At 45.8% G+C, this 1,153,433-nt stretch overlaps 2 protein-coding genes and 1 long non-coding RNA gene across 16 annotated transcripts; 2 read left to right on the top strand and 1 right to left on the bottom strand.

Annotated features, from left to right (window-relative positions):
* Nucleotides 1–213,286: 213,286 nt before the first annotated feature.
* On the top strand, nt 213,287–423,442 carry GPR160 (G protein-coupled receptor 160). Of its 13 annotated transcripts, none has more exons than XM_085635127.1 (6): nt 213,556–213,813; nt 291,991–292,117; nt 380,718–380,810; nt 399,346–399,506; nt 406,233–406,317; nt 422,224–423,442. In XM_085635127.1, the coding sequence occupies exon 6, from the start codon at nt 422,316–422,318 to the stop codon at nt 423,342–423,344; it is 1,029 nt and encodes a 342-aa protein (XP_085491253.1). In that variant the 5' UTR covers nt 213,556–213,813; nt 291,991–292,117; nt 380,718–380,810; nt 399,346–399,506; nt 406,233–406,317; nt 422,224–422,315; the 3' UTR covers nt 423,345–423,442. The 13 variants fall into 13 exon arrangements, with proteins under 13 accessions (XP_085491247.1, XP_085491253.1, XP_085491252.1 ...); XM_085635119.1 differs by having other exon boundaries at nt 213,558–213,813; nt 406,233–406,445; XM_085635121.1 differs by lacking the exons at nt 213,556–213,813; nt 399,346–399,506 and adding an exon at nt 213,287–213,421 and having other exon boundaries at nt 406,233–406,445.
* Nucleotides 423,443–425,007: 1,565 nt separating this feature from the next.
* LOC146785819 (uncharacterized) lies at nt 425,008–483,222 on the top strand. Its single transcript, XR_014970812.1, has 3 exons — nt 425,008–425,058; nt 478,958–479,070; nt 483,089–483,222. It is a non-coding gene; the product is annotated as an uncharacterized LOC146785819 (long non-coding RNA).
* PHC3 (polyhomeotic homolog 3) lies at nt 442,142–1,032,871 on the bottom strand. 2 transcript variants are annotated; one of them, XM_085635115.1, is made up of 16 exons: nt 1,032,679–1,032,871; nt 952,387–952,524; nt 936,128–936,286; nt 912,125–912,202; nt 902,225–902,383; nt 882,514–882,612; nt 874,949–875,137; nt 858,594–858,819; nt 790,049–790,938; nt 777,348–777,504; nt 670,796–671,049; nt 640,401–640,560; nt 612,409–612,523; nt 554,275–554,422; nt 478,823–479,051; nt 442,142–443,024 (listed from the first exon to the last, which is right to left on the bottom strand). In XM_085635115.1, the coding sequence occupies exons 2-16, from the start codon at nt 952,510–952,512 to the stop codon at nt 442,870–442,872; spliced, it is 3,144 nt and encodes a 1,047-aa protein (XP_085491241.1). In that variant the 5' UTR covers nt 952,513–952,524; nt 1,032,679–1,032,871; the 3' UTR covers nt 442,142–442,869. The 2 variants fall into 2 exon arrangements, with proteins under 2 accessions (XP_085491241.1, XP_085491242.1); XM_085635116.1 differs by lacking the exon at nt 874,949–875,137.
* Nucleotides 1,032,872–1,153,433: the final 120,562 nt, after the last annotated feature.

The raw sequence follows: 1,153,433 nt of genomic DNA, 5'->3' as shown, positions 1-1,153,433 counted from the left end.
GGATGCAGGGAAATTAGGGGTTTTAGGGTGGGGAAGTGTATTAAAATGTGTAGAACAACTGAGCGTAAATCTACTGAAACGCATTACCAAATTAATACTCGAGTATTAAAATTAATACTCGAGTATTAAAATTAATACTCAAAATCCCACCAAAAAATCAGTTTTCACACATTACTAAGTTTTTTAAAAATAACGAAAAAATAAATAACAGAACAAACACATTTTTTACATGATTAGATCGCAAAGTAAGTAAACCAACTAAAACATAATACACATACACATAGGCGCCATTTTACCCATCACACTTGTAAAACTTGTCCTACCACAGTTTCTATGTAAACAATACCAAAAGACATGTTCCAAAATGGATGCCAAAACGGAGCAAATGAATGAAAACAATATTTGTGAAAAAGCATTTTTAAATTAACATTTTCCACAGCAAAACAAAGCATTAAAAAAAACACATCGAACGCAGTTTTTTATAAAATTAATAGTGACACAGAGTAAAACTTATAAATACAAGGGAGACACCATTTTGCACTCAGTTGATTATCAACTAGCAGAGAGAGCAGACGTAATAAGCTGACCCTCTGTCACCTGCACTGCGACCTCCTCAGAGAGAGCACGGAATTCACTCGTGAAAGCATAACAACAGAACAACTACTAGTAAGTTATTAATATATTTCTAAACGTTAGTTTTTAGAAAAATATATTTTCTTAAGCCACAAAAAATATATTTTAAATTAATAATAAAAACTTTACAAATGTACTGTTTCCAATATATTATCAATAAAATTAAACACAAAATTAAAACAAGTATTTTATTTTCCACAACCAGAAAATCGGAAGATTTTGACATTCCACAATAGCTGAACCTATTTGGTCACCCCCACCACGTTAACGACTGACAAACTCAATAGTTCAGGTAAATGTTATTTATGTGTAATGGTTTTACTTGTAAAATTTTTTTTAAAAAATTCCCTAAAGTCATGTATGGCAAAGGTGTTTTTTATTAATACTCAATCTCATCACATAATAAACGAAAAATTACCATGATGCTGGAGTAACAATTTCTAGTAAGACTTCAGTTAGTTACCACATCTGCAAAAGCGTTTCATATTACTAGGGCAAATATTTCTATTCTAAGTCCATGAATGTTCTGCATTTTACTAATTTAGTAATAGTTTCGAAATTACCTGTTATGTTTTTTTTGAAAAGTGCATAATATGTGCAGTATGTTTACTCACACCAATTGTTACTCATGCTCCTTTTTCATATTACAAATGGTTTTTATATTTTCATTTTTTTTTCAAACCAACGTTGACAAAGGAACAATTATTTAATTTTTTTTTTTTCCCACCAGTGAACATCTGTTCCCCCAAAAAACTTTAACCTCCTACAAGCATCAGGTTAAAGGCACGAAAAACAAAAAAACAACTGGAAAAGGTATGTTACTTTTTCCATTGTATTATTACTATACATTATTAATCCTTCCTTTTGCAATTATTCCTCCTCTAACGTACCTACTTTGAAAAGTAATGGATAGTTTAGAGAAACAATATACTATTTCTACTCTAGAAATGAGCAACATTAGGGATATTTCTGTTTACTGTAGGGGTACATATCTCTATTTCTACCTCAGTAAGGTGCATTGATTAGGACAGTGTCATGTAGTACAAGTTATAATGTACTTCAGTATTATTTTAAAGATACTCAGTTTCAACATTTATAACCACCGTTAATTAACTTTTTATCCTCTTTTTTTTACCCAAAGAAAACAATTTTAAATCACAACTAAAATCTTGAGCCAACAAAGGAAATCATATTCAGCCACCTCATCCTGAAAAGCGAGTTCTACAAAACAAGGTATTTATTTACAGCACGGGTTCTTAACCTTCAAAATAGTAGACTAATTATCACATTGCTAAAGTTTTCCAAAAAAAATCAATGCAATTATGATTACATTTCCCCATTTCAGAGTTATATTTCATGTGTAAAGGATGGTTTACCATTATGGAAATTGTTATGTGCTGCAACTTATATCACATGTGCAATCTTTTTTGAAAAATTTAAAAAAAAGGATTTCTCAACTTCGTTCTGTTATCAAATTTTTTTCTTTTATCTCTTTTCCAGACATTAATTTATCCATTCCACAACAAATCACCTCTTAAGTGTCTACACAAGCCTACACACCAATACCACTGAACAAGAGTCAGCAAGAAAAGCAATTTCGAAAGAAAAAGGTAATTTCAACCAACATTGTAAGGTGCAGCAGTTTTTAAAATGTACCATGCTGTAAAGGTAACAATTTACTATTCAAAATCCAAGAAGGGGCAGCAGTAGGGAAAGTGTTGGATAGTGTAGGGGTATCAATTTACTATTCTAACTCCAGGAAGGTGCATCAGTAGGGAAAGTGTTGGATAGTGTAGTATTAACAATTTACTATTCTAACTCCAGGAAGGTGCATCAGTAGAGAAAGTGTTGGATAGTGTATGGGTATTAATTTACTATTCTAACTCCAGGAAGGTGCATCAGTAGGGAAAGTTTTGGATAGTGTAGGGGTATCAATTTACTATTCTAACTCCAGGAAGGTGCAGCAGTAGGAAATGTGTTGGATAGTGTAGGGGTAACAATTTACTATTCTAACTCCAGGAAGGTGCAGCAGTAGGGAAAGTGTTGGATAGTGTAGGGGTAACAATTTACTATTCTAACTCCTGGAAGGTGCAGCAGTAGGGAAAGTGTTGGATAGTGTAGGGGTTACAATTTTCTATTCTAACTCCAGGAAGGTGCATCAGTAGGGAAAGTGTTGGATAGTGTAGGGGTAACAATTTACTATTCTAACTCCATGAAGGTGCAGCAGTAGGGAAAGTGTTGGATGGTGAAGGGGTAACAATTTACTATTCTAACTCCAGGAAGGTGCAGCAGTAGGGTAAATGTTGGATAGTGTAGGGGTAACAATTTACTATTCTAACTCCAGGAAGGTGCATCAGTAGGGAAAGTGTTGGATAGTGTAGGGGTAACAATTTACTATTCTAACTCCAGGAAGGTGCAGCAGTAGGGAAAGTGTTGGATAGTGTAGGGGTAACAATTTACTACTCTAACTCCAGAAAGGTGCAGCAGTAGGGAAAGTGTTGGATGGTGAAGGGGTGCAATTTACTATTCTAACTCCAGGAAGGTGCATCAGTAGGGAATGTGTTGGATAGTGTAGGGGTATCAATTTACTATTCTAACTCCAGGAAGGTGCATCAGTAGGGTAAGTGTTGGATAGTGTAGGGGTATCAATTTACTATTCTAACTCCAGGAAGGTGCAGCAGTAGGGAAAGTGTTGGATGGTGAAGGGGTGCAATTTGCTATTCTAACTCCAGGAAGGTGCAGCAGTAGGGAAAGTGTTGGATAGTGTAGGGGTAACAATTTACTATTCTAACTCCAGAAAGGTGCAGCAGTAGGGAAAGTGTTGGATGGTGAAGGGGTGCAATTTACTATTCTAACTCCAGAAAGGTGCATCAGTAGGGAATGTGTTGGATAGTGTAGGGGTATCAATTTACTATTCTAACTCCAGGAAGGTGCATCAGTAGGGTAAGTGTTGGATAGTGTAGGGGTATCAATTTACTATTCTAACTCCAGGAAGGTGCACCAGTAGGGAAAGTGTTGGATAGTGTAGGGGTATCAATTTACTATTCTAACTCCAGGAAGGTGCATCAGTAGGGAAAGTGTTTGATAGTGTAGGGGTAACAATTTACTATTCTAACTCCAGGAAGGTGCAGCAGTAGGGAAAGTGTTGGATAGTGTAGGGGTAACAATTTACTATTCTAACTCCTGGAAGGTGCAGCAGTAGGGAAAGTGTTGGATAGTGTAGGGGTAACAATTTTCTATTCTAACTCCAGGAAGGTGCAGCAGTAGGGAAAGTGTTGGATGGTGAAGGGGTGCAATTTGCTATTCTAACTCCAGGAAGGTGCTGCAGTAGGGTAAATGTTGGATAGTGTAGGGGTAACAATTTACTATTCTAACTCCAGGAAGGTGCATCAGTAGGGAAAGTTTTGGATAGTGTAGGGGTATCAATTTACTATTCTAACTCCAGGAAGGTGCAGCAGTAGGAAATGTGTTGGATAGTGTAGGGGTAACAATTTACTATTCTAACTCCAGGAAGGTGCAGCAGTAGGGAAAGTGTTGGATAGTGAAGGGGTGCAATTTACTATTCTAACTCCAGAAAGGTGCATCAGTAGGGAATGTGTTGGATAGTGTAGGGGTATCAATTTACTATTCTAACTCCAGGAAGGTGCATCAGTAGGGTAAGTGTTGGATAGTGTAGGGGTATCAATTTACTATTCTAACTCCAGGAAGGTGCACCAGTAGGGAAAGTGTTGGATAGTGTAGGGGTATCAATTTACTATTCTAACTCCAGGAAGGTGCATCAGTAGGGAAAGTGTTTGATAGTGTAGGGGTAACAATTTACTAATCTTACTCCATGAAGGTGCATCAGTAGGCAAAATAATGGATGGTGTAAATGTTATGTTTTTAAGAAATATTAAATTATATCAGCCTAATTTTTTTATCTTTCCTCCTTTTTTCAGATAATGTCTAGCCTTGGAGCAGCCAACTTCATTAAATCCAGGAAGGGCAAAAATTTGTTAAACCATGGTGGATACATATATAGTAAGGAAAGAATTAGTTTAACTAGAAATCATTGGAGGTGCGTGCAATACTACACTACCCATTGCAGTGGCAGAGCGGTTACTGTTGATAATTTGGTTGTGAAAACCACAGAACATAACCACTCTGCCTCTGCAATGGATGTAGAAATCAGAGAGACAATAAATGAGATGAAAGCTATTGCAAGCACCTCCAATGATTCTACAGGATCAATTTTAAGGGAGGTTGCACAGCATGTCCCCAGTCATGTTGCTAGTAACATGCCTATAATACCCAATTTGAGAAGAATTATTCAGAGACAAAAGCAGGCAAGTAACATTCAATTGTCTACACCACATACATTCTCTGACATTAGAATTCCTCATGATCTTTCTATTTCTTTTTCTGATGAACCTTTCCTTCTGCATGACAACGAAAACCCTCAGAAACGTATTCTTATTTTTAGTACCCCACGTAACCTTGCTAAGTTAGAAAGTAGTGAAATTTGGATGATGGATGGGACGTTTAAAAGTACACCCCATCCTTTCACTCAAATTTACACTATACATGCTAAAATTAACAATAGTGTTATTCCCTTAGTGTATAGTTTGCTACCTGATAAGACTTCTGCAACATACACTGAACTTTTATCAGTGATTAAAAGTAAAACATCAGCAAGTCCTCGAAAAATTATTATTGATTTCGAATTGAGCATGATCAATGTGATCACTAAAACGTACACGGATACCCAAATTCAGGGATGTTTTTTCCATTTTTCGCAGGCATTTTGGCGTAAACTACAGAAAACATCCCTAGTTGCAGAATATTCTCGGGATAGCAAACTACAGTTTGAACTAAAAAAATTAACTGCACTTTGTTTTGTTCCTCCCGATAGTGTGGACGAGTACTACACTGCAATTATAGAATCTGTTTATTATACGAGTAACGAGGAAAAATTGGCACCCATTCTAAATTATTTTGAGGACACATGGATTGGACACCTAAGCAGATCGGGTCGCAGGAGGAAGCCACGATTCCATGTGGAGTGGTGGAACTGCTACACGAGTTGTTTAGAGGGAGAGGCCAAAACAAACAATGCCATTGAGGGGTGGCATAACTCCTTCAATCATACAATTGGAAAACCACATCCTAACTTCTACTCATTTTTGGAAACTTTGAAGAAGGAGCAAAGTTTCCAAGAAATGAGAATAGCACAAGCACTCGCAGGTAGTCTAAACCCACGAGTAACAGTCAAAACAAGGGAAATGTCTGAGAGACTATTGGCAATTCTACAACAGTTTTCGTTGTGTGTGGCTATAGACTACCTAGAAAATCTTTCTAACATTCTTTCTTTTTAAAACAATGAATTTACTTACTTTCCTGCTTTGCTTTAAATTATAGCAATTTTTAAAATGCAATTGGCATACAAAGATTTTTTTTTTAAAATTTTTTCAAACAAACAACTCGGGTTTTTTTTAATTTTTTAAACAAATCTTCATTTCCACCAAAATAAACCAATGATTACAAATATACTGTTCCATAGTATTTGAACCATTTTTCATTATCGGAACACCATTTTTCAAATTACCGAAAAAATCCAAATTAAATACCGTCAAAACCAATCACCAAATCTCAAACAGATGTATAATATACAAATCAAACCATATTCCAAAATGCACTTTGCAGCAGAATCATCATTTGCATTTCAATTTTTTATTTACAAAATTACAAAGTACGTTTATTTTTTGAACTTAGAAATGAAGATCGACAGTACGTTTTTTAATACGTAAATAAACAAATAAACTGTCTGAACAGTAACTTTTAATTTTGTAAGAGTTACATACTTTTTTTAAATAACTAACTTACTTTTAGCGACCCGACATAGGCATGTATTAATGACATTAATGTGGACATGTTTAACAACATTTTAGACATCTATTAGTTTTCCAGCAACCTCCCCTTATTCTTTCCTTACTATATATGTATCCCTTTTAAAGGTTTAATCTATAATATCAACTGAAAATATTTCCTACCTGGACGCAGATCAGCTTCCTGCTGCTTCCTCCTCCGATGCTCTGCAAAATGGCGTATTACGTCGACGCACACGTCCTTACGTCATCGCGTGCATCTCAATTTATGGCGGACTATTTTTTTAAATTCATCTGTAAATAAATGTTAATATATGTAAATAAAATATATATATTTTGTTTAAAAAATAAAACTTACTGTGATAAATGTTTGAAAAATATGCTTTTTTTTTAAATGTTTTTTTCAACAAATAAATATGTAAAATCAATAATTGTTTGCTGTCATTATTTTAAATTAAGTTTTTTAAACTCCAATATTATTATAAAATAAATGTAAATTAACTAAATATGTTCCTTACCTTGACTCTATTATCTTTTCCCTTCAAAACTTTCTCTTTCTACACTTTCTGAACCTTCTTTTCTTGTTCCGCGGGTTGTGTATTCTGAGGCTGGCAAAATAAATAAAGGACAAAGACGCTCATAGACTTCAATGGAAAAGCGTGGGAATTTATTTCCAAAAGTAAGTTATAATTGTTTTTTTTAAATTTTCTAAATTTTATTAATGTTAATTTTTTAAATTTATTACTCTTTTAATTTTTTAAGTTTTTTTTTTTTTTTTTAAAATAAAATTATATTATTTTTATAATAATTAAACCAAAAATACTCTTCCATTAATTTTAAAAAGGGCACTTTCTTTTGTACTTATAAATACTCTAGTCTATTCATATGTGATAAAATTACTCTAGTTTTTTAAATTAGGTACTCACTCATATTTATTTAAATTATAATATTAAATACTCTTTATTTTTTAAAAAAAATCAATCAATTTAGAAAAATACTCAACTATTAAATTTGGTAATTTTTAACTATCAACTTTTAATATTTAAATACTCTATTAGTTTTTTAACTATCCAACAAAACATTCCTACTAAACTAAATTGCCAAGTATAAATATTACAATACTCAAGTATAAATTTAACAGCTATCCAACCAAACATTTCTACTAAATAAAATACTCAAGTATTAATATTTTGATAATCTACTCACTTTTTTCAAATTAATATTGCTTTATTAAAAATAATTAAAATACTCAAGTATTAATTTAACTGCTATCCAACCAAACATTTCTACTAGACAAAATACTCAAATATTAATATTTAAATAAACTACTCACTTTTTTAAAATACTACTGTACTTTTTTAATTTTCCAATTGCTTTATTAGAAATAATTAAAATACTCAAGTATTAATTTAACTGCTATCCATCCAAACATTTCTACTAGACAAAATACTCAAGTATTAATATTTTGAAAAACAAATAACTTTTGTCAAATTACAATTGCTTTTTTTAAAATAATTAAACAAGATAAATATTTTTTAAAATGGAAACACAAAGAAAAAAAAATGCGTTGTAATAGTATATGCGTTGTAAAAGTACTTACCATATAACATCTTGCGTTGTAAAGACATGCATTATAAATGCATGCGTTGTAAAGGCATTTTCACATAATGCGTTGTAAAGGTATATGCGTTGTAACAGTACTTACCATATAATGGCACGCGTTGTAAAAGCATGCGTTGTAAAAGTTTTTGCGTTGTAAAAAATGCGTTGTAATAGCATAGCGTTGTAAAAGTTGCGTTGTAAAGGTGGTTCCCCCTCCCAGTGCCATGGCAAGGGTAGTTTACCTTGCGGGTGGTGCCGCTGCCCAGGTGTGTAGCCCCAGGCGATCTTCAGCGAGGAGGAGGTGGCAGCACTTTTTTTAGTGCAACGCCACCTCCCCTCCATGCTGGCTGAAGGCGAAAGGCCCGGCAGTGGATACCCCCTGTGTGAGAATTGGTAGCACTGGGGGGTGGTGCACAGGTGCATGTGACGCAACAGCCAGGTTCAGCGTACTGTTTAACCGCTGACGCACTGCTGGGGGATATTCTTGACCGGTAGCAGGACTTGCTCGGTGTCAAGATTCTGGACTCGGTGAGTATTAATTAGTAATGGACGAACTGGACTGACTGGGCCCAGGTGCGAGTATGACGAATGTCATAACACCAGATAGCTCATCGCTGATCAATGCTGATGGCTTGGCAGTAAATCCAATTACAGCCATTATGCACCACAAGGTTGTTCTGCGAGATATAGGGGGGAATGATAAGGTATCAGTCGTAAGTAGGCCAGTAGTGAATTCACCATTAAGGCAGGTTAATTCAGATAGTAGGGTAGATGACCCAGCACCTAAAGAGCTTAGAGTGGTCTCGTGGAATGTTGCAGGGATTTCAGCCAAAATAAAAAATAAGGAATGGCTAGATTTTAGTTATAGAGCTGGGGGTAGACTCCCCACTAGTAGGTAAGAGAAGTATACCCGTTCTCCTGTACGCGGACGATGCGGTCCTTTTGTCCCGTACAGGAAGGGGACTCTAGTCTCTCATCGATGGTTTTGGCAGGTTTATGGCGGATCTAGATTTATCTCCCAATCTTACTAAATCATATATAATGGAAACAGGGAAAAGACCGACAAAGAACTTTATTTTTAAAATAGGGGGTCACAAACTAGAAAAGGTTGAGGTTTTTAATTTTTTAGGGATAATATTCGATAAACACCTCAATTTTAAAACACTAATCTCAGACAAATGTAGTCAACAAACGAGTACGATGGGTTCAATAATGAATCGCGCTACGAGCTTAGGTTGTTGGTCACCAAACGAATTTCTGTACTTATATAATTCGATATGCTGTGCTAAAACCCTGTATGGGAGCGAGGTATGGGGCTTCAGAAACACCTCCTTGATACAAATGGAGGAAAATAAGTTCCTCAGAAGGATTTTGCAAGTGCCTCAAAGCACGCCGGCTTATATCGTCCACGAGGAGTTAGGGCTTCCGTATATATGAGTGATAGGTTAAGTATTAAACCAATATTGTGTTGGATCAAAATTTGGACCAACCCCGAGGCTAACCTAAGCAGACAAATACTCGAGGACTGTATTAATCGAGACAAAGGTTACCGGATACCCTGGATTAAATATGTAAAGGACACCTTGAAATGGTTGGGATTCGCAAACTATTTTGATGACCCCATGACACTGACGCCCCGAGTCAAGGGGGTCATAAAGTCTGAATGCCTCCGGCGCTTAGCTTGCGCAAGGGAAGACAGTGAATTATTGAAAGTTTCAGTGAGAGCCCACATATTAACGAAGTCATCATCAGGCTTAGAACCCTACCTGGCGTACATCTATAACAAAAATGATAGATTGTTAATGACTAGATTCAGACTGGATCTTTTGCACCATATTTTATCTGTTCCCGCGGGGTTCACAAGAGATGTTGAAACAAAGGGTCCTTGCGGCTGCGATCTGGGATCTCTGCAGGATACCCTACATTTTGTCTTTTTTGGCCCCTTTTACGAGTACCCGAGGGTATTATTTTTAAAAACCATTTTAAGAAAGAATAAATTTAGTCAGGTTAGGGTGGCACTCTTGTTTTTGAAACTTTCTTCTGACCCTCTCACGTTGTTCTGTACCGTGAATTTTTTAAGATTAGCCGCAAAATTAAGGAAGACCAGAAATGAGGTGTAGACACCTTTGACTTAGAGGGTAGGGATGGTCGGGCCCCATAAATGTAGTTGTTTTTATGTAGTTTCCATGTTTCTCTTCTCCTCAACATTGACCTAACCAAGGATCCAACCAAATTATGTATGGACTGGTATATTGTTTTTAGGGTGTGTCATGATGTTTATTAAGACTTGGTTCATGTTGTAGCACCCTGTTTTAAATTGGCTATAATCCTGCACTTTAAAACATCATATTTTGCTGCTACCTGAGGGGTATCTGTCAACAATTCAACCCACTTTTTTCATGTTTTAATGTTGCTGCTTTGGCCAATTTTTGTATGGACTGGCATATTGTTTTTAGGACGTGTTATGATGTTTACAAAGACTTGGTCCATGTTGGAGCGCACTGTTCACAATTGGTTAAAATCCCGCACTTTATAATATCATATCTTGCTGCTACTTTAGAGGTACTTGCCACTAAGGCGACCCACGTTTTTTATGTTTTAATGCTGTTGCTTTGGCCAATTTCTGATGATATGAAATATATTTAATGTTTTATTTATGTATAATTTGTTTTGATGATGAAATGTTTGATTTGGTTAAATGTCATGTTCTTTTGTGGATATTTTTATATTCGAATAAAGATTAATTGACTTGACTTGACTTGAGTATTAATTATTTGCTGTGTTTCTACAATGCTATAAAAAAATCAGAATAGCAGCTCACACACAAAGGTAAGTTATGTTTATTTTATGTTAAGAATATTATTATTATTATGTGATCCAGTTTCTAGTTTCTGCTAGGCAGGTACTCGGTGTGAGAAAGTGGCTCTGTATATACTGCTCCCAAATAGGTACAGTGTGTACAGAGTCCACAGTCCCCAGAGGTTTGGCAGAGGTTAAAGTTAGATATAACCTTACTCTCTAAAGTGTTAGCTTGGTCGAGCAGTAAGGCAGTATCAGAGGACAGTGTAAAGCATTTGTTGTACACACTCAGTCAGCAAATGGTCTCACACGCTCAAGAACTGAACTCTAGGCCAATGGTTTATATAAACAATATATGGTTGTTTTATTTTAGAACCAACAATAGGTATCAAAATATACTTTCTCAGAATGACATGCTTTAGTTAAATACTTTTGCAATATGCAATTGACTTTTGTAGGTAATAGTTACAGGTTGTTGCAATAGGCAACACAATTTTCAAACAATAATACATTGAGCTCAATGGGAATTTTAAGTTATGTGCACTTGATTACTTTCAGGATTACTTTTCTAACTCCAGGACTGGATCCTAGATTCAGTCCTGGGACAGTTCTTGGAAACAAGTGAGTAAATGCGGTTAAGTTGACACTTAGAAACTTTTTCTGATCGAATTACCAATGTCATCCTATGGAAGGAAATTCACTTAGCAGGTAAGTGGGGTATGGGTACTTTTTCTAGGTCAGTGTTGGATCCTAGATCCAGCACTAGTGTACCACCTGTAAGAAGTTGAGAAACTGCGTTTAAGTTATACAGGCGATTTTTAAGGAATATTTATAAGTTTGCAAAATCAACACTTAGAAGAAATTTCATAGAAAAACAGTCAATGGTTTCCTATGGGAGAAAATTCAAGTTACGGGTAAAGTATGTTCTCGTTACTTTTGTAATCCAGTGCTGGGCTCCTAGGCTCAGCACTGGGGCATCTAACTAAAAAAGGTAAGTAATTACGTTTTCACAGTTGGTACGATTTTTAAAGAATATTTGTAGTTTGCAAAAATCGACACTTAGAAGAAATTTCACAGAAAAACAGTTAATGGTTTGCTATGGGAGGAAATTGAGTTAGTGGTAAGTACGGTTGTAAGTACTTTTCAGGGTCAGTGCTGGGCACCAAGATCCAGCACTGGGATCTCTCCTAAAAGCAGGTGAGTATTTCCGTTTTCGTTACTCGGTTGATTTTAAGTGAATATTTTTTTTTTTTTTTTGAAACCGTTTATTACGAAACACATGAAAATATACAAAGATGGGCCTACAACCTTCCGGCCGGCCGCTAGTAAACAAAAGGAGCATATGATACACATTGTAGAGCGTGCATTGCGGCTGAGGAAGAAGCACAGGAGTTAACAGCGTTGATAGCAACACCATCCGGACCACACTATACGGTTTCATTTTAAACTGGAAGAACAACCAGAAAAACAAACCCACAAGGCAATCCACAGTCAGAAATAGCAGCATGTGCTCCCCTAGAAGGGGGACCCTACCAGTCCATGGGAGTATCAATAAGGGGAAGAGATCAGGACTAGGGCTGGGTAAACTCAATGCCCGGAGCGACGGAAGAGGGATCGGCTAGGGGGATCGGGCCGGCGACAGATCGGGCAATAACGGCGGAGCACAAATCCCCCCGCGGTAGGCGTTCCAGGGGCCCCATACTTTCACCCATGTCCCAGGCTTACCTCTCGCCACATACACCACCTTTTCCCGAAACATGCACCAGTCCATATGTTCCTTCCAGGCCGAGACAGTCGGGGACCTCTGGGATCCCCACAGTTGAGCAATATCACGCTTGGCCACCATATATCCCAGAGTCACCCACCACGTCTGTGGCGCCGAGTAGTCGGCAGGTTCCCACACATTCAACAGGCATCTCCTCGCTTCGGGTAGCAGCACCACATGCGTAACCACACGCAGGACCTCATGCACACCACGCCAGAATTGCTCCACCTCCGGGCATTCCCACAGTATATGCAGAAAGGTCCCCAAAGCACCACACCCACGCTTACACAACCCGTCCACAGCATAGCCCATACGCAGGAGCCTTGGCCCCGTCATGTAGACTCTGTGGGGTATCTTGAGCTGGACGAAGCGAAGGCGGGCCGGTATGGCCACCTCTTTCGGGGAGGCCACCGCAGAGGTCCAGTCCTCGTCGTCCAGCTCCAGTCCGTCGGCAACCCAAGCCTCGCGAAGAGCAGTCAGCAATCCTGAGCGGTCATTGATCAGTTTTTTGTAGATCAGTGAGATCGTGCTGTCCGGAACGTGTCCATCCAGCACTCTATCCTCCAGGGGGGAATACTCCGGGATGGATGCAACGTCCGGGAAAACAGAGCCCAGTGCATGACGGATCTGCAAATACCGAAAGTACTCCCTATCATGCAACTGGAATTCCGTCTGCAGCGTCTCGAATGTTTTGAATCCTCCCCTCGTCCAGAGATCCCCCACTTTACTGATGCCTATCATGTCCCACTTCTCGAAGCCCTTCGAGGTCCACAGGGAGCCCAACCGCTCGGACGCGTATAGTGGTGTTGCCCGGGTCAGACGGTCCTTCCACCCCATCGCCGCATTGGCCGCGTGCCACACACGCACCATGACACGCGTGGGGCCGGTCAGCCGAGCGTCGGGCGCGCCGGAGTAGAGCGCTCGATTATAGTCCCCACCCGGGAGTAGCATCTTATCCATTTCATATGCCGGGTTTAAGGCGGGCCCGTACAGGCCGTGATTAATCGCAGCCAGCTGAGAGGCCCAATAGTACCGTTTGATATCCGGGAGGGCGATCCCTCCGTCATACCATGGGAGCGTCAGCTTCGCCAGGGCGATACGCGGCCTCCCGTCCCAGAACAGGCGGCGCTGCAAACTCTCCACCTCACGGAAGTAGCGCGCTGGGACGAGGTCCATGGTATTCTGCAAAGCGTACAGGAAACGCGGCAGAGACATCATCTTAAACAATGCCGCCCGGCCGAGCGGCGAAAGCGGCAGGCGCCGCCAGCGTGCGACGTCTACCTTCAGGCGCTGGAGGGGGGGAAGCAAGTTCCGTTCATACCGGGCCTCCGGGTCCAGAGTAATGAAGACACCCAGGTACCGAAATCCCTGCGGGGCGATCTGGATCGGACAGCCCCGCGGGAGAATAGGAGCCTTCCCAGAGAGAACATACACACACGATTTAGCCCAGTTGATGACAAGGCCGGAGTTACGACCAAATGAATGTAAAACATCAACCAGTACTATCAGTGATTTACGTGGGGAAGCTAGGTACAGAAGGATGTCATCAGCGTATAGGGATACGCGGTCCTCATACTCGGGGGTCCAACGGAGACCACGGATGGAAGGCTCCCACCGCAGCCACTCCGCCAGGGGCTCCAAGGCAAGCGCAAAAAGGAGCGGCGATAAGGGGCAGCCCTGCCGCGTGCCCCGGCCCAACTCGAACGGAGCCGATACTCTACCGTTCACCACCACCTGCGCCAATGGGCCCGAATACAGCAATTTGACCCAACTGATGAACCCTGCGCCAAAGCCAAACTTCGCAAGCATCGCCCAGATGTATGGCCACTCAAGCGTGTCAAACGCCATAGTGGCGTCCAAGGACGCCAAAATGGCCGGCTCACGTATGTGCTGAACACGTGCGAGTACCCCATGCAGACGCCGCAAGTTAAGGGCCGTGTTACGCTGGGGAATAAAGCCGGACTGATCCTGGTGAACCAGTTCGCCCACCACGCCGACCAGCCGATTGGCTAGGACCTTGGCGAGAATTTTGGGCTCCGCGTTCAGTAGCGAAATGGGCCGATAGGATGTAACCCGGTCCCGAGGTCTCCCCTCCTTGTGGATAACCACGATTGTAGCCAGACGCTGGTCCAGCGGGAGGGAGCCCACCGAGTGAGCTTCCAGGAACATCGATCGGAGATGTGGTGCCAGCGTATCCGGTCGTAACTTGTACAACTCGATGGGGAGACCATTAGGACCCATGGCCTTGCCGGAAGCGACCGAACGTATGGCGAGGGCGATTTCGTCGGAGGTTGGAGGGGCGTCCAACGACACTCTGTCCTCCTCCGAAAGGGAAGGCAGCGCGATATCCCTGAGCAGGGCACGGGAGTCCTCTTCAGAGCGGGAAGACACCGGGGAATAGACCCCACGGAAATAATCCGCGAAGCAGGAGACAATTTCTTCCGGCTCAGTCACACACACACCGTCCGTTGTCTCAATCAGCGGGACTACACGACTCGCTCTCTCCTTTTTGTCCAGCCACGCAATCAATTTACCAGCCTTATCACCCACATCATACAGTCTCCCCTGTTGCTCTCTACTGAGGCCCCTGGCCGCCTCCGTGACGAGGGCCCTATAGGCCGCTTGCTTGAGTTGGAGAACATGTAATACGGCATCCGTCACCCCACATTCTAGATTACCCTCCAACTCGGCTATCTCAGCTTCCACCCGGGTCACCTCCTCCCGCTCGCGCCCCCGGGTGTGGGAAATAAGGGACAGGGCCTCTCCTCGTAGTACTGTCTTGAATGCCTCCCACAGTGAGACAGCCGAAGGCACGGACCCCACATTCTCGTCAAAATAGCGCTGGAGGGATTTAATCAATTCAGCATGAATGGTGGGGTCGCGCAGGTACCAGGGGTTGATCGGGACCACCCTACCCTCACCCCTCGGAAAAAGATCCAGGTGTAACAGGAGCGGGGAATGGTCCGAGATACCCCGTGCCAAATGGCGCACCTCTCCCACCCTCCCAACATAGGCCGCCGGGACCAGGACATAATCTAGTCGTGAGAGACTACCATGGGCCCCCGAATGGAAGGTATACTGTAGTTGCGTGGGATGTTTTAAACGCCAGCAGTCCACCAACCCCAAAGTGTCCAATAGACCAGAAAGCCACGCTTGGGCCCGGGGGAGGTCCCTAGGGGGGTGACGATCCGCAGTCCCGGAAACCACCGCATTAAAATCCCCCCCCACCACCAGAATCCCCCCCGGAAGGCCAAGGAGGAGGCGCCCCAGGTCCGCAAAGGTAGTCGACTGCAGCCCCGGCGGGACGTACACTGACACAAATACAACCACTTTGCCCTCCATCCTTCCCACCAAGACCGCGTAACGTCCCCTGTCGTCATGGAGCACCTCATCAATCTCCAACGGGAGCGAGTTCTTAACCATGATGCCCACACCCCTTGAGCCAGACGTGAAGCCCGAATGGGCTACCAGGCGATAGCCACGCCGATTCATGGCGCAGAAGGAATTGCCAATGAGGTGTGTCTCCTGCAGAAAAACTACATCGGGCGAAATTCGCTTCATGAACTGCAGGACTACCCCTCGTTTTATCCTGTCCCCCAGTCCATTCACGTTCCAGGACAACAGAGTTAATTCCCTACCCCCCATCATAAACAGAAGCCACCATTTGTCCCCCCGAGAGCACTATTGAGCTAATACAATGATAATTTTGCCTTGTGGTAAAAACGAACAACACCCCCCCATCCCTGCCCACCCATCCCAACAAAACTCCCCCCTCCCTGCACCCCTGCATGAGCCCGAACAGCCCCCCCAACGTGCAGTGTGCCTGTCGCCCCATATATATAGTAAAGACTAGCTAAACCCCTTAGAGGAGGAAGGAGAACCCCCAGTAGACCCCACACAACCTCCATAGGAGGGGAAATTATACAAACAGAGGCTTAATCGAGAGTGGCATCAGTTTTGTCCAGAGCGAAGTCCAATATTACCCCCTCAATCCCGATCCAGAGTGCCGTCACCCCCCGCCACCCCCCCCCCCCGCCCCCCGGATCACGATCCCCAGACAGAGTGTCCAGCCAGTCTCCGGCTGCTTCGGGACGGTCAAAAAAGTGCGTGCGACCCTCTACCTCCACTCGCAGCTTGGCCGGGAAGAGCATAGCGTATTTAAGATTCAGGTCCCGAAGACGGCGCTTGACGCCTTGAAAGCTCAGTCTCTGCTTCTGGACCGCTGGGGTGAAATCGGGATAAAAATTCACCTCCATATTGTCAAGCTTAACCGGCCCATGCAGTCTGGATGCTTGCAGGATAGCGTCTCTGTCCCGAAAGTTGAAGATCCGGGCAATGAGAGGCCGCGGAGGGGCTCCGACCTTCGGCCTTCCCCCGGGAACCCTGTGGGCCCGCTCCACAGCGAATAATTTACTCAGCCCCCGTGGCTGGAGATGGGTAGCGATCACGTCCTCCACAAACAGGTCCGCCGCCGCTTCCTCCCGTCCCTCAAGCACCCCAATGATGCAGATGTTGTTCCTCCTGGCCCGACTCTCGGAGTCCTCCAGGCGCCGATCCATAAGCGCGGTCGCCTGGCCAAGCCGGCGCACCTCTGCCTGTAGTACCGCCACCTCAGTGGTAAGGCCCGATGCGGTGTGGGCCAAAGAATCAACGCGGTCATTGGTCTTGGAAAGATCGGCCCTCACCAGGCCAACATCCACGAGGACCGAGTCGATCTTCTGTGCCAGTGTGTCGAACCGCTGGCCCACCGAGGCCTTCATCTCGGCGATGGCGCCCATGACATCCCGCAGAGTCAGATCCGTGGGGAGGTCCGGGGCATCAGGAGGGCCCTCAGGGGATTTGTGCGTTCCGCCGGGAGATCCCTTCTGGAGGGTGTAGCGGTCCATACTATTGGCTTGAGGGGTGGTGCCACGCCGGGTCGATTTGGTCTTTGCCCGATCTCCATCTTGTTTCGTGGCCATGGCCACCAGTCCCCCGGTCGCACCAGCCACGTCGTGAAGGGCAAGCAATCAGGGCCACAAGCTCCGGGGGGGCACCCCAGATCGGCGGGATAGGTCACAGCCAGCAGGCAGGCCGAGTCTCCCAGCGAGACCACACCAGCACAAAGAGCCCCGCGACCCAACCCTGCAGAGACGGCAAGGGGGTGCGAAAGCGAAAGTGTGGGGCACGCGACTCGCCAGGTCCAGCCCGCCGCTGTTGTTCACTTTGTCACTGGGTCACCCCTCAGCGCAAATCCGGGGTCTGGCGAGGAGAAGGCCGCAGACTTCAAACGGTGCTTACTCCGGTGTCCGAGGTCCGATTTGACAACGGGAAACGGGTGCCACCTCGGTTCAGGCTCACCAACACATTCCCCTCATCCGAGACAGGATTAATTCAGGATAGTCGTAGGAGGTTGCGGAGGTCCCCGGGAGCCTCGCACCTACGCGGCCATCTTGGTCGCGCGCTAGGCTCCTCCCCCCAAGTGAATATTTTTAAGTTTAGAAACTCCACACTTAGAAGAAATTTCAGAAGAAGCCAGTCAATAATGATACCCTATGAAGAAAAGTGAGTTATCGGCTTTTGGGTAAGTACTCGACTGGCAGAGTTAAGGTTCTGGGCATAGACCCGGGGGTCTCCCAGGGTCAGGTAAGTACAGTTGTTACACCCTCAGCGGCACTGGGGCGGCCGGGTGCAGTGTGAGTTAGGCCCAATGTTATCCTATGGGAGGCAAGGGGGCCTTGGTTGGTGGCTGCTGACTAGCAGGCCATACGGCTGTGGGAGCTGGGCTCTTGGTCACTTGCTCAGGGCAAATGGGGAAGTAGGTAGGAGTAGAAGTTGCACTGCCAGGGCCACTCGGGCAGCTGGGTGCAGGGTGCTTTTGAGCCTTCGGGCGCTCAATGGATTTCAATGGGAAAGCTCAAGGACGAACAAAGGCTGCAAGCTCGGGGACAAAGATTCTTCAGGTGCCACCATCACTTCGAGAGGTAAGTTGGGTAGTTGGAGGATAGGTAGGTACCCAGGAGTCTGGCACAGGGGGCTGCAGGGCGCTGGGTGCTGGGGTGCCTTTTGATGTCGGGAAATCTTACCCTCTGTTGATCGCGGTTGGGGGTCTCTGGTTCTGAGGCTGCAGGCGTCGTCAGGAGCATCGAGGTGGGTCCTTGGGTGCCAGATTCGGGGTCACAGTCGCCAGGGGGACGTCCTCGGGGTCTTTGTCCACCCCGGCACAGGCCAGGCTTGGCGGATGCAGAGTGTGCAGGGTTTGTGGTTCCGGGCTGATGCCAGGGGTTAGAAACTTGCTTTGAGCAGAGCCACTGCTCATGGGAGTCCCAGATGCTCAGAGTCACAAGGTAGCCAGGTCCTCCGGGGTTTGTGAGGTTGCTGGCCACAGGAGGTGCCGGGATTTAGCAGGAGCAGGTTCGAGGGTCGACAGGCCGGTAGGGCTGGGGCCAAAGCAGTTGGTGTCTTCCTCTTTTTAGCAGCTGCATGGCAGGTCTTCTTTCTTCTTGTTCTTCTTTGCCTTTTCAGATTCTGGAATCTGAGGAGGGAAGGGTCAGGGTGCCACTAAATACTAGATTTAGGGGCGTTACAGGTAGGTAAAGGGTAGGGACCAACGGGTCCCTGCCCTGGGGTGGGTACACCCCCTATCCTGCCACTCTCCTGTGGGAGGGGGGCAGTAGCCTAGTCCTGATTGGGCAGGGCTTCCCATCTTCAAGATGGCGAGGGCCCGGAGATGTGCTTCACCTCGCCACCTCCACCTGAGGGGTGGGGTTGGCAGAGGCTGGCACATCCCCTGTCCTTGGGGTTTCCGGCCAGTCTTCCCGCCAGAGTGGGGGTCAGAACCGGTGGGGGCCAGTTGCTGGGTACAGCAAATGGCCTGGATAAACTCACACAGGCGGCATGCCTTTGAAGCTTCCCCCCTACCCATCCTGGTGGAGGAGACCTGGCACCTCGCCCAGGATGTGCATTGTTGCAGGCCCAGGAGAGCGGGGGCTCTCCACCCAGGGGTCCAGCAACATGTCTGCTGTGTGGCAGCCTAGGCAGCCTCTCAGACAAGACGTGGATTGTAGGTTAGGGTTCAGGGGGCATCTCTAAGATGCCCTCCGCAGTGCTTTGTACATTAAATCCCACACTGACATCAGTGCGGGTTTAATGTGTTGAGAAGTTTGATACCAAACTTCTCAGTCTTCGGTGTTTCCATTATGGTGCTGTGGAGTTCGTGTTTGACGAGCTCCTAACACCATATACTCCTAAATGGCAGCACTGCACTTACAGTGCCCAGGAATGGACCTGGGTACTGTAGGGGCACAGGGCTCATGCTCCTGTGCCCACACCACTGGCATAGGGCAGCCAGCTTGAGGGGTGGCTGATGTATGCCAGGGCAGTGTAGGGTGTGGGCATGGCACACAGGGATGTGTGCCATGTCGACTCTGTGTTTTGTCTTGTACCCAGACACTCAGCCTGCAAGGGCAGTGTGTTTGTGTTAGGGTACATGGCCTCTAAGGGTGGCACAATAAGTGCTGCAGCCCTTAGAGGCCTTCCCTGGTCACAAGGCCCTGGGTACCTAGGGTACCGTTTACCAGGGACTGACATGTGGCCAGGGTTTGCCAATTTGGGTTTTAGGGAAGGAACATAGGCCCTGGGCACCTGATTGGCAGGAGCCTAGGGCACACAGTCAAAGTACAGTCAGCAATTCAGCAAAAAGTGGGGGCATACCATGCAAGAAAGATGGCACTTTCTCACACTCGGTGCTACCTAATCGCACTCATCATTGGTGCTCGCATTGGCTGATTAATTAAGAAGCCATTGCAGACCATCCTCCTGTCACCATAGTGAATCAGTGATAGCAGAGAGTTAGCATTCTCTCTGTGACTTTGTTTATGTAGCTCGTACAGTTTCAAGGTAACAGTGATGTGTAATATGCATCTATGCATTGCAAGAAAGGGAGACTAAGTTGGTCCATCAAGGGGGTTGAGAAATGAGAATATAATCAAATATCATTCACTGCAATGCATTAGTTCCAAATGTAGTTTTTGTTAAGGAATTTTGGAATAGGGATTTTAGGATTAGCATGGGTCAACTCAACAATAGTCGATAGACTCAAAACTAGTACTATAGGTGATATGTTTTTGAGAAGTACAATTATGTGATCGCGTTTGCCTGTCATAATAATTTTGTGGAGATTAACTGAATCATTCTACCCAATAGCCACGTCCAGCACATGTCCATAATATCATGGAACGTGGCAGGAATTAGCACCAAACTTAAGTGCCCTGAATGGGGCTCCTTTGTAGACACCTACGATGTGATTTTATTCCAAGAGACTTGGGCTAGGGAGGGAGCCCACAGACTGGGGTTCGTGGCCTTTAATACCATGGCACGTTGGGGAGGCATTGGGAGGCCGTCTGGCGGCCTGTCCACGTGGGTTGGTATGCATCTGGGTTGCAAAGCAGAATTAATAGAGACCAACTCGGTTGACATTTTATGTGTCTTACTGACATGGCAACCCTCTTTTAAACTAGCCCTAATCAATGTTTATTCCCGCCCCACAGCACTGGCTAGGGAATCTCAAACCATCAGAGAACTTTCAGCTTTTCTCGACTCTTTGAATCGGGAGATTCAGTTTATAATTGCAGGTGATTTCAACTGCCATTATGAGCCCCTACCAGGGATGGATGAGGGAGCCCTGCTGGAAGAGGATGAGTTCTGGGGAATTCCTCCATGCAACTCTGCTCCTGCTAAGGCTTGGTCCCCACTAGCTACACAGATTACGTCTCTTACCCTTCACAATTCAGTTAGGGCGGTCAACGGTAGGAAACCCTCGGACATTCCGTCTAGATGCACGTACAATAAAAAAGATCACGAATCTCATCTAGACTACGTTATGGTCGAGACAAGACTTTGGCCAAAGATCGTGGATCTGGAGGTACTGCCCAGGATTGATAGCGATCATAATGCTCTGGCGCTAAAGATGATATCTCCTCTTGTTTTAAAGCGACAACCCGAACTGCCATCTGACCCTGGCCTTGTTTTATCTAATAATAGGCGGCGTGTCAAATGGGCGAAACTGCAAGATAAGAGGGATGCCCTCCCTAGATTATATCTAACTATTCTCCCCTTCCTCACCAAGGCAAGGGACATCCTGATCGCGGAAGAGCATTCTGTTCCCTCTGTGAACATGCTCACTCTTCATCAGGATTTGGTGGACACATTATCCGATATTTTTAATCCAGTTGTAACCTCCAATAAACCTATGGTGCCCCGCCCTTCCTCCTGGTATAATGCTGCGTGTAGGAAGTCAAAAACCAATTTGGTAAACGCAATTAAGGATGGTACGGATAGTTTAACTATTCGCGCCCTCAGACGCTCCTATAAGGAAGTAATGGAACAGGCAAAAATTGCCTGGGACTGGGAGCGCTGGCACGATCTTGCCTCTGCACTTACTAGTAAGGATTCGCGGAGATTCTGGGCAATTGTAAATAATGGGACTGCTGAACCCCGCAATGCTCTAGAAGTGAATCTAGACCCAGGGGTTTGGGAATCCCATTTTAAGTCTCTCTATGCAGGATCTTCAGACTTAGATGTTCTGCATTTTTATCCTCTTGTACCTGGAGATGATGAGGTTGAGACCTTGGCTTTCACCCACGATGATATTATCATTGCCCTGGGAAAAATGATGTGGGGCAAAGCCCCAGGTTTAGATAAACTACCAGGAGATATGTTTAAGGACCAGCCCCTGATTTGGGCACCGTATCTGTGCGCTCTATTTAATAACATCTTGCGAGGCGCAGAAGTCCCCGGGTCGTGGCTGGGAGCAGAGATTATACCTATCTACAAAAAGGGGTCACCTCTGCTCCCAGCAAATTACAGACCTATCAGTCTCATTGATGTCCCCCAACAAATATTTGCGCGACTTATTTTAGATCGCCTGCAAGAGTGGATCAATGAGAATAATATTTTGTCACCCTATCAGGCTGGTTTTAGGAGTAAAACATCCACCACGGATCAGCTATTCCGCCTAGCTATGCTATACTGGAAGACCGTCACTATAGAGGGTGGCAGCCTCTATATGGTGTTCGTTGATCTCCGTTCAGCATTTGACACCGTGCCTAGGGGGAAATTGTGGGCTGTTCTTCGGGACCTGGGAGTACCTAATGCTCTGTTGAACATATTAGTGAGATTGCATACACAGAATTTTGCGCAGGTCAGGTGTGCGAGGGGAGGAGTTTTGTCCGCAAGGTTCCCGGTAGACAAGGGAGTTAGGCAAGGGTGTGTCCTTGCCCCCACCTTGTTCTGCCTGTACGTGAATGGGTTGATCTCTCGCCTGGATGCAGTCCTAAACAACGATGCACCCAGGCTGGCAGGTAAGAAAATCGCGGCAATAATGTTCGCCGACGATACTCTCTTATTAGCTAAGTCACCCATGGGGATACAGCGCACATTGGTTGGGTTTCATGAATTCTGTATTGATCATGGTCTACAAATCAACGTAGACAAAACTAAATTCATGATTTTTAATCCCCCACGACGCACCAGACCCCCTCCTATATTGGACACAGTTTCGCTTGAGAGAGTGCAGACCTTTCAATATCTAGGTGTCACGCTGAGCGAAAACTTCTCCTGGGTGCCTCATCTCTTAAAATCCCAGCTTAAACTGACTCAAACAGCGGGTGGAATTTTGAAAATGAACAATGCCTCATCATATAGGCCCTTAAGCCCATGTTTAGAAATGTATAAAACCAGGGCAAGAACAGCGGCCCTGTATGGGGGGGAACTATGGGGGTATGTTGTGAGTCCCGAATTAACTAAAGCGGAGAATAGATTCTTGAGGCAGCTGTAAATGCTCCCGCAGAGTACCCCCCTTATTCCTCTTCGGCTTGACCTGGGCCTTCTCCCAATCCAGGAGGAATTGTCTCTTAAACCCCTCAGATTCTGGAGGAGATTATGGCTAACCCCTGAACTCACACAATATAGAACTGAACTGCAGGAAGTATTAAATCTGAGCAAAGCTGTGCACATCCCCTGGCTCTCCTATGTCAAACAGGAATTAACGTTAATGGGTCTTGTGGATTTGTGGCATCAGCCAGCGATTGTCTGCAGTGAGAGCTCAGGAAAACAGCTTACCCAGTCACATAGAGCTAGATGCACCAGTGCATGGCTGCATAACTCACGTATCGGTCCTATGGTAAATTCATTTTTAGAGTTTAAATCTGTATACTCCTTTGAGGACTATTTAAATGTAATTTATCCTGTACTGGCCAGAAAGTTATACATCCAATGGAGGTTTGGCTGCCTCCCCCTTGCATGCTTCACAAACAGGTGGTCTAGCTCCGGGGTTTCCAAATGCCCGGGCTGTAGCACGGATTTAGAGAATGAATGCCACATCCTTTTCTTCTGTCCCATGTACAGCAGAGCCCGGAAGCATTGGATTATACCTGTATGTAGGAACCTGGGTTTTCGTAAATATGCAGATGCACTTAGAGTCTTTAAATCTAATACAGCAGCTTACATCGTGTTTGCACTTTCTAAGTATCTCCATGCATTCTGGATAAAAAGGAGTTTTTTAATTCGAAACAGTGCCTAGACTAATCTGGGGTGTTAGCTGTAAAAAAAATTCTTTTTCTTTTTTAACTGATGATGCTCTTATTGTGTATTTTATTGTATTGTGTTTTAACTGCTACTTTTATGGCCGAAATAGGTCGAAATAAAGTATTATTGAATTGAATTGAATTGAATCATTAATCAATTTTTTTTATCTTCTTCATTTCTTTCATCAGCGCCCAAGGGCAAAAAGAGGGATGTTGCAGAGAGTCTGAGAGTAGCTGGTCAACAGGAGGCGCCGACCACCAGCGCAGCTGTCGAGGGCTCTGCTCACCCCAGTAAGTCCTACTATTTATTATTATCATTTCCCTAATGTTGGGTTTTATGGTTGATGTGGGCGTATGGTGGAATCTTAGGGTATTGGAATGTTGGTGCTGGATTCCAGTATTGGAGTTGCTGCCTAGAGGCTGGTGAGAAAAAAAGTTGCTCTGACACCCTTACCTGCCACAGGATACAAACCCAATGGATTACATTTTTGTTTCATTCCGGTTATCCCTGCACTAGCTTTTATTTCCTTATATTATATGGTTTTCTATATTGGTAGCTGAATTTTTCTGGTTTCTAGTCTCTAGTTCACTTATCTACTGCGTTGCTGGTAATCTTTCCTTCTCTCCTATATATCTGGTGGTACTGTAAGAGCAAGACTAAGAAGAACACTTTTTTTGGTACTTTTCTGTCTATTGTGAAGATTGCAGGCCCGAGTAAGCTAGTATTATAAATAATATTCACTGTGGCTATTTGACCAGAAATAACGCAAATTGGATATGACCGCCAGTCTTTGGAATCTCCGCAAGCACCATGAGACCTACCGGTGATATGCGCGCTATATAAGATTCTCTGACTTGACTTGACTATGTTTGCTGAGAAGGCTCTTTTTCCTGCTCATCCTCTAACAGCTGAGTTCACTGGAGAGTGTCCATGGTCATGGCCCTCTCTCCCTTCCCCAATGGTATGTGCTGCACCATTCATTTATACAGTATACCAACAGTTTTCTATGATAGTGCAGCATGGCTGGAAAAAAAGTATGAGGTCTCACTCCCATTGCATTTGCCAACCAACATCATATATCTTTCATTGGCCATTATTCCACTGCTGGCTTGTCTAACATTGCCAACCAGAATGATATTTTTGTTAGAAGATACTGCAGTGCTAACCAAACTGTAGTGATGCATTGCGGTTGTATACTTTTGATTGAAAAATAAGGAGAGGCGTATCTGGCATCTAAAATGTTATGTATAATGTTTTATTCTAACCACACGGGCCACCAGTGATGTTGGCTTAAGTAGTGCCACTGCAAGAAGAGACTCAGTTGGAGGGGGAGAAGCAGCGTCAGGGACGTGCACTGGTAAGTCATATAATTGCTTGCTTATTGACAATTGCTATTATACTCACTAGCTAGTACCAAGGCACCATGAACTCGTGACCGTGAACCCCCAGCTTTATCAGCTGCAGCGGTGGTTGAGTTATTATGGCCTCTTCTATCTGAACTCACCAAAAGCTTCATAATGTGCGTTGATGGCTTGAGAGTAACGTGAAAGAACAGAGGGTTAAAAGAAAGAAAAAATTGTATATGAGTGAAAGGATGTGTGGGTGGGTGAAGGAATGGATGGCAAAAGGATGGTTGGAAGAAAGGGTGGATATTAAATGAATGGATAATAGATGGGGAATTTTGGTGAAAGACTCAATAAGAGAAAGTAAAGCTTAATCATGGTGGATATTGGTGAATTAGAATGAATGAATATTTGGATTGCTTGGATGAATAAGCAACGCCACCCTTCTCATGGAGAGGGGTGTGCTGCTCACCTACTTTGCTTACTTTGTTTATGTAGGACTATCAAAGCTATGGTTCAAAGTGGCAGGTATTTTTAATATTTTTGTTCTACTCCCTTGACGGACTGTATTTGTTAAGCGAGGCAGGTGTATCCCACCCATCAGTCATCACCCCTCCTCCCCGCCCATGGAATTTTGCCACCTATAGTGGAAGTACAGTATGGTTCAGTTCGGGACTGCAGTGTTGGCTGCGCAATATGCGTCTGCTTCAGTTAATGCAGCATTTACAAAGTTTTCAATGCATTGCAAACCGAACACACAAGGTGTGTTTTGCTTCACCTACTCAGTCACCTCTTAGTACTTCACACATTTATTTTTTCCTAAGTTCTTCCTTCCCAGCCTAGCAAAAAATTGAAAAATCCATTCTTGCCATGTGCCATATTTGATTTTATAGCATTGTGAAGGGATTTCAAAATATATTTCATGGTTTTCCATAACAGATTTTTTTCACCCCTTTTCAGATTCTTCCCTTTTGACTTCTGTTGACTAGTACACGGACTGAATAAGCCAAAGATGACGAATTGATGATCAGTGTAGTGACCTCGCTACTCTATATTAAAAGCTCTACCCTAGCCACCTAATCCCTCTACCCTACCCTGCAGTAAGTCATGTTTCCTTTCCTTACTGCCCAGCGATTTAATTTGTTGGAAATATATGGTGGTGGGCGAGGGCAGTGAGTAAAGTGGGAGTATGTGCATGATTTGATGTCAAGTTTGGCGTGAGGGATACGCTGTGACGAACGTGCCACATACAATCTATATAGCCCGTTTTTTCCCTGTAGTGCAGTACATTGTTTTCCCAATGTCTACTTACGGTGGACAGGATAATAATATTCACATTTCATATGTGAGGTGTGTGATGTAGTATCTTGTTTGTTATTAATCTGCCTCTTTGGAGTCAGGGTAGATCAGGGGTCTCAAACCTTTTGTGTAGTGAGAGCTACTTCAGGTCAGAGAAAATCATCGTGAGCTACTAAATCCATGCAACTCGCGCATTTTTAAGCTTAATTTCTTCAGAGCCTATACTGTGGTTTGAACAAAATACTTAGAGTTCTCTAAAAATGCTAATAGGAATGACTATGGATTTGTTTTGACACCACGCTTGAAGACCTTTCAATTAATAGCTGTCACCGAAATAATCATTGTGATGCAGTTCAATTAACAAACATGCAAGAAAAGCAATCTTACCTTCAATGTGGAACTGTGTGATATCCTCCAATACTGTGTAATCTCTTAGCCTGGGAGGTCAATTCCAAAGAAGTTATTATAGTAGTCACAGTGCATAGCTGTCAGCTATTGTAAAGCTTTGCTAAATCACAAATGCAGATGGATTCAAAGAGGTATTACTCCTATATTGCAGCCTTGACAAGATCACTGTGTATTTCAGTGTGCAGATAAACTGAACTCCAGCTTTGTTTTATGCAGCCATTTGGGAAAGTACCAAATTTGTCCTCCACTCTGCATTCTTTAAAAGCCTACGTTTTGGCTTTAAGGTTTTTATGGTACCAGCTGTGTCGTCAGTTATGCTCTCAATGCTCCCTTTACTTGTTTGGAGTGTCAGTAAACCAGGCCTCCAGTGCCCATTGCTTTGTTCTTGTTCAACTAATAAAAGAACTTTGAAAGATGTTGAAGATTCTTCTCTATAGCTATATTTGTTCCTTGATGTCAATAAACCAGGACTCCAGCAAATCTGCTTTGTTCTCATCTTGTGCAGCAAATACAAATTTGGAAAGATTCTTCTCTCCAACTACTTTTTTCCTGGTGTCTGAACCCCAGGCCTGCAGTACACATTGCTTTGTTCTTGTTCTGTACATGCTGTATGGAAAGGTTAAGGTTTGATTTGGATGTTTTTACAGAACTAATCATGGTGTGATTGTCTTGTTTTTTCCTTGTAACTCACAGTTCAGTGCATTACATTTTTCTGTCACATTGTCAAAAATGCTAAATTGAGCAACCACTCATGGTTTGTTAACTGTGTGGTATCTTCATATCTAGACTCCATGAAAGCTTTGACTTCTGGCAATAGTGAAAGGAATCCATGCAGTATTTTTCTCCTGCTAAGCCATCGGATCTGAGTATGCAGTAAAAGGCAACTATACTCTACTGATAGTTCTTCAAGGAATAATTTGAAGGTTCAGTGCTGCTTGGCCTTTGCACACATTGAATTAATAATTTTAACAACAGGAGTCATCACATGATCACACTTCATTGCCTTGGCACATCTTGCCTGTTGATGTATAATGCAATGGTAGTTCAATAATGCAGGGAAATCTGGTTCTGCTTTACAATTGGCAATGAAACCAGAATCAAGCCCTTTCATTGTGGGTGCACCATCAGTTGTTATTGCCACTTACTTTTTCAATGGGACATTTTGTTTTTACAAAATAATTCTTCACCTCATTGTGGATGGCAGCTCCTCTGGTTGTGGTTTCTAGAGAAGTTAGAGCGGGATTTAAAGACATGCACATATTTTTCTATTCAGTGTGATGAATTAATTGATGCAAGCGATATTGCCCAGTTGGCAATATTCGTTAGAACGGTATTGGAAAATTTCACTGATAAAGAGGAATTTTTAACTACTGATTATTGCAGCACACTCTCAAAATGCGAGTGCTTTGTTGAAAAATGCCTCTCAACATTGCTCTTTTTTCCCACTGCAACGTTTGCTCCACAGATTAACATAAACAGTTGTCTTTAATTTGTGTAAATAAAAATGTGTTCTCTTACTCTTGATTGAAGTAGTATGTCTTACTCTCTGGCCTTTTGGAGGGACCTGACTCTTCATCCATGACTATAGTTGTTAAGGCTGTAAGCAAGAGTATAAATGTAGATGAAGTCAACATCCACTCCATAACAGGCAAGAGTATCATGTGGACACCTTAAATAATATTATATTGCAGGCCATCTGTGATTAGCAGCTAGCTGGTGAATGAAACCGTATCGTTGCAAAGTGAGATAACTAACTCACCTGACCCATATTTCATTATGAACACAGAGTTACTTCTTTTCACAAATGACCTAAAATTTGATTCAGTAAGACCAAAGCATAGTTTTGAGGTGTGTGGGGTTCAGTCGACTTCTGTAAATATGAAGATGACAAAAATTTGTACCACACCAAGCACCCAATTCACAGAGGCGAAAGTTTTGCGAATCATTTCTATCGAGTACGCCTACATTTGTAGCAAACATTGGACTTTTTTTAATTTGGACAAGCTTTCAAAACTGCTCCAGATAATGATATTCCAGACAACTGCAGATTTTGTGACATAACCCTGTGACCTCTGGCTTATGATAAAAGGGACCACCCATATTTCAAAGCAATATCACCCTCCTAAAGAATATTCATTGTCTATTCCCTTGGGATCTCTCTCTTAAATGCCTGCCTTCATCCGCATTTTTGAATCAAGAAATTCAAAAGTCAAAATTCAAAAAAATCATTAAAAGAAGTACATACTCCTTTTTTTTTATGCGTAACATGAAAGCAACACTTTCAAGATACAAGAAGATGTCCTAACTGAATTTTACACCAAACATTACTTCATTGGATGAGGTGTGACCTAAGCCCACAGATAACTGAGGCAGGGAATATTGTTATCTGATTATCCCATTATACTTAGGATTGAAAATAACTCAGTATCAGGGTGATTAGTTCTTTGACTGACCCTGTTGCGAAGAGGCAGGTTGTTGAGCACTGCTGCTCTGAACTTCCCCGGTGCTCTGCTTGTGCCTAATCTTTTTCATCAGTAGGCCACAGGTCACAACTCACTCAATAAAGCACTAAAAGGTGGCCAAGCCATATCTAGGGTGAAGGAAATATCCAGTAGTGAACTGTACAACATGAAACCAGAAAACCTGGGATCAATCCTGACTCCCCTCGTCAACAAACTATGTGATCCTGACCTTTATAGTAACCAGATAAGGCTGCTAGCAGACTACTGCAATCACCAGAAATATCAATGGGACCTATAGAGCTGTTCAAAGCTGTTAGCATATTGAAAAATCATAAACTGTAACTGCATATCTGTTTCACTCCTCATCCTCCACCACTCTGCTATGCACTGTGTCCCTTTACATGATAACGTTTATTATGTTATCAGATAAACTTACGTTAGTGTTCATCAAGCAAGACATGGAAAATCTTCCCACATAGGATCACAAACCAAAGAAAACACTTTCAACCACACACCCTACATGGCACATCTTGTAGGTAAGTGCTTCAGGGTCACACATTGGCTTAGTATGCACTATTAATGCCGCAACACAGTGCATCCTCTTCTTACCGCACATGACAGCACCTTGAAATGCATACGTTCTGAGTGTACACTGTACAAAATCTCTCCTGCATGACTATAAAACTCTGTGTGTAGTAATAGCAACATTGGCTACATATATGATGCACATGATAAGTGACTTTCCTTTCTTGTCATCAGCGATGGAGGGAGCCCATGATATTTAAAAAATACTATCACTTCTTAAAATGCCTCTCAAAGCAGTGATATAATTGGATGTTCATGAAGCAGTATATTTTTTTTTTTAATGAATAGTAGCATCTATCTGAGCTCAGTGGAAGTCCAGGCACATAAAACAGATTGTCAACTATAATAAATACATTGCTGCTGAGCATCAGCATCATCTCATGAGCTGCTTGGTGAATGAACTGGTGCACTGATCAATATGTAAGGGTGTGCCAAGTAGAAGACTACAACAGTAACAAGGAGGCAGGAACAGGTAGACTGCAACACTGCACCTTTAGGGCATATTTATGAGTCCCTCATGCTGCCTGGTCATCACTTTGTGACGATCCGGCACTGCAAACTACAAAAATCATATTTAGGAGGCCGCCCAAAGCCACCCTGCAGGACTTTGAATGGCCTCATAAATATAGAGTAAGGCAAGGCAGCGCAAATCGCTGTGTTGTGTTACTCTGCCCCAGGGAGGCATTCCATGAGTGGAGCATTGATGTTACCACGTATCCACACATAGATTTTAGCGCATTCTCATATATACAATTAGTGGTAGACCTGGGAAGACATCAAAATTCTACGCAACCCCAGGTGAAGTGTAATGAGGAGAAATACCTTTATTGCTCCTCTTAATAATGTTCCTGTTTCTATGTGTGCTGCCTTCTGCAGCACATATAGAAAGAGAAAAATATCTCAGAGTTGCCCCTTCCTGCAAAACACAATCCTGTCTGCAACGCAGGCACCCTTGCACAACGGCGCAAGGGTGCCTGCATTGGCGCTAGGCAGCAGTTTGTGCACCAGTACAAGGAAAGGATAGGATTGCTCTGTATATTGTTAAATACGGCGCATTCCTGCTCTTTCCCTTAGCCCAGCAAGATGGCTTGCTGTGCTGTGGGAAAGTTTGATAAATATGCCTCAGAATAACTAGGTATAGCGCTAAATGGCTGTAGTTCGGTGGTGGCTCTTCCTTCACCTCTTCATGGGGAAGTCAAGGCCGGAACAGACAGTAGCTGCAGTCTAGTCTCCACTGCTGACGTCATTACGTTCTCTACAGGACGGGACAAATGGTGAGCAGAGGCAGCGCTATGAGGAGAGTCGTCGGAGTCATGCGGACGAAAGCCACAGGAGAACTTGGACGAGGAAATGGAGGAAGAAGACGCCGAGAATCCAACACTGACGGGGACCCCGGAAACAGCAGGCCCTTTGAGAGCAGCTGACCCAAGAACATCGGACACCACAGAGGAGTTACACTGACCAGAAAAGCAGGTGGACATGGTGACTCCCTCTGCTGCGTCCCAGGAGGTTGCAGTCCGAGGCAAGTCTTGTGGGCCGTGAAAGCCATAATACAGAGGTGGTGGGAGGGAATTCAGAGACCTCCAAAGTGCTGAGGTTTGGGAATGGGAGGCAAGCTAAAAGGGAAGAAAGAGGGCACAACAAAAGATCACGCTGCATGAGTGGAGAGCACCCTGCATTGGAGAGGAGTGTGGAATCAGAGGGAAGGGAAGAGCACAAAACCACTTCAGAGGGAAGGGAAGAGCACAAACCACTTTTCATGGAGAGACGTTGAAAGGTACATGGTATCAGTTCAACATCTCGTCTAATAGCTATTTCTTTTTTTGTTGGTGTTATTTGCCTTTGAGGGACATCTGAAGCCTGTGGACCTGGGAGGCTGGAATATTGAGAACAAGGCAAGGGAGACATCAGTGCATGGGGAACAAGAGCCTGTAGTACGATTAGAGGAGACTCGACCGGACATACTGTGACTACATTCCTTTTTTTTCAGTGTCTTCCATATAAAAACAAAGTCCTGAACCTATTCACTGTCTCAAGCCTGTCTATCATCCATCCGGGCCAGTCCACAGTGGTGTCAGAAGTGGGATGTTCTGGGGTCTGATGTCATGACTCAATCCATTACCTTGGAGGCCGTGGTGGCCCAACTGGCTGAGGGACAGAGGCACTTACAACTGGTAGTGGAACAACAAGCTAAGATTGCTCGAGAAGAGCGTGATGCGTTCCATCCAGCCCTTAAGAAGCAGGCCGCCTTACTTAATTCTAACCAAAAAATAGAAGACACTGCTAAATTACGTCTCACAGACACCATTAATAGTGCACATCCAAATGTCCCTGGGGCTGTTTTACAGAGATATCAGGAGGGGGAGGATCCTGATTACTTCTTCGTGAACTTTGAGAGAGTTGCTACCACTGTTGGTTGGCCCCAGGAAAGATGAGGGCCAATATATTGTCCCTTTGTTATAAGGGGAATTGCAAGCAGCCAATCCAGCTGGTGTTACGTCGTATGATGACATAAAAAAGTCTATCCTGGAGAGACTGGGGTGTGACCAGGAGTATTACAGGGCATTTTTTCGAAAAGAGAAATGGAGTGCAAGGGTTAACGCGCGCCCTGTATTACTGTATTCGAGACCTGGGAAATAGGTGGCTACGACCAGGCTTTAACACAACAAAAGAAATTACCAAGCTAGTATGTCTGGACCAATATTTGGAGGCATTACCATTCAATACCAGGTCTTGGGTGAGACAACACCCACACTTAACCGTGCATACTGTGGTAGAGTTGACCTGTGCCATTCATCGATCGCCCGAGTTTAAGGCACCCAATACCAAGCAGCTTGCCCCAACAGTGAATCCAACCCCCCCTAGTATATAGGCATTCCCATGGAGAACAGAAGTATCCCTCCACAGAAACCAACAGTTAAGTCATCCATGGTTGAAGGGGTTGAGTCAGTCAATGGGACCCCAATGTTACAGGTGTGCTGAATGGGGCCATATAGCCCGTAATTGTCCCCATAAACTTAGCCCGGCGGAGCCCATGGAAGTAGGCTACACTAGAGGCCACATTACCTATGAAACAGGCATTCATTTAAACGGCAGGCCTATGAAGGCCTTTTTAGATACTGGATGTCAACATACCGTTGTCAATGCTGAGTTGATACCTCATTCCCAGTTCAAGCAAGGGGAATTCATTCAAATCACATCCATCCATGGAGATTAGAAAAACTATCCCCTCGCGGAGGTGATCCTAGAAGTGGAAGGGCAACTCCCAGTTATGCACCATAGGGGTTGTTCCAAATTTGGCTGACAAGGTTCTTTTAGTTCCGGATCTGCCCTGCTTTTGAGGAGTATCTAGCTAGGGTAGCCACTTCCCCTAAAACACCAGATTGACTTGAGGAAGCTCCCTTCAGAAATGCAGAGCTGGTAGCCCCCAAAAGGAAGATAACGAAAACTCTGAGTGAAAAATGAAGGGAGAGGAAGGCATATAGGTTAGGTACTAAACCAACTGCTTGTCTCTTTTCCTCCTCAGACCAATCTCATACTCCAGTAGGAAGTTTCCGAACTGTCCAGAGGGATGACGGCTCCTGGCTCCATGCATGGGAACAAGTGGTGGATGACAAACTAGAGAAGGTAGGCCCTTTCTTTTGTGTTAAAAGGATATCTCTTGTACAGGGTGACTCAGGTTAAAGACAAAACCACAGAACAGTTACTGGTTCCCCTAGCTTTTTGTGATCAGGTGCTCCATTTAGCACACAGCCAAGCTGGGGGAGGTCACTATGGGCAAGAACATACTCTAAAGTATATACTAGAGAGATTCTTCTGGCCAGGAGTGTATCAGGAAGTCGCCTGTTTCAGTGCCGCCTGTCCCCGGTGTCAACTGGTTAATCCCTTGGGACTCCCAAGAGCCCCTTTGCGTCCCTCTCTATTATAGACATTTAATTTCAAAGGGTGGGGATAGACTTGGTCAGCCCCTTAAGCCCCAGAGCCCGAGGACCCCAAAACATATTAGTGTTGGTGGACTATGAAACCCGGTACCCAGAAGCTATACCCCTACCCAGCATGACTACCTCAGCAGTTGCTCAGGCCATGATCTCTTATTTGTCTTGAGTGGGGTTCCCTCGGTAGCTACTAACTGACCAAGGGACATTTTTATGTCCTTTCTGATTACCCAAATCTTTAACTTGTTGGTGGGGGGGCGCTGGTGGATTTTGAAAGTGGTGGGGCGAAAAATGGTATCATAGTATAACAAGAGAGCGAGCCTGAACTGCAAAAGGAGGGTGCAGGGGGGGGTTAGCCCCGCAAGAAAACTTTTCAGAAAATGGATTCAGATGGTGGCTTGTACACCACACATTTACTGCAAATTGTTGCAAACACGGGGTCCAAATATAGCATTTTAAAGCACAAGTGAGAAGAAAACATTAGAAACATATCAAAAATGTGCCCAATCCTCTAACTGGTCTGCTTGCAAAATGACCCCCAAACCAAGCACACACAACCAATGGAAACAGGCCCACTAAGTGTTTTCTACCTGTAACACAGTCTGAACCCCAATTATTCAAGTACATGAAGGGTCTATTCCAGCAGACGACTGTCTTTCACAACATTCGTGGAAGACTTTACCCTTTTACGCCCCAGCCACCTCAACAGCCTTGGCAGGTGCAGCTCCAATATGCCCAGCCCTCTCTTGCCCCTCTGTGTAAAGCTGTCTCAGCCCTCTCCCTCCATCCCCTCCCTAGTTAAAGCTCTTTGACCCCTTCTTCTAACCCCTCATCTGCCCTGAACTCTCCTGCCGGGGGCCACTGCTGCAGAGAGCTGCTGCTGGTTGCATTTCTCCAATCCCAGACCCCTGATGGCCTTGTGCAATGTTGCTTTACTTAGGTTGAATTGCAACTCCTCTCTAGCGATGGACTCCCACACTTACTTCTTTGCATTTTGATGATTACTCTTTACCAGCCACACGTGACTTAGTGGATAGTATGGAAGCCCTCCAATTTTTTCAGACAGTGAGAGGCCACACTCACTCCCAGGGTCATTTACTAGACCCTGTTTTTACTAATACCACTGATCTTCAGGTTGGAAATTCTATTTCGCTGCCTTGGACTGATCATTGCCTTATTCCTTTTTCTTTGACTCATCAATACTCAATGGCACTAGACCAGCACCAGAGTCCAATCCGATGAATGCAAGTCACAACTTTGAAAACTGGCTGATTTCCTCTTTAGATATGGGGCTCCCAAAGAAACAAATTAAAAGTGGAGCAAATCGAACAGCTTGGTATACCCCCAAACTGCGTAAACTTAAGCAGTTTGTAAGCAGTCCGAAAGAGAATGGAGGAAAGATTACTCCATTATTAATAAAATGATTTATAGGGAGGACATTAAAAGGTATAAGGAAGAAATTAAGTGTGCGCAGTCCTTTAATTATGAAAATCAAATACTGTCATCCCCCAATTCTTCTCGCGAAATATTTCGCATAGTGAAGTCTCTTATTAAACCCCCTGCTCTACCTACTCTGTGCGATGATATGCCATCTCGCTGTAACCAACTAGCCACTTTTTTCTTCAATAAAATTCAAGATATTTATACCTCTTTCCACCAAGCAACAGCCTTAATCAATGTTCCCTTAACTAACAACAAAGGAGGGATTGATAACTGTATCCTAGCTGAATTTCCTCTCCTGGATCAACTCACTTTGCAAGGTATTCTTGGCCAGCTGAAGTCAGGCTCTCCCAAAGATACAGTCTCCCCCCTCATTTTAAATCGAATCTTTGATACAGTTGCCACTGTTATCTTAGATATGATGAATGCGTCATTCCGGACAGGCATAGTCCCTCCTCGTTGGAAGCAAGCAATGGTTAAAGCTTTGCTGAAAAAATCAAACCTGGACCCTGAGGTGTTAGGAAACTATTGTCCCATCTCATTATTGCCAGGGATCAGCAAAATTGCTGAATAACATGCGAATAGTGCTCTGCCCGGGTTTTTGGAAAGCAATAACTGCCTTCACCCGTCTCAAACTGGATTTAGACCCCAACAGGGCACAGAAACTGCCCTTTTGACTGTGGTTGAGGCTACTAGGAAAATCTTAGACAATGGGGGCTGCGCTGCCATTGTTCTTTTAGATCTTAGCGCAGCCTTCGATACAGTCAACCATCAGCTGCTTATCCAGAGGCTTAAAGATGTAGGAGTGACTGATTTGGCCCTTAAATGGATTCATTCATTTCTGGATGACCGGTCATTTCAAGTGTTCCATGAAGACTGCATCTCTGACCCTTTGCCGATCCGATGTGGGGTTCCTCAGGGATCTTCCCTGTCCCCCACGCTTTTTAATGTGTACATGAGCCCCTTGGCAGGTGTTGTGGAGCCTTTCGGCATCCAAATCGTTACTTATGCCGATGATACGCAGCTGATTGTCTCTTTTAAGCAGCTCAACAACACTACATCGGAGTTGGCCATGTGTCTTGGAGAGGTCTCAGCATGGATGGAGTGCTCATTCCTGAAGTTAAATGGATCTAAAACAGAGTTGATGTTTTTGGGTCAACCCTCCGTTCCTAACATAATACCATCTTGGCCTAATTGTTTTGGCCTTCTCCCATCCCCCAAAGATTATATTAAAAGTTTGGGGGTTTGGTTGGATCGAAACCTTGACTTTGGGGAACAAGCAAGGAAAGTGCTGGTAGCTGCTTTGGGCTGATGAGGATGACACGGAAAATCATTCCTCTCCTCCCTTTCTCTGCAAGGAAAGTGGTGGTTCAGTCCCTCATTCTTTCCAGGCTCGACTATGCCAATGCTCTTTACCTAGGAGCACCTTGCTCCACAATCAAGACATTGCAAATTGTTCAGAACTGTGCGGCACGTCACCTCCTGAACATTCCCAACCGACAGTCAGCACGGGCGACCCTGGCTACCCTTCACTGGCTGCCTATTCAGCAGAGAGTGCAGTTTAAGGCTCTCTGCATTTCACATAAGGTATTGTCAGGTTTTGCTCCACCTATCATATGTTCCCTCGTTTCCTTTTACCATCCTGCGAGAACCCTGTGATCAGGCAATAAGCGGCTGGCAGTTGTTCCTAGAAGTAGTAAAGTACATATAGGGGGTCGCCTTTTTTCATACAATGCGGAAAGGCTATGGAATGCCCTCCCCTTTGACATTCGGAGCGAAACCAACCACCTGGTCTTCAGGAAACGTTTATAAACATTCTTGTTTCCATAAACTGATATGTAGTTCATCAACTTCGGCCTCTAGCACTGGGATGCCTCTGGTAACCATGCGCTGTACAAATGTTTTACAATTACAATTACTTACTGCACCCCGGGAGCCGATGACACCCTGTGGTATTTTCATTATCTCCACAGACGCACTGCAAATCCTGTATCAGCACAGCCACTTTCCAGTTAAGTTGAGTGGACGACAGGTCTTGTGTGCATGTGAGAATATGAAAATGTCACACATACCAATGTGACACTTTAGAAGCCATGTGTAACCAACATCTCCTGCTTAAAAGCAAAGGAGCCCAACACACCTACAGCAAAAGTGCACAGCTACCAATAGGAAAATAGTAAAACAGCGCCCTGATAATCGCAGAAACACTGAAATATTTCAACAAATTATTTAAAACGGTATAAAAATATAAAGCACGTCATTACAGAATAGTATAGAATTAACTACGGAGAGGATGCAGTGCATGGCAAGTGAACTAGATATAGTTTAATTATCAGGGAGTCACTATGAAGTGGGGGAAAATAAATGCTGAAGGCCTTGAGGTAGAGATTCTGAATGTTTGTAAAACTGAGATCGAATCATGCCTGTCTCCGACGTCTGATCCAGACAAGGTCATTGGGAGTTTTGAAAAATTATGTGGGCACGTGGCTGAGCACCTTAAAAAACCAGTGGGGAAAAAGAATTTAAGGTGTTTTAAATGGTTTGACTCCGCATGCTCTGCCTCACACAAATCCTTAAAAGTGGCCCTTATACAAAAACCAAGAAATAAGGAACTGATAAGATCGACTAGAAGGGCCTATAAAGAGGCCATCACAAAGAGGAAGCAGGAGTTGAAAAATCGTGCCTGGGACGATCTAGAGAAGGCCTCGGAGTTAAAAGATAGTAGGCTCTTCTGGGAAGTAGTAAATCGTCCCTTGTTTAAAAGTGACACCAAAGAAAGTATACTGACGCAGATTACTGGTGAATCTTGGGAAGTTCACTTTGGTAAAATCTTTAATCCCAAAGCATTATTACTTTCGGATTTGTTGGATGATGTAGGGGATTTGGTGGTACCATCTTCAGCTTCGCTTCTTAGCTCTTCACTTACACTGGAAGAGGTTGAAGAAGCTTTGAGGAAAGGCATATCATTAAAAGCACCGGGCCCTGATGCTGTCCCTTTGGACTTTTTTAAACATAATATTGAAGCTTGGGCACCTTTATTATTGAATGTTTTTAGGGCTGTTGTTCTTGGTCGTATCCCTGTATCGTGGAAGGTGGCAGTGGTGGTGCCGATTTTTAAGAAGGGCGATAGGTGTGACCCCCGATGCTATCGCCCCATATCCTTGATCGATGCATCATGTAAATTATTGGGGAGGGTTATTTTGGCCAGATTGGAAACATGGGCTGACTCTGTTGGTCTAATTGTGAACTCCCAGTATGGATTCAGAAGTGGGAAGGGGACAGTTGAGCAGTGCCTGAATTTGGCGCTAATTATTGGCAAGTACATGAAGGCAAGGAGTTCTGTAATTTACCTTGCCTTCATGGACTTGTCAAGCGCCTTTGACACTGTTTGTAGAAGCAGGCTGTGGCAGATGATGGACGATATGGGCTTCGAAGAACCCCTGGTGACACTCCTCCGCAGACTACACGCAGCAACGTCCGTGGCTATAAGATTCGGACCTGGGGGTGAAACAACTAAACCTATTCCCTCAACTGAGGGGGTGCGTCAAGGCTGCATTTTGGCGCCTTTCTTGTTCCTAGTATATACAAATGGACTAGAGAAGTACTTGTTGGACCACTGTTGTGATTTTCCAAAGGTAAACGGTAGGAGTATTCCTATACTCTCATATGCAGACGATACTGTTTTAATGACCCTCACTGGAAACAGCTTGCAGTCGTGCCTAGATGCCTTTAACACCTTCATGCTGGATCTTGACCTGAAGGTAAATTTTGGAAAATCTTTTGCAATGGTCTGTGGTCCAAAAGGAACAAAACCAAGAAAATTTGTGGTGAATCACTCTACTATTGAAAAGGTTGAAAATTTTAATTACCTTGGAAATCTTTTCAATAGCAAATTAAGTTGGGCCCCTTTAATGAAGGCTCGAGTCCAGAGTGCTACCCGCTCCATAGAAGGTCTTTTTCGCTTCTGTGGTAAGTTGGGTCAAAAACCTGTTGCGCACCTTAAAACTCTTTACATATCTAAATGTTTATCTGTGGCTACCTACGGGGCAGGAGTATGGGGGATCGAAAACCCCTCAGTGGTACAAGTGATGGAAAATAAATTCCTAAAACGGGTATTATTGATCCCATCGGGTTCATCGAATAGCTTCTGTCATAATGAAATGGGAATGACCAAAGTGACTGACATTATTCGTCTTTCGCCCCTATTATTATGGGGCAAAATATGGTTATCTGACGATTTGCAGCTCTCGAGAGAAATTCTCTCAGACTGCTTGAGCCTGGATAATGCAAACAAAATCCCCTGGTTGTCATACGTCAGTGACATGTTGAATAAGATAGGTTTGGGTCATGTCTATGAAAATCCTGTAAATATCCAGGGAAACATAAAAACCCAAATTAAGTCAAATTACTGGAAATTTTTAGGCTCACCTTGTCTGGGAGGCCCTATTGGCTATGTACCTAAGTTACAGCATCAATTTTATCTAACTTTTACAACTAATGTCCAATGGCGGTTTTACCTCACGAGGTTTAGGCTAAATATCCTTCATTTTCTTTTTGCCTTTCCTAAACAAGGGGGTTGGTGTGAGCAGCTACCCCCTTGTCCCTGTAATGACAGAGTTAGCCAAAGTACTATACATGTTGTCCTGTTTTGCTCCTTATATCAAAATCCAAGGATTAGATTTATTAAGCCTATCCTGAAGGGGCGGCAACCATGCACCTATAAAGAAGGCTATGATTATTTGCTGTCATTATCTTCTGTTGATACTTGCTGTGCCATGTTAAATTTTATACGAGTTGCACTTCAGATTAGGAAACGCTATGGATAATTTAGCTGTAGAACTGTGCTTTGCCATTGGATTTGTATTTATGCTGTATGATGGATTTTTTGAATTGTAATCTTTGTTTTACGGATGGATCACCTTATTGTGTATTATGTTTTTTAACTTTGTGCTTTTATGATTCATTGTATGAATCGAATAAAGATTTTGAACCGTATAAAAATATAAAGCACGTCATTACAGAATAGTATAGAATTAACTACGGAGAGGATGCAGTGCATGGCAAGTGAACTAGATATAGTTTAATTAACAGTTGTTGTTCTAATCTTTGTTCATATTAAATGTTTTGGTTGCTCTTGCATAACATTAAGTTGTAGGTGGGCAGTTGTCAACAAGTGGGTATTTTTCATTCAGGGTAAAATGACATCTGGGATAATTCGAGCTTCTCTTCTCGTGACTAGGATAGAACGGTCAATGGAAACACCCCAGTTGTGGAAAGCTACCCTTCTAGTATTTTATTCTTCATCCAACACAGCTCATAGATGCTATAGAGCTGAACCACACCGAGCGCCCACGGAACTCCACTCATCACAGAACAAAATACCCCTTCATGACAACATACAACCTGATACCCCAGCACCCATCAACTCCTCAGAAGTTTACTGTGGACTATACCATGACGCCATACTTTAATTCATCTCGGACACATTGCATCTGGACAGTGCACATCCCAGTCCTGCCAGATGGGACTTCATTACATTGATAATAAGCAGCGTCCTACAAAGCAGACCCTAGGTGGAGCCAGTGGAGTCTCTGTGCCCGAAGGCATTATTACACAAGGTGGGGTATTGTGGCTGAAGGGGTGATTGATCCCTGTGGTGTCACTGTGCCTTATGTTATTATTATGCCCAGGTGCTGTAATTGCAAGTGATGAGATGACTGTGCTTGGTGGGGTCATTGTGTCTGATGAGGTGACTGTGCCTCATGGGATCCGATGGGGATGTGCAATGATTATCCCGCAATTGCGTTACTGCGTTATTTAAGCACTAGATCCAGCGCTGTAGGCCTATTGGGTGGAACCTGCATGTTCAGCTTCTACTCTGCTTCATGGCAAGACACTGTGCTTCTTTTTACGCTTTCAAGGTCTCTCCGTGTGTTGCTCTTGGGGTCCCTTCTTTTGCCAGGTGTGCAGCCTTTCCGGTGCCCATGCCTTCTTCATGTCTGCACTTTTCTCAGAGTTGGCACGTGACTTGTGTATGACTCTCCAGATTTCTGACTCTTTCCTGTGAGTTTGGCTAGTCTATTTGCTGCCTTTGCAGCCCCACACTCTTTGCCTGTGTCATGAGAGTCCATGTTTATGCATTTCTGCCTTTGTCCTGTAGGCACAGTTCGCCCTTCCCTGCCTTCGCATAACTGCCATGTAGTCCAATAGCATGAGCGCCACCTTCACCCAGTCCTGGATTTTAGGCCACAAAAGTGTGCATGCAGCGATTTTAATGGCCATGCATGCTCGGTAAAAAAACTACAACCCCACAGGACAACGCATCTTGATATTGGCTTGGACGCCTGTGGTGGCGCAAGGTGTCACTCATGAAATAGGTCCACGTGCATACCTTGTGTGTCCATTCCTATGCAGCCCGCAGGGCACCTGTCTATAAGCTGCCTTATTGTGTGTGGTTTGACCATGCCCAATAGAGTCTGTGTGAGTGACTGTTTGTTGAGCGGCTCCCACAAGTGCATCTCTCCTAGTTATTCCTCCCAGTGCAGCTCTCACAGACCCGTCTCGCAGGTTCACATGAGCCCCAGGTCCTTAAATTGTAATTCTGAAAGCAAAGAGATTTGTTACTGCGGAATGACTGCTCCCCTTTACCCTTGGAACCCCGGGCTAAAACCGGCCGCCTCTGACCCTCACCTCTCAGATGGGCTTCTGCTCTTTTAATGAGGCAGTACCATAACTTTTAGCAGGTCTTCCCTCCAGGCTGCCGTACCTTTAATGGGATTGTCCCAGTGCTTCTCAGGTGAACAGCAGTGCATTGCAGACAACCGTGTGCAATGCTGTGGGATTCTCAGCTGGACTACCTCGGTTCTTCTCGGCATTGCTGCTGTGCTTCTGGAGGGGTGATACTGGTACATCTCAGCAGGAAAAGAATAAAATCCATTGTAAACACGGTACCTCTCAGCAGGACGGCTCCACTTTTAATGGGGTGATACCGACACCTCTTGTGCGGAGCGGATACACTTTAATGGCATCAGACTGGCACTTTTGAGCAGAGCAGAAGGGTAATACCACAGGCTACCAGCAGAACAAATGCACTTTTAATGGGGTCATACTGATACCTTTCAGCTGAGCTGCTCTACTTTTAATGGGGCGGTAAAAATACCTCTCAGCAGAACTGATATAGGTTTAATAGGATGATATGGATACAACCCAGCTGAACTGCTCTACTTTTAATGGGGTGATATACCAATACCTCTCAGAGCCTTTTAATGGGGGGGCACTGGTACTCCTCATCATGGCTGCTATACTTTTAATCTGTGACACAGGCACCTCCCAGCAGGGCATCCTTTTGATGGAGTCATATAGTATTTTCAGCAGCCATCGTTCCTTTACTTGGGTGATACCAATGCTTCTCCGCAGGACTGCTGTCAGCAGGGTGCTATATTTTAGACCCTCGTTACTGGCAACTCCAGAGGTGAGGAATATCTGTCCCACTCCTGGGTCACCCATGAGGAGGGCCTTTATGTGGTGATAGTAGCACGTCCCAGCAGGGCAGTGATACCTTCAATGGGATGACACTGGCACTCCTCACTGGTGCATACCATACTTCTATACGTGTCGCAGGTCGGTACTGGTATTTCTCAGCAGTGGTACGAGTTATGCAGCTAATACTTACAATATAATATGCGTAAAGCTTCAATAGCACGTCTTCCATAGTGCCAATATCGGCAACACTCCCCATCCCTCCCACAGCAATAACCTGGAGAAATAATCAGACAAGACACATTCTTAGTTGAGAAAATTGCTGCAGGTTTATTTGCATAACAAATATGCCAACATGGTGGGTTATCTTACGGGCGATACCAGGGCAGGCAGCCCCTCGCCGCCTGCCTGCCTGATGAGCCAAATTACACCGTGGCCCTAGCCAACCGGTGTTTGTTAGATTTGGGGGAGGGTATAGCCCCTCCCACCGGTGGACCGACAGTCCACCCCCCTTACTCATGCCCCCCCAGCTAAGGGGGGGCGGAGCGTTGCAGGCAACCCCCGGTTGCTCAGGTCCACAACCGCCCGTAGAACTAACGGGGCGCCGTCGCTCCTCCAGGGTCCAACGCGAGGACCTTCCTGGGCATATTTGGCCTTTGCACTCTTGTGGCGCTCGTGCAGAGGTTACCCCTCTGTACCTTACAGCCTCTGGATCACCCTGTAACTCCGCCTGCAACACAAAATAATAAGTTAGATAAACACACCCCTCCCTGCCTGTACGCCGGGTAAGCGGTGGGGAGGGAAATGGCGTCAAGGCAGCATAACAAGAGGGCGACCAGTGGGCGGGAGAGATATAAGGGTCCCAAACACTGGGAAGCTGACTCGTGTGCCATCCTGTGTCACTAAGGGGCGGGCGCCCTCTTAGGAGGGCCACCTTGGTGGGCCAGGGGCAGCCCTGCATAGTGCCAATATCGGCAACACTCCCCATCCCTCCCACAGCAATAACCTGGAGAAATAATCAGACAAGACACATTCTTAGTGGAGAAAATTGCTGCAGGTTTATTTGCATAACAAATATGCCAACATGATGGGTTATCTTACGGGCGATACCAGGGCAGGCAGCCCCTCGCCGCCTGCCCGCCTGATGAGCCAAATTACACCGTGGCCCTAGCCAACCGGTGTTTGTTAGATTTGGGGGAGTGTATAGCCCCTCCCACAAGTGGACCGACAGTCCACCCCTTTACTCATGCCCCCCCAGCTAAGGGGGGGCGGAGCGTTGCAGGCAACCCCCGGTTGCTCAGGTCCACAACCGCCCGTAGAACTAACGGGGCGCCGTCGCTCCTCCAGGGTCCAACGCTAGGACCTCCCTGGGCATATTTGGCCTTTGCACTCTTGTGGCGCTCGTGCAGATGTTACCCCTCTGTACCTAACAGCCTCTGGATCACCCTGTAACTCCGCCTGCAACACAAAATAATAAGTTAGATAAACACACCCCTCCCTTCCTGTACGCTGGGTAAGCGGTGGAGAGGGAAATGGCGTCAAGGCAGCATAACAAGAGGGCGACCAGTGGGCGGGAGAGGTATAAGGGTCCCAAACACTGGGAAGCTGACTCGTGTGCCATCCTGTGTCACTAAGGGGCGTGCGCCCTCTTAGGAGGGCCCCCTTGGTGGGCCCGGGGCAGCCCTGCATAGTGCCAATATCGGCAACACTACCCATCCCTCCCACAGCAATAACCTGGAGAAATAATCAGACAAGACACATTCTTAGTGGAGAAAATTGCTGCAGGTTTATTTGCATAACAAATATGCCAACATGGTGGGTTATCTTATGGGCTACCCCAGGGCAGGCAGCCCCCCGCCGCCTACCCGCCGCCTACCCGCCTGATGAGCCAAATTACACCGTGGCCCTAGCTAACTGATGTTTGTTAGATTTGGGGGAGGGGATAGCCCCTCCCACCGGTGGACCACCAGTCCTCCCCTTTACTCACGTCCCCCCAGCTAAGGGGGGCGAAGCGTTGCAGGCAAAACACCCGGTTGCTCAGGTCCACAACCGCCCGTAGGACTAACGGGGCGCCGTCGCTCTTCCAGGGTCCAACGCAAGGACCTCCCTGGGGATAGTTGGCCTTTGCACTCTTGTGGTGCTCATGCAGAGGATACCCCTCTGTACCTTACAGCCTCTGGATCGCCCTGTAACTCCGCCACAGCACTGAGTGTGGCCACCGTCACCCCAGGGCCCCCCCACCACGATAGGCCTAGTTCCTACACCCTGCTGATTTCAAGGCCTCCCCCAGATCAAGCAAGAACAGGTCCATTCCCACTTTGGACAGGTGTATCCCATCTGCATCAAAACACCCTGTGGACTTGGCGTGCAGTAAACCATGCCGGATGAAACCAAAACCCCTTTGCTCAGTGAATTTACGCATGGCGCTATTAACCCTCCTGCGTGAGGTCTCCATGGCTTCCCCTGAACGCGCCCCCTGCCACAGGGTTATTTCAGACCACCATAATCCACAGGTCCCCAGTTTGTTGCTCAGCTCACACACCATGGCCCTCATTTCTTGCAGCAGGGCCCTTCTACCCAGGGAAGCCAGATCATTCCCTCCCAGGTGAATCCCCAACACATTGGGCGGAGAGCCCCCCCCCCCTAAGTCTCTGTTGGAGTTTCTTCATCAAAAGATTCCATCGCATGTCTGGGAATCCCAGCCAAATAATCGCCACCGGCATCTGATGCCGCAACATTTATCTGTGCTCGCCTAATACTTCCAGCACAACCCCACCTTCCCATGATCCCCTGGCCTAACTGTGTGCCCTATAGGACCGTATGCATCTCTTGTAGTACTGGGACTCAAGTCGTCCCCATTTGCTGGCCCATGTCCCCACCCTCATGTGAGTAGCCCATGGCCAGACTCCTGCTGCCGCCTACCAGAATGCAGTCCTGCGTCTGGAAAATCTACTGGAATGGAGCTCTGGAAGGTGGACCTACCAGGATTCGAACCTGTGACCAAGAGGTCGAACGCAAGCCCCTTACATTTCTGCTGCTCCACAGGCCAGTGAAATTGTATCCCACTGCCGGCTTCTGGCACCTAAACCCTTACTTGGACATGCCCGAGCTAGAAACCCACATCTAGAAGGCCTGCCAACCGGCTGACCACCTCCAACACCAGAGTGTTTCGCCGCCACTCCTTGGCCAGGAACTAAACCAGGTATAGATGTAAAGGAAGACCCATCTCTTGGCGCATGCCTGCCACAAAATTCACTGCGTATCCTAGTCTGTTAAAACCAGGGCGCCAGGTAGCCTGCAGAGCTAAGCCCACAAAGAAATCGCCCGCCCCTGCGTGCAGACCAAGCATCCCTTTCCTCGCCCCGCCACGGAGACTTACATGTAGCTGTTATGCACTAGCCCCACCCTGCTTGCACTGGACATGGCCCAAATTCCAGTCACCGAATAATAGAAAATGGCATGACCGCACTGGGCCCCTCCTAATAAGACATTCTATATCATAACCCTAAATTAAACTTGCGTGAAGCTTTACTACCCGTGCCAGGGTGCGACCATGGGGTTGCTGAGTCCTTGCTGACACGTTTTTAACCTCATGACCCATCCCTGAAATGATCCCCGCTGAAGGAGTTTGTACGGGATTTCCTGGTCGATCAAAGGGTGGGGACTGGCCTGAGTATCCCTGCCCAGAACTTACCACAGACACCATAACACCCAAAGTTATTGCTCACCGCCCTGAGCGCAGGAAGACGCACTGGCCTGTCCTTCGACCAACGGACCTCTACACCCAAACAAGGTGACCTACCTCAAACAACTCTGAAATCGCCATTATGGTCCCCCCACATTCACCAAACAGGACTGCTGGGAGCACAGGTCACCAACTTCGCCGACCACTGGCGACAGGACAGGCCGTGCTCATGCCCAAACCGCGCAACACAAGCTACCAACCACGCGTAGTTCTTGTGATCTGCATTGAATAAGTTATTGAAAGATGCATGTTTGAACCAGGCCGATAATGTTATTAAAGCCTGCAAATACTCCGCTCAGAGCAACCTGCTAGACAATGCCTTCCATTGAAACGGCGGTGGCAACAGACCTCCAAGCACCGAAGGCGGTACATCGCAGTACAGCTCTAGTCTAACCGATGCCCCTTGCATCAGATATCAACCATACCGCACAATTTTTTTTATATCTACTGCATTAATTCTTTTAGCCTGGATGACAGGGGGAAGAGAGTGATGGTAGTAAAAGGGAGGGGGCGACATTTTTCAATTCTCGCCTAGGGTGGCAAAACAACTAGAAATGGCCCTGGGGCAGAGGCCACGCTGGGGGTCGAGTGCGCAAAGTCCCTGCCTGGCCCCGTGAGGGCTGGCATAGGTGTTATCAGGAGAGCTCATTGCCAAAGCGGTCATGTCGGAATTAAAGGGACCGGGGTTCAAACCTCAGTTGGGCCAGATGACAGGGCAGTAGGATTGGCATGCAATTCAATTTATACAGCCGGTCTTGCGAACATGGTCAGCCTCTTTGGGTGCAGGCCTCCGACCATGCGGGGCTCAGTGTGTGGGTAGGCCTGGGGGTCTCTTGGTCAGGTGAGCCCTCACGGCTGGTAGTAGCCCAGATCTTCTCTCGGCGAGGCGCCCACGACCCGACAGGAACTTCAGGCTACTGCCTGCCTCACCAAGTGAGCCCCCCTAGACTTTTGTGTGCAGTGTGGTAGAACAGGCTGGCTGACTGAGCTGAGCTGTTTTATAGCAGAGTTAATTTGTCGGCGCCCCTCGTGATAAGGAAGTATCGCCTAGCACAACTTTCGCCGAGATGTACAACAGCTGAAAGGTCAGCGCCAACAGCTATACTGCTTCGACGTTCCTGGGAGGCTGCATTTCGGTATAGCAAGGAGGAGGGCAGCACGCAGCGGGAAGAAGCATGGGTTGATTGTGGCTAGATGCATGAGGATCACAAGGCACGTCGGGTGTTCTTGATCCGGGGAGTGTCTCAACTCGGTCGTGCTCGGCGGGGGTTCGGTACCCCCAATGCGGTTTGATGTTCCCGACCCTACCATGCCTGGCTATGTGCTGTGTTGCGGGACCAGCCGGGTCGGGCATGGTCTCCTGGTGTGGCTGGGGGGGGGGGGGGGGGCAGTGGGGGTATAGAGTAGCACCGAGTGTTGGTGCGAGTCCCGGAGGGGCCTTTGGCAAGGTAGCCATGCCTACATAGTTGGGGGACAGGAGGCATGGTGTGCCGGGTCCCGTGTTTTCCATGTGTTTTCCCATTCGACACGCTGTATGCGTCGCTTCCGGGCTGCAATGGCGTTCATCCTTGGTGGTTCAGGGTGAGTTGTGTTGCGTGCTGGTCGCGGGTCCGCACCATTGAGTTCAAACCAGCACTGCTTTCGACGTGCTGAGCCCAGCGCCCGGACTGCATGCGCCTCCTCTGATAGAACAAACGTGCTGAACTTAGAAGTTCACAATTGTGTCCAACAGAGTTAGTTGACCAAACACTCTGCACATGCTGACACACAGCTGTAATATTTTGTATAGGCCGCCATATGTTACCGACACATTTCTATGATTAACTGTATCCAGTGTTCACTGGGTGCAGTGTGCGTTCCTGTGTGAGTTGAAGTACAGAGGGCCTTTCGTTTTTGTGCAGGCTGAAATCGGTAAAGAGTACAGACTGTCTAGGCTAAAACCAGGGCGGCGTTATCCTTTGTGCCTGTGAGTAATAGGCATACAATTCATTTGATATACCGTAGGCACGAAATGGGCGGGCCGTGTTTCGTACATCTGAAATGCTTGTGTTTGAACCTGTTTCTGCAAGAGCGAACGTTACTCACGTCGGAACACAGGGACCAAGTAGGTAAGGCTGTCGTTGTGAGGTCAGCCAGGTGTTTCAATTTGGGACCCATGCGTGCAGTGTTGGCACTGGTAACATGGCCATGTCCTGTGGGTTTATCATTCTCGGCTTTCTAGCGCCTCCCCTCAAATCTTGGCCTTAGATCTTTGAATATTGGTGAGACATCTGGCGGTGACATTTTAGCTGAGCTCACCAAACTTGGCAAGGAGAGGGGACCATAAATCCTCGCTGGGTTACAGACCTAAATGAGCCACGCGCTTGACTCCACAACTTGCTGTTTATGAAGTTAATCACCAAGGCAGTGAGGGAGCCAGAGAATGTCATTCCTGTTCCATTCTCGCATTCCATATACTTGCAAATGTCCTTAGGTTGTTTAAGAGAATAGTTGTTCAATTTTGATACAGGGTTATTAATGACAGAGATGGCCCACCACCAACATTGTAGAATGTGCCATTGCAGCGCAGTTCTTTAAGAGACCCCAAGTAGCTGACCGTGAGGATTTTAAAGCCTCACAGCCGCAGGAACTCGCCCACAAGGAGTCAAGTGGGACAGTGCTGGGGGGGGGGGGGACAGAGAGCAACCCGTTTGGTGTATTGGCTTGTTGTTGGTGATGCAATTTTGTTATGCGCAGCCGCATAGTTTACCCTCGGGTGTCTGCGCTTTATAGGCGGACCGGTTACATTGCAGGTAGACTTCTGAATACATGAATCTCAGGGGGCTTACATGCCGATACGGACCTGCATTCGAATGCATTAAGGCGGGTTGCAAATTGGCTCAACTGAAGATGTTGACAGGTGAACCACGAATTCACACGGCACGCGGGAAAGCTAAGACACGTGGGACAAACGAGGGTGGACCGGTAGCTCCACGCTGAAACACAATAGGTTTGGTATGGCGGACCCATTAGCGCTTGGGCAGTCATACCAAATTGTCCCGTTATTAATTTATGTAATACATCCTCGTGTGAATGCATTTAATGGGGATTACTGTGATGTTAGGGAGGGTCTTTGTGTCAAAAGGCCTGCTGACCTTGGAGATAAGGAAACAGGTACCAGCACCGGTTCGGGTCAACATCCTGCGCTCCAAACATGGATGTCTTTGGGTGATGAGTGTGACTGTAAAGTAGTTATAGTGTAAGATTAGCAGGTGCATTGTAGGGTGGTGGTAGGGCAACTGAGTTCATCAATGAATACCTCTCCAAAGCGATCTGTCTGACACCCTAGTTTTGAAGGGTCTTTGAAGCTGTGCTAGCCATTCTCTCAGCAGTGGCACAAACCTGCATGCATGTTGGGGGAGAGGATTCCTTTCACGAGGGACAGGTGTGTGCTGTCTCTGGCAGGGGGTGTATCTAAATACCAGGTAATGCGTCTGAAAGTAGTTGGTAGGTTAGACGCGGCACAGGCACTTCTACTGCTTGCTCATGGGAAACACTTGTGCATTCATACTCTCTAGGGAAAGTGTCGCCGGATTTCCGAACACGCACACGTTTTGTCAATTTAAGAATACTGTGTACCATGGAATCCCACGAGCCTGACACATTTGAAGGTTGTTGGAAAGTATTTGTAGATCCGTTCTCTGCTGCATGTAGGGATACCCTGTGCTTTCCATGGGTCGGTACTGTGTACAGGCACTTTATACCAACGCCACCAATGCCTTATGCCAGCAGCAAGTCTACCGGTGCTATATTTCGAACAGATGGTTTCTGGTGCCCTGCCCCGTCACTTAATTGTCAAATCTGGAGCTTGTGACGGCATGCCACAATTCAAAGCTGTCTGTCTATTTGAGTGTCGACAACAACAGGCATTGATTAAGATCAATTACCTGAGTCTTAAGGAAGCTGGTCGGGAGAGTGAATTGACCGGGCCTGGTGGCAGTGGACTATCACCTCCACTGCAGGGATCAGTGGTTGACTTCTGGGTCGCAGGCTCTACTCCCGGTGGGTACAGTCAGCCTTTCAGCATGCAATCTATGATAACACCACAGAAAGGGAAAAGAGCTTGTTGTGTGTTTTGACTTACCGGCCAAGTAACTTGACTGTAGGTAGTGATTTTCCTAACAATGGAAGCCTTGAAGGCACTGATGATCGTGCATTGGAAGTCTGTAGAATGTTCATCGGTCACCTGCCTGCTAGAGGCATATTGATCTACTCACAGGGAGGTGTGTTAGCCACCAGGTGGCACTGTCTTGCTTTTTACATTTGGTTGATGGTGTGTTTGGCAGTGGGGAGCCTACAGTGAGGAAGGTGGGGCAAACTCGCGGCAGAGTCTGCACCCCCTCCCCCCGCTGTCCACCACCTAAACAAGGCGTGATGCCTGGCACGAAAACGGGAGCACAACACACCATCCACTCGAGAATGCGGTGCCCCTGAGGACCGCACACCCGGGAAGGTAGAGGAAACGACTCACCACAAACAGAGGCCGACCACGCGAACGGGTTTATAACCAGCAGGACTCCAGACCAGGCCTCTGGACGGAGCGACCAGATGACATGCAAATGGCGTCAAGGCAGCATAAAAAGAGGGCGACCAGTGGGCGGGAGAGGTATAAGTACCTCTCCCTCCTGCCCCCACCTGCCCAGAAGTGACACGGGCATGGGGGACCCTCGAGGATCCCAAACACTGGGAGGCTGACTCGTGTGCCATCCTGTGGCACTAAGGGGGGGCCGCCCTCTTAGGAGGGCCCCCTTCGTGGGCCTAGGGCAGCCCTGCAGAACAGTGACCTTAGTGCAGTTAGGAGGACTTGTGTGCAGCCGGCGATGCTCGCATTGGCCCGTGCAGTGTCATCGTTTGCAGACATGGGTGGAACTCACCCGTCTGTATTTCTTAATGCAAGCTTTGTACTATCCATTGACCATGATGGCTTGATAGGGTACCACTGAAATGTTAGCAGGGCAAGGGCAAAGTCAGTCAGATATCTGGTATTGGCCAGCAGGCGGCTAGAAGGGCTGGTGCAGGGACAGGAGGAGGTGATGGAATGAAGACGGAAAGGAAGGAAGAGTAGAATTACGAGAATGGGAGTTAGGAAGGGAAGAAGAGGGGGATGATGGGAAGCCTGGTAGGGAATACGGTGAAAGTAAGTGAATAAGGTGAGAAACAGAGGAAAAAGGGCGACAGAAGGGTGGTGGAAGGTTTAGAGAGTCTACAATGCATGGGGAACGGGGAGTTAGGAAGAGAAGAAGGGAAGGGGGTAGGAAATTAAGAAAGTGCGAATGGTGGGCATGGCATGAAGCCATCAAGGAAAGATGTGGAGGCGTGAAAAGAAGAGGGGACAGACCTAAATAGTGGAAGGAAGAAATAGTGGGGGGGTGAGAAGTAAGGAGGAAAGGAAGAAGGAAAAGAAAGAAGAGAAGAGGAGATGAGCTAGTGATGGGGCAAAAGAAGGAAAAAAGGAACAAATAAAGGAAAGAATGCACTGATGAAGTAGAGATGAAAGGAAAGAGCGAGTGGGAAGGTAAAAGGAGGGAAAGAAGTGCCAGAGGGTAAAAGTCACCAGAAGGAATAAAATAAAATATAAGAGCTGGAAGGGAGGCAGTACAGAAAGAAGTAGGCGTGATAGAGTGAGGGAAAGAAGTAACGGAATAGAGAGAGGAACCGATGAAGACTAGGAGAGAGTGCATTCATACTCTCTAGGGAAAGTGTCGCCGGATTTCCGAACACGCACACGTTTTGTCAATTAAGAATACTGTATACCATGGAATCCCACAAGCCTGATACATTTGAAGGTTGTTGGAAAGTATTTGTAGATCCGTTCTCTGCTGCACGCAGGGATACCCTGTGCTTTCCATGGGTCGGTACTGTGTACAGGCACTTTTTACCAATGCCACCAATGTCTTATGCCAGCAGCAAGTCTACCAGTGCTATATTTCGAACATGTGGTTTCTGGTGCCCTGCCCCGTTACTTAATTGTCAAATCTGGCGCTTGTGACGGCATCCCCCAATTCAAAGCTGTCTGTCTATTTGAGTGTTGACAACAGGCATTGATTAAGATCAATTACCGGAGTCTTAAGGAAGCCGGTCAGGAGAGTGAATTGACCGGGCCTGATGGCAGTGGACTATCTCAACAAGCAAGAACTGGCACCACGTAGCATAATTTTCATGCAATCTGGACTGGGTGGAGGAAAAATAAGTTTATCAAAAACCTCCAATATCCATTAAATCATATGGTATAACCCCATCCAGTATGCTACCAATACTTAAAATTTCAAAGCAACAGAAAAGATGAAAACAAGAGAGTGAAGAGTCAGTCCACAAGATAGTTTAACTACTTTTCTCACTCTACACACACCCTTATTATTCAAGAGGTAGGTGAAAAAATGTGTAAAGGAAGAGAAAGTATCTCACGTGCGCACCACCAGAGGAGCTACTGGTAGGTTCTCACCAGCTTGCCCACGTTTGTTTCATCATTGATGACTTTCTCATGAGAAAAAGAGTGATGTGTCCAGTGCAAAGAAAGAAACGAACACAACAAAGAGATGTGCACTGTGAAGACGAGAACAAAAAATGTACCAACAGAAACAATGAAGGGGTTAGACTCACAATTATGCTTTTATTTATTTCAATTTGGAGTCTATCCCACTATTTAAAAACACAGCATGTTGTATACCTTATTAATGACGGCCAACATGTTTCATTGCCAATTGATTTGTGGCAAATTCATCAGGGCTAAAGAGGTCAAAAATCACCTCCCTGGACACACAACAATAAAAAGGACTGACGAACACAAAGAGACAACACAAAGTTTGGTTAGCTCAACAGGATGTCCACAATTAAAACCTCTATAGTATATTCACAAATAATCATGGAAATTTCCATGTCTATAACCTAGGGTGTTTACCTAGTCAGAGCCTTGGGCCCACGTACCAGCTCCCAACCAGTCACAGGGGCGTATAAACTGTTTGCTATCGCCTCCCTGTTCAAAAAAGCACACCTGTTGCTAGTGCCTGCGTCTGTGAAAAAATGATAACAAGGATTGATAGACAGATCCCCAGTTTCCACACTGTCATACGATGTTATTCCAGCCGTTCCACACCCAGACATACATATAAGATCTCACAGGTTTAAGCCCCATAGGGCAGCGTAAATATACCTATTGCATCAGATCGACCATTTCAAACATTCATTACTGATTCTACCCCCGTGTGAACCAACTGACAATGATCTGCATATATGCCGGCGCATTTAAAAACTGTGCAAAAGATGCCCCAAGTATTGGAAAATCGAGCAGCTGTACACATCTGGTAGTATGCATTTAAAAAAACTGTGCAGAAAATGCCCCAAATATTAAAAAATCGAGCAGCTGTACACAGTTAGATTTCCCAGCTCAATCATCAAGAGAGCTCCTCGTAGTGCCTCTCCAATCCATACGCTTACCATATACCTTCACACACGGGCGGTAACTCAACCCAGCATCGAGCTACCACCTCGCCGCGTCCTATTTCAAGCAATCCGTACTCGCGCATCGCGAGAATCTGATAATACCGTATCCAATGCAAACAGCATAGAAAACACGGCGGCCATCTTAGCACTGCTTTTAACATCAATAGAGAATGCTAGTGGATATTATTTTGTTCAAAAATAGTCCGAGAACAAGCCCAAATGTGCCATATATTTACACAAAGGCAGCAACTCGGCCAAAGCCTGCAGCAGTTTCTTATTACGTACTACACGTATATGAGCAACACTCACAGCCTCATCGTGAGTATCATCCCCTTATCAAAAAATGGGGGTGGCCATCTTGCCGCAGTCAATAGCTCATCCCCAGACTAATTGCATATACACTTTAGACCAACCCAACTCCACTTATTTAGAGCCTGGGAGTCAGTATATTACCCGCGTATATACACTTTTCCATATGTATAGAGTCAGCGATAAGTGCAATGGCCAGGGTCAGTATAGTGACTCTCATTCAGACCCCTTAAGATGAATCATAAACTTGTGTTCATTGCTGCGGACCCTCAATCACACGCTGGTTCTATACTAGACATAGGGTGGATCGCCTACCTACTGACCTTATTCCACTCAATTTGGTCATTAAGGCCAACAGTGTCCCCCTTCTCTAAATAAATCCAACGAGCCTCCTTCACTGCTAGGCTCTTCTCAACATCACCAGCAACACCAAACACCTTCTCCAAGACAACCCACTTTAATGATTTAAAATGATGTGGATGGTCATGATAATGTTGTACCAGGCGTGTAGTGAGTTTGCCTGCACTGATCATGCTTAGATGTTCTTGTATGCGCACCTTGACCTTTCTGGACGTAAGACCGATGTAATGTAACCCACATGGGCAAGTAAGTCTGTATATTACGTGACATGTATTACAGTTAGTGAATTGACGAAGAAACCAGGTCCTCCCACTACCTAATGTGATTTCAGTCGTCTTTTCCGTCAACTCACACACTGAACACCCACCACAAGGGTGGTGTCCCGGGGGAAGAGTGACACTCCTCTTATTATGGACCGGTCTCGTATGGACTAATCTGTCCTTCAAATTCTGCGTTCTTTTAAACGCAAATCTGGGCTGTGGCATCTGAAAGCCACTCGTAGACAGAAGTGACCAATGCTTTCTTATTATCTGCCTGATCTTACTAGACAGAGGGTCAAATGTCAAAACCACATGTAGACTTTCTCTTGGTTCCTTATGGCTTCTCTCAAGCAGGGCTTCCCTAGGTGTATTATGGGCCCTCTTACGTGCTCTGGTAATAATTTTCTACGGGTAGGAACGTTGAGCCAGTTTCTCACTCAAGACCTCCGATTGCCGCAGATAGTCAGAAGTGGAGGAACAATTCCTATGGTACCTCAAAAATTGGCCCACCGGAAGATTATCCCTCAGAGCCCTAGGATGGAAAGACTGATAATGCAATAGGGAATTTTTATCAGTGGGTTTATGGTGCACACTAGTGCTGAGTTTGTCATTCACCACAATGATATCAAGATCAAGGTATGTAGCAGTCTCCCTACTTATCTGCCAAGTGAACTTCAAACAGGTATCAAGTGAATTCAACCAGTCCAAAAATTCACCAAGCAGCTGGTGCGTACCGGACCAGATGCACAGCACATCATCTATATATCTCTTCCAGAGGCAAATATGCCCCCAGAAGGGATTAGAGAGCTGGTCCAAATGATGTTCCTCAAATTGGCCGACATAAATGCAGGCCAGACTTGGCGCAAAGGTAGCGCCCATAGATGTCCCCGAGGTTTGTAAAAAAAGGTCATCCTTGTAACAAAAATAGTTACGAGTCAGGGCCAGCTCCACACATTGCATGACAAAAGACTGAGGGGTATCGTAAAACCACTCTTGGGCCCCAAGAGCGCGAGCTGCTGCCACCAGCGTCGCGTCTTGGGGTATGCTAGTGTACAAGGTCTCGATGTCAATAGTTACTAAAAAACATGGCGACACGTGTCCCTGTGCAGTGGAAAGCCAGCCCTTGGCAAAGTTTGACTGGTCCCCTTTCTGCTGCTTATTGCTATAACTGGGAGTAAATTGGTACGAATAAAGTGAAATATTTTCCAGACAGTATTACCATGTGTAAAAAAAATAACACTATCCCGAAAAGTGCCACATCACGCTGTACAATTTGCCTTTTCTTGAGGCATAATTCAGTCAATCCTGCCATATTATTTGGACTTCCCCTGTCGAATAATTCCAGTGGGCCTGCTCATACTGTACATTCCAGGATGGGACGTTTTCTAATAGCCTATGTATGTCACCCTCAGATACTATATTGTAATGAATCCAAGGTATCTCATATAGCGCACACTCTGCTCCCGGGAGTAGCACAGAGCTTTAACAAAGACTATTTGAAACAGGAGGTGTAACCAGAAGCGTTGGCCTCTCGGGAAGTGTAAAGTTAGTGTAAAGTTAGTGTATTTCTACCAGGCCTGCTCACAAAGCACTCAATCTTGGAGGTAATGTGCGGCTGCCCTCGGCCTCAGCAGGGGGCCACCTTAGAGGGCGGCCACCCGTTAGTTGCATTTGGGCACTTCCCCACCCCCACACTCTCTTCTGCGGGACTCCAGGAGGAGTCCCCTTACAGGGCGTGCCAGACACGTCATGTCCGGCGCACCGGGGATGGGGAGGGGTATTTAGGCCTCCCTCCTCCATTTTTGATCCTCTTCGCTGCCCGTCACACCGTCGTCTGGTCGTGCCATCTTGTTGTGCTGCGCAAATCCGGATCAGAGGGTCGCGTCGTGCCAACGGTCGTTCAGACACCTATCCTGATCCTTGGTCGTGTGTGCGAGGTGAGTGCAAGCAGATGTCCCCCCCCCCACCCGGTCCCAAAACTTACCACAGGCGCGGCATGCGCTGGTCCGATTCAGCGGTAGGCTCTAAGAGCCGGGCCGGAGCAAGTGGGGCGGCGGGACGTAAGGGTGTTGGCATCTGCCCTCATCGCATGGGCGTCCCTATCACTTACAGCAGCCTGAACCAGGATGAGCCTCCTTAGACCCCGATGGCGAGCACCTGGCAAAATGCTAAGGCGGCGTGCCTTTGCCGTGGCGCCTCGGGTAGTCCCGCATGCGGAGGCGTCGTGTCCTCTGGGGGCATTTGGTGGACGGCACAGGGGGATGTAGCCACGGCCCCCCCCAGGTATGGGTGCGAGTAGGCCGGCAGGCAGTCCCAGGGCTTGATGGCGGCCGTAGTTGGCTCGGAGGTGCAACAGGTATCGAGCCCACCCCCACTATCAAAGTAGGGTCACAGAGCCCCCTCCGTCCCTCCTACAGTTATGAACCTTAGGCGGGAGAGTGCGCCGACATCATTAGGACAGCGTGGTCGATACTGGAGGGTCTCATGGGAGGGGGCCCAACTTGCGGCATCCTGTCCAGTGGCGTGGTGGTTTAGGGCACGCAGTGGCCCTGGTTTGTGCCCCCAGATGGGGGGCTGCATGGGCTCCAATGCGGAGAGGCGTAGCACATGACACCCCCCGTGGGGCGGGCGATCGGGCCAGCAGTAGGTAGCACTGCCCCCCCCTAACAACAGACCGGTTTGCAGTGCAGGTTCTCTCGGAGGTCGTGGGTTCCCTCGGCCGTCGCTGTGCTGGCCAGTGGCGAAGGCGCTCTAACGTACAGGCTCCGATGCGGAGAGACGTGGTACACGGCTCCCCGTGAGGCGGCTAGCGGGCCAGCGGTGGTTAGCGCTTGCCCCCTCCTCCCCCCCACTAACACCAGACGGGTTACAGTGCGGTTTCCCGCGGCGGTCGCGGCGCTTGCCTGCGGCGCAGGCGCCCTAACGTAACTCCCTTAACCTCTTTAGGGGACATGCAATTTTGGGGGGAAAGCGTAGCGCGGCATTGTTCGCCGTGAGTGTGTGGCTTTTCCACGTTTCTGGCGCTTTGGGGTTCCTGCCTTCGTTGGGCTTCGTTTTGAATGAGCTGGCATTGCGCACACATACGAGTGTGATGGGCAAATCCGTCCAGCAGCTTGCAGGGTCTGTGTGAGCTTGCGCAGGGAACGGCATGGACGTTTCCATTTTCATGCACCAGCACGCACACTTTGCGATTGCATATCACATTCTCATGCACAACACACAAGCGCTTGAGAGATTCTTCCTTAATCTGGCTACCAGATTCTACTGGAACCTTCTTTCTCATTAGAGAAAAAAGAAAGGTTCTTGCCGTCTGCTAGAAATTATATTACATATAACATGATATTTAAAACAGCGCACTACTTAGGAGATTTAAACAACTGATTAATGCACAAAAAGAGGAATAGCAAATGTATCGTAGAAAGATAAACAACAATGTACACAATATATACAAAAGACATGCTCTCGTTCAGTGTGATCTACATTCCAGATGTTCTGTCTGCTGAATATAGGCCACGCTGCCAAGAAGTCGAATGTTGGCACCAGACGGAATTATTACTGCTCCTATAAAAAAATCTTTCTCAAAATGCATTTGTGTTCATTCCACTTTGCGAATTTCATCTGGAAATTAGTGATATTTATTTATTTTATTTTGAAGGTTTTATATAGCGCGGACAAGACCCTTGCGGGTATCAGAGCGCTGTACAACAATTAAGGAGATAGGGGAAATCGAAATATACATACAAAAAATTCTTGGTTATGATAGTCAAACAATGGTAACTGTTCCAACAAAATGCCAAATATTTATATGCCTGCATCTACAGATCAAGTGAATTTAGTCAGGAGAATAGATTTCACTTCATTTTTAAAGGATGCCGTGTGAGGGTTTTGTCTTGTTTTTGGGGGTAAGGCATTCCATATCCTAGGGCCATGCCTGAGAAGAAGCGGTTATAAGTTTTCTTCTCGGTGAATCGTTGTGGTTTCAGTAAAAGGTTATCAGAACTCCTGTTGGTTCTGTTCCCACCAGATGTTATTAATTTCTCTGCAAGGTATCGAGGTATTTTTTGATGCAAAGCCTTGTGTGTCATACAGGCGATTTTCAGATGGATTCTGGCTTCAAAGGGTAGCCAGTTAAGGGCATGTAGGTCCAGGGAGATGTGACAGTTTCTTTTGGAGCCAGTGATTAGTCTGGCGGCTGTGTTGATTGATGCTTTTGTGGGGCTGTAGTTTATTTGGGAAGGCCGCAGAGAGCGACACTCCCATATTCCACTCTGGGAATTACTAGAGTTTGGACTGCCTGTTTAAGGTCATTTGCTGGTATGAAGGGCTTCAGTCTTCTTAAGGTGTTCATTTGAAAGTTTGCTCCTTTAGTTGCTGCACTGATGTGCTTCTGCATATTTAGCTTATTATCCAGAGTTATGCCTAGCGATTTGGCAGAATTGATCAAGAGCGGTTGGCCATCAAGTGCTGTTAAGTGCTTCATCCATTCCATTATGGTGGTTGTTTGGCTGGGGGGTGCTATTAGAAGGAATTCTGTCTTTAAGGTGTTTAGTTTCAAGTGGTTATTTGCCAGCCAGGTCTAAGTTTTTTGGAGCGTTGAGTTGAGGGCCTTGATGTCCTCAAGTGAGTGTACCTTAATGTAGAGTTGTGTGTCATCTGCATACATGTGGTATTGGACCTTTGATGAGTTGAGAAGCTCGGTGAGTGGTTCCATAAACAAGTTGAAGAGTGTCGGGGAGAGGGAAGATCCTTGGGGTACTCCTAGATTGACCAGAGTGGGTATGGATAAAGATTGATTGGTCTTGAATCTTTGTGTTCTATTTTGAAGGAAGGAAGTGAACCAGTTGAGAACCGTTCCCGATAGTCCCATTCTAAGTTTCAGGAGATCTATTAGATTGTCGTGTTTGACAGTGTCGAAGGCGGAGGATAGGTCCAGCAGGAATAGTATAGACAGGCTTTGTTATGGTCCAGTGTTTTTAAAGCGTCGTCCATTATGTGGGTCATGGCAGTTTCAGTGCTGTGCCCAGATCGAAAGCCAGATTGAAATTTATCGAGCAGGTCGAAGTGATCGATGTGGTAGGTAAGTTGTGTGTGAACACATTTTTCTAATAGTTTGGCCAGTGTAGGGATGTTGGATATAGGGCGATAGTCATTTAGGTCTGCTGGGTCCGCCAATGGTTTCTTTAATATGGGGGAAACCTGACCAGCTTTGAGGATGTCTGGGATGGTTCCTTGCAGCAGAGAGGTGTTTATAATCCTGGTCCATAGAGGCACTAATGTCGGTATGAAGTCTTTTAGGAGGGATGCTGGGAGTGGGTCAGAGAAGTGAGTGGAGGGATTTAAGGCCTTGAGTCTTTTTAGAATAGATTCCTCGCTGTAGAGGTTGAATGAGGACCAGTTTGAGTTGTTTTTGAGGTCGAGCTTTGCAGAGCAGCTAAATGTGTTCCTGATGGGAGACCTTGAGGCGATCAAGTGAGGGTCGGTAAGGGCTGATAGGTCATTCCGTAGGTCTATCATTATGTTTTCAGATTTTGTTATGAAATGGGTCGCGAATGCCTCGCAATTGGGAAGAGATTCTGGATTAACCTGAGGTGAGCGACCTTTAGATTGTGCTTTGATAATTACAAAGAGTCTTTTGGGGCGGTTCTTGGCTTGGTCCAATTGATTGCTAATGAAGTCGGTTTTGGAACGTCTGATTTTTCTGTAATAGGCGTTTCTCGTACTTCCGAGTAATTTGAGGTGAGTAGCGGACGGTGCTGCTCTCCATTGCCGTTCAATTGTTCTTAGCGCTCTTCTGTCTTCATTTAGCCTACCGTCATATCATGGGTTTGAGTTTTTATTGGAGATACTTTTCAATTGTAGTGGAGCTAATTTGTCAAATAACACATTCATTGATTGGAAGTAGTGGTTAGTCAGAACGTGTACGTCCTGCACACTCTCAGGTGGGGGCGATAGGCTAGGGCTTGCAGTTGCCAGTGAGATAGGATTGAGGTTTTTTAGGTTTCTCTTCCAGATTTTCGTTCTCTTGGGTTGGGCATGGAGTAGTTTAACTGATTCAATCATATGGAAAGTGATGATGTGATGGTCAGACCAGTCACACGGGAGGATCGATTCCAATTGGGTGGAGACCGCTTTGGAGATTATTAGATCTAGGATTGAACCTTTTTCATGAGTGGGGCTGTCACAAATTTGGGATAGGTTAAGGTCGGTCAAGAAGGCTTTGAGGCTATTGACCTCAGGGTCGTCAGGGTCATTCCAGTGGTGGTTGAAGTCCCCAAGGAAGATCTGCATGTTTTGGTGTCCAGTGTTTGTGGCTAGGATATCCATTATGTGTTCAATAAAGGTAAGGTTGTTTCCTGGAGGATGGTAGAATGAGTGAAGTGAGCAAATTGTGTTATTATTATTAGAGATTTCTAGACATAATTATTCACAGGAGGAGAAAACTGGGGAGATGAGACGTTTCACAGAGAGGTAGTTCCGATGTATGCAGGCAATCCCACCTCCAAGCCTATCAATTCTATCTAGTCTTGTGATGTGATAGTTAGGGGGGACTAGTATGTCTAGGATGGGCGAGGACGAATTGTTAAGCCAAGTTTCAGTTAAAATTGTGAGGTCAAGTTTGTTGGTTAGTATGAGGTCAGCTATATCGGCGGCGGCGGCATGACATACGGCAGACCTACAGTTCAGCCGGGTCTTGGTGGAAATAGTGTTTGGCTCTTGAAGGATGGGAACACTCTGGAGGTTTTTTTCAACAATGCCTCTGGTGATGTGTCTTGCTGCTTTATCAGGATTGGGAGGGATGGGTTGGATAGAGGACAGTGTCGATGTGTTGTCCGTGTGCTCACAGAGGGGAGGTGGAATTGAAGGCTCGTAGTAATGCAGTAAGGAGGTTAGTTCTTGCGGTGATAGAGGGTTTTTTCTTCTATGCGGGCGGGATAAGGCATTGGGGTCAGGTACTGTTTTCCAACTAAGTGTTTTCTGTCTCGTGGAGCTAGCGTGAGCTTGTTGTAAGAATATCGTGTGTGGTTTTGGTTGTCTCAGGATCAGGTCATGAAGAGTTTGGATATCTGCCTTGATTTGTTGTAGAGATAGTAATATCTGCTCTAGTCTAGGGTCAGTAGTCAGAGTAGACTTATTCAACGCCCGTTCAGTGGGTAGGTGAGGGAGGGTTACTAATATAGGTTCCAGGGGCGCTAGGTGAATTGGTTCGTTGAGTGACCGTTTACCAGCGTGGTGGTTCCTTGAAAGGGGGGAAGAAGAACGGAGGTGTGAAGGGGTAATGCTGTGCACCGTAAGGGGAGAGGCGGTGAGGTTCGATGTGGGAGGGGAGGGGGACTGAGGGAGCGCTGTCTGATCAGATGTACATGTGTAGGGGGAGAGTGTGGCTGAGGTTGTAGTGGAAATGTTGGGCATAGAGAGAGATGAGGGGTGGGCTGAGTTGTGGGGTGAGTCGGTGGGGTAATGGCTGTGGTATGGGAAGGCTGGATGGAAGGGGAAACTCGTGTGTGGAGTGCTAAGCATCATGGTGGTGTTGGTGGAGGAGTAGGCCTTGAGAGAATGTAAGAAAAAACAACAGGAGCATAACCCGTAAACCTCGTTGAGATAGGGTAATAATGTAAGAAACAACAACAACTCTCAACTGGTATCATTCGACCAAGACAAATAATTTGCATGTAAAAAACATTACAAAGGAGAAAAGGAAGACTCAAGAAGAGAATGATTTAAGAAAAAACATACTGTATTAAGTTAGGAAAAAAATTATTTACATAAAAACATATATAATTTTGAATAAACCAAAAAATGAAGCAGTAATAGCAGCACTGTACATACAGTAAATATACCATAAAGACAACCCGGACTTGTACTTGGTGCTTAAAGTGTATGTGACACGAAGACGGCGACGCAAGTGACAAGGTGAGATCAGCAAGGGACGGCGCAACGTGAAGTGAAAGTGAATAATGGAACGATAATTACAAGGTTCTAAATTCGATTTTCGACATTACAGAATTATTTATACATCAATTTGAAGAACCATAAAGCCATCAGTTAAGCTGAAAAGGTCGACGGCGTTTCGATCCTGATTAAATTGGGATCATCGTCAGGACAGGGTTGAATTATTCATCACAGTGCTATACAAGAAAAGGAGAACAGTATGAATGAATGAAGGAGAATTATAAGTTATAAGGGGAACGAGCTAAGGTCCAAGTTTTACCAATTGAGCAAGACGTGCAGAAGTGACGGGAAAGAAGGGCAAGGTGGGTGATGAGGTAGTGGAGGGGGGGGGGGAGAAAAAAACAAGGAGCGGGAGAAGGAAAGGTGGAAGGAAGAAAAGGGGATAAACAATGTATTTACCTAAATAGATGAAGCTTCAAGGTTAAGGAACGTGGGAGAGAAGAGGTCCAAAGTAATGCTGTGAGGAGAGAGATAAGAGGTCTTTAAGTCATAAGGGCGATGTCGAGATAGAGGGAATTACGATGCTTGCCAGAACTAGTTACCTGGGACTCGGTAACGGGGAGCGGGGCGCTGAATCCAGAGGAGTAATCAAGGTCAGCAGGTCTGAGATAGCGAGATTGGACTCGTGGTCGTAAGGGCGTAATGACTGGTCAGGGGTCAAGAATTCTGAGGTGAGGAAGAAACTAAGAGTTAGCTAAACAGACAAACTGTGGCGGGATGCTAGGACTAATTAGCACACCGAAAACGTGAGAACTTACATTGTATTTGTATTCGTCTCCCATACAGTAATAATGGGCTTGAAACGAAAGGTTGTGGTCACGAGGGATCCATAATCATGATGGAATAGAACGGGGAGGCAGGTGGAGAATCCGAGGGATGGGGGTAGGACAACCTGGTTTGGGAAATAAAATATAAAGTGTCCATTAACGCTGTCACTGGGAGGAAAAGAGCCGGGAAAATTGAAGTCGAGGGAAGGCGCTTACCTAATGTATAAGGTGTCCGGAAGAAAATTCGGGGGGTGGGGGCGGTCAGGACTGCCTAGAACCGGAGAAAATGCATGGAGTTAACCATTGGCGCCATCAATGGGAGGGGAGGTGCGGGACTAGTGAATCCGGTACGGCACGCTTACCTAATGAATACGGCGTCCGGGAGGTGTCTCAGTCACCAAAGCTTCAACAAAAAGTGGTTACTACGCGGGAATGCGTAGGGAAGCAATGTTGTTAAATTAGGCAAGCAAGGGGAGTGGTTATATTGACGACATCTTGGTCCTTTGGAAAGGTACTTCAGAGACACTTGATTTATTCATGGTTTGGCTTAACCAGTCACAGCAACATCTAAGTTTCACATGTGAAGCTAAACCTAATGATTTACCCTTCCTTGATGTCACTATACACGCCGAGGATGGTGTGATTGGCACTCGCCTCTTTCGAAAACCCACGGAGAGAAACACCCTTCTCCATTACTCTAGTTATCACCCCAGAGCTTTGCGCGATGGTCTCCCCTATGGCCAATTCCTACGTATTCGTAGGAATTGCAAGTGGCGTAAAGATTATTTCTCTGAATCAGATGTTCTAATACAAAAGTTATCAGACAGAGGTTATCCCAAACGCCTTCTGTCTAGAGCACGGAAGAGAGCCTGGTACTGTCCACGGGAAGTACTTCTGACACCACAACCCAAACAAAACATGTCACGAATTCCCTTTGTTTCCAAATTTAGCCCTTGTAGCAATTTGGTCTCCAAAATCATCAAACGTAACTGGTCTGTACTCAGACAGCTTGACTCTTTCAAGGAACCTCCCCTGTTTTCATATCAACGGGGTAAAAATCTTGCGACACACTTGGTCCATGCTATAACCTGGCCCTCTAACACACCTGAAACCAATACCATTACTGCAGCGTGGGGTCTCCCCCCTATTAATGGTCATTACAAATGTCAGAACTGTTCAGTGTGTGATTTAACGCAAAATACCAAGGAGTTCAAAACAGGCGCCAAAAGCTACATACTTAAAACCATGACTAATTGCAGGTCTCATAATGTAGTGTATGCAATCAGATGCCCCTGTGACCTTACGTATATTGGACAAACAACCCAAATGATTAAACAGCGTATCATACAACACAAAAGCCGAATACACTGTAAAACATTGACTGCTCCATTGGTGAACCATTTCCTGGAAAAGGGTCACAACTCCACAGATTTTACTTGGCAAGTGATTGAACAACCCACATTACCCCTAAGAGGGGGTAATATTAAACTACTGTTGAACAAAAGTGAGTCCAAATGGATGACCATTTGTGACTCCGTGAACGCTGGCTTAAATACCATTGATGAATGGAACAGTACGATATTGCTCTGAAGTCTCTCTCTACACACATGTTTTCTTTCTGTTCATGATTCTTATACTTGCATAGAATTTATTGACTCCTGGATGGTTGCCTTTTTGCTCTTTCCCCTTTCTTTCCCCCCCTCCTCCCCCCCCCCTCATACACATGTATCCTCATTGAATTAATTTCAATATACCCTTGATTCTGTAATTCTACATAGAATCCATTAACTGATTGTTATTTTTCTTCCTTTTTCTTCGCCTTTCCCTTCCCCTCAATCCCTTCCTTTATCCTTTAGGTTATCACCGAGGATATTCTTTATATGCCCTTTCAGTATGTTAATTGATATATCCAGCCCCCTTTTTAACTTATAGCCCTTTCAATTACACCACTTGTTCTCCGGGGTTTTTGTAACTTAATTATAAATTGTCATGAGATTTTTCCCACCTCCCCTATCTCTCTGCTCCCTCTAGCACACTTTCTTCTATCTTCATTGCTACCGACCTTTCCACCGGACGTAGTCTCACGTCATAACCACTCCCCTTGCTTGCCTAATTTAACAACATTGCTTCCCTACGCATTCCCGCGTAGTAACCACTTTTTGTTGAAGCTTTGGTGACTGAGACACCTCCCGGACGCCGTATTCATTAGGTAAGCGTGCCGTACCGGATTCACTAGTCCCGCACCTCCCCTCCCATTGATGGCGCCAATGGTTAACTCCATGCATTTTCTCCGGTTCTAGGCAGTCCTGACCGCCCCCACCCCCCGAATTTTCTTCCGGACACCTTATACATTAGGTAAGCGCCTTCCCTCGACTTCAATTTTCCCGGCTCTTTTCCTCCCAGTGACAGCGTTAATGGACACTTTATATTTTATTTCCCAAACCAGGTTGTCCTACCCCCATCCCTCGGATTCTCCACCTGCCTCCCCGTTCTATTCCATCATGATTATGGATCCCTCGTGACCACAACCTTTCGTTTCAAGCCCATTATTACTGTATGGGAGACGAATACAAATACAATGTAAGTTCTCACGTTTTCGGTGTGCTAATTAGTCCTAGCATCCCGCCACAGTTTGTCTGTTTAGCTAACTCTTAGTTTCTTCCTCACCTCAGAATTCTTGACCCCTGACCAGTCATTACGCCCTTACGACCACGAGTCCAATCTCGCTATCTCAGACCTGCTGACCTTGATTACTCCTCTGGATTCAGCGCCCCGCTCCCCGTTACCGAGTCCTAGGTAACTAGTTCTGGCAAGCATCGTAATTCCCTCTATCTCGACATCGCCCTTATGACTTAAAGACCTCTTATCTCTCTCCTCACAGCATTACTTTGGACCTCTTCTCTCCCACGTTCCTTAACCTTGAAGCTTCATCTATTTAGGTAAATACATTGTTTATCCCCTTTTCTTCCTTCCACCTTTCCTTCTCCCGCTCTTTGTTTTTTTCTCCCCCCCCCCCTCCACTACCTCATCACCCACCTTGCCCTTCTTTCCCGTCACTTCTGCACGTCTTGCTCAATTGGTAAAACTTGGACCTTAGCTCGTTCCCCTTATAACTTATAATTCTCCTTCATTCATTCATACTGTTCTCCTTTTCTTGTATAGCACTGTGATGAATAATTCAACCCTGTCCTGACGATGATCCCAATTTAATCAGGATCGAAACGCCGTCGACCTTTTCAGCTTAACTGATGGCTTTATGGTTCTTCAAATTGATGTATAAATAATTCTGTAATGTCGAAAATCGAATTTAGAACCTTGTAATTATCGTTCCATTATTCACTTTCACTTCACGTTGCGCCGTCCCTTGCTGATCTCACCTTGTCACTTGCGTCGCCGTCTTCGTGTCACATACACTTTAAGCACCAAGTACAAGTCCGGGTTGTCTTTATGGTATATTTACTGTATGTACAGTGCTGCTATTACTGCTTCATTTTTTGGTTTATTCAAAATTATATATGTTTTTATGTAAATAATTTTTTTCCTAACTTAATACAGTATGTTTTTTCTTAAATCATTCTCTTCTTGAGTCTTCCTTTTCTCCTTTGTAATGTTTTTTACATGCAAATTATTTGTCTTGGTCGAATGATACCAGTTGAGAGTTGTTGTTGTTTCTTGAGAGAATGTAAGTCATGTAGTGGGGGTTCAATAGTGTCGGGCGGGAGTAAGTACGCAGTGGGAGCTGGAAGGGGGAGGACTAGAGGGGGAGTCAGGTGGGAGGTTGGGCTAAGTGTTGGGAGAGTGGTATGCAATGGAGGTGGGACAGGGTCTAACAACTTTCTCTTTGATGTGCGGAAAGATGTTATCTAGTAAGTCCAGGTTCTGATCTGAGGCTTGCATGAGGATGATTGCATTATGGTATATGGTGAATGTCGCTACCGCTTTGTAAAACGGGAAGGGAGTGATATATAGTGTAAGCCAATGTGGTGTTTTCTTAGTAGATTCCGCCATTGGGCCCTTCTTTTAGTATAGAAGATGATGTCATTTGTTATCTGACCTTTATAGTTTGAGAGATAGGGGTCAGAAATTGGGTGAGATTTTAATAGCTTATCGTTTGAAACTTTTGGTGGCTTTTGTTGTAAGGTTAGGGGGGTATTTAATGGAGTATGTGTGCAAACCAGTTAGCTCCAGGTTATGGGTGTAGTCTATAATGAGTGGGAAAGAGGGTCAGATACATACACACATACACACACATATATATATATATACACATATACACACATATATACATACACATATATACTATTTGGTTCAGAGAGTGAGTGAAGTAATGAGAATTGAGGGGATGAAGAGAAGCTAGGATAGGGGTGGAAGGGTCAGAGAGGTGGAAAGGATTAATGCCTTGAAGTGAAACTTAGATAGACAGGGACTAGTTCTGTTGTGTGAGTGTCAAAGTAAGGGCTCACGTTCGTGTTGAATACTAAGTAAATCTTACTGACTTAGATCCTAATGACTGTCGGAGAATGAGGTCATATCTACCTCTGTACGTTCGTGGAAACAGTTATCCAAAGGTGAGGTCGGGGATATGTTATAATTTAAATATGACTAATAGAAAAGTCGTTCCAAGATGGCTGCTTGTTTGCTCAGAGATAGTTTGGTTCAGGTGTGAATTCCTATCACTCTTTCTGTGTGATTTCCTCTCTGAGTAAAGTCCTCTGTTTCTTTCTATTGGTTTCAGTTGATAGTCCTCTCTCTCTTTTTTTTTTAGTATTGAGTAGAGAGCGGTGGTCCTATGTCTTTGTTCATGACTTGATGTGTAGGAGTTTTAAGACACAAAAAGAAGGTGGAGCAAACTCTATCTAGTAGATAAGCCTGCCGTTTTGAGGGGAGGAATGCAGCTATTTAAAGCTTGATAGCAAAATGGTGGATTTGCAATGACTAGTGAGCCGTCCATTCTGGAATGAGTTGGGGAAAAAGAGTCAAAAATAACGCAAAATAGGGGAAAGCGCCCCAGTTAATGTTTAAAACAATAAAGAGTCCGTAGGGCCTGTACCTTGAAGCTGTAACATATTGTGCTCGTCATGCGGAACTAGATCTCCGCGCCCTGTAGGCTGCACAAGCCCGATGAGTCTCAATTTAAGTTAATGAATGTTGCCGCTTGCTCGAATTACAAAAACGCTGCATGAATCATGGGTTGTATTAGCGGCGGTGAGATCAGCTGTGTATCTCGTCTTGTGAGTGGGGGTGCGGAAAGTACCTGCAGAATCGTTAGCCGTGTCCCTGCTGCGGTGAACATCCGGGGGTCAAAAGCTGCTTCTAGCCTCTCAGCCGATAAGGTGGAGGAAGTGCTCAGGACGGGTCGTCTCCTTTGGGGTCCTGAGAGCTGCTGCAGTGAGAAAAAAATCGTAGTGGAGGAAGAATCGTAGAGCCCGGTCCAGCACTGGAAGCTCGTTCCGATGTGTGTGTGCCTTTTCCGGTACACCAGCTTTCCTTCGACGTTGTGGCAGCTCCTCTGCTCGTCGCCTCCGTGATCTTGCAGCGCTGCTACTGGTGAAGGGTACATTCCGTGGGACTACTCACGTGAACCGGGTGACGATGTCTCGATGTTTTCCTGCCGACCTGCTTCATGACTCGACGTTGTCTCGAGGGGGCCACACTCAGATGCCAATGTCCGGATGGTTATCCTGCAGGACAGCTTCCAGACACGGCGTTATCCCAGGGGGCCAATATCCGCCTTCGGATGTGGGTGCGCTCGGACGAGTAGTGGGTTGACACCAGTGAGATCTTGATCCTGAGGTTCGTTCCGATCGAGTCCGGTAAGATTTTGAAGCTACTAGTCAGTATTGCTTATTTCTTATGCTCCGGTAACTTGAGCAGCAGGTCTGGCGAGACTAAACAGGGATATTTTTTGACAAATTTCGATCCCCAGACTACAGAGCTTCCTTCTTGAGCTCCTCTCCGGTCGCCATCTTAGCTTACCATGATAGGCTTCAACTTTGGAGTGTAGTTATTCAATTTATTACGTTGTTCTTTACAATGTCTGTAACATGAGTGTGTGTGTGCGTGTGTGAGCTGGCATTGCGCGCCCCCACGCAACAATTACATGGGTCTGCTGATTCTATATGTTGTAATGCCTGGTGTAGGTTCCCGCCGATTGGAGGGACAGACCGGGAAACCCTAAAGCTGGTAAAATCATATACTGCACATCACACTACAAAATCAGGTCACCCCATGCGCGTCTGGCGCTCTGGACCGGGGGAAAAAGGGACTTGTGGTCTGACAGACTGATGGTGTTTGTGCCTTCGGTAAAGGGACGCATAGCATGATTTCAGTAACTTTTGCCTGGCTTTGCGCTGCAGCAATGATAGCAAATACGGGGACAGACTTTGAGGGTTCTTTCTCGGAGAGTCTACGCGTGGCATTGGGGCAAGACAAGCGGGGTGGGCCGATTGGCGATACCTCACGTTTCTGCGGAATGTTTTGAGTAGGCAGCGCTCCCTCATCCCCCCACTGCAACCCTAGGTGCGTGCACACGGCGGTCTAGTGTGGTCTCGTGGTCCCACCTCCCGAATTTATGTTTCAAACATGTTTGCTGTGGTGCTGCCTTGTGGTGTATGATGCTGGAAGATGTCCAGGATGCTGCTAATGCGTAATAACATATACTGTCTTATCTACCATCAGAATTATCGTTAAGGCGGCGAGTGTGGGCCCTCAGCTGAAGGCAAGGCAAGCAGCAAGACAGGGCAGCAGACTCACAGAGGTATTCAGGGGTGACGAGCAACGTGGGTTGTGCCCGTTGGGAGGGGGGGTACCATGGGTTGATCGGGGGCATGGTGCAGAATAAATTCAAGGGTGCGCTAGAAAGAGGGGGGTGCCTTGGGCGACACCTTTTTAGGGGACATAACCATTGTCATTCTATCACCAAGGTTACGGATAAATCACCAAAGTAACGAGCGGGAGGACGGACGGAGGCTGAATCAGTGAGTGTTGATGATGGGCCCAGCTGCGGCTGTGGGGGGGCAGGGTTGGGGGCCGGCGTGATACCAAGCCACAGTGGAATGTTCCGTTCTAATCGTTCTTCTTACCAGGCAGTGGAACCGCCGCCAGTTACACGGTCGTTCAGGCACGAGCAAGTCACGGCGGATTCTTTGAGGTAAACAAAATCACGCCACTAACCCCCCCCCACCTGCCCTTACCCCCCTCACCCGCTCAACCCCCCCTCACCCGCTGTCAGCAATCCCTCCCAATTCCCCTGGTGAGGGACCACGCCAGGTGGCAAAAAACGCCATGTGGTTTTATCCACTGCAAGGAGGCCCCCCTCGTACCCCGGGCGGGGACGCCTCGAGGCGGATACCCAGAGGTGATTCAATGGTTGTCAATTTTTATCACCAAGGTTCACCGTCAGTTCACACACCACGATCAGGAGGACGATCAGGAGGCCTGCTAACGCCGGAATCAGTGAGTTGTTGAGACGGGGCTCAGCAGTGGTGGGGGAGGCTGGGCAGGGGTGATACCAAGCAGCTTTGAAGGTTCGCACTAATTGTTGTTCTTTCCAAGAAAGGGGAACAGACGATCGCTAGACGGTCGCTCCAGCCAGGAGCAAGTCCCAGCAGAATCGTTTGAGGTAAACAAAAACACGAGAACACCCCTTGTTTACACCGCTACCCCCCAACCTTTTTTCCCCGATCACCAAGTCCCTCCACAATCGCTTTACCTCCAGGGAGTGACCTGTAAGCCGGATAAGTGCTTAACCCTTGTTTTTATTTACAGTATAGAGAAGCCAGCCCCCCATCACTTGCCTGCAAACACGGACATCGCACCCCCCCACAAGGTCCACCGTTAACAGACGTCCGAAATCAACATTAGACGTGTTGACAGGCTAGGGTGAGCCAAGAGATGCTTGACACCCGAGAACAAGCAGACTGGTGTAGTTGAGGATGTGCCTGCTGCAGCTACAGCAGTGCCAGTTGAGGCAGCACCTGGGAGGTCGAAGCATGCCCACCGGCCGACGAACAAGGAGTTTCCGGCAGAGCCGCCAATCCAGAAAGTCAGGGTGATTCCCCCCCTTGAGCAGCAGTGCCTGCGGACATCCTGGCTGGCCCGTCACCACCGATCACAGTTAGCGACACGAACTCCGGTAAATTCGGTAAGATGGACTCTATGTTGAGCATCTTGGATGACTTTAAATCGCGCTTTGGGAATACAGCACATACACTCACGCCTGTGGCCGAGGCTCCGAGGGGGGAAGAGTACACCATCCATTGTGCAAGTGTGGGGAGCAGTGGCTGGCAACGCGTGTGCTCAGCTATTACCGGGCTCAGCAGCCGCCGGAGTGACAGCAGGGTCACAACAGGGATACACTGCGCAAACGGCTATAGAGCGCGACAATAGGGATACCCCAGCCGGGAGCGGCAATACAACCACAAGCACGCTACCACCGGCTACACCCATCTTACAGCTACCAGCAGTCCCTCCCTCCCCCAGTCCCAGTCTGACAGACAAAGATGCCCCGCCATCGGGTAAAACCTTAGACGCTCCCAAGCCTGCGGCACCGGCAGAGGCAGACAAGGCAGGCACAATGACAGCTGTGCCGCTCGTCACAGTAGCACCGCTAAAATCGGGTCGCTGCTCTCTGGCTTGGGAAGTACCGTTCGCGGCTAAGGAAGGTATCTGGAGACGGGAATTTGTGGACATCTTTACCCTGCTGATGCACGGGGTCGAGGGTCAATACACTAGGAACATGGGGAGGAAGGATGAAGATAAAAAGGTAAAATTTCAGACTTGGCCAGAGAAGACAATTAAGAACTGGGGGGATGCCTTCGCTATATTGGCAGCAGTGGTGTCTGAGAAATTTCCAGAACAGGCTCCCGCAATGTGGCAGTATTCTCGCGTAATCCATGACGAGGCGGAAAAAACAGGGGGCATCGGGTGGTATAACTACGATCGCGAATTCCGCAAGAAAATGATGATGTGTCCAGACCTGAGCTGGGACCAAAAGGAAATCCAGCTCTGGGTGGAGCACATGGGGAAGTTTACGGCAGACATCAAGGGGGCCACAAAAAATCAGAAGGGGCAAGTAAATTACAAGGGACAGAAGCAAGTGGCGAAGCGTCCTTTCAAACAGTCCTTTCGTGAAGGCTGGGGGGGCGAGCGATTTAACCCAAACTCTTGCAGATTGTACAACGCAGGGTCCTGCTCATGGGGAAAGGCTTGCAAGTTTGGGCACATTTGCAGCAAGTGTGGCACCAGTCACCCGGCAGCGTCATGCAGCAACAAGCCAGCTGCCAGTAATCCAGACAAGTAACAAGACTGACAGAGCAGCCCCCCCCCCCCCCCTTTCCCACCGTACTGCCTCCAGTCCCTCTCGGCACCAGTGGCCCAGTTCCCCCCACATCGTCAGCCACTACTCAAGTTAAGGTTTCCTCAGTAAAGGGCCCCTCACTGATTTGCATAGACACCCTCATCCCCTTGCTCAGGGCGTACCCCAACACAAAGGACAGCAAGATTTTGTCGGAGGGTTTCATAGATGGTTTCAAGATTCCATACCAGGGGCCACCAGTTGGAAGGGACGCAGACAAACTGAGGTCAGCCAGGGAGCTTCCGCACGCGGTGCATGAAAAAATCATGAAGGAGAAGGCTTTGCGGAGGGTGGCAGGGCCATTTGTCTCACCCCCCACCTGGAAAACTTTCTGGTGTCTCCACTGGGGGTGGTCCCCAAAAAACAACCCGGGTCTTTCCGCCTCATACATCACTTGTCTTACCCAGAAGGCAATTCAGTTAATCACTGGCTGGAGGACGGAACATGCTCCGTTTCGTACTGTTCATTTGACATGGCTGTGGACATGGTCAGGAGAGCAGGGAGGGGGGCATGGCTGGCCAAGGCTGACATAGAGTCAGCCTTCCGCCTGCTCCCAGTACACCCAGAGAGTCACCATCTGCTGGGCTTTAAGTTGCAGAGCAAATTTTACTTTGACAAGTGCATGCCGATGGGTTGCGCGGTTTCCTGCGCTTACTTTGAGGCGTTTAGCAGTTTCTAACAGTGGGCACTCATCTGGTCATACAACACAGGTGAAGTCACGCATTATCTGGACGATTTCCTCTTCATAGGGAAAGCAGGGACCCAGGACTGCAGCATAGCACTGCATCACTTTCAGGAGCTTGCAGGGCGCTTGGGGGTTCCTTTGGTGCCGGGGAAAACTGAGGGTCCGGCACAGGTCCTCACTTTCCTGGGCATCGAGATGGACAAGGTCAAGGGTGTGCCCAGGCTCCCTGCTGAGAAAGGGCAGGCATTGCAGCTGGGTATCCAGGCCCTCCTGGGCAAGGGCAAAGCCCCCCTGGGTGTCATTCAGAGCCTCTTGGGGAAGCTGAATTTTGCAGCCAGGGTAGTCCCTGCGGGCAGAGTCTTCTCAAGGAGACTAGCAAGGGCCACAGCCAATGTGCGAAAAAAGCATCACATGGTTAGATTAACGAAGGGTTTAAAGGAGGACTTCCTCATGTGGCATGAGTTTCTGCTGAGTCATTTGGAGATCCCCCTGGGCTGGTAGCCCAGATATTTGTCTCTTCACGGATGCATCAGACAGGGAGGGCTTTGGCGCTATAATGGACTGCTAATGGTGCGCACAAAAATGGCCCAATGCTTGGTATAAAAAGAACATAACAGCAAAAATAACGGTACTAGAACAGTTCCCCATCGTCATCGCACTCCATCTGTGGCCAGATGCGCTGTCAGCCAGGAGGGTGGTATTCTGGTCTGACAACATGGCGGTGGTACAAGCCATCAATGGGCAGACAGCCAAATGCCCTCTGGTGCTGTGCCTGTTAAGGGAGCTGATCAGAGTCTGCATGTGCTGCAATGTAGAGTTTAGGGCAAGACACATTGAGGGGTCAAGAATTTAGCGGCTGACGCGCTCTCTCGATTTCAGTGGCTCCATTTCCGGGAGGCCTGGCCACGAGCGAGAGCGACGATGACCCCTTTCCCTGCGCAGCTATGGCGACTTCTGCAATGGAACAGCAACTAAGAGCGATGGGCGAACGTTTTCTCTCACCAGAGACCAGGAAAAGATACAGAAATCAGCTCTCCACTTTCCAGAACATTTCACTGACACTGGGCCAAGCAGCGCATACCTTAGAGCAGTGGTTCCCAAACTTTTGACTCCTAAGGACCCCACTGAGTCACCACTGGAACTCGGGGACCCCCAAGCAATTTGTATGATTTAAATTTCAAACGTTAAAACAGTAATTCGAAAAAATAAACACGTGTGCATACAAAACAAATGCTCGAAATACTAAGGATTTTAGGCGCATATTTACAAACCCCTACCACCATGGAAACATCACTTTTTGTAACGTTCGCGTGTCGATAGGGGCTTCGCCTTATTTATAAGGCAGCAGTAAGCCACTTAATATGGCTTAATGCTGCCTTGTAAATAAGGCCACCTTTCGCGCAATGCTTAGCGTGAAAGGGGTGGGTAGTGGGTTTTGCAGTCGGCATTCCACCGCGAAACCCATTGATTTTGATGCTGCCCCCTATTCACAGGGGCAGCGTAAATAGGAGGCAGCGCCAAAATTAACACCAGGGAAAACCAGGTCTTAAGTTGACGAAACGAGGAGGAATGCTTTATTTCTCCTCATTTTTTGCTTTTTCCATGTGTGCTGCCTTGTGCAGCACACATGGAAAAAGCAAAACGCTTTGGATTGTTTATGTTCAGGAAGGTGACCCTTCCTGCACATAAACAATCATTAAAAAAATGGCATTTTGTAACTTCCATGTGTGCTGCATTAAGCAGCACACACACAAGTGACAAAACCCCATTTCAAGATTGTATGTTTATGTGCAGGAAGGGGCGGACCTTCCTTTACATAAACAATCTTCCCCTGCACACAGACACCCTTGCACTGTGTTGCAAAGGTGCCTGCGTTGGCACTACACTGCTAAGTGTAGCACCAGCACAGGGCAAAATATAGGGCTGCACCATATTCTTGTAAATATGGTGCAGCCCTGCGTTCCTGAAGTTGCGGCGTGTGTCGTTAAGCCACAGAGGGTAACGACACGCTCCACCACTTCTTTTGTAAATATCCCCCTTAGTATTTTATATTGAAAGAATTTGCAAAAAACAAAATTTTAATGGGAAGGTTGGTGTTGCATCTCTGTGACTAACTTTTAAATGGTTGGTTTTATTTCGCAGTACGAGGCTCCTACTCCTGCCAGGGCCAGACTGGAAACCCAAAGCAGCCCTGGCAAATGTTTTCAGACCAGTCCCCATACGGTGCACACCAAGTGCATTGAGTGTGCCTGACCACTACAAAGGGGACTTTGGGAGGCTCTCCCCCCAAAGAACTTTAGGAAACAATGGTGCAGTCTACAACACGTTTATCACTTTACATCACACACATATAGAGACAATTAATCATAAGTGTAAATCAGTGTATAGAAAATGTTACATAAGGCAAAGGGGACTACAAGGTGTAGGATTCACATGTCATTTATACTGGTAGGCATTTTTAAAGAGTGCTCGGTCTGGAGAAGCACAAACCACTCGGGATTCAGAACATAAGACAGTGGTTAGCATTAACTTTAACAATAAAAATGTATTTCCACCCTAATAAACCTTTTTAGCAGCATCAGTATAATGAAAGACAGGGAAAAAACATAAGTTACTAACTTGTACCATGCAGTTTGCAAGCAGCTCTTTGATGACAGTTTATAGGTCACTGTGCTAGATTACGTTTGTCACTTATGTACTGCACAGTAACAAAATAATCTTTGTGACAAAAGCAGTAACCCACTCGCCTATGCACATAAAATACTGTTATTTAAAATGCACAGTACACGTTCTTTGCAATAGGCAAATTAACCCTCTGTGCTACATTAGATAACTCAAAGCTGCCACAGGACAAAACTCTCATCTCTCTCCAGCAGGTACAATAATCACTGGTGTTATCTTGGCACTTTTATTGTTGCTGGAAAACTTCTAATTATACAAGTGCAGTGCTTTTTAAACTGCTGCCCGCGGACCCCCTGGGAAAGTGTCAGGGACCCCTGGGGGTCCCCGGACCACAGTTTGGGAAACACTGCCTTAGAGCAACGGGTGCAGGTCTTCGTACTCTGGGCAAAAAGGCAGGAGAAGAGTCACTCGTGGGTGCGGGGTCATTTGTCGGCAGTAACCCATCACGCCAAGTTGAGAGGAGAGCAAGATCCCACTAAGTCTTTCTTGATCAGGGCAGTGTTAAAAGGGTGGGCCAGGGAAGAAGTCCGAGTCCTCGATACCAGGGCCGCCATTGATTTCCACACACTCCAGGCCATGCTGGATGTAGTAGAACAGGTTACCGTTTCGCAGTTTGAGGCTCGACTCTTTGCAGCTGCGTTCTGCCTCGCGTTCTTTGGGGCTTTCCGAATTAGCGAACTGGTGGCTAGGGCAAACACCGACCAGTCAGGAGACGCATTATGCAGCCATGATGTAAGTGTGTCAGATAGGCTGGTGATCCACCTCAGGAGGTCTAAAACTGACCAAGCTGGGAAGGGGGCAGACATAGTACTAATGCCACTGGGGGACCACAGGTACTGCCCTGTTTCTAGAGTCAAAGATTACTTGGCGATCCGCCCCAATGTCCCTGGTTACTTTCTAATACATGTGGATCGGGTGCCTCTCTCTAAATTTCAAATAGACATGGTCATGGGTGCTTGCCAAATGCATGCAGGCCTTGCCCGCCCTGGCAAGAAGTATTCGAGTCACTCATTTCAGATTGGGGCGGCTACTGCAGCGCTTAAGGCGGGCATGGGGCAGGAAAGCATAAAGAAAGTGGGACGCTGGGAATCCCGTTGCTTTAAGCGCTACATTCGTCCTTGAGTGGAACAGTGAATGGAAGCGGGTCATGCGCTCCCCCCCCCACGGTGACAAGGGGCAGTTGTAAATATTATGTGTGCAGTGAATTACAGTGAAATATTCAGGCGTCATGTGTATATATGTGTGCAGTGAAGCTGAACAGCATAACATGTAGTGCATTGTGAAAACACAAAAAGGTATTAACATAGGTGTATGAAAATTGCATCTGTTTATTTTGCCTGGATTCCAAGTGTGGGTGATCAGCCACTCGTTCGTCGCCAGACTGGCCCAGTGGGCCGCACGCAGGAAGCGGATGCAAGGCTTCCCACACACTAAGTTGGTCTGGTGGGGTTTCCCTGGCATGAGATGGTCCAGCCTACTGAACAGGCTAGAGCAGGGCATGGCTGGGTGGGAAGGCTTTGCCAACATCTTGATAATACACCTGGAAGGCAACGATCTCACTACTATGGGCAGGGGTGCTCTCCTACAGGCGATGAAGACTGACTTGGGGGAGATTAGCAAGCACATGGGCCAATGCGAGCTTTTTTGGTCTGAAATAGTGCCACGCTTGTCTTGGCACGGGGCCAAGTCTAATGAAGCAGTGGAGCATTCCCGCAAAAGGGTTAACAGTGCAATGCGCAAGTTCTCAGACCAAAGAGGTTTTGGGGTTATCAGACATGAGCTGAACCAAATGAAGGTGAGAGGCTATTTTGATGCCGATAAGGTTCACTTGTCAAAGGTTGGAATGGACCTGTTCCTCTTGGACATGCAGGAGACACTGGAAGGAGCCGGGTGCAAGTGAAGAAAGTGCTGTTTGGTTGGTGGGGAGCTCGGTAGGTGATGGGGGCCACCTCCAGAGCTGTGGCGGAGTTACAGGGCGATCTGGAAGCAGTATGGGTACAGAAGGATACCCCTGCAAGAGCACAATAGGGGTGCCAGAGCCAAATCCCAGGAGCCTCATGGGAGGGTCCTGGAACAATGACGTTGGTGCCCCGTTAGTCCGTTAGGGCGGTTGTGGGCCTGAACAACCAGGGGCTTGCCTTGCTACGCTCCGCCCTGAAAGGGGCATGAGTAATAAGGGACCAATGTGTCATGTGATCCAGTAAGGGGATCACCCCTATAAGGGTAGTGCTGATTGGGTTTTTTCCACAGTGCTTGGCTCATCAGGCGGGCAGGGCAACATAGGTTAGTATGGCTGCCTGCCCTTGGATCGCCCGTAAGATAACCCACCGTATGTTGCATACTTTTGTATGGAATAAACCTGCAGCAATATTTTCTACAAACAAAAAAGTTGTGTTGTGTATTTATTCATGCATGCTTATTCTGCTGTGGTGGGGGTGGGGTCTTGTGCCTATAATGGAACTATGCGTCTGCCCTCGGCCCCCGCAGGGGGCCACCTCAGAGGGCGGCCACCCCTTAGTTGCATTTGGGCACTCCCCCCCCCACTCTCTTCTGCGGGACTCCAGGAGGAGTCCCCTTACAGGGCGCGCCAGACACGTCATGTCCGGCGCGCTGGGGGATGGGGAGGGGTATTTAGGCCTCCCTCCTCCATTGTTGATCCTCTTTGCTGCCCGTCACGCCGTCTCCCACACTACCGCGTACCCACCATGGCACAGGCAGGGGAATTTCAGAGGACGTTGTAATGTTTTCTTTGTCGTTGCAGGCGGAGTTACAGGGCGATCTGGAAGCAGTCTGGGTACAGAAGGATACCTTTGCAAGAGCACAATAGGGGTGCCAGAGCCAAATCACAGGAGCCTCATGGGAGGGTCCTGGAACAATGACATCGGCGCCCCGTTAGTCCGTTAGGGCGGTTGTGGGCCTGAACAACCGGGGGCTTGCCTTGCTACACTCCGCCCTGAAAGGGTCGTGAGTAATAAGGGACCAATGTGTCACCTGATCCAGTAAGGGGATCACCCCTATAAGGGTAGCGCTGATTGGGCTTTTCCCACAGTGCTTGGGTCATCAGGCGGGCAGGGCAGCATAGGTTAGTACGGCTGCCTGCCCTTGGATCGCCCGTAAGATAACCCACCGTATGTTGCATACTTTTGTATGGAATAAACCTGCAGCAATATTTTCTCCAAACAAAAAAGTTGTGTTGTGTATTTATTCATGCATGCTTATTCTGCTTTGGTGTGGGTGGGGTATTGTGCCTATAATGGAACTATGGCTTTGCACATGGTTGGTAAGTAAAAGCAAACACGATGGGAGGGCGACTGAGACGGGGCTTCCCAGAAGTGCCCTCTCCCCTCCGTGACTGGGGGCTCGCAGCCCAGTCGCAGTGGGGTCTGGGGGCCACACGGACGGGGAGGGGCTTGTGGTCATCGCACCTCAAGGCTAAGGCCTGGGATCGGTGCGCAGCTGGAGAGGGCTGCTCCATTGGCACACAGAGGGAGGGTGCCTGGCTTCGGTAGCTGCTCAAAGGTTAGACAGTGGGAGGTCTGTTTGCGGAGAATACATTGAGAATCCCCATTCAATCCCCCCCAACCCCCGTCAGGGCCATTAGCTGTATTTCGCAGTCCTAGCTGTTAATACTCAGTGGTCAGACGCACCCGGCCTTAGATAGGGTGTTAATTTACATATAGACCAATCTGTCACAGCAGCCAGTTGCAGACCACCCTGAAAACCTAATGCCGGCTGTTGCAGAGTGGAAGGTAAATATGCAATCCAGTCACTTTTACTTTTCACTTAAACCTACGTCATATTTTAGTCGGGTCAGGTCACTCGGCTTGGCTGTGTTACTCAGTGCTCGGTAAATTACTAAATTGAACAACATAGAAAAAAATAGTCAAACACAGCTACCTCAATCCTATGAGCTCCAGAGCTCGATATGTTCTCTCGCTCCGACTCTGAGTTGTAACTCGTGACTGCAGAGTGCAGAAGAAAGCTTGGCAATGACTCAGGCAGGCACATCCCAAACAAACTGGAAAATTCTGGATTGACTCCTCCCCCAGACCCCAGCACACCAATCACTTCAATAAACAACAACTGTTACTGGGTCTCTCTCGAGGAAGAGACCACTGCCACACCCCACTACTTTTCCGAAGCCGGACTGGCCTGCCCCCAGCCATTGAAATTAATGGGGCGCTTCTGACTCCTCCCTGAGCTTTACAAATAACGCCCAAATTAAAAGCTGTATTCTGGCAGTGATACACAAATCCTGCTCACCTGTGTGTCGTCACTGCTCTGCTTTCTGGCTCCAGGTCGAAGAAATCTTCGCCCAGCCAAAGGCAACGCAGCAGAGCCAAGAGCCACCATCCCCCACCCCCTCAAAGAAAAACCCGGATTTGCCTATCTTTGTTTAACGAGAAGCCAGCACAATTTATTGCTAGCTGCTCGGTGTTCCAGCTCACATTTCTTGAATGCCCCAAGGGTGGCAGGGCGGCGTCCATCTCACCCATGAACACCAGCCGCCCCTGCTTGTTGAGCAACCGACAAATACATATGGCAGTTTATCATCCTCAGACCAATGGTCTGGTAGAGCGATATAACAGTATCATTAAGACTATGCAAAAACAAGCATTTGCAATGCAATAGGACTCGCATTTACGCGAGACCTATTGCATTGTATCACGGACAATGGGAGAGGGGGAGAGTACGGACAACGGGAGTGCAGGAGGGTGGAGAGGGGAGAAGGGGGCAAGAAGGCATGGACAATGGGAGTGTGGGCGGGGATGAGAAGGCACGGAAAAAAATAGGGCTCACAGTCTAAATAACATGTACCGTCGCGAGTAACACTCAAAGTAAAGGGGCCAGTAGCCATGGGAGGGTACAAATGACGACATGGCCTTAATAAGGAGGGACTAACAAGCCTCATAATCAATCAGAAGAGAGCATTTATGGAGGACATAGACACAAGCCAATGAAAAAATGGGCAGGGCAGTGGGCGGGGCAGTGGGCGGGGCTTCCCTCACATAGTGAACTACCACAGATCTTCCCTAGAGCAGCGCTTGCACGCTGACTCTAGGCTCGACCTAAAAATGAATAGACGAAGCTGGAAGGGACTAGGATAAAAAAATACCCTTAGTACTATTTGCTATACGTACTCACGGACAAATGTCCATGGGGTTTACCCCCTTTTAGCTCCTGTTCAGCAAGAAGCCTTGCATGTTATTCGATATGGTAGGCGAACAGTCGACCAAAGAGGAGGATGAAGGAAAGCCCTTATTAGCTGACAGTGCAGCCTTAAAAGAAACCCTCACAAGTTTATGGGAGAGGGCAATCATGCCCAATTAAGACAAAAACAAGCTTACAATAGGAGGACACAGTTGAGAGAAATCCAAGTCGGAGACAAAGTGCTAATAATGCTTCCTACCTCTGAAAAGAAACTACTGGCATCTTGGCACGGTCTTTATACCATACTGGATAAGGTGACACCAGTAACTTATAGATTGTTAGTACCACACTAAGGCAAAAGAGGACATATCTACCATGTGAACCTGCTCAAGGCCTGGACTGATACCCCAACCTTTCCAATGGAAACTGAGTCTAGCGTGTCCGTTTTACATTCTTAAACTGTCTTCCCCTCAACAGAGACTCTAGAACAGCCAATACAGACAGGCTCTTCCTCAGGAATGGAACAACAGCATTAGTTAAAGGATTTACTGAATCAATTTCTTTGAGTGTTCTCCACCAAACCAGGTCGTACAACCCTGGTGTCCCATAACATCCTGACTGATGGGCATAGGCCCATCAAACTACATCCCTACCAACTTCCAGCAGCCCATAGACAAGCTGTAGAAAAAAACATAGAAGCCATGTTACAGGCAGACATTATTGAACCTTCCCAAAGTTAATGGTGCTCGCCGGTGCTGATTGTTCCAAAAGGAACGTCAGTCTGCGTTTTTGCATAGACTTCACACAATTGAATGCCATCTCCCGCTTCGATAGTTATCCCATGCCCAGGGTGGATGAGTTTATAGAATGACTAGGCAAAGCCCAAGCCTTGACCACGTTTGACCTTACTAAGCGTTACTGGCAGATAGCTTTATCCCCCTCTGCATGAGAGAAAACGGCCTTTCCTACTCCCTCTGGTCTTTACCAGTTTAAGGTCCTTCCCTTCGGTCTCCATGGGGCACCCGCAACCTTCCAGAGATTGATGGATGTACTGTTGAAACCCCATCAAGCCTATGCAGTTGCTTAACTGGACGATATTGTGATACACTACCCCGATTAGGACACACATTTACAACACTTGACCAATGTCCTGAACACTCTACATCAAGACGGATTAACTTTAAATTCAGAGAAAAACGGTGTTTGCTACTGACCACATTGAATACTTGGCATCCACGGTACAGTCAGGAACTATATGACATCAATTAGATAAACTGGAGGCAATCAAGAAGATTCCCCATCCTTCCACAAAGAGGGAAGTGCGGTCCTTTTGGGGGTTGGTGGGTTATTACCGACAGTTCATTCATCCATTTCCCAGAAATCACAATCCCTCTCGCCGACCTTTTAACAAAGAAAGTTGTAAGTAGGCAACTCCCATGGGACACACCACAAGAGCAAAGTTTTTTTTGCCTCATAGAAGCGCGGTGTCAAGCTCCCTTGTTAATCTGCCCCACTTTCAAAAAAACTTTCAGATTACAGACGGATGCTTCAGCCCGTGGTCTAGGAGCAATATTATCACAACATGACCATCACTGTGATTTGAAGTCAATCCTTTACTTGAGTCAAAATGTTTCCGAGACAGGTGCATTTGTCAACAATAGAAAAAGAATGCCTTGCCATTAAATGGACAATGGAAGCTCTACAGTATTTGTTGGGCCGTACTTTCATCTTATTGACTGACCATGCCCCACTCACTTGGCTCCCTCAGCATAAAGACACTAATCCCAAGGTAATTTGTTGTCTTTTGGCCTTACAACCCTTCTCATTTAAGGCTTTTCATGTGCTGGGCAAGCTGCAAACCAACGTGAACTTTCTCTCAAGATGTCCTGTAATGGAATGGCCCGAACATTCATTCCAGGAGGGGAGGCAATGTAGTCCGGTGGTGGTTCTTCCTTCTCCTCTTCATGGGGAAGTCAAAGCCGGAACAGACAATAGCTGCAGACTAGTCTCCACTACTGACGTCATAACGTTCCCTACAGCATGGGACAAATGGCGAGCCGAGGCAGCGGTACAAGGAGGAGAAGCATCGGAGTCAGGTGGACGGAAGCAGCAGGAGAACATGGACGAGAAAACGGAGGAAGGAGAAGCAGAGAATCCAACACTGACGGAGACCATGGAAGAAGATGGCTCTTCGAGAGCAGCCAACCCAAGAACAGCAGACACTGCGGAGGAGTTACGCCGTCCAGAAAAGTAAGCGGATGCGTCGACTCCCTCTGCTGTGGCCCAGGAGGGACGCAGCCCTAGGCAAGTCTTGTGGGCTGGGAAAGCTGTAATACGGAGGTGGTGGGAGGAAATTCAGAAACCTCCGAAGTCCAGAGGTTCGGGAAGGGGAGGCGAGCTAAAACAGGAGAGAGAGCGCACAATGTAAGAGCATGCTACGCGAGTGGCGAGCACCCTGCATGGGAGAGTGGTGAATCAGAGGGAGAAGAAGTGCACACACAACCACTTTTCACGAGGTGATGGTGAAAGGTACATGGTATCAGTTCAACCTCCGGTCTGAAAGCTATTTTTTTTAATTGCCTTTGAGGGACATCTGAAGCCTGTAGACCTAGGAGGCTGGAATATTGAGAACATGGGAAGGAAGACACAAATGCATGGGGAGCCTGTAGCACAATTAGAGGAGACTTGACCGGACAGACTGTGGCTACATTCCTTTTTTGTGTCTTCCATAATAAAAACAAAGTCATGTACCTATTCACTGTCCTCCGCCCACGCAAGTCCACAATGGCATATTTGCATTTTGCATGATTTGACCTAGTTTTCCAAACATTTCTCTTAATTGCACAGAAGTAAATTAATTGAATTTTCCCACACCCTACTGATAACCACTCAATGCAAGATGTCAAGTGCATCCATTTTAAAGATGACAAACTATTGCCCTGAAAAGTACATTATCCCAGTCTGAAGAACATCACTCTGCTGTTCAGGGCCAGGCAAGCTGGCATGCCAACCCCCTCGCTGAAGGTGGACTCTCATGATTACAGAGTCTGTGTATCATATAGGGAGGAAGACTATTGCATAGTAGAAGATGATGGGTACTGAGCTGGATGTGTGAGCTTTGACTCCTAGTCAATAGGTGGAATAAAAGGCCATCCTGCCACATTACTGAAATGTGGGGCGTACGTCAGACACAACAGTGAAAAAACAAACTATAGCACAAGCCATGAAAGCCGAGGCCACTACTGGCCTCTAGAGTCAGACTGGGACAGAAAAGGGGCCTAGGTACCAAATTGAAAGTAGCCCCATTTGCAAATCCAATAACTACAAATAGTGGGCCACATTTGCAAATTAAGTTTTCAACTTGTAATGTAAAGACATGTTGTATAGGAGATGTTTTGCAAGGCTATCAATGCACTGATCTGTCAGGCCAGCCCTTCGGGCAGGTCTGGTTCACCTGTAGACCAGACCCACAACACCAGCCTCTCATGTGCGGTCCTATAAAATGGTGTCACTCCCACCATGTACATATGGTTTAATGGACAACAATGATGCACATTTAACAATTGTGGCCATATCCAAAGTGTGCATTACAAACAGACATATTTTGCTTGCTCATGGCAGTGTTGTCAGGGCATCATCATATGTGAGGAAAGGTTCATGTTTAAAAACATTTTGTTGTATCCAGTGTCATCTCTGTGATATAATATAATGCACTTTAGTGAAAAACAAGTACCAAGAAGTAACTTGTTTTTAATTTTGAAGTGCTGTTATAATTTTACATGACATTTACTGTATCATTTATCTGGACCATAATCCTGTTGGCATTGACCAGTAGTCCAAAAGGACCAGGAGCAGCAATTGACAGAATATCCCCATGAGGAAAATGTCAATCATTGCCATCCAAGGAACTTAAGGGTTTAAATCTTTTATGGGAGGGCACATTAAAGGACATTAACTGAGCTGATCTTTGCTTCTGAATTAAAGTTAGTTGGGGTTTGTAAGAGAAATCCAGGGATAATTCAAATATGTTGGATATGTGGGGCCTTACCTTTTGTTTGACAGCTCATGCAACAGGGACCCTGGCACCCGAGTGATTGAAATTCATAAAAACAGTCCCCTTCATGGCACTTGGGATGCAAACTGATCCAACTCACTCTTCTGACCATAATGATATTCCAGACTACCCAACACCGTTCCCCCAAACACCTGTCCAACCAATGCTACGCCTTGCTGTTGAGTTGAGAGTAATCTTTCTTTATGTCTTCCTTTGGGAGGCACATTTCCCTACACTATTACAAAAGATGGTGCCACGGGCAGGAGAATAATAACGGTGCTTGGACAGGACCAAGGAGATAACATACTTCTGGTCTCACTGCCCAGACGAGGTATAATCGGATCAGACATGTCTTGGAACTTGTACTGATTTATGTAAAAGAGACACTGAAGGCTCCCGCTCTTGTATATGTGTCTGTTTGATAGAGATGGATATTTATATGAGGTTTTGGAGATTTGGAGTGGGGGGTTTGCTTATCACGCTTTGGTAATTACATTAATGAGTAACAGCAATGGTCAACTTTCACCTTCTTTTTCAGTCAGGATCTGCTATGAACGCTGCCCCATTCACCCTATGCTGGCCACCTTCCTGCTGTCTGATCTTTGGCATGAAGTGTTCCCCAGCTACTACCTTGCTTTCCTGTCAGCACTAATCATGTCCTTTGCAGGCCAAGTGGTGGGTGGATCTATTGACCTGCCAACATAAAATTTAACACAACATATTGTCTGGCCAAGACATCCACTCTTGAAGCATACCTCTCTCTAAGCTGGTCACGCATACAGTGCCCAGGTGATCTCCAGCCTTTCTGGCACTTGACAGAAATGCCAGATGTGAGCAGATATGTTGGCAGTCACTGCTGATAAGAGTTACTGATTTTGCCAGTAAACCTAAATATCTATATTTAACATGACCCCTACCCCCTCTCGCCCCCTACTGCCAGTGTCGATACCATCAGAGTTGTATATTACACTTCTTGTGAGTTTGTGACCTGCGCGCCTTGCAACTGAAATGGAGGCCTTCAAGGTTACTGCTTAAGTACAACATGGCATTCGTACGGAAATATGCACGGGGGCTTCAGAGGTGTATCAACCTGATCAGGCAATTGCTTACCTCTGATCAAATATAAAGGTGACAGGCTGAGAAAGGCAGGTGGCACGAGTTCTGGCAGCTCAATACTGCTTGTGCCACCTTCAATCCGGCTGCTCCGGTCTGCCGCGCCAGGTGCTCCTCACTGGCACTCGTTGCGTACAATGAAAAGCGTGGTGCCAGGGTGTGAAAGGCAGGTGCCACAGACACAAGATGTGCGTGTAGGAGAAGAATAACGCCATCCTCTTCAGTCCACCCTGCCCCAGCTAAGCTCAGTTAAGCCAACTGAGCAGCTGGTTTGGGTGAGGGTGGGCAACTGAGCCTAAAAAAACCAAATAGCCTAAACAACAGTAAAGGGCTACTAAATTGAAATGCTAGTGGCACAAGCTACTCACAGAGTCTTGGCGTGCTACCGGTAGCTCTCAATCAACCTGTTGGAGGCCCCTTGGGTAGACAGAGAAAGGTATATGGAGAACAGCAGGGCCATTAGAATTAAATATAGATAATTGTCAACTACAGCTGCCCCAGCTGCAGACAGCAGCAAAATACCCAATGCGCTGAATAGCAATGAGCATGGCTTTATTCATTTAGCACACCACACAATTTGAACATTTGGTGCATAATGCCGTCTTCATTAATAAGAGGTAAATCATGTTTCCACTCAAAGTGTCTGTTTAGTTCGTTGTAAAGCCTTTAGAAGAAAAAATATCAAATCATTTTTTCTTTAAGTCCGGTATTCTTCTTATTCTGCCATAATACTTTTCTGCCACACAGTCAGTGCTTTTTATCTGAGGCATGTGTGGTTAAAACATAAAATTATCCTTGTAACTCTCCTAATCATAATCACATCAAATTCCAATGGCCCTAAGGGACCAGCAATGTACTGGTACTGTGCCACCCACTAATTTCAAACACTTGTTTGCAGAGAGCATTATTTACAATTTGTCTTTTTTCTTTTTGTTTTTCTCAATATAGCTACTCTAGCTGGTCCTCCAGTAGCACCCAACATCAACAGGCAGGAGATAGTGGCCCATCTGCGGCAGCAGAGGCTGGAATGTATCCAGTAGGAATAACAGCATCTGGTGGTCCTGCAGAAAGAAGAGGCAGAAATAGCTGCCTCTCAGTCTCAGCCGAGCTCCAGTGCAGCTAGTCCCCCTCAGCCTCCCGGCCATCCCATCGCCGGTGCCAACTGACAGCAACTGCTGCCACCTCCCACTCTGACAACAGCAAGCCATTGCTGCAGCACATCCTGCAGCGTCTGGACATTGTAGAGAGACGACTCATCATGATGGAGCAGAGCCTGGACCAGCTCTGGACCAAAATCCAGTTTGCCCTCTTCCAGTCCTTTTTTTATTTTGTGTTATGGTGGGAGAGACTTGTTATGGGTGGAGAGGGTGGGAAAAGAGTTGGGACAGACTTTTTTAAAATTTGTTAAACATTTCAGATTTTTGGGCATTGGTGATGGGCTAGTTGTAGGTGAAGAGGATTGTTTTTTTTGTAAAAAAATTGAAGGGGAAACTTATTATATTTTACTGAAATGTATGCCTGAAGTTTTTTATTTTACTTTTACTTTACACTGCTGCCTTTAGTTTTTACGCAGCCTGTTTAATGCGCTTTTAAGAGTGTACTGCTTAGTTATAGAGTTATACCTCTCTAACTATCTTTTTTTTTTTTTTTTTTTGTTGAAATTTTTATTGTGCAGAAAGAAGGTTACAAGCACGGGCCTACAACCACCTGGGCCGGCCGCTAGTAGGTAAAAGTTCAAACAGTGCAAACACAATGACTGGCCCACCGGGGCTCCGCACCCTACAGAAGATCAGACTGCACATAAAGGAAATCAGGATACACCCTTTTAACATAAATAACAACTTAAAACAAAAGCGAGGCAAGAAAACATGAGATGGGCGTCGGGCCACAGCAGGGGCACTTCCATACCCGACCACCCGATGGCAGTCAAGAAGAAGGGGAACTAAGAGGTAGGGGGGGGGGAGAAACGGGAAAACCAAATCTATACTCAGATGTGCCAGATAAGTAAGGAACCATCAAGGATCAGGGGGACAAGGCTACCTCAGACGTTTCCACCAGGGGGGGAGCACAAATACTTCCACGATACACATTCCACTGCCCCCAAATTCTGCTCCAAGCCCCGGGTTTACCACGAGCCACATACACAGTCTTTTCCCTGAACATGCACCAGTCCATGTTCTCCTTCCAGATAGACACGGTGGGGGGCCGCTGCGAACCCCAAAGCTGCGCTATGTCCCTCTTTGCTATCATGTTCCCCAGGGCCGCCCACCGAGTCTGGGCCGCGTTATAGTCATTGGGCTCCCACACATTCAGAACACAACGACGCACCTCCGGCAACAGCGTGACCCCGGTGACTCGCCTCATAACCTCATGCACCTGACGCCAGTATTCCACCACCTCGCGGCACTCCCACAGGATGTGGAGAAAGGTGGCACTGTGCCCACAGCCACGCTTGCAGAGCCCGTCCTCAGAAAACCCCATCGAGACCAATCGGGGACCCGTCACGTAAACGCGATGGAGGATCTTAAGCTGGACCAAACGGAGACGGGCCGGGATGGCAACCTCCTTAGGAGATGACAGCGCGGACTGCCAGTCCTCGTCGTCCAACTCAACCCCATCCCCCGTCCATGCCTCCCGTAGACGCACCAAGAGGTCAGCCCGATTATTTATCAATTTTTTATAGATCAAAGAGATAGTACTATCGGGAACGTGACCGTCGAGTATGCGGTCCTCGAGGGGCGAAGAAACAAAAACCGAGAGCAGGGCATGCCGAACCTGAGCGTAGCGGAAAAACTCCCTCTCACTAAGCTCATACTCGCTCCGGAGCGCCGCGAAGGTCTTGACCGCGCCTTTAACCCACAGATCCCCCACTCTGCTAATGCCGATCGTGTCCCAGTGCTCAAAGCCTTTCGTCGTCCAGAGGCTCCCCAGGCGGTCTGAGGCAAACAAGGGAGTAGCACACGTTAAACGCTCACTCCAGCCCATCGCTACATTCGCCGCCTTCCACACCCGTACCGCAATCCTAGTAGGGCCCGTGAGGGTCCTACCAGCAGATCGGGAGTAAAGCGCTCTGTTATAATTACCGCCGGGAAGCAGGAATTTATCCATCTCATACGCCGGGTTCAGACCAGGAGCATACGTGGCATGGTTAATTGCCGACAGTTGGGAGGCCCAATAGTACCGTCTAATGTCAGGAAGCGCGATGCCCCCGTCATACCAGGGGAGAGTAAGCTTTGCCAGAGCGATACGCGCCCGCCCGTCCCAAACCAGTCTCCTCTGCAGACTCTCCACCTCCCGAAAGTAGGCCACCGGAATGACATCAAAGGAGTTCTGAAGTGCGTAAAGAAATCTGGGAAGGGACATCATTTTAAACAGGGCCGCGCGACCAAGCGGAGACAGGGGCAACCTACACCAACGAGCCGTATCCACCCTCAAACGTCGGAGTGGAGACAGGAGGTTCTGCTCATAGCGGACCGCCGGGTCCAACGAAACATATACCCCCAGGTACTTAAAGCCGGATGAGGACGTTTGGATAGGAAGTAGAGGCGGCAAAATGGGAGGGCCACCAGAGATAGGGTACATGCAAGATTTGGACCAGTTAATTATCAAACCCGAGTTTCTCCCAAAGGAAGTGAGGACATCAAAGAGAACATTAAGCGACTGTCGCGGCGAGGTGAGGTACAGAAGAATATCATCCGCGTACAGCGAGACCCGATCCTCGAAGCCCGGGGCCCACCGGATCCCCCTGATAGAGGGCTCCCAGCGGAGCCAGGCGGCGAGCGGTTCCAAGGCAAGAGCAAAAAGCAGAGGGGACAACGGGCACCCCTGCCTAGTGCCCCTCCCGAGAGCAAAAGGCCGGGAAGCCCGCCCATTGACAACCACCTGAGCCATTGGTCCGGCATAAAGAAGCTTCACCCAGCTAAGAAATCCCTCCCCAAAGCCAAACTTCTCCAAGACCGCCCAGAGGAATGGCCACTCGATGGTATCAAAGGCCATGGTGGCGTCCAAGGAAACCAATACGGCTGGTTCAGAAAAGTATTCCGCCCTAGCTAGGACGCCGTGCAGACGCCGCAGATTAAGAGCGGTATTACGGTGGGGGATGAAGCCGCATTGATCCGGATGAATCAGATCACAGATAACGCTCAGCAAGCGGTTGGCGAGGACTTTAGCCAGGATTTTGGGTTCTGCGTTTAAGAGGGAGATAGGCCTATATGAAGCACAGCGGTCACGTGGTTTACCCTCCTTAGGAATCACGACTATAGTCGCCAGACGCTGGTCGGCGGGAAGGGAACCCCTCTCGTTCGACTCCTGAAACATACGACGAAGGAAGGGCGCGATTTTATCCGGGCGTAGTTTATATAGTTCGATCGGCAGGCCATTGGGGCCCATGGCTTTGCCCGAGCGAAGGGAGCTAATCGCAGTAGCAATCTCATCGACGGACAAGGGGGCATCCAACTGCTCACGGTCCTCGACGGATAAGCCGGGCAGGGCAATATCCCGTAGTAGATGACGAGAGTCGTCTTCATCTCTATCAGACACCGGGGAATACACCGCCCGGAGGTGGTCAGCAAAGCACTCCACAATCTCGCCAGGCTCAGTCACACACACTCCATCCGCAACCCGGAGCTCTGGGACCACACGATTCACTCTCTCCTTCCTATCCAGCCAAGCAATCAATTTACCAGCCTTGTCCCCAGCATCATACAACCTACCCTGCTGCTCCCTATACATGGTCTTGGCAGCGTCAGTGACAAGGGACTTATACTCGAACTGCTTCAGGCTGAGGGCATGTAGCCCATCCGGAGTGACACCCGTCTCCAAGGCCGCCTCCAACCCCAAGATGTCGGTCTCCAGCTTCACCACCGCCTCCATCTTAACCTTCTTAGCCGCCACTATCTGGGATAGGGCCTGCCCACGGAGTACTGCCTTAAAAGCTTCCCACAGGGACACTGCGGACATCACCGACCCATCATTCTCAAGGAAGTATTGGTCAATCGACTTGACTAGGCTATAGCGGATCGTGGGGTTCCGCAGGTACCAAGGGTTAATAGGAGCGATCCGCCCAGCAGACCGCGTCCCAGTGTCAAAAAGCACCCACAGTGGGGAATGATCAGAAATACCCCGGGCCAGATGCTTAACCTCTCGAATCCGGGCAGTCTGGGCCGCGGGCATAAGAAAGTAATCCAATCTGGAGAGACTCCCATGCGCCCCAGAGTGAAAGGTGTACTGACACTGTGTAGGATGCATTAACCTCCAGCAATCGACCAGACCGAAGGTCTCCAAGAATCCGCCAAGCCACGCCTGCGCAGCAGGGAGGGCCCTGGGCGGGTGGCGATCCCAGTCGCCCGAGACTACCGAATTGAAATCCCCACCCATAAGCAGAAGACTGTCAGGAAGCTCAAGCAGCATTCGACCCAAGTCTGAAAAGGTGGAGCTCTGGAGGCCCGGGGGAACATAGACAGAGACCAAGGAAAGGGACTGCCCCTCCCACCGCCCAGTCAAAGCCACATAGCGCCCTCTATCGTCCGGGACTACCCTGGTGATCTCCAGCGGAAGTGAAGAGCGCAGGAGAATGCCAACCCCTCTAGAGCCAGTGGTGAAACCAGAATGGGCAACGAGTCGGTACCCCCCCCTGTTCATGGCATGACAAACGTTACCCACCAGATGCGTCTCCTGTAAAAACACCACATCAGGAGACATACGTCGCAAATACTGCAGCACAACACCCCGTTTGATACGGTCCCCCAATCCATTGACGTTCCATGACATCAACCTCAACCCGTCCCCCCCCATCCCCTCCAATCGATCAAGGGTCCCCCAGCAGATAGCGCAACGCCCGAAACTGGAACAGAGCAAAGACCTCGCATTAAAAACAAAACACACAAATCAAAACCCCCCAACCCCCCCCAACTTCCAACTCCCCCCACCCTGCACCCCTGCGACCCGAAAAACCACCCCAACTTGCAGTGTGCCTGTCGCCCCATAAACCCCATTCTACGGAAAGACCCCGGAGGAGGAGAGGGACCCGTCCCCGACCGCCCCCCACATAGATCATAATGAAACAAAATGCAAAAAAGAAGTTGAACCCAGCCGAACAGTACAAAATGGCAAAGTTAAGGACCAAAGTCACTCCGAGGGAGACCCGCCACCCTCGGTACCAGCAAAGGGCCCAGGCCGGTCCCCGCGGCCCGGCAAAGAACTTACTCAGGCCGGCGGGGGCAAGCTGCTTGAGGATGAGCTCCTCCACCATGAGATCCACCGGGTGGCTGTCGGAGGTCTCCGGGACGCCTATGACGCGGATGTTATTGCGGCGGGACCTTCCCTCAAAGTCCTCCAGCCGCCGTGCCATCAGATCGTTGGCCGACTTGAGGTCGCCGAGAGTGGCCCGCTGGTCCGACACATCTGCAACCAGGGTGGACGTCCGCACGTCAAGCGATTGAACCCTCTTGTTGGTCTTAGAGAGATCCGCCCGAATCAGTGCGACATCAATAGCCACCGTGTCGATTTTACGGGCCAAGGCCTCGTATTGCGTAGCAATAGTCTCCTTGATGCCGTTAATGGCGCCCATAATGTCCTGCAGGGACGGATCCGAAGAAATGGACGGGCCACCACCAGCTTCGTCCGAGGGGGCACCGGCCGCTCCAGGGGACCCTCTTCCTTGAGTATAGCGGTCCATGTTGTTCGTCTGGACCGGACCCCCGCGGAGGGATGTCTTAGTCTTACGCCCCTCGGGGCCCCCCCTGCCACCCATGAGAACCACGCTCACCAACGGGGACCACCGGCCAAGCGTCAAGGGGGCACCGGCCACTCAGTCAGAAGCCGCACCAGATACCGTGATGCGGCCGGGCGAGGAAACCAAAGTCAACGGGCACACTGGTGGCAGGCGGAGACAAGGGCATCCAGCAGAGATAAACACCCAGCCGCTCCAAGCAGTTACGATTTCCAGCCCCTCAGGGATCCAAAAGTGAAACCGAAAGTAATGGAGGGGCCACTGGCACAGATCCGCTGCCGCTGTTGTTCAATTACGCCCCGGCTCCACAGGTCACCCTCGCACCGGGCACAGCCATCGATTGGGCCTCGAAAGTTCCAACCACCTTAGATCAGGATTCCCAGGTCCTATTCGGTTTCTGAAAGAAGGTCAACGTTCAGCCAGAATTCGCCTTCCAGATTCCGTCAGCCAAGTCAGGATAAAGTCAGGATAAATTCCGAGGAGCAGCGAGGGTCCGGGGAGCCCTGTGCTCACGCGACCATCTTGGATGCGCGCTAGGCTCCTCCCCCCTCTCTAACTATCTTGACCATTAGGGGGGATGCTGCCATGACCTATATTGTCTATAACAACCTAGATAAATGATTACTTGCAGTAGCACTTACTAACATAACTAGTTCACTTCACTCCATCGTTGTCTTACCTGAAAATAGATGAAGCAATAACAGGTAAGGCATCACAACTTCACAAGCGAGGTCTCACTTCCACCCAGGTGAGCTGCAACTATAAAATGAATCGGAAGGATTATCCAACGCAGGCAACTAAATGGAAATAAAAACACTTGAGTTTGTGGATTATATGATATCAAAGTTTACAAATAATTGAGACCAGACTACTACATGATGATTCAACAAGAATTTCGGATAGTGAAAAAATAACAACAAATAGCATTAGTAGTAACTTAAGCATAAGGGAGCTACTAGTAACTTTCGAAATCCACGAATCATAAAAAATGGACTCAAAGTTTGGAGTAGACAAGCTTAGGTTAGGCGTTTATGGTTATGCAACACAAGGCCTGAATAATGATGATGACGACTGATGTTCTTCATTCTATATCTAAAATATGGATCACTTTTATGCATGAGTGGGTATATGGGGCCAGTGTGGGCTATTGCTTAGAAGATCCTGCAGTGAGTCGCTGTTACTTTCACCACATCTGTCCAACAAAGTGTGTGATCCATTTTTGGTGTAAATTAAGTCACACCTCAATAAATCACACAGCCTAGAGTAAGAGGGTTAGGGGTTTGATGAATGGATGGGAAAGGGGATTCAGGGAAAGGTTTGACAAAGACAAACGCTACACAAGGACAACATTCAACTGGGAAATGAGCAGCACATCATTTGTCATGAGTCTGTTGCAGGAGGAAACAAAGGAATCAGTATGACACAGTACAGTTAAATGCATTGCAAATTGTCTTTCAGCCCCGGAGAGCCAAGTTTTCAGATATATTAATGTTCTTTCTTCTAGGTTGGGAGTGAACCCACCCACCCAGTTCTCCAAATATGATTGTTAAAAGAAAAATTATATTGTTTTGCAAAATTAGGTGGTGCATGTGCATTCTCCTCGGAAATGTCCATCACTTTTGGGTGCCTCTCTCGACTGGTTCGGTAGGTAAGCAGGAGTATTGAGCCCAGCTTTCAATTTCGTTCGTGCAGGAGACTAGAAGGCCTGTGGATTGTAAAACAGAAACTGTATTTTAGAGTCAAGGAGAAGGATAGAAGGAAGGTAAGCTTCATGAGGAGTGTATCAAGAAGACTAAGGAGCAAAGATATAAGAGGGGGACTTAGTGTTTCACTTTTACCTCCAGTGCAACACACACAGCTGCATTTCACAAATCAACGCACCTCTCTCCCTTCCACATAGCTGAGTACTAGGCCTCAGACTCACCTTTGAAGTTGATAACTTCTTGCTTCTACCTGTTGATGAGGTAGTCCTGCAGCTTCTGTTTTGGGTTCTTCCACCCTTCTCCTGACTCCAAGTAACTCCGTCCCATACCCAAGCAAGATAGACGTGTGGTGCACGACTGTTGAAAAACAAATAGCAGTCTTTTGCATAGATTTTTGTTTGTTAACTAAAGTGACTGTTCTGGTCTCTGAAGAACCAGAAAAAAGGAGAGGACCCTGCAAGTAAATCTGGCTAAGTGTTAAAGAGACAATCACCTCCAGGGAACAAATTATCTTCCAGCATTCAGGCCCCAAACATTGCAAATTATCTCAAGCAAGTTCCTAAATTACAGTTTAACTCACTCCCTCATTGTCTGCCACCACATGAATCATTAATCATCACTCACACACTCAATCACTGTTGCAATCACTCAATAATCAGATCACTCATTGGTGCAATGGTTACCTGTTCGAATCCAAGCACGGTGGTAGGTAGACTTTCTCCCCTTTGATGCAAGCAACAGATTGGAATTTGGCATGCTTGTAAATCAAATGATCTAATGGGGCAGCCCTCCCAGGTGATGAAAAAGAAAAAACAGAAGGATCATAGGAGTGGACCGTACAGGTTAATTAATTTTCACTAAGTAAGTTTATAAAGGCCAATCACCTCCTTCATTCAGGCCCCAAACATTGCAACTCATCTCAAGTAAGTTCCCCAATCACAGTCCAACACTCTCCCTCACTGTCTGCCTCCATATGAATCATCAATCATCAATCATCCCTCACACAATCACTCACTGTTGCAATAGTTGTAGTTACCTCTTACAATCCAAGCATGGGTGGGTTAGGTTGTAGGTATAAATTTATGATGCAGGCAACACATTGAAATTTGCATTGGCACTATTGTAAATCAACGATCTTCTGGGGCAGGCCTGCTAGTGCTAAGTGATGCCCAAAAGGATAGGCATGCAAGGGGGGCAGGCGTTGTCTCCAATGTCATGAAGGATTGGGGAGGCTTCTTCAATGCACACCGGTCCAACTACAATCTGGCAATATATGTGACAAATGGTGGGGCAGCATAAATCCGACACAAAAACAATAATGTTCCACTAGTTACTTTTTTGTTGTTGCAAAGATAGAACTTCAACGAGAAATAGTTAAAAGGTTCTGTGGGGGCACTGGCATACTCAGTTCAGAAAGTGGATTTTGTCCTCAATCTCAAGTGGTTCACCCAGAAGTTGGTCAGCTAACAAACTTGATTCTGACCAATCCTCCTCCTCCTGTGCTGTTTCAGGAACGGTGTAATAGTGTGGCAAGAAATGTTGGTTCATTTGATCATAGTCAATCTCTCCAGATTGTACAGGACAAGCCAGATACTTTATAGCCAGCCTGCTCAGCTCTGGACATTGGTGCATCTTCCCATACCAGTATATCAATGGGGTTTGATCCACATAGACCTCTTTTGGATCATCCAGATACTTCTGGAACATCCGTCGAATGGTCATTGGTGCTGCCACTTGCTCAACCTCTTTTGCTATCGCCTCTGCACTGGACTTAAGCCCTGCCGATTGAAATAAATACAATGCAGAGGTTGGGTATTAGGCGGAGGTGTTGTACCTTCCGGCCACCACTCACCAGTCAAGAACGAGACCTCTGTTCCTATCAGTAGGATCTCAGTTTTATCAGTGTTGCACCTAAGGTGGTTATCCTTCATCCACTAGATGACCTCGGTTAGGCATTTTTTAAAGTTAAGTTCAGCGTCCGTGGAGTCGTTGTCTAACGATAGGATCATTTAGGTATTGTCTGCGTAGGATGTAACTTCGATCCCAACTGATGCTATCAGGGGGGTGAGTCGGGTCATGTAAATATTAAACAACAGCGGGCTTAACGATGAACCTTGTGGCACTCCTGTTGTGATGGTGCGTTCGACCAAGAGGAAAGTTCCAAGTTACACAGCTTGTCTGCGATTAGAGAGGAAGGATTTTAGCCAATCCAGTGCGGTATTGGAAATACCGCTTTCTTTGAGTCTTGCCAGGAGGATACTATGTGAAATAGTATCAAATGCGGCCGACAGAGTAGAATCAGCACAGCCTTCCTGCCTTTGTCAGCTATAATTTTTAAAGCGTCCGTGATTTCTAGGAGCGCGGACTCTAGAGTTCTTGGGTCAGAAACCTGATTGTTGAGGGTGGAGGATATTGGCATCCTCGACGAATTTGTTTAGCTCTTTGTAAACAAATTTTTCTGTAATTTTTCCCAGTAAAGGAAGCAATGATATTGGGTGGAGGTTAGAGAGGACATTATGAAGTCGCTGAGGTTGGTGATTCTGCTGACACACTGCTGGGGACAGGGCTGCTTTGTATGAAGATGTCACCCTCTTCTTCCTCATCATCACCTCTCACTGTGTTTGGACTTGTAGCTAATGTTCCTCGGCTCTACTTACCACCACAAACACTTTCAGCAATTTTTTTGAGGTGCTCGTCCCACTTGATTGTGTGATGTTTTTTCATGTGGACCGTTTGGCCTCCAGTACCATAATTTATACCAGACGTACCTCAACAAACATTTGTGTGGCAAATGCTGCATACTGCAGTGTGCTCCCCCTCTTTGCTAACCGTAAAAAAGTACTTTTTTACTGTGCCACTCTCTGAAGAAGAACTGGAGGTAGGTGGGCATGTCGTTGATTGCCTCTCTGCTTCTCCTGAGGTAGAGGTTGGTGCAGGTCTCAGCTGGGGCTTTGCAAACATAGGAGCTGGCAGTGCTACCAATACCATATCCATCGGAGTAGGTGAAAGAGCAATGTCAGACTCTTCTGTGTCACTTTCCACAATGACTGCCTCATCATCCTCCCCTTCCATAAGTCTAACCCTTGCATGAACTTTTATTTTCCCTTGCCTCTCCTGGACGTTGCTGGGGTCCACTCCATGTCCCTATCATCATCATCATTATCATCATCAGAAGTGGTGCTTGGAGAAGATGGCGGAGTAGTACCTTTCCTTTTCCTTGCTTGGGATCTGAGAGCCAATGATTCTAAAAGAGGAGGTTCTTGCTCAAAAGGAAGCTCAACCACCTGTTCTGCTCCAACATCAGGAAAATGTATTATTGCTGTCTGCAGCTGCTGTCCACTTTGCTCTGTTTCCTGAAACAATTGTGTATTACTTTGCTAAAGGGACAAATCCAATTCAACGTCACTACTCATCGGCATTGCCATGATTGCAGTGGCTGCCTCACCGACAGACATGATCTTGAGCTTAGGGGTGGTGCTGTTGATGCAGGAGTGCTGCTGCTCTCAGCTTGCTACCCGGAGGCCAGTGTGGCTGGCACACAACTTGGTGGCCGATAAATGTTTGGAGCAACATGCCACTGGTGAGAACTACTTCTTCTCAGTGACCACTTTTTTGGAAGCATCTTTCTTTGGGGCCATCTTAAAGCTCTCAATTGACACTGACACTAAGCTGCACAAGCAAAAGAGATTGGAGGATTGACGTGTGACTGCACAGGCCTTCTGTTTGGCAGCACTGTGGGTGATGTCTCTTCTCTTGTTCACCTAAAACCAAACAAGCAAGAAAAACATTTGGTGTGAAATGTGGCATCGTTTGCGGTTTGAATTAGTACAGACAAAGGCAATATTAGTATGTTTTTTTTGTTTACTTAGGTAACCACTTTAAAGTCAAACCACACCACCATACCATAATTCCCCATCAGAATAACACTCAATGATTGAACGAGAGAGCTCTTTCCTTTATGTCCATTTATTCTAAAGGAGACACCTGTGGCACTCAGAGAACTGAATGGGTAAATGGATCCGTGAGGAATGGAATAATCATCATCATGACACAAATTAATGATGCTAATATGTCTACTCTAAAGTGCACCGCAGCCAGGGTTTCCAGGAGGAAATGGAATTATATACCTAAAAAACAGAATGCTGTTGTGCGCTGTGGGCCTATGATGGGTGGATGGATGGATGGATGGATGACTGATCGACCGAGGCAAAAGGGAAAAAATAATTTCAAATAAACCAAAAAAAAGGACAATTGTTTTTTTTTTTATTATAAAAACCCATTAAAATGTTAAACTGATTTATCATCCGTCCATGCAAGCCTATGGCAAAGGTACACTGGCTGGACGCACAGAATGGCTGCACTACAGTGCCACATGGTCAACAACAACAATGAGCAAGAAAGCATGTGGAGCAAAGAAGACATGCAGGCCTTTGGCGAAAGAACATTGGCTGGCTACACAAAAAGGCCACCTGCCACATGGTGAACAACAACATCAACCAGCAAGGATGCATGGCCACAACAAAGAACACATGCAGAATTATGGCAAAAGCACACTGGCTGGCTACACAAAATGGCCGCCCACCATATAGTAAAACAAGCAGGAAGCATGGAAAACAAAGAACACATGCAAGCCAGTGGCAAACGCACACTGGCTCGCTACACAAATGGCTGCCAGCCACATTGTCACAACAACAAGCAGAAGGCATGGAAAACAAAGAAGACATGCAGGCCTATGGCAACAGGGCACTGGCTGGCTACACAAAATTACCGCCAGCCATATGGTCACAACAACAACAAACAGCAAGGAGGCATGTACACAAAAAAAAATACATGCAGGCTGATGGCACACTGGCTGCCTACACAAAACGGCCACCAGCCACATGGCCAAACAACAACAAAAGCACACTGGCTGGCTACACAAAATGGCTGCCCACCATATAGTAAAACAACAAGCAGGAAGCATGGAAAACAAAGAACACATGCAAGCCAGTGGCAAACGCACACTGGCTCGCTACACAAATGGCTGCCAGACACATTGTCACAACAACAAGCAGGAGGCATGGAAAACAAAGAACACATACAGGCCTATGGACACTGACTATGCAAAAAATGTCCCCTTGCCACGTGGCATGGTTAACAAAGACAAATGGTGGCCTATGGCAAACACATTCACACACTAGCCAGACAAAGAAAGGAGATATGGCAATTGGTAACACAGGAGAAATCAGCATCAATTCAGCAATGCCAAAAACAAAATCTAACTGGGCTAAACTATTTTACAACAACACACATCATCGAAAGGCAACAAATGTATTACCCCACCTATACACTGTTTGCAGAAGAAAATGTGAAATACCCCTAAAAAACAATTTTTTTTAATTTAATCCAATGCCACCCATGTCCTAAATGATGTTTCAATCCAACAGACACCACAGAAACAGTTTTTTCATGCACCCATGATTACTACTGGGCCTACTGGTTTAAAATCCGATTGGCAGACTAGTCAAGAGTATTTCAGGTCAGAGGTTGCCTGAACAACCTGTGTCCACAGCTAAATGCGTGTAACATACAAAAATCGTCATATACACACACACAAAAAATTATTCATAGCTTCTTCACAATGTTTTCCAAGTAAAAAAATCTATTATTCAAATGTTACATATTATTGTGACATAAAACCATCAATCGAAGTCATGTTCACATTAGAGACATTGATTTTTTTTTTAAATCAAGATGACGACAACATCATATTGTACAAGAACATTTATTTTGATTTTTCTTCATCTGTAAATTCCACATTGGCTTTGCGCTGCCCTATGCATTTCGGGACCACACGGTCCCGTCCTCAGGAGCCACTATATAGTTATCCAAACAATTCTTCACAAGGGGACCAAACAAATCAACACAACCCCCAGTACCACTATTGAATTCACCGCACTTCATCTTAGTAGTGTGCTCATGCCCGGCATTTACACGATCACATAGCTACCTGCGTGCCTCATGCTTAAGAGTTTAGTGCAGTGTTCATCAAGTGAGAGCTCTATTTGGCCAAAACACAGTTAAAAAAGCTAAAAAGCTACTGTGTCTGCCCTGCCACTGCACCTCTCACCTTCTTCAAGGTGCAACATAGTATTTAAATATACTCACGCAAAATGCAGAACAAGCTGTCTCTTGAAACGACAACACCGTCAAGGTATTAAGAGAATAATAAGCTGTCCACTCGATACCCACATGGGCACCGGGTTAAACAACTGTTAACCTACCTCAGATGATAGAGTTTAAGAGATTCTGCATCAACATTTTTACAAGTCAAAAATATTTATATCGAACTGCACCCAAATACCAGTGTAATTAAAAATCAGAATGTCATCAGCTACCTGTACCCAAGCTATTCATCAAAGCAAAACACACTGTCCTCAATCACTGTGTACCTGAATATCTGCTTAGTGCAGCACCTCATGACCGCTACAACCACTCGACTGTGCTGACTCCAACTGACCTCACAATTCCATTCAGATTAAATGCATCGTTCGGACGGGGTCTTCTGCCTGTTGACGGGATGACGGACTACCAAAGGACATGATAGCCTCAATCGTATGGCGGCCATCTTCACCGTCATTCCAAACAACCAGTAAAATTCCTATCTGAAATCCAATCTGTGGCTCTTTTCGCAGAGCGAATTACACGCGGCCGCTTTAATAATTTCCTGAAGGCTCACATAATGCCCCTCAAGCGAACATTATAGCAATGCTCTAGCCACACTGTCAATATTCCCAATACAGAAATGTATGTCAAGTCAACAGTGACCACAATGATATTTATGCTGTCTACAATCAGAGTAAAACATAATGCATAACAAATAGTATTGTGAACATTTGCACATAAAACATTAATTCTGTTTGTTCAACACGTTACTATCATGTTCTCCGTGTAATCATCTATACAATGTGGTTCAGTGTAATGTAGTGTATTGAAAATGCAAAACAATCTATATGTGGGGTGCCTAAACACATACATGTGTAGTACCTATCTCTATATTGATTTCAGTTAAGTTGACCCGAACATTATAAAAAAACAACTCATGTCCATCTTATCATTGAGACCCAAGGGTGTCATGGTATTGAATTTCAAGACCCCAAACATTTCTCTCTGTAGTAATATCTTGTGAGAATCTGTCCCCACTTTGGGCATCACAATCTTTAATACCAGAAACCGTAATTGGGCAATGTTATGGCATTGTTCTAACCAATGTGCAGCTAAATTTGAGTTTGTTTTCCTATTGCAGCTCACACTCTTATGTTCGGTTATCCTAATTTTCACTATCCTTTCCTTCTTTCCAATATAGAGAAATCCACAAGGACATTTGATACAATGAATAACATTCATAATGTTGCAATCAGCCGAGTGTTTGAGGATGACTGTTTCACCCGTTCTGAGATGTGGGATGTTATTCCCTACTATTGCATTATTGCAATGAACACAATTGTGGCATTTCCTCATGCCCCCATGGTTTACATTGACTGTTTTGTTGCTTGGTTACATCAAATCCTTGATGTTTGTGGTTTGCTTGTATGCAAACAATGGTCGATCATTAAATATGTCTTTGAATTATGGCTCTGTCTCTAACAGTTCCCAACATTTTACCTTGCTATTTTAATGCATTTAGATTTTGTAGAGAATTTAGAGACAAACACCATTTGGTTCTCCTCAGGTTTAAGTTGTTTGCTTAATAATTCTTGACGTTCTTTTAACCTGATCTGTTTTTCTGCATTCATCTAAGTTGTCATGGGGTATCCTTGATGTAAATATCTGATTTTGACAATGGCTGAATCACCCATTTCAGTGTTGGAAGATATTATTTTAACTCTCATCATTTTCGCGTAAGGCAAATTTTCCAATAATTATGGTGGATGAAATCTTTGGAAATGTAATGCATTGTTTCTGTCTGTGCGTTTCTTAAACACGCTGGTGATCATTTCAGTACCGCTTTTTTCAATCCATACATCCAAAAATGCCAGACTGGTCTTACTGATAGTATAAGTGAATTTGATCCTGGCATTTCTGGTGTTCAATTCAGCTATGTTTTAAATGAGAATATCCTCTGTGCTCCTCCAAATAAAAAGAATTTCATCAATATATCTACAATAACAAACTAAATGTTCACTCCATTTTTTTATCGAAAACATATATTCATGTTCACACTTCGCCATGAAAATATTAGCGTATACAGGCGCACCCAAAACCCATGGAGGTTCCACTGAGTTGCAAAAAGAAGTCATTCTGCCATTTGAAGTATCTGTGTTGCAAACAGAACTGTAATATCTCCACCAAAAAAACGTTGTTTGCTTTCAAGTGGGCCTGATTAAGTAAGGCCCATTCCCATGCTTCCATCCCTTCTTGTAACAGAATAGACATGTATAGAGAGGTGACGTCTATGGCGCACAATAACCAGTTTTCCATATTTTCCTTTGGTAAATTCTTCAAACGTATTAAAAAGTCTATGGTGTCTTGTATTTATGAACTCCAAGATTGTACAATAGGTTATAGGAAAAAATCCACATATTTACCCAAAGGTTCAAACAAGGAACCACATCCAGACACAACGGGCCTGAATGGAGGATCTGTCAGATGTTTGTGTATTTTGGGTCACATATACAAATTTGGACGTCTAGGAAATGGTGTGATAAAAAAATGCCCTGGTTCTGGTGTTAATCCAATCCATATCCATAGCTTTGTCCAAGAATATATTGAGGATATTGTTAATCTCAGTGGTAAAATCATGATTTAATTTTTTATAAGTGGATTCACACATGACGTGTTCAGATACTTTCATGTTGTAATATGTCCTGTTCATGATCACAAGAGGCCCTCCTTTGTCTTCTTTTTGGAACATCAGGTTAGGATTATTTGCTACGTTGTTCAACGTTTGCTTCTCTGATCTGGAAAGGTTCGATTTTTGCTGGCATTGAGATTACTGTTATGTATATTCTTTTTAACCAAGACTTCAGACGTGTCCAACATCTTATGTGGTGTGGGAGGCAAATATGTACTCTTGCTTCTAAATTCCAAGTATTCAGGCTCCCCTTGGCAGACTAGGCCCCATAGTGAATTAAATGTATATTGCAAATTTATTATAAAACATGGAGAAAATGTACTAAACTGTGCAATTTTGTTTTCCTTTACCAAAGAAGAAAAATTACATGCAACAAAATATAACTAGGCCTCTACTGAAACTGCAGGCTACCCAACACAATAAAATGTGCAATCAAACAAAAGTACAAATAAATCCTGCTGCGTGCCCCCAATCAAACAAACAACACCCTTACACAATAGTTTTTGAATTTACTTGTGAAATCTCAAATACAAAGTCCTTAAATCAAATGGTATATATGCAGCCGAAAAAGATAGAGATCCTTCCAGCTCCTAATTCAAATGAAAAGTGACCAGGAGAGGGACCAAGCACTGGGCGGAGCCTGCGAGACAGGAACAGGAAGTTAGAATATCTGGGACACATCCTTCCTGTTTCAATAAAAAAGTTCACAAAACAGGCTTCTTGCACAAAAAAGCAATTTGTAAACAAAATCCACTTGAAAAGCCTCTCAGCTGCTTCTTGAGCACAAAAGCTGCTCGAGGGGTGCAATCGTGATTGGCACTACATTGGCGCCTTCACGGACGGAAGTGGTGCAAGGAAGCGCAAAGTATCCCACGACATCACTAGCAGCCCGAGTTTATCGTGTCTCTTGAAAACAAGCACCAAAACAAATTTCAAACATGCGAACGAAAAAGAAACGCTGTCTTGCCCGGGAAGGCGGAATTCAGGAACTCCACTCTCCTCCCCGGAGCGCCTGAATTTCGCAAACTCCATAAGCGTAGCGGAGTTTTACATCGGGCCTACTTTTTGGCCCAAAATCACACAAAAATACATTCAATATAATGATGCCTACTTTATTCTAGGTGGTTATTGTAACCAAATTATGGACCCATTTTTAGACAGACAATTCTCATTACAATTTTATCCCAACAAAACGCACAAACAAATTCTTACCATTATTTCTCAGTTTGCTTTGGTCAACTCTTGGCGACTTTCCAATCCCACCTTCAGAGAATACACATTTTATTCTGCTACTCATGGTCCCCTTCCACAATTGGACTATGCTTTGTGTTTCTAAACCTTTGTCACAACACATAATTAAATCCTCAATTAGTCCAATAGTGCTGTCCGATCATGCCATGGTTGTTACAAATTTGGTTCCCCCTTAACCTGATTTTCATAGGTGGATTAATAATTAATTGTTGAAAGATGCACACTTTTCAGCAACCTTTACTTCATTTGCTTCAGAGTTTTTCTTTATTAATGACTCCCTCCCTCCCCCTCCTTTGATATGGGACACATTTAAGGGAGCTGCTCAAACTTATAACATGGGTTATGTGTCCAAGAAGAACCGAATTCACAAGAAAGAATACAAATCTTTATTATCCTCTACTAAGATCCTCAAACAAAAGTACTATTCTTCTAACAATACCTCTCCAATTTTGTTACAAAGCAGTGCTCGATATTATGGAGGGAGAAATAAAGCTGGTAAATTGCTGCCCAACTATCTTAAAGTGAAAAAAACAACGATTTAATATTGAATCGTTAATCAACTCACACTGTTCTTTGATCATTAAACATGAGGACATTCTAAACTAATTTGTTAATTTCTATAAGATCTATATATGCTCCAGGAACTCCAGTACAACATTCTCTTTATTGATTACTATTTACGTCAGACCCACAAATCTAGGTTTACTTAACTAGACTTAACGTTTTTTGGAGAGAAATCTTACATCCAATGAAATTTCCCAAGCTCTAAGCTTTTTGAAAAAAAGGGAAAACACCAGGGACTGATGGTTTTACATAGATTAATCTACATTTCTCAAATGTTCTCATTCCATGATTAAAACACTTGTTTAACCCTTTCATTGATATAGACTTGGCTTTAGGAACTTTCAAAGAAGCCACAATATGTCTAATACATAAAAAAGGGAAAGGCTTAATCTATGTACAAATTACTGTCCCATCTCATTGGTTAATGTGGATTATAAGATCTTTGCAAAAATCTTAGTGATTTGATTGAAAACTTTTCTTCCACATCTTATTGGGAAAGAACAGTCTGGATTAATCAAAGGTAGTTTGGTGTCTGACAATACTAGAATTTTTCTTAATGTCCTTAGTAAAACCCCTCTTCTTAAGATTCCTCTTGGACCAATAACAATAGATACAGAGAAAGCATTTGATATGATCGGCTGGGACTTTATGTGTAAGTCTTTAGCCTGGCATGGTTTTGGTCCTTAGTGTCAGAACCCAACAAGTCTTACCTTGTGTACTTGTGGAGCAATCTCGCAGGGGTGACGTGAACAACCTCCACCATACCCCACCTTTCCCTAGCAAAGGAATATATACTGACCAGGGCAGGGATGGGACCAGGGGAAGGAGTCCTAAAGGCGTCGGGTGGAGATGCCTTATGTGAAGACCTGGTTGGGTATTCGTACCGATGCTGAGGGAACTCTCCTGGGGATCACCGGCTGGATATGGAAATAACAATATGATTAGTGCTTCTGCCCTACCTTTTCCTGGGGATTCTACACATACATCACTTGCCAAAGGGTATATAGTCACCTGGAGATGTAAGGATGAGCAGAGATGAGAGGTCTTCAGGTGGAGGGGAATAGGACCAACAGGAAGGTAGCTTGTGAACACTCCTGTTCCTTCTTTAACAGAAGAAAGTAACACCAGCGCTCCTGCATGAGTGTGGGTTAAGTATAGGCGGCAACGCGCTCCTGCGCTTGCCGCAAAGGCAGGGAAACACAAGCGCTCCTGCGCGAGTGTAAGGAAATGTGAAATGCGGCTGGGCGCTCCTGCACGTGCCGCAAAGGAAAAACAAACAAAGGAGCGCCATAGATACATTGGAAGTACTCTCCGTTATTTTTCTACTATGATTCTAATAACACACCGATACAAGGCTATAGTATCATTCATACAGTGCCGGTAATACAGATGGATTACACTCTTTATCCCTTTTGGAATGCTCAACAGCCCTGAAGAAGTCGAGGTATTAATTACCGATTGACGAAACACGTGTTGGCTGAATTGGATTACATCTCTGAACCAATATATGCTGACTACATGAATTTAACAGAATATTGGCTGCATAACAAAGATGACCGGTTTTACAGGAGAAAACTGTGATTTTGGATTTCATGTGACCCAAACTGATGACTTTGGATTAAAGTGGACATTTATAACGCATCCTGCTTACAAACAATATTGACTTTGGACTACTTACGTGCACTTGAGCAAAAAGAATGGTATCTCAGAGAGCATACTTCTGTGCTTGTTTTCGAGACCCAAGGGCAACGTGCTCCCACACATGAGGCTACAAGAAGAATCAGACAATGACCGCGCTTATGATCTCCTTTGGAAAGAGAGTGAAGAAAGACTTAAGAGACTGGTTACTTGCTATTGTACCCAGGAAAACCCAACTGGGGTCTGCTTTATTGTTTTTCCCTATATCTTATCAAAATAAAACCCAGGAGTACACCCTTCAAGCAAGGTTTTGGTCGTCCTTACTCTCTTTACAAAGTCCTTATGCTTTTATTGGCTTTTTCTCATCTTTTCTTACCTAAGGCACTGATTTAATATTGCCAAATACCATTTTCAATAGGTGTCATCTAATTTTGTAGCCAGTTTGGAACCATTACATGGGGTTGTGTTCATTGTCAACATTTTCGTAATGTGTGGTCTGTGGAAAAATGGGGGGTGGAAAGTCTCATCATTAGCCTCATAGACTAGGAGTCTGCCGTGGTGTTAAATAGGTGTGCTTTCAATGTCTCCACATTTTTAGGCCCGGCTTCTGACGGCACAACTGTCAAATAGACCTACTACTAAAATTGCTCTTAGATTGAACCGTAGTCTGCTCTTCAACCATTGGCTTCCCTCGCCCTGCCTTGTTCACCCATTGGTAGGATGAGACTGCCAATCACGTTGTCGGTCCAGTGGATGTTTAACTGTACCCTTGGGCCGCTATTCAAATGCTGCCATTGATCTGCACGAGGTACTATTTTACAAAAGTAGAACTCTCCGTCCCTTCACGCTGGCTCTCTTCCATGTGTCTCACTGTAAAGTGCAAATACTGCATGCGGGAGCACATTAAACGCAGACCTACCAGCTTTGTCAATGTTGGTTTCTGATTGTAGCTATGTCCCCAAAGGGCTGAGGTGCAGGGATATTCCTGCTGCTAGGACAGTTCCTTCTCGGCATCTTTGTATATCTGTGAGGCAGCCTGCATACCTCAAATAATAGGAGACAAAAACAGGGTTTGCAGTGAGGCCATATCATCTCCGCGCATCCCATACCAATCCTCGCTCCATGCCCAACCGTACTCAGTTGGGTCCACTCTACCTGATGAAACTTGAAAAGTGCTGTGCTTATTTTCAAATGCTTCAGAATTTGGTCTCTGCTGCATTGCTTAATTTGTACAAAAATTAAATGCCGGGGCCCAAAGTATTACTCACTAGTCCATTGCAGCAGGTACAACCCACATCACTTTTTAACTGTAGGTTTAAGTTCAAGTTTTATAACTTTTTTAAGCTATATTGAATGGTGTAATGCTCCACTAATGAACGCTGCTTAAAACTACACACACAGCGCCACCATGTGGTAGTGTCTCATAAATATGTGCAGGTATTTACAAATAAGTGCCAGTGGCGAGCACCCGAAAACACCGGCACAAATTAAGCTCTGCGAGTAAGCAGATTTTCAATTGGCTCTGCCTGTTGCAGCAAGACTACGAAGGAAACCCTGAAACAGCGGAAAAACACATTGTGTAAGGTTATCCATGGGCTGAAATTGAAGACTGTTCTATTTTTAAACAGAAGGCAGATGTGTGTTTGGAGGCTGTGTGTAATTTAATAAGTAAATTAACCTAAATGCTTATCATGTTCAAACACATTCTAGCCATGCCTTGCATTTACAATCGCGGAAATGCTAAACATGTATTTTTAATGCAACGTGAGCATATCAACTATATTGCACTGGCTTCATCCCCACCTACAAATGTTCACAAATCCGTGTCCTCTACAGAGCCTTTCTTTGCAAACATGGGGAGCAAATGGATAATTCTGCGGAATATTGTTTAGAATATTATAGACACGTTTATGATAACTACAAGTCTTAGAATCAGAGGATCAGAGGTCGAATGCTATTTATGCTCCATGCTCCAGACAATGTTATTCCTCTCCTCTGCCCTAAAAATTCTGAAAAACAAAAAGCACTCACTCAGTTTCTCCACACACACAAAAGTGGAGGTCATATTCAGTCATAGATCAATCCAACAGGAATGACAAATTCTTTAAACCAGGTGAACCTGTCAAGGTTTTTGACAAGTGTATCCACCGCAGAGACATCTTACGGATTTTGGGGGCCCCGGGCCAAACATATTCTGGGGGACCCTCTTTAGGACAGCTTTGAATTTATGATGCATTTTCAGCTCTTTCATGCCCTATTTGGCCAGGTCACAGACCATGCACAGGCACACTCATCCAAATTCTAAATGTGTTTACATTTAATATTCTGGGATAACGCCGTTTCCCCCACTATTGTAACACAACAGCAGCTCACTAATTTTAATGCAAATAATCTCTATGACCCCCTCCCATTTCTCATTTGTGAGGTCCTGTTTTGATCTAAAAGGAACTTCTTAAGGATGTTTTATGAAACACAAACACAACATTTCTCTGCAAAATGTCTGTAATAGACTCCACACCCACATTAAAAATAAAGGAAAACGGTATTTAAAACTATGTTTAAGAATTATTTACGGTAATCAGTGCAAGACTCTGCAGAATAGAGCTTGCTCCATCAGGGGCCCCCTGAAAGGTTGGGGCCCTAGGCCAGAGCCCACTTTGCCCATGCCTTAAAACGTCTCTGATGCCACCGTTCCTACAGAAATGTGTGAGGGTGCATAACAGAGTGCGAGGGCTGCTGTAGGTGCCTTGCTTACTGAGTGTCAGGCAGCCATGGATTGGAGGTCTGGGAGGAAGCGCACAATGTATCCCGTCCAGGAACCAAAGATGAGACAAGAGCTGTAATTGGTTTTTGTATGACTGGGGTAGTGCCGTTTTGTGATTGACTGAACATGTGTGCACCTGAGAGGGACTTAGGGGGGACAAGCCCCACATCTATTGCTCAGAGTAGGCAAGGAACACTCTGCGGAAGCGTCCCAACCCTTAAAGAAGGATGCGGTTGTCTGTGGCCAAGAGGAAATGGAAGAGGTGATTCCTCACTAGTGTATGTGAGTCCCTACAACAGAGAATGTGAGGGGCAAGATGAGTGCCTGAGAACCCCAAATATGTTGTATCAGGCTGTCCATAGAGCCTTGGCTGTTGGTCCTTACCCTTTTAGGGCAATCCAAATACAGCTTTAGCTCTGTCTTGGGTCTCATGCCATTAACACTGAGAACTCACACAGAGAGGAGATTTGGGTTAGCCCCTTAAACATTGGTTGGTTTGAGGCTGCCTTGTTGAAAGTGAAGAAAGTGTAATTAACACTTTGGATCAGGCCGGAGGAGTATTTCAGTCTAACCAGTAGCTGTTGGAGATTTTGTTATTCTTTCTCCCATCAACTGGCACCCTTTGGGGTGCTTGACGCCAACGCAGGCACCTTTGCACCATTGAACAATGGTGCTTGCATTGTGGTCAAGATAGATTTTGTACACAAAGGGGTATCTTCCTGCACAAACACTATCCTTGTGGGTGTTTGCCTCTTTGTATGCATGCTGAAAAATTCAGCACACACGCAAAAAGGAAATGACAAGGAGAAATAAAAAAAAATCTCCTCTTTACGCCAGCCTCAGACAGGTGCACCATTTTCATGCAAACCCATGTCTACAGCTCTTTGTAAATATGGCTTTGCGTCAAAATCCATTGGTAAATGCATGGGAACACCTATGCACCACCCATGGAACATCTCCCTGACACAAATTAATGCAAGGGAGCACAATGTGCTGGATTTTGTTAGTTTTTTTTTACAAAAGCAATTCAAATTGACATTTGTATTGCTTTGTAAACATCCAAAAAGATTTTGCATTGGGTCTGCATCAAAAAAGCGATACAAACCTGAAGCAAAATCTTTGAAAATCTGGGGCTTAATGTTTTTGTAAATGAAAGTATTTCCATACTTCTGTTGATGTTACATTAAGGGTGCTTTGCACCTGAAATTGATGTAGTACATTAATTGGATTTTTGCTTCTGCAAGGTGTTTTCACACCCCTGTTGATGTTGAACCAAAGGTAATTTTGCACCTAAATGTGTTTTTGCTCCTAAAAAATGTTTCCACATTCTTATTGATGTTGGACCAAGGGTGATTTTGCACCTAAAAGTGATTGTGTATATACATGTGTTTGCTTTTATATGTGCTTTGTCCCAAATATCTCTCCACACTCTTTTTGAGATTGCACCAAGGATTATTTTGCACATAAATATGATTTTGTCTTTAAATGTTTTATTCCTCCTGAATAAGTTGTGTGCTCTTAAAAGAGTTTCCATACTACTGCTTATGTGATTTTACACCTATATATAATGTTGCACTTAAATTGGATTTTGTACCAACCTGTGACAGCACAATCATGCTACCATGCACTGGGGTGATTTTGAACCTAAAAGTTATTCTGCTTCTAAAGCGTGATTTGTGTTCCTAAAGATTTTCCACACTCATTCTGGTGTTACATCAAAGGCGATTTTTGCTCCTCAATAAACTGTCAACGGAATGCAGGGGGTTGCAGAAGTATCCCTCTTACACCTAATGTGACATCTTACTACCTGGACTGCTCTCTGTATTGAGAAATACCCCATGGTTGCAAACAGTGGGGCTCTCAGAACTGAACCTGCTCTATAAGATCAAAAAGTAATACAGTCAACAGGAGCCCTGATGTCCAACCAAGTGACAAGTACTGTAGTCTCAGACTTGGATCCACTACAACTGGCCTACTCTTTTTAATTGAGGAATTACCTCCTGGGCCTGTTTACTAGGAGTTTTCTTCTTAATATAAAAGAAAACAAAAATACCTGACTGGAAGAATTTTAGGGTCTGATTCAGGCTTTGGCAGATGGGCTACTCTATCACAAAGGATATGCCACCCGGTGTATTACAAGTGCATTATATGCTAAGGCACTTGTAATAAGGTGGACTGGAGATCCGTCATGATTGTGATGGAGTAGCCCATCCGTCAAACTCTAAATCAGTCCCTTACTGTCTAAATTTAACATAACCAGAAATGTGGGCTACACATCATCTTGTATGGAAATGAAGAGTTCATGATCCAGAACCGTGGATGTCAACTTCCTTATCATCACTATATAGTTTGATACCCTGAAGGCCCTTAAAGCTTCTTCCGTGCCTACTGACACTAATGACTATGAAATCACTTGCTTACACTCCTTTACTCACCCCATCTCCCTATTATCACTCACACACTTCTTGTGGTATGAAAGAGACAGCATAATTCCACCATAAATATATGTAGCCTGGTGCATTTTGTGTGCTGCGTTATAATGAAATCTGACGCTACTGCTGCAAAAGTGACATTGGGCTGAATTGCATCTTGTAAAGAGACGCAAGCCATCCTGGCATCACTTTTGAGCAAACACAAGGAGATGATGGCCGCAGCACTGTAACTTTTCAGACACTCACCCCAGTCACAGATCTGGGTTAAATCCATCATGGTTCTTTAGCTCACTTCGCCACCCCAGTTCAGATCCGGCCATATGCAAATCAGTCTTGATCCTGTGTCTCATGGGAACAGTCCAACCCGAACTGCCAAGCCAGGTCTTCCCTGGACCAGAAACAAGCATCCTGGGACCGGTTTCGAGGTAACACCCCTCATCAGCCAAGCTAGCTTGAATCCAGTGGCAAAGTGAGCAAGGGACCCACGTATGGGCATACCATGTCAATTTAGGGCGAAGAAAGCAAACACAAGGAGATGATGGACAGAGCGCTGAAACTTGCTCACTTTGCCACTGGATTCAAGCTAGCCTGGCGTATGAGGAGTGTTACCCCAAAACTGGTTCCAGGATGCTTGTTCCCGTCATGTAAATCATATCTACGTTCAGAAGCATCAGGTGGCGGTGACCCACAACAAGATGTAGGCATCTGTTGCTACTCAGATTTGTCCCATGTCATTTAAAAAAAGACAGGAAACCCTCCTTCTCAGGAGGGGGCTTACCTTGAGACTGATTAGAAGATTGAACTCCCAAATTATTGTGACCTAAGGACATATAAATGTCAGCAATAATAATCTGCAACTAATGTTCCAGATCAATGTCAGCCACCGCCGAAAGGCATTGACAAACCATTAGGCACACTGCTTTACCTTTAATATTAGAAAGAATAATTTTGGAGACCACTTGAAACATACCCATTAACTTCATCCCCAAATCCATGGCAGGACCTGCCCAGTGTTCGTTTTGTACTTGTTTGAGAACGCTTGGGAGTCATTCATGATGGCTTTCATGTGGCAGGTGCCCGTGTTGTCATCTAATTAAGTAACTCGCAATTATGAAACGTGCACGGAACAGGATAAAGGTCGTTAGTGCGTCAGTGCTGTGGACAGGAAGAAGCAGCCTGTTCATGTGCTGTAGGTGACTGCTTCTTGCATGGTATAAGAAGCTATCACATGCCTTTTTAGGTCGAGCCTATAGCGGCAGCGTGCATGCGCTGCTCGCTTTGCGAGGCATGCAGTAATCGAGTATGGAGTGGAGGCTCGATGGAAGCTCCATTCACTCTCCGCCCATGTTTTTAATTGTCTCCTGTCATTCTCTTTCGTAAATGCTGCCGGCTGATTGAATATGAGGCTTGTTAGTCCCTCCTTAGTACGGCCTTGTCTTCTTTTGTAATCTCCCATGGCTACTGGCCCCTTTACTTTGAGTGTTACACCATACGTGTACTTTTTTCTTTATCTTTGTTGGCATTGGAGAGTGAGCCGTCGGGGAGGAGGGCTGAGCGCGCTGGGGCCTGGTGGCGGTCATACAATGAGGCAGACTGGGCACGAGTAAAGCGTCCTTAAAGAGCAGTGTCAGGTGAGTGTTGCGATTGTGAGAGTAATGGTCACCCTCAAGGGAGATCTCGATCCATAACTGTTTCCCCTCTTCCCGTAGCCATTGAGCCTTGTATCCCTGCGAAGAGATCCCCTCCCCTAGCCAATTATAGGGTCTGTGAAAGCACATTCCTTCCCTTACAAGAGGCTGCAAAAAGTGGTCTTTTTGAAAGGCCAGGTAATCTTGTTTCTAACAGTGGGCGTACCATGCTGATTGCTGCACACTGCCACCTCCCCGTTGCTGGGTGGCTCTTGTCTTGATATCACTGCACGCTTGTGCCCGAGATGGGACTGCCAAAACCACACGAGGTCGCAAGCTGTTGTGACCGGATTCCCAATCTCACTTCGTATCTGCGTGATTTTCGGGGTGTTCCCTTTTGATGGTCCACGCCAGTACTCACCCCCCCCCCCCCCAACTCACTAGCTTGATGCTTTTTATGGCCACCTTTATTGGAGCTTGGGCACGACACTCTCGTTTGCTGGACGTGTTCGTTCATTGAGTGATGTAATTCAGACGTCAGTCCCCACCAGACCCAGTTGCCTTAAAATAACGACAGGTTCTGTTCTTCCTTTTGGGCCTTATTCTTACAATTGTTTTCTTCACTAACTACACCTGTGCTGTTTGCGGAAGCGACTTAAACAAGGCATTATTATACGCGCTTGGCTACTTGATTGCGCAAGAGGCGCCATAGTCCTCTTTCTATGGTCCTACATGAGTGCCTGACCACTGCTAGTTTCGGTCGAGACGTAAGAGAATGGGAAGTGAGATCTGCACACACAGCTGTGATATTCAAACTGAAGAAGCAGGAGCAGGTGTAAGCTTCGCAAGTGCTGTGTATGAAGAGGCTGACACTGTTCTGTCTGCGGAGCATTAGCCTGGAGATCGAACCCTTGCCTGCAGCCCTCTTCTTTCACAATTTCCTGTTTGCAATTTTCCTTCCAAGACTGATTAAAGTGAAAGGTGAGCGCGCATGAAAACAACTTAGGGGCATATTATGAAGGACGGCGTTAATATTATCGCCGCTTTAGCGGCAGGAAACTGCCGCTAAAAGCGGCGATAATGGGCTTGATAATATGCCCTTGAGAATTCCAATAGAAACCCAGGTTCTGGTGTGAACATGGCCTTCTATTGGAATTCTCCAGGGCATATTATCAAGCCCATTATTGCTGCTTTAGCGGCAGTTTCCTGCCGCTAAAGCGGCGATAATTTTAATGCCGTCCTTGATAATATGCTCCATAGTGTATTATTTTGAGCATGCACCTGCACCGCAATAATATTACATCCTTTGCCTGCCTATACTTTGTGCCCCATCCAAAACGAGTTTTACAGTTTAATCCAGAGGCTGTCCGTTCTGTGCACGAGACCTAACTGTGCCAGCTGAGGGGTGTAGGCTATCCCATAATGTATGCTCATCTACACAAGCCGCACAGTACATTTGTTCAGGGGTCTTAGGTCACAAATTGCGAGATAGAGAGGTGGGAACGTAACCAAATTCATAGTGGGAGCTGAGACAGAGCCAAACAAAATATAAGGTCCTAAACTAAAAACTAAAGCGTCAGGTGCAGCATGGAAATATTTTTCAAAGTAGAATATTCAAATAAGGGCCTTTAATGAGGTGTTTAAAATTCCAAATGGCTTCTTTTTCTACAATTAGGAATTAAAAAGTTGCCATTCCCGTGAGTGGCAACAGACAAGTGATTGCACTACATAAATATTTAGGGGCAGATTTACAAGCCCCTTGCGCCACTTTTGCGTCGTTTTTAATATGGGAAACGTGACGCAAAAGTGGCGCAAGAAGCTTGTAAATAAGCCCCTTAGTACGTATTTATCTCACTCGCATTCTCTTTCTGAATCTAAGATATAAACACAAGCACATTGGTTTCCGAACACTTTTCAACATTGAGCTATTCAGTCTCCTATATAAGTGAACTTTACGCAAAACAGGGTGCGGTGTGTGAAGATAAACATAACATTCCAGTTTCGGGGGTTTTCAGGTTTCGTTTCGTAACCACAACACGAGTTAACTGTTTTTCCTGGGAATGTGAGTTTTTTTTTTTTTAATAACACATGTAATGTCTTATGATGAGCAAAAGAAACAACCATTTTGCCTTAAAGTTGTTTTCAGTGTGTGTGTTTTTTTTGTTTTTTGTAGTTGGTTATACTGCATTCAGCTCCCAAGTTTCTCATTCCACTCTTCCCAACCTCCTGTGTGGTCAGCAGTGGGTCATGTTTCTTTGGCTGTGTGCAACAGGGATTAGCTTTGGGACATGCTCTGCAGCCAGGTCCTGCACCCAACACACAACGTGGTAACCTGCACACAACTTCGACCATGTACACACGGCGTAGGCCACGAAGTGTCCAGCCAACTCGCGTGCTTTGGAAATCTACTTTCTTGCCCTTCAATCTAATGGCAAACATCCATGTTGGCCAGGCTATGCTAAAACATTACTCATTACGCCCAAAGTTTTTTTTCCGCTTATTCCTCTTTAGGTCTAGTGGGACATTTGATTTTTAATATGGCAATCGCTTATGACCACCTTTATATAGCAAGGATCGAACTCATGCATGCCTACTTGAATTTACCAATTTCTTTGCTCCCTAGATTTAAACTTTGTTTGTGTAAATCTGGATGTAAAACGTCTGTGGGAGGTTTTTGGTTTTTATGTTTAGGGTTCTCTTTCTATAGGCTAGAAACCACAAATCACACATAATGGGAGCAAAGCTAGTTTGCACATACTCTTCTCCATTATTTTGTAAAAAAACACTATTTGGATGCACAAACACCCCCATTTGCCCCACTAAGTATACTTTGTGAGGGTATTTCTTTTGAACCCATTAATGTCCCGCTGGCATAAATGAACATGTTAAGATACCATGCAGTAGCCGGACCTACTGGGCAACTGAAACTAATACAAGAAATCAAAACCAAATGCAAAAATTCCATGATGTAGCGTCAATCCGGGAATGGGCAGGCACAATGTTGGAATAACAAAACAGGATCTGAGCTCCAAGTTACTACGGCCCAGCTCCTTGCTGACCCTTGGGCCCAATTACTAGTCATATGGTACTGATGCAGTGGAAACTTTGCACCTGTACAGTCTGGTGCCTTGCTTTAAAACCTTGCCAGTACCATGTAATTACAAATTAAACCAAACACAATGAGGAATAACTGCATGGAACCTGATTTACCAGCTGAATACTACACACAATTTACAATACTGAGGTGCTAAATGCACATCTTTGTCACCTAAATGTGTGCTGAGAGTCCGGTACAATATGGGGGGTGGTGTGATAGAGGAGAATGACGCTCTGCAAGGGGAGGCATTACATGCTTCCCAGTACCTTTCCTGAGGGTGGTGCTGGTGCTAAATAATGGGTCCAGGCTACAATACAGCCATTTCCAGTGTAAATGTGCCAGCTGGATTTTCCAGTAAGTAAAACTGGGCTCTCTATTCCTGCACCTGGAAAAATCTGAGAGTGGGCACACTACCAATTTAGGACTGAGCAGAGAGAAAAATCAAGCAAGAATTCTGGTCAACTTTTAACCAGCATGGTAATGTGATCGTACCTTACATGGTTGATCTATATTTCTGAATAGTTATGTACTAGAAATAATATGAGATAGTTTGGATGATTGTCAAATCTGCGTGACAGATATAGCTTTACAGTACAAGACTTGAGCCTTGTAAGATTTGTGTAACTAGAGTGATAGCTCTGCTGTCCAAAGTACATATGTTCTGTGGTAATGGTGGATTGCACTGCTGCTGAAGCGAGAGCCTGTAAGGTTTGTGAAACTATACATAGTGTTGCTGTCTAAAAGCTGCCACCTATGAGGTATAGTTCTGCTTTCCAAACCGTATGCTTATAGGATCTGTGTAGCCTGAAGGAGAGCGCTTATGTATGATGCACAATTCCGACTCACCTGAGATTAGCTCTCAGGAGTGGAGAGTGGGCAGGCAATGCAGGAGCATGCACTAAAAATGACAAGGTTCCATCTTGCTGACGCTTGGTGTGATCCTGGTATGTTTGATTAGTCATGTAATGGAGTAGTGTAATGTTAAGGATTAGCTTTCTGTATAAGTCCATAGACTGTTACATTAGGTGGTGACTTGAGGGATAGCTTTGCTATATCAGCCCTGAAACTGCATGTTCAGTGTAACCTGATGGGTGGTTCTGCAGTCTAAAGAAAACATCTGTAAGTCTTGTTAGCTTGAGAACTGGCGTTGTTAGCTAAAGCCAAAACCAAAGCACGAGAATTCCAAAACGTGATGAATGGAATGCTTGAATTAATCTTAAACTCAGATACAAGGTCTAGTACCACAGCGCTAAGAATATTGATGTAAAATACCAACGAGCTCTGTGTGATATCCATTTCCAAATATCTAGGTTGGATGTGGCGAATTCGCGCCAAACTGCTAAAGACGCTGATGATAACACAAAGTAGCCCACAGCATGAAGAAGTTGGTACAGTTATGATAGGCCCTTGAAAACCAACTGGCTAATGCTGGACCAACATTATGAATAGGTTAATTGTTGCATTGGTGAATAATAATGCCTTAATCATGTATATGACCTCTTGTTCTCGATAGCTGTGGTCACATAGATTTAAACCTGTACTCTTCCCCCTGTCCTATTGGTTGGAGTATGTTTCTTTTACTTCCTCAATCTTTCTTTTTTAGAAATAGGCAAAGATCTTGAATATAGTGGTTTATGTGTTGTCATTTTATTGATAATTTTTAAACCTTTTATGATTCCATATTAACTCCACTTTTTACGCTATTTGTATAATGACAAGCATTGGGGCTAAAGTGAATGTCTTTTATCAAAATGTTTTTTATCGAGATTTTTTAAATATAATATTGTATATGTCTTTTATGATCGGTGTGATCGAAATAAAAACTATGAACTGAATTGAACTTAAACTCAGGTAATTACTCTGTCCTGTCTGAAGCTAAAGCTTGTTTGTTCTGTATAACACAATGTGTTCTTTTCGTGTGTGTTTCCTGATCTTGTGACTTCTGTGTCTCCTGGGGATTAGCACTGTTGACTTAAGTCAGATCCTTTTTGTCTGTGTAGCTTCAGATATTGCCCTACAGGAAATGTCTCTGAGTGTAAGGTCTGTCGAAGCTATGTGATGGCACGGCTCACAGTGGATCTAATGTATGCGCTCTGAGGGGCATATTCTCAAGAACGTGTGATAACCATCACAAAATTAGCTTAACGTAACTCCACACATCGCAGTCTATCGCGTCAAAATAACACTGTGTTAACGTTGTATTCCCAACCTGGCAGCACCATGCGATAGTAGCAGGATAACGCGCCAAATGACCGCCTAAGAATTAGCTTGACGTCGAAAAAATGCGAAACACGAATGCGAAAAAACCTGCGATGCCCCAAATCACGATACAAAAATCAGCGACAACTAGCGACAGGCCTGCAATTCCCATGCGTCATGCAGGAAAATGCACTATAAAAACAAAAAACACACCAAAACCAAATCAAACTGCGTAGCACCATGGATGCACCAGGACCGAGTGCAGAGGACAACCCGAACCCCAGAAGCCCCACAGAGGACCAGCCAGGAACCCCATGTTTGGGGAAGGGCAAGGAGAAAAGGAAGAGGAAGACGGGGTTCAGTCCGCAGGAAGACCGGATCATCGTCACGGAGGTGATAGAACACAACCAACAACTGTTCGTCACCTACACTGCGTCATTGGCAACACAAACGGAAAAATGGCAGGTCATCGTCACCAACGTGAATGCAGTCGGAGTGTCGAGGAGGTCAATGGAGGAGGTCAAGAGGCGCTGGCATGAAGTGCACAGCCAAACCAAGGAGAAACTCGCTGGCAACAGGAAGGCAGCAAAGGCGACTGGAGGTGGGAGTCCTGCGCCACAGGAGGAGCTGGATGAGCTGGAGGAAATGGTGGCCACAGTCATCAGTGTGGAGACGGTGCAAGGAGTTGGGGGTCTGGACACAGTTTGATATGACCTGACTCAACAGTAAAAGGGTGAGTAACGACCAGGGACTGGGGGGACAGAGGAAGATGGGCACAATGGCACACATGCACAATCATGTGCAACACACTGCACACCCACAATGAGTGTGGAACATGTCCCTTATACCCTTGGCACACTGCAGCACACATAGAAACACCAAGTAGGCCCTCGTCCACTATGTGCACAAATGGCCCCCCCTCCATATTACCAATGCCACAACCTACCAATGCACATGTGCTGAATCCAGAAAAGCAGCTGCTCTGTGAGCCACACCGACAATGCATGTGACACTGCATGACAGATAGCATGGCTGCAGTCACAAATCATGACATGGTGCACGAGATGACATTAAGGTGGCTGTGTGAGGACCACATCCGTAAAGGAGCTGGTCACACTCTGACACATCCACGTGCACCTACAACTCATGACGTCAAAAACACATCTGCAGACAAATAATGCACACGAGTACAAAATTTGTCCAAGAGCACAAATGACCCAAGTCACAAACATCCCAGCACCCGAAAAGCACACAAGTCAAAGGCACACCGACTCAAAGGGATAAGGGGGTGCCAAATCAGAACTGTAGGGGCGACTCACCAACAATGTAGCACACACACATAGCAATCACAGTACATCAACATTGACGACAATGTGGTACAAAGTGCAACCCTTACACCACATGACAGAGGACACAACTGGTGCCGCTCGTGCGTAGAAACTGGCCAATCACATCTGGCATTGCATGACATTGTGAGATGATAATGTACGAGTACAACCACACACCCGTCATGTAGCCGAAATGTCCACTGTCTCCCATCAAATAGCCAGCTTCACCAAAACAGTCACAATGTACATTGTCATGCAGTCTGAATATAAACATCTATAATGCGTCAACATACATGGAACACACTGTTAACCTGCATCTCCCCTTTACATTGCAGAGGGACAATCAACACCTCCTGGAGAGCAGACCATTGCCCAGACACCCTCCAACGGCTCCTGGACAGCCTCCGCACCCTTCCCCAGGAGCAGGGCAGCCCAGCTGCATCGCGGTGCCCCCGCACCCTGAACAGACCACACAGAAGGAAGCACACACCACCACGGCTGGCTCCCAGGACCCCCATGACCAACACATGGAATTCCAACGCTGTGTGTTAGGGTGCCAGGAGAAGATGGCTGATCAGCTGCGGGTGGGGTTCGACCTCATGGCAGCCAAACTCGATGCAATACATGGGTGTCTGAGTCCCATCAGGGACCACTTACAGTCCCTACCGGACACCCACTGTCCCCACCATGCTCACCAACAATCCTTGTCTGACCTTGCTGGGGCCATTACTCGGATACAAGAACTGTCTAGTCAGACAGGCTCCAGCGACGACAGCACAGAGTTGGCACAGATGCGGAGGACAAGGGAGACCATGGAGCAGATGCAGCCTGGAAGTATGGCTGCCACGGCTGAACACCAGCGAGATGTAGCTGGTATCTTCCATGCCTTGCAGATCCTCATTTTGCCATTGCTGCCACTGAGCCTGTACCAGATGAGTGCTGCAGGAACCTCGACACACACATCTCCGCCCCTGACGTGTCATTGGCACACAGTGATGCAGCCCTATTACCTTCGCACCCTGATGTGTCAGTGGCACACAGTGATGTAGCCATTACACCACCACACACACCTGACACACCTGACACAGAAGACATCTCAGAGGAGTAAGATGTGTAGGGTAATGACTGTGTGAGGAAGGAGGAAGTGGCATCCGTCCCCGCCACATGGCCTGTCCCTGCCTGGTTCAGCCCTATGCATCATGCCCTGGAACAACACCTCCCACTGTCCCCCGAAACACTCTGCGACATTCACCTGAACCCCGACATGGCCTGCCATATCTGCTGTGGCACCAATGACACAGCAATCCGGCTGCGGACTGAACTCTTCCTCTTCAGATTAACTTTGCATTCCCCCAAGGACTCTGGTTAGCCCACCACTGGGCAATAAAAAAGTGCTCCTTTGGATTTATTATCGGTGCTCATAATCCCAAGGATTATTTATAACAAACAAACATCACCTGATCTTCACTCATTCATACCTTCCTCATTCATAAACCTAGAAGATATAACCATATGCCCAAGGCTAGCACTACAAACAACAATTTTATAGAGAAATATACGTCAATTTACTAATAAAAATACATTAGTCTTCAAATGTGTACACCAACAATTATACAGTTTGTATCAAAACAACTTTAAAATCAGAAAAAATACGGTGCATATAATGAACATATTCAAAAGAAATGCATTGTCATTAAAAACCTTCACAGATTAAAAAGACGAGAGTACATACAACAGACAAACAGATATGTCATTGAAACTGTACACATCAGTGTTTGCTCAATATTATTGGCTGACACTTGGTACTATCTTGATATGGAGTACTTATTAGCCCCAGGGATCCGGTTTAGCACACAAGGTGCACCCACACCGGCACAGGGGCAGCCACGTGCAGGGTGCTGATTTGGCGTTGGTGGCCCTGTTGATTTCAATAGAGATTCTCCGGTTGCAATCAACACTGCAGGCTCGGGACGAAGATCTTCTGGAGGCGACCAACAGTTGGAGAGGTAAGGTTAGTGTGCCGCCTAACTGCCATTTTGCTGCTTCTGTGATTGAATCCAGATATATAATACAACAAACTGAAGAGGGAGCTTTTTGGACTTCGAGCACGCTGGAGCGGCTCTTCCCTTCATCTACTCCTCGCGGAACCCGCTTCGCGGGTCCCGCTTCGCATCTGGTTTCTTAAGCAGCGCTGCTGGAAGCGCGCTGTGACTGTGTTCTTCTACTCCTGTTTGAGCCTCTGTGGCGGCGGTGTGTGCAGGGCTGCGAGCGTGGTCAAGCGAGGACTTCAAGTCCCAGGAGCGCCTGACCCTCGGCATTAACAACAGCTGACCCGCTCTCCCTGCTGGCTCCTCCCCCGCCTCAGCGCGGCTAAAACCAGCGCGTCAGTTTCCCTGTTGGTTTCCTTACCTGTCTTTTGTGCAGACTGAAGAGGGAGCTTTTTGGACTTCGAGCACGCTGGAGCGGCTCTTCCCTTCATCTACTCCTCGCGGAACCCGCTTCGCGGGTCCCGCTTCGCATCTGGTTTCTTAAGCAGCGCTGCTGGAAGCGCGCTGTGACTGTGTTCTTCTACTCCTGTTTGAGCCTCTGTGGCGGCGGTGTGTGCAGGGCTGCGAGCGTGGTCAAGCGAGGACTTCAAGTCCCAGGAGCGCCTGACCCTCGGCATTAACAACAGCTGACCCGCTCTCCCTGCTGGCTCCTCCCCCGCCTCAGCGCGGCTAAAACCAGCGCGTCAGTTTCCCTGTTGGTTTCCTTACCTGTCTTTTGTGCAGACTGAAGAGGGAGCTTTTTGGACTTCGAGCACGCTGGAGCGGCTCTTCCCTTCATCTACTCCTCGCGGAACCCGCTTCGCGGGTCCCGCTTCGCATCTGGTTTCTTAAGCAGCGCTGCTGGAAGCGCGCTGTGACTGTGTTCTTCTACTCCTGTTTGAGCCTCTGTGGCGGCGGTGTGTGCAGGGCTGCGAGCGTGGTCAAGCGAGGACTTCAAGTCCCAGGAGCGCCTGACCCTCGGCATTAACAACAGCTGACCCGCTCTCCCTGCTGGCTCCTCCCCCGCCTCAGCGCGGCTATAAACCTCCCTTGTGACACCGCAACGCGGGAGCGCGCGGGAGCGCGCCGGGAGCGCGCCGGGAGAAGCCCGGGACAAGGGCGGGACCGTCTGAGGCCGTCAGAGGCTGAAGAAGGCTGGGCTGGGCCCCCTCCCTTGGTTCTCCGGTATTAAATTTGTGTGACACTGTTCTTATAGATTTTATTGTATTGCAGGTTTTTTAGTTTTCTTATTCTACAATTGCTATTAATTGATTTTTTATTCCCCTCCAAATACAGTCTCATGACGGCTAAAAAACTGCGCTCTGGGCGAGTGCTTGTAGGGAGATCTGGGGCTAAAACCAAATCTAACCCCCTTCGGAACAAAATTGCAACTTCCATGCAATTGAAAGGTCAATGTCAGCTTTTCAATTTTTGGGACAAAGGGAAAGATAAACCCATTGATCTTCAGTCCCCGAATGAAATCCCTGTGTCTAATGAGTTGGTGCCTGTTAATGGGGTTATAGATGTTTCCTCTAGTTTGAGCTTGGTTGCTAGTCAATCTTTGCCTATTGTAATCAGCCCCGAAGTACTAAGGGGCTCGCCTTCGGTGTTAAACAATGTACATCTGAAACAGAATGCTCCCCTTGAATCCTCGGGTAATATGTCCCCAAAATCGGATAAAACCGCCCCCTCTCAAGTTGCAACAATGGATGTTCCTAAAGTTTCAGTGAATACTGATCTTTTGTCAGCTGCGTTAATTAAATCCCCGGTAGTAGGGGACGATTTTACACTGCCTGACATTGATTTAACAGCTCATAGGGCGCGGGTGGGAACGTTACATGGGAACCCTAATGGTGTGCCTTTAGAGGAAGCAATAACTGTTTCGAATACCGGTCCTCTAAGAAGCACACCTTCTAATAAACTTGATTTTTCCCTTTCTCAATTAAACTTTACATCTTGTTCAGGTCCAGTGTTGAACAATTTAACTGAGGGGTCTCCAAACATTAATGGGAGACTAATTTCTAATTCTTTGTCCTCTCTGGAATCAATTCTTTCCTCGATTTTGAGTTTACTCGAAAAGTTTGTGGGAGGTTCGGAATGTATCTTTGACACTGTAACGCAAATTTTACAAGTACTTCTGCTAAGTAAAAATGAGTCAGTGTTAGATCTTCCCTTACCACCGACCTCCCTGTTGATGCCTCCAAAAATAAGCGCTCCTTCCGCTTCGGCAGTTTTGGATTCAGCTCAATCCTCTCCTTTGACAGAAGGTCAAAAGGAAAAGAAACAGGTAGTTCTTCCAGCTGTCTCCAATCCTGCCAAAGTGGTTTCGGCTGGCGCTAATTGTATAGCCCAAATGAGTGATAAGATAGAGGTAATAGCAACATCTCCTCTCATTCCCAAATCCCTTTTTCCGATATTCTCCTTGCCATCAATTAAAGAAGAGGAGATCCCCAAAGTAAATTCGGGATTGATGGGAAAAGTGAGTCCCCTGAAACACAAAAAGATTAGAATGAAGAAGAGGAGACCCATGCGAAGATTCGCTAAAAAAAGACAGAGGAAACTCCTTTTTGATAAGAATGCTGATTTAAGTGCAGAAGATTCCCTGCAGGTGGAGCAGTTTCCTACCTCGCATGTAGAGGTTAGAGTTATCTCACCAAAAGAAGTCGCCCCCGCCCCTGGTCTAGATCCTATAAGCTTTACTAAACCCTTCTTCCCTAAGGTTTCCCTTCCTTCTGCTAATCCTATCCCAGCTTATTGTAATGTTAATGCAGGATCTTCCCAAGTAAGTCCTAAGGTTAATACTTCTTCGGTCATTCCGCCCTCTTCTTCCTTGAATCCTTCAGCAAGAAACTTTCTGGTCCCATCTTCATTGTCAGTCCCAAAAGAAAAAATAAGTGTGGACACTTTATATCTTGATTTCTCTCCCTTATTTGAACCAGATTTAATTTTAAATAGATCTGCCCTACTGATCTGTTTTAAAGAGATCGAAAGTTTGAAATTAATCCAAACGTCCGATTTAGATATTGTATTTCTCCTTAACTCCTCCGTGGGGAAACCAATAAGATCAACAAGGGTGAAATTCTTTTCGAAAGTTGTATTAAATCTTGTTCTACAGTGGGCAGAGGAATTTCAAGTTAGAGGGATAGATGTTATGCCACACTTTGGGGAAAAATGTACTCAAGGGTTTTTTGCCAATTCTTCACTATCACTTCCCTCTGATATGGGTGTGCGGTTGTTGGATTGGTCTAACCTCAGATCAGAGGACCTAAAAATTTGTGTGGCTAGGAATGAAAGGCTAGTTTCGTACAAAAATGCTCCCCTTAGGCAGACAGGGAAGGATGACCAATCTAAATGGAGTTGGTTACCTGGAGTTTTAGCGAGTAAATCCGCTCCCTGTTCTAATCAGCCTTCCAATTTTTAACAGAGAGCTGAAATTTATCTCATGGAATACTGCAGGATTCAAGGATTATAAGGAGAAATTGGGTTTCTTGCATTCTCTAAAGGCAGACATAATCTGTTTACAAGAAACCTGGGCTGAAGGAAGATTAGCTTTGGAAAAAGACTATTTTGTTTTGGAATACAGCGCAACCAGCACTAGAAGAGGCCATGCTAAGGGAGGGTTAGCATGCTTGTTATCCAATAGATTGCAATGGAACTATTCACACTATTTAGATCCAGGGAAACTGTTTCAAGCAATAACCCTAAAAGAAGTTTTTAAGGATTGCCCTAATAGACTGTTGATTGTGGTTAATATTTATATTCCCCCCAATTGTAGTTTTAATGTTGGTTTAAAAACTTTGTTTACTTTTTTAACTAAAGTGTTGGATGTCTCCCCAACTCCGCACGTGTTATTGTCTGGGGACTTAAATTGTAATATATCTAACTGTGGGTCGGAGTTATTTAGAAATATTCAATTGGAAGAGTCTTTGAATATACCACCTGCCCAGTTTCCCTCTAAAATTAAAACTAACAAAAGAGGTAAACTTATTTTAGATGGTTTACTTAAAGTTGGATGCTTAATAGTAAACGGGAGGCTTCCATCTGACACCCCGGCAGCTTATACTCATAAATCTAATAAGGGAAAATCTATTATTGATTTTATCATGGTAGACTATGCCGGTTTTCACCTACTAAAGGATATGAAGGTCATTGAGTCTATTCTTAGTGACCATAACGCATTGATGCTTTCTGTTTCCGTTAATTTTCAGAAAGTGGATCCGTGGAGTCTGGATTCAGATTTTGTGAATTTTGATTCCAGTTCTGGGAAATGTTTTTGGAACACTTGTACTATTGAAAATGTGGAGCCTCTTTTGTATTTTGCTATTGAGAATTTACCCCACTGGGAAGGGAGAGAGTTGTTGTGTTTTACTAATTTTTTAGATTCTGTAACTGTTAGCGCAAAAAAGAAACCAGGTGTGAAACAATCCTCCGTAGTCCCTCATCCTCTACGGGCTATAAATAGAGAAATAAACAAAGTGGTAAGGGGTCAATTTTTATCTTTTACCCAAGAAGCTAAGTCTAAGTTGTTTATTTTAAAGAGAAGAAGAGTTAGACTTAAGGCCCGTTTAAAACGTTTTAAGGAAGATGCCCTATGGATACAACTGAGGGAAGCTTCCTATAATGGCCATCCCAAGACTTTCTGGTCCTTAATTGGCAAAGGTTGCGGTACTAGAGCCAGTCCTACGCCTATTGCCATTGAGGAACAGGTGTGGGTTCATTATATCGAAAAGTTGTACAGTAATAATAATTCTCAAGTTTTTAATGTTGAATCGGAAAATGTCTCACATATACTTGACTGTCCAACGGAAAGGGAAATTGAATATGCAATTAAGAACATGCGTTCCTCTGGTGCGATGGGTCCTGATAAAATCCCTATTTTAGTATTAAAACACCAGAGTGAACTTTGGAGTAAAATACTCTTTCCAGTGTTTAAATTTTGTTTTTCTAGTGGAACAGTCCCCCCCTCCTGGAAAGGAAGTATTATTGTCCCTTTATATAAGAAAGGGCCAAGAGATCTTCCACAAAATTACCGTCAAATCGCTTTGCTTGATGCCATTGGTAAGGTTTTCGCAAAATGTGTGCTTACTTTAATGAATCAATGGGTATCTGAACATGAAATTCTTCCCATGGAGCAAACAGGTTTCAGACAAAATCATGGAACTTTAGATAACTTGACTGCATTGCAAGTTATTACTGAAAAATATGTGAAAATCCGCGGTGGTCAGGTATATGGCGCCTTTATTGACTTCTCCACCGCCTTTGATAAAGTAGATAGAATTTTGCTGTGGAGAAAATTATTTAACTTAGGTATGCCCCCATTCCTGATCAAGTTAATTCGCGCCCTTTACTCTGACACCTGGTGCAGAGTTTTACTTGGAGGCGAACGGGGTGTATCTAAATTAATTCCCACTTCCAATGGGTTGAAGCAAGGTTGCCTTTTGGCTCCATTGTTATTTTCTTTATATACAGTTGATTTACCCGTCACACTCTCTGCTTGCGCCGGTATTGCCCCTTCCTTGGGTGGTGTTCCAATTGCATGCCTTATGTATGCAGACGACATCCTGATTTTGGATCTCACCCCAAGGGGCCTGAACAATCGGTTGCAAGCACTTTTTGAATTTGCGGAAAGTCATTCCTTATCAATAAATACAGAAAAAAGCAAGGTGATTTGCTTTTCCGGTAGAAAGAAACCTAAATGCCTTAATTATCCATGGGTTGTGGGGGGGAAAAAATTGGAATGTGTGAAATCTTACACCTTTCTAGGTAAAATTGTCACTCATAATTTAAGTGACAAATTACACATTGATAATAACTCCCGGAAGGCTAATTCTCAGGGAAAGAGTCTAATTTCCCTGTATAAAGCCACAGGTAGAAGGCATTTCTCTATTCTCTTAGATGTTTTCAGAGCGAAAGTTCCGGCCTCCCTGTTGTACGGTATTGAGTTAATTGATGTAAAAAAGTGGAATTTTTTAAACTCTGCGGAAGGAAAAATTTTACGCAGTTTAATATCTGTTGGTACAGCAAATTCGACTGCTTCCTTGAGACAGGAATTGGGCTTACGTAGCAGTTGGGTTCAAGGTCTGGCAAGTATAATACGTTGGGTAGTAGCTTTATCTAAAGGTGAACCTAATACCCTAAGAGTTCTTATAAAAAATGAATTATTAGGATCTTTTAATGATTTCTCCCTGATTGTAAAAAACTTCAGATTTGCCGTGCAGCAATTAAAATTGGATGAGGGGACTTTATTTCTATTATCCTCTCATCAATTAAAAACTATTCTGAAGTCAGCCTCTTGGGAATTGGGGTTTCGTCAGGATAGAGACTTCTGTTTAGTGAAAAAAGGTGGTTCGCCTGTAGTTGAATCTTATACCCTGCGAAAAGCTCAATTGTATATGTCTTGGAACATCTCTCATGGCGTTAGACGCCTTGTATTCTTAGTAAGACATAATTTGCTTCCCTTGAAAGCTTTACATGCCCGCTGGTATGGTCTTCCGGCATGCTGTGATCTTTGTCATTTGTATGATCAGGACTTAGATCATGTCATGTTTGTTTGTCCTGCACTGATGTCTTGCAGGCGTAGATGGTTGAGACCAATTTGCTTACAACTCAACATATTATCTGCTTCTTCATTTAAGACAGCCCTGATTAATCCACCTAATGAAATGTTTGTTTTTAAACTGTACAACTTTTTAAAATGTTTTTTGGACCTGTATTAAGCTTGAGTAATTGTGATGGAATAATATATTATGAATTTGTTGGTTTTGTATGTATATGTTGTTTTATGTGGACCTCATAAAGAGTTCCTTATCATAATAAAATAAAACTTGACTGAGAGGTAAGTTGGGATGTCTTGGGATGCGGTTGGGCCACCCAAGGTCAGGGATGTGGGTGCAGGTTGCCTTTTGACGTTGGGTTTCTCTTACTGGCTGTGGTTGGGGGGGATCTTCCAGAAAGGGTTTGCAGGCGTCGGTTGGAGACTTGAGGCAGGTCGGGAATCACCATATCCCAAGCCAGGATCACTGGAGAGACCTGCTCATGGTGTTGGGCCACTCGAACTCCGGCCATATGCATCAGGTGCAGACTGGTGCAGACTCGCAGATTTTGCGGGAGTCAGAGTCTGTAGGTGAGCAAATACGGTGCTCACGGGAGACAAGTCTGGTTTGGGAAGGCAGGGCAGGTCCTTCGGGTTCTTGGGGTCTTCTGGCTGAAGGATTTCGAGGTCCGGACTAGCCAGTAGGGCTGGGGCCAAATCAATTAGTGTCTTCCTCTTCTTCTTCAAGATTGTGCTTTTATGTTCTTCGATCCGGACTTTTACTGGTCTTGCTGTCATGCCTATGTACTTGGAACCGCAAGGGATGTGATCATGTAAACACAGTTCTTCGAATTGCTGTTGTTGTAGTTACTTTATTCGATATATAAAAAAATATCATAAAAGTTTGATACAATGCATATAAAAAACAGTTTAAAACCCACTACAACTATAGACTTTGGTCCTTATACAATTAAAAAAGGTAAAAAGCAATAGATGTATACATACAACGTTTTCAAAGACCCCCATTGGGTAGTGCGTTTCTGTTGCCAAGATCTAGTGAGCCCCAAGTCTAATTCCTTAGAAGATCTGGTTTGTGGACAGGCCGTGCAAGAGCTGCATGGATAATGGCCAACTACCGGTGGCAATGCCCATAGGGTCGGTTGTTGTCGAATAATGTTCTTAGGGTGTGTATGCACAAGAATGTCCCTCAAATTCTGTGTCCTTTTGAAGGCAAAAAGTAGTGTAGGACCTGGATTGAAATTCCCCATCTCGAGAATTTTCCAATGTGTCTTTACAATCTTCTGGATTCTGTTAGAGTTGGGTGTAAACGAGGTTACACAAGTCAAAGTGTCGGTCTTGGTCTTGTCTCTGATCTCTAAAAGGGCCTCTCTGTGGTTGTTCTTGGCTCTTTTCCGTGCTTGTTTGATAATTCTTTTGGGATATTGTCTTTCTACAAGGTTCTCTGTGAGTATGGTTGCTTGATTCTCGTACTCTGTGAGTGTGTTACAATTTCTTCGAAGATGTAGAAACTCGCCCATGGGAAGGTTGTCCGTTAGGAGGAGACTATTCCTGTCTGTAGGTTTTTTGTAGTTGGTAGTCATAAGAGTGCCCTCATGTAGGGAGATCTAGAAAGGGAATGGATTCCTATGACATGGTTCCTAAAAACTTGAGAAACGAGTCAATGGTATTAATCCAGTCGAAGAAGGAGAGACATTCCTCTTCATCCCCTTTCCAAAAGATGATGATGTCATCGATGTAACGTCGCCACAGTAGGATCTTGGTTTCAAATGGGTTGGTTGTGTTGAGGATGTGTTCTTCCTCAAAATTAGCCATATAGAGACATGCCAGGCTCGGCGCGAAGGTGCTCCCCATGCTGGTGCCCTTAACTTGATGGTAACATTTCTTGTCAAAATCAAAGAAGTTCTCTTTGAGTGCTATTGTTGTACAGTCACAAACGAAGTTGATCGGTGTGACATAGGGCCAAGGGTCAATGTTGTGAAGAGCTTTTTCCATGACAGCTATGGTAGCATCCTGGGGAATGTTCGTATAAAGCGCTTCGACGTCTAAGGTGACTAGAAGGTTGATAGATCCGGGTTCCATGAAGTGTTCTATGAGGTTGAGAACCTCTGTCGTGTCTGAGGTATGTTGGGGTCTTGGTGACCAAAGGTCATAGAAAAAAGCAGTGAATACCTGCTGTCATGATATACATGAGGGGAGGGATGTGTCAGAATAGCTCAGGATACCAGTTCAGTCCAGGGTATGTCGTCGTTCAACCCTTCTATATTTCTCCTGAGTCTGAAGACCGAACGTTGTTCTTGTCTGAACAGGGCTGTTGCTGTTCTAGATAGGAGCCACTCTTCCCAAACTCCATGCCGTGTCACACAGTATCGTACGTCGATAACCACCGCATGGTATGATGACGATATTTTCCACACAATGATCATTTTTTAATGTACCCCACAGTGTTTTCTTATATCGCCTTGAAATATGTTTTGTCTTGTTTCTCTTCCCTTCCCTTGTGTCTCCATTAGGTTTGAACATGAGTACACGCATAATACGTGTCTCAAAAACATACCGTGTTTACACAACCTCAACGTTAAGTTTTGTAGTAATATAGGGTGTCTTTCCCTGATTCTACCCTTTCCTCACTATTATTTACGGTCCTGATGAAGCGCTCCGGGATCCATTAATGACCCAATGATAGCGCGAAACATGTCGACCATTCTTCACCTTTAAACATCACAAGAACACTGCTACACGGGCTGAGAGTAGAGGGATTATATCTGCTCTATCCCCTCTCAATTAGCATAAAGTGCATCTCCATCCCGTCTTGTTTTTAACCTAACCCAGAGGACTCACCAAGAAACCTGTTAGGGTACCAACGGGTTATTTTAACAACACTCACAATCACCACGTGGCCCACACACCCACATGCTCCACAGCAGCAACTCCTAAAAGATCTCCAACAGAGAGCCCTCTTGTAGGGCCCGTGAGGAACTGCAGCGCCACCCCCACGAGGAGCAGTGCCCAATGATGATGCTCTACACCTGAAAGGGTGTGTGAGGGCACAACATATACAGGAGTACCACTCCTCATTCCCACACACGGATTTCTTACTTGGAGACACCTAACCTTTTTTCTGCAACCATAATAGGCTGCTGTCCCTCTATCTCTCTTTAGGAACTGGTACCATTTGTAGTATTTTACATTCTCTTTAGGAGCATTGGTCCAGGACCTCATTCCAAATAGCTCCTTGTCCCCCCCTCTTTAGAATTGTGATTACAATACCTGGTTTTAAACAGGCGACACGAGAAGAAACGATTAATTTCTCCTCGTATTTAACTCTTTCCATGTGTGCTGCATCCTGCAGCACACAGAAATAGCAAATTGCCTGTACAGATTGTTTATATGCAGGAAGGTGTCCCTTTCTGCACATAATCACCTCTGCAGCACAGGCACCCTTGCAACATGGTGCATGGGTGCCTGTGCTGGCGCTAGGCAGCTTCTTTAGTGCCAGCGCTAGGGGAAACGCAGGTGTATGCCACATTCTTGTAAGTACGCCGCATCCCCGCGTTTTGAAACTGACGGAGCGCTGCGTTATCAATTTTGGCATAACACCGCGCTCCACCAGTTTCTGCTAATTATGCCCCGCAGCTTGATATCTTTTACCATTCATTGCAGTGAACTCCTTTGTCAGTCACGTTTATTCACGCTGACGATCATTTAACTTGACAGGAATCTACAGATGTTCAAATTTTGAGATGGGGCAAACATTTTTAAAATATAAGGTTAGTTTTTTTACATTTATGCCTTATGTTTGATACATGCAGAGATACATTTTTCATAGTTCTAAGATGGCGATAATTTTGAACAACATAACAGGCGCCATAAGGCTATTTCCGTTTTGTATATAAAGTTATAGTTTCATAACTCTGAGTTGGCAGCGGCTCTGAACGCTACATAAGCACCACACTGCTACATTTATTCACTTTTATTCTTTTTTGCTTTCATTGATGTTAGACACCTGTAATGTTTCACTCTTAGATGACCCTTATAAGTACTGAAAGGGTGGTGATGCTCTTCATACTAATTGAAGTGAACTCCCACTCCGAGTCACACGCACCTAACCCGCAGGCATTTAGTCAGAAGTCCGATGACCCGTTTGAATGCATAAAAGTTGGGTTACGCTCCTTAAATCAATTGAAGTGATACATTTACAGTGACATAGCTAGACCTTTTGCCGTCCATGGTGGTCTGTGCGTTTGCCACCCCGTGACGGCCGCAGGTAAGAGCAGGGTGGGTGGCGGAGGTCCTTGCATTTGCCGACCCGCGATAGCTGCAGGTACGGACGGGGAGAGTTGGGCCTCTACCCCCAAAACTCATGCCGCCCGGGGCAGACCGCCCCCCCCCCCACTAACTTGCTACACCACTGCACATTTCAACCGAAGACATTACATTGGTTGCCGATACTAATATTTGACAACTTTATTTGTGCTTTGTTTATTATATGTTGGAGTTAATTTGAACAACTGCCTTGTGATTTCGACATTTAATCATGAGTCCATTCTGATTAATACTTAACCACACCAGTACCTAATCACGCTCATTGCATCACATTTTGGATATATATATGAATATTAATGAGTACTGAATTTTTATGTGAACGATCCTGTACACAGAACTGAGGTCATTCTTGTTTTCAGCATTATATACAGCAGTATATGTACTGGGATGAATTAAAGAGCATTCATTTTGCCACTCAATGTGGCACAAATTATTATCTGAGGGAAATGCATTTCTTTTCATACCTTGGTCCTTGGCTTGTATTTTAGATGGTGAAAGTGTACATTTGTGTCCTTTGTAGAACGATGGTCCCCTGATGAAGGGCTTCTGTTGCCTGAAAGGCATTGGGTTCCGTGACACATCATGTGATGACACGGTATTTGGGATACATCAGAGGACGACACATTGTAATGTCTAATGATCCTGATGACAACAGAAGGAATAAACCAAGCAATCAAAGGAGTAGGAGTGCTATTTTCATATGTGAAAGTGGAATCAACATTTTGAAAGGAACATTGATCAATTCCTCTGATTGAGGGATCTTTGGGGTACAAGAGGGGGGGGGGGCGCTATTCCCAGACAGGAATAGCACTACATGTTCATGTTTTCCTACACCCAGGATCACGAGGTGATGCCCACACGCACACAATAAACTCATTAAAGCATTTGTGGAACTTTTGCCAACTGTAGGAGTGCATTGTTGTTTATAATTTTAGGCATGCTGAGGATGACATGTCTGTAGGTCAAACCACCCCGCGTTGTTTTATCAATGCTCCTGTTCGAAATCAATCTGAGGAAACTAAGCACGGCCATGACTCACCACTGCTATTTTTTCCAGTGGATCGAAACCGATTTCTCAATGAAAAATCACCCGAAACCACCCCCACCCCCCAGTTAAAACACAAAAAACATATTGATTTTCTCCCTGCTGGCAGAAGAAGTTTAGGTTTCCACTACACATGCACAGATCAGCCTATCAGATTTCACTAACTGTGATCCAGACAAAAGAAAGGAGGACACAGCACTCCTCCAGCAACCTTTCAGCAAGGCCAGCTGCTAAAAGATGCAATAACAGAGCACATCACCTGCACCCAGCACAGAACAGAAACATGGCTGTTAATATATAGGCAGCTAAGGTCTCCTTCTGTGGACCTAACGCTATACCACAGGAAGGAGCTTCCAGGGTAAACAAGCATTGGCAAAGCCAATAGTTCTTGTCTTTTGACCTATTGGCTTAGGCAATGTTTTTTTTAGCTATGCTGATCTTATACTCATGCTTTATGTTTACCTACAACCATTTTGGTCTTGGCTTATTTTCAAAGGAATTCATTATCCTGTAAACCTGACTTGTTTACGGCTCACGGGCGCACTTTCATATATAGATCAGTTTTAATATATGGACCCTGAATTACTGACTATTTTTCACTGTACACTGGGTAAAAGTAAAGTTAGTTTTTGAGAATGACCAAAGATTAAAAATATCAAAGTTGCAAAGATAAACGTTTTTAAAATCATGAGCCTGTATACAGTGGTAACTTGCCGTACTCGCCCCTATTAGCCACAGCACTTGAAGGTCGGAATGGAGGGAATGCAGTGTTGTCTCCCACCAAATTGGTACAATTTGCAGACTGCACTGATTTGTCTTTGATTGTTCTACTTGCTGGAATATGGCAACTGCACAGGTTGAGGTTTGGCTGTTTGACTTCTCACCCCCACCCCTGCTTGTGTCCCACATTTATGCAGTTTTCTCAACATATTTGACAAGTTTCTGCCTCCCAATTCACCAGCCGTTTTCATGGTCAGATTTGTGCATAGATTAGTTTTCTCACTATGTGTTTTGCTACACCTCATCTATTATGTTGATTCAGTCCTGTCCAAATACCCCTTTCTTCTTTATTACTTACAGTTATCAATTAACTTTTTTTCTCCTACTTCAATGTTATGTCTCTCCTTTTTACTATGAACAACTGGATGATGTACACTAAATTACTAACATTTTCTTTTTGATTTGTAGTGACATGGAACATTTATGGTGCTCTGTTTATTCTTCCTTGTCCTGATGGTGACCCCTTATTTAATATCTGAGTTGAAACACTGTCAACATATACAGCAACATAGACCCTTGGGTACGAAATTGCAACTAATGGGACAATAAGCAATCACACACTCTGCAAATATTTTACATAGAGTCTGTCACCGTTCCTCCTATTTCAATCATACATCAGACTGCATTTCTTTATATCCAGCATGGTGCGTTCACTTTTCACACTAAACCCTTACACAATAGCTGTGATGATTATTTGATTGCTGTTATAATACTTAAATTATTTTTTATGTAAATACTTCTACATGACATCCTAGTTTACATGGTCATTTTCATTCATTTATTTCTCTGTGATGTAATATCTATGTTGCAGGGTAACTTAAAAATGAAGAAAAAGACAGACTCCTCTAGGCAATGTAAAAACAGCTCTTAAATGTTGCGACAGGGAAAGTGGCACAATGTCCAAACAAGTAAACAGACGGTCTCAATTTGCTGCTTCACAGGCATCTACTTTTTATACACAGTCAAACAATACTAGTTACAAAAGTTCAAACAGTGGATTACTAGTCATTTACACATTGGTACACCTTGGTTATGGAACAACATGAAGTCATCCTGAACACATTGAAATACTCTGTGGGCACCTTCATTGCGTATATCCTTTCATATAATTTGTCTGGAGATGATTTCCTCCTCTCACAATCACACTTCCCTGTCCACTTTGAGGTGGAAACACCATTAGGGATGCTTGGTAACTTTGCTGTGGTGGCCCTTGCTGTGCTTGAGGCATTAGTGATTGCTGCACATTTGTGGTGGTGTGTGAGGCACATACACTATTTGTGGGTTTGATTGTGGCTGTACTACTGTGTTTTCTGGCTGATTGTAGACCCCTGCCCTTCCATTTTGCTCATCCCATCTCTCAGTTCTGCAGTCTCTCATAAAATGTCCATATATATGGTTTTAATGGCATACTTGATCCATCCTTTGGGGACTTATCCTGCCTCTTCCTATTCCTCCTCAACTACTTACATGTGCCCTCACATTATTCTGTGGCTGTGGGTGCTGTTGTTGAGAGGTCCCTGGGACTGATCCCACAGACATTGCAGTTATCTGAGTAGTGGTTGCCACTACAGCTCCTTCCACTGCTCCTTTCATTGAAAACTTTTGCAGTACTAACTTAGCTGTTGCTTTCTCTGTCACTTCCTGTTTATTTATCTCTTTCTCCTGCTTTTTCTTACAAAATGGATTAAATGTGCCTATATCTCTGTCCAAGGCTTGCCTTCCAATGCCACTATATTATCAAGATTATCCTGCACCTCCAAAATTTCCCAGACCCGGTCTTGGCACGGTGCTTCAAAGAGATTGAGGGCCTCCAGTAGGAGTTCCTTTGGGATGACCTACCCCGCATAGCTTTGCAAAAACTAACGCTGAGTCGGTATGACGGAGGGATCGCACTCCCAGATGTGAAAAGATACTACTGGGCAGCCCATATGACCTCAATTAATACCGTGGCTGGGATGATCCAGGCTATAGGATGGACAAATGGCTACTGCCAGGTGGTACATATAATTCGGCCCTATACGCCAAGCCTCAGAAATTTCCCCTTACAGGACCCACCAAACACTCGGTACAGATATGGCATGCAGCCACCCGAAGTATGGGGTGGGATAGGAAACTCACTCTGGCTACTTCTCTGTGGAACTCGGAACAACTGGGTGCCCTGAGGACCATGAAGGGGTTCGACAAATAGGATCTGATCGGAATCACAAAGATTGTAGACCTGTGGAAAAAGGGTGAGTGGTCACGTTTGCATATTTGAAACAGGAACATGAGCTAGCCGCTACAGAACACTTTCGGTACTTGCAGGTGAGACATGCACTAATGCCATGTCTACAAAGGGGCGACTCCCCCCTGGAATCCTCACCATTGTAGGACAGATTGCTCGATGGCTATCTGCAGACGAAAGCAATATCCCTGACTTACAAAAAGTTGATAAATAACACCCCGGACCCCCCTCAAATTGGTCCGAGAACACTGGGAGAGGGATGGGCTGGAGCTAGATGATGAGGAATGGCAGGAAGCAGTGACCTCTCCCCGTGAGGTCGCAATCTCTTCTAGATTGTGGCTGGTCCAACTTAAGATCCTCCACAGAATATACATCACGGGGCCTCAGTTTGTCAGAATGGGTAAAACAGACGAAGGATTGTGCAGAACACAGTGCAGCCTAATAGGTACATTAATGTAGACTGTATGGGAATGTGTCCATATCCAGTCTTACTGGAAGGGAGTTCATGATTGTATGGGTGATGTCCTGGGTGTGCGAATCGGACTCAAAGCCAAAAGTATCTTGCTGAATTTATGGGAACATACTGACTTAAATAGTAAGGATAAAATATGGGTCACTCTGGGGTTGATGGTGGCCAAACGAAATATAGCCCAGTTGTGGGGATCCGGGGTATTGCCTAGAGTTGCGACCTGGAAAGAAAATATGGACTGGTGTATGCTCAGAGAAAAAACTATATAAGTTACACAGGGCTGTTCTCAAAAGGGGTCTTCTATATGGAGCAAATGGAATGCATTTTGTGGCAGTATTTGTGTCCCACCCTGTACCCTCTCTCTTGAAGATCTGGCATCTCCATAAAGGTTTTAATTGAGTGAGTCGCAGAATAAGTGCACGATGTAACTATTCAAGTGTCTATATTGGAGACCGGTAATAACCCTTTCATTTGTCTCTGGCAAATGTTGACTCTCTACAGTTTAATAAAAAAGAATTTATTTAAAAAAAAGATTATCCTGCACATCAGAGCGTAACCCTTTCTTCATTGCATTGTAGTAACACAGCATATCCTCCTGATACTTCCCAACCCTGACCTACTTCCTAGGGCAACTTTTCTCTCATCCTACTAAGAAACTGAGCAGTGTCCTCATTTGGATGCGCTGATTGAGCCATGAGGGACCCAATGTCTGGCTTGCAGGATACATTTTCATCATCTGATCCCACACTACCGTACTAACTAAATTAAATGTGGATCTATAATATCTAGTCTCAGTGAGCGTAACTCCAGCTTTCTGAAAAACAGTGTCTGTTTCATCTCCTATAAGAGAGCTGAGCAAACTCTTTATATCTCCTAATGCCAAAGTGATGCCTGCAGTTTGCTTTTCAAAAGCTCTAATCCATTTGCCTGCTCCCTCTGTGAGCGGTGATAACAATTTCCTGAGATTCTCCATGTCAATCTGTGGCCAAGGTACATAATGAGGTGCCCCCAGGTCCCTTGCGTGTCAGGGGCATCTGATATATGGGAGTGGCAGAATATTGGGGATTGTGTTGTCTGGCGTATTTTCGCAGAATGTGCTAACATTTCAACATGTAGGGATAATCCCAGTCTGGATTTCCCTCACCATAAAGAATACCGTCCTCAGCATTTGGCATGTCACATGGATCAAAGAAGCCTTCTCGTGGCCATGGACTCATCTGTGGAGCTATCCCTTCAGTTCATTCTGCCAAATTAGCCACATACGGTACAACACTACACCAACTATTTTGCCCTTCAGCAACCTTCTCACTAGAGGTGCGATCTGTGCTGCCCAAACCTGATTGAACACTCATCTGCTGCAGTGGCCTATCATGTAGTGCCAATCCTCCCATAACCTCACAAGATTCCATCCTGGGGTCTGGTTGGCCAGGTACTCCCTGAAACCTCAAATGCTCAAGCAATGTTGCTCGGGGTTTTCTAACTTTTGAGAACACATCCTGCTCTCCGTCTCTAGTGTCAATGTGATTAGGCAATCCCCTTGTACCCTTTGTGTCATCAAAATCGAAAAGGGGTCTTTCTTGAGTACTAATATCATAAGTAGAGTGCCTAGACTTTGAGGATCTAAGTATTTCACCTATGTTATCTATATGTCTATGTATGACCTTTATTCTATTTGCCATCCTCCCAAAACTTCCCTGTATCTGTCCTGAAAGTCCATCACAACATCCTTCTCTCTTCACTTCTCTCCCATCTCTCCTACCCTTGCTCTGTGACAATGATTCCTAAACACTCTCTCGTGAAGCAATTACATTCCCCTTGTCCTTCTGCCAAGGTGGTAAATTGTCAGAAGTCCTTCTAAAATCCTCATCTCTTCCTTGGAATACTGGCCATCGCACCAGCCCTATCCACATAGTCACTCCATCTAGCATCATCTGCATCTCTTTGCTGTGGGGTAGACATGTGTTCCCTAACTACCCTTCCTGTTGTGTCTTTTTTCTTTAGCAATTGTGATGTGGCTGATGAAAAGTGACTGATTGTCAATGTCTCCTGGACTCTGCTCTTCACCTCGATCCACCTGGGCTGGAGCCAAGTGCAGAGTGAAATGCGCTTTTAGTTGACCTGAAAACGGGTAGTCACCCACCCTTACTTGCTGTCGGGAGGGCTCGTATGTCTTGGCTTTGGCATTTGTGGGGCGACATTAGGGAGTTCTTTTGGGGATTGTGAAGAGGTTTCTACTTGTTCTCATATCTCACTGTGGTTTCTTGTAGCTGCATCAGTGGATAAATTCCAGATTCTTTAGGAGAAGCCCTTATATGGTCATATAGAGGTGGGGAGCAGACGGGGTACTAAGAGTACCAACTTTTGAGAAGTCCCTAGACTTCTCACAAATAACTCGCCATAAAGCTAAGGTGACCTCTCACTTCTGCAGTTTGGCTCCTGAATATTTACTTCTAAGATACTTAACAACATGCTCTAATATTTTATCATCAATCTCCCTTCCTTTGGTCAGGGATACAAGTGTTTCTGTGTGGCTTTAAACCGCTCTAAACAATATTGGTGTAATTTCTTTGCATGAGCTCTAAGAAAGTCACCATAATCACTCGTATTTCTAACACTTCTTACAATTTAACTTGTAACTATCTGGTCAATATTACTTCTTCTTTAAAAAACTTTTACACTGGTACTCATAAACAAGAAAATTCTATCAATGTATCTTATCAATCATATATTAAACATTATACCTCACAACATTATGCAACATTATACAACAACATCATACACCAACCTCACTCTGTGGCTACTTCTTCATTTACATACACATATGCATTCACCATCAACATTTTTAAAACACTTCAACTACTTCTAAAGTTGAATCACCATTGTTCTAACTCTAAACGGTAAATGCAGTCAGCAACCATTGGCCACTTCCCTCCGCACTTAGAGAGGATAACCCTCAATCTATGCATCTCATACACCATGGAATGACTTCTGGGCATTAATCCAAGTGGCAATTCGAGTGTTCAGATTGTACTTGGAGGTAAATATTAGTGACATCAGCCTTTCAGCTGTCGCTCTATGTCAAATATTGGAACACATATTGGCAACCCAACATCGAATCACCCACGTTGACCACTTTCAACGTTTTTTTCGGGTGGGCGGGTTATATAGCACAAACTAGACCAGTAGGTATCAGAGCACTTTACATGAGCACCAGTTGCGTTACAGACAGCCACATTCATGTTTTCTTTTTTGTTAGGCAAGGGGAGTTTAAGTTATTTGCCCACAATCACAGGATGTTGAGCGTTTCTGCAGAGACTCAAACCCAGTTCCGCAGCAGCGAGGTCGACCACCCTAGCCGTTAGACCACTTCCTCTTTATATTGGGAAACACATGCTAACTGACTATGCAGAGCCTTCACCTTAATATTGCACAGCACATGTACACAATCTTGCATGTGATACCCTAATATCTCTCAAATCCTTATAACTACATCTGTGTTTACCATTGCCAAAAGAGATAAGTCATACAATATTTACAAAAACATGGAATTAAGTCTGCATTGTCCTCACCTTACAAAGATGGCAATCCCTAGATTCTACCCATCCCCAATGAATAAGCAGAGCTTTAGAGAACACCGTGCCTGCTCACCTCATCAAGGATGCACAATGATCTATGCAGCAGGGGTAGGTGGTATTATGGTGGCAGCAGTCAGTGGAGGGCAAAAGAGACCTCTAGGCTGACTAGTCATCTGTTGAAGGGTAACTTAAAAATGAAGAAAAAGACAGATTCCTCTTGGCAATGTAAAAACAGCTCTTTACTGTCGCGACAGGGAGAGTGACAATGCCCAAACAAGTAAACAGCTGATCTAAGTTTGATGATTCACAGGCAGCTACTTTTATACACAGTCAAATAATACTGGTTAGAAAAGTATAAACAATGGTTTACTAGACAGTTACATATTGGTACACATTGGTTATAGAAAAACATGAAGACCTTAAACTTTAACATAATTCTCTACACATCCTTTATTGCAGTTCTAACAATGCTGAACAAGCTACCTATCCTTCTTCTTTTGAATGTGTGCATATTTGTGGTGAATCCATATTTATTTGCGTGTGTGCTTTATCATTGTGCTCCTAAGACCAGTTATCAGATTCCGTGTGTTCTTGGGTAATGCAATCTCCTGCTCCTATTGTCCAATCATGTCCAATCATGTTTCACATGCCAGTGTGCCTCTTTGCTAAGGCCATAAAATCCTTTAAGCTTGCTAAACACAAGTTGTCCTTTAACTACGACCTTAAAAGTTCTTCATTCTGTCTTCAAGTGAAGTCTTCACCTCTTTCTCATCAGCAACAGTTTTTGGCATGCACTGGTCTTTCACCACGTATAGCTGTGTGACTCTCTCTACTGTTGCCTGCTATTGCGCAATTTCTTCACATATCTTTTCCATAGCAACTATTTAATTCTTGACTTCCTTAAACAATCTGTGGTGTATCTTCAGTGTGCCAGTTTGGGGAGTAACACCCCCCTAATAAAATAGTTGGGCACAGGGGGAAACAGCATTTACAACACTTTCGGTACAACGCGGTGCCATTACAATGCGGTCACTACAACAACCGCATTGTTACCACGTTTACAACTACAACGCAAGTTATTACAACGACTTGCTGTAGGGGGCTTTTGGTGTTGGATTTAAAATTCAACACCTTCCCTACTGTTGCACAGACTGGAGTTGGAATAGTAAATTATACCATTGCAAACTCCAGCACCCCCCACAGCAAGTCGTTGTAATGACTTGCATTGTAATGGTACGTGTGGTAACAACGCGGTCGTTGTACTGACCACGTTGTAAAGGCATGCGTTGTAACGTCATATATTCGGTACAGGTGCTTTAAGTCGGGTATGGTGAGGTGTTTGTCAAATTTCACTTGGGAATTGTACATATATATGCAGACAAACCCACATACATGTCTCTATTTTAAAGTTCTTAAAAAATGGTAATCTGACAAGTTATTGACTTTTAAGTACCCATCACAATCCACACTCCTCTCCCTTCCTACTGTTCCATAAGCCTCCCTCTTGCCGTTCTTCTCATACCTGTTATTTTACCAGCATGATGGTTGGGAGATCTGGAGCAAACACCCCATAATCTGACCAGGCTACATCCAGTAAACAATCCTAAAAATGATACCTTGCTGGATACTGTTTCTATTTATAGACCCATGATCCATTTGAAGTCTACGGGTTGCTCCTCTAGTTTATTCTGTCACTTAAAGGGCCATCAGTATTGCTTTTGTTTGAGTCTCAACCTGGCTGGTGTTTAGCTGGAGCTTCAACACCTTGAGTCTTTGTTATTCAAAGGAACCCTTTTTAGCAACCTTAGCATAAGGAAAGATTGAGAAAACAACGGTAAATTCCAAACGTATGCCTTGCAGTGTGCATGTTTTACCTTGATGCTGGCTCATAACTCACTGAGCTACATGAAAAAGATTATAATTTGTTACTTTTAGATAACACAAGGATCTCTGTAGCAGTATCCGATTGAGCTGTCTACATAAATACAAATCTGTTATCTGCACATTACACATTGTGCTTTGCAGCTGGCACATTAATGCTCTGTGCTACATTATGAGTCAAACCTGGAACAGCACATTAATCACCAGCGTTATCTTACTGTTATACAAAGATCCCTGCAGAAGGGGGCAGTAGAGATATTTTAAAATGCAGTCTGCTTATGATCTAGTAAGTAAACCAGAACGGATTTTCTAATTTCCTATGGCATTTTCAAATCATAAACACTTTATTTCGACAGCTCGCGTGATAAAAGCTATTCGACAGCTCGCGTGATAAAAGCTAAAAGCAAAACAAACACTTGCATTTTCATTGTTGTCACCTCTTGACCAACAATTATGGTATCCCAGAGTATTTTTTCCCATTTCCAGCACTGATTGTGACCGTACCCGCAGTATATATGTATATTTTTGCAGGCCAGGGAAAATTGTGTAATGCCTTGTTTAATTAAAATATTTACTAACATGAAAATGTTCCTTTTTCTAGTGAAACTTCCCCTGTGTGCAGTCTTTATAAAAGCCAGCGCAGTGTGAATTATGTGCAGAGGATGCCATATGCCTGTCCCTTTTCTGATAGATAGTAAAGGTACTGATTAGAGATTTTGAAGGACTTCCTTGAACAAACTGTATACATACCCCATGAAGGCTTCAATGATTCTTGCAGCTTATACATTCAAGGAATGTTGAAATGTATGTATTCCTAAGGCTGATGAAACAGATGCACACCTCGTGCGGAGAGAAGCTTTATTAGGTCTCGCCTGGCGTAGGCTGCGTGCAAGCGCAGTCTCGCTGGCGAGATTTAATGAGATGTGGTATTTTCTGTAAGGGGCATTAAGCCCCGCCCCTCTTTTCCATTGGCTGGTGTCACCGTTTATGCTAAACGGTGGCCAGCCATTGAAAAAGAGCTCCTTGTGACGTTGTTGCTCGGCTCTCTGAGCCGTCCCATTTGGACTGCCTCGCCTGCTTTGCGTTGGTCGCAAAAGGTTTCTTGTCTTTATGGGGCCAAACACATGGCCCCATAAAGACAAGAAACCTTTTAGCAGGCGAGAAAGCCGAGCAAATACGTCATGGACGTGGACAGCTAATCCTGTAAAGTTATCAGCTCCCGTGACAAGAACCATGCTCCTCCTATTTCTCAGTCAAACGTTTTTTAGGTCTCGGCTAGCAAAGGCTGCGCTTGCGCAGTCTCGCTTGCGAGAGATAATGACTTGGAGAAGAGGGGCTTGAACCCGCCCCTCTTCTCCCCTCTTCTCCATTGGCTGGCCTCTTGAATGCTGGCCAGCCATTGGAGAAGAGGTTCGTCACTCCGAACAGGCCCCGTCCTTTTCGGATTCGGGGGCGTGTTTTTTGCAACTTTTCTAATTATCTCCTCCAGCCAATGGCAAGAGGAGAGAAAAGAAAAACACGCCCCCGAATCCGAATCCGCCGCTGCCTTTCTCCGAGAAAAACAGAACAAAAAGTTCAAGCTAAGACTCACTCAACCTAATACTTAAATAACCCCTAACAAGAAATGAAACATGAGAGGAGGGTTTTATAAATTTCCTTATTATTTGACGGAAATGATTTTAATTAATTTCACATTTTCAAAATGATTTTGCGCTAAAACATTGCTTCATTGCGCTTAGATCATATATACAAATCCCTATCTAACATAACATATAATACATCTGCATATTATTAATGATCCCCTGGGTGACTAAAACAGACAAACAAACACTCATCAGACACTCATGGCCATTATACTCATGCATACACTAAAGAATACACACACTATAAAGAACTGGGTCCTTGTGGCAACCTTTCTTCTCTAATAAATTGATTACAACTCAATTTAAACATCAAGAAACATTTCAGTTTTTTTGTTGACAAAATGAAGTTACAGGTTATTTTTGAAACACACAAGAAATACAGAAATATCTTATAAACGATGCGACACAAGGACCAAACTGGTCGACGCGTTTCGAACCACCTAATTTAAGGGTTCTCCTCAGGACCAACCAATCTCTGCAATAAACAATAAAGAATAAATTTTAGGTATAGAACTGTGACTCAGAATTCCTACAATGCACCACATAGGCCTCACATCACCCACCTTGGAGTTGGAGATCTATCTGCCTGAAATCTATCCAAATCGTTTCAATTGATGAGGGACCTAAACAAGAAACCATTTGCATTATCGTTTCTCACTTGACTATAACAGGCAATACATGCAGCACAGGACGAACACCAGACATTTGGACCAAACAATGGTACTTGCTCCACTTACCGGATCGGGGGAACGTGCCCTCTTTTCCGGCTAACAATGATTGTTTGATACTGGCTTTTCTACAATAAAGGAAAGGGGCTACGATTACTAACGTCATCCATGTTCAGACGCCGAAACCAAAACTGCATTGCGAAGTGGGACACTTACTTAAGTGCGTTCGTGAGACCATTTCAAACGGGCTGCCCGCGCCGGGATCTAAAAATAAACAAGACGATATGAGTCGTCGCAAATTCTAATTCAAAATCCATACTTAAATCCTCTAAGCTTCCCTGGCACTAGTATTCTTTCTTATTCCGCCTGCGAGCTTACCGGGAGTTCACCTTTCGTCGCTCCATGTACGTGTCAATCCATTAGTGAGGAACACTTGGCAGTATGGGAAAAGATGACGATTCATACCAGCAAACAGAAACCAGGGGATCGCTGGTAGATGTAGTTAAACTTAACAGCCTTCCAGGTGTATTTAAAAAACGTGGCATGGATTTGAAAAAGTGCTGAGAACACTAAAAGTTCTAGGCTCTTCAATCGAACAATAGTAAAGACGCGTGATTGTCCACACAAAACGCCAGGTGGCTGCTGGGCAATGTGGTTCGAGGGTGTTTATCGTATTTGTTCGAGTTTACGCAGAAACAATTTCTAGCGTGTCAAACACGAAAGGCATTCCAAAAAGGGGGGTCAGAGTTGCTGTAAATCCATCAGCAATGTAAACGAACAGTTGTTAAAAACATACTCAGTTGACAGGAAAAATCCGTACATTGTTTGTTACATTGGGACAGCAGGACGAACATGAAAAACAGTGGTGACAACTGAACGATGTTGTTCTGAAATTAGACAATTGGTCTGAATATCTCCGCTACTTCATTCAGGCCGTTAATCGCCGTGTTAAATTTCATAATGAGTAGTGCCTCACGTTGGCTTAATTGGCCTTCCAAATCACCTCCACGCGGGTCTCTTTCAATCTTGGACAAAACCGTCCATTTCAAATCATCCTCACTGTGCGTCATTGTGGCCCAATGACTGACTAATGGGGCATTTTCCACTCGTCGTCTAATCCTAGATTTATGCTGGATAATGCGTTGTCGGACCTCCTGGGTTGTCTTCCCAATATACAACTTTGGGCAAGGACAAGTTATTGCATAGACCACATTCTTTGTTTTACAATTGCTAAACGTGTTATGCTTCCAGTGGATGGTATTGAAAGAAAAGACATCACCCTCTATGGTCTGCTCGCAACAAATGCATGTTCCACATTTGTGGTGACCAATAACTGGCGGTAGATTCAGCATGCTCCTTAATGTCTGCTGTTCTTGTTTTGGTAGAGCAGCCCGGACTATGTAGTTGGCTACACTTTTCTCCTTTTTATACGCAAACATTGGAGGGGTAGAAAATTCTTCATGGAGGTCTTTAATCAGATGCCAATTGCCTAGGATGAGTTTACGGAGTTTGTGGCTGTTAGGGCAGAATGTTGTTACACAGACTGGTCTATTGCCCTTATTCCTAGTTTTTTGCTCCAACAATGTCTCTCTTGGTGTCCACCAAGCTCTCTTCAAAGAGTGTTTGAGTAATTTCTTGGGGTATCCCCTCTCAAGAAGGCGATCTCTTAATTTGTTGGCATGCGTGAAGTATTCCTCTTTTTTTGTGCAGTTCCTGCGAATACGCAAGAACTGACCATAAGGTAGATTTTGTCTCAGACCCTCGCAGTCTGAGACAAAATCTACCTTATGGTCAGTTCTTGCGTATTCGCAGGAACTGCACAAAAAAAGAGGAATACTTCACGCATGAAGAAAATTAAGAGATCGCCTTCTTGAGAGGGGATACCCCAAGAAATTACTCAAACACTCTTTGAAGAGAGCTTGGTGGACACCAAGAGAGACATTGTTGGAGCAAAAAACTAGGAATAAGGGCAATAGACCAGTCTGTGTAACAACATTCTGCCCTAACAGCCACAAACTCCGTAAACTCATCCTAGGCAATTGGCATCTGATTAAAGACCTCCATGAAGAATTTTCTACCCCTCCAATGTTTGCGTATAAAAAGGAGAAAAGTGTAGCCAACTACATAGTCCGGGCTGCTCTACCAAAACAAGAACAGCAGACATTAAGGAGCATGCTGAATCTACCGCCAGTTATTGGTCACCACAAATGTGGAACATGCATTTGTTGCGAGCAGACCATAGAGGGTGATGTCTTTTCTTTTAATACCATCCACTGGAAGCATAACACGTTTAGCAATTGTAAAACAAAGAATGTGGTCTATGCAATAACTTGTCCTTGCCCAAAGTTGTATATTGGGAAGACAACCCAGGAGGTCCGACAACGCATTATCCAGCATAAATCTAGGATTAGACGACGAGTGGAAAATGCCCCATTAGTCAGTCATTGGGCCACAATGACGCACAGTGAGGATGATTTGAAATGGACGGTTTTGTCCAAGATTGAAAGAGACCCGCGTGGAGGTGATTTGGAAGGCCAATTAAGCCAACGTGAGGCACTCCTCATTATGAAATTTAACACGGCGATTAACGGTCTGAATGAAGTAGCGGAGATATTCAGACCAATTGTCTAATTTCAGAACAACATCGTTCAGTTGTCACCACTGTTTTTCATGTTCGTCCTGCTGTCCCAATGTAACAAACAATGTACGGATTTTTCCTGTCAACTGAGTATGTTTTTAACAACTGTTCGTTTACATTGCTGATGGATTTACAGCAACTCTGACCCCCCTTTTTGGAATGCCTTTCGTGTTTGACACGCTAGAAATTGTTTCTGCGTAAACTCGAACAAATACGATAAACACCCTCGAACCACATTGCCCAGCAGCCACCTGGCGTTTTGTGTGGACAATCACGCGTCTTTACTATTGTTCGATTGAAGAGCCTAGAACTTTTAGTGTTCTCAGCACTTTTTCAAATCCATGCCACGTTTTTTAAATACACCTGGAAGGCTGTTAAGTTTAACTACATCTACCAGCGATCCCCTGGTTTCTGTTTGCTGGTATGAATCGTCATCTTTTCCCATACTGCCAAGTGTTCCTCACTAATGGATTGACACGTACATGGAGCGACGAAAGGTGAACTCCCGGTAAGCTCGCAGGCGGAATAAGAAAGAATACTAGTGCCAGGGAAGCTTAGAGGATTTAAGTATGGATTTTGAATTAGAATTTGCGACGACTCATATCGTCTTGTTTATTTTTAGATCCCGGCGCGGGCAGCCCGTTTGAAATGGTCTCACGAACGCACTTAAGTAAGTGTCCCACTTCGCAATGCAGTTTTGGTTTCGGCGTCTGAACATGGATGACGTTAGTAATCGTAGCCCCTTTCCTTTGTTGTAGAAAAGCCAGTATCAAACAATCATTGTTAGCCGGAAAAGAGGGCACGTTCCCCCGATCCGGTAAGTGGAGCAAGTACCATTGTTTGGTCCAAATGTCTGGTGTTCGTCCTGTGCTGCATGTATTGCCTGTTATAGTCAAGTGAGAAACGATAATGCAAATGGTTTCTTGTTTAGGTCCCTCATCAATTGAAACGATTTGGATAGATTTCAGGCAGATAGATCTCCAACTCCAAGGTGGGTGATGTGAGGCCTATGTGGTGCATTGTAGGAATTCTGAGTCACAGTTCTATACCTAAAATTTATTCTTTATTGTTTATTGCAGAGATTGGTTGGTCCTGAGGAGAACCCTTAAATTAGGTGGTTCGAAACGCGTCGACCAGTTTGGTCCTTGTGTCGCATCGTTTATAAGATATTTCTGTATTTCTTGTGTGTTTCAAAAATAACCTGTAACTTCGTTTTGTCAACAAAAAAACTGAAATGTTTCTTGATGTTTAAATTGAGTTGTAATCAATTTATTAGAGAAGAAAGGTTGCCACAAGGACCCAGTTCTTTATAGTGTGTGTATTCTTTAGTGTATGCATGAGTATAATGGCCATGAGTGTCTGATGAGTGTTTGTTTGTCTGTTTTAGTCACCCAGGGGATCATTAATAATATGCAGATGTATTATATGTTATGTTAGATAGGGATTTGTATATATGATCTAAGCGCAATGAAGCAATGTTTTAGCGCAAAATCATTTTGAAAATGTGAAATTAATTAAAATCATTTCCGTCAAATAATAAGGAAATTTATAAAACCCTCCTCTCATGTTTCATTTCTTGTTAGGAGTTATTTAAGTATTAGGTTGAGTGAGTCTTAGCTTGAACTTTTTGTTCTGTTTTTCTAGTATATTGGGCTCAGTTCAGCTGAGTTTTTGAGCCAAAACCCGGTTTTGTTTTTTCGCTGCCTTTCTCCGAGGCATTTCTGCTTCGCCTCGGAGAAAGGCAGTGGTGTGCTTGTTAGCTCGTGGTAACAGTGCACAGCTCAGAGTCACCCACCACACTGGGAAAGCCTCAGAGCTTTCTAAATAGTGATGCGTTACGCTTCCATTGAAGCCCAGCCTGCAGTGTACACATGGTTGTGCAAGGTGCCATTGTCTGCGAGCACCAGTGTGTATGCTCACTCTACGAGTGGCAACTTATCTCTCAAACGCCAATTAGACGGGATGGATGGACTCGTTGTTTGAGGAAGCAGATACCACTAAACTCAAAATGTTATCGACTGTGGGATAAGTTCGGGGGGGGTTGATACGAAGGCTGGATCACTTGAAGCCTGATGGATATCTAACAACTTCAAATGGCGAATATCCACCCACCTGTCGGTCGGCGGCTCCATCGGCTCTCCCGGTCGCCCTTCGGCGAAATCTAGAGCTCTTTTGGTGTCTTTCTTTTGGAAGAACTTTAGGGAGAGGCGACTCTTCTTGGCGGGACTTCCGCTCTTGGGAAGGGGAGGCGCACTGCTGGCAACGCTGGGGGTAACCACTCCAGGCATGATGTTTCAAAAGAACACAAACAGAGCTCACTAACCAGATATGAACGATCGGGGTCGGCTCAGAGGCCGCAGGTGGCGGAGCGCAGGCGGGCAGCGCGAGCTACCATTTCACGAGCTAACTCAGAGTCTCCCGGGGTTGTCAGAATTCGCACAACTGCCTCTTTTCTTCGAAGAAGTATTTAACAGACAGATTACGAATCCAGAGAGGTTTAACAGAGTTCCATAAACAAGGGTACTGCAGTTCACTAAATTCGAAGCAAGTCCCAAAACTGCCGCTCTACTCAGTACCCGCCAATTTTGGTTTCTCGAAAGGGATGTGTAGACATAAAAGAAGGACCAACAGACAGTAACGTCCCAGTCCATTTCCGTATACTTCAGAGCGCACCCAAAAGCTTTAGCGGAATAGAAATGTTTGAATTCTGAAATTGGATGAATTGAACCGACACAAAGAACGTTTTTATTTAATACCCACACAAAGTTGAAAATAGTCAATATTTTATTATAGTACTAGTTGACTATTACTCGTTGCTAAAACTAATACATTTTAATAGGAAGTGCTGTGTTTTTTAAGGAAATAAAACAGCACTTTCTTTCATTCAAATTGAATCAAGGCAAAGCGTGTTTCACTTTTGACATCCAGTGAACGTTGGATAATATGGAAATTCCAACATGGCGATTAGGTGCAAGCCAAACAATTTGAGACCGAGCAACGTCGTCCTTCTTCCGTGGGCGATGAGCGAAATACCGAGCCTCTGACTCACGGAAGATTGGTTTAATCAATAGACTGAAACGGGACTAAAGAGAATCCGCAATGTGTGTGTGTGTTATTTTTTTAATGAAATTAATATGGTAGGTATATAAACGAGAAATGTTTGCTAATACTACCTATCAACATTAAAATTGGATATGGGAACTTCAAAGGGCTTTGTCCGTTGATGTTTTTTTAATTAATCGTATAAACTAATACTAATATAGAAAACCTGTAAAATCAAAATGGCTACCATAATTACAAACACTGCCCGTGTAGCTAGTGGTGGAAGTGGGGGCGGGGGGCTGGGGAAGTAGGGGAACTATGGGCGGAGCATCAGGAGGCGGGAATAACAGAGGCCCCCATTGCCTACCTGTTGTGATGCTTGCATTTTAATATCCTTGGCAGAAAGGGCATGATGCTGAGGGTGTGTGGAACCTTTGGAGCTTTCACTGTGTGTATGTGGCTCTGTGTATGTGTGTGTGTGGCTCTGTGTGTGTGTGTGGCTGTGTGTGTGTGGGTGGCTCTGTGTGTGTGTGGGTGGCTCTGTGGGTGGCTCTATTTGTGTGTGGGTTGCTCTATGTGAGTGGCTATGTATGTGTGGGCGGCTGTGTGTGGGTGGCTTTGTGTGTGTGTGGCTCTGTGTGTGGGTGCAAATGCAATAGGTCTCGCATTGGAGAGTGATTAAGCTATTGACATTGTAAATAACAATGCAGTTTCTTTTAATGTTGTTTTAAAAACAAAAACATAAACAAGAATAATGTCATGAACAATGCCAACAGCTCTAACTTTAACAATGCCGAGACCATTGCATTGTAAATGCTTGTCTGTTTAAACCCAGAGGACGAGGAGTGTCTGGGCTGACACCTTGATGCAAAGCAGACTATTGTCAATAGTGGTTCTGTCTGTTCTGTCTTGGGGTGAAATCCGTAGCAGAGTTCGTTGTGACGTGTCTTCGCGCGCATGGTTTCCCGTAGATTGTGGGGGTGAGGCGCGAGACTGTCGTTTCTTGTGGTGAAATCTGGCGAGTAAAAGGGGAGTCTCCGGGGCCTGGCAGGCCTCATTGTTTAGTTATCACTCGGCTTTGCCAAAGGTAGCCGCGTGTTTATTTTTTGCATTATAATTGCATTACGCTTTCAATTACAGTAAAAGCGCGATGCAATTATAAACAAGCGGCTGCCTTTGCAAAAGCTGAGAGCTTGTTGTGAACGCACCTACTCTGCATTTATGTCGCTTCTCGCAATATTTAATTTTGTATTCGAAAATGTATTAATCGATATTCTGTGGGTCTTCTAAATTAACAGTGTCTTGTACAATTCAACAGTTAAAGCCACGGTGGAAACGATTATAAATGATTTCATCAATATATATTTTTACAGTAAGGTTAAACTTTGAGATATTCTCCGTGTGTTTTCAGCATCGCGCCTAACTTCTTTCTTTTTACAAATAGTTTTGATTATATTTTGCCCAGCGCCTTGCTGTCTGTCCTGGCTGGAAGCTGCGTAGACTTCAGGACCTTCACTTTATTCAAACTGATTCTCGGTTCACAGTCGAACCGGCGCTTCCCTGACCTTTGCGCCTCACAGTCATTGATTGGGAAGCCAGAAACACGTCGCCTTGCAGGAGCAGCGGCTTCACGCGGTATTTTTAACAATACTTGTTCACCTGAGCTCATCAACAAATCTTACGTTTTTTATTCGACAGCTAATGTATGCGACGAAGGCCGCGCGCAACTGTCTTGCGTTCTTTGTGTAAAACGTAATATTTGCATTTCTGGGGTAAAAAAACTGGTGGATTCAGTGATTTGGGAATGTTCTGTCTGCAGCAGATGAAACAGGTCACTAGCGTCAGCCACACAAATGTGTATTTTGGGGGTGTAGTGAAGGCAAGTGCCCCTCGTTGAGTGTGTTAAAATGCCCCCGTCTTGTTGCGCTGGGTGTGCCCAGGGGCTGGCATAGAGCTCTCCATGAAGTGGCACAACTGCCTCGTTTACATCATGGGAGCTTGCGTGGGCACCTCGAAAAGCGCCCCACCACGCTCACAGACAGACAACCATCCGCCCCCTCCCCCAGGCAGGTGCATCTGTCCGCAACCCTCGTTTCTATTACATCCAGGGCAGGAGGGTGGGGTCACCTGCCCGACAGGCAGGGAGCCCACTTCAAAGAGGGCAGGAGCAGAAGGACGATGGGAGCTTGGGGGGCAGCCGAGCACAGCGAGGTCTGCCCCCCCCCCCGGGCAGATTGGGAGGGGGAGGGGGGGGGAGTGGCCATAGCGGCCATTTTGTGAGTTTGGGCTGCATTTTGGGATAGCCCAAATGCAGCCCAATTTCGGCAGAAGTAGCCCAAGGGCTATATAGTCTAGTTACGCTCCGCCCCAGCCACCATTTTAGGTTTGGTGACCTGGTGGCTGGGAGCGCGGCGGTAGGAAAAATTTTGGCGGCAGAGGAGGGGGTTTTTCTCTCACGGGAGCGTCGCCGGGCGGGGGGTGGGACGGTGGCTCGTTTCCATTTCTGCGGACTGTTTTCGCTCTGGGTGGCGGTTTCGCCGAGACGAGTGGGGGTGGGATCCGCCACGGGAGCAGTGTGGACTGTGGAGCACATCCGGCGAGTTCGGTGGCAACGGCGGGCGTTGGTGACGGCGGGGCTTCGTCGGGGCGGGCTCCGGGTGCCAGCACGCGACGGGCTGCATCGACGGGATCGCGGGGAAAGTCTCAGTGGGGCCGCTCGGCTTCCATGGTGGAGCGGGCGGCAGCCGGGGAGGGTGGGGGGGGGTACGGTGTGGGGGAGTTCTCGACGGGAGCCGGCGGGCATGGCGGACTCCCACTGGGAACAAAGACGTGCTAATTGCTTTTAGCCCGCTCGGGCTGCGTATTTACAGTATTTACAGACTCCCGCTGAGAGCAGGTACAGCGATGTCTCCGGCAGCGTTAATGTTTGATTTACAGTGTGCGCGCTCCTCGCGCTTCCCGCCGAAGGCTCTCCTAATTTGCCGGTGCAGTTACTTTGAGAGCTTGCATCGCCCCAAAAAAAAAAAAAAAAAAAAAAAGGCATTATAGATGTCAGCCCGTTTGGGCGTTGCGATTGAGGGGAGTGCAGCAGGGGGGGGGGACTCCCCGGCGCGGTGGAAGTCGGTACTGGGATGGCCTGGATAGGTTGGGGTTCTGGGCCGAGGGGTTGGGGGGGGCGACCGGGTAAAGGGGGTCTGGCCGGGGGACAGGGGGTGCAGGGTGGGGGCGGGGCGTGAGCAGGGTGGAAGTCCGGGGGGGGGGCGGGGGACAATGGCGGGGGCGAGCGGTCAGGGGTGGGGGGGGTCGGGTAGATAGGTTTGGAGCACCGGGGGGGGGACAGGGACGGAGACGAGAGGGAGGTGGTGGATTGGAGCGCGATGGGTCAGGCGTGGGTAGTATACGTTGGGGGCGGGTAAGCGAGGCGGGGAGGGGAGTCGGAGACGTGGTAGGCCCAGCACACCAGACCATTTCATTTCTTTTCAGGCGGGAGAACGACAGTTTGACCGTCGCGGGGTGCCGGACTTGGTAGGGCTGGGAGCGGCTCGATGGCACCAAGGAGAAGGGAGGGTGGAGCCTTGGGCGGCATATCCTGTACCGGCGAGGGATCCCGGCGCGGCTGGCATAAGTAGGCCCGGTACGGGCTCGCCAGCCCCAACACCCACGGGGTCACGGCGCCCCGGGGAGCATCGGCAGTGGAGCACCGCAGCGGAGAATGTTTGTTGACCACTCAAGCACTTGGCGCCACCAGCGGGGAGCGCTGGGGGTGCGGGGCAGGGACAGGGGGCCGAGTAAGGTTGTGGCTAGTTTCTTGCAGGTGTCACGACGCCAGGCGCGGCCCACGGGTCGGACATCGAGGTGGGAAACAGCTCGGCCCCCAGGACAGGACGCCGGGAGGAGCGGCAGACAGAGGCACTGGCGCCAGGTAATAAACATTTGCTCGGGCGCCCAGTGATGGTTTCCAGAGTGGGGGGGGCTGGGGAGGAGGGGGGGGGGTTGGGGGGAGGTTGCGCGAGGGAGCGTACGTTATGGATGTGGCAGTGAGCCTGGAAGGCGCAGAAGAGGGGGACGAATGTAAGACCACTGAGAGGGGACGGACAAGAAAGAGGCAGCTGACGCAAGGGCAAGGGGCCCGGGTAGCTCAGTCGGTAGAGCATGTAGACTCCCAAATCTCGGGGTTGTGGGTCGGGCCTCATGGTGGGCTCCCCCCAAAAAAAAAAAAAAAAAAAAGCTCAAGTGGAAAGGAGGAATTGAAGTTCACGCGGTGACTGGAGATGGGGGTAGCGAAGCCTTTGGGGGGCATGTGCTGTTGGTAACAAAGTGAGGTTGGAAAGAGGAATATGTGGAAATGGTCAAACTCCTGCATAGGAGGGTCGGGGCAAAGGAGGGCTCCACGGAGGAGGAATTAGAGTGGGCACGGAGGCTTAAGGTGCCTGTGACGATAGGGAACTGGACAGCGGCTTTTCTCAGTTATGACAGTGGGTACGGTGGGGAGCTGCCGGGGAGGTCAGTGGCCATGTGTAAATACAAGGTCGTCATTCGGTAAGCGCAAATTACAAGGGGGTGATATGCCTGGGCTCAGTATGCTGAGGAACTCCGGGCGCGCATGGCGTGGGATGCGGCAGCGAAGCGGGGAGAGCATACAATGGGGGCTCGCGGGGTCGGGGAAGACTTTTTATGGCCAGCGGGCTACCGCTCGTTTTATTAGCCCTCTCGAGGGGGGCCCTCCCGAGGGGGGGGCTCAGGGTCAATTACACCGTGGTCAGCAGGGGCAGCCCGGAGCCTTTAAGGCTGGGGGCCAATAGCAGGCACGGCAGGCGGGAGGGGGGCTGAGGGGCCTGGGCCGCAGGGCTCTTAGTCCGGTTAAGGTGGAGATGTTGTGGGGGTATCCGGACAGGGCGAGCGTCGCTGGTGTAGTGGTAGCACGCAAGATTCCAAAAAAAAAAAAAAAAAAAAAGCAGTGGCGGAGTGAATACGTTTGGGGGTCTCTGGATGAGTTTAGGTGGGGGTAGGAGGGTACAAGGGTGCGGAGATGGGCAGTTACGTTGAAATTGGCGCAGGAGCACCCACCTATATAAAAAAAAAAAAAAAAGCGAAACTGGATGAGGAGGTACAGGAGGGCCGCAGGGTGGACCCCTTTCAGGAAGTGGCTGTTGCATGAAGTTGATGGGGTCACCCATTGGAGTGGTGCAAAAAGAAAAAAGAAAAAAAAAAAACTGGATGAGGAGGTACAGGAGGGCCGCAGGGCGGATCCCTTTCAGGAAGTGGCTGTTGCATGAAGTTGATGGGGTCACCCATTGGAGTGGTGCAAAAAAAAAAAAAAAAAAAAACGAGCAGGGGCAGTGGGCTGATACAGCACTGGTCATGGCCCAAAGGTGGGTCGCTCAAGGAATTTACTGAGGAAAGGGCGGCCACTGTGTTTTACTCCTATGTTGACGTGGCTATGTCACTGGTGGTGACCACGGGCGCAACAGCGCAGATGGCAAAGTGCGACATGCAGTCCGCTTTCCGGCTGCTGCCAGTTCATCCAGATGACTTGGATCTGTGGGGCATACAATTCGGCGGTCACTGGCATGTGGACAAAGCATTGCCGATGGGCTGCTCCATGTCTGGCGCACTTTTTGAAGGTTCGGCACGTTCCTACAAGGGTTAGTTACGGAACGGACGGGTCACCAAGGCGCGATGCGGGACTTGGATGACTTCTTTTGTGTCGGCACCTCAGACTCAGCGGACTGCCAGAAGGGCTGGACAGTTTCCATGAGATCATGAGGGTGATGGGTGTGCCATGGGCACTGGTGAAAACACAAAGACCCAGTATGGTACTGGCTTTTCTAGGCATGGAGCTGGGTTCCGTTTGGTGGGGGCATGCCTTATGGTGGATAAAAAGCGAAACATGTCAGAACAGCGAGCAAGTGTGTGGACCTGAAAGAAGGTGACGATTGGGGACATACAAGGGTCGCTGGGACATCTCAATTTTGCCAGTAGAGTGGGTAGAGTAGGGCGGACGTTCTGGAAGTGAGTGGGGAGACCGGTAGGGGGGCAGAGGCCCCCACACCATCCTGTTCGGCTGTCAGCGGGGTGAGGGTAGCCTCGAGAATGTTGGCAGTTTGTTACGGCACCAGTTGCCGGGGTGCGTTTGATGGGGGACGTGGACATTGGTGTGGAAGGTGCAGATTTCTCAGATGAAGAAGGGAGCAGGGGATTTGGGTTGTACTGGCAGGGAAGGTGGTGCACAGAACCCTGGCCCGCGGAACGGTTGGTGGGAAGCAGGAACATGGCTGTCTTGGAGGTCTTTTCCTAGGTAGTGGCTGCCACGCGGTGGGGGGCTCTGTTAGATCACAAGAAGGTCCCGTTTAGGAGTGACAAAACGGTAGGGGTGCAGGGGAGCAGCAGGCAAGTTCGGCACGGGGCAAGCAGGTGCTCGAGTTGTTGAGGGTTTTTGGCGGGGGCGTTTGAGGCATGATATAACGTTCCACGCGGCGCATGGGCTAGGCGTGGTCGATGACATTGCGGATGCCTTGTCTAGTTCACAACGTGGAAATTCTGTGGGCTCGCCTAGGACGCGGACGGGTCTCTGCTCGGAAGGATGACACAGCTATGGGAAGTGGGCAACACCGGATGCTACACTGGGTTTTCGGCGCCTTAGCCCTGTCTACGAGGTCGACATACCGGGCGGCGTGGGAGGAGTTTGTCCATTCAGAGGCGACAGGGCGGGTTCCCGGGGTGGCAGGACAAGAGGCGGTTGGCAGTGCATGTTGGACTTGGCGGCAAAGGGTCCGGCCGAGGGTGGATTGTGGGCAAGTTGGCGGGGGTCGGTTTCGTTGGGAACTGGGTATGGGGAGGTCTCTTTCGGGCGGAGGTGCCTAGTAGTTGGCTCCGAAAGGGGGAAAACGGACCACAAAGCCGGGGGTAAAGGGAGCTGGGAGGAGGGTGCGTTCGCCGCCGGTTGCCCTTTGCGGTGGGTTTGCGTTGGAAATCTTGCTCGGGGGGTTGGGGGACTTGGTCTGTCCACATAGGCGGGGCGGGGCGTTAAGGCTTCGTACTGCGGGCGGGGCTGCATACAGCGATGAGGAGACGGGGTATCGAGGAAAAGGGTTTTGGCTCTCATTCCTTCCACATTGGGGCGGCATCAGGGGCACAGGCGAGGGGTTGGGAGAGTAGGGACATCAGGAAGTTGGGCAGGTGGTCATCGAATTGTTATCAGCGGTATGGGTGAAAGAAAAAAAAAAAAAATAATAAAAAGTTTAGTTGGTGTTTTCCTGGTTTATTCTTTTCTTTTCAGGTCTGGTTATGGGACCCCTCGCCAGGGAGATGGCCATCAGGAGCGTGGGGTATTCCTTGTGAGACGGGCGCGGGTCCCGGCCTGGGAGAGTTATTTTGAGGACACCTTGGGGTTCCAGGCAGACTTATTGGCTGTGGCTTGGCGGGGTAAGGGCGTTTTGAGTGGGAAGGAATTGGTGCCAGTGGGGAACGCAGTTTACGGGCGGGAAGGTGCCCGTCTCTGTTGGTATTACAGCTGGGGGAAACTGACAGGGCAAGGGGGACAGGTTTGGCACTGAGGCGGGTTATGACAAAGGAACTGGTGTGGATCAGGGGGTGATGGGTGGCAGTTTCCATGGTCAGGTCGGAATTTGTCCCCGGGAGGAATTGGAAGGGGGCGGTAAACCTTCGGGCGGTGGATAAGTGAGGAGGAGGTTACCCACGGAGATGGTGCGGTTTCAGTAGTCATGTGGGGATAGGACGATTGGGGCATGGGGACATCTGTTGCGATGCGCCGGTGCTGTTCCGGGACGATGGGGTACACTTGTCGCGTTGGGGATTGCCCGGTACCGCTTGGAGTTTTTGGGAGGTTTTAGCATGGTTGCTAGGGGTTTTACATGCGTTCGGTTTCACGTGCGGTTCCGTGGGGAATGCGGGGGGGGGCAGAAAAAGGGGAGGAAGAGGCGTATCCGCCTACACTCCCCCCCCTTGTTTCTGGGTGGCGGGGTGGTTGACAGTTGGCCGGGATTGGCTAGAGTTGGTTGTTATAAGTTTGGTAGTTTGGGTCCAGGAACAGGGAAGGCTAACCAGTTTGGATAAGTTTAGATTAGAGGTTGGATAGTTACAGTTGCACAGAAGGCATGTAGGGATTACGGTCAGGGGAGTTTGGGAGTGGGAAAGGCTACATGGTGATGGATTGGGTTAATTGTTGGTTATGGAATGTTATGTTGTATTTTGGGGGATGGGGGAAATGATGTTGGGATCGTAGGGGTGGGGGAAGGAACAAGAGGTCAGGAAATGATTGTATAGCGAGGTGTTAGTTTTGTAAGGCAGTGGCCAAGGAGTTAAAATTGTGATATGCACCTGTTTCAATAAAGTGGCCTTTTTCACACACAAAAAAGTGGTCTGGTGTCGGCTTGCCCCCCCCTCTCCCCCTTAATTCCCAATGGGAGCTTGGGGGGCAGCCGAGCACAGCGAGGTCTGCCCCCCGGGCAGATTGGGAGGGGGAGGGGGGGGAGTGGCCGTAGCGGCCATTTTGTGAGTTTGGGCTGCATTTTGGGATAGCCCAAATGCAGCCCAATTTCGGCAGAAGTAGCCCAAGGGCTATATAGTCTAGTTACGCTCCGCCCCAGCCACCATTTTAGGTTTGGTGACCTGGTGGCTGGGAGCGCGGCGGTAGGAAAAATTTTCCCCTCCCGCCCACCCTAATGTTTAGCGGTGAAGGGGCGTAGTTTTAGGGGTGCGGGATGTCGTTTTGGGAAGTCTGGATGGGCAGCATTTGTTGGAACAGGTACATAGGGGCAGTTTGCTGTATTGTCGCTTGGAACAGGTGCAGGCGGGGTGGTTGACAGTTGGCCGAGATTGGCTAGAGTTGGTTGTTATAAGTTTGGTAGTTTGGGTCCAGGAACAGGGAAGGGTAACCAGTTTGGATAAGTTTAGATTAGAGGTTGGATAGTTACAGTTGCACAGAAGGCAGGTAGGGGTTACGGTCAGGGGAGTTTGGGAGTGGGAAAGGCTACATGGTGTAGGATTGGGTTAATTGTTGGTTATGGAATGTTATGTTGTATTTTGGGGGATGGGGGAAATGATGTTGGGATCGTAGGGGTGGGGGAAGGAACAAGAGGTCAGGAAATGATTGTATAGCGAGGTGTTAGTTTTGTAAGGCAGTGGCCAAGGAGTTAAAATTGTGATATGCACCTGTTTCAATAAAGCGGCCTTTTTCATACACAAAAAAGTGGTCTGGTGTCGGCTTGCCCCCCGCTCTCCCCCTTAATTCCCAAAGTGGGCAGGAGTGAATAGCCCAGCAGGCCTCAGGAGCCCTGGAGCCAGCTGCTGAAAGGCGGCAGAAGCGCGTTTCATTCCTTTTAAGACGGGCTTGCAGACAACGGTAGGTGAGCTAATGAGGCTGTGTCCCCCTCGAGTCCAGGGTAAAACGTCCTTGCGTGTACCGGCCACCGGAAGTGTTGCACAACAGCACTCCGGGCGGAGTCTTATTTGAGGCAGATGCTGTGTGTGAGCAACTGCGACATCTTTACTGCGTGAAAGCTGGGGTGCCTGTAATTAGCTTCTTCGTGGTTATTAGGTAAGGCATTCCTTGTACGACATAAGTACAGCGCCACTGCTTGGGAACCCCCTGCTGTATATCAATCCATTTTTTATGTAGCGCTTTCTTCCTCTATTCGGCAGTTTCTAAGCGCTGGGTTGCACAGACTCGCCCGGGGATGTTGTGCACGTGCTGTGGGAGCACTCGCCATTATACTTTCTTTACATTTCCCTCGTAACTTAGTCTTAAGTATGAGAGAGTGTGTTGTACTCACTGGTGTGTGCCTCTATTTACGTACTTCTATGCTTGCTCCACTAGCGTGTAGTAGTGCATTGGGCTTGCGTTCGAGGGAGTGCGGTGTCTGCTGTGGCACCAGATCAGATAAATTCATTCCAGCGCCTAGATACAGTTTTTGTATTACCGCGCTAGGTAAATGTTTTTTCCTTTAAATTAATTTACATTCACTGCAGTGTCTGGACAAAGTGCGTAATGTGTGTGTGAGCGCTAGGGGTGGGCGGAATTTGCGAAAGCGACTTTCGCAAATTATCGCGAAAATGTTACAAATCTCCACAAACACGCGGAAATATCGCGAAGATGCGGAAGTTTTTTCCCGCCCGTTCGCGGTATTTTCTGCGTGTTCGCGGCTCGCCAACTTACCCATGTGGTTGCTTGCGGGCGCGGCCATCTTGTTTTCACTCTTCACGCGGTGCATGATCGTGAGAAGAAAGACGTGATCGCGCGACGCATGACGTTACTGCGGGCGCGAACTGTCGCGAGACAGCGCAAATGGCTACCAACAATCCAACATCTCGTAGAGAACGTGACCGGATCGGGAAAAGTTGTCGGCGAACGCGGGGATTCAGGTAAGGCGATCGCACGCGCGCGAGAATGTATTATTTTACAGCGCGAGCCAGAACCAAAATATCGCTAAGCTGCGGAATATGGAAATTTTGACATTTTCGCGCTCTCCGCGGAACGCGAAATGTCAAATTATCGCAATTTCCGCGAGCGGAACGGAAATTTAGCCCAAGCCTAGTGAGCGCACAATCTAGAAGAGAGTGAGTGGCCTTGTGCGGAAACAAGCAATCTCGCGTTGTTGTGGGCACTGAAAGCAGGGCTAGAAACGGTGATACATTTAGGAGGATTTTCACGGGACTGCAGAGAGCGTGGCACCCAAAACTTGACAGTACTCGAAAGAAGTGGGTAGACGGCAATAAAGGAAACACTGCACGGCTTCATTAGCACTGAAATGGTAATGAATTACAATAAGGTACTCCAATATTTTTTATTTGTTTTATTTGCAAAGTTTTACATATGTCACATCAGGCGCGCAACACCCATTGGACTCAAAGGGCTTCAGCCCCCCCCACCCACCCCCGTGAGTGGCAGCCCAGGATGAGACAGCTTCCCGGCGCACACACAGCAGCACCCGAGCACTTCACAGGTCTTAAAAAGACCATTTGCATGTTAATGAGGCCTCGCTGTTGTTTCACCCCTTCTAAGAGCCCCTGCAGCTCCACTCTGCCTATGGCTTAAAAGATTCAGCCTCCCCCCCCCCCCCCGAAATTTGGCTCTAGTTGCGCCTCTGTGTCACATGAATAATGACAAAGCTACTCAGCGCTCGGAACAGGTGTAAATAAATTAACATCATGGAACGTGCGTCGATGTAACTGTGTGATGAGGATGATAATAATAAAATAATAATCGATTCGCATAACTGGTCCTTAATCGTACATATAATGTAAAAATCGCTTTGATACTGGAAATATTGATAATAACAATAATAACACATTGACTAATACTTGTTTATTGTGGTTTAAAAAAGTGTCAAGATGTGCGTACCATTTATTTTCCAGTTGTAAAATAAACCGTGTAGGTGCGGAGCTTGCCGGCATCAATGGCGGACGCGTGAGCGCTGCGCTCCCCGTCTCGACCCTCGCATGATCCACTAAATGATCCTGTACTGCTGAGCTGCTCGGTGTTCTTGACGGGGGAGACCCCCTAGATCCTGGCGGTGTGCGCTGCGGCCCTCCGCCGCCACCGAGGGAGCTGCGCGGAGCGCCCGAAGTGAACGGAGGCGGGCGCGCCGAGCTGGGCCGGAATCCCCGAGCTGTGGTGTGTGGCTACCCGGAGAACGTGCGTCGACGTGCGGCTTGACCGAGGGACGCTGTCCCGGTCTCCCGGAGCCTCTGTCGAGGGGGCGGCGGCCTGCATCGGCGGCAGAGCGGACAGGTCCGGGGAGAGTTGGGGGTACTGCAGCCCCCCCACGAGCGGCGGTGTTCCTGTGCTGCCCTGCCCCTGGTCCGGACGGCGACCGTTGGTGAAGGGGATGCCGGCATCGGCCTCAGAGCTTGGGACGGAGAGTGAGCCCTGAGAGTTGGGGTACAGAGAGTGGAGTTGCCATCTGGTGTGGGCCCTGGGGCTGCGGAGACAGATGGAGTGCAGCTGAACCTTGGTCACGCGGGCGGTGCCTGTCGTGGTGCCCCCCAGCGCCTGAAGGGACCTAGAGGAGGTGCCCGGGCGCGCTCAGCCGGGACGTCGCCTGGACGAGTGGAGGCGGCCCCCCAACTTGGACCGGTGGTGCCGTTGAGGCCCGTAAGTGGAGAGAGGGGGGCTCCGGGTGCAGTCCGGAGCGGCGTGACGCAGGTCCACGGTCCCGCGTTGGAGCCTCGCAGCGCCCCAAATCCGAACTCGGGAGCGCATTGGGCGGTCGCCCTTGAAAAGAGCTCGGGGACGTTGCCCTGGTGCCTCATTGCCTCCTTGGGACCTCGGGGGTTCTGATACCTACTGCGACATACTGACTGCGACGCGCAGACCTGGCGGTGCGGCGACAGGGAGTCACCGACATGGGGAAAGGAGACAAAACACAGCCCAAACTCACGTTCGACCCGCGCAAGCCTAAGGGGACCGCCGGCGCGGGCCAGGAGGCACCCGTTGGCGGCGCGGGCGTGGAGGGTGCGGCAGGAGCGGACATCAGGGAAATGCTGGTGGCGATGGAGAAAGGCCTGCAGGGCAGCTTAACTGCAATTGATGCCAAATTGGACGCACTCACATACCGCATGGACCGCATGTCGGAGCGTGTCGATAAGAATTCGGAGAGACTGGACACGGCCGAGATGAGGGTCTCGCAGGTGGAGTCGGCCCAGACGGAGTGGGACGCGGACCGCAAGCAATTCAGCAAGCTGCTGCAGGTCATACAGGATAAGTCGGAGGACCTGGAGGCCCGTTCCCGCAGATCGAACATTCGCATCACGGGGGTGGCGGAATCCACCTCGACAGGGAAGATGGAACTTTTTGTCGAAAAATTGCTGCGCACCTCGCTGGGGGAGGATGTGTTCTCGCCCATGTTTGTGGTGGAGAGAGCCCACAGATCGCTGGGCCCGCGCCCCAGGCCGGGGGCCCCGGCGAGGCCCATCATTGCGAAGCTCCTGAATTACAGAGACAGGGACGTGGCGTTGCGGATGGCCAGGGAAAAAGGCAAGCTGCAGTACGAGGGCATGGACATTTCGATCTATCCGGACTTCACGGCGAAAGTCCAGGAGGAGAGACGTCAGTTTGCTCCGTACAAATGACAGCTGCGTGATCTTGGTCTGGACTATGCCATGCTCTACCCGGCGAGGCTAAGGATAAACAGGCAAGGACACTCGCACTTCTTCACTGACCCGAGGGAACTCCAAAAATCGCTGAAGGTATGGTCCCGGGAGCGGCAGGGTAGTCCCAGGGGTCCGGGGGACGCTCCGGAGACGGCCTCGGGCCTGGATGGGCAGGACTAGTTGTTGGTGGGTGGCCGGGCATAACATGCAAGCAGACTGTTGGTCTCACAGGCTGTACGCGAGACATGTGCTACCCTAGAGGTGATTGGGTCGCCTGGAACTGTACGGACACTCGCTGCTGATACTCCGGTGGCTCGGAGCTGTGGGGCGCTCCTCCGGATGGGACTCTCTCTTTGGTGCCATTGACTGTGGTGTTCTTTTTGGGCCCCTTCGGCCCCGAACTCAGGGGACTCTGGTTATTATGCTAGGCGCGATGCGGACTGCCCACCCGCTGTGAATACTGGAGCGGGTGCCCTATGGGGGCTCGCGTCAGAAGTTTGCGTGCTAGGGCCTGGGTTTGTGGAGGCATGGGTGGGGGAGGGCCTGCGGGGTGGTTCTTTCGAGGCCACGCGCGCTGTTCTGCCTGATAGTGGGGTCGACCTTGGGAGGGGGTTGCGGGGTGCCCCCTGACATCCTTCTAGGTGATGGAACGGCAGCTCGCGAAGCAGTAAGGTTACACGAGGGTTGGGCGGCTGAGGTGCGCTGCTATTTGGCTCGTTGCCAGGTTGTGATTGGAGCAGTGCTTGGTACCTCTGCCCCAGCGCTATTGCCTAGTTTGACTCCTGTGGGGTCTGGTTCGGGGTATGTTTGAGGGGTATGTTTGTGGGTTAGCGGGGTGGGGGGGTGGATGGGGGATCTGTCTGGCCAGGTTGGGGGAGGTCGGCTGTGGGCGGGGGGGCAAGTTGGGGATCGGGGCGGGGGGTTCGCACGCACAGTGGAGTGGTAGGTCGTTTGCTTTGCTGTCCAATGTCTGGATTGGGTCGTCTGCGCACTGTCGGTGGGTGACACTTCTCACTGGGGCGATTGGGACACGCCCGCCATAAGACAGAGTATGTGTGATGGGAGACCCTAGTGAATTGTCTGGTGATAATGACACAGCGTCCCTTAGGGCGCTGACGTGGAATGTGCGGGGGTTGAATGATTTTCGAAAATTGAGGAAAGTATTGAGCTTCCTGCGCAGGCATCACATCGATCTGGCGCTCCTACAGGAGACGCACCTCCCTCCCACGAGCCACATGCTTAACGCGCGCGGTTTGGCAGGCAATAGTGCCGCGGCGGGGTTTACCTCGCACTCCAGGGGTGTGCTTACCTGGGTAAATCCCCAATCCCGTTTGGCTCTGACGGTCCTAGAAGCAGACTCGGCCGGGCGTTATCTGATAGTTCGGTGCGTAGGGAAGAGTCATGATTTAGTAGTAGTCAACGTGTATGGCCCCAACTACGACAACCCTGAGTTCTATGCGGCCTTGGTCGTCGTTTGCCGTCGCTATACCCACGCCCGCATGGTGTGGGGGGGTGATTTTAACTTCACGTTTGACCCAGCTCTGGCCCGCTCCTCGGGGCCGGTGCGCCGCCCGGCGGCGGCTGCCTTGTGCATGCAGGCGGAGCTCAACAGACTCGACTTGGTGGACGTCTGGCGACAGGGACACCCAGGGCAGGGAGGATTTACGCACTACTCCGCATACCACGACATCCACACTAGAATAGATTACTGGCTGATGTCGCGGTCGCTGCTGACCCTGGTCAGGGGCTGTGCGGTCCTCCCTCGCACGCTCTCGGATCACTCCCCGCTACTACTAATATTGGATACATCGGTTAGACATATCCCACCGTTCATATGGAGATTTCCGCCATACTCGCTCCTAGATGAGGTGTTCCGGGGGGACCTGGCAGAGGACATAGAGACCTTCTTCGACAACAACTTGGGTTCGGTACAGAGTTTCCACACGGTCTGGGACTCGTTCAAAGCTTACATCAGAGGCATGGCCATGGCCAAGCATTCTGGGGTCCTAAAATCTATACGGGGGACCCTCAAGTCCATAGAGACGCAGCTAGCAACTCTGGAGGAGAGCCAGCGGTCCTCTGCGGACCCTGCAGTGGGGACCCAGATTCAAGCGCTGATTGCGGAATATCACAGGGAGGCGGACAGGGAGGTGCAACATATGGGCAAGTACGCCACGGCCCGAGCATATGGGGAGAGCGAGCGCCCGGGCTCACTGTTGGCGAGCATACTGCGCAACAGCAGGAAGCCCCTGGTCATCGACGAGCTGGTTACGGAGGCCGGTACAGTGGTCACTGGGGAGGAGGCGATATGCGCCGAATTTCGGGACTACTACGCGGGGCTTTACACAGCCAAGTCCGCCCAGATGGAGGAGGAAATAGAGGACTATCTCAGCTGTATTAAAATGCCCTTCCTGACTGTGACGGGGTAGGGGATAGCGGTGCCATAAACACCCCTGACTGTCACTGTCCGGCACTTGATTGCGCTAAAAACCCTTCTCTCACCACGCAGGCATCTGAGGGACATTCCCGGCTGGACCACTGGGCTCCGTACAATCGCCTCGATTGGACGATAGAGGATGAGCACCATACCTTTAAGACGGAGTTTCCCTGCGTGGAAGCCCCTACCCCGGATGACGTCTTCATCGGCGGGACTTCAAAGGAGAGTCCGAGAAGAGAGACGACGGACGGCGTTTCCCCGGAGGTCGAGAGAGAGCGAAGGAGACTGGAGGAGCGGGAGTCGGAGAGAAGGAGACTGGAGGAGCGGGAGTCGGAGAGAAGGAGAGCGGAGGAGCGTGAGACGGACTTCGGAACATCGGAGGAGCACGAGCCCGAGCGGAAGGGAGCGGAAACGACGGAGCTGGAGTGGAGGAGACGGGCTGACCTCGGAGGCCGGACGGAAGGCGGAAGAACCCACCTCGACGTGACAACTACGAGGGGAGAAACCTACAAGCCAGGAGGCCAACGTATCCGTGAGGCGCCCTGCCACGTTCCCGGGGGAGGAGCGTGGCTGGAGCAGGTACGAGGGAAAGTTGCGGGGTGGGTGGGGAAGGGAAAACGCTTCTGAATAAAGCCGCCTGTAGACAGTTCAGCCCCGATCAGATCACAGCACCTTCCCCTGAGCACTTAGGCACGCAACGACTATTCCCCAACACGGTGTCCCTCACTCCCGGCCCTAACGTCACCACAGTACCCACCGTTTGTCTGACACCTGCTTTCCTTTATCTTTTGGGGCGGATACACCGGAGAGACCAGACCAGGACCACCCTTCCGAGCCACCGCCAAGAGAAAGAGGGAATACCCGGGAAGACATCCAACGAAGCAACACCTACCCCAGGCAGCTGTCCCGAAGTGGGAACGAATTACTGTGTAAACTGTTGAATAAAAACTCCCTAGAACCTCCTAAAGCCTGAGCCTGCGTATCTGTCACCTGAACCCACTACACTGGTGTCAGAAGTGGGATTTACCACCACAAGGTCCATCTGGATGGAAAAGATGGACGCCCTAATCCAGCACCTCGTCCAGGGACAGGAGAAATTGGAATGGGCAATCCAACGACAGATGACGTCAGCACAGGCAGACCAGGACCTGTTCCAAAACACCATAACAGCTCAATTGGACAGTATACAGAAGACCAGCTCAGTCCCTACCCTACCGGTACCCATAGACCGCCGGCCCCTGTCTATCCCTAACCCCTCAGGTATTTCCTTGCAGAAATACGTCCATGGTGAAGACCCCGACGTCTTTCTTATGAACTTCGAGAGGGCCGCCAGAGCATTGGGGTGGCCGGAGGAAAAGTGGCCCCACTTTTTGGCTCCCCTATTGACCGGAGAAGCCCAGTTTGCTTACCAGCTAGCCAACCCCTCGGGACTGGTCCCATATCCTACCATTAAGACAATTATACTTAACCATCTGGGGCTTGATGGGGAGGCCTACCGGATCCGCTTCCGGAAGGAACGAGGGATACCGGGAGAGAACCCCAAAACCCTGTTCATCAGGCTCAAGATGGCCGCCGACAAGTGGCTGAAGCCGTCGACTAGTACAATGGAGGACGTGATGACTAAAATATATCTAGAACAGTTCATGGAGGCTTTGCCGTACGCCAGTCAGAGGTGGCTGAAGCAACATTCAGGATTAACGCTAGATGAGGCCATAGAAATGGCCGCCAACTATGCAAGAGCCCAACCCAAGTCCCTGGGATGGGAGGGAGAAAAGGGGCAAAAGGGAGTCAACCTCGGAAAAGGAGACAAGAAGCAGAGGAGCGTTGTTGAACCCCCTAGACCCCGGCCTATGCGGGTGGAGGGTCCCCCTCCGGTCCGAGGGCCCCAGTGCTTCGATTGTGGGGACTGGGGTCATATAGCCAGGCTCTGCCCGAGGAAGCGGTCCACTGAGGAGCCGATGGAAGTAGGATACTTGCCACGGTCCGTACTGTACTCAGCCGAGATGGGGAGCTCATTCTACGTGAGTTTGCAGTTGAACGGGAGGACAGTGAGAGTCTTGTTAGATTCAGGCTGTCGACAGTCGGTGGTACAGGACCATCTCATACACCCACACCAGTATTTACCAGGCGCAGTGGTCCACATCCGTTGTGTACACGGGGACGTGAGACCGTATCCCCTTGCCCAGATAACAATACACCCCGTGAACAAAGGCCCCTGTACGGTGAGAGTGGGGGTGGTGAAGTCCCTTCCTGAGGAGATGCTGTTGGGGGTGGACAACCCGGAGTTTATGGCATTGTTTTCAGGGTCTATGGCTACAGCCCCTTTAGAGAGCAGGTTCGACAGGGCTGCTCTCCTGTCCCCAGAACCATGGGTTTTGGACCGCAGCTTTCGGTTCGCGCAGGCTAATGATACCACCCTATTTAACGCCTGGGAGAGCGCCCATGTGACCCAAACCCAGGAGGTTAAAAAGTTTCCCCGTTTTTTTATTAAAAACGAGTTACTGTACCGGGAGGGGACAGAGGGAGGGACTCCACAGCTGTTAGTCCCCGTTTCTTTCCGAGAACAGGTCCTTTTCTTTGCCCACGCACACCTTACCGCAGGGCATAGCGGAAAGGAGAAAACAACAGAGACCATAACGAGGTTCTTCTACTGGCCAGGGATATATAAAGATGTTCACAACTACTGCATGAAGTGCGAGATATGCCAAAGGAAAAACACACACCGCCCCGCTGCGGCCCCGTTACGACCTCTACCCATAATCGGAAGACCGTTTGAGAGAGTAGGAATGGATCTGATTGGACACCTGCCGAAATCTGCGAAAGGACACCTGTACGCCCTCGTGGTGGTTGATTATGCCACAAGATTCATCGAGGCCTTTCCTTTACGCACCCCGACTACAATGCATGTCGCGGAGAAAATGGTGGAGTTGTTCTCTCGCGTGGGATTTCCTAAAGAGATCTTAACGGACCAAGGTACGCCCTTCACCTCTAAACTGATGAAAGAAGTATGCAAAACCCTAGATATACACCACCTACGTACCTCTGTATATCATCCGCAGACAGACGGTCTGGTCGAGAGATATAACCAAAGCCTAAAGGGAACACTAAAGAAAATGCTCACGGCTGAGGGCCAGGAGTGGGACCGTCTGTTACCCCTAGCGCTGTACGTCTTAAGGGCACAAAAACAAAGCAGTTTGGGCTGTTCAGCTTTTGAATTGTTGTACGGGCGACAACCTCGCTCCTTATTGGAGATAACCAAAGACGTGTGGGAGTCCGAAGAAGACCGAGAACAGAGATCCCTTCTCGACTACACCCAACGACTCAGGTCCAAGTTAGGGAAGCTACAGGCCCTAGCCTGCTCCAATTTGGAACAGCAGCAGACGAAACAGAAACGGTATTACGATCAGGGGACGAAACTTCGGAGGTTACAAAAGGGGGACTGGGCTCTACTTCTCCTGCCATCGATCGCCAACAAGAACAAAAACGAGTGGGTGGGTCCCTATGAAGTCCGGGAGACTATCGGGTATACGACCTATAGATTGCAGGTATCCCCCACAAAACTCCAATCATATTACATAAACATGCTGAAGAAGTGGATAGGACCCCCACCGACAAATGCCCAGTTCCTTATACCCACGGGTCAGAATACTGATTCCAAGATTACCGAACTTGTGGTGAACAAAGAGATCTCCACGCAACAGAGGAAAGAACTCATGGAGACGCTGCAACCGTTTAAAGACTTTTTCTCCGATTTACCAGGGAGAACCACGTTGGTGGAACACGTCATTGAGACCCAACCAGGAAAAATTGTGAAACAACGACCATACAGGATACCTGCGGCCCGACGAGAAGCCATAAGACGGGAGGTCTATGACATGCTGCAATTGGGCGTCATCCAGCCATCAAGGAGCGAGTGGGCATCACCTATTGTGATGGTGCCCAAACCAGACGGGCCACGGCGTTTCTGCATGGACTTCCGCGCATTAAACGCCATTTCGACATTTGATGCTTATCCCATTCCACGGGTGGACGAATTGATCGAGAAACTTGGGGACGCGGTATTCATCACCACACTTGACCTAACGAAGGGGTATTGGCAGGTGCCCCTCCGAGAAAGCGACAAGAAGAAGACCGCATTTATCACAGAGGAGGGACTGTACGAGTTCACCGTCCTTCCCTTCGGCCTACATGGGGCACCTGCCACCTTTCAACGCCTCATGAACGCCATCCTGAGTCCCTACACGGCCTTCTGTTCCGCATATCTTGACGATATCGTCATACACAGTAGAACCTGGCAGGAACACCTACAACACGTGGATACCGTCTTAACCGCCCTGAAGAAAGCAGGCTTACATGTGAACGCCAAGAAGTCTAGGGCGGCGTTCCACCGCGTGAACTATTTGGGTTTCGTACTGGGAGACGGGACAATAACCCCCCAAACGGAAAAGGTGAAAGCCATTGATGGGACCCCCTTCCCACAGTCTAAAAGAGAACTACGGGCATTCCTGGGACTTATAGGGTATTACAGACGGTTTATACCTAAATTTGCCGACATAGCAGCCCCTCTTACTGATCTGCTCCAGAAAAGCGCAAAACCACGAGACCTAGTACACCCCTCCCTGGAGGCAGTACAAGCCTTCACGACCCTAAAGACAGCCATAACCACACAACCGATTCTAGCGTCCCCAGATTTTTCTAGGACCTTTATCCTGGCCACGGATGCCTCCGAATTGGGTCTCGGGGCTGTTCTATCACAGGACGGGGCGGATGGGTTGGAACATCCAGTACTCTTTGTTAGCCGCAAGCTCTTCCCTAGGGAAACCAAATATCCCACGGTAGAAAGAGAGTGTCTGGCCATCAAGTGGGCCGTTGACAAGTTACACTACTATTTAGAGGGCAAACCATTCCTGTTATATACAGATCATGCGCCTCTGCGCTGGATGTACCAGAACCGTAGCTCCAACCCACGCATACTGCGCTGGTTCCTGTCTTTACAACCATACGCATTCACAGTGAGACATAGAAAAGGGAAGGACAACGGCAACGCCGATTTCTTGTCACGGGTCTTTCCTCTCCCCGATCGGGAGACGCCAGGGGGGGAGGTGTGTGACGGGGTAGGGGATAGCGGTGCCATAAACACCCCTGACTGTCACTGTCCGGCACTTGATTGCGCTAAAAACCCTTCTCTCACCACGCAGGCATCTGAGGGACATTCCCGGCTGGACCACTGGGCTCCGTACAATCGCCTCGATTGGACGATAGAGGATGAGCACCATACCTTTAAGACGGAGTTTCCCTGCGTGGAAGCCCCTCCCCCGGATGACGTCTTCATCGGCGGGACTTCAAAGGAGAGTCCGAGAAGAGAGACGACGGACGGCGTTTCCCCGGAGGTCGAGAGAGAGCGAAGGAGACTGGAGGAGCGGGAGTCGGAGAGAAGGAGACTGGAGGAGCGGGAGTCGGAGAGAAGGAGAGCGGAGGAGCGTGAGACGGACTTCGGAACATCGGAGGAGCACGAGCCCGAGCGGAAGGGAGCGGAAACGACGGAGCTGGAGTGGAGGTGACGGGCTGACCTCGGAGGCCGGACGGAAGGCGGAAGAACCCACCTCGACGTGACAACTACGAGGGGAGAAACCTACAAGCCAGGAGGCCAACGTATCCGTGAGGCGCCCTGCCACGTTCCCGGGGGAGGAGCGTGGCTGGAGCAGGTACGAGGGAAAGTTGCGGGGTGGGTGGGGAAGGGAAAACGCTTCTGAATAAAGCCGCCTGTAGACAGTTCAGCCCCGATCAGATCACAGCACCTTCCCCATAGCACTTAGGCACGCAACGACTATTCCCCAACACGGTGTCCCTCACTCCCGGCCCTAACGTCACCACAGTACCCACCGTTTGTCTGACATCTGCTTTCCTTTATCTTTTGGGGCGGATACACCGGAGAGACCAGACCAGGACCACCCTTCCGAGCCACCGCCAAGAGAAAGAGGGAATACCCGGGAAGACATCCAACGAAGCAACACCTACCCCAGGCAGCTGTCCCGAAGTGGGAACGAATTACTGTGTAAACTGTTGAATAAAAACTCCCTAGAACCTCCTAAAGCCTGAGCCTGCGTATCTGTCATCTGAACCCACTACACTGACCGACTCTCAGAGAGAGTTCCTGTCGCTCCCCATACAGCAGGACGAAATCTTGGAGGCACTAGAGGGGATGCGGTCAGGCAGCGCCCCTGGGGCCGATGGATTGACGGTGGCTTTTTATAAAGCATTCAAAGATAAGCTTCTCCCCCATTTGATCACTTTATTTGATGGCATATGCCAGGATGGCTACATGCCTGACACGATGCGCGAAGCGCTTTATTCTGAAACCAGGGAAGCCCCCTAACGCGTGTGGCTCGTACCGGCCGCTCTCCCTCATCAATGTGGATGCAAAGCTGTACGCTAAGGTGCTGGCCACGCGTCTGGCGCTGCTGGTACCGGAACTCGTAGCCCCGGAACAGGCGGGATTCATACCAGCCAGAAACCTTACATACAATATTCACACGGTTCTGGGGACCATGCAACATGTGCGCCCTGAAAATAAGGCACTGGCCATTTTCCTAGACATGGAAAAAGCGTTTGACTCGGTGGAGTGGCCCTTTATGGTACGGGTGCTCCGTAAGATCGGACTGGGGGAGCCCTTTCTGCAGATGCTGGGAGCAATATATCATCAGCCTACAGCCAGGCTACGATTGGGTGACCGGGTCACGGAAGCCTTCCGGATCAGCAGAGGGACCAGGCAGGGCTGCCATCTTTCCCCTCTCCTCTATGCCCTGGTGGCGGAACCCTTGGCGTGCGCTATTAGAGAGTATCACCGCTATGAGGGCATTAACTTTCCCACCTATCAAATCGGCATCTCCACGTATGCAGATGACACGTTGCTTTATGTCCGGGACCCGGGGACGAACCTCGCGTCCATACTGCGGGAAGTGGTCAGGTTTGGGGCGCTGTCTGGCCTCAAGGTGAACTGGAGCAAGTCACTGGCATTTCCGTCGACACCGGTTATGGTGCCTTTTCCAATGGACTACCCACTGCAATGGACTACGGACTCGGTTAGGTACCTGGGGATCCGGCTGCATAAGGACCCCGAGGTGCTTCTTAGAGAAAATTACGGAGTAGCATACGCAAAGCTGGTCGAGGACGTGGAGAGGTGGAATCGACTGCCCCTATCTCTGTTGGGCAGAATAGCCATTATGAAAATGGTTGTCTTACCGAGATTCCTGTTCCTCTTCACCAACATCCCCATTGTGTTGTCCAGAGCCTTCTTTAAGCAGTTGACCCAAACCCTAAACCGGTTGGCCTGGGGTGGCAAACAGCCTAGAGTACAATGGAAGGTGTTAACTCTTCCGTACGAACTGGGAGGACTGGGGGCGCCGGACATGGAGAAATACTACAGGGTGGCACAGGCGGCACACCTGCACGCGTGGATACATGCCAGTGCGGACGTCCCACATGTTATCTTGGAGCGTCTGTTCGCGGACCCGCTCCCTTTGCCCGCGGTTGTCTTTCAGCCGGTGAGCCGCTCGGTGGGGCGCCTGGACTCCCTCCAGGCCACGACTCATGCGTGGCAGGCGTTAATGAGGGCACATGATTGCGCTCTTCTGTATTCCCCTTTGTTGCCGGTGGAATGGGTGCTTTGGCTCCCCCCGCTGCGGGAGAGAGGAGTGGTACAGGCATTGGGCTCCTTGGGCATTACACGGATGGACGACTTATTCGCGGATGGGGTGGCCAAGACATGGGATCAGCTTGGGCTGGCGCAGTCTGCCCACACGCTTCTGCAGCGTTTTCAGTTCCACAGGGTCCGCAGGGCTTTGGCGGTCACGCTGGGCCCGGGCATGGCAGAGCCTCCGGAGGTTCCGGAACTCACCTACATTATCAAAACGGTAGCGCCGCCTAGATTGCTCTCGAATCTTAAAAGAATGGGGGACCGGCAGACGGCGCGTACACACGCTACGGCGCGGCTCGCCTGGCAGGGTGGTTACATCGGTACGGGCTCAGAGCGTCTGCAGAGTGCGAACGTTGCCATGCCCTGGTGGCGGACTTTATGCATATGTCTTGGCGTTGTCCTGGTATCGCTAAGTTTTGGACCGAGGTGTTCATTGAGTTGAGCCGGATCCTGGGCACGGAGATTGCCCCAGACCCAGCCCTGGCGCTGTTAGGGTACTCCCGGCCTCTCCCGGTGGCGTTGCGCCGGTTGGTAGACATGGCGTTGCCCATTGCTAGAAGGGTCGTTGCAGCCTGCTGGATGAGGGGGCCCCTTCCCACCAAGAAACGGTGGGCCAGGGATATGCTGTATTGCAGTACACAGGCGGAGACCTATAGTGAACTGCTGCCGCCGAAAAGTCGTCCCAAGAATTTCTGGGGGTTATACAGAACGTACCTGTTGACCGCGGCCCTAGAGCCGGCGGCCCGGGAGGCTGCCCAGGGGGAGGGGCTTGATGGAAGTGAGAGTGCTGAGTGTGCCCCGACCCCTGATCCGAACTAGGGATGTCTGTGGGGGAGAGTGGCAATGGCTTGCGATATGGCGAGGATGATAGTCGGGGGGGTCCGGCGTGCAGGACTGTAGCAGGACCCGCAGGGTAGTTGGTGCGGGGGCAACGGGAAGAGTGACAGTGCGGTATGGATCGGGAAACGGTATAATGGGGCGGAGTGTGGTGCCTGGCAGGGGTGGGCTGACGTACCGACGGAAACACACAGATGGGGAAGGATGGCCGGACAGGACAGTGTGCGTGCGAAGGGTGGGTGGGGGGGTGGGGGGAGGGGCTGTGAGTGGAGTGCATGGGAGAGTGGCTGGGTTCGCCAGTTCGGGCTGACAGTCCCTGATTTCCCTGAGATTTCTACAAGCCTTTACATAGGCCGGTGGCGACGGGGCTGCACACAGCGGCCTGTCACTGAAGGACGTATTGCTCCCAAGTTGAACAACCGAGACGCCGCCGGTCCTCCGGGATGTCGGCTGAATGGCTGTGTTAAGTATTGGTGGGGTGACTCACCCGTGTGGGCAGAGCCCAGTTATTGTCATGTGAACTGTGGGCAGCTGGCCCTGTGTATCTCCTACTTGCAAATAAAGGTTTTGGAAACTTTAAAAAAAAAAAAAAAAAAAAAAAACGTGTAATTCGACTGTTTTATTATATGCACATTGCTTGCAATTCTTAAAATACTTATGGATATTCTCAATATGAATAAATAGTAAATCGAAAAGCATTTCTAAAGCGCACAATTATCCAGAAAAACTGCGTCCTGGCGGTAGAAGGAAGCGGCATCCTTCAACACAGTAATTAAAATAACCCTGCCTTTCATTTCTATACCACATCCTGCTTACATTATCAGACATCAGTAACTCTAGCAACCGCTCGTATTCGCTGGGTGTTTGACTCCCTGCAATTGTGGTTTAGGAAAACGCGTGACCTAAAACAACAAGCATTTGCAATGCAATAGGTCTCGCCTTTGCATACGTTTGAGCTATTGGCATTGTAAAAGACAGTGCCTTTTATTTATGTGTTTTGAAAACCTGCAAGCGGTGCGTAAACACGCACTTTGTGCTAAGCCTTGCTTCTCGTAAGCAAAGACTATAAGTGCAAAGTGTGTGTTTACGCACCGCTTACAGGTTTTCAAAACACATAAATGAAAGGCACTGTCATTTACAATGCCAATAGCTCAAACTTGTGCAAAGGCGAGACCTATTGCATTACAAATTCTGGTTTAATTGTGCAGCAGAGCGTTCCACTGTATGCTTCCAGGGCCTAATTTGTGCAGATGGTTGCAGCTGGTAGGCACTGGCACTCATTTTGGGGACCTAGGGCTAGATTTCCAAACGTTTTTTGCGTACACAAATGGGTTTTAGACCCGTTTGCGCCTGCAAAAAAAACATTGGCCCATGTGCTAATCCTATTTTGCGAGTCGCAAATCAATTTGCGATTCGCAAAATAGGTTTAGCGACTCGCTATTAGGAAAGGGCGCGTCCCTTCCTAATAGCGATTTCTTAGGTTATGTAAGAATGTTTTGCAACTGTAATTGTGGTCGCAAAACACTTGCAGTTTACCACCCTTCTCAGAAGGGTGGTAAAGCACTCGTAAACGGAAGGAGTCCCTAGGGGTCCCCTTCCCATTTGTGAATGCATGTGCAAATATTTTTTAAGGGCAGGCAGTGGTCCCAGGGACCACTGCCTGCCCTTAAAAAATGAAACTGAAAAGTTTTTATTTTTTAAATGGATCCTCTTTTCCTTTAAGGAAAACGGGCTGCATTTAAAAGAAAACTGCTTTATTTAAAAGAAGTCCAAGACATGGAGGTCTGCTGACCCCAGATGGCCACCATCCCTGGGAGTGCCAGCCATTCCAAATGGGGTCGCAAATTGCGACAGCCTCATTAATATGCCTGAGGCATGCAATTTGCGACCCCAGTGGGAATCGCAAACAGTGTCTTAGATTAGCGAGTCCCAAATTGCGAGCCGCAAATGCGACGCAATTTGTGACTCGCTAATTGGCGCGTAGTACATCTGGCCCTTAGACTTATTTTTTCTTCATCAGACTTTAACTCAGTGCAAAAGACAGAAAAAAGCAGACACAGGAGAACATAGGGAAAAGATGAAGATAGGAAATGTGGAAATGAATAGATTGAAGGTAATATATCCAAAGCTTAACATGGTAAGGAACTTTAAAGTTTAGTAAGCAAGTCTTCATCAAAGGATAATCAGGATAGGTTCAGGAGAAAGTGGAGAAGGAAACAAAAAGGAAGAACACAACAAAAGGGCTGTGACGTAAAAGCTGGATGACTAATGTAGAGGCAGAGAAGAAGCCGGAAACAAGGGGGGATGTTGCCAGGCACATGAGAAGTTGTGTACTGCTGCTTCTCTTTATGCCACAGGCTCCCAACCCCAGAAATCAAGAAGTGAGTCCCAATAGACCTACCTCGGATTAAAGGAATAACCTCAACTATGCCTGTTCCAGGACCTCCACACCTGCCTTCTCTTGACTGTAAAGGATGCCTGAAAACCCCTTAGTGGACCATGAACACAAGAGCAGTATTTCTTTCGTCATATGTCACGCAACTCGGTGCATCTGCAAAACCTGACGTTTGGGCTGATATCCTCATAAAATATGAAGTAAAAAAAATTAATTCAGCTTAGAAATGTCACATCTAAAGTAATGCATGTTCTATCATTCTGAAGATGTCCAATATGTGTGTCAATGAGAGAGTCTGCAAAAATACGAAGAGAGTGGTGCTCCATGACGGGTCAGCCGAACTGGGTTTCTACATGAATGATAAATGAGCTGTTATTTTATGTTTATCATCAAATGTGAATGTGAACACTCACCCACAACCCATTGTACTGACCTCTGGTCCAGGAAATGCCAATGCAGCTATTGGCCCTTTATGTAGCCACTCTGAGGCACATACATTGCCTTTGTGTTGCTTGAATAATTTGACTTTAATTATTGCATTGCACATGATGCAAGTGCATGGTGCAATTTGAAACTATCACAATTCTAATTATGCCCCTTTAATGTTGAGGTAGTGCTTGACTGCTCTTGCAACATCACTACATGCACATGGAACGTACATACACACTTATGGGGCCTCAGAAGCTATAGCCCCAGCATGTCTACTAGAGCAGCCTCACATGCCACTACGACAGCCCAGTGATGTTGAAGTTGTGAGTCGGTGCCCTCGCCTCCAAAGATTTGGTCCATATGCCAACGCAAACGCTCCCACCTGTCCTTCCTGTCCTTGGGAGGGTAGCCCTGGCTGACAGTACCCCCAGAAGCCACAAAGTGTGGTAGGTAGTGCCAAATGAGCCATAGGAGGCCCCCCCACCTCTCCCTCTGAAACATTCCTACCCTTTCCAGACATGCTCCTATCATTACCTGACATACAAACTCCCAAAAACAGACCCTTTGAACTTATGCAAATCCCTAATACAATTAACCTCTAAATAGACAGACACAGAGCAATACAAAGATAAATACTAATACAATACAATACAAAAAGACACTAAAGGTAAACCATTCACACAAGACAGGGACAGAACAGACACCGACAAGACCAAATTTGCTACAAACCATCAGACACTCTCAAAAACACCTCCAAACACACAGCACAAACTAACAGACTGTAAGAAAAAGTGAAATTAACTTTCACATTTTCTAGTATGTAGCCTGCCACACCAATTGTATCATTTCCTGCGTGGGACCAGAACGTTTCTGACATTTGTGTTGATTTTTTTTAACCATTGCTAGCACTTGGACATTGCGTTATGGACACACCGCACAGTCGCACTTCTGCATTACAATCGGTTCCACGCAATGGCTGCAATGCACAGGTTCTAACCTACACAACTGGTGTGATATGCGGTGCAACTGAGAGATGCGCGGCTTCTGACCCGCACAACAGGGCTGATGCATTGGATCTACTGAAGAGAACTGGGTTATACTGGATCAAACACCTTAGGTCCACTTCTTTTAGTCCAGAACTGGGGTGGCACCTCTTGGCAGGTCTGTGTGAGAGAGGGCAGTGTCCAGGTACTGAAGCAGGGTGGTTGTAAGTCTTTCATGTGCCTTTGACTTCATGACAGGAGGCCCTTACATCCAGCCAGGACATCAGGAGGCAACATGGAAGCACAGCAATGCAGGAATCAGTAGCGGTATGATCATACATTTTTCACAGGTATTACCAGGGTACACATCTGGATGTCCCCTAAGTCATATGTGGAAGTAAAGATCGATCCTGCGGTCCATAGGCCACTCCATTAGATTCCCTATTCAGCACAATCACTCTCTTCCTGCAATGTGTCAGGAACCCTTCCTTGTAATGTGTCACAGATGCAACGCACACCTATGGAAGCACAGAGACAGGCTAGCTCTCCCATACTCAAGTGCAAGACCCACCCAGCTTGCAGCTTTGCTGTACTGTCAAACTCCATCTGGTGTAATTCCAATATTCCTCATGTTTTGACTAGGCAGCTATGTCTTACACACAAAGCTAGCTAAGGTCCCCCATATAATGCAGTGGCGACGCCACTTATGCACTCGGGGTGTATGTATTACCAGAGTTGTGTGGCACTTGTACAAAGCAAAATGGTACATGCGCAACACAACTCTAATATATTTGTGAAGCCAACAAAGGCCATCTTGCGTAGTCCTGAGAAGATTAATCTTGAGTTAAGCAATGCATTACAAATCACTACATTGCCTTACTCTGCACCAGGGAGGGGTTCCACGGTCATTGCATGGGTAGACCCATGCAGCTCCCATGGTTTTAGATGCATTCCAGACTTACCAGACTTGGTAATGCCGAGGTACTCCATGACTGCTATAGCAACATCTCTACATGTACGCCCCAAGGGAGGTGTAACAAGGGGTAATAACTTTAATCATCCTAGTTACTTCCTCTTTCAATGTGTGCTGCTTTCTGCAGCAACGTCGATGGAAGAATGTGCCTCTCAGGATTTGTTGTTTTGTATTAAGGCACCCCCTTTATGCACAAATACATTCCTGCATGCGACACAAGCACCGTTGCACCATGGTGCAAGGGTGCCTGTGTTGATACTAGGCAGCCAAAGCGGCACTGGCGCAGGGGAAAAGGCAGGAATGTGTTGTATTCTATTACATACAATACATTCCTACCCTTTTTCTTTCCCCCGTAGCAGTACAGTAAGGTGACTTGCTGCCCTGCACTACCACCATGCTCAAATTATGCCCCTCAATGTACAGTTACTGGACATTCAGTGACCAATACTGTGATTTACATATTTCAGGCTATTACCGGCATAATGAAAAGCAGCACACACACTCAGTCACTGAACAGTGTTAAGTTCTACATTCACTTTTAACTGTACTATAGTGTGTTGTGGTATACATACACTACCAGCACACACACATTAACCACGCGGACACCTTTCCACATTTGAACCTATGTGTTGTGTATGTCTTGCACAGGTAAGTGCATTTTACAAATGGTTTTAGCATGCACACATTTCCTGATCAACTTGATGTTGGGCAGGGGTGAGTGTAACACATTGCAACATACCTTTTGAAAAGGTGAGCGAGCTAGTAGGCCTCACTGCACAGAACAAGGGTTGACTGGTAATTTACACAACTACTGTTTACTACACTACATGCTCCCATCCCCACTTTTGCCCTGTCTTAATCCTGGCGAAGGCAGTGGTGTACATCTATTATGAGGGCTGCTGTTTGTGTGGCCCTCTTGGTCCTTGGAACAGGCCTATGTCATGGAACACATGCATATTTCCTGCTACCCTTTGGGTATACACCAGAGTTGGTAAGCTACAAAACAATGCAGTTATACATTCAGGACAGGGGTACACAACTCTTACCATGCGGGGGTAATTTCATACCCAGCATCTCCGTTGCACCATATTCAATGAGATTGTGTATGCACACATACATTTGTGCTTGACTTTTGACATGGACACATCACACTTTGACCATCTTTGTTTTCTTGAGGTAATGTGATGGTTGACAAATGTCTCCATTGTCTTACATCTCTGGTGAATGCCACATTGTGTAAATCAATATGTTTATAGTGTTCTTTTACAGGCCTTCGAAGCTCATAGCATTGCTGTTCAAAGCATGGTAAATGTGTATTTTGTCAACTGTAACCGGATGTGGTATGCATAACAATCTGCCCAGGAACGGTGTCACATGTGCAGTGTTTGTGGATCCCCACACGTGTATTTTTACCTTCTTTACAAATGACATTTTGACAACTAGACCTGAGACTAGGCCTTTGTCCATGACAACTGTCACTCATGATCTGTTATGGTATGTGCAACAACATTTACTCCTTCATAGTGCTGCCATTCTGTAGGCTAGTGTATTTGTTAGACACACTACAATGAGGTGTTAGCCTCAGATACTGACATTTTAGGACATTTGTGTTCCATCATTCACGGAGTACCATGTGGAACACACTTTGCTGCGGCAGAACACAGCACAACAACTAGCTGCACTGCACTGCACGAGTGTGTGAGGACAGGAATGGACCATTACTATATAGATATGTGGCAATCCTACCCGGTCTCTTTCTTGCAGTACACTGCATCAAATTGGCTTGCTGCTTTGATTGTTTTATTTTTTGGTGTTATGGCCCCATGTTAATCAACAGCTCAGGCAACATGAATGTCACATGTTGATGACTACATCTAGTTGACACATGCACACAATACAATGAATGAGTTCCAAAATGTATTTATAGGTTGATAAGTCCACATATTTTATTTTCTGTCAGAATTATCATCAGGTGATATAGATAAACAAAAGAAGTTGGCCGCAATCTGGTCACGTATCCGCCGACTGGCTATTGTGTGTTGGATCGTGCCTTGTTGTCTTCATCCTTGTCAAAGTCCTCTGTATTTAGTGGTTCATAGTCCCAACTCCCTTCTGATACCTATGGAGCCTCATCATGGCACACTCACTGTATTCTTATAGTCTTTTCGACTGTTTAGACCATATTTTAACACCGTATTTGCATTAAACTCTGAGTGAAAATGGTTACCCTTTTAAGGCACAGACTTCTCTAGAGATTTGAGATCTAGTTAAACCCCAAGCTTAAACAAATAAACAAGAATGTTTATTTCACTTTGTCAAGGCACAAGAATGTCAATTAAGAGCATAAGCCCATACTATGAGTTAGATGCATTGAAAAGGAATGACAAGTAGTTCTTATTAATTTTTAATTGTTCCCTCCTGGACATCGAGCACAGAAGATGTTCCTATTTTTTACAATTAACAACTTGACCAGAAGTGTACCCATCAACATAACCACAGAATAGGGAACAGTACTTTCTGACGTGCATTTTCCCCAATGTCTCACAAGTTCTTTCATCCTTCCACACTCACTATGTAAACAATTGCACCTATTCGGTGTTCACACACAAAACAGGGGTAAAATGATTTAGATTTTCACGATAAAATAGATTGGATCTAATACTCACCGGTAATCCTTAATACAGGATTACCGTCAAGGCCAAATATGTATTCACTATTAATGATTTTTCTACTTCCAGATCAGGACATAATATCCCCCAAGTTCTCCAATGAGAGAACATATCTGTAACCAGGGAAAGAGTCCTGGCTGATTTATTAGACTGATCCAAAATTCGACTCAAAGTCCTGACGAAAGCCACCGACCCTAGAAGGTGCAAGTAGGCTGAAACATGTAGGGAAGATGTGTGGTGCAGCGGCCAGGGCGGCTGACTCTGGAACACAAGGGCTCATGGTTCGATCGCCGGCAGCAGGTTATTCCAGTACTTTGTGGCTCTGAGCAATAGCTTGCTTCATCTTCTCGACGGCCCTCAGCGCTGGGGCACCTCTCCGGAGGTAGCTGTGCGCTTTACAAATGCTGGTATTTCATACGCAAACATTTCGGTTGGAGATCCTGTGATTTAATACTGTGGTTTCCAATTCTGTTTTGATTAAATGATATTACCTGGGAAGCTGAGTGGGACGACACCGAGCTTCTCCCTACCCCATTGATTTTCTGAATCGTAGTCTCAGGCAACATTTGTTTTTATCCAAAAAACAAAAGAGGGAGTGAAGAGGGGAAAAAAGGTAGAATTATCCTCCTCTAAAATATGTAAAACAGCCAAAAAGATTCTGCCTTTTACTACTAATGTTAATATATCCTCCCTAATCTGAAACTCTTATATATAGAAGAACTGATTTATTGCTTTCCCTAGCAGGTAGCACTAAAAAGGGGAATGGAGGTGATATATTGTAATGAGATATCACCTCGTAGGTCTTTTTTCTACTAGCCAGGTAACTTTTAACTAGCACCACTAATCCTTTTGACCCTACCACTCTCGCATCTGCAACACACATAGTCTTCTCACAAAAAAGTGCTCCCGCGTCTTCGTTGGTCGCAGCACGCCCCGTCCCGCAGCGGAGCGGGAAGAACCCGATGATGAAGCATGACACCGAATGAGCATTTGGTGTGTGAGGGTGATAAAAAAACACATAGTGTTTCCCTGGTCAATTCATTGGGTTACACTCATTCCCACCATCCATCTATATATAAGAGTTTCAGATTAGGAAGGATATATTAACGTTATCAGTAAAAGGTACAATCTTTTTGGTTGTTTAACATTTGGTTTTACACATATGTTGTACAATATAGCACAGACAAGGATTATTTTGCATACCATAGGAGGTGAGTACAACCGTCTTCCTTGTGACATATCCAGACATCTTTAGAATACCAAAAGTCCTCTCCACAACATTCCTCGTCTTGGGGTGTGCCGTGTTGTATCGTTTTTCTGCCTCCATTAAAGGCCGTCTTCCACTCATCCCCCTCACGTACCCGGATAAGGTGGTATTCCCCCCGTAGGTCTAGTTGGGAAAACACGGTGACGTCCTTCATTTGATTCAATAAGACAGGAATAAGTGGCAAGGGAAATCTGTTTTTTTATAGTTACTTTGTTTAGGCACCGATAATTGATGCAGGCGCGAAGATCCTCCTCCTTCTTCGGTATAAAAAAGAGGAGAAAAGACTGGGGAGGAGGAATGTCCAATGAAATCACAAGACAGCATCTTGTCTAGGTATTCCTTCAGGTGCGTGGTCTCAGGCTCAGACAGGGCATAGATTCTGCTACGAGGAAACACCCCCCCCCCCATGGTTCTAGGTCTATGTGACAGTCAAAACTCCGATGAGGAGGTAGCTCTGCAAGACATCAGCGAATTGCACATAGGCCGGTGGTATCTTCGCCTTTTCGAGGGTGGAACATGCGGCGCATGTGAGAGGGGAAATCCATTCTATGGCTTCATTGTAACAATGTTGAATACAGTGACTGGAATCAAGGGTTACTGTGCGACGTACCCAATCTATCTTGTGGTTATGTAACTGAAGCCAGGGTACTCCAAGAATCACTCCAAAGGCAGGGGTATCTATTAGATCAAAGAGCTCTCCTCTGAATGACCAGTGTCAATGGTGTTGTATGCTGAGTAATAAGCCCTGAAGATAACTCTGTCCCGTCCACTGCTCTAACAGGTTCTGGTTCTGTCTTTTGTACGCAGATAAGACCTAGGCCTTTGCCAAGGTGATGTCCAGAAAATTGCCCGTAGCTCCAGAATCCAACAGGACCGAAAGGGCTACCCCGTCAGTACTAGACAACACCAGAGTGACGCTGATAGTGAAATGCTGAGGAACCAGGGCCACAGTAGCAGTGGCAGTTCCTCGTGGGAGTGCTGTGGGGTGGTGGGGCAGGGGAGGGGCAGGGTGGGGGACAGTAAACTCTGGCTTACTGCCGAACAGAGTTAAATAAATAAATAAAACAAATTACATTGCGCGCGCTGCAATGCCAAGTCGGCGATGCAGCGCGCGCAATGTAATTCGTTTTATTTATTTATTTATTTACTTAACTCTGTTTGGCCGTAAGCCAAAGTTTACTACCCCCCACCCTGCCCCTCCCCCACCCCGCAGTACTCCCACGAGGAGCCGTCACTGCACAGTAGTGCTAGGAAGGTAGCGGCTATCTTTGTATGTGTTCCCCTTCTCTGGACTGATCCTGGGATCCTCCCGTTGTGTGACGTCGATGGCCTTTCGGGGTAGGGGAAATTTAGGTCGAGCAGGTCATGCTCTAGCGAAATGACTCCCCTTACCACAGTACAAAGATTCAATGCCCGCCTCTTCTCCTTTTCTTCTCTTGTTAAATGTCCTCTAATACCTCCTATTTACAAAGAGTTCGGATGGGGGTGTTTTGCTCTCTTCTTTTTTATTCCCTTTATACATGAATACCTGAGGTGCTTCTCCTCTCCCCTTTTCCCCTCGTCTTTCCCGTAACCGATGAACCATTTTAACCACTAAATCAATGTATTCTGTGCACTCTTCAGGGGAGATCAACGATCAGAGATAAAACGTCTTTCAGCTTGTCATTGAGCTCCCGATAGAATTACGAAGTTCCTTTTTACACTGGCCAACATGTTTCTGCCATTAAACGATTGAAATCTGTGACGTTAGTGAGTAAGGCATTTTTCCACTATTGGAGGCCTAACAATTCGGTATCACTGGCCTGCATAAAGGTGTGTTTATCAAAGAACCACCTCATTTGTTCTTTAAAGGCAGAAATATCATATAAAAGCGGGTCATCGGTCTCTATTAGCGGTATAGACCAGTTGGCTGCAGTACCCACCAGGTAAGATATGATAAACGCCATTTTGGCCGTATCATCGGGAAAGGCCGTAGGTCCACACATGAACTGTAGGTGGCATTGGTTCATGAAACTACTGTATTTACCACTCTTACCAGTGAACCTCTCTGGTGTGGCCAAAGGAACAGGTACAGGAGTAATCACCGTGATATTCGTGGGGGGACCCTCTCCCCTTGCCTGCGTTCTATCGAATTGGAAGGTGGCCAGATGCACCACATGATGTGAGGTTTTGGGCATGGTTCTCGAGGAGGGTCCCCAGGGAGTGCCTACACTCCTACCCTGTAACTCGTTCTTGAGGGACTGGTTCTCCTGTCTCAGTGCCTGAACGTCTGTTTGAATGGCAAACAGAGCTGCTGCTAGTTCCTGCACAGTAGACGGGGTGGGGGCATCTACCTGAAATATGGCCTTGCCGCTCTCCCCTTGGTCCATCTCCATTTGGACATTTGTGAGCTTGGCTTTCTGTCAAGATTTACTAACCTGTAAGCCAGGGACCGCGGACATGGAGATAGTCCTCCCTCTCACCTCCAGACCTACCCTCCACGCTAGGTACGTAGCATGGGTGATTGGTCCCAAGGGGAAAAGGAAGTGGGAGGAATACCACAAACTTGGGGAGAAGTTGTCAACCCTGGAGGGCAACAGGCATGCTCACTGAAAGGACCGGGACACTGGATGGGGTTGGTCTCTGTTCTTTGAGACGGAAGGTGGTGTCATTCCCTGGAAAAACACAATACACCCAGGACACAGATGAGCAACAGGAAAAGCAGAAACACTTGGAAGACAACAGTATAGGTTTTTAGTATACCCCCTTCTGTTCTTTCCCTCCTCTTTCTAGGTAGGAGCAACTGCTGAACTGCCAATCATCCAGGGAACGCAAAGGGAGTGAGTAGGGGATTTCCCTTATTGCACATCATAGAGAATAGGTGCCCAAAGCAATAAAGGAGTAAACACAGAGAGAGATCCAGAGAGTGACCAACACCGCTTCTGCGGCTGGTCTCAGGTAGGTCCCACAAGAGATAAATAATATATAACGTAGGCCTAAAAGTCCAAAAGGACACTGCACTGAACCTAATAAACCTATTAATAAATAAAGGCACCTACTGTTTTGGAAAAGACAACGGTAGTCTTTCAGGAAAAAAAAGAGAACACTAATCCTGGTGCGTGGACTCAAACTTGATAGGACATCAGATCAGGATCTGCGAAGGGTGGTGAGCGGATGAATGTCCAGCTTACCAGGGGTATCAGGACAGCTGGTGGATCCAGCAGAGGAAGACACGGAGATCCACGAGGGAAACGTTCCTGCAGTTCTACTCAGTATCCAAGAGCGAGCTCAGCGAAAACGCTGTGCTCTGGAGGAGAGTAGCCCCTGAGGTACCGCCCGGCTGCGGTCCTCACAAGGCAACCCCAGTGTGCCCCACAGAACGCCGCGAGCACACGAACAGAAGGCGCATGTAATTGCTCCTTCAATTACCTGCGGGGCAGGTTAGTGAGCGCGGTGTATTGCCGGCTCGACAGTTTATACAGAAAAGAGGCACCGCACCTGCGCTCCTCTTACGGGTAGTAAGGCACTACCAGAAGAAGATGCGGCAGGTAAAACCAAAGATAAACCGCTCCAGCAGTTTCTTTAGCCAAGAAGCAGGGTGCACGTGGCTGATTGCCGGTCACCCACGATGCCTGGAAACAGTTTGGGTCTCTCTCCATGACCCGGAAGGAAGCTCCAGTAAGCCAAGTGGCTGGTGACGGGAGACGCTCTTTTATATAAGAGCACATCTCCCACGTGACAGGGAGGGGGGGTGTGACTGGAAAAGGAAGAATGCCGTACAATCACAGGAGAATGAGTGTTCGGCGACAAAGCGGGGATGAAGAGGACAAGAAGGGCGCAAGAATTGCCCTATGGTCTGCAGACAAGATAGGTGTTCCCGAGCATGATCGCTATTCTACCATGTCCCTCATGTGAGGGGTAGATGCATGTAGTGACCCTGCAAGCCGCCCAGGACCTGTGCTCCGAATAGTAACACAAATATTGTCCATGCCTTGATACATTGGACACTGCTACATGCTGACTGACATGTTTAGGCAGTAGATTAGCATGATAAGTGTTTTGGTATTTCTTAATATCTCTATGTTATTTACACTCACTATATGTGCACAGTTACAAACTTATCATCTAATTCTCTGCCATAGGCATGTTGTGACAGTGCCGACACGTGTGACACTCACACACACATTTTTCCTTTTGTCACCTCTGAAGTCCTTGCTCGCCTACATGACAATAGCGCAGCCTTCGATGTGTTCACTAAATTTAGCATGGCTATTTGCTTAGTAAATGTAGTGAAATATGTGGCATATGTAGTTGTACATTTTTTTGTCAAGCTACATCTAATGCTTTTTGTATGGCAAAGTGTCATGGTTAACTTAGATTGGCACATAGGTATGACAATGTAGATCTTTTCTTTTTGGGATGAATTGATGTTCATACAAGTTACTTTCTACTACAGATCTATACACAAAACTTTAAGATTTCACGCTTATGTATGTAATTTAGCCTTGGAGTAGATTCAGTATTTATATGCTTTGATTATGAGAACATTGAAGTGAAAAGAGAGTGTTGAGAATGTTGAGTTTGGGATCCTGTGTACACTGTGATATCTTACCCTGATTCTTATTCTAGGTTATTTACTGGAGTATGACATGTTTGACATCATATTGATTGTCTGTGTCAGTTTAACATTGATGGACTGAGTTGCAGTAAATGTAGGTAGGCAACTTGAGCCACCAAACTGGTCATCTCTCACATTGATGAAGTATGTCAATGTGGATTGATAACTAGGTGTATGTTTGGACCTAGACTGTAAAATTGGCTGAGACATTTGTACTGTTGCTATCATATATGTACCTGGTTTTGACATTTACACACAAATTGAGGCTATACTGGTAGTGCATGACATAAATGGAATTTACAACTACTTATTCTATTATTGCTCATGATACTTAGGTCAACATAAAATGTGTACTACCATGTGTGACACATCTACTTAGGGAAACATGATTTGTGAAACACCCATTATTTAACCATAACTTTCTAAAATGTTCAAGACTAGTTTAAACACTGAACATACACACATCCCACACTTAGCTAATATTTACACTTTCTACTCATATTGACTTCACTTGTGGACCACATTATTGTTGTGTTGATTTGTTCACTGGTGTGGAAAATGTGTTTCTGTCCAGTCACACAGTGTGAGATGAGACAATACATCTCACAAGTGATTTTTGCATGAATCCATTGCAGGGTTAGTGAGAAATGACACAATGTGACATCATTGTCTACATGTTAGAGTCTGTTAATCCCACTATCTGCATGTAAAACAAGATCAATTCACAAACGCAGAGATGACTGTTATGTCATACATCCAACTTACTAGCTAGTATTGAGTATATTTGTGGTTTCCGTAGCAATGAGTAGATCATTCCCATACGTACCATTCTGATTGATAAAACAGTGGCGGAAGATGAAGGCATCATGTGCACCCCCCGGTATTTTGCCAGCACGTTTATGAACATTCCCTGATGACCCACTGTAGCCAGGTTATTATTGGTATATGTGTACTTGCGGTTTCTGTACAGGTGGGATATTGCAGCAGGGGGCACCAATTGCACGGGTGCAGTCAATTGCACTGAGAACATAAGGAAATCCAGGATGGCGTATAATCCTTGCTTGGTAGCCAGTTGTTATTGTGGAGTGTTGAGGAAGAGAAGGCACTGGAGTGTGAGTTTGATTATGGCATCCAAAACGGAGGGAATGAAGGCAGTCATTCCTGCCAATCTGGCTGATGTGACCAGGAGGGAACCCGATACCAGCATTTGGAGCACAGCCAAACGTTTGACATGAGATGTAATGTTAGTGGGCCTTGCAATTGGTGGCAGTGGATTGGCTCAATCTTAGCCAGCAATTCCATGATGGACTCTCTCTTGAGTTTGTAGAACTTTATGACATCATTCTCCCAGAGGTCAAATAGGGATATGTGCAGTGCTTAATTTGGGCTGGTGGTATACGGTGTTTGGCACTGCCGATTAATTGTCAGCACAGGGGCGTGTAACAGTCTGCGATACAGATGGTGGTGCTGTCTGTCTAATTTAAAGATGAACAACAACAGTTGTTTATTAAATCAATACACATCAAAAATGTCTATTGACTGCCGCCCAAGCAATTCTTTTAACTTTAGGGCCTGGAATAGACTGAACTGTCACACTTGTAGGAGTGGGATGATTAGTAATTATGTTGGTACTTACATTGGCAGCACTGCTGCACTGGCCTCCTGACTAGGAACCTGGCACTTATTTTTTTTACTAATTGAGCACGGGATATACGCTGCTGGTAAACACTCTCCCTCCTCCTTTGCTGCCTATGTCGTGGTGGCGGTGGTCTCCCAGTTACTCCAAGTTGCAGTATAAGGACTTCTATGGTGAAGTTGAGCTTGCCAAAGTGTTTTGCGATGTGTATGTTTTTGTACCACAGCACCATTTCCTATGCCTGGTTTGCCGATGCACAGCTATTGCAGCACATTTCAGGCTTTGTGTCTCACTTCCTGAAGATGCGAGATGAGTTGGGAAACCCATAAATACCACTTTTTCACAGTTGCATCGGAATTTGTGGGGGAGCGCCTACATTGCATAGATTAACATATGCGTGGCGCAGCTGCTTCCAGCATAGGTTTTGCACCAAACAACCCTTGAAAAAGACGTATTTTTTTAAAAGCATTGTTTCATAAGTATGACTCAAGGCTTGCACCGCCATTGCTTCACAATACAAAGCGCAACACTGATGCAAGCCTCTCGTAAATATGCCCAGAGGAACATAGGGTGCAAACGGCATCTCATATTTAAACAGCTCCTATATTACATATTTTATTATGTCTGAACAGCTTTCCTGGTCTCTCACTGGCATCTGTTAGAGGCTGGCCTTGTGGAAAAAGTTGCACAAGTACTGTAAACTGCATTTTCTTTGAGTCACATGTTAATGAAATGTGATAAATATGTTTTTTACCTCTCCAACAGAATGACTTAGTGAACTGAACCCTTGTTGCGAAAAAATCAGGGATCTGTAGGTCATGAATTTGAATTACAACTGTGCTGGCCCAGCTTGCCATCCTTTAAGGATGGTAAATTGAATACTATAATATTGGGTAATTTTTTTTTTTTTTAACCATTTTTTATTAATGAGAAACAAACATCAGCAATACAATGACATATCAGAGGGAGTAACACATTAGGCATCATTGGTACAGTAGGTGAATCACAGTATACAGATATAGAAAGTGGAAGGTCTAGGGTGAGGGGGGGGTCATTAACAATAGGAGTCAGGGGAGGTTGACAGATATCTCTTCGATAGGAGTTCCATAAGCCCCAAACTCGAGACCATTTTTTGGGACATCCACGGGACACGTACACAGTTTTTCTCTTAACATTGCCCAATCCAAGTCTTTTTCCCAATCCCGGACTATAGGTGGGAGCAACACCGCCCATCTCTGAGCAATATTTCTCTTGGCTAGCATTAGTCCCAATGTAACCCATTGTGTCAAGCAGACATTTAAAACGGTCGGTTCCCAGATGTTTAACAGACACCTACAGGCTTCCACACGGAGCTGTACGGCCAAAAAAGTATTGATGATATCATGAATGTCGCGCCAGTAGGGTTGGATCAATTCACATTCCCAGACTATGTGGAAAAAGTTTCCCAACTGGCCGCATCCCCGTCTACAAGCACCCCCCGTCTGTCCTCCCCATCAGTACCAATTGAGGCCCCGTTACATATATCCTGTGAAGAAATTTTAGTTGAACAAGTTCGAGACGAGCCGGTATCGCCACCACTCTGGGAGAGGAGATGGCCTCCTGCCACTCCTCAAGGTCTATCTCTATGCCATCTCCAGTCCACTTCTCTCGGAGGGCCTGGAAAGGATCCGCGATGTTATTGACCAGTTTTTTTATATATCAGTGAAAGGGTGCTGTCAGGGATATGGCCATCTAGTATTCTATCTTCCAGTGGGGACGATTCCAGCAGTGTGGCCCCGGGCTGTAAGTGTGTGCGAAGTGCGTGTCGAACCTGCATGTAGCGGAAGCGCTCTGACTCAGCCAATTTGTACTGTTGTAGCAATGTGGCGAATGACTTAATGTCTGATTTTACCCACAGATCGCCTATAAGTGTAAATATTGGGTAATATTAACACCTGTTATTTCAGAACTTAAACACAGCAGAAGTGCAGTATGAAGCAATATATAAAAAAGTATTATTATTATTCCGGGAAACTTTTAAGACTTTGGTGGAATAGTTGTCGCAGGATAAAAGACAGCTAAAATAAAGAAAATCAGTGTATAGAATTATGGATGAGTACCAGTAAATAACGTGAATGTCGCTCACTGATGGGCTTTGAGTGGCATCAAATAAACAAAGAGAGCACACTTCAAGTTGTCCATGATGCTACTCAGAGCCGCGAGGTGAAAAACATCCACATTATTCACTGTTACACATCTGCAGTTATATGTGATGGGTGGTCCACCCAAATCATCTACCCCTGCTTTCAACAGCTATGCTGGGTAGAGGAGTCATGGGCGGACCATTCATAAAATGGTCTAACTTGCCTCAGCCCCCTGTTCCCCACTCACCAACTTCCGGCGATTATTCAGGTCCAAATAGAGGATAACTGGCACACTTCCATCCCCCCACTCCACTGTCAGCATTACCTTCCCCAGCAAATATTAAAAAACATAAACCTGCTGTCCTGTCAAATGTCCTCACTGCCCTCTGCATCTACCATCTATCCCCACCCAAATTTGGGGGGGAGGAACTGGTGTCCTGACACACACCCAATCCATCCTCTCTTGAATCCACCCCACTCCGTTCAACTATATTAAGCCATAGCCTGGTCTCCTGCCACCCTCCTTCACCATCCTCTCTGGCTTCCTTTTTCTACTCAGCCTGAAGCTATGCTCTCTGCTCCCCATGGAGCACTGACAGTCTATAGGACAGCCTGTGAGAGCAGTCTGAATTTCTTTATGGCGTAGCGACAGTGAGTAACAATTGTTTTCCACTGTCACTACATCATAGCATTGAATAACCAGAGATTTAGAATCTGGTGTTCACGCTAAGGCTCAAAATAGAGTCAGACTGGGCCAGACTGGCTTATGTAGCAGTGCACATAAGGGATGTTTTATGGTCTCCTGGGCCGGTTTTGACTGCTGATTTCCTCGATAATAAAACAAGAACACAGCATGCATTCACTCATACATTGCAAAACACATATAAAATGTGTCTTTACGAGGTCAAAACTGCCTCGATGTGCAAATGTGGACCATTTCTTTAGCTATCTGATTGGCTAATGGCAGCCATTTTGTTTCGTGCCCAGGCCTATTTTCTGTCCCAGTCCCACCCTGGAGTCAGACAGAACATAGGTGTTCCATCTTTAACTGTGAAAGGGAAATAACAAACGCCAGGTGTTTCATTTTTGAGATCTTGTGCAGGTGCATGTGCTAAGGACATGAGCCGCTATGATAATGCAACAAAGGAGCTGACATTTGCCTACTAGGTGTACACAGTAAGTCTATTTGTTTTCACGTGCATGAGGGTTTTCCATAATAATTAACTCAACCCAACCTACTCTTAAATACTTTTTCTAGCAACATTGTTTATTTAGGAAAAGTTAACCAGAGAAGTAACTTTTATTTCTGGGGGACAAGCTGAATGGAATTTAAGGGTGAATGCAGTGGTGGCTCCTCTGCTAAGGCGGAGGATCATTGACCCACTACTTTTCAGCAGTGTAAGGAAAAATAAAATGATAATTACTGAAAGCTATTATCATATTATTTTTTCCTGTTGCGGGTGCTGCAGCTTTGCCAGGGGGAGGGGAGGGGGCTGCTCTGCTGTCAGAGCAGGGGAGGGGAGGAGTGGTTTTCACTCCCTAAGTGTGCTTGAATAGCCAAACATTCATGCACATATGCCATGTTCACCACCCAGGCTTCATTACAGCTTGGGTGGAGAACATGTCTGGGCCTCCATTCCATGGCTGAGCGTCTGACCACTGTGCTCAGGCCAATCACAATGCTGTATTGCAGGGTTGTGATTGGCTCAGGGGAGCCTTAGCCTGGGTGCGTACTGTTCTGTGTTCTGGAGGAGGGACGCGGCGTGGAGGTAAGTTTAATTTTATTTTTTATTCACCCTTCCTCCCCGTTCTCCCGCCTCCTTGCCCCGCCACCACCGATCCGTGCCAGCCACCATTGGGTGAATTCAACTTATTTTTTCACTCATGTCTTTGGAAACACACTATTCTGCAGATCTGGCTTATTAACACTGTTGGAAATTCCAGTTGACCAGTTACGACTTTATTGGATCCAGTGGCTGGCATATGTTTTTTGAACATTTGGTTTTGCGATCATTCATAACATTTTGAATCATCACTTGGAAATTATTATTTTGGGCTTGAATGACATCTCCAGTGTCAACAGGACTTTTTACCTGACCAGTAGAATTACATTTTGATTTCCAGCTGGACATAGGAGTCACAAGAATTCATTTGTTCTTTCTTTTTTCTTTAAAATCTTTAATTGGCACATAGACAGAAGGCCATAAAAGTGCATAAAAAACACATCCTCAAATATGATCAATAAATACACATTAGTATTAAAAGACAATGATAAAAAAAAGCTTCTTAAACCTCCGCCATAAAAATACATTACAGTAAAATACTTTTCCTAAAATGTGTAGCACCCCATATATAGAGTGCAGTTCTAATGTATACCAAGGGATTCTCTAAAGCAAATGTAAATTTTAAAGCTTCTCTATAATCTCTAATATTGCCCTTGAGGAAAAATGGTTTTAAGTAATATCTCCTCAAACCCTCATAAAAGCGGTTTCCAAAGTAACATCGGTAGTGTTCCTCGTACAGCATTGGTCAGGAATCCTACCTATTTTTTTTTTTTGAAAATATGTTTATTTGCATGAAAATCACTCAAATACAGTGCAATCAACACCCAACACTTGCCCAGAACATACCAATATGAAATTCCCTTTGCACCAACATCCTTATTATGACTCCACAATAGACGGAACAATTCAGTGCCTCCCCAGCAGACCTTGTGGGGTAACCCTTGGAAGTCCACCATCCAGCAGGAATCCTACCTATTATTATGAATGTGCCCACTCCTAAAGTTTTGACAGCTCGCAAACTTGTCTTGTCATATAATAGTATCTCATCTGTATGAGTGCAACGTTTTATCTTTGTTCACATTGAACATTCCAAATTTCATTCACTTGTAGCTGTAATCACTTTCTCAATGATTTCTATTTTTTCATACCACGTCTGTCTTTCATTTCTTTTCAATCAATCTTTGAACGTTGGCGTCTTTTTCAAATAAGGTTCTTTTTATTGCATATCCAATTTTCAATAGCACTAAGACACCCAGCCAACGCGTTTCATCCCTTACAGGGACTTCATCAGGGCAATTCAATCTATATTCCAGTTCAGGCAAGTGGGAAAGAAGCCCTGTTTTCCCCACTGAGTATTCCATTCCACTTTTTTTTCCATGCCCATTACTACATGCTCAGTCTCATTATGAGTAATTAATCCTCAGTGCATACCCAGATTTGCACCATTCTGCAGTAATATACAGTGCATGGCACTGTATGCTTTAAAGCCAGCATAATGCTCACTCGCCTGCCATACCTTTGCTCTAAATCAGTGAGTCGTCGTCTCATTAAAGTAGTTTGTTGGTGACAATGTCAGTTTACTAAAAGATATCAGCCTTATGTTTGAAATTCCTTTACTCCAGAGTCCTGATGATGCATGTATCTCTCTCGGAATCAAAGCATCGTTGATTTGCATCATGGACCCTAAACAAACATTTTCCGTATTCCAATTATACGGGCTGTGTTTGTCTTCACTATATGATATGCACACTAATTGCTTTTAATCACACGTGTATCACATTGCAGGAGAGCCCGAGCATGTTTCACTGGCACCCACTCTGCCATATCTTTATTTTCAGTTCTCATTAAAGATACCATTTGGTTGCATTTTCTATTGTGTATCTTTGTATTAGGTACCCATGGTTGCTCAACTGATTCCTGAAACTGGAAGCAGGAGACCTAAAGTTGTAGAGAGAATAGGAGAAAGGGCTCCTTCAAGTAGGCATTTTCCTGAGCAAGAAGCTCCTTAGTCTTCCAGAAGTACCGCCATGTGGTAGATGGTTGGGGTAAATGGTGGCACTTGCGGCTCTGCTGTGAATGTGTGAATGCCCGAACCGTGCATTAAATTCATAAGCAGGATCGTTCTTCGAGAGTGAGGTTTTATTCAGCTGAATGACATTGGAGCTCCTAGAGTATGGGCAGTTATACACTTGCCCAGCAATGGAAAAGTTCTCAATGGTTCAGTTCCCAGGCACTTTAAACAGGTGTGCATTCATTATACGTGTGACAACTTCTTCCTGGTACATTGATAGCATTTTGTTAAAGATGCACTCTTCCCACTGCAGGAGCAACCTCGAGAGTTACTTTCAAAAGCCGAAATGAGAACACAATGTTTGTGGTGTCCACAGCTTCTCGGCCACCTGTCTGCCCAAGTACTGCTGTACTTTGCAGGCCTCTGTGTTTCCTGGAGATTGGAAGACACCATACAAAGCCTGCTGGGAGATTCTTTCAACTTGGCCTGTTTCTGTCATTGTCTTGGGCTCCTGGCTGCCTTTTAGGACAACACTGCAGTTAGTCCACTCAGGTTCTCATTTTCTTTTCCCTCTCCATCATGGCTGTTCCTCTCCTGGTTACTTCCTGGCTTTCTCATCCATTACGTTTCCTATCATGTGGTGTTTGATGCAATTTCCCTTTCCCGTTCTTTTACTATTTAAAGGCCTCAGTCTGGTAGGAGGGGGTCTCAACAAAGCCAAGAAAGTGCTTGCTCTTATTACCTTTTCTTAGACCTGATCCCTGGGCTGCTTGGGGCTCAAAGAAGCTGGAGGTACAAAATGGAGAGGGTTACCTTGGGGTTTCTTAGCCAAATTTAAAGGGCTGTGCAGGGTGTGAGGGGAGGAGGAAGCCCTGCTCAGGTGACTCTGGCCGAATCACTTAGCCTCAAACTGGTGTGCAGATGGGAGAAAGGAGTTGATTAGCTTACAATCTCCTTGAATGCAGACTGGCTCAATATAAACTATGCAGTTCTTGTTCAGCCTTGCAGGTTAAGCTAAAAGTAAAGTCACTAATTCATGTTTTTCACACACTTGAAAAAATCTTCTTTTACCATCCCAAAACAAGTGCCAAACACACTCCCAACTAAAATTCAACCCACAGAAACAGACTAAGCAATCTCTTCACACTCAGGTTAGGGGGTTTGTTTTTGCCTTTTTTTCTATTTAGAGATAGACGTGACCTTTATTAACCTTATTACTGTTTAGAAAAAACAAGGCAATAGATGTATACAATAACAGATACACAAAACACAGCAGATTTAGAGTGAAACTGCTTGCTCTTATCACCTTTACTTAGGCCTTGCTCCCTGGGCTGCTCAGGGCTCAAAGAAACTGGGGGCACAAATTGGAGATGGTAACTTTGGGGTTTCTTCCCCAGACTTTAAGGGCTGTGCAAGGTGTGAGGGCAGGAGGAAGACCTGCTCAGATGACTCTGGTCCAATCAGTTAGCCTGGAACTAGTCCACAGGGTGAGGGGAGGAGCTGTTGTATGCAGACTGGCCCATTGCACACTTTGTAGTTCCTGTTTAACCCTGCAGATAAGGCCCAATGTAAAGCCACTAAATAATGCTTTGTGCACACTTAATCCTTCTTTTACCACTCCAAAATGAATTCTAAACACCCCCCAAAATCATAGAAAACCCCATGTGCAGATTGGGAGAGTTTGTTTTCTTTCTGTGACCACCTCCTTAAACATCCATGATGCTCTTACACTCAGAACAGATGGCCTGAGCCAGACTACATTAGGCAACACTTCTATAGAACAGTCAAACACACAGCATAACCGTACAATATTCCTGTAAAACCACAGTCACAAAGGGACCAAACAAGTGTAGCCAGTGGCGTAACAAAGGCCTCTGCAGTATGGGGGGGGCCAAGCTCCGGGGGCCCCCCTCAGCAAATTATGCTTGCCTGAGAGCTCCTGAGCGAGTCTGGAGGGGGGTCCCTCTATGTACTTTGCAGGGGGCCCCTGACGTGCCGTTACGCCATTGAGAGTAGCCCAGCCACAGCCTGTGCAGATAAAAGCGATGGGGGCGGTGGGGATTTCGACAGACGACGACAAGTGAAAATGAATTATTATTTATTTATTTAATTTTACCTTGTGGTCGTCTGTCGAATATTCCCCCACACCCACCCAACCCCGGCCCCACCGCTCTTACCTGCACAGGCCGGGGCTGGTGGAGCCACACTCACAACAATCCATGAAAAACCTTTTTTTTACTCTCAAGATAAGCCATCTTTGAAGACGCTACTTAGTCTCTGCTCAAATCGCCCTTTTTATTTACCACAGCCTCCCAATTTTTCGTGACTCCCCCAATTGTTTCAGTGATTGTATAAAGTACCTTGGATATCTTCTCTGTTGTACCTTCCAGAACTGCAATGCATCTCTCCATATACAACAAAGGGGAAAGAGTGCCCTTTACCCTGAGTCTTACTATGCACATGGGTGTTCTTAACTCGTTATACCACAGAAGGACAATGATCGATGTCGCTCCTCCTTTTCAGTGCATTTATAGTGACGTGAGCACTTCCCTTTTAGAAGCACTGAATGAGACACGTATGAATATCAGCCATGGGTTTATCCACCTGCATGTATGAGAACAAAGTGCAATGTTTCAATTTGATGCCATGTGTTTGCAGTGCTCACTCCATGGACTGGATAATCACAAATGATACTTTTTATTTTAGAACCTTTACTTTACCAAATGACGTCATACTATGGGAAATTCCAGACTTGAGAAATCCCTAGGCATACATGCCACATAGGCTGCAACATGTGTTGGCCGAACCATGTATTGTTGCACCACAATAATCTTACCAGAAGAACTACTCCGCCTGTACATGTATGATGTTCTAGAAGAAAGGTTTTTTCTGACCAGTGTCTTTGTGCCAATGATGTTTGGGGGTGTTTGTTCTCAAAAACCTGCCATTTTTTATAGTCTCTGCATGATAAATGGCCTTACCCAATCTATCTTAAATACATAGGAACTGCCTAATAAAAATCTGGGGTTTATAATTCTAAGGTTCTACAACTCCCCACATCTTGCATGGGATTTACTACTACATAATCATGCACAGTCTTGCATACAATTGCACAGTAATAGAACCAATTAAGCCGGCCCTGGCTAGACAGACTAACAAGATTGACCACAACCCTACTGTGATCATTGTTCAACACCACAGTTGATTTTTAAAAAGCACATATGATATCAACTACACATTATATTGTGTACTGTTTCCTGATGGCCTCAAGAAGGCTCCTTGGTAAATCAACCAGAGCAAAACACATGTTGATTGTACTTTGTCACAAAAAATAAACTGACTAATAACATTTTTTGTACAAAATGCCTGTGCACACGTGTTTCGTCAGGGTTGCAAAAAGAGACTTTCGGTTATTCGCCGAGGGTCCACGAGGGTCCACGAATCCAGCAGCGTACTCACTGCCACAGTGAAGATACTGTCGAGGAATTTGCACCATAAACCGGTTCTGATCCATTTTGTATGCTGCAAAGTTCAAGGATAGCATTTGGAGTCACACCCCAACGGACCAGATACGGTTCCGTCTCTACATATATATACCACTTCAGTGAAATACCTTTCCCAGGCCAGCCCGGACGGAAGTACAACCGGCGGAGAGATCGATCACCACTCAGCTATCTTGCCTACTAGCCCTGAAGAAGTCGAGGGTTTGCCACCCTGACGAAACACGTGTTGGCTGGGCAATTGATCTACATTAAATACAGAGAACACATAACACTTGAAATGTTCTCATACATTATCTGGTCTACTGTCTGTATTGTGTTTTCCCAATATTTCATGATTGAGATACGCGAAATTCATTCTGCAAACTACTTCTACGTGTGCACAGGCATTTTGTACAAAACATTTGTTGACCTTGTGTCTGGTTTTGGGGGGTTTAGGGTCATCCCCCCGCTTGTAGCACCGTATATCACTTGAAACTTCATTACACTGACATACACACGAGGAGGCGCCACCAGATACCGCACATAAATGTAACCGTTTCTCTCCTTAAAGACTAATAATATTTATCTTTTGGGACCAAAAAATGTACTTTGACCTATCAATTTATTTGGATTTGTGTACACTAGGAGTGGACAAAATATTTTGTTCTGACCACGGAATTTGTGGAATTTTGATCACTCCACGTTATTCTTTAACACAAGGTTCCGGCCAAAATTTGCGAATCGCAGGGGGGCGCAAATTTTCTCCCGCAAAGCTCCAGAAAAAGCAAACTGAGGAGCGAGATTTCATGTTCACGAGAGCAATTTTCTAACGTGGGCAGTCGCAGTCAGAAGGCTACTGTTCAAATAGATTTCCTACCACTCAAGTCGAATTTCTACTCGAACTGCAGCAAAATCAACTCGAATGGCCGCACACTCTTGCTCAACACTATTCGCGCTGATTTTTCAGGTGTCTGCACTAATTTGCATCCTGAGCATGCATTTTTTCTGCCCGACCCCTAGTGTGCACACAATACTTTTCTCTCTTCATTTATTGTATACCTCTGCGGCTGCAGGGTACCAGTGAGCCACATAACGCACCTATGAATTGCAAGAAATCAGGCTTTGAAAATTCAGGACAGTGCAAGCCATTAGGTCAGTGTTGGACCCTACAGATACCCAATTGTTTAAGCTCTCTTCATTCAGCTCACTGGACCATGGTATAAAAGGTTTGTATTGCATTGTCTTTATTTACCGCTTACTACCCCTGACGAGCCGTTGAAGCTATTTTCGGTTAGTAGCACGTTACTCTGAAACCGAAAAAGTTATAGTGGTGGATTAATATAGGGAAATATGAGTTAATTTGAGCTCTGAATGTGCAAGTCTGTTAGTTGGATTGAATAGAATTGGGGCAGACACTAAATTGGATGACATTCACAGATCAGTAGATTGGAACCACTCTTTTTCTGTATATTTCATAGCGTGCTGGCCCCTCACGCCTCTATGACAGTTGCATATATGCTTTAAACACGCACATTGAGTCCCCAGGCTCACCATAAACGCTGATTTTCCTAATAGTGCTGGAATGGCCTGACTTTATTAAAGACATATTTGTTTTCTTGCTCTGTGTTGCAAACGACATACAGTTTCTCCCTCCACTGACCACTCTGCATTTTATTTTCAGTTCCAGCATCTGCTGCTACCACAAACATCTGAAGAACATTTTCAGGAAGCTTTGCCTTATTTATTGGGAATTTTTCTCATCATGATCCTGCTCTTTCCTGCCAAGTCTTTTTTAAATCGACACTAATTCAAGAAAAAAGTCTACTGTCTTTTGGTATTAAAATGCCATAAAGTTAGTCATTTTAGTAAGATGTGGAAAAATTTGCAGATAAAATAGCGAGCGAAATTGTGAGATTCACATTTTGAAAGAAAATATGAACAACTCAGATTGGCTGAATACATTTTTGGGAAGTTAGATATCACTGGAAGATGTTGGATGCATTGTACTGAAACATAGCACTGTAACACAAAGTTCATATTTGTTGATTTTTTAAGCAGTAACTGTACATTAAAGGAACATGTAACAGGTGTGCGGTATACTTTTCATTGCCAAAGCATTAATCATTGCATGGGAGGTGCTCCAAAGAGCCTTTGGTTACTCTCCTATCTGCATTTCACACAGTGCGGGGCAGAACAGTATGTATCTTTAGTAGCCTCACGTCCGCTCACCATGTATATACTTTTTATTTAAAATAAGGCGGAAGCCCGGGCGGTTGAGTGCTTTAATAATTCCACAACCTCCAAAACCCTGTACCTGGTCGGGGTTGTTTCCATAGCCTTCAAATGTAGAAACTGACTAGCTGCTCAAGTTAGGGTACCCACTCCAAGATGCCGCCCGCAGTAGAGAGAACAGCACAATGGCTGTCCTCAATCACGCAAGCGGTCCAGCTGGTAGTAATCAGTTAACGAGGAGGAGCAGCAAGTATTTAAACCGAGCTTTTTCACTACACCATACCTCCCAGGCCCGGCAGCAGTGGGTAGGTCCTTGGACACATTGCATACTATGCAAACGTGAGTACTATGTTAACCTTTATGGTCTTTTGACGTTCCGCATTCCCAACCCCTGTTAATGGGTTTCCCAGCCAGTTTAAAACATTCAACTAGGTAGATGCACTTTCCCTACCTCTCCTCCCTTTTTTTGTTCCTTTTTTGTTTCTTTTTTTGTTTCTTTAGCCCAACTTCAGCAACAAATATGAAGCCTGTGTTGTTTAACCATAACTGGGATCACTTTTTAATGCTGTGGGCAATGTTAAAGAACTACGCCTGAATGATGTGCACTACTCTATGTGCCAGATAGCATGATGTAGGAGCATGTTACTATAAGTTCTAAGGAGGCCCACATATCCAATCCTCTAGTTTATTCAATTAAAACGCTATTAACTTCGCAATCTGGCAACTTTAAACTGTTCCTTTTTATCTGCATACCCCTGTAGTATATGGGGAAGTTACTCATATCTTGACCTGCCGGGGATTGATGAAGCAGTAGTATATCCCAATTAGGGTGAGTCTTGTGCTCTGTCTGCAGTTTTTGATTTTTAATTCACGAATTTGGTCACTACACACATGAGCAACAATGTGACCACTTCAATATTTGGCACCTGAGGTTTATATGCCTGTAAAACCTCACCACAGTGTGCTGTGATTTAGACACACAGGGAATGGGACTGCAGTGTTTCATACTTGTGATATTTGTTTGACATCATACATTAATATGTGATTTTCTCTCCATAATAGGTAGAACCAGTACTACCAGCCATTAGACAGAGTAAGTCATGGTGGCTTAAATCCTAAATATTAATTAATTATTGTTTTTCATTCCACCTTAGTGTAGATAGTTTTTTAACTTTAGGTCCCGACGAATCGCCTCTAGACTTGTAGATTTGCAAAAAAACACGTTGACCAACCACACGGAAGAGTGCCACACCTAAGACATTAACTTAGCATTGCGCCTTTCCTCTTTATTTTAATCAGGGTAGGAGACCCCACAATTAAAGTTCTTTTTGCTGGTACTCCCAACCCTGTTTTAACTCACATAAACATCACATACCACTTATTCATCAACACTCACTAAATCTCTCACCCCCACAGCACCAAACGGCTATTTGGAAAAAGATCTCCGCCAAAGTGCCCCTCATCGGGAGCCCGTCAGGCATTGTAGCGCCGGCCAGACGAGGAGCAGCCCAATGATGAAGCATGACACCCAACTGGGTGTGTGAGGGCATTACATTCCAAATAAATGGATTCCCATCTCTTAGACTCTGCAGCCTACTGTCCTTTGTATATTGCTGAATTCTAGATCATTCAGGAACAGCACAACTTTAATTTTCATAATGCACACATTAAAGAATACAGTCTAAGATTAAAGGAAGCTGAAAAATTACTTTTTAGCTGAATCATGGGCGCTATACAAGGCCCAGAGAGAATAGGTAGGGGAGTGGAGAAGGGGCTCAGATAATAAAACTGACTGATACAATATGGAAGAAAGTGATCATGGGGTGATTTTAACCAAAAACTCAGTTTTTAAGTCTTACTAATAAAGAAAGTCAGTTCATTCAGCCCACGGCTCACAAAGCTCCTCTCTAGTCTATCACAGCCCATTGTGGAGTTTTTCACCATAGGATATTATGTACACACATAGGGGAGCTGGTAGTGACACAGGAATGCTGACTATAGGGTGACATACAGCTTTATTCCAACTACCTGCAAGCTTGTTCCCCTTTACTCTGCCGGGCTGTAATACACCCGGAAGTGGCTAAAATATAACATGTAGAGCTGTGCAAAATCCCTCAATAAATAAAACTATTGATGGTTCAGTGAACTTTAATGACAGCTTGAAGAGTGTGAGACAATTCTTGTTTTGCAGAGGTTCAGCTGTGTGACACCCTTGCTCTGGTTCTGTTTTTCCAGGAATATTACTCTCCTCTGTCTTGGGGTTCTCCAGTGACTCAAATTCCAGGTATTCATTAGTGTCAGACCCCATGCTGTCTCTAGAGGAACGCTTTCCCACTCAAGAATAGGTCTCGGAGGAATACTGCTTTTGCTACTTGTATGTCACTTTAGGAGTAAAGATGTAGGAGAAAAGGGAAATATTGAGAAGAAAAAAAAAAAGGAGAGAGTAGTAGTAAAAAAGGAAACAAAGAAGGTACAATAAAAAGGGGCGGCTAGGAAGGAGGAGAAGTGAGGAAGACGAGAGAGAAGGAAAGTTACCAAGAAAAGAAAAGAAAACAAATGAAGGATGAGACAGGATGAAGAGAAGAGGATTTAACAGTGGGGAAAAAAGGGAGGTGAGTGAGGAGAGCAAGTAAAATGAGATGAATTGACCTTTTTTCCAATTCTTCTACAAGAACCCTTCAAACTCCCCTTGCAGTGGTCGGGTGTGCTTTCTTCACTCACTCCCTCTACGTAGAATAGGGGCTTGCCGGACACAATTTGCCAATCCATACCAAAGCTTGCAAACAGGGTGTGAGAGTTATGCAGTCCAGTACCAACAGCTATTCTGCTGCTGCCAAACCCACTTGCGGCCGGCACTGATCGGGGGTGGTGGGGAGGGCAGGTAGATAAAAAATGTAATTAAACTTACCTCCTGTCAGTGTCGCTGCGTCCTCCTCGTCACATCTCTCCACTCCTTCTTCCAGCCAGAACAGGAAGGACTCAGGAAGTTCCTAGGCTTCCCTGAGCCTATGCCAACGCTGCAATTCAGCGTTGTGATTGGTCTGAGCGCACGTCTCGGCGCTCAGACGGGGACTGGGGGCCTGGGCATGTTCTCCACCCAGGCTATAGTGCAGCCTGGCTGGAGAGCATGCTATGTGACCATGAACGTTTGGTCGGCCTGAGACGGCCGGTAAAACATTCATGTGCACGTAGGAAGTGAAAAACACTCCTACCCTCCCCTGCTCTTTCTGCGGAGCAGCCCCACCTCGCCTCACAAAGCTGCCGCACCCACAAGAATTTTTTTTAATGATAATAACATTGAGTTATAATCATTTTATTTTTCTTACACTGCTGAAGAGCAGTGGGCGAAGGTCCTCCGTCTTAGTAGAAGAGCCGCCGCTGGCCAAACCGCACCCTAGTGAATCATCCCAATTTCCCCCCTACGTAGGTGGCAATGCCCACACACATTCAGTGATGCACTGTGAAGGAACCTACAAGCGTAAGGAGTAAATATAAGGTCATTCCTGCCCTAACCACAGGCTCCTATTACGTTATTTTCGAAGAGTCCCTCTGTCATGGAGGGGAACAGGGGTTGAGGGGAGCACACCTGGAGGATACTGCCACACGTCGCGGCTTAGTAGCCCTGTTAGGGGAAAGAAATATACACCCTGTGTGTCACTTCCCTAGAGAGAAGCCGAAATGTGAAAGTTCTGCTTATTGTTTTTATTGTGTGGCTTGACAGTGCAGCTGTTGCCAGACAATTATGTGAGCATCACTAGAAAGGGGTGTTGGCTCTGCCCACACGTTGGGAGCAAGGAATAAATGTTTCGATTGGGCAGAAGTTGGGAGCAGTAAAACAAAAAAACAAGCTTTGGCATAACCAATAGGTCTCGCCTTTGGGACCTTAGAAGTGTTTAGCCATGCAACAGTTGCATAACTAAACACTTATAAGGTCCCAAAAGCAAGACCTATTGGCTATGCCAAGCGGCAGTGAAAGTGATCGCGATCAAACATCAAAGTGGCCGTGCGGACGCAAAAGTGAAAGTGATTGCGGTCAAGCGCGGCGCGCGCACCCGCAGACATGCACTGTAGCTCTAGGCTGGCCTGGTAGCACTTTTTGGAGCCCTCTCAAGAAGTCTCGCCAGACCAGCGCATGCGCTGGTCTGGCGAGACCTAAAAAGGGCTTGCCCTCCACACAGCTGTGATCATTTTGTTTATTTATACAACTGCAGGAACTTGAACTTTCACGAGAACACACATGCCATTGGTATGCTATTAAAGTGTCTTAGATAACTAGATAATGTATTGTGTTTTTCTCTGGCAACAGCACATTTTGGAGGACGGCAATCATTAACCTACATTGATTTTTAGGTCGAGCTTAGCAGTGCATTTATATGCCATATCTTTTGGCATTGCCAGTGCTAGTTGATTTATTTGGTATAATCTATTAAGTTATAAATATGCATGGGGAGTAGCAAAAAACATCATTAAAACTGTGAATAATTTATATATTTCCACTATATATTTGCCACATAATAATTGCAAACTATTTTTACGATGTTGTTTTGATGAATATCCACATAAACCGACTGAGCTATTTCACCAGGGTTGGAACTTGTGACCTGCAGGTTCCATAAAGGATCTCTACAGTCAACTCATTAACTGGCTGAATTATCTCAGTAAGAGAAGAACCTATGGCTTGAAGGTTAAAATCGGTGTGCTGCAACTGACATATCAATTTGCTTAGCTATATTCAAACCCGAAGTCGGGGCCACAGGAATTATGCTATGGTATTATCCGTATAACGGCGGTTTTATTGCAGTTGCCACATAATGCATCCTTGCTGCATCGCATGATAATGACAAAAAAATATTTCTCGCTCAAACGTATAAAAATTTATTTAAAACGCAGGAGCATGTGTTATTGCGCACTGGACCCTTCCTTGACTGGTCACCTTTCGTTCCTTATTGCTCTATTTGTGTGTCAGACAGGCACCAATGAGGTGGAACCTTTGCCCCGATAGTGTTAAGTGTGAAACATAACAAAATAATAGAGGTAATACTATCACAAAATGTACCGCGTTACGCCACATAATTTGCCTTTGCTCCCCGCACGATTTGAGAACCCCTGCCACATAATTTGCTCTTCAAGTGCCACAAAATTCAATTGACTGCCTGTAATTAACACATTTCAAACATCTCTACACCCAGAGCATTAACCACACTTATGTTACCAATGTTATTCACCAAGACTTGCTCGATATACATAGTTTGTCAGAATATGCCTTAACGTGTTAAACGTCATGTTTGGGACCTATAAAATAAGCCAGAACCGCGTTACTATCGAATCCTCGTTGGGTTCAGAATTGGGGCGGGGCATTTGTACTGACTGACAATGCTGGTTCGCATTTGCTTTACAAGATTTCTGCCGACCCACCTGATTTGTGGAAATTATATGAGTAAAATGTGCGTCTTTCTCCAGGTCTGGTCCGAACAACCTCCCCCCCCCCCTCCTCACGTGGGGTGCTGACAAGTGCAGGCGCTGCAAAATCACACACCTTTTACTCGGCCCCTCACGACCAGGAGCTTATCAGAGGGGGAGTGGTTCAGGGTCCTCTTCCCCAGGGATGGTTCTGAAGCGAGCAGAACAAGGACGCTCGCCCCACGCACGTGCTCCTTCATTGGCGATGTAAAAGTGATGCTCGCTTGTGTGCACAACACGGTCGGACCACCTCGCCCGTACCCCTGAAGTGTCAAAAGGCTGCGGTGCGGGGCACACACACTCCAAACCGCCGCCCCCCCCCTCCCCCCGAGATGCTTATAGATGTGCATTGCATGGTCAGGCCGCCCCCTGCCTCTGGGGTGCTCCTAAGCCTCAGTACAAGCAGGGCTCAAGTCCTATAAAAATAAGTGGGGGGGGGGGGGGGGGGGGGGGACTCACCTAGTTAGGCAGACTGGGTGTGACATCACAGGAAGCGACAAATCCATGACCTCACAGGAAGTGACATCATATCTTAAGACCTTACATACATTTAGCCGGTCTATCAGGAGTATATTTGAGAAAATTACAATACTTAATAAATTAGATTTGGCATTGGGGTTGCACCAAAATATTGAAGCAACCCCGACGCAAAATCTGGGCCTTATCTAATTCATTTACTTTTTAAAGTCCCGTCACAAGGAAATTGGCAACAACAAGTAAGGTGGCAGTAAATCGGTTCTGCTTAGATGGATGTCTTATGGGGTTAAGGGACTTGCTGCAGACATCTTTGTGAACCAGCTAAATCCCAAGGAATAATAATAATGGCAAGATAGCTTTGGAGAATAACATATTTTATGGAGAGATCTGCGTTTTGTCTAGTCCTAGTTTTGAATCAAAGTAGTATGGAGGGTTAATATGTCTCCTGCAAAGCACATTATGTAACACGTAGATGACAGATTTGTATTTCATGTAAATGGGTAAGTGGGTTACTGCTTTTAAGACAGACATCCTTTTTTATGTCTCACCTACGCAGTGCGCATGCACAGCATAGGAGACCTTTAGCCGTCGTACAGCTCTTTTTCCAAGCACATACTCGTGCTTGTGGCGGCATACAGCTTGCGGGAGTGCGCAGCGGCGCGCCACAAGCACGAGTATGTGCTTTGAAAAAGAGCAAACAGCTGCTGCTTAGCACGAGCACTCCCCCACCCCTCCCACTTTTGTGCGCGCACACCTTCACCATGCTTTCTTTTGTATTCCTTTTAGAGCGCGCGCACACCACTCATGGGCTTGTTCTGTTTGTAGATGCGCTGTGTTTTCACAAACGCCGATCATTGCCTTTCTCAATGCCCGCGCCTCTTTGTCTTCCTTTTCCACTTCAAAGCTTCACAATCTCCCTTCGTGCCCGTCGCCCCATAATCCCTTTATACCTCTGCGGCCAGATCTTCACAGAAGGCAGCACATAACCTGTTTCACGCCGATCCTTGTGATTTAACGGTTTAGTAGGGGTCAGCCCCTCCCCAATTTCATTAATTTAAATCTGCATGCATTGTTTATTAAAATCATGCAATTGTGAATTTTATTTGTTCCAATCAATATTTTTAGTTCACATGTTAAAGACTCAGCAAGACTCGAACCCGATCCTTTCTCTCTTCTACTTCGCATCGTAAACATCAGGGTTAAGACACTCTGTTTTTTGGGGGGCTTCTAAAGTAATGCGAGCTCTGGGCCATCCATACCCCCTCCACTCGAGCAGTGCCAAGCCCAGCCCGTCACCCCATAATCCCTTTATACCTCTGCGGCCAGATCTTCTGAGGAGGCAGCGCATAACCTGCTTCACGCCGATCCTTGTGATTTCACAGTTTAGTAGGGGTCAGCCCCTCCCCATCACACAAGTGCAGTACCGACAGCTGACTTAGAGAGACAGCCACTCGCTCACATTTCCAAGAAAAAAAAAGTTCCGTGATAATTCAAGCACACAAGCCAACATTGTTCTTAACCTCTTCTGTGCCCATGATGAGATAGTCTCGTCATGGAGCACGGTCGCGCTTTGCCCATGACGAGACTATCTCGTCATGAACCCCACCCACTAATTAAACGCCCGGCACAGGAGGGGGAAAGGGCGTGGCACAGAAGGGGTTAAACCATCCCATGTTTATTACACGGCTGCATGGCAGTTAAGCAGAGGCTCAATTGCATTACGCAAACAAAATGCAAACTGACCTATATATACCGAAAACCACATGCACCACTCCACCTTCAAAGTAAGATCGACCTAAAAGCGTCTGCCGTTAGACCACCAGTACTCCAGGCGCTGTGACGACACACTCCAAACATGCAGCGCTGGTCTTATTGTGGCTTTTATGACCAGAGAGTGGGAGATTTTTCAGTGGAGTTGATGTGTTATCAGGCTCACCGGACTCACATGAGTTCATTAGATTGCGCCCTTAAACTTTGCAATGAGCATCGGGCCTTGTTATTGGTCTCCTCTTCATGATTCTTTAGTATTCCACCCCTATTCCGAAATTCACCACACGCCACTCAGCCATATCAGAAGAAACTTTGTGCTCCTGCATACTCTACCACTGTGTCCTTAGGATGGGTCCACCCAAGCCCTGCCAGGCTTGAGAGGGAGGAACGTGTGACCAAAATCAGCACTGGCACTTTGTAAAACATTCGATGGGTGCTGCGTTGTGACCTAGAAATGACGGGAACATGTCCTTCTGAAACAACGCACCATCACTCTTCTAGGGACCTTTAACACAGCACTCCCTCTCCCATCCATGCCCTTTGCGCACACACAATCATTGACATAGCCAATAGGTCTCGCCTTCGGGACCTTATAAGTGTTCAGCCAGGCAACAGTTGATGTTGTTGCACAAAAGATATTCTGCTGCATAACCAAATACTTCTAAGGTCCCAAAAGCGAGACCTATTGTCTATGCCAATGCTTGTTTTACTTGCAACTCATAAATTGTAATCCTTCTAATCAGGAGCGTAACAAAGGCTCCCACAGCCCCTGCAGTGCAGGGGGGGGGGCCCAGGCTTACACATACCAGAGGGCCCCCCTCAGACCCTACTGATGAGATTGTGAGGGGCCCCTTCAGCATATCTTGCAAGGGGGGGGGGGGGCTCATGTTTTGTTACGCCACTGCTTCTAATAGAGGACAGTGAGGTATGAAGGACATGTGACTCCTACACCTTGTAACCCTAACTGTTTAATGTAACTCATCCATATTGATATACACACATGATTTATTGTCAATGTATAATCTGTACATGTGAAGTGCTCTGACACCCTGCATAGGGATGAGTAGTGCTAAAGTCCTATAAAAGAAATAAAACAAAATAGTGGTATTTAAATTGTTTTTTGTGTAAATACTGGGGCCACCAACACGTGCGTATCTCTTACATCCAGGGACTGAACAAAGTCAAAAGCTTTTCTCTCTTAAATCCCTGTCAAGTGATAAGATGCGAGCCTTTGTTTCCCCTCCTTTGCGTTTACGTGTTAAGCTCCCTGTAGCTCTCAGACTCCCAAAAAAACAGAAGGACCCAATGGCCCCTTAACTCTGGCTTTTGTTAGGTACAGGTAAAGCTGGAATCTGAGAAGGCCCTTCCTGTCTGCACTTCTTTGCTCCAAACAAAAGCAGGCAGCCTGCAGGCCAGACGCTGCTGAAAGTGTCCAGGTGGCGTATTCCATAAAGTGCCTGGGGATGGGTGGGCGCAACAGGTGTTTGCGCACCCCCACAGCCGTATTACAGAAGGGGCCGCAGACACTTGTGCTGGCCCTTCTGTAATACCAATAGTGCTGGTGCACATAAAACGCCAGCGCAATCTTCATGGGGGCATGCCCCGTGCAAATGAGGGAATCCCTATATTATCGACATGGGCTCAGAACCAAGGAAGCCCTCAGGAGGCACACTGACAGTGCGCCCTCTGCAGGCAGTAAAGGGGTCAGACATGCCCTTGCAGGGGGGTGCTGTCACTGACTGCACCCACCTGCAAGGGGATCTCTATTCCCCTCTAAAAGTGCAGGCGGGTTGTCACCTGCAGAGTAAAACACGGAGCGGCTTCAAAGCAGCTGCTCTGTATTTCACGCGAATGCGCTGCCCCAGGGAAGCCTCAGTTCGCGGCTGCCCTGGGGCAGTGCATTCCCCATAGCACGGTACATTTTCCTTCATTGCGCCCGGCGCTCCTTTTCAAAGGTGAGCACGGGGCAATGAAGGAAAATCCACCGCATGTGTAAAGCAGCCCCTGGTGTCAGTAAATTTAAAGTTCAGCATATTTCTGTGAATTCTGGGAGAAGTAGGATAGGAACGCGAAACTCCGCTGATAGTGGCCAGCTTTGCAGCAGGGTAGACGGCGTCTACCCTCTGAGAATAGTGGGTAGACAGTGTCTTCCCGGTCTACCCTCGACTCGAGCCCCGAGTACAAGGTCAGTCAACATCCCTTCCCCCACCGATGTGCACAAGATGGGCAGACCTCCCCCTGCCTCTGAGGTGTTACAGGCTGCAGTACAGGGTCAGGCATCCCTCCCCCCACCGAGGAGGTACTTACAAGTGTGCACAAGATGGGCAGGCTGCCCCCTGTGCTCACCGACAGTAGCGTAGGGCCAGGCTGGGGGGGACACTTTCAGAGCCAGGCTGCCTCGCTCCCCTGTTAAGATACACAGAGGCAGGTCAGCCGAACAGGTTCCCTCTGCCGGTGGAGGCCGTGCATTATGTGGGGGCAAGATTACCCCCACCCCCTCCCCCCTGAGGTGTTCACAGGTGTGACTGTAGGACCTCAGGTGCTCCTTACACTGATGGAGGTGACTCGGGCCGGGCAGGCTTCCCTCCCCAGGTGAGCTGTGAGTGTCGCTAGCAGCTGGGCCTGCCTGTGAGATGCTCACAAGTGTGCGCTGTAGGACCTCAGGTGTGGTGCTGCTCACAGTGAGGGAGGCGGCTCAGGGGCTGGCTCCCCCCACCTGTGAGGTGCTCACAAGTGTGCGCTGCAGGTCTTCGGGTGCTGCTCTCACACTGCGGGAGGGGGCTCAGGCCGGCAGGCTTCCTCCCCCCAGTAGGGTGGGGCCGTGCAAGGGCTGGCTCCCCCCGCCTGTGAGGTGCTCACAAGCGTGCGCTGCAGGACCTCAGGGAGGCGGACTGGCGGTTCAGGCCGGGCAGCCTCCCCTCCCAAGGTGAGGCGTGGGTGTTGCTAAGTGTGGTGCAGGGTCAGGCTCTGCTCCCCCCTCCCAACCAAGAGGTGCTCACAGGTGTGCACTGCAGGACTTCGGGAGGGGGTTCAGGCCGGGCAGGCTTCCTTCCCCCAGTAGGGTGGGGCCGTGCACGGCAGGACTTCGGGTGTGGTGCTGCTCTCACTGAGGGAGGCGGCTCAGGTCGGGCAGGGTTCCCTCCCCCAGGTGAGGTGGGTGCGGTCGCCAGCTCAGGTCAGATGTTTGTGCTCACAGACTCGCACAAACCGGTCCAGCCGCTCCGTCGGCATCGTCGTGCCCCGCATGCAGCTCCGGGTGCCGGGCAGACGCAGGTGAAGCCGCCGGGGCGGAAGGGGGCTTCCATCGATCTCACACAGGTATTTATTTACATATTCGATAGCCGGCTAGGTAGCCTCAGACGCGAATCTCTCCTAAATCACAGTTAAAGTGAACGTCATCTGTGCAACACGGGGAGCCTCGGCGAATAAACCATGTAAGCAAGCAGTGGTAAATGCATGTTTGTTCACACCACGCTGACCAGGTGCACAACAGAGCTTCGGTGCACAGGCCTAGACGGCCATGGCTTCCCGTGTTCGGTTATGTGGCATCCATGCGTCCCTTCATACACGCCTCACCTGCTTACGGTCATGTGGAGCGCCGATATCTCTCAGACCCCACTTTTTAAAAGGGTAGTAAGCGTAAAACCAGGGTCCGCCCTGCTATGACTTGCGAGTATTACCTTTAAACAGTTGTCAAGGTGAACTGACTGCAGGGCGTCTTCAGATCTCGTGAGGATAATCTGTCCCCCCCCCCCCTTGAAACTGTGCAGTTGAAGCAGTGTCTGGTATGCACGCATTGCTTTTTGCATCTGGCTGCAACCAAGAGCTTTTACTGCGTTCATTCGAACCTCCCTGTTTGTTACGTGTTGTGTGTTTTTTTGATTTCGAAATATATCGATTTTTTTATGTATCTGGTATACCAGCCAGGGTATGTTTTGATTTCTTTGTACCAGGTACAGTAAAGGGATTTGAATGTATTTGAGCCTTATACACGCCCACACACACATTGTTAATGTATACGGGGTACTTTATATGCATGGATGTGTAACATGCTGTGTATAATACATGGGGCCTTGCAGTCCCTATATAAATCCAAACTTTAATTTCCATGTTCAAGGCAACTTGTAACTAACTAGCTAGTTACCTGTAATAAAGAAACGAGCTGGCGTCTCAACCAGAATACCTTACTACAGCTGAGTTTTGGCATCCGAATGCTCTCTGCCACAATCGGCAGCCAGAGTGAAAGGCACGGAGCATTATTACAGCTGCAGTTTAAATAAACGAAACATGGCTTTTCATTCTTCTGCTCTATTATACTAGATGAACAGTGATAAGCAGAAAGGAGATATTTATGGCAACACATTTATTTTCTTCACGTGATCGGTAATTGTAGAAAATATAAAAACTTTCTGCATGTTTCTACACAGTCCGAGCTATAGCGTTATTTAAATCGGGCTTGTTTTAAACTGGTTCGAATACCGTTTTGCCGCAAATATCTCGCTGCTTTTCTTGGGTATGTTTAATTTTGCACTAGAGATTCTTCTGTCCTTCTTTGTGTTTACAGACACGCTACCTTCTATATGAAAGAGCAATGCACCAAGGATTTAAGTGGTTTGTGGGAAGGTTGATGGTGTTAGCTCGTACTATAAGGAATAAAGTACCTCCTGCGGTTTATTATAAGGATATTTCAAGTCCACTCTGAGTTCTATAACATTATAAAAGACATCTGCCTCTGACCACTTTCATCCATGTGGCCAAGCAACGCCTCAGTGACTTGCAATATCCTTATAATGCACGGCAAGGGATTCTTTATACCATGTATTACCGTTGCAGAGCATGGGTAGGAGGTCGCAACTCGTGAGGAAAAGCCTTTAGTGGGTCACACTTCCCGTCCCCCAACAATTGCCCATATTCTACTTGGGCCATATGGTTTATGCTGGTTTTTTATCTTCAAGCAGTTAGAAATAAGTGTTTATCTTTGACCAGGGAGAAAATGGGTTTAGTCTGTGCAGTGAGATGAAATCACAATAGCTAGGCCGTGTGAGTACGGCCCCAGTAGTTTTCTTATACAAAGTGATCGTAGATTAGAATCTGTGACGTGTTTTCTCAGGTCCGTTATTGTGAGTGGTTAGAGTACTTTTGCACTTTACTAATGAATGTGTGCATTCCATTTTGATTTTTTTAGTACACATGTTCCAAATAACCCATTTTATTTGGTGTCATTTTTTTCACCAATATGGCATAAACCTACTCAGTTTAGGTACAAGCGGCCACGAAACGCAGAGTACAATAGATATCTGTGAAGACATCTCTTCAGATCTGCAGAGTGGAAGTTATTTTTAATATACTGAATTAAGGCTGCAATAAAGGTACTCCTATGAGCCTGAGAGGAGACATTTTGATAAATGAGCTGGTTTGCGTTTATTGCTTTGTCTGTGTGAGCACTGTGGGGGATACTGGCGCGCCTGTATAAAATCACTGCGCTCTGTTTGGAAGGCACACTGAATATTTCAATGTGTCCATTGTAAGGCACTTCTCTTAACAGAGAGTGCGCTGGTGACATTTCTCTTCTGTGTGTTAGGTTTTCTCTTGTGTATGGAGTAAGCAAGAGATTTGAAAGTCTTTTATCTAAGTATTGCATTGTGTACTTGGAGTCCAAGGGTCTCTCTCAGTCTCTGTAGTCCTGCTTCAGCGCTGGTACACCTCTCTGCTGAGGCAGCCATGTGCTCTACAAGTGTTTTAATCTAATCTCTCTCCAAATTCCTTTTTTATGTATTGATTTCTCAAATTGTTAATAGTGCAGAGTTTTTATTGACTTTTGTATTTTCTTTTTTTGTTTTTAACCCCTTCGCCGCGGCACGAATTCCGCCGCGGCGCTGGGGGGGTTCGGGGTCAGCGCGGCGCTGCCATGCTCGTGACGGAACCACTCCGTCATGAGGCACGGGCGCGCTGTGCTCATGACGGAGTGGTTCCGTCACGACTCCGCCCACTTGCATTGATCGCCTGCACAGGCGGGGAATCGGTGCCGCGTGGGCGGAGCGGCCGCCAACGGCCGCAGCATGACGGAACCACTCCGTCATGAGCACACGGCGCCTGTGGCTCATGACGGAGTGGTTCCGTCATGAGCAGGGAACGGGTTAAGTAAACCAACGGGATAAGTTAGTGGTCTGAAATGTCACCGCTGAGAAATGCAGAAATCACAAAGTTACAACTTCAAACCCTAAATAAAAAGTCAACTCTGCACTATTCTTTGAATACAGTAAACTGAGTACATACAATATAATTGTTAGGTCTCGCTGAGTCAGCGCGCATGCGCTGCACGGAGAGACTTTAGTAAGTGAGGGCTTCAAAAAATGCTACCGCCGGCTACAGCTTGCATCCCTTGCGTGTTTTAGCGCATCATCGCGATCACTTTTGCTTTCACAGCGATCGTGATCGTGATGACTTTCGTGGCTAATGCTTGTATTTTTTAGCTCCTCTGGGTCTAGAAGAGACCCTAGCTAAGCACCGAAGCCGGCGACGCAAGAAACCAAAATTAAACTCATCAACCCGGAGCATGGGCCCGAAGAAACAATCCCAGCAACTCGCAGAAACATCACTTATCTCAACAAAAGACAGGCTTTGAAAAGAGGCATGAAACGAAACACCCACCCCCTGTTTCTTACCAGGTTTCTCCGCTCCTGTCCGGGGGCTTCGCCTGTCACAGATACGCCTGTGCTGGCGGTTGCTAGGTTACTACACGCTCAACTCAAAAGTACATCATAATGGTGGCAGTGACGCCCCACAGCTCATGACGACACGGGCCTCCAAACAATCGCAAGAGACAGTGGCCTGTCGGGGAAATATGAAACCAGGGTATTTTGCAGCAAAGTCATCCTCATTGCTTTAAATGTCTTGGTAGGAACAGTTTTAGCGAAGGTAGTAAAAAAATAATACTTGAATTGTGTATATCTGTTAGAAGGTGGTTCTGACACTATGGGCCGCCCGGATTTTTTGCTTTTTGAGCACCTAATTGTTGAGCTTTTACTGTGGGGGAGCCTCATAGGTTGGGACTCATCCACAGTTAACTCAGGATGGAAGAAACAGGCCAGGGAAAGTCAGTGTGTTTTACTGTGTTTTCACTTCCTTATTCCCCTATGGGAATGTGGAGCCAGGGGCTAGTGTAACTTCAATTAGGCCTAAAGATTCCAGACACGCACTTTAGTCCAATGTAGCAAATGTGAAAAGAAGTATTCTGCAGAGTCCAAAGTCATATTTGTACTGCTTTTGGGTCATCCAGAACTGTCATGTTCCGCTGAGCCAGCCATGACCAGACCCAGGCTGAGGGCTGACCTCAGCTGGATGGATTGATAACCTTTCTTCCACAAGCTAGGGCCTCCTCTCCACGAAGGGAAGATGGGAGGGGCTGCAGGCCAATCCATCAACTGCTGTCGCTGGGTGCCAGGCACCAGGCTGCACCAAGGAGGGAAGGAGTTGGACTTCAGAGGCCATGTGGCCAGAGATACTGGACAATGCCATTTTGAACAAACCCAGAGGCTGGACAAGGAGGAGGGAGCCGGGGCAGGAAAGTGATGTGTCGCTGTTTGATTGGACCAACAGGGACTTCCTGCCAGCCCCCTACTCAACTTTTAAAAAGTGCTTGCACAGGAAGAGAAGCTCTCTCTGGGGTGTGTGCTCGGCTGAGGCTGAAGGTGCTGGAGCCTGGCGCAATGGGCAGTTAGAAGGAGAGACCCCTGACTGCCCCCAGGACCCTATCAGCACCAGAAGAAGAGCCCAGGACTGGTGCACAGAAGCAGGGGCCTCTGCGCAGGGAGAATAGGGTCCCAGAAGGAGAGCCTGGCGAAAGGCTGGCGCAGGAAGCCAGTGAAGACAGCACACTGCTGAATCTACCCTCTTGGAGACCCAGAGGGCAGAGGAGAGTGTTCACGGTGGCTGGAACTGGTAAAGAGGAGCAAGAAGCGCCTCATAATGCCTCGCCAGGCATTTGGAAATCTGCCGTTTTGGTGCTTTGTGGCCCCCAGAGGAGGGGGGGGGGGTCACCCTCACTTGTGAAAAGGTGCTGGGGGAGCTGCTGGAGAGGCCCAGTCTTTTCCCCCTCCAGCACAAAGAAATCTGCCATGTTGGTGCCTGGTGGCTCCCAGTGGAGGGGCCACCCTCATGTGTGAAAAGGGGTGCAGGGGGGCTGCAGGAGCACCGCAGCCTCCACCAGCATAAAGAAGAACAGTCCACCCATAAGTTTCACGGGGCATCTGAAAGAATAACCCCTCAAGGGCTCAGCCAGCCTGTAACACCTTCTAGGCTGGAACTTATGTTCTACAGCTGAGGGTGTACTATGAAGTGCATCATGGAGTGAAGGGCTGAGTTGGGGGATGTCTGGAGGAGGGCATCCCCTGGAGGTGAAGTGGTGTAATTGCACCAAAATGCATTTACTATTGGTTATTTCTTTTTAGGTGGACTGAAAGTCACATGTGTAAAGTGAAGTATATGTGTAAGGTGATGTTAAGCTAAATGGAGTTATGTTGCTAGCCCTTCCTGCTAGGGGGTCTGCCTGTATTTACGTAATCCCATGCTTTTACCTGTGATTCCTTTTAAAGTGAAGAGGCGCACTGCAGGAGAAGTGTAGTTGCCAGGAGTACTTCTTTTGTAGGGACTGCAAGTCACATGGGTAAGGAGATGTCATAAGCCAAGTGGGGCTATGTTGCCAGACAGTCCTGCTAGGATGTCTGGCTGTATATGCGCAATCCTGTGATTTCATCTGTGATGCCTTTAGGGGCTGTAATTGCAATGCATTCAAATAATCAACCAAGGTGAGAGTACTGTCATTCTAAAGTGTGCGTAAACATGGATTCTTGCTGCTGCGCTTAGGTGAACACCCCAGATTGCTAGCCCTTAAGATATAGAGGTGCATACATTATGGTCAGCAGGAGATGCTCAGTCAGGGTCATGTGTCACCAAGGCAGGTTTACCCCTTTTTAATACTTGTTGAGGTAATGGGGTGGGTCGCCACTGGGATGGTGCCAGTGCGCAGGGCCCTCGCTCCAGGTTATGTTCAACTATCTGAATTGGGGGCAAGTTGATGTGCATACATGGGAGTGGTGGTACTAGACCCCACCCCCCCCCCCCCTTTGCGGGAGGGGTGGAGATGTTATGCAATGTCACAAAGTAATTCCAACAGCTTATGTATATTTGTAAATTGGTGCATAGTATTGAGTAGTGTGTGTGTGTGTGTTTAATAAATGTACTCTTACTTTTATAAAGCAAAGTACAGACTGGACAATCAATTATTGAGTTATTTTTGTGCACCTGCAAATGGCGATTACTAGCCCACACCACCTCCCTTGAGTAAGCCTCAGACTGCTCTGCAACGCTACCCTCTGAGAGTCAGGCGCTACAATTGGGTGTTTGGTTCCCAGTGAAGGACAAATGTAGTCATGTTATTTGTGCAGGCCTCACAGATGCTGCCTCGTTTTCCAACAATATCTATTTTAGTGTTTCTGCCTTTAGGACACTTTGGCCCAATTCAAAAGAAGAATGAGAGAACTTACTATGAAGACAGTAAGCAACAGCCAAAGTAAGCAAACGCCAAACTCAACAGAAAGTATGACTAGTTTGTTCCGATAAAAAGGAAATAGTTATTACAATATGTAGTTTAAGGTGCACAAGGAGTGGTTAGTACCAGTACATTTGCCAAAGTTTTGGTTGCTGTTCAGATTAACACATAAGTATTACAGCATAATTTTGTCTGGTTTTTATTAGCAATCCCGAATTCAGAAGACACATCTATTTAAAATAGTTTGCATAGTAAAACGGATCCAAATAAACGGGAACCAGCAGAGAAATAAAGCCAAGGTGAAACGAGCATTGGCATAGCCAATAGGTCTCGCTTTTGGGACCTTATAAGTATTTAGTTATGCAGCACAATATCCTTGGTGCAACAATATCAACCGTTGCATGGCTAAACACTTATAAGGTCCCAAAGGTGAGACCTATTGGCTATGCCAATGCTTGTTTTTATTTATAGTGCTTCGGAAATGGCAGAAGTGTGGTATGAGGTGCAGTATAAAACACAACTGTGATTATTCTGTTATGTGGTGAATATATAAGTGGAGAGTTAGTGTATATCAATCCAACCCACAGGTCTGATAGGGTGCAATTTTTATTTTAAAAATAAAATATACATTTCGCATAGTATTTTTCGTCGATTTTTATATTGTTTTTTGTCATTTTTCACTACCCTCAGAGTAAAAACGACCAATAATATACATAAATCAACTTTATAACCATAAACAATATCTCGTATAGTAAAACAAATCTAACAATCTATAGTATTGTTGGTGAAAAACTTTACCTGACTACCAGTCTTGCCAAATATTCACATGGACAAGTGGAAAGAGGGGCTAGAAAAGTCTTTATCCATATAACTCACAGAAATGTCTCCATTTAATGTTTTTAAAGGTCTTTGCCTTAGTTCATACTTAAGGGCCTATTATGCTTTCCGACGACCTAGTCCGTTTCAATCCCGGCCACCTAATTACAACGTGGGCGGTCAGATTTGAAACCAGCCGGTCATTCCGGCTGGATGTCGACCACTCGGGGACCTGTCCGTAATCCCAATGGACGGTGTTTCCGCCGTTGGGATTACGATGTAAAGTTTCTAACAGGCTTTCCATGTCAGGCTTTCCGACATGGAAAGCCAGTATGGGGGCTCCTAGCAGGGCCCCCTTCTCTTTTAGCCTCTGGTTGGGGCCAAGGGGGCACCTATGGTACCCCCCTGTTGATCCCTGCATCCTGTGGCAGGCGGTTAGATGCTTACCACAAGGTGAATTATTTATGATTTTGCACTCTAGATTATTTATGCCAATACAGTTCCATGTTTAAACATAGATTCCAAATATCCCTTGTTGCATCCGGAATCTGTAATCCTAAAACTGGTGATGATCAATGTGTTATATGTTCTGTCACTTATTCAGAAAATTCAATTTTCTCCAATATGTCTGTTCAAGCCTGCCTGTTTTTTGTAGACCCAAAATGCCTTTCTCCTGATTATTTTAATGTTGAGATTGGTGCTGTTTAAGCGAATAAGCAAACGTGATTCATAGAAGCATTACACTCACTTCATAGACGGCTCTAAACATTATTATTAATGCAAAACAAGCATTGCCAGAAACAATAGTTCAGGCGTTGACTGCCAACCTATTGACTTTGGCAATGCTTGCCTCATTTTACAATTGTTTTTTTTGTTTTTTTTTTTACTATTAAAGTTAGTTACTGTGAGCACATTCATGGGTGGCTACAGGGAAATGTTGTTTGTAATGGTTATGCAAACAAAATTCAAATATGGTCGCATTTGTGTGCCTTTTGCGTAAGCATGCACACAAATGAGGTTTAACGTCTGAATGCTTTTTTACTTCTGCAAAACTATTAAAACATGGCAGCCCATCTGTATGCATGCACACTCCCAAGCAACCATCTTTAACCAAGTTTCATTAAAATTAAGAATTATAAAAGACGGACACCCGTGCGTGTGGAAGCTTGCACAGAAACGGGCACCCGTTTTAGATGAATTATGCAGGCACTGCACACATCCGTGATGCAAGCGTCCCAGTCATAGTGTTTGGGTTGTGCTGGGCCCTTGCCAATGTAAAACAAAAAAATATAGACTAAAACGTCCACATAGGCCACTGAATGGAGCAATGTTTTGAGTGGCTGCGTGGCAGGATGCTGTCACTCAGTTGAGTTCACCAATGACTGGATTAGGCAATTTATTGCCCCAAGCTATATGCTGTAGTGGGTGGAAGAAATATGTGAATGACGCAACAACAAACCTATAGATCACGGGTACTCATAGTACGGCCCGCGGGCCGTCAGCGGCCCGCGGACCTTGCAGACATAGTGCCTGTGTCCCTGTGCTTGTCAGTGAACACCGCCGGTTGCAGCAGCGCGGAGCTGTGGGGCCGGGCGATTCTTTTAAAGGCCATTTACTTGTTAATGAGGCTTTGTTGTATTTCACCTCTTCTTAGCGCCCCTGCGTCTCCCCTCTGATTGAGTGGAGATGGATAGATAGATAGAGAGGGCGGGAGACAGAGTGAGAGATAGATAGATAGATAGAGAGGGCGGGAGACAGAGTGAGAGATAGATAGATAGATAGAGAGGGCGGGCGGGAGACAGAGTGAGAGATAGATAGATAGATAGAGAGGGCGGGAGACAGAGTGAGAGATAGATAGATAGATAGATAGATAGGGCGGGAGACAGAGTGAGAGACAGAGTGAGAGACAGAGTGAGAGACAGAGTGAGAGACAGAGTGAGAGATAGATAGAGAGGGCGGGAGACAGAGTGAGAGACAGATAGATAGATAGAGAGGGCGGGAGACAGAGTGAGAGACAGATAGATAGATAGATAGATAGATAGATAGAGAGGGCGGGAGACAGAGTGAGAGACAGATAGATAGAGAGGGCGGGAGACAGAGTGAGAGACAGATAGATAGATAGATAGATAGATAGATAGATAGAGAGGGCGGGAGACAGAGTGAGAGACAGATAGATAGATAGATAGATAGATAGAGAGGGCGGGAGACAGAGTGAGAGACAGATAGATAGATAGATAGATAGATAGATAGATAGAGAGGGCGGGAGACAGAGTGAGAGACAGATAGATAGATAGAGAGGGCGGGAGACAGAGTGAGAGACAGATAGATAGATAGATAGATAGAGAGGGCGGGAGACAGAGTGAGAGACAGATAGATAGATAGAGAGGGCGGGAGACAGAGTGAGAGATAGATAGATAGATAGATAGAGAGGGCGGGAGACAGAGTGAGAGATAGATAGATAGATAGATAGATAGAGAGAGAGGGCGGGAGACAGAGTGAGAGATAGATAGATAGAGAGGGCGGGCGGGAGACAGAGTGAGAGACAGAGTGAGAGACAGAGTGAGAGACAGAGTGAGAGACAGAGTGAGAGACAGAGTGAGAGACAGATAGATAGATAGAGAGGGCGGGCGGGAGACAGAGTGAGAGATAGATAGATAGAGAGACAGAGTGAGAGACAGAGTGAGAGACAGAGTGAGAGACAGAGTGAGAGACAGAGTGAGAGACAGAGTGAGAGACAGAGTGAGAGACAGAGTGAGATAGATAGATAGATAGGGCGGGAGACAGAGTGAGAGACAGATAGATAGAGAGGGCGGGAGACAGAGTGAGAGACAGATAGATAGATAGAGAGGGCGGGAGACAGAGTGAGAGACAGATAGATAGATAGATAGAGAGGGCGGGAGACAGAGTGAGAGACAGATAGATAGATAGATAGATAGATAGATATTCATTCAATAGGCTCTGCAAAAATCTAGATAGATAGATAGATAGATATTCATTCAATAGGCTCTGCAAAAATCTAGATAGATAGATAGATAGATATTCATTCAATAGGCTCTGCAAAAATCTAGATAGATAGATAGATAGATATTCATTCAATAGGCTCTGCAAAAATCTAGATAGATAGATAGATAGATATTCATTCAATAGGCTCTGCAAAAATCTAGATAGATAGATAGATATTCATTCAATAGGCTCTGCAAAAATCTAGATAGATAGATAGATAGATATTCATTCAATAGGCTCTGCAAAAATCTAGATAGATAGATAGATAGATGTGTGCATACCGGGTCTGGTGGCTCAGTGGATGAAGGCGTCCGCTGCAGTGGCCTGTGTTCAACCTCATGGTCATAGTTTTTTTGCTCTAGCCCCGCCCCCTCCCCCACTGGCCCCGCCCCCACCGGTGCGGCCCTCAGCCAGAAACCACACTGTAAATTTGGCCCCCGAGAGAAAGTTTGTGAGTACCCATGCTATAGATGAAGAGGACTGCTGGGTAAATCATTTTCATGAGCTACCAAGGAGGCCTACTGGCTTTGAAAGAGCATGTGGGTTCAATCATACCACCCTGTTCCATTTATGGTGAGAACCTAAAATGCACCTCCGTGGAGCAAGACATCGTGCCCTATCTGCATGTACTTGGACTTCTAAGCACTCGCTGAATAAAATGAACCCCTTTCCTGGCCATTATCTACCAAGCATGGGTGCACCATATGCGACGCCAAGGTTTAGTGAGGTGGGACAGAGAAGGTAAACTCTACTCTGGTCCATGTCCTGCTACAACGATAGGTGAGCTTTGCCAAAAAGATAGGGTGACCAGACGTCCCGGTTTTCCCCGGACGGTCCCCGTTTTTGGAGAAGTGTCCCCGTGTCCCGACACTTTTCTCCAATTCAAGGAAATGTCCGGGTTTTTAAACAGTGTCCGGGTTAAACATACATATGTCCCGGTTTTTCATTTGTTTCGGTTGTTTGAGCATGCGCGTGCATGCTCTCTTTGCACTGATTAAAGCGTGACGTTTAGGTGAGCGTTGTAGCAGGAAGGGAAATCGGGCTTTGAATGGGATGGGGGGTGGGGAGAGGTGCTCCTTTCATTCCACAGCGCGAGGTTCAGCGCTTTGAATGTGACCTCTGTCTCCAGGCCGAGAAGTCAAAGGATGCAATCTGCATACATTCACACCTGAATGCCGGTCACTTAGGGTGCTTCCAGAGATACCTTTGTTTTGTTAATGCAGCGCTCCTGCTCCAACAGCTACTGATGGCAGTGCCTCTTTGAATGTCTTTATTTTGTAAAAGCCTACTTGCAGGACCTGCTTATATCCTTGTTTAGAAACAGTAACCTGTTTGTACTTCATGTCCAGGGCCGGCTTTAGGGCGGTGCGAGCGGTGCCACCGCACCGGGTGCTGGCTTCCTGGCGGCGCCGTGTTTTAAAGTTTATTATGCTTTTGAAGCACCTGCTGCAGCGTTTCTTTACCCCCAGCAATTACCAGGCCTCACATAAATGTCAAGATAACTCGTGTGATTAATAATCTTCCTGGAGAGAGATCAGCATTTTGTATAGTTGAGGTTTTGACTTCGGTGAAGTTAGTGTAGAGGGTTAACATGCCTGCTGCAAAGAACCTGTACCAAGTAGATTACAGAGTGCGTATGATGTAAACAGATCAGCAGATTACTGCTTTCAAAAGAGATATCCTTTTGTTACTTGCAATTTATAACTTAAAGTCCTGATATAGAATAGTGAGCTATTAACTTTCATCCTAGAACTGCATACACACTGCAAAGTATACATTATTAGAGCATTGATTAATGTTGCAAAAAGGGATAATTTGGCTAGAAATCGATTCTTATTATTAAAGAAAACTCCCAACTATGCTGTTTCTTTTTCGACTCTGCGTTTGTGCTTCTCCACACAAAGCACTCTTAAACTATACTGCCTACCAGTATGGATGACATGTGACTCCCTACACTTTTAGTCCTTTGGCTTATGTAACATTTCCTATACACTGATTACACATGCATGATTGATTGTCTCTGTGTAATGTGTGTGTGATGCGAAGTGCTCGGACACCCTACACTGGTATGAGTGGCGCTATATAACTAATTCAATGCATCTGAGAGAGAGTGGTTATGGAGACTTGGTCACTGTTAAAGGGTGCTAGTGAGAGAATCCGTGGTGGAGGTGGTCTCGGGGGGGGTGCCAACAAACACTGTCGCACAGGGCGCCACCAGCACTAAAGCCGTGGTCACCAACTATAGCAAATGTTGAGGCAAAGTCTGTTTAAATGGAATTAACGGTTACAGCCAATAAAAGACCTCTGATTTGTCGTCTGTAATGCTTCATCTCGGTCTGTGGAGGGAGCTGTCATTATAGTCCTTTTTCTATGTCCATGGCAGCTGTCAAATAGTCCTACCTTTATGTCGATGGTTACTGCACACCGTAGTCCTACTTCTATGTCTATGACCTGTCCCCGTTTTTAGGTCTCGGCTAGCGATGGCTGCGCTTGCGCAGTCTCGCTCGCGAGATATAATGACTTGGGTGAAGAGGGGCTTGAACCCGCCCCTCTTCTTCCCTGTTCCCCATTGGCTGGCCTAGTAAATGCTGGCCAGCCATTGGAGAAGAGGTCCCGTCACTCCGATCCTGCCCCGTCCTTTTCGGATCGGGGGGCGTGTTTTTTGCGAGAAGTCTCAGGGAGGAGACAACAGCAAAACACGCCCCCCAATCCGAAAACGAGGCTGCGTTTCTCCGAGGCATATCTTCTCTGCCTCGGAGAAAGGCGGTGGTGTCTTCCGGTGCCCTCGTTCGTCTTTACTTGTTTTTTAATGGATTCTTCCATTCCTCTAGGTGTGCGGGAATTGGTAAAGATGCTAGATTCTGTTGCCGGTTGGGGTTGCACAGAACGGTTACCGGTAGGTGCAGGGTCCAGTGTTGGCAGGGTGCAGTCCCAAACACAGCCACAGTTGGCGCTGGCCCGCCTCCCTCTGGCTGCATGGGGCAGTGTGTACACACAGACAGATGACAACCTACAACTTGTGTGTGCTGCTGTTGCAGAGTCTAGCCGCGTCCCTTCCCACTACTCCTATCCCAACAGAACCCCTGTCCCCGGCTGACCTGCTCTGCAGCGGCCTCACTACGGGCACCCTTGCCGGAGCGAGTCCTAGAGGAGATAAAGTGAGCTGGCTCTGCGGCGGGGGTTGCGGTGTTGCTGCGAAGGGAGCGCCGGGTGTTCACCATACTGCCGGCGCGGGTTGCGCTTAATGCCGGGGCCTCTCACTGCCCGGGCTTTCTCAGCGCCATTCCTCTTTCTCTCAGGCTGCTGTCAAGCGGCGCTGCCACTGGGGGTCGCTACAGCGAGTACAGTGGGCCGGCCGTTACAGTCTCTCTATTGGCAGAAACAGAGGTTTCCGCAAACACAAAGGCTCAGCCACTAGACCAGAGACATAGAAGAGCGGACAACGCTAGCCATTACATAGGGAAGAAGTGGCCATCTTAACAATGTGGCTTGGAAGCTGCTTGGGCGGTTGAAAACGAACAACTACCGAGTTCTTCAAAAAATAAACAGAGCCGGGATAGTTCGCTTTAAAATACATATTTTTCACAACACCGTAAATATTGCGCTCTTCAAACGCGTATGAGGTTTTTTTGTGTTTTAAAATACGCTTCTGATAGTGAAATTGTTTATCAAACTAGAAGGAAACGTCCTTGTGCGTTTTGCTTTAGGAAATGTCCTAAAATCGATGGTGTGAGGTTCACTTAAAGATGGCTTCTTGACCTACGATCCGTCCAGAGCGATACCTGCCATTTGTGTCCTCTTTTTGTGTTTTTGCCTGTCCGTGTTGTTGGGCGGGATTATGTAAACCGGTCGAGAGAAGAACAGCTGTGAGGGAAACTGGTTGCTGCCTGCTTAGGGTGGAGTTATCTTTGCATTCTAAGCTTTTTGCTGCAGGGCTACTGGCCTGCTGTCATTCTTTACAGCGCGCATGGCTGTCCGGCTGGATTTATCAATAGCCATCAATCTTCCAAAGTTTTCAGTGGGGCGACCGGCCCTCTCACTTTCCTTAGCTGAACCTTGCATTGAAGCGGATGACTGCTTGAAATGGCCACGAGCCAAAATCAGATTATGGTAGTTGCGACTAAGGTTGCCACCTGACCGCTTTTATACTAGCGTGACCGGAATTTAAATGAAATGCCGGCACTAAAATAAGTAAACTCACCTAAAGTCGGGTTTGGTTTAATCTTAACAGTACATACTTCAGTTAGCAAATGTAAGAAGAAAACACTAACGTATTTTATAGTTACCCTAAGGATCACTGCCAATTCTAACAAAGACAAAAAGGCTATTAAAAAATAATAATGTTAAGGATTTCATATATAGTTCTACTTAACAATCAGGTCCAGGTCTGTGTTGAATATTATAACTTGAACATATGGCGGTATTTTTCCCCAGGTAAGATATCAAGCATTTACAATGCAATGGTCTCGGCATTGTTAAAGTTAGAGCTATTGGCATTGCTCATGACATTATTTTTGTTTATGTTTTTGTTTTTAAAACATTTAAAGAAACGGCATTGTTATTTACAATGTCAATAGCTTAATCTCTCTCAAATTCGAGACCTATTGGATTTGCACCCACAAACAGAGCCACACACACAAAGCCACCCACACACAGAGCCACCCACACACACAGAGCCACCGACACAGCTATTCACATGGAGCCACCTGCACACAAATAGAGCCAGCCACACAGAGCCACCTACACACACACAGAGTTACCCACACACAGACAGAGCCACCCACGCATAGAGCCACCTACAAAAAAAGCCACCCACACAGAGACACATACACAAGAGACCTAAAAACTGATTTTGATTCTGTTACTATGCATAACATAAGGACAAGACTACTAGGATGAACTATAGACGAGCACCCTGAACAGTTTACACGTGATGAAGTGCTTACCAGTACAATGTTAACCCAGAAGTGGGTTGACAGATTTCTAGCTAAGGAGTGAAGCCTTTTTGCCCGTACACCCCTTTCATTTTATCTAAGTGATGTTGCTGGCTGAAATATGATTCCCAAATCTCAAAGGATAAAGGATTTCAATTCTTGAATTATCACACAAAGCAGATCCCATTTCTATAACCTTAACCCTGCCTCTGCTGCCTGTGCTTAGGACACGGAGAGACAGATGGTTCATCTGAGAGTGAGGGAAGGTGGGACGGGCACTCAGTCCAAGGCTCGCCCTCTCCCCTCCTGCGCCCTCCTCCCTGCCAGCCATTGACAGTCAGTCCAAGGCTCGCCCTCTCCCCTCCTGCGCCCTCCTCCCTGCCAGCCATTGGCCGGAGACCAGCTCATCCCTGTGACCCAGGGAGCCCGTGTCAGACCTCCCTTCCCCGGTACCTGCTGGAGACAGCACAGCTGGACGCGAGCACCCGCCCAGCCCCCTGCAGGGCTTTGCACACTCACTTTCACTAAACACAAACCCACAGCAGCACACACTAATAGAAACGAAAACAGCCGCTGTGCACCCCCACAGGCGCTGAACGCCTGTGTGCCTGAGGCCTGGGGTTCTACTTCAAGGGGTCCTATTACAAGAGCTCGCTGTCTTAGGACGGTCCTAAGACAGCGAGCTCTTGTTACCAACCAGCAGCTACACAGAGCTGAACTCGCAACAAAGTACAGCGCACTGAGGCAGCCTCTCACCGCTGGGTGTGCTCTGCAGGTCCGAATCTTAACCGCTCCTTTCATCCGTGCCAATTAATGCGTGTAGGGTTTGAATGGAGAATCACGGTTTAGGGGAAACTGGCAACTTGACTAAAATAGTAAATGTATGAAAAGCGGACTTTGGGACTTCGTGTGTTGGCAATATTTCACCAAACTAGAACGCAAAGAGGTCTGGAGCGCCCCAAGCTACAGAAACATAGCGCTTTCACATAAAGACGTGGGCTTCCAGCAGGGGCTCCCTTGAGGCCCCGCCGGAGGAGCAATAATAGTATTTTAAGGTGGAACTTGAGATGGACAGGACGGGGTGAAGTTGGTTTCTTTGCTACAGACGCACTCACCCAGCAGCATCCACAGTCTGCATTTGGGCCGGGCTTGACCAGTGTCCCTGCCGCTGCTGGGCTCCCTCTGAGGTGCTCCTGCCCAATCCGGCAGCGCTAGAACTGTGATTAATAGTAGCAAGAGCGCGCTGGCCTCTCAAGGAAGCGATGAAAACGTCCCGCCGCCCACTGAGTGATTAAAGGCAGAGGCCCCGGTGTCACTGCACCTGCCGCACAAATGAACGCTGCGCCCATTTAGGAGAGCGCTGATTCTGAGACCCGAATACAGAAGGTTTCGCAGCCGGCTTTCGGCGTGTTATGTGCCGGCAGTGATCTTTATTTTGAAACCAGCTCTGTCTGGGATCAAAGAGCTATTTATATTTATTTTAACAACTAAATATTAATCTTTACCCTGCTCAATCCGGATGCCGCGTAATTATTTCGATATTTTAAATATATTTGAAATGTCTTGGTAGCCAAAGGTCAGTTTTTTGTAGGTTCTTGTTGAAATTCGTACCCGAAATATGAAATGGTCTCACTAATTGTTGTGATGCAGATGTAACCCACCGGAATGTGTGCACCGCGACACGACGGAGCAGCCGTGGAGATTATCGAGGTGAATAATAGCATTGACTTTGCCGTTTCTTTAAATGTTTAAAAAAAAACATACACAACAATAATGTCATGAGCAATGCCAATAGCTCTAACTTTATCAATGCCGAGACCATTGCATTGTAAATGCTTGTTTGTTTTGAGAATCTGGTCACCCTACAAAAAGAGGGCTAAATTACCCACGCCTGCCCCTTGAGGAATCCCTTTGCATCAAGCGGCCACCGCCCACCTCCCAGGCTAATCTTCCAGAGACCATAGATCCTGGCCCAGAAGAAACGCTCCCCACAAAGGCTTTGGCGAGGGGGGGTATGCCAAGCAGCTGCTCACTGTGGGATATGCTAAAGGGAGGGAGTGTTCCCTTTATGTAGCAAGCCATAGAACCAGTTGTGTGGTTAAACCCTTGGCCGCCTGTAAGGTTGGGGGGGGGGGGGGGGGGAGGTACGATTTTCTCGCGTCTAGTCTAAGGCCTCGCGACGACCGCAAACGCGTGTCTCCCCCTTGCTACGCCACTACTTCGAACCTTCCGCTGTTAATGGCGCAGGTCGCCCACCTCTTGACCCGTTCTGCATGCCTTGGCTTCTGCTGATGCTGCATTCATCGTCCACGTAAGCACAGTGTCCACTTTGCAGAGCTTCCTGCTGAAACCCAGGGTTTTATAAACGTGTTCATTTTGACAGATTTACAAAAAAATAGTCTCAAAGTTCAGCGGAAGAGTTTCTGTCAAATACTTGAAAATTGAGAATAATTCTGATTTTTGAACAAACGTGCCACTAAGAGGCAGTTCAGGATCTTGCTGCGGATTGGGAGGGTCGCCCTCGTCTCCCCTTGAAGGCCACAATGGCAATACCCCTGCTGCCCTCAGGAATTTCACCACGTACGGTCCCAAACCGATATGGGGAGTAGTTGTGGCATAGTGCCTGAGCTGCTGACTTTGGAACGGAGATGCAAGGTTCCAGGCTTGGCTCGACGTCTTATGGTTCTTGGCAGCCCTTTGAGCTCAATGGGCATTTGCGCCTGGTTGAGCCCAAGCCAGGCTCGATCCGGTTCCCCAGGTCCAAGGTCGGCAGCTCTAGCCGCAAGGCTACATACACTCTCCGTCTATATTGCTCAAATGCACAAAAACAGAGGGACGTAAGGCAAGGCCCGCTACATTACTTTGGAAAATGAAAAAGACCCGTGGAGCCGCTAAGAAGGGGAGCGAATGAAATCCGGCCCTGGCGTGGCCACAGGCTCTTCCATGTTTTTGACCCCCTGATGAGTAGGCGGAGCCTTCAAGCAAAAGTTTAAGGTGTTCAGTGGATGTAGGTTTTCCATCTCAGTCACGTGATTGCTGTGGGGGCGATGTGACCACCTCAATAGACAGGACTGAGGCGGGTGTAAACGTCTCATGGGTACCACTTAGATGCCATGAAAGGCAAAGCATAACATTGTTTTTGTTTTCTGACGCGTACCACTACCCAGGAACAGGGCAGGGCGTCCAGGTGCCGAAGCTACAGACAAAGACCCATATACTAAAGTGACGAGATAGCAAAAAGTATAACGGGAGACTTTTTTAATTCCGTTTAAAAATTGTAATTGCATCTACATAGCGCTTCTTGTCGTACAGACATTATTTGAGCCAACATTATGTACTTGGGTTTCTAAAACAATATTATCACCATTCTTTCTTTGGTGGTGTATGTTTGTCTTTCCAGTTTATCGCCTGTGCTCGCGCTCTCTTTCATAAGAGGAAAAACCAGTTGAGCACGTGACCTTCCCATAATGTACATAAATCCTGTATCAGGTCGTCAGGGGCGAGTTACTTTCCGAGGGCGTGTTTTCAGTCAGCTGGAACGAAGCACAAGTGAGAAACATACACATACACAGTGCCTATGTAGGCAACACCCCCCACCCTTTGCAAGGTTACCAAGCACAATGGAATAAATAAATACACAACACAATTCTTTGTTGGGAAAAGATTGCTGCAGGTTTATTCCATACAAAAGTATGCAACATGGTGGGTTAACTTGCGGGCGATCCAAGGGCAGGCAGCGGTGACTGACCGCCTGAAGAGCCAAACTGCACCGTGGCCAATCCAATCGGTGCTACCAGTTATGAGGGGAATCCCCCCCTCGTAAACCGCGAACCACTGATCCACCACTTTACGCACGCCCTTGTTAGGGCGGAGCGTTGCAAGGCAAGCACCTGGTTGCTCGGGCTTCCAACCACCCGAAGGACTAGCGGGTGGCAACGATTCTTTCTCCAGGGTCCTGCCGTAAAGACTCCTGGGGTTTGGCACAGGCACCCCTATTGTGCTCCTGAAGAGGTACCTTCCACCTCCGTATTGCCCTGTAACTCCGCCTGCAACACAAACAAAAATATTAAAATGTCCTAGCTAACCGTGCTCCCCAGCCAACAAGCCGGAAATGCTGTAGGGCGGGAGACGGCGTCTCCGGCAGAAAAGAGGGCACCTGGAAGGCGGGGGCAGGTATAAATACCCTCCCCCAACCATCTGCGTGCCGGAAATGATGCGGCCCGAGCGTCTGGCAGTGGAACTCCTCCCCAGGGTCCCAACCAAGTCTAGAGGGGGTGTTGGTGTGTTTAAGTGCACTAAGGTGGCCGCCCTTTTAGATGGCTTACTGCGTGAGCCGCGGGCAGCATCAAATGCATTAGTGCAGGGGCCCAACGATTTTCTCAGAAGGGGCCTGCTGTCGAATGCCCAGACTGCCTATTCTTGGTTCCACCTTATTCCTCTTTCTTCCACCACCCTACACTTCAGTTCTATATAGAGCAAACTCGACCTAAAGGTATTGGAGCGCTGTACATGAGTACCAGTTACATTGCACAAGGACACATTCCTTGGGGAGAGGATGTGGTCACACGGCTAGACTGCCGACTTTGGAGCTGGTAAACCAAGGTTCAAGCCTCTGGGTCGATTCCACAGCCTGTTATTCTGGGCAAATCACTTAATCTCCCTGTACCTACCAAAAAACAAAACAAGCATTGGCATAGTCAATAGGTCTGGCCTTTGGTACCTTATAAGTGTTTAGCCATGCAGCACATTATCTTGGGTGCTGTGCCTCCCTCACTAAAGACAAATGTAGTTTAAATGTAAATCTGCGCCAGACATTTTAATGCTTTACCACACATTGAGTATGTATTCCACATGGTTAATAAGGGAAGCTTTAGAACGTAACTTATTGAGGATAACCTGGAGCCACATAAACCCTGCTTAGCCCATTACAACTTGCAAGTATCAAGGTATGACTGCAGTCCTGTCACTGCTTTACACAGCCATCCTCACACAATCGCAAAAAACAACCACAATAACACAGTTGATATGTTCCTAGTGTTTAACTGCAGCCAATGTAACATTGCTTTTTACGGTGCGCCCTACAATGCGGCGCTTGTCACATATAACGTAAATAGAGGTCAAGTACTTTCCATCTTGGTAATGTCAAATAACATCTTTTTATGCAGAAAGGCCCCACAACTTGTGAGTCTTTCTTGAAAGTTGTGCAAAACCTTTTTCCAAAGGTAACACTGACCCATTTAACACGCAAGAGTACATATTTCCATCAGTTAAGTGCGGTGCAGGTGGCAAAAGTTCTTTGCAACAGAACAAAATCCAGAGAAAGCAAATGCCTCCCAGAGCACTTCATACAGTCATTTTGATTGCACAGCTGGCCGAGGCAGCTTTCAGACAAGATTTCGAATCGCAAACAAAAAAAGCTTCATTTCTTTTTTTTTTTAATGCAGATTTATATAGGCCGAACTCGACCCGAAGGTATTGGAGTGCTTTACATGAGCACTGGCTATGTTACACAGGGACACACTCGGGCACAGGGAGATTAAGTGATTTGCCCAGAATCAAAGGATGTGGACGCAACCGTGAGGCTCGAACTTTGGTTTCCAAAGCTGACAGTCTAGCCGTCAGACCACAACCTCTCCCCTGAGGCCTTCCCGAGAGCAGGGGCAGGCGAGGCCAAGTCACAGTTTTGGGGGGGTGGTTGCAGGTGGGGAAACCTAGAAACATTAAAATGACGGCGCTCAGCTGATTGTGTTTTTGTTGTTGGTAACACCGCCCATGTTTTGAGAGCGCATAAGGAGAATGGGCTTGCTGCACCCTGCGATAAGGAATAAACGTGAAACCCTGCCCCAAAGTCACCATGATTTAGCAAGGTCGCTAGCATGCAGAGCAATCTGGCAGTGCCTTGTTCTCTTACAGAAGCTTAACGTTGGGAAGTCGGTTTTGGGGCAGGATCTAAATGTATGTGCAAAGAGGGGTCCCATTGCCAATTCATGGCATTGCTGGGTGCGTCTGAGGCAGACTGAGAGCACACGCATCCGCCACCACCAGCCCCCGCACATGCCTCCCACCACATAGGTGACAGAAGCTGAAAGAGTGGCACCCTCACACACATAGGCTATTGAACCCGGGGGAGTATTTTCCCCCCCCCCACTAAATACTGACAACCCGGATGAGTACCGCCACCCACACGCACAATAGCACTGACTGAACGGCGCAAGCTCCCCACAGAATGGAGGTACCACAGCTCCGAGTTGACTGACTGCTACTCCATACATCAACCAGTGCATCCCAAGGACTGTCCACACAGGACCATACTTTGAGATTCTCTGAGATACCCCTTTCACATTTAGCTCCCGCTGTACCCCAATAGGGGGATTCCCTAAATTGCGCAACAACATTCAGCGCACTCAAGTTTTCCAGGTACACTTGAGCTCGCAAACAGTTTTTTTTTTATCTACCTTTTAGGGACTTGCAGTATCCAATCACAGAAAACACGGGACTTAGGTAGGCATGAACCTCTGAAACGTGAGAGCAACACCCTATGAGCCAGCCATCCCGTACACACCAATTAAATTCAAGGGCTGTCCCTACAAATGCATCCTCAACCGGACTAGTTCTCCCAAACCATGGTAATTGAAACAAGAGGCACATGTACTCCAGGGGGGGGGGTGGGCAGGAACAAGGGGGCGGAGTCCTCAGCTACCAGGGCATGACTCGCTCAAGATATCTGTTAAAGTACAGCGAGAAGAAACATCACGGGAACCAAATTGTGTAGTAAATGACACCACCCCTCAAAATAACGTTTCCGGCCTACTTTTCCAAATTTATTTATGGCAGGGTGTGGAACGGCAACTGCCCATTCAGTGCCAGCCGCGCATTTCCCCCTCTTAATAGAGATTTAGAGGTAAGAAGATTAACTACAATTCCAGAGTAACGTGCATGGCCACGCTCGGATCCACGCCCGGTGTGGCGGCCCCTGCAGACCTACCTCCGGGAAGTAGTCCATGGCGAACACATGCAGCAGCGCCGTCTTGCCGCACTGGCTGTCCACCACCACAACGATCTTGCACTTCACGTTCTGGTTGGGGTCCATGATCGTTTTGCTGGTGAGTTTTTGGCTTGTTCTTCTTTCCTTTATTGAGGTGGAAGGTTTCCTCAGCTTGTATCCCACGGAAATTAAAGGATGAAACGAGTCGGGCGTCCCTAATGAACTGGCTTCAAAGCGCTTTCACAGGCACAAGATGGTTGTGAACTTAAACACTCCAGCAGGCTTGGACACTAAAGGAGATGCCCCCCACAGGACTTTATTGCCTTGTGAGGATACGGATTCTTTAGTTCGTTGTGGTCTGTAACAAAGTTTCGCAATAAATCCAGAAAAAATAACCTGATTTTAGTTTTTTTTACAATCGGAAAATCCACAAACTCGCAAGCAGTTACTTAGGGACTCCTCTGTGGTGGCTTAAACACAGTTTTTTTTTCTTCCGAAAACTTTTATTCTGCAAGTCATATAAACTAGCTCAAAACAAGGGCGGCCGTGAAAGTGAAAGCGACCGCGCTATATTAAATTAGTAACCTGATCCAGGACCAGCTGCTAGCCTGCACGCCCCCGAGATCGAAAGGCCATGGGAGTGAACGTTTAGAGGAAAGGCGGGACATGCACCTGTCTTTGGCCATTTGCATGCTTTCATTATTGAAAGCCACACGTAAAGGCCAATGGAATGTGTGAGAGGAGTCCGACTCAAACAGAGAAGTCTCTGGGAAGTCTGGCGTGATTCCAAGAGCCCTCTCCTCGTGCAACGCATGCGTGCTGCTCTAGGCTCGACCTAAAAAAATTATTGTGTCCTTGTGTAACGGAACTTGTGCTCATGTAAAGCGCTCCAATACCTTTGGGTCGAGTTCGCGCTATATAAAATCTGCACCCAAAAAAAACCTTTTGCTTTTTTTTTAGGCACAGCGATTGTGATTTTCCCAGACCACTGGAGTACAGTGAGAAAGGCTGCAACTGAGATGTTCCCATGTGAAAAGTAGTGTGTGTGGATGTTTAACAAGTTGTACCAGGAGCCCTCTTTGTCACTGATGCTGGGAGGACCGTGTGTCTGGCTGAGCCCGGGGCAGAAGTAAGGACACAGGTGCATTCTGAGCTGGGTTAATGATGAAGACTCTGTACTGGCAGTCGGTGGAGAGCTGACATGAGCGAAACTGTGCTCAGCAGCCCCCCTGTACAGTAACACTCTGGGTGCACGGCAAGACCAGCCCACGGCTTCTGGTTGAGTGTGATGCTTGCACCCCCCCTGTGCCTCCCCACTAGCGGTGGCCAAGCCCTGGCTCGGCCTGGATGTCTGGCTCAGCTCTGGTGAGCAGGGGGATGGCAAGCCGAAATGGAGCCCGGCACAACGCCCCAGGCAACGCCACTTCTCTCCTAAATGAGCTGTGTTTAGAAACTATCACTTCCCCAACGAGCATCATTCGAGGCAGACAGTCCAAAGTACTAAACTAAACACATTCTCAATTAATCAACTTTTTTCATCATTACAGAGTCTTAAAGGGGGCTTATCCTCGGAGGTCCAAGAGATTGGGGGGGGGGGGGCGTGGCATCTTCAGTGAGTATTTGGTGCAGGAGCTGAGCTCTGCGGCTTTGGTAAAGATTGTTAAAGTGTCCCCAAGGGCTCGTCGCGCCTGTGATCTGCACTTCCAGGCCCCTTTCAGACTCCTTTGTAAGGCCCGGAGGGTGCAGGGCCCTGGCTGCACCATACACTGAGCTGCTGCCACTCCACCTGATGCTGGGACATGCACAAGGGGCCTAGCTATCAGGGACCCCTCCTGCCCCCTACACTGCAGGCTGTGTGCACTGGAAATTTGAAAAATCCACCAGTTCAGCTGTTTTATTTAGAGATTTGAAAGCGTCCGTCCTCCTACAGAGGGGCGGAGTTTGCATCAGAATTTCACAATTTGTGCTTGGTCAGACTCCTGCTGCTAGGGGTGAACCTGGGCAGTAAAGAAAATAGTCCAGGGATAGACGGAGGGCATTTGCCACAGGAGAACGGCTGCCAGATGGCACTGTGATCAGGCCCACAGTGTCCCAGTTCTGGACATTCACAACAGTCCAGTGAATTCTGGTAGCTGTAGTCCAGGTTCATCTCACTGCAACCATTTGGACTGAGGCTCAAGGTCCTACTGATTTGCAGAAGGAAAAACGCATATGGGATACTTATTTAATTATGTATGCGTTTTATAAAAACACTTCTCATCTAGGTCACTGCAGAGGGTTTGAGCAAACAAGCATTTGCAAAGCAACGGGTCTTGCATTTTCGAAACTTTGACCTATTGATGTTATAAATGACAATTTATTATTGCAGGTTTTTTTAAACACATAAATAAAATGCATTGTTATTTACAATTTCAATAGCTAAAAATGTCACAAATGCGAGACCTATTGCATTGCAAATGCTTGTTGCAGCTTGCAAGCACTTTAAGAAAAAAAGCTTTGTCCTTCCATCCTATATAAAGACTCTGAACCAGTGCCGTACCGCAGGCCCCAGCAGTGCTGGCGGGGAGGAGGGGGGGGGGGGGGGGGGAGGCGAGCTCCAGGAGGGACCCCCTCCGCGCAGTACCCTGGTCCAAGCGCTCTAGAGTGAGTCCGGAAGGGGCCCCTCCATGCACTTTGCAGGGGGTCCCCTCAAGTTTCATTAATCCACAGTTTCGAACTGCTATGTGTCCCTGATCTGTATAAACAACACACTTATTCAAATAAATGTGATGTTTTGGGGCATTTCGAAAGGTAGAGAGCATAACTCATTTATAACACTAATGATGTTAGCTAAAGACTAACTCCCAGCTGTTGGTGCAGTGCGGTCCTTTCCTTGTATGTCCTGACCCCCCCCCCCCCTTCAGAACTGGGGCTCCAATGTGTAACAAATGCGATCAAAGATGCTAGAATCTTGACGCCAGGAAAATGGGATGGGCGACAGGTGGAGGTTGATCAGAGGAGAGTGTGAGGATTGAACAACTGAGTAAGAACAAAAGAAAAGGAACGACAACAGAAAAGAATGGAAGGGGAACAGATGGATGAAACAAGTGAAGAAGTTAAAAGGGAAGAGAAGAAGTATTTCACAGAGGGTTGATTAGTGAGGAGTAGGAGGGTGATGAGCATCAAGGTAGAAAAGCTGTTGTGAGGGCTGGATGAAGGAACATAAAGTCTGAGGCGGTAGCATGCATGGAGCATGATATTGAGTAAAATGAGTGAGGGGAGTAGGGGAACGGGTGAGCAGAAGGAGGGGAATACAGAAAGGTGGAGGCAGGGGGTGATGCTTGTGAAGGATGGGCCTGATGAGAAATTAAGGTGGCTACATAGGAGGGTCATGAGCAAAGAAGTGGTGGGGAGGAGCCAGATAAGGATTGTGAAGAGACTGGAGGACATTGATAGAGCAAGGAGGAGAGATTGATTGACCCAGAAGGTGATGGGTAAAGAGGGGGTGATGGGAGTGGGAAAGACGTGTAGGAGTCAGGAAATTGGGAAAGACGACCAAGCATGTCTAACAGTTTAGGAGGGAAAGTTCAATTTTGAGACACTTTCATGAGCTGCACGTTTCCTTTTTGTTCCCTTAAGATACATTCTGCTCAAACGAGTGACAACAAAATAGTGTTTGAGAAACGAGCCACCAAATTACAAGTCCAGGCATCAACTTCGAAGATGGACTCGTGGTACGGTGGGCAGGTGGGGGTGGAAACAGGCCCACCTTTGATGTCTGGTTTGGTCGCTGTTCCAGGTGCTACCTCACTTATTTAATTAAAAGACATATAACCCTAGGTCTTTGTGAGTGCTCAAGATCACAAGTGTGCTCTATATACTCCAGGCCTTCCTGCTGCCACGGTTGAGACTGTGAGAGCTACCAGTGAAGAACAGAACCAGAGAAATGCCGGGACTCATTACGTACACACAGGCACCCGCAGAGGCACATGCACACCCCTCGTCCCTTTACATACACAAAATCTTTACCCTATGGGCTGCAGCACTGAAGGTGCGGGTGACCGAAGAGGGTGAGGCGGGGAGTCCAGGGTGTGGTGGAGAGTGAGAAGATAGGGAAAGGTGAAGCAGAGAGACAGGAGGGTAATAGGGAAGAGGCGAGGCAGGAGGGAGGATAGTGTGAAAAAATGAGGATGGTTAGTAGGAGAGGAGTTGGCAAGTCAGAAAACAGGAAGGTGAGTGAGAGGGGTGCAGGGAAGAGAGAAGGGTGCGGCGGAGAGAGAAGGGTGGAGTGGAACGACAGTCTAGTGAACTGCAGTGATAGGATGGCGTGTCAGGGGAGAGTGAAAGTGCGATAAGGCCGAAATAGAGAAGTGTGTGGTGAGAGAGAGATATGTGTGATGAGAAGGACACATCCGGGGAAACTTGGATATGACGGAGAGAGAGTAGGTTGAGCTGAAGATAGTGTGGTGAGTGCAGGACCGAACTGGCCTAAGTGGGCACCTGGCGTTTTCTCGGTGGGCCGGAAGGGTTGGGGTCGGTTTTGGGGTGGTGGGGGCTGGTTTTGCTGCAGTGCTACAATATTGGCCCCCTGTAACAAAAGCAGCGGCAGTGTTTCCCACCAGAGGCGGCCGGTCCGACTTAGTTGCCGGGGCTGTTTGCGAACTCAGTCCGGCCCTGAGTGAGCAGCAGAAGGTGAGGTGAGCAAGACAGCGGGGTGAAGTGGAGACAAAGGAGGGTGAAGTCAAGTGAGGGGAAGGAGAGACGGAGAGCAAGGAGGGTGAGGTGGAGAGAGCAGACGAGATCAAGCCCATCGGCTTAAACCTCTAGAAATAGACATTTAAAGCGAGTAGACAGGAGCCAGCAGTGGGAATGGTAAGCAGCTCACACCCCTACAAGACTGTCCGGCGTGCCCAGACTCTGCTCTCAGAAACCCGGGAGACTCTGGACCACCCCACTCATCTTTATGGCCCACCCATCCTTTTTCATGGCCCACCCACATCCCAAAACCAGGTGACGCACTGTTAATTAGAGAACAGTAGAGGGGTGGAGAATAGAGGGTATAAAGCATTCGCCCTCCCTCCGCCCTCCCTCCCCCCCCCCCCCCCATCTCCCCAAACCGTGTGACAGAGTTCATGGAGGAGGGTGTCGAGGGGAGTAGGGGCTAGGAGGGAGGGCCTGATGGCGTATACGCTACCGGTACTTGGACTCTCTAGCCACACCCCTAACTGAAGTCAATAGCACACAGCGGAGTACCACAAGCCCGGTTTTATTACTACTCTTTTCCACATCAATCCTCCAAAGGTGTTGTATAAACTGTGATACGGCAGCTCCACTTTTAAGTACATCATTCTACAGGGTGCGGCCCATTCAGAGGAAAGGAACCAACATTTTAAGCCTGTTGAGTGGTAGATCTATAGATGCCTTCGCGGTTTCCAGGGCACCACTATTCACAGCAGGTGGGCTGATCACGATATGACTTTATTTGCGTCTGTAAGTTTACGGTTGTTAGTTCTGCAGGTAAACAGCTTTTCCAATTATCCATCGGGGTTTTTTTTGGCGATATAAATCAGAATTGAAATTTTACTATTTGAATATACGGTTTCGCGTTAGTGAAACAGGATATCGCACCTGAGGGGCCCAGGTCCTCCCATGCAGAGTGCACTCAACCTATCCCGGGGCGCTGGGTCTCTATTCTCCATTGTGACTACAATATGCATTATATTTGAAGAGATGTTTCCACAACAGTTGGGACTTATGCTAATTTGACCCTGTATTGATCAATCAATCAATCATAGCATTTGTAAAACGCACTACATACCCGTGAGGGTCTCAAGGCGCTGGGGGGGAATGCTGCTACTGTTCGAAGAGCCAGGTCTTGAGGAGTCTCCTGAAGGTTAGAAGGTCTTCGGTCTGCCGTAGGCGGATGGGGAGAGTGTTCCACGTCTTGGCGAGGTGGGAGAATGATCTGCCGCCGGCAGTCACTCTTCGGATGCGGGGGACGGTGGCTAGGGCGTTATGAGCGGAGTTGGCAGGCGGGGGTGTAGAGGCTGAGTCATCTGTTGAGGTACGCTGGTCCGGTGTCGTGGAGTGCCTTGTGTTTGTGGGTGAGGAGCTTGAAGGTTATCCTCCTTCAAAGACCGCCTGGATAACAACGCACACGACAGCAAAGAGCTCTTCCGCATCGTGAAAGAACTCTCCAATCCCGACGCTAGCGCCAACGACATCCCGCCCTCACAAGAACTGTGCGACTCACTGGCCATCTTCTTCCACCGCAAGATCGCTGACATCCACGACAGCTTCAACTCCACGACCGCTCCAACGATGCACGACTCCACCCCCCCTGCGATCACCAACAGTGCCAACTACCTGACCTCCTGGGCCAACACCAACGACGACGAGACACGCAAGATCATGAACTCCATCCACTCAGGATCTCCGTCAGACCCATGCCCACACCACGTATTCAACAAAGCAGTCGCGGCCATCACACCCCAACTACGGATGGTCATCAACATCTCCTTCGAAAAAGCGACATTTCCGGAAAGCTGGAAGCACGCCAAAATCCACGCCCTCCTCAAAAAACCCAAGGCGGACCCCAAGGACCTCAAGAACTTCTGACCCATCTCCCTGCTCCCGTTCCCGGCAAAGGTCATCGAGAAAATCGTCAACATTCAACTGACCCACCACCTTGAAGACAACAACATCCTGGACCCGTCCCAATCCAGATTCAGACGAAACCACAGCACCGAGACAGCCCTCATCGCCGCCACAGACGACATCAGACGCCAACTAGACAACGGCGAAACATCAGCCCTCATCCTCCTGGACCTGTCAGCCGCATTCGACACAGTCTGCCACCGCACCCTAAAGACACGCCTCCAAGAAGCCGGAATCCAAGAGAAGGCCCTTGACTGGACCACGTCCTTCCTCTCCGGCAGAACCGAAAGCGTCCGCCTCCCACCTTTCCGGTCAGAAGCCACCGACATCAACTGCGGCGTCCCCCAGGGCTCATCCCTCAGCCGACGCTGTTCAACATCTACATTGCCCCCCTCGCACAAGTGGCCCGCCACCACAACCTCAACATCATCTCCTATGCCGACGACACTCAGCTCATCCTCTCCCTCACCAAGGACCGCCAAAACCAACATTCACGAGGGCATGAAGGCCATCGCCGACTGGATGAGGAGCAGCCGTCTGAAACTGAACTCGGACAAGACGGAGGTCCTCATCCTTGGACCCACCCCCTCAGCCTGGGACAACTCCTGGTGGACGACCGCTCTAGGGACAGCACCGACACCAACCGACCACGCACGCAACCTAGGATTCATCCTCGACTCCTCCCTCTCCATGTCCAAGCAAGTCAACGCCATCTCCTCATCCTGCTACAACACCCTACGCTTGCTCCGCCGGATCTACAAATGGATCCCGACCGAAACAAGAAGAACAGTGACACAGGCCCTCTTCAGCAGCAGACTGGACTACGGCTACGCACTCTACGCAGGAATCCCAGCCAAACACCGGCAGCTACAACGCAGCCAAAACGCTTCCGCCCGACTGATCGTCAACGCCCCCCGCCACAGCCACATCACCCCCCTCCTGAGAGACCTGCACTGGCTCCCCATCAACAAGAAGATCACCTTCAAGCTCCTCACCCACGCACACAAAGCACTCCACAACGCCGGACCAGCCTACCTGAACAGCAGACTCAGCTTCTACACCCCCACCCGCCAGCTCTGCTCCGCCAGCCTCGCCCTCACAGAGGTCCCCCGCATCCAACGTATGACCGCCGGCAGCAGATCCTTCTCTTACCTTGCCGCCAAAACCTGGAACACCCTCCCAACTCACCTACGACAGACCCAAGACCTACTCGCCTTCAGAAGACTCCTCAAGACCTGGCTCTTCGAGCAGTAGCGGCACCCACCCCTCAGCACCTTGAGACCCTCACGGGTAAGTAGCGCGCTTTACAAGTACCCTGATTGATTGATTGATTGATGGGGAGCCAGTGCAGGTCTTTCAGGTGGGGTGTGATGTGGCTGCGGTGGGGGATGTCGAGGATCAGGCGTGCTGAGGCGTTCTGGATGTGTTGGAGTCGTTTCAGGAGTTTAGCCGGGGCTCCTGCGTAGAGTGCGTTTTCGTAGTCCAGTCTACTGCTGACGAGGGCCTGGGTGACCGTTCTTCTAGTTTCGATGAGGATCCACTTGAAGATCCTGCGAAGCATGCGGAGGGTGTTGAAGCAGGAGGAGGAGACGGCGCGGACCTGCTTTGTCATGGAGAGTCACCAGGAGTCGCCCCAGGCCGAGGGGGTGGAGCCGAGGATGAGGACCTTTGTCTTGTCCGAGTTCAGCTTCAGTCGGCTGTTCCTCATCCAGTCGGCGACGGCCTTCATTCCTTCGTGGAGGTTGGTTTTGGCGGTGTGGGGGTCCTTGGTGAGGGAGAGGATCAGCTGGGTGTCGTCGGCGTAGGAGATGATGTTTAGGTCGGGCAACGTGGGCGAGTGGTGCCATGTAGACGTTGGGCTGAGATGAGCCTTGGGGTACGCCGCAGATGATCTTGGTGGCTTCGGAGCGGAAGGGGGGGAGGCGGACACTCTGGGTTCTCCCGGAGAGGAAGGAGGTGGTCCAGTCCAGGGCCTTCTCTTGGATTCCGGCGTCATGGAGGCGTGCTGTTAGTGTGCATTGGCAGACTGTGTCAAAAGCTGCTGACAGGTCCAGGAGGATGAGGGCAGCGGTTTCTCCATTGTCGAGCATGATCCTGATGTCGTCGGTGGCGGCGATGAGGGCAGTTTCGGTGCTGTGGTTGCTCAGAACCCGGGATGGGTCCAAGATGTTGTTCTCTTCGAGGAAGCTGGTCAGTTGTTTGTTGACTGCCTTTTCGATGACCTTCGCCGGGAACGGGAGCAGGGAGATGGGTCGGAAGTTTTTGAGGTCCTTGGGGTCTGCCTTGGGTTTCTTTAGTAAGGCGTTGAGCTCTGCGTGCTTCCAGCTCTCCGAGAAGGTCACGGTCTCGAAGGAGATGTTGATGGTTTTACAGAGGTGGGGTGCGATGGTGCTGCTGGCTTTGTTGAAGATGTGGTGTGGGCAGGGGTCTTCCGGGGATCCAGAGTGGACGGTGTTCATGATCTTGATGGTGTCGTCGTGATTGATGTTGGTCCAGGTGACCAGGCGGTTGGTGCGGGTTGTGGTCGTGGGAGCGGGGGTGGCGACGGCGTCGAAGCTGTCGTGTATGTCTGCGATCTTGCGATGGAAGAAGGTGGCCAGCGAGTCGCACAGGTCTTGTGACGGGATGTCGTTGGTGTTGGAGCTGGGGTTGGAGAGTTCCTTCACGATGCTGTAGAGCTCTTTGCTGTTGTGTGCGTTGTTGTCTAGGCGGTCTCTGAAGGCAGTCCTTTTGGCGGATCTGATGAGTTGGTGGTGTCGGTGGGTGGCGTACATGTGGGCTGTGTAGCTTTCCGGTGTTCTTTCGCGGGTCCAGTTTTTTTCTAGTTTTTGGCAGGTTCGCTTGGAGGCCTAGAGGTCTTCGGTGAACCAGCTGGCTCTCTTGCTGGTGTGGGTGTTGGCGGACTTCTTGAGCGGGGCAAGGGTGTTGGCGCAGTCGTTGATCCATTGTCTGAGGCTGCGGCGTCGGGGTCAGTCGGGTCTGCGGGTGGGCTCTGGGTGAGGGTGGTGGTTAGCTGGTCCTCTGTGATCTTGCCCCAGCTGCGGCGAGGCATCTGCTGGGTGCGGTGGTGTGTGGTGGGTTTCCAGAAGGTGAAGTGGATGCAGCTGTGGTCGGTCCAGTGGAGTTCGGTGGTGCGGTCGAAGGAGACGTGGGTGCTCGCTGAGAAGATGGGGTCAAGCGTGTGGCCGGCAGAGTGAGTGGCTGCTGTGATGAGTTGTCTGAGTCCGAGGTTGTCGATCAGGGTGGAGGAGTTGGCGTCGTTGTTGTTCTCGAGGTGGAAGTTCAGGTCCCCGAGGAGGATGTAGTCAGCGAGAGCGTGTGTGCTGACGAGGTCGGTGATGGAGTCACTGAACTGCGGTTGGGGTCCGGGGGGGTCTGTAGATGAGGGTGCCTCTGAGGGTGGTGTTGGGGTCGGTGTGGATCTGGAAGTGCAGGTGTTCGGCGGTGCTGAGTGTGTCGTCGGCGTGTGTCGAGATTTTGAGAGTTTCTGTTGACGATGGCAATTCCTCCTCCTATTCCGTTGGTGCGGTCCTTGCGGTTGATCTTGTAGCCTTCCAGGATGGCTATGGCGATGTCAGGTGCCGAGGAGGGGGTCAGTCAGGTCGACCTCAGGAAGGCGACGTCTGGGGCGATGGTGTCGAGTAGGTCCCAGAGTTTGATGGCGTGTTTGCGGGCGGAGCGGGTGTTGAGCAGGATACATCTGAGGAAGTTGGTTTCCATGTTTGGCGGGTTGGCGGGCCGGATGCTGGTGAAGCTGCAGTTCTGGCAGGAGATGGGTCCTTGGGTGCGTTTCGGGGCGGCCTGGCAGCAGGTGCGAGATCGTCCGTTGTTGAGTGCGTGGAGAATGCTGGAGTCGTAGCGGAGGCGGGCGTCGTAGTGTGTGTGGGGGCCAGGGTTCCTGGTGCTGGGCGTGGTCCAGGCACAGACGGGCGCAGAAGGGCTTGCCTTAGGCGTGCCAGTGGCCGGCATATATGGGGAGGTGGGAGGGAGGAGCAGCTGGGAGGCGGGAGCAGCGAATGGGCAGTCAGGGGGGCGGGGCCACAGGGGACACAGCGGCAGGGAAAACGAGTGGCACAGAAGCAAAACGGGGCAACAAAAACGAGGGGGAAAACAGTGCCACAGTAAGCAAAACGGGGCAAAAAAAAGAGGGGGAAAAACAGTGGCACAGAAAGCAAAAACGGGGCACAAAACGAGGGGGAAACACAGTGGAACAGAAAGCAAAACGGGGCACAAAACGAAGGGGAAAAACAGTGGCACAGAAGGCAAAAGGACACGGAGATAGGCAAAAGGACACAGAGAAGGCAAAAGGACACGGAGATAGGGGGCAGCAGGGAAAACAGAAGGCAAAAAAACAGAAGTCAGGACACAACAGAGAAATGCATAAGCGGAAGGTGAGCAGACTTACGAGCGAGTCCTCAGCAGCGGCAGCTGGGGCAGGGGCACACAGGCGGAGCTGTGCGGAGGGGGAGCGACCTACCAGGAGGGTCAAGGGTGGCATGTATTTTGGCCGGGGTTGATCAGTTCTTCTTTCCCTTAAGTACATATTTGTCACTCACTTGTAATACTCTTCTTCAGTCACATTTCATGTTTTACTTCATCATGCATTCCTTAGGAGTATGTAATTTTTACAAATGTATTTCTGCAACTTTTTTATTGTGACATATGGCTCTTGAGTAGTGCCACCCATGCACCGAGTCACATCTAAAGGTGGGTGGTCATGTCTGGGTAAGTTTGAGTGCCCAGGAGTTGAGGCTAAAGGCAGTTGGAGTTTCTCACAGAGCCTGTCATTGGGTTATAAAGGTTTTTATTCTACGTGCTCATCCAATCTCTGGCCTCTCTGAAGATCACAGAGTGATGGTCACAAGTAACAGTTTAATTACCATTCTACGTGAACGTGTGGGAGATATACCAGGTGTTGACTTGGTGACAAGGGAAAATGCTCTTTTTGTTGGTGAGTCGAAAGTGTGGGTGTGTGAGGGGTTTCTGAGAGAGAGAGAGTTCATGGTGAAGTAATACGGAGATTGCTTCTGAGTTGCGCAGATGGACAATTTAAAAAAGATATGGGTAGAAAAAGGGAGGAAGTGATAATTGACTGGTGGGGAGTGGTGGGGTTGGGAAATGTTGTGATGAGAAGAACACTGAATGAAGCGCTCTGAAGACCTCTACCACATTCACAGTAATATTTAAGTCGCACTACTATTTTCAGGCTTGAAATATTTTTTATTCTAATTATTCACAACAAAATCGGTGTTAATGATTTATCTGACACAGCTGACAAGCGTTGACAAAGCCAATAGGCCAGGCCTGGTTTAGGCGTGTGTGTGTTGTCCGGATGCTATAACAAAACTCTGAGCCACCCAAATACTGGTCAAGTGGCGTGCTGTATGAAGCCTAGGATTTCGGTTCACGTGTTTGAAGCCATGCCCTTAATACCACACCCACTGCTCATGGAAGGGATTCGCAGTTGTGCTTTTTTAGCACATCCCTCAGAGAGAGTCCCCCCCCACCCCACCCCTCAAACAATGCCATCAACTCTTGCAGCACTTAAAGCACTGATTTCACTGCTCCACGAAGAGAGTTGTCGCATGTGACCTCTTTATTGCAGCAGAAATGAAGAAGCAGGCAGAGTGATTCTCTGCTTGCTCAGCAGGCCATATTGTATGAAATACCATAAAGGGACCTGCAGAGCTAACAGCATACTGGAAACCTTAGGACTGCTGTGTCTGTCTCTTACACTTAATCATCCACGACACTACATCCCATAAGACAATTGCAGCTCGATGGTCGACACGCGCAACAAGGAAAAAGCTTCCCACGCAGGATCAAAGCAAATGCAACAATCATCCACCCACACACACTACACAGTGGAGCATGCTACTCATTTGCGCAAGCACATCAGCGCCCCACACAAGGGTTGTAAGCAATATATAATTGGGCCTGGGCAGAGTTCCGCTACGCAGAACTCCGCTAAGTGACTACAATTTTTGCAGTGCTATGCGGAGTTCCGCGAGCCGTGAAATGCATTGGGTTGTGCTGTTCGCGCTGAGTTTTAGCAGCGGGTGTTTGTCCTGCGCTGGAACATCAACGGCACCATGTGAGTGTAAGAGGGTGCTGCTTCTTTCAGCCGCTTGAGTAGAAGTTCTACAAAAGTGGCAACTTCCTCTACGCGAACGGAAGGTTTCTCAACGCGAGCGTTGAGAAATCTCTCAAGGAGGTGGTCTGGAGTCATATTTTCCTCGCTCGCACTCCCCAACTTAGTATTGGCAAGCACAAGCGAGGGGGAAAACTCAGTTCAGCTGAGTTTTTGGGAACTCCGCGCACTATGCGGAGTGGGAAAAACTCAGCAGACTTCACGGTCAGAGCAGAATTTCACGCCCAGGCCTATATATAATGCTGCAATACAATACTGGTTAATCATTTTGAACACAAAGTTAAGACAGCTCATGAAATGAGGATAAACTGCAGAGGCCCCTCTACTTGTAGGGCCACTCGAATTAAGCAGAAGTGGAGGAATGAATTATGCATTGGTTGACTAAATTAGGTAGCAAGGAGGGGCAATGATGTAGCATTTTCTGTGGCAGTTTTATTTAGCTATTTGACTTTTTATCATTCATTAATCCGATCCGAGCACAGGTTTAATCTTTTATGCAGTAATGTTGTATTCCTCGACCTGTTCTACCCAGAACCTCAACCAAAGGATGTGTTCTCTAACCTCAAATGTCCAGCATCTTCCTCTGATTCTTGGAAGCTCCGACCTGCTCCTTCCGAAGCACATTTTACAACTGTCAACGCAGAAGCCCAGCTGTTCTCACCAATTCCATGAAGCATTTTAGGTTTAGGTTGCTGAGTGTCTGTAATTCAATCAATCAGGTGGCTTGTAATGCGCGACTACTCACCCGTAACGGTCTCAAGGCACTGGGCGGTGGGGAGGTTTGGTGTTCCGTCAAAGGCACTCTGTGGTTCAGTCGAAGAGCCAGGTCTTGAGGTCCTTCCTAAATTGAGGCAGTGACTGTGATTGCCTTTGGTGGAGAAGGAGGGTGTTCCAGGTCTTTGCTGCGAGGTAATTAACCCCTTCGCCGCACGGCAAATTCTGGGGCTGGGTGTGGCGCTCCGGTACCCAGGACGGCTTCCGGCCGTAATAAACCACGGTGGGCATGTGCTCATGACGGCCGGGAGCCGTCTGAACTCCGCCCACTAATTAATTTGCCCGCACAGGCGGGGAATTTGCCACGCGTGGGCGGAGCAGCAACGGTCGAACGGCTCCCGGCCGTCATGAGCACACGACTACCGTGACTCATGACGGCCGGGAGCCGTCCTGAGCACCCATGTGGTTAAGGCCAAAGAGCCGGTTTTCAATTTTTGCAATAAAAGTTGGGGTGTTCACCATTTAATGCGCCAAATTCTGCATAATTGTCATTTTCTGTCCCTTTTCTAGTGATTACATTTCAGCAGGTTTCACTTGCAGGAATCTACTGGGAAAGAGGGACAAATATCAAATAACTCCGAATTTTGAACTCTGTACAAACGCGTGCCTGCGCAGGGATCTGAATATAGCTCTGAGCTTGCAGTGATGGCCTTGGTATTTTCCTAGAACGTTACAATATGCATTATACCTTCAACTCTGATTTTTGTTTGTTGGGTTTACCTGTCTGATCAGACGAATAAGAGGGAAATTGTTTGATATGCTGCATAAGGAACACGTAGTTTGAAACAAACAGGAGGGTACCCGTAAACCCAATTGAGACCTGGTTAGATAATATTATGTATAGCAAACAACACTGTCTCGACAGGTATTATTAGAAGGCAGTTTCACTTTCAAGGAAGCATGCACATGAGTTGCAAGGAGAGGGAAACGAAGACAAAAACACTTCTAGCCAGTAAATGCAACAAATAGTCTGTATTGAGCAGAAATGGCATAAAAAAGGGAGGACAAAATGGCGGCACTCAGTTACATTAAATGTACATGTAACCTGTATAGACTTGTGCACATTAGTGCTTGTGAGAAATAAAGAGAAAGGTGCAAGTGATATGTGAAAAAATATATACAGCGATAAAACGGCACAAGAAATATACATAAAGATATACAGAGGACTCTTGATGGTTCCCATACATTAGTACGTATTTTGGGAGCACAATTCGTTTTATAGACCCACAAAGGTAGTGCCAAGAATTGCGCTTGAGGGTCAACGACGTTTCGACCTGTACAGAGTTCAGGTCCTCTTTAGGACCAAGGTCTGAGTTTGTAGGGGTGCGTTGTAACAACCAGCGGCGCAAGTCCGGCCTGGTCACGGCACGAGAGAACGAGGAGCGGGAGATGAGACTGATACCCAATGAAATGTAGTCCACCGAGGCAATTAGGTTGGAATAAGGGCATGTCCGGTCAATAAATGCAGTTTAGCCATGGAAGAGGCTTGGAGTAAAGACATCGTAAGCAAGGTAAGTAATACCACGAATTGTAAGCGTGGGAGGCGCTGGTAGAAGAAAAACCGGTCTTAAAAATTGTTTTCCTATTCTCGGTGTGAGTTCACTCTTACAATTACTGGTATTACTTACCTTGCTGACGACGGGTAGTAAGCGAGCCCTGATCTATCATGCTAATGCATGATAGAGAAGGGGGCAATAATTTCCGAGAACTGCTATAAAATACATTATTAGAGTCAATTATGCTAAATATCTCCATTGGTTATCTTGATGCATCCAGGGACCCTCTGAAAGAAGTTCAGGTGAGAAGGCAGAAAGAGGATTGGTGTTGCAGTAGTCGCTTGGAGATCTTCATTCACAGCTAATAATTATTTATATATCCCCTCCCCCTCCATGATAATGTTTGCTTCTTTTATTCCCGGTGGTCCAACTTGTTTGTTTTGCTGCAGCTGGTATTGATAGCTTTCCTCTTTTTTTTTATTTTTATTTTATTTTTATGAAAAAAAAAGTTTTTATTTTTTCATTTATTTAACTCCCTGGCAATGTTTGTGTAGTACCTTCTTCTGCGTGTTTATTTTAATTCAAGTAATATTTATTTTATTCTGCGTTGTGCTATTTGTTTGTTACTTGAAGTGCATCTACATGTTGACTTTATTCTGCAAAGTTATTCCGAATGGCGCTGCATGTTTGTTTTATTTTGTGATACTACTGTATTGTATTTTGAGCTGTATTGATTGCCTAATTATTTCCCTCTAAATGACACACTTCGTTTCCCTTGCAATATACAAAGCAGTAGTAGTGGCATGAGCAATCACACCTCCTTATGGAAAAAAAATACCTGGGTGAGTATAGTGTGGAGAAGAAGTCGTACGTTTGGTTCTGTAAAGGTATCCAGGCCCCCTACTACCAAGGGAGTCGGAAGCACTGGGTCACATGATCCAGTGGACACAATCAAATGCGAACAGATACCAAAGTACCCAGCTAAATCTAAAGAGACAAGTTTAGAGCCCATAAGGATGCAAGTAGATTAATTCCAGTTCACTTTATTGTTTTAGCATGAGGTGCTCAGCACAAAGTGCACATTGATATCATACACAGCCACGGCCGACGCGTGTTTCGCCACACAGATGACTTCTTCAAGGCTATTTGGTAGGATAGAAATCTGGAAATGCAGACAAGCAGCAAACATATCAAGTAATTGGGCCTGTGCGTGTGATTTGAAGAATGTTGATTAAGTTGTGTGTCATTTCTGGAAAGGTTAAGGTCGGAGGTAACCGGCACACTGTTCGTGTCGAAGAGAAATCTGATGTTTTAAGTCCACTTAACAGCTATTAGAACATTGGAATGTTGGGAGCTCCATTGAAAACAATGGAGTGCTCCGGGCTTGTAATGGCTGGTATAAGCCCGGAGCTCCAACATTCCAATGTGTCTTTGTTCACAGCTCTGGCTGTGAACAAAGACTTCAGGGAGCCTGAGGGGATTTCGATCCCCTCGCGCTCCCTGAAGGCTTTGTTTTGTTAGAACATTCTGCCCTCTAGTGGCAGAATGTTCTAATAGCCTTATAGCCCTTCGTAGCAGGGCTATACCGGCTTTTAAAGTCCCTCTGCTTTGTTAAAGTCCCTCGCCTTCGGCTCGGGCCTTTAACGCTGCAGCGGGCCTTTAACAGCCGGTATAGCCAGCTACGGCGGGCTATAAGGCTATAATAAGGCCTGGAGCACAGATCTCCTGTAATGACAACTTGGTAAATACTGATGGGATCCTAGTAAAGTCGGCATTAAGATCTTTGTATCTATTTGCATCCGTCTTAGTTTCTCTTATTCGAATTGGTTCTTGTTGTTTATTTTACTCCAAGTGGCACTGCTTTTGTGTTTTGTTTTTTTGTGTGTTTAGTTAAAAAAAAATCTTTGCAAGTGGTTGTGCTTGGGATTTTAATCTCTGTGATAACTGCTAGCTTGTTTTATTCTGATTTGTACTGCTTGCTTATGTTAAGTGATACCACCTTTGTGTTTTATTCCGAGCTCTATGACTTGTTTGTGTATGTCTTTACTTACTTTGTCTGCTCTTTTGCTTTGTCCTCTGCTTTTCCTCTCTTTGTCCGGGTCTGATTGGAAATCAGAATCTAACCTGTGGAAATGTTCAAAAGACCCCCGCACTGCAGGGGGCCTTGACTAGAATCAGGCCATACGGATATGTGCAAGGCCACTGCAATTATGCGGCAGGAGAGGGCCAAATTATGTGGCAGGGTAAACTAAATTATGAGGCAAGAAAAGGCAAATGATGTGGTGTAATGCGGCACATTTTCTGATCGTAATAATTATTTTGGCATTTTTATACTTCACTCTGTCTGAGCAGAGGTTGCATTTCAGTTTAACACCTACACATAGCAGTAAGCAATATGAAGGTGAACAGTCCACCTTTGCGAAGGACTTTTACTGCGTGGCAAGATGTGTTGCTGCAAATTTGCTGCAATTTTAGTAACTTTTGAACCGTTTGAGCTAGAAACAATTTTTTGGGGCTACACTTTGCAGATTATGCAGCAAATGATGGATTATGTCTGTGGCAAATGCGGCAGATTCATAAGTATGCGAAAAACGCTGTGACCGCACATTTGCATCATTCGGGTTCGTCTAAGAATGTCCATGCCTTAAGCGCCACATCCAAGAACCGCGCAAGGACTAAGATTGCGTCCACTATCGAAGCGTAGAAGAGGCTTTGAAAATGGAGATAGAAAGGCCGCACTAAAAACTGGGGGTAAACGTGCTACACTTTACACTGTAACCGTTTATCATCGTTACTTCAGACCCATGTAGCCGGTGGCGGCAACCATATAATGACTTATTTATTCATTGTTGCTGCGCAAATTGTTGTCAAAGACTTTGCAAAGTCAGCAATTTTTTCAAACCGAATTTATTAAATTGTATTCCCTGTAAGACAGGGGTATTTTGAACCAAAACGCCTTTTATGCAAACCCACTTTTCATATTCGAAAGAGTGATTTAGTGTTGAGCCTATACAGACCAGGAGTATTCCTCGGGGAGCTGGCTCCATGCCAGGTTTGCTGGATGACCATGTATGGAAAAAAATTCACACTCAATCTAAATGTGAATCGTTTATTGTACAGTCAGAGAAGTGTTAGAAAATAGTAGATGGAGCTGAAGACTTTAGTGGTTCAAAATAAAGTTTTATTTCATATAATTACACTTGATGAAGAGATCATTATATAGATGGGAGGGGGAGGGTGGTGGTGTCAGTGTGTTTAGTATTCAGAGTTCAGGGTGGAGGAACATTAGCGCCACTCCCGTGTGAGGAGGCTGAAATCCAGAGCTGTCTTTAAAGCGAAGAGGGTGACTCAAGCCTCAGCTGGGGTTGTGTCCAACGCAGATTGAAGGAGTCACATTGAGGTGGGTCATAGGGGTTTTTGGGAAGGAAGTGACTAGCCAAGCGCAGAGAGTAGGTGTGAGGTTGTGTGATGGAGAAAAACAGCGAATTATATTGGAGATCAAAGTGAGGAGCTTGAGCCAGGCTGTGCTGCTGGCAGGAAGCCATCTTGCTTGTTGCCAGTAACAGGAGGTGGGTGGTGCTGTGGGTGATCGTGGAGGTCACGGTGTTGCAAGCTGATCACTTTCTCAACTTGGAGGAGTGCTTTGGGAGCTGACTAGCAGGCTTTCGTATTAGTCCACTCACTCATGTTGTGTGTTGATGTGTGATTTTGTGTTATGGAATAGTTGCTAAGAGTGAACCTTTTTGACAGCATCTGTGCAGAGATGAATACGACATGAAGGCATCCTAGAATCAAATGGGTGCTTTGGTTTTTGCCTAGGGAAAAGTGTAAAGACACCAGGAAAGAAGAAAAGTTCTTCTGGCAAGGGTTGGACCCCAAAACACATAAAGTATCGGTGTGCTCAATACATTGAGAAAGAGATTGGGGAAGAAGAAGCCCACACGGTGGAGCGCAGCAGGGCCCTAAAAGCCTTCCCTTTCAAAGAAGGATTACGAGCAGGCCGCAGCCACACTTTCTACCCCTACGTCGATCTTTGACGACGCACTAGCCTGCAATGCCCCCCCCCCCTCACACTCACACACACACTTCCACTCTGAGTGACACTGAGGGGGCTTGTTAGGGGTTCGCGAAGAATTTTTGCCGAGTTTTGAAATGGGAGGAGCACATCTCTTTTTGATTACTCCAGCTCACGCTCTTATCACCAGAGCACCGTCGGGGCACCCATTTCATGTACAGAATTGGTTTACAATTACAAAAGCCACACATACGTACGACTAGGGACAGGAAACAACACGGCCTGCCCCTGGCACGAGACAGACAAAAAGGGATGACCTCAATAGGGAGTGAAAGGGGGAGGGAGGAAACGCGGTGAGTTGGAGATTGCAAGTGTAGAGTGCTTGTAGAAAAACACACTTGGTGGAACCCAAACTGAGCACCATTGGTAGGGATGGCCCCAGGCATGTTGAATGGACATGCACCACTGCCCTTAGTTCTCGACTACTTCTGACACTGATTTCTTTCTGCAGAATCAGTGGGTAGCATACACGTTATGTTCCTATTCTCACTGCATTGCTTTTAGCCAAAATTGTATTTGAAAAGGGTTTTAAACATCTTTTAAGCAAAAAGTACTGTATTTGAATCTGTGTGATATCTTGCGCAATTATGGGGTACTTGGCAAGTTGGGCTTGATTGGTACTGTATTTGAAATTGTGTACGAAACTGTTTTATTTGTGCAATATCTTACAAAGGAATTATTTCACTCACCACTGAGTTGGTTAAATCAAAGACCGAAAGCGGTCACTTTGCAGTTCTCCAAACTACATAGTGGAAAGTGGATCTCTGAGCGCCATTTCTTCTCTAGTGTGCCACCGCAAAGCTGTCATCTTTAAAGTCCACACTCTAGCGGTTGGAGCACCAGTGGCCCTCCCATCACAAATTAGAAATTAGGGAAATCACCACTTAATTTCACTATGACGTGGATGCACAGCGGGAGAGCCTCTAGTGCGCCAAAGGCCATGCCAAAGCCAAGCCTGTGTACACCTGGATCGAGCCCAGCACCAGGAACCCTGGCTCTCCCACCACCCCTTGCCACCCATTGGAAGGTTTACTCTCGTGAGGAATTGTTCACCTTTTCTCCTCGAGTCAGGAACAGCCATTGTTTATTCCTTAATCCTAGCAGCATTTTCAACGCTCAAATCATACGCTGTCAAGGTTGTAGGGCTTCGATAATTTTCAATAAGAAGCCTAACTCATTGACAAACACCACCAGTCTGTAGCCAAACTTCAAAAACAACAGACTCCACTGCACCTTGGTCAATGCCATTTTTCTAGGCAATTACAGAATAGACCTGGCATTTGTAACTTTGGTAGACGCTACATCAGGACCAGACCTGGTGATGGCTATTCCCACAGGATATGATCTACTTAGACTGGCTCGTCAATCCAGGAGAGGAGGAGGTTTAGCGACTGTGCACTGTGAAAACAGAGCAGCCTCTTTCCTACAAATTCCTGCCCCAGATTTACCTGAGGGAGCTCTGAAATATTTCTTATCTTTTCTGGATAGTGCTCTGATCCAGTTTTCTGATTTAAAAAAAAAAAAAAAAAAAACCTTAGAATAAACCACAAAGGTATCCTTTAATAATAACGTGGTATCCTAGGTTTATAAAAAACTACCAAAGGGTAAAAAGCGGGAGGCATATATTGGTATAATAACCTACATGCATCACTGCATGGAAACCAAGTGTATCACAACCTTTTGTGTGGTATATTTTCTCTAACGAACCAGCTTTCTCGGGAACCACCACACTTCTACCAGGCTTGATCAGACCACAAGGCCGCCATGTTCAAACTGCAACTCGCCAACACTTTTCCCCTAAAAAAAAAAAACTCAATGCACACAAACAGACCCAAACTTGCCACGGTATGGAACTCTGGGCTCAGCCAGGTCTTAGCCAACACTCTTCCTTATGTGCTGGAGGACTTGGTTGACACTAACACTAACTATACCAACTGGTTGTGGTCTTAAGTAGACCAACTGGTGCCCCAAAAATCGTCTAGCTGCCACAGAACTAAAGCAACTGTCCCTTGGTTTTCAGGAAAACACGAGCAACAAAACATTTGTTGCATACAGTAACGCAGATGGCGAGCAAAATATGATCCTAACGAAAAACAAAAATGCAAACAACATCCTAGTATTTAAGAATTTGAGCAAGGAAGAAAAATCTTTTTTTCTGGAAAAAAATGTGCAAAAAATACTCCGCTAGAACTTTTTTTTCTTTAAAATGATCAACTCCCTGGCTAATCTCAAAAATACCAATCCGGCAATCAGTCGTTCTGCAATGACATTTCATTATCTCAAAACAAAGTAGCAGAAGTCTACCATGAGTTTGCATCAAATGAGGATGCCAGATGAAATCTAATGAAGTCATCAGGGCACCTCTAATTAGCAACACACTAACTAATGTCTTCCCCCTCACACCAGAACAAGTCAGCAAGCTAGTTGACTTAGTCAAAAGCAGATCTCTGTCAGATCCTTGCCCCCCCCAGCAACAGTACAGATGGCTTAAAAGACTGTAGTTCCCCGCCTCACAAAGATTTTTAATAAGATGTTTAAGTTGGGATATTTCCCCCAAATCCTGAAAACTTCATCAGTTTTGCCTTCTTTCAAAAAGCCCACACTCAACCCAGTCAAAACCAGCACCTATCCTCCAATATCCCACCTCCAATTTCCAGCCAGAGTGGCGGATAAAGCATTGACTAGGTAACTTACCTCCTACTTGGAGAATAACCATCTCCTAGACTATACCCAGTTCGGTTTCAGAAGCAGGCATAGTACGGAGACCGCTCTAATCGTCGCCACTGTGGAAATTAGAGCTTGCATCGATCGGGGAGGAAAACCAACCCTGATCCTTCTTGACTTATCGATGGTGATAAATTTCGAAATCATTTGAGGTACAATGATCTAAGCTCCATCAATGGCATTCAATATGGTCAACCAGAAGGCCCGACTTACCCTCTAACACAGCATAGGATTATAAGAAATGTAACTGGCCGCACTCTGATATTTCCTTTCAGATAGAGAACAGTCTGCATCCTTATATGGTTTCATCTCCACCTCTTTCTCCCTGCCTTGCAGTGTGCCACGGGGGTCATCATTAAGCCTGACAACATGTACGTCACACCCCTTGGAAGTCTGATCAGATTGTTTGGTTTCTCCTTGATGTCCTATGCCAATGACACACAAATCATTGATTCAATCTCCAGTGATTTGCTTGAAACAGCAGCAAGATTTCACAATTGCATGGAAGAATTATGAAGATGGATGAAGCAAAACTGCCTGAAGTTAAACTCTGGCAAGATCGAGGTTCTCCTTTTTGGCAACTATCTTGCCTTGTGGTTCTCCACTTGATGGCCACAAAACCTGGGGACCCTCCCGGATCCTATCAAGTAGGTCAAAAACGTGGGTATCCTATTCAACAACACACTGACTTAGGAAGCGTAGGCAAACTCGCTCACTTCATCCCCCCCTTCAAAACCTAAAGAACCATTAAAAAAAATCTTCCTTTGTTCCCATGAACTCCAAAAAACAGTAACTGTTACCCCGATCTTATCTTATCAAAAATTGATTACTGTAACGCCCTCTATCTTAACGTGCAATGAAGACTGCTACGAAAGCTGCAGACTGCAAAATGCAGCCGCTCGGGTGCTACTTGGGATTCCAAAATTCCAGTGAGCCTCCTAGGCTCTACACAAACTTCACAGGCTCACCACAAAAAACAGATCGCCTTCAAGGCCCTACATGGCTCTGGCCCTCAATGCTTTAAATAGAACCGTCGATGGTATACCCCAGCAGGAGCATTACGCTTCTTTTTCAGCAAAAAATGTCCGCATTACCTAGTGCAAGCTGGCAAATTGGGGTGGCAGGAGCTTCATTGGCGGCACTGCTAACCCCTGGAACAACCTCCTTCATTACTTAAAATCACAGATCACCCTGCTCGGGTTCAAGATGGACCTAAAAACCTGGCTCTTTACTATCCAATCTTACATTCAGTCTTCCTTTTTTCACTCTTTCCAACATAACACAGTAAGCTCCAAGACACCTTAGAACATTCATGCACTTTCCAAAATATTAACATTTTCCTTACCCTGGCATCGTACTTATCTAACTTGTAATGCAAGGTTCAGTGCCTGTTCTCTGACCAAGCATGCCCTCATATCAGCCGTTAGACTCCTGTTGATACCCTGAGTGCATCACATGAAGGGATGGTGGCATTGTACTGTGTTTTGCGAATGTTAAGTCTTTGTCAAAGAGGCCCGAGCCTACTGACTGCTCTAATGTAACGTTCAGCTATTATCTGAAACCAAGAATCTTGTTCTGACGTGTCAAGTGCACATATGTGCAGTGACTGTAAAGATACGGAGCCCCCTGCTACTAATGAGAAGTTCACCGAGGCAGGGAAATACATACTGTGAAATTCCTAGGGCAACTTAAAAACCTATTTAAATATACATAATGAAAGTAACTGCGAGAGAAGAAAACTACTACTCTAAATTAGAAAAATAAAAAATTATGTCTTATTAGATTATGTCCCTAAAAGTTGTTCACTATATACAAATTCAGGACAAAGAAGTCACCATATAATACTACATGCTCACTCCATTCATACACCTATCTATATATGCATGTCGTAAACGTGATTGAACTGTTCATGATAATCAATGATTTATATATTTCTGATATTAACTTACAGTGTATGGTACTACCCGAGAAGCTATTTGGAGGGGCACTCCTGAGAAAGGCAGATTTTGCCGAAACGCGCGTAGAGACGAACAGTTGCCACATCTCTCATTTGTGTGTTTTGTTCATTTTAGTATAACTAAACAATCATACAATCATGATGTCATAACTGGAAATTTGTGTTTTCCCCCCCTGTATGAAATTGTTACATATCAGAAATATATAAATCATTGATTATCATGAACAGTTCAATCAAGTTTACAACATGCATATATAGATAGGTGTATGAATGGAGTGTGCATGTAGTATTATATGGTGACTTCTTTGTCCTGAATTTGTGTATAGTGAACAACTTTTAGAGACATTATCTAATAAAACATAATTTTGTATTTTTCTAAATAAGACTGTTGGTTTTCTTCTCTCATAGTTACTTTCATTTTGTATATTTAAATATGTTTTGAAGTTGCCATATGTGCAGTGACTGCATGGCTGTAGGACTCTGTGTGATTGAGCTACCCCTTAGCATGACACCAAATGGGGAATGAGGGCAGCCTCCCCCAGACACTGGAAGTATACTGTCTGCAATCCTGTGCCTGGAGGGTGGAGATCCAGACATTGAAGTGAGGGGGATGAAGACAGGGCTGCCTTTTAAGAAATTCAATCATGCCCTGGCTAACTAAGGGCTTGAGGCTAGTTCTCCCTGAGCACTGCCATTCAGTAGATGGTAAGGGTGAGAGGAGGGACTGCGGATTGGTTTTCAAGGTGAGAAAGTTTTTAGTCGGGCCTACCATTTTCTCTGTCCCTGATTACAGCTTCAGTAAGGCTGCTGTCAGCCAGCTTGGAGACATCTCGTACTTCATTGTGTCCATGTAATGGATACGCCAGCTCCTTTCTACCTGCTGTCAGTGGATCACATTGCAAAAAGGCTTTGTCAGAGGACCAGCAAGAAAATTACTTTTGGAATAGAATCACTGCATACTGGTTCTGATTTCTTAGACAGTGGATCCTCCACCATTGTCCTGAAAATGTGTATAAAAGTCTGATACAATTATCTTATTTTTGTCCCAGCTCGTTATTACCAAGAAATTAGAGTGCTACGCACGTTTAGGTTTTGGGAACAGGTTTGGTCTCAAATTAATACTATTTTTAAAACCAAAACTCCCCTATCCTTTATTAATGTTTTTTTAGGTAGCTTGTCTCCTGCCCGGCAGTGCAGTCACTCACGACCCCAAATCATTGATCTATTACTAGCCGTTGCTTTTCAGCAGATAACAAAGAACTGGAAAGATACCTCCAAAATATCGTACCTCGCCTTGTGGTATGCTATTTGCCATAATCTTAGATTAGAAACGACTCTTGTTCATCCAATTTCACTGGCCACAAAACGACTGCATTTATGGGCTCCTGTCACACTTTTTAGATGATGGTGCGAAAAAATCCTTTATTCCCCAGCCTTCAATCCAAGAAGTTGCCAAGCCTCCTTGACTTCCTTTATTTTATACTAGAATTGTTTAATATCCTACCTTAACATTATGTATATGGTATCATATTGAGATAACATTACATTCTCCTTTAGTTCTTTATTACTGTGTAATATGACCCAGATTCTCTTTGCTTTTCGTTTTATTTTACCTTTCAATATGCTATTTTTTTTCCATTCCAAATGTAACTATATATTATTAATGCCCTTCATTTATTTATTTCCTTTAATTGATATGTACGAAGTAATGTTGAATAACTTCTTCAATAAACTTATTTTTGAAACTTAAGAAAAAAGAGTGCTACGCACAGTACTTGAAGAGCCGCTGTATGACCTGAGTTGGGGTCTGCATGACAGCCACCTAGATATGTGGGTAGATCACCTGAAGTCTGCACAGTTTGCTGAAGGTCCGCTCAGCTCATAGAAGCCTGACTGCCTGCTCAGAGAGAGAAGAAAAGTGCTTGTGCCTACAGGAGGAGAGCCTGTCCAGGAAGAGAAGCCGACTGTATTCCAGACCTGAGGAGCGCCCAGATTTTGCTGTCTGCGCTCAGGATTAAAGCAAGAGCCACCCGTGTTGTGAAGAGTCTCTAAGTTTCCTACTGCACCCAACGCAGTGGAGCACCTACAGAAATCAAGCCAAGAAGTCCTCCTTTGCTTTCTGGTACAAAAGGGGGTGGTGGCACAGGGTCAGACTGATTTGCATATGGCCATGTCTGAACTGGGGTGGCAGAGTGGGCCAAAGAACGGTGATGGATCAAACCCAGATCTGCTGACTGGGTGTGAGTGTTTGATTGGTTCTGATGCTCTGTCCATCACCACCCCCTTTTGTACCGCTTTGTTCGCCATAAGTTGGCAGGGTATGCTCAGACGTGAGTCCCTTGCTCACTTTGCCACTGGATTCAAGTAAGCCTGGCACGACGGCTGAAATGCCAGAAACCGGTCCTAGGAAGCTTGTTTCCGGTCCAGGGAAGGCATGGCTTGGCAATTCGGGCTGTACTGTTCCCATGAAGCACAGGGTCAGACTGATTTGCATATGGCCTTGTCTGAACTGGGGTGGCAGAGTGGGCCAAAGAACGGTGATGGATCAAACCCAGATCTGCTGACTGGGTGTGAGTGTTTGATTGGTTCTGATGCTCTGTCCATCACCACCCCCTTTTGTACCGCTCCTTTGCTTTCTGGCACATGAAGGCTTAGTGATGCTGTCCTTACGCCTTCTCCACCCCCAGAGAAGAAGCTGACCTCACCATCGAACCAGGAGTCTCTCCCGGTCTGGAAGCCATACCTGCCCGAAGGATCACAACCCATGTATGAGCCTGGCCCAGAGACCACAACGAGCGCCTGTCAGATTTCATCTGCGGAGTCTGCTTCTGTCGGAACAGGCATGTGCTGAGCAGTCCTGCTGTGCTGCTCCCTCATTGCAACTCCTGTCCCAAGAAAAACTGAGGGTGACGAGCTGTGCCATCATAGACGCCACTACGAATGGCACCCTGCCCGCGCCAGCCAGCCAGCCACAACAGTGTGAGCAGGTAACTGCTCCAAGCACAAGAGACTACAGCAGATGGACAGACCTGGTCCTACAGCGGATGTTGCCAAAACCATCCTTTTAATTTGGGTGCGAACTGATCCAATTGAATGGAGATTTGGTGAAATCACAATTTACTCAAGTTTGTCAAATGTCGGAGTTGAGAATAGAGCCAGCCCCATATAAGCTCTGCCCTAAGACCGCACCCCCTCCCTTGCAGTACCGTGCTACGACCAGATCCCAGCTGCACCACAGGTGACCCGCTTGGGAAGGAGCCCCAATAATTGGTTGTTGCTGTACATTAAGTGAAAAAAGAGACAGAAGGGTTTAATTGACATCTATTACCAAAATAATGGAAAATGTACTAGCCGCAAATCCTTCAAACTTGCATTGCAATGAGATGGTCATGAGATGGTTAACTCCCAGTGAATCCAAGCATGTTGTATACATTCGACTCGAATGCTGTCTGTGACTAATGGCGCGTTATTTGCAGAGGGTGCTGGACCATCTATGATACTTGGAGCTCCATACGTGGTCATTCCTCTGTCACTGCGCATGTTGGATTCTGATCTATTGATCACGGAGTATGTACCTGGCTTCCTACAGTTCATGTGCATATCGATTTCTACATTAGCTTCTATATCAACTTGCTTTTATCAGGCGAGGGTAAGAGATTTCATTTGCACTAATTGCACCTTTAGGCGGCATGCCTCCGTTTCAATGTACAGTTGATCTTCACATGGATAGGAGAATCTATTGATAGTGCGCATCGAGTGGTCACAATTATGGACCAATGGAGATGGCCTGTATACCCAGAAACTATTTATGTCCTTTTTAGAGAAGGTGACAAAACATTTTAACTTTGAAACTTCTTAAAATTGTTTATTTGTTGCATAAGTTTCTCCGCAAAAGTATGGATTTTACAATCTTGTACCAATACAATTATTTTTAGAATAGCAGAGTGGTGGACTGCGTGCGATATGCTTACTGCAGATAAAAGCTGATGTCGGGTCAGTACTGTGGTCAACCCCCAGCTGATATTGTATCCAGAAATACTTTATTTCTAAGAAATATATTCTTATAGAAATATTACACACATTTCCAATTTATAATAATAGACGATTTTAGTAACCTAAAACATCAGTGCATGATATAAGTTTTGTGTGGTCGCAGTGTATCTGATTTATCAGTTGTGTTGTGAGATCAGTGCGGGTACTTGGTCATAAGCCTTGCAGAAGGAAGGTGGTCTGCATCCACCAGAGTGAGTCTATGTGCCTCCTCCATCCTGGTGTCTTACCTGGGCATACCTACACGTTGTCCACAACATGATTGAAGCAACCCTCTGAGCCTCATGCATGATATGCTACACTTACCACACACGCCACACTGTAAACCCACACTCTAGCAACCTCGCATGCCAAAAAGCGTGGCCTCTTGAGAGCCAACCAGGAAAGCATATCAGTGCTATGGCACTATTGTACCGCACTATACAATGTTACAGAGAGGATGTGGTCTCACAGCTAGACTGCCGACCTTGGTGCTGGGAAACAAAGGTTCGAGCCTCCGGGTCGACTCCACATCCTGTGATTCTGGGCAAATCACTTAATCTCCCCTTGCCTACCCAAAAAAATAAAATAATGTGTCCTTGTGTAAAGTAACTGGTGATCATGCTTCGGGTCGAGTTTGCGCTATATAAATCTGAAGAACAAAAAAAAGACTTTGCAATATGTTTGTACGTAGTGTTCATAAAAATAACAATTTCTAACAGAACAAGGAGCAGGGCCGGACTGGCCATAGCGGGCAACGGGCATTTCCCTGGTGGGCCGCCAGGGTTGTGGGTCAGTTTTGGGCCCCTGGGGGCCGATTTGTGTTTCAGGGCCGTTTTTGCAGCATAGCTGCAATATCAGATGCTGTAACGAAATCTGCTGAAACCGGCCCTGGTAAACAGCTCGGCTGCACCCCCAAATCCCTGGGAGGCTGGCCAAGCACTGTGCCAAGGCCTGTTTTGGGTCCCAGTCCGGCCCTAACACCGACTCCTAGCCCCCACAAGAACATTCACTGATAGAATCCAACTCTTGTGGCACAGGCAACCTCGTCGACACCAATAAAGGAGCAAAGTGTTGCCTGACAAATACAAACACTTGGAGCGCAGCAGGCATGTGTACAAGCTCCTGAGGAAAGGTGTTGAAGGAGGTATGAAGGGAGAGATGGGTGTTATCTGCTTTCCAGACAAAATGTATTTTCTGATGAGGTGGTACTCCACTCTAAGTTATTTTTTTTTTTATCTGGTTGCAAAATACCTTTTGTAGGCTATGCCAAGGGACTTGGAGCCTGCCCCCTTCTTTCATTGGTTGGCTTACTTGTCCCTCTCATTTGCTTGGCTCTTGTTCAATGGTCTTCTTTCTTCTTCCTTGCTCTACTTGTATTTGACCCTCTCCTAGAGCAGAGCCCCTACCAGGGGAAGAGGTGTGGCGCTGCGGCCAGGGCGACTGACTCTGGAATCTGGGGCTCATGATTTGATTCCCGGCGCTGGCGGCAGATTAGCCCAGCACCATGTGACTCTGGGCAATAGTTGCTTAATCTTCCCGACGGTCCCCAGCACCTAGAGACCCTCATGGGTGATTGTTCGCGCTTTACAAATGTGGATTATTATTATTGTTTTAATTGACTTGTGTCCTTCCATTGCTCACTACTTTTCTCTTTCTCACTAAGCGTTCCATGAGACCTTGTGTTTTCTAGTGCTCTCCCTTGTGCGTTTTTCCTCCTGCCAAATACCTGCTCCCCACACTCTATGTTGCTCATTCGTCCTGCGCTTCTGCCCCGCACTTCATGTTGGTCTCTCCCTTGTGTGCTGATTTAGACCCCCCTCCACCCCAGGCTGGCTCCTCCATAGCTTTCCAACCCCTCGCAGGGCATGTTTTTTTGTTTTATCATTTGGAGTGCCCACAAACTGCCATTTGCTATCATTCACCTGCTACAAAGAAAGTACTTCCACACACTTAACATTTAGTTTTTTTTTCATGACCAATCTAAGTTGCCACCATCCTAGATCGGCCATGTGCAGCTGCTTTTTTGCAGATTCTGTATCGCGCAAGCTAAAAGCATTGGCAAATAGGACTACCAGAGAGACTGGCTTACTTTGCCAATGCCATTCTTTTGGTTACCCACTATTTATTTATTTATTTACTTGTTTGTTTATTTATTTATTTATTTATTTGTGAGTTTTATATAGCGCGAACTAGACCTGAAGGTATCCAAGCGATTTACAGAGTAGGCACAACAATAATAACATAAGGTGCATAGCAGGAGCATAGAGATAAATAAAGTAATGGTAAAAATAAGCACTACAATAATGAGGTACAAAAAAGAGGGTGCCTGAACATTAATAGGTAATGGCAAGAATACAGACGCTGTACAGCGGGCAATGGAATAAAATAGCAGCACGTGCCGGGGGTGCAGACGCCGCTGGTAGAAAAAAAATAGAAATACACAACAACAATTGTATGAAGCAAGAGTCCAAAAGACCGTAAGATGCTAGAGAGCATAATATCCTGAGGTGGATCTGAATGGGAGTTGCCAAAGAAGGAGTAGATACAAGAATTTGCCCGAGGTAGAGAAGGCACATGGCATCTTAGCACTAGTGTTCAGGCAGCTTGGTGTGTACAAAATGTGCACAATATCAGTAACACAGAGTACTGGGAGAGAAAATAAAAGTATATAGTACACCAGGTATAGTGGGATACATAAGCATAATAGCAACGGTACCAGAGTTATGTGCAAAGGCTAAATAGCCGTACAAATCCACAGTAAAAGAGAGTACTATCCGCAGTGTACATAAAGTACTGCGGTAGTTGAGCTGGGAGGATGCAAGGTGAGGGGACTAGAGGCACAGTTATCCCTGAAGTAGTGATGCAAAGAATACCGAGGGGGATGTAGGGAAACATAGGTCCAGGACGTGAACAGGTTACGGAGTGAAAGAAGGCAGCTGACAAAAGTAGGGTGGGGTCAAACAGGGAGTGGGGGCGTGGCCAAGTCTTCAGTGAGGGAGGAATTTGTTGGCTAGGATTTTTTTGACTTCTTTCTTGAAGAAGGATGTGGATGAGTTGTATCCTCATTGGGGAAAGAGTTCCAGATGGTAGGGGCCATTACAGAAAAGGAACGGTAGTAGGTTTTCTTTTTTCTTGAATGTTTGAGGTGTCAGCAATAAGGAGCTTGTACTCCTGGAGGATCTGTTCCCACCCGAAAATATCCGTTTCTGGGCCGGGTAGGAAGGGGTGTTGTGGTGCAATGCTTTGAATCATGCAAGAGATTTTGAGATGCATGCTGGCCTAAAGTTGCAACCAATTTAGCGCACATAGGTCAGGGGTGATATGATCACTTTTGCTAGATCCCATGATGAGGCTGGCTGCTGAATTAAGAGTGGCCTTAAGAGGAGCAAGTGAGGTTTTCAGGAGGCCCACAAGGATAGCGCTACCATAGTCCGGTATAAGTAGCACAAGTGCCTGAGTCGCAGTTATGAGGTCAGTCGCGGGGAGTAAAGGTTTTAGTTTCCTAAGGATATGCAACTGATAGTTGCCTTCTCTGGTGATGGCGCTGATGTTTTTATGCAAAGAGAGGTCTTTATTTAGGGTGATGCCTAGGGATTTGGTGAAGTTGATGATATGTGGGGTGCAGTTTAAGGTAGAACCGCTCCTTGACGTTGGAGGTGGGAGTGGGTGGCATGATCAGTGAGAATTCAGTTTTGAGGGCATTGAGTTTGAGGTGATTGCGAGTCAGCCATTGGTTATTCGCATGTATAGCGGAGTGTCATCAACATACATATGGTAGGAGATGTGGGGGTACATGAGGACATCAGTCAGGAGCTCCATGTAGAGGTTAAACAGTTTCAGGGTGAGGATAGAGCCCTGGGGGGACACCCAGCGATAGTGGGGCTTGCTCGGAGAATGTGGGATTTAATTAGGAAGAGCTGCGGCCTGTTGTGTGGAAAGGTGGAGAACCACTTTAGCATGGTACCGGCGAGACCCACCATCTGTTCTAGAATGTCGAGCAGGGTAGCATGGTTGATGGTGTCAAAGGATGCTTACAGATCCAGTAGGATCAAGAGGCAAGATTCATTCCGGTCGAGCGAGGGTAGGGCATCATCGGCAACATGGACCAAACTGTTTCAGTGCTGTGACCCGATCGGAAGCCAGATTTACACTGGTCGAGGAGTTGGAAGCTGTAAGTGCACACAGTTTTCTAGGAGTTTTGCCAGAGTAGGGATGTTAGAGATCGGACTGGGCGGAGTTAGATTTCTTTAGGGTATGGGTAACCTGTCCAATTTTGAGGCAGTTGCGTAGGTAGCCCTCGGAGAGAGAGGCATTGATTTATATTAGTCTACAGTGGGATTAGGAAATGAATGGACTCATTTAGGAGTTTCAAGGGGAGGGGATCAATGAAGTGGTTAGAATATTTCAAAGAGGTCAGAAGATTCATAGAGCCAATCTCATCAAGGGCTATGAAGCTCGACCACTAGGCATCATTTTTGGGCGAGAGGAGGTGGTTATACAGGCCAGCTTCCTGGTCCATTGTGGAGGGGGAAACTGAGGGGTTGAGGCGGTAGAAGACTGAGTGAGGCCTGGATGTCGTTGGTGATTAGCACATTTTTTCTGAGAAACAGGACGCAAAATGTTTCATACGTAGGGGGTGCTTTGTTGTTTGAGCAATCAGGATTGCTTATGCAGGTAGCTTGATTTCTGATGATTTCAAACCGTTTCTTAGGTCTATTCGTAGCAGTGTCAAGTTGAGTTTGAAAGAAACCTGCTGTTCCTAATGTGCCTATGGAAAGACAGGGAGCACTGTGATGCATGTACGCTAAATGGTAAACAACGTTTACCACAAAACTTTTTCCCCGCAGGGAATTACAACGCAGTCGCTACAACGACCGCATTTTAATTCCTCATACCATTGCTCCGCAAGTCGGAACAATGAATTGTGGGGGGGGAGAAGGTGTTGGATTTAAGATCCAACACCTTCCCATATGTCCGCGCAGACTGGAGTTGGAATAGTAAATTAGACTATTCCAACATCCAGCGCCCCCCTCCGCAAGTCGTTGTTACGACTTGCGGGGTAATGGTATGCAGGATTACAACGTGGTCGTTGTAACGACCGCATTGTAATTCCCTGCGGGGAAAAAGCAAGCGGGATAACGAGGCATATTCACGCTAAATGGCTCCCAGGTTTCAAATGTAACTATTTTCCAGACTGAAACAGGCGATTTTACAGTCTGCATTTATTTGTGCAAATGAAGCAGCCATTTTGATTCTCACTGTACTGCTGCTAGGCTTTCCAGGCCAATGACTTTGACGATTGACCACATGAAGTTTAAAAAGGAGGGGGAAAATATTCCATATTTTCTTAGGTTATGAATGATCTTGTTTTGTGTTTGCTGCTTCAAGAGAGCAAGCCTAGATGCTAGCCCTAGCGAGGAAGCACCAACTTGGACTCACAAAGATATAGATATCAATTTGGGAGGGGCAGCAGATCTGACATCACACAACCTTTGACTCTCAGTGACCTCACGGGTTAGACCCGTTGACCCACACCTTTACTTCCATAAGTTTCAGGTTTGCTGCTTAGGGTCTTGGGTTCTGAGTCCAATCTGCAGAAAGTACACAGGGCTCCTAAACCTCTACTTAATTTGTGTTCCTGGAACTATTTTCATGACCTTGAGAGCAGCGTGTCAAAGGGCAAGCCTGAGACAGCAGCTGTAGCCCATGGTTGCCCCTCATTGACCTCCAGGATGATCTGGTTCTGGAACTGCTGGCCTGAGGGTTGAAGTATTTGAGCTGTTCCGTGGAACACCCCACATGTCAATGAGAGATCAAGTGATGTCCTCAAATGTAGAAGGACTCCAACACTCTAGGTCTAAACCTATCATGCCACTACCCCCAATCTCAACTACAGAAACTAGTTGTCCTTTGACGGATGTATGTAGCTTATCCAGTCCCGCTTGTCTCTTGGAAAAAGTAAAAATGTAAAAATAGCAGAATGGGAAATGGGACAGAGGTGAGAAGCTGGTGAGATACTACCTTTTTTTATTTTTTTATTTTATTGCGTGCGCCACAAAAATTAAATATTTTCCCACCTAAATACCATGACTTTATGCTCTCAATTAAAGTTTTTAATCACAAAACATTACCTTCACATGTGTTTTTTATTAGGATATTACTACTGCTTCCAGGCAGATATATTTAGAACAAACACAGTACGCTTTTTAGTTTTAATACATCCCAGATATATGGTTTTTATTGCTGCAAAGAAAAGGTACTATTGGATTAGAATTACTGTAACCGGAAGACATAATTTAAACACACAAGGGTGATAAATGGAAAAAAAAGGATTGGCAGATTAAAGTATTGGCCTTTCAGCCCTGGCACTGAAGTGCACTATATGAATGGGAACGTGCAATCAGGCAAAATTCCACCCCTCACAGCGGAAGGGCTCAAATGGCCTACGTGGGCTGACCCGTTGGCCTATACTCTGGTGGGCGGAAAAAAAATGTGAATGACGTTGAACGGAGCAGTGGATGAAGAAGGCTGACCCAATGGAAAAAGATTTATTTGAATGTATATTTCGTTTTTATATATTTTTAAAAATTCTATAAGGCTTCCAAGACCAAAATCTGCATCTAGGCCAAACATTAAAAAGATTCAAGGCTTGATAATCTACGCAAGCCTGACTTGGGACTCCTTGAGACTTCTCAAACGGAGTAAGCGCCCTAGTAATGTAAAATGTTTATACTTAACCAGGCTATGAAGTTTGACCCGCCCCGCTCTCCTTGACCCATGCAAGTTTAAGGTAAAAGACTTCTACAACTAAAAAGCTTTCATTTTCAGGTGTGTAGTGCCTACTTGTTATGTTATGTTAATATGTCTTCTAAAGCGCTCGATTACCAGAGGGTGTCTTGGCGTTGGCTTTAATACAAGAGGAGAGTAGCCGGGAGATTGAGTGAAGATCTAGCAGGTGCCAAAGAGCCCAGTCGTCACGAGCTTCCTAAAGGTCGTGAGATTAGGTGCACCCTCGATGTGCAGAGGTAAAGCGTCGTAGAGCATTGAGAGCCCAAGGGCACCCACATATGAGTGCCTATGTTATTTCAAGTTAATGTGTAAAGTCCTTGTTGCAACACAATTGGTAAGGAGAAAAACTTTTGACTTGGATGGAAATTTAAATCTAAATATAAAATAATGTCTCTAACCAGGAACCTTAATTTTACACACTTTTATATGTTCACCCAAAAAAGGAAACCCATTTTATTCTGGGTTAATATTTATTTTTTAACTCGCCGATCATCCTTGTCATCCGTGGCATTGTTATTATTTGATATTGTTGACTGGAATAAATTATTCCCGAATATTCATCATAATTGAGTCACTGGGAACTTCTGTGGCCATCCACATGCACAATGGCATGGGTCTTGTATCTTTATGAAGTGACGGGGTTCCAAGGCAATATGTAGACTCCGCAGCGGCCCGCACAGGTAAACGTGGTGGGGTGGGACGGAGTTGGGTGGGATATCTGGGCAAGTCGACAGATGACAGAATAGGTATAGTTAAATAAATAATACCCATTCTGGCGGCTCCGCTGTCCCCCCCCACCCCCCTCCCCACCGTACCCTGCCCAGCCTCACCTCGCTTACCCGTGCTGGCCGCCGCTGTGTAGACTACTTTTTAGGAAGGTTTGTGATTATTATTTTACTATGGCTCGGTGAGTTATCTGCTTGTTTTGACATCTAGTATGACATGCAACTCATCTGGGCGAATACCTGTCAAGGTTTTTTCACCCTTCATTGTTCCAAGGTCAAACAAGCATTGGCATAGCCAATAGGTCTCGCCTTTGGGACCTTATAAGTGTTTAGCCATGCAACAGTTGCATAACTAAATACTTATAAGGTCCCAAAAGCGAGACCTATTGGCTATGCCAAGTGGTCGTGCGGCCGTGGAAGTGATCGCGTTCGCGATCAAACATTATAGCGGCCGTGAGACTGCAAAAGTAATCGCGGTCAAGCGCGGCGCGCGCGCCTGCCCACATGCACTGTAGCTCTAGGCTGGCCTGGTAGGACTTTTTGGAGCCCTCTCAATAAGTCTCGCCAGTCCCGCGCATGACCTGGGTCAGGCGAGACCTAAAAAGTGGGTAATATTATCCACGAGATGGTCTCGTCCTTCCGTCGCCAGCCCCATCGTCCTTCGCACAGCCCGCCCCAGTGGTGCGGAGGACGAGACCATCTCGCTCTTAGCACTCTAGAGGTTAAATTGAGTAATGTTAATAAATTGAGTGCAGACAGTGAAAATTGCAGTATCAATAGTTATATAAAATCAAGGGATTATGCAGATTACAGGAGGGGTGGAGGAGTATAGCTCAATTTATAACCTTTAAAATGCCACAATAACTGCTGCCAGCAGCCAGGGTAAAAGGCAGGTCATAGAGCATCATTACAGCTGCAGTTTTAACACTTTTCATCACCTGGTTTTCTAAAATACTGCTCAGCATACAGGAGAGATTTATGATAACATGTATTCTATTTGTATGCAATAGTACATTATAAAAAATAAGATGTTTGAGGCACTTGGCGCTTAGGCCTTCATAACATTATTTCCCCACAAAAGGTGTCCTGGCCAAATCTGTGTTTTTCCCCACATTTTGGGAATTCTAAAGGAACCCCGGGTTTGTAGTTTCTCCTGGAGGGATCAGAGAAAATAGCTAAAATATAGCAACAATTCGCTTTCTGTTGGAAACATTTGCAAAAAAGGTGCTGTGCAGGAAAGTGTATGTCTTTCTCTACAGATGGCATTAACAAAAAAATGTCTGTGCTACAATGACCATCTTCCTTTTTTTTAGAAACCAAGTTTTAAAAGAGTCAAATACGTTCTACTATAGTTTTGCATTTTTCTAACTTTTAGTTCATTTTTCCTATTTTAATTTTTTCTTTTTCAACCCACTTGCAGTTTGTGGTGAAAGTAGACTTGAAAGCTACACATTTCGGAAAACAACACACAATTCTGAATTCAGCACGGTACCATTTGTGTAGATTGTTTATGGATTTCTTAAACTAATTGTTGAAATAAAAAGAATATTACATTCCAAACCAAAATCAAAGCCCTGGGACATTTTAGGGATTGTGGGGGCCCAGTCAGAATGTATTTTGGGGGCCACTGTTTGGAACAGCTTTGAATTTATGATCCAATATCCGCTCTTTAATGTCCTCTTTGGCTAATCCAAATTCAAAAGTTGCTCATTCTAATTTTCAGGGATTGCGATGTGTGCTTTCAATATAGTAACGGCAGCAGCTCGCCGATAATACTCAAAATAATCCCCGACTCCCTCCCATTTCTTAGATGTGAGGCCCTGTTTTGATCTAAAAAACTTTTTGTGGATTTTGCATGAAACCTTTCTTTGCAAAATGTCTTTAATAGCCTCTCACACATCACTCACATTAAACAATCTGTTTAAGAATTATTCAAAGTCATAAGGGCAAGAGACTCTGCAGAACAGAGCTGGCACAATCAGCCCCCCCAACCCCCGAAAAGCTGGTGCCCTGGGCCAGAGCCCACTTTGGCCATGCCTTAAAACATCTCTGTCAAAGGCTTCAGTATAGACTGGCTTAGGCTCAAATTGAATCTTGGTGGTAAACAAAATGGCCGTCATCAACTTCACTTCACTTCAGGGGTAAATGTTTTACAATGGAATATGCCAAAGAGGGAGATTGAAATTCAAAAATGGGACAATACCATCAGAACCAGGCAGAATCTTTCATTTAAATGATTACATTTCTACAGTCCCGTTTGACTCCATAATCTGTCAGCAGAACGTGTGGCAAAGTGGGGCGTTCTAGCCAAATGACCCTCTTCTGTGGAACCAGACAACTTCCTGTTCTGGGCTTCTGCACCAGAGACCTTTGGGATTTTGACCCATCCAACCTTCATACGTAGCAATCTGGAGGAAAGGATTCATGAAATGGCGGACAGGCGTGAGAGTGCTTCTTGCCAACCACCTACTGTGTTCAAGCATTTGCAGGGTACGCGTCTGCATACTTTATTTGGAGGGCTGCTGCAGCAAATGGCACATCCCTACCTTCATCTTCACAGTATCGCAGGCACTTCTGCCCAGAGTAAGAAGGAACTGTGTTTTTTTATTTTTTTTATTTTGGCAGATTTATATAGCGCGAACTTGACCCGGCGGTATTGGAGCACTTTACACGAGCACCAGTTACGTTACACAAGGATACATTCATTTTATTTTTTGGTAGGCACGGGGAGATTACGTGATTTGCCCAGAATCACAGGATATGGAGTCGACCCTGAGGCTCAAACCTTGGTTTCCCATCTCCAAGGTCGGCAGTCTAGCCGTGAGCCACTTCCTCTCCCCAAACTAGGTCTACCATTACTGTGTGAGCACAGGAATATATATGCGATCTTGGGGTTTGGCCTCCGACCCTAAACCTGGTGTATGTAGTGAGGTGGTCTGCATCATAAGTGTTAACTTAGTTTACACAGGGCTGCATGTCAGGCACTGCTGTCATTCCAGAAGAGTCCTCTGGGCTGGAATTCTCCTCTCTACCCCAATGGAACGGGACACAGTTTAAATGATCAGAACTACTGTGTTGGATGTAGCTGTGCGACTGTTGTGTCTAATATGTTGGGAGGTGTTGCTAAATGAGCAAAGAAAACAGTACACTATGTTATGTATTCCGAGCAACCTTGTACAATATGCACAGGCTGAATCCCAATAGGAGTCCCTGAATAACAAAGCACATGTACAGGGTATTCCTAGAATGTCACAAAAACACATGGACTATATGTGGCCATGCAGAGCAGAGGCAGCCTAAAACGTCTAAGATGCAAAACTAAGGGAGAACCAAAGTGGGCCCAGAATGGAAATCACTAGAGGGCAGATTGGGGAAGTTTATCTCAGTCTGCCCCCTGAGAGTAGAATGCCCGCTAAAACCTCAGGGAATTATCATGCTTACTGTTTTTGGGCAGGGTTGTTAACCTAGGCATTGGCTTGTGCTCCTTTCTGGGCACACCAGTCTTTCTGCCCTGCCCCCAGAAATGCAAGGTATTTCCCCCTTGGTGGTCTGCATGCCCACTAGAACACCAGGGAATGTTTATTTACCATTTGATAGTGTCACTGTGGCCAATGTCCTTGCCTCCTACCCCCAGAAATGCTAGTCTTTCTGCCCATGTGGCAGGCAGATGGGGAGTGTTAACCTCCAATCTTCTCCACCACAGTGGGGTAGAAAGCCCATCAGACACCAGGGATAATGGCTGTAAAAATGGTGTGGGTGTGGCCTCAGTATGGGGCCTATCTACCTGGTAATGCATGAATGAGCGTGTGAGTTTGTGTAATTCAGAAGCGTTATCCAGAAATCTTTTAGTTGACTGAATACAGCCTTTAATGTCACCCAAAACAAGCAGGATATGCCATTGGTAGCTAGATAATGTTTTGTTTTATCATGGCTTTACATTATTGGTTATTGACTTTAGCTTTGTATACATTAAGTGTTCTAGGTGTTACCTGCTCTTTGAGAAAGTAACTTAAGATACATAAAATGGTGGTTTCCTCACATGTTATCTATACGCTAAATGAGTAATTTCTCACTTTAATCTTAGATACAGTGTTTGATATTAAATTATAGAATTTCTAAAGTGAAATGTGATTACGTGTATCTTTATGTATCCGGATTCTATGTATTGTAGACTATAATGTAGATGAAAAGTAATGTTAAAAGTAAAAAGTCAAATCCAGGACTGTTTAAGGTCATTTTGGTAGCAGATGTTGGGTCGAAGCCTATGTCTGGTTTTCTAAAGACATCTTGAGGACATTGAGAAAGCTGACCTAGGAAATGCATTCGCTAACTGCTTACCAGTGACTTTGTAACTCACGTTTTCTGGCTTTCTATTTGCTCGCTTTATTTGCTTTAGAGTGCCCAGCTTGAGTTCATCCCTCCCATTGTCCAAATCTTGTTTTACTGTATTCTTCCACAAATTTGATTTCTGTAAACAGGCCTTTAAAACTTGTTCTCATCTTGTCACATTTGCTGTGCATTCAAAGATAGAGGTCAAATGTCAGGCTTTTCTTCCAGGGACCATGGTGTTTTTTTCTTTCACTGAATGCAATGTGAGAATTTGTGTACCCATGCAAGAGGAGAGGGCGTAGGATTTATTTTTCTAGCACACAACAAAAATAATTATGCTGATGTTTCAGAATATATTCGAATAAGTAATAATTATTGTTTTGTGTAATTCTGAAGTGTGGTGGCAACAAATATTTGAATACAATCAAACACTAGATGATGACATTTGCACGCGTTATCAGTTGTGTGTAGTAAAACCGTATTTCGGTGCAAATGGAATGGTCATTTTAATTGAAAATATGTTGTCTGTAAAGGCAGTGCACTACCTCACCATTCACACTCCACTCTATATGCCACTACGCACTATGCCACCCCACACTATGCCCTTCCACTCCATTCTACAACACTCAACTAACACTCTGTCCCTCCACTCTAAGATACTCTGCGACACAACATGCCACTCCACGCCATTTACTCCACACCACTTACTCACTTCACTCTACCCCACTCCAATCCACAACAATGTACCCCACCCTACTTCCCTCCAATCTACCCCACCCCAATTTACCCACCTCAATATACCCACTCTACCCCACTTCACTCTACTCTACCCCAATCCACTCGGGTCCTGCCTACCCCACCCCAATCTACCACACCCTAATCTACCACACCCTAATCTACCACACCCTAATCTACCACACCCTAATCTACCACACCCTAATCTACCACACCCTAATCTACCTCACTCCACTCTACCTCACTCCACTCTACCTCACTCCACTCTACCTCACTCCACTCTACCTCACTCCACTCTACCTCACTCCACTCTACCTCACTCCACTCTACCTCACTCCACTCTACCTCACTCCACTCTACCTCACTCCACTCTACCTCACTCCACTCTACCTCACTCCACTCTACCTAATCCAATCAGCCCCATTCCACCCCAGTCTACCACACTCCACTCACATTTACCCAACTCTGCTCTTAACTCCAATCTACCCCACTCCTATCTCTCACTCCAGTCTACCCTAATCCACCCTGTCTATCACACTCCAATCTACCCCACCCTAATCTACTCCACTCAATCTACTCCTCTTCACTCTTATTTACCCTACTCCAAACTACCTCAAACCACTGCACTCCACTCTACCCCAATCTACCCACACCACTCTAATTTACCCCATTCCAATCTACCCCGCCACTCCAAGCTACTCCACTCCCCCACCACCCCAATCTACCACACGCCAAACTACCCCCACTCCATTCCACCCTACTATTATCCTCCCAAATTACCCCACATCAATCTATTCCACACCAATCTACGCGACTCCACTCCAAATGACCTCAATCCGCCCCATTCTTCCCCCATCTCCCGCACTCCACTTTACTGCAATATATCTCACTCCACATTACCTCTATCTGCCCTACTCTAATCTACACCTTCCATTCACCCCAATCTTCTCCAATCTACGCCAATTCAATCTACCCCACTCTAATCTACCATGCTAATCTAACCAAGTACCCCTCTCCAATCTACCCAGCTACATTCTACTCCCACTCTACTCTGCACCAATCTACCCCATTCCACTCTACCCCTCTCCAATCTACCCCACCCTACGCCCTTAACTTTTAGCCATGCTGAACAGCAGCCACACTGGTATACAAAATTGTTAAAACACATTGCCGAAGCCAATAGCTCTTGCGTGGGTGAGACCTTTTGGCTTTGCCAATGCTTGATTCTTTTTGTGATTTTGTGAAGAAGCTGGTGCGTCACTGTGTAAGCTGTTTAAACCTGTATTTGCTTTACGATATCGCCTTTTGTTTAATTTGATTTTAATTTCAGCAATGAAAGAGGTTGACAGTTTTGTTACCAAGCAACGTGACGTATAGTCCATAGTCCAAAGCACAATTCACAAAATGGTGATCGGAATACAAAAAAAAAAAAAAACACAAGCAGAAATGGTGTTGAAATTTCCGTTGTGTTGTGTGAGCATGTAACCCTCATATGATCTATGTATATATTTATAACTATGTCCAGAGTGCAGGCCATTGACACCCCTTTTAAGAATAAGGGATATTGTAAACCACATTCCACTTACTGTTTTAAAGACCATGGCATACTGATTGGCGCAGGAAGCTGGGTTTCTGTTGCAGCAACCCCCCCCACACTTTTTGCCAGATTTCTTATGGACATTGAATTGATGTGCCCTGTGTCCCTGCCAATCGGGTTCCCAAGGCCTGTGTTCTTTCCCAAAACTGTACCTTTGTACCCCCAATGGGCACCTCTCTGGCCACATGTAAGTACCTTGTAAAAGTTACCATGGGTAAGAAAGGGCACTGTGACCAGGGAAGGCCTCTAAGAACTGCGGCACATATTGTGCTACCCTTAGAGCTCCTGTACCTTAACACACACTGCAATTGCAGGCTGCGTGTTTTGGTGAAGAAAAGTGAAGTCAACATGGCAACCATATCTGTTTGCCATGCCTGCAACCCATTGCCTATGGTACAGGTAAGTCACCCCTCTAGCTGGGTGCACTATACCACTGGTGAGGCTAGGGCTGCCTGAGCACTATACCCCTACAGTGTCTAAATCCATTCTTAGACATTGTAAGTGCAATAAAGCCATAAAGAGTATATGGTCTGGGAGTTTGTCATTGCGAACTCCACAGCACCATAATGGATTTACTGAATTCTGGAAAGTTTAGTATCAAACTTCTCAGCATAATAAACCCACACTAATACCAGTGTGGGATTTATAATACCATGCACTCGGAGGGCATCTTACAGATGCCCCCTGAAAAATGACCAGCCTCGTGTGAGTTCCCTGACTGGTAAACACCAGCCTGCCACCATGAGACAAGTTTTTGGACTCCTGGGGTGTGAGCCTTCGCTTCCTGAGCCCAGAAACAAAGCCTTTCCTGGTCGGTGGTTTTCACACCTCACCCAGGTCGGGAAGAGCCATTTGTGGCAGGGGAGCTTCAATGGCCTTGCCGCCTTTGTAACATAACCCCCAGTCTCCTGCTATCAGAATCATGCCCCCTTCCTGTCTCCCCTCTTTTTCGGGGGGAAGACAGGCAGGAAAAATTAGAACAGCCCTAAAGGTGTGCCCACCTCTGCCAACCCCACCCCTCAGGTGGGAGAGGCGAGGTAAAGCCCACTCTTCAGTGCCCCCCATCTTGCAGATGGCAGGCACTCTCCAATCAGGATTAGGGTTTGTGCCTACTCCCCCACGTGGGGTGAGCACACCAAGGCTATAGTCACCATAAGGTCAGTAGCCCATTGGCTACTGACCTCAAGACCCCTAAAACGCCCCCCTAAATACAGTATATAGGAGGCAGCCCTGAACCAAGAAGACTGATACCCTCAACCTACGAAGAAGGACGAAAGACTCCCCGCCCCCCCCCCAACCCCCCAGGCCCCTCTCCTCCCCCCCCCCCACCCCCAAACAGGAGAGGAGACTGCAGAGAAGACCTGACTTAGCCCCAGCCCTACCAGCCAATCAGCAGTTCCCAGAGATGCTGTGCTAAAGGTCGCCTTGCCCTGGAGCTAGCAAACTCCAGAACCCCTGGGAGGACTGACTGCCTTCCACAAAGACCAGATCTACAAAGAAACCTGACGCCTGGAACCACCACTTCACCCGATGCCTACGGCCCGAGTCCAAGTGGCCCACCGGTCCCAGCGAGGTTCCCCAGCTCTCCAGAGCATGAGCCCACCGTGGGTTGACCCCTTCAGGACTCCCTGACGCCACCTGCAGCCTCTGCACGGAGACCCCCCCCCCCCACCGCGAGTGTCCCGGTGAGAAGAAATATACCCTCAAAAGACACCTCTGCATCCAGCCGCCCTGCTCCCTGGAGAAGAGAACCCGAGGTGCACCTCCGTCCCTGAGCCCTCCAACTTACCTGCCCAGCTGTTGGTTCCTCCTGGTAGACTTCTGGACATAGCCTGTTGCTAAAAACCAAAAACGGCAATCCCCATTGAAAACATGGCACCCGATGCCAAAACAGGACCCTGCATCCTGCACCCGGCTGCCCCTGTGCCGCTGTGGTTACACCATGTGTGCTAACACGGATCCTCCTTTGCCCTGAGCTAAACCCCAGGAGCTTTTCTCCTGCAACCTTGTGGCCTGCTTATGAGCAGCCCCCAACCGAAGGCCCCCATCCACCCATTAGATAACATTGGGCCTCAGCACACTGCACCCAGCCGCCCTAGTGAACCCTGGTTCTAACCCCAGACCACCTACTCCAAAACCAAAGTAATTACCGTTAAACTGATAACACTGTTTTCTCCCATAGGACTGCATTGATTGATTTTCTGCGAAAAATATTCTACGTGTGGAGTTGGTTTGTATGAAACCCTAAGAAACTGCAAATGTATAAACACTGATTTACTTACCTTTTCTCTAGGAAATGTCCTAGTGCGATATCTAAGCATATCGCACTAGTAGAAAAAGTAATCTGAAAAGTAATTCAAATGTTTTATAAACCAATTACTTACCTGTAACTCAATCCAGCTGCATTCAAATGGTATTTTACTGCATGATACCTGCAAAGTATTATATACTTACCTGTACCAGGCCTAGCTTGGTTCTAGAAAATAAAATATAACTAATATTTTTATACAAACAAAATCTGTTAGAACTCAGTCTTTGAGAGTGTGACATTTCTTGCCTGAGTGTGTGCAATAAATGCTTAATACTATCCTCTGATAAAGACTTACTGCTCGCCCACACTACCACAAATAGAGAGTACGGTATTATCTACGTTTACCTCTGCCTACCTTTGGGGTTCCACTGGACTCTGTGTGCACTATACCTTACTTTGGTATAGTGTATACAGAGCCAGCTTACTACAAGTGGGCACTCTTGCCTTCCTCCAGTGGGTCATTTTCTGACCCTGGCAGTTTACCCCCTGTTTTATACATTCTCATACTAGTCAACTTCCTGCCTAGAAAAAATGACCAAAAACATTGTTTTTCAGGTCCCTGTGAACATGGAACAAGCTGTACCGTTGCCCATTGTGTGTAGAATTTGGCAAATGTACAGCTTGTTCCATGTAAATGAGAAGTGATTAATGGGTATTTCATCCAAGCCTTTTTGAGATCTGGCCTAGAAACTGCTTCAGCCGCCCAGAAAGCCTCATATAATTACAAATACCCATTAATAAAAAAAAATACACCTACGTACCTAGTGGATCTTTGTGTCAGCCCTCTTCATCCGTTGGTCTAGTCAACTGTCAATCACATTTTGGTTCTCCACACAATTGGAAACTGCTTGGGGCAATGGATCAGTCCACTTACGTTGTTGGTTGTTTTGCTCCGTGAGAAACGTCCGTTTCCCTGATGACATGTGCACATCCGCTTACGAACACACTTCACTGACCTACATAGCTCAGGGCCAATACCTTACTTTGCTAGCGCTTTTTATTTCAATTGTTAATCCTTTTTATTTTTATCAGCCCTGTGTGTTTTATATTTACAATAAAATGTCGGAGTACGGTGTTACTCCAAAATTGTTAACGCCTTGCTCAGCATTTTTTAAACGCAGGGATACACCGTACTTACAACAAAACGGCGCAACCCTGTGTTACCCTTAGCGCTGGCACTAAAACAATTGCCTAGTGCCAGCACAGGCACCCTTGCGCCATGCTGTAAGGGTGCCTGTGCTGAGGGGGCAATAGTTTGTGCAGGATGGGACACTTTCCTGCACACAAACCATCTTGATTTGCTGTTTCTATGTGTGCTGCAAAATGCAGCTCACACACAGCAAACTAAGAGGAGAAATTAATAATTTCTCCTCTTACCGCCATCCTAAGATCAGGTTTTACTCCATCCTTAGAACACACCAAATACTTAAAAAGAAGGGGGTCCAAGGGTATGTATATTTTTAGAGACCTACAAACAAATAATACCCCTAAAGCAATATATTATCAACACAATGAATTTCTTAGGTCTGATACATCTTAGAAGTAATGCAATAAAGCAGCAAAAGAAAAGATACAAGAGGAAAAAAGAAGAGCAATAGAAGTGTATCTTGAATAGAAATCTAATAGGGGAAGAAATCCCTTTTAGGACGAATGCCCTCACTCACCAAAGGTGACATGCTTCATCTTTTGGGCTTTCTCCTCCCAGTGGGAAATCCTAGTCCCACTGAGGGCTACAACCTCCTCTCTGAGAGGAGGGAGCTCTGGGATGTTTTAATGTTCAAGCCTCAAAAATGGATGCTAAAATCCCAAATGTGAGCGAAAGATGGTGATGTGTGGGTGCAGAGCAACAAATCAAAAATAGAAAAAGTGTGAATCTAAAACTGCCTAGTGCAGATGAAAAGAAAACTTTATTTGCTCATCTGTGCTGGCAGATTTAAAACGCAGTGTTCAGCAGTGTATATTTAAACTGCTAGGATAGAAAAGAGGGTCGACATGTTTCAGCCACTTAACATCTAACAAGTAAGTGTTGGCTTTCTTCAGGACCAATAACAACGCTGCTGCAAAAAGTGAAAAAACAATATACATTCGGTGCAAGAGAAGATCTACAAAGATGACGAATCATTTTCTGGATTCTAACCATCAAGCTGACGAACTCAGATGGACTATACTTGAACAACCTACAATACCCCAACATGTCACGGACATTTCTAAATTTTTGTTTAGAAGAGAACAACGTTGGGTATTTCGCATCAAGATTTCTATTCAAGAGACACTTCTATTGCTCTTCTTTTTTCCTCTTGTATCTTTTCTTTTGCTGCTTTATTGCATTACTTCTAAGATGTATCAGACCTAAGAAATTCATTTACTCCATCCTTGCCAATATGGTGCAGCTTCAAAAAGCAATGGGGGTTGCGGCAGAACGCCCACTGCAACACTTATTGCATGTACCTTTCACGCTAAGTGAAGCTTGAAAAGGGGTCCTCGTAACAAGGCAGCATCAAGCCATGTTAAGTGCCTTAACGCCGCCTTGTAATTAAGGAGAAGGAGAGATCGCCACCAGAACGTCACTAAATGTGACTTTCTGCCGGCAATATCCCCTTGTACATATGTCCCTAAGTATTCAGGTTACAGAAATTCAAATGTTTAGTCATACGTGAAAATTGGTGCAAAAGGTGCAAAAGGTTCAGAGCTCCTTCTCTCAATTTGTGGGAAGGGCAATGTTTACAAAATTTGGGATCTCTTTTCTGGTCCTGAGGAAGAAAGCCAAGGGGGATGGCTTCTGAAACATGTCGATCTTGTAGGAGGTGACTCATTATAGTACACCATCTACACCTCCCCACTTTTACTATTCTCAGCCAGGGAAGACAAAGTATTTTCGTTCCACTAGCCAGAGAATTTTTAACCATCTCACGTTTTCTTTTTGCGATCCCACGCACTACACATACTCACCAATCACTGAATAAATCACTGAATAAAGAGCTCCTGCGTCTACGCAAGTCGTAGCACGCCCCGCCCTGTAGAGGGGCGGGAAGACCCCAATGATGAAGTATGACACTGAATCAGTTTTCAGTGTGTGAGGGGTATTTTAAAAAAATTTGAAACATTGCCCTTCCCACAAATTGAGAGGAGCTCTGATCCTTTTGCACCATTTTTCACGTATTACTAAACACTTCAAATAAAAATTGCAGAACACACATGGGTGCATATATATTCACATAATACATGGTAGAATCCCTATGTTGGATAACAGTATCAAGAGGAGGACGATTCTACCTTTATCCTCTTCACTCCCTCCTTTGATTTTTTTGATTACAGAAATTCAAAACCATCAGTCTATTTTGCTCCAATAAGAAATATATTTTCCTGTAATGTACATTAAAACTAATTATGGTTTCTCTGCCTATTAAAAGTGCATCTGCCTGCTAATAAGCACCTCTATTGTTTTATAAAAATTGCGTGCAATTAAAAAAAATATATATTTTTGCCTTTTTGATCGCAAGCATATTGCAAAAATAAAAGTGGCCCCCACATACTTGGATGATTATTTTTTTTAAATCATTCACTGATGTGGCCATTTTACCACTGATGTTTTTTAAAGAAATAAACCTTTAAGTTGTGCTATGTATTTTATTAGTGGTATTTGTAAGGGAGAGTAGAACAAATCACCACATAACCTATCACTCCAATCACAGGGTGCCATCGAATTGTGCACCCAAAGTGCCGGCAAAATAAATAGTTTGTATTTAAAGTTAGTATGCATAAAATACTAATCGCACTTTAAACCAGCTTTGTCAGTGAAGAGAAGGGGACTATTTTATGTGGAAGTGAACAATGTTTACAGCCCTTGGGCACTTCAAGTGGGGAAAAAAGCAATGTGGAAGGGCTGAGCCATTGCCCTAAATTATGACTGACAATTTTAACAGATCAAAGGATGAAGCCCTCTGTCTCAAAGTTCCCCTAAGTTGGTATATTTTATAAGCATTCTTTTTTAAAAGCTATAGCCCAGTGAGACAATTATGGCTGTTTTAACGATCAGACCAAATAAATTAATCTTCATACTAACTTGACAATGCCAGACCATCAATCAATCAATCAATTCGGATTTATAAAGCATAGCAAATCACTTTTGAGGGTCTCAAAGTGCTGCAGTTGCTATCCGCTTCGCAGTGCTATGTTCGAACAGCCAGGTCTTGAGTTCTTTCCTGAATCCCTGGAGCGATGCGGTTGTCTAAGGTGCAGGGGAAGGTCGTTGCCTTGCCTTGTTTGTTGAATGTTGCATTCATGAGCCTGTTGGCTGACTCCAGGCTCGAGCTGGAAGAAAGTTGATGATGATAAATTGAGTAGGTAAACTATTTCATTCCCATTGCCCAGTTATCACTGTGAGTCACTCACAGCATCTTTACGGTACCTCTTGCTTCTACTGGAAGCTAGTGCAAGGACTGTAGTGGAGGAGTACTACGATGAGATCTTTTCATGTCAGTGACTTGTCTAAATGGACTTGTCTAAATGTTAATTTAGAAGTTGTTTCATTGACTTCTTGGCAGGTTTAGGTACGCCCCGTTGCAGAAGTCCAGTTGGGAGATGAAAACAGGCCCCACGTCCACCTTCTGATGGACGTTTAGCACAGGTGTAACTGAGGATGCACACTGTTGGTTGCTGCACTCCTTTGTGTGATGAAGAACATGAGCCCACAGCATAGGAAGGCTACACCCTTGTTGCATGATGCATATCAGGTGTTCTGCAACCACCTGTGTTTTGTGAACTCTTGCTTTTCCAGCTTGTGTGTTAACCATGAATCCCACTTTTCTGAAACAGTCTTGAAGCAGCTCCTTGTGCAGGTTGTGTAAATGAACTAAAAAACTCTGTGCCCATTCGACTGTACGAGGTAGCGTGGCAGAAACAGTAGTATTTTTGTGTTAAGAAAATGGGTCTAAGTTCCAAATGGTCAGTAGAAACCACTGCTTGTTTACAAATTCTATGACTAGAACACACTATCCCATAGCTGGAGCATCTTCTTGCTAAGTTATTGGGGCTACCAGCCGTTGCCGGAGGACACAGTGACACTATTTTTCAGTCAGCCTTTCAGTTCAGTTGAATCAATTTGACTACAACATCTGATAACAAAGATTTGCAAACATGAAAGGGCAGGCCTGGAAACACAGCTTGAAGTGACACAGCAAAACCAGTACGTTTCCCTGTGGAACAAGATCTTGCCGCACGGTCACGTTTCTCCCCATCGGTTCCAATCGAATCGATTTGCACCCCAGCGTCACTCCATGGAAACTTATACCTGCGTTGTCCAATATTTTGGTGCCAAATGATTCTGCGGAGTTGCTATTCATAATGTTGCTATGGCCAATGGCTAGAGGAGGTTATCGTTCCTGGTTGCTTTTACTCTCGATTTTATTTATATTCTTAATTGTGGAGTGATCGTGTAGATGGAGGGGAATGCAACTGTGTGGAAGAACTATCCTCCCTGAACAAGGGATGCTTAAGGTGTCCCCTCTTGTGTAATTGTTAGAGTACGTTTTGTAGAATAATCCATGACGAAGCGCCTTCTACTACCTTTATTTACAGAGTAAACCCTGATTTCATGTGCGAACTTGACATTTAAGGAGTGAATGACTAGGTTAAACCTACATTTTGAGTGCCAGAAGGACAGAAGCAATTACTTTAACTTCACATGATAAGTCGCACAGTGTGTGTGCAGTGACCGCAGATTAGAGGGCTGGCAGGCTCAGTCCACTCTTATTACAAGGAACTGAATTCTGTAGACCCATGAACCAAACCCATAACTGCTCTGCACAATTGGGCTCCTAATTGTCAAATGTTTACTCCAATTATCTTTTGCGATCTAAGCACAAAGTGTGTCAGAAGGAGACCTTTTTTAGTAGCCAGACTTGAGGTTTTCAACAAACATAAATATTAGATCAGGTACGCTGTAATAGCTGGGAGATGTTGACCTCAGACCACTGGCCATTGATACCGTGGCGGCAAACACAGATTGGGTGCGGTGAGGCTGGAGGGGGGTGTAAGGGGATGTAAAAAAATAAAAATATTGCTGCTTCTCTCCTTTGTCTCTTCTCCGCGTTGGGCCGGAACATTAAGCACCCAGGCTCCCCTAAACCAATCACAGCGCTGTGATTGGTCTGAGCGCCGTGGTTCGGCACTCAGACAGGAACTGGAAGCCTGGTCATGTTCTCCACCCAGGGTGTAATACAGCCTGGGTGGAGAACAGGCAAAGTGCGCATGACTGTTTGGCCGGCCTAAGACGGCCGGCCAAACATTTATACACACTTACAGATTGCCCACAGCTCCTCCCCCTGCTCTGCGAGCAGAGCAGAGCCACCCCACCAAGCTGCTGCAGTAGGGAAAAATAAGAGAATAACTTTGAGTTATCATTGTATTCTTCCTTTATTTATACTGTTGAAAAGCAGTGGGGTGATGCTCCCTTGCCTCAGTGGAGGAGCCGGCACTGCATGCAAGGCCAGGGGGACCAAAAACGGCCCTGGCAAAAATGCTCCAACCAGCCCCCTCCCTTCGTCACTTTGCGCTATCTTTTTTCATCTATCCATCTATTCTCTCTCCTTCGCACCTCTTTTCTTCCTCCCTGATCACTTTACCTCCCCCTTCTCTTTCTCTCAGTGCCTTGTGCAGTTAATCTCTTGGGAGAAAATGGAAAAGACTCCAGGAGCGGCCATCTTTCAAAATCGTCCTCGGAGGGCATCAGCCCACCGGGGGAATGCCCAAAAGACCTGCCCAACCCTGACTGAAAATTGTTGACTAAGTCCTTATTTCCTTACCAGATTGGCCTGGTCTCAAACAGTCATACAAATTTGATGCTTAGAGCATCTTTTACTATAGCTCTACATAGGGTGATTTTGCTGTGTATAAGAAAGGTACCGAAGTGCTCTTACCACTCATATTAGTAGTAGTCAATTTATCAACTATTAAAAGAATGGGAAGTTTGGATTGACCTTGATGGAATGTAAGCTTGTCACGTGCCTGTCTCAGCAGACTTGCACAGTAGACGCTAAACCATTGATATGAATGTTACATTTAATCCTGTAAACAATTGTATTTATTGTTGCTAATTAACTCATCTCCTTGAATTACAAGAGTAAATTACACGCCGTGTCAATGCGCACGTAAATGTGCGTGGTAAAAAAAAATATATTAACTTTGCGCACAGATCCTTTCGCAGACACAAGCAGGGCACAGGCACGTACCTGAAGAAACCACTGTCGAAACATTAATTTATTTTTTCCAGAAAGAGGAGAACTTTCTTCATTTAAGAAGCCTACTTTTGTAAGTGCAGAGAACCTATCTTTTATAGGTCTGGCTTAACGTCACAGCTTTTTGCAAGACCTATATTCTTTACAATATGCATAGTTGGCTTTGTCTCAGCCCAGAGTAGCACTCTCTCACTTCATACGATTGGCTCTGTGGTGTATCTTTCCGCCTTCTAGCACATGCTTCCATTGGAATGCAAGAGGGACTATTTTACATCTGAAAAGCTGTTGGTTACATTCAGTTATTTGCCTCCTGACCTGTTTACATTCTCTATAGAAATCAATAATTTTCTGCTACTTATTCCCAGAATTGATTAAAATCCAGTGGTCGAGCTTTAATGTTCTAAACGGCATCTATGCATACCTGCATTATGTATGTGTTAACCAAAAGCCCAGCTTTCATGTGCTTTATCAGTGCTTGGCTAGTTTGTCAGGTTGACTGTGAAAAGGTTAATATTTCTTCCACTTGTATGCCTATCAAGATGGATGAAGATGTCCTTTCTTTTGACTTCTTTTCCCATTCTTTCACAACTTTAAGTGCTGATGTCAAGTGACACAGTGCATATTTTTTTCTTTCACCATTCTTTAATCACAATCAATTATTCTAGGAGCACCTTTAATATTGTTCATATAAATTCCCATGATACATTTTCCTGCTTTTTTAGCGTAATGTGAGGATTCTTTGCATCAGTGCTGTGACTGCAAATCTTCACGGATCTCCTCTGGACCACCTCCTGTTTCTGTGGACTTTCAAGAACATCACTTGCCTTTATTTATTGAATGATTCAATATACTGTGTAACTACAACTATACAACTAAAGTATATTCTCTGGACCGTTTCTTGCAAAGTTTTCTTATCCTGTAAGCCATAACCAAGGCACCCAGTTTTCAGTTTTTACTCATTTTAACAGATAAACAATGTGTTTCCTGTCTGCATCTGTTTATAAAACCGGATAAATAAAGATAATTGGGCTTCTTTGGAGAGACTTTACTTGCATTCCAGGCAAACAGCTGAGCTGATATTATGTGGCGTTAAAAAAAAATAATAATGCTGATTCCTTAAATAACGGCATATGTCAACTTACATTTGTAGTATAATGCCCATATTTACCTGTGAGTTTACTGTTATGTTATTTTTGGCTGCTTAGTTTGCTAACACACGACATGCATAAGCGTACAAGTGCACGTTTATCAATTAAATGTTGAAATACAGTATTTTACGACTTGATTTAATCACAAAATAAATAATATAAATACCGATGAGATGGCCAGAAAATCCGGATAAATGCAGAAGGAAATGTTTAAAAAATGTTTACATTTATTTACAAGGTTACCTGCTACTATTTTGGCAAATAGCTCGTGACACTGGTTTCTATGAAGGTTCCAAGTGCATCTACCCTTAGATTATTTACAAGTTATTCAGAAAGAACCATACTCCATGAAAGCATTAATTTCTTGGCTACTTAACGTTTGACCCATTTCCGGTGTCTAAAATCTGAATAATTATGACAGTGTGTTATAGGACCCATCAATTCTCTGGTCCGCCCACAACTAGACATGTTGTCTAATGTCATTTAGAAATCTAAAATCTTTAGGATAAAAACCTGCTGGAAATCTAGTGTCTGTATACTGAATCCGCCATTCTACTCGTAACCCAGGACCTGTAATGTAATCCCACAATAGGTGAATCTCTTCTGGTAATTTATCAGACTCCGGGTAATAAATCCCGTTATGTGGACAGAAAGAAACCAGACCGGCTTGCTTAGGTTTGATTCTAGAAATGTGTGTCTCTATCAAATCTATACTTTGAAGATGCTCTGAAAAGGGGAACGTTGGGCAATGAGCTCGGGTGTACCATCAGGTCATAGAGCTCCGTTGTACTGTCAGGACGGAGAGCGGGGGTGTACTGTCAGGACGGGATAGTGTTCCTGGTGATGGTGCTCCTCCTGTAGAAACTAGTCTGCAAACCTCTTGCATTTCCCTATAATTGGTGTAATTCAAGTATGGATCTGCATCAGATTATCAAGAGTAGGATGGCAGATTGCAAGAAGGTTATTGATGATGTCCTTGTCCCGGTGAAAGGTCCTGAAGAAGATACAGTGTCCCCTAATGTTGAGAGGTATTCTTGAGGCGCCCTACAGTCTCTTCTGTGACCACCGTCTAATGGTCGAGTTCCTCAAAATAGACACTACCTTGCAGAAATGTGGAGGTTAGCGCGACAGAAGTCACACACCTAGTTGCTCTGTGAAATTCACCTCAATCATTTATTTGTACTTTTAACTGTTCTTGGATCTTCAAATTCTGGTCATTATTCATCAGGCACCATTTAGAAAAGAAAAGCCACCACCACCATTATGAAAAAGCAAACGCTATGATATTTAATGCAACCCAATTCCAGGTACATGCGTACTCATTGGAAGCCTGAATAAGACCCATTTATATTGTCAATATAGTCTTTGACTCAGACTTTGTTAACTCAAATCTGCATGCTTGAAAGGGTTTAGCTGTACATTACTCTGTTTGGAAAATAAACACATTTCACAGTTTTAAATCTGATTTTGGTGGGTCTGTGGTGCCTTGGCTGGCCACGTATGGAGAACCTTCCAAAGTGACGTCTCTCTGCTGGTACAACTGTAATGTTCACATGTTGCTCATGATTCTTCTCAAACACCATAGTGCGTAACACTAGTTGATCTGCACTCGGACCTGGTTACTTTCCACAGGGAGGTTCTCTAAGTAGACTGCAAATTGTGGTCTTGTTGTCTGCAGTACTGAATGACTTTGCAGGATGAGCAGCGTGGTAATGCTTCACCCTGTTGATCAGAAATTGACTCTTGTTTCCAGGCAATGGTATCAGTATTACAGTTCAGGTGCTTTCCATTGCTAGGTGTTGAAAAGACTATCTGTGTGGAGGTTCAAACTCTTTGATATCTCCTAATTTTTCAGACACAAGCGCATCAGTGCTTGCCGCCAATTGTAGCAGACGAAACTGCAGCATGCCACGCATCACTGGTTCGATATCCGACCTGTGGATCTTACCGACTGCAGTCTCCCGATGACTGGCTGACGTAGAATTTTTAAATAATATTCTTTCATTTTTCGGTTTGAAAACTCTCCATGATCTGGCTAGCAAAGTCTAACCTTCATTTACGTCTGATAATCGTATTCTGCATTTATCATGCCAACCACTGCTAAGTAAGTTCTTGGTGTAGGCATTGCTCACTTTCTTCAGATATGCAAACTGCCTACCAGTGCCCTTTAAAGTACTTTTGCTAAAGAGAACTCATCCTAACTTGCAAAATCATGCGAGGTCATGGTTCTTGGCAGTGCTTGGACATTGTTGGGCTCAAGCTTTTAAATTCCATCACAAAATAAGTTTACTGTGCTGGTACATGTTGGGAATGGATCTGGGTCTGCAGCTGGAATCACAAAATGTGTACTGTCTTCCATAGCCTTGACAAATGCAACCACACAGCGGCTACCTGAAGTAAGACTGTGGTTGAAAGGGAAGACCACAGCTGCAGACTTCATGAACCCCCCAGTCTGGGGACATACAACAGAGTTAATACTTTGTATTGACCACAACAACATTTCAGCCGTGCTTCTTGCTACTTCCAAATGCCTACAGTCTGGCCTAACTGTATCATAAGGAAGTGTACCAGGCGTTTTGGGGCATTTTGTGACCCGCAATTATTAAGACACTGATTGCTGCTTAAATTTATAGAAGGAACAAACCCTTGAAGTCTGTCTGTTCTAAATCTTTTAATTATTTTCTTGCTTTCGCCTGGGTTATTTTACATTCTCTCAGCACTTTACAATTGATACTCCTTCAGGTTGTATGTTTTTTTTCATGCACATTTGTGGTCAATTTTAACCTCAAGATAAATCATACCGAATTGTACTACATTTTATCCTGGACACTACTTATCTGGGGGCATAATATCAAGGTCCTACGATAAATATCGCAAAGCGCGCTTAGCGCTTACATATTTATCGCCGGCTATCTCTGTAATTTATCGCCCAGTTAGCGCGTTATCAACAACGCGCATCGCCGAGGCGATTAAATTTCCGGAGATAGTGGGGATATCACCGTTTTCCATGGTGGAAAATGGCGATATCCTAGATGATATGGGCCTGTGGTCTTAGCCACACAATCCACCCCCCATATTAGGTATGCCTTAGTCAGGAATTTAACAGACGTTAAATTCCTGCGTTAAGGCATACTTAACGTGATTTTAAATATCGCTAACCCTCCTTGTCAATATGACGAAGCTGGGTTAGCGATATTTTTCCAAGGGAGTCTTGTCAGGCACGCCTCCTTTGTATCTCATCAGCGATGCAATGGGAGGCATGCTGACAAGGGGCGCTATTGCCAGTAAACTGTCGCTAACAGCTGTTAGCGACAGTTTGCTGATAAGGCGATAAAAATATTGCCGCTTTAGCGGCAAAATGTGCCACTAAAGCGGCGATATTGCCCTTGATGATATGCCCCACAGTGTTTCTATTTGAAGACCTGTATTTCTTCTGTATTCTTTAGAACATGCATACATGTCACTAACCATACTTTTTTTTTCACAATCCCAGACTGGACGTCTTTGGATGATCAAGAAAAGAAAATATTCAGAGAAATTTATCAGGAGCCAGAAGTTGTTGCAGGTCACTTCTGTGGGTCTAACCTGGAATGAGATGCACCTATGAAAGTAATCTGGCGGTAAGATCTTTGTTATAAAGCGTATAAGTGACAGATTGTTGTGGCTATTATAGCTGTTCCATTGTTGGCTTTTTCAATTCTTATGAAATGTTAGAAATCCCACATCTCTTTGTATTTGTGCATTCAGCATACCGCATACGCCCGACCATTGTAGACCCGGAGTTATTCATCAGATGTTTTGTGGTGGGCTTGATGCCCTCATTGCTTCTTCTGTAATCATTGGGTTTGAGCTTCAGTTCACAAGGATCATTAACCAGTCCCTCTCTGCCTGTGGTCCACTCATGAACCCCCAGTCTCGTGAAGGGAGGCAAGCTGCAACCAAACACTGTGGAACAGAGTGGAAACTCAGTCCAAACAAGCCACAGGTGTGGTCTCTGGTGACCCCCAACAATCCCACTGCCCTGGCACCTCCCTGCCTGCCATCCAGGATGGGCTGAGAAGCACACACACACACACACTGAGGCCCTGCATCATAAACAAAGAAGGGTATTAGCTGTCCAATGTGACCACTCCCTGTCCTCTCCCATTGGCCAGGCACAACCACATAAATCCACCTTTTGACATTTTGAAAGGCTGTAAGGGGGGGGGGGGTATGCCATTGGTGTGCCACCCAAAAATGGGGTTGGCAAACAACACATCAATGTAAATCTGACTCGCTGTTAGTAGCTGAGCAGTCAGTGCCCGAAACAGGGAATCACTGCTCCTAATGCAAAAACGTCAAATATCCTTGTTGCCAGTCATCAACCTAAAACGTGATCTGTAATGTTGCCTGTATTTGGAACTTTAGTGTCAAAAGTAGATTTTCATTAAAAATCAATGCTTCCCACAAACCAGGATTACTGCCAGAATGCTTCGACCTCTTAAAGTCATCTGATATACCTCGTATGTTACGGTCATTCCTTCAACATTTTCAACAGGCATCACTCTGTGACATATTTGCAAGCAATCAGTTTCTCCTTTTATGGCCTTCAGTGTGATTGTAACATTGTGTAACCCTCAACGTCTCAGCCCACTTCTCCTCCACACTACCCAATAACATTCACTGACCCTTCATGCATTCATCTACTCACCTAGGCATTCATCCATTTGCTCTCTTCATTCTTGCACCCAACAACTCACCCATACCTATACCTTACACACTGTCCTATGTCAGAACATTCCCTTCCTGTTCCCCCCCCTCTCTTTCTCTCTCTCTCTCTCTCTCTCTCTCTCTCTCTCTCTCTCTCTCTCTCTCACTCTCTCTCTCTCTCTCTCTCTCTCTTAGGGCATATAAAAACAATGTGCAAGGTATCAAACTTAGCAGCAGGGTCACAAGTACAAAGTGGAGGCTCAGAGGGCTTGTACCAGCCCACTAGTGACTGAGGAAGCACGTCAGGTAAAAAAGTTACATCGTCTGCTGTGAGCTGGCATGCCAAGCAAAAAGTATGGTTCAGTGAGGTTTAAGGTAGTGAGAAATAGTGCACAAGGGAACTTTTAGACCTCACACTCATCGCTCTTTGTTTCCTGAGCTTTGCATAAAAAGGCTTGCTTGACCCACAGGATGTCTGCCTTGGAAATAGATTTTGGATCTGAGAACAGCTCTGGCTTACCAAGGCTGCTCAAGGTGTATTTAAGATAGTTTAACCAAGGTATGTGGAGACCATAGTCCAAGCCAAGGCAGTCTCTTTAGATCCTTTTATTAAATTCTAATTCCTCATTGATTCAAAGTGACAGCCATAATATCATCGGGCGGACAGGAATGTAATTGCAAATATAGTCAACCCCTAATTCCTCATGCCACAACCTAGATGGGGACATTTTGGGACAACCGCAGGACCTTTCTCGGAGATTTATTTTCTGCCACCTAAATTAGAAATCAATCCTTGTAGCCAGAAATCTTGGAAGTGAAGCTCGCTGTCTGAATACATTTAGCTTTGTAGAGCTCAATGATTGATGTAATGTGGGGTCAGCCGAGCTGCCAAGAGAACTCCTCAATGCTCTGTGATACTTTATTCAGAGCCTGTGCCTGAGCATTGAGCAGAAATTGCCAGTTCAACTGAATGTCCAACAATAGGCCCAGATAACAGAATTTATCAGCCCTGCCAATTTCATGATTTTATAGTGTAGGTTTTAAGTTTAGTTTTGGCCAGGTCGAGGACCCTAGTATAAGGCTTAGAAAAATTGGTTTTCAAGCCCAGGCTATCCATAAATAAAATAAAATGGTCTAGCAAGTGCTGGAGACTGTTGGCAGTGCGCACTATAAGGACAGTATAGTCTGCACATAGTAAGGCCGGTACCTATCTGTCATCCACCTTGGGGGCATCCTTACACTGCTCCGCTAGGAAGGTCTCAAGCTGATTAATTTGTAAAATAAAAAGCATTGGCACAAGAATGCAGCCCTGGGGCACACCCCTGGCTACCTTAAAGTGCAGAGTGCACTCCCCATTGGCGCCAAATCTTACAGAGGCCTCAAGCCCCGAGTGCAAATTGTGCAGAAAAGTGACAAGTGCACTATCCACCCCCATGGACTTCAGCCGATAATTAGACCCAGTTGCACACACATCCGCTCACATTAGAGGAGCAGGGCTGTAGATTGAGCTGGGGTAAGGTAATTCCTAAAGAACCTGGTAACGTACTGTTAAATAAACTTTCATATTTGCTTACAGTTCAAGTTCTGATAATGACTTTCTTCGCTCAGTTGAGCGTATCGGCTTAGAAATCCAGATGGCCCTCACCAGGAAAGGATGCGTGCCCATTAACTCAGGTGCCAAGTGGTTTGACGAGGACTGTTCCAGTTCCCATAAGGCACCGTTGGTGGCCCTCCATCAGAAACAGATGTATAGTAGTAACAAGGGAGCCAAGACCAGCGTACTCGGCTGCGTGCAAGGGACACAAAGATTCCCTTAAAAGGGAGGATTGGGAGGATTCAACGGCTGCTTGTTCGCTCTAGGACCGCTCAGCATTCTGGAGGGTTGTGAACCTGCCCAGATTTCACACCAATGCCCAGCCTGAACTGGCCTTGGCCGTTCCCTCCCAAGCCTGGGTATGCCATTTCGGATCTATATATAAAGAGGAAAGTGTATCCCTCTCCCCTATCCATCCTATCCGGCTGGAGGCACTTCATTGTGACTGGAAGGAAGATAAAGACGCTATCCAGGCTTTGCTATCTGGGAAAGCTCCTGGCCCGGATGGAGTTTACGGAGATCTTTATGAAGCCCATGTGGATCTCTGGTCCCCTATCATCACCCAACACCTGAACGCGGTAACTCTCAGTTAAACTTCCTCTGCTCCACCCCCCCTTTCCTTGGCAAAAATCAGTACCTGTCCTGGTATATAAAAAAGGGAATGGAACCGATCCAGCCTCTTACTGGCCAATTTCACTAATAGATGCAGAATTTAAAATCCTTGTTCGCATCCTGTTTCTTGCTGATAAATCCATGAATACTTTTCATAACTCTTTCATCATTCCATTCACCCGTCTTCCCGTTCGCTCGCCAGTACGCACCACACACATGCAATCAATCAATCACTGAAGAACCATTTTAATGTATGAGCCAAATTTACTGGTAATACCTATACATATTGTTTTACTTTAAATGTGTTGATTGCTTATTATATTTGCATTTCAAAAACTCATTGAATGGGCTTACAAAGGGTAATTTCATGTTAATCTTGACTGTTCATCTGCGAATTTCTTGCAGATCTAGATCAAAGGATGATCAGAGGGTAAATAAATGTGAAAAAATATTCAAATATGATTAGGCGTATTTTATCCCGTTGTCCATTTCTGTACCAGATGCTCTGCACTCGTCCTGTGGGTCTGATTTGCTGGCCATGGTGGAAAAATGGTGTTGTGGTCACCAGCCTGCATTGTGACGAATTCAAAAATATTCAGGAACTCTGCATCGCAGATAAAATTGGTTGGTCTAAGTGATGACAGAAGCATCTTTAACCCCAGTGAGGATTGAGATGTTAGATGGACCATCACTGTCCTGGAATAAAATCTTTCTCCTCCACCTCCATATGGAGAATCCCTAAATACTGTGGCAGAAATTTTGAGGTCCTCTGGATCCGCATATATGCCTGGACCTAGCCACACAATAAAAAAAAAAGTGAAATATTTATAAGGGGACATTTGAAGTAGCCTCTGACCCTAGAGGGGATTAGGGGGGATAAAAGGCTTTTGTAAGTTTGTGGGATCCATGGTTCCAAACCTAGACTGCTAGCACAGTGCTGTTCAAACTTTTTTTAATGACGAGCAACCCTGGAGAGAAAGAAATATTGGCCACCCCCTCACCCCAATGTATGCTAGTTCTCAGACCACCCTAGATATCCTCTGCTAGTCCACATACACCCTTTCCAAACCATGAGTCTTTCAGATCAATATTGCCGATGCTCACATGTACCCAGTCTGTGCTTCGAGTCAGTCAACTGCCTCTAAAGGCCTTTTGCCATTCCACAAGCATCATTTTTCTGCCATCAGCCCATCACAACTTTCTCACTGAGGGCAATTAACGTCCCAAGAGACCGGTCTCCAGTAGAACTGTCCCAAAGTCGCAGAAGCCTTGAACTCACACTCACATTTTCTCATCCAACCCTCATAGGCACTCACCTGGCTTCCAAACCCTGTTATTCACCAGAGTCCGAGACCTCTTCTACTGACTGCTCGAGTGTATAACCTAGCACTCAAGCGCAACGTATCCAGCCCTCAGACACGATGAGGCCTCAATATCCGCAAAGCATCTCTGCTAGCTGACAGACCCTCACTTTAAGTCCAACCATCTCGGTCCCTGGCCTGTGCCACCCAGAGCTCTTTAGGGATTCTGTCACTTACACCCTAGCTGAAGCTGCTCTCTGCAAACCTGCCAGACGAGTCCCAGCAGACCGGCTTCAAAATCCAGCCTGACACTTCACTCGCTAAACTTGGCGTTCCTTGCTAAATCTGGCCTTTCAAGCCTTACCTATGAGAAAGTGACACATCTCTTTGGAGTAACCTCTTTAACATGCATACATTTTAGTTTTTTTTTTACTTGGAACTTGTTTACACAGTCTTGCAGCATAGCACCAATTTAGATACACCATCTGTGCTTTAAAGGTTCATATTATCCCAAGATTTTTCAGTTGGCTCACAGTTGTTACAGCTCTTCATGTAACCTGGAGCTCACAAATTCCCATCCTGCAACATGGTCTATCTTTTTGTTATTGTTTTTATCTGCTTGGCCTTCACGTGACAAAAAAGTGCATAGATAAAAGGCATACCATTGAATTAGTTAACATTCCACTTTAAAAAATCAGTTGTGCGTGCACATAAATATATTTTATTTATTTTTTTATATAGCACTTCATTCCACACACCTGCAGTTTATAGGCACTCTTTATAACAGATGTTTCTATTTTAATTATTTAATGGTGCTAAATTTACTTTAAAATGTTTTTGGGGAAGGGTGGAAGGTAGGGTCAGCCTACCTGGGATTTTAACTCCTCATTTTCACATCGCCGCATTGAAGCACTGTTAGTGTAAGTAATAATGATAATAATCCACATTTGTAAAGCGCAAACAATCACCCGTAAGGGTCTCTAGGCGCTGGGGGCCGTCGGGAATATAAAGCAAGCAATTGCCCAGAGTCACATTACATTGTGTGCTTGCACATTTTATCCCTGCATACACACACCACAAACCCTGCCACCAACCTCACTTCTCGCTGGAATGAGCTGGGGTGATGACCAGCATGTTTCTGTTGTGTTCAGGTGTGAATGTCCCATGAGGCTGTTTCTCACATCACCTTGGAGCATTCACGGCTGCAGTTTCAGAGTAGGCAGGGGACTTCGGCTTTAGTTTTCCTAATATTTGCTCTGCAGGAAACACACCTTGTAAGGCAGCAGGATTAGCTGTCAGTAGCCATCACAGGTTTATTTTGTGCCCTCTTTCCATAGATCCATGGACCCACTGGGTGGGAGGCATATGATCTACAGTTTACAGACCAGTGGCCTAGAGGATCCGGTGCATGTCTGAAGGTTATGCACTGTCTCTTAGGGGGTCCTAAACTGTGCCCAGAGCTCACTGCACTTGGTTGAGGTACAAAATGCAACCAGCATTTGTAAAGCCATTATGTTTCGCCTATGCAAGAGCTACTGGCTTTGCTACTATGTTTTAGCCATGTTGTACACCAGCTGGGCTGCTGTTCAGCATTGCAAAAGGTTTGTGGCGTAGAGGAGAGTGGTGAGTGGAATGGTCTAGAGTGGCGTAGTGCTGTGCTGTGGAGTGGAGTGGAGTGGAGTGGAGTAGCGTGCAGTAAAGAGGCATAAGTATCGTAGATTGGTGTGGGGTAGAATGTCGAAGTGCAGTAGAGTGTTGTGGAGTGGAGGGACATAGAAGTGTCGTAGAGAGGAGTCAAGTGTCAGAATGGAGTGGCATAGTATGTAGTGGTGTGGAGTGGCAATAGTGGTGTGGAGTGGTATAGAGCATCATAGAGTGGAGCAAAGTGGCATGGAGTGTTGTAGGGTGGAGTAGCATAGTGTCATAGAGTGCAAGAGTAGAGCAGCGTGGAGTGACCTGGAGTGGAGTTGAGTAGCATAGAGTAGGGTATGCATGGTATGATAGCGCATTGACATTACAAAAAACAGTTTTTCAATTGAAATGGCCATTACGTTTGTACAGACCGTTTTACTGAGACAACTATACAGTGCACAAACGATAACTTGTAGAACTTGCATTATAAAGTGTACTGATTTGGTTTGATTATATTAAAATATTTGTTTCCAGCACACTTCAGAAGTAGAAAAAAGTGCTTCATTTGTGTTTCCTAATTCTGAAATATTTGTGCAGTTCATTTACAGACGTTTACATTTTGTTGTGTGCTAGAAAAAATAACATCCTCCAACCTTTTGTCTCAGATGGGTACCCAGCAGGACTGTCCCATAAATCCTCTCACTATGAAGTCAGAGAAAGAAAGCTAAACACCAGGCTCCTTCAGAAGAGGGAACCTGATATGTGACCTATGTCTTTGAATGAATAGCCAATGTGACAGGATAAGAACAACGTTTAAAGGCCTGTTTACAGCAAGCGAGCACTCCTGGCTGCTTTTGTGGAAGAATACAAGGAGCCCTGGTAAACAAGCTCTGCTCTATGGGATGGACTAACCGGAGCTGAACAGCGTAAAATAAGAAAAAAATCAGCAAATCGAAAGCAAGCAAATGCTGAGTAATAGGCACAATGGATTCCCAAGGAATCTTTCCGAATCTCCACAAGATGTCTTTAGCAAACCTAACAGCTGTGTGGTCTGGTATGCTTTGACCTAAATATCACTTAAATGTGCCAGTTATGGTGAGAAACACAGTCCTAGCTCTGCACAATGCACTGCTTCTGACCAGATGCCTGCCCCAGTGGTAACATAACAAAACTGCAATCCATTCCATCAGTGAAAGTGGTCTGGGAGCAGGAGCATTCAGGATTAAGATGATGGTCAGAGCACACTGACCTCAGCTGAAGGGCATGTCCGGTGACCTCGAGCGGTAGCGATGTTGAAGGAAGTGCACTTCAATGAAGATGCTCGCTGTGCCGCTGGACCAGGCTTTACCCGAGTGAATGTGGAGAAGCCGCTCTTGGGCTGCATGTGTTCTGTTTGGAGAGGACCTGGTTTGGCAGTCAGGGCTGGACTGTTTCGATTGGAGAAGGATCAAGGCTGATTTGCATAATCTGAGGTGACATGGTGGGCCAAAAAGTGATGGACTGGGATGTGGCCGTAGTGATCACCAGTGGCTGAGATTCATTCAAGCATCCCACCCATCAATTATTTTTAATAACTCAAATGAAGCTGTGGCACTCTGATTTGACGTCCAGGGCTGGCGCCCTTCTTCTCCTGAGGAAATCGGAAATGAAGCCCATGTACCAGAAAGCTTTCTAGCTCGTAAGCAATATTTTGAAATCCAGAGTAGCCAGTGCTTAGCATCAAAAAGGCATTGCAGTCCTGAAAAAGTGTTGTGCTTTTCAGTCGACAACCAGTCTATCCATGGAAAATTACTTAGGCTAGTAACTTTTGGTAAAAATAAATAAAAGCAAAATAAACCTTTCGAAATGGCAAGAAAGCACATGGTATTGCATGCCTGTTTTTTGGCTCTAAAGGCCAAAAAGAAGTGTATTGCTTCTCTATTGTCAACTTGGACCAAAAGATCGGTCCATTGAAAAGAAATCTTCATTTCACATGCAAGCAATTGTAAATGTGGTAATGCCACTTACCTTTTCCATGCCTTCTCTTATGCAGTTGCAGTATGTCTGCCCATGACCCGCAGGTGCTCCGGTTACAACAATATTTTACCAGCTTATGAGAGACTTGGTGCATTCGTTTTTTTTCTTTTTCATAAAGCATTTGTATTGGCATTTGAGAGGAAAGAAAATCACCAAACTGGCACACGAATGATTCATTTCTACGTTCTTTTGTCGGGGACAAGTATTGAAACCCAGGGCCGGACACACCATTCTTCTGCCGGGCACTTCCCCGGTGGGCTGGAGCCCCAGGAGGCCGGGTTTGAAGGTCACGGGCTGCTCCTGGTGCCTTGGTTACTTTCCCCAGATCCCCTGGGTAACTTGCAGCAGGCACAGGGAGGCTGAAAGAAGGAGAGAATGGATGGATGAGTGAATGAATCGAAAAAGATTCCACAACTACACAAAGGGAGTTGGACCTGTTTGTGCTTTTTTGCCCGGGCTGCTTTCAGTTCCCAGTCCACTGCTGATGAAGCCCGCATGTGCTAGTGCATTACACACGCCTATATTTCGATCACCGGCACAGCTCTTACAGGCTCAGGAAGGCCCTTGAGTTGTTCCCACCTCCCCCATATCTTTTGAGGGCTTTGAGGTCCACCTCTGGCATTTTGGTAACAACGATCGAAGTGCTAAAAACTCTGAGATCTAGTGACCTATAAGTTGCTTCGGATTTCCAATAGGGAAATCAGTGGTGTTAGGGTGATAGGTCTGTTGGGCGTTCTGTAGCAGTCCAGAGGATCTGACTTTCCTACAGCTCCAGACAGTGGGTTACGATTCCTTGGTCCATATGTCTCATTATTGGAAACTGTGATTGCCTAATTGCGATTCTCTGCTATTCCTAATGTATGAAAGTCCATGAGTTTCATTTAGCAATTCCTAGTTGGTCGCAAATCAACCTACCTCGTAAATATTAATGAGCTAGGTCACAATTTAGCAACCCATTAGGAATCGCTAAAATCACGGGGATGGCGGCCTGCTGAGGTCAGCAGACTACCATGTCCGTGATTACTTTTAAATAAAGCAATATTTTTTTAATGCAGCCAGTTTTCCTTTAAAGGAAAACAAGTTGCATTTAAGATAGAAAAATGAAAAGTTTTAAAAATGATTTTTTAAGAGAAGGTGGTGGTCCGTGAGACCACTGCCTGCTCTGAGAAAATAATTTTGATATCATTTCCAATGGGGAAGGGTTTGCTTCGGGACCCCTTCCCATTTGTGAATGGGTTACCACCTACTTGAAGTAGGTGGGAAAATGTGAATGCTTTGCCACCGCATTTCAGTCGCAAAACATTCTTACATATATCTGCGATTTGGTATTAGGAATGGACGCTCTAGACACACCCCTTCCTAGTACCGAATCGGTATGTATTCGCAATTCAAAATTGCGATTCTGTAACATGTTACCCAATCGCAAATTGGAACTCCTGCACGCCAAAAATCATTTTACCGGTCTGCGAGTCTGGCCATTTGCAACTGGTGAAATGCATGATACATAAGGCCCCGTGTCTTCTCTTTGGCCTCCAGCTATGTGCTGGAGCTGCTGTCCTGTGAAATACTATGGATTTGAACTGGAAGCCTAAGGACGTGGAAATTGTCAGGCATGTGAAGAAACACTGATTTGTAAAATTGGAATCCTCCTTCCCCCCAGATACCTCTGAGATGGAGACTCTCCTCTAATGGGTTAAAACCTGGTAGCATACGAATGTTAGTAATTAAAAAAAAAAAAATCCTTTTTATTGGCATTTTGTTATTTCGCAGTATGCATATATCGTTCATGACCGTAAAGTAATCGCAGTACATGTTTATAGCGTGTCATCTGGTATACAGCGGTGCCAACAATTCTTAGCAACAAAGATCATTTTTAACCAGTTGACCTAGCTGATTAGGAGGGACGTGCGTACTCGCCACGTGAGAGCACGAGACATTGTCTGTTTGATGTACTGTGGTCCTGGCTTGATTCTGCGTTGCTGGTGTTGGGGCACACCGCTTATTGTGTTTTTAATAAAGAACGTAACTCTTCAACAGGGGCAGCTGTAACTGGGGTTCACTGTATATGAAATGTCGCATTATGACTGGGTCGGTGGCTGATTTGTCCATTTTGATCTTTGGGCTACATGAAACTTGAAGCGAGGTGGGGTGTAACCGGGGTGTGCTGTTTGCTCTACGTGCTCGATTTGGAGCCACACCCTGTTGCATGGCAACTTTAAAAGGGGGGGGGGGGGGGGGGGGGCTTGCGCGAGACTGTCTCCTGACGGGGCTCTGCCGTAGGGACCGGGGTGCCTTGCGCCTGTGGTTCGTCTATTGCTTCCTGCTTAAAGGAGTGAAACAATAGCGTCCTATGCATGGAAATGTGATGCTTACGAATACCTTTAATTTCTTCTGCTCATAACGCCTCCTCCTCTGCTGCCCCCACTTGCCCCCCCCCCTCCCCCTTTCCAGGCAGCTGTACGAATGTTAGTGATGTAGGATGTGATTGGTACCTTGGTCACAATGGTTAGTACACATTCTGTGCATTAACTACTCAGCCTTACATTGGATCGCATTAACCTCACAGAATCATTCTATTTCACTTGACATTTCTCCTAACATCTAATTCTCTCATAATATTGGATAATATGTGAGTGCGTTGCGTTCTACAAACTATTATATTGCACTCCTAACAGGTACCCCATGTAGGATACAAACCTTCCACTCTATCAGATGCTAGGGTTATCTCAGGTGCAGGTAGCTGAAGAACTGGGTTAGGAGTTTGGGGTCCTTTTGCAGCTTTTTAAAAGATTTCCTTTTGCCCTGTGAGTATATGGCCGAGGGTGGATATCCCCAGCCTTTCCCACCCCTCTTTGCCCTCAACAGCCGAGACTCCATGTCAAGCATTTTAATAATTTTTGGTTCTTATGTGAACCTCGAAGTGAAAATCGGAGTGTAAATGAATGGCCTAATATTCAATCTAAGTTATGCACGTAGATTTACCCCTATATGTTTGAAGGTTAGCAAAGGTCAATACACGCAAGCATGTAGAGAAAACCGGAAGTGAAAGGTAAGACATTATACAAGATTCCCAGCATTGATGGGAAGGTAATCGTCATCCATAGTGACCTAAGGTCATTAAAGTCAACACATTTGAAATTCTACCCTGACTTTCCCCACTTTTGCATCTAGCTTCATTCAGTTCTTCCAGGTTCCATTAGGGTTTTCCTTAGGCTGCAAGTCACGGCCCTTTGTTTAGCGACGAATCCGTTTCAGCAACAAAACAAGCCAGTTAAAATATCCAGTTATTTTCAGCAAAATGTAAAGGCTTGTAAAGATGCTGTACAATAAGAGAATAGGCAATTTGATGACAACATAAGTTAATGTGTGACGGCCTTAGTTTTTAAAAAAAGTAAACCTGTATTACAAATTCCTTACTAATGAACGCTTTGGAATGGTCTATGTGCACGTCGCTGCTGCATTTACCCTTTTCATTTGTTTTGCAATCGTTTGTCTGGCGATCTGTGCTGTAGTGAATCCGTGTAATTGTTCCCCTTCAGTTAAAGCCCTGCGCCCATCTCCGTGTTTAATTTGTGCCGGTGGTTGCAGGTGGTGGGCACCAGCTAGGGTGACCAACCGTCCGTAAATTTCACGGACAGTCCGTAATTTCGGCCGTCTGTCCGTTGTCCGTGAAGGATTCTTTAACGGACGCCATTTGTCCGTAATTTTAACCGGGCACCGCTCGCACCACTCTAAGCCGGCACAGCTTCCACCCACCTCCCTGCTTGACTCCGATGCTGTACCAAAGCTCAGATACTCAGCAGCATTGGAGAGGCACAGCGGGATGGCAACCCTCACACCTTCAGCCCTTGATGAGCTGTTAAGGGGTTTTGAAGGTGACTGAGAGGGAGGGGCTGCAGCTGCAGGGGCATCTATTCAGATGCAAACAGCCCTGAATGGGTCATGTCTCTGCAATTTAGAGGGGCCTCACACTATTTGCTCTTGATACTTGCACAATTGTCACTATTGCCTCATGTAACGTACCGTTTGATTTTGTAACATGCTCACATATGTATCATTACTGCTCCTATTGTGAAGCGCTCTGACACCTTCGGGTAAAGTCCGCGCTATATAAAAACGCAATAAATAATAAATTCCCTTTCTGCCCAGGGCCCCAAACATCCTAGAACCGGCCCTGATTACACCGAGGCAGCACGCGGTTCTCTTCACAGAGCTTAATTACTGTCACTAAATTGTAAGCAAACCTCGGTTCTTCAAACATGCAGTCTATAATGTAATAAAATAAAGAAATGGCGCAATCGCACCCACCCACACTGATTAACAAAGTATGGAGGACAATCCGTTAAATCAGTTCTCTTGGAGTATCTCCTTTAAGTACTGTACATCAGTGTGGGGTGGCAAAACTAACATTTTAGAAAGAGAGCCTGTCTTCTCGTTGTATTGTCCAGGAGGGAGCCCTACCCCCACCCTGGAAGGGCCAAGATGATACCTGAATACTGCATGCCCACCCCTGTGCCCACCCTGGTGGCTCCTGTTCCCCCTCTTGTGATGGCTCCTGCCCCCCCCCCAGTGATGGCTCCTGTCCTCCCATGTGGTGGCTCCTCCCCCCCCCCTGCCCCCCAACCCAGTCTGTAATGGCTCCTGTCCCCCCTGTGATGGATCCGGTCTCTGCCCTGGGTGGCTTCTGCCCCAGTCCTGGAATGGCTCCTGCAGCAAGGGTGAAGTTCTTGATGGGCCTCTTCTCAAAAAGGATCAGCTCAAAATTAATATGGAAAGGTGGGCGAGTGAGTAAGTGAAGGGATGGGTGGATGGCTGGATGAATTAGTGAAAGGGTGAATGGGTGAATTAAAGATTGAATAGATGGAGAATGAGAGAGGAGGGATGGATGGATTGATGAGTGAGTGGAAGGATGGATGAGAGAAAAGGTAAATAGCTGGATGTATGGGTGGAAGGGTAGCTGGATGGGTAAAAGGGTGGATGGATGAGTGAAAGGATGGATGAGTGAAAGGATGGATGAGTGAAAAGGTGGATGATGAGTGAGTGGATGGATGAGTGAAATGATGGCTGGATTGATGAATTGATAAGTGCAAGGGTGAATGGATGGACGGATGAGTGAAAGGGTGGATGTAAGGATGGATGTGTGAGTGAAAGGGAGGGTAGATGGACAAAAGGATGAATAGATGAGTGAAGGAGTGAAAGGATAGATGGATGAGAGAAAGGATGGATGAGTGATAGGGTCAATGGATGGATTCATGAGTGGATGAGTAGATGGATGGGTGGGTGGGTGGGTGGATGGAAGGAAGGAAGAAAGGATGGCTAAGTGAAAGGTTCGACGGAGAGAGAAAGGGAAGATGGATGGATGACTGAAAGGGTGGATGGGTGGGTGGAAGGATGAGTGACTGGGTGACTGGATGAGTAAGTGAAAGGATGGCTGGATGGGTAAAAGGCTGGATGGATGAGTGAATGGATGGATGGGTAGAAGAGTGGATGGATGAGTGTACAGATGGATAGGGTGGATGGATGATGTATGGATGAGTGAAAGGATGGATGGATGAAATGATAGATGGAAGGATACATGATGGATAGGTTTGCAAATGGTTGAATATGTGGGCTTACTTATATACTATTGCGCGACCTCCTATGATGTGTCTGTAAAACTTATCTATTGTCCTGAAGTTTTGTCCTGAATTTTGACCTCCTGTCCTGAATTTGTGTCCTGAATTTTGACCCTTTGTCCTGAATTTTTACACTCACCGTCCTGAATTTGCACCAATGCCAGTTGGTCACCCTAGCACCAGCACTCCTGTTTGGCACCAGGACTTCCTTACCAGACTTTGTCCAAGGGAGAAAAGCGGAAAAAGGGAGAGCGAGGGAAGATGAGAGAAATAGTGAAACAGTACAAAGGCGGAAAGTAGGAATGTAAAAATGCTGCAAGGGAGATATAAAGCGAGAAAGTGCATAGCGATGGAAGAAAGAGGCAGGAGCTGAAACCAAGACTCGACCGCATCAGTGTTCGGTAACGAGGCATTCAGCAGCATCAGCTAAGGGCTCATAAGAAAAGCCCTGGGCCCTTGCAATTTGTTTAATTTTTGCAAATTAAGCACTGCTTCAACTTCCACCTCTTCGTTTACCATGCAGTGTACAATGCTGACCTAGCTCAGTGGGCACGTGTTCCCGCTGCAGAGATCGGTGTTGTCGGATGGGCTCTGATCTATGTCTTCTATTAATACAATCAGAAACTGGTCAACTTTTTAAACACTGGGTGACCATACAGTTTGTAGGGAGTGTTGTATAAACGATATACATTGGTATCCTGGTGTTAGCGGGGACTTTTTTAATCAAGTGATCTTAAGTGGCCAATAGATAAGCTATGTATATGTTAACATTTTATTATGCATTCGATCTATGCAGAAAGAAATTGAGAAAGATGGAGCCCTAGATACAGAAATTATAATTTATTACCGTTGCGTTTTGCCTTTGTTGAAGACTGTGCCACACAAAACCATTTCTGTTGAGTCTCAAAGTTCTAATGTTCTCTTCAGAGGTGTGTGGCAATCCTTTGTGTCTTTTTCAGCTTGTCTCCTGGCTACTTAGCAAGCAGGAATGGTAGTGTGCATCTTTTTCCCCTGATCACTTGGATGCCAGCAGGTTCCCAACTTGCTGCCTTGTTTTCTGACACTGCCCTCCAGGGAACAACTGTGAAAAAGATATGGGCGATTGCCTTTCAAGTATTGTAATTACCTGTGCCTGTCTTTGGGACCAAAAATATGGTTTAATACACACCACACCCTTTGTGAGAATCTGATACCTGAACTATGGCGCCTTTCTGGGGCCAAGTCAGTATTGCCCTCCGCATTGCTGGTTTCCTTTCCGGCACTGAGTGGTTCAAAAGAAATGTTGTGGTGGAAGACAACGTTTAAGGCACAACCATCTCGTGTTAGTTGCAAGATCTAACGATCTGATGCTACCTCAACCAACTCCTGATTGAAAAAGTTTTTTTTTTTTTAAATCTTTCAGCCCTGCTCCCATTGCCCCAGTCCAATAGTCAGAATATATATGCTTGCTGAGTGTCATGCACTGGTTATGATTTTGAGAGGGCTAAAACAACCCCCGCCCCAACCCCCGACCATGGCGTCCACCCCAAAAGGCCAGTTTCTTCTCCTGAAAGGTCAGACCCGGCTTTTTTTGGAAAAAACACTGCTTCGCAAAAGGTACACACAAAGGAAAAAACATCATCTGCTCCTCAGTCGACTGTTCGCCCCCCGACCATTTGATCCAGTTGTGCATCAAACAACTTGGCCCAGAGGAGTGGAAAGTCATGTATAGAAGACGTCTCTGATTGATCAATTATTGAAGAAACCAAAGATGCTGCCACTGGCCAGAAGGAGTTGAAAATAGGATCGTAGCCTACAAGAACTCTGCTAGAACGTAGAAGTCCAATTGTTCCGGGGACTTCAGTAGGGTCCTTCAGTGTTTCAATATAGCCTACGAGGTACATACTCTATAAACGTTGGCCATCAACACAAAATACGCAGCTGAATAGTTCCTTTTCAAGGTACTCGCCACCTTTCTGTCCAAGGCATCTGAAAGAAAGGACTCCTCGGAGACCAAAAAACAAGTGGATGGCGTACTGGCCAAATGCTGTTTGCCTTTGGCACCTGATAAGGGATCACATCCAACTAGTCCAAAGCATACCATTTTGTTAGAAATTTGGGAGAACAGAATATTTCCAAATCCTTCCACTCTTTCGTGTCCTTGGACGTAACCACCACATGGAAAGGTACAGCATCCACCATGGGGGCCTCATAATGAGCAAAAAACGCCTCGTCGTCCTGCCGCGGCTTCTGCTGGAACTTTAACAAATCTAATATGTGCGGTCACCTCCACAAATTCATGCCCTTGAATGTACTTTTCTTTCAGGCCGTCATCCGAGTTCAGCTTTTGCCTTTTATCTTGGGTTCCCCAACTGTGTGTATCACATCCTTGATCGGAGACTGTAGTTCTGATCTTGTAGTGGACACCACTTCAGCTGTGTCCTGGTGGTTCCTTTACTGTGCACATTTCTCACTGCACCGATATCACTTTCCTCCTCTATCAGCTGAGAGAGACTCTACTTTCAGGTGATCGGAACATGTCCACCAGGTGTAGCCAGCTCACTTACCTAAGGGGACTGTAAGAGATCAACGAAGAATGATTTAAATAATCAATTACCCTTGGTTTAAATTGCCAAGGGATGCAGAGCCTTTCCTTCTCTTGGCTCCACCGAGGATTGTTCAATGCAGCCCCTGCTGCGTTTGCTATATTCAAAGCAGACACATGACCCTTAAAGCATCAAGAGACAAGCTCTTAAACTTAGCACTGAGCCTAAGGCCTTGACCTTAAGGCTCCAATAGCCTTCCCGTCAGTGCATGCAAAGGTGTTAACCCCTTCGGATTGCGGGTAGGATGCGGGTATTGGTGTAGTTTGGTCAGTGATACCCTTCTTTTCACTACATACGTGTGGGTGCAAGCAATTCCCAAATTCTTTGTGAGGGAGTCTATAGGCTCATTCTGTTCCTATTTAAAGATGGGTGCAGCCTGTATCACCGACCTCTGCATGATGTGCCTACGTGTGCAGTCAGTGGCAATCTTGTCTTGAGTGCGTGTTTCTTCTAAGACATGGTGCTCTGGGAGTGGTCCATGGCATCATCCCTGTGGGGGTGGTGGCGTGTCTACGGATGTTGTCCATGAGTGGAAAAGGAGAAGTAACCACCCCTGCTACCCCCTTTTTAATTTTATAATTTCCCACACATTTTCCTTTATAGGGTTTAAAATGAGGCACATTGGGCGGAGAGGTGGGGTATTTGGGGACAAAACCAATTCACATGTGACGACTGAGGGATTAGGGTCATCAGCAGGTAGATCGGTGATGATTTCCCTTGCTTGGACTGGGGCCCATGGCCAAGTTGCTAAATTCATGAGTCCTGCCCACAGCTGTTTGCTCCCAGTGGGCCTTTCTTCTGCTGATGCAGACCAGTTCCCTTTACAGTGTGATCTTCACGAGATTGAATTGGGATACTCGCATGGAGTGTCCATGATGTGCAAGGGAAACCGATTCAGGTGGAATACTAAATCTGTTAATTTACTGGCACCAATCTTCTGAGAGAAAGTATAAGCAACAAACTGAAAATGAGGAAAGGAGATGAAAGTCAATAGCAGGACAGAAAAGCAGATGGAATAACAGGTGAAAAGTAGAAAACGGCATAGAACAGAAATTGAGAGAAAATGGAAGATTGGGAGGGGGACAGTAGAAGCCAAAGCTAAAATACTAAAAGTGTAGAAAGAAATGCAGAACAAATGAAATGAACAAAAATAGAGCGAAAAAGAAGGAAAAGAGAAATCTAAAGGAAAAGCATAAAAAGCTGAAACGATGTGTTGGCAAAGCCTGCTGGTTTGGGTTTGTTATGCTAACTCATTAGAGTAAGACTCACTGAAGGGAGCCAAACAGAGAAGAGAGAGTGCTATAGTTATAAGTAGTACTTAATGCAGTTCTAGATCAGCCCTCGCTGATTCACTGAAGGATACAGATAAAAAAAAATTACAATCAGACGAGAGATAAATACTCCATTAGGCTGAACCAAGACTTGATTGACAAAGTCTCAAAATAATGGCTCAGAAAGGCTGGTCTGAGAAGGACCATGTCAAAAGGGTTTGGACACAAAGCTCAGTCTATGTATATTGGCACCAGTAGCTTTGTCAGGTGCATTATCAAGAACCCAGACATGAAAAATAATGCAGCCAAAACATGACCAACTGTTGTAGAGAATGACAGGCTGGGATAAAAGGGTGAACATGGAGGAAAAAGGGTCCATGTTTAATTTGCATGTCACATTCCACTCCTAGACTCTTGATTATACTTTGTAGACAGCTAGTACTGCGAAGATTGGTTTGTAAAGTGCAGCTCACAGCTTCTAATGGGTCATAAATTACTCCTGTGGTATAGATGTGTACCTAGGCTTTAGGTAACTGATTCAAAGTGCTTTGCGTTCGATCCGAGAGTATGAAAAACTACTACAGAGAGCCGGAGCGAATAGAGGCAAGAAACACCCCCACTTTCAGCTAGCAGGTAAAGAAATCGAGGTGGTTGACTTCTTTTCATATCTTGGAGTGCTCTTTGATCAGGATTATTCGTGGTCTAAATTGGTGAAAACAAGAGGCCAGGGTATGCAGAGGAGCCTTAATGCTGTTGAAAGATTCGCAAAAAAGCTGGGAGGTAGCCCACTGGATGTAATTAAAAATATTTATTTAGCTAAAACAAAGTCGAGCGTAACATATGGGGTAGGTGTTTGGGGGATGGCTAAGGCTGCTTTGTTACAGCAAATGGAAGACTCCTTTTTTAAAAATCGTGTCTTTACCCCAATCAGCCCCAAACTATATTTCCCACTTAGAATTGGGGCTTCCCTATGCCATTGACACCATAAGGTTGGCCCCAGTTCTTCTGTGGCTTTCAATATGGCGAAGAACTACTGTGGACCTGACTCAAACTATCATTAGGAATTGTTGTAACCTAGATCATTACAAAAGGATCGGGTGGTTAAATTACGTAGAGACTGAATTGAAAGCTCTAGGGCTGGGAAAGCTTTTTCAGGATCCCGATTGCTGTAAAGAGGTTAGAAGAAACGGATAATGGATTTATATACTCAAAGATTAAATTATGCACGAAGGGGGAAAAAAACGTATCCATCACTCCTCCATTCCATACAATCCAGTCCCATCAATACCAGGGGAAGGTTTCCATTATTTATCACGTATAAGTAATGCGCAGAATAGATTCATATTATTGCGCTTTAGACTGAATGATTCTGTTACTCCTGGGTTACCCACAAAATAAATACAGACTAGCAGATCTGACTCGCTGGCCTTGTAATAACCATGCCATGCAGTCAGACTTGCATATCGTGTTATTCTGCAAAAATTATTCTGAGGAAAGGAAAACATGTATACTTCCAATCCTGAGGCACCATAATTTTAGGCAATGCCGGGTCGCCATGTACTTTCTAAAGGCCTTATCGGACCCATATGTACGTTTCTGTGTAGCTTCATTTTTATGAGCCTGTTTCAGGAAGAGGAGAAAGGTGGGCTCACATCTGACTAGTATTGTGCAATTTTAATCATTAATTGTTTTATTTAAATGATTTTAAGGGTCTGTCTTGGATCGCAGTGAATTTGTTTAGGACACATTTTAACCTTGTATATATGTATATTTATTGACCCGGAAATTTTATATGTATTTATGTGCTTTTATGGTCTGTTTATAAAAGATCAAATAAAGATGTGACTGACTACTACAGAGATTTTATTTTCATGTCCCGGGTATCGGCAACATCTGTGACTATCATACAGGATGCTAATGAAGTCCCCGGTCAAGGGAGGATTGGTCAATGATTTCCTTAACCATAGTGATGCGCTCGTTCCACCATGTTGCAGCCCTCCACGTTCCACCACAGGTTTTCCGTGTTTGGTTTGCATGTCTAAGTCCATTATAGCAGGGAATGTGCAAAATGTTTTTAATGAAAAAACAGTCAGATTTCTCAACATTGTGGACATTTTGTGTATCAGATTTTTCACTCCGGCCTATTTAAAGCAAATTGTATTGGCTTTGCCAATGCTTGAGTTTGTTGAGAAGGAATTGGTACACAGCCATCTTTTATATCCTTGCAGGCAAGTCTGTATGATGAGACTGTATCCCACCAGCCCAAATGTAACTCCATGTGCTCCGCATCTGCTAATTCTGTGGCTCGCGCCTTCTTGACGGACGCCCCCTATAGCTGTCTAGGATTCTCTTGACCTCCGATGTTCTGTTCAGATTGGGGCAGCTGAAGACTGGCTGTTCCACTGGCATCATAGACCACTGGAGCTCTGACCTCCAGCTCCATGGCGTCACTAGAACCTCCCATTGTGAAGCATTCCGGACCTCGATGAATACAGTTCTATGTATTGACTCTTGTCTGACTGATGTCTAGCGGATCCAGGGATGAGGTTCGGTCTGTAGGCGTCGCAGTCTGCACCATCAGTGTGTTTCTTCGATCCCGAAGAGCCTGATTAGCAGGTAGGGAGCTTCAGTCATGTGTAATCTCACCCTTGTTTGAGTAAATTAGTTTCCCTGGAATTATGTATGTGTTTCGGCCAGTTATATGGGAATCGTCATTGGCCATGCATAGCCCTCAGTGGTCTTACTGATGTTTGGCAAGTAGGCTCAACGCTGTCAGGTTTCGAAGGTCTGTGCAGGAGTAACTCACCCGGGCCATGATTTTTCTTTGTGTATTGTGGGATTTGTAGTCCTGATTTCCAATGGGATAAAAAGACTACAAACCCCAGAATACAAAGATAAAACTTGGACTGCACGAGTTACTCATGCATGCAATTGAAAGTCTTGAGAGCTCTGGAGGCTTTGTGTTTTCAGAGGCACATAACGGAGTGTAGCGCTTAACTAAAACATCTAACTAAAACATAGTTTCCAAAGCCTATTCAAACATCTGTGATATTAGACCAAGTCTTCTGTCTCCAGTCTGTTAATAACTTTCAGTTTATTTTCTATAGTGAAATACATTTATTTCATGTGCAATTTTGGTGGTACGCCCAGGCACCACCAGTAGCTTCAGGGAGCTAGAAAGAAGGGGAAAAGGGTGACTTTTTGGCAGTTAACGAAGCAGCTGCCCAAATGCCTGCCACACCAGGTGCACATTTCTCACTTTTGAGGAGTTCTTGTGCTTATCACTACGATGTCACCCATGTAAGCGGGATAGTGCTCTGAAACCAACCTTATGTTTTATCACTGAACGAGTGTTCACCCGAGATTCTGTAGCGCTGTACAAGTACTATGTATTGTAGTGATTACATACACTGCTATGATTAATTTAATCTATTCTTTCTTTCCCTCAGGGACGGAGCTATCCATAGTGCAGCACGTGTAGTGGCACCGGGGCTCTGGTCCTGGGGGCCCACTGCACCTCAATTAGAACTGTTTTTTTTTTAAAATTAATAATGATACCCTGGTTTCTTTGTTTGCTTCAGGGTCCTTGCAACCCTAGCTCTGCATTTTGTTTCCCTTATAATTTCATCAAATATTGAAACCAAGTCAGCGGGACCCTTCTATCCCACTGCTTTAGGAACTCTTGGTGTCCACACAATGATCTCTCTCAAGCGGTGCTTAATTTGAACAGGTGGTTTCCATGGCCCAACACCGGCACTTATTACAGTCTGCCTCGTGGTGGCGCTGCTTGACTAATTTAGAGCTGAGCACAACAGCAGTTGTTTATTCATTCAATATACATTATAAATGACGAAAACCTGCAATCTTATCTATTTTATTATAGCTTTGGGGCTTTGAATAGGCGGAACGGTCTCACTTGTTAGAGAGCAGGGGCGATGGGTAGTGTGAGCTGGTGTGGACTCCTGACGAGGGCCTTGTCACTTATGTATTTTTTTTTTTTTAAACAACTTAAGGACTGCTTTCCAGGCGCTTCTCCCAGGCCAGAACTGACTCCGATAACAGCAAAGCTCTTTAACTGCCACCTTCAGAGTCGTTTGTGCTTACTCTAGAATGCAAACATTCAACAAAGCCCAGGCGAGCTTTAGCAGCACAAGTTGCTTTGGAAAGGTTAATGGCGGACTGTCAAAGGCAAACGCTTATCAAACTGTCAATAAAAGCAGCCACCTGCCCTATTTGCGAAAGGCACGTTGGCTTCCCTGATTAAAAAAAAAACCCGCAAAGAACGCCAAACTGATTTTTCCCTTCTAATTGTTTTTCACACATTTGTGAGTGTTATTGATTTTGGATTGTTTTCCCCATCTGTTTTTTCCGTTGCGTCTTTACCCGCTGCCTGCTTGCTTTAGGTGCGTCAGATTTCCAGGTCTTTGCTGGAACAGATGCCCTCCCTAGCTTGATGCCTCTGTGAACGGACCGTGCAGAAATACAACTTTCCACCGTAAGAGTGCACATAATACAACCCAGGTTTGGAATTACGTTTCACTAAAGGGCATAGCATTCTGGGTAGAAGGTGTAGAGGGTTCCCAGAGAAAAGCCTTAGAGTTGCGATGCACTGAAAGTGTGGACTAGTGTGGGACCTTTCTGTGCCTATACATTTCCTTCCTTCTATAAGTCGTTGCTGGTAGGCATAGCACTTCTCCACGTCATAGTTCCATATCCTAGTGAGTTCTCAGAATATGAAAGTATAAAGGAGAGTACATAAAGAACTGAAAGTATGGACTAGAGTGGGACCTTTCTGTGCCTATACATTTCCTTCCTTCTATCAGTCACCTTTCCTTTCCTTCCTCCAGTCTTTGCTGGTAGGCATAGCACCTCTCTGCGTCATAGTTCCATCTCCTAGCGAGTTCACAGAATATGAAAGTATAAAGGAGAGTACATAAAGAACAAAGTATGGACTAGAGTGGGACCTTTCTGTGCCTATACATTTCCTTTCCTTCCTCCAGTCTTTGCTGGTAGGCATAGCACCTCTCCACGTCATAGTTCCATCTCCTAGCGAGTTCACAGAATATGAAAGTATAAAGGAGAGTACATAAAGAACAAAGTATGGACTAGTGTGGGACCTTTCTGTGTCTATACATTTCCTTCCTTCTATCAGTCACCTTTCCTTTCCTTGCTCCAGTCTTTGCTAGTAGGCATAGCACCTCTCCCCGTCATAGTTCCATCTCCTAGTGAGTTCTCAGAATATGAAAGTATAAAGGAGCGTACATAAAGAACTGAAAGTATGGACTAGAGTGGGACCTTTCTGTGTCTATATATTTCCTTCCTTCTATCAGTCACCTTTCCTTTCCTTCCTCCAGTCTTTGCTGGTAGGCATAGCACCTCTCCCCGTCATAGTTCCATCTCCTAGTGAGTTCTCAGAATATGAAAGTATAAAGGAGAGTACATAAAGAACAAAGTATGGACTAGAGTGGGACCTTTCTGTGTCTATATATTTCCTTCCTTCTATCAGTCACCTTTCCTTTCCTTCCTCCAGTCTTTGCTGGTAGGCATAGCACCTCTCTGCGTCATAGTTCCATCTCCTAGTGAGTTCTCAGAATATGAAAGTATAAAGGAGAGTACATAAAGAACTGAAAGTATGGGCTAGAGTGGGACCTTTCTGTGCCTATACATTTCCTTCCTTCTATCAGTCACCTTTCCTTTCCTTCCTCCAGTCTTTGCTGGTAGGCATAGCACCTCTCTGCGTCATAGTTCCATCTCCTAGTGAGTTCTCAGAATATGAAAGTATAAAGGAGAGTACATACAGAGCTGGGCTCCATGTCTATTGATGTTGGTCTGCTGCCTTATCTTTATTTCTGTAAATGGGCTCCTTATAAGGCCTATTACTTCTGCTGGATCCTGCGCTGTCTCCATAATGGCGATGAGCAGCTCCTGGAGCCCAATGTCGACTGCTCCTCACTAAAGTTATCGGTGCATTCCCTGAATCCACAATTCAGTGTCTATGCATTTCAAGTGGTCCACTTCTTAGCGTACTGCTGCTGGCTAGGCTCACCTACATCACAAATGGTGTGAAGAATTGTGGAAATACCCCCCTCCATCTGCCACCATCTAGCCAGTTGCCATCCAAGCCATCATAGTGCCAACGCGTCTCTACAGTATATAGTTGCCTGTCATTTGCTGTGCCAGGTGGACACTTGCTGCTCAATGTGCTTTGTTCTTGAAGAAACATTGGGACTGCAGCGGGCAGTTCCATGTACTCTTCAGCTATCGAGCGATGCATTGCGTGCAACGAAAGCCTCTCCCACCGCACGCCCTGCCGCAGTATGCATGTGATTCACTGCGATGGCACGCGCCATTGTACACCGTACCTTGGTGCATGCTATGCCAGTGCACATCCCTCACCATGTGGGATTGCAGTAATGGGTCTTTAAATAGATTGTAGAATATAGAGTGTTAGAGTGTTGTGTATTCTGTATGATGTAAAATAATGTAGTATAAGGCAGATGGGGTGTAGCAGTGGATGTGCTCACACCTCAACACCTGCGCTGCTCGAGGTTACTAATAAACTACAAGCTTACTACTCAAATGTGCCTGAACCATCATTACAGGGATCCTCACTATTCCTACAGCATCACACTACTTCCAAGGGGCAAAGTGGCACTGTCCTCGCATGCGCACAGTGCGGTACTAGATCTGCCAGATCAGCACGTGCGCCTACATCTACTCTCAGCGTATGACGCGCTGCGCCAGGCATATCCTAGCAATATGCTGCTTGCTGAGGTAGACTGTTTTCGATTTTAAGTGTCGCATTCTTCCCAGGACCAAGATCATGACTTCTGTGTCAACCAATATGCGGATCATTTATGTTTATATGTGACCACATTCAAGGGGTACTTTCCTACATCTATAGCCTTCGGTTTACCTGTATTTTTATCTTATATTTTAGTCTGGTTCTGCATCAAGTGTTCACTGCATGGCTACTGCAGCCACAAATTGTCTGCTGAGGCTTGTTTTTATACCATCATACAGTGTGGGAGTCTGGAGCCCCTCTTTATGAAGGAACCTGTCACTCCACTACAAAACTTGGTGACTAGTTGAGATTGTATAAAACACACACGCTAGCCATTGATGCCAATTTATTTGTACTAGAATGGAAAATGGCGCGGTTATGAAATCTGTTGGGAGCTAAGAGCAAAGACATTTTAGAACATTTGCCACAATCGCAACCGCTGCAAGGAGTAAATGCAGCATTCTACAACCGTTGTACTGAGGCTGTAGATAGATTAAACATAAATTTTACTTAAGAGACTCACATACTTATGAACACTTACATTTCTATACATGTCCTCACTTTGTGTGATTTAATCGAATAATTCATATGACAGCGTTTAGAGTATGGGCAGTGAATCGTGGTTTTGAAAGCAGTATTGATATGTACGTTGTTAGGTGTTCAAATAAGAAAATTCAACACAGTTGCTTAGAGATCAAACCCAACGTTGATGGAGAATATTGACTTGGCTAAGAATAATTAACACTCCATTTTTTCATTAAAAGTGTCGAATCACTCTGGTGAGAGTGAAGCAGCTGCAATTCGAGGAAGAAAATTATTGACCGAAGTAAGCATGGCAACAGACCAGCAATTCAGATTCCAGAAATTTGTATTTAAATTCTGGTGTGTTAGAGGAAGCTCGAAAAACGCACACATCTTAATTTAAAATATATGAACTATTAATAGAGAATTTAATAGTAAATGGCTCCCTCTCTGAAAAATTCTAACTCCCCCAAGATACTAGGCAAGGATGTCCGCTTTCACCACTGCTCTTCCTCTTAGACATAGAAACTCTCCTCTTGGAATTCGCCATAACCCCGTCATCACAGGCATCCCCTTTGGATCCACAACCTACAAAGTAGAAGCCTATACGGACAACGTCCTCATCTTCTCAGAAGATGCAGAAGCAGCTAGGCTGGAAATCCTCAAACAAATTAATGCCGAATCCTATGCCTCCGGCTACACAATAAACAAAGATAAAAGGGAAATTTCCCAGCTCAACCCCGTCAGTGATACTGACCCCAAATGGCAAAATCTCCACTTGAAATCTTTGGCCCTACATCTAGGTGTGTCCCTGTCCGAATCTCACACACATATTGAAAACATCTGATTGAAAAAGATCCAGGACCTGATGGAAATGTGTCCCCCCTAATACATGACATGGTGGGTCATAAATGCACCAAAATACTAATTGCTCCACACGTGAACTTCATCATCAGCTATCCCCTGAAACTTAAACCCTGGAAAAAACAAAAAGACAGGTGGATTTTTTCTTGTTTTTTTTTCTGGGTTTTGTTTGTGTGAAGGAAAGTTTCATCACTAATAGGCGATTTTGTGTGGTTGTGAATCTTGGTATGGGGAATGGTTCAAAGGAGGAATGAGTGCATGATAAGAGTGCTTAGTGATTGCATGGATGAATCAATCAATATGCAAATATTCAGAAGGGTGGCGGGATGAATAGATGGCTGCAGGTGTGGATGAATGAGCAATGAATCAGTAAGCTCATGAAAGCATGAGTAAAATTAGTGGATCTATATGGCTGAAGGCCGGGTAGAGGGTGGACATGGCCCTGTTGGTGGCAGGTGGCTGCTGTCTTCTCAGACTGATTCTGTACACTTTCATCTGTACACTTATCCATCGATCAATCCATGTGCCCATTTATCTACTCATGCACCACTCGTGAACTTTATCATCAGCATTTTCCCCCTTCAATTATCAGACATTTTCTTTAAAACGCTGAACAAGTCCACTAACCAATTCATCTGTTGTAATAAAAAAAACTAGAATTACTTCTAACATCCTATTACCTAATAAAGAGAAAGCAGTAGAAGGTCTATCCAACTTCAGTAAAATGCAAATGGCTTTCCTACTTGATCAATCCATACAATGGTTCGATCAAAACCCCCTACTCCCGCCTCCCCAGTGGACAGAAATTGAGAAAGACCTCTTCCCATCATTTAAGTCTCTTTTAAATATCTCAATGGACCACTTTAAACCACAACATTCCTTAAACATTCTTAGAGACACAATGCTTGCTGTAAAACACCTGGACAAGAACTGTTTGATCCAAATCAAAAATTCCTCATACCCATCGATCTGGCACAACCCACCAACAAAAATTGATGGTAAAGTTCTCCATTGACACTCCTGGTCATCCTGCTATATTCTATACATCAAAGATGTGATTAAAAGAGACCACCTCCCCACATTCTCCGTACTTCAAGCCTCCTTGGGTATCCCCAACAAGGAGTTCTGTAAGTTCCTAAAACTCAAAGTAGTGATCTGTTGCAACCAACACTGCCGAAACCCTCAATTCCCAAGTATCCTTGAGAAACTTACCTCCCTCTCCACCAGGACTCATCAAGCCTCCAAAATTTACAAGATTCTCCAAGAATCAGCATCTAACCCCATCCATAAATATCAAACGAGTGGTCAGACTCTTGCCTTGGGGAAAGTTATTCTCTCTTAACGGATAATTGTTCACTGATTTGGAAACATGCCATCAAGCTCAAGATATCACCATTTATACTCCAATTCAAATACTGGTTATTATACAGAACTTTTTGGACCCCAGCGAAACAAACAAATGTTGGAACTGCTCCTCAGAAGTGGGCGACTTTGACCACATGATTTTTTTGATTGTCCCTTGCTGAACTCCTCCTGGGAGGAATTAAAAAAACTATTAATTATATCTTTCACTGCAGGGTAAAGCCGGATCCAGTGTTAATCTCCCTTGGCCCCTGTGGTCTCTCCAACCCTTCACCACTGAACACAACTGAACTACTATATTTGACTTGCCGCTCACAATGGGTGTCAAAATGATTTTTTGTGACTGCAAAGAGTTCAGATCTACATCTTACCTTGGTGGGCTTGGGATTGCTTCCTTAGAAGCGCAGATATCATCATCCCTAACCAAAATTTCGATCACAAGTCGAGACTACTTTGGTCCCCTCTAAATGCATACATACAAACATAACCCCAGCTAACTAACGACCTCGTCTGAATTTTGGGATATCACCCCTCCACCCTTACCTCCTCCAGCAAACTCCCACCCTCCCTTCCAGATCCACTACCCTCTTGCTCCCTCTTCTCTCTGTTCCTTCTTTCGCTCTGTTCCCTCTTCTGTCCTCTTTTTCTTATTTCTCTTTCTTATCGAGGAGTACATCCCCTCCTGACCATCGAAATGCTGAGGACAATATTGCAAATATCTCAATCGGCTCTTTAATATCTCTCACTGACCTACACGATACTATGGTTCATAACACCGGAGTTATAGAAATGCTTACTCTCTTCTGATGGACTGAAAGGTGCTAATTGGAATTTACTGTACTGCATTTTACTTCTCCCCTTTCCTATACATTTGTTATTGTATTTTATTGATATGCTTAATGTTTAGGGGGGAAAAAGTACTATTCGATCTGCACGCAACCATCCCAAATTACTGTTGGAGCAGCGGAGAAGCATTCCTCCCGTTTCCTTTTTTTTTAGTGCTGGATAGAGCACCAAGGGTACCCAAGAGTGCACCTCCTGACTATGCTGGCACAACTTTGCCCAATCAGTGCCTCTCCTTTAACATTGATCTGATACCATTGTTCTATTGGTATTACTGGAATCGTGGCCGTCTCCAATCCTTGAACCACACCTCTTATCCATTGTGGTACCCAATATTCAAAAAGAAGACTTTTCTGAGAAATGGTCTTCATTTGCTTTTTGCTGGTGTACAGAGGAGTTGATGCTCTAGGAGAAGTAGATGCATCTAGTAGGTGGATTTATAGGCGAAAGCCCCTGAGCGGTTGAAGTGGTAAAATACCTCATATCCCCTGAAACTTTAACTTAAACCCTGGAAAAACCAAAAAGACAGGTGGGTGTTTTCTGGGTTTTTTCTGGGTTTTGTTTGTGTGAAGGAAAGTTTCATCACTAATAGCTGATTTTGTGTGGTTGTGCATCTTGGTATGGGGAATGGTTCAAAGGAGGAATGAGTGCATGATAAGAGTGTTTAGTGATTGCATGGATGAATCAATCAATATGCAAATATTCAGAAGGATGGCGGGATGAATAGATGGCTGCAGGTGTGGATGAATGAGCAATGAATCAGTAAGCTCATGAAAGAATGAGTAAAATTAGTGGAACTATATGGCTGAAGGCCGGGTAGAGGGTGGACATGGCCCTGTTGGTGGCAGGTGGCTGCTGTCTTCTCAAACTGATTCTGTACACTTTCATCTGTACACTTATCCATCTGCCCATTTATCTACTCATGCACCACTCAGATGCTCACTCTTTTATGTACTCAGTCATTCCTCTATTCCTTCACCCACTAACTCCTCCTTGCTTCCACCCACTTGGCCTCTGTCACACACAAACCTGTCCCTATCAATGACGGTGACATATATGTGTCCCTAAAAGCTAAACACCAGATGGAATGTTACTGGAGGTGAAAACCACTCCCCCACTCTGTTTTGGAATAGTCAGCGAAGTCAGTGGTCTAAGTGGGCGGGATCTGAGGGACATGACATGCCTATACTTTAATTTGGAAAAAACAGTTCCCCTACTTTCTGTGACAAGACAGCCGTCCACGGGCGGTTAATTCCAATAGTTAAAATGCTTCAGCTGAAGTTTAAGGCAGGAAGTCTCTCGTGCTGTCAAACCGAGGGAGGGGCAGACAGCTAAACAAGCCTTCTTGCCAGGGTGCCTGCTTGCCTGAAAGAAATATACATGTGCGCAACTGGTTTATCTGCAAATGTAAAAGGTGCTTGTAAGCCGGTATTGGCTGTAGTTGATAGAATGACTTGAAGCTTCATGATGAGACACGTTTGTTTTTGAGTGGTATTGCAAGGGAGTTACCAGCTGAGCTGTGAAGTGTGTGCTATTAAAGAGGATAGAATAGGATACAAACATTGCACTACATACAGTCTGGGTATTACTAAAATCTTTATTTGGTAAGCACCTTTTTACCTTAAACATTTTTGTGCATTATTAGTAACCTTTCTTATACTGTGTCACACAAGTTTAAAATAATGACTTGCATATTCACAGTGCTTTCTCTGAGAGTGGGGCCTCGTAGCACTAAGCTTACACAAGTCACTTTTCTCCTCCGATCCAACTAGGATTCAATTCTGTGGCTCTCTGGTTACAGGCAAAGGCCTCTGCAGAGCATTAACTGATAGAGGTTTCAAAATATACGATTTCCTACTTATAACTTAACTTGCATTTAGTTTTCTTTAAGCTATGCATAATTTTATTTGTAGTTATGTGAAGGAACAAGAATGAAAAAAGTTACAGAATAATTTTTTTTTTAGCCACGCCTTTGACTCCATCCCCACGTTCCCTCACCCTGCCCCCATTGATATACGGTGTTACTCAAAACCAGTCTCAGAACGCCTGTTTCTGATTCAGTGAAGACCTGCCTTGGCAGTTCCGGCTGGACTGTTCTCATGAGGCACAAGGTGAAGACTGATTTGCATATAGCTGGGTCTGAACTGAGGTGGCAAAGTGAGCTAAAGAATGATGATGGATTCTACCTAGATCTGTGACTGGGGGTGAGTGTCTGAAAAGTTTCAGCGCTCTGTCCATCGTCTTCTTGTGTTTGCTTTGTTCGCCCTAAGTTGGCAGGGTATGCCTAGACGTGAGTCCCTTGCTCACTTTGCCACTGGTTTTAAGCTAGCTTGGCTGATGAAGGGTGTTACCCAGAAATCGGTCCCAGGATGCTTGGTTCCGGTTCATGGAAGATCTGGCTTGGCAGTTCGGACTGGACTATTCCCCTGAGGCGCAGGGTCAGGACTGATTTGCATATAGCTGGGACTGAACTGACGTGGCAAAGTGAGCTAAAGTATGATGATGGATTCAACCCAGATCTGTGACTGGGGGCGAGTGTCGGAAAAGTTTCAGTGCTCCGTCCATCTCCTTGTGTTTGCTTTGTTCACCCATTGCACACAGCATCACAGTTCCCATACTTATTTTAATGCACTTCGACCACTGGTTGTAGTTATGGCTAGTGATTTCCATGGAACTGTTGACCTGAACTCATGGGATGAGGGCAACAAGTTTGAACAAGCATTCGCAAAACCAATCGGTCTTGGTAATCTGAGAGCTATTGGTGCTATCAATGTCTTTTAACCATGCTGGCAGGGCTGAGTGGCATGTTGAAAAAAAGCACTATGACCCACCTGCGCGGTCTTCTGAACTCACATATTTGAAAGCGCTTTCTTGCTCGATTAAATAAGAAAAACATTTTGGTGAAATAAAATATCAGGGCAAGAGCACGCAGCGTTGTATTTTGAGCTCACATATTTGAAGTGCTTTTACTGCACGATAATGAAGAAAAAAGCCACACACAATACATGGATATTAACAGTGCACATTTTCCTAGCACACATGGAACTGGTACCATATGAACATCATGATTTCAAGATCCCCTCACACAAATATATGCCCTGCATCCGCAAAGAAGCATTCCCCGCACACACACACACAGACGATATACGCGCACCCTCATGTGGAGACATAACATCCGTCTTATTTATAATGATCTAAACAAGTGACATATTAGACTATGGCGGCTAGATCAAATTGTAAGAGTCCGGTGAAAAACGAGGACTTGGATAAGCGAGAGAGAAATCTAGCATCAACTGTCACCCAACTGAATTCGCAGAGCTGAAGATTGTTCTATGACGAGATTCATACAACGAGCGAGACCTCAGCATCATACTTACAATACATTTCTATACTTATACATTTCCTGCACCAAGTTTCACAGATCGCAATACATTTCGAAGCAGTCATCAGAATGTCCAGAGTTTTTCAGACTGTTATTAATATTTGTAGAATTCTTATACCAGTCCTTTTAGAAACCAGAGCATTTGCACCACTTTAGAGACGGGCTAAGACCTCATACTCGGTCTTCGGCCCGCCCCAATAAGTTTCTCCTTACAAGTACAGGGACATTTGCAAAATACCTGATTGACCCTTCTGGCAGCAGCCGTCTTGCTGCCCCTAGTGACCTGATGTCGCCGCGGGTTACGGGTCAGCAACTGAGACTACAAGAGTTTGGAAGAAATGAAAACTGCCTTGAGAGATGCAATGGTACGTCATACGATTATTAATTCTGACGTCCGAGCTCCTGCCCACCAACTACAAACATGTCAGCCATCTTAACATTTGTAGCATTGATCCCAACAATTAGAACCGCCAAAAGAAACCGTATTAACAACAGTTTTTCAAAGAATAAGCAATGCGATAAGCTTTTTAATTTTAAACAGCAAATATTTCAATATTGTGTATCCAATGAAAGTGACGACATGCTTTGGATTTTGTTCAAATGTATTTTTTCTTCTAGACACGTGATAACTTTCTGATAAACAATGTCAAATGCCTTTAATTTTTTAGTAATGAAACACAATTTAGAAAGGTAACAATGCTACAGAAACTGCATTAGGGCTGATGAGGAGGGGAATAGATAAACACTCATGCATGATCAGCAGATGGAAATAAATAACAGGGTTGGGGGCGAGTGGGAGGAGATGGAGTGTGTGAAATCAGAAGCACTCGTATGGAGTGCTCCAAGACAAACCTCAATCTTTGTCAAAATAACACATTGTCTCAAATTTCTGTGATGAAAAGTTCTGGAATCTACAGGGAGCCACAAACTTCCACCCACTCAGCATTTCCCCAAGTCTCCCAATAGAAAAGGTTCCTCACTTGTGTGGGTAGGCCTAGTGCCTGAGACCAGAAACACCCCAAAACGCAATGTGGACACATCAAATTTTTCCAGTGGAATCTGATCATTTTTTTGCAATGTTCCTAGCTGTGTTTTTCCGACCCTAGCTCAATCTGCACCAAGGAAAACCTAGCAAACCTGCACATTTTTCAAAATTCAGGGTAATCCAGGATGGGGTGACTTCTGTGGCTGTCATAAGTTTCTGTTAACCAGAATACCTTCCAAACCTCAAACTTTGTAAAAAAAAAACCAACAACAAAAAACGTTTCTTCACATTTCTGCAACGGACAGTTCTGGAATCTGTCAGGAGCAACAAACTTCTACCTACCCAGCATTTCCCCAAGTCTCCCGATAAAAATGGTACCTCACTTGTGTGGGTAGGCCCAGTGCCCGAGGCAGGAAATGACCCAAAACTTACTGTGAAGACTTCAAAATTATCGATCACAAAAAGACTTAATTCGCAAGGGAGTCACCTGTGTTTTTGGTCCCAGGCATCTAGGGAAACCTACCAAAACCAGACAGTTCTGAAAACTAGGCACGCAGGGGAGTCCAGGGAGGTGTGGCCTGCGTGGATCTCCCAGTGTTTTCCTACCCAGAATCCCCTGCAAAACACTAATTTAGCTAAAATAAATCACATTTTTCTTACATTTCTGTCTGGGATCACCATGCCGGCACAAATGTCCTAGCACCCAGCATTCCCATTGATCTCCCGATAAAAATGATACTTCACTTGTGTGGGTGTCTAATGCAGAGTCAGCCTAAAAACGCATATTAAATTAAAGGGTTTGGTAGGTTTCCCTAGATGCGTGCCAAGCCTGGGACCAAAAACGTTTTTGGTCCCGGGCTCGGCGGCCATCTATGAAAACCTACCAATCCAGGCATTTTAGAAAACTAGACATCTGGGGGAGGCCAGGGATGTATAACTTGCGTTGATTCCCCCAACGTTTTCCATCCCAGAATTCCCTGCAAACCTAAAATTTAGCTAAAAAAACACACACTTTCCTCACATTTCCACTACAAGAGTGCACCCACAGACACAAGCTAGCCACCGAGGAGAAGCGACGTCCCTGGAGACAACTCAATGGGAAAACGACATCTCTCCCCCTACGCTTCCCATTGCGACTCTCAGTTCCCAAGCATTGGCTGCTTGAGACAGATGGCATCTCTGCTCGCGATCGTACATGCCATGGGAAAAGAACAGCACCAGCAAAGACACTAAGCTACGTGGCTGCGAAGTCCCCCAGTCATCCTCGGTCCAGGCGAGTCCTCACCACCTGTCGTCCAGGTCATCCACATGCCAAACACATCAATCAGTTCCATGGGCATCACAATAACCACCAAAGAAGCATCTCAACACCCAAGTGGACCGAGCCCCTACAAACCACCTAGACAGGAGAAAGCTCCACAGCGGGTTCCACAATGCTCCTGATGCCCCATGTTTGAGCTTTGAACACCCATTACATCACAGCGATAGCACGCCGGACTGATCACCATCGTATAAGTGGACTGTCACCCAACAGTCTTGAAGCCAAGTGACCTGGATTTCATCAGCGCAGCATTCATGTCCATAGCTGTTCTGGTTCAACCATGGATGCGTGCCAAGATGCTCGGTTGTTCCCAGTTGCACCAGACCAACGTTGTCCTGCGACTGTTTCTCAAGGGTGAGAGACTAAGTGGTGTCTTGTGTGCATAGTTTTATTTCCATAGGTTGGGCTTGTTTTCGTTTTAATAAAGTTTGGGAGGAATGCAGTGTCCTGCTGAACACATCCTAGTGTCTCAGCAGGCACAGGTTTACCAGCCCCTCCTTTGAGGGCTGGCCACACACATACCCACCCAACACACATCCACCACACCCATCATGAGTGACGTGGGCCTGTTAATAAAAGGGCCCGAGTGCAGGTGCGCGTGGCCCGTTCACTAAGCATCACCACAATGTCTGCGTCACTTATTACCACAGGATGTGGGCCTGGAGCCCACAACTTTGCACTGTTCTCCAGAGGTGCATGTGCGCAGTGGCTTTGACAACCACAGCTCGATCGAAACATCCATCGTTCTGAATTTTCAGGGCTGTGGTTATGTGCCGGATGCCTTTCCTCCCTCGGGCGTTTCCTGCCTGCACATGTACTTCCGGGGCAGGGAGGGGGCACAGCATAGGCTAGGGGGCCACCTCCCCCACCTATGTGGACAACAGCAAGTGTGTCGCATTCTGACATGAGTTTATTTGATGTATTTATTTACAGGAGCGCTTTGGTGGCTTCGTGCGGAGCTTGGCGTGGCTGCTTCGGGTGTGGCAGGCTCGCAGCCCCCACCCTGCCTGCAGCCAGCCCCCATGCTCTTAGCTCCTAATGCTGAACCGAAAGGAGTGGCTAAACATCTAATCTCAACAGCCTGTTTGGATGGCAGTAGCAGCTGCCCTCTGTGATAAAACCGTCAGGATCGAAGGCGGGTTGTCCTAACATCTTGGGCTACAGAAGCAAGTCTTCAGATCTGTGCTCTTTATGTGTGCTTCAGCTATCACGCAACACACCGCATCCAACTGAAGCAATGCAAGCTCCGCCGTGTCACGGGTGAGACCCAGAGGAACTGTACCTTGGTGCATAGTGCAGACACGCGCATCCATCACCATGTGAGGATCCCCGACGCATGATAAAGCATCATGCAACTTCTAGGGTCTAGGGGGCAAAGCGGAGCTGTTATTGCACATACATAGTGCAGTGCCTGGTCTGCCAGATCTGTGCACCTTCCTACCGTGCCTCTCATGACTTGCTGTGGAAGGCATATCCTAGCAACGTCCTGCTGGCTATAGTGGACTATTCCTTTTTGGTTGAGTCTCACAGTTTTTCAGAAGCATGATCAGGACCTGTGTTGCTACGTGACCACATTCAAGGAGTAAGCCCCTACTTTTATATCTTTCTGTTTGCCTGTATTCTTATCTTACAATTTAGTCTGGTTCCGCATGGATAGCCTTCACTGCACTGCTATTTCCACCACAAATTTCTTCTACCATGCAGCGTAAGACTCTACCGTCTTGCTTTATGACGAATCTTGGTCAACCAACCATGGAAACGGAGAAGTGGTTGAGATTGTAGAATAACTACATGTTGCCATTGATGGCAAGTTATTTGCACCACAATAGAAAATGGGGTTGGTATTAAATTTGTTGGGAGCCGAGGGTGGAGAAATTCTAGTACCTTTGTCACGATTACAACCTCTACAAGGAGTAAATACCCATGTTACATTAGTTATTCTGAGGCTCTAGGTAGATTGAAGGCACATTTTTCTGAGGAGTCTCACATTGTTATGGAACGCTTTAACTTTGATCATAAACTTGTGAATTAACTTATTGATTTCTTTGTGGCAACGACTATAGCATTGGCAGCCAATCATTGTCTTGAAAGCAGTATTGATGCATACTACAAGGACCAAGTGATTACAAGGTGCTGGAATGAGGAAATTCCAGAACAGTTGCTTAAAGATCTCCCAACCCAAACTTGATGGAGAACATTGACTTGGCTGAGTGTGTTTGAACATTTCATGTCTTTGTTCAAAGAGTTACATCTCTGAGCGTGAAGTAGATGCAGTTTCAAGTATGATAACTATTGACAGGAATAAGCATGACAACAAACCAGACAAACTCAGAGTCTGGAAATTTGTATTTAAATTCTGGTTGTAAAACAAACAAGCATTGGCATAGCCAATAGGTCGTGCCTTTGGGACCTTGTAAGTGTTTAGCTAGACCTATTGGCTTTGCTAAAATGTTTAAGCTATGTTGTAGATAAGTGTGGCTTGTGTGTAGCAAAGTTATAATAAAAAGTGTTGTAAGCATTTTGTTACCTTTTCTATAATTAAGATGATGTGTATAACTGAACAACCTTATTAAAAAAAAGAATATAAAAATGTTTCTTTTTTTCTTTTTTGGGGGGGAATGCTGGCAACTATTTCCTGCCTGTTCTATTGGTTGTTTTGGTTCGTCTATCCCGACACACATGACTGCTCAGTCGAGTCCCGGCCAGTTCTGGCTGCTTGTGGCCGCTTTAGTGACAGTGAAACCACACCAAAGCCTTGTATCCTGTAGCAGTCCCCTGCACCCACGACCGGTCAAGCCCCAGATCACAAAACTCCATTAGAGCGATGGAGCGCATTCATAATACTGAACGGATACGCGGCTTTCATTGGTGCAGCAGGTGCTGTGGCCCTGGGGCAATGGCGCGTGAGGGGCCCACAGCACCCCAATCAGGCCTGTTTTACGACCAAACAGTTGCAGTGGGAGGAATTTTCCTTGCTGTGCCACTGTTTACTGGGAACGCTGAAATACACGTATATGTGTAGATATCAGAGCTCAGAAGGTACCGGAAGGGGCCATTAGGCACTTTGCAACACACCTAAAATATGTATGACTGACGGGAGCTATTACATTGACTTTTCTATTTTTGACAATGTTAGTCTGCAATAGGTGAGTGTGTGGAAGGGCGGGGGATGAGTGGGATAAGATTAGGTGGTTTATATTGCGAGAAAGAGCCATTGCATCATACATTAGAAAACTTCTGAGGTATTAGAAAAAAAGAGAGGAATGGATGGGGCGAAGGGGGAGAGGAGGGAAAGTGGAGTAGGGGTAGAGAAGGGATGGTGGTGGTAGGCGGACCTCCTGGGTAGGACATGCAAGAAGCTAAAGTGTAAATGAGAGAGAGGGTTGGTAGAGAGGCAAAGGTGAAAGAACTGTATAAGAGGAAGAAGTGAAGAGAGAGAATGAGAGAGGAGGGGAAACAGTCGGTGGTGTAGAGGGGTTAAAAAAGAGACTGGGAGATAAGAAAGGGGAAAAGAGGAGGAAGGTGGAGATGCAACACTGAAGGAAGTTGGAGGAGAAGTGTAGAAAATAGTGATGGGGAGGGGCAGAGAAAATGAAGCTGGGGAGGAGTTATAGTGGAGGGGTAAGAGGGCATGCAGGATTGGAGGGGAGAGGAAATCATCATGGGAGCGTTGGGTAGTAAAAGACAAGAAGAGGGGGACTAAAGGGTTGACATAAGAACAAAAGGAGTGGTGGGGGTGGGGGAATGAGAGATGGTGGAGAGAGGTCAAACGAAGGGCGGGTGGAAGAGGGATGAAAGCAGGGCGAGAAACGAGGGAAGAAAACGGACACGGGTGGGAACGGGAGGGAGGCAGTATGAGGGCTGAATACAAGAGGCAGACCTAAAAACGTGAAAGCACCATTAGCAAGTCGATATTAAGAAACGTGTATATCACCTATTCAAGCACATAGATGCCACACACTATATTTTGTTAGGGTGACCACAGTGCCCAGCTGTTGAATTAAAGGCTATCCCCAGTAGTGAGTATCGTAGTCAGTGCTCAATCACCAACGGCATATTGTGCACGTAACCGTAGTAAAAGCTCCTCATTAAAAGATGCGGCATGATGGAAATAAGACCCCGCATCCGAATACAGAAAAAATGGTACCCATTAATGGAAATCGTTATTAGGCGTACTGCGCACACCAACATAGTGGAGGCTAAATCTCAAGAAATGCGGCATGCTATTAAGTGTTGCGCGCTCCCAAATATGAAGCCACTTTATTCGGCGTGACCATAGGTAACCATATGTTAAATAACATACGTTACGTACTATGTATAAACACATACACTGCAGAGTGCCAAAATACCGTAGATCTAATGACCAGAAGCCGCATCCATATAGGGACAATCCTTAACTTAGTCAGATGCGTCCGCGAGTATTTCCAAACAAGTCCAATATGGAGATTTAAACCGCGCGCCATATTGAAACACATTTAAAGAATAAGCGGCGTGAAAGGGAAAGACGTTACCAACAAAAACAAGCACGCGAGTGGTCCGCGCCACAGCGAGACATCTGTTTTGAATTATCACGCACGCGTCTGGGCAAGATAATTCAAAACAGATGGTGCCTGTGTGGGTAACCACAAGCAATAGGCCGTGGGCGGAGCAAAGGCGGGACATGCACCCGCCTTTGCCCAATTGCGTGCTGTCTTTCTTAGAAAGACGCACGCAAAGGCCAATAGCCTCTGACCAAAAACAAACCACACGCACGAGCATGTGGTCAGATTTTGAAGCCCCCTTACACAAAGTCCACAAAAAAAACACACGCACGAGCGTGTGGTCAGATTTTGAAGCCCCCTCACAAAAAGTCTTGCAGAGCATGCGCTCTGGCTCAGGCGAGACCTAAAAAAGGGGGGAAAGTATTTAAAGCAGCTCGAAAAAGCGCACATCTTCATTTAAAGCATGTCCAGTCAGTAATGGAGAAGGTTTTGAATGTGGCAAGGCATTTGGTGAATTTGTGCGTGAAGGAAATTAGTGACTCAGAGGCTTTCTATGGTGCAAGATTGCACTGATTAGTATGACCTTAATGAAAGCTCAGAGTTAGGGGTCATGGAAATGGATCATAGTAGTTTTTGTGTATGTGGGGCGTGAAGAAACTATGGAAACGGGTGTTCATTATCTGGATAAACTATTTGATGTGAAAGGAATTGATGGGGCGGGGGGTGTTAAACCTGTATCTGTTTAGGGAGGGACTAATAATGGCATTGGCTCTGACAAAGAGCATTTTAGCCCACCAAAATGCACTCTCACTATTGACAATAAGGACTTAGTAGTTGTGGTTAATTCAGGCTCCACTTTCAGCATTGTCTGTGATAAATATTTTTATAGACATTGAAATAAGAAGTTGCAACCAAATGATATTATTGATGATGGATATGGCAGAAAGAACATTTATAAGTTGGGATACTTCTTTACCACTATTAAATTTCAAGATTGGCACATTCTTGATAAGCTTTACGTGGGTGTGGATGGACAGCATGTTTTGGTATGGCACCACCAATGAAGGAGGGGTACTTCTCTCACTTCCAATGCCAAGAATCCTTCTTTTCGCCGATGTAAGTAATAAGGAAAATATGTGCATCATAACACAATGTTAATCTAGACATGTAGTTGGACAGCATAATGAAGTGTTGTGCAAGGAGTTTAGCAGATTGAAGGGTTATTCACACAATATTGTATTGAAACAACACTCCAACCTTGTAAAGGTTAAGATTAGACGTGTTCTGTTACATATTGGAGCAGAATTGTCTACGTTGTTACATGTGAGTCTGGAGTACATGAACCAGTTGATTCCTCAGAGTGGGCTTCCTCAATTACTTTAGTTAAGCAGAAGACGGGTGTCCTCATGGTGTGTGTTGAACTTAGGTCTGTTTAAAAAGCGTATTTTAGTGGTTTGTTACCCATTGCCATGTATCCAATATTTGCTGGTGAAGTTGAACAAAGCAAGTGTATTCTCGAAGCTAGATTTAAAACCGGCTTGTCAAATTGAACCAATAAAATCATCTCACCACTTTTATTGCTCCAGGTGCGAAATTCAGATACACCTGGATGCATTTTGGCTCGGCCTCTGCTGACTTAGTGTTCCAAAAACGAATGCATACTGTGTATGGGAGCATTTTAGAGTGTGGTGGTGGCCTTCCAAGATGATATTCCAGTGAATGCGGATTCAGAAGAAAAATGCAATCCAATTCTCTCTGATGTTTTGATCATTTTGTGCGATACAGGCATGGTGCTTCCTCTTGAGAAGTGCAAGTAATGTTAAATATCTAGATCACAGAATTTCTACAGAAGGTATTTGTTTAATGGATGACTTGCTCAGGTCTGTCAAGGTACAAGTCAACTGATGAAGATCAATTTGGGTCCTACTTGGATCTCGATTTATTCTTGTTTCTTTGAGAACTTTCCCAAGTTAAGGCTCTGTGGAATTGTTTGGGTAGGGAGTAAAGTTTACCAGGAGACGGCTGTGATCTTTTTCCAGAACATTAAAAAATGCCATTGTGAAAGCATGGTCTTTGCGTCAATTTTCAGATTCTACCAAGACCATTTTTACTGCTGATACCAGGCCTTTAGGGTAGGGAGCTATTGCAATGCAACATAAAGGAGAGAAAGATCTTGCTATTGTTTTTGACTCTAAAGCTTTGTCTCGAGCAGAAACAAATTACTCCAGAATTGAGAGGAGAGCTCTTGCCTGTGCTTGTTGTGTGGGACATTTCAAATTATACATTTGGGGTAGAAAATTTACCGTTGGGTCTCATCACGAGCCTCTCATATCCCTGTTGGACAGTAACTGAACAGGAAGGCTTGGCCCGTTTAGTGAGAATATTTTCCAATTTGTAAAAGTATATCCCTTCCATCTTTTTTAGTCTGACTCATTTACAATGAAAGGATATTTCTGTTACCTACTATATATTAAGTAAGGTGCTAATATTATTTGACCTACCTGTTATGTGCATCAAGGCCTTGCGATCTGATGCTTAAGTGACTATAAATGCAAAGGTTTGCGGGCAGCTGACCATGTGACCTCTCCAATAGGCCCTGGAATAGAGTTCTTAGTGAGGCTGCCCCGCCACATTACCCCCCCCCTCCCCCCTAGTCTTGCTTCTGCACGTACAGTGCACAACAGTAAGAAAACTTCTTGCCAGGAACTTTTCTGAGTGTTTAATGACATCAGTAAGAGCATGAAAACATTCCGTAAATCAAATGAGCAAGCTGAGGCTGCACTATCAGAAAGCTGCCAGGGCAGAAATTAATTGAGAACCGCAGTTCTGTCTCCTCTCCTTGTGTCTGCTTAACGTGAACCTGGTCAATAAAAACCTGGACTTGCTTACATGTTATCTGTACATGTTCCCTGCTTAGCTCGTGTTCATCGTATGGACCGAGATGCGCCTTCGTACTCTCCGCTTCTGCCGTTGATGGGGTTCCCCAGAGGCCGAGCACAATATACAGAGAGCATGCTGCAAATCTGGACATACCACGCCGTGACAGAGGTGGGGATGCTATATTCTGAGGGGCGCCTACAGACATTTGACGCGCTGGTGGACGATTTCGACCTTCCTAGGGGTCAGTTCCTGAGGCATAGACAGCTTCTCACAGAGTGTCGCACACAGTCGCGAGTGATTGATACGGAACCCCCCACACACCCGGTCATCCACGCGATATTGCAGATGGGGCCTGGGCGACACCTAGTTACTTGGATATGCAAGGCGGTACGAACCCTGAGGCAACCCACACTTGCACCCCTCAGGGAACAATGGGAGCAGGACTTTCGTAGGCCACTACACGACAGGGAATGGACTAGGGCCCTTGAATACACAAAAAAACTGTCCCGTAATTAGCGCTTCAAGAACATACAGTTACATATACTACACAGGGCGTACCTCACTCCTGAAAAACTACAGAAATACTTTCCTGATACACCGTTCGCCTGCCCTAGGTGTCTAGAGCCGGCTGCCTCTTTCCTACACATGCTATGGGAGTGTCCGACACTTCATAATTACTGGGGAGCGGTGCATAACGCCATTCGTGCACGGGGTTGCAGGACCTATGCACATGGGAGGCCAGCGCCTTAGGCATCCATGGGTGACACAAGAATAGGAAGGTGGAGAGGCGTTTTGCTTTCCTGGGACTTATCCTGGCCAAAAGATGCATTACTATGCACTGGAAGGCACCGGAGGGACCTCCCCTGGTGGCATGCGTGGGGGCAGTTAAGAAGTGGGGGAAGTGGGGGAAAGCGGAGGAAACGTTACTTCGAACGGAGGAAGCCCGGGGGCATCGCAAACACCCTATTTCCCTGCCCTGGGCGATGCTAATGCATTCCTTCGCACAAGAAACACTACCGGTGGCGAGCCCGCGAATGGTTGGCTCTCAGGAGACTTCCGCGACTCAGGAGCCCGCTCAGGGCGGTTAACAAGAGGCCCGGACACCCGGTGGGTCCTAAACGTAGACTGTAACTGGTACCCTACTAGGCCCATGCACGGAAAGGGATCCATACTCCCGCCTTCGTCCCCGCCCCCCCCTCCCCCGAACCTTCCCTGCGTCTGCGAACACCTAGCAATGCGACAGGCATGGACACTGCTCTCCGATGTTAGACTCACAATGTTTATAATCCCAGATATGGTGCACTCCCCAGTTTACATATCCCCAGTTCGTTAATAGTAATTATATGGCTGCACTTCAACGACCTATGGGACAACCCACTCAGGGGATACGGATACACATAGCAGCCCCCACGTAGTGCGGCATCCACAGCGCGCTTCAGAGGGATGGGCCCAGACACAGGCTTCGATAGCCGGTTTCTAACTCAAAGATAAGGGAAGGACCATGACACTCTAAGCTGGTGAGCTGTGCTGACTATAATAGCCGCATCTGTACACGTTGATTCAAGGGCGCATGTTTACTGTAATTCCGAATGTAAATTTATATGCAATGTGTTTACTACAAATGCCAATAAAAAGAGTTTAAAAAAAAAAGTTATCTGTACATGTTCCACTCAGCTTTATGACCACACATAAACGCAAAGTTTGGAAGCACACAATGGCGGTTCCCCCGTTGAGGCGGAGGAGCGTCGCCCCACTGCTCATAGAGCAGTGGAAAGGGAAAAAAGAAAACGATAATAACAAGGTTATCGTTTTATTTTTGGTTGCTGCAGGCTGGGTTAGGGCGGGGTTGGGGACCCAGGGTCGCAGGAGAAAAGGGCTGTGCACACTAAGTGCGCATGACTGCTTGGCCGGCTGTTTTTGGCTGGCCAAGCAGTCATGTGCCCTTTGCATATTCCCCACCAGGCTGTAATGGACAGCCTGGTGGGAAATATGCACAGGCTCCCAGTCGCGATCTGAACGCTGATTCACGGCTCTCAAACCAATCACAACGCTGCATTGCAGAGTTGTGATTGGCTCCGGGTGCTTCGGGTCGGATGCTTCATGCAGCTTCTTCCAGAGCAGGGAAGCGGAGGAGAGATGCGGCCGTCCGAAATAATGTTTTTTGTTTTGGTTTTTATATCCCCCTTCACCCCCCTCCATTCCCTACCAGCCATCACTGGAAGCACTGTGTGCATCTAGGCTGGCTAAGTGACAGAATGTCGGCTCCCCAACCTTACCCCCATGTACTCTGTGACAGGTGCTACTGGAATGACCATGGCATATAGCCCCATGTATTTTCATTGCCGTCAGTGTTTAATGGGGACCAGTGATTGCAACTGGTGGGTACCAGCACTCATTTTTGGGGACCAGGACTACATTTTCATCACCAGACTTTGATTCAGGTGTGTGTAAACCTGGACAAAACCCTTTGGACCCAAACCAGAAGAGGGTAACTCCGCTCTACTGTGCATAAGTGTCCAGTGGGATTCGTTCATAACTAAACACGTGCAGATCGTTCCTCAATATATTAATACTGTACTATTTCCGATTTCATTATGTACCACATTAAATGTATTATTTGAAGAAATTACAAGGCCTCTCTTCTCAATGCACATTCCATGTATTCAATATTTGCTAAGTACACCAAGTGCAGACATCGCAGTGCTTATTCTGTTGAGTGTCTGTACATTGCCGTAAACATATAAGCATCAATTGGCGTGTATATACATTAAAACCACGGGAGAGCCATAAATCCTTAACTGCAATACCAGTCTAAACGTAATACTGTGCTGTAGTAGATGTCTCGACTTAGTCCTCATTACACAGGTCTCCTTGGGGCTAAGCCATCTACTTCACATGCTGCCAGTGATGGATTACATGTGACCCCCTCTCTATTGGTAAGGGTATGGTGGTCAGCCAAGGAGCAATGATTTCTCAATACTGAGGGCCCTCATTCATCAGTACGTGGACCGAACCATTTACAATTCCCAATTGGAGTGCCGGGGTCCTAGGATCCTCTATCGGTTAACTAAAAAATCAATTCCAGATGGACCCGCATAGGTCTCATTGGTGGTGGTCATCAGGGACCACACTCCCTAAGCCATGTTTATTTTTTGTCTGGGCGCATGATCCGAAGAGTCCAAAAACAGCACGCAAAAGGGTGAGTCTCCAGTTTGTCCACATGGGATCAACCATGTTCAGTGCGAAAGCTTCACAAGTGTTCATTTATCACTGCACTCGGCCATTCACTCTTCCATGTACTCAATCGGCCACTCACTCGTCCATGTACTCAATCATTCATCTATTTGTTCAACCACTAACTCATTCTCACATCCATCCACCCACCCACCCACTCCCACGCACAAGCAAACTTCCCAATCAATGGATTTTGGTCATATATATGGCCCTGGCGGCTACAACACTCGTGGCGATCTACTGGAAGAAAACACCGTACCCCCGCTCAGTTCTGGATTGGTTGGGGAAGATCAGATTAGTGATGGCCATCAAACTATTTAAATGAACTCATAGGATAAGTGTAGCAAGTTTTACAATCTGCAGTGACCATTGAAGCATTGCTTGGATGGTGGGTTCCGAATACTGTCCCCCTAGAATGTTGCGGTCAATCCACTTGCTATGGGAGCAGTAATCCAAAGCCCTACCAGGAACTCTCTGCTCATAGGCTTACCTCTTCTGTAGAGCCACACATAGTCACCCAGTACAAGATACTGCGGATTTTTGAGCAGAGAATCCGACCTGGAAAGGGAGGAGAGACCGCTCCAATGGTGATTTTATCTTTTTAAGTGGCCTGTATAAAAAAAGTTTGCTAGGGTGTCACTTAAAAGGCTGCAGCGTGTGTGTGTGTGTGTGTGTGTGTGTGTGTGTGTCTGTCTCTCTGTCTCTCTGTCTCTCTGTCTCTCTGTCTGTCTGTCTGTCTGTCTGTCTGTCTGTCTCATATTTCTACTGACTTGGTGCGATAAGGACTACTCGCTCCTTCCTATAGTTTCTTCCAGGTCCAAAAAACAAAAAAATAACTCCACACCTGCACACCCTCTTAAACAGGGCAGGACCAGGGAGACTACAAATTAACAAGTAAGAATTACAAAATTTGCCCCTGCACTTTATGAATGGCTGGGTGGAATTAATTTGCCCGGTCTTTGACAAAACAGCCACCCATCTCGCCAAAGCTCAGTGGGGGACTTATTTTCCTTACCTAATGGCCCCGGAGGAGATGGAAATGCGCCCACTGACTTTGAGCCATGTTTCCAAAGGTGTCCCAGTGGCACGTGAACCTCCTGGCCTGACCCAAGGACTAGGCAGATTGCTCTTGTACCCCCACACACCTTGCATAAATATATTGTGCTTTTAAAACCACTCCAAAACTTGCTTATGGGTCAGGGGGTTGCTATTGCCCTCACCTTGGCCCAAGGGTGGGGGCAGTTTCTATTTTTAAACCCTCACAACCTGCAGGAAGACTGTTGGTGTGGCTAATCACCTGCCTTCCCAAGGGAAGGGGGATTTTTTGTTCCCTGCCGATCCTCCACATCTTACCGAAAGATGGGGGGGGGGGGGGTTGCCTGCAGTAAATGCTGAGAGGTGCACCGTATGCAGTTTGGCAAACAGGACAGCAGAGCAGCTGTCAGCTGTCCCAAACTTACTTCACTCCAGGAAACATTAGGACGAATGTGAGCGGAGAGAGCTAAAACTGTCCAATTTCCTGGTCGCAAATTACAAAGGGGCAAAATGGCCTCCGTTGTCCAAGCAAAAAATTCGGTTTAAGGAGACTCGGGACAGCTGGCCCGCTCGCCTCTTCCCAATTTCCAAACAGGGAAGCCTTCGCCTCCATTTTTCCAAGGAAGGAGGCCACGGACAGATGTTAATTGGGCAGATGCTCTCCTCTCTAGTACACGCAAAGAATCCATCTGTTTGCCTCCATCTTCCCTTACATCAGGACAGGTTTTCGCAGTGGCATTCGTGCACAGTTCCTGAAGTGAGATGATTTCATGAAAAGTCCTATAAGGACAACCTGTTTTTAAAAGCTCTCCTGGTAGCATATTATGGAAGATGCCAGAGGGCATAATGCGAGTGTGCCAGTTGTTTGCATACAGGAGCATTTTTGTGTTGCAGATGAGCGCAGACGCTTGTGTGGTTCCTTCTGTAATACAGGTAGCTGCTCCGGCACAAAATATGCAACCGCACGATCAATAGAGGTGTTCCCTCATTTGCATGTGGGTATGCACACGTACAAAAGGATGGAACCCTTTGCCCCAGTGCTATATTATAGACACAGGTGCAATTGTAAAGAAGCTGTCAGGAGGAGCACTTGTGTGCGTGCCATATAGAAGTGGTGCACCCCCCACATCCCTTGTAAGTGGGGCATGGGGTGCCCTGGACTCATCAGGCACCCCTGTGCACGTGGCTAGTCATTCACTGCACCCACCTGCAGGATGGTCCCTGGCCCCCCTTTAAAGTGACCCCAGTTCTCCAGCTGCAAGGGAAAGGCTGGTGGCTTCAAACAGCCTATCACTAATGTGCTAGTCAGAGCGCAGGTGCAGGTTCATGCCTGCACCCTAAGCAGCACATTGACTGTAGCAACATGCTTTCTCCTAGCCTGAGCCTGGTGTAACCAATTAAGGGTGTGCTGCGGCACCAGGTGTGACAAACCCCATACGTAATACAGCCTCAGGTGTTTGCAAACACTTGGAGACATGAAAACACACGTCTGCTAGATTTCACTGTAAGAACGTTTACCCCCTGAGATAAGTCAATGGCTAAATCCACAGGGCAAGGTATCAAATAGTTAAATAGCTCAGTGGGTTAAGGCACATTCTACTGAGATCTGTGTATTCAACAAGTCTTTTGTAAATACTAGTAAAATAATTCTGGTGATTGATGTGGGCTGCAGTAAACTGCGTGTAACCTGTTGGTAACAGGTTTGAGGCTTCTAAAACTGCTCAGGGAGTCCATGCATTTGTTGCAGAGATCCAGGTACAACCTATCGGTCAAAGGTTTCCAACTCTCATAGGATAGCTGTGTGGATTATGCACCCATTGTGCATATAAAATGCACCGACATGTAATTGTCCTTGCTTACCCTAAAGAGTGTCTACCGCAGTTTCAGCAATTTCATATTTATCAGTTTCCTCCGGAGCATAGCCATCTGTAGTGCAGCCGGTGCACTGGGCCCACAGGTCTACGGTGCCCATTGGACCCCATTTTTTAGGTCTCGCCTGACCCAGCGCATGCGCTGGTCTGGCGAGACATTTTGTGAGGGCTCCAAAAGTGCTACCAGGCCAGCCTAGAGCTACAGTGCATGTGCGCGGGCGCGCGCGTCGTGCTTTACCGCGATTACTTTCACTTTCGCGGCCGCTTTGATGTTTGATCGTGATCACTTTAATAGATTGCAGCAGTTATAACAAGCATTGGCATAGCCAATAGGTCTCGCTTTTGGGAACTTATAAGTGTTTGGTTATGCAACTGTTGCATGGCTAAACACTTATAAGGTCCCAAAGGCGAGACCTATTGGCTATGCCAATGCTTGTTTTTTTTTAGTTTTACATAGCGCAAACTAGACCCGAGACATCTGGTCTCAGTGCGCTTTACATGAGCACCAGTTTCGTTACAGGTTGACACATTCATGTATTTTAGGCACGGGGAGATTAAGTGATTTGCCCAGAATCACAGGATGTTGACCGTCGTTGCAGAGACTCGAACCCGGTTCCCCAGGTCGACCGCTCTAGCCGTAAGGCTTCATCCTCTCCTCAATTATAGCCTGTTACCTAACTGCTAAACCAAGGCATAGGAGTACATCCTTTCCCATACACTAGGCCCAGGACATTCTTGCTACGCCTCTGTTTGCTCTGTAACACATTGTTCAGCTTTATACATACAAACGTTTGCCTTTTGAGACCAGTGGAGAACTCCCATCCTTTGGCTTTTAGCTGATTTATAAATTGAGACCGACTATCATCAGAGGTGTGTGACTGGTTTCGTCTAGGCCAGTGGTTCTTAACTTTTCCACTTCTGTGCACGCTTACTGAAACATTATTGGAATCCAGGGACCCCAACTGAGTCATTACTGGAAGCTGGTGACCCCGGCTTAGGATTTTTGTGATGATTTGAACCACAAAACACAAAAATTACAGAAACAAGCATTCATCAAACAAATACACAAATTATGAAATGTTATTTCATTAATTCAAATATTTAAAAAAAATCAAGTTTAATAAAAATGTCGGCGTTTTTCTAAATTTGATCCAAGCCACTCATTCTCCATACTGTATTCCATTTAAATCACTTCTGCTGCTCCCACAAACCAATCTGTGAATACTGACTTCATGTTTAGCCTCCAGTTTCGAATTCTTTCACATTTACAGAACGTCTTAGAAGTTCTGATTGTACATTTTTCTTCTTTATTTATATAAATGTATTAATCTGTTAACGTTATTTAATTTTCAAAGCGTCCGCAGACCACCTGAGTAGGGTTCACGGACCCCCAGGAGTTTCCGGACCACAGGTTAAGAACCACTGCTCTAGACTATCTAATAATACCCAATAACACTGGGCTAGCTACTAACCCTTGGATTCCAGAGCAGTGTGCTGTCTGGAATAATACAATCCAATGCCTCGCCGGGGGTATTAAGCGCTACATAATTGCAAATACAACACAATGCTTCCATAGAGCTAAATGTGAGGGGAGTAGGGGGCATTGCTTTTTCTTTAACGTTCATTCGCCGGGGGAAAATCTGACTGGCCAACCTCTGGAGAAAGGCAACTCTGCCGACGAAACATCGCCCACAACGTTCGCTTCTCTGACTTTCCCTGAGAACGGGAACAAGTGTTGCAAGGCAATGCAGTATTGTCACTTCCAGTAGCATCCGCCCCGCTTGCTCACCATCAATCTTGCGTGGGTGTATGAAGCTAGACAGTGATTCATATAATGTCATGCCCAGCATTAACCCTCTGTTGTTGGAAATTGTGCATCTCTATGAAATCTGGCATACTTTGCAACTGCCCCCTTTACACCCCCCCTCCCCAACCACCCCAACACACTTGCTCAGCACCTGAACATGGCACGAGTATATGGCACATTGACGGTCTGCATCCTCGTGTACGTGCTGCACTCTGTCCTATACCGTATGCTGTAATGTGGAAGTGGATGTGGCAACTTGGTGGTTCCTAGTTTGAAACGGGGGAACTAGTTTTGAGTCTCTGCGTCGGTTCAACATCCTGTGATTGTGTAAATCATTTAATCTTCCTGTGCCTAAAAACAGAATGGGACTGGTGCTTATGTAAAGCGCTCCAATACCTTTGGGTATAGTTTTCACTATATAAAGCTAAAACCAGCTTTGACAATGCCAATAGATATGGCTTTAAAGGAATGCTGTATGGTAATGTGAAGCATTACAAGTATATAGCATGGGAATGGATATGTATGTGTGTGGAAACAAAGAACTGTAGGATAATATTGGTGTAGCTTAAAAGGTCAAGTGACAGTTGCACTTTCAAGCCAGACCTAAAACCTCATGCAGGTTTATTACTGCCTGCATCCCATCAGTGCTGCTGGCAGTGAAAAAAACACAAACTATCTAGTTATCTAAGACACTTTCATAACATTCTACGGTCATGTGTGCCCCTCAAAGTTCAAACTTAAACAGCAGGGAATAAACAAAATGATCACCACATAGTGGAGGGCCGGCTCTTTTTTTGTGGAAGCATATATGATCTGCCCAATAAAAACACGTAGGACTGCCACCCGGTCTGTGGGCGGAGCCAAAGGCCCGTCTAGTGATGCTCACATAATTGTCTGGAGACAGCTGCCTATCAAGTGTGTGTCCACCGTGCATGTATGTGTTTTTTGTTTGTTTTATGTCGACGTTCTATTCTACCCTTCAGATATTTTTAATTTGCTAAACTAGCGCACACACACTCGGGCCGTTTTTTTTTTTTTCTCTTAGGTCGTGGAATAGCCTTTTTAACTGACGGGAAGCTGGCAGGGGTATAAGTGCTCTCGTGCACAGGTGCTGAGCACGGCACATTGCCCAGGCAACCTGCGATTCGAACTTCATACTCACTCGGCACTAGGACCCAGCGTGCTTTGTGGGAGTGGCACCTGGTACACAGAAGTTCAGTTCGATGCTGTTTATCTGAAGCTGCCTTTCCAATTAATTCCTCGAGGTGTGAACGGAGACTGGGGAGAATTGGTTTCAGGTACTTGCCACTGCATATTTGAAAATCAATTAAAATCCACAATCTGTTTAGGGGTGAGCGCATTTTTACTGTAAAGTTGATGCCTCGCATTAGCGTGTTTATTTATTGCTTGCATTTGCTACGTTGCATCGATGTCAAGTGGCACTTTTCGTGTGACGCTTTCGGCTAGTACTGCCTTTTTATTTATCGACACTTTGCATATTGTAAACTTTTTAATTTAACATTTAGGGCGGGAAACGTGGTACAACAAGCCGCAGTATACATTATGATGTTAGTTAAAAACAGAATCCCTGCGCGAGGAGTCCGATGAGGTGCCTTCGCTTGGCAGCTATGAATTGTTTTTAAATTATGTGGTGTCTGTTGTTGCAATAATTATCAAACACTACCTCATGGTGTCAAATTTTAATTAAAATGTATTTAAATTGCGAGTTTTATTGGCTGAGACATACACATAGTTTGTATTAGCTGACTGCCACCGCACACTACAAACATTTTACTGAAGTGTTTCTTGGCATGGCAGAAAAACTGCAACTCCTGGTATCCCACCTTTTAAGCAAAGAAACTGACAAGCTAATAGCTGGTGAATGCACTCACATGTAGGGTGAACAGATGACATCATGTCCCCGGGACCCCACTTTCCAGTTCCTGGTTTTGATGTAATATATCGGTGCATTCTGGGAGTTGTAGACTTGGTTCATTTCAATTGTGTTCATTGGATAGACCCAACTGATGATGATGCTAGGTAAAAGCAAGATCTAGGAATGGCAAAGGGGCGTCCCAGTATGCTTCAGTGTGTCCCACCCTCCAAGATGGGCAGATTATCCCTCTGCAATTTAACATGGACGCGGGCTCTGGGTGTTACTAAAGCAAGCACGTAGATGCCCGCCCATGCCACGAATGGGCCTTAGGGCCAGGGTGTCTGCTTCTCTTTCCACTCAGGTAAACAGAGCACTTGTTTTGTCCCTCCTGCCATTTTAACTCCTGCTTTCTTGGCCTTGCACCCTCCCACCTCTCAGTTACAGACTTTGCACCCCCTCTTGTGTACACTTGGGTTATTCTTCTTCTGTGCTTCAGCCCTGTCTCACCATAGCTCCCTCTACTGAGATTCTTTCTTCACTACACTGCTTCCGTCTCCACCGGAAAATGAATACCCCGACTTGTAGCTGTGGCCCACTTAAGATATTTTGTATTCTACTCCAAGCCCGTCCTTGGTTAAGGATACCTTTTAGTTTACGAGCCTCCTTTTTGACCTTGACATCTCCTCATCACTGAATCATGGCTGAGAGAGGACTGTACTTCTGATATTCTTCTACCAGATCCCCTCTGCCATTATATTAAACCGCTTAACCTACCTTCCCGTTCCCGAGGAGGGGTTGCAGTAATTCTCAAAGACTAACCCATGGTGCCAAATGTTATGCCCGACCATGTAAAAGGCAATCTGCAGCCCTTACCTTGAAACCCACATTCTCGATAAAATAGAATTTTTTACAGCCTTCCTGGCCCTATCAAATGCTTTAAGACCGAACTGCTTGAAGTTGTTTCTACTGTTAGCCTAGATGCCATCTAATAGTCCGTGGGAATTTCAGAGTTCATGCCAAATATAACAAAGTGGTCCAAGACCGAGTTCAATCTTCTTTGACCTGGCAGCTCAAGCAATTATTCTTGACTGCGTAACCATGACGTTGGCCAAACTAGCCTGAGAGGTGTTACTCACCCTCATCTCTTTAAGCAAGTTTATTTGGACCGATCATAAAGCTATTTTTGTCACATTGTCTACCCTCATCAGTCAAGATCCAAATCCAATTCCCAAATCCCTCTACCACGTCAACCTTGGTCCAAAGTGAACTCTTCTGAATTTGCTTCAGTTCTCGAAAGCACAGTTCCTGCTCCCTCCCCAGACATAAATCTCTCTTGTTTTTCAAGGGTGTTTCCATGCTGTGACATTGACTCACTTCCATTCTGACTTTAAAACCAATCGCCATTGAGGTCTCTCAAGGCTTCTGATTGACCACACGCTCTTTAATGTCTGTGAACACCCTGGTCACTCCTTTTTCTTTGCTCAGCCTTCACTCCTATGCATATGCCAATAACACTCAACTGGGTTCTCCACCTTGACTGAGACCTTCATTTTCTACAGTACCAATTCAAGGAATGCCTCTGCTCTCTAGCTAACCAGATGTCCTCAAACTCCCTCAGGCTCAACATTGGCAAGACAGAGGTTCTTGTATTTGGCAGCCCATCCACCTGGACCTTCCATTTGTAGGGTGGTGTCCTTGGCACAACTCTTATCCCTTCTTCTAGTATTTGGAACCTTGATAAAACATTTGACAACAAACCTACTTTTGAGGCTCATATTAATTACCTCTCTTCAATATATTTCTTCATTCTAAAGGTTATCTGGAATATACTCCCTAGTTTCTCAAAAAAACTCTTGTTCAAACCTTGTATATCGCCAAGTTAGATTATTGCAATGCTGTGCTTCTAGGTCTGTCCAGCTACTTTATTTAGAAGCGGTGGCTTATTCAAAATGCAGCTGCCAGCCTTATCCTAGGGCTACGCAGGAATGTTCGTGTCACTGTCCATATTTCTGCCCTCTGCCATATTTCCGATGTCTTTTTATTGTAAATTCTGTTTATTGAATATAGAACAGATAACAAAGGCCAAACAAGTACACTTGTCCCTGTAAGAAAAGCATCTAATAAGCCCACATTCCATGTTACATGGTGAAACGTCATAATAAGACCATACAAAGCGGAGTCGAACCCATGCAAAATATCACCAAGTCTTTCATTGTGAAGTATGCCAGAGTAGAGGAGAACGATACATGCTTTACCCCCATCCCCAATTATCCTAACAATATACCAGTTTCCAGGGGAGAGTAAAGGGACAAAACTAGAAAACAAGAGGCTCTCAGTAATCCGGGTGCCGAATGGAATTCTATCTTTGGCACATCGATCCAATGTCTTTTTTAATCCCTTTGTGTCGGTGTCATATGGCTGTGTACAGCCTGCCATCCAACAGTTACTTGGCCTGTTTGCTCTTTCTATAATCCTGGATGCTGTCTTCACTCCAGTACTCAGCATCTCGATAATGTTCCTAAACTCAGGAGAGCCCGCAGGCAGCCGCTGTTTTCCGTTGGTCACCTCGCAAGCTTGGAATGCTCTTCTGCCTATCATCTATGCAGAAAAGTGCTTTGTCTCATTCCACAAACTCCTTAAAACATCTTAATTTTTTTCTTAACTCTTGCAGCACCAGGGCACCCCTGTTGGGTATTTGCGCGCTGTATAAAAACCAAAATCAATCGATTGATCCACTTGTCAACCTGTTAAAAACAAGTAGGGGAAATGCAAGCAGAGAAGCAAGTGAGTGATGATTGGCAAATGTAAGTGTGCGGTGGGGATTACCAGCTGATACGTATAACCTCGAGCATTCACTACGGACTACTCGTGATCATGAACAAATCTGGTCAAGCCATGGGGATTACCAAGGGAAGGTTTGCAAGTCTGAGCTAAGTGATTGGTAGAGGTGGGCGAGCCAGCAAATTTCCAGGGCGATCCAAACTATACCCAAGCCAATAGTTGGGCTTAGCCTCGAAGCGTACTATGAAAATCATGCAAAAAAAATCATATAAAAATTTTGAAGTCTCTTCAAATTTCTCTTGTTTGTTTTTAAATGTGCTATTTTAAAATATGGAAGCGTTGTACCTTGGTACACTAGATTAAATCATGCATCGACAGGCTTTTAATAAAGTGATAGTTTCTAAACATGAACGTAGAAACATTGATGCCCATTGCCCGCCCCCCAGACAATAATGCGATTAATTATCTAAGTGTTACGTTAGTTGCCATGTGTACTCTGTATGTGGCCTACATTCTTATTATGCATAGAGTAACATTTTAGTCTATTAAATCAAACTCGATATTTTTGTACTGTGCTCTTCCTGAACTGTCATATTTCATGATTATTTCATGTTAGAATGAAGAAAAAGGAGGTGGGGGAAAAATAAAAATATTTGCCGATCAAACAGTTTGATCAAGTGGGGAATCCGGGATTCATCCTAGGTTTTCGGGTTTCATTATGACAGTTCAGCCGCTAGATTGGTATCTTTCGTTCTCCTCTTTTACGTCCAAGGTGAATGCTTTGTCGTCTTGGTGCATGAGATTAGAGCGTGGGAGGCAGGAAGGAGCCATATCAGAGCTCGGCTCGTTTTGGGCTCAAGGGTCCAAGCGTACCTCAAACGGAGCCAGAACCAGGTCTCTAGCGCCAGCGTTCAGTGGCTTGTCCACCCCTAGTTTGTGGCTAACTTGAGCCTGCTTGGCCAGTCGTAGCATGATTGAGTGGTAGTAGGCAGACCGAAGCAGGTGATTGGAGTTAGTAGTTTGTGGGGCACCTAACTGGGCAAGTGGTTATGATTATTACTGACTGCACAAAATGGGTACTACAGGACAGCAGGGTAGATCTAGATTGCAAACCATGAGTGAAGGAGGAGCTTAGGAGTTACTTGAGAACTTGTCATGAACAAGCATTGGCAATTCCTGCTGATTGAAAGTGACCCTTTAGTTATAGGTGCACCCAATAAGTCAACATGTATGCACTGCATTACTCATCCTTGCACTCATCCACCAAATGACTCAGTATTGTAATCACTCCCTTACTCGTACATAAAAGACGCAAACACAAACTCAACAAGCACATGCAAGATGAATCTGAGAAATATTACATAGTTGATGTGGGTGAAAGCAAGTAGATGTTAGCAGCGAGTGTTGTTCCGTCTGAGTGCGTGAACTGACTCGTGTAACTAAGTTGTATTGTGAGTGTGTTGGGAGTGAGTGAGAGAAATATCACTGTGCTTGACTGGGAGGGCTATTGGTTGTGCTTGGGAGGATTGCAGGCATGTTGTGAGGGATGTTACCATTGGCTGTGAAGAACATTTTGGTAGGGATGTGACTCTATATGGGGACTGGCATAGGCACATGATGTTGGCCAGTTCTGTACATTTTGAGGTTGAATGATGTTGCAATGAACTTTGGTCATTAATGATTGGTGTGGGCTTTAGTTGGAAGTGGAGCAATGGATGAGTGGTGCAAGGGGCTGAAGTGTGGAGCGTAATTGTGGTTTTGTTTTGGAAAGAGAGATGTAAAAATTGATTTGTGGGTGACTAGGTCATGCTGTGCAAGACTATATGGGGTTGTGAATGACATGAGTGACTGGATGGCACGAGCGACTGGTTACATAGGTGAGTGTTTAAAATATTAAATTATGTGAACCGGTAGCGCAGTGTGTGACTGGCTGCAGTTGATTGGTCTTGTGATAAAGGATAGGATTATGGGTAGTGTTGCTGGTTAGTGTGTGGTTGTGCATACCTGGCGTTGATGATTAGCTGTGGGTGAATGTTGCAAGAAGATGGAGAGGAGCTGTTTAATTAAAAGGTGATTTTTTTTTATTAAAAAGTTTTAAGGGCTGCACCAATAGGTAGAATGCAAGTGATAAGAGTTGTAGAGAGAGGTGTAGTGATTGAGTAGTAAAGCAACAGAAGTGAGTGAATGCCCAGCAGGTTTGTGAATGGCCAAGGTATTACGCGTGGCGAGTGGTGAAGTTAGTGGTTGTAATAAAAGGCTCTGTCATGTAATAACGTGCTTATGAGATTGTGCGAGTGATTGCTGCTGAAAGTACGTGCAGTTGTAACAGCCCGAAGGAGAGTGAAGAGGCAAACACTTAGTATTGTGTGTGTGCTGTCAGTTTTTGGTGCTGTGTCACCGCCTACAGGAGAGCATAGGGACCTTTCCCCTCCGGGAAAGGGGGGGCCTGCAGACGCCCACCCCCCTTAGCTTAGGCAAACAGTGCTTCACTCTGTGAGGTCCGTGTGCAGGGGTGAGGCCTCAGAAAATGGAAAACATACAAAGAATGTGGGTTGTTTTCCAGCTCCGCTCCTCGCCTCTCCGTTCTGCCCTGCCCATGAATATTAGAGAGCGGACAGGCTTCAGCCTGCAAGGAAGATGACTGACCATATATTTTTGGGGGAAAACAAGGAAACAGACTGGCCAAATAGGCAGGGACCGCCCCGTTCCTGTATTTTGCTGATTGAAAAGGGGGATAATCACATGAAATAAAACATAGTATATGCTGAAAATTATTCTTGGCAAATTAATCATATGCAAACTTCAGTAATGCTTTACATAAAGGACTGTAGCCAGATGTAAAAGGATTCCCTTTATGGAAAAAATTACATCTAAATGCCCAGAAGACAATGCACAAGTGTAGATGTAAACGGGAGCACGTGCTTGAAGTTAGGAAGGATTCCACGAGCTATTGCTTTACAGCGTGTTCCCACTTTTATAATAACACATATATTATTCAGTTAATTAGAACTGTTGCAATGCAGAAAGCAGCTATACATATAAACTCAGTAGCGAAAGACAAATGCTACATGCCGTTTAAAAGCTATAAAAACTAAACATCCGAGTGAAAAAGTGCTCAGGGTAGTAACGGCCAGACCAGACGTCACTACAACTTAAAACGATACATGGCCCCAGGTAAAAACTTTGTTTTGAAGTATGTATTAATGGGACGGCTCTGAAATGCGAGCGGGCCAGGGCCTGCGGGCTGCTGCCTTATGCGATTCCCTAGACAGCCTTTGAGCAGTCCGGATCAACCAAAGCTGCCAAAAATTGCTTTTGTGCGGCCATCTTACATTTCAAAAGAATGACAATAGCCATTTATCCTAGTAATTTAAACAAGTTCGTAAAACCCAGCTGCATGTTTCAGTAGCCCCCGCTGCATGTTTCAGTAGCCCCCGCTGCATGTTTCAGTAGCCCCCGCTGCATGTTTCAGTAGCCCCCGCTGCATGTTTCAGTAGCCCCCACTGCATGCATGGTGTCCTTCTCTGGTTTATATGGGGCATTTTTCAATAATCGGCACCAGGCAGGCTGAATCCCTTGCAGGCCATTAACTCTTCCCTTAGAATGATTTTAAGGAGCTGTGATTTATTTGAAAAGTTTGTGCTATATAAAACAAGACCCATCAGAGCGCTGTACATCAAAGCTGATCAGTTAAGATGGTAAAGGAGAAATTAATAAACAGAAAAGAGGTTACACAGGAAGCGCGTTGCTTAGTAGGAAGGTAGGCCTAAGCTGTAAACAGGAAATGAAAGTTTGTTTGGAAGGTTATAGGTCTATTGTCGCAAGTAGCTATTCAGGAGCAATCCCTTGACTTTTTTATTTAATGCAGCGGTCGATGGGTTAATTCTGATTTCGGGAGGGAGAGCGTTCCATATTCTCGGAGCAAGACCGGAGAAGGCGCGGTTGTAGGTTTTCTTTTCGAATTTTTCTAGTTTCAACAGTAGAGGGTTGGAACTTCTGGGGGCACGATTACCCTCTCTTCCCTCTCACTTATCTTCATTGCACAAAGCCAGAGTAGGATAAGGAGAAATGAAATTACCAGTAAATAATAGAAGCATTAGCATGTGTACTCCTGTACCAACAACGAAGTATAGTATAGCTGCTGCACCAGCTCGGTGTTGATTAAGCAGGCCGAATCGCAATCTAATCCAGGCCAGAGATGATGAAGGCGGGAGGCAAAACAGGCGCTTCAATAAATTACATTGGGCTAGCTTAAACCAAGATGATCACCTATTACCCTGAAAAGTCTGATTGCCATAGTTTAAGGCCGGTAAGAATCTAGCTTTTATATTTTCCAGCACTGGAGCAAGGGAAGGACGAGACACTCACTTGATGAACGGGACCGAGAAGATGAGTGTAACACTGATTTTGGTTTTAAAATGGTTACGGGCAACCGTATTCAAAGATATTGTATCCTATGGCCCTAGGAATTGGGAATCCCTTAAATGACCACAATACACTATTTTACTGAACAAAACAGCATTTGCTTTTGAAATATTTACTGACATTTGTCACGGTAAACCTCCAGAGCCATCAGCAAGCATTGGAGACCAGGACTTGTCTAATCTAGCAAGACCGTATCCTCAGCATATTGTGCGATTGACATGGGCATCCATCGTAATTTTGATGGACAGACCAGTCATTCCTAAGTGCTATGCTATGGTCTGCTACATACACATTAAAGAGTATGGATAAATATCCCATTTCATCTTTCGGGCTCTGTTTGCCTTTATTGGGTCTGTAATGGATTTAGGCTTCCCTCGATTGACACAAATTCACGTTTCATAATACGTTCTCCGCATTGCGCTACGGAATAGTGCAGGACGCCCCATAGTTGCAGCCACTGCTCCATACTGTCGAAAGCAGCTTGAAAATCTATGACGCAAGCGTATAAAGGGGAGCAGTTGGGAACTTTGTGTTCCAACAGTATTCTTGAAAGCCTGTCTGAAACTGGTCAAGTCCTTCAAATCTTCTAATATTAGGGAGGCATACCTTTGGCCTTTACTGTCGATAAGGGAAATCATTTTGTAGCTTTTGGGGTTTGTACAGCACCCTTTTCATATGGAGATTCATCTTGTATTACCCCTGTAGATATGGAGGATACATTTCTTGAAGAACAAGACTCTTTTTGGGTGTTATGGTCCAAGCAGACTCGCCTTTTATCAGGCAGTCGAGCGTCAATCAACTTCCTCCATGGGATTTTTGTATAAATGTAGAAGAGTGTAACAATTATTTTAAAGGGGAAAGTGTTATACTGTCCCTTCCTTTATTCAAGCGGATTACCGCAATAGCCCCGTTCCAGCCCTGCCACCTACTCATTGTCCTATTATGTTAACACTAAGAAATTACCTGTTTTTATGCACTTCTTCATGCCACACTGCTGATATATCCAAGTGCTGTAAATAAAATATATTTGTTATACCAATTTAAAAGGTACTCCTTGAACTAGCCTTGGAAGTTGGGAAGCCTGAGTTGGCCTTGATGAGGCCCAAACTTGTGGCCTGCAGATCCCAGTAGATGAGGCACCTTGTTGGCATATCTGTAATCTGGTGTTGACAGAGAGGGTATAAGATTGAAGAACAGGCAGAAATTGTGCCAGAATGAAAAGTATATAAAAAAAAAATGACGGAAAAGAGACTTGATGAAAGGAATGCGGGCAAGAAAAGCATATCGAAGATTACAGACGGCTGGACCAGTAACCACAAGGAAGAAAGCAGGCAAGTGGCGGAGAGAGTGAAGGAAGGAATAAAAGAGGAAGCAAACACAGAAGGAGCAAGGGCTGGCTGGAGCGGGGTCCTGTTTCCACAAAGAGGTGATAGTGATTGAATGAAGTATTCCGCTGTGCTTGTGTTTGGACTTCATCACTTCTTATGAGTTTAGAACTGAGCTCGGCTAGATGAGTCGCCTTCATTCTGTTTGTCCCATGCCTTCCACAGTGCTACTTGTAAGAGCACTTCTGGTGTTGTCAATTTCGGTGAAGTCATGTGTTTAACAGCTCAGAACCTCCAGGGAAATTAGGAAGTTGACTCATCTGTCTGAGTAGTGTTGCAAGTGGCTGTGGGGTGTTCCCAAACTGGCAAGGCTTACCACACCCTGGTGCAGCCACTTCCCACCTTGAGCAGGGTTTACAGCGGCTGATTTATTTGCACTTGTAGTAGAGAAATCTGCAGTGGTGAATCAATTTATGTCTGCTAGGAATATTTTTGTGAAGTTTATTACCATGTGGAGTGTGAGTAGGGTCCATGACTCAAGAGGTGATGCCTCATGTGGGCCACAATACTAATCCCTGCACCAGTAATGGACACAGATGGCTTATTCTTCAGTGGGTATGCGCATATATAGTTAACACTATGTTGTTTCATGTGTAAAAGTTATAAACAAAGAGGTTCAAACGAAGCCAGGGCACAGATAGTTAAAACCATGTACCTTGATAACATTTCAGTAAGCGGTTTTAGGAGTATAGGCCTCGCTATTTAGCTCTTTAAAAATATTGTAAATATTAATCTGTGAGGCAATAAGCAGCGTCTTTGCCAATGTGCCTGCATTAGGTACAATACACTCAGTTTGTCAGCCTTGGCGGAGTCAAAGGCGGAGTCAGCACCACCTGGTTTGAGCCTATGACAGACTAGTGTCAGACAGATTTTGGCAGCTAGGTCTTACCTCTCTTGAGCTATGTGGTATTTTGACTCCACTCAAGTCTTAGCATCTTTTACATCTTGGTTTGAAACGTATGTTTAAAGCATGCATTATGCAACCATGCAGCTGTGTGTAATTGGGCTTCTGACCAGTAGCATTCCAGGACAGTGGGGGGGTCGGGGGGAGGGGTGGGGGGGGGTAGGGGGGTGAGAGCCTGCATCTTTCGCTGATAGTCTACCCAGTATCATCCATACGGGCACATATGTCTTTCCCCTTCACCCCATGTCCTGGGGTAGTATGACTGCAGCCCATTATCCTGGTTCTCTAACCGGTGGACCAACTTTTCCAGCTTTTATCATCCCAGGGTTACCACTGTTTAAAACTGGGCCTGGCACCACAAATTCTTTGCTCCTGTTTGTGCTATGGGAACTCCTGGATGCTCCACCCAACCAAAAACTTTGAATGTGTTTGGCTAGTTCTGTTATTCAGTATGCTGAACGTCTGGTAGTACCCGGGCACTTTGGTATATTTTATAGTCCTTTTCTAGCACTCTGTCCCTCTTTCAATTGACATTAGATGAGTTTGATCTTCAAATTGTCTTGTGGCCCTGTCAACCTTTTTTTATGAGCTGGCGTTCGGCACCCTTCTGAACATTTTTTACATAGACGATGGATCCCCACCCCAGTTTGGGTCATGGGTTTTGGAATTGAGATTTGGATTGTTTTGTAACAGTGTTTGACCTATAACTATGTCAATAAAAAGGGCTAGGATATTCTGGTTTTTGCGTGGATCCTAATCGTAACTTATTTGACATACTTGTACATAAAGACCAATTTGGTCCTATGTGTAATAGCTCTGAATTATTTAACATTTCCTGCAGAATCTGAATTTGTAACCCACCACAACCTCCCACTGTAAGCTTTGGCTGCTCGACATCACTTCTGCTTGAGAGTAAAATGCCCAAAGTATGTACCAGTTTATCTATTTTGAGTGCACCAGTGCTTGTTTGCCTGTGGCACCAATGATAAAAGACCGCTACCACAGATATGGTGCTCTGATCTCCATCGGCCCTGGCATCCAACGGAACAACCTTACAACAGTCTTTACTTGCAGGTTTTTTGTATGTGACTTAGACAAACTATTTCTACATGGATGGTAGTCTGGGCAACATTATTCAAAATGGCATTCCTGTTCTTCCAAGCAAGACCAGGATTCCTTGTTGATGAATAACCTTTTGAATATTATCCATTGATTGTATTCTGTTCTAAAGCATTGGTTATACACGCATGTCTGTGTGTTAAAATTATAGGCTGGTGAAGATTCATCCTTCACCAGTAGAGGTCCGCAAAGTCGGGAAATTTGTTCATACTTACATTCGTACAGAATATTTTGTACCTTTATGTTAAACATGGCATCTTTTGGCGTGGTTTTCCCCTGTACTTTTAGCCTCTGACCTCCTGTTTTAGATCCTGTGCTGAATTTCGTTGCTGGTGTGAGGACTCTGGGCACTTTACGACTGCGGACCAGTGCTAAAGTTCAAGTGCCCTGTCTAAAATGTAAGGTAAATGGTTTCCCCATGATTGACATATTTGATTTACTCATAAGTCCCTAGTATAGTGCACTGCCTGTACCCAGGGCCTGTAAATCAAATGCTACTAGTGGGTCTGCAGCATTGACTGTGCCACCCACATGAGTAGCCTGGCAAACATGTCTCAGACCTGCCACTGCAGTGTCTGTGTGTGCAGTTTTAAACAGCCATTTCGATCTGGCAAGTTCACCCACTCAAAACCAAAGGAAATGATGGACGGAGTGTTGAACATTGCAAGCACTCACTCCCAGTCAACTGATCTGGGTTTAATCCATCACCGTTCTTTAGCCCACTCTGCCACCCAAGTTCAGACATGGCCATATGCAAATCAGTCTGACCCTGTGCCTCATGGGAACAGTCCAGCCCAAACGGCCAAGCCATGTCTTCCCTGGACCGGAAACAAGCTTCCTAGGACCGGTTTCTGGCATTTCAGCCGTCTTCAGCCAGGCTTGCTTGAATCCAGTGGCAAAGTGAGCAAGGGACTCACACCTGAGCATACCCTGCCAACTTATGGCGAACAAAGCAAAACCGAAGGAAATGATGGACGGAGTGTTGAACATTGCAAGCACTCAACCCCAGTCAACTGATCTGGGTTTAATCCATCACCGTTCTTTAGCCCACTCTGCCACCCCAGTTCAGACATGGCCATATGCAGGGAAGACATGGCTTGGCAGTTCGGGCTGGACTGTTCCCATGAGGCACAGGGTCAGACTGATTTGCATATGGCCATGTCTGAACTGGGGTGGCAGAGTGGGCTAAAGAACGGTGATGGATTAAACCCAGAACAGTTGACTGGGGGTGAGTGCTTGCAATGTTCAACACTCCGTCCATCATTTCCTTTGGTTTTTGCTAAGTTCACCCACTCGCCAGGCCAAAACCGTCTGTTTTACTACATGTGAGTCACCCCTAAGTTAGGCCCAAGTTAGCCCCATGGGCAGGGTGCAGTGTATTTAAAAGGTAGGGCATATGCCGTTGTGTTTCACATGTCCTGGTAGTGAAACACTGCCTATTTGGGGGTTTCACTGCAGCAAGGCCTATCTCTCCCATTGGGTTAGCATTGGAGCGGCCTTGTAACATCTTACAAGTGTATCTGGCAATTGAGAGCTGATAGAAAATTGGAGTTTGGTGTCTCTGGACTCACAATTTAAAAATCCATATTTTAGTGAAGTTGGTTTTTAAATTTCAGGTCTGAAAATGCCACTTTTAGAAAGTTGAAGATCACAAAGGCACGTAACTCACGCACCAAACGGGCGCACTGCTTTAAATGGGAGCTTTTCCCTTTCCGGCACATCACTTTCATCCATATTTTTATCAAAGACTTGACCTTTTAATCACGAATTTTGAACCATCACTTGCTTGTAAATACCACGGAGACAGCGAAATTCCATTTGGCTGTTTATTAAACATTTTCAAATGCGGCTGCTTTCCATTCCAGGCTTTTAAACAACGGCAGGTGTAATTTGATAAACACCAACGTAGGCCCTGTTTATGCAACCCAATGCATTTCGAGCCATAGGCTCTTCGTCAGGGGTTTCTGCAAGATACAATGAGATCAGCTATACCAAATGCATCGAACATATAGACTATTTCAACATCAATAAAAATCACGTTTTTGCTGTTGTTGTCTGTCCGATTTTGGTAAGGCATTTCTTATGAGCATCAGAGCTTGCCACAGAAGCAATCCCTATGATCAAGAGATTGACCTTCTGCTTGTGGCGGATGACCAAATGATAGCATTGATCATCAGAGCTTGATACCTTAGCTCTATCGCATACAGCAATTTGATGGTAATCCTTGCTCTGCTCTGAATGCCAGGGCGTTATTACAACTATCTTTCTATTTCTGTGTATCTCCCTATGTGCTTTTGTGATTGACCCCCAGTTCTCTTGTGTATGTAGAATTAGTTAATAATAGGGAATTAGGACTTGGGCAGGTCATTAAATATAGTTTCCCTTAGACCCTGTTCTCCCACCGGTTTATTGATTTTCTTACTTTAACCATTCTGTGCCCCTGTCTGTGTCTGAATGCACATCTGTGTCAGTATGTCAGTTGTACTGTTTGTGGATTCACTCTAGACAGTCGCACAAAGGGATCCGAGTTGTGCCCAGCATATCCTTATGGACCATCACCAGGCTGATGGGTCTACCTGAGCTAGAGCGGTGAGAGCATTTGATACTGACACCTGAATAGGGCTGTGCCTGTGCTCACACAAAGAAGTCTCCACCCCCTGTAGTGTGTCTGGAGCCAGGGCAGGGGAAGGCAGGGTCTTGTGCACTACAAAGACTTTCTTTTGAAGTTTGCCTACTTCAAAGGCAGAGAGGGGTATAAGTAATGGTACTCTGACACCATATACTCAGAACACTTCTGGGTTGGAGACATTCTGCCTGAAAGAAGAGCTGGATGGCTGTCAGGAAAGATTGCCACTTTACTGTTTGCTTTGCTGTGTTGGCCTGCTACTTGCTGCTTCTGTCCTGGGAGTGAAAGGATTGGACTTTGCTTTCTACATCGTGCACCGCCAAACTCGACGCATCGCCACTGCCTGCACCGGAGTATGTTCCCCGCTTGACGCAACAACCGTGTCTTATAACACAGGCCCCTGTTTTTCGTCACAGCGCTTCCAAAGAACTGCCACTGCATGAGTCTCAAGTACCGCATCAACAAAGCCCATGATGCATTGGCCCGACTCAGACGCAGTGCCTGCTTTTAAGCTGTGGAGTTGATGCAGCGCGACTTGACTTGCGACGCATCGTCCCTGGACACTTTCCTTCATTGACACTGTACCACAGTAAGGAACCAAGCATCATGCCCGATAACAACACATTGCTTCCCCTGTAACAGTAAGGAACTGACGCATCACCTCCCCGCCTAGCAGTAAGGAACAGACTATTACCTCCCCTGTAATAGTAAGGAACCGACGTTATCAACTGCTTTTTCGATGCCTTCTCTCCTCTGTGCCTCGTATCGTCTTTGATTTTTGACGCTTTTAAGGTACTTTGTCCTTCTAAAGTGCCACCATTGATTTTTAAGAACTACAACTTTATTTAATCTTTGAAAATTCATATCTTCACTTGTGTATGCTGGATTTCTGCTGTTTTGGTCTTGTTTGATTCAGATCAATCAATCAGTGATCTTATAAAGTGTGACTACTCACCGTGAGGGTCTCAAGGTGCTAAGTAGGGTGGGGGGGGGGGGGCGTCTGCGGTGCAGTCGAACAGCCAGGTTTTGAAGTCCAGATAAAAATTGGCTATTTTCTAAACTGGTGGGGGAGTCCTTGTGTAGTATTTACACTGTTAGTGTGTGTACAAATATGTTACACATTGCCTCTGGGATAAGCCCAACTGCTGTGCCAGGCTACCAAGGGGGTGAACAGGGGTTACTTAGGTGTGTAACTTACTTACCCTGACTAGAGTAAGGTTCCCTACTTCAACAGGGTGCAAACCACTGCCAAACAGTGACCCCGTTTCTAACACTCTGCTTTAAACATTTGTACTCCTTGTTCAGTGTTGCAGTGTGTAATCTAACAATAGAGCAAAGTTGTAAATGTTCAGCTAAAATGTTATTTTTTTTAATGCATTTATTAGGTGTCTACGTGTAAAATATCATTCAAATGTATTCATGTACTGGTCTGTGATTTTAAGTAATTAACATTTTGAGATTTTCTCAGGATAGTGTACCTGTCATAGCTATGCACGTGTTTTGTTCACAGAACGAGACCAGCTTCTATTTAGTAGTTTTATCTTCCACTGCTATCTCATCCATGTCAGGGAACCAGCTCCTCTTGTGGGTTCTGTTTCCAAATAATAGTAATAAATGCTCACTTAAGAGGGCACAAAGTCCAGCAAATTCATTTTACCTAAGTAGGTTAAGATGTGCCCCATAACTAATGGTGCGTCTCTTACTCCTCCTCTTAGTCCCTGGACCAAGAATAGCACCACTGGTGAGCCATCCACTTGGAGTATACTATTGCATTCTAGAGCATGCAAAGCAAAAAAGGTATACTGTCCTCCAACAGCACCACTTAAAGGTTTAGGCTATTTATTTTGGCTACCATCCATTGTGCTGAATCATCCAAACTAGGACCTTTACCTGATGGGGTTTTCTGGTACAAAGCCAAGTGCCTGTTTTATACACCTACAGGATGTAAAGTGAATTTATTTAACCTGATATTTCTCTGATCTAGTGCTTAATTTTCAAATAGCACAGCTTTGGAAAAGTGAGCTGGGCTTGCCTTTTTCTTATGCCAACAGAACAGATTAAGGTGGAAGACTCGTATGTTTTTTAAGCCAAAAATTGCTTTTGTTCAGCTTTCTCCCACTCAAATTGCCTAGGAGTCAATATAGGTCAATGGGAAAAACGCATTTTCCCTGATATATTCATATATTTTTATAAAAACTTCCCAGTTTTAAAATGTTAGCATGCATGCTTTCTGGTTATGAGCTGTGCTGTCTGAAAATAAAGCACTAACATGAGTGTTGGGATGGAAAAGTCCTTTTCATGGTAATGGATGTGTGCCTCTGCCCTGAGTGCCCAACTGTACTGATGTCTGGATCCCTAATGCAAATTTTTGTTGTCATAGGTAAACAAGGATCATGCTTGCGCACCATGACATAGGCCTGTCTCATGGATTGTGGTCTTGTTGGACCGAGAGGGACACCCAAATTGCTACCATCATAGTGGTGGAAGGCTTTTTCCTTCACCAGGAATTAAGCAGCACAATCGCGTTGGTGCCAGCATACCGTATAGTTATCAATGTGAGTGAACAGACACTTTTTAACCTGTCACTGGAGTGAGGCCTACAGGCTCACTCATTTTTAAAGTTCTGCTGCTGTGTTTAGTTCCCCCTTGGCCTACATTGGTTTGTTGTGAAGTGCTGTGCAGAAGTGTGCGTCTGTGCTGGGTGTAAGTGTGCCGTGGTAGGGTACAATACAAGAATAATACAGCGTGTGCATGGTAAATGTATGTGCTAGATGTATGCCTACACCCCAAAACCGGTCCTATGATGCTTGTTTCCAGTCCAGGGAGGACCTGTCCTGGCAGTTCGGGCTGGACTGCTCCCATTTGGCACAGAGTCAAGACTGAGTTGCATATGGCTGGGTTCCAACTGGAATAGCATGGTGAGCAAAAAAACTATGGGTTTAGGCCCAGATCTCTGTACTGGGGTGAATGTATGACATTGTTGTGCATTCTGTCCATCAATTGTTCTTTTTGCATTTGTCACCCCGAGTGGGACGGGTATGCCCAGACGTGGGTCCCATGCTCTCTATGCCACTGGAGTCAAGCTATCCTGGCTGATGAGGGGTGAAACTCCGAAACTGGTCCTAGGATGCTTGTTTCTAGTCCAGGGAGGACCTGGCCTGGCAGTTTGGGCTGGACTGTTCTCATTGGTCACAGGGTCAAGACTGAATTGCATATGGCTGGGGTCAAACTGGAATGGCATGGTGAGCAAAAAACGATGGGTTTAGGCCCAGAACTCTGTACTGGGGTGAATGTATGACATTGTTCTGCATTCTATCCATCGATTGTTCTACAGTACTGTGCAGTGTGTGGCTCTATACATGAACAGGGAGTGTGTGTGATTCTGGATGGTACAATACTTGGAGAGCCCCAGGTTATATTTTGGGAGACCCAGGTCTGCATGGTGAAATGTGGAAAGGAGGTAGAGAGATGCCAACAGACCGATTTGGGCATTGCTAGATGCCTAAAAGTTGGGTGCGAGACACACATGAGATAGGAAAGCCAAGCTTCTTCTTTACACTTCAAAAGATGCTCTTTCAATCAGTCCGAGGTCAGAAGGAAGGGGCCTGGGTACATCTCGGGACGCAGATTAGGCTAATAAGAGACTCATAAAAAGAAAGGCTAAGGGCCCTAGTCTAAACGTTTGATGCACATGGCTGACACTCCAGATGTGAACTCTAGTCACTCCCCTGGCCTGCATTGGGGGGACTATCCGCTTTGGAGTCGCACCTGCTGTGACATTCAGCTTTTCAAGTTGAAGAAGAAGTAAAGAGTTGACACTTCAAAAGAAGCAGAGCTCCAACATAAAACATCAAAGACCATAAATCACATTTTGTGTCTGGAAATGGTCTAGAAGGAAAGGTTGGGAACCATAAATTGTCATCTGCTAAGCAGCCAGACTGGCTGTGACTAGGGCTGGGGGCCATGGCCTTCTACTTAGCCTGCTGGTTGAGGGGACATCACCTAGGGAATCCAAGACCACCTGCCCTAGAGCACTAGTGCCTTTGTGGTTGACAGTACCAGTGTGCCCCATGGGGAACAGAAGAGCGCTGGTGGGAGCACGGTCCAGTTGGGAGCCCTGTCGAGTAGACTCCCTTTCCGAGGTGTGAAAAAACTGCGGCTGTAGGGATTGAGTCATTGCCCATGTGCAGAACAAAGTCAGTGACCCCTGTATGCCAGGTGAGGGGTGCCATGAAGTGAGCCATGTGCCCATTGGGATAGAGCCCATGCGTAGTGCTGAAACGGCGAATCCGTGTACCTAGAGGGATCGGCGTGAAAAAGACTGCCCTGAGGCAAGGGCCATAGCCTTCTGCGGCAGTGGGCCATGACCCTGTATACCGGTAGGGGCAGCCACTGAAGATCTCACCATGCTGATAAGGCAGGAGCCTATGTACTGTGAGATACATTGACCCGTATGCCAGAGGGGGCTCCTGCAGCATCAAGAACTGCAACCTGGTCTGCCATTCCCCATCAGAAAAGTGAGGATGCTATAGGAGCACCCCTGTATCTTCAACCAAGCAACGAATCCGGGACAGTATCTTAACACCCATCCCCCACCGGGAGACAAACCAGACACTTACCCCACACGAGAAGTTGCAGAGAAACCCCGATCGCTTCAGGAGCTTGACTGTGAGTGCGGGACTTTGCGCCCGCTGAGTGCTGCCACCTGAGCTGCATGCAACAGACTTATCTGAACTCAGCTGCTGCTGTTTGGCGTGCCCGTGGATGGGGTGCACTCTGGAACGCCAGACGATCCACACCTGCCGGTGCAGGTAAGACTTAGTTTTGGCCCTGAGGCGCTGGAACACTGTTGACTTTAACTTAGTCAAGGTGGACTCTTGAGATTTGGACTGCTAGTGGGACATACCCTGGATGTTACCAATAGTGAATGGGGAATAACCACTAACGCTAACGCGAGGAGGGTATGCGACAGGGAATCGCCAAAGAAACACTAGAGCCCCGACTTCAGGGGAAATTGTGTGATTGTTTCTGAATGTTGTATTTTTGTGGGTTGCGGTAGAAAATAAATTACTTTACTTTTTTCATAAAAGTGAGTATTTGACTGGACAATTCATTGCTGCTGCTGCGCGCATTTCCATTTGTGAGCCCGTGCTCACTTTCCTGTATCCACACCTCCCACCTTCCCCCACAAAGGCAGCCTTTGATTGCTCAGACCACGTATACCTAGGTCAAGTACAGAATGGGTACTTGCCCAGTTACTCCAAATCTATAGTAATTCATGCCCGTGACATCAGGGGTAAAAGTCCTCAATCACCACGGTTCGACCCAGTAACCACTGCTTGCCCCGTGGCCCTCTGAAAGAGGTTCCAACAAAGAGGAATATTTTGTTAAATTAATCCATTTTACTCCCTGCAGGCACATAAAATTGTAACTGGGCTCTGTGTTGCTCCAGAAAACTCATTGCGATACTGCAAAATTCTCCTCCCTGAAATAAAAATACTCAATTATTTAACATCCTATTCAACCTGAAATGCATTTTTTAATTATCCAGCTATAGCATTCTCTCTCATTGGCCTAGGTGAGACGTACTCACTCACTGGCCCTGGTGAGCATGCAGCACTGAGCAGTGGTTGCTGCATTTCCTATTGTGAATACTGAGTGCACAGTCTGCACCTCTGCTTCATCTATGTCCTCTGGGACTTCCCCTCAGTCTGCCATTGCATACACTACGGGGGTCTGTGCCTTTGATTTTGTTTGATTGGCAGGCTTTTGCAAAATGATTGTACTTATCGCAAGACGCACACCTCCTTCTTTTCGCTGGGCATTCACTCGACCTATATGGAGTCCCGCCACAGTATCTTCATTTTTGGAATGCCTCTCATGCCATTTGTTGTTGTTCTGGGTGTTTCTCAGGCAGAACCGCTTTGACGGGTGCTATTTTGATGTTTTGTAGGGCAGCCTCCATGTGGGAAGCTCTGGCCTTCAATAGCTCTTTTGATCTCCCCATGGAGAGTATATCCTGGAAGGGCTTGCCTGCCTGTTAGAGTATTCTCAGAGTTTACTGGAAGTACAGCCCTGTATAATCTGTCCACTGATTTCCGAATTGTTCATTGGCAAATGCACAAGTACTGGCCAGTTCCCTCAGCCTTGTGTGGAACCCATCCATGGAATCCTCTGGCAAATTGAGTTGAGCTGCCCTCACTGTGGTTTGTGTGTAGCCGATCCATCCCACCTTCATCGCCAGTGTAGCAGTTGCAAAACCTAAGGAGCCCGCAACAGGAATACTATGAGGCCAAGGACAGCGAGCGCGCGTGGCGTGGTAAAATATATAGAGACTTTCATAGATGTGCATGGTAGCTGCTGGTGTGCAGGACCGCCATGCCCTCGATAATGCTCTGCTTTATTAACGTCCCCCCACATGACTCCGGGCGCTACTATCTCACCCAGAGACATGGGGAAGCCACTTCTGTCAATGTAACAGTGTCTCTCAGTTGAGTCACTGTGAACACTACATCAAGCTCGGCCATCAGTAAAGCATTTTCTCTTACAAAATAGTCAGGCCTTTTGGCTTTGTCAATGCTCATTTCGGAGAGCCCCGTCAAATTACATTGTTAACTTTGGTGAAACTGTTACTGAGCCACCATCAGATTCCCTTTAACTGTAATGGAGTACCAGCCCTCTAAGTACCACGCATCAGGGGTTAGACTAACACATTTTGGTGTGGGGGTCCACATCATTGCACTAAAATGTATGAGTCACGCATTATTAGTGCCTTAACACCACCTGTGCACTGCGAGGGAGAAGCTGGGAGGCGCAGCAACCATCATTAGCAGCGTGGTGAGTGCTATGCACACTGCTGCAGAGAAGACTGCTACTGGTCTCAGTGGTATCTGTTTTAGTGGGTCCCTAACAACTGGACTGACTCGTGTGCCCTCATGTGGCACTAAGGCAGCCACCCTGTTAGGAGGGTCCCCTTCGTGGACCATGGGCAGCCAACAAACCAGAGTCACTGAACATAAAACCGGGAATGAAAACTTGGGAGGCATGAATGGAGCCCCGAACCTGGTGACCTACACGCTAATTCCCGTCAACTTTCCAGTGACGTACATCTCTTGACCCTGAGCTGCACCCCAACCCCCAGAATCATGTATGGAAGCTAAAATGGAGACTCCAAGCCCACGAGCAGCGGTGCCTCCTGAGGACAGCTGGGCTTGATGAGGACAATGGCGAGGGAGGGAATGCTGTCCACTAGGGTGAGGGTTCTGGGTACCGTCACAGCACTTGGGGCGCAATGTAAATTTTTGGTAGTATATCTGGTACATCAATAAGGCTCAGTGACGAGCTGGGGGTCATTAATCCATCTTCATTAACATAGCCCACAAGTTTATTGCATCTTTTTCAGAGATCTGCATGTAAGCTGCGGGTCACTGTCATCAGTAAAAGTAGAACAGCTCAGTTAGTGAATGCACTTGTTCCAAAAAGTTGTCCATATTGGCGGGTCACGGAATCCAACCCTCTAATGCAAATTGTGTGGTTGTCTCTCCTGCTTCTCTAAGATTTTGTAAGCTGCCTGGGTCAGCTTTCTGTCCCAGTATGTGTGACCAGATTTTTGAAAGCCAAAACCCCCATACACCACTACTATAGATATTGGACTACTATATAAGTAATGATTATCTGAGACCCTGCCGCGACTGCCTCAGAGATGGCCTGTCTGTTAAATATTAAATCTAGGAGGGTGCCTTGCCTGTTTATTTCCGGTTGCGTCACCTAGTGCCACCGCTCAATGGTGAAGTGTCTTGACACTGACCTTTCTGTGGCGGGCACGTCTCTGATGCAGATGGGCACCTCTATTTATTCAAATTCGGTGCCCTGGCTACCGCATCAATTCTAGCTGGCTAGGGACTCCCACTAAAGGGTGGGTCCAATCGTTGCTTCATGTGGCAGGATGTTTTCATTTTAAACTCCTGCCAGGTGGGGCCCCCAGAAATTGCTGCTGCAGCCTGGCAGGGGCCCCACCGACAGGAGTTAAATTAAGGGCAACTCCTGTTCTTCTGACCACCTAGACGCGCGCTGCCCTGTGTGTGTTGGGGGATTCCAGGGGGTTGTGCCCAGTCACGGTGAGAGAAGGCAGTAAGCCAGAGTGACTTTGAAAGGCACACTGGCACCATGGCTCTCAACTTAGACAGCGGTGCCAGGCCCTGAGCTCTCCCCATGGTACTGCAGAGAGGAGCATTATCTACCACCGTTCCAGCCTGCCCTTTCTGGAATGGCAACTGACACCAGCTCATCACAGGACTATCTGAGCAGCTGTCTGCAGTGAGTATGATGCCACAGACCGCAGCCCGAGGCAGCAGGTAAGACAGTGACCTGATGGAGAGAGATCGGAGTTTTGTTTAGTGCCAGTTTTTGAATAGACTCACCATAAAGAGACGCGGGGCATATGCTTGCTGGTGGGGTGGTACTGTTACAAACATGCCTGCTGCAACAACATGTACCATCACATCCTTGAACCGTATTTTATGTGGATAGCTCAGTGGGTTACTGCTTTTGTCGCAGACCTCATTTTGTTACTTGTGGTTCATTCGCGGCGCTTAGGTGAGTGGGGTGCTGTACTTAGAAATGACTTATGGGTTTAAAAGTGGAAAACGACCTTTACAATGCGGTCAAAACACCGCAATACATTTACATCGCTGTTTTTACAGCGCAAGTCGTTACAATGACTTACGCTGGATGGCGCTCTAGACTAAGGAATAGTGTGATTTACTATTCCAACACCTTCCCTACTGTTACGTAGGCTGGAGTTGGAATAGTAAATCATACTATTCCTAAGTCCACCGCCCTCCAGCGCAAGTCGTTGTAACTACTTGAGTTGTAAAAACAGCGATGTAATGTACCGCAATCTAAATGATTGTGTTGTATCGTCATACATCCTTTAAAAGCACTTGCTGCAGAGTGAATTGTGTGTCCAGCAGTTTTTAGGAAACAAAAAATGTTGACGTTAACTGATGATCAATGTTCTTGTCAGGTTCCACCTTCGAATTCCTCGGGACTGTACTGATGCTCAAAAGGGGTCCACCTCTCAACCGTCCCAAGTCCGGAATATCAAATACACGTGGACTAGTGAGACACTCGAGCGGGGGAAGGAAAGGGTAGGAACAGCAAGGAGGGAGATCGGTGGATGACACAAGGACACCGTAACTATCTTGCTCTTAGAAACACCATACAGACACTTGAAATACTCCTACCACAACATATGTATTGTAAGTATAGATCTACCTGTAAAGTGAAAGAAGGGTGTATCAATACCAGAAGAGAGCAGAGGGTGGTTTTCAAGCTTCCTGCCAGATCTACCGGAAAGAAGACAAACAATTATGGAGATGAAAGCCTATTGATGCATAGCAGTTTTAAGCACCTTGTTCCCCAGTGTGTTAACTTTCTCCCCCAACCTACCCTATGGTACAAGCAGAATGGCTGTGCATGCAAATCAGGGTCGAACTATTCCCCCTCCGTTTCTCTCTCTCTCTCCTAGGAAAAGAAACCAGGCGTACAACTAAATGTGAAACTTGAAGAAGGTACTAATGTAATCCTTTCATCGTACAAGTTCATTGGAGAGCGGACATAGTTCTGTTGATAATGCACATACGCTATGACAGACTCAATTTTCAGAATAAAACAACACTGTAAATACCAATCCTCAGTTGTAGTAACCGATGGCATTACTCAGGTCACTGAGGTGATATCATAGTTGTGGAGCCAACTCTGGTTCATAATCCACTCCAAACGAAAAGACTTGAACAAAGAAAAAGTACTCCAGAGCCACCACGGTAGCTCATCAAAGTCAACCCCGCAAGAGACCCAGAGAGGTAGATCTCGCCAACAGGGAGTACAAGCTCAGCGAGGATGGGGGAGAGTGAGGCGGGCTACTTAACACTCCTCTGCACGAGACCAGGGAAAACTAGTCTCTTCCAACAGGGGAGTGTATTGCCAGTAAAGCCCCTTCTAAATACCAGTGCTCCTCCGCATGAGACGCCGAGCGCGGCGACGGAGGAACAGTGCCCAAGAGTGCCGGGGAAGCCGGCCAAGGAAAACGTGAACAGCGTTAGCGGAGATGCAAGAATCCAGAACGTGCCCATGGCACTCTTACCCCACCACGCTCCTTCTAATACCCAGACCGCTGCCTGCAGCAAATCCGCCAGGATAATCGGCGGCTTCTTCTCCGAACTGCCGCTGTATCCGGATCCGACGAGCGTCAAGGTCACGTGTGACGTTACTCCCGCTCTGTTTGTCGGGAAATGTAGATTTTCTGTGGTTAATATTTGTTTTCCGCTATGCGCCGGCAGACAGCGTTTACTGACTTCGAAGTGCCTGACAGTTCTTGCTGGAGAGAGATTGTAGTTTCGGCCAGTGGCAGCTCCTCCACTATGGCGGAGGATGGTCGCCCCCACTGCCACCCCCAAAAGTTGAAAAACAAAACAAGTTATAGTTTTCATTTTTAACTTGTGCGTCGTGGGGACAGGGCTATCGGGCAGTTAGGAGAAGGAGTGGAGGGCAGCACTGCTGTCAGTGCGCATATGTGTTGGGCCGGCCATCTCAGGCCGGCCAAACACACGTGTGCACTGAGCTGTCTTGCTGGGTTACAAACAGCAAAGCACAGGCTCCTAGTCTCCCTGGGAGTGCAAATTCCCAGCACTCAGGCCAATCCTGTCGCTGCTTTCTAACATGAAAGTAGCGTCAGGATTGGCTGCAAGGAAGGCTGAAAGCCTGTGCTGCAGTGCTGAGAGGACACGGAGAAGAGCATCGAGCGGCAGGCGGAAGGTATGTTTATTTTTTATGTTGTTCGTTTCCCCTCCCTCCCCCACCTCCCTATTTGTCGCGCCCAGCCCCCACCCCGCCACTACTCCCACACTGCAGCGGCTACTGGTTTTGACTCACTATAAAGTAGCGCAGAGAGTTAAAATGCCTCCAGCAAAGATCAGGTGCTTTGCAGCAGTCTTTAAATCAAGCCCTGGCGCACATTTATGTTCATTATAACATGTCAATAACATAGGTTTCCAAGCGAATACATAAAGACAAATAAATAATTTAATGATTTTTCTTGTTATGGCTCCAGCCGACACGTGTTTCGTCGTTCGGGACAAGACACCCGCGACTTCCTCAGGGCTTTAATCAATAGGAAAGGTCTTAAGTGCCTTCTGACTGGTTTTAATTCCGTCCCAGCCTAAGTTTGGCTGGGCAAATTGCATGTATTCACGAAGACGGTTATTCAAGCAAAAGTCTATATTGTGCAGCGTCAAAGTCTAGGTTCAATCCTCCGGCATCGTGGCCATACTGAGATGCCGGAGGATTGAACCTAGACTTTGACGCTGCACAATATAGACTTTTGCTTGAATAACCGTCTTCGTGAATACATGCAATTTGCTCAGCCAAATTTAGGCTTGGACGGAATTAAAACCAGTCAGAAGGCACTTAAGACCTTTCCTATTGATTAAAGCCCTGAGGAAGTCGCGGGTGTCTTGTCCTGAACGACGAAACACGTGTCGGCTGGAGCCATAACAAGAAAAATCATAAAATTATTTATTTGTCTTTATGTATTCGCTTGGAAACCTATGTTATTGACATGTTATAATGAACATAAATGTGCGCCAGTGCTTGATATAAAGTTTGCACAGATCTCTTGACCTGATTGGTGAGGTGTTGGATGATTACCTCCTCCCTGGGCACCTACAGTAACAATTTGAGCTACGAAATAACTACTCCAATTAGTGAGCGCCATTCCCATCCAGTTTATAATCATCCCAAGTATTTTTCAACCACAGGTGCTTTGCAGCAGTTTCAAGACCCTCTTGGAGTTTCTCATTGCTCACATGGGTTTAATTTTTGTTTCATAGACTTCCCTGCTTGATTTTGCTTGCAAGCAAGTGTCACCCGAAGGGTCACACATTTGGTGGACGTCACTCTTAAGTACACTGAAACCATGAAAATGTCACGCATAAGCAATCTGAAACCTTGGCAGCTATGACAGAACACCATGCCCACTGGCCACCTAAAATTCGAGGGCTATGGGTTTCCCCCATAAAATAAGTGAAACACGAGTTCCCGATGTCGATCTTGTGTGAGACAGTCACGAAGGCCTGTTTCTATTCTTCTCAGCTCGACGTCACGAACAGCTACGCCAATTGTAATAACGCTCGTGCGTTCACAATCACCCGTGCGTTCACAATCACCCGCTCCCACAGTGTTCGGCCTGAAGAGACTGCGAACCGGTGCCCCGGGGGTTAACCAACATCTACCGGATGTCACCTGCGGATTGCGTTCAGCCCCTGGCGAAAACAATTTGAGTAACCACAAAGCCGCAGAGCCCAACCCGTTGTTTGCTTCACAGATTAAACTAAGTATCGCTTTCCCCCGAAAACCATACATGCCAACATTTCAGAAGAGCAAAGTGGGAGATTTAAAAAATAAATAAAAATAAATCGGGAGAATGAGGCCTTCAAGCGGGTTTCTGTCATGTATGGACTTCGGAAGTGTGCTGCTGCAGGATCGGACATTTGAAAGCAAATTCATGTGTTTTTTTTTATCACCTTTCAGAAGCATGGAGTGCACTGGCAGGCAGAGGAAGAGGGGGATGCAAGAGTTGTGCACTGGCCTGGCAGGTTGCGGTCAGTGCATACACTCCCCCCTCCCCCCCCCCCCCTCTCAGCCCGGGCTGAAACAGCTTCCGGGCACACACACAGCCGCCCACCCCCCCTCCCCTCCCCAGTACTTCACAGGTGTTTAAAAGACCATTCGGTTGTTAATGGGGCTTTGTTGGTTTTTCACCCCTTCTAGAGCCCCTGCATCGCCATTCTGACTATTGCTGGAAGAATTAGCGCGTTACACAATACCAAGCCCTGTCTGCTGAAACCCCGAGGAATCCGGTTTTTGCTTGCAGGAATCGGGAGGCGGGAGACTAGCCTTCAAATCGGTAGTCTCCCGCCTGAATCGGGAGTGTTGGCATGTATGCCGAAAACCAATGGCTCTTTCCTCTGAAGGAGTTTCAGAAACGTATTTTTATTTTAAGGTTGGCCACGGAGATAGTGTACTTTGCCTCAGTAGTGCAGCTGGGACGCATTCTGCAGTATTAATAAATTACATTCATTATACAGGGGGGCAACACGTGTTAAATGGTTGTGGTTTTCCTCTTGTTTTAGGTTTTTTTTTCATTTAAAACGTTGGGTAAGAATCTGTGTGTTGTACGTGGGCTCGCATTTATGCAGCTTCCGTTTGAGGAACTTGTTTTTGTAACACTTTAGCCCATTCGCTGTTGTCACACGTGATAATTAACTTTTTAAAACTTTTAGCAACTTCCTTTCCGAGGTTTGTGTTGTGCACATTGAGTGCACGGCCTGAGTGCACGGCGAGGCGCTCAGGAATTGGTTGGCTGCCTTAACTTCAAGACTGTAATCTGTTGCACTAGGGTAAGTTTTTAATAACTTGCTACGTCTGTTTTACGCTACATCTGCTCGTTTGCGCCAGAGGCTATGGCTGGTATTAACGGGGAATGCTTGCTTTTGTAATCGATACACGTTTAGTTGCATAAATGCTGATTTTGTGTGTTTTGTACAGGCGCAAGCTGGATTTTTACCAGTTTGGAACACACTGCACGACAGTATCCGGTATTCCATAGATATTAGGTCGGGTCTTGCTTTTTTATTTCTTAATTTTTACGAATGCCACAAAAGTAGCACGCGTTTGCCAGCTCCTTTTGTTGATGATATAGGGATAGTGGAGTTGCTACTACTACTTTTCTTTGGCTTGGGACAGACCTGTGTGCATGTCAGTGCCGCTCCCAGGCCACCTGCAACGCTAGCTGCTGCTCTACAGGCCTGTCCTAGTATGAAGATTTATTACATGCATCCTATTGTTTTTCAAGGAAACCTTGCCGTTTCCTGAGGTTGGTATATATTAACACACCAAACAAAAATGTTTTCAGTCTCTGATACACTATATAACAAGCACTTGCAATGCAATAGGTCTCGCATTTACTCGAGTTTGAGCTAGTAGCATTATAAATGACAATGCCTTTTATTTTTGTTTTCATTTTTAAAACATACATAAAAGGCATTGTCATTTACAATGCCAATAGCTTAAACTTGCGTAAATGCGAGACCTGTTGCATTGCAAATGCTTGTTCTTCCTGCTTCTGCAAGCTCATGGTTTGGCTGGTGCCCGCAAGTATCTTGCCATGCTGGGTTGGCATAGTTGGGAGCAAATGTTCTAAACCTCCATGCCTGGGATTGAATGCCGCAGGTCAAAATCTCTTTATTCGAATGTCAAAGACAATCATAAAAGGTGAGCTTAAAAGTATAAAATTATACATGAGAATCCATAACAACCATATAGAAGTACATTGATTAAATATCAAGACTTTTCAGGTAAAACGGCTGCCAGAAGAAGCTGCTCACTCTGAAGCAAACATCAGTACTTGGCAACAGTTGTGAAACCTGAGGGCAACCCTACATTGTTTTTAACTGTGAGAGTTAAAAAGAGCGAATAAATATTGTATCCTAAAAGGTTTATATAATGTTCAAAATGTCATAAAGTGCAGCAGAGATTGGGTGGAGACATTATCATAGGGACGTTTCTTATCTGCTAAACTCCCATAATGACCCTGCGGAAAGCACAACATATAGTGCCAGTTCTTTCAACAATAAAACTCTTTCCCAGTTGTTAATCACATATGTTAAATAAGGCTCTAGGCCGGAGCGTATTTTCAAAGCAGAGTAATTCGGACACGTGGTTTGCTCAATTCTAATCGTGCCCCTTCAGCGCAGCGTTTATCCAGAAACAGACATTTCACATTGATCTTATCAGCCTTGCAGGCAGATTAAGGGTTTGTCAAACGAAATGGATTTATCCAGCTGAACAAGAATTAGTTCAACATAAGCAAGCCACGGGATATCCAGGCCCGTGTGCAACGTATACAATCGTTAATAATGCTGTGAGGGAAAGAGGCCTTATTCCAACCTGAGATCCACAACAAAAGGGCTCTCACCTTAATGGAGTCCAGGAACGGCACAGCCATCTCTTCTTCACAGATATGATGGGATATTATTGAATGTGGAAGAGAGGACGTCTGCAAAATTGATTTTTTTCAACTTGCAACATAATGTAATCTCTATAGCCCGAAATTCCGCACCCGTAACTTGCAACAAGTACAAGTTGCTTAGAATAGATGTCATGTAGAGAAGCTATAGGCTTACCCCCAACCGATTTAAAAATAAAGTTCTAAAGTGAACAAATAGCTTGCTTAAATTTAGTGTTTCCAAAACCCACATTCTCCGCCCAAGAAACATTAGAATTGAATACTAAACCAAGATGTAGTAACTTAAAAACACTTTCCATACAGTTCTCATTAACCCGTAAAATGTGCAGCGAATAGCGCTTGGGCCGCAAGCCATGGTCTGCAATTTAGTGTAATTAGTGAGCATGTCTTAATCAAGCATACACTCTGTGAAAGCTTGTAACAGGCACCTCAGGGCATTTGGCGTCCGTACTATAAGCACAGCCTCATCGGCGTACAACGGTAACCGCACTTAGGCACTTGTATCTCGATGTAGATAAGCCAAGAAGTGCACATAATGTGACATCTACCGCCATCACCAGCATGGCCGTCCATAATTTGCTACGATTAACTTTATCAAAGTGCCTCAGGTCGTGCTCTGCCCATTGTAGTCCTCGGAATCAAAAGGGGTATTTGCAGATTAATTGCGCTTGACTACTGTGAGTGGCAAAAGATTCCAGTGCCTGGGCTGGCAGCATTTGTGAATACTGTTGAGACTGCCCTCGGGTGAAAGGACCAGATGACAGCTGAGCCGTAATCATAGCCCCCAGTGGAGCTGGCATCGTACAGCATCAAGAGAAGAAGGTAGCACCTTCATCTTGTCTTTACTGAAGAAGTGGAGGGAACCCTTGTACAGTGTATCTGATCCAAGTAGCAACCTACCGTGTTATTTGTAAAAAAGAGATGGCAGGATGCCACATGTTTTCTTTTGCCCATCAGTGGAATCTCCTGCTGTTTCACTGCAGTATCTGCTGTTACTTCTGATCTGAGAACATATGATTATTCTTCACTTTTTTAGGACTCACTGTGGTTGTTTTTTACATTGTAAACAGATTAAGGTGGGTCATCAAGTACATCGAAGTGTCGTTAACGTCAGTGATCTCCTAAGTGGGTAAACTTAAATGTTCTGACTCCTGCATTATATCCTGTAAAGGTAACTCGCATGACGTGGTACAGCAGAGCACATGTGCACCGGTTCCCTGGAACTACATAACTGCCCTCAACACTTTCTTGTGCAGCCTCCCATTCCTCACTAGTCCGTGAACATTTGCTGGATATTTTGACCTTGCCTCTGGAAAATAAAGCATGTTAAATATTTCTGCAAATTTGAACCTCAGTAGCTCACACGTTAAACATATTTATGCAAAATGTAGGCGATTTTAACTTTTTCTAGACCACGAAAGCAAACATGAGCAGGCAAACAGCATGCGCACAGAGAGGGAGCGAGCGGCCGAGCCGTTATAAATCAAGCGCGCGGTGGGAGATGCCATGCGCGTGCACATCGCCTGTGTGGGGGCGCGCACATGGTCAGGGCCGGACTGGTACCCAAAACCGACCCTGGCAAATTGCTCGGCCGGCCCCACCCCCAGGGGGATGGGGGTGCCGCCGAGCTCTTTGCCAGGGCTGGTTTTCGGCCGATTTGGTTACAGGGCCGATTTTGCAGCTAAGCTGCAAAAACGGCCCAGTAACAAAAATGGCCCCCAGGGGCCCAAAACCGGCCCCCACACGTGCGGCCCACCGGGGGATTGCCCGGTGCCCGCTACGGTCAGTCCGGCCCTGCACATGGTTTGTCTCCCTTCACAAACGAAAGCGACGACAATAGTCTCGCCAAGCCGAAGCTGCGCATGCGCTGCGTTCGCTAGGCGAGACCTAGAAATTACTGCAGCATGCTCACTTGCCACCTTTTGGTAATACTTTTTGAAATGGTTCACAAAAATCACATGTACAGAGCCCAGTGAATAAAGTACATCAAATTGTAATTTAAGACGCACATCTTTGTGGTAACCAGTGCTTTAACATACCCTTTAAGTGTGATATGGCTCTGTACTTGTTCATGATCGGTTGACTCTCTTGTCTACTCAATTCTCTGCTCCTGGCTGGAAGGTTTTACTCATATTCTTATGTTTGCCCTGCTCATGGAGAATTTACATTTCATCTTGCCTTTTTGAGCGTTTGAGTTTATTCTCCCATTGCTTATGTCTGGGAACTATTCTTCATTTTACATTTTTCTGAGGAATCTCTGCTTTTGCACTTGATGGGATTGCAAGTCCCGCTCCCCTCTCTCCCTTCTCTCGCTCTTTGTTCTCTCTCTTGTTGCCTTAACCATTTTGTTCTTCCTTTTCCCCCACACATCCAGTCATCTTCAGTATCTCTTTTCCCTATCTTACACTCTCCCCTCTTACATTGCAGACACTGAACACTACTGTTGGTTTGTGTGTCTCTCTCTCTGTCTCTCCCATCTCCATAGTCTTACTTCTACATTGCCTGCTGACTCCACTGCCGTGGATATTGGCTTTACTAGTACTTACAGAATTTATGGTGCAAGCATAACAGTGGTGAGCTGCAAACCTTAAAACTTTATTTTGTATATTTCCAATTTGGCCATCTTGGAATTCAGAATAATGTTCATAGATAGCCATCATATTGTATCTAGTCACAACATGGGGATGATTTTGGGACTGTATAAAAACGTTTTGTCATATTATTCCAAGATGGCTACTATGTTATGTTCAGACACCACATGACTGCCATCTTGAAAGTACATACAATATTGATCTGAGATGACTGTACACTTCTGTTGTCTTTGCCAATGCTTGCAGCTTAGTTGTAAATGTATTTATATAGCGCTTATGACCCCTGATGAGGCATTGAAGCCCTTTTTTCCGTGAGGGGCACACTACTCCTGAACCCAAGAATACTAGTTAGTAGGTTAGTCCAACTTTTTGTTTTGGTTTTCCATGTGCATTAGTTGTTAGGATTGTGCTTTTGATTTCTTGTGTTTAGTAGTTTTTGGGTTAGGGATGGAATAATAGAAGCAGATTTGAAAGGGGAAGAAGTGAGTTGTTTGTGTAAGTAATTGTCAAGTGTGATTGTTAGTTGGGGTGACATGGCTTGAAAGGAGAAGTGAAATATTGAGAAGGATGTCTAAGAGTTTATGGTCCGGTTTGGGATGAGTCAGAGGGAGTAGGGATGGGAAGGACGTTTTTTTATATACTGGCAATGGCAAAATGTAGATTTCTTTATATACACACATGCAAACCACATTCCACACACCCACTGACTGCTCGGTAAAGTTTTATTTGCCTGATCAAACCCCTCTGTATAAATACCCATAAGTACATTGAAGGGAAATATCTACATGGTCTGGTGTCCACATTTATTGTGTGATACATTGCTGCACTGATTGCAAAAGGCAATATGAACAGCAGACTAACACTGGCAAAGTGAGATCCATTGGCTTTGGCAATGCTTGTTTGTTTTGAACTGAATGTACTTAAAGAGCAGAGAACACTTTAAAGCAGCAACATAGAAACATGTTACTTCACCTACATCACAAAGCGTATAAATGTTTTTCCCATCCATGTGCCTAGTTGGCAAGTGGTCTCTTCTATATGAGACTCCTCTAGCCTGTGACCGTGCATGTGCTCTTGCTTGCAAGAGATATTGTATACAACAAGGGGCTTGCAGCCTGCCCATTACTTAACATTTGTTGGCTTCATTGTCACACTTATTTTTTGCCTTCTAATTGGCCAGCCCATGGTAGCTTCACTTCCTCTTCTTTCGACTGGAGCATGGACAAAGTACCAATTGCTGTCCTTCCGCTGACCATCTACAATTGAGGTACTACTTTTTAGGTTTCACTGCACAGTGCTTGTGAAATCTCTTGTATTTAATGTATCTTAAAAGGGGGCTCTTATCAATTCCCACCGCTGAATTACTTTATTCATTCGCTTTTGTGTGGAACTTTTTTTGTTAACTTTCACTGGCTGAAGACATTTATGATAGTTCCACAAAAACTGTTCACACTGTTTAAGCCCTGTTCACTGTCAAGATAAGATCTCTTCCTACAGATAAGGCATACAGCTTCTAACAGTATGCTGGAATGCTTGCTTTTTATTACTTAGTTGTGTAAAGCATGTGTTTTAGCCTTAGAATGTTTGTGGCATTTCCTATTCATGCCTCAGTGTCTTTCTTTGCACTTTGTAGGGATTATCGGATTGACTTTTTTCAACATAATTTATTTGGTAATTATGATCAAATTCTAAATGGTGTACTAAACATTGCACGTTAAAAATAAAGTTAATATACAAGAGCTATGCTATATTTTACTACTAAGCAGTCAGCCACAGTTATCTTGTAGACAACTGGATCATGATTTGAATAGTGCAGCAGGTGCAGTAGCACTGGACCCACAAGTTGTCAGAACTCCTCTAATCACCCAATAATGCCGAATTTGACCACTAAGCAGGCAGTCACAATTGCAGTTTCCTTGCAGTTAAAATGCACTTGATTTGAGTGGTGCAGCAGGTGCAGTGGCACTGGGGCCAAAAGCTCTAGGGACCTCACTAAACCCAGATTATTGCTAACATTTTAAATTAAACAGAGAGTCAAAAGGGCAGTTACCTTGCAGACAACAGGGTCCTGATAAGAATGTTGCAGCAGGTGCAGTGGCACCTGGCCCAAAAGTAGTCAGAATACCCCAAAACACCTAATATTGCTATATTTTATAACTAAACAGGCAGTCACAAGTGGAGTTGTCTAGGAAGATCTGGGGTCATGATTTCAATAGTGCAGCAGGGCCAGTCGCCCCAGTACCAAAAGATCCAGGCTCCCCATTAAACACTGATTATTGCAGTGGCGGTTTTTGCGTTGGGGCGGTGGGGCGTTGCCCCACTTAATTATTTGTGTACGTTTTCGAGCGCGCCACTTTAAATTATTAATACCATTTCAACTTTTCAAAGTTGAAATTGTATTAATAATTTAAAGCGGCGCGCTCGCATCACTCGCGGCTGCGGTGTCACGTCACGTGACAACAACTCGGCCTACATGTCCGTTAGGCAGGGCAGGGGGCAGGCAGCATTGATTTTCAATGGGGCGCGGCCTCGTACAATGTGCGCCGTGTGGTTACATGGCGTGCGCGTGTTGGGTTTGGCCGGCTGCCTTTCCTCGGCCAGGAACCCAGCATGCGCGTAGTGGCTTTGATACAGCAAGCACAAGGTGACTGGGGGAGGGGGCTAAAACAGCAGATCGCAGTAGGAGCAAAATGAGCGGCGAGTTTGCCTGCTCATGCCCATCCTACGACAGCAGCATCTGCGTCCGGATTGGCTGCTGCAGCCGAGGGGTATAACTTACTTGGAGTTGGTTGGAGTTGGCACTTGGCACTGCATTGCAATCCGCAGGGGTGGGAGGGCCCGCCCAGTGCCTAACGTAGCAATGGCCAATCAGTGTCATGGTTTATTATTGAGCCATGCAGTGATTGGCCATTGTGCCGTTGCTGGGCAAATTCCTCTCACTCTAGCGCGTGGAGAGAGTCGACAAGAGAGACTACTAACTAGACTGTCTGTGAGACACCGTCCGTTCATCATTCATCGAGAGTAGACATCGTCGATCATTTCTTGGATCGGATCAACTGCTCCCCATTTTCTTTAGCTACGATAAAATTACATTCAAGGTAGGCGTGAATTTACTTTAAAATGACTGACGTAACGTATGTAGCTTGCGCGCAACACCCATTGGACTCACAGGGCTTCAGCCCCCCCCCCCCCCCCGTCGTGTGTGGCAGCCCGGGATGAGACACCTTCCCGGGCAAAAAGGCAGCCGCACCCGAGCATTTCACAGATCTTTAAACGACCATTTGCATGTTAATGAGGCCTCGCTGTTGTTTCACCCCTTCTAAGAGCCCCTGCAGCTCCACTCTGCCTATTGCTTAAAGTTCAGCCCCCCCCGAAATTTTTGCTGAGCTCCCCCCGAAATTTGGCTCTAGTTGCGCCTCTGGAGCTGAGTGACGTAAGGTATGTAGCTTGTATAGTAGGAGTTACATTGGTGCCGCCTACGGGTGTAAAAGAGGCAGTTTTGAAAGTCTTATTACAAGAGAACTCTCGTGAGCAGGCTAGCGCGAACGAGCAGGTCAGTCCTCTCCTCTAGCCTCTACTCCATATCCCCGCCGCAGTACTGTCTGCATCTCCAGCCCAGCAGCCCTTGCACATCACACTACTAGTTGCAATGCAAATGCAAGCACAGGTAGTGTGTGTGTGGCACTGGCAGTGGTACTACTACATACAGTAAAGATGGCACCCCTATTGGGACACCTTTGACCCCTGCACACACGTCCCCCGGGGCACGCTGCCTACTTTCCAGCGCCTTTTGTACTATCGCAATGAGACGATGGTGTCATGCGCCGCTTCTTCTCACTGAAGGCCTCGCACAAGCCTCCACCCTGCCCCCCGCCTTCCTAGCCTATATAGCCTTCAAGGGTCTGCGTGCGTGCTCACTTCTGGCTGTCCGCGGCTCATTACATGTGCCCCCCTCCACTAGTCTGTCTGCCCGTGAGGTCCTTTCATTTTATGTCTCTACCTCTCTCTATTCAGCGTCGTCAAGACGCCATTTTCAGCTGATAGCGCGAGGCCTGGGTAACGGAATCACTCCTTTGGACTGCTGATAAAGGGGCAGCTTTGGGCTGTCATGAGCAGGCTAGCGCGAACGAGCAGGTCAGTCCTCTCCTCTAGCCTCTACTCCATATCCCCGCCGCAGTACTGTCTGCATCTCCAGCCCAGCAGCCCTTGCACATCACACTACTAGTTGCAATGCAAATGCAAGCACAGGTAGTGTGTGTGTGGCACTGGCAGTGGTACTACATACAAACTAGTACGGTGTGAGAGCGCGAGGCCTGATCTGCGCTGCTGCGCAGTAGTAGCAGATGTGCGGCCATGTGCGAGAGGCTGGGGGTATGCTGTGGACTGTGGTACAGCGGCGATCAGGCCTGTGAGTGTGAGCGAGGCGAGCGTTACATTACCGTTAGTGTGATCTCTGCTGTAGGCCTGACTGGGGTGGCAGTTGGTGCGTGTGTGAGAGCGAGGTGTGGTCTCTGCCTGTCACCTGTGTGTCTACGTCTAATAGCAGTGTGTGTGAGATCAGATCAGTGCAGTGTCTGATTGCAGGTGTGAAGGATGCTTGCTGTGTGTCACACAGTATGGGTTCGTGATCATGAATCACGCCTCAGTAAAACTGCTTTATTCATCAGAATAACGGGGTAGTTGAGATGTTTTTTTAAATCCCATTCAGTAATCAAGTCTTAAAATAACTCAGCTTCAGCTACGATACTCGAAACTTGTGAAATGGGGAGGTGTGAGGAACATGTGAAGGGTACCACTTTACTGTAGAAGAGAAAATGCTGATTTCACCTGGCAGTGCAACACGCTCGCGGCGTGCTCAGTTAGTATGTGCTAGTTTATACTCTAATGCAGAGCTCTGCTCAAGAACCTCACAGACGATGATCATCACTCAATGCTAGTGTGAAACATGGCCTCTATGAATAGCTCTGCCAGAGCTCCTCATTTCTGCCCTCAGTCATACATGATGGCCCAGGCATGACTCCTCATAGCCCCACCTGACCTGAGACTGAGAGATCGGTGGTGCAGCACAGCACTACCGATGCGTCTCCGCCATGACCCAAGCACCTCACAAATCATCCCAGTGCACAGCACCACTGTTGTTACAAATTACAAACCCAGCTCTGCCAATCCATCTCAACTGTGTATTAGGCTACCTGGCATTTAAACACCTGGCCCCATATACCTCCACCAACTCACAGAACTGAACCATAGACCCCCCTGTAAACATCACACCAGTGAAACGACAAATAGCTCTGCAAGTGCACCTAAATAATGAACAATAGCATTCCTGTCTTTCTAGGGCTGAGAATCCCCTAGACCTGAACCTCAACGTCACCGGCACAGACTTCTCTTGTGTCAGCAATGAGGCCCCACATGGCTTCATCAATGTGCCACAGCGTTCAATACCCAGTTCAAAGGGACTTTAATATTCAGCTCCATCAATCTGTGGCCAGCTTTCCAAAACGGAGTCCTTGCAGTTACCTACCCTAGTCAGTGGCTTCTCATTTGGATCTGCGGCATCAGATCTTTCATCATATACTGGCCCGTGTGCTTTACACAAGGTGCACCACTGGTCTGGTTAAGAAATCGCATCAATTATTTAAGCACACTCAATCATTTCAGATACTGTTGTGCACAATGGATCCATATCATATTAAACATAAAATATCACACAGACAAATGCAATATACCTTTCATTACAGCTCTAGTTCACACACATCTTTTTTAGGTTAACAGAACTCTGCCACAATTGTCGGTCTAAATGTAATTGTGCCATTGTAACACATCAAAGTTGTATATCCGTGCTGTTGCACTTGCAGTTCAGTACGTGTCGGTGCCCTCTGCCCTGCAAGTGAGAGCAGGTGACTCTTATTAAGCGCCGAGAGACCTATAGGTGAACGTGTGCTTTACAAATACACATGTTATGTTAAGTTATGTTACTTAGAAACCTGTAGGCTTTGAAACACATCAGTGAGGAGGCAATTAGTCGACAATGGCGTCACCACGCTTCACTAGCAGCAGTGATCACTTCACGACTTTAGAAATTGTATACAAAAAGCATTGAGCTGGTTTCTTGCATGTCGTTTACTTTGTATGCAAGGCCATACCTCGCAAACAATTTTCACGCATGCAACTGCTCAGGGAAGTTTGCATATTATGATAATGTACGGCAAAAGGAGATTTGGCAAGGGAGTACCTATATCCTCATTTTCTTTTCTGGACGCATCCCATTTTCCTTTAAGGAAAACGGACTGCATTTAAAAAGTAAAAGATTGCTTTATTTAAAATAAATGGGCATTACAATAAAGAATAAATTACACTCACAATAGCATATTTTTGGGCATCTATTGCCTGGATCGATTCCGAAACAGATTTCTTAACATTCCAATTGTCACTAAGATTTCGACTCCTATCTTAACAAATAAGACAATCTGTTCAGCTATTGGCCTAGAATTCGTGAAGAACTGCATGAAAAGTTACTCACAAGAAGAATGATTTTCTGTATTTTTCCACTTTTAAAAATAAATACAGACAAATAACACATTGGGGTATAAGACAATGTGTATTGTGCAATAGGTACAACTTGACACTGAAGTCACAGGATGAATCTGTTTTATGTATGATCCGAGGCCTGTGGTTCTTTATGATTAACAGTCTATGTGTTTGGGTGACACAACTACATTTTGTTATATTTGCTTTTCAGCATCTGGTAAAGCCTCAAAGCAAAGAAGAAGAGGCATCAACCTCCTTTGCTGCACTTGCGCCTCTACAACAGTCAACAACCCCAGCGTTTAAGGTAAGGAAACCGCTGCTGTATTTTACATTCTAGTAGTTAAGGGCTATGTAAGTTGTCTACATGGTGGGTGGCCTCCACATGCACCGAACCTCATACGTTGTACTTGATTATTGACAGGTAAAATTAACATTGGTAACACCATGAATACAGTAGAGCAACTACTTGCAAAGCCGTTCATTGGACTGAAACGTGAAGATAAACTAATTGTAAAACAACTAGGACCCCACCGGCCAGACCTAAACCTACAACAAAGTTCCCAAGACAGAGGGAAGATTTACACACGTTCTTTCTCAAACACCTGGTACACAAAAGTTGATTGGCTTACAGGGTGTACTTCAACAAATACTCTGTTCTGCTTCCCCTGCTTGCTGTTTGGTGGTGAAATTCCTTGGACAAAAAAAGGAGTGAAAGACTTGAAACATCTGTCAGATAAAGTAAAGAAGCATGCACACACAAAAATACATATGGAAAACCTGACGAGACTGGGAATGTTGGGAGACACACCGATTGAAGCCCACATAAGCGATGCCTACCGCAAAACAATAAAGAAACACAATGAAGCAGTTGATAGGAATAGACACATACTATCAAAAATCATTGATTGCATTCGTTTCTGTGGTGCTTTTGAACTGGCATTACGAGGGCATGATGAATCTCAAAGTTCCGCAAATCCTGGTATATTCAGAGGCCTTGTGGATTTAATATCAAGCATAGACCGTGAAATGGAAGCACATCTAGCAAGTGCTACAGTCTTCAAGGGCACCTCTAAAATAATACAAAATGAACTGCTTGAGTGCATGCTAGAGATTGTAAAAAGCAATATCGTGCAAGAGTTGAAAAACACCGACTTTGTGGCTATTCAGGCTGATGACACCACTGATGTGGCCACTAAAACACAGTCTGTACTGATCTTTCGGTACCTTGACAATGACAGCAGAGTTGTGGAGAGGTTCTATGGTTTTACACATTTAAAAGACTCTAGTGCAGAAAGCATTTCTTCAGCTATTCTACAAGAACTAAACTTGATTTTTCCAGAGCAGCCTCAAAAACAAAAACTGATTGCACAAAGCTATGATGGTGCTGCAGTAATGAGTGGAACCTCCGGTGGAGTACAAAAAAAAATTAGAGATGTGTACCCTAATGCCCATTATGTGCACTGCTATGCCCACCAACTTAATCTGATTATGCAACAAGCAGTAGGAAAGATCTCTGAGGCACAGATATTCTTTATGGATGTAGGAGGAATGGCAGCATTCTTCTCACGTTCCCCCAAAAGAACGGAGGTACTTCATACGATCGTCAACAGAAGGATTCCAAAGGGAGGCCCAACTCGTTGGAATTTTCACATACGTACAATCAGCCTAATATACCAACATAGGGTTGACCTTGAAAAATGTTTCGACACCATAGAAGCCAATGATGACTTTGAATATAAAACTCGGAGTGAGGCCCGTGGCTTTGCTAGAACACTGCAAGACAGGGAGTTCCAGTTTTTGCTGTTTTTGTTTCATGACCTAATGCCTCATGTTGACGTACTATATGAGAGGTTACAAAAACGTGAAATAGATACTGTCTGTGTGGAAAGAGCTACCACTGACTTTGTCACCTGCATTAACAAAGTCAGAGAAGGGGTTGACAATTTAGATAGCAGACTGCCAAATGATTCTACTTTCTCCAACCGCAGAAAAAACATCAGCAGTCTGGTCCGAATTGCAAAAGAGATATGTGACACTATAACTGTGCAGGCAAAGGGACGTTTTTCTTTTACAAACCATTTGGTCAGTGCCACGTTACTGAAAAGTGATTTGTTTGCAAAATATGAAAACTCCTTCCCTGAGCAAGCACTGAATAAGGCTGTGGAAGCTTACCCTATGCTCAACAAAGAGGATTTGAGAACTGAATTAACTGTACTCTACAGTATGAGTGTATATCGGCAGGCCACTGGTGCAATTTCTTTGCTTGCTTTGATTCGGAACCTTAACATGGAAAAGTCACTTACAGAGACAGTGGCTTTACTAAAAATAGTCATAACCACTCCAATGACAACAGCAGAGGCGGAACGATGTTTTTCCACTTTGAACAGAATAAAGACATTCTTGAGGAACACCATGATTCAGGAAAGACTGAATGCTTTAGCTATGCTCTCTATAGAGAGAGACCTAGTTAAGAGAATACCAGACTTTAACATTCAAGTTATTGAAAAGTTTGCTGCTCTTAGAGATAGACGTGCTGATTTTATCTACAAAAAGTGAACAATATGTTGAATGCTGCTAGTTTGCAACCAGTTTAATTATTTGTTAAATAAAAAGCATCTATGAGGTACTCAGAAATGCATTGTATCGCGAAGTCTATTATGAAGCTTTGTGGTTATACTGAATAAGCGTCTACCTATGTTATATGACATCTCTATTAATGTAATAACTGCACTTTCACAATTGCTTTATTAACCTCCCTACTCTCTCAAATTTGCTTAAAAAGGCACCATTTGCCCACTCATTTTTCAAAATTTTCTTGGGGGGAGAACCCCCCCAAACCCCCCTTAGATGGTTCGGGCTCGCTCGCTACGCTCGCTCGCGATGGTGAAGTTTAACAATTGTTTTACGCCCCACCACTTTCAAATGTCACCAGCCACCACTGGATTATTGCTATATTTTACTACAAAACAGTTTGTCACAATTGCAGTTACCTTGCAGTTAAAATGGGCTTGATTTAAATGGTGCAGCAGGTGCAGGGGCACCTGGGCCAAAAGTTGTCATAACACCACTTAACACCACATTTTGCCATATTTTACTGCTAAACGGGCAGTCACAAGTACAGTTGCCTTGAAGGCAACAGGGTCATTATTTGAATGGTGCAGCAGGTGCAGTGGCACCATGCCCAATTGTTGTCAGAACTCTTCTAAACACCTATATTGCTATATTTTACAACAAAACAGGCAGTCATAAGTGCAGTTATCTAGCAAGCACTAGGATTATGATTTCAGTAGTGCAGCAGGTGCAGTGGCACCGTGACTAAAAGCTCCAGGCACTCCACTAAACACCTAATATTGATATATTTTATTCCTAAAGGGGCAACCACAAGTGCAGTTACCTGGCAGACAACCGTCCTGATTTGAATTGCGTAGCAGGTGCAGTGGCACGGGACCCAAAAGTTGTCAAAACTCCTCTAAACATATAATATTGCTATTACATCAATTAATTCAATTTTCCTCTTTCATTTCATTTTCAAAATGTTGCTATTACTTACCCGCCCTATACCCCTAGTAATAGCACAATATATTGCCTTTTTGTACATAAACCAGTCATAACACTTTAACAGACTTTCTGTAACTTATATTGCACAATTACTCAGCAAGATTCAGCTAACAACAAAAAAATAGCTTATTATTAATCACATAGGCGAAACCTAATGCATTTACCAATGCTTGTTATGTTTCTTCTACTCTGTCCTTGTTGAACATCTTTGCATTTATAGCTATGTTTTCCTATGCCGCACACACTTTAAAGAGGCCCTTTTCTCCTTTGAAATGGAGGTTTACTGTTTCAATAGATGTTATCTGCTTTTATTGTGGCACCAGATGTTATCTGCTTCCAAGTGCATTTTCGCTAAGGCATGGACATGGCACAGTTGCTTTCTTTATGTGATAGGATTTTTTGCCAAATGTCTTAGTTCCTTTTCCACGCAAGGGAGGAAAAGGACTTATTTGCTCAGAATCACATGGTTGTTGTGCTGAGACCTGCCTCGCCTTTGAGACCGTTGGCTCTGCCCTTGCCTTTTATCCATGCTCTACTGCATGGGCATTGCTGACTTTGGCAATGATTATAGCCATGTGCATAGAAGTATGGCTGCAGCGCAGCATGGCTAAAAATATAAATTAACAAAAGGACTGTGATGCAGCCAGTGCTAATACACGTAACTTAATTTTTTTAAAGAAGCGTATTAGACCTGGCTGCATCATAGACCTTGTTAGGTCGAGCCTAGTGCAGCGCGCATGCGCTGCTCTAGGAGATGAGCTTTAGAAAATGGTCAGCTCTTTTCAAGCACTCGTGCTTGTGCTGGCATCCACCATGCGGGAGCAAGCAGCGGCGCGCAGGGGCCATCTGTTTTCAATTAGCGTGGCCGCGCACACTTGCTCCTCCACTGCCTGTCTCACCCTCGCTCTCCCTTGTCAACTTGTTGATCTCTGCTCCTCTGGCAGGGTATGCCCAGACGTGGGTCCCTTGCTCACTTTGCCACTTGATTCAAGCTAGCCTGGCTGATGACGCCTGATTAGCCAGAAACCGGTCCCAGGATGCTTGTTTCCGGTCCAGGGAAGACATGGCTTGGCAGTTTGGGCTGGACTGTTCCCATGAGGCACAGGGTTAGACTGATTTGCATATGACCATGTCTGAACTGGGGTGGCGGAGTGAGCTAAAGAATGATGATGGATTAAACCTAGATCTGTGACTGGGGGTGAGTGTCTGAAAAGTTTCAGCACTCCGTCCATCATCTCCTTGCGTTTGCTCTGCTCCTCTTGTCGCCTTTGTTTCTTCATATTCATGCACCTTCCTTTGAAATGCACGCCAGCTGGTTTCTTTAAAAGGAATGCTTATCATAAAAGGAGCCACCCCTTTAGTAGTTGCTTGTAGTGTCCTTCTTTTGCCTTCTTCTATGTTTGATGCGGGGAAGCCCTGTCTATTGGGGTGCTGCTGGCTTGTTTTTAATGCACTTTGATAGCTGACTCCGGGAGAGCTAAGGCGGTTTTCGTCTCGCACAGCACACGTGCAAGGCTCTCAAAACTAAATGAGGGAGGGGGTGTGGCTTTTGTGGGCCCGAGTTGAGGCATTGAGAATTATAAGATTAGCATCCGTGCTACCATAGAGTAACCTGCAGGTACAGTCAGAGTAACCCTGAGGCGACAACCCTCAAGCAGTACCCCGGGGCGAACAAAGTGTTGCCCGTTTTTTTTCCTTATTTCCATTTCTGAGGCAGCCTGGCAGGCTTGTATGGGCCTCTCCTGTTTTGCCCTGTAGATGATGCACCCCCTCTCGCATGCTGCAGAGTAAGAGTCAATGGACAGTGGCAAATTCCCCTGAGCAGCGGCTTTGTTTCTCCCGGTTTTATTGCTCCTTTCCACAGAAGATTCATAATTAAATAGACCGATGTCAGCCGCTTGCGCATTCTCATGGACCCATGACGAATGAAACCCTAACAAGAGTGCTCAATCTGATTGCTGTTCGAGCGTGAAGTAACTAAGGCCAGACTATCGATGTGTGATTTGGGTAATTACAAACAATGTGACTGTTTGTTTTTTTGGGTGAGGAAGTGGCAAAATAGCTGACTGGCTGTTTCCGCGCTGCCCAGTAAAAATGCCTTTTTTGAAACAGCCAGCTCGTCGCTACATGTCGAAACATTTTCAAATATTTTGCCATCATGCTCCAAACAGCCACAGAATGTATGTCTTTCCTATGAACACTTGAACTCGCTTTAGCATTACGTTTAGCTTTATTTGCTGACTTGTTAGTATACTTCAATAAATCAAAGCTGATTTCAGTTTTATTCATTTGTGCACTTAATGCACAGTTAAAAAGCTACATTCACTGGAGCCCTTGTTGGGTGGGAGGAGTGCTTTAAGATAAAAAAGTAGCAGCCAGTCCTGTGCGTAACCTGTTGGTCACAGGTTTCCTTCCTGGCAGACTAGACTCCACCTTTCATCCTTCTGAGTTGGATAAAATGAATACCATTGTGTCTTGTAACAGGATTGCATATTATTCACGCGCCGCAAAGTAATGCAGTTTCTGGTGTTATATTTGAACAGTAGCCCGTTTTTATTTTTCTCTACTTAAGAAATGGTTATTTTTAAGATGTATTACATCGATATTTTGCATGCTTGTTACACATAGTGTGCAGTTTTAACAGAAGTTGCCCACAAAATGTCCTGATATTGTAGAAATTCATAGACGGTGACAAATTGTTCAGCAGTTCTCGGAGTCGTATGACATATTCTGCCTAGGTGTATGCCAGTTCTTCTGAGTATGTGGCACAGAAGGAGACCCCCTTCCCTGACAGGGTAAAGACATGCATTAAAATACCCTTTGCAGGTTTGCAGCCCGCTCCTACAGATTACAGATATTTCCCCCATTGCCATTTATGTGAGACACGGTTAAGCAAGTCGCCAAATAACAAAGCATTGGCATAGCCAATAGGTCTCGCCTTTGGGACCTAATAGGTGTTTAGTTATCCAGCACAATATCCTTGGTGCAACAACATCAACTGTTGCATGGCTAAACACTTATAAGATCCCAAAGGCGAGACCTATTGGCTATGCCAATGCTTGTTAAAATTAGTTTTAGCCTCACTGCAAAGCAACTTCGCTGCTGTACAGCATATCTACAAAACATTGCCAAAGGCAGTAGCTCTCATAGGCAAGATTTATTGGCTTCACCAATGCTTGCTGACTTTGTCTTTTCAGCCAACACATCTTAGCATTCTGAGTCTGAGTTTTCCTTTCACATTTGGAAGTATACAGTTTAAAAGTCAGTGTGTGTGTGTGTGTGGGGGGTTCACTGATTGTATTTGTGTTCGAATGCCCCATATCGCAGCAGCCATTGGCTGTGCCCGTGTTTCTCTGGCTGGCTCTCAGCCAAAGCTAATACAGTGGAAACAAAGTACAGGTGTTAAACAATTGGCTCACAGTTCATCGTTGTTGGGCACAAGGGCTTCTCATGTAGCTGGTTTCTTGTAGTCATTCCAACAAGACTAACAGTTCACAGTCACATGTGCAGGCATACCGGGGCGAGCCTGGCCCTCTGCCTAGTGCAGTGATGTTCTAGAGAACCCTGTTCGTGGTTTTGTACGCAGGATGTTTGCATTTCTACTATCCTTTTCCGGACTAAGAAACGTTGTACTCTTCTGTCGCAAGAGAAACCCAGACAAACTATTTTAGGAGTTCCCCCCCTGCAATATCAGAGTGAGAAAACAAAATATTTTAACCAGCAGTGGATTGTGGGTATGTCACGGTCTTCTTTAAGCTTTGCACTGTATCACAATAAGAAAGCGAGCTTTCCGAATATTTATTTTTAGCTGCAACCGCTTAAGGCTATGATAAAATCTGCCCTAAGTCTCTGTTTATATCCCTATTTGTCAAATGTCGCACCCTCCGTTTTTATAGTTCATGCCACCGATTATTCGTAGATGTTCACATTACGTGCCCATGTGAACTTCACATGGGCATCCAGCTACGTCGTTCTTAATGCAACATATGCACAGGTTAAACAACTCGCATTTCGCACGACATGAGGCAAGCTGGTGGCAGTCGCCACATTAGGAGGGCAAACTCTAATCATAAGCCATAATTTTCCACATACTCTAGTTAAGAGTGAATCTTTGAAGCAGACAACCTTTTTGTGTGTGTGTTTAAAATAAATATATATATATATTACCTACTGGCGGTCGCCAGTAGGTAGTTATAGTTAGGACCCTGTTTCCATAGGAAATCCGCAACATTCTATTTGGAATAACTTTGGCGCCGGTCGACGAATCCTCGCGAAATTTTCAAAATAGGTGGGGCGCTACGCTCCGCTCCTACCCTGAAAGTCTCGGGGGGATTCGTCAAGCAGGGGCCGAGAAAAAAGGGGGGTCCCAAAACGCGTTTTCCCCATGCATTTTTCCATAGGACCTTTAGACACAGCTACAGCCCGAACGGCTGAACAGAATTACTTGAAATTTGGCAGAGAGGTAGCCATAAGGTCAAGGAAGTGCCTTTTGCAGGTCTGGTGTAAATCTGTTCAGTATTTCCTGAGAAAATAGCATTTAAAAGCATATATATATGTGGGCGGAGCCTAACCACACATCTCATCCTGAGATCTGATTGGCTGTCAGCACTTCATCCAAGAAGTGTTGGCAGCCATCTTGGGACCAATATACATGATAGCACCTCATTAAAAAGCATTGCAGTTAATAGAAGGTTTTAAGACTTTAGTTACATTATAAATCATTTGTTGATGGTACCATACTCATTTTAGGAATTGTGGTATGTTCTAAGGTGATTTCACCATGTGAAAAAGCCTTCTGCTGGGATATCATGATTGAGAGAAAAATATTTTCTCATGCTTTTACCACAGAGGTTTGGAAGGTGATCTATAGGCTAAACTGAGAGCTTATTTTCTGTAAATTCACATTATCTTTCTCAGTCATGTGAGAATGAAGTCTGACATTCTCAGTAAAACATGTACATCCAACAAGGGCAGAGACTGTCAGTTGATTCCTTTGTGTTCTACTGCAGCTTCCCAGAGTGTTCCAAAGAACTACTAGAGCGCTAACAGTCCTACTTATGATAAACGTATGGCACACCTGAAGCCATCTTGCTTGGATTAAAGTGGTAACTCTTAAAACATTTAATTTAAAAAGGAACAAAATGAGGGGGTTCATTTTTCCATAAAAAGTATGATTAGTGCTGCAGAAAGAAAAATTAGGGCACATTTTGAGTGACTTCTCAAATCCTCTTCTATTTCATTAAAAAATTCTGACATGCAGACTGAAACATGCACTTTCAATACCAGCAGCAGTTTTCCCTGGTGAGCAGTAGCTTTACTACAGTGATCTAATGAGCAAAAAGAGTGCTAACATTCTGAATTTATGGCAAATGTGTGACACATCTGAATGCCTTCTTGATGGAATCAAAGTAAAAAACTGAAAGTATTTCCTACTGAGGAGACTGCAGTAAATGAGGAAATTAGGAAACTTCATAACAAATAAGTCTCCCAAGATGGCCACCAGAGACAAAAGAGCCCAAATGTAGCCCAAATATCACCCAGATGTAGCCCAAGTATAGCCCAATGACAGAATGTCCCAGAATGTTCTTAAAAACAACTAGAGCGCTTACTGTCTTCATTATGACAAAAGTATGGCACACCTGAAGCCATCTTGATTGGAATAAACTGGTAACACTTAAAACATTTAATTTAAAAAGGAACACAATGAGGAGGTTCATTTTACCATAGAAATTATGATTAATGCTGAAGAAAGAAAATGAGGGCACATTTTGAGTGACTTCTCAAATCCTCTTCTATTTCATTAAAAAATTCTGACATGCAGACTGAAACATGCACTTTTAATACCAGGAGCAGACTTCCATGGTGCAGTAGTTTTACTACAGTGATCTAATGAGCAACTAGAGTGCTAACATTCAGAATTTATGGCAAATGTGTGACATATCTGAATACCTTCATGATGGAATCAAAGTAAAAAACTGAAAGCATTTCCTACTGAGGAGACTGCAGTACATGAGGAAATTAGGAAACTTCATAACAAATAAATCTCCCAAGATGGCCACCGGAGACAAAAGAGCCCAAATGTAGCCCAAAATCACCCAGATGTAGCCCAAATATAGCCCAATGACAGAAGTGTGCAAAACACTTATTATTTTGTGTTTTTGCAGTGTTATATAGTGCAGACTTGTCAGGTATTGGAGTGCTTTACATGAGCATTGGTTACATCACACAAGAACAAATTCATTTTGGTTGTAGACATGGGGAGACTAAGTGATTTGACCAGAATCACAGAATGTCGAGCTGAAGCAGAAACTTCAACCTGGTTCCCCAGTTGCAAAGTCTGCAGTTCTGGAAGTAACACCACATCCTCTCCCCTAAGTGCAACATTTAATCAAGTGGTCAACTGGATAAAAAAACATAAAGATAACAAATAATTTAAAAGTGCTTTGTCGCTATTTGAAAACTCAGAAAATATGTCCTTATTTTAGTCTTTTAGAGCACTAACCATAATTTTGATGCCAATAAGACCCTCTCATATATGTAATTTCTAAAGGAAATGCTCTAGGTATTTCAGTTTTGATTACATCAAGATGATGTCAGGCGTTCCACACTTTTGTAATAAATATAGAATGTTAGCAATCTAGTTGTTCATTAGGATACTGTTGAGAGGCAGAGGCCAGGGGCACGGACTCTGAAAATTGAAGGCAGGTAGGAGGGTGCAAAGGCAACAATTTAACCACACTGAGCAGGCAGGAAGGGCCGTGGAAGCACAACAGACTATGGAGGGCAGTGGAAAGGGGGGCAGGGGCAACAAACCAACAATACAGGACTTGCAAGAGAGGCTGTTGGAGGGAAGATCTATTACGGGTCAAGGAAGCTAGGGGCGGTCCCCAGATCCCCGGGAGCCACCACAGAACTGAGCAGGAGAGTGAGTCAGGGACAAAAGGGGCACCTTAATTTGAGCCGGGGTGCCTAGGAACGCTTGCTCCAAAAATGAAGAAAACAGACATATGAGACATGGAATTGGAGGCAGAATACAATGGCAGTTTAATGAGAAGATGCAACTTCAAAGAAACCACAGAATAGAGACATAAAGTACAAAATACAGAATCCAGATAATCATACAGCTGTCATAATATTCTCTGTATCTCAATTAATGTACTGACAGAGAGAGAGAGAAAACACATCTGTAAATGCATCATGAGAAACAAGTTACACCAAGGAAAATGTTACCTAGGAACACTCACGTTTACTCTTAGAGCAAGCATTCCAGCAATTACAATACAAAATCTTTTAAATGCAAAAGTAAAGAGAACAATGGTTAAACATAACATGACATTTCATATAGGTAAAATAGAATAAGATACTTCAAGCAAAGCAGAGCAAGACATTTTAAGCAAAGGAAGACAAGAGCTCCCAGCTCTTGGGGAAAACCTGCACTGCCTGTTAACCTACATACAGACGGCGAGGTAGTCCGTCGATATCTGTGGGTGCTCCCTTTTTATATCATTTTGTGGGCTCCTTTGCACGCTACATCTACCTACGTATGCTACCCAAAAGCTTCGTCTGCAGATTTTACCAGACATTTCGTCATTTACCCACTTAATGCTGACAATGGACTGGGTGAAAAGGTCAGTCTCTCAGGCCAATCGCTTATCGTAAGTTCCATAGAGCAAGCAGAAAATAATGGGTATTGTACGGGAATTCAATATATTCATGTATAAAATCTCCTCAGTTCTCCTAACTTGACGCTCTGCGGTTGCCACTTCCTTAAAAGCGGGAAACCTGCCCAGGAAGCAAGTACCAGTCCAGGATGCAGCCTACTGTATGTCGACAGCTTCAGGGGGATGTTGAACTTTGATACCGAGCAAGGAGCACTCGGGTAGGGTGGGGGCTACTAGTTTGGATCAGAAGGCCTCACAGACCTGCCTTCAGACTGCTATACACTAAAATTGCAGAGCTATGGTCAATTTAACAAGGAGGCCTACATATTGAACAGAAGGGCCTACACAGGGGTTTTATGCTGGCTGAGTGGTAAGGATGTCTCAGGATAATTATATAGCAACACAGGACCCGCTGGTCAATTTAATACGGCCTACAAATGCAGCTGGCAGGGCAAGGACAAGGGTCTCATACTTCAGGTGTGGACAGAACGGGTCAGGGCCCCCCTGTGATACAAAATCTACCCTCCTTCAAGGCTGTGGCAATGTAATAGACCATTGTGGGCAGAAGGAAGAGGCAATGGTAGTACAACCATACATGCCAACAGACCCGATTCAGCCAGGAAACGTCCAATGTTTTTAAGCTCAAATGGGCTTTATTTGATCTGTCTCCTGTCTACAATATCCTCTTTTTCAATGTAACTCAAAGGGGAAAATCAATACCCCAGTTTTTTTTCAAAATCTCCCTCTTACCAAGTTCAAAATGTTCGCAAGTATGGTACATTGGATCATGGAAGGAAATGGGATAGGGACATGGACTTGGATAACAGAGGACAGGAGGGACATGGAGAGGTGCACCAAACTGACCCTGCAGGGCAGGCATCAGGGTTTGCAGCAGCACAATACACCACACAGGGCATGCAGGACGGGAGTGCAGCACAACAATCCATAGAAAGCAAGAGGGAGGGGACAGGACCATGCACATGGACAACAGAGAACAGAGGGGCAGGAGGCAATGGTAGCTAGCTGACCATAATAGACAGACAGGAGAGAAAGCTGCAGCATAACAGACATAAAGGGCAGGAGGGACGGATCAGGGGCATTACAATGGAACAGACAAGCCAGGAGGGAGGGAGTAGGGCTGGGGGCAAGGGGGCAGGGCAGGAGCAGCAAGATAGCCATGGAGGTCAGGCAGGATGGGCACTAGAAGCAAGACACACCATGAAGAGCAACAGTGAGACTGTGATGGCATACACACAGACCATGGAGGGAAGGTGGGAGGGGGTCAGGGGCAGCTAACTGACCACACAGGGAAGGTGGGAGGGGCCATGGCAGCACAGAAGACCATGCATGGCAAGTGGGAGGGTTAGTGGCAGCACAATGGCTATGATGGGCAAGAAGGAGGGTGGAGGGGCATGCACAAAGGACGATGGAGGATAGAAGGGAGGGTCAGGACCTGTGCACAGACAAGAAAGTTCAGGGGAAGGGACCTCACAACAGACCACACGGGGCAGGCAGGAGGAGCAGTTGCAGCACAACAGACCAGGGAGGGCAGAAGGGTGTGGCAGTACAATGGACCATGTAGGACAGGAGGAAGAGGATAGGGGCATGGCATGTGGACAGGCAGGGTGGAGGTGGCAGGGACAGGTTACAGTCATCTGACAATGCTAGGCAGGTGGGAGGGGAGTGGCAGCTCAACAGAACACTCAGAGTAGATAGGAGTGGCAGGTCCATGGGACATGGTGGGCAAAAAGGACTGAGCAGGGGCATGCACAAATACATCGGAGGGCAGGGGGAAGGAGAATAGGGGCAGCAAGCTAAGCACAGAGTTTAAGCAGGAGGTCAATGATGGGGCATAGAATTGGGCAATGGAGGGCAGGAGGAGTGGACTGGTACATCATACTAAATTGAGGGCAGTGGCAGCACATCGGACCATGCATGGCAGGAGGGAGGAGGCTAGTCCATGGATTCACACAACAGAGGATAGGGAGGAAGGGGATGGGGCAGCAAGCTAACTGTTCAGAGAAGGCGGGTATTAGGAACTTTATTGTTTTTAAAACATTGTGTCTGTGCGAACTACTTAAAATATGAACAAGTATGCAGCATAATCTCACTTTTATTCAGGAAGAAGAGGACGTTTGTGACTGTGACTCCGGGCTCACTTGGCAGAAACACCCCCTGACCCTCCACCCCCTATCGCAAAATGTAATGCCCGTGAAAAGGGTAGGTGAACACAGTGTTATATAGAACATAGTCCTGAGAGCACGATTGAAAATGAAAACTAGATATAGTGTATGGTATAAACTATGCACCAAAAAGTGTGATATAAGATGAACCGGGCGTGAAATATAATATGCAATACATTGTGCGCAATGACAGATTCATTGGAGAGCGCGAGATAGCACAGGCACTAGCGCGTGCTATGCGATATGCGCCTTGGAGTGTAATATGCACAGGGCAGTGTTGTGTAACCTAACTAGTCTCTAAAGTTGTAATATAAAATATGTGCTGGGGAGTGTAACGTTGTATATGCACTGTGACAAAGATATGGATCCCAGATTGTAATATGTATGGCATAGCACTGTGCGTTATAACATAGGCATCGAGAAAGGCACGTTAGATGGGGCAATATAACCCGTGCGAAGACAAGTGTGGCATGACATTTTCACGGGGTGGTGTTACAGTGCACATGGGCTAGAGAGTGTCATAGCATATGCACTAGCTAGTGGAATACAACACAGAGGTGTGTGGCACTCGGCAGGCAATGGTGGGTGTAACACAGCATTGGGCTCTGTCAGGAGCACGCTGTGACTCTCAAGTGATGTTCGTCCCCTTTCCAGAGAGTAAAATAAAAAGTATTACACATCCGGCAGTGGATGTGTGTTTTATTAACCGTGAGGGGGGTTTCTTGCATAGTTTTGGTCGAATTTTTGTCGAATCCCCTTTGAATGGCTTGGTGTGTATGTGTATTAAATGTGCCCGTCAATAGCTACCCATGTTTGTATAAATAAACGACAAGGGTGTCTACCAGGATTAGGCACGGTAGGGCATCAGACATGTCAGAGCTTCACTAGTGGTGTAAATACATTCCACGTGGATTCATTGCATGCATAGTCGCCTTTTAATGAATATCACGCAAATCGTCATGGTGATAGGTACGTACGGTTTGTCCAGCATGTCCTAGGTGTGTCTATAAATATATATTTTTTAAAAATAATAAAAAACAGTGGCCGGCCCTGGGGATTGGGGTCAAAAAAATATAATTAGGAGACTGGCCCTGGGGGATGGGGTCATCAGGGCCAATAAATTAGAATAAGAAGGGGAACCAAACAGCCCCCCTTCTTAAAAAACTAAAATAAATAAAAGACTGGCATCGTGCCGGAGGCCATGCCCCCTCCGTGCAGCACTCTGCAAACGCGCCCCCAACAGGCATCTCCAGTATGCGCCAGGGAGCTGCGCTGCAGCCAGGTGTTCTGAGGCCAAGCCCCTTTTTACACCTCTCTGCAACGCAGGTCTGTGGCGCTTACTGGAGGTACCTAGTGGTCTAGTTTGACCCTAGGGACCCTTAGGATTCAGGGGGACTTAATCTCTCAACTTAGAACAGCCACAGGGCGCGTTTACACAGTGGTGAAGGGAGGGGACGGGGCCTGAGGTGACGTGTGCAAACACGCACTATGGCACGTTTTAAATTGGGGATATAATTTCCCTTCAATACTGAGGGCCCCTGGGTGCTAACTAGCCCACCAAGTGCTTCCAGTAAGCGCCACTGAGCTGCATTGCAGAGAGGTGGTCCAGGCCGTGCCACTTTTTACACCTCTCTGCAACGCAGCTCTGTGGCACTTACTGGAGGTACCTAGTGGGCTAGTTGGACCCTAGGGACCCTCAGGATTCAAATGAACTTAATCTCCCAACTAAAAATGGACACAGGGCGTGTTTACACAGTGGTGAAGGGAGGGGACGGGGCCTGAGTTAACGTGTGCAAAAACGCCCTGTGGCCTGTTTTAAGAGGTAGTTTTAATCCCCATGCCCTATTATACACTAGGGGCTTACAGAGGAGGTCATGCTAATCACAGGGGGACCCCAACGCATAATGTTCCCTAGTGTATGTAGGTGTTTTCACTGTATTCTAAGTGTCTTTTAACATAGCACTGGCTCTAGGACTGGTTAGTCAGACTCAGTTACCACCAGTATCCGTCTGAAAAAGTTGAGGGTACAGGATGATTTTGCAACAAGGCTTCTTTCTGCTCTTCTTTTTGTTCTTTCTGCACGTTATCCTTCTTCCTGCACTTATCTTCGTATTTGAGGACTTCTGTTGCTTCTTTCTGCACTTCTTTTGTTTCTTTCTGTGCATTTTTTCTTCTTTCTTCACATGTCCTATCTCTGTAGGCATAGTTAGAAATTAGCATTTAAAAAACCTTTGAAATTCACAGAAAAAACCATAGGTTTCAGGCACGTTATAGTTAGGAATTAGCATTTAAAAAACCTCAGAAATTCACTGAAAAAACCATAGGTTTCAGGGGTGTTATAGTTAGCTGGACTTTTCACTTGTACAAAACCATTGAAATTCCCCCGTTATAGTTAGTGCAGGCAACTATAACTCACGCAACCGCAATCCTCTGCTGATGACATATGTGTCTTTATGAAAAAAAAATATTTGTAATATATGTATAGCTAAAATTTAATGGAAGAAGACATGGGCAAATAAGTGTCTAAATACAGTATTAGCATCAGCAGAGGATTGCGGTTGCGTGAGTTATAGTTGCCTGCACTAACTATAACGGGGGAATTTCAATGGTTTTGTACAAGTGAAAAGTCCAGCTAACTATAACACCCCTGAAACCTATGGTTTTTTCAGTGAATATATATATATATGTGTGTATTTCCTAGTGGCGGTCGCCACTAGGTATAGTTAGGTGTGCTGTTCCATAGGAAAAGCATTTTTTGTGTTCCTAATAAGTTTCGCACGGTTTCACAAATCCCCACTAAATGTTCCAAAAAGGTGCTACATTTTGACTAGTTTGTCATGGGAAGTTTTGGGCTGATCCATCAAGTGGAAGCCGTGAAAAAAGAGGGGACCCAAGACAAAAAATCCCCATTCATTTTCCATAGACTTCTTTAGGCAGGGCTATAGCAAAAACTACTAAACAAAATGACACCACATTTGGCAGGAAGCTGGATCTTGGTCCACAGATTGTGCTTTTTGTGATTTGGTGTAAATCCATTAAGTTGTTTATGAGAAAGTTAGGTTGAAATAAATTGTATATCTGAATGGATGGGCCCGCAAGCGTCTTGAAAGACAACGGGCAGGGAAGCAAATCAAAAATTTGCTCCCATCCAGAGGTAGCCGCATTAGGAGCTGCTTCCTGTGGTTGGGAGCAATGCCAGCTCCCGCTGTATGCAGGGAGCCGGCTGGGGCCTTGCGGGCCTTGGGATTCCCCCCACGGCCCCCAACAAGAGTATGGTGAGTTCCCTGGGTGGGCACCAGGGCACCCACCCTTAACTGTGAGGCCCCAGAGGATGGAGTCCCTGGGGCTAAAATCAGCCTGGTAGGGGGGCTGCGTGCCCTCCTCCCCTGAAAAGCACGCTGGGCCCTGGCGGATAGGGTACCAGAGGGGGGCCTCATCCCCTCCTGAAAATCATGCCAGTCCTTAGGTGTGCCCGCTCCCCTTTATTTGAAGGAGTTTACCGCCTCCTCTTTAATAAAAAACACAGCCCTGGAGTATGGGGTCACCAAGGGCTAATACGGCGCGGTGAGGTGGCCCCCACCCCCTTAAAATAAGGCCCTGGGGGATGGGGTCCCTAGGGCCAGGCCTTTTATACTGTGGGGTTGGCTGCCTTTGGGGGGTGGGGGTTATCCACATGGCTTGGCCACAGGCCAGGACCTGCAACCAACCTGCTGACATGCATGACCAAAGGCCAGGGGCTTTGGTCGTGCATGTCAGCGTGCATGCGTAGTGTGGGGTTGGCTACCTTTATGGGAATGGTCACAGGGCCTGGCCACCGGTCAGGCCTTGTGGCCACACCCCACTGCTCATGGTCAAAGGTTGTGGGCAGCATGAAGTTGGCTGCATGTGGGGGGGTTGGTAATGGGGGAGGGGTTTGGATTTATGTATCGTAATTAAATATTACTTTGTTTAAAAAAAACTAGATATTCACTGAACAAAAAAAAACAAAGGTTACTGTAACGTTAGTTAGGTATGATAAAAATATCTGTTTTTATTTGAAAAAACCTTACAAAATTCACTGAAAAAACCTAAGGTTAAAGTAACGTTATATTTAGTTGAATTTGTCAGTGACAACATTAATGGTCTGAACTAAAAAGAAAACAGTCATGAGTTCTAGTTAGCAGAGCTAACTATAACTTGCATCCCGGTCATGCCATTCTTACGATCTCACATATGACATTATCCATGACATGTTTTATGACCTCGTCATTTATGACCTCAAGTTATAGTTAGCTCTCCTAACTATAACTGGTGAATTCCTGTGTTTATTTTAGTTCAAAACAATAATGTTGTCGCTGACAAATTCACCTAACTATAATGTTAATTTAACCTTTGTGTTTTTTGCATCCCAGTTTGATTCACCGGTAGCCACCGATACTCCTGGGTGGGGACCCGGTCTTGTGAGGGTGAGCTCACCTCAATATGAATACTGCCTTCCAAGGAAACGAACGGCACTCTGGCGGTACAGAAAGTTCAGACGCATTTTGGCTGTGTGCCTTTTTCAATGTGCTGTGTTCATAGAGAAGTACGTCGTTTTCATACCTATAGACACATTCATAGGATTTCAAACAATCAACGACAGACTACTTGGGTATGTCGTTCATGATTCACAAGTTCTATGCCAGCCATTTTAACACTATTAAGGTTCATAGTATTTGCACGTTTGAATTTCCTAAATAAAATTTAAATTCATTATGAAATCATAAAGTACTTAGTTATACAATGATTCATCTTGTGTTAAACATGGCCTCATGTCCAATGGATCGAATTTTTTTCCATAATCCTATTCATAATTATTGATTTTTGGCAGCAAAACCAAATGAAATGCCAGAAACCGGTCCTAGGAAGCTTGTTTCCGGTCCAGGGAAGACATGGCTTGGCAGTTCGGGCTGAACTGTTCCCATGAGGCACAGGGTCAGACTGATTTGCATATGGCCATGTCTGAACTGGGGTGGCAGAGTGGGCTAAAGAACGGTGATGGATTAAACCCAGATCAGTTGACTGGGGGTGAGTGCTTGCAATGTTCAACACTCCGTCCATCATTTACTTTGGTTTCTGCTTTGTTCGCCATAAGTTGGCAGGGTATGCTCAGACGTGAGTCCCTTGCTCACTTTGCCACTGGATTCAAGCAAGCCTGGCTGAAGACGGCTGAAATGCCAGAAACCGGTCCTAGGAAGCTTGTTTCCGGTCCAGGGAAGACATGGCTTGGCAGTTCGGGCTGAACTGTTCCCATGAGGCATAGGGTCAGACTGATTTGCATATGGCCATGTCTGAACTGGGGTGGCAGAGTGGGCTAAAGAACGGTGATGGATTAAACCCAGATCAGTTGACTGGGGGTGAGTGCTTGCAATGTTCATCACTCCGTCCATCATTTCCTTTGGTTTCTGCTTTATTCCAGGTGACTGTCCAGGAACTGAAGAGCACGAGCAGTAGGAGTCAAGCCTCATCACTTGCAGAGCAGTTCTGGAGCGCTAGAATGAATAAACTCTAGAGTAAACTCAAGAATAAAACCATTGGCAGTCTGTGTACATTCTGACATACACTTAAATGGAGGCACAGGTAATGGTATGTTCTGTTAAGCAGAAATTACTGTATTATTGACTCGGTGACCAAGGTGTAACTTAGGCTCCAGGATGCCTCCTTTGTGATGACAATTGAGCAGTCATTCTTTTTTGGGACCAAAACTGGGTCTCATCTAGGGGCCACACATTACAGCCCAAGACCTTCTTACCTGTTGGAAAGATGCTATCCATCGTAGGGCAGTCCCCAGATGCCTTCCAGCTCCACAGATGTCACAGTGTTAGCCGGTGGTTCATTGTATTGAAGATTGTATGGGCAATGCATAAGAGTAGAGATACTGTCGCTAAGCGGGCACATCCTTTTACTACCTCGTTTTTTTTTTTCCAAAGGTGGTCTGATGTGCAGATACTTTCACTGACCTAATCTGAATTTTGTGCTGGCCCCACCCCATAGCCACCACCCAATTATTTCAGCTTCGCCGTACTACTCCACATAGCTTCCTATTGCACAGGATTTGTTTAAAAACCTCAGGATGGGAGAAAAGACATGAAGCAGGCATCCTAAGGTGGGTGTAGGAAGGGCTATGGCTTACTGTTCAGTAGTCCTCTCCCTGCCTCAAAAGACCAGACATGCCCTTTCTTTGTAGGGAGTAAGTGCCCACTTTCTCTGGTTTCATCCGATTTTAATTTCAACCATGTGGTGGTTTTGTTTCGCCTGAACCTAGGGCTTAGACATTAAAAGATGTACTGTTTTCTCCATCTATAGCTTTGGCCTTGATAAAGTCTATTATTCGCTTTTGGAATGGTTTAAGTTTAAGATATTTTGAGAAGGGCCGAAGTGACACCTTGGTAGAAAAAAACAAAAACAAGAGAACCCTATGTGATGGTTGGCTGTAGGCCGATCTTCAGTCTCTCACATCCGGCTAGCTGTACTTGAGCTAGTCTTTGAAGCATATCACTTACTATACACATTCTAATTGGGCTTCAGACCACGCTGGTTATTAGTTACAGTTAGTTTTTCATGGCATATACCTATAGTTATATACTGGTTATTAGTTCATCCTCAATATAAGGACCTGAGTGTACAACAGCATTGTTGGGCCCCTGATTTTACTTCTCTGTCAACAGCTTTTGACACCATTGGTGATGGTATCGAACTTGATAGAATTGCTAACTTTGACTTTTGGAGTTTCCGTATTGGATCTGGTCCAGATACTTTCTAACTAATCACTCACACAATGACTATGTCCGGATTTTCAAGAGCTGGTGTAGTATCTCATGATGAAATGCAGTCCATTTCCTCTCCCGAATGTAGGTTTCTTTCAGACAGAGTAAATGCCAGGCAAAGGATTGTGCTACAAAGGTGAAAAAATATGGGAAGAGATGCAGCCACCTCCTCTTGTGGAAGGGTGTGACAATTATGATTCGCTACTCAAATGGTCAAATGAGAAGCAGCAGACTGAGTTGGGACCCCACACATTTCACACTCGACTATACTGGTCTCCATCTTAGAAGGGATCAATGTTCCTCCGATGGACCCACAGGCTTAGTATTGGCACTGTATACATTTTTTTTTATCTCTATCCAATCAGAGAGGCTATGGTGCCTATCTAGGGCACGTAGAAGGGCTGAAACATGTTGACTGAATAGGAAGGGTAGAACTAGCTCCCTTCTGTGTTGCTTTTTAATCCTACCCACTACAAACCCAAATAAGAATGTTGGTTCACCAGTAGGTAGGTTTAATACCCCTCTCTGCACAAACCACACCACTTTTCGTGGTGTGAGTGACTATCCAAAAACCCTGAAGGTTATAGAGTCCTGAGAGGGCATGCTGTAAAATCAGTGTATACCCCCAGCAGACGATTATCTGCAGTATGCCCGTTCATGCCTCTGTGTCCACATCTGCATAGTCCCCCCTTACCCCAATGATTAGTTCTAAAGGCATTAGTGTTAGTATAATTCTGATCGTCTGTTATTAAGAAGAGGAATTAACTCTGATCTGGACATGACATTCGGTTTCAATTTGTTATGGACATTAATATATAGATGTTTCACAGTTCTCTGAAAGTGAGCCAAACCGAAACATGTGTCCTTGAGACCGTGAACATGTGTTCAAATGTTAGGTTACACTGCTGAAAATAACCCAGTCACTATTGATTAAATATGACCTGACCCTTGAAGCACAGATCTTACTCATTTTTAAGGCATGTTTCCGTCTACCAAAATTGTTGAAAGATATTCTGATTTCATTTTCTCTCATGGGGTCCAGGCAGCAATTACCTCGGTCTTTTCAAAGATAGGCCTATTGGGGGTTCACAGAGTACTGGTTGATCCACTATAGGCGAGAACTGAGCACCTCCTCCCCTATTGTCAACGGAAACGATGCACCCATCGGAGACAGGAAATGAAGGCAATATGTTGCCTTCTTGCTAGTGAAGAAATTTGCTTTGTCACCATCTGCCCCACTGAACTATTAGTCAACATGCCCCATCCTTTGGTGCAACTTCCTGATTCACGGACGGTCATCACAAAATCTACGTTCTGGACACTAGAAGCGTCTCGTAGTACCATACATTAAGAAGGCAAGAGGTGGTAGTGAAGAATTTTTAATCCTGACGTCAAGGCTTTGCAACATTCTTCCAAACTATCTCAGACATTGAAGATCACCTTACATTTTGACATACCGACCTGTTTTGTACGAAAGGTTGAGGGAAAAAAAACAACGGCTCAATTTACCTCTGGTTTTAGTGCCAAAAGGCCACTTGTGGTATATGATACACTGTATAACAATTTCCTAGCATAATAGAATAGAGCTGATGTAATCAGTCTCATGCAACATGCTACATTGTTCACTAGTCAAAGTTGGTCTGCAAGGTAAGCCTTGTATCGGAACAGACAGCACTTTCACATTTCAAGTTTTTTTCCATAGTTTATGTATTGGCTATACAGAAAACAGGAGCAAAACCTTGTTCTAGGTGAAGTCGGCGGCCCACGCAATGCGAGTTTCATCCCTTCAGGTGATATCATTACAACTCAGAAATACATCCTCAGCATATTAACAATTGTTCTCTACATCAAGAATCTTGACAATTCAATATTATACTGCTTTAGGGCAATTCCGCTGGCTATTAATGCTAAATGGTTTAAATTGATAAACCAGTTGGTCTCCAAATTTCTCTGGGCTAATTGTCGCCCTAGGAGAGCCCTCAATTTTTTGATGCTACTCAGGGAGAGAGGTGGATGGGCGGTTCCGAACTTTCAGCTATATCATTGGGCGGCCATATTATCCAAAATAGGTAGTTTGAAAGGGGCTGAACTAGATCAGACGCAAGGGGCGGGTCCCGTTTCAATTTATGAGTTATTGTTGGGATCGGAGGTCAGGGGCTGTTTCTTATGCTATACCGATTTTAAGTACTATAAAAGGGTGAAATTTATGACAATAATGTGTGCCTTCAAACCCTGGGTTGCTGTTCGTAAAAGGTTCGGCATGGGCATAATACATGCATATACCCCTTTGTTTGGTAATAAAGCACTCCCCAGCATTTTTGATGATGGGTTTATTAAGATTTGGAATGATAAAGGGGTGAGAAAGGTGGTGGACATCCTTGATGGAACCGGGGTAAGGTCATTTGATACAGTCAAATAAACTTTTTTGGGGTTGGTAATAGGCATTTCGTTAAGTACCTTCAGATCAGAGACTTCCTAGGGAAGAAAACCGGAGGTAGGAGGGGATTTGATCGAGTGATGCTGGTTGAGGGATTAATAAAGGAGCCAGGCACGCTAGACGGGATTTATAAAAAGCTAATAGTCTATGGCAGTGGGACGGTGGCAGGAGCGGCTTCTGGTTGAAGCGGGGGGAAGTAGAAGATTCTCTAAATCTATCCCAAACTTCTTGTATTGCTACAAACATTCAACTTCAATGTTTCAAGACGTGGTTTAACCTCTATATAACACCCAAGAAGATTGCTAAATGGGGAGGAGGTGCGGGAGCTTCATGTCCACGCTGCCGCTATCCTGCGGCTGACATTGTGCACATGTTTGCTTCCTGTCCTGAGCTGGGCCTGATTAAAAGGGAAGTTGGTGCTATTCTTGAATCCTACTTGGGACAGCAAGTAGAGATGACCCCCCCAATTGATAGTATTGGGGGTAAGCAGGTCTCACTTACCTGCCCGGATTCAAACTTTTTTATATGTCGCTATGATAGTGTTTCGACTTTGCTTGGCCACTCATTGGCTAGATCCTATACCCCCCTACGGGCCAACAATGGTTGGGGAGACTTCTAGCCGTTTATAGGCTAGAAACAGCAGTATATGCTAGAAAGGGGCATGGATCATGAGTCAAGGGGATGGGCACGTGGGCTCCTTTGACAAGATGGCTGGAAAATAACTAAGCGACGGGTCGGAGAAATTAAGCCTATATGTTTGTCTGCTGGGGTATTAAGCTGGTGCTTCTAATAACAGCTTGCCCTTTATCCTTGTCAGAGGTGGAAGACTTTACTGCAACGTTACTTCTCTTTTTCTGTTTCTGTTTTTCTTGTTATTTTTATTTTTATTTGGTTTTTTTTCCGTTTTTTTTCATAAGGACCAGCCAGGGTGCGTGGGTGAGATGGTCTTTGGGTGTGAATATATTGGATATACTGATATATCATTAAATGCTGTATACTTTCGGATATCATAATCAATAAAGAATGGTTTAAAAAAAAAAAAAAGAATCTTGACACATCTGTCAGGTTACATACCTGATAAATCAACGCTCATCCCACCAGCCTAAACATGAGGAAGGACTCCCTGGGTGCCATTTTCAGATTCAAAGAGGCTGAAGCAAAGAGGAGATTTTAATATCCAAATCCCTGAAAATATCTCCCACCATCCACAGAGCTGCAATCAGACTATCTCCAGATAAACCAAGAACTCCTATTTCAATCCTATTACTCTGATCCCATGAACAGGAGTAATTAAAAATGTATGGTTGGAACCCTTCTCTATGTGGGCCAAGCTATGTAGTCCACAGTCTGTCAAAGCAAACCCCTCATCTTGCTCACCCATATCACCTCTATTAAAAGCCCAGTTTCCTGAACACTGACACAAGTTACATGAGATCATCAGCCGAATGATGGTTGGGTGCGTTTGATCGTAGCTAAACCTATACTTGTGTTATGTTAGTGTAGTGTAGAGTCACCTAAATAAAATGATCACCTTTGTGTGCATCGCTCTTCTAAGTAGCAGAGGGATGGCAAGTTCTGTGGTAGGAAACCTCGAAATAAATAAATAATGGCTCGATTTAGGTCAATTTAGTTTAGTGACACTTCCTAACTGCACACTCTTTTCCTTAAGATACGATTTGCAGCTCTCCTGTAATAGAGTTTTAAGAGCTCTTCAGTATTTTCTATGGCCCCTCGATTTGTGTATAATAACCATTCTGCTATATTTGCTTGCGAAAGCTGGCAACGTGTTTAAAAAAAAAAAAGTGACCACATTCGGTGTTGACAAACACGAACATATATTCTGTAGAGCTTAAAAGTGAAGCAAAAACTAAAGTTGCAATTTGATCATTTCAGAGATAAAATACTTTAACATGTAGGCTGTTGTCTTTTTGTTATTCTTTGACATTTCAATGTTTTTTTCTGTCCTATAAATTGCAGTAGAAAGGAGGTGTCAGTTACAACTTGGCTTGCACAACTGCAACATTGCTGCCTCCTCCACTTGACCTCTTACCTTTTCCCTCTCTCCCCACTTTCCCTTCTCACCTTTTCCTCTACTCACCTTATCTCCCTTTATGGGCCTTGGCATGTGTCTGGAATTACAAGTTTAAGCTTCCAATGTGTGCCCTTTGTTTTTGTTTTGACGTTAGCCAAGACGTTTTAATTTTACTAAAAGTATATGTTTAACATACTTTTAGTGGGTTTTCAGTCATCCTTCTTGAGCCATTAGTCTGTCGTGTCATTCATATTTGAATTCTGCACACTACAGTACACAGCATGGGACAGTGGTCAGTCCCCTTCAGCCATCTGCTATCTTTACTGAGTGACAGCATTCTTCCCTTTCATAAGGAGCACATCCACACCAAGGTTTTTCAAAAAGCATGACAAAACAAAGCTAACATGATGGCAACCAATCCTGGACCTGTTGGTTTTGCCAATGTTTTTATTTAAAAAAAAATATATTTAACCTCCGTTGCACTGGACACCATGCTGGAGAATGTGAGAGCAGGCCAATGGGAACTTGCTCCTGCTTTCACTAGTGGTACTTCTCAGCTCCTTCCATCCCTTGTGTGTGGTCTTCCCTTCTGTTTCTGGGTACCTTACGTCCTTGATATCTTCTCTGTTCTGCTGTTTGCTCCTACATTACTCTTGACATATGTGTTTCATCTTCCATATGGATGTAGTAGCAGAAACAATATAAAATAGATTGGTTTAATTATATTTTTTATCCTTAAAATAATTGAATGACAGATGGGCACCATGAAACATGCCCAGTCTTTCCTCCATCTCCATACTTGCTTCTAAACTCACTGATCCAACTTGTCTCCAAGCAGGCAGGTTACAATGCTAGCATGACATATTTGACTAGGGAAGCATTCATCACAAGATTTATATTTTGCATGTTTTTATATAAACTCCAAAATGATATGTATGTCTGTATGTGAAAATTGCTTAAACATTTTAAATAGATTTGTTTCATTAACCAGTGTTAAGTGAATTGCACATTGTAATGCAAAGACCATGTTTTAAGTTTACTACAGTTGGTTCGTTTTTGCTCTTTTCTAGGCATGGAAAGAAATGTTCAACAATTGTGATATCTGCGCCGCACGAAATATCCATTGGTAAAGGAACGGTGTGGCTACCACCAAAGGTACTTCCGTTCTCTGGAGTTGTTTACAAATACTAATGTGTGCCCACTCCAAACTCAAAGGACCCCTTGTTGGGGGAAGAGAGTTTAATTCATGCGTGTGAAGATGTGCCAGAACTAATCCCTAGCAGGTAACTTTTGAATTTCCTTTGATATGATTGCACAACACTTTGCTATGTTGTTACTGGCATGCTGCCATAGTATATGCACATACTCTGAGTCTACAAACAACAACGTCTAAACAGGTCATATTTGAAGGGCAATTTAAGCAAATCTAAACAAATACATAATGAAAACAACAAGGGAGAGACACCAAAATTGAGTATCACGATTTGTATTAGATGTAGCGGAAAAGCATCAATTGTGGACAGAAATACTCTTCTTCAAAAGTTGTAATCACAAAGGTGTTATGGTGACCGCGCCAAAGGCGTGATTAAAAATGGTACATAACATGAGCTGTGGGGTCACAATCAATTTGAAACATGTTATGAACCAAGGCTGCCATACGAACGCTGTACTCTGTCGACGGCATTTCGACTTGGGCGATTTTAGGTCTTCATCAGGACGAAATTACCCGAATTATTTGAAGACTGCTAAGGAAAGGAAATGGAAATGAGGATGGTGGTACCTGGGGGAAGGGAAAGTAAAACTTGCCACTTGTCATAAGGATAACTACCTGATGTGGTAGCATACTCTGTGGCTGACGCATGCTAAAATGCATGATTGCATCCCCACAAATGACGAAGGTTCTGTACCCTATATCACAAAATTCTGTTGTACAGAGCCATTTGTACAGTGGCTGTTCTGTCTATTTTAATAGATTTTCGGATCATAGATGATACAATGAAATGCCATTGTCTGACATGCCTCTTAGAGCTTAGAAAATTGTCGGAGAGGGCAAGGACGCAGTGTTTCCCCTCCAATATTCTCTTTTTCCTCTAGACTCCCTTTTTCCTTCAACTCCCCTCGGACTGCAGCGCACTCTGAGACTGGGTGAACTACAGTAAGTGTAGATTTCATGTAGATATTATGGACAAATTATTTTCACTGCAAAATGTCAACCATAGAATGATCACAGTAAATTAATTACACTAAAATAGATATGGTTGCTGAACTCTAGAATACTTCTTGAATATATTTTACGTGATACAGGTAGTGTCTTTTTAAGATGCTGATGTAAAGTGTTTTTTTAAAGATTTCTGGAGCAGTTACTATTTGAGCATTGACTATATCAGAATACACTTCACAGGTGCCACCAATAAGGCCCTATGGGCCTTTCTACTTCCTTATTCGCACCACTCCAGGCAATGTTGAATGCTATGTAAATAACTAAGCCAGAAAAATTAAATTGAATTGGCATCCCAAATGTTATGACATGTGTCTGCCACAGTGATATGCTACTTGTGTTAGTCATACAAAGAACTTAATGTCCTCCAGAGCAACTTCTGTCCAGAAGCAATGTTAAAAAATGTAAGCTTTAAATGTCATTGTGGTTACTGTCATGATAGATTTACACAACTGTTGAATGGGTCACTTTGTCTGTTGTTTTATAAATATGACTTTGGTCCAGACTGAATGTGATAAAATGGTTAAATAAATGTAAAGTAAAATAAAAGCCTCATAAGAAACAAAAGCGTCATCGGCCGGTCTGAGGCGCATACTCTATCGTATTGAAGATTTTCGCAAATGAAGCCCTGCTCTTCTGTGCAGTTTGATCTTGTCGTGCAATAAGGTACTAGTTTCTCATGAAACTTATAAGAGCATGCTGGGCTTGGTTGCACATTAGGCTAGAGGCTCTAGCAGCAGGGATTGTACTAATAATTATCGGTACCGGTCTTTGTTGGGATGGGAATGCCCCCTTCATGTTCAACAGGCATGTACCCGTGCCCTGAGTGCCAGATTGCATGTGAAACTGGTATCCTGACTTTTATTATAGGGTGTGCGCAGAAGCTTAGGTCTGTGCATGACCATGCAAAGTCCATGACCTGTCATGCCCTGGAGGGGGCGCACCAAGCTCGCGGTCACAAAATCTGTGGACTCCTGTCCTGGGTGTACCAGTAAGGCGGTGGTGAGCATGGTGACGGGGAAAGGAATCTGCCTGGATGTGGAGGAGGAGAGAATGTTGAAGAGCAGCCCAGCATGAGAAACAACTAGAGAAGAGGCACTACTTGAGAGAGGAAAGACAGGAATAACCTGTGCTGTGAGTGGGTTTTCCCAGTTTATCTCTGTGGTTCCTGTTCAAAACTGAACCCAAATAACGGCATCCATTGTGTACACCTGGTAGACCCTGCAGACTGCAATTTGGTTCTGCCACAGACTGGTGAAGAAACCGCATTGCCACTGATGTTGAGCCCGTCAGCCTGGTAAGGCTACAGATGCCTGTGGAACATCCTGGCTGACCAGTCGGCCTGGTGTTGGTTGCAGCTCTCTCTGTTGACACTATTCCTACAACACCAGGATCAATGGTGCTACATTCATCTGGCATAGCCTGCCCTGAAAAGAAGCTGTTGTGCACACCGTAGACATGGGCTGCCCCTGTCTTTTCCCCACGACGGTTACAGAAACAACAAACCTATAATATAGGCTTACGGTCGGAACAGAGGGTCTGTAATGCACACTGAAGACTCAAGAGCGAGGGCTTGAGACTTTTCTGCCCACATAAATTGTTGGGATAAGAATGAGATGAACTGAAAGTGCACCTTAACCTGTGGGGTAAGGTAATCTGCACCTGTGCCTAATTTGGACACAATTCATGCCTCACACAACAGAATACTGTGGACTGTAATTGATAGGGTAGCCCGGTTGGAAGAGAATAACGGGGTGGGGGTTGTGCCCGTGTGAGATGGTATACCATCCTGTAATCGCTAATTGGACTGCATTGCGTAGTATGTAGTTTTGCTGTGTGATTAAAGTAATTTCTTTTACATAAAGACGAGCACTGGACTGAACATTGACTCTTAAACAAATGAAAAGTAAGTATTTATTTTAAAACCAAGTCCTGTTTCTTTTAAGGGAAACGTGCTGCATTAAAAATAAATAAACCTCCTTTAATTTTTTTGTTTTAAAATTGTTTTATTGTTGCATCCCCAAAAAATATTGCGAAGCACTCAATCACCGGCTTAGCGTCAACATTCCGCCTTTTCAGCCAACAATTCAACTTTTAGCAGTAGAATAGAATAGGAGAGAAAAGAATAAGAAAAACTGACAATCCCCCACCCCTTCCCACCCCACCCTTACCCCTCCGGGTGCCCATAATCTAATAGAGCTCTCTACAGGTGTCCAGCTAAACTCTAATTTACCCCCTTGGGAGAGTGTTTCAATCTCCAGTTAATCGCAGTAGTTTTCAATATTTCGGGCAAGTAAGCTCTGTGAATTCCTGGGATAACATGGTAATAAATGAGCGCCAGACCTCCCTGAATGTGTCCCCCTGGTCTCTTAATGTCAAGGATAACCTTTCCATTCCCAGGAGATGCCAGATTCAGTGAAGCCCCCCAATCTAGTCAGAATCCTATCTGTGCCCCATAAAGCCAGAATCGTTTGATGAGCCGCCCGATAGCCAAGGCCATATGTCTGCCTCGTCTAGATTTGAGTGGGAATGTCCATGTATTGGGTAAGCCCAGCACTGTGTACGCAGGAAAGCAGGGGATCTGAGTGTTGAAGCACAGATCAATATCACCCAGGATTTCATCCCAAAAGCCAGCCAATTTGGGGCATTCCCATAATATATGTGTAAGTGACCCAATAGCGTCTCTACATCTCCAGCACCTCTCACTATGTATCGTGTTCCCTTTGTGAAGGCGCTCTGGTGTGAGGTACCAATACCTATTAATTTTTGTTGTGGTTTCTATGCTGGATATATTGGTCGCTGTGTGTCTCGCCCTATAATAGATATACCGCCAATCCTGGGGAAGAGAGTTCTCGTCCGAGTTCCCTTTCCCAATGCAGTTGAGATGGCGATTTCACCTCTAACACTTTCTGACAGGAGCTTGTGTAATTCAGTCACCAAGCGTCGATTTGACTCCTTGCTTAGCAACCACCTTTCAAAATTCGTTAGCAGCCTCTGGGCCACCTCTCTAATATCAGATTGCATCACCCAGTGTCTGATTTGTGCGTAGTGAAAACTTTCCTTTTCCAGCAAGTCATTGTCTACCTTCAGTACACTAAATGTAATCGGACCATCTACGTCAAAGAGGTGACCCATCGATCGACATCCAGGCTTCAGCCATTCCTGGAATGTTGCCTCCTTTAAGTCTGGAGTAAAGTTTGGGTTCCCGACTATCGGCATGAGTGGAGAAGGAAATGACGAAAGACCCTTCTTTTTGACCAGGGTATCCCAAGCTTGGAGGGTGGGTGAGGTGACCGCCCACAGGTGGAGGCTAGGAGGCTGTGGTCTGCCCAGAAATTGAATTTTCCATAATGACCTGTTGGCAAGTGCCCTATCCATGAACAGCCATTTCCTTTCCATCTCCGGGCGTGATCATTCTACCATGTATCTGATTTGTGCTGCCTGGAAATATCTGAGGATGCACGGAATGCCCAGCCCCCCCTTCACCGGACTCTGCCAATTAAGATCCCAGCGCATACGAGAGCGTCGACCCGCCCACACCAAATTCTGAAAGGTCCCCTGTATAGTGTGCAATGATCCTGGTGGGGGTCTTAAAGGTAGCGTTAAAAAAGTATAGAGAACACTGGGGTGGACCACCATCTTCAATGCTGTGATACTGCACAGCCAAGACAGTGGAAAGAGACACCATTTCTCTAGATCTGACTAGACTTTTGCTACTAGATTTCTATAGTTGACCTCTCCTACTTCAGGAATGGTCGTGGCAAGCTGTATACCTAGATAAGGCACCGTCTGCTGTCATTTGATAGGGAGAATTTGCGCGAGAGTGTCTTTTGTGTCGCGTGCTATCTTTAGGCTCAAAGCCTGTGATGTAGCAAAATTTATCCCGAATCCCGAGACTACCTCAAACCTTTCCACCTCTCGCAAAAATGCCGCTAGGGCCTCTCGTGGACTCTCCAGTGACACAATCACATCATCTGTGTATAATGTTAGGAGGTGCTCTTCCCTCCAAATCTCATACCTGTGATTAGTGGGTCATCCCGCACCCATTGCACAAATATCTCCATATAGAGCGCAAAAAGTAGCGAGGATAGGGGACAGCCCTGCCGCGTACCACGTGTGATGGGGAAGCTCGCAGAACTCGCATCATTTACCCAGACTATAGCCCTTGGTTCTCCATACCCACTCAACACCCATTCTCGGAACCAGGCTCCAAATCCGTATCGTGCCTCCACTAAGTAGGGCCAGTGGACTCGGTCGAAGGCCTTCTCTGCATCGATAGAGAGGAGCATTGCCTCTCGCTGGGAGCGTGGCGCTTTATGTATAAGATGAAGGATGCATTTTGTGTTATCCTCACATTGCCTACCTGGGATAAACCCGGACTGATCCGGGTTCACTAGCCCCGGCATATATGAAGCCAGATGGGCCGCCAAAATCCCTGTGAAGAGTTTGACATCTACGTTTAACAACGATATGGGTCTGTACGACCTGTATACGCGCTTATCCTTCCCTGGTTTTGCTATAACCACAATCATCGCCTCTTTCATCGAGGGGGACAGCGTCTCGGAGTTTGTGATAGCATTAAATACCCTAGTAAGAACTGGGGCTAGCAGATTGCAAAAGACTTTGTTAAAGCCCGCTGAAAAGCCATAGGGCCAGGAGCTTTGTGCAACTTGAGCCTGGATATTGCAGAAATAACTTCTTCAATCGGGACACTCCAGAGCCATGGCCTGTCTTTCGTTTAAATGCGTCACCTTAGCCTCCTCTAAATATTCGGAGATAGCCGGGGGGGGAGGGGGAGATCCTGCGCTGAATATAGATCCCTGTAGAAGGATCGAAATCGCTCTGTTCTTGCCTCCTCCCCCTCAATCACTATCCCAACCTCATCTAGGAGCGTTTCTATCACGTTGACCTGGCACTGCCCCCTGAGTTTGTTCGCTAACAACCTGCCACATTTGTTCCTTCCCACATAGAATGCAAAAGCGAATTTTCCGCATTGTCCAAGTCTAGACCTGCCAACTGTTTCCTAGTCGCCTCCAGCTGTCGCCAGACCCTGGGAGCCACTGTATGATGATGGATCCGCTCTAATTTGCGTGTTTGTTGCTGCAGCTTTTCTCGCTTATCTGTCTGTTCCCTAATATCTGCTGTGGAAATAACGATCAGTTCACCTCTTACCACTGCTTTCAATGCATCCCATACTGTAGCAATTGAGACCTCCGGGGAATCATTAATTTCCAAATATCTCTTGAGTGCGCTCTTGACTTGCTTAATCACCTCTGGCCTGCTTAGAAGCGTTTCTCGTAGCCACCAGGACCGCTTCCTGTATTTATGAATAGGGAGGGCTAGGTCGAGCATAACCGCTGAGTGATCGGATAATGAACGTAGCTCAACTGCTACCGACTGTGTCGCTGCTAAGACTTCTCCAGTGCCTAGGAAATGATCTAGCCGGGCATATGACTTGTGTACATGTGAATAGAATGTGCAGTCTATTAAGTGTGGGTGGTGACTGCACCAGATGTCTCTTAATTCCAATTCCTGTATGCTATGGGCTCCTCCTGTACTTATCTCCTCCGAAACTCCCTGCCTCTGCGTCGACCAATCCAGTTTGTTATTAAAGACTAAATTGAGACTTCCCCAAGTATCACCCATCTGTCTTGCGTAGTCATAATTTCAGCTGTCGCCTCTCTGATGAATTGCTCCTTGCCCTCGTTGGGAACATGGACCGAACCCATAATGGAGAGGGCCCCTAAGCAAACCAAGTAGTCGCCCCCTGATTTCAGCTACCTTCCCCTCTATTTTCCCTTTTAAGGAACGAGAAAACAACGCCACCCCAGCCCTTTTTTGTGCTAATGAACCGAAAAATTGCTGCGGGAAAGCTCTGGATTTTAATCGGGGGGGCCAATCACTGCACATCAAATGCGTCTCCTGAAGGAGACAAACGTCTGCCTTAGAGTGCTCCTGGTAGGCGAGAATCACCTTTCTTTTGACCAGGTTGTTCTGGCCCTTAACATTCAGGTTGATGATCTGAAGACTTTGCGTAGGTGATGTCATATGTAAGTCCCCTTTCTTACACATCTACACACCATGTCCCTCCTTCCTTTGTACCCACCAGCACCCCGGGGGTCCCTGACTTGCCATTGTGGATTAACCTGTGGCATGCATTTACCCATTTGGCACCCTTGAACATTCCCCAGAACAGTTACTAGAACCGAACAGAACCAATGTCCCAGGTTGGAATAAAGAAACCATCCCTCCACCAGTGGTAAAGTCTTCGTGTAGGCAAGTGACCAAGTCCCAAGACTCATGTCGCCTCCCCGCACTCCCCGCTGCACTGCTCTGTCCAAAGAGAAGTCTCCTCATGCATGATCCGTGGACAAGGTATCTTCAGCTAACTTGCTGAGTAGAGCTCTCCTCTCATTTGCCATTGTCGCTTGGTCTGGGCCTGACCCCCCCTTCTGGCAGAGACCCTTTGCCATCGCTCGCCTGTGTTTTCTGGGGACCGCTTGTCAGGGGGGCCTCATCTCGGCTCCTCAGGAAGTTATATCTGAAGCAGAGCACAGGCCTCAGAAAGGAATTCTTCTCTATTCGAAACAACATACTGGGTGGAATTCTCTCCTTTTCTGGAGCATGGAGGTCGCTAGGTCTTGATAAAGGTGCAAAGTGTGTCCTCGGAATGTCACCGCTGGCATATCCCTAGTCTTTTCAAGATCGGCTCCTTCAAGGGAAAACTATGGACACAGGTTAAGATGTCGAGTGTCCTAGGGGACCGGGCCCCCCCGTTCACTCTATGGGTCTGATACAATCGAATCTCCGCTGCTTGTGTGTCTCCCAGAATTTGGGCAAACAGCTCTGAGGCGTAGGACCCAATGTCTCCTTCCTCTGCGTTTCGTGGGGCCCACCTAATGCAAATGTTATTTCGCCAAGAACGATTCTCCAAATCTTCTGCGTGCACCTGCAAATCGAGCCGCTGATCTGTTAAGCGGTTGACCTCTTGTTGAAGCTGTTCTATTGCTTCATCTCTGGAAGATTCTTGCCCCTCAATAGCATCCACCCGGTCCCCTATGTCGGTCATCTCCTTGCGTACTGCCTGTAGCTCGCTTGTGAGATCTCTTTTGACCGCTAAGAACTCATCTCGCAGCCCCGCAAACAAGGCTTCCATATAGGGGGGCGTGACCAGGGCCTCCAACTCCTCTGAGGCTGGTGAGGCAGCTCTGCTCTGGTTTCCCTGCGAGTCACCCTCCTAAGTGCCTGCCTCAGCAGAACTTCCTTGATGTTGCTCCCTTTTTTAACTTTCGCTGACGCCATCTTGTGCAACCTCAGCCGGCGTTCTCGCCAGTTTGAATATAGCATGTTACATCGCATGCTATTACATTGCGTTCTATTACAATGCAGTCGTTACAAAGACCGCGTTGTTAGAACGCGATACCTTTACATCACAAGTCATTAGATCGACTTGCAGTAGGGGGCGTGCTGGACTTAGGAATAGTATAATTTACTATTCCAACTGCAGCCTGCGCAACAGTAGGGAAAGTGTTGGGATAATAAATTATACTATTCCTTAGGTTAGAGCGCCCCCTACAGCAAGTCGATCTAATGACTTGCGATGTAGATGCAAGGCTTTCTAACGACCGCGTTCTAAAAGGAACGGGATGTAATGGCAGAGTTGTAAACGCTGTTTCCCCCCCAGTTTCAGCACTCACTGGGGGTAGTGTAATCTTCCTCAACTACCGGCTCCTTATTAGTCTGCGCTCTAGCTGCCATCAAATACGCTAGTTAGGGTAGTGTATTATTGCTGTAAAGGCCTAGCAGAGCTCTATTGTGTTCAGAGCCCTGCTGTCCGTCCGCTCTGCTCAGGCCGCGTTCCTCTTTGTCCCCCTGATGGTAGGTCGCTGAAGTTGCTGGTCAAGGTTTGGTTGGGACCTGCTGTCCCTGCTTCAAACCGGGGCTTGCCATCATTGGTTCCTCTGTTTATTGCTGCTCTAGACAAGCCCCAATGTCCAGGGCCTTCTTCTCCCCAATCAGTGCTGCAGCTCTTTCCCTCCTCCTTGGGCCGATTTTCTCTGCCGCGCACCCCCTCCACTCACTTGAGGGTGTTGCTTATTGTCTTGGGCCCAAAACGCTTATACTCTGCGCTGCCTAGGCTTTCCACGGCCCACCCTTTTCTCCTGGCCCTCTTGATGCGGCACTCGCTGCTGAATCTTCGTGCCTCGCTCCAGCGCCGCCATTCCTCTAACAGTGAGTCTCCTGATGATGGAGGCTGAAGTCTCCTTGTGCCGTCAGCTCTGCATTCGACCAGGTGCCGCTACTGCTCCGGAACCAACTAGGCAACATACTTCACTAAGCTCTCTCTCTCTCCTACATCAGTCCCTGCTGCGGCTTCCATTGCCACTGTTGTTGCATATTTATATAGCGCGAACTCGACCCGAAGGTATTGGAGCGCTTTACATAGCACCGTATTTACATTACACATTCAGGCAAGGGGAGATTGAGTGATTTTCCCAGAATCACAGGATGTGGACGCGACCTCGAGGCTCGAACCCTGGTTTCCTGCACCAGAGGCGGCAGCGCAGCCGCCCCTCGCCGGGTGCTGCCTCCAGCTTCAGGGTACCGATCAGGATCCTGGCTCTCCTCTACAAGGGTCGGGCCACCGGGAGGAGCGCACGCCACGCAGTTTGCGCTCTGGTTTGGCAGGGCCAGGCCACGCCCGCCAGTATCCATTGTGTTCTGCACCTAGAGCGCGGCTCCTCGCATGCCGGTGCCGTTACTGCCGGTTTCTCGATGTTTGTGTTCCCTCGCTCTCGTGAAAGGCCTGGTTCCTCCTGGGAGTCTCCGCTGCTAATCAATGCCCAAAACATACACAATTGATGGACGGAATGCAGAACTAATCAAAACATTCACCCACAGTTAAGAGATCTGGGTTAAATACATCATTCTTTTGCTCACCATGCCACCCCAGTTTAGACCTGGGCATATGCAAATCATTCTTGACCCTGTGCCTCATGGGAACAGTCCAACCCGAACTGCCAAGCCAGGTCCTCCCTGGATGGGAAACAAGCATCCTAGGGCCGGTTTTGGGGTTTCACCCCCTCATCAACCAGGATAACTTGAATCCAGTGGCATAGTGAGCCCTGGACCCACATCTGGGCACACCAGGCGCACTTCGGTCGAGGAAGCAAAAAACACACAATTGATGGACGGAATGCAGAACAAATCTAAACATTCACCCCCAGTCCAGAGATCTGGGTTAAAAAACGATAGATATAGGCCCAGATCTCTGTACTGGGGTGAATGTATGAAACTTTTCTGCATTCTGTCCATCAGTTGTTCTTTTTGCGCTAATCAATGCCCAGCTGGGCAGAGGATGCACAGGCCGTGGAGTGAAAACTTCTCGGCTGGCGCGGTGAGACGGAGGCTTGCTGCTCACTCCGTCACCATCTTGGCCACGCCCTGCTTTATTTTTTTTAAAATGTTTATTACAGGCGTATGGTGGTCTGCTGACCCCAGCAAGCCACCATCTATATGATGGCCTGTAGTCGGGATGAGTCGCAATTTGCAACATACCTCATTAATGTTCAAGCTGCAAGTCTGCTTGCGACCCAATAAGTTTCAGATTTTAAGAACCAACTTATAAGTACATGTTCGACGTTGCTGGTTGCAAAAAAAGTCTGGTCCCAATGTGTGACCAGTGTTTTGCAACCACACATCTGTATATGTGGTCCAATGTTATTGTGTCTGAGTTCTGAGCTCCTGCCCTCAACACTACCTTACCTTGCACCCTAAGAGTCCAATACAGAAAGGGCTATACTTGTCCAGGAAATATGGTTCAGGGTGGGAGAGCCATTTGAACTGCAAGAAGCTCAGGTAGACCCAGCTTTGCCCTACACCTTGATTAGGAGCAGGCTAGATGGGAACCCAATGGTACTGGTCAGGATTTGCTCCCCAAATGTTGACCAGCCTGGCTTTCTGGAGACTTTATTAAAAAAAGTTTGCACCAAGGTTGAATACTCTGCGGGTCCTCCGAGGCAACTTCAATAGTCATCAACACACACTTGGGACCACTTTCACCCTCTTCTGCCATGCGCTCCTACGACTGCTGGGCTAAAACTCTAGGCAAGTGGCTGACCGTCTGGGGAGTATCTGGCATTAGTGTTTTGCAATCCAGGGCCTCCGAGAATATGCCTTCTACTTAATCCCACACAAGCTCCATGCAAGACCAAATCACGTGGTGTGTGCACCAACACACCAGTCAGCCATACATAACACATTTTTGTGTAAAACCCTATCCGATCACAACCCACTGGAGTTAGGACTGAAATGGGGTAGGATGCCCAGCCCGGCCTGGAAACTACAGCCAGCATGGCTGGAGGACCAAGTGATAAAAGATGAGAAATAGGCCATCCAAAATTATGATTATGAGGGCATGGCTTGGTCTCCGATAATGGAATGGGAAGCCTTAAAAGTCACTGTACGTGGGGGCATGTATTGAAACCACGGCGACTACGATTAGAACATTGGAGGAAAACCTGAAAAACTCAGAATGGACACTAAGGAAATTGGAGAAGGACAAAGTAGTAAACCCATTGAAAGGTGAGACGCTTAGGCAAGAAAACGACAAACAAGCTGATCTGCTGGAACTGGCCTGATTACAGCAAGTTAAATTGATGCACAAAAAGGATAGAGCAGGGCAACTATTAGCGTGGATAATTAGTCTATAACCCCTACCTGTTATGATACTGGCCCTTTCATAATTGCAAGGGCGAACTAGTCATACACAAGAAGAAGTCAATGCAACATTCAGGAACTACTACACTGACATGTACAACGATACCACAGCCCAAAATAAGGATGTCCTGGGTAGGTTCCTAAAATAGACAATCCTCCCCTAGCTCACAAACCGGCAATAGACTACTTGGCAAGAGAGAAGACCCCGAGGACAGATGGGCTACTGATTCAATTTTATGCGACTTAGCCGTCACTGTTGGTACCCAAATAGCTGAAATTGTACAATGCAGCTAAACGTTTACTGGATGCGACTAAGGAGGCAGCAGTATCCTCCACATTGAAACCAGGCAGCGACCCATTGGCCTTCTCTATTCCTATATCTACATTAAACACAGACTATAAAATATTAAGCAAAATCCTAGCCAAGAGGCTTATCCCGCTGATGACAGATCTACTAAATGTCAAACAAAATGGATTTGTCCTGCATGGAAGTACCTCCCTTAATTTGAGACCAATTGGGAAATTGCTTTTGATAGATGCCCTAATTCAGCCTGCCTGTCTATCAAACTTGAGCTAGCGATTGATACTGTCTAATGGAACTACATAATATGGTGTTGCAATGCTTCGGCATTGGTGCATCAATGGTTTCCTGGATTAAACTCCAGTAACATTTGCCCACCATATCTCTTATACCTTCAATATAGTGAGGGGGACAAGACGGGTGACCACTGTTGCCCATCCTTTTTGCCCTGTTGATAGAGCCATTGGCTCATACAATAAAAAGACAGGGCTCAACCTGGGCAATGCCATTACATAATGTCATGCATATAATATCCCTCTCTGTTGACTATATGTTGGTATACATGAGGGACGTGAAAGCAGATTGAACATCTATAGCCCGCATCATGGAAGAATATGGCAACATCTCAGGACAAAAGGTAAACTACAGTAAAACATGTATGTTCCTTGCATCATACTCCACCGCAGTGATCCATAACACTGGCAGGGTGAGCAATCTGAACTTTTCACTACTTAGGCATACAAGTGTACCATAAGGAAGAGGATCTATTCGCATGCAATATCTGCAGAGCCATTAGATCCCTGAGAGCACAAGTAGCGTTCTGGTTGACCCAATCGCTGTCTGTGGCAAGTCATATAGCGGTGGTCAAAATGATTATGCTACTGCGATTGATATCCTGCTTTGCCGATATCCAATACATCCTGCTGGGTGACATTGTTAAGGAATTTGACACACTGTTGGGGACATTATTATGGAGAATGGGTGGGTGACCTAAAATTTCAACAGAGGTGGTATTGGTGCCCCAGACTTTAGTGGATATCACTTGTTGGCCCAGATAATCTGGACAGAACTGTGGCTAGTGGAACACCACTTGAATGGAACAGGCTACACAAGCAGTCAAATACAAAAAGAGGCAATGCAGTGTGCACCACCATAAGCGGCCACATGATGTCCACTACCAGTCAAAATGGCGAGAACATACTTGAAACCAGTGCTTGACTGGACTAGTACTGCCACGTGTGCCAGCCATACCTTTAAAGGGCATTCCAACCACTAAGGGATACATTACATACCAGCACTTGATAGGCCTGGGACAGGGCAAGACGAAGTCTGTCGGCCATCTCTTTCACAATAATGCCACAATAGACTACTAAACTTTGAGTGATGAATGGGAACTCCCGGTCAGCCAATTCCTGCTCCACAATAGAATTACTAAATGCCCTTAAGCAACTATGGCACGTTGAATCGCAGAACCTCCGACCCGTGCATTAATGCAGGCACTATACACTATGGTCAGAGGACAACAAATAGTGTCCTGGATCTACAAGTCCATCTCAGAGCACACAGGATTATGATTGCAATCATTGAGAAATAAATGGGAGGATCTGGGTGGCCAAACAGTCAGTGATCAGGAATGGCATAGGGCACTAGACTACCCGATGAGAGTATCTTGTAACACTCTCCTCCGGAACATCCAGTTTAATACTTTTACCGAAAGCATACCTCACCCCATGCACGATAGGTCAAATGCACCCTTGGGATTCCCCAGGTGTAGAGTGAAGAAGACAGTTTTCAGCATATGTTCTGATCTTGCCCGGTATTGGAAAAATATTGGTAGACGATAGACACTATTGAGTACACCTTGGGAGGAAAAGGCATGGGGAATAAAGGGAGTTGCCGCCTTGTTACATCCAGGAGCCGCCAAAATAAGGTAGCTGTGACATTTGCGTACTTCGCACTGTTGTTAACTAAACGGGCTATTGTGATGAAATGGAAAGCAACCACACACCACATTGGACAGCTGGAAATGTCTTGTGTGATATCGGGCAGCACAGAAGGCAGAGCTCCTCTAAAAGACTGCAAAGGTCTGCATAAAAAGCCCACAGCAGAGCTCTGGAACAAGCTAATCCAGGAGTTCAAAGCGAGCAGGAGCACTGACGACAAGCGCCGGATCAACATTTCATTGGGAATTGATGCAGAGTCCTATACGTCTATGGCTTGAGGCAAGCAACTCTGAGGGTGGCATAGTCCTGCAAACTATTCAGTTGTGCAAGAATGGTGTTAAATCTTTCAGAACATATTATGACTCTAACTCCCCAGGAATAAGTAGGAGCACTGCCCGCTAAAATGACCACGCAACAGAAATAATCAACTTGCATCTTTAAGATTTCATGACACTGATGTGTTACCTACATAGATACTCAGTCCCACACGGACCCTGCAAGAGGGCTTTTGGAGTTCTTTTGGGAGGAACGCCGCAGTTGTGAGTGCGGGTGTGTGTGTTGGGGGGGTTTGGTGAGTGGATTAAAATTACCATGCCAGTACCCTAGAAACCTTTATTCAAGGGTCCGAGTGGTAAGAATTAAATGGATGACAAGGAAGGCCTATAGAGAAATTATATCCAAGGGGTGAGTATTTTCCTTCTGTTCTCTTGACCGTGAGTGAAAGTGATAGTAAAAATGTTACGTCGACCTGTTTTGCGCCTTACGTGGGTCCCTAGTGGATCCTGTGGTGCTTAATCAGGACCGTGCTCAAAGTGAAAAAAGGATTAAAAATAGGAATCTGAGACAATGACACTCAGTATTCCTATAGTACCTATATTCAGGGTAATTGGCGTCTCTGTGCCTAAAGGAACGTCCACTAGGCGTTCCTAGATCCAAAAGGCCAAACAGTAATAGGGAGATAATAATCATATACTTATGTTCAAGTAGTGCATATGACTAAAACATTCCTTGTTTGTCATGATTAGGGCAAGGGGGTATGCAGTAACATTCACACTCCTGTCGCCAGAAAGTGTCAGTGCAGTATTTTTGGATCAGACTTTGATCCAGAAATAGAGAAAGGCAGCAAAGAGGGGAAAGAAAGGAGAAAGAGAAAGCCAGGACAAGGAACCTAAAAAGGTGATATAAAGGAGATATAAAGGAGCAGAGAGGGTATGGTGATATAGGAAAGGCAGTGGGTGGAATCAAGCTGGGACCGCCTTGATATGCCGTAGCCCTGGAATTCGGTTGCGCCGGTTGTTGGCTTTTGAGTTGACTTTGGGCCCTGACACTTATTCTTGCACAAATTAAGCACTGGGCATTGCATGTCATGGTTTGGCTTTGGGGGGTCGTCTTTGACATAGCTGAGCATGATGTGGTACCTGGGCAGGATAGTGTATGGTATCTAGCACCGTCATACTTTACATTAACTTCACTGCCCCCAATGTGTCATTGTACAATGTTCAGTGGGACATGTGTCTCAGATCATCTCCGCTCACACTGGGTGATAGAAATAGGGTACATGCTGACATCCACATCTGAACCGTATCATGATCTGCAGCACTCTGACACTACAAATTGGTAACCGTGCTACATAGCAAATGCTCTGAAGTTTTCCATAAAATTCCCTCGATAGGCATCGAGGTTACATTTTGAATGTATGCAACGAATATATAATATAAGCATAGTCCTCTTCAAGTATAGAAGATTATTAATGCTGATTATAATTTTCATGGGTGTTAAAGCAATCTGCAAAGTACGGATATTTTATAAGCATCCAAAGACCTATCTGCAACCCATTTATCCTGCATTGATTCATTATTTTTTCTTCATATTTATTTCAGAAGGAGGCTTTTCCTGTTAAGATTGGTATGGAGAATTGTGGTTTGGTATATTGACACTGGGAAAATTCTCTCCTCGATTACGGAAAGAAATCATGGAAGCCGTTGGAGCAATACAACAAAATGCAACAATGTTCACTGACCAAGACAGCCAGCATATAGAGCCTAGCTTCATGCTGCTCCTAACTTTGGTAGGGAAAGTGTTACTCAATCTCTTTGTTTTTGGATCCGAGAGAGAGAGCGTGAAAGGAAGTTTCCTGAGATACTTTAGTGTCTCCATAGCTCTGTCAGACTTCATACTGCTGCTAACAATATCCCTCATCGCCTACTTTCAAGATCTGGCCATTTGGGGCATGAGGTTTACCAAATATCATATTTGCCTGTTCACTCAGATCGTATCCTTCGCCTATGGCGTGATGCATTATCCTGCTTTCTTTGTGGCCGGTCTGGATTACTTCATCGTTACCACTCCAAACTCTAAACTTTCAGGTGTTCTCCGGAGATTGCTCTACTTCGCTGCAGTGGTGGTCCTCTGGATGGTAACTCTCTACTATGTTCTTACTAGCCCAGCCATGTACTCAAGCTTGGAAATCAAGTCCTACTTTTCATATCAATGCCCCTTTTACATTAGCTTTCAGAGCTACAGGCTGTCTTTGACGATCCTCTTTTGCATATGTTTGGTTCTTGTGATCTGCTGGTTTGAAGTTATAACTTTACTGCAGTCTTTGAGAATGATTTCCTACATCAATGAGAATGTCATGCTTTTTTCGTTTGCGCCCAGCCGCCACCAAACCACGCACTGCAAGAAAAGGCTGGTGACCAGCTACATGATGTGCTTTCTTGGAGCGTGGTTGCCCTTTGTTGTACTTCAGCTGCTTTTAGTGGTCCTAAACGCCCAGATCCCAGCTTACATGGACATGAACGTTCCCTGGCTTTACTTTCTCAACAGCTTCCTGATTGGTGCAGCAAACTGGATCCGGCAAAGTGACCAGGACTCTTCTGACCTTTTCTCCTCAGACCCATTTGTCAACTGGCAATTTAGTTTCGGCTCATTGGTGATCGATGAACACTCGAAACAGGCCAATAAGCTGCTTGAAAAGTCAGTAACAATAACTATGGTTTAAGAGGGGTTTACAGTACATGCAATTTTTACTGTTGTGTAAATGTTATTGTAAAATATGTTTGTACAATAAATGAATAAATGGTTGCCAATGATTACTTATTGACGGTTGTTCTTGATGACTTATGATAGATTAATCACTTTACTGATTTCCTTACGTTGTGCACAAATTGAAAATGCTTACAGAGCTTCGACGCAAATAAGACAAGCATTTGCAATGCAATAGGTCTCACATTTATACGAGTTTGAGCTATTGGCATTGTAAATGACAGTGCCTTTTATTTATGTTTTAAAAAAACTAAACTTAAATAAAAAGCATTGTCATTTACAATGCCAATAGCTCAAACTCGTATAAATGCGAGACCTATTGCATTGCAAATGCTTGTTTATCCAGCTGTCTATCCTTGAACTTTCTGGGGCACACACACACATGCCATTGTAATGCTATTACAGTGTCTCAGATGACTAGATAATTTATGGCGTTTTTCTCTGCAAGTTGGGGGAGGGCATTCTTTAACATCCATGAATGTTTAGGTCTGGCTTAACATGTCATTCTTTAGAATGAATGCACGAATGAATGAAATAAAACTTATAGAGCGCTAACTAAGCCCAAGGGCATCAAGGCGCTTAGACAGTCATGTTGGGATTGCCAATGCTTGAATCTGAATTAGCTCCATATTGGTCCACTGGTCTGCTTTTATTCTCACACTTTAGAAACTCTGTCTGCACCATGGCCTTCTCAGATCCCATACTTTGTACACAAACATACAAATGCTCCTCATAATGGTAATGGTTTTTGGACAGTAACATAACACCTGCTGATGGTAGAATACAAAAAAAGTGTAGTCTTTCCGAGTCCTATCCGCGACTTCGCTTGGGAAAATCACTCAATGAGGTGGCACAATGGAACCGGGGCTTTGGGCGGGTTTTTAGAAGTAGAACCGGGTGAGGAGATGTGGCCTAACGGCCCAAGCTGCCGACTTTGGAACTCGGAATCCAGGTTCGAGTACCGGCATCATCTCAACAGTCTGTGATTCAGATCACCTAATGTGTATGTGCCTTTAAAAATTAATCTGACCTTCTGTAATATAATCTGGCGTTTATGTAAAACGGTCTCATGACCGTGGTCCAAGTTTGCCCTATATTAAAGACACACAAACTGTAAAAAAAAAAAAAACACCTTGGTTATAGAAATGGTCACACTTCAAGCTGAATTCAGATCTGAAAAAACTCGCACCTCTTTCTGCAACAGCGTCCGGCTAGAAGTGTGTCTGCTCCTCGGCAAAGCCGTTGATTGAGTCGCTTCCCCCTGGCCCGTGCTTCATTAGCCGTGGTCAGTGGCCCATGGGCCCAGCTGGACACCTCCATTGACTTCATCAAAGCACAGCGGCCAGCGCGTTGAGTGCATCACTGCACAATGTCATTTGTGGGGTTTCGTCATTTCCTTGGGGGCGGGGGGCAGATGGGACAAAACTCGAATGACGTGACCCTGGAATCAGAGTTAGGCCTCAGAAGGGTCCCGAGTGGTCAGAGAGGTGTCAGCCACCGCGCCTTTCGGCTTTGTCCGCTACTGGGCTCTGCAACCACCGTGCCCCCCACTCCTCGTCCCCCTCCCAACCAGACCCTCCAACCCTTTAATCTCCCACCACCACAGCCTGGTTCCTGTTGGACACTCTAGTCACCAGAGCGAGGCATTCCGGAAGATTCCAGAGGCACAGGTAAACTTATTCAAACGTTTCTATGGTTATAGATTCTTGCCCTATCATAACGAGCGTATACCATCTGTCTGTTGAAGTAGTCAAGGTCGTAAACAGAACAATGCTTGGTACCCAACCGTAAGGAAACATGAGTGATACAAAAAGTATGCAAAACATTAAACGGTATTGTACGGAGCTTATTTACAAGTCCCTTGCGCCGCCGGTGCGTCACTTTTTTATGTGGGAAAAAGTTATGTACCAGGCGGCGCAAGGGGCTTGTAAATAAGATACCTAGCTATGTATATTTCATTTTAGGAGGGTGTCGTAGTAACGAAACATATGGCAAAGAAATTGTTGCAATCTCAAATGATGGGATTCCGTCTAAGTCTTTAAACTTTGAATAAGCCGTGTACCACGAAAATACGATTCAAGGGTGAAGAACTTCTTGACTTAGATCTCTCCTGAGAGCCAGCGGCTGTTTTTTATGTTCTCCACAGGCCTGGCTATTTCTTCTAAAGCACGAATTCACTTGTTGAATTGTAAAATTATATACGGACAGTTTTTCCATTTCTTGGTACAAAAAAATTAAAAATACAATAGACAGCTTACTGGGGCCATGTACGTGGGTGTATGCCGGCAGCAGTAAAGGGGAGCGAAGCGGGAGGAACTGCCGGAGAGAGGAGACCGAAGAACCCCCTTGGTGAAATGAAAAGCAGGTGGATGAGAGGGCAGCCGCGAATCGTGATGAAAGGAGACGTGAATCGTGATGAAAGGGGAGAGCAGGAGAGGCAGGGGGCACGTGATGACATAAGGAGAGGAGATACGGGGAGCCTTTAATGGAAGAAAATACAGGGGAGAAGATGTGATAGAAACAAAAGCTTACAGAGAAAAGACAAGTGTTGGCCGCGCGCGAGCGGCCGGAGATGCAAAATGTGGTGGGGTAGGGGGAGAAGCGGGAGTTGTGTGTGCGCGTGCATCATCGCGATCGCTCTGAAAGCGAAAGTGATCGCGATGACGCACACGAGTTTTCAAAGTGCTGCTGGCGGCCGGCTGCGCGCGTGCACGATCGCGTGAACGCAAGCGTTAGGCCAGCCAGCAGCACTTTGAAAATCCCACATACAGAATGTCTCTTCGAGCCAGCGCAAGCGCTGGGGCTCAGTGAGACCTAAAAAAGGGTACATTTATGGGTGACACATGCAGCAAGAAGACAGTGCTATGTTCGCTTACATATGGTCCTTACTCTTTACTGTTGCTGAAAAAAGAAGACTTCATGAGACACAATTAGAAATGTTTTTGCTAGCCTGAAGTTGTACCAGACTGCATGGCCAGTGGCCTGGGAAATAGGGCTACAAGGACCGGGGTGCTGCAGGCCCCACATATCCCTGATGGAGGTGAAGGAGAATTGAAGGGCTTTTATTTATCAATCTTGAAGTATTTACTGTGCCTTCATTTACAAACTGGCTCATGACAGGCAGCGTTTTGTGACAAAGTGTTGCTAATTATTTTACCAGGACATCTGTGTTTACTGTTCCTTTCTCTGACTACTTGTTTCGGGTATTTTGTTGTTTTAACTAGGGACGCTGCTGCTGGGGTACAGGCCTAAGGAGTAGGCCTCAGTATCCCGAGGTTTAATAACATATTTATAATTAAAGACATGTTCTTGGTTTACAAAGTAAAGCACAAATATTTCAAACTAGTGATCACCGGCAGGCCAAGTACAATCAGGGCACGTATGTCAGGTGATGTTGATGACCACCACCAGCAAGCACCACTCTGAAAACTATTTCCGCACCACTGTACATACAAATTGCTCTCAGTCCATGTAAATGTGTATTAATCTTCAGGAATGTTTTGAAGCTCATGCTGTTCTGCTAAGCTTGTGTATACTAGGCTGCCCTCCTCTTAGCTTGCAGGTTTTTCATTGGTCAAAAAAAGCTGACTCTTCATTGGGTTAATGCCTATTGGTGCGGTAATACCAAGACACCCAGATGCACATTTTTAGGTCGGGCGTGGGCAGGGCATGTGCTGCTCTGCGAGGCATGCTGTATTGAAGTATGGAGTTGAAGCTCCGCCCATATTTTTCATTGGATTGTGTCATTATCCTTTTGTAAATGCTGGCTTCTGATTCTTTAATAGGCTTGTTAGTCCCTCCTTAGTACCGCATCGTCCTAATTTGTAACTTCCCATGAGGACTGGCCCTTTTACTTCTGTTGTTACACCGTATGTCTTTAGTCTGTAAGCACTATTTTTTAATGTGTTTCTCCAACTGCAGGCACAACATGTTTTTCTGCAACATTCAGTGTGCGTTTTCGCTTTCCAAGCAACCCAGTATAATGGTGGCCACTTCTTAAAATGAAATAGGTTTCACATTTACAACTGTTTCAGCCTTTGGCATTGTAAATGGCAATGCCTTTTTATTTATGTGTGAATTATCAAAACCGATAACTAAAAGGCATTGTAAATTACAATGCCAATAGCTTAAACTCTTGCATATGCGAGACCTATTGCATTGCAGATTCTTGTTTACTTTTCAATAGCCTTTTTTTTTTATTGGGCAGGGTCTACGAAGAGAGCCACAGAGATACATATTCTTCAGTAAGTGACTACCTGTCAGTATATCAATCAATTCGGAGCTCTTTAAAGGTACTTTAGTGGCTTCTACATTCAGTGTTGGGCTGGTCTTTAGGGCAGTCTAGCAGTACCAGAAGGACTAGTCTGATATTACCACAAACATTGCCAAATGCAAGCACAAATACACGCAGTCTCCCTTACCTTGCAAAACACTTATACAGTGTGTCCTTACAAGATAAATACTGCCCCGATTTGTAAATTTGTGGGCCTCTTGTTTAAATATCTGAGAACGTATTGGAAATAGTGCCATGGGGGTACAAGGGGCGTGTCCGCCCACTCACTTTTTGCGCCCCCGGGGCTCTATGGTATTATAGAAAGGGCTGCAGGTGCTTGTGCGTCCTCTTCTGTAATACTGATGGCGCTGGCACACATGTACCACCAGCGTTATCATGAGAGGGCCTTCCCTTATTTACATGGTGGCGTGGCCCCATGCAAATAAGGGGATCACTTTGCCTCTACATCAGCGCTGTGTGCTACTCGTGAGAGCAGACACAAACAGGTGCTTAGGAGGCACACACTCAGCACACCATATTTGACATTTTTCGGGGTCATCTTATGGTGGCGAACTTCTCCTATCCCTCTGTTAAGCCATAACCAGTTTGCAACCCTAAACAAGTGAGGTATCGAATTACACCAATGAACTCTACGCAATTTCTTAAACTACTTCACTGTGTCAATACCCAGTGTGCAGGCATTAACCCCAGTGGATTCCATGCTTCTAGAGATGACTAAGTAAGAACTAAAGTGCTGGGAAGTAGTGAGATTAGCTTTAGGAGGCTCCTGGGTCAGCAATGACAATCTGCTGACCCGAGAAGCTGTCCAGTTGAAATTGAAAGGGTAGGGAGAGGGATATTTTTTTCGCTCTCAACCAACTACTCACCTCCTTAAAGAACATCGATCTGGTAGGACTTGAAAAGAGTAGAGCCGTGGTCGAACATATTTTGAGGAAGTGGGGGTTCCAACAACGACTTAGTTACTGAGGGGCTTTTTTATGAGAGGCTTGTGCCGCAAAAGTGTCACTTTTTCTGACGCTCGGCAGCGCAAACCTCTCAACTATATCCATGAGGCCAAGCAAAGCCACTAAGGCGTGGCTTTGAATGGCCTCCTAGATGTGTAGTAAGACAAAGGCATTCTATGGGCGATGCGGTTTCCCATGCAACACCCATGGATTTTGACACTGCACCAGATTTACCTAATCACGTACATCTGGGGCAGTACGAAAACATTACATCTCCCCCGAGCAGGTGTAACGAGGACAAACATTTTTATATCTGATTTTTCCCTCTTTCCATGTGTGCTGCATTTTGCAGCACTCATAGAAAGAGGAAAACGTCTCGATTTTTTTCTGCAGGCTGGTACTCCTCCTTGTACAAAACAATTGTGCATGGAAAGCAAACACCCTTGCACCATGGCACAAGGGTGCCTGCATTGACACTAGGCAGCAAATTGTGCGCCAGCGCAGGGAGAATGGCAAGAATGCACCGTAATTCATAAATCTGGTGCACTCCTGCCATTTCACATTGGCATAAGGCAGACCTGCAAGAAAACTTGTGGTGCTGCCCTACACCTGTTTCCCATGAATGAGGCCCAGGGTTTCTTACCTGCAAACTGAAAAGGGCTGAGAGGTTGCTATTTTTGATTCCATAGATAGGAAGAGACAGACCAATACTTCCTCCCAGGTTAGTCCCCATAATTGGGAGGAAGTTAGCCCGTTTAATGCTTCTACACTATGCGGGGCCAACTATAGGTGTAGGCAGCTATATGCACAGTGGCAGGTCTATTGAACCCTGATGTATCTTCATGAAAGAAATCCAAGTGTACCAATGGCTTGTCTTAGATGCAAGGAAGAGGGTCCTTGGACTCCTATGATGTGGTCATGCAAAGTATTAAGGAATTCTTGGCAAGTGGTTTTAATTTTGTATAATTGTTTACTTGAAATTAAAACTTCGAATGCGTTGGCAATCTTAATTGTACATCAAGGCATCTTAGTTTAGCTTGGGCTAGAGAGGCTTGGTTTAAAGCCAGATCCGTTATAACAACAACTTGGTGATCAACCTCACCCACTCACATCAGGAAGGAAAACAATTATGCAAATAGCTGGTTCATTAAATATAAAAAACTTTGAGGTTTGGACAAGAGAAGATGTAGGGTTTAGTTAATTTCATTTAAAAGCGAGTCGTGTACATTTTAGTGACCTTTCTTTTTTCTGTTAGAATTATGAATGAATTAGTCGGTCATTATGCGATATGAATTTGATTCTGCCATGATTTTGGATTCATTTTTGCTTCTTGTATTTTGTACATTCTGAGTCAAATATATATATATGTTTAAATGCGCTGGCCCAAGACAGCACAAGTTCACGAATGCCTTGCGGACATTCTTTACAATAGGGCACACTGTCCCTTTTTGCGTCCAGTGCACCTGTTCCATGGTGCGCCATGGTGTAAACAGAAAGAGTGCTCCCTTTCAATACTACATCTCCTGATATGCTATTGGGTGGGAACTTTAATATTTGTTTGTGTCTCTTTTCTGTCCCAATCTGACCCTGGCTGCATGGGGTGAGTAGAATGATGGCATAACAACCATGAAAATGTCTCTTAGAGCGGGCAGCAATTTAGAGACCAGCAGAATATTTTGTCATATCTGCCTGTAGACTTACGGTGTGTACAACACAGGAGAAACTCAGAGAGCTTAGGCTGAAGATGATTAAACCTATAGATGTATATAAAGGTGTCCATCAGCGTATCATTTAAAAAGTAGTTTTATTATCTTGCTAAATGATACCTTGTATGACCCAAGACTTGTATATTTAGATATATGGCATTAATTGCCTTGTACCCTCTAGGGTGAAGATTCAGAGACAGTGCACGGTCAGACCCTGTCAGTGCCCTAGTTAAATGTTTCATTACTTCTAGATTTAATTGATTATTTGCTTTATCAGCAGAAAAAGAAGATTCTTCCACAAATGATCACTTTATGGCAATGTTTTACTCAAGTATGGTTGTTCCGCAGTTGCCCAGTTTTCCCACTCCACGCATCAGGCTAACATTTGTGCCAGGATCAGGCAAAGATAAAACTAGCATCAGCACTAGTGCCTTGAAGGTGTACAGTTTGTGACTCAACCAGGCTTCTCATTATGGCAGCCAACAACAGGTGGAAAAATTGCATTGGCAACTCAAGTGTCCCTAAGAAGGGATGCATGCTTTAGATGGCCCGCAATTCGCTTTGTTAAAAAAAAAAAAAATGTTTTCAGCCAAGCGACCCCAGCAACAATGACGTTTTGCAGGCTCAACAAAGAGGTAGGAATAGTCTGATTATAGACGAGGGCAGTTGCCAACATGGCTCGGCAAGTTAAGTGCTTGCTGTGTCTGTTGCAGTCAATAGGTTAAGAGCTCTAATCCCAGCAATCTAAATTCAACCCATCATCCTTAGTTCAGAGTGGCCCGTAACGGAGCCAGCCTAGCTCTGGGTAATCCTGCAAGAGTAGCACTCCCATAATCAAATCCTTCTAAATTCAATACATTGAGTACCATTAACCTGGATAATAGCACCTAGTATTTACAACCCTTAAAAATTGCAAAAATGCTGGTTTCAACGCAGCGTGAAACACCCAATTATAAAACCACGGTTCTGTGCCCCTGTATTTACCGGTCCTACCGCAGATTGCTTAGACTGGTGCTGCTTTATATCTTCTAGCTAGTAGAGCCAAAACTCTAGAGTAAGAGCTCTTTTCAATGTGGCTTGGATCTTTCATGTTCATTTTATTCCTCGTGTATGAACTGTGGACAGGCCACTCATCTCAAAGGCGAAGATGTTAGTGAGTCTTGAGCAATGTCCTACTTGGACAGTCCCTAGCTTCAATGCCGGCACATTGGTTTGTGGCACTAAGCTTGCCCTCATACATTAATGCTGGAATCTTGTGCACTAAGGACGATTTGATGCTTTTGAGGCCCCAGTGTCTTTTCTGTCATCTAATCCGGTCAATGGAAGTGCTTCATAGTAACTTCTCTACCACTGTGTTGCATGAACATTGTCACACAAAATGTTGTCTAATGGTCATGTAGTTAGTTGGCTGTGTAACCGGGCAAGCTGCATATTTCTGGCTAAGGCACTGACCAAATGTTACGATCCTTACCCGATAACTTTATATTCCTGTAACTCGAGTAGTAAGAAACACTAATCCCCATTATTACACATTTTATATAAAACTGTGCATGATACTGGCAACGTGACACTAGTGCGGCTAGGGGAATACGCAAAGACATTCTCTTGCACAACTCCATTTGGGCTTCCCTTAAAGCAAGTCCGCATTCATGGCTCAGTCTTCGCTTCTGGCTTCTTGCTTGCTTGGCTGCTTAATACAATGATTGAGCTTTGTAACTCCACAGAAGCCTTAGCCTCAGGAGGGTACAACTCTTCTGTTCGCGTTTACAAAGTTCCGTCTAATTATCGAAACCACTTTCCTGTATTCATGTGTTCTGACACCAGTCCTAGGACACTGGTATATATTCTAGGACGACCAGCAGCTGTTTTTCTTAAGAAGCAGCATTTCTAAGGTCACGAATGAAAGAGATCATCTTTAGCAAACGGAAGGTGACTGTGAGGCTGGGTAGTTGGTCGTTGCTAATGTTTGGATGCAGATTGACGTTGTCTACCTGTTTTACTATTATTGCCCACAACCGTGTTAGTTGTTTTTTTTTTTAGTGCCCAGGTCAAAAGTTGTATGTTGGGCCCTACATAGTACAGGCACCTGTTTGAGTTGAAATAAAAAATATTATCAAGGGAAGGAGAAAAGACTGGTGTATCTGCATCAGCTGCCCATAGTGGTGTGTGGGTTTTAGCTGTCTCATCATTAATAAAAAGGACAGGCATGCTTCAAAATCTATACATACATTCTTCAGCACCAAACCCTGAAAAAAACATGAACAAGTAACTTAACTATGGTATCGCTCTTTCTGGTACAGACTCAATATTTCATTTTTGAATACTCTCCTAGGCCTCCGACTACTTATAGAAAATCTTCAGCAGTATCCCTGGCACATTGGACTATGTATCCATGTCCTTCGGCGCCGAATGGGACAAGCTCGGGCCTTTAGGCCCACCCATGCTCGCTGACATCGGTTGCTTTTATGATACTTCCACAGACACAAAGCCAGATTAATCATGACCAGTGAGCAGATTTCTTAATTGGGATATTTTTATGTGAAGAGACCAGTTCACAGAATGAAGAGGTGCTAGGTGAAGGTTTGGAATTGACATAAGTTGTGGGAGGAAGTTAATATATTGAATTTTAGTGTGTTTAGAGGGGCCAATTGGCATTGAATGCTATTCTTTAGTAATGGTTGTTATATAGAAGCCCATCTGTTTTTAACACAAATCAACCCCAGTCTTCCAGGCCACTGTTTTCGATGCTTAGTTGGGTCTGTCGCCAATTGGGCGCATGTAATTGGTCACTATTTATATATTCAGGAACAAAATATTCCAGTATCTAGAGACTGAATGGCAGGTCAGTCTAGCCCCAACCACCTGGCTTAAAGTTTTAGGGTATGATCCCGCACTCTCCCTTTTTAATAAATGGATAAAGTTATTGTACCTAGCAACAGCTGTAGCTCGGTCCTGTATACTCCAAAAATAGCGAACTTAGTTGGTCCCCACAATGAGGGACTGGCTACGAAAAATGGGGCTAGTTAGAAATATCAAGCAATTATACGCGTTAAGAAACGGGGGTGAAGAGATTTGAAAAACTTTGGGGACGGGGTTGTCGTTTGAAGAGCGAGGGTCTGACTGAATATTTTGATCATGTCGCTTTATCATTTACACATTATGCTTCTAAGGGACTTTATGAACTCTTATATGCCCATTGCTAAGGCAGCTGTATTCATCATTTTTATTGCAATTTAATCTCTTTACTGGTAGCTATTGAGGTGTTATCGCCATTTTTATCTTTTTAACTTACCCTGAGCATACTAGGTTATGAAATATGTATTTAAAATCACCGTATTTATGGTTGGCAGATGATTAATATTGCTTTGAATTTATGGATTGGTACTGCAAATTTTGGATCCTAATACAATAAAAATGAAGAGGTGGTTTAGTCGTTGAGGAATTTGTGGTGCATTGAGTCTAACAAAAGAGTGTTACTGAAGGTAAGTAACTTGTTCTTCAGATTCTTCACCTTTTGAATAGATACTCAAGCAGTACCATCTAGGTGGGGGTGGTCCATGAACTGACTCAAACCAAAAAGTTCTGAAAGACTGAGCGAGCCAAGTGCTCTTCCTAGCGGACCTGATTGTCTAGGCAGTAGTACTTTATGAACATATATAGCGACACCTACGTAGCAGCCTGGCAAATGTTGAGAATTGGCGCCCTGCATGCCTTCACAGTGGTAGCAGCTTGGCACTGGTTGAATGAGTATGCAACCAATCTTGGGCTGCTTCGTGGCCACTGTGTAACAGATATTAAAGCAGAGTGTACGATCCAGTGCAAGATTGTCCTTTTTGGCACAGCCAATCTTTTCTTTGGTACAGTGAACCTGATAAAGAATGGCTCATCCATCCAGTGTTCTTTGATACAATCGATGTTGAAGCTTTGAATTCCTTTATGATCCAACTTGTGAAGTGTCTCTCCTTTACCTTGGAGCTGTGAGGCAGAGCAAAGATTGCTGGAAAGGTGATGTTCTGACTAACATAAAAGGGAATCGCTACCTTCAGAAGGATGGAGACTTGAGTCCGCAGAACAGCCAATGTTAGTGACAAGAAAGACTGTCTTGAGGGTAAAAAGCTCCAGAGAACAACTGTGGAAGAGCTCAAAAGGCGTACCCATTCGGAATGGGAGTATCATGTTTAAATCCTATTGCGATATCAAAAATAGAAGGAGGGGTTACGTATGTTGTACTCCTGTGAGAAAATGTATCACAACAGGTTTAACTGCTTATGGCTAGCCTGGAAATCGTAAGAAGGCAGAAAGAGTTGACAGGTACCACTTGACGGTGCCCAAAGCAAGGCCTTGCCGGGCGAGGGACAACACAAACAACATAACTTTGGACATTTTGGCTTGATCTGTTTAGCAGAGCACCAGGCCACAAACGTATCCCAATGGCAGGTGTATACAGAATTGGTTGTAGGACACCTAGCTGCCAAAATTACATCCTGAACTTTGGGAGGAAGGTCGAAAGTTCTCAGTTGTCACCGCTCAATCTCCTAGCATGGAGGTGTAGGTTGGGCAGGTGAAGGTGCAGAACCCTGCCTTGCTTTTGCAACAGGAGATCTGCAACAACCTGATCGGAGGACACATGATCATGTACAGGAGTTCAGGATACCACGTGTACAGGGGTCCCAAGTTACACTCTTTGCTGAACTCTTCTCTGAGTGAGTGACTCCTTAGAAACACTGTGCAAAAGTGCTGACATTGCACGTTCTCAGCAGTGGCGAAAAGATCAAGCCAGGGCTCTCTCCATTTGCTGAAAAGACCCTGCACCATCTCTGTATGTACTTCTGATCCGTAAGATGGTGACTGCCTGATTCAGCTGCTCTGGTGTTCAGGGTACCCTCCAGGTTGTCTCACCAGAAACATTCCTTGGCCGTGTAACTACTTTCAGAGACTCAAATCCTCTTGGCACAAGTTCCACGACCCCACCCCACGTGTTGCAGTATCACATAGCGGTGGTGTTATCTGTGAGCACCTGCACCATCTTTCCTTCGATAGTGGGAAGGAAGGCATTTAAAGCCAAGCAATGGTTCCCGGCTCCACAAAGTTGATATGGGGTCTAGCTCCTGCTGGAGACCAGACACCTCTGAGCTCCAACTTTCTCAGATGGCCTCCCCAACCCAGAAGCGATGCATCGGTTACCACTGTGAGAACTGGATGGGGTAAGGAGAGGGATCTACCGCTGACCCAATTACTGTCTCGCAGCCACCAGTGCAGATCTTTTGCAGTCCCCTCTGAAATCTGGACCAGATTGAAAGGATCTTTCTTGGTGCTGTGCCCACTAGGTCTCCAGATCCCACTGTAGGGCCCACATATGCATTCTGGCATGCTTGACTATTAGGATACAGGGGGCCATCAGTCCCAGCAGCCTCCAAGTCATCCTTACTGAGATCCAGGACAGAAGTTGAAACATTAGGATCGTAGCCAAAATGTCTTTAACTCTCTTGCCGCATAATAGGTGTGAAATTACATTGTTCAGAATGGCTCCGAAGAAGGGGCATGCCTGCAAAGGAATCAGGTGTGACGTAAGCATATTGATAGTGGACCGAAAGAATGTAAGATGTAGCCTGGAGGTGGTGGATGACACCTGAGGCGATCCTGCCTTCAACAATGAGGCAGGGTAGGGGTGGGCTGGAATCCATGACCTCCAAATATGTGCTCTCACTAACGCCATCACTTTTGTGACTACCAGAGGGGTGCTTACAAGGCCAAATGGGAGCCCAATCAACTAAAAATGCTTGTGGCCTACAAGATGGGGATGTGGAACTAAGCGTCCTGCAGGTCCAGTGCGACCATTCAGCCTCCAGGGTCAAGGGCAGAAAGACCTGTGCCAGGGCGAGCAGCATGAACCTCCCTTTCTTCAGAAAGGCACTGAGAGTGATGAGGTCTACAGTGGGGTGGATTACCCGTCCTTTTTCGGCACCATGAAATAGCAGGAATAACCACCATTGCCTACTTCGGGCACTGATACCCTCTCTAAGGCTCCCTTGGCCAAAACAGCCTGCACTTCCTGTTGTAAAAGGGACAGGTGGTCCTCCGTTAGACAATCTGGGGACAGTGTAAGGAGAGGCAGGTTCTCGAGAAATGGTAAAGCATAATCCCGCTGAACAATTTGCAGGACTCACTTGTCCAAAGTTATCGCCTGCACCCTGACTGAAAATGTTGTATCCTGCCTCCAACGGATGGCTGAGTGCCATCAAGGGCATGCTAAAAAGGCTGGGAGCGGGGTAGTAGAACACTGGGTTGCACACTGTTTCTGTTTCGCTCTACTGTGGATACCACTGCCACAAAAAGGCAGGGTTTTTTGTTGCATCTGCAGGGGCTGTTGACGAAACTTGAAGCCCATACCATAGCAACAGAGGCGGCTGCTGGTGCGGAGGAGCAGAAAGGCCCAGGGAGCGCTCTTTGAAGCTCGCCACAGCCAAATCTGCTTTATCTCCAGTCAAGTGCCATCAAACTGCATGTCCATAACACTGGCCTGCATGACTTCCGAAATGCAAGTGGATCGCACCCAGGTGTGCCTGTCAGTGGCCACATATTTGACAATAGCCCAGCCAAGGAAATCCGTGATATCCAGTTCACAGTGGATGGTGAACTAGACTGCATCATGACCATCTTGCATGGCCTGGGAAAGTATGACCTTGGCTTCTTCCGGGACAATGGACAATACTTGTGCCAAAGAGTCCCACAGGTGTGATGGTAGTGATCTAAGAGGCAGCTGGCATTTACTGAATGAAGGGCCTAGCTTGTAGAGGAAAAAGCATGTTTACCAAATGACTGTCATCTTCAATGCCCTGTCAGGGGGAGTAATGGGAAGTGAGTTTGGCTTTACTTTACTGGCCGAAGCCTGCACTACAGAGCTTTTGGGAGTGGAGTGCTGGGTGAAGGAGCTGTGTATTGCCCGAAGCAGGATGATGGCAAATGGCAATTCACAGGTAGCCTGATCAGGTTTTGGCCCCGGTACCTAATATTGGATCAGTAGGAGCCTCACTGAATGGTAGGGGGGTCAGAACTCGACGAGCACGCCTGCGACACAGTCAGAACATTAGTTTCAACTTCCTGAGTCAGAAGTTGAAGGGAAAGAGCCTTCACTGCCCTTCGCATAACCATAACAAAGAAGGCTCTGTTTGCCATTGCAGGTCCTGTGAAGGAAACAACTCTAGTTCCAGGGAAGGTATCCAGACCACTAACATCTTGGAGGTCCTCGTACCAATTGTCCTCTAAGTAAGGCTGGGCAATCTCATCCCAACATCATAGCCCCTATGTCGAAGTCTGTGTTGACTAACTCATGAAGGTCATGAGCCTTCCAGAAGGTAGAGGCATGGTTTCAAAATCAAAACGTTGTTAGAGGTTGCGACTCAGATAAAGGAGAGCGCAGACTTTGTTGAGATCGGAGCAGCGCTGTCACGGCATCAGACAGTACTATGGGTTAGCTGTTGTCAGAGCAGATGGGACCGGTGGATCCCGTTCCATCGTGGGTGCGGCATCGGCGAAGGTACCAGTACCGAAGTCGATCTGGAGCCCTGAGTGGATGCTGAGGGCTTAGTCACTCACTTCTACAATTGACAGAAAAGTTAAGTTGTTTTGGCTGGACCTATTCCTCCACCTTATCCCAGAGAACAGGCTTGCAAGGGGACAGAGACAGGGAGGGTCTGCCAGAAACCCAATTGGAGGCCTCTGCTGCTTATTAGCACCCAAAAGCATACTAGAGCGAGCTGGTAGCGTCTGAAAAATGTGTAGGAAGGGCTCATTGAGAGCTGCTATTGGCTCCGATGTCAACGATTGCATGGGCAATTCGGGTCACGCCAGGACCAAATGAGGAACTAACTCAAGAGTTTTGAGATGTTAGGCTTAGAGTGGCAGGATGGGGGAATAGCCCACTTGGCTTTCTTGCTCTTATGGTATGCTTTCAACTTTGACTTTCACACTTGGTGCAGGACCGACTGCATAACTGTGACTGAGAAAGTCCCTGTGACTTGTTTTAACAAAACCTCTTATAATACTCTGCGACATAGAGCTTTGCCTCCCGCTCCTTTATCTCCTCTGGGTGCAAGAGGGCTCATTTATTGCATGTCTTAGAGTCATGACTTGAGCCCAAACACCAGTGGCTCATGTTGTGTGGGTTTGTGAGCAACATATGTTTCTTGCAGCCTTGGCATGGCTTAAATCGTGTCAGTTTTTAGGAAGACCTCTTTCCTTGCGCACTCTGGATAATTTTGGAGTTGTTGGACTACCAACAGAGTTGGAAGTTGAGCTCCAACTGAGTGTCAGAGAGCATGGAAATAGATGAACAGTCAACAGCGCATGCAAGAGTGGAGTTTGTCCGCATCTAGCTATGTCGCTTCTAAGGCGGTGTGAAGTATCCATAGAGCCATAAGGAGCCATCAACCAGCATGCAGGGAGCACTGCTGGAAAAAAATCTTTGGATCCAGTCTAGCGATTATTGGGATGATTTAAAGTTGACGAATCTGTGTTTAGAAGTATCCATCAAAAACATGTTTTAGAGGTAGGCTTAATATGTGCAGCAGTTTTCTAATTGGAGGTTTTCATCAAATAAAGAAGTATGTTTTCTGTTCAGTGATTTCACAATAGCACTGATCTTACAGAATAGGTTTAGATGCACAGCATTTCTCATTACTTCCAGTTTAGCCTATCCCTTGAACTCTTCTTTCCTTCTACATGCAAAGAAGTAAACTACATGGAAATATGCTATTTTTAAAATTACAAATAACTCGCACATTTAAGACACCGTGTTCACTTGGCAAACATATTTTGGTTTTTATATTAATCTTACATTAGTTATAGCCAATATTTACCAATAACAAATCTATTTATTTTATGTACACCTTTCCATAATCCCAAATAACACATTTGGAGTAGTTCAAAACATGGGTATGAAAGCAGCCCACATTAGAATAATTGCAAATGTGGACAGCAATTAAGGGTACACTTGTTTGCAAAATCATTGCTTTCAGGGAAGAGTTAGAAATGTCTAAAGCCGCAAATAGCCAATTTAATTTGGATGCAATTGTCACAATATTTTAAGAATTAAAGTGCCCTATCAAATTATATTTTATCTAATCAGTATAACTCTACAATAATCACTCGGTTATTAGCGCGTTTGCTCATGCAACCGTTGTAAAAACACTTATTTTTCCTTTGGCAATCTGTGATATGGCTTTCCAGGACATGGCATGGTCCGGCAGTCACCCAGCGGCTGGGTAGGTTCAAGGCCAGTGTGAAGGGGCGATCTCAGACCCCTCCTCTAGACCGCGGGGACCCGCCGTTGAGGCACTTCTTTCTTGTGAAGGGGTAATAATACGAACACCATTGAGATGTTCCTATGAGTACTTTAACTCATTCAGATCCTTAATAGAGGTACTATAGGGTGTTTATTTCCCTTCTCCTATTTTTATTTGTATTTTTATGCACCACATCACATTGCACAGTCCTGACGAAGCGCACCAGGATCCATTAGGAACCTTTCTTCCAGAGTGAAGCATGTCGACCAGGTTTCACATTCACAAATAGACACGGGTACTGAGAGCAGCAGAGTAATACCTCAACCATATTTGCTAATAGAGGTGCCTCATCCTCCCCAGATTATACTTTTACTTTGACCTCACGGACCTACGAATAAAATAGACTTCAGGGTACCGGTGGGGCAATTTTAATACACTTTCACCATTCCCTTTTAGGCCCACACACCCACATTCACAACTGCGGCATCTCCGACAAAGAGCCCTCTCGCAGGGCCCGTGGAGGACAGCAGCGCCACCCCTACGAGGAGCAACGCCTGATGATGAAGCACGACACTCGCAAGAGTGTTTGAGGGCACTAATTTCTAAAGGAGAAATTCCCACATCTTCATCAGACTGGAAGCACATATAGAGACCATTTTCTAAACTTCTGTTCTATGTAACCAAGTAGGTTACAGCTCTCCCTTTTAGGAACAGTTACCAACCAGCGAGTACCTGGTCCATAGAGCAGCATAATAGCAGAGTCACACTGCACATGTGATTGTAAAACAAGCCTCCATAACTGTGCGTGTTAATTGTTTGGCAACCGTGTACCATAAACACTGAGCAGTGTCAGTATGGGGTCCGTGCTTACTTAACTTTTGTCAAAGGAGCCAAGCATTTCTAATTTTTTCGTGTGGCCCAGATCAAAAATGTAATGTGGGCCCCACAAGGCACTTGCTTCTAAGTTAAAAAAAAACAAATTAAAAAAAATATGGCATCATCCAGTGGTATAGCAGTGTTTGCTATTTCATCATTAATGGGGCAGGCTTGCTTCAAAATGCTATGAATACATTTTGATTATATTCTTATTGGAGCAGGGTCAAAACCGATTACCATATGACTGGGTCCAAACTGAGGTGGTATGTGTGCAAAATAATGATAGACTGGGATGTGGCTCCAAGTAATTATCAGTGGTTGAGATTAATCCAAGCATTCGATCCATCACTCTTTGTATACTTCAGTGCGACACCTTAAGTGGGATGGATATGCCCAGATGTGGAACCCATGCACACTGTGCTGCTAGAACCAAGCTATACCGGACTGATGAGGAGCAAAACTGGTCTTTGGTTGTTCGTTTTCCGGTTCAGGGATGACCTAGCTTGGCAGTCCGGGCTGGACTGTTCCTATTGGTGCATAGTCAGAATTGATGTGCGTGTGACTGGGTCAAAACTGAGGTGGCATGGTGTGGAAAATAACGATGGACTAGGATGCAGCCTAGAGCAATTGCCAGTGTCTGAGATTAATTCACGCCGTTAATTTCTTTTTGTATAAAGAAATACATTTTATAGCACAAGTGCAGGGCCTGGAGAATTACCCCTCTTTCCTCTCATCTTCTGACAGCCTTACAAGGAGTTGTGTATTATTCAGAATTACAAATATCTGTGCTGTGTAAAGGACAGCAGGCTTGGTTTATTTAAAAATAATAATAATAAAAGTACATTTTAATACACAAAAAAGTCACATGTCCAGTAGCTAGATGGATCACCTTTATACTTGGATCATCAATGTCTGCCTTTGCTTTATAGTGCAGTTTAGGGATATGTGGCATTGGGATATGGGTGGAATGTCTTAATACAAATCTCTAGATCTCAGGATTTCACCTCATTACTACCAGTTTAACAACCACATGCAGAAATAAACTACTGAAAGATGACCGGGTAACCTTTGCAAAAGGCCTTCCATTGCATGTGGACACTTCGCCACATTTTTGGTAATTTTTGATCCGTTCAAATCCATAATTATGCAAAAATGCTGCAGCTGCAGAATCGTATAATTCCAGTGGCTCTGATCTGAGGGTACTTCACAGGGCAAAGTAGACAGTTAGATAATGGCACCACCACAAGAGGGTACCATATTGTAACAAATGGCCTAAAAAATGGCCCCACTACTAGACGCAGAAAATTACAGCACCCAAATGGCAAACTGTCATTTGCATGTGGCTACAAAGTCCTTGCACAGGAGCTGAGCATTGGCTGCAGTTATGTAGGCTTTGAAGGGAAATATGCAGCTACAGTACTGTTGTACATATTTTATCTTCAGGGACAGCAAGGATCCTAATATAGGCATACATTAGACATTTGAGAGGCGAATAAAATGGAATGTATGGGGAATGCGGGTCAGATACTTGTATTCATGAGAAGCAGTTGAATCTTAGGCTATGTAAAATCATACAAGACACTTCAAACGCCCTTGGTTGCACAGAAGGCAGTCCTGAGCCTTGCCCATCATCAAACACAAACAACTAACCAAATAGGAGGTATTTAATAAAAATACATCTTAAAATATTAAACTTAAACACGTTTAATTTGAATTCAACTCACGTTTAATTTTGAAAAATCGCAGTTGTAATATTAACATTATGTACAACATTCGAAGAGATGGAAAAACGTACCTTTAAAATATTCAAGAAAAATAGTAAAAGGATATTATAACAAAAAAACATTCTGTAGCAGATAAGAATAATGGTTTGTACCGTACTTAGTACATGTTGACTCTGAACCAAAAGGAGAATTTGAGTGCCAGGTGCTCATGAAAATTGAGATTTACCATGAAGTGTATCAAGAATTATAATGGTATCAATATACCCAGAAAAAGCATTAAACATGAAGCGTTATCACGGAAATTGGGCATTTACCCGCAAAAACTCAACTGTCAGCGTATTGGCCCCATCAGAATGGTGATAGTCCTGCTCATACACTAGCAATTAAGTCATACTGACAACAATGGATATTTGCCAACCATACCACACTGCACCTGCACTGACGTCATCAAAGGTGGCAACACGAGCAATACAGAGAAAAGTGTGGTATCAAGCAAACTCGTACATAAGCACAAGCAAAGGTAAAAATGCAATAATACGAAATACTGATTGCCAATGAGTAATATCATGCCACTGTTTATCCAAATGTTCAGAAATGTTTTCTTTTAATACACAGATACCAACTGTAGGTGTCATTTGAAGTGCAACATTTGATTAGGATTCCTTCAATGAGTTAATCTGGGCACATATTTTCAGAGCAGGTCCCAACTTGATGTTCATGGCACTCATGAGATGATCTTCCTTTAATAATAGAAGAGCTTGCCCATCTATTTCCTGTATCCTGAATTCATCTGCAATATCATGACACCCTGAAAAGCAAAATGAAGCAACACTAAAACCTTTTTTTGTGATAAAGAAACAAAAGTTTCAGTTCTAGAACAGAAAATAAAGGTTGGATTCTGCAAGATGTTTCCAAACTAGAAAAAAGCAGTTTGTATTATTTCTTGTTATATCTTATGCTTTGTTGTGGGTCTCTCCAATAGTTCATTACTGTAGCACTTGTGTGTGCTGGCAAATTGGCTTACTGGAATGATAACCAAATGACAACAATAGGAAGGCATTTTTTAGCGAAGCATAGAGATTCGTATTTCTTAGTCATATAAATGAGTGAAAGATTTTGTCAGGAGTAATGCCTTATCCTGACTTTTATCAGAAATCAAAATCGAAGACAGTCAAGACAAGGAAGCAATTACGTTTCTAATACATTTCAGTTCCACATCTTTTCTTGTCAACAATACAAGGGTAGGCGTTTTTCTATCAGTAAATGTCGCTAAATGAAATTTGTAAGATCTCAAGGTGATATCCATTGACAATAACATACAACGATTAGGGTAGACATTTAAGTAAAAAAGAATACTAGGTAGAACACTTACTTGCCTTTAAAAAGGGAATTGGAGTTACTTTATTTTTCTTAATGGTGAATTGGTGGGCAGTGATTTGCAAGGCTTCAAGATGGCCACAGGCATGTATGCCATCTACACTGCTTTTGTTCTACAGCCGTTCTTCACATTTGGGAGCAGGTGATGTAATGGAGCGCTGGTAGGGTTGAGCTCTTGATGACAGCGGCACCTGTTGGCGAACTTGGAGCACCTTCTACTCTGCCAGGGATCCACAGACAGGGAAGGCAATTTGGTCCTTTGTACAGGCAAAGTGGCGGCAAGCACAGCCTCCATCGCAGCAGGCCTGGATGTGCGGTTTGCAAGACCCGAGGGTTGTAATTTAATGAGACCAAAGATTTGTACGAGTCCATCCTCAACCCCACTAAAACTGAATTCTAAGGTGGATGGGAGCTTTTGTTTGTGGAGGTGGCGGTGGTGTAGTTTGAAGACATAGGAGGAGTTGAATGGGCATTTGTGAGAAGTTGGTCTGGTATATGCTGTCCACTAATTAAAGTGGGCACCTTGCACTAGTCCAAACAACCCTTATGGTGATTTAAGAGGTCAAAGATAACCTTAGAAAGCTATCGAAGTGGTAGATGTGGACAGCAGCCTTCAGGCTTAGTCTTGAAGGAATGTTAAGCAGCTTGTTTTACCAGAATGCAACCTTATAGTATTGGTTAAATGAAAGGAGAACTACAGAGTAGTTATAAAAATATGTATTTATTAATACAACACTATCTAGTACGACACAGTATCTCCTACACCAAGATAATCACAAAGCATACAATACTTAAGCACAGAGATAACAGTAAATAGCACTAATACACAGTGGGCCCCAGGGGGGACCAAATCATATACTAAAATAGTGGTATAAGAACCATGACTCCAGTCAAGACAGTGTCAAGAGGACGTAGAATTGCTGGGACCCCAAGAAACCACCCAAGGTGAGTCATTTGGGATCCCACGGAGGACGGGTGCAGTGTGGGATCACAACCGCGTGCTCCGTACAATTCTATGGGAAAGTCGCAGTGGAAGTTTCAGAGTTTAAGGACACTTCCCAGTGGTACCCTTCCCACTGGAAGTTACGAGGTTGGAGAGCCACCCCACCTGTGGATACCAAGGTACCAGAGTTACCTATCCCAGGTAAGCCGGGTGCATAGGTCTGAAGTGGCGTTGGAAACTGCTGTTGAACCTAATGGAGGATATCGAAGAAGAGACGCTGCTGGAAGGAAGAAAAGGGTTCATTGGAATCCAAAGGTGGAATTTTGTCAAAGAGTACCTGAAAGCAGAGGGGACAGAGTCTGGGTCACTCAGGAGTGACCAGGGGCTTGGTAGACAAATGCCCACCGATGTCGGGTGCTTTAGCTGTGTTGTAGGAGTTTTTGACTCTGCAGCTACCGGGACCAGGGGACGTCGAGGACGACCAGGAGCCGGTATACGAGCTGTCCCACGAAGGATGTCGAGTACTGAGAGGTCGGTGTCTGGCTGGAGCACCAACAAGCCTTGGCAATGGCAACACACACAGAAGGTCAAGGATGTGTACGGTTCGGACCAGCAACATCCAGGAGACTCACCACAGCAAGGGGAGTCACGGCAGGCATGGAGAAACCAGGGGAGCCCCAGAAAAGCAAAATTGACCCTCAAATGGACCCCCAAGCCAGAGGCACAGGAGTCACGAGAGGACCTCGAGCAATTTCACCTAACAGCAGCCCACGGAGCACTCTGGGCGAGGAGGTCGGAGTTCTGTAGGAAATTGTGCCAGAGGTTGGGGCTATTCGGAGCCCAATGCACTTGTTCGGGAAACACCAACAAGCATATGCACTTGCAAATGAACGCGGTGCACAGGGGTTTAGGTACTGCAGCCCCCATGAGGGATTCTGACCTCAAACTTGGTGAGCGGGCAGCTCGGCCTCAAGGGACGTAGAAACCTACCTCCTGTGTCGCTGAAGCCTTCGAAGTCCGTAGGAGCTCAGGGTCAGCAGACCGGACAGCAGTGCTGCGGTGCCTGCGAATGAAGGGGAGTGATTCCTTCACTACAGGGAACATATCTTCAGTTGTGTTTAATGCTCCATGGGTCCTGCATGGATCCTGTATGGTGCACGGGCACGGACGATGTTTCAGACAGAGGGAGACGAAGTCGGGCCCAATCAAAGTCCAGACGGTCAAAGTTCAGTGGTTTCTGGTTCCGAATCTTGCCCACGTCGAATCTAGGGTCCTACAGCCAGGTAAGCCCTTAAGCATCCACGGGAGAGGGTTGCACAGATTCTGGGGACCCTCCCAGGGGAGGGTCTGGCAGTGGGGAGGTTACTCCCATGTCCTCTGTCCAGGTTCACGCCAGAGCAGTAGCCAACGGCTCCCAGGACTGGTTTGATCTGGACTATGCACAGGGACAACAAATGTGCCTTTGATGCAGACTTTCAGTCGCTGGCAAGCGCACCCACCCGTCCCTAATACACTAAATCCTGTCTGGGAGGTGGTCACACCTCGCTATGACAGGATACCCATTATTTTGCCTTCCCCTGCTCGAGCTTGAATCAGCAGCAGGAAGGCAGAAATGTGTGTCTGGTCGGCAGCAACCATTTTGTGCTGCCCGGGACTAGAAGGCTGGTACCGGGAACACCAGGGACCCAACGAAGCTCGCTTCTGAGGGGTGGAATTATACGTCCCACTCCAGTTACCAATGTGGGGGTATGATTCCAACATGTTTGACACCAAACACAATAGTTAGTTTCCGCCGTTTTAGAGGTGGTTGTCACGCGGTCGCATAATTCCACTGTATATGTCGTAAATGGCTGCCTCACTGACAACCCGGAAGAATGGACTCCGTAGGCTGCAGGGGTGTCCTGCTCATGCAGTGGCACCCTCTCACTTAGAAACAAGCACTCTGCCCTCAGGATTGTAAACGCCTGCTAGAGGGGTGACTTATAGGTTTTAAGTGCAGTGACCCTTTATATAAAGTAAGCTTATATCTTAAGTAAGTGGTGCATGCACCAACTTACACAGGCTGCAATGGCAGGCCTGTAGCTCCATTTTGCATGGCCTCTCTTGGGTGGCATAATACATGCTTCAGCCCATGGGGATGCTTCTGGGGTACCTATGCCATGGGTACCATATACTAGGGACTAACAAGGGTACCCCAGTATCAAATCTGGAGTGTACCGAAGTACATAACATAACAGTTTAGGGAGAGAGCAGATAGACTGGGGTCCTGATTAGCAGGATCCCAGTCGGACTAGTAAAAAAAAGTGGGGGTAACCATAAGAAGCAGATCCTACTTTCCTACAAATCCCCCCCCCCCCCCAAACGTATGGAGATGAGACTAACCTTGCCCAGTTGAGTCTTCGTTTTCTAAGTAGAAATATCTGGAGTGTCCATCTGCATTGGCATGGTTACTCTCAGGTCTACGTTCCACTGTGTAGTCCATCCCCTGTAGGGAAATGGACCACCTCAAAAGCTTAGGGTTTTCACCCTTCATCTGTTTAAGCCATAGGAGGGGCTTATGGTCTGTCTGAACAATGAAATGAGCGCCAAACGGTTATGGCCCCAACGTCTTCGGGGCCCAGACCACAGCAAAGGCTTCCCTTTCTATAGTTGACCAAGGCTTCTCTCTGGGGGTCAACCTTATGCTGGAAAAAGCTACTGGTTGATCCTGACCCTCTGCATTAAGTTGTGACAAAACAGCCTCTACCCCCAACTCAGATGCATCTGTTTGGACAATAAATTGCTCTGAGTAGTCAGGACTCTGCAGAATTAGAGCAGTACACATGGCCTGCTTGAGATCATCAAATGCCTTCTGACAGCTAACTTTCCACTGAACCTTCTATTTGATGTGAGATCATTCAAGGGAGTCACTATAGACCCATATTCTTTTACAAATCTTCTGTAGTACCCAGTTAGGCCCAAGAAAGCTCTGACTTGAGTCTGGCTAGTTGGAGCAACCCAGTCCATTATGGTCTGGATTTTGCTCTGTAATGGTTGAACCTGGTCTCCACCCAAAAGGTGGCCCAGGTACACAACCTTGTTCTGCCCTATCTGTGAGGCCTGCTTTCTGCAGAGCCTCCAAAACATTCTTCAGGTGGACCAGGTGATCCACCCAGGAGGAGCGAACAACAGCTATCTCATCAAGATATGTATTAAAGGCGTCCAGGCCTGTAAGGACTTTGTTCACCAGCCTTTGGAATGTGGCAGGTACATTCATCAGACCAAAGTGCATCACAATAAATTGATAATGCCCACTAGGGGCTGAAAATGCAGTTTTTGGTTTGGCATCCTCAGATAGGCTGATTTGCCAATAGCCAGCAGTGAGGTCAAATGTACTCAAGAACGTGGCTGAGGCCAAAGTATCAATAAGCTCATCTGCCCTAGGAATTGGATGAGCATCAGTCCTAGTGACTACATTGAGCCCCCTGTAGTCAACACAAAACCTCATCTCTCTTTTACCACCCTGGGTGTGAGGTTTTGGTGCCAAGACCACTGGGCAAGCCCAAGGGCTATCTGAGGGCTCAATAACTCCCAATTGGACCTCAGTCCTAATGCAGTCTCTGACATGGTCAGGCTGCCTGTAAATCTTATTTTTAACAGGAATACTCTCAACTGTGTCCACTTCATGGTTACACCAGGTGGTCTGACTAGGAGCCAGAGAGAACATGTGTCTGTATTGATTGAGGACCTTCCTGCAATCAATCTGATGTTGGTCAGTGAGGCTGTCTGCCAAGGCTACACAATCAACTGACCCATCAGAGTTTTGAGAGAGGAGATCAGGTATAGGGTCACTCTCTTCCTCCTGTCCCTCATCAGTTACCATGAGCAAGCCAATGTCTGCCCTGTCTTCAAAAGGGTTGAGCCTGTTCACATGGAGCACCTTGTGGGGGATCCTAGGAGTGCCAAGGTCCACCGAGGAGGTGACCTCACCCTTCTGCTCAATTACGGTATGGGGTCCACTCCACTTGTCTTGAAGAGCTGCTGGGACCACAGGTTCTAACACCCATACCTTCTGCCCTGGCTGATAAACAGTCAGAACAGCCTTTTGATCATGCCAAGCTTTCTGTAATTCTTTACTTGCCTCAAGGTTCTTGCTGGCCTTCATGTACTCAGCCATCCTGGAGCGGAGACCAAGTACATAGTCCACAATGTCTTGTTTAGAAGATTTGAGAGGTAACTTCCATCCCTCTTTCACCAAACACAGGGGACCCCTAACTGGATGCCCAAACAGAAGTTCAAAAGGGCGGTAGCCAACCCCCTTCTGTGGGACCTCTCTGTAGGCAAAGAGTAGGCAGGGCAACAGGACATCCCATTTTCGCCTAAGCTTTTCTGGGAGGCCCATGATCATGCCCTTGAGGATGTAGTTGAACCTTTCAACTTACTCATTGCATTGTGGGTGATGGGGTGTGGTGGACTTGTAGTTCACTCCACACTCCTACCACATAGCAGTGATATAACTTGACATGAGGTTGGTACATCTGTCAGTTAAGACCTCCTTAGGGAAACCCGCTCTGGAAAAGATTCCCAGGAGGGCCCTGGCCACCACAGGGGCTGTGGTGGTTCCAAGGAGTATTGCATCTGGATACATAGTGGCATGGTCCACCACCATTAGAATATAACTGTGTCCAGAGGCTGTTGGAGGGTTCATGGGACCAATTATATCAATCCCAACCCTCTCAAAAGGAACCCCTACCACAGGTAGTGGTATGAGGGGGGCCTTTGTGGTACCACCTGACTTACCACTGGCTTGACAGGTGGTACAGGAGTGACAAAACTCCTTTGTGTCCTCAGACATGTGAGGCCAGTGAGTGAGGGACACACCTATACCAAGTCTTGCTTTGGGCTAGGTGTCCTGCTAAGGGAATGTCATGTGCCAAGGTGAATAGGAAGCCCATAAACCTCAGAGGTATGAGCAACCTCCTGGTGGCACCATACTTGGGGTCTCTACCCTCTGAGTGAAGGAGTCCCTCATCCTATTAGATCCTGTGGGTTCCACTGACACTCCCAGCAGCAGCCTGCTGTCTGAGGGGTTCAAGAGAGGGGCAGGTTTGCTGCTCCATACTCCAGTCTGCCCTGGATGGGCCACCTGTCCCCAAAAACTCAACTTGATCAGGTTCAAGTTCATCTGAGACAGTTCCTTTACAGGGACTAAGATCATCTCCCTCAAGAGACTGATCCTCACTTTGAGTCTCAGGGGAATCACCCCTCCTGCACCTTCTCTTGGAAGGCCCTTGGTCAATTGTTCCAGGATCCAGGGCCTGTTCAGTGTTTGTCAGTTTGGCCTGTGACCTGGTCACAGCAAACACATCTGCAGAGATGCCCAGTATTTCTGCATGAGTCTGAAGTTCCACTTCGGCCCAGGCTGAAGTCTCCAAATCATTGCCCAACAAACTTTCTACTGGTAGGTCTGAGATAACCACAACTTTCTTAGGGCCAGTTACCCCTCCCCAGCTGAAATGAACAACGGTCAAGGAATGGTCAGTCCTGACATTGTTTGCATTGGTCACTTGGTACATTTCTCCAAGTATGATTTGGTCAGGGGCCACAAGATCTTTTGTCACCATAGTGACACTTGCACCTGTGTCCCTGCACGCCATGGCCTCCTTACCATTGATTAAAGGATGTTGTCTGTATTTGCCCAGATTACTGGGACTGACAAATAAGGTGGCAATATCCATGCCACTATCAAGTATCTAGAGATTCATATTTACAGGACCACTTCTGATACTATAGATGGTAATGTGGTTAGAATGCTTAATTCCCACAGGTCACAGGTGGCGTTCTGGAACACCTTACCATTAACGATAGCTGGCCGACTGGCGGTGTCTAAAATGGTCATGCTGCCCAGACTCATACCAGTTTGTGAACCTCCTTGTAGCCCTCCGAACATGGATCTTTAAAGCACTTGATACATTCCTATCATCACAGCCCTGGGGGACGGGTCAACATAGACTGGCTCTTGCCAAGATGCAGTTGCCGATCACCACAGGGGGTTTGGGGGCACCAGATTTTAAGGCCTACTGCATTGTCGGGCAACTGCAATGGTTTCCTTACTGGTTGGCCAGCCACAACCTATTCGAAATTGGTTACTCTCCCGAGCGGCTACAACTTGGAACACTACAAGCATTGCTAAGCCCTGGGGTGGGAAGAGTGAGAGACCCTCCCTTTCTTCTTCATATAGCACTCCATTATTGGAAGCTGGCACTAAAATATGCAAAAATACCTACCCCATATGCCCCAAATGTTCCACTTAGTATTGCCGGCAAGGTCAGCAGGCCACAATCAGTTGCTAGATGACAAAGTTGGACGGGGGCCGGAGTTGAGACAGTAAGCGACTTATTTTTAGATGGAAATTTAATGCCCCATGATGAGTTTGTACGAACCAATACTGTTCCAGATACATTATTCTGGACTCACGCTACTATCACACAGTTTATACGTAGGCACTAGTTGGTGGACCAAAACAAACCCCCTACTTTCCAATTGCTACATGCACTTCACATAATGGGTCATGGGAGCCATCTGGTCAGATGGTTATACCGTGGGTTACGGGAACATTTGGGCAACCCAATACTGATCCTTCGTCAAAAATGGAAAACTGCGATAGCCAGGGAACTAAATGACAGTAAATGGGCGCAAATCCTGGAGCATCCTAGACGAATCTCTTGCAATATCTGATTTAAAACAATACAGCTGCTAATCCTTCACAGGGTTTCCCTAACACCACGGGCGATAAAAGAGAATGTACCCTACTGCATCGTTGGATTGTCATAGATGTTTCCACCAGGAAGCTGACTTTATTCACATGTTGTGGGCATGCCCCTCACTGAAAGGGTTTTGGACTGAAGTCACACTGGGCCTTACCCAAATACTGGGTGATCCCCTTGGGCTACTATTGAGGCTTTCCTCTTGGGCCTTTTCCCTCGCCCAAAAAAAGACTGTTACGTTGCAGCGATTTGCAGGACTTGCCTGATGCCGGCTGAAAGACTAATCACACAATGTTGGAAATCCTGCACAAATTGAGGGAAAGTGGAGTGAAGAGGTTATCAAATGGGCCACTGCTGTAAGAGAGGCGCTGCAGCGCGAAGAGTATACGGGACTTAGGAAAAAGCTGATTTCCAGCCCAATTAGTAGAACAATTTAGAATAAATGCTGCAGATGAACCTGAAGACTGAAATACTATTCGGACCGCCCCTGCCTGGTGCGCTTGGTTTGTGACCGATATTCTAAGTAGGAAGATATGTTAACTCGATCCCCCACCGCCCCCCTACCTCCACTGCTCCGGAAATGTCATCCCTGATGGATGTAAACTTTGACTTGGGAGATCTGACCATAGCAGCTTTGTTTAATTGGTTTTGGGAGGGTGTTTTTTGTGGGAGGAGGATGGAGGGGTACAATTTAGAGTTATAAAACTTTATTAATATGAATATATATCCTGATAACTGTATGTAAGTCTATCATCAGGCATACTAATGTTAGAAATATGACACAATGAATCAAATTACTGTCAAATTTATGCAATGAATCTTATAAATCTTGCTCACGAAACATGTTATAACATAAATGTGATTGCTACCTACTAAAATGTGAACTTACAAACCATGAAAATGAGTAAAGTTTGTGTTAAAAGAAAATCCATGTCACCATCACAGACCCGTACATCCTGAGCTGGTGTTCTGATTTGGCCAGAACCCATCTCAGAGCCCAAGGTTAACCCTACTAATCCCTTGTTCCCAGTACCACCACTTCTACTTGTGCTAGGGGGCGCAGTTGCCTTTGGGGCAGTGGTAGTAGGAGGATTTTCCTTGGCTTTTGGCCAATCAGTATCTCTTGTCCAATGTGTCTTCTGTTTACAGAGATAAAACCAAGGTTTCTTTTTGCCATTTCCTTTGTTAGATTGTGCCCACCCCGATTCAGGTTTTTGGGGCCCTGATGAAGACTGTTTTTGATCTTTACACTTGTCCCCACCCTTATCTGGAGATTTAGAATCTTGTTTCTTATGGTCACCACCATTGTTCTGGTTTTTCTGCTTCACCCTGGTTCTAACCCACTTATCTGCCTTCTTACCCAATTCTTGGGTTGAAGTCAGATCAGAGTCAACCAGGTATTGATGCAGGAACTGATTTTGGCAATTATTAAAGATCTGCTCCCTCATAATCAAATTGTACATTCCCTTCAAATCATTCACTTTGCTGCCAAGCAAACCAGCCTTCTAGAGCCTTGATGGCACTTTCAACAAAGTCTACCCAGTCCTGATTCTGTGTCTTCTGGGTGCCTCTGAACTTAATTCTTTACTGTTCAGTGGTTAAGCCAAACTCCTCAATGAGAGCACTCTTCACGACTGAGTAATTGTCAGCATCCTCTTCTCCAACAGTGAGGAGCTTATATCTACCTTTGTCAGCAAAGGAGAGCCACAAGATAGCTGCCTACTGCTCTTGAGGGACCCTCTGAACTTTACAGGCCCTCTCTAAAGCAGTTATCCATTTGTGGATGTCATCCCCAACATGGTAGGGAGGGACAATCTTGCTCGGGTTCCTTTTATCAAAGGAATGTTCCTTAACTCTAGGGACACTGTTGCTGCCACCATGGGACTCTAGTGTCAAGTTTATTCTAGCTCTCTGGACTTCTAGGGACTCTTTATCAAGGGCCAATTGCTCTTGCCTAAGCCTAGTTTTCTCAAGTTCAAGACATTGGTATTCCCTATCATAAGAGTCGTTTCTCTTGCTAGATACAGAGGTCCCTACAGACTGTCCTGAGTGATTGGACTCTGCAGAGGGAGAGCTAGATCTCCTTGGTAAACTACATTCTTCCAGGAGGAGTAAAGAGAGGGCCTTCGTGGCCTCCTCCACTCTCCTCTTGAGGATCTGAGTTATCCAGGTGAGAACCATCAGGCTCTTCCTTGTCAGAGTTAGAGTCTAGGTCATAAAAGGTGTCACCTCCTGACCTGTCTTCGTTCCCTGTCCCACCCACTATGTCCTGTTCATCTGACCCAGGTGTCTTCCTTAGGTCATCTAACAGTAACACCTCTACCAGGCGTTGAGTGTTGGCACTTCTCCCTGTCTTCAACTTTCTAGAGGCACACAGGGCTTTCAATTCTTGGAATGAAAGCTGACTGTACCTAGAAGGCAGAGAGCCACTGGCCTCTCCTTTAGCAGACATACTAAGTGTGGTGAGGTGTTGCACCTACCTAACCTAGTGGGAACTGAACTCTGAGGTTGGAGAAAGGGTGTGCTAAACCCTTGACTTACCCAACCCTAAGTTCAGGAGAACATACTTATTCTAAGCTAGTATTATACGTACCTAGTACTAGTGGTTTTTCAGTCAATCAATACCAAGATTTATCTGGTAAAACAATGCAGGCTTGAATCCCACCGTTGCACACCAATGTGAGAAGTTGGTCTGGTATATGCTGTCCACTAATTAAGGGGGGCACCTTGCACCAGTCCAAACAACCCTTATGGTGATTTAAGAGGTCAAAGATAACCTTAGAAAGCTAACCAATTGGTAGCTGTGGAGAGCATCCTTCAGGCTTAGTCTTGAAGGAATGTTAAGCAGCTTGTTTTACCAGAATGCAACCTTATAGTATTGGTTAAATGAAAGAAGAGTCACACCGTAGGTATAAAAATGTTTTTATTAATATAACACTATCTAGTACGACACAGTATCTCCTTCACGGAGATAATCACAAAGCACACAATACTTGAGCACAGAAATGACAGTAAATAGCACTAATACACAGTGGGCCCCAGTGGGGGAATAAACCATATACTAAAATAGCGGTATAAGAACCACGAGTCGAGTCAAGACAGTATTGAGAGGACGTAGAATCACTGGGACCCCAAGGAACAACCCAAGGTGAGTAAGTAGGGACCCCACGGAGGACGGGTGCAGGGTGGGAACACAACCACTTGCTCCGTACAATTCCATGGGAAAGTCGCAGTTGAGGTTTTAGAGTTTAAGGACCCTTCACAATGGACTTTGAAGAAACCCTGTGGAAGGTAGGAGGTTGGAGAGCCACCCCACCCATGGATACCGAGGTACCTGAGTTACCTATTACAGGGAAGCCGGGTGCATAGGTCTGAAGTGGTGTCGGAAACCGCAGTCAAACCCAAAGGAGAATTTCGAAGAAGAGCCGCTGCTGGAAGGAAGAAAAGTGTCTGTTGGAATCCCAAGATGGATTCTTGTCGAAGAGTACCTGAAAGCAGAGGGGACAGAGTCTGGGTCACTCAGGAGTGACCAGGGGCTCGGTAGACGAGTGCCCACCGATCTCTGGTGCTTCAGGTGCGTTGATGGAGTTCTTGACTCTGCAGCTACGGGGACCAGGAGATGTCGAAGATGACCAGAAGCTGGATACGAGCTGTTCCACGAACTATTTCGAGTACTGAGGGTTCTGGGTCCGGCTGGAGCACCAACAAGCCTAGGCAATGGCAACCCACGCAGAAGGTCAAGGATGTGTACTGCTCGGACCTGCATGGTCCAGGAGACTCACCAAAGCAAAGGGAGTCAGGGCAGGCCTAGAGCAACCAGGGGAGCCCAAGAAAAGCAAAGTTGACCCTCAAATGGACCCACAGGCCCGAGGCACAGGAATTGCAAAGGACCTCGAGCGATTTCACCAAACAGCAGCCCACTGAGCACTCTGTACGAGAAAGCCAGAGGTCTTGGTAGAAAATAGTGCCAGAGATTGGGAATACTGGGAGCCCAATGCACTTGTTCGGGAAACTCCAACAAGCATATGCACTTGCAAATGTAAACGGTGCACAGGGGTTTGGGCATTGCAACCCCCACGAAGGATTCTGACCTCAAACTTAGTGAGAGGGTGCAGTTTGGACCTCGAGGGATGTAGAAACCCACCTCCTGTGTTGCTGAATCCGTTGGAGTCCGTAGGAGCTCAGGGTCAGCAGACGGCACAGCAGTGTTGCGGTGCCTTTCAATGCAGGGGAGTGACTCCTTCACTCCAAGGAAGATATCTTCAGTTGTCCTTGATGCTCCACAGGTCCTGCACGGATCATGTATGGTGCATGGACAAAGACAATGCTTCAGACTGAGAGGGAGACATAGTCGGGCCCAAACGAAGTCAAGCGAAGTCCAGAGTATCCAGACAGTCGAAGTTCAGTAGTTTCTGGTTCAGCATCTTGCCCACCTCAAATCTAGGGTCCTACAGCCAGGTAAGCCCTTAAGTACCCACGGGAGAGGGTTCGACAGATTCAGGGGGCCCTCCCAGGGGAGGGTCTGGGCAGTGGGGAGCTCACTCCCATGTCCTTTGTCCAGTTTCGTGCCAGAGCAGGAGCCGATGGCTCCCAGGACTGGTTTGAACTGGACTATGCAGAGGGACACCAAATGTGCCCCTATTGCAGACTTTCGGTCGCTGGCAAGCGCACTCACCCAGCCCTAATACACTAAATTCTGACTGGGAGGTGGTCGCACCTCCGAGTGACAGGATGCCTACTATTCTGCCTTTCCCTGCTCGAGCTTGGCTCAGCAGCAGGAGGGCAGAAATGTGTCTCTGGTTGGCAGCAACCATTTTGTGCTGTCTGGGACTAGAAGGCTGACTTTCGGTCGCTGGCAAGCGCACTCACCCAGCCCTAATACTCTAAATTCTGTCTGGGAGGTGGTCACACCTCCCAGTGACAGGATGCCTTCTGTTCTGCCTTTCCCTGCTCGAGCTTGGCTCAGCAGCAGGAGGGCAGAAATGTGTCTCTGGTTGGCAGCAACCATTTTGTGCTGTCTGGGACTAGAGGGCTGGTACCGTGAACACCAGGGACCCAATGAAGCTCGCTTCTGAGGGGTGGAATCATACCTCCCACACTGGTTACCGGTGTGGGGGTATGATTCCAACATGTTTGACACCAAACAAGATAGGGTTAGTTTCAGCTGTTTTAGAGTTGGTCATCACGCGTTCGCATAATGCCACTCTATATGTTGTAAATGGCTGCCCCACTGACAACCCGAGAGAATGGACTCCGTAGGCTGCAGGGGTGTCCTGCTCATGCAGTGGCCCCTCTCACTTAGAACCAAGAACCCTGCCCTCAGGATTGTAAAGGCCAGCTAAAGGGGTGACTTATAGGTTTGAAGTGCAGTGACCCTTAAGCTATAGTAAGCCTATATCTTAAGTAGTGCATGCACCAACTTACACAGGCTGCAATGGCAGGCCTGTAGTTCCATTTTGCATGGCCTCCCATGGGTGGCATAATACATTCTTCAGCCCATGGGAGGCGTCTGTGGTACCTATGCCCTGGGTAAATGGGTACCATATACTAGGGACTGACAAGGATACCCCAGTATCCAATCTGGAGTGTATTGAAGTACATAACATAATAGTTTAGGGAGAAAGCAGATCGACTGGGTCCTGATTAGTAGGATCCCAGTCAGACTAGTCAAAACAGTATCACATTTAGCAAAAAGTGGGGTAACCATAAGCAGCAGATCCTACTTTCCTACAGTGTTGGAGAATTCTGCCCAAGTAGAGCAAGGATCTGAGAGGAACAGGGGTGACTTTTTTGCCTTGAGGTCCAAAGAGCTGACGCTGGGAGAAACTGTTGGTGAAGGGTGAACAACTAATTATGGCTACCCTGAGGGCTGGGCGTGATGTTCTGTCCCTGCCACACTCAGCTGATGAGATGGGAAAGGAGTAAATGAACACAGCAAAACACTGCAGCAGTTTTATCAAGTGGATCATTGTGCATATGTGTTGATCGCCTGTCTGGAAACGAAGGTGAAGTGTCTTGACTACAAGACATGCTGGGGTTGTCAGTGTCGTGAAATCAGAGGTGCAACGAGTACTGCATAATGTGGCCCTGGATGGTGAAACAGCTTCCACTGGTGTTGATAAAAGCCCCATCTCTATCTACCATCCCTAATACTGCCCTACATGGACTTCTGGTTCATGCTGAACCTAAGAAGAAAGAAATGGCTGTGAGATCTATAGGTTCCATCTATTCCTAGACATAAATAAACCTTACAGTATGGCAAGTCAAGCAGACTGGTACATATTGGACATTGTAATACTTTCCAATGTCTCCTTATAATCTTGTGCATTTAGAGATAAAGTGGTGACACAAGTTATGTGGTTGGTCCCCCTTCTCACATGAGGCTATACGTTTGTCTCTTGTTATTCCCAGCTCTTTTGTATGCTTTTCTTATCGCTTTGTTTGGCTAGCCTTTTGTTCTCTTAATTTTGCCTCAAGTTTAAAAGAAGAGTTTCTCCTTAGTCTCAAGTACTGTCCAACAGGTAGGTTTTCACAAAGAGATCTAGGATGGTAACTTCCAAAAGCCAATAATGAATTCTGGTCTGATGATTTGGAATATGTTTTAGTAATGAGGCAGCCATCTGCAGCTATAATTGTGAGGTCCAGAAAACCAATACTGTTTTTGTGTGTTGTTGTTGCGATTCTCAGATGTTCGTTTCTATTTATCCAATGGATAAAGTACTCAGTAGGTTCTTTGTAACCAACCCAGATGATAAGGATGTTGCCCATATATCTTTTCCACAAACCAATATTATTGTTTAGGAGATCTGCCTTTGGGCATGTTCAGATTTGTTCAAGGTTATGTATGTAGAGGTATGCCAGTCTGGGTGCGCATGTACACCCTATGCTAGTTCCACCAATCAGTAAAAATAAATCTCTGTCAAATTGAAAGACATTTCTTGTGATGACCTTTCTAGTGCATTTGACGATGAAACTGATAAGTGTGTCATATTCCCATTTTGTCTGGTTCAATAATTCTGTTGGCGTCAGAGTGGATTCTTGTGGTATGCTGGTTTAAAGTGCCTCAAGGTCAGGTTCATTGAGGATATTATATGTTTGCATCAAGTGTCACATCTCTTATCATTTTAAGTGAGTACTTTAGATAAGATAAAAAAAATTAAGGTTGGGGGGGGGGGAGAGTTTTTACTCAGGAATAACAACTGAAATTGTTTGTTGGACTATAAAATCTACCTCTTGTGCAGATATTAAGTACCTGGCATTACACTGAGGTATACTACTATTCTGTTTTCCAAGTCGAAGGACACCCAGGAATTAATTAAAACAGTAAAACTCCTCTTTGAGCCCATATAGGTTTGCATACACTTAAGGGCAATTAACTCCAACTGTACTCTGACTCTATGATGATTGATGTACCTTATGAGTGCACTATGGGCTACATAACAAGCCTGTGCCTAAAATTCACTTCCTTGAAATAGGTGTGGTTCTACACTAGGGATAACGATTCAGAAAATGTATCCCTCTTCTAATACAGAACTTCCAATAGGTGTTTTCTTAAAGCTGAGGGTGCCCAGCAAGCATTGTACAGCCACTCAAGAACCTAATAGGACTTCCTAATATCACCACTGCTTGTGATCGCGAATGTGTGTTTGTACTTTATTTATATTATGATTTCTCACCTATGCAGCACCTGTAACATATTTCATGGAGTGGGTGCTGCACTACCTCCAGTCTACGGAAAAGTGAATGATTACTGGGTTGGGTATGTGAGCATCCACAATACTACAGCGTGCCACGTTTTGTTTGCTGTGTCACACAAGTGTGGTGATATTCTGGTGGATGTAAGGCATCAATGTATGCTTTCTTTATATAATTTGCTGTGTTTATGTGATCTCTACATGGGAGATAAGGGTTTCCTAATAGAAAAAGATACGGTGGGCTTTTCTCTTACAATTAATAGAATAAGGGGATTCATGATAGTTGTCCATATAGGCAGCATTTCATGGTCATGAAGAATGCCTCCAGATGGTTTATTCACCATATTGGGGTTGAAAAATGAAAATGAAAACCCTTAATACTTTGAAGAATGTGTCATAATAATGATCTAGTTCTACTGATCCTTTTGTTTTTCATTCAACAAGATTTGATTGGATATAATTCACAAAAGAATCAACCACACAACATGTCTAACTATTACAGAATCAGAACTTGGGTGATTCATACATTTATGATACCCAACCTCAAAAGACCCTTCTCCGCCAACCCCACTTTCCCCAAGTGGAATTTACACAAACCACAATAAGATTGGCCAATCATAATTCACTATTTAAGATCTCCCTGGTGTTACTGTCTTTTGCATAATTGGTTCATGCTATAGCAACCAAATTAGCAAATTGGTAGTGATACTGAGCAGAGGGATCTCCATGTTTTGGGCATGTACCTAATATGTCCTTGTTCGCAAGGTAGTCCAGAAATGAGTGCCATCATTTGTCAGATGTCTCCCCCTTTCATTTATCCCATGAGTTAATTTTGCCATGGCTGCAGAACCCAGGGTGTAGGGCCCAGTGTCAAAGTTGGAAGCAACGCATGCATTCTATTGCTTTTTAACTGAATCCTGTTTGCATTGCTGAAAAGATTTGATTTCATCTTCCTTGGAAAAAATCCCTTAGCATTTTACAGTCTCCTTTATCCCACACCTTAATCAGATCAGGTACCCAAGTAAGTCAAGATTGCCCAGTAGCAGGGAAAAGAGAGAAGGAAGTGATGTCACAGCAGAATGCCCAACAAAAGGGAGTCTTATCCGTTAATTGTCAGGAGGTCTAAATTTAGCATCTCGAATGTGGCCCTGAAACTCTGCCTTACTGATTTAATGTTTCCATGCTACCTGTGACAGAGAGCTGAGGGTCAATTGCCGTTAGTAAAACCTCATCAGCACATGAGTGTATTTTGTGGCATTCTCCCCAAAAGTAATTCCCCTAATGTTTGGGTGCTGTCGTATCATTGCTGCCGGTAGTTCAACGACCAAACTAAACAGCAACAGAGGAAGGAGACAACTTGCTGTGTTCCATGTGACAGTATGATTCTTTCCGACCTTTCACCATTTACCAAGACCTCTGCGGTCACCTGTTTATAACTTGCTTCAATCCAAGTTTGCATATTGGGGTCCAGGCCTATTGAATCAAATGCTCAGGAAAGAAACTCCCAACTAGCCCTATTGAATGCTTTTCCAGCACCTAGAGACAGGATCAGCATGGGCATCCCCCTTGTGATGGCCTTCTCTACAATATGAAGTACCCTCCTAATGTTGTCTCCCACATTGAGCTGTGGAATTAAACCAGATTGAGCCAAGTCTATTAAAAAAGGCAAGTGAGGCATCATTCTATGAGCTAATACTTTTGTTAACAAATTTAACAGAGTTCAATAGGGCTATTGGTCGGCATTTATCATCTGGTTTATCCAGTTAATAGATAAAGGAGCCTGTTTAAGAGGTGGTTTGCATCACTCTTGCACCATGCAATGTCGTGCAAGAGCGACGGAAACCTAAAGTCTGATTTATGAAGCCAAGCGTGGCCACTTTGCATGTTCTGAGTGGCTCAATAAACCTGGAGTAAGGCAACGCAGTGCAAATCACCACATTGCCTTACTCTGCCTTAGGAAGGCATTCCATGGGCTTTGCGTGGGTGTTCCCATGCAACTCCCATGGTTTTTGATGCATTCCCAGATTTACCAGAACTGGTTAACCTGGGAATCTGCCAAAAAGATACACTTTCCCAGGAGTGGCGTAACGAGGAGAAATATCTTTATTTCTCCTCATTGCTTCCTCTTTCTTTGTGTGCTGCATTCTGCGGAGGACATGGAGGACTATTTTTCTTATTTTTTATTTTTATATAGCGTGAACTAGACCCGAGACATTGGGTATCAGAGTGCTTTACATGAGCACCAGTTTCGTTACAGATGGACACATTCATTTTTGTTAAGCATGGATATTAGGTGATTTGCCCAGAATTACAGGATGTTGAGCGTCCTTGCCGAGACTCGAACCCGGTTCCCCAGCTTCGAGGTTGACCGCTCTAGCCATACGGCTATATCCTCTCCTTATGCCTCTCAGGATTGTTTTTGTGCAGGAAGGTGCCACTTCCTGCACAACAACAATCTTGCATTCAACACAGGCACCCTTGCAACATGGTACTAGGCTGCTTGCATTGGAGGTAGGCTGCCAAAAGTGCACCAGCGCAGAGGAAAAGGCAGAAATGTGCCATATTGCCTTACATATGGTACATTGCTGCCCTTTCTCTGCAGCACAACAAGGTGAGTTGGTGCACTGCAGTGCATCACTGTTTCATAAACAGACCCCTAGTGGTTTGCCGCCACTGACGGTGAAACTGTTTGTGACTGGAGAATATATTTACAGGAGGTTACCAGTTGGGGTTTTTAATCTGATTAAAACTGTTTGTAGAATCTATTGGGCAAACCATCAGGTGCTTGCGCTTTATTGAGTTGAAGCTCAAGGATAGCCCCAGTAACCCAGTCCACTGATTTAGTGAGTTCTAGGCTCTTCCTAGTATCTGCAGTTAGTTTAGGTAGATTTGCCTCTTTTTGGCTAGCCTCAACCAGCTCCTCCTGACATAAATTAGGATGCAAACTGAGGCAGGCTTCCAGTTAATCTTCAGTTTTACTAACAGTGATGACAGTTGGGTCAAGTAGCACAGGGTGCGACTCCTCCATGTTTGCATACATAGACATCTGGCCAAGAGTAGCCCATATTTATTTGCAAGTTCATAGAACCTCTGTTGAAGACAAAGGAACGCTTTTTCGTATTTCACCGTGGCCAGAAGTCCGATATGTCCCCAAGGGTCGTAATCTTTCGCAAGTCTTTTAAGGATGCTTTTGCTTTAAGTTCTTTCTTCAGTGTTTTAGCTCGTTTTTCTATATGAAGAGTGTTGTTCCATCATTGTCTCTCATGTTGCTACACAGTCTTTTAGACGACGCGTTTTCTCTGTATCTGCCATAGTCGTGCCTATCCATGGAAGCCACAAGTTTAAAATCACCAATTCATATGAGATTTGGTTCCCATTTTTGACTCTATCCAGCATGTGAAACAGAAATTGCTCCTGATTAGGTGTATGTTTCGGATTGATATTGGAAGCTCCGGATGTTTCCCCTACAAATAAACAAGCCTACCATGCACCTTCACTGGCTCTGCTTTTACCTCTTCGATGTTAGTCTTTATGTATAGCCAACATTTCTTCATCTTGGTCACAGCATAATACTGTATGGGGTAGTATAGCTTGCTCATCATTAAAGGAGTGTCGCTCATTATTAGGTGCGTCTCATGTCGGCAGAGCATATCGGGGAGAGTCTGCCAGACCTCCCCCCAGATGTGATGGCACTTAATTGGGGGAGTCAGGCCTCTGTTATATGATATCCTGACCAAGAGTCAAAACCATTATTATTTGTAGTGTAATTAGAGAGATGAAAGTAAACATACAATGTCATAACAGTGGAAGGCATAATAATCATTAGGCATGTGCAGCATTCAGGGAACTTTTTGCACCTTCCCATCCCTACCCACACCCGCCCAAGTCCGTCCCTCCCCTCTTCACCCCTCCCAAACGAAACTTTTGTACAAAAGGGCTAACATTCATCCCAAATGCAATGTTGAGAAACCATGCGACCTGTACTCACCCCCATGACTCCTCTGCCCGCTCATTTAATAAAGATGGAGGGAGAAAACCTCCCATTAATTAAACAATTTTAACCAGTTATTCTAAATAAGTATATAGTATAAAACATAAACTGAGAGCTGTTTGCCACTTGTGGCTAGGCCCCTTGAAGATATTACGGTCTTCTTTCAAAAATCGAAAACCAACAGTTCCTGCATTGCACTTGGCACATTGACAGCGCTTCGCAAGAGAATCAATGTACAACTTAAGTGGCCATTCCAGCGGTTCACAACTTGGACTACATACATAAGCAACGAGCATTTGCAAAGCACTAGGTCTTGCATTTTCGAAAGTTTGACCTGTTGGTATTGCAAATGACAATGCCTTTTATTATTGCAGGTTTTTTAAACACATAAATAAAAGGCATTCTGGCACATGCATCAAGAAAGACTTTTGCGATCCCTTAATTGCGATTTTTAAGGAATCGCAATTAAGGAATTGCAAAAGCCTATGCATATAAAAATAGCGATTCCTACAAATTCCTTAATTGCGACTCGCAAATTGCGAGTCACAATTAAGGAATGCCGTCCCATTCATTCCTGTGGGCCTCCAGGCCCATAGGAATGAATAGGAGATTGCATGAGCCAGTAGGTACTCGCAAATAGCTCATGCAATTTCAAGGGTGCAAGGGTGTCAAAATGACACCCTATTGCACCCCTGAAATTGATCTGTGCACATATGTTGCACACACACATGCTCTAAGGGCATGTGTGTGCGCAACATGAAACTTTGAAAAATGCACAATAGTGAATTTTTCAAAGTTTTTGCAAATTACCATGAAGTTCAACTTCATGGTAATTTGCTCCCCCTATTAGCGAAATCGCAAATTTTTTCACTTTCATGCATTGCATTTAAGGAATCTCAATTTGGGATTCCTTAAATGCAATGGCAATTTAAGGAATCGCAATTTAGAGATTCCTTAAATTGCGATTTTTGCATTTGGGATGATGCATCCCAAATGCAAAAATACCGGTCGCAAAGGGGCAGATTCTGAGAATCTGCCCGTTTGCGACCGGTTTTTACATTGATGCATGTGCCTGATTGTCATTTACAATGCCAATAGCTCAAAGTCTCGCAATCGCTAGACCTATTGCTTTCTGTGGCCTTGCAGCACATTATGGAAAGCTGAAACAGACAGGGCGGTGTCTCTGAAGTGGGTGCTGCGATGAGCATTAAAGTAAAAAAAATAAAAAAAACAGAAACAAAAGAGCGGTGTCCCTGAAGAGTGTGCTGCGCTCCTGAAACAGAAAATGCGGTGTCCCTGAAGTGGGCGTTGCGCTGAGCATTAACATTTAAAATAAAAAAACAAAACAGCGCGGTGTCCCTAAAGCGTGCACCACGCTCAGCTTGAAATTTAAAAAAACAAGTAGCAGCCGTCGTTGTGCTGCGAGTGGTGTGTGGGGGCAGCCACTATTAAAGTTAAAGCATGAATAGCACGCTGCATATACAAGAAGCGCTTGCCATTGTCCTACAAGTGCTGTGTGGGTGTGCTGAAAACACAAGAATCAATCAATCAATCATAGTAATTATAAAGCGCACTACATACCCGTGAGGGTCTCAAGGCGCTGGAGGGGGGGGGGGGGGGTACTGCTACTGTTCGAAGAGCCAGGTCTTGAGAAGTCTCCTGAAGGTTAGGAGGTCTTCGGTCTGCCGCAGGCGGATGGGGAGGGTGTTCCATGTCTTGGCGGCGAGGTGGGAGAATGATCTGCTGCCGGCGGTCACTCTTCGGCTGCGGGGGATGGTGGCAAGGGCGCGGTCTGCGGAGCGGAGCTGGCGGGTGGGGGTGTAGAGTATGAGTCGGCTGTTGAGGTACGCTGGTCCGGTGTTGTGGAGTGCCTTGTGGGTGAGGAGCTTGAAGGTTATCCTCTTGTTGATGGGAAGCCAGTGCAGGTCTCTCAGGTGGGGTGTGATGTGGCTGCGGCGAGGGATGTCGAGGATCAGGTGGGCGGAGGCGTTCTGGATGCGTTGGAGCCGTTTCAGGTGTTTGGCCGGGGCTCCTGCGTAGAGTGCGTTGCCGTAGTCCAGTCTACTGCTGACGAGGGCCTGGGTGACGGTCCTTCTCGTTTCGGTGGGGATCCACTTGAAGATCCTGCGAAGCATGCGGAGGGTGTTGAAGCAGGAGGAGGAGACTGCGTTGACCTGCTTCGTCATGGAGAGGGTGGAGTCGAGGATGACCCCTAGGTTGCGTGCGTGGTCGGTGGGTGTAGGGGGTGCTCCTAGTGCAGTCGGCCACCAGGAGTCGTCCCAGGCTGAGGGGGTGGGTCCGAGGATGAGGACCTCCGTCTTGTACGAGTTCAGCTTCAGTTGGCTGTTTCTCATCCAGTCGGCGATGGCCTGCATTCCTTCGTGGATGTTGGTTTTGGCAGTGTGGGGGTCTTTGGTGAGGGAGCGGATCAGCTGGGTGTCATCGGCGTAGGAGATGATGTTGAGGTCCTGTCGTCGTGCTATGTGGGCGAGCGGTGCCATGTAGACGTTGAATAGCGTTGGGCTGAGGGATGAGCCTTGGGGGACGCTGCAGATGATCTCGGTGGCTTCGGAGCGGAAGGGGGGAGGCGCACGCTCTGAGTTCTGCCGGAGAGGAAGGAGGTGGTCCAGTCCAAGGCCTTCTGGATTACGGCGTCGTGGAGGCATGTTCTTAGTGTGCGGTGTCAGACCGTGTCGAAGGCGGCTGACAGGTCCAGGAGGATGAGGGCCGTGGTTTCTCTGTTGTCAAGCAGGGTCCTGATGTCAGTGGCGGCGATGAGGGCAGTTTCGGTGCTGTGGTTGCTGCGGAACCCAGACTGGGGCGGGTCCAGGATGTTATTTTCTTTGAGGAAGCTGGTCAGTTGTTTGTTGACGGCCTTTTCGATGACCTTCGCCGGGAACGGGAGCAGGGAGATGGGTTGGAAGTTCTTGAGGTCCTTGGGGTCCGCCTTGGGTTTCTTGAGTAGGGCGTTGATCTCTTCGTGCTTCCAGCTCTTCGGGAAAGTCGCTGTCTCGAAGGAGATGTTGATGGTTTTCCGGAGGTGGGGTGCGATGGTGCTGCTGGCTTTGTTGAAGATGTGGTGTGGGCAGGGGTCTTCCGGGGATCCGGAGTGGACGGTGTTCATGATCTTGATGGTGTTGTCGTCGTTAATGTTGGTCCAGGCCAGCAGGCGGTTGGTGCGGGTGGTGGTCGTGGGAGCGGGGGTCTCAGCGGTTGCCGGGGTGGTGACGGTGTTGAAGCTGTCGTGGATGTCTGAAGCGCACGCCATCGTCCCACATTATTCAATAAAGAAAATAGTGCTCACTGACTTATAAAGCAGACCGTGTAACACCACAAGTAAAAGGTCCAGTCGTTATGGGAGTTTACAAATGCAGACAAGGTGGTACCAAGGATGGACTAATAAGCGTATTCACAAATAAAAAGCAATGATTTCGCAAAGACAGTAACAGGAACCAATTGAAATGATGGGTAGGAAATGGGCAGGGCTTGTATGCCATACCTCAATATAGCATGCCTCGCAGAGCAGCGCATGCACTGCCAAGGCTCAACCTAACATTTTTTATTTGTGTGTTGATCATCTTGGATTACCAACTTTTCTCATTTTCATTTGGATCGGCTGCCTCGCTTAGGTGAGGCTGCGGGGCGCTTCTGGGACAGTCCCAAGATTTCCTGGGCTTTTCAAAAGATCAGATCATGTAGGATTTTGAGCCTAATTAAAACCAGAGAGCAATGGAAATTGCTGACCTAAAGCAAATCTGTCTTCAGCGTAACTCTGCTGTTACTGATGCTAGCAACTGTAGCATAGCATTATTTGGGACAGCCTCTTGTAGAGTTCAACTGTCTGTTTCTGAAACGTTACAGTAGCTAGCTTTTTGGCACCCTACAATAGCCTATCTTTCAACTTGGAGGATCCCAGTTTGGCTTTTATGACCTGTGATCAAGCACCCACTCTGATTCACAGAGCACTCCACCCAATGTGCACGGACTATAGGGGATGGTGAACATAGAATCCTCTTCAAGGCATGTCATTTAGCGTATAGTGATACATGGTCCTCCGTACCCTCTCACCAATCAAAGCCACTGAGCATTGCATTCAGTCGCACAAGTTCTGTGAGTGGCTCTATTATGAGGGCAAACGGGGGGGGGGGGGAGGAGGGGCATCCTTGCCTCGTGCCACGCTAAACAGGGAACCTGTCGATAGGGCTCCGTTCACCCTGACCTGAGCCCATAGGTCAGAGTAGAGGCCCAGTAGAGTAGAGACCCAGCCTCAGAAGCGCGGGCCGAATTGCATCTTCTCAAGCACCACCCAAAAGAAATTCCAGTGCCTGGTGTCGTATGCTCACTGCAGCTCCCTCCCAAAGTTTGTCCAGGCAGGCCAGCGCCATGTGAAGGTGACAGAGGCAATGCCTGATGCTCCTCCCAGGCATAAAACCATCTGGTCTGAGCAGACCAAGGAGCAGATCAAGGAAGCAAAACGTGTGCCCAGGACTTTAGCCAAAATCTTCCGTGCAGCACCAGGAGGTGGGGAATCGGTAAGGATGAGTAATGTTTATACAGTTCCACTGGAAAGGGATTTGGGCTCAGGGTCTTTCTCACTAGCACAGATGATAGAGCCTGCTGAAGGTACTGCACCGCAAGTAGCAGTTTGAGGTCAGTGCTCTGTCGGGTTGAGTGTGCGGACACGCAAGTCACGGATAAAAGGGTTTGCCTGCTCCAGGGCATCCGGCTAATGAAAGGCATAGAGGGATTGCAAGTGGGAAGCAAACTTGTGCTCCAGAAGGTCCGCCTCTCTCAACATATCCCCCTGGATTGATTGCAGTTCTGTGGCACAGCTGCTAGGCTGTTGTTAGCCAATACAACAGCTTGCCTACCTGGTCTCTTGACTCATATACCCCACCCTGGGAGTGAGGCCACTGAGTCCAGAAATTTCGGCTTAAGGGTCGCACAGGCCTGTGCCAGTTGTCTTAGGGCCGTAGCACCCAGGATTGACCCCCCCAACATTCCCTGCATGCCCGCAAACTGCCACAGTGGGGCCATGTGTACCATGTGCACTATTAAAGGAAAGGACATATAAAAAAGGATCGCAGCATTCCTGGATCCCCTCGTGAACACTGAGTGGTAGACCCTGGAGTAGCCATGCTGACCCAGAAAGATACAGTTCACGCCAAATAGATGGGTTTCCTGGAACAGGAGCGCTGCAGGGCGGTGGCGTTTGGCATATGCCAAGCCCACCCGCCCCCATTTAATCCTGTCATTGAGACTATTTACATTCCAACAAAGTATAGCGTGTTCCCCTGGATGGACCGCTGGTACGGGTTCACCCATCGCAACAGTTGTGATGGGGTGAGGCACCCATCAGGGGCCCAATAAAGACTCAGTGATACATTTGCATCAAGGTCAACAGGGTAATCGAAAAACATGAACCAATAAACCACATAATCCGCAACCAGCAAAGTTTGTGTCTCATTTGTAACCCCCCCCCCCAGAAGCATATGTTGCCCAAATGAGTACAAAAGGCCAAACTTCCCAATCAGAACTTAACAGAACAATAAGTACCCAGTCGCCCGTATTATGGGTAACACTGCATGACAGCGGTCTCCAACGGAGGGAGTGTAAACCTACAACATGGCGCTATTGGAATGAGGAAAGAAAAAAAGACCCAGAGGAGACAACCCGGAGATGGGGGATCTCCCTCCTTCCCCTCTACCCCCCCAGCCAACTAGGTCACTATCGTTGGACCCAGCCTGTGCGTCCAACGCAATGAGCATGGCGCATGCAATAATCAGTGCAGCATAGTCAAAATCAGTAGGGGGGAGTAGGAAGATCAAGAGTGAGGCAGAGTATCGGAGGATCTGACGAGGGTTGGTGTATCAGAGAGGCCCACCTGCTCTACCTCCGCAGTTGATGGGCTTGCCGAGGTCAGCCTCCCACTGCATCTGGACCAAGCCCTCCGGGATCAGTGTGCCTCCTCCGGGGTATAAGAGCAGGGTGAGGTGGAAGAAGCTCCCTGGGCTTAGGATCTGCCCAGCCCGCTGATCCCGTCAGACTCAGCGGACGCTGCCTTTTCACTCACCTCCCAGGTCTAGTCAGGAGTGTAAAAAAATGCATCGGTAAGCCAAAGATAACCTTAAGGTGGGCCGGGAAAAGCAACGCGTAGCTGATGTTAAGTGCCTGATGCTTTTGTTTGACATCCTGGAAGGAGCAGCGCTGCTGTTAAACTGCTTTTGTATAGTCTGGGAAGATTGGGATCTTTGCATTACGATAGCGCAGGTCCTGCTGATTCCGAGCCTCATGAAAAATCAGGTCTCTGTCCTGGTGATTGAGGATGTGTGCTATCACCGGGCGGGGGATCCTGGGCGAGGCCTCTTCATCAGGGCCCGGTGTGCCCGCTCCACCACAAAACAATGGGACAGTTTATCCACTGGGACCCAGAACTTGAACCACTCTTCCAAGAGGTCACTCAACCCTGTGACCTCGACCCCCTCCGAAGGCCGATGAGGCATAGGTTGTTTCACCTGGAGCGATTCTCAGGATCCTCCACCCTCTCATCTAGTGCAGCAACCTTCGACTGTAACTTAGATACCTGACTTTTAAGTGTTGCCACGTCGTATTCGGTCATGAAAATCTATGCCTCAGCCTCGGTCACTCTCTCCACAACCTTGCGGAGAAGGAAGATGTCGATGTGGATGCCATCCACATTAGATTCCACCGCCTCCCTAGAATCCTGAACTGCGTGAAGGATAGCTGTTGGTTCCAGAGAGGGCTAAACCAGAGCCACCGGGGCGAGGGGGCAAGGGTTGCACCCAGATGCATCCCCCCTCTCTTCCCCACTGAGAATCGGTCGCCGGTGTAGTGAACTGGTCTATTTTAGTCTGGGCAGACACCCAGGATGGTCACACCTCTAACAACAACAGCAGCAGCAGTCCGCGTGTGGTGCTCCAGGTGGGCTCCTCCCCCAAAAGGCAGTCATCAACCAGAATCCAATGGGGCACCAGCCCTGGCCCTGCCACAGGGTCTTGTCAAGGCCGTCAGGGGAAATCAGCTCAGGGTCCTGCAATCCCACACTGCGCTGAGTCACCACCCATTTCTGAGCCAGCAAGGAATCAGTTGAGTGTCTCTGCGGCAGCCAGGAGGAAACGGTAACAAGGATGTCAGGCCAAAAGCCCCCTCATGCTGTTTCTTGTTCTCTAGAAATGGAGGGGGAGGCCCCATTCAGAGAACTAAGCAGGCAGGCACCAGCGCCGAGCCTTGCTCCTCCCATGATAGACCCATAGTGACACACCCTCAATCAGTTTGGGACCCCCTCCGGCCCCAGCCGCTTTTCACTTGGTTGTAGGCCCAGCTGCCCCACTCCTGCGCCCTTGGTTGCCTGCCAAGGAGCCACGAAGCAGATGATCACCAGGGGCAGCTGCACGTTCCTTAGTCACTGATGAGGGGTGCCCGCTCCAGACAGGGGGCACCACAATCCACAGCAACCCCCTGGGAAGGGGGCCCACCGACACGGTTCTGGTAATGCCCTGCAACAGGAACATATTTAAGGTGCGCCGAGGCTACTTGCCCTCAGCCGTGCTGCTGCCATCTTGGGCCTGGCGGCATTCGATGGTTCGCTCGAAGGAGACACAATCTCTCTGTAACGACCAATAGGATGCCCCCAGATAAGCACCTCGGGGTCCCCAGAGATCAGGGAGGCAGGTGTAGGCGTCCGAAGGAGTCGCTGTCAGGTAGGTTGGGACCAGATTTTAATCCTGGTAACGGGAGCAGTGCTAAGGCTTGACCGCCATCATGGCCTCCTTGGCCACATACCCTCATTTCTTGTTTTTCAATAAGCATGAGGGCTTGTGACTTCACAGTTTGTCCCCCAATTCCATTGAGACATTTCTGCACTTAGGATTGTTTGAGCTTGAGCAATCATAGGATATGGCAATATCCCTCTTTGATGGAGATACATATTGCCCAGCAGACAGTAAACACATAGTCTTCCAATATTTTAGCACTACTGCATGCCCAATGTGGATCAGGTGTACAATAAGACTGCGTCTTAGTTTGTATAAGTGTAACATTATTTTTGCAGTCTTGTAATATGGCCATTCCACGCAATCCTAATGAGCAATGGACATACTCTTTAGTTGTTCAGGCCCACAGCCTCTCTTAAGTCAAGGAGGGGAAGGCCCAGAACGGTGTAAAATTAACAAGGATGCGACGAGGAGAGTATGCACATCACTTGGGGCCCCCAACAGCTGAGGCCAGTTCTAGAGTTCCAATAGTGGCTTATGCAGTGACGTTTAGTAAACACTGTCCATAATAATTCTTTCAGAGCCTATGCATTTCAGTTACCTATTGGTCCCAGCCCCAGCTCAGAGTATCAATGGAACCCTGACTGAGCCGCGCTCCCGTTAGCAGTGGATTGCGCAGCTACTCGTGCTTAGCCTTGATATCATGCAGACAGAGAAGTGAAGGTCCCAAGGTGGCCTGCGCTGCAACACATCGGTTCTCCATAAACAGCCGCTCATTACCTGCTCCACCAATTCCAACTGGGGCCTCTGCCACCCTCAATACATGCCCAACCAATTTATATAGAGGGTTAGGCACCTACCATTGCAGAGACTGTCCAAAACCAGCTGATTTAGAGTGAGTGAGGGGGTGATCTTTAGATGAAGTTCACCAGGGACACTTCTTGCCCATCTGTCTGAAGGCAAGCTCCATTTTTCTTTTTTTTTTAACCTTGTATTTATTTATTTATAAAGTTTTCTATAGCGGGAACAAGATCCCGAGGGATATCGGAGCGCTTTACAATAGGATGGGAGGAAGAACATAAATGCAAAATCGACATCAAGTAGGAGTAAAAAACAGGAATGATCGCATATTCAGGGACAGTTGCACAAAAAAAATATATATATATATAGTATAGGATAGGATTTCAAAATAATTAATAAAGTAACTTACATTTTACCTATCCTAATGCAATCTTAACAGTTTATGCGGAGACCTTCCATTTGTGTCCACGTAATTTCCATACAAAAAAGACGGATGAACCTGTCCAGCAGCAAGATAGTGCTTGCTTTTCTGAAAAGAATTTAGTCACTCAAACAATTCCTCCATTAATTAAGTTCTTCTATATAGCAAACACATATTTTGATGAATAAATCCACATAAAAATGTGGCCTCTTAGCACACATAGTGCTTTTTTAAGTGAACTAGAGCCTACAAGTCCTTTTCTTTTTATTATGTTTTGATAGGGAGGTAGTACTGTTAGGCTTTTACAAATTCCTTTCATTCCCTAGTTTGTATCTCCTTATGTCATTTACACTGATGTTAATCTTTATATGCGAGTTTCTTACCTGATACTTGGATGGTTTTAAGTGGCTAAACATGTCACATATGTCTAAAGATGCAGAATCTAATGCATATCTGGCCAAATGCTCTGTTTTGGCTCAGAGTAGTGCAATACACGTACTTAAGCTTAATCGGAAAGGCTTCTAAGCATAACACCAAACAAGAGAGAATGATCGATGTCTAATACCAAATAATTAGCATCCTAGTAAAATCAGTGAATATTCTATACAGCAAGCAACTTTTCGAAACAGGCCATTTTCTACATTTTTAATCTACACGTCGTTGTGAATATGTCCGCAGTACTAAATGCTCCATGTCCATAGACCGAAGACCAGTTTAAAATAAACATGGAAAGAATTTAGATGGCACTCTCCAGCTATTGCAAAGTAAAAGCACTATAAATGTAGATAATATATTTTGGTATTGCTTTTACATAGCTACCCTGAAATTAAAGAATTATCAACTATCATTTTAGCTAGGACCAGCATGGTAGTATGTTGAACTTTTCAGTTGAAATGGATAAAATTGCTTGGTGAAAGGGCAGAATATTGAACACATACATGGTACACCTTAGAAGGATGTGCGTAATGTTATGAAGGGTACATATCAGAAAGTGGATTATTATTTTGGAAATGGGGGACCTTTACCACCTTAATAAATGCACTAACTCTGAATAAATGCACTCTGGTTTGGTATCAACACAATTCATTCCGAAACTCTGCTCATCCCTTGGGAGAACAGGCGACAGGCAAATTTATGAAGTAAAAAAAACAACACAAAACTCCTTAACCAATTTATAAAAATAGCAAAAAGAAGATGTACATTTTGAAACTTTAAGGAAAAAAGCGGCAAGATAAAGTAAAGCAACACTGAACAATATCAAACCCTGGCTGACCTGGAACTTGGGCACAATTTCACATCAACTGTCCAGGAGCTGAGGATGGATATACAAAGGAGGTAGCTCCAAACAAAGTTTTTACCTTCGCAGGTAGTCACAATATCAAACCCTGGTTGACCTGGAACTTAGGCACAATTTCACGTCAACTGTCCAGGAGCTGAGGATGGATATACAAAGGAGGTAGCTCCAAACAAAGTTTTTACCTTCGCAGGTAGTCACTTTTTTTCGGAGTTTAAAGCCTTCCAAGATCCAAGGCAGAAGCCATCAAGGGTCCTTTAATGTTGCATTCCTTATTGTTGAGCTCCTGCTGCTGGTGCCACAAGTATGCCATGCTGGATTTTGTAGCCGCCAAGGTCATATTACTGCTGGGATAGATTTGCCACTTTGGCCTGGTCCAAGTTTTTTCCTTTAAATGTAGATACTTTGTTGTTTCTCATAATCCTCCATCAGAAAATAACTGTAAGCTGCTGCAGGGCACAGCTCCATGAGCCCACATACCTTTACAATGAGGTCCACTCAACCCATTTTCAATACAATACAGGGCATTTTTGCCTTTCCCCCCCTGTGCTGGTGCCCTTTTGGCTGCCTAGTGCCAATGCAGGCACCCTTGCACTACGGTGCACGCATGCCTGCATCGTACGATTAGCTGCCAAGGTTTCAGATTGCTATGTGTGACATTTTCAGAATTTCAGTGTAATTATGAGTGACATTTCAACGAATATGAGTGAGACTTTCTCACAAGTAAAATCAAACAATGAAGACGATGGAAACATATAAATATCAGAAATTACACTCATTTGAGCAACGAGAAACTATAAGAAGATCTTAAAACTGCTGCAAAGCACCAGAAATGGAAGGGCACACATAGTTAGGGGTCATAACCTGGCTGCAGACCGTAATTTATTTAAAAAAGACACATTGAGCAGTTGAATATAAATCAATTCGCTGATTACAGCACTGCGCTCACCACCACCCGCTATTATTAACCTGAGGCTGAGAGTAAGTTGCATGGCTAGTCTAAGCAATTAACATTACAATACAATGAGGCATGACTGGGGTTGGGGGAGGAGCCATAACTGCTAAGCCAGGTCTTCCCTGGACCGAAAACAAGCATCCTGGGATCGGTTTCAGGGTAATATAGGTCTCATCACGTGAAGGTCTTCTTGGCTAACACGGATCAGAATGAAATGGAGGTTTGTCACCTGCTTCCACCTCTCACTGCGGAGTTCCCTTACAGATGCATCAAAAAGAAACACAACCATAGTCCAAAGACCAAGAACGAATGAAACTACTTCTGTTAACATGACTTCACTTTAACGGACACCGCAGCTTTAAAAATTAAATTCTGCACCTATATCATCCCACTACCAAGGAGTAGCTTATAGAATTACGGATGCCAACAACACGAGATCCCAGCTTGTACCACATAAATAAGATTCGGAGAATACTGTATGCCTATACTATGTGATGACTGAAACTCGTAGTATAGTATGATCCAAAGAGCAGAAATCAATACCTTAAAGAAAAAACCTGGCTAAAGCAGTTTCCCTGAAACATGTTGAGAAAGATTTATAGCATCTTAAAGTTTGATATTTTCTATTCATAATAAAGATAAATTAGAAGTAGTGATACTAATACATTACATTTTATTTCCAGACTTTTTGTGAAACATTAATGTATAGCGTGCTCACCTAAAGGTTTGTAAAACTGATTGATTTGAAGAATCATAAAGAGCAACAATGACTCCAAGAACTATCCTGGCAACACAAAAGTAAAATGAATAAATAAAAGGGCACTTGCTCTTGAGCGTGAGTTCGATATATCAGAAGATTTTACAGCCGTCTCAGAGTCAAATAATCTATTAAAACCAGGCTCCTAACCTTTACCAGTGCTTTGGACTGAAGCTCTTGGGAAAGAAGCATCACTTAAAAGAACTACAGAGGATCTGCAAGCTACTTTGATTCAGTAAAGTCAAGCACAAGCACACGATAGACATAAGCTTTTCATACACAATTGAAACTTAATGAAGAAGCACAATACGAGCATGCTCTGTAGAAGACGATGGAGTTGGAAGGGTGAACAGCCATCACAACGCATGCGTTACATCGCATGCATTTACATCGCAAGCGTTACAATACAAGCGACGTTACGACGCGGACCATTACTACACATCCCATTACATCGCATGCGCTTTAACAACGCATGCTTTTAAAACAGATCTGATGTAATGGGCGGGCCCCGGGAGGGACGTGCGCCAGGACAGAGACGAGGAAGAGACGATGCTGGGACCGGAACCAGGAGAGAGGAACCACGACGAGAGAGAGGATTGTGCTTAGAGTAGTAGTGTACGGTAGTGTTTTAGGCTTTAGGGCTTAGTGTTGTGTAGGGTACTGTTTTAGGCTTTAGGGATTAGGGTTTAGTGTTGTGTAGGGTACTGTTTCAGGCTTAGGGCCTAGGGTTTAGTGTTGTGTAGGGTACTGTTTTAGGCGTTAGGGGTTAGTGTTGTGTAGGGTACCGTTTTAAGGATTAGGGTCGTGTCAGGGGGTCATAGTGCATGGTAGTGATTAAGGGTTTAGGTTTTAGGCTTTAGGGTACTGTATTGTTTTGTGCTGTAGGATAGTGTTGTGGAGTGTGTGTTATGTAGGGTACTGTATTAGTGTTGGGGGTTAGCTCGGTAAAAAAGTGCAATGTAAGAGCATGCAGGGGATTGGTGTGCGTTGTAAAGGGGTTTTGTATGCATTTCAAAGAAAATGCGAAGTAATGGTTTGCGATGTTATGACTTGCGTTGTGATGGTACATGCGAACTAACAACTGTGAAGTAAAGGCCTGCGTTGTTTTAGTTCGCGATGTATCGTCATACATCCGGTTGGAAGCCGTTCTTTGTTTACAGAACTGAACTATTACCAGCTGCTACTACTGCACATCTGTGCTAGTTCCTAATGGATTTGTAGCAATATTTCTTGTTTTAGACCAAGATTAATACAGATTCAGAATCCATCAAAGAGGCATATGACAACACAAAAGTAAAATAAATAAAAGGGCACTTGCAAGAGTTTGATATATCATAAGATTTTACAATCATCTTGTGGCTAAATAATCTAAGACCAGGCTCCTAACCGCCACCAGTGCTTTGGAATGAAGATCTTGGGAAAGAAGCTTAAATGTTCTAGGCAGACCTTCTGCACCTATCACCATACAGTCAGTTGAGCCTGTACTGATCTTGCACCGCATTAGATCTCCCGGCTGCAAGGCACTCATCTTCCTAAAGGAATTATATGGGTGGTACGCGGAAGCACAGAGGTGGAACACACCCTGTTTAAATAAATAAAGAGACATTTGCAAAACACCTCCAGGAAAAAAAAACAGCTTAATTTCACGGACTGTAACAGAAGAGTTCCAGACAAGCATGACATTTCGACATAAAGACAAACAAGTATGTAAGGGTTGAGGAAGGGGGCTCATAATTTAAAATACATAATTAGAGGGTCTTTCGCCAGGGAAACTCACCATCAGGTTGTGGGCATCAGTGAAAAGTTCTAGAACCCTTTCTGCCTACTATCCTGCTAAAGTTCTCTCCGCTTTTTTACTCACCAGTATTCTGCCCATTTGTCTTTTCCAACACATGCTACATAATCATCTGCCTGGACCATTCAGTAGCTTAATCCCCATCCACGTATAATGCTTTGCTTAGGTCCTGCATAAAAGGGCAATGCCTACAATTCCTGCTTTCTCCTCATTCAAAAGACAATGTGTAAAGATTAATGCCTGCAGTTTAAAGGAGAATTTTCTCAACCTCTTTCATAGTCGTGCACCACTGTATTCTGCAATTATTCATTTTTATTATAACTTACTCTCAAGTCAGAACTGAAATAAAATACCTCCTATTCAAGAAACATACTAAAACAGAACACATAAAGAAATCATTTGACAGGGCGGACTGGGTACTTATCTTTGGTAACCCTTTTTTGGTAAAGCTACTTACGGAGAAGCAAGAGCCAAGGATTGGGACCTGGCACAGCTCTGCTAAAATTATTCCAATCTAGAGTCTGTTCTGACTGGGTCGGCCACCACAAAAAAAAAAAGTGATGAGGCAAGGGTGCGGGAGGGGGAGCGCTGGAGTTAAATATTAAACAACAAAAAAGGAAAACTTACCCGCAGCAGCCGGTCACCTCCCACATCGCGCCTCGGCCTCCCCGGTCCCAGCAGACACTGGGACTGAGTCACAGACTCCCTGTGCAATCCCCGCACTGCTCTCATACTATGAGAGCAGCGCCGGGATTGGCCTGAGAGTGCTGGAAGGACGCTCCACTCTGGTCAAGGAGTCTGTAGGGTTTCTCCAGCCCGGCTGTTCAATGCAGCCGGGTTTGAGAAACCGAAGTGCGCATGTGTGTTTGGCTGGCCTGAGTCGGCCGGCCAAACACACATGTGCACTTAGAAGTGCACACAGCACTCCTCATCCACCCTCCCAAGGCTCCACCCCTCCCTGCTGCACGCTGGGTCAGCCTGCAATTGAAAAATAAAACGTTGAAATGATATTGTTTTATTTTTTCAGGTGCTGACTGAGTCAGTGGGGCGACGCTCCTCCACCATTACGTAGGAGATGCCCCTGGTTTTCTCCCCCTAAAGCTGCTCCCCTTTGAGAGGCCTGTCCATCATATCAAGTAGGAAAGCTATAGAGAGCCTCCAGGAGCCTATTAAGGTATGTTTATGGATTAGCTGAAAGTTTACAATCTGCAACCACCATCTTTCTCCCTCTATGGTATTAAATGACACATTTTGAGTGAAAAAGAGGCCCAATGTACTTTGTTAGTTTATGTGGATGAATTGACATTGAAAACAAAATTACAAAAGTAATAAAGTATCATGTACCTACTTTTTTTCTAGCTCTAATGTGTCAGAGAATAGACACGGGAAGGAAGGAGGGATAATGGTGGCAATTGCTACTTGTCCGCGTTAGAGTTGCAAAAAAGTGGAGAGAGTTACACTGGAAGAAGTATGACTGGACTGTAAGAATTGGTATTGCGGGCCATTCAAGCTCACAAAAATGTATTTGGTACAACTTACCCTTTATGGTTTTTGTAGTTCTTGCAATTTTAGTAGGTAAGTGTATTCAAATGGTTCAAATATTTACCCTTCAGACTCATTTCATAAGTTTTGAAACCATTTAGGGCCAATTTTGATGTGCAACTAGGTACACCGTGTGATTTAACTGTGATCTATAACACAATGTGTCATTGTTTTCCAAAACATTTCATGTTGTTGAGTTCACTAATGTGTAAGATAGTGTGCCTCTGTGCAGACAGAAGATAAATGTAACGGACAAATTGAACTTGTAAATATATGGATAAAAGAGCTGAAATTGGATGGCAGAGAGAAATAAGGACATCTGAAAAAACAGCCAGTACTGCTGTCTTCAAATGGCAATGAGTTGAACAGCTATTGGGTTGTGGTTTAATCCACAGAAACTACAGTTTACTGAAAGGAAATTTTGTTTTTCCTGGTCCTTGAATCCCTATACTGGGTACAGGAATACACAATAGGCCACATACAGTATCCCCAAAATGCTCATCTAATATAGTATGAATAAAAAGAATAATGCTACTATCTTGATTAAAAGCATGTACCTGGCAGAGACTGTACGAAGACCCAAACTTCCTCAACTGTCCAAAGAGAAGGACTCCTTTGTTTATGCTGTGGTGGATCTAACTGTTCTGAAATTTTTCTTTTTCTCTTCCCCCGTAACTCTCGTTCCCTCTCAGCTTGTCTTCTCAGACGTGTTGTCATGGCAGTCGGCTTAGAGTCCTCATGCGAAGGCAATAATGCATCGTCACCAGGTGGATAAGGATTTGGAAGCTGGAATGAGCAATACCAGGTATTACATCCTGCTCTATGTATATTATGAACAAAGGAACTTGCTAAATGAAACCACGTCCAATCAAAACATGAATCCAATGATATGAAATTGAACAACAAGGTCTCAGCAGATAATACGAAAAATATAAACAAAGAAGGTCCAGTTCACATATGGATTTGGGTTCAGAGAAGCAAATACAATGATTTACGGATGCAAGTTCAAGTCTACTGCTCTCTAAACATTCATTTACAATTGTGAATGGATTTCTGTACGAGCAAAAATTGCACCAGTAACGATCAATATTATTTGTGAGCAAAGCCACTTAAAATGGAAAGTTGTTAGCATTTCCCAGGATAAACAAAACAATTTTCAAAGTGCAAACACCCTTGCATGGCATATTTAACCATGCATAAATGTAGACTTGGTACATTTACTCGTTCAAAAATATCTGATGTATGATGAAATTCACAAAGACCTCCAGAACTTCTACTGGGAACATATGACTATTACAGAATTCTAAGAGGAGTAATGAAATCCTCTTAAATTCAAAATAGCCTGAAATGTAATTGAGATGTAGACACAAGCTCAGGGGAGTACATTTCAAAATATGTTTGTGATATAGTTCCAGATGATTAGTTACTTACCAGTTATCTTAACACCAAGTTACTTCCTCGTCTCAGTACTTAATGATTGAGCAAATCCCACTCTATAGAGAGGCTTCCCATTGATCCCTATTAATGTGGACTATCAATATCACTGATTTAGACAAACAAATAAATTCATCTGATGCCTTTTAGGCACCTTCCATCATTTTATCTACCTGGCTAGATTACTGGGATTTAACAAGCACCACCACAACTTGATGCATCCTATTTGCCAAAAGAGAAACAACTTTAGGGTTAGCAGTGGATTCATCCTCAAACTACTCTAGTGGCTATCTCTTGGTCAATATGCAAGGAAAAGTCATTTTGTCACTATCAGCCCAATCCTTCACCATAATGTTCCCAATGTTCCCAATGACAGAATGTAATGTAATGTGGGTGAGGAGAATTATACTGATCAAACAACTTCCTGAGATGTAGAAGGAGCATGGAAATCCAGATTCATTCTAATAAGGTATCACATTTCCCCATTTGTGCCCCTGAAACATAATTTATTTTGGGATTCTGTCTGGAGCCTGATCCAAAGGATGCTCTTGATCCTTTTATTGAGCTTGTGCCACAGCTCTGTCAATCGAGGAGTGCAGTTCAGTCTAACACTATTATTAGTCCTTAATTGCTTGAAATATCTTGACCTGAACAGACACAGTACAGCAAATCAAGCAGCCTTGGAAGAGATTCCTTCTTAAAGGTGAATGCCAGAAAAAAACTTTGCTCAATACCTTATAGAATGTCTTCTAAGCCTGTGCCGGACAATGACCCCAGGTACAGGGTGCTTCTCGTCTGTACCGGGAGACACACCTCTTCTTCATGTCCTGCGATCCCAATGAGCAGTGCTGCAACACAGAACACCCTCTCAAGCAGGGAATTCTGTATGGAACTGAATGCAGAAATCTGACACTTCACCCCATGCTCGCTAAAGCAGAGCATAGGGAGACCCCCACTGCTTAGATGAAGTATTCTATTCAAGAGGCTATAGTGGCACACCCATCCTTGATGAGACAGGAAAAACAGAGATAGAGGGAACTACTTTAAACAGAATACAGTGGAAGTGTTAGTTTTATGTTTGTACCTAAATCAATGATATTGGTGGTCCACAATGAATTGGAGATGTGTGGAATACTATCTATGGAGTGGGAAAATTTTCCTCTAGCAACATGTGGGCTCGCTGTACTTCTAGTAAATCTAATATTAAAGAGCACATCCAAATGTTGGGTGGATCAGGGACGATGTTGACCTCAAATCATGAGGTTATTTATCCCAGATGAAGCATGACATCCTTCAGGGTGTGTGAGGACATCAAGAAAAGGACACACTGTCCTTTACCACTATCCTAAAGAACGGCACTCATATCTGTCTCTTCCTTTCTCCTCCTTAGGAACTGTGACTCCCCTCAGTGACGACATTTGAAAGTGGTTGGGTAAATGTTGGGCATGACTTATGATGCGAGCGAAGCTTAATAGACAAACGTGGGGTCCAGGTTGGGTGCTCCTCCTAAGACAAAATTGAAAATAGATTGGCAAATGGTGCATTTTAAAGCAGATGAATTTAGTGAGAAAGCAAGGTTTATAAAGCAGTGGGAACGTATAGTCTTGAAATATTAAACACATTAAAAAATTGACCTATATCTTATTGCATTAATATGTTCAACAGTTACTGTAATGTACAAATTATACAGCACAACAACTTCAGCCCTTTAAAGTGTGTGCTGGCCTAGTGTCTTGCACTGCAGAGAAAATGCTCTAACCAGGTTTAGGGTGTCACATAGCCGATAGGGACATTGTCGACATCACTAAGTTAGCATGGCTCGTGCAGCCATGATGCTGCTTTTGCGTACGTTATTACATAACTTTTTATTTTTGCAAGATTCTGTTTGTCTTTCACATGAGAATGGTCTGTTGTGTTCGTTCTTTGCCTGTTCCTGGAGTTTAGTCTGAACTTTGTGAGCAAGGTCGATAAAATATACCCCTTGTTATTCTGTTCTGGTCAGGCCCTAGCGCCTAGACAAAACATACCACTGCAGTTGTGGCTGGAGACTCGTGCTTTGATATTACGGGGATACATGTCTGGGTAACACACACTTGGAGAGGGACCTTTCCAGGGAGGAGAGCAATAGCCAGCTTCGATGTAGAAATACCATCTAAGCTCTAAGGTATGGGGTCTGCTGACAAAGCCCAGAGATCTTCTATTATATAATAGTACAAACTCTATTCAAGGGGAGGGAGGTTAGGCACTATGGGCCTGATGTAGGAAGCAAAATACCAATCCCAAACGTAGAAAATTGCAGAATTTCCACGTTTGCGACTGGAAAATAGGCTTGTGCAATGTAGAGAGGGAAAAATCCAAGCGCAAAATAAGGAATAGCTAAAAACTAGAGAAGACATTTAGCGATTCCTTAAATAGCAAATTTGACCCACCGACTCCCAAATAGTGAAATCGCCCAAAACAATTAGCAAAGTAATGTATGAAAAATTGCATAATCACAAATAGCGATTGCCTCAAAAATCGCTATTTGTGAGTCGCAAATTACCACCAACTCAAAGCAGGTGGTAAACAGGTGGACTGCATACAAACAGCCTCAGAATGCATCAGTTCCCACACAATGGCAGCCCAGTATGTCATTGCAAGGAGGATGCGGATGCAAGCAGCAGCACAGAGGATGAGGAGGCGACAGGAACACATATACAGAGCGCGCATCACCCTTTTCCAACTCACAGAAGAAGAAATACATGAGAGGTACAGGCTTCACTCCACTACCATTCTAGACCTGATACATGACCTGTATCCAATCCTGGAGCATCATACACGCAGGGTGCACACAATTCCACCACATGTGCAGGTCCTGTGTTCCCTGCACCTACTTGCATCAGGTAGTTACCAGGGGGTGATAGCTGTAGCTGGAGGTGTCTCACAAAGTTGCCTGTCAAGCTTCTTCAACACCTTCCTGGATGCCATGCTTCAAAGAATGCACCATTACATCCGGTTTCCCACCATGCAAATGGAACTGCATAAGACCAAGATGGATTTCTACCAGATGGCCCAATTCCCACATGTCATTGGGTGCATTGATGGGACACATATTGCAATCTGCCCTCCCTCTGCTACTGAGTACGTATATCGGAACAGAAAATCATTTAATTCAATCAACGTCCAGGTCATTTCTGATGTGTCACACATCATAACTGACATAGTAGCAAAATTCCCAGGAAGCACGCATGACTTCTACATCTTCAGGCACAGTGGAATCTATACAAGTTTGGCTGGGGGCGAATTTGGAGAAGGATACCTGCTAGGTAAATGCATGTGACACACTCTGATGTTTACCTTGGATGTATCTTTTGTTGCCTGTGATTGATGTTTCATCCTTTCCCATTTAGGTGACAGCACCTTTGCAGTGCGTGCATTCATACTCACCCCATTCCTCAACTCATTTACCCCAAGTGAGAGAAGATACAACGCTGCCCATAAGTCGACGCGGAGTGTGGTAGAGCGGACATTTGGACTCCTGAAGAGCAGGTTCCGCTGCCTCCACAAAAGTGGAGGTGCACGGCAGTATCGCCCCGAGATATGCTGCAAAATCATTGCTACCTTTGCCATGCTACAGATCCTGGCCACTAAGAAGGGAACCCCAGTGGAAATCACAGATTTGGACTCAGAGGGTGAGGAATATCCACAGCCACATCACAGAGCACCAGGTGTTGTAGGGGCCGCAGATGGGAGACACAGACGTGCTGATATCACACGCAACTATTTCTAAGTAAGTAATGACACCAAGCCGATACTGATATTTCCATAACAGTGTTTTATTGTCCTTACATCAGGCAATAAGTTTGCACACCACCTCACAACACTGGCCACTGTGTGCCTTGATGTGCCCAGCGTGGCATGTCCACACTGCATGCACATTGTCAACCACTGTCACTGTGTCACATGGGTTACCTCACCCATCAGCGAATGTCAGCAACAGCATGGTCTTATTTCTTGCGTCCACGCACAGCAGTGCTTCGCTCACTGTACACACTTCCCTCCCTTGACGACTGCTCTGCTGATGGCCTTTGCCTTGCACTACGCCGTCTGGGCTCAGCAATAGGTGGAGTAATGCTGCTGCGGCTGGTGACCTCCTCACTGTCTCCACCATCCCCAGACCCTGTGGCAGCAATGTTGGCTGTCTGGAGCAGTTCAACAGCAGTGGTGACCTGCACCAACCCCCTAGAAACATTCTGGCTGCAGTGGGCCATTTCCAACTGCATGGCAACTGTGCGCCTGCTCAAGACAGATGTTGCATTGCATAGGGGGTTTACCGCCTTTGTGTATCCATCCACGCGCTGTTTTTCCCTGCGCCTTGCGCCACGTTCACTGTCCAATTTGCGGCATAACTGCTGTACTGCCACAGTAATGTCCCTCATGCACTCTGCATTGGCCCTATGACCCTCAGCAACAGTGGTGTTCAGTTCATTGATGCCCCTCTTAATGTCCCTCATATTCTTGTTCAGAGACACCAGCTGCCGTTGCATTAATCTAATTGTTTTCATTTGCAGCCGCTGCACCTTCACCATGGTGCCCTCAAAACCCGCAAAGACACTGGATTCGTCACCCTGCTCAGACAGACTGTGTGCCCTTGGTCTGCGTCGGAGACCACTGGTGTGGCTACGCTGTATGGATGACTGTAGCTCGGGAGACTGTGCTGGCTCTTCGGCCATGGTCTGTGGAGCTTCCATGGTCTCCTCCACTCCTCCCTCCATCTCCTGAAGTGTTTCCACTGTGTACCTCCTAGGTCATGGTGGTAGTGGTGTAGGTGTGACATCTGTGGCTGTCTCAGACTCCTCCTCCTGAATATCTTGTTGCCCAGGTGCATCATGTGTCTCCCTCTCTTCTGCTTGTGGCGCAGGTTCGCCTTTGGATACAATATGTCCATTTACTGACTTTCATTGCAGCATTTGTATTATATTAAATTACATGAGTTGCTATTCACACTGACAGTCCTCCGCTTGGTTATTGACTGATGTGAGGCCCCTGCAATTGTGTTCACAAATCTCACAGATATGCTATATGGGTTTTGGGACTACATCTCCCATGATGCATTGCTGGGTGTTGGCAAAATGTGGACTGGAGTGGAATTCTAACTTGCTCATGGGGGATTGGGGAGGGTTCAGGACATGCTGTGCATGCATCTTACCTTGTCTGGTGTTGTCTCGGGCTGAGGTGTCCACGTCTCCTATGCCACTGATGGTCTCAGGCTGGAGGGTGGACTCCACCAAATCATCAAGGGGGGTTGTTGCAGGCACTGTAGATGGTCCACTACCTGTCTTTTTGGCTTGCTTCAGCCTGTCTGCTACCCTCTCCTTCACCCTGGAGCGCAAGTCATACCAGCGCTTCTTCAGGTCGTCGATGGAGCGCTGGGTGACCCCAATGGCATTGATCTTGCCTTGTATCTCCAGCCAGATCTTTCTCTTCTGAGATTCAGGTACATGCAGGGATTTTTTGCCAAATAACTGTTCCTGTGTCTTCACCACTTCCTCGATGAGGACCTCCAACTCTTTCTTGCTAAACTTGTGCTTCCATTTCCTTTTTGCATGCTCCTTTCCCTTCTCCTGTGTGTCCATCCTGTCAGTTGGTGTCTGCCTGAACACTCCTTTGCAGCTCCTGGGTGTGTGCTCCTGCTCTCTGCCTGTCACACAGCCTCGGGCCCTCAGAAACAGCATGGGTGTGGCCACTTCTTGAATGTGATGTCATCAGTGAGCACCTGAATAGCAGATTCGCTAATTTCTGATATTTCAAAATAGCGATTTCGCTAATACCGAATCAGTATTACAGATTCAGTATGGGGGTCTGTGAAATTTAAGGACTCTCAATTTGTTTGCGATTTTTTTTATCTACATAGCGGTTTGCAAACATATTTTCACCCACACCTGCCCCTATAGTACTTTCTTCATTGTCTTGATAATATGACATCTCCCCCTTCATAATGAATGGACTGTCTGCGATGCAAACTGTATTACTGTTATGCATTTTTCTGCTTGTTGTGACACGTATACTGCATGTTAGAGCACATTAGTTAAAATAAACATTTTAAACTATAGTCCTGTCTCGGTCAGATCTTTATTGTGGACAGGTGCGAGTGTGAGCAAAAAGGTGTGTCTTGTCACCACGCTTTCTGAGAGATTAGGGAGTGTTGTCTTCTGGGTTGTCGAATCATTTCCTTCTCCATGTTTGGGTAGGAAAGTGAGTGAGACACTATAGCTAGTCGGTCCTGGGCTCGTGGGTACTAAGGTGGCAGGAAGGCATAGCCCCTATACACCATGGTCCCATTTTCCTGTGCATAGTTTTGTGTATGTGCAGAATCCCTGCAACATGGCGCCACCAACGTTTGGTCTGGTACTTATTCACGAGACCCCGAGTAGCACAAGTGCTTGTCCACAATACCCTCTCATCAGTTGCGGAGACGTCCGTAGAGTGAGGGAGATAGCCTCCTATATTCGAAATTGTATAGGTTTTTCAAGCTTGAATTCTAAAAGGTTTTGTTTAATATTAAACCAGTATTGTGCTGACGTTTCACTTACAGTGTATATAATGGCAAATTAACATTGCCCCACCTAACCGCACTGCAGCTACTGCACATTTGACCCTAAATGGAGTCCCCATGCGGGAGCGGATTTTATATTTGTCGTAGAGGCAGATGCTGCTTACCGCTTCAAGATTTTTTACTCCTGGGTTAAGTTTCCTGCGTTTGATGGGAACGAAAATTTCTTTCATGAATATGAACAGGGGGCGGTACCCCAAGTTTACCGTCTGTATCATTTGCTTTAAGTTCAGTTGTCGGCTCGACAGCACACCATATGGTTTAATGGCGCCCTACCTGACCCTGTTTCGATGGTCCGTCTTGGCCCATTGTCGGTCGACGGGGCCACCTGGCCCATTTTGGTGGGCTACACTCCACATACAAATTATCAGGCTGTTACACTCGCAGAGCTCCGAATATTACACATGAATTACATTTATATACATAGAAATGTCATATAATATCTTGCTCGTAATGTACTGGTGGCTCCGGCGGGTGCCGCTCAGCCACTAGGTCATGGTGGCATGGTTATACGTCCTATCATGATTAATTCTGTGATGGGAAAGCGACCTCAGAATAGGGATGAATTCCGTTCTTGGTTGGCCGAAAAATTTGAGCAACTTGATGCTGTTTTTCCACACACCTCCTGTGGACAAACACAGGATCCTGACCATGAGTTTACCAAAAGGCCTAATTCCCAATTTAGCAGATTGCACCACTGGGGGGAAGGTGTTTGCTGCTGTTTATTCCCTGTGCTTTGGCACCCCCTTCATGACTGTACTTCTGACTGTTCTTAAGAAGGTTCAAGATGAACACGGAGCGGAGGCAGCAGTAGAGTTAGGACTGAGGCTAGTTGGGGTATTTCCTTTAGTCTCAGATATGATACTTGCAAATGTAAAGGGGGAAGCTGTTAGCTTGCAGGTGAGTCAGCGCCTAGAGGCAGTAGCTGACATTGATAAACAAAGGAAATTGCCAAAGATTATTGCAAAAGTATATAAATACTTGGTGTGCAATAATTTGGATATTAAACCTTTTAATCGGCCACAAAATAAGCCTCCGCAAGAGAAGGAGGAGCATCTGGCCTTTGCTAAGAAGACTTTGAGAAAAATAAGCGGCAGCAACAGCAGAAGCAGGGTTCGCGTGCAGGTTCACCGACACCTGATGCTTCTGAACGTAGATATGATTTGCGTGACCACACTAAACTTAAGACATCGGAACGATTTTAGGTTCCTGATATGCGCTCTCCTCATTCCTTTCAGGAATCATCGGACCCACAGTTCGGCGGAGGGGAGTGGCAGGATCGCAGACCAGGGGAGACCGGTGAATTAAGATTTGATCAGCCGAGACAGTTTGAAATCAAACAAAAGACAGAGGGGCAACATCAATACCGTGCCCGGTTCAGAAGAAAAAAGTAGCAGCCTTAACAGCGAAGTATGCCTCAGACAGTCAGAACATTACTCGTCGATTGGAGATGGGATGTGACACTCCTCGACAGCGCGGCAGAAGTTACAATAGTGCGGGAGGGACTACGTCCTTGTCTGGAGGCAAGAACAACTTATACTTTTGTAATAGTGGAAACAGCAGATATACGAGTTGCACCCCCTGATAGACTATGAGATAATCTTCCAAATAGAGGGTGATATCAGACGGACGATTAAGGCAATGTTTTAGGAAAACCTTACGTCCTCATATGACATTTTGTTAGTGGAGGCTGATTGGCCTCCCCCATTCGTCTTGGCTTCTTCGTGAGGGGAAGACATGATACTTCCGAGTTTTTCCTGTAACGTCTCTGAGGAGGCTAAAGAAGCTTACGTGTCGGAATGGGCTTTGGCCCTAGCGCCGGCTGTGTATTGTAATCAAATGGGCTGGGACAAATTTTCACCAGCACATGAGATACCTTTACGTTCTATGCCACAGCCACAAGCCCAATACCCAATTAAACGAGATGCGAAAGCTTCCGTGAATGAAATATTGACCCAATTGGAACATCTGTGAGTAATTGAACCCTGTGTTTCATCAATGAATAATCCTCTTTCTCCGATAGTGGAACCAGACGGTTCCTATTGTATAGTGTTGGATTATAGGAATTTGAATACTCTTGTTCGCACATTTGCCGTACAAAACACACATAGCTCTGCGTTGATCAATAACATAGTACGTAAAAAGTATAAGACAAAACTGGATATTTCGAATGGGTTTTACAGTCACAATCTGGTTCTGGACAGCCGTGACTTGACCGCATTTACAGCCAATTAAAAAAAGATTTGTGTTTGCCTATGGGCTATAAGAACAGCCCCGGAACTTTTGCAGGGCGAGTGGTCTCTCTATTATATAACATAGACCTGGACTCTTTCTCATACGTTGATGATATTTATTTGACAGATGACAAGTTGATACCACATCTGGTCCGCATGATCGCATCATTATGTCTTTTGCCGACCTAGGATACAAATTTAATTTTGCTAAACCGCTTGTTTGGAAGTGATCATTTTGGGTTATGAACTCAACAATGCAGGGAGGGGCTTAGCCCCTCATTTCTTGGAAAAAATGTGCACAATTGCAACCTCCGTCCACTTTAAAAAAGTTACAATTTATGCAGGGATTTTTAAATTTCAGATGAACACATATTCCGGAATATGCCCAGGTAATCAAACCGCTTTACGCATTGATACAACCAACTTTTTCGACTGCCAGCTGGCTTCCGAAACATACCGCAATTCTTCGGTCTTTGCAGTCTGATATGCTTGCGACCAACGTTCTATTAACACGTGAATATTTTATAAATTTAGTTATACGGATGATTCCTGGTACAGTGGGTTTCACGTACTTGACGTCCAATGAGGGGGATACAGTGCCCATTGCATACAAATGGCACTTGTTTACTTCAGCGTCGGTGTGTTTCTCTCTCACTGAAAAACTGCTTACTGCAGTCCAGATGGCAATTCCTAAAGAATGCTCTCTGGCACAAGGTAAACACATTCTCTTGGTCTGGCCTGTGCCAGATCTTGAGGCTGTCACGAAGGTGAGTGTTCTGAATTCTAAGGCTTTACATCCTCAGTGGATTCAATGGGCAAGTTCCTTGATGTCGGCTGATGTCACTTTCATCTTTGACTCATCATTGCAGACGCAGGAGTTTTTACAATATTAACAGGTTAATCCTCCTCCGTCGTTATTGCTTCCTCTGGATTGGTACAAATGTATCATTTATACCGATGGATCTGCTCAACCGGCCGTAGTCTCTAAACAAGCTTATTCGGCTGCCTGCGCTATAGTGGCAGGCACTATGGTTAATGGGGAGTTTAAGTCTGGCTTGGTGCACACACAGACTCTAGGAGACTGTACAGCTCAATTGGCTGAGCTGCGTGCTTTGTTGTTGGCTCTAGAATTCGCTGATCCAGTGATTCCCACTCTTATAGTGTGTGATTCCTTTTACTGTGTGCAATCTTTTAATGATTTGTTCTTTTGGTCACAAAATGATTATCAAGATTCTAAAGGCAGCGCAATAAAGCATAAAATGCTTTGGGTTCGAGAGGCAGCTCTTAAGGTGAACCTACCACTCACACATATTATACATACTCTTGGCCATCAGGGTGTGGGAGCACATGCTGTGGGTAATTCTTTGGCTGATGAAGCAGCAAAATGTGCAGTTGCCAAGAAAATGATATTCTTGCTGCTATAGCTGCAACAAAAGAGGGGACGTCGTTCCCGCAAGGTTTTCCTTCCAAATACTCATCATTTGTCACCGGAACAAGTTCCGTTTGCAACAATACCGACCGTTGGGGATCGACTGATTCCCAACGATGATGCAGGCTTTCTTTGATTGTAGCGGCTCATGAGGGCATGGCATCTGCGCATGCTGGAGTTTCAGCAACAGTGTCCCTCTTGCAGCAGCGTTATTGGTGGTGTGGCTTGCATAGGCAGACACATAGTTATGTTCTGTCTTGTGATATTTGTCTGTTATCAACAAGAGAGTGAGGGATAATATAAAGGAACACTCTTGGTCCCCCAATCAAAGTAGTATAAACAACAAAAGAGTGTGACTTCTATCACAAAGAGCGAGCATGAAGAATCATTCTCGATTCTTTAAAAAGCCCTCACTCACCAACCTAGTTGGTGACATGCTTCATCATTGGGCCCCACCGGGAGAGGCCGAGTGCCTCCCCGGTGTGCTGCGATGCCAGAATTACTGCGGAGCTGGATTTTGTGGTGAATAAGCGAAGGTGTAATGAAGTGAGTTAAAGTGTCTGGATTGTGCTCAAAGGAAATTTTATTAAATGGCCAATCAGACACACTAAAAACAAGGTGTGGGAAAGAAAGGGCTGAATAGATTGTTCAGCTATTTCCGATGGAGTGGGGTCGACATGTTTATGCCCTAGTGGTGTAATTTACCGGGCATTCTTCAGGACCAAAAGGCTACACCTCGGCGGTATGGGTGTGTTAAGGCCCACCCTGACCGGAGGACGTGAAAGTGAAATTAGTGTCAAAAAAAGTGCAATCAAAGTATGGTGGACGGTCACTCTTGTTCAGAGAAACCAGATTGCACCTGTAAATAAATAGACAAACAATAACAAACATATAAAGAGAAGACAGGACAAACCGTTATGTTCAATCTTGCGCAATTGTTTGTTTCAAGAATATCATGCTCTGGTGCGCTAAAGCTTTCACTTGTACTCAGGGTGATTCAATTCTCTGAGGTGAATGATCACATGCACTTGATTTCAAAGTTTCAATACAGCCGGCTAGATTAATGTGACTGGTACCTTGCAAATAGCGCTATTTCACCTGCAAGCCTACCAGGGGGTTTAGCGGTATCTCGTATTTGGTGGGAAGAGTTTCTTTAGATCCTAGTAAGTGAGCCTTGGTGGCGTGGCCGAAATCCCACACAAACACATGCTACATTAAAACGATATTTACAAAATATACAGAATGTGTCTCACGTTAAGTGTGAAAATTGTCCACACCATGGGTCTCGGGAGGGGGGTTGTGGCGAGAATGGCACACCCTAAGGAGAAAAGAAGAAGGGGAGGGGGGCGAAGGAAAGAAAAAGGAGTGAGTTCTAGACCCACAAGATGCGTAATGCGTAATTCACTTATCTCAAAAAGGTGCCAGAAAAACTCACACCAACGTCGCCAGGCACCCGCTTGGTACCTGCGTGTTCCCTCTTAAACCGGACCCCGTCGATGCGAGGTCCGGTTCGGTGGTGGTTTTTAAACAAGAGGGGAAACCGGGCAATCAAGCGCGTTTCCTGAGATGTCATGGTTGTGTCAGAATACATCATGGCGTTTAGACGGTTGCACTTGGCCAATCACAGAACGTGTATAGCGGAAGTGCTGTCAATGACGCCAGTGGCGTCGATACTCGCTGGGTTGTCAGAGCAACAAAGGCAAAAAAGACTAGACTGATCACTCGCCCAGTATGCTTTCAAGAAAACTTTATTGGTGCGAGTTGTTTTGCTGACATAAAACTCCCAGTCAATTAGGTCTACCCGCGTGCTGGTAGCCTTGACAGTGATGAAAAGGGGCAGATCGTCAAGAGTAGGACCTCACAGGATCAAAAGGTTAATTAATGTACAATTAATGGCGGAACTTAGCTCAGAAGATAAACAAAGCTAAGTGGACTGGTGTATAACAGAAAAACCTCACCGGGGCAGCCCTCTATATGGGTACCTTAATGGTTTATAGAAACTATGTTTTAAGGGAGTATCAGCGTGATTGTAAGGTGTACAGGCTGTCTGGACCACATGGTCAATTAATGGTACTAAGCTCAGATGTGTTACTGAGCCTCGTGAGCTGGTGTATCACAAAAAGAAAGAAGAAACCCCCTATATGGGTACCTCGATGATTCATAAAGACTATGTGGCAGCATGAATCTCACACGGGGGACTGAGAAGGGGGGTTTTCTTGGGGTCCTGTATATAACTTAAGGAATGTATCTGTCTGTTATCTTACACGGGAAATTTGGGGTAAGAAAGTGTGTTCTCAAAAGTGGTATCTAGGTACTATCTCACAGGGGATCCTACCGCCTCAGTACTGTGCCCCAGGGAATATCGTCATTCAGGCCTTGTTTGTGTTTGCCTAAGCGGTAGACCCATCTTTGTTCCTTCTCAAACAATATCTTTGGTATGTTTTTCCCACAGTTAACCTGTTCGATGATGGTCCATTTAAGGTCGTTGGTAGTGTGGTTGTTCTGTAGAAAATGTTCACTCATTTTGGTTGTAATTTTCCGGCATCTAATATTGCTTCTATGTTCACATAGTCTTTGCTTTATCTTTCGTGTGGTCATGCCCATGTACCGCAACTGGCAGGGGCACGTGATGAGGTACACCACATTGGTGGAGTTGCAATTAGTGTGGACACGTTGTGTCCACGTTTTTCCAGGTTTGAGATCCAAAACCTTAGTGTGTGATGTCAGGTGACAGACGCTGCAATTGGAACAGGGGAAATGGCTCACCACTTTCGGAAGACCCCATATGTCAGTGATGGACCTTGTGTCCATATTTGGTTTTTCTCTAGTACGTGTGTGTACTAGAGAGTCATTCAAACTTCGTCCCTTTTTGAAGGAGAACAGTGGTTTCGTCCAGGTTCTATTGTTACTGGTTAGGATCTTCCAATGTTTGTTGATGGTTTTTTTCAAAATATTTGAAATGCTACAGTAAGTTGTGACACAAGTAAGGGGGATCTCTGTGGGCTCTCTGGGACTGTCCTCAATGAGAGCCTCCCTAGGTTGGTTTCGGGTTCTTTTGTAGCTTTTGTTCAGAACTTTGTCTGGATAACCCCGATCTTTCAGTCTTGAGGTAAGGTCTGCGGCTTGTTCACGAAAGTCTGCCAGTCTGCTGCAGTTTCTTCTGACCCTGAGGTACTGGCCGTAAGTCAGGTTTTCCCGAAGTGGTCGGGGATGGAAACTTGAGAATTCCAATAAATTGTTTCTAGCGGTGGGTTTGTAGTGCATTCTGGTGGTACGACTGCCATTGGTTTTGGAAATTACCACATACAGGAAACCCACCTCCTGTTTGCTACTGGTGTGAGTGAATTTAAGGTTAACATGTAGGGTATTGATCCAATGAGGAAATGTATCCAAGAGCTCTTCAGTGCCCCTCCAATTAGGAGGACATCATCAATATACCTCTTCCAAAATTCTATGCAAGAGGCATACTGATTGTCCGTTGGCAGAATGAATTTTCGTTCAAAAACATGGACATAGAGCCCGGCCACACTGGGGGCAAAGGTACTGCCCATCGAACTACCCGTGCATTGGAGGAACAGGTTACCTTTGTATTCAAAATAGTTTTGTTTGAGGGCCAACGTGGCACACTCCAGAATGAATTCCTGTGGTGTCTGGTACTCCCAGTTGATGGAATCTAGGGCCTCCCCCAGGACCCTGATGGTGTCGTCCTGGGGAATGCTCGTATACAGACTCTCAATTTCAAGGGTCACTAGTATGATGGAATCTTCCTCATAAGTTACTTCCTGTAGAAGCTGTAACAAGCTCTTAGTATCTTTCAAATACGTGGATATCTGTTGGATTATGGGTTTAAGGAAATAGTCACAGAAATGTGACAGGGGTTCAAATAAGGAGCCGATACCAGACACGATTGGGCGTCCGGGAGGGGGAGTCTTGTTTTTGTGAGTCTTCGGCAGTGAATAGAAATATGGTATCACACTGTCCCCTGCGTTCAGAAAATCCGCTTCATGTTTGGTTATGTGGCCACTTTCCTCTGCTTCTTTTACCATATTTACAATTCGAGTTTTCAACTCAGGGGAGGGATCTGTCCTGAGTGGGGTGTAGTTTTTGGTGTCATCCAGGAGGTTTTTACAGACTTTGTCATAATCCACCGTATTTTGGATGACTATGCCCCCTCCTTTATCTGCTGGTTTCATGGTGATCTCTTTATTGGCTTGAAGGCCCTTAAGGGCCTGGTATTCGAGGGCACTGAGATTTTTGAAGTTTGTGGGTTCTTGGTAGGCCTCGATTTCATGGAAAACAGTGTTTTCAAAGGCTGTGATTTCTGCTGGCACGGAGTAAGGAGGGGGAGTGAAAGTCGATTTTAATTTTAGGCCAGCGTCTCCTTGATTAGTCTGTGACCCGATATCCTCTTTACCCTCAAAGAAGGCTTTGAGTTTTAGCTTTCTAAAGAAATCAGCTAACTCGCAGTGTAGCTTAAATTTGTCTGGTCGGGTTGTTGGAACAAACCCAAGGCCCTTTTCGAGGACTTGTGTTTCGACAGGGGATAGGATAGTGTTGGAGTGGTTGGTAATTAAACTCCCTGTGTGCTTGTGCTCACCAGTTGGGCTTTGCTGCGTGTATTGTTCCCCACCGTGTCCTCCTGTTCCCATCTGACCTGCTTTTGCCCTCTTCTTTTGCCCCTTCCTCTCCGGCCGCTCTCTAAAAAAGAAGGCTGATAGGGGTTTTGATGGAATTGTGGGGGGTGCATGTAGGCCTGATTCCAGCCCATCAGTGGGAAATGCGGTTGTTGTAAATGCATGGGGGGTGGCACACCCCCTGGTGTGGGAAGGGGTGGCCATCTTGGTTGTTGGTAATTTTGTCTGTGTGCCTCTAGTCCCTCCTCTCTGTCGCTGTCTGTAGCTCCCGCCGCTAGACCCACTGCTAATGGAAGAGTTGTCCTCTTACATGTCTGAGTTGACATTGTTCCTTACAGGTGGTATGTAGGTCGGATCAGCATAGGGGTAAACTTTGTTAAATGCTAATTTTTTTAGGTCTTTTTGGAACTTGGTCACTTTAGATTGGGTCAGACTTTCTTTATATTCGGTAATGTCTTTATTGATCTCTTCAAGTTTTTTCTTATAACCCGTCAATGTGGTCTTGAAATGCGTTTCTGTCTGTTGTATTTCAATCATGAGAGCTTCTGACAAACGTAGAGCTGTTTTTATGATAAGAACCAGCCAGTCATGTGTGCAATGCCACGTGATCATGGCCCATTCTTTCCGAAATGTGGCATCATCCAGAAAGATACGGGGTGCGTTTGTCACCAAAAGGCCTCTTGGTGCCGTGTTTGTACGGAGATACTCCATGAGTATGGTTCCATGTAGGATTGTCCGAATCCTTTCTCGCTTTTGCTCTGACAGTTTTTCCCACTCGCTGGTATGGGTAATGGCCTGGGAGATAGCGGGGTCTGCAAAAAGAGAGGGGCCCGCTAGGATGGCGTCCACCTCTGAATCTGAATAAGATAGTCCCAGGTTTGCCATGGTGTGTGTAACTGAGACACAAGGTTAAGGGAGTAAAAAAGGGGAAAGGGGCAAAAAAGTGAATTCTGCCTCTTTAAAGCTCTCATAGCTGTGCGCTGCTCAATACCTGGTATCAACAAGAGAGTGAGGGTAATCTAAAAGAACACTCTTGGTCCCCCAATCAAAGTAGTATAAACAACAAAAGACTGTGACTTCTATCATAAAGAGCAAGCTTTTTAAAGAATCGAGAATGATTCTTCATGCTCGCTCTTTGTGATAGAAGTCACACTCTTTTGTTGTGATATATGTCAACAGATTCAGCCATCTGCAGTTACACGTTCACCACCTACACAGTTTTACATTTCAAATAATCAGTTTGGTTGTATATAGCTTGATCACTGCAGTCCTTTGTCGTCAGACACTGCATATAAATATATTTTAGTTGCAGTAGATTCGTGCACGAGATTCCTTTGGGTTTGGCCACAACATTGTGCTGACGCTTAAAATGTCATTAGAGACTTGCGTACCTTTGTTAGAACATTTGCCTACGGCACCTTCCATTCTGACCAAGGTCCGGCGTTTGCCTCGAAGGCTTACACAGACGCAATAAGATCGTTGAGGGTACTGCTGCAATTTCCTTGTCCATACAGGCCTGAGGGCAATTCCGTAGTGGAACGAATGAACCGTGACTTAAAGCAGTCTTTGACAACTAGAGTTTAGGTACTGGTCGAAGTTGGCTGACTCATTTATATAGTGTTCATCGTGCACTCAATAATCTCCCTAGAAGATCTCTGGGTGGGCAGACCTCATATGAAATGCTCTTTGGCATTAAAATGTTGGTGCCAGACCTTGATGGTCTAGACGTTGCGGCGGCTGCCGCATTATTTGACCTAGATAACCATTGTGCTACATTACATGATCTACAAAACTATCGAGATGCCCTTACAAAGGATCATATGCCCTTGTCTACAGATGCAGCTGTGCGGATTCTTGTAACCCACTGGCTACCTAAAGTGGGTGATTGGTACGGGAAAAGGTGGAGAACAAAAAGGAATTTGGTCCATCCTACCAAGCACCAGTACCAGTTCTGGGATTAAAGGGTACTGGTACAGTGATTTTACCTCCACTGCCTGGTCGGAAGGAGAATGAATTAATTTCCATTGAACATGTTAAATTACACCAGTTGGCCAACACTGAATATTATACTTTAAAGCATTCCTCGGCGGGATGTTTAGCTGCAGCGGATGTCACCCACAGCGATTGCTGAAAATGAGGAACGAGAGTTGGTAATCTCAATTGACATTTTGCCTGTTTTGTTGTCAACCACTGTTGCTGCGTCCTCTGAGTATGCTTCTCCACCACATCAGCTTCCTCTGTGGTGCCTACCTCAATGAAAATTTCTTTTCATGGTTTCGACAACATTATCTGGTTCCACCTTGGACATACATTTTGATGATACTAACAATGATATCCCTCTTCATGTCAGTGGAATTTGACACAGTTTTTTTCCTTTTAATAAACTGTCATTACTTGCCTGAATGCTCTGCGGTCCATTCAGTAGATGGAGTATTAGCACCATATACTTCATCTCATAAAATGAAAAGGGACCAACAAAACGTTAATATCTCCACAGTTCCTGTCGGTGATAGCATAGTTTGGGATAAAGTGTCATACGAAATCTACGGGCCGATGGAGACAACTCGCATGCCATACGTATTTCTGGTGTCATTGGGTGACGTCATTATGCCTGGATTACATTCAGATGACTGGGATATTAGTGCAGTAAATTCACTGTTTTCAGATTTGAAGTATTATACTTCTTTTGATACTGAGGATTTGTATTTAAATTCTGCTAATTATGCCGATTTATTTTGTTTCCAACATTATGGTCATCGCTTTTTACATAAATCTAACACAGTTAGAACTTCAGTTAATTTCACTCAATGGGAACATTGTCCTACACCGTTCCAAGGGACTTCACAGACTTAGAAAAATAAGTTTGTCTATTTCCAGGCTATAATCTTTCAGACTCATCCTCTTACTATTATAAGTTAAATGCAACAACACATACGAAGTTCATGCTGACCCATACTTAATGGATATATTCTTCGACTTTCATAACCGATTTTTCGTTGAAGGGTTATGATTTTTGGACGGACACTATTGATTTGAAATCTATCTGGATTACCAAAGAATGGCAAGTGCAGGGTACTGAATAATTGCATCGTGCGTGTTTGATACCAAATGAACTGTTAATCCTGAGTCTAATAAGACTGTACAACAGACTACTTGTTTTGGCTACTATTAAAAATGTAAATTCTCCCTCATTCCCGTCGTTAGCAGCCTATGATACCTAGCAGCAATATACATATTGCACTATAGAAAAATTAAACGAGATGGTACGCAATGGGACTACTAATACATCCACAATTAACCCTTTAGGCTGGTTACTATGGCCCCTCAATATGAATGCTTTCCAGTGCGCTTTACTAATGCATCAACTGGATTTACTCTCAATAGACCAGATCCTCGTTTCCAACACTCACATTCGGTAACTACATATTCTGTAGGTAAATTATGTCAACAATTGTTGGGACAATCATTTTTATCTTCTGTGGAAGAACATCTCTCACGTGTCTAGCGACATTGATCTGGCAGATTTTCTTTTAGGCCCAAGATCCCCTCGACCAAAATGTTTGCATATGCGGGATATAACGAAGTATGGAAGTTATCCCAAATGGAGGCAGCTTTCAGACTACGACAACCTGATTAAGACAACTTACGTAACGTTTTAGATGTGGTCGACAACCGCATTAATACTTTGCCTTCTCGTATTTACACATTGGACAATATTGTCGCTTTGTAATGTAATTTGGGTGGACTTTGCAGACATTGAAAAATGGGAAAGTGTCTTGGGATTATTTGAACACTACTGCCCTGTGTTGACCTTTTAATTTAACAGATAAACAAAAGCTTATGTCCGTGAAAGATTCGAGATACACACTATTACACAGTGAGAAACTAGACCAGCTCCCTTTCTCCATAACGGAGACTGATTCTTCAGTATGGGTATGCATGGGGTTATTTCTTTGCTCATTTCTGTATTTCAATTCAGAGAATATATGAAACATTATCAGATCGGTAGATTTGAACCCCTTGGCAGTACTTTCCTGCATGAAATGTGGTTGTTACCGTTCACATTTCTCTGTCATCGGGATGATAAGGAAGTTTTCCTGACAGGGGAGGACTGTGATTCTACAATGGGACATGCCTTAGTTTGTACAGAAGTTCAACTTCATGGCGCTTGCAACGTATCAACGCCTAATTTGGCTTGTTTTCTAAAAGGAACTCCGGTCCCTTCAATAATTCCCATGTTAACTTTACTTTCTAATGGGAGTTATCTTATCCTCAATAACCACAACTGCTGCGGCTTACCGACCGGCATTCCATATATAGTAATGGTTTCCCATTGTGTTACTTGTTGCAGCAATGTGCTTTTTCCGCCCCCACGGGGAGTGTAGATAGTTCACTGTGGTCTTCCATTCCCACTTTGAAAACAGACTTCAATAAACTAAGCAGACTCAAAGCGCTGTTGTTTCAACAAGAAGTCGCTCTCACTTCAGATCGAGAGACCTTCGAATTGCAGTTGCCTAGAAGTTCTAGCGAGATTCAATCACTTTTGCATACGAATCTCCCACTGCATTTTGGAGAACTAATTCATCAGATATTTAATGAGTCTAATACTGAAGGCCGTGCAAATGGTTTTTGACTTGTGGGACCAGGCCTTGTTTCATCATTTTAGACGATTTTTGGAGTAACACCGGCTTTTATTCATTCTATTTTTTCCAGCACCTTCGGAGGGTTACCATTGATCCTCCTACTGGCTTGCGGTGTGCTTGTACTTTTGCTCCTGTTACGCAATGGCTGCTCAACAAGTGGTCCAGCACAGACCCGGCCAATGGTGTCTGTACGGTGAGCGGGTGCAATGGCGTCTGTACCGTGAGCGGGTGCAACAACTGTTTGGATGCTTTCCATTGGCAACTCTCGGAGTGAGTTATGGGCTTACTTACTGCTTCGCCTATTTGACTTGCATGCAACCTGTGTTCTATTGTCGACGGTGCCCGTTCAACTGGGCCTTGGATGTCTGCCTCTCCAATACATCACGTGCTGACCTGGAATATGATCTGTTGGTGGGTCCCTTACTGGCCCATGATCAGGCCTGTTCTGGGGACAGTGGTATGATCTGTGCAGCTGCAATTGGAGTTATGGCACTCTGGAATACCTGTGAGGCTGCGCAGCAGCTACTGCAACAGAGCTTCGAGTATCACACCAGCTACCCAGCTGTGCTTCTGGACACACTGGATTATGAACAGCATGTCTGCTCCTTCGATCTGCTCAACTGGATGGCATCCCTCTTCGCTTTGAATGATGGTGATGACCTTTTGCAACATATTGCTTTCCACGGTGTGCAATTTTTTTTGCCTTTGCAAGACTCACCATAAATAACAATTTTTTTTGTATTAACTCAATTTTTCCAAATTGTGAGTTAGATCAATTCAACCTTTTTCACAAGCGTCTTTGGATCTGCCTACTGTTGGTTTCTGTTATGCTATACGCTACGACCTGTCCAAGGGGAGGGTGTCACATGGCTTATAGGGACATTGTCGACATCACCAAGTTAGAATGGCTCGTGCAGCCATGATGCTGCTTTTGCGCAGGTTACTTTATTTTTGCAAGACTCTATTCATGCCTTTCACATGAGGACGGTCTGTTGTGTTCGTTCTTTGCCTGTTCCTGGAGTTTAGTCTAAACATTGTGAGCAATGTCGATAAACAATTCCTCTTGTTATTCTGTTCTGGTCAGGCCCAAGTGCAAAACATACCACTGCAGCTGGGGCTGGAGACTCGTGCTTTGATATTACAGGGATACATGTTTGGGTAACACACACTTGGACAGGGACCTTTCCAGGGAGAAGAGCAATAGCTACCTTCGCTGTAGAAATACCATCAAAGCTCTAAGGTATTGAGTCTGCTGACAAAGCCCAGAGATCTTCTATTATATAATAATACAAACTCTATCCAAGGGAAGGGAGGTTAGGCACTATAGTCCTTTCTCCATTGTCTTTATATATGACATCTCCCTTCATAATGTATGGACTGGCTGCAATGCTAACTGTATTACAGTTATGTATTTTTCTGCTTGTTGTGGCATGAATACTGCATTTTAGAGCATGTTAGTTAAAATAAACATTTTAAACTATAGTCGTGTCTCAGTCAGATCTTATTGTGGACAGGTGCGAGAGTGTGAGCGAAAATGTGTGTCTTGTCACCACATTTCCTGAGAGATCAGGGAGTGTGGTGTTCTGGGTTGACGAATCATTTGCTTCTCAGTGTTTGGGTAGGAGAGCGAGTGAGACACTACAGCTAGTCGGTCCTGGGCTCATGGGTACTAAGGCGGTAGGAAGGCATAGCCCCTATACACCAAGGTCCCATTTTCCTGCTCATAGTTCTGTGTATGTGCAGAATCCCTGCAACAAGGGAAGCACCCACAGCTGCTGGCTGCAATCAGTCATATTGAAATATGCGCAGAAAGCTCTTTTAGTGGGATTGAAAAAGTTGGGGCTCTCTAAAAAGGAAAAATTTTCTCTTAACTGTCTGAAAGTATTTTTTTCTTTTCTCTTCAAACTCACTTGAGTAGAAAAAAGCATTAAGATTGCCAAGGAAAGCAAGCATAAGTGGCTTTGAACAAGAGTTTCTGGTTGGAGTGGTGTTTAAAGTCGATCAACTTAAACTTATGCCACAGCTTACAGGAAGGAAAGATTAATGGAACTCAATTAGGTTCCAGGCTCATGACAAGCAAGCGTTCTGGAAGAGAGCTTCTGCAGGAAGACCAGAGGCCTACACAAGCGCAGGCCGACACTGCCGGCCTCCACAAGTAATCACAGCAAAAACAATTCAGGCAACAGAAAGAAAAAATATACACTTTAAATTTTAATAGTGACTATTGTGAGGGCAGTAAGAAACTGCCTTAGACGTCTTACAAGTGCAAACTTGAAAATGAGTCAAGTTCATTGCCTTGCTTTCAAACTTTGGCTTGAAGTTTTTTCGTACTTGCTTGTTGTCTGCTGTGCCTAATTATCCCATACCTTTTTGCACCACTCTAATGTTGTGCGTACCTCATGTGACAGGAAAATACATGTTGATCTAACAACAATACCAGCTCCTTATGCTGCATATTAAATCTTCAAAGTTATGCATTACTGTGAAATAGGCCAAGGGTCCTGGGAAGCACTGAAGTCTAATTCCTCTGCTTTGCAAGCAATTATCAGCACTGTAAAAAAAAAAATGCAGGAACCCGCGAGAAGTAATTTACAATTTGGTATTAGAACGATTATGGAGTAGCAAAATGTAGGAAGCTGGCTTTTTACATAGTGTACCAAAAAGAGGTACACTAAGTAGAAAGTCCACATAAACCTTATTGGCTTACAGGGCTTAAATTAATAATCCTAAATGCTCTCTTTTGCGGTAGTGTGGGTGAGCAGTTTAGGCTTATCAGAGAGTAGCATTTGTTTAACACAGAGTGTCAATAAATGAGACACACACTCAAGAAGAAACTTGAGACCAATTTAGAAAAATAACAGGTATTTTTATATATATTTTAACACTGAGAACTTCGTTATTGGGTAAGTATGTTTCAAGATATACATTTTTACGGGTAAGTAAAATTGTCACACAAATGTGTATTTACGATCCAATGTTTTACTATAGAGAAAGAGACATATACTGTATACAGGTACTTGCAATCGTATTTCGGGGTCCACTTTAGGACTTGATGTGCTAGGGCGCCAAGGTCCAAAGAACCACCAGCAGTTTGGGATTTACCTGCCCTGGAGTGTCTGGGTGCAGAGGTGCTGGATATGTTGGTAGACTTGCGCGCTACACCATAGGCAAAGAGGGGGACTTGGGGACAAGTCTGGGAGCTCCCGAGGGGCTCAGTTCATGAAGATCCTGGGAGTAGGGGCGTGCACCGTCTGTTGTCGTAGACCCAGGCCGGGGAGCTTGGGTGCAGAGGGTTTTGGTCAGCAGTGCCCATGCGTCAAAGGCACGCACCATTAACGGTCAGACCTGCAAGGGGGGAAAACAGGACAGCTGGGTCACTCTCGGTGCTGGCCTCTGCGGTGCTGATGTCCCTTGTCGGCTGGTCAGTCTTTGAGGTGTTGGAGTCTGGATTGGACTTCAAACAGACTTTGGTTGCTGCAAGGGGTCTGGTACCCCGGGTATTGGTTCAGGGCGGCTTCTGACATCTTAACACTTGGCGGGGAGAGAGATATTACCTCTGAGAGTCCTGTGACCTCCTCTTGGGCGGCTGCTGCATCGGTGGACCCGGTGGTCAACATAACGGTGAACTGGATGTTGCGATTGGTGCTTGAAGGTTGAAGAGAACTGGCTCTTCCACATCGAGGGAGACACTGACAGCTTGGCAAAGTGCTGGTGGCTATCTGAGGTTTTTGGAGGATGCACAGTTGCAGGACGAGTCAGGTTGTCATGATTGGGAAAGGAGCAGGTAGGCAGGGTTTGGCATCAAAGTTCACCAGTAGTCCACAGTTCTCTCTTCTGCAACTCTTCTTGGTCTTTCCTCTTTTGTAAGGTGAACCTTTCTTTTGGGGAGCACATCAGGCAGCCCACTTTAGGGGTGTGACTGGCCTGGCAGTGCACCAAGTCTCCTTGCATAGCTAATTTCCCACCTGTACTGGTGGGAAATTAGCCTCAGGGCATGGTTGAGGCATCTCCCAGGACTGGGGGAAGCTGGGGGTCGCATATCAAAGGCGTCAGATTCACTAGTCATCCTGCTGGAGGAGGTTTAAACACCTCCACACCTCCTGCAAGAGCAGGCATTGTTTCTGACCTCTGAGAGCACAGGCTCTCCCCTCCATGGGTCAGAAACTCATCTGTGGAGGCAGGCTGGACAATACCAGTCAGACAGCACACTAAGAGGTTGGTAGGATTTCAGGGGCACCTCTAAGTGGCCCTCTGGATGTGTATCTTTATAAATCCACTACTAGCATCAGTATAAATATATTAAGGCAAGGTGTTTGATATCAAACACCATAGGTTTCAGTGAAGCCATCATGTAGCTGGGGAACTCAATGACCAGTGCTCAGTACATATTTTTAAGATGGCTCCCCTGTTCACTTGTACTATCTAGCAATTGAACTAGACAGCACAGTGGTATATCAGTTTGTGCGATATGTCCTCACATGTGATATAATGCACCCTGCCTAAGGGCTATAAGGCCTGCTGTAGGGGTTACTTTCGTATAATGCATGCTGTGTCTGTGGGCGTGGCACACAGGGGGTGTGCTATGTCGTGTTTTCACATTTGTCTGCACCATTTCATGCAGCTTGCAATGTCAGTCTGTATGAGTTTGGCTGTGGGTCCCTAAGGGTGAAAAATACATGCTGCAGTCCTAAGGGGCCCTCTTTAGTACCCATGCCCTAGGTACCAGGGGGAACTATTTACCAGGGACTTACAGAGGTGCTAAAGGTCTTGTCAACCACGGAACAACTGAACAGTAACCTTGTTTTAGGGGAAAAAGCACTGGCACAGGGAACCTGGTTAGCAGGAACCCAGTGCACTTCAGTCAAAATTGCTTCAAGTAACTGCCAAAAAGTGGGGCTGACCATGTCAAGAGGGGGCATTTTCTTACCCTAAAGATTACTTGCCTGCTTCCGGCCTATCCAGGCTCTGCTCTCATGCTGGTAATACTATTACCCAACATAATAGTAAAGCAGGGATTGGTCTAAGCCAGGGACTGGGAGCCTGTGCCCTACCCGAATGAGCAACACAGATCGTGTTGAAGAGATTTAAGTGCACATGTCAGTTTGGCCATCCTAAGACAGCCGGCCAAACCGGCATGCACACATGAGGTGCCCACCACTACTCCTGCCTGCTGCAGATGGTCCATCCGGATGGCCCTGCCCTAAGATTAGCACAAAAACACAGTGGGATTGGCTGGCTGCCTGCAGGATGAAATATAAAATTATGATGACATTGTTTTATCATTTTATTTTTCATGCTTGAATTGGCTAGCTCTCAGCAGTGGGGTGATGCTCCTCTGCTCTACCAGAGGAGCCGCCGTTGTAGTTACAGACTTTTTGTCAAATGTTGTCACAAAATAAAAGGTTTACAGAAGGAGATATTCATCCAATAGCTCAATAAGACCATGTTTAACCATGAACATTTGGTTTACATCCCTACTTTCCCAATCAACTAAATTGTGTTTTCTCACACAAATTACTTCACTCTGCCTCCTTTTAAGTGAGCATCCAAGATTACCTTCTAGAAATTCAGTTCAGGGTGTGTGCTAAATAAAAACATGACTCTCGTATCAGCAAAGCATTTCTCCGCATACCATAATTATTTTGATTACATGTACAATGCAAATGACAAAATGAAAGCTCTTGCTTCACTCGTAACATCACTGCAGGAAAATTGTAATGGAGAAGGAAGCATGTTTAAAAAAAATTACGAATGGCAAAGCAATGATACAGTGTATTGTATCAAAGTGAAATATCTGTTTAAAGAAATTACATATTTAACTCCCTGGCTCTGCTCTCCCTATGAATTTCTTGACTTCCCATCTTTAGCAACTTCTCCATGTAGCATCCACCCTCACAACCCCATGTACATTCAGGGCTGGCTTTAGCACTGGTGGCGCCCTGTGCGACAATGTTTGTTGGCGCCCCCCGTCCCCAATGACCACCTCCACCACGGATTCTCTCACTAGCACCTTTTAACAGTGATCAAGTCTCCAAAACCACACTCTCTCAGATGCATTGAAGAACAAGTTACTTACCTTCGGTAACGATGTATCTGTAAGAAACATTAGTTAGTTAGATTCCTCACCTTAGTATATCCCCAGGCGTCAGACTGGATCCGGAAGATTTTTGTAGCAATACCCCTTGCGCGTCGCTAGGCGTCGTCTGCGGCTCCGCGTCCGTCGTTGGCGTCGTGCGCCGGAATGACGTCGTCGGAGTACTTAGACGCCGCCCTCGTGCGCTGACGTCAGTTCTTGTACATAGCTTTCCGCGCCAGGAACGCAGAGCCATGCAAGAGACCGACACTGGTGCCAAAAAATCTAGGGCCCTGAAAAGGATAGCCTTAACTCTAGATGTCAGTTCGCAGAACGGGGAGGATGGGTGGGTCGGTGAGGAATCTAACTAACTAATGTTTCTTACAGATACATTGTTACCGAAGGTAAATAACTTGTTCATCTGAAAGAAACACGTTAGTTGGATTCCTCACCTTAGAATAGATACCCAAGCAATACCAACCCTGGTGGTGGGTCTGCGAACCAAGATCACACCAGAAAGTCCTGGAGGACAGAACGGCCAAAGAAGCCATCCCTCCGGACTTGGCTGTCTAGGCAATAATGCCTGGCAAACGTGTGCAGCGAAGCCCACGTCGCCGCCTGATAGATGTCCTGCAAGGGGACTCCCCGTCCCAAAGCAGTAGTAGCCGCTGTGGCCCGAGTAGAATGGGCTCGCAGCCCAACAGGAGGGTCCTTTTTTGCCAAGGAATAACAGGTTTTTATACACAAAACGACCCACCGGGAGATGGTCCGTTTGTGCACAGCGTTTCCCTTCTTAGCACCCACGTAGCCAACGAAAAGCTGGTCGTCCACCCGGAACTGTTTCGTGCGGTCCAAATAAAAGGAGAGCGCACGTTTTGGGTCCAGACGGTGGAGCCGCTCTTCCTCTTTGGAAGGATGCGGAGGTGGAAAAAAGGTGGGCAAGGTGACAGATTGCCCAAGATAAAAGGGGGTCACCACTTTCGGTAGAAAGGAAGGACGAGGCCGAAGGACAACCTTGTCCGGATGAACAGATAGAAAAGGAGGCTTGGACGATAGAGCCTGGAGCTCACTCACCCGTCTAGCCGAGGTGATGGCTACCAGGAAAGCAGTCTTAAGAGTTAAAAGACGAAGAGGACAATTGTGAAGAGGCTCAAAGGGAGCGCACATCAGGAATGTTAAGACAAGATTCAAGTCCCACTGAGGCATTACGAAAGGGACAGGAGGGAACGTGTGAGTAATGCCTTTAAGAAAGCGTGAAACTACAGGGGACTTGAAAAGAGAGGGCTGATCAGGAAGCCGTAAGAAGGCAGAGATGGCAGCAAGATAACCTGTCAAGGTGCCCAAGGCAGAGCCCTGCTGGGCCAAAGAAAGAAGAAAGAGGAGAACCTCAGAAAGAGGGGCGGAAAGGGGATCCACAGCCTTTGCTGTGCACCATGCCACAAATGTGTTCCACCGGCAGGCGTATACCGTCTTTGTGGAGGGACGCCTGGCTGCCAGAATGATATCACAGACTTCAGGAGGCAAGTCAAATGGCATCAACTGCCGCCGCTCAATCTCCACGCATGGAGGTGGAGGCTGGACAGGTTCGGGTGGAGGACCGTCCCCTGCTGCTGCGACAGAAGATCCTCCCGAAGGGGCAGACGTATTGGAGGATCGGTCAACATACTGAGTAGCTCGGGATACCAGTACTTTCGTGCCCAATCCGGAGCCACCAAGATGACTTGGGCCCGGTCGCGCCTGATCTTCTTCAGCACTCTGGGCAGAAGTGGTATAGGCGGAAAGGCGTACAACAGACCGCAACTCCATTCGCGACGAAAAGCGTCTCCGAGCGAGTGCCGCCTTGGAAATTCCAACGCGCAGAACTGATGACATTGCGCGTTCTCGTCGGTGGCGAAAAGATCTAACCAAGGCTCTCCCCACTGCTGAGAGACACCTTGCGCTACCTCGGAGTTCAGACGCCATTCGTGATCCATCATGCACCAGCGGCTGAGTTCGTCTGCTCTGGCGTTCAGAGAGCCCGCCAGATGTTGAACCACCAGGGTGATGCCCTGGTGTTCCAGCCATGTCCAGAGGCGCAGAGCCTCCTGACAAAGGGTCCACGACCCCACCCCGCCCTGTTTGTTGCAATACCACATGGCGGTGGTGTTGTCCGTGAACACCTGCACAACACTTCCCCGGACACAGGGAAGGAAGGCTTTCAGTGCAAGTCGAATCGCTCTCAGCTCCAACAAGTTGATGTGGAGGCGAGACTCCGCCGGAGACCAGAGGCCTCTGATCTCCGCCTCTCCCATATGGCCACCCCATCCCAGGAGGGACGCATCCGTCACTACGACATGCTCCGGTAGGGGTAGGGAGAGGCTCTTGCCCGTGACCCAATCGCGGTCCGTGAGCCACCACTGCAACTGCTGTGCAGTGCCCTCCGAGATCAAGACATGGTCGGACAGGTTGCCGTGATGCTGGGCCCACTGAAACTTCAGGTCCCACTGCAGAGCCTGCATGCGCCGCCTGGCGTGATGCACTAGTAGGATGCAGGAGGCCATCAGCCCCAGAAGCCGCAACACTAGCCTGACCGAAACCCAGGATAGAGGCCGAAAGATGGGAATCAGGGCCTGTATATCCCAGACCCGCTGTTCCGGTGGATGAACCCGGAACTGCGCCGAATCGAGAACCGCTCCGATGAAGAGGAGCTTCTGAGAGGGGCTCAGGTGCGACTTCGGCACGTTGATGGAAAACCCCAGCAAATGCAGGAGATCCACCGTAGTCTGGAGGTGGGAGACGACTGCCTGGGGCGAGCCCGCCTTCAACAACCAGTCGTCGAGATAGGGGAAGACTGGAACCCCTGATCTGCGCAGATGAGCTGCGACCACCGGCATCACTTTCGTGAACACCCGAGGGGCACTGGTAAGGCCGAAGGGGAGCACGGTGAACTGAAAGTGCTCCTGACCCACCGTGAACCGCAGGTAACGCCGGTGGGCCGGCAGGACGGGGATGTGGAAATATGCGTCCTGCAAGTCCAACGCTACCATCCAGTCTCCAGGGTCTAGGGCAGCTAGAACCTGAGCCAAAGTCAACATTTTGAACCGTTCCTTCCAGAGGAAGGCATTGACGTTCCGGAGGTCCAAGATAGGGCGTAGGCCCCCTTTGCCCTTCTTGGGAACCAGAAAGTAGTGGGAATAACAACCACGACCTACTTCTGGGCTCGGAACGCGCTCGACGGCCTCTTTGGCCAAGAGGGCCGAAACTTCCTCTTGCAGAAGATTCAAATGATCCTCCGAGATACGGTGGTGCTGCGGTGGCATGGCTGGAGGGGTCGACTCGAAGGGGAGGGAGTAGCCCCTTCGGACGATTTGCAGCACCCACCTGTCCGAAGTAATGGTACGCCAGTGGAGCAGGTGATGGCGAACCCTGCCTCCCACTGGCGAGGAATGGGCCTGAAAGCTCGGACTTGGAAGGCTTTGAGGCGGATGCTGCCAGGGTGGATGTGGACTGACCGCGTTTTCCCCCAGTACCACCTCGGCGGAAACCACGTCCGCGACCGTGTGCAGGCTGGTTCTGCGGCCGGTGGCTAGGCGGACGTGAGGAGGTGCCCCTTCCTTGGCCACGAAAGGAGCGAAAAGCGGAAGTCTGTGGCCGCAGGGCCGAGAGGCCCAAGGACTTGGCCGTAGCCCGGGAGTCCTTGAAGCGAGCCAGCGCACTGTCCGCTTTCTCACCAAAAAGGCGAGTGCCATCAAAAGGCATGTCCATGAGAGTGCTCTGGACATCCCCTGAAAAGGACGTGGACCGCAGCCAGGTGTGACGTCGAAGCGCCACCGTGGTAGAAATCGCCCTACCCAGCGAGTCCGTAGTGTCGAGTCCACATCGGATTGCATGGCGCGCTGCATCTCTCCCATCGGCCAGAGCGGAGGAAAGCTGTGCCTGGGCCTCCTCCGGGCACAGGGGCAGCACGTCCTCCACCGTATCCCACAGAGAGTGGGAATAACGGTCCAAGAGACAGGCGGTGTTCAAAGACCGCAGGCCCAAACTGAGCGAGGAGAACAGCTTCTTACCGAACTGTTCCAGTCTCTTGGAATCCCAGTCCGGAGGATTGGGTGGTAGAGGCCTGGATAACCAGACTCTCGGGGGTGGGGTGTTGGGACAGAAAACTGGGGTCGCCCGGAGCAGGGCAGTGGCGCCTGGCAACGTTCCTATCCACAGGAGGGACTGTGGAGGGCTTGGACCAGGTGCCCTGCAGAACGTCAATGAGGGCCTCATTGAATTGCAGCAGAGGCTCAGTGGAGCTTGCTGCAGACTGAAGCACCTCAGTGAGGATGTTAGTCCTCACAGCCACGGCAGGCAGCTCAAGCCCAAGGGCCGCGGCCGCCTTGCGCAGCACCACAGAAAAAGCTGCACCCTCCTCCGAAGCCACAGTCGGAGGAGAGATGAATCCAGTGTCCGGTGAGGTATCCAAACCACTGGCCTCCCCCAGTTCATCTGCCCAGTCCTGTGAAAGTTGGCCCTGAAGGGCCAAAGGGTCCACTGACCCCTCCCAGTCGCCCCCGTCATCCGATTCCTGGTAAACAGGAGGAATGATCGGAGCCGGTCGATAGACAAAATGTGTCTCTAGCGGCGTCGGATGCGGCGTCTAGCGGCGCCGCACCGGCGTCGGGACCGGACAGGGGCTGAACCGGGGATCGACGTCGACCGGAGTCAGCGTCGGAGGTGGCACCGGTGTCGACGCCGGCGGAGGAGGCGTGACAAGGTCGACCGGCGTCGACGGGGGCCCAGGCCTGGGCCCCTCGGGGACCTGCGGCGTCGGGGCCGGAGCCTCCAACGGCGCCGGGGCCGGAGCCGCCGGCGCGCAAGGTCGCCCAGTCGAGTCTGTGGGGCCCGAAGGCGTGCCAGCGGGCGTCGACGGCGGGGCCAGGTTCCTCATGGCCGAGAGGAAGGCACTGACCTCCGCCGGCGTCGCGTCAGTCCCAGGGACCGGCGGGTATGGGGACGTGCGCGGCGCCTGCGTCTCCGGCGAAGCCGCGGGGGTGGAACCACCCTGACCCTCGGCCGAGTCGCGCGACCGGCAAGGGGGGTCCGAAGAGCGGTGTCGCCTCTTGGACTTCTTGGAGCGCTTCGACTTACCCGGAGACTCCGAGCCCGACGAGCGACGATGTCGAGTGCGGCTCCGCGACCGATCCTTGGACCTCCTCCTGGACCGGGATCGAGAGGGGCGCGGAGCCGAGTGGCGAAGCTCGAGAAGCTTACGGGACCGCTCCCGCCTAGACTTCGAGGTCAGGGCCATACAATCGGAGCACGACTCCGCGTCGTGGTCGAGGCCCAAACAGTACAGGCACCGGCGGTGATGATCGGTCACCGACATCAGTCGATAACAGTCGTCGCAGGCCTTGAAACCAGGCATCCTACCGGCACCAGAGTCGAGAAAGTGACCAAAAAGAGTCAAAAAAATTAGTCAAAAAATGACTAAAGGGGTAGCTCTCCCGGATTGGCGCTTACTGGCGCGGAAAAAAGAAGAACTGACGTCAGCGCGCGAGGGCGGCGTCTAAGTACTCCGACGACGTCATTCCGGTGCACGACGCCAACGACGGACGCGGAGCCGCAGACGACGCCTAGCGACGCGCAAGGTGTATTGCTACAAAAATCTTCCGGATCCAGTCTGGCGCCTGGGGATATTCTAAGGTGAGGAATCTAACTAACGTGTTTCTTTCAGATTTAGTTATATAGTGCCACTCATACCAGTGTAGGGTGTCCGAGCACTTTGCATCACACACGCATTACAAAGAGACAATCAATCATACATGTGTAAATCAGTGTATAGGAAATGTTACATAAGCCAAAGGACTGTGGGGCAGATTTGCAAGGAAGTGTCGCAGCGCAGCAACGCAAGCCCTTTGGCTGCGCCACGCTGCGGCACTTCCAAACCACAAGAATGTGACATATTTACAATAATATGTCGCATCTATGTGCTCCCCCCTGCGCTGGCGCACAAACTGCTGCCATGCACCGGCGCAGGCACCCTTGCACCATGGTGCAAGGATGCCTACTTCATGGGGAGATTGTTTTTGTACAGGCATTTTCCTCTTTCAATGTGTGCTTCTGGAATGCAGCATGCATTTAAAGAGGAAAAAACGAATGAAGGAAAACATTTCTCCTTGTTGCGCCTCCCTATGACTCTCCTGGGGAGGCGTAGCATTCTGGAAATGTGTCTTGTTCCATGGGTGTTGCGTGGGAACACCCACAGCGACAACCATGGAACGCCCCTTTCAAGCAAAGTGCTGCGTGTAAGGGGGCCGTATTTACAAGGAGAGGAAAAGCTACGCAGGGTGGCTTTTCCTGTCCTTGTAAATATGGAGCAGTAAAATAGGCCACCAGTACTTCACAGAAAGTGACGTACTGGTGGCGCAGGGGGCTTGGAAATTTGCCCCTAAAAGTGTAGGAGTCACATGTCATCCATACTGGTAGGCAGTATAGTTTAAGAGTGCTTGGTGTGGAGAAGCACAAACTCAGAGTCGAAAAAGAAACCGCATAGTTGGGAATTTTGTTTTATAATAAGAATCGATTTCTAGCCAAATTAACCCTTTATGCAACATTAATCAATGTTATAATGTATACTTTGCAGTGTGTATGCAGTTCTATGATGAAAGGTAATAGCTCACTGTTGAATAATAGGACTTTAAGTTCTAAATTGCAAGTAACAAAGGATGTCTCTTTTAAAACCAGTGACCAGCTGATCCGTTTACATTATATGCACTCTGTAATCTACTTGGTACACGTTCTTTGCAGCAGGCATATTAACCCTCTGCAGTAACTTCACATAAGTCAAAACCTCAACTATAGAAAAGACTGATCTCTCTCCAGGAAGATAATTAATCCCAGGAGTTATCTTGACATTTTTGTGAGGCCCGGTTATTGCCGGGGGAAAGAAACACTGCAGGAGGTGCTTCAAAAACATAATAAACATGCAAACACGACGCCCCCAGGAAGCCAGCACCCGGTGCGGTGGCACCGGTCGCACCCCCCTAGAGCCGGCCCTGTGTACATTATATCTTCTCAGTAGGCAGGCTGGGCAGTCAGGAGGCAGATTAACCTCTTAACTGTTGAGGCTTTTTCACCCAGGTGCTGAGCCCTTTTACGGCCTTTTGGGGTACGCTTAATTTGTTTTCTCCAAATAAGGCATCCACTCCTCAAGGATTTCCTAAATAAACTAATTGTTGCAATAAAAAATATGAAAAATTAATTTAAAAAAAACCAGCCATTTATGACAATGTTTTCATCTGTTAACTTCTTGTCACAATGGCCGATTAACATAAGCAATACATCATTATGTCTGCCTATGAGAAGATGGATTTTCGCAAGGAGAAACGCGGTAATGAACAAGGAGGCAAGTTCTCATGGAGGAGGAGAAGACTGGCCAAGAATGAATGAAGTAGCAACCTATCAATGTAAGAAAGGCGGTGCCAGTTACCAATTTGTGCTGGAATCCTGGAAACTTACAGGAGGAGCACAGAACTTACCTTGATTGCAACTAATGTATTGTGCTGTACCGTAGTGAGGGTCAGAGAAACTTCTTAGGACTTCATGATGTACATACCTCTGCTTCGGCTTGGAGTCGCTTCTTGCTACTCAACCCTTGGTTGGGGTTCCTTCTACTGAAGATTCTGACAGCTCACACATTCCAAATGTAATTCTTATTCAATACTTCTTAATTTAGGGTTGGCAATTTTAAGGCAGTTTAGGGAGATATGGCGTGTTCATGCTTAGCTTTGTGAATCATTTGATGCAATTCAATGCTCAATTCTTTTTTCCTGATTACTAGCATTGTAATTATAGAACTGGTTATCTACTTTTTATTATATAGGGTAGATCTCTTTAGAAGAATTGGACTCATTTTGTTTGTTCTGTATTTCTATATGATAATACTGAGGATGATTTATATCGATCGGTTTCTAAATTTATAACTAAATCTTACTAATTCTCTGATTTAGTTGTCAAGAGGATTATTGTGTGACCCAATTTGTTACACTGTATTGAAATTTAATTGTGATTTCTTTCTCCCTCATACCTTACAATTTGCTAAAAAGACCATCTGGATTAGTAGGGATGATTGAGTGGGTCCATCTCTCTTAGCTGGTTAGAAGAGGATGGTTAGCTCTTGAATTAGAGTGAGATAGAATCTAACCTAGAACAGTCTAGACCACAACCCCAGGGGCCCTACTCCAGAATCCAGGATCGAGACGTGGTGAATAGACGGTGTTCCAGTGCGTACATTGAAATAGCAGCAGCAGAGGTGTGAGTATTAGTAGGGGTGTGTATGAGGACTATGCTTAGCTTGCGGTGAAATATTGACTGTGTGATGTCTGGATGAGTTGTCGTGAGAGTTTTGTGGATGTGGTGTTAAGCTACTGCAGTTATTGTTGAACTTAATGGGTGCAACGGGACCCAAGTTCCCGGGATATATAATAAAGGTGCAGAAGACACTGTGTTGTAATTGTCTGCTAAGGGTTATGTGGGGTTTGTCATGAGACGTCATCGACGGCTCAATTGAGATAGGGAACTTCAATGTGCAAGATACAGTTGGGATTAGTGTGGTGGATTTTTTGCGCAGGAGGGAAACTATACTGATCAAAGCGATTCTCCGCTGGTCGAGGTTTTATTCTTCAATGTGTGTGTTCTTCAGGTACTCAAATGTTATTTGTTGTTTTTCGTATGATTAGTGTGAACAAGAGAGCGTAAGGAGATGTGAAGGAGGGTGTACTTCTGCAAGAAGTGAGAGTGACGTTAGAGTGTGCCATGTTGGGATAGGAAGGTTGGTTTAATGCCATGCTGGGATTGGTTATACTTGTCATTTGGTGTTGCACTGCTATTGGTGGTTGCGTTGTTACGGAACTTGGAATTATTGAGCTGGAATTGATTTGTAATTGTTCAGATAAAGGTTTTAAAATTAGATGCTTTAGAGCAATAAGGGATATGATATGAAATGTGGATGTACCTACTAGAGTGAGCGAAGAGGAGCTACCAGAAGACACCCCAGCTCATTACATGGCAACAAATGTAAGGATCCACACTAATATTTGGATTAAAAATTGCCACAAGATCACAGAGAAGGAAGGTGCTTTAGCATTTCCACTCTAAGGTACATTAAATTTGAGGATAATTGACAATTTGAGAGGAATATTGTTTGCAATATACATTGTGAAGCGCTTCATACATGCCTTCTCGCAGTGCATTCAAAGCAAAGAAACAAATTTCAAGGGAGAATGAAGAAAGCGGTGCGTACGTATGCAGATGCCAGATGGGTTGATCAACAAAGGAGATGGAGGGTAGATATGATTGAGGGAGCAAGATTGTATCCTGCCATAACGAGTGAGGGAAGTGATACTGGAAGAGAAAGCAAGAGTAGACAAAAGAAAATCAAATGGGAGATGGGCATGAAGACAGTGACGCAAGTGACAGCCTTTTGGATGGAGTGTTAGCAGAACATCCACCCCCATTAAATCGGTCACACCTTGGAGGTAGGGGATGTATAGATGTTCCTAACAGTTCTGGAGGTACTTCAGCTCTGGTAGCTTCCAGCTCTGGTGGTGTTTGCGTCATATCAACAGGTATAACATCATCATCATCATCATCAGTCTTTATTCGATTTAAAATGAATCATAAAAGACACAGACATAAAAAACAAGGGTACAATTTTTGCACCCTCAAAGATACTAAACACCAATAAATACATTAAAAGAACTGTTAAGAAAAGCATTAAATAAGTCAATATGCTGATGAATAAGTCTAAAATAGTAAAAAAACACATTATCAGTTACACTTTCTGGAACACTAGACTGATAAACCAGACTCAATGCATATAGATGGCCCATGCCCCGTATTCCGTTGGGGGGCTTCTATGGTGTTCTTGATCACTTTTCTCCGTAAAGACCATGCCCAACCCAGATATTTAGCAAGGGCCACTGAAACAATTGTTAGAGAACTAGTGCGCAAGATTCGAAATGCCACAGCACTGCTCTTAGTACCAAGTGACTTGCACATGGGAGAAAGCCAAACACGTCTTGGAGTAATGAATGCCGGACAGGCAAACAAGAAGTGAGCGGTTGTTTCGGATTTAGCCCCACATGCAGGGCATGATTCCTCCAGTTTCCTGTCCCATCTCCCTGTCAGGGATCTAAGGGGCAAAGACCCGGCTCTAAACTGGAAATAAAGTTTCCTGTCACCAACATTGGTAACCAGGTCCCAGTATGATTCTAAAGCAGGGGCAATTTTGGCCTCCAGAAAGTTTCCAGACATCCCTGATGCTCTATTCAATACCTGGAGGTCTACTCTATCCCAGTATGCCTTTTTAAGAGAATTTTTTGATGGAAACAGGGCAGTCACTGGGTCATACCATAGCATCTCCATACCCATTCCTTTCAGTGTCTCATGTAAACTCTTTAACCACACAATTTTATGGAAGACATCAGTTTTTATAATGTCCATAAGACCGGTGGCGTAATGGGAGAGCTCAGGGGTTGTCCAAAGTCTCCGCCAGTATAAAACCGGTCGGAGCATTGCAATATCCGAGATGGATCTCCTGCCAAGATCGTGTCTAAGTGGAATCAGTGGAGTACTCTGGGGGAGACCAGTTATACTCCGAAAGAATTTATTTTCAACACTTGATAGAAGAGCCAACTGGTCAAAACCCCAAAGCTCCGCCCCATATAATGCAGAACTTAAAGCCTTTGCTTCGTAAACTTGTAGTACTGGGCTTATTGGTTTTGTGAATGACTTACTAAATTCCCTACTTAGGGCACCGGTTAGTTGCTTAAACCGCAGGGTTGCCAATTCGATATGTTTGCGCCATTTGTTGTCATTTGCTATTTGGATACCGAGGTACGTAAAATTAGTTACCATCTCCAGGGGTTGACCATTCATAAATACCTTTTTTCCTCGGAAACTCGCATGGGGGTTAAAGGCCATGAATTTTGTTTTTGCCACATTGACCTCCAAGCCGTAATCAAGGCAAAAGACATCAAACAAGCACAAGGCTTTTTGCAGACCACTTGGCGTTTTGGATACGATGAGCGTATCGTCTGCAAACATTAATATAGGAATGGTGACTCCAGCCAGCCTTGGGGCATCAATGTTTGCAGAAAGCATAAGATCAACTATCCCATTAATATATAATGAAAAGAGCGTGGGTGCCATAGTGCAGCCTTGACGCACACCACGCTCAACCGGGAACTCAGGGGTAACCTCACCTGGCCCACCCCATTGGATCCTAGCGTAGTTGGACTCATGCAATCGCATAACCAATGTCAAGGTTTCTTTAGGAAGACCAAGCTTTTCCAGAACTGCCCACAACCGTAGACGAGGCACAAGATCAAAGGCAGCTCTCAGATCCACAAAAGCTGCGTAGAGGCTGCCTTTGCCCAGCGTCACCACCCGCCAGTGGAGTTGGACAAAGCGGAAAACCTGGTCCACTGTACTAATAGATTTACGGAAACCTGCTTGGAAGGGGGACAAAATGTTGTCATCAATCCACTCCTGAATCTGGTTCAGAACCATCCTCCCTATCACCTTCTGTATAGAATCCATCAGACTAATTGGTCTGTAGTTGCATGGAAGTGCCTTGTCGCCCTTCTTGAATACAGGGATTATGACAGCCCCCCCCCTCCCAAGATTTGGGAACAGGAGCACCTACGGCCACGGCATTGGCCAAAAGAGTGACATACTTGCTCCAGCTGTCTTTGTCATGGAGGAAGACGTCAGGAGGAACCCTATCTGGCCCAGGGGCACGGCCACTAGTGACAGAACCCAGAGGCTTCAAAGCATCTTGGATACGAAAGGGGCCTAGGGAAAAGGGAGCATGAATTGGAACCCAGGCAAAATTAAACAAGGGATTGCAGGCATATTGGGGTTTGAAATATTTGACCCACTCCACCTGGGAGACATGATTAGAAGGACTATCAGGACGCATACCACTGCCCCACTTGATAATATTCCAAAATGTCCGGGAATCTTTAATACAGCATGCGCCTTTTAAATCAAGCCAGTGTTGTTCGTCCCAGTTCCTTTTGGCCGCTCTTACAGCTTTTTTATACTGTAATCTAGCTAGGCGAACAGAATCATTGAGTCCACTAGAAAGGGCAGTGGCCAGGTTGGCCCTACATTGCCTACATGCATCATCATACCATCTAAGACTCTTAGGTGGGATCTTATTAGGTTTCCTCCTGGGTTTTATAAAATGCGAGACTATATCATCAAACAGCTTGTCATGGAGTTCAATGATTGCTGAATAGCATGACTCTAAGAGCGGTATACCCTCAAGCTCCAATATGGCATCAGTAAGTTTATTGTCTATGTCAGCAGTGACCAGGTCATTTAGCTTAAGCTCGCGCCACTTGAGCCTGCGCATGTCGTTAGTAGGGACTACTTCAGGCGGCCTTGGGTCCATGGCCTCAGATGCTAGGCGGTTACTAGTCCACCATTGATGGGTGACACAAATGGGATTATGGTCACTCTCGACTCTGCCCTCAACCACCATATCCAAGACAAATCGCCACAATTTCAGACTACATAAAACGTAGTCGATCCTACCAGAGTGGCGACCATTATCGAATGTGTTGGCCCCGAGTTTGTCACCCAGTGTTCTTCCATTCAAAGCCCTCAAACCGAACTCGTAACAAAAAGCATTGACCTGTAGGATTGTCTCGGACCATCTTTTAATGGGGTTAAGAACAAGCTCGGGTACTCCCCAACGCTGGTCCTCCACAGGATCAACGCCCCACCCCAGGTCGGGATCCAGGAGTGGTTCGAAGGTGACATTCAGATCACCAGCGACAATCACTCCCCTCCCATCTGAGTGCTGATCTATGAGGGAAGTCAGGTGTGCCAAGACCCGTGAGCCCGACCTATTAGGGCCTCTCATATAAAAATTAAAGATATCCAGATCGCCCATGGGGCCAAGTGATAATCCGACTTGTTGGATATCGTCAGAGTTAGTTGGGACTGCATTAGCTCCCAAAAATACATCCTGTCGAACCCAAATTGTCAGACCGCCCATCGGACGTCCCCTGGGTCCCTGAACTGCAGGGACACAGAAATTCAAGAAGCCCTGCATAAACTGGGGTTCGCAGGACCAGGTCTCCTGGAAGATGCAAACATCAAAGCCCCCAATAAAAACTAACCATTCTGGAGATTCCATTTTTGACTTCAAGCCAGCAACATTCCAAGAGACCATTGATCCCCTCGCCGCTCCATCGCCAGGTGCATAAAGCGTGCTACCATAGCTCTGTTCAGAACCCCTTTGGGTTTCACCAACCAATATTGGGGAAGATGTATCTATTACTTGAGACTCCCCGTTAACTAGAGGATGGGCTGCCTTTCCTCCCCCCTTTGCCTCGCCTGTGGAATTACTTGAGTTTGAAGAGATAATAGGGAGAGGTGTCCCAGACGCCGGTCAATCCAAAGCTAAAGAGTAGCGTGATTCATTAGTTCCCCAATATGTCTGCTCTGCACTAGATCTCGCGGGTATATGGGCGTTAAGATTATAAAAATACCTCAAATCTTGAACCCCGATTTTAGACTGAGCATGAACCGATGGGTGGTCACAAATAAAACGCACTATGCGTCTCTCATCGAAATTAATAATAATGGAGTCCCCAGGGACATCTTTAGGTCTAGGACCTACCCAACTAACCCTTCTAGTGAAAAGAATCTTTCCATCCAAGTGATTCGGGATAGGTCTATTCCTATTTAACCAGAATGTTACTTTGTTTTTAAGTTGTTGGTAGGATTCCAATGTACCTTCTTTTAATTCGGGGACACCAACCAGTACAGCTACATAAGGAGTGGATTCAGGGGGAAGATGGATATGTGCCCTGGGGAATTTACAAATTTTTACCTCGGGCTCCGTATTAACTTCATTACTCACACTCTTTTTTGTAGTATTAATGTTGGAAATACTCGTGGGGTTGTCCCTTTTGTGGCCATCGCCTTGTTTGGTGGAATTATCCAAGGCCGGGGCCTTGGAGAGTACAGCCTCAGAAATGTCCTTAGGTGAAACATCAGGGTCAAGGGACAGAGATGGCAGGACAAAAGGAAGAGAATTAACCCTGGAGGAATTTTCCCTGTCCTTGTTAGTTAATTTAATCACATTTTTCAAAGAGCAAAAGTCATCTAAAACTGTCTGTTCAAGTCGTTCTACTTTTTAATTGACAGTTTTTACCCTTTCTAATAATGGCAATAGTAAGGGGCGCACCATTTTCTCAATCTGGGAAATCAAATCACTGTTTTGGGGTGGGTCAGGGGACCTGATGGAAGTTTCGGCCAAGGATAGATGATCACCAACCTGAACCCCCCCCGTCGCAGAGGGAGGGTTTATCGGGACATTAGGGTGTTTCGCCTGTCTCCCTCCCTGAGTGATCCCATCTCTTTTCCTCTTAAGATTAGGGGGTTTTGAAACTTTTCTGCTAGTCCTTGTCTGGGGGTAGGTGGAAACAAGTTTAGGGATATTAGAAGAACTACCAATTATAGGGGCAGGTTCACAAGGGGCATCAGACACATTACCACTGGGCAGTGATGAATTAGTGCTAAGCCCCGGAATATCTCGCTGCACTGAATCACATAGGTCCTGCCTTACTGAATTCGTGGGGGATTTTACTTGAGCTAGAATTCCCAGAGATGAACATCTGGCTTGAATTAGCTCTGAAGATAAACGACGCTCAGTAATGGCAAGTTCGTGTTCCAGAACTGAGACCGCTCTAGTGATAAAGTGGTCAAGTGTACCGGATACAGACCCGCCCCCACCAGTACGTTTCCCTTTTCCAGTCATCATACCCTAGAACACACAAGTGAAAATGTAACACACGACAAATGATAGTAATATGGGTTAACAGAAATAACGCACTTTGCAATAGGTTCAACCTCTGCGTTGGAAAAGAGTAATGGCCCAGAGGATTCAATCACAAGAGCATGAAAGGCACTTAGCTACTGACCGGCCAACCTGAATGTACACTTTGGCCTTGTAACAGCGTTGGAGGGGTGGCCCAGTCCAGTCAGGATCGGTCAGGGATGGGCAAGGACGGGCCCGCCCTTGGCCCGCGCGCGTCCCGCGCAGCGGAGTTCCCCACCGTCCTTTATCCCACCCCCGCACTGCCAGACGATGTGATTGGCAGGCGCCCGGGTCAAGGGAATGATGGGAAATGTAGTTGTTAGTTAGTCCGCCGTTCCCCTCACGGCAATGGAAAGCGTGTTTGAGCACCAACACCAGAAGTCTGCTTTAGAGCGCCGTTCCCCTCACGGCTCGACAATTCTCAGGCACCCCCGAATTAATGTCACAGGGAAAAGCAATGCGCGTCCCGCGTTGTGGAGTTCCCCACCGTCCTTTATCCCTCCCCGGCGCTGCCAGACGATGTGATTGGCAGGCGCCCGGGTCAAGGGAATGATGGGAAATGTAGTTGTTAGTTAGTCCGCCGTTCCCCTCACGGCAATGGAAAGCGTGTTTGAGCACCAACACCAGAAGTCTGCTTTAGAGCGCCGTTCCCCTCACGGCTCGACAATTCTCAGGCACCCCCGAATTAATGTCACAGGGAAAAGCAATGCGCGTCCCGCGCTGCGGAGTTCCCCACCGTCCTTTATCCCTCCCCGGTGCTGCCAGACGATGTGATTGGCAGGCGCCCGGGTCAAGGGAATGATGGGAAATGTAGTTGTTAGTTAGTCCGCCGTTCCCCTCACGGCAATGGAAAGCGTGTTTGAGCACCAACACCAGAAGTCTGCTTTAGAGCGCCGTTCCCCTCACGGCTCGACAATTCTCAGGCACCCCCGAATTAATGTCACAGGGAAAAGCAATGCGCGTCTAACACAAACTGTGGAGGGAGGAGATATGGGTGCATGTGCTCCTGGTCCTTCGGTAATGTGCAATTCAAATTTGTCTTCAAGGATTCCGGATGCTCTTACAGTACCAGTTAACATTGGTCCTATAGTATGAACCTAGTTCGGCTGAGAATGAAAGACAGAAAATGCCTGTTCCTACAGAAACGAGGACATCATAGAAAAGAATAGATGGCCCAAATGCAAGATTTTTTCCATTAACTCTGATGAATGCGAGTTCACTTTGTGCTGTGAGTGCAGATCCCTCTGCAGTACAGAATGTATATGGACCCATAAGGTCCTTTCCTGGATTCACCTGCATGGGCAACACTCTCAAATGTATGTAACAGTACGCCTCAAAAGCACTATCCGAAAAAGAACATCTGAATGCCAACATATATTTGATGTTCAAGATTTAGATAGAGCAATGGGTGAAGGCGCACAGTAACAATTCAAATGAGTCAGAGTATAGAGACGAGCCATGGAACTATAAAATCGTCTGTAAAGGTGGATTTGATTGATGTTGTCAAATTAAAAACAGAACTAGATGAAATGATAAGTTGGAGACTAGAGTTTAATCGAACAGATACTTACCAACATAATTAATTGCTATTCATGAGTAAAAAAGTTTCTAGGAGAGCGAGACAGGCTCACAAGAAATTATCTGAATTGGCTCAACGATATGATGTTGACATAGAACGAACAAAGGCTTTACAGAAGAACCATAAACTGGCATTCGGTTACCAGGACATAGAGAATCTGAGGTTACCAGGGTTGAAGACACAAATCCAAGAGCTGATTTTGTGCATTCGAATATGAGCACATTAGACAAATGGGAGGAAAGATGGGCAAAAAGAAAGGGTTCCAAAAGAGCAGCGGGAGAACCACCTCCCTTAGGGGAAAGGGGAACAGGTGTCCAGGCGTTCCCTTTGTGAGAAGTACCAATATATGCACATATTTCTTTGGAGTAGAGGTGATCTTGTGGCATTTACCAATAATTTCCCGAGATTGAGAGAAAAGTCTGTAGAGTGGTACAAACAGGTCGATTGATTTGTGAAAAATTTGAAAGTGCTGTGGATTAATTTAAATACACTGTTTGAGATTGTAGTCCCTAGTGATCTGCATGTAAAATAGCTACAGAATGGCCCGAAGGTGAACCTGAGAGAGACCCAGTGATGAATGGTCCATCACCTATAGTGATGAAGAAATATGAGCAGGGTATTACTTGGTTGAAAGCTAAAGTACCACTTCAGGATATTGATTGGGTAAAGATTCCTAAGGAAGCGATTCAGGCATTTTATGATAGGTTGTTGCAGGCTTTCAAACAGTATAGTAGGCGGGACACCCTTGAACCCAAGGATATGGAAAAGTTTGAGTCCCGATTTGTGGGCTGAGACCTGAAATTAGTAAGATGATTCAACAACATTTTTATTTGTTGGCAGAATAAGTCAGTCGACGAAATTCTGTGTTATGCTAAGCACTATTGTGATGAGATTGAGATGAAGCACAAGAAACACAAGCACAAGAATCACAAGAAGGAAGCTCAAACAGGAGGTCAAATTCAGCCTTATGTTGGGAATCTACCATTCAGGTGCAAAAAGGTGGAGGAATTGATGTTCCCACATTAAAGAGATCTAATCCAGGTTACTATTGTACTAAATTGGGGCATTGGAAGTGCGAATGTCGTCTTAATCCTGCAAATCTGGAGCAGAATGGAGGTGTAGGAAGACGGCTTGGTATATACTATACCAAAAAGAGGTATAGTGTGAACAGAGTTCAGGGAGTCCCCAAAGGTATGGCAGAGGTTAAAGTAGATAATACCTTACTATCAATTTAGTGGTAGCTGGGCTGAGCAGTTAGGCTTATCAGAGGATAGGGTGAATGCATTTAGTGTACATACTCATACAAGGCAGAATAGTATTTTTTAGGAACCAAGTAGAACGGAGTTAGTACTTTTCAGTTGCAGTACTTTCAGGGGGATATTCTCAAGAACGTGTGATAATCATCGCAAATGTAGCTTAACGCAACTCTTCACATCGCTGTCTATCGCGGTAAAATAACTGTGTCAATGTAGTATTCTCAACCCTGTGGCACCATACGACAGCTTCACGATAACACGCCAAATGGCCGCGATATAAAGTCAACGCAACGCTGCAAAAATACAAAACACGAACGCAAAAAAAGCTGCGAGGAGGCCAATTGCGATACAAAATTCAGTGAAAACCAGCCACAGGCCTGCAATTCCCACGCGTCATGAGGGAAAATGCACCATAAAAGTCGAAAAAAAACTACAGACAAAAGCCAAACAGCGAAGCACATTGGAGGTAGCCGGAGAAAGTGCAGAGGATAACCAGGACCCCACAAGCCCCCCGGAGGACCAGCCTGGGACTTCGGGGTCAGGGAAGGGCAAGGACAAGAAGAGTAGGAAGAAGCGGTTCAGTCCTTAGGAAAACAGGATCCTGATAGCGGAGGTGATAGAACACCATCAACTACTGTTCGTCACCTCCACTGTGTCACTGGGAACAAAAAATGGAATATGGCAGACCATCGTGGACAAGGTGAATGCAGTCGTAGTGCTGAAGAGGTCAATGGAAGAGGTCAAGAGGCGCTGGAATGAGGTCAAGCGCAAAACCAAGCAGAAACTCGCAAACAACCGGAAGGCAGCAATGCAGACTGGAGGTGGGAGTCCAGCGCCACAAGAGGAGCTGGACGAGATGGAGGAAATGGTGTCCACAGTCATCAGTGGGGAGACGTGGCAGGAGTTTGGGGCCCGGACACTGCTCAACATGACCGGACACAACAGCAACAGGGTGAGTAACGACCTGGGACTGGGGGGACAGGGGAAATGGGCACAATGGCACACATGCACAAGTAAGCATAGCATATCTGCCGAGAAACCATGCCCCAAACCCCCAACTCCCACCAAGAGACCAATGCACCCAAGTATGCAACATCTCAGCACTGTATAAGCACAGAAGTCAGAGGCACACCGCATGTAAGGGATAAGGGGCAGCCAAATCAGAGCTGCAAGGGCGACTCCCCCCAAAAAGCGGCACACACACATCACATGCAGAGCACATCAACATTGACAACGATGTGGGATAATACGCAACACGTCTACAACAGAACTGAGGACACAACTGGTGCCGCTTGTGTGCAGAAAATGGCCAATCACATATGGCATCGCAGGGAAATGTGAGTTGACAATGTACAAGTACAAACACACATACGTTATGTTGTCGAAATATCCACTGTCTCGCATCATATAGGCAGCTCCCCACAAACACTCACAATGTACACTGTCATTCAGTCTGAATGTACACATGTACAATGCGTCAACATACATGTGAACATAATGTTAAACTGCATCTCCGCCTTCACATTGCAGGTGAAAATCCAACACCTCCTGCAGAGCAGTCACAACCTCTCTTCTCTGATGACAAAGAGGACGACCACACCTTCGACACCGACGCCCTCCAACAGCTCGTGGAGTGCCTCCGCACCCCACCTCCAGGGGCAGGGCAGCCCAGCTGCTATGAGGAGAACCCACCCCCTGCACAGAACACACAGCAGGCAGAACCCACCACCACAGCTGCCTCCCAGGACCCCCACGACGAACACATGGCCTTCCAACGCCGTGTGTTGGGGTGCCAGGAGAAGCTGGCTGAATAGGTGCAGGTGGGGTTCGACCGCATAGCAGCCAAACTAGACGCCATGCGTGGGTGTCTAAGTCCAATCAGGGACCACTCACAGTCCCTAACGGACACCAACAGTCCGCTCCATGCTCTCCAACGAACCATGGCTGAGATTGCTAGAGTCCTGACTCTGCGACAAGAACGACTGCCCAGTCAGAGTGCTTCCAGCGAACTCGCCCGGGAGTTGGGACTCATGCGGAGGTACATGGAGAACACGGAGGAAACGCGGGCATAAAGAGTGACTGCCACGGCTGCACACCAGCAAGAGATAGCTGGGTCCCTCAATGCCATAAAGACCTTCCTCATGGCATTGTTGCCACAAGTCCTGGCGCTGATGCATGTTGCTGCTACCACTCCGTCCACATCTCCGGCCCCTGATGTGTCAGTGCCACACAGTGCGGCAGACATTCCACCTCCGGCCCCTGAGGTGTCACTGTCACACAGTGCTGGAGACAGCACCCTACCACCCACATGTGAGGCACATGCAACAGCAGAGGACAAAGATGCGGTTGAATCTAACTCCATGGTCAGAAGGACGTAGTTGCATTAATCTCCGGCATATGGCCTGTTTCTGCTTGGTTCTGCCCTCTGCATCATCACCTCCCACTGTCCCCCGAAGCACTCAGCGACACTCACCTTGGACCTCGACATGGGCTGCCAAATTCTATTTGGTCACCAATGACACACCTATCAGACTATGGACTGCACTCCTCCTCTTCAGATGCACCTGTCATTCCCTGAAGGACTCTGGCTGGCCCTACACGGGCCAACAATGTGAAGTGGGGTGTGCATGGCCCTGTACTGCTCCGGCTTCACAACTCCACTGATTGTGCAATAAACATTTGTGGTCACACCGATGTGTCATGCCTATGATCTTTCAAGTGTGGAAGTATGGATAAATGTAGGGTCAGTGAATCCCCCTTATGTCCATGTTGCTCATGTTGTGTGACTTGAGTCACGGGTGACACATTGCCGATTGCGGCACGGGTGGCACTACTACGGGGAACCACGCATTAGTTACTTCCTTGTCCAGCCCAGGATGGAACCACACCCAGCGCCCCGGGGTCAGTGTTCACACCCTTATGCTGGACTGGCACATGCCAGGCCACACGGCTTACGCTCACAGGGGGCGACGACAATGCTACATGTCCCAGCTCTTCCCTGTTGCGATCTGCTGCTCACAGGTCTAGTTGTAAGCATGCCACAGTTACTCTCTCACGGCTGGTTTACACCCACTCTACACCCAACCAGCACAGCCGTCACAGGACATGTGACCCTGCCAATATAAAGGGCCTGGCGCACATGCTGGATGCCATTTCCACTCGGGTGTCTGTGTGCTTCTCATTTTTGCAGGAGGCCCTAGGGCCCTGCCACAGCACATTGCCCAGTGCCGGGGGTGACATGATGGCGTCCGCACCACAACACTCAATCAATAAAGGGTCCATGACTTGCGGTGCACAGACTTGATGGCACCGGATACTCTGCGGCAGGCATAGGCACACCGCCACGGGACGGTGTCTTTCGGTGCACTGAGGTAGGGGCACCTTAAGTGCTGAGCGGGTGTGCAGCCTGCGATGATGCCCCATCCTGGTGGTTCGGACTGGTGAGGATTAATGTGCGCCCTGCTGGACTGCAGTGTAGGCCTGAGCCAGCAGGCATTGCGAGCCTCTTGCCACATGGCGTTGCCTAGGGGTTCACAGAGTTAGTGGCACCTATAGAGCTGAGCGGGTGTGCAGCCTGCGATGATGCCGTGAGCACTGATATGGTCTCTGCCATTGCGTAATCAAGACCCAGAATCAAGTGTGTGACCTGTTGGCCCGCGGTGCGGGGCTGCATGATGTGGGGGGTGCCATGGTGGCGGGCCCCGGGCGGTGTTCCCTCTTGGAGACACGACGGTGTCAGAAGGTGAGCAGTGAGGCCTGGTTGAGCAGGGGCGGGCAATCACCGCTGGGTGACAGGAGGGGCTGGGGTGTTGCAGCCTGTGTGCGCAGGAGCGGGCAAGCGATGATGGCGTGTGCAACTGTGTGGACTCTGCCATTCATGTCTCTGTGAACTGTTGCAGATAAGGGACCTGGGGGACTGCAGTGTATACCGGCATGTGGTTGTAGACACACCGGTGGCAGCAGGTGAGCAGTGTGGCGTGGGTGCGCAGTGTCGGCACTCTCTTTCTCCCTCCCTCCCTCTCTTTCTCTCTTCCCCCTCTCCCTCTCTCTCTCTTTCACTCTCTCCCTCTGTACTTTGATGGGCGCATGACACACCTTCTTATCTGTATTTCTGACTTGCAGGCTGTGACTTACAGAATGCCCAGAGAAGATCCGCCGTGCCTTTCCAGAATTATTGTTTTTTGTTTGGTCTGTAATAAACGTTTTATTTGGATCATATGAATGTATGATTTCCCTTTTTTGGCCACACCTGTATGTTAGGTGTTGTGATTGTGCGACTTCAGGCAATTTGTTTGGTTCATGGTTTTGTGGAGTTGATGTGCATCATCTTTGTCCAAGGTGGGGGACGGGGGTGTTGGAGTCCTGGGGGTGGTGGCGGTGGGTGTTGTTGCCCTATTGAGGCTCCGGGCTGCATGTTCAGTTGCTCGGTAGCACCTGTTGTTCTTCATGTTTGGCTATGGGCTGTGCTCCCTTGGCTGCTGCCGGTTGTCGTCCGACTTTGCACCAGGTCAGAGCAGGTGTTAGTTTCCTGCTGCTAATGTGCCTTATCGCCTGTTTTGTGATCTTTTCGCAGATCTGACTGGTCGTTGAGAATGTTGTGGGTGGTGTTGCGGCTTTTTGCTCGGGAACGCCTACTCTGCATCTCATTAGGGTTAGTTGCCGGGGTCATCCGTGGCGATGTCTTTTGCGGCTGCTATCACAGGTAAACTGGTGTTATCGGTTGTTAGCACCAGCTTGTGAATGGGGCGATAAATTTATCGCGACTTTGGATGCGCTAAAGTACCGATAACTTGGCAATAGGTCCTTGAGAATATGCCCCTCAGATTACTGGCAATAGGTAGGTATAGTATCAGTCAATACTTTGCATGTGCAAGACATGCTTTTTAGGCTTGGAAATACGTTAGGGCTTGTCAATCAGAAACATTAACACTGGGTACTTGAAACAGGTAGACAGTCTGATGCAACAGTTAAAAGGCAATGCAATACTAAGGAAGGAAAAGCAGGGTTATGCATCAGCAGGTAAGTAAACAACTTACTTTACCAGTCTCCAGGGGTTTAGGCTGGCACTAGGCAAGGGTCAGTTTAAGGGAGGTGCTGCACCTCCAGCGGCACTGGGGCAGCCGGTTTCAGGGTTCACTGAGCCCAAAGCTAGTCAGGGGAGACTGGGGTACCTGAAGAGGTGCAGGGTTCAGTTTCTATGCCGTGGTGGTCAACTCCGGCAATAACGGTCGCTTTCGCAGTTGGCGGTGAGCAATGGAGGTGAATGAGGTTCAGTAGACTGCCAACACTGGCACCGTCTCTGTCATTGTCAGCTGGAGATCGAAGGGTGGCACCACCGGCCCAGCGGTCATGGAGCTGTAGATGTGTAGGGGACAGAGGAGTTCTGCCGATGTTGGACTGTCACGGAGAGGCCATGGTCATGCAGGCATGGCAGGAAGAGGGCGACAGGGCCACTTGCAGGAGGGTACAGGCTTTCGGGAACGGAGCAGTGATCAGCTTGGGTCGTTGGGCCAAGAGGATCCCTCTAGGTCGTGGAAGCTGTTCAGCTGCAGTGCCTTCTCCTGGCAGGGCAGTGTCACGTAACACAAGTGTCAGTCCTCTTCCTCTGCGGTTCTAGGGTTCTTTTGCATTAGTGAGTTGCGTCAACACAAGTGTCGATCCTCAGCTACTACCGTTTGTTGTGCTGGCAGGCGCTGGGAACTAGAGCCTCTAGTCTGAAGGGAGGTTCTTGGAGATTGGTTGAAGGCTGGAAGGTCTCCTGGGTTTTGTGGAGGCCTTGCAGTGTTTCTGGAAGGGCAGCAGGTCCAGTTGTCGAAGCACAACAAGTGGCGTGGTTCTTGCCGGGTTCTGTCTGCAGCAGTACAGTTCCTGGTCTGGCAGTGGTCTTCTTCCATCAACTTGTTTGGTCCGTCAAATCTGAGGAATAAAGTTCATGGGAGCCCTTAAATACTAAAGGGCGTTACAGAGGTCGGGCAGTAGCCAATGGCTACTGTTCCCTATGGTGACTACACCCTTTGGGTGCCCCCTACCTTTGAGGAGAGGGGCACATCCCTGTTCCTATTGGATCTAATTCTCCAATTCAAGATGGAGAACTTCTAAAAGAGGGGTTCACCTCAGCTCCTGGTGACCCTAGGGGTGTGCTAGGCTAAGGTGGACACTCCTACTCTACTTACTAATGTTCCCGGTTGTTGAGCTGCCAAAAGTGGGGTCTGGACAGGAGGGCGGGCATCTCCACTAGTTGGCACTGCCCAAATCAGCACATCACAAGGTGAGAGCCTTTGAGGCTCACCACCAAGTGTTGCTGTTCCTGCCAAGGGGAGGTGTGAAGCACCTCCAACCACAGCAGGCTTTGTTTCTGACCTCCAGGAGCACAAAGGCTCTCACCCTATGTGGTCTGAAACCTATCTGGTGGTGGCTGACTGGCGGGACCAATCAGCCAATACACTAGATGTTGGTCGTTTTTCAGGGGCATCTCTAAGATGAGTGCATTTTATAATAAATCCAACACTGGCATCAGTGTGAGTTTATTGTTCTGAGAAGGTTGGTACCAAACTTCCCAGTTTTCAGTAAAACCATCATGGAGCCGTGGAGTTTGTAGAGACAAACTCCCAGCTCATGTACTCATAATGCCTTCACTGCACTTACAATGTATGTGAATGTCATAGGCACTGTAGGCGCATATTTCTCATGCAGCTATGCCCTCACCTGTGGTATGGTGCACTCTGCCTTAGAGCTGTAAGGCCTGCCAAGAGGGGTGGCTTACCCATGCCACAGACAGTGTTGGGGGGCATGGCACAGAAATGTGTGCCAAGTCCACTCTTCAGTTTGGTCTGCACCAAAACACGCAGCCTCCAATGGCACTGTGTGGGTGTTAAGGTGAGGGGTCTCTGAGGGTGGCATAATAAATGCTGCAGCCCGCAGAGGCCCTCTCTGGTCACAAGGGCCTTGGTACCACGAGCACCTTTTACAAAGCGACTTACATGTGGCACAGAGGTGTGCCAATAGTGTAAGCAAAGGTACAGTTTGGGGAAGATCACAGGTGCAGGGGCCTGGTTAGCAGGGTTCCAGCACACACTTGGTCAAGTTGGCATCAGGTGTCTGGCAAAAAGTTAGGGGGTAACCATGCAAAAAGGGTCCCTTTCCTACACAGTGTCATCTTAATCCTGCAAATCAGGAGCCTGAATGGAGGCTTTAACCAATCGCAGGCTAATGTTATGCAACCTCAAAATGCACCCAGACCAAGATCTCAAAATTCAGTTGGTCCCGTAATGCAAGTACTACAATTCCTAATGCCACAGCAAGCTGTAAATACCATTTGATTTAACCAGAATACAGACATTAGTGGGAACCAGAATATGACCCATGGTAACAATCCATTCCAACAATGCCCCATGTTTGGGACTCGTAATGGATATAGTTCAGATAAGTCCTTATGACGGTGCCTGAGGGGGGAGGAAGACTGTACACTTTGCGCAGTCTTCGAAGTAGACCAGAGTGGACCATACATTGATGCTGATGTAGATGGCCACAACGTCACGTTCTTGATCGATACTGGTGCTACCCGCTTTACTGTAAGAACAGCAGAGGTTCCAAACCTACCCCTCTCGGGAAAAACAATCCAAGTTGTAGGAGTTCCAAATAAAAGATTGTCAAACCCCCTTAGCCAAGAAGTGCCTGTGAATATAGGGACATTTGAAGATCATCATTAATGTGTGGTGTATGATTCTAGTCCTATGTGTCTGTTAGTGCAATTTAACTTGCACAGCAAATCACATCCTATCTATTGCAGGCCAAAGGGTAATGAGCTTCAGATGAACAATGAGGACCTTGCCTTTCAAACTGGCAAACCAGAACTTGTGCGTCTCATTGTTCCCCATGTTGACTGTAGAAGACTTACCGTTGGATCTCAGAGACACAGTGAGAGACCCAGTTTGGGACTTCTCGGGAAAGGACATTGGACTCGTTTGATGAGTTGAGCGAGCCCATATCCAAGTTAAGCCAAATGCTGAATACCAGGGAACTCCACAGTATAATCTGACGCCCAAGACAGTTGCTGGAATTACACCTGTGATCGAGACTATGATTGAGCAAGGTATTCTGAAAAGAGATCATAACACAAGACTTCTCAGGTCTATGCTGGAGTGTCACCTGTATTTTAACAGGGAAAAAGGTGAAATTGTGTCTCTCAGTAAAGCCCCAAAGGGGAGCAATCCCTTTCAGGATGAATGCCCTCACCCACCATAGGTGGCATGCTTCATCATATGGGCTTCTCCTCCCAGTGGAAAACCTAGTCCCACTGAGGGCTACAACTCCCTCACTGTGAGGTAGGAGCTCTGGCATGTTTTAGAATGTCCTAAGCTGTTGAGGATGCTAAAATCCCATATGTGAGAGCAAGGTGTCGTGAGGGTGCAGCGCTAAATGTGAGTGAAAAGTAATTTGGAGTACTGCATGACGGTAGTCCTCTACTTCGGACATCACATCACTAAGGTGTAACAAGAAAGAATTTCAGCGATCTTGCAAATGACACTGCCTCGCAAGAAGTAAGTCAGGATGTTTCTGGGAATGGTGACAACTGTCGCCAGTGGATACCCAGCTTTTCTCTAGTGGCCAAACCTCTGCAGAAGTTGACACTCAAGGATGTGTCTGATTTGGGGCCCTAGGACAATGATTGCTTGAATCCATTCCTGGAGTTGAGAGAGAGTCTCTGTTGTACTCCGGCACTGGGAATGCTTGATTACAATAATGCGTTTTTGCTTTTCTGTAGTGAAAGAGAAGGCTGTGATCCCTCAGTGTTGACTCAGAATCATGGAGGTACCCATAGACCATTTACCTACTTCTCAGCTACTATAGATCCAGTAGTGTCAGCCCAGATATCTGAAATCAGTTGCTGCAACAGGTGTCAGCATAGAGAGATGTGAGCATCGTAATGGGTCATCCTTTGACTCTATGTGCTACACTCTTTTGAAATATTGTTGACTAGAACACATACTCAGCACTTGACAAATAGTAGGCTCACTAGGTATGAGCAGAAAATCTTGGCTGCTGAGAATGTAACCCTGAAGAGATGTTCAATTCTGAACCCTGCTACTTTGCTTCCGTTACCTCATTGTGATGCAGATGAGACCGAAGTAGAACATGACTGCCTCAATGTCACTGAATGGTGCACCAAGCCACATCCAGACATAGTGGACGAGCCATTGCCCAAGCCTGATTATACCCTGTTTATGGATGGCTCCTGTCTAAGGGACAATGAGGGAAATTTGAAGGCTGCCTATGCTGTCTGTACCGTCACTGCAGTGGTGAGGGCTGCCTGCTTTCAAGGAGTATTCAGTCGGATGGTGGCAAGTTTTTCTAGTAGGGATGATGTGTTGTGGTCATCGAGGTTGTCCAGGTGGACATTGAAGTCACCGAGGAGGATGTAGTCCATTGAGGCAAGAGCTTTAAGACTGATGAAGTCGGCTATGGATTCACTGAAGGGGGACGGGGTTTGGGAGGTCTGTAGACAAGGGTGCCGTTTGGGTTGGTCTGGCTCTGGAACAGGAGGTGTTCCATGTTGGGTGAGTGGTCATCGGAGCTAGTTGTGAGGCGCAGGGTGTTTCTGTGTACGATGGTGATGCCTCCTCCCAGCCGGTTGGTGTGGTCCTTGTGAATGATTTTGTAACCACTGGGGATGGCAGTTGAGGTGTCCGGGGCAGAGAATCATCCAGGTTTCTGTGAAGGAGACGTCGGGGTGATGGAGTCAAGCAGGTCCCAGATCTCCACAGGGTGTCTGTTGAAGGAGCAGGTGTTGAGTAGGATTCAGCTGAGGTGGTGGGGTCTGGTTCTTGTGGGCCGTGCGGTCGATGGGTCAGGTGTGCGGAGGCAGGAGAAGATGAAGTTGTGGCAGGTGAACGGGCCTTGGGTGTCCTTCGGCGACACCAGGTGGCAGGCGGTGGAACGGCTGGTGTTGAGTGTGTGTAGGGTGCTGGCATCGTTGTGGTGAAGGCCTCAGGAACCAGGGTCCGTGGCACTGGGCGCAGCCAATGCATCAACGGGATTGCCTTTGGCGCACCTCTGGTGCGGTCGCACAGCGCCTGCTATTAAGTAGTGTTAGGGAGGCGGGTGGGCTGGTCAGCTGAGAGGTGGAAATCTGTGCTGGAAGGATGTGGGCCGCTGGGATTTAGCAGCGGTAAGGGCGGGAAGTGGGACAAGGTGTAAGGAGAAAGGGAAAACAAGCAAAACCAGAGCAAACATTTAAACGACAGAAAAAGGTTATAAGACAGAACAGAAAATAAAAGACAGAAAAAGGCTATAAAAAACAAAAAAACAGAAACATGAGTAGGGAGGAAATAGGAGAGCAGGGAGAGGCTCATCACTGGACCACCAAGGATGAGGTGCAGGCAGGAGCCTGCGGGTGGAGGAGGGCCTCGAACACTAAACCTGGAGTGCAGAGGGCAGGCAGTTACCAGGTGGAGCTGGGCGGGGGGGAGCAACGCACGCTGTCAAGGTCAGTGAGGTTGCAAGTTACTGTGCCCTAAATGTTTGCACATTCAATGGTGAATACACAATGAGGGAAGAGATTAAACCAATTTCAACCTTTTGATGATCATTGCTGATACATGGGATGAAGTGAAGATATTGCAAGAGGGGTTACAGAGGAAGAAGAGCAGAGTTGGATTAGAACAGGATGTGTCAAATGAGATGATGACATTTGGGTTTCAGGAGATGGGAGGCCAGTACTGGTTTGCTGCCACCGATGGTGAAACATCATCATGGGTCAATGCATGAAGGAAGAGATGTCATGTGAGATTTGTTAGCTAAACCTGGGTTAACCCAAAGTTTCGAGTGATGTCTGAGGCATTGTGTTATAGATGTGTGACCTGTCAGAAAATGAATGTGGGGAAAATGACTGCTGTTACATTAGTCACATAGGGAAATCTGGAGGTCCTTTCAACAGGAAGCAGTTGGATTTTATTGAAATGCCAGTATGCAATAGTTTGAGGTACATTCTAGTAGTGGTGTGCATTTCCATACATTGGGTGGAATCTTATCTGACTAGGAGATGTGATTGCCTTATGGTAGCTAAGCTGTTATTGAGAGAACTCATTCCGAGATTTAGCTTTCCATCCTCTTTAGAATCAAACTGAGAAACTCACTTTAATAATGAAGTTCTGAGAATGTTATGTGCAGCATTGCAGATGGAGCAGTGATTGAATTGCAGTTATCGGCTGTAAAACTCAGGCATCGTGGAACAGGTCAATAGCCCTCTGAAATCCAGGTTGGCTTAAGTGTGTGCTTTGCCATCACTGAAATGGCCTGATGCTTTGCCTCTTGTGCTGATGAGTCTTCGCAGTGTACCCGATCGAAGGACAGGATTGTCGCCCCATGAGATCATCATGGGAAGGGCTATGAGATTGCAAGCTGTACCTGCGGATATGCTTGTAAACATCACAGATGATTTGGTGCTCGACTACTGTTAAGGATTGGCTGACGTGGCTTGCTCTGTATCTCACCAGGTTAAAGCGGCTACAGCCCTGCCACATCAGGAGCAATGTCATGACTTTAATCCTAGAGAATGGGTAATTGTGAAAAAGCATGTGAGAAAGAACGGCCTAGAGCCCCGTTGGTGTGGTCCGTACAAGGTGATCATTGTCACCATGACTCCTGTGAAGTGTGGTGGCCTTCCTAATTGGGTGCACACATCCCACACTCATAGGGTCTCGTGTCAACATAACTGCACCTCTCCCAGAAGAGACACCAGCAATGGTCAAAAGGCCGCAGGAAGAGGTCAGCCAAGGTGTAGGGGACCGGACAGAGCCTGAGACAGCACTAGAACGATCCGAGGGTCCCAACGAGTCAGATGCTAAAAGTAACTCAGAGGAAGTTGATATTGTGGTGGTGCATGAGTCAGATCCCGACCCCAACAAAGGAACTAGTGGTGTGGGACCACGAGTGGTGATGGAAGAAAGCCGGCCAAGAAATCAAGCAAGGAGAAGACTGAAGCTATCCTCTGAAAGAACACTTGCACACATAGCTGAAACTTCTGGAGAATCTGAGCTGAGTGAAGGCAAGAGGGAAGGGCCTGATTTAAGAAGGGCCTCTCTGCCTCCCTCCATCACTTTGGCTGTATCTGGCCTTGGAACTGAAAACTGGACCTCGATGGCGAGTTTGTCCAGCTTTCCCTTGCTTACTTTGTGCCAACTGGACATATTGCTGAGTAAGACCAGGTCGGGGTCGCCTCTGGACCCTTGCCCTCTTAAAGTCTTTAAGGAATGCAGGGAAACCTTATTGCCCCCCCTTCTGGATATCATGAACAGGGCAATACAGGAGGGTGTATATCCTGCTGTATGGAAGAGGGCTGTGGTTAGGCCTTTACTAAAAAAGCCAACCCTGGATCCTGAAACTCTAAAGAACTTCCGACCCATCTCTTTGCTTCCGGCACCAGCAAAGATGCTGGAGACCTACTTAAATGAACATTTGACGGCTTTTCTGGATTCCAATGGTCTTCTTGATCAAGCCCAGCATGGCTTTCGGAGGTTTCATAGCACCGAGTCGGCCCTTACGGTCGTGCTAAATAACATCCGTAAGGAGGTTGATCAGGGCCACACTACTCTTTTGGTCCTGTTAGACTGGACAGCTGCCTTTGACACCCTGTCCCCTGTGACTTTAACATCTCATCTTAGGGAGATAGGGGTGGAAGGCTCGGCTCTGAGTCTGTTGGCTTCCTTCTTGGATCGGAGGGAACAGAGGGTTAAACTAGGCGAATTTCTATCTCCATCCCGGCCTGTTCAATGTGGGGTCCCACAGGGTTCGGCTCTTAGTCCGACCCTTTTTAATATCTATGTGGCCCCACTGGCCAAGCTTATAAGATCTTATGGGATGGAGGTGGTTTCCTACGCATACGACACCCAGATCATGGTGAACCCTCTCACACCCTGGTAATCCCTCGGCTCTCAGCTTCAGGAACTGCATGGAGGCAGTTTCTCATTGGATGGTTCTTAATTCATTGAAGTTGAATGGTGAAAAAACGGAGGTTCTGGTATTTGGTGGTAGGAGTGACCTATGGTCTGCGGAGTGGTGGCCCCCCACTTTGGGAATATGTCCTACCCCCACTGATTCAGCCCGTAATCTGGGAGTTTTGATTGACCCTTTTCTTTCCATGAACCAACAGGTAAACAGGACGGTTGCTACCTGCTGGGGCATTATTAAAATTCTAAGAAAAATAAAACACTACCTTGCTCCCCAGGCGCGCAAACAAGTTGTAGTTGCCCTTGTGGTCTCACGGCTTGATTACTGTAATGCCCTTTACTCTGGTATAGATAAGGGTCTGGTGCAACGGCTACAAATTGTCCAGAATGCGGCTGCCAAATTTGTGACTGAGGCCCCGAGGCTTTCCTCGGCTACTGCTGTCAGGAAGAGCCTGCACTGGCTTCCTATTATTGCCAGGATTGTTTTTCAGATCCTCAGCCTGACGCACGGGGCGATATTTGGCCAGGGAGTTGGAGGAGTTAAGGACCTTTTAGTACCCTATGTCCCCGGTAGAAATCTCCGTTCTTTGGGAAAGAGCCTGCTTTCTGTGCCTCGTTTTAGGTGAGCTAGGTGGGGAGGAAGGTCTTTTTCCCATTTAGCTCCTAAGTTGTGGAATGCTCTCCCTATGGAAATTAAAGCTCAACCTTCTGTCCCCCTTTTTAGGAAGGCTTTAAAGACCTGGCTCTTTGTTAAGGCATATCCGTGAACTGGGCTCTGTGTTTTCCGATCTTATTTGGTAGGCGCCTTGATGCCTTTGGGCTTAGTTTGCGCGTTATAAATTATTTTCCATTCATTCATTCAAATGTTTGAGGGTACCTTGCCAGAGATATTCTTCTCCTGAGTAGACTTATCTGGCTAAGGATGACAGCAAGGGTGAATTTTGGAGATTCTGTAATAATAGTGGAGATTCATCCGAAACTTTCGGAACTTGATTGGAACTTACTTCTTACTTTTGAACTGCCTTACCCAACAAGACTGAGGAGCATATTTTCAAAGAAGTCACCCAACGCAGTGCAGCATTCAAAAATGCTGTGCTGCGTTGCATGATAGGGAGGGAGCAGGAGAGCTACATATCTACAGAGATATGGCTCTCTCCTTCCCTCTCCCTAGCACCGCTGCTGATTTCAGCTGCTGTGCATCACACACACACCTTAGTACCATAGCACTAAGGTACGTGCCTGAGTCTACCATAGGTTTTGAACATGAAGGGTACCCTTTCTGTACAAAATACTATGCCTAGACAAGCACAAATACTTTTACCACTTTGTATATGTGCAGCATGCATGCAAAGTAGGAAAATAAATGAAAATATTTCTCCTTTTAACGCCTCCTTTCAGATGGCATTAACTTTTGGCGCTAAACCCTGTCTACAATTGTTTGTAGATAGTGTTTTGCGTCAAAAGGCATGGGTAGTTGCTTGGGAACGCCCATGCACTACCCATTTAACACCCCCTTGGCGCTAAGTAACACAAAGCAATGCTTTGTGTTACTTGTAGGGTACTTTCCAACGCAAAACAGGTTTTGTGCTGGAAAGTTAATCGGTAAAAAACATTTTGTGGTGGTTAGTGTCACTTTTGTGACCCTAACCCAATGCAAAAAGTTTGAAAATCTACCCCGAGTTCCTTGAGATACCTAGTACTGAACAAAACTGAATTTCCCTATCTGGATTCAGGGGAATTTCCTGTGCTTATTGAGGGACTAAAAATAATGATATTAGAAATGCTCATTAATGAACTTGGTCCTTTTAACATCAGAGATGATGAACAGACTTTGTTGAGTTGCTTTTAGATTACCGAGGCCCGAGTGGAAAAAGAATAAAAAAATTAGGGTTGCCATCTAGAAGAACACTGAATAGGGCTAGGGAAGCCTCAAGATGATTGTACATACATTGTAAATAAAGGTGAAACAGATAAAGACTGGTTTTGACATTTGTACAGGTAGAGACCGACAGTATAGATTCTGTTCCTGCTATTTCTCTACCCACTTGGTCAGAGTCTAAATTGTATGGAGACCAATAAATCTAATCATAGATGCAGATGCATAATACATGCAATAATAACAACTATAGAGTTGGGCCTAATAATACTGCTTGTAAGATTATATTCAGATTCCACTAGAGCTGTAGGAGAGAAGCATACACCTAAGCAGAAATCATCACATGAAGTAGATGGAGGTTTATACTCATTAACTGAGCAGGATTTACACGTGGTCTTATCTAGAGGAGATTACACATTAAACGCTTACACTAGGTTGCTTTATGAATATGTCGATACGATGGAAGCCAGAGATTGCTATGTTTGCATGCATTTACCTGCTTCAGTACCAGAAGGCATTGCTTATCATCACATACCCCTGACATATGGCGCCATACCCCTGACATATGGCGCCACTGGTAGCTTACTACTGAGTCTTTTCTATGGAAAGGGTCATTTCCAGTATCACTATTCTAACTATGATTTAGTTCTTTTAGAAGTTCCTTTATCCAAACACTTGAATAGGCATTCATATGCTCAGATTACTGAAACCGCCAGTAGATATTTTGCCACGATTAAAACATTAGATACTACTTTTGCGCAATGACACAATTTAACCTGTGTTCTTACTGACATTAAAAAGAAGTTCTTAAACCAAGTAGAGATAGGTATAGAGAAGTGAGGACTAATGCAACTATAGAGACACATTTTCCCATCTGGTCACAAGAAGAAAGGGGTCATCAGGCAGCAGGGAACAATGGAGCACTGACATTAGATTGGCAACACCCAAGGAAGCTGTGTATACAAAATGATGAAAATGAATATGATACTATCTTTTTAGGGAAGAGTGAGTGTGATTATACTTTTGAGATCGGAGAATCTTGGAAGTTGTTTTTGGATGGTGGAGATCATATCAGCTACCGTAGGTAACTTTCTAATCTCTGTCATTCAGTATCACACCTACATTTGGTATTATAGAACCAAAAATATCTCCCTACAATTTCTCCAGCACTAGCTCCTCGTTTAGACCTAGGTCTTTCTTCCCAAATTAGATGATCAAAATGTTCTAAATGACAGATCTTTTGCAATACTACTCCTAGATAACATGTGCCATTTATTAGGCAGCTTGTAATAAGCATTATTCTCACAAATCACATAAACTCCAGGAATCACAGGTTATCCACAAATACGGCTGGAGCTCTATTGCTTGTTAATACTGAAATGGTTGATAATAGGGCTAATAGCTAATAGCTTTTGCTAGGTAATAACTAATACAGGGTACTAGTAAGGGGGGGGTAAACATAATGAGTTTTATTTCATAAATTAATATTCTTTTGTGTTTGTTTTACTTTAGTATACATTTTGGGCCCACAATAAAAATGGCTGCCTAGGAATCCAGCATGGCTAAGAATTGTAAGCAGTGTGCTGAATGAGAGATGCATGCGCAGAAGATTGTGCCAGGTTCATTAACTGCCAAGTGCCTCAAGTGAAGACACATGGGTCAAGGCCACAGTGATCTGCACACCCCTGTCATTGTGCCAATGTACCAGTGTTTATTGGAGAGTGTCATCCCTGTGTGCGATGTGAAAGCGAGAAGAAAATGGACTGATAAAATGTTCTGCTTAAATGTTGCAATATTGTATAATTACTGGTGGTGATACATATGACTGTATTAAGCCTTAACGCTTCCTTTGTTAAAACTGGTATGAGTTGGATTTGCAATGAGAACAGGATGGTGAGACCCCTATGTCACCTGTGCTAATCAATCACAGTGCGAGTTTCTGCTGAAACTGCAACATTATTAGTATAGTCAGCCAAGAATTAGAGTATAAATAATTGACCCTTAGGGGGCGTGTCAGACTTAGCGGAAGATTTGGACTAGAAGAGAAAGGAGAGGGAGCAGATTTGACCAGACATCATATGGGTGAGGTACGTGAACGTCACAGGTGCTGCCTGGGAGGAGATTGCGTCCGAGGAGAGACAGAGGGAGGTGGGGGCATTGCTCATGTTTTTTTACAGAGAGGCATAGGCTAGCCTTGCACGTCATATTTTTGGCAAGGAAGATCACATTCTTCTGTGGTCTTGTGAAGGGAGGGCAGCCTCTCTGTGTGAGACACAGAGACAGATGAACAGACCAGGGCAGTGAGAGCAGCTGATGGAACAGGTTTAGATTTAGATGCTAAAACTCTAAGTTTATGCTTTGACTAATTAACTAGTTTTGAAAAGATGTATTTGTCTTATGCATTTATTTCTCTTTATGGGAGATTTTTGCCAATTATTAATTATTGATTAGCCTTGCAAAACTCACTCTTGAATTATATTTTTCCTGAACACTTTAAAGAATTTTGACTGACATTTGATGCCTCATTCCCTTCCTTTATGGAATGCCTTGTATTCAATCTGTAATATGTTCTGTACTAATTCTATTTTTCCTATTTTCAATTCTGTGGTCCATCACCTTTAAAGCGGTAAACTAGAGTTAAATGATGTTTTGTATTACCGTGAAATTACCGCTGGATCCATTTCTGGTGGCAGAGGATGGTTAACACCATCACCAAAAGGAGCATAGTTTAGTCTAAAGCCTAAATAGCGCTAGAAAATAATTTCCCAAGTTAGATAAATGTCCAGATTCTCAAAAGAAAGTCCTCATCCCTGATTCCAGTGCTCAGAACCTGAATACTGGCAGAGCAGTACTGGAAGGTGATGCAAGAAGGCGATTGCTGGAGTGGTGTGAGTATCAATAGGGTTGTGAAATGTGAAAAAATAGTAAGGGTTTTGACTGTCGGTGAAATTTTGCTCATTTTGAATTGTTGGTTTATTGATTATATTGGTAATTTCATAGGACAGAATTTTTGATTATTGATTATATGTCAAAATGCAAAGTTAGTGTTGCGTTTTATGTTGTCTGGAAACACAGGTACAGTGATACCTGGAAATCCCGGAAAGGAATAGCGGGTGGTAAATGGAAGCCACACTGCTCTGGGGTTACTCGTCTGTTGGAATAACATTGAGAAGCTATGCAGGGCTGGCAGTGTTAAATTAAGGACTATTTTCTGTGTAAACGTGAGAGTGATTGATAGCAAAGAGCTTGCTGGTGAAACTTTAATGTTATATCACCTAGAAAGGGTAACACTGAAGGAGTAGCAGGTTTTTCCAAGCTTGAGTGACAGCAAAGAGTTTGCTGGTGAAACTTTGATCTTAAATAAGCTAGAAAGAGTAACACCAAAGGAGTAGCAGGTTCTTCTGAGCTTGAGTGAAGGGTAAGCGAAAGGGATTTACTCGCAGTAAGTAACGGAAGTTCTTACTTTGTGAAGAGTAAGCGGAATGTGTTACTCGCAGTGAAAATAAATCTATCCTTTATTTAGTGGAACAGGCATTTAGGATTTAAATTTCAAACATTAAAACAGTAATTCGAAAAAAATAAACACACGTGTGCACACAAAACAAATACTCAAATCCCTATTGCCATGGGAACGTCACTTTTTGCGATGTTCCTGTGGCAGTAGGGGCTTCGCCTTATTTACAAGGCAGCGTTAAGCCACTTATTGTGGCTTAACGCTGCCTTATATATAAGGCCCCCTTTCACGCAATGCTTAGCGTGAAAAAGGTGGGCAGTGGGAGTTGCAGTGGGCGTTTCACTCAAACACCCATTGATTTTGACGCTGCCCTCTATTTACAAGGTCAGCTGAAATAGGAGACCGCACCAAAATTAAGACCATGAAAAACCTGGTCTTAACTTGGCAAAATGAGGAGTAATGCCTTATTTCTCCTCGTTTTTGCTTTTTCCAACAAGTTTGATTGTTTATGTTCAGGAAGGTGACCCTTTCTGCACATAAACAATCTTTAATAAAAATGACGTTTTGTAACTTCCATGTGTGCTGCATTAGGCAGCGCACATAGAAGTGACAAAACAGCCTTACAAAATTGTTCATGTGCAGGAAGTGGGAACATAGCAGCATCAGGATAATGATAGACTGGGAATAAACATATGTTGCTAACTTTTACCATGCAGTTTGCAAGCAGCTCTTTGATGACAGTTTACAGGACACTGTGCTAGATTATGATTGTCCCTTATGAATTGTGACAAAAGAATCTCTGTGACAAAATTAGTAACCCACTGACCTATGCACATAAAATACTGTTTTTTAAAATGCATTGTACACGTTCTTTGCAGTAGGCATATTAACCCTCTGTGTCACATTAGATAAGTCAAAGCTGCCACTGGACAAAACTCTCATCTCTCTCCAGCAGGTACATTAATCACTGCCATTTTCTTGACACTTTTATACTTGCTCAAACTGCTAATTTTACAAGGAACTTTGCAGTGCTTTTAAAACTGCTGCCTGCGGACCCCCTGGGAGTGTGCCACGGACCCCTGGGGGTCCTCGGACCCCAGTTTGGGAAACACTGGGTTAGGTACGTGAACGTCGCGGGTGCGGCCTGGGAGGAGATTGCGTCTGAGGAGAGGGAGGTGGGGGCCTTCCTCATGTTTTTTTTCAGAGAAGCATAGGCTAGCCTTGCACGTCATATTTTTGGCAAGGCAGATCACATTCTTCTGAGGTCTTGTGAAGGGAGGGCAGCCTCTCTGTGTGAGACAGAGAGAGACAGATGAACAGACCAGGGCAGAGAGAGCAGCTGATGGAACAGGTTTAGATTTAGATGCTAAAACTCTAAGTTTATGCTTTGACTAATTAACTAGTTTTGAACAGATTTATTTGTCTAATTCATTTATTTCTCTTTATGGGAGATTTTTTCCAATTATTAATTATTGATTAGCCTTGCAAAACTCACTCTTGAATTATATTTTTCCTGAACTCTTTAAAGAATTTTGACTGACATTTGATGCCTCATTCCCTTCCTTTATGGAATGCCTTGTATTCAATCTGTAATACGTTCTGTATTAATTCTATTTTTCCTATTTTCAATTCTGTAACCTGATGGATATTTGACTAATGAATAAAGGGTCAGAGAACCTTAACTTTTAACTAGAAAATAAAACCCTTTAAAAATATTCATAACTCTCTTTATTGGCTTAAATATTCATTGCATTTTGATTTTTATGTTTATGTATGTAAAGGTGATAAACGGTGGCAAAGGTCATCACCTTTAAAGCGGTAAACTAGAGGTAAATTATGTTTTGCATTGAGAAATTACCACAAAATTACCGCTGGGTCAATGGTGCCTTTCTCTCATTCGAAGATGCGAGGGAGTGTTACCAGCTATCTGGCCTGTTCCTTCAATATGAGAAAGTTTCCCGCTCCACCCGTCAGCTGTGGGTGACTTTTCCAGATAAGCCAGAAGAATTGCATACATTGCAGTTGTTTCTTGACTAGGGCTCCAACAGGGGCTTAATTTTGCGCATATATAAAGCTCTGAAGGCTCGCTGCATGGTCGACATAATAAAGATCTAGGACAGATGGTTGGCGGAACTTCCGCTGCCCCTCATTGAGAAGGAGTGAGGTTGCCAGCAAAGCCCACTTCAAGCTAACGCAGTTCCATTATTTACATCGCAACTATCGGACACCACATCTTGCATCAACGCAGCGCACTCCTCTGTGTGCTCTAGGTGTGGCCAGGAACCGGCGCCGTTACTTTACATCACTTGGACCTGTGTGAAAATGCAGGATTATTGAACTGAAATACTGAGGAGGATGCAGGACGTTATGAGGATTCATATTGAACCCTCGATTAAACACTGCCTTTTAGGTGTACTTCCTGCCCTACGAACTTGGTCACGAATGCGGCATGACTTTGCCCTGTTGGGGCTTGTATTTGCCAAACGCTGCATTGCAATACACTGGACGCGTCCCGTCCTCTACCCCCCAACCAGATAACTTGAGGGCAGACCTGAGTGAATGGGGAGTTGCTGACGAGCGACTGATCCACCAGGTCCCCGCAGATGAGAACACGGAGCACAATTTGGAGATTTGGTGGGACATGCTTGGCAAACTGATGTTGGATGAAGAGGTAGGGACTGTATCATCTACTTACCCTTGGACTGTGGAACCCACTACATACCCAACGCCCTGTGGGGTTGATTCCCCGAATGACTGAATGATAAATAGCAGAGCATGTAGGGGTTGTGGGTCGTGGTTCGCCTGTTTCCGCCCCTACCGTCTCCCCTGGTTGCCTGTGTGTGTCTGTGTTGCTCATGCGGGACGATCATCCTCACTTCCGGTTACGGCCCATTAGCGGCTAGCCTTTCGGCGGAACCACCATGGCGTCATCAGCGCTTCCGGGGGAATCCGCTTATCAACAGCGGCTATTCCCCAGTCCAGTGCTTCGGATTATCGTCTACCGCTGCCGATGTCTACGGATGCCACAGACGCTGCCCCTGCCCCAGGTACTTATGCTCACAGCGCTGGTACGCTTATTTGTTTGCCCGAGACTTCATACGCCGCGCTGGAGTGCTTCTTTGTTGTTTGACCGAGACTTCATACGCGGTGTTGGAGCGCTTATTTGTTGTTTGCCCAAGACTACATACACCGCGCTGGAGGGCTTATAATTATTTGCCCGTGACTTCTGGCACCGCGCTGGGGCGTTCATTTCTGTTGGCCCGAAACCTCTTACACCGCGCTGGAGCGCTTTGGGTTCTACACCTATTTTTGGTACCGTGCTGGAGCACTAGACTGCACACTGGTGCCTTGTTTCCTCGCGCTGAAGCGCTTGCTCCTTTACCTGCCTCACAGCGCTGGTGCGTTTGTGTTGGGGCCGGTGACTTTGACTTTCCCCTATTCCGCTTGGCGCCAGTACTCCCTGCCTTACCTGTAGTGCTGGTGTGCTTGCTTGTTCCTCTGCATTGCATCTTGCCATTCGCGTAGGAACGCCTTTACTTTGGTATATAGCGCAGGAGCGCTTTTTATTTGTTTTACTTTACATAGCGCAGGTGCGCTAACCTTGGCAAGACTTTCAGTTTCATTCAATGGTAGCAGACCTTCTGAAGTCTCCGCAAGAGGTCATCGCTGTCTCCCACATGAGTGCATGTTGTGAATGATCGCAGGTTTGCTGTGTTGATGGTAATGGGTGTACCCTTGTCTTCCTGTTCAGCTGGTGCCCACGGTTCTTCTGCACAGAGGGATGTCCGCTACTCCATCCTGACATCGCCCTGGTCTTTTAGCTACCATCCCTACTCCCATCTTCATCCTAGTTTGTTGTCCAATCTAGAGTGGGGTAAGGTGGGCGTGGGGGCGATAGCTCATGTCGTCTCTGCGAGAACTCTCCGCAAGACACAGGTAACTTGTGGGGAACCTGACAGAATCCGGAGCCCAAGTTAAACCATCTCGCCCAGACGACGAGTGATCCCGAGATCACTCTGCAAGACATAGCTGCTATACTTGCAAACATACAGGCAGAAAACCTTAGTCTGCGTCAAGACATGACGGCCTTACAGAGCCAAGTAGCGGCAGGGGTTACTAGTCCCTGGGGTCCTACTCCTTCTGCTAGGGTGAGGCAGGAGGGGCTACTACGACCTCCTGTGTTCACCTATGAGGGCACCTCCTCCACTACACAACAGGACAATGCCATACAGGTTATAGCACCCCATCCCGTTCAACTATCCCCACCTGAACGCTTTTATGGCGATAGCACCAAGTACAGTGTTTTCCTCCATCAGTGCCACTTGCACTTTATGGCTAGAGCAACGGCCTTTCCTGACGACGCTTCCAAAGTCGCATTCATCCTCTCCTATATGGGTGACGACGCCGCACAATGGTCCATCTCGCTGGTGGACAACGATGACCCCATGCTATATAACCTGCCGATATTCAAGGAAGCCCTACGGCGCATGTTCGCCCGTCACACCTTTGTCCAAGCCGCGGACAACGAACTGCTTAATCTGAAACAAGGCAACACCGACCTGCTCCATTACATCACGACCTTCAGCAGGCTGGTCATAGAAGCCCGCTGGCCCGAGAGCAAAAAGGTATCCGTGTTCTACAGGGGTCTATGCGACGACCTAAAGGATCTGATTTCCCAGATGCCTGATCCACCGGAAAAGATAGGACCCTTTATCGACCTGGTTGTCAAGGTAAACTACAGGCTACAGGAGCGAAGAAACGAGAGGACCAAAGGAGGTGACAACCAGTTCCTGTCATATAAGGAGAAAACCAAAGATGAGCCGAACCCTTCTGGTGATGTGCCTGAACCAATGTAGATAGGCGGTATACGAGGACCTCTTACCAACGAGGAACGAGAGAAAAGAAGAAGACAGAACCAGTGCCTATATTGCGGAAAAAACGGGTACTTAGTCAGGGAATGCCCAGTTAAGCCTAACCGGGCGAGAGGGAGAAGGCCGTTTGCACTACCCATATCCAAGCTGGACAAGGTGGGAAACGGAGAAACCCAGTAGGTAGAGGGGTCCGACTACTAGGTTCTTCATCCAGCAAGATGACGACCCCTGCCTTTTTCTGTGGCAGCCACCACCTGGGCATGGAAGTGGTCTTAAGAGCCGGGACAGGGCAGGTATGGCAGGTAAACGCCCTTCTTGATTCAGGCGCCACCGGCAATTTCATTGACACCCAGTTCATGAAGAAGCTGAGTATAGCCACGATAACTAAGACTAAACCTGAAACCGTAAAAGCAGTGAATGGGACTGACCTCACCTCGGGTCCTATTCGGTACCAAACTGAGGACTTGTGTATGGTGTTCGTGAACAACCACACTGAAACCATCGCCTTTGACGTAATTGATGCTCCCCAGTTCAGAGTCATATTGGGCCTGCCATAACTGGTACGCCATAACCCACGAATAGACTGGGTATCCAGAATTCTGGTCTTGGAATCAACCTACTGCAACGCCTCTTGTTACACACTCACCGGCTCCTCTTGTGTGTGTACCATACAGGCTCACACCCTATCCTTGACAGGAACCGGCATGACCACACAGGACAACGTCCCTGAAGTATACCGTGACCTGGCGGCGGTGTTCGACAAGAAAGGTGCCAACACCCTTCCTCCGCACCGTCCATTCGACTGCAGGATTGATCTGGTCCCTGGCTCCACGCTTCCTTGCAGCAGGATATACTCACTCACCGAAAAGGAGAACGAGCACCTCCGCTCCTACCTGGATGAATACCTCAGGAATGGGTTCATACGCCATTCTAGGTCCCCTGTGTCCTCTCCCCTTTTCTTCGTGGCTCAGAAGGAAGGGGTTCTCAGGACGTGCATAGACTTCAGGGCTATGAACGCCATCACCATCAAAAATAGGTACCCACTGCCGCTGATTTCCAACCTGCTGGACCACGTGAAAAAAGCCACAGTTTTCACCAAGCTAGATCTTAGGGAGGCTTACCATCTAGTCAGAGTCCGGAAGGGTGACGAATGGAAAACTGTATTCCGGACCAAATTCGGCCTCTACGAATACCAGGTCATGTGTTTCGGACACTGCAATGTCCCCGTGGCGTTCCAGTTTTACATCGACGAAGCCTTAAGGGATTTCATCAATATATTCTGTATAGTATATATCGATGATATATTGATCTAATCACAAACCATGACTGACCACGTGCAACACGTACACGCTGTCCTCCGACAGCTGGAACGGAATGGTTTGTAAGTCAAGCTGGAAAAAAGCATCTTTCATACAGACGCTGTCGAATTCCTGGGACATGTCTTCACTCCAGCTGGCATCCAAATGGACAACAAGAAGGTTGAAGCCATCTTGCATTGGCCATCCCCCACCACGATGAAGCACATACAGAGGTTTTTGGGGTTCGCCAATTACTACCGCCGCTTTATCACAGGCTTCTCCAGGATTGTCACCCCCATTACTCGCTTGCTACGCAAAGGGGTTCCTTTCTGCTGGGATGATACGGCTGAGCACGCCTTTCAGGAACTGAAACGGAAGTTCACTACAGCCCCCATTCTGAGGCATCCCGACCCCGAACAACCGTTCACTGTGGAGGCTGATGCATCACAGAACGCTCTGGGGGGTGTGTTGTCACAAAAGGATGCTGAGTCCGGTCTACTGCACCCGGTAGCGTTCTATTCCAGGAAGCTCTTACCAGCCGAATGCAACTATACCATCTCTGACTGAGAGCTGTTGGCAATCAAGACAGCGTTCGAGGAGTGGCGCCACTACTTGAAAGACGCCAAACATCCCGTGGTGATTTACAGGGACCACCGGAACCTGCAGTTTCTTCACTCAGCCCGTGCCCTCACATCCAGGCAGTTACGATGGACTCTGTTTTTTAACGAGTACGACTTCCGCATTACGTACCGCCCAGGAAAAAAGAACACCAAGGCCGACGCGCTATCCCGCCTGGAGGATTCCAATGACTCTGTGTGTGCTTCTGAGCCCTTGCCCATCATTCCCGAACAATGTTTGCAGGGTGTTGTGCTATCTTCTGATTTCCTCTCCCTCCTCCATGACGACCTCACACGGATCAATCTGTCTGCTGTGACAACGAACCACAAAGGCGTTACTACACAGAACGGGTTCTTGTATAAAGGAGACAAGTACTATCTTCCTCTGGTGGCTCGCCAACAGCAGGCCCTGTCCATGTGTCACGATCATGTTCTGTCCAACCATCCAGGTTATCACAAGACCGTGGACCTCCTACAGAGACACTTCTGGTGGCCCACGTTGGAGGAAGACACCAGGATCCATATAGCGCGTTGTGCTATGTGTGCCCAAGGAAAGAACATGACTGGACCGTCCGTTGGGCTGTTACATCCCATACCTGTTCCCCCTCATCCTTGGCATACCATCTCCATGGATTTCGTTGTAGAATTACCTGCCACCACGCTAGGGTATACTACTGTCCTTACTATAGTGGATCACCCACGAAAATGGCTAATTTTGTCCCACTGAAGAAGCTACCTTCGGCAGCTGAACTGGCAGTTGTTTTCCTGCAGAACGTGGTTAGATTGCATGGCATACCGTCTGTGGTGATAACAGACCGGGGTACGCAGTTCGTGTCTTGCTTCTGGAATGAGGTGTGCGCTGCCATGGATGTGGACGTTCGTTTGTCATTAGCATACCACCCTCAAACCGACGGCCAAGCCGTGAGGACCAACCATACCATGGAGCAGTATCTACGTTGCTTACTCCTGTCAGCAGAAAAAGAATGGGCAGACGTGCTGTGGATGGTGGAATTCGCTTATAGCAACAACAAGCATTCTGCCATCGGCATGTCGCCCTTCTACTGCCTCCAGGGCAAACACCCAAGAACCACGCCATGGGAAGAACCACAGGCCAGTCCCTTGCCCACGGTTCAGGAGTACCACGCCAAACTTTGCACCCTCTGGCAACAGGCCCGGTTTGAACTCTAGCCAAGGAGTACTATAAACAGTATGCGGATGACAGCAGGAAACTGGAACCCGCCTACAAGAAAGGGGACAGGGTGTGGCTCTCCATCCGACACCTCAATGTGCATGGCCCCAAGAAACTGTTGCCCCGTTTCGTAGGTCCGTATGTTGTTGGGAAGGTGGTCAACCGTGTTTCCATGAAGCTCTTGCTGCCTCCTCAGATGAAAATACACCCCGTCTTCCATGTCTCCCTTCTCCGCCCCGTTCACCCTGAGTGCAATGTGATCTCCCCTTCTGCTCCAGTTCTTAGGGATGATCACATTGAGTACGAGGTCAGGGCTATTCTTGGTTCCCGTCGTACCCGGGGGAGGCTCTTTTACCTTGTTGACTGGAAGGGTTATGGTCTGGAGGAGAGGTCCTGGTAGCCCCTGTCTCATGTCCATCACACGTCCCGGTTGGTTCGCGCCTTCCATGTCCGTCACCCACTCAGCCCTGCCACCCCTGTGTGATTCTGCTGTGGCAGGCGGGGGTTTTGTTTTGGACGGGGGTGCTGTCGTGGTTCGCCTGTTTCCACCCCTACCGTCTCCCCTGGTTGCCTGTGTGCGTCTGTGTTGCTCATGCGGGACTATCATCCTCACTACTGGTTACGACCCATTAGCGGTCTAGCCTATCGCCGGAACCACCATGGCGTCATCAGCGCTTCCGGGGGAATCCGCTTATCAACAGTGGCTATTCCCCAGTCCGGCGCTTCAGATTATCGTCTACCGCTGCCGATGCCTACGGATGCCACAGACACTGCCCCTGCCCCAGGTACTTATGCTCACAGCGCTGGTATGCTTATTTGTTTGCCCGAGGCTTCATATGCAGCGCTGGAGCGCTTATTTGTTGTTTGCCCGAGACTTCATACTCCGCGCTGGAGCGCTTATAATTGTTTGCCCGTGACTTCTTGCACCGCGCTGGGGCGCTCATTTCTGTTGGCCCGAGACCTCTTACACCGCGCTGGAGCGCTTTGGGTTCTCCACCTATTTTTGGTACCGTGCTGGAGCACTAGACTGCACACTGGTGCCGTGTTTCCTCGTGCTGAAGTGCTAGCTCCTTTACCTGTCTCACAGCGCTGGTGCGTTTGTGTTGGGGCCGGTGACTTTGACTCTCTCCTTAGTCCGCTTGGCGCCAGTACTCCCTGCCTTACCTGTAGTGCTGGTGTGCTTGCTTGTTCATCTGCATTGCATCTTGCCATTCGTGTAGGAACGCCTTTACTTTGGTATATAGTGCAGGAGCGTTTTTTTTTTGTTTTACTTTACATAGCGCAGGTGCGCTAACCTTGGCAAGACTTTCAGTTTCATTCAATGGTAGCAGACCTTCTGAAGTCTCCGCAAGAGGTAATCGCTGTCTCCCACATTAGTGCATGTTGTGATTGATCGCAGGTTTGCTGTGTTGATGGTAATGGGTGTACCCTTGTCTTCCTTTTCAGCTGGTGCCCACGGTTCTTCTGCACAGAGGGATGTCCGCTACTCCATCCTGACATCGCCCTGGTCTTTTAGCTACCATCCCTACTCCCATCTTCATCCTAGTTTGTTGTCCAATCTAGACGGGGGTAAGGTGGGCGTGGGGGCGATTGCTCATGTCATCTCTGCGAGATCTCTCCGCAAGAAACAGGTAACTTGTGGGGAACCTGACATTGTGAATGCGTGAAAGGGAGGGATCGCCTGCAGGGATTATGGAGGCAGGTGCACCTAAGCCCTGTTGTGGGCTCTAGGGGTACATGCACAAAATGAGATGGCTCTCTGGGGTTGCAGGACCTACGTGGCACTGGGCGAGTGGTGACATTCAGTGCACGGAGTGGGCCATGCACCTTCTGCCCTGCTGTCCCCCCAACCCGATTGCTATCGTGTAGGGGGGATTGTTGACCCTCTTTTGAAGACTCTGGGACTCAACTTCTGTTTCTCTTTCATCCCGGCTAACTCAGTGGATTTTCCCGACCCACAATGTTTGCTGCCACCACTGTTGATAGTTCATTAGTTTTCTCTGGGTGGATAAATCCCGGACATAATGCACCATGTGAGGCTATGAGACACTGTACATGTTATATTGTGACATTATTGAGATGGGATCTTTGACTTTTAATATTAGTCCAAAAGCAGAATGCTTATGCATTCTATTGCTGATTGTGAGATGCTACATGCCCTTTTCTACTGTAGTTACCATATGCAGTAGCATGTAATGTACCATAGTGTGAAAAGTCTTAATACATTTTTTTTTTATTTAAATGAATGTGTATGCGTTGACTGAACATTTATACGTGTAACAAGAAATTATGTTCATGTTGGTGCATTTGAAACAACATTTTCGTAATTTTTTACAATTTATTCTTGCCTTAAAATGCTGCTTATGCTAATTGCTATATGTATAGAAATGTGCGTGTATTTTTAACCCTGTGCACTGTTAAATTGACATAAGTTTGGGCCTCGAGAACCATTTCAGTATAAGCTCACGTTTAAAGTCTAACCTGTAATTTGCATTTAACCTTAAACATAGAATGTATTTGCTTGTATTTTTGTTTCCACTGCAGGTGCGGACTAAGTCTTATTAGCTAAAAAAAGAAGGGTTTTTGTTTTAGCGAGATAGCAAGCTATGAGAAGATGGATTTTGGCAAAGAGAAATGCGGTAACGAGCAAGGAGGCGAGTTCTCATGGAGTATGAGAAGAATGGAATAGAACGCATGAAGTAGCAACTTATCTAGGTGGAAAAGGTGATGGCAGTAACAAATTTGCGCTGGAATCATGGAAAGTTACTGGAGGAGCACATGACTTACCTTGATTGCAACTAATACTGTAACGTAGTAAGGGTCAGAGAGACATCTTAGGACTTCATGAGATACAGACCTCTGCTTCTGCTTTGAGTGGTTTCATGCTACTTGACCCTTGGTTGGAGTTCCTTCTACTGAAAACTGACAGCTGACACCTTTCAAAATTACATCCTTATTCAATACTTCTTAGTTTAGGGTTGTTCCTGTTAAGGCAGTGTAGGGAGAAATAGCATGCTCATGCTTCTCTTTAAGAATCATTTGCAGAAATTGAATGCACAATTATTTTTCCTCACTACTTGCATTGTCATTACAGAACTAGTTATCTGCTTTTTGTTATATAGGGTAAATCTCTAGAACATTTGAACTCATTTCGTTTGTTCTGTATTTCAATATGATAATACTGAGGTTGATTTATATCGATCTGTTTCTAAATTGATAATTTAATTGTATTAATTCTCAGATTTAGTAGTCAAGTGGATTATTGTGCGACCCAATTGGTTACACTGTATTGAAATTTAAATGTGATTGCTTTCTCCCTCGCACTCTCAAGCTGCTGAAAAGACTATCTGGTTGAGTAGGGATGTTTGAGTGGGCCCAGCTCTCTATTATACCTAATTTGTTCACTTTCAATCCCTCTGGATTCAGACCACCTTCTCTGGGAATTAAATCAGAACTACTATTTTAAAATCTTATCTATGAGAGAGGGACGCCTGAATATATTACATGGGAGAAGCAGAGAATAAAGTGAGGGTAAAGTAGGCAACGTGTAGCAGAGAGCAGGGGTTAAAGATCTGATAGCTTGTACGCTGGACTTGGAATGAAAGTGAAACGTTTTCTGAGATAACACTCCTTACATGGCGCTGTACTTCATCATACATTCCTCCCCAACACCATCTAGTATGTGTCCATAGAATTATCAGCCAGAACAGAGTCCAAGAACTCCAGATCCAAAAATAAGGATTCTTGCAAATGTACTCACTAAGCAGACTGACATCAACAAAATAAATGCCTTTGTCATCAAGATAGCTGTCATCAATGATGATGAGTGAGTCGCCACTGAGGGAATTCTGATTGTTCTTGTCATTAACAACTGGCTAATTGTTGGTACGGTCTTATTGTTGACAAGTTGTTCATCTTTGACAGCATCATCAACTGGCGATACATCTTCAAAAGCATTTTGGTGCCAATGGGGGCTTAATCATAAACAAGAATTTTGTTGCTGATGATAAATGTGTTAACATCAGGCAGCTTGTGACTCAAATACTAGAAGCGAAGTTTAAAGGCACAAGGTCAAGAGTCTTTAAAAGGTCCACATTCAGAGTTTTTGGAACCTACAGGACCTTACTTATAAAAACATGGTCAAAGAAGAATCTTTAACCATTTTTACCCCTCAGAAGGAATATCCCCATTTGGAGTGAGATTCTTCTTTGATCCATTTTGAAGGGAGATGGGCAATTTTGAAGCAAAAGTGGATGTGCCTTTAGCTCACTCTTCATAGTAAGGATATTTCACGTCTGAGAATAAAGTTGTCTTCTAGTAATAGCTTCTTAGTTTTGGCAGAGAAACCATCAAAATGTGATAACTTTCTCAGCATGATCTGGATGCAAACATTTGCATTTTTCATGTGGATTTCCCTGAATAACAATATTCCTTCACAAGATCTGCAGCTCTTGAAAAGGCCAGATTTCTTTGTAGTTACAAAATGGGGTACAGTGGCTTTCACAGGGGCCGAGGTCCAAAGTTAATGGGACCATTCTTTGTCAGTAGGCAAGTCTAGCTGCCTGTCACAGCCTTAAAACAAAGAGTTTTATGCATTACCCTTTTTAAAACAAAATAATACAAAAAAATAATAATACAAAAAACAAAGAAAACAAAACACATCACTGCCTTAATCACTGTGTAGTCAAATATCTGACATGCGCCTGAACAGAAGAAGTGTTTAGTGTTTATAAACCCATCAACAGAGGAAAAAGTACCCCATGGAGGGTAATATCAATAGGCAGAGGCTATCATTACTATACACCATTCAAAGCACGAAAATGTTGTCAGTTGTCCTATATGGCAGCGTTTTAATGTGCCACCATTTGAAACCTAACGACAAGCCATTTTTAATGTTTTGCTAAACAGCATTTAACTTGAAAAAAATCTGCTAGTGCTCTTAAACCTTAATAACAGGATATTTAAAAATCGGGATTACAGGAAAAGGAGTTGGCTACTGTAGGTTTGGAAAAACACAGACCTGCCTTAGAAAGTACTCTCCTAGTGCCCTTTCAGGGCCACTTGATCGACGAATGCATTGGTTTAATTTCTTTTCTTGCTTTCTGTTCCAATGACTGTTCTTGTTGCCTTTAAGGAGGGCACGTCTCTTTGTGGAATTAGCACTGTACCTGGAAAAAATCAATACATGGTTTCAGTCGTCTTCACTTTCTGCATAACGTATTCATTGTCAGAACCATGCAATATTATAGCAGTTTTGCACAATTCTGTTTTATATATCACTAATTATGGACATTTCATAAAGTTATTCAAAAGATTGTGGGTGGGTGTGGTGTTACTACAAGAGCTACAGACTTTGGAACTCGGGAACCAGGTTTGAGTCTCTGTGTCAGCTGAAAATTCTGAGCTTCTGGGCAAATCCCTTTATCTCCCTAATAAATGAACGTTACCTTGTGTAATGTGACTGGTGTTCTTGTAAAGTGCTCTAACACCGCCGAGTTTGCGCTACATAAAACAGCAAAAACATCCTAACCATGGACTATGTAGTGAGGGTGAATAAAAAGAGCCAAAAATGCTGCACAAAAGACTTCAGTCCTTTTACAAGCCATAAAGACTAAACTCAGATGAGCGATTATCGGCACTCTGAAAGGAGGAAATATTTCATCTCTAAAAGTGACCAAAAAATAAAAAGTCCCTGGCTCCTTTAGTGAATTTTTAAAAACAAAAAGAAGCCTGATGGTGGCAAAGCTGAGAACTCAAAACAGCCTCTAGTACAGAATATTGTTTTCATGGAGCTAAGAATCAATTCAGTTTCTAGGTGTCACGCGGACTCATTCTCTCTGTCATTTATCTACTCAATTGCTCACTTACTTATTCCCTCACAATAATTTACTTATTCCCTCACGCTGACCCGCTCACTCCTTTGCAGAACAAGCATTTGCAATGCAATAGGTCTCGCATTTGTGAAAGCTAGAGCTCTTGGTGTTGAAAATGACAATGTTTTTCACTTTTGTTTTTTTGTACACAGTAGAGTGATATGCTGGCTGGGAAATACAGTATCATCCTGGAAATAGCAAACACTCATAGGGAATGCAAGACTAAGTAAAGCATGTGAAATGTAAGCAGCAACCACATAGTTACCTTAATACTGGTTGTGAATAAAACCAATCTGGCCACTTTGCGACCACTCTGTCTTGCTTTATTTAGTGTTTTTTTCGAATTTTGAACCTTTTTTTTCCTCTCCGGTAAAAACTGTCCAAAAAAAAGCCGACATTTGCAGCCAAAGGTTTTGGATCCATATCACAGGAAAACAAATCAAGGAAAAGAAAGGGTAAGAGCAGTTTGTTGAATTCATGGTTTTCAGCAAGACGAAGAGGAAGAAAGAGAGGGATAGTGGCAGAGCAGGAGAAGTGAACACTGACTATTATTCAAAGAAAGAAGAGAAAATGAAAGGGGGGGGGGGATGCCATTCTGCTGAGCAATACTCCTTGGGCGCAACATCAGGTGGCTCCATTTGGCTCCGCATGACGTCGTCTGTGTCGGTTATGACGTTGTGGTGCATATATAGGCACCACCCAGGCGCGCGGACATTCGTACTTTTCGTTTTTTCCACGCCAGAAGTGCAGAGCCACGGAGTAACTGAAGTAGTCATGTGCAAAACTAGGGCCTTGAAAAAGGGGAACAACCCTAGCCCTACAATATCAGACCGCAAAGCAGGAAGGTATGGGTGGGGCTGTAAGGAATCTGCAGCTAGATACAGTCTCTACCAGATAATGTGTTACCGAAGGTAAGTAACTTGTTCATCTGACAGAGACATCTAGCTGCAGATTCCTTACCTTTGAATTAGATACCCAAGCCATACCATCCCGGCAGTGGGTTGCAGACTCATATCCTAAACTACAAAGTCTTGCAGGACAGAACAGGCAAAATGTCCGTCCCTGCGTACTTGCCCATCAAGGCAGTAATGTTTTGCGAACGTGTGCAAAGATGCCCATGCCGCTGCCTGACAGATGTCTTGGACTGGAACACCCCGAGCCAAGGCCGTAGTCGCAGCCTTATCCCTGGTGGAATGGGCTCTTAATCCCTCAGGGGGCTGCACCCTTGCCAAGGCATAACAAGTCTTGTTGCAGAGAACAACCGAGCGAGAGATGGTTCTTTTCTGCACTGCACTGCCCCTCCCTTCCCTTCCTTGCTCCCATGTACTCCACAAACAGTTGGTCATCAACCCTAGACTCTTTTGTGCGATCAAGATAGAACAACAATGCTCTTTTTGGGTCCAGTCAGTGGAGACGCTCCACTTCCTTAGAGGGATGCAGGGGAGCAAGAAGGTGGGCAAAGTGAAGGGCTGACTCAGATGGAATGGGGTCAAAGCCTTTGGCAAAAAAGATGCCCTGGTGCGAAGTACCAACTTGTCCGGAAAGGACATAAAATAAGGAGGCGAGCAAGATAATGCCTGCAATTCACTCACCCTCCGGGCAGATGTAATCACCACTAAGAAGGCTGTTTTATGGTCAACAGCCGGAGGGGACAATTGTGCAAAGAGTGCACATATTAGATAGGTAAGGACCAAATTAAGGTCCCACTGTGGCATACCAAAGGGCGTGGGTGGAAATAAGTTACCAAGCTCTTTTAGAAATCTATTTACAATAGGAGATCTAATGAGAGAGGGCCGGTCTGGCAGCCGCAAAAAAGCAGACAGAGTAGCAAGATAACCCTTGAGAGTTCCCAAGGCAGAGCCCTGCCGGGCAAGGGTTAGAATGAATAAAAGGACAGTAGAAAGAGGAGCAGAAAGCGAGTCAATGGACCTTTCTGTACCGTATGGTACAGATTTCTGCCAACGGCAGGTGTATACTGTCTTAGTGGAGGACCGATGGTTGCAGAATAACGTTACATACCTCTGAAGAAAGGTCAAAGGCCATTAACTGTTGTCGCTCAATCTCCACGCATAGAGGCGCAGAGTTAAAAGGTTCGGGTGGAGAACCCTCCCCTGCTGATGTGACAGAAGATCCTTCACGAAAGGGGCAGCCTGATCAGAGGATCAATACTCATTCTCAGAAGCTCTGGATACCATACTCTCCTCGCCTAGTCCGGAGCCACAAGAATGACTTGGGCCCGGTTGCTCCTGATCCTCTTCAGAACCGTGGGCAGGAGTGGTATTGGTGGAAAGGCGTACAACAGGCCTGAGCTCCACTCGCGACAAAAAGCATTACTGAGCGATAGCCGCCTTGGAAACTACAGCATGCAGTATCGCTGACACTGCGTTATGATTCGGAGGTGAACAAATCTAACCAAGGTTCTCACCACTGCTGAAAGAGACATAGCACCACCTCCAACTGGAGACGCCACTCGTGATCTGCAAGGCATCGTCAGCTGAGTTCGTCCGCCCTGGCATTCAGAGAACCTGCCAGGTGTTGAACCACCAAAGTTATGCCCTGCTGTTTCAGCCATGTCCAGAGAAGCAGGGCCTCTCAACAAAGGATCCACGAACCCCCAACGCCCAGCTTGTTGCAATACCACATGACAGTGGTGTTGTCTGTGAACACCTGCACTAACTTCCCCTTGACAGAAGGAAGGAATGCTTTCAATGCCAACCTAATCACTCGGAGCTCCAACAAATTTATGTGGAGCCCCGTTTCTGCCGGAGACCAGTGTACCCCGCTCTCAGGTGGCCGCCCCATCCCAGAAGTGATGCATCTGTCACAACCATGAGTTCTGGTTGGGAAAGGGAGAGGGGTCTGCCATTGATCCAATTGCGGTTCGTTAACCACCACTGCAGATCTTCTACAGCTCCCTCCGAGATCTAGGCCAAGTTGGTTGAGATTTCCCTAATGCTGTACCCATTGGAACTTCAAGTCCCACTGGTCGAGCCCGCATAAGCCATCTTCTGTGTCTTACCAACAGGATGCAGGAGGCCATGAGGCCCAACAGCCTCAGAGTCAATCTCACCGAAATCTAGGATAGAGGCTGAAATATCCGAATCATAGCCTGAAAATCCTGGACTCGCTGCTCGCAAGGAAAAACCTGAAACCGCACTGTGTCCATAACCGCCTAATGAAAGGGAGCATCTGAGAAGCAGTTAGGTGCGACTTTGACACGTTAATAGAGAACCCCAGCAAATGCAGGAGGTTCGCCATAGTATGAAAGTGGGAGACGACAGCCTAGGGCGATGACGCCTTAAACAGACAGACGTCGGTAGGGGAAGACTGACACCCCTAAACTGCGCAGATGAGCTGCGACCACCGCCATCACCTTTGTGAACACCCGAGGGGCACAGGTAAGGTCAAAGGGGAGTACAGTAAACTAAAAGTGCTTGTGCCCTACTTTGAACCGCAGGAAACGCCAGTGGCCCGACAGGATAGGAATATGAAAGTACGCGTCCTGTAGGTCCAACGCTACCATCAAGTCTTCTTGGTATAGGGCAGACAAGACCTGAGCCAGAGTAAGCATTTTGAATTTCTCCTTTTTGAGGAAGAGATTGACGGTCCGAACATCTAAAATGGGCCATATCCTCTTGTTCTTCTTCGGAATCAGAAAGTAGCGGGAATAACAGCCACTGTCTACTTCTGAAACTGGGACCCTTTCTATAGCTCCCTTGGCCCAGAGAGCCGTAACTTCCTCTTGGGGCAACTTTAAATGATGCTCCTTCAGCCATTCCTGATTTGGTAGAATAGGAGGAGGAAAAGAAAAAAAAGGTAGGGAATACCCTCCTGGACTATCTGCAAGATCCACTTGTCTGATGTTATGGATCTCCAGTGGGGGAGATGATGACGAATTCTCCCACCAACTGGAGGAGTGTGGTCCTGTAGAATCAGCCTAGGATTGCTTGGAGGCTGCTGCTGGTGGGGGCAGTGTCGTCGATGACTTCTGGCCTCCATTCCGAGATCGGAATGCACAGCATTCTCGACCTCGCATGGCTTGGGCAGTCTGCACGGGACGGTATCTGGGATGTGGCTGGAAACCCCTTCCATTGCCACGAAAGGGGTGAAAGGAAGACTGGCCACGGAGGGGGGTCGAGAAGAGGACCAAGGATCTGCCCGTAGCTCGAGAGTCCTTGAACCTGACCACAGCAGAGTCTGAATTTTCCCCAAAAATGCGAATTCAGTCAAAGGGCATTTCCAACAAATTGGCTTGTACATACCTTGAGAAACCAGTTATATGAAGCCAGGCGTGGCGACTCAAGGCAACCATTGTTGAAATTGATCTTCCCAGCGAATCGGTCATATCTAGGCCACACGGTATGATGAATTTTGTTGCGTCTCTCCCATCCTTAACAGCTTGGGAGAGTACAGCCCGGGTCTCCTCCGGGACTTGTGGCAGCACATGCGCAACCGTCTCCCAAAGGGAATGGGAGAAATGGCCCAATAAGCAAGCGGTATTCACTGACCGCAATGCCAGGCTGGAAGAAGAAACATTTTCTTCCCAAATAAATCCAGCCTCTTGGATTCCCTATCTGGAGGGGCGGAAGGGAACGCGCCCTGGGACATAGAGGCCTGCACCACCGAACTTTCTGAGGTGGGTTGCTGGCTGAGGAATTTTCGGTCACCCAGAGCTGGGAGATGGCGGCGTGCAATCGTCCTATTCACCGGAGCCCCTGTGCTAGGATTGGACCAAGTTCCTAGAAGGATGTCTGTACGTAGCTCATTAAAGGGCAAAAGGGGTTCCGACGTGGAAGCCCCAGGTTGAAACACTCCAGTCAGGAGGTTAGTCATGACCTGCACCGAAGGCAGCTCCAGTCAAGGACCTCGGCTGCCCTCTTTACCACCAAGGCATAGGATGCCCCCTCCTGCATAGCCACTGTCGGCGGAGAGAGCATGCCAGTATCTGGAGAATTATGTGGTCCACTGGGCTCCCCAAGTTTCCAAATTAGTCCAATTTCTCTGCAGAGACTTCCAGGGTTTCAAGAGGGTCCCCAGACCCCTCCCATTCCGCTCTTGAGCCTAGCACATCTTCAAAGTGCTCAGGCGACAACATAGAACGTTTGGGTCCTGTCGGAGTTGGAATTGGAATTGATTGATGCCGTTCCGGCTCCTTGTTATCGGAGGTGAGGATGGGGCACGCGCTACCGACGGGCATCAGTGACGTCGCAGGCACCGACTTCGGATTCAACTTTAGGGAAGGTTGCATTGGCACAACGGACGTTGAACCGGATATGGGATCGGATCCCTGGAGCCCCACCAGTGTCGTGGCCGGAGCCGATGGCAACAAACCCAATGGGGCCCCTTCTGACCCCACAGGGCCCAAAGGCTCTCCAGCAGGGTTGTTCCGCTCAAATACACGGTGCATGGCCTCGTAAAACTCTTTAATCTGAGCGGGAGTCGCTCTGGCTCCCAGAAAAGGGGGGGCGCAAAGTCAACTCTGGCTTTGGCTTCGCGGAACCGGGCCTAGAGCATCAGTGCTCCTTACATCTCTCGACAACGGACACCAGTTGAGGTGGAGACGAAGTCCACTTGGACTTCATCTTCTTCTTATACCACTTCCCCAAGTGTCCCGAGGACCTCAAATGGGAGGAAGAGGACGTAAGGCTTGGTGAGCAGTTCCGCGACCTCCTCTTCTTCAATCGGGACCATGACCTCCTCGGAGTGTCACTTGACGGTTTCGACTGCCGAGCTGTGAGTAACTTCATCGCCCACTCCCTCAAGGTCTTCAGAGCCATTGCCCGACAGTCCAAACACGACTTTGTATCGTGGTGACAGTCCAAACACGACTTTGTATCATGGTCACGCCCGAGACACCACAGACATACGCTGTGGAGATTGGTGACTGACATCATGCGTGAACAAGTCCTGAACGGCATGAAACCTGTCTTCCTTGAAGACATCCCTCGCACATGAAGTCAGAAATCCCCAAAATATTTGACAAAAGTAGAGTAAAAGCCTGCCAACAAGCAGAAGAGGGGCAAATCTTCCCGGATCAGCGCTTAACTGGCGCGGAAATAAAAGAACTGACGTCTGCGCGCCTGGGTGGTGCCTATATGGGCACCGCGACTTCATTACCGACGCTAATGACGCTGACGCCGTCACATGGAGCCACCCAACGTCGCACGCTAGGGATATTGCTCAGCAAAAGTTTACGGATCCAGCCTGACATCTGGGAAATTAAAGGTAGGGAATCTGCACCTGGAAGTCTCTATGAGATAGAGCGGTTTGTTGAAGTCATGGTTTTTAGCAAGTGAGCTGAAGAGCAAACCTAATGCCGTCCGATGTCCTTGCTGTAAAATGTTATCACGGCGAGCTGTACTTTGGAACTGGCAAACTGGTGCTCATGTAAAGCACTCCAATACCATACCATTGGGTTCGCGCTACAACTGGAAAACAAGCGGTTGTGGGAGAGCAGAATGTCCTTTAAGAAAATAGCACAACCCAGACAAAACTGCAAAATTAAAAAGGCGTGTATAAAGGGGAGTCTGGAACTGGTGGTGTGTACTCCGACTGATATCATAGTATCTACCACCGTTACCTTAAAAATCACAAAAATAAGTTACGCCAAGCGAGTGAATAATGAACCAATTAAAGAACAAAATATAATATTCCGTAGAAACCCTGCACTTTTCCAAACACGTTACAACCCACACAGCAACCCATGAGGCATCTCACACATACAGATTAATGGTGGCGTCCAATTGGTAAACGTTCTTGGGTGAAAATCCGTAAAGCAGGTAAAACCAGTGAATTCTAAAGAAGAAACAGCCAGTAGGAAAGCAAAGCACTTATCCCCAATATAAAATCAAAAGTAGGCTTCTAAAACTATATAAAAGTGGCCTCGGATAAAGTTTGATGGAAATAAATCCAGCAGGCAATTGGCTTTCAAAATGGTGATGGGGTTGGAGTAGAATCAGGTGCATTTTTTGAAAGATGACCCATCTCTCCTGCAGTTTCTATTGATTATCATCGCTCCTGGCCTCTTAAAAACTCTTCACATTTTAGAGGTGGGCAAGCCACTGAAAGCTAGAGCCAGATGCCTCCGGTTCAGCTTGAGGTCTTCTATGAACCTCTAACCCAAAACGGCTCGAGTTTTCAAGGGAGGCGAAATGCCTAGTGGCTACTGCTGCCGGCCATGTGTCATTAGAGAACTGGGATTCCAGGCAAATCTTCCCTGTGCTGAAAACAAAAACATGAAGCAGCATTAAGTCCTTGGGAAAAGGTTTCTGCTATGTAAAAGTGCCAAAAATAAAATGTGGATTCAGACTGTCACCCGTACTCTAATCTCAGCCTCCAAGAAATAAAGTCAAAGCATTAATCTTTGATGTCAGAAAGCGATACCCATGAGCTAGTGCTGAACTGCACAGTGTGAAACTGGAAAATCTGGGATCAATCCTAGCATGACCAAATTGTGTGATCCTAAGCAAATACTTGATGTACACTGTAAAAAAAAATCTCCTGTGCTTGATTTAATAGCCTATGAAGTTGCTCCATCGTTTATAAGAATCTAGAACACATATACGACACACAAGACAACTGACTGACTTCTTAATTCACTAACAGCATTGGCATCAGGGTGGGGGCAGGCATGTTTTTCAGTTCATGTTTAAAACACTCACCTTAAATAAAGACCACTCAATGCAGAGATAGTGATGTACTAAAGGGAAACCTTTTGGCATGTTAAAAGAAATACACACTTTAAAATATGTCACCTGTTGAACGATTTACATGCCCAATATTTTCTTGAGTTGTTGTGCATGGGCGCTTGGTTCCAGGGCCGACCCTTGACTTGGCTTTTTTTTGTTAATTTGTTAGCTCGCCTACCTCACCACATTGACTAACAGGCCAGCCTGTCTCTCAGTCACATTGTTATAGGCAAGAAGTGCTCACGCACACAATCAATCCTTCCAAACATCTTCAACTCTCAGCCTTTGGAACAAAATGGAACCAGCTGCAGCAAGCTGCTCCATTTTCCTTTGGGATGAAGCCCCCCCTTAAAGCACTGATGCTGTCCATGCACCTCTTTGTCCATTTTAGCCTTGTTTGCTATGGATTAGTAAAGGGAAATGAGACGATAAATGAGGAGAGGGTAATGACAGGGAACACACCTCTTGCCCGTCTGTTGGCCCCTCAGGCAGGCGGATTGCTAAATTGGCACAGGTAAAGATAAATCAGATATGCTATCCAGCCTGCACCAAGGCTTCAACATGCAGAGGCTAGTTATGACGTGTTGCATGTACAAACAATGGCAAGGCTGATTTTCTCCAAACACGGAATCATGGAACACAACAAAGGTCAGGGGAAAACGTGGGACCTTTTCCATTTTTCACGCCCATATAGATGAAATAAACAGGTATTGCAGAAATTCACATATATTGTGGGAATTTTGCAACTTGCGATATCGTGAAATGCTGGAGGGTCTGCGAAGTATCTCTCTTTGCAGCAGGTTCTCGGCCAACTATGTGTAGAATTCTCAGTAAAGCTTTTGTTATCTTCAAATTCTTTACATAGACTGAGGCTGCACTTTGACTTCACATACACTAGACGTCCTTCCCACATTTCAAAAGAGGCAGACGTAGCACGCACAAGCGGTTTGCTGGACCAAGGCATGCTCTCTGGGAGTGCACTGTCGATTTTGGGGTTGCTTATCCCCTATCTCGTCGCCAGTTGTAGTGCTCTCCCCAGCCTGGGTACTTACCAATGACTATTCCGCACACAGAGCTTAGTATAACACGGCTATATTCTTCTGCGTGTAACCGCAAACTCATCATTCTAAACCTGCACTAAGCTCTAATGCTTACATCACCGATCTACAGAGTACTTCATTAACACACAACACTACAAAACCCCATGGATTTTTTCAGATGCAGGACTGAGCAAAATTTTCACTGTACACAATTGGGTTCTGACCCTTTTGGAGGGCAAGGTGGATTTGTGATGGAAGGAAGGTGTCTTTGGAGATTCTTATTGCATTTGTTTTCTTGAAAACACCCAGATTTGTTTAGTGTCTCTTATCTGGGTGCAATCAGTTCCATAGCTTTCCTCTTAACACCTGAATTGAACTGCCTCAGTGACACCTGCATTTGAATCTGCCCAGAGTGATACGGTTTGCTTGATTGACTCCATGGATCAGCTTGGTGTATGGTTCTGGAAAATGGCTTCATGTACTTTAGATGGTGGCCCACTTGTGCTTTCAAAATAGTGCAAAGAATGTTGAACCTAATTCTTTGTACCTCAAGGAGCAGCTAAAGGGCCTTAAGTACGGAGGTATGGTAAGTTGATTTTTTAAGTTAAGACAGAGTTGATGCTCCATGCAGGGGCGGCTTATCCATAGAAACGGAGACCCCGTACTGCGAGCCACTATACCCTAGACAGACTCCATATCTACGTGCATTTGGTTCCTGTAGGGTAGGAGTGGGGCTATGGAGCAATCTGGCAAGGACTGAATGAGGATGCATTGTGTTAATGAACTGTGCATGTCAGATTGACCGGTGTTTTCGCTGCGGCAAGCCTGACATGTGCAGTTCAGACTTCCATAATCAACATTTCCTGAGAGCTGGAAGAGATTTGACACAGCCTCATCAGTCTACAATGGAGCGTTGTGTTTCCCTGACCCAGCCACTCCTGGCACTGCTCTTTCCTTGTTTGGTATTAAAAGCAGCATGACAGCTGTGCTTGGGCTGGCTGGGGTGCTATTAACCAGAATGCATATCTTTGCCTGGCAGGGGGAAGATCAGATCATCAGGCCTGCTCTAGGTAAAAATATGTTTCTTCGTGTTTACTTAATACCAGTACTCCTATTATGCTGCAAAATTAAATTTGTAATGCAGAGATGATCGGTGTACATTCTATATAAATAAAACGTACCTATAAATAGAATGTGCCCCGATCACCTCTGCAATACTAACTTAAGCATGTCCACCCTTTACAAAATGATTTAGCTTTTACGTGCTGCACATGCCCCACCACTTTCAAAAGCCACAGCTGGCTCTATAGCTTTGCAAATTCTGTAATTTCACAAGCTCATTCTTTGGGCTTTAGTGCTGCATTTCACAGTCTATATTCCACTATTTTACCTGCCAAGTATTATGCAAATATCCCAATTCTTTCCAGGCTGTGACACACTAACCATGTACAATATTTGTCTCCAACAGCCATTATGTAAGCAGAAAAAAAGATGTCCCCTGTGTGAGGCCATAGCTGGGAAAGAAACCTCATTCATATGGGGATAGGTGAGAGTACCCGCCTCCTCCAAAGGTGTCAGGGTGTTCCTCCCATTGGCCTCAAAGTGTTTTCACAGGCCCACCCCCCAATGTTTCTCTGAGACCTCATTCATGCGGAGTGCTGTCTCATAAGATGCAAACCAAGCATAAATATCCTCCCGCTTCTTGAACCTCTGTACAAGATCTAACCCCCAAACTGCAATGTCTACGCTGCCACCGTTTGAGCTGGACTCCGCCTGCTTGGTCTAAATGTCCAGCTCCCTCAAGCTTAGCTCATGTGCCAAAAGCAACTTCTTATCTTCCAAGGCACAAGCTTTCTCAGCCTCAATCTACACATTCTTCATCTGGAACTTCATAGTGTCCAACTCATGATTTCTGACCCTCTGCCTTTCCTCCATTTCCTCTGGAGACAAATGTTTGGAAGACACACTGCTGACAGCCACAGAGGCTGCTCTTCCTACAGGCAAATCCTGGGACCTAAAGCCCCTTTCTGGAAAATCCAGCTTCTCTGGCCTCCCACCAAACACTCAAGGCCTTCTGCAGCTCCTCTTTCCTTGAGGCACTCTTTATGAGGCATCCAAAGCTTTTGCAAAAATGTCTGAGTTGATCCACTTTGTATGTATGCAACATTCCAAGATCAAATGCCAATTCTGCACCTTCACTTGCTGGTTTACCATTTAGAGACATGCTGCGTGGATACTTCAAGAGTCAGATCAAAACTAGAACCAAACAAACACTGTATGTGGTTACGTAGTGCCCTGCTCCAGACTAGTGATGTACACCAATTACTGTGGGTCAAGTACAATTACAAGTTCAAATCTTCACTGCTGACCACTAATGTTAGAAATGGGGGTCTATAATTGGCAGAGGTATGCACCTTTGTCCAAGTAGGGACCCTTGCTGTGAGAAGTTGGTCTGGTATATGCTGTCCACTAATTAAAGTGGGCACCTTGCACCAGTCCAAACAACCCCTTGTTGATGATAGGTTAAAGACAACCTTTATTGAAAGCTATCCTAGTGGTAGCTATAGAGAGCAGCCTTCAGGCTAAGTCTTGAAGGAATGTAAAGCAGCATGTTTTACCAGTCTATAATCTCTTGAATGACCAAATGAAAGGCAACCACACCAGGTATATATATATAATATATGTATTTATTTATAAACACACCCTATTAGTCTCTTTATGAGGCTAGAGGTCCAAACACATAAGTTACACTTCAAATATTATAGTAGAATGGCACAAATACACGTCAGGCCCTAGGGGCGAGCCAAACCATATACTAAAATAGTGGTATAAGAACCACGACTTAACTAGACACAAGGCCTAGAGCCTGTAGAATCGCTGGGACCCCAAGGAACCACCCAAGGTAGTGATACAGAGGACCCACGGGGGCCGTGTGCAGTGTGAAAGCGCAAGCTCCCGTTAGCTTCTATGGGGAAAGTCGCGGTTAGATTATTAAAGATTAGGGACACTTAGAGATGAGTCAGGACCAAACCCTTTTGGACTTAGGAAGTTCTAGGGTCACCACCCACGGGAGCACCGGAGTACTCGAGTTACCTCACCCAGGGAAGCCGGGTGCATAGGTGTCAAATGGTGTCGGGTCGCTTCGTCGTTTCAAAAAGGGAGCTGGCAAAGAAGTGCTCCTGCCGGGAAGATGCGAAGTGTCCGAAGAGATCCAAGCCTGGATCGAAGTTGAGAAGAACCTGAAAGCAGAGGGGACAGAGTCTGGGTCACTAGCCAGTGACCAGGAGCACGATAGGCGAATGCCCACAAATGTCGGATGATATCAGGTGAAGCAGGTGAAGCTCGACTCTTCAGCCACGAGGACCAGGAGGTGTCGAGGACGACCAGGAGCTGGATTCGGGCTGTCCCACAAAGGTTGTCGAGTGCTGCAGTGTTGGTGCCCGGATTGGACACAACAAGCCTTTAGAACAGCAACCCACGCAGAAAGGAGAAAGATGCTTTGGTGCAGACCAGCAAGGTCTGAGGGACTCACCACTTGGTAGGAAGTCAGGGCACGTCTGGAGCAACCACGGAAGCCCAAGGAAAATCAAAGTTGCCTTAACAGGGACCCACCAGTCGATGGACCAGGGATCGCGAAGAGACCTCGAGAGGAATCACCACGGGTCACTCGCTGTGACTAGGCCGACAATCTTCGTGGATTCTCTGCTCGAGGTGGGGGCGACAAGTAACCCCAAGCACGACTTCAAGAGACGTCGGGAAGTCAATGCACATGCAAAAGTGCACGGTGACCAGGAGTTCCACGTTACTCACGAGGGCTGTGGGTCTCAGCTTTGCAGGGTACTTGGGTTGGCCTCTGAGAAGTCTGGAAATCCTCTTCCTGTGTTACAAAGTCTTCGGCGTTCGGTGGGAGCTTCGGAGATGCAGACCGGCAATTGCTTCGTTGGTGCCTGCCGAGCAGGGAAGTCACTCCTTGACCCTAAGGGAGATTTCTTCCATCCTCTAGTCTTCAGTAGAGAGTCGAAGTTCCAGGATTAAGTTGCAGAGTTTCGTCCAGGGATATCTAAAGTCCTGTTGCCAGGGGTTCCTTAGTTATACCTAAGGAAGGGGTTGCACTAACTCTGGGGACCCACCTATGGGATGGTTTGGAAAGAGGGGTGGCTACACCCAATTCCTTTGTCCAGTTTCGTGCCAGAGCAGGGGCTGGAAGCCCCTGAACCAGTTTGAGCTGGACTATGCACAGGGACACCAAATGTGCCCCCAGTGCAGGACTTCAAAGCACTCTGAGAGTGCTCCCACCCAGCCCCAATACACATCAGCCTCTCTGGGAGGTGGTTACACCTCCCTGCGACAGGAAACCTATTGTCCAGGCCTCCCCTGCCGGAGTTTCGGTCAGCAGCAGGAGGCCAGAACCGTGTCTGTGGCTGCAGCATCCATTTTGTGATGCCAGGGCTCTGTTAAGTTGGTACCGGGTATACCGGTGCTGTCATGTCTCTCACTCTAGAAGGGTGGGATCATATTCTCACATCAGAAATTGATGTGGGGGTATGATTCTAAGGTGTTTGGCACCAAACACGACATGTTTCGGTGCAGTCAGTCCAAAGTTAGCATTAGCCGTTTTATTTATAATGAACTTAAGAGTATATGGTCAGGCTGCACTACTGACAACCCCGGAGGATAGATTCCGAAGGCTGCAGAGGGGCTCAGCTCATGCCTGGGCACCCTCTCACGTATAACCAAGCACCCTGCCTTCAGGATTGATAAGGCCTGCCATAGGGGTGATTGATAGGTTTCTATGTGCAGTGATAGGTGAGATATAGTGAACCTATATCTCAGTAAGGGGTGCATGCACCGCCTTACCCAGGGTGCAGTAGTAGACCTGTGGTGTCATTTTGGAGGGCTTTCCAGGGGTGGCATAATACATGCTTCAGCCCCTGTTAGGTCTCTGGGGGACCTATGCACATAGTATACCATATACTAGTGACTTATAAGGGCACCTCAGAATCCAATCTGTGATATACCTAAAGTACATGGAATCAATTTAGAGAGGAAGCAGCTAGGCTGGGGTCCTGAATAGCAGGGCCCCAGCCAGACTAAAGTAGAAAAACAGTGTTACAGCAGCAAAAAGTGGAGGTAACCATGTGAAGCAGATCCTACTCTCCTACACAACCCCCCCCCAACACAGGAACATTAAACTAACCTTGACCAGTTGAATCTTCATGTTCTAAGTGGAAATATCTGGAGAGTCCAACTGCAATGGCATGGTTACTCCCAGGTCTATGTTACACTGTATAGTCCATCCCCTGTAGGGAAATGGACCACCTGAGAAGTTTGGGGTTTTCACCCTTAATATGTTTTAGCCATAAGAGGGGCTTATGGTCTGTCTGAATAATAAAATGAGTACCAAACAAGTTTGGCCTCAACTTCTTCAGAGCCCAAACCACAGCAAAGGCCTCCCTCTCAATGGCTGACCAACGTTTCTCTCTGGGGTCAGCCTTCTGCTTAAGAAAGCTACTGGCTGATCCTGACCTTTGTCATTTAACTGTGACAGTAGAGCCCCTACCCCCAACTCAGATGCATCTGTCTGCACAATTAACTTTTTTCGGAGTAATCAGGACTTTGCAGAATGGGAGCAATGCACATGGCCTGCTTCAGGTCATCAAATGCCTTTTGACAGCTAACTGTCCACCAAACCTTTTTGGGCATTTTCTTAGAGGTTAGGTCATTCAGGGGTGTCACTATTGATCCATACCCCTTGACAAATCTTCTATAATACCCAGTCAGACCTAAGAAGGCTCTCACCTGAGTCTGGGTAGTGGGAGCAACCCAGTCCATTATGGTCTGGATTTTACTCTGCAATGGTTGAACCTGGCCACCACCTACAAGGTGGCCCAGGTACACAACCTGACTCTGCCCTATCTGGCACTTAGTAGCCTTGATAGTTAGGCCTGCTTTTTGCAGGGCCTCCAAAACATTCTTCAGGTGGACCAGGTGATCCTCCCAGGTGGAGCTAAAGACAGCAATATCATCTACACTATAATCTTCTAGGCCTGTAAGGACTTGATTCACCAACCTTTGGAAAGTGGCAGGTGCATTCTTCAAACCAAAGGGCATTACCACAAATTGATAGCGCCCACTAGGGGTAGAAAATGCAGTCTTTGGCTTTGCATCATCAGCTAGTCTGATCTGCCAGTAGCCAGCTGTCAAGTCAAATGTGCTTAGAAACTTGGCTGAGGCCAAAGTATCTATTAGCTCATCTTCCCTTGGGATGGGATGGGCATCGGTCCAATTGACTGCATTGAGACCCCTGTAGTCCACACAAAACCTCATCTCTCTCTTGCCATCTTTGGTGTGAGGTTTAGGCACAAGGACTACTGGACTAGCCCAAGGGCTATCTGAGGATTCAATGACTCCCAAATCCAACATCTTTTGGACTTCTGTCCTTATACAGCCCCTGACATGGTCAGGTTGCCTGTAGATCTTATTCTTCACAGGCAGACTGTCCCCAGTGTCCACTTCATGAGTGCACCAGGTGGTCTGACTTGGAGTCAGAGAAAACATATATCTAAACTGGCTGAGAAGTTTTCTGCAGTCAGTTTGTTGCTGGACAGTGAGGCTGCCTGCCAAGGCTACACCATCTACTGATCCATCATCAGGGTTCTGAGAGAGCAGGTCAGGAAGTGGGTCACTCCCTTCCTCCTGTCCCTCATCTGTAGCCATGAGCAAGCCCATGTCTGTCCTGTCAACATATGATTTTAGTCTGTTGACATGAAGTACCCTGTGGGGACTCCTAGGGGTACCAAGGTCTACCAGGTAGGTGACCTCCCCTTTCTGTTCAACAATTGTATGGGGGCCGCTCCATTTGTTCTGGAGGGCTGCTGGGGCCACAGGCTCCAACACCCACACGTTCTGCCCTGGCTGGTAAACAGTCAGCACAACCTTTTGGTCATGCCAGGCCTTTTGTAATTCCTGGCTAGCCTCAAGGTTTTTAGTTGCCTTTTTCATGAACTCAGCCATCCTGGAGCGGAGACCAAGTACATAGTCCACTATGTCCTGTTTAGGGGGTTTTAGAGGTAACTCCCATCCCTCCTTGACTAGACACAAATGACCCCTAACAGGATGGCCAAACAGAAGTTCAAAAGGGCTGTAACCAAACCCCCTTTTGTGGCACCTCCCTGTAGGCAAACAAAAGGCAGGGCAAAAGGATGTCCCATCTGCGCCAAAGCTTTTCTGGGAGACCTTTGATCATGCCCTTTAAGGTTTTGTTGAATCTTTCAACTAAACCATTGTATTGTGGGTGATAGCGTGTGGTGAATTTGTAATTCACTCCACACTCCTTCCACATTGCAGTCAAGTAACTTGACATGAAGTTTGCACCCCTGTCAGATACTACCTCCTTAAGAAAACCCACTCTTGAGAATACACCAAGAGGGCTCTTGCCATCACAGGTGCTGTAGTGGTCCTAAGTGGAATGGCCTCTGGGTACCTAGTGGCATGGTCCACCACCACCAGGATAAATCTGTGCCCAGATGCTGTCTGAGGATCCATGGGACCAACAATGTCAATACCAACCCTCTCAAAGGGAACCCCCACCAGAGGTAGTGGTATCACGGGGGCCTTTGTGGTTCCACCTGCCTTGCTACTGGCTTGGCAGGTCACACAGGAGCGACAAAACTCCTTAGTGTTTTGAGACATGTGGGGCCAGTGAAAGTGAGGGACAATTCTGTTCCAAGTCTTGTTCTGGCCCAGGTGTCCTGCTAAGGGAATATCATGGGCTAGTGTCAATAGGAAGCCCCTAAACTTCAGAGGTATAAGCAACCTCCTGGAAGCACCAAGCTTGGGGTCTCTACACTCTGAATAAAGGAGTCCATCATCCCAATACATTTTATGGGTGTCACTAGCTTTCCCAGCAGCCTCATCAGCAGCTTGCTTTCTGAGGGGTTCAAGAGAGGGGCAGTTTTCTGTTCCTGGCTCAGATCTGCCCTGGAAGGGCCCCCCTATCCCCAAGAACTCAACCTGGTCAGGTTCAAGCTCCTCTGGAACAGTTCCTTCCTCAGGCTCAAGATCATCTTCCTCAGGAGGCTGATCTGTATTCTGAGTCAGGGGGGAAGGCACTGCCTTAACCCTGCTGCTCCTCCTCTTGGGAGGCACCTGGTCCATTTTTCCAGAATCCAGGGCTAGTCCAGTAATAGACATTTTGGCCTGTGACCTAGTCACAGCAAAGACGTGAGCAGGGATCCCTAACATTTCTGCATGTGTCCTGAGCTCCACTTCAGCCCAAGCTGAAGTTTCCAGATCATTGTCAAGCAAGCATTCAACTGGTAGGTCTGCACTTACCACAACCATCTTAAGGCCATTTACCCCTCCCCAGGAGAAGTTAAACACTGACAGAGAATGGTCTGTTCTCACATTGCTAGCATTGGTCACTTGGTACATTTCACCAAGTATAATCTGCCCAGGATCCACAGGATCTTTTGTCACCATTGTGACTCTTGCACATGTGTCTCTGAATGCCAAGCCTCTTTTCCATTAATCAAATGCTGCTGTCTGCATTTGCCCAAGTTACTGGGACTCGCAAAGGAGGACATGTCCATGCCTCCATCACAGATCAGGACAGCCTGAGTTGGAACTCTGACTAGGCCAGAGTCCATCTCAGAACCCAGGGTTAACCCTTCTACACCCTTATTCTGAACATTACCACCACCAATTGTAGCTGTACTAGGGGGGACAGTTGCCTTCGGGGCAATGGTGGCTGGAGTTGAGTCTTTGGACTTGGTGCAATCACTTGTCCAGTGAGTCTTCTGTTTACAGATTTTGTACCATGGTTTCTTTTGGCCTTTTCCCTTGTTAGACTGTGAATCCCCACCTGAAGAAGACTTTTGGGGACCTTCTGAAGACCTCTGGTCTTTACCCTTCTCCCCACCCTTGTCAGAGTTTTTAGGATCTTGCTTATTCTGGTCACCACCTTGGTTCTGAACCTTCTGCCTCACCCTAGTTTTGACCCATTTGTCTGCCTTCTTTCCCAATTTTTGGGGAGAGGTCAGATCTGAGTCCACCAGGTACTGGTGCAACAGCTGTTTTTGACAGTTATTAAAGATCTGCTCCCTCATAATTAAATTGTACAACCCTTGAAAGTCTGCAAAGTAACCAACCCTCCAGAGCCTTAGTAGCACAATCTAAAAAGTCCACCCAGTCTTGATTTTGTGCCTTTTGTGTACCCCTGAACTTTAACCTGTATTGTTCAGTGGTTAGGCCAAACCCTTCAATCAATGCAATTTTCAGACTGGTATAATCATCAGCATCATCCTCTCTAACAGTGAGGAGCTTATCTCTACCTTTGGCTGCAAAGGAGAGCCATAGGATTGCTGCACACTGCTCCTGGGGGACCCTTTGAACTTTACAGGCCCTTTCCAGTGCAGTTATCCATTTGTGGATGTCATCCCCACTCTGGTAGGGAGGGAGAATCTTATTTAGGTTTCTATGGTCATAAGACCTTTTCCTATCACTAGGGGTGTTGCTGCCACCATGAGACTCTAGTCCCATCTTTTTTCTAGCCCTGTAGAGCTCTAGGGCCTCCCTGTCTAGGGCTACCTGCTGCTTTCTGATTTTGAGCTGGGCTTCCTCATACTTCAGCAGTCTCTCCCTCCTCTCCTGGGAGGTTTCCCTCCTATGAGCAGAGACAGAGGTCCCTATAGATGAACCAGAATGGTTAGACTCCACTGAGGGAGAGCTAGGTGAGCTAGACCTTCTAGACCAACCACCAACTCTTCCAGAAGGGACAAAGAGGGGACCATTGTGGCCCTCCCCCTCATCTTCCAGAGGAGCTGGATTTCCCAGGTCGAGATCATTGTCATCTTCCTCGCCAGCATCAGAGGTCAGGTCATGGGGAGTTTCACCCCTAGGCCCTTCCTCAGCTGCTGCCCCACCCCCTCTGCCTACCCCTTCAGACCCCGTAGGTCTTCTGAGATCATCCAGCCTGAGTACCTCCAGGAGGTGCTGGGTGGTTGGACTTTTGCCTGTCTTCAGTCTCCTAGTACTGCATAATGCTCTCAATTTCAAGAATGGGAGGTTATCATACTTGGAGGGAAGAAGCCCATTGGCTTCTGGCAGGGACCCACTGGTTCCTGGCCTTGAAGACATTACTAGTGAGGTAAGGTGAGGTGTATTGCACTACCTACTCTAGTGTGGCCTACTAAACTCTCTTGAGTTGTAGAAAGGGTGTGCTAAGCCCTTAACACACAACTCTAAGTTCAGTAGAACTTACTGTATTCTAAAGCTTGTATTATATGTACCTCAGGTACCTTTAGTGGTTTTCAGTTAGTCAATTTAATTGAGATTATCTGGTAAAACAATATCAAGCTGGAATCCCACACGCTGCACACCAATGTGAGAAGTTGGCCTGGAATATGCTGTCCTATAATTATAGTGGGCACCATGCACGAGTCCAAACAACCCCTTATTGATGATAGGTTAAAGACAACCTTTATTGAAAGCTATCCTAGTGGTAGCTATAGAGAGCAGCCTTCAGGCTAAGTCTTGAAGGAATGTAAAGCAGCTTGTTTTACCAGTCTATAATCTCTTGAATGACCGAATGAAAGGCAACCACACCAGGTATATATAGAAAATATATGTATTTATTTCTAAACACACCCTATTAGTCTCTTTATGAGGCTAGAGGTCCAAACACATAAGTTACACTTCAAATATTATAGTAGAATAGCACAAATACACGTCAGGCCCTAGGGGCGAGCCAAACCATATACTAAAATAGTGGTATAAGAACCACAACTTAACTAGACACAAGGCCTAGAGCCTGTAGAATCGCTGGGACCCCAAGGACCCACCCAAGGTAGTGACACAGGGGACCCACAGGGGCCTATGTGCAGTGTGGGAACACAGCCGCGAGCTCCCTTTAGCTTCTATGGGAAAAGTCGCGGTTAGATTTTTAAAGATTAGGGACACTTAGAGATGAGTCAGGACCAAACCCTTTTGGACTTAGGAAGTTCTAAGGTCAACACCCACGGGAGCACCGGAGTACTCGAGTTACCTCACCCAGGGAAACCGGGTGCATAGGTGTCAAATGGTGTTGGGTCGCGTTGTCGTTTTCAATGGGAGCTGGCAAAGAAGTGCTGCTGCCGGGAAGATGCGAAGTGTCCGAAGAGATCCAAGCCTGGATCGAAGTCGAGAAGAACCTGAAAGCAGATGGGACAGAGTCTGGGTCACTAGCCAGTGACCAGGAGCACGATAGGCGAATGCCCACCGATGTCGGGTGATATCAGGTGAAGAAGGTAAAGCTTGACTCTTCAGCCACGAGGACCAGGAGGCGTCGAGGACGACCAGGAGCTGGATTCGAGCTCCCCATGAAGGATGTCGAGTGCTGCAGTGTCGGTGCCCGGATTGGACACAACAAGCCTTGGCAACAGCAACCCACGCAGAAAGGAGAAAGATGCTTCGGTGCAGACCAGCAAGGTCTGAGGGACTCACCACTTGTCAGGGCACGTCTGGAGCATCCAGGGAAGCCCAAGGAAAATCAAAGTTGCCTTCACAGGGACCCACCAGTCGACGTATCAGGGATCGCAAAGGGACCTCGAGAGGAATCACAAAATGGAAGCCCACAGGTCACTCGGGGTGACTAGGCTGACAGTCTTCGGTGGATACTCTGCTCGAGGTGGGGGCTACAAGTAAACCCAAGCACGACTTCAAGAGACGTTGAGAAGTCAATGAACTTGCAAAAGTGCCTGGTGACCAGGAGTTACGGTTCCATGTTACTCACGAGGGATGCGGTTCTCAGCTTTGCTGGGGACTCAGGTTGGCCTCTGCGAAGTCTGGAAATCCTCTTCCTGTGTTGTAAAGTCTTCGGCGTCCAGCGGGAGCTTCGGAGATGCAGACTGGCAATTGCTTCGTTGGTGCCTGCCAAGCAGGGGAGTCACTCCTTTGTCCAGTTTCGTGCCAGAGCAGGGGCTGGAAGCCCCTGAACCGGTTTGAGCTGGACTATGCACAGGGACACCAAATGTGCCCCCAGTGCAGGACTTCAAAGCACTCTGAGAGTGCTCCCACCCAGTCCCAATACACATCAGTCTGTCTCCACAGATTATTAAAAACCAGCAACATGATATGTAAAAAAGATGACTGTGGACAAAAGCCGGCCATGATATGTGAAACATATCCTTGCATCAAAGGCGCATTCCAACGACCTTCCACTTGATGGCAGCCAATCATGACAACCTATAGCCTCCTAAATTCATAACCAGTCCTCTTGGCAGTTTAGATGACGAGCAGAGCGAGACAGGGATTTGTTTCCAGCGAGTTCGACTCCTAGTTGCCACTGGGTGTCACTGTTGTCCGGAAGTTTCAGGATCGGATCGGATCAGAATTGGAATTGGAGTCGGAGGAGGCGCACAGAGCCAGAGCAAGGAACAAGGGGCTGGGAGCTCGCCTCCGCCTGCCCTTTGCCCTCTGCCACCTGCCTTCTGCCTTTGCTCCCCACACTGCTCCCATCGGACATTGGACATCGGCATCGGCACTGCCGGCACGATCGAGTGCGGCACTGTGCTGTTTGCGGTTCTGGGTGGCTCCCGCACCCCGTTCCTGCACACCCTTAACATCGGCACGCAGTTGTTGTGTTGTGCGCGAGTCGTGGTCCGCGGCTCCCTCGACGCACCTCCTGTGCACACCCCAGAGACGGAGACAGAGACAGTGACCCGTGAGGAGGTGGCGGTGGTGAGTTGGTGGGTTGGGGTGGAGGCAGCGGAGGGCGATGGTGGCGTGGTGGTGCTCAGCAAGGAGCCTAGCAGAAGGGAAGAAAGGCATAAAGGATATAAACAAGAGCCCCACTGAGAGGAGTATCTCAATAGACAGCGGCCAGCAGCTGTAGCAGGATTGGGGTGACAAATGGTGAGGAGCTGGATGGGGATGGATGCTAGGGGTTTCTGACTTTTAAGCACAGATCTCAACTGCTTACCCCTCCTGTACTTTCTTGATGATCTCTGGCCATCTGTAGCAGATCCAGTCCATGTTCCCACGATAGCGACAGCACAACTGTGCAGAGCGCTGATCGAGCTGGGACCTAAACAAAGAGCAAACATTTCGAGCAAACTTTAGAGCAAGATAGCAGGTCAGGCATCTTGGCACAGGGCACTCATCATCTCTCTTAAAACCTCCTAACCCCCAAAAGCTCAGCTCTTCCTTCAAACCTTCGGACCCCTGGTGCCTTTCTGATTCCATTCCATTCCATTCGCTCACTTAGGAAATCTGAGCGTCTGGGCGTGAAAGCCAGTCGCTGTGGATTCCGTGGCTTTAGGTGGATTCATGAGGTCGGGAAGAACCAGGGGGACCCTTGCTCCTAAATCAAAGGGAAAAAAAGGAAAGAACTCAAACCTCAGTGCAACAAACATTGCTGAGCTAAAACTTATTACATCCGACCAGGAACAGGATCCGGATGAGGAATCAGCACAATTGCAAGCTACCAGCGCAACATGCAGCTACCAACCAAAGATCTACACGAAGTTCAGTTTCCTAAAGGACGCAGGGTCAGCCATTTTTTCCAGTAATAAATCCCTGAAGGGCTTGCAGTTGCCTCTGCTACCACTAGTAGCTCCACCACAAATGCAAGAACTTGTTTTAAGCTCTTCGCCCCGAGACAAACATGTGGCACCACTGCATCAAGGCCAACCATCAATTCAAAGATACCAATCGCCAACAGGGGCTAAGGTAGCAGGTACCAAACCTCCAGCTGCTTCGGGGGGAGCGCCTGGCACTTCGGGGTGCTCCCCAGCAAAAACAAGCTGCCAGGGCAGCATCCAGAGGAGCCCAATTAAAGGAGACAAGCCCCAAGATATGGCAGATGCTCCGTCCCAAAGTGCTAAAAGAGTGGAAGACTGGACCTTTAACAAATCCAAGGCCAAGAGCAAAGATAGCAAAGACACGACGAGAGAAGAAGGGGCTCAAATCAGCGCCATCATCTCAGAATGTATCCCTAAAAGATACAGTGGACAGGGCAGCAGCCAGAGGACTTCGCCTGCCGAACACAAACAGCAAAAAATAGTTATTCCACCATCACAACTTGACGCTAGAGCTGAAAATTGGCCCACTGAAATATTCAAGGCCAGGCGGGAATCCGCGGCAGAACCAAGGAGAGAAGAAGAGGAACAAACCAGGGAATTTAATTTCAGCCCCTCAACTAGCATGTCGATCAGAAGTTACAGCACGCCTATTAAGTTAATAGATCAAACGAATAAAACACTGTTACCAACATTACATCCGCTTGCCTAAGCTCAAGGTAGCGTGCCTATCCAACACGGAGGAACACATGCAGGGTCACAGGACCCAAGTCAGAAAGAAGAGGGCAGGGCGATTGTGTCTCACCTAAACACATTAGAGTGGGAAGACATGCTCGCAACCTATAATTCAGATCAGAGACCGCATGTAGGAGAGTAGGGTCTGCTTTCTATGTTCACCCCCACTTTTTGCTTTTGCTTTACTGGTTTTCGACTTAGATGTGGCTGTGGGCCTGCTAATCAGACCCACAGCCCTGCTGTTCTCTCTCTAAATTAATACTATGTACTTTAGGTGCATAACCCATTTGGATAGGATCACCTTATTGGCCCCTGTACAGTGTACCCTAGGTACCCAGGGCATAGGTGTACCCTAGGCCTACCAGGGGCTGCAGCATGTATTATGCCACCCCTGGCCTGGCCTTCCATTTTGACACAACTGGCTGATCACTCAGCTGGGGCAAGGTCGTGTAATCACCCCTTGCTTAGGTGTAGTATTCCTATACCTAACTTACATATAGACACATGTGTACCTATCAGTCACTCCTATGGCAGGCCTTAACAATCCTGGAGGCAGAGTGCTTGGTAACATGTGAGATGGTGCTCTAGCATGAGCTGAGCCTGTCTGCAGCTTTCGGAACTAAGTCCTTATAGCTGTTCTATGATATAGCCTACCATATACTCTTAAAGTGCCTTATAATCTTAGACGGTTATGGTAACTATGGTTTGGCTTTATCGAAACATGTCGTGTAAGGTGTCTAACACTGTGGAATAATACCCCCATGCCATTTCTGGACATGAGAATATTATTCCCCCCTTCTAGAGGGAAAGACATGTTAAAATCATACTTCAACTGTTAGCCTCTGACCAAAGCCTCAGCATCACAAAATGGATGCTGCTGCCACGACACAAGTCTGACCTCCTGCAGCTGGGAGTGATCCCAGCCAGGGAGGCCTGGACAATAGGTTTCCTGCTTGGGGAGGTGCTAGCACCTCCCCAGACAGCCTTTAGTGTATTGGGGCAGGGTGGGCTGAAAGGAATGAGACATGCCTGGGGCACACAAGGTGTTCCTTGCATAGTCCAGTTCAAACCGGCGCTGGGGCACTCCAGCCCCAGCTCTGGCGCGAAACTGGACAAAGGGAAGTGGGTGTAACCACCCCCTCCCAGGTCCCACCCATAAGGCGTGACCTAGCAGGTATCCCAGCCCCCCAGATTAGTATAAGAGTGGGAGTTGGGCCTCAAGACTTTAGATTATCCTGAACCTGCAAAACTGAACAGAAACTCTGGACCTTCGACATTCGACGAAAGAAGAAGACTGAAGAATCTCCCTTGTAGCCAAGGAGTGGCTACCCTGTGCAAACAGGCACCATCAAGAGACTACCCTTTGCTTTGCCCACGTTCTACGAGGAACCGACTGCAGAGCCCGACCAGAGCCTTGACTTCCAGACTTCTCCGACCCTGATCCACATCCACAGCAAAGCTGAGATCCGTGGAGGCGACGAGCGACGTGGGACCGGCTACCTGGAAAAAGTGGCTAGTAACTTAAAGCGCAGCTTCTGAGGCACCCTCGAAGTTGTGCACCGGGGATTGAGAAGCCCCAACCCCAAGCACCATCTGCACCGAAGATCAGCCCCTCACACTCCACGAGTCCTGCGTGGGGCCCTTCTGCATTTTCCTGCTTGCCGCGTCTGTCCGGTTGCTTGCCCGCTGGCTAGTGGCCTTTGTGACGACGCACCCTGAAATCTTCTGCGCTGGTTTGGCTCCTCCAGACTGGCTCCCGCTTCTCTGCAAAGAAGAAGCACCCCAGACCTTCCTGGTCTGCACCAGAAGCAAGTCCTCCGTTCTTCGTGGGTTCCGCTTGCCAAGGCTTGGTGAGTCCTAGTCCAACTTCGACGCCGCCGACAGCAAGAGCCTTCGTGGGACAGTTCGCCTCCTGGTCCTGGTCGTCCTCGACGCTTCCTGGTCCTCCTGGCTGCAGCGACAAGCTTCACCTTCACCTGCAATCTTCACGACATCGCCTGGTTCCTTCCTGGTTCCACGTGGTCACTGGCTAGTGACCTTGACTCTGTCCCTTCTGCTTGCAGGTTTCCTCTCTTCTTGATCCCAGCCTTGGGATCCACCGGACACTCTTCACTGACTGCCTGTCAGCATCTTTCTTCAGGCATCCATAGGAGTCGACGACGAAAACGACGCATCTTCACCCCTATGCACCCGCAGCCTGTGGGCTAGGTAACTTGGGTACTCCGGTGCTCATCAGGATAGTGACTATCCTAGTGTCTAGTTTTCAAGTCTCAACTTCCTAGCTACTCCGGAAGTGTCCTAAACCTACCGTTTTCCAAACTGTACTATTGCTATTGACTTTTACGCATTACGCGTGAGTGTTTCCACTCTGCACACGAATCCCGTGGGCCTCCCACTTCCTAACTAACGCTAGTGTAGTGTAGCCCCAGCGATTCCCTAGGCCTAGGCCTATTCTATTTCCGTGACAGTGGTTCTTATACCACTTACTTAGTATATGGTTTGTGTGGCCCCTAGGGCCTAACTGTATTACTTACCTGTGTGACTTAATGTATGCTTAAATAAGACTGTGTTGTACTTACCTCTAATCTCATAAAGAGTGCTGAGGGTTTGACTAGAATAAATACACTTTATTTTATATATATATCTGTTGTGGTGTCCTTTCATTTGGTATTCAAGGGATTATATATGGTATCACAGCTGGCTTCACATGCCATTCAGAGTTTAGCCTAAGACTGCTCTTGTCCATGCTACCACTAGGATAGCTGGTCTATAAGGTTGACTTTACAACCAATCACCATAAGGGTATTTGGACTGATATAAGGTGTACACTAGAACTAGTGACATCATACATCAGGCCAACTTCTCACATTGGTGAGCAGCGGTTGGGATCTGAGCTTGCTGTTGTAATACCATTGTAATCTTGAGATACTAAATTGAAAAATCACACAGATATTGTCTAGGTACATATAACATAGATTATAATACTTAAGTCCTACTGGACTTAGTAGTTGTAGGTTGAAGGGAGTAACACACCCTGACTACAACTACTAGAGAGGTTTAGTAGATACAACTAGTGTAGGTAGGTGCACACACCACACCCTCACTAGATCATGTCTCTGAGAGGAGATCAAGTAGATGCACTCTCAGGAGGATCAGGTCTGCAAAAGACCCCCTCTAGATATGATACCTTAACATTCCAGGAGATGAGACACTTGTGTACCTCCAGAGGAATAAAACAGGGTGCAAACCCTACCCTCCTTCAGTTAAGACAACTCCTAGAGGAGTATGACATTCTTAGGGCATCTCAGGCAGGTACCCTAGGTACAGGGGAGGGTCTACCCATCACAGAGGAGTCAGAGGAGACTTCAGATGAAGAGGTAGACAGCCAGGGCCAAGTAGGAAGACTTAGCCAGGCTAACCTAAGCTTACATGGGAGTTTGCATGGGGTCCCCCCTTACAGACCCCCAAGTAGGCTTACACAGAGAAGCAGGAGGGACAGATCCCCTTCAAGGGAATCCATCCACTCCCATGTCTCTAACATCTCTAATGCTTCCTCTCACAGGGGAATGACTTCCCCTGAGAGAAAGGAGCATGAAGCCAGAATGAGGGAAGCTAATCTGAGGATTCAGAGGGAAGAACTTGCCCTTGCCAAGGAGAAGCTTGCTCTGGCTAGAGAACAAAAGTTGAGTGGGTCAGAACCCACTGGTGGCAGCAATATCCCTAAGGATAGAGACAGGCACTATGACAATAGAAACCTGAGCAAGATTGTCCCTCCCTACAAGTGTGGGGATGACATCCACAAATGGATAACTGCTTTGGAGAGAGCTTGCAAAGTACAGCAGGTACCCCAAAGTCAGTGGGCAGCTATCTTGTGGCTCTCCTTCTCTGAGAAAGGCAGAGACAAGCTCCTCACAGTTAGTGATGAGGATGCAGATAATTGCACTGTCCTGAAGAGTGCTCTGATTGATGGGTTTGGCCTAACCACTGAACAATACAGGTTGTTGTTCAGGGATACCCAGAAGACACAGACTCAGGACTGGACTGACTTTGTAGATTGTGCCACTAAGGCTCTGGAAGGCTGGCTAATGGGAAGTAAGGTTAAGGACTATACAGGATTGTATAATTTGATCATGAGAGAACAAATACTTAACAACTGTCAAAACCAGCTATTGCATCAACACCTGATTGATTCTGATCTGACTTCTTCCCAAGAATTGGGAAAGAAGGCAGATAGATGGGTCAGGACTAGAGTTAAGCAGAAAAACCAGAACCAGGGCGGTGATCAGAAAAAGGCAGACCAGAAGGGTAATGAGCAGAAACAAAAAGACCAGAAGTCTTCACCAGGCCCCCAAAAGGCTCAGGGGGAGGGTGGTCCCAAAAAGGATAAAAAGAAAGATGGCCAAAAGAAACCATGGTGCAACTATTGTAAGTCCAACTCACATTGGTTTAGTGAGTGCACCAAAAAGGATAAGCCCCCAGCCACCATTGCCCCTAAGGCAACTGTACCCCCTAGTTCAGCTGTAAGTGGTGGTTCCCAGCAAAAGGGTGTAGTAGGGTTAACCCTGGGAACTGAGGAGGATTCTGGCCTAGTCAGAGTACCTACTCAGGCTGTTCTGATCTGTGATGGGGACTTAGCTTTGTCCTCTACTGTAGGCCCCAGTAACCTGGGCAAGTACAGACAGACTCCTTTTATCAACCAAAAAATGGCTCAGGCCTACAGGGACACTGGAGCTAGTGTCACAATGGTGACACCTGCTTTTGTGGACCCTGGACAGATCATACTACCTCCCATAGTGTGGCTATTGTTAACTTCTCCTGGGGAGGGGTAACTGGCCTCAAGAAATTTGTTGATAGTTCAGACCTTCCTGTAGAGTGTTTACTGGGCAATGATCTTGAAACTTCAGTTTGGTCTGAAGTGGAGTATAGGACCCATGCAGAAATGTTGGGAATAGATGCACATGTCCTTGCTGTGACCAGGTCACAGGCCAAAAAGTGCACCACTGAACAAGTGCTGGATCCTGAAACTATGGACCAGTCACAACCCAAGAGAAAGAGCAGTAGGGTTAAGGCTGTGCCTTCCCCCCTGCCTCAGGTGGTGGATCAGCCCTCCCAGGAGGATGATTCTGAGAGCCCTGAAGGAACTGTCCCAGAAGAACTTGAACCTGATCAGGTTGAGTTTCTTGGGACAGGGGGACCTTCAAGGGCAGATCTGAGGCAGGCTCAATTAGACTGCCCCTCTCTTGAACCCCTCAGCCAGCTGGCTGCTGCTGAGGCTGCAGGGAATGCTCAAGGTACCCATAGAGTGTATTGGGATGAAGGGCTACTGTATTCAGAGGCTAGAGACCCCAAGCCTGGTGCATCCAGGAGGTTGGTCATACCACTGAAGTTCAGAGGCTTCCTTCTCACCTTGGCCCATGATATTCCCCTTGCAGGACATCTAGGCCAGAACAAGACTTGGGACAGGCTTGTCCCTCACTTTCACTGGCCCCATATGTCAGAAGATACTAAGGAGTTTTGTCGCTCCTGTGTCACCTGCCAAGCCAGTGGCAAATCAGGTGGCACCACAAAGGCCCCCCTCATACCACTACCTGTGGTGGGGGTCCCCTTTGAAAGAGTGGGCATAGATATTGTAGGACCAATGGACCCACAAACAGCATCTGGGCACAGATTCATACTGGTGATAGTGGACCATGCCACCAGGTACCCAGAAGCAATTCCCCTGAGGACCACAACAGCTCCTGTTGTGGCAAGGGCCCTGCTTGGAGTATTCTCCAGAGTGGGCTTTCCAAAGGAGGTCATTTCTGACAGAGGTACCAACTTCATGTCAGGATACTTGACTGCAATGTGGAAGGAGTGTGGTGTTAACTACAAGTTCACCACACCCTATCACCCACAGTGCAATGGGCTTGTTGAGAGATTCAACAAGACCCTAAAGGGAATGATAAACGGATTACCAGACAAGCTTAGGCGAAGATGGGACATCCTTTTACCCTGCCTTCTGTTTGCTTACAGAGAGGTCCCACAAAAGGGGGTTGGCTACAGCCCTTTTGAGCTTTTGTTTGGGCATCCTGTAAGAGTTCCCCTGTGTTTGGTGAAGGAAGGATGGGAGAGACCTCTCAGACAACCCAAACTAGACATAGTGGATTATGTACTTGGTCTCCGCTCCAGGATGGCAGAGTATATGAAGAAGGCTTCTAAAAACCTTGAGGCAAGCCAAGAACTCCAAAAAGCTTGGCATGACCAAAAGGCTGTACTGACTGTTTACCAGCCAGGACAGAAAGTGTGGGTGTTGGAGCCAGTGGCCCCAGCAGCACTCCAAGACAAATGGTCTGGACCCCACACTATTGTTGAGAAAAAGGGAGAAGTCACCTACTTGGTGGACCTTGGGACTCCCAGAAGCCCCCACAGGGTGCTTCATGTCAACAGATTGAAGGCATATGTTGACAGGGCAGACATGGGGCTACTCATGTCTACAGATGAGGGGCAGGAGGAAGAGAGTGACCCTCTCCCAGACCTGTTGACTCAGAACCCTGATGATGGCTCAGTTGATGGTGTGGTCTTTTCTGACAGCCTCACTGTCCATCAGCAACAGGACTGCAGACAGGTTCTGCAATCCTACAGACATATGTTCTCTCTGACCCCAAGTCAGACAAACTGGTGCACCCATGAGGTGGACACTGGTGACAGTCTGCCTGTGAAGAGTAAAATCTACAGGCAACCTGACCATGTCAGGGACTGCATAAAAGTTGAGGTACAAAAGATGTTGGAGCTGGGAGTCATTAAACCTTCAGAGAGCCCTTGGGCTAGTCCTGTAGTTCTTGTGCTAAAACCTCACACCCTAGATGGTAAGAGAGAGATGAGGTTTTGCGTGGATTACAGAGGTCTCAATGCTGTCACTAGGACAGATGCCCACCCAATACCTAGGGCAGATGAGCTCATTGACAGACTGGCAGCTGCTAAGTTTTTGAGCACATTTGACCTGACAGCAGGCTACTGGCAAATCAGACTAGCTGAGAGTGCAAAGGCCAAAACTGCTTTCTCGACCCCAGGAGGACATTATCAATTTGTGGTAATGCCCTTTGGTTTGAAGAATGCACCTGCCACTTTCCAAAGGTTGGTGAATCAAGTCCTTACTGGGTTGGATGATTATTGTGCAGCTTATCTTGATGATATTGCTGTCTTTAGCTCCACCTGGGAGGATCACCTGGTCCACCTGAGGAATGTTTTAGAGGCCCTGCAAAAGGCAGGCCTCACTATCAAGGCCACTAAGTGCCAGATAGGGCAGAGCAAGGTTGTATACCTGGGCCACCTAGTTGGTGGGGGTCAGGTTCAACCACTGGAGAGCAAGATCCAGACCATAAAGGACTGGGCTCCTCCAACTACCCAGACTCAGGTCAGAGCTTTCTTGGGCCTGACTGGGTACTACAGAAAGTTTGTTAAGAATTATGGGTCCATAGTGACACCACTTAATGACTTGACCTCCAAGAAGATGCCAAAGAAAGTTCAGTGGACAGTAAGCTGTCAAAAAGCATTTGATGACCTGAAGCAGGCCATGTGCAGTGCACCTATTCTGAAAAGTCCAGACTACTCCAAAGAGTTCATTGTCCAGACAGATGCTTCTGAGTTAGGTGTGGGAGCTGTTCTTTCACAACTGAATGTAGATGGTCAAGACCAGCCCATTGCTTTTATAAGTAGAAGGCTGACCCCTAGAGAGAAACGTTGGTCAGCTATTGAGAGGGAGGCCTTTGCTGTGGTTTGGGCCCTGAAGAAGCTGAGGCCATACTTGTTTGGCACTCACTTCAAGATTCAGACAGACCATAAGCCCCTCTTGTGGCTAAATCAGATGAAGGGTGAAAATCCCAAACTTCTTAGGTGGTCCATTTCCCTACAGGGGATGGACTTCACAGTGGAACATAGACCTGGGACTGACCATGCCAATGCAGATGGACTCTCCAGATATTTCCACTTAGAACATGAAGACTCAACTGGTCAAGGTTAGTTTAATGTCCCTAAGTTTGGGGGGGGGGGTTGTGTAGGAGAGTAGGGTCTGCTTTCTATGTTCACCCCCACTTTTTGCTTTTGCTTTACTGGTTTTCGACTTAGATGTGGCTGTGGGCCTGCTAATCAGACCCACAGCCCTGCTGTTCTCTCTCTAAATTAATACTATGTACTTTAGGTGCATAACCCATTTGGATAGGATCACCTTATTGGCCCCTGTACAGTGTACCCTAGGTACCCAGGGCATAGGTGTACCCTAGGCCTACCAGGGGCTGCAGCATGTATTATTCCACCCCTGGCCTGGCCTTCCATTTTGACACAACTGGCTGATCACTCAGCTGGGGCAAGGTCGTGTAATCACCCCTTGCTTAGGTGTAGTATTCCTATACCTAACTTACATATAGACACATGTGTACCTATCAGTCACTCCTATGGCAGGCCTTAACAATCCTGGAGGCAAAGTGCTTGGTAACATGTGAGATGGTGCTCTAGCATGAGCTGAGCCTGTCTGCAGCTTTCGGAACTAAGTCCTTATAGCTGTTCTATGATATAGCCTACCATATACTCTTAAAGTGCCTTATAATCTTAGACGGTTATGGTAACTATGGTTTGGCTTTATCGAAACATGTCGTGTAAGGTGTCTAACACTGTGGAATAATACCCCCATGCCATTTCTGGACATGAGAATATTATTCCCCCCTTCTAGAGGGAAAGACATGTTAAAATCATACTTCAACTGTTAGCCTCTGACCAAAGCCTCAGCATCACAAAATGGATGCTGCTGCCACGACACAAGTCTGACCTCCTGCAGCTGGGAGTGATCCCAGCCAGGGAGGCCTGGACAATAGGTTTCCTGCTTGGGGAGGTGCTAGCACCTCCCCAGACAGCCTTTAGTGTATTGGGGCAGGGTGGGCTGAAAGGAATGAGACATGCCTGGGGCACACAAGGTGTTCCTTGCATAGTCCAGTTCAAACCGGCGCTGGGGCACGCCAGCCCCAGCTCTGGCGCGAAACTGGACAAAGGGAAGTGGGTGTAACCACCCCCTCCCAGGTCCCACCCATAAGGCGTGACCTAGCAGGTATCCCAGCCCCCCAGATTAGTATAAGAGTGGGAGTTGGGCCTCAAGACTTTAGATTATCCTGAACCTGCAAAACTGAACAGAAACTCTGGACCTTCGACATTCGACGAAAGAAGAAGACTGAAGAATCTCCCTTGTAGCCAAGGAGTGGCTACCCTGTGCAAACAGGCACCATCAAGAGACTACCCTTTGCTTTGCCCACGTTCTACGAGGAACCGACTGCAGAGCCCGACCAGAGCCTTGACTTCCAGACTTCTCCGACCCTGATCCACATCCACAGCAAAGCTGAGATCCGTGGAGGCGACGAGCGACGTGGGACCGGCTACCTGGAAAAAGTGGCGAGTAACTTAAAGCGCAGCTTCTGAGGCACCCTCGAAGTTGTGCACCGGGGATTGAGAAGCCCCAACCCCAAGCACCATCTGCACCGAAGATCAGCCCCCCACACTCCACGAGTCCTGCGTGGGGCCCTTCTGCATTTTCCTGCTTGCCGCGTCTGTCCGGTTGCTTGCCCGCTGGCTAGTGGCCTTTGTGACGACGCACCCTGAAATCTTCTGCGCTGGTTTGGCTCCTCCAGACTGGCTCCCGCTTCTCTGCAAAGAAGAAGCACCCCAGACCTTCCTGGTCTGCACCAGAAGCAAGTCCTCCGTTCTTCGTGGGTTCCGCTTGCCAAGGCTTGGTGAGTCCTAGTCCAACTTCGACGCCGCCGACAGCAAGAGCCTTCGTGGGACAGCTCGCCTCCTGGTCCTGGTCGTCCTCGACGCTTCCTGGTCCTCCTGGCTGCAGCGACAAGCTTCACCTTCACCTGCAATCTTCACGACATCGCCTGGTTCCTTCCTGGTTCCACGTGGTCACTGGCTAGTGACCTTGACTCTGTCCCTTCTGCTTGCAGGTTTCCTCTCTTCTTGATCCCAGCCTTGGGATCCACCGGACACTCTTCACTGACTGCCTGTCAGCATCTTTCTTCAGGCATCCATAAGAGTCGACGACGAAAACGACGCATCTTCACCCCTATGCACCCGCAGCCTGTGGGCTAGGTAACTTGGGTACTCCGGTGCTCATCAGGATAGTGACTATCCTAGTGTCTAGTTTTCAAGTCTCAACTTCCTAGCTACTCCGGAAGTGTCCTAAACCTACCGTTTTCCAAACTGTACTATTGCTATTGACTTTTACGCATTACGCATGAGTGTTTCCACTCTGCACACGAATCCCGTGGGCCTCCCACTTCCTAACTAACGCTAGTGTAGTGTAGCCCCAGCGATTCCCTAGGCCTAGGCCTATTCTATTTCCGTGACAGTGGTTCTTATACCACTTACTTAGTATATGGTTTGCGTGGCCCCTAGGGCCTAACTGTATTACTTACCTGTGTGACTTAATGTATGCTTAAATAAGACTGTGTTGTACTTACCTCTAATCTCATAAAGAGTGCTGAGGGTTTGACTAGAATAAATACACTTTATTTTATATATATATCTGTTGTGGTGTCCTTTCATTTGGTATTCAAGGGATTATATATGGTATCACAGCTGGCTTCACATGCCATTCAGAGTTTAGCCTAAGACTGCTCTTGTCCATGCTACCACTAGGATAGCTGGTCTATAAGGTTGACTTTACAACCAATCACCATAAGGGTATTTGGACTGATATAAGGTGTACACTAGAACTAGTGACATCATACATCAGGCCAACTTCTCACACCGCACCCTCGCCAAGATACAGCACAGGAGTCCCCCCGGGACACCAACTTGACAGAACATAACATCAATAAAAGCACTTACGAGAGAGAGCTCAGAAAAGAACAAAATACTGGTACTTGGTCTTCTCTTCTAAACACAATCCAACTAGCTGTCGAAGCATTGCAATACCAATCAGAAAAGATGGAGATACAACTAACACTTTTAAACACACTGGCAGTTTTTACTGCAGGTATTGACGAAAAACTGGGTAACCTGAATGGCCCGATTACAAGAGCACAAACAAACACCTATCCTTAGCTGTAATTGCAACCAAGTTGTAGACAAATTATCCACACTGCCATCAATGTTAATTGATCTTATAAGCGATATCAAATATTTAACAGCAGAAAACGCAAGAAAAGACCCGGGCACTGCCGACAGCACAGAGGGAACAACTAACAGGATAAAACTCGGCAACGTGCAAAAACACAACCCTGAGTTACACACTGAGAAGATGGAAGGGTCTGGTGACGGAGAACTCCAAAAACGTAACGCCAAACAACGTCGTCAACAAAAAAGGAAAGGGCGTAATCAAAAGTCACAAACAAATACAATGAAATATTTCTCTATTTTCTCAGGCCCTAAGAATAAACACGAAACCAACTATAGAGATGCAGGGCAAACACACCAGGCACAATTGCCCCCACCCAGTTCCGAACAACAGCATACTGCAAGCAGGATAAATAGTGAACCTGGAGAAACAAAGGGTCATGGACGGCCACTAAGGGACAAAACAGAACAAAAAGAAGAACAAAACCAAGAACAAAACCAAGAAAAAAGAATTCTGTGTCCATCTTTAAAAACTACTAGTGGCAAGAACAAACAGTCAACAAACAGCCAAGAACAAAGGGAAGAAATAAGTCAATCATTCAACGAACCTGCACTTGCAGAGCAGGTACGCGGACAGACGGGCAACTTAGCAGCAATAAGCTCGCTCGAAAGCAAGCAAAAAAACACCAACTCAAGCTTAAATATAGGGGCCAGAAGAGAAATTCATGGATTATTAACTTGGCCAAATCAAGAATCATCTTCTAGAGAGACAGAAACGACTATCACATCAGTTACAAGCAGTTCTAGGTGGAAGCCACCGGAAAAAAGGGCAACGGGCAGGGGACAAGAATCAAAGCAAACTTCCCCAAACCACATAACATTAAATCCAAATACAAAGATCTTCGTGGCAGAAGGAGCAAATATCAAACCGGAAACACAGTTCGAAAAATTAAACAATGTAACCATGGCCATAATACATCAACAACCTGGGTTACAACAAGCAGCAGAAAACAGACAGAAGAAACAGAGGTCTTGGTCTTCTATCCCCAATACACCTCAAAGGGACAACAGTACTTGTTAAATCGAGGAAATATCCTTAGACTAACGAACTCCATCCCAAAGCTGGAAGGCATAAGCTCAAAAGATCTACTTTCTGTAGAATTCTTACCCACTGCTAATTCCAAAAGCACAGAGGCAACAAAGACAACAAATTTTAGCTGAGCTGGAGCTTTCAAAACTTGGGGCATCAATACCGCCCCCTTTCAAAAACCAGCCTACCCTCTCCCCTTTCTGAGCACGGCAAGTTTAGTAATAAAAAAACACCAGGCACACTCAAACAGTGTACTCAGAGGTGCATGGGGAAGATCACCAAAAAGGAGCATAAGCAGCCAACAGGATCGACCAAATCAATGGTCAAAGGCAGTCACTCACCTAAACCAAGGCCCAACAATGGAAGCATTGTCTCGCACAATTACTATACGCTCCAAGGTGGACTGACGCTAACTCCCCAGACAGAGATTATAGCAGGGCAAAGGAACCAGCCCTAGGCCTATGCTCGTGGAACGTCAATGGCCTAGCCACAAAAATTGAAGATCCGGAATTTCTGAATTATGTCACCCTCTTTGATATAATAACGCTGCAAGAAACTTGGCTCAAGGAATCACACCACATCAAGGGTTATATATGCTTTGCCTCACCAGCTACCAGGACCAACAGGTTTGGTCACCACTCGGGGGGGGGGGATTGGCTACCTATGTCTCCACAACAACAATAGCCTCAGCAACCCTCATGGATTCAACGACAAGTGCAATTCTAGCAGTCAAAATTAGTATTGCCCTTGGTGGGAAAGAAAAGGAGGTCTGTATAATCAACTCGTATGTACATCCAAAAAGCAAAGCGAAAGATTCAACCAAAATTACCAACCAACTGGCCAAGTACGCTACTGAGATGGAAAATACACGTTTCATCCTGACAGGGGACCTAAACCAGTATCTCATTGGTTCGGCAGAAGGGGAGGAGGTACTGGCTTTAACTAGAATCTATAACATACCTACACAAAGTGTCCCACTAGACAGGAAAAAAAAATACTGCATTAGTCGCTTTCTTGAAGACTTAGAACATCAAAACGTTTGTGCATTAAACGGAAGATTTCCGTCAGACTCTCGTCCAGTCAATTCTTTTTACTCTACGACAACAAGCTCAATACTGGACTACACCTTCGCAAGTCTCACGCTGTTCCCATTTAGTCTTGGGTTCAGAATGGGGGACATAGGAGACATTGACCATCGCCCCCAGGAATTTCATATAACAGCACCCGCGCCGGGCCTAATCAGGACAGATACATCCATGGGGCTGATCCACACATTGAATCAAAAAAGGAGCAAATGCACGACAGACACTTCCAACCTCCAGTCTGAAGTTGCAATTCAACTCTTTAATACGCAAGCCTCGACTACAGAAGGCCATATTACTTACTGGGGTCATTTTATCGCTACATTGCAAAATAAGCTTGCAGTCACTCCCCCCACCAAAGACAATTTTCGGAAAGAGGGCAGTAACAACAACTTAAAGAAAGAACAGAGAGTACAGATAAAAAAACTGAAAAGATCGAAAAATTTAACTCTGCGCAAGCTGAGAAGATCCCCAGGAAATACTAGCGGACGAGCATCTCTGAAACATCAAAGGGCAGCGCTCAAAAGATTAAAATGGAACATCAAGAGAGATGTTGAGAACGAAATCTGGGCAAAACTCTTATATGACATAAACAGTAACAACAGTGCCCGCGTCTGGAAAACAGTTAACGGGATTATGCGTCCACAACACACAGGAATAGGATCTTACATCTCCGAAGCGATTTGGATAAAATATCTCTCCTGCCATTTCAACGACGACATGGAAATCACAGGAGTCCAAATGGTCACCAGCTGGATTCCAGAAAGTCAATCGGAAACAAGCGCTTCAGAGAATTGGGAGCAGGTCTATCCAGTCACAGAAATCAATCCTTTGATGGCATCGAGGCACCAGCTGTCAGACCTAATTAAAAAACAGATAGCCAAAGGCAGGAAAGAAGGTGCCCCGGGACCGAATGGCATTCCACATGCCCTCTATAAAGCAAAAAATAATGAGTGGGCGGATATCCTGCAACCCTTATTTCTGGAAATTAGGCTTATAAACAAAATTCCAGAATCCTGGAGGGGCTCTACAATAGTCCCAATCCACAAAAAAGGAGACAAGGCTGACCCAAACAACTACCACCTAGTAGCTCTTATTGACAATGAAGCTAAATATTTTGCAGGCATCATATTAGAGGAGCTAACACTTTGGGCTGAGACAAACCAGGTAATACCGTTGAACCAGACCGGTTTTCGTAAAACGACTGGAACATCAACAAACATCCTCGTAATCTCACTAATAATTGACGCAGCAGGAGGAGGAGCCTAGCGCGCACCCAAGATGGCCGCGTAGGTGCGAGGCTCCCGAGGACCTCCGCGACCTCCTGCATAAATCCTGACCGAATCCTGTCCTAGATGAGGGGACTGTGTTTGTGAACCCGAACTGAGGTGACGCCCGTTTTCCGTTTTCAATTCGGACTTCGGACACCGGCGGGAGCACCGTTTAAGGTTTGCGGCCTTCTCCACACCGGCCCCCCGTACTGGAGTTGTGGGGCGATCCGGCGACAAAGTGAATAACAGCGGCGGGCAAGGCCGGGCGACTCGCGCACCCCGCACTTTCACTTTCGCTTTTGCGCCCTCCTTGCTGCCAGGCGAGGTAGGGTCGCGAAGCGGTGTGCGGTGGTGTGGCCTCGTAGGGGTGCCCTGCCGGCCCGCCAGCTGCGGTCCGTCCTGCGGAGCGGTGGTCGCCCCCCCCCCAGAGCCCTTGAACGGGATTGTCTACCCCCTTTTTTGAGGAGATTGGCTCGATTTGGGGACCGCGACCATGGCCACAAAACAAGATGGCGACCGGGCTAAGGTGAAGTCGACCCGTCGTGGCGCGGCCCATCAATCCAACAACATGGATCGCTACACCCTCCAGAAGGGGTCTCCAGAGGCGCTGCGTAGGTCCCCTACGGGCCCGACTGATGCTCCTGCTCTGCCCACGGACCTGACCCTCCGAGACGTCATGGGCGCCATCGCCGAGATGAAGGCCTCGGTGGACCAGCGCTTTGACACTCTGGCGCAGAAGATCGACTCGGTCCTCGTGGACGTGGGCCTCGTGAGAGCCGATCTGTCAAAAACAAATGACCGGGTCGATTCTTTGGCCCACTCTACCTCGGGCCTCACATCTGACGTGGCGGCCCTCCAACAGGAGGTGCGCAGGCTTGGCCAGGCGAGCGCCCTGATGCATCGTCGACTGGAGGATTCCGAGGGTCGGGCCCGGAGAAACAACGTCCGCATTATCGGGGTGCCGGAAGGACGCGAGGCAGAGGCAGCGGATCTGTTTGTGGAGGACTTGGTCCTCACCCATCTCCAGCCTCGGGGGCTGAGTAAATTCTTTGCAGTGGAACGTGCCCACAGGGTCCCCGGGGGTAGGCCTAAGGCCGGAGCCCCTCCGAGGCCTCTCATCGCCCGGATTTTCAATTTTCGGGACAAGGACACTATCCTGCAGACTTCCAGGCTACAAGGGCCGGTCAGACTTGATAATATGGATATAAATTTCTATCCTGACTTTACTCCGGTGGTCCAAAAGCAGAGACTGAGCTTTCTCGGTGTCAAACGTCGCCTACGGGACCTGAATCTCAAATATGCAATGCTTTTTCCGGCTAAGCTGAGGGTGGAGGTGGATGGCCGCACGCACTTTTTTGATCGTCCCGAAGCGGCCGGGGACTGGCTGGACACTTTGCCCGGAGATCGGGGCCGGGGGGGTGGGGGGGGAGCGGTTGGTGGGGAGGGCCCGCCGGATCAGGACTGAGGGACTAATGGTAGGCCTTGCTCGGGACTGTGTTATTGTCACCATTGACTGTTAGGGTAAGTTCCCCTCCTGTGGAGGTCGTGTGGGGTCTCTTGGGGGATCTCCCTCCTCCTCTGGGGGACTAGTTAGTTTTCTTTCTATGGGGCGACAGGCACACTGCACTTTGGGGGGGCTGTTTGGGCTCATGCAGGGGTGCAGGGTGGGGGGAGTTCTGTTGGGATGGGTGGGTTGTGGTGGGGTGTGGTTCGTTTCTACCGCAAGGCAAACCCTTCATTGTATTGGTGTTTTTGAGATGCTCTCCGGGGGACAAATGATGGCTTCTGTATGTGATGGGGGGTAGGGACCTGACTTTGTTGTCCTGGAACGTTAACGGACTGGGTGATAGGATTAAGCGGGGTGTGGTCCTGCAATATCTGAAACGGATTTCGCCTGATGTGGTCTTTTTGCAGGAGACGCACCTCATTGGTAACACCTTTTGTGCCATGAATCGGCGTGGCTATCGTTTGGTGGCCCACTCGGGCTTCACATCGGGCTCACGAGGGGTGGGCATTATGGTCAAGACCTCGCTCCCGCTAGAAATAGACGAGGTGCGCCATGATGAGAGGGGACGCTACACTGTCTTGGTGGGGAGAATGGAGGGCAAAGTAGTCGTCTTTGTCTCAGTGTACGTCCCACCGGGGTTACAGTCCACCACCTTTGCGGACCTGGGACGCCTCCTGCTTGACCTTCCGGGGGGGCTTCTGGTGGTTGGGGGGGACTTCAATGCGGTGGCCTCTGGGACTATGGATCGCTATCCCCCTAGGGACCTCCCCCGGGCACAAGCGTGGCTGTCTGGCCTTTTGGACACACTGGGATTGGTGGACTGTTGGCGTCTAAAGCATCCCACTCAGCTGCAATACACCTTCCATTCGGGGGCCCATGGTAGCCTTTCGCGGCTTGATCATGTCCTTGTCCCTGCGGCCTATGCCGGGAGAGTGGGGGAGGTGCGCCACTTGGCGCGGGGTATTTCAGATCATTCCCCACTCCTGTTGCACTTTGATGTCTTCCCGAGGGGGGAGGGCAGGGTAGCTCCAATCAATGCCTGGTACCTGCGCGACCCCACTATTCGTGCGGACTTGATTAAATCCTTGCAACGGTATTTTGAGGAGAATGTGGGGTCTGTCTCGTCGGCCATCTCCCTGTGGGAGGCTTTCAAGACAGTGCTTAGAGGGGAGGCCCTCTCCTTTATTTCCCATGCCCGGAGGCGCGCACAGGAGGAGGTGACCCGGGTGGAGGCCGAAATTACTGAACTGGAGGGGGATCTGGGGAGTGGGGTGACTGACGCTGCGCTGCACGTTCTACACCTTAAGCAGGCGGCCTATAGGTCCCTCGTCACGGAGGCGGCTAGGGGCCTCAGCAGAGAGCAACAGGGGCGATTGTATGATGTGGGTGATAAGGCTGGCAAGTTGATTGCGTGGTTGGATAAGAAGGAGAGAGCTAGTCGTGTGGTCCCGCTGATTGAGAGAATGGATGGTGTACGTGTTACTGAGCCGGAAGGCATTGTCTCTTGCTTCGCAGATTATTTCCGCGAGGTATATTCCCCGGTTTCTCCCTGCCCGGAGGAGGATTCCCATGCCCTGCTGCGTGACATCGCGCTGCCCTCCCTCTCAATGGAGGACAGGGAGTTGATGGATGCCGCCCCCACCTCGGACGAAATTGCCCTCGCTATCCGTTCAGTCGCTTCTGGCAAGGCCATGGGCCCGAACGGCATTCCTATCGAGTTGTATAAACTGCGACCGGATGTACTGGCACCCCATCTCCGCGCAATGTTCCTTGCGGCCCACTCGCGGGGCTCCCTCCCGCCGGACCAGCGTCTGGCTACCATCGTGGTTATCCACAAGGAGGGGAGACCGCGAGACCGGGTCACATCCTACCGGCCTATCTCGCTCTTGAACGCGGAGCCCAAAATCCTCGCCAAGGTGCTCGCCAACCGGCTGGTCGGCGTGGTGGGCGATTTGGTCCACCAAGACCAGTCCGGCTTTATTCCCCATCGCAATACGGCCCTTAATCTGCGGCGCTTGCACGGGGTGCTCGCGCGTGTTCCGTTCGTGCGGGAGCCGGCCATCTTGGCGTCCTTAGACGCCACCATGGCGTTCGACACGCTCGAATGGCCCTACATCTGGGCGATGCTGGCGAAATTTGGATTTGGCCCGGGATTCATCAGTTGGGTCAAATTGTTGTACTCGGACCCATTGGCACAGGTGGTGGTGAATGGTCGAGTCTCGGCCCCATTCGTGCTGGGACGGGGCACGCGACAGGGTTGTCCCCTGTCGCCGCTCCTTTTTGCACTGGCCTTGGAACCCCTGGCGGAGTGGCTGCGGTGGCACCCTTCTATCCGTGGTCTCCGTTGGACCCCCGAGTATGAGGACCGCGTGTCCCTCTACGCTGACGATATCCTTTTGTACTTAGCCTCCCCGCGCAAGTCACTGATTGTCCTGGTCGATGTTTTGCGCTCCTTTGGCCGTAATTCAGGCCTTGTCATCAACTGGGCTAAATCCTGTGTCTATGTGCTTTCCGGGGAGGCTCCTGTCCTCCCTCGGGGTTGTCCGATCCAGATTGCCTCACAGGGATTTCGATACCTGGGGGTCTATATTACGCTGGACCCGGTGGCCCGCTACGAGCGAAATTTGCTTCCCCCCCTCCAGCGCTTGAAGGAGGACGTCGCGCGCTGGCGGCGCTTGCCGCTCTCGCCGCTCGGCCGGGCGGCATTGTTCAAGATGATGTCATTGCCGCGCTTTCTGTACGCTCTCCAGAACACTATGGACTTGGTCCCGGCGCGCTACTTCCGTGAGGTGGAAAGCTTGCAGCGCCGTCTGTTTTGGGACGGGAGGCCGCGTATAGCTCTGGCAAAATTGACGCTCCCGTGGTACGACGGAGGGATTGCCCTCCCGGATATTAAGCGGTATTACTGGGCCTCCCAGTTAGCTGCAATTAATCACGGTTTCTATGGGCCCGCCCTAAACCCGGCATTTGAAATGGACAAAATGCTCCTGCCCGGTGGCGACTACAATCGAGCGCTCTACACTAGCGTGCCCGATTCCCGCTTGACGGGACCCACGCGTGTCATGGTGCGAGTATGGCACGCGGCTAATGCAGCTATGGGATGGAAGGACCGTTTGACCCGAGCGTCACCGTTGTATGCGTCGGAGAGGCTGGGCTCTTTGTGGACCTCGAAGGGCTTCGAGAGGTGGGACATGATAGGCATCAGTACAGTGGGAGATCTCTGGACGAGGGGAGGATTCAAAACATTCGAGATGCTGCAGGCGGAGTTTCAGCTGCAGGGCAGTGAATACTTTCGCTACCTGCAGATCCGTCACGCACTGGGTTCCGTCTTCCCAGACGTGGCCTCCATCCCGGAGTCCACCCCCTGGAGGATAGAGTGCTAGATGGCCACGTTCCGGACAGCACGATCTCCCTCATTTACAAGAAATTGATAAATGACCGCTCGGGCTTACTGACTGGCCTCCGCGAGGCTTGGGTTGCCGATGGGCTGGAGTTGGACGACGAGGACTGGATTTCCGCGGTGGCCTCTCCGAAGGAGGTGGCCATCCCGGCTCGCCTTCGCTTCGTCCAGCTTAAGATACTCCACCGGGTGTATATGACGGGGCCAAGGCTTCTGCGTATGGGCTATGCCGAAGATGGATTGTGTAAGCGTGGGTGTGGTGCTTTGGCGACTTTTTTGCACATTCTGTGGGAATGTCCGAGGGTGGAGCGATTCTGGCGTGGTGTGCATGAGGTCCTGCGAGCGGTTACGCATGTCGCGCTGTTGCCTGAAGCGAGGAGATGCTTGCTGAATGTGTGGGAACCGACCGATTACTCGGTTCCGCAGACGCGATGGGTGACTCTGGGATATATGATAGCTAAACGTGACATTGCTCAACTGTGGGGATCCCAGAGGCCCCCGGCGGTGTCAGCCTGGAAAGAACACATGGATTGGTGCATGTTCCGAGAAAAGGTGGTGTATGTGGCGCGGGGTAAGCCTGGGGCATGGGTGAAGATATGGGGCCCCTGGAACGCCTACCGCGGGGGTATTTGCGAGCCGCCGTTGTTGCCTCCCACTTCACCAGCTCCATCCCCCTAGTTGACCCCCTCCCTCAGCCCCGGGCACATTGTTCTCCCAGTCCCGGATCTGTTTCCCTTCCCCTCTCTGGATTTCTTTGGATGGTTGGGGTCCCCCACTGGAGGAGCACGTGTCGTCATTTTCGATCGCGGGTTGCCTTGCGGGTGTGGTTTTATGTTGTTGTGTTGTATAAAACGAAACCGTATTGTGGGCTCAGAGTCATGTGGCCCACGTTGTTGATACCTCCTGCTTTATCGTCTCTGCAAAGTCAGGTGCCTTATTGTATGTATGTCATTTGCTTCTGTCACTTTAGCGGCCGGCCGGAAGGTTGTAGGCCCATACTTGTATATATTTGAGATTGCAATAAACGGTTTCAAAAAAATAAATAAATAAATAAATAAATAATTGACGCAGCAAAAACATCTAAGATTCCTCTACATTTGTGTTACATCGACTTTAGCGCTGCCTTTGACAATGTAGAGAGAGGTAGACTGTGGGGGAAACTGGAGCGATGGGGCATTCCATAGACCACTCTAAATATGCTGATGCTCTTACACACGGATACCTGGGTGCAGGCGAAACTAGGCGGTGGTACTCACCTGTTCACAAAAGTACCCACTACAAAAGGATTGAAACAGGGATGTGTGATTGCACCAACCCTGTTCAACCTTTTCATGGCGGACCTCCCAAAAGTGCTTGACGCCTGCAATTCCCACTCACCAAGGGTAGGTGGGAAAACCTTAACCAATCTTTTGTATGCAAATGATGTAGTGTTGCTCAGCCACACTTACATCGGCCTTCAACGACTACTGACTGAAATGCAGAAATATGCTACAGAAAACAATCTAAAAATAAATCTTAGCAAAACACGGACAATGTCAACAAATAATAAAAAGAAAGCACAGAAGATCTGGTTCCTCGGCGGTACAAAAATTTACCCAGCTTGTGAGTATAAATATCTGGGAGTTACATTTGATAAAGAGGGGTCCTTTGTGCGTCAGAAACGGGAAATAAGAAGGAGAGGCTTATTCATCGCCATCACGATGAAAAACCTGGCAAATCAACTGATGGGCCCGACTTTGACCCCATTACTGAAGGTAGTTCAGGCCAAACTGCTTCCCTCGATCACCTATGGTAGTGAGGCAATGCGGGGAAGAGACGCTAAAGATCTGGATAGTTTGCAGGTCAAAGCGTACAGAACCATGTTCTCCATCCCGCCTTACACATCACCGGCTCAAATAAGGCTGGAGTTTGGCCTGCAAAAACAAGTTTTAGCCAGGTATGGGGCATACATCATCTGCTGGCACAAGATAAGAAGCGCCACCACAAACACGCTAAATTATCTGTTGTGGCGCGATATAGAACATAGAGATTTCTCTGAGGCGAGAAATCATCTTCGGCTAGCCTTGGAAGCCACTCAACTTTCTGATCTTTGGGATGCACAATACGGTCATCCCAACTTCAAATAACTAGTTTGGAAAAATGTAAAATCACTCTCCTTACTGGAGGACAAGGCGATCTTCTCAAAAAGATCTTACGCATGGATGACTCTCAACTCATACAAATCACTAACCCCACAATCATACTTCAATCAGGGCTATTCCAAAGCCTTAAAATTGAACTTCTTAAAGCATAGATTGGGGATTCTTCCTTGCACTGGCCACCTACCACCATGGCTGAGGACAAACGGACAAGATACTTGTAGGCTGTGTAACTCCAACAATGGCAACATCCTTCACGTAATCTGCCTATGTGAAGAGCTGCATTAAGCCCGGCAACAGTTTCTTAAATATCAATTCAAGCAGAAAGGCATCCACACCAGAAGGCAAGCGGTGCTGGCCTGCCTAAACCCGTCAAATACTAAACTAAACTGCAGATTTGTAAAATTTCTGATGGTGATCGAACAGAGAATGCCAAAAATCATGGAAAATATTCTACAAAATTTACCGACCCAAGTTGACTAGTAGTTGGGCAAAACGACTCAGCGGTATCTTATCAAGGTCGTCCATTAGCACCAGGGGGACAATTTGTGCAACAAGCAGAGTCCTTGTGGAAAATACGACAAATGGTCACACTGGACAAGAGCAAGTGAAATCCCAGATAATCACTTTCAAGCAGCCAGTGCATAAATACTTGTCTCAAATCAGTTCCATTGAACTACCACTTTTAAATTGTTATGTATTTCTCACTTTTTGATTTTTATTGTTTTTAAATAAGAATGTTTTAAGAATTTTTGAATACTTTATTGCAATGGTTTTAATTAACTATGCAAAATAAAAATAAACTATCAAACCATCTTGGCAGCCACCTAATAATGAGCAGTCTGGACTGGCACAAGCCATAATCTTTCACATCTCCTTAATGGGGATCGGCTGCAGCACTGCAGAAGTAATACACATATTTCATACAAAAACAATAATATCTAGTTCCTAAAGATCAATAAAATGGGATTATATCACAGCAACGAGTCCAGTGCACAAAACACCATCATGGCTCCAGAGGGGGGAATAATTCATTAAAGTGTATGATAGACAATAGAAAAGAAGACCTGGAGAAATAAATGATGTAAAGTAAAGAAAGAGAAAGAAGAGCTAAATCTCCTCAATTAGGACCAACTCAGCATTTTGAGAGTAACAATCACTATTCATATAGACAGAATTGATAATGTCTAATACAGTGCATACAGTGATAACAAAACAATACTCAGAGATCCTCGGAGAGGAAGGCTTACAGCATTCATAGATGTGGTTATCAATGGGACCCATGTTTAATCGGGGGAGAGAGTAGTACATTCCATCCTGTGATTAGATTACAGTAGTTAATCAATGCAATTTTTCTACAAGCAATAGTGCATTTCATCGTCACTGTTATGCCCCAGTTTCACACACCGAAGTTTGTACAGTTTGTGATGTGCTATATTCGTGGTCAGTTCTGTTTATTGATGTGTATATTTATCTGTTTGAATTTAACAGCCCTGAAGAAGTCCTTTATAAGGACGAAGCGCGTCGGCTGTATCATTGTGAAAAGTGATGTTTTTTTACTTCATTTTTAAAGCTATTGAAATTGGAATAAAATGAAAAACTTTGAAGACCATCAGTGTTGGATACAGACTACATAATTGTTCTTTTTGTATTGAAATTGATGTGTGGTGCACCTGTGCTTATCTTTTAAACTATATATGACTGATGTACACTGAGATAATGAAAGTCTCACAATATGTACTGACAATCATTAAAACACTGCTCCTTCTGCTCCTCTACGATAACTATATTCTCTTGGCGAGAATGCCAAATGTCCTCCAAGTCCAACTCAATTGGATGGAAAAAGACTGAACCAAAAAAAACATCTCCAGGTCAATCTTACAAAATGTTCTATTGAAATTTGGGACTCACAAGCTAAAAGGGGACTGCAAAAAACTTATATCCCAGGAAAGCAACCAATTTTTGCAGTAAAAACCATCAAGCATTTGGGCATTACTGTGCCCACCTCACTTACCAGAAGAAACATCTGATACAGTAGTCAGGGTTTGGAACAGGACATTCAAAGGCTATTGTATAATTAACATTGCAAGGTGTGCCCAGAAACCCTTAAAATTGTGATGCAACTCAAAAGTTATAGGAATCGTAAGCTCTGGGGCTTAAGTTTGGGACACTGACATCAATCTGTCAACAGCAAGCTACCTGGACAGGCATGGTTTGAAAAAGGTTATGGGTGGGGTGACCGGCCATCCCGGATTTGCCAGTACAGTCCTGGTTTTTCACCAGCTGTTCAGGCAGATTTCGGGAAATTTAACTCATGTTCCAGTTTTTAGAGTGGGTCGACTGAAAACGGTGGGAGGTGCCTATTTATGTTTTCCCAAGCAGGGCTAGTTATCAGCTGTTATAAGAAAGCAATTTAATTAACAAGCATGCTACTGCCTTTTTAAGATTGCATTAGATTTATTTTCTTACTGCGTCTTCTGCATTTCTCTGCTGAGGAGCGCTGTCATTCTGTGCGCTCGGTTGAAGTAAATTTGTAGTCCACCTTCTATTTTTGTGAAATGTCCCAGTTTTGGGCTTTAAAATGCTGGTCGCGCTAGTTATGGGTCTTCCCAATCCTCAACAACTACACCACTGGAAGCCGACTTAGGGTATGTGCACATCAAAGACAGAGCAGCATGTGCCCTACTATACTACACTGCCAAAAGACAGTTTAGCAAGTCAATCATCGTACCGACATAGTATGGAAAAAGGCCCTAAAATCCAAACACCTTTTCACAATCCAACTATGGCAAGCACTTACTTATCTAAGGCAAAAAAAACTTTAGGAATAGTTAACAGATTAGTATATCAACTGAAACAACTACAGGAAAACATTCCTCAAGAAAAGCGGACCGACACAGAAATTGAGGAAAGTATCCCCTTGGTCAGAAATCTTCACTCTCTCTGTACGAACATTACTGTTTTAAAAAAAGACTATTCATGGCATGCATTAATATTATTCCTTTCAACGAACCAATGACCAAAGGAGAGAAGATAATTCCCCAGCATTCCCATGCTGTGACTATCAACAAGAATCACTTAGCCTCTTCAGGCTCCTTTGGAGAAATTATCAAAGCTACAAATAATATGGCCCCATGAAGGAAGTCCGGACAGGGACAAACAAAACCTATGCTTTTCTTTCTTCTGGACCAGCATTCCGCAGAAACCATTGTCAAATAGGCTGCTTTCCAGGCGAAGCTTGGAGAGGCAGTTGAAACAAACTGAAAGCATTGGACACTTGCAGAATGTAGGTTAGCCACCAACATTACCTGCAAGCTATGAAGAGTGAAAGGAATTAAAGAAACAACTAAATGGAAAAAACACACATCTTGTCATCTCCATTTACACGTCTGCTGCTTTTTCTACTTCAGCTCAATTTTTTTAAACTGTGTCCAATTTTCTATCTTGAGTAGGTGTCATTAACAAACAGTGCAATTTGTCTGGTTGCGAAAGGCTTATTGTGGGCTTACCAACAACATACAGTAGACTACTTTTTAAATTTTGCTGAGAACTCCATGAGTGCCTATGTTTTCCAGCTCTCTCCCTCGTGTGCTTCTCCCTCTGCAAAATAGAGGCACCCCAATCTTTGTGTCTCTCTTTCCCTTTTGTGTAGATCTCCCTCGCTCGTATACTTCCCCCCATGCACTGTGTTGCTCTCTCAGTCTTATGCTTCCCCCGCCAAATACCTGCCCTACCCAAGCTCAGAGTTCCTGGCTCTCTAGTGTGCTACTTGCTCTATTTTGCGTATTTCCTACCGTCCCATGTTGTTTTCTGCATTGTGATTCAACTACCATACTGCTCGCTCGTGTGCTGCTGTGCCCTGACTTCCTCCACCTTCTCCTCTGTTTCCCCTCCACCCTCGCAGTCCTTTTTTTTTATTTCACGTTTGATTTATTATTTACAGATGCAAGTGGCTTCCACCATTTTGGATCGCTAAATAATAAAAGCAAAGCAAAAGGCACATGTGTGATTCCGCTGGCGAGTGCATGCATGGTGACACATAAATTAATCACGCAACCACCACCAGCGGTCAGAACTTTGCCCCATTTTTTATTTTTTCCTCGTTTATTTTTTGAAGTTGCTGGATTGCATTGGCAATAGGCATTTTGCTTTATTGCTGATGCTGCACAGAATCGGCAAAGAGCACTGGTACAGGCAAGTAGTTCTCAGCAAGGTGACACTCATTGGCTTGTTTTTCCTTTCCCTTCACCCTTCTGGTCTAATTTTAACTCACTTTGTTTCTTGCATTACCCCCACCTCATTCTTTTTTCTTGCACCGTGAAACTTCCTGTCTGCCACGAAAGGCCAATAGGCGAAAATGTAGATAAAACTGTAGAAATATCCAATCTGTCTTTATCACGATCCTTGCTAGTGATTTGAACTACTGTAGCCTGCAATAAAGAACTATGAAAGTCAAATATAATTGCTTAGTACAGTGTGTATTTGACCCCATCTTTTGATAGGCCTAGTCTCATTGTCTATGAGTAAAGGTTGGCATTAAAAAAGACTGCTTGGAAAAGAGGCTACATGCTATTTAGCTTTCACATCAACTGAGCCATAGGTTTCAATCCCAAATGACAATTTAATCATTTAAAAAAAATATTTGTATATTTCTTAATATTTTATATATTTTAATGTATATATATATATATATATATATTCACTGAAAAAACCATAGGTTTCACACATGTTATAGTTAGCTGTACATTTCACTCGTAAAAAACCAATGAAATTCCCCCGTTATAGTTAGTGCAGGCAACTATAACTCACGCGACCGCAATCCTCTGCTGATGCTAATACTGTATTTAGACACTTATTTGCCCATGTCTTCTTCCATTAAATTTTAGCTATACATATATTACAAATATTTTTTTTTCATAAAGACACATATGTCATCAGCAGAAGATTGCGGTCGCGTGAGTTATAGTTGCCTGCACTAACTATAACGGGGGAATTTCATTGGTTTTTTACGAGTGAAATGTACAGCTAACTATAACATGTGTGAAACCTATGGTTTTTTCAGTGAATTTGTGTAGAAGAGAGTATGCAGTTCCTCAAAAGAAGGGCGGGGGGGGGGGAAGTGCTAAAGGAAAGAAGAGACCGTGCAACAGAGGAATACCTCTATTCGGAACTAGGGTCCTCACACACCCAGCAAGCTAGGTGTCATGCTTCATCATATGGACCTGCTCCTCGTCGGGCCGGCGCTGCAATGCCCGACGGGCACCCTAAAAGGGGCTCTTTGGCGGAGATCTTCAGTTCCTGGCCGTATGATGCAGTGTGTGTGAGAGGGACCTAGTGGTGTAGATGTGAGTGCAGGTAAGTGAATTAAAACAAGTTAGAGAGTCCAAAAATAGTTTTATTGGGGATGGCTCTCTACCTGAATAAAAATGTGTGGGAACAGAATGGCAGCTAACTGATGTTAAGATTCAGTTTGGCTATGCTCATCTGCGCTGGTCGACATGTTTCTTGCCTATTGGTCCTAGTGATCCGTGGCAATTCCTCAGGACCTAAAAGCTGTCAATAATCTACACTGGGTGGTAAGTACAACTGTAACCTACTACCTGATGTAAGGGAACGGTCTCGCCATCTGCCTAGGGAAACCTAAAAAGAGAGAGGATCATAAGCAAGGCATCCCAAGCAAAGGCAATGTAAAAAGTGGATATATTACACAAGTCTAATTCACAAAGTGATATAAACCCCCTGTTGGCTATGAGGTCTAACATGACGTCTATATATACCAAGTGTCAGTGACTCCATACAGTAAGTGGTGATAGACCTACAACTAGTGAAATTAAAAACCAATAAAGATTAAAAAACAGAAGACTGTAATTCACACGTTATCCCAAATGATACTAGGATAGAGTGACTAAGGTGTTCTAGAGGCTCAAGGTGAAACTCAAGGGACACTCACCTAATATGGTTTAGTACCATACTCCTATCCGTGGCCGTGGCGCCACCTGGACACCAAGACTCAGGTGTCCTATTAAAGATAAAATGATACATGGGGTGACAACAACTGGTCCGGCAAGTAATAAGGGCAAATGTACACATAAACTCTAATGCCCCTTTGTGGTCCAGTAGCATGAGCTGCTGTGATGCAATTCCCAGCCCGCCGGGGGTAATCAGATGGTAGGAGTGCACCACTGAGCAAACTAAAAAACAAATAAAGAGGAAATCACAATGATTGTTAAAGCCAATGTCGGTCAGGGTATCTGCCAGTAGAAACCGCGTGACCGTGAACTAAAGGCACCAATTTACACTCACTCGTACCACTCAGAGAGTCCGGGGCAAATCCGGGTCTGCCGTCAGCGTTTAATCGGCAAAATGTCAAGGAACCACCAGCTCTGCCCAGTCTCGAGTGAGACGCGTAATTGTGCCCGTTGTGTCTGTCCAGTGTCACTCGCTAGCGAGATATCGTAACAGCATCTAAAACGGAGCAGGCACTGACAGCAAGGTGTCCAAATCATATATTATTAGTTTGGTGGTGGAAGTCAGAACACCAACAGATAGCCCAAATGAGGTAGAAAGCGCACACACACCACTCACCTGGCCAGTCCGTAGCTACAGAGCGTGCAGTCATCACACCGATCTACTTACTTGGAGGTTGTTGCAGGAAACGCTGTCAACCTACCCTCGCGCCACTCGACCCGGGAATTCTGTTTGTCGGTGTAGTGCCAGAACAGATATACCGGCTGGGACGCGTAACGGAGGGCATGACGCGGGGGGCGTGTCTACTACCCAGAAGTGTGTAGAGAGCGTGAGCGAGGACACCGCCTCGCATGAAAGTATCAGACAATGGCGGCCATCTTGGAATGGTGTCTAAGTTCATTGAAGTATACGTGACCCATGTAGAACGAATCTGGTGTTAAAAATGACAAGCATGGCCGTTGTACCTTATAGGGTGTCAATTGCAGCGGCCATCTAGGACTCGTGTCTGTGTACATACAAGACTAGTAAACCATAGAAAACGAGTATGGTGGTTAAGTAGAATAGCATGGCTGGAATCCCAAAAAAGGGTATCAAATACAGCGGCCATCATAGAATGGAGTCTGCATGCACTTGAATCTAAGGGACCCTCTAGAAATGGAGGTAGTAGTAACCAAGTGGAGACATAGAGAGCGTAGGTTACTAAGAGCCGTGGAAGGCTGCCTTATCTGTCCATAAGTGCTGCCCACGGGATCTGATCATTTAAGCCTACTCTGTCTGTCTTAAGGCGATGCACCCAACGCTGTTCGATCTTGAACAGTGCTCTCTGTGTAATCCTAGGATGTGCCTCAAGGATTATCCATCTAAGGGAGTCTGGTGTGTGGTTGTTTTCTTTGCAGTGGGTGTACAATTTAGTGGTGACTCTCTGACATCTCACATTGCTCTTGTGTTCAGTCATGCGTGTTTTTACTGATCGCATGGTCATGCCTATATATCTCTGTTCACAGGGGCAGGTAATTAGATAAATACACTGCATCGTGTTGCAATTGGTATGCCGTTGTAGCCTCCAAGTGAATGATTCTGAAAAGACTACCTCTTTAGTCACAGAAGTTTGATGGCATACAGCACATGATCCACAGGGGTAGTGTCCTCTCACAGGGGGGAGACCCCAGAGAGTGTTTTGGTCATGGTGGTGAGTCTGTCTGGGCCTCGTGTTGATAAGAATATCTTTCAGATTTTGTGTGCGCTTGAATGCAAAGCGAGGGGGCGGGATAGTGAGGTCGCCTGCATTGAGTATTCCCCAATGTTTCTTGATTATACCCTTTACTAGTAAAAAACTCATTGAAAAGGGCTCGCAATAACCCACGAGAAGTTCTACTACAAACAAACATTAAGGAGAAGACAGACACTTTAACCTGTGTCACATCTTTTACTCCCAACTCCACTACCATCAAGGGTATAATCAAGAAACATTGGGGAATACTCAATGCAGGCGACCTCACTATCCCGCCCCCTCGCTTTGCATTCAAGCGCACACAAAATCTGAAAGATATTCTTATCAACACGAGGCCCAGACAGACTCACCACCATGACCAAAACACTCTCTGGGGTCTCCCCCCTGTGAGAGGACACTACCCCTGTGGATCATGTGCTGTATGCCATCAAACTTCTGTGACTAAAGAGGTAGTCTTTTCAGAATCATTCACTTGGAGGCTACAACGGCATACCAATTGCAACACGATGCAGTGTATTTATCTAATTACCTGCCCCTGTGAACAGAGATATATAGGCATGACCATGCGATCAGTAAAAACACGCATGACTGAACACAAGAGCAATGTGAGATGTCAGAGAGTCACCACTAAATTGTACACCCACTGCAAAGAAAACAACCACACACCAGACTCCCTTAGATGGATAATCCTTGAGGCACATCCTAGGATTACACAGAGAGCACTGTTCAAGATCGAACAGCGTTGGGTGCATCGCCTTAAGACAGACAGAGTAGGCTTAAATGATCAGATCCCGTGGGCAGCACTTATGGACAGATAAGGCAGCCTTCCACGGCTCTTAGTAACCTACGCTCTCTATGTCTCCACTTGGTTACTACTACCTCCATTTCTAGAGGGTCCCTTAGATTCAAGTGCATGCAGACTCCATTCTATGATGGCCGCTGTATTTGATACCCTTTTTTGGGATTCCAGCCATGCTATTCTACTTAACCACCATACTCGTTTTCTATGGTTTACTAGTCTTGTATGTACACAGACACGAGTCCTAGATGGCCGCTGCAATTGACACCCTATAAGGTACAACGGCCATGCTTGTCATTTTTATCACCAGATTCGTTCTACATGGGTCACGTATACTTCAATGAACTTAGACACCATTCCAAGATGGCCGCCATTGTCTGATACTTTCATGCGAGGCGGTGTCCTCGCTCACGCTCTCTACACACTTCTGGGTAGTAGACACGCCCCCCGCGTCATGCCCTCCGTTACGCGTCCCAGCCGGTATATCTGTTCTGGCACTACACCGACAAACAGAATTCCCGGGTCGAGTGGCGCGAGGGTAGGTTGACAGCGTTTCCTGCAACAACCTCCAAGTAAGTAGATCGGTGTGATGACTGCACGCTCTGTAGCTACGGACTGGCCAGGTGAGTGGTGTGTGTGCGCTTTCTACCTCATTTGGGCTATCTGTTGGTGTTCTGACTTCCACCGCCAAACTAATAATATATGATTTGGACACCTTGCTGTCAGTGCCTGCTCCGTTTTAGATGCTGTTACGATATCTCGCTAGCGAGTGACACTGGACAGACACAACGGGCACAATTACGCGTCTCACTCGAGACTGGGCAGAGCTGGTGGTTCCTTGACATTTTGCCGATTAAACGCTGACGGCAGACCCGGATTTGCCCCGGACTCTCTGAGTGGTACGAGTGAGTGTAAATTGGTGCCTTTAGTTCACGGTCACGCGGTTTCTACTGGCAGATACCCTGACCGACATTGGCATTAACAATCATTGTGATTTCCTCTTTATTTGTTTTTTAGTTTGCTCAGTGGTGCACTCCTACCATCTGATTACCCCCGGCGGGCTGGGAATTGCATCACAGCAGCTCATGCTACTGGACCACAAAGGGGCATTAGAGTTTATGTGTACATTTGCCCTTATTACTTGCCGGACCAGTTGTTGTCACCCCATGTATCATTTTATCTTTAATAGGACACCTGAGTCTTGGTGTCCAGGTGGCGCCACGGCCACGGATAGGAGTATGGTACTAAACCATATTAGGTGAGTGTCCCTTGAGTTTCACCTTGAGCCTCTAGAACACCTTAGTCACTCTATCCTAGTATCATTTGGGATAACGTGTGAATTACAGTCTTCTGTTTTTTAATCTTTATTGGTTTTTAATTTCACTAGTTGTAGGTCTATCACCACTTACTGTATGGAGTCACTGACACTTGGTATATATAGACGTCATGTTAGACCTCATAGCCAACAGGGGGTTTATATCACTTTGTGAATTAGACTTGTGTAATATATCCACTTTTTACATTGCCTTTGCTTGGGATGCCTTGCTTATGATCCTCTCTCTTTTTAGGTTTCCCTAGGCAGATGGCGAGACCGTTCCCTTACATCAGGTAGTAGGTTACAGTTGTACTTACCACCCAGTGTAGATTATTGACAGCTTTTAGGTCCTGAGGAATTGCCACGGATCACTAGGACCAATAGGCAAGAAACATGTCGACCAGCGCAGATGAGCATAGCCAAACTGAATCTTAACATCAGTTAGCTGCCATTCTGTTCCCACACATTTTTATTCAGGTAGAGAGCCATCCCCAATAAAACTATTTTTGGACTCTCTAACTTGTTTTAATTCACTTACCTGCACTCACATCTACACCACTAGGTCCCTCTCACACACACTGCATCATACGGCCAGGAACTGAAGATCTCCGCCAAAGAGCCCCTTTTAGGGTGCCCGTCGGGCATTGCAGCGCCGGCCCGACGAGGAGCAGGTCCATATGATGAAGCATGACACCTAGCTTGCTGGGTGTGTGAGGACCCTAGTTCCGAATAGAGGTATTCCTCTGTTGCACGGTCTCTTCTTTCCTTTAGCACTTTCCCCCCCCCCGCCCTTCTTTTGAGGAACTGCATACTCTCTTCTACACACATGACTATGCTGGGCATGTATGCTGGACCTCCTTGAATAAAAGCCCTTCAGTCCCTCCTTTGTTTACATTTTTCAGTGAATTTGCAAGGTTTTTTAAATGCTAATTCCTAACTATAACGTGTGTGAAACCTATGGTTTTTTCAGTGAATTTGTACGGTTTTTTAAATGCTAAGTTACTTTACGCCATTCGTGGCGTGCGCGCCCAGTTAACGCAGTTCGTTCCGTGCGCGCACGGTATGCTTCGCGCACCGTGCGCGCACAGTGAGCACGCGGTGCGCTTCGCGCACCGCGCGCCCACTTTACGCAGTTAGTGCCGTGCACGCACGGTGGTCACGCGGTGCGCTGCGCGCACAGCGTGCCCACGTTATGCGGGATGGGCCATGTACGCACGATGCGCTTCGCGCACCGTACGCACATGGGGGACATATTATGCGCATCTTTGTGAAATTTATTCTTTGTTTATTTCTTATCTGTAATAAGCTATGCACAAATGGTGCCCTTCGGGCACCATTTGCACACGGGGTGGGGAGGGAGTGGATAATTTATTTTTTTTTTTTAATTTTACCGTACGCGTACGGTAAGCGTAATCGGCGATTTTCCGAAAAAAAAATTTTTTTTTATTTGGGCTTGGGGGTTGTTTGGGGACCCCTATATCAATGCTGGGTGGTTAGGATCTCAAGAAACTGCCTCTTTAGACATTTTTTGGCATCGTTTTTGCTGCCCAACTCAGAGAGCGAGAGAGAAAATGGCGGCCGCCGCTTCCTGGTTTCGACCGATTCGAATGTTTACTAAGATCTAACAGCCAATCAAAATCGCGCTCGCGCACGCCACCGTACGCGTACGGTAAGCGCACCGTAAGCGCACCGTACGCTGGCTCAGATATATATATTGATTTAAAGGCTATTTTCTCTGAATCTACTGAACAGATTTACACCAAACCTACAAAAGGCACTTCCTTGACCTGAGGACTACCTCTCTGCCAAATTTCAAGTAATTCTGTTCAGCCGTTCGGGCTGTAGCTGTGTCTAAAGGTCCTATGGAAAAATGCATGGGAAAAACGCGTTTTGGGACCCCCCCTTTTATCTCAGCCCCCGCTTGACGAATCCCCCCGAGACTTTCAGGGTAGGAGCGGAGCATAGCGCCCCACCTATTTTGAAAAATTCGCGAGGTTTCGTCAACCGGCGCCAAAGTTATTCAAAATAGAATGTTGCGGATTTCCTATGGAAACGTGGTCCTAACTATAACTACCTACTGGCGACCGCCAGTAGGTAATATATATATATATATATATATATATATATATATATATATATTTCAATCGAGGCCATCAAGGCAAAGTACAGTACATTTCTTTTGAAACTAAGAATACAGGCGATGCCGGTCATTTGCAGAAAACGAAACAACACATAGATGGTGCATTAAATACAGGCAGGTGGAACTTATTCAATTCTACACAGTGAGCAAATGTGCAGCACAGACACTATTAGAACGCAGCATACACGGCATTTTAGATCCCCAGAGGAAGTCGTCGCCAGTGTCTATATCATGAAACACAGAGTAATGTACTAGATGAGAAAGATCACATAAAATACGATATCAAACAGGTCTGTCTGTCTCATGCAAATCCTCCTCCGTCTGTGAGTCACAACAAATCGCACCACAGCAAAACAGGGAAGCACGCTCTAGTGAAAGTAGCTGAAGCTTTGTGTTTTCCTGTTTGTTAATGCCCAGGAGTGCTGTCTGGCAGTGTGGATGAGGCCTCCAGAGGATACCACAGGGATCCGCAGCTGCTGTTTTTAGTATTAGGTGCCTATTGCTAACAGCAGTTAAGGGAAGGCCACAGCCAGGGGCTTTTTTTGTGAAGCACTGCAATTATTCATAATTGTGTGCTGCGGGCTGGACAAGGATCTGCCGGCAGTCAATTATATGAACAGTAGATTACAGCACAGCAAGAGTTGTTCATTTGAACCACAGTGAAATACTGCACAACAATGTCAGACTCATACCCCTCAGTTCGTTTTCCACCTTTCAGCATAAAACACAATATGAGGAATACCTCTTGGCACACGAGATGGAGCAGAACCGCTTTGATCTATGGAATTTGTTAGTATATCCAATCTGTCCACAAAACTCGCACTTCAGTATCTCAGATTCCATGTCCTCTAGGCCGTCTAAAGAAAGAAAAAGGCATTGGGATCCATTGCACAATACACTGTTCTACAATCGAATGTCAAGTTTTCAAGATATGATAAAGATATTACTTAACTGTTGGGTGATTTCTGTGTGCAGCTTTTCAACTAGCACCACTGCAGCTGGCATTACCGGCTGTGACGCCACCTTGTGCCTTATTGAGAGCTTATCTACGACTGATTAGTAGGTTTTCAAACCGACTAGTCTGGAGCTAACATAACAAAGTGGGCACAATGAGTATTGAACAACAGCCATAAGGTGTTTAAAAGAAAGGCAATGCTACAGTGGTTGTGAATCGTGCAGTCCTAAGGTTATCACCTAAAAATGTCCCACGCTTTGGAGTTTCTTTCACAATTCATTATTTTCAGGGTTGTTGGTGCGACTGGGGACATCCCCATCCATAATTTGTTTTTGGTTGTTAAAAGAAAACCCAGAAATGGAGTATTGTGCCCTTGGGTGACTTGGTGTTATTTGGCTATGGTAGACCTAGTCCATAGCCTTCTGTTTTCAGATAACTAGCATTGCTCCACTGGGTGCAAACATGGAAACACCTTTTAAAATTTTTGAAATGAAAAGCTGGGGGCAGCCAATACTAGAGTTGACAACTCACTTCACATCAGGAGCATTTTATTTGACAACCATGAGCACCGACCTCAGAAAGGGTATGCTTGATGTGCACTATTTGAACCACCTGATACCAATTATTTGTAACGGAAAAGGCCAGGGCAGAATGCATGAAAATAGGTATCAGTCCATACCAAAGGTGAGCCCCTGCCTCATACCACTTTCACATACACGCTAAACATGTGCCCCCGTTCCTTCCGAAGACAGGTTGATAAACAGACAAGATTGATGATGAGAGGGGCAAGTGAATGTTGGATGGGAGAGTAGTTGTTATTAAGACACAACATAGAGCTAAGCCTACGGTGAACATTCAACTTTATACAGGGGACAGTCAAGAATCAGTGAATCAAAAATAAAAATGTTTGGCGAGGTAGGACGCTGGCACCCAGTGCTGAAAAGCAGACTACCTCTTTATGAACAGCCTGAAGGGTGAAAAAGTGACAACTTTTCTCTCTAGCCTTGGTGATGACTGTGCAGAAGACCTTAGCTTTTCACCGCTGTCGGTTTGACCAAAGCAGCAGAAACCTTTGTCTTAAATGCTTTATTCTAGACCTCTTTTAAGTGGTAACTTACCTCCATAACTAACCTTTATTAGTATTATTACTAATTTTACCAACGAAAATTCACTAGTAAGGAGGTAAGGAATAAGAATTAAGAAATGCTACTCTTGGTCGACGACATTACTGATAATTTGAGTGATAACTTATGTCATATACATTTTAAACATGATAAAAATGACGTTTCATATGAAGAGGTTGCACAATGTCAGAAAATGGCATTTACTAGAGAAGGGCAGGGCAATTAGATTAATTGTTTGATAAAATGCCTATCTTCCATCCTTTGCAGCCCTCTTAACTCACCTCTCTTCAATCACTTTAAACCGCCAAGGGTGATTTTAAAATATTCCGTAAACTTGGTAATAAATTCTGGCTCACCACATGATCTACCATGCCAAACTAAGATCTTGAACTCATCTGGCCATGGCTGGATCATATGTGGACATCTCAAACAAATCATTAATTCATCCTTTGCTTTTAGTGGTGTCCCCCCAATCACCTTAAGAGGCAGTTGTCACAGCGCTTCATCCACACTTTTCAAAAATCCCATTGAATTCCCCAATTCAGATGCATACAGAACGATTTATGGGAGAGCATTTAAACAAATTTACGGTTTAGTCTCCCACTAGACATCACACTTTGGGCGCGGCCACCACTTGACGATATTTGATAGCTCTTTGACAAAATTTTGGGCTAGCCCTTATTTGATAATATTTGGTTAATATATCACTGGTTACCTAAGACCTTATATTCACATACAGGGGGCTTATTATGGCTCGTCTTTACTCTCGCCATTTTTGAAAAGACGAATAACAGTAGGACATTATTGGCATCATGACTCTTCTCTACACTCACTGTTTTTGAAGAGACGAATCACAGTAGTACGTTATTGACATCTCCCACATACAGGGTGAGTGTCTACTTCGATATCTGACTCTGGTCTTGGAGTCAACATACAATTTGACTTCGGGATGTCTAACAATACCATAACTTTTCTTTAGGACTATTCGTGTAGAAAATACTTCCACATACTCAGGATATTACTCCGGAAGGGCGGATAAATTACATATGTACTGCAAAGGTCTCTTCTTTTTTTTATACAAACTTTATTGCCTTTTACATGTATCTCTCTCAGCACTGTAACATCTTTACAGTAAATCATTTTGCAATATCAGTTTATCCCTTAGTACTCATCCCCTCCACACATCAATTACACTTGCATTATTATTGCCTCTAACACTGTAGTGCGGACTCCCAGTCACCCAGCAAGGTCACTTCTTAATACACGATTTTATGTAAGTTCTTATATTCATATAAACATTCAGCCTTCCCCCTGGGCCTTCATAGGACGTACTTAATCCTGTATATATCTTTTGTTATACTAGCCTATACTACATGTTGACCTTTCTACTTGATCGCCATCCAGGACCAGCGGCACTGAACCGCTGCTTTTAGGTCAGTCTTATAACTTTCAATTTCTGGTCGTCTGTATTTCTACACCGCCTTATCCACAGAGCTGCATGATACTTGACCTTGGGATTAATCAGTGTTTCGAAAATTCACATTCACTGGGTTAATGGTACTTTTCTTACTTCTTTATTATCATTTTTCCTTACAAATATTTGTTGGATCTATGACATGCATGTAAATAGAAGACTACACAGGACTAACATTTCGGGCTTTCCCACCACGTTTGCATGATTTTCACAACAGAGAACATGAAAAATTAGAACTGGCATGCGGGCAAAGGCTCTCCTCTCTTTCCTTCCTAGCTTCAGTCTACATTATACGGATGTAATTAACAACACACATTTGTTAGGGAATTTCTTGAATAACATGTTCTTACGATGTGTACATCGATTGATATATGTATATGTATGTGATTACAGCCTTGAAAAAGTCACTGGTGTGACGAAACGCGTATCAGCTGTTTTTCCTGACTGGCTGTTGTCCCTGACTGAAAATACAAGCTTCTATGAGAAACAGCACTTGGCTCTTGTTTTTGAATGATCGAATTTACTGATTACTAAGAGAACTGGAGGCACTTCATGTTGATTGTTGGAATGAATGCTATGGTACCCGTCCTAAAATGAATTAAGTCTAACTATAATATTATAATAATTTCTCTCCCACCTTTTTAGAGGTTCAATAACTCTTAAGATTTTATTTTGTTTTTAATACTTAAGCCTTTTTAGTGGTAGCTGGAGTAGAGAAAACAACCCGATGTACAGCATATTACTACTTTGTTTTGGATGATTTATGTTAACTAAACACTGTCCAAAATACAAAAAAACTATTTAAAAGTCATGTGGAAACTAGTCATTATGGCAAGATTATTACCCTCATCATGTTGCCACATTACCCATTCACCCTTCACTGGACCTCCACAAACACTCTGATTCAATATACTTGCACATACCAAGTTCACTTCACATACACAATATTGTCAAGTTGGTAATATCGCGGCTTTTGAAAATCTCCCAGACCATGAGTTATATTGGACAATCTAATAGTAAAATTCTAAAACCTTTTCTATTTGGGGTTTTGTGAAATGGTGTGTCTTGTTATATAAGTTTGGTGTAATGTTTAAATGGGTTGTATCCCAATTAAGTATTTTCTTAGTTTATCGGTTTATCACTCTTCAAGATTGCTTTTTCCACTAATATTTGTAATGTTCAGAGTTTATAGCACACAATTCTGATTTAGATTTTAGAATTTTACCCGAAACAAATTATTCTAGATATTTGCTTGTTCAGTTTGCATATAAATTCTCTGTTCTCTACCGTTATCTCATAGGTGTACTACAGTTTTGGCGGATGGAGTTGCAAGGCCCCCCCTTACTGTCATTTTCCTCGACCGATCTCCATGGAAAGTCGCCTTCTTCTCCAGTTTATTAGGTTTTGCCTAGGTAGCACTTGCGCTGTCTCTTCGAGACATGCTGTATAGGATATGGGCATGAAAAAACGCCCATCTTTTTCATTGGTTCCTCTTGCTGTCCTTTAGAAATGCTGGCTTTTCAATGGTGAATACACCTAGCAATCCCTCCTTTTGGAATTTTGTATACTCCCATGAGGACTGCCCCTCTTACATGTGTTCTTACGGTAAAGAGAACTCTTTTTTTAAGTTGGCCTGCCTCTTTGCTCATTAAATGTTCTGTTCACTTGTCAATGAAACTTCTGTAGCTTCATTTACTTGCCTTTCTTTTATCTTCCCCTCACCCCTCCAACAACACTGCTTCGAAGGGACATGATCTACCAGTGCCTCCCACAACACTGCTCGCAGGCCACCACCACCTCTCGGAGGTCGCTGCTCCTTTTTTCTTTTGTTTAATTTACCTATAGTTTACTTTACCACATCTCACAAGTAATCTCCCAGGGTCGTCTCTCCCCACCCACAGACCCCACCAACAACACTGCTTGCCGGCCCCCACCACCCCTCCGAGATTGCTGCTTTTTTTATTATGTAAATTTGTATTATTATATAGGACAGGAATGGGGACGATTAAGTGATTTGCCCAGATTCACAGGATGTTGAGCTGGCACTGAGGCTCGAACACTGATCCTCAGGTCCTGAGTCAGCAGCTCTGATGCACTTCACCACTGAATATAACTCTATGCAGAGCACCGAGTCACAAGTTTGGTAATATTTTTCAGGGTTTTATATTAACCCTTCTTATTAGTTTTATTGGAGGCAGTGTTTTTCTAGGAAATTACTATTAGACATGCTTGTTTTAATCAACACATCTCCCTAAACACAACATTTTTCTCAGGAACAGAGGCCTTTTGGGTGGACTTACGCATATTTTGTTCACAGAGTCTCTCCGGGACCATAATTGTCAGACGCGCTCACTGTCAATGTCTCTCCTCAATACCACTGAGGATAATTATCTATACTTCTCCTTCCCATTCCAACATGTCACCCAATCTCACATAGCTAGAATAACCCCTTTTAATACCACTTCACTTCTGGGTCATACAAGCACTGTTAAATTAATGCCGCTCTCTCGGCCACTGCCTCTGGCACCTCAGAGACTTTCAAGCGACTAACCTTGTTGACATACTCTTATCATTTCAGATACAATGCCAATAGCTCTAACTTTCAAAAATGCGAGACCGATTGCATTGCAAATGCTTGTTTTTCAAGTGACCAGCCCCCCTATAGGGACGGCATGTCAGAAGTCATTACTCTCTTTTTGTTACATCCATGTTCTTAGTATTTCCTACTAGACGCAATCTTTTAGCAAATGGCTCAGCATGGTGTCTGCTCAGATGGTCAGTTTAACGATTAGGGGCACTTTGTGCTCACTGTCATTGACAAAAGACCAAGATTAATCAGAACACCGTGTCAAATACTAGGCCATTACAGCTGACAGATTCCTGCTTCTTCGTTTCCGGTATGTCCGAATGAGACTGGGTGTTTACTGTCCAGTCTGTAGCTCTTTGGATTACCCTCCCGTTTCTATGGACCGAATCTAATCGCCTTAGATTTCCTAAACTGCAGTCCTGCCAAGTACCACGCATCAGGCGTTAGACTAATGCATTTCAGTGTGGTGCTCCGCATCACCGGACTGAAATGCACTGTCACGCAAAATGCATAGCGCTCCTCAAGCCCATAGCGCTGCATATATTAAACTGTTACTGAAGTGGCAGCGTACCGTGGCGTGAGCACACTGCACAAGTGCAACTAGGCTTCCAGATGAGAGTACGCTGCTGGAAGGCTGCTACAATGTTTCAAACTCATGTTGATTTTCTCAGCGCGGCTCTCAGTCTGCGGTCACGTCGTGGTAGTGCCCAATAGCTACAACCAAGTCAGCCAGTTTTGTGATGCAACACAGTCTCTGGCGCCGCTAGGACTTCACGTCATGCTGCCTGCGTACGTTTGTTGTGGGGTGGCTGGCTACTTGCGGCAACCATGGTGCTTCAACACTGCCTAAGTGCTCGCACCGGCCACCCTGTAGCTTAGCTGCCAGCTCGGATGCCCAGCTGCAGTAATGACCAGTCACCCCCAGCAAATTTAATTGCTGAGTGGGACCGTCGGAGTGACCGTTGCAGCGGCCAGGAGAACTCTTTCAAGGGGAGGTGAGCAACCCTGGCACTGATGGCTAACTTCCATGGGAGGGGAGGAGGGCCCATGAACGAGGTAAAAACAATCTAGAATCAGATCGTTGCATTCTGGGAAATTTAGTTTCATTGTGATGGCATGACACATAGCAGCAGTTAGTGACAGACTGCAGAAACAGAACTCAACATTTGCACATGTGAATCAGTCTGGTTATCATTTTAATGCCTCATTATTTTTGTATTTCAAGCGCCTTAGGTGTCTCATCCCTGCAGAAGTGAGCCAAGGAAGTGAAAGGACCTTTTTTGTCTGGTGCAGGCCTAGGGCTTCATTTCAAGTTGTGTGTTAATAGGAAATAATGATAAATCTTTTTTCATGCGTTTCTTTTTTCCATGACTACTTCTTATGATAATTATTTTGGCAAAGGACAAAGAATGTGCCACAAAACATACACAGTACTGCTTTTTGGCACATAATTAATTTTTGCTGACATTTTTAGGTTGAGCGTAGACAGCGCAAGCTGTCGCTTAGCGACCTGTTGTATTTGCTTTGTGGAGTTGCAACTCCTCTCAGTTCTTCTATTTGATTTTAATGTGTCTCTGTCAGTGTTCTTTGAAAGTCCTTGCTTGCTAATGGTCAGTTCTGCCTCTTTGTCCCTCCTTTTTCTCTTCCGTTCCTCCCAAGGAGCAGGAACTAACTACAGTATCATTACGCTATGGTTGTTGATCTGCTCTTTGGGGGACTATTTATTTTCTTTGTTTCCTACTCTGTTACTTTGTACCTGTGATTGCATGTAAATGCAGCATGTGTCCTTCCCATTTGCATGTTTATCGACTGCATGTTTTTATTCACTTGAGTCCCACACTCCAAAAGTATTGAAGCCCAGGCTGAAACGTAGCTCCCAAGCTTCAAAGTTAGCTGCGCTAGCCATAATGACTGTTTTTGCAATTTTTCATGTCGAGGTAAATTAGGCTTTTTTTGGTAGGACACTGGTTTGGTTTTGGGCTTTTTTTTAACAGGGGATTGGGCTGGTTTCACTTTGCTTTGATGATGCCATCACGCTGATCTTCCTTGCAAAAGCATGCCAGTTCCTGCAGTGCATGCGTGAGTTGCATTAAATTAGTTCTACTTGATTTTGTTATGTGTTGCTTTTATGATGTCACACCTCCCAGGGCCCCACGTCCACTGCTGCCACCGAGGCTGAATGACTGGAGTGAGTTCATACGACATGGTACCCGAAAGTAAAGCTCGCCTTTTTCTAATTTTTTTTTGTTTTTGTTGCAAAATTAAGGTGGGCAGAACTTTCCCTGAAATGAGAGGGGAGGGGGGTGGTGGCGCTGGTTGTAGGACAGTTGTTCTGTGAGAAGCAGGTACAAACTGTACCTCTTTTAGGAGAAAATATTAAACTCTCAGCATATTCCCTTTTCGTTTTACGTTGGGTGTCACACATTGTTTTATTTTACATGTTCAGTAAAGTGAACAGGGGCGTACGTTTTAATTAAAGTTGTTAGTGACTTTTTGTAAGCAGTGGTGTCTGAAGCGTTCAGACATCTACGAAGGAACCGGGTACGTACCTTAAATAAAGGAGGAACCCACCTTATCCAGCTTAATGTATAATATTAACCAATCGAGTTGGTTCTAAGGGAATACCACTGTTAAATGTCAGATGTTCATCATAACTCCATAGCTACCGAGTAGCACAACAGCTCTTTTTAAACTAACAGTACTTTACGGGGCGAGGATTTTAAGTACTTTCTTGCCAGGTTAAACAAGAAACTACAGCTCCCATTATGAAATGAGTAGCTGTTTTCTAAAAACCAACATTGTCAAGCATGTCACTTGGCACCCAGCTATTTCAAGCCCTATATAACCCAGTCCGATCTATTTTTTTTCTCCCCAGACAGGGCTGAGAAACACTGGGTTAAAACTGGAGACCAAACAGAGGGGAGTTATTTCCAAAGGAGTCAGGAAATGCACTGACCGTGTGGTCTTTAAATAATATTTTAGTGTGTAATGAAGAACTGCCAACAAACCCCATTGATTGTGGTTATTATGATTACCTTTATATTTTGAGTCACCATGTAAACGCTTTAAAGTTTTGATTTTTTTTTTTCCTGTGTAATTTAAGGTACACGGTTGACGAGATATTTTCTTTTTTTATTCCAGTATGTTCATTTCATTTTGATATTAAGTGCTGAGGCTTTAAAAGTTCCTTTGTTAATTTGTTGGGAACAGAGTGGGTTCTTCTGTAATGTCAGCGCATGTGGTTGATTTATGGCAGCCTCTGTTAATCTCAGCAGAGGGTTTGCCATTGTAAAGGGGTTATAGGCATAGCTTTATTTTAAAAACGAAATTGTATTTACCTTCATTTACTAAAAACGTGCTCAGCCAATAGCAGCTCTATTTTTTTGTACATGTTTTATATTTGGAAATACAGTACTTGTTTATTGGATTTTCCAATAATCAAATTGCTGTCAGGTAATCCCAGTGCGCATACGTGAATTTGTGCAATTTCTGTTGCTCCCGCCATTCGTTTTACACAAAGTATGTTAACACGAATAAGGCTCTTACAGTGCAGTCGCAGGTATGATTTATCTCCCCAACCAAGCCTATCACCTGGCAGCCTGCCATTAACATCTAAGACATGGCGAACTATTGTGACGTATGGCCTTTAACACTGGCTGCTTCACCCTAACTGGTTGTTTATAAGTAAACTCTTTTATAGGTAACTGACTCCGTCACAACCTTACATGCACCCATCACGCTCCATGCCAAAACACATAGGTAAAGGGCATTGTAGTTTACAACGCCAATAGCTCTAACTCTCGTAAATGCGAGACCTACTGCATGGCAAATGCTTGTTATTACTGTGGCTCCAAGTTTCTAGCCTTTCTCGTGGTTGTAAAGGGCGTGATTTCTGAAATGTTTCCCTTGTCTTCATTGCGTGATTTTGCTCGCAACAAAGTGTCACTCATAGTCGTTGAATGTCACTCATAATGACACTGAAATTAAGAAAATGTCACACATAAGCAATCTGAAACCTTGGCAGCTATGAAACTGCCCAAGAATGGGGTTTGCCTGTCCTTAACCACGATGAAGGGTTTTTATTACAGCGACACTGTTGCACTGCTTAAATATATATATTTTTTATATGAAGTGCTTATCTAATCTTCGTACGCAATGGGACACTGATAACGGCGTCTACAAGCAGGGCCGACCTGAGGACCCAAAGTATCCTTGGCAATTGTTTTAGGACCAGCCCCCGGAGGGCAGGAGTGGGGCCGGTGCAAGTGTGACGCACTGCTGCTTTTGGAACTGGGGGCCGAAATTGCAGCGCCGCGGCAAAACCGCCCCCCAGTAACAAAAAAAGTACCCTACGGCTGCAAAACCGGCCCACCGAACGATTTTGAAAGTGTAATACACTCGCTCCGGGTATGATTGAACAGGGTCGATTCTATGAACAGCATCCGATAATAAGGAAGTGAGTGCCACCTAGTGGAGAGAAACATATTTTAGCTTCGTTAAGTGGCATGCGAACGAACAACTGGCCAACAACGATGAGTTAGAAAAAACCAGCAAAGAAATTAAGACTGCATATTTTTATGACACTGTAACGGATAGAGAGTAACAACGGTAGCGAGACAGGTCCAAAAATATGAAAATGAATTCAAATGCAACTAAAAACAAAAATGATGTGTTTTCATATTATGACACGACGCAGGCCTTCTGCGAAACGTAAATACAAAAAGTAGCAGGTACAGAAAAAAGAAATCACAAACGTATACAACAGAAAGAGTGAGAGAGGAAGTGGGCTGCGGGGGAATTGCTTCCATTGGTGCAGCAGCTGCAGTGCCGCCGGGGCCCTCTAAACCCTGCTTAGTGCTGTATTTTACCATTCAAACAGCAGCCGGGGGGGCCATCTCATTCCATGCACTATGTCCAATTACAATCTGTCTGCGCTGCTATGGTGGCCAGAAGAACAAATCACGCAGCACTGCCCAACTAATCCCTACACAAGGTTGACAAACCTCCTGGGACCAGGGCATAAGTCCTAAAAAATAGTGCTGGGGGGACTTACCAAGTTAGGCAGTATGCAAGGGATGTCATGGCACGTGACATCACAGAACATGGCGTCACAGGCAGTGACCTCACAGGGAGTAACATCAGACATTAAGCCCTCACACATATTTTAGCATGCCTATCATGAGTTACGTCCATTACAAGATTTAACGAATTAGATTTTGCTTTGGGGTTGTGTCAAAATAGCAGTGATATCCCGACCCAAAATCTGGGCCTCAACGAATAAATTTAGGGGCATATTTACGGGAATAGAGGCGCAGGGCATTACTTGCTGCGCTGCCTTGCGTCACAGGGAAAGGGCAGGAATGTGCCGCATTTATCTGATACAGCGCATTCCTGTCCTTTTCCCCGCACTGGTGCAGTTTTGGCAGCCTAGCGCCAACACAGGCACGGGTGCCTGTGTTGTAGGCAGGATTGTTTTTGTGCAGGAAGGGGCACCTTCCTGCACAAAAACAATCCATAGAGGTGTTTTCCTCTTTCCATGAGTTCTGCATGGAAAAACAAGGAAAAATAAATATATTTCTCCTCGTTATGTCTCATCTGGGAAGGCGTATTGTTTTTGGCACATTCCTGGGTTCACCAGGTTCGATAAATCCGGGAATGCGTAAAAAAACATGGGATTTGAGATTTTTATTTTAAGCAGACAGGTAAGTGGGTTACTGCTTTTAACACAGAGATCATTTTGTTACTTGCAGTTCATAAACTGTAATCCTTTTAATAGAGCACAATGAGCTATGAAGTACATGTGACGTCTACACTTTGTAAACCTCAATGTCTTATGTAACACAACTGGTACAATGATTTCCAAACTTGCATGATTTATTGTCAATCTATGATGTTACTGTTACGTAAAGCACTTGGACACTCTGCATTGGGTTGAGTAGCGCTTATAATAAAAATGTAATAGTGGTATTTAAATAGTTATTTGTGTAAATACTGGGACAGACCAACACATCTGACACTCTTGCAGTGCATGCATATCTTTTATATACAGTGACTGAGCTATGTCAAAAACATGTCTCTCTTAAGTACCTGTGAAGTGATAAAAAGCTGTATGTCTTAGTTTCCCCTCCATTGCATCTGTATCTAAGTTTGAGACTCCAGACTGTACCCAGCCAGGATTATATTAGGACACAACGAGACCTGATGGCCCCTTAAATTTGGCCTTTATCTCTGATCCAGCTGGAGATGAAAATAAAAAAGCCCCTTCCCTGCCTGCACTTTGCTGCTGGAAATGGAAAGCAGACAACGTGCAGGAGCTTTACCAAAGGTAAGTAACTTGTTTTTCTGCTGGACAGTGCTACATGCGGATTCCTCACCTTTAGAATAGATACCAAAGCAGTACCTCCCCAAGGTGGAGGGCCTGTGGAGTGGGCTCAGCCCAAAAAGTCCTGCAGGACCACCTGGCAAAATGCCCTACCCATCCTGACTGTTAAGGGAGTAGTGCTTCATGAACATGCGTGCTGATGCTCATGTGGAGGTCTGACAGATGTGAAGAACAGGCACTCCATGTGCCAACATAGTGGTAGCATTAGCCCAGGTGGAATGACCCCAGAGTCTTTCCGGAAGCTGAGTCTAGGCCAATGCTTAGAACATCTTAATGCAGAGAACTATCCACCTTGACAAAGTCCTTTTCTGTACCACCATACCTTTCTTTGCCCCAGAGACCCCCAGATGAAGCTGATTGTACATCCAATGGTCTTCGGTGCAATCAATGTAAAAGCTTAAAACTCCTTTGAGGTACTGTCAGTGGAGATCTCCTCCCCTTTCGACAGATGAGGCAGGGCAAAGAATGTTAGTGGGTGATGGTTTGCCCAAAGTGAAAAAGCATGACAACTTTAGGCAAAAGGCTGCCTCTGTCCACAACACCAGTTTGTGTGTGAAAGATTTTGGTGTGGGGCGGTTGCACCAAGAGAGCCTGGAGCGCACTCGCTTGATGAGCTGAAGTGATTGCAATGAGCAAGATGGTTTTGATACTCGCAACAAACAGCTGTGAGTTGGCTTAAAGGTGGAATATATGAAGAACGTCAAGACCAAATTAGGATCCCACTGTGACACCACATATGGCTTGGGAGGGAACATGTGTGCCAAACCTTTTATGAACCGCATCATAACAGGTGATTTAAACTATGATAGTTGGTCCAGCAAATGCAGAAAGCCCAAAAGAGCAGACAAATAACCTTTAATGGAGCACACTGTAAGCTCTTGCTGAGGCAAAGATAAAAGAAACAACAATACATCCAACAGTTTGGCTTGCAAGGGGTCTCTATTGTGGATTTCACATCAAGCAACACATTTGTCCCAACGCCCTGCATAAATAGATGTTGAAGAGAGACACCTGGCTGCAAGGATGACATCAAGAACCTCAGGAGGTCAATCAAACGCCTTCACCTGCCAGTGAACAAACTATACATATGGAGGTGTATATTGTGTAGGCAATGGAGCAGAACCCTTCCCTGCTGCTGCGATGACAGAATATCCTTTCGAGGTGGTAAGCTGATTGGAGGACAAAGGCTCATGCCCAGACGTTCTGGGTACCACACTCTGCTGGTTCAATGTAGAGCCATTAGAATGACTTGGCTCATTCCTGATATTTGTTATAACTCAGGGAAGGAGAGGCAGTGGAGGAAAGACCTATAGGTGTCCCATGCTCCACTCTAGCCTGAATGCAACTCCTAGACAGAGCATTCTTGGGAACTTCAACGAGTGGATGGTTTGACACTGCACATTTCTTGATGGCTGGCGGCAAGATCGATCCAAGGCTCTTGTCACTGTGAGAAGATGCCTTGCACCATCCCAAGATGCAACTACCATTCATGATCCAGCAGGCTCCACCAGCTGAGCTTGTCGTTCTGTTCACTGATCATCGCAGTGTTTAAAGATCTCAGCAAGTGGTTCACGATCAGGAAGTTGCCTTGACGATCCAGCCAACTTCAGAGGCACAGTGCCTCTTAGCACAAGACAGAAGACCCCACTCTGCCCTGCTTGCTGCAGCACCACACAGTGGTGCTGTTGGCGACGAGAACTTGCACCACCTTCTCTTGATGGATGGCAGAAAGGCCTTCAATGCCAGGTGGATGGCCTGCAACATATTTTAGTGCAGCCGTATTCCTGCCGGAGACCAGAGTCCTCTCATATGTACTTCTCCCAGATGAACACCACCGACCAGCAGGGACACATCCATCACCACTGTCTAATCTGGGTAGCGAAGAGAGAAGGTTGGCCAACTTTGATCCGCAGGTAACATCAGTGGGACTGTAGGGCGGACACATAAAAGTACACGTCCTGCAAGTCTAAGGCAACGACTTAGCAGCCTGGACCAAGGGCAAATAGAACTTGGGGCAGTGTGAGCACTTTAAGTTTGTCCTTTCACAATGAGGCATTCAGAGGGCAAAGAGTTAAAATAGGGAGAAGGCCTCCACCCCTCTTTCGCATGAGGAAATAGCAGGAGTAACAACCTGTCCCTACTTTCAAAGCCAATACCTTTTTGAGGGCCCCTTTGGCCATTACAGCCTGCACCTCTTGCAGCAAAATAGCAGGTATTCCTCTGAAAGCACCTCTGATATGGGAGGAGGTTGAGGTAAGTCGGAAAGGAATCGAAGGACATAGCCCTGCTGGATGATCTTGAGGACCCATATGTTGTATCTAATGGCCTGCCATCCTGGAAGAAAATGTCTGATCCTGCCTCTTTACAGGGTTGATATGAGCAGCTACGGGCAAACTAAAGCAGCCTGGATGCTGTCCTGACACCACAGGGTGGATGACTTACACAATGTCTGCTTGATCTACGCCCCCGGCCACAAAAGGACTGGGTTGACTGCTACAGTAGTTGCAGAGCCTGGCAGTGTTTGTATTCAAATTCTCTGCAGTAGCTTCAGAAGGGTCAGTGCTCCTAAGGAGGCTGGGGTTGAATGGCCAAGGAACGCGCTGCGGCTTTGTTTTCTTTAAAGCGTACGAGGGAAGAAACCGCCTTTTTTCACCAAAGTGAGACTCATCAAATCCGGAATCCATTAGAGGCACCTGGATGTCCCCTGAAAAGCCGGTGGATTGCATCCATGCAAGGCAACAAAGGACCACAATAATGACCACCACACACCCCAAGCAGTAAGTAGTGTCTGGGCTAGCCCTAATGATATATTTAGCTGCATCCTGGCCTTCTTAAATGGTTTGAGCCAAAGACGCCCAAAACTCCTCCAGTACCGATGGCAAAATCTTGCTGGCCATGTCCAGAAGGACGTGCATATAACAGCCTGAGGCAGACTGCACTGACTGACTGCAACGTCAAGTTGGTGGAAGACAATAACCATTTCCCGAACGCCTAAATCATATTCAACTCCCTATCTGAAGGGATGGTGAGGAACAATTTAGGGCTGGCTTTGCTGGTGGAAGCTTGGATCACCATACTCTCAGGAAAAGAGTGCAGCCTAAGAAATTCCGGGTCAACCGGCATCCTTCTGTGGTGCATAGCCACATGCCTGTTCACTGGCGGGGAAGAGCAAAGCTTTGCCCAAGTAACCTACAACGGTGTCATTCAGAGCTTCATTAAATGGAAGCAAGGACTCAGATGAGGCCCCAGGGTGCAACATCGCAGTGAGGACATTTGTTTCGAATCCAATTAGAAGTAGCTGTAGGTCCAGGACCTCAACTGCATGTCTAATCACCTCAGAAAATGAAGGACTCGCCTCCGTTGGTGGTCCAAAGCACGATTCAACCCTGTCAATGGGAGGTTTCAGCCTGTTGGCCTTCTGCAAGTCAATATAAATATCATAGTAGGGGCAAATCATCCCCATCATCAGCATTATCTTTATACGGTTGACCAGAATCTAGCCAAAAAGGCCTCATGGAAGAGGAAGTGTTTTGTCTCAATCACAGCATATGGGAACAGGGTGCCCTGGAGTAGAGTCATAGCACAACCTTCATTGGACTTGAAGCGGCTTCTGTTTGAGGTCATACACCAGTCTTAGGCTGGACATCCAGCAATATCAGGATTGGCATCAGTGGAGAAGGAATGGCCAGATGTTGGAGCCATAATGGAGGCTGGCAATGTAGTCTATGCAGAAGCAGAGGGCGGTTCAATGGGCACAGACTGTGTGTTTCTGAACAACTAGGGCCCTGAAAGGGAACAGACTTCAATTTATAATTGGTGATTTAAATAAAGAGGGTTTGTCTGACAGCCTCTCGAAGGCAGATAGGGCCGAAAGGTTCCCTTTGATAGTGCCTAGGGTAGAGTTCTGCTGGACAAGGGTCAAAATAAAGAGAAGGACTTGAGAGGGAAGCAGAAAGAGAATCAATAGATCTTTCTATACAATATTTTACAAATTTGTGCCACTGGTAGACATACCCAGTCTTGGTAGAGGGATGCCTGCCTGCCAAAAAAACATTACAGACTTCAGGGACAAAAAGGACAAATGCTGTCAAGTGGTGCCACTCAATCTACATGCAAGAAGGTGTAGAGTTGACAGGATTGGGTGGAGGATTCTCCCTGCTGCTGCAACAGACTATCCTCCAGAAGGGGCAACCTGATTAGAGGATCGATGCTCATCTGCAGAAGCTCAGGATATCAGACTCTCGGTGCGCAGTCCGGAGCCTCAAGAATGACTTGGGCCCATCATTCCTGATTTTCTTGAGCACTCTGGACAGGAGTGGTATTGACGGAAAGGCGTACAGGAGGGTTGAGCTCCACTTGACACGAAAAGTGTTGCAGAGCGAATGCTGCCTTGGAAACTCCAGCGCGCACAACTGCTTGCATTGCACGTTCTCGGCAGAGGCAAACAAATCTAATTAAGACTCTCCCCACTGCTGGAAGAGACCTTGCTCCAACTCCGGACGGAGATGCCATTTTTGATTCACTAGGCATCAACGGCTGAGTTTGTCTGCCCTGCATTCAGAGAACCTGCCAGGGAAATGTCCTGCTGTTCCAGTCACACCCAGAAACACAGGGCCTCTAGACAAAGGGTCCATGGCCCCACCCCGCCCTGTTTGTTGCAGTACCACATGGCGGTGGTGTTGTCCGTGAACAGTTGAACCAGCTTTCCCTTGATTGAAGGAAGAAAGGCTTTCAATGCCAAGCAAATTACTCGGAGCTTCAACAAGTTGATGTGGAGTCCGGCTTCCACCGGAGACCAGAGTCTTCTGATCTCCACCTCTCCTAGATGGCCCCCCCCATCTGTCACTACTGTGTGGTCTGGTTGGGGAAGTGAGAGGAGTCTGCCTCTGACCCAATTGTGGTCTGTCAGCCACTACTGCAGGCCCTGTGCAGTTTTCTGTAAGATCTGGACCATGTCGGGGAGAATCCCTTGATGTTGAACCCAATGGAACTTCAAGTCCCACTGCAGAGCCAGCATATCTGGCATGTGTCACAAGCAGGATGCAGGAGACCTTGAGGCCCAGCAGCCTCAGAGTCATTCTCACCAAAATCCAGGATAGAGGCTGAAACATCGATATCATAGCCTGAATATCCTGGACTTGCTGTTCGGGAGGATAGGCCTGAACCTGGACCGTATCCAGAATAGCTCTGATGAAAAGGAGCCTCTGAGAGGGAGTCAGATGTGACCTGCAGGTTGATAGAGAACTCAAGCGAGTGCAGAAGGATTGCCGTAGCCTGGAGGTTTGATACGACAGCCGAGGGGCGAACTTGCCTTTAACAGCCAGTGATAGGGGAAGACTGGCTCCTCTGATGTGCGCAGATGAGCTGTGACTGCCACCATCACATTGGTGAATACCCAAGCGGAACAGGTAAGGCCAAAGGGGAGCCCGGTGAACTGAAAGTGCTTGTGGCCTACTGTAAAATGCAGGTAGCGCCGATGGGCAGGCAGGACAGGAATGTGAAAATAAGCATCCTGCAAGTCCAACACTACCATCCAGGCTCTTAAGTCCAGGGCAGACAAGACTTAAGCTAGAGTGAGCATCTTGAACTTTTCCTTTTTGGGGGAGAAGTTGAGGGCTCGCAGATCTAGGATAGGGTGCAGGCTCTTTTCCTTCTATGGGACCAGAAAATAGCAGTAATAGCAACGACAGCCTACTTCTGTGTGAAAACACTCTCTATGGCTCCCCTGGCCAAGAAAGTCAAGACTTCCTCCTGAAGTAAAGCCAGGTGATTCTCCGTCTGCCAGTTGTATGCTGGAGGCAAGGAGGAAGGGGTAGTCTCGAAGGGGAGGGTGTAGCCATTTCAAGACTATCTGACAAACCCACCTGTCCGACTTGATGTTCTGCCAATGGGGGAGGTGGTAGCTGATCCACCAACTTGCCGCCCATGATCGTGAAAGGCCTGACTAGGAGGGTTTGGAGCTTAAGGGGGCAGGTAGGTGGTGGACTGACCCAACTTCTGGATATCTGACGCCTGGCGGCCAGAACGAGCTGTGCCCATGGCTGCGCAGAGGTGCTGAACTTGCGCTGCCTTGTGGCTGGGCTATGGCTGGCGCAGCTGAAAGCCCTTTCTGTAGCCACGAAAGTGCCAATAAGCATATGGAGGACGTGAATCCACTGAGAGGCCCAAAGACTTGGTCGTAGCCCTTGAGTCCTTAAAGCACTTTAGGGCATGTCTACTCTGTCCCCGAAAAGATGGGTGCCATCAAAGGGCATTTCTATGAGGGAAGCCTGGACATTCCCAGACAAGCTCTCAGTCAGGCGTGGCATTGAACAGCCACTGTCGATAACATTGCTCTGCCTAGCAAGCCTGTCATGTCAAGCCCACAACCAACAGCGAACTTTGTCGCATCGCTCCCATCTGATACTGTTTGCAAGTGGATGGCCTGGACTTCCTCTGGGACCTCTGGCAGCCCTTGTGCAACCGTTTCCCACAAGGAGTGGGAGTAACAATCCAATAGGCACGCAGTGTTCGCCGACAGCAATGCTAGGCTGATGCAAGAAAAAATGCTCTTGCCCCAACTATCCAGCCTCTTGGATTCCCTGTCCTGGGGTGCAGAAGGAAAGGCACCCGAGATGTAAAATATTTGACAACCAAGCTCATGGGGCTAGGGTGGTTGGTGAGGAAATTTGGGTTGCCTGGTGCAGGGTGATGGAGGCAAGCAATTGTCCTATTCACAGGAGCCCCTGCGCTGGGCTTGGACCAGGTTCCCAGCAGGATATCAGTCAAGGCCTCATTGAAAGGCAGGAGGGGTTCCAAGGAGGTGACACCTGTCTGCAGAACCTCCATCAAGATGTCCGTCTTGACGGCCACAGAAGGGAGCCAGAGTCGAAGACCTCAGCTGCCTGTCACACAACCATAGCGTATGAAGCTCCATCCTCCGTATGAAGCTCCCTCCTCCATAGCCACAGTAGTGGGAGAGAGCAAATCAGAATCTGGAGAGGTGTTCAGATCACTGGCCTCAACCAACTCCTCGTACCAGTCCATTTCATTCTCTGGCTGGTCTTGTAAAGGGTCCAGTGGCCCCTCACAATCTTCCTCCATTCCTAGCCCTTCAAAATAAGGCTGACAAACTCTACTAGGACCAAAGGGTTCTATCTGCACCCGAATCGGCGTTGGGAGGTGCAGATCTGCATCATCAGGGTGAGAATGGGGCTGGTCGTGTCTGGGTCCTCGACGCTGGGGCCGGAGCCGATGGCTCGGAACCCGATGGAGCCCCTCTGACCCTCCGGGGCCCGAAGGAGCACCAGGAGGGTCAGGCCACCCAAATATGAGGCACATGGTGTCATAATATTCTTTGAGTTGGCGTTGTTCGCTCCAGCTCTTGCAAAGGCGAGGAAGTGTGGAGCCGACCCAGGCACAGGTTCAGCTGAACAAGGCCTAGAACCCTGAGGCTCCTCCGTCGTGTCAGCTGACTGACAAGGAGAAGTCGGAGCATGGTTCAACTTTGTGTGTGTTTTTTATGCTTCTTACCTGACAGACTCGAAGACTTTGAGTGGAAGGACGAAGACTTAGGCCTCCCGGAGTGGTGCCCAGACCTTCCTCTCGACCAGGACCGAGAACGAGACCTCCCGAGCAAACAACGCAGTGCCGAGTGCCAGGCTGCAAGTAGCTTTAGGGACTGCTCCCTCAAAGCTTTTAGAGCCATGGCCCTGCAGTCAAAGCACAACTTTGAATCATGGTCGCGCTCCAGGCACCAAAGGCACACCAGGTGTGGATCTGTTACCGACATGGTGCAGAGAGAGGCGTCACACAGCTTGAATACAGACACACCAAAAATCGTCAACAAAAAGTAGAAAAAAAGCCTGCCAAAAAGTGACAGAGGGTAGCTCTCTTCATAGATCTGTGATAACTCTAAAGAAAGAAAAGAACTGATGTCAGCGCGCTGAGGTGGTACCTATATCGGTGACACTGATGTCACAATGGCGGAGACAATGCCGACTTCACATGTAGCCGACGGACTCCACCTTTCTGGCGAGCAAGGGTATTGCTCTATGAAAAATCTTCTGGATCCAGTCTAATGCCTGGGAAATTCAAAGGCAAGAAATATGCAGCTAGATGTCTCTATCAGATGTCATCAAGTAGGGGTGGTGCCTCTATGAGGCTCTGCTCCATCACTTTTGAGGTGGAATGAGGTTATTGCAGAGCCACATGAAGCCTGCTAGTAGCACGATGAAGCACTGCTGTAAAAACGTCTGAATCCAGTCTTGACCTGGGAAATATTCTAAAGGTGAAGAATATGCGGTTATACATACCCATCAGAAGCATATATTTTAACTGTGGATCACAAAGTCTCTTGCTTACCTTGGTGAAATATCTTCGCTGCTGCAGAACCACCTGAAGTGCAATCAAGTAATATTTTTGCTTGTGAGTTCTGAAAACTTAGCATGCAGACCTGCCACATTACATGAAGAATGTAGTTTCTGTGTTCAGCAGTTTTCTACAATAATCCAGGGAGGGACACCAGGAGACAGCAGTAGCACATGTGCCTTTGTGCACATTCATTAGTAAAGAAGTTTGAACCTTTAACACCACCGACATGGACAATCAGTCCTCAAACAGTTCTAAACTTAGAATTTACATCTGGCCAGTCACACAATTGGGCAGGCCAGCCACATTTACGTTTTTTTTCTCTGAGTTTTATATAGCGTGAACTTGACCAGAAGATATCAGCGACCTTAATATGAGCACCAGTTGCGTTACAGACGGACACATTATTTTGTTAGACACAGGGAGATTAAGTGATCTGCCCAGAATCGCAGGATGTGGAGCATCTCTGCAGAGACTCAAACCAGGGTCCCCAGCTTCGAGGTCGACCACCCTAGCCATTAGGTCACATCTTCTCTCCACATTTTTTCTTCTAAATCAGTTCTCAACATCCTCTGTATGGTAGTCCAAGTGTCTTACCCCCTGCTGTTTCTACAGTTCTGCAACTCCTAGGACCAGCACTACCATGGAAACCTCTTTGCAGCTGACTCTGATTTTGTGATTTGGAGACCATCCACCTGAAGTGTATTGTTGACTGCCATTGCATTTACATTAATTTTGAAGCACAATTTCTTGACCTGCAATATTTAGTCCAGCCGGGGGGGCCTAGGCTCTTCAGAGGTATTAATCTACAGAGTTACTTGTGGACACAGGCACTGATTAAGAGCCAACTAAATCTGGTAAGGGGGCTTCATCACCCCCACATCAGGGGCCAGGATCATTGGGAATCAGATGGCATTGAGTCAAGATAAATACCCTTTTAGGAAGAGTGTAGAAGGAATGCTCTCAATGAAGTTGAAAGTCCAATGGACTATCAGCAATCAAACTATCAGGACTACGCATCAGCAATGATTAGCAGTCAGACTCCAAGAGCCAGGTGTAACATGGGGGCGACAAAAGCACCACTGCTTGACAGCTGCCAGGCAGCATTCATTAGTGAACAGATCACAAATCCACCGCCACGCGCAACACCAAGCAGATGCTGTACATGCCTCATTATGAATCATCCACACCCTGTCCATATGAAAGATTGTGTAGGGCTCATGAGAACATATGGCCTGAATTTTAATAACTCTGTGTGCAGATGTGATTGCCACTTAGAAAGTATCCTTCCATGAAGTGTGCTGCAAGGAGGGTCTATGAATAGGTTTGAAAGAAGGAGCCTTTAGTTTCAAAAGAACCAAACCAAGCTCTCAAGGAGGAGCGGGTGTCTTATGTGGGAAAACCTTTTCAATGACTTAATATTTGAGGTTTTTAAAGACAGGGACCCTGAGGAAAGAGGTTAACAAAGGACATTTTCTGAATGCTATAATGGGAGCAAGATGTACCTTTAAAGAAGAGAAATAGAATCTCTTCCATTTGAGATTAAGAAGCTCAAGTAGCTGGACATTTGGCTTCCTTCAAAATATCCTTAACGTCCTGAAGAATATTCATATGTCAGGGCTGAAGGAGTTAAAAAATCATGTCATTGGGGTACAGAATGTGGCCCCCTAACTTGTGAGGGGCTAGGGAAGCTTAAAGTATGGTTGCTCCAATAGATGAAGAAGGTTGGTGAATCTCAACTGGTGTGACCACTACGGTGCCATGAGGATCACCCTTGCTATGAAGTAAGTCAGTTTGATAATTACTAAGGCAGTTAGAAGTATCATCAGAAATGAGTATAGAAACTTTCATAATCAGTCAATCAAAAGAGCATTTCCTCTTGGTTCTTGGTTGGTTGTGCCTAGAAGAGAAATCTGGGTATTTCTTTGTTGCAGTATCTTCAAACAGATCTACAAGCATCTTCAAACAGATCTACTTGTAGCTACCCCTATGAGTCATTACTGATCCATTTGTAGTGTTCTTGGATAATTCTGCTGAGTAAGTCTATCTATGAATTCCACATATCTCAGAAGTGAACAGCTATAGTTTGCAGGTCTCTAGCTATGAGCATTTTAAAATTGCTTGTGCTTCATAAAGCTGAAGTTTGGATCTGGTCTGTTTCTGTTCAGATAATGCACAATTGTATTGTCCATTTGAACAAGCAAAGAGTTGGTATTTAGTGCAGAAAGACTAAATGATTTGAGAGCCAGGTAGAATGCTCCCAGCTTCAGCAGGATTATATAGTACTGTATATCTTTGTGCAACCAACCTACATCCAATTATGGAGGCGTTTGTTATAAACGCTGAGTCAGAATACCTTGAAAGAATGGAACTCTTCTGATAAAATGTTATGCCTTGCAGAATCAAAGATCTGCTTGATTTACCACTGAAGAAAAAGAAAAAGAAAAAGTTAATTTGCATTCCCAGTTGCCAGAGTATTTGCCCTGCTGGAGGAAAATCAAATAAAGACAAATTTGGGGTATTAAAAAACATAAAAGATGCTGTGGATGCCCATAGTGAAGAGAACTGGTGAGACGTTACTTGTGATGCTTTTCAGAAGATTGCCACATGAAACAGACAGGTAACAGCCTCATCTACAGACAATACAGTTTTGGATGGACTGACAACAGTCAATGTTGACTTTTCATGGTTGACACGCAGCCTATGCTCGTTTATCATGTCTAGAGTTGCCTGGAAATTAGACAAGACTACTTGGGACATTGAAGCTTTAATCAGCCAGTTGTCGTAAGTATGAGTAGATGAAAATTATTTATCTTCGCCGATGGGTAGCTACTATCACCAAGCATTTTGATTAGATCCCTGAGGCAGATTTGAGGCTGAGAGGAAGGACCTTACATTGATAGTGATGAATTCAAAACAAAAAAAACAATCTTTAAATGTTTCTGCATTAGCAGCATATAAAAGTATACATGCTGAAGTCTATTGCACACATTCAATCCTCTTCTCTGAGTTGAAAGTAAACTTAGTGAAGATCCAATATCCAGATGTTTTAACCTCTGTCCTTTTGTTGGCTGTTTTCAATTCGATAATGGGTTGCTTTTTGTGGAGATTGGACCAGTTTTAGAACTTCTTTCTCTAGAAGGGTGATGACCTCTTGTTGAAGCTTCTCTAGTTTACATTTGGAAGGCTACTTTGGGGGAAACGATTGTGGGTGATGGTATAAATTCCAGACAACAAGCATGTTGCATAACAATCAGCATTCGTCTGCCTTTCATGTTGCTTTGTCACTTTTGCAGATGATTCATAATGCTTCCCCCTTTTGGAGTGGGGTGGAGAATTTGGGAAAGGAAGGAGTGACTGCATCCTGCAGAACGTTTTCCTGAAGCCACTGATGGTTGCTGGCCACTTCTACCTCTTTAAAATGTCATATGTTGGAACGATTTTTGCTGCTGTGGTTCCTGATGTTGAGACCACCGAGGGAAGTATAGAATGACTGTAAGCCATCTAATGATTCCTGTATTCATTTTCTTTTCTAGACCTGCAGAGCTACTGGGTTTATGTCTGCAAGCCTTAACCAAGATGATCGTCACATGGCTAAGCCATGACAGTAGCCATGAGCAATAAGGTCACAGGAATCTGCAGCTACACTTATGGTTTGAGACCAGGATTCCCACTGATAAAGCCTCATGAAATTCCTCAGTCTTTGCAAAGGAGTCTGTCAGAGAAGTGTAATTAATCCCAGAAAGAACTGTCATTTCTGGCAAGTAAAGGTTTGCATTGGAGGCGTTCATGGCAGTATGTGCCACACATTGTTTACAGAATTTAGGCACTTACTTTCCTTTTCTAGAGGAATTGTTGAAGGTAGAAGGGAGAGTGGTATTTTCTTGTTTGAGATACAATCACCAAATCTGGTTGAGGGTCTCCTCTTAAGAAAAGAGGATCCTAATCTGTGGCCTAGTGCTTCTCATATTGTCTTGTTGGAGTTACATTAGTGGATGTTAGTGTAAAGAGTTTCATGGTAGGTACCAAATGCCCAGAACCAAGGGGAAGAAAATGGCTTGTTGTTGACTGGTGACAAAGGGTCTCAAAAAACAGGCTGACCTTGAGACTGTGGGTGCCAGAATATTCAGCTTCGCTGTTCCTTTCAGCAAGACTCAATTGAATACATTTATGTCATTGATAAAACACTGATAGAAAAAGGAAAGTATCTTCTGAAAGAGGAAGACGACAACATGCACTTGAAGATCTTTGGAGTACAGTGCCTGTGACTGGAATGTGATGTTCTGTCTAGAGAGAGAATTCTTGGAATGATGTCTATAATGCCTGGATGGGGAGTGTGATTTTCATCATGGCGCTCTAGCTGGAGACGGTGGCGTCAGAGATTATAGGTTTTCCACTGAAGGAAGTGGAGTGGTTGGCATGGGCTTGGTGGGTACAGAATTAGTTGACAAGCACACTGAATGTACAGAAGTTGCTAAAGGTATGTAATTGGCAGATGGTCGAATAGGCAATGTAGAGAGTGAAATGTTTACCAGTTATAGATGGCTGAGTGTATGCACAGTAATACTCGGTATCAGAAGCTGCGAAAACTCCTCTTTTGAGCTTCCAGACTCACTATGTAGATAAGTGCGGACTGCTCCATGTCATGGATGGTGTTGAATGTTTCAACGTTTAGGCTTCCTTCGGTGTGAATAGCCTTAATGTCTTCGATGTTGAGTGTCTTCCATTCTCAATGTCGAACCTGCCCTCGAATGTGAATAGGCGGAAACAGTCTGTGTCCTCAAATGTGAATGAATATGCTTTCCATGCCTGCAGTTTTTACCGGATATCCCTCTACACAACTCCTTAGAGAAAGAAGAGAGCTATGATAGAGGATGGCCCTTTTCTATATCCCTGATGTCGACTCTTGTCTCATGTACCGGTTTGCTTCGAGATCATTGAGGCAAATAGTCTTTGTAATTACGGGTCCTCATCAACGTCTACTGATTTGGAGGACACCCAGAACAATGGAAAACTAGAAAAATAGGCTTTGCTGACATCATAAGGATTAGTGTCTGCTTTCTAGCATTTTCTACAAAAAAGATTTTGTCTGGAAACAGAAATGCTTGTGACATTGAATTATATGTTTTACATGGACGTTTGAAATTATTTTTCCTCAAAACCTGAAAGGCCAAGCTCAGTGCTCCAGGTTCCTGCTGCCAGGAGCCAGAAAAAGGAACCTGAGCAACTGTCACTGACAGGAAACAATGAGATACAGGTGGTATATTCTCTCTAACAGAGCAATGATGTTCCATTTAGTTGCCCCTCGTTTACTCTCATTTTTCTTTAAAAAAAAAAGTTTGGGAAAGAGATTTTCTTTCACTATTAATTATTTAATTCTTTTTAAAAAGAGTCTAGTCTACGTTTTATTCTAAATCAAAACAGTCAAGTATAGCCATCAATAGGTTGTCAGGATGTTTAAAAAAAGGAAACAATATGCTGGTTTAGAGAAAAGTGTATATTTTGATTTTTAAAAGTGATCAAAGATCTCGTATTTGGTGGGGTATTCAGTGCTTATGATTATCAATGGAGATTCTTTGGAAGAGAGCTACAATTTCTAGTGTATTTTCCAAGTAAGTCACCATACCTAAATGGCCCTGGGCCTGCTGACTTCAGTTGAGAGAGGACTGCTCTGCAAGTGGCTCGGTAAAAGGCAGTGAACTGAGTCAGAGGAGCCTCACTCCTTTTACTGATGATGGAGAAGATAGCACCCAACTTGTGGGAGTAGCCAAGGGTTGAGGGTGGGAAGAGAAAGAGCAATTGAGAGGTAATGACCAGAAGGAAGAGGAGGGCCTTGGATCAGACAACACACAAACACTTGTGGACCCAAAATACAGCCACATTCTTTCCGTAGGATTTTCCAAATACATCAGCTCACACAAAGAGCAATGAGCTTGCTGACCTGCAAAGTAAGAAGATCTCTTATCAGTGGCTCAGGTAAAAGGCAGGGATTGTAGATGCAGGTGTGCCTCTTCCCTTGCTAACATGCTAGAAGATATTGTTCAGCCTGTGGGAGAAAGTCCAAGAGTAGAAGAGTGGATTCAGGAAAGGGGAAGAATAGAGGTCACAACATGTGGGTGGAGGAGGACCTTCAGCAACAAAATACAAAGGCCTGTGTATGCAAAAGTACAGGCAATTGAAAGCAGCAAAACTATAATTTCTGGAGGTTTTCCAAATAAGTATCCACACACAATTGATTGCCAGGGGTCCTCATAACGAATGAACAAGGAGTGCATCACTTTGCCTGTAGTTTGGGTGAAAGAGAGTTAAAGAAAGCACATGCATATCAGAGCTTTCACAGAAGACACTGAAGACAGTGCTCAGTATGTAGAAGATAGTACAAGGGTAAGAAGGAAAGCAAATCACAGGTCACAACTAGTTAGGATATTCTTTTGCAAGAACATCACAGAAACGGCTGTGGACCCAAAATAAGGGCAATGTTATCCTATGAAATTAAAATTGCAGGAGGATTTTCTAAATAAGTAATTGCACACACCAATTGGAGAGGTTAGAGCGAAACAATTTGCCAGCAGCTAGGGTGGAAGGTGCAGACTGGAGAACGTACATATCTCCAGTTGTCTAAGTCCTTTTACATCTTATGTGGTGCAACAACACAGCACTGGGGGTAGACTGTGCAGTAGTGGTTTCTTCTGCTGCAAAGGGTAGGAAACATACATGCTAACAGTAACCACTTCACTGTTTAGACATTGCAATGGAAGAACTCATTAGGTGGATAGCATGACTACTGGTGAACCAAAACAAGGGCTTTCGTAAAATGTCTCATCAATAAAGGGGCTGACACATAGCCCCTCTCTGCATATTTTTTTTGGTGTTACTTTTTTGTGGTTAAGGCATAAGCTATGGAAACAGATAAAGATATCTTTGGCCAAACTTAAAAAAGACAGTTTATAACATTTGCCTGGTGTTGCTCATATTAAAAAAATAAATATATGTTTTGGTCTGTTTGATCTTGTTTTGGCACATACATTTTGTTTTTTATAAATAAACCCACCATCTTTTAGATCATGATTTTAAACAGACTGTGAACTCACACTTAACTGAAAGTGCAAATAACAATTCACCTTTTTTCTTTGTACACTGTCCTCCTGTTCTAGGATCCTGTGTGGACTGATGCTGCTGGTAACTCCACACACGGGGGTGCTCTGTCACCTATAACATGGTACAATTGGCTAATCCCCAATTGGCATATTTAACTTTCTAGTAAGACCATAGTGTATGCTGTAAGAAATACACCACTGACATGTCATATGTGCCCTGCAGCATCTATAGTACCATTCACTAGGCTGGCAAGAAAAACATGGCTTCAGGCCTACATGTGTAGCCTAAATCCTGCAGCTTTTAAAGGTGCATGCAGAAAGGTCAAAATAAACCTACTGACAGCAGGGAAACCCTACTATCAAATATTAGGTATCTTATCTAGTCACCCCATAAGTAAGTAGCCCATATGCGGGGGTGCCTGGTATTTAAAGGTGGCACATGTAAAAATGTAATGGTTGCATGTTCCTACTGTGACTGACCCCCAAAAATTATTTTCGCTGTTATGACTGTGGCTGGTTCTATAGAGAAAACACTAAAGTACAGTTGATACAGTACATAGATTTGGTTTAGAATAGGAACAGATATGGGTCAACCCCGGTTTTTAATATTTATTAAAAATCTTATTCTCTACCCAAACACCAATCCATTTTTTACAGACCCACATAGTGATAGAAACGCTAGAGACTAACTAAATAAATAGCCAAAATATCACAACAGAGAGAGGAGTAATCAAAGTATTTGATTCCACTCGTGAAATCTACCTACCATCTGCAACTATTTCTTCCATGTCAGTGTCTGTTGAGATTTCTGGATGTTTAACACTCTCCTGCTGCTCGGACTCTATAGGAGCGATACTCGTTATTTGCTCTTCTGACAGTAGCCTTACTTTTTCAGGTTCTTTAACAAGAAGTGAAGATGTGTTTACCTTAAGTGACAAATAAACGAAAATAAACAGAAAATGAACAAAAAGCATGGTGTAAAAAAAACCATATTTACAACCATCAAACTTAAAGTATTTGTATTTTTCTCTTATTTTCTAAGACCTAGATACAACATTTTGGTGGAAAGGAATGTAAATCTAAATGTATTTTCAACTTTAATCTCTCCATTTGGGAAAACGTAAGAAACTGGAAATACCTTAAATGTCCACTAGTTCTGTTGCCAATTTACAGAAATTTCTGAATGGTATTTGCCCACCATTAGACAACTAAATAAAGTTCTAAAAAAAGGAATACGTTGACACCAAATGTATTTCACCACTAGTTTGGGCCACAACACTATTTCCTAACGTCACTAATTCTCATATCCTTTGGGTTTATAATCAAACACCAATCAGCCACCCTGATTTAAACCATTGTACTGATTAGATGCTTGTTTCATTCCACCTTCTTGATTAATTACATGGCACTGAAATAAATCTCAAGGAATGAGGAAATCTGTGCAAGAAAAAGAAACAAGATTTTGCAGAGTAGCTTTACTATCACTTTAACCAGTCCTTATATAGTACTTTTCACATCATTGTCTGGTCATTTTAAGTAGCGAAGCCGAGGATGCACCATTTCAGATGTCCTGAAACTAGATATTCCTAATGAAAGAAGTGAGTTCGGTAGAATGAGCTTTAACAATTTTAGGTTAACTATCTCCTCAACAATGAACTAACTCACCTATACCAATTAACTTTAAATGGGGAAAAAAGTTACTTTAGAAATACCAAATTAATACAGACAAACCTCATCAAAGAGAATCCTGGACTTCATGAAAAGCGTAGGTACTCATTAGCATGAGTCTACCCACAAAAACATGATTATAAGATTTGTGGGAAACCATATTTCAGAGTTCCTTTCAAAATGCAGATTTTCCATGGAAAAACCTCGCAACATGTGCATGGGAAATGGCTAAAGAATGAATACACAAAATGTATTCATTGCTATGGTGGTGTTATAATGCCCTCCAGGATTATTGTACTCAGTTTATTGGTTAGTCTGAGGCCTTGCATTTAGCGGCTATTGCATTACAAATACAGTTTGCCCATACCACCTATAATGTGGCCCATAGTCTTTTCAAGGTAAGAGTACACAATTTATTGAAATCTGCCATGTGTGAAGCCTCAGGGAAAAAAAGACCTCATGGCTGGATTTGTGAAAAAAGTAGTAAACCTGCAACTGTATACTACATACATGAACGGGTGCAGATTCACTAGTTGTGGAAATTCTCGAACATTTCCAGTAGTATTCCTTGAGAGATGCGCCAGGTACATGTTTGCAGGCCTACTACTGGGAATATCATGTGACACATTAGCGGGGCTCACATTTCCCTCTTTGCTGGAGAGAAATTGTAACCACTTCCAGGGCAGGAACAGGTCAGATTGGAGTTGATATAAGTTAACTAACTTGCACGTTCATAGTCATTCCATGGTATGCCCACTCCAAATTCTTTCTGTGGAGTTCACTAGTGCATATTTCTAGATAGTTGTGATGGCTTAATATATAGTACTGATATTATACTCCTAAAAACATGCAATAAGCTTCACTTGAGAAAGGCAGGTGTCACTCAACTCTTGTGTAAAGTAAAGGTAGGGACATCTCAAATATAACAAGCAGTTACAGAAGACATAGATCACCGATTCTTCAGAGAGCAGACACAAATGCTAAATAAGATTTGACCTTAAAAGAAGACTAGTTAATTTCACAGAAGGTATTGGGAACAGCCGAATGACAACATGCTGAAAACTGAGAAAGTTAAGAGAAATGCAACACAAGTAATTAGCATAAAGAAACCCTCTGAGTGGTTCAAAATATTTTGTCCTCAAAAGTGAGAATAAAAGAGGAGGAGAGCTTTTTTATAGATGTTTAACACTGAGTAACGATTGTAGTGAAAGTAATATCTCTACACCTCTTTTCAGCAGTTGGACCAGATCTCTCGCTCAAAAAACGAGGAGTCTCGCAATCTGCTTGAGAAGAACCTAGAATACCGACAGATGCAGAGTCAGCCTAAATAGAAGTGGCTGGGGAAGTTTCCGAACACAACATATTTGTACCTCTTGGAGAACCAAATGGGTCGGGGGCATGGCTTGAGCCCGAGGAAGATGGCGGCATTCCTGTGACTCCCTTGAGGTGACGGGGCTATCTGAGGGATTTTCTGGCTTCACCCGAGTCTTGAAGATCTGCAAAACTGCATAATTTAAGGTCGGAATGTAAGAGCCTCTAAATGGAAGTATTTTCCTCTTCTTTCTGGCAAGCTTTGACCTTTTATTAACCTTTCTGCTCACAGCTGAGGTATCTGTGACACCTGCTTAACTGCGCTCGTGTGTGCGCTGGGAGAGCCCGGTTTCCTTTCAGTTTGCATTTTTACTGGCAGCATAGATTTATGGAGGCTAACAAATTGAACTAACATGAGAAGAACTCTAAAGTTCAACTCTGCAGTGATTTATTGCCTAACTTTGCCTTGCAATGTCCCTTCTGTGAAACATATCGCTTCCTGGCTAACTGAATGAGAACTGTGGCCTCAAAGCAGTTTGCACACTGAGGGGATTATTTCCATCGCACTGTGAATTTCTTCAGAAAGGAGCAATGTTTTATTCATTTACTGACCCCGGTTCACTGATTATGGATGTTTCACACTAGAAGTCATGTAGAAAAGTGAATTTGAACATTACTCCCATGCGCTTGTATTAACAGGCTTTAGATGGGCATTTCAGTAACCTTGTTCCTGTGTTGTTAATATGTGTATGTACAAATATCTGCATTTCTTAGCTGTGTTTCTCTCAGAACCTACAATGTTATATGAGTGTACCGCTATTCCATTTAAGCATACAGATATCACTTTTATATTTCACTTCATGCTTATTGGTAAATGTATATTTTGATATTCTGTCATGCGCCAAATGCACGCAAATTCTGTTACAGTGTGCCTTGCCCACTATTATTAGGTGGAATTGCGCACGTACGTTATACCTTGCAGTTTTACATAACCTTTTCTGTATAGGTTTTAACTCTCCCCATTGCATGGGTAGGTTAAAAAAAGTATCTTCATTGCAAACATCTTCACATCGTAGATTTATTGTCCATTCAAAGTCATGTGTGAACTTCATTAAAATGGAGGGCTCCCAAACATCGACGCCCAAAACAGCTGCTTCTTCAAATACGACTAATGGCTCCTCTTCCTCTTCTCTTACTAAAATAACAACTAAACGCCTTAAACAAAATCCACCCTCTCCTTTGAAGCCTTCTTCGTCTGTCTCCATGGATCTCCTTCTTGAGGAAATTCGAGCTCTGCGGCCATTTGTTGAAGAGACAAATTCTAAAATACAAATCTTAACCGATGGATGGGAAAAACTGGAAGAAAGAGTCACCAAGGTTGAACATAATGTTGAAACTCTCAGTGCATGTTACAACAAAGTAGACATCTTTCATTCCCAGATTACATCCTTGCAAAAACAGGTTGAAAACCTTGAAAATAGAAATAGACACAACAACCTTCGCATTTATGGATTATCGGAAGGCACAGAGGGATCGGATTCCATCTCCTTCTTTCAAATATTTCTACCAACAGTACTAAATCTACCGGAGGGCACTACTCTCAATATACAATGTGCTCATAGACTGGGCCCACTGCATTCAACACCCTCAAGCACGAAAAGACCAAGAGGAGTTATATTGTGTTTCCTTGAGTATACGGACCTCCTCAAAGTGCTTTCCGCAGTTAGGCTTCTGAAGCGTATTTCATTTTCAGGTCATCAACTGTTCTTCACACAAGACTATGCCAAATCCACAGCATATAGACGCAAAGAATTCCTCAATATGCGTCCAGCGTTGCGTTCAATTGGAGCCCGTTTCGGATGGCTTCATCCTTGCTTGTTTAAAGTCACTCTCAACAATAACACCACGACTTATGAGGACCCAACAAAGCTAAAGAGTTTCCACAATGCCCAGAAACGATGGACATTTCCAGCACTCGCTTTAAATAGTTTTTCTTCTGGAATATATTTGAATAGGGATTAAATCCTCAGTGTGCTTTTTAACTATAGAAGTTTAGTATACCTTTTGCCATGGTATAACGGTTTGTTTGATCTCATTAATCTCTAAATAGCTCTTCTTCTGTTATATATTGGAATAGGGTTTAGCTTTTCAGTATGTTGTTTTACTTACAGAATTCTAGAATGGATTTAGTCATGGTATAATAGTCTGTTTGTTCTCATTATCATCTTCCATGTCAGATTATAACCTCATAATGTCTGATGTCATAATGTGTCGTGACATATTCCATCCTGTTTGTATTAACCATTTGTTGTTTCTTTTTACACAGGACCTGACCTCATGTGCTTGACCTTTTAGTTTTGAATGTTGTTTACATCCCGAAGTCTTCCCCGCCTTACCTCATGGAGTCTGGGTACGTCACCGTTCCATGTGGTCTCCCTCCCCCATCCTTCCATTGTTTTGACTTCTTTGTGGATATGATCCTTTTTCTTATATTCTTCTTTACAGCTCTCACCCCTTCTCCTTTTTTCCCTCTTCTTTCTTCTTATCATACATGTTTCTATCATTTGCCTCTTTTTCCAATCTTGCTTCTTCCTTTTCTTCATCTTTTCCACCTTTTCAGCTTCTCTCAATTGGTTTTAACTTTTAATATCTTCGTACCTAATATAAGGTTTACTTCAATGTTTTTATAGTTCTTATTGTTGAATTTTTCACATGTACTATTGTTCACAATTTACGAGATTATATTGGTTCACTTATGTTTTTATTACTTTCATCTCACAAATGTTCTTGAAAATTGTCACATGGAACATCAGAGGCTTGAACTCCCCCATTAAGCGACAGAGAGTCTTATCTCACCTCTCCAAATTAGATGTTAATATTGCGTTACTGCAAGAATCACATCTCACCGAAGGCGAATCACTAAAACTCAAAAGAAATTGGGTTGGTGAAATCTTTTTCTCACCAGGAGATGGCAAAAGGAATGGGGTTATAACTCTGTCACAAAGCACTGAATGCCAAGCTTGTATCTCAAGAATCCGACACAGAGGGTAGGTGGATTCTCACTAACCTCCTGCTGGAGAAGACCCCTCTGCCTTTGCTTAACATTTATGCCCCTACTAGCGGTGATACCACGTTTTGGTCTCGTATATCTCAGTTATTGCAAGTACCCATCAGAAAACTTTATTCTTGTAGGAGACTGCAACCAAGTGATGGACCTGTTTATTGATAGAAATTCTAATTCCCCCTTTATCCCAAACACGCCACACAAAGTTTTCACACAAACTATTCAACAAAGAAACTTATTAGACTCATGGCGCCTCAAGAGAATACTCCTTTTTTTCCTCTCCACATCAAACACAATCTCGAATAGACCATATATTTATTTCACGCAACATTTCCCTATCCTTACGTTCTGCTGACATAGGCCCTATACTCATTTCGGATTATGCACCTGTTTCAATTCAATTAGACATTTTAAATCAAGCCACATTGCCAAAAATATGGTGTTTCAATAATTCCTTACTCCTTGACCCTAATTGCAATTCATCTTTTACCTCTTTCGCTCAAGAGTTTTTTCACATTAATTTAACGAATTATGTCTCCTTTCATACAGTGTGGGACGCCTTTAAGGCCACCGCTCGGGATTTCATCATTAGATTTGTGTCAAATAAACATAAAGTTTCACGCATATTACATAACACACTTCTTGCTAAAATTAAAAAACTTGAGCACTCCTTCCACACCTCCAAGTCGAAGGACTCCCTTAAAAATCTCATCACTGCAAAATTCGCTTTTAACGAATCCACTACCGAACAGGCCTCCCTATACTTACTGAAATCCTCAGCAAAGTATTATGTTGGCCAAAATAAATCAGGCAAACTTCTAGCCAATTATCTAAAGATTAAACAACAGAAACTTCCTATTGATTCCATTATAGATGATAGCCAAGCACCGAAATTCAAAGACACTGAAATACTCCAAGAATTTGTACATTTCTATCAATCCCTTTACACACCAGAAAACACACACTCAGATACAGACATATCCCAATATTTCTCCACAATTTAAAAACATATTAATCCCCAATTAGATTTAGCCTCTTTGGAAGCTAAACTTACACAAACAGAATTGTTAAAAGCTTTAAAAACTCTTAAAAAAGACAAGGCCCCAGGCCCAGACGGCTTCACAGTGGAATTTTATTTACATTTCGTTCATCTATTACTCCCACACTTACACACTCTTCTTTCTTCCTTTATCGCTTTCCGTAATTCCACTGGCTCTTTTTCCGAAGCCTTGATCTGTCTAATACCAAAGGCTGATGAGGATTTACGTTACTGTAAGAATGATAGACCTATATCCTTAGTTAACATAGATTATAAGATGTTCTCGAAAGCTCTAGCCCTAAGATTAGAACCATATCTTCCCATGCTGCTTGGAAAAGAACAATCAGGTTTTGTCAAAGGTCGCAACATCACTGACAATACACCCTTATTCTTTGACATTTTATCTAAATCATCACATTATCCGGACTCCTTGGCGGCAACTGCGTTAGATGCAGAAAAGGCCTTTAATAGGGTTTACTGGCCCTTTTATCTTCCACGCTCTCAAGTGGTTTGGAACGAAAATCATTTCTTTAATAGCCCTACTTTACTCTGAGCCCAAGGCCGCCATATCTACCAATGGCCTCATCTCCCCCTACTTTAATCTTAAACGAGGAGAACGCCAAGGATGTCCCTTGTCCCCTTTTCTTTTCAATTTGGCCTTAGAACCCTTTCTCTCAAGAAAATGCCAGAATAACTCAATCACAGGTTTTGTCTCGGATCCTCAACAAATTAAGCTGGCAGCATATGTTGACGATATTTTAGTTTTTCTCTCCAAACCACAATCTTCACTTACAGCTTTCATGGGAGAGGTGGAGGCCTATGGATTGGTATCTGGCAATAAACTGAACAGAGGAAAATGTGAGATACTACCCTTAACCAAATACACCTTTAAGGATGATCTTAAGATCTCCAACTTTACTTGGAGCCCTAAACATATAAAATATCTTGGTATCTGGTTCTCTCCCTCTATAAAGACATCTATCTCTTTAAACATAGACAAATGTTCTGCCAAACTTAAAACTTTGGTCGCAAGATGGCATCCCCTTCATCTTTCTTGGTGGGGTCGTCTGGACACAATCAAAATGATGTTGACTCCGATAGTTTTGTATATCCTTTCTAACATTCCACTTTCCATTCCATCTAAATTATTTCAAAAGATTAATTCTATTTGACTTCTTTTTTATGGAATGCTTAAAAACCAAGAATGGCGTTACAGAAATTAACAAGACCAAAATCTGAAGGCGGTGTCAATTTCCCCCATTTCTCCAATTATCACAAAGCCTTTCAGTTACGACAACTATCAAATTGGATCACTAATCAATCTGAAGATAAACCTCTCTGGGTCGATCTTGAGACCTCATTTTTAGCTCCCTTCTCATTTCAGGAATCTCTCTCCTTTACTCGCAAACCACAAAAGCTCTCTACTCCCTTAATTAAGCAATCCTGTAAACTACTATCCACTGCACCCCACTTAGGAGTACATAATTTAGACACTTTTCTCAATTCCACAATTTGGCACAATAAACAAATCCTTCTTAATAGGAAACCTATATTTTGGAAGGCTTGGAGAAATAAAGGTCTACTCTGGGTTCATCAATTTTTAGATCAGGGCGCACCCATTCAATTTATGCAATTACAAACTCTTTATCATTTCCTTCTTCCTATAAACCTACATTTTTGACCTTGCAGAAAGCAATACATGATACTAATGCTAAACTCAAATCTTCACCTTCCTCACCCTCCCACCGCCTTTTCCCATGGCATAACCTTTTGCACATAAACCCCAAAGCGTCCCCCATTTATTCCCGTTTAATGGTACCTCCTGAGATCCGAGACAAAACCAAAGTGGAGCTCTCGTGGGAATCCGATCTGGGAACAAATTGGCCTATCTCTTTTTGGAACAGAATTTGGACGAAACTTAGGAAATCATCCAGAGCGGCCAGCACAATACAAACACTCTTCCTTATTTACAACAGATTGTTTCTTACCCCCACATACCTACATAAAATACACAACACAAATCTCAACACTTACTGGACATGTTCCCAGGTTCACGCTGATCTCCATCATATGCTTTTCACATGTCCACATGTTTTTATATTCTGAAAACAGGTCTGGCACCAAATCAACACTATATTTCACACCACAATTCCACTCTCCCCTAAAAACATTTTCCTAGGTAGTTTAACACCGGACTGGAAAACAAGTCAATCCCAGTTACCACTTATTGATTTGTTAATAGCTGTAGCTTTTCAGCAAATATAAAAAAACTGGAAAGATTCCTCTAAATTGACCTATTTAGCTTGGTGGTATGCTGTAAGTCACAATCATCGCCTTGATACAGCACTCATTCATCCTACCTCTCTTGCTACTAAACGTTCTCACCTTTGGGGCCCACTCACACAATTTCTAGACGATACCGTGAAGAAAACTTCTTTACCTGCTCCCTCACAACAAGAAATGTCCAAGCCTCCTTGACCTCCTATTGTTTATTTATAATTATGTTTAATTTATCATTTTATATAATATATATATATGTTTATTTTAATTTTAATTGTGTATTTTTGACATGTACTGTTATTTACGATTTCTGTTAACCATTGCTTGTATTCATATCATCTTCTATATTATCATTTTACTATTTTAATGGATATTATATATCATTATTGTTCTTTATTACACCTTCATGTATACACCTTCATGTATTTATGTATTAACAAATAACTGCATATATGAAGCATTGTTTTTATGATCATAATAATCTTTTCAATAAACCTTTTCTTGAACTGAAAAAGAGAACCAAATGGGTCAGTGGTGATGTATATCTGCAACCTACCTGTGCGTGAACTCAAAGTCCATAGCACAATTTAAGACAATTTTCCTGTACACACAGGGAGGCAAATATCAGGACTGTGTTGGACTGGAAATGCGTCTGGTTAACTCCTTCTAGCATTGTATAATTTAAGTTAGCATTTGCGGCACCATTCTGTATTAGCCGCCATTTTTGGGTAATGATCGAAAGTAACGTCTGTCTCATCTTATGCCTGCTTCATCTAAAAGCAGCTGCCATTGTGCCCTCTGTAAGTGTATTTCTTCAAGGTTGAGTTTGCTGTGCTAATGAATAAACTGCCTATCCTACTGCATACCTTTCTGTCTAGCTAGGCCTGCTCCCGCAGCTCAGAATGGTGTGGGCAGACAGAGTAACCTTGAATGCAAGATAATGTGTGCCCGGTCCCAGGATCATAGCTCATCCTTCTGTACCTCCTTTGTTCACAAGCTCCCAGACTGGAAAATTCCTGTCTGGGCGTGTCTTCAGTGGTACTGGAAATGTACTTTATGCTCTACCAAGTTGTCTAGCGTCAATCCCTCTGCAGCTCGAGTGTATACTAATAAATAACTTTGGTTTGTATTCTCTACTGTCTGACCGACTCTTCATTTGCATGGAAGGCTGAGAGGTGCTCGCGAGTGACCTGGGTGGCCCTAGTTGGGTCACTTCCTTCAGTTGGCGCCCGAACTGGGACCCCATTGGGTGAGTGACCCTTCCCTGCCCGCGGAATTGGTAGGGAGGGGTCGGGCCACATCGGGTCAGACGGGCGGACCGGGGATCCCTGCATTAGAGAGTCTGGTACTCGCAGCTGCCCCGTCTGTCTGACCGGACGGTGCCTTGGCCAGTGATCATCCTGGCTGGGGTCCTGTATGGCAAAACCCTTGGATACGACCGCTTGGTCCGAAGAGTCGGCAGTGGAGAATAAATTGGTTTGACCTGTGTGCACCAGGTGAGTTTGCTTTGGTTTGTGGTGGCTACGGTGCCATTTTGGTTTGTGTTTGGTGCGGTCTGAGGACCGTTTTTGGACAAGCGCTTGAATTTGTTTGAATTCCTTGTGAACATGGTACCATTTTGGTTTGTATTTGGTAGGGTCTGAGGATCAACTTTGGTAAGATATTTGCAAATATCTGCTCGGAATAAATAGTCAATTTGCTTTCTTTCGAAAAATGCCCTGTGCTAGCAAACTGTTCTGTTATGTTCTACTGATGCTCGTTTGGAAGAAAGACAGACTGCGCCTCCGGAAGGCACTCCTAACTTCGATATGTATGTTAAGCATGACCTTGATCCAATTATGTTTAGTACATTATGGCACAAATATACGAGGGACAATGGCGAGCTGCAGTGGCCGTTGACAGGCACTTTCGATGAACAAAAACAATTTCCTGCAGGATAAATTGTGTGCAAAAAGAAGTAGGCAGTCAATATTGATTCCCTTCGAACATGGCAAAAGGAGGCTAAGCAGAGACGAATGAAGGCAGAGAAGGAGGCCCGGAAGGGAAAGATGCAGTCAGTTACTCTAAAATCCGTAGCCTATGATAGAGAGAAAATAGAGAAGGGAATAAAATGTGCTGATAGGAAGTTTCGATTGCAATGTGAAAAGTCTTATGTTACCTGAGATGATACTGATCAATTTGTGGAGGAATTGCTGGATGTCCGACCCCCGCCTCCGTATGCCCCGCAGAAGGTATACCCTGTACTCCCTCCACAGCCTCAGTCACCCAATTCTTCTGTTTCTGTTGACTATGCTACTGGTGCTTCATTTGCTTTGGCCACAGCACCTCCTGTTCTTTCCTTGCCCTCGCCATCTGTGGCAACTACGTCTGTTGGCATTCCGGCAACACCTACTGCTTCGGCATCTCTCTCGCCAGCTCTTACGCCTATAACACAGCCAGTAGCAACATTATTGCCTGGCAACCCTGTTTTCACCCCTATTGTTTTTTCTCATTCCCCAGTGTTGCAAAATATTGAAACACCAGTACGTGGCCATGAGAATAAGGACTGGACAAAACTAAAGGACCGGTTAGGACGTTGATACGATCAGATGTGGGGGAGGCCGTGAAAAAGGTGGTGGCTAACCAGGAAGCTCAGTGGGCTTGTAACCCCATTTACAGTGTGGAGGATGTGTGAGAGGTGATGAAAGACTACGACGCTTTTGTCCAGCAGCATTCCCTTAAGCACATGTCGGCTACTTTGATTGGGCTTTAGGAGCAGTGTTTTAATGAGGCAGCGCCACAGATTATGTATGATATTAAGGATCATGTCTATGTAGCTGACATGGCGCCTGGTCAGGTGTTTGGCAATGTTGCGACGATGGTTGACTACCGGAGTAGACTGCTTGATAAGAGCCAGAAGGTGGTGTCTCAGTTTCCGATGAGGGAGGTGCACCCCATATATCACCCAGAAATACCAGAGCAGCGAGACCAGCATGATGTTGTTATAAGATCAAAGGTAGAGGCTTGATTCCAAGAGCAATGGGTTTATACTCCATGGAAGAGGAGTGAGGGGTTGTCCCTTAAGACTCAGTTACTCGACCCTAGGAAAAATCCTACTGCGTACTATAAGGAATTGACGGAGGCGTAGATTGGGACAAGTTAACAGCATGTCGTCAGAAGAAAGATGAAAGTGTGTCTGATTTTTCCAATCAGTTTGAGGGTGTGTTTTTGGACTTCAGCTGACAGTTTTTTTCAGTAGATGGGGGTGTCCGATTGTTTGTTAACAGATTTGTTACGAATCTGCTCCCAGAGTTGTGGCTCGTTTGCAGGCTTAGGAGAGCACTTGGACGTCATCCTCCCCTTCTGTCATATTGAGTACGGCACAGAATTATGAACACAGGGAAAATGAGATGAAGGAGAAGAAAAAGCACAAGGAATTGAAGACAAAGGTGTTGTTGCAGCAGGCTTCTCTGGGAAATGGTAGAGGACGAGGTGGTACTGCCCGCCAGCTGCCTCGGACCAGCCAGAATACTACCCCTGCAGGGCCAAATCAGTGTGCATATTGTAAAGAGGAGGGACACTGGTGTAGCGAGTGTCTCGTGTTGTTGTAGAAGGTCGTGCCCCTAGAGGACAAGGTTCTAGTGGACGGGGTCGTGGAGCTGGTGGACAGGACAGAGCCCAGCATGTGCCACATCGTCGGATCATTGAGATAGTAATTATTTTGATGAAAAAAGGGGTGGCAAGTATTACCACGATGACTACGATTTTGATGAAGTGACAGGAATGTCTCACAGCTCGGACAGCCATTGACAGAGTGAGGGACCAGTCCAGATACCTGTAGATCAGCGCGGACCTTATGTTATTGCGGATTTGCATGGCTCAGCTAAGGAATTCTTGGTGGATACAGGTGCAATGAATAGTTCTGTTTCTCGGTCACTGGTTCATGGGGCAGCTCTGTCTGGGCATAATAACATGTCGGTAGGATTTTCTGGTGTACCGGTTGTAAGCCCCATTTCAAAGCCCCTTACATTGACTATAGGTCCGTTTACTGTAGATTCACTGTTCCTGTTGACATCAAACTGTGGGGATTATTTAATGGGCCTAGATTTATTAAAGAAGTTGCATGCAACCATTTATTGCTCTCTGGAAGGTGTTTACATGACAATGGGTCCAAACGTAGTCACTCTAAGCAGTGTCTGTCCAAAGTTGCGCCCCTTCCAGCTGAGTTTAAGGATGTGCCGCCCACTTTGTGAGCAACAGGTGACACAGGTGTAGGACTATTGCAGATTCCCCCGGTTTCCATTAAGGTTAAAGACAATGCCATTTTGCCTCATATTCCCCAGTACAAAATTCCACAGACGGAGGAGCGAGCTTTGTTGCAGATTATACAGGACTTGATTGAGACAGGGGTGGTTGAAGAGACAACTGCAAATGTGTGTAATAGCTCTATTCTTCCCATTCTGAAAAAGGCATCTTCAGACTCCCCGGATAATCACCCCGATATTTATCGTTTTGTGATTGATCTGCACACAGTTAATACAATAGTGGTCCCTCAGTTCCCAGTGGTCCATGACATAGAGCTGTCCTTCTGACAATGATTCCTTCCTCTGCTAAATTATTCTCTTTCATTGACTTGGAAAATGCATTCTTTAGTATCCCGATCCATCCCAATAGCAGACATCTGTTCGGTTTTACCGAGAGCCCTAGTATATATAGCCAATCCTTGAAAGACCAATTGGATTCCCTCACGCTTCCCTCAGGTAATGTATTGCTTCAATATGTGAATAATCTACTAATTGCTTATGATACTGAAAGGGATGCAAAGACAGTACGGTTAAGTTGTTGCTACATTTGGCTCACCATGGACGTAAAGTGTCCCTTTCTAAATGTCAAGATTGTCGACAGGAGGTCACCTATTTAGGTCATCTACTGTCGAAGGAGGGTAGAAGATTGGCCCCCTGAGCCCATTAGCACCATTGTGAAAATGCCTATCCCTAAAACTCAGAGGGATGTGCGTGCTTTTATTGGCATCACTTCCTACTGTCGCCATTGGATTCCTAATTTTTCATTACTAACAAAACCCTTGCTCGCACTAACCACTAAAGATGTGCATGGACACCTGAATGTCAGCAATCTTTTGAGCAATTAAAAGTTGCACTTTGCTCTGCACCTGTGCTTGGTACACCTGACTACATGAAGCCGTTCATGCTGTATGTACACAAGACGGCCGGTTGTGCGCTTTCTGTCTTAACACAGGCCTTTGGAGGTAAGCAACGGCTGTGTGCTTATTTTTTTGCTCTTCTTGACCCTGTCACAAGAGCCCTCTCGAGCTGTCTAAGAGCGGTCGCGGCAGTGGCCATCTCTATAAGGCATTTGGCTGGGATTGTACTTGATACTGACCGCACAGTCATGGTACCCCATGCTGTGGATACACTTTTGAATAAAACAAGACACAGCAACTCACTAGTGCACGTCTGACCAGTTACGATTAAAAGATGAGCCACTCTAAATCCAGCCACGTTGCTACCCCTCCCTTCCGAGAGTGAGGAAATTGATATACATGATTGCAATTTTTGGACGGAGGAGGAAACGAAGGGACGGGTAGACCTTACTGACCCTCAAGGGAAACTATATGTTGATGGCTCTCGTTTTAAGACCCTCAAGGGAAACTATATGTTGATGGCTCTCGTTTTAAATTACCGGATGGCACCACCACAGCAGTGTATGCACTTACTACACTGCATACGGCAGTTGAGACATCACAAGTTCCCTATCAGTCCGCCCAGGCAGCTGAACTAGTTGCCCTTATTCGAGCTTGTGAATTGAGTAAAGGACTGGTTGTTAATATTTATACTGACAGCCAGAACGCCTTCGGGGTCTCCCATAATTTTGGGCGGCTCTGGGCAGAGAGAAGTTTCTCACTTCCCATGGGACACGCATCCAGCATGGCCCTCTTAAACATAAGCTTCTGTCTGCTTTGACACTTCCTAAGAAATTGGTCATAATAAAGTACAGGGCCCACAAGGCAATTACTGATGACGTGGGTGTGGGGAGTGCATTTTCAGATCGGATAGCCAAGGAGACAGCTCGAACGAAGATGAGAAAGATGTTTGTAGCAGGTCCCGCTAGGTGGGGGCCTGAGGTTACTATGTTTGAAGATACGCTGGATAATGTGAAGGAGATTCAGAGCGAGGCAACGATTGGAGAGATAGCAGTGTAGCAGGAGAGCACAGCAAGTTTGGATGAGGATGGGAATTGGACGGATAAGTCAGAGAAAAAGAGATGGATGTTACCAGATGCATATGTCCTCCCTGTAGTCAATATGGCGCATGGGCCTGCCCATATAAGTGCAAAAGGTATTTGTAAATTACTAGACCCTGTATGGCAGAATGACAACATTCCCAAGACTGCTGCTCATTTGGTTAAATACTGTATGGTAAGCATGATGTATAATCCTGGAAAGGGCCCTCCTACACCCCCCAGTAATTTTGCACCACCCTCTTTCCCTTTTGCGGGCCTTCAGATGGATTTTATTGAGATGGAGCAAATCAACAAACTGAACTATGTGCTAGTGGTTGATTGTGCGTTCAACAAATGGGTTGAGGCTTACCTCACTAAAGAAAACACAGCCATGGCGACTGCGAAGGCCCTCCTAAAGAAACTCTTCCCTTGTTTTGGTTTGCCCCGTTTGGTTTGGAGTGATAACGGCAGCAATTTTAATTCAAAGGTCATCCAGTTAGTGTGTGAAGGTCTACATATCAAACAAAAATTTCATGCTGCACACCACCGCCAGTCAGCAGGCTTAGTTGAGAAGTACAACGGTACTCTCAAACTGAAATTGGCATAGATTCAGGAGAGCACAGGGTGGCAGTGGCCAGATGCTTTACCTTTAGCCCTTTTGTCTACGAAAGTCACAGCTCACTCTAGGACAGGATTGTCACCGTACGAGGTCATGTTTGGGCGCCCAGCAAACGTTTGGGGTGTCCCGTGACCTCGAAGGTTTTCTGACATTGAATATCCTTTGCTGGTGGACTATTTGTATGAGTTAACTAAAAGTCTGAGTTCTATTCCCCAACAGATCCAAGTCAGTCTTCTGCCAGCACCTGAGGAGCCAGGAAACGATATTCAGCCCGGTGACTATATCTTGGTGGGACACTTCCAGAGGAAATGAAGTTTGGAGCCGCGGTGGAAAGGGCCGGTACAAGTGCTCCTTGCCACCCGCACCGCTGTGAAGGTCACGGGCCGAACGAACTGGATTTATACCAATCACTACCGCCGAGTGCCTTTACCCCTGCCTTACGATCAATGGGTTCTTGATGGCATCGGGGACTCGGAGGGGGAACAGGTGCCCCGCTTTGTCCCCTTCTCGGATGCCCAGCTAACGTGGACACAAACGGAGGAAGATAATGATGCAGTGTTGAATACATCAGTGCCCCCTGAGGCCCAAGCCATTCAGAAGCCCTGCTCTGCTGGCCCATCAGTGCTTGAGTCCCAGCCCATTGGCCCCTCTGTGTCTGAGCCCCTCTTTCCTGACCCATCTGTGCCTGGAGTACCTAGGTACAATCTGCGCCCCTGACGGAGGAGCAGTGCACCAAAGGAGAAGTCAGATTAGCAGGGACGGACTCGATAAGTCAGGCTGCAGTAGAATAGGGAGAGGCGAAATTGGTGCATTGTTCAGACATTGGCCAGGATAAATGTCCCCTGTGGTACTGTGTGTCTCCCCTGTGGTACTGTCACAGTACAATTCTGGCTCCCGCATGGTGGGCTGCCCACCTTGCTGCATAACTGTCCCTATTGGTGCTCGAGCAGCCCACCCGAGCCAACATGGCAAGGCCTCGCCTGTCCGCTACGGGGGAAAATTCTTACACTTTTGTCTACCCCCTAACCTCTACAAAACCGCCACAAAATCCTTCAAGCACTCCACCCTGAAAAGACACCCTGAGACACTGATCTCTGACCTGCGTTACAGCGCAGACAACGGCATAGTCATTAATAACCTCATCTTCTATTCTAGAAGAACCTCTGCCTGGCGCAAAACCTTTGCTCACCACTTCAATGTACGTGCTACTAAGAACATTCCATACGGCACTAAGCTAACTATAGCACCCTCCTCAACCCTGCAAGCTGACCTCACCATCACTCTCTATAAAAACGGCATCGTTTTGATCCAAGCCTCAACCAAAAACTTGAATAAATTTGCAGACCTTTTTACACTCCTCAGAAACCACGTGCACAACACTGGCAGGGTAATTAACTTCCGCCCTGATGAGCCCTTGTTCAGCCCATCCAACGTGGCTAGCCACCCACAAACATTTCTAAGATCTTCCAACACTGGCCGCCCTAACCACTCCAGCACGTCTCCCGGTCTTGTCAACAAAATCACCTCTAGACCTTTGGTCCCCTCCCTACTAGCTCCCCAAGGAGACCATGTCACCGTACGCCCCCATTGAACTAGGATACAGGTCGCGCTGACCTTTCCCGCACCGTTGAGTCCTCAGACAGCCCATCCAGCATGGCCAGTCACTCACAAACCCCCCTTAGGTTTCCCATCACTGACCACCCGAACCACTCCAGCACGTCACCAGCCTCGCCAACAGAATCACCCCTAGACCTTTGGTCCCCTCTCTACTAGCTCCCCATGTAGACTATGTCACCGGTACGCCCCCAAAGACTTACGATACAAGTCCAGCTTGCCCTTCCTGCCCTCAATCCAACCCACAAAGGGGCTCCAACATAGATCCTCGGGCTTACAACACAGGCCGTACTAGGCCTTCCCCTCTATCACCTATCCACGCTGTCAGAACTGCTCCCGAACCACTGCCCCCCTGCCCTCTAGCACCTCCTTCTTATAGGGACATAGATTCTGTGCATGCCAGAGCTGCCAAACTAACCCAGAGCATTCATATTTCCATCCTGGAGCTAATGAACCTCCTCCACCTCGCTGAACTCTCCCTCGCCAACCTTATGCCCCTGCCAAACGCCACCCCCCGCATTTGACAAAGCTCACTAAACAACCTCTTCCGCTATCCTTGAGACATCTTCACCCCCGCAAGCACCCATGCCACCTCTCAGAGGAAGAAACCTGTGCTCTTGTCCTATCCTACAACCCTACCTTTGCCACTCCAAGTCCATTAGATCTCACTGAAATGGAAATCCTTGCCACCCTCCGAGACTACAACTCTACCCCAGCTATCCCTCATCCTTTAAACGCAAAGGCCGAACACGCCATCTGCATGGTCACTATCAACCCCAACAGACCAGCTACCCTCCGCAACAGAATTGTGGTCAAGAGTAATCTAGCGCCTGTTCACCTGTCCGTCCAGACTGCCGAACCTCCTTCCAAATCCTCTCTATCTGGTCTTTTAATTAATTGCCGGTCAGATGCCGAACTCATCCTTTTCAAAAATTTCGACTTAGCGATCCTTACGGAATTATGGCTCAATGAATCCTCATTTCCATACCTGGACCTCCTAGTCCCTCCTAACTACAATATCATAAGGCTAGACAGACAATCTAACAAGAAAGGAGGAGGCAACGCCTGCTTCTACCGCTCTAACCTTCTGGTCACGGAACATCTGGCGGAAACCACTGAATCCTGAGAATACCTCACCCTCGCTATTCACAGCAACTCCACCCTACTGTGCAACCTGCACATCTTTTACCACCCCCCAGGCATGAACGACTCCTTCACCGACCACCCCATGGAAATCATCACAGCTAAGAGTTCCAATAATGCCAAAGATATTTTCTTTGGTGACTTTAACTTGCACTGGAACGATCCAAAGGATTCACATGTCAACACCATCAAGGACCTCCTGGCCGATCAAGCCCTGACCCAAGCCTGCTCACTACCAACTCACTCAAAAGGGGCCTCCCTTAATTGGATTATCTCCAAAGAATCAACAGTCAAGCTTATCTCTAAAAACCCATGCGACTGGTCTGACCACCACGCCATCACCTTCCTCCTACCTGGCACCCATAAGACAAGGGCACCGCAACCAGTGAGTCCTAAACGCTGGATCTGTGACACTAAGAACCTGGACCGCAGGGAACTCGAGGCTCGCTGCAAATCCGACCTCCCCCCCCCCCCTTATATCAACAGTCAGCGGTCTCAACGATTACTACTCTGCGACTATTTCGAACATCCTGGATGATCTAGCCCCACTAAAGCTGAAAAGAACCCAAATCAAAGACAGAAACCCCTGGTTCATGGGATCCCTTAACAACGAGAGGAGAGTCCTCCGACAAGCTGAAAGATCCTGGAGGCAGCACCCCTCTGCCGCACATCTAAAATTCCTCCGCCAGGCCAGAAATGCCTACAACAGGAACATACTAAAGTCCAAAAAAGAATTCTTCAGAACTCCACTAGAGAAGGCCAAGAACAGACCCCACAAGCTCTTCAAACTGGTCAAACACCAATCTAATAAATTGGCCAAAACTTCAAAAGAAACCCCCAAGTCTCTTATATCCTTCTGAGGAATTCTCCTCCTCTTTCGCTGACAAAATCTCAGCCTTTGGAAACAAACTCAACTCCACCACATACCCTCAAACACCTCTCGACCTGCCTCCTCCAGCCATGTCGCCCCCACAGGCTTCACCCAAAAACCATGCTCACTGGACTGACTTCAAACTCTATGACGACGACTCAGTGTCCAAAATCCTATCTTCCCTAAACCCTAATAACCATTTTAATGACCCGCTCCCTTCCAACTGCCTAGCTGCCATCGCCCAATCCATTATTCCTAGCTGGACTACAATAATTAACACCTCTCTCCGGCAGGGAATGATGCCCGACTCTCTAAAAGCCGGCTAAGTCCTTCCCATTCTGAAAAAGCCGTCGCTGGATACAGCCTCCCCTGACAACTTCAGACCCATCTCCACCATCCCCCTCTTAGCCAAAGTGACGGAGAAATGTGTGTAGCAGCAGCTAAGTCAACACATCAACAACTTCCACCTGCTCGATAACTTCCAATCCGGATTTAGACCAGGGTACAGCACCGAAAACACTATGCTCCACATCATTGATGATGCTCTTCAAGCCCTTGACCAAGGCAAAACCTGTCTCCTAATCCTCCTGGACCTATCCTCGGCCTTCGACACGGTCAACCATGAAAAACTACTTGAACGCCTCAAATTCAGGATGGGTTTGGATGGCACTGTTCTAGAATGGTTCAGGTCCTTCCTCCAAAACCGGTCCCAGAGATTCCTTGTCAATGGCAACCTATCGGCACCATCCCCGGACACGGTTGGAGTCCCTCAAGGATCAACACCGTCCCCCACCCTCTTCAATCTTTACCGAAGTACTACGCACTGCTAATATCTCCTATCATATGTATGCTGACGACTCTCAGATCTACATCAAAACCTCATCTCCCTGAACGAAGCCTTGAAACTCACTGCCCAATAGCTCGCATCCAATCAACTCAAACTCAACGCAAAGAGATTCAATCATGGATTAAGGCTATCACAGCCTTGAATTACCCACCGACCATCGTGGATTCGGCCAAATCCCTGGGAATCACCCTCGACAGCAACCTGAACATGCGGAACCACATCAATTCAATGGCCAAATCAGCCAGATTCCACCTGAGCTACCTTAGGAAATTGAAACCCTTCCTCGATGCTCCTGACCTAAAAATGGCAGTCCAAGCACTTGTCATCTCTAGACTGGAATATGGCTGTTCTACCCTCTTGGGTCTACCCAAGATCTCCCTGGCACCTCTAATCCGGCTGCCAGACTACTCACCGGCACGAGGAAATACGACCACATTTCCCCGCACTTGAACGCTCTCAACTGGCTTCCCCTGGAGGCAAGAATACAGCTAAAAGTAGGCATCACGCACAAAGCCCTATATTCTAACTCCCCTGCATATGTGAGGCAGAAACTTGTGATCTCCAGAGGAATCAGAAACTCACAATCTGCCAGAGACTTCTTGCTCCAACCTGCACGCTTTTGGGGAAAAAAACGTACAACCGGGCTTTCTCCGGGGCTGCTCCAAGAATATGGAACTCTTTCCCACCTGACATCAGACGAATACCCTCTCTGACTCGCTTCAAAAAGGATGCCAAAACATTCCGTATGGGTACATTTCTCATTTAAACCTTGCCTCTACCACCACTACGGCCCTGATCTATGGCCATCTATTGCCTCCCTTCGGATTATCTAGCTCACCCCATCAGAAACCTGAGGCCTGTCGCGAACATTGGTTAAAGTAATCTGTAAATATGTTATCTCGTCTTGAGTATTTGGATACTTAATCTGTAAATATGTGCCCTATCTCCCTTATGTATCCTGCACCCTGCCCTCTCTCGTTCGATCCGTAACTGGATGATGCTATGCCTATTCTGTACATGGCGATGTTTTCCTGTAAAGCGCTCTGATACCCTAACGGTCAAGTTTGCACCCTATAAAACAAATAAAAAATAAATATATAGAGCGTGCTCCCCTGGAAGTGGGTACCTTATCCTGAGCGACGTGGGGTTTCTTCAGAAGAGCTGGGATCGCCTAGCTCCATTGCTGGTGCTCAACAGCGCCAAAGGTGATGAACAATAGGAGTCTACCAGTGAGGCTCAGAAGGACACTGGGAACATTTGCCCCTTCTTGTTTTCTTGTCATCGGCTCCATTGCATTTCCTTTCCTCTGGTTATAATGTATCCATTTGGTCACCCAATTATTGAGGAGGAACAGCCATTTGCAGCACCACGCTTTGTGCAGAATGATTCTGGTTGATCCACAAAGAGTAAAATGGTTTTCATGGCGATTGTTCTGATTTACCTGACAGTGGTGCTTGGAATAGTATGGTTCCTTGAGGAGAAATATCCAGTGCACTCTCTGATTGGCACAACACAACGCCTGTTCCTCCAGAACACGTTTGTCACTTTGGCCCCTCATAAAGTGAACACAGAAAGACATATGTAGATAATGTGTTTTTACTAACGCACCACTAAGCTCATGATACGTCTAATGTCACTGTTGGATAAGTGGAATGCTCCCTTCAGTTACATATAAGAGTAATAGCCTGTTATCGTTGCCCTTGTCATATCTGGAGAGCTGTGAGGGTTGGTTTGAATTGTTCTCTATGTTATACATTCATTATTATTCTTGTACTATGAATATAACATCTTCTGATTATCACATGGTGTTAGAATATATACGTGTCTACAAAGGGTTTACCCTGGGAGAACAAGGGACCCCTGATACGTTGTCCCGAAAGCTTCTATGAATGTATATGAGAAAGCGAAAAATGTAACATAGCTTCAAAATGAAATGTTGGATTTTCAGAGGTTCAATGTCACTGAATACTTTTGCTCCTTCCAAATGCGCAATATTACTCAGGATGAGGTAATACCGGTGTCAGTAGTCAACACAAGAGCTGTTTTTTGTGTTTGAGGGCTTAGGAAGGTGAAAGTGGGTGAGAGTAATTGCAATTATACATATACGTTGAGCACGAGTAGTAGCCCGCCTTTGCTCCCACCGCATAATATCTACTTTGTTTGTGGATCTCAAGCTTATGTTTGGCTTCCTAGGGGATGGTTGGTGTATGTTACCTTTCTTTCCTCCTTCCCCCAATGTACATAGCACCGCCCAATTATCATAAGGATCATCGATTACAGCATAGAAGTGCCCATCTGTCCCGGATTAGAAGGGTAATTAATACAGAAGATATAGATCAGACAGACGCTACTCTGCAGCAGTTCACAGATACTATGAAAGGTATCATGCCCTTTTGGGGCCCTATGTCCAATAGCCTTAATATTCGTCGGCTCACCGGAGTTGTGGAAGGGGTCATTAATACCACAGCAGGAATTTTGACCAATATTACAGCTGAGCTCCAGGCTACAAGGCTTGTTGCTCTACAGAACCAGATGATGTTAGACGTCATCCTTGCTGACCGGGGAGGGGCCTGTTGCATTATTGGCAGCAGTTGTTGCGTGTATATACCAGACCACACCCCTAATGTATATGTTGCTATACAGTAGTTGCATAGGCTCGCATCTGTCATCCACCAAGAGACTGATACTTGGACTCTTTCTGGTTGGTTCTGGGCTATAATAACATCCTGGGGGTGGAAGATCCTTATCTTTCTGGTAGCAATTGCGGGTATAATATTCACATGTTGCCTGTGTGTACATTGCCTTCCTGCTTGCTATGCTTACTGTGTTGGAAAATTGACACCCACACCAAAGACCCCAGTGCATGATACTAAGCCTACGGCTATGATGATGCAGGCTGTCCGAGTCCCAATGTCAATTGGTGAAGGTATTTTTGAATATTGATACTGTGTGTATTAACATGTAATAGTAGTCTTCCTATTTTACAAAAAGTGATTTGTTTCCTAACATTAGACAAAATTGTTAGCAAATGCTAAAAGAAGGGTCTGTTGGACTGGAAATGCGTCTGGTCGACTCCTTCTAGCATTGTACGATTTAAGTTAGCATTTGTGGCACCATTTTGTATTAGCTGCCATTTTTGGGTAATGATTGAAACTAACGTCTGTCTCATCTCGTGTCTGCCTCATCGAAAAGCAGCTGCCAATGTGCGTGTAATTCTTCAAAGTTGAGTTTGCTGTGCTAATGAATAAACTGCCTATCCTATTGCATTCCTGTCTGGCGCCAAAACTTTTCAGACACTCACACGCAGTCACATATCTGGGTTGAATCCATCACCATTCTTTAGCTCACTTCGCCACCTCAATTCAGACCCAGCTATATGCAAATCAGTCTTGACCCTGTGCCTCATGAGAACAGCCCAGTCCGAACTTCCAACCCAGGTCTTACCTCAACCAGAAACAAGCATCCTGGGACCAGTTTCTGGGTAACACCGTCAACTTGGTCTGAACGATGCCATACCGTGGACTTTATTACAATAGGTCAGAGTGTTCAGAGATATCAGGATCATATTGATAATGAGATAGGTTTGTTGTGATCGATCTATACTATAATTTTGTATAAGTGTATATATACATCCTATGACCTTTTTCCGAGTACTTTATATCTTATGGTTGTGCACATATAACAATTGACTTTTGGGCAGTTTATAATTGTGTTTGCACTTTGATGACCAACTGCTATCGTGCTTCAAAGTTGGATGTTTATGCACACATGGATTAATGCACGACACAGATTGCCCTTCTTTTTACACCTATATCGATCTCAGAGTTGGTTCTGTACAACCTGATTACTATCTCGGCAATTGGGATGACTTGTTCATGCCTTATCTGCTGAGATACGGCATGTGGACCGCGTTGGGCACGAGTGATCAAGCCTTCTAAAGTTACTCGTAGCGCTGGTGTGATCTTACACAACACTAATGAGAGCCTACTCTAGCCGGTTCATTTGTTCGATGTAGCCCGAACTACATTTCCCACCTTTCCACCTACTTTAATTATGTCATTAACAGCCGCATGTATTGCTATTGGTTAGCAGTCCGGTTGTATCGACGTCATCACGCATAGAAGCTCTAGCGTGTTGGCGCTGCGGAAGCATGTAATCTCGGGCTCCCCAGCCCTCCGGTTACCACTTGGAGCAACCTTGTAGGAAGCCCGGGGTAACGACGGAGAGGTAGGGAGCCTTGCCATTGCTAAACTCTTACACGCTTCGAGTCACCTTTTCATGTCTCGCTGTTTTGTTATTAGGTCATTACGATCTGGTTACGCACCCGCCACGCTAGAAAGAGACTGTTTCTAACTTTGTAACCAGAGGTGCTGTCTATGTTGCATGGCCTTTTATGCAGTTGTAATTCCTCCTTTGGATGGTTAGGTTAGCTGTTTTGCCTTTCCAGCAATTGGCCATGCTGTTAGTTATGTGTGAATCTGTGGCCTCCATGATACTCTATATAACAACTACGAGCCACATTAAAAAGATGTGTTACCACTATCCATATGACAATGTAGTTTTTCAGTGGCCATATCGATCTCTTTTTAGGGATCATGTTGAGTAATACATATCGTTAATAAAATCATCAATACACTTGCTGTGTTTATCACCATCATGGCGTCTGACCCCCACTTTATTAGTTTATTTTATCTTTCACAGAGCGTTGCCCCACGCCCTGAGTTGTGACCAGGAGCGGTAGGCGGTAGTCCAGATTCGATACGGGTAAGATTTGCCAAGAGTGGTCTGGTACCTTTTGGTCATGTTGGTTTTAAGCTGTGTGATCTAAACTATCTGGCTAAGAATATTTCTCACTTATTTTATGTTTTTTGTCATTCTTTGAACAGGTACTCATCTTCTTGTCCTGTAGTGTTCTATACAATAGAATCAACACTAAGGTACACAGTTGGTTGTATCGTTCTGGTTTTATATATATTTGTTTGACAATTACACATTTTAGTGATTTAGGCACTAAGATTTGACTGCAGTAGTTTATATATGGTCCTGAAGAAAGCCACGATCATAACTCTTTGATCTTTATTGGCTGAAACATGTAGACCTTTGTTTGGTTTATTGTATGCGCGCTCACAATTTTGTTTAGACTGCGCTACTACTGTTCTTTTAATGTTGGCACCGGGAGATCCCTATTAAATCATTTTTCTTCCTGTAGTCAATTTTATATCACTTTTTTCTTACACTGCACTTCATTTTTTCACCTTACCTAGGCTACCTTCATTGATCTTTAGGAGATCTAGTCCTTCTCGCATAGTTAAAACATCCGCGAGCTCCTCCCTTAGACATACGCTGGGAGTTAGGTTAAGGTGTGGTTAAGAGGAGATCCCATATGATGAAGCATGACACCACGGTGGGTGATGGGATTATGTCCTCTTTATTAGGACTTTCTTGTCCAGATAATGATTTGTGTATCACATAGGTTTTCATATATTTTTTCCTGTTTTACTTTTGTCTCTCAGTTTCTCTGACCCCTGGACCTCTTTGTTTATACATAACACCGTCATTAGCCAGATCTGGGTTGAATCCGTCATCATTCTTTAGCTCACTTTGCCAATTCAACCCAGATCTGTGACTGGGGGTGAGTGGCTGAAAAGTGTCAGTGCTCCGTCCATTATCTCCTTGTGTTTGCTTTGTTTGCCCTAAGTTGGCGGGGTATGGCCAGACGTGGGTCCCTTGCTCACTTTGCCACTGGATTCAAGCTAGCCTGGCTGATGAGGGCTGTTAGCCCGAAACTGGTCCCAGGATGCTTGTTTTCGGTCCAGGGAAGACATGGCTTGGCAGTTCAGGCTGGAATGTTCCCATGAGGCACAGGGTCAAGACTGATTTGCATATAGCTGTGTCTGAACTGGAGTGGCGAAGTGAGCTAAAGAACGATGATGGATTCAACCCAGATCTGTGACTGGGGGTGAGTGTCTGAAAAGTTTCAGCGCTCCGTACCTCATCTCCTTGTGTTTGCTTTGTTCCCCCTAAGTTGGCAGGGTATGCCCAGACGTGGATCTGTTAATCACTTTGTCACTGGATTCAAGCTAGCCTGGCTGATGAGGGCTGTTAGCCCAAAACCGGTCCCAGGATGCTTGTTTCTGGTCCAGGGAAGACATGGCTTGGCAGTTCGGGCTGAACTGTTCCCATGAGGCACAGGGTCAAGACTGATTTGCATATAGCTGGGTCTAAACTGGAGTGGCAAAGTGAGCTAAAGAACGATGATGGATTCAACCCAGATCTGAGGCTGGGTGTGAGTGTCTGTAAAGTTTCAGCGCTCCGTCCATTATCTCCTTGTGTCTACTGCTCTTTTAGTACAACAGACCCCAGCTGTCCAAATGAGAATAAGCCTGAGACTGCAAAGCTAAATAAACTTGTTCTTGTAATCATACAACTTGTTGAGGCGTGGACCAGCGGGCGTGCCGCTGGCGTGCCAAAGCCAAGCCCGTCTGCACCCGTCGGCGCCCGTAGCGCGACCAGCGCCGGAACCTCTGCCCTATTTTCTGGGCAAACCTACACGCGAAGGGAACTCTTTGACCTGAATCATGGTGAGTGTCTTCAACCAACCTTATTGCTGGATCAATTAGATTACAGCCCTAGGCGATGCAATTCTTGCGGCCTGACGGCCTTGCATCTACCTATAAAATATACATGCAATGGGTGGGGTGAGTGTCACGCCTCTTACTAAACTGGATAATAATGTTTCCCAACATATCAGGGGTTCTCAATTACATGATTTAACCCAAGGAACTTCTCTCAAGGGCTCCGATGTAATTAGCTGTATACTCTGTACACAAGGTCTATGAGCAAACATAAGTACGACCTAGAATGTTTGATTCAAGTTGGAAACCCTGATCTTGTGTTCCTTACTGAAACCTGGGCTAAATGCACCTCTGAGCCAGACTGGAACGCAGCTGTAGCTTGTGTTGACAGGGTAGGGGCAAAAGGGAGAGGTATAGCTATGATCTACCGGTCCCACTACACGGTTAGGATCATGACAGCACCAACGTTGGAAGCTGAGGCAATGACATTCAGTGTCAAAAATAACAATCTCAAACTCTTCCCGGGGCTACTTATCTATAGGCCTCCAGGTACGAGACCCTCATTCACTAGCTCATTGCAGACCTTTTTGGAATCATGTTTAGATACTGCCACATTCACGGTTTTGGGTGATTTTAACTTTCACTTAGAAGCAAATAATGACTCTGACACCTCTCGCCTGATAGATACTCTGGCAGGTTATGGGTTGAGTCAGATCGTATCTGAGCCAACGCACCAAACGGGCCACACGCTGGATGGCATTTTTACCAACAATCAACACATTGAAGTGGTGAGTGTGCGACCAGTACAATGGTCAGATCACTCCGCAGTCTATTTCAATGTCGAGATCTCAACAACTAGTGGCTGTTGCAGGAATAGATCTTCCTTGGCTAAATCACGTCCTTGGAAACCAATCCAAAAAACGATTTGATAACCGCTTTGGCGAGGAACCCCCCAGGCATAGCAGATTCCAATGCTGCAGCTAGACATTTTGAAGACTGGCTAAGTCTAGCAGTGAACTGGCTGGCACCGGAAGTGACTAAGCACCCCAGGAGAAGACAAACTAGGTCACTCTGGTATTCGGCTGAGCTTAGAAAAATCAAAGTAAAATGCAGATGTAAGGAACATATCTGGAGATCGCATTATAGTATGGAACATAGAAAGGACTATAACACAGCCTTAGACTGCTATAAAACAGGCTAAAACAGTATATTTTACCACTAAAATTCAAGAGGCGACAAATTCCTCCAGGGAATTATTCAAAACTGGAGGATATTGCAACTCAATGTAGCTTATCACGGTTCTCAGTGTTAGGGGAAGAACAAGTTGCAGATCTGCTGTTACAAACTAAGTCTGGTTCCCCCCTAGACCCTTGCCCCCCTTACATATTGCATCTGGCTACCAAGGAGGTCAGTGCGTCCCTGACCCCCCTATTAAATGAGATTACAAGTTCAGGGGTCTTTCCACTTCTTTGTAAAAAGGCTTGCATAAGACCCATTCTGAAAAAAGCCACACTTGATCCTTTGGAGGCTAAACATTATCGACCAATATCCCGTCTCCCGCTACCCTCTAAGAGCCTGGAGAAAGTCATGAATTTGGAATTTGGAGTATCTCGACCACTTAACATCCTTGATTCCACCCAGCATGGATTTGGATCTCGTCATTCTACAGAGTCATCCTTGATTATGCGACTGAAGAGATCCGTAAGGTGATAGATGGAGGTGGTAGAACCGCTCTTATCCTGCTTGACCTGACCGCAGCATTTGATACCGTAAACCATGCGGTACTGTTGCAGCGGTTCAAGGCAGCAGGTATCAGGGATAAGGCGCTAACCTTACCTATATCCTTCCTGGCATCTAGGGAACAACTAATTCACTGGGACGGACTTCAGTCAGGAAAGTTCTACCTCCCATGTGGAGTTCCTCAGGGGTCGGCCTTGTCCCCGACAAGGTTTAATCTGTATGTCACACCACTAGCTAGACTAATAAAAGATCATGGTCTAACGCTAGTGTCGCACGCGGACGACACCCAGTTAGTGGTGTCGGTTACGCAAAGTGTGGACATGACGGCTGTTCGCTTCCGGAATTGTCTCACGGCAGTGATGGGATGGATGAATTCAATTTTTTTTAAGCTTCACACTGAAAAAACCGAGGTTGTCGAGTTTAGTCAGAAACCCTCTGTATTGAGCCAACTATGGTGCCCCCCCCCGAGGCTGGGACGTGCCTTGTCCCCGTGCCCAAGGCCAGGAATCTAGGCTTTCTGATTGATAAAGAGCTAATGCACGCTCTGCAAATAAATCAAGTCTCCTCTGCCTGCTTCTTTACGCTGAAAGTTCTGCGTAAAATTCTTCCATTCATCCCATTTCCTATAAGGAAAACGGTAGTCGGAGCCTTAGTTCTCTCGAGAGTTGATTACTGCAACGCTGTATACTTGGGAGCTGGCACAGGGCAGATTACCAAACTTCAGTCCCTTCAGAATGCGGCAGCTCAGGTACTGCTTGATTTACCCAAACATCATCCCACGTCCGCTAGTATTAAGCAGCTCCACTGGCTTCCATTTCGGCGGCGGATTTTAAGGCCCTCTGCCTAGTGCATAAAGCTTTGTATGGAGGAGGAACTGCGGATATGCAACTCCCATTTCCTCGGTATGTGCCACTAGGCTGTCTCAGGTTCACTAATGCTGGACTGGTACGTACCCCGAAGATAAGAAGAGTCAGATGGGGAGTTAAGGGTTTCTCATACCAAGCGGCAAAATTATGGAACTCCCTCCTCGTACAGTTCCGACTACAGCCCAACAGGACTCTTCAGAACATTTTAAAAAACATGGCTCTTCGCCAAGCTTTAGATCTGTCAGTGTTAGTCTGGTTTTTTAACACACCTCAGCGCCAAGACGCCTCGGCAAGAGTGCGCTTTATAAATATACCAGTCAGTCAGTGGTGCCGCAGGCCATGATGCAAGCAAGGAAAATGGGCCGCTGGTAGCGTGGATGGGTAGGGAAAGACAGCCATATTTCAGGGAAGTAGGCCCCTTACACTCCTGCTCTGTCCTCGGTGACACTGCATCTGCTGATCTTTTAATAGCTCTGTCCCTGAAGTCAAATATAAATATTAACGCATTATGCAAGGAGGCTTAAATACACTTTCCAAGTAACCCAGACACCTACCGCATTATCAATGTATGTCATCGGTAAGCTGCTGTGCTCTCCTTATGGTAGTGCTGAATATTTTAAGATCCTTCTCAGTGTTTGAAAACGTAAAGTGAAGATTGTCAGTCACCTACAGACAACAGTCTCTTACGGAGATACCTAGCAGTACCACTAAGTGGCACACATGAACAATTCACAAAATACCATTGGTGTGGGAGTATCCTTCAATTCCGTGTTTGCGAAATACACTGAGGTGCCTGGTAGGAGATAATGCGAGACCCAGGACCTCAGGGTACCCAAAGTGCGGTAGGGTCTGTTCAGACCAACATTAAATCCTGCTCCTTCAATTGTAGGTAGCTGGCTCACTGCTACATAACGAGGGACCTGTCAGGCCTACGGTGAGTCCTTCTCCACTGGGCTGGAGATCTTTTTCTTCTCAGCCTGTGCTCTCACGCTTTCAAACACACGTTCAGTTTGTTTGCAACTGTTTGTTATGAATCACAAGCACAATAGCAAGTTATAGACTGACAAAGCTTGAAACGCGATTGTACCGGTGCCTAACAAATTCCAAACTAACCTTGTAATCATACAACTGGTCTATTACCACCGCAGTGCCACCTGGGAAAGGGATTCGTGGCCATTCAGACTGATTTATTTCCACTACAGTGTCTTTCAAGGACTGTGAAAGGGACGTGTATACTTATGTAAAGCGTTCTGATACCTACGGGTCTAGCCAGCGCTATATAAAACTCAAGATAAATATACGTACTGGAAAGGGCTCCAAGCCCTCTTGAATAACAAAGCCTTCAATGACATGGGTGAGGATCTGCGGCTTCACGATGGCCCGGGGGGGCCTCTTCTCGATGCTCGGGGTACTGTTAGACATTACAGGGCACGCACTCTTTGTTGCACCAGCCGGAAGCAGAAGCGGAGGGGGTGGCAGAAAAGCATAGGAGGAGTCTGATGGGGACTTGATGACTGAGGCACTGACTGATGATGCTTCTTTGAAAACACGTTCCTGTTCTGGAAAGCAGAAATAAAAGAGTCGGCAATAAGGAATTTTTAAGATGTTCATAAAACGTTTGAAAACGAACCACCATCCATTCATCGATACTCCTTTCTAGCCACCCAGCCTTTCATCCACTCAGCCATTCATCGATCCTCCTTTCTAGCCACCCAGCCTTTCATCCACTCAGCCATTCATCGATCCTCCTTTCTAGCCACCCAGCCTTTCATCCATTCAGCCATCCATCCATCCATCCATCCATCCATCCATCCATCCATCCATCCATCCATCCATCCATCCATCCATCCATCCATCCTCCTTTCTAGCCACCCAGCCTTTCATCCATTCAGGCAAGCCCAAAATTTGGCATTCACAAATATACTGAAACAAAGAACATAGGTATAACGTTTTAGGACGAATTGCTCTTCTAAGGCGATAGTTATGCCCAACTTAAAAGAGGAGGATTTAGCACACAAGTTAAGGTTTGCACTTCATCAATGACTTCTAGACAGCTATACCCGCTTCATATAGGACTACCATTTTAGTTTGATATCATAAATACAGCAACTACGTTTTCTGTACCATTAGTTACTTTGTAGTCTCCTTCAACAATATGCAGCAAACTTAGAGAAAGAAATGTAGAGGAGGAATTTCTTACAGCATGCCACATTTGGTGCAGGTCGGTCAATCGGTTACATGAGGAGGGGGGAATACTACCACTGTTTTTCACTTTCTAATGTAATGGGATTTCAGAAAGTCATTTTTCTGTATATGTGACTTCAAACAGCTGAATGTATGGGCAACATATTTTTGAGGCACAGTTGCCTATCGGCCACTTGGCGCCTTTCCTTGGTCTCGTGAGCATTTGGTCAGTCATTTTAGAAATATAAGGGAAAGAGTGAGCGTTCACTGCACATGTGAAAGTAAGTGTATTTTTGCATACTGTCCACAAACCCACTGAACACAGACAAGAAGAACATTCTGTGACTACATACTGCACACTCATAAATGTTGTAAGTGTGCGTCTGACACCATTGACCATCCCACACTCACTCACACACCTAAGTCTCAAATGCATTCACTGGCACCCTCCTTCAATGGTTTTCCTCCTTCCCTTTCAACCAACACCATTTCGTTCACAGGGACACCTTCAAATCTCAGAGAGCCCCATCACCTGCAGACTCCCGCCAGGTTCCAAACTGTGCCTGTCAACGTCAGCCTCTACATGGAACACGTTGGGGCTCTATTCACGGACAATAGTACCAAAATGTACCAATATGCCAACGCTACACAAATCTACATGAAAGTGTCCTCTGCTCCAGACATCTATCAACACACCCTGCACCTCATTAGCACCCACCTGAAGTTCATCTCCACCAAGGCGGACTTCTTGTTATTTGCCAAACGCAATACGCAACAAATAGTACAAACCTGGCTACTTGACATGAACCATATCACCCCCAAAAGGAACACACTGTGACCGAAAGAAAGACAGCCTGGTACCAGCTCGCTCCATTGCAAAAAGTGAAACAATTTATTCCAATAAGTGCCTTTAGAGCTGCTATTTAAGGCTTCACTCTCCTACATCTAAATAGCGGAAACGCCCTCCCTATGGCCTCCCAGACTCCACATTGGCCCACCCTTAAGGCATTCTAAACGCCATAGTACATCTCATCCAGGCCTAAAGAAATATGACATCACCTTCCCCCCCATCCTGATGGAACTCCTCTGGCTGGTCTAGCTGGCTTGCACCATCTGCAAAAGCAGCTGTTTTCAAAGCTATCACAAGGCACACCGGTGCCTCTCTAACTGACAACAAGCGCATCTATTCTGGTGGCTATCGGTCTACCCACAATGAGGGCCATAAGACTGGCGACTAGGAAGTGTAAAGAAAGAACAATGAAGGCAACAGGCCTTTTCGATCTATGCACCCATCCCTATATCCATCAGAACCACTGAAACCTGTTCCAATGCGGAGAAGTTTAGAAGCAATTTATAGAACACTATATCAAGCAAGAGCAGTAACAGACCGCAAATCCAGCAACCCCTCCAATCACTTTTGACTGTGTACTTATCTTTGACCTTTTAAAGCACTTCACAACCTTTTGGCTATGTTCACGCTGTACAAATACCACATATATACATATGTCAAAGGTTCCCTCCGAATGTTAACATATCTTGGCAAGAGAACAAAAGAAAAAGAAGGGAAAACAGTAACTTTAAAGAAAGCAGGACAGTGGGAGAGCAGAGGCTTCATAGTTCATAAGTGGGCGAGTAAGCCCAGCCACTTATGAATATCTCACCCAGCCTGCTTGGCATTCTGGGGAGATATGGTAAAAGGGGCATTTCATTCTGAACCCCCTGGCCCGGCCACAAGCAGGGGCGTTAATCCCGCTCTTTCCCCCATATTGCCCAGGACGAATGGAAGTTTATAAATTGCATCCTGTTGCCAACTGGAGAATAAAGCGCAGGTCCGAGTGACAGGTGACCTGCTCCTCCACAGCCTGCAACATTGTGAGTGCCACCTAGAAGCAGGCCATCTATCATCTACCGCTGTGCTCCGGAGATGTCACAGGAAAAAGGCGCAGGGGCGAGTGAGGTGGCCTAAAGCATTGAAGGGCACATGGAGGAATGGACAACTGACATCAGCCCTCTGCCCTGTTCTCATATAAGAACAGGAAGGAGGGGCAGATGGCATTTGACTTGCTTCTTCGTGGCCCACGCAAAGTAAATGTCCAAAGAGGAGCAGGTAAGTTGGCACCTACGCAGGTGATGGAGCAGGTAGTGCAAAATTTTGTATACCTCCTCTATTCTTGCATGAAAATACTAATTATATAAACTATTAACTATAATATTATTAAACGAGTGTTGCATGTATACTAATCAACATTATTAATACTTAAGGTACATGTGGGATTTGCATTTTGCATGGCTAAATAACCTTTATAACTAAAATCTGTACGCATATTAATAATAGTATATGTGGTAATAGAATACTGCATGATATATGTTGCTTTGTGATGTTGCATCCTTGAGGAGGATCGAAAAAGGTGAATATAATGGCTTTAAATGTCACTATATGCCAGATAAATACAAACACATAGAGGGATTAGTAACGGGTTAACATTAGAATCATCATTTCTATGTATTAATTACTCTTTTGTGTTTGTTTCGCTTAAGTTGACATTTGGGCCTAAATCCAATATGGCCGCTAACATCGCACTCAGAAGTGGCCACTGTCTCGTGAGGCGCGGAATCAATTGCGCATGTGCAAGTATGTATCCTGAACCTCTTGGCGACCTATGCACAACGTGTCCCCGGTCAAGGATATGGAACGGGACATTCGCCAAGATAGGGGAACAATCAACCTTACAGAAAACCAGAACAAGCCGACACTCCGCTGACAAATGACCTGACCCCTCGAACTGTACTGAAAATCTTTATTATAAAAGAGTGGTAGAATAGGGAGGGGGTTCGTTCGTCATTAGTTGTTTTGGTCGTCTTCTTCATTAGTTTTGGAGAGAGTTCATTTTTCCATCATTCTTCACACCTTCGTTGTGACGCCTTTCCTGATGATCCAGATGCGGCCCGACCGCTTGATGACAGCTAACTTTTACTAAATCTACGGACTATGATAGATGCTTGCACGATTTCTGGTCCTCTGAGAAATTGGGACTGTAACGTGCTGAACAAAGAATTTTGAGCTTTGGCCTGCTTTTCAGACAATTTATGACAAAATTTCGTTATGCAGAGCCAATGAATTAGACGACTCCAAATAGCCAGATTAGGTAAATATGATGTTCTGCGATTTACTTGAATTGATCTAGAAATTCTAAACTTTGACGAGACAAATGCGAATATAACATCATGAAAATTTAGATAAACAATTATTGATTAACGAGAAATAATGAGTTGTGGTTTTTCATTAAGAAAGTTAAGGATTCTGAGTCTTAAAATGTGTTTTAGCTGGTTCTAAATCCCCATCAACCAATCCAACTAAATTGGTCCATTGACAAAGTGGGTGGAGTGCCTTGATGTTTAGGATTAACAATCTATAGGCGAAGGATGTTAATGTATATTTTGTAAAATAGCTTTTCTCTCCTGTTTGCAGACTCGTGAGAGAGACGTATGAGTGTTGGTGTTATGGGCCCCACCAATGACTGCGTGTGTGAATGAGCTAGTGTGACATTGGGTCTGCGACGCAGGGAGGGTTTCGGTAAATGTTATTCCCCAAATTTCCAGATTTGCGCTGGATCTGTTTTTCTGGTAGCAGTATGATGGTTTTTATTGTTTTGGTTTGGTGACTATTGCTTGTAAATTGCTTAGTGATTATTGATTGTGGGAAAGTATTGGTTTATGTAATAACACTCTATGTTGAGTCGCGTCGAAGTTCTATGTTGTTTGGCGGCTTCTGGGATGTAGGAAGTCGGAAGTTTGTAACGGGTCCGTAGTAGAGCAGAGGTAAGCGCTGCTCTCGAGAAAGACAGAATTGTTGTTGCCCTGTAGGTACACAGGGAAAACGTGCGACAATTGGAGTTGCACGACGCATTGGCTGGGTTCGATTTGGTAACATCATTGTGTGTTACTGCTAGGGATATTTTCTGTATGAGAGAAATGTATGGTAGTGAAGGTCACCTGTGAAATTTTGGTCTTAGGTACCAGCAGTCCAAAAGGCACTCTGATTACGCGTATCACTGGAAAGGTAATAGGTGTTCCCTAAGTTTGCTAGAAGGATAAAGTAGAGGGAAGTGCTACTTTATTAACGAGTGTCATAATTCTGTAGTAGGGCAGACTGTTCGCTGCTCTCGGGAAAGACAGAATTCTGTGTGAATGAACTACATTTTCCGTATGAAAGTGCATGAATGAAATAGCATTCAGGTTAATTGTAAAACTCTGGTTTTATTTCTCAGGAGCAGAGCGTCTCCAACTAGGTGTCTTAATTCTGGAGAAACGGTTAGCTAATGCTTGCTAGAAGGGTAAAGTAGAGGGATGTGCTACTTTATCAACGGAAGTAATGATTCCGTAGTAGGGCAGAGGTAAGTGCTGCTCTCGGGAAAGACGGAATTCTTGTAAGAAAGGTCATTAACTATTCTTTGTTAGCGAAACAGATAATGGTGGCGTTTTTATGTCGTTACTAACAGATTTGTGAGTCAGAAAGAATGTAAGAAAAGTTTGCCAATAATTTTGTAAAGGAGGGGTCAGCAGAAGCAGGAGTAGCGAGAAAAGGCGACGTCGGAAAGACCGCGCTGGGATTGGCCAGTCAGTAAGAAACATAGACGCTCCTGATTGGTGCGTTAGTGTGAGTCGTGCTGGGATTGGAGAATTACAGAAGTGACATAGACGCTCCGGATTGGTGCATTAGTGTGAGAGGCGCTACGATTGGTTTAAACAACAGAATAGTCGTAAGGAAATCTAGCGATAACACAGAAGACAAAATGATGTATTACGATCCACCAGAAAAAGAGAAAAAGCCCTGGTTTGGAAAGATCAAGGGTTTATTTAAAAAGGGCAAACCGATTGTGACTAGAGAGGGACAGTTGCTTCCCCCACCAAAAACGCCTGCATCCTTCATGGTTGCAAAATACGGATATCATACATGTATTTGGTTGGGCAATTGGGCAAAGTATACAAAAGATGATGGAGTGTTAGCATTTCGGGCACATGGTTCATGTAATTTAGCGGTTTTAAGAAATTTGAGAGAGAGAATGATGGATCTAGAACCGAGACCTAGACCAACACAGTTCGAGGCATTGACAGAATAGGAAGATGAGATGCATGACAGAGAACGACAGAGGAGTGGCGGAAGGTACAAATATATGTTTGGTAGATCATATGAACAGGAGAATCATGATGATAGAATGAGGAGATGGCGAAGCGCAAATATAACTGAGGGTTTCTTTCCTGTGAGAAATGCTGAAGAAATTGACAATAGAAAATGTATGGAAAAAAGAAATAATATCGAGTCAAAAGGGTATGATGTGCATGAATCGGAGGATGATGTTCTTGACGACATGTTTTATAAAAATCCACGCCCTTATCAGTCAGATTCCACATTATTGACACCAAGTGCCCCAATGAGAGAGACTCCACGGAATATAAAATTTGAATCAGTATCACAAGAAACAGGAAGAAACAATCCTTTTAAAGAAATAGAGCAAACACAACATGGTAAAACGGGTAATGAAAATTCAGCTGAACTAGCGAAAACCACTTTAGAATTAACTGAAAAAATTTGGAAATTGACTAAAAATTTGGAAGCCGTAACTGTTCCTGTAACCATAGGACCTGTAATGCCTATTTTTGATAAACAGAAGGATAGTGAACATTGTCTGACGATTCCTTTTAACAGTAATAAACAAACAGAGAGGCCAGAAAAGGATATAGACACAAACCCATGGAGACAAAGAACAAGTATTTCAGAACAAAGTACACCTACAAATTTGACAGTAAATCTAAGTTTAGTGGATAGATTAATAATGATGACAGAATCAGTTCCAGGATCACCAGAGAGATTAGCACAACAAAATATTGAGAAAGATAGTGTAGTGCCTACTTCAGAAGAATAAGTGAATGGCTAAGGAGTTTACAGCAGAAAGATAAAGAATTCTAATCTATAGATGTGGCCAACCTGAAGATTGTTTTGGAAGAATTAATAGTAGGGACTATCCCCACGGAGAAGTTAAAAGCCTATCAGGATGAAGAATTACTATTTTTATGTAAAAGTTTAACCTGGAGAGCAATGAATCTACATGAGAGACTAGAAGAAGTAGCAAATGAAATGGGCATAGACTTTGAAAGAGTAAAAGCTTTACAAAAACCCTACAAAGTAGATTTTTCTGAAAAGGATATTGAAAATCTAAATACCGCAGGAAGAACAACTCAGATTAAAGACAAAATCATTTTGTTAAGGAAATGGGGAGATGTAGATAAATGGAAAAGTAGGTGGTTCCGTAAAACGAGAAGATTTTTCAGAAAAAACCTTTGCAGCTCTTCCCGTAAGAGAAAAGGAAAAGGTAATAACAGAAGGTCCCATGAGAGAAATTCCAGGAGGAGGATATGTACATGTCCCTTGGACTAGACAAGATATTTTGTCATTTACCAATGATATCCCTCGACTACGCGAAAAGCCAGTCGAGTGGTATAGGCAAGTGGATAGGTTCGTAAAGTTATCAAAAGTTTTATGCATTGATTTAGTCTTTTTGACATAATAGTACCAGCAGATTTATGGACAGAATGCAAGATAATGATTAGCTGGCCTACACAAGAATATCCTAGAGACCCAAAAACGGGTGCCCCTGACCCCGAAGTTATGAAAAAATATGAACAGGTAATTGACTTTCTGAAAAACAAAGTACCCCCCAAGGAGACAGATTGGGTAAAAATTGACAGGACTGATCAGGAAGCTAAGGAGTCGGTACATGCTTATTTTGAGAGGTTAATCCTCACCTTTAAACAGTTTAGTGGTGATGAAAATTTGAGTGAAAAAGATTTAAGTCATTTTGTATACCGATTTGTATATGGGCTGCGTCCAGAAATAAGTGAAATGATTCAACAGCATACAGTGGACGGGCAAAATAAGAAAATAGATGAAGTACTGAGACATGCAAAATATTTTAGTGATAAAATTGAAGCCAAACAGCGTAAGTTAAAAGAAAAAGCTATGTGGGCACAGGTCAAGGTGGCAGAAAGACAGGAAGCTCAATCGATTGAACAGGCCAATAGTGCAGGTATGAAACCTAAAAATAATGTTGGAAAAGGAAAAGGACAATTTAATATACAAGAAGCCAAAAAGAAGTGGCCATGTCATAATTGCGGAAGAATAGGGCACTGGAAATCCGAGTGTAAATTTCCCCAGAGTACTAATGGTGATAATGCATCATTGAATTCGCAGTTGCAGAAAGAGGTGAGTTGTCAACCACAGCGACAGCAGCAGGTTGTTGCCCAACAGAATCAGGCGCCAAAAGTGCCTTTTCCACAGAGCGTAAATCCTCAGAAATACAGTAATGAGACAGGATTCTACAATGAAGAACAGGTAACTAAGCTGCCACTCGCTAGTGCTGTTTCGCAGTATTGGCGACAACGCGATGAGAGTGAGTCGGAAGAAAGTTATTGACGGTGCCGAGGGGAGGAAGAAGAGTGCGCACTTGGCGCAACTCTAGAAGTAGACCAGACAGGTTGTCCTTTTGTGGATGGAAAAGTAAATGATGAAAATATTACTTTCCTAGTAGATACTGGTGCTACACGATCCACAGTCAGGTCAGCTGATGTTAAAACCCTTCCTCTCTCGGACGAAGCAATCCAAGTAGTTGGAGTATCCAACAGACAGATTAAAACATATCTCACAGAACCAGTAAAAGTTAACATAGGGAAATTTTCTGAAATGCACCGCTTTGTCGTGTGTGATTCAAGCCCTGTAAATTTGTTAGGAAGAGATTTGTTGTGCAAAATGAATTGCACCATATTTTGCACTCCCGATGGTATAGCATTTGAGACCCCTGATGAAGGTGTACTGTATAAAATGACTATGGCTAATATGGAAACCAAAATTACTGAAGCATTTGCTGTACTTAACCCTGAAGAACTACCAAAAGAACTAAAAAAGACAGTAAATGCAGAAGTCTGGGAATTCACAGGAGAAGATGTGGGATTAATGAAAAATGTAGATCCTGTAAAAGTGACAGTAAAAGAAGGAATACGTTACCCAAATATTCCTCAGTATAAATTGACACCCGAAATAATTGAAGGAGTTACTACTATAATAGAGAAAATGATTAAACAAGGTATTTTGAGAGAAATAATGAGTAGTCCATGTAATTCACCAATTATGGGACTGAAAAAGCCTAATGGAACATTTAGAATAGTGCAAGATTTGAGAAAAATAAACAAGATTGTTGTGTCATGTTGTCCTATTGTACCAAATCCATCTGTGATTTTGTATCAGATTCCACATGATGCAGAATGGTACACAGTGATTGACCTGTGTCATGCTTTCTTTTCCATCCCATTGCATCATGACAATCAGCAGATTTTTGCGTTCCGTTTTGGCAAACGTATTTTGGCATGGTGCCGAATCCCACAGGGGTATACAGAGAGCCCCTCAATATTTTACCAGATATTGAAAAAGTCCTTAGAAGATCTAGAGATGTCCGAGAGCTCAGTACTAGTCCAATACATTGACGACCTGCTTGTGGCGTCAAAAACACGAGAAGCTTGTGTAGTGGATACCTTAGCATTGCTAAATCATCTAGCAGATGGAGGACTTGAAGTATCCCCATCGAAATTGCAATTTTGTCAGAAAGAAGTACAATATTTAGGCCACACAATTGAAAAAGGACTGAGGAAAATAACAGCAGAAAGAATCAAGATAATCAAAGGAATGAGAGCCCCAATGACACAAAGAGAAGTAAGAATGTTTCTTGGAATGGTTGGATATTGTCGTCAGTGGATAAGTAACTTTTCCCTGATTGTAAAACCTTTGGTACGCCTGACGAGAAGTGATGTAAAAGACCCCATTGAATTAAATAGGGAAGAACTAACAGCCTTTAAACAATTGAGAGACAGTTTGTGCGAGGCACCAGCACTTGGTATGCCTGATTATGAAAATACTGCAGCGAAAGAAATGGATGTGCACTCTCTGTATTAATACAGAAACGTGGAAAACTGAGAAGACCAATTCCATATTTTTTAGCTATACTCGACCATGTAGCTGTAGCATTGCCAGTTTGTTTGAAAGCGGTGGCTGCCACCTGTAAGAGTCTGGAACAGAGTGGAGGAATTGTGATGGGATATCCTGTGCGAGTGTTTGTACCTCATGATATGGCAATCCTTTTAACAAGGAGCCGCACTTAGTTCATGACGCATAGTCGGCTGACTAAATATGAGAAAGTCATATTAGGTGCAACAAATGTAAGCCTGGTGAGATGTTTGAATGTGAATCCTTAAACGTTATTACCCGATGCAGAGAATGTGGAAGTCAGAGACGATGTGGATCATACTGTTTGGATGTACTTGATTTCTGTACCAAACCACGTCCTGATATAAAAGATGTACCTTTGTCAGAAAGTGACTACGTGATGTTTGTGGACGGGTCATGCTTGAGAACAGACGAAGGGATTCTGAGTCCAGCATATGCAGTATGCACAGTTGCAGCAGTAATGGAAGCATCTTACCTAAAAGGAGTAAAATCAGCCCAGATAGCTGAGCTCTTTGCATTAATAAGAGCATGTAAGTTGGGAAAGAATGTGAGAGTGACTGTGATAACTGATAGTCAATATGGCTTTGGTGTCGTGCATGACTTTGGCCAAATTTGGTCACAGAGAGGATTTTTGACTTCAAGTGGAACCCCTATAAAGAATGCTGAAGTGGTTGGGAAATTGCTTGAGGCGATACAGCTGCCTAAGCAATTGGCTGTTGTGAAGTGTGCTGCACATTCGAAGACTGGAGATTACATCGCAGTAGGGAACAAATATGCAAACGATATGGCTCAATATTGTGCGAGAAACCAGAATTCAGTAAATAGGGCAAAGGAAAAGGAAATTAATTCATGTCCCTTTTTGTTTACTAACACTGCGAATACATGGGAAGAAGTGAGGCCGTTACAGGAAGAAGCAGGAGATGAGGAAATGAGACAATGGGTAAAAGCAGGATGTGCACCAAGAGAAACAGATCATGTGTGGGTTTATCGGGATGGAAGACCAGTTATGCCTGATAGCATGGTGTCAGCCATGGCACGGATGTATCATGGACAAGCACATGTAGGAAGAGACGCAATGATTAGATTATTTAAGCAGACATGGTATAATGCGAAATTCAGACTTGTAGCTGAGAGCCTTTGTCAAAGATGTTTTATTTGTCAACAGTTCAATCCTGGAAGGAAAACAGTTGTAAGTCTAGGAACGATAGGTCGAGAAGGAGGGCCTTTCACCAGAATGCAAATCGACTTCATTGAGATGCCTCCCTGTAACAGGTTGAGGTATGTTTTAGTGATGGTCTGCCTGCTTTCTAGATGGGTAGAAGCATATCTCACAAGAAGTAGTGATGGAATTACAGTAGCAAAACTGCTTTTGAGGGAATTCATCCCTAGATTTGGGTTTCCAGTTACAATTGAATCAGATAGAGGAAAACATTTCCATAATGAAATCATGAAGCTAATTTGTAAAGCACTGAATGTACAACAAAAACTGCATTGTGCCTATCGCCCAGAGGATTCTGGTCTGGTGGAACAGGTAAATGGCACTATTAAAAACAGATTAGGAAAAATGTGTTTAGCCACAGGACTGAAATGGCCTGATGTCTTGCCTCTGGTACTCATGACTATTAGATCAATTCTAGATAGGAACACAGGTTTGAGTCCCCACGAGATTGTGATGAGGAGAGCAATGAACTACAAAACAATGTTCACAAGGAACTAATTTGAAAATAATCATCTATTGTATACAACATCAATAGTTGTAATTGAATTAATCTCTCACAAAACGACACCACAAATCAATGATAAACACAGTAAGCCTACACACGACCTTTTGAAATTTACTAAGCCTCAGCCGAGGTCTTTTATTTAACACAAATTTTTCATTAAATCACATATAAAAACATATTGTATATACACAACTCCTCTCTTTCTTACATTCGCAGTGCAAAGTGAGCCCCAGTGATAAAGACCATAACCTCACGAAAATAACAGAAAATAAAGCAAAGGTGTAAAAGGTTATTGGAAAGAAATATAACAAGGACAGTTTATAAACAATATATAATAATCCAGTCAAGGCTGTCTCCTATTTCGTTTGTCGACGGCGTTTCGACCCACTTTTAGATACCGGGTCTCATCAGGACTGTAATTCTGGGGACAGTGTTAGGCATACAGTCGTCCTTATCGGATCCAGTATGCAAAGGATATGGAGGATAGAAATTTACGTCCAAACTTGGACTTTTTATTATTCATCCACGGGTAGGGGTCAAATGATAGACCAAATATATTGGGCGATACACGCTTCCTTGGGCTTTATATTATTATTCCTCCACGTATACGGTTCAGAGGTGCACCCAATATTTAGGGAGATACGACCTTCCCAAGATATTATCAATTCTTATCTCGACATTTATATTGAATGGAGAGGAAGAACAGATGTCCTTCAATCCGTGCTGACTCTACTAAATACGAGAGAAAGTGCACTGACTCTATGGCCATCAATCCAATACGTGGTTACTCCGTGTTGTGTCCGTGGCGGAATGAATCTCGCTGGCGAGATAAGAATTGATACTGGATCCGATAAGGACGACTGTATGCCTAACACTGTCCCCAGAATTACAGTCCTGATGAGACTGCGAATGTAAGAAAGAGAGGAGTTGTGTATATACAATATGTTTTATATGTGATTTAATGAAAAATTTGTGTTAAATAAAAGACCTCGGCTGAGGCTTAGTAAATTTCAAAAGATCGTGTGTAGGCTTACTGTGTTTATCATTGATTTGTGGTGTCGTTTTGTGAGAGATTAATTCAATTACAACTATTGATGTTGTATACAATAGATGATTATTTTCAAATTAGTTCCTTGTGAACATTGTTTTGTAGTACAGTGTACTTACCCGGTTCGCAGGGACATAAGGGTTGCTCTTGTAATTTTGAATATATGAGGAGAGCAATGAGGCATGTATTCATATCAGTCAACAAGTTATTGCCTATCTCTGATGACTTGGTGTTGGATTACTGTAAGGGGCTGGCTGACGCCGTACATTCTGTGTTTCATCAGGTTGGATCGGATGCCACCACTCTTGAAAAGAAGCCAGCTCATGATCTAAGCCCAGGTGACTGGGTGAGAATTAAAGTGCACAAATGAAGGAACTGTTCGGTCCCACTTTGGGGAAAACCACGACAAGTGATTCTAACTACGACCACAGCGGTGAAGTGTGCAGGAGTAAAGAACTGGATCCATGCTAGTCATACCTTGCGAATTCCAAACCCAGTGGATAACAAGGAAGGAGAGTACTTTGAAGAGTCAGAAACTAGTTCTGAATCGGATACTGAGGACACCAGAACAAGACAAAATCCTGAAAGGGGGGAGTCAGAACCAAATTTGACCATTGCCCCAGAGAACATTCCCTTGAGAAGAAAGTTGCAGATCTCAGACACCAGCTCAGACTCAGAAACTGAACAAGCCCAAGTACATACTGGACAAGAGAAAAGCAGTGAAGAGACAATTAAAGACATTTTCAATAAAGAAGTCCCTCATGAAAAGTTCAGAGAAATTCAACCTGAAGTAACAGAAGCAGATGGTCAGGTGCCAGATACAGATAGTGTGGGAAAGATTTTTGCGGAAGACCCCGAGGAGTTGTAGGGAATTCAAACATCCAGCTAGAGGAAGGGACAGTCAGTCAGCAGGAAGATTGTGTGGAAGAACCAGGAGGAGGGACAGAAGTAGGGAAAATTAAAAAGGTGGTGGAAAGAAAAACAGTTGAAGGTAAGAGTCAAGTTGAAACAGAATCAGAAGACAGTGATGAAGAAGTACCAGAAGGTCGAGTTCGGAGGAAAAGAGCATGGAGAGCTGAGAAGAATGATAAAGGAAATAAATTGAAAAGATCAGAAAAAGATTACATTTGGCCAAACAAAATACAGAGATTGAGATACCGATTGACACGAGTGAATTCACCTAGAGCCGAACAAGTGAATGAAGTATCAAGTCAAGAAAAGTTGAAAGACGAGGGAAAAACGACAACAGAGGAAAATAAGAGAACAAGAAAACCTAACCAGAAGTATAAGTCGCCGGAATGGTCATATGTGGCGCTGCCTGATATAAAGAAAGAGGCGGACAGTCAAGAAAATCCAGAGGTGACTGTACCAGAAGTGGCTGAGGAAAACGAAGAATCGGAAATCCTGAGAGTTATCTTGTCCGATATTGGAGAAGAAATGGATCTTCAGGAAGTTCTGTATCAAGATTGTGAAAGAAAAGTAAAAGACGATCAAATACCAAACTGAAAAGACCAAAAGTGATACCAATGGAAAGACAATAAATAACTGGAAAGGACATAACTGATAGAACCAAGTAGGTGCCTAGAGCCTTGGGTTAGACAAAACTAGTTGTGAAGTAGAAGAGGCTAAGTCAAAAGACACTGATCATTTTTTGAAATGGCAAACACAGAAAGTAGAAAAACTAAATGTGTATTTCTTAGAAGATGGTTCAAAATGTTTTTGTTGTTGTAAAGGATTACTAATGCTTCTGTGGAGTGTGTTAGTATTAATGGTTTCATTTAAGGTTACACTAGAAACAATAGAAGGACAAAGTAAGAATAAAGCCAATGTAGAAAAGATTCAGGAAGTATATCCGACTAAAATAGATAGAAATTACTTACATAAAGACAGGTCCATAAATGATTTCTCTAACAATGTATTTTCAAAATTACTGTATGAATATGTAAAGATGATGGACGCGAGGGACTGCTACGTCTGCATGCAGTTACCTGCATCTGTGTCTGAGGGAGTGACCTATCATCACTTCCCAGTAACATATGGAATAACATGTAGTGTAATAGCAAGTTTGTTTTACAAAATAGGGAAATTAGAATATTATTTTTCAGATGTAGATAACATATTTTCACAAGTACCTGTAATTAACAAATTAAATAAAGTAAAACCTGCAAATGTATTAGTTGAATTTTTCTTAGAAACTAAAGAACATTAGAGACCATATTTAGAAATAATCTAACTTGTAGTTTAAAGAAAGAGGAGAAGGTGTTCTTGGATATGGTTGAGGAAAGGAGATTGAAGATACAAAACAAAGCCTCTGAGGGTAGAGAGGAAAAGACAGTCTGTGTTGTTGAAAAAGAAAAACATTTGAAAGGAGAAGCTAGTCCAACAATGGCTTTAGATTGGCCTCAGAAAGGAAAGTTGTGTATTAGAAGGAATCAAACTGTATATGATAATTATTTTGTAGGTAACAGTGATTGCCATGATACATATCGAATCATGGGTGGATGGGGATTTAAAGGAGGAAATGATCCAGTTTTTCCTGGATTATATTTTATCTGCAGGAGCAAAGCATATTATCGATTACCAGATCACTGGTTTGGCACAGGTTACGTGGGCCTAGTTTTACCAAAGATATTCCATGTAGGAAGAGGAAGAAATGGTGTACATGAGTTAGGTACACAACTAACACGTTGAAAGAGAGAATCTTGGTCAGAAATTGTGGGAGACATTTTTGGAGCATTGATACCAGCAGTGGGAATTTTTCTGAATGCATATAAAATTAGAAAATTATCAACAGTAGTGGATCGCTTGTCAACAAGCATCGCTGGAGTATTTTTATTGGTAAATACAGAAATGGTTGCCATGCGTGCCATGGTAATGCAAAATCGACTTGCCCTTGATATCATTTTGGCAAAAGAGGGTGGAGTCTGTGGAATGCTGAAAGTTCAACATTGTTCTACTTACATTCCTGACGAAAGTCAAGATCTAAAGTCATACATTAAAAATTTAACTGATTTGCATGAGGAAATTGCGCCACTGGAGGTTGAAGGTGTTTGGGAAAAGATTGGAAGGAAATTATCTTCTATTAAAGATTTTCTATAAAAATTAGGTAGTACATTTATAGGTAAAATCCTATTTCCACTAACCTGTGTAATTTTTCTAGTATTAGTTTTAAGACTAGGATGTTTATGTTGCAAAAGAAAGAAAATACAGAAAAATTTAAAAAGAGAAACTTTGAAAAAGAAAGAGAATAAAAGACGAGAAAGAGAATTAGAAGAAATGAAAGATAGTATGTATAGAAAAGCGAGAGGAGAAGAAATTGGGGAAACAGAAATATGAACTAAAAATCAATGAATTAATTTTCTTTTTATAAAATTTACAAAATTTTAGGTATTGTGGTGATAAAAATCACCAAAGGGGGGCTTGATGGAGCAGGTAGTGCAAAATGTTGTATACCTCCTCTATTCTTGCATGAAAATACTAATTATATAAACTATTAACTATAATATTATTAAACGAGTGTTGCATGTATACTAATCAACATTATTAATACTTAAGGTACATGTGGGATTTGCATTTTGCATGGCTAAATAACCTTTATAACTAAAATCTGTACGCATATTAATAATTGTATATGTGGTAATAGAATACCGCATGATATATGTTGCTTTGTGATGTTGCATCCTTGAGGAGGATCGAAAAAGGTGAATATAATGGTTTTAAATGTCGCTATATGCTAGATAAATACAAACACATAGAGGGATTACTAAGGGGTTAACATTAGAATCACCATTTCTATATATTAATTACTCTTTTGTGTTTGTTTCGCTTAAGTTGACATCTGGGCCTAAATCCAATATTGCCGCTAACATCGCACGCAGAAGTGGCCACTGTCTCGTGAGGCGCGGAATCAATTGCGCATGTGCGAGTATGTATCCTGAACCTCTTGGTGACCTTTGCACAACGTGTCCCCGGTCAAGGATATGGAACGGGACATTCGCCAAGATAGGGGAACAATCAACCTTACAGAAAACCGGAACAAGCCGACACTCCGTTGACAAATGACCTCACCCCTCAAACTGTACTGAAAATCTGGGAATATAAATCGTACGATCCCAACCAGCCAATCACGACTGTCCTAGAGCTTAAAATTGTATCTTCTTTAACTTGCTTTTATTATAAAAGAGTTTGTTCGTTGTTTTGGTTGTCTTCTTCATTATTTTTGGAGAGAGTTCATTTTTCCATCATTCTTCCCACCTTTGTTGTGACGCCTTTCCTGATGATCCAGATGCGGCCCAACCTTTTACTAAATCTACGGACTATGATAGATGCTTGCACGATTTCTGGTCCTTTGAGAAATTGGGACTGTAACGTGCTGAGCAAAGAACTTTGAGCTTTGGCCTGCCTTTCAGACAATTTACGACAAAATTTGGTTATGCAGAGCCAATTAATTAGACGACTCCAAAAAGCCAGATTAGGTAAATATGATGTTCTGCGATTTACTTGAATTGATCTAGAAATTCTAAACTTTGACGAGACAAAATGCGAATATAAGTCATCATGAAAATTTAGATAAACAATTATTGATTAACGAGAAATAATGAATTGTGGTTTTTCATTAAGAAAGTTAAGGATTCTGAGTCTTAAAATGTGTTTTAGCTGGTTCTAAATCACCATCAACCAATCCAACTAAATTGGTCCATTGACCAAGTGGGTGGAGTGCCTTGATGTTTAGGATTAAAAATCTATAGGCGAAGGATGTTAATTGTATATTTTGTAAAATAACTTTTCTCTCCCTATAGGTTACAAGGTTTCCCCCCACATGTCCAGCGTTTGAATTACTCATCCCTCCTGTGTGCAGACTCGTGAGAGAGACGTATGAGTGTTGGTGTTATGGGCCCCACCAATGACTGCATGTGTGAATGAGCTAGTGTGAGTTCGGGTCTGTGACGCAGGGAGGGTATCGGTAAATGTTATTCCCCAAATTTCCAGATTTGCGGTGAATCCCAGGCATCCTGTTCTTGAGTAGGTCACAGGCCACCCTCGCTCATTCGCTCCCAGTTTCTCTTTTTACCCCATCATATCTGTGGGTTAGTTGGAGGTAGGGAGTTATCCCTCCTCCGCATTTGAGCAAAGTTATGGGATGTGGCACATACTACACCCACTCTTGTACAAAAAAGGGGCAGGAATTTCTTAAGCACCCTGCCATACACCTTGGGAAGACCGAGTTTGTAGTTTAGAGTTCAGTATAATCTTTATATTTATCGTTTCAAGTCCATTGCAGTTCCTTGACAGTGCAGTGGATATAAATGCTTCATCTATCACGCTGCTCAGGAAAACCCCTCTGGTGCAATGAGTTTCACACCTGTTTCCACCATAAAGTGCAAGTAGGTAGAAAACCAAAACAAGCATTGGCATAGCCAATAGGTCTCACCTTTGGGACCTTATAAGTGTTTAGCCATGCAACAGTTGGTGGTGTTGCACTAAGGATATTGTGCTGCATACCTAAATACTTATAAGATCCCAAAAGCGAGACCTATTGGCTAAGCCAATGCTTGTTATACAATGTATACAGCCATTGCCTAGACCAAAAATATTATGCATGAGAGGAGTGAAGATATTTCAACCAGACCCACACTTGGAGGAAAGAAATATATGGAAAGAGAGACTGGGAGATACAGAGGGAAAGAGAAAGTAGAAGACAGCCGCAAGAAAGGACAAGCCTGGCAGGGAGTGGTGCGCACGCGTACTTGGTTAGAGGGGAGACAAATGAAGAGCAAAAGAAGGGACCTGGACATGGGAGAGGGAATATGAGGGAGAATAAGGATAGGAGAAAAATAGTTTGGGTGGACAAACAGTAGATGCAAACAGCTCCAGGGGAAAGAGAATATAAAGCTGGAGGGGGAAATACTGAAATCGGACTATGGTGATGGATAGTAGTGGAGAGAATCCAAAAAAACTAGATATATGACAAGAAGAAGGGCTGAAGACCAGGGGACAGAGAAGGTGTGAGAGAGGGTGACAGTACTGCCAGTAACAGTAGGGGAGAGAAAGTAGATTACAAGAGACAAAGATAGAGACACAGAGGGTGGCAAAAGACAGAGGGCCCGATTCACAGAACTAACTTAAGACAAAATCCTAAACTTACTACCATTTTGGTATTCACAGAAGGCACTTACTCATTTTGGTATTCACAGAAGGCACTTACTCATTTCGGTATTCACAGAAGTTAGGAGTCCTAACTTTAGGACTCCTAAATGCCTTCTGTGAATACCGAAAGTCTTAAAATTAGGATTTTTCTCAGTTTAGTAGTAGTATAGTTAGGACTCCTAACTTTAGGACTCCTAAATGCCTTCTGTGAATACCGAAAGTCTTAAAATTAGGATTTTTCTCAATTTAGTAGTCCTAAGTTTAGGACTCCTAACTTTAGGACTCCTAAATGCCTTCTGTGAATACCGAAAGCCTTAAAATTAGGATTATTCTCAGTTTAGGAGTCCTAAGGTTAGGACTCCTAACTTTACAACTACTAAACTGAGTAAAATCCTAATTTTAAGACTTTCGGTATTCACAGAAGGCATTTAGGAGTCCTAAAGTTAGGAGTCCTAACTATACTACTACTAAACTGAGAAAAATCCTAATTTTAAGACTTTCGGTATTCACAGAAGGCATTTAGGAGTCCTAAAGTTAGGACTCCTAAGTTCTGTGAATACCGAAATGAGTAAGTGCCTTCTGTGAATACCAAAATGAGTAAGTGCCTTCTGTGAATACCAAAATGGTAGTAAGTTTAGGATTTTGTCTTAAGTTAGTTCTGTGAATCGGGCCCAGAGACAACAGAGGAAAGAGGGGAGAAAGGGCGAAAAAAGAGTGGGGCGTGAGGACAGTAGAAGTCACACGAGTGAGTGGCAATAGTTTACGAAACAGTAAAGGAGATACAATTGGTGAGAAGAGAGAAGAGAGAAACGGACTGATGACAAAGAACAAACATGCGGCAAATGGCACACGGTCGTTATGTTTGTGAGGAGAGGTAAGGTAGCCCCCTAACTGCTCCACCAGAACAGTGCCATGGAGCCCCTGGCAACAGCAATAGCTGTGGAGAGGAATGGGGAGTGGAGATTACAACAGGCACAAATATTAACAAACCCCGTACTGATGCTGCTAGCACACAATGCATTAACATTCCCACCGTGGAACTATGCAGTATCTGTATACGCATACAACCTTTGGCTAATTGGAGAAGGGCGCCACGACTGCTGTTTCAAAGGTTGCATTTTAACTAAGGCGTGACCTGCATTTGCATCCTTGCTTCAGATAGTTGCTACGCTACCCTCGCGGCTTTGAAGAAACGTGTGCTCTCGCTCATGTTGACAAAGAAGATGTGTCGGTGTTGCAAGCGATCTAATCACGGATTTATGGGGATGTTAAACGGGAATCCTAGTAACCAGCACAATAAAATAGACCTTCGCTGTGCGCTGAAAGATGAATTTGTACGAACGCTTTGTGTGGAGGACACAGCAAAAGAGGCAGCAAGGTATCAACTGTGCGTAAGAAACTAGCAGCATTATGATGGCTCATGGTATCATATGACGTGTACCAAAGGGCGCCAACACTGTACGCTTTACTGACGAAGCGCACATTACAGCCGCGAGGTTGGCCTGGTGTCCTCTTCTCAGAGGCGCTTGAGTGAGCGCGCTGGCAAGGAGCGGGAAGTTGTGCAAAACAAGCAACAAAAGACGCGCGGCCCGAGATGCGCTCTGTGGTGGGGGAGGGGAGGAGCGTTAAAGTGCAAGACGGAGAGGCGGAGCGAGGCGCGCGCGCGCTTGTGCGTGTAACTGCAAGCTCTAGGCCGCCACAAGCAAAAGCGCGTGGTAGCATTTTCTGAAGCCCACTCACTAAATGTCTTGACACCTAAAAAAGTAAAAGGTGAGTACCATTTTGGAAAATGCAAAAACAATGGGTACATTTTTTTTTTTACAATGTAGACTGGGCAAGCAGAGCAGCTGTAGAAGGCTGGCATCAAAGTGCGGGGGTGTTAGTACACTTTTCATAGAGAGGCTGATGGGGAGAGACAGTGTGCCACACAGAAGAGCTAGAGGGTGCGATGTAACTGAGGGGTAGGGCATTAGGGCTGCAGGAGTTGAGTGGGCACAAAGAGAGAAGGCAGAAGACATGCTGGGGGGTTGAGAGAGAGACGAGAGGCAAGTCAAGTAGTTGCAGGGGCAGGGAAAGATAGCAGACAAGGGCTGTGTGAAGGCAGGGGTACACAAAATAGCTGCAGGGTGCTGGGGACACAAGGATAAGAAGTAATTAGCACAGAGAGCGGCTGTAGGACCAGCGGGGAAACACAAAGTGCCAACAAAGAAGGGGCAGGGAGGTGCACATTGGCAGCAGGTGCATCAGAGACACAAAGAAGGAATTGAATGGAAGTGTGAAGCACAACCCCCTCATACAAGAGTGCACACAGTACCACCATGACCATCTTATGCTAACACACCTACCATCATGTGGCCACACAACTATTATCACATGACAACACACCCACCATCATACATCCACAAAACCGTTGGTATACACCAACAATCATAATTCAAAACAATCAGCCACCATCCAATAAATATATAGCCATAATCCTGTTCACACAACTCACATTGAAAAGCTAAAAAAATGTAAGTTCAAAGGGTGATAAGGTTGACTAGTACGTTAAGTGGCTATGCCATAAAAACAAAGAATTCAAGAAATTCCTAAGTTAAAGTTGCACCTTTAGGTCATGTCCAAACCCCACCATACTAAGTCAATCTTAACTCCCAGCCGGTCTAAATCTTAGATAAAAAATGTGGAGTTCTATAAAGTAGCCATTTACTAGAAAATAACATCGTTTGCCAATTAGCTCCCCTTAACGTGCTGAAATTGATATTAACTGCTAACCACATACTCCCTGAGATTTCCATCCCCTCATGTTTAGCCCATTTCGAAATGGCTTTCCCCTCCAGATCAATACCCTTGATGGAGGCTAAACGCTTTTTCCATTCCCCAGGTTTCTTAAATCCCGTATCTTCTAATAATTCATATACTAAGCATTTCCGTTCACTGATCTGGGCCAAATCAAGTTTGCTCAGGAATTTACTAAAAATATTATATGACCCAAGAAGAAGGAAGTCATTACCAATTAAATGACACATTTCAGCTATGCTCAGCCATCTATTATTCCTCAAAAAATCTGAGATTTTCCGGAATCCAGCATTGGCCCATTTTTGTGTTATTACTAAAGATTCTCGAATCCCAGATAATAAGATAGGGCCAGATAACGGGGTTGAGGAGTTGATTGCGGGATAGAATATCTTCTATAAAAAGCCTGCCGTTTTTGAAAAAAACACTGTACACACTTACATCGTACTAATTTAGGTGATTTAACAATTATTAATGGGCAGTGGATCTGATTTTCTTTGCAGATTAACTTCATAAAATAGTTAATAAAAAGATTCCATTGTAGTTCCGGGTTAAATCTGGTATATATTGTGCAAAATATGCAAAGTAATAATCCCTCAGATTCGGGAGAGCTAATCCTCCATGTTCCAGCTCTTCGTATAAAGTGCTAAGTGCAATTCGGAGGGCCTTCTTTGCCCAAAGGAAGGCTGTAAACATAGACTCTATTTTGGTAAAAAAGGAGCTAATTAAAATACAAGGAATCGCCGAGAAGAGGAAGTTGAATAGTGGAAGGACAGACATTTTAATCAAAGCAACCCTACCCAAGATGGTGCTTCCAGTTGCCTTTAACCATCCTTCAGCCAATTGGGTACACATTATACTACAATGCCCCTTGATCCAGAGGTTCTGGGATGATATTTCTTTTATCTGGAACGTGAATGCTGTATTTTAATAGGATTGAGTACTTGGATAATAATACTTGGCTTCGCCCCAGACCTTCTACTTCCAGACAAGCTTGTCAAACTCTTATATATTGCAATGGCTGTAGCCAGATCACTTCTGCTTCAAAGATGGCAATCAGATCTCATACCATCTGTCCATGAATGGGTCCGAAAAATTAAGCTAGTTAAAAAGAATGAACGCGCCTATGCATTGCGAATTGGGGGACTTGAGAAGTTTTAGAGGATCTGGCCCGCTTATTTTGATTAAGATCTCAAAAGTTAATGTATCTTTTAGGAAGTAGTCCCACTATATTTGATATCTATGTCCGGCAATACCAGGATCTTAATTTATTATGCAACATTTGATATTCTCTTGTAATTCAGTTACATTATTGAATATAGGATGATTTAGTATTTCCCACATACTCGCTGATTTTTAGGTACACGCTTAGGTACCCAAGGTTTAATCAATTGTTTAGTTTATATTTATGACCGGCAGTGGATACTGTTTTCTTTGTACACTGCCTTGAATGTTTATACTGTTTATCTTCATGGATTTTAGGATCTACTCCCTCTCTGTAAAATCTGTGCTATTTAACAACTCTGTGTTACTGTAATGAATTGTTATGGATGTATTTATGGATAAAGATTGTTTGTAATATGGATTTCAATAAAAAAATTATATAAAATAAAAAAATCTTAACTCCCAGCCCAAGCATATAGTCGCTGATATGTCGTAACCTTTTCAAACAAAATGTAATGCACTATAAAATATAAAACAAATATAAAATATAGGCCATATGCCCCCACACTCACCATTTTATATATACATTCAAAACCATCATAACATTCCAACTTTCTTGCGTCCATCCACCATATGACAACAAACATCGTAGTATGGCATACATAGGTGATGGAAATGAGTTAACACTCACAGTAAATACCCAAGGGATACCAAACATTTGGAGACCTATTGCGGTAATGTTACGTTACACTGAACGTTTTTAGGAGGCTGGTCACCCACAAAACCTCGGGCAAACACTAACCTACCCATCCGAATATGTAAATGCTGAACTTGTATTTACACGTAAAGTCCATTCGCATTTTTGATACTGCTGGATGCATTAGGGCTCAAAAGATAGTGACACTGTCCCAGCTTCAGTGTGATGAACCTAAGCCTGAGTACAACTTACAGTAAAAGTCCTACCATCTTTCAATCCCACACTCATGCTGATAAAAATGGTACTCCACATGCATGTGTAGCTGGCCTTTGTATGACACATAGGCAATACCACATGAATATATTTTGCAGTAAATTGCCTTTAGGGAGGTATGCACTATTTGGGTTGGGAGTCAGCTGTCATCCAAGGAAACCTTCAAACCCCATTTACTTTAGCACTGGAGATTCAGGAGAATACAGTGAAGTGTGTTTTGCATGGCTCCAACACGTTTCATTACCCAGATTGCCCTGTGAGTATCAGACTACGCTAAAATAATTATTTATGTTAAGGAAAACATTGAAATTTGCATCAGACTGTGAAGGCTCTACCACCCTCCATTCCTAGACTACCCCCAATACAAATAGTGCCCAACAGGTGGGTGGGCAAACAATAAGGGTCAGGAATCCTACAAAGCCATGACCATTTCAAATGACTTTTTCAGACAGAAATTTGTAGTAATTATACATGGGGAAGGCTGCACTGCTTGAGCTTAGGGTGGGCCAAAACCACAAGGAAGCCAATCAATACCAGACTTTCTTGTACACTTGAGACTCAAAGGGGTCCAGAGGGCTGTGGATCCTGCCAATTTTTCTTACTAAGAATATCAGTCTCTCTTTCAGAACTCAGAATCCCCCAGACAGAGAAGGTTGCAGGCTGTCTCCTGCAGTGAGTTCCACAAGGCTGGATAGCTGCTTGTTGAGGGCCAACTAAAATGGCTCTGCTGCTGCGTAGAACCTCAGAGTGGGAAGAATCTGTTTCTTAAGCCAAACAAAGCTGTACCTTGTGCAGATTGACTGGGGTACTTGATCCTGGGTCTCCAAAGGTCTGGAAGTCTGAAAACCTTCTACGTTACACATTTTAGAGTGGTTACAAGTTCAGTCAGCTATAGGTAGGAATCTCCAGGACTTCAGGAACAGCACTTGGGGTTCAGGACTCACTCCAGCAAGGCCCATTCCAAGTACAATTGCACCCGGATAGGAGTGCACTTCAGGGAAAAGGCCTCTTGTGGCTTGTTTCCTTCTAACCACACTGATATTCAACTGACCTTTGAAGTCCACCTCTTTGTTCTGGGTACAAATGGCAGCAGGGCAAGTCCTTCAGGCCTCCTCGGAGGTCTCAAACAGCAGGTGCAAACCTCTTCTGTTTTTCTATGGGTCCATAGTGTGTTTTGAGGAGGGTTTCTTGGGGTGCCACATTTATGGTTGGCACAGGTTAGTGGGTGGGGTGACTCTTGGCTCTTCTCTAATCAGTGTGGTTAAAGTTCCCAGGGCAACCCTACCCCATTTTGCAGTAGTTCATGTTTGCCTTACTATAAAAGATACAGCTGTGCAACTTACTTACAAAATTGAAAATGGAGTTCCATTCATGCCTTGTGCAGAGCCTGCCTGCCCACCTAGGGGTGGGTCAGGGAAATTAGCAGTTCTTCCTCTGTGGTGACTCAAAACCAACTCTGGGCATAGCTCCCCGCCCACTGGGTTTGGTGTCAGCCTGGGTGTGGGAACAAATGGTTACCTTCTCTGGCTCTCACCTTACATATACTTGTGAAAGGACAGATACCTTTAAAAGTTATTGAAGTTCCTGTGTCATCCCTAGTTGGTCCTCCTGCAAGGGGAAGAAAAACACCACCACACACCCAGGACATTGTAACTGCTCTGCGAGCAATTTTATGGCCTTATTGTGGTCAAGAACTGGCTGGGCAGTTGCTTGAGGGCTAATGCAATTAGCTTACAGGAACTCTGGCAGGGAAAGGGAAACTGTCTAAAAGTTGCTATTCCTAAATATGTATTATAAATCTAATTTCACTATTGAATTGGGTTTCTACTAAATATAAAAAAATAGTGGTTAACTTTTTTTCTAGCTGGTTCCAAACCCGCCAGAACTTTCCACATAAAAATAGATTTTGATGTCTTGTCGCTTTAGGGAATATATGGTTACACATTTCTACATGTCCTACATTTAATTACCACACACCCTATCCTGTGAGCTACAACCACATCTACGTGTGACTTAATATTTAATTAAAAGGGAGGATTTTTCGGGTCAAAAAAAGTTAGCTTGACAGGTTGGACTGCAGGTTTAAACTACGATGGTAGGCCTCAAGCTATATTTTCCTGTGCCACACTAAGCAATGCCACAATAAATGCTGCAGTCTACAGGGGACATTTAACTTTAAATGCCGTTGACGTAGTTTATACAGGTCCATATAGGAGAGTTAAATATTCCAGTTGGGGATTAGCAAATTTCTATTTGTTTTAGAGGTCACAGCACATACACTGGGCACTGGACAACAGAGCCCCAGTTTGCAGAGTCTACTAACAAGCAATAAAGTTCAGCATAAATTAGGTGTTACCTACAAAAAGGGCATTTCCTCACAGTCTGTTATGTGACTCACATCTTTCTTCTGCCCACCACAGCATACTTCTTGTGGCAATGAATTAGCCTACTTTGGTCATTGGCTAACTTCATGTAAGTGACACATCCACACACAAGCCCTTAAGTGCCAGGGACTACTAAGGCAATGTGCTCTTTTTATATATATTTTTGCCTTTAGCCAATGCAGATTTTTTTTTGAAGGCCCAGCCACTTCCTCAACAATAACAGTTTGTTAAAACCATGGCACAATAAAATAGGCACTGTCAAAGCCAAAAGGCTGGCAGCTAAAGTTAAACCCACTAGCTTTACCAATGATTATTTCTTGTTTGTTTGCTGCCCAATCCACCTTTTCCCTGGCCACCTTGCGTAAGTCAGCAATTCCTCAAATTCCTCAGATGACTGATGAGGTAAGAAACAATTTTTCATTGGGTTTCGTTTATTCTTGTTTTGCCTCTTACAAACACGACACAAATAACAGACCCTGACACAGAGTTGGGGGTATGCTTTCATTTGAGGAGTAATGATACTATTGCCTTTTTTTAAATTCAGCATTCACATCATCCAACTCAATAGAGCCACTAATTAACTATAGCACCAAAGGAGCAACATTTTCTCTCACAGATTTCAGAGATCTACGAAGGCGTAAACATCTCAAAACTCGAAGCACTATGAAAAATAAAACTAAGGCTTGCATATGGGTAATGCGTTGCCCAATAAACTTTAAATTATTCCTAATATTATGATGATCTTATCATAAAAACTAAACTTAATTTGTCTGTCAAGGTTTCGGAGGGCAAAAATTCATTATTCAGTGCGAGGCATTGCAGAGTAGCAAGCAACTCCAGAATTCAAAAAGGTTACTTAGTAACTTTGTGACCAAACTTATTTTTGTGGAAAAACGTTTTTTCCTTAATCCTTAGGTTATGGTTGTATATCTGCATATGACGTAAGTAAAGGATTTTATTTCATTGATCCTACTTTTCAAGAACTTTAAGTTAATGTTTTTTTCAGATTTTGATGAATCACTGAACCATCTACAGCTGATATAGCTGGGTTTACTGAGCTGATTAAAACACAGTGACATCATCTAGTACGCTAATCACGGTACATTTATATTTCATTAGATTTCAGAGGGATTTTCAGATCTTTGATGGAGCTAGTTATGTTTTAAAAGTGCCTACATAAAGGGGTGTGGTCATGAGGGCCATCATGGTGGACACTTCTTGATCAGCTCCTGCAACCCGGTAGCTATTTTGGAGATCCCCGCCGACAACGGGGTTTCTCTACATTCATTAGCTGAGCCAAGGGCCTCTGATGCACTTATGGAACCGGGATGAGGCCCGGGAAATGGCCCATAAGAAGCGTGTGAGGGCCAGAGAATCTGATGGACAAGACGAGCCAACAGGGCAAGTTGTCGCCTGTGACTTGGCCGAGAAGTTGAAAGTGGAGGCAGGTGGACCTCACACAGGACTGAGCCCTGCTAGGAGGAGTGCAGCTGTCGGTGTGCAACCAAGAGAGTCCAGAGAGAGTCAGAGGTCTGAGGAAGCAGCGGATTCCCTACAGCCAGCCGGCTGCAAGAGAGACTGCCACTGGGGGAGTCAGGACTGGAACAATGTGACCGAAGGCCCACAGTCGCTCCTCATGGGACCCCAATCTGGGGAGCTGAGGAAAGCGGAGGCCATGCCCTGATCCAGAATGTGAGTGAGTGCGGAGGGTGTAGTGGGGGGACTCAGATCACCCATACAGTGCCCACCGGTAGTGCACTGGGCCCTGCTTCAACCGCCCAGCCCCTAAAGGGCCCAATAGAGAATTGGAGAACGTGCCCCCACAGGTCCAGAGACTGCAGACTGTAGGAAAGGGGGGCTTGGGACAAACCTACTTGTCAACCACCTGCAAAGGGAGCTGAGTGCGGCCAATTGCTTATCTCGAGCTCACGATTCCCTCTACCACCGAGGAAATTGGAACCTACATAGGCTGTGCGTCTTCACGTAAAGGTTCGCCCAAAGACCTTGAACCCACAAACACCCAACTGGTTCAGGAATAGAGACAGAGGCCCCAAGCCTCACAGACATTTTCATTCCTGCTGGGGTGGGGACCACCTTGCCCTGACTGCAGGTGCTGCACAACCAGAGACCTGGTGGTACAACCAGGTTGGGGAAGGCCCCTAGGAGGTCACTTCCCGCCCACCGACACCCAAAGACTTAACGGCAATCCCAGCAATTGGCTAGTAGAATATGCTGCATTATTTGGCCCCAAGAACTTGGCAAGATAAGACACATGGATCAATCAATGATGATGCAGGACAAGCCGGGTTGCCCCACACACACACAAAGCAAAATTAATACATTTGCAGCCCTGGTAACTGGGGCAGGCAAGGCCGCCAGACAGTTGGGGCAAGCTGCTCAAACTCCTTTAAAAGGTGACACCACCACCATTTTGCAAGCAATTCAGGACCCAAGGGGCTGTTGAAACTAATATCGTGGTAATTGGAGCTGAGGTATCATTGCTTTACTAGCACCGGTCACCGAGGTGGAGGGCTGCGTCTTGGAGTTACAGGGCAAACTAAAGGAATTCACGACCACAGTGTCTTGCCTCTCTAACATATCACGGACAGGGGAAAGCAGGGTGGAGGATTCCAAAAACAGGGCAAGACGCAGCGACCTTTACTTCATATTGTTCCTTGAAGGAGCAGAAGGGTCGGCTCTGGATGTTTTCTTAGAGCACTGGATCACATCTTGGTTGTCCGCGGATCGTCTGTCCTCCTGTTTCGACATTGAAAGGGCCCATAGATCTCTGGCCCAGAGGCCTCTGGCTGGGGCTCCACTGCACTCTCCTAAATACAATCATGCAGGAGGCACGCCGAGTAGGGGTCCTGATCTTTTAGTCTCAGCGCATAATGGTCTACCCCTAACTACACATGGTAGGTACAGCAACAAAGAAAGTCCTTTGACAAGTTTAAGCAGAAAGTCTGGGCATTGAAACTGCAATACATGCTCCTATACCCGGCAAATCTTAAGGTGATCCATGCCTCAAAATACTACTTCCTTGACACACCAGAAGGGCGTGGGACTGGGTGGCAGACCCCCCCCCCCCCCCCCGGGAACATTGGATGGACACGCAGGGCCAAATCTGAAGACAGCACAAGGGGGCTGCCAGATGCCCCACAGAGGGAGGCGAACAACAACCCCCAGGAGACAGCACTCATAGGAATCAGATGAAGCCCAGCTGGACCGGAACCTGATCGCGCATGATGGGGCACCCCCAGGGGACTCGCATTCCCCTTGTCTGTTCACATTAGGGGCCTCCAAGGGCCTGAAAGCATTAGATTGATGCCTTTTAATGTTACCCATTGGAGCCACTGTATTCTTTGATGAGACTACAACACACAAATTGGTGAGTGTCCTCATGATAAGAGTGTCTGGGGGAAATACCAGTAGCTATTCTTATGATCCTGTTTGAAATCTGCTGGTGTGTCTCCTATTAAACCTGGAAATTCCAAGATTTGGACAAGGTGGGCTCACTCACGTAATGTGACATGCTTCATCATAAGCCACCTTGTGCCACCCTGGTAGATGTACTCCCAGGGCGGACTCAACATGGGTCCAGTTATTGGACTAAAAATACCTCAGGGTATACCACAAAGGTATCCTTTTATTAAGTACTGTAAGTGAATAGCAGGGTATTATGTGGATGCTATGGGCCAGATGTAAGACCCTTTTTTGCGGCAGCAAACGGGAGAACCTCCTGTTTGCGGCCGCAAAAAAGGGTAATAGCATGTACAAATGCTATTTTGCGATCCCCTCTCTGAAGGTAAACACCTGAATATTATACCTCTGAAGAAGGAGACAAAAGGTCAATATTGCAGCAGCATTAGATATATCAGGCCTGACACTGATGTTAACATCTGGATTATCCTTACCAGACCTCCAGCCTGTGGTGCGGTATTTTGAAAATAGCGGCCTTTTTTGAAAACACACATATATATATTTATAGAAACAGACAACCACAGTGGCACACATGAAGCAAAAACACCCACAGGTTAATAGGACACACGTGAAAAGAGGAAGAAACACATGCTCAATTAGAGCATACCTGTTTAACTTTACCTAGTGTTTGGGGGCGTTTTGCTTCATGATCTGTTGCAGGGGGCATATCCTAAAGTCACAAAGTCTCATCTGGATTGCTTGATATGGCTATTCTTAGAGCTGTATCCTGTTGAACTACAAATTCCAGAATCCCTCACTGAGGACAGGGACTATAAGCCATGTGAAATATTTTCTCTTTGGTCCCTTGTGTGGCACTTAATGTTGTATCATAGTCTGATTATTATGTGGGGTCCCATGATTCTCAAAATGTTGGATGGCCTCGACCAGGAGGGTCTATGAATGGTGCAACAAATCTAGTAAAATGTTGTATAGCCAAGAAATGAGGGATGCCACCCCTCCAAATAATCACATTGGCTGTCTATGCCGAGGATGAACAATCGGTCCGGGCGGATGACATGGAGGCGACATTTGCAGCATATTATCACAGGCCGTATGCCGTTCGTCTGTGGCCTCCCAGGGAGGCTGCTCACCCACTCATTGGGGATATAACACTTCCGCGCCTACATTCGACTGACCGTCGGGCACTCGAGCAGCCACTGGATGCCGAAGAGATTTGGCAGGTCCTCGGGGAACAAAACACTGGGAAAACAACAGGATCGGATGGCTAATTGGTAGAGTACTAACGGAGATTTGTGACACTTCTACTGCCTTTCCGCCTTAATATGAACCAAGAAGCAATTCACAAGGGACAATTTCCTCCTTAACTGGATCTGACCACCATTGTGAATCGTACCAGCCAATATTGCGAATTAATTCTGAACTTAAGATTCACGCCAAGGCATTGCTCTCCTACTTAGTTCACACGACCACAGGGTATTCATGTCACATTGGAACACCAGACACTGCATTCGCAGGGTGCGGATGGCATTGCCCCATTTACCGGACATACGAGGACCAGCCGCCATAATATTGCTGGATTTTGAGTAGGCTTTTGAATCTGTTGACAGGGCCTTCATGGAGGATGTACTCATACAATTGGGCTTTGGGACAAAATTTCGGTCATATGTCAAGATCGTATACTCACATCCAAAGGCTCAAGTCCGAATCAATGGCACCCTCTCGGATACTCCCCCCCCCTCCATTGGTTCACTATGACCATAGATCCAGTGGCAACATGGGTCCGATGTTACACCCAGATGTGGGGCTTTTCCCGGGAGCTTGTGGTAGAGGACCAAATAGCACTCTAAGTGGATGTCATCCTGCTTCCTGCACAACCCTTCCTCACGGGTCTCCATCCCATCTAGAAATGCTTTCCGTATATGGAGATCCTTCAGGCCTGTGGGTCAGTTGGTCTAAATCTCTCTTGGTTTAACTGAGGGTGACCTGAGCGTAGTGAACGGGCAGGCACAATTACCAATCTGAAGATTAATCTTCCAATACTTGGGAACGACATTGTCCTACAGCCAAGACTTGCGTGCAGCCTGCACTTGCCACTCCCCACCCCTCTTGAATCTAAACCGTCAGCAGCCCTAGCCACATGCTCCAAACTCCTTCTCAACATATTCAGCAGGGTGGCATTATTTAAAAGAGTTATGCTCCGTTGAATCCTATATACGATCCAGAACTTTCCCCACCCAATCCCCCGGGGCTGGTTATGGAAAATGACAGCCAAGGTCTGTTCCTTGCTCTGAATGAATAGGCCTGCCAGAGTCTGCTTGATTGCCTAGCGCTGGGACACCTCTTTTTGAGGTAGCTGTCGCGCTTTATAAATGCAGGTGTATTGTATTGTATTGTAGTGGCATATGGTACCTGCATTGATCCATATAAGATGGGTGTGGGGGCGGGTTGGGCATGGCAGAGGTTTGTTAATGCGATTGGGCCTCACAACTTCAGAATGTGAATGATTGGTTAAGTGGGGGAGGGCAGGAACTTGCGTTCTGGCTTGAGGTGGCTGAATTGGTCAGGATCACATACTTAACTTGCTCTTTGTTACCATAGTGGTCTTTGAGTCGTGGTGCTCAGCCCTAAAAAAACAGAAATTTACTCAAGAAACCCCCCATGAACAGGTACAAGGCTACAACACCCTGCCTGTGTTTCAAGGGTGCAAAAGTGGGACCTCATCGGGATTTATATAGTAGGCAACATATGGCAGGGCTTCCATTTAAAATCCTTAGTGGAAATCCAAATCTAATATTCCTTATACAAATCCAAAATCCTTACACAATAACTGCAGATGTGGCATGCCCGCCACCCCCAGTACACACTCCTGAAATCCTCAACAAAACACAACCCTCTCAAGGCCAAAATTCTCATAGGCCCCATAGGCAGAGAAAGCATCTCCCAGATATACAAAGCCCTAGATAATAACTTCCCTAGCTCCCTGAGGGACCTGAAGGCCAGGTGTGAACAGTGGGTGGGTCCTCTTGACGAGCTGGGCTGGCACATGAATGCACAATCCCGAGAATACTGGAGATCTCATCCAGACATCAAATCATTCAATTCAATTATCTGCATATGACTGATCTCATGCCTCTGTGTTTATGGCAGGCCAATAAGTTTGCCACACCGACATGTGATTGAGGCTAATATGCAAAGGCCAACTTCTACAATGTCATGTGGGAGTGTCCCACTATTCAAAGAGAAAGGTAAAGAGTGTTTGTGGATATCTCAGAGTTGTTGGGAGAAGTTGGAGAACCCTCCCCCAAGGAAAGCGCTGCTTGATATCATGGAGGATTATGCTGGACTGAGGGAGGACTGCACACTCCTTGGTATTGGTATTGCGACTGTACTAGCCAAGGATGACATTGCCAGATGCTGGCACTCAATAACCCCAGCCGAACCCCCCAGCAATGGACTCCTGCGCCAAACTTGAAGAGCTGATTTATAAGTTGAGCTGAAAGCTGTAAAAAACATGAAAAGATATGGGTAAAATGGTTAGCTCATTTTGGCTTGGATTGAACAGTAGTATGAAGTGCTTCTGTTGGAAATTTGACGAATTTTTGATACCGGTCTGGTACTGGTCCTATTGTTGTAAAAGATAATAAAATTTAATAAAAGTTTAATTAGATAAAAAAAAAAAGTCAACACAATTTATGTAACACAATTCATGTAACACACCTCCTAAGACTACGAAAGGTCTCCGGTTTTTCAAATATAGATGGGGTTAGTACATTTCTCTGGGTCCTGGGTGGAACTGTGTCCAAAATCTAAATACATGTTTCTTGCCAATTTCTTTAAAAAAAGAGCCTCCAAAAGAAGCTGAACATATCGCACAAGTTATCAGCCTGATACTCTGCTAACTATTATGCCCATCCATGCAAATCAGTCACTGTCAGAGGTAGTGGTGCAATATAAGATGATAGGGCATTTGCCACTGGACATGTCTTCAGCAGTTCACTGCTACATAAATGCAAAGATATGGTGCTTGTAAAGTACTTTGATCCAATATTTGACAACTATTGGTAATAATGTGTAAGAAAAGTTTGCACGATTCACATACATCACATCTCTTAAGAATCCCTCAAGTTTCCAAAATGTGTTTTTTGGTCCCCTGAGAAGGTTAGATCCGTAGGCTGACACCTTGGATCTGCTCCACCAGGATAATTGAAATACAGGCTGCTGACAGAGGCACGAAATAGATCCTACTCTTTTCTTTTGATAAAAATAATCCTTGGTGTCTGGGGGCATTTGCGGATCCCTAAGGGGAGCACAATGATTGGTGGGATGTCACAACCCCGATCAGATTCCCAGGTAAGATGAAATGCAGACCGTGTTTAGAGACAAGAGAATGGTTTGCGAAGATGCAGAGGTTCCTAAGTTGTTTCTATTTGTTCCACTGACAAAAAAATAATTGTTGGTGACCAGGGGACATTTCCGGTCTCCACAGGGGGTGGAACAAGGAGTAATAACCAAAACGTTCTCCCATGGGGGCTGGAATATGGATGGCAAAAAAGGTTTAGAGGCACACTAACGGTCAGGACATGCAGCTCTCCACTCGGTTTTTATTGTCGTGTTTGTCTGGCATTCAGGCAGCATTTTAGGTACCAAGAAAGAGGCTGATAAGGGCATAGCACCATATATGTGCTCCCAAAAGGTTGTTGATCACAGTTGGTAAAAGAGGCAAGAGAGAAGTACGCCCTGAGCCACACTGTCTGGCTCCTCAACTTGTTTGTATTTTTTGGTTTAACCAAAACTGTATCACTAATGGAGGGAAAACGAGAATAACCGTCCGAATTAACAGGGGCATTTCCGGTACCCACGGGAGTAGATTGGGATGAGGGGATGAACACCCTTGACATGCTCCTCTAGTGGAGCTGAAATGTACAGGGACGGTAGAAGTAACAAGCATGCATGGACTCTTGGTGGCATTTTAGAATTCCCAAGGAAAGCTGATCATGGGGTACACCGTTTTAGTTGTTATGGGGACACAAAGCAGGTTCAAGATTGTACCTTGGTGGTTAAAAATAAGTGTGGAAAGTTTTTTGAGACTGACTACCATGATATGAACAAGTGTAGACTTCAATTGACAATAAGAGGGGGAATAAAAGTAGTAAATGTTGGGTAAAGAAATGTGATTAGGTTAAATTAAAGCAAATCTCTGATTTTATTTATGGCACTGCACAGATAGCCTAATCCTAAACAAGTAACTGAGGTTTTCAAGAATGCTGTTAGAGTATAGAGTGGTGCCATGTGGAACTTCAATGTGGTGCTCTTGTATGCTAATTGAGTTGGAGGGCAGCATGAACTAAACAATGAGGATAGTAACAAAATAAATTGATTGGAGTAAGAATTTAACCATTCTTTCAGCGATCAATTTTTTCTCTACAATCCACATTCTATGTCAGGACTGGAGGCAAGGATTAGTCTTATCGTTCTTGCTTTATTTCTCACAGCTGCCTTTATAGGAACATGTAACATTAACAAACTACATTTCCCATCAGACATTGGGAAAGGAAACAATCAGTATGTGTCCGATCAGGTCAACGTCTCTTGTTTAACCGTTTCTGTAGATGCTCTGTATCCTTCTTTCTTGTCTGCTGCTGCAGATAAGTACTGTTTTTTTCTTATATGTAATGATTGGTTTTGATGTTTGAGTGCCTAGCTTGCAGGTTATTTGGCCCACCAAAAGGAGCAGTGGGCGAAGTTTAGGGCGGGCACAAGGGCGGTGTTTAGGGGGAACAAGGGATGGGGTTAGCTTTTTGACCGTGCCAAGTTTGTATGCACAAAGTTTTGTACTTTCGTATGGTGTGATCCAATAGGCCCTAATCCTTTGTATGTCTTGTCTGCAGGAGCACGCGCCCGCACTCTCACTTGCGAGACCCTTGTGCTTTATAATGGGCTTAGAACCCACCCATTGCTTCCCACTAGTTTGCAGCCTTGTCACTCTTCTTTGCTGCCTTCTAAATGGGGAGCGTTTGCCACGCGTCACTTCCTTTTCTTTCAGCAGCAGATGGAGCAAACGCAGATGAACTTTAAATAGTGTTCATCCGCTGCTCGCGATATGATTCAGGTGCTATTTCTTTTCTTTTTTTTTTCACGATATGACGCCATGAACGCTGGCCACGTCATGGTGCTTTTTTAACCTTACCCCGCCCTCCTCCATCTTGTTTCTTCTCCCCTCCACCTCTCCCCATCCTGTTTCTTCGACCTCCTCCCACTGCCATTCCTTCCATGTTTCTTCTGGCCGCTTCATAAAGCTTCTTTTTAACTGGCCCATTCAAGACCTATTGGCTTTGCCAATGCTTGTCTTACTTCTTTCTCCCAATTCAGTGTATTTGTTTTTTTGCCAACTCAATAATCCCTTTATCTTCGCTGCTAAACTGATGCACACTCCAATTTCTTTCAGGGTGGTAGGCAGATTTACCCACTCCTGCTCATGTACTGTTAGAAGGTTTCAGCTTTAAATTGCCTCCACTGTCACTTACTAAGACTTTCAGTAAACCTTCCTTTCTGAATACAGCATCTACAAAGTTCACCTCAGTAAATATTTCCCATGGGCTCCGATTTGGTAATCTGTACCTAAAAGTAGTGCTTTTTAAATGGAACCACTCGCGCTTGCAAACTGTTTGAAATAAAGTTTGTAATGTGAAGCTTTCCAAAGAAATGAGGACAGTTTATGTATCAAACTTCAAGGTCTGAATACTAATGAGGCCGTTGCATAACAGATTTTTCGATAATCTAACTAAAACGCATTCATTTTATCAACTGCCTAAGGATGACATGCTGCTTCAGCCTGACTTAAATCAAACCGGTGGCCTACAGCCCACTGAGCCATCTGTCCAGTACACAAGTCTCTCCTGGAACATTCGCAAACCTGAGTTAGGGCCAGAGCTGACCACGCTAGATTTTACAGCCACCTCTTAGCCCCACTGTGAAAGATCAATGGATAAGTGAATGACTCTGCAGACACATCCCTGCTCTGATGACTTACAAAGCAGCTCACGCTGTGTCCTGGTGACTCCTGGGATTGATTCCGTGCAGTGCTTGATAAAGGTGCTGCCTTGGTATCATTTGAGGGATGAAGGGAGCACTGCCTCGGTTAAAGTCAGGTCCCCATGAGTACCGGTATTCTCTTCATTCTAGAAAAAGTGCCGGTACTCAAGGGGAAAAAATGAAAAAGTGCCAGTACACAGTACCGGTGAGGACCGGCCTATTTAAAGCACTGGTGAAGCGTGACTGGTCGCTGCAGTATGGGGGCTGTAAAATCATTTGTTTAAGGTCTGGACATAAGTTGAGAGCCCCACCTGGAGCTTGACAGCCTCAGCACAGGTAAGACTATTGTTTTCACGACATTGCCTTCATGGGCCGCCAAGGCGGGAGAGTGCATCAGCTCCCTATTAAATCGTGGGAGTGCTGGTACCTGAGCCGGTTGGCATTACTTTGTTAAACACACAGCTTGGGTAATTAATACCTCCCCGATTTCTCTTGTTCATTTTTCACCCATATTTTACAGTTTATATATACAGTCCACTGGAAAACTATAATGAGTATGAAGGGTATTATGAGGAAGATGAGATTGTGGCTTATAGATGACAGCTTTTTTCAGATAATGGATGCTTCCATCTTCAGGGAAGGGTCTCATGTGGTGGCTCCCTTGGAGAAGGCTATTGAGGAATTACAGGTGCAGTGCCTCAGACCCCTCGATTCGAGGGAAGACCCAACCGGGCCCCCTGGCGCCCAGACCTCCAGGGACAACCACTCCTGTAACCGCCCCCAAAGCGGTAAACATAAATGTCCAGAGGCCACAGGCGTGGCCTTTGCATGCCCTAAATTGGCATTCATCCAGTCCCAGCCGTCCTCCTCACTCTCTCAGTTTGACCCCCCGACCCCCAGGCCATCCACCCCTGTCCATTGGAGTAGGGTGACTCTCCCAATACCTCAGATTTTGATTGGGACACAAGTAGGCCCTGGAGACCTTCTGCTAATCCTGATCTCACAGATGACAATGACGCAGGGTTGGCAACCTGTTGGGTTCTGTTTTAGAACCTGGGGAGGGTGCTAATGTCACTTTGACTAAACGTCAGAGTGGAACTTGGAACGTGGGCAGAGTGTCAGTTGCTGGCATTGGTCTGTCCTGTCGGATCAGTGTAACTTACCTCAGGAAATAAAGCCTTCAAAACCTCCTTGATAGTCTCTGGGACTTTTTAATGGCGATGAGCGGTCAAGAACCTACGACTGACAGGATAGGCGTCCTCCACCAGCCATCATTTCCGTCAACTTTAGCCCTTAACCACAAGCTGCCCCTGGTAACTTCGACCTGCACAACAGATTGTGCAACGCAGGGCCTTCGATCTTTGGCAGTGGCCCTGTATGTCTTCCCTTTTCATGTTTGTCAGTTTGGGTACCTGTATGGTGCTCAACCCCAGTGACGTGCTCCCGGGCAATGCCTGCTGCTGTATGCGCTTATTGGAGTTGCCATTCATTTCTGCCGGGCAACCTGTGATTAACTAAGGGATATCTCCAGGCCCTTATCATCACCCATCTAGACTATGCTAATAGTCTATATGCAGGTGCCCCGCACTATCTTATTGACCGCCTGCAAATAGTCCAAAATGCGGCAGCCCGGCTTATCGGTAACATCCCTGCCCGTACTTCAGTCAGAGCCTACCGAGAAGAACTTCATTGGCTTCCCATTTCACGACGCATAGACTTTAAAATTCTGATCCTGACATTTCGGGCTATCCATGGTACTGGCCCACTTTATCTGAAAAAGCGTCTCAAGATCTCTGTTTCAGCCAGACATCTCAGATCCAATAACCTTCGTCTTCTGTTGGTTCCTAGATTCAGGCTTTCTCGGACTGGCGGCAGATCTTTCACCGTCACTGCCGCCAAGCTCTGGAATAGCCTCCCCCTTGACCTCAGGTTCTGCGAATCTGAGCCAGCCTTTCGCCGCAAACTCAAGACCTGGCTGTTCACTAGGCGGTAGGACTTGGAACTGTCAACTCCTCACCGTTTCCCATTTTCTCGGTGAGATTTGATCTTGGTTACTCCTCATGGGGACAGTTATGTAATCTTAGCGCCGGGACACCTCCTTTGGAGGTAGCTGCGCGCTCTATAAGCTCCATAAATAAATAAATAAATAAATCTTCACTGCTTCAGCAATTGCGGTAAAAGACACACCATTCCTGCAGTATAACCTACATTGCCTGTACCCACGGTGACAGGCACACCTTCATTTAGGTGATACAGCTGGCTTATGTGTTGAGTACACATTTACTACGGTTAATTTTGACACATTGTTCATAAGTACTGTTCAAATTAATAATCGCTGCACATTTCTCTTTGCAGTTCACCTACTTTAATTTTTCACTGCTGTGACTCTCTTAATTTGGGAGTACCATTTTATGATGCTTGTCATTTGCCAGTGTGGTTTTGTGTTTCTTTCAGAATGCAAAAATCAGTTTTACCCCATCTCGTTTTTAGGTCTCGCTGAGCCAGCCCATGCATGCGCTGAGAAATTTAGTGAGTGGCTTTTGAAAGTGCTACCAGAGGCTTCTGCTGGCCTCAAGCTTGCATGCACGTGTGCGTGCACGCGCGCAGACGCCATGTGGGTTTCTGTCAAGGCTCATTAAGCCTTGTGTGCCTCTCTCCGCGCTTCAATTCCCTCCCCCACCACAGATCGCGTCACTCAGCTGGCCTCGGTCGGGCCTTTAAGCTGTGTCGGTACGGCAGGCTATAAAGCCATATTATTCAATCCCAGACTGTACATTTAGTTTCAAGTTAGAACAGAAAATATCTGAAACAAGTTGTATTACAGTGGCTCTGGGCAAATCAGTTGGTATTGGTTCATTTTTTTTTTTTTTTCAAACAATTTTAATTGTTTTTTTCCCCAACTATTGCAGCATGAAATCAGCGTTACATACAGTAATCTTGTGCAAGAGAACTAGGCAACTTAGGACAGTACAGGAGAAAGTAGTTCCGCAGCATTGTCGTCCCTAACACCCCACCCCGCCCCCTCTCTACCCCCACCCCCCCTGTCAGTGTGCCCGCATCGGACCCCCCTCCCGGCGAGACATATAGCGCCCCACGCAGCCAGGGAGCCGAACTCAGAATTATGGGACGAGCCCCATCAGTGTTCTCAAAAGGACCAAAGGCTGCATGCTGCCACCCACATGCATACCACCCCGGGGCTCGACTACTCTGCACATCTTAAGAAATTGTACAAATATCGATGTCTCTCGGAAAATATTCAAGCGGCCTCCTCCTGAGCAGTCTCCCCGGCAGTCCCAGTGGGTCCCTCCTCACTCCCCATATACTGGGCCATGCGCGCCTGATCCCCACCCTCCTCTTCCTGCTCCCCCGGGCAACGAAGCTCCTCCACCAAAGCTCCCCACACCCTAGCAGCGTCTAGCGCCTTGTCATTAGAAGCACGCCTGGCCAACTGTAGGCGAAGCGTCCCCTCAGTCCCCGCCCAAACCAGGAAACTCGCCTTCCACCTCTGAATGCTCGGCCCCATTCTTGCCTTCTAGTGCATGGAAAGCTCCCTTTTTGCCATTATCAGCCCCAAATCGATAAATTTGCTCGTGATTTTTGTACGGGGGGTGTGCGGGAACCAAAGCAGAAGGCAAGCTCCCATGTCCACTGCCAGCTCACGCTCAGTCACTTGATTCAGACACGCCACCACATCTGCCCAGTAAGAGCCCAGACCCGGACAGGACCAGAACATATGGCCAAAGTCAGCCCCCTCCGTATTACACCGAGGGCAGCCCGATGAGGAGCCTCTGAAATACCTCAAAATCTTTGCCGGACTTAAGTAGGCTCTGTGGGGAGTGTAGAATTGGACCAGTTGAAATCTAGCATTGCGTGTGCCCTTCCAGGGTCGCCGCAACAGCTGTGACCACGCCGTCTCCGGGATAGGCCTACCAAGATCCCCTTCCATTTCTCCCGCAGGGTCGCCAGGGGCGCGAGCTCTTCCGTGGACAGCCGCCCATAGAGACAGGTGATGGCCTTCGCGGTGCCCGCCGCCATAACGACGTACTGGCATCCCAAGGACGTTGGGGGTTCCGACAGCCCCACCCTCCAGTGTTTCCGAATCCCAGCCACCAAGGCAGAATGAAGGAGATAGTCCCCCTTCAGCAAGTCAAAATCCCTCTGCAATTCTTGGAACGGCAACAAAACCCCGTCTCTATATAGATCCCCAAGCATGTGAACCCCACATTCCTCCCAGCCCGCCAATGCCGACCAGTCTCCGCCATGTGGGAGAGCTGTACACATGCCCAGAGGAATTTCCGGGGCATATGGGGCCATGAAGCCCGTTCGTTTCTGACTGCGGATCCAGCAGAGCCGAAGCGTGCGCTCCTTGAGCGTGAGCTGGTCTAACCAGAGTTTTTGCTGTAACATAATGAATGACAGCACATGTCTAGGGATGATCCTACCCTGTGGGCCCTCCGGGCCTCTGAACTCGCGTGCCACGGCCTGTGTAAGCCACTGCAGCTGCGCCGCCAAATAATACCATTCAAAGTCTGGAGCTGTCAGCCCCCCCTCCAACCTCGGTCTCATCAGAGTGGCCAACGCCACCCGACGTCTGCCTGTTCCCCAAATGAACCCTGTCATCAGCACCCGGAGCGTCTTAAAAAAGGAAGCCGGAATCCAGATCGGTAAAGTGCGGAAGAAATAAAGCAATCGCGGCAGCGCTACCATTTTCAGCAGCGCTACTCGACCGGCCACTGACAGCGGGAGGGTGCGCCAGAACGCCATACTCACCTTAAGCCCCCTCAGCGCGCCACCCACATTGCCCTCGAAAAGATCGGCAGGAGCGTGAAATATGCGGACTCCCGGGTATGGTAGGCAAACAGGTTCCCAGCGGAGGTCGGCAAGCGCCAAAGGCCCCTGGGTCCCAGGGGACAGAGGAAACAGGCAAGTCTTAGCCCAGTTAACGTGCAACCCCGAGAAGGAGCCGAACTCCCGGAGCAGGAGTCTAGCACCCCGCAAAGAATCCCGCGCATGCGCTAGATACAACAAGAGGTCATCCGCGTACAGGGAGATGTGGTGTAGCTCTCCACGCAACTGAACCCCCTCATAGAAACGTCCCTTACGAGCATGCGCCGCTAAGGGCTCGATCGTCAAAGCAAACAAAAGTGGGGACAACGAGCAACCCTGACGAGTGCCTCTCTCTACTCGACAAGCCGCCGAGATAGTACGCCCCGTGCGGACTCTAGCCATGGCAGAACGGTATAACAATCTGGTCCAGCGCACAAAGTGGTCCCCCAGGCCGAACCCCTTCAGGACCCGAAACAGATACGGCCACTCCACGCTATCGAATGCCTTTTCGATATCCACCGACAGTACCACGGCCTCCGATGGGCCCTCTTCCCAGTCCCCCATGATCCGCACTAACCTTCGAATGCATGCTGCGGTATTCCTCTTGGGAATGAAACCCAATTGATCTGGATGTACCAATGCACCCATGTGGTCCATGAGTCGCGTGGCCAAGATCTTACTAAGGATCTTATAATCCACCGAAAGCATGGAAAGTGGTCGGTACGCCGACCTGGAGGATGGGACCCCATCCTTCTTCAGTAACGGAACTATGATCACCTCCCTCAAAGTACCGGGTAGCTTACCCACGTCCCACGCCTCCCTATACACCGCCTGCAGACGCGGAGCTAAGGCATCCAAATATGCTGCATAGAACTCCACTGGGAGACCGTCCGCCCCTGGGGTCTTTTTCCGGGCCATGTGCTTAACTGCCACTCTGGTTTCTCCTATAGAGATCTCCGCCCCCAGTGCAGACCCCCTGCTCCGGATCCAATTGTGGCAACTCAGCAGCTTCTAAGTAAGCGTCCAGCCCATCAGGCAGGGCCCGCATTCTACTCTGATACAGCCGAGAGAAGTAGTCCCGGAATTGGTCATTGATCTCCCGTTGCGAGTAAAGCAGGCCCCCTGTGGGAGTAGCCAGCGACATTATAGGCGTGCCCCTAAGTGCCGGGTTAGCCAGCCAGGCCAATAACGACCCTACCTTATCCCGCTCAGCGTGCGCGCGGACCATATATTCCTTATAGTCATAGCAGCGAAGCCGCTCCACCTGTGCGGCTACCTCCTCCCGCGCCGCGAAGACCTCCCCCTGGGTGCCCCCGTCAGTATGACCAACGAGTTCCGCCTGGCGCAGTCGCGCCTCAGCTCGGTCAATGTCCCGCGACAGAACCTTGCGCATCCCGGCGACGGCCGAGATGCAAATCCCTCGCACCACCGCCTTGAGCGCATCCCATTCAAGGGCTCTGCTCGTCGCCGTCCCCGAGTTACCCGTAAAGTAGCGTTCCACACCCTCCCCAAGCTCCGCGTGAAACACAGGGTCCTCCAGCGCCACCGGATTCAAACGCCAGGTCGGAATCACTTGCCGCTGCTGGGACCAGAGGACCGTTATCAAGCAGGGATTGTGGTCTGAGAGTGTCTTTGCCAGATACTCGCTATCGCACGTAAGTTCCAGGGCTCCCGGGGTACACAAGAAGCCATCCAGCCGAACATGGAGGTCGTAAGAATAGAAGGAGTAATCCCTGTCAGACGGGTGATGCACCCGCCAAGCATCCACAAGTCCCCAGGCTGCCTGCCAGTCCCGCCTTGCCTTGGCCACCCTGTGTACTGCTGATTGAGCTAGCGGGGGGTGAGAGCGATCCAGTTCTACATCAGTGACCGAGTTAAAGTCCCCCCCAAGAAACACCGTGCCAACCAGAAAGGACGCCAGCCTCCCAGAGAGCCGTGCAAAGAAGGCAGTGTAGTCAGAGTTTGGGGCATAAATACTGCAGAAGGTCACGTCCCTGCCATCTAACCGACCAGACATCACTACAAACCTCACCTCCGGATCCACCAGTGTGGCTGTAGGTTGAAAAGGAACCCCGGAGCGTACCCAGATCAAAGCTCCTCTAGCAAAAGCAGAAAAGGTAGTGTAAAACAACTGTCCCCTCCATCTCTTCTGCAATGCCAGCCCCTCAGCCCGGTCCACATGCGTCTCCTGCAAGAAGGCCACCTGTATCCCCCTGCGGACCAAATATGCATGTACTTTATAACGTTTTCTCATGGAGTTCAGCCCCCGCACATTCCAAGTGATACACTTCAATTCAGGGCGGGTCGCCATACGGAAGTATACCACAGAACACAGTCCAAAGCAACCTAGCGGGCACACTGACAAATGCCCCCCACACAAACCACACCCAACAAGCCCAAACCCCTCCCATCCCCAGAACAGGCTCTAAACCACAGTTACCCATCCAAACACCCATCTAACGAGAAAGTACCCTGGTAGCCAAAAGAGTCTCACAATATGTGTGAGGTAGAGTAGGTGACCCAACACCAGCACGGGCCGGACAGCAGTCCAACAAGCTAGTCTGTATGTCGGCCTCAAGAGTCAAAGTCCCCTTCTCCCGGCAGCGTCCCGCCCCCAGCGGCCCCCCCAAAGCAAAAAGCCCCGTCCCCCCACTTAACCCAGGAACGATGCCCCTCAACAGCAACAGCAGAACCGTACTCGCCCCTCACTGGTCCACAAAGCATCGATAGGCTCGCCACCCTGCACAGCATACAGTTCATAGTGAGACTGCCTCACGCGTCCAGCATTCCATCCGCAGTGGCCGGCAAGTGTCCACCGGCTTTCTCAGAATTCACCGACTCCTCCGACTCCTCTTCCTCAGAGCTTCGCCGGGATCCCGAATCCGCTATCGAGGCTGCAGCCGCCGCTCCAGAGATGACGGAGACCGCCTGCAAAGCCTCCTGCCCCTCCAACTCCGTCTGAGAATGCGGCGGAGATCGTCCGCTCACCATACGCTTCCTGTGTCGGCGGTCCCGACGAGGTCTCGGCTGGGTCCCTGCTTCCGAGACTCGCCGTCCAGCACCGCCCTGACCCTCGCGGTACCGTTCCAACCAGCGCCATGCATCGTCTGGTGCATCAAAGAAATGAGCAGTCCCATTTGCCATCACCTTCAATCGAGCCGGAAAGAACAGGGCATACTGGATCCCCTCCGCTCGAAGGGCCTTCTTAATTGCCATGAAAGAAAAGCGAGTCCGCTGAACCTCTTGGGAATAGCCAGGGTAAAGAGAGACTAGAGCATTGTCAACTCTGTATGGGCCAGACGCCCGGGCCTTCCGCAGGATAAGGTCGCGATCCTTGAAATGCAGCAGGCATGCGACCACCGGTCTCGGGGGACGGCCCAAAGCCGTCTGGCGGGCCGGCACTCGATGGGCCCTTTCAAGGGTGTAGAACTGCGACAGGCCCTCCGGCGCCACCACCTCTCGCAGCCACCTCTCAAGATCGCCGACCATGTCGTCCCCTTCGATTCTTTCGGGCAGGCCTACCACCCGTACATTATTGCGTCTGTTGCGCCCTTCCGCCTCCTCGGCCCTCTTCTCAAGTAGGTGCACTCTGCGCGATAAGTCACCCAGCGATGCCTCCGTCGCCTTCTGGGCCGGCTCCAGCGCCACCAGCTTAAGTTCCGCATTTTCAACGCGGTTGGCCAATTTGCCATGGTCAGCTCGCAACAGCCCAAGGCTCGTGGACACCTGCGCTATGTCCCGGCGTAGCGCCTCCCCCGAGTCCGAAATGGCCTGGAGGATCCGGTCCATCTGTTGCTGCCGCAACCCCGCCGCTAGCGCTCCAGCCGGGTCCTGGGCCTGAGGGTCCGGCGGGGTCTCCGCACGATCCAGTGGGGTCGCCCCCATGCCGCGGCTTCCCCATGGGCCGACCACAAGAGCCTCTACACACCTCAGCAGGGAAGAGCCTCCCACGTCAACCTCGTGTCCGCCGTAAGTCGTCCACCTCGGCCACCCTCCGCACTCCCAGGACACAGGGTGCAGTATTCCCGGGCACCTCCGCAAAGCCAGCAGCTGTCACACCAGGCACGCCGCAGTTCACCCACCGGGGTCCTCCGCCACCACAGATGAAGCCAGCCAGTTCCCAGGCGCCCCGATCAGCGCACTCCGTCGGGCGGCAGCTTGGCCGGGGCACAAATGAGCAGTCCAAACCACGTCTCCAGCAAAGTTATGGCGTCCCCAAAGCAGGCAGCGCAGGGTACCCTCCAGGGACCAGTCCCGCAAGGAAACGTGGATCAAATGTCTTTAGGGCAAAATCCCCCGCAGCAGCGTGCCCCCCGTCTCCAAACGTCCCGCAGCCAGGGCCTCTCCCAGACCATGTCGCCAGAGGTGGGGGGGGCGAAGGGGGAGAAGCTCGCAGGCTAAAGTTCTTGCCGCGACCGCACAGTACCTCCGTCTCCAGTCCCACACCAGGCCGCAGTCCGCCCACCAGGCCGATCTTCAGGGCACCACCGCTAGGCCCGGTCCGCCTCGGTCGCCGACAGCACTGCGACCGCTCCCGGATCTCCGCAGCCGTCGCAGGCTGCAGCTTCAGCAATCCGCCACAAGCCCCCGACGACCTCAGGGGCCCACACAGGTCACTCCGTCTGCCTCCGCCTTTGGGCACCCCAGCGGGGGCCGGACGTCGTTGTAGCCGGGGCGCCGGTCCTCTCCGCCGGACACCAATGTACACGAGGCCGGGGATGGCAGGCCTCGCTCAGGCCCCAAGTAAGATGGCCGGGCCTCTCCCAGCCGGAGCCGCCTCGAGCGCCGAACAGCGCAGCCTCCCGGGCCCGACACCCCGCTCGATCCGCAGGCAGGCGTCTCACAAGCACGGAGGGACCACCTCAGAGTCCGCAACGCCACCAGGGAAGTTTTAATTCAGGATAACTTCCGAGGCCGACAACGAGCTCTCAGCTCACGCGTCCATGCTCGGCGGAGTCCAAGCCACGCCCCCCAGTTGGTATTGGTTCATTGATATTCGTTTTACTCTAGCGTGACCAGCAGGGAATAATTATTGAAAAAACAATTAATTAATGCAACTTCTGCAGACGCTAGCTCCTTTACGTCAAAAGCGGCGTGAACGAATTCCGTTTGCGTTTTTCTATGCCTTAGATGTCTATAGTGTTGTGACCACAATGTAAATAAAATATTTTTGACTTCAAAATACGTGTTTTTTTTTTTTTTTACCGGTGGGGTAGAAGGACAGGTGAGTGTGCGGGAGGGGGCCACCTATCCGATTGCCATCTCTCTTCTTCATACAAGTGCAGACACTTTATGCTGTGCATTTCCGTCCTTGCAGCTATTCGTTGAGAAACTGGTGGGATAACTCAGCGGGTTAATGTACAATAGGTTCGGATGAGCTTACTCCTACCTTTTTCCCCCGATGTTGGCAACATGTGTAGTATTGTTATCTAATCATGGCGGGACTATGGCAGCATGACTGCGTGCACACTGACTATTCCTGCGGAGCAAACAAACATGAAACTGGTTTCAGAGAGACTTGTCAACAGTTTATCATTCTCGTAAAGCAGGGTTTGTGGTGCCAGTCACAGATGCTGCCGTGATCGGAAATGTTATAGCTGCAAAGAGTGTGTTTAAATTCAATGCAGTCATATATTTGGTGCCTCTGCTAGTATGATTTCTCAGTAATGTTTCAGACACTCTCCAGATACCAACCTCTTTTTCTCAATTTCATATGTGCGCCACTGCTCTGGTTTGTGATATATAACGCGACCCCTGATCGCTAGGAGTGCCCTTTTTGCATATCTACATTGTGCGGCCTGCTGCGTAGTTCCTACGAAGCCACTCGTGTGGTTCCATTGGTCAGTTCTGGCTTTACGGCAGATTGCATCCTGGGACTTGCAGTTCACATTTTAGGCATGCAAATCCTGGCCTGAAATGTGGAAAGTGCTGATGGTTAAAATGCCATGACAGGCTGTAGGTGTCGCACATGTGACACTGGACCACTATACTATGATCACACTGATTTTGTCGTTGTACTTTTTAATTTGCACCTCATAACCATTACAACACGTGCTTATGTTTTAAGCTCAAAAGGGTGGACTCTAGTTTTCTGACTTTAACCGTGTTGGCGACAATATGTGGCCGTATGTAATAAAGCGGACTTTCAAAATGTTGACTACTTAAAAGATGAGCTGAATGTGTCAAGGAAATAATGTTTTTTTCCTTCATTATTACCTATGGCTATTTCAAAAATTGTTGAATTAAAAAAAATTGTTTTGTTACATGCTTTTTAAAAAATCTAACTGTACTGTAATAACCCCTTAGTGCTCCTTAACGTTTCATATCCCTGAACCCTTAAAACCCCAAGCTACCCATTACTGCTACCCTTTACTGCTACCCTTTCCTGAACCCTAAGACCCCTTTACGCATCCTACCCATAACTTTAGAAACATCTTACTACCCCTTCACGCTACCCTTGACGGAACTCTAAAAAATCTTTACTATCTATTAAAGCTACATTACCTGAAACATAAAAAACACTTGATAATACTTAATGCTAGTCTTTCCGGAAACCTAAAAACCCTTTACTGTCCCTTAATGGTGCCCATCTCCGAACCTAAAAACACCTTACTTCCCCTTATAGCTACCCTTCCTTGAACCCTAAATCCCTTACTACCCGTAACGCTACCCTCCCCTGAATCCTAAGCACCCTTACTTGCGTAGGAGGAAGCCCCCTTGCCACAGCACCAAGGACACTTACGTCTGTTCCGCACAACGTTCTTCTATTTTTTTAATCACCAATTTTCATATCTATTCTTCAGTAGTGACACCGCTTTTCTGCAGTCTGCTTTTTTACCCACCATAGTTTTTACTGCAATCCCAATAGGTCCCTCTAAGACCAGCTGGTGATGTTCCTATTGAGGTTGGGGGAGTCGGCCTATGCAACTGTTTTTGCGCATGAGAAGCAGCAAAGCTGCACCATGGCGTACAAAGGCTTTAGATGATGAGTGGCGGTGGCACAGCCTGTGCTTTTTTTTCTCGTTTAAAAAAAAAAAGGAAAATGGCCCCTACAATAAGTGATTGCATACTTCTTGTTCTGCTGTTTAAACATAGAAGGGAGTAGACCAGTTTTTTTTCTTTTCATGTAAGAGTTACATTTAAATTAAGACTCATTTATTATAGCGCCGTGAAGCTGCAAAATGCGACAGCAGGTGCTATGCAAGCTAATAGGCTATATTGCAATGGGAAGGGGAGGGTGTGGAATCAGGAGCCCAAATCTTAACGTATATATTTAGGTTTGGATATTTCTCGACACATGGACGAAAATATCCTTAAACGTGATTCAACAATATTGATGAGTCGACCCCGTCCAAAACTCCACAGCCCTGTTGCACACTCCATTCACCTCGGGGAGGCCAGGACCTTCTGGTGGGAATCAACAAACATTGGCATAGCCAATCTCTCGCTTTTGAGACCTTACAAGTATTTAGTTATACAGCAAAATATCCTTGGTGCAACAACATTAACTGTTGCATGGCTAAACACTTATAAGGTCCCAAAGGCGAGACCTATTGGCTATGCCAATGCTTGTTAATCTTTGCCGGGCCTTCCTTCAATTGAATGGGAGTTATGGTTGGAGGGCTTTGAAGCATATTTAGAAGCAATTGATGGGGATGATTTCTCTCAAAAAAATAAATTAGCTTTATTACGACACTCTCTAGGCACTGAGAGTAGGATGGTTTATACGCATCTACCTGTGGTTGTTGTGAGCGATGAAAATGAAGATGTAGATAAGTATGCTTCTGCTATCAAGGGTTTGGATATAAGATATAAGAAAAATCTAAATGTTACTATGGAGAGACACAAATTTTTACATGAGGAAACTATTACCAGGGGAATCGGTTGAAAATGTTGTGAGTGATCTGAAAGTCTTAGCATCTACATGTGATTACAGGGCTTTTGAGGATGAAATGTTAAGAGATCAATAAGTGGGAAAAAAGAATTGTAAAAAAATTCAGGAAAAGTTCATAACTATGGAACATTTGACATTAGAGAAGGCTTTAGAGATAGCCAAATGTGTGGAAGCTACCACAGTATACATGGAGCAAATGGCCATAGCATCCCGGATACAATCCCAGAGTGTGATGTTGTGACTAAGATGAATGATAGGAAAATTGTTTCTAAATCCAAGTTGTATGAATGCTATAGGTGCTGTAGCAGGAACCATCTGGGAAATGCCATTTCATGTCCGGATGTGGACAAAACTTGTGCCAAGTGCAAAAAGAGGGAGCATTTTGCTAAAGTTTACAAATCCAAAGGTTAATTTACTAAAACGAAACCAATGTAATCTTCATCGGTTCATAAAGTGTTTGAAACAGTATCGGACAGTAAAGGGGAGGAGTGTGTTTTGATGATTGCTGATTCGTTGGTTGAGGGTGAAGAGACTGGTATGGTTCTTAAGATTGACTCGTGCACATTCAAAAAACCAATGTGTCAAGTAGATAGCTGTGGTTTGTCTGTATCTATGATGGCAGATTCTGGTTCTTTCTTTACCTTGATAGGTTCTGATGAGTGGCAGAAGTTTGATAATATTGAATTACACTACCTGTGTCCCTTGTCACACAGGTAGTGTATGGTGGTAAATCGGTTGATGTCCTAGGTGAGTTTGAGGCCACGGTGAGTTTTAAAGGATACAACACTGTGGATACAGTTTATGTGTCAAAAGATGGGGGATGTTTGTTGGGCTGGTTGGAGCAGAAGACGTTGGGAATCATTTTAGATTTCAATAGTTCTGATCAAGTTTTGCTTAAGGAGGAATGCAATTCTTTATGGACATTAGAAGAAAAGGTGTGGGAGAGAGCTTTTCCTCTAGTTTCCAATGAGAAACTGGGTAAGATTAAAAGGCTTCTCGCATCGCATAGCTAGGCTGGTACGTTGACCATGAGACAGGAAGTGAATGTGGAATGGAAGACCTTGTGTGAACAGGGCATATTTGAGCCCATCGAAAGAACTGAATGGTTGTCCCAGTTTGTTCTGGTGTGAAAAGCTAATGGCAGTCTCAAGGATGTGCATTAACTTGTGTGATCTCAGTGAGAGGATATGCGTGGATAGGCATCCTTTGACTAATATTAGGGTAATGTTGGGTTCACTAAAGGGTGCAAAGGCCTTCACCACCTTGCATATGTCCTCTGCATTTCACCAAATAGCCTTGCATAAAGATAGTTGTCATCTTACTTCATTTGTTACTCTGACTGGAGCGTATAGATTCAAAAGAATGCCTTTTGGCCCTGCATCAGCTTCTGCTGTTTTTCAAAGAGTGATGGAAGCTATTATGAAGGGTCTTGCAAAAGTCAAATGCTTCCAGGATTTGTTAGATCATAATGAAACTTTGGGTAAAGTTTTAACCACCGTAACAGAATATGGTGTTACTTTGAAAGCTGCCAAATGCAAGTTTGCGAGGGCTTTGGGTTATAAATTATCTGCCCAGGGTATTTCACCCACAGAAAGTTTGGTGGAAGCTATTACTCATTTTCCGCTGCCACAGAATAAGGATCAGCTTCGTTCTTTCTTTGGCATGCTAGAGTTTTATGCTCGGTTTATTCCTAATTGTATTGATGGAACTTTTCACGAGGTTCCTCATGAAAAAGAATCAGAATTTTTTGTGGACTGATATTCAAACCCAAGGTTTGAGCGCCACTCTATTGCAAAAAAGGGATGGTAGGGAGTGGTGTTAGCGTTTGCTTCTAGAGCTTTACATGGCACAGAGTCCACTTATTCTGTAATTGAACAGGAGGCATTAGCAAGCATGTTGGTGGGGTGTCAGTCACTTCTGGAACTACTTGTGGGGTACGCAATTTGTTATTCGCATGGATCCTAAGCATTTGAAGGGTGAATTTATCACTTCTGGTGCCAGCAGGGACAAACCGCGCATTGCTAAATGGCATTGTAGGTTGTTGGAATTTCAGTTTCAATTAGAAAACATTCCTGTTTTTGCGGACTGTTTGTCTAGGTTGCCTCTTGAGAATGATGGTTCTGAGGATAATTTGGATGAAGACTTTACCATGATTGCTGCATTGCACAGTTCAGGTTATGAGGGTGTTTTGGAGGAGGAATGGAAGGATGCTGTGGAAAAGTATACCGTAATTCAACAAGTGGCTGGCATGTTGAACATCAAATAATCTGATGTGGGCGTTGATGATGAGGTGAAAGCTTTTAAGCATGTCTTTACGGAGAGGAGTATGCATGATGGAGTTACGAGAAGGATGGAGTTACTGGTGGTTCCTCGTGCCATGCAGTACAAGGGTTGTCTCTGGCCCACTGAGGGGCATTTAGGCATGAGGTCCATGAAAAGAAGGGTCAGAGTAATGTTTTGTTGGCCGGGAATAGATCAATCAATGAAACATTTTGTAAGGGAATGTGGGCCAGAAGTACGACAAGTTTTTGCATGTGCATACGGGTTTGCGACCCGTTTGCGCATGCAAAAACCTAAATGGCCATGTACTGACACTATTTTGCCAGTCGCAAAAAATTGGAACTCGCAAATAGTGTTTTGCGACTCGCTATTAGGAAGTCATGTATGAATGTTTTGCGAACACTATTGCGGTCGCAAAACACTTGCAAATTACCGCCCTCTTCAAGAGGGTAGTAATGGAGTCGCAAATGGAAAAATGAAACTAAAATGTTTAGTTTTTTTTTTTTAAATGCATCCCGTTTTCCTTTAAAGAAAACGGGCTGCATAAAAAAAAAAAAATACTGCTTTATTGAAAATCAGTCCCAGACATTCAGGTCTGCTGAGCCCAGCAGGCCACCATCCCTGGGAGGGCCAGCCATTCCCAATGGGGTCGCAAATTGCGAGTGGCTCATTAATATTCACGAGCCTCGCATTTTGCGACCCCATTGGGAATTGCTAACAGTGTTTCTGACATTGTTGTACATTTGCGATTCGCAAATTGCAACTCGCAATTTGCGAGTCATAAATGCAAATGGTCGTACATCTTGCCCTGTATGCCTTGTGCCATGAGCGATAAATCACAGGTTACCTTTCCCAGTCCGATGGAGGCTATTTCCGTTCCAGAGAAACCATGGTCCAAACTTGGTTTGGCTATTCTTGGACCTGTGCAGGTGTTGAGTGAGAGGTACAAGTATGTTCTGGTGTTGGTAGATTATGGGACTAGATGGTTGGAAGTAAAATTTTTAAGAGTGGCTAACACCGAGGAAGTGTCCAAATTTTTGCAATCGATTTTTGTGAGGGAGGGCGCCCCTGTGGAACCAGTCACAGATAAAGGGTTGGAATTTGTTTCCAAGATTTTTCAGGATTTGTTTTATTTCATTGGGACATAAAACACATCACTACATCTTTGTATCACCCTCACAACAATGGCCTAGTTGAACGCTGCAATAGAATTATAAAGTTTAAGATACAATTGAGAATGGTTATTGGCTTAGATTGGCATGCTGAACTTGGAAATTTGTTGTGGGCGTTGCAAACCACTCCCAGTGCCACTACCAATATGTCACCATTTGCCTTATTAGGAGGTAGATTGGCCTCCACCAAGTTTGTCAGACCATGGATGAGTGATCTGGAGGTGTCTGATTTGAAACACCATCTTTTCAAAATGCATAGTGAGAAAGTTCAGAGCAAATATGTTAGTGAGGAAAAGTCTCAGGGAAGAGGTCAAGCCAATTTCAGTTTGGGCGACTGGGTAAGATTCAAAAAGTCAAGCTTGATTGTGAAGGGGAAATCTACATTTTCTAAGCCCATACAACAAGTCCTGTGCACACGCATGTAAGTAAAAGAACAGTACAACACAGGTTCTGTTGATCATGAATGAAGACGACGTTAATCTTATTTGTAAAGTTCGATTTTAATGTTGTATTTCTGAGCAAGCCAGCCAACACGTGTTTCGTCAATGGGTTGTTGAAACCAGGGCTGTTGCGAGCCAAGTAGATGCTTAGATCTTGGAACCGGTGATAATTCCGAACCAGTAAGTCGTGTATATTCTGCGATGCCAGTCTTAATATGATTGTTTATCGTTTCTGTGGTGTGAGTCTTAGATCCTGATATCGACAGCTAATCTGAGCTGAAACCAACGTATGGCTGAATCCGGCACCTTAAATCCTCAATTCAGGTTTAGTCAATAAGGCACAATAAGCTGTAAGTTTGTCTGCAGCGAGTACGCCAGACTCTCCTCGCGTCTCCGGGATCCCGTTTCAACCGGGATCCTTGTGGGACAAGACTTGCGTTTGTCTTCAAAGGAGGTGAAGAGGTTACTGAGGTCTCCATCTGAAAGCGGACCACCTGTTTGGCATAAGGATTATCTCTAAATTTCCTATTCATCTTGATTTTGAGTTTGATCATTTTTTTGTTGTTCCATGTATTTTATTGTAAACATTCGAGTGGTTTGTTGTGTACAAATTGTTTTTACTTTAGCTGAAGGGGAAAGATGTGTTGGGTTCTGTTTAAGAACCCAGGGAGGGTGCTGGTGCCACTTTGACCACACGTCAGGGTGAAACCTGGAACGTGGGCAGAGTGTCAGTTGCTGGAGTTTGTCTGTCCTGTCGGATCAGTGTAAATTACTGCAGGAAAAAAAGCCTTCAAGCCACCTTGAAAGTCTGCGGGAATTTTTAACATCCCATCCTCGTCTTCAGATATGCTCGACCTGATGACCTGGTTCACCTCAGATTGGCGGAATGGACCCCGGTACCAAAAGTGGCCTCATATATTGCAGGCAGACTAAGGAAGCCCATGGATAAAGAGGTGCAGAACTGTCTGCGCTCGTAGTGCCCTAGACCCGTGTTAGAGTTGACAGTAGCTCAGACCCCAGAGATTGCCCCCCAAGATGGTCACCTTCTTGGCCAAATTTGTCAAGGAAGCTAAAAAAGGTATTGACAAGTCTCGGCGTTCATGCCAAGACAAACTCTTGGATGTCGCCGGACCTGTCAAAGATTCTAGACAGGGCGGAGGATGCGAAAGCATCGGGTCCCTGATTTCTTCAGATGCCCTATCTAGTTGGGCGAAACTGGCCATTATTCTGTTGGCGAACGTCAATTGTGCAATCACCACAGAGCGTTGCCGCTCACTTATGATAAAGATCAACCCTAAGCTGGGGAACTCTCCACTTCTGAGCGGGCCCCGTGGCCAATGGCAACTTGTTCGGGGATCCATTCCTTAAAGAGCTTGTCACACGTACAACATAGTGTTTTTTTAATTACAGAAGGACGCGAGGCGGCGAGGAGCAGGAAGGAGAACACGGCCAGGCAGGGGATGTGGCAGACAACAGGTAAGTGGTTTCTTTTTGAAGACTTTGGGAGTGGGGAGGGAGTGTAGCGTATTTCCACAGTTTTTTTAAAAACTCCATGGAAATACGCATAGAGGCACTATGCCTGCTACACCCAGGTTTAGAAAATTTGTAAATAAGTTTACATCCCTTGAAAAAGCCCAGTCCTCTATGAAATGAATTTTCACGCCCCAGGTTTGTGCCGGCGCTCGGTGGGTAGGGGGTGTTCGAACGGCCGCGCAGGCTAACAAGCCCCTCCAAGAAGAAACGACCATCGCAGAGGAAGTAGCAGGATCCCGCCTAGTTTGGAAACCTCTATGCCACCAGATCCTACCCCCGGAGGAGAGGAGCAAAAGGAAGAGGCAACAACTCTTATGGCCCAAATCAAGGTAAGTGTTCAGGATACTATAGGGATCCACCTAGGGGGCAGGTTGGGGGAGTTTTCTCAAAACTGGTTGATGATTACTACGGATGCACTGGTTCTACAGACCATCAGGGGGTTCCATTTGGAGTTCACAGACTCCCCCAAACAACGGATGCACCAGAAGTCGTCGATATTTTCTCCAGTTCACTCGGAACTTGTAGAGGCCAAGGTGCACCAACTGCTGGCAAAAGGTGCGATAGCCAGATCCTCTCTACACCCCCATGGTTTTCTCAGCAAACTCTTCCTGGTAGAGAAGAAGGGCAGAGGTTATTGTACTGTAATAAACGTGAGGGAATTAATCGAGTGGTTGGTTTTAGCGCCACTTCAAGATGAAAGCATCCATATTCTCCAGGACCTCCTCCTCATCAACGATTGGTTGGTCTATCTAGATATTAGAGATGCATATCTCACGGTCCAGATCTTCCCACCTCACAGACGATTCCTCCGGTTCCAATGGAACTCTCAGGTATACAAGTTCACTTCCTTTCCTTTTGGGCGGTCCTCTGCTCCATGGTGCTTCATCAAGGTGATAAGGCCAGTTATCGAGCACCTTCCGGTCTGGGGCTTCAGGATGATCGTATACCTGGATGATATTCTGATTATGGACCAATGTCCTGTACGTCTTTGCCATGACTTGCAGTTGGCGATTTCACTGCTGGAGTCCCTGGGGTTTGTTATCAATGGGGAAAAATCCTCCTTGACCCCTGCCCAATCGACCCCATTTTTGGGCTTCATGGTGGACTCTGTCGCAGCCACCCTCAGCCTCCTGTCTTGCAAGCTGCCCAAGTTCAAACATGAGCTGAGGACGGCGCTGTCCAAGACGTTCATCTGTCTCGGTCAATTGGCACGGATTGTGGGCCTCCTTTCACCACCAATCCAGACGATCTTTCTAGGGCCCTCACACTACAGGGCTTTGCAGCAGTTGAAGATATCTAATCTGAGGCAGGGTCTCGTTTACTCCTAGTCTGTTCCCCTCTCTTAAGACGCTCAAGAAGAATTACAGCGGTGTATTGCGCATATGGAGGCTTGGAACGGCCGTGCAATCTTCGGGTCCCGACCCGACTTGGTCATAGAATCGGACGCCAACAGGTTGGGCTGCCAGCTGTCGGGAATCCTCCACAAGAGGAAAATGGTTCGCCGCGGTACAGTGTCTTCATATCAACTGTCTAGAGCTGATGGCTGGATCATTCGCAGTGAAATGCTAGACCAAAAAGAGGGCCCACTGCTGGGAACTCCTGAAGATGGACAACGTGGTGGCGGTTCAATATGTCTATCATCTGGGGGGCACCAGGTCGAAAGCCCTCTCCGACCTGGCTCGCTCCCTTTGGACATACTACCTAGACAACCAGATTGCTCTCTCAGTGGAACACCTCCCAGGCATGTCCAAACAGGTGGCGGATTGGCATTCCAGTCATTGGCACGATGCCAGCCTCCAGAAACTTCATCTGGGAGTCTTTTGCGCCCTCTTTATGCAGGGGCCCATTCTTAATCGACCTCTTTGCCTCTTGGCTGGACCATCAACTGCAGAGGTATTGCTGACCCCAGTGCAGTTGCAACTGATGCGTTACTTCAGGACTGGAGCAAGGAGCAAGAATATGCATTACCCCCGTTCATGATGATTTTGCGGGTTTCCACCCAGGTTGAGAGGCAAGCAGTGGACCTAGTGCTGATCACGCCAACGTGAAGATCTCAAGTCTGGTTTCCAGTTCTGATGGAACTTTCTTGGGATTTTCCAATGCCTCTACCCCAGTTTCAGGATCTTCTCAGGGATCCCCTGGGTAACAGCTACCACATTGTGCTTCCCCCAGTCACTCTGCTTCATGGCATGGCGGATTACCGGGAACGTTGGAAAGTCCTGGGCATTTCTTTAGCCGCCGCAACGTTATTTGCCATAGCATGGGCAGACAGCACTAATGAGAGACACCTGTCTGCTTTGTCAAGATGGCTGGGCTGGTGTCATCAACGGCAGCTGGATCCCGTGGGGACAGACATGTATGTATGTTGAAATTTCTGGTAGGTCTGGCTTCCTCAGGTTTGGTTTATAGACCCATCAATACATTTAGGTCACCAATCTCTGTGTGGGACATTTGCCGGTGGATGGTTGTCCTGTTGGGGAGCACCCTCTTGTCTGCAAACTCCTGCGGGGAGCAAGGTTGTCAGTTCCTCTGGAACCCATGTATTCCCGTCTGTGGGACATGAACACAGTTCTCAAACTTAAGTCTTGGCCATCAAATAAATACCTCTCTCGGAAACAGTTGTCCTCAAAACTGGCTACTCATCTTTGTTTGATCTCCTGTCGCAGAGTCTCGGACGTCAGAGTACTGGACTTAACAGGTAGAGTTTTTACCCTGGGTGGGGTCACCTTTACCATTTCTAGAAGGCCCAAATGTAATACTAGATTGGTGTCATACCCCTCTTTTTCACTGATTCCTAAACTTTGTGTGGTCCATACATTGAAGGCATATGAGTAAGCGACAGAGAAAATTTGCCCTCAAGTTAAGAATGAATTGCTTATTGCCCTTAACAGACCACATAGGGCTGTGTCTTCCCTTACCATTGCCAGATGGGTCCGGTGGACCATGCAAGAAGCGGGAATTGAAGTTTCCCAGCTCAGGGGACACTCGGTTGAAGGAGCTTTGGCTTTTAAAGCGTTCTCCCTTGGTGCCCGCTTGGAGAATATCCTTAATGCTGTCGATTGGTCCTCCGTTTCTACTTTCAAGAAGTTTTACTTCAAACCGGTCACACACCTGGCATCCCTGGTAGTGGAGAAGCTTTAAACTAGCCTAATCCTTGCCTCCGGTGCTGACATAGGATGAAAAATGTCCTAGCTATCGTAACGGAAAGTTTCAATTTTATTAAGGACTCTGAGGCGAGGATTAGCCCGGCCTTTGGCGCACGCTGCAGATTCCTGACTGATACAGTTATTAGTTTTTCTTTGATGTTATGGATATGTGGTTATATGGTAGTTCTTGGATGCATTATCTTTGTTGTTCAATGCCTTGCACTGTTATACTGGTACCGTTGGATCGTTATACTGTTTTAGACTACTTTTTAAGTTTATGGGTCTCTCAAATGTGGTTCTGATGTCCACGTTTAAATTCTTCTTAGGATCTGAAAACTCCAAACAGGACAAATCTGCAGTGAATTAAGCAATGTTCGCAGAAAGAAAGAGGGATACAGAGCATCTACAGGAACGGTTAAAGAAGAGAAGTGGACCTGATTGGACACTTACTGATTGTTTCCTTTCCCAATGCCAGATGGAAAATGTAGTTTGTTAACGTTGCATGCTCCTATAAAGGCTGCTGTTAGGAATAAAGCAAGAAAGATAAACCTAATCCTCGCCTCTGAGTCTTTAATAGAATTGAAACTTTCTGTTACGATAGCGAGGACATTTTTCATTATTGTTTAGTGTATGTTGCCCTCTTCTTGGTTTGTCCAGAACAAATACAGTAGGCAGCTCATCAGAGTTTGAAGGATCCAGCAGAGCAAATACTAGGATTACAGCTAAAGATATAAGATCGATAAAAAGTCTAACAGGATTTAATGGTGAAATGCTAGGAATGAGGAAAAGTGCATGTTGTTGCAAGTTTTCTTTCAAATTGAAGGATTATGTAGTGTAATGTATTGGACTATCACATTATTCTAATTATGGTTGTTGTTATTTCTTTTAGGTTATTGTCCTTTTCATTTTCCTTAAGATTACATACAATCTCTAAAGGTTCAATCTATTATTTTATCAAGGGAAAAGGTATGTGGCAACCACATATGTGCCACATGCATGTTCTCTAACCTTTTTATTCTATGATTAGTAGAATGTTGCTACGTTGGATGTGGTAGGGTGGAACACAGAGTCAGCTGGCATGGCACAGCTGGCTGGGTTGGATGCTCTTGTAGTAACCATCAATCTAACTTGCCCACCAAGTTGATGGAACGGACAACAGTCTCTTCATTTCAGTATAACAGTGTTAATGCCTTCTCCTTTGAGATCAGATGGGGCAGGGCAATGCACAGTCGGGTAAACACCACCCAGAATGTCTGACCCAACTGAAGTGACTCTTGCCAGTGAGCTCCTGCCCAACTAGCCAGACAAGGACTGTGTGCTGTACTGAAAAGAACATTCGAAAGTTTGTGAAGTATGTATACAAGCAGCTTTATGAAAAACAGTAAAATGTGCCGACCGTGCCATTATAGGCAACTGAAAAACTATGATAACTGGTACATCATGAAATTGGCAAAGTATGCATAGTGGTAGCATTATAAAATATTGCAAAGTGAATTCACAGCAGAATTGTGGGAAAATGTAAAGTGATAGCCAAGGTGGTATAAAAATAGCAAAGTGTTCAGAAGGGTATTTCCATAAATAGGTAATGTGCTAGCTGGATAATTAGAGATAAAACAAGATGTTCTATTCAGGGCATAATTGAAAATGTTAACTGAAATAGTGGGAAACACCAAGTATATTGATTGCTTCCGCTGTTTTCTTCATTTTACACCTCTGGAATTCTGCCTCTACTGTGGGTGTGGCTGACTTTAGAGGTAGAATATCATTATTTGTACGCTTCTGTAAGATTATTTGTTTCTCCCAATGCAGATCCTGCTATTGTAGGGCTAACCTGACTGCTTATTTGGGGTCTCAGGTGGACACTATGAAATGATTTCATATCAATATTTGGGTTTTTAACCCCTTGAGTGCCCATGACGAGATGGTCTCGTCATGGGCTGCGGTTGCGCTGTGCCCATGACGAGACTATCTCGTCATGAACCCCGCCCGCTAATTCAATGCCCGGCACAGGGCGGGGAAAGGGCGGGGCACACAAAGCAGTAGTGGAAGTACTGTTTATCATCCCAGTTGCAGCTGAATCAGTTAGGGAATTGTGCAGCAGGATATCTTCCCCGAAATTTCAAAGTGAATGTCTTGCAGCCTGTGCTACACTTATCCCTCACAGCGTTGCCCAAGACTCATTATTTCTTGAGTCGGAACTGAGAAATGCTGGATCCTCCCAATGGATATCCATGCAGAGTGCTTAGAGAATTTGCAGAGCCTGCATAGCAAGGTCACTGTGAAAGCTTGCTGAACAGAGAGTGCTAAATGATGCTTCATGGACACTTGCTAGTATAGTAGACGGCGGTTTAATGAAAACTGCAAAGTATGCTAAGCCCCCAGAATAAATTGGTCTTGCATCCTACCATTTTCCCACAAAGTTACTAAACACTTGTGTTATAAATGGCACTTATTACTGCCCGAAACCAACCTTGGATAAAACAAGATTCTTCCTTCTTTATAAATAGTATTTATCTACCATCATATTTTGACCAAAGTTAATAAACAGTTTTCAACTACATTCTCTAGAAGGTCCAGTGAGATAACTCCCACAGCTTCCAGGTAAAGCAATTTACAATCAAACCACGTTTTGACTAATTTTGCTGGCACAGTATTCTTCAGATGTATTATTTAAGAGGAGGCCCTAATTATGAGTGGCACTGAGAAAGTTACCTTATTTATGCTAGCTGATGAAATTTGCCACCGCAGGGGTCGTAATTCATCTGGTGTGAAAATTATCACCTACTATAAATTTCTGAGAAGTAAAATTATTGTTGCTTATCACACCAAAATATGCAGATATGTTCCCGATATTCAGCAGCCATTCCCCTTGTTTAAATTCAGGAGGTTTGACCTGCCAAAATATGACAGAGAATGCAAACTTTGTTGCATTCAGCACATGGGGGGAGGAGGGGGTGATAACATTCACATAATTTAATGCTGATCCCTGCTCAGAACAGGAGTTTGCATAGGGTCAGAATTATCCAGGCCAATTGTAAAGGAAGGCCTAAATGTCTGAAACATTTGTAGTGGTAGGGCTCTCCAAGCCTCTAGTTAAATTTTATTACAATCCAGAAATGTTTGTAACAATGTTACTGGCATAATGTACTAAAAAATGCATCATTTGTCACTAATGACCCAGAAATCTACAAGCTACCTCGAAGAATAGTCGTTAATAAAACCAGTATTGACCAGTTTTCCTTGCAGTTTTCTGTTATGTTTCAAATGTTTCTTGAAAAAAATCTACATCTTCAGTAAATTGGTCTTTAAATCTAATCTACTTTTGGTCACTATCACTCGATCGTATTATGCTTGAAATTAGCAATGTGCATGAAAATGTTCACCAAGTTACTTTTGATAACGGCAAATAAAAGTGCATTTTTTATTTATAATGTGTTCATTACCACGATAATTCACGTTTCAATCGTTTTACAGCACATCAATGCAGAGGTCTTTTCTTGTGGTTCAGATATTGATCAATATTTGCACTCACACACATTTTAGATTACGGTTTCCCTCCTATAACCCCATGTATCATGGAGCAGTGCCTCTGCATCAGTGAACTGTTTGTATTCTAAAGTCACACGTTACCGCAACAGCACAGGTTGTTTTGCTAACGCACGTGTTACAGAGGTGTGAATAATATAAAATAATTAACAGTCCAAAAACCGGCTACCTCTCTTATCACTCGTTGATTTTATGCTGGTCTTTTACCCTGTAGAGTGCTCCGCTGCCTTTTGGCTACCTTCTTGTTATCAAAGTACCATATACATACATAAAGGTTACAAGTTCCAATCTGAACAGTACCAATGCATCTACAAGCAATTACTTCCCACAAACTGTCCTTAAAAGAAGTTAAACACAAGTGTGAAAAGGGAAACAAAGCCATCTACAGTTGTGAAATGGAATACACAGTCACTTTAGGGAAGCTCAGTGCCTGGGACTATGGACGACCAGGGGCCACATGTTCCCTGCTTGCATTAGGTCCCACAGCAACTTTGCCATACCACTGGGACGCATAGGCAGCAACATCCGTGCCAAGAACAAAGAGTTACAGTGTCTTGAGGAGCACAGTTTATCTTTGGCAGCTTCTGCTGGAACCGGGAAATTACCCCTTTAGGTTGCGTAAAATAAAGATATTTATTTTATATATCGCGAACATGACCCAAAAGGGTACCAGAGCGCTTTACATACATGCAGGTGAGCTAACCAGTAAATCAGAACAATATGAAACGGTACAACAATCACAATAAAAGTACAGGGGCCCGTGGGATGTAGGCGGGGATGGAGAGCTACCTGGAGCCCATCCAAACAGTATAAACAAAGAAAGAGGAGAGGGAGAGGTAGGGCAGGCCATAATAAACAAATTCGATCACAACAATAGTTTTAGACGAGGTTGTACCCGGGTGGGGCGAAGAAATCCTTCTAGTCCACTGCAGAAATCAACAGAGTAGGTATAGTGTCAGGAGGTAGATTATTAGTGCGTCCAGAGGGACTAATCAGTGTGGGAGAGTCAAGATAATGGGAGCATTGCAAGAATTTGTTCAACAATAGCATGTTCACTTGCTTTTTTAACGATGCAGTTGACGGGTTGATTCTGATTTCCGATGGTAGGGAATTCCAAATTCTCGGCACAATACAAGAGAAGGGACGATTGCACGTTTAAAAAAAAAAATTCTGTGGTTTCAGCAGTAACAAGGAGGCGCTTCTTGAGGTTCTAGAGCCACTCACAACGGAATGGCTTTCTGTGTTAAACCGGCAATTTTCAGCTGGATTCTTGCCTCATAGGGGAGCCAGTTTAGAGATTCCAAATCGGGTGTGATGTGGGCATTGCATTTAGATCCCAAAACGAGCCTTGCAGCTGTGTTAAGTGAGGATCCTAAAGGGGCCTACTTAGTTCTGGGTAGGCCACACAGAGTTGCTGTTGGACTTGGCCCTTTTTGCAGGGTCCTCCCTAAACATTTTGCCTTTCTCCTAGCCTTTTATTTCCTGACATGGTGTTGGTGGTTCTAGGACTCTGAGCACTTAAGCACTGCTGTTCAGTGTAAAGTCTGTGTTACTTATGGTAAGATTGGTCTACACCGGATTGGCCTATTTAATTTACCTGTCAGTCCCTTGTAAAGTGGTATCTCAAATACCCAGGTCTAGTAACTTAAATGCTACTGGTGGGATTACAGCGCTGATTGCACCACCCACCAAAGTAGCCTTTCAAACCTATCTCAGGCATCTGCCATTGCAGGGCCTGTGCGCGCAGTGTTACTGCCGCTGTGACATGGCACCTAAAGTGTGTGCCATGTCAGTGACCCCCTTTTCTGCAAGTCGGTTACCCCTAAGGTAGGTCCTAGCTAGCCCTGTGGGCAGGGTGCATTGTAGGTAAAAGGTAGGACATGTACCTTAAGTGTGTGACATATCCTGGTAGTGACAAACAGCCATTTTGGTTTCTCACTACTGGAAGGCAGCCCTCCTATAGGAATGCATTGGGAATTCCCTGATAAGTGTTTCAGTGGTAATTCCTGATATGAGAGAAGCAGCGTGGTTAAGTTGAGTATATTTGGAATGGTAATAATAAATGCTGCGCAATGGTGTGTGCAGAGTTATTATAACTATTTTAGAAATGCCACTTTTAGAAGTTGGCATTTCTTTGTGCTATGTGTCTGCCTGCCTGATGTGAATTGCATGTCTGGCTTTTGAGTGACAGGGGCTGGTGAGATGTGTGTGGCTCCAAGAGGGGCAGGGTGAGTCAGCACGAGGCTGAATGCGACATCTGCATTTGGAGTAGTGGGAGGAGAAATCCCAGGTCCCTGAATAGGTCTGTGCCTAGCCTGTACAATGCTGGCTCCACCCTCCTGTGGTGTGTCTGATGACAAGGCCCCACCTAACAAAGGGGAAGAGGAGCCTGGTAAACAAAGTGCTTCAATTCCCCCCGAACCAGTTTTTGCTGGTTACCCCAAGCCCTGTGCCAGGGCAGACAAAGCAAAGATGGAATATACATTTAGGGGCTATGACCCCATGAATGTGGTGCTTTTGGGTGCTTGTTCTTCTGCTGGAGGCTTGCTGCTGCTGGGCCCAGGAGGAACCGCCACAAGGGCTTACTTCCCTGCTGGAGGGCCCTGTGTGCCGGCCTCCCTGGGCCCCGCTGTGCTTGCGAAGTCCCTAGCACACGTAAAAGTTACAGAAGCACAAACAATGACAGCAGTAGCTATTGTATGTCCACCAAAGTATATACACAAGTCAAAGTAGATTCTGGAATCTTTCTTTTATTCTTGATGTGGATTCTTCTCACGCGTAAGTCCTGTGACAGATCGAGAGCCAACACGTATTTCGTCGCTCTTGTTACATATACACGCGACTTTGTCAAGGCTATATGAGAAATAGATCAGTCACTATAGTTACATCTCTAATAAATATGTGGCTCATAGAGACAACACCACTTAATCCTCAATCGTGAAAAAAACATATGTTCACAAACCATGTCTCTTCTTGTGATCTAATAATCAGTTGGTACAACAAGAACTTTCAGTGACCATGCCATTGAAACAACAACAATGGTAGACGTCACCGCAACCTGTGACAACACAACAGGACAAGTGACAAGATGTACTTCCACAGGTCTCAACCTCCCCAATGGGTGTTATGTGCTATATAATCATCTAATATGTGACTATTCATCCTATTATCTTGCACCAATGAATAAAAGAACAACTCCCAACACAAACCACGCACCCGACCTATGAGTCCCTAAAGCACCAAAAGTGAAGAAAACCGAAAGACACGAACCTCAATCGTCTTCAATAAGCAATTGCTGAAAATTGGCAAGAACACAGAACAGGAGAGATGTGTCAGCATCTATCCTCACCATACAGTAGCGTTAGAACTAATGTGCTTAGGGTATTTGACTAGCTGAATTGATACATACTTAACGTGTGGTGATATTTACAACCCACACGGTCCTCTGGCGTGGGGAAGATAAATGTGGTACAAAATAGCGATGCTCGCTCTCCAGTTTATGGTATGTGAAATCTACAAGATAACAAATCAGACAGATAGGTCTGACAAAAATTGCACTACCACTTTCTATAATACGTTAACAAGCTTCACTGGATTAGGTATCGCCTCGCGCTATATTAGCATTCAACCAGTCTCATTGTATCCCGTTCGGTTCATAACCAAATCTCAGCACCAACTATTAAAACCATTCTTTCTTGGATGACAGTCCACCGGAAGATTTATTATTCACTATTAAGTACCTAGCAAAATGCACACAGAGTTATGACACTCTGACTTCCGTGTCCAACTCCTTTTTTCATGCCACACATATAAACGCCCAGTGGATCTTTACTAAAACTAACTATGGAATTCTTAGTGCTAACAAATTTTCTTTCTTAAATCCATAGTAACCAAAAAATGGTCCCCAGTACTACTCGCCACATTTATCCAGACCCCCCCATTACCATCAAATCTTTTCGTGCAGTCTGCAGACCCCTCACGCCGGCTTCTTCGAGTACGAGAAAGTGTTTGGAAACCTGCACTCTTAACCTTTCCACTTGTGTCACGTGACCGCCTTATTAACGGCTCTTCTTGAAACACGTAACTGTCAATGCCACCTTGAAGTGGCAGAATGTAAACCACATTGGCCTGCCACTATTCTTATAGCTGGATCAGTCATAAGCTCATGATATAATATGATATGACTGAAGCGACTCCTGTTTGAGATGTTATAATAGTGTTTATAAGTTTATCATATTAACAATTTATATTCGACCGGCCCGACATTTGCTGTAAGTAAAATCTGCATATTGATGTATGATACAATTAGGAAATTTCAATCCGAGTCGTCTGTTTTTTACACAACCGTCTATCCCTGTGCTGCAATATTGAATCTGACATTACCGAAATTCAAATCATTTATTTAAAAGATCGCGCCAATGTCATCTGAACAGAAAGTGTGGGTAATCCCCGTGGTGGATAGCCATCCATAACGAGTTAAAAGCCGCCATCATGGAGTGTTTTAGAGAGAATATCTATCCAATCCAAAGTTTATTATCCCTCCAACCTCTGAATCAGAATATGCACTATTAAAAGAGTTTGCTCCAATTGAATTCAATAACAAAATATATCATGGATGCAAGTAATGGTGGAGACCCTGTAAGTGTGAAATTAGCATAGATCCAAAAGTCTAATATCAGTCTCTAGTGTGCAATACATCCCAATAGTACATTCGGCATGTTACCTGCTTATAACATAGTTTATATAATATCACAATCTTCATTATTTACATCACAGCCATGTAGAAGTAAGGTATACATTATCCCAGCCGACCTTAATATTAACACGCGGGTATGGCAGTAAGGACCACTGGATTGATATATGGTTTGCTACATGGCCACATATTTCTTATGAGTGGTGCAAAACCTCCTACGCAAATCAAACTTAAATACTATAAGTACTAATAATACAGTACAATCACCTCGGTGTAATAAATACAGTTCATAATGTAAGTATGAAATCTCAGTTACACAATGTAGGTCCAACAGTTGATTACACACTATTTATTCATTTTCTCCCCAAAAAGTAATGCAATTCTTGGTCAATGTTTAGTCCTAACTCAGTCGTTCGTAATTTCAAGATCCAAGACGCCTCATTTCTCTGCAACATTAATTCTCCATTGCCCCCTTGTGGGAGTCTGAATGTCTGGTCGATCCCATAAAACCGTAAGTCTTTGTTCCTGCCTTGTTAGTCACATTGGGAAATGTGTTCGGTAATGGGGTACCTAAGGTCACTCTGTTTTACTGCTCTGATATGTTCACCAATCCTTTGCCTAAGGGTTTGGATTGTGCTTCCGACATATTTTTTGCCGCATCAGCACTCAATTATGTACATCAAATATTTGGTGCTGCAGTTGATATTACTCATGATCTTGTACCATTTGTCACCTGGGCCCATGAATTCTTTTTTCTGGTTGCTTGCCCATTTACATGCAAAGCAACGTCCGCACCCATGAAATCCCACAGTTTGTGATGTGAGCAAGTTACTATTTCTCTTAGTGAAACAGTAGCTGGGACTCAATAAGTTCCTAAGGCATATGCCTCTCCTGTATGTTATGTCTGGTCTTGAGTTGATGGTGTTACCCAAAGAAATGTCTCCCCTAAGGATATGCCAATGTCTGTTCAGACTCTTGACAAGCACTGGATAATGTATTATGATTAGTTACCATCCTAATCTTGTCATCATTGTTTATTTGTTGCTCAGTGCGTTCTTTCAGGGTCTCCAGTCTTTTTACTTTGCTGATCCTAGATCTAGCTCTCTCTAAAGTGTGTCTGTCTAATCCTCTCTTTTGAAACCGTGCCATCATGGTGTCTACAAATTTTTCAAATTCCGGATCGTAGTTACGTCTTGCACTAATAAGCTCTCCATATGGGATTGCCGTGATCTGATGAGAGGGGTGAGCACTGGACACATGGAGTACAGCATTGCATGCTGTTGCCTTACGATATAGTCTACTATGGATCTGCCCATCTCTAATGTACAAGTCTGTGCCCAAAAACGTAATCTTCTCTCTACTATGTTCATGGGTGAATCTAATATTGTGGTTACTATTAAGATGACTCACAAACTCTTCAAGCTTTTTATTGTCTCCAGTCCATACCATCAGGCAATTGTCAATGTATCGCCCCCAAAATAAAATCGAGTCATTCCATTTCATTCCCCTGGTGCTCCAGATCCACACTTCTTCCAGCCAACTCATGAAAAGGTTGGCATACGAAGGGGAGAATCTGGAGCTCATGGCTACACCTTGCTTCTGTCTGTACCATTTATCTTTGAAGCGGAAAACATTATTGTCTAAAATCAATTCTATCATGTTGATAATCATTTCCGTGTGTTCCCACGTACTAGCTGACCTGGCTCTAAGAATCTTTCTAATTGCCTTGAGTCCACACTGCCTCTTAATGCTCGTATATAGAGCTGTAACGTCCAAAGTCACTATGCTAATATTTTCATCCCACGTCAGGATAGGGTACCCAGAACATGTTTGGTGTCGCGAATAAATGATGGTAAATTATTCACCATTGGCTTTAAAAAGATGTCAACATATTCTGAAAGTCTTTCAGTAGGGCCTTCGTTACCCGATATGATCGGTCTCCCAGGTGGAAAAGGAGGTTTATGTGTAAATACATGGTACCTGGGTCGGTCTACTTTCAAGTAGCTCATCTCGTCATCGTCAAGCAAGGCCATCCCATGCCATTGTTTTAGATGTCTGTTAATATGATCTGTCAATTTCCAGATTGGATTGTCTGGAAGTAATTCATAACATTCTGTATCATTCAACTGAGAGAGAATCTCAGTATCGTAGTCTGCGCTTGTCATGATGACAATGTTTCCCCCTTTGTCTGCCTCTCTTATAGTAATGCTGTAATCTTTCATTAAACTCCTAAGTGATTGTCTTTCCCCTAGTGATAGGTTGTCAGACCCTTTCCATGAGCGATGTGTCTCATCATTATGTTTGTCTAAATCAGCTAACACCAGTTTGTGAAAGATATCGATGTTATTTCCTGTGTGTAATATCGGCATCCATTCAGATTTCTCTTTGAGGCTACTGGGTATAGGTATGTCACTAACCACATTCAAGTCCCTCATGACAATATCAGCACTCACAATCTCATCTTCACACTCAGTTAGTGACATTAGCAGTCTAGTATCCATAATATCCTGAATCGTAATTTCACTTAATTGATGCATACATTGCGGTATTGTAGGTGCTTTATTAATTTCGTTGTATATTAGGAAATGTTTTTTAATCTTAATACGTCTGAGAAACTTGGAAATCAGTTTTAGTTAGCATATGTCACCATTATTTCTATGACAAAAACCTATTCCTTTTTTCAACAATGAAAGATCATCAGTGGTCAAGCGTTTTGTAGACAGATTCATTACATTTACGTCATCTACTTTTTCTGGTTCCAAGACCTCGTTCTCATCCCCGTTCTTTCTTCCCCTGTTGCCCCCTCTTTTTCCCCTCGTTGTCTTTGGCCTGGTGTAGGGCGCCTGTTCTGTTCCCCGTTTCCTCTCTTGATGCGTTGGAGTTCCCGTAAAAAAAGGTTCTCACTAATACCAGTGTCTGTTGAACCTTCCCCTCTCTGTGATTCGCCTCCACTGGTGGCTGGTGTGTCAATAGATGTCGAGCTAGAGCTGATCGAAGTGCCTTCCTTAGCCTTGTTCTGGTTATCTCTATTTACTAACTCATCATATTTTTTAGCAACTGTAAAGATTCTACAGTTAAGGTAGTCAAGCTTATCCCTCCATAGCTTTTCTGTCTTTCTCTGTTTGATTTCTGCTAAATGGCGTTGTAATACATCATTCAAAATTGCGTAGTTTTTAGGTCCCGCGTGGCGTGGCAGCGCATGCGCTGATCGCGATATTTATTGTTAACAAGGACTTTCAGAAGAGGGCTTTAAGCCCCACCCCTCATTTCCATTGGCTGGCGTCATCGTTTATGCTAAACGGTGGCCTGCCACTGGAAATGAGGGTTTTATGTAGATGCCCTTTCGCCTCCGAGTCGGACTCGGTGGCCTGCTTTGCGTCTGTCGCAAAGCACTTTTGTATCTTTTTGGGGCCATGTGTTTAAACACATGGCCCCATAAAGACAAGAGATCGGTGCCCTACTCTGTGCGGGGCCCTCCCCCAGGCATTACCTCATGTTGCTGCCAGTATTAACTCTCTTTTGTCACTATAACCCCATTGCATTCTGGGTCTTGTAGTTTCTGTCTGTAAGACCCGCGGGCCGGACGTGCCCGCCCTGACAGAGTTAACTAAAGCCAGGGCCAGCTGAGGGGGCGAGTTCGTGACGTGGGACCAATTGGGCATATGCCCCTCTTCTGTCCCATTACCCTTGGACTTTAACCCCTGGTGCCCCTACATACGTCACCTATGGCCCTAGCCTTACTTCAAACCATGGCTGGAAACGAGACATAGTTAAGTAAGTTGCCAAGGAGATCCACCATTTTCCCCTTGGAGAAGAGAGCCAGGGTGACTCTGCCTTTCATCTGTGTGGAGGCGAGTCAGGGTGACTCCACCTTTTTCCCTATGGAGGAGAGGGCCACGGTGACTTCACGTGTTATCCATGTGGATGACAGCACCAAGGTGACTACACCTTTTATCCTTATGAAGGGTAGAGTCTGGGTGACTGGCTGCACCTTTTATTTGTTCGCAGGAGAGTCTGGGTGACTGTACTTTTTATCCATGTGGAGGAGAAAGTTTGGGTGTGCTCCGCACACAACACACGCCCCCGCACCCCTGGCAGTGTCATCACGGGGAGTTTAAACCCTACAATGGCCCTTTCCTCGGGATCTGAACATAGCTTGTTTATTTTTCTTCTTGTAAAAGAATTTGGTGAGATCAACAATGGGCGTGACAGAGATAGTTTGTCATGTGCTGGTTCATATTGATAAATGTATAAATCAAGTATTCATTTTCCAGTTGTCAGTGTCATTAGTTTCTTTGTCTTCTTGGTTTGTTTCGACACTTCGAGAGCTCATAATGCTGTGGGAGGCACCACACGCACTTAATTTAATAAACTGTTGAGCTAAAGAGCATTTTGTGTAAGGGAAGTGTACAAAAGTAAAGTGTTTCAGTTTCATGTATCATTGTCCTGTTTACGGGAATTTATAAAGCAAATTAAATGGTTGCCTAGATCATGACGAGTGCAGTAGACTGCAAGGTCAAGCAATGTAGGTCCTCATATATAAAACTAGAATAGAAGGCCATCACATCAGTCAGGTGTGTTTGGTATACGTTGATGACATGAGTGACGTGACGCCCTTGTTGTGGTTGATGGGGAAGCGCAGGGGTTGTCCCTCACCCCACCATAGTAATCTTGCCCTGCAACTGTAATGGATCATTTACAGCCACCAATGCCCCTACTGGTTAGATTTTTTTAATTTTAATTTTATTACATTGTTTGGAATATGAATAGAAAATATAATTTGGAGAAGTGCTCCTTTACAGTTGGGAGTAATAGAGGAATGCTTAAGTGAAGGTAGAACGGGATAAAAGAAGACAAAAAGAAACATTTAAATATGTATGTCCAAATTTCGTCAGTCATTAGGGCTGAGGTTTATTTTAGGTAATTTCTAGCTGCTGCACTGCACTACGTGAAAAAATGGTAAATCTTCCCTTCAATGCACTATTACCGTGCGGTATTTCTTCCCCTACTCATGCCATCCTGAGTTTTGCAGCTGGGATGCGGAATAACATGCAGGAATCAGTGCTTTCGAGCCGAATCAGGCACGTTATTTACTAATTTTAATCAGAATATCACTCGGACATTTTGTTTGCTTTTTATTTTTAACTTTGTCATTTTATAACATGCATGATAAGATTAACTTCAGAAACACATGTGAATGCTGCAACACAGCATTTTAATAATCTAGACAGCCGTCCGGCTTGTTTTTCTGTCACTGGATTTGTTTTACTAAAACTACAAACACAAAGTGCATTGTTTCTTTCTGGCTTTGCCAGTGCTTCATGTTACGGAACAGCAAGGTAAAATGCTTAGAAACCAAAAACATAACTAAAAACGCTGTCATTTACAGCACCAATAGCTCTAACTTTCACAAAAGCGAGACCTATTGCATTGCAAATGCTTGTTATCTGTAGCCTCTGGTAGATTTAAGTCTTTTATTTCCAATTCTAAGGCTTCTATTTCTGTTTGGAATCTTGCCGCTTTCCTCTCACAATTCTCTATGAGTATCCCCATTAGTTTGTTGGAGTTGCTGGTTAACTCTTGCTCTCATGCTACTAGTAAATCTACATCCAAATCATTGTAGGTTGGTATTATTTAGGGATCCTAAACCCCTAGGTATTCTTTGCACCTTGATATATTAGCGCAGAGTGCCCCCATACCACCATTTTGACATTTCATTTCAACGTAGTCTTTCCAATCGAATTAATTTGTCTCTTAGGCCTTCTTGCCTCATTGAGTTGGCTCATAGAGCCCTTGACCCTGATGGTTAATTGCCTGATATACTGCCCCGCTGTGCCCCTAGAACTTTGCCTTGGACCTTTTCTTATGGAATCCAGCACCTCGTGGGCTCTCTGATTTATTTGCCAGCAAAGGAAGAGCTGGCGTCTGCAGCGCGAGGCGCTACTAATCGAGCTGGGGCCCACACCGTGTTTGGGGTTGACTGGCGGGTGCCCACCCCGCTTCTGTGCTGGTTTAAAGAGCGGGTGCCCACCCCGCTGGCATGCTTATTTAGTAGGTGCCCAGCCCGCTTTATGCACCTTTGATTTTGCGGGTGCCCACCCCGCATTGCTGCTAAGAAAAGGAGCCGCCGGCCTGACCCAGAAGCCAGGCAGAGTCCGCCTGACTGTGGGCGGGGCTCAGGAGCCATCCAGAGGAACAGGGAGAGGAAGTCCTGCCCACCGCAGGAGCCGTCCAGAGCCTCACGGGCTCCCCCACGAAGTCCTGTGTCCCAGGAGAGGGACCGGGTGAAGGCCAGTGAAGTGGGAGCCTCGCGGGCTCCTCAGGCTGCAGCGACCGGGAGAGGAACAGAGTCCCCAATCAGAGCCCAGGTGAGAGGGGCTTGGTGTTGCACCTTGTTGGTGCCGGTCGAGGCACAATGTCGGTGCCTGAGCGGTCCCGCAGGAGAGTGGGCTGCTCCAACCTGGGGAACATTTGTTTTGTAGGGCCCCAGAAGTGCTAGTGCCTCTTTTTGGTTGTGCTCACAGCTGTACCACCGTAGCGACAGCTGCAACATTTGGCCACAGTTGTTTGGCAGAGCCCCAGTGGGGGTTCAGAGGGCACAGAAGTGCCAGTGCCTCTTTTGTTTTTCAGTTGCACCGCCGCAGCGGGCAACTGCACCTTGGGGGCCATTCGTGAAGAGTCCCAGTGGGGACCCAGGAGGCACAGTAGTGCCAGCACCACTATTTCTTTGCGTGCATTTTTATTCAATCTGATGAGGAAGGAGTTAGGTACCCTCCTGCCCTGCCCCAGCGCAACTGCGCACTTTGATGTTGCTGCATTGGGAGCCCAGCCCTGACATTTTGGACATAGGGCATTTGAGCCCCAGAGAGAAGGCCAGGGGGTCAGTGTTAGGGTGGTAGGGCGCCAGTCCCTAATGTGATTTATACTTATGAGGTCAGCGCATAATGTGCTTCACGCCTAATGTGATGCTGATTGCATAATATGATTTATGTTGCAGGATATAATGCGGAGTACAGTATTTTGTCAGTAATTACTGGTTGTGTTCTACATTTAGTATTTGTGCTTTATGATGGTTCTTTCAGTGGCCCAATTGGCCCTGTCATGTGTATATAATCCCCTGTAAATATTGCCTGGTGCCAGTTGGCACAGTGTGCATTGTGTGATTACTATTCTAATGTGTTTTGGATAATACAAAGGCTATTTTTTAAATATAACCTTGTGTGGAGTTTCTTTTGTGGTATGCCTAGTGCGTTGCTGCTGTGTGTGTGTTGCGCAAACGCTTTACACATTGCCTCTGGGATAAGCCTGACTGCTCGGGCCAAGCTACCAAGAGTGTGAGCAGGGGTTATCTTCAGCGTGTAACTCGCTTGCCCCGACTAGAGTGGTGGCTTCTGCCTGGCTTAGGCGCAAGCCCTAGCCAACCGGAAATCCCAATTCTAACATTGGTTGGCAGCGGTGAGGATGGACTTGCGTTTGCGCAGTACCACAGCAACAATTGGTTGCACTACAAACTCTGCATTTAGATAATCACAAGTGTGGGGATTCTTTTTTCTGATTTTGTTTTCTCCTTAAAAGTGTCATTTCTTTGAAATGTGTTCTCTTGTTGCACTATGGGTTGTGTACCATGCCAAGGATAGAAACCAAGGAAACTGTAGGAGGTAACTGCCCTTGTGCAGACTGCTATTTCTGGGGTTGGCCTGCAGTAGAAGCTGGAGGAGGTAACTGCCCTTGTGCAGACTGCTATTTCTGGGGTTGACCTGCAGTGGAAGCTGGAGGAGGTAACTGCCCCTGTGCGGTTTGCTATTTCGGGGGTTGGCCTGCAGTGGTTACTTAATTGGTAAGGAGAAATTAGCTATGGAGGGTAGATTATCCCCTGAGTGCAGTTTAAGTTGTCTGGATTCACCAGTAAGGGTGGCAACCAGTGGTGGCAGCAATATGGAGTCCCATTCCCAGTTCCCAGAGTATGGTACCTGGTTCCCAGTTAGAGGGATACAAGTTGAGATTCAGGAACGGTCAGAAACTGTCTCACCAGTCTTGGGGGGAGTTTGTGGATGAATGTTGTGATGCACTGGACGATTGAGTGATGGTTAGCACGGCAAATGATTTTGAAGGGCCGGTCAATCTGCTTGTCAAGGGGGCACATGTTCAGTAATTGTTTTCCGGGGTTGCGCCAACACCTGTTGGAGTGTGAGTTCTCTGATCCCAGGGAGCTTGCACGGGAAGCAGACCTCTGGGTGGTTGCCCGAGGTTCTGAAGAGGCATTGGGGAGTGACCCTAAGAGGAGTGGTTCAGGTACCTTCCAACCCAGAGTGGTGGGAAAGGTTCAGAGTAGAAAACTAGGTCCCCTTATAGTGAGGAGGTTGTAGGGCCTCACATCCTGTCTCGCAGGAGAAGGAGTGAGACTGGGCTGTGTCCCGAAGTGCCCCAACCTCGGTCTCCAGTACTGGATGGTTCCTTAAGGGAGCCCCAGGTAGGGAGCCTCGTCTGCCCTGATGGACCGCCCGTTGAGGGGGATCTCCCCATATCAGGTGAGCTGGGAGTGTCTGTAATCAGACCTCCATCAGTTCTGGTGTCTGGCAGTGCCACTCCTAAATGGAAGGTGCAGAAGTCCAGATTGAGGGTTGAGAGGGGGAAAGAGTCCCCAGTGGAAGAACCAGAGTGTTCGGACCAGCCAAAAGGGCTGATTGTCCCAAGATGGACCATAGTGACACCACTTATGTCCTGGGTGATCTTCACGCACTGTCAGATGTACAGGGGTCGGGAGATCTGCGCCAGGCGGACTGTCACACAACACAGGAGTTCTGTGTTACCCTCGGGGAGGGTATGTGTACTCCCCAGGAAGTCCTGGTTCGCCAGGCAATTGTTCAACCACAGGGTTCCGTCCCTGGGTTGGCAGGTCAGGTACAGGGTATGCCTGACCTGGAGGGAAGGATAACTGTAAGCAGTGTCCTGACCAATGTAGCTTCTAGGGGTACCACTCCAGTTGGGAGGGTGCAGGACCCTGGAAGGGGGTGTAGAGGGAGGGAGTCCTTGCCTCTGACCCCAGTGCAACCTGAGGGTTTAGATCCCAGGTTGGTAGGCCAGTTGCTGGAGAGAGGTCCTGAACAGGTGAGTGAGTTGTGTTCTGAGGTTGCCTCTCATAAGAGGAGAGTGCAGGACCCCAGAAGAAGGGGTAGGGGGAGGAGAGCCCCACCTGTGACTTCTGGTTAGCCTGAGGGTGTGGACACTAGGTTGGAGGATCAGTGGCAGTTTGGAACTACACTGAGAGGAAGACTGGAGAATGGTTACAATTTTCCAGGGGTTACTGCCCCCCACCCAGTGGATTGGCAAGGATCTGTGACATCTAGGTGGCCTAGGGCATGGTCCTGGCCGTGGACAGTTAGGGAGTACCAGTGGGGTAGCCTACTTGGTCCTGAGAGCTTTTACAGAGGGAACCACATGGGTTCAGAGTGGCGTAGAACTGAAAGGTGTCCCTGCAGTTGCGGGCCCGCGTCCGTGTTGTATCGCCCAAAGCAGGGAAGCCCATCAAGGTGGTGATTGGTCTACTCTGCGTTTTGGATGGAAGGGGGTTGTGTTGGACTTTGCCCTTTTTGCGGGGTCATCCCTAAACTTTTTGCCTTTCTCCTAGCCTTTTTTCTGACATGGTGTTGGTGGTTCTAGGACTCTGGGCACTTTAGCACTGCTGTTCAGTGTAAAGTGTGCATGCTCTCTGTGTTACTTATGGTAAGATTGGTCTACACCTGATTGGCCTATTTAATTTACCTGTCAGTCCCTTGTAAAGTGGTATCTCATATACCCAGGGATGGTAACTTAAATGCAACTTGTGGGTTTGCAGCGCTGATTGCGCCACCCACCAAAGTAGCCTTTCAAACCTATCTCAGGCCTCTGCCATTGCAGGGCCTGTGCGCGCAGTGTTACTGCCACTGTGACGTGGCACCTAAAGTGTGTGCCATGTCTGTGACCCCCCTAAGGTAGGCCCTGGCTAGCCCTATGGGCAGGGTGCATTGTAGGCAAAAGGTAGGACATGTACCTTAAGTGTGTGACATGTCCTGGTAGTGACAAACAGCCATTTGGTTTCTATTGTGAGGCTGCCCTTCCATAGGAATGCATTGGGGATTCACTGATAAGTGTTTCAGTGGTAATTCCTGATATGAGAGAAGCAGCGTGGTCAAGTTTAGTATATTTGGAATGGTAATAATAAATGCTGCGCAATGGTGTGCGCAGATTTATTATAACTATTTTAGAAATGCCACTTTTAGAAGTTGGCATTTCTGTGTACTATGTGTCTGCCTGCCTGATGTGAATTGCATGTCTGGCTTTGAGTGACAGTGAGGTGTGTGTGGCTCCAGGAGGGGCAGGGTGAGTCAGCACTAGGCTTAATGGGACATCTCCATTTGAAGTAGTGGGAGGAGAAGTCCCTGGTCCCTGAATAGGTCTGTGCCTCGCCTGTACAATGCTGGCTCCGCACCCCTGTGGTGTGTCTGATGACGAGCCCCCACCTGACAAACGGGAAGAGGAGCCTGGTAAACAAAGTGCTCTAATTCCCCCCTAAACCAGTTTTTGCTGGTTCCCCCAAGCCCTGTGCCAGGGCAGACAAAGCAAAGATGGAATATAAATACAGGGGCTGTGACCCCATGAATGTGGTGCTTTTGGGTACTTGTTCTTGTGCCTGGGGCTTGCTGCTGCTGGGCCCAGGAGGAACCGCCATGAGGGCTTGCCTCCCTGCTCGAGGGCCCTGTGTGCTGGCCTCCCTGGGCCCCGCTGTGCCCCTAGAACTTTGCCTTGGACCTTTTCTTATGGAATCCAGCGCCTTGTGGGCGCTCTGATTTATTTGCCAGCAGAGGAAGAGCTGGCGTCTGCAGCGCGAGGCGCTACTAATTGAGCGGGTGCCCACCCCGCGTTTGGTGTTGGCTGGCGGGTGCCCACCCTGCTTATGTGCTGGTTTGGAGAGTGGGTGCCCACCCCGCTGCAATGCCTATTTAGTGGGTGCCCACCCCGCTTTATGCACCTTTAATTTTGCGGGTGCCCATCCCGCATTGCTGCCGAGAAAAGGAGCCGCCGGCCCGACCCGGAAGCCAGGCACAGTCTGCCTGACTGTGGGCGGGGCTCAGGAGCCATCCGGAGGAGCAGGGAGAGGAAGTCCCGACCGCCACAGGAGCCGTCCGGAGCCTCGCGGGCTCCCCTCCGAAGTCCTGTGTCGCAGGAGAGGGACTGGGTGAAGGCCAATGAAGTGGGAGCCTCGCGGGCTCCTCAGGCTGCCGCGACCTGACCGGGAGAGGAGCAGAGTCTCCGAGCGGAGCCCAGGTGAGTGGGGCTTGGTGTTGCACATTGTCGGTGTCGGTCGAGGCACATTGTCGGTGCCTGAGCAGTCCCGCAGGAGAGCGGGCCGCTCCAACATGGGGCACATTTGTTTTGTAGGGCCCCAGTGTGGGTCCAGAGGGCACAGAAGTGCCAGTGCCTCTTTTTGGTTGTGCTCACAGCTGTACCGCGGTAGCGGTAGCTGCAACGTTTGGCCACAGTTGTTTGGCAGAGCTCCGGTGGGGGTTCAGAGGGCACAGACGTGCCAGTGCCTCTTTTGTTTTTCAGTTGCGCCGCCGTAGTGGGCAACTGCACCGTGGGGGCCATTTGTGAAGAGTCCCAGTGGGGACCCAGGAGGCACAGTAGTGCCAGCACCACTATTTCTTTGGGGCGTTTTTATTCAATCTGATGAGGAAGGAGTTAGGTACCCTCCTGCCCTCCCCCAGCACAATTGCGCACTTTGATGTTGCTGCATTGGGAGCCCAGCCCTGACATTTTGGACATAGGGCATTTGAGCCCCAGAGAGAAGGCCAGTTGGCCAGGTGGTGAGTGTTAGGGTGGTAGGGTGCCAGGCCCTAATGTGATTTATACTTATAAGTTTGGCGCATAATGTGCTTTACGCCTAATATGATGCTGATTGCATAATATGATTTATGTTGCAGGATATAATGCTGAGTACAGTATTTTGCAAGTAATTACTGGTTGTGTTCTACATTTACTATTTGTGCTTTATGATGGTTCTGACAGTGGCACAATTGGCCCTGTCATGTGTATATAATCCCCTGTAAATATTGCCTAGTGCCAGTTGGCACAGTGTGTATTGTGTGATTACTATTCTAATGTGTTTTGGATAATACACAGGCTAATTTTATATATAACTTTGTGTGGAGTTTCTTTTGTGGTGTGCCTAGTGTGTTGCTGCTGTGTGTGTGTTGCGCAAACGCTTTACACATTGCCTCGGGGTAAGCCTGACTGCTTGTGCCCAGCTACCAAGGGGGTGAGCAGTGGTTATCTTCAGCTTGTAACACCCTTGCCCCGACTAGAGTGGTGGATTCTGCCTGGCTTAGGCGCAAGCCCTAGCCAACCAGAAATCCCATTTCTTTACAGTTGCATTTCCATAATCCAGTCTGGAAATCACTAGGGCTTGGACGACTGATTTGAAGTCATCCGCAGGGAGGAAGGGTTGATCTTCCTTAAGATGCTCAGTTAAAAGTTAGCTCCTTTGGTGGCTAAGATGATGTAATACTGCATGTTCAGCATCTTATCAAGTTTAATTCCCAGAGATTTTGTGGAATCGATGACATGCAGAACACAATTGAGGGGAGTTAAATGTTTTAACCAGTCATCAATGTCTAGAGATTGTTTGGGGGGTGAAATTAAAAGGAATTCGGTTTTGAGAGTGTTTAGTTTGAGATGGTTGCATGTCAGCTAATTTTGAGTTTTTTGTAGAGTTGCATTGAGGGATCTAATATCCTCCGAGGAGGAGATTTTCAGGTAACGTTGGGTGTTGGCGGCGTACATGTGATAATTGAAGCTTTCAGGATTTTGGTTCATGGTTCTATGAACAGGTTAAAGAGAGTGAGTGAGAGAGAGGAACCCCGAAGAACCCCTAATGAGACGGGTGTGGAGTGATTTATCTTTACTCTTTGGTATTTATTGTGGAGGAAGGAGGCAAACCAACCTAGGAAGGGACTGGAGAGCCCCAACATGCTTGAAATTTACCATTTCAATGTCCACTCTTCTAAATAAACAATAAAATGAAATCAAAAACACACACTTTTTCCAATCAAAATGTTGACAAGATTCATATTGTGATTGCGAAAAAACGTTTGAACAAAAGCTGCACCCCTCTGCTTTACACTAGTGATAGTGCCTTAAAAAATGAATATAAGTCAAAGTATGTTACCAATAAATAATAATTAAAGCCATCAGCATAGTTCATATTCCATATCTGAGGTGGTTCACAAAAAAGCAGTAAAACTACAACCAAGAGCTTTAAACCTACATCCAGCACAGTTTTACTGCTTTTTGGAATTCACAATTCCAAATGGAGTTTGCATGGAAAGTTGCACCTGACATAAGCATCACATAATTTTCTTTGGAAATTATGTGATTTCCAAGCATAGAATTCCTTTCCATGTTGTGGCGAACTCGGCACACAAGAAAAATCCCCTGTGCCAAATGCACTCTTTTTCCTCTTTTCTGCACGTGGGAAACCTTTCCCCTAAAGCGCTAGGACATTTAGGGATCATCCATTCCCCCTTCTCACACTGGAATTGGATTTACACCAGCACCTGCCTGGAGTAAAAAAACAAGAAACCCATTCAGGTTCTAAAGGGGAATGATGGGAGTTGGTGAATGTCCGAAAACATATAGTTTGTGTGAGTTTACAACTTTCCAAAGTAAACCATGACCTGGGATGCACAAGAATGTTTATCCCAACTCTTCAGTGGGATTTATAGATGGAGGTCACACTGCACCTTATGAATGGGCCCATGGTCCATATTAGGTAATAGAGGTGGGCATATCTAAGATTTTTTTAAATCTCCTTTTTGCCTCCATGATTTATCAAAGGTATTTCTCGTTGATATATACACACTATGAGAGCTATTAGATCATGACAGTTCATGATATAGTTGGGCTCCCATTGCTGTTTATTTGTGGCATTATATCCTCCCTCTCAAAAAAAAGCCATAATTTTTCAAGTAAGACAAAGAGAAATTAGTAATATTCTCTAGGCATATCATATCAGCACCCTGGTTGAAAAATATAGGTGGTATCTAAAAAGGACATTTATCTATGATGTGTTCCTATACTAATCATACAGTTATTAAACAACTTCAGCATTGTTAATTAATGTTGTGTTATAAGGTTTAAAGTTTTGATACATCACTTACTGGGAAGAATCCAGGTCAAAGCTAATACAACGTCACTTCCCGTGATGTATTTGAGTTGTGTGGTGTCACTTTCCCTTGCAATTTTAGTGAATCATTGTCCATATATGACTGTCTTGATTTTCCTGGAGATCAAAGTCCAGTTTGAACCTGCATAGTTATGAATTTACAGGATACATGCCTATGATGTAAAGTGCAGGAAGAAAATAAGTTACTTACCTTCAACTATAGTTCTCCAGTATTGGAATCTTTCATAGATTCACATGCTTGAATCATTCCCTGTCATCGAGATGTGAGTTCCCTGTACTATATAAGAGTAATATAATGTTAAAGATAGAGCATGAAGGCCATGGGCGCTTCTATTTTGCAACCTATCTTAGTTCATCTGAACAAGAGACCAAACATCTAAATGAACCATTCAAGTATCCCTGCCTTCTATAACACTCCTAAGAGCTCTTCACTCCCTCAGATTTTCCATAGCACCAATGAAGGAGAACCACTAATAGGAGGGAAAGGTGAGCTTCTCTGGGGAGAGTGGGTTGCATGTGAATCTAGGATAGATTCCAATACTGGAGAACTATAGTTACAGGGAACTTCTTTTCTTACTCCAGTATTGGATCTTTCATAGATTCCCATGCTTGAATCAGATTAAAAATGCAGTAGTGAGGCACATTGTACTGACAGTTGGGATGAATACCATTGATTGCCAGTGAACAAGGGCGGCACGCCCGAAACGCGTAAGGCAAACTTTCAACTGGAGCGAGCAGAATACACTGGCTGCCTACATCAATAATGGATTTTTAACTTTCACATGTGTGGCGTCTTCGAAGCAAGGTAAAACCATGTCATGAGTGATGTAATATGTAATGTCATCAGCAGTGCATTGCGGGGGCGCAAGTTATAGTTAGCTGAACTAACTATAACGGGGAATTTCAATGGTTTTGTACGAATGAAATGTCCAACTAACTATAACTTTCCCTAAAACCTATGGTTTTTTCAGTGAATTTCTAAGGTTTTTTAAATGCTAATTTGTAACTATAACGTGCCTGAAACCTATGGTTTTTTCAGTGAATTTCAAAGGATTTTCAAATGCTACTTTCTAACTATGCCTACAGAGGTAGGGCATGTGAAGAAAGAAGAAAAAACGCACAGAAAGAAGCAAAAGAAATGCAGAAAGCAGAAGTCCACAAAGATGAAGAAAAATGCAGGAAGAAGCAAGACATGTGCAGAAAGAACCAACATAGGAGCAGAAAGAGGCCTTGTTCCAATATCATCCTGTGCCCACAACTTTTTCAGACGGGTACTGGTGGTAACTGACTGACTAACTAACCAGGCCTAGAGCCAGTGCTATGCTAGAAAGACACTTAGAATACAGTGAAAACACCTACATACACTAGGGAACAATATGCGTTGGGGTACCCCTGTGATTAGCATGACATCCTCTGTAAGGCCCTAGTACATAATAGGGCAGGGAGATTAAAACGACCTCTTAAAACGTGCTACGGGGCGCGTTTGCACAGTGGTGAGGGGGGGGGGGCCTGATGTGACGTGTGCAAACAAGCCCTGTGGCTGTTTTAAGTTGGAAGATTAAGTCCTCTTGAATCCTGGCGGTCCCTGGGGTCCAACTAGCCAACCAGGTACCTCCAGTAAGCGCCACAGAACTGCACTGCAGAGAGGTGTAAAAAGGGGCGTGGCCTGGCCCACCTCTCTGCAACGGGTTGTTGGCCCCCAGGAACCCTCAGGATTGAAGAGGAATTAATTCCCCAACTTAAAACGCACCACAAGGCGTGTTTGCACACATGGCACCTCAGGCCCCGCCCAGACCCTTCACCACTGTGCAAACGTGCCCCGTGGCGCTTTTTAAGTTGAGGGATAAAGTCCCCTTCAATCCTGAGGGCCCCTGGGGGCCAACTAGCCTACCAGGTACCTCCAGTAAGCGCCACAGAGCTGTATTGCAGAGAGGTGTAAAAAGGGGCGTGACCTGGACCACCACTCTGCAACGCAGCGCAGTGGCACTTACTGGAAGCACCTGGTGGGCTAGTTGGCCCCCAGGGACCCTCAGGATTGAAGAGGACTTAATTCCCCAATTTAAAATGCACCACAAGGCGTGTTTGCACACATGGCACCTCAGGCCCCGCACAGACCCTTCACCACTGTGCAAACGCACCCCATGATGCGTTTTAAATTGGGAAATTAAGTCCCCTTGAATCCTGAGGGCCCCTGGAGTCCAACTAGCTCACGAGGTACCTCCAGTAAGTGCCACAGAGCTGCGTTGCAGAGAGGTGTAAAAAGGGTCCTCAGAACACCTCTCTGCAATTCAGCTTCCGGGGGCTTCAATTAAACGAAGCGCAGGAGTCCGCGCTTCGGTTTTTTAAAAATTTTCTCGGCCGGATACGCGCACCCAGCGCGAATTCGGGCGTTTTTTTTTTTTTAATGCTTTTATGAGCCCTGGGGATCCTTGTGGGACCCCCTGAGCAGGCCTAGGGGGTCAGGGTGTTTCTACCCTGCCCCCTTTTCTTGTGCCTCGGTTCTACCAAGGCACAAGATGGCTGCCAACACTTCCTGGTTTGAAGTGTTGACATCCAAATAGATTGCAACTCGTGGTCGGGTGGGTGCGCGGATCCACCGCGCCTCTATATATCCAAACTTTTATTTTTTGATTTTCTCAGCAACTACTGAATGGATTTACATCATTGTAAAAAAAGGGTGCTTTCTGAACCAAGCACTACTTTTTGCCAAATTTGGTGTAATTCCGTTCAGCAGTTTGAGCTGTAGCCGTGTCTAAAGTTTCCTATGGGAAATTGATTTTTTGGCCTCTATTATTTTAACTGCTCAGGAACTACTGAACCGATTTACACCATTTAACTAAAAGGTCTCTTTCTGAACCAAGGGCTACCTTTTTGTCAAATTTGGTGCAATTCCGTTCAGTAGTTCGGGCTGTAGTCGTATCTAAAGTTTCCTATGGGAAATAACATGGAGAAAACACGTTTTGGGACCCCCCTTTTTTCTCGGCCCCCGCTTGACGAATCTCCCCGAAACTTTCAAGATAGGAGCTGACCGGAGCGCCCCACGAATTTCGAAAATTTCGCAAAGATTCGTCAACCGGCGCCAAAGTTATTTGGAAAACAAAAAACGCCTTTCCTATGGAAACTAGGTCCTAACTATAACTACCTACTGGCGACCGCCAGTAGGATATCTATCGATCTATCTATCTATCTATCTATCTATCTATCTATCTATCTATCTATCTATCTATCTATCTATCTATCTATCTATCTATCTATCTATCTATCTATCTATCTATCTATATATATCAATGTCTCCATTTAGTAACACCCATTAGTTGCCATTCATTGTAATTTAGAGCCAAACCTGAACTCACGGGGTGGATTATACTCCATTTATTTTCAAGCCAACAAACAAACGCGTTTCGGCTTGTGCCTTTTTCGATGTTCAACAAGTGCGCCAGTAAAACTTATTTTTGGAAATGTCCTGGAGTGGCACACTAGCAAACAGAGCAGTTGATGTAGAAACAGCCCTAGAAGAATGGGCAAGTTCAGAAGTCTGTAATGGCTTTCCTGCAGCCTGGTGACAGAATTGAATTGCTGCAGATATCCATTTAGCTATACTCTGTTTGGAAAGAGGTTGCCCTTTCCGTGGTGCGCTGTAAGCAACAAATAAAGTAGGCAGATGTCCTTGTCCATATAGAATTTGATGCATCTCTTTATAGCTAGAGAATGAAGAGCTCTTTCAAACTGCGTTGTAGGATTTGGAAAGAAAGTCTTTAGGATTAGAGGCTCATTAATGTGAAAGTCGGAAGGGACTTCCGGAATAAATTTCAGGTTTGTGCGCAGGATTAGCCTGTCATCTCTGAAATGAAGGAGTGGCTCTTGATTAGTGAGGTCCTGGATATCACTGACCCGCCTGGCAGAAGTCAAGACTACAAGGAGAGCAACCTTCCAGGATAGGTACTTTAGGCTTGCTCCGTGAATGGGCTCAAATGGAAGTTTCATGAGCGGAGAGATCACTATGTTCAGATGCCAGGATGGAGGAGATCTTACTAGACGGAAAACTCTAAATAAATCTTTGAGGGACTGTTTGATTGTCCTGGAAGACCATAATTAAGGCGAATTGGGTGATTGTTGGAATCCAGATATAGCTGCCAAGTGAACTCTGATGGATGCGTAAGTTAAACCAGAGCAAGCCAAATGCCGTAGATAAGGCAAGACTTGCTCAGGTGAATAATATAGGAGCTGTGTCAAAATTGCTTCCACTTGTGAGAATAGGTTTAGTTTGTACTGTCTGCCCTGGCTCTGGAAAGGATGTCCCTACATTCAGGAGGGATGTTCAGATGTCCAAATTCATTGTTCTCAGGAGCCAGGCCGATAGGTGGAAAGAGTGAGGATCTGGGTGTAGGACTTGGCTTTTGTCCATTGTCAGGAGATAAGGCAAGACTGAGTCTGGTGTGAGGTTTCACCAAGAGCAGAAGCAGTTCTGTAAACCAGTGTTGGCGACGCCACATTGGGGCCATCAGAATTTTCCTGCAATGTTCGATTTTATTCATTGTGAGAATTTTGGAATCAGGAGAATGGGTGGAACGGTGTAGACAAATATGCTGGGCCATGCTATCGAAAATGCATTCCCCCATGAATCCTGATGGAGATGCTAACTTGTGAAGTACCGGCATTTGCAGTTCTGTTAGTCGCAAATAGATCGAGATTTGGCTTGCCCCACTTTTAGGACACTTGATCGAGGATTGTCTCATCAAGTTCCCACTCGTAACAAGAAGTCTTTAACCTGCCGAGAGTCTCCGCTATGGCATTTTGATTTCCTGGGACATGTTCCGCTTGAAGATGCACTCTGTGACGCACAGACCATTCCCAGATGGCCTGAGCCTCTTGAGAAAGGGAAGAGATCTGGTACCACCATGCTTGTTTATATAGTGCATCATGGTTGTATTGTCTGTACAAATCAGAACTGTGGAACCCTCTATTTTTGAAAGAAAAGCCTGTAATGCAAGATGTACTGCCTTGAGCTCGAGGAGATTAATGTGTTAACACTGAGTTTTTTGTCACTTGCCACTTACTTGTAGGTCTTGAAGGTATGCTCCCCACTCCTCTAAGGAAGCGTTGGGGGTGATCACCAAAAGAGGTAGTAGGCTGAGGAAGGAAAGACCTAGTGAAAGGTTTGCTGGTAGTGTCCACCAGGCTAGAGCCTTGATCTGGCTGGAATGACTTTGATGATGTAGTCAAAAGAGCCAGCGGTTTGAACCCACTGAGAGTAGAGTTCTTCTTGAAGTGGTTGCATCCGCAGTCAGCAGAGTGGAACTGAAGGGATGCATGATGATCGCATCCCTAATAATGACTTGTAAAGGCATCCTGAAAGAGACTCTTTTCTTTGTATCAATTTTGCTAATGATGTTAGCCTTAGCTGCGCCTCTGCTGTGGGATATGCCTTGTTGAGTGCAGTGCCCAGCTTTGCTCCTAAGAATATTATGCTTCTTACTGAGTGAAGGACTGATGTCTTTTGATTGAGGGTGGGTCATAGTCCGCTGAACAGACTGATGCAGGCCATTGTTGATTTGTGCGCTGCTTGAGTGGGCTGAGCTTGGACGAGCCAGTCGTCCAAGTAAGGGAATACCTAATGCTTTTGTTTCCTTAAAAACTTTGCTACTGGAGCTAGACATTTTGTGAACATCCAGGAAGCCAACTTTAGGCCAAAAGGAAGAACTCAAAACTGCAAATGAGTGCAGGCTACTGAGAACCGTAGGCATTTTCTGTGGGAAGGGTTGATGGGGATTTGAAAATACACATCCTGAAGGGTGAGGGGTGAAAGATAATTGGCGTGATTCAGAAGCAAAAGTGCATCCTGCAAAGTTACCATGCAGAATTATTGCTTCTTGAGGTACTTATTAAGATCTCTGATATCAAGGATTGGCCGCAACTCCTTCCTCTTACTAAGAAGATACATGAGTAGAATCCTTTTCCTGCTTGGGAAAAAGGTACTCTCTCTATTGCCCCTTTGTTGAGCATGGATTTGATTTCAAATTCGAGCAGTCATAAGTGCTTTGGCATGGAGGGATGAGGAGGTTTCTATGGTGGTGTTTGTAGAAATTGTAGGAGTGTGTCCGAACTGTTCAAGGTTTAGGACCCATCAGTCTGACGTTATCTGTTGCCAACTTTGAAGGTGATGGGAAATCTTTCCTCCAAGCTTGGAAGGGGAAACCAGAGAAATGGAAAACAATTGTGAATGGTCATTGGTGGCGACCTGCATCTTTTCCCTGATGCCTGTTTCTGCCTCTAGACGTGGGCCTGTTGTAACCAGCTTGAGGTGGCTGTTGCTGTGAGTACTGTGGGAGAAACTAATGGGAGGTAGTTGAGTAGAAAGGGTACTGGTATTGGTGCTAAAAGCATATCGTACTTGGAGAGATGTACCAAGTGATCAATGCAAACAATGCCAGGAATGACCATTCCTTGGCAGTTGTTCATTTCAGCTGGGGAGGGGGAAAGTTGTGGGTAGTTCAGTCCTACCAGTAGAATGTTTGTTGGGCAATGATTTGGAGACTTCAGTCTGGGCTGGTGTGGAAATTAGGACTCATGCAACAATGCTGGGCATCTCTGCAGATGTGTTTGCTGTGGCCAGGTCACAGGCCAAACTGACAAACACTGAACTAGCCCTGGATCCTGGAACAATTGACCAAGGGCCTTCTAAGAGAAGGCGCAGGAGGGGTAAGGCTGTGTCTTCCCCTCAGACTCAAAGACTCAAATTGAGGATCAGTCTCTTGAGGGAGATGATCTTAGTCCCTGTAAAGGAACTGTCTAGATGAACTTGAACCTGATCAGGTTGAGTTCTTGGAGACAGGTGGCCCTTTCAGGGTAGACTTGAGTATGGAGCAGCAAACCTGCCCCTCTCTTGAACTCCTCAGACAGCAAGCTGCTGCTGAGGCTGCTGGGAGTGTCAGTGGACCCCACAGGATCTATTGGGATGAGGGATTCCTTTACTCAGAGGGTAGAGACCCCCAAGCCTGGTGACACCAGGAGATTGGTCATACCTCTGTTGATTAAGGGCTTCGTACTCACCTTGGCACATGGTGTTCTCTTAGCAGGACACCTAGGCCAAAACAAGACTTGAGACAGGCGTGTCCCTCACTTTCACTGGCCTCACATGTCAGAAGACACCAAGGAGTTTTGTCGCGCCTGTACCACCTGTCAAGCTAGTGGGAAGTCAGGTGGTACCACAAAGCCCCCCCTCATACCACTACCAGTGGTGGGGGTTACCTTTGAGAGGGTTGGGATTGATATCAGTGGTCCCATGAACACTCCAACAGCATCTGGACGCAGTTATATTCTAGTGGTGTTAGACCATGCCACTAGGTATCCAGAAGCAATACCCCTTAGAACCAGCACAACCCCTCTCGTGGCCAGGGCCCTCCTGGGAATCTTTTCAGAGTGGGTTTCCCTAAGAAGGTCTTAACTGACAGAGGTACAAACTTCATGTCAAGTTATATTACTGCGATATGGGATGAATGTGGAGTGAGCTATAAGTTCACCACACCCTATCACCTACAATGCAATGGCTTAGTTGAAAGATTCAACAAAACCCTCAAGGGCATGCTCACGGGCCTCTCAGAAAAGCTTAGGCGAAAATGGGATGTTCTGTTGCCCTGCCTTCTCTTTGCCTACAGAGAGGTCCCACAGAAGGGGGTTGGCTACAGCCCTTTTGAACTTCTGATTGGGCATCCAGTTAGGAGTCCCCTGTGTTTAGTGAAGATGGGATGGGAGTTACCTCTCAAACCACCTAAGCAAGACATTGTGGACTATGTACTTGGTCTCCGCTCCAGGAGTACATGAAGAAGGCCAGCAAAAACCTCAAGCCAAGTCAGGAATTACAGAAAGCTTGGCATGACCAAAACGCTGTTCTGACTGTCTACCAGCCAGGACAGAAGGTATGGGTGTTGAAGCCTGTGGCCCAAGCAGCTCTCCAGGATAAGTGAAGTGGACCCCATACTATAATTGAGCAGAAAGGTGAGGTCACCTACTTGGTGGACCTTGGCACTCCTAGGAGCCCCCACAGGGTGCTCCATGTGAACAGGCTCAAACCTTTTGTGGATCGGCCTGACTCATGGCAACTGATGAGGGACAGGAGGAAGAGAGTGACCCTCTACCTGTTCTCCTCTCTCAAAACCCTGATGATGGGTCAGTTGATGGTGTAGACTTGGCAGGCAGCCTCACTGACCAACAGCAGATTGATTGCAGGAAGGTCCTCAATCAAAATAGACACATGTTCTCTCCAGTGGACGAAGTGGGGGAAAAAAAGTAGGGGAACTGTAGGAGGAGAATCAGAAGGCGGGAATAACCTGAGGATTGGATCAGTGGGCGGAGTTAGAGGTGTGGCCAGGATTGGCAAAACATCACAATCTTTAGTATTTGTTTGGCATTTCACTCACCAGTTACAGCTTATTGTGTTATGTAATTCAACCAATGGATACACATGATTATTTAACGATTTATATGAGTTATTGATATTAAAATAAATTCACAAAGTGGGATATGTTTCTAATCACAGAATGTCCCAAATATGCTTAAAAGTGGAAGCACACGCCATTTGTTTCAGAGCCATGGATTTTCTGTCAGCAATATACACAGAGACAATCCATTTTACGTGTGTAAATCACAGTATGGGAAATGTTACATAAGACAAAGGACTACACGGCGTAGGAGTCACATGACAACATATTAGTGGGCAGTATAGTTTAATAGTGATTGATCTAGAGAAACACAAACTCCAAATTTTAAACTTAATACCATGATTGGGGTCACTTTAATAATCATTATTGATTTCTATTCAAATGAACACTTTTTGCAACATTAGGATGATCAAAGGCTTAGGGAAAAAAAACATAAAGCTCTAGCTTGTACCTTGCAGTTTATATGCAGCTCTAAGATGAAAGTTAATAGCTCACTGTTCTTTGTTAGGATTTTAACTTATAAACTGCAAGTAGCAAAAGGATCTTACTGACAAAAGCAGTAACCCACTGACCTATTTACAATATGTTCACTTTGAGATGGGCATGGTACATGTTCTTAGCAGCAGGCACATTAACCCTCTGCGCTATCTATGCTGAGGAATTGGCTAGTACTTCCAAACCTCATGATAATTGGGGCCCAGCTCACTGCATACCTGTTGTCTATCACTGATGTCTGATTGCTCATGTCAATAATGTACTGTAATCCTCTATTGCCACATTGTATACCTGATTAATTTCTATCAAGTGTTTTTCTGTCTACGATTGTCATCTAATTTATTGTCGATATCTCCTGCCACCCGAGTGTACGAACTGTTAATGTGTCATCAATTGCTACAGCATAACCATCTGTATGTGTTCTTTTTGAATCTGAAATTGAAATAAATTAATAAAAAAATTTTTTCAAAAAAACCCCTGTGCTATCTTTCCATGAGTCAAAACTTCCACTAGACAAAACTCCGATCTCGCTCGAGGAAGAGTTTTATTCACCGGAGTTATCATGACATTTTTATTATTGCCGAAAATTGCTGTAGGCCAAGAAGGAGGCAGCAAGTGCTTTTAAAACCATAATATACATCGCCCCCACTCAAAGTTAGCACCCGTTGAGGTCCCACCGGTCGTACCGCCCTAGAGCCAGCTCTTCTCAGGGGTCCTGTGACCTCAGTGACAGAGTCACTGTTGCTCTAGAGTCTGCTACTTCGTAGGCTTGCCCGCAAGACTGGAGGTGAACTTCAGTATGGATTGTGGTGAGCAAGCCTTCAAGGTGAACCCACACTTGCCACTGCTAGGGTCCACCTGCTGGTGCTAATACACTAGGGCTTTTCCGGGGCCTTCTAAGGTCTAGCATGGAAATGTGCTCCCTCAGGAGAGTGGTCTGGGGGACTGCTCATGAAGGCTGAACCTGGTTCCGCAGTTCTAAATTCGGCAGCTCTGCCCCAGTGCTACATCCGCTCCCTCACTGAACACCATACTGCCCCACTGGGAGAAATTCACACTGCCTTCAACTACAATCCAATTTGACCTGCTATAAACAACTGGATGCGATTCAATTCAAATTACGCACTAGGCAAGAGCAAAATGCTCCCTAAAGGAAAAAGTAACATCATCCTGGAAAAAGCAAACACTCATAGGGAATGAAAGATTAAATAAAGCATGTGAAATGTAAGCAGGAACAACATGGTGAAATTAACGCTTTTACACTCACTATTCAGAAATCAGTGAGTGCTTCTGCCTGAAACCTACAGGGCCCAGAAAGGACCCATTTCAATGTCCACTGCTTATATGCTTACAAAACGTAAGCAGTATGGTTTAAAAAGACCACATTCGTGAACAAAAAGCCGCCGTACGCATTTTGTATTCCAATCCACCCATCAACCAGGTATTGCAGTACCTCTAGGTTTGGCGCACTTCCCCACCGGGGGAAAACAGCGCTTCACTGGCAAACTCGGTAAAGTGATGCTATTGTTTTTGGGGTTTGAATAAAACCGATCTGGCCACTTTAAGAACACTCCGTCCTGCTTTATTTAGTTATTGATTTTTCATATTTTGAACCTTTTATTTCCGTGGCTGCACTTTGGAATAGAAAAATTTTAAAACGGCATTTCCAGCAAAAGTGGTTTTCTTTTTTGCATCCATTTCACAGGCGAACAAATGAGTAACAGGAAGAAAGAGAGGGTGAGAAAAAAACATTTCTTGAGTCACAGTTTTCGGTAAGTGAGGAGGGGCTAGGCAGACAGTGAATAAGAGTAAGAAAGAGGGGGGGGGGCACCTGCCAGCGGCTGAGCAGAAGCGGACACTTCCTTGTCTTGTCTGGGCAGGAAGGAAGAGATGGAGACCTTTTCCTTCTCTGCTCCCCGTCCGTTCCCGAACAGCCACAAATACCGAGCCTTCTCTGCAGGCCTTGGATAGTTCTTACGTCCAGGGACGCATGTTCAAAATAAAAAAAGTAGGGGAACGGAATCTATAGAATTAAAGAAGTAGGGGCATGCCGTGCCCTGCCGTTCCTGCCCACTTCAACCACTGGTTCTCTCTGACTCCTAGTCAGACAACCTGGTGTACCCATGAAGGGGACCCAGGCGAGAGTCTACTTGTTAAAAATAAGATTTACAGGCAGCCTGACCATGTCAGAGAGTGCATCAGGACTGAAGTCCAAAGGATGGTAGAATTGGGAGTTATTGAGCCCTCAGATAGCCCTGGGGTAGGCCAGTGGTCTTTGTACCAAAACCTCACACCCAGGGTGGTAAAAGGGAGATGAGGTTTTGTGTTGACTACAGGGGACTCAATGCAGTCACTAGAACTGATGCTCATCCAATTCCTAGGGCAGATGAGCGTATTGATACTTTGGCCTCAGCCAAGTTCTTGAGTACATTTGACCTCACTGCTGGCTATTGGCAAATCAGACTAGCTAAGGATGCCAAAAAAACCTGCATTTTCAACCCCTAGTGGGCATTACCAATTTATTGTAATGCCCTTTGGTTTGAAGAATGCACATGACACATTCCAAAGGCTGGTGAATAAAGTCCTTACAGGCCTGGAAGCCTATAGTCCAGCATATCTTGATGATATAGCTGTATTTAGCTCCACCTGGGAGAATCACTTGGTCCACCTGAAGAATGTTTGAGACTCTGCAGAAAGCAGGCCTCACTATCAAGGCTACTAAGTGCCAGATAGGGCAAAGCAAGCTTGTGTACCTGGGCCACCTTGTGGGTGGAGGCCAGGTTCAACCATTACAGACCCTAATGGACTGGGTTGCTCCCGCTATCCAGACTCAGGTCAGAGCTTTCTTGGGCCTGACTGGGTACTACAGAAGATTTGTAAAAGGATATGGGTCCAAAGTGACTCCCTTGAATGATCTTACATCAAAAAGAATGCCCAAGAGGGTTCAGTGGACAGTTGGCTGTCAGAAGGAATTTGATGATCTCAAGCAGGCCATGTGCACTGATCCCATTCTGCAGAGTTCTGACCACTCCAAGCAATTTATTGTCCAAACAGATGCACCTGAGTTGGGGTAGGGGCTGTGTTGTCACAACTTAATGCAGAGGGTCAGGATCAGCCAGTAGCTTTTATCAGCAGAAGGTTGACCCCCAGAGAGAAACGTTGGTCAGCTATAGAGAGGGAAGCCTTTGCAGTGGTCTGGGCCCTGAGAAAGTTGAGGCCATACCTGTTTGGCATTCACTTCATTGTTCAGACGGACAATAAGCTCTTCCTATGGCTAAACAGATGAAGGGTGAAAACCCCAAACTTTTGAGGTGGTCCATTTTCCAACAGGGGATGGTCTATACATTGGAACATAGACCTGGGATTACCCATGCCAATGCAGATTAATTTTCTAGATATTTCCACTTAGAAAAATAAGACTCAACTGGGAAAGGTTAGTCTCATCTCCTTACGTTTGGGGGGTGCGTTGTGAAGGAAAGTAGGATCTGCTTCTTATGGTTACCCCCACTTTTAGCTGGATGGAATACTGTTTTTGACTAGTCTGACTGTGATCCTGCTAATCAGGGCCCCAGTCTAACTGCTTTCTCCTTAAAGTGTTATGCTATGTACTTTGGTACAATCCAGATTGGATACTAGGGTACCCTTGTGAGTCCCTAGTATATGGTGCCCATGTACCCAGGGCATAGGTACGCCAGTGGCCTCCCATGGGCTGAAGCATGTATTATGCCACCCATGAGAGGCCATGCAAAATGGAACCTACAGGCCTGACATTGTAGCCTGTGTAAATTGGTGCATGCACCACTTACTTAAGATATAGGTTTCTATATCTATGGGTCACTGCGCTTAAAACCTATAAGTCACCCCTCTAGCAGGCCTTTACAATCCTGAGGGCAGGGTGCTTGGTTCTAAGTGAGAGGGTGCCACTGCATGAGCAGAACACCCCAGGCAGCCTACGTAGTCCATTGTCCCAGGCTGTCAGTGAGGCAGCCATTTACAACATATTGAGTGGCATTATGCGACCCCGTAATGACCAACTCTAAAACGGCTGAAACTAACCCTATCCTGTTTGGTGTCTAACATGTTGAAATCATACCAAGGTATGATTCCACCCCTCAAAAGCGAGCTTCGTTCAGTCCCTGGTGTTGCCGGTACCAGCTTTCCAGTCCCGGGCAGCACAAAATGGTTGCTGCCGACCAGGGACACATTTCTGCCTTACTGCTGCTGAGCCACGCTTGAGCAGGGGAAGGTAAAACAATAGGCATCCTGTCACAGAGAGGTGTGACCACTTCCCAGACACGTTTTTGTTTATTAGGGCTGGGTGGGTGCGCTTGCCAACGACCGAAAGTCTGCATGAGGGGCACATTTGGTGTCCCTGTGCATAGTCCAGTTCAAGCCATTGTTTCCCGCTCTGGCGCGTAATTGGACAAAGGACTTGGGAGTAACCTCTCCCCTGTCCAGACCCTCCCCGGGAAGGGTCCCCTGAATCTTTCCAACCCTTTCCCGTGGGTACTTAAGGGCCCACCTGGCTGTAGGACCTTAGATTCCTCGTGGACAAGATTCAGAACGGAAACCAATGCACTTCGACCATCTGGGCCCTCTGGATTTCGCTGGACTTTGTTTGGGCCTTACTTCGTCTCCCTCTCAGTCTGCTGCATCGTCTGTGCCTGCGCATCGTACAGGATCTGTGTAGGACCTGTGGCGCTTCCAAGACACCTGAAGATCATCTCCCTTGGAGTGAAGGAGTCCCTTCCATGCATTTGCAGGCACCGCAACACTGCTGACCGGTCTGCTGATCCAAGCGCCTACGGACTCCGAAAGGCTCTGTATCACAGGAGGTTGGTTTCTACGTCCTTCGAGGTCCGAGCTGCCCTCTCACCATGTTTGAGGTCAGAATCCCTTGTGGGGGCTGAAATGCCCAAACCCCTGTGCACCTTGTACTTTTACAAGGGCATGTGCTTGTTGGCAATCCTGCTACAAGTGCATTGGGCTCCAAGTAGCCCCAACCTCTGGCAACGTTTCCCACAAAGATCTTCAACCACCTCACACCGAGTGCTCCGTGGCCTGTTTTGTGAAGCTGCCCGAGGTCCTCTCAAGACTCCTGTGCCTCCAGCCAGTGGGTCCAATTGAGGGTCATCTTTAATTTCTCTGAACTCCCCCGATTGCTTGGGGCCTGCCCTGACTCCCCTGTGTGTGGTGAGTGTCCTGGACCTTGCTGGTCCCAACCGTACTCTTCCTTGACTTCCTGCATGGGTTGTTTTTGCCAAGGCTTGTTAGTGCTCCTGCCGGACACCGATCCTTCAGCACTCGACATCCTTCGTGGGACAGCTCCCATCTGGCTCCTGGTTGTCCTCAACATCGCCTGGTCCCCGCAGCTGCAGAGTCAAGGACCCCATCAACTATCCTGAATCACCCGACATCGGTGGGCATTCGTCTACCGAGCCAATGGTCACTTCCAAGACCCAGACTCTGTCCCCTCTGCATTCAGGTACTCTTTGACAAGAATCCACGTTTGTATTCCAACGGACACTTTCTCCTCTTCCAGCAGCGGCTCTTCTCCGAAGTCTTCCATTGGGTTCACACCTATGCACCCGCCTTCCTTGGGTTAGGTAACTTGGGTTCTTCAGTATCCACGGGTGGGGTGACTCTCCAACCTTCTGTCTTCCACTGGGTTTCTTTGTAGTTCACTGGGAAGGGTCCTTAATCTTTAAAAATTCAACCGCGACTTACCCATAGACTTGTATGGAACACGAGGTCGTGTACTCACACTACACACGCACTCCGTGGAGTCCCTATCTACCCACCTTGGGTGGTTCCTTGGGGTCCCAGCAATTCTATGTCCTCTCAACATTGTCCTGACTCAAGTCATGGTTCTTATAGCACTTTTTTAGTATAAAGTTTGGTCCCCCCTTGGGGCCCACTATGTATTACTGCTATTTACTGTGATTTATTTGCTGTACTATTGTATGCGTTGTGTATATCTCCGTGTAGCATACGGCTGGCCACACCCTTGATGGCATTTTTACCAATCGAACGGATCTGGATGTAGTGGAAGTCTTGCCATTCCCTTGGTCTGATCATGCCGCAATAATTTTCACACTCCCAACTGGAACCCAGACATTACCAAAGACTAAGCCTAAGGAGGAGATTGTGACCCGAGCTTGGAAAAAGATAGATGGGACAAAGTTCGGTAATTACCTAATGGCCAACGCCCCTGGTGTTCCACAGGACGCAAATAAGGCTGCAGACTCATACTTTGAATGAATTGAGAGGGCCTGCAATATATTTGCACCTGTTAAATCTTTCACGCCCAGAAGGGCCTCTCCCTCGGCTCCGTGGTTCTCTGATGCGCTACAGACCATGAAATCGGACTGTAAAAGATTGGAGAGAATATGGCGGAAGGGTTACAGTCCGTCCGATAAAGAAAAATATAAAAATAGCCTCTCTATTTACAAAAATGAAATACATGAGGCAAAGAAAAGATATTTTTCGGAGCAAATTGAGTTGGCGAGTTCATCTTCCAGAGAACTGTTTAAAACTTTAACCAAACTCACGATCCCAGCTGAACCGATCTCCTCAACTAGTTCTGACCTTTGTGAAACCTTGGCCACTTTTTTTCAGAACAAGGTAGCAGGGATTTTTTCCTCCTTTTCCGAAGTCTACAAAGAGGCTGGAAAGGCAGTTTGGAGCACGAAGGCTGGGTCAGTAGAGACGCAGGATAAACTTAGGGGCTTCAGCCCGCTACAAGCAGAGGAGGTTATGGGTTTACTGGTGACGGCACGTTCTGGAGCCCCCAGTGACCCATGCCCGGTGGCGGTTCTTCAGAATTGTCCACAGGTTATTGCCGCCACACTCACTCCACTGTTTAACTCTATTATAGAGTCAGGTAGCTACCCCAGGAGGTGGAAGGCGGCTTCCATTTTACCATTAATTAAAAAACCCACTCTGGATAAGTGTGACCCGAATAGTTATAGGCCTATTTCGCGGCTCCCACTACCAGCAAAACTATTAGAGAAGGCCATAAACAAGCAACTTACCTCCTTCCTTGAAAGATCGAAGGCCCTTGATCCCACACAGTTTGGGTTTCGTGCTGGCTACAGCACAGAACTTGCCCTAGTTAAGGCGACTGAGGAAATCAGAGCGGCGGTGGATCAAGGGGGTGAGGCGATCCTCATTCTGCTAGATCTGTCGGCGGCCTTTGATACGGTCCATCATGGCGTTATGATGGACCGACTGGCTTTGGCCGGGGTGGAAGGCACTGCCTGGAACCTCCTTAAGTCTTTTATGGCCGACAGATCCCAGAGTGTTGAATTGGGAGCAGAGAGATCTAAACCTTTTGTCCTTCCCTGTGGGGTCCCGCAAGGCTCATCTCTGAGTCCCACTCTCTTTAACGTATATGTGAGTCCCTTGGGAGCTTTGATTAGATCCTATGGACTCCAACTTACCTCATACGCTGATGACACGCAGATTGTGTTATCAGTACAAAGAGGGTCCCAAGTTGATCTTTCAGCAAGGTGTCATGACTGTCTTCAAGGTATAGCGAGTTGGATGGCTGCGAATTGCCTTAAACTAAATGCTGGAAAAACCGAGGTAATGATATTCGGAAATAATCCCAACATCTGGTCCCCAGCCATGTGGCCCGATGTATTGGGGAAGATACCAGTGCCCACACCCAAAGCTAGGAATCTGGGGGTGATTATGGACCAGAAACTGGACTTTGGAAGTCAGGTCAGTGGTGTAGTCTCATCCTGCTTTCACATCCTCAGGATACTGAGGAGAGTTAAAGCATTGCTTCCCACGGATGGTCTCCGGCTAGTAGTGTCGGCTCTCATTCTCTCGCGTCTTGACTACTGCAACAGTCTGTACCTTAACTTGCAAAAGAAACACCTGTACAGACTGCAGTTGGTGCAGAACGCGGCAGCGAGACTGTTGACAGGTACACCTAAACATGTCTCAATCCGAGAAGGAATGAGGAAACTTCATTGGCTACCAATTCACAAACGCTCCCAATTTAAGGCCTTGTGTACAGTCTTCAAGGCATTAAAAGGCACTGGCCCAGAGTTTCTGAAGGCCTGTTTTAAGCAGTATGTGCCGGGGAGGGCACTGCGATCTATGGAGGGCAATCTAGTAGTGGTGCCTAGGATAAAAAAGGCCAGCTGGGGAGGAAAGCTGTTTTCATATGGTGCTGCCACCGCATGGAACTGTCTGCCAGCACATATGAGAAAAATGGAGGAACTTTTCTCTTTCAGAAAGGGCCTGAAGACTTGGTTGTTTAGGGATTAGACACTCGCTCTCCAGGGATGATCAGTTTCTTAGCGCCAGGACACCTTCGGGTATAAGCGCGCTTTATAAGCTCCTAATAATAATAATAATAATAATTTATAAGCTCCTAATAATAATAGGAGATACCCAAACATACTAGAGAGTATTATATAATAAATACATATTTTATAAATACCTTGTGTGGTTCTCTTTCATTTAATCTATACTATAAGATTGCATTCTGGTAAAACAAGCTGCTTTACACTCCTTCAAGACTAAGCCTGAAGGCTGTTCTCCACAGCTACCACTTGGATAGGTTTCTAAGGTTGTCTGAGAACTCTTAAATCACCATAAGGGTTGTCTGGACAGCATATACCAGGCTATATATAGGACCTCAGGACACAAGTAGACTTCATCGTCCAAGCAGCAGTGTGCCAGGAGCCGCACTTGTAGAGTGGTGTAAAAAAGGGGTGCGGCCTCTAAACACATCTCTGCAACGCAGCTCTGTGGGGCATACTGGAGGTACCTGGTGGGCTAGTTGGCCCCCAGGGACACTCAGGATTCAAGGGGACTTAATCCCCAAACTTAGAAAGCATAAGGGGGCGCGTTTGCAGAGTGGTGGAGAAAGGGGGCATAGCCTGTGTCCTCCTCTCTGCAATCGAGCTCTGTGGCGCTTACTCAAGGTACCTGGTGGGCAAGTTGGCCTCCAGGAACCCTCAGTATTCAAGGGGAATTAATCCCCCAACTTAGAATGCACAAGGGGGTGCGTTTGCAGAGTGGTGGAGAAAGGGGGCATGGCCTGTGTCCATTTCTCTGCAATGCAGCTCTGTGGCACCTACTGGAGGTACCTGGCGGGCACGTTGGCCCCCAGGGACCCTCGGTATTCAAGGGGAATTAATCCCCCAACTTAAAACGCGCCAGGGTGGCGCGTTTGCAGAGTAGTGGCGAAGGGGGGGGCATGGCCTAGTATGAGTAGTTAGCAATCCTGCTCTGTGGGACTTACTGGAGGTAATAGGAGGGGTAGTTGGCCCCCAAGGTTGACGTTGGGGGATAACTACCCCTCCTGTTACCTCCAGTAAATCTCACACAGTAGGATTGCTATGTGGTGTTCGGAGGCCACGCTCACCTTTCTCCACCACTCTTCAAATGCGACTGCTATGTTATAGTTAGAAATTAACATTTAAAAAACCTTTGAAATTCACTGAAAAAAACATAGGTTTCAGGGACGTTATAGTTAGAGATTAGCATTTAAAAACCTTTGAAATTCACTGAAAAAAACTATAGGTTTCAGGCACGTTATAGTTAGAAATAAGCTTTTAAAAAACCTTAGAAATTCACTGAAAAAACCATAGGTTTCAGGGACGTTATAGTTAGTTGGACATTTCACTCGTAAAAAACCAGAGAAATGTTGCTGAACTAACTATAACTCGCACCCCCAGAATGTACTGCTGATGACGTCACATATTACATCACTGATGACATCTCAAATGACATCACTGATGACATTACTGATGACATCATCCACGTGAAAATCTGATGCACCTCCTCACACCCTAATATAACCTTTGATACACCCACTGTAAAATACAGAAACCATAGACACACCAATACCAGTTACTACATACGAACTAACTGATTCCTAGTTCTACACACACATCCACTCATTCACCCATACAATGACTCATATATGCAGTCACTCAATAATAGAACACTATCCTATGCACTCATACACCTATACAGAAACTCACTCACCGCCACTCATCCAGAGTTAGTCACACACCTAGTCACTCATGCAAAGAATCAATCACACTTTCATTTACTCAGCTATACAGTTATACACACACCACATCACTTATTCATACAGATACTAACGCATACTTACTCTCTTATACAATCACTGTTACAAGTACACACTCATCCATACAGCCACTCTCACAATCACTGACTTTCACGTATAGTCATTTATATACTCCAACTCTCACATAGACTGCCTTTTACATATGTAGTTACTTGGACATGTACCACTAAGACATCCATTCACTCACCAACACACCTATACACACACTCACACACCCATACAGCTGTTTCCACATGCACTCTTGAACCCATACACCCAGTGAATCAAGCACTCACACATCTATGCACAGAGTCACACACCTCCCACCCACCCACACACACACTCAGGCACCCATACAAATACTCAAACAACCAATCGATAACCCACATAGACACTCATGTAGCTACTGACCAACCCATGCAGCAGCGTACAAAACAGACAGACTGATAGACATTCACAGATTAGTCACTAACCCATGCATACAGTAAGACACATTTAATCACTCACTTATACAGTCAGTCACTCACCTACTAAATTCTCCATCCAGACACGTATACACCCACTCATTCCTCAATACACCTTGGCATATATATAAAACATATTTAAACTTTATAGAAACACACAGTCACTGGATGATGTCATCAGTGATGTCATCAGTGATGTCATTTGAGATGCCATTAGTGATGTCACTGACCATGTCATGAATGATGTAATATTTGATGTCATCAGCAGTGCATTGCAGGGGCGTGAGTTATAGTTAGCTGAACTAACTATAACGGCAGAATTTCTCTGGTTTTGTACGAGTGAAATGTCCAACTCACTATAACGTCCCTGAAACCTATGGTTTTTTCAGTGAAAATATATATAAATATATATATATATATATAGTTATAGTTAGGACCTGATTTCTATTAAAAAGCTGTTTTTGATTTGATAATAACTTGGTGTCATTTGGCGAATCTTCACAAAATTTAAAAATCTAATTGAAGCTCACTTCGGCTCCTATCTTGAAAATTTTGGGGTGATCCGTCAAGAGGGGGCTGAGAAAAAGGGGGGTCCCAAAACACTTTTCACCATGTTCATTTCCATAGGAAACGTTCGACATGGCTACGAATTGCTGAACGAAATTACACCAAATGTTTGCAAAAAGGTAGCTCTTAGTCCAGAAAGCACTCTTTTAGTTAAATGGTGTAAATCCGTTCAGTAGTTCCTGAGAAATTTAAAGATTTCTCAGATATACAACTGTGGCCGCTGTAGATTAGCGACCCCTGTGGATCTTGTGCCTGAGATCTGATTGGCTGCCAACACTTCAAACCAGGAAGTTTAGACAGCCATCTTGTGACTCTGCTGCACCGAGTAACAAGCAAAAACTTAAAAATAAAAATAAAAAAAGGGGGCAGGGGAGAAACACGCTGACCCCATAGGGCTGTTCAGGGGGTCCCACAGGGAACCCCAGGGCCCCAAAAAGTATTTAAAAAACAACCATTTCGGCAGGAGTCGCGTTGGATTCACAAATCCCGCCAGAAATATATTTTTTAAGACACAGTACGGGTTGCCGCGCTTCGTTTAATTAAGCCTCCAGGTGGGCCAGGTCCCGGGGGCAATAAATAATAATGATGGGGGGCCCCCACAGCCCCAGGGACCGCCACCTCCCTGAGGCTATATGTTAATTAAAATACGTGAGGAGGGCTCCAGCCCCCACACACAGCCCTGGGGACCACCACCTCCCCAGGGATAATGTACTGGAGTGTGGGGGGCCACGCGGCAGCCCTGGGGACTGCCACCTACCGGGCTATTAGTTAATTAAAAAGCATGGGAGCTCCAGCCCCCACACACAGCCCTGGGGACCGCCACTTCTCAGGGCTAATGTACTGGAGTGTGGGGAGCCACCAGGCCCCCCAAAGCCCTGGGGACTGCCACCTCCCTGGGGCTATATGTTAATTAAAATGCTTGGGGGAGCTCCGCCCCCCACATGGTCCCGGGTCCTCCACCTCCTGCTGCATCTTAATTAAAATACGTGGGTGTTCCAGCCCCCACACACTGCCCTGGGGACCGCCACTTCCCTAGGGCAAATGTTCTGGATGTTGGGGAGCCATGCGCCCCCCCCCCCCCAAAGCCCTGGGGACTGCCACCTCCCTGGGGCTATATGTTAATTAAAATGCTTGGGGGAGCTCCAGCCCCCACACGCAGGCCCAGAGACTGCCACCTCCCCAGGACTAATGTACTGGAGGTTGTGGGAGCCACATGCCCCCCCCCTAAGTGGTCCTGGGGACAGCCACCTCCCAGGGGCTATATGATAATTAAAATGCATGTGGGGGCTCCATCCCCTACACACAGCCCTGGAGAACGCCAACTCCCCAGGGCTAATGTACTGGCGTGTGGGGGGGCACGTGGCCCCCTGCAGCCTTGGGGACCACCACCTCCCTGGGACAATATGTTAATTAAAATGCGTTGGGGGCTCCAGCCCCCACACGCAGCCCCAGAAACCACCACCTCCCCAGGGCTAATGTACTGGAGTGTGTGGTGGCCACGTGCCCCCCATGCAGCCCCGGGGACCGCCACCCTCCCAGTGACTATTTGTTAATTAAAATGTGTGGGGGGCACCTGCCCCCACATGCAGCCCTGGAGACCGCCACTTCCCCAGGGCTAATGGACTGGAGTGTGTGGGGGCCACACAGTCCACCCAAGCAGCCCCGGGCACCGCCACCTCCCTGGGGCTGCTATACTTAAATTTGGGGGGCACGTGCCCCGGGGTCCACCACCTCCCCAGGTCTATTACCAATGGGTGTGGGGGGGCCAAGTGCCAACCTCCCTGAGCCCTGCATGGCCCTGGGAACCGCCACCCCCCAGGGCCAACTCCAGCAATGCCCCAGGGTGCCCACCCCCGGGACACTGCAATTTACTATGGGATAGTTGGAGCACTGCTCCTGCCATACCTTAGCAAACAAGTGTGCTCGATTTGAACAAGCGAGAGCAAGAACATTTTTCTCTTGGTTGATCAAAGCAAAGCACACTTTGCTCTTTACACCCAGGGAGCTGCATGTCAGCAGCTCCCTGGGTGTAAAAAGCAATGCTGGCTCCCACAGGAGGAGTGAGCCAGCCGGGACCGCGGGGCATCAGGCACCCCCGCTGTCCCCAACATGATGACCATGGCGGGAGGGGGGGGGGGGAACTCGGCCCCCCTCCCTTGAAAAGAAGAAAAAAAAAAGAAAAGAAATGGCTGGGCCCTGGGGGATGGGGACCCAGGGACGAAATTGGCCTGGGGAGGGTGGCCATTACCTCCAGTAAGCCCCACACAGTGGGATTGCTGAGAGGTGGTCGCAGGTCATGCCCCTCTCTCCACCACCCTGCAAACCCGCTTCTTGGCGCACTGCTGGTGGGGGGATGAGGTCTCCTTGCCTCCTGAGGGATCAGGACTAAAGTGGACTTCATACCCTAAGCAGCAGTGCGTTAGGAGGCGCGTTTGCAGAGTGATGGAGAAAGTGGCCGTGGCCTCTGACCACCTCTCAGAAATCCAGCTGTGTGGGACTTACTGGAGGTAACAGGAGGGCTAATTGGCCCCCAAGGATCCTCAAGAGTCAAGAAGCCATCATCCCCCAAATAGTAGTGCGCCATGAGGCTCATTTGCAGAGTGGAGGAGAAAGAGGGTATGGTCACCGAAAACATCTCAGCAAACCCACTGTATGGGACTTGCAGGATGTAACAGGAGGGGACTTGGTCCCCAAGGACCCTCAATAGCTAATTCTTCATACCCCTACTAGTAGTGCGTCAGGATGTGCGTTTGCAGAGTGGTGGAGAATGAGGGCGTGGCCTATCAGATCTCAACACTCCTGCTGTATGGGACTTACTGGAGGTAACAGGTGGGGTAGTTGGCCCCCAGGACATCCTTGGGGCCCAACTACCCCTCCTGTTACCTCCAGTAAGTCCCACACAACAAGATTGCTGCGAAGTTGTCAGAGGCCACGCCCCCTTTTTCCACCACTCTGCCAACGTGCCTCCGGTGCACTATTAGTTGGACAATAAAGTCCCCTTGGGGGCCAAGAAGCCCTCTTGGTACCTCCTGTAAGTCCTATGCAGTGGAATTCTTGAGAGCTGGTCAGTGGCCAAGTCCCCTTTCTCCACCACTCTGCAAACGTGACTGCTAGTTAAAAAACCTTTGAAATCCACTAGAAACAACAATGGTTCCAGTGACGTTATAGTTAGGAATTAGCATTTAAAAAACCTTAAAATTTTACTGAAACAAACCAAAGGTTACAGGGATGTCATAGTTAGCAAACAGATTTTTTTTTTAAAACGTAGAAATTCACTATAACAAGAATTTGCAATGCAATAGGTCTCACGTTACTGATAGTTTGAGGTGTTGGAGTTGCAAATAATAATGCCAAGCCAATAGCTGATACTTTCAGTAATGCGAGACCTAGTGCATTGCAAATGGTTAAGTAGTAAGCCAGGAACAAGCATTGTATGTCTCAGTGCAGTACCACATGGTGCTCCTAGAGCTCCCTAGTGAGCAAGGCACCAGTACTGCTTGCCTAGTTGTAGTTCCGCAAGCTGCTCCTAGAGGTCTCTAGTGAACAAGGCACCAGCACTGCATGTCTAGGTGCAGTACTGCAAGCTGCTCCTAGAGGTCCCTAGTGTGCAAGGCACCAGCACTGCTTATCTAGGTGCAGTACCGCAAGCTGCTCCTATAGGTCCCTAGTGAGCAAAGCACCAACACTGCATGTCTAGTTGCAGTACGGCAAGCTGCTCCTAGAGGTCCCTAGTGAGCAAGGCACCAGCACTGCTTGTCTAGGTGCAGTACCACAAGCTGCTCCTAGAGGTCCCTAGCAAGGATAATAAACTTTTGGTCACATATGGTACTGCACCCTGCAAAAGATATGGTAAATCCACCGTACTCATAATGCATTGCATGCAAGACAGTACCACAAGTACATTCAAATAGCTATGTCCATATATACAATTAGTTGCTTTTAAATGTGATAAAAGAATTATTATATAAATTCCGGATTAGGTTGGACTCTATGTGGAGCGGATGAAGGGAAAGTTATAGACGGTCTAATATGAATGTGAGATATGCTAGCGAGTAAAGTAACCACTGCAAACTTAGTTTAGGGCCAAATAAGTGTCCTGCCTGAAGGCCTTTAAGAAAATAGAGCCTTGAGGCTGTAATTAAAACCTATGATGTAACAACACCTGTGACAGGGGGTGTTCTCATGGGAGGTTACAAGAAGAGACAAGGCGGTACTAAGGAGGGACTACAAAACCTAATGACCAATGAAAAGCCACATTCACAAAGGACAGGGACAGGAGCCAATTAAAAAGGAAGTAGGCAAAGCTTTATCCACATATCCTGAATACAGCATGTCTCGAAGAGACAGCGCAAGCGCTCCCTAGGCGGGACCTAAAAACCAAAGGTAACAGGGACGTTATAGTTAGGGCCATATTCTACTCATAGAAAACCAGAGAAATTCAGCTGTTATAGTTACTTGAGTTAAACTATAACTCGCGTCCCCTCAATGCACAGGTTATGACCTCACATATTACATTACTCATGATAAGGTCAGTGACATCACTGATGACATCTCAAATGACATCAGTGATGACATCATCCAGTGATTGTTTTTAAAATGTTTACGAGTGTTATATATATATATATATATATATATATATATATACACACTAAGGTGTATTGGTGAATCAGTTGGTGTATAAGTGTCTATATGGATGACTCAGAGGGTGCATGACTGATTGTATAAGTGTGATTAGGTGTCTCAGTGAATGTATTGATGAGTGACTGGTCATGTAAATGAGTGTATCTGTCAGTTGATGTCTAAGTGGGTATATGAGTGTGTTAGTAGGTACATGAATGGCTATATGGGTGATTGGTTGTCTGACTACCTCTATGGTTGTCTTGGTGTCTGTGTGTGTGGGTGAGGAGGTGTGTGACTGCCTGTATGGATGAGTGAGTGAGTGGGTGAGTCAATGGCTGTATGGGGTACTGTGTGCGTGTATCAGAAGCTGAATGGGTGAGTGAGTGTCTGTATGGCTGCGTCACTGACTGAGTGCATGTGTAAGTATGGGTGAGTAACTGGGTATTTGAAAGGCAGTATAGGTGAGTGATGGGGTATATAAGTGACTATGCATGAGTGAGTGAATGTGAGAGTGGCTATATGAATGAGTGCGTGCTTCTGGCACTAACTGTATAGGTGAGTGAATATGTGTTACTATTTGTGTACGTAAGTTGGTGTGTGTGTAACTGGTTGAGTAAGTGGCTGTATGGGTGAGTGTCTAGGGGTGTGAGTAGTTCTGTAGCTGACTCACTCAGTGTGTAAGTGCCTGTATGGGTGTATGAGTGGATATATCAATGGCTGTATTAGTGACTGAGTGGGTGTATGAGGGGCTGTATGGGTGAGCGAGTGAATGTGTGGGTAGCTCTATGAATCAGTGAGTGGGTGTGTAAGTACTGGTATGGCTCTGTGAATGGGTTTGTGAATGGTTGTGTGGGAGAGGAAGTGGGTGTATAAAAGATTCTTTAGAGGTGTGAGTGGGTGCATCACTGATGTCATGAGTGATGTAATGTGAGGTGTCATTAGTGATGCCACTGACCATGTCATCAGTGTTGTAATATGTGAGGTCATAAGCAGTGCATTGCGGGGAGCGAGTTACAGTTAACTCAGGTAACTATAATGGCTGAATTTCTCTGGTTTTGTATATATATGTGTGTGTGTCAGAAAACTAAGAAACAGGCAATAACTCTGCTGGAAGGGCGCCTTCTTCCCAGTGAGCCAGTTTCAGACAAAAAGGGGAGGCACACAAGTAAAGGTGCCTCTTCATAGGCGGAGAAAACACTTGCCATCAGAAATCTCCAAGGGCCCTCATCACTCCCGGTGAGAGATTTCAAGACAATCAACACCTTAGATTAAGGAAAAACAGTTATGATTAATGGTAGAATGTTGCCAAAATCACATCCATACTCAGGGGACCAGGAACTATGCTGCAATCTTGGTACTAAGACCACCATTACCTCTAAAGGTAAACTCTTAACACAGAGGATCACAATTCAATCACACGTAAGCAGCCCACATGCCCTATTTTCATGAATCACATTTCTAATATATAGAAATACCCAATAATCACCTGTCAAGTTATTTTCCGTGGCAACATCCTCTCCATTTCCTCTACAAACACACTGTGGAGATAAGGTGGGTGGTGTTGGAGTCCTCAATATATGGAGAGATTCATCTGTTTCAGCCTCTGCCATTTCTTCTCCAAGTGCTTCATTGACTTTATTAACCTAGAAGGAACATGAAGTACTTCATTATTTAACATAGATCCTCATGAGCAACTGGGTAAATTGCTATGCCTTACATTTGAATTAATACGCACTAAGTTCTAAGAAAGATCCATATATGAAGAAAGGCACAAAACCGCTGTAGAACCTTTTACAATGAGAGAAAAAAATATTCTGGAGAAGTGGAGGTCTTTCAGAAAAGATTATTTTTATACGCCACTATCCGACCAAAATAGAACTTGAAAATTGAGTGCAGCTAAAAAACATAAGCAAGAAATGGCAGTCTACAACCAGCAATAGAAATTTTCTGTAAGGTAATCTTCACGCAGCTATGCTGATTCAGAAATAATAACTAGGCAGAGCATTAAATGGTGTGACTAAATAAAAGGAAATGTTAGGAGGACAAATAAAACATTTACTGGCTTGTAAAATGGCACCACTTTGAATCTCCCACACTGAAAAAAACGTGCGAGCTCTGGTCAAAATGGGAAGTCCCTCTTTTTTGCGAAACGTGTTTTTTTAATGCCCTCAATGTAACGAAGCAAGAATAGTTATTAGAAAAATATGAATCTGCAGTGAAAATAAAACATTTTAGTGAATACTGGTTACTTCAATATATCACTATCTTTCATTCAAAATTCAAAAGGAATCATCGTTAATTTAAATATGTTTAATTTACACTAGTTTGTACACTGGAATGTGAGTGTGCTGTATATCTAGACTAACCTTCCTAAGGAGCCTAGGACTATTTTACATTACTAACACGGGCAGTCAAGTGTTTGATTGATTCTACTTCACACAGTGGTACTAAGACATTGTATGATGGATCGTGGGGCATAAGAGCCAATTAATTCTAGGTTTCACTGCCAACACGCACTAGGCCAGCCCTTACATGTGAACCTCCAAATCACTTCATTTCAATTAGCATCAATCCTTCCCACAGTACGTTTTTTGATATACTTGTTAAGATTTTAATCTGGCTCCTCAGTTTCAACAGTAGGTTCAGCAAAATCATTGACAGTTTGGAATAAAAAACATGAATAAGCAAATGTTCATTAGCTAAAAATAGCAATTTATTTAGTAGCAACTATCATTTTAAATAAAAATATTTTTTACCATATCTTTCAAGGTGATACTGCAAAACCACGGTTGACAACATTAAATGTCTCTCTGCCTGAGGCAACAAGAACACAAACTTTTAGTGAGAGCAGCACTTATGCCAAGGAGGATGATCTTGATGGCCAGTCTGGTTTGTTTAGCCAGGACCCTAGGCCTTGCCCTAAGGTTTCAAGATCAACTACATCTATGCCCATCCTGTCTCCATTACCTACATCGGTTCCCTCAAAAGCCTCATGCTACCCCACATTCCCAACAACAGTGGCCACCCTGTCATGGCTCCTGTAACAACCACAGCCATAACATATGCTGAACAGTCAGGACATTCTACTCCCATTGTCACCCTAGTCAAGGTTACTGGGTGATTTGGAAAGGGCTGGGGTAGGACCTGCTGCAGAGAGGTAGGCACAAGGTGCATTCATTATTGTCAACACCATTGCATAGAGATCTAATGGATGCAGATAAGTGCAGGAGGACCAACAAGGGGAACATTCATGACCTAAGGTCCGAGTATGATCTCATGATGGCCCAGAATGGTACCAAAGGAGCTCAAAATAATCTCCTGGAGCATCACGTGTGTCCTTAGTCTACATTCTGGGGTGGTGCAGAATGGCTACAGAACATTGACAGCAGCAATGACTAAGGGCCTGATCTTGGCAGATGGATTACCCCATAACAACGGTGACATATCCTATGGAATTTATATTTCGACGGACGGGATATCTGTCACCATTGCACCGGAGTAACCCGTCTGCCAAGATCTAAATCAGGCCGTAATTTAGCTGCCGCTTTCCACTGTCAAGACTATCTGCTGCCAGCTCATTAGAAGTATCTACAGTTGCCAGCTCCAGGTAAAGTGGGACACTGATTTACACACATTCACCGGTCACCAACCCCGTTAAAACTCAGGCTGCTTCAGTGGCTCTTAGGAGGAGTTGCTCATGTGGCCTTGTTGAGGACAACCTGCCACCAAGAGACGCAGAAGTGATGTTCTAACGTGCACGTCTGGACTATTCTCCACACATTTCACATCAGCTCATGGATTGTCTGGAAAAGGGCTCTAAACAACCGTTGTCTTAGTGTTAATTTCGCATCCAACATACAAGATAAATTATTTTGAGAATCTGAAAATCTTAAATCATGTTAAATAATGATAGTTATGTTTGAAACTATAAGATTATGAATAAACATAATGGGAATCATATGATGTTGGACAGTCGGATTGCCGCCCGACACCTCGGCGGTCCAGTGTCCGCCCGACAGGCAGCCGGTGGTTCGACCGGCCAATTATGATGTGCCCGCTGAGCGGAAAAGTACTCTATAACACTGCGGCATGTGCTGCGGCCCTATAGAGCACTTTGGGCACACTAATACATAGTGTGACAGGCACAATGTGGTGCCTGGCACACTGTGCATGAATGTGTGTGGGGGCACTACATGTGCGCCCCCCCCCCCGGGGCCCCTGAGCAGTGGCCTACAGGGGCCATGCTTAGGGCCCCCAAAGTCCCATTCCGTCTGCCTTTTCAATGCGGTCCCAAGTAGTCAGAAAGTGACAACCTAATCTCTATGGTGGTGTCTTTGTAGGCACCGCCTCCACTGTAGGGTTAGGATTCTGACCGTTCCCTCGATGGGATCCTACCCCCCCCACAACCTCTGCGATCCGACCGGCTGTGTCGTAATGCAGCGGCCGGACGAATGCCCTGTATGTTGGGTGGACTGCCACCAACAGCATGTTGGTGCAGTCCACCGACATCATAATATGGCCCAATCTGTGAAATGAGATCTTTCTAATATAATTATTCAAATTAGCAATGTTTTGTTACCATACATGCTCACATAAAATGTAATATATTGTAATGTAATATATTTTCTACTCATTTAGTCAACACAGACAATACACATTTCACATGAAATACATATTAATAAATAAAGAAATCTCTGTGTTTAACATTTACTATGGTTTCACAAATTTACATTTTAAAATAAGTGTTGGACATCCAAAAACTCAGCAAGAGCGATATACATACAGACCACGCAGAGAAGACAATATTTTGAAGCACAGACTGAAATAGAAAACATGTTATGAGGCACAATAACAAATAAAACAAATTATAAAATGCAAGGTATATAATACAAAGTCGGTGTTCTATTTCAGAAACTATTGGCCCTCTAAGTACAGTAGTAATATAAAAGCTAGTCTTCAGCCACACATTAGGCTGCCCTCATGTTTTCCACAGACATTAGACTCAGACACAGACATAAAATACACCAAATGTCCACAGACAGGTGAGAAATGTTAAAATCAAGTATACGTTCTAGACTTGTGTCAGGTAACTTTGGTGAAACTCGTGCACATTGTTTCCACATCCATTCTGGCAATTGGGGACTATTCTGAAGATAAGGAATTTTTGGTTAGAAGTATCAGAAATGTAATATTGCCATAATCTTCATAACAGGTGGGATGGCTGTCTGAATTCTCATGTCCGGCAAATGTTCAGATTAAAATTGTTGTGCCAGAGCTTCAATTGAGTACTTCTTAATGATATGTCTTTCATGCATGGTCTCTACATCCGGCATGGTTTGTAAGTTGATGTATCCTTATCAGTTTTGCCAGAGGTGGCTGACCCTATCTCCAACATATGAGTGCAACGTGTAAGTGCTGCAGGTACACACACGTTTGAAGTACATATTAAAATAAGAATGTATTTAGTAACATGTGTACATACACACACCTATAATGTGGCAAGAATAAAAGTAATTTATGAAGTTTATTTAATACTCCAAAAACAAATTAAATACACAAATATAAATGTAATAAACATTTTCAAAACTCAACCAAATTAGACACAAAATAACTGGCAATGCTTTTTCAATAAAATATTTTTTTTTTAAGTAGCAACCACATATATTTTTTAAATATAAAAAAATATGGATTGCCAAATATTCCATTGTAGTTTTTTTTTCATTTATCTAAGTTGACAGATATTAGATGTAGATCTACAGTTTGTTATGGGGATGTTCTAGTTGGTCTTGATGGAAGATTCCTTCAATAATATACTATCATCCTGCCACATTGTTACACATATATAATACTACAGTAGGTGCAGTCATTCACAGGTTAGATTTGTCCAGGCTGGGACCCAGCATGGCTGAAGGTGTAGGTGACATGGCCCCAAACTTCACTCCTGAGGAGTAGCCCATTCTTTTGGTGGGGAACCTGAGCAACTACAGCCAGCTATATGGACCAGAAGGGAATCAGGTAATCTACATATATTAATGTCACTTAAAGTTATAATTATTTAGTTATTATGAATTTTGTCAGTGACTGGACACTTTAACGCTAATGGATTAAATATAACATATATAAATATAACAATATTAAAAGCGCTGCAAACCCTATGATCCCCCAATTTGTGCTATGCACAAAATATACTACTAAATAAATTAATTGCCCTACCTGTTTGTCTAAACTTTGAGTTTGGTTACTCTACTTAACTTTTTATTTAACTTGGAATATTAAAAATACAGCGCCCAGGGCAACCACCCAGCTTTCACAAGTAAAAGCCAATGCCTGGCCAAAGACGCACACATTTATATTTTTAGGTCTCCCTGGAAGACTAATCTGGACCTGGTTTATGTTTGTAGAGAAATGTATGGAGGAATTGAGATGTAACATAGTCCCCAACCATTAATTATTGCCCAACACACACAATACTTAAAATCTGTTCCACTGTACTCTTTGGCATAAGGAAGCTGCTTGGTCGACTAGGGCAACCAACAATCTGAGGGAGAAATTGAATAACATCCTGATTGTCAAAAAGCATGTCATGTTTTGCTTTAAATAGCTCTTGAATGTCATTACTCATTTCGCAAATGGATCTATCTGAGTCAAGGGTGGCCCTAAGCCTTATGACAGGCAAGCCATTGGGGACTCTGCTGTTTATTACACTAAAGATGACATTGAAAAAGTTATTTTTGAGGACAGAGACTTTTTGAATAGAATACCCTCCACATAAAACAAGGGCCCTTAGTTTCAGTTTGCCTGAAGAGTTACTGTATCACAATGTGACACATATCCTGTACACATAATTACAAGTCTCATACTATACAATGCACCTGTAATAAGGTGGATATTCTATCCATTATGCTGTGATGGTGTAATTCAACCAACAAGTAAAAAACCTGCCAAAGAGTATGGTACTTAATGGAATCAGACAACAGAGAGATGGCCAAATGTAACCAAACATACACATTTAACAATAATCCTAAATCATAACAACGGGCCTGATTTTGAGATTGTTGGACGTGTTACTCCAAAATAACGTGACGGATATTCAGTCACCATTATTACATGTTTCGTAGTACATCATGCACTTGTAATAATTCGGATGGTATTTCCATTAATTTGTAACAGAGTAACTCATCTAACAAAAACCAAACAAGGCCAATGGTATGCAGTGCCTGGGAGAACCATCACATTTCGGCCCCGCGTCTCCTTAAACAACCTGAAAGACCCTCCCAGCAAATAAATAAAGTGGGTGTAGCAGTCAGTGATGCCCCGGATAGGTTGCATTCTGAAAGTAGCCTATCCAGTCTTGGATGGGGGGCTGAAGGCAATGAAGCAGTGACAAGAGGATGGGTTTATTTACTTAAAAAACATGTATATTACATTTAACCCTTCTTTACAACTTTCAGGGTGGAATATTAAGTAAAAAATGTCAATGATATAGTTATATTCCTATTACAAGTCCCATTAGATATAATATACATTTTATTCATGGTGTGGTGTATCCATCACATTTGTCATTGACTAAGCATAAAAAAGCCTGTAAATCAAGCCCTATATGTCTCCACAATTGATTCAGTGTCAAAGGTTCACAAAATTTGTGCATGAAGCTTGGCATCCTAACACGTATGCCCTAAATATGTGCACTGACATATGTATGTGTAGCCAACATTACTAGTCTATTTAAAAAAAATAAAGGGTGTGATTTATATTTTGTCGGACGGGCACTCCGTCACAAACGTGACCCATATCCTGTCTGCCTTATTATTTACTTATTTAGGGAGGTTTATATAGCATGGATTTGGGAAAAAGGGGGTGGTGATGGACAGAGTTTCTGAATGATGCAGAATACTCTTACCAAGTCAAGAGATCATGGTTTTAATCCATCACCGTTTTTTAGCTCACTACACCATCCCAGCTCAGAACCAGGCTACATGCAAATTAGTCTGTACCTGTCCCAGTGCATGATGGGAACAGGGCAAACCAAACTACCAAGCCAATTCTTATACTGGGAAGGAAACAAGCTTCCGGGGACCGGTTTCTGGCATCACAGCCTTTGTCGGCCCGGCTTGCCTGAATCCTGATGGTGCAATGAGCAAGGGACTCACGTCTGAGCATACCCTCCCACACAAAGTGTGGATAAAATCGATTTGGGAAAAAGGGGGTGGTGATGGACAGAGTTTCTGAATGATGCAGAATACTCTTACCAAGTCAAGAGATCATGGTTTTAATCCATCACCGTTTTTTAGCTCACTGCACCATCCCAGCTCAGAACCAGGCTACATGCAAATTAGTCTGTACTTGTCCCAGTGCATGATGGGAACAGGGCAAACCAAACTACCAAGCCAATTCTTATACTGGGAAGGAAACAAGCTTCCGGGGACCGGTTTCTGGCATCACAGCCTTCGTCGGCCCGGCTTGCCTGAATCCTGATGGTGCAATGAGCAAGGGACTCACGTCTGAGCATACCCTCCCACACTAAGTGTGGATAAAATCGATTTGGGAAAAAGGGGGTGGTGATGGACAGAGTTTCTGAATGATGCAGAATACTCTTACTAAGTCAAGAGATCATGGTTTTAATCCATCACCGTTTTTTAGCTCACTGCACCATCCCAGCTCAGAGCAAGGGACTCACGTCTGAGCATACCCTCCCACACCTGTTCCCATCATGCACTGGGACAGGTACAGACTAATTTGCATGTAGCCAGGTTCTGAGCTGGGATGGTGCTGTGAGCTAAAAAACGGTGATGGATTAAAACCATGATCTCTTGACTTGGTTAGAGTATTCTGCATCATTCAGAAACTCTGTCCATCACCACCCCCTTTTCCCCAATCGGTTCATATAGCATGAACATGACCCGTTCGGGTAGTAGAGCGCTGTACAAATAGCAAATGAGTTAAAATCAAAAGAATGTAAAAAGGAACTAGCCGCAAACAGATAGAGATACAAATAGCAAATGCTGTTAAATAGCAATCAAGTCAAACATAAAATTGCATAAAGGAACAAGCAAGAAATATACAAAAATATACAATGTAACAAACAACTTAGTAGATTCAGGATCCAGAGATACATGCAGGAAAAATAGTTAAGCTGAGTGACTTCAGTTCTACTATTGAAGGTATCTATTCAGCAACAACAGTTTTACTTCTTTTTTTAAATAGGTAGTTGAGGGGTTGGATCTGGTTTCGGGAGGTATTGCGTTCCATAGTCTTGGAGCAAGACTGGGAAAGGAACGGTTATACGTTTTCTTTTTGTTGAACTTCTGTGGCTTCAACACTAAGGAATTAGTACTTCTTTGGGTACGACTCCCACCAGATAGTTCAAAGTGTTGTGACAGGTAGATAGGAGCGTTATGATAAAGAACCTTATGAATCATGCAAGCTATCTTCAACTTAATCCTTGCTTCAAATGGGAGCCATTTCAGTTGTTTTAGATCTGGTGGAATGTGGTCACATTTACTAGAACCTGTGGTGATCCTCACAGCTGAGATCAGAGTGTCTCTTAATGAAGCAATCTGCAAGAGTGGCACTCCCATAATCTAATCAAGAGGTGACTTGGGATTGGACTGCTAACTAAAAGTCATCCTGGGGCAAGAAGGGTTTGATTTTCCTTAGTGCGTACAGTTGGTAATTGGCTCTTTTGGTAGTTGCACTGATGTGATCTTGCATATTCAGTTGTTTGTCCAATGTTATGCCTAATGGTCTAGTGGAATCAATACCGTGGGGCGCAGTTGAGCGCTGTAAATAGTTTGAGCCATTCATCTATGGGGGTAGAGTGATTGTGGTGGGTGATCATGAGAAATTCTGTCTTGAGTGTTTAGCAAAAGGTAATTGCGGGGTAATCATTGTTGGGTTTTCAGTAGGACGCAGTTAAGAGTTTTGATATATTCAGGTGAGGATATTTTAAAGTATAATTCTGGATCATCAGCGTACATGTGGTAATGTATGTTTAAAAGTTTCAGAATTGTGGTAAGCGGTTCCACGAACAAGTTGAATAGCGTGGGTGAGAGTGTGGATCTTTGAGATACTCCAATCAAGACCAGAGTAATGTCAAACAGGGTTTGATTGATTTTGATTTGTTGAACTCTATTGTGAAGGAAAAAGGAAAACCAGCTTAACATAGACCAGATAACCCCATCCTTTTCTCCCAAAGCTCAATCATGTTGTCATGTTTGACTGTATCAAACGCAGATGAGAGATCAAGAAGTATAAACAGGCAAGGTTAGTTCTGATTAGTTGTCTAAGGGCGCCCTCTTCAATGTGTGATCAAGCTGATTCAGTACTAAGCCTCGTTCTGAAGCCAGATTGGTAGTGGTCAAGGAGATGAAACTGCTCGTTGTGGTTGCAGAGTAGTAAATGTAAGCATTTATCTAGTAGTTTGCTAGTGTCATGATGTTAGACATCGGACAGAAATTGTTGAGGTCAGACAAGTCTGCGTTAGGTTTATGTAGGATTGGGGTATCCTGTACTATCTTTTGGCAATCAGGAATCATGCCCTGGGAGAGAGCTGCATTGACAAACTTAGACCAAAGTGGGAGTATAGAAGATCTAAGCTACTTGATGAGCTTGTTGGGCAGAGGATCCTTGAAGTCACTTTTAATAAGGAGGACAGGACAGCTGTCACATTTATGATGGCGTAAGCTTTCTGCCAATCTATATATCATATCTTAAATATTAGCTGATACTATGATGAAGATGTAAATAACCACTGAAAACATGAATGAGATCCCATCTGCTGTCTGATAAGTAACATAGGATTTTTTTTCAGTACATTTTTACTGAAGAATTTTCATACAAGTGAGTAGGATGGGGAGAATCAGAGGATCAACAACATCAACATAAAATTGCAGCAGAAAAGAACATGAATATACCGTAGGAAAAATACCTGCAGACATACACTAAAAAAAAGACAGTACACTGATATATTGCATGAAAAAATAACAATGATGAAAATATTTTGAATGAGTTACTAAATTGTCTGATTGCCTAATTCCCACAAACATAAGCAACGTATCGCTACTTTGTCCAACCTACTTGTTGGAGAATCTTAAAAAGTGAGAGCAGAGAAAACAATAACAATAAAAAGAGCAGAGAAGATAGAGAATTAGGGGATAAAGTCAGAAAGTCCAGGAGTTGTCACGCATAAATCATGATTGAGAGACAACATGTAGAGTCACTGAGCAAGCTTTGCTGGAGCTTGGGGTAAACATTGTCATATAGGAGTCAAGCAAGGATCATATTTTCTGCGATACTATAGGGTTATTCTCTATCAACGGCTGCATGAAGGGAGTGCTACTGAGGTATGTGGCCCAGGCCCACAAGGTGTGGAATGAAACAAGGTCAAGGTTTTTCCAGTCCTTCAGGATCACCTTGATAGCTATTGTTAGCAAAAGGTCCAAAAGGGATAAATCTAGTTCTGGTAATGATAACAGGTTACTGGCTGCATGTGGATCCAGTATAATCGTACTGAAAGCTAACTTAATATTCTTATAGAAAATTTTGGATAATTGAGAAAATGTGGTATGGCATGGGCACTTATGTTCAGGATCACCACATTCTATTTTACAAGACCAACACATGTTAGTGCCTGAGAGGTGTAATTAAAACTATTTGTCAGGAGTCCAATAAAGAAAAAAGGAAACAAAAAGTTTTGTATGGGTAAGAAAGGGAATACATTTGTGGCAAAGGAGGTGAGAACAGACTTTGGTACACGTCTGTAAGGACTTGGGGGGTTGGTGGGGATGGTCAATGGTATGGGACTGAAGGTACTTAGATCATTTAACTTTGATGGGTAAGGGGGAAGACCATAGTGGTGTGCAATGAAGTTTGTAGATCATTGATGCAATACGACCAAACTTAAGGCATTAACAGAGAAAGAAGGCAAGATGTGGAGGCTGTAGAGGGGTTAGTTTAGACATTTCTGCTTTAATCTTCAGAAACTTGTAAAAGTCACGATTATCCAGGGCAAATTTGTGTTGTAAAGTGGCAATGGGAAGTGGTTCATCGATGCAGTATAGGTCGCCTACGAGGTTCATGTCTTTAGCTGCCAATGAGAGGCCAATCAGCACTGAGAACAATGTAGCTGTTTTTTTGTTTGTTCCGTAGAGACATGTAAGTGGATTTATTAAAGTTACTGCCCAGATGTTGGTCTGCTAATTTTAATGCATTCTGCTGACCTAAGATAATACTTTGTGAGTATTCAAGTGGTTCTTTAGTCTTTGAGATTAAAGCGATCAGGGAGTAAGGGTCGCATAGATGCTACTCTATGACTAACCACGCAGGGCTCATAGGAGGTGGTTGTATTCAATGGTAACCCTGAGCAGCCAAGAAGGCAATTTGGGAAGTCCGCACCCTCCTTCATTAGAGTCCAACCTAAGCTTTTTATGAGCAATCCTCAGTTTCTTAGTATTGCATAAGAATGTGGCAATAAGTAACATAGGTATAAATGCCATGGTAACATTGCCAATGGGATATCTGTCACATTACTAATGGAGTATCCCCTCCAAATGACTAGAAAACAGTCCATTCATCAGGTAGCTCATGAGACTCACAATCTTGTGGTGTGCATTGAAAGTGTTTGGCATACCCATATCTCTATTAAGCATACTGTGCTGCCACTAAAGTGCTAATAAAAATAACATGTGACATGGATATTATCCAATTCGTAATATTCGGGATGTATTTTTCATTGTACATCCAGGATTTTGGCAAGTGTATGAACACACTAATGTCAAAAAGGTGGATCGCACACATGCACACACACTCTCTCTCTCTCCCTCTCTCTCTCTCCCTCTCTCTCTCTCTCTCTGTTCAAGATTAGTTCCATATAATCCTGAAAGTATGATAGCAGATAATTATAAACGTGAATGCTGGGCATTGGCTAGGAGTCAATATCATTCACAGAACATTGCAGTCAATAATATAATAATAATAAAAAAATACCAATATGTGCTTGATTTTGCGCTTGGCAAGTGAGATACCACTTCACAGAGGTGGCAGAATATGCATACACTCCAATGCATATACATTTCAAATGTATTAATATGCATCTGACTTGTAATGTGTTGAAACAAATGTATGTCACATTTGCCACAGATTGTCCTGTTCGTAAAACTATACAGATATGACACAGAGTTTTAGACTGGTAAACAATTATTCATACTTAGAAAATGTTAGCTTTGATTGAAATGAGTACATTAACAGATATTCTGCATGATTTTAAGGTTTGATGATGGGTATTCAGTCACAGAATGACCGATATACCATGCACCTTATTACACGTGTTAAATAACATAATGCACTTTTAATAAGACAGATGGGATATCCATGACGTTTGTGACAGAGCAACTAATCTGCGAAAATCAAAAAAGGCCTTATGATGGCACATTGTGTGCCCTTTCTTCAGATTATTAAGCTACAATGTATTAGTTGTGCACCTCTTCAATTAGTGTACATTCTGTTACTTACCTATGTAGTATGTAACTGATAAGTGCATGTTTGCTTTCAGCAAACAAGGAACATACTGGCCACAATTCACAGTACTTGCAGCTAGGACATACTGGTGACACAGAGGGTGAGAGGGATGCCCAGAAGACCACTTCACCATCTGATTCACTGGCTTTCAACTCTATGGCAGCCACCATCACTCACTATACCCCTCATTCCAGTCTCCTCGGAGTCAAGCCAGCATGTTCGCCCCGGCACCTATCCCACTTTTCCCATCCCACCAGCATTGGTGTCAGAGGACGCAATGTATGTTCCGGGGAACCTCTATGGCGGCCAGACAGCATTGTTACTCTCTGAGCCCTGCCAGTTGGATTCATGTAATTTGATGGATAGCTCTGCTCTAAGGAATGACAGTGAGGTAAGTATGACATAAGGAACAGCTCTTTGACCACAAGCCTGAGCCCGTAAGATCTATATGATCTGGTAGATAGGCTGTCTACAGACCAATGAAATAAGGCCTGTGAAACCTGCTGCCTACACACATTTGCAGTACCTACCATAGTACTACCCAATATGCTGGCATTAAGAAGAAGTATTCAGAAAACTGGGCATTTTTATCTCAGTCTACTGTTGCTTCAAATGTTTTAGGAAACAATAATACAATGCTTAAAGAAATAGGAAACGCTTCTAAACACTTACCACAGGTGGTTCAACTGCTATTGATGGCTTGACTTGAAGGTTTACAGCGACGGTCTGTGGGGGTTGCATTGTGTGAAATGGCAACTGGACCAATGCTTCTGCAGCAGGAAGTTCATCCTCTGAAATTAAGGTATTGTGTACCAGAACCTTCCTTGGTGACAGTATTTCAGGCTTCATTGGTTCACCTTGCGTAGACTTTAGTGACATGCTTTGAACACTGGCAGGAAATGATACAGACAGTGGCATAGCAGGAGAAATTAAGGCTGGAGTTGAACATGTGGTAGAATGCTGTTCATGCAAAGGCGGTGCAATGTCTTGTCCTGATGTTGCCACTTTTGCCTGTTGTATTGGTCCAAAATGTACGAGTGAAGGTAGCGCAGATGGAACATGACTTGGGAATGACAGCTGTTGCTCTTGAAGTGCACCACTAGAAGTGCATTTCTGAGGATTCTGCAAATGTTGGCAAGATGAAGGCACAAAACATTGCGATTGTGAGTGCACAATAATGGAGGGCGATTTACTAGGTGAGTGAGATGGTGGTGGCGAAACAACTACAGAATTCTGTGGAGACCGAGGCTGAGTTGTAGACTCCGTTAAAGAGGATAAATTAGTTTGAACACATGAGCTCTGATGTGACGTAATATTTCCAGAAACGGGTGCTTCTGTATGGCTGTGCAGTGCAACACAGTGTGTTGGCGTTGGAGAATCCAGTGGCGGACTATGAAATGCAGTATTTTGAATCTGCTGTTGCTGCATTGATTGTATTTGCTGCGATTGCTCATGCTGCTGCTGCTGTACAAACTGATAGCGAGGCCCCTTCGAAGATACTGACTGAGAAGAAATGTGAGGTTGTTTTACCAGGGAATGGGTTTCAACAGGTACAAATGCGGCTGAAAAGGAAAATATGAAAGGGGAAGAATTATTTACGAATTACCAGATGATGTCCCTTCACTACCTCCCTGCTACACAACATCCCCAAGAGATGTGCTCTCACTGGAGCCAAACATGTTACATCCTGATTGTAGCCCCAACAACAAATACTACATTTCTGCTCATACTGCACATGTATGTGTTCACCAGAGCAACTATCTATGTCATGCTACATGGCAGCACCGGATCTCCATTTCCTTTTTCCCAACACTGAGGGAAATGATCTATAGAGGGGCCTAAAGTATTGTCCATCGAGATGACTCCTCACAGAATGACTGCACAACATTGTCTGAATCAATTTCTGCTCTAATTTTCAAAAATTTCATTTCGTAATAGTTTTAATCATGATTTAGTATTCGATTATGATTAATGGATGTCAATTATTTCTTGACGCAGTTTAACTGATACATAAATTACGATGACTACACAATACTGATTCAGTACCCTGCACCTTTTCACATAATTATTTGAAGGTAATCTTAATCAGTAACTATTCTTAAAGAAACAGACAAAGAACGCTTAGTTTTGATTTCACATGTTTGCTACTCACAGTACAACTGTTTTGCATAAGCAAAGGAGTGATCCATGTTTCCAGGAAGTACTTAATAAAGGGGTTCTGTTGTTTACCTAAGATCTCTTAAATAAAACCACTAGTATCTATTACCAACCATCAATTCCAGTAAACCTAAGTAACTAGATGTCATGTCAATAAATCTCATTTACCAGTTATGGCTAGGCAAAAAAGTGCAAGTATTAAAAGCACAATATAACTGTACAATAGACCATTTAGAAAACTGCTTGCCTAGAACTACTAATCCAATTACTTGGATTGAATTATTCCTTCAATAAAAGAATCAGAACCCTGAACTATATGGTCCAGGCCCCTTGATACTGGTGATTTTATGAATTAATTTAGTCTCCTTTTTTGGATCACATTTGTTCACTTTTTCTACCTGTTGTGTTTGCCTAGTGCCACCAAAGTTTGAAGCATTTTGATTCCGGTTACGCACATCCTTAATATGTGATGCTACTTGATGAAGTTCATGTTTGTATTTGAAGCATATGCATGCTCTTAAACTGGTTGTTTTAACTTTAATATTGTGCTTCCTACTATCCAGTTCTGTACTCCACCGCCTAAATGCAATCAATGTTTGTCAACAAAAATAAAAATCCATGTAACAGAATTTAAGAAGAAATTATTGTGCTGAAGATGACGCACCCATGCTTCAAATCTTTCTTTTTTTCTTGACTATGCAATTACAGATGTCAAACTGCCACTGATAACTGTTGCTTAGCTTGATGGTAGCTGTTCCTGACCCTCTCCTCTGCATTTCACAGAAGCATCCCAATTACCCCAGTTCCCTAAAAAGTGTGGTGATCTCTAAAGGTTTTGCTCATCTGGACTGCATCCCTGGTTGTTTTAGAAATGTGAGGACCATCCAGAACCCGATGGACTGGGACTTCCCTGAGATGCTATGGGGAGTGAAATTCGGATTGTAACAATCCAGATGTTTCAAAGTAAGAATGACGCAGTAGATGCCAGTTTGCACAGCGTGACGAGAAACCAAAAGATAATGGGTCGTTTTTAAAGGGTCACAAGAATGGATGCAGTGGAGGAGACAAGGAAGCCATTCCAATCCAACCCAGAGATGGCTACAACATATTATGGCTCTAGGCCAGGCACAAGGCCATCTAAAGCGTAATTGACCTAACAAGCCTCAAACCACAAAACAAACCAACAAATGTAGAGCTAGTTTCTATGGAGGAAAGGCAAGAAACAAAAACAGAAATCCCTCTCAAGATCTAGGAATACCCAGAACCCATCTTTGCAGAAACATGAAGCTACCTGACATGCAGGATACTGGGCATAGTCACACAATTATACAATCCCAGGCTTTAGGTCCTTTCCAGGTTATTCCTGGAGTCTATTGATATGGAGTCTACTGCCACTACAGACAGCTTCAAGTTCTCTTCTGGTAACGTGAAGCTGAAGGTAGAAGGGGAATCCAGGAGAGTCCCACTTGGCCTAAGGGACAATCTCAGCATGGACTGCCTGCTGTGAAAGAATCTATCCAAGATGTAGGGGCCAGACTGAGTCAGAGCTAGCCAGGTCATAGGCCACAATTAGAGTAACCTTCAGTGATGTCTGGATCCCTAAGAGCAGATGATCAACGGTAATGTCCAGGAACTGCAGAGATGCCATTGTCACACTGTAAGTTGCTGGCAGGGAACCCGATGTTAAGACTTCTGCCAGACATTAATGAGTTGCTTGAGGTCTTGAGCCTGGAGGTCTCAATAATCCCGAGTTTGCATAGGTTTGGTTATAGCTGTAGGAGAGTAGGATCTGCTTCACATGTTTACCTCCACTTTTTGCTGGTGTTTCACTGTTTTTCGACTTTAGTCTGGCTAGGACCCTGCTATTCAGGGCCCCAGCCTAGCTGCTTCCTCTCTAAATTGATTGCATGTACTTTAGGTACACTCCAGATTGGATTCTGGGGTACCCTTGTGAGTTCCTAGTATATGGTATATTATGTACCCAGGGAATAGGTACCCCAGAGGCCTACCAGGGGCTGAAGCATGTATTTTGCCACCTCTGGAAAGCCATGCAAAATGACACCACAGGTCTGCTACTGCAGCCTGGGTAAGGTGGTGCATGCATCCCTAACTGAGGTATAGGTTCACTTTACCTCACTTATCACTGCACATAGTAACCTATCAGTCACCCCTATGGCAGGCCTTATCAATCCTGAAGGCAGGGTGCTTGGTTATATGTGAGAGGATGCCCAGGCATGAGCTGAGCCACACTGCATCCTTCGGAATCTCTTCTCCGGGGTTGTCAGTGGTTCAGCCTGACCATATACTCTTAAGTGCATTATATCTTAAACTGTTAATGCTAACTTTGGACTGACTGCACGGAAACATGTTGTGTTTGGTGTCAAACACCTTGGAATCATACCCCCACATCAGTTGTTGATGTGAGGATACGATCCCACCCTTCTAGAGTGAGAGACATGGCAGTACTGGTATACCCGGTAGAAATCTAATAGAGCCCTGGCATCAAAAAATGGATACTGCAGCCAGAGACACGGGTCTGGTCTCCTGCTGCTGACCGAAACTCCGGTAGGGGAGGCCTGGACAATAGGTTTCCTGTCACAGGGAGGTGTAACCACCTCCCAGACAGGCTTATGTGTATTGGGGCTGGGTGGAAACACTCTCTGAGTGCTTTGAAGTCTTGCACTGGGGGCACATTTGGTGTCCCTGTGCATAGTCCAGCTCAAACTGGTTCAGGGGCTTCCAGCCCCAGCTCTGGCGTGAAACTGGACAAAGGAAATGGGTGTAGCCTCCCCTCTTTCCAAACCCTCCCATAGGTGGGCCCCCAGAGCTAGTCCAACCCCTTCCTTAGGTATAAGTAAGGAACCTCTGTAACCAGAACTTTAGATATCCCTGGACGAAATTCTGAAGCTGAATCCTGGAACTTCGACGCTCTACTCAAGACTAGAGGACTGAAGAAATCTCCCTTGGGGTCAAGGAGTGACTCCCCTGCTTGGCAGGCACCAACGAAGCATTTTTCCGGTCTGCATCTCCGAAGCTCCCACCGGACTCCGAAGTATTTGCAGCCCAGGAAGAGGATTTCCAGACATCTCAGAGGCCGACCCGAGTCCCCTGCAAAGCTGAGACCCGCAGCCCTCGTGAGTAGCATGAATCCGGAACTCCTGGTCACCGTGCACTTTTGCAAGTGCATTGACTTCTCAACGTCTCTTGAAGTCGTGCTTGGGGTTACTTGTAGCCCCCACCTCGAGCAGAAGATCCACCAAAGATTGTCGGCCTAGTCCCTGGTCCGTCAACTGGTGGGTCCCTGAGGGGGTAACTTTGAATATCCTTGGGCATCCCTGGTTACTCCAGACATGCCCTGACTCCCTACCAAGTGGTGAGTCCCTCAGACCTTGCTGGTCTGCACCGAAGCATCTTTCTCCTTTCTGCATGGGTTGCTGTTGCCAAAGCTTGTTGTGTCCAATCCGGGCACCGACGCTGCAGCACTCGACATCCTTCGTGGAACAGCTCGAATCCAGTTCATGGTCGTCCCCGACGCCTCCTGGATGAAGAGTCAAGCTTCATCTTCTTCACCTGAAATCACCCGACATCGGTGGGCATCTGCCTATCGCCTTCCTGGTCACTGAGAAGTGACCCAGACTCTGTCCCCTCTGCTTTCAGGTTCTTCTTGACTTCGATCCAGGCTTGGAACTCTTCGGACACTTCGCATCTTCCCGGCAGCAGCAATTCTTTGCCAGCTTCCATTGAAATCGACGACGCAACCTGACACCATTTAACACCTATGCACCCGGCTTCCCTGGGTGAAGTAACATGAGTACTCCAGTGCTCCCGTGGGTGTTAACCCTAGAACTTCCTAAGTCCAAAAGGGTTTAGTCCTGACTCATTTCTAAGTGTCCCTATTCTTTAAAAATCTAACCGCGACTTTCCCCATAGAAGCTAACGGGAGCCCGCTGCTGTGTTCTCACACTGCACATAGCCCCGTGGGTCCCCTGTGTCACTACCTTGGGTGGTTCATTGGGGTCCCAACGATTCTACAGGCTCTAGGCCTTGTGTCTAGTTAAGTCGTGGTTCTTATACCACTATTTTAGTATATGGTTTGGCTCGCCCCTAGGGCCTGACGTGTATTTGTGCTATTTTACTGTCATATTTGAAGTGTAATTTATGTGTTTTGACCTGTAGTCTCATAAAGAGTCTAGGAGGGTGTGTTTAGTAATAAATACATATATTTTATATATATATACCTGGTGTGGTTGTCTTTCATTTAGGCACTCAAGAGATTATAGACTGCTAAAACAAGCTGCTTTACATTCCTTCAAGACTTAGCCTGAAGGCTGCTCTCCATAGCTACCACTAGGATAGCTTTCAATAAAGGTTGTCTTTAACCTATAATGAATAAGGGGTTGTTTGGACTGGTACAGGGTGCCCACTATAACTAGTGGACAGCATATACCAGTTCAACTTCTCACAATAGCGACATAGTTGCACTGGCCTAGGAAAAATAGCTGGTCACTTCCAATGTGTCATGGAATATGGGTTTCCCTAGAGTGAGAGCTCGCATATAGGCCTTTAACTACTAAGAGACTGGTAGTCCCGAAGGCCTATGTGAACGTACTGCAACTAACTCATGCAATTCCCCTGTTGTGACACCTGAGGATGGGAAGGGAGAAGCTTTCTTCTCATTTCTTTTGCACTGGCATTGAAGAAGAAATGTACGTTTTGCTGTACTATCCAAACTTGTTAGAAGAGTGCTGAGCCTGGAGGGCAGTGCAAGGCCAAACTGTTTCCACTGTCAGTGGTGAGGCTTTCTTTTTAAGGTCTAGGCATTGCCATTGCCAGTTCCGGTCTCTTCCAAAACCTGTGGGAGCAAATACATTTTGCTGATTGTGGACTACAAATTTAAATCATGCACTCTACAGTCTTTCTGTTATCAAGCATTCAGCAAATATAGGTTTCAAGATCCATTGCACAGGGAAATACATATTTACTTAGACTTCCATTGCCAGCATTAGTCGGCACTGAATCAGCTGGAAGACTGAATTTATGACTCTGGTAATTAAAAACACATGGGCCCTCAACTGGTCTGAAACAGATGTGGTACCAAATCCACTGTTTGTAAAACATTCTCACATTATAGATTCAGATTCCACATGATCACTCAATGAAGATGAGAACCTATCCATAGCAGAATTTTGATGGTACTGTGTCAAATCCAGCAGTACCTCCTACCCTTTAAAGGTGGTAATCAAGCACCTGCTTCCTGACCAAAGCAGACCCAAAGATAAAGAATGTGCTTCTTTCATGACTTTGATTAAATTATGCATCTGAAATGTTCTCTTTTGCAACCTGGCTGTTGACTTCCAAAGAGCTCTGAAGGCCTGGACTACTATTTTCTCTGTTTCTTAAACCTATTCCAATTCCAAGTCTAAAGACATCATACTGCTTTTTATAACTAAGCGATCTAATTCCTCTGTGCCGTAGCCAGCCTTCCTTCCACTACCTGTAACTGCACAGGTTTTCATGCTGTAGTTTTCTGTCAGAATTCCTTACTGGTTTACCCTTTGTTTCCATCCCAGCACACCTGGTTCCCTATGCCTGTCCTTCTTAGTACCCCTTTTCTCCTGTCATATATCTGATTGCTCCTGAGGTAAAACGATTCCATTCACCACCTGAAGAGTGTCCTACTCCAAGTAGCCTTAACAAGGCCCCAAACTGGAAAAAACAGTAGCCCCTAAATCTACCAAAGTAGATAGACAGATAAACATCATACAAGTGTACCTCCAGAAACATGTACGTTGTAGCTAGCTCAATGACGTTAAAGAGTTTGTGTTACAATTTGTTCTCAATGGAAAAGGCCAATGCTTAGATGTATCTAATGGATTAGATCTTTTTGTTTTTTGGTTTCTTTTCACAGTTTTTAACAAAATATTTGTCAGGAGCAAAAAACATGCATAGGTTTAGGACTTTCATTTCTTTCTCCAAATCTGTGTCAATTGGCAGTACAACCTAACTTATTTGCAGATCACCTATAATGCCTATGGTTTTATTATGTATTTTTTCTCCAGTCTTCAGAAGAAATTGCAGCTCTGTCCACCTTTGTCTGTCTGACAAGATTTAACAGTTCTCAAAATCCACTGGACGGCTGGTAAATGTGGCAATCATGTATTTCAGCATCTTGCTTTTTGGATGGGTAGTCAACTACCAGTACAGCAGCATAAGTTTGCTGACCTAGACCATGTACTGTAAGTGTTTCTCGCCCGGAGACAACTCCACCAACTTGATGACTAAAGACTCGTTCAAACCTCTACAATCAATAATAGTGCGCAACTCGTGCTTCAAATGATTGAAATCATAAAGAAGACTAACCATGCCACCACATCTACTGTCACATAAGACAAAACAAACATACCCCAGACCTGGGCAAAGAGAAAGCTATAGACATACATACAAAATAAAACCTGCATTGTATTAAAAGGTGTGGGTGGGGTGGAGGTGTAAAGAAGATAAGGCAATGCTGCAAAAGAGATGGATCATCGCTCAGAGTATGGTTCTCAGGTTGGCGTAGAAAACCAAAACAGGCATTGCTAATCCTTACAACACAGAAACTGCGACAACTTAAATCCCATATATCCTGAGCATGCCTCTATCACTTCTCTGTATTAGCATTGATGATATTTGCAGGCTGTGATAGCCCCGAATGAACAAGACATGAATCCATCACAACTCTTGCCTGAAACCCTTCACCCCCTCTGTGCTACTTGCTACCAATACTACAGTGATGGTTGCTGGATTTTAAAAGTGGAAGGGCGAAATGGTTCAACCTGAGTATAACATGCTAGGTAATGAAGTGAGCAAGTAAGAGTTTATAGAGGAGGTGCAAAGGGAGTTCCCTAATCTGAGTGCAAGGTGGGTATTTTACTGAATACACTGAGAAAATGTACTACAAATGTTTGAAGAAAACTGTGCAAATGGTATCCTCACTAACTTACCCAAAACTCACCCTACACTCAGCCCCCGTAAAGGCGCACTGCTCACCCTGCTCTCATACAGCAACACTGCTCCCCATTCACTCAAAGCGCCAACCTTGCACACACACAACTAACCGTACATTACAAAGGCACATCAATCACACTTACACCACTCATCCTGCTCTCAGACAGCATTGCTCTAACTCCACTCGCAAAGGCACACCGCTAACTCTCCTCTCTCAGAGACACAACACTCACCCTGCATTTAGTTAAACAATGCACAGGCAGCAGTTATACAGGGGCATTTCTAACCTTATATTCACCCATGTACACTGCACTCACATAGGCATGCTGCTCATTCTGCACCTGCAAATGCACGACTGATCTGGCAATTACACAGACACATCATTTTCCCTGCATGCACAAAGTCACATATCAGGCTGCAACAGCACTCCTAGCCAGAGAAGCATTCAGTCTAGTTGGGATTAGAGAGGGAAGGAGCTTTTCTGGTACAGTAGTGTGTAGGGGAATCCAGAGTAGGTGGCGGAAAACACATTGTGAAAACACACACAAAACATAACGTAAGCACAACACATCCCCATTTCTAATACTAAAACACTTTTAAGAACAAACTAAAAGATATATACAAAATAACTAATAAATTAAGATGTATATGTATCTATGGTAGAGTAAAGTGACCATTACATTTAAAAATGTTCATTACCTCAACTCACATACACACAAATTAATTACATCTTACAGGTCTTTTGGCAGGCGGTGAGGCCTCACACACTTACAATTTTCCTCAGTAACCCTCTCTTTTTCCTTCTTTGTTGAACTTCATTCCACATCTCTTTCTCTTTTTCATTATAAACAGCTATCTTACTCATATTCCATTTTCCCATCACCAAGCACGACGTTGTAGGCCCTCACATCTTTTATTGCCTTGGGAATGGACCAACTAGTTGCACCCTTTCTGTGCGAAGCTCACAATCTCACACAGACCACGTTACCCATTTTGTAATACCGAATCTTACCTCCATATACTTCATCATGTCTACCCTTATACCTCTTCTAGAATCAGCTCACTCTATTCCTCAAACACATTTTATTACCTTTATTTCATGTTCACCCTTCACATCCATGCTGCTGTAACAACAGTGCATGGAATGTTGCCCTTTAAGAGGAAAAATTGGCATTTACCCATTACAAAATGCGAAGTTGTTCTATATGACTATAACATTTTCTGTACTTCCTCCTTGCCATGCAGGTTGGTACACCCAGCCTATCGTACACACTCCACCAACTTGCTATTAAATCTTTTCCCCAGTCCATTCTCTCAAGTGATGTAAAGTAGTCTAGTGATGTCTTATCCCTAGTTCCCGCAGATAATCCTCAAACTGAACAGATACAAACTGTGGCCTATTGTCCATCACAAGCTCGTCCTGTCACCCTTGACTTTTGAACATCTCTTCACAAAACCTGACAACATTAGCACTTTTTATTTTCCTAAGAAAACCAATCTCAGGCCGTTTAAAAAAATAGTCCATCATAACTATGGTATAGGTTCCTTCCAAACACCTCATACTGAATAGTCCATAAATGTCTATTCCTACCTTTACATGAAAGGCTCAAACAGAAGATGCACACTCAGTTTTTTTCAGGTTGACGGTGTAAGCATATAATCGGTGCAAACAAATAAATCCCCCTGAGTGTGGAGTTCAAATGTACGAAAAGTAAGCACGTTCCTGTTAGGAAAATGTCGTTCGTGTTGCACTCAGTCTCAGAGATGGAGATCTCTTTTAGTAGGTTAAACCAAAGGAGTCGAGGTATTTAAACGTAAAGTCAGTTTATTAAACCCATTTCTTCAATGTAATTTCACAGAATTGTATTCATTCATGTTTGATGTGTCATTAATCCAACTGCCCAATGCATTTCGCGCACACTCTTCGGAGTACACGGGAACGGTTCTTCCGGCTCCACGAAGATCTGTTAACCGCCATCATTAACCAGCGCCGCCCCTGAAGAAGGGCTCAATAAGCCCGAAATGCATTGGGCAGTTGGATTAATGACACATCAAACATGAATGAATACAATTCTGTGAAATTACATTGAAGAAATGGGTTTAATAAACTGACTTTACGTTTGAATACCTCGACTCCTTTGGTTTAACCTACTAAAAGAGATCTCCATCTCTGAGACTGAGTGCAACACGAACGACATTTTCCTAACAGGAACGTGATTATTCCTACCTTTAGCCACACCCGCCTTGGAAACTCCACAGGCAATATAGGTATCTCTTATGGAACACGTGACTTATCACTTTCAGCCCATGCCACGAAAGCCATGACAAATCATGTCACAATCCATACCTGGGTACCAAAAATCTGAGCAAGTTCTTCATTTCATAAATGACATGCCATTGCATCCCTCATGCACTAGACTCATAAACCCATTACTCAAAGTTTATGGTACCACCAACCTTTCTCCTCTTCTCAACATACCTTTCTTCACTGTTTATTCTGACGAACCATTTTGAAACTAATCAACTCGACTCAATTATTCTATGACCTTTGCCAATTTTCTGACAATTTCTTCATAACTTACTTATTGCGTCACACACATGGGAAATTTATTTGCTGCTATCTTGGGGGAGTTGAAAATCGGATCAATTGTGTTGTGCTATTTTACATTTAAAACCAATCTGTTTTTAATCCTGACTGCACAAATTTTGCACTTTTAACAAGCTGGGAGCTACCATTTTTGTTAGAGCTCCAGCTTCTAGAATTTGGTTCTCTATATAATGAGAGGCGTCGTGAGGACACATGCGGCAATCGTGCCTATGGCAAGCCCGTCTGCGCCCATCTGTGCCTGACCAGGACCAGGAGTCCTGGCCCATTATTGCCAAGTAAGCAAGTGTTTTCTTCATCAAAGCTGCATGCTTTAAGAGTTAATGCCAGAGAAAGCTGTCTGCAGTCAATAGATTTTTGCTGAGGTCAAAGGACTTGTAACAGCTGCTCCCTCTCCTTCCTTAAGGTGCAGGACCCAAAAGCAGATTCTACTAGCAATGTTGGATGGTATATGTTTCCAATGAACTGACGGTCACTTCTGGCTAATAAACTAGTATTTTCTTTTTTATTGAAGAAAAAAACTCTGATGCAGTCTTATAAGAGAGCTGGCTTCACGCAGAATCAGGGTTGGACATTGTTCAAGCCATGCCTCTGGGATACTATATAATACGGAAAGATCAGGTGAGAAAGAAAGTTGGAGGGTTAGCGATTAATCTGAAGATAGAATATAAGTGTTATTTTAAATCTGAAAATGTCTTTGACTATGAAAGTGTCTTATTTTCAATCTCCTTCTCACCTACCACCACTTTCTCTGGAATAATGTTGTATAGACACCTCCCCCCCCCCCCCCCCTAAATCTGATGGCAATTTTGCCCATTCTCTCTCTGAAGTAACAGGAAATCAAGCTAAACCAGGGCAAACTTTTGTATGTTAGGGGACTTTAACATTCATTTTGCTGAGCCCACACATTCGCAAGCCCCAGGCTTTTGCCAGGATGTGATGGCTATACAACTCCTTCAAAAGGTTGTAGGCCCTACTCACAAAAAGGGTCACATGCTTGACCAGGTATTCTTATCTGATAATTTATTAAATGTATCTCAGCCAATTCCTGTTAGTTGGTCAGACCAATTTCTGATCCTGATCACACTGAATTCCAGTTTCCCTCAGTTAAATTCACTTCCAGTCACTCTGAAGGAAGGGGCTGGTCCAAATTAACTGTAGAAACTGTCAGGCTCTCCCAAGGATCTGGTTCCCCCTCGGATCCCAGCTAAGGGGGTAGAGTCAATTGGTCCCACTATACATGAAATTGCCAATTTGCCCTTGACCACAGGCATTGTCCCAATGGCTTGGAAATACAAAATGGTCAAAGCACTTCTGGAAAATCCTAATCTGGATCCAGGTGTTCTACAGCCCTATTTCCCTTCTACTTGGGTTCAGTAAAATCCTTGAGAGTGTTGCTGAATGGACGAAGGGGTCTTGTCTCAAAATAAACTGAGACAAAAATGAGCTTAAGTATCTGGGCAACAATTCTGTTTCTCCCTGGCTCAGGGTTGGCCAAGTAGTTTGGGCTCACCTCCAGAACCAAAGTCATCGACTAAAAAGCCTTCAAATGTGGCTGCTAAACTTGCAGCCAAGTGCGATGGCATGTTGCGGACGTTGCGCAAGATTCTTCCTCACCCTGACCTTTCAAAGACAACCTCGACATGCAGTCTGCATTCACATTTTCTATTCCTGGTACATATAATTCCCCTCTGATGTATACTCCTGAACCCTAAATAACCACTTAGCTATGCAGGGAGTGGCCCTTGCCACACTCATCATTGTGAACAAGTCGTTGAGTGGCCTATCGTTTGGTCTCAACTCTAAAGGTGCGTCCTAAACATAGGTCCCAAAATGTTATACCCCCCACTAACAAGTTAGGGCTCCTTACTCTACGGCAGAATAACTTGTCTCCAGTCCCCGTAAAGCCCTTGCAAAAGCTACCACCCTTTTGCAACACCCCTTAGATTGCATCAGAACTGTTCCAAGTCCATGTGAAGTGGATCCAAACCTATGTTCAGTTAGTCCTGTGGATCATAGGGCTTCAGGTCTATGGCATTTACAATGCTCTTTTTGATACCCTCAAATGCCTTATGGCACTTCACCGACAATTCAAACTTCTCATCTTCCTTCAACTCAGTGCCTTTGTGCGGTCAGAATGATCCCCAAATTTAGCATAATACTCAGCAAGCCCCAAAAATGAGCGGAGTTGATCCTTCTCTTTAAGACTTGGGGCATCCTCTACAGCTTTCAGTAACTTTAATTTGGGCTTTGCCCCCTTTATGAACATGCTATGTCCTAGATAACCTACCTCATGAACACTAAACTTACTGTTATCAATTCCTACTGTTATACATGCTTTCTCCAATTTCGCCAACACCTCCATCAAGATCTCACTGTGCTCAAATCTATCTTTTCCCCACACCAACACATCATCCTGAAAAAAATAAAACTTTTTTTCTTCACCCTTTACAATTTTTTAATCTTTCTCTGGAAGACTGCAGATGTAGAAGCTAATCCGAAAGGCATTCACATGAATCGGAATGTTCCTTCAAGTGTGACAAAGAATGTAAGGTATCTAGATTGCGGACCCAAAATTATTTGTTGGTTGCAGAGCCAAAATTATTTGTTAATATGCATTTGATAAGTCGAGAGAAGTGAACCATGCAGGACCCTTCACATTCATTAGCAATTAGCTTAAGTTAAGCAAAGGATGCCTGTCCACCCAAATATTCTGCTTGATGTCCCTTAGGTCCACACGCATCCTTATCTTTCCATTGGCCTTGCTGGCAATCATGATAGGTCTCAACCATTCTGAATACTCTACTGATTCTGTCATGGCCAAGACTGGAAGCTGTAGGGACTTGGAGGACCAGGACCCGGTTCCCATTAGTGTTACAGTGTGTGGCAAAATCCATGGTGGTTTTGCAAAGGCTAAACCTTGGGTGCGATGTTACCACAGTCTTAGCCCACTAAGGATCTAGGTGAAGCTCTAAACCAGCACTGTAACAAGAATAACACAACATTACGTGTATTTGTAAAGCACACATTCACCTAGAAGGGTACCTTGAGGCTGGCAGATGTTTATTGTTACCCAACTCAAGGGTACTAATTTTATCCACCTTAGAAGGATGAAAGCCTCAGTGGACCTGACGGGATTTGAACCTCTGACCATGAGGTCAAACGCAGGCCCCTACAGTGGACTCAATAATCCACTAAGTCACCAGACCCAAGTATTGTGTGCAAATGCTATACTGCTTTCTTGTTATTTTTCTTTTGCACTCTTGTTTTCTTTTTGTTCTTTGTTTCAGGATTGACACAGGTAAGCCCTGGAGAGCTCTCTTCCTTGTAGAGACTACATGTCCCAAGATCCCATGAGCGGCAGCCATCTTGGGAGGGGCTCTTGTATAAATAGAGCCCCGCCTTAGACTGTGCACTGGCTATTCCGCTCAGCCTCTCCAGCTACAGTCACGGTGGTTTCCTGCAAACCGAGTTTTCCCGATAAAGATAGATTCCTGTTGCTGCCCGAGCAAACCTCGGAGAATCGAAGACTTGTAGGGAGGAATCTGGTGAGACTGGGGTATGCTGAGTGTGACGCCATGTCCCCATTCATAGAAAAGTAAGAGATCGGTCGGATCTCAGGCAGTAAGAGCACAGCAGCAGTAAGAGATTATTACTGTGAGCATTGTATATGCTATTGCTTGAAAACTTGAAGCATCAGTTTAACATATCACTAGTATCTAAACATCATCGTCCTCCAGCATTTCAATATCACTCAGTTTATCGTTTGTACCAACAGCATTTATACTTCTCTAATCACCCACTACCACCTTAAACACTCTCAGTGCAGGACATGCTGTGGAAACTGCACCATGGTTGGTGCTACCAGACCTTTAATGTTTTCATACCTTTCCGACCTTGCACACTTAGATTATGGTTCAGTACAGCCAATTTCCCCTTGGCAACAAAAACATCACCAGCCACAACCTCTAAATAAGTTTCAAATGTCTTATGCTGTTCTTCCCAAGGCATGAAAGTCTAACTAGAAGCTTATAGAAACATTGAGGAGCAGCAATGGATTGCATTTCTGTAAGAAAATTAGGATCAAAGCGCCAGATGTGTGACCATTCCTTTTTGCGGGTCGCAAATTGCAATTGTTTGCAACTAGCAATGCCCCAAAACGGAATGTACTAATCCCAATGGGGTCGTAAATGACCTGCCTCATCAATATACATGAGGCAGGTTGCAATTTGCGACCTATTGGGTATAGCAAGCACTCACAGGGAAGGCGGCCTGCTGGGGTCAGCAGACCACCATGTCTGTGACTGCTTTTGAAAAAGAAAGTTTTTTTTTTTTTTAATACAGTCTGTTTTCCTTAAAGGAAAATGGGATGCATTTAACCCCTTCGATGCTCATGACGGAGCGGTTCCGTCATGAGCATCGGTTGGGCTGTGCTTATGACGGAACCGCTCCGTCATGAGCACAGCCCCCGGGGGAAGCGCTGGCGCTCCCCCCCTGGGGCATCGATCGTGCCCCCACAGAGGGGGATGGCAGCGGAAGAGCTTCCGCTGCCACCCCCAAGCCCCCCCACGCTTCCCCATGATGTCAGCGCGCACAGCGCGCGCCGGCGTCATCAGGAAGCGTTGGACGCGCTGGAATCCATTTCTTCCAGCGCGTCCAAGGGGGTAGAGGTAGGTTTGCTTGTCCGGTGGGGGCCGCGGCGGTGACATTTTTAGTATTGAGGCATCGGGGGAGAGGAAAGAGTATTTCCTCTCCCCTGATGTCTCAATACAGGGCATTCCTGCTCCACGATCGCGCACAGCGTCGCGATCGTGGAGCAGGGATGCCCCACTAGACACCAGGGATGTGTGTTGTGGAATTTGGGAAGCGACCCCTTAGGCAAGGGTCGCTTCCTAGGGGTGCCAAATTTTTTGAAGTCTTTTCTGCCCCCCCTGGGGGCAGATCGGTCGTCGCTCTGCCCGTTTGCCCACTAGACACCAGGGATGTCTTTTATGTTATGTAGGAAGCGACCCCTTGGGCAAGGGTCGCTTCCTTCGGGGGCAAAATAATTCGAAGACTTTTCTGCCCCCCATGGGGGCAGATCGGTCTTCTTTCTGCCCGTTTCTGCCCCCAGGGGGGCCAGAAAAGCCCACTAGACACCAGGGATGTCTTTTTAGTTATGAAGGAAGCAACCCCTTGGGCAAGGGTTGCTTCCTAGGGGTGCCACATTATTCGAAGACTTTTCTGCCCCCCCTGGGGGCAGATCGGTCATCTTTCTACCCGTTTCGGGGCAGAAACGCCCACTAGACCCCAGGGATGTCTTTTATGTTATGTAGGAAGTGACCCCTTGGGCAAGGGTCGCTTCCTAGGGTGGCAAAATATTTCGAAGACTTTTCTGCACCCCCTGGGGGCAGATCGGTCGTCTTTCTGCCCGTTTCTGCCCCCAGGGGGGGGCAGAAAAGCCCACTAGACACCAGGGATGTCTTTTTCGTTATGTAGGAAGCGGCCCCTTGGGCAAGGGTCGCTTCCTAGGGAGGCAAAATAATTCGAAGACTTTTCTGCCCCCCCTGGGGGCAGATCGGTCGTCTTCCTGGCCGTGTCTGCCCCCAGGGGGGGGCAGAAAAGCCCATTAGACACCAGGGATTTCTTCATCTTTATGTAGGAAGCGACCCCTTGGGCAAGGGCCGCTTCCTTTGCGGCCTAATTATTTGGAAGACTTTTCTGCCCCCCCTGGGGACAGATCGGTCGTCGCTCTGCCCGTTTCTGCCCCCAGGGGGGGGCAGAAAAGCCCACTAGACACCAGGGATGTCTTTTATGTTATGTAGGAAGCGACCCCTTGGGCAAGGGTCGCTTCCTTCGGGGGCAAAATAATTCGAAGACTTTTCTGCCCCCCATGGGGGCAGATCGGTCTTCTTTCTGTCCGTTTCTGCCCCCAGGGGGAGCAGAAAAGCCCACTAGACACCAGGGATGTCTTTTTAGTTATGAAGGAAGCAACCCCTTGGGCAAGGGTCGCTTCCTAGGGGTGCCACATTATTCGAAGACTTTTCTGCCCCCCCTGGGGGCAGATCGGTCGTCTTTCTGCCCGTTTCTGCCCCCAGGGGGGGCAGAAAAGCCCACTAGACCCCAGGGATGTCTTTTTCGTTATGTAGGAAGTGACCCCTTGGGCAAGGGTCGCTTCCTAGGGTGGCAAAATATTTCAAAGACTTTTCTGCACCCCCTGGGGGCAGATCGGTCGTCTTTCTGCCCGTTTCTGCCCCCAGGGGGGGGGCAGAAAAGCCCACTAGACACCAGGGATGTCTTTTTCGTTATGTAGGAAGCGGCCCCTTGGGCAAGGTCGCTTCCTAGGGAGGCAAAATAATTCGAAGACTTTTCTGCCCCCCCTGGGGGCAGATCGGTCGTCTTCCTGGCCGTGTCTGCCCCCAGGGGGGGCAGAAAAGCCCACTAGACACCAGGGATGTCTTTTTCTTTATGTAGGAAGCGACCCCTTGGGCAAGGGCCGCTTCCTTTGCGGCCTAATTATTTAGAAGACGTTTCTGCCCCCCCTGGGGGCAGATCGGTCGTCTTTCTGTCCGTTTCTGCTCCCAGGGGAGGGGGCAGAAAAGCCCACTAGACACCAGGGATGTCTTCTTTTTTATTTAGGAAGCGACCCCTTGGCAAAACTGTTTGCATTTGTGCTCGATGTGTATTTTGTTGTCTTGTGAGTAATTTGTTTTTTTTTCTTCTTTCTAGTTGGATATCGTTGGTTTTTGCTGTGTCACTGCAAAGTAGGTTCTGGTGAGTGTAGCTGTCTCTTGTAATTGAATTCTATAGTTTTCGAGTACATTGATCATTGTGATAAAGGTACACATTTCTTTACTTACTTGGTTTGCACATTGTTGGTTGTTGTTGACTTGTTTGTGCAGTCTTCAATCTTAGTAAGTATAATGACTAGCCGCAGGATTACTGCTCAGCAGGTTGTTGGTTTGCTGTTTGAGTCTTCCTCTGATATTGGTTCAGAGACTGACTCTGCATCTGAGGGAGAGGAGGCAGGGGACGATTCTGGCAGTGAGTTGTCTCTCCGTATGGAGTCATCGGATGATGAAGATACTCTTAGTGCGGATGAAGTGCCTGTGTTAGAGGAGGAGACTGATGTGCCGATAGTGCGGCAAGAGGCTTCTGGGCTGCAGTCTGCGGCTGCAAGGCTTCCCGTTGGTGTAGTGCGGCAAGAGGCATCTGGGCTGCAGTCTGGGGCTGCAAGGCTTCCCTTTGAAAGTGATGACCTCTGGGTTGCCCCTGGCATGGTGCAGCCGGCATTGCCAGAGTTTACTGGTGTTCCAGGGTCTAGAGTGAATACTGAGAACTTTTTGCCGGTCAATTTTTTTCAGTTGTTTATGGACGATGTGTTTTTTGCAGAGATTGTTGAGCAGACTAATTTGTATGCCGAACAGTTTTTGAGGGACAACAGTGCCAGTCTTAAGCCACACTCTAGAGCTACCCGGTGGACTCCCACAAATGTTGAAGAGATGAAGAAGTTCTTGGGTTTAACTTTTTTGATGGGCTTGCTAAGGAAGCCATCAATGTCTTCATATTGGTCTAGCAGTCCCTTGATGGCAACGTCTATTTTTCCGGCAGTCATGAGTCGTGACAGGTATTTGCTTCTGCTTCGGATGATGCATTTTGTTGATAATGGTTTAGCGTTGCCACAAGATCACCCTGACTGTGACCGTCTTTTTAAGATTAGGCCTGTCCTTGATCACTTTGTTGATCGATTTTCTGAGATTTATGCCCCTGGGAAAGAAATTGCAGTGGATGAGTCTTTGGTGTTGTTCAAGGGCCGCTTGGTTTTTAGGCAATACATTCCTAGTAAGAGGGCACGCTATGGAATAAAGCTGTATATGCTGTGTGACAGTAGGACTGGATATGTCTCTAATTTCAGGGTGTACACCGGTAAGGAATCTAGGTTTAACCTCCCTGGTTGTCCGTCCACTTTTGGAGTGACTGAGAAAATTGTTTGGGAACTTGGAAGAGGATTTTTTAACAAAGGCCACCATTTATATGTAGATAACTTCTACACTGGTGTGCGGTTGTTCAGGGAATTGGCCAAAGTGGACACTCTTGCTTGTGGCACAATCCGCTCTAACCGTAAAGGTTTCCCGAAAGAACTTGTTTGTCAAAAGCTTGTGCGGGGACAGTGCAGTGCGTTGCGTTGCCAGGAGCTTCTTGCTGTGAAGTTTACAGACAGGAGAGATGTCTACATGCTGACTACCATCCATGATGAAAGCACTGCACCTGTGACTGTTTGGGGTCAGGTCGCTGAAGCGCGCAAACCTGTGTGCATTTTAGACTATAATAGGCACATGGGTGGTGTTGACAGAGTAGATCAGAGGTTGGAACCTTACACTGCTCTTCGTAAGGCTTACATTTGGTACAAGAAGTTGGCTATCCATCTTTTCCACTTGGCAATGTTTAATGTTTTTGTTGTGTTCCAGGATTCTTGCCCTGGGTCAAAGATGACTTTTGCTAAGTTTCAGGAGTCTGTAATAGGCAGCCTTGTTGTAGTGGAACAGGCAAGTGTTCCTAGAGTTGGAGTGGTGGAGGATGTTGCTAGATTGAAAGAACGCCACTTTCCAGATCACATTCCTCCCACACCCGCAAAAGATTTTCCCAGTAGGAGATGTAGAGTCTGTTGGCGAAGAGGTTCGCGGAAGGAGAGTCGTATGTACTGCCCCGACTGTCCTTCTCATCCTGCACTGTGTCTCCCTGCTTGTTTCAGAGCGTACCACACGCGAAATAATTTTTGGGAGCATTCATGAGTGGTAAAGTGAACTGCCTGGTCTGTATTCTTTAGATAATTTGATTCTGTTTCAAGGTTGGTGTTAGTGCAATGTATTTAGTTGCTGATTTTCTGTTAGAAGATTTGTATCTATTTGCAATTTGTTTGTGTTTTTATTTTTTTCTAAAAAAATCCTAAATGTGATGGCGGTGTGTGTAGGCTTGCGCTTGGCTGTTGGTGTGTGTGGACTGGCACTTGGTTGGTGGTGTGCGTGGAATGGTGCTTGGCTGGCGGTGTGCGTGGACTGGCGGTGTGCATGGACTGGCGGTGTGCGTGGACTGGTGCGTGGCTGGTGGTGTGCGTGGACTGGAGCTTGGCTGGCCATGTGCGTGGAATGGTGCTAGGCTGGCGGTATGCGTGGACTGGTACTTGGCTGGCGGTGTGTGTGGACTGGTGGTGTGTGCGGACTGGTGTTTGGCTGGTGGTGTCCGTGGACTGGAGCTTGGCTGGTGGTGTGCGTGGAGTGGAGCTTGGCTGGCGGTGGCGTGGAATGGTGCTTGGCTGGCGGTGTGCGTGGACTGGTACTTGGCTGGCGGTGTGCGTGGACTGGTGGTGTGTGCGGACTGGTGCTTGGCTGGTGGTGTCCGTGGACTGGAGCTTGGCTGGCGGTGTGGGTGGATTGGCGATTGGCTGCCGGTGTGCCTGGACTGGCGATTGGCTGGCGGTGTGCCTGGACTGGCGATTGGCTGGCGGTGTGCCTGGACTGGCGCTTGGCTAGCGGTGTGCGTGGACTGGCGCTTGGCTAGCGGTGTGTGTGGACTGGTGCTCGGCTGGCTGTGTGTGAGTAGTGACTTTCTGCTGGTCACTACACACACTGCTAGCTGAGCGCCACTCCACGCAATCCATCAGCCTGTGTAGTTGCTGTGTCTGGATTGTGGGCATGTGAAAGTGATGGGCCCTTGAATGGCGCTGTGTGCTGGTGTGAGTTTTGTTATGTGATGGGCCCGCGGCTGGCGGTGTGAATGGTTTTGTATGTCTCACACGTATGAAAGGTGTATGAATGGCCTGTAAAGAGGTTGGTGCCTTGTCGTGGCTTTACAGCTCACAAGCTGTGAGTCAATGGTTCAGTTTCTCGCCCTTTCAATTATTGCCAGTGCATTTCATTTCTGTGAAATCACTTGCTAATACAATTGTATCTACTGAACCATCACTCACCCTCGTGCCAAATCCAACCAGTATGTGTGTGTGCTTGCGGATTAGATGGCTGTGCAGTAATATTTGTCTTTCTGAAGCAGGGTGTACCTTGTCCCTTTTTGGTGAATTATGAAATGTGTTGCTTTTGTGCCTGGTGGTGCGAATGGTCTTGTTTGTATCACGTATGAAAGGTGTGTGAATGGCCTGTAAAGTGGTTGGTGCCTTGACGTGGCTTTACAGCTCACGAGCTGCGAGTCATTGGTTTGGTTTTTTGTGAATTTAATTATTGACAGTGCATTTCATTTTTGTGAAATCTCTTGTTAATAAAATTTAATACACTGAACCATGACTCGCCCTCGTGCCAAATCCAACCAGTATGTGTGTGTGTTTGAGGAATAGATGGTTGTGCAGGAATCTTTGTCTTTAGTTTCTCTGCCAAAGTACACTTTCCATGCAAGAATAACCCACCAACTGTAGATATTGTCGAAAACCCATGGGAGTTCATGGTGATGTCTCTCTTGTGAATTCCAAATTTTTTTTTATCCCCAATGTCCTGTAAACCTCAAAATGTCTGCCACATTTTCTTTGCAATATTATTCCAAAATTCTCACGCTGTAGGAACAATAGTTAATCTCGTTTTGCAAGGGGGGTCACTTTGGTTTTTGACCCGGTGCTCGGCGGCCATCTAGGGAAACCTACCAAACCCACGCATTTCTGAAAACTAGACACCAGGCGGCTTCCAGGGAGGTATGGCTTGCGTGGATCCCCCAACGTTTCCTTACCCAGAATCCCCTGCAAACCTCAATTTTTGCTGAAAAAATCACTTTTTTCACACATTTTGGGGTGGGAAAGTTGTGGCATCACCGGGCTCACACAAATTTACCACCACCCAGCGTTCCCCCAGGTCTCCCGGTAAAAATGGTGCCTCACTTGTGTGGGAGGCCCAAGTACCCGCGGCAGGCAAGGGCCCAAAACGTAGTGAGGCGACATCAAAATGGCCTATCGCAAAACCAAATGGTTTTGCAAGGGGGGGTCACTTTGGTTTTTGACCCGGTGCTCGGCGGCCATCTAGGGAAACCTACCAAACCCACGCATTTCTGAAAACTAGACACCCGGCGGCTTCCAGGGAGGTATGGCTTGCATGGATCCCCCAACGTTTCCTTACCCAGAATCCCCTGCAAACCTCAATTTTTGCTGAAAAATCACTTTTTTCACACATTTTGGGGTGGGAAAGTTGTGGCATCACCGGGCTCACACAAATTTACCACCACCCAGCGTTCCCCCAGGTCTCCCGGTAAAAATGGTGCCTCACTTGTGTGGGAGGCCCAAGTACCCGCGGCAGGCAAGGGCCCAAAACGTAGTGAGGCGACATCAAAATGGCCTATCGCAAAACCAAATTGTTTTGCAAGGGGGGTCACTTTGGTTTTTGACCCGGTGCTCGGCGACCATCTAGGGAAACCTACCAAACCCACGCATTTCTGAAAACTAGACACCCGGCGGCTTCCAGGGAGGTATGGCTTGCAAGGATCCCCCAACGTTTCCTTACCCAGAATCCCCTGCAAACCTCAATTTTTGCTGAAAGATCACTTTTTTCACACATTTTGGGGTGGGAAAGTTGTGGCATCACCGGGCTCACACAAATTTACCACCGCCCAGCGTTCCCCCAGGTCTCCCGGTAAAAATGGTGCCTCACTTGTGTGGGAGGCCCAAGTACCCGCGGCAGGCAAGGGCCCAAAACCTAGTGAGGCGACATCAAAATGGCCTATCGCAAAACCACCTGGTTTTGCAAGGGGGGTCACTTTGGTTTTTGACCCGGTGCTCGGCGGCCATCTAGGGAAACCTACCAAACCCACGCATTTCTGAAAACTAGACACCCGGCGGCTTCCAGGGAGGTATGGCTTGCGTGGATCCCCCAACGTTTCCTTACCCAGAATCCCCTGCAAACCTCAATTTTTGCTGAAAAAAATCACTTTTTTCACACATTTTGGGGTGGGAAAGTTGTGGCATCACCGGGCTCACACAAATTTACCACCACCCAGCGTTCCCCCAGGTCTCCCGGTAAAAATGGTGCCTCACTTGTGTGGGAGGCCCAAGTACCCGCGGCAGGCAAGGGCCCAAAACCTAGTGAGGCGACATCAAAATGGCCTATCGCAAAACCACCTGGTTTTGCAAGGGGAGTCACTTTGGTTTTTGACCTGGTGCTCGGCGGCCATCTAGGGAAACCTACCAAACCCACGCATTTCTGAAAACTAGACACCCGGCGGCTTCCAGGGAGGTATGGCTTGCGTGTATCCCCTAACGTTTCCTTACCCAGAATCCCCTGCAAACCTCAATTTTTGCTGAAAAAATCACTTTTTCACACATTTTGGGGTGGGAAAGTTGTGGCATCACCGGGCTCACACAAATTTACCACCACCCAGCGTTCCCCCAGGTCTCCCGGTAAAAATGGTGCCTCACTTGTGTGGGAGGCCCAAGTACCCGCGGCAGGCAAGGGCCCAAAACGTAGTGAGGCGACATCCAAATGGCCTATCGCAAAACCACCTGGTTTTGCAAGGGGGGTCACTTTGGTTTTTGACCCGGTGCTCGGCGGCCATCCCCATGGTAGGTTTCCCTAGATGGCGGCCAAGCACCGGGTCAAAAACCAAAGTGACCCCCCTTGCAAAACCAGGTGGTTTTGTGATAGGCCATTTTGATGTCGCCTCACTACGTTTTGGGCCCTTGCCTGCCGCGGGTACTTGGGCCTCCCACACAAGTGAGGCACCATTTTTACCGGGAGACCTGGGGGAACGCTGGGTGGTGGTAAATTTGTGTGAGCCCGGTGATGCCACAACTTTCCCACCCCAAAATGTGAGAAAAAAGTGATTTTTTCAGCAAAAATTGAGGTTTGCAGGGGATTCTGGGTAAGGAAACGTTGGGGGATCCACGCAAGCCATACCTCCCTGGAAGCTGCCGGGTGTCTAGTTTTCAGAAATGCGTGAGTTTGGTAGGTTTCCCTAGATGGCCGCCGAGCACCGGGTCAAAAACCAAAGTGACCCCCCTTGCAAAACCAGGTGGTTTTGCGATAGGCCATTTTGATGTCGTCTCACTACGTTTTGGGCCCTTGCCTGCCGCGGGTACTTGGGCCTCCCACACAAGTGAGGCACCATTTTTACCGGGAGACCTGGGGGAACGCTGGGTGGTGGTAAATTTGTGTGAGCCCGGTGATGCCACAACTTTCCCACCCCAAAATATGTGAAAAAAGTGATTTTTTCTGCAAAAATTGAGGTTTGCAGGGGATCCTGGGTAAGGAAACCTTGGGGGATCCACGCAGGCCATACCTTCCTGGAAGCTGCCGGGTGTCTAGTTTTCAGAAATGCGTGGGTTTGGTAGGTTTCCCTAGATGGCCGCCGAGCACCGGGTCAAAAACCAAAGTGACCCCCCTTGCAAAACCAGGTGGTTTTGCGATAGGCCATTTTGATGTCGCCTCACTAGGTTTTGGGCCCTTGCCTGCCGCGGGTACTTGGGCCTCCCACACAAGTGAGGCACCATTTTTACCGGGAGACCTGGGGGAACGCTGGGTGGTGGTAAATTTGTGTGAGCCCGGTGATGCCACAACTTTCCCACCCCAAAATGTGTGAAAAAAGTGATTTTTTTCAGCAGAAATTGAGGTTTGCAGGGGATTCTGGGTAAGGAAACGTTGGGGGATCCACGCAAGCCATACCTCCCTGGAAGCCGCCGGGTGTCTAGTTTTCAGAAATGCGTGGGTTTGGTAGGTTTCCCTAGATGGCCGCTGAGCACCGGGTCAAAAACCAAAGTGACCCCCCTTGCAAAACCAGGTGGTTTTGCGATAGGCCATTTTGATGTCGCCTCACTAGGTTTTGGGCCCTTGCCTGCCGCGGGTACTTGGGCCTCCCACACAAGTGAGGCACCATTTTTACCGGGAGACCTGGGGGAACGCTGGGTGGTGGTAAATTTGTGTGAGCCCGGTGATGCCACAACTTTCCCACCCCAAAATGTGAGAAAAAAGTGATTTTTTCAGCAAAAATTGAGGTTTGCAGGGGATTCTGGGTAAGGAAACGTTGGGGGATCCACGCAAGCCATACCTCCCTGGAAGCCGCCGGGTGTCTAGTTTTCAGAAATGCGTGGGTTTGGTAGGTTTCCCTAGGTGCCGGCAGGGCTAGGGTTCAAAAACTACAGCTAGTCACTTTGCCAAAAAAGGGTCATTTTTCACTGCAAAAATGAGGTGTGACCACGTTGCGTTTTGCGCCGTTTCCTGTCACGGGCACTAGGCCGACCCACACAAGTGAGGTACCATTTTTCTCGTAGGACTTTGGGGAATGCGGGGTGGGTGGAAATTTGTGGATCCACGCAGATTCCAGAACTTTCCACCACAGAAATGTGGTGAAAATGTGTTTTTTTTGTCATTTTTTTACGTTTGCAAGGGATTCTGGGTAACAGACCATGGTGGGAGGCAGTCAAGTCACCCCATCCTGGATTCCCCTGGGTGTCTAGTTTTTAAAAATGTATAGGTTTGCTAGGTTTCCCTAGGTGCCGGCAGGGCTAGGGTTAAAAAACTACAGCTAGTCACTTTGCCAAAAAAGGGTCATTTTTCACTGCAAAATTGAGGTATGACCATGTTGCGTTTTGCGCCGTTTCCTGTTGCGGGCACTAGGCCGACCCGCACAAGTGAGGTACCATTTTTCTCGTAGGACTTTGGGGAACGCGGGGTGGGTGGAAATTTGTGGATCCACGCAGATTCCAGAACTTTCCATCCCAGAAATGTGGGGAAAATGTGTTTTTTTGGTCATTTTTTTACGTTTGCAAGGGATTCTGGGTAACAGACCATGGTGGGAGGCAGTCAAGTCACCCCATCCTGGATTCCCCTGGGTGTCTAGTTTTCAAAAATGTATAGGTTTGCTAGGTTTCCCTAGGTGCCGGCAGGGCTAGGGTTAAAAAACTACAGCTAGTCACTTTGCCAAAAAGGGGTCATTTTTCACTGCAAAATTGAGGTGTGACCACGTTGCGTTTTGCGCCGTTTCCTGTCGCGGGCACTAGGCCGACCCGCACAAGTGAGGTACCATTTTTCTCGTAGGACTTTGGGGAACGCGGGGTGGGTGGAAATTTGTGGATCCACGCAGATTCCAGAACTTTCCATCCCAGAAATGTGGGGAAAATGTGTTTTTTTTGTCATTTTTTTACGTTTGCAAGGGATTCTGGGTAACAGACCATGGTGGGAGGCAGTCAAGTCACCCCATCCTGGATTCCCCTGGGTGTTCAGTTTTCAAAAATGTATAGGTTTGCTAGGTTTCCCTAGGTGCCGGCAGGGCTAGGGTTCAAAAACTACAGCTAGTCACTTTGCCAAAAAAGGGTCATTTTTCACAGCAAAATTGAGGTGTGACCACGTTGCGTTTTGCGCCGTTTCCTGTCGCGGGCACTAGGCCGACCCGCACAAGTGAGGTACCATTTTTCTCGTAGGACTTTGGGGAAGGCGGGGTGGGTGGAAATTTGTGGATCCACGCAGATTCCAGAACTTTCCATCCCAGAAATGTGGGGAAAATGTGTTTTTTTTGTCATTTTTTTACGTTTGCAAGGGATTCTGGGTAACAGACCATGGTGGGAGGCAGTCAAGTCACCCCATCCTGGATTCCCCTGGGTGTCTAGTTTTCAAAAATGTATAGGTTTGCTAGGTTTCCCTAGGTGCCGGCAGGGCTAGGGTTAAAAAACTACAGCTAGTCACTTTGCCAAAAAGGGGTCATTTTTCACTGCAAAATTGAGGTGTGACCACGTTGCGTTTTGCGCCGTTTCCTGTCGCGGGCACTAGGCCGACCCGCACAAGTGAGGTACCATTTTTCTCGTAGGACTTTGGGGAACGCGGGGTGGGTGGAAATTTGTGGATCCACGCAGATTCCAGAACTTTCCATCCCAGAAATGTGGGGAAAATGTGTTTTTTTTGTCATTTTTTTACGTTTGCAAGGGATTCTGGGTAACAGACCATGGTGGGAGGCAGTCAAGTCACCCCATCCTGGATTCCCCTGGGTGTCTAGTTTTCAAAAATGTATAGGTTTGCTAGGTTTCCCTAGGTGCCGGCAGGGCTAGGGTTCAAAAACTACAGCTAGTCACTTTGCCAAAAAGGGGTCATTTTTCACTGCAAAATTGAGGTGTGACCACGTTGCGTTTTGCACCGTTTCCTGTCGCGGGCACTAGGCCGACCCGCACAAGTGAGGTACCATTTTTCTCGTATGACTTTGGGGAACGCGGGGTGGGTGGAAATTTGTGGATCCACGCAGATTCCAGAACTTTCCATCCCAGAAATGTGGGGAAAATGTGTTTTTTGTCATTTTTTTACGTTTGCAAGGGATTCTGGGTAACAGACCATGGTGGGAAGCAGTCAAGTCACCCCATCCTGGATTCCCCTGGGTGTCTAGTTTACAAAAATGTATAGGTTTGCTAGGTTTCCCTAGGTGCCGGCAGGGCTAGGGTTAAAAAACTACAGCTAGACTCTTCGCAAAAAAAGTGTAAATTTTCAGTGTGAAAATGTGGTGCGTTCACCTTAGGTTTTGAGCCACTTCCTGTCGTGGGCACTATGCCTACCCACACAAGTGTGGTACCATTTTTATCGGGAGACTTAGGGTAGTTCAGATTTGTAAAGCAACTGTTATTACCTATTGATTTTTGATGCATTTCTCCCTTCCAAATGAAAGACATTGTGTAAAAAAAAGTAATTTAGAAAAATGACCAATAATTGTCATGCAAGTATGAGTATTCCCAATTTCGAAAATGTGCAAATATGCACTGTTTCTAAACTCTGTAATTTGTTCCCATTTCAGAAATACATAGGTGTCTTTCATACCGATTTTTCCATGTATACATTTTCCCACAATAATTGCTATATACCTGGAACAAAAAAAAAAACCATTACAAAATGCTGCTCAGTTTTTTACTCTGGGTTCGTTGGGCTCTTGGTGAACCTACAAGTCCTATATATCCCCACAACCAGGAAGGTCCACCGGATGTAACGGTACATTGCTTTCAAAGAGATGTCATAATTCGAAGAAGTTACAGGTGAAAACGTTGACTCAAAAGGCTGCTTTTTTCAACAAATTTTTAATTTTTCCTATATTTACCTGTTAGTTTCTATAAAGAAACCTTGATGGATCTACACAAATGACCCCTTGCTAAATTCAGAATTTTGTCTACTTTTCAAAAAGTATAGCTTTCCAGGATCCATTATTGCTTTTCTACCCATTTTTACCATTATCTGGAAGGAGGTTCAAAGCACAAAAAATAGCAAAAATAGGGTATGTCCCAGAAAAATGTCAAAACTGTGTAAAAAATGTTGGATTTCTAACAAAAAACTGTAATTCCCTAAAAGCTGGAGAAATTGTGATTTCAGCCCCACAAACCCTTTTTTGATATCATTTGCAGAGAAAAACCCAGACGCTTTCATTTGCAGCCACTTTTCCCCATTTTTCACAAAAAAAACAAAATGTTGCTGTATTTTGACTAATTTCTGGCAACCCTCTAGGAGAATCCACAAACCCTGGGTACCTTTAGAATCCCCATGATGTTGGAAGAAAAGGACGCAAATTTGGCGTGGATACCTAATGTGGTCAAAAAGTTACAGGGGCCTAAGCGCGCACTACCCCAAATAGCCCAAAAAAGGCTTAGCACAGGAGGGGAAAAGGCCTAGCAGCGAAGGGGTTAAAGAAGAAAAACTAAATGTTTCTGTTTAATTTTTTAAGAGTAGGCAGTGGTACGTGGGACCACATCCCTGCTAATAAAAAATATTTTCACTGCCAAACACAAAGGGGAAGGGGTCCCCTGGGGACCCCTTCCGTTTTGCAACTGGCTTACCACTTACTTGAAGTAGGTGGTAACTGCAATTATTTTGCGACAGCATTTGAGGTTGCAAAACAATTGTACATGCCAGTGAGACTTGCTATAAGGAAGGGGCGTCCTTGGCATGCCCCTTACTAATAGCGACTCGCAAACCCTATTTTGCAGGTCGATAATAGGTTACCAACTCACAAAATATGGTTTGTACATACCACATACGTACCTTTTTAGCGGCTGCAAACCAGCCAATTTCCATTTACAACCGCTAAAACAGTCATACATCTGGCCCAAAATTAGAGTTATTAACTGCTAAATAGAATGACATATTAGAAAAATTAACAAAAGTAGCTACCGAATATGTGACGTTACAACGCATGCGATTACATCGCATGCTGTTGCAACACAAAACGTTACCCGACTTTCTGTCGGGGGATTGCTGGAAGTTGGAATAGATTAATTTTCTATTCCAACTCCAGTGTGCGCAACAGTAGGGAAGGTGTTGGAGTTAAATCCAACACCTTCTACCCCTTCTGCACACCTTTTGCGTTGCAACGGCATGCGATGTAATCGCATGCGTTGTAACGGTTGCATTAAAAAGGCTGTTTCTCGTAGCTACCATTGTTGTTTGTTTTTCTGTAAAATAAGAAACAGTGGGCACCACTGTCTTAATGTTCAAATGCTAAACCATGAGGAGTGTAAAAATGATTTCAGAATTATGTGATCATGTTTGCGCAAATGTATCTAGTAAATGAACATATAGCAATCCTATATTTAGTTTTATTATTCACATAAATTAATGACTTTCCTGTTTCAATCACCTCTTGTACAGTTTTCATTGGTTTTGAAAATATGTTCCCTGCTGCCTAAAGAAACAATGGAAGCTCCTGTTCTACTGTCATGAATACACATCTTTGTGCTCAGTAGGAAGTGGAAGTAAAATCCAGGAAGTTCATATCATAGTAGGCACATCTATGGAACCTCAGTCAGATTATCCAAAACCCAACCTCCCTTTACAGTTCTTTCAGTTTTCTTCCTGTGGACTCTATGCTCACCTGCATCTACATCAGCAACAGCCATACGCCGAGACTCATGAAAGACCACAGTGCAGGAAAACACTTGGAGCAGGGAAAACTTCACTGGAAGCTAGGCACACACGCATTCAGGTGAATGGTACAATCTCAGCTGAAGGAAGTGAACATGCTCTCTGATCTTTAACACAGGCACATATGTTTTAAATAAAAGTCTATATTATGACAGCTATTTACACTCAACTGACCTTAATACTCAATAATCGTCTTCACCATAAATGATGATCGATGCAGGTGAAAGTTGCTAGATGAATTTTGCCCATTGATCAAATAAAATGAGAATTTTTAGAGTGCACTATCTTAAAGGTGCCAAAACGATAAGCCAAAGAAATAGCCTCCCAACCTGAAACAGAGCAGCAACAGATTTCAGAACCTATAAGAAAAATAGCCATGTTTTGAGATGTTTTTTTAAATGCAGTGAAGGAATCTACTTCCGAGATGTGAGAGGGCAGAGCATTGCAGAGTTCAGGAGATGCAACTGAGATGAAATGTCCGCCCCAGCTTGCTTTCCAATACCTGGGAATCACCTTCCTACAGAAGGAGGATCTAAGAGGTTGCGTGGGGTGTACCAATGAAAAAAGGAATTCAAATGACTGGGTCCTTTGTAGTACAGTGGTAGGAAGACCATGCAGAGAGTCTTGAAAGTGATCCATTTTCTAATAGTGAGCCAGTGAAGGGAGCAGATCCCATCTCTGCCAGAGAGATGCTTGGGAATGTTGAGAATGAGGCGAGCAGCTGCATTCTTAACCACCTGAAGTTTATTCAAGAAAGAGCTGCTGATGTTGAGATATAGTGCATTACAATAATCCCAACGTGAGGTGTTGAGAGCGAGGATGACTGATTGATACATTGCCAAAGGAATGAAAGTTAACATCTTTCTCAGAGTTCTAATGGTAAAGAAGCATGTGCAGGTAGCATGACTGACCTATGCATCAAAACTAAGAGCATTATCGAAGATAACACCAAGATTGTTAGCTGACTTCAAATGAGTGGGCCAGAGGCCTCCTGCCACCAGATGTCGGACCAGATGGAATCCTGAATTCTGAATAACAACACCTCAGTTTTGTCCGCGTTTAATTTTATAAAGTGGTCTCTCATCCATATACTAATACTGGACATGCACTGATTAAATTTCTCCACTATGGAGGCTAAGCGTTCTGGAACCAGAATAACATTCTAGAACCAGCACGATGATAAAAACACACAGAACATGTAATGTAAGCACACCTCGTCTGCCAGAGGTTGGTTCTACATACTCAGGCAATCCAATAAAAGCAGGTCAGTGCATCTTAGCAGTTCAAGTTTTATTGTTAGTCTGCAAGCATTACTATCACCAATGTAGGAACTGCTCTTGGGCATGAAGTGTCTGCGCTGCAGCTTCTTCTATTAGGCACATATTTCGTAATTTGACCAGAGCCCTTGCCCCCATTTAGGGTTGCCACCTGGTTGGTTTTATAACGGAATGATTACAGTGCTTAATTTTTGTCAGTGTTTTCTTGAGCTCGACACCAGTACATTGGTCTTTTTTTTAAAGGGACATTTTTAAGATATTCTGTCACATGGTAGTGTGGTCCAGCTTCTTTTAAACATATGTGCCCCAGCAGGGTATGCATCAAATCAATGCATCTAAAAAAAAACCAATGCAAGTGCGTCCAGGACATTCTTCCTGTTTTGGGGGACCCAGAATATTCCAAATTGTCACATTTCTCTGAGTTAGTTTGATGGGTAGCAGCTTGCGTTGGGTGCTAGCATTTGTCAGTACTGAAATGGAGAGTAGACGTTGCAAGCTGCAGTTGCCTTTACAGGTATATATGGGACCCTGGCACTTAGTATTTTCAAATTAAGCACTGGGAATGAGTGGTAGTTTAAAATCATTGCTGGTACGCAAATTAGTAAACTCACTTGAAGACAGAAAGTTTCCCCTATAGCGGTACATTCATCATACAGTAAATATAAGAAAAAAATCACTTTAAAATGTGTCTTAATGTTAAAGTTAAAAACAAAAAAAAAACAGAAAGCCCATGTGAAAAATAAAGGCAGATGATTTTATATTAAGTTATATTTATGAATCATGACCGGACCTTCACCAAATCTTTTTTTAAACATGGTTATTTTTTTTTAACCCCTTGGGTACCGTGGATGTAATGGTTACGTCCTCGGTGGGGGCACCCCTGTGCTGAGGACGCAACCATTATGTTCAGGCACCTACCCACGGGAAAGCCCTGGAGCTCCTCCTGTGGGCCACTAATTATGGGGCCCCCCCACCTTTGATGGCAGTGGAAGACCTTCCGCTGCCACCCCCCACCCATCCGTCAGCGGTCTGATGATGTTGGCGTGCTTACCGTGTGCGGACATCATAATATGCTGCCGGGGACGTGCTCCAGGGGGATTTGGTGGGGGGAAAAACAGACACAGGGGAAAGTAAAGAGTTTTTCCTTTCCCCCTGTGCCTGTTTTGAATGGATTCCTGCTCCACAATCGCATGTGAGGCTCACAATCGTGGAGCAGGAATCCATCCACTAGACCACTAGGGATTTTTCTTTGTGTAGGGGAGCGGCCACTTGGGCAAGGGCCGCTGCCCTGAGGGCAGCATGTTTTTCCAGTTTTTGCCCCACCCAGGTTAGATAGGCCCTGGGGGTGTGGGGGTCAAAACTCATTAGAGCCAGGGATTTTACTTATGTAATGATAACGAGGAACAACCCCTTGGGCAAGGGTCATTCTCCTTTTGGGGGAGGTTAATATTTTGCCCATTTTTGCCCCCCTTGGGGGCAGATCAACCATATATTTTTAGGCCCATCTACCCTCAAGCGGGGCAGAACCACTAGACCACCAAGGATTTTATTGTATGTGGTGCAAAATGTTTTGGGGAGTGGGACCTTGGGCAAGGGTCGATCCCCTTTTGGGGGTGAATATTTTTGCAGTTTCTGCCCCCATTGGGGGAAGATCAGCCTTGTATATGTAGGCCCATTAGCCCTCAAGGGGGGCAGAAGACACTAGACCACCAGGGATTTTATTATATATGGCACATGTCTTGGGGATCAGCCTCTTGGCCAAGGGTCGCTCCCCTTGATGGGCTATATATTTTGGCCATTTCTGCCACCCTTGGTGGCAGATCAGCTGTATTTTTAGGGGGCAAAAGCCACTAGACACCAAGGAAATAATAATTTGGTGATATTGGGGAGTGGTCCCTGTGGCAAGGGTCGCTCCCTTTATAAGAGGCATTTATTTTGGCCGTTTCTGTAGATCGGCCATATATTTTTAGGTCCTTCTGCCCCAAAGGGGGGCAGAAACCACTAGGGATCTTTTCTTACATTAACATTGTTGTTTTGGGGAGGGGCCCCTTGGGCAAGGGTCGTTCCGCGTGAGGATCGTGCCCCCCTTTGGGGCAGATCGGCCATATGTTTAGGCCCATCTGCCCCAAGGGACGTCAGAAAAACCACTAGACACCAGGGAAAGATTCTCTGTGTGTAAACTGGAGTTCTGCTGACGGTCTGCGTGCACTTGGTGTGTGTGGGCTAGCGTTTGTCTGACTGTGTGCGTGAAGTGGAGCTAGGCTGGTGATGTGTGTCGACTGACTTTTGGCTGACGATGTGTGTGACTGAAATTTGAATGGTGATTGGCAGACTTCATAGCGTTTTATAATGTTAACTGTTTCATTTTTTGTCGCCATTTACAATCATAATGTTTTATTTCTCCTTTATTTCTAGTGCAATACTTTTGTTTTCCTTTGGTGTGACTCATGTTTGCGGTTTTGGCACTGGTAGATCTGCAGCTTGTGTAGTTGCAAGTGTTTGATAAGAAAGTGTTTTTGTGCACAAATGAGTATTGATGAACTGTATGAATGATTTTTTGGGAAATCCTGTAATAATAGCCGAATATTTAGTTTCTGTTTGAATGTGTGTGAAATTGTCCTTGTATTTGTGCACAATGTGTCGTCTTGTGTGTAATTTTATTTTTCCTTTCTAGTGGGACATTTTTGGTGCTTGCTGTGTCTGAGCAGAGTAGGTGCGGGTGAGTCTAGCTGTCTCTGGCAAGTGAATGGTATTTACAGTCTTTGTGTGCTTTGATTTGCATGACTTTTACTTGCAATTGCTATATGCCTGTAGTTTTACTTTTTGTTTGATCAAGCCACACTTTGTTTATTACTTATTTTACACAGTATTGGGTATTGTTGACTTGTTTGTCAAGTTACATACGTTTAAGGATTATAGCTAGCTGCACGATGACCAGTTATTGGTATGCTTTTTGAGTCTTCCTCTGACCATGATTATGAGACTGACTGCATCTAAGGCAGAGGAGGAAAGCCAGATTCTGGCAGTGAATTTTCTGTCCAAGAAGAATCATCTGATGATGATGAAGCCACTCTCAGTGCGGATGAAATGGCTCTTTTACAGAAAGACACTAATGTGCCAATAGTGCAGCAAGAGGCATCTGGATTGCAACCTGGCTCTTAAAGGCTTCCATTGGAAGTGCTGGACAATGGGTTGCCCCAAACATGGTGCAGGCAGTGCTGCCTGCTTTTAGTGGTGTTGCAGGGTGTAGAGTGAATAAAACCTTTGTCTATATATGTTTTTCAGTTGTTTACGTACAATGTATTTTTGGATGAGATGGTTGAGCAGACTCATTTGTGTACTGAACAGTTTTCAAGGGACAACGGTGCCAGACTTAATGCCCACTCTAGAACTATTCGGTGGACTACCAGAAATCTGGATGAGTTGAAGTTCTTGGGTTTACCTTTTTTGATTGCCCTGATAAGGAAGCCATCACTGTCTTCATATTGGTCTACTAGTCCCTTGATGTCAGTGACTATATTTCCTTCAACCATGAGGCAGAATCAGTATTTTCTTCTTCTTCGGATGCTGCTTTTTGTTGATAATGCTTTAGCTTTGCCATGAGATCCTCTTTTTAAGGTTCAGCCTGTCCTTGATCACTTCGTAGATCGATTTTCAGAGGACTATGTTCGAGGAAGAGAAATAGCGGTGGATGAGTCTTTGGTCCTTTTCAAGGGCAGACTGGTTATTAGGAAGTATATTCCTAGCAAGAGGGCATGTTATGGAATTAAGATGTATATGCTGTCTGAGAGAAGTACTGGATATGTCTATAATTTCAGGGTGTACACCGGTAGGGATTCCAGTATTGATCCTACTGGTTGTCCATCCACTTTTGGAGTTACTGAGAAAGTTGTGTGGGAGCTTGCTGGAGGACTTTTTAACAAAGGTCACCATTTATACGTAGATAACTTTTATCCTGGTGTGCAAATGGTCAGGGAATTGTTCAAAGTGGACATTGCTGTTAGCGGCACGATCCATTCTAACCGTAAAGGTTACCCAAAAGAGCTTGTCTGTAAAAAAACAAAAAAACTTAAGGGACAGTGCAGTGCCTTGCGTAGCAATGAACTGCTAGTGGTGACATTTTCTGATATGAGAGATGTCTACATGCTGATTACCATCCATGAGGAAAGTACTTTATTTGTGACTGTTTGAGGTCAGGTTGCTGAAGTGCGCAAACCTTTGTGCGTTTTAGACCACAGTAAGCACATGAGTGGTGTAGCTAGAGTAGATCGGAGGTTGGACCCGAACACTGAAGTTTGTAAGGCGTACATTTCGTATAAGAAGTTGGCTATCCATTTATTCCATTTAGCAACCTTCAATGCTTTTGATGTATTCAAGGACTGTTCTCTAGAGTCAAAGAAAACATATGTTCAGTTTCAGCAGTCTCTGATAGGCAGCCATGTTGTAGTGGAATAGGCAAGAGTTCCTAGAGAAGCAGTGGTGAAGGATGTGGCTCTTTTTTTGTCATATTACTCCACTGTAAAAAACAACAACTTTCAAGCTAAGAAATGTAAAGTCTGTGCCCGAAGAGGTATTCAGAAGGAGAGTTCTATGTTCTGCCCCAATTGTCCTTGTAAGCCTGGGCTGTTTGTGCCCACATGTTTTAAATTGAACCACACGCAACAGAGTTTTTGGGTGCAACTGTGAGCTTAAAAATGAAAACTGACTGGTCTGTATCATTTTATATTTTTTGTTTATATTTTAGAGTTGACATTGGGGTGAGGTATTTAATTAGAGCCGTTGTGTTTATACTTATAGTTTTGGTTCTACTTCCAATTGGTTTGTGTTTTCTTTGTTGTATAAAAAAATGTGATGCTGGTGTGTGTGGACTGGCGCTTGGCTGGTGGTGTGCGTGGACTAGCGGTTGGGTGGCAGTCCGGGTGAACTGGGGCTTGCATGGGGGTGTGCATGGACTGGCGCTTGGTGTACGAGTAGTGGCTTACTGCTGGTCACTACACACACTTCTAGCCAAACGCCACTGCACACACTCTGCCAACTGGTGTGATTGCTGTGTCAGTCATGTGGGTGTATGAAAGTGATGGGACCTTGAATGGCGCTTTCTGTTTATGTGAGTGTTGTAATGTGCTGGGCCTGCAGCTGGCGGTATGAATAGTCTTGTGTGTGTCACGTATGAATGGTGTGTGAATAGCCTGTAAAGAGGGTGGTGCCTTGCCACAGCTTTACACCTCACGAGCTGTGAGTCAGGTTTTTAACCTTTCAATTATTAACAGTGTATTTCACTTTTGTGAAATCTCTAGTTAATAACATTTTATGTTCTGAACCTTCACTCACCCTCATGCCAAATCCAACCAGTATGTGTGCACTCTTGAGGAATAGATGGTTCTGAAGTAATATTTTTCCTTTTCTGTCTTTCTGTGTCAGGGTGTACACTGTCTCTACATAGTCTGTTGATGTGAGGGTTGTAATGTGCTGGCCCCGTGGCTGGTGGTGTGAATTGTCTTGTGTGTGTCACGTATGAAAGGTGTGTGAAGGACCTGTAATAAGGTTGGTGCCTTGCTGTCCTCACCTCACTAGATGTTAGTCATTTGTTCAGGTTTTCGACCTTCCAATTATTAACAGTGCATTCCATTTTTGTCACATCTCTTTGTTAATAAAATAAACATTTTTAACCTTTCGCTCATCCTTGTGCCAAATCCAACTAATATGTGTGTGTACTTGAGGAATAGAAGGATGGGCAGTAATATTTCTCTTTTCTGTCTTTGTCTGCGAAGGTGTACATTCTCTTTAGGGAAAATCTACCAATTCTAGATTTGTTAGTAAACTAAAATCCCAGGGGGAGTACAGGGTGGTGTGTCTCTTGTAGATCCCAACAAGTTTTCTTACCCATAATGCCTTGCAAATCTCAAAATGTCACTAAAGTCACATTTTCTTTGCATTACTGTGCCATATTCTTCCAGAATCAGAAAGAAACCACAAATTTCCTACCACCCAGTGTTCTGACAGGTGTCAAAATAAAAATGCTACCTCACTTGTATGAGTCGGCCAAGGGCCCGCGTCAGGGAAGGGGCCAAAATGTATTGTGGCGACATCAAAATGATCTATCACAGAACAACCTGGTATTGCAAGGGAGTTGCTTGCGCTTTTGGACCCGGGCTCAATGGACATCTAGGGAAACCTATCAAACCCTGACCTTTATGTAAACTAGACACCTGGGGGAGTCCAGCAAGGTGTGGCTTGCGTGGATCCTCCAACATTTTCCTACCAAGAATCCCTTGCAAACTTCAATTTTAGCTAAAAACAAAAATCCTATTTTGATTGTTGTGGTGTCTAAAAATAGAGTCTATTTCTATAACTTGTGTTGGATTTCTTTGTTGTCTTCCTTTGCGTAAGCCTCGCTGCTCAGAGCCACAGCTACCCAGAATTGAGCTGAAGAATTGAGAAACGAAACCTAAGGGTCATAAAGAAGTTGGTAGATGTATTACAAAGTGAGGTCGCTGAACCACATCATATACTACACCCCACTTCCTCCCAAAGAGGTATAATAAAACAGAATCATTATAATGGAAAACCGAGTGGGTAGCACATTTTCTCTGTTTCATTTGAATTGGGGATCACTGTCTAAACAGCACTGATAGTGTTTCCACTGCCAACAAGAAGAGAATCACTGAGAGGGTACATCCCGGCTGTGTGCCTCGTGATATACCAATCTGTGTACAATGCCCGTTTTCACTCTTGTGGCAGGCTCAACATACAAAAGTTTGATCCATTGAAGTATGAGCTGCCCAAATCCCACCTGGCAACGGGTCAGGATCAATCTAAGACCAACAAGTGTATACAATTAAAGTCTCTGGCTCACATAGTTAGAGAACTTATTAGTGCAGTCAGTTCATGTGTTAGCCCACATAGAAATTCTAATTGAGCCAGGCCATCTTTTCAAAACAGAAACAAATGGGTGGTATTTTTTTGTGGGAAAGTCGGCAACCCGGCACTGAAACCAGCACCTGTGGGTTATTTAAAATAAAATATATCATTTATTTGGCATGATGGGTTGTACCTCAAACGGAAGTGCGACATTCAACAGCGGCGTAACACAGCAATGATGTCACCTTACTCATACATATCAAACTAGTGGGTTCTAACGGTGGAGTAAAACAAAGCATCAAGCATCACTAACTCCAAATGAATGTATTTCACAAACAGTGATGAAATGCTACTGTACTAAAAGACAAAGTCAGTGTGTGTAGAAAAAAGGGGGAAGAAATCTTTTCTTTTAAAGACGAGAACCCTCACTCACCCGAGGGTGACATGCTTCATCATTGGGTCCCCTCTTGCACACTGCAACCGCAAGGTATACAGTGTGGGCTACAACTCTCAGAAGAAAATAAGAGAGGAGCGTGAGGTGTTTTATGAGGATGCCAACTTAGGCAGGGGGAGTAAGGGGCAGGGTGTAAGTCAAACAAAATGTGAGTAAATAAAACTAGCTACAGGGTAACAAAATTCAATTTAATAATAGTTCCCATCAGCTAGGATTAAAATGAGGTGATATAGGATTGAAATAATATCCTAATTATTAGTGGTCGACATGTTTCTGCCAGGTGACTACTCGTTCGCTGCATTCATCAGGACCTTAATATATTATCACTCTGCTTCAAGAACAAAAATAAAATTTAAAACCCATACTCAATGATAGGGTGTTTATGACAACAGAACCAGCTGCAGTCCGGTCCAGTGTCTCTGAAAAAAAAGATTAATAAATTCAATATTATTTCCACAATGTCAAAATCACCCTCCACACACCAAAACACCACACACGTGATATGTGTCACACACGTGGTTCAAAAAGTGGGGAACAAACACCATTCAGGTAAGTATATATAATGAACTCACCTAGGGGTAATGTTAATTTACCTCTACCTTTCGAGGAATGATGCTTCAAATCACAAATTACTAGAGAGAGATATAAGAACGGCTCAGACTGGTTCTCCCATATTGCACATAGCTGGACATATATACTGACAGTCTAGTACTACTGTCATTAGGTTTTGTTTAAACAAGCAAAGTCTATAAGATTACTCAATACACATTGTTCAGGGCAATAATTAGGGGTGATAACATTATAACCCACATGTCCCAGAAACGAGTACCTCACAGTCACTAGATGCGAACAAACAGCTCCAGAGATGTACAGCGTGTGTTCAATAGTATCAACATACCAATATATAGACCTTTAATGTATGTTGCACGTAGCTGGACAAATGTAGTGATGGTCTAATGCTTATGTAGTTGAATTATACTACACCAAGCAAAGTCTGTTAAATTCCTCCATACGCAATATTCAGGGCAATAATTGGGGGTAATAACCTTATAACCCACATCCCAGAAAACGAGTGGTTCACAGTCACTGAATGCGGGTATGCGGCTCTAAAGATTATACAGCATGTGTAAGCTGGTATCGACTTAACAATATAAAGACCTTGAATATATAAGGTACATATTCAGCCTATCTTTACAGCGCACATATCACTGACGGCTACCCGCACTCACAACCTCCAATACCTTGCGTTAATCTGCGATTTCCTGTTCTGGGCACCAACCGAAGGGGGAGCGACAGCGCGTCTCAAAAATGCTTTTAAATCCACACGGGCAACTCCATGAGTGCGTCTACCCGGAAGTACAACAGTTAGCATCCGGGTCGCAAAGGATGAAGGGAGATGTAGTTTTGCCACGGAAAAACCGTGAAATACGCTATAGAGAGTCGAACGACAAACGTGTCAACAGTCTTCTGTATTTTAAATTCACAAAAAACCACACTAAAATCGAATGATATGCCCACAGTGTAGTAAAATAATCGGTTTGCAAATGTGAGTTCGATAAAAATGTAGCCATGTTACTGCTACGTAACACACCTTAATCGTGTGGCCAAACGAGATGAAAATATATATGCACATAGTTTCATGTATAAAGCAAGGTCCCACTTACACAATTCCACATTATTTGCAAATTGGCACACAATGCATAATAAAGATGGTATATCCAATGTGGGTGGAGATATAGGACCAACATGTGTAGGGGATAAGGAAATAGGTATGTATATATTCTGGGATACATATCAAGTGGATACAGAACCTACAGGCAAGATTGTCAACATGGACCTGGCACTGTTTCATCAAAAGTCGATCATAGTGTTGCCCACCATGTATGATGGTATCATTAATCCCATACATATGCTGATACTCATCCAAACAACATTTTTTAGAAACTGTGGGGGACAAGGCAGAGTTAAACATAACCCCAGGGAATGTCCTCATTAAGACCTTTCAGATGACTTTTGATACGGAACACCCAACGTTGTTCGCGGCGAAATAGAACCTGTTCCAAAGGTCCCATATTCACATCATAGTGAGGTTTATCAATAATGACACATTGAAGGTCGTTTTCCGTGTGACCCTTTTCAAGGTAATGTCTTGTCATACGTGTATTTGATTTCTTGCACCGAAAGTTGCTGCGATGTTCGGTGATTCTTTGACGTACTTTGCGACAAGTCATGCCAATGTAAATTAGTGAACAAGGGCACGTGATCATATATATCACCCCACTAGTGTTACAGTTGGTGTGGTTATTCAATTTCCATGGTCTTCCTGGTAGGATATCTAGCTCCGTCACATGACTTGTAAAAGGGGCAACATGAACAAGAGCCACATGGGAAATGCCCAATCACAGGATGAGTATTCCACAGTGTTGATTGACTGTTGTGATGTACAATGGTTCTTGGTCGTGTATGTACCATGAGATCTTGTAAATTGCTGCTCCGTTTCAATGCAAATAGAGGCGAGTCTAATGTAAGCTTGCCGGTGTTAAGTATATGCCAATTCTTATTAATGGCCCTTTTGACATTTATAGTCAGATTGCTGAAAGTAGTCACACACACCAATCTATCTGATTTAGGTTTGGTATACGTTTCCAAAAGTGCCCCCCTGTCATTGTTACGAGCTCTTTTGGCCGCTCTTTTTATCAGTTGTGTCGGATAGTGTCTGGCAGATAGCTCATCAGTCAGCTTCTTAGCATGTTTGTAATACTGGGCCAGTTCAGAGCAGTTTCTCCTGAGTCTGAGAAATTGACCTACTGGAAGATTAGTTAGTAGTGCTCTTGGATGGAAACTATGAAAACTCAACAGAGAGTTTCGTGCCATCGGTTTCTGGTATAACTCAGTGTGAATCCTCCCATCTTTAGGATACAGTCTGAGGTCTAGGAAAGGAATAGAGAAGGTGTTATTCTCACCAGTAAACCTCAGATTCGTGTCCCGTGTGTTCAGCCATATAGAGAAGTCTTCAAGAGACCCCTGGTCACATTCCCAGATGACCAGGATCTCATCTATATAGCGCTTCCATAGTTTGAGTTGACCATGGAAAGGGTTATGTAGAGGATAGATGTGTTGTGTCTCAAAGCCATGCATGTAGAGATTAGCCATGCTGGGTGCACAGGTACTCCCCATGGAAGTACCGGTGGTTTGCCAATACAGTTGACCTTCAAAACTGAAAAAGTTTTCTTTAAGTGCTAGTATAGCGCATTGCATGACAAAGTCATTAGGAGTTTGGTCATCACGTGGATTTTTATCTAATAGATCCCGTATTGTCTCAAGGGTGGCATCTTGCGGTATATTTGTATACAATGCTTCCACATCGTATGTAGCCATCAGTTGACAATTGGGATCAAAAGAAAAAGATTCAAGACATTGCAACACATGTTTAGTATCCTGTAGATACGATGGCATTAAGGATACAAATGGTCGGAAAAAGTGATCCACAAATTTCGATAAAGGCTCTAGAAGAGACCCGATCCCAGACACTATCGGTCTACCAGGTGGAGGTCGCTGATTTTTGTGAATTTTAGGGAGGACATAAAAGGCTGGTGTTCTGGGATTTTTCTGAATCAGAAAATCAGCCTCGTTCTTTGTTATCCAACCAGCCTCTTTCCCTTCTTCTACCAGTGACTTAATTTTCAGCTGTAATCGTCTGGTGGGATCTAGTGCAATGCGTGTATAGAAAGTGGTATTCTCTAGCTGTCTACGGCATTCTTGACGATATACCTCTGTGTCCAAAATCACCGTTGCTCCCCCCTTGTCTGCTGGTTTCATCGTGATCAGGGGATCGTTACCTAAATCAGAGATACATTGTCTCTCTAAGTTAGACAGATTGCAAAATACTTTTTGTGTGTAGCTAAGGCCCAATTCATAGTGTTTAAGAACCGCTTTTTCAAAAGTAAGAACTTCGGATGGGACCTGTTGCGATGTTGGCAGGAAGGTAGATTTATTACGGAGACCTGTGTTCGAGCCCTGATTAAGTGCTTCTGTTTCTGTTTCTGCATCACTAAAGAAAAAGCACAGACGTATTTTACGAAAGAATTCTGCCAGTTCTTTATGGGTCATAAAATCGTCGCCAAGTTTTGTAGGTACAAAACCTAGACCTTTAGACAGAACACAAATCTCTAATTGTGTAAGTGATTTACTGCTCAAATTAACAATTAAGATGTTGGCTCGCTCGTGGAGGCTGTCATGCTCCTCGTGATCCTCTGTTCCAGCGCGGGATCCCAATTGACTCTGGGAGTCTCCAGTGTCTGAACTCTGTTGCCTCTCCTGCGTCCTCTCCGTCCTCTGCCCTGTCCCAAAAAAGGTTGATAAGACGGACCCCCGTAGGGTGGACAGGGATGAAAAAGGGGTGGTGGAAAAGACCATGGTTGTGGTGGCCACCAAGGCGTTTGTTGATTCTGGGGAAAAGAATAACCTCTACCTCTGCCCCTGCCTCTCCTTGGTTGACGAAGAGATTGGTCCGTATCTGAGTCAGTGGAATCACTCCACTCATCAGAGTTGGAGGTCCACTCATCCGTATCTCTGCGCCAACCTCGTGTACCTTTCTTATTTACCTTTTTGTTAAGGCTAGCCTGATAACCATCAGCGATGTAGGGGTATACCTTTTCAAGAGAGAATCTATCAAGATCTTTCTTGAGTTTATCAATTTTATACTTAACCAGATCGTCTTTGATCTCGTTCAGATTTTTTGTGATCTCGTCTAGCTTCTTTTTGTATATTGAGATCTGTATACCTGTTTTTAGCTGTGTTTCCAGAGATTGAATTTCAATGACTAATAAGTCAGCTGTTTATTTTGCTGTCGTGATTATTAAGACCAGCCAATCCCTGGTACAGCGCCAGGCTATTTTAGACCAGTTAGTGACGAAGGCCTTATTATCTAGAAATAGTCTAGGGGTATTCGATACAATGAGGCCAGGAGGAGCTATATTACCTCTAAGGTATTCAGTAAGAATGGCAGCATGTAGAATGGTACGTACATGTTGTTTCTTGATGTTGCTAAGTTTGGTCCATTCTTCTGTATTGGATAAGGTCTGTGAAATATGAGTATCTAAGATGCTGGGTGTATCTAATATTGCCTGTACTGTATCCTCATCAAAAGCCAAACCTGTGTATTCAATCATGTCCACACAGGGGCTAATGCTAGAATAAAATCAACTAGCTGGATAAAGTTATATGTCTACTGCAACGAAACAACAAATCGAACCAATCTACAATACCTAAAGACACACAAACCCACAGCAATTGCTGTACTAAATATATATCACATTAGAGGGTTCTAACGGTGGAGTAAAACAAAGCATCAAGCATCACTAACTCCAAATGAATGTATCTCACAAACAGTGATGAAATGCTACTGTACTAAAAGACAAAGTCAGTGTGTGTAGAAAAAAGGGGGAAGAAATCTTTTCTTTTAAAGACGAGAACCCTCACTCACCCGAGGGTGACATGCTTCATCATTGGGTCCCCTCTTGCACACTGCAACCGCAAGGTATACAGTGTGGGCTACAACTCTCAGAAGAAAATAAGAGAGGAGCGTGAGGTGTTTTATGAGGATGCCAACTTAGGCAGGGGGAGTAAGGGGCAGAGTGTAAGTCAAACAAAATGTGAGTAAATAAAACTACCTACAGGGTAACAAAATTCTATTTAATAATAGTTCCCATCAGCTAGGATTAAAATGAGGTGATATCGGATTGAAATAATATCCTAATTATTAGTGGTCAACATGTTTCTGCCAGGTGACTACTCGTTCGCGGCATTCATCAGGACCTTAATATATTATCACTCTGCTTCAAGAACAAAAATAAAATTTAAAACCCATACTCAATGATAGGGTGTTTATGACAACAGAACCAGCTGCAGTCCGGTCCAGTGTCTCTGAAAAAAAAGATTAATAAATTCAATATTATTTCCACAATGTCAAAATCACCCTCCACACACCAAAACACCACACACGTGATATGTGTCACACACGTGGTTCAAAAAGTGGGGAACAAACACCATTCAGGTAAGTATATATAATGAACTCACCTAGGGGTAATGTTAATTTACCTCTACCTTTCGAGGAATGATGCTTCAAATCACAAATTACTAGAGAGAGATATAAGAACGGCTCAGACTGGTTCTCCCATGTTGCACATAGCTGGACATATATACTGACAGTCTAGTACTACTGTCATTAGGTTTTGTTTAAACAAGCAAAGTCTATAAGATTACTCAATACACAGTGTTCAGGGCAATAATTAGGGGTGATAACATTATAACCCACATGTCCCAGAAACGAGTACCTCACAGTCACTAGATGCGAACAAACAGCTCCAGAGAAGTACAGCGTGTGTTCAATAGTATTAACATACCAATATATAGACCTTTAATGTATGTTGCACGTAGCTGGACAAATGTAGTGATGGTCTAATGCTTATGTAGTTGAATTATACTACACCAAGCAAAGTCTGTTAAATTCCTCCATACGCAATATTCAGGGCAATAATTGGGGGTAATAACCTTATAACCCACATCCCAGAAAACGAGTGGTTCACAGTCACTGAATGCGGGTATGCGGCTCTAAAGATTATACAGCATGTGTAAGCTGGTATCGACTTAACAATATAAAGACCTTGAATATATAAGGTACATATTCAGCCTATCTTTACAGCGCACATATCACTGACGGCTACCCGCACTCACAACCTCCAATACCTTGCGTTAATCTGCGATTTCCTGTTCTGGGCACCAACCGAAGGGGGAGAGACAGCGCGTCTCAAAAATGCTTTTAAATCCACACGGGCAACTCCATGAGTGCGTCTACCCGGAAGTACAACAGTTAGCATCCGGGTCGCAAAGGATGAAGGGAGATGTAGTTTTGCCACGGAAAAACCGTGAAATACGCTATAGAGAGTCGAACGACAAACGTGTCAACAGTCTTCTGTATTTTAAATTCACAAAAATCCACACTAAAATCGAATGATATGCCCACAGTGTAGTAAAATAATCGGTTTGCAAATGTGAGTTCGATAAAAATGTAGCCATGTTACTGCTACGTAACACACCTTAATCGTGTGGCCAAACGAGATGAAAATATATATGCACATAGTTCCATGTATAAAGCAAGGTCCCACTTACACAATTCCACATTATTTGCAAATTGGCACACAATGCATAATAAAGATGGTATATCCAATGTGGGTGGAGATATAGGACCAACATGTGTAGGGGATAAGGAAATAGGTATGTATATATTCTGGGATACATATCAAGTGGATACAGAACCTACAGGCAAGATTGTCAACATGGACCTGGCACTGTTTCATCAAAAGTCGATCATAGTGTTGCCCACCATGTATGATGGTATCATTAATCCCATACATATGCTGATACTCATCCAAACAACATTTTTTAGAAACTGTGGGGGACAAGGCAGAGTTAAACATAACCCCAGGGAATGTCCTCATTAAGACCTTTCAGATTACTTTTGATACGGAACACCCAACGTTGTTCGCGGCGAAATAGAACCTGTTCCAAAGGTCCAATATTCACATCATAGTGAGGTTTATCAATAATGACCCATTGAAGGTCGTTTTCCGTGTGACCCTTTTCAAGGTAATGTCTTGTCATACGTGTATTTGATTTCTTGCACCGAAAGTTGCTGCGATGTTCGGTGATTCTTTGACGTACTTTGCGACAAGTCATGCCAATGTAAATTAGTGAACAAGGGCACGTGATCATATATATCACCCCACTAGTGTTACAGTTGGTGTGGTTATTCAATTTCCATGGTCTTCCTGGTAGGATATCTAGCTCCGTCACATGACTTGTAAAGGGGCAACATGAACAAGAGCCACATGGGAAATGCCCAATCACAGGATTAGTATTCCACAGTGTTGATTGACTGTTGTGATGTACAATGGTTCTTGGTCGTGTATGTACCATGAGATCTTGTAAATTGCTGCTCAGTTTCAATGCAAATAGGGGCGAGTCTAATGTAAGCTTGCCTGTGTTAAGTATATGCCAATTCTTATTAATGGCCCTTTTGACATTTATAGTCAGATTGCTGAAAGTAGTCACACACACCAATCTATCTGATTTAGGTTTGGTATACGTTTCCAAAAGGGCCCCCCTGTCATTGTTACGATTTCTTTTGGCCGCTCTTTTTATCAGTTGTGTCGGATAGTGTCTGGCAGATAGCTCATCAGTCAGCTTCTTAGCATGTTTGTAATACTGGGCCAGTTCAGAGCAGTTTCTCCTGAGTCTGAGAAATTGACCTACTGGAAGATTAGTTAGTAGTGCTCTTGGATGGAAACTATGAAAACTCAACAGAGAGTTTTGTGCCATCGGTTTCTGGTATAACTCAGTGTGAATCCTCCCATCTTTAGGATACAGTCTGAGGTCTAGGAAAGGAATAGAGAAGTTGTTATTCTCACCAGTAAACCTCAGATTCGTGTCCCGTGTGTTCAGCCATATAGAGAAGTCTTCAAGAGACCCCTGGTCACCTTCCCAGATGACCAGGATATCATCTATATAGCGCTTCCATAGTTTGAGTTGACCATGGAAAGGGTTATGTAGAGGATAGATGTGTTGTGTCTCAAAGCCATGCATGTAGAGATTAGCCATGCTGGGTGCACAGGTACTCCCCATGGAAGTACCGGTGGTTTGCCAATACAGTTGACCTTCAAAACTGAAAAAGTTTTCTTTAAGTGCTAGTATAGCGCATTGCATGACAAAGTCATTAGGAGTTTGGTCATCACGTGGATTTTTATCTAATAGATCCCGTATTGTCTCAAGGGTGGCATCTTGCGGTATATTTGTATACAATGCTTCCACATCGTATGTAGCCATCAGTTGACAATTGGGATCAAAAGAAAAGATTCAAGACATTGCAACACATGTTTAGTATCCTGTAGATACGATGGCATTAAGGATACAAATGGTCGGAGAAAGTGATCCACAAATTTCGATAAAGGCTCTAGAAGAGACCCGATCCCAGACGTGCTGTCTCTCCCCCTTCGGTTGGTGCACAGAACAGGAAATCGCAGATTAACGCAAGGTATTGGAGGTTGTGAGTGCGGGTAGCCGTAAGTGATATGTGCGCTGTAAAGATAGGCTGAATATGTACCTTATATATTCAAGGTCTTTATATTGTTAAGTCGATACCAGCTTACACATGCTGTATAATCTTTAGAGCTGCATACCCGCATTCAGTGACTGTGAACCACTCGTTTTCTGGGATGTGGGTTATAAGGTTATTACCCCCAATTATTGCCCTGAATATTGCGTATGGAGGAATTTAACAGACTTTGCTTGGTGTAGTATAATTCAACTACATAAGCATTAGACCATCACTACATTTGTCCAGCTACGTGCAACATACATTAAAGGTCTATATATTGGTATGTTGATACTATTGAACACACGCTGTACATCTCTGGAGCTGTTTGTTCGCATCTAGTGACTGAGAGGTACTCGTTTCTGGGACATGTGGGTTATAATGTTATCACCCCTAATTATTGCCCTGAACACTGTGTATTGAGTAATCTTATAGACTTTGCTTGTTTGAACAAAACCTAATGACAGTAGTACTAGACTGTCAGTATATATGTCCAGCTATGTGCAACATGGGAGAACCAGTCTGAGCCGTTCTTATATCTCTCTCTAGTAATTTTTGATTTGAAGCATCATTCCTCGAAAGGTAGAGGTAAATCAACATTACCCCTAGGTGAGTTCATTATATATACTTACCTGAATGGTGTTTGTTCCCCACTTTTTGAACCACGTGTGTGACACATATCACGTGTGTGGTGTTTTGGTGTGTGGAGGGTGATTTTGACATTGTGGAAATAATATTGAATTTATTAATCTTTTTTTTCAGTGACACTGGACCGGACTGCAGCTGGTTCTGTTGTCATAAACCCCCTATCATTGAGTATGGGTTTTAAATTTTATTTTTGTTCTTGAAGCAGAGTGATAATATATTAAGGTCCTGATGAATGCCGCAAACGAGTAGTCACCTGGCAGAAACATGTCGACCACTAATAATTAGGATATTATTTCAATCCTATATCACCTCATTTTAATCCTAGCTGATGGGAACTATTATTAAATTGAATTTTGTTACCCTGTAGCTAGTTTTATTTACTCACATTTTGTTTGACTTACACTCTGCCCCTTACTCCCCCTGCCTAAGTTGGCATCCTCCTAAAACACCTCACGCTCCTCTCTTATTGTCTTCTGAGAGTTGTAGCCCACACTGTATACCTTGCGGTTGCAGTGTGCAAGAGGGGACCCAATGATGAAGCATGTCACCCTCGGGTGAGTGAGGGTTCTCGTCTTTAAAAGAAAAGATTTCTTCCCCCTTTTTTCTACACACACTGACTTTGTCTTTTAGTACAGTAGCATTTCATCACTGTTTGTGAGATACACCTTACTCATACACACATACACTTAAACGCGTTCTCAAGCATACAAACACACATATATACATATAGTCCCCAGCATGGATATAAAATCATATGCATAGAGTCCCTAGCACACAGACACACACACAGACACACACACACACCGACGTGCGCGCCCACACTCACACACACGTTGGAGACTGCTGAATACAAAACTTACCTGGGGCAGTCCTCTTCAATAAGGGCATGCCAGCTCTTTAACTGCATGTCCCACAATTCCTGACTCCCACATGTCCTACCTCCGGCAGTATACCAGAGCCAGATCCACAGGCTTTTACCCTATAAGAAGGGTTGGAGATAGGCCTTTTTTCACTAGTTCAACTTCTCATAAGGGAAAAGGATGCATGGTTGACAAGCTATGAAGCTCCATCATCTGACATGCTGCACTGCCTAAAGTTAGCGCAGGACGTCAGTAATGTGTTGTGATGGTGGGAGGCTGGGCTGTAATAGCCACCTCTTGACACATGAACAATACAGCCAGTGGAGCCCTCTTCTGCTACCAACGTGACATTATAGCTTTTACATACAAATGAACAATCCACAAGATCATTTACTTTCATATAAAAGTGGTAACAGATCAAGAAATTAATGGCAAAGCAAGCTGGTAGGTCGATGCCCCGGGACCCTTTGGAAGAGCCGCCCCTGCAGTACTAGCCACCTCACCTTAGCAGTGGAATAATCCAGTTATGCTGCTGGAAGCTTTTTTGGCTTTCTACTCTTTTTTTGGCATGTCCTTTGATATTTTTGTTGTTGTTTTTTGTTGCAGATTTTATATAGCGCGAACTCGACCCAAAGGTATTGGAGCGCTTAACATGAGCACCGGTTACGTTACACAAGGACACATTCAGGCACGAGGAGATTCATGGTGACCTCCTTGTTGTAACTAGTACAGTTCACTTTTCTGCAGTTTCTATATTATGAGCTTTCTATGCCAAGCAGAAATATGCCAAGTGCTCAGTGCTGAATATGAAGTATTGAAGGTTCTATAGAGCAGTGCACTGTGCAGTATGTGTGGCCTCTTGAACCCCTAAAAGAATGGGCTCCTAACCCCTAAAAGTGAAACTATTGAGAGATCTAAACTCTTGTGAGAAGTTGTCTCCAGTCCACCATATCTGACACTCACTGAGCGTGCTTAATTCTACATCATACAAACCTGGCAGAGTTACTTTAGTTGTATGAGTGTTCGCCACCACTGTTTGTGCAGCTCCTATGCCAGCATTTAGTCACTAAGGTTGCTTTTTCTCACTAGTTAGAGAGTGTGAAACACTCAGTTACCAGGGTGCAATTGGTGTGGAGAATTTGTAAAGTGCTAGTCGATCATCAAAGCTTCAGACTCAATTAGAGACTGCCTAATAAGAAAGAGAAAGATTGGAATATAAAGATTCATTCACACCCAAATACTGCATTTTCCTAAGCCTTTAAAGGATGTGTTGCCCATTTGGCAGATATCTCAGTGGCCCACACAGAGGTTCCACCTTGGAATGCGCTTTAATTAAAGCCAGGTACATTTATTAAGAAACATTTGTTGACGCACAATTAGACATTATTATTACCATGGAAGAATGAGTGGATAAAGCCTTTCACCCCTTCCCACTATTAGATACCACAAAACGTGCTGCACCTTAAGGGCAGATAGGGTAAAGGTGTTATGGGAGAGGGGTGACTTCTCTGGTAGCTGATGAATGCAATACTGGCACCAATAACTATTTCATGGTCCTAGCTTTAAAGTCTGCCAGAATTTGTCTTGATAGCCCTTATTTATTGCCCACACAAGATATCTAAAACATATGACTCATATATGCTGGATATATTTCTGCCATTTGGGATGCTAAATTTGTTGATTGTGCTATCTAGGGATATTAAGGGGTGGTTAAAACAAAGAAAAAAATGTAGCAGGCTCTTGATCAGGATCTCTGCAGGAGCTGGGTTTTAATCAATTGTCACTTACACATACTTCAGTTTAAGGTCACATTCTGGGCTAACTCCTGTCAAATAGAATAGGTCAATCAATTCTTACATGCTTGATCGACTGGATCATGTAGTGGTCAATGAACCAGGTACGGGAAACCTTTGAACATGCCTAATTAATGTGTGAGGATTATAAACTGCTGACAAATCTAAGATTAATAGTGGAGGACTGGTCAGTCCTTCCTCAGAATTTCAACTCTTTAAAGCTGCAAGAAGCCATAACTCGCTACTCTCAACTTCTGAGAGAAAATCCCGTGTGTAAAGGAACGTTTTCATCTTAACTCAGTAAATCCTACCTTGAGTCCTGGGAGCCCATGTCCTTTTAATGAAACTTCTAAGTGTTTTAAAGGAACGTTTTCCTCTTAACGCAGAAATGTAGCTCAGAAAATTATAATGATCGTCAACAAATCATTAGTCTGAAGTCAGCCGAAATTAGCAAGAGGTTCTTATGGTGTGTTGAAAGGAAGATAAAGAGTAAATCTTGTCCATGCTAACATGTATATTATATATGAACAACGTAAGTCCTACCTTGAGTCTTGGGAGCCCATGTCCTTTTTAATGTAACTCCTATGTGTTTTATTTCAAACTTTACTAAAAGGTTGTTTTACACAGGAGTGATCCAGAAATTGCAGAAACAGCACGGGCAAAACTGCTTATGTATTCATTTTTTGAGGATGTTGGGACGGTCCACTGCATTATGTAAAGCCATTTCCACTGCCGTTTGTGCCCGAACTGCCTATCAGTGATCCTACTCTTTTTTTTTATTTTTGGTCATTACACACTAATCCCGGTCTTTGACAATGTGGGGTTCTATAACTTGTCCTGTTCCAGGAGGGCAACATCAAGCTCACCCTCATAGTGACCGAGGACTACAGACCTTGTCACGGGTCTCATGCATGGAGCATGGTGGTGGGAATATACTGTGTGAAGGGAATTCTAGTGACAAGCCTTTTACCTGTGAGTTGAAAATGCGCACCTACTGGGCCATTAGACTAAATACAGCTGCTAACCAGAAACCCGGAATGTTGAACATGACATCCTGTGAGTTGTGTGTGCATGTATATAAGAAGTAGTAGTGTGCCATGCAGTTCATTGTCCATGTGGTCTAGAAGCATTAGTCTGCAATGCAGGAGTGTTGCAGGTCTGTGGGTTCCATTCCGTAAGGGAACAGCCTGAGCTTAAGTACAAGACAGCATATGTGTATTGCTGGCAACTTTTAGATGGGAGGAGAAACACCAGAAACTACAGTGAGGGAAGAGGACATGGGCTTTCCTTATAAGTGCCCGAACTGCCTATCAGTGATCCTACTCTTTTTTTTTATTTTTGGTCATTACACACTAATCCCGGTCTTTGACAATGTGGGGTTCTATAACTTGTCCTGTTCCAGGAGGGCAACATCAAGCTCACCCTCATAGTGACCGAGGACTACAGACCTTGTCACGGGTCTCATGCATGGAGCATGGTGGTGGGAATATACTGTGTGAAGGGAATTCTAGTGACAAGCCTTTTACCTGTGAGTTGAAAATGCGCACCTACTGGGCCATTAGACTAAATACAGCTGCTAACCAGAAACCCGGAATGTTGAACATGACATCCTGTGAGTTGTGTGTGCATGTATATAAGAAGTAGTAGTGTGCCATGCAGTTCATTGTCCATGTAGTCTAGAAGCATTAGTCTGCAATGCAGGAGTGTTGCAGGTCTGTGGGTTCCATTCCGTAAGGGAACAGCCTGAGCTTAAGTACAAGACAGCATATGTGTATTGCTGGCAACTTTTAGATGGGAGGAGAAACACCAGAAACTACAGTGAGGGAAGAGGACATGGGCTTTCCTTATAAGTGTCAGCGCCTTTCTTGATAGAGTGGGCTGTAAATTACTGAGATTGCAGTTGCCATTTGGAGAATGGCAGGGGTTACAGGGTGAGTCCTGCAGTATAGGGAAAGTGTCAATAATTCTCAGTTCTCCTCCTTATCTCTTTGAGGAGGGATTGTAAATAGCTGAGTCCAGCCTGCTCCTACCTCTTTATACTTTTGTGGTGGATGCACCACCTGGAGACTTTCCTGCTGGGCAAAGAGCATCCTTGCATACAAAGGCCAGGTCTGGAAGGGGATCTGACTCGGACACATTAATGGGGACCGCCCCCAACTGGTTCCAAGAAGCAGACCTGGAATACACATCCTTTCTCTGTGAAAGCACTATAATGGTGAGAGACCAAGCCCCATTGGTGTTGATTGCTGTAGTTTCTTTCTTCTGAGGGGCTGAAACAGATTGGTGTTGTATGGATGGGTCACTGATCCACAACACCTGGTGGTCGGGTCCCAAACTGTTTTTAGTCTTATCCCTATTCTAATTCTCTTCCCTCAATAAAGATTTACCTAGAGGATAGGAGGTAATTTTAATTCTCTCACTACTGTCAACATCCAGCCAGTCTCCCTCCTGGTGGTGGTTAATATGTCACTTGGAGAATGGGACAATCAAGTGACAGTCCCAATGATGATACTAGCTACCAAACCACACTAAGCAGAGATTATTGTGTGGTTGAGGGTCTCCGAGACAACATTCCCGAGACTCTGGTATTGAGTCCTTTGAGGTTCATTCTCTCCCCCCAACCCTTTTTGATTAACAGCAAGTCCCATTTGGAAGCTGGATGAACTTCTGCTTTTCCCAAAATGTTGATTTGTACTAACTTTTAAGACCGCCTGCAGTGGTGCGTGCGTCGGATACACAGGTTGGATTCATTCTGGTTAGAAAGTTACCTTCACTCTTGGAAACTTTCAGAGGAGGTAGAGACTTTAGCGGAATAAGTCTGGAGTTCACACTCAGGAAGTAATTATTGGATGCTGTACTGCGCTGGGGGTGAAGTTCTTTACCTGCAGACTTGGACCTTCAGTGGGGTAAGGTTGCAAGCTGTAGCAGAGGAGGGTTCAACTTCATCATATGACAGTCAGCATTAAGCCCCCTGAAATGGTTTTGCTGCTGCAAAGAAGAACCTAATAGGAGCAATGGCGAAGTCAGGCCTGTCGGCGATGCATCCTCAGCAGATCGGCTAGCAGGTTGGTCCGGGTCCCAGTCGATCAACAGTTCTCCAGGCAAAACGTTTCCACGTTTCAGGTTTCTAGGCTTAGGGAGGAGGAGTAAACTTGAATATAAACAAGGGTTCAATGACCTCAGGCACAGTACTTGGGGGTCAATACTCACTCTAACATAAGCCACCAGCAGGGTCCAGAGAAGGTCCCGTTGAAACAGGTCTGCTGGGTTCTTTCAAGAAAGTGAGCTTCTTGCAGTTTTTTGTCCCTGTCGCCGACTGACTCTTGGAGTCCACTTGTTTGTCCTGGGTACAGGTGGAAGTAGGTCAAGGCTTTCAGGCCTCCTTGCAAGTCTCAACAGCGTGTACAGTCCTCTTTGCATCTTCCACAGGTCCAGCAGTGTTCTGAAGGAGGTACCAAATGGTGCCACATTTGTGCCTGTATTGATCTGTGGATGGGGTTGACTCCTTGCCCCTCTCTAACAAATAAGGAAAAAGGTTACAGGGGTACCCCAGCCCACTTTGCAGCAGTTCCTGTTGTCCTGCACTTCTCTTCCCAAAACCAACATGGCAGAACCTTTCCTCAACTGTCCAGGACTCTTGTGCCCATCTTAGAGGTGTGGTCAGGAAAATAAGCAACCGCCTCCAGTCTCAATATGGGACTGGAGGCAGCTTCTCTGCTACTGGGATTAATGTCTGATTGGCTAAGGTGATAAAGGCAGGAGACAGGCCCAGGTATTAGCTACATCCACCTGTGACATGGTAGGCCTCTTTGAAGATGATTAATTTCCTTGGTGTAGCCCAGGTGGTCATCCTGTCTCCCAACACAAAAAACCTTGGTCGCAGCTCTGGGTGTGGCATTACGCAGGTTAAAGCTGACTTTTTCAAAGTATCTTTAGTAAAATATGTATTACAAATCTAACTTTACCAACAAATTTGACTTGCAATATAGATTTTAAATAGTCAGTGAATGAGATTTTAGCTGGTACCTGGACAGTGATAACTTATTTAATTTTAATAATAACTATCAATGCTTTTGTGAGGAACAGCTAATCCTGCAACAATGAAAATAGCTCTGGGACCTTGTCACTGTAAGGACATGTTATACATTAAAATTTCTTGTATTTATTTTAAATATCATATACCCTGCTTTATTGGGCATTAAAGCTTACTTAGAGGTGGCAAATTAATATCTGAAAGGAGGATTTACACATGATAAAAAGGATAATTGTGACAGGTTGAATTTCAGGTTAAATCTGCTCAGCCAGGTTACAGATGGCAAACCTATAGTTCCTGTTCTCCTGCACTTCTCTACCCAACACCAACATGGCAGAACCCTTCCTCGGCTGTCTAGGACTCTTGTGACTATCTTAGAGGTGTGGTCAGGGAAATGAGCAACCCTCCTCTGTGATCACTCAAAATGGTACTGGAGGTATCTCCTCTGCTACTGCGATTGTTGTCGGATTGGCTATGGTGATACAAGCAGGAGACAGGCCCAGGTGGTAGCTATATCCTCCTGTGACAGGGTAGGCCTCTTTGAAGATAATTAAATACCTTGTTGTAGCCCAGATGGTCATCCTGTCTCCCATCACAAAACACATTGGTCTCAGCTCTGTGTGCGAGTTCACATGTCATCAAAGAGTAATTCAGCTCCTGGGTGACAGCTGGAAACTCTTGCAAATGAGCTTCTAGAGGTGTTAGGCCAGTTAAAGGTGAATTTCTAAAAGTACCTTTAGTTAAATATTTATTACAAATCTAACTTTACCAATAAATTTGACTTGTAATATACATTTTAAGTAGTCCATGAATTAGCTTTTAGCTAGTGCCTGGACAGTGATAAATTATTTAATTTTAATAGTAACTGTCAATGCTTTTTTGAGGAACAGCTAAACCTGCTACAATGAAAATAGCCTCTAGGGCCTTGTCACTGTGAGGGCATGTTATACATTAAACTTTCATGTCTCGCTTTTAAATATCATGCACCCTGCTTTATTGGGCATTAAAGCCTACTTAGGGGTGGCAAATTAATATCTGAAAGGAGGATTTACACATGATAAAAGGGAGAATTTTGACAGGTTGAATTTCAGGTTAAATCTGTTCAGCCAGGTTATAGATGGCAAGCCTGTAGTCATGTTTTGCACTGTCACTTTAGTGGTGGCACAATATGTACTGTCGTCCACTAGTGACATTTACATTTCAGGCCCTGGGTACATAGTGTACCATATACTAGGGACTTATAGGTACAATAAATATGCCAATTAGGAGTATAGGCAATTTTGACATGTTTTAGGTGTCAAAGTACTGAGGCCTAGTTACCAGAGTCCCAGTGCACAGAGTCAAACATCCAGTAGAATCAGTCACAAAAATGGGAGCGACCATGCAAAAGAAGCATTTTCTGTCAATGTCGTATTAGTGTGTCCTATTAACGTGCTCTACATATAACCCGTTTTCACAATTACTAAGAGCAGTAAAATATTAAAGTTAACCGGTACAGTAAAATCGGAGCATGCAAAATGCCTAGAACGACTGTAGTAAAGCGATTTGAAGGTACTAAAACTTTAACAATCAGGGAGTATTCCTTTAGGGGCTAACAGATACAATGGGTTTTAACATGTTTGTAGGCACTGGGCAGGGTGCACTTCTTAGGGTTGGCTCCTTCCTGATGTCAAGAGACAAGGATCTCAGTAGTGGTTGCAGCATGGTTGAAGGATTGTTTTAGGCAGCATGTTGTTTTGAACAGAGATACTTCAAATGTTAGGGTGTTTCTACTCTAAAATCTCACAAGTCAAATAAAAAGGAGGGCAATTGAACCAGGAGATAGGGATTGTTCTGAATAATGGGTTTGAAGGTCATCCAGCAGAGTTTGCAGAGGATCCTGGCCATGATGGGTAGGTGCATAGGTCAAGCAATATGGGTCTGATATGATCAAATTTGCCTTGATTTGACAAGCTTGGCAGCATAACTGAATGCAGCCCAAATGGAGTACAACCTATCATGATGTGTGGTTTAAACATAAAAGACTTCTACAGAGACCGCTAACCACAAGTGACGGAGGAGCGTACTCTACCGGCACCAAGGGGTAAAAGAGAGTTATTACAAGGAAGTGGATACACCCTTGTGAGTTAACTACAGTAAACGTAAAGTATCCAGAACCATCAAGCTCAAAATTAGACTTACGTGGCGTACTCAGCTCGAATGCTGGAAAGGAGGCAACTCCTTTTTGTTAATTAACCCTCACACACCCTATTGGTGTCATGCTTCATCATAGGGTTCACCCTGACTCCTAAAGGTCAGGGTGGGCTCGACCATATTTCAGGGAGTGCTTAGAAGATGTAGGCCAGGGGGTCTAGAGATAAAAATCCTACGGCGTTCCCCAGAAATCCCTTTATTTGCGGGGACATAGCGGATATTAAAAAAAATATATACAAGGGGTCGTTTGGAAGTAATGGTCCTATGACCCTAAGGATGTGCCAAAATGTTTCAGCCCTTGTTTAGTGGCCTGTTCGGTCCTGGGCTTTCTTCAGGGCAAAACAAAGTTCCCTCCCTGGTATTAAATAAGGAATGTTCCTATAAATGTTTATGTGACGGAAGAAAGCTGTAGCCTCGTGAAAGGTTTATAGAGGGTATACTTATCTCTCCATCCAGCAATAAAGCAAAAATTCTGGTTGTAAGGAAAAAGTGAAAGGCAACAAAACAGACAATTTTTTCATTTCATTACATCGCATTTTCATAAATATGCATTCCCAATGTGCTCGGTGTGCTTTCATTCCCTTCACTCTGTGATCTGTGACCATGTGAATGAGCTATTGTTGGGGATACTTAACCCCGGACTGCCACTCGCAGTATGCGTCCAGTGCTAGCATTCAAATTTTACTCGTAAATCGTGAGCACATTATTCACAGTTAAAAACAGAAGCAAACTCCAATATTCCAACTCCACTATATGATTGTCTTAGTGGAACTATGTATATGTGCAACGTAAATCACTCCACTCTTCAGTGTACTGCCCATCATCTTTTATGCCAGAGTTATATCGGGATATGCCCTTACCCGATTGTGGTGGAAAAAGAGATTCTCATGGAGATCAGGAAAGGGTAGCCTTATAGTCAAACTCTGTGGGAAAGTGAAATACACCTCAGCATTAACCACAAATGCCCCTGTAACTAAATAGAATTTTTTTGCCTTGGTTCTGTAGTTTCTCTCACGGACAACACTTACTACTCTAAAGGTCCTACCCCTCATGTAACCTATTGGGCTCCCGCGTCTCCCGGCAGTAGCATTTGACATGCCCGGTTCGCGGCTTTAAATAGAAAGGCATGTTTGTGTCGGGACGGGACTGGGCTGACCACCGTACGGAGTGGTTTTTGCACTCGCAAAGTGTGCATGATGGCTTGGCTGGTCCTCTTGGGCCGACCAAACAATCATGCGCACTTAGCATGTTCTCTGCCTGACTGTGTTGTACAGCCCAGTGGAGAACATGCCCAGGCACTGCCTGAGCGGCCAAACAGGTCGCACAGACCAATCACAATGCTGGGAGAGGCTGGGAGCCTGGGTGCTTCCGGTGTTGCTGCAGAGTGAGGACGGAGGAGAGGCGTGCGGTGGCAAAGAAGGCCAATTACCCACCTCCCCGCTCCACCACCCCTGTTCTGAAGCACCTGTCACTGCAGGTACAGATACACAGCAAACTCAATCAACCACCATTTCACAAGACTCAAACTAGAGCACACTCATGGTGCAGTTCCTTTAGGAAAACATTCCCTAGCAAAAGCACAATAAAAGTGTATTCAGTTCAACCGTAATAGTCTCAAAGACAAACGTTTGCACCATCAATCTAGGTAAGAAATCAGTGCAAATATTTTTACAGTCAACCTCCAAAACATAAGGAACTTAACTGTCTAACAAAACAATCTAGCAATCACATTCCTTAGGTAATAATACCTTGTTATATAGTAATATAATTACTATATTAGTTTTAGGCCATTGCTATACCAAATTTCCTTTCCCACAAAAAAGGCTATAAAGTTCTTGACATCTCAATGACACACCAATAATTTCTCTTCAGTTATATTAAATTGTGCCCCTAGAAGATTACAAAATGTAAAACCTATTTTGCTCTTTCTACCATCCTTGAGTCATTACAATCCTAAACTGCATGAGTTCCTGGGGTAGCTAGTGAAAGCAATACAGATGGAACACACAGAGGTTATTGACTTATCGACAATAAAAAGAGAGAAGGTGCTCCCTGTAAGTAGATAAAAAAAAATGTATTAAAACAAATTACCTGCATATATAACACCAGCAGAACACACAAGCCAACTGATCACTAAGAGATCACCCTATTCAAACCTACTGAACAATTTACATGCCAGACCCCAGATTGTCACACTTCTATATATACACTAAACCAGACACTAAAGATAAAAAAGAGCGCCTAGGTTGTGGCAGCCCACAACAACAAACCTTTTCAGCCACTGTGGTCAGACATACAGACTCTTATTGTGAAGTGCAACTATTCTAGTTTTTTCAGAAAGTGAAACACTTTCTTTTCATACTGCTTAAGTAGTCATATAAACAATAAACAGTCTATTCATAAAGCATATTGTAGTTGTTCATTATATCAATGGCTGCATTTTTACCATCTGTGTGAAATCTGAGGAGGACAACAGACAACAGTCAATCCCGATGTGATTAAATGAATCAACAAATCATACTGTTTTGTTCACCAAGGGTTTGAGATGCAGTATATGCTCAATAAAACCCTAAACCCACCCCTAAATTTTCTAATGTGAAGTTTAAAAGAATATTGAGATGGTCCCAGGGTGTAGGCGCAACCTTATTAACATTGAAAGGTAGGAGGCGTGGTCTGGCCACGGAGTAAGATGGCCACCTAGGAGACGAGCTCCGCTCCGAGGGAGACTCCGAGCGGGAAATGCGGCATTTTTAGAGGTGGTCCAGCAGCACCATCTCAGCGCCCAAGATGCGGGGACACTCCTGGATTGCTCCGGTAACATTGTCACGGCTGCGGTGTGCGCTGCGGGGAAGGCAGATCGACGGACGACTCTCGGACCTGGAGGTGTGTCATCAGCATCAGCCACCAGTGACTACCCGGCCCCACCTCCTGTACCAGCAGCAGGATCCTGTGTCTCCGGGGCTGCTCCTTGCGCCCAGCATCGCCCTACATTAACCGCATGAACTGCCTCCCCCCCCCCCCGGCGCGAGGGATAAGTGCCACTCGCACTTCCAGCTGGCTGGCCCTCGCAACCGCCAGCAAAAGTGAGTGCATCATCGGGCACGGGGGACTCTCCACAGAGGGGGACAGAAGAAGCGGGTGGTCGGCGGTGGAACGCCTACCTGAGGTGCAGGAGCACCCTCCTGAAGCGGGACCTATTTCGATGGCCCCAGAGGAGGGGGCCCTCCCAGATTGCTGTGTCGGCCCAGCGCGATTGTCAGGCCCCACCCTCCACAACAGCAACGTGGTTCTGACAAGCCGGGCTGCTCCCCAGACCCGGCAAAGCGCCAGTGCACCATACAGACTGCCCCCCCGACATGGAAGGTGAGCGCCGCTCGCCCACTTAGCTGCACAGAACCTCACAGAACACAGCTAGGGTGTACACGCCTGGGCTCCTAGCTCCTACCGTGGGGCTGAGGAAGCGCACGGCCAGTGAAAGCCTGCTTCCCAGGGGTGCAGGAGCACACTTGAACTGGGAAGGGTGTGCCACACAAGAGGGAACGGAGTCATGGCGGCAGGAAGGTGAGAGCCAGAGGCTTCTCAGGGGACCCGGTGTTGCTTGAGTCTGCACCTAGGCTCCACACCTTGCTACTTGCTTCCCTTACTGCACAGCGGCCCCACCCTGCCTAACCCCTCACCCCTGGTGTATTGGGAATCTCTGAGCTGCCTGCACATGCCAAGCTGAGCGTTTGGGCCCATCACACCCACCGGCCAGGGATATATACCACCAACAGCGTTACACTAGTGGAGGGTTACAGACCTCTCTCAACCACGAGAATTCAGAGGGTGCACCGAAGCTCCTTATATCCGGCAGGAGCACCTGAATATCACAGTGGATGGGGGTGGGTGCCCCCTCACTGCCTCGTCCCCCCCCCTTAGGTTGGTGATGGCATACACAGTATTGTGGCACGAATGATCACGGCAAAAACCAGGAAGCAAGACCTCTAGGCAGCTTTTTTTCACGGAGGCGCTAAAACAACAACCGCGCACCATGGCCGCAAAAGCTGATGACCTCCCAGCGAGCAGCTCCCCAGCCCCCCAGTGACCCTGGCAGCAGTAGTAACTATGGACCACATTCTTCAAGAGATATCCTCAGTCAGTCGCAGGCTGGAGGGGATGGACTCTAATATTTCTAAACTGGCGGATGAAGCCAAATCAATCGAGGCGGACCTGGCTGGGTTCCACATCCGTGCGGAGGCACTGGACCAGAGGCTGAAGGCGGTGGAGGACCGACTGAACACAACGCAGGACAGGGATCAAGAAATCCTCTTCTTCCGCAGCAAGCTTGTCGACTTGGAGGAGCGCAGCCACAGGGATAACGTCCGCTTCTTTGGATTTTCGGAATCTGCTCAGGGCCATAATGCTGCTGCGTTTTTGATGGACCCCCTCCTAAAGCTTATTGGAGCCACCTTTGATCCACCCCTGGAGGTTCAACAGGCCCACCGCATAGGACCGCTCTGCAAGGACTCTAACGTACACCCACGGCCGCTTAATGCCTGTTTTCTACGCCACGAACAGACAAGGCAAATCCTAGCAGCAGCGCGTGCCCAAGGATCGTTCACCCAGGACAGCTACAGCATCCAGATGGCCGCCGACTTCTCCAAAGAAACAAATGAGTGACGCAATACCTTCCTATCTTTCAGTCCCCAGGTCCGACAGCTGAACATTAAATATGGCCTCTTCGAACCGGCGAGATTCCACATCACCAAGGATGGCAACTCTGGGGATTTCTACGATCCAGAGGACCCCCGCCTGTTTCTGGACAATGTAACATGTCAGGACATGGACACACACACTGGCGACTTAGAACTTTCCCAACCGCCTGGCCCATCTCAGTCAACGGAGAGCAGGAGATGGAACTATGGAGGACTATGGCAACGTGGCAGGGACCAGGACAGAATGGCACGCCCACACGAGGACAGAGCTTCCACGCTTCATGCTGCGGCCACTTTTGCCCAGGAACCACAGAGGGACAAATCTTGTTCACCTTTGAAACCAAGAACTGACCCTGATAAGGGGTGTGGAGGGCCCAGGTTGATGACCACTACTACAGTTGGGTATGCAGCTGACGGTGCAGTGAGTATCCTATACACTGTACTGTATTGTGGGGTGTCTTAGGCCTTGGAGGGTTACACTATTCCACCTCACTCACTCACACTGTATACCTAAGTCATGGAAGTTTATAGATGTTTCTTTGTACTGCACCAAAACAAATGATTATTTCACCGTTTGTATAATAGCGTTGTTTAGTAGTGGCGCTTAAATTTACATATGCCTGTGTTCACCTCCGCCCCGGGCCGATTGCGCCCGCTTCGCCTCCCTCCTCCTTTGCACATAGATAGGGACAGCGGTCCCACACACTTGGCATAGACGCACATCATCATACATCTCAGTATACGTCTTCATGCCTGGTAGGGTTTTGTGTGGATGGCGAGCCCCTACATGCTGCGATGCCACATACAGGAGCCACGTAGCGTCTTCCCATGAGTAGGGTGTCGCACATCCTCATCCCCCATCCTAGGCCGCCCATCGCATGCTTTCCTTTTTCTAGCCCCTCGTCCATATACAATTGTGATATTCCTCATGGCAGTGGCCCACAACGCTAAGAAAGACTCCCTCGGAGCCGCGCTTCCCTGAGTATAGACCCGCGGTAGACAGGTTAGCGCTCAGGGTGCGCGAAGGGCCGAGAAAGTAATTCCGAACTTCCAGTGACCGCCTATTCTTTCCCTACCCTCCCACTTCTGTCCCTCTCCCCCTTACGACACATTTCAATTGGATACGGCACACCTTCATTGCGTTAACCTAGAACCCCTCCACTGCACCTCCCCCGCTGACTGGGACGCCCTTGCAGCACTCTCTGCTTCACAGGACCCATTATCCCCCGTCGGCAGCCTTATCGACTACCAGATCCACACCATCAAGGAAGTGCCAGAGGGTCCCCAACTCCCCCCTCTTTCCCTCTCCCTTTTCTCTCTCTTCACTTCTCCCCTCTCTTTCTTCCATCCTTTCTTCCTTGAGTCCCTACTATCGGGTCTTTTTTTCCCCCTTCTCTTTAAAACACACCCCTGCCTGTAATTCTACACAGCCAGGTTTGTAATCCCTCGGGAAGACAGAAGCTCCCCCCCCACACTCTCACTCAGCTTCATACACACATTGCACCCATTCCCCGCAGGGCTAACGACTTATTGCACAGCACAGGCCTCCCTAATCTGCACTCGCTGCACCAAGCATTATGAGCGGTCACATGAAATGTTCACGGTCTCACGAACTACATAAAGCAGAAAAATATCTTGGCACACCTGCAATCTAAACGCGCAGACGTGGCTTTATTGCAGGAGACGCACCTAGATGCAGTAGAATCAGACAAGCTGCGACGAGACTGGGTAGGGAAGGTGATACATAGTAGTGTGCAGACTAAGGTTCTTAGGGCAAAGGGCAAAAACCCGCAAGTGCAGGGTAGCAATTCTCCTCCAAAAATTCCTTCCGGCGACAGTGACAAAGACCTGGACGGACACTGACGGACGCTATGCTTTCGCAAAGCTTAAGATAGGTGATCACCACATATGTGTGGGGGTCAGTCTACACTCCAACAGGGGTGAAAAAAATCGGTCTCCTTGCAGTTAAATAGAGTTCTGTCAGACATAGGCCCCTCCCAGTTCCTCATAGACGGGGATTTGAATCTAGCGAGGGACCCGATTCTAGACAGGACTGAACCGCTGGAGAGGGGCAACGCAGCCGGCAGGGTGTTGCAGGAGGACGTGATACAAGATAACGTCATGGTAGATCACTGGCGCTTGAGACACCCTACAGATACAGAATACACCTTTGCCTCTCAGGTACATGGCACGCTCTTCCGCCTGGATTACTTTCTCCCCTCCCACAGGGTAGAACAGTTTACCCAAGAATCCCAAATTCTGGAGACGGCCCTCTCAGCCCACTCTCCTGTCCTCCTCTCACTGGAACTAGGACTGTCCAGTCCTGGATTTAAGCCCTGGTGAATGAATATCCAGCACTACCGTGCCCTCACTGGTAAATCCCTCTTACAGACACACGTTACTGAGTTTCTAACAGACAACCAGAGCTCAGCCAACTCCAGCCAAACCCTATGGGTGGCAGCAAAGGCCAGCATACGTGGCAGACTCATGAGGAATGCGGCTTAAGCCAACAAGCAAAATAAAGACCAGCAAAGAGCGCTGGAAGCGGACATCAGGAAGTATACTTGCCTTTACTCTCTACGTCCCATACCACAACATCGCAAGTCCCTGGAGCAGACAAAGATGGCTTTAAATAGCCTTTTTACTACCAAAGCGGAATATGCTTTGCAGAGAATGAAGGGGAGGCACTATGAGCATGGGGGAAAAGCAGGGAGGCTCTTGGCAGCACAACTCCGCCAAGGTGAGGCGTCCATGGCTATACCGGCCATCAGATAAACGACGAGTGATACACTTACCTGACCCCAGGACATAATGAACACATTTGCCTCCTTTTATAAAACCCTGTAAACCCCACGCCCTCGGATAGAGGCAGACAGATTAGCCTCATTTCTGCAGGAGGTGCATCTTCCCTGTCTCTCGGACAAAGGAAGGGAGCTATTAGAGGGGGAGATCAGCAAAGAGGAATTAGCCTCAGCGATAGCGAAGCTACCCTATTACAAAGTCCCTGGCGAGGATGTCTTCCCGGCGGAGTTTTACCGCTGGGCAGTTGAAGAGGTGGTCACTGCGCTGCAGACAGCGTTTGGTGAAGCAGAACGGTCTGCCTCACTGGGCCTAATCTCCAATAATGCTGTCATAGCCGTTTTACTCAAACCCAGGAAGGACTCCCTGGAGTTTGGAAGCTATTGGCCTATCTCGCTGTTAAACCGGGATATAAAGATACTGGGAAGTATCTTGGCCGCACGCCTCCGCAAAGTCACGGTATCCATGGTACACGCCTCACAGGTGGGTTTCGTACTGGGCTGGTCCTCTAGGAACCACTTGCGTACTCTCGCCCACGCACTGTGGGTGACCAACGGCCTCCATGGGGACTCTATCTCCCTTTCCCTAGATGCGGAGGAGGCTTTTGACTGGATCGAGTGGGAATACCTCTTCCGAGTGATGGAACACTATGGCCTTGGGGCTCAATTTATAGTTAAAGTGTGCCTCCTCTATGGAAACCCCACGGCAAAAGTGAACTGTGGCGGATTCCTATCTGACCCCTTCCAATACGTAGATGGATGCGCCAGGGATGCCCCCTTTTGCCACTCGTCTTTCTCCTGGCTATGGAGCCACTGGCCGCCACCATGCGTATTTCGGCCGCCATCACTGGAGTTTCACTTCCAATGGGTGACTCCAAACTGTATTTATATGCAGATGATATCTTGTTAACCCTCACGTATCTGCCCAGCTCACTGCCGTCTATACTCAGGTTATTGACGACTTCTCCTCCCTTTCCGGGTATAAGATCAACTGGGGCAAAAGTGAAGCTCTTCCCCTCTCGGACGGGACAACGAAAGCGGCCATACATCGGTTCCCCTTCCGATGGCAACAATCGTGCCTTAAGTATCTGGGAGTTCTTGTCAATAAAGGCGTAGCAGGCATGAATCAGGACAACCTCAACCAGCAATTACCCAGATGCAGCAAGACTTTGAGAAGTGCAAGGCATTGGGACTTTTGCTGTGGGGCAGAGTGCAGGCAGTCGGCATGGTAACGCTACCGCGCTTCAACTATACCCTGGGGATGCTGCTGATACAGGTGCCCCTCACACCCTTGAGGCAGATAGACTCCAATATAAGTTGTGTGGGGGCTCCTCAAAGCTGCACATAGACGCATCCAAGTTACAAGCTCACCCCACCCACGGGGACTTGGCCTTCCATCAGTAGAACTCTATGCACTGGATTTACATCTCTCCCAGATGGTGTGCTTCCTACCAGACTTCCCGGACCCGCCACAATGGGTTTCTTTGGATGCCACCTACTATCAGCCGAGGTAGGAATATCTGCCCTATATAAGACGGAGCCCAGGAACAGTGGTACTACACATCAGATCATATCTGCCACACCCCCATAAATTACTGGGGGCTCATCCCCGTCCGCATGAGAAGGCTCCACTATGGGGGAATGACGCTATACGTATGGGGAAGGGCTTGAGGTGGTAGGTGTGGAAGGCAGCGGGTATCCATACAATTGATCAGCTTATCTGCAACGGTTCTTTGAAACCGCTGGCACAACTCAGAGAGGAGTACAGTCTTCCTACAACACAGTCCTGGAGATACATCCAGCTACAACACTGCCTGAGGCAGTGCTTGAGGCCCTCCGTGGCACCTGTCCTGATCTCTGGTGCTGTCATTCCTCCTCACCTGGGGGAGGTACAAAGGTAATGTCCGGTCTCTATGGGGTGCTATTGTCGCACCGCTTCTCGACTCCCTTGGCACAGATGGTACGTGCCAGATGGCAGGAACGGTTGGCGATCACATATGAAGATGACGAATGGGTGGATATCTTAGAAGCCCTGGACAAGCGCGCAAGAGAGGCACGGATGAAATTCTGCCTTTTTAAATTTTACAGGACTGGTACTGAACGCCCACGAACTTGCACAGAGCGGGTCTTCTCCCCCATGCCAACTGCTGGAGATGTCCCAACTCCTGATGCGACATAGCACATATCATCTGTGAGTGCCCCTCAGTGCAGGCCTTTTGGGAGTATGTGGGACGGACCCTGAGTGCCACCATGCCACTCTGCTACCGCTTTCGCCCCCTGAGGTTCTTCTGGATGAATTGCAGCGGTCTAAGACCACAACACTGCTTCTTTCATACAGCTTTGGCTATGGCCAAACTCTGCGTATTGCGCCAATGGTGTACTGTGAACCCCCCCCCCCCCAACACAAGCGTCCTGGCTGACAGCTATGATTCAAACGACTTCCCATGAGAGAGTCATATACAACTTACAGGACCAATCAGACATCTTTCTAGATTTTTGGACAACCTTCCTGTGTATTGAGGCGCTGGACGTGGATGCAGATGTGGCTGCAGCGGGCTCTGGTGATTGAATGCATAGGGCATCAAAGCTGTTCTAGAAACCGTCACCACTTCCCTCAATGTCACTCTTTGACCAACCCTCTTCCCGCTCCTATCTTCTATTCACTTTCATTCATTCACTTCTCTATTTCTCCTTCTTTAGATCTGCTTCGGTATTCTCAGCCTTATTCTCAGCATTACTATCATTCTCACTGTTACTATTACTACTATTATGTTCCCTACCATTATTACCATTACTGTTATCAGGTGCTGTTCCCCCCTTCCATCTTCCCCATACCCCTCCCCCCTCTGGCACACCCACTCATGCACAATCACACCACTGCTGCTACCTGGCCATAGGGTTAGACTGACACGCTACCAAACCATCATAGACCTCGTATTTCCGCAGTGCTCCCTGGTCCTATCAGCGTCTTCCCCCCCCTACCCCTCCCCCCCCCACCCATCCCCTGAACTTGCTCTTCGGTTTGCCCCTTCAATAGAAAACGAGGCACTAACGAGTTAACACATAACAATTTCCAAGCATCCTGGGGGGACAAGGCGAAGCAGAGCGCGAGCTGAGGTAGCGTGGTATTTTTCATCCATCCCAGTAGGGGAGGCAGCAAGAAAGCGGAAATGTGCAGGCAGATACATACTTCCCCCTCCCTTGTCCCCCCACACCCTTCTTTTCCCCTATCGTCCCCCCATTTAAAGTTTGCAGTGGAGGATTGGTATTTGTAGGATCAATGTGTCAAATTCACGGTGGCATATCACGTTTGTACCGATTATGTGAATGTAACCCAGAACAACGTATTTACAACCCTATTTCGTTTTCTGTGTCAAATTGTTTAAATACGCAATAAAGAAATACAACACAAAGGAAAAAGAATTGAAAGGTAGCTCATATAAAAACAGAACATATTTTAATTTCTTCTTTACTTAGGGACAGACTAAATAAGCAGTATCTTCTGTGCAACTTTCAATATTTTGAACACCTTTACAAGGAGCCTATTTTGAGTTGTAGATTAATAATGTAATACTAGGTTTTCATCAAATACTGCATGCCATTTAAAAGTGAGATTAACAAAATGGTTATGCATGCTGGACTGCTAATTCTAAAAAGGGTAACTCTGCAGCACAAACATGGCAAACCAATAATTTAAGTTTGTGAAATATATATCTGCATGTTTATGTGTCATCAAGTTCTAGAACATTTAAATCTTCAGCAATGGCACTGTTATAAATGAAAAAAACATGAAAATATGAAATGCAATTAATTTCATTATAAAGTTAAATATTCTTTTATATTATAAAAGAGGTTTCAACCAACCTGTTGGCATTATTTGATGCAAACTTGATGTATGAGTGACAGTTGTAGAGCGAGATTCTTGGCAAGGACTTTTCCTGTTTATCTCAACTGAAATATCTGATTGGGTGACTTTGGGACTAGTTACAGTTGGCTTGTGGCTTACAGCTGTTGTACAGATTCTGGGTGGACTTTTCTGCGAGCATGAAAGTGCTCCCAGTTGTTGACTATGCAATGCCACATTCTGAACCTAGAAAAAACAGAATTACTAAAGATCAGTTGAGATTGCTCAGACAGTAAACTCAAAGCAGGGTTACCCGAAATCCATATTCTATACAATATTGCTGCCCCTTTATGATTACCTGGCCCATGCATCTCCAACTCAGTGCCTGCACTAATTCATTTGTTAGCATATATGGAATCATATGTTTACATGAAGAGTCATTAAACCAACTAAGATTCTTATTTCAGACAATCCATTTCCCTTGTTCTACAAAATTTCAAACATGATGTATTTAAAATCTTTAAACACCATTTTAAACATAACCTATTAAAATCCCACCCAGAAACCCCTATCTCTGACCCCTACTTCTGTATGAACAAGGGGCTCATTAAGAACGATATCATATTCTACACGAAAAGGAGAGCTCAATGGAGAAAAGTCTTTATCGCTCTTTTTAAGGTTACTAACTTAAAGAAAACAGCTCACGGTATCACCCTATCTATCCTTCCCTCTTTATTCTTTAACGCTGCTGCCACTGTCACTATCTATCATAATGGCATCATCCTAATCCAGTCCTCCAACCGCAACCTTAATCTGATCGATCATATCTTTCCGCTCATTAAGGATAGAGTCACTCTTGCTCTCCCCTCCCCCCCCTCACCTCACCTGGTCCCTTACAATTCTCATCCTTCGTCTGAAATAAATCAGAACTCCCAGATGACCCTTCCCACCACAACTCTATCTTCAGACCCCGAAGACAACCCACCCAACGACAATTACCACCTTACCACCACCCCACTTCTTAACATCGCCAATTCACTCCCCATCCCCCCACACCCTGCACTTTCGCACCCCCTGCCCCCCTCACCGCTACGCCCAACACCTCCCTTCATTGCAACAACCCCAACATTACCCCCTCGGACCCCAGCACTGACACCCCACTACCCACTCCCACCGCACTCCTTATAGCACCCTCCCCCCTCTCCTCTTCTCCCGGTGCATCTCATCAGCCTATCAGCCCCATTATCACTCACTTAGACCCCAGGAAGGACTCCCCCCCCCCCCCCACACCCCCTACACCACCTGAACCTCACACCTGGCTCTCCATATCTCACCCCCCCCCCCCCCTGCTCCACTTCTTCTTACAGCTCCTCCCCTGGACACATAAACCCTACACATATTCCCACGGCTCTTGACACAGCCATATCTAATGAAACTACCTCACCGTTCACTCCCTTGGTCCCCCCATCCATTAACGAATCCATCTTGCCTGATACGAGACTTGACCTGATATTATCAACCCTTCAACAAGTCATATCAGACATAGGAGCCCTTCAAAACCTTATCCTACACCAACCTAAGTCCGCTTGTACTAAACAAAAATACAGCCCGTCCCCACACCCTAAGACCTTCTACCACATCCAACATCACCCTACAAACTACCAAACTCATGGATCTCCACGCTGGATCACAGTCCCACTCCCTAATGCCTCATCCCGCCCGGTCAGGGGGTTAAACCCTCTATCTGACTTAGACATAATGGCCCTCCTCCAATCCTACGATCTAGCTTACCCTTCTCTCGACACGGGACCTCCAGTTAGCCCGCAATCCGACTCCCAAATTCATTCCATTCCGATCAGCACACACAGAGCCCCGAGACTCAATTCCAGAGGTATTGTTGAAAATAACCTCACTAGAATCCCCATCACAGTTGAACCTACCACTGTAAGCACCCAGCCACGTCTAAGATGTATACTCCTCAACTGCAGGTCCGCCTCCAGACACGCAGCTGATATTGCCGACTTACTCATCACGAACGAACCTGACATTTTGATCTTGACAGAAACATGGCTAAATGAAACTTCTACTCCCATACTGGACATCTTGTTACCTCCTAACTATGACATCTCCAGACTCGACAGAACTGACAGGCCAGGCGGTGGGATAGCCTGCATACACCAGACCAACATAACTGTGACCAATTTCTTTGCCCCTGCTACACCATCCTGCGAATACCTATGCTTAAACATCGCCAACAAACAAATCTGTTCTCTCCACACCTTCTACCATCCTCCGGGAGATAACCTCAACTTTATAGAACACTTCATGGACATATTAGCCTCTAATGACAATCAACAGGTTAAACAAATTTTCTTAGGGGACTTTAACCTTCACTGGGATGACCAGAACGACCCTGCGGTTAACAGTCTCAAAGCCTTCCTCACAGACCTCAATCGCACTCAAATTTGCAACAGCCCTACACACGACAAGGGGGCAACGCTCGACCTAATTATCTCCAAAGCGGATTCCACACAGCTAGACTCGATAATCCCATGAGACTGGTCTGACCATCATATCATTTCTTTCCAAATCCTTGAATCTTTTAAACGACTCCCGACACAACCCCTAAGATCTAAGATTTGGAAGAGAAACCTGAAAAACATCAGATCTGACCTCTCATCCTTAGATAACGCAAACCCTCTCCGTCCCCCGGAAGACATGAATGATGTACAGGGGCTGACAAATCACTACTTTCACTCCATGAACACCCTGCTTGACAAAATGGCCCCATTACAACTGAAAAGAACCTCCTCAAAAGATTCTAAACCATGGTACGATGGGAGGCTAAATGATGACAGACGCTCGCTTAGATTAATTGAACGCCGATGGAGAGATACTCCCTCAACGGACCTCCTCCAAACTCTGAGAACAGCCAGAAACGCCTATTTTAGAAAGATCAAAAAATCAAAAACCGATTTCTTCAGGTCTCAATTAGACCTTGCCAAGAACCGCCCCAAAAAGCTATTCGACATTATCAAAACCCAAACTAAAAGCCTACCTAATGCACTCAACGCCAGCCCACTCTCTCTACCCAATTGTGAGGAGTTTGCTTCCTTCTTCGCCTCCAAGACAGTATCCATTAAATCGGACTTACTCAAGGACCTTAGATCCCTATCAGATTTGACTAAGAGCCCCTCAATCCCCCTGGATGGTGCTTTAGCTAATATCCGCCCATTATTTAAACTAAAAAACAATTCAAATTGGTTCCATTTTGACATTTACTCTGAAGACTCCATATTAAAAAACACTCAACACTCTGAAGCCCTCCAATCACTTCACGGACCCGCTCCCTGCGAACTACCTAAAAGATTTCATCCCTCTCCTACTACCCAGCTGGACTAAGATCATTAACACTTCCCTCCTTCAAGGCTCCATCCCTGACATCCTGAAAACTGGGCAGGTCTCACCTATCCTTAAGAAAACCACAGCTGACCCCTCGGACCCCAACAACTATCGTCCGATTTCTAATATACCTATGTTAGCCAAACTCCTGGAAAAATGTGTTAACGTACAGCTGAACAGTCACATTGATCGATACAACTTGCTGAACCAATTTCAATCAGGCTTCAGAGCAGGTCACAGCACCGAATCAGCCATGGCTCATGTTGTAGACGACGCAATCAAAATCCTAGACCAAAATGAAGCTTGTCTACTAATCCTACTCGACCTGTCATCAGCTTTTGACACCGTCAAACACGACAACCTTCTTGACCTCCTAAAACACAGAATGGGGATATCTGGAAATGTACTGAACTGGTTCACCTCCTTCCTCCAAAATAGATCCCAAAGATTCAAGGTCAACCAATCCCTGTCCAACCCTATGCCAGTCACATTAGGAGTACCTCAAGGCTCCTCTCTCTCACCCACCTTGTTCAACCTCTTCATGGAACCTCTCACAGATCTTCTAAGCCTCACCAAGATACACTTCCACATGTACGCAGACGACACACAAATATACATCAAGATACACTCACTAGAGGACATCAAATCGCTCAACACCACACTTCAAAAAACCCAAACATGGCTGGCAGAAAACCATCTGAAACTTAATTCTCTCAAAACGGAATTCCTTTTAATCGCCCCCCTAACAAAACCCACACTATCCTGGACTGGATGAAGCACCTAACAGCTCTAAACAGTCACACGCTCATAGTCGACTCAGCGAAATCTCTGGGGATAACGCTAGACAGCAACTTAAAGATGCAGAAACACATTAGCACCGCAACTACAGGAGCTAACTTCCAACTAAAGACCCTAAGAAAACTGAAACCCGTTCTGCCTGCACACGATTTCAAACAAGCAGTTCAAGCCCTAGTAATTCCCCGAGTGGAATATGGAGCAGTTACCCTATGCGGCCTCCCAAGATCCTCAACAGCACCGTTAAGAGCCACGATCAACTCAGCTGCGAGACTCATCACAGGTTCAAAAAGAAACGCTCACATCTCCCCTGACTTGAGAGCGATTAACTGGCTTCCATTTGAAGCCAGAATTCACCTAAAAATTGCCTGCATGACGCACAAGGCCCTCTACCACAAAACCCCACAATACCTAGCACAGAAACTGGTTCTCTCTGCGGGCAACAGAGCCTCTAGGAGTGCCAAAACCCTTCTCCTGCAACCTCAACGTTTTGCCAAGAAAAAAACTTATAACCGTTCCTTCTCGGGTATGGCTCCTAAGATATGGAACGCTTTGCCCAGTGAAACCCTTCCACTTCATCCTTCAAAAGAGAAGTGAAAGCTATCTTCATGGCTAAATTCACTTGAACTCTATATCTATTCATTGTTGATTTTGTCTTATTGTCTGTTGTCTATGTACACTATACTTTGCCTCTTTCCATCCTGTAAAGCGCTCTGATACTCGCAAGAGTCTTGTTCGCACTATAAAAAACCTTCAAAATAAATAATAAATAAATAAATAACTCATTGACTTGCTGATAAAATAATGTGTGTCCTAGCATAGCCTCTTTTTTAATTCTATTTAGTATGCTACACTTACTGTCGGCATATGAATTAAACTTTTGTTGAAGATAAACATGATTCTTCATCATATTAGATCCTTTTAATAATGGGGCTAGTTCTCAGAAACATATTGCAGTATCTCATATTCATTTTATCTAGTATGCCCCCAAGTGCTGTTCTTGCCAAACGGGTTATCCCAACTACGACTGACAATCTAGAGTAACTAATTTTATTGCTCTAAACTGCTGTGAGGATTTTCACTTTGTCTTTCCTCCCTTTTTTCTATTTGTACACTTTGTGTGCTAGTCAACTCCAGTTCTACTGATAATGTCATGGCCATGACCAGCGGCTCTAGGGACCTGAATTTAGGTGCATAACACACGAAGAGTATGGCTCCTTGTGGTAAGATTCATGGTGCAATTGCCAGGAGCAAGTTCTGGCTTCATTGTACCTGAAGGACATGTTTGCACTGGAACTGAGATTTAGGAAACGCATTGATGTGAACAGCGGTTTATTGTGTGTCCTCTGGTTTAGCATCATGCTCATTTTATGGGCCCTTTTGTTTCTTACGTTTTCTGTGTTACAGGATTCTTGATTTGGGGTCTGGTTGGCCCTGCCTTAGACTGCACTCTCGTTATTGTTTCCACCTCTCCTAATGCAGTCGCAGAGTGTATATTGAATGCTGCGCGGTCCAGGGCGTGGTTCCTGATTCAGCCCAACCACTCACGGAAGACTGATGAGTTCATTGCCCAAACATCAAGAAAGTGTCAATTAGGTGGTCTTCTGCAGACTTCGACTCTGACATTGAGCACTAAGACATGTGCTAATTTTTGGAACTTGTAAGTGCTCAAACCTTAAGGACATTAATGGTTGGACACTAGCGTGAGTGAGCTATTCTGATTGTTATGTACACATTACCATATTATTGTGACATGCGAGGCTGGTCCCACAACTATGTGTGATAATCGCCTAAACTGGGAGGCGCCTCCAAAACTGTTGCTCAAAATTGAATCAAGTTTGCACAAAGTGCTTTGGCAGCGCATTGAAAGAACACCATATCGCAATGTGTGGAAACATGCATAATTAATGGATGCTGCTCAACGTTATTGCAGACCATCTTGAAGAGCAGACCATACAGTGCTTACAGACCTGTATTATGGTAGGTATGTGGTACAAGCGCTACCACTCTATGACACAGTTTATTATGGCATGGTGGCATTTATAGAGCTTATCCCCTCTGGTGCCACGGACGGAAAGGTTACATCCTCGGCTGTAGCTCTGCTGTTCTGAGCACGGACCTGTTTTGTCCTGGCACCCACCCACGGGGGAAGCACTGGCGCGCACCCCGTGGGCCACCCCTTTCAGCCCCCCCCCACCAGTAATGGCAGCAGAAACGCTTCGTCTGCCACTCCAACCTCCCATTGGCAATCCGATGAAATCAGCGCGCTCACGGCACGTCGTCATCAATTGCAGCCGGGGATGAGCCGGAAGGCATTTGCTTCCAGCGCATCTAGAGAGAGGACATCTGTTTGGTAAGTCCTTCTACAGGAGGTGTGTGTTTTTTCGTAAAACAGACACAGGAGGAATGGAAAGAGTTTTTCGTTCCCCGTGCCTGTTTGAAGTGGATTTCTGCTCCACGATCACGGGTGGGGCTGCCATCGTGGAGCAGGAATCCAAACCCTAGACCACCAGGGATTTGTTTATCTGTTATTAGAGGAGAGACTCCTTAGGCAAGGGTCGCTTCCCTGGGGAAATCTAATATCGGTGTTTCGCCCACCCAACTTGGGGGTAAATCGGCTGTCTTTTTTTGGTTGATTTGCCGCCAGGGGGTCGAAACCCACTATACCACCAGGAATGTTTACTTACGCACAAATTACGGGGAGTGACCGTTTGGGCAAGGATAATATGTTTTGGTTAATCCACCCCACCCGAGGGCAGAACAGCTGTTTTTAGGCAAATCTACCCTCTGGGGATGGGGGAGTGGCAGCCTAGTAAACCACCATGGATTGTTTTCTTGTTTGGGGAGTGACCCCTTGGGCAAGAGTCGCTCACCTTGTGGGAAAATTCTTTTGAGTTATTCCACCCCCTAGACAGCAGCTTAGCTGTTTTAAGGCTGACCTGTCCTCTGGGTGGGTGGAAGCCTGCTAGAACACCTGGGATTATTTTAACATTCATGGAGATACCCCTTGGTAAGGGTCGCTCCCCTTGAGGGAGAATTTTCTTTAGTTGTTCAACACTCGCCAGAGGGCAGATTGGGTGTTTTAGGCCAATCTGCCCTCTGGGGAGTGAGGAAGCCCAATAAACCACCAGGGATTGGTCCTTGTTTGGGAAGTGACCCCCTGGGCAAGAGTCACTCCCTTTTGGGGAGCCTTTTTTTGTATTCTGCCCCCCGACCTAAAAAGGGTTGAACTACCCTTTGTGAGGGCGGAAGCCCATTAAACACCAGGGAGGTATGTTTTGTAGGGGAGCGAGCCCTTGGGAAAGGCTCGCACACCTTGGAGGCCCATATTTATTTTTATGCTGCCCATCCCTGAGGACAGATTGGGCATTTTTAGGCCGATCTGCCCGCTGAGGTGTGATTATGCCCCCATAGAGATTTGTGAATGCTTTGAGCTTCAGGGTGGGTGATAGCACTTGACTCACCTGGGAATAAGGTTATGTATGTGGTGGGAGATCAGCTTGTGGGGTAAAGTTTACTTCCACCTGGTGGTGCCATGCCTCTTTTTGAAGGGATATAAGTGTCTTTTGATATTTTGTTATTTTTGTTTGTGTTTTAATCTTCTTTACTTTTTTTATTGTAGAGCCAATCATTTCCTTTGTCTTGTTGGTGAATCCTGTTTGTGGGTGCAGCTTTGGCAGATCTTCAGTTTGTGGAGTTGTGGTTGATAAGCAACTAATTTTGTAATCTTTTCATCTAATTTGTATCCTTTGCCTGTTTGTATAATTTATTTTGTTAACTTTTTGTGTGATTGTCTTTCAAAGTAACATTGATGTGTGCACGTTCTTTACTGCCTTCTGTGTAATGTTTTTTTCTTTTTTTGCCCTCCAGTGGGACTTCCTTACTGCTTGCTGGGTCTGTGCAGAGTAAGTGCAGTTGATCCTCAGTGTTGCTGTCTAATGCGAAGTGTATGGTATTGTATTAGAGTAGATAGGTCTTTGTGTGCTTTGTACTGATTGACATTTCATTCTAGTTTTTACTATATCCCAGTAGTTATACTTTCCAGTTTGATAAAGCCACACTTTTTTATTACTTATTTTTTACAGTGTTGGGTATTGTTGACTTGTTTGTCAAGTTACTTATATTAGTAAGGATTATGGCTAGCCGCAGGATGACCGCTCAGAAGGTCGTTTGTATGCTTTTTGAGTCTTCTTCTGACCATGATTATGAGACAGACTCTGCAACTGAGGTAGAGAAGGAAGGCCAGGATTCTAGCAGTGAATTGTCTGTCCGAGAGGAATCAGCTGTTGATGAAGCCACTCAGTGCAGATGAAGTGACGCTTTTAGAGGAAGACACTGATGTGCCAATAGTGCAGCAAGATCCATCAGGATTGCAGCCTGGGGCTGAAAGGCTTCCCAATGGAAGTGTTTGACTCTGGGCTTCCCCAAACATGGTGCAGCCAGAGTTGCCCGCCTTTAGTGGTGTTGCACGGTGTAGAGCAGAGGTCTTCAATCTGTGGGACATGACCCCAGGGGGACCATGGAGTCCTGGCAAGGGGGTCGCACATTACCCAGCTTCACTTGTCCCTGCAATTCAAAACGTGTGCTTTCCTTTTGAAAAAAGGCAGCCTCCTGGGATGGCTTATTTAGATCGTTATCAGCTACTTGCCTGAATGAAATGCAAATGTGACTCATCAGTTATTCTGCACATGTAAGGGATGTTTGGGAGCAGTTCTGGCTTTAACTGATCAAATCACTCCAAGCTTTGTGATGACAAAGATTTGGTTTTTTGAGTGGAAGTACAAAGCTTTAACAACTGGGCTCGGAAGTGCTTGCTTTAAATTTTAACTGTATTTACACAACCCTTAGTACCCCTAAAGAGGTGTTGAAGGGACAGCTATGGAAAAAAGGTTGCATTACATGCACTCTGGTATTACTGAAATCTATGTTTTGGAAGCACCATTTTATCGTAAAACTATTTGCACTTTTTGCAGCATTCTATCTTACACTGTGTGTAATTGAAGTATAAAATAATGACTTACATATTCACAGTGCTTTCTGTCACAGGCTGTGACCTTGTAGTACTAAAAATACACATCACTATTCTCCACTGAACCAACCACGATGTAATTCTGTGGCTCTCTGGTTACACGCAGACCTTGGCAGTGCATTAACTAATAGAGGTTTCATAATGTACTACAGTGCATTTCCCACTGAGTAACAACTTTTGAATTTATTTTTCATTCGCACTGCCCATTATTTTTTATGTAGATACCTAATGGTGAAAGACCTAAAAAATGTACAGAGGGCCTCATTTATGAAAACAGTTTTCACTGCGCCCTCCTTGTGACAATGGATGCGCCGCATTTAATGTACTGTGCACCATGTCGCAAGGAATTACAGATACGTCAGTATTTCTGACATACCTGTAGGGGCAAGAGTGACGCATTGCTGGGGTGTGTCTGAATACAGACGCCACTCCAGCAATGTAAAAAGAACAATTGATGGACAGAATGCAGAACAATGTCATACATTCACCCCAGTACAAAGATCTGGGCCTAAATCCATCGTTTTTTTGCTCACCATGCCATTCCAGTTTGGACCCAGCCATATGCAAATCAGTCTTGACCCTGCGCCCAATGGGAACAGTCCAGCCCAAACTGCCAGGCTAGGTCCTCCCTGGACTGGAAACAAGCATCCTAGGACCGGTTTCGGGCTTTCAGCCCTCATCAGCCAGGATAGCTTGACTCCAGTGGCATGGAGAGCACAGGAACCACGTCTGGGCATACCCGTCCCACTTGAGGTGACAAATGCAAAAAGAACAATTGATGGACAGAATGCAGAACAATGTCATACATTCACCCAAGTAGAGAGATCTGGGCCTAAATCCATCGTATTTTTGCTCACCATGCCATTCCAGTTTGGACCCAGCCATATGCTAATCAGTCTTGACCCGGCGCCCAATGGGAACAGTCCAGCCCGAACTGCCAGGCCAGGTGTCCCTTCACATGGGGCAAGCCCCATGTAAAAGGGCCTGCGTCAGTCTCACGCCTGCTGTGAGCCAGGTGAAAGATATTGACACAGTAGCGTCCTAGAAGTGTCACAATGAAATCTCATAAATTTCACTGCGCCACTTCTACGACCCTTTATTGTAGGGGAACGCCCACCCTGCAAACATGATACCTGACACAGGTATAATGTAGAACAGGCCTTTACAAAGTGACACATCTGCTTAGATGCGTCACTTTGTAAATATGGCGCAACGTGGCGCATTATTTACGTCGCCACAGCGTCACAAAAAGTGACGCAATGGCGGTTCAAAAGTGTGGCAGGCCTTCATAAGTATGGCCCAGAATATTTTGGGGCTTATTTACGAGAGGCTTGCATTGCCAGAGCATCACTTTTTTTGACCCTCAGGTGGCGCAAGCCTCTCAACCACACCTATGAGGCATTGCAAAGTCACCCTGCATGGCTTTGCATGGCCTCATAAATATGGAGTGAGTCACTGCGTAGCCTTAGTCTGCGTCAAGGAGGTGTTCCATGGCCTTTGTGTAGGGTTCCAAAGCAACACTAATGGATTTGGATGCTGCCCCATATTTATAAAATCACGTAAACCTGGGGCAGCTCCAAAAACGAATGTCTCCCCAGTGGAGGCATAAGGAGGAGAGATGTTTTCATTTCTCCTTGTTTTTTCCTCTTTCCATTTGTGCTGCATTATGCAGCTCACATAGAAAGAGAAAAACGCCTCTCTGGATTGTTTTTGTGAAGGAAGGTGCCCCTTCCTGTACAAAAACAATCCTGCCTGTGTTGGTGACAGGCAGCAATTTGTGCGCCAACTCAAGGGAAAAGGACAGGAATGCACCGTATTTCATAAATACGCCAATTCCTCATAAATTAGGCCCTTTATTTTTAGCTACACCTTTGATTACACCCCCGTTCTCACTGACCTTTAGTTTGCTAAACCCTGTTTAATAATATTTCCCCGCAGTAAAAATTATTTGCTGTAGGAATTTGGGGCGTTTATAGTTGTTGATAGTTGTCGTTGATGAAGGTTCTAGAAATGTTTGTCAGAAGAGGGTCCTTATGCCTAAAAAAGTTTGACAAGGGGGTTTCAGCATCAAAATATTTGAAGATCTCTGGTGTAGAGTGAATACTAAAAACTTTGCCTACAAATATATTTCAGTAGTTCAAGGACAATCCATTTTTGGATTACATTTTTGAGCAGACTCATTTTCATGCTGAACAGTATCTGAGGGACAACAGTGCCCCACTCTACAGCTACCCAGTGGACTCCCACAAATCTAGATGAGTTGAAGAAGTTGTTGTATTTAACTTTTTTGATGGGCCTCATAAGGAATCTGTTGCTGTCTCGATATAGTTCTGCTAGTTCCCTGATGGCAAAGGCTATGTTTCCTGCAAGCATAAGCTGTAACTCGTATTTGCTTCTCCTACGGATGCTACACTTTGTTGATAATGATTTAGTGTTGCCAGGAGATCACCCCGATTGTGACCTTCTTTAAGGTTCAGCCTGTCCTTGATCGCTTTGTAGACTGATTTTCAGAGATCTCTGTTCCAGGGAAAGAAATAGCTGTGGCTGAGTCTTTGGTCCTGTTAAAGGGCCAATTGGTTTTTGGGCAGTACATTCCTAGCAAGAGGGCACACTATGGCATTAAGATGTGTATGCTGTCAGAGGAGTACTGGATACGGCTATAATTTCAGGCTAGACACCAGTTGTCCCTCCACTCTTGGAGTTAGTGAGAAAATTGTGTGGGAACTTGGAAGAGGACTTTTTAGCAAAGGTCGTCATTTATACGTAGATCACTTTTTACCCCAGTATGAATTTGTTTAGAGAATTGTTCAAAGTGGACACTGTTGCTTGTGGCACAATCAGCTCTAACCGTAAAAGTTACCCAAAAGAGCTTGTTTGTAAAAAAGTTGAGAAGGGCAGTGCAATGCCTTGCGTAGCAATGAACTTCTAGCTGTCAAATCTTCTGACATGAATGACGTCTACATGCTGACTACCATCCATGACGAAAGTACTCCATCCATGACTGTGTCGGGTCAGGTTGCAGAAATGCACAAACCTGTGTGCATTTTAGACTACAATAAGCACAGAGGTGGTGTAGATAGAGTAGATCAGAGGTTGGAACCTTACAATGATGTTCGTAAGGCGTACGTTTGGAATAAGAAGTTGGCTGTTTATTCCATTTAGCAACTTTCAATTCTTGTTGTGATCAAGGATTGTTCTCCAGAGTCAAAGATGACATTTGTTCAGTTTCAGCAGTCTCGGATAGGCAGCCTTGTTGTAGTGGAACAGGAAAGAGCTCCTAGAGAAGCAGTGGTGGAGGATGGGGCTAGATAGAAAGATTGTCACTTTCCTGATCACATTCCTCCCAAGGTAAAAAAAAACGTTCCCAGTAAGAAATGTAGAGTCTGTGCCCGAAGATGTATGTGGAAGGAGCGTCATATGTGCTGTCCTGATTGTCCTCCTAATCCTGGGCTGTTGGCCACATGTTTTAAATTTTACCACACACAACTGAGTTTTTGGGTGCAACTGTGAGCTTAAAAGTAAACTGACTGGTCCGTATCGTTTTACATTTTTTGTTCGGATTTCACGGTTGGCATTAGTGTGATGTATTTAGTTAGAGCTGTTGAGTTGTAGTAATAGTTTTGTATGTATTCCAATTAGTTTGTGTTTTCTTTTTATTAAAAAAAATGTGATGGCCTGATGCGTGGACTGGTGCTTGGCTCGCTGTGTGTGTGGACTGGTGTTTGGCTGGCGGTGTGCGTGTACTGGCGTTTGGCTGGCGGTTTGTGTGGACTGGTGTTTGACTGGCGGTGTGTGTGGAGTGACTTTTGGCTGGTGGTGGGTGTGGAGTGACACTTGACTGGCTGTGTGCATGGACTGGTGCTTGGCTGGCAGAGTGTGCATGGACTGGTACTTGGATGGCAGTGTACGTGGACTGGCGCTTGGGTGACAGTGTGCGTGGACTGAGGTTTGGCTGAGGGTGTGCGTGAGCTGGTGTTTGGCTGGCAGTGTGAAGGACTGGTGCTTGGCTGGTGGTGTGTGAGTGGTGACTTGCTGCTGGTCACAACACACACTGCTGGCCAAACAAGAGTGCACACACTACGTCAACTGATGTGATTGCTGTGTCAGTCTTGTGAGCGTATGAAAGTGATGGGCCCTTGAATGGCGCTATATGTTGACGTGAATATTGTAATATGCCACATATTTCCTACCATCCAGAGTTGCCCCAGGTATCCCAATAAAAATGCTACCTCACTTGTGTGGGTGGGCCAAGTGCCCGCAACAGGAAAGGGCCAAAAATGTATTGTGGAGACATCAAAATGATCTATCACAAAACAAACTGGTTTTGCAAGGGAGTCCCCTGCATTTTTGGTCCTGGTCTCGGCAGCCATCTAAAGAAACCTATCATACCCAGTCTTTTCTGAAAACAGACCCCCAGGAGTGTCCAGGCAGGTGTGGCTTGTGTGGATCCCCGAACATTTTCTTACCCAGAATCCCCTGCAAACTTCAAATTTAGCTTTAAAAAAAATCACATTTTCCTGACATTTCTGTGTGGGAAAGTTGTGAGATCACTGGGCAGACACAAATTTCCTACCACCCAGAATTCCCCCAGGTCTCCCAATAAAAATGATACCTCACTTGTATGGGTGGGCCTAGTGCCTGCCAAAAGGAAGGACCCAAATGTATTGTGGAACCATCAAAATGATCTATGACAAAACTACCTGGTATTGCAAGGGGGTCCCCTGCATGTTTGGTCCGGGCTCGGTGCCCATCTAGGGAAACCTACCAAGCCCACACATTTCTGAAAACTAGACACCTGGGATAGTCCAGGTGTTAGAAATGGGGGTCTCTAGTTGGCAATGGCTGGCCACTGTCCAAGTAGGGACCCTTCTTCCTAAGTCAGAGTAAGCGGGCTACACCCTTTGATAACCTCAGCTCAACCCTGTGGTAACGTAGCACGAGCAGCTAGGCTTATCTCAGAGGCAGTGTGTGAAGCATTTATGACCATACACAGTAACACGGTGAGTAACACTACAAAGGGACACCACACAAGTAGTTCTAAAAATAAGTATCTTTATATATAGACTTAACACAAGACCAATAACAGTAAAAATCCACAATACTAGAAACATAGGGTTACTCAGTTCAAGGCAGTGGTCTCTGCGACCCTTTTACTCACAAAATACCTGGATTCTGTAGCAAAGCAACCAAAATGTCGCTAAGGAGCTGTAGCGATGATTTTCCTCACGCGTGACCAGCGATGCGTTGAATCCTTGGCGCAAGGGAGGATGATGCGCTGATCAGTGTGCAGGATAAAGCAACAAACTTCTCCAAGCTAAACCGGCGATGCGTTGAAATCATTGCCGCAAGGGAGGATGATGCGCCGAGCCTGTTGCGTGTGCGATCTTGTTGCGATGAAAAGAAGTGGCGCTCCCTGAAGGCATCTAAGAGTACGTGAAGAAGTGCTACAAGAGTCCTACTTTATGTGCTCCAAATTGCCTTTGTGAATAGGCCTCATTGTGTCTGTTTATATCATAGTTGAGAGGAAGGCCTTCTGTTTTTCACACTGGCAGCTGTAGTATGTGCCAAAACCAAGATTGTGTTGGGTCTGACTTATTGAGCCATATCAAACCATTAACTGACTGAGCTAATAATGTAGGCTAAAGACAGTTAAAACGCCCGATTCACAGTCAGAGAGCCATGAGGTATAAGTGCAAAGACAGTACTCTCCTTTTCCACCCCAAAATATTTTACTAGGAAGACACAGAATAAGATTATTTTTTATCATTAATACTGTAAAGCATCCACCATAAACATAGTGACTAATAATGGGGGGGGGGACGATGTAGTTCCATCCTTACTGACAAGCACATGATTATCAAAAACGGATCAGGATAGTATGAACAAAATAATAAATCAAGAACTCAGGTGAAAGAACTCACCAAAAAGAATGCTCACACTCCACAATGGGAGTTGCAAGGCAGCTATAATCACAAATAGCAACAACCTTGAACCCAGTTGTTTATTCCAGCCATGTACTTGACAAAAAAGATAGTGTCAGCTCTGTTCAACCTACGTTAAGAAAGGAGCTTCATATTAAGAAGCTGTTATGTAAGCTACAGAAGGCTCATGAGATAGATCACTACCCCTAATAAGATAAATAGGTGCCGGACCAATATGACACCAACCACACTGTCATTGACAAGAATGTTAAAACTAACCACTGACCAATTGTCTCTCAATATATATCAAAGTGGGCCTCTTAGAAGCAACACTTTGCACAGACTCTAAGCTACCCTGAATTTACTAAAGACAAAGGTATATATGATTTCTGGAAAAGGGTGCCTGAACTTTTCAGGGAGAAGCACACTTTTAGGTCAACAGAGCTTCTTTGCTTTGCAATTTAGTTATAGCTGAGACATAATATGATGCCAGATAGTGTGAAACTATTCAAATTTTCATTGTGTGTTAACAGGATTAAAAATGTTAACTTGGAACTCCAGAACCAGGAGTGTCAGTAATCCACTTGTCATTAGCAGACAGATTAGGATTCGACCATCAAAGTGTTGATCAATATTAACATTCACAGAATATGTCAGTGGAAGGATAGTGGTTGTATTCACTGTCTATCATAAACAATTTAACAGTGACATAACAGTCCCACCACTAGTCACCTTACTGAGATGGGTGTCAATGAGGACTCATATATCCTGCAGGAGGTGCGGACTACAATAGAGGGGATATTTACGGTTCACTTATACTTTCCATTTAGTAAGGGAGATATTACTGATATGATGGAGGAGGAGGAAGTGGTGTTTCTGGTCAGTCAAGCAATTATCTGATCCACAATGGGTTGAAGCAGAAGTTAACTTGATTTTTAACCTCAGAAAGGGTCTACATCCCTTAAGACAGAAGAATTGAACTATCTGGCACCACCTTCCATTTCCATGGTTTTCTGTAGCTGAGTGGAAGAAAACTTTGACAAGTTTTCTTCTCAATACTAGGGGTGTATACAAAAGGCTTACATAAATATAGGTTAACCCTCCTCCACATTTTAAAGACATTTACTGATACAAACATGGCGCCAGATTAGGTAAAACAATATTAGTTACTGCTGGTACAATAGTGTCCATTGGAGAGCTTAAGTAACTTAGAATCCAGAGAGATTACCAGTAACGCCAAGAACCAACTACTTGGACTTCTCCTCCCCTGACGCCGAGTTTGTGCCCACCCACACACACCATCACGTCCACATCCCACGGCGTGGGGACAGAAGGAGGAAGCAAGTCGGCTGAAGAAGATTGGAGCTCTGTGCCGCAATTTCAGTGGACCCATTTTTCTGACCGAGTTGGGGCGGATCTACAAAAGGAAATAATCAGCCGGTTAGATCTCCTGAGGAGCTTTATGTGATGTTCCGGTTTCAGTTTTAACATTTCATTCATGCTAATGCCTCACTGTCTCTTTGTCATTGACTCCTGACGTTGCATATTTGTGCCTTGTCCTGCATTCCCCCCTGCTTGCTGCAATTGTTCCTTGGCTTGCTCGTGAGTAGGGCAGGTCCGGATGTATAGCAGGGCGTCTCTAATAATGATCCAACCAAAGATCGGGCCCCTACAGTTTGTTCCCCTAATCCAGAACCATCAATAAAGCGCAGGAAACGAACAACCAAACAAAAGTCAACGCAAAAAAAGCTAACTTCTAACCGGGTACTTGAAAAGAGTGATCCGATCGATACGATACCCACACAACTCACGAATGAACATTTTGGGTGTCCTTTGAGTAAATGAATCAGTGACCTACTGGATGACAAATTATCCCCAATTTTTGACTGTCTTTCTGCTGTCGAGGCCAGTCTGACCAAGCTCTTAACTTGACGATCACACCCAAAATCCAGGGGCAGCTCCACTAAACATAGTAATTGAGCAACAGCCCACACAAACGCCAACCAAGAAGGGTCTTTATTCTACTTTGCAGCCTTCCATCAAAAACCTGACTCTGGGTAAAAGGGCAGGACGACCACTCAGGTTCTGGCCCCCACTGCAGGAGTAGCCTCACAAATTCCTCAAGATGATGAACACCCACCTTCTAAAACTGTCATATCAAAACCAGGAACAGGGGCAGACAGTCACAAAGAGTAGGCCAATTTGCCAGTAATCGACCTTCCCCCAGCTTCTTGCCCCTATGTTGTTATACTGGCAAATGTGCCCTATCTACCTACAGGCACCATTGAGTCTACCGGCGCACTCAAGAACAAAGTCCTTTTTTGGTTAAACAATTCAATAAATTGTCAGTGGTAGCTAAATTATGAGATCTTGTTTGTACGTCGAGTAAGGGGTATTGGTCCACTTGAAAGGAATTATGCTGGTGATACTGTAATCATAACTTTTCACATTCCTAGGGTGGCTGGGGACATTTTATCTTTAGTGCAGGTTGGTAGAGTAAAATCAAGCACCATAACCATATTACCCTTGGGTTTCTATTACAGACAGCTAGCACCATCTGCCTTACAGAACGTCTGGGTTAGTAGCTTATACTGCCCTCCCAATAAACCCAGACCAAATCTGAGCGTACCTGTTAGAAACAAGTATATGCCCCTGCCAGATTTGGAGGAAAATGATTGACTCCAAACTGACGGACAGGGTGATGTCACCCGAGCCCAGGTTTTGGGTGCCAACATTGACCAACCAAGTATTATTCCCATCACCATTGCATCAAGATTCTATCCTGGAACATAGCGGGGTTTCGAAACAGACTCGAAGACGGGAACTGGCTATCTTTTGTTGGAAAGTTTGACATAGTATGTTGCCAGGAGACTTGGACTCTTGATTGATTCAGTTGTCATCAATGAGTTCACATCCTATTGCTCTGGGGCTACTCCATCTTTTGCGGGAAGAGGGAAGGGGGTTATAGCTATCTTTATAGCATGCTCTATTAAAAATTTGAAGGTAAATGTTTTAGCCTGGGAGGCTTGCTATGAAATTCTGTATCTTCATATACCTAAGCAGCATAACACTATTTTAATAAATTTTTATTGTAACTTTTTTTCAGAACACCCCATAGGCATCATTGAAGAGCTGGGAAGGTCAGTCTCAGTCTTTATGCATAGACAGAAAAAACAGACATCACTGATTTGGGCGGGCAATTTCAATATCTCTAAATGTCTGCACAAAGGTGACTGTACGTATGGTTTTAGAAATGTTGAGGGAGACAACACTGGCCACTTTGCACATTCAAATTATGGGGCAGCTCTTAATCAGTTGATCTTATCGCACAACATTACATTTTTCATCGGATATTTGGGGAAATGATGGAAAAAATTCACCCACCTTTGTAGGAAGGGGTAAGGGTAGTACCATTGATTTTGTCCTTAACTCAAGGGACGTGGGATGCAACCTTAGTCATTATGAGGTATGCCCCCTCCAGTACGGCGACCATAACCCTAATATAGTACGTTTTCGCGCCTCCTCTTGTTATGACACACATGGTAGGACCATGTCTGCAGTTAGTTATCAGCAAAACAAGGGGGTTTGCTTAAACTGGGGATCATTAGATCCAAATAACTTTTTTAACACCTTGATGACGGAAGCCTCCAATGAGATCACCAGTTGTCTATCCACAGCGGAAGACTTGTCCAAAATTTTAGACAGCTTTAAGGAGATCTGTGAATTAATATCCTGCAGGCTTGTATCGAACAAACCCCTAAATGAGCGAGCAGTGCATCCATGGTTTAGTCCTGAATGCACTAGAGCACTCAAAGCCCTAAAATAGGCCACTAATAAAATACCATGAGATACTACTGCCATAAAGGAAGCACAACATAAATAGAAGCTAGCCCTACAAGAAAGGAAACAGGTTATTCAAGCTAAAGCACAGGAGGATCTAAATAAAGCAGCTGATCTGAAAGATACTAGAATCTTCTGGGACATAGACAACCAACCTTTTCTGTTGGACAACCAAACTTCTAGTATTGAGTACCATGTCCCTGAGGCCGACTGGACCATTCACTTTTCCTCGATTTTTAATCCAAACCACAAAGTCGGTTGGTCCCTAAATGAAAACATGCCCAATCACCCCCCTATTAATGAAGAGTGGCTAATTGATCTTGTAGACTTGGCTGCAGTCAAAAAAACTATTATGAGTTCTGCAAATGGCAAAGCCCCGGGGCCAGATGGGGTGTTAATTAATCTTTTTAAAAACAACGTGGAATTCTGGGCTCCCCTGGTCACAAATGTATTAAGGGCTGCAGTGAAAGGCGACCTTATAGATTCATGGAGTAAAGCCGTCATTGTACCCATCTATAAGAAAAGAAATCGCAACTGCCCGGCATGTTATTGCCCAATCTCGTTGATTGATTTTACTGTAAAGATCCTGGGAGGGTAATCCCGGGCAAATTGGAGAGCTGGGCAGAGGCTAGCTCTTTTTTCTCTGCTGCCCAGTATGGCTTCTGTCAAGGCCTAGGAACTGTAGAGTAAACCCTCAACCTAACTCACATCATAGGCAAATATGCCAAGGTCAGGAGAGGAGCCATTCATGTGGCATTTATGGACCTCTCCTGTGCTTTTGACCTTGTAGATAGGAGCATATTATGGGGCCTGATGGAGCAGGAGGGTATTGATCCCCATCTAGTGGATCTGGTAAAACGCATGCATTGGGACTCTACAATATGGGTGCACTTTACAAAGATGGGGACTGTACAGCCCTAATAATTTCATATTAGCGACTTTCCTTTTTCTATTATACATCAATTCCATAGACACCGCTTTAGGGCTTGCTGTGACGATGTTCCCAGGATTGGCGCGCAGGCACTCCCTGTGCTGCTCTATGCGGATGACGCAGTTCTTTTAGGTCTGACTGAAAATGCCCTCCAAAAGCTTCTGAACGAGTTTAGTGATTTTATACTGAGATTAAAACTTAAGGTGAATCAGTCAAAATCTTTTATCAAGACCTGCGGTTCAAAACACACCAAGTCAAAAACTTTTTTTTATTGGGGGAACACAAATTGAAAAAGTTCCTTTTTTCAAATACCTTTGTACTTTTTTGGAGGCAAATGGATCAAGGGACAGGTTACTTATCCAAAGGGCTTGAAAGATGCATGAAGATGAAGATGCAATATTCAGATTTGCCACAAGCCAGTATACAAAATCGTCCAACTTTATGAAAGCAAGTGCCTATCGGTGGCCACTTATGGAGCCGGAGTCTGGGGCTGTACTGCCTGCGCAATTCGTCAAGTAGATGAAAATAGGTTTTTGCGCAGGCTTCTGGCCATTCCTAAATCCTCCTCAAGCTTTATTTCACATTTGGAACAGGGTATATGGTTTATAGAGGACCAGATCTCCATGGCAGCACTTCTATTATGGATAAAGCTATGGATCTCCCCGAATGCAGATTTCTCGCTTAAGGTGTTACTAGACTGTTTAAAATTAGGAAACGTGACTGCTAGTCCATGGTTGGCTCATGTGCAAAACACCTTCTATAACCTGGGGTATAGTCATTTCTTTGACTAACCGCAAAGTAGAACACCTGATCTTAAAATGAAAGTCAAGAAGAGCTAAGAAGCTTACAAAGGTGGAGTTAGAGTAGAAAAATCTCTTGAGATGCCAACAGTTACAAGATATATGCAGATATCCACATCATCTGATATGGAGCCTTATCTGAACTGGATAGTAAACCCAGAGCACAGATTTTATCTCACTACATTTAGAATAAATATAGTCCATTTTCCTGTGGCTTTCCCAGTAGTGGGATCCTGGTTTCTCTCTCTCCCACGCTGCCCCTGTGACTGTGTTACTGTTCAATCAACTTTCATTTTATGTTCTTTTGTACTTTACATGACTCTCTTAGATTGAGCTTTCTATGCCCTGCCCTTCTACATAAGCACTTCAATTCTTACTATGGGGGTGTGATCTATCTGCAAAGAATGTATGACGTTACTACGCCGTCCATTACCCTGCAGTAGGTTACAACGCAGACGTTCCATCGTCCACGTTGTTACCACGCATGGCTTTACATCGCAAGTCGTTTCTACGACTTGTGATAGATGGCGCGCTGGATTTAGGAATAGTATAAATTACTATTCCTACTCCAGCTAACACAACAGCAGGGAATGTGTTGGATTTAAAATCCAACACATTCCCTGGTGTTGGGCGCCATCTAGCGCAAGTCGTTGAAACGACTTGCGGTGTAATGCTATGCGTGGTACTAAAGCGGACGATGTAACGTACGCATTGTAACCTACCCATGTGGTATTACCAGCGTTGTAAACGCTGATTCCCATCTGCAAAGTTTAGAATCAACCGATGTTTGCACTGCTGCTCTCAGTTATATCACTGCTGCTATCAAATTTAGAAGACTCTATGCATTGTAATGATCATCTGTTTTATAATGCTTTTAGAGTGTTATTTATATTTTATGAAGATGTAAATGTTTTATCCTGTGCTTTTATGGTCTTATAATGACGGCATAAAGATGAATTTGAAACCAAAAGTCCAGTGGTAGTTATATGTGAATGTTGGTAGTCTGAAGAAGAGACTTCACACATCAGGTTGGCCTCTCCTTTACTTCAATGACTTATAACATGTATTAAAGCATTTTTATAGCATGTCCTTACAAAAATTGCAATGCCTACAACTGTAGCTGACTTTCATGGTCATGTAACTATGACTTAAGGATTGAACACACACAAGAAAGATATTTGGGGTTAGATTAAAATTAAGAGTCCACCAGGAACAAATGGGCTTCAAGGTTTATCCATTTACAGCAGGAAAATAATCAAAACCATGCCCTTTTTGACTCAGCCTCATATGGAACTACTGAGGAAGCATAAAATGAGGAGTAGTAACTTGAGCAGACAATAATGCAGATGAAGGAGAGCTCATCTTGAGCACAACCAGTGAGTTTAAGAACATTGTATCTGTAAAGTGGCTATTGCGACAAACGTATGCCACTGGGACTAAAACCAAAAGCATGATCATTAGGACAGTTATTACATAGGCCAATAAAGTAAGAACTCTAGCCAATCAAAAGTCAGGATTCCTTTTTACAATAATGTGAGCACTCCAATGGTTCAGAAGCATTGCGCGGAGAAAGAAGGTAAGTGTTGAAATATCCAGCCAGTTATTATTGTGCATGCAAAGTGATAGAATTCAATCTGGCCTTTTATCCAAATTACTTGGCAGCTAATGTAAATTAGCAGGTTATCCAGATATGCCACAATAGTCACTTGGAGATTGACAAACATGCAAAATTGCACTATGAGTTATCTTCATCAGGACACGAAGAGGGAAGACTAAAAGTACTCAAAAGCTTACATTTCAAACCCCTAAAAAGTATATGACCATAAGAGGTTCAGAGGTATGCTTATCAAATATGTTGATAGATGCACTTAAAGTACAGTGAAGAAAGTGAGCTTGTGGTGGGCATCAGAAATATCCAATCGACCCCATAACAAGTTGGCCTTTTAATTAGCCAAACTGATTGTGATCCACCAGGCTACTATATCTGCCACAAGAAATATTATAAAAGTGCTTGCAGTTTTTTACTAAATTCTGAATAGATACCATGTACACTACATTTCTGTACCCAGCTGGAAGTTAAGAAAGATGATTGTCAATAATATTAAGCCGGTAATGATGACAGGATTATCTCCTTAATTGATAACTTGTTCATTACAAACGAGATAATGACCTTCTGAGAGAAAATCCATCTTAGTTGCAAGGTGGATGGGGAAGAGGGGTAAGTTAGTCAATTATGGTGCAATCTAAGAAGAACATGTGAAACAGATAATCTGCTAGAGGACTTCAGGGGATCAGTCTTAACTTGTTAACCCACCCAGAGGAAAGTGACTCGCCCTATGATACCCAAGGTAATAATCGCATATTACCGCTAAAAGAGGAGTAGCCAGGAAATTCTACCAGTATATTTGAGACCCAGTGAATGCACGACTCATGACTGAAATCTTTTTTTGAGTTCCAATATGACCTACTAGTATGGGCCTCACTCCGTGGACCCAAAATCACAAAGGCAATACGATTTTCAGTCTTGCATATAAGTGATTGTTTCATAAAAAGTGACTGGTCAACCACCCTAAAATGGGTGTCACAGCTGTTATCTAATACCAGGCAATGGCAGGGTAGGTAGCAACTCCTCCACCCCATTGACTGCAAACGTAATAAAGCAGAGAACACAGATAATGAGACCTGTGCCAAAGTGGCCCTATTATTGCCCTCGTACACATCCGGCCCTTAGAGTTTAACTCTAAGCACTGTGTGTGTTTTCACTTAAAAGACATATCTCACATCCTGAGATCAAAAAACTGATTTTTAATGAATAACAGTCACATACATTATTTACAGCATCAGTAAGCTGCAAACCTGTTATCAACAAAAAAAAAACAAGTCATTATAATTTTAACTATTGTATACAGAATTTTACATAGATTTTAAACGAAGGTCGCCGAATATTTTTGCTTATACATCATTTGACCAAATGCACTAAAAATCAGTCTGCATACTGATTACCAGACATGCCTGCATGCCTTCATCTCAAATGAAAGGGTGGTTTCCATGATTACCTTCACAACTTTCAGTACAAAAAAATAACATCACTTAGACTGTGTAAAAGCCACAATCCATGCTACATTTAACATGAGAAGTGCACACCACTGATCATTTCAGATGAATCATAGTCTGAGACCTATGGTGTGAAGCTGAGATGCATACAGAAGACAGACATCTCACCTGAGCAGCTACAGACGGACAGGAGGATGATAAGGAAGATGATGAAACAGGGATGTCAGAATGGACAGCAGCTACAGTGACAGCAGGAGTAAAGATCAACTGTAATGAAAAATACAAAGTAAAGCTGAAGAAACCGATAAAGAATATCTTTACAAAACAAACATAAGGACATGAAGTAACCAACGTATTCCTTAAATGTATGAATTCATTCTGCGGTGTATAAAGCAAAGATATTGCCAAATGTGTAAACCCAAATAAGACACTCTCCTCTTCCACCTTTGTGATGAGAAGGGTAGTTAAGTGTAAGACTAGCTTGGTAGCTTTGATATTTTCAATAGAATCGTGAATTTGACTCGTCCCTTCCAACTTCAAGAATTCTGGGATATTCCTAAAACTAAACTACTAAAAGGTGTTGCATATAGAGGTTGGATTATTGCAGATGAACAAACAGATAGATATCACACAACACTGCGTGGGAGACATTAACGCGTTATAGAACATTCATAGGATACTGTAAGGTTTGCAAAAAGATGAAATGGCCAAAATTAGGGAAGCTTGAGAAAAGAAGCACTGACATGAAAATAATAAGTACATGGTAGAGATGATTTGAGTACAAATTTGAAATGTGTGCCTTGAATTTACATTACCTACAATGGTATTATATATAGTAAATTCGTAAGAAAACATGGAAATCAGACCTTAAGCATCGTAATAAATGCTGGAGCTGCAGGAGTAAAGTTGGGAGTCTGATGCAGATGACCTGAGAACAACAGTTATCTGTCACATGCACGAACTAGGTGAGCATGAGAATCATCATATCCATGAATGGGCTAACTATGCAGTCTGGCCACTCCAAGCACACTTTAAGTGACTCAAGTGAGGATCCACAGAACATTATCTTTAATAAGAGCCACTTCATGTATACCATATAAGTATGAATCTTAAGGTACCATTCTGAGGTTGTTATAATGAAACAATAGATATAGGGCCATAACGCATTAATACGATGCAAGGACTCAGCACTTCGCTTGATCAGCTGGTTAAAGGTGGAGAGCACCGGCAACCATTTTTCACCGTAGATTTTGAACCCGAGCAAAAAAGAGAAAGGCACAAATATAAAGACGAGAAAGATATGGAAACCGTAACAGATTTAAAAAAAATGAAAAATAACATACACATGTGAGATATTGAGACATGAAGTTCAGAGTGTTGTAAGAACGATACAAGAGGATATTAAAAAAACTAGATATCCTTTTATAATCAGCAATCTAGGCACTCAGTGCGGCAGCGGCCTGTGGACTCCTAGGAAAGAATTTGGGCCCCTGTGTTTAATATCTTAGAAATAAAGCACTCTGCAAAGGGTGTCAGACTGGGACAACTCTTAGCCATATTGCAAAAAAGAACTGCATGCCACCATTGTAGGAGCTAACTTGTGCCTGTACTGATAATGGTGTGGCACTAAAAGGCATACAGATGATTTAAAACTGCTTGCTAGTCCAACTTTCATTACAACTGGACATGCCTGCCTTTACACCAGGGACTAAGAACCACACAGTATGATTGGGCATTGTGTAACTACAGCCGCCTAAAGGAGGAATCCAAGTGTGTCTCTTGGACCCCCATGCCCCCTCCCATGGGGGCAACAACAGGCGAGACACTAGGGGCCTCAATTATGAGAGGGTTGCATCACGTATGCACCACGGAGCGTGGTACACGGTTGACGCAAGCTTCTACATCAGATTTTTGAAGCCACTGAAAGACACTAATGGAGTAACGCAACGTTGCACAAATCACTGCATTGAGTTACTCTGCCCTGGGTAGGCAATCCATGGGTTTGCATAGGTGTTCCCATGCAACTTCTATGGATTTTGACCCATCCCGAGATTAACAAGAACTTGTAAACCTGGGGATGCACCAAAACTTACACCTTCACAGGGGAGGCATAACGAGGAGAAATAGCTCTATTTCTCCATGTCTCTTCCTCTATCTATGTGTGCAGCATTTTGCATTATATATATATATATATATATAGATATGTATATATATATATATATATATATATATATATACACACACACATTTAATTAAATGTTACAAAATACATAAACGAAAAATAATTGCCTAATTTCAAAATAGTTTATTAACCTTTTTTAAACTTAAAAAATAAATGTACCTACTCTGGGTATGCGATTAATTGGCATAAATCTACTTTGTTCATTTTGCGGGCCAGGTCCCTCGACTTCCGGCTCACTGTACCATAGAGGTGGCAGAGGAAGGGTTTCGATACCTGGGGGTCTTTATCACCTCGGATCCGGTTCTTTTTTACAGTTCCAACTTGGCTCCCCACTGGCGAAATTGCGTGCTGACATTAAGCACTGGAAGTCCCTTCCTCTGTCACTGGTGAGTCGGGCTGCCCTCTTTAAAATGCTGGCCCTTCCCCGGTTTCTATATATACTCCATAACTGCCCGCACAAAGTCCCAGACTCCTATTTTAAAGCAGTGGAGGGCGAACTTCGCACTTTGCTGTGGGATGGGAAAGCTCCCAAGGTGGCGATGAAGAAATTGACAAAGAGCTGGTATGACGGAGGCATAGCGTTGCCTGACCTGCAACTTTACTATTGGGCTGCCCAGTTGGTGACTGTCAACCACTGGATATACCATCCCCCCGATGACTCTGCGTTCGTCTTAGATAGATATCAGTTGGATCGATCTGGTTACCTGGGGGTCATATACTCCATAGATAGGAAGACTAAGCAGCAACTTTTCGTTCCCACCCAACACACACTCGAAATATGGCGCACAGCAAATTCTCGTTTGGGCTGGGCGGGTATCCTATCTAGGGCAGCGCCACTATGGTATACACAGAAGCTAGGTATGCTGTGTTATCAGCTTGGGTTTGACAAGTGGGACCTAATAGGAATTTCAGCAGTAAAAGATCTGGTCAAAAAGGGGTTGATACTCTCATTTGAAGACCTGCAGAGCCAATTCCACCTGGCCCAGGGAGAGTTGTATAGATATTTGCAAATAAGGCATGCACTCCATTCGTCGTTCCCGACCCTAGCAGATATACCGGAATCGTCCCCTTTGGAGGACCGCTTGCTGGACGGACCCCTTCAATCTAAAGCGATATCTCTCACATATGAAAAGCTGATCCACAATTTCCAGACACCTTCTCAAGGCTTAGAGAGAAATGGCAGGACGACCTAGGCCCGATAAGTGATGAAGATTGGCAATTGGCTCTTATGTCCCCCAGGGTGGCGGCTATCCCGCTTAAATTTAGGCTTATCCAGCTAAGAATACTTCATCGATCATACATGACCAGGATAACCCTAGCAAAAATAGGATCCAGACCTGATGACCTTTGTTTGAGGGGATGTGGTCATCGAGCCACCTTCTATCATATTCTATGGAGCTGCCCTGCCTTGAGGGCTCTGTGGGAGGGTGTAACGGAATGTATGCAGACAGCCTTAGGAAAGGAGATAGTGTTGACTCCACAACTGGGGCTGCTGAATATATGGGACGCTACTGATATTAATGAAGTAGAACAACAATTCACCACACGGGGGCGTGGCCTGCAGCCGACAGCAATGGCCGCGCGCTAGCGAGGCTCTGAGGGCGAAGTAGTTTCCCCTGGCAATCCGACCCTTTATCCGTCCACTTATCCTGCCCCCAAGACAGCGAAAGACATCGGAAGGTTGGGGGCGCCGATCGGGCTGGCCCTGAACCGTGGGGAGTCCCGGGAGACGGCAAAGGCTGGCGGATGGGAGACGGAATGGCTCGGTGCCTGCGGCCACGGACTAAATTTCAAGGTCCCAGCCGACGGCCCTAAGACACGCACGGGAGGCCGGCGAGGAAGCGTGCCTGCACCCACTGCTGTGCGAGACGAGGTGCCGGCGACACGTCGCATCATCGAGGGGCCCGGCCAGAGGATCCGCACCGACGGCTCGACGGTGCGGGCGTGCAAGAAGAGGAGTGGTGCCTGGGGGCGGAGCCGGCGGGGGCAGAGGAGCCGGCTCCCTCGGCAGCGGCCCAAGATCCGGCATTCCGGTGAGCGGGTGCGGGCGGCGGACCCCCCCCCCCCCCCGGGGACATCGGGGTGAGCGGTGACCTGAGTGGCCCGGTGACTCGGACGCCTGAAGTGTGGGTGGAGCCGGAGTGGTGCTGGACGGCGAGTGAGACCCTGCGGCCTAGCCCCGCGCTGACAGCCGGGGACTAGATTGAGAGTGGCTCCAGCAGACGAGAGGGGACCCGGCGAGCGACCAGTATGGACGGAGAGGATCATATGCGCCAGACGTGAGAACCGGGGTGCGGCGAGTCCCCCCCCTCCTGGCGGCAGAGACTGGAGTGGGAGCAGGTGGGCTCCGCGACACGGGCCTGGGCGCCGCGGGCGCGAGACGAGGGCCCAGCCATACGGCCTAGTGCAGCGAAAAGGGCGCTTCCGCAGGTGGTTCGGGGCAGGATTGACTGCTGTTGACGCGGGGGTGCCCGGTGCCCCCTCGGAACCAGAGAGTCCAAGGCCACTCCCAAAGTGGGGGCCCGACAGCGCCGGTGGCTACGGTGAGATACCCGGGGCGCCTCCGGTTTCCCCACCTGCTCGCAGATCTCAGTGTGGGCACAGCCGCGAACCCGGACGCCTCGATCTCCCTCACCACTCCTGGACCGGTGAAAGCCAACAGGCCGCGCTGGTGTACGTGACTGGCGGCAGGCGGCGGGGATTACCTGGCACTGCAGGCCGAACTAGGAGGAGATGGGGGGAAAGGGCCCACGCGGGTCCGCGCAGGCCAAACTCGACAAATATGCCTTTGCCAAAGACTCAAAAAGCCCACCTGGGCACAAAGAACTCTCGGCGGGGGCCCCGGACTCCGGGGGAGCAGCCAAGGTGACATTGGAAGATATTATGGCGGCTCTTGCTAGCGTACAATCCACGGTGGGTTCAATCTCTGCTGCTGTTTCCTTCCTTCGAGCGGATTTCCAAAAACTGAACGCCAGAGTGACCGAGGTGGAGCAGGTGGCGAAATCCCTCACAAAAGACACCGCTTCCCTGCTTCAGCGAGTTGGGCAGCTGGAGACTGACAACAAACTCATGGCGGAAAAGCTCGATGATCAAGAGGGTCGTTCTCGGAGGAACAATATTCGTATTACTGGGGTCCCGGAAGGTGAGGGGACCCATGCAATGGACCTGTACGTCGAGAACCTCATTCAGTCTGAGCTACAACCTCGGGGACTATCCGCCCTCTTTGCAGTGGAGAGGGCGCACCGTGTGCCGGGTGGTAAGCCCAAACCCGGGGCGCCGCCAAGACCCATCCTGGCCCGCATCTTTAACTTTCGAGACCGGGATGCTATCCTCCAGGCGGCAAGAGTGACACCGCCGGTGCGAGTCCATAATTCTCAGGTCTCCTTCTTTCCGGATTACACGGCGGCGGTTGCTCAGCGCCGCAGAAGCTTTCTGGAAGTCAAGAAAGAACTTCGTAAGCGGGAACTGCCGTACGCAATGCTCTTCCCCGCGAAACTCCGGGTGGTGGCGGAAGGTAAGACACGCTTCTTTGAAATGCCAGAGGAGGCCCACGATTGGCTTGAGGGATGGCAGCGGGCAGGGGGTGATGAGACCTCGCGACGACATCGCCGACAAACGACAACAGTGCAGGGGGACAGCACAAGCACCGCGCCGGAGCGCCAGGGCCCGCCCTCCATAAATGAAGACACTGGGGACCTGCACGGCTCTGAGTAGCGGATGAACGGTGGAGTGGTGCTGAGGGGGGACACACATGATCGATGGGCTGAGAATACGGGACGATAAACTACTAACCCTCGCCCGCCCTTGCCTGTGCCGCGGACGCAGGGTCTGCCCAGCGGGATCAGAGGGGCCTCGTGCTGGCGAAGGCCGGATGGACGGCTGTCTTGTAGGTTTGGGGACTACAGTTTAGACTCTCATACTCTTATCCCTCGGCACGCAAGTACAGTTTATGGGATCAAAGCACTCTGCTCGGTTGGGGAGGCGGGTAGTTGGGGATCCGTCTAGCAGGGAGGCAGGGGGGGGGGTTCGTTTTACTGGTTTGCGGGGCTGTAGTATTGTTGCCTGCTTTGATGTTCCTTATTATGCACCTGAGGTTTGGAATGAGGGTACACCCACTTGCAGCACGATTGCGTATCACCCATGGATTGGTGATCCAGAGTCCACCACAGGGTTTGCTCCTGCCACATATTTGCACGCACCCACGGCGCGCACCGCAACGAACTGATGGCGAATGTATCGGTGAATGATCAGCGGGGCCCGGGCGCCCCGCTGTCGGTGATGTACTGGAATGTGAATGGCTTGGGCAATAAGATTAAGAGGGGTCTGGTCCTGCAACATATTAAGAGACACACGCCATCGGTGGCTCTCCTACAGGAGACTCATTTGGCTGGCACCGCCGTGAAGGCGCTGGATAGATGGGGATTCAAAATGGCAGCACACTCCGAATTCACCTCCGGTTCCAGAGGGGTGGGGATCCTCCTCCGCAAAAGCTGTCCCTTGGTGGTGACTGGGACCTGGGCTGATGACCAGGGGCGCTTTGCAGCGCTGTCGGGCCAATGGGAGGGCTGTCCTTTTAATTTCGTCACGTCTACCTCCCCCTGCGCTTCACTCCCTAGCCTTTCCAGCCCTTGGAAAGTTCATACTGGGCCTACCCCAAGGAGAACTGATAGTGGGGGGCGACTTTAACGCCATAGTGGATTCGGACTGGGATAAACACCCCCCGCGGCCTAGCGCGACCCCTACACCCATGCGAGGCTTCCTGGACGCTATGGGGCTGATTGATTGTTGTCGCATGCGACATCCCACTGCCCGTCAAATCACACATCATGCTAGCGCGCACAACAGACTTTCGCGTATTGACTACCCCCTCACCTCTCCTAAGTGTGTCACCCGCATACAGGAGGTTAAGCACCTCCCCAGGGGCATCTCCGACCATTCCCCGATGCTGCTAACTTATTCCTCGGGCCTCTCGGGTAGGAGGCGCACCTTCCCGATCCATCCTGGCTACCTTAAGGTCCCTAGTGTGAGGAAAACGCTGCATAAAACTACGAAACAGTACTTTCCGGAGAACTTGCACTCGGTCGCCTCGCCGATTGTCCTCTGGGAGGCCTACAAAACAGTGCTACGTGGGCAGGCCATTGCAGTAATCACAGCCCATAAGCGGGAAGCGTCACGGCAAGTGGCTACCTTGGAGGTGGCGGTGGAGGTGGCGGAAGAGGCACACGCCCAGGACCCCACTGAGGCGAACGCGCATACACTTAATCTAGCGAAACAAACGTATAGAGACCATCAGTGGGAGGCGGCCCGGTTGCATCTGATGAAAACACAACACACGATATACGAGCTAGGGGACAAGGCGGGTCGCCTACTCGCGTGGCTTGACAAAAAAGAAAAGGCCAACCGCTGGGTGGCGAGGCTGCGCCTACCATCAGGGGAGGAGGTGACAAACCCGGACGACATAGTGTCGGCCTTCGCGGCCCACTATGAGCACGTCTATACCTCCGCAGTGACAACCACTGTAGAAGATAATCTAAAATTCCTCGCAGACATCCGACTTCCGAAACTGGCCCCTGATGACGCGCTTAAGCTGGAAGGGAGTCTCTCGGCAGAGGAGATTGCCCTCGCTATTTGCGACCTTCAGTCGGGAAAGGCACTGGGACCGAATGGGCTTCCAGTGGAGCTGTTCAAACGTGAGGCAAATACACTTGCTACAGATGTACGAGGCCAGTCTGGCAGAGGGGGTGCTTCCACAGGATGTTAGGGTAGCGACGCTGGTCGCAATACTGAAACCTGGTAAACCCCCCACCGAGTGTACCTCCTATAGGCCTATCTCACTCCTGAATGTGGAAGCCAAGATATTGGCGAAGCTGTTAGCGACCCGTATCCAGGCGCATCTGCACACACTCATTCATCCCGATCAGTCCGGTTTTATGCCGGCGCGCAACACTGCAATTAACATCAGAAGGTTGCACGGCATACTGGCCAGTGGGCCGCACATCCAGGAGTATGCGGTTATACTCTCGCTGGACGCGGTTATGGCTTTCGACCGAGTGGAGTGGCCCTTCCTGTTTGCGGTACTAGTGCATTTTGGTTTTGGGCCCAAGTTCTGCGCCTGGGTGCGACTACTTTATACAGACCCTCTGGCACAGGTAACGGTGAATGGCCGACTGTCGAGGGACTTCGCGCTGGGGCGAGGCACTAGGCAGGGGTGTCCTCTATCCCCCCTACTCTTCGCCCTGGTTCTGGAGCCCTTGGCGGCCTGGATCGGACAAGACCCAGTCATCTCCGGGCTTCGCTGGACAGAGAGCTGGGATGATCGAATCTCCCTCTCTGCGGATGATATCTTGGTCTATCTGACGCGACCAAGGCAGTCCATAGCTGCATTGCTAGACATTTGTGATTCCTATGGTCGCTTCTCGGGCTATTCGATCAATTGGGCGAAGTCTGTGCTCTACGTCCTACAGGGGCCTCCGCCGCAACTCCCTGATGGAGTATTAATACCAAGGGCGGAGGATGGTTTCAAATATCTAGGTATTCACATTGCGTCGGACCCAGCGCTTTTCCTGGAACGCAACTTATTGCCACCCCTCAAAAGATTGAAAAGGGATGTCAAGTATTGGCACTCCCTGCTGCTGACGTTGCTGGGAAGAGCGGCGTTATTCAAAATGATGGCTCTCCCTCGCTTCCTCTACGCGCTACAGAATGCGCCCGCTCTAGTTCCAGACTCCTACTTTCGATCTATTAACGCAGAGGTAGGTTATTTGCTCTGGGAGGGTAAACCTCATAGAATAGCGCTCTGCAAGCTCATGCGGAGCTGGTACGACGGGGGGATCGCGCTGCCCAACATCCGTCTATATTATTGGGCGTCCCAACTTATCATAGTTAATCACTGGATGCACGCTGCGCAAGATGAACCCGCTTTGAGAATGGACAGGGCGCAGCTGGGCCTCCACGGAGTCCTCCAGGCCCTCTATGTTAAGTCAGGGTCGAACAGGCTGCAAGGCCCTACGGCGCACACAGTACAGATCTGGCACACGGCACAGCGACGGCTGGGGTGGGAGGGGGTGATTACGAGACACACACCTCTATGGATCTCCCCAAAGATAGGTGTAGGTCATCTGCGTAAAGAATTTGAGGGGTGGGATCGCATAGGCATCTCCAAGGTCGGGGATCTCTGGAGGAGGGGCGGGGTGATACCGTTTGAGACTTTGCAAACAGACTATCAGATGAGACAGACCGAGCAATTTAAATACTTACAAATCAGGCATGCACTACAGAAAGCTATACCCAGTGGGACCACACCGCCAGAGTCCTCCCCGCTAGAGGACCGGCTCCTCACAGACCACCTCACCAAGAAAGCTATCTCACTGACCTACCGTAAGCTGGTGAATCATCAAAAAGACCCCACGGAGCTCCTCAAACAAAACTGGGAGGCGGCAGTGGGTCCCATGGACGAACTAGAATGGTTTGAAGCGCTAGCATCTCCCCGGGAGGTGGCCATCCCGTCCACACTAAAGCTGGTGCAGCTAAAAATACTGCACCGGATTTACTACACCAGAACTACACTTCACAAAATGGGGAGGGCACAGAGCCCGCTGTACCTACGGGGGTGTGGACTGCGAGGCGCCTTCTATCACACTCTATGGGATTGCCCGAACATAACTGCATATTGGGGGGAGGTCGTGGGGACGCTATCACAGGTCACTGGTCGCGTGGTCCCACTGGAACCCCGAATGTGTTTATTGAATGTGTGGGATGCTACTGACCTTAACCAGGCTGATCAAACCTGGGTGACTATCGGGCTAGCACTGGCGAAGAGGTCCATTGCGCAAAACTGGGGGGCGCAGGCAACCCCCTCGCACAGGAGATGGGCCCGCGACATGGACAGTGCCATGACAGCGGAGAGGGTGGTGTGTAAGAACAGAGGCTGCCCCAGGCGCTGGCAACGAATTTGGGGAAAATGGAACACGTTTAGAGGCAATATCTGTGAACCCCCGGTGGCGGACTCAGAGTCCGAGCTAAGTGACTGAAACCGCAGTAACGCCATTCTTGCGGCCTGGGGAGGGATGTGAGGTGGGATGGGGGTGTGGCCGGAGGAGACGGGGGTGGCTATGGCGGGAAGGGGAGGCATGAATATTGGGGTGTTTTTTGTTACATGTCAGGACAGGCTACTATGCTACCAGAAGTACTGCCTTGAAATATGCTGTAATGATCAAAGGTGCATCTTTGTTTTTGTTAACAATTCACCACACTGGGATACACTTTGGTTAACTGGCAAGAAGTTGGGGTGGAGCAAACCCGCCTTTCATCTCGGCGTGGGCAAAGAAGCTTGACAGATGCATGTTGGCAGAGTCAGATGTTTTTGTGGCTAGAGGGTGCCCCCAAAAATGGGATTGGAAATGGTCTAAGTGGAACAAATATCGCGGAGATATCTGTGTGTCCCCTATGAAAGACTTAGAGATGCGTAGAACGTTGGAGAAAGTGGGGAATCTGTGATATTCACCTCAAGTACAGTATTCACATGCATTGTATTGATTGATTTGATAAAGTGTTGTCTACTTATTTCATATGGCTGTCAATGAAACCAATAAACAGTTTAATAAAAAAAGAAATGTACCTACTTTTATTAAAATAAGTGATTTTTTTATGCACAACTTTGATTAATTTTTACTACATATAATGGATAGAGTGCTCTCTAGTATTTGCAAGGCTATGATTAGATCACCCCTGCCCTACTTATAAACCTTACGAACACGGAAGTGCAGCATGTAAGTCTAAGCGCATATGAACTTTGAGATTGTGCACATTTGTTTTTAAACGCTTAATGAAATTGAGACTTATTGGGTCTTTAAGTTTGTGAGCATTGCTACCCTTCTATTTTCTTAGTTCCATACAAGTGGTGCAATTTTGGATGGCGCATACTCTACTCTTAAGGACTTACGCTTTGCGGCTTTGCACCTTGGTTGGGGTTTGTTTTAACTGTTTAATGAAATTGTGCTGACTGGGACCCTTTTAACTCTGTAAGCAACACATATTGTTTGTTTCTTCTGCTCTCCATTCCTTCTTTGCTTAAGCAGACGTTTTACATTTTTAAGCTAATTTCCTCGTATAATTTAGATGTAAATTTCCTGACAGAAACCTGGATCAATGATTCCTCTAATCCAGATGTAGCTTTTACTAGACAGTCTGGCTTTTCGATAATGCACAACAGACAGGAGCATAGAGTGGAACCCCTTCCCATTATTTATTGCTCGTCCCTAAAATTTACCACCTTTAAATTAAATAATCTTGAAGTCACCTATGGGCTAGGCTTGGACATTAAACTCTCTTGCAATTTCTTCTTCTCGGGTGCTCATTTATTGGCCTAAAGGCTATTCTCAAGAATATGCTACCTCTCTTGTAGATCTAAAAGTTCTACTCTGTGTACAATGCTCCAACTTTACGGTATTAGATGACTTCAACCTGTATACTGATTAGGGGTGGGCTATAAATTCTGCTCTGCCAGCGGAGTTGAGCGAATTTTTTTCTCATGCGTGTATTGCCAACAGTAAGTTTGCAGGCAAGATTTGCCTGCCCTATAGTGATTTCCAGTTGCTAGGAGAGCACCCAGCGAGATTTCTGCAATGTGGGTGGTTGTAACCATTCAAGGTCCGAAAGCTGCCACTCGACTCCAAATCTACTAGAGCAGCAACAAATTCAACTTGAGAAGCAGTGCCTTTCGGTGCACTGCTTTGTGCCGTTCATGCTGATTTTTCAGTGTGGAAAAAGCTCTTGGCACTAAAAATCACTGCAAGCAGTGCAAAGTACCTATTTACACCCGGTTGCGGAATCTCATGAAGATTTCATGTAACTCTGTGGAATTCCGCAGAGTGAAACTCCAAGATTTCGGGCTATCATTAGTACTTATGAGAATAACTACTCACATGCACAGTCACTGATTGATGCTCTCTCTGCTACGAATATCTCTCAGGTACTCATATGGGAGGAAACAAAACATGTTTTTCCAACTTGCAGCCCCCATCAGTAAGGTCCCAGTTACCATTTGCATAGTCCGATCACTTGCTTATTCCATTTACTTATCATGATTTCAAGAGACCTCCTATTTCCAATACTCAGTCTAATTTGTGACATGGGGAAGGATTAACTTGGACAATCTCACATAGATTTTGTTGGCTTTTATTCCATCCTGAATGTCCAAAGATGTTGATCAGCTAAATCACTGGATTTCCACCATCACTGATCATCTGGTTTCCCTTTAAAATTACACATTCTCCACATCAAACTTGCTTGTCCCCATGTTTTTTGACAGCACTTGCAGCAGAACAACATAAATGTGAAATCCTTGAAAAAAGAGAAGTATTTATACTCCACTGGACAAATGTTTATAGAGCAGTATTAACAGGGTATCACAAATTAACTATAAGAGCACAATCAGATTTCTATTCTCAGAAAATTAAGTCATTAAGCAATGCCCCGCAAGATATTTTTCATAGTTAAATCATTTTTCTCTCCACAGGCCTGCAACACAGCCATCATTCCAACGCTGGATTTCTTCTTTCAGGAGAAAATAGAAAAAAATCCATCAAGCGTTTACTAATACTATGAGTAGTCCCATTTTCTGGTACATTCTGATACATTCTATTTCTGTGTCAGGCAATACTCTATCAGGGTTTAATAACATCACGCTGAAGTAGTCGGAGAATGCAAATTCTTTATTGAAGTTCTAGCTCTTCCAATAATCGATGCCTCTCTCACTTTATGGCATTTTGACCATAAATCCTGTTCGGAACCTGATATTTAATCAGTCTCTGTGAGAAATTAGGTTGTTGGGTGACTGGGGTGTGAGCCTGGTCAAGCAACAGCCACAATCCCTTGCAGGGTGAATCACAAAAAGTCACTAAATTGTCCTCTGCTTAACTATTGGTAGCCTGGAACCAAAAGCAGTCAGAATTAACTTAGAAGAAATGTGTAAAGTATTTATGCAGCACACAAACAGTATTAAAGTGAAAACACAACACAAGAAAAAACCCAAATCAGTTTAGAAAAATAGGGTTCATTTGAATACGTTATTTGACACTAAAACGACAACATTTCAATCAGTAGAGCCGGGGTTATGAATTTTAAATCTTTTGTGTGAAATCTAGCGCCAAAAAGATCAAAGAAACAACCGTAGACAACTGGTCGTTTGAGACCGGTTCAAAGTCGAAAGTCGAAAGTTAAGGCCTACTGTAATGGAGTGTGGTTTGGATTCAAGAAGTGGATTGGGCCCGGTCAACGCTTACCTTCGGACTTAGAAAACGTCTTGAAGAAAAATGATTGAGAATGTAGAAGTTCAGCGGGGCACGGCTAGAGGAGTTTCCTAGGAGGAAGCATCGTCATCGGATGGCCGTGGAGCAAAGCCGCAGTGAAGATTTTTACCTTCAGGCTTAGTCACAGAAATGGAAGAGGCAGAGGGCTGTAGCCTTAGACAGTTTCATGGGGTCGAATACCCCTTTGGCAAAGGGCCACTGAAATGGATTTGCTTCTGCGGAGAAGAACGTATCAGGAGAAGCCGCAAAGTCAATCCAGCCAGCAATGCACCTCGGGCGGATAGGCAAGTAGGTTGGTCCTGGTCTTCTTCTGGTTCTCAGAGCACTTTTCAGCCAAATGTGTCTAAGTCCTCAGTTTTGAAAATTGGCCAGCTGGGCACCTTTAGCAACACAACCAAGGATCAAGGACTGGTAGGATACCTCTTGAGGGATCAGGACTCACTCAGGCTGGGTCAAGGTGCGGGTTCAAGATGGTGGGACACTATTATGTCCCAGTGGCTCTGAATGAAAAACCAACAAACTAGTGCTTGTAATCACTTCTGGTAGTCCTGGGTACAGGTGAAGTTGCAGGGCTTAACAGCAGGGCTGGTCACTGAGCGTTCAAAACAGGATTCAGGCAACGAAGCAGCCCTTACAGCTACAACAGCAGTCTGGCAGAGGGTGCAGCAGGTCACAGCAGCAGACAGTCAACTGAGAGTCCTTCCAGAAGTCCAGTAGTGAACAAAAGATTTATTTTTATATTAATCACTTAAAACAAGCACGGACTGACCCATGCTTGGATGTTCCCAAAGTGGGTGGCCATTCAATTCCGTCTCTGCTTTATGAGGATGACACAGTTTTAATTGCTTGTACGGCCAAGGGATTACAAAGACTTCTTATACTTTTATTGATTTTATGAACAGCCTTGACCTCTCCACCAATTTTTCGAAATCACACGTGATAAAAGATTGGCCCGCCCAAAACAAAAACAATGATATTTACAGTAGATGGACACCATATGAATTTAGATATCTAGGGGTTCAGCTAGATTCTGGCCTTAATTGGCATCCACTTCTAACTCATAATGTGATGTCCTTTAACCGAGCTATGTTTAACATAGGTGACTTCTCAAGTCGGCTTGGGCGCACCCACATAAAATCTGTCTTGGAAATTTCCAAGGCCTTTTGGGAGCCCCACAAAGTGTACCCTATGAAACTGTACACGAAGAATTGGGATTAGGTAATATTACTAACTAGATTCGACTCTGTCCTCTAAAACTCTGGCTTTCAATTTGGACAAAGGAGGAAATTGGTCTCAATAAATTCATCATACAAGACCGTCTGAACATGGATAAGCCTTCCTTGATCCTGTGGTTGGCTTCTATCTCCCATAACATGACATCTTTAGGGAGGCCTGGCCTATATGCCAATCCCAGCAGCATAGTTAGATCTGGCCACAGATGGGTTGCTCAAGCATTCAGAGACAAGATGGCAGCGGATCACGAGGACACCCCATTACCGAAACACTCGGAGCGACATGTGATATTAGTGAAAACCGTGAGCGATATGGAACCCTACCTGACCTGGAACTTGTCCCGCCACCAGCGACGTTTATCGAAATATTGCAGGTTAAATCTATCTCTGCAATTAGTTCCTTTTAATCACAGTTGTTTTAAGGACTCAAAATTGCCTCAATGTGATTGTGACAATGTTTCAGTTAATGACACATTACATATTGTCATGATTTGTGCGAAATTTAATTACCTGCGACTCAAGTTTTGAAGACCACTTTTAAAGCCCTGAATTTTACCCACGTTAGGCCTGCATTATTGCATTTACAGTTTTGAAATCCACCTACAGTGTATTGTTTTCTTTTCCGTTATCTTTCCAGGGTCTTAAGGCAAGCGTACAATTTTGCTGATGTTGATCTTTGTGCTCTGTTCTAAACTGATCTGTCTTTTATGATTTCATTTTTAAAATCAAATAAAGAATATATTGATTGATTGAACACAAGAGTTCATCTGAAGGTCCTATTTTTATACCATGGTGTCCTTCTGGAAGGTGTAAGAAACTTCTGAAAAATTTCATTAAAGTGCCTGGAATTTCGTGACTCCCCTACCTTGGCGCCAAGCTGGCTGCAGTGACAGATCGTTTGGGAGGAGACAGGACACAGCCTATTCAGCTGTAAGTGGGGCTATGCTCAGCTCCACGCTCCCATCCTTCAAGTGAGGGCCCATTGAGGCACACCTAATCCCTCTATTGTGTAACTCTCTAGGAGGAACTCAGAAAGTCTGTCAGCTAAACCCAGTCATGTGACCCACGACAGATTGCAGACATAAAGGGCTAAGGGCAGCAAAATGACAACTTCCTAAAAGTAGTAAAGACAACAAGATGATGGAAGGAGTGCAGAAACGTTTCAACCACTCACCTGCAGTCAAGAGATTTTGGTTTAATCCATCGTACTTTTGCTCTCTATGCCACCTTTGTTTGGACACAGAGGTATGCAGATCTGTCTCGACCCTGCTCCTCATGGGAACAGTCCAGCCCGAACTGCCACTCCAGGTCCACCCTGGACGTTTCAGGGTATCACCCCTCGTCAGCCAGACTAGCTTACGTCCAGTGGCACAGCGAGCAAGGGACCCACGTCTGGGCATACCCATGGCCACTTAGGGTGAATTTAGTAAAGACAACAAGATGATGGACGGAGTGCTGAAAGTTTTCAACCATCTCACCCCCACTCAAAAGATCCAGGTTTAATCCATCGTTCTTTTGCTCACTATGCAACCCCAGTTTGGGCCCAACCATATACAAATCAGTCTTGACCCTGCTCCTCATGGTAACAGTCCAGCCAGACTGCCAGGCCAGGTCCTCCCTTGACCAGAAACAAGAATCCTGGGACCGGTTTCAGGGTATCAGCCCTCATCAGCCAGGCTAGTTTGAATCCAGTGGCACAGCATGCAATAGGCCCACGTCTGGGCATATCCTTGGCCACTTGGGGGGAACATAGTAAGAACAACAAGATGATGGACGGAGTGGTGAAACTTTTCAACCACTCACCCCCAGTCAAGAGCTCTGGATTTAATCCATTGTTGTTTTGCTCAATGTGCCATCCCAGTTCTCTTGAGTAGGGGTGAATGTTTGATTGATTCAATATTTTGCTCATCATTTGCTGCCACAGCACTTTTTGCCCTAGGTGGGATTGGTATCCCCAGACATGGGTTCCCTGCTCGCTGTACCACCTGATTCAAAGTAGGCTGGCTGATGAGGGGTGATACCCTGAAATCAGTCCCGGGAGGATGTTTCCAGTCCAGGGAAGATCTGGCTTGGCAGTTCCGGCTGGACAGTTCCCATGAGGAGCAGGGTCAAGACTGATTTGCATATGGCTGGGTCCAAACTGGGGTGGCGTTGTGAGCAAAAGAACAATGCATTTAACCCAGATCTTTTGACTGGGGGTGAATGTTTGATTTATTCACCATTCCATCCATCATTTGTAGCAGCAACAACTTTTCTAAAAGTGGCATTTTCAGAAATTGCAATGAAAAATCAAACTTTATTATTAATAAGGGTTTATCATTACAATTCCACAGGTACCAAACGTAATATATCTAACTTCTCTCAATTAGGAATTACAGCGTATTAAAAGTAATAAGGAACTCCCAAAGTTATCCTCTGGGAGGGGTAGGCCTCACAGTAGTGAACAATGACTTAGTGAGTTTTTCACTACCAGGACATGCAAAACTTATAACTGCATGTCCAACACATAATTAAACAACACCTCGCCCTATGGGCTCCCTAGGTCCTACCTTAGGGGTGACTTATATCTAAAAAAAAAAAGGGGGGGGGGGTTAAGACTTGGCATAAGGGTTTAAATGCCAAGTCAACATGGCAGTGACATACTGCATTCAGGCTGCAATGGTAGGCCTGGAACAAGTTTTAGAGTGCTACTTAGGCAGATGGCACAATAAGTGCTGTAGTCCTACAGGAAACATTTAATTTACCCTGGGTATATAGTATGCCACCCTACAAGAGACTAAATTAAATATGCCAAATGGGTATCACCTAATTGGACCATGTTTTGGGCAAGAGCACAAGCACTTTGCGCACTTTACCACTGCTAACCAGTGCTAGAGTCCTAAGGCCAACAAAAAATGAATTCAGCAAAAAGTGGGAGGAGGTAGGCAAAATGTTTGGTGGTGCCTCTGCAGAGAGGGCTAGGTCTAACAGTCTCTTGATACTGCCACAGTTCCTAACATATGGCAACATGCTCATATGGTTCTGCTATTTTGAAAAAATCTACAGAGGACCCCTCGATCATACTGAATTACAGGCCTACGTCCCATCTGAGTAACATGACCTTCTCCATTCCTCTCAATCTCAAATTAGGCCCTGACACATCACTGAATCACCTCTTTTAGAGGTATTGGAATTCATCAAAATCAGTTTGGACCAGGGGCAGTGCGCCCCTTTGATACTACTCAACCTGTCTGTGGCATCTGATGCTGTGTCTCATACAATTCTTCTTCCACTCTTAGCAGACGTCGGGTCTATGGCCTTGCCTTGAGATGGTTGCAGTAGTTTCATGACGTCAAATGTCAGAGGTAGCTCTTCCTCCTTTCTTGTCTTATACTATAATACTCAAATCACTTAAATATGGTGGTTCTGGAAGGATTGCCCCTTAGCCCAGCCTTGTTTAATGTGTATATTGCGCACAAACATGTCTCGTCCAGTTATTTGGATCAATGTCATCTCATATTCTGATGATATAAACATATTTTCTCTATCAAAAAGAACTCTTATGACCCAAGAGTCTTTTAAAGCTTGTCTAACCAAAGTCACTGACTGGATGAAAATTGTTGCCTCAAACTCAATTGTGATAAGTGACAAATTTTGATCTCTGGAGCAACTCATGATATCTGGTCTAATAAATTGTGGGTGACAACTTTCAGAATTGACATCAGCTAGAAATCTGGAAGTCATATTTAAGTCATGCTTCTCCTTTCATTCTTAAATTCTGGCAGTCGCTGCAACGTGCTTTTCTTTCTTACAATCTTTTAAAAAGACGTTGGAGATTCTCCTGGTGGCCACCCATAAAATCATTGTTCATGAGCTTTTTACAGCCAGTTTAGACATTACTAATGCTTATCGTGGCTTACCTCATTGTTTAATTGATTGCCTCCAGGTCATACAAATAGTGGTGGCCAGGCTCATTCAGAAAATTCATAGTTGGCAGGTTATTTCTCAATATCTTAAAAGGCTTAATTGGCTCAAAGTGTCAGAAAGAATTCCCTTTAAACCACTGGCTATGACACAGAGCATTTTTATAAAGACAGGTCCTAAATACCTCATCCAGAGATTTACCCATTATTGTTCTTCTAGGTCCCTCAGATCTTCCAACAAAGGCTCTTAAGCTAAAGCTCCCCTAGTTCTGGCTAGCTGTGAAACAAGGTCACTCTTCACTTTTCTTCAGCCAACTCATGGAAAGATCTGTCATTCTTATTTTGTTCTAGCTCTAAAGAAGTCAATTTAAGAAAACAGTTGAAGACGTGGTCATTTAATTTCGCATAATTTTGGGAGATTTGTTTTTTTCAAAGGTAAGCACAGGGGTGTCCTGACTTGGGTAGCTTATGCACTTTGTAAAATATTTCTTCCACTCACAAATATACACATGTTACTTTAAGTGGTTTTAGAAATAAATCTTAAAAGAAAATTTGTAATTTAAGTTACTATACTCAAAATAATTAAATATGTAATTACAAATTAGGTTAATAGTGCTAAATATATTACATTTATTTTGATCAATACTTAACATAAGAATGTTTTGTTCTACATTTAAAATAATAAATATTACATTTCAATTTATAAATAATTAACATGAGAATGTTCTTAGTAATTTTGTCTTTAAGTATAACAAACTTTTTAACTTTCCTCCATACCTTAGCATAGTATGGTGTCAGGACCGGTGCCAGTAATATCCACCTGCCTGTGAAAAGTTACAAGTACTAACTTTCTATTCGTCAGTTAGGCTCCAGGGCATGGAGACATGTAACTTTATATTTTGTAGTGAATTAACATTCATAAATGGTGAATAACCAAAACCAGTAAATGTACTACAAAGTGTAAACTTACACATGTAGATTTTCTCACATGTATGTTTATCCTTGTAAATAGGACCCTGTGTGTACACAAGCCGTAAATCTATAAAACTTGCCTGTATTAGTATGATTTCATTAAGCTTGAATGTGATCAGTAGCTAACAAAAATATACTTTTCTTTCATGATTTCCATAGGCATTTTAATATAAACTTTAAAACCAAATTAAAACTGCGGAGTACTGCACTACATCTGGTAGCATATAACAGTAAAAACCAGTCTAAACATTTTGAATGGAAACAGATGCCTGTGATCCTTACCATTTGTGCTCGGAGATACATTTGTGCTTGGCTTGCAGTCAAGGTAGGAGATGTACTCCCTAGCAACATTGTCTGTTGAGTAATACTGCTACTGGTTGTGCTGGAGACTTGTGAGCGGCTTATTAACTGTGCAGGTGTAGGAGACGTGGACAAATTGATCTACGAATGAGAAAATATTCTATCAACATAGCCTTCATTCTGCACATTAATCATTATGAAATAAAGACAACATAACACTTCTGACCAGCTTCAAAAAGTATCCTGGTGGGAGAAGGGGCGATGCAGGCAAAGTAAAAGCTAACAGACCTGGGATCTTATTAAGAGATGGTGAGAAGTGGCAGGGTCAGGACTCACCCAGCTACGAACGTTAGACCTGAAGTTAGTGAATCCTTCTAGAATCATTCTGAGTATATATATTCTTGCAATGGACTGCCAGTATCCTGATTTGGTTATTTGGTAGCTGTTCTGGCTTTATGAAACCCAGCCAAATTGAAAGATATAGCACATACCCTAATCTAGAGAACCACAGGACTCACTTCAAGCATCTCATTAACAGCATACTAAAAAAGACTGAACTTTGGAGAAAGGACTCATGTTTAACGTCTTTGAGATGAGTCCTTGTGCGGCTACAAAAGAATCCTACCTAGCCTTAGTAGATTTTTGGGATGGAATGAAGAACAGATCTTCCAAGTAATAATCCGGCTGCACAATGTAGGGCTAAACCACTCTTAGGATGAGAAAGTAGTGTCCTAGGGAAACGGACACAAAATAATAAAATAGTAAAACGCTGCTAAAAGCTTAATTTACTAGTGGAAGGCCAGATAGACTTTGCAAATTTTACCTGAATAATGTTACCGAAAATAAGGAGAGGAAGAAACTAACAGTGAGATGTCTCCTGAATTATAATGACCTACTTTGTGGAATGGCTATGAATCCAAGGACCCAAGAACAAGACCTGAGAAGGATCAATCTATCTGGGAGACGCAGCATTGTTATGCTTATGCTTTGGACCATATGGCTTGCAATTTACCTATATGGACTTCTGAGGTTACTTCTCCCAGTCTCTCTTGTGTGGTACATCTCTGAATTGGACCTAGTGATGGGTGGGAACCACTGCTGAGTTCAGTAGCCATCTCTCCTGAAAACTGGTGTCTTGCTCACGGTATCCTCTTAAGAGATAGAAAGGGCATGTTTTGGGAGCTGCAATAAGGCCGCAAATGGATTTTCGAAGGACAAGGGAATCTTCATGACTGTGTTCCATGGTAAATTACATCATACGGGCACTTAATTTGGATTCATGGTGAAGCACACAGACAGTGTTAGGGCCTTTTAAAAATAATTACTTGCTCCAGCAAACCTAACTCATTGAATCAGCAAAGAAATCTGTTCATAGGAACACTGGGTAGAAAAGAGATGGACAGATAAAACAGTGTGTTTCTTCAATGGGGTGTACATGTTCATTGTAGCCATACCATCAAATACCCACACTACAAAACTCAATTTCTCTTTGTTCCTTTTTTATTTCCAAGAACAGCATTTTATCTTTAAGGCATTGATTTTCCTTGCTTTGTTGTGATTACTTGAGCATTCGAGTAAAAGTACACTTTCACCATGCTTTATTGATCACCCCTACAAGCTCAGTTTTTTAAAAAAAACTGCCACTGTGTAAAAAGTGAATGCTGGCATTTTGCTAGACTCCCCTAACAGATAAGGATGAAATTATGTTTGCACGACACTGAAGCAATAATGGGAAACAAATTATTGCAATAACCATAAACCCCTAAGTAAGCTCTTCTTTTTCCCATTGCACAGTAATCTGCAGACTTCAAAATAATCAATACATTTAAAAGACAGCTATAAGTACATTAATCAATACATATCTGGGCCCTTAAACCCAGCCTCTCCCATTTAACATTATTAAAATTGAACTACCCAACATTGCAGGTAGAAAACATGGAGTATGTTTTTTGCTTCTACAGGCTTTAGATATACCAAAGTCGGCTGCGCACTAGTAATTCTGAAGACACCTCTTTCCCATATACAGCTTCAATGAGAACTATTACTAGCAGGGAACACGGGATTACTTAGCAACCCATGTCTTTCAAATCATCAAAAAGTATTTTATCTGACTTAGTTCTCTTCCTAACGTCCACATCCGCATCTGTCAAATTTCTTACATCTCGTAATCAACTCTCCACCATTGGGATCTCGCCGACCTCTAGGCCCCAACAGACCTTCTTTTGTCATTTCTTGGTCATTTTGCCCAGCAGACACAATGATGGGGTGACACCACTCCAGCAGGCTTGTATGTATAGGCAAATCCAATTGGAAACTGGGACAGGTTGCGACTGATTTGGGAAAAAGAGACAGAGCCAATGAGAGTACTTGGATCAGAAAGCAGCTGTCAGCAACCAAATGCCTTATGTAGGAGGTATCAACTGATTCATACAGCACTTAAGTGCTGCAGAAGGCCTGCAGGGACCCACTGAAATTCATCAGGCAGCTATTAGGGAAGTTGGCTTGGAGGACTACGAGGATGTGCTCGAAGTTATGCTCCACCTGCATCCCACTGTAGACTAGCAAAAGTACAGGAGGAGGACAGGCAACAGTTGAGAACAACATGCTGTAAGATCAGAGATAAGTGCACCTGCAGAGAGTGGTACAGAGATCTTGGGGGACCTAGAAAACTAGTCTCTCTTTTCAGCTACAGGTACCAGTGGCAGATTTGTTCACATCTCAAAATGAAAGACCTTGGCAGGTGGTTAAGCAGCGACAGAACTTTCACACATAATTTCTAGAGCACTTCACACTGCCCTTCTAGATGAGAGAAGAATTTCCAGAGGTCCTGCCACTAACCGATCGAGGTGCTGGTCCTGGCAGATGTGCTAAGAATATGTCTATGGAAAGACACAGACACTGTGCAACAAAGCAGAAACAGGCTTGCAGGGTCCATCTCGGTGGAAACAGGACTCATTAGCTTTAGAGCCACAACATTGAATAGGTGGTCTGGAGTTTCTGTGGCTGCTCAACAGGAGAACATCAAGACAGTGCTTAGGAGAAACTGACAGGGTCAAGATAGGTTCTTTCTGAGGTGAGCGCTGGGGCACCCGTTTAGCCTCTTCTTTTATGGCGCCCACACAGTAGCTCAGAGCATTTATCACCTTCCAATTATAACTTTCAGTGGATAGATTGACTATTAACATATCTCCAGCAGGATACTGCTTCAAGGGTTTTGGAACTTGCTCCAGCATCGGACTGGCCTATGGGGCAATAAGGCAGTGTCTGATGGGCTGGTCTAACAGAGCAGTGTGTGGGCCAGTTGTTTAGCACTTTGTGGGACAGAATTATGCCCAAATGGGCAGGTTTTTACTGCTGAATTCCCTGATATTTCCAAAAACATTGCCAGCAGCAAAAACAATCTCATGCAGACTCCCATACCTTGCAAAATACCCATACAGTGTGTCTTTAAAACTTCAAAACTAGCCTGATTTGCAAATCTGGGTTACCTTTTTAGTTATCTGGTTTGCTAATGTGAACCACATTTATTTTGGTGTCCGGGTCTATTCTTTTGTCCCAGTCCGACCCTGGCCTGCTACTCTCTCGACTCACTGCATGTGATAACAATTATCCTATCAGCAATCACAAGACCATTACTTCATGACCTTGCTCTTGTTCTCACCTCTTGCCACCCAGCTCCAATGCAAAAAAAACACGATGGGCATTGTCAACAAGTGTGACACTCCCTGTCATCATTTACAAAAGAGCCAGGTCTAGCAGAAGCACACTCCGAAGTTTTAGACCCACAGCCACTTACAGCACAGTTGGCAGAGTAATAAAGTGCTTTCTCTGTGATGCTGACATAGACAGCACTGTTTACTTTCCCAGTTCCAGGTATAAGTAGCTCCTACAGGTCTGTTTTTTTCTTTGTACTCCAAAATGTTTAGTCCTGTTGAAGCCATTTTTAAGTCTGGACTACAAGTCTAATAACGTAAATAAAAGCAATAACTTAATGAGATACTCAGGCATGGAACTGTGAAAATTGAGATATGGTCTGGTTTGACAGCACAGTTGTTGCCAGACAATTATGTCAGCGTCACTAGAGAGGAACTTTGGCTCTGCCTACATGTTAGGAGCCTCGGTTACATGTTTTGATTGGGCAGATGTGTGCTTCCACAAAAACGTCCTTGCCCTCCACACAGCTTTATTTTGTTTATTTATCCAGTCGCCTGAGCTTAAACTTTAAGGAGCACACACAAGACATTGTAAAGCTATTAAAGTATCTTAGATAACCAGATAATTTAAGGTGCTTTTCTATGGCAGCAGTATCGATTGGGAGGAGGGCAATCATTCACTTACCTGGATTTTTTGGACTTGCTTGACAGTACAACTGTCAATTTAACTTGCACAAATATTATTCTATAGGTCTTTGTTTTCCCACAAACGTATATCCATTCCCATGCTATCTACTCATAATGCTTCATGTTACCGTACGGCATTCCTTTAAAGCCAGACAAATTGGCATTATCATTGCTTGTTTTGTTAAAACAAACAAAAAAAGCACAATATCTCCAACAAACTGACCAACAAACAAATAAAAAAAAACTAATTAAACCAATTAGATAAATTAAAGAACTGCAGGTTCATAGCTGTGAATTTGCCATGTCATGACGGCGTCTTTCATCCCATGAAGGGCTTTCAGCCAGCCACATTAAGTATGACGTGTGACCTGCAAATTCATTTTTCCAGCCATACATATGGGATTACAAATCCCAACATGTTTACTTCAATTGGATGATTTAATACTGGATGCCAGTTTTTCTTATGGCAAGTTTTCCTCCTCACATGTTCATCGCTCATAGCTATGGAAAATGTGGCAAAAACAATTGTTTTGGAATTTAACTGGTGAAAATATTTTCATAAGCTCCAACAACAACATAGAACATGTGAAATTTAGCCAGCAACACTGCAGGTTTTCCTACAAACATAGTTGTAGCTGAACAGCAACTTGTGCAGTGTTCCTTTGCACGCACAGTACGGGTAAATTCGGTGCAAGGGTTCCTTGCAGCATACAATGTACAGGATAGGTAGTACATGGTAAGAAGCAATAAGTGTCCCATACAGAATGCGTTCAACATATAAAGCTGCCAGACAAGCTTCACTCACAATCACAACAAGCTCGACCTGGGTAACGGCATGTATGAAAGCAGCAGTGCTTGATTGCTTGTGTGTCTGTGTAAGAGCTCACTAGTGAAGGTTGTCACTGTCTACAATGTGCTCTTTTATCTGCTTCAGCAGTATTTTCTACTCCTGCTACTTTGTTTGAAAAAAAAAACAATAATTCATAGAAAGGAAGGCTCCATACTGGTGAGTTTAAAACACAGAATCTTGCACTCTTAAAAAATCTATGCCTAATTTATTCAGGGCATACTATGTACGTTTAAGATGTGCCCACAGTGTCAGGCAAGGTCTTTCATCATCCAAATTGTACAACTGGGTCCCTGATAGAAGTAGAAGAGGAGAGACTTCCATTATACTATCAGTTAATACTAATAATCTTGGCAAGGCCTCTTCAGCCTCTCACAAGCCCCACTCCGGCCAACCACATTTAGACATGATAGCTCACTCACCACGTTCACTCACTTAGTGGCTCAGCAATACTCTTGCACACAGTGCAGAAAAGTATGTCTGAAAATAAAATGTTCCTGCACACAGAAAAACATAATTAGAGGGAACATTAGTGCCAAGGAAACCCTTCCCAAATGCACCCTATCATGACCTGCTGAATTGGCGCTCAGAGCCTCTGGGAGAGCCTAGCAATCCATGTGAAGCGCATACATGTGGAAAATAGAATTTTTAAAAAAGGGAGCTCCAGAAGCCGACAACCTCACAAAGGGGAGTTAAATCAACTGTACAGCAGTGTCAACTTAAGGGTTTTTGGGGCCCCGGGCAAGATATATTTTGGGGCCCCTGTTTGGTAGGACTTTGAATTTATTGACCCATTTTCTGCTAATTCACGCCTTATGAACCCAAATAATATTGAATTGTGCACGAAAAGTTGAGATAGCGAAATAGACAAACGTGTGATGGAGAGAAAATCACCTCCCCCAGAGGGAAAAAGGGTTTTTGAAGGTGGGGAACCAAAATCCCCTTCCCCAGAGGCCCCTTTTGAAGGTGGGGGCCCTGGGCAATTGTCCACTTTGCCCCTGCCTTAAAACGTCTCTGCTGTACAGTGGCTGAACATCAAAGGAGAGCACCTCTCTTCCAGCATACCTTCCAATGAAGATTTCTTGCAGCTTCCTGAGAAGGATAGATTGTGAAAGTGAGGGAGGGTACTCAGGCGCACCAGTGCAGGGCCAGACTGAGGAGCCAAAAGCAGCCCAGGCAAAAATGTCCAAAACAGCACACTTCCCTTCATTGCCTCACACTTAGTCTCTCTGTCCATACATACATGCTCTTTCTTTCCTTCTCTCTTGTTGTCTCTCTTGAAGCCCCAGTGCCTGCTGCAATTAGCTTCAGGCAGTTGAGGAATGTCACCGTGAGAGGCCCTGGGCTTTCAAGCCCAGTCTCCAAGGGCTCCAGCCCACCAGTGAAATGCCTGGTCCAGCCCCGCGCCAGCAACAGATGACTTAACTTTATGTCACATTAAGTAGAGGGACTAAATGGGAGGAGGTTAAAGGAAGAAAATGCCTCCACAGTAGAAGCCTATATCAAAATGAATGGGGTAGGTGGTTCTTGATAATGTAAGGGGATGGACCAAGAGTCTCAAGGTCTTCCAGGATAGGCATGTAGCCCAAGTATATCAAATTTACACATATTCTAAACCATTAGATGGTAGCACCAGTGGTTGAGGGAGTTTAACAGGAGAGAAAACGAAAAAAGAATACCATGATTATTCTGGGTCTCCTAGGGCAGAATGCTGGAGGGCATCATCATTCTAACATCAAACTACAACCTGTGAACATACTTGTCCCAAACATGTTATTAGAAGGACAGGTCTGTTCAACTTTTTGGGATCTGCACACTTGAGCACAGAAAATAAGACTTTCCACAGTCAGGTCTCGCCAACCTGATGGCCCAACGAATTCCAAAAGGTCTCTGCAGCCTCAAACTGTGTGAACACAAAGAATGTATAGCCTGCCAACACTCTCATCCTAGCAGATAATAAAATGAAAGTGAAGCCTCTCATCTCAGACCCTCATTACGTAAATCCTGCATCTACTTCCTTTCTGTGGTCATCATGGGTGTAAGGTCCAGGAATAACAATCTTATGATACCAATGAGACAATGCTCTTTTTGAAGCAGTTGCTCTGAAATTAATTTTACATATGTTATTCTTACAGAGGATCACAAGACCTGTCCAAGTGTTACTTTTAGACTTCTTGGGACTCCTATTCATCAACCTCAAAATGTTCAACTCCATCAGAAACCCCTCTTGTTAGTTAGTCAAGTAATCCTGCCATATAATAGCTTCCATCACCACCTGCAAATAAATTTGTCTTCAGCACATTGCCAATCAAGAATGCTGAAGATGTTGGAATGCCACAGGTTTTCTGGTGTGAACTAGGAGGAAGGAAATGGCACCGTTAGTACAGGTCTTAAACATGGTGGATTCGGATGTGGTTCACTCTAGCTACTGTACTGTCATTTCTGATTTCCGAATCCCATTCTCGGTTGCGTAAACTGTACTTTTGATCTCCTTCAGACAAGCCTCAACATTGTCCAACCTGACCTTTTAGGCCTTCAATTTCCTCTGTAACACACACAATGATCCACGGCTTTTACACAAAAAGAACACATTATGAATTTCTCCCACTCATTCCCACAACAACAGATAGGTCTTTCAGATTCTCTCTCTCCACTACTGTACATCCAGTCAGAGAGGCACAGCGACTGTGAAAAAGCTGATCAGAAAGAATGCTACCCTTCACCAGTTTGACGACCGCCTCTTTTGTCTGGAATAGCCTTCACTGTGACCCTTCCCTTTTGCGTGGTAATCTTCACTGATACCTCTAAGACCTCTAAACCTTTTCCTTCTGTAACAACCATGAAAGTAGTACCATGCTGTATATTCTGGTTATTATTTTTTATCAAGTAATTTTCACATTTCTGTGAGGTTCTGTGTGCATATGTTCATTTAGAAAGACTTGTGAATTAATGTTAGGTGGAGGCCTCCGAGATCAGGATTTATCACTGTCACAATGTTGTTTTCATGCATAAGTTATCATGCAAATGTCATTTTCACAACTAATTCCTGTCTGCACCCTGGGAAACAGGATACAGTTTACACACATTTTTATGATGTGCAACTTCTCTAACACTATGGTGGGAACATATTTATATTTACTTTTAGTGTATTAACCTGTACTGCCTACTAATTATCCATATAATCATTATACATGTGGTATATACTAGCAAAGTTTATAACAAACATAAATAATGTAAACCCTGCTTTCTTAATTGACTTTTCAAAACCAGCTAGCAGCCCCATAAACAAACCCCTGGTGGTTTAGATGTGTTTAAGAATTGGATCAAGTGCTTCTAGCCATAACTTTATTTTTGACAGAAGACAAAAATTGCAAAACATCTCTTCTTTGTACAGCATCTCATTCAAGCCCCCTTTTTTTTACCTCTTTCGCATGCCTGTTTCAAAGGCAGTAGGACATGCTATTTTATCAAAATAAACCAAGGATGGTTAAAGAAACACAAAAGGTTATTTGATTCTGAGAAAAATAATTTCAGTAAGCAAATTCAAATATATATATATGTTTTTCACCAAGAATTATTAGAAGATAGTAACATCCTCATCACCATTTTATCAACTCCATTATCAGAAAGTAAGTGGCGTTCTTCATCCCTTTGTGTTATGCTACTCCCAGTAAAAAAAGACTGAAGCTCGAGGTCCATTTTCTATTCAAACCACCTACCTTAGTCTATGTAATACTGTTCTCCAGATAGAATAATAGTAACTTGTTTTTATTTTGCTTTTCATATGGCACTTCTACCTTGTGATGTGTGTTACCGGTGCAACAATTTAAATGAAACATAGTTTACTTATGTCAGAAGGATGGAAGGCTCAGTTGGCCTTGCCTGGATTTAAACTGATGGCCTGCAGATCAGAGAATAAGTTGGAGGTGAAACATAACTGACCCAACTTGCTGGCTTATCATCCACATCTAACTAAATCAGATGCTGAAATGTTGCTCTCTTTCTTTTCATCAAGTGCAATTTGCTATTTACTAATAATCTGTCTGATTCTACTTTAAGTGGTGAAGTATTATTTTCCAGAGCATCACAGTGCTTCTAGCCTCTAACTACATTAAGAATCTTCTCTAGGGCGATTGTCTCACGTTCCATAAAACATACAATCGTTGCTTTATCCATTCACCTGCCCATTTAGCGACTCAATATCATTTCTTCACTGCTTACTCCACAGTGTGGAACTGGACCTGGGTATTAGAGACAATAGGTAACGCCTTTGTGTAATTAAGGTGAAAAGCGGATAGACCTCTTTGCATACCTGTTTCCTCTGTAATTCAAATCTCCTTCTTCAGTCACATGAGGTTTGTAGCCAAGTTCATGCTATAAAAACGTAATCTGTCTGGGTACTTTCTCTGGGCAATTATCTCTTGGTCAAGAGAGAGAAAGAAAGAGATGAAGGCAAAGAGAGAGAGGGGAAAAGTCTGTGTTGTGTATCTGCATCCTGGTAAGCGTTTCATAATAGCTCCTTCCACCTATCACATATATTTTCTACTATTAGTCCTAGACTATATGTTCGCTTTCCTTTTTGAACAGGCTTCTGCTTAATTTGCTTTACTGTTAAAAAAAAAAAGAGTTAGTTTGTCTGCCTATTGTAAATCCCTCAAATAAATGTGTTAGGCCAGTAAAGCTGTTAATACTTACTGAGGTCGGTGAAGTGCTTGCCTGTTGAGTGATGGTCCCTGTAGGGGACGAAGACCGCTTACCTCCAGATAGACTTGCCTAAAAAATCATAAGATGATTTTACATTAGAAGGGTTACCTACAGAGACTTGCTTAAAGATCCTAAGACGATCGTCACATTGAAACATTGTCTGATATATATTAATGAACAATGTAACCGCAGTTAACATGCCTCCTCAACAAGCAGCATAGTTTGAAGTGGCCAAAGCAGAGAGACAAGTGAATTGGTATAGCAACATAACAGTGACTTAGTGCATGCTGTAAATGAGCTTTCTTTTCATTATACAACTTTCAGCAGGTCAAACATGAGGCAGAAGAATGGAACACAAATAGATACTTGATACCAACAGTTCTTCTCAACACTTTTCATGACTAGTGAAGCAACAGAAAGAACTACACTGAATGTGGGAAGCCTTAAAGTTTTCAGGATTTATTTTGATGTTGTAAGTGGTGGTTTTCCAGTGTTTTCAAAACATTTTGGAATCTGTGTTTATCAGTGTTTATTCAGATGTCTAACCCACAAAATAGACAAATTGTGTGTGTTTCCAATGTCTACAAAGAATGTGTTTACATAGCACTTGTCACATGGCAATGGGACACTTCACAGCTAAGCATTTTGATTGTTATGTTGCTTTGGTATTTGGAAAGTCTGTTGTCATACTTTCGCCAGTGTCCCCTGCACATGGTAACATAAAATGTTTACAGGCGATCGTGGGAGCACTTCTTTTACTCGCATCCACTTTCCACCACGTGTGGGGGTGCGGTCAGATGCGTGAAATGCACGTATGGACGTATTAGCATTCATGCGTGTCCGTGATGATTAGACATACCCGCGTGTTTCTGTCAATATTCAGTTAAGGACACACGAAAATATATTGTTATAATTCCGCATGCAAATGATTTCTGTTAGGTTTTAGTGTCCAAGCAGTGCGACCATTAAGCCCCAGGTTATTATTAATTCTTATCATGCTTCACAAATAAGGAATCTACTCTATAGGGCTCCTAATAGCTATCGGAAATACATTACATTATCGTGTCCAACTCTATAACATATTTTACGGAATGACATGTTAACCATTGGATTTCTTGTGTTTTTTACTTGTTTCCTCTAGTGTGTGACTACAGGGAGGCTCTCCCTCGACCTCGCCCGTTTGATTTAATTGTTTATGATACTCTGTGAGTTAAATGCCTTGTTTTTGGAGTGTGGTTGAGTGAAGCTGTAAAGATAAGGACTCCTGTCCAGAGATGTACAACTACCTGCGGTTATGTATTGATAAGGTAAATAAATTATATATATGACTGCATTGCCATAGTATGGACAAGCATGGAGAGTATCGGTCAGACATTAGCCATACTAGAGCCACTCGGTGGAACAGCGCGAGCAATCACTAGCACTGTGTGAAGGAATGATTTAAATATCACGTATGAGTAATTAGTCTCTGGATTGTTATTTACTTTTCCAGTACTACGAGAGAAAGTTACATAAGGGGACCCTCACCTTGGGAACGATTTGTTCCTAGGAATACCGGATCTGGGTATTGAGGGACACATAACCCCAGTGGGATCAAGAAAGGTCCTGATGAATGCCGGTGTGACCTATAACTACGGACACGAACACTGCAGAAACATGTTGACTTGGCAGTAAGGAGGGGTGTAGGATTTCCTTACTCTTTCCCGTCACCGCCTTCCTTTACGTTTTTAATCCTGGCCGAAGGGTCCAGGAATAAACATTTTAACAGTGACACCTCCAAGCTAGTTTTAATTTCCACTGCACTTTACTTTCGGTGATCCCATCATAATTTGGCACTATATGTGTGTACATTTTACATGTGTGTTTTGTCTTCCCCTCCCTTTTGCTACACCCCAGGCGTTGGTCTACGCGGGGGTGTTTGGTAACAAAGCACAATGATGAAGCATGTCACACCTTAGTGAGTGAGGGCAGTATTTTCCACACAGTGCATGTGCCTCCACCGAGACTTTTTCCTGTTTTTTTCACTCTCTACTCCTTTGTGTGTGTACACGATTGCGTTTAGGGGGGCGGAGTAGAGTTTCAAGTCCCTCTCTCCTTCTTTAAGTGTATGAAGAATTAAATACTTCCTAATAATCAAATAGACCTAGATTCTCTGCAGTTTATCAAATCATTAAATCAGACATGAAAACATGATTTTATACAATGCACATTTAATCAAATGACAGAAAATAGGAAGAAATCAAAGGAAAAGGAAACAGCATTTTGATGTCATCCTGAATAACAAAATGGAAGCAAATTAATGTTAGACTCTCTTGCATAACAAAGCCACATTGTTTTTCCCACTTTAGGAAGAAAAACATATCACATTTTCTTTCACTATATTTTCTTTTAATGGCATTTTACTTTGTGAGCATGCAGGTGTTTATCAGTGTTTATGTGTTTACACTGATTCGGCTAACAAAAACTTCAGGTAGAAAGGCTGGATCTTAGAACTACCAAATGTTAATTTTTTTAAACTATTTTCCGTTTCCACCATTTAACATTACATATGCTGCAAAAGGAAGCGCCTAGAGCAAAAGGTCCTGCTACTTTAACATATAATTCTAAAGTTTGAACATCTTCTTAAGGCTCAGAATCAGTACTATTTCACTTCAGTACTTCTCCAGAATCAAATTACACAGGAAAATCACAGTTCGGACAAGATAGGGTTACGTTATGAATCTAAGAAAGATGTGCTTCCTGGAGAACTGTTGTTACAGGTAAGTAACATTTCCTTCTCTAGCCAGGTATTGTCCCAGATTGATAACCTTAGATTTTATTTTATTGCTGTGACTTAATCATTTGAGGACAATTACAATGCTCTAAGAATGCTCCCTGATTATAAGCAAATACATGCATACACACAAAATCAATACTGATAACTTAGCTTTCAGCATTAAATTATTAAAAACTATTTGCAACTTGAAAAGAAATGGTCTGTCAGCTTTAAATGACATTTCTTTGAGTTGTTTCACTAAAATATGTTTCATGCATACCAGTATTTAGAAAACAATGAATAATGGAAAATCCATGTAAAATCATTAAAGAGAACATTACTGGCGACATGAAAATAAATTAGGGCTGTATTCCTAAAGAAAGTCACTGACCTACACCCGTCGATACATGTACTTGTACGGATGCAGATTTATGACGTTTGGGAATTTACACATGTTTACAGAAATAGATCTGAAAATTATACTCCGAGTAAACTTTTTTGTGTTCCATTTTCCCATTAGCTAATAAATACAGACTTTTTCTTTATGTGGAAATTAACCAAGGGACTGCAAATTCCCTTTCTCTATAACCCCTTTCAAACCCTCCGTGGAAGAAGATTTTCTCCTGCTTTGTCAGGAAAACATTTCCAAACGTCTCCAGTGTGGGAGGAAACTGGAGAGGAATCAGTGGGGTAAAGGTGGTGGTCAGCTAGGACAGAAGGACAACCATGCTTGGGCCTGACTGACACTACTGAAGCTCTGAGGATGATTATGAAAGGAGACAGAAACCAATTTGCTCCCAAAAAATTAAAAGTATCAGAACTGTCTTAGATGTGGGCTACTTCACTTACAGAACTAGTGGGGCAGTTGCTGGATCGGGTCGCTGGGTTTATAGCTGTGGACAAAGGTCACTTGGCTAGTTTTCTGCTGCTTGAGTCCTAGGCTGCTTCAGCATCTGTGTGGGATGCCCAGCCTGGGTCTCCATTGACGTGCAGCAGCCTCAAATAATGTGTCAGCCACCAGCGGGAAAAGGTGTGGAAACAGTATTCATGCGCTGCACACAAAAGCAGGCAATGGTGGATAGGAGACATGGCAAAAGAAAATTGAGGTTCTAAAAAACCCACAGGGGATGTCTGAATGTGAATACATCAGGGTAGAATACCCTGTGGGATCATTTTCAAAGAAGTGGACCCCAAAGAATGGGCACTTGGTGCAAAACAAGGATGGTAGTGAGGACAGAGCATCCCACCCGCACCACTCCTAGTTCTGCACAGACCTGATGGGCATCCTGGTCTATACCTCAAATCACTCACAAAGGAGTTTGGCTTTGGCGGCCTCCGGAACAACAATGGCTGTATTAACGGTTGCGGCACCCATAGTCAGATTCTGAGAACCTGATCAAACAGCAGCAGTAGACGTTGAACTAGGGGTGGTGATGCTGAAGCATGCAGTAGTGGGAATACTAGGACTGTTGAAAATAAACTCGAAACCTGACCATGGCAGTGGCAGATCTGACTTCAGCAGAAAACATAACATGGGGGAGTCATGGTCTCGCCCAAAAAACAGAAACATTGAAACAGCCCCCTTAACTGAAACAAGGACTACACTGACACAAAATGATCAGAAACATGTTGGGGTGTCAAAGAATAATGATGAACAGGTCAAATCTCCAAGTAAAAGAGCTTGGGGCAACTAAGTACATGGTGGGGGTCTGACAAGATAGAAGAGCACCCAGAACAATTCTTTTCCTTTACCGATATGAGTACAGCCTCTGATTATGATCCCGATCACCCTAATGCAGCCTCCGATATGGAATGGATACTTCAGTGTGCGCTTATCACGATGATGCTAGTTTACATGTGTAAATAATACCCAAACAGTGAGGTGATCCGATGGAGAAGATGGATGCTGAGCAAACGAAGCTTGGGGATGACACAATACAGTGGGCCTGCTCTACGGATATTACTCGGACAATGGAACAATTACACTCACACAAGATAATAATAAACAATCCAACTCATTTGTGAACGGTGGACAACAGGCAGAACTAAATTCTGCAGACAGACTCACCTCCTGTGCCTACACTAACAACAATTGATAATGTGGCCCTGAGCAAGGGAACACAAACCACAGAAGTAGGGACCGGAAGCGGGAAAAAAAAAAAAAAAAGAAAAGAGGCCCAGGATCCTTGCTCCCTAGAACGCATATGTACAACACTCAAGGTAGCTGTTCCTATTTCCGCTCCCGGTTCCTACTTCTGTGGTTTGTGTTTCTGCGCGAGGGATAACAAAAAAAGAATACCTAGCCTTCAAGGCAGCTAATCTAAAGAAGCAGCTGCTAACCACAAAGTCACCAAGCATATTGGCTTAATGACTGAAATAACTGGGCTAGGTCAAAGTACCACAAACGCAAAAGATACTACCAAAAAATGAAAAAAAAATCATTACAGGCATCTAAGACTATTGATGTTTGGTGCAAGTTAGAGGACACAAATTCATTAACAACGGAAAAATCCATGGATTCTGATAGAGACTTCTACTGCAGAATCCTATCCTTTTGAATATTCACCAGCTGTCACACTGGAACCGCATGTTCTTCAGCAGTACCTCTGCATGCCGGAAGGTTACGCCGTGCGGCTACACACCGATGCTGTTTCGCTCCATAAATGGTGTGTGGAGCCTATACATGCACCACTCCTACACTCTGATATCCATTCCCTTCTTTCCGAGCCACTATAAGAAGCTTTAGTTCTCTCTCTCTCCCATTTCTCAGTGCACTTCAATATTTCACCAAATTTCTTACAGTGTGTAAGGGATGTCACAAACTAAACCAACAGGTTTTAAGCCCTGTAGACACTGTCTCAAGCAAATGTCAGTGACAGATCCTCATCAGATGTGCCTGTGGTCAAGTCATGACTCCAAGACCTGCAGTGATTGCATGTTGATGAACCTGAAAGACATCTGTTACCACAAGGCAAAACTTAACATCGCCAATCATAAGAAGGCTCTTTGTCGAAACCCCTCTAAGTTGCAGTCCACGTCCAAGGTTTGGTTCTGTTTCGCTACAGGAGTCAATGAAGCCACTCGCAAGGTCAATCTTTGTTGCTAGCTAAATCGTCTGCTAGGTCTAAAAGAAACATAAGAAATCAAAGCAGGACTTGGCCCCGTCTGAGCAAGTACAGGGGTGGAGCCATGAATCACGATCTTACTCCCAGAGTTGCGGGACTTCAGAGCTGATCCTGCAAATGGTTCCAACACCACCTGAGATTGAAGGGCTGTCTGCCACTCTACAACAGATTGAAGAGTTCCGTGCAGCCATGCTCCAGTTCTTTGGATCCTAGCAGACTCTCTTTGGTGCACCTTTGGGCCCAAAGGAGCCAAAAGGCTTACCACCTGGAATACCGCCAGCGGGTTCGCTCGCAGCACCAGCTGGACTCTCCAAGCCTGTTACAAAGCCTCTGGCTCCAGTACCAACCCTGCCTCTGGCCCCACGGTCCAAGCTTGTCTCGAATTCATCTAAGCCGGACAAAGAGCTACCCACAGTACTGTCCGACTCCGATACGTGCCAGTTGGACTGAAATCGGATGACAGTTGAGTGCCGCTTTCTCCGCTTGCTCTACCGCCTCCATAGGGAAGACAACACACCCTATATTCACTTTTCGGCATAGACTTGGATAATGATTATGACACAGGTGGAGAATGCTTTCAGCCCTACCAAGATGAGAACTGGTATGATGACTTACTTGCAGGAGGCTAGAGATCTCGCTACCATCCCTCCCCCTAAAATGGGCCTTTTCTCACCCCCTGTATGATGCACAGACACAACCTCTTCCCACACCATGGTAGTGCATAGGGTGGTCGAATTCCTTGACCTCCAGCTCACTGCCTTGGAGATAAAAACTAACGTACTGACAGAAGCTCTCCAGCAGATGTTAACATCTTCAGAGCCTCTTCTGCCATTCAATGAGGCCCTAGCAAACATGTACTGGGGCATAAGCCAAACCTTGCTCTGGTCCACCAGTCAACTGCCATACTGTGTGACACCTTTGCGCTGCCCCAAGGGAAACCCACATTTTTACCTCAGCACCCCTCTGCACCCTGTCACCTGGGTGGTGCAAGCGTCCGCAATCAAAACACTAACACGTTCCCAATTACTCCCCCTGATAGAGAGTCAAAACATGTTGAAACCTTTGCAAACAAGTATTATCAGTCACCAACTTGGCAGTCAGGTCAGTGAAAGCCAGATGCCTGCTCGAGCACTATTCTGATGCCCTTTGAGTCAGTTGCTCAATTCCTTCCAAATGGCCTGAAGATCTCCGACTTGCCCAGGCTATTCAGAATGTCCAAGAGGCTGCCAAGTTCACGATTCGTTGTGGCTTGGACATCACTGATTCCATTAGGTGGGCCATCAGCACCAGGACTGGCTGTGGTCCACTGATTTTTCAGGAGCTGTCCAGTTGTCCCTCAAGGACATGCCACTCGAAGGGACTCGCCTATCTGGGGACAAGGCAGACTCTCCTGTCAAGCGGTTCAAAGACAGCAGGGCCACAGCACACTCCCAGGACTTCTCTGCCCCATCTTGTAAGCCACGTCAGCCCTCCCTTCCTTTTGCGGATTTGGCAGAGGTACCCCATAATGCCAGCCTATACAACACCAGCATGGCACCCAGCAATTCCCTGGCCAGGGTCCCAACCGTCACCACTGCAAAGGTTAAAAGGCCCTCCCCGACCACTAGCCCGCCCTGCAGGCTCACATGCAAAACTCCTTTTGTGTGTCCTTAGTGGAGTACAGCCACCCAGTGGGAGGCAGGATCGGACTATTTTTGCCGGATTGGCAGGCCATAACAAAAGACAGGAGGGTCTGCACATTTTTTGGAAGGACTATGCCCTCCCCTTTCTTTCTGCGCCACTGCACTTTCCACCATCTCCCCAGAGGACTTTCATTCCATTTGTGTAACAAGAAGTACAAGCCCTTTTGGCACCAGGGGTTTTCAATAGGGTGCTTGCACAAGAATAAGGAAGTGGTTTTTATTCCCTTGCTCACAAAGAGCTTGTCTGCCCTCGTCCCTTGAGACTGGATGGTAGCATTGGAACTGCAAGAAGCTTATTTCCATATGCCCATTTTGCCAGCTAGCCAGCAGTACTTGCAATTCGTGGTTGTGGTGGCAGCACATCTTCTGCAGTCAGGGGTGCCAGTCTTTCTGTACCTCAAAGTCCGGCTGGTGGCCTTGCCCTAGGCCTCCTGTCATCTTTAGGGTTCACTATCAACGTGCCGAAGTGTAACGCCCAGAACGTCCCAGGATCGTTTAACAGACACGATAATGAGGACGCAACCACTTGTGAAGGGTTAGTTATTTTAATGAAGGCAAAACAATACAACGAATAAACAAAAGTTATAGTCACTGGAATCCTCCAGGCTAAGTACGTTACCAGCCCACAGCACGGATGGTCCTAACCGTCCTCTGCATATACGCCGATCCCGGCGTATGCCAACAGAGGGCAGAAAGGAAATGGCCGACAATACCAATCGGTAGGCTGTGAGGGGCACGACGAGTGTTGGGGAGAATCGAGGAGTCAGGGAAACACCCAGCCGGGGTCTCTACCTGAAGGGAGCAGCCGCTCAACCTCTTCCTCAGACTGCACCGGGACGCGGAGTCACCTCCTGGTGATGCGTCACCGATACCCCAATCAAAAGCAAGAAGACTGAACCGAGAGCAGCCGCTCGATCGATCCTGTGGACTTCCGAGTCTGTAACGCGGCAAACACCTCCTGGTGTGCGTTACAGCTGGCAGTCCCTGTATCTCTGGTCGGGCTGGGAGTTACGACTCCAACCAGCAAAAGCGCCACTGCGCTTTGACTCAGCCGAGTCAAAAAGCGAAGCTCAATGGTTGACCGGTAGAGCTTCCGGGTCCTTCACAGGTGACGATGGGGCAAGACACGGCCCAGGGAGTAACGACTCGACCTACCTCCGTTCTTGCCTTACTGGAGCACCACTCCGGAACACTGCTCTTCACGAAGCAGGTACGTCGGTGTAAACACAATATCCGACAGCCTTGTACCTCCCGGTTCCTCCCTTTATAGGGCGTGTTTCCTTGAGTTATGTAACAGCTCTCCTGTTTACATAACCTCTCAACCGCTAAGCATCCTGGGAGATGTAGTCCGTTTACGCTGGTTACCGTTTTCCTCCCCTCGCATGACAGGAATTCTTGACAGTACATCCTCCCTCTCAGCAGCTCCCCACGGGTCCAGCGCTGGCAGGAAAACGCCGATGGAACAAGGAGACCAAGCGCGGAGCATGAACCCCTTCAGCCGGTTCCCATGATTGCTCCTCCGGGCCATAGCCTTTCCACGCAACCAGGTACCACAGCTTCCCCCTGCGCCATTTGGACGCCCGTATGCCCGACACTTCATACTCCACCTCCGACTCCACGCATACCGGCCTAGGTGTCCCAGACGGCTTGGAGGGTGCTGGTTTGAGCAATGATACATGAAAGACAGGGTGTATCCGCAATGACTGGGGCAAGCACACCTTCACGTTCACGGGACCCAAACACTTGGTAATGCGATAGGGGCCCATGTACTTGGGATGGAACACACTGTTCTTTCGAAACCTCATGTTTCTTGTGGATATCCAGACGTAGTCTCCAGTGCGGTACAGTGGCCCGGGCCTTCTCTTCCTGTCGGCCGCAGCCTTGTATCGTCTCTTGGCCTCCATTAGGACAGCCCTTGAGCGCATCAACGTGTCTTTTATGTGTGCCACCCTGTCCGCTGTGGCGGGAATCCTGTCCTCTCTGAACGGATGTAGAAATGGCAAGAACCTGGGATGTTGGCCATAGTTGCTATAGAACGGAGATGACTGTGTGGAGCTGTGAGTGGCGTTGTTATAGGCTATCTCTGCAACCCATAGCAAGTCGACCCATTCTTCCCTGCCCTGGTCCACAAAACATCGCAGATACTGTTTGAGCGTTTGGTTCAGGCGCTCGGTTTGGCCGTCCGTTTGAGGGTGGTAGCTGGTGGACAGGGTGGTCTTAACATGCAGCGCAGTGCACCAAGTCTTCCAGAATTGCGCAGTAAACTGCGACCCCCGGTTCGACACGATCACCCCAGGTAATCCATGCAGTCGTACCACATTCTTTAGGAGTAGTGACGCCAATTCCCCGGCCGTAGGGACTCTCTTGCAGGGGATGAAGTGCCCCATTTTCGTCAAGTAATCCACCACCACCAGTATTGCCGTCATCCCCTGGTCTACCGGTAGGCCCACCACGAAGTCCAGTGATATGCTATCCCATGGTCTATCCGGGGTCGGAAGTGGATGTAAGAGCCCTTGGGTTCGGCCATGGTCGGCCTTCATGGTAGCACACGTAGGACACTCCTGTCCCCACCTCCTGACATCCACTCTCATGGTTGGCCACCAGAAATGCCGTCCCATGCTAGCCACCGTTTTTTCAAAGCCCAAGTGACCTGCGCATGGAGAGTCATGGCACCAGATGAATGCTTGTTTCCTTAGCCTAGGCGTGGGTATCAACAGGCACCTGCCCTTCAGGGGTATCCCGTCCTTCAGCTGCCATTCTCTGTGACTGAGAAGCCACCTCCGCCATGCGAATGACCTGATCCCTCTCTTTATTCCCCTCAGGAAAGTATCCGGTTGGATAACCCCCAATACCATCCTCGGGGAAATGATGGAACGCTCGGTCGCAGGCAATGGTTCCTTAACTGCAGATTGACGGGACAGGGCGTCCGCCTTCCGGTTTTCCGTCCCCGGCCGATATGTGATGCGGAAGTTGAACCCCGCAAAGAAGATCATCCACCGCAGCTGCCTGGGAGAAAGGTGTCTTGTGGCCGTCATGAACTGTAGAGTCCGATGGTCCGTGTACACCGATACCACATGTCTTGCCCCCATCAACCAATGTCTCCATTCGGTGAAGGCGTCCTTGATTGCGAGAAGCTCCTTCTCCGCAATATGGTAGTTGCGTTCGGCGTCGTTGAGTTTGCGGGACATGTACGCAACGGGATGAAGCACCCCTGTGTCGTGGTTGCGTTGGGACAAGATAGCCCCCAGCGCCACATCCGAAGCGTCCGCTTCCACCACGTAGGGGAGATCCGGATCGGGGTGAGCCAACACTGGCGCCTTACCAAAGGCGCTTTTCAGGGCCTCAAAGGCTGTGTTCGCTTCAGGGGACCAGACAAACTCCTTGGACTTCCTCAGTAGCTGTGTGATTGGGGCCACCAATCCTGAAAATCCATCTATAAACCGCCTGTAAAAGTTGGCGAAGCCAATGAAACTTTGGACGTCCTTCACGCTTTGGGGCACCGGCCATTCTTTCACCGCCTTGATCTTTCGTTCTGCCATCTCCTGTCCCTCTGGACTCAGCATCACTCCGAGGAATTCCACGGACGTGACGTGGAAGTCACACTTGCTGAGTTTACAAAACAGCTTGTTTTCCCTCAGCTTTTGGAGCACAGCATTGACGTGGTGTACGTGCTCCTCCACACTGGACGAGTAGATGAGGATGTCGTCGATATATACGACCACGTAGATATCCAACTCCTCTCTGAATACCTCATTCAAAAAGTACTGAAAGGCTGCCGGGGCGTTGCACAGACCGAACGGCATGACGAGGTACTCAAAAAGGCCGAACCTGGTCTTAAAGGCGGTCTTCCACTCGTCTCCGTCCCTCATGCGCACCAGATGGTATGCCCCTTTCAAATCCAACTTGGTGTAGATACGAGCTTTCTTGACCTGTTCCAGCAGTACACTGATGAGAGGCAAGGGGTACCGATTCTTTATGGTTATCGCATTCAATGCCCTAAAGTCCACACAGGCTCTCAGCTCTCCATTAGATTTCGGGATGAAGAAGAGTGGCGAGGCGGCCGGAGACTTGGACGGGCGGATGAATCCTAGCTTGAGGAGTTTATCCAGGTACCCCCGGAGATGCACGTTTTCAGGCTCCGTCAGGGCATACAGCCTGCCGCTGGGAACGCTGGCCCCTGGCACCAGGTCGATCTGGCAGTCAAACTGTCTATGTGGTGGTAGCACGTCCGCCTTCACCTCATCAAATACATCCTCAAAACTGTGATAAGCCTGGGGGAGAGCCACATCTTTTTCTGCCGCTGTAGCCACCGTCTGACTCCCGCTCTCATCTGCGTCAAGGGATTCCGTTCTTTTTCCACAATGCAGGATGCAATATGGTGACGTCATTTCGACGCGATGTGTTGGCCAATCCACAGAGGGGTTGTGTTTCTGTAGCCACGGCAATCCCAATATGACGCCATATTGGGGCGCTCGGATGATGTTAAAATCGATTTGTTCCAAATGGTTCCTCCCATATCTCATCGGAAGGACCCCCGTGTGCTGCCCGATGGGCCCCGTCACCAATCGCCTTCCGTCTACAGCATAGACGTCTTCGGGTACAGCTTTGGGAAGAAGCACTAGCCCTAGCCTGCATGCCTCGTTGTGGTCCATAAACATGCCAGTGGCCCCTGAATCCACCATGGCCACAACGGGTATCCACTGGTCATGCACTCCCACGTGCACCGTGAGAAACAGGTGTCGGTGTCCCTTAGTGACCGAGTTGGAGAGTGAAGGGATGGATGAGTGACTCCGAGATGCCCCTTCTTTGGTCTGGGAGTCCTCTAGTTTTCCGCCGGTATGTCCACCACGGCTGTTACCGACCGGTTGGCCCGATAACGTGACGTCTTCGGTTTGGCAGGGCATTCACGTACGTAGTGGCCTTTTTTGCCACAATATAGGCACAATCCTTGTTTACGGCGTGACTCTTTCTCCGTGGCTGTGAGGCTCGCTCGTATTGCGCCGATGTCCATGGGTTCTCCCTTGGATGCGGTGGAAGTTTCAGGACTTCCCACCGTCACATAGGATGGAAGGGATTTTCCTTTTCTCCCATGATCCCCTTTTCTTTCACTCAGCCTATGTTCCAGCCGTAATACCAGGTTGATAAGGCCCTCACATGTCTTGGGTTGAGGGTCAATATGAGCCACGGCGTCTTTGAGCTCATCGCACAGCCCGTGATGGAAGAGCGCCGTCTGTTTAGCAACAGGCCACTTGGTTTCCGCAACTAGCCGTCGGAACGCGTTGAGATACTGCACCAGGTCGTTGGATCCCTGTCTCAACTCAAGCATTTCACGGTCCGCCGTGTACGAGTCAGCCCTTCTGTCGAATACCTTCAGGAATTCCTCGCGAAAAGCACCCCAATCACATAAGATGGGGTCGTCCCTGCTCACCAGAGGTACGGCCCATTGTGCCGCGTTTCCAGCCAAATAGGAAATAAGGAAAGCCACACGAGCCTGACTCGTGGGGAACGCCTTTGGTTTGCACGATAAATGTAGCGCCACTTGTGTGAGGAATACCTGCACTGTGTTAGGATCCCCACTGTACCTCTCTGGTGTTGCCAAGGGGATGGCTACCGGCATTTCCACTACTACCGCAGGGGTATGGTTCGTGAGGGAGGTGCTGGGCGTGAGCGGGTCCAATTGGATAGCATCCAGTCTGGCTTTTACATCGGCTGTTTCTTGCCTAGAGGCAGCCACTTCAACTTGCACGGTCGCTAAAGCAGCCAGCACATCATCAAGTGTTGCCATGTCTGTTATCGACCGGGAGACAGTTAGTGTTATTAGGGTCGGATATTTTGTAACGCCCTGAACGTCCCAGGATCGTTTAACAGACACGATAATGAGGACGCAACCACTTGTGAAGGGTTAGTTATTTTAATGAAGGCAAAACAATACAACGAATAAACAAAAGTTATAGTCACTGGAATCCTCCAGGCTAAGTACGTTACCAGCCCACAGCACGGATGGTCCTAACCGTCCTCTGCATATACGCCGATCCCGGCGTATGCCAACAGAGGGCAGAAAGGAAATGTCCGACAATGCCAATCGGTAGGCTGTGAGGGGCACGACGAGTGTTGGGGAGAATCGAGGAGTCAGGGAAACACCCAGCCGGGGTCTCTACCTGAAGGGAGCAGCCGCTCAACCTCTTCCTCAGACTGCACCGGGACGCGGAGTCACCTCCTGGTGATGCGTCACCGATACCCCAATCAAAAGCAAGAAGACTGAACCGAGAGCAGCCGCTCGATCGATCGATCCTGTGGACTTCCGAGTCTGTAACGCGGCAAACACCTCCTGGTGTGCGTTACAGCTGGCAGTCCCTGTATCTCTGGTCGGGCTGGGAGTTACGACTCCAACCAGCAAAAGCGCCACTGCGCTTTGACTCAGCCGAGTCAAAAAGCGAAGCTCAATGGTTGACCGGTAGAGCTTCCGGGTCCTTCACAGGTGACGATGGGGCAAGACACGGCCCAGGGAGTAACGACTCGACCTACCTCCGTTCTTGCCTTACTGGAGCACCACTCCGGAACACTGCTCTTCACGAAGCAGGTACGTCGGTGTAAACACAATATCCGACAGCCTTGTACCTCCCGGTTCCTCCCTTTATAGGGCGTGTTTCCTTGAGTTATGTAACAGCTCTCCTGTTTACATAACCTCTCAACCGCTAAGCATCCTGGGAGATGTAGTCCGTTTACGCTGGTTACCGTTTTCCTCCCCTCGCATGACAGGAATTCTTGACACGAAGTCACACCTTACTCGTTCTCAGACAATTACCTTCATGGGAGCCAGCCATTCTGGACATGGTTCCATTTCGTGCCTTTCCCCGAGGATAGAAAGTTTAGAACATTCAGGCTATGATCCTGATCTTTCTGAGGTCAGCTCTGAGGCAGCTGGGACTGATGGGACTGATGGCCTTCGGTATCCTGCTGGTTGAGCACACCAAGTGACATCAAACCTTCTAGTGCTGAGGGCCATCCAGTTGGCTTTGAAAGTCTTCCTTCTGTACATTAAGGTAAGGCTGGTGCAGGAGCTCACTGACAACACCATTGCTGTGTGGCACTGCAAAAAACAGGGTAGGGTGGCACTCAACATGCGAACAAGAATGACATCGTTGCTGTGTGCTGCAACACACAGTATGAGTGAGAAACCCATGTGGCAACAGCGGTGTCGAGCCTACTTGGAGATGGAACGAGAAGGTGCTTAGTGCCGCTAAAAGATATAACGTGCCTCCCTCCTCGTATCAGGCACCCGCAGAGCCGCTTGCAAGGTTGGCGCACTATTTTTACTTGCTAGCATGTACCACCAACACTGCGCTGCTTCTTGTCACACAAAGACACACCGCAATTTTGTCATCGTTCACTGCGTTATATCTTTTAGCGGCACTAAGCACCTTCTCGTTCCATCTCCAAGTAGGCTCGACACCGCTGTTGCCACCCGCATAGAACGTCCTTTTGACACCCCTCTCACTGCAAACAGTCCGTAAATACACATCCAATGTGGCTCAATTGCCGACGTTCACCACATGGGTTTCTCACTCATACTGTGTGTTGCAGCACACAGCAACGATGTCATTCTTGTTCGCATGTTAAGTGCCATGCTCACCTCACTTTTTCTTTAATCATATGTATATATGTTCTTCATTATCCGAACGGTTGTCTACTCGATATGCTCAACGAATGGTGGACCGTAATAATTGTGTAAATCTATTTATTTTCTCCTTTTTCTCCCCCTTTTTTCCTGTTTTAAAACTTTACAGGCTGTTTCTAAAACTTATCAGGCAACAGTTCAAATTCTAGTCCTGATGATGATCCCACAGTATTAAGAGCTAGGGATCGAAACGTCGACTTGTTTAGCAACACCACAATTTAACCACTGTGTAAATCATATTGTGTTGTTTGCTGATATGAGCTTACTTAAGATTATTGTGTAATGTAAGCCACCTTTTGCTCTTTAATTAACGAATTTTTTTGCCTGTTTTTTCTTTCTGGTTTCCATTCTTTCCATTCCTTTACTTTCAAGCTCGGTACAGGATTGTGCCTTTTTCCACCTTTTGCTGTTTCCTTTATTCCGTTCATTCCCTTTGTATTTGTATGAATAAATGTTCCTCTGTCCGGCTGGACATTGGAAGACTAACCATAGTGCTCATTGTAGTCTATGTAGAAATGCTTTCACTATTTACTCTTATGCTAAGGACCTTTGTTCTTTAAAATAAGTAATTACCCGAGGTCCTTAGGCTACCAGATCGGGTCCCCTTGTTATTTCTTCTCAGACTTAGCGCAATCGCTGGATTGCAAGGGTTCGTTACCCCTCCCAACCAATCTTTTGGTTCGGCCAACCTAGTTTTTGAGTGTTTTCTATCCAACTTCTGGAACTTTCCCCTTTCTTAGTCCCCATTTTTTCACCACAGCATGTCAGCTTTTGCACCGTTGTATACGGATGATTACATTAAACAACTTTGTTCAGGTCCATCATTCCTCTCAGATACCCCCGAAATACCCACCTCCTCCAACACCTCAGTCCCAGGCCAACTGGAGAAACTCAGGAAAAAGCAGGTTCGTCTACAGTTAATGATTCTTATGCTCACAGATTACCTCAAAGCAGAAGTCATTCCCTTCAAGTACGCAATATTCCCGGGATCTTTACTGACAATCCAAAATATATATCCAATTTTAGCTACATCGGGACTACATGTTCTAGCCACTGGCTAGTACTTGGAATCGATATTGCCACAGAAACTCTCAAAGAATTAGAGATTGAGATTTCAGATATACTTAAACAAATTCAAGATTCCAATCCAACCACTGAAGCCAAGAAATTGTTGGAACAGATTGAAAAAACTGTTGCAGACTTCCATAGAATCGAACAGAACAAGAAAGCTAACAAAATAAAGAAAGATATAAAAACCTACAATATAGAGACCACCTACCCTTATCTACAAAAAGATTTTTACACTAACAGGTCCTATTCCACACATCAAAACAACTGCCCTTGGGGTCGTTACAACAGACATCACAATCTGGTAGGTTTTTCAGACACCTCAGCTGACTCATCCGATAGCTCGGACCCAGGAGAGGGTAGTAGCACCACAAGACGTGGAGGCTTACATCAGAACACTTTTTTAGCCAGGGGCCAACAAGACCCACCCCAACGAGGCAGAGTGAAGAAAACCCAGAGGTGGTACAATCCACCCGGAGAGAGGAGGACACGCAACAATTTTTACCAATGGTAATGACAGACACTCCCATCAAACAGCACACTGACGTGATCCCCATCTTTAATCTCTCTTCCCACTCATTGATCTCAGACGAACTCTCCCTCCTCAAAAAAGGATTATCCTTTGTTCCCACAATTCCACCTAACTTCATGGATCTACAAACTGAACTTCTCAAATTTTTCCGTCGCATCCGCCTACAAGCGTTTTTTCAGTTGCATCCAACGCCAGACCAAACGGCCAACACTCCCTTTCGGCCCCCATCTACTTTCTTACCATCAGCTGGTATGGTACCCCCAGAGATAATCACTTTTGAAAAAATGATACTGAAGGACCTATCTAGCCTACAGAGTAATAAAAGGTTCATTCCATTTAACATTACACTTAAAGAAAAACAAGCTATCAATCAGCTGAAAAATATCGACTCACTTGTAATCAAAAGTGCAGATAAAGGTGGCGGAATAGTGCTCCAAGAAAAAACAGCGTACATATTAGAAATCGAACGCCAACTAAACAACAGAGACCACTACATGAGGCTAGCATCGAACCCCACTAAAGAGATTCAAGGATTGATCCTCAGCACGACCACAGAGGGACTCCGTGCCGGCTTCCTTTCAAAAAAGGAATTCAATTTCTTGAATGTAAAATCAGCACGCACTCCTGTAATATATACGCTCCCCAAAGTCCACAAAAATATTTCAAACCCTCCAGGCCGCCCCATCGTTTCTGCTTGCGGTTCAATCTTGGAACCGCTTGGGGCCTATGTAGATTTCTTCATCAAAGACTTCATCCCCACCACTCAATGTTATGTTAGAGACTCAATGGCAATGATTAACATGATTGAGCATCATCCTTTTGATCCCATGTCAGAGACTCTGTGTACCATGGACGTGGAGTCGTTATACACCAATATCCCTCAGACAGCTGCCCTTCTGGTAATACAAAGGATATTGGAGTCCGCCCGCGCCCACACGCTGTCCCCAGTAATTTCATACTACAGCTCTTAGAACTATGCCTTACCCGCAATTTCTTCATCTTCAACAACACCTTCTACCAGCAAATCAAAGGCACCTCGATGGGTGCAATTTTTGTCCCAAATCTGGCAGTGCTCTTTATGGACCAATTGGAAACTAATGTCATTCTGACATCTTCAAACCCCTTCTTTCCAGGTATCGTCTTTTGGCGTAGATACATCGACGACATCTTCATTATTTGGAGACAAAACGTCGATGTCCTACGCCAATTCCTACACTGGATGAACAACAATTGCTCTGGGCTATCCTTTACCATCACTACTGACACTGACTCTATAGCATTTTTAGATCTCACTATTTTTCACAACGATGGCGAACTACTAACACGCCTGTACCGCAAACCTACTGAACGCAACACCCTCCTTACGCCAGCAATCACCCTAGGGCTCTAAGGGATTTGTTGCCGTATTCTCAATTTTTGAGAATTAGGAGAAATTGCTCATGTAAGGCGGACTACTTCAGAGAATCAACTGTTCTGGCCTCTAAACTAAAAGACAGGGGTTACCCAAAAAGAATTGTAAAAAATGCTGCTAAGAGAGCCTGGTACTGTCCCAGAGAAGTCCTTCTGACCCCCAAACCTAAAAAAGAACTGCAGAGAATTGCATGTGTAACTACTTTTTCCCTGGTATCCAACAAATTGAAAAAGACGATACTGCACCATTGGCCTATTTTGAATGCAGGCAACCTCACCATCGATAAACCTCTATTCGCCTTCAAAAAAAGCAAAAATGTGAAGGATCACCTTGTTAGGGCTGCATTACCTGTCGCCTCCAACACTACTCTTCCTGCTAGCTGGGGTCTGTCCCCCATCATTGGTCATTCGAAATGTGGTTCGTGCAATGTTTGTGTGTTCATCATTGAGGGCAAAAGCTTCACGTTTAAGAACATTACAGTGCACTGTCAAGCATTCACCAATTGTAACTCTTGCAACGTTATCTATCTCATCCAATGTCCCGGTTTGAAAATATACATTGGACAAACTACGCAAAGAGTCAAGACCAGAATTTGTCAACACAGAAGTCGCATCCGATGCAAGACACTGAATGCTCCTCTTGTTGAACATTTCTCTGACGCCAATCACAACGAAGACGACTTACGTTGGACAGTCCTCAAATCGCTGAAGTTACCCCAAAGAGGTGGCAATATGGCCCAATTGCTAAACAGAGAGGAATTAAAGTCAATCATCCTCTTTGATTCAATCAATAATGGGCTCAATAGAACAGAGGACTGGACATCCTTGCTGTAAACAAGTGTAATTTTGCATTAATTAATTTTTCACCTCAGTCGCTCTCAGCCAACATGACTGCCACTATCAGCCCAAACTGCTCCAGTTAGTTTGAAGCGAACAATGTAAATGTATAAACACCATGGCTACACATTATGGCATTTTTTCCTCCAGTAACTACATTGTATTACATTGAAGTCCTGCCTGTTACTTTTCCCAACTCTCATACAAGTGTTACCACCAAGTAAATGCTTTTATTCACCATGGTCAGTAATGTATTACATAAACTGTTAATATGTACTGAACAGTTCTTCATTATCCAAGGCTTGAGCACTAAAGCACCATACTGCACTGTTGTCTGGAGCCAGCACCTGAGGAAATTCACTTCACTTCCTTTTCACCATTACAAGATGTCCGCCACTGCAGCACCCCTTTCCATCATGGCCACTGTTTTCGGCCGACTTGATCGTTTCCACAGTCCTCCTTCTGTGTTTCCTCCCCCTGGTCCTGGCCATGCCGCCTACTTAACACGCCAGCCACCCCGTTGTTTCCCTGCTATTACGCCCCAAGGAACAGCAGACTCTTGCTCCCTCCGGCCCCCGGCGACTCCTTTGAGGTAAGCCCACGCTTGAGTTTCAACTCGCCAGAGCAAATCCCTGCTCTAGTCTCCTCCCCACTAACTACCCTCTCACGCTCTTATAGCTCCGGTCCCGTACCGTTTCGCAGCCATTGCCGCTGTCTCAAATCCTCCCAACCCCCTCCATCCATCCAGGCCCTGAAGGAGAACTCTCTCCGGCCTCCCGGGATTCCGGCTACTCCATCAAGGTAAGCCTACGCTAGATATTGCCACTGCATTCAGCAGTCCCATGCTTCCCCCCTTCCCCCTTTAACTACCCTTCCCTCCCACAGCACCAGCACTCCACAGCGCTTGCTGGCTCCTCCCAGCGCCATTCTCGCATTGCCTTCGCCCACTTTGGCTGCCAGACCGTCATTCTTCGGACCAGGTCTCCTCTCTCTCCGCCCGAGGTAAACACACGGCCTGCTCCCGGCATTCCCTTTTCACTCTCCATTGCCAGTTTACTTCATTCCTCTCAACCCCCCTTCCTTAGGTCTGTCCTGAGACACTCCCGTGCCTCCCTCCTCGTATCAGGCACCCGCAGAGCCGCTTGCAAGGTTAGCGCACTATTTTCACTTGCTAGTATGTACCACCAACACTGCGCCGCTTCTTGTCACACAAAGACACCCCGCAATTTTGTCATCGTTCACTGCGTTATATCTTTTAGCGGCACTAAGCCCCTTCTCGTTCCATCTCCAAGTAGGCTCGACACCGCTGTTGCCACCCGCATAGAACGTCCTTTTGACACCCCTCTCACTGCAAACAGTCGGTAAATACACATCCAATGTGGCTCAATTGCCGACGTTCACCACATGGGGTTCTCACTCATACTGTGTGTTGCAGCACACAGCAACGATGTCATTCTTGTTCGCATGTTGAGTGCCATGCTCACCTCACTTTTTCTTTAATCATATGTATATTTGTTCTTCATTATCCGAACGGTTGTCTACTCGATATGCTCAACGAATGGTGGACCGTAATAATTGTGTAAATCTATTTATTTTCTTCTTTTTTCTCCCCCTTTTTTCCTGTTTTAAAACTTTACAGGCTGTTTCTAAAACTTATCAGGCAACAGTTCAAATTCTAGTCCTGATGATGATCCCACAGTATTAAGAGCTAGGGATCGAAACGTCGACTTGTTTAGCAACACCACAATTTAACCACTGTGTAAATCATATTGTGTTGTTTGCTGGTATGAGCTTACTTAAGATTATTGTGTAATGTAAGCCACCTTTTGCTCTTTAATTAACGAATTTTTTTGCCTGTTATTTCTTTCTTGTTTCCATTCTTTCCATTCCTTTACTTCCAAGCTCGGTACAGGATTGTGCCTTTTTCCACCTTTTGCTGTTTCCTTTATTCCGTTCATTCCCTTTGTATTTGTATGAATAAATGTTCCTCTGTCTGGCTGGACATTGGAAGACTAACCATAGTGTTCATTGTAGTCTATGTAGAAATGCTTTCACTATTTACTCTTATGCTAAGGACCTTTGTTCTTTAAAATAACATGGTCTTGATTGTGTCCTCGATCCTCACGTTGGCCCAGGTTGTCAGGGGGTCGCGGTCGATGGGTTGCGGTGGGTCCGGCGTGTCGAGGCCTGCAGGGGCCGTCCGGGGGTTGAAGCTGTCATGGATGTCGGTGATTTTGCGGTGAAAGAAGGTGGCGAGGGAGTCGCACAGGGCCTGCGATGGCGGAATGTCGTTGGCGCTGGAGCTGAGGTTGGAGAGTTCCTTCACGATGTTGAAGAGCTCCTTGCTGTTGTGTGCGTTGTTGTCGAGGCGGTCTTTGAAGCAGGTCCTTTTGATGGTCCTGATGAGGGGGTGGTGGTTGCGGATGGCGTCTTTGTGGGCAGCACGGCTGTCCGGCGTCTTCTCGCGGTGCCATTTGTTCTCCAATTTCCGGCAGGTGCGCTTTGATGCTAGGAGTTCCGGGGTGAACCAGCTGGCTCTCTTGCTGGTGTCTCTGTTGGTTGGCTTTTTCAGCGGGGCTAAGGTGTTGGCGCAGTCGTCCATCCAGCGTCTGAGGATGCGTGCACCATCGTCGGGGTTGGTGGGGTTGTTCGGTGAGTTGAGTGCAAGGTTTGTCTGTAGTTGTTCTTCAGTTACTTTGCCCCAGCAGCGGCAGGGGATCTGTAGGGTGCGGTGGTGTGTGAGGGGTTTTCGAAAGGTGAAGTGGATGCAGTGGTGGTCTGTCCAGGTGAGTTCGGAGGCGTGGCTGAAGGCGACGTGGGGGCTTGAGGAGAAGATGGCATCGAGCGTGTGACCGGCGATGTGGGTCGGCGTCGTGACACATAAACAAAAGTAAATTCAACTTGGGTACCAGGCAAGTGTTACTACCTCACAAAATATATTTATATGAGGGGTGGCAATACTTTCTAAATACAATACATAGTCATGTAATCAATTAAAACTTATGAATGGGGCTGAGGCCATAATGCAGATCAGTCATGCTAACCACCAACAGACTATCTGACACTATATAAAAAAGGCCCAGCTCTAATGATTCACTGGTGTTGTCTAAGTTAGTGCCCAATGGACAGATCAGGTAGGCCATGTCATATTAGGTGTCTGACTTAAATCTCATGCATGTTAATTTTAGTTGAACAAGCATAAAATGGATGGGAAGGTTGGGCTGCTATTTTACACATCATGAAATTGGAGGGGGTTAAGGATAGCTGGATGCATTGATGTCATATTATGGAAGAATACTGGTAGATCAGGTCCAAATGCAGACTGACTCCAAAATACTGTCTGCTAATAATTCTGTCTATACTCTTGTTAGCTATAGCGAATATGGTTTCTGGTAGCGCCACAGATGGCCCTTTGACCGTTAATTTTCAGAAAATTCAGATCATAAAACTAAAACAGAAGAGTTTCTTTGGGAATTTATTAGTAATAATAGTTTGCCATACATGTTGTCTTGGATGCTTTAAAAGTTGGAGTCCAGAGCTATACTAAGCTTTTCAATCCAAAGAGACCAACCAGCCAGTAAATTAGGTGATATATTAGAGAAGTAGCTAACAAGACTTGAATCTAAACACAGGGTGTTGCCTATAATCTAGCTTCAATGCTTTGGGAGACGAATCTCAGTTCAGTCAACATTTCTTTCTCCTTCAAAGTGAGCCATATATTGTTTTGGAATTTTCAACAATTGGAAGAATTGTACTGTGCATTTCATCTGTGGGGTCAGAATGCGTCACTACTAAGTAATCCATTATTCTAAATGGTAAGGGGCATAAAAATGATTAACCAAACACTGCACAATTTATACTCTTTCCGGCAGTGCTGTAAAGCAATGTCCCATTTATATTCCAAATGTGATATGACTGTACTTAACTGCATTGTTATTACGTGGAGTAAGCTCCTAGTTTTGATGAGGAAAACATTTTTCCATGGAAAAGAAATGCTGGGTTTATCACCCAAATGTGCTCCTTGGCTTGGTTTTACAGAATGAGCTGGCTCACACAGTTCTAAATGACAATTTAAGCACAATAATTTTCACATAGCTAGCAGGTGTTCACAGTCCTTATTTAAATATTGACATGTTTGTTCAATAAATTAAAGAATGCAAAACGTAGTATTAAATATTCTGTAGCAATTGCACCTAAAATTAGCATTCAGCTCCCAAGGAAAAAAAATATAAAACTATATATAAATATCCCCCAAAATGTTTCATTCTGTAACATCAAGGAATCACACTCACGAGTAGCGTGCAGTTTAAATTTATTTCACAGTGGCTTAAAATCTGGTGCATTTTGGACCCCCTGGATCTTTTTCAACTTGAGCCAATGAACAAGGTCCAAAGGAACTGAAAAGCGTTGAGTTACTTGCCAGATTTTAAACCACTGTCAAATAAAAAAAAAAACGACACTCCACTCATGAGTGTGAGTCTTTGATACGGAATGTAACATTTTTGGGGAGATTAATACAGCTTGGTCCAGCTGCGGAATCGCACCACCAACTATTGAGAGAACCACAGCCGCCCGGCATGTGAGGCCATTGGAGGAAATATATAAATAAATATTTAGATCTAATGGTCCAAACATTGGGATATCACTGCATAATGGCAATGTCAGGCAAAATTATTTTATTATTCTGGATTGCAGGATTACCAAACCATAAGCTTTATAGGACACAAACAGACAGGTGTACTTCTACCAAATTAAATGTTCCTCATATATAATATATTCCATACATTATTTAAGTTACCATTATGTGCAAATAATTCAATTGACAATGCATTGATTTGGTGATTACTCATTCCGTTTCCTCCCTATTCCACGTAGTCCAGTCATGGGGGGTCTCATTTCAATATTACCTGGTGAATAGCTGCAAGACTCTGTAACTGGGTGCTTCCTATGTGCTGCTGTTGAAGGGCAGCTGTCTGTAACATTATATGCTGTTGTTGAGCCGCGTACATCTGCTGTAGGTATTGAGCTGCTGAGCTTGAAGGACGTTGCAGTGCTTGCTGAATAACCTAGGTGAGGCATTAAGAAAATGATACTGTAATTAACAACAAATTTCTCTCTCGTAAGCACAACTCTCACTTACTCAAAGATCTTCAATCAGCGGAAACATGTATTCTTATTAATCCCATATGTTTGACTAGCATAAAGGGGTTCAGCACAAAATCAGGGTGATTAAATGTGGATTTGCAGGAATCAGATATACTCCTTGTATGACTCCTTCGGAAAGTAATATGATTGAGGGTGCAACCTTCGGATCAGTGAGGCAACAAGAAAGAGCTGCAAGTCAGGGAAGGGAACACAGGTCCCCATTCACTCTACCACCTCTAGCCTCGCTACAGGTTGTGGGGGTGGGAAGGAGAAGTGGGAATACTACTTCCACATCACTTCAGGAAATTCTGGGGTGGAAGGAGAGAGAGAAGGGGACAGGATCTCTATTCCCACCCTTTGTGACAAGTGCCTTTTCCGCAACTGAACCTACATGCTTACAAGAGCCTCTTCATGACTCCTTCACCAGTTGGAATGCCTAAGATTGGGGGAATGTTGGCGAGAAGTACATGCTTTGCCCTTCAACTTTGGAAGCTTAACAATAGGACTTGGTTGACCTCTTAGTAACCAGGACATTGACACAGAGTACCATAGGTTTCTTGCCATGGGGAAAAGCAGATGAGATGTGCCCAGTTAGCACCAAACACAGACCACTTGAATCACGCCTTACACATGTTGGCTACACTTATAATCCTCTAGAACAGAATGCTTCCACTCCTGCTCACATGAAATACAGGGCAACACCCACCAGATTACATAGGATTGTTGTATTTCTGGTCTCCTGCTGTATAACAGCTACACCATTTGTCCACAGCATCCAACGACTGCAAAGCAGGCATACAAAGGCACCACATGAAATTATAACTCTCGTTATTTGATTTGAGTCATACTGTACCACCTTCTGATAACTAATGGTTATCTGCCTTCATGTTGCACATACTTGCATCTCATACATGATCTTGGATAATTGATAAGTGAAAGGTCTGGATTACGATCACATTTTGATGGATGGTTAGGTGTGGTTATCCTATTGTGGTTTTGATATATACTTTGAGATCTCCAGCACAGATTTTATTTTGGGGCCACCAGACACAGTTCCAAGCCAGAACCCAGAAAATAAAGTAATCAAGCCACGCAAGGCACTTACAAAAAATAACGTGCTTCGAGTACTTAGGATATAACTATCAAAGAGATGCCACTGCACCCCGCTCCGGGTTTGAAGATGTCAGAAACAAGATGTCCCATTACTGAAGGGTAACAATAACAATGCCAGTACTGATGGGCTTTTTTACCACACTTTCTTATGTGGGAACATTTCGAAAGAAAACAAAATGAACGGGGGACCTTTTGTTTAGTCGATTTAATCAATCTGTTTATGCGTTTTGTTTTCAATTTCACAAAGACTTTTTTTGTGTAATTCCACAATTAACATTGAACTAATAACACAAAATATTTACTGTACATAAATAAACACATTCAACCACAGTCATATCAACATATCAACATTCATTCCCATACCACACTGGACAGTCCAGAACCAAACATACTATGTATGAACAAGCAATCTAAATTCTCTTTAAAGACACAATTTACAATTTGGCCATAGAAAAATGGTGTATTCTGTAGGAAACAATATTGAGGGTTCCAAATGGTTCTTTAAGTTCATTAGGCCAAAAGATAGAGGTCGACGCGTTTCTTCACAAGAAGCAGGGGTTAAGGACTGCGAAAGCTGTCAATTTTCCCTGCGGCTCTCCCCCACGGTCGCTATTTCAGGCCTCTTGATTTACCGCCCCCCGGGGGCAATGGCCGGCTTCATTGACTCATTAATGGAATCCGTCACCTGTATAGCCTCCTCCTCGACGAATTTTATCCTACTAGGGGATCTAAACCTCCACTTCGACGATTTAATGGACGTGTCGGCCACTAACCTACAATGCGACCTGAACGCTATGCAACTGAGACGAATCAACTCAGGGGCGACCCACGTAAAGGGTCACTTGCTCGACCCTATTTTTTCCAATATGGAGTACCTGACTGCCCCACCTCCCCTTGCCCTCCCATGGACAGACCACTCCCTGGTCTTATTCAGTTGGGCCCCGGGGACTTGGGACTCTCCCCCGCGGAGGACGTTCAGGACGGATAGAGCCTGGTCGAGGCTCCCTATGGACAAATGGGCGTCTCTCTTGGAATCAACATGCCCCCATGGGGAATCTGACCCGGTGGCGGCGGACGCCAGCCTAGAGACCTGGCTGAGTAGCTCCTTAGATGCCATCCTCCCTATGAAAAAGATGCTTATTAGGGATAAGAGAGTGGGCTCGGCCCCATGGTACTCTCCTGAACTGAGGGCTCTGAGAAAGAGCTGTAAAAGGCTGGAACGGGAGTGGAGGAAGGACTGGGGGACAGTCAGTAGGAACAACTACCGCTCAGCAATGAGAACATATAAGAACGCGATAAGGCAAGCTAAGATCCAACACTTCAATGAAAGAATCTGCAAAGCCACCTGTTCCTCTAGAGAATCTTTTAAAGTAATGAAAGAGCTAATAAAAACTCCCGACCCACCGGTTATTCACAACGATCCCCAGGGAAAATGCCGGGAGCTGGCTACCTACTTTAACTCAAAAATCGAGACCATCCTATGCTCACTCCCTCAACCAACTGCAGTAGCAGAGCCAATTGCTCAGCTAAAGGTAGGAGCAGCTGAGCTGGATTCTTTTGGCCCCGTGACGACGGAGGAAGTGCTGAGCGTGCTCGGGAAATTGAAGAGTGGTTCTCCCAAAGACCCTGTCCCGATGCGATATCTTAAACAAGTCGCGTCGACAATTGCGGCCCCAGTGACCGAGTTGATCAACCTGTCGCTTTCACAGGGGGTCGTGCCACCTGGATGGAAAGAAGCAGTTGTAAAAGCTCTTTTGAAGAAGCCGAGCCTTGATCCCACTGACCTGGCTAACTTTCGGCCGATTTCCCTGCTCCCTGGGATGAGTAAGGTGGCTGAAAGGCTGGTTAACCACCAACTTTCGAACTTCCTGGAGTCCAATGGCCGGCTACGGTACTCCCAGACAGGATTCAGGCCTGGACAGGGTACAGACACCGCCCTTCTGGCCGTGGTGGAGGAGGCCAGATGCATTCTGGATTCAGGGGGGTCAGTGGCAGTGATCCTCCTGGACCTGAGTGCGGCCTTTGATACCGTGAATCATCAGGTATTACTCCAGCGACTTGAAGGGCTGGGTGTCACAGGGAAGGCTCTGGGATGGCTGGCCTCCTTTTTAGGTGGACGGTCATTTGAAGTCTGGGAAGGAAACGAGAAGTCCCCCCCTTTCGCCCTCCAGTGGGGGGTTCCTCAGGGCTCATCACTGAGCCCTACACTATTTAATGCATACATCGCCCCCCTGGAGGACGTGGTGTCTCCGTTTGGCTTCAACATCCTTAGCTACGCGGACGACACGCAGCTGGTGGTGGGGCTCTCTCAGGTGGAAAAACACCCAGCGGTGCTCCATTCTTGCCTGGAGGCAGTTTTCGGGTGGATGTGTCACTCATCCCTGAAACTGAATGGCTCTAAGACCGAGCTCATGATCCTAGGCCAGTCTTCCTTCTCCCTTTCTCCCAGCTGCTGGCCTGACTGCATGGGAGCTCCTCCCAGCCCAAAGAAGGAGATTAAGAGCCTGGGAGTGTGGCTGGAGCAAGACCTGACGTTTAGCACTCACGCCAAAAAGACCGCGGGCGTCTGCTTTGGTATGCTCCGGTCAGCCCGTAAGATTCTGTCACTCCTCCCTGATTCCTCTCGCAAGTTGCTTATACAGGGGCTCATTATCTCCAGGCTGGATTACAGCAATGCCCTCTTCTTGGGCGCCCCGGAATTTACGTTCAAGAAGCTGCAGCAGGTGCAAAATGCAGCAGCTAGACTGCTAACTAATGTCCCCAGAAGGCAGTCCGCTAAACCAGCATTGAGGGCACTGCATTGGCTCCCGATACGGGAAAGAGTAACCTTCAAGGCTCTCTGCATGGCGCAGAAGAGTCTGCAGGGGAAGGGCCCAGCGATCCTGAGAAATATGATCCAACCTTACAAAGCAGCAAGGGCTCTTCGCTCTGAGCATAAATTTCTTCTCCAGTCTTATAGAGTAAGACGAGCCCGCACTGGTGGGAGACGGTTTTCAGTGAATACGGCCTCTGCCTGGAATTCCCTGCCACTCAGACTCCGGGCAGAAACCGATACTCTGCGTTTCCGTAAACTTTTAAAAACTCACCTGTTTCCGGTTTGAGATGATGTGCGCGGGGCGATGCTCCGATCTACTGACAGCGCTGGGATGCCCAAGGGTAACCGTGCGCGGTACAAAACTCCAAATAATAATAATAATAATAATAATAATAATAATAATAACAACAAAACCTCATGTCTGTGGGTTGGGACACGTCATGGGGCTAGATATGGAATAGATGAGACTACATGAAGCATGGTTTTTAAGTCAAACGTGTTATCTAAATTACAGACAGGGGGGCCCTGCATCAACCAAAAAACACAGCAGAAGCTGTTCAAGGGACCAGGCTAAGTGAGAGCATGTGTACAACATGGGGTCATGACTATGTACAAAATGGCAAATCAGAGGTAAGTGTGGATACTGGCGTCTGCCATGACTGTATGTGGAATGAATATATGTGAATGTGGTGTGAGGGCAGTAAATGGACGGTCAAAGTCGGACTCCTGTGGGGCCCACACCTTCAATAGGGTAGGTCATTCATCTCGAATTGACTATATCCTGCTGAATTTCAAGCTCTGGGGGCATTTGTTGGATATGGCAGTCCTCCCTTCGTCTGACAGCGATCATAATCCGCTGTCTTTGTCACTGACCCCAATGTGGACGGTTGGGGAGAAACTGCAAGCCCCCCAGGCATGGAAGTCAACAAGCGATGTTTGTCCCTCGAATTGCGGTAGGCGCCTAAAATGGAAAAATGTAGCTTTCGATGAGGGCAAGATCGTGGCAATAAGATCAATCATGGCTAACGCCTTGTCCAGACTAGATTCCCTTGCGACGAATGTTCATGAGATTTCCACTCTGTTTAGCCATACTACCAAAGCATTAGGTGACCTCTTCACTGTGCGAAATCCAGGTTATAGGGCCAACAAGATGGGGCGCCCTAAGGGTAACCCTGGTTGGTATTCTGCTCCCTGCAGAAGTGCGAAAAGGGACTTAATCAATGCAGTTAAACTTAAGGATACCAAATTGATTAGTACAGCCAGGAAGTTGTACAGGGGTGCTATTGGTAAGGCGAAGAAAGAGTGGGAAAATCAGTTCTGGTGTGATCTAAAACTGGCAAGTGCTGGGAGGGACTCGAAGGGTTTTTGGGATTTAATTAGAACCAGGGACAAACCCATAGATTCCCTTATAACATGCAATATCCCTGAGGCGTCATGGTTTGACCATTTTTCCAACCTTCATACTGTGGCTACGGGGGTTGGGGTAGATCCAGCTGAAACTTTTTCGGTTGATTTTTTCGGGCTGAGTGAGGACCTCCTGTTTACAGGGAAGGAAGTAGAGGTTGTGATTTCGTGTCTTGTCCCAAATAAAGCTGCTGGGCCGGATGGGCTACCCGGGGATTTGATCCGCATTAATATATTAGAATGGGGAAAGCTCATTGCATCATTACTTAATGCAAGTTTTTATGATGCACCTCTCCCAGACTCCTGGATGGGCGCTGAGGTCGTCCCGATTTTCAAAAAAGGGAGTCGGGGCGACCCAGCTAATTATCGCCTTATAAGCCTACTGGATTCATCGCAAAAGGTGGCAGGAAAGGTGGTTTTAGGGAGGATGCTCCAGTGGGTAGAGGAGAATAGGATACTTTCTGATTTCCAGGCGGGCTTTAGGTCAGGTACTGGGACCATTGAGCAGTCATTCCGTCTGCTGTTATACTGGAAGGTGGTTGTGCTGGGCAAAGGCAGTCTGTATCTTGCCTTTATAGATTTACGGACTGCCTTTGACCTAGTGCCCCGCAGCCGCCTATGGAGGGTGTTGTCAGATTTAGGTATGCCACCGTACTTATTATCTTTGATAATTAAGTTCCATGCAGAAAACTTTGCACAGGTTCGGTGGGGCAATCAGGGCCAAAAAACCGCCCGAATAACTGTAAATAGAGGTGTCCGTCAGGGCTGTGTTTTAGCCCCCACTCAGTTTTCATTGTACGTCAATGGAGTGGTGGAGCATCTCTTACAAAATCCTTCAGATGCTCCATCCCTGGCGGGCAGGAGAATACCCACTCTATTATTTGCATACGACACCCTCTTGATCTCCAAGACCCCAGTTGGACTGCAGAGCCCCCTTGATAGGTTCCAAACTTTTTGTAATTTGAGGGGATTAGAAATTAACACGGGAAAGACCAAATATTTGGTCTTGAATCCCCCCCAAAAAAGGGGTAGGCCACCTGCACTGAACTCAGTGTCCCTAGAAAGAGTCAAGGAGTTTGACTATTTAGGAATCCGCCTCTCTGACACCATGAGGTGGAATTGTCATCTCCACAAAATGCTGTTAAGTCATAAAAGGGTGGTGGGGGCACTGCTCAAAGAACAACGGTCCTCCACCCTCAAACCGATTGCCCCAGTACTTGACATCTACAAGGCAAGAGGGGTGAGTGCGGCGCTTTACGGAGCAGAGCTTTGGGGGGCGCAGAATGTGGATCAGTTGACCCGTTCAGAAAATAAGTTTTTGAAGGATTTAATGGGCCTCCCTTATAGTACCCCCACCCTTCCCTTACTCCTTGACATGGGCTGCTGTCCTATTAAAGACCAGGCAAGGTTGCGCCCTCTACTCCTCTGGGCCCGCATATGGAGAGTTCCGGAGTTTGTTAGTTATGCGGAGGGGCTAAATGAGGTTTTATCAATGCCTGGTTGGCATAAAATAGGATGGTTGAGGGATGTTAAGCGGTTGCTGGGCGAGTTGGGTCTTGGAGGGGCCTGGCAGTCCAGGACCGCACCATCCAAGTCTGTCCTGAAAAAACTGTACTGGAAATGGGTAATGGATTCCAGAAACTCTAATCCCAATCTATGTAGATGTTCTGCTGAATTCCTATTAGTAAAGGAGGTGGCACTACTTGAGCCTTATCTCGATATCATTTCAAAATTTAGAGATAGGGCTTTATATTTTAAATTTAGGATAGGTGTGCTGCCTGTGTGTGAGTTGACCGCAGGATGGAAGGTACCAGCACAGACTACTCCTTTCTGCCCTTTCTGTGAGACCAGGATTGAGTTGGTTTCCCACCTTTTATTTGAATGTCCTGCATATAAAGCTCCTCGCCTCAGGTGGCTGAAACCCCTATGTAAAGAGCTAGGCACAAGACAATCTAGTGAGGCTCTCCGTATTTTAAAATCCGACACACGCCCTTTATTCGCCTGTGGTATGGCGAAGTTCTTAAATTGGGCATGGTCGATCAGATCAAAAAGGCTTTTGTATGTTGTTTAATTATGGTTTTAAAAATTGGAATTTTTATGTAATTTATCTATGCCATTCGTATCTTGAACCTGCATAATTGTTTTCGTATGAATTGGCCTTTTATTTTCTTTTTAAAAATAGATGTATTGTATTGCTTTTAAAGATATGTTTTATATCGAAATAAAGCCAACTTTGACTGACTGACTGACTGAAATCCTTGAACTTTATGAAAGAAGAAGAGGCTCAGATTTTATTTACATAAACAAATGTGAAAAGTGTAACAGTTTTCGAAATTATTAGGAGCCACATCTTGAAGACCTTTCTCACCTGTACACACAAAACTCCCTAGTTCATACTTTTGATTGTAAAACATAGTCTAGACATAGTAGGACATAGACAGCATTATGCGTTCAGTGCCACGGGTCCTTTTTTTTTAGTTCTAGAGGCCCTGTGTGTCTTGGATTTGGGGGTAAAATCAGGTCTAGACACTGGACACATCCAATGTCCAGAAACCTAGGAAAAAACATTCTGAGAGCTACATATCTCTGGGAATTCAGAATAGGATTACCTACATTAGCTCTGCAAAGGTCAGCACTCTTACTTCCTTAAGTCTATTGGTTAAACATATTTTACAAAATAATTATGTCTGAAAAACCAGTGAAGGTATATAGTTAACACATTTTGCAATTCAGATTCACCCTTGCAAAATAAGGCACTGTATATGTGCACTAAAACAGATAATGATTTTGAAGAATACCACCTAGATCAGGTTTAGACTTCAAATAGAATCTTGGTTTAAATTGTTGAAGTGGCCCTGTCCAGTTTTCATAAGAGGGAGTGCTATCCCAAGAAAATCTAACAACTACTTGCAAACATACATTACTAAAACACAAATATTGTGGTTGTGACTTGTGTGCATCTAATGAAGTTTGTCTATCCACAAGGCCCCAGCAGCACGGAGTAATGTATAAAAATACACTTTTTGATCATCTTTAAATCTGGAAAACAGTTGTAACTTTTTAAGCGTCCATGGTTTTTTTGTCAAAATCAATGCTAAAAATATCTGGACTGATCTCTATACTTTAGGACTGCTGGAAGGCAAAAATCTTTTGATGCAAATTCCTAAAGTTGCGTTGTCAGTCCTAACTCCCATACTATGGGTTTCTGGTTTGGCAGTGCCACATCTCCCTCTCCATTATATGGTCACTTTTAGACATAGGCCACAGTTCCGAAAGCTAACGGTGCATCAGAGCATCCACATGCTGACTCCCTTGAGTAGATCACAACCACTTCAAGATGTCTAAGTCAGGCAAGTAGTAGACAGACAGCTGTTGCAAACTACATTTAAGTACGTGTGGTGGGGCATTAGACAATGGAAACACGATATCAGTCTACAAGCATGACTACTTTCATATGTGCTTGCTTGCAAACTGCAGCTGCACAAAGAATTCAACTTCTTTCCGAGGCTACAGCATAAAAAAAAACAAGTGGCGGAATAGCTTGGCTTAAAGTCTCTTTGGAGTTGGAGAGTGAACTTGATGTTATTGACTGCTGAACATGTATTTTTGTTGGTTTCCTGGAAGTGGCTCTAGAGTGGCTCTAGGTTTTGTATCTTGTAGACTGCATTGGTTAGTGATTAATTATTTATTGAGTAATTACTGACAACTGGTATGAACATACATATAAAGACGAGTGAACAACAAATTTGCTCACAGTCCTCTATGATGATATTTAGAACTTGGTAGCACATAAGAATAACCAGGTCCATATAAGTTCAGGGGTCTTCAACAGATCGACTGCGAGCTACCAGTAGCTCTCAGGACACTTCTGAGAAGCTTGTGCATGATAATTAACTGTCAGCTGGTTTGACAATATGTAGCTGCCCAAATGTTAAGGCATTTGTTTATGTGGGGCATGGGAAGTTGAAAATGTAGGACTATGTAGCCCACACTCTTCTGAAACATTTTTGTGTGTGTTTTCTTTCTCTCATTTTCTTTCTTCACTACTTTGTTTCCTTCTTTTGCTACTTAGTTTTTTCACCTTTTCTTCCGTTCATCTTTCTATGTTTCAGTAGATGCTTTTTGTTTCTTCTGCTTCCTTTTGCTCTTCCATTTGGATGTTTTTGTTCTTGTTTATCCCCACTACTTTCTCTTCTTTTCATTTACTCTCAACTACTCTTCTTTGTCTCCTTTTTCCTTCCGGTCTTTCTTTTTAAATATTTTGCTGGCTTTTCTTTACTTTTTTCTTTCCTTTTCTCCTCTCTTTTACTCTTCTCCATTTTTCTCCTTCCTTTCTTTGCTTTCTTTTTCCTCTCATTTCCTTTCCTGATTTTCTCTTTGAATTTGTTTTTCTTTTATTGCTCTACTTTTATTTACCTCTCTTTGTTTCTCCACGTGTACTCTACTTTCTCTCTGTTTCCTTCACTCTCTTTGTTTCTGGTGTGCTCTTTCCTTGTTTCATTTTCCTTTTTCTACCTCTTTTTTTCTCTCCTTTCATTTCTTCCTCTGTTTATTTACTTCCTTTCCTCATTTATTTCTTATTTCTCCTTTGTTTAGCTTGTCTTTTGGGTTTGTTGTTACTAGCATTCTTTCTTTGTCATTCTGCCTTCTCTTGTGACTTTTTTCTCTCATTCTTTGTTTCTCTTGTCCTCTGCTTTCTTCCTCTTTTTTATTCATTCTCACTTCTTTCTCTGTCTCTTGCCTGTGCTCTCACCATGTTTCTCTCTCTCTTCCTTCATTTCGCTCTCTCATTCACTTTCCTTTTTTTCCTCCTTCTTCCTTGGCTTCCTTCCCTTTTCTCACTGTCTCTTGCTTCCTTCCTCTCCTTTTTCTACCTCACATTTCTTTATCACTCTACTTCCTTTTGATTAATTTCTCTCCCTCCTTGCTCTTCCATTCTTCCTTATTTTATTAATGTCTTTCTCTTTTTCCTTTCCTAAAAGAGAGCCTAGTTTCCAAAGGCAATCTCTTCATACATTTATTTGTGTGTCATTATCATAGGGCTATTGTGTGCATGTAACTGCCAAGATATGTTTACTTGTAGATAGGTATGAAGTCTGTATGGGCCTTGCAAAATGTTTTATTGCTAGTGGCCCTTTGTGCCCTAACTCACAAAGAGAGAGCAGTGTCCTCTTATGTACTGTATTACAATTAAAACACAACTCTATATTATATTCTCACATCTCAGTGTGCTTCATAAACAAAGGACAAAACCAATCCTTGAAGACCTCTCAAGTCTACATTTGCCATAAAGCTCATGTAGTATTAATGCTGCATGCTCACTGGAGCAGGACTGGGATACTCTATGGACGGTGTTTAAGGAATTTGGGGCCAGAAGTACAACGTATTTTAGCGTGCTCAAACGGATATTAGACCCGTTTGCGCACGCTAAAATGCATGGGCCCATGTACAAACAGTATTTTGCGACTCGCAAATAAATTGCGACTCGCAAAATACTGTTTTGCGACTTGCTATTAGGAAGGGGAGTTCCCTTCCTAATAGCGACTGCAAAGCTATGTTCAAATGTTTTGTGACCACAATTGCAGTCGCAAAACACTTGCAAATTACCACCTACTTCAAGTAGGTGGTAATGCATTCGCAAATGGGAAGGGGCCCCAAGGGACCCCTTCCCCTTTGCAAATGCATGCAATATTATTTTTTAAGGGCAGGCAGTGGTCCCAGGGACCACTGCCTGCCCTTAAAAAATGAAACGAAAACGTTTCATTTTTTTTTTTTTAAATGCATCCCGTTTTCCTTTAAGGAAAACTGCCTGCATTTAAAGAAAATAAACGGCTTTATTTGAAAGCAGTCCCAGACGTGGTGGTCTGCTGAGCCTAGCCGACCACCATTCCTGGGAGGGCCTGTCATTCCCAATGGGCTCGCAAATTGTGAGAGGCTCATTAATATTCATGAGCCTCGCAATTTGCGACCCCATCGGGAATCACAAACAGTGTTAAACATACTTTTGTACATTCAAATTTGCGACTCGCAATTTAGCGCAAATTGTGAGTCATAATTTGGAATGGTCGTACATCTGACCCTTGGACTTTATGTACTCTTGTCTAAACCCATATATTAGGCGGTAGCTCAGTATGCTTTTCTGTGTGCAAAAGCAGATCTCAGTATAAAAAGAGGTTGGAGACCACTGATCTATTCTGAAACTACTGCTACTTCTGTAATACCGAAGACTGTCCTGAGCCTCTCAAATATTATTCACTATTACTCCACTGAATTTGTAACGGGTCCATCTAGTTTGAAAATTCTCCTGCTCGTGTAATACCAGAGACTGTCATTGAACTCTTACAATATTATTCACTATCATTCATGTGAGTCTGGTGTAGGTCTTTTGTAATTTTGATGCTGCTACTGTTGTCAGAAGTTGGAAGATACTTTCAGGTATTTACCAACTTTTCTGTGTCCCATCTACTTTACTTCCACAAACTTAAATTTCTTGTAAACCTGCACTCTGTAGAGCCTAAAATATAAATATGATAAAGCTTGATTTATCTTTTGTTCTTGAGCTACACCTCTGCTGAAATATGGCTGTCACTGAATGATCCTTTCCCATGTGCAGCCTCCTTTGCCTACTGGCCTCCAGAAGCTCTGTTAACTACACTAACAGCAAAATCCTAATATTTCTAGAAGTGTGATGCATGAAGTGGCATTGTACTTGTCCAGGAAGGAACACGGAGAAACTAGTGCAGTAGTTGTGAGGTGACAAGACAATTATGAAAGGAGATCACATAGTTGAAACATACAATTAATGCAATCAGAATAAAACTGGTGCAAGAGGTTAGCAATTAGGAACCACAGAGGAGTATGCACCAACAGAGTGATGGAGGGAGGCGGCATTGTATCGGGTAGAAAAAAGCAGCAGAGAGGATGCGCCAGTATACATAATTGCCAGTAAAAAGACCATTGCCAACCCTGACCACATTGGATTGGGCAGGAATGAGTTTGTCTATTCTAGAACATCTGTCATAAGTGATACATGGGACATAGAGCTGGTAATTAGGCACACTGAAGAAGGTCAAACAAAACAGAGACTATATAGACATTCCTACTGTACATCAGGCAGGACGGAGGAGAACAGAAGGGCTAGTTTACTATGACAAAGTTGACTGTGGTGGCAGATTATGGGTTTTTGCACGGTTAGAAAGGAAAGGGTCAGATGGTGTTCGAGATCCCATAAATGTACAGAGTGGGGGTCTGGCTTTGGGCAAGGGTACAGAAGTAGGGACGACATTCGAGTGAAAGAAGAGGGGGTGGGCAGTGTTGACACAGGAAAGGAAGAGACTAGGAAGTGGTAAGAGTATAACAGTAAAAAGTGTCAAGAACAGCATAGAACGAAATGTAGATCATGGATTGCAGAACTGTGGAAAAATGTATTTGGTCAGGTTAGCTTGGCACAGAATAGCTGCCATCAGGCCCAGGATACATAAACCACTATTCATGGCCAACAAAGCACACTGCAAAACAGAAGTGACATTAATAGCAATTCAGAACAAATAACTTAGTGAATGAAGGATTGCAACTAATATATGCAGGGATTTGTAGGTTCTGAGTTCCAATATAGACAGCGGAGTCTCAGCTTTCCATACTTCCAGGATAGGTAAATGAAGTACAGTTAAACTGGCTAAGATAACATTTACAGCACATGGACAAGGCACTCTATTCCGTGAAGTGCAATATAAAAAGATAATGTTAGCAATATTGTCAACAGGGCCTCTATGAGAGAAAGGTACAGGTACTGGACAGGGCATTGTCACATTGTCATGGGGAACTGAGGTCTTGGGAAAACACATACCGAGACTTGAGCAGCATGTTGGTGTGGATGAGAATAGATTTAGGGAGTGTGATGCTGGTTCTGAGGAATGGGGCAATACATTTGACGGCAGGTTTGAGGCACAGTGAAAGGGCTGATCAATCAGGAAACAGATACCGGGAATCAAATCAGGTGAGCGCCACCTGGCAGGGATGGACAGGCACACTAGGGGAAGATCGGGAAGAGTAAGGGCAGACGTGGGGGAGCCACCACAGAGTTACTAGCATATCAACTAATTTGCACTACTAGTGAGCCCCCACTTCGGTTGCAACCTTGGAACAATAGGGTAATAAAGGAATCTGATGACCCTTCAGCATTAGCTACCCCCTCTGAGGCACCTATATTGATCAGAATAGGAGCATGATGTGCTCCCACAGCCAAGGGTAAATAGATGACATTATCCATAGACTGGATGGCCTCCTTCGGGTATCAACTCTATGGTGCTACTCCTACCTGCAGGGTCTATGAATGGCTCGCTCTTACGTTACTGGGTGGTTCACTGCATGCCACAAGTATTTACAGGCTGCATGCGTCAAGGCGACTACCTGCATCTGATTCTGTTTCAGCCTTCTGGCCAATTAAGAAGTGAAGTGTTTCCTGAAACATACACAGGCCATCACCTAAGTCTCACATTGATGGGATCTATTTCTGCCTGCCGGTCTGTCTGGCTGTGAGCACCATGGGTGCCACAACTCTGGCCCCATTTTACATAATTACCATAATTACGAAGGGAAAAGGTGCAAGTAAATAGGTTCTCAAATTGCAGTTACTGTGTGATAGAACTAGCAATTGAGATCACCCACTTGGACAAAGGACTATACAGATATTAAAACTATGCTACCACAACAGAAACTTCAATGTCCTGGGTGGGTGTTGATATAAATTCAACACCCCTAACTTTGCTTGCAAGTTTATTCTCACACAGAATCAAAGCACTGGGAATGAACAGCATCAACAGCAAGAGCCTAAACAGGTTGCAGGAAGAACTCGAAGTCACCAGTGCTCCCATGTAAGCCCACGCTGCGTAGTACTTTCTAAAATGTACTACTTTCTTTATGGTTTACGTACAATTACTCTTCGGGAAACAGGTTTTTTTAGGTGAAGAAATGAACCTCTCTCAGGCTTCATGAAGAACAATTATTTGCAATTTACCCGACTCACAACTTTCACCAACAGCACCATACCTATAAAGCACATATGAGGAATAACCTTTATACATTCTGTGATGGTTAACAGTCTTTTCAAACTAACTACAGGACCAGGGCTTGCATTAAAATCAGTATGCTTGTAAATTGAAAAAACCCTATTAGCACAGCTGTTAAAGATGGGAACTAGCCTATTAACATGTCATGAAGTGAAATCAACCAAACGACAATCTTGCAAGAAGAAGCTTCAGTCTAAAAATGTATGAGGTGCCAGCTGAAATGTGAAGACACTCAACATCCGCCTCCTTTCCACTGTATTGTTTTAGACTAATGACCTGGAATCCGAAAATAGAAACTGATTAAAGCAACGTGAACTGGACAGTACAGGGACAATGTAAGGGAATTATATGAATTGTTAAACATAATAAGGTACTGCAAAAGATAAAGAAGATGAACTACATACACATTTTAGAGCGAGTGGGTTAGATTGTCTACATAATGGAGAAGTCATCATTATTCATTTCACTAACTGATTCGGACTTAGGTCTACCTTGGAAACTTAGATGCGTTTGTTAAGTCAATCCTGGACTACTGAAAGCAATGAGATGCTATAAAATGGGAGACTGCAGCTAAAAAGGCTCATTAACAATAGCTACAGAGTAGGCACAACTAGAAGGCTCGGAATGGCAACAGAGTACCCTGCCGCCATCGTCTCGGTCTGCACGCCCAATTGTGAGTTGGCATAAATCTTCCTCTGAAAGCTTGAGGGAATACAGACTGTCGGAGGTAAGCGATCTAACAATCTGCCCTACTTAAAGTGGGCGGTCGGATAACTTTTTTTTTTTAAACAGTCTGTCACCACCAGGAACATCCTGGCAGTAAGGTTTTTACTGTCTGTTGCTGCTAGCAATATCCTGGCAGAGAGGGAGAGTAAACGCTACCATGATGCCGGCCATTAGTTTTTACTTTTCCAAACCCAAACTCCCTCTTTGGGGTTTTTTTGTGTGGAAAAGTTAAAGTTGGTGTAAGCAGCTGTCACTAATCACAGATGCAAATCAAACTTTTAAATGGCTTTGTATGAACCTCCTTGATCGCGCTTCTTACACGCCCACAGAGTTCACTGCAGGGCCAGCAGTTAACTCTAAATATGTCAGGCGGAGTAAAGGCAGGTAGCGGATGTAAAGTCCTCCGTCACTCTGACTGTCTTTACTGAGACTGTCAACCTCTAAATCAGGCCCGTGTATGCGGAACAATATAGTAAAATAAATTGAAAGAGTTAGAGCACTTTGTTGACTGGAAGATCATGCTCCAGGAAAGAAATAGGTCTCTGGCTAACAGGAGTGACTCTTGAAGGGCCAGTTCCCCTACATAGAAATTGAGGTATAATATCTGGTTTCACAATGGTTCTCCCACACGGTATTATGGTTAAAAACAATTGACTCTTTTCTGGCAGGTTCATCAGGCAGTATTCAACAACGATCCTTAGGATTTCAATGAAAGGGAGAAATCTAAAGGTGGAATCCGTAAAAGAAAAACAGAGTACTCAGAAGCATAGCACTGACAGTCTTCACATGACATAGTAGTGACTGAGAGGAAGTCACTTTCATACACCACATACAATGAATATGATGGCCACAAGAACTCAAAACTGTACATTTTCTAGTAAATTTTCATGCTTACCTGAACGGTGTGGCGCTCACCACCACTGTAGACAGAGATAGGGTGTGGGTGAGTCCTAGGAGAAGTGGTTGTAGTACTGGAGGAGGCAGTGGTTACGTTAGTTGTACTGCCTTTTTCGTCCTCCATGGTTGTATAATTCTGCATAAACATTTTGGATTGAAATAAAAACATATTAGTCAATACAAAGGTTACAAATTGCAGATGAACAATTGTTACTTACCTGTAAACAGGTGGTTCTCCAGTATTGGTGTCTTTCATAGATTCACATGCTTGAATATTCCCCGTCGTCGGAGTGGGAGTCCCACGGTAAATAATATAGCAATATATACAGCCATAATATATATATATATACATAAGTAATCATATAAAACAGAGATATAAGTAAGTAATAACATCAAGAATGTCCCTATAAGAAATTTCCATAGAGATACATGGAAAGAGAAAAAAAGACATTCGTAGTCTATCTCTGTCATTATGTTAGTCCGAACTCCGGCCAATCAGGCGCCAGCTTCTCTCTAGAACCTTCTCCTCAGAGCTCCTCACCTCAGATTTTCGTAGCACCATAGTGACTCAGAGTGTATGAGGAGAAGAGAGCCTCTGAAGGGAGGAGGGAGGGTCGCATGTGAATCTATGAAAGACACCAATACTGGAGAACCACCTGTTTACAGGTAAGTAACAATTGTTCTTCTCCAGTATTGGGGTGTCTTTCATAGATTCACATGCTTGAATATAGAATAGCTAGCAGTAACAATATCATTGTTTCCATGATCACACAGCTTCGAAATTGTAATGACAATCAATCTTCTTATGCATATGACAGTACTGAATAACTGTAACAGTATAAATGCATCATTATGTCAATTATAAATGGAAACAATATGGAGGAGGGAAGGAAGAGGCTCATCTTATTTAAAAAAGATTGCGAAGCACTGCCTGCCCAACTGCAGCATCCTCCTCGTTTAAAGTTGTCAAGCAATAGTGTCTTGTAAACGTGTGTCTGCTCGACCACGTAGCTGCTCTGCAGCTCTGATGCAAAGGCACTCCAGCAAATAAAGCAGTTGAGGAAGACATTGCTCTGGTGGAGTGAGCCCTCACTGGTGACTGCAATGGCTTGTTTGCCTTTTGATGGCAGAAGACGATGGCAGCTGAAACTTAACGTGCAATAGTTGGTTTCGTCACTGGACGACCTTTGTGAAAGCGTCCATAAACTATGAATAGTTGATCAATCCTTCGTAAAGCAGCCGTTCTGCTGATGTAGAATGTTAAACCTAGTTTCACATCCAGGGAATGTAATCTCTGCTCCGTAGGAGTTTGCGGATAGCAAAGAAAGTTCTTAAAATCACTGGTTCGTTAATATGAACGTCTGAAGGCACCTTCAGCAAGAAATTTGGATCTGTACGCACTACTACAGAATCTGGTTTGAACTGTAGGAAAAAGGTGGATTTATTGTAAATGCATGAATGTCACGGACGCGACGTGAAGACGTTAGCGCCTGAAGAAAAGCCACCTTCCATGTTAGATACTACAACTCGACCTTGTGAATCGGTTCGTACGGTGGTCTCATTAGTTGAGCCAATACGATGTTCAGATGCCACAATGGAGGAGATTTACAAAATAACCCCTAGACGAATTGATGGATAATCCTTGAAGAAACAAAAGGGAAGTTGAACCATCCTGACGGAAACGGAAAATTGCCGCCAGAAAAAACCCCTAAAGGTTGCATGAGAGAAACCCGGAGTTAGCTAAATGCAAGAAGAACGGTAAAAATTGTTCTGGTGTGGAGTGAAAACGGGTGCACCCCATTAGATGCACACCAGTGGGGAACACTTTTCCACTTTAATTTGTACGTTTTCACCGTAGAAGGAGCCCTCGCCTGAGCTAAAATGTCTCTACAGTCCTGTGGAGTATCCAAATGGGCAAATTCACAGTGCTCAGGTTCCAAGCTGATAAGCTCAGTGAGGAGGGATTCGGATGACCAATTTTCCCCTTGTCCATCGTGAGTAGATCTGCACGAGGCTGTAGAATGATTGGTTCGGATTGAGACAATAGGAGTAGTTCTGAGAACCATGCCTGCCGAGGCCAACGGGGGGCTATAGAAGTAGATGGCAAGGTTGCCTCCGCATCTACCACAGAAACTCGAGGTACGAGTGGGATTGGGGAAAGAAAAAACGTAGTCAAACAGATCGTACCAGTCCATCAAAAGGCATTGCCCAGAGATCTTTTGTGGGGAAGCCAGCTTGCGTAATCACGGCATTTCCGGTTCTCTAGTGTGGCAAAGAGATCCAGCTGTGGGCGACCCCATCGTTGAAATATCCTCTCTAGAGTTGGTTGATGCAACTCCCATTCATGGGTCGATGAGGAGGACCCGCTCAGGGAATCCGCCAGGATATTGGATACCCCCGGTCGATTAACTGCTGCATATCGTGATGCGATGGTTGATAGACCAATCCCAAATCGACTGAGCTAGTCGAGACAGTCCAACCTGTAGAAGTGCCAGGTTTTTTTTTTTTTTGTTTTTTTTTTTTTTTTGACATATTGACCATTTTCCTTTTATTGATAAAAACCTCCAAATGAGCACCCCATCCTTCCAGAGAGGCGTCTGTTATTGTCATGTCTGGTACCATTGTCAGAAGAGAAATGCCTTCCGTTAGATTTAACAGTTGCGTCCACCACCTTTGCGCCAACTTCATCCGATCTGTGACGTTTACAACATCGTTCAAAGAACCTGTAACCTGGCGTTCTTGGACATCCAGTACTCCTTGGATGGGGCGTGTCTGTAATCTGCAATGAGGGATCAATGCAATGCATGATGACGCCATTTTCAGAAAGGACTTCAATATTCTTACAGAAACGGGTCTTTTTGATCTGACAAGGGTTACCAGTCGGAGAATTTTTTGAAGACGGTCTTGGGAGAGAAGTGCCCTTGCTGACACTGTGTCTAAAGTTGCTCCCAGAAAATCTGTGCGATGAGAAGGCAGTAGATGGGACTTTGTGGTATTTATGGAGAGCCCTAAGGCGCGAAACCACCTCCTGTCAAAGATGTGTGTGTTGTAGAAGTTGAACTTTCGATTGTGATTTTAGGAGATAGTCGTCCAGAAATGGAAAGATCTGAACACCCTGGAACGTAGGACGCTACCACAGGGGCTAGCACCCTTGTAAACCCTCGAGGGGCCGAGCGCAGTCCGAATGGTAAACTTTGAACTGGAAAATCCCCTCGACCCACTCGAAAACGAAGAAATTTCCGATGTTGTCGTAGTATGGAGATATGTAAATATGCATCTTGGAGGTTGATTGTTTCCATGAAATCTCCTTGTGAAAATAATCGCAAGATCTCTACATGCGTTCGCCTACGAAAAGAATGTTTCTTTAGATACCTGCTGAGAGCCCTCAGATCTAGAATGGGCTTCCATTCCCCCTTCCTTTTGGTGATAAGGAAGAATCGGGAATAAATCCTTTCCCTCTTTTGAAATCTTGGTACTACTCCTATGGCTCCCTTGTGTTATAGAAATTGAACTTGTAACAGTTCTTTGCTATGAGCCGGTGGCAGTCCGGTAGGTGGTGTGGGTGGAGGGAATTCGATGAACTCCAAAGTGTGACCTCTTGCTATAATTTCCAAAACCCAACGGTTCCTTGTATGGAGGACCATTGAAAATAGTACCGATAGATTCGATCTCCAATTTTCTGGGACTGATGGAAGTCATGTCTCTTAGGAGTGTAACCCTTGTAAGAGGATTTTCCTCTGTAAGTCTTGGAAGACTGCTGTCGAGAAGTTTGCTGTTGGTTAGAGGAATATCGGTTTGAACCCTGGTTATAAGGTCGATATTGATTGATTCCTCTTCGAAAATAGAGGTGCCGCGTCCGCGTGCACCCCGAAAGGGTTGTTATCAAAATTGCAATGTGCCCAGAGAGCGAGCAGTATCTGTATCTTTCTTTATCGATTGGAGAGCTTCATCCACCTGATCTCCGAATAAAACCTCTTCTTCGTCATATGCCATGGTCTTTGACGGTTCCGGCAGTTGCTCAACTAGTGTTGACATATCCGCCCATACTTGACGGTCCTAACGACCCAGGATGGCCAAAGCATTAGCCGCTCTCACCATGGTGGAAGCCATCGAAGAGAATTTTCACCCTATGGCATCCAAACGACGTCGACCACGATCAGGTGGTGCAGTGATCGTAGATGCAGGGTTTCTAGCCCGGCGTTGCTCTGCCTGTGTGACTACAGAATCTGGCTTCGCTTGACCAGTGAGGCACGCTGGTGCTCCTAATGGTGATTTGTACCTTTTTCTCCAATCAAGGCACCCGTGCTGGAAGACTATGAGGCCTCCATAATCTTTTTGCCTTCCTCCCCAATAAATTCGATTATAGGGATTGTATGTGTTTGTTTAACAGGCTGATCTTTGAAATCGTACAGGAAATAATCCTTCGTTAATTTGAACGTTAGTGCTGTCCTATCCCTTAACTGGTGGAACTTGCATATCAACAGGTGGTGAGTCACCAGGTAGCACCGGAGAGGGAGATGGTGTTTGGGCATGATAGTTATCCCACTCCGCCATACCATCATCATCATCATCAGCATCGCCACCATCATCGAGAATCTCACCATCCTCCCTGTCCTGAGGAATTTCTTCTTCTTCTTCAGTATCATGAGGAGGTACTGTCCGAGTTGAAGAATGTCTCAGCGGTACTGTAGGTATTACCACAGAAAGTATTGGAGCCGGTACCGGTTCCGATATAGTTGTTGGCACCACTGGAGTAAGCGGAACCACAGACACTTGTGGTGATAAAGGAAAAACCGCCGATTATAGTTGTCACAACCGATTCAGCTAAACCTTCTTCTGAATCTTGATCTGAGTCAGTGGTAAAACAATGGTTAAGGAAGGCGGGAATCCTCCACCGATATAACTTCACCCGACCTTTCTTGTCAAGTACTCGGTGGTAATGGTAATAAAGGAACAGCAGCAAAGGACGAAGTAGTCGCTGTATATGTCGAAGAGATTTGGATTTTTAATGACCTCTGTGCAGAAGTCGTCTTTTTTAAACCCTTATTTTTACCGATGAGACTGCAGTCAACGGGCTCTGAGGCATAGAAGGCTATTGAAGAGATCTTTGTAGACGGAATCGTCTACGGAACCATCGTCGACGGAAACCACCATCGAAAGATTCATTGCCGATGGAACCATAGTCGACGGAACCATCGTCGACGGAATCACCGTAGACGAAACCACCGTAGACGGAACCACCGTAGACGGAACCACCGTAGACGGAACCACCGTAGACGGAATCACCGTAGACGGAACCACCGTAGACGGAATCACCGTAGACGGAATCACCGTAGACGGAATCACCGTAGACGGAATCACCGTAGACGGAATCACCGTAGACGGAATCATCGTAGACGGAGCCACCGTCGACGGAATCATCGTCGACGGAGCCATCGTCGACGGAGCCATCGTCGACGGAGCCATCGTCGACGGAATCACCGTAGACGGAACCACCGTCGACGGAACCACCGTCGACGGAGCCATCGTCGACGGAGCCATCGTCGACGGAGCCCCCGTCGACGGAGCCATCGTCGACGGAGCCCCCGTCGACGGAGCCCTCGTAGACGGAGCCATCGTCGACGGAGCCCCCGTCGACGGAGCCCTCGTAGACGGAGCCCTCGTAGACGGAGCCCTCGTAGACGGAGCCCTCGTAGACGGAGCCCTCGTAGACGGAGCCATCGTAGACGGAGCCATCGTAGACGATGAAGCCATCTTTGAAAAAACTGGAAAGTTGAAAACCTCACTAGCCTGAGAACTATGTCTCGTGGGCGACACAGCAGTATTCAAAGAAGAAGAAGTGGCAGATGTCATAGTCAGAGACATTTTCTTCTTTTAAGGAAGGAGTAGGTAACTCCTGTACACTACTGCGTTTTGAGGCTGTGTGGGAACGGCCAGAAGTAAAGTTTTCTACCTCAGAAAATTACTTCATATTTATCCTTAAGTCTCTGGAGCCACAACAAGAGACGGCCTTCCCTGTCTTTCAGAGTTTTTGTAGAAAAAATTCTACAGAATTTATATTCACCCACTTCATGGTAGGGTAAAGACAGTAAATACACTTACTGTGTGGATCTTCTGAGAATAACGTAGCTTTCCACAAAAGAACAAAGTCTAAACAAAGACTTCTTACTTGAAGTCATCCTGAAGAGAAAAAACTGAGCAGAGCTCAGGGAGACTCCCTTTCACACGACGTGCGGTAGAAAATCTGAGGTGAGGAGCTCTGAGGAGAAGGTTCTAGAGAGAAGCTGGCGCCTGATTGGCCGGAGTTCGGACTAACATAATGACAGAGATAGACTACGAATGTCTTTTTTTCTCTTTCCATGTATCTCTATGGAAATTTCTTATAGGGACATTCTTGATGTTATTACTTACTTATATCTCTGTTTTATATGATTACTTATGTATATATATATATATTATGGCTGTATATATTGCTATATTATTTACCGTGGGACTCCCACTCCGACGACGGGGAATATTCAAGCATGTGAATCTATGAAAGACACCCCAATACTGGAGAAAGGTTAGTTAATACTGCTGCTGATACACAACTGCAATGCTAAATATCCAATTCACTTTTTAGAAGATGTGTTACATCAAAAAATCAACACTAAAAACAGCTTGGGAGCAACTTCCATGAAGCACGACGTTTTTTATCAAGCTTTAGAGACTACCATGAAGACATCAAATTGTGCTGCTCCAACAACCACAATATTGAAGAACAGGCTTGGGCTAACATATTGCTCTGCACACTGTAGCCTGGCGAAGCATGAGAGAAAGAACATCGAGCTACAGCACCTTGACAAAATGGCAACCGTAGACTTCTGACAATCAGGTAATTCTATAACTGAAAGCTCTCTGGATCCGATTAAGACTTTCACCCACTGATTTCATTTTTAATTTATATCTTTAAAGTACAATAACTTTCACTAACGTGAAAATAGTTGAGTGTTTATATGCACAATTTCGATAAATTTGTGTTAGAAATTGGATTTTTGGTTGGCTAGGGAATGTGCCAAAGTCGGGCAGAGACCACCACTCTACTCAGGATAAGGGAGTTACACTCCTAAAATAACCCCTGCTCACCCCCTTGGTAGCTTGGCACCAGCAGTCAAGCTTACCTTAGAGGCAGTGTGTAAAACATTTGCACATAACCCCCAGTAACACAGTGTAAGCACTACAAAAGGAAACCACACCAGTTTACTTAAGACAAGGCCAAAAACGATAAAAATCCACAATACAGTACTTAAAAATCTTCGGTTATCAAAATATGCTTGAAAAATAGTTCCTTAATGTCGATAGCTCCGTCTGGGGCTATCACGGCGTTGTGAGCAAACAAATCCAAACAGTTCTGGCTGACCGTGGCGTCGCGGGCCAGCTACAGTGTCGGGAAGACCCGCAAACAGTACCTTTTGGAAATGCAGGGTGTCGGCGACCTCTTGTTGAGCTTCCGAAAGCACGGCCTCCACAGGCGTCGGTTCCGGAGGTCGGTGCAGGAGTCGTCAGTGCCCTCGAAGTCACACGTGTTATAGATCGATCTCCTCTCTGTTGAAATTATGAGCGCTGGCGTCAGCAGGCGTCGGGTGCTGCGGTGCAAAGTGCAGCGGTGCGTCGTGCGGTGCGCTCAGGTCGCGGTGTGAGCAGCGGCTCGGTGGCGGCGTCAGATGGCATTGTCGGTGAGACCAGGGTCGCAGTGCGAAGTGAATGCGGTGCTCGTCGCGGTGCTGGCAGGTCGTGGTGCAAGCAGCGGCGTCGTCATTTCTGAAGCACTGTCGTCGGCTGACGAACTGGAGTCAATGGTGCCGGCGTTGGTAGGCCAAGGCAGTGGTGCGGGATGAGGGTGTTGCGTCATGTAACTTTACGAGCGGTGCCCTCAAACCACGGTGCAAGCAGCGGTGTAGATTTCGGCATGGAGCGACGTCGTCTGGGATACCAAGGCGTCGTCGTGAAGCGAGGCAGTGCGGTGCCCACAGGTCGCGGTGCGAGCAGCGGCTCGGTGGCGTCATCACCAGGCGTTGTCGGTGAGACCAGGGTCGGGGTGCGGCATTGCGGCGGTGCCCTCATTACACAGAGTCGGCAGCGGCGTCGTGGACGTCATTGGGTTGCTTTTCTTCTGTTGCAGCACAAAACACACAGTCCCCAGTGCTGAGGGCAGAAGAGCTTGAAGTATTTGCTGTTCCTGAGACTTCTTGAACAGGGGGCAAGCTCTACCTCAAGCCCTTGGAGAAACTCACAAAGTAGATTGCAGAAAGTTCAGTCCAGTCCTTTCACTGCCCCAGACAGAAGCAGCCACTGCAGGCCAACACAGCAAAGCACACAGCAAAGTGGTAGTTCCTCCTCACTACTCTTCTTATTGGCAGTCGTCTTGGTCCAAAAGAGTTTTAAAGTTCAGGGGACTGGGCCCCAATATTTATATCCCAAAATCCGTTGATCTCTTAGGCAGAGAGTGTCTGTGCCCCGCCAGAACCAGTTCTGCCTTCTCTGGTGTGACTTCCTGGCCGGAGGTGGAGACGGCATGGTCAGAGGCAGACCATGCCCTTTGAGGTGCAAGGAAAGCTCCTCCCCCTTCCCCAATTGCGGCCCAGGTCTATTCAGCCCTTTCCTGATCCACCTAGACTATCTGGAGCCACTCCTGCTCCCCAGCCTTCTGTCATCCAAAACCCAGACAGGCAATCCACATTCCAAGCAGAGGCACACGGGATGACTGAGCAAGAAAATACCAACTTTCTAAAAGTGGTATTTTCAAACACAGAATGTAAAAATCACCTTCACGAAAAGATGCATCTCTAGATTCTGAGCTCTGGCATACTAAACTTTTTTTTCCTACCTAATTCCCCGGGCCAGTTATATTTATAAGATGTTATAAACAAACTCCCCATTCGGTCCTATGGGGAACACGTAACCTTGCAATGGCGAAAAACGAAATTGGCCGTAATTCGCTATCAGGACTTGCCACACACACCAGGGCATGTCCTACCTTTCACCCTACTGCACCCAGCCCACAGGGGTACCTTGGGCCTACCTTAGGGGTGGCTGACATGGAAGAAAAGGGAAGGTGAGGGACTGGCAAGTGGGTGCACTGGCCAAGTCGACATGGTAGTTACAAACTGCGCGCAGACTCCACAATGGCGGGTCTGAGTTACATTTTCAGGGCTACTCACGTGGGTGGCACAATCAGTGCTGCAGGCCCACTAGTAGCATTTGATTCACAGGCCCTAGCACACTCAGTGCACTTTACGAAGGACTAACAAGTAAATCAAATATCCAATCGTGAAAACACCAATCCATAACACAATTTACCACAGGAGCAGTTGCACTTTACCACTGATCAGCAATGAGAAAAGTGCACAGACACACTACGCCAGTCAAACCCGGGAGGTCAGAAAGCAAAAGCTCTGGGGAAACACCCCAAGTCTAACAACTTGTATCTAAGAACAGGAACGAGACAAAACAAACGCTGCCTTACTATAAGTATAGTAAACCATAACCATATCTTGCAAAGGTTGATTAAGAATATTACTGGATTGTAAATATAGAAAATACAAAATAGATTAAATGATAAAGCTTTACCTTGTTTAATTTAAATTTACGTCTTATGGGCTCGAGACACTATTCTAAGAGCAGAATATATGGCGTTAATATGGCATTAGTAATATAACGTTTATAGTATTAATTTATATTATAGAGGAGAATTAACACAAAAAAATCATCTGTCTGGACTGATGGCTCCGTGGACTAAACCAGGGTTCTCCAAAGAAGGTCGTGGAGGGCCGGATCCATGCCATATTTTTAGCATATCCCTATTTAGATAAATGTAGTTATCTTAAAATCTGGCATGGATCCGGCCTTCCAGGACAGACTTTGGGTCACCCTGGACTAATCTATCCGCTGCAGGGATCTTTGTTTGACCCCATGGTCTCAAATTCTGATCTACTGGGTTCCTTCAGCTTTCCATCCTCCGAGATTGATAACATGAGGGTCAATGAGTCGCTAACAATAATCATTTTTATATATATTGCTAAGACACTTCTATGATTTAATGTGCAATTGGCAAAATACACTTACATCCAATTTGTATATGCAAGGGCTGTATCCCCCAAATACAAGTTCCCACTTAAAGTAATTACTAATGTTTGTATATCGTCTGCCATGGCACCTGCAACTAGATTCCCCATTACATGTTTCACTCTGCTCCCACATCCAGCTCAAATGCTATTTTGTGAAATGACATTTTCCTGTTCTGTTTTCTGCACCTTGGAGCATCTGGTACTGTTTGTATAAAGAATTGTGAAATGTTACGTGCCTCTCTCCCTGGCGCTTAGTTATCTGTCCCTGCACATCAGCGCATCCATTAAACAGCCTCCCTTCACACCTCATATTACCCAGTACCACTTGTAATTGGCTATGTCCTTGTTTCTAGCTGTACCTACATCAGCCCTGTCTTCAGCACTGTGTTTTGAAAAGGAATGGACTACACTAAGTCAACCACTGTACCAAGCCCTTGGAATAGCAAATATCATCTCTGTTTAGGTCAAAGCCTATCAGACAGCAGCACTGCTGTCTAGTATGTTAAAGACATGTTGGGGACATTCAGAAAGCTTCCTTGGGAAAGCATTCCACTCGTTGCTTACCATTGGCTTTGTGGTTTGGAACACATTTTCTGGGTTTCTTTTTGCAGACTCTATTTGGTTTGGGCTATCCAACTTGAGCTCGTCCTTCCAGTGGTCCAAATGTTGTTTACTGTATTTTTCCACGAACTTGTTCTCTGTAAACAGGCCTTTAAATTGTATTCTTATCTTGTCACATTTGCTTTGCATTCAAAGACCAAGGTTAAATGTCAGGCACTCTCATCCAGGGAGTCTGGTGTTTATTTTTCTTTCTATTACTTCAAAGTGAGAGAATTTATGTGACAATCCTGCTGAGTACCCATGTAAAAGGAGAGGGCGTAGGATCTTTTTTCTAGCACCCAACATTGAAAATGAACTGTACTGATGTTTCAGAGTAGATCAGAATTAGCACAAATGAAGCACTTTTTTGTAATACTGAAGTGTGGTAGAAACAAATATTTAAAGACGATCAAAACGCATCAATTCACTAGGTGATGTCATTTCCACACATTATCGTTTGTGTACAGTAGAACCGTATTTAGGTACAAATGTAATGTAATTTTCAATTACAAATGTGTTGTCATTAATGGCAGTGTGCTACTACACATGCATACTACACCACTCCACTCTATGCCCTTTTACTCTATGCCACACCACTCCATTCTATGACACGCCACCCTATGCCCCTCCATTCTAAGATACTCTGCAACACGCCACTTGACTTCATGCTACACCAATCTACGCCACTCATTCCACACCACTTACCCCATTATATTCCACTCTATCGCACTCCACTCTAACCCACTCCACTCTAACCCACTCCACTCTAACCCACTCCACTCTAACCCACTCCAATCCAACCCACTCCAATCCAACCCACTCCAATCCAACCCACTCCAATCCAACCCACTCCAATCCAACCCACTCCAATCCAACCCACTCCAATCCAACCCACTCCAATCCAACCCACTCCACTCTAACCCACTCCAATCCAACCCACTCCAATCCAACCCACTCCAATCCAACCCACTCCAATCCAACCCACTCCAATCCAACCCACTCCAATCCAACCCACTCCAATCCAATCCAACCCACTCCACTCCAATCCAACCCACTCCAATCCAACCCACTCCAATCCAACCCAATCCAACCCACTCCAATCCAACCCACTCCAATCCAACCCACTCCAATCCAACCCACTCCAATCCAACCCACTCCAATCCAACCCACTCCAATCCAACCCACTCCAACCCACTCCAATCCAACCCACTCCACTCTAACCCACTCCAATCCAACCCACTCCACTCTAACCCACTCCACTCTAACCCACTCCAATCCACTCCAATCCAACCCACTCCAATCCAACCCACTCCAATCCAACCCACTCCAATCCAACCCACTCCAATCCAACCCACTCCAATCCAACCCACTCCAATCCAACCCACTCCAATCCAACCCACTCCAATCCAACCCACTCCAATCCAACCCACTCCAATCCAACCCACTCCAATCCAACCCACTCCAATCTATCCCACTCCAATCCAATCTATCCCACTCTACTCCAAATGTACCCCAATCTACTCCACTACATTTCGGTACTGTGTACCCTAATCTACTCTACTCCAATCTATCCCACTCCACCCAATGTACCCCACTCCGATCTACGCACTCCAATCTACCCTAGCCCAATCTACCCCACTTCACTCCAATCTACCCCACTTCAATCGACCCCTCTCTAAACCAATTTACCCTGCTCCACTCCAATCTATCCGAAACCACTTGTCTACAATACAATCTATACCACTCTAATCTACCCCACTCAAGTCTATCTCACTCCACTGTACCACAATCTACTCTACTTCACTCCATTCTACCCCTCTCGTCTCCAGTCTACTTTACTCCAATCTTCCCCACTCCACTCAATATAACCCAATCAACCCCACTCCAATCTACCCCACTTCACCCCAATGTTACTGCACTCCACTCAAATCTACCCAACTATGCTCCAATCTACCCCAGTCTATTCCACTTCAATCTTCCCAACTCCAATACAACCCAATCCACCCCACTCCACTGTACCTCAATCCAACCCTATCCACTCTACCCGACTCCCCTTCAATGTACGTCACTCCACTCTACCCAGTCCAATTTAATCCACTCCACTCCAAACTCCCCTGCAATCAATCCAACTTCTCTCCACTCAATGCCACTAACTTTTTGACATGCTGAATAGCAGCCACACTGGTGTACAACATGGATAAAACACATAACCAAAGTCAATATCTCTTGCAACAGTGAGACCTACTGACTTTGCCAACGCTTGTTAATCAATGGGCCCATCCATATCTGAATACTCAGCACTTTTTCTTTGCTGTAGTAGTGATTAGCTGTGATACTACCTGAGCAAGGCACCTCCACATAAGCATATATCCTCTCATGCAATCTTGAACGCATGTGCATCTAACCTCTCTACGGTAACTAAAACCCAGGTCAGCCACATATGCATTTCAAATGCAGAGTCCACCTCTCAAACCAACTCTCATATGCTATCAGCCTACACACCATTTCCCCATTGTAACAAAAGGCCCTTATTACAAGGTTGTCGGAATTTGGTGAATAGGTACAGGGCCACAACCTTTGTATCAATTTCCGGTAATCACAAAATTTCTCCACAGAATGAGGAATGACTGCACAAACTCCGAAATACTGGGCTCTTTTAAGAGCATTTTTCCGCATTCAGGGAAGAAAACCGCTGACATTTTCCATGTATTTAGAGCAGGCGGAAAGTGTCAGCGGGAGGGCTAGTGGGTGTGATGGGTGGGATGGATAAGGTTCCGGGGGTTATGACAAGCTTCAGCTGCCAATGCAGCGTAGAAAGGCCTGGTATATATTGGGCCCAAAATTATGGGGACCAAAGATTGCAAACCATATAATTCTTCTGTGCCCAAAGACACTTGTAAGTGTGGATGGTGAGCTACCAATTCATGTAAAATTCTATAACTCGTAATGAGGGCCAAAGACCACTTAGCAGCACCTCTCTTCATAATTTCACATTCATCTGCTGTGCTCTATCTGAAATGCAATTACAGCATCTCTCCTGTAGTCACTAAAAACAAATTGCCATGCTATTCATACAGGTCACACCAACCACAGATTTTGAAGGGGAAAAAAAACAGGGAATGTTTTTCCCCTTGTTGTCTTATATTGCAAAATAGGCAATTTTAGGCTAGAGACAACTAAAATAAAGCCATCTTTGGCTACAAAAATCAGGAGTCTTCAGCCTGAATCTGGTCTATTGACATGTATGCCACGGGTACACCGAATCAGCAGAGCCAAGGAGATTGTGCCTCCCCCAGGATTTAGAGTATGGAGGTAGATAGAGAACAGGCTGTCACTGCAGCCTAGCATGAAGAGGGAGATAACAAGGACAAGAAAAGTGACCTGCACTGAAGCAGCTGGATAGGACCAGCATGGTGGGTGAGCCTGTGGTGTAAAACAATTGTCAAAGTGTGGGATGCCGCCATCAATCTAACATCAATGAAGTTAAAGGGACTGTGAAAAATCCAAGTATCACACAAAGAACAAGTGTGGCAAATGAGCCACACGCATTCAGCGGGACAGTGGTATAGGTGTGGTATACAACTGGTGGTGCATTTTGGAGCACACTGTTACAAATATATTGCAAAGCATGGTGTGGCAGCTCATTTTCGATGTAATGAAATGTATGGAAATCGGGTTTCAGCAAATATTTATCATTTGCACACACCCTAGTAAAGTGTGTTCATTTGTTTTGATCTTATTAAAATCGTTGTTTCCAACACACTTCAGAATTAAATAAAAAATGTGTTTCGTTTGTGCTTTTCTAATACTTTGAAATATATGAAGAGTTCATTTACATGCATTTAAAGGTTGTTGTGTATTAGAAAAAACTGTCATCCTAGAGGGTAGTCACCAGGCCCCCTTTCCATTGAAGGTACCTTATGACCTGAATGACAAACAAATAAACCAGACTGCTAACATGCATGAAAGGTTACAAAATATGAGAGAAAAGGTCCTCATGAAGGGGACTCATTAAAGATAGAAGGTACTGAAGAAGTTGGATCCAGTCAGATCAAACCTATTGTTCAGATCCATGGAAGACGAGGCTTAGACCTTCATTGGTTGAGCTTACAAAAAGCACCATATGCAATCAAAGGGCCCATCAGCTATGGTGAGAAATAAGGAAAATACAACTTAACAGCGAGCAAATACTAATCAAGGTACTGGCCATTTGCAGCACACCAAAGACAGCTCTACGACAACAGTGATAGAGGAATACGAGGGAAGAAAGAGCGAAAGCTCAGCAGCAAATCTGGTCAAAGTAATTACAGGCTCATTGGGACCCACTAGAGGCAAAACTTGAAACAGTAAAGATAGAAGTCATGGATCTAACAACACGCAGGAGGTAACGAAGTAAGATAGAGACAGAAAACAGTTTATCAGAAGCAGAGGATTCCGAGGAAGAAATGGATATCCACGTCTTAAAAATGAAATTACTAGAAATCAGAATGAAAGACACAGAAGGACTGATGCACAGAAATAAAATCACAGTGCACATGAAGAACGGGCCTAGTGCAGGACCAATGAGGGAAACTATCCTCTTGCTTCATCAAGGAAAAAGAACAGAAGGCCATAAAACAGAAACCACAATCGTGGCTCCACTTCTGCTGTGATAACATGGTTTCTGAATTACCAAAATAGAGACATGATCTTGAAATAGGCAAGAGTGGGCCAACTGTGAAAAAATGGAAACTGTACATCCTGCCTTTGCTGCACTACACAATGCATGTATGAAAGAATTATTTAAGAATAAGTGAAAGAAAGTTGATGAAGATGCAACTCCAGTATATGATGCTGTGAGATTCAGCGATGTGGCAAGAGTAAGCAAATAGTCTAAAAGACAACAGCAACTGAATGGGAAGGTGCCCAAGTTTGGGAATCACAGTACAAGTAAATAGACAGCAATGATTATGCACTACAGGAAATCAACGCTGACCTCAATGTGCAGAGGTGAACCCTCTCAAAATTACATAATATGGAGGATTTGGCTGTGAGCATCATTTTTTACTTTACAGTGTCAAATTCTGGTTGAATGTCAAATCTTGCAAGAAAGGTCCGCTGGGGTTTTACATATTAACACTTTAAACAAAATTAAAAGACCTCTGTCAATTGGACCTGGAGTGGAGCCTGCGGCCGGCCTCAGCCCGACACCCTGTGAGTCTCTAAGTGCCTCACCTGGGGGGCTTTAGAAGTTTAGTCCTGGGACTTAAAGGACTAAAGTCAGAAGGTAGCTGACGCAGACTCCACCCTTATTGGATTATTGTTATGTCGGTTGTCGTTTTGTTTTTGGAATTTTACATTATTTTTCTAATTTGGTTTGGTATTTTTATTGCAATTTAATTGCTTTTTTGGTACTGCAAACACTTTACAGTATACTTTACAGACTGTGTCAGCTCTGTACTATATCTACCGGGGCGGGGGGGGGGGATGAGTGTAGGTCAATTTAGTGACTTTAAACGTTCACCTTGACAAGGGTTGTGATTATCCCTGAAGTGGCTAGTCACCCGCCCAAATTAATAATCCAATTTCTTTTTCACACCATGCTTCTTGCCTGTTACTGTTCTTCGGGTTCTTGCACTTGTCGTGTTCTATTTGTTATTCAGATTTACCTTGCTACCTTAATCTTGCGTACGTGCTACAGTTGTTAGGTTCTTTGTTCTTTCTCTGCTCCAGCAAATCTTCAGCTTTGCCCTTGTTCTTGCCAGATCCATGATTGCGCTCTTGATGCTTCCTGCTTACCTGTGATTCTCGACTAGGAGCAATCTTCTCTCTACCACTTGCCTTGCTTTCTTCTTGGGTTTAGGTATGTTTTTTAGTTTATCTTCACACACACATAACTCTGTTCTTTTTGTGCAGGAATTGCCTCCTGGGTTCCAGGATGCAGTCCCTGCCCCATTCTCTTGTCTCACATGTAGTCTTAACTGCCTCACTCATGAAAATGTAATATTGTTATTTTCTTAACAATCTCCCTGTTTTTCCAGTTGGACCCATAAGAGGCGTATTTACTGTATGTAACTATAATGTACTAGGTTCCAGATATAGAACTTTGCAGCCTCCTTTCCAGAGAGCTTGCAATGTGACTATATATAAAATAACATGCACAGACACTAAGTTTCTTTTTCCATGTGAAATCCTTAATCTTATTTTGCACACCATAAACAGATACCCAGTATCTTTTTCAGATATTAGTTCCTTCCCCCACTTGGAAACATTATGGTTCCCTTGCCTTCCTTGTCTTGTTCCTGTCCTTTACCCTGATTGTGCCTGCTTTTTCCGGTGCCTTTTCCTCTCTATCTGTACATCATCCCCCTGATCTGAAGTATAATAACCTTCTCCTTAACGACTGCACCACCTGAGTCTGTTAAGAATGGGGCTTTCTTGAGGAGTGATGATTGTCACTGAGCTGAGAGGGATTACTTCTCTTTATTAGCATGCCCTCGGGTCCTTTTTGAGTCCTAAACTTGTCCTGGTTTTAGGTACAGTTACTACTCAGCAGGATATTTGACAGACAACCCTATTGCAAACAGCCATGAAAGAGGGTCATGCATGGTGGAAAGATTTGTGGAGACACATAAATAATATATTGTGAAAGGTAGCTAGACCAATGGATAAAGAAAAGAGTTTAGGACATTTTGACCGTAATAAGTAATCAGTTAGTTGCAAGGTATATAGTGTGGGAAAATCTTTATATCAGTTTTAAGAAAACAGGTTCTGGCTATTATTTTCTGCTGTCGAGGAATACAAGCCCTTATGACTGGCAAGACTAGAATTTCATAACAAACAATGCGGTGATGGGTCTATGAATGGAGTAAATATCAAGGAAAGTTATGACATTGCTCAGTAAGAAGGACAAGCGTAACTGAGGGCTATCACCTCTGACCATAGAGGTGGGCTACCTTCTTGATAAAGATTGAACACTGCCAATGCTATCTATGCTTTTGCCACCTACAATGTACCCACGTTTGTATACCCCCACTGCCGTTCTGGATGAAGAGCTAATGGAGAGGTTGTCCAAGATCTACAACTTAGAACAACTTAAGTTGGGGAAACAAATAAGTTGTTATCAGATATCACTGTGACTTGGGAAGTCAAGCATGACATCAAAAACCCTACATAATAACAGGCCCTTTAAGTGTCCTAACAGAGCTGTCATAAAAGCTGAAAAACAAAGCTTATGAGCATAAGCATGTCACGTTCAGACAGGCAAGCCAGAAGTGCCCTCCACCTGGCCCTGTGAAAAGAAGTTGTTACAGTAATCTTTAAAGGAGGCAAACTTTTTAACAAATGTGAGTCATGGTGCACTATGTTCCTGCTAAACACAGAAGGCAAGATACTCACTAACCACCGGCAATCCTTTATCTCAGACTTGGTTTCACCCAGACCAATCAGACATCCTTATGAAATAATGAATATACAACACAAGAACTAAACTTAATTTAAAATTCTACAGGTAAACAATAGCCAGACACATGCTACAATAAAACAGTAGTAAAGCGATCTTACTGATTGCAAACTCCTAAAAACAAGTTGAAAAAGAAACAAGCATTGGCCTAGCCAATAGGTCTCGCCTTTGGGACCTTATAAGTGTTTAGCCATGCAACAGTTGATGTTGTTGCACCAAGGATATTGTGCTGCATAACTAAATACTTATAAGGTCCCAAAAGCGAGACCTATTGGCTATGCCAATGCTTGTTTCTTAGGTCAGCAATAAAAACGAAGCAGATGAAGAGAGCAAAAAAGGAGAAATTCTGGTTAGAGGATGGACAGTGTATACATGTCCACTGACTTGTTTTTTTTACTTTCCATTCTCGTTTAAGCTAATATAAGCTATTGTAAGCCTGCTTTTGCTTTTTTGCAACAACTTGGCCATGCTCAAATACCCTATGCTGTTAATTTTATAAGATGTTCACTGGCAGTTAGGAAGAGCCATGGGGACTTGTCCTGAGGGCATTTATCAGTACTCTTAATATTTTTAATTTTCTGTTTTCTGACTGTATTGTTGTCATATTGATGTATTTTATGTGTGTTTTAACTTTGCTTTTAAGGCTTTATATAGCCGAATAAAGATTATTATGACTGACTGAAAGAACAACTGGGATACACTTTGGACACCATGTTTACCCTCGCTATTGTAGGCAGCCTCAAAGGCAGGACGAGAAAGAAACATACTACAAACAACACCTCAGCATTCACTGGAAAATATACCCCCAACCCTACAAGGAGTACAACCTAAGCCCCAAAACAGAAACTGTATTTGCGTGCTCACACACTTTCACTGGGAGACATATTTTTGCTTCAGTGATTCAGAAATAAGGCAGTGATTGTTCAACATATCTGAGAGAAGTCTGGCTTTGGCTGCTAATAAAGAAATGGTAGCCTGGGTCTGGCCCGTGACACGCAGCGCTCGGTAAATGCTTTGCATTTTCTTTAGGGTCACATGGACACATTTTACCCATTACTTCATGCGTGGTAGACTCCACTGTGCATCTGTTTTACTGTAACCCAGGAGGGTATTAATAAAAACGAATGTACAGCAGGTGGTTATAAGCAGCATACAGATTCTGAATCGTGGATAGCCTTGGAATATAAGCTAGGGACGGTGGACAAATTCCCAGACTTGTAAGATTCTCAGGCCTTCTCCCCATACTTCATAAGAATGTGTAGGGTTACTTTTGAAATCGGCCCTTGAGAGGAATAATGTTAAGAGAGTTGCTGAGTGCGTGTATGAGAAAGAGAGCGAGCGCACAAAAATACACACTAGGAGCTGTCTGTTCCACAAGACTGATGTTGGTGGCAGTTAGTGACTGCATCTCATCAAGGCTGCGCTTGCAGTCCAAGACTGTGCAGTGCCTGCAGATGGGAGACGCCGTCTAAGAGGCAGGCAGTAAATCTGCCGCAGGCTTACCGGGCGCTTCCTCACTGAGGCTGCCTCGGACTGTGATGTCACTCGCATCCCTCACTGGAGGTCAAAGCCGCCTCGGTGCCAATGCTTGGTTTCTCTTACCTGAGCTCATCACTCATGTCTATGGTGTAAGAGTGGAAAATATGAGGGGGAAATGAGGGCGGTGCAGCGGAGATGAGCGGAAGAGAAGCCGAGCGCATCCTGGACAGTGAGAGGCAGCATAGAGATGAGGAGAGTTTAGAGGTTGGGAGGAAAGGCAGGCTTGAAGAGGCACGGGCAGGGAGACAATGAGAAACAAGAAGCAGACGTAATGAAAGAGCGAAAAATGAGAATAAGAGCGCAGAGATGAGGAAAGATCCCAGGTATGAAAAAAGAGCAGACAGGGAACAGAAGTAGGTCGAGGGAGTTAGGCGGCGTGAGAACGCGTGAGAGAGGGAGAGCAGGAGGTGAGCCCGCGAGTAGCGTGCGCGCGCTTGGGAGAGCAGTCTGCTCATTTTCAAGCACTGCACTCGTGCTTGTGGCATGCCGCTGCTCGCTCCCGCAAGGTGGATGCTGCCACAAGCACGAGTGTGTGCTTGAAAATGAGCAGACCGAAGGCTAAAGGCCCTCCTAGAGCAGCGCATGCGCGCTGCCTAGGCGAGACCTAAAAAGTGCCACTTCAAATGCAATGCAAGAATACCCTGCAAGTGAGATGGGAAATATCCTGTAGTTATGGAAAGTGAATTACATTTCCAGGAAGATGAGCAGATCTCTTGTGTTAGCCCTATAGAAGAGAAACACTACTTGATATACTGGGTCCATAGTGGGTCCAGGTTAGCAGCTCCTCAAATCGGAAAAAACAACCTTGCTTAAAAATGAGCGAATACGTAGGTATTAACCACATTCAAAGAAGTTTAAGTGCACACGCATAAAGAACTTAAACTCAGGTCTTTCTTGAACATTCGATTGCAGTCCTACCAGGTGCTGGATTTATCACAGAGAGAATAGGGAAGGGTCTCTAGATCCCAGGTAACAACTTACTGGAATCTACAGGTAAGGAGGAACAGGCAATGTAAATTCCTTGTGTGGCTACACCTATTGATTTCAGGCAGGAACATCACTTCAAAGTGGGGTTCACCTTACATATACTCATGGTAAAAAGGTATTTGCTAAAGTAATAGCTCATTAGTGCATATTTTTTTTTTAATATGAGGACTGTGGAAGTATTTTTATTATTTGTAAAATCTGAAAGGGCTTGAAGGAAGGATGGGTGATGTTGATTTGTAGACAAAGGCGAAAAGGGAACTGCTAAGTTCTACAAATTAGGAAGCAACACAACAAGAGTTGTTAGGAATAACACTGTATTGATATAATTGATGTAGGATCTTACACATATTAATCTCTCATGCTATGCTTTGATTTGTAAATACATGAACGTGCATGAGCAAGCGAAACCACAGTTGTAGTTAACATGATCATTAAAGAAATACATAGAGCTAACCTAAAGGACCAATACAATTCATTATTATCCTTGACAAGTAGAGAAGGGACACACGGAAACACCTGACATATTCCATAACTAAACTTCTGATTGGGGAAATGCTATGAATCAGAAAGAAAAATTATAGCTGGCCATGAAACCGGAATAACTAGTCATAATACTATTAGCAACTAAACCAGGAAATTAAGATAAGGCAGCCAACGGTGCTGAATGTAACAGTAGATAAGCATTAAAAAGAACAATAATTCTCTTGATACTATCTACAATCAAACTGGCATGCATGGCAAAGGCAGAAGACAACGCTGAAATTATTTACTAGAAACAAAACTGCAATGATAATAAGCCAGACATAACGGTAGGCTTTAAACAATGGATTTACGTCATACATTCAAGAACAAGTGTTCTCCAAAGGTATCGGGGAGGAAAAGGAAAATAAAGCTATGGTGATACTTCTGATTGGGGGATACAGTAAATAAGCATGTACACCACTGTGGGATCGGATACCCAAACACCACCTAAAAATAAGCTGGAAGCAACTGGTAGATTCCACCTAGAATGACATACAGAGATTGACTGAGAACAAATCATTGTCTCAGTAGTCTAATACAAATGAATTCCATATCCATCAGCAAGGACGTAAAATGCAGGAAAGGCTTATGGAAGTTAAATCAAAGAGAGAAAAAGAAAATGTAAACTTCTGAGAAGAAGAATACCATATCAAAACAACACTACACCTGAAAAGCCACTTGCACAATAAATACAAGTTTAAACACTCCTTCCAGTGTTTTCCTAAGAAATGTCCAATCAACTCAGACTAATACCTTCTCTGCGTCTAGCGTGAGAGTGAAGACCGGGGTACTACTGGCTGTCACTCTATCAACTATATAATGGGCTAGCCTGATATTATCTCTTGTATGTCTGTCCCTAATAAACCTAGACTAGTAGAGGGACAACAATGTTGGCCACACGTTTTACAGTTTTGTGGTCAGGATATTGGTAAAGATCTTGATAACACTCTTCAAAAGGGCAATTGGCTGACTAGAGCCACAAGAGTGTGTGCCCTTACCTGGTTCTACAACTAAAGTGAGGAGAGATTCGATCAATGCTGGTGTGACTGAGGGGGTGCCTCAAAGGAATTACAGAACCTAGTCATAAAGGGCGAGAGAAGGATCGCAAGGGCATTACAGAAAGATTGTGAGAATCCATCCAGGAGACAGGGACTTTGTTAATGGGGAGTGTTTTATTGGCATAGTTTACCTAATCTACAGTGATTGGCTGTTCAAACTATGTCTCCCTACTCATAGTACATCTGGTGCGGTTCCAGTAGCTTGAGGGCAGCAATATTTGGCCTCCTGAACAGCACTGAGATAAAGTTATGAAGTGAATTTCTTAAAATCAACATCCTAAAGATAAAACAAAAACAAACACATGGGAATGTTACCTGCATACCCAAAAGTCATATGAAAGACTTGGAAAAACCAAGGCTAATTACTGTGAATGCAGGTGATGGCAATCCTCAATTGTAGTGCCCTACATAAGGAAGAGCAACCCATCACAAAGAAAGAACGTGCATAACCATGCAAAGTGCACTGTCAACTGAGAAACAGTAACACCATATTCTCTTGTGGAAATGAATTCCATGCCATTGTAATTGTACTGTTTATAGTTATTTAATCTTAGTGAATATCCTAGCTCCAAGTAACTATGGGACCAAGCAAGACGAAAGAAGTGAACCTCAAATTCAAAGATTGTGTCTCTGTAAGATATGGCACCCAAATACATATAAGAGCACAAACACATGCACTAAGTATTCATACTGATTAACCCAAGAGTCTATAACATGCAAAATCATCTAGATATAAGCATCACTGTTACGTGTACTAAGGCACTATAATGAAGGCAACCGGAGAAAGCACAAAGTAGTTCCAAACACAGTTAAAAAAAAAATACAAGTATACAATGGCAAAGTGCTCATGAAGTCTCACGTAACATCCCTTTAATAATAGCTGTATAGTTAAATCTACGCTGTAGGATATTAAATGCTTGTTTGAACATCACACTTCTTCTGAATGTGATATATATATATATATATTTTGAGGGAACCTTGTTTCAAGGGAGGAGATCTTCTCCTCCCTTGCAACTACGCAGTGCTGTGCTCTGCCTGCGGTCCTCCCAGGCTGGGTTCAAGCCCGCACATTGCTGGTGCCCGTAGCCGTTGCCCCTGGTTGTGCCGGTAATTATGACCCCTCTGCTTTTATTGTAACGCTGTCCTTGTGCCCCCACTGCTTTTAGTGTAACACTGTCCTTGTGCCCCCACTGCTTTTAGTGCAACGCTGTCCTCGTGCCCCTACTGCTTATATTGTAACACTGTCCTTGTGCCCTCACTATTTCTCTTGGAACGCTGTCTTTGTGGTAATTACCTGTTGTAATTTTTCCATGTCTGCGGGGTTTTTTTTTTTTCTCGGCTCCCCGATGCGCCTGTGCCCTTCGTGTGCCGTTTGTCCCATTTTTCCCACCGTAACCTGCTCCCCACTACCCACAACGGCTCCCACCTCCCTGCTACACGCCCCTCCCTCCTCCCCTACTTAATGGCGGCTACTGTGCGGTCACGTAGTGGGCCCGCCTAAGGCAAGCCCGTCTGCACCCGTCCACGACACGACCGCGGCCAGCGCAAGAAACCCTGGATCACCGGAACCCTACGGATACAACGCCACAGCCCTCCATGCACTTAACCACCAGAAGACACGACGATTGCCAAGGAGCCGCACCAAACACCACCCAAGGACAGTTCTCCTGCAGACACTGCCGACGATCCTTCACCATTAACAGGGCCCCCATGACGGCCGGAAATTCCCTGGTCGCCCGCACCACCGAAGCCCCGACATGCGTCCTCCTCAACGTGCGCTCCCTACACAGACACGCTGTAGAGATCTGGGACCTGCTGGACACCCTCTCGTCCGACGTCGCTTTCTTCACTGAAACCTGGACAAACGACATCGCCAATGCCATCCCCGACGGATACAAGATCCAGAGAAGGGACCGCCCCCACCGCTCGGGTGGAGGACTCGCCATCGCACACAAGACCTCCATTCGACTCACCACCTCCAACACGAGTGACCCCAACTCCAACACAGAAAACCTCCACTTCCAGATCCAGACAAACCCCAGGACCATGCTACGCGGCACCCTAGCCTACAGACCCCCCGGACCTCGCACCCAGTCCGCAACCACCATTGCCTACCTTGTCGCACCCCACGCCATCACCTTTACAGACTATATCCTTCTCAGGGACCTTAGCTTCCACCTTGACAATTGCAGCGACCCCGACTCCACCACCCTCCTCGACAACCTCTCCAACATCGGACTGAAGCAGCTTGTCACCACCCCCACTCACAGAGCAGGACACACCCTTGACCCCATCTTCGCAGTAGAGTCAAACATCTACTTCAGCCACACCTTGCAGCCGCTGCGTACACTTCACCTTCAACACCACCACCGGACCCAAACCCACTAACGCAACCAACACTAAAGAACTCCTCAATGTCATACAGCAATTCACCAAACTCCCCAGCGAAGCCACGGACGTCACACCATCTCAGAAACTCTGCAACATGCTTAGCTCCTACTTCCATTGGAAAATCAAGGCCCTCTACGACAACTTCAGCGAACAGACGCCAGACACCACCTCCCCCCACCACAGACAAAGAGTCGACGATCACTACCTGGAATCATGCCACCGTCAAACACACCACTGCGACCATAAGGAACACCGACTCAGGAGCCCCCACGCACCCCTGCACGCCACACATCTACCACAGGGCCGCTGCCACCATCGCACCCGAACTAGGATGGATCATCAACGCCTCCTCCGAATCCGGCATCTTCCCAGACGATTGGAAGCGGGTGGAAGTCAAACCCCTCCTCAAGAAGCCCACGGCCGACCTAACAGACCTGAAGAACTACCGGCCCATCTCTCTCCTCCCCTTCGCGGCCAAAGTCACAGAGAGACTCGTGAAAACCCAGCTGACCGCCTTCATTGAAGAGAACTCTATCCTAGACTCCTCCCAGTCTGGGTTCCGCAGCAACCACAGCACCGAGACCACCTTCCTCGCCGCCACCAAAGACATCTGCATGCTACTCGACCAGGGACACACCGCGGCCCTCATCTTACTGGACCTCTCCGCCACCTTCGACATTGTCTCACACCGCACTCTTGCTGCCAGACTCCGCAATGCTGGGATATGACAAACTGCCCTCCCCTGGATCCGCTCTTTCCTCTCTGGCAGAACCCAGAGGATCAGACTCCCCCCTTTCCTCTCTGAACCCACAGAGATCAACTGCGGAGTACCCCAAGGATCATCACTCAGCCCCACGCTCTCTAACATCTACATGGCCCCCCTCGCCGCAATAGTCAGACAGCACGGGCTCAGGATAATATCATTTGCCGACGACACCCAGCTCATCCTCTCCCTCACGAAGAACCCTGAAGACACCAGACTCTGTTTCCAGGAAGGAATGAAGGACGTCGCCGCCTGGATGAAGAACAGCTGCCTGAAGCTCAACTCAGAGAAGACTGAGGTCCTCATCCTCGGACCCTCCACCTCCGTCTGGGACAACACCTGGTGGCCCCCCACCCTCGGGAACCCGCCTACCCAGACAGACCATACATGGAACCTCGGCATCATCCTCAACTCCTCCCTCACCATGACCCGACAGACCTTCTCCATCGCCTCCACCAGTTTCAACTGCCTTCGGATCCTCCACAAGACCTTCAAATGGATACACCCCCGAATACAGAAAAAATATCACCCACGCACTCATAACTAGAAGACTGGACTAAGGCAACGCCCTCTACGCCAGAATCAACAGAACTCTCCTGCACAATCGCCAAACCATCCAGAACACCGCAGCCAGACTCGTCCTTGGAACCCCATGGCACGAACACATGACACAACACCTACGAGACCTCCACTGGCTCCCAGTCGACAAGAGAGTAACCTTCAAGCTGCTCACCCACGCCTACAAATCCCTCCACAACATCAGACCCAAATACCTCAACGAGAGAGTCTCATTTCACGTACCCAGGAGGAACCTCCGCTCCACCGACCTCGCTGAGACACCCTGCATCCGCAGAACCAGAGCAGGTGGAAGAGCTTTCTCCTACGTCGCAGCCAAAGCCTGGAACGAGCTCCCAGTCAACATCAGACACTCCCCCACCCTGCACACCTTCAGGAAGAACCTCAAGACCTAGCTCTTCGCCTGAACTGGAGCTGAACACCCCCCCCACCCCCAGCACCTTGAGACCCTCACGGGTGAGTAGCGTGCTTTATAACCCCCTGAATAATTGATTGATCAATAGTTACAGTTATAAATACACATAAGTCTGTGCTAACTAAAATAAGTCAATCAGATACCTAGTTTGAAAATCAGTTAACGTATACAGGAGTCTTTCATGAGCTGCTATATAACTAAACATTATACAATGTGTTCTAGAAGCTCCATTATATAATATATGCGAATATACAATCATCGCTTTCAGAGCCACTTTCAAAATAAACTTGTCAAAATAAGAAATACAAATGGAAAAAACTCACCTCCAGCTCATAACAGTTACAGATTTATGACATACGACAATCTAAAAGTCGTGAAACCAAATGAGGTCATAAATCTGACATATTGCACTTCCAACTCCTCAAACGTTTTTAATTGAAATCTTTTGGGACATGTACTTATGATCACTCGGAGGGAGCTAAATGTTTAGGACAGACTACTACTGACTATGCAAAATGGAAATCTTGATGTGCACTATTTCATTTGACATATCTGATGTCGAGCCTCGTTTAGGTGTAAAACGCAAAAACAATTAATCAAGACAAAGACATGCTTGTGCCCCGGGCTTTGCTATCTTACAAAAAGACAGAATAAATCAGAGAGGAGGAGGCATAGCAATCATACATAAGAACAGCATCTCCGTAACGGAAACCAACGCCCTCAAATATAACTCTTTTGAATGTCTTACTACAACCATTAAGATGAGTGACAACAAATCACTACTTTGTCATCTTCTCTACCATCTGCCAAGAAACACCTCCTCCTTCGGAGAACACCTCTCCAACCTATTAACTCATTCCTCACTCCATGGCTCAAACAACATAATTCTAGGTGACCTCAACTTAAACTGGAAAGATGAAAACAACGCGCTAATCAAAACCCTAAATGATCTCCTAAGCAACCTTAATCTCACCCAACACTGCACAGAGAAAATCCACATCAAAGGCTCTGTCCTCAACGCCATTATCGCTCATGCAGATACAGTCTCCATTAACCACACCTTGCCTGTGGACTGGTCGGATCACCATATCATTCTGGTCCACCTGAACCAAAGGATCCAAGACCAACCCTGCACTCGGGACCCTCTGCGCTGGGTGAGAAATATAAGTCAAATTCCTCTTGCAGACCTGGAGGAGAGGGTTAGCTCCCTCCTCCCCATCCACACGGATGAACTCTCAGCAACAGAACTCACCTCTCAGTACAACACCACTATGACGTCCATTATGGTCCAAATACTCCCCTAAAATTAAAAAGAGCCAGGAACATTGCTTCTAGATCATGGTTCAATACAGACAAATTCAGAAAGAAGAGAACTAAGAGTGGCAGAAAGACTGTGGCAAAACAACCAGTCAACAATCCTACGAGCTAGACTCAAAGCAGTGAGAGGGAGATACAACAAACACATAAAAATGAAGAAACATACTTCTTTTGCAACGCCCTGGACAAAGCAAAGAACAGACCTAAGGAACTATTCAGCCTCATCAAGCAACAAACCTCCAAACTCCCTATGACACTAGTTATGGCCTCCAAAGACCTGTGTGACAACTTTGCCAAGTTCTTCAATGACAAAATCTCCAAGATAGAACTCTCCTTGGACCTACAAAGCAGTCCCCACGACAGTAAATCACCCACTGAGTCAGAAGATATATCTCCCAAGAACCCGCCTAACTTATGGAAATCTTTCAACCCCATCTCCGAAGCAGAGGTCATCAAACTGATCTCCAACACCAAACCCTCAGCACACGTCATGGATCCCTTACCATCCCAACTGGCAAAAAAGCTCAAACTATGCCTAGCCCAGCACTGAACTAAGATTATAAACAGCACCTTGAGTACTGGAGTCATGCCTGACTGTCTCAAAATCGGCCAAGTCACTCCTCTACTGAAAAAACCTGGCTGTGACACAAACGATCTGAACAACTTCAGACCCGTCTCTAAACTCCCTCTCCTAGCTAAAATTCTGGAAAGATGTGTTCTCCTCCAACTCACTCAACAGGGCGCACCTTGCCTTGCTAGGTCGCTCCCCAGCCACTGCGCTGCCCCCCTGTGTGCCTGCTCAGGATTCGCCCGTTGCCTGACTGCCTTGGTTTCCCGCTCCCCTGATCGCCGTTTTCCCGCTTGATTTCCCGCTCCCTGATCGCCGATTTCCCGCTTGTTTTCCCGCTCCCCTTCCCCTGATTGTCTTGGTTCCCGCCGCTGCTCCCCTGCGGCCCCGCCCCCCGAGCATCCCATTCGCCACCCCACTCCCGCCTCCCAGCTGCCCCTCCCTCCCTCAGCCCCTCTTACGCACGCAGCCGGCACGCCACCGGCGCGCCAAAGGCAAGCCCATCTGCGCCTGGACCACGCCTAGCGCCAGAACCCCTGGACCCCATGCTCGCCACGACGCCAAACTCAGATACGACGCCGACTTCCTCCACGCACTCAACGCCGGCCGACACAACACCTGCTTCCAGGCCGCCCCAAAACGGACCCACGGACCGTTCTCCTGCCGCACCTGCAGCTTCACCTGCGACAGACCCACCAAACCTCCAAGGACTGGACCCAACCACCTCCGCTGCATTCTGCTCAACACCCGCTCCGCACGCAAACACGCCGTCGAGCTCTGGGACCTGCTCGACATCTCCGCCCCTGACGTGGCCTTCCTCACCGAGACCTGGTGGAACGACTCCTCGGCACCCGACATCGCCATAGCCATCCCGGACGGCTACAAGATCACCCGCAGGGATCGCGCCAACGGAATCGGAGGAGGAATAGCCATTGTCCACAAGTCCACCCTCAAGGTCACCACCCACGCAGATGACACCCTCAGCACCGCTGAACACCTGCACTTCCAGATCCCCACCGACCCCAAAACCACCCTCAGAGGAACACTCATCTACAGACCCCCCGCACCCCGGGCTCAGTTCAGCGACTCCATTGCCGACCTCGCCAGCACCCACGCACTAGCCTCCACGGACTACATCCTCCTCGGGGACCTGAACTTCCACCTCGAGAACAACAACAACGCCAACTCCACCACTCTCATCGAAAACCTCGCCAACCTCGGCCTCAAACAACTTGTCACCGCACCCACCCACACCGCAGGCCACACGCTGGACGCCGTCTTCTCCACAAGCACCCACGTCGCCTTCGACCACACCACTGAACCCCACTGGACCGACCACCGCTGCATCCACTTCACCTTCAAAAAACCAACCACGCACCATCGCACCCAACAGCTGCCTCGCCACTGCTGGAACAAAGTCACCGAAGACCAGCTGATCACCACCCTCGCCCAGAACCCACCCATCGACCCCACCTGCGCTGACGCCGCAGCCCGCAGCCTCAGACAGTGGATCAACGACTGCGCCAACACCCTCGCCCCACTCAAGAGACCCTCCAACAGCCACGCCTGCAAGAGAGCCACCTGGTTCTCAGACAAGCTCCAGACCTCCAAGCGCGCCTGCCGGAAGCTGGAGAAGAAATGGCTCCATGAACGAACGCCAGAAAACCACGCAGCCCACAAGGACGCCACCCGCAGACATCACCACCTCATCAGACTAGCCAAGAGATCCTCCTTCAAAGACCGCCTGGATAACAACGCACACAACAGCAAAGAACTCTTCCGCATCGTAAAAGAACTCTCCAATCCCGACGCCAACGCCAACGACATCCCGCCCTCACAAGAATTGTGCGACTCACTAGCCATCTTCTTCCACCGCAAGATCGCTGACATCCACGACAGCTTCAACACCACGCCCGCACCGACTATGCCAGACCCCACCTCCCCTGCGAACACCAACAGCGCCAACTGCCTGACCTCCTGGGCCAACATCAACGACGACGAGACACGCAAGATCATGAACTCCATCCAATCAGGATCTCCGCCAGACCCTTGCCCACACCACGTATTCAACAAAGCAGACGCAGCCATCGCACCCCAACTACAGAAGGTCATCAACATCTCCGGAAAGCTAGAAGCACGCCGACATCAACGCCCTCCTCAAACAGCCCAAGGCGGACCCCAAGGACCTCAAGAACTTCCGGCCCATCTCCCTGCTCCCGTTCCCGGCAAAGGTCATCGAGAAAATAGTCAACATGCAATTGGCCCGCCACCTCGAAGACAACAACATCCTGGACCCATCCCAGTCCGGATTTAGGCAAAACCACAGCACCGAGACAGCCCTCATCGCCGCCACAGACGACATCAGGCGCCAACTGGACAACAGCGAAACATCAGCCCTCATCCTCCTGAACCGGTCAGTCGCCTTCGATACAGTCTGCCACCGCACCCTAAAGACACGCCTTCAAGAAGCCGGAATCCAAGAGAAGGCCCTTGACTGGACCACGTCCTTCCTCTCCGGCAGAACTCAGAGCGTCCGCCTCCCACCCTTCCGGTCAGAAGCCACCGACATCATCTGCGGCGTCCCCCAGCGCTCATACCTCAGCCCGATGCTGTTCAACATCTACATGGCCCCCCTCGCACAAGTGGCCCGCCACCACAACCTCGAAATCATCTCCTACGCCGACGACACATAGCTCATCCTCTCCCTCACCAAGGACCCACACACCGCAAAAACCAACCTCCACGAGGGCATGAAGGCCATCGCTGACTGGATGAGGAGCAGCCGTCTGAAACTGAACTCGGACAAGACGGATGTCCTCATCCTCGGACCCTCCCCCTCAGCCTGGGACGACTCCTGGTGGCCGACCACACTGGGGACTGCACCGACACCCACCAACCACGCACGCACGCAACCTAGGATTCATCCTCGACTCCTCCCTCTCCATGTCCAAACAGGTCAACGCCGTCTCCTCCTCCTGCTACAACACCCTTCGCACGCTCCGCCAGATCTACAAGTGGATCTCGACCAAAACAAGAAGAACAGTGACACAGGCCCTCGTCAGCAGCAGACTGGACTACGGCAACGCACTCTACGCAGGAATCCCGGCCAAACACCTACGGCGTCTACAACGCATCCAAAACGCCTCCGCCTGACTGATCGTCAACGCCCCTCGCCGCAGCTACATCACCCCCCTCCTGAGAGACCTGCACTGGCTCCCCATCGACAAGAGGATCACCTTCAAGCTCCTCACCCATGCACACAAAGCACTCCACAACGACGGATCAGCTTACCTGAACAGCAGACTCAGCTTCTACACCCCCACCCGCCAGCTCTGCTCTGCCAGCCGCGCCCTCGCAGCCGTCCCCCGCATCCAACGAACGACCTACGGCGGCAGATCCTTCTCCTACCTCGCTGCCAAGACCTGGAACAACCTCCAAACCCACCTACGGCAGACCCATGACCTACTCGCCTTCAGAAGACTCCTCAAAACCTGGCTCTTCGAGCAGCAGCGGCACCCTCCCCCCCCCCCCCCCCCCCTCCCTCAGCGCCTTGAGACCCTCACAGGTAAATAGCGTGTTTACAAGTACCTTGTTTGATTGATTGATTGATTGATTGATTGGACAGCACCAACCTTCTTGATCCTCATCAATCGGGGTTCAGAAAATGGTTCAGCACAGAGTCAGCGATTCTAAATGTAATAGACATGCACAAATCTCTGGATAAGGGCCTACCTACTCATACTCTTGGATCTATCGGCAGCCTTCGACACGGTTAACCACAAACTACTCATCAAAGCACTTCAAGAAAGGGCGGGAGCAGAGGAGGTGGTCCTACAGTGGTTCACCTCTTTCCTATAGAACTGCACCCAAAGTATAAAAATCAAGAACTTCTCGTCTGACCCACTCCCCGTATCCCGTACCCGTGTCACCCAAGGCTCCGTACTCTCTCCACAACTTTTCAACATCTATATGGAGCCCCTCACCTCCATACTAAAAAAAAACAACATTCCCTTCCACCTCTATGCAGACGACACCCAAATCTATCTGGAAACCTCCTCCATCGATGACATCCAGAGACTGAACGCCACTCTACGAGAAGTCCAGCGCTGACTCTCGCGCAACCACTTAAAACTGAATCAGGACAAGACGGAAATCCTCCTCATCTCCAACAAAGAGGAGAACCCCCAAATCACAGAATGGATAAAAGCCATTGAGGCTCTCAACCACAACCTCACCCTAGCTGATTCTGCAAAATCGTTGGGAATCACTCTGGACACCAAACTAGACATGAACAAACACATCAAAAACACCACAAAGAGCGCCTTTTTCAACCTTAAACTACTCAACAAAATAAAACCCTTCATCCCTCCGAGTGACCTCAAACAAGCTGCACAATCCCTAGTACTGTCCAGACTGGACTAGGGGATTACAACCCTCCCAGGAGCAGCAAAATCCCATCTTGCTCCACTCAGATCAACTCTGAACGCAGCAGCCAGAATGGTCACCAGAGTAAAGAAATATGATAACATCTCGCCTGCACTTGGAGAGCTAAAATGGCTCCCTGTGGAAATGCGTGCTAACTTCAGAACCGCCTTCCTCACACACAAAGTGGTGCACACAGGGAAACCTGCCTACCTGGCTGCTAAACTCCAGAAGGCCGGTCAGTCAAGAACACTAAGGAGCACAAACACTCTACTCCTTATCCCCCCCAAATCTCGCAGACAAAAAAACGCATCTCAATCCTTTGCAGGAAGTGCGTCGAAAATATGGAACTCCCTTCCAGTCCATATCATGACTAACCCCTCCTACATAAAATTCAAAAGGCAACTCAAGGACCTCCTACTCAAACGATCTCTCCCAAGCGGATAGCTACAAACCAGTCGCCGAATGACAAACCATAGTAACACATGGACACTTTGTCATCAATTACCTCTACCTCACTCTCCGCATGACTACCTCCTGCCCCCCCCTCACCGGTTGACCTCTCTGTGAGTCACTGGGTTCTCTACGACTACCTTAACGAGGCGTCATATGTTCCCTGTACATTCTACTGCGATAACTATCATATGTTCCCTGTACATTCTACTGCGATAACTCACTTCAAGAGCGACATTTTGCACTCCATGTCGACATGATGCGATGCGTCTTGGGACATTGTATATACTAATTGCTTAATGTATCCTACGAGTGTCTCATGTGCTAAAGCGCTCCGATACCTTTGGGTCTGGCTAGTGCTATATAAAACTCATAATAAATAAAAATAAATAATATAAATAAATAAATACAGAGGCAGAATAAGGGCACAGATAATAATCAGGTAAAATTAAATTGGCTGAAAAACTGCAACATAGAGACGATACAAGAAAGCAGTATGTTTACCCATGGTGGCCTTCCTTTATACCAAATACCTACAAACCACCAGGGATTATATCAAATGTGCTCACTAAATGCTGAATTAATTAATAATCATGTAAAAAGAAAGACAATTCTTGATTATACAGTAGACCTCAATTGCGACATCATGCATCAACTCTCCTGGACATGGCATCATAGAAGACAACCAGATTAGATGGACTGCCCTTAGAGTTCCTTCAAGCTTTTGACGACCGATTTTCCCTGAAGACAGAGACTCTATATTATACCATTGCATAGGAGGAGGACATTTACACGCCACACCGTCTAGAAAAATCCCGATCATTTCTGTCCCTAAACCTGGCGGGACCCCTTGTAGATGGCTTATTATCGCCACCTCTCCATAATAAATACGGCTAATGACATACTGCGTAGAATACAGGATAGGAAATGACTACTTCAGATCCCCATCTAACTTATTCTGATCAGAATGTATTTATTTCCGGCGGGCACACTTTGTTAAGTATCAGGAGTTATTAAGGAAGCAACTAGAAAATAGCCCCGGGCCAGAGAAACAGCTCGAGCCCAGGCCAGAGATATGGCTGCTGGTGGAAGGCATTGTAGGGACTAAGGGCACCAGACAAGTATGTAAAGGCATAGGACTGGGACTGGTCATACAGTAGAAGTATCACTATGGGTTGGAAGGCCAAGGCTGCACCAAGTGAAGGACAGTAGCTCATGGATGTGGAGAAATTAGGTCCTGTCGAGGCGGCGGAGCCTAGTATGCAGAAAAGGAGGCTAGGGAAAGAAGTAGATTTGACCACTTGGGATTCAATGCTAGTGCACTGGTCGCCAAGTCAGATACATGTCCACCCTGAAAACTGGAAGGAGGACACTGCACTCTCTGGGGTTGTGGGAAGTAAGGTTGGAGGGCCCCACTGTTTGTCGCTTGGTGGCTTGAGGAGGCCTAAACTGGTTGTTAATGTAGTACATGGTGTTCAAAGGGACATCGAATGGATGAACAGGAGTCTGGTTGAAGATGTATATACTCGTGTTAGTGTGCCTTGGGCTTATCTTGAGGGAGTTCACTGTGGATATAATGCTCGCTGAATATCTTGTGAACCTATGTGATACACTAAAATGATAGGCAGCAAAAACCATAGAAATGTGTCACACAGGAGACCTCCAGTACAGTTTTGCTTGTACTGCATGCACATCGGGCATGATTTTATGTTGTAATTCATAGAAAAAGAATAAGGAGCTATATTGGGGGAACAAAATAGCCCTGGCTGGGATTGGCAGTCCTAGATTTGAAAAAGGCATCTAACACTAAGTTCTTAGAATCTGTGTTTTACTCTTAGGAATCCTGGGATCAGAGAGACAATGATTCGATGGATCTTGTTACACATGACACCAACTGTGAGGTGTGAGGCACAGCAAGCCTACCTCTGCCACATACAAGGTGGTTCAGGGGACCACCGTAGGGTTGTTCGCTGTCATCTCTTGTGTTTGAACTGGCAACAGGTCCTTTTGCGGTAAAACGGAGTGAGAAAAGCCAGTAACTAGGCATTCTACTAAGTGAGAGTGCATATTCAGTGTCACTATAAGCAGACAATATGCGGTTATTTGAGAGGAACGTAGGTGCAAATTTGACCCCTAATGCGGATTCTCCATGACGGTTTGGCAGACTTTCATATCTGTATGTTAATTGGGGCTAATCAGGTCCATTCTCAACTTGCTTGGACCTGAATAAGAGCTGGGTAGGCCCCAGGATACATGCCTTTAGGCGGGAACTGAGTACTTTTAGCTACTTGAGAATTAGACTATATCACACAGGTTCAGATTTATGAGAAATAAATCTGGGCCTGGCCATTACTGTACTACGATCCAAGTTGCATTTTGGTGGCCGATGCACTTAGTAGGCGATGGGACAGCACTTGCCAAGATGGTAATGTTCCCTGACTTCTTTATTACGTTTCTAATCTCCCTCTAATGTTACCTATATAGAGCTATTGGAACTGGATGTGCTTCTGGGCCCACTAAAATAGGGGAACGGAAGGCACATGGTAGCAATCGAGAAATGTACACTTCTTCTTTCACAGTATGGGTCAGGCCCACTGGATTCTGAATTATATTGTTTGAGTCACAATAGATTTCAAATCATACTATGTGCCTTTGCAGGTCCAATAGGCGGCCAGATGGATAAGTGGTCGAAATATGAAATAGACAGGACTGTTAGAAAATGAGATTCATGTGAAGAAGATCTACAAGCTGCTTCTTCCCATAAAATGGGTTTTGTGAGCCCTTCTCCAACTGGAATTGGGTGCTCAAGGCTGCCTTCAAAGAGGGTTACATAAGCTGCCATAGATACTCCCATATACACTAAATAACCTGTTAGTAGGTCTCCTTAAACATCAAGGATTTTACACCACTGTAGAGTTAGACAGGTGGGCAGTGGTAGCAATCTCCAAAGTGGGGGATTTGTTCTTAGATGGAACTTGTATGCCATTTGTAGACTAAGAATATGTGCCACTGACTAATGTTTCTCTTAGAAACTTTGCATCTGTGCGACTGAAAGTCATTGGGTTTTGTTTCCTGAATACCAAGGCTGCTTAGTCTGGATTACACATTATGCTCTTTTAACCACCACCCTATGCTTTCTGACCCTCCATCTCACTCTTACAGGTTCTTTTTCATCCCTGCTTTTTTTGGGAAGATTACTATAGCACAAACTCGACCCAAAGATATCAGAGTGCTTTATATGGGCACCAGTTGCATTATAGATGGACACATTAATTTTGTTAGGTACGGGGAGATTAAGTGATTTCCCCAGAATCACAGGATGTTGAGCATTCCTACTGAGACTCGTACCCAGCTCCCCGGCTTCGAGGTCGACCGCTCTAGCCGTTAGACTTTATCAATGTTTTCTGGTCTTTCTCTCCCTCTTCTTTCCACTTTTTCTGCCTTTTTACCTCCTGTTCTGGGTCAATGACAGACGATGAAAAAGAAGTCCTAGTGTTCAAAAACGATTGTTGGTGGACGCCACCTGCAACCACTGGCTCAAATTAAGCACTGCTTAGTGGTGGAGGCTGGAATTCCAGAGACAGTTTCTGATATATGGTACGATATTGTGTGCGATGAGAAGAATGTAGAGGGTACCCAAGAGGGAACCCCAGATGCATGAATATATATATTTACTGCGCAGTATGGGGAGAGCAGGCAACTGGTAGCTTGGTTTTAGAAGGCCTTATTAGGAAACATTCAGACCTCATTGACCAACTTGCGAAATAAGTGGGAATTGGGGGTAGGGAGGAAATTAAATGACACAGAGGTGTGCGACGTACTGGCTTATCCAAATTACGTGATGTGAAATATGAGGTTGGAATACATCCAATTTAACTTCCAACACAGCAATATCTGACCCTCAAGGGAATAGCTAAAACATACCAATTAGCAGCTGCAAATTATTCCAGAAGCAGATTAATTGTGGTGGGCTTCGTGTATTCAGTATGGGAATGGCCACTAATTGGAAATTATTGGAGCTTAGCTGAAGAAGTCCTGAAAAAATTAAATTAGCCATGAAGATTTAGAGAGGACTGATGGCTGTATCCTGGGATTATCCCACCGTCCAAGGAAATTAAAAGCTGGCAACAAATGTATAGAGATGCAAAAACGAACGTCATGTTGCGAAAAAGGGAAAGGTGAAGGAGAACTTTCTGAAAGTTGGACAGATCGTGAGGGATAGTCAATGAGACTGTTTCATGTTGCCCTCACACATCCCGATGGATGTCATGCTTCACAATAGCGCAGTTGCTCCTCCTCAGGCCGCGCTGCAATGCCCTACAGGTCCCCCAAAGCGTGACTTTAGCGGAGATCTTTTGTCTTTTTTGCGGTTTGATGAGTGCAAGTAATATCAAAGTGGGGTGGTGTTAAGTGTGCTGTGATGTGAGGTAAAACTGATTGGGGATATCGCCAAATCGTTTAATAGCTTGATTCCCCTGTCAGACAAAAAAACCTCGTAGGTTAGTCCTACTAATGGGGTAATTATGTACCCTAGTAGTCTGATGTTTGCATCCTTAATAGGGTCAAACAAGAGTAGTACCTACTTGTCTTGGTGTTTGGTGTCCAACCTATTTGGAGAAAAACAGTCTGCCCAGCTTTCAGAAAGTTCTCCTTGCCCTTTCCCTTTTTAGGAACAGTGACCCCTGGCAGGCATAATGATCTTCAGTCTCTGATTAAATGGGTAGCACCAGAGTCATAGGTTATGTCAAGTTGGTCCACAAGTTTAGTGCATTTCTGTAGCTATCCTTCCCTAGCTTACCCCCTGCATTAGTAGATGGTGTATCATAGTTTGCAAGAGTTTCAGAGTGAGAGCTGTATTTTCTTTTTCTCCTGGGATCTTTTTTTTAAACTGTGATAGTTGGTATTTTTTTTAATATTCAATAAAAATGTTTGAAACCTAAAAGAAGGATGGCAAGCAACAACTCATGTCTATTCTGTCATCTGTTTGAGATAGCATAACAGATATAGAAACAACAGTTGTAATAACATAACATCAGATGTGTTAGAAATGGGGGTCTCTAGTTGGCAAGGGCTTGCACCTTTGTCCAAATAGGGACCCTTCTTCCTAGTCAGGGTAAGGGAGTTACACTCCTAAAATAACCCCTGCCCACCCCCTTGGTAGCTTGGCACGAGCAGTCAGGCTTATCTTAGAGGCAGTGTGTAAAGCATGTGCACATAACCAACAGTAATACAGTGTAAGCACTACAAAAGGACACCACACCAGTTTAGAAAAATAGCCAATATTTTTATATACTTAAGACAAGACCAAAACGATATAAATCCATAGTACAGTACTTTAAAAATCTTCAGTTATCACAGTATCTTTGAAAAACAGTTCCTAGTTGCCGATAGCTCCATCCGGGGCTATCACGCGTCGTGAACAACCACATCCAAACAGTTCTGGCTGACCGCGGTATCGCGGGTCAGCTACGGTGTCGGGAAGACCCGCAAACATTACCTTTCAGAAATGCAGGTCGTCGATGACCTCTCGTTGTCCCACGCGTTGCAGGTCGATCTCCTCTCTGATGGAATCAGGAGCGCTGGCGTCGGCAGGGGTCGGGTGCTGCGGTGCGAAGTGCAGCGGTGTGGTGCCCTCAGGTCACGGTGCGAGTAGCGGCTCGGTGCCAGCGTCAGATGGTGTCGTCGGTGAGACCAGGGTCACAGTGTGGGATGAAGGCAGTGCTCGTCATGGTGCATTGTCGTTGCTGAAGCGCTGTCCTCGGCTGACGAACTGGAGTCAATGGCACTGGCGTCGGTAGGCCAAGGCTAAGGTGCGGGATGAGGGCGGTGCGTCGTGTAACTTTATGAGCGGTGCCCTCGAACCACATTGCAAGCAGCGGTGTCGAGTGAGGCATGAAGCGGTGTTGTCGGGGATACCAAGGCGTCGTTGTGGAGCGAGGCGGTGCGGAGTGCTGTGCCCACAGGTCGCAGTGCAAGCAGCGGCTCGGTGGCGGTGTCAGCAGGCGTCGTCGTGAGACCAGGGTCACGGTGCAACATTGCGGCAGTGCTCTCTGCGGTGCCAAAGCTTTGGCGTAAAGCAAGGCGGTGCGGTGCCCACAGGTCGGGTGCAAGCAGCGGATCGGTGGCGACGTCGACAGACGTCGTCGGTAAAACCAAGGTTGGGGTGTGGCGGTGCCCTCTTCAGGACACGGAGTCGGCAGCGGCATCGTAGACGGCGTCAGGCTTGAAGTCTTTGCTGTTCCTGAGACTTCTTGAACAGGGGGCAAGCTCTACCTCAAGCCCTTGGAGAAACTCACAAAAGTAGATTGCAGAAAGTTCAGTCCAGTCCTTTCACTGCCCAAGACAGAAGCAAACACTGCAGGCCAACACAGCAAAGCACACAGCAAAGTGGTAGTTCCTCCTCACAGCTTCTCCAGCTCTTCTTCATGGCAGTCTTCTTGATCCAAAAGAGTTCTTTGAAGTCTTTTCTATCCCTGAGACTTCCAACAGAAGGCAAGCTCTACTTCAAGCCCTTGGAGAAAATTCTAATAGCAGGATGATGAAAGCACAGTCCAGTCCTTTCCCTGCCCAAGACAGAAGCAACCACTGCAGGCCAACCCCTCAACACGCAGCATAGGGGCAGTACTCCTCCTCCAGCTTTCCCGGGTTCTTCTTCCTGGCAAGTTCCTTAGTTCAGAAGTAATCTAAAATTCTGGGGTCTGGGCCCAAATATTTATACCACCAAGGGGCATATGCATCAACCAAACTAATACCGATTCCTTAATAGCGAAAAATAAGGAATCGCCATTAAGGAATCGGTAATTGGCATGCATCAACAGATTCGGTAAAATTTAGCGATTCCTTAAAAATCGCTAAATTTACCGATTCCTTAATAGCGGGGCACGCAAACGGCCCCACTAGCAAATAGCGAGTTCGGTAATACCGATTTGGCTAATAGCGAGTTCGGTAATACCGAATTAGCAATTACCGAATCGGTAATAGCGAAATCGCAAATTGCCGCGTCGCACCGGGAACAGGCTGATGACATCACCAACCAGGAAATACTGCTGCCCCACCCACATAGCCTCGACAGAGGAGCAGACAGGAGCTGGAAAGAAGGACAGGCTGTGCAGAGTGAGGCCACACAGATTCTGCCAGTCACAGCACACATCCATCATGTCGCAGGAAGTGCCATCCAGCGCTGAATCTGCACGCAAGCGCAAGAAGAAGTTTTCAGACAGGGAGCTGGAGTACCTCATCGAGGGAGTGGCCAGCAAACACGACCGCCTCTTTGGCAAGCTGTCCCTCAAGGTGCCTGAGACTGAGAAGCGGCGCATCTGGCAGCGCATCCGTGAGAGGATCAATGCGGTTGGCGTCACTAGCCGCAGCATCGACGATCTCAAAAAACGGTGGTATGACCTCCGGAAGCTCGCAAAAGAGAGGATTGCTGAGAGGCTCCGGGAGGCAAGAAGGACTGGAGGCGGAACAAGCACTGCACCATCCAACACAGCCCTGGAGGACCTTGTGGAAGGGACGATAGAGCGGGAAGCCGTCGTGGGGGTGATCCAGATGGACACGTCCGGCGCAGCCACAAGTGCCCAAGGTAAGATGCATGCCTGTGCCACACCCAGCATAGCGTAAATCCATACCCATGCCCCCAGCCCAATCTCACTGTGTCTGCAGCTCTGGCACAGACAGTTCCACACATGACACTACTGCATCTTGGGAGTTGTAGTCTAGTCAGCCCAGAGTGCAGGCACAGGCGTAAATCCTCACACAACACATATGTTGTACATGGCTGTAGACTGTTCATTTGTTGGACCACAGAGGGACATTGATGGGTACAACACTATGTAGGTGTAATCATCCCACTAATCATGCACTGTTTCACACACAGATGCATCACCTGGGGACTCTGACGACAGCGACCAGCTGATCATCTCTGAGACACCCGTGGAGTCAGACCAGGAGACTGTGCAGGATGCGCACGCACCGCCAACACCTGCCACCCCACCAGCACCACCTCCACCAGCGCCACAATCATCGGCACCAGCACCAGTGCCACAAGCCAAGGCACCTGCGCCACAAGCCAAGGCACCACCACCTGCGCCACAAGCAACGGCACCAGCAAGCCAGCCTGCAGCCAGTGCAGCCACAATACCGCAGAGGCACAGGCACCAAGTTGCGCCCTTGCAGGAGATGGCAACCCCCCCCCCTCAATTGGCACCCACGCAGCGCACATCCACACCACCTGCTGCACCACATGGAGGCTCAAGATACGCACGGCGTCACAGGGCCCGTCGCAGTTCCGTCTCCTCAGCTGACCAGGATGTCCCAACAACCTCTGCAATTGAGGAGAGGATGCTGCGCACACAGAACCTGCGGGGAAGACATGTGGCTAGCATCAGCTGCAACATCGTGCGCCTAGCGAGGGAGATGCGCGCCATGACTGCAGCAGTCACCGACATGGGCTCCGCGGTCAGGGACATGGGCACGGCGGTCAGGGACCAGACCACTGCGGTTGCTGATGGCAATGCTCAGCTCAGGGAGGAGGTACGTGAGCTCACCCGTGCCATCAGGGAGGGCCATGAGTCCCAGAGGAGGAGTAACCGGCAGCTAATGTTGCGTTCTGCCGCCGCTACCAAGGCCATACAACGGCACAGCAACTGCACCGCTGTGTTGGCACGCCGCACAGTCTCCCTGCAGGTGGACCTTGGGCACTTCTGCGGTGATGTTGCCAAGTCACTGAGACACATCACCACTGCTGTGGAACAACTTCAGAGCAGCACATGCAGTGCTGCAGCATTGGGAGGGGATGACACCAGTGAGGCTGCCTCCAGTGTCAGCAGCGTGTCACTGGCAGAGGCCAGCACCAGGCGCCGAAGTTCGCGTGCCTCCACGGGGACAGGCCGTGGTGAGGGTATGGATGCACCTGAGCGGAGGCTTGGTGTACGTGGCAAGCGGCACTAGAAAGTTGTACATGCTGCAGGTCCATGGTGGAGCAACCATGGCCATCCAATTATTCTGTTTGCACAGGCCTGACTTTAAGGAACCTTTTATTTACATTTATGCAATCGGAGCATGATTCACAATGCTAGTTCTGTTGCACAATCCTCAGTGCTACTGTGCATTAAACAGTTGCACCCAACACCAACTTGTAATGTCTCATTTTACCCAGGGTCAAAAATGATTTTGCGTTATGTCTGTCCGCCTCCTATGGCCCTCTGCTGTGTTTGGGATGTGTGCCGGTCGTCGTTGGGCGGGTGGTTGGTCAGCCTGGGGGTCGTCATCCCTGTCCACCTCCATGGGTATCCCCCTTCTGGTGGCAATGTTGTGCAGCATTGCACATACAGCAATTATTCGACAGCATGTGTCTGGTTGGTATAGCATTGCGCCGCCAGTCTTGTGGAGGATACGGAAGCGGCTCTTGAGAATCCCAAAAGTCCGCTCTATCACATTCCTCGTGCTGATGTGTGCAGCGTTGTAGCGATGTTCCTGCGGGGTTGCTGGATTTAGGTATGGGGTTAGTATGTATTCCCGCAGGGCGTAAGCACTGTCACCTAGAAGATAGAAGCATAGACTTAGCATTGGTGATGTACATACATGTGTGGTGTTGGTGTGGGGAAGCGTAGTTCTACTTACCTAACAGGAGTCCCTCTCCAAATTCGCCATTGAGTAGTCGCCTGTGCATTCCACTGTTGCGGAAGATGTATGAGTCGTGTGTGCTCCCTGGGAATTGTGCCACTAGGTCCGTTATGATGTTGTTGGCATCGCACACAACCTGCACGTTGATCGAGTGGTATGACTTGCGGTTCCTGAAAAGGTACTCATTTGCTGACGGAGGGCATATGGGGATATGCGTGCAGTCGATGCATCCAATCACATGTGGAAATTGTGCCACCTGGTAGAATGCCTGTTTAGTGCGGTCCAACTGCTGTGGGGTTGTGGGGAAGCTGATGTGTCTGTGGAGCATTGTCAGCATGGCATCTAGGAATTTTTGGAAGAAGCGTGACAGTGCGCTTTGCGAAACACCTCCAGCAACCGCAATTACCCCCTGGAAACTCCCAGAGGCCAGTAGGTGCAGGCTGCATAGTACCTGAACGTGCGCAGGGATAGCATTTGTCCGGTGGGTCTGGTGCTGCAGTAATGGTTCCAGGTCTGCAATCAGGCGCATGATCATAGCGCGATTGAGGCGATATTTCTGGTACACCTCGTCCTCATTCTGGCCGAGCAGGGTTATGCGCAGTCTGAACACTCTCTCCTGTACCCTTCTCCTGCGCTGTCCTGCTGCATTGATCCGCATCCTCCTTGCAAGCACGTAGAGGGCAGCCATTTTGGGGGAGCCAACAGGGTCTCCTGGGCCAAATTTAAGGGTTTAGTGATTGCCTCAATCATTTGCACATGTAGGTTTTTTTTTTTTTTTTTTTTTTTGACTTTACCTCCAGGTTTTGATTCCCCTTATTTAGCTCTGGCAAAATAGCGATTTTTGGGATTTTCGGAATTAGCGAGTTTTCTTGCATTGGGGTGCGATTCTTTATTTGCTATTGGCAATTTCCGGGAGCTAATAGTGATTTCGGTAATTGCGGATTCGGTATTTAGCGATTCGGTAAATTAGCATTTTTGGTATTAGCGATTCGGTATGTTCGAGGTTATTTATTTAGCGATTCGTTATTTGCTCGGGTTTTGGGTTGATGCATTGGGATTGGGTATTTTTAACACAATACCGGGAGCTATTACCGAATCGGTATTTTACCGACTGGATTTTGGCTTGATGCATAAGGGTGCAAATCCTTTGTCCTCTGCAGGCAGAAGGTCCTGTACCTAGTTCAAACCAGTTCTGGGTGCATTCTACCAGTATGCACCTTCTTCCTTTGTCAGTGTAGGCCAGGGTCATCAGACGCACCACACGAGGTGGAGCCAGCATTGTGGAAGGCAGGCACAGCCCTATTCAGACCCAAGTGCTACTCCTCCCACCCATCTATGTGCAGATAGGTCTATTCAGCCCTGTCTCCTGGAGTCTCCCCCAGCCCCTGTCAGTCACAAACCACACAGACAGTACAAAAGCTAGCAGAGGCAGTCTGGATGATTAGGTAAGAAAATACCTACTTTCTAAAAGTGGTATTTTCAAACACAGAATGTTAAAACCAACTTCACTAAAAGATGTATTTTATCATTCTGAGTTCAGGCATGCTAAACTCGAATTCTTATCAGAGCAGTGGAATCCTTTGGGCTCCAGGTACTCGATGCTGCATAGTATGGATCTCAGTGAACTGCACAACTAATTACACAGACACATGCTCGATTCAAAAAGTATATTTTTGGCATCTGAGTTGCTGTAAAATGTACATCAGTTTAGTGATGGTATTTTAGAAAGTTTATAGGTGTGTGTTTGTTACAATAATTTTAAAAGGCACAAACACATTTATATATTGTTAAAGTGGAGATTTCTGTAGTCTGATAGATAGTGTGGCATCCATCACACAGTGATCTATAACCACCTTCATTTTTCTTATCTCAGCCAGGAATACCGACCATAAATTGGGGTGAAATGTTTGAGAACTACATTGTAGCGTTAGATGGACAGAATTTTTCATCAGCCAGGAGAAAAGCGCTACTGTTAAGCATTCTTGGCAGTGAGGGGCAGAGAGTATTTAAATACTTACCTGTAGCAATGGGACCTACTCGTCAGCCAATGGATAATGAGTACAAAGTGGCACTCAAGAGGTTTGAAACTAGATTTGCTAAGGAAACTAATTTGTTCATGGCACATTATACATTTTACACTCAACCACAATCGGAACATAAGTCTATTGATGAGTTTGTGGCCAGAATCAGAGATCTATCATTTAAGTGTCATTTTGTAGTAATGATAGATGATTTGATTTGCGATCAACTTATTGTTCAGTGCAAAGAAAAGAAAATACAGGAAAGGCTGTGGGCTACTAAGGATCCAGCACTTAAAGATACGGTAGAGATGGCCAAGGTAATAGAGGAATCACAACGTTGCATGAAATAATTGAGTAAAAGGGACAAGAACAGTGAAGAGCCTGAAGTGTAGAGGGGTGACAATTTGGGCCCTGAGGGAGAGGTCAGCGCAGTTTCTAGAAACAGTAGCAAGGGAGTTGCTGGGAACATAAAAAGCTATATGGACACACAAACCGAAGAAATGTGGTTTTAGTGGGAGCACGTATCACACCTCTGAATCGAAGAGATGTTTTGAGGCCAGCAAAGAATGCAGGAAGAGATGTTGCAAATGCCATTTTGCAAGGATGTGCAAAGAAAGCAGTAAATGCAGTAAAAAGTATGGTAAATCCGGAGTGGGTTCTGTAGAAACAGGTGAAGATATATGTTATAATGACAAAAGTTTGGTAGTAGGGGAGACAAGGGAAGCAAAAGACGTGTGTGAAGATAAGAGGTGTATGATGACACCAACAGCTGAATTTCAAGTGTGCTGGTTTACAATAGCACTGATGATACATTCAGGGTCCATGTATACTATTATTCCAGAAAAGTTGGTCAGGCCACAATGGATGAATGTTAAATTGCTACCCAAGGACATAAATCCAGGAGGGTATCAGGGGGAGACAATTGACATTGTGAGATACATAGAAGGCACTATACAGTTTGGTTCACGTAAAGTTACAGGGAAAGTATATGTATCTGTTGATGGTCCAGCAGTATGACTTCAATATCATGATCAATCCAAGGGCACCTAATCAGGTCATGGTTTGGAGGATGTACATTTACAGGATGTGTTGGGTGATGCACAGGATGTTTAAAGGGGTATGTGCACAAAGTAGTTTTAAAAGAGAGAGTCATTCCAATTCAACACAAATTAAGACGAGTACCTTTGGCGGTGGGAGGTGAAGTAAAGAAATGTTAAAATGAAATATTGGAGGCAGATATTATCAAACCTGTGGATAACTCTCCGTGGATTTCACCAGTAAAGTGCACACCGAAACCTAATGGCCATTAAAGATTATGTGTGGATTTGAGGTTCCCAAATCACAATGTTGTTTCTGATACCTTTACACTCCCCAACATAAATGAACTGTTAACTTCCAGAAGAGGTGGTAGATACTTTTCAAAACTAGATTTGAGGAGTGCCTCCAAGCATGTGAAATTGCATAAAGATTCCAAGCATCTCACTGCTTTCATAAAAAGTGAAGGCACATTTTAATTGACTCGTATCCCACTAGGCTTGGTCCCCGCAGCGAGTGTCTTTCAGCGAATGATGTCTCACTTGTCTTAAGGGATGGAAAATACAGGTTTTCTTTTTTTTTAAATAGATGACATTTTTGCTTTTGAGAAGACAGAACGACATAACACAATACTTAAAAAAGTCTCAAAGAAATTGAATGAAACTGGTTTGACATTAAGTGCACATTTCTGACTCAACAGATTGAGTTTTGGGTTATTCTATAGCTAAAGGTGGTATTAATCTTAAACGGTGATTAGTTGATACCATTACGTTGGCTCCTTCTCCCAGGACAAAGATCAATTGACATCATTTCTGGGGTTCATAGAATATTATGGCACATTTGTTGAGAAGTTTTCTGATATGACTGAGGAGTTGAGGAAATTGCTACGCAAAGGTAATAAGTTTGTGGTGGATAAAGAACAACAAATCTGTTTCGAGAAAATAAAAGCCGAAATTTGTGAATCGAACATTCTGACAACTGTTGACACACAACCTAAGTCAGTCTTCATGGTGGATGGAAGTGCCTCTGGAACGTGAGTTTTATTGCCCTAAATTCATGGAAAGAGTGTGGTGTTTGCGTCAAGAACATAGATGCAATTAGAACAAAATTATTTAGTGATTGAACTGAAAGCTCTGGCTGCTGCATAGGGAGCTGAATGTGTGTGTGTGTATATCTATGGGGCACACAATATGTTTTAAGAACTGATCACAAACCTTTGTTGAAGATTTTTTCACCAGGGGGCAGGAAAAGGTTCCGCTAGGTTAGCAAGGTTGGCCGCGAGATTGCAGGAATATATGTATACTGTGGAGTTTATTCAGGGTTGGCGGAATGTAGAAGCTGACCATCTATCTAGAATGTCTATGGATTCGGAATGTGTGGATGGTACCACCATAAGGGAGAATGAAATGGAAGGTGCTGTAGCATTAGTACAGGATGTGGTGCACTATGGGTCGGGTGCATATTCCATGCTGGAGTGGGAGGAGGAGATGAACAATTATATGGTGTTGATGGATGTTATGAAGATGATTCATAACAAGGGAAAGTGTGATTCCCATATTGGCAAGCCAATATTTCAAAACTCTTAATAAACTCACTGTGTATGGCCAAAGTGTCATTATGAGAGGTGATCAGGGGGGCGTGAGGGGAAGCGGACTTCAGAGCTCCGTCTGTAGATTCCCCCTGCCCGCAATGATCCCGATAGCCTAGCGGGGCCCATATCTCCGAAACTGGTGGGGGAAGTGCTGGTGCTGAGCGGCCGCAGAGGGGTGACAGCGTCTTGACAGTGGAGAAAGCGCTGATCGTCTTCCCGACGGCTCCGGGTGCGGAGCAATCAAGATGGCGGCCGGGCACTGATTTGACTGCCTTAGCCACGCACTGCTGAGGAGACCAGAGGCCCGCAGTGAGTACAGCCCGGTGGCTGAGACGTCAGCCGGCTGGGGACCAGCCTTGGGGAGAGCAGGGTCCCGCCATATGTGGAGTACGAGTTGCGCTCCTCTGAACTTGGTGGTGCATCACCCCCGCAAAATGGCGGCGGGAGAGGCAAGATCGGGCCCTGCCAGCCAAGGCAATAAGAGACTGTTTGTGGAGGTGCAGCGTGGGGGTAGCAGTTGCGGATAGCCCTGCTCCCAACTGATTGTCAGCAGAGGGCTGGGGCACACACCCTGAGTGCCGTTCTGCGGGACTGAGGTGGTGGAAAGTGGCGCTGTGCTGGGCCTCTGTAGTTCAGGACCCTGACTGAGAGCACGACAAGACGGAGTGCGGCTGGAGACGAAGGGGTGAGAGCAAACAGGGCCCGCTTGCGAACTGAACCAGAGGTGCCAGGAGGGCATCCTCATAGCGGAAGGCTACTGCTTCACTTGGAAATTCTCCTGAGTCTGCATCGAGTAGATGGCGATACCTGTGCAGGGGTGTTTTCCCGCACTAGCGCCCAACGCCGATGACCTGTGTGCACAACAGGGAGCTCTGAAGGTAAGGCAGGAGGCCTGAGGGTGTGGACCGACGCTCCGCTCTGCCCCCCGGCTCGACGCCGGTGCTTGGGGTACCTGTTTGTCGCTGCTCCGGAGACTCTTGTGGACCTACGCCACCACTAACAATGGGGAATGTCCAGAAAGAAGGGGTTCGCCATACTGCATGTGGAGGACACGGGACCGCCTGCTGATGACGAGGAGGAGGTGGCAGTGAGGCGGAAGGAGGGCGCTCCGGAGGGCCCCACTCTGGCGGATATCATGCAGGCCATCACTTCTTCACGAGAAGCACTGGAGACCAAGATGGATTCCATAGGAGCGGATTTCAACCTGTTGAAGGACGACCATCACAAGCTTAAGGAATGAGTGAAGATTAACGAGAAAACCCAGGAGGAGGTCCCGGAGGCGATTGCCACACTATAGCACTCGCTGAAAACAATTGAAGCCAAGGTCAAGGTGCTAGAGCTGCGAGCAGAAGACAGTGAAGGGCGCTTGCGTAGGAACAACCTGCGTATTGTGGGGGTCCCGGAACGAGAGGAAGGGGACGATGCGGTGCAGTATATGGAGAACTGGCTTGAATTGGAAGTGGCCCTGGAGGGGCTCTCCTTCTATGCACTCGAGCGAGCCCACAGGGTCCCGGGCTAGACCACCCAAACCTGGAGCCCCTCCTCGGCCGATGGTGGTGCGGCTGCTTCATTACCGGGATAGGGATCATATCCTGCAACAAGCCTGGGAGAAACGAAATTTGCAGAGTGGGAATGCCAGGGTGATGATTTTTCCAGACTTCACCAGGAAGGTGCAGCGGCCTTTCTCCCTCTCAAGCAGACGTTGCGCCAGTTACAACCCCCATATGCCATGTTATTCCCAGCACGTCTCCGGGTGGTCGACAACACAGAGACTCACTTCTTTACTGCCCCACAAGAAGCCTGGCACTGGCTGGAGATGCGGCAGACACGCGAGGCTGGTGCGTTTCCGCCAAGCAGTGCCCGACGAGCATCGGGCACCCCTACGCAGTCTCCAAGGGCTCCCACGCCGACAGGTTTCCAACTCGAGAGACACAGAGCTGTGCAGGTCATTGCGGAGATTAGCCAGGGGGGGGGGGCTAGCCCAAACTCGACGACTAGCGAACATGGTATAGACAGCTCTGAAGGCTCCTGTCCCAGTAGCACGAACGGAGACTCTGAGATTGAATTGCTGGATGTCACACCCCAAACAGCGGATGGAATTGTCTGACGGACTCACGCCGAGCTGCAAGAGGAACGGTTCCTTAGACGATGGGGGCTGACTGCTGGAGAGGCTGCCATGAGGTGGCACCAGATTACTGGCACCAGAGCAACTGCTGGGGTCACCACCGGTATTGCGGGGAGGGGGGTTAGCCTGGGGGGTTCTGGGTACAACAGGGCCCGCCTAAGCCTTTCCACTTTTCGTGACTTGTAGTTCACTGCACTAGGTTGGATGGGGACTTGTTGGTTGGTACCTGTCCTGGGGAGGGGGAGTTGGGGGGTTTGGGTGTTGAGGGGGTTTTGTTTGGGACCCGGCATGTCACTATGGGGAGGTTTGAAGGAGGACTGACACGGTTTGAACAATGGGATCCCCCATAGGCATTAAATGCATCTCTTGGAATGTCAGGGGGATGCACACGATGACGCGTCGTCATAAAATACACGCCTACCTGGTGCAAAGAGGGGTACAGATTGCCCTGTTGCAGGAAACTCATTTGACGCGGAAGGAAGGGATCGCATTGCAGAAAAGATGGCAGGGGCAGGTATATTACACTACGTATTCGGCCTATGCCAGAGGCACATTGATTTGGGTGCGGGCAGGGGTCCCTTATCAGAGTACAAGACAGCTAATGGATCCGGATGGCAGGTATCTGGTGGTATTGGGCGGTTAGACGGCAGGGATGTAGTGCTAGGGAGTATCTATGCCCCACCGTGGACCAATCTACATTCTATGCACACCTCTCAGGGACGCTGGCGACTATGCTGACAGGGTCGGCGTTGTGGGGGGGGGGGGGATTTTAATAGTATTACTGACATTGACCAGGACCGATCTCACCCACCACTGCCAGACGCTCCCATATATAGGGGCTTGCAGCGATCAGACATGACTGGCAGCGACACTGGGGATTGACGGATATCTGGAGGGTCCACCACCCGGAAGAAAGGGATTACTCCTACTAATATGCACTGCACGAACTGCACGTTAGGTTGGACTCGATCAAATGTTCCCCAGACGTGCAAAGTGGAGTCACACTTAGTGAATACTTGGCTAGAACAATTTCTGATCATAACTAACCCTGGGCGTATTTCGTGAAGTTGCACTACGCGAAGCTACGCAAAGTGCACTTCTCACTACGCAAGCTACGCGTAGCACTTCGCGAACTGTGTAGTACCCTGTTCGCACTGTGCGAAATGTCGTTTTCAATGATTGCACAGTGCGGACAAGCATCCGGCACTGTGCAATCAGTGAAAACGGCATCTTGCACAGTGCGAGCTGTAGTTTTCTGCTGCTCGAGTAGATTTTTACTCGAGCTGCAGATTTCTCAACGCGGACTGGTAGTTTCTCATCGCGAGCGGTCTCAAGCATACGCGACCACTCGCAATGAGAAACCTGACTTCCTCGCGTTGAGAATCTCGCCAGGATGTTCATTTTCCATGCTCGCGATCGGCAACTTGATGTTGCTGATCGCGAACAAGGAAAAAGTCTCGCCGGGATGTCATTTTGCTTGCTCGCGGTCGCCAACTTGATGTTGAGGACCGCGAGCAAGCAAAAAATGACCGCTGCACTACGATACGCTACGCATGTTTGCACTGTGCTACGTGCAATTCGCGTAGTGCGAAGTAGCGCAAACTTCGCAAACTACGCAAGCGTAGCGTAGTGCTTTGCCCAGGCTTAATCATAACCCGTTGTTGTTGTTCTTAGACTGGCTGCAGATCCGGCGTACTATACCTAGTTGGCGCTTGCGCCCGGAGGTATCGGAAGATCCGGTGTTTCGGGCCACAATAGGCTCCGCTATTGATGATTATTTTTTAGATAATGCCGGAACAACGACGAGTTCACTTATTGAGTGGGACACTTTTAAAATTGTCGTTAGGGGACGCTGCATTGGGGAAGTAGTTGGAGTACGGAGGGTACTGCTGCGGGAAGTGCAAACTTCGGAGCACAGGCTCCGGGAGCTGGAGAAAGAGAGACCAGAGCAAATAGACAGGCAAGTCCTCGCTACGCAAGTAGAAAAGCTGTACTGCTTTGATTATAAGGCATACATCTCCCGAGCCCATACGGAACGTGACAAATCTGGGGCACTGTTGACCTGGTTAGCCAAACCCACGCGTAGGGGTGGGACGATCTTGGAATTAAGGGGACAGGGGGCAGAGGTATTCCACAATCAACAAGATATCAACGATCAGTTTTTGCATTATTATGCTTCCCTCTACCAGAGTAGACTTGACCCATGGGCTGAGGACGCGCGGGTTTCCTGGCTGGAGTGGAGCTTCCGAAGGTTGATGCTGAGGCGGCGGAGGAACTAGGCAGGGAGGTGGAGATTGGGGAAGTTCGTAGCGCCATCAATCATATGGCTAGGAATAAGACCCCGGGGACGGATGGGCTCACGGTGGAGTTTTACTTTACATACATAGATGTATTGGCCCCACGACTAGTAACACTGTACAACAAGGCAAAACAGGAGGGTTGTCGACCAGCCTCAACGAGGGAAGCGATAATTGTCCCACTGTTAAAACTTGGTAAGCCACTTGAGGACCGGACTCTGTATCGGCCCCTAGCAATGTTTAACTTAGACTATAAAATATTAAGCCGGATATTAGCAAGTTGGCTATTAGCCCACATGCCGACACTTATCCATGTAGATCAGGTGGGTTTTATTCCATCCAGGAACACGGCGATGAATGTCCGTAGGCTGCTGCGCGTATTGGGGGCAGACACATACTGCAAGGAGGAGGTGTGCATTTTTACGGTCGACATTGAGAAGGCTTTTGACAGCCTAGAATGGCCATATCTCTTTGGGGTTCTGCGAGCCTTTGACCTGGGGGACCGCTTCGTAGAGTGGACTGCGCTCCTATACAAAAATTCCACTGCCAGGGTCCGGACGGTGGGGTTGATTTCGGAGGCTTGTATGGTGGGCAGAGGGACGAGGCAGAGTTGTCCGCTTTCGCCCTTACTGTTTGCACTGGCGATGGAACCCATGGCTGCGCATGCCAGGTCAGGCCGTTACTATCAGGGGCTGATGGTGGAGGGACAATTGCATCACATTGCTTTATATGCCGACGACCTCCTACTGTTTCTGGCCGACTTGGGGGAGGCCTTGCGAGGAGCAAAGGAGCTGCTCGGTGTCCTGGGGAGAGTTGCGGGGCTAAGGGTGAACTGGACCAAGTCATGTCTTTTCCATACGCGGTCCGGTAGAGACGGATCTGCGGAAGCTGAGGGTGTGCCTTGGGAAACTAGATGCCTACCTTACCTGGGCACTCGGATATACCATGACCCTGTCAATCTGCTGCAGGGTAACGTAGGGCGCGCAGTACATAGCACGAAGGTCAACTTTGAGTTTTGGGGGACCCTCCCCTTATCTGTGGCGGGCAGGGTGGCGTTGGTCAAAATGGTTACATTACTCAGGCTTCTCTATTTCTTCGGGACGTTACCACTCTGGATCCCACGGAAGATTTTTGCGCAACTCAATACACTGCTGACGGGTTTCCCCTGGGTTACGGGGAGGCGGAGAGTGGCTCTCACCACTATGATGAGATTCCGGGCGGAGGGAGGTTTCGCGGTACCAGATTTAGAGGCCTTCTATCATGCAGCACAGCTGCAGTGGTACACAAAATGGATGGCAGGACAGTTAAAAACACGGAGGACCATGATGGTCAGGACCCGAGCCTGACCCTCCTTTCCAGGGTGCTGCTGCGTCTTCCTGTGGGGGTGGGGGAGATCCCCTCAGATTTACAAACGGTGCGCCAATGTTGGAACAGGCTAGCTAGACGAGTGCAGGTGCGGACCCCATATGCGCCTGAGATCCCGTTAGTTGTTTGTGAAGCTTTGCCCCATGGAGGGGACTGGAGCGGGTTACGATTATGGACTGAGGGTGGGATCTCCACTATAGGAGATTTATTTGAAGACAATACCTTGCTTCCTTTTAATGATCTTTGGGAGAGGTACGACATCCCCAGAGGTGATTTCCTCCTACATGCCGCTTTGACGGCAGCTATCAGGGAACACTGGCGAGGGGGGGATGGTGGAGCCCCAGAGCTGCCTAGCCTGTCAATATGTGGTGATGGCGGCGGGTACTATTAAGGCAGTCACCTGCCTTTACAGGCGCATCACACAGGGACTGCGCAAGCCCCTCACAGCATTGCGTCTCAAATGGGAGGAGGACCTGGGTGAGGCTATTTATGAGAAGCCATGGGGGGAACTTGTGGAAACGGCCTGGAAGAGCTCTAGGAACGCACAATTTCAGTTGATTCACTTCTATGTCCTGCACAGAGCGTACCTTACCCCGGGCAAGGTTAATGAATACTTTGGGGGCAGGACTGCGTGCCTGAGATGCAGTCTGGAGGGTGCGGGATTGTCCATTTCTGGGAGAGTTCTGGAGGGAGGTGACAACTAGGCTGGCGGGCGTGACGGAGAGACACATAGCACTGACACCAGGTTGTGGTTTGCTGCACTGGTTCCCTCACAATGCTAGGAATAAAGTTACTAGTAAGTTCATAAATCTGGGGTTGGTGTTGGCTAAATGAGAATTTACTAGTAATTGGAGAACGAAAAACGGCCCAAAAGTGACACGCTGGACTAGGGAGCTGGAGAAGTGGACGGATTGTGAGGGGACCTTCCGACTGCAGATGGCCAACCACACGGGTAATGAGAGAACGTTCGAGATGGCACGGGCATGGGTGGCATTGGTGGACCTGTTGAAACTCCCGACCGACGACACTGACGATGTCCCGGGGGAGGTGGACCTTGTCGCAGGGGAATGATCCAGAGGCTGCCTTGTTGCCTTGTCGGCACTCCTGGTCCGGGCTGACAGGACGATCATCCCATCCACGAGCACCAGTAATCAGAAGCATGGGAAACAGCGCCCCTAATATATGATTGAATTGACCAATGTCCGAGCATAGATGCTTTGCCGTGTTAGCGACATGCCTGGGGGGTAGGGAGGGAGGGGGGTTAGAGGGAGTTTGGAGGGAGTTGGGAGGGTGGGAGGGGGATCATTGATTGTTATCCCTGCAGGAACACTGAAATCTCGGACACATAGAGTGCCCTAGTAAGCTCCACAGGATCTTGAATAGCGGGTGGGCATTGGATTAAGATGTGCGTTCTTTTATTGCCGCGACAGGTGGGCTGGCAATCGCACTTGATGGTCTATTGTGCACTTTTGTATCCCACTATGTTGAAACATGGGATGTATGTCTTGTCTTCCGCAACGCCCTGCGGACCGTTTTCACTGTTTTATTGCAAATCAATAAAATTTGTTTACAAAAAAGAATTATGAGAGGTGATCAGTTTTCACCTCCTCAGGGTTTGAGATCAAGACTAATCATGTTGTTGAACGGGGGTCATTTAGGTTAAAGATTAACAAAGAAAAGACTGAAAATAGAATTTTGGTGGCCTGGGTTAGATGAGCAGGTCAATGTGTGGGTAGAAAAATGTGTGGTATGCAAGGAAAGCGAAAGAAGATTGAGAGCAGGAGATAAATTGTCTGAGGGCCAAATTGAGGATCCTGGAAGACCATGGCACATGGTGTGCTTAGACTTTATAGGTCACATGTCGGAGTTGTCATAAGAGAAGCGATTTGCTTTAGTGTTGATTGATGTGAATTCCAAATGGTTGATCATAAGATTTATGAGAGAAGTCATCTCTAACAAATATGAAGGAACATGGGGACATTTTAGCTAAGGCGGGAGTACAGGCTGTGCTCATTGCAGACAAAGGCACACAGCTGGCGTCTTCTGAAATATTTCGTTTTCTTGATCATGGATGAACAAGCCATTCATGTACTTCCCTCTATAATCCACAAGGTAAATGGCATGGCTGAGAGGGCTAATATATTGATTAAGGGAACCATTCAGATGGCACTGGCCAGTAATTATGATGTGAGAGAATGGTTTCGGCTATGGTGTGGGCATATCGCACAAAAATGTCAATTTCAAGAAATGCGTGGACACACTCCAGGTACCAAATTGTTACCGGCATGGTTTAGAAATTGGGTGAGATCTGGTGACAGAAATACATGGGGTAAAAACTAGAGGTCTATTAACAAGATAGAGAGAGGTGATTGCTTTATGATCAAGTCAGGACATGTGAAGGGTGGTCTTTCTAAGTTCAAAGCTCCTTTATTTGTGGAGAGAATTAGCAAGTTCTGTGTAGTGGAGGAAGGTGGTGAGAGGTGGAATTTGAGGAATGTGGCCCTGTATCAAAAAGGAGGAGAGTGTACAAGGTAAAGAGTTAGAGAAAAGGAAGATGGTTGTTCAGGAGCAATGCTTATGAGAGATCAACACTAAAGATGAGGAATACAATAAAGATACTGGGATAGGTAACTGTAATGCTTCCAAATCATCAAGGAGTGTAGAATTTGTGGCAACCTTCTTATCTAAAAGAATATGTAAGATGATCTAAATGTGGCCATGCATTTGGTGATACAGTTAAGTTAGTGTCTTAATGCGCTTCTCGGAAACCGGGTGACACTTACCTTCGCCTTCCTGCTTTCTTTTCCTGCCATGAGGGGAACGGCCATCGAGGGGGAGATCTTGGCTGCAGTCCAGTGTCGCCGACGCCGTGAGGTGAACGGCCACCTAGACTACAACCCCCAGAATTCCTGGCACTGGGCGCTTGCCGATGATGATATCCGGCAGCGCCTAGGCCCTTCAAAAGCCCTACAGGTGCCACGCAGCGCGGGACGCGCTTCTTGGAAACCGGGTGACACTTACCTTCGCCTTCCTGCTTTCTTTTCCTGCCGTGAGGGGAACGGCCATCGAGGGGGAGATCTTGGCTGCAGTCCAGTGTCGCCGACGCCGTGAGGGGAACGGCCACCTAGACTACAACCCCCAGAATTCCTGGCACTGGGCGCTTGCCGATGATGATATCCGGCAGCGCCTAGGCCCTTCAAAAGCCCTACAGGTGCCCCACAGCGCGGGACGCGCTTCTTGGAAACCGGGTGACACTTACCTTCGCCTTCCTGCTTTCTTTTCCTGCCGTGAGGGGAACGGCCATCGAGGGGGAGATCTTGGCTGCAGTCCAGTGTCGCCGACGCCGTGAGGGGAACGGCCACCTAGACTACAACCCCCAGAATTCCTGGCACTGGGCGCTTGCCGATGATGATGATATCCGGCAGCACCTAGGCCCTTCAAAAGCCCTACAGGTGCCCCGCAGTGCGGGACACGCGTGGGCGGCACCCGGGCGAAGCCCGGCCCAAGGGCAGGCCCGTCCTTGCCTGTCGTAGACCGAAGGAGGCCGGGCTGGGCAACCCCTCTGTCACCTAAATCAGGAGCACGAACTGTAAGTACTGTATTGGCTGTAAGACGTGTAAACCGGCTAATATTGCCTAGATTTTACCGTGCTACTCTTTGCTGTGAGCTTTTCTCTGGCCATTGTGTCCACCTACAATGGGGAAGAGGAAATTAACCGAGGCTGGGGATCCATCGGCGTGTAAGAGAGGGAAAAAAGCCAAGAAAATTGCTCACGCCGCTAGTAATTGTGTCCTAACTAGGATTGAGGGCATCGTGGATGAGTGCGAGGAGATTTTGATCACCACTACTGCCGCTACACCTGCCACTGATGGAAATCAGCTTGTGGCTTTACCGGCCCAGTCACTTTCACATGAGAGACACATTCCAGCTATGTTCTCCAAGAAATCATCAAATAAACATTCAACGCTCGAGGGGAACAGCACAGTGGTTAGCACCCATGGTCTTACATCTCCATTAAAATGTGTTGACCCAAGTGACCCAAGTGTCCCCGCAACTATCGACAGTGACTGCATTCTTGCCCAAATACCCTGTTCCAATAGATATGCTGTTTTAGACTCTTGTGTAGAATCAATTGATACCGCCACTTGTAGTAAAGCAGAGTCTGTTGTGCCCATTGTTAGTTCCTTATGTTGTACTGTCTGTGGGCCCCAAAATGATGCCCTTCGCTTGAGAGTGGAGACCCTCGAAAAAGAACTAGCTATGCTGAGGGAAAAGGTGGTTCTACTCTGGAGTGGAGTTCCTGGTATAGCTGTCCCCGTACCCAAAATGTCTAGTATTCGACCCTGTCAGGGTACGGCGGGAAATAGCTTTGGAAAGCCGAGCCAGGGAATGGTTAAAGACCAAGGGATAAAAGGTGGGCCTTTTAATACCAACTCTTTCCCCTCCACTCATACCACAAATCCACACCCTGCCGTGGGACTCAGAAAGGGTAACAGAGGAGACTCTACAGATCGTCCCCTCCCAGTAGCTAACCATGACCATATGGCTACAAGTAGGGTAGAGAAGCCCTCCCAACCCTATCTTAGGCCCAATTCAGGCAATCTACACGTAAGGGGCCCCACAATCTTCATGACCAGGGTCCCCAAACCTCTAAATCCCCATACCCACGAAACCCACGATTCCCTTCTCAATAAAGTTATCCATTGGATACGATATGTGAGGGGTTGTAGGTCTGTTATACGGGAGGATTTGGTAGAGGCAACTAGGATAAAAAACAGGGCTCAGAGACAGATTGTATTGAGATCAAGCTTTGCAATGCCGAACTAGCCGAAAACCTGGTGGCGCTAGAATTTCGTACTTCTCCACCAGGATCTTCGACAATCCAGTTTCGCAGTTCTCCATTATGGTCAACAGTCGGGGAAGTAACAGAGTCAGGTCTATGCTTGGTTGATTGACTGGATAAAAACTCTCCTTTTTATTCCGATACCATTACCAAAGGGGAGAGAAAGGACGACCCAGCCAACTTGCCAATTGTCAGTAGGGTGGGGCAAGCAGAGTGGGGGTGCACTCCAGTTGACTACCCTAGCGACGCAAGTGTAGGTGGTTCCGGAACGTTCACCAGTCCTCAAGGACCACTACGTTTTCTTTACTGGAACATTGCGGGGTTATAAAAAAAACTGTTGCTCCCTGAGTGGAACACCTTTATAGACAATCAAGACATCTGCTTGTTTCAGGAAACGTGGAGTATGGTGCCCCTTCACAAGCCCGGGTTTACCACCCATTTTATCCCAGCCACTAGATCAGGGAAAGGCCGCCCTGCGGGGGGACTTCACATCTGGATTAATGTGCATCTTAACTGGGTAGTTTCCTTTCACCCAACCCCTTCGATTGATATTCTGCACTTAACGATAAAAGGCTTAAAAAATGATCCTAATTTAGGAATCTTTAATGTCTACGCCAGAGGCTCTTCTGGGGCTCAATTCTCTCCAACCATAGCATCATTAGAGAGAGAGTTATCTAAAACTAACCCCAAATCAGTTGTTATTGTGACCGGCGATTTCAACTGTACATTCGAACCTCTTTGTACTCTGGACGTTTTGGGCACCGAGGACCAGGATACTAAATTTGCTATCCCTTCTCTTGGTTTGGCCCCCATTAAGAAATGGTCCCAAAGGGCAACGCAATTATGCGCCCTTACATTGGAGCATAACCTTAGAGCCGTTAACGGCAGATCACGCTCTGATATCTGTGGGGCCAATACATACAATAGAGCTAGCTGCCCGTCCAGGATAGATTACATCTTACTGGACTTACGACTCTGGCATGGTTTAGTCGACATGAAAATTTCACCTTCCCAGGACAGCGATCACAATCCGCTATGCATGCTTTTAACCAATTCCTGGTCGGTCGCTAAACCTGGTAATGCAATGAAATTGACTACAAAAGAGGTAGTCCCCTCTCATTGCAATAGACGCCTTAAATGGCATAAGGTTGCCCAAGACGAAGAGAAATTGTGCAAAATAAAAACCTTAGTTGAGCAGGTCTAGGGAGCTTGGTATTCTCCAAGAGCCCTCTATGGGTGCACTGAACCCCCCCTTTTTGCTTCAGTATCAAGATTATCGATAAAATGGGTCTTCTCCTCACCATCCCTGATTCCCATACCCATAAACCAATTAGCGGGTCCACCAACCTTTGGTATTCTAGGGAATGCAGGGAGATGAGACGTAAGTTAACAGCTGCCCTCCAAAGCAACAACACCATTATGGTTAGGCTAGCGAGGAAAGAGTACGCAAAGACAATTGAGAAAGCCAAGCGTACATGGGAGGAAGCGCACTGGCAGGATCTTCGATCCGCGGCCCTTTTGCGGGATGCCACGTTATTCTGGGAACTCATTGATAAAGGCAGTCGTATGGGTGAAGCTCCAATTCCCAACCACATCTCCTCGCATCAGTGGCATACACACTTTACCAGCCTGTATAGCGCAGTTAACCCCCAGCCACATCTGACAACTACTCCGTCTCCTATACCACCTGAGGCCCTTCCACCAGCTGTGTTTTCTGTGTCCGTTATGGACTCGGATCTCTTCAAGCCTAATGAGGTCTCTATTGCCATCTCAGGGTTGGCCACCGGGAAGGCGGCAGGCCCGGATTTAATTGTGGGTGACCTTCTCCACGCCCCAAAAATCTGGGCAGACTTCATTCTCGTTCTAATGAATTTGATTGCTAGAGGTCATCTGTCCCAGACTCATGGAAGGACGCCGAAGTTGTTGCGATATTTAAGGAGGGAAATAGGGAGGACCCTGCCAACTATAGGCCGATAAGCCTAGTAGATGTCATTCAGAAGGTGGTAGGCAGGGTCCTCCTTATGAGGGCCAGGACTTGGCTGGACGAATCAAGTGTACTTTCTCATCTCCAGGCGGGCTTTAGACAAAGAGTGGGCACGATGGACCAGGTCTTCCGGTTTTTTACAATCTACTGGAAAGCGGTTGTCATTGGGAAAGGCAGCTTATATCTGGCCTTCATTGACCTAAAGACTGCTTTTGACCTGGTCCCTCGTTCCAAACTCTGGTCAGTGTTGTCTGACCTGGGCTTTCCTCCCCCGATTCTGGATTTCATCACACGCCTCCATGAGGGGAATTACGCAAAGATCAGGTGGGGCAATCAGGGTCAGTTGACTGACAGGGTGGCGGTAGACAGGGGAGTTCGGCAGGGTTGCGTGCTGGCCCCAACCCTGTTCTCTCTCTATATAAATGGGGTGGTCGACTATTTGAGAGAGATCCCTTCAGACGCTCCAACTTTAGCAGGGGAAAAAACACCTACTCTCCTCTTTGCCGACGATACCCTCTTGATGTCAAAAAGCCCAAGCGGCTTACAAAAGCTGCTTGATAGGTTCTGCCAGTTCTGTGATGCACAAGGTTTAGTAATCAACACTTCCAAAACTAAACTAATGACACTTGCCCCATCCAAACGTTTTAAGAACAACATCTCCCTTAATGGTACTCCACTGGAAATAGTAGACTCCTTCGACTATTTGGGAATCAGGATTAATAAGTCGATGAAATGGAACGATCATGTAGCAAAAATGTTCCTCAATCACAAGAGGGTGGCGGGAGCTATTTTAAGAAAACAGCGGCTCTCTTTCAGCAGACCAATTGTCCCGGCACTTGAGATTTATGATGGGAAAGCATTGCCTTCGGCCCTCTACGGTGCGGAGCTATGGGGGTTTGAGAACCTATCCGTTCTGGAGAAATCAGAGAATCACTTTTTGAGAGGCTTGGTTTCTCTCCCCCTCTCTACTCCCTTGCTGCCGCTCCGTATGGATCTGGGTAAACATCCCATTAGGGACATCGCAAGATTACGGCCATTACTTTTTTGGGTCCGCCTAAGACGTACCCCTGAACTGGCTAGTTATGCCGACGCCTTGGATGAGATCCTCAAGATAAACACAGGCACCAAGATCAAATGGATCTCTAACCTTAAGCGTTTGGTGACTGATATTGGCTATGGCGAGGCATGGCTTAACCAGACCCCACCGCCAAAGCAAGTTATCAAAAAAGCATACTGGGACTGGGTAAAGGGAGAGGAAGCAAGAAACCCCAAGAGAGGTTCTCTCACAAACTTGTTTCTTGAGCACAAGCTGGTGGCAAAATCTGAGCACTACCTTGACTTCATCCAATGCCCCCGCAATAGAACGCTATATATGAAGTTTAGGTTTGGGTCCCTCCCCATGAATTCTCAGGGTGGAATTGCCAGCCTCCAACAACTGCTAACTGCCCGGGGTGCCCTGCCCCAAATGAATCCATTCCCGATTTCCTCTTTGCATGCCCATTGTACAGGGCGGCCAGGAGGAAGTGGCTCAGACCCATTTGCAGGAATCTGGGGTTTGAGAATTACAAGGTGGCACTCCGCTTCCTCTCAACTGATGCCTCGTCCATGGTGGTGGTATGCGGGGTAGCCAAATTTTTGGGATGCGCCTGGTTGATCCACTGCAAACTGTTAAAATCCCATAAGAGCCAGGTCATTGAAGAAATATGAGCTTTGGTCCCTGTTTTATCTTGAACTGTTTAATGTTTTACTATCTCCCTACAATCACTTTTTTTTTAAATACCTTTTTATTGTTTTTAAATCATTGATGTATAAATGGATTTTAGGATGCTGTAAATGTACCTACTTTTATGATATTTTTATATCGAATAAAGTTATACAACTAACTAACTAGTGTCTTAATTCATTTTTTTTGCATTTCTGCTTATCATACCGTTCATGCTTGTTCATTTCATTATTATATTTCTGTGGGGTTATTCTATTTTATGTTGATTTTATAATTTGTTGAAGGGAAGGAGATGTGTTATGATGCAATATGCTTATGGATCTAGAGTGTTAGGCGCCCAGAGTTCCGTGTGAGTCAGTTGGCTCCTGGCTCTCAGGGAGGATCTATGCCAGTTTGTGTGCTGAATAAAGAAGGTGTGTTTTAACTACATACCGACATCTGTGTTTTACTATGGTGCCCCAATCAGTAACACCGCTCCTCGCTCCCCCATCCACAAGCAACAATAGTAGGCTCATTATCTATTGTAACCAATACTACATACAGGCATGAGAAGGCTGCCCTCCTGACAGCAGCAGTGGGCGAAGTGTTGTTTGAGGCACTAAACTACACACAGATGACTGTCCACTACATCCATGTCTGCTCAGGCAGCCTGACTGATTCAAATTAATGCGCACAATCTGCCATCTGATATTTGGTCCACCCAGCACCTTCTCTGGCCAGATGTGGACACTGATTCAATCTTTCACCCTCCTCCATTCATGACTAATGAACTACTGAGTGGTAAGTGATACTAACTAAGACTAACAAGATTTAAATGTATGTTTGTTTTAAAAGATCAATTTAATCTGCACTGGTGGGAGGTTGGCTAACTTTCCAGTACCACTTGCAGTTCACTTTGCAAGCATTGAGGTGCAGCAGGTGCAAGGTATAGTGCCTTAAGGTGGGTGAGCCACTGAAAGCGCGAGCCAGATTTCTGGCAGTGGCTCAGGTTGAGTTCCTCCTGATACCTCAAGCCCAAAACAGGCCGACCTTTAACAGAAGGCGATGTGGTTTAATGGTGACAGCTGCTGCCTATGTAACATGGGGAAACAGGTTAAAATACCAGTTATGGCACAGCATTCTTCAAATCCCGGCAAATCTCCCTGGGCTGGAAATAAAAACATGTAACATAGTCTATCTGTTGTCTAGTGCTCTTGTGTCCTTAAGCAAGGTTTACACAATGTAAAACTGCCAAAAATAAAAATGGGGATTCTGCCGGTCGCCCATGCTCTAATCTCATACCCCAGAATTAAGGAATTACAATTCTTTTGTGTGATTAAGAGATGATAATCTAGTGGCTGAATTTCACAGTGTGAAACTTGAAAACCTGTAATCAACTCCAGCTTCACTGTTTGACCAAGCTGTGTGATCCTAGGCAAATACTTTATTTCACTGAGACCCCTTTTCCTGCAAAGTCATATATGAGAGCATTTTACAAATTCGTGAGTTTATGGTGAGTGCTGTAGAAAACCTCTCTTGTATTTGAATTACTAAACTAGAATGTTGCTCCGTGTATGATAAGAATCTACTCCACAGACAATTGGTTTGCTTCTTTGTTCACTAATAGCACTGTCATCAATCCAGAGGGTGAGCAATTTTTTTTTTATAAAGTTCATGTTTAAAAACTCATTTTTAATAAATACTTCTCAATGCAGTGATAAAATTGAATGCACCAAGGCGAAACACTTCAGCGTGTTAACTAAATACTGTCTTGAAGGCAGTTTATTTTATTTTTACATGAGGTTTGCTGCATGATTTACATGCTAAATACTTCTGCAGGTTTGGCTCATACTAAGGCTCTTAGAGCCAAGTCAGCCCCTTGGTTGGGCTATGGCTTGGATATCCTTGCTAATCTGCTGGCTTGCCCACCTCTCATCGAGCCTTTTTTCTTGATGCCCTTCAGGAACAGATGCCGATGTCTATCGCCAGGTAGCCTCACCCACCGCACCTCTAGGCCCCATTAATGATGGTATAGGAGGCTGAGTGAAGAGAGTACTAGAAGGAGCACCTTGCCTCTCCAGTCCTATTCTGACACCATACCCCACTCTCCATCACCCAGAAGCAAGGCAGAATTTAGGAAAGAGACTGCTTGTAAACTTGCGAGCCTCCGCCACCTCTGATACACAGGCTACATTTCTCAGGGATGGGCGTTAGTGACAAATTCACGTTTGCTATTTATTAGGAATATGGTGGTTCACACTCCCATGGTGTTGGTGGGGCTGCTGAGAGATAAACAAAGTGAGACCAATTCATGGGTCAAGTGTGTTACAGTTTGGTTGAGTGATTAATCAAGGCACTAGACCTGCAGGTCAGATACATTTTTTAAGATCATTCAAGGCCTGATGTACCGTACCCCTCCCAGGAACTCATACAACCACGAAGAGTCACTGCTCCTGATCTGTGTAGCACTCCACAACTACCTGATTTAAGCAGAGGGTAAGGTAAAAATACAGCAGCAGAACTTTTAAAAGGTGAGTAGGTGAAGGCCTCATTCTAGTGACAGAGGTAAAAAAGTCATGTTCACTTCTACTAATTACTACAAGGTATGCTGCCACCACACTCTTGTACTGCTTAACTCCTGGTGAAGTCTGTAGCCTTCCACCACCATGAGGGTGGTGCTTTCAGCACCACTGCCGGTCCAACAAGACAGCAATCCGTGAGACAGTCCTATGTCATGGCGCACATACATGATCTGTGTTCTAATAAGATTTATTTATTTTTAAAGTGAGCATTAGGGATCCAGACAACACTACAGTTGGGCACTTAGGACAGGGGTAAATGTCTTTACCATGCAGAAGACTTTTCCGTCCCTACAATGTGGTTTTTGGAGCAAAAAAAACTAAGAAAGGCCCTGAAAAAGCTTCTGAAGCCAAAAACAAAGGTGGCATCATATACCATAAAACAAGCTTGTAACCCAGTGCAAAAATGATGCCATGATTTTGGAGTAACGAACCAACCTGGTTGGTGGAGGGGAAAAAGGTGGCAAATCTTTTATCATCTCTCCACTTACTTGCACTCTGAAAAACATGATCAAATAAAAAAGGGGGCCATTACTCAAATATAATTGCACTTAAAGATGAACATTGATTACATAAGTGGAAAAGCGAAATGCTTTCATCAGATTTAAGGGGAAACCCATGGTTTGGTAAGAACAGCACGATCAAAAATACACAAGAATCAAGGAAATTTAAAAACACAAGTGAGCCTATAATGTTCAAAAACACACTAAACAAGCATTTGCAATGCAATAGGTCTCGCATTAGTAAAAGTTTGAGCTTTTGGCGTTGCAAATAATAATGCAACACCAATAGCTCTAATTTTTAGTAATGCGAGGCCTATTGCCAACAGACAGCTACACAAAAATAATGATGAACACAAAAATCACTCTCAATAGAAAGCAACAAGCTCCAGACTCCAATGCCAAACAATTGCTTAACCTCAGGGTGACGGGGTGCCAGGTCGAACATTCGCAAAATGTTTCAGTTACTCTCTCCATCTCAACGGCAGGATACAGTATTGTTGCATAATAACAAAATAATTAATCATAAATGATTTGTAAAACGTGAAAACTTGTGCCGTGGTTGCGTTGAAAGGTGGGCCAGGCGTTCCTCCAGTGATTGCGGCCTTCAAATGCACAGGATGTCTTTTTAATTCAACTGCTGATTAATATATTTAAATTCAATTAAAGAAACGAAACAAAAAGCTGAATGCTGGCAGTACTGACCCAGCCTGAATCGCCCGGGGACGCGTGTAGGTTTCCAAGAAATTTTTGTTCCATTTACTGCTGCGCTGTGAAAGGCGTTAACGAAGGGGTTGTGTGGTGCCCGAGGCGGATTCTTAGATCTTAATCATAAAAGCCTTACGCACGCACACCCAGATTGACTTAGATAGAGTGGCACAGACATCCATGCCCATGCACTTTTAAAGAAATACACAAACCCGCACACTCAGCTAGAAGGGAATTCACACACAAAGGCGGCCAAAAAGATTACATTATGGACTTGGCCCATTTAGAGGTGCTGGCAATGGTAAAATCGACCGAAAATTATGTTTTTACTAAATGTAAATGCAGGTACGTAGCTTCAGATGGGCTGTTTGGGCGGGACACCCCCTTATGATTTCTCAGTCCGGTCATGCTGCGAATTGCCATGCCAGGGTGCAAGGCGGGCGATCAATGGGCAGGTACCGCCGCCATGGCACCTCATTTACGAAGAGTCAAGAGAACAGTTAATGCTATTTACAACCAGCTCTGATAATATGAAAAGACAAGCGTGACCAAGGCGGACCGCACTGAAAGCGGACCACGCTGAAAATAAAGATACACAATACCATCACAAAACACATGCCAGCAGGGGGAGGAGAGGCTGTCAGGCCGGGGGCACCCACCTTCCTGCGCAGCCGCAGCTGGCCGGTAAGGATCGCCAGCAGGGTGGGGTCAGGCTCCTTCACACTCACGCACACATGCCAGCACGGGGTGTCAGGCCGATCACGTGCACATGCCAGCAGGGGGTGTCAGGCTTTTCCACACTCACTCACACATGCCAGCAGGGGGGGTGTCAGGCTCGTTCCAACTCACTCACACATGCCAGCAGGGGGGTGCCAGGCTCGTTCACACTCACTCACTCACACATGCCAGCAGGGGTGTGCCAGGCTCGTTCACACTCACTCACACATGCCAGCAGGGGTGTGCCAGGCTCGTTCACACTCACACATGCCAGCAGGGGGTGTCCGGCCGATCACTCTCACATGCCAGGAGGGGGTGGGGAGGGTGTCTGCCGGGGGCACCCACCTTCCTGCGCAGCCTCAGCTGGCCGGTAAGGATCGCCAGCAGGAGCATCTTGAGCAGCAGTGTGTTCTCCATCCTCGTGGCCGTGCGAGGGCTGCTCTCTGCCGAGGGTCACCGAGCGGTGCGTGGCTGCGATGGGAAGAGGCACTAGGTAGTCAAAGGGGGGAGGAAGGTGACTCAAAGGGCAGGGAGTAAGACAAAAGGGGGTCGAAGAGGAGGCAGGGAGAGGAGGGGAGAGAGCTGCGAGGGAGGAAGAGAGGGGGCCTCAACAGGCGGGAAAACCTGAGCGTGGGCTGAAACGCCGGAGGGAGGGAAAGCGAAAGCATGCCATGCGCGCGTTGAGGGATACGCATGCACTGGCTGAGGGCGGCTGGTGCGTGTGTGTTTGTTGGCGCAGGGGGCGTAGAACTCGGCGAAGCAGGCGCTGCAGGAGTTCAGCAGGTGAGAGCAGGCCGAGTCGGAGTACAAGATGACCAGCGGGTCTTCCCGGGAGTACATGCCGGCCCAGCGACTGCGAAATATTCGTTGTTGCTTTGAATTGCGCTTGCATTAGTGGTTTGCCTACCAGGCACTAGGACCGGGGGCTCATGCCGATATGTTTAGCTGCCCGGGGACTGCCCCAGGGTAGCCAGCGATGGGGGTGGCTGGCCCGCTTTGGATTACACTCGGGCAAGACTGCCCGCGAGTTCTCTCCTCGCTTCCCCCTTCAGCCAGACCGGGTTTCCTGACAGCCGGGATCACAGATCCTTTATCCTGTCTCTAGGGGGGGTGATAGCGCGACGGCCTAGGGGTGCAAGGCACACTACACGCGTTGTGTAGAGCAACACAACATAATGGCTAGAACGTGGGACTTTGAAGCTGGGGAATCCAGTTCGAGTCTCGGCACCGACCCTCAAACATCCGGTGATTCTGGGCAAATCACCTAGCTCCCAGCGCTAAAAAGGAATGGGCCCGCTTGTTTACGCTTGAATGAAGAAGGCAGTATAGGGCGCCCTGAGCACCAACCCTCCCGTTCGCTATTAGCGGATGTAGCGCGGCATGTAGTATGACAGAGCGCGCATAAGGCTCGAACCTGTTAATATGTACACATTGAAATGGCGCAAGGGGCGCGAGCACTGGAGTTCGAGGGCTAGGTAATTACCGCAGCATGTGGGTACCAAGGTACAGGTGGCGCAGGTCCATCGTACCTCTCTGGTGTGGTTCTTGTATTTTTACCGCTGCGCCATAGCCATAGTTCAGGAATTGAGAGGGGCCCGAGTCTTTATGAGTGCGTTCACAAAGAAACTACTGCCTCGAGCCTAATTAACACGGCACCAAGCACCAGCTGTACACGTTACATGCAAGCGCCAAAAGCCCTGCGGATGCCCAAATGCTGCGTTTTTAACGAGTGAATGTTCACGAAAGTGAAACTGCATGCTGACTTGCGAGGGAAGGGGGACAGGAGATGTGCACGCCGCGTGGCTGTAAGCGCGTACACCAACTCAAATCCGCCAAGAGCCTGCGCGTGCCCATCTCCTGTCCCACTTCCGAGGCAAGTCAGCAACAATAGATCTCGCTGGCGACAGCGCTTCGCGCTGCGTTCGCCAGGCGAGACCTAAAAAGTAACATAAATACAGCATAATCAGTCAAAATGCAATACATTCGAGGTTGCCAAAGAAGCAACAGCCTTAATTAAAGAGCTGTGATACAGCTATGAATAGGGACAATGTGCATGCCTCTGTTGCATATTGTGCATTCAAATCCGACTGCACAACAGTTTTAGAGAGGTTTGAAACTAATATTGGAAAGAAACCTAAAAAAACAAAACACAAGCGATGACGCAAATAAAATTAGTCAGCGCCTATCTAAACAATTGCCTCCATGTCTACCACAAAGCTCAACTGATGAAGAGCATGCCAGTAAGAATACATTCAACCGAAAGCCTGGACAATGATTTGTGTTGGCATTGTAAAGAAAGGAGGGCACGCTCCTCAATAAGACATACCATTGCAGACTACTCCAAAGATGTGGGAAATCTATGGCCAACTATTCAAAGGAATGTGTAAATTTACTATAGACCCCACTTGCCAATTTGCCACACTAGGCCTTGCCACAAAGTTTGCCACAACATAACAAAACATGGATGATACTCTATGCAGGGTGACTCTCACAGCAACTACAGCAAGAGTAGGTAAACTCACAAATTATACACTTTCCTAAATGATGGACACTAATAGCTTTTGCATGGCATTGTGAGGAGATACAGTGTAATGAGAACTTGCAGAACATGGAAGCTTGACACCTCATGGGTAATTGTACAAAGATATTTATCCAATGGAGGCCAAACAAAGAGAGTAATGTAGAAAGTGTAGTGTCTTGTGTATTTTAGAGCGCAGAACCCCTATGGTCCTTAACAGACTCCACAGTCCAGTGATGTAAGCGATTGGGTGTGGTCAATAAAATGCATGACACAGTACCAGGCAGTTACCGGTTACACTCATAGAAATAAAGACGTGCAACGCCGTGCTCTGTGTGTGGTGTTGTTCATTTACATGCTACAGGGCTGGGGAAGAGAAAACAACTGTTGACGAGATAGGTGATACATAAACCACGCAACCCGAAGAGTCGAGAGTGCTCTCCCAGAGAGTTTGCGAGGTCCAGAAAGCTACTTGTGCGTGCCATGTGCGCTTCCGTTGAGGTGAAGAATCGACAGTTGGCATATTTGGACTCAAAGTGCACTCCAGCCAGTAGGAGACTTTCAAAGAAAGTGAAAGCCCCGCAGAAAGTTTAATTTAGACTCCCATCCAATCCCTGTGCAGCAGAGCAGTGCGGAGATGGGTCTGAGCAGGCAGGAAAGATGCCCTGCTCAGACCAGGGAGTCTGTGGGGTTTCTCCAGCCCAGCTGTTCAATGCAGCTGGGCTGGAGAAATCCTAAGTGCGCATGTGTGTTCTGGTTGGCCTGGGACGGCCGACCAAACACATATGTGAACTTAGGGAGTGGAGTGCAAGTAGCACTCCTCCTCCCCCCTCCCATGCCTAGGCCCCGCCTCTCCCAACAATACTGGCTAAGAGCTGGCAAATTCAAAATAAAATGATGCAAGAACATCGTTTTATTTTACATTTGCTGGCTCCGAGCCAGGCAGTGGGGCGACACTCCTCCACCATTCGGAGGAGCTGCCACTGCTGAAGAGGCACAACACTGGAGCAGTCAGGTGGGGCTCAGTACAACTCCAAAGATCTTCAAAGATTGAAAGCTCCAATGACTGAGAAGAAAAGAGGCCACGTTGTCAAAACCTGTTGGGGATCAACCAGAGGCCAGCATGTCACAAGGCCTTAGAGATGGTATGAATGAGACAGGTCCTAAAGGACAGCAGACCGGAGTAAACTCAACTCTCACCATCAGTAAGTCCCACAGTTGGTTATACAGCTGCCACCTTCCTAAAACCACCGTCCGTTTTCGATGTTGCCAAGAAACAGAATATTGATGCTATGTGGATGGTCTGGATTGAAGCTTTCAATGACTTCATTGATGCGCTGGAAGAAGCAAATTACAAAGAGACCATTAAGTACCTAAAAAAACTTAGCAGGTGACAGAGTGAAGGAAGTGCTGAAAAAAATACCAAGAGGCGAAGAAACTTCACTCTGTCAAATTAAAGAAATGCTGAACACTAAATTCAATCCAATACAGAACGTTGACTATGAAAGGTATATTTTCAATCAAGGGAGATGGAGAGCTGGTGAAACAGTGGAAGAATTTGTTGAAAGACTTGAAATGCTCATCGAACACTAAGTTTAACGAGATCAATGATGAAGAAGCCATTCGTCTCAGAGTAATACATGGTTGCCTTTCCGATTCCTTCAGACGCTGAATGCTAAGAGAAAAATTCAGTCTGGAGCATGTACTCTTGGCAGCCAGAGCAGAAGAATGTGCCGCCAAACAAGCCGCTGTAATGGAGGCCGGGGGGCCCAGAGTGAAACGGCGTTTAATGTGAGGAGCAAGAAAAATAACGAGGTAGAAGGGCACAAAGCGATGTCTCCGAAGAAAAAGAAGCTGTGTTTTTGCTGTGGATTTTCCTCTCTGCATGAAGGTAAATGTCCCGCCATTGGACAGATATGTAAAGTGAGCGAGTCCCGTTGTGAAGACAAAATGGCTGCCAGAAAATCCCAGAAGTGTTCCAGTCAAGCTCATTGAAGTAAATGGTAACATCAGTTGTAATCTAAATCTTTGTTTAGAGGTTCTTCAACGTCAATGTTGAACGACAGTGAAGAAGATGGGTGTGCTGTGTCTATGCTGGCTACTGAAAGATGTGCACATGTGGGTTTGGCTTCCTGCAAGGAAGAATACAAGTTACAAAAGGATCGACAAGTGAAATCTCAAAATTCCTTTGGATACTGTCCAAAAATTAAACTGAAGGTCAATAGTTGCTACAAGCCTTTCATTATAGACAGTGATGAGTCAATAAACATTATGCCAGCTGAAAAGGACCAATAACTGCCCACACTGCCCCATCTCACACTATGGAAAACCAAAATATACACGTGGGCAGCCTCAACACCATTGCAAAGTCAAGCTTCAATTATTGTGACTATGAAACATCAAAAACAACAGTGCAAGCCTGTTATATATTGACTTGTGTATTTACTTACTCTAGCTGTGTCTTCCCTGCTGCTCTGCTAGTGTGAGTGTTAGAATGACTGATGACCTCATGGAATGTTTGAGTGCCTGGCTTGTGTGTGGAGTGTCAGTTGAAGGCAGGCAGGCTGAGCGGCATGGAGGCTGCTCCTGGTGGGGTTACTTTCCATCTGCCTATCTTCTTCTAATGAACTTAACCTGGAACTAAGCTCAAATAAATCCAACCTATTTTATATACCTGGCTCCCTGGACTTTTTCAATTTACCACATTTGGAGACGATTTAAAGAACCTACAGCGTTGAGGAAAGAGACTATGTTTAAAGGAGCTTAAGAATTACTGGAACTAAGGAACTTACTAAAAAATATTGGAACTACTGAAAACTTAAGGAAAGGAAACGCCTTGGTCAACCCCACCAGTGTCCTCTCTCATCTGGACAGCCTGCACCCCAAGCCGTTTGACCTTCTACTGACGGTATTCGTGCAGCTACTGTGGTGATTGCTACCATCCTGTTGTCTGGGAAATGTTACTCCTGCCCTGCTGGCCTTACTACAGTTTTGAATCACGTTACTTTGAATTGGCAGCAGCAACTGGTGCTTGGTAATTGGCACCAGGAAACCGGCACTCATGTGAAGAGTTACATTTAAAATTGAGGTGGTAGTTGTCAGAAGAAAATCAACTTTGTGTGGAGGATACCGACTACATTCTGCACATTCGAGATGTGTTTCATGAGACAAGCTTTTGCAGCTTTCAATCTGAGAAGCCAGCAGCCATTAGAGAAAACTGGCATTTTGATTGGGTAGCGATCGGCAGTGAATGGATTACTCTGCGGTGCATTGTGATAGTCCAGGCATATTGCGGTGAGCAACTTTTGCTCAACTTATGAGGAAATCGGCAGTTGCTGAGGCTGCTGGATTGAGTACTTGAGGATACTGAATTGTTTGCTCCTTGGCACTACTGGGGAAAGGGAGCGACGTGTTGGTGGGAAAATTGGCACCGCACTCACACTTTTCTGGAAGACTACCAGCAGGGTATTTTTTCAATAACTGAGTATATTTTTGTTTTTGCCGATTTTATTGCCCTAACTGCACCATGGCAGTTTAACCGTTGTCTCCCATTTGAACGTGTCGCGAGCTGCCAACAGCCGCGCATACAGGACACAGCGTGCGCAGCCGTACCTGATACCGGTTTCGTGTGCTGTTACCGTGACGATTGATCCCACGCGGAGAGGCATTGGTATCTTGTGCTGCTGAGACACGCTCTGCAGCTTAAACGTGCCGTGAGCCATCCGGCACGGCATACTTTACGTGCAGCCATCTTGTGTTTGGCTGCGGATGTTATTGCCAAGCTAGTGATCAGTCCTTATGTTGCCGACCACCCATGACCAAGATGATGGCATCCTTCCGCTTTAAGTTGCAGATACGCTTTTCAAGTAAGCGCAACGCTCATCTTGCAAGTCTTTGAGGTTTGGCTGGTGTGTTCGAGTTTTTTTTTGTCTGGAGAGCACACAACTTTGCCTGCAGTTGTTTTGAGAAATGTTCGGCACTGAACTTTGCGCATCTCAGTGTTTTCCGTGGCCACAGCAGCATGGAGCTCAGAAACATGGACTCAGTTTGGGTGAAGATCCCGGGTGAGGGACCGCTCACCGAAGCATGAGACTTTCACTTCATCATTAATGCTTGCCATTTTCTCCTTAATTGTTGTGCTTGACATGACGTATAATGGGTGTGGTACCCTGTTGTGTTAAGATGGTTAGGATGTTTTGGGTGGTTTGGGTCACTGTACGATCTGATTAGGTGATGAGTACCCACTTACTAAGTTGTGGGGTGGTAACTAGTTTCATTGAGTGGTAAATATCCGTGGGCTAGTGAGTGCCCTAGTTCTGTTGTCAATGGTGGTGAGTGCAATGTTATGTTGAGGTTGTGGGGTGGTGTGGTGTGTGCCTCAGTTCTGGTTCAAGGGTGTTGTGTACAATTTTACGGTGAGGTTGTGGGGCAGGTAGTGCTCCAGGGAGCCAGGTATATAAAATAGGTTGGAATTATTTGAGCTTAGTTCCAGGTTAAGTTAATTATAAGAAGATAGGTAGATGGAAAGTAACTCCACCAGGAGCAGCCCCCCTGCCACTCAGCCTGCCTGCCTTCAACTGACACTCCACACACAAGCCAGGCACTCAAACATTCCATGAGGTCATCAGGCATTCTAACACTCACACTAGCTGAGCAGCAGGGAAGACACAGCTACAGCAAGTAAATACACAAGTCAATTATAACATATCCCCCTTCCTTAGGGAAAGAAAATGCAGAAGTGAAGGAAGCAAACACAAACATCAATATATACAATGCATTCTGAAAGAAAAGCATTTACATTGCAAAGGAAAGTATTTACATTGCATTCTCAAAAATAAAGACATGGATATTAACCCCATCCCCCTCCCTTGGGGAAAACCCACAACACACAAGACCGCACAGCGCAGTGGAACAGAACACACCGCCCCATAACCAATGCGTAACAGGGTACACACCACCCTGTGGAATAGAACTGGGGCACTCACCGCCCCACAACCTACACGTAACAGGGTACACACCACCCTGTGGAATAGAACTGGGGCACTCACCGCCCCACAACCTCAACTTAATAGGCTAGCCCCAATTCATATAGTTCAGGGAATTTCCTCGAGTGCCTGTCTACTCAGTTTTATGACTGCTGCTGACATGCGACTAATTTCTGTGAATTACTTTATCAATGCTCATCACAACATAGTAAATCAGTTTCTGTCATTGTTTCATGAATTAGGAAAACTTAAGACAATGAAAGTGCAGCTCGACGTTAATGAGGACATTCATCCTGCAGTTAAGTCAAAGAGCCAGGTCTTGAGGTCCTTCCTGAATTGAGGCAGCAATGGTGATTGCCTGAGGTGCAGAGGTAGGGAGTTCCAGGTCTTCGCAGGGAGGTAGGCGAAGGATCTTCCTCCAATGAGGTCTTGAAGATTGAGGGGCCATATGGGTGGAGAGGGGCCATATGGGTGGAGCAGAGATGTCTGGTCAGTGTGTAGGAGGAGAGGCGTGTTTGAGGTATTCAGGTCCGGTGTTGTGGAGGGCTGTGCATGTGTGCGTGAGGAGCTTGAAGGTGATTCTTTTGTTGATTAGCAGCCAGTCGAAGTCTCTCAGGTGACCGGAGATGTAACTTCAGCAAGCGATGTCCAGGATAAGTCTGGCGAAGGCGTTCGTCACAGACTGCAAAAGGAAACCAAGCTGTTATGTGCGACTGCGAACACTTTCATGTGCTGCTGTATGGAAAAGATTTTACGCTTGTTACTGATCACCCAGTACTGCTCATAAATTTTGGCAATCCACAGTCAAAAATGGCCCCTCGCATTGAGAGGTGAGGGCCGTGACTGCAAGAGTATGACTTCACCATTGTGCACCGGCCAGGAAAAGATCAAAACCCTGCTGACTACTTATCTCGAGTGCTCATATAGTGTCAGGATACCCCTTATAAAGTGGCCGAGACCTAAGTTAAATTTGTTGTAAGAGCCAGCACACCAGCAGCTGTGTCCAGGAGCAAATAGGTGCTGCTATCAAAGCAGAAAGGAATATACTCATTCTCAAAGACATTATTATGCATCAATCCTGGAGAACACATGCTCGACATCTTGATAATAAAAGTGAATATCAGAAATTCAAGAATGTGCGCATAGAACCGTCCATTACACAAGAAGGTATCATCTTGCGAGGATCGAGCGGTGTCATTCCTGTAAGTCTACAACAGCAAATCATTGAAGTGGCCCATGAGGTACATCGGGGAATTGTTGCCACAACGCGAACCCTCCTAGACCATGTCTGGTTCACTCATCTTAATGAGCAAGTTGAGAGAGAGAGCGCCAGGCTTGTCATTTGTGTAACTGTTTATCTGCCAAAACACAGCATCTTTTAACATGTCAGACCTTCCTAGACATGTCTGGGAAAAAACTGCAGTTGACTTCTTTGGATCCCTTGAAATTGGCCATATAATAGATGAGTACTCCCGGTTTCCTCTGGTGGAAGACCTTTCGTCCATCACTCATGATCGAGTAACTGGAAGACTAGAAGGCATATTTGCAAAACTGGGGTGTTTCGCTCATTCTAAACTTTGACTGTGGGAGGGATGGGTGGAAAAAAGAAGCAAGGAGGCTGAATGGGTTTCTTAATAATGGCATATTAATTTTCATGAAAATTATTTAGAGTTGTGATCGTTGAGAAAATAACTCCTTTCAACTTCTTCTCTCTCCTTCTTGGTCATCTACTTCTTTCAGTAGGGTGCCACCCGGAGGCTCAAAAGCAGAAAGAAAAAGAAGGTAGCAGTAAGTCATAGGTTTTCCTTCTAAATTTGTGTAGGATCGGGCCCTTTTTCCACACCTGTGTGTTTGCACGAGCCCTATTTGTCAATTAAGTGAAACAAAACAACAAAAAATAGGGGTGCTGGCAAAGAAAAGACAGAGTCTTCCCACTGTTCCTCTAATTATCCTTTCTTTCTTCCTGGGGTCAGTAGGTTTGGGGGAAAACTGAAATGTAATAATCTTGGATGGTTTGTATATAAGTGAACTCCTATATGGCTCCAGTTCACCTTGATAATGCCATCATCTTTCGGGTCTCACCCCTAATCCTCAGGCTTTAATATTAAAAGGGATACTAAGTAGGTTTGGGAAATAACAGATCTTTAGCAGGCTGGCATAAGCACATGCCAGGGGAAATTGCAGTGCACACAATAAAAAGATGAAAGTTTAGCAAACAATAGGTTTGTCCCTTTTGCCATTCTCCCCTGTATCAAAATACCCAACGCGACCCTCCCCCTTTCTGTTTCCCCTCCAACCCTTGTACCTTGTCTGCCGCAACTCTCCTGAGTTGCGGCGGCTTGTGTGTGTCCTCCATGGGTGACCACCACTCCTCATTCCACTCGTCAGGAGTCCCGCCGGGTTAAGTTTCTTTGGTCCTGGGTCCACTGGGGCAGGATTTCTTGATGCTCTCCAGCCACTCTGTGGCTAACTTCTTGCTTCTCATTACTTCCGGATTCTTCTCGCCACAGCTTTGTTCTTTGTCCTTACTTCTTCCCCTTCATACCTGGTGGTCTCCTTTTCTCCGCCTTCCGGGGTTCCGGATTGGTTCACTGTCCCTTCGACTCCACCTTCTGCCTGCATTGGACAAGGATGGTCCCTTTTCAGTTTTTGGGCTTTTGTCACCTTTTCCTTTATACTCCAGGTCCCATGTGATCAGCTGGATGGCGTTGGAGGAGGGGCTGTCGAGTGAGGAGGTAAGAAGGGGGGGTATCCCATCGGAGTCTCCATGTCCTACCGCACACTGACTATGGCCCACTATTCAATGGTCGGGGATTCAAAGACTTTCTAACGCATTTGAATACTACTAAGCATCAGAAAGACACTCCTCTATGGCCACAGGCTAATGGCATTTGTAGAAAAGTGCCTCTTGACATGGTTAGCCCCCACTTTTTGCCTGGTACATGATGTGATTTCGAATGAAAAGTGCACTGGATCCCTGCTAACCAAGTTCTCAATGCCAGAGCTCTTTCCCAAAACTGTACTACAATTTGGCACAACTTCAGCACCCCTGTAAGTCCCTAGTAAGTGGTACTCCTGTAACCTAGGGCAATGGGGCTGAACAGGGTCCTCTAGGACTGCAGTATGAATTGTGCCACCCTAGGGACCCCTCACCAAGGCCATACAAACTACCATTGTAGGCCATGTGTCTTGTTGCTGAGAAAAGTGAAGAGTGACATGGCTCTGTGTGCCATGCCCACAGCCACTGCATGAGATACAGGTAAGGCACCCCTACTGCAGGCCTTCCAGCCCTAAGGCGGGGTGCGCTATATCACATGTGTGGTCAGGTCTGCCAGAGCAAAAACAGCCCTGCAATATCCAAGTCCATTCTTGGATATTGTAAGAGCACAGGGAAGCCATAGAGAGTACATGTGCTAGACACCCGTCATTACGGGTTCCCCAGCACCATGATGACTTCACTGTACCCAGAGATGTTTGGCACCAAACACCTTGTCTTAATAAATACACGCTTATGCCATTGTTAGATTTATTAATAGATGCACACAGAGGGCACCTTGAAGGTGTCCCCTGAAAACCTACGAACTACTGGTTTGGTCTCTGACTAGTCTCAGACAGCCTGCAACCACCAGACATATTTCTGACCTCATCGGGTTACAGCCTTAGCTCTCACAGGCCAGGAGCTATGCCTGCTCAGGGCAATGATGCGTCACACCTCCTCCAGGTCGAAATGGCATTCCAGGGTACGAAACTACAATGGCGTCGCCGCCTTTGAAATGCAACCTAGGCGTGGCAGGTGGCAAAATTAGTTTGATCAGGAGGTGTGCCCACATTCAGTCAGCACCACCCCTAATGTGGGGCAGGTGATGTGGACCCCACTTTTCAAATTCCTCCAACTTCTGCAGAAGAGAATTTGCTAACCAGGATCAGGGTTATGCCCACTTCCCAACAGAAGTGGTCATAGGAGGGTGTAGCCACCCTAAAGGTAGGTAGCCCATTGGCTACTACCTAGTACTCCATTTAACACCCCTAAATTTAGTGGCACTCCTCTGCCCTGAGGTCTGATCCTGCTGACTGAAGAAGGGCACTGAAGAGCCACAAAAAACATGGAGAAGAGGCCATGTGACTGACCTGGCGCCAAGCCTGACGGCCTGCCTGTTGTATCCGACTGGTACAACACAGCTTATTCGTCCTGCAGCTGCACACCAGAAACACAGGAGGACTACCTGCCTTTGACAAAGAAAACTCCCTTGGAATGGAAGAACTAGTCCCCTGAACATCACAAGCCAAGTCCGAAGCAACAACAAAGTGCTCGCCGCTGGGTCAGTCGAGGTGGTGACCAACAGCGGAGTTGGAAGAGCAATCCCTAGAGTTGTAACTGGCTCTCACCAGTGTCCTGAGCTCCTACCTCACTCCCAAGGACCGCCAGCCTGTGCGGTCCTTTTTAACTTAATTTGCTGCAGCCAAGCTTTGTTGGTAGAAAGCTCAGCCACCAACCCATTCAGTATTCACTCCTACAAGAGGGCACTACACGGCACCTGTGACTAACATCGGAAACGACCCCGCTCTTGTGATTTTGCACCTCTTGTTTGGTGGTGTCGACTGAGTGGCAGGAACCGTGTTGGCACGACCATCATTCATTGATGGACTGATCAAGGCGCATCTCTGGCACACCCGCCCCCGGTGATGGTTATTTCTACACGTCCTTGCATCCAGCATCCCTGGGCAAGATAATCGAGAACTGCCTGTTCCACTCGAGTACTGAGACCAAAAAGACCTCTGCTCAGAAAGACTAGAAACCAAATCCAAACCCAAGTGCCCACTGGCACAAGATTTGTAAAAGTATGTGTGCTTTTGCCCCAGACCGCGACGGTCTTTGATTGATGGTCCTGTCCATCACCAGATTTCCCCCATTGCCGGCAATACTAAAAAAAATTACGATGGCGCAGGTTACCGCCATGTCTGTTGGTTCCAGACACCTGGAGTGAGCATCTGTCATCAGAGGGCCAAGAGAGTCCCAGGACTGCATCAGTGGCTAGCTCACCAGTGCCTTCTGCAGTTGTTTCTCCTGTGTCTCCTCAGCCTCACACCAGGTTATCTGAAAGAGTGGTTCTAGCACCACGATGTTTCATTGAGGAACTATGATGTATATATGTTTTGTTTGTATTATTAATTTAAGAAAGGGGGAGATGTAGTGTCTTGTGTATTATAGAGTGCAAACCCCTATGGCCCCTAATGGACTATGTAGTCTAGTAACAGAAGTGATTGGATGTGGTTAGTAAAGTTCATGATGCATTATGTGGAAGTTACCAGTTACACTCAGAGAAATAGACGTATAATATCGAGCTCCATATGTGGTGTAATTCATTTACATGCTACCAGGCTGGGGAGCACGCAACAGAAAGCACAATGAGGTATACTTGAAATCAGCAGCTGAGGGAAATACTTTAGGTGCATACAAGAACCTTGAATAAGAAACGATACCCTGGAAATTCCAAAGCTCTATGTTTGTGTGAATGCGAGCATCTAATATATCTCAGACAAATTGGGATAGCATTATGTGACTGTAGTTGTACTTGTGCCAAGTGGCTATAATGCTTCACTGCTTTCGTTCATTAGTTTGTCCTCCTTCCTACCTCCCCACTCCCTTTTTCATGTTTTCCTTCTTCTGTTATTCCTTGTTAATTCCATTTGGTGGTCTTAAATCTCATCCACCAAGCGTGGGCCTTGCTTATCACAGTAATGGAGAATATCAGGTTTCTTCCTCTGTCATTCTAAATATGTTCTTCTATTTCCATAAAGCCAAAAAGACGGTCTGCAATCAATAACACGCAGCAGTAATACTAGGAACGAGATCACGGCAAATATTGTGCGACATATCATTTACACTTGACAAAGAAAATAGGTGACCTGTAACCTTCCTAAGTGCGACTTTTCCAGTTGCTCCTCTTTGAGAACAACCCATTCCCCAAAATGTGTCTATTTTCGGAGAATAACACCGCGGTTTGGGATTTAAAATGGAGCACTTGCGTATATTTTAGTAGGTGCAGCCCCTTACACACCTCTATTGTCCGTCACATTTTCAACGGAGGGTTAAAACAGACCCAATATTATCCTCTTTACTACTTCCACTCATAATTCACAGTAACCCATGCAATGCAAAATGGAATTAATAGCATATCCCTAATTTGGATAAGAGAGCGTGCGTACTTGTTTCGCCATTTGATGGACACTTCCTAATTACTTTAATGCAATTTTCGCCAACCTAAGAAAAATGCTGGTCATCACGTCGAACTGAAATTATTCATTAAAGCAATCTTGGGAAATGAGCCCAATCCCTCCAAAATGTCGATCACAGCTGATTGCTCGAGCTGTCAGATCCACCCTGTAAAGTTTCAGCCGCTGGCAGCTCTCCATCCCCAGGTGCTGAGCGGCTGCGAGGTCCCCAGGGCAGCGGCGGCACCCCACGGCCCCAGCCCTGCCATCCCCGGGTACCCCCTCCCCGGCCACCCGCACAGCTGGGCCAGCAGCGACTCTTTACCTGGCATTAACGCCGCTGGCCGTGCCCTCTTCCCGCAGCCGCCTCTTCTGCTTCCCAGCGCCGTGGCGCAGACACTATTGCAGGACACACCCCCTCCGCCAGCCGCCGTCTGGTACCCGGCGCTGTCTCGCGGCTTCAGCCCAGTCAGCCCGTCTCGACTTCCGCCATCTTCTCTGCCCGCGAGAAGGAGGACGTGCGCATGCGCGGCAGAGAGTACCTGCTGGCCAGGGTCAGCGCAGCGGGGCCTGTCTGCGTCAGGGTGCCCAGGTAGCGGCAGCCTTCCCGGCCCCCTGGGGGCACGTAAGAAGGCCCAGTCCGCGTTTACCAACTGACAAACCTCACTTAAAACAGCAAAATGCAGCAGCCCTCAACAGAGGGAGCGCGGTGCTCAAGCACCCCAAAACTGTTAATTCCAAGTAGTCTCAAAGTAGTCAACGGGGGCTTTCAGCGGGACCGAAAATGCGTTTTGTTACTAGTTAACGGAACAGACGTTTTGGAATGTTTCGTTGGAACGTTGCCCAGTCCTTTGCACGAGGATAAAAAGTTGCAGCCTGTACTACAGCCAAAGTTCGATTTATGGATTTAGATGAACGTATGTTGTGTGTGAGGCGCGAAGTTATAGCATCAAGCGGCTTTCTGTCTTTCCGACTACCCGCAGTTGCAGAATAGCAAGCCATGTGTAAACGAAAGGACTCGGGGCTCACAATATCTGTAAACGAAGACGCGGAATCCCATGGTCCATGGGCCACGGAGAAAAGCTTTCTCAGTTAAAATCACACAGTGTGCAAGGAAGGAAGCCACGATTGGAAAACTAGTCATGTGACCGGTGGGCCGCATCTCTGGTGCTGTCATTGCAGCGTGGTTATTTTGTAACAATGTGCACACAAAATGTAACAAATGAAAGTGAACAATTATTTTGTGTCCAATTATGAAGCCCCAATCCACTGTTTCGATAAATATTTAGTTTTCAGGCACTTCCATGCTTTCCTATATTTTTGTTCTTGAACTTGAGCACCACCTTCATTCGGAAAAGACTGGACAAAAGTCGTTGTACTGAAATGTTAGTTATCGTGATGCTGAACAGACATGATTAATACCGAACATTACATTATCCAGTACAGTATAACATCCAATGCGTTTTTTAAATTGACCAAACACCAATGACAATGCAGTCGGTCCTTTAAAATGTGTTTTTTTTTTAATATATCTTTTGGGGGTTCGGTGTTTTTTGGGGGCAGGGGATTGAATTACAATGCTGCATTGAAACACACGCCGTGCATTTAGGAACAACAGGGTTCCCAGTAACCTTTTACATGCATACACAGTTATTGAATTTAGAGAGCAGAAAGTTATTGAGTAAATGTAAAATAAAGAAAATTATTTAAATAGTCAGTGAATTCAACTGTATCAGGACAACCAAAGTTTACCTGGTAGAGTTCCGAAGTCACAATGCTGTATTGTGGCATTCATTGTTTTCACGCGGTATCGGTAAAGTCCTATTTCCTTTACCGTGTAATTATCCTTACTCCATGGGCTGAAAGTCAGGCAAGAATAGCAACTTGGCAAATACACACTTGAGTACAGATTTAAAAAGTAAAGTTAATTACCTTCCGCCTCCGTCTTCCTCGTCACAGTCACCCAGAACATGACTGTGACGAGGAAGACAATGACTCGGAGTAATTTAAGATGAACGCCTGCTGGATAAAAACAAATTAACAGGATTGTTATACGTTATGTTTTAACGTCAACACTAAATTAAATGCCTATTAGGTATTGGTGTCCTTGTGTGCTAAAAATGAACTTTTTAAATAGGAATAGCTACTGTGAAATATTGAACACTTTTTCCAATTGCAGTTCGCGTTTGAATTATGAAATAACAAATCGCATTTTGGGGGGTTTAACTGAACGTTATAACTTTATGTTAACGTAAAGAATACTAACTTTCAGTTCATAATAATTCGTGTTTTTTGGCTGACATGGGAATTAAAAGTGCTGACAGGTCAGTGGGTGGCAGTCTGTGAAACTGTGTACACTTTAAAACGACAACATGTTTGCCGAATGCCGTGTCATCACCAAGACAAGAAGAACACGGCGAGGTAGAGTTAAAGAGGTAAAACACTTTTGCTTTCTACTGGCTGCACAATTGTATAGCGAGAGGCAGACATTATTTATTGTAAAATTAGATTTGCACGTCATACTTAAAGGAACAGCGAGAAAGAATGGCCGACTAGAAATCTACCCGAACACAACAGCCGAAAGTCATGCTATGAGGTTGTGGTGAGCACACAATGCTGATTTCTAACGTCATAAACTGCTAGTTCGAACAGAAATACTCTCGCCTGCACTTTTATAGCGCACAAAGCAATCTATATTTAGGCGCTACATTAGCTATCGCTCACGCACAACTCAATCGTCCTCGTGTTATTACTGACTTCTCAAAAAAGAAACCATTGAGTGGGCACTGCTATGAATAGAACCGTTATCTCACCGGAGAAGTGCGAACCCGACCACGCTGTCTACTACATTCCGCCGTCGGACCTTATTTTGTCTGACAGCGCGTATAGAAATATGCGGCAAATATCGAAAGAGTCCCCTCAAATCCATATCACCTAAAAATCATTAGAGAATGTCCCGTTTATTTCGCGGTACGTACGTACCATAATGTAAACACTTTAGGGACAAACCCACCTCTGTTATTACCCGACTCTTTTATCTACCGGGTCAGAGGATAATCACCTGGTTCAAACAATTAATCAACTTTAAAGTCGACATGTACTAAGAGGAACATCTAGTGGATTTCTAGTTACATTTAATTCCTGTAACATATTCCCGTTTGCTATGAACATGTCTAGTGTTTCCAACAAGCTTGCGGTTCCAGGAAAAAAAAAAACACAGCAGTGAGACAACAAGAATTAAAAGCCACGTTACGGCTCGTGTTCTACCGCGCCAGTTTCCCTGAAGCATTGCTTAACCCGCGGAAGCTTGAAATATCGCGAGCTCTCAGTAATAATAACCAAACCGCCTGATATTTTTCTTCATGCTGCGGTATTCGCGGACGCTGCCTGGGAGCCATTGGGATTTCTTTAAACCATGTTTGACTGCACATACTTAGCTGTCTCTGCTGTCATTCACTGAAAACCCTTCCGGGCATATTTAAAAGCCCCTTGCGCTGCCCTTGCGTCACTATCTCCCACGTTAAAAGTCACGCACCGGCTGCGGAAGCAGCTTGTAAATAGGCGCATGCTCGAGCTAACTTCATGTTCTCCGTGCTGGCTCCACATGACACCCACAGGTAAAGGCGGGTAGGGAGAGTGCAGTGCCAATGTCGGCTGCAGTGGTGAGGTAAAGGAGTGGGATGATAAAATAACCATTTTATGCAATCAAGGGCCATATTCACAAGGATCTATCGCCGACTTAACAGCACTTTATCGCAGCCAAAGTTGCAATAAATTTATCGCCCCAATCACAAGCTGGTGTTAACATCCCACACCACCAGTTTACCTGTGATAGCAGAAGCAAAAAACATTGCAACAGATGACCCCTGCAACTATCGCTAATGAGATGCAGAGTAGGCGTTCCCGTGCCAAAAGCCGCAACAACACCACTCCACAACATTCACAACGAACAGCCAGAACTGCGATAAGAACACAAAACAGGCGATAAGGCACGTTAACACCAGGAAAATAACACCTGCTCTGACCTGGTGCTAAGTCGGACCACAGCCTGCACCACAAAAGGAAGGCCAGCCCGCAGCCACATCAGAAGGGCAACAGATGCCATGGAGCCACTGGTCATGCGGCCCGGACACCCAAGAGGGCCACAACACCCATCGCCACCACCCCAGGACCCCATACAGCACCCGGAACACCCCCCCCCCCCCCACCGGACCACCACAGAGGCAGCACAGACAAAGACAGCGGACACCCAGGAAACTAGCTAGCCTCACAGACCCACCACCCAACACCTGACAATGTCATTGCCCATTACAAGCTCAAAAGGACAACCATCGCACGCATCATGACCAACAATGCCCAACAGGCCGACGGCACCAACACAGCGAACAACCAGCATCCCACCCCACACAAAGCTGCTGGCTGTGCTGCACTTGATGGACCCTGGTACCCCCCAACCAGCACCCGCCAGAGTCGGAGGAGTCACACAGCCAGCCACATCCCAGTCCCTCACACCTGTCCTGGACATCACCATCAGCCTGGTACCCCAGTCCCCATACGTCCAACATAATGCGCAGGATCAGCTGGAGACCAAGCAAGGACCATACGCCATAGCTGGATGCACGTACGTGTTGGGGGCAATCCACAGCACACATGTCCTACCTGTGCCCCCTGGTGACACAGCACACAATCACCGCAACAGAAAGCACACGTCTCACATTAATGTGCAGGCAACAACCGAACAACGTGGAACCCCCACCAATGTCGCCTCCAAATTCCCCGCCATTTTGCATGATACCTTCATCCTCCGACAGTCCATCAGCACCCAGCGTTCCCAGGATGGCACCAAGGGAAATGCACAGTCCCTTGGCAAGTACAAAATGAACACCCCACTCACCTCAACTCCACAACCATGCAACTCACAACACTGGCAATGCACACAACTCAAAATCACAACCAGCATGCAAAACAACATGCCCACCCACCAGACACGACAGAACAACTCACAACGGTAACCTGGGCAAGCCGTGAACATGAGCCATCAACGGCATGGCACCTCAGCCACACAATAGCCAAATGTGGTGAGAGGTGGCAACCAGGCATATGTGGAGGAGGCAGGAGAACCATGATTGGGAAAGTACTCAATGCCAAGAGTGGCGGAGATGTGCTGGACAGACTGCAGCATGCAAAACACACCCATATCCATGGCGACATACACCATGTATGGAGTGTACTGGACAGTGGATGCAACCATGTCACCCCAGCCAGTGGGGGAGTTCGCGGAAATGTTGCCTGTTACGTTCCCCCGTAAACGTGAGTGGAGTGTGATGGCCCAGCGTACACAAGGCCAGTGTAGGGTTGTGAATAAAAAGCACGTAGCCCTGGGCGTGGTCCTCTTCCAGAAAGCCCAACGTCTCTGCCAAGCTGGCACCTCTCACCACGCCACGAGGCCGATGACGTCCTCGTGAGCGGAATTGCCTGCGATCCTGTGCGCCTGCCATACCCCGGCCCGCTGGACCCCGAAGTCGTCAGACCCGCCCCTGTGCAGCCAGGCCACACTGATCACCTTCCGACACCGGCGTGTGTCAAGGAGGGCCCACCTCATGCCTACGCAAGCTCCAAGCCAGAGGGCCGCGTCCTTGGCAGCCTCTCAGACCATCACAGCCTCCACGACACAGGCCCGCTGTAGTCCTTTCACGTTGACGTACTCTACTGCCGCCTCTGACCTACTCCATGGTCATGCAGGTCACACATTTGGGACTGAGTCTTGATAGCACGATGGCAGAGTACATATGTACATTGCAGAGTTTACATCAGTGTTCTCCCTTCGACGTGGTGCCACCAACTCTGTGCATAGCATTACAACCACATGTGTCTGTGGGCCTACGCGGACTATTGCCCTCAGCCTACGCTGCGCACGAGTAGGTCACAGAATTGGAACTGAACATCGATTTTTCAAAGGCAGATTACATATCTTCGCATGCAAGGAGAGCCGTGAGAGTATGACGAGTTGCAGACTGGAGGGAATAGGATCATCGTCACGGAGGTGATCGAACACTATCAACAACTGCCCTGTTGCCACTAACTCTGTGCATCATGAGCCAACAACAGGTGTGTCCCCTGCTGACAACTGCCTTCGGCCTACACTACGTACAAGTAGGTCATACATTTGGAACTGAGTCTTCACCATACATTGTCCGTGTATGCATGGAAAGGAAGATTCACCTTCACTGTACTCCCTTTGGTCAGGTGGCTGCAGCCATGTGCATTGCATACCAACGACAGGTGGCTGTGGGCCCTTGCTGACTGCTGCCCCCGACCTACACTGCGGTCGAATAGGTCACACACACCTTCAAATTCAGCCTCGATTTATTCATGGAAGACTTTATGTCTTTGTACAGGCCTCATCGCAGACTGCATCCCCTTTCAGCCCCGGTGCCAATATGTCTATTCCTCAAGACCCATGGTCACTTCTGGTTGGACTTTGGGGACGACTGACCCCATGGACTTGGGGTTGTCGTTGCCATCATGGCGGAGATACTGACTTCATGGCGAAAACGAGGCCGTGGCATTCCACTCCACCATTTGCTGCTTCCGGATAACATCAGACCTTTCGCTTCATATCTTGGAGGACACCTTCCACTGTCCTCCGCAATACTCCGCAACATACACCTCGGAAATTGATGAGGCGCTCAGGTCACATGGCCCATCTGACTGCACCGCAAGTCACTGTGCCGTGGCAGGGTGCCTGTGCCGGCCGATGTGCATCCGGGGCCACTAACTCTGTGCTGGTCATGTCCGAGACCCCTTCTTCTGGGGTATTGCATGGCCTCTGAGGCAATGGCCTTAGTGTCATCAACGCCATGTGTCTGTGGCCTCTGCACTGTCCGCTTCCTCCGGCCTCAACTGCGGTCCACCAGGGCTCGCACATGAAATCGACTCCTGACCGGCCCAGACGTCGCATCACCACAGGAGACACACGCCACCTCCGCCAGGACAACCTCCAGCCGCCATCTGCCAGAGTCAAAACGGTGGTCCCCGGACAGACCTACAGAGTTGCAAAACACCTGTCGTGGATACCATCATCAGACTGATACCCTGCTCAGCGCTCCAGGTGCCACTAACTCAGTGCACCATAAGCCATTGTCTGTTACTGATTGTGTTTTGTGCTGTGGAGAGGCTGCGCAGCAATGCCATCTCAAGCAGTGTGGGAGACCTGGGACATTGTTGAGGAAGCTGATGCAGGTCTAACACACCCCACTGTATCTGTGTCAGGCCGAGCACCCGGTAAACACTGACTGCCCCCATCCCGATAATATCCGGGAAAGGACTACGTTTCCCATGAGGCACAGCGCGAGGCGCGTTTCACGTAACGTGCATGCGTGCGCCAAACCTTTATCCGTGAGCCCGGAAGTACTGACAGGCGCTGGTTATTCCATTGCTGTAAGCAGTCCCGGCGTTCCGTGTGACGTTCAGACCCGACGGCCAGCTTCTGAGACTCCCGCTTCCAAGCCGTGAGTAATTCTGGTAGAGCCATTCCCGACCCCGAGTTGGTGCTTCCCTTGTTCGCTCCTCTGTTGGAGAGACTGTTGCCACGTCTCGTGCAGAGGAGCGCTAAAGCTTCGTGTGCCATTCTCCAACCCGGAGTTGGTGCTTCCCTTGTTCGCTCCTCTGTTGGAGAGACTGTTGCCACGTCTCGTGCAGAGGAGCGCTAAAGCTTCGTGTGCCATTCTCCAACCCGGAGTTGGTGCTTCCCTTGTTCGCTCCTCTGTTGGAGAGACTGTTGCCACGTCTCGTGCAGAGGAGCGCTAAAGCTTCGTGTGCCATTCTCCAACCCGGAGTTGGTGATTCCCTTGTTCGCTCCTCTGTTGGAGAGACTGTTGCCACGTCTCGTGCAGAGGAGTGCTAAAGCTTCGTGTGCCATTCTCCAACCCGGAGTTGGTGCTTCCCTTGTTCGCTCCTCTGTTGGAGAGACTGTTGCCACGTCTCGTGCAGAGGAGCGCTAAAGCTTCGTGTGCCATTCTCCAACCCGGAGTTGGTGCTTCCCTTGTTCGCTCCTCTGTTGGAGAGACTGTTGCCACGTCTCGTGCAGAGGAGCGCTAAAGCTTCTTGTGCCATGATTCCAACCCGGAGTTGGTGCTTTCCCTGTTCGCTCCTCTGTTGGGGAGACTCCAAGGAGGAGCCTCGTGCAGAGGAGCGCTAAAGTGTCGTGGGGTGCATAATTTGTTCCTCTGTTGGAGAGACGGTTGCCACGTCTCGTGCAGAGGAACGCCCAAGATTACCATCTTTTCGCCCAGTTACCAAGCCAGTCTCTTCAGTCCGTTCAGCTGCTGGAGGGCCCACTGGGAGAGAAACACCACACCCACCGGCAGTAAGACTCCCTCACGGGAGACATTGCTTCCCTGTATTGTTTGTTTCTGACATGTCGGGGTATAGATGAGATTGGGGCTTTGGTACGCTTTACGTAGGAGACGAACCCCGCTCACGCCCCTATTTGCTTGACTAACTCCCCTGTTGAGGAAAGACAATTATTCTCGCAGAGAGTAGACAAGTATCATTATTTCGTTTGACAGGAGGGAAAGCACACAGTGAACAACCCCGCCACAACTGTCCTGTTTGTTCTCTTTTCTTTTCAGGTATGGGTGGGGCGGAACCCTAGAGTATCCCTCAGATAACCACGGTATGCCCACGAGAATTGGTATCACTACATAAGTATTGATTGTGTGCTTTCTCTTTACAGATCTCCTTCCCCGCAGTCCCTACCCTTTCCTTCCCTCGCTTGACCATTTCACTAGTCCGCGCTATTTTATAATCCGGACTTGGGGAGGTCAAGAGGTGGACCCCATTCAGCATCAGCACAGCTCCGAGGAGACCAGGAACGCGGAACGTGACAGAATAACCAGCACCACGAGTTCGTTTCTTCCCGGTTGTGCTGGTGTCAGAATGGCCACCCTGGAGGATGTCATGGCCGCTTTGGCTGTTGTGCAGGCCGAGCTTACGGCCTCACGTACTGAGACCGCCGCGCTCCAAGATAGAGTAGAGAGGATGCAAAGAAATCCGTTTGATGCAGGGGGCCCCTCATGCCATACCCCAGTTCCTGTAGTAGTTGAGATGCCCACACAAATTCCGTTGGCCTCTCCTGAACTGTTTTATGGGGACAACAGAAAGGTGCAAGTATTCATAACCCAGGCCCTACTTCACTTTAACTGTAAACCCCGGTTATTCGCCACAAATCAAGCGAGAGTGGCCTTCGTGATATCCTATCTGGCCGGAGAAGCGGCGCAGTGCCACTGGTAAGAAGAAATGACCCTTTGCTGTACGACTGGGACGCGTTCAGAACCGAATTTGAGAAAACCTTTGACCGAAGGACCGAGTCCTTCGCTGCGGACAGAGACTTATTGGAACTTCGTCAGGGAAGTACCGATTTGATTACATACCTAAACCACTTTCGGAGGTTGGTGGCAGAGACCGACTGGCCTGAATCCAAACAAGCCGCCCTTTTCTATCAGGGACTGAAGGATGAGCTGAAAGACGTCCTTGCCCAGATCGACCCGCAACCCTCCACGTGCTCCGCTCTCATTGAGTTGACCTTACAACTGGACCATCGCCTCAAAGAACGGAAAGGAGACCACAGGCGAAAGGACAGAACTCCGTTACAACATGATCGTGGTCCTTCCACGGACTCTTCGGGTAGCAGACCCGAACCTATGGAAATCGGAGCCGTTCGAGCGTCTCTCACCCTGAGCGAGAAGGACCAGAGAAGGAAGCAAGGCCTCTGTCTCTATTGCGGCAAGAAGGGGCACTTCCTACGCGATTGTCCAGTGCGACCTAGGTATGGACGCTCCCGACCGGGACAAATGGCCGCAGTCACTACCGACAAGGACACGGAAAACATCAAAGCTTGAAGGCACAAGAAGGGGAGCCATCAAGCAAGTGTCTGATCCCTTCCATTAGCAGCCATGACATAGTAGAGAGAAAACATTTCTACATTGAGTTAGACATCCAGGTGGAAAACCTAATAAAGCATACAAAGGCCATGGTCGATTCGGGCGCCACTGGGTGTTTTATTGATTACAAAGAAGCCCAACGACTACAGCTGCATCTCATCCAGAAAACAACTCCTGAAAAAGTATATGCCGTGGACGGCAAAGAATTAGAGTCAGGCCCTATCAGTTACGTTACCAGAGAATACGAAATTGTCTATGGAGGGTATCACCACGAGCTGTTGTCCTTCCAAGTGATTCATGCCCCACACTATGGAGTGATCCTTGGTCTCCCCTGGCTGCAGAAACACGAACCTACCATACAGTGGTCCAACCAGACGTTAACCTTGCAGTCCCGCTTCTGTCAGAACAGGTGCAACCGGTCCACCACACGACCCTCAAAGACGTTAGCCACTGGTTTTCATGTGGCCACAGCGGCAGAAAAGGATGTGACGCTGCCGGAGTGCTACACGAAACACGCGGAAGTGTTCAGTGACAGTAAGGCGGAAGAACTCCCCCCACACTGGGACTACGACTGCCGGATCGATTTGGTTCCGGGCGCTGAGATCCCGTGCGGTAGAATCTATGCCCTCACCACTTCCGAAAACCTCCATCTCCGGGAATATCTGGACAAATACTTACAATTGGGGTTCATCCGTCCTTCCAGATCACCAGCGGCATCCCCCCTTTTTTTTATACCCAAGGCTAACGGGGATTTGCGATGTTGCATTGATTATAGAGCCTTGAATGCCATCACTGTCAAAAACCAATACCCGTTGCCCTTGATTCCAGTTCTACTAGAACAAGTGAAGACCGCGGTGGTATATACCAAATTGGACCTACGAGGGGCGTATCATCTGGTTCGCATGAGAGAAGGCGATGAATGGAAGACGGCCTTTAAGACGCGGTATGGGCTATTCGAGTACTTGGTCATGCCCTTCGGGCTGTGTAATGCCCCAGCCGCATTTCAGTTTTTCCTGAACGACGTTCTGCGACCATTCTTGGATCGATTCGTTGTTGTCTACATTGACGACATTCTGGTGTATTCAGCTACCGAAGAAGAACACCGAGACCATGTGGGAAAAGTATTACAGGCACTTCAGGACCACCAACTCTATTGCAAAATATCCAAATGTGAGTTCCACGTGACCACTGTGAAGTTCTTGGGGGTAATGCTCACCCCATCGGGTCAAGTTATGGCGGAAAGGAAAGTTAAAGCGATCCTCGACTGGCCACAGCCTCGGAATGTGAAGGAAATCCAGAGTTTCCTGGGTTTCGCCAACTTCTGTAGAAGATTTATCTCTAACTTCTCGGATAAGGTAACGCCTCTCACCAGACTCACTCGAAAAAAGGTTCCCTTTTTCTGGTCTTCTGACGCCCAAGGGGCTTTTGAGCAGCTCAAACGAGCCTTTACGTCTGCCCCTGTGTTGGCCCATGCCCGTCCGGAGATACCCTTCATCGTGGAAGCGGATGCTTCAGAAGAGGCGGTGGGAGCGGTACTTTCTCAGAGGATCGAGGAAACCGGTCACCTCCACCCGATCGCTTTCATGTCCAGAAAGCTCATTTCCGCAGAGCAGAACTACACGATAGCAGAGAAGGAGCTCTTAGCTATAAAGGATGCATTTAGCGAATGGAGACACTGGTTATTGGGAGCCGCTCATCAAGTCACCGTTTACACCGATCATCGGAACCTCCAATTCATGCGAGCCGCACGTCATCTCACCCCTCGTCAACTCCGGTGGATGCTGTTCTTTGCGGAGTTTCATTTCCTTATTACCTTTCGCCCCGGCAAAGACAATCTGAAAGCCGACGCTCTTACAAGACAAGAATCCTCGCCAGTCCACTCCGGAACAATGGTAAGGGCCATTATCGAACCCACCAGAGTGATTGGGGCCGTCCACACGGATTTGTTCCTACAGAAGACCAAGCACGGTTTGAATTCGTTTACGTGGAGGACCTGGTCAAAATTCCACCCTGAATGGAAAAACCACCAAGGTCTGTTGATGAAAGGTCACCAACTCTTGATCCCAACACAAGAGTTATGAAGAATGGTATTCACTTGGTGTCACGACCTTCCCTGTGCTGGACATCCCGGAGGGAAGAAAACCCTGGAAAAAATACTGAGACAATTTTGGTGGCCCACGATTCATGCAGATGTCTTGTCTTGGGTTAAAAGCTGCTCCACTTGTGCCCAGATGAAAGCTGACCATCGCCCCACACAGGGATTGTTACAACCTCTACCTACACCCGATACCCCCTGGGAACGCTTTTCGGTGGATTTCATCGTGGGGTTACCTAAAGACCAAGGGTGCACTGCTATTGTGGTTGTAATTGACTATCTATCCAAAATGGGTCACTTTATTGCCTGTAAACAAGTTCCAACAGCAAGCTCCTTAGCCAAGTTGCTTCTAACCCATGTAATCCAGCTTCATGGCCTCCTGAAAGTTATCGTTTCGGACGGGGGGGCCCAATTCACTGCCCGTTTTTGGAAAACCTGGTGCTCTGAACTCAAGATAGAATCCGCACTTTCCACCAGTTTTCACCCGCAAACCGATGGCCAAACAGAAAGACTTAATCAGACGCTAAAACAATTTCTCCGATGCTACGTGAACAACAATACAGAGGCGTGGGTGGAGTGGCTATGGGTAGCTGAGATAGCTTACAATAGCGCTAAACACGCCTCCACACCACACTCCCCTTTCTTTAGCACTTACGGTTTTCACCCCCGGTTTACTCCACTTATCCTTCCACATCAGAACTCCAAGCTCCCTACAGTACAAGAAAGACTGGAACATATCCGTAGCACTTTACTCGACACCCGAGATAAGTTGCTCCACGCCAAGACGAAGTGTAAAGCCCAGGCAGACAAATACAGATGACCAGGTCCCACATACAAAAAAGGGGAGTGGGTCTGGCTTTCCACGAAGAACATCAGGTTCAGAAAATACAGCGCTTTTCACCCGAAATTCATAGGTCCTTACCGGGTGATCAGGCATGTTAACCCTGTAGCAGTCAGACTAAGGTTGCCTACATCCCTTCGGATACACCCGGTCTTTCAAGTTTCCCTACTTAAACCTTCCCACTGTCCGGTAAAAAGACGACCAGTGCCTATATGGGTACAACATGATCGGGAGTATGAGGTCCAAGGTATCGTGGACTCCAAGTTGGTGAGAGACAAGTTATGGAACCTGGTGGCTTGGAAAGGGTATGGGCCGGAAGAAAACTCTTGGGAACCGGCCACCGCGGTACATGCTGCCCGTTTGGTTGCTGCATTTCATGCAAGGTACCCTGGTAACACGAGCGCCAGTCAGTGTTCTCGGAAAGGCGGATGTACTGTCAGGCCGAGCACCCGGTAAACACTGACTGCCCCCATCCCGATAATATCCGGGAAAGGACTACGTTTCCCATGAGGCACAGCGCGAGGCGCGTTTCACGTAACGTGCATGCGTGCGCCAAACCTTTATCCGTGAGCCCGGAAGTACTGACAGGCACTGGTTATTTCATTGCTGTAAGCAGTCCCGGCGTTCCGTGTGACGTTCAGACCCGACGGCCAGCTTCTGAGACTCCCGCTTCCAAGCCGTGAGTAATTCTGGTAGAGCCATTCCCGACCCCGAGTTGGTGCTTCCCTTGTTCGCTCCTCTGTTGGAGAGACTGTTGCCACGTCTCGTGCAGAGGAGCGCTAAAGCTTCGTGTGCCATTCTCCAACCCGGAGTTGGTGCTTCCCTTGTTCGCTCCTCTGTTGGAGAGACTGTTGCCACGTCTCGTGCAGAGGAGCGCTAAAGCTTTGTGTGCCATTCTCCAACCCGGAGTTGGTGCTTGTCTTGTTCGCTCCTCTGTTGGAGAGACTGTTGCCACGTCTCGTGCAGAGGAGCGCTAAAGCTTCGTGTGCCATTCTCCAACCCGGAGTTGGTGCTTCCCTTGTTCGCTCCTCTGTTGGAGAGACTGTTGCCACGTCTCGTGCAGAGGAGCGCTAAAGCTTCTTGTGCCATGATTCCAACCCGGAGTTGGCGCTTTCCCTGTTCGCTCCTCTGTTGGGGAGACTCCAAGGAGGAGCCTCGTGCAGAGGAGCGCTAAAGTGTCGTGGGGTGCATAATTTGTTCCTCTGTTGGAGAGACAGTTGCCACGTCTCGTGCAGAGGAACGCCCAAGATTACCATCTTTTCGCCCAGTTACCAAGCCAGTCTCTTCAGTCCGTTCAGCTGCTGGAGGGCCCACTGGGAGAGAAACACCACACCCACCGGCAGTAAGACTCCCTCACGGGAGACATTGCTTCCCTGTATTGTTTGTTTCTGACATGTCGGGGTATAGATGAGATTGGGGCTTTGGTACGCTTTACGTAGGAGACGAACCCCGCTCACGCCCCTATTTGCTTGACTAACTCCCCTGTTGAGGAAAGACAATTATTCTCGCAGAGAGTAGACAAGTATCATTATTTCGTTTGACAGGAGGGAAAGCATACAGTGAACAACCCCGCCACAACTGTCCTGTTTGTTCTCTTTTCTTTTCAGGTATGGGTGGGGCGGAACCCTAGAGTATCCCTCAGATAACCACGGTATGCCCACGAGAATTGGTATCACTACATAAGTATTGATTGTGTGCTTTCTCTTTGCAGATCTCCTTCTCCGCAGTCCCTACCCTTTCCTTCCCTCGCTTAACCACTTCACTAGTCCGCGCTATTTTATAATCCGGACTTGGGGAGGTCAAGAGGTGGACCCCATTCAGCATCAGCACAGCTCCGAGGAGACCAGGAACGCGGAACGTGACAATCTGCATCAGGAATATCTCAAAGGGACACAGTCCGAGACTTTTTCTTCACATGAGCGCACTCATCTCTAGTGCCCCAACCACAGTGCACTGCAACTCACGGACACTTCTGTTTGCATGGTGTGCATCCTCTGGACTTTCTCCAGCTCACTCCATGTTGCTCAGCAGTTGACTGTTATGCAGGTGTTTTCAGTTTCCGTTGCACTGGTGTCCACTGTTCAAGTGGTTTCCAGCACCAAGCACTCCGTGTGGGCTGGCTTACACTCAATCCACACACATCCAGCACAGGTGTCACTGTTCATGTGGCCCTGCCAATAAAGGGGCTGGGTGCACGTGCCCGTAGCCAGTTCAAAATTATATCTGCGTGTGTCCCTGTGGTCTTGTTGTATGCATGAGGGCCCTTGGCCCTACGACATTACATTGTGCTGTGTACAGCGGATGCAGACATGTCACCGTAGGCAGCTCGTTGGAGCTTGGCCATGTAGTTTTGTCATCACCCACTCAATTCGTAAGGGGAGTGGGCTGGGCCATCGTAGGCAGAGCTGACGTGGGTGTGTGACTGCTATTTGCGTGCCCCTGGGCGTGGTTCTGTAATGTGAATGTGCATCTGCATGTGTCTCTATGGCTGTTAGGGTCTCCTTTGTGGGGTGTAGGTGGTCCCTGAAGTGTAATGGACACCAACGTATGTGATCTAGTTCACCTTCCATGGGTTTAGACCCCACCCACGCCTGTTCAGCCACCTCCTTTTGGCGCACTGACACATGGCAACGGGGTGCCATATGTGGGTGGGTGAAGTGTCATGAGCCAGCTGTGCTTGCGGGTACTTCCTGCTGTGTGGTCTGTTGTAGGCTCTGTGCCCTCCTCTGAGTAGCTTGCCTGCCCGGGTCCTGGTGGTGGGTTGCGTGGGATGTCTATGGTCTGTTGTAGGGCGTCGTTGTCGAAGGTGTGGTGGTCCTCTCCAGCATCAAAAATGTGTTGTCTTCTGTGCTCTGCTGGAGATGTTGTGTGCCCCTCTGCAATGTGAAGAGGAGATACATGTTGACATTGTGTTGACATGTATGTTTGCACATTGTTCTGGTCTTCATGCAGACTGTATGACAATGTACATTGTGACTGTTTGTGAGGTGCTGAATTCTGCTGCGGGACAGTGTACATTTGGACTACATAACGGATGTGAGGTCGTATGCATACATTTCCATTTCACAGTTTCCTGCTCTGTCAGATGTAGTAGGCATGTTTCTGTGTGTGTGCGGAGCCAGTCGTGTCCTCTGTTCTGCAGTGTCGGCTATGCGCATTGTACCACATTGTCGTCAATGTGGGTGTGCTGTTCTTGCTATGTGTGTGTGCTGCAGTGTGCCAAGGGGATCAGGGACATGATCCTGGGTAATTGTGGATGTGCAGTGTGCTATGCCTCGTTGGACATGTGTGCCATTGTGCCCATCTCCCCCCGCCCCCCCAGACCCTGTAGGTTACTCTCCCTGTTGATGTTGTGTCAGGTCCTCTCGAGCTGTGTCCATACTTCCTACTCCTTGCACCGTCTCCACACTGATGACTGTGGCCTCGGTTTCCTCCAGGTTCTCCTGTGGCGCAGGAATTCCACCTCCTGTTGCCGTTGATGCCTTCCTGTTGGCAGCGGGTTTGTGGCTGGTTTAGGTTGTCACGTCATGCCGGCTCCACTTGGCCTCCTGGATTAGCCTCCTCAGCACTCCGACTGCATTCCAGGTGGTCTGCTTGTGGGTCAGTTGCTGGTAGTGTTCTGTCACCTCCGTGATGCTGGTCTTGTTTTCCTGCGGTCTGCACCCCGTCTTCCTATCCCTCTTCTCCTTGGCCTTCCCCCGACACCGTTGTTCCTTGCTGGTGGTCTGTGGGGGTTGTGGGGTTCGCGTTGGCCTCTGCGCTGGGTCAGGGTGCATCCATGTTGCTACGTGCTTTGTCTTTTTTCTGGTGTGTTGTTTCTGTGGTTTTTATGGTGCATTTTCCTGCCAGACACGTGGTATTTGCAGGCCTGTGTCTGGATTTCGCTACTTTTTGTACCGCAATTGGCTTCATCGTATATTTTTTTGCATTCGCGTTCGCATTTTTGTGGCGAAGAGTTGGATTTTGCGCAACCATTTGATGCATTATCTGGAGACTATTGCATGCTACTGCCGCATTGTGAATACTTGGTTGGCACAGCGTAATTTTCCCGTGATGGGCTGCGATGTTGAGAGTTGCGTTAGGCTACTCTTGCGGTAGTTATCACACGTTCTTGTGAATATACCCCTGAGTCTCTTGCATTAAATATATTGGTTGCTTGCATTTCTTGATCTCTTCTTCATCATAGCACCCTTTCCTCCCATCACAAAGTATCCCCATACCACAACACACCATATAAAAACGTTTGTAAAATAGTAAAACACAACTTTTGGTAGCCTTTGTGTGAGATCCTGATCTGTAGTTACTTTGAAAGGACCAGTCAAGGTAGATATGAGCATAAATATGTAAGTTTAATCCTTATGGAGAAGATCCCATCCATATCCCAGCAGCTGAGCCCAGCAACAGTCTATACAGTTTGAATACATTCTAACCCACCAGTGACATGGGTGCCACGCCAGTGACAACATTCTATTGTCACTATGGAGAGCCCCAGCAATCCAAGACACAGATGCCAAACACCTCCCCCACTTAAACAAAAGTATGTACAAGGAAGCAGAAAACAATCCAATGCAAAAGAAACTAACCAAAACACACAAACACAAAAAAGTAACTAAAATTCTACTTTACAAAGTCTTTCAGATAAGACGGTTTCTTGCTGAGTCTTGGTGACGTTCTGGGCATGACCTTTGTATTGCCATCAGCCATACTCACACCATTCCATTTGTCTCCCCCCTGCACCACAGTCCCAGAGAGACCCTCCGGCCTTTTGTACAGTACAATCCTACCCAGATTCCAAATGCAGTGATCATGAGTCTTGATTGCATTATCAAACACTTTGATAACCCAAATGGGTTTTGGAAACTTAGAACTAATACGGTTCCACTCTGGCCGCTTAACCGTCACCATTTCACCTACAGCAATAACAGTTCTCTACAGCTTTTCTAGCATCAAACTGACATTATCTAGCTAAAATGTTCTCAGTTTCCCTCTCACGCCAACTACCTGTGCATTCCTTCCCCGTTGCTGCCTCCTCCAAATCCCTCACCCATGATGGCCCTACCATGGTACTAGGGGCCCTCCCCCTAAACAATGCAAAAAGGGATTTCCTAGTCGTACTGTGAGGCATCAATCTGTATACCTCAACCTTCTTTATTACTTCCTTTTTCCAATTGAGGCAACTGGTATTAGCCAGAGCAATGGTCTCTTTTAAAACCTTGGTAAACCTCTCCACCATGCTGTTGGTTTTGGAATGATAGAGAGCACATTTCTTGTGCCTTTTGAGACGCTTCTTCAAAAATGTTTCCATTTCTCAGGAGATTAGTTGAATACCATGATCTGTCAATAGGGTATCATGGTATCTTTCCCTTGCCCTTATTTTTTCCAAAAACTCAACCACATGCCTGGTTTTAGCACACTTCTGGCCACCTCGATACACATCAATAACTACAATGATATAGTGCTGCTGTCCTTCCCCATGAATGGGACCAAGTATATCCAAGGCAATTTCTTTACATGGTCCAAGGGGTAACTCTCTGACAATCATGGGCTGAACCCTCACCATCTTAGATTTCTCTCACATAGCAAACGTTAAGCAATCCCACACCAGCCTTTCCACCTGTAAGTCCATCCCCGGCCACCAATACGAGGAGTGTTACCTTTCTTTGGTTTTGGACATGCCAAGATGAGCAATATGAGCTTAGAGTTTCAATTGAGGTACCAACCTCCTGCCCCAAAGCAAAAGGTCGCCACATGTGCCCAACTCATCTACGACACACCAAAACTTCCTTCTCTCTGCAGAAGCTTGTTTTTTTGTATGTCACCCCTTTTTAAAAAAAAGCAAAACTTCTGAAAGTACTGGATCAGCATTCAACTCCTCCCGCCACTGTTCCTCAGCTGCATCAACCGCACATAAATGTGCATCATAGTCAAAGATTTCAAATTCATCATATACATCTTTCTCCCTCTCAACTAATCTGGACAGTGTCAGCAACCCCATTCTCAACGCTTGGTATGTACTTTATCTCAAAATCGTATTCATGAAAGGCAATTACCCATTTTTTTATCCTCCCTAAAACTAGATCAATGCCTTTCTTAGTGAATATTTCACAGAGAGGTTAGTGGTCAGGCCTCACAACAAACTACGCCCCCCACAAAAATTTCCTTAACTTCCTAATTGTCCAAAATACAGCCAGGGCCTCACGCTCAATTAAGTATCAAGACTCGGCATCTTTCAATCCTCGTGACACAAACATAATGGTGTTCATGCCCTCTCTTCCTCTCTGTTGCAGCACAGCACCTAGATCTTTAAGACTCACGTTCATCGGGATTATTGACTCCTTGCATGGATCAAAACTCTTAAGCTTAGGAGACCTATTAAGCAATGGCGCAATGAAATTTGAGGGGGCCTGCCAGCAAAGTACATGGAGGGGGGCCCCCCTCCAGACTCACTCAGGAGCTCTCGGGTCAGGGTACTGTGCTCAGGGGGCCCCCGGAGCTCAGGACCCCCTGCACTGCAGGGGCTGCAGGGGCCTTTGTTACGCCACTGCTATTAAGCTTTTCCTTTAAAACTGTAAACTCTTTTTCACAGGCATCATTCCAAACAAACTCAACCCATTTTCTCAGAAGCAACCTCATGTTCACACTTAACTCTGCAAAATTCTCCACAAACTTTTTTTAGTACTCTATCATACCTAAAAATGTCATCAATTCATCCCTGGAAGAAGGAGCACACATGCGCAAGATGGTATTCATCAACTCATCCTTTGGCATCCCACCATCCCCGGTGATGGTGTGAGCCAACTAGTTAATAGTGGTAGTGGCAAATTGACACTTTTCTGCCTTAATGGTCACATTTCAGTTATCTAGCTTTTCCAGCACATACCTCAAACGACTACCATGTTCCTCCTCATCCTTGCCAAACACAAGAATGTCATCTGGATAGACACAGACACCCTCACAACCCTTCAAAACCTTCTCTATGGCACATTGAAAGACTGATGCCGCTGACACTAAGCCAAACGGCATCCTTACAAACCTGAACGTGCCAAACGGTGTAACAAATGCTGTGTAATCTATTGAAGACTCCTTAAACTCTACCTGATGGTAAGCCGATGTCAGATCAATAGTGCTAAACACCTTGCCCCACCAAGCAGCACCAATAGCTCTGATATATTAGAAAGGGGATACCGATTCACAATGACATTCTTATTGAGATACCTTAAGTCTACACAAAGGCGAAGACTTCCATTGGGCTTGCGAGTAGCTATAACAGGGGCTAGCCATTCGGTCCCCTCAACCTCTTAGATTATTCCCCCCTTTTTGAACTTTTCTTTTTCCGTCTGCATTTCATCCCTAATGACCAAGGGTACATTCCTCACTTTGCAGAATGAGGGTTGAGCTATAGCACACATGCATCACTCATGCTGAAATCCTTTCAGACACCCAAGTTCTTCTCTCAACACATTAGGAAAATCCTTTTTTACTTCACACACAACCTCATTATTGTGAGGTGCACCATCGAAAATCATATTCACCTTTTCCTTCAACAGTATTGGGTAATTGCTACTTGGGTCAAGCATAACACCCAAATCGTCCTGGTGAACCTAACTTATAATGCTATCCCCCTTTTCAGAGACATATATCTTCCCTGAAACATAATGTTGTTTGTATTCTATTGATCCTACAAAGTATCCTCTGAAACGTATAGGTTCACCACCATTTTAAAATGGTTTACATCCGGTTTATGTAAGGAAATTTTACTTGCCAGCCTGTTTTGAAAGAATAACCTTGAAACGATTGTGATTTTGGTCCCTGAATCAAACAAAACCCTAGTGGACTCTCCTTCCACAAGGATGGTATCAATGGGATAGGTTTTACTCTTACCATCTGCATTTCCAACTTGCAAAACAAACTGTCCTCATACAAAATCCTCATCTGTATCCTCTGTTTCAACACATTTTACATTTGAAGCAGATTCCCTTGCCTTACACACAATGGCAAGATGCCCCTTCTTTTTACATTTAGAATAAACCCCCTTTAATGCAGGGCAGATCTTGTCATTGGCCAAGTGGCCTGTCTTGTCACACCTGTAACACTTGCGTGTTGTAATTTTCTTCTTTACTCCACTTGCTTCCATTTTAACAGTAGCTTTCTTAAAACCCTCTTTCATCACTTGTACAGTTTGTTCCTTAGCTTTCTTGATGGTAGCCACACATTTTATGAAATGTTATACCCTCTTGGCCACCTGTATCACCTCATTGACAGAAGGTTCATCTCTTATCCACAATTCCTCTCTTACTATCTCCATTTTCCACCCCAACATCCAGCAAATTTGCAAATTTGCAAGCGGAAGCAAGCTTTTTTAGATTTGTAATATAGCACTCAACAGATTCCAATCAATTTGTATTCTTCTTGCAAAATTGTATCTTTCCAGTATCGTACTGACCTTTGGAGGGAAGTGCTTATCCAATTTATTTACACAAATGTCATTCGTTTAAATCCTCAGATTCAGAACCACTCAGTTCAGGGAGATGATCGAACATCTTTTGACCTTTTCGAGCCCAAACAATGCAAAAGAAGTGAAGATATACACTATGCACTCAATGATGCCACACAAACCTTTGCATATCATTCAAAACGTTTTTCCACTTTTGCCATTTGATAGGTGGCTCACCTGGGGTCATTAGAAAGAAGGGAGGTGCAGTAACGTTTTGCATTATCTCAGAAAACTAAGATAAAAAAACAGAGGAAAATACAATAATAATATGTAGAGATCACAAGAATACACACAGTCTAATGGGACACAACGTAAGTGGTCCAACACAAAAAAGGGGTCCAGTGAAAGTAAGAGTGACAGCAGTCCAGTGTAAGGCACACTAACGTAACAGTGTACCTGTCACAAAGCAGATACAAATAAATAAATAAATAGGTTTTGCCCCCCAAAAATGATAGAGCAAAAATTATAAGTGTCACCCAAAGAGATGAAGACTCAACAATTAAAGTGTGCCTATCACTGAGCAGGGAATGAGAATCACAAAATCAAGTGTGCCTATCAATGAGCAGGCAACATGTACCATGGCACACATCCAGGTAAGGTCCAAGCATCAACTGTAACAACTAACGTTGTATCAGTGTGTAGATAATAATTCAAGTGTGCCTATAACTGTGCAGGCAATCAGGATCCATATGTTACAACAACTGTGCCCAAAGAGCAAATGCCATGGAGCTCAGTGCGAGTAGCAAAAACCCAGTGGTGAAGGGAGGGTTAGAGCTCCAGCTACCTTTTACACTTCAAGCAGCGCGTCAGCGTGTGCAGTCATTTGTAGAATTGTGGAAGGTTAGCGGTCAAGCTTTCCCCAGCATAAAGGACAAGGGTTGACTTCAACGGATATGCAGAAGAGGCGCTGCAGGAGAAGACATCCTCAGTAGACTTATGAAGGAGTCAGCGCTCCAGCTCTCCCCCGCACCGAAGACAAAAATCTGTCCTTTCTGGGAGTTTGGGATAGTACATTATGCCAGAAGAGGCCCCCACAGTGAGTGAGAGCTCTGAGGGAGGGAAACAGAGCCTCGGGTGACAACACGAGTGGACAAGGGTCTCTAAAAGTAAGTTGAGGGAGAAACAGCTGTGCGAGTGGCACAGATAACCAAAAAAAGAAGAATTATATGTACAAGTCCCGACAATATAAAGTAAGTACTCACAACCTCTCAGAGCCACTTGGGTGAAGTCATTGTCCAATGAGACTGTAAACTTGCTGAGGTAGTAGTTTAATGAAGTGGATCGTTGAGAACTTTTCATTCAGGTTCATGAAGCTGCTGACTACGCCAGTGTAGGATCCTGATCTGTGGTTTCTTTAAAGGACCAGTCAAGGCAGATATGAGCATAAAGATGTAGGTTTAATCCTTATGGAGAAGTTCCCATCCATATCCCAGCATCTGAGCCCAGCAACAGTCTATAAAGTTTGAATACAAACATCCCAACCCACCAGTGACATTGGTGCCACTCCAGTGACTACATTCTATTGTCATTATGGAGAGCCCCAGCAATCCAAGACACAGATGCCACACTTTTCTCTCTCCTTGACTAAGGAAGGGGCATAACAGGTCAGGCCCTGCCCTGTCCTACAGCTTGGGCCTGGCCTAGTGAACAGATGGACCATCTAGGGCCTGTAGGGGACATGGGCCCCCAATAAGACTGCAGAGGAATGTAGTCAATTTGAGACAGGACCCCTGGAACATGGAGGCAGGGCATGCATTGTTGGCGTATATGAGAAAGCACCTGGGCTTCTCTCTTAGGTCCATTGAGTTTGATCCAAGGAGGAGAACTTAATGCTCTTAGGGAGCAGAGATAACTCTGAAGATGCAGATTCCTGCATTTCATGTCTGTCCCGTCTGTGTTCCTTTGAAGAATAGAGAAATCAGTTACTTGCACCATTCAGTTACCTCGTTTTGTGCCTTCCCTTGCCCTCTTGCATACACGGCTTCAGAGTATGCCTTCTCCTGGGATCCAATATAAAACACTTACGAGCTTAATGGGGAAGGTCCAGCCAACACAGTTTTCTCGGCACTGAATAGCTCACAACACAAATAAGCATTGGCAAAGTCAATAGGATTGGCTTAGCAAGCTATATATATGTAAATATGTATGTGTATATATATATATTCACTGAAAAAAACATAGGTTTCAGGCACGTTATAGTTAGAAATTAGCATTTAAAAAACCATAGAAATGAACTGAAAAAACCATAGGTTTCAGGAACGTTATAGTTAGTTGGACATTTCACTCGTACAAAACCATAGAAATTCCGGTGTTATAGTTAGTTCAGCTAACTATAACTCGTGCCCCCGCAATGCACTGCTGATGACGTCACATATTACATCATTCTTTACATGGTCAGTGACATCACTGATGACATCACTGATGACATCTCAAATTACATCACTGATGACATCACTGATGACATCATCCAGTGACTGTGTGTTTCTGTAAAGTTTAATTTTGTTTTATATACATGCCAAGCTGTATTGAGGAATGAGTGGGTGTATAAGTGTCTGTATGGAGGATTTAGTAGGTATGTGGCTGACTGTGTAAGTGAGTGATTAAATGTGTCTTACTGAATGCATGGGGTAGTGACTAAACTGTGTGAAAGTCTGTATCAGTCTGTCTGTTGTTGTGTAAGCTGCTGTATGGGTTGGTGAGTAGCTGCATGAGTGTCTATATGGGTTATTGATTGCTTGCCTGAGTATTTGTATGGCTGCCTGAGTGTGTGTGTGGGTGGGTGGGAGGTGTGTGACTGTGCATAGATGTGTGAGTGGTTGATTCACTGGGTGTATGGGTTCAAGAGTGCATGTGGAAACAGCTGTATGGGTGGGTGAGTATGTGTATGGGTGTGTTGGTGAGTGAATGGATGACTCAGTGGTACATGTGCAAGTAACTGCATATGTAAAAGGCAGTATATGTGAGTGATGGTGTATATAAATAACTATATGTGAGAGTCAGTAATTGTGAGAGTGGCTGCACGGATGAGTGTGTATTTGTATCAGTGATTCTATAGTAGTTATGTGTTAGTATCTGTATGATTAAGTGAGGTTATGTCTGTATAACTGTATAGGTGAGTAAATGGAAGTATGATTGATTCTTTGTATGACTGACTAAGTGTGTGAGTAACTCTGGATATGTGGCAGTGTGTGAGTGTCTGTATAGGTGTATGAGTGCTTATGATAGTGCTGTATTGATGAGTGACTGCACGTATGAGTGACTGTATGGGTGAATGAGTGGATGTGTGTGTAGACCTAGGAATCAGTCAGTGCATATTTAGTAACTGGTATTGATGTGTCTATTTTTTCGAAAATGGTAGTCTGTATTTTAGAGTGAGTGTATCCAAGGTTATATTCAGGTGTGAGGAGGTGCATCAGATTTTCACATGGATGATGTCATCAGTGATGTCATTTGAGATGTCATCAGTGATGTCACTGACCATGTCATGAATGATGTAATATGTGACGTCATCAGCAGTGCATTGCGGGGGCGCAAGTTATAGTTAGCTGAACTAACTATAACGGGGGAATTTCAATGGTTTTGTACGAGAGAAATGTCCAACTAACTATAACGCACCTGAAACCTATGGTTTTTTCAGTGAATTTCCAAGGTTTTTTAAATGCTAATTCCTAACTATAACGTGCCTGAAACCTATGGTTTTTTCAGTAAATTTCAAAGGTTTTGTAAATGACAATTTTTAAATGTATTAATTGTTATATTGATTTTTTTGATACTGATTTCCTACATTTTTTTAAACTATATATTTTTAGATATTTTATTTTTTAAATTACATTATAATTACATTATACATTACATTACAAAATATACTTTCTCAGAACGAATTACTTTAGTATAAATACTTTGCAACTAGGCAATAGACTTTTAAGTACAGTAATTACAGTTGTTGCAATGGGCAACACAATTTCAAACACAATGCAACATTGAGCTCAATGGGAATTTCTAGTTAAATGCAAATAGTTACTTTATGGATTACTTTTCTAACCACAGGACTGGATCCTAGATTCAGTCCTGGGACATCTCCTGTAAACAGTAGAGTAAAAGCGTTTTGGTTACAGTAGTGATTTTTAAGGAATATTATTGTATTTTAAAAGTTGACACTTAGAAACTTTTTCACATAGAATCACCAATGTTATCCTATGGGAGGAAATTCACTTACCAGATAAGTAGTGTTATCGTTACTTTTTCTTACTCAGTGGTGGATCCTGGATCCAGCACTGGTGCATCTCCTGTAAACAATTGAAAGAATGCATTTAAGTCATACAGGCGATTTTTAAGACATATTTGTAGTTTGTGAAAATCGACACTTTTCTGATGAAAACCACACAATGGATTCCTATGGAAGGAAATACAAGTACGGTTAGAATTACTTTTCAGGATCAGTACTGGGCTCAAAGAAGCAGCACTGAGGTCACTCCTGATAACAGGTGAGTAAATCGGAATTCGTAGTTCGGATGATTTTAGAGGAATATTTGTACGTTTCAAAAATCAACACTTAGAAACTTTTTCAGCAAAAAGCAGGCAATGATATCCTATGGAAGGAAATTCAAGTTACTGTTAAGTACGGTTAGAATTACTTTTCAGGATCAGTACTGGGCTCAACGATGCAGCACTGAGGTCTCTCCTGATAACAGGTGAGTAAATCGGAATTCGTAGTTCGGCTGATTTTAGAGGAATATTTGCACAATAGTGAAGGAAGGGGGTGGGGCCTGAGGTGACATGTATGCAAACACGCCCTGTGGTGCGTTTTAAGTTGGGGAAATAATTCCTCTTCAATCTTGATGTCCCCTGGGGGCCAACTAGTCCACCAGGTACCTCCAGTATGTGCCAGGGAGCTGTGTTGCAGAGAGGTATTCAGAGGCCACGCCCCTTTTTACAACACTCTGCAACACAGCTCCGTGGCGCTTACTGGAGGTACCTAGTGGTCTAGTTTGACCCCAGGGACCCTTAGGATTCAAGGGGACTTAATCTCTCAACTTTGAACAGCCACAGGGCGCGTTTACACAGTGGTGAAGGGAGGGGACGGGGCCTGAGGTGACGTGTGCAAACACGCACTATGGCACGTTTTAAATTGGGGATATAATTTCCCTTCAATCCTGAGGGCCCCTGGGGGCTAACTAGCCCACCAAGTGCTTCCATTAAGCGCCACTGAGCTGCATTGCAGAGAGGTGGTCCAGGCCGTGCCACTTTTTACACCTCTCTGCAACGCAGCTCTGTGGCACTTACTGGAGGTACCTAGTGAGCTAGTTGGACCCTAGGGACCCTCAGGATTCAAATGAACTTAATCTCCCAACTAAAAACGGACAGAGGGCGTGTTTACACAGTGGTGAAGGGAGGGGACGGGGCCTGAGTTAACGTGTGCAAAAACGCCCTGTGGCCTGTTTTAAGAGGTAGTTTTAATTCCCCTGCCCTATTATATACTAGGGGCTTACAGAGGAGGTCATGCTAATCACAGGGGGACCCCAACGCATAATGTTCCCTAGTGTATGTAGGTGTTTTCACTGTATTCTAAGTGTCTTTTAACATAGCACTGGCTCTAGGACTGGTTAGTCAGACTCAGTTACCACCAGTATCCGTCTGAAAAAGTTGAGGGTACAGGATGATTTTGCAACAAGGCTTCTTTCTGCTCTTCTTTTTGTTCTTTCTGCACGTTATCCTTCTTCCTGCACTTTTCTTCGTCTTTGAGGACTTCTGTTGCTTCTTTCTGCACTTCTTTTTTTTCTTTCTGTGCATTTTTTCTTCTTTCTTCACATGTCCTATCTCTGTAGGCATAGTTAGAAATTAGCATTTAAAAAACCTTTGAAATTCACAGAAAAAACCATAGGTTTCAGGCACGTTATAGTTAGGAATTAGCATTTAAAAAACCTCAGAAATTCACTGAAAAAACCATAGGTTTCAGGGGTGTTATAGTTAGCTGGACTTTTCACTTGTACAAAACCATTGAAATTCCCCCGTTATAGTTAGTTCAGCTAACTATAACTCGCGTGCCCGCAATGCACTGCTGATGACGTCACATATTACATCACTCATGACATGGTCAGTGACATCACTCATGACATCACTGATGACATCTCAAATGACATCACTGATGACATCACTGATGACATCATCCTTGTGATAGACTGGCAGACCTCCTCTCACCCTAATATAACCTTTGATACACACATTCAAAAATAGAGACTAAAATTTTCAAAACAATGGACATACCAATACCAGTTACAACAACCTCTTCAGTAATTCTAAGATCCACATACACATCCACTCATTCACCAACAGTCCTATACAGTCACTCATACATGTACTCACTCATCATATGTACTCATACACCTATACATCCTGTTACACAATGCCACTCATCCATAGAGTTACTCACACACATAGTCACTCATGCTAATAAAGAATCAAAAATACTGAGGAAAATAAAATATCATGAGGCCTATGTGTCCCCGTGTGTTCCCCCACACTCATGTGCACATACATGTCACCTATGTATTTCCCCTCCATGGCCTGTCTATCATGATGCTTATGCTATAACGTGGCCTGCCATAATCCAGTCTCCCATGAGAGAAACGACAAATCTGCTCTGAGGCCTACACGTTTTGCATCATGTTTTCCCGCATTTCCATTATTGTGGCCCAGCCAGAGCCGAAAAGGGGCTTCAGGCCTCAGAACGCTCTGAAAGCTGTAGCTGCGTATCCTTGGCCTTGCACACTTGGGCCTCAGCCAAAGGGGCCCTGTCCGAGACAGTATTGAGCACGGTTATCTGCTTACTCCTACCGAAACCACATTCCTGCCTGGAGAAGGAGGGATAAACATGACCCATCTGCAAAGGAGAAAGCCTAGCCTTTCTGTCTCTTTTTGTGTGATTACAAAGCTCACGTGAGTGAAAAGCCCATAGCCAACGTGCAAGACTTCAGCAGTAAATGAAGAAATAAATGCCACATTGGCCCTTGGTGATGGGCAACCTATGTCACGTATCAGTCCCTGCTCCAGACTTTAGATACCCGATAATACAAGATGTGCTGGTCGCCCTGACACTGAAGGCCTCATTTTCAGACTCCAGACTCCCCGGTTGCATAGCAACCCTTTCACACGTCAGTTACACGTCATGCTCGAGTTGAGCACAAGTAAGGCAAAGTTCCAGTAAAGTTCCAGCTGATCACGCAACCCCCTCTAGGCATCCACCCACCTATGACACTTACCTATTATCATCGAGTGGACGCCCACCTTCACGCCTACTTACACACCCACATGCTCTTATCTCATTCTCTCTTGCTCCGCCTGAAGCACTCTTGCTTACGTATATTATTAAAAACATATATATACTGTACTCTGTGAATAAAGTTTGAGAATACCCTTTTGAGAATCCTGGTCCTGATCCCTTGTGGTGATGGAACTATTCTCCCTATAACTCGAGTTATTTGAATAAAGCCCTTTTGAACCTGATACCACGGACTCAGCCTCTTGCTTCATGCATAATCATATTGATATCTAGAAATTCTGAACTCGTAATAATTTATTTACGACATAAATGGCGCCCGAACAGGGACAAATCTCCTTCCCCATGCGCCGGAGATGAAGGTCCAGTTTTGCCCCCTTCCACAGCCGTGACGGACTTCGAGTGTACACGTCGCGGGTTTTCCCGCCAACTCCCTCAGGCCAACGAAGGAGACGGACTGCGACCAGGCATCCATACGAGGCGGTGAGGATTGCGGATCGTCCCGACCCAGAGCCCACCTGCGAGAGAGCTGTGTCCGAGGTTTCTAGAGATCCACCTAAGATACGCCATTCCCTGCGCAGCGTCAAGTGTCCGAGGCCTTCAAGTTCAAGTTCAAGTTCTGCTTCCCGGTGAGTTTCTCATGGGGGTTGCAATAATGACGGGTTCATTTAATGAACACGGTAAAGACGTGTCTCACTTGTGAGACTGGTATGTTCAAGAGCATGCATTCAAGAATTAATGTTTCAAGATTTAGAGGCCAAGTTTTCAGGTGCACCGATATAACTGTATGAATGTTATCGTCTTAAGTTAGGTTCAGTTAGGTTTGAATGTGTCAGGTTTGTGTGTAAGTTTGTTGCATTGTGATTGTTTTTTTTTTTTTTTGTTCATTGTGATTTTTGTTTTCGGTTACATTCCAACATGCCGTTATTTTCAAAACTGCGTAAGATAGGTACCAGGAAAGGTGTACTAGAGGAACCAGTTAACATTCCGCCTAGAGACACACCTGGACATTTCATGTACTGTAAGCATGGTTTAGATGCCGTGTTGTTTTTAGGACTTTGGGTGGATTACACGAAGGATTTAGAGATAAAGTATAAATGGCCCATTACGGGAACGTGGGATGCGGAATGCATCATGAAGGTAGAGGAAGAGATATGGAAGAGAAAATCTAGACCTGCTCAGAAGGATGCCATTGAGTTATGGCGCAAGGAATCACATAGAAGAACAGAGAAAGAGTTCCACAAAGCAGAGAGAAGTAGACAGGAGTCCGAAAAAGCCAAAGAAGAAAAATTACAGGAAGAAGGGGAGCGGGTAAAAAGAGAGCAGGCTGAAAGAGAAAGAAATACTGCCGTTGCTGGTATTTATCCCGTCCTTTCAGAGGAACTAGCAAAAGTGGCCCCAGTAGAAAGACCAGTTAGAGTGCCACCGGCAGTACCCCGAAAAATAAAACAAACAGCATCCGACACGTTCATTAACGACTACCTAGAGGAACCCCCACCATCATACGTGGACGGAATTTTCCCTGCACCCCCAACGCAAGAACAGCTCCAGGAGCTCGAGGACGGCGGGGAGGGAGGATCCGGGGCAACATCAGGAGGGGGGCCGACAGTAAAAGTAGCAATCTCCGAATGTATATATGACCCAGATCCAGGAAAGGGCAGAATGCTCGCGTTTTCATTACGGCTTAGACGAGCAGTCGCAGATTTGGAAAAATTACCAGATATGGAAAAACATCTAAAGAAAATTTACACATTCATAAGAACAGGGGAAGGTCCTGAGTGTATAGCAGAAGCCGTACAAAATAGAAAGGTAATTATTAAGAACTATATCCTTCGCTTCCTAATTAATTGTCTGATCAGGGAAAAAGACGAAGGTGATGGTGATGTAGACCGTTGTTATATTGGTTGGAGTGATCGCATAGATGCCGGTCAGCATGATAAATCAGGCCAAACAGACAACATGTTGACCAAAATCCGAAAGGCAATAATAGCATCACACGAAGGAAGCCCGAACGAAACAGCTGAGTTATCATCTGATGACGAAGCAGGGGACAAAGACAGAATACATTATGTGGGCCGTGCCCGGCGATTCGAAAGGCCCAAGGGCCTCAATCACCGTAAACAGGGAACTGCCATAAAGGAAAGATATTCCCTTGAAAGTTTGTTCCAGATCACCGAAAAAGCGGTGAATAAATGGCTGGGTAACGATCAGCCCCTCACCCCGACCGAAAATGAATTAGCACGATCAGCCACCCTGTGGATATCTCAATATGATATATATAATAATGATATCGTAGCCCAAACGTTCTTGAGCCTCCCACCAAACGAACAGCGCATAGCTGGTGTTTACATGGTCCAACATTTGATCACGTTATATGAGAGTCAATATTCTGGTCCTGGTCTATTGTATAAGTTGCTGGACGACATCATACTAGACAGGTGGATGAACATGGGTACTGAACTGATTAATGTCATTCTGGATCAGCGACACAAGTATATAGTATACGTGACTAGATCCCTGCTTCCCGCTCCACCCCAGGTTAAGGAACAGTCGTACGACAAGCTGAACCCCCTACGAGAGGTTCATCCTGTAAAGGATGCAAACAATGACCTGCAACGGGTGTATGTCTACACCCCCTTGTCGAAATTAGAGATACTGGAAATGAAGAAAATGTTACCATCCCATGATAAAGACCCGGGGGGTTTTCACCGAGAACTAAAGGACATTCTTCGCTTAGGAGAATATACATATGCTGACATTCTAAAGTTATTAAAAGTACTATTGCCCGCTGGTATTTACGAGAAACTGAAAGGACAGGACTGGGAGGTGGGAGAGAAAAGGCTCAGTTGGGATCTGTTGGAAAGAGAGGAAGTGGGAAGAGGCCCGGGGGTTGGTCTGGGTCCCCGAGCTAAAGACCTACCTGAACTCCTTGTACAAGTTTTGCCCAGATTACTAATTACCAAGAAGGAAGACTGGGATGCTATTTCGGCCTGTAAACAGAAACCAGACGAAGACACTAGCGATTTTTACTCTAGGTTCGAGAAATGTTTCACTATCAATAGTGGTCTTAAGCCCGGTAGTGATTCATATCCCCATCTTTTCGTGAGCAAACTAGTAGAAAATTCCCTACCAGAAGTAAAGTATAGGGTACTAAAGGTTGAGAGTACTTGGCAAGCAAACAGCCCTTCACAAATGTTACAGATGTTACAATACCACCAGAACAGAATTAGAGAGGAACACGAACAGGATAAGAGACGCATGAGAGACACAAAGATGAAGATGCTGGTGGCCCAATCGACACCGGCAAACACAAACACGAACAAGAATAGCACGAAACAAAATACTGGGACCTGTAATTATTGCAAGAAGCCAGGCCACTTCGTAAACGAATGTGCGGTCCTGAAACACAATATAGCGATAGGTAAAACAAAGCCACGATCTTATCCTCCCAAAGAAAATAACACACATCAGACATCAGATACATTTCCACCACCGCCGCCGCCTGTCCATGCACCTGCACCAGCCCACGCCACAGCACAAATGTATGAGCACGCTCAGACTAACTATCCAGAATACCAAGCATATTCGTGAAGAAGCCCAGAGAGGGAATTCGACTTGCCCCTTATTCCGGTTCCTGTGGACCAAGCGGGTCCCTATGTGCATGCACGTTTACTAGGAAAGAATAAAAAGTTTTTGATTGACACTGGGGCAAGTAGAACTACCATCAGTCATTCCGAGGTTCCAGGGGCACCCCTCTCGGGCTCAAAGAGTATATCCCTGGGCTTTTCAGGAAAGCCTATTATCAATGAGGTTTCAGAACCAGTCTCTCTAGGAGTTGGTCCACTAATACATACAACAGACTTACTGCTTACTAAATCATGTCCAGAAAACTTACTTGGCATAAAAATATTAAAGGAACTGGGAGCAGTTATCTGTTGCTCGCCAGAAGGAGTGCGACTGTATTTACGTGATTTCAAGGGACATTTTGTTATGAAAGATATTGACATCAGGCTTCAAAATGTACCACAGCGCCTATGGGCACAAGGCCCGACTGACGTAGGTTTCATGAACATTACACCATACCAGGTCACCCTCAAGGAAGGAGTGGTGCTGCCACGGATTCGACAATATAAAATTCCACCTGAAGCTGAAGTAGGGTTGCTGAAAATTATCGATGAACTCATCGCACAAGGGGTGGTGATAGAGACAGAGTCAAACATATGCAATTCACCTGTTCTTCCTATTCTTAAAAGAACTGATCCCAATGCATCACCTGTCTATAGATTAGTTGTGGACCTGCGAGAACTAAACAAATGTGTGGTGCCACAGTACCCTGTGGTCCCGGACATTTCTTCATTATTGACTGCCATTGATGCGAAGGCTACGTTCTTTACAGTTATCGATCTGAAGAACGCCTTTTTCAGTATCCCAATACATCCGGACACCCAATATCTTTTCGGTTTCAGTTTAAGAGGCCGCAGCTTCAGATTCACAAGAGCACCACAGGGCTTCACGGAAAGTCCTAGCATCTACAGTCAGGCGCTCAAAAGACAACTAGACAGTATTCATATGCCTACCACTACAGCACTGATACAGTATGTAGATGACATTCTCATTACCGCACGATCGGAAACTGACTGTGAAAATGCATCACTCACTGTTTTACATTTCCTGGCTGACAAGGGGCACAAGGTGTCCCCTTCGAAGTTACAATTCTGTGAACAGCAAGTGGCGTACCTTGGGCACTTGCTATCCAAGGAGGGTAGGCGACTAACACCAGAACGTATTCAATTGATTTCTGGCCTTTCACAGCCCAAGACACAAAAGGAGGTACGTGCATTCATTGGCCTCACTTCATATTGCAGGCAGTGGATTCCCCAGTATGCTCATATAGCCATGCCCCTAATACAGTTGACGACACAGGAGGTAGCTTCTACTAAAGTCCTCCCTTGGACACAAGAACACACTGTGGCATTTGAAGAATTAAAAAGAGCTTTATGTCAAGCACCAGTTTTAGCGATCCCTGATTACAACAAATCTTTTATGCTTTTCGTGACAGAGCGGGATGGAACAGCACTATCTGTCCTAACACAAGATCATGCAGGAAAACACAAACCCTGTGCTTATTTTTCTAGTACATTGGACCCGGTAGCACAGGCTTTGCCTGCGTGCCTAAAATCTGTTGCAGCAACAGCCTTAGCCATAAGACAAAGTGACTCGATAGTGCTGGGCCACCCCCTGACAGTACAAGTACCACACGCAGTAGAGGTTCTCTTGAACCGAACACAAACACAACACCTGACTGTAGCGAGACTGACAGGTTATGAGCTGACGTTATTTCAACCACACATAGAGATCAGACGATGCAATATACTGAATCCTGCTACTCTTTTGCCCTCCAGTACAGAAAACGTTTCCCCACATCACTGTGTTGAAGTAATACAGACCGTGACTAAACCAAGACAAGACTTGACAGATGTTGCACTCCCAGACCCTGACCTAACACTCTATGTTGACGGTTCATGTATGAGGACGGGGGCGGGAGAATTAGTGGCAGCATATGCAGTGACCACTGCTACTGAAATTATAGAGACTAAAAGAATAGACATACTGTCAGCACAAGCAGCAGAGCTCATCGCTCTGACCCAAGCGTGCATAAGAGCTAAGCACCTGAGAGTAAACATTTACACTGACTCACAATACGCATATGGGGTAGTTCATGACTTCGGCGTCCTATGGAGGGAAAGAGGTTTCTTGACTTCTCACGGGGCCAAGATACAGCATGGCCCCCTTATTCAAGCCCTTCTGGAAGCGATACATTTACCAACAGCCATAGCTATCCTGAAATGCAAAGCACATACTAAAGCCACAGATACCATTTCTCAAGGCAATGATCTGGCAGACCGAACAGCTAAACAGACAGCTCAGACCCCACTAGACATGACGAAATCACAGGTACCATTAATGTCCAAAGCCATGACAGTTAGGGATCCTTCCAAGGACGTACAAGACATTCAGACACATGCTACTCTAGACGAATTAAAGAAATGGTCGGAACAAGGAGGGGTACTGACTGATCAGGGTTGGATGACTAAGGGCAAAGAAACATGGTTTCTTCCTAAAACGATGGTACAAGTGATCATAAATACCGCACATAGTCCTGCACACTTAGGAGAGAAAGCAATGCTAGACAGTTTACAGAATATATGGTTCAACAAGCACCTGCGTGCAGCAGCGAAACAAAAGGTCAGAACATGTATGATCTGTTGCCAATTCAATCCAGGTAAAGGCATACCGATGGAACAAGGTGGATTCCATCCACCTGACCATCCTTTTGAAGTCCTCCAAATGGATTATATCCAAATGAACAGATGCAGAGGTTACAAATATGTCCTAGTGGTAGTATGTTCCCTATCAAGATGGACAAAGGCCTATCCAGTCCCTGATTATACTGCTGTAACTACCGCCAGACAACTGGTACGAGAGTTTTTCCCATGTTATGGATTACCGCGTGTCGTATATTCCGACAACGGTCAGCCTTTCTCCTCTGAACTCATGAAACAAGTGTCCCTTTTGTTAGGATATACCTGGAAGTTCCATTGTGTACGACATCCTGAGGCAGCAGGCCTTGTAGAAAGACATAATCAGACCTTAAAGATAAAAATAGCAAAGATTTGCGCAGACAAAGGTGTGGATTGGATGGTAGCCCTGCCGGTTGCCCTCTTTTACATGCGAATGGTAGCCCATTCTAGAACAGGCTTATCTCCCTATGAAGTGGTCTTTGGTAGACCACCGAATATGTGGGGCACTCCAATGCCTAAAATGATCACTGATGTTGATAGTAACATGCTGACAGATTACCTGGCTTCCTTGATGTCTGCACTACTCTCTTGTCGTTCGCAGGTTGCTGCCGCCTTCCCTGACAACACCCAGGTCAAGGAACATTCCCTCGCTCCTGGGAACTATGTTCTCATAAGGAACTTTGACAGAACGAGCCCTCTTGAGCCAAGGTGGAAGACGCCTAAATTGGTATTATTAACTACGAGGACCGCTGTTAAAGTCGAAGGACGGAAAGGATGGGTTCATCTTCATCATTGTAAACGCTACTTTGGAAATAACGATTCGTTTAAAAAAGACATAAAGACTTCAGACTTTGAGCCCCCTTTACTAGAGGAGACTCCTCAGCAGGAGTACAAAACCAAACTTAGAACTAACAAGTCAGAACCCGTTTGATCAATTAAGTCCACTAGGTGGTGAAGCAGTTGAACATGTATTCTGGCTTGCATAAGATCTTGGATACCGCGGATGAGAAAAAGAGCAAGATGAAAAGCAAATACTGTAAAATATTACGTGGTAGATGTGTAGTGACCCTGATATTTTTATTTCTTCTGTGCATCACGATGATATGTATCAGCTTAATACTACATGCTATTTTTCCTCCTATTACCTCACTCTTACACTCTACCAATGATACCATAAAGCACACATTTAGTGATCTGCCATCCCATGAGCTATCATATCGACTTGCCTTACGCAACAATACTTTTATTTAGATGCTGCACCATTCACATCAGACTAGCAATGCTACAGACTGCTGGGTCTGTGGCCGACTTCCCCCGTATCAGAAGGTGAAGGGAGTGTTGCCTCTTTTCCCTTTTCCATTCTCCCATAATGGTTCTTGCGGAGCATGGTTTGCCTTAATGACATCCATCAACGGTGATGCCAAAGAATGTCAAGATAAGGAGTGTAGGGGCGACTGGGTATGGGGTAACTTGAATAAAGTCATGAATAAAGCATGTTTCCCAGATGAAGAAGGTCTTCCCCAAAGGAAAGGTACCGATCTAGAAAATGAAGAGTATCTGCAAGGAAATGCGACCCTTGACTTTATAGTGTTGAATGTCAAGCCCATACACAATTTAGGTCCATCCTCAATCACAGTCCTGCCAGTAAAAGGGAACTTGTGTGTCAGAAAAGAAGGCTCTGTACATTTGGGGCACAGCGAGTGTAACACTATACTAGTGTTCAAAGACAAAGGAAAGTCTTACTTCAGAGCATCACGACACACCTACTTTATTTGTGGCCAGACAGCCTATGCCCTTAGACTGGGGTGGGACGTGCTATATATCATTCCTTTTACCACCGGTTTTCTTGGCCCCATCGAACTATCATCAAAATCTTCAACTAGCACTTATCAGACACAGACGAGGGCTTGATGCCTCTGGCATCGACCAGACTGAAACAGCTTGGGAGCAATATACAGATTTCAACAAAGGATTCTTTTTCTTCATAGGTCCCGTCCAGAATAGTAAACTTATCCGCAGACTAACAAGGATTCTAGAAACAGTTGCTAATGAGACTGCATCAGCCCTGGGGAACTTGACCCAGGAACAGTCTGCTATGAGAATGGTCGTTCTTCAGAATCGTCTTGTTCTTGACGTCATCCTAGCGGATAGGGGCGGGGCCTGTAGGGTCATCGGTTCCAGCTGCTGCGTTTTCATACCTAATAATGCACCGTCTGTATACAAAGCAATAACAAGGCTCCACAAGATTGCCCAAAGCATACACCAAGACCCAGCATGGGGATGGAAAGTGTTGACGGTCTGTGGACTAATACTACTGATGATATTCAGTTGTTGCCTATGTCTGCAGTGCGGCCCGGCCATTTGCGGCCTGTGCGCTACTGCATGTGTCCCACATCCCCATTTACAGAGCATTGAAAATGGTAAAATAATGCTGCAAGAACAGATTGACTGTCTAATGAGAATAGATATGACATGAGGGTCCACTAGGGGACAAGGAGGGAATGAGGAAAATAAAATATCATGAGGCCTATGTGTCCCCGTGTGTTCCCCCACACTCATGTGCACATACATGCCACCTATGTATTTCCCCTCCATGGCCTGTCTATCATGATGCTTATGCTATAACGTGGCCTGCCATAATCCAGTCTCCCATGAGAGAAACGACAAATCTGCTCTGAGGCCTACACGTTTTGCATCATGTTTTCCCGCATTTCCATTATTGTGGCCCAGCCAGAGCCGAAAAGGGGCTTCAGGCCTCAGAACGCTCTGAAAGCTGTAGCTGCGTATCCTTGGCCTTGCACACTTGGGCCTCAGCCAAAGGGGCCCTGTCCGAGACAGTATTGAGCACGGTTATCTGCTTACTCCTACCGAAACCACATTCCTGCCTGGAGAAGGAGGGATAAACATGACCCATCTGCAAAGGAGAAAGCCTAGCCTTTCTGTCTCTTTTTGTGTGATTACAAAGCTCACGTCAGTGAAAAGCCCATAGCCAACGTGCGAGACTTCAGCAGTAAACGAAGAAATAAATGCCACATTGGCCCTTGGTGATGGGCAACCTATGTCACGTATCAGTACCTGCTCCAGACTTTAGATACCCGATAATACAAGATGTGCTGGTCGCCCTGACACTGAAGGCCTCATTTTCAGACTCCAGACTCCCCGGTTGCATAGCAACCCTTTCACACGTCAGTTACACGTCATGCTTGAGTTGAGCACAAGTAAGGCAAAGTTCCAGTAAAGTTCCAGCTGATCACGCAACCCCCTCTAGGCATCCACCCACCTATGACACTTACCTATTATCATCGAGTGGACGCCCACCTTCACGCCTACTTACACACCCACATGCTCTTATCTCATTCTCTCTTGCTCCGCCTGAAGCACTCTTGCTTACGTATATTATTACAAACATATATATACTGTACTCTGTGAATAAAGTTTGAGAATACCCTTTTGAGAATCCTGGTCCTGATCCCTTGTGGTGATGGAACTATTCTCCCTATAACTCGAGTTATTTGAATAAAGCCCTTTTGAACCTGATACCACGGACTCAGCCTCTTGCTTCATGCATAATCATATTGATATCTAGAAATTCTGAACTCGTAATAATTTATTTACGACAACACATTTACTTGCATATACAGTTATACACACACCACCACACTTACTTCTACGGAAACTTACACATACTTAGTCTTTTAAACAATCACTTATAGAAACACATATTTATTCATACAGGAACTCTTTCAATCTCTCACTCTCACATATACTCACTTATATACACCAATAGTCACATATACTAGTTTAAAACATATGTAGTTACTCATAAAGACACTATTGAGACAGTCATTCACTCACTAACACACCCTTACACACACTCATCCACCCATACAGTCCTGCACACATGCTGTCTTCAACACATACAAACAGTGAGTCACTCATTCATGCACCTATGCACTACGTAATACCCCCCACCGAACCATGCAGACACTCAGACTGATACTCAAAATACCAACTAATAACCTATATAGACACCCATGTAGCTACTCACCAACCCATGCAGCCACTTATACACAAAGTGAGAGACTGATACAGATATTTACATATTTAAACATTACTCACTAAGCCATGTATTCACTATGATACACTTAATCAGTCAGTTACACAATCAATTTTTCAAAAACAAATCATCCATTTAGACACTTATATACCCATTTATTCTTCCATCGACCTTGAGATATACATATATAAAACATATTTAATTTTCAGAAAAACACACATTCACTGGATGATGTCATCAGTGATGTCATTTGAGATGTCATCAGTGATGTCATGAGTGATGTCACTGACCATGTCATGAGTGATGTAATATGTGACGTCATCAGCAGTGCATTGCGGGCGCGCGAGTTATAGTTAGCTGAACTAACTATAACAGGGGAATTTCAATGGTTTTGTACAAGTGAAAAGTCCAGCTAACTATAACACCCCTGAAACCTATGGTTTTTTCAGTGAATTTCTGAGGTTTTTTAAATGCTAATTCCTAACTATAACGTGCCTGAAACCTATGGTTTTTTCTGTGAATATATATATATATATATATAAATATATATATATATATATATGTATATATTCACTGAAAAAACCATAGGTTTCAGAGACGTTATAGTTAGAAATTAGCATTTAAAAAAACCTTATAAATTCACAGAAAAAACCATAGGTTTCAGGGGTGTTATAGTTAGCTGGCCATTTCACTCTCACAAAACCATAGAAATTCCTCTGTTATAGTTAGTTCTGCTAACTATAACTCGCGCGCCCTCAATGCACTGCTGATGATGTCACATATTGCATCATTTATGACATGGTCAGTGACATCACTGATGACATCACTGATGACATCTCAAATGACATCACTGATGACATCACTGATGACATCATCCACGTGACAATCTGATACTCCTCATCATACACTAGTATAACCTTTCATCACTCACTGTAAAATACAGAGTACCATATTTGAAACCATTGACACACCAATACCAGTTACTACATACCCACTCACTGATTCCTAAGTCTACACACACAACTACCCATTCAACAACAGAATCATTTATACATGCAGTCACTAATTAATAGAACACTATCAAATGCACTTATACACATATATAGACATTAACACATCAGCAGTCATCTTAGTCGGTTATGCAGTCATCCTACTCACTCATGAAAAAAATTAATCACACCTCATTTATTCAAACACATAGTAACTCATAGTTAATATGTTTAGAAATCACCATTACAATTATACACTGATTCATATAGTTACTCTCACAATCACTGACTCGTACACATACTTATTTATATACACCAACTCTCACATACAATGCCTTTTATTTTTTTACTTTGTTGAAGATGTACAACTAAAACATATATTCGCTCACCAACACACAAATAAATAGACTCAGTCACCCAAACAACTGTTTCCACATGCACTCTTAAACCTATACACCTGGTCAATCAACCATTCACACATCTATGCATAGTTACACACACCCCATCCAACCACACACAAACTCACTGTCCCATACAAATACTTACCCAACTAATCAATAACTAATATACACACTCATGTAGTTACTGACCAACTGATGCAGCATGTTATACAACAACAGAGACAGTGATGCACACATTCACATAGTTTAGTTACTAATTCATGTATTAAGTGAGACACTTTTAATTACTCACTTAAACATTGCTTGTTTCCGGTCCAGGGAAGACTTGGCTTGGCAGTTTGGGCTGGACTATTCCTATGAGGCACAGGGTCAGACTGATTTGCATATGGCCATGTCTCAACTGGGGTGGTGGAGTGAGCTAAAGAATGATGATGGATTAAACCCAGATCAGTTGACTGGGGGTGAGTGTTTGATTTTCTCAAACGCTCCGTCCATCATCCCCTTTGGTATTGCTTTGTTCTCCCTAAGTTGGCAGGGTATGCCCAGACGTGGGTCCGTTGCTCACTTTGTCACTGGATTCAAGATAGCCTGGCTGATGAGGGTTATGAACCCGAAACAGGTCCCAGGATGATTGTTCCCGGTCCAGGGAAGACATGGCTTGGCGCAGTACGGACTGGACTGTTCCTATGAAGCACAGGGTCAGACTAATTTGCATATGGCCATGTCTGAACTGGGGTGGTGGAGTGAACTAAAGAATGATGATGGATTAAACCCAGATCAGTTGACTGGGGGTGAGGGTTTGAATTGCTCAAATGCTCCGTCCATCATCCCCTTTGGTACCGAAAGTTAACACATGGCAGCTACTTTCTTTCTCCCTCCTTCCCATCCTCGCACACAGTTCAAGTGTAAAAGAGGCATGCAATACTTTGTTACTTCATGTGGAGAGACCATGCAATGCATCGGCATAAAGTGACAAACTATTCTTTGCCTCTATTCCATTTTGTCAGAAAATAGCAAGGGGGATAAAGATGGTGACCCCAAACATGTGGCGGGCAGCTGCCTTAAGATTCAGAGTCTGGGCCGATACAGCATATTTCTGCCAGTTCTTCATCAGTATTTCCAGAAGCTGGCAGTGGCGCTCCAAGAGGGCTGATTGCACACATCTGTTGGGAAACGTCCAGGTTCAAGATTGGACTGTCCCACAGGCTCTGGCTGTAGACACCATAATCCTTCTGGAGGCATAGGGAGTACTGCTTCAAGCATCCATCAGCATAGCTATCCCTCAGGGAACAGGCTCACCCTTCACACAGCAGACTTGTCCCATAGCATACACAGAACAAAGGGAGTGGTGTAGCTAGCCCTCTGGCCGGCCGAGCGGTCCCTGCTTTTGCCCCTCCATGACAGCCACAGTGAAGAGCGGGGGGGTGCTTGCGAGATTTTTTTCCATTTGCCGCATTGCATTGAGAAGCATGGGGGTTGCTATTACGGCCCCTAGACAGCAGATAAAAGTGGGAGGAGGCCGCCGCACCCACAAAACTTGTGCTGCCTGGGGTGGACCGCTCTCCCCTTGCTACGCCACTGAAAGGGAGTACCCACAAAATAAAAATACCCCCCACTTTGATCCCATTACTTGATTGCCATCAGATGAGCGGAGCAAGAAAGCCCTACCTCTAAATGCAGTTCCTATATCCAACCTCCCGTCCATTTATCTAGCCATCATTTAAGCCTTTCATGCATCCATCTGTCTATCCATCTCTGTATACTTCCATTCATCCTTCCTTTACCTTTCTGTCTAGCCACCCTATCCTCATTACTGTTTCATCCATCCTTCTAGCCTCCCACTCACAATTCCAGCCATTGACTGACTGACTGAAGAACTTATAAAGCGCCCTTTTGCCGAGGCTTCTTGGCGCTGGGTGAGTATGATGCCGGCAGCTGATGGATCTTAAGACCTTGTAAAGACCCAGGTTTTTATCAGTTTCCTGAATAAGGCCCTGTTGGATTCTAACCTGATAGTCACGGGAAGGGAGTTCCATAAGACGGATGCTTGGTAAGAGAAACCCTTTCCTCCCCATCTAGCTCTTTTTATTCTAGGAACACACAGCAATCCTGTGTTGGCTGACCTAAGACAGCGTTAGGACTGATAACAGGGTTTGAATGTCCACAGCCCCTCCTCCATATATGGCCTTATGCGATAAGCACAGGGCTTTAAAATTCACTCTCTGACGGACTGGGAGCCAATGTAGCTGCTTGATCACCGCTGACGTGGGGTGGTGTTTAGGTAACCCAAGCAGAACCCGGGCCGCTGCATTCTGAAGTGATTGAAGTTTTGTGATCTGTCCCTTGTCGACCCCTAAGTACAGGGCGTTACAATAGTCGACTCTGGAGAGGACTAAAGCTCCAACCACTGTTTTCCTAAGCGATAGAGGAATGAATGGCAAGATTTTTCGCAGGAATTTTAATGTAAAAAAGCATGCCGAGGAAACTTGATTTATTTGCAAGGCAAGTTCGAGGTCCTTGTCAAGCACAAATCCAAGGTTCCTGGCCTTGGGCACAGGGACTAGACAACTGCCAGCTTCAGGAGGCCACCAGGCCTGGCTCCAGATTGATGATAATTGACCAAACTGAAGAACCTTGGTTTTTTCGGTATTGATCTTTAATAAGTTCGCATTCATCCATGCCATCACATCTTTGAGGCAGTTACGAAACCTGTCTGCTGTTATGCCCACACTTTGTGTCACTGATACCACTAGTTGAGTGTCGTCGGCGTACGACACCAACATAATGCCATGTTCTTTAATTACTTGTGCCAGAGGTTGGACATATAAATTAAATAGTGTAGGGGACAAGGCCGAACCCTGTGGGACACCACATGGGAGGTGGAAGATTCCCAATTGCAGGCCATTCCAGAGCAACAGTTGTTCTTGTGATGTTAAAAATGATGTAAGTAGGATCAGGGCCATATCTTCAATACCTGCTTCCCTCAATCGCCGCTGCAAAACAGCGTGATTTACAGCTGCGGTCAGATCGAGCAGGATGAGTGCAAGTCTGCCTCCCCCGTCCATCACTTTACGGATCTCTTCTGTAGCCATGATTAAAGCTGACTCAGTGGAATGCCGGGAGCGGAAACCATGTTGAGAGGAGTCAAGAATGTTATTGTTATCCAGGTGTTCTGTCAGTTCTAAATTCATGGCTTTCTCCAGGATTATTAATGGTAGTGGAAGGCAGGAGATAGGGTGATAATGTTTTGCCTCTGAGGGGTCTAAGGAGGTCTTTTTTAGAATGGGCCTGATACATGCCTTTTTCCAAGAAGATGGAAATTCCCCGAAACTAATGATCTCATTTAGTAGGGGGGTCAAGGCAGAACTTACTTCTTCCGCTACCAGATGTAATTTGTGAGGGGGACACAGGTCCAGCGGTGAGCCCGCCTTGGTATGTAGCAGCAGGTTGGCAACTTTATCCGCCTCCAGAGCGGAAAAACGTGACATCCTATGTAGTGAAGTCAGGTATCCAAAAAATTTGCACTTTTCATTTCCGGAACACAAGCTGCAGTAGCTAGCCCATCGTCTACCGTTTGAACTTTATTTTGGAAAAAAATGGCCATTTGATCCACAAAATTTGGGGCTGGGGAAAACACTATGTCACACGGACACAGTTTTGAACAGCTCCTTGGAGGAGTTCTTCGCCTCCAGGATTTTTGCAGTAAAGTAAACAGATTTAGTGTGTTTTATGGCTCCCTTATATTCTTCTAAGGCGCTATTGTAGTCTTTTTTATGTTCTGCACTATAATCTGATCTTCAGATATACTCCCTGCGTCTACAGGTTACTTTAATTTGGCGGAGCTCAGTCGAATACCAGGGTGAAGTAATCTGTTTGTTGCGGGGGTATTTAGTGGTTTCTGGGGCTAGCGTGTTTACTGCTGTACTAAGCCAGCTTTCAAAGTTTCTAGCGGAGGAGTTAGAGTCAGAGGTCACCTCCGGGCGGTTCTTCTCCAGGGCAGTTACCATGTCACTCTTTTGGATAGATTTCCAAGGGCGTGATTTAAATATGCCTAACCTTTCCTGACGCTGTCTAGTTGTTGAAGGGAGCTTTAGGCAAAAGTGTATAGCAGAGTGATCCAACCACAACAGTGGTTGCACGCTAACTATCTTGAGATGTTCATTGTTGGTAAAGATACCATCCAGTGTGTGACCTGCTGAGTGTGTCGGCTCTGCTACAATCTGCCTCAGACCAAAGCTTGCAAGATTGTCTATCAGGTGAGATGTTTCAAAGTTATTGTTGGCTTCCAAGTGGAAATTAAAATCCCCCAATACTGTAAATGTTGGGGTATCCAAGCAAGACTCCAAAAATGTCTGAAGGGTCCTAGAGAAAGGCAATCTCACTCCTGGTGGCCGATAAATTAGTAGCCCCTGAAAAAATTCCAAATTATTGTTTCTAATACTGAAAGACAATGCCTCAGCCTGTGTTGATGGTTGTGGCAGGACCCGAACTGTGAAGCAAGATCGATATATAATAGCTATCCCTCCCCCTTTCGATTTGACCCTATTCACATGTGCAACTAAGTAGCCTGATGGAACTGCTGCGATCCAATCCGGTTCTGATGCCTCATTGGCCCAGGTTTTCGTAAGAAACACAAGATCCGGGTTTGCAACTTGAATCAAACATTCCAGGTCATATTTGTGTTTGCTCATTGATCTGGTATTTAATAGAATGCCACTGATTAACTCTGCGCTTGAGCGTGGAATGTTCCTGTGTTGGTGCGGGGAGTTCTGAAAAGGTCTATCTTTGACTGTGTCATGCCCTTGTGATCCCCTGCTAAAGTGAATATCATTGACCATATTCCAGGCCTGCCATTCATCTATCCTTTTTTTATTCATGTATCATTCACTCTCCTTTTATAAATTCACCCATTCATCCAAACTTCCTTCCATCCATCCAAACTTCCTTCCATCCATCCAAACTTCCTTCCATCCATCCATCCATCCATCCATCCATCCATCCATCCATCCATCCATCCATCCATCCATCCAATCGTTTTTTTACCCACCCACTCAATGTTGTTTTACATTTCATTATTCAATCTTTTCACACTTGCATTAATGTTTTCATACTTTTTGCCCTTCCTTCTTGTCACAGTTTATTTCTTCTTTTATATGTTCTTCGTTTCATTCTTCATTCCAGCTCTTTTCTCTCACACTCTCAGTAGGCAGTGTTTTATGTCCCTTAGTTCAAGGAAGAAAGTGGGCACCCGGCTGCTATTTAAATGATAACATGCAGCAATAAACAGGGTCAGTGGGCCCCTCAAGCCTCTTGGCCCTCAGTGCCAGGGCACCTGCTGCACCAACTGAAGCTACGCCATGCACACTCTTTCTTTAGCTCATCTTTTCACCTTTTGGGACTCTTTTACTGTGACGGGCTTCACATCAGTAAGGATTTTCCCTTTATGTTTTTAAAACCATTTGTCCGCAGAGCTACAGAGGGAACAGGCTCATAAATAACTTATGTGTCGGCATCTCCCCCCACCCTCGCTTAGGCTGTGAAACCCGGGGTTGACGACGCCATTGTCCCCACAATTTGGACTCTCACCCAGTGCTAGTCCACACCTCCCTGCCCAATGTGCTGGTAGTATGGACAATCTCAACACACCAAGTGACTAGGTATGGATAAGACTAACACACACCCAAGCAACTGGCTGTGGACAGGCCTCACACCACAGTGACAGGCTCCGGACACACCTCACACCGCGGTGACAGGGTGTAGACATGCCTTACAGCCCCAGTGACAGACTACAGACAGCCCTCAAACCCAAGTGCCTGGCTATGGACAAGACTCACACCTTACCTGACACTGAGCAATCCTCTAATTTGGGCAGATCGTACACCCAGTGTCAAGAAATAAGCAGACTTCACCACCTCTTCCTCCTCTTACCACTCCCCCAATGACAGCCCACAGTCATGCCTCTCATAATACCCTCCCTGGTGACCACCTAGTATCAAAATTGTAAAGATCTGGACACCCCACCCAGAGGCTGGCCACATCTACCACATCCACTTACTTTCTAGTTGCAACATTCTCAACCCAAGTGACTGATTATGGATAGGGGCATCATAACCCAGAGAGCCCCTCTTGCTGCACTGGAGGAGGAGCTACTGCGCATTTAATGCGAGGCACAGAACCACTGCGCAAGATGGTACAGTGGAGTTTGTTGGTTTTTGTATGGGCTTTGGGGTCTTCATCATCCAGAGTTCCCCTCTTGCTGCCCAGCCCTGGAGGAGGATCTACAGCGCATGTAGTGCGAGACACAGACCTGCGGCGCGATACACAGACTTGCTGCGCTAGATGCACTTGGGCTGTGCCCAGACGAAGACCAGGCCAAGAGCATGCCATCCATTCATCCGTTAAAGCCCAGAAGAGGCTGGGCTGGCCCTCTTCCTGGGGATGTATGACGTTACAACGCATACATTTACATCGCGGTACATTACATTGCGGTTTTTACAACGCAAGTCGTTACAACGACTTGCGTTGGAGGGCGCTGGACTTAGGAGTAGTATAATTTACGATTCCAACTCCAGTCTACGTACAGTAGGGAAGGTGTTGGATAGTAAATTATACTATTCCTTGTCCTAGAGCGCCATCTAGCGCAAGTCGTTGTAACGACTTGCGTTGTAAAAACCGCGATGTAATGGCATCGCGTTGTAAAAGTTGCGTCGTAAAGGTTGTTTACCTCTTCCTGGCCATGCCGGGTGCAGACGAGCCCGCTCTTGGCCTGGCCAACTCTCTTTAACTTTTTCTCTTTTTTTTCAATTTTGTTTTTCTTTTTAACTTACCCCTGTCCATTGTGAGAAAGACTGTGGCTATAGGATAAAAGAAATCAACCTTGATTCCTTTGGGTAAGGAGAAGCCAGTGGCAAATAGTATTTTTACTTTCCTAACCAATGCGATGGAGGTGTTTAATGAAGACGTTTGTAATGTCGAGGAGAGGTTAGTGAGTACCCAATGGGAAGCACTGGATGTAGCTACCATTAAAGAGGGTTCAATTACATTTGGGGAAAGCTTTGTGGAACAAATTCCCTCTGAAGTGTTTACAGGTGGGGAAAAAACCTGTGTGTGAATAATGACCCACTGTGCTTTGAAATGGCTGCCCCTACTAACCCTGTTGGTTTACCCCCGGCCAAGAAACTAAAAGGGGCTGCACGGGATATCAGAGTGAAAGATAATTCTGGATCTCACCACACCAGTGGCGGGGCATAAAAGAATGTTCATGAATTGAGTGTTACTATTCAAAAAGCAGTGGATATTAAGGGCTTGGTTTAGATCTTGGCGGACGGGTTACTCCGTCGCAATGTTGACAGATATACCATCCACCAAAATATAAATCCCGTAGGATATACTGGAATTCGTATTCCGGCGGAACGGATATCCATCACTATTGTGATAGAGTAACCCATCCGCGAAGATCTAAAACAGTTGCAAGAGATCATGGGGTGTATGCTCAGATCCCTGGAACATTTTGGTGGTTTTTAAACAGTTTGATACTTTAGAGGCCTCTGAGTTCCTACCTTAATTTGCCACAGGAAGCGACTCTACTTATGATTCTCCTGAAAGGGGTGTCATGCTTAATGATGGGACAGTATGAAGAAGGGTGCAAGTTGAGTAACAAAGCTGGACACTGGATGAGCTCCAGAATCAGAAAGTCCCAGTACTTTATGGATGGTATTAGTATGGTGGGACCTGTCCCCTGTGTAGGATGCAACCTAAGTGGTGTTCAGAGGACTGTGTGGTTGTACGTTTTTGGTCTGCATGTTATGCAGAAAGAGCCCTAACAATATTGGCATCCACACCACTAAATGGCAATAAGATTGTGCTGGGTCCCTGGGGCTTTTTTGCAGCCTTAATACTGTGGGTGAGGATGCACATTTGGTATGGCAGAGGGAATGAGCAGAGGACAATTGCAGAGTAAAGGATGCTCCCCGGCTTCTGTTCCTCCAACTTCTATTCATCTGGTTTGGACTCATAACAGGTTCATCCCCAGGGCCGAACTGGGGGGTTTGGGGGTGCGGCTGAGCTGTTTGCCAGGGCCAGTTTCTGCCAATTTTGTGACAGGGTCCAATATTGCAGCTATGCCGTAAAAACGGCCCTGTAACAAAATCACCACCCAGGGGCCCAAAACCGGCCCCCACCCTGGTGGCTCACCGGGTCAATGCCCGTTGCCTGCTACGGCCAGTCCAGCCCTGTTCATCCCCCTGAACCCCTTTTGAAATCAGAACTGACGGGCAAAGATGATTAGGGTGGTCTAGGAAACTAAAAAATTGAATGTTAATGCCACTGAGAACGATAGAAGGGAAAATAGTATGCAGAGAGATACAAAACTGGGTAATTGTGATCCTGTTGTTGAGGCTGAAAGTATCAAGACATTGTGTTGGAATGTGGCAGGAGTAAGAACCAAACTAGACAAGGCAGAATGGGTTCATTTTATAAGAAATTATTCTTTTGTGTGTTTGCAAGAAACCTGGGTGGTCAACCCTTTTTATTTAGATGGCTAATGTTCTCTTTGCACTTCTGCCATTAGCTCAACTCATGGTAGAAGCAAGGGGGTGTTCGCAATTCTAATTTATTTACCCTTCTCATGAAGTCAGTAAAAATGCACTGGATTCTTCATACTATCAATTGTTTAGGTGGGATTTTAAAGGGAGCAGGGTTCTTGTGATAATTTAATTATAATAATATTTTAAATTCCTCCGGAGTCAGTGTTGGACTGAGAAAGAGGAGAAGGTCTCCTTTGAGATAAAGGAAAATGAGATTTATATAGTTTGACTTCGAGATTTCAATACCCATTTTTAGGCTTCGCCTGCACAGCGCTTGGGCTGTGCTTGTGAAATCTCTTGTATTTAATATATCTTAAAAGGGGGCTCTTATCAGTTCTCGGTATCGAATTATTGTGTTCATTCGCTGTTGTGTGGAACTTTATTTTGTTGAATTGTTCTTGCTGCACGCATTTAAACAGCTGTGTTACATTCCTCATCTTTTTATCCTGACACCACTGAGGAGTATTCATTTGATCTCATTCCACATTTTACATGGGCTTAAGTTCTTGAACTCGATTTTATGACTTTGTTTTGGGAAGTTATATTAGTGTGCCTGCAAGAGCCGGTGTGAAGGTCTCATATAACTCGCTCCCCATATTGGAAGAACTGAACAACACTGCCATCTACCGGTTACTTTTTTAATTGAATGTAAAAATTGCTCTCGCATACATACATTTTTCCCCTTCAGTTTGCTCCGGTACTGAACCGAGTACCAGCAGGTAGTCAACTCCGATATGAAGTCGGATATCTGTGTTTTTAGGTTTTGCCTGCACAAACAGCTTATTATTAATCACATAGGCGAAACTTAATGCGTTTGCAAATGTTTCTATACTGGATTCTAAGGGGATTTGAGTCATGACCAACAATGAAGGAGTGGGTTTGAAACAATTTTTTTCACAATGCTTATGGGGATGATCTGGACAGGCTTTTTATAAAGGAAAATTGACCTTTTCGAAATGATGTTTATACCCTACCCTGTTCTGTGGCATCGACTTTTATAGGACATGGTCATAGTAGTAATATTGGTTTTATCTTGATATCCAGGGCTTTAAGTGGGATGAAAAAACTGGGGGGGGATCTCTCAAAGGGGCGTGGCTGACGTTGTTAAGGGCGTGGCTTAAAACGCGTAAACTGAAAATCTGTTCTTAGCATAGTGTTCCGCTGGACTGGCATTTTGCTGCCTCTGTCATTGCTCCCAAATGTATAATACAACGAATGACATTACACCTACAACAAGCTAGGGGTATGGGCTTTGTCAATGGTTGTTCGTTGCATAAGATACATAAGAAACAATATGGCTTTGTTGCATATAATATTGAAAATACTTCCGTTCTGAAATGATGAGACTGTAAAAGAACTATAACGAGTCTTTTTGAAGTCACTTTGAAGGCAGTCAAGGGTGGTCCTGCAGCAGTGTTAAAAATACAATTCTCCCCGAGGGTGAGGGTAAAAAAGGAGAGCCCGATAGAGAAGCGTTTCGGCACCTGCCTTCTAGAACTGCAGGTGCTGAGCACCGGCAAGACCCGGCCTGCTCAAAGCCCTGTTGATATCTGAAAACCTTCTCCTTCACATTGATAATTTTGAAATACTACAATCAGGTATGGGTCATCACAATTTACTTTCTGTGACTTTGATTCAGATTCCCATAGGGGCAAAGCTGGAAAATGTTAGTTAGGAGATAGGGTGGGGGAGGAGAAATGGTACGATTTAAGTGGAAGGGTGTGGATGCGGATAGGCTGTTTACTGACCTGATTGGGAATCGCGGCAACTCAGTAGCTAGTTGTCTGGATGATACATCTGAGGGGGAGGCAGTTTTGAAAGTTTTTGGAACATCAGCAAATTATATATAAAACACTCTGATAGGCCAAGCAGGTAAATGTCACTTTAAAAGTCAGGCTTGGTTCGATGTAGCCTGTATGGTAAGGCAGCAAAAGCCCTAAAAAGGACATTAGGGAGCATTCCAAGGGATAAGGAGATGGTTAAAATAGAAGGCGTGAATATAAACGTATTCTGACGAGGAAAAAAAACACAATTAAGGAGAAAGCATATTGGAAGCTCTTCACGAATCAAGCACCCAGTCAGATAGCTCTGCATTTTGGAAAGTGATTAACGCCCCTTATTTCAGTGAGTTGCATGTCCTGCCATAGACACTATGGGGCAGATTTACAAGCCCCTCGCACCAACAGTGCATCACTTTTTGTGACGCACCTGCGGTGCATTTAGGGCTCCATATTTACAAGGACAGGAAAAGCCACACTGTGGGACTTTTCAGTTTCTTGTAAATATGGCCCCTTTGCACGCAGCACTTTGCGTGAAAGGGGCGTTCCATGGGTGTTGCTGTGGGTGTTCCCACGCAACACCCATAGAAACAGACACATTTCCAGATTTACTAGAAATCGTAAATCTGGAAATGCGTCTGAATGCTATGCCTCCTCAAGGGAGGTGCAGGGAGACGCAACAGGAGAAATGTATTCATTTCTCCTCATTGTTTTACTTTTTCTATGCGTGATGCATTCTGCAACACATATAGAAAGACGAAATCACCTCTGGTGATTGTTTATGTACAGGAAGGTGTCCCTTACTGCAAGTAAACAATCAGTAAAACAATGACGTTTTGCAAGTTCTATGTGTGCTATTGCAGCACACATAGAAGTTGAAAAACGCCATTTCTGATTGTATATGTGCAGGAATGAAACCATCAATCAATCAATCAATCAATCAATCAATCAATCAATCAATCAATCAATCAATCAATCAATCAATCAGGGCATTGTAAGTGTGCTACTCACCCGCAAGGGTCTCAAGGCAATGGAGGGGGAGGGGTCTTCAGTTCCGTTCAGTCGAAGAGCCAGGTCTTGAGGGCCTTTCTGAAAGCGTTCAGGGAGGGGGCGCGTCTGATGTCGATCAGGAGCTCGTTCCAGGTCTTGGCCGTGATGTGGGAGAAAGCTATTCCCCCTGTTCTGGCTCTGCGTATGCATTGGGTTTTGGCGAGAGCGGGATTGGCGGATCGGAGGTTTTTCTTGGGTGCGTGGAAGGTGATTCTCTCATTGAGGTATTGGCGTCTGGTGTTGTGGAGGGATTTGTAGGCATGGGCGAGTATTTTAAAAGTGATTCTCTTCTCGACGGGGTGCCAGTGAAGGTCCCAAAGGTGGTGGCTGATGTGTTCATGTCGGGGGAGGCTGAGGACGAGTCTGGCGGCGGTGTTCTGTATCGTCTGGAGCTTGCAGAGTAGAGAATTGTTGATGCCGGGGTAGAGAGCGTTCCCGTAGTTGAGCCTCCTAGTTATGAGGGCGTGGGTGACTGTCTTCCTTAGCTCAGGGGGATCCGTTTGAAAGTCTTGCAAAGGATACGTAGGGTGTTGAAGCAGCTGGAGGTGACGACATTGACCTGTCGGTTCATGGAGAGGGAGGAGTCCAGTACGATGCCGAGGTTTCTGGCGTGGCCCTTGGGGGTGGGAGAGGTGCCAAGGGTGGTGGGCCACCAGCTGTTGTTCCATGCTGATGGGTGGTTCCAAGGACGAGGACTTCTGTCTTTTCCGAGTTGAGCTTCAGGCAGCTGTTGCTCATCCAGAATGTGACGTCCTGCATTCCTTCCAAGAAACAGCGTCTAGTGGTGGTGGGGTCCTTAGTGAGGGAGAGGATGAGTTGGGTGTCGTCGGTGTAGGGCACTATGTTGAGGCAGTGCTGTCTGACGATCGCGGCGAGGGGGGCCAAGAAAATGTTGAAAAGGGTAGGGCTGAGCGATGATACCTGGGATACTCCACAGTTGATTTCCGTGGGTTCAGAGAGGAAGGGTGGCAGTCTGATCCTCTGGCTCTTGCCGGTGAGGAATGAGCAGATCCAATCAAAGGCGGTTCCTTGTATGCCGGCGGCGTGTAGTCTGGTGGCGAGTGTACAGTGGGAAACGGTGTTGAATGCTGCTGACAGGTTGAGTAGGATCAGGGCTGCGGTGTGGCCTTGGTTAAGGAGGGTGCGGCTGTCGTCTGTGGCGGCGAGTAGGGGCGGTCTTGGTGCTGTGGTTGCTGTAGAACCCGGAGTGAGAGGGGTTGAGGATGGCGTTGTCTTTGAGGAACCTGGTTAGTTGTGCGTTGACGGTCTTCTCTGTGACTTTTGCCCTGAAGGGGAGGAGCAAGAAGGGCCAGTAGTTTTTGAGGTCCAAGGGATCTGCTGATGGCTTCTTAAGCAGGGGTCTGACTTCTTCACATTTCCAGTCGTCGGGGAAGGTGCCGGTCTTGAAGGTGGTGTTTATAGTGCACCTTAATTTTGGCACAATGGCGGTGAAGGCCCCGAGATAGATGTGTGGGCAGGGGTCTGTAGGGGCTCCTGAGTGGATGCCTTTCATTGTCGAGGTGGTCTCTTTGGTCATGACCGGGGTCCAGGAGAAGATGGTGGGCTGTCTGGTGCTGTCGGAGGGTGGGGTGGTTGCTGAGCCAGGAGTCTGGTCAATAAAGTTGTCATAGAGGTTTTTGATCTTCAGGTGGAAGTAGGATCTGAGATTGTTGCAGAGGGCCTGGGAAGGGGTGATGTCCATGGCTTAGCTAGGGGGCTTGGTGAATTCCTGGATGACGCTGAAGAGTTCCTTGGAGTTGCTGGCATTGGCGAGGATTTTGTTGTGGATGAAGGTTCTTTTGGCGGTTCTGATGCGTTGGTGGTAGTCCATCATGGCGCCTTTGTAGGTGGTGTGGTTTTCGGATGTCCATCTGTTCTCCACTTCTTCTCGAGGCGTCTGCAGGTGCGTCTGGCTTCTTGAAGGTCGGTGGTGAACCAGGTGGCTTTTCTATGGCGGTGTCTGTCGGAGTTGCGCAGCGGGGAGAGTTTGTTTGCACAGTTGGAGATCCACTTATGAAATTCGCTGGCTGCGATGTTGGCATCGGTTGCAGCAGAGGGGGTGTTGTGGTTGAGGAAGGAGTTGAGCCACTCCTCTGTGACTCTGCTCGAGTTCCTTCATGGTGGGTGTGGAGCGGGGTTGGGCTGTGTAGGTTTGTCGGCGAGGAAGTGTACGCAGTGGTGGTCTGTCCAGGGGGGTTGTGTGGTGTGGCTAAAATGAATGTTGTTTCCTCCTGCGAAGATGGGGTTGAGGGTGTGTCCTGCCTTGTGGCTCGGCGTGGTGACCAGTTGTTTTAGTCCGATGTTGGCGAGATTCCCCAGGCGGGTGGTGGAGTTGGGGTCTCTGGGGTTGTCGAGGTGGAAGTTGAGGTCTCCGATGAATGTGTAGTCTATGGAGGCGATGGCGTGGGGGGCGATGAAGTCGGTGATGGTGTCAGTGAAGAGGGCTTGGCTGGGGGGTCTGTGGGCGAGGGTGCCTCGGAGTGTGGCGTTGGAACTGGTCTGGACCTGGAAGTACAGGTGTTCTGCCGCAGGGAAATTGATGCTTGAAGTGGAGAGGTGGAGGGATTTTTTTGTGTTCGATGGTGAGTCCTCCTCCCGGGTGGTTGGGGTGGTTCTTCCTCTGGATCTTGTATCCTTCTGGGATAGCGATGGCAATGTCCAGGGTGGAGGAGGTGTTGATCCAGGTCTCTGTAAAAAAGGCGACGTTGGGTGTGAGGGAGTCAAGGAGGTTCCTTATTTCCACAGCGGGCTTGTGCATGGAGTGGACGTCGAGGGTCCCTGGCGCTGGTCGCGGTCGGGCCCAGCCAGACTTGCATTTGGCGCCTTTGTTGCGTCACGACGCAGGCATCCTTGCACCATGGTGCAAGGGTGCCTGTGCTGGAACATGGCAGCAGCTTGTGCGCCAATGCACTGAGTCACTTTCCTTGTAAATCTGCCACTATGTTTTCGGCTGAAAAATGGGTCAAACACTTTTACTCAATTTACTCACTTCGAGATGAGGAGAAACGGTAGGAGGGAATCGATTTCCACCATAAGGAAGAACAATTCTCAGTCATTCCTACTGAGTTTATTTTGAGTGAGGTGATTGATGACATAAGATCTAGTAGGAAAAGGAAATCCCCAGGTCCGGATAGTGTCCCCATAGATCTCTTTATAGAAAATATAGATTTTTGGGCTCAGTTGGTCAAAAATGTGTTAGGAGGACATACAAGGTGTGGTTTTTACCCACTTGGTATGAGTCTGTAATTGTGTCAGTTTTTAAAAAGGGGAAAAATGTGGCACAAGTTCTCACATACCTAACTCCCAACTGGATTTGACTCTTAAGGTCATAGGAAGGATTCTTTTGACTAGCCTGGAAGGGTGGGCACAGGAACATAAGATCATCGGCGATGTCCAATATAGTTTTCGTAAAGAACTAGACACTGTGGAACAGTGTTTCAGCTTCCACCTTCTTGTGAATAAATAAACTACAGTTAGAGGGGGTCTATTTATACGGCCTTTATTTATTTGTCATCCACTTTTTTTATTGTGTAAACCATCCCACTTTGCGAGGTTCCTTGACAAATATGGGTGTGGATAAGCCACTTCTTGATTTTTCGATGTGGCAGACAGGGAGAATGGACGGAAATGTTTGAGATTAGCAAAGGAGTAAGGCAGGGGTGTATTTTGGCGCCTTTTTTGTTCACACTTTATATTAATAACATAGAAAGAATTTTCTGGACAGAGTACGGGACATGCCATAAGTATAACAGAAAGTAGAGAGGCAATATGATCTTAAGAGACATTCAAATTGCAATAATATTCAATTCACTATTTTCAGTGTGAGCAGAAGATTCCTTATTTCATTTTCTTCACAATCAAGTGGGCACAGCGAATGCGTTTCGCCCAATAAGGGCTTCTTCAGGGCTGTAAGGATATACAAAAATATACATGGGTATATGTTATATCCTGGCTTTGTATTTATGCATGTGATCTCCCACTCAGCCAGTGGAATGTTCAGTTTATGAGGTATCACAGAATGTTGGGAGACAGCGAGTCAGTTGGGAAGGGCTGAGCAAGAGACAAGCAGCTCCTGGTGGGGTTTACCATGGGCCTACCATTGGTTTCTGTACTGGTCTTGACTACTGGTTATGGATTGATCTGGATTACCTGGAACTAACTACCAATAAACGTCCTAAGATCCTCCATACATCTGGACTCAGTCATTACAATATACCTATTTAAAATCAAAATACATTAAAACGATGTGTAATTACTATAACATAGACACCCTAAATTGTGAATATACCAGACACAGTACAGAAACCAAACTAAAGGAAAACCAACAGGGAAACAAGAGTGAAAAGCACGAAGGAGCAGATTCTTGTGACATAAGTTGTGAGTCAAAATCTTAAGCAAATACGAGTAAAAAAATATTGCATTACAAAATCTATTTACATGAGATCCCATATGATACATATAATGAACATGTGTACATGTGTTGAATAAACCAACATTATGGATAAAAAATCCTTAATAGCTGACAGAGGAAGGTTAGGGACAGAAGAAGGTTACAACCAAAGCAGTTTTAAACAGTAACCTACCCAGGCAGGGTCCAAGTCCAAGCACAATAGTAAGTGGACTATAACACAGTATAAGCCAAACAGTGAGAAAAAAGCCATAGAAACATAGGCTCACCGCTGTAGTGTATTGACACTATTTGTGGGTCGCAATAGGAAATGCCAGTTCTCTACTGTAATTCTTCAATTCCTCTCAGTATTCCTATTCTTTTACGTCCTTCAAAAATCAATAGTCACAAGTATATCACAAAGAAGAACCCTATACATGAAACTTGATGAGTAAGCACAGTTAGCTAAATCATATAAACTTGCCATAGGCCTTGAAGAATAGAAGTTCATCACCACATATCAATGTGAACAGTGTTTAAAGTAAAGATCTCCGTATGTAAAGTTAGAGCCTGCTCCAAGCAACAACCTCCCCTTACACCAATGTCAGGGAAGAAATAATGCACCAAATATCATGGATAAACAGAAACTATGTAAACGATATAAGCATTGCTTGACATATTTCTTAATGAAAACCCATATCACCAAGGTGTTTACATGCAGATCTGAAGTGCATGCTTTGCATGATAACTGTAAGCGCATACCTTAGATGGTCGACTTTTCTATTTAATCAATTATCAGTACTCTTTCAGTCGAGACAGGCCAGCGTATGTCGGAAAACGCCATAGTTTCAAGTATCGTATTACTGTGTCAACTAATAAGAAAGAAAAACGTACAATTGAGAATGTGTTGGGCTATTCACTTTCATATGGCGGCTCGTAGGAGAATGCGTGTTCAATACCGCGGGCGGCGTCTCACAGTGTATATTAAAACAACCAATTCGGCAGTACAGCAGTGCTTAATTTGAGCCGGTGCTTTCCAGTGCTGAGCACCGGCACTTAATTGGTTTTCGGTGCTTGGCACAGGCACCTTATCGTCAACACCACACTTGGGGCAGTCTGTCACAAGGTGGCGCTACTCATGTAATTTAGGGATGAGCAGTATAACAGTTGTTCAGAAAAACAATGTACATTAAAAAATTGCTCAAACCTGCCTCCCCAGCCATTCGTTTAGCTTTGGGAGCCTGGAATAATCTGAACTGTCGCATTTACATGCGGGAGAGATGGTTAGTAGTTTTTTGGCAGTGATGAATGGGGCGATGGGGGGTGCAAGCTGCAGTGGCCTCCTAACCAGAGCCCTGGCACTTCATATTTTACAAATTAAGCACTGCAATAGTATAGTGCGACTAGGAAAAAAACCAGAGTCATTTGTACTCCTTGCAGTGAGTGTGATGGTTTGATAGCCCAAACCTGATTAGAAAAAAACAGAGTCATTGTTAATCCTTGCAACGCGTGCCAAGGTTTGGTAGTTTAGTTAAGCCCAAACAAAAGCAAAGGTCCGTACATAGCCATAAGTTGTACCTTGCTGCCTTGCGTTGTCCTTAGCATGCCATGAGTAGGATCCCGCCAACTCCCCATTATGCTTCACGCAAATGATGCAGTCTTGATGGTACGGACTGGAAATGCCCTGTTACATTGATTCTTTTACTCGTTTTATGGAAAATGTAGGCCTGAAAGTGAACAGTGGAAAATCGTTCACTATGATCCGTGGATCTGGAACTAAAAGGACTGGTGCCCATTTCCACAATGGTAACGCAATCTCATCTACAGATACCTTTTCATACCTAGGTCTGCTTTTTATTTCTCAAAATAATTGGTAATCCCTGTTGGGTAATGGAAGACTGTTTTTTGAGAAAGCCTTTTCAGCTGTTTCTAGATTTGCCTCCAGGCTGGTCACTAAGCCAGTTAAGGAAATGATTAATGTTTACAAAATTAAGTGACTGACTGGTGCAATTTATGGGACAGACATATGGGGGTATTCAAACGTCAAGCAGAAAATATGGTCCTGAACATGATGCCTGCAGTCCCCTAATGCTCAGCTAACTCTATTTTTCATGCTGAATTTGGTTTGCCATTTATTGAGGATAACATTCATGCAGCCCTTCTTCTATTGTGGAGAGTGGTGTGGATAGTAGAGGCTGCCTCATTGAGCAGGAAGATCCTTTCTGACTGTATGGTCCTGGAGGATGCGTAGCAAATACCATGGCTGTATTTTATAAGATATCATGTGAGAACAAAGGAATGCCTAGATTTGTTGAGGACCCAGAATCTATGAGGGGAATAAGTAAAAGGGAACCTCATTTGAGGATTATTAATGTTAGAACAGAAGAGAGGGAAGATAGAAATGTAATCAAAGTTTGTGGCAGGGCATGGCTTTCTGATAACGACCTCATCTCAATAAGGTTCCGAATGTGCAATCTAGATTTTTATTGACTAGATTCTGATTGAATACCGTACATTATATATTTGCTAATAATGATGAAAATTCTTTTAATAGGCAATTATTGTCCTGCCCATGTGACAATTTATCACAGCAATGAACACTTCATTTATTTTTCTTTTGTGGTTTTTATGCTGTTCCAAAGAAAAAACATATCATACCAGTGTTCAAAACTTTATATTTTTTTCACAATAGAGGCCAGCCTTGAGGGATCTACAAAAGCTGGATTTCTGTTTAATTTGCTTTTCTATAGTATTGTGCTTTTCTTAATTCAGTCTTGTATAACATGACAGGAGTATAACCCATAAACCACGTTGAGATGTGGGTAGGTGCGAGAAGTACAATAACAATATCTCAACTGGTATGATTATTGAGGACGGTTAGAAATGCATGTATAATACATTGCATGCAAGGAAGAGGAAGACTCTGGTAGAATTTTTTCAAAAGGTGCACTAGGCATCATATATTTTCAAGACACAATAAAGTACAGTTGTAGCAGCACTGTAGGCAAGAAATGCGTAAAACAACCCGAATTGGACTCGGTGCTCAATTGTGTAAGTGACACAACAAGTGGCGACGCAAGTGATAAAGTGTAATCAGCGGAAAATGGTGCAACGTGAGATTAGTGAACTGATATATACAGTGAATATTGGTGGTTCTGGCAATAATTTAACACATTTGTTAAATGGAGACAGTTGTTTGATAGAACCACAGTGTATTGTGCGCTATTATTTGCGCTGAGCGGTTGGCAACGTTTCGATCCTCTGACTCAGGATCATCTTCAGGACCGGGTTGTTGAATTAGAACGGTGCTGAGCAGGACATGAGCCCGTGTCCCTGGCGGACGAAGGAGAAATTATTGTAATAGTGTAGTCCGGATTCCAAGAAGGGATATCCTGAATGTAAAAACACGACGAGGCGCGTTTTATGCTGGTAAAGACCTAGGAACAGCCAGGACTGAATGCCCACGTACCACACTGAAGACTGGGAAGAGAAAAAGAACACAAACCTGATCAAATCGGAAACCGCCCAAAAAGCCAAGACCCTCCCAAACTGTGAAGGAGAGAGCTGCAGCCCGACAAGCAGTAGCTGCCCTTATGAAAACACCTGATTCTGCCTCAGAGCTGGGAACCGGATCCATCAAAGGAACCAATGTCTCAGACACTGACAGTTCGCAAGCAAATTTTACGGTTCTGCCAGTTGTTAGCCCTAGATCAGCTGACGACCTCTAGTTGCACAGAGTTGTCATGAGGGAGACAACATGGAGAAGAAACGTGGAACGTCCCAGCAAGACATGGGTATAAGGACTGGAACTGTCATATGAATGGGCCGGTGAGGGCTCATTCGAACACAGGCAGCCATAAGACAAATGGTGGTTGACCTACAATAGTCTGCCCTTCTGGAGAGTTCCACCTACATGTGGCAGGAGCCTCCGGAGAACTTGGACAATTTGCCTGTAGTTTGGGCAGCTGGCTGATGCCAGGCTGCTCTTGGGAAGTGGGAGTTTTGGTTTGCTGGAATTTGGGTCTTCATACCCACTTTGTTTGGTTTTTATGTGCATGAGTGGTCCTGGTTTAGCATCTCTGGGACTTTGGAGGGGGCGGGAGGTGGGGGGGAATTTGATTACCTAAATCTTCACAATGCCCACAAACAAGTGTACACTAAAACTCCTGACGTGGAACATTAGAGGAATGGGCTCAGCAGCTAAGCGCCACAATATACAGAGGTACATATGTAGATGGGGGGACAGAATGCAATCCACCAGGAAACATACCTTATTGGAGGGGAGGGAGAGCGGCTGTGTAGACGCTGGAGAAGGCAGGTATTCGCTATCTCTTACTCTGCATACGATAGAGGTGCAATGATTTGGATTAGAGACATTATTCCATTTGAACCCTTGCAGACATGCATAGATAAAGAGGGTAGGTTTGTACTGCTTACGGGTAGAATTTATGGGCAGGAACTCATTTTAGGTAGTATATATGCCCCTAATCATGATCAAGTACTTTTCCTCCAAAGACTCTCAGGCATTTTGCCTAAACTGCTAACTGTGTTGCTGACATAGCCCTCGACCGCTCCCACCCCCATTGCCGAATGCCCAAATACATAAAACAGTAGTGGGGTTCCAGGACTGGAGGGGACACTGGGGACTAGATGACATCTGGAGGGCACAACACAGCAGGGACCGAGATTACTCTTATTATTTGCCCCTACACCACATACATACTAGAATGGACCTGTTCTTGGGCACACCAAGCTTGAGCTTTCTAGCTACACATACAGAATATTTGGGGAGTATGCTCTCTGACCACAGCCCTCTCTGTTATCTCTCCAGCCGGAAGGACACCGCCCACCAATACCTATGTGGCGGCTGAACACTCGGGCCCTTGAAGATACCTGTTTCAGAGGGACTATAGGCACAGCCATAGACTCCTACTTCTACACTAATGCACAGACGGCTTCCAATGTCCTGATAGAGTGGGAGGCGTTCAAGGCGATTTTGAGAGGAAAATGTATGGGGGAAATAATAGGAGCTCAAAGAGAACTTCACCGCGAACTGGAAACACTAAAAGGCGACCTACAAAGATTCGACAATGAACAAGGACCCAGGCCAGATGCAACAGCTGCCCTTAAGCAAACACGCGCTCAAACCACCAAGCTCTTGGCCGCTTGCGATGCCATGATCTCAAGAGCTACCTCACTAATATGCAGGAAGAAGAAGGGAAGCCGGGTAGGCTGTTGGCATGGCTGGCTAAGCCAGAGACGCGGGGATCCCCAATTACTTAAATTACACCTGCTGAAGGTGGCCCGATATATGGCCCTAACGCCATCAATGCATTATTTTGTGACTACTACTCAACACTATACAAGGCCTCCCCTGATATCTCCAGATGCACACAGGGATTTCCTGAAGGTGTTACCCCCCTAACTGTAGACAAAAAAATAATTGACACCCTGGGAGGACCTGTGAGTGTCACCAAGATCTGAGCCACGATTAAAAGCATGGCCACAGGAAAGACCCCAGGACCTGATGGCTTGCCAGCTGAGTTGTATTTAACTTACATGGCAAAGCTTTTGCCACACTTCAAGAAGCTTTATGCAGAATCATTGAGACTTAAATGCCTGCCTGAGTCCACCAGGGATGCCCTAGTTGTCCCCCTGCCCAGGAAGCCTACACTAGAGGTGGAGGTCCCAGACTTCTGACCCCTCTTCATGTTAAGCATGGATTTTAAGATCCTTAGTAAATCCCTGGTGCTTCGCCTGCTACCCCACATGTTGACTCTGGTTCATGCCGCCAGAATGGATTTATCCCAGCCCGGAACACTTTGTACAAGCTGCGACAGATGTACTCGATGCTATACCACGCCGAGACTAGACATTTACAGCGTGCAGCGCTCTTGTTGATAGACCTTGAGAAGGCTTTTTGACACAGTGAGATGGGATTATCTACTTGAAACTATGAGGCACATGGGCCTAGGAGAGGGTTGGGTAAATTGGGTAAAGCTGCTTAATGAACACCCCACGGCGAGGGTGCGGACTGGGAAGACAGTGTCTCCGCAATATGAAATTTATAGAGGCACAAGACAGGGCTGCCCACTGTCGCCCCTCTTGTTTGCTCTGGCGAATGGAGCTGCTGGCAGCATTATTCTGACAAGGTGGGGAGGGACTGGGTATCTCGTTGGGGGAACTTTCACATCACCTCACTATTTGCTGATGATTTCTTGATTTACCTCAATGACGCAACAGTAGGTACAAAGACTGCCGTGTAACTAATAAAGCAGTTTGAATTATTGTCTGGCCTTAAAGTTAATCAGAGTAAAACTCACCTCTTCCCCATCTCGCCTAATGGGACTCACCCGCTGATTGTACGATGGGCATTAACTGGGCCCCCACTACCTACCGATACCTTGGAATTCAGGCCTTCCACTTGCTGGCTGATCTTTGTGAGGGCAATTTCGGTAAAGCTCTTCAGTCCCTGAGATGAAATGTCTCCTTTTGGTGCACACTACAATTTCTGATTAGGGCCCTGGTCTCTCTTGCTAAAATGGTCATGTTGCTGCGCCTGCTGTACTTTTTCACTCATCTCCTCATAAATGTCCCCACTTCATGGTTCCGACAATTGGATGTTCTATTGCGAGACCTGATATGGGACAAGGGGAGGCGGTGAGTAGCCCTGTCGATCTTACAGCATCCCTCTGCAGAGGGAGGGCTTGGAGTGCCCAATTTTGAGCTCTATTTCTTAGGCTCTCAACTCCAATGGTTGGCGCAATGGTTGGCAGACGCAGGCCCAGTGGGCACTGATCTTACCACCCAAGGGGTCCGTACAGATTGGTTATTAACAAAGATATTAGATGCAGGCATTACCATTCACTACCTCTCATTGTTGCAAACCGCAGCTTTAAGCTGTCGGAAGCGCTGTCTTTTTAAAGTAGGACGATCTCCCTTATATGCCCCGGACTTGCCATTAGTAGGCCTCCCCCATGGGAATCGCAAGATGATACTAACCCCAATGCTGTTGGAACCCTGGACATAAGCTGGATTGGAAAACATGGGGGATTGCTATCAGCAGGAGACCCTGGCTCTATTCGCGGACCTGCTTGAGAGCTATGACTTGCAACCAGGTCACGTTCCAACCTATGAGTTAATACTGTGCACTTTCATAGGGTTGTGGGGGGGAACCAGGACGAGCCCAAGCCTCACGCAATGCCCAAAATCGCTCCTTACTCTAGACGCTGCAAGACATCAGGTTAAATGGTTTTATATATCGCAAATAGAGATGACCCGCACACCCCTGATGAAATTGCGTACCCATTGGTGCACCGCTCTAGGCAGAACCATTACAGACCTGGAAAGGTCTCAAATCCTTGCATACCCCAGGAAAGTCTTGAGTAATACCAGTTTGAAGTGTACCCATTTTAACCATGTCCACATGACGCACATAACACCTCATAAACTTCAGCTTGCCTCTGGAGGCACTGGACATAAATGCCCAAGATGCAAGCGTATAGATGCAAACTTCATACATATGGTTTGGGACTGTGCTCCAACACAGCGGTTCTGGGAAGAGACATTGCAGCTTATGGGAGCATCGGTCGGACGCACGTTAGAGCCAGCGATAGGGACATGCTTGCTGGGGCTTTTTCCCCGCCCCCCTAAGAGGAAAGCAAGAAATAGATTCCTAGACCTGGCTATGGTACTAGCTAAAAGATGGATAGCTCTAGCTTGGAAGTCTGCGGCTGGACCAGCAGTAGAAGCTTGGAAGCGAGACGCAACTCAATGTGCTGGTGCAGAGAGCAGGGTGCTGACGAGGGAGGAGGCGCCGGGACTGAGAAAACGCCCTATTGCTGACCTCTGGAGGGAGATACTGGAGGCATGGGAAACTGAGACAGGGATAAAATAGACAGAGGGGGAAGTGGAGATAGGACTCAGATGAGCAGCGAAGAAGACTAAGGGGGGGAAACCTTTCCAATAGCATTGAGTCATCCTACACAGGACCATTGCTGCAGATGGACCCTGGTACACCGCTTGTCCATAACAGACCCAACGGACTACATTTGTGGCTTAGCTTTCATATACAATCTGGGAACACTGCAGACTCGGGAACTGGTGGGTGGAGGACGGCCCATGGAGAGTGTGGCACGAAACAGCCTTTTATCCCCCCGTTTCCCCTCCCCCCGTAGCGAGACTCAGACAAATTATCTCACTTATTGTTACTTACGAGACTCCTAGCTCCACTGCACTATCTGTTAATCAGATAGTTAATATGTTTTATTAGTTATACAGTTTCGTTTATGTTGATTAAAACTGTGAGCCATTTATAGACTGGCAAATAATGCATGATTATATGGATAGTGATCATTATCATTTCCTAACTCTACAGGCGAAATGAGTTTGTAGCAAATGTTATTATGGTTTATATGTATCTGAACTAATAGACTACCCCTTTTATGGCCTATTTGAAATGTAACTAAAATTTACCTGGAGTTAATTTATTCATGCCGTAGTTGAGCTGTATTAAGATGTTGAAAACTTGCTCAACAAAATGGTAATGATCAGGCATTAAAATAAAAGCCAATAAAAATATTTTTAAACATAAAAATCCCTTATTGATTATTAACGCTTCACTGTCATATGTAACGAGAAATTACATCATGAGAACACACACATATTGTGTCACATACGCAAGTAGCATTACACATCCAAGCGTCTAATTGGGCAACACTATATAAAATTTATATAAAGCAAGAATATGCATGTTTTTCCTTTCCCCCTTTTTCTTTCCCTTTTCTAAGTTATAGGTAGAACCATAACCTATAAACCCGTCGATTACATGAAATAATGACGAAGGTGGGTAAGTGACATTAATTTACCCAATGTGTCAAAGCGATCTATCATGTTCTCGCTGTGACTAAGGCCCTGATGAAAGTCCACCGATCTATAGAGACACCCGTGGACTGAAACATGTCGACCACTGAAATCATCATAATATAGGTGCAGTGGACCATTCACACATCCACCAGAGCACCACACACTGTTTTTAATCTCACCCCATCCTGACGAATAAAACAAGAGTACAGGATAGGAGGTATTTTTAATTAATCTCATTTTTCCGCTAACACTATCAAAATCACAACAGTCAAAGAAAGAGATAGTCTCCCCCCAGGTGGAGGAAGGTTGACTGCATGGAGAACGGGAAATTCAGACGGGTAGAGAACCCAATGATGAAAGCAATCACCTAACCTTCTCAAGCAGAGAACCAAGATATACCACTGTCCACGGGTTAGAGTGTATGAGGGCCTTTGTACAACACTTATCAACCCTGGCTTGTTCAAGGATCTTAAATTATGGCATGTGGGTTTTGTGGCTGAGGTCCAGCTCTGAGAGCTGAGGTGCATTTCGACCCAGTGATGGGCTTCTGAGTTTCATCTGATAGGTCATAATGTCCTTGTAGTGGGTCACGAAATCCAGCTGGTTCTCCAGTTGATGGACATACAGTGGCAGCTGTGGTCCAGCCAGTGCAAACAGAGGACTGGTTGGTGGGAGCAGGGCTCCCTCAGCTCAGAACTGAGTCTGACTTGGATTTGCAAAGTCCAACCGGTGAGTTTCATCGGTCCAGGTAGTGATTCCCAAGCTCCAACTTGTGGCTCCCCCGATCCAGCTGAAGGTTTTTAAGGTATGACTGTTGTGTTGCATGGTTTTGCTTGCTCAGTTTAATTAGTTGGTGGATACAAAGACTCAGCTTGGGGATTTCTCTGGTAAGTCTGTTTGGTCCTGAGGCCAGGCTAGATTGTCCCAAAGCAAAGCTGGTTTGTCATGAAGTCAGGCATACTTGATATAAAATCTTGCTGGCATGTACTAAGGTCATGCTGGTATGTCCTAAGTTTGGCTGATGCATGCTGCAGTTTATGAATTGCAAGAAATGTGATGCATTACTTATGGATTGTGGGGCCTTTCTGCTGGGCTGCCTAGTTCGTCTGGTAGATTGCGAGGTCCAGCTAGTGGGTCTTAAGGTCCAGCTAGTGGAATATGTGGTCTAGCTGTTGGGAGGGAGATTTGACTGGTGGGAGCTGATGTCTAGAAGGTAAATCCTTATACTGGGCTTTAAGGAGCTTAGGTCAAGGTAGTGGTTGGTCAGGTCTGGCAGGTGTATGGTGCAGTCTCGTAGCTGGTGTAGGAAAGGAGTATCTGCTTCTTATGATTACTCCCACTTTTTGCTTGATGTTTCACTGTTTTTGACTAGTCTGACTGTGGATCCTGCTAATCAGGACCCCAGTCTGCTTTCTCCCTTAAATTGTCATACATGTACTTTGGTACACTCCAGATTGGATACTGGGGTACCATTGTCAGTCCCTAGTATATGGTACCCATGTACCCAGGGCATAGGTACCCCAGATGCCTCCCATGGGTTGAGGTATGTATTATGCCACCCATGCGAGGGCATGCAAAATGGAACGACAGGTTTGCTACTGCAACCTGTGTAAGATGGTGCTTGCACCACTTACTCGAGATATAGGTTCACTATATCTATAGGTCACCACACCTAAAACTTATAAATCCCCCCTATAGCAGCCTTATCAATCCTGAAGGCAGGGTGCTGGTTTTTTTAGTGAGAGGGTGCCCCTGCATGAGCAGAGCCCTCTGCAGCTCTCGGAGACCATTCTCCCGGGTTGTCTGTGACTCAAGTATAGGTGCATTATAACCTCACGGTAAATGCTGTTTCAAAAACGGCTGCATAGAAACATATTGTGTTTGGTATCAAACACCTTGGAATCATACCTCCACACTGGTAACCAGTGTGGAAGGTATGATTCCACACTTCAGAAGCAAGCTTCGTGGGGTCACTGGTCTATCCGGTGCAAGCCTTCTCGACCCGGTCAGCACAAAATGGATGCTGCCGACCAGAGACACATTTCTGCCCTCCTGCTGCTGAGCCAAGCTCGAGCAGGAGAGGCAGCACAATAGGCATCCTGTCACGGGGTGGTGTGACCACCTCCAAGACAGGATTTAGTGTATTGGGGCTGGTTGGGTGCACTCTGAGAGTGCCTCAAAGTCTGCACTTGGGGCACATTTGGTGTCCCTGTACATAGTCCAGCTCAAACCAGTTCTGGGAGCCATTGGTTCCTGCTCTGGTGCGAAACTGGACAAAGGACATGTGTGTAACCATCCCTCTGTCCTGCCCCTCCCCTAGGAAGGTCTCCTGAATCTGTCCAACCCTCTCCTGTGGGTACAAAAAGGCTTACCTGGCTGTAAGACTTTATATTTTACGTGGACAAGATTCTACAAGAAGAAACCACTGACCTTCGACCATCTGGACACTCTGGACTTTGCGGGACTTCGACTGGGCCTGACTTTGTCTCCCTCTCTGTCCAAAGCTTTGTGTGTGCCCTTGCTCCATTCAGGCTCCATGCAGGACCTGTGGTGCACTAAGGACAACTGAGGAATCTCCCTTGGAGTGAAGGAGTCACTCCCCTGCAACTAGGCACCTTAATGCAACTGACCAGTCTGCTTCTCCTGAGCTCCTACATACTCCGAAGATTTCAACAACACAAGAAGTAGGTTTCCAAAGGACCCTGAGGTTGATCTGCCCTCTCAGAAAGCTTGAGGCCAGTATCCCTCGTGGGAACTGCATAACTTGAATCCCTGTGCAGCACGCCCATTTGCAGTTGCATATGCTTGTTGGCTATTCCCGAGATTGTGCATTTTTACTCCATGTAGTCCTAAGCAGTATTTTCACCAAAGAACACTGGCCTCTTCACACCGAGTGCTCCGTGGGCTGGTACTTTGCAATCTTGCTCAAGGTCACCTTGTGGCTCCATATTTTTTGGCTTGCACGTCCCCTTGAGGGTCATCTTGATTTCTGTTGTGCTTTCCTGGTTGCTCCAGATGTGCCCTGACTCTCCATTGCTTGGTGAGTCCCCTGGACCTTGCTGGTCCACACCGTAACCTGATTGATCTTTCTGCATGGGTTGCTTTTGCCAAGGCTTGTTGGTACCCCCCGCCAGACACCAACCCCTCAGCACTCGACATCCTTCTTGGGACAGCTCACCCCCAGCTCCTGGTCATCCTCGACGTCTACGGGCCCTCGTGGCGACAGAGTCAAGTATCTCTTCTTCGCACCTGAAGCACCCGACATTGGTGGGCATTCATATACCGAGCCCCTGGTCACTCTGAAGTGACCCAGACTCTGTCCCCTCTGCTTTCAGGTTCCTTCCTTTCAGAATACAGGCTTGGATTCCTCCGGGCCCTCTTCACCTTCACGGCTGCAGTACTTTTTCCGGGTCCTTCATTGAGAATGACAATGGTTTCCGACACCACTGCAGACCAATGCACCCGGCTCCTCTGGGATAGGTAACTCTGGTACCATGGTATTCACAGGTGGAGTGGCTACACAGAATCATTATAATCAACCAAGCCCTTGGTGGCCCCCAGCACCCTGGGGTTATCAGCCCTCACCATACACTCCACCAATGCCACCCTTTCCCTGCCAGCCACCCCCACCTACTTTCTTCGGGCAGCAACCTTTTTTAGGGCAAGGCCATGGACGCAGCAGAGGCAGGAGAAGGGGAGGGCCACAAGTACACTGGCAAACAGATCAGCCACCTCAGAACACTTAGAACATGAAGAACACACAACGACAATGTCTGAAGGTGAACGTAATGAACTAGTGGTTAATTTAAGCCAAAGACAATTGACATCAACTGAACTTAAGGTCCTAAACAAAGGTTTAGGTTTTGTTCCAACCTCTGCAGGCGACCTTTTTCAACTGAGGTGCGAAATGGGAAAGTTCTTTCGCAAAGTCCGCCTACATTTCTTTTTCAAGAATAAGGAAACGATGGGCCTTGACGATCAATCTCTAGAATCTAATACAGGCTTAAAACCACCTTCCAAATTCAACCCGCCAGCACATCTGGTACCAGATCACGTCAAAGTTTTCGAACAAGCAGTAATCCAGGATGTAACCTCTCTTTGTTCTAAGACTAACAGTGGCTATTGCAATTTTCCTTTCTTGCAGAAACAAGCCATGACAACGTTATCTAATGACGATACTATCACTATTAAGCCCGCTGACAAGGGTGGGGCCATTGTCATTATGGACTCAACTGCCTATCGGAATGAATGTCTAAGACAATTGAACGATGGTAAATCCTATCGGGTTTTGCCCGAAGACCCAACTGTGAGACTATCTAAGGAGATTCACGACCTGGTTTATGAAGCTAAAGAATCAGGCTGGATTACACCGCAAGAGTCTGAGTTCTTAATTACCAAATATCCGGTCATGCCCTACTTTTACGTCCTCCCTAAAATACATAAAGCCACTAGACCACCACCAGGACGTCCCATCATATCAGGGATAGGGTCACTATTAGAACCCTTGTCCACTTTCGTGGACTTTTTTCCACGGCCATTGGTCAAAGAAATGCCAACATTTCTACAGGACACCAAAGATGTCCTAAGACTACTACCGGAGACTCCTTTCGACACCGAGACTGACCTGCTGGTAAGTTTCGATGTCGAATCACTCTATAGCTGTATTCCCCAAGACGAAACATTAGAAGCTATCAGGGGTTTACTGGACACTAAAGAACTTGTCACGATCACGCCTATAAACTTTATCATGGAATGTGCCAGGCTGGCAATGAAGGAGAATTTTTTCAGGTTCGAAGACACCATCTACCTTCAAACATCAGGAACATCGATGGGCAGCATTTTTGCGCCCAGCCCGGCGAATCTCTGCGTTCATCTTTTTGAACAGAATAGCGTGCTGACTGATACCAATCCCTTCCGTGACAGGATTGTCGTTTGGAAGAGGTATATTGACGACATCCTTGTAATTTGGCATGGGAACGTTACTACTCTGCTCGATTTCCATGCCTGGCTAAACAATCAAAATAATTTTTTGAGGTTTACAGTAACACACGATAAATCCAGGTTGCCATTCTTAGATATCGTCATCTACCCCACACAAGGGACTCTTGGGAGTGAACTGTACAAAAAACCACAATCAAAAAACGCTCTTTTGAGCTTCCAGAGTCACCATCCCAAGTCATTAAGACAAAATCTACCTGTCGGACAGTTTCTGCGTATTCGCAGGAACTGTTCTACCAGAGAGACTTTTGATAGACATGCAAAAGAACTATCTCAACAACTGATAGTGAAGAAATACCCCACACCTCTGGTAAGACAAGCTAAAAAACAGAGCGGCAAATAATAACAGAGAGGCTCTCATTGCGCCTTCTACACCTAAACCACCACTCACGAGACTGACATTTGTCAATACCTTTAGCACACTATCTAATGATGTGCAAAAAGTGGTGCGCAAACATTGGCGCATTTTGAACTTGAATTTGACTGTGAGTAACGATAAGATTCCCCCTCCACTGTTCTCTTTCAAGAGAGGGACGAGCCTCAGGGATAATCTTGTACACACACGACCTAGAGTCAAGAGCAACTCCACCACACCCACTCTTTGGGAATTGCCACCGGTACAAGGCCACTATCCTTGTGGCTCCTGTTCAGTGTGCTCACAGACAGCACCCACTAAATCAGTGGATATTGGCACCCCAAAACCCTGGGTTCTTCGCAAACACACCAACTGTAATTCAGAGAAAGTCATCTATCTGATTACATGTCCTTGCTCACTCAAATATGTAGGGATGACCACCCGAAAAATTAAAGTTAGAATAAGTGAACATAAGAGCACTATCAGGCGGAAAAAACAAGCGACCAGAATGACCAACCATTTCTTGTCACAGAATCATAAACCAGAAGATATCAAATGGCTCGTGCTGGAACAACAGTTTATTCCACCACATATAACAGATGTCACCAACTTCCTCTTTCAGAAGGAACAGAAATGGGTTTTCAAACTCCAAAGTGACAGCCGCGGGCTGAATGACGATATCCCATGGGCATCGCTCTAAAACAGATATGATCAAGCACCATACACTTTGTCTTGGCAAAATGATAGCCTTTACATTGAGCATCCCCAATTGAATCAGAATGGAATGATCATATGACCTCTGATCGTTTATTGCATTATGACACAAAATTCTGGCTTTAATATCGATAATACTCATTTGATTTTTCAGACATCAGGAGGCTAAGAGTAAGTGAATTGTTTTTGAGAAAGAAAGACTACACCAACCCGTTTTTCGATCAAAGCAGGGTTGTAAGACTACATTTCCCAGGCACCCCAACGTAACGGGATGACGTATTCAACAGCGTCCCATTGCCGCCGTGACCTCGGTTGCCTTAGCAACCAAGACCGGCATTCTTTACTTTAACAGACAACTCACACTCCGCAGGTTGCCTCCCCTTCGAGCTCAGCTCCGAAAAGAGGTACCGACGGATAGGTGAGCATACAATCTTTCTGGTTTTAAAGTAAGCAAGAGCAGATGCACTGTCATCACTGTCATTCACTTCCTTGAGCTCTTATCAACTATATTCCATTCGAACGGCAGACCGTGTGTTTCAGGCGGTTTTTGACTGAGCGCGGAGTGGGCCATAGCGGTTTTAAACAACCCAATTTATGGGTTTTAATTTTGTTGAACCCTCTGATTTTCTTACAGAGCGGGGCCTCCTAAAACCTGAGCAGTTGCCAGGTGAGGTGAGGTGCACACCCACCACTAATTGGGTAAGTGCCTAAAAGTTTGTTACCTAACTAAATTAGACAGACTTAAGAGAGTCTTTATACATTTATGAGTATTTGCATACTTGATATTTTTCTGGATGCTACATGTTGACCTTGAAAATAACACGATGTCACTGGTTTTTGCCATGTTGTGTTTTCTTTTCTCTTCTTTTCCGATCCGTGCAGGTCAGTGAAGTAAAACTACTTCCAACTGAGTTTCTTGGCCCCCACTTGGGTCCAGGTTGTATATATCACTTTTTAGTCACTTTGGCACTATTGATTATTGCAGTAGCTTTATTGGTCCTGATGAAAGCTTGGATGAATTTCGTCCGATAGCATAAACATGTAGACCTTCCCCAACACAGTTATTATATTTTTGAAACTGTTACAGCACTGTTTTTAGATATTGTCAACAAGGTAGCGATTCAATAAAATTCTCTTAGTGCCTTGTTAGATAATTTTTAAATAGCACTCACACACTAGCACTCTTCACAAGCACTGCAGCCATCTCACCCTATCTTCATCAAACAACAACATCACACCATTGAATGGTTTGGGAGATTCATGAGACCAGGATCTACAATTCTCAAGTAGAAGATGGTTCTCTGAGAAAGTCCCTTGGTTCCCAGATGATGAAGCTAACCACGTCGGGTGGATGATGGGAATCATACATATTTGTATATACACACATAGGCATACATGATTTCGCAGTTTCACTACCTTTAGCATCACCTTTAACATTGTGTCAAGGTTCTCAACCGTATTAGACTCAAAAGTTGTTTATGTGTATTATGATGTGCTGGACCTGCCACGCAACTTTATACAAATCTCAAAAAGAGAGGAAGTTCCTTGTCAAATGGCCAAAAGTTCCAAAAATTACTTCGAATATTCATATCAGTCGAGTCATACTGAAGACTTCTATGCTGAAGACATCATAAGTCTAGAGATAATAGCTCCTGTCAAAGTTCTCACAAAAATTAGGGAAATGATTCCTTTCTCGAGCGGAATATCCTAAATAGTCTTACCCTGATTCAGTAGACTCGAGTCAGGAGGTTATTTACAGCTTGGAAGAAACTGTACTGCTGCCGCTTTGCTGCCCGGAGATGTTCTGCCGCTTTTCCGATGTTAACTGGAAAACCGGAATCAGCTGCTGGCCTCGGAGATGCAGAGGAATAGTGAGCGCGTTGCCTTAGGTGTGGTTCCTTTTTATAGACGTGCCACACCCCAAGAGAAGGAAGTTTGCAGAGCGTAATGACGCTCCTCGGATGAATCGGCCCGAGATTAGGACCGCAAAGCAAAGAGCTGTTGCTATGGTGCATCTTGCCACAGCGTGTCCTGTGCCATCACGAAATATGCACATCCAACACAAGGTGCATGTACTGTAACCTGCAAACTGCAAAATCATGACACAGCATGCACGAAACAAAGCGTACCTGATAAACATACAGTGCACATAGCGCACAGATGAATCAAAGGAGATACGCATATAGTGGCATGTTGCATTGAATCAACAAGACATGCAGAGCGCGCACATGATTTAAAGGCAGGCAGTGACAATAAATGAACAACTAACTCAAAGTTGGAAACACCGCCACCAATATCGAGCCATGGGCGTGAAACTGTGCATTTTTCCACACAATGGTCGTGAGCATGTGCTCGTGACCCTAGAGCCACAGCCCAAAACCATGACAGTACTCCCCCCTCCCAAGCGGTCTCCATGGGCAGGTTTTGAAGGTTAGGAGTCATGGAACCGTCGCACCAATCGAGGTGCATGTACATTGCTAGCAGGTTCCCAAGGACCATATCCTTTCCAGGAAACCAGATACCATAATCAAGAGCCTCTTCTACGGAAGTCCAAGATGTGACGCACCTCAAACTCCTCCTGTTCATCCACTAACAATGGACCAGGTTGTGAAGAACAACATTGAGGAGCAGGTTTCAATAAAGAAGTATGAAACACAGGATGAACCTTTAGTTGAGGAGCTAACTGCAATTTGTACACCACTGGATTGATTTGTTTGAGCACTTCAAATGGTCCTATGAATTTGAGGTGAAAGGCCTTCTTATGTTTGAATTGAATGTTTCTAGTGGAAAGCCACACCTTGTCACCTGCTTTATACAGTGGGCCTGGTCTTCGGTGTTTATCTGCTGATGCTTTGTATTTACTTTTGGTACAGTTCAGGTGTTGCGTGATAAGAGAATGTACTTTTTGGATCTGTTTAACACCTGCTGAGATTGAGGGAACTAAATTCTGATCTGTAGGTAGAATCACGGGTAGATAGGTAGGATGGAACCCATAGGTGGAATAGACCGGAGAGGCTTGCAATGATGTGTGATGGGCTGAATTGTATGCGATTTCTGCTAACCAGAGTAGTTTAACCCAAGAGTCTTTTGCATTAGTGACATAGCAGCGAGGAGAGATTTGTAACACCATTGGGACCAAAATGTGGCAGAGAATTGAGACTCACGATCAGAAATTATTTTCTTTGGTAGTCTATGTAAACGAACAACGTGAAGCAAAAGCAAATTAGCCAATTCACTGGATGTAGGTATTTTCTTGCATGCTATGAAGTGTCCCATTTTTGAGAAGCTATCCACTACTACAAGAATACAAGTATGACCTTGATCATTATGTAAATCTGTTAGGAAGTCTACAGAACAGTATTCCCAAGGTCTTTGTGAGGTTGGCAATGGCATTAACAGACCTTTGGTTTTTCCGTGATCACTTTTATTCCGAACACAAATTTCGCAATCTGCGACCTATTTGGAAACGTCTTGAGTTAGTTGTGGCCACCAGAAGTTTCGTTGGATGGCTTTTATGGTTTTCAATTTGCCTGGATGTCCAGAACATGGATGATTGTGATGCCAATCAAAAACTGTCTTTCGTAATTGTTCCGTGGGTACAAATAAGGCATTTTCATGAAAAGGTAAATCTTGAATGATTTATCGGTTGGCTTCTTGTGTGACCCACTTTTTCCATACATGAACTGGGAAACTGTCTCGTACAGAGTTCAAAAAGTGTTCTGTTGGTTACAAGACAGACAACCATATCAGGATCGATTATGGCTTGTGGTTTTTCAAGAACAGTGAGTTGTGTGGACTCCTGACGGGTAAGTGCATCAGCCTTTCTATTGTCTGAACCTGGGCGGAAGGTGACCACAAAATCATATTCTGAAAAGAATAACATCCACCGCATTTGACGTGGTGTTAATGTAAGAGCAGTTTTCATGAATTGCAAATTGTGGTGGTCCGTAAACACTGTGATAGTATGTCTTGCCCCTAACAAATGATGTCGCCATTCCGCAAAGGCATCCTTTATTGCTAATAGTTCTTTTTCCGCAATCGTGTAATTCCTCTCTGCTGGAGATAGTTTTCTTGACATAAATGCCACAGGATGTAACCGGCCATTGGTTAGATTTCTTTGAGATAAAATAGCTCCCAGTGCTACGTCGGGGGCGTCAGCTTGCACAATGTAAGGTTGTTCAGGATTAGGATGTACTAGAATGGGAGCAGACGTGAAGGCTTGTTTGAGGTGATCTAATGCCTTTTGAGCATCTGAGTTCCAAAGAAAAGGTACATTTTTCCATAACAGCTGAGTGATGGGTGCGATTATATGAGAGAAATGACTAATGAAGTGTCTATAGAAATTTGCAAAGCTCAGGAAACATTGGACGTCTCCCATTGATTTTGGAACGGGCCAATTGAGAACTGCTTTAATTTTTCGTTCTGCCATTTGAAAACCTCCTGATGTCAAAATGACACCAAGGAACTCAACTTCAGTAACATGGAAATCGCACTTACTAAGTTTACAGTACAACCCATTACACAGCAGAAGATCCAGAATGGTAGACACATGTTGTTCATGAAGCTCGTGAGATGTTGAATAGATGAGAATATCATCTATATACACGATGACAAATCAATCCAAATGCTCTCGTAAAATGTCATTCAAAAAGAATTGAAACGTCGCCGGGGCATTACATAGTCCAAACGGCATAACTGAATGTTCAAAAGGACCTACCTGGTTTTAAAGGCTGTCTTCCACTCGCCACCAGCTCTCATTCTAACTAAATGATAGGCACCCTTTAAATCCAGCTTTGTATATACTACGGCTGCCTTCACCTGGTCTAAAAGAACTGGAATGAGTGGAAGGGGGTACTTGTTTTTGGCTGTGATTTTATTTAAGGCTCTGTAGTCTATACAGGGACGGAGTTCACCATTGGCTTTCGGTACAAAAAATAAAGGGGAGGCCACAGGAGACTTGGAAGGTAGGATAAACCCATTGGCCAAATATTTATCTAGATATGTTCACAAATGTTCATTTTCCTTTTCTGCCAAAGCAAAAATTCTACAATTAGGAATGACTGCTCCAGGTATTAAGTCTATTTGGCAATCATATGCCCTGTGGGGAGGTAGTTTGTCTGCTTCTTGTTCATTGAAGACCTCTCTATACTTCTCGTACTGTGGTGGCAACATTGTCTCTTTTTCTTCTGCTGTGGCGAGACTGTGGTTTACTTCTGACTTAGTTTCTGGTTGTTTACGTGTGTCTATAATGCAATGTTGTTTACAGAACTCTGAAAGGTCAATAATCTTTCGTTGCACCCAATCTTTCTGGGGGTTATGGGTTTGTAACCAAGGCATTCCTAAAATAAACCCGTATTGTGGGGCATCAATCAGATTAAAGGAAATGGTCTCGATATGCTGTTGTATGGTTGGCCACAGGTTGGTAAGGGCCGACGCCTCGTGGGTGTATCATGAGTGCTGGCTGGTGGAACGCGAGTACTGGCTTGTGGGGCACAAAGACTGGCTGACGGGGGCAAGGCCTGGTTGGTGGATGATGAGGTCTGGATGGTGGGCGAGTTAGTCTGGGTGATGGGTGGTGAGGTTAAAGTTGTGGTTGATGAATTCTATGTGGTGATTGGTGACGTCTGGCTAGTATGTGATGAGAGCTGACTGCTGTGCCACAAGTCTGGCTGGTGGTCACAAATTCTAGCTGGTGTATCCATAAGCCTGGCTGGTGAGTCCTTAGGGTTTGCTGGTGATGGAGTGGAGAATGTTGTATCTCAGTCTTCGGGTGTAAACAACCCCCACCACTGGTTGTATGGACTTTTGTTCGTTGCTGAAGAAAGTTTAAAAGGAGTATTCATTTACATTTATCCTTCTTTAGCAACAAATTAATTTCACTTTTATTTTAGTCAATAAAGAGATTTTGGGTGAGTTAAAGGGTTTTATTAACAATTTATTAAATTCAAATTATTTTATCTAGAAATCATTAGTCTTTAGTCATTACTGTTACAAATTCAGATAATCCATTAGTCGGTATTTCAAAACAACATAAAATACAATGGGCCAGATGTACAAACATTAGGAATACCGATTTCCTAATGGCGGTTCTCTTCGAATCACAATTAGGAAATTGGTGTTCTAAGGTATGAAACTCTTCTGAGTTTCATTAGCGATTCCTAGTGGGTCACAAATAGACCTACCTCATGTATACTAATGAAGTAGGTTGCAATTTGCGATTTGTGCCATTTACGATAGCAAAAAAGCTTTCTACATTTGGCGATACGTTCCTAAATTAGTGAAAATTAAAAATAATACAGCAAGCTTGTTACATGTAAGAATTTCCCTAAGCTATATTAAAGGTTTGGTTAGCAAATAGACCAAATAAAGGTGTTTGTTTAGAAACCCAATAAAAAGCTCTGATTCGAACATACACACATAAGCATGAAGCTTTTGCATTTAAGCCAAAGAAATTTCAAGCTGGAAAGTATTCTCAGCCATAAATTAGCAGACATCTTCTATAAATGAGAATGAGATTAAAAGGAAATCTCTCGTGAAGAGAGCTACCCGACTGACCTCAATGAAAATTCCAAAGTGCTCTCGCAAGCTAGAAATCAGAGTGTGCTAGAGAGAACAAGCATCGGCATAGCCAATAGGTCTCTGCACCAAGGATATTGTGCTGGATAACTAAACACTTATAAGGTCCCAAAGGCGAGACCTATTGGCTACGCCAATGCTTGTTTTTTTACTAATCAGTAGGACATTAAAGTAGAAGCTCTTTTATGACTTTCTGCACCAGCCCGACCTACAGCTATTTCGATTTTCAAAGGCCCTACATATGCCCAGCTCTCTGCATTGTGCCCCGTTCTCATTGTCTTTAGGATAACAAACCTAATCTCATTTTCAAATTTAGAAGCTTTTTGTTTTATGGTGTTCATGGATTAAAGAACCAGCGAGAGCACTAAACAAATACTTAAGCTTCCTTCAGAGATGTTCTATTTCATACCTTCACCTTTTCTACCATAAACACACCATTAAGTAAGGGTTTGAACCTAACAAATCATAACATAAGCAGGTGTCCTAATGCTGTCTCTAGCTAAGGATTATTAAAAAGGATGTGTATTTCACAAGCCCCTAAACCATCCATTTCTTAACAGTATGGGCTAATCTGGTTTCAAATAAAAGTCTGTATGAAATATTTTCTCGGTACATATCATATTTCACAACTAACTATCCCTGTCTTCTATTAAAAGGAGTAAGGGTGTAGGATGGTGGTGTCAAGTTGTTATTGGCACCTTGAGTGCTTGTTTAGCAGTTTGATTCAACTCAAACTTTTTTGGGTGCTTTTGTAACTCTTACCTGAAACTTTGGTTTATTCTCCATTGTTTGCTTTGAATTTTCCCATGATTATCTGTTTTCTGGTGCATACTGATACATTTGAGGCTGCCATCGCTGTCAAAAATATATTTTCGCACGACCGCATCTTCCAACAAGCATTGGCATTGCCAATAGGTCTCGCTTTTGGGACCTTATAAGTATTTAGTTATGCAGCCCAATATCCTTTGTGCAACAACATTAACTGTGGCATGGCTAAACACTTATAAGGTCCCAAAGGCGAGACCTATTGGCTATGCCAATGCTTGTTGGACTTACCATTAAAAGGAGGAGATCAGTTCTTTTAAGTCATCACGCCCAAAGAAGTATCAGTTTCTTTTGATGTAAACCTTTTCCCCTACAACAACCTCCCATGCGACTCTTAGTCAGATACTGATTGAAAGGCATCTCAGTTCTGTTAAAAAAAATGTCTTTAAGTTTTCAAATAGCCATTTGCAATTGTCAAACTCTCACAGAAGGAGCTCAGCTGATTTGAGCATCTTTCCCTATGTTGTAAGACACTACAACACCAGCTTTTTATTTTAATTCACTCCTTCATAGGCTCGCAAATAATTAACGCAGGCTGCTGCTGCGGATTCATTCATGCACGCTCAATCACTGCCAGATTTGTATCTGCATGTGTGGGGGCTTCAAAGATATTGTCCATATCGGCAGTGCTGACACAATTATACACTACAGGGAAGCACTGCCGATATGGACAACATCCTTGAAGCCGTAATTAGGGACCAGTGACGGCTCACATTCCTGAGCCCTGGTGGTAGTGCTTACGCAGCACAAATGAGGGGCGCCTTGTCCTTAGAAACGGGAGCGTAAGGCCACTGAAAAAAACAAGCATTGGCAAGGTCATTAGATCTTGCCTACGTGAGATATTTTGGCTTTTTGAATGTTTTTTTTGTCCTGTTGTACAGTAGCTAGGCTGCTGTGCAGCATAGTTGAAAGTTTTTTTTTTATAAAGCGCTAGGACAGGCCAGTATTGACCTTTTCATAGCACTTAATCACGCTGCGCAGCAGCCGCTGTACTGTACAACATTTAAGATAAATGGGGTAACCCAGTAACCCTCAGAACCTGGGCATTTATGACAAAGGCAAAAAATGGTTCTGTTGGGAATTTTGTAAGCTTAGTTAAATATGCAGTTAATGCTAATTCTCAATAAGTAAATATTCATTCACAGAGCGAAAAAATTATACACACATGAACAGAAGGATTCAGAGATTAAATTAATTTTTACTCTGTAATCAGTATCCGGAAATTTTTCTCTCAAAAAGGTATGTATTTACAGGTCTGACCAACCATGATACACATATAACATAAAACAATCAGTGATTGAACATACTCATTGACATAGAATCACATTTACCATATACACGAATAACAAAAATACAGTAATACAGACAAAGTCCAAACTCAAGAGCATTAACCACAATTGGACATGATTTCCTAATTCTGATTGTGGAAGTGCGTGGACAATTTGGACAAAGAACGTTGACGTTTCGACCCTATATAGTAGTGCTGGATTGTATGCATCTAGAGCGGGTCTTCCTCAGGACAAAAAGTTGGGCTGGCTGCCTGGAATCAGAATTTTATAGGATTTAATTTCCTGATCTCACATTAGAGATGTCAGCCGACATCTGAATTAATCATGAATTCTTTACAGTGATTTATTCAACTGGAAAAGAGTGGTGCCGTCAAAACGATCGCCACTTAATAGTGTTCCCGGCAAAGACGTCTGTGTCCGTCTAGCGCTCTGCAATTAATGACTGTACAACATGGAAAAAAAATTGACAAAGCCGTATAGCAGCACGACTAATGTGCAACGTGGTTGAAAGTAAAAATGGAAAAAAGGCACCATGATGTGGCCATCGTTGAGCAGGTCACAGCACTTTATGTACTTGTAACCTTGCTTCATAGAATATGTGCTGCTGTACAACATGGCTAACAAGTCTGAAATTAACTTTGTATCAAATTGTGAAGTTGTTATTTCCATTATTATACATTTTACAGAGAGACAGCTACGTGGGTCGTAGGAAATCATTACCAATGTTTCTTTCTCAAGTAATATACTCACGGAAAGACACAAGAAGGCATGGTTTTATGTCACATGAAACACTGTCCTAAGAATGAACAGATAAACCTAATGTAGAGTATTTGATCAAATAGAGTAAATCAAAGAGAGAATATGTAGAAACAACTGATAAATAAATGTCGAAAAACAGAAGATACAAAAGTGACACACGAAAGAAGTGCCAGGAATATAGCAGTATGATGTAAAAAACGTCAGACACTTAGGAAATAATGGTAAAAACACAAGATATACAGAGTTCTCTTGCCAGATTACTCGGGTGATGAGCATGATTACATAAAAAAATAACTGCACAGACATAACATTAGAACAAGACGGGAAAAGTGAAAGCAGGGGTGCGCGTGTGACGGCAAACACGCGTGTGGTGCGCGCGCAGAAGCAGAAAAAGTGAAAGCGCAAGATGGCGCCTCAGGTGCTGTAAGCTGCCGACTGCGCGCGTGCACGCTTGCGTGAATGCAAGCGCTAGGCCGTGTGGCAGCACTTAGAAAACCCGTACACTAAATGTCTCGGACAGACCAGCGTATGCGCTGGATCAGGCGAGACCTAAAAAGGGGTTACTTCCTACTATATGTTTATGTTTATGTTTGTTTATTTATATAGCGCATATATACCGGCAGGTCTCTTAGCGCTTGACAGAAGGAGATTGCATCAAAGAAGGTACGGACAATCCTTGTAGCGAGCATAGCTAAAGAGTATCTTCAAATAGCAGGGTTTTTAGCAGCTTTCGGAACGGAAACAGACCCGGTTCTTTACGCAAAGAATCAGGTAATTGGTTCCAAAGTCGTGGCAAAACAACTGAGAAGGCTCGGCCACCCTTGGTGGCCAGATTACTCCGAGGGCAGGCTAGCTGGAAGGCCTCTGTAGAGCGAAGTACGCGCCCTGGCACGTATTTAGCTAGGCGATCCCGAATGTAGCCAGGGGCATGGCCGTAGAGGGTTTTATGGGCGATGCACAGGCCCTTGAATTTTACACGCTGTCTGACGGGCAGCCAATGTAACTTGTGCAGCAAAGGGGATGCATGGGTCCTCCTAGGAAGGTTAAAAATCAGCCTGGCGGCGTCATTCTGCACAACCTGTAGGCGGTTCATCAGTTTCAAAGGGAGTCCTAAGTAGAGTGCATTTCCATAATCAAGGCGCGATAACACAGTGGCTGAGACTATTGAATTTAAAGAGGAAACTGATAAGAGAGGGGCCAGTTTCCTCAGTTGTCTCAGGACGCCGGTGCAGGTGCCCACTACTGAGTGGACCTGATGACTCAGGGAAAGTTACGAATCGATTTTAATTCCCAGACTTTTCACGACTGGTGACGGACATGGGGGGCCCCAAGTTCTTTGGGCCAAAACAGGCCACTCCAGAAGTTGTTTTTTGCTGGAATGACGAGGACCTCCGTCTTGTCAGGGTTAATTTTCAAAGAATTAACCGTCATCCAGTTCGTGGTGAATCGTAGGATGTTTTGAACAGTTTCTTGAGCTTGGGCCGAGTTGTCAATGCTCAGGATGAATTGAGTGTCATCTGCATAGTTGAACACTCGGCAGTCCAATTTGGATAGTGCAGTTACTAAGGGCTGCAGATATATATTGAAAAGCAGAGGGGACAAAGCCGAACCCTGGGGCACGCCACAGGGGATATCTCCCCTGTTTGAGGAGTAGCTGCCGAGTTGAACCCTTTGCGACCGTCCCGATAAAAAGGACTTTAGCCAGTTGTAGACAGCACCTCTAAATCCCAAATCCGCCAATCGAGTCAGTAGAATGGAATGGTTAACCGTGTCGAAAGCCGCGGAGAGATCTAAAAGTATCAGGGCGCTCGGGGCTCTGTTGTCAGCCTTTAATCTGAGGTCGTCGAGAACAGACAACATAACTAGCTCCGTGCTATGGTGGGCTCTGAAGCCAGCCTGGCGTGGATGGAGTAGCTCTGAATTTTCGAGGAAACCGGATAAAGTTTTCAGGACATGCTGCTCCATGACCTTGGCTAAAAAAGGAAGTTGCGAAATAGGCCGGTAATTTTTCAACTCAGCCTTGTCCGCTCCCGGCTTTTTCAGTAGGGGAATAACTCTAGCTTCCTTCAGATTAGATGGTACCTGGCCAATGGCCAGGGAATTATTAAGAAGTGTAAGAATCTGGCAATCCAAGGCTGGAAGGGCCATCTGGAAGATCCTCGGAGAACCGGGATCGGCCGGTGAACCAGATTTGGTCTTGCTGATTAAAAAGGCCAAAGCTTCGGAGTCCAGAGGGGGGAAATCTGTAAGGAAGTGAGCTGGCGAGGGGGAGGGCAACGCCAGTTCCTGGGAACTTAGAGCAACTGGGGATCTGTTGATCTCACAGAGGATATCTGTCACTTTCTGCAGAAAGAAAGTCTGCAGGGTATTGACATTGAAAGGGATTGAGATTGAGTTGACATCACCTTTTTTACTTAGTTCCTTTAGGATCTTAAAGGTTTCCTTCTGTTTATTAGGGGCATCTATAATCCGAGCCTCATAGTATTCGGCTTTCCTCGAGATAATGGATTTCTTATATAGGGTCAGAGCTGCTTTATAGAGGATCAAGTCAGTGGAGTTGTAGGTTTTCCGCCACTGTCTCTCCACTTTCCGCAAACTCTGCCTTTTTACCCGCAAAGCTTCATTGAACCAGGGAGCCCCCTTACGTTTGGGCTTGACTCTTTCCCGACGTTCTGGAGCTAGATGGTCAATAGCTGATTGGAGGGTATTACTAAGGGTCAGGCTGGCTATGTCGATATTGGTATAACCTCCCTCTGGCCTGCAGAGAGATGTTCTCTGGAGGGTATCAATGAGGTTACCCGACTGAATCTTATGCCAGCTTCGCACTCTCCTCCATTCCGCACGAGGTTGAGTGGGGAGGCTGTCCAAGGGGACCCAGCAAGTGATTAAAAAATGGTCGGACCAGGCACACGGCAGGATGTTGATGAGCCTAGCTTGCTGGCTAGATGACCAAACCAGATAAAGGGTGTGCCCCTTGATGTGAGTGGGGCGGGTCACCAATTGACAAAGTCCTAGATTTGACATTGTCAAATCAATTAGTTTAGCTTGTGGCTCTCGTGGGAAACTTTCCCAATGAAAGTTGAAATCACCTACGACCATGAGCTTTTGATAACGGGTGCTAAGGTCTGACAAGGTTTCACCGAGGTGATCACAAAAGCCAGGTGCTGCATCCGGGGGGCGATAGACTGTCAGGAGTATGAAACAAGAGGAATTGAGGGAAAACTTAATTCCTAAGATGTCAGAGTTATCGACACTTTCAGATATTAACATGGTAGCTGAGAGATTCGATTTAAAAAGAGTAGCCACCCCTCCCCCTCTTCTGCCATCTTGCCTGCTGTGCCAGATGGCGTCGAAATTTCCTGGAATTCCTATAAGAATTTGCTAATATCAATTCAAAAGAACACAAATTGAAACAAATAACACATTACCCATTCTAAATAACCAAGAGGATTTTCATAAACCCTGGGAGCATGTAAACTCCCTAGTTTCTCTTGTCCTTTCAATAGACCAAAGAGTCCTTGAAAAGATACTTTGTCCACATCTTGCAGTTCAGACATTTCTTCCCGTGAGTCATGCTTCCTGCGATCTCCTTTCCTCTTGGTCAGAACCTCACTGTCCATTGTCTAATACAAAACAAATGTCTATTCACTAACTGATGGCTTCTGGAAAGTTACAGCATCTGCACTGAAAGGCATAGATGGTGTTTTCTGAGGACTTGGTGGTGAGTCCTTAGCTCTAGCTCTTGAGTCCTTAAGACTGGCTGATATTTTCTCAGGCTTGGCTGTAGTTTGTAACAAGTGCCATTCCAGCAATAGGCTCTAAAGCTTAGCTCATGTTTCCAGAGGATAGGCTAGTGCGCCCTGAAGCCTGGAAGTGTATCCATAGACCAGGCTGGTGTCTTCAAAGGCCCAGATGGTGTGCCCAAATCTTGGCTGTCGTGTTCAGAGGCCTGACTGATCTGTACAAATCAATTTGTGTCAATAAGGAATGCAGTTCCTAAGGATACAGAGAGAGAATTCAAAAGTCGTCAATGAACATTGGAGCATTTTACAAAAGATTGAGCCGATATTACCTCCATCTCGATTCACCTTCAAACGCACGTGGAACATGAAAGACATGCTCATACATACCAGACCACCACCACCTATTAAGCACGACCAGAGACCCCTTTGGGACCTACCCCCAGTAACAGGGCACTATCCATGTGGGTCATGCACTGCGTGTGCTTTCACTGGATTGACAATGGAATTGAAATTGACCAATATGTTTAATTGGATTAAGAAAAAACACACCGACTGCAACACAAGCAACTCTATCTATACGCTGACATGCCCCTGCAATTTAAGGTACATTGGTATGACCACAAGAGCAAAATACGCATCATGGAACACCGCAGCAGCATCCGGTGTCACAGACTCAAAACCAAGATGTGCACTCACTTCGAACAGAAAGGACACTCACTTGATGATTTACAGTGATGATTTACCGTGGACCATTATTGAGGCACACCCACATATGAGCAAAAACGCCCCGTTCAGGGGAGAACTGAATTGGATCTTTTGCCTTTCCACACACAAACTGGGATTAAACTAGGACATTCCTTGGAGTGAACTGAATAAATAGAGCCCTTACACACCATCTATATAGGAGGCTAACACTCTTATGCCTGTACTGTACCCATGCCTTTTTGGATAGTCCCTCTAGCCCCCTCCACGCCCTGACATGTGCCTATACTCTGGCATACACCTCGTGTATTCCTCAGCAGTTTACTCGTCTCTGGTCTGACATCCCCACTACTCTTGACACAAGCAGTGCCCTAACATTTCAAGGCATAAGTTTCCCCCTTAACGCCATTCGACTACTGTTCCCTTTAACACTTGGGATTCCTGTAGTCTTTTGTTGCCCTCTTATTCTCTCACACGCTCCGACAGGACTGCGATATCTAGGCTTTTTAACTTTATGGCATTTTAAACTTTATTTCGATCTTGATGCTTGTACTATAATGACACCAGCTATATTTTGGCTGCCCACCTTCAGCAGCACGTTCTACTACAATGTTGTCAGCCTTTGTAGATCCCTCTGTGGCCCTTCCAAGATGGGACTCACGGTTTGCCGGTTTGGCTGGCCCTTACCATCGACAGCCCCCTGACTAGAGATGTGAGCCTTTCTTTTCATGTATACTGCCATTGCTCTCACCTTGACTACAGACCCAAGTTAACTCCCTCGCGTCTCTCCCTACCCGACCCTTGATTTCACTCTGGGTTGGCACTGCTATTAGACTCTGGCAGTGATACTTCTTGTTATGAAGGATTCATAAATCGGAATTATATTTCAAGAGAAGTTTAATCCAAATAAAAAAGGAAGCACCACCGGTTACAGGACTTCAGGCTCCGGCTGGCTCCAAACAACTGCCAGTCTTGATTCCAGGACCGATCACATATTCTATTCTGGAACATACTGATCGTGCCAGGAATCAAGACTTGTAAAATAACAAGTATACAAGCTTGTGCATGCAAGCACAAGGAAAACACGTAAAATGCAAACATAACACTTCTGCTGGTGGCTCCCGAGAGTAACTCGAATACAATTTTAAAAAAACTCGGGTACTTCCAACATGGTGCCAGCATTGTGCTGCCTCTGCCACATTGCTCCACACCTTTGCTCCTCATGCCTACTCACTCTTCCAAGCTGGTAGATCAAAGGTAGGTCGTTCGGCTACTCCAAACTGTGAGTGATTGCTGCCTGGGTCTCTTTGTGGACCTCATTCTGCCATGCTCTGTTGCAGCTGGTATACATTTGTGATATATTTCTTCTCCTCATTACAGGCGGCTAAAAGTTGCATTCCCTCTGCCAGAACTTTATGAAATTGGTTACCCACTCCAGATGGGTGAGTTTTGACACATTTCTAGTCATAGTGTTTGCCAGTCTCTCTGTCTGCTTATCCCTCTAGACGTGCCACTTGCCTGTCACCTTCTTCTCCCTTTGCACTGCATCTCATAGGCCATTTTGTGCTCACAGCATGGTAAGAACTCTTCCGCTTGCTGTTCTGTATTGAGAATGTAAATTATGTATGCTATTATTTCTTTTTCAGGTCGGTGTCTCCACAAGGTACTCTACATTTAGGTTTTTCTAGTGCTTGGTTTATCCCTCAAACTAACTAGGGATCCAACCACTGTGTAGATGACAATTCTATTTTTGGCCCTGATGAATTGTGATTTGATCACTTTGGTGACATACGAAGCAAAAAACATGTTGTCCCTTCTATACTAGCAACCACTGAACAGTAGGTCGTTGGTCTGCTAATTTTGTTTATAATTAGACAAGTGGACTCACCGATTGAAACTGATTTAGAGTACTGCCCAGTCTATTTTCCTTACCCTTCCACACTTCAAACATTCTACAGACCCATCTGCACATCACGGCCCTACACCTGCACTTCACATTTTGGCTTGGAATAAAAGATCTCCATTAAAGAGCCCCTTGAAGGATGCCCGTCAGCATTGCAGCGCTAGCCCGACGAGGAGTATGCCCGATGATGAAGTATGACACCCGCTCGGGTGTGTGAGGGCCCTAGTTTCAAAAGGAGCTGACCCATTTCCTGCCTGATATATATATGGACCTACCTTTGAATTCTCTCCCTGTATCCTTTGACCTGCAGACCTTATTGACACAAATTGATTTGTTCTTGGGGCATGTATGCTGGACCTGCAAGTGCCCCTAGTCCCCTCCTCCGTTGTTGATGTATGATCTGTAAAAATACCAGAATGGTGTTTCCTGAGGCATGACTAGTGTGTTCTGAGGCACTGATAGCATAGAAGCCTGACTGGATTGTCCAAAGTACTAGGTGGTGTGTCAGAGGCCTGGCCCATTTGTCCAGAGGTGTGGATTCTAGTTGGTGAGGCCTAGCTTGAGGTTTTGAATCCTAGCTTGTGGGTCATGATGCCTGACTAGTGTATCCAGAGGCCTGAGAGACATGCCCAGAGGCCTGAGAGATGTGTACAGAGGCCTCGGAGATGTATCCCGACACAAGACAGGCATCAAACTGGAGAGCTCTGTGGCCTGACTGGTTTGACAAGTGGCCTTGCTTTGGTGGGTACTGATATCTGACTGGTGGGTCCTGATGCCTGACTGTTAGCTCTTTAGGTTTAGCTAGTTGATCAGAGGCCTTGGTGGAAGATATTGCGGTTTGCTGGTAGTTAGCCAGGTCTTGAGCTACATCTGTGAGTGACAGGGTGGGTATCCTTGGAGGCACACCAGGTGTCGGGCACAGCCCCTTGGCCATCCTGTCCAAGGAAAGAAAACCCCTCCCCACAAACAAAGTCTGACAGTAATCTACATTATTCCACAGGGAAGCCATTAGCTGTCGGGAAAACTGGACACTAGGAGAGAAGCCTTTAGGTTTCAGGCAGGGAAAAGACAACTTTCTGCAAATCTCTTTTCCTTATAGTACTGTAAAATCTGACTTTGCCACTAAATTGAATTGTAAACTACTATTTGAAAGTGTCTGTGAAGAATTTTTCTTGCTGCTACAAAACTGAAATTCACATTAAAATGTGCAATAACTTAATCTAATATTAGCCTATAGAAGGTGCCAGCCTTGCTTCAATGAAACTAGCTTTTTGACTTTTTCACTGTGAGCTCATGTAAGACATTCAAGGCCTAATTCACAAAGGTAAACTTACACTTTTTTGTAAGTTTATGATGTTTTGCAATTCACAAAGCAATTTACAAGTAGTATCTTTATGACTGTGGAGACTCCATACCTAAAAAGATAGGTAGCCAAAAAGATACTACTTGTAAAATTGCTTTGTAAAGTTCAATAAATCGTAAACTTACACAAAAGTGTAAGTTTACCTCTGTGAATTGCGCCCTAAACACACACATGTCCTACTTTTAATTGCCGTGCACCCTGCCCCCAGGGGCATTAAGGGTGACTTATAAGTATTTAAAAAGGAAGACTAAGGCCTGTTTTGACAGTTCAAAATTACAGTCTTAAAACAGCACAGCCAGGCTGCAAGGCAAGTCTGGAGATTTTTTTTCTGTGCCACTGTAGTGAGTGACACAATGATTCTTCTTACAGTTCAGGTCAAGATGGAAGGGAAGAACATTAATCCTCGAGGAATGGCATCCTTTTGAAACTTTATATGACGCTTGAACATGAAGGAGGTCACTTGTATGTGGTCTTCCTTTGCCTTGTGCAGGCCTTAGACTTAGGGAGCAGGGAAGTGCTCTGGATGGCCCTAGAAAGTCTCAGGATGATTCTGAAATTGATGTGCGAGTGTGTTGCAATAGCTGTTTCGTCCACAACAGCTGTCACTATGTTTTGTGATTAAGAGACAGCCACAATAAAAGCTGCATCTAAGAAAATGGGTAGTCAAGGGCTCCTGATAGCCCCTATCCTATGTATTCTGCACTATACACAACACTTGTAATGTAGCTTCCAAAAATGAACATAATTCAGCAGATATTGACTTCAGCTCTGGACATAGCACTCTAGATAAGACCTCCAGATTCAGGTACAATATAATTTAAGTTTAAATCTCTTTTATTGAATGTTATCAACAAACAAACAAGCCCTTCATTCTGAGACATATATTATTTCCAGGGCAGTGCAAGCCCTGGGTAGCTGGTTCACAGAAGGGATGGAACCCGAACAATAAAGAAAAAGACAAAAGAAGGAAAAATGAAACTTATTCCACCCCTCCCCATCCCTTACAATATAATTTAGACCCCCCGACTGGACATAACTGAGATATCTTATACAAAACTAAACACGTTTGATGATTTATCAGTAATTGATACACTGTAGTAAAGGGTAAAAAACATTGCTTTTCTGCTGATACTACCTTGCCCTTTTCACCTCATCATTCGTTTTGGTCAACATGTGGCCGTGTCATTTTATTTTCCCATTCTGAAGGCACGAAATAGGACTACAAAATGCTCTAGGTTAGGGAAGCTTGCACTGCCGCTGGCCGTACTGAAATCAGATTGGACCCATGCAAGCATTCTGCAATTAGCGTCTGAATCTGATGCTGGACAATTAAATCTGGACAATTAAATCGGTGCCACATTCAGTGTCAGGTAACCCAAAAGAGAACAGCAAACTTTCAGATCCTTCAAAGAAACCTCTGTCAACCTGAATACTCTGACATCAATTGCTTTCTGGAAAACCATGTAAACACCCACACTCCAATTGAAACTTACTAGTACTCTTAAGGGGATGCCATTTTGGCAAAGAAGATGCTCTAGATTTTGCAGATAAGCGTGGCTTTGGCACTCTCTCACCCTTTTCATGACCACTTTAGCGCGGAGTTGCAGCGGGCGTGCTACTGGCATGCAGCTTGTGTCATGGCAGAGTGGCAGGGGGTGGGGGAATAAACGACAATGATGAAAATGCATACAAAAATAAGAAAATAAATAACTTACCTGCCACCCGTTGAATTGCCGCTCTTCTGCTCATCTCTGGCCCCAAACAGGCTGCCAGACTCCTCTACTCCTGAATGTACGCTCTCAGAAAGACTGAGAGCCTGTGCCGGCTGTCTCCAACCCGGCAACATAGCTCAGTTTGGAGGCCGCGCAGTGCGCATGTCAGTTTGGCCAGCCTAAGATAGCTGGCCAAACCCACATGCACACTGACAGCAGTGCAACCACTCCCCCTCCGTGACTGTCATCCCCATGGCCCCAACCCCAAGACTCAGCCCTTATTATCATTTTATTTTTCAACATTTGAGGCTGTTGGCAGTGACGCCTCTCCACCAAAGCGGAGGAGCCGCCACTGTCACGTCGAAGGCACACCAAAGTCAAGCCCGTCTGTGCCCGTTAGTGACCGGAATACGACCTGTGCCAGACATGCTGCCCATTTTCCTTCAGAGGAAAAGGTAAGGCTAGTATGTAGCAAACAACTGCTCATCTCTCTTAGCAGGTAAAAAGTGTTGAACATGTTAGTGAGGAAACTGAGCTAGTTGAAAGTCATTAATGCAAAAAATGTGGATTTATCTTTACACAGGGTAGAGGTAAGGGTATTAAAAGCAAGCTTTTTGGGCATTCTGATGAAAAGAGGTGAGTGCAAAACCAAAAGCATGTTTAGTGCCAACGTATTGTGGTATTTCTTACGGAAACATGGTTAAATGACAATTTGGGACCAGATATCGTGCTGGCCATAGCAGAGGGTTACACTATCTCACAGCCGGGTCGTGACAACAACTCTAGGGGTGGTATTGCAATTATTTACCACTCAAAATCTCAGTGTTCTTGAAACATTAGAGGGCTTGGAGTTGAATGAGGCTTTTGTTTTCTCTTTCAAAATGTCTGACAATTCTTCTGTCAGGGCCTTTGGTTTAGCCACCTCTGAAAAATTACTCAAATTTCACTGAGGTGCTAGCCAACACAACTGGGCTTTGTTTTATGCAGTACCCAAATTTCACGATGCTTGGGGACTGCAACTATCATACTGATGAACCTAATTGCAAAAATGCAACCCAATTAATGGTGACTATGCAAGATTTCAACCAAATACAAAAGGTTCAGGGTCCCACACACAATGGTGAGCACACACTTGATCTTATATTTACTAACGTCCCTCCATTAGCTGAAGAAAAACCTCATCCGCTACTCTGGACTCACCATCTTTTAGAAACAATCCAATTGACAATTTTGGATATTCAGCGGGATGTAGCCAGGCAAATTAGTGTTACTTGCCCATAGCATTGGATATTGGAGGCAAATTTAGAACAAATCTGCTCATACATTAACATTAATTTGTCTGAGAGAATTGAGAAAGCAGTTGATTCTTTCAATTCGACTCTGGTTCAAGGTCTTAATATGTTAGCTCCTATAAAATATAAAGGGGTGCAATAAAGAAAATCCCCTTCAGAAGCTTAGTTTTCAGAGTCTCTGCAGCTTGAAAAATTGAGATGTAAACAATTGGAGAGAGTTTGGAGACGCGAGTAGAGATGTGAAGAAAAGTTAGACTATTAAACAGCGCTAAAATATTTTTTGTAAAATATTAGGAAGACAAAAGTGGACTTCTTTACTACACAAATTGCAGAAGCAGAAAATTCGCCTAGAGCTGTTTTCCAGATTGTGAAATTTCTTTTTTAAATTTTTAAATTTATCTTTTTATTGTAACAGAGCAGTAATCACATCTTACATTACAGTTGTTAAGAACACGACCAAGCATTATTACATTGAGTCATAGGTTGGCACTGTTAAACGATTCCTGGGCCTCGACATTCTTCGCCCTCACATATTCTAGTGTAACTATCAATTGTTCCCTGACTGAATCAACAAGTGTATTGTTTCTCCTGCTGAGGGCCTACACAGTCTATCTCTATATTCATTCCATTTACCCCAGATTTTCCCTCATTTTCTCGGGCACCCTTTTTTCACATAGACTGATTTCTCTGCCATCATACTTCAGTCCATATCTCTCTTCCAGTCCCAGAGCGTTGGCGGGGGGTGGGCACCCCAGTGACGGGCTGTGTAACATTTTGCCAACATTAGGCCCAGGGTAACTCAGGTTTGATCCGCTCGCCCCAGGTTTGTCTCCTCCCACACGTTTAAGAGGCACCATTTAGGTGTGGGTGTAAGCTCTTCTCCCACATAAATTTCGTTTTTTAATCCAAAAGCTGCTAAACAAGAGATCCTTGCTTCTCAAGCTCTTGTGAATAATCCCTCCTTATTTTTCCATGAAAAGGTGGAACATATTTATTCTAGTTTTGATGAAATAAGAACCAAAACTCAAATAGCATCCCCTTATGATTCCACCACTCACTATAGTGGATCACTGCTTAGAGCCTTTGAACAAATATCATTTGAAGATTCAGAACTACTATTCTAAAACTTAAATCAGGCTTGCCTAGTGATGGGTGTCCTCCATATATTTTTTATCAGGCAGCATCCTCATTTACAATCTTAGTCAATTCATTATTCAGTTTGTCACTTGACCAAGCAAAACTTCCAACTGTCTGGAAAAAGTTTCTTGTCTGACCCCTGGTGAAAAAGACTAATGCCGACCTATCAATCTTCAGTAACTATGGACCCATTTCATTACTTCCTGCAATGAGGTCAATGTTGGAAACTCTGGTGAATGCCCAGATTACCAGTCATATAGAAAATAACAGCATTCTTCACACGTCTTAATCTGGCTTCCGAGCAGGGTTTAATACTAAATCAGAACTTCTTGAGATTACGGAATACATCAAGAGTAACCTAGACTTAGACAAAAAAAACAGTAGTTGTCCTCCTTGATCAATTGGCCGCGTGTGACATGGTGTGCCACGGTGTGCCACGGTATACTATTGCAAAGATTGGAAAAAACGCTCATCATGGAAAACGCTTGGCAATGGATTATATCTTTTCTTACAAACAGACAACAAGAAGTGTTTTATCCTTCATATACCTCTTGTTTTAGAGAAATAAGATGTGGTGTCCCACAGGGATCGGACATCATTCCTACCCTGTTTAATGTATATATGGCTCCAATGGCCTTAGAAATTATGCCATTGGACTTTAGTGTTGTATCTTACATGGATGACACCAAGTTGATGCTAGCATTCCAACAGCTGGATGACACTGCAATCGCAAATGTTCAAGGGTGTCTGTTGGTTGCAGCAAATTGGATGTGAAGTAGTTGCCTGCAGCTGAACTCAGAAAATTTGGAGATTTTAGTTTTCTGGAATCTATTCCCAGTGGGCATACAAAGATTAGGGCCAGCAGAGGTAGGGGACATGTGATTCCAACAACAGTGGCCAGGAATCTAGGTGTGCAACTGGAAAGTAAACTATCTTTCAACCACCAGTACTGTAGCAGAATGTTTTACCCTATTGAAATCTTTAAGAAAGACATTAACATTTCTTCCAGTCTCTATGTGTAAAGAGATTGTACATGCCTTAATTATATTTAGACTGGATTATGCAGATGTACTATTTGGAGGCACCAAGAAAACTGTTAAATAAGCTGCAAAGAGTGCAGAATGTAATGGCAAGACGATCTTAAATATTCCTAAACGGAAGTCTGTGCGAAAAGACCTGGCGCTACTACACCTGTTACCAGTCAAGCAAATAATTGAGTTTAAGTTTTGGATGATTACCTGTTGAGAAATACACAAAAGAGCCCCTTAGTATATCCAGAAGAGAATACATTTTTCTACATCTTAGAACACTTCACTTAGCAAGCCAAAATGCATAAGGCTAAAGGAGGTGGGAGGTTGTTTGCCTTTTCAGGCTGCTACTCTCTGGAACTCCCTGCCTGACCTTCTTCAAGGCATATGTTCTGACTTTGTCTTTAAATCTAACCTAAAAACTTGTTTGCTTAGAGGAGGGTATTGAAAGTTTTCAGGAGAGTACAAATGTAGTTGTCTTTTTCATGTCTGCCTACTTTGGTACCAGGACGTTTATTTGAAAGCAGCTGTTTGCGCTTTACAAATTAGTTTCATTCATTCACCTTATACTCCAAAGGCCTTGCTGAAAACAAATGCTTCAACCACTGAATAGAAAAGTTATGGTAGAAAAGCAGAACCTATTGCCAGGTTAGATTTAATGCTAATGAAATCTCTCTCCACAACGTGTAGAACAACATTTTAGCTATGCCTTGTAGTATACTAATACTGAAACCGATAATGAATAATCCAAGAAAAAGGCCCTGCACAATCACTCACAAAGTCAGTTATCCATCTGACGTATACGTTGAATTAACATTGAGAGGTAGTGAGGAGTAAAAGAAACTCAGTCAGAGCAAAAATCACCAGTACTATAAGTTTTGTACTTCTTGTATTAGTTTATATTTTTTCCATTGATAGATACATTAATTTCAAACATATTCCAAATCACCAGCTACATTCAGTTAAAAAATATCACATAATCTAAAAAGGAAAACTATATCACATTGCGTGGAGTTTTAACAGTAAAAAATTGTGATAAAAAGATGCTGGAGATGCCATCATGTGTTTCGATGACACATTCTGCTTCTTCAGGGCAGAAGTTCCACATCAAACTAAACTAAACCGTCAGTCGAAATTTTCGAGGATACATATATAGTTTGTAAAAAGATCAGATCCTTATCTTCAAAGAATTTGCCAATCATAAGTACAGAAGTACAAATTTTGTAGTACTGATGATTTGTCCTCGACTCAGTATCTTTCACTCTCAACTACCTCCCAATGTTAATTCAAATAGTATACTAACACCAGCAGTGAAGCTCCAAACAAAAGTACAACGCTCTTAAAAAAACACTGCACCAACCCCCCTGCCTAACCCATCTATCCCACACTCCACTGACAAGAGCAATGCCCTCACCCTATCCTTCAGTGAAAAAATACAGAAAGTCTAATGCCAAATTAATGCAATACGTCTGCTACCCTCCTTATGCCCATCCTGCCATGTAGCATCTCACAGTGCTAATCCTTCAAGGCCATCTCATGCAGATCTCGCTGACAGACTCAAATCCCTCTGTCACCCTTGTCCTTCATCAGGGTCCTTTCCAGCCAAAGTGCTCTGATTAAGGTACTTCTTGCCATCACCAACATCTTTATTACTGAAGGCACCTTCCCAGAAGTTCTCAAGACAGACCACAACCTTCCACTCCTGAAGAAACCTACACTAGACCCTTATGGCTATGGCCCATAGAGCCCGAAATGCATTGGGACTGACCAATTGGGACCCCTACTTTATTGCCAACCAATGCCAAGCTTTTGATTTTTTGGGGACTATTGTGATAGTTCACTTATTTACCAAAGAAAAATAATTTATGAAGAACAAAAGAATAAATTCAATTGTCTGATCATTTATGGTTTAAAGCATTTTGAATGGGATCACTTCACTCATCTGGAGAACAAGCTGTGCACTGAGGGGACGTCTCCCCTAGGGGGATGCTTTCATGATACATTGGGACGCTAGTGCATCAGAGACCGATAATCGACTGTTGTGCGTTACGCAACGCCAGCCGGAACACCGTGCAACAGTTCACACTGCGTGAAGTGGCAAAAAGGCACCTGGAAATCCACGCATTTCACCCAAAAAATATTTGTGGACCACAAAAGAATTATCAATGGACCAGGAAGGTAACCTCAGTAGCCAGGACCCTCTGACAACCACCCGCAGCAAAAGCCTTGATGCACAGGCTGAGACTGGGGCAAAGAGGAAACGGAAATCAAATTTTAGTTGGGAGGAGAATGAGATACTGGTCACTGAGGTCACCAATTACCAGCACCAACTCTTTGTCAGTTCAAAGTTGCCTCTTGCCAAAAAGGAGGCGATATGGCAGAGGATTTTCCAAAAGATAAATAGTGTTGGACAATCCAAGAGGACTGTCATTGACTGTAAAAAACGCTGGTACGACTGCAAGTGCAGAACCAAAGGAAAGCTTGTGGCAAACCATAAGGCAGCCTTACAAACTGGCAGAGGCAGCCCAGCAAACCAGGATTTCCTGGATGACCTGGAGGAGTGTGTGGCAGCTGTCATACCAGAGGAGATAGTAACAGGAATATCGGGACAGGACAGTGCAGCCGTAGAAAGTGAAGAGCAGACGTGTAAGTCACAATAAGTGCATATATGTGAGTAATGAGTCATGGTGGTGATCACAGCTAGAAATGTCCCTATGCCAAAGTCTGATGTGTGCATCTTGGTGTCCTTGTCCACAATCACATCTATTCTTAATGTAAGTAAATCAAATAGGACAATCACACTTTACAAACGTCAAAACAGCACTTCCATGTCCATCTCTGATGGAGCAGATATACTTCACCTCATTTATGAAGGGCCTTGCACCACTGGTACGTCACTTTTGGGAACGTTCAAAGTGATGACCCGTTGGCGCAACAACTCCATAAATGAAGTCCACAATCCTGTTTTCACATCCAAACAATAAGTTGTGTCTGGCGCCAGTGTCGTACACTTCTGTGTGCTGAACAAGGACAGGAAAAGCCACCCTGTGTGTCTGAACCTATGCCTATAAATTACAACCTGTCAATGCTACATTTGACATGTCAGTGGTGTGACGTGAACTATTGTGGGTTTTTGCCATGCAACACCTGTGTCCACTGATGCATGTTCAGATCAATGAGCAATTCTTAATGCCAAAATGCATCTGAGTGCCATGCCACCCTATGGCTGGCCCACTGAGGAGGAACATGGAGGAATTTACTTATGTGCACAGCTTATTCATACCAGTCAAATGCACAATGTATTCCATTGCACGCATTGTAAGATCAATTAACATCAACATATTTTTCATGTGTATGACGGTGACCCATCATATACAAAAACAACCTAACCACCAAGCTGCCATCCCAGCATCATGGTGCAAGGCTGGCTTATTGGCCAACGTGCCTACGAATATAGGGGGGATCAACAAGCAACTTGTCCTGCCTGTGTATCACTGTAACAGGATTACAATTGATGCACTAGTGGTTCTAGGTGCTCATAACAATAACCCTCTCTGCCTGTGCAGGATGTAAAATAACACAAGACATAGGGGCATATGTTCAATGAGTCAATGCGACTGTATCTGCACTATAAGATGGGACAGCGGCAATTTCTCACTCGCCATATGTACAAGCTGTTCCTTACCTCAGTTAGCAGTAGTTCCCCAGCATCATGTCCTTCATAAAGATCGCAACTTATGTTTGCAACAGGTAACGAAAATACGATGCAAGGGAGGCGGTCCCGTCGAAAATGTACCCAAATCACACTCAGTGATCTTTGCAAGTAAATACTTGTAAATTGATACTTGTATAGCGCACTTCTCACCCGCAAGGGTCTCAAGGCGCTTGTACAAATACCGCTGTGGAACCCATCCTGGCTTTCCCTGTGAGGCGTCCACTCCTGGGCACCCCCAAGGTGGTGGCCAGGCATCCTTAGCATTGTGGGGGCCATTGTGGAGATTAAGCAAGCTATTGCCCAGAGTTGCAGAGTGGGACTCCATGATTGGAATAGGCACCGAGGCAAGAATTATCATGTCCGTGGAATTTTTGAGCCCAAGACCCACAGAGGCAGGGAATTGAACCCTGGTCCCGGGCTAGACCTCTGCATCAGGGTCCGCCGCTCTAATCATTGAGCCACACTTCTCCACATCATTGAGCCACACTTCTCCACACTTGGTCTTGCTCCATACTTGTATGGAGCAAGACCAAATAAACTACCTCCAAATGCAGTTAGAGGCAGTTGTTTAAGACCAGAAAATAGCTGAACTTAAGAACTGAGCAAACACGTGGGGCCTCAAGTCAACAGGTATTTGTGCTGGGCAGCGCTGCAAGGAATGTAGCTGCGCTGCCCTGCGTCAAAACTACAGAGCAGGACTATGCACCATCAATAAGATAGTGTGCATTCCTTGGCCTCATTCATGACAAGGGTTGCAGTGCTGCAACAAGACAGCGTACCAACACTTTTCACTATGCCCTTCTTGCGACACCATGAAGGCACTGTATTCATCAGACAGTGCCTCATGTCACCAGTAATGACAGATATGTCTAGAATCCTGACGTATCTGTCAGTGCCAAAGACACGCATTGCTGCAGTTATGTCACAAGCATGATGCCACTCCAACAATGCATGGGGACAGCCTATCACTGTGGCACTGCATCACATTTTCGCGTGCCATGAGGCAGGCATCAGGTACTGATGCAGTGGAGTCCCTCAATTGTCGCAGTGTAATCTGTAGCATTTCACTGTGCCAGTCCTATGAGGCTTTGTCGAGTGGGAACCTACACCCTACATACATCATACTTGATGCAGCCATAATGTGGCATAGGGCTTCACAAGGTCACGCATATGTCTACATGTGTAACTTTGAAAATACGGTGCAACATGGTGCTAGATTTTGCCTGGGCTTTCTTGAGGGGTACCATTGTGTCGGTGCAGTTTGAGATCCATTGTTGGAGGATGCGTGCTGCGGTGTTATTGTTTGTAAGCATTGGCGGAGTGGTGGTGCTGAGGGACTTTACGAGAAGTGATTAGGTGACCTGTCTACAGCTGCGCTGTGTAGCAAGGATAGTGGTGGTGTACGGTGGGCATGGTGAATACGTGATGTTTACAATGATGGTTGGTCCAGGATAGTCTGGTGGTGTGGCTGTAGATGAATTTGTGGCTGGTGGAGGAGATGTGCTCGACTGTGTGTCCTGCTATGTGACTTGGTATGGTGAAAGCTGCTTCAGTCTGATGTTGGTGAGCTTCCCCAGGAGGGGGTGGTGTTCGGGTCACTGGGGTTGTCGAGGTGGAACTAGAGTTCTCAAATTAGGATGTTGTCTGTGTAGGTGAGAGCCTGGTGTGCAATGATGTCTACAATGGTATTGGTGAATGGGGGTGCATGGCCCGGGAGGCCTGCAAATGAGGGTGCCAAAAAGGATGCTGTTGTGCTTTGTTCGGATATGGAAGTTGAGTTGTACCATGGGCACCGTTGGGTCATTAGAGTGCGTGATTAGTTGGCGTTTTTTTTCTAGGAGATGGCAATGCCTCCTCCTGGAAGCTTGTGGTGGTCCTTGCAGGTAATTTAGTAGCTGTCAGTGATGGAAACGTTGATGTCTAATACAGAGCAGAGGTTGGTCCAGGTTTCCGTGAAGAAGGTGATACCTGAAGAGGTTGCTGCAAGGAGGTGCCAGATTAGTGTTGTGTGTGGGACCACACGTTGAGGAGGATGCAGTTGAGCTGGTCTTATGCAATGTTGGTTGGCTGGGTGGCACGAGGCACTGGTGTGCTGATGTGGCAGATGGTGCAATTGTAGTTTTGACTGGCGCAGGGTTCAAGATAATTTCCCAGTCTTGCTAGATGGCAGGTGTTGTTGCGTCTAGGGTAGCTGGCGAGGAGGGTGCTGGCGTCATATTGGAGGAGTGTCCCAGAGGAAGGATCCCTGGTTCTGAGCGCGGTCCAGGGACGATCAGGCGCAGACGGCCTTGTCTATGGCTTGCCCTTGTCATGGGAGATATCCATTACAATGCAGTTATTACATTGGAATACCTTTACAATACAACTTTACCAATGCAGTTGTCTTTACATTGCATGCCATAACAACGCATTGTGAGGTTACTAATGGAGATTCATCAGTTTCAGGGTTGGTAATGTTTTCTGGGGGTCAGACAAAAATGTTAGGGTGTGTTTTGGTGTGCATGTATAAAATTGAGGGTGTCTTTGGGGGTCAAAGATGACTATTTGGGTGTGTTTATGGGTTAAAGATTAAATTTAGGGTGCATTTTTGGGGTAAAGATGGAATTTAGGGTGGGTTTTGGGGTAAAAATTGAAAATTAGGGGGTTTTTTGGGGGTCAAAATTGAAAATGAGCGTTAGACCTGGCACCTTGGCGTGGGTCTCCCTTCCATTTTTTGCTGTTGCCTCATGTGTTTTTGCTGGTATTAGATGCTTTGGCACTGTGCCACTGCTGTCCAGTGCCACAGTGCAAGTGCTCCCTATTGTAAATTGATGTGTGAATTTGTGGTTCCATGATTGGTTGGTTTGGGTTACCTGTCAGACCCTAGTACAGTGCACCAGGAGTGCTCAGGGCTGGTAATTCAAACACTGCTGGTGGGCTTGCAGCACTGGTTGTGCCACCCACAGAACCAGCCGGTAAAAGTGTGTCTAAGGCCTGCCATTGCAGAGCCTGCGTGCAGTCGGGTACTGTCATGCTGATTAGGCAAGTGCACCCACTTGCCAGTCCCTAAACCTTCCCTTTTCTCCATATCAGACACCCCTATGGTAGGCCCAAAGGCAGGGTGCATTGTATGGATAAGGTAGGACATGACCTGGTGTATGTGGCATGTTCTAATAGTGAATTACAGCCATTTTAGTTTTTCACTATTGCAAGGCTACCTGTTCTTCATAGGCCAGAATGGACAGTTTGATTATTACATCTTATAATCCTAACTGACTCAGGGAACATGGTAGAAATTCGAATTTAGTATGCCTGAACTCAGCATGATAAAATACATCTTTTAGTGAAGTTGGTTTTAACATTCTGTGTTTGAAAATACCACTTTTAGAAAGTAGGTATTTTCTTGTCTAACCATTCAAACCTGCCTCTGCTAGGCTGTGTATTCCTTGTCTGGAGTTTGAGAGACAGGGCTGGGGAATTTCAGGAGACAGGGTGAGGTAGCCCAGTGGTGAATAGAGAGATCTGCATCTAGATGGGAGGGAGGAGTTACACCTAGGACCTGAATAGGGATGTGCCTTCCCTTCACAATGCTGGCTCCACCTCCTGTGGTGCGTCTGCTGACTCTGCCCAGCACTCTGAAAAGAAAAAAGGAGTCATGTAAACAAAGTGCTCCAGGACTGACCAGAACATGTTTGGGCTATACAAAGGCCTCTCTGCCTTCAGAGAACAAAGGAAAACTTTAAATCACTTTGGGAAACAAGAAGAAACCTCTGCTGAGGAGTGGAACCAGAAGAAACTGAGGAGAGGCTATCCGTAAGCTGAAGTGCTGCTTGGGGGATTGGCCTGCAGTGGTTGCCTGACTGCCAAAGAAAGGAGAAAGGACTTTGTGTGCATTTTCATTCAACTTGTGTAAGGATCTCCAAGGGCTTGCCTCCTTCTGAAGTCTCAGGGACAACAGACTTCAATCCTCAGCTCCCCAGAGTTCTTTGGAAGTGCCTGCTGCTGTTTTGGGCCTTCTGAGGGACTGCGTGTCGCAAGGAGCTGGAAGCGCGACTCACGGAGAAGAAGTGTGTCGCCGTCGCAGCCGCTGCCGTCGCATCCCGGAACAAGGGTGACGCCGCTGTTGCTGACGCATTGCACCGCATCACGAGAAGCGTCCCACAACACCGAAGAAGCATGTCGCCGTCACAGCCGCTGGAGCTGTCGCATTGCACCGCATCAAGAGAAGTATCTCAAATCGAGGAAGAAGTGTGTCGCCGTCGCAGACGCTGCCATCGCAACTTGAATGACGCCGCTGTAGCTGTCGCATTGCACCACATCTAGAAAAGCGCCTCGCATCCACGGAGAAGCGTGCCACCGTCGGAGCTGCTGCCGTCGCATCACGGAACAAGGGTGTTGTCGCTGCAGTTGTCGCATTGAGTGGAAGCGTCTCGCAACGTCGTAGAAGAGTGTCGCTGCCAAGGCAGCTGTCGTCGCATCACGGAACAAGGGTGTTGCCACTGATGCATCGAGTCGAGTCTTCTCGCAATATCGGAGAAGCGTGCCGCATCAGGAAGATCTTCACGTCTTTATTTCTTTCCACCAAACTTTCATCGCATCACCATCGTTGCAACACTTTTGTTGCCTGCGTGTCGCATCTAAAGGTACATTGAATTAAAAGTGTTGCATTTAAGAACTAAACAGAATTAATCTAAAACTACCATTTTAAGTAACAGTATTGTGGATTTTTGTCGTTTTGGTCTTGTGATAAGTCTATATAAAGAACACTTATTTTTTATATAAAACGTGTGTGGTGTCCATCTGTAGTGTTGTCACTTGGTTACTGTATGTGTTCACAAATGCTTTACTCACTGCCTCTGAGATAAGCCTGTCTGCTCTTGCCAAGCTTCGAAGGGGGTGAGCAGGGGTTATTTTAGGAGTGTACCCCTTTACCCTGACTAGAGGCAAGGGTCCCTATTTGTCACAAGTGCATACCTGTGCCAACTAGAGACCCCCAAATCTAACATTGGTGGTCAGCGGTGGGAATTCTGGACTTGCATTTGTGACGCATGTACAGTGATTGGTGAACGCTACTAGTGAGTGCAGACCAAAATGCAACCACATACTTTTGGTAGATTTCTTTTTGGGATTTTCTATTTTTGCCAAGTTTAACCATCATGGAGGACACAGCTTCCATCGCCTCCGCTGATTTGGAGTGGGAAGAGGAGAAACTTGATAGCTACAGAGTAAAGCAGCTGAAGCACTTGTGCAAGAAATTCAATGTTCCCATTGTTGGACTCACCAGGAAGGAAGAGTTTTACAAGGCACTGAGGGCCTGGGTAGAAGCTAGGAATGCCCCTGAGAATGAGGAAGGAGATGAAAATGCAGATAGGCAGCTGGGTGGGCCATTGGGTCCAGGAGGAAGGAGAGCACCTTCCCCCGCAGGTAGCAGTGTTTCTGCCAAGAGTCTGTCTCCAGAGGAGCTGGAGGACAGAGATAGATGCAGGAGGCATGAGATGGAGCTGACCAAGCTCACGTTAAACAGGCAGTTGGAATTTGAAATGCAAACTAGGAAGTTAGCCATAGAAGAGAAGAAATTGCAGTTTGAACATGAAACGGTTTTGAGGGAGTTAGAATTGGAGGCCAAGAGCTTAGAGATTACTCCCTCTGGTGGCAGCACACCGTCATTGCCTGTTAAATCCAGGGTGTATATTACCAAAGATGTGGTGACATTTAAAAAAAAAATGATGATATTGGGCAGTGGTTCAAGGCCTATGAGGTAGCCATGTCTTCCCACCGGGTCCCTTGGAAGGATTAGGGAGCGGGGTTGTGGGGACGGTTCCTTAGTGAAGGGCGTGACACACTGTTAGACTTGCCTTCTGAAGTCTATAATTCATATCCCTACATGAAAGATGCATTAATGTCTAGGTATGGTTTAACTCCTGAATTGTACAGACAGAGGTTCAGGGGTTGCAAGAAGCTAGAGAACAGTACCTGGGTGGAATATGTCACTTTTTCTGCAGAGCATTGGATGGTTGGGTGAAGGGTAGCAAGGTGATGATTTTCAGGGGCTCTTTGATTTGATTGCATGGGAACACTTGTCAAGTAATTGTTTTCCAGAGCTACGCCAGCACCTGATTGATAGTAGACTGACTAATCCTAGGAAGCTTGCTGAAGAGACGGAACGCTGGGTCAGTACCAGGGTCCACAAGCGTCACGTGGGAGACTCAGCCAAAGGTGGGCAGGGTCCTCAGTAGAAGAGTGGGAGGGGCAAAGGTAAACAGAGGGAGTTCCAGAGAAGGCCCCAAAGTAATCCCCAAGGGAACCAAGGGAAAGGTTCCCAGCCGCCCCAACAGAAACCGTCAGGGGCCCTGACAGGTCCACCTGTTCAAGGGGGACCCCTGAAATGCTACAAGTGTGGAGACCTGGGTCATAGAGCGAATGATCCCAGGTGCTGCCTGTTTGTGAAGACAGCACCCCCTGGTGCAGCCCCCCGGCAGATGGCTAGTGTAGCCCTGGGTTGGAGATGGGTGCCCAAGGTGGGTGGGGGCCAACAGAAATGTCCCTTGTCTCTTTAGGAGACTGTGAGGTGGTCCCTAGGACCCAACTGCCTGATAACACTAAGAAATACAGGCAGTGGGTGACCATCAATGGCCATAGAGTGGAGACTCTTAGAGATACAGGAGCCTGTGTGACAGCTGTCAAGTGTCACCTGGTTTCTCAAGAGCAGGTTGTCCCCAAAGCATTCTATCCAGTTGTTGCTGCTGACAACACAGAGAGCCACTGCAAGGTGGCTCAGGTTCCTTTTGAGTGGGGGGGTCTCTGGTACTCTTCAGGTAGCTGTGAGGCCCGCCATGCCTGTTGACTGTTTGTTAGGGAACGATCTGGAGAGCTCACCTTGGGCGAAGGTGGAGTGGAGTGCTCATTTGGAAATGTTGGGTCTGCCTGACTGGGCGTGTGTCACCACACGGTCCATGGCAGCCAGTAGGGTTCTCAAGAGGAACTGGAGCCTGAGAGGGGGGCCGAGGTACCTGCCTTAGAGAGAGGAGGCAGGGGGCGCGGGAAACCGGCCCCTGAAGTTCCCATGGTCCAGGAGGGAGCAGACCCTGGAGCCTACAGGGGTGCAGGTAGCTGAACTGGGGGACCTGCCTGAGCTGACCCATTGGCAGAAAGAAGGAGGACCCTCCAGGGAGGAGTTATATGAGGAGCAGAACAAGTGCCCTTCTCTCGTGGGACTGCGGCAGCAGGCTGCAGACCAGGCAGCAGGTGATCAGTCTGGGTCACATTGAGTCTACTGGGAGAATGGTCTCCTGTATTCTGAGCCTAATGTTGCTGAGCCTGGGTCAGCCCGTTTGCTGGTGGTACCCCAGCGCTTCAGAGCCTTCCTACTGGGGCTGGCTCATGATGTACCATTGGCAGGACATTTGGGGCAGGACAAGACCTTTGAGAGGCTTGTCACCCACTTTTATTGGCCCCAAATGCACAGGAGTTCAGACTCTCACTGCAGGACATGTCAGACTTGCCAGGCAAGTGGAAAGAGTGGGAGGAAGCGCAAGGCTCCTCTCCAGCCATTCCCTGTGGTCAGAACCCCATTTGAACGGGTTGGTATTGACATTGTGGGGTCACTGGACCCTAAGACAGCAATAGCCAAAAGGTTCATCCTGGTCTTGGTGGACCATGCCACCCGGAAGCCATACCTCTGAGGACAGTGACAGCCCCCATGGTGGGACGAGCACTGATGGGAATTTTCTCCATAGTGGGATTCCCTCGCGAGGTAGTGTCTGACCAAGGTACTAACTTCATTTCCAAGTATATGAAGTCCTGTGGCAGGAGTGTGGGATAACCTACAAGTTTACCACGCCTTACCACCCCCAAGGAAATGGGTTGGTTGAAAGGTTCAACCGAACCCTAAAAGGCATGATTATGGGTCTTGAGGAACCTATGAGGCATAAGTGGGACATCCTCTTTCAGCCTACTCTTTGCTTACCGTGAGGTGCTACAGAAATCTCTAGGGTTCAGCCCCTTTGAGCTTCTTTATGGATACCCAGTGAGAGAACCTCTCAGTTTGGTTAAAGAAGGCTGGGAGCAATCTCCCAGGAAACCTCCCCAGGATGTATATAGCTACATGCTGGCCTTTAGGAACCAAACTAGGCGTTTCAGGCAACTCACTGAGGCGAATCTGGAAGCCAGCCAGGAGGAGATGAAGCAGTGGTAGGACCAGAATGTCACTCTGGTAGAGCTTCAGCTTGGTCAGAAAGTGTGGGTCATGGCCCCAGTGGAGCCCTGCGCGCTCCAGGATAAGTGGACCGGACCATTTGAGGTTGCGGAGCGCAAAAGTCTGGTTACCTACTTGGTGGACTTGCGGTCTACCAGGAACCCCTTGAGGGTCGTGCATGTCAACCGCCTGAAGCCCCACTTGGAGAGGTCCCAAGGGGGCATGCTCTTAGCGACAGATGGTGGGATGGAGGAGGAGACCGAGCCTCTTCCAGACCTCCTGTCGGCGACAGAGCAAGATGGGTCAGTGGATGGTGTCAACCTCTCTTCCACCCTGACCCCTGAGCAACAGAATGATTGCCGCCAGTTGCTGGGACAGTTCTCTGATCTGTTCTCCCTGGTTCCCGGTGTCACTGATTGGTGCGTCCATGATGTGGACACTGGGGATAGTACACCTGTGAGGCACAAAATCTACAGGGTGACTGACAGGGTGAGAGCTTGGATCAAGGAGGAGGTCTCCAAGATGTTTGCGTTAGGGGTGATCGAGTCCTCTAACAGTCCTTGGGCCAGCCCAGTGGTCTTGGTCCCAAAGGCTGCCGCACCGGGTACCACACCAGAACTCTGGTTCTGTGTGGACTACCGAGGGCTCAATTCACTCACCAGGACTGACGCGCACCCCATTCTCAGAGCTGATGAGCTCATAGATCAGCTAGGGGCTGCATGGTACCTCAGCACGTTTGACCTAACGTCTGGGTACTGGCAGATCACTTTCACTGATGGGGCAAGAGAGAGGTCAGCATTTTCCACACCAGATGGGCACTACCAGTTTCGGGTGATTCCCTTTCGGATGAAGAATGCCCCTGCCACCTTTCAGAGGTTGGTCAACCAGGTGTTGGCTGGGCTGGATGAGTTCAGTGTCGCCTACCTGGATGACATCGCAGTGTTCAGTGCCAGTTGGGAAGAACATCTGCGCCACCTCTTGGAAGTGTTGATGGCGCTGCGAAGGGCAGGCCTTACGATCAAGGCAAGTAAGTGCCAGATCGGGCAGGGTTCGTGGTGTACTTGGGACACCAGGTTGGGAGCGGCCAGGTGGCGCCCCTACAGCCCAAGATTGAAACCATCCTGACTTGGGAGCCGCCCAAAATCCAGACAGAGGTGAGAGCCTTTTTAGGACTCACAGGTTACTACAGGAGGTTTGTCAAGGGGTATGGCAACATTGACTCACCCTTGACAGCGCTGAATTCCAGGAAGCAGCCTAAGAGAGTGATTTGGACTGACACCTGTCAGAAAGCTTTTGAGGCCCTAATAACTGCTATGTGCACGGCGCCCGTGCTCTTGGCACCCAACTTCTCCAGAGAGTTCATAGTACAAACAGACGCTTCAGAGCATGGTGTGGGGGCTGTTCTGGCACAGATGAATGAGGAGGGCCTAGATCAACCCGTAGCCTTCATCAGTAGGAGGTTACTTACACGGGAACCAAGGTGGAGTGCTATTGAGCGTGAGGCATTTGCTGTGGTCTGGGCACTGAAGAAGCTGAGACCATACCTGTTTGGGACTCACTTCTGGGTTCAGACAGACCACAGGCCCCTCAGATGGTCGATGCAAATGAGGGGTGAGAATCCAAAGCTGTTGAGGTGGTCCATTTCCCTACAGGGGATGGATTTCACGGTGTAACACCGCCCTGGTGCAGAACACACCAACGCTGATGGTCTGTCCAAATATTTCCACCTTAGTGATGAGAACTCCCAGGAGGTAGGGTAGTTCTCCTCACATTTCAGCTGGAGGGGACACGTGTTAGACCTGGCACCTTGGCGTGGGTCTCCCTTCTATTTTTTGCTGTTGCCTCATGTGTTTTTGCTGGTGTTAGATGCTTTGGGCACTGTGCCACTGCTGTCCAGTGCCACAGTGCAAGTGCTCCCTATTGTAAATTGATGTGTGAATTCGTGGTTCCATGATTGGTTGGTTTGGGTTACCTGTCAGACCCTAGTACAGTACACCAGGATTGACCAGGGCTGGTAATCCAAACACTGCTGGTGTGCTTGCAGCACTGGTTGTGCCACCCACAGAAGCAGCCTGTAAAAGTGTGTCTAAGGCCTTCCATTGCAGAGCCTGCGTGCAGTCTGGTGCTGTCATGCTGACTACTCAAGTGCACCTACTTGCCAGTCCCTAAACCTTCCCTTTTGTTCATATCAGGCACTCCTACGGTAGGCCCAAGGGCAGGGTGCATTGTAAGGATAAGGTAGGACATGCCCTGGTGTATGTGGCATGTTCTAATAGTGAATTACAGCCATTTTAGTTTTTCACTATTGCAAGGCTACCTGTTCTCCATAGGCCAGAATAGGCAGTTTGAATATTACATCTTATAATCCTAACTGACTCAGGGAACATGGTAGAAATTCAAATACCTGAACTGAGCAAGATAAAATACATCTTTTAGTGAAGTTGGTTTTAACATTCTGTATTTGAAAATTCCACTTTTAGAAAGTAGGTATTTTCTTGTCTAACCATTCAAACCTGCCTCTGCTAGGCAGTGTATTGCTTGTCTGGAGTTTGAGTGACAGGGCTGGGGAATTCCAGGAGACAGGGTGAGGTAGCCCAGTGGTTAATAGAGAGATCTGCATCTAGATGGGAGGGAGGAGTTGTACCTAGGACCTGAATAGGGCTGTGCCTTCCCTCCACAATGCTGGCTCCACCTCCTGTGGTGTGTCTGCTGTCTCTGCCCCTGCACTCTGAAAAGAAAGAAGGATTCATGTAAACAAAGTGCTCCAGGACTGACCAGAACTGGTTTGGACTAGGCATAGGCCTCTCTGCCTTCAGAGAACAAAGGAAAACTTTAGATCACTTTGGGAAACAAGACGAAACCTCTGCTGAGGAGTGGAACCAGAAGAAACTGAGGAGAGACTATCCCTAAGCTGAAATGATGCTTGGGGGATTGGCCTGCAGTGGTTGCCTGACTGCCAAAGAAAGGAGAAAGGACTTTGTGTGCATTTTCATTCAACTTGTGTAAGGATCTCCAAGGGCTTGGAAAAGAGCTTGCCTCCTGCTGAAGTCTCAGGGACAACAGACTTCAACCCCCAGCTCCCCAGAGTTCTTTGGAAGTGCCTGCTGCTGTTTTGGGCCTTCTGAGGGACTGCCGCCGTATCCCGGAACAAGGACGACGCCGCTGTAGCTGACGCATTGCACCGCATCACGAGAAGCGTCCCGCAACACCGAAGAAGCGTGTCGCTGTCGCAGCCGCTGGTGCTGTCGCATTGCACCGCATGAAGAGTAGTGTCTCGCATCGAGGAACAAGCGTGTCGCAGCCGCTGCCGTCGCATCTTGGATGTCGCTGCTGTAGCTGTCGCATGGCACCACATCAAGAAAAGCGCCTCGCATCTACGGAGAAGCGCACCGCCGTCGGAGCTGCTGCCGTCGCATCACGGAACAAGGGTGTCGCCGCTGCCGTTGTCGCATCGAGCGGAAGCGTCTCGCAACGTCGGAGAAGAGTGTCGCTGCCAAGGCCGCTGTCGTCGCTTCACGGCACAAGGGTTTCGCCGCTGCAGCTGACGCATCGAGTCGAGTCTTCTTGCAACTTCGGAGAAGCATGCCACATCAGGAAGATCTTCACGTCTTTATGTCTTTGCACAAACTTTCATCGCATCACCATCGTTGCAACACTTTACATAGGTACATTGAACTAAAAGTGTCGCATTTAAGAACTAAACAGAACTAAGCTAAAACTACCATTTTAAGTAACGGTATTGTGGATTTTTGTTGTTTGTGGTCTTGTGATAAGTCTATGTAAAGAATACTTATTTTTGATGTAAAACTTGTGTGGTATCCATCTGTAGTGTTGTCACTTGGTTACTGTATGTGTTCACAAATGCTTTACACACTGCCTCTGAGATAAGCCTGTCTGCTCGTGCCAAGCTACCAAGGGGGTGAGCAGGGGATATTTTAGGAGTGTACCCCCTTACTCTGACTAGACGCTAGGGCCCCTTCTTGGACAAAGGTACCTACCTCTGCCAATTAGAGACCCCCAAATCTAATAATGAGTGCGTTTTTTGGGGGTCAAAAATTAAATTTAGTGTGTCATTGGGAGTCAGAGATGAATTTTAGGGCTCAGAGTTTGTTTTATGTTGCAAGTGTTTGTTTTAGGGTTGCACTCACTGTAGTGGGAATAGTAATTTCTACTCCTACGCTATACAGCACTTTCTCCAGTGAGGCAATATGCATACTATTAGTATGCATTGCATTGTAATGTAATGTAATGGTATGCGTTGTAACTCAATATATTCCTTTGGCATACCAGTGGTATGCCCGCTGCGCATGGCTGCACAGCGTCTGGAATTCAGAAGTGATGCAGGGGGCACTGGACAGCTGTAAGGTGGAAAAGCCAGAAAGGACAGAGGAGGGGGCATGGACCCGTGTGTGTGTGTGAGCGGGGGTTGTCAATATACTACAAAAGTACAATTAGGTCGAGGCTAGATCCTACGTCTTCTGTGCTCCTGCTCTCCTGAGTCTGCTTCAAGGAACAGGAAGCAGCCAGCCAGGCTCCCGCACCTAAGCCAATCACAATGCTGTAATGCGGCGTTGTGATTGTTCATGAGCGCCGGGACAATGCGTTCAGACAGGAGTTGGAGGTGTGGGCATGTTCTCTATGCAGGCTGTAATGCAGCCTGCATTGCAAACAGGGAAGTGAACATGACTCTTTTGGGCTGACTGAGAGGGCCAACCAAACAGTCATTGGGCACTTGAGAGGGCATACCACTCTGCCCCGGGCCTGCTCTGTGAGTAGAGCAGCACCACCCACCCTCCCACCCACAAAGGAAACATAGCATGAGTACCTCAGAAAGTTATCATCATGGTATGTTTCCTCACCTTGCCCTGCAAAAAATCTGTGGAGCAATGCTCTGCCTACATTAGCGGATGAGCCGCCACTGGTGGTCCCTCACTCACATGTGCTAGCCCTGGGTCCCACTATACCTGGGCATCCTCCGCTACGCATGCCACCTTCTCCTCACTTGGACATCGACACGGTGGCGCAATCCGCTGCACTTTCTCAAAATCTGGGACTCAGCCAGCAGGATCCTCAGCCAGGTGGGATTTCACAAGCCTGGGTACAGCATTCGCTGCCAAGTTAGCTGGGGAACCTCATGATGAAGGTGATGCAACAGGGCTCCCTTAGGCATGAAGTATCAGCACTGCCGCAACATAAGTTTGTCTCACCTCAGGGGCCTCACCCTCCATAGCGTCTGGCCAATGCTACATCCTCCGGCCTGTAATGCAGAGATGCGTGGGCAACCATTGGCAATATCCTCCATGCACCCAGGTGCAGTGTTGGGGCGTGGTATGTGATGTGTACCTCCCTACGTTGGTGCTCAGGAGTGCATCTATCATTCACAACTACAAGGGGGACCAGGGTGTCTTCTCACACAAGTCAGCAAAGTGGCTCCATGCAACCAGGCTGACTTTACCATCAGGTAAGGGTGATCACTGATGCCTCAATGCCTACCACGACAGCCCAGCAACTCCACAGCACCTACAAATCATACTTAGGGTCCCAAACGCCGGCCCTGCGATGCCTCCATGACCTGGGGACTTATTGGTACTTCAAAGGTTTTGTATGCCATGGTGTTGCAGGAGTGCACAATGATAAGTGATGGCCATTGGTATTGCTCAGCAATGCGTTTATTATCATTATTGTAGCCCAGAATTTCGGTTCCCCTGGGACTCTGGCTGGTCATCCTTGCTGTTGGGGGACTTGGGGGATTGTTGATCTGTGATGTGCTTGTGCCTGGCAGATCCATTCTGCATAATAATTATTTTTTGTCTCCTAGTTTACATTGGAGGTGGACTCATAGGCTTTTTTTCCCTGTTGAGGCAAACAAGACATTGGGCTGACCAATGTGAGTTCCTTTGCCGCTAAAGTGCCTTTTGTCAGTCATTGCTTGCTAACGTCAGAATTTGCTTTGCCTTCACGCTAGTGTTTGTGGCAGTTTTCATTGCGGCCAACAGAAACTCTTGCCATGTCCCAACGTATTGTGATAACATCACTAACAGGGCGATACTTTTTGGTGATAGGCCAGTGTACAGCAAACTGCCAGTAACTAGTAGTAGTGGTAGTTTGTGGGAGGTCTTGTACAAATGGTCCATAATGCATGCACACATATCTTTAGATTTTCAGTATGTTGTGCTGGAAAGGAGGCCAACACACTGCTATCACACACTAACTTTAATTTGACATTGCAGTGTTGCCATTAAAGTGCACATAACAATAAGAGCAACATTTGCAACGCAGTGTATGTTCACGAGTCAGTAACAATAATTACCACTGCCCTGCACCACTCCTGTAACAAGTGGTGCAATGATCATGCAAGTGGTTATAAGTCTTGACCATCAGTCTGCATCATGACATAGATCACTTAACTGTGACACAGAGATCAGCCTTGAAAAAACATGTGATGCCTTTTTCTAAACATCACTACGATTGAACATGCAAGCACATTTCCATCTTTTTTCAGAGGATGCACCTACTACATCCCAAAATGTGGATGACACCCATGAATTTGACGAGATGGACGACAGTCTGCCCACAATTGACAAAGACACTCTGGGTGACCTTCTACACACCATACGGTCACCTACACCACCTCCAGAGAGTGACAACAATGTGGTAGCTGCTCCAGCAGAAACGCAATAAACTCCCACCACAGAAACTGCCACTACACATACAAGCCCTCACTTGTATGAGACACAGATACAGTTCCAAAGAACAGCTGTTAGGCTACAATGTGACCTACTCAGAGAGATGCATGTGGCTGTGGAGAGTTTGGGTGGCACACTGCAGGCAATAGTCAGGAGCATGAACTCAGAATCAGTGAACATTGGTCAGGACCAAGCCACCAACAACCCAACACCTGGTCTTGCACAATCACTAGCCAACATATCGTCCATAATGAGTCAGAGGCATGAACAAATGCCACCACAAAGTGGCAGCAGGGATGTTGCTCAACAACCTTTAAATATCTATGACATACTGAGAAACATGCAGCAACAGCAGCACAGTTATATGGCAACAATGTCTGGCTTTCATAGTGAGTTGCTAACCATCATAAACAATCAGAAATGAATGTTAAATGCCCTAACGGCAAACTTCCGGACACCGGATTATGTGGTACCTCACACCTCCTCTGCCACTGCTGTTGGTATCACTACTCCAACACACCCTGCAGCTAACAAGCCAACTGAGGGGCAATCTGAAAATACTGATGAGGATGACTTTTCAGCTACACAATTTAAAAGGAAGACTCTTAACACTAACTTAACACCAAGACACAGGTGTAGTATACCAACAGGACTTATTCGCCATTGATGAGAAATATTGCACAAAAAAATACTCCTTTCGAAACCAGTTTCACCTGTGCCACACATCACTAGTTTATTCATTACTGAAATTCAATACATGGTGCCAACAACAATGTATAAATCTATGAACAAAGTAAAAATAAATTTAGTTTTTCTACTCTCACAAACATGTTAACATGATTGCAGATTCACCACTTGTGTGTCAAGAACAATATGCCCTTGTTTTATGTTTGATCTATTTCACCATGTCACTGGGATTGTTGAGTGTAAATTAATTAGGACAGACGTGAAAGAGTGTGTAAGTACTAGCTCAATGTCTGGTAAGTATGACAAGGTAAAGATGGCAATCCAAGTTCTAATATTGCACACTAAAATATTAATGATGTACTCTCAAAATAATCAACATGTACAGCTAGTGAAATTATTCATACCAGTAACAAAGATGTGGGCAAAGTTGTACCTGCCTACTATATCCACAAGCTGTGCCACTCAACTTGTCCTATTTTCAGACACTGTGGAGCCCAGTGGTATGAATGTACTACTTGTAACACAATGACTAGTTGTCCATTACCATACCAATAGCTCTAACAACACCTAGATAGATAATGTGTAGTGTGTATGTCCTGTCCATCTGTGTAAGAGACAACACCTATGTTCCAAAATATAGCATAACTAAACATAGATGTCACAGATTTGTGATCCATACACATACAGATGTTGTTTATATAGCCATGATTTGATTCAGACCCATAAGTATGTGAAGCCACAAGATTGTGTACACATAACAGTTAATTCAGAGGTGTTGGAATAACGTGTACAAATATTTCATCCGGGAGCAGCAACCTGCTAGATTTGGCAATTACAATACACTCAAACACAAATCTATGTTTACATTCCATGTGCCCAATTACTCACAAATACAACTTTCAAACTGCTGAACATCAATAAATACTGTCAAAGGTTTTAAAATAACATAAGTTTATTAGCAAGGAAAATAGGTAAGGAATCTCTGTAACGAACTATCTATATCACTCATACTAACCTATAATAAAAGCTAAAAATCTAACTAAAAACCTATCTATCCTATCTATGGCTAACCTACATAACTTTACTTAACTCATCCTAAGCTAAACATTAATCACGTTAGACCACTAATCATCAGCCCCTACCCACTCTTAACACATCAATGCACAATTGACCTACACATACTTATCCTATACACGAACTAAGAAGTAAAGTAGTAAAACACAGATACATTTTTTTCTCCTAAAAACAAGTAACAACACACTAAATGACCCACCCACTCTAAAGTTTTAGGAAATTAGAATATGAATACAATTTAAAGTTATTAAGCATATACAACCCTAACTAACCTATCTAAGACCATCTAATTTACCTAAGCTACACCTACACTATGACTAATCCTAAATATTAACATTTCACTATAAATAAAAATATATACAAACAGCGCATCATATTAGGCTTATTAGATGGTCCAGACACTGCTGCATCTTGTCCATTTTTTTACCTTGCATCCATCTGTTTTTCCAGGCCACTGATCTTCAATTTAAAAAAATTCAAATCTTGTGTGGTCATCCCATGGCTACACTATTGTACAAAAAATACTCCCCTGCCGGGATCTTTTCACAAATAGGACTGACAGCGGGGCAGGAGCCTTGATGGCGGTCTGACTACAGGGCTACCCCTGTAAACAAGGCCCAGCGCAGAGCGGATCCTCTCCCAAGTCGGGATGGAGTGACGGCAAAGTACATGCATTGATAAGGAGCAGCTTTCTACCCTTACTAAAGTGAGTGTAGGGAAATCCCCTTATCTCTATATTTCCAGGGGTTACAGTGTTTGCCCTGAAGAAAGTCCAGCACCCTTTAAGGGGCACTAACGGACTGAAACATGTTGGCAGTAGGGTCTTAAGACCATAATATCCCACACAACCCTAATTTCTTTTCCTTTTTAATATTCCTGCCAGATCCAAGAATAATGGGAAACCGGGATCTGACAGTGGATTTTTAATCTTTATCCCCCTCTGGCCCAAAAATCTTTGAAGAGCTCCCTGAGATACTGTCGAGCCCACCCTGACTTCTAGGCGGCAGGGTGTCCCGATGATGAAGCATGACACCACTAGGGTGTGTGAGGGAATATAAAACAAAAGGGGTTGCCTCCTTCCTCACCTACCGGTGATGTACTACTCTTAACTTCATACAGGGACATTCCACCAGTGTCAAATAGGGTTTAGATGATGAGGTTATCCGGGATCACCGGACTAACACCTAGGGGAGTATTTTTTGTACAATAGTGTTAACACACGGGAAGGTATCCTCCCCCAGCGGGTTCTTCGCAGTCCCCAAGAAGTGGAAATATTTTTTACTTCATAAGTGTAAGCATCCCATGGCTACAACACTGTCCAGAAGTAGACGGCGATGTAATAATGGGTCCTGGGGCTGGTGTTGGTGCATTCAATGGTCCTGGATGCTGGACAGTCCCACCTCCATTGTCATTCAGCTGTGATGACTGCTTGCCATTTCCATTTTATTTTGATTGGCAGGATCATTGGAAAGCCATGTCTTGGCTGCCTTCTGATTATCGTACAGATGAGAAGTCCAGCGAAATCCCTTGGCTACCTCACATATGTGGGAGTATCTTGCTTTGCGGATACGGAAACGCCTTTCCTCCTCTGCAGTCATGTTATCTTATGGAAAATAAGTACACATGTGTCAGTCAATGTGTACATAACTGACAAATGTAGGTAGAACATGTATGCTATCATTTGAGATGATTCCAACATTAGTGCCAATCATTTGATCACTGTGTGGGCCACACACCCCAAAACCATACCACTAGGTTTGTTCATCACATACTGTGCAGTCAGCTGAACCTCATGATTCAACATAAATCATTGTTTCACACAAATCAAACAAATTATGAAGAATCCAAGACATAAGAAACCAGTTAACATACATCATGTCCTCAGATCATTTCCTCAAAAATGACATCATCGGGCTCACTAGGTAAACATCATGTAGTCATGTGATCCTTAAGCTGCAACAACTGCTGAGATCAGACAGTGTCACAGTGTGTTTAGTATGAAGTTAATCTTTTCAAGCCATTTTATCCCCAGGTACGTTTATTTCACACATTCACAGAGTAATGCACTGTTGTTGCACGTGTCTTTTTTGGAAGCAGATATGTGGTTGGCGTTTTAACAATGACGCACCATCTAATTGATGACACTACTCATGTTGACTGACATACAGCATGTCATGTAGTACTAGCAGGGTGAACTACACCTGGGCTTATTAATCAGGCATACATGCCCCTACCTTGAAAAATACAGTCATGGTTTTGTGTACATTGTTCATTCTACGACACATCAACATTTAGCTACAGGTTGATTACAGCTACTTAGTCCTCATATAAATGGACAAGGATTCATTAGAGCATTATGAATTCAGTCTCACGCAGTCAGGACTGTGAAGGCATTTTTAGAGTACAATATGTGCCACATTTGTGTAACGACACAATTAAATCTTCCCCTTAACAAAGCACAATGATTTCCCATTTCAATTTCATAAGGCAGACTGCCAATCCTATAGCTCAGTTGCATACGAATGAGTATGGTCTATTGATGTATATTGAAAGTGCTGCATTGATCAGGAATTCCTATTACAAGACATCAGTCATTTGAGGCCTGTATAACAAATAACAATCAGATAACTAAACATGTTTACAAGCAAAGTTTCATATTCATAAAGAGACATATGTCAATGATGGACACTGAGCATGGCCATATTGTGTTGGTTGTACTCCTGGTTATTACATTGACTCACAGCGAAAAGGCATTGCAAACCATGTACTTCCCTGGCCCAGCTGACTCTGACCTTGCTTCCACACTGCAACCCAGGAACACCATCCTGTTCAACAACTGGGCACAACACCACCACCCAAGTGTAGTGAGGAATGTGGTAAGCATGCCTTCCTCTTCAAACATCATCCATCTGATGCTGCTGTCTCCACTTGGCTTCTGCTACTCCAGTCAAAGTAGCAATGGGCACTCCATTGTGCATTGTGGACTGCAGTAAGGCATGTCTGACACGTTTATGGGTTTTAATAGGTCCAGGCATGTCTTCATGCAGTACACCATTCACAATGTGTTTCCTCATGGTCTTTGAACTTTGATAGCGTAAGACAAGTTGAGACAGCAGCTGGATGTAGTGCTCTTCCTATAGTTGTCCACATACATAGTGTTCTTTTCATCCTTGCACATTACCAACTTTAAAATCAATGATGAATGATACTCACTGGTAGTGTTGGGGTCGTCAAATGTGTCTACCACCCCCAGTGTATGTGGCTGGGGTCCACCTACGAAACATGAACAGATGTACAATCAGCTTGGAATGCCGGACATATATACAGTCTATGCAAAGTTCAATTTGTTTTTATCATGACACATGCAGGTAATTACCAGACCATGTAACTCCTTTCACATCAAGTACAGCAATGCTGTGCCACTTACACCTGGACAGTGTAAATGCTATGCCAATTCCACATCACAGTTCACTGAGGGTGAAACAATTATGTGTGGCATACCCGGGAGTTTGCCTGTGCTTTGACAGATTCATCAGGCATGCCCTTATGCAGACACAATTGCAGAATGACGGAAGGATTTCTGGTTCCCAGAATTGGTTTGTACATGCACATATGAACGCATTCTTGGATATGATAAGTCACAATAGTTGTTTGACTCTCTACATGCTTGCAGCATGTTAACCTCTATCCTGTGGCCTGATTGCACACTGATTGGGCCTTGCTTGTCACTGTTGCATTACCTTTGTGCCTGTCTTGTTCTTGTTTTTGCTGCCCGCTTTCCCCTCCGTTTCTGCTGCTGACCCACCTGCAGTGCCTCCACCCTGCCGATTTCTCACTCGCAGCTGCGCCTCTGTCCCCCCTTCCCTATTTGATGGTGTTCACTGCATGTCCACACAGCAGCCACGCATAGCATTTGCTCAAAAGTCTAACACGTCTGCAGCCTTCCACGACCCAAACACAACCAGCGCCAGAGATCCTGGATCTCCCAAATCCCTCTGCTATGACTCAGCAAATGTCCTTGCACTGTAGCCTTAAAAGATTTTAGAACTGCAAGCTGTACACACAGAGCACCACCCATGGACAGTTATCCTGCCATCCTAAAATCATGCAACATGTTGAAAAGGAATACATGCATGTACATTAAGTGACACACCCCATGCACAATACCACACATCTCTACCTATTCACTACCAAATCTGGGTTGAGTCACTCGGACCCAGGAAACATGTTGCAACTGATCGCAACGTGTGACAAAGTTAAAAGTGTAAAGCATCTTCAAATCTGGTTTGACTCACTCAGACCCCTGAAACGTGTCACATCGGACCGTAAAGTGTCATAAAGTCGCAAGTGTAAAGCATCTTCAAATCTGGCTTGACTCACTCAGACACTCAAAATGTCTTGCATCCGACCGTAAAGTGTCTCAAAGTCACAAGTGTAAAGCATCTCCAAATATGGGTGGAGTCACTTAGACACACGAATTGTCTCGCATACGACTGTAAGTGTTGCAAAGTCACAAGCGTAAAGCATCTCCAAATCTGGGTGGAGTCACTCAGACACCCGAAATGTCTCGCATCCGACCGTGAAGTGTTGCAAAAAAACCCAGGTAGAATCTGTACAAAACGCGACGCAAATTTAAAACTGTGACGCTTTCCATTGATAATTGCCTGTTACCACATGGGGTCTAACGCAACAAAGCTGAAACCCACGTAAAACAGAGAAACGTCACGCATCCAGATGTGAACTGAAATGGCAATTGAGTCAAAAACACGACGCACCACCTGAAATATGGCGCAAAACGTAAAAACGTGTTGCATATATGCAAGAAATGATGCAATGATTCTGGAATGTTGAAAACCAGGAAGTACACAGTTACTTTCACTTTCTCTCATTATCTTTCGGAGTGTGCCTGGTGGGGAGGCTGGTGTGGAGTGCTGTGATTTTTTTGGGGAGTTTGGACTGTGTTTTGTCTGTCCTGTGTGCACTTTTAACATTTGTTTGTCTGTCATTTGTCATTTGAAAGTCTTGTTTGTCGTCTAAATAGTAGTATCTCGGGTGTGTATGTTTATTTTGGTTAGTTAGGTGTAGGCAAATCATACGGGTGGGTTATAATTTCTTTTTTTGACTATAAGTTTAATTTCTAACTCTTTGTAAGTTTCATTTTCACTTACAAATTCTTAAGTCATCATGTCTGACAGGTCCAAAAACCTGTCCAACAGACAGTTTGGGGGCCTTATATGGCTCATACATCATTTCCTGCCCAAAATGATCAGCACGGGGGTTCCCTTCCTGCACAAAAACAATCTCCCCATGATGCAGGCGCCCTTGCACCATGGTGCAAGGGTGCCTGCGCCGGCGCATGGCTGCAGTTTGTGCGCCAGTGCAGGAGGAAGCACAGAGATGCGACATCTTGTTGCATGAGTTGTGTTATTTTCTGTTACCGACATTCACGTACATCATGGGATATGTGTACATAGTCTTGTGAAAATTGATTAATTTGTTTGTTTGTGGTACGTTTACAGTGGACTTGCATAGCAGGTGGATTACATTGCATCACGCCCCATCTCCACTACCTGCAGGACATTTGTTACTATGTCACAGCGAGGCACCCTGTGTCTTTACATATGCTTGTGTCAAATATTATCTCTCACACAAGCTTTTCATGTTGTGGGTAGACATGGGTGTTGGTGATGATTTAGCATTCAACACACAAGTCCACTTTTGCATTGCAACATTCATGTGCATTAATACATGCATCTCAGCATTCAGTTGGTACATAACACCTGCGTTGAAGTCTCAAGCCACAATGAGATGAAAATGTGTTTGTGACACATCCTTTTTCACTATTCCAATATGTGATGATTCACACATCACACATATTAAGTATTTCTGTTGCAAAATGTGGGGCTTATTTACAAGCCCCTTGTGCTGCCGGTGTGCCACTTTTAAAATGGGAAAAGGTGTCGAACTGGCTGCGCAAGGGGCTTGTAAATAAGCACCTGTGTGTTTATGAGTGATGGGAGGTTCCCTTTTCTGCAGCTATGCGTGTCATCCACACCACACAGCCATCCTTAGACCAAGGTGCAAGGGTGCCTGCACCAGCGCCTGGCAGCTGTTTGTGCACAATTGCAGGGTAGTGCACAAGAATGCAACATATCATTGTGATTATGTAGCATTCCTGTGCTCAGAAAGTGCCACAGCGTGTCACAGGTAAAGTGCTTGCCGTGGCATGCTGCGGCTGTTTCGTGTTAATCTGCCCATATGTATTTGTATCATATGACCTGTCTACCAAATGGACACAAAGGTGATGCTCTGATTTTTTTTATTGTGACATTAGTGCATATGGCTACAAATGTAGATTTGCTACATCATGTGAAGAATTGTGTGACAATGTGTGTGCGACGTCTTATCCCTTCAGCAGTGTGGAGTACGTCTCGTCCTTCTGCTTCAGCTTCATCACCGCCATCATCCAGTTGTTCAGGGGGCTGTTCCTCTTCATCCCAGGACACATTTGTTTTGACACATATGTTATGGAGTATTGCACATGTCATTATCATCTCGCACACAATTTCTGGTGAATAGAATAGCCTTCCGCCTGATAAATCTGGGCAACAAAACCTAGACTTGAGCATTCCTAAGCTTCTTTCTATGATTTTTCTAGTTTAGCAATGGGCATGGTTGTATGCCTTTTGCGGATCAGTCTGGGAATTGCCAAATGGTGTCATCAACCACTTCTGTACGCCATATCCTTGATCAGCAGTAAGTGGAAAGCAAGAAAAACTTTTAAACTTTTGTGTGAATTCAGTATACATGGCATGTGTTGTACGTCATGTTTGTGAAGATTGCAATAGTGATTTCGGTTGGTGAAGATTAGATGTTGTGTTTAACATTGAGTTTCCCATTGTTTGTGACACCTGTCACTTGACTTGCTGTCTATCAATTGATGTGCATGACAAGGGATGGTGCTTTGCAGTGCATGTTTTATGTAACTGAAAGGTGTGTGGTGTTGCAATGTGTGAGGGATACATGTGTGATGCTTTGGTTGGATGCACACTTTCCCAAACTGTACATTGTACATTTGGGCACATTTCAATATGTGAGTGCATCAAATCTTTTTTCTGTGCAAAAGTGAGTCAGTTGCATGGCATAGTGGTCGTAAACATTTTGTAAATGTAATGGTTTAATGTTTTTGCCCCACGTTATCACACATTTGGTCTACATAGCCCTGCACAGGCACTTTTTTTACATGGTGCACCAATACATGCATCCTGTGTTTGATATATTTGTG

Source organism: Triturus cristatus, chromosome 11, assembly GCF_964204655.1.
Source record: "Triturus cristatus chromosome 11, aTriCri1.1, whole genome shotgun sequence".
Classification (NCBI taxonomy): domain Eukaryota; kingdom Metazoa; phylum Chordata; class Amphibia; order Caudata; family Salamandridae; genus Triturus; species Triturus cristatus.
Note: the sequence above shows the minus strand (reverse complement) of the source record. Positions and strands in the feature narration are given on the sequence as shown.

Bases quoted from the DNA above. Each gene is read 5' to 3' on its own strand.
- GPR160 (XM_085635121.1), top strand. From the start codon at position 422,316: ATGGAAGCCGTTGGAGCAATACAACAAAATGCAACAATGTTCACTGAC.
- PHC3 (XM_085635115.1), bottom strand. From the start codon at position 952,512: ATGGAGGACGAAAAAGGCAGTACAACTAACGTAACCACTGCCTCCTCC. The intron at 882,613-902,224 runs GTAAGGATCACA...TTTTCATTACAG, and splicing joins TGTATCTCCGAGCACAAATG to TTGATCTTTACTCCTGCTGT. The intron at 790,939-858,593 runs GTTGGTTGAAAC...TTTCCTTTTCAG, and splicing joins GCATCAAATAATGCCAACAG to CCGCATTTGTACCTGTTGAA.